The sequence below is a fragment of the Pseudophryne corroboree genome, chromosome 3 (assembly GCF_028390025.1).
Source record: "Pseudophryne corroboree isolate aPseCor3 chromosome 3, aPseCor3.hap2, whole genome shotgun sequence".
Taxonomy (NCBI): Eukaryota; Metazoa; Chordata; class Amphibia; order Anura; family Myobatrachidae; genus Pseudophryne; species Pseudophryne corroboree.
Genome location: NC_086446.1, coordinates 331,510,025 through 332,663,457, shown reverse-complemented (window position 1 = coordinate 332,663,457; position 1,153,433 = coordinate 331,510,025). Strand labels below are relative to the sequence as shown.

General features: G+C 39.3%; 2 protein-coding genes and 315 non-coding genes across 318 annotated transcripts; 2 read left to right on the top strand and 315 right to left on the bottom strand.

The window, feature by feature from the left end:
- Positions 1–171,753: 171,753 nt before the first annotated feature.
- Positions 171,754–203,816, top strand: LOC135055459 (protein FAM83C-like). Its single transcript, XM_063959570.1, has 4 exons — positions 171,754–172,486; positions 181,382–181,549; positions 189,460–189,584; positions 194,848–203,816. Exons 1-4 carry the CDS (start codon positions 171,983–171,985, stop codon positions 195,635–195,637), a joined length of 1,587 nt encoding a protein of 528 aa, XP_063815640.1. The 5' UTR covers positions 171,754–171,982; the 3' UTR covers positions 195,638–203,816.
- A 39,400-nt stretch (positions 203,817–243,216) lies between these two features.
- Positions 243,217–404,999, top strand: EIF6 (eukaryotic translation initiation factor 6). Of its 2 annotated transcripts, none has more exons than XM_063959568.1 (7): positions 243,217–243,330; positions 243,417–243,550; positions 332,843–332,928; positions 345,176–345,351; positions 363,654–363,830; positions 385,568–385,749; positions 404,783–404,999. In XM_063959568.1, exons 2-7 carry the CDS (start codon positions 243,444–243,446, stop codon positions 404,790–404,792), a joined length of 738 nt encoding a protein of 245 aa, XP_063815638.1. In that variant the 5' UTR covers positions 243,217–243,330; positions 243,417–243,443; the 3' UTR covers positions 404,793–404,999. The 2 variants fall into 2 exon arrangements, with proteins under 2 accessions (XP_063815638.1, XP_063815639.1); XM_063959569.1 differs by having other exon boundaries at positions 243,220–243,319.
- Positions 405,000–437,666: 32,667 nt separating this feature from the next.
- TRNAP-AGG (transfer RNA proline (anticodon AGG)) lies at positions 437,667–437,738 on the bottom strand. Its single transcript has one exon. It is a non-coding gene; the product is annotated as a tRNA-Pro (tRNA).
- Positions 437,739–438,584: 846 nt separating this feature from the next.
- Positions 438,585–438,657, bottom strand: TRNAP-AGG (transfer RNA proline (anticodon AGG)). The gene has a single exon. It is a non-coding gene; the product is annotated as a tRNA-Pro (tRNA).
- An 846-nt stretch (positions 438,658–439,503) lies between these two features.
- TRNAP-AGG (transfer RNA proline (anticodon AGG)) lies at positions 439,504–439,575 on the bottom strand. The gene has a single exon. It is a non-coding gene; the product is annotated as a tRNA-Pro (tRNA).
- Positions 439,576–445,509: 5,934 nt separating this feature from the next.
- On the bottom strand, positions 445,510–445,581 carry TRNAP-AGG (transfer RNA proline (anticodon AGG)). The gene has a single exon. It is a non-coding gene; the product is annotated as a tRNA-Pro (tRNA).
- A 2,689-nt stretch (positions 445,582–448,270) lies between these two features.
- TRNAP-AGG (transfer RNA proline (anticodon AGG)) lies at positions 448,271–448,342 on the bottom strand. The gene has a single exon. It is a non-coding gene; the product is annotated as a tRNA-Pro (tRNA).
- Positions 448,343–452,914: 4,572 nt separating this feature from the next.
- Positions 452,915–452,986, bottom strand: TRNAP-AGG (transfer RNA proline (anticodon AGG)). The gene has a single exon. It is a non-coding gene; the product is annotated as a tRNA-Pro (tRNA).
- A 1,769-nt stretch (positions 452,987–454,755) lies between these two features.
- On the bottom strand, positions 454,756–454,827 carry TRNAP-AGG (transfer RNA proline (anticodon AGG)). The gene has a single exon. It is a non-coding gene; the product is annotated as a tRNA-Pro (tRNA).
- An 848-nt stretch (positions 454,828–455,675) lies between these two features.
- Positions 455,676–455,747, bottom strand: TRNAP-AGG (transfer RNA proline (anticodon AGG)). Its single transcript has one exon. It is a non-coding gene; the product is annotated as a tRNA-Pro (tRNA).
- An 847-nt stretch (positions 455,748–456,594) lies between these two features.
- On the bottom strand, positions 456,595–456,666 carry TRNAH-AUG (transfer RNA histidin (anticodon AUG)). The gene has a single exon. It is a non-coding gene; the product is annotated as a tRNA-His (tRNA).
- A 1,771-nt stretch (positions 456,667–458,437) lies between these two features.
- Positions 458,438–458,509, bottom strand: TRNAP-AGG (transfer RNA proline (anticodon AGG)). The gene has a single exon. It is a non-coding gene; the product is annotated as a tRNA-Pro (tRNA).
- A 1,769-nt stretch (positions 458,510–460,278) lies between these two features.
- Positions 460,279–460,350, bottom strand: TRNAP-AGG (transfer RNA proline (anticodon AGG)). Its single transcript has one exon. It is a non-coding gene; the product is annotated as a tRNA-Pro (tRNA).
- Positions 460,351–461,194: 844 nt separating this feature from the next.
- TRNAP-AGG (transfer RNA proline (anticodon AGG)) lies at positions 461,195–461,266 on the bottom strand. Its single transcript has one exon. It is a non-coding gene; the product is annotated as a tRNA-Pro (tRNA).
- Positions 461,267–463,034: 1,768 nt separating this feature from the next.
- TRNAP-AGG (transfer RNA proline (anticodon AGG)) lies at positions 463,035–463,106 on the bottom strand. Its single transcript has one exon. It is a non-coding gene; the product is annotated as a tRNA-Pro (tRNA).
- An 844-nt stretch (positions 463,107–463,950) lies between these two features.
- Positions 463,951–464,022, bottom strand: TRNAP-AGG (transfer RNA proline (anticodon AGG)). Its single transcript has one exon. It is a non-coding gene; the product is annotated as a tRNA-Pro (tRNA).
- An 849-nt stretch (positions 464,023–464,871) lies between these two features.
- Positions 464,872–464,943, bottom strand: TRNAP-AGG (transfer RNA proline (anticodon AGG)). Its single transcript has one exon. It is a non-coding gene; the product is annotated as a tRNA-Pro (tRNA).
- An 848-nt stretch (positions 464,944–465,791) lies between these two features.
- TRNAP-AGG (transfer RNA proline (anticodon AGG)) lies at positions 465,792–465,863 on the bottom strand. Its single transcript has one exon. It is a non-coding gene; the product is annotated as a tRNA-Pro (tRNA).
- Positions 465,864–466,712: 849 nt separating this feature from the next.
- TRNAP-AGG (transfer RNA proline (anticodon AGG)) lies at positions 466,713–466,784 on the bottom strand. Its single transcript has one exon. It is a non-coding gene; the product is annotated as a tRNA-Pro (tRNA).
- An 848-nt stretch (positions 466,785–467,632) lies between these two features.
- TRNAP-AGG (transfer RNA proline (anticodon AGG)) lies at positions 467,633–467,704 on the bottom strand. Its single transcript has one exon. It is a non-coding gene; the product is annotated as a tRNA-Pro (tRNA).
- Positions 467,705–468,552: 848 nt separating this feature from the next.
- Positions 468,553–468,624, bottom strand: TRNAP-AGG (transfer RNA proline (anticodon AGG)). Its single transcript has one exon. It is a non-coding gene; the product is annotated as a tRNA-Pro (tRNA).
- Positions 468,625–469,474: 850 nt separating this feature from the next.
- TRNAP-AGG (transfer RNA proline (anticodon AGG)) lies at positions 469,475–469,546 on the bottom strand. Its single transcript has one exon. It is a non-coding gene; the product is annotated as a tRNA-Pro (tRNA).
- Positions 469,547–470,393: 847 nt separating this feature from the next.
- On the bottom strand, positions 470,394–470,465 carry TRNAP-AGG (transfer RNA proline (anticodon AGG)). Its single transcript has one exon. It is a non-coding gene; the product is annotated as a tRNA-Pro (tRNA).
- A 1,770-nt stretch (positions 470,466–472,235) lies between these two features.
- On the bottom strand, positions 472,236–472,307 carry TRNAP-AGG (transfer RNA proline (anticodon AGG)). Its single transcript has one exon. It is a non-coding gene; the product is annotated as a tRNA-Pro (tRNA).
- An 848-nt stretch (positions 472,308–473,155) lies between these two features.
- Positions 473,156–473,227, bottom strand: TRNAP-AGG (transfer RNA proline (anticodon AGG)). The gene has a single exon. It is a non-coding gene; the product is annotated as a tRNA-Pro (tRNA).
- A 2,690-nt stretch (positions 473,228–475,917) lies between these two features.
- Positions 475,918–475,989, bottom strand: TRNAP-AGG (transfer RNA proline (anticodon AGG)). The gene has a single exon. It is a non-coding gene; the product is annotated as a tRNA-Pro (tRNA).
- Positions 475,990–478,681: 2,692 nt separating this feature from the next.
- On the bottom strand, positions 478,682–478,754 carry TRNAP-AGG (transfer RNA proline (anticodon AGG)). The gene has a single exon. It is a non-coding gene; the product is annotated as a tRNA-Pro (tRNA).
- An 849-nt stretch (positions 478,755–479,603) lies between these two features.
- TRNAP-AGG (transfer RNA proline (anticodon AGG)) lies at positions 479,604–479,675 on the bottom strand. Its single transcript has one exon. It is a non-coding gene; the product is annotated as a tRNA-Pro (tRNA).
- An 847-nt stretch (positions 479,676–480,522) lies between these two features.
- Positions 480,523–480,595, bottom strand: TRNAP-AGG (transfer RNA proline (anticodon AGG)). The gene has a single exon. It is a non-coding gene; the product is annotated as a tRNA-Pro (tRNA).
- Positions 480,596–484,206: 3,611 nt separating this feature from the next.
- Positions 484,207–484,279, bottom strand: TRNAP-AGG (transfer RNA proline (anticodon AGG)). Its single transcript has one exon. It is a non-coding gene; the product is annotated as a tRNA-Pro (tRNA).
- An 849-nt stretch (positions 484,280–485,128) lies between these two features.
- Positions 485,129–485,200, bottom strand: TRNAP-AGG (transfer RNA proline (anticodon AGG)). The gene has a single exon. It is a non-coding gene; the product is annotated as a tRNA-Pro (tRNA).
- Positions 485,201–486,047: 847 nt separating this feature from the next.
- TRNAP-AGG (transfer RNA proline (anticodon AGG)) lies at positions 486,048–486,120 on the bottom strand. Its single transcript has one exon. It is a non-coding gene; the product is annotated as a tRNA-Pro (tRNA).
- Positions 486,121–490,858: 4,738 nt separating this feature from the next.
- On the bottom strand, positions 490,859–490,931 carry TRNAP-AGG (transfer RNA proline (anticodon AGG)). The gene has a single exon. It is a non-coding gene; the product is annotated as a tRNA-Pro (tRNA).
- A 2,687-nt stretch (positions 490,932–493,618) lies between these two features.
- TRNAP-AGG (transfer RNA proline (anticodon AGG)) lies at positions 493,619–493,691 on the bottom strand. Its single transcript has one exon. It is a non-coding gene; the product is annotated as a tRNA-Pro (tRNA).
- Positions 493,692–496,378: 2,687 nt separating this feature from the next.
- TRNAP-AGG (transfer RNA proline (anticodon AGG)) lies at positions 496,379–496,451 on the bottom strand. Its single transcript has one exon. It is a non-coding gene; the product is annotated as a tRNA-Pro (tRNA).
- An 849-nt stretch (positions 496,452–497,300) lies between these two features.
- Positions 497,301–497,372, bottom strand: TRNAP-AGG (transfer RNA proline (anticodon AGG)). Its single transcript has one exon. It is a non-coding gene; the product is annotated as a tRNA-Pro (tRNA).
- A 2,691-nt stretch (positions 497,373–500,063) lies between these two features.
- On the bottom strand, positions 500,064–500,135 carry TRNAP-AGG (transfer RNA proline (anticodon AGG)). The gene has a single exon. It is a non-coding gene; the product is annotated as a tRNA-Pro (tRNA).
- Positions 500,136–503,747: 3,612 nt separating this feature from the next.
- Positions 503,748–503,819, bottom strand: TRNAP-AGG (transfer RNA proline (anticodon AGG)). The gene has a single exon. It is a non-coding gene; the product is annotated as a tRNA-Pro (tRNA).
- A 3,615-nt stretch (positions 503,820–507,434) lies between these two features.
- Positions 507,435–507,506, bottom strand: TRNAP-AGG (transfer RNA proline (anticodon AGG)). The gene has a single exon. It is a non-coding gene; the product is annotated as a tRNA-Pro (tRNA).
- A 2,694-nt stretch (positions 507,507–510,200) lies between these two features.
- Positions 510,201–510,273, bottom strand: TRNAP-AGG (transfer RNA proline (anticodon AGG)). Its single transcript has one exon. It is a non-coding gene; the product is annotated as a tRNA-Pro (tRNA).
- Positions 510,274–512,960: 2,687 nt separating this feature from the next.
- Positions 512,961–513,033, bottom strand: TRNAP-AGG (transfer RNA proline (anticodon AGG)). The gene has a single exon. It is a non-coding gene; the product is annotated as a tRNA-Pro (tRNA).
- Positions 513,034–514,802: 1,769 nt separating this feature from the next.
- TRNAP-AGG (transfer RNA proline (anticodon AGG)) lies at positions 514,803–514,874 on the bottom strand. Its single transcript has one exon. It is a non-coding gene; the product is annotated as a tRNA-Pro (tRNA).
- A 2,694-nt stretch (positions 514,875–517,568) lies between these two features.
- On the bottom strand, positions 517,569–517,641 carry TRNAP-AGG (transfer RNA proline (anticodon AGG)). Its single transcript has one exon. It is a non-coding gene; the product is annotated as a tRNA-Pro (tRNA).
- A 2,687-nt stretch (positions 517,642–520,328) lies between these two features.
- On the bottom strand, positions 520,329–520,401 carry TRNAP-AGG (transfer RNA proline (anticodon AGG)). Its single transcript has one exon. It is a non-coding gene; the product is annotated as a tRNA-Pro (tRNA).
- A 4,534-nt stretch (positions 520,402–524,935) lies between these two features.
- On the bottom strand, positions 524,936–525,008 carry TRNAP-AGG (transfer RNA proline (anticodon AGG)). The gene has a single exon. It is a non-coding gene; the product is annotated as a tRNA-Pro (tRNA).
- A 1,772-nt stretch (positions 525,009–526,780) lies between these two features.
- TRNAP-AGG (transfer RNA proline (anticodon AGG)) lies at positions 526,781–526,853 on the bottom strand. Its single transcript has one exon. It is a non-coding gene; the product is annotated as a tRNA-Pro (tRNA).
- A 1,768-nt stretch (positions 526,854–528,621) lies between these two features.
- Positions 528,622–528,693, bottom strand: TRNAP-AGG (transfer RNA proline (anticodon AGG)). Its single transcript has one exon. It is a non-coding gene; the product is annotated as a tRNA-Pro (tRNA).
- A 2,693-nt stretch (positions 528,694–531,386) lies between these two features.
- Positions 531,387–531,459, bottom strand: TRNAP-AGG (transfer RNA proline (anticodon AGG)). The gene has a single exon. It is a non-coding gene; the product is annotated as a tRNA-Pro (tRNA).
- Positions 531,460–533,227: 1,768 nt separating this feature from the next.
- TRNAP-AGG (transfer RNA proline (anticodon AGG)) lies at positions 533,228–533,299 on the bottom strand. Its single transcript has one exon. It is a non-coding gene; the product is annotated as a tRNA-Pro (tRNA).
- A 3,615-nt stretch (positions 533,300–536,914) lies between these two features.
- Positions 536,915–536,986, bottom strand: TRNAP-AGG (transfer RNA proline (anticodon AGG)). The gene has a single exon. It is a non-coding gene; the product is annotated as a tRNA-Pro (tRNA).
- A 2,694-nt stretch (positions 536,987–539,680) lies between these two features.
- Positions 539,681–539,753, bottom strand: TRNAP-AGG (transfer RNA proline (anticodon AGG)). The gene has a single exon. It is a non-coding gene; the product is annotated as a tRNA-Pro (tRNA).
- A 2,687-nt stretch (positions 539,754–542,440) lies between these two features.
- TRNAP-AGG (transfer RNA proline (anticodon AGG)) lies at positions 542,441–542,513 on the bottom strand. Its single transcript has one exon. It is a non-coding gene; the product is annotated as a tRNA-Pro (tRNA).
- Positions 542,514–547,047: 4,534 nt separating this feature from the next.
- TRNAP-AGG (transfer RNA proline (anticodon AGG)) lies at positions 547,048–547,120 on the bottom strand. Its single transcript has one exon. It is a non-coding gene; the product is annotated as a tRNA-Pro (tRNA).
- Positions 547,121–548,892: 1,772 nt separating this feature from the next.
- TRNAP-AGG (transfer RNA proline (anticodon AGG)) lies at positions 548,893–548,965 on the bottom strand. The gene has a single exon. It is a non-coding gene; the product is annotated as a tRNA-Pro (tRNA).
- Positions 548,966–551,652: 2,687 nt separating this feature from the next.
- TRNAP-AGG (transfer RNA proline (anticodon AGG)) lies at positions 551,653–551,725 on the bottom strand. Its single transcript has one exon. It is a non-coding gene; the product is annotated as a tRNA-Pro (tRNA).
- Positions 551,726–556,277: 4,552 nt separating this feature from the next.
- Positions 556,278–556,350, bottom strand: TRNAP-AGG (transfer RNA proline (anticodon AGG)). The gene has a single exon. It is a non-coding gene; the product is annotated as a tRNA-Pro (tRNA).
- A 1,772-nt stretch (positions 556,351–558,122) lies between these two features.
- TRNAP-AGG (transfer RNA proline (anticodon AGG)) lies at positions 558,123–558,195 on the bottom strand. The gene has a single exon. It is a non-coding gene; the product is annotated as a tRNA-Pro (tRNA).
- Positions 558,196–559,962: 1,767 nt separating this feature from the next.
- On the bottom strand, positions 559,963–560,034 carry TRNAP-AGG (transfer RNA proline (anticodon AGG)). Its single transcript has one exon. It is a non-coding gene; the product is annotated as a tRNA-Pro (tRNA).
- A 2,692-nt stretch (positions 560,035–562,726) lies between these two features.
- On the bottom strand, positions 562,727–562,799 carry TRNAP-AGG (transfer RNA proline (anticodon AGG)). The gene has a single exon. It is a non-coding gene; the product is annotated as a tRNA-Pro (tRNA).
- Positions 562,800–563,648: 849 nt separating this feature from the next.
- On the bottom strand, positions 563,649–563,721 carry TRNAP-AGG (transfer RNA proline (anticodon AGG)). The gene has a single exon. It is a non-coding gene; the product is annotated as a tRNA-Pro (tRNA).
- A 1,768-nt stretch (positions 563,722–565,489) lies between these two features.
- On the bottom strand, positions 565,490–565,561 carry TRNAP-AGG (transfer RNA proline (anticodon AGG)). Its single transcript has one exon. It is a non-coding gene; the product is annotated as a tRNA-Pro (tRNA).
- Positions 565,562–567,329: 1,768 nt separating this feature from the next.
- TRNAP-AGG (transfer RNA proline (anticodon AGG)) lies at positions 567,330–567,401 on the bottom strand. The gene has a single exon. It is a non-coding gene; the product is annotated as a tRNA-Pro (tRNA).
- An 847-nt stretch (positions 567,402–568,248) lies between these two features.
- On the bottom strand, positions 568,249–568,320 carry TRNAP-AGG (transfer RNA proline (anticodon AGG)). Its single transcript has one exon. It is a non-coding gene; the product is annotated as a tRNA-Pro (tRNA).
- Positions 568,321–569,167: 847 nt separating this feature from the next.
- Positions 569,168–569,239, bottom strand: TRNAP-AGG (transfer RNA proline (anticodon AGG)). The gene has a single exon. It is a non-coding gene; the product is annotated as a tRNA-Pro (tRNA).
- A 17,912-nt stretch (positions 569,240–587,151) lies between these two features.
- On the bottom strand, positions 587,152–587,223 carry TRNAP-AGG (transfer RNA proline (anticodon AGG)). Its single transcript has one exon. It is a non-coding gene; the product is annotated as a tRNA-Pro (tRNA).
- Positions 587,224–588,072: 849 nt separating this feature from the next.
- On the bottom strand, positions 588,073–588,145 carry TRNAP-AGG (transfer RNA proline (anticodon AGG)). Its single transcript has one exon. It is a non-coding gene; the product is annotated as a tRNA-Pro (tRNA).
- A 2,689-nt stretch (positions 588,146–590,834) lies between these two features.
- Positions 590,835–590,906, bottom strand: TRNAP-AGG (transfer RNA proline (anticodon AGG)). The gene has a single exon. It is a non-coding gene; the product is annotated as a tRNA-Pro (tRNA).
- Positions 590,907–593,596: 2,690 nt separating this feature from the next.
- TRNAP-AGG (transfer RNA proline (anticodon AGG)) lies at positions 593,597–593,669 on the bottom strand. Its single transcript has one exon. It is a non-coding gene; the product is annotated as a tRNA-Pro (tRNA).
- Positions 593,670–595,437: 1,768 nt separating this feature from the next.
- Positions 595,438–595,510, bottom strand: TRNAP-AGG (transfer RNA proline (anticodon AGG)). The gene has a single exon. It is a non-coding gene; the product is annotated as a tRNA-Pro (tRNA).
- Positions 595,511–597,278: 1,768 nt separating this feature from the next.
- On the bottom strand, positions 597,279–597,351 carry TRNAP-AGG (transfer RNA proline (anticodon AGG)). Its single transcript has one exon. It is a non-coding gene; the product is annotated as a tRNA-Pro (tRNA).
- A 3,610-nt stretch (positions 597,352–600,961) lies between these two features.
- TRNAP-AGG (transfer RNA proline (anticodon AGG)) lies at positions 600,962–601,033 on the bottom strand. Its single transcript has one exon. It is a non-coding gene; the product is annotated as a tRNA-Pro (tRNA).
- A 2,690-nt stretch (positions 601,034–603,723) lies between these two features.
- Positions 603,724–603,796, bottom strand: TRNAP-AGG (transfer RNA proline (anticodon AGG)). Its single transcript has one exon. It is a non-coding gene; the product is annotated as a tRNA-Pro (tRNA).
- A 1,768-nt stretch (positions 603,797–605,564) lies between these two features.
- Positions 605,565–605,637, bottom strand: TRNAP-AGG (transfer RNA proline (anticodon AGG)). Its single transcript has one exon. It is a non-coding gene; the product is annotated as a tRNA-Pro (tRNA).
- Positions 605,638–607,405: 1,768 nt separating this feature from the next.
- Positions 607,406–607,478, bottom strand: TRNAP-AGG (transfer RNA proline (anticodon AGG)). The gene has a single exon. It is a non-coding gene; the product is annotated as a tRNA-Pro (tRNA).
- A 2,689-nt stretch (positions 607,479–610,167) lies between these two features.
- TRNAP-AGG (transfer RNA proline (anticodon AGG)) lies at positions 610,168–610,239 on the bottom strand. Its single transcript has one exon. It is a non-coding gene; the product is annotated as a tRNA-Pro (tRNA).
- An 849-nt stretch (positions 610,240–611,088) lies between these two features.
- On the bottom strand, positions 611,089–611,161 carry TRNAP-AGG (transfer RNA proline (anticodon AGG)). The gene has a single exon. It is a non-coding gene; the product is annotated as a tRNA-Pro (tRNA).
- Positions 611,162–613,850: 2,689 nt separating this feature from the next.
- TRNAP-AGG (transfer RNA proline (anticodon AGG)) lies at positions 613,851–613,922 on the bottom strand. Its single transcript has one exon. It is a non-coding gene; the product is annotated as a tRNA-Pro (tRNA).
- Positions 613,923–614,771: 849 nt separating this feature from the next.
- Positions 614,772–614,844, bottom strand: TRNAP-AGG (transfer RNA proline (anticodon AGG)). Its single transcript has one exon. It is a non-coding gene; the product is annotated as a tRNA-Pro (tRNA).
- A 1,768-nt stretch (positions 614,845–616,612) lies between these two features.
- TRNAP-AGG (transfer RNA proline (anticodon AGG)) lies at positions 616,613–616,684 on the bottom strand. Its single transcript has one exon. It is a non-coding gene; the product is annotated as a tRNA-Pro (tRNA).
- An 849-nt stretch (positions 616,685–617,533) lies between these two features.
- Positions 617,534–617,606, bottom strand: TRNAP-AGG (transfer RNA proline (anticodon AGG)). The gene has a single exon. It is a non-coding gene; the product is annotated as a tRNA-Pro (tRNA).
- Positions 617,607–621,215: 3,609 nt separating this feature from the next.
- Positions 621,216–621,288, bottom strand: TRNAP-AGG (transfer RNA proline (anticodon AGG)). The gene has a single exon. It is a non-coding gene; the product is annotated as a tRNA-Pro (tRNA).
- Positions 621,289–625,821: 4,533 nt separating this feature from the next.
- On the bottom strand, positions 625,822–625,893 carry TRNAP-AGG (transfer RNA proline (anticodon AGG)). Its single transcript has one exon. It is a non-coding gene; the product is annotated as a tRNA-Pro (tRNA).
- A 2,691-nt stretch (positions 625,894–628,584) lies between these two features.
- TRNAP-AGG (transfer RNA proline (anticodon AGG)) lies at positions 628,585–628,656 on the bottom strand. Its single transcript has one exon. It is a non-coding gene; the product is annotated as a tRNA-Pro (tRNA).
- An 848-nt stretch (positions 628,657–629,504) lies between these two features.
- On the bottom strand, positions 629,505–629,577 carry TRNAP-AGG (transfer RNA proline (anticodon AGG)). Its single transcript has one exon. It is a non-coding gene; the product is annotated as a tRNA-Pro (tRNA).
- Positions 629,578–631,311: 1,734 nt separating this feature from the next.
- TRNAP-AGG (transfer RNA proline (anticodon AGG)) lies at positions 631,312–631,383 on the bottom strand. Its single transcript has one exon. It is a non-coding gene; the product is annotated as a tRNA-Pro (tRNA).
- Positions 631,384–632,232: 849 nt separating this feature from the next.
- On the bottom strand, positions 632,233–632,305 carry TRNAP-AGG (transfer RNA proline (anticodon AGG)). The gene has a single exon. It is a non-coding gene; the product is annotated as a tRNA-Pro (tRNA).
- An 848-nt stretch (positions 632,306–633,153) lies between these two features.
- TRNAP-AGG (transfer RNA proline (anticodon AGG)) lies at positions 633,154–633,226 on the bottom strand. The gene has a single exon. It is a non-coding gene; the product is annotated as a tRNA-Pro (tRNA).
- An 848-nt stretch (positions 633,227–634,074) lies between these two features.
- Positions 634,075–634,146, bottom strand: TRNAP-AGG (transfer RNA proline (anticodon AGG)). Its single transcript has one exon. It is a non-coding gene; the product is annotated as a tRNA-Pro (tRNA).
- An 845-nt stretch (positions 634,147–634,991) lies between these two features.
- Positions 634,992–635,064, bottom strand: TRNAP-AGG (transfer RNA proline (anticodon AGG)). Its single transcript has one exon. It is a non-coding gene; the product is annotated as a tRNA-Pro (tRNA).
- Positions 635,065–635,911: 847 nt separating this feature from the next.
- TRNAP-AGG (transfer RNA proline (anticodon AGG)) lies at positions 635,912–635,984 on the bottom strand. Its single transcript has one exon. It is a non-coding gene; the product is annotated as a tRNA-Pro (tRNA).
- A 1,769-nt stretch (positions 635,985–637,753) lies between these two features.
- TRNAP-AGG (transfer RNA proline (anticodon AGG)) lies at positions 637,754–637,826 on the bottom strand. Its single transcript has one exon. It is a non-coding gene; the product is annotated as a tRNA-Pro (tRNA).
- Positions 637,827–638,673: 847 nt separating this feature from the next.
- Positions 638,674–638,746, bottom strand: TRNAP-AGG (transfer RNA proline (anticodon AGG)). Its single transcript has one exon. It is a non-coding gene; the product is annotated as a tRNA-Pro (tRNA).
- Positions 638,747–640,515: 1,769 nt separating this feature from the next.
- TRNAP-AGG (transfer RNA proline (anticodon AGG)) lies at positions 640,516–640,587 on the bottom strand. The gene has a single exon. It is a non-coding gene; the product is annotated as a tRNA-Pro (tRNA).
- Positions 640,588–641,435: 848 nt separating this feature from the next.
- Positions 641,436–641,507, bottom strand: TRNAP-AGG (transfer RNA proline (anticodon AGG)). The gene has a single exon. It is a non-coding gene; the product is annotated as a tRNA-Pro (tRNA).
- An 848-nt stretch (positions 641,508–642,355) lies between these two features.
- On the bottom strand, positions 642,356–642,428 carry TRNAP-AGG (transfer RNA proline (anticodon AGG)). Its single transcript has one exon. It is a non-coding gene; the product is annotated as a tRNA-Pro (tRNA).
- An 848-nt stretch (positions 642,429–643,276) lies between these two features.
- TRNAP-AGG (transfer RNA proline (anticodon AGG)) lies at positions 643,277–643,349 on the bottom strand. The gene has a single exon. It is a non-coding gene; the product is annotated as a tRNA-Pro (tRNA).
- A 1,769-nt stretch (positions 643,350–645,118) lies between these two features.
- Positions 645,119–645,190, bottom strand: TRNAP-AGG (transfer RNA proline (anticodon AGG)). The gene has a single exon. It is a non-coding gene; the product is annotated as a tRNA-Pro (tRNA).
- An 848-nt stretch (positions 645,191–646,038) lies between these two features.
- TRNAP-AGG (transfer RNA proline (anticodon AGG)) lies at positions 646,039–646,110 on the bottom strand. Its single transcript has one exon. It is a non-coding gene; the product is annotated as a tRNA-Pro (tRNA).
- An 848-nt stretch (positions 646,111–646,958) lies between these two features.
- TRNAP-AGG (transfer RNA proline (anticodon AGG)) lies at positions 646,959–647,031 on the bottom strand. The gene has a single exon. It is a non-coding gene; the product is annotated as a tRNA-Pro (tRNA).
- A 4,532-nt stretch (positions 647,032–651,563) lies between these two features.
- On the bottom strand, positions 651,564–651,635 carry TRNAP-AGG (transfer RNA proline (anticodon AGG)). The gene has a single exon. It is a non-coding gene; the product is annotated as a tRNA-Pro (tRNA).
- Positions 651,636–652,483: 848 nt separating this feature from the next.
- On the bottom strand, positions 652,484–652,556 carry TRNAP-AGG (transfer RNA proline (anticodon AGG)). The gene has a single exon. It is a non-coding gene; the product is annotated as a tRNA-Pro (tRNA).
- A 2,653-nt stretch (positions 652,557–655,209) lies between these two features.
- On the bottom strand, positions 655,210–655,282 carry TRNAP-AGG (transfer RNA proline (anticodon AGG)). Its single transcript has one exon. It is a non-coding gene; the product is annotated as a tRNA-Pro (tRNA).
- A 1,769-nt stretch (positions 655,283–657,051) lies between these two features.
- TRNAP-AGG (transfer RNA proline (anticodon AGG)) lies at positions 657,052–657,124 on the bottom strand. Its single transcript has one exon. It is a non-coding gene; the product is annotated as a tRNA-Pro (tRNA).
- An 847-nt stretch (positions 657,125–657,971) lies between these two features.
- On the bottom strand, positions 657,972–658,044 carry TRNAP-AGG (transfer RNA proline (anticodon AGG)). Its single transcript has one exon. It is a non-coding gene; the product is annotated as a tRNA-Pro (tRNA).
- Positions 658,045–658,892: 848 nt separating this feature from the next.
- Positions 658,893–658,964, bottom strand: TRNAP-AGG (transfer RNA proline (anticodon AGG)). The gene has a single exon. It is a non-coding gene; the product is annotated as a tRNA-Pro (tRNA).
- A 1,766-nt stretch (positions 658,965–660,730) lies between these two features.
- On the bottom strand, positions 660,731–660,803 carry TRNAP-AGG (transfer RNA proline (anticodon AGG)). Its single transcript has one exon. It is a non-coding gene; the product is annotated as a tRNA-Pro (tRNA).
- An 847-nt stretch (positions 660,804–661,650) lies between these two features.
- Positions 661,651–661,723, bottom strand: TRNAP-AGG (transfer RNA proline (anticodon AGG)). The gene has a single exon. It is a non-coding gene; the product is annotated as a tRNA-Pro (tRNA).
- A 1,769-nt stretch (positions 661,724–663,492) lies between these two features.
- Positions 663,493–663,565, bottom strand: TRNAP-AGG (transfer RNA proline (anticodon AGG)). Its single transcript has one exon. It is a non-coding gene; the product is annotated as a tRNA-Pro (tRNA).
- Positions 663,566–664,412: 847 nt separating this feature from the next.
- TRNAP-AGG (transfer RNA proline (anticodon AGG)) lies at positions 664,413–664,485 on the bottom strand. Its single transcript has one exon. It is a non-coding gene; the product is annotated as a tRNA-Pro (tRNA).
- A 1,776-nt stretch (positions 664,486–666,261) lies between these two features.
- Positions 666,262–666,334, bottom strand: TRNAP-AGG (transfer RNA proline (anticodon AGG)). Its single transcript has one exon. It is a non-coding gene; the product is annotated as a tRNA-Pro (tRNA).
- Positions 666,335–667,181: 847 nt separating this feature from the next.
- Positions 667,182–667,254, bottom strand: TRNAP-AGG (transfer RNA proline (anticodon AGG)). Its single transcript has one exon. It is a non-coding gene; the product is annotated as a tRNA-Pro (tRNA).
- Positions 667,255–669,024: 1,770 nt separating this feature from the next.
- On the bottom strand, positions 669,025–669,096 carry TRNAP-AGG (transfer RNA proline (anticodon AGG)). The gene has a single exon. It is a non-coding gene; the product is annotated as a tRNA-Pro (tRNA).
- An 848-nt stretch (positions 669,097–669,944) lies between these two features.
- Positions 669,945–670,016, bottom strand: TRNAP-AGG (transfer RNA proline (anticodon AGG)). The gene has a single exon. It is a non-coding gene; the product is annotated as a tRNA-Pro (tRNA).
- Positions 670,017–671,785: 1,769 nt separating this feature from the next.
- On the bottom strand, positions 671,786–671,858 carry TRNAP-AGG (transfer RNA proline (anticodon AGG)). The gene has a single exon. It is a non-coding gene; the product is annotated as a tRNA-Pro (tRNA).
- Positions 671,859–672,706: 848 nt separating this feature from the next.
- On the bottom strand, positions 672,707–672,779 carry TRNAP-AGG (transfer RNA proline (anticodon AGG)). The gene has a single exon. It is a non-coding gene; the product is annotated as a tRNA-Pro (tRNA).
- Positions 672,780–701,321: 28,542 nt separating this feature from the next.
- On the bottom strand, positions 701,322–701,394 carry TRNAP-AGG (transfer RNA proline (anticodon AGG)). The gene has a single exon. It is a non-coding gene; the product is annotated as a tRNA-Pro (tRNA).
- Positions 701,395–702,242: 848 nt separating this feature from the next.
- Positions 702,243–702,314, bottom strand: TRNAP-AGG (transfer RNA proline (anticodon AGG)). The gene has a single exon. It is a non-coding gene; the product is annotated as a tRNA-Pro (tRNA).
- Positions 702,315–703,161: 847 nt separating this feature from the next.
- Positions 703,162–703,234, bottom strand: TRNAP-AGG (transfer RNA proline (anticodon AGG)). Its single transcript has one exon. It is a non-coding gene; the product is annotated as a tRNA-Pro (tRNA).
- Positions 703,235–705,924: 2,690 nt separating this feature from the next.
- Positions 705,925–705,996, bottom strand: TRNAP-AGG (transfer RNA proline (anticodon AGG)). The gene has a single exon. It is a non-coding gene; the product is annotated as a tRNA-Pro (tRNA).
- Positions 705,997–708,686: 2,690 nt separating this feature from the next.
- TRNAP-AGG (transfer RNA proline (anticodon AGG)) lies at positions 708,687–708,758 on the bottom strand. Its single transcript has one exon. It is a non-coding gene; the product is annotated as a tRNA-Pro (tRNA).
- Positions 708,759–709,605: 847 nt separating this feature from the next.
- Positions 709,606–709,678, bottom strand: TRNAP-AGG (transfer RNA proline (anticodon AGG)). The gene has a single exon. It is a non-coding gene; the product is annotated as a tRNA-Pro (tRNA).
- A 1,767-nt stretch (positions 709,679–711,445) lies between these two features.
- Positions 711,446–711,518, bottom strand: TRNAP-AGG (transfer RNA proline (anticodon AGG)). The gene has a single exon. It is a non-coding gene; the product is annotated as a tRNA-Pro (tRNA).
- A 2,687-nt stretch (positions 711,519–714,205) lies between these two features.
- On the bottom strand, positions 714,206–714,278 carry TRNAP-AGG (transfer RNA proline (anticodon AGG)). Its single transcript has one exon. It is a non-coding gene; the product is annotated as a tRNA-Pro (tRNA).
- A 9,087-nt stretch (positions 714,279–723,365) lies between these two features.
- On the bottom strand, positions 723,366–723,438 carry TRNAP-AGG (transfer RNA proline (anticodon AGG)). The gene has a single exon. It is a non-coding gene; the product is annotated as a tRNA-Pro (tRNA).
- Positions 723,439–725,207: 1,769 nt separating this feature from the next.
- TRNAP-AGG (transfer RNA proline (anticodon AGG)) lies at positions 725,208–725,279 on the bottom strand. The gene has a single exon. It is a non-coding gene; the product is annotated as a tRNA-Pro (tRNA).
- Positions 725,280–727,048: 1,769 nt separating this feature from the next.
- On the bottom strand, positions 727,049–727,121 carry TRNAP-AGG (transfer RNA proline (anticodon AGG)). Its single transcript has one exon. It is a non-coding gene; the product is annotated as a tRNA-Pro (tRNA).
- Positions 727,122–735,773: 8,652 nt separating this feature from the next.
- TRNAP-AGG (transfer RNA proline (anticodon AGG)) lies at positions 735,774–735,846 on the bottom strand. The gene has a single exon. It is a non-coding gene; the product is annotated as a tRNA-Pro (tRNA).
- Positions 735,847–736,694: 848 nt separating this feature from the next.
- On the bottom strand, positions 736,695–736,766 carry TRNAP-AGG (transfer RNA proline (anticodon AGG)). Its single transcript has one exon. It is a non-coding gene; the product is annotated as a tRNA-Pro (tRNA).
- An 8,206-nt stretch (positions 736,767–744,972) lies between these two features.
- Positions 744,973–745,044, bottom strand: TRNAP-AGG (transfer RNA proline (anticodon AGG)). Its single transcript has one exon. It is a non-coding gene; the product is annotated as a tRNA-Pro (tRNA).
- A 4,529-nt stretch (positions 745,045–749,573) lies between these two features.
- Positions 749,574–749,645, bottom strand: TRNAP-AGG (transfer RNA proline (anticodon AGG)). Its single transcript has one exon. It is a non-coding gene; the product is annotated as a tRNA-Pro (tRNA).
- A 1,770-nt stretch (positions 749,646–751,415) lies between these two features.
- Positions 751,416–751,488, bottom strand: TRNAP-AGG (transfer RNA proline (anticodon AGG)). Its single transcript has one exon. It is a non-coding gene; the product is annotated as a tRNA-Pro (tRNA).
- A 9,570-nt stretch (positions 751,489–761,058) lies between these two features.
- On the bottom strand, positions 761,059–761,131 carry TRNAP-AGG (transfer RNA proline (anticodon AGG)). Its single transcript has one exon. It is a non-coding gene; the product is annotated as a tRNA-Pro (tRNA).
- Positions 761,132–766,580: 5,449 nt separating this feature from the next.
- TRNAP-AGG (transfer RNA proline (anticodon AGG)) lies at positions 766,581–766,652 on the bottom strand. The gene has a single exon. It is a non-coding gene; the product is annotated as a tRNA-Pro (tRNA).
- A 1,769-nt stretch (positions 766,653–768,421) lies between these two features.
- On the bottom strand, positions 768,422–768,494 carry TRNAP-AGG (transfer RNA proline (anticodon AGG)). The gene has a single exon. It is a non-coding gene; the product is annotated as a tRNA-Pro (tRNA).
- A 9,572-nt stretch (positions 768,495–778,066) lies between these two features.
- Positions 778,067–778,139, bottom strand: TRNAP-AGG (transfer RNA proline (anticodon AGG)). Its single transcript has one exon. It is a non-coding gene; the product is annotated as a tRNA-Pro (tRNA).
- A 2,688-nt stretch (positions 778,140–780,827) lies between these two features.
- TRNAP-AGG (transfer RNA proline (anticodon AGG)) lies at positions 780,828–780,899 on the bottom strand. Its single transcript has one exon. It is a non-coding gene; the product is annotated as a tRNA-Pro (tRNA).
- Positions 780,900–781,747: 848 nt separating this feature from the next.
- TRNAP-AGG (transfer RNA proline (anticodon AGG)) lies at positions 781,748–781,820 on the bottom strand. The gene has a single exon. It is a non-coding gene; the product is annotated as a tRNA-Pro (tRNA).
- Positions 781,821–784,513: 2,693 nt separating this feature from the next.
- TRNAP-AGG (transfer RNA proline (anticodon AGG)) lies at positions 784,514–784,585 on the bottom strand. Its single transcript has one exon. It is a non-coding gene; the product is annotated as a tRNA-Pro (tRNA).
- An 849-nt stretch (positions 784,586–785,434) lies between these two features.
- On the bottom strand, positions 785,435–785,507 carry TRNAP-AGG (transfer RNA proline (anticodon AGG)). The gene has a single exon. It is a non-coding gene; the product is annotated as a tRNA-Pro (tRNA).
- An 848-nt stretch (positions 785,508–786,355) lies between these two features.
- TRNAP-AGG (transfer RNA proline (anticodon AGG)) lies at positions 786,356–786,428 on the bottom strand. Its single transcript has one exon. It is a non-coding gene; the product is annotated as a tRNA-Pro (tRNA).
- An 848-nt stretch (positions 786,429–787,276) lies between these two features.
- TRNAP-AGG (transfer RNA proline (anticodon AGG)) lies at positions 787,277–787,349 on the bottom strand. Its single transcript has one exon. It is a non-coding gene; the product is annotated as a tRNA-Pro (tRNA).
- Positions 787,350–788,197: 848 nt separating this feature from the next.
- Positions 788,198–788,269, bottom strand: TRNAP-AGG (transfer RNA proline (anticodon AGG)). Its single transcript has one exon. It is a non-coding gene; the product is annotated as a tRNA-Pro (tRNA).
- An 852-nt stretch (positions 788,270–789,121) lies between these two features.
- On the bottom strand, positions 789,122–789,194 carry TRNAP-AGG (transfer RNA proline (anticodon AGG)). Its single transcript has one exon. It is a non-coding gene; the product is annotated as a tRNA-Pro (tRNA).
- An 847-nt stretch (positions 789,195–790,041) lies between these two features.
- Positions 790,042–790,113, bottom strand: TRNAP-AGG (transfer RNA proline (anticodon AGG)). The gene has a single exon. It is a non-coding gene; the product is annotated as a tRNA-Pro (tRNA).
- An 848-nt stretch (positions 790,114–790,961) lies between these two features.
- On the bottom strand, positions 790,962–791,034 carry TRNAP-AGG (transfer RNA proline (anticodon AGG)). Its single transcript has one exon. It is a non-coding gene; the product is annotated as a tRNA-Pro (tRNA).
- An 849-nt stretch (positions 791,035–791,883) lies between these two features.
- TRNAP-AGG (transfer RNA proline (anticodon AGG)) lies at positions 791,884–791,955 on the bottom strand. The gene has a single exon. It is a non-coding gene; the product is annotated as a tRNA-Pro (tRNA).
- An 848-nt stretch (positions 791,956–792,803) lies between these two features.
- Positions 792,804–792,876, bottom strand: TRNAP-AGG (transfer RNA proline (anticodon AGG)). The gene has a single exon. It is a non-coding gene; the product is annotated as a tRNA-Pro (tRNA).
- An 847-nt stretch (positions 792,877–793,723) lies between these two features.
- Positions 793,724–793,796, bottom strand: TRNAP-AGG (transfer RNA proline (anticodon AGG)). Its single transcript has one exon. It is a non-coding gene; the product is annotated as a tRNA-Pro (tRNA).
- Positions 793,797–795,566: 1,770 nt separating this feature from the next.
- Positions 795,567–795,639, bottom strand: TRNAP-AGG (transfer RNA proline (anticodon AGG)). The gene has a single exon. It is a non-coding gene; the product is annotated as a tRNA-Pro (tRNA).
- An 846-nt stretch (positions 795,640–796,485) lies between these two features.
- On the bottom strand, positions 796,486–796,557 carry TRNAP-AGG (transfer RNA proline (anticodon AGG)). Its single transcript has one exon. It is a non-coding gene; the product is annotated as a tRNA-Pro (tRNA).
- A 1,212-nt stretch (positions 796,558–797,769) lies between these two features.
- Positions 797,770–797,841, bottom strand: TRNAP-AGG (transfer RNA proline (anticodon AGG)). Its single transcript has one exon. It is a non-coding gene; the product is annotated as a tRNA-Pro (tRNA).
- An 845-nt stretch (positions 797,842–798,686) lies between these two features.
- TRNAP-AGG (transfer RNA proline (anticodon AGG)) lies at positions 798,687–798,758 on the bottom strand. Its single transcript has one exon. It is a non-coding gene; the product is annotated as a tRNA-Pro (tRNA).
- Positions 798,759–799,969: 1,211 nt separating this feature from the next.
- Positions 799,970–800,041, bottom strand: TRNAP-AGG (transfer RNA proline (anticodon AGG)). The gene has a single exon. It is a non-coding gene; the product is annotated as a tRNA-Pro (tRNA).
- Positions 800,042–800,890: 849 nt separating this feature from the next.
- TRNAP-AGG (transfer RNA proline (anticodon AGG)) lies at positions 800,891–800,963 on the bottom strand. The gene has a single exon. It is a non-coding gene; the product is annotated as a tRNA-Pro (tRNA).
- An 846-nt stretch (positions 800,964–801,809) lies between these two features.
- TRNAP-AGG (transfer RNA proline (anticodon AGG)) lies at positions 801,810–801,881 on the bottom strand. The gene has a single exon. It is a non-coding gene; the product is annotated as a tRNA-Pro (tRNA).
- Positions 801,882–803,093: 1,212 nt separating this feature from the next.
- On the bottom strand, positions 803,094–803,165 carry TRNAP-AGG (transfer RNA proline (anticodon AGG)). Its single transcript has one exon. It is a non-coding gene; the product is annotated as a tRNA-Pro (tRNA).
- Positions 803,166–804,009: 844 nt separating this feature from the next.
- Positions 804,010–804,081, bottom strand: TRNAP-AGG (transfer RNA proline (anticodon AGG)). The gene has a single exon. It is a non-coding gene; the product is annotated as a tRNA-Pro (tRNA).
- A 1,212-nt stretch (positions 804,082–805,293) lies between these two features.
- On the bottom strand, positions 805,294–805,365 carry TRNAP-AGG (transfer RNA proline (anticodon AGG)). The gene has a single exon. It is a non-coding gene; the product is annotated as a tRNA-Pro (tRNA).
- Positions 805,366–806,214: 849 nt separating this feature from the next.
- On the bottom strand, positions 806,215–806,287 carry TRNAP-AGG (transfer RNA proline (anticodon AGG)). The gene has a single exon. It is a non-coding gene; the product is annotated as a tRNA-Pro (tRNA).
- Positions 806,288–807,133: 846 nt separating this feature from the next.
- TRNAP-AGG (transfer RNA proline (anticodon AGG)) lies at positions 807,134–807,205 on the bottom strand. The gene has a single exon. It is a non-coding gene; the product is annotated as a tRNA-Pro (tRNA).
- Positions 807,206–809,331: 2,126 nt separating this feature from the next.
- Positions 809,332–809,403, bottom strand: TRNAP-AGG (transfer RNA proline (anticodon AGG)). Its single transcript has one exon. It is a non-coding gene; the product is annotated as a tRNA-Pro (tRNA).
- Positions 809,404–810,250: 847 nt separating this feature from the next.
- Positions 810,251–810,322, bottom strand: TRNAP-AGG (transfer RNA proline (anticodon AGG)). Its single transcript has one exon. It is a non-coding gene; the product is annotated as a tRNA-Pro (tRNA).
- Positions 810,323–811,533: 1,211 nt separating this feature from the next.
- Positions 811,534–811,605, bottom strand: TRNAP-AGG (transfer RNA proline (anticodon AGG)). The gene has a single exon. It is a non-coding gene; the product is annotated as a tRNA-Pro (tRNA).
- An 849-nt stretch (positions 811,606–812,454) lies between these two features.
- Positions 812,455–812,526, bottom strand: TRNAP-AGG (transfer RNA proline (anticodon AGG)). The gene has a single exon. It is a non-coding gene; the product is annotated as a tRNA-Pro (tRNA).
- An 848-nt stretch (positions 812,527–813,374) lies between these two features.
- Positions 813,375–813,446, bottom strand: TRNAP-AGG (transfer RNA proline (anticodon AGG)). The gene has a single exon. It is a non-coding gene; the product is annotated as a tRNA-Pro (tRNA).
- An 848-nt stretch (positions 813,447–814,294) lies between these two features.
- TRNAP-AGG (transfer RNA proline (anticodon AGG)) lies at positions 814,295–814,366 on the bottom strand. Its single transcript has one exon. It is a non-coding gene; the product is annotated as a tRNA-Pro (tRNA).
- A 1,767-nt stretch (positions 814,367–816,133) lies between these two features.
- On the bottom strand, positions 816,134–816,205 carry TRNAP-AGG (transfer RNA proline (anticodon AGG)). Its single transcript has one exon. It is a non-coding gene; the product is annotated as a tRNA-Pro (tRNA).
- A 1,767-nt stretch (positions 816,206–817,972) lies between these two features.
- Positions 817,973–818,044, bottom strand: TRNAP-AGG (transfer RNA proline (anticodon AGG)). The gene has a single exon. It is a non-coding gene; the product is annotated as a tRNA-Pro (tRNA).
- An 848-nt stretch (positions 818,045–818,892) lies between these two features.
- On the bottom strand, positions 818,893–818,964 carry TRNAP-AGG (transfer RNA proline (anticodon AGG)). The gene has a single exon. It is a non-coding gene; the product is annotated as a tRNA-Pro (tRNA).
- Positions 818,965–819,812: 848 nt separating this feature from the next.
- Positions 819,813–819,884, bottom strand: TRNAP-AGG (transfer RNA proline (anticodon AGG)). The gene has a single exon. It is a non-coding gene; the product is annotated as a tRNA-Pro (tRNA).
- Positions 819,885–821,651: 1,767 nt separating this feature from the next.
- On the bottom strand, positions 821,652–821,723 carry TRNAP-AGG (transfer RNA proline (anticodon AGG)). The gene has a single exon. It is a non-coding gene; the product is annotated as a tRNA-Pro (tRNA).
- Positions 821,724–822,572: 849 nt separating this feature from the next.
- On the bottom strand, positions 822,573–822,644 carry TRNAP-AGG (transfer RNA proline (anticodon AGG)). Its single transcript has one exon. It is a non-coding gene; the product is annotated as a tRNA-Pro (tRNA).
- Positions 822,645–824,410: 1,766 nt separating this feature from the next.
- On the bottom strand, positions 824,411–824,482 carry TRNAP-AGG (transfer RNA proline (anticodon AGG)). Its single transcript has one exon. It is a non-coding gene; the product is annotated as a tRNA-Pro (tRNA).
- Positions 824,483–826,247: 1,765 nt separating this feature from the next.
- Positions 826,248–826,319, bottom strand: TRNAP-AGG (transfer RNA proline (anticodon AGG)). The gene has a single exon. It is a non-coding gene; the product is annotated as a tRNA-Pro (tRNA).
- Positions 826,320–827,167: 848 nt separating this feature from the next.
- Positions 827,168–827,239, bottom strand: TRNAP-AGG (transfer RNA proline (anticodon AGG)). Its single transcript has one exon. It is a non-coding gene; the product is annotated as a tRNA-Pro (tRNA).
- Positions 827,240–828,087: 848 nt separating this feature from the next.
- TRNAP-AGG (transfer RNA proline (anticodon AGG)) lies at positions 828,088–828,159 on the bottom strand. Its single transcript has one exon. It is a non-coding gene; the product is annotated as a tRNA-Pro (tRNA).
- Positions 828,160–829,926: 1,767 nt separating this feature from the next.
- On the bottom strand, positions 829,927–829,998 carry TRNAP-AGG (transfer RNA proline (anticodon AGG)). Its single transcript has one exon. It is a non-coding gene; the product is annotated as a tRNA-Pro (tRNA).
- Positions 829,999–830,847: 849 nt separating this feature from the next.
- On the bottom strand, positions 830,848–830,919 carry TRNAP-AGG (transfer RNA proline (anticodon AGG)). Its single transcript has one exon. It is a non-coding gene; the product is annotated as a tRNA-Pro (tRNA).
- Positions 830,920–832,685: 1,766 nt separating this feature from the next.
- Positions 832,686–832,757, bottom strand: TRNAP-AGG (transfer RNA proline (anticodon AGG)). The gene has a single exon. It is a non-coding gene; the product is annotated as a tRNA-Pro (tRNA).
- Positions 832,758–836,362: 3,605 nt separating this feature from the next.
- On the bottom strand, positions 836,363–836,434 carry TRNAP-AGG (transfer RNA proline (anticodon AGG)). The gene has a single exon. It is a non-coding gene; the product is annotated as a tRNA-Pro (tRNA).
- Positions 836,435–837,282: 848 nt separating this feature from the next.
- Positions 837,283–837,354, bottom strand: TRNAP-AGG (transfer RNA proline (anticodon AGG)). The gene has a single exon. It is a non-coding gene; the product is annotated as a tRNA-Pro (tRNA).
- An 848-nt stretch (positions 837,355–838,202) lies between these two features.
- On the bottom strand, positions 838,203–838,274 carry TRNAP-AGG (transfer RNA proline (anticodon AGG)). Its single transcript has one exon. It is a non-coding gene; the product is annotated as a tRNA-Pro (tRNA).
- Positions 838,275–839,122: 848 nt separating this feature from the next.
- On the bottom strand, positions 839,123–839,194 carry TRNAP-AGG (transfer RNA proline (anticodon AGG)). The gene has a single exon. It is a non-coding gene; the product is annotated as a tRNA-Pro (tRNA).
- Positions 839,195–840,962: 1,768 nt separating this feature from the next.
- Positions 840,963–841,034, bottom strand: TRNAP-AGG (transfer RNA proline (anticodon AGG)). Its single transcript has one exon. It is a non-coding gene; the product is annotated as a tRNA-Pro (tRNA).
- An 849-nt stretch (positions 841,035–841,883) lies between these two features.
- On the bottom strand, positions 841,884–841,955 carry TRNAP-AGG (transfer RNA proline (anticodon AGG)). Its single transcript has one exon. It is a non-coding gene; the product is annotated as a tRNA-Pro (tRNA).
- Positions 841,956–843,721: 1,766 nt separating this feature from the next.
- TRNAP-AGG (transfer RNA proline (anticodon AGG)) lies at positions 843,722–843,793 on the bottom strand. Its single transcript has one exon. It is a non-coding gene; the product is annotated as a tRNA-Pro (tRNA).
- Positions 843,794–847,397: 3,604 nt separating this feature from the next.
- On the bottom strand, positions 847,398–847,469 carry TRNAP-AGG (transfer RNA proline (anticodon AGG)). Its single transcript has one exon. It is a non-coding gene; the product is annotated as a tRNA-Pro (tRNA).
- A 10,029-nt stretch (positions 847,470–857,498) lies between these two features.
- TRNAP-AGG (transfer RNA proline (anticodon AGG)) lies at positions 857,499–857,570 on the bottom strand. Its single transcript has one exon. It is a non-coding gene; the product is annotated as a tRNA-Pro (tRNA).
- A 1,767-nt stretch (positions 857,571–859,337) lies between these two features.
- On the bottom strand, positions 859,338–859,409 carry TRNAP-AGG (transfer RNA proline (anticodon AGG)). The gene has a single exon. It is a non-coding gene; the product is annotated as a tRNA-Pro (tRNA).
- A 2,690-nt stretch (positions 859,410–862,099) lies between these two features.
- TRNAP-AGG (transfer RNA proline (anticodon AGG)) lies at positions 862,100–862,171 on the bottom strand. The gene has a single exon. It is a non-coding gene; the product is annotated as a tRNA-Pro (tRNA).
- A 2,688-nt stretch (positions 862,172–864,859) lies between these two features.
- TRNAP-AGG (transfer RNA proline (anticodon AGG)) lies at positions 864,860–864,931 on the bottom strand. The gene has a single exon. It is a non-coding gene; the product is annotated as a tRNA-Pro (tRNA).
- A 1,767-nt stretch (positions 864,932–866,698) lies between these two features.
- TRNAP-AGG (transfer RNA proline (anticodon AGG)) lies at positions 866,699–866,770 on the bottom strand. Its single transcript has one exon. It is a non-coding gene; the product is annotated as a tRNA-Pro (tRNA).
- A 5,427-nt stretch (positions 866,771–872,197) lies between these two features.
- Positions 872,198–872,269, bottom strand: TRNAP-AGG (transfer RNA proline (anticodon AGG)). Its single transcript has one exon. It is a non-coding gene; the product is annotated as a tRNA-Pro (tRNA).
- Positions 872,270–873,116: 847 nt separating this feature from the next.
- Positions 873,117–873,190, bottom strand: TRNAP-AGG (transfer RNA proline (anticodon AGG)). Its single transcript has one exon. It is a non-coding gene; the product is annotated as a tRNA-Pro (tRNA).
- An 850-nt stretch (positions 873,191–874,040) lies between these two features.
- Positions 874,041–874,113, bottom strand: TRNAP-AGG (transfer RNA proline (anticodon AGG)). The gene has a single exon. It is a non-coding gene; the product is annotated as a tRNA-Pro (tRNA).
- Positions 874,114–877,723: 3,610 nt separating this feature from the next.
- TRNAP-AGG (transfer RNA proline (anticodon AGG)) lies at positions 877,724–877,796 on the bottom strand. The gene has a single exon. It is a non-coding gene; the product is annotated as a tRNA-Pro (tRNA).
- Positions 877,797–880,489: 2,693 nt separating this feature from the next.
- TRNAP-AGG (transfer RNA proline (anticodon AGG)) lies at positions 880,490–880,562 on the bottom strand. Its single transcript has one exon. It is a non-coding gene; the product is annotated as a tRNA-Pro (tRNA).
- A 2,692-nt stretch (positions 880,563–883,254) lies between these two features.
- Positions 883,255–883,326, bottom strand: TRNAP-AGG (transfer RNA proline (anticodon AGG)). Its single transcript has one exon. It is a non-coding gene; the product is annotated as a tRNA-Pro (tRNA).
- An 849-nt stretch (positions 883,327–884,175) lies between these two features.
- Positions 884,176–884,248, bottom strand: TRNAP-AGG (transfer RNA proline (anticodon AGG)). The gene has a single exon. It is a non-coding gene; the product is annotated as a tRNA-Pro (tRNA).
- An 850-nt stretch (positions 884,249–885,098) lies between these two features.
- On the bottom strand, positions 885,099–885,170 carry TRNAP-AGG (transfer RNA proline (anticodon AGG)). Its single transcript has one exon. It is a non-coding gene; the product is annotated as a tRNA-Pro (tRNA).
- A 1,771-nt stretch (positions 885,171–886,941) lies between these two features.
- TRNAP-AGG (transfer RNA proline (anticodon AGG)) lies at positions 886,942–887,013 on the bottom strand. Its single transcript has one exon. It is a non-coding gene; the product is annotated as a tRNA-Pro (tRNA).
- A 1,771-nt stretch (positions 887,014–888,784) lies between these two features.
- On the bottom strand, positions 888,785–888,856 carry TRNAP-AGG (transfer RNA proline (anticodon AGG)). The gene has a single exon. It is a non-coding gene; the product is annotated as a tRNA-Pro (tRNA).
- A 1,769-nt stretch (positions 888,857–890,625) lies between these two features.
- Positions 890,626–890,697, bottom strand: TRNAP-AGG (transfer RNA proline (anticodon AGG)). The gene has a single exon. It is a non-coding gene; the product is annotated as a tRNA-Pro (tRNA).
- A 1,772-nt stretch (positions 890,698–892,469) lies between these two features.
- On the bottom strand, positions 892,470–892,541 carry TRNAP-AGG (transfer RNA proline (anticodon AGG)). The gene has a single exon. It is a non-coding gene; the product is annotated as a tRNA-Pro (tRNA).
- Positions 892,542–894,309: 1,768 nt separating this feature from the next.
- On the bottom strand, positions 894,310–894,381 carry TRNAP-AGG (transfer RNA proline (anticodon AGG)). The gene has a single exon. It is a non-coding gene; the product is annotated as a tRNA-Pro (tRNA).
- A 1,770-nt stretch (positions 894,382–896,151) lies between these two features.
- On the bottom strand, positions 896,152–896,223 carry TRNAP-AGG (transfer RNA proline (anticodon AGG)). The gene has a single exon. It is a non-coding gene; the product is annotated as a tRNA-Pro (tRNA).
- A 2,693-nt stretch (positions 896,224–898,916) lies between these two features.
- On the bottom strand, positions 898,917–898,988 carry TRNAP-AGG (transfer RNA proline (anticodon AGG)). Its single transcript has one exon. It is a non-coding gene; the product is annotated as a tRNA-Pro (tRNA).
- Positions 898,989–900,758: 1,770 nt separating this feature from the next.
- TRNAP-AGG (transfer RNA proline (anticodon AGG)) lies at positions 900,759–900,830 on the bottom strand. The gene has a single exon. It is a non-coding gene; the product is annotated as a tRNA-Pro (tRNA).
- Positions 900,831–902,600: 1,770 nt separating this feature from the next.
- On the bottom strand, positions 902,601–902,672 carry TRNAP-AGG (transfer RNA proline (anticodon AGG)). Its single transcript has one exon. It is a non-coding gene; the product is annotated as a tRNA-Pro (tRNA).
- A 1,770-nt stretch (positions 902,673–904,442) lies between these two features.
- On the bottom strand, positions 904,443–904,514 carry TRNAP-AGG (transfer RNA proline (anticodon AGG)). The gene has a single exon. It is a non-coding gene; the product is annotated as a tRNA-Pro (tRNA).
- Positions 904,515–906,284: 1,770 nt separating this feature from the next.
- TRNAP-AGG (transfer RNA proline (anticodon AGG)) lies at positions 906,285–906,356 on the bottom strand. Its single transcript has one exon. It is a non-coding gene; the product is annotated as a tRNA-Pro (tRNA).
- A 4,537-nt stretch (positions 906,357–910,893) lies between these two features.
- On the bottom strand, positions 910,894–910,965 carry TRNAP-AGG (transfer RNA proline (anticodon AGG)). Its single transcript has one exon. It is a non-coding gene; the product is annotated as a tRNA-Pro (tRNA).
- Positions 910,966–914,571: 3,606 nt separating this feature from the next.
- TRNAP-AGG (transfer RNA proline (anticodon AGG)) lies at positions 914,572–914,643 on the bottom strand. Its single transcript has one exon. It is a non-coding gene; the product is annotated as a tRNA-Pro (tRNA).
- A 2,687-nt stretch (positions 914,644–917,330) lies between these two features.
- TRNAP-AGG (transfer RNA proline (anticodon AGG)) lies at positions 917,331–917,402 on the bottom strand. Its single transcript has one exon. It is a non-coding gene; the product is annotated as a tRNA-Pro (tRNA).
- Positions 917,403–920,087: 2,685 nt separating this feature from the next.
- On the bottom strand, positions 920,088–920,159 carry TRNAP-AGG (transfer RNA proline (anticodon AGG)). Its single transcript has one exon. It is a non-coding gene; the product is annotated as a tRNA-Pro (tRNA).
- Positions 920,160–922,843: 2,684 nt separating this feature from the next.
- On the bottom strand, positions 922,844–922,915 carry TRNAP-AGG (transfer RNA proline (anticodon AGG)). Its single transcript has one exon. It is a non-coding gene; the product is annotated as a tRNA-Pro (tRNA).
- An 847-nt stretch (positions 922,916–923,762) lies between these two features.
- TRNAP-AGG (transfer RNA proline (anticodon AGG)) lies at positions 923,763–923,834 on the bottom strand. The gene has a single exon. It is a non-coding gene; the product is annotated as a tRNA-Pro (tRNA).
- Positions 923,835–926,518: 2,684 nt separating this feature from the next.
- TRNAP-AGG (transfer RNA proline (anticodon AGG)) lies at positions 926,519–926,590 on the bottom strand. The gene has a single exon. It is a non-coding gene; the product is annotated as a tRNA-Pro (tRNA).
- A 3,603-nt stretch (positions 926,591–930,193) lies between these two features.
- Positions 930,194–930,265, bottom strand: TRNAP-AGG (transfer RNA proline (anticodon AGG)). The gene has a single exon. It is a non-coding gene; the product is annotated as a tRNA-Pro (tRNA).
- Positions 930,266–942,144: 11,879 nt separating this feature from the next.
- On the bottom strand, positions 942,145–942,216 carry TRNAP-AGG (transfer RNA proline (anticodon AGG)). The gene has a single exon. It is a non-coding gene; the product is annotated as a tRNA-Pro (tRNA).
- Positions 942,217–945,821: 3,605 nt separating this feature from the next.
- Positions 945,822–945,893, bottom strand: TRNAP-AGG (transfer RNA proline (anticodon AGG)). The gene has a single exon. It is a non-coding gene; the product is annotated as a tRNA-Pro (tRNA).
- Positions 945,894–949,497: 3,604 nt separating this feature from the next.
- Positions 949,498–949,569, bottom strand: TRNAP-AGG (transfer RNA proline (anticodon AGG)). Its single transcript has one exon. It is a non-coding gene; the product is annotated as a tRNA-Pro (tRNA).
- Positions 949,570–951,332: 1,763 nt separating this feature from the next.
- On the bottom strand, positions 951,333–951,404 carry TRNAP-AGG (transfer RNA proline (anticodon AGG)). Its single transcript has one exon. It is a non-coding gene; the product is annotated as a tRNA-Pro (tRNA).
- A 4,523-nt stretch (positions 951,405–955,927) lies between these two features.
- Positions 955,928–955,999, bottom strand: TRNAP-AGG (transfer RNA proline (anticodon AGG)). The gene has a single exon. It is a non-coding gene; the product is annotated as a tRNA-Pro (tRNA).
- A 1,763-nt stretch (positions 956,000–957,762) lies between these two features.
- Positions 957,763–957,834, bottom strand: TRNAP-AGG (transfer RNA proline (anticodon AGG)). Its single transcript has one exon. It is a non-coding gene; the product is annotated as a tRNA-Pro (tRNA).
- Positions 957,835–964,407: 6,573 nt separating this feature from the next.
- Positions 964,408–964,479, bottom strand: TRNAP-AGG (transfer RNA proline (anticodon AGG)). The gene has a single exon. It is a non-coding gene; the product is annotated as a tRNA-Pro (tRNA).
- Positions 964,480–965,322: 843 nt separating this feature from the next.
- Positions 965,323–965,394, bottom strand: TRNAP-AGG (transfer RNA proline (anticodon AGG)). The gene has a single exon. It is a non-coding gene; the product is annotated as a tRNA-Pro (tRNA).
- A 1,762-nt stretch (positions 965,395–967,156) lies between these two features.
- Positions 967,157–967,228, bottom strand: TRNAP-AGG (transfer RNA proline (anticodon AGG)). Its single transcript has one exon. It is a non-coding gene; the product is annotated as a tRNA-Pro (tRNA).
- An 845-nt stretch (positions 967,229–968,073) lies between these two features.
- On the bottom strand, positions 968,074–968,145 carry TRNAP-AGG (transfer RNA proline (anticodon AGG)). The gene has a single exon. It is a non-coding gene; the product is annotated as a tRNA-Pro (tRNA).
- Positions 968,146–970,120: 1,975 nt separating this feature from the next.
- On the bottom strand, positions 970,121–970,193 carry TRNAP-AGG (transfer RNA proline (anticodon AGG)). The gene has a single exon. It is a non-coding gene; the product is annotated as a tRNA-Pro (tRNA).
- An 847-nt stretch (positions 970,194–971,040) lies between these two features.
- Positions 971,041–971,112, bottom strand: TRNAP-AGG (transfer RNA proline (anticodon AGG)). The gene has a single exon. It is a non-coding gene; the product is annotated as a tRNA-Pro (tRNA).
- An 845-nt stretch (positions 971,113–971,957) lies between these two features.
- On the bottom strand, positions 971,958–972,029 carry TRNAP-AGG (transfer RNA proline (anticodon AGG)). The gene has a single exon. It is a non-coding gene; the product is annotated as a tRNA-Pro (tRNA).
- Positions 972,030–974,004: 1,975 nt separating this feature from the next.
- Positions 974,005–974,077, bottom strand: TRNAP-AGG (transfer RNA proline (anticodon AGG)). The gene has a single exon. It is a non-coding gene; the product is annotated as a tRNA-Pro (tRNA).
- Positions 974,078–974,926: 849 nt separating this feature from the next.
- TRNAP-AGG (transfer RNA proline (anticodon AGG)) lies at positions 974,927–974,998 on the bottom strand. The gene has a single exon. It is a non-coding gene; the product is annotated as a tRNA-Pro (tRNA).
- Positions 974,999–976,757: 1,759 nt separating this feature from the next.
- TRNAP-AGG (transfer RNA proline (anticodon AGG)) lies at positions 976,758–976,829 on the bottom strand. The gene has a single exon. It is a non-coding gene; the product is annotated as a tRNA-Pro (tRNA).
- A 1,974-nt stretch (positions 976,830–978,803) lies between these two features.
- On the bottom strand, positions 978,804–978,875 carry TRNAP-AGG (transfer RNA proline (anticodon AGG)). Its single transcript has one exon. It is a non-coding gene; the product is annotated as a tRNA-Pro (tRNA).
- Positions 978,876–979,720: 845 nt separating this feature from the next.
- Positions 979,721–979,792, bottom strand: TRNAP-AGG (transfer RNA proline (anticodon AGG)). The gene has a single exon. It is a non-coding gene; the product is annotated as a tRNA-Pro (tRNA).
- An 848-nt stretch (positions 979,793–980,640) lies between these two features.
- TRNAP-AGG (transfer RNA proline (anticodon AGG)) lies at positions 980,641–980,712 on the bottom strand. The gene has a single exon. It is a non-coding gene; the product is annotated as a tRNA-Pro (tRNA).
- Positions 980,713–990,870: 10,158 nt separating this feature from the next.
- Positions 990,871–990,942, bottom strand: TRNAP-AGG (transfer RNA proline (anticodon AGG)). Its single transcript has one exon. It is a non-coding gene; the product is annotated as a tRNA-Pro (tRNA).
- Positions 990,943–992,693: 1,751 nt separating this feature from the next.
- TRNAP-AGG (transfer RNA proline (anticodon AGG)) lies at positions 992,694–992,765 on the bottom strand. The gene has a single exon. It is a non-coding gene; the product is annotated as a tRNA-Pro (tRNA).
- An 849-nt stretch (positions 992,766–993,614) lies between these two features.
- On the bottom strand, positions 993,615–993,686 carry TRNAP-AGG (transfer RNA proline (anticodon AGG)). Its single transcript has one exon. It is a non-coding gene; the product is annotated as a tRNA-Pro (tRNA).
- Positions 993,687–994,530: 844 nt separating this feature from the next.
- TRNAP-AGG (transfer RNA proline (anticodon AGG)) lies at positions 994,531–994,602 on the bottom strand. Its single transcript has one exon. It is a non-coding gene; the product is annotated as a tRNA-Pro (tRNA).
- Positions 994,603–995,448: 846 nt separating this feature from the next.
- On the bottom strand, positions 995,449–995,520 carry TRNAP-AGG (transfer RNA proline (anticodon AGG)). Its single transcript has one exon. It is a non-coding gene; the product is annotated as a tRNA-Pro (tRNA).
- An 849-nt stretch (positions 995,521–996,369) lies between these two features.
- Positions 996,370–996,441, bottom strand: TRNAP-AGG (transfer RNA proline (anticodon AGG)). Its single transcript has one exon. It is a non-coding gene; the product is annotated as a tRNA-Pro (tRNA).
- Positions 996,442–1,008,431: 11,990 nt separating this feature from the next.
- On the bottom strand, positions 1,008,432–1,008,503 carry TRNAP-AGG (transfer RNA proline (anticodon AGG)). Its single transcript has one exon. It is a non-coding gene; the product is annotated as a tRNA-Pro (tRNA).
- A 1,761-nt stretch (positions 1,008,504–1,010,264) lies between these two features.
- On the bottom strand, positions 1,010,265–1,010,336 carry TRNAP-AGG (transfer RNA proline (anticodon AGG)). Its single transcript has one exon. It is a non-coding gene; the product is annotated as a tRNA-Pro (tRNA).
- Positions 1,010,337–1,011,178: 842 nt separating this feature from the next.
- TRNAP-AGG (transfer RNA proline (anticodon AGG)) lies at positions 1,011,179–1,011,250 on the bottom strand. Its single transcript has one exon. It is a non-coding gene; the product is annotated as a tRNA-Pro (tRNA).
- An 849-nt stretch (positions 1,011,251–1,012,099) lies between these two features.
- Positions 1,012,100–1,012,171, bottom strand: TRNAP-AGG (transfer RNA proline (anticodon AGG)). The gene has a single exon. It is a non-coding gene; the product is annotated as a tRNA-Pro (tRNA).
- An 844-nt stretch (positions 1,012,172–1,013,015) lies between these two features.
- On the bottom strand, positions 1,013,016–1,013,087 carry TRNAP-AGG (transfer RNA proline (anticodon AGG)). Its single transcript has one exon. It is a non-coding gene; the product is annotated as a tRNA-Pro (tRNA).
- An 847-nt stretch (positions 1,013,088–1,013,934) lies between these two features.
- On the bottom strand, positions 1,013,935–1,014,006 carry TRNAP-AGG (transfer RNA proline (anticodon AGG)). Its single transcript has one exon. It is a non-coding gene; the product is annotated as a tRNA-Pro (tRNA).
- Positions 1,014,007–1,014,852: 846 nt separating this feature from the next.
- On the bottom strand, positions 1,014,853–1,014,924 carry TRNAP-AGG (transfer RNA proline (anticodon AGG)). Its single transcript has one exon. It is a non-coding gene; the product is annotated as a tRNA-Pro (tRNA).
- Positions 1,014,925–1,015,773: 849 nt separating this feature from the next.
- Positions 1,015,774–1,015,845, bottom strand: TRNAP-AGG (transfer RNA proline (anticodon AGG)). Its single transcript has one exon. It is a non-coding gene; the product is annotated as a tRNA-Pro (tRNA).
- An 11,990-nt stretch (positions 1,015,846–1,027,835) lies between these two features.
- Positions 1,027,836–1,027,907, bottom strand: TRNAP-AGG (transfer RNA proline (anticodon AGG)). The gene has a single exon. It is a non-coding gene; the product is annotated as a tRNA-Pro (tRNA).
- An 844-nt stretch (positions 1,027,908–1,028,751) lies between these two features.
- On the bottom strand, positions 1,028,752–1,028,823 carry TRNAP-AGG (transfer RNA proline (anticodon AGG)). The gene has a single exon. It is a non-coding gene; the product is annotated as a tRNA-Pro (tRNA).
- An 844-nt stretch (positions 1,028,824–1,029,667) lies between these two features.
- Positions 1,029,668–1,029,739, bottom strand: TRNAP-AGG (transfer RNA proline (anticodon AGG)). The gene has a single exon. It is a non-coding gene; the product is annotated as a tRNA-Pro (tRNA).
- Positions 1,029,740–1,030,587: 848 nt separating this feature from the next.
- Positions 1,030,588–1,030,659, bottom strand: TRNAP-AGG (transfer RNA proline (anticodon AGG)). The gene has a single exon. It is a non-coding gene; the product is annotated as a tRNA-Pro (tRNA).
- An 854-nt stretch (positions 1,030,660–1,031,513) lies between these two features.
- Positions 1,031,514–1,031,585, bottom strand: TRNAP-AGG (transfer RNA proline (anticodon AGG)). The gene has a single exon. It is a non-coding gene; the product is annotated as a tRNA-Pro (tRNA).
- Positions 1,031,586–1,033,344: 1,759 nt separating this feature from the next.
- Positions 1,033,345–1,033,416, bottom strand: TRNAP-AGG (transfer RNA proline (anticodon AGG)). Its single transcript has one exon. It is a non-coding gene; the product is annotated as a tRNA-Pro (tRNA).
- Positions 1,033,417–1,034,265: 849 nt separating this feature from the next.
- TRNAP-AGG (transfer RNA proline (anticodon AGG)) lies at positions 1,034,266–1,034,337 on the bottom strand. The gene has a single exon. It is a non-coding gene; the product is annotated as a tRNA-Pro (tRNA).
- An 840-nt stretch (positions 1,034,338–1,035,177) lies between these two features.
- TRNAP-AGG (transfer RNA proline (anticodon AGG)) lies at positions 1,035,178–1,035,249 on the bottom strand. The gene has a single exon. It is a non-coding gene; the product is annotated as a tRNA-Pro (tRNA).
- A 2,641-nt stretch (positions 1,035,250–1,037,890) lies between these two features.
- TRNAP-AGG (transfer RNA proline (anticodon AGG)) lies at positions 1,037,891–1,037,962 on the bottom strand. Its single transcript has one exon. It is a non-coding gene; the product is annotated as a tRNA-Pro (tRNA).
- Positions 1,037,963–1,038,800: 838 nt separating this feature from the next.
- Positions 1,038,801–1,038,872, bottom strand: TRNAP-AGG (transfer RNA proline (anticodon AGG)). Its single transcript has one exon. It is a non-coding gene; the product is annotated as a tRNA-Pro (tRNA).
- A 2,640-nt stretch (positions 1,038,873–1,041,512) lies between these two features.
- Positions 1,041,513–1,041,584, bottom strand: TRNAP-AGG (transfer RNA proline (anticodon AGG)). The gene has a single exon. It is a non-coding gene; the product is annotated as a tRNA-Pro (tRNA).
- Positions 1,041,585–1,043,342: 1,758 nt separating this feature from the next.
- TRNAP-AGG (transfer RNA proline (anticodon AGG)) lies at positions 1,043,343–1,043,414 on the bottom strand. Its single transcript has one exon. It is a non-coding gene; the product is annotated as a tRNA-Pro (tRNA).
- An 837-nt stretch (positions 1,043,415–1,044,251) lies between these two features.
- TRNAP-AGG (transfer RNA proline (anticodon AGG)) lies at positions 1,044,252–1,044,323 on the bottom strand. Its single transcript has one exon. It is a non-coding gene; the product is annotated as a tRNA-Pro (tRNA).
- Positions 1,044,324–1,045,736: 1,413 nt separating this feature from the next.
- On the bottom strand, positions 1,045,737–1,045,808 carry TRNAP-AGG (transfer RNA proline (anticodon AGG)). The gene has a single exon. It is a non-coding gene; the product is annotated as a tRNA-Pro (tRNA).
- Positions 1,045,809–1,046,657: 849 nt separating this feature from the next.
- Positions 1,046,658–1,046,729, bottom strand: TRNAP-AGG (transfer RNA proline (anticodon AGG)). The gene has a single exon. It is a non-coding gene; the product is annotated as a tRNA-Pro (tRNA).
- Positions 1,046,730–1,047,568: 839 nt separating this feature from the next.
- On the bottom strand, positions 1,047,569–1,047,640 carry TRNAP-AGG (transfer RNA proline (anticodon AGG)). The gene has a single exon. It is a non-coding gene; the product is annotated as a tRNA-Pro (tRNA).
- Positions 1,047,641–1,048,480: 840 nt separating this feature from the next.
- TRNAP-AGG (transfer RNA proline (anticodon AGG)) lies at positions 1,048,481–1,048,552 on the bottom strand. The gene has a single exon. It is a non-coding gene; the product is annotated as a tRNA-Pro (tRNA).
- An 842-nt stretch (positions 1,048,553–1,049,394) lies between these two features.
- TRNAL-AAG (transfer RNA leucine (anticodon AAG)) lies at positions 1,049,395–1,049,467 on the bottom strand. Its single transcript has one exon. It is a non-coding gene; the product is annotated as a tRNA-Leu (tRNA).
- An 851-nt stretch (positions 1,049,468–1,050,318) lies between these two features.
- TRNAP-AGG (transfer RNA proline (anticodon AGG)) lies at positions 1,050,319–1,050,390 on the bottom strand. Its single transcript has one exon. It is a non-coding gene; the product is annotated as a tRNA-Pro (tRNA).
- An 837-nt stretch (positions 1,050,391–1,051,227) lies between these two features.
- TRNAP-AGG (transfer RNA proline (anticodon AGG)) lies at positions 1,051,228–1,051,299 on the bottom strand. Its single transcript has one exon. It is a non-coding gene; the product is annotated as a tRNA-Pro (tRNA).
- An 846-nt stretch (positions 1,051,300–1,052,145) lies between these two features.
- TRNAL-AAG (transfer RNA leucine (anticodon AAG)) lies at positions 1,052,146–1,052,217 on the bottom strand. The gene has a single exon. It is a non-coding gene; the product is annotated as a tRNA-Leu (tRNA).
- Positions 1,052,218–1,053,065: 848 nt separating this feature from the next.
- Positions 1,053,066–1,053,137, bottom strand: TRNAP-AGG (transfer RNA proline (anticodon AGG)). The gene has a single exon. It is a non-coding gene; the product is annotated as a tRNA-Pro (tRNA).
- An 849-nt stretch (positions 1,053,138–1,053,986) lies between these two features.
- On the bottom strand, positions 1,053,987–1,054,058 carry TRNAP-AGG (transfer RNA proline (anticodon AGG)). Its single transcript has one exon. It is a non-coding gene; the product is annotated as a tRNA-Pro (tRNA).
- A 1,756-nt stretch (positions 1,054,059–1,055,814) lies between these two features.
- TRNAL-AAG (transfer RNA leucine (anticodon AAG)) lies at positions 1,055,815–1,055,887 on the bottom strand. The gene has a single exon. It is a non-coding gene; the product is annotated as a tRNA-Leu (tRNA).
- An 850-nt stretch (positions 1,055,888–1,056,737) lies between these two features.
- TRNAP-AGG (transfer RNA proline (anticodon AGG)) lies at positions 1,056,738–1,056,809 on the bottom strand. Its single transcript has one exon. It is a non-coding gene; the product is annotated as a tRNA-Pro (tRNA).
- An 847-nt stretch (positions 1,056,810–1,057,656) lies between these two features.
- TRNAP-AGG (transfer RNA proline (anticodon AGG)) lies at positions 1,057,657–1,057,728 on the bottom strand. Its single transcript has one exon. It is a non-coding gene; the product is annotated as a tRNA-Pro (tRNA).
- Positions 1,057,729–1,058,577: 849 nt separating this feature from the next.
- On the bottom strand, positions 1,058,578–1,058,649 carry TRNAP-AGG (transfer RNA proline (anticodon AGG)). Its single transcript has one exon. It is a non-coding gene; the product is annotated as a tRNA-Pro (tRNA).
- A 4,526-nt stretch (positions 1,058,650–1,063,175) lies between these two features.
- On the bottom strand, positions 1,063,176–1,063,247 carry TRNAP-AGG (transfer RNA proline (anticodon AGG)). Its single transcript has one exon. It is a non-coding gene; the product is annotated as a tRNA-Pro (tRNA).
- Positions 1,063,248–1,064,095: 848 nt separating this feature from the next.
- Positions 1,064,096–1,064,167, bottom strand: TRNAP-AGG (transfer RNA proline (anticodon AGG)). Its single transcript has one exon. It is a non-coding gene; the product is annotated as a tRNA-Pro (tRNA).
- A 1,775-nt stretch (positions 1,064,168–1,065,942) lies between these two features.
- On the bottom strand, positions 1,065,943–1,066,014 carry TRNAP-AGG (transfer RNA proline (anticodon AGG)). The gene has a single exon. It is a non-coding gene; the product is annotated as a tRNA-Pro (tRNA).
- A 9,226-nt stretch (positions 1,066,015–1,075,240) lies between these two features.
- TRNAP-AGG (transfer RNA proline (anticodon AGG)) lies at positions 1,075,241–1,075,312 on the bottom strand. Its single transcript has one exon. It is a non-coding gene; the product is annotated as a tRNA-Pro (tRNA).
- Positions 1,075,313–1,076,162: 850 nt separating this feature from the next.
- Positions 1,076,163–1,076,234, bottom strand: TRNAP-AGG (transfer RNA proline (anticodon AGG)). The gene has a single exon. It is a non-coding gene; the product is annotated as a tRNA-Pro (tRNA).
- An 851-nt stretch (positions 1,076,235–1,077,085) lies between these two features.
- On the bottom strand, positions 1,077,086–1,077,157 carry TRNAP-AGG (transfer RNA proline (anticodon AGG)). The gene has a single exon. It is a non-coding gene; the product is annotated as a tRNA-Pro (tRNA).
- Positions 1,077,158–1,078,004: 847 nt separating this feature from the next.
- On the bottom strand, positions 1,078,005–1,078,076 carry TRNAP-AGG (transfer RNA proline (anticodon AGG)). The gene has a single exon. It is a non-coding gene; the product is annotated as a tRNA-Pro (tRNA).
- An 852-nt stretch (positions 1,078,077–1,078,928) lies between these two features.
- TRNAP-AGG (transfer RNA proline (anticodon AGG)) lies at positions 1,078,929–1,079,000 on the bottom strand. The gene has a single exon. It is a non-coding gene; the product is annotated as a tRNA-Pro (tRNA).
- An 850-nt stretch (positions 1,079,001–1,079,850) lies between these two features.
- Positions 1,079,851–1,079,922, bottom strand: TRNAS-AGA (transfer RNA serine (anticodon AGA)). The gene has a single exon. It is a non-coding gene; the product is annotated as a tRNA-Ser (tRNA).
- Positions 1,079,923–1,080,769: 847 nt separating this feature from the next.
- Positions 1,080,770–1,080,841, bottom strand: TRNAP-AGG (transfer RNA proline (anticodon AGG)). The gene has a single exon. It is a non-coding gene; the product is annotated as a tRNA-Pro (tRNA).
- Positions 1,080,842–1,083,531: 2,690 nt separating this feature from the next.
- On the bottom strand, positions 1,083,532–1,083,603 carry TRNAP-AGG (transfer RNA proline (anticodon AGG)). Its single transcript has one exon. It is a non-coding gene; the product is annotated as a tRNA-Pro (tRNA).
- An 8,705-nt stretch (positions 1,083,604–1,092,308) lies between these two features.
- Positions 1,092,309–1,092,380, bottom strand: TRNAP-AGG (transfer RNA proline (anticodon AGG)). The gene has a single exon. It is a non-coding gene; the product is annotated as a tRNA-Pro (tRNA).
- A 2,691-nt stretch (positions 1,092,381–1,095,071) lies between these two features.
- TRNAP-AGG (transfer RNA proline (anticodon AGG)) lies at positions 1,095,072–1,095,143 on the bottom strand. Its single transcript has one exon. It is a non-coding gene; the product is annotated as a tRNA-Pro (tRNA).
- An 847-nt stretch (positions 1,095,144–1,095,990) lies between these two features.
- TRNAP-AGG (transfer RNA proline (anticodon AGG)) lies at positions 1,095,991–1,096,062 on the bottom strand. Its single transcript has one exon. It is a non-coding gene; the product is annotated as a tRNA-Pro (tRNA).
- An 850-nt stretch (positions 1,096,063–1,096,912) lies between these two features.
- TRNAP-AGG (transfer RNA proline (anticodon AGG)) lies at positions 1,096,913–1,096,984 on the bottom strand. Its single transcript has one exon. It is a non-coding gene; the product is annotated as a tRNA-Pro (tRNA).
- An 847-nt stretch (positions 1,096,985–1,097,831) lies between these two features.
- On the bottom strand, positions 1,097,832–1,097,903 carry TRNAP-AGG (transfer RNA proline (anticodon AGG)). Its single transcript has one exon. It is a non-coding gene; the product is annotated as a tRNA-Pro (tRNA).
- An 847-nt stretch (positions 1,097,904–1,098,750) lies between these two features.
- Positions 1,098,751–1,098,822, bottom strand: TRNAP-AGG (transfer RNA proline (anticodon AGG)). The gene has a single exon. It is a non-coding gene; the product is annotated as a tRNA-Pro (tRNA).
- A 2,698-nt stretch (positions 1,098,823–1,101,520) lies between these two features.
- Positions 1,101,521–1,101,592, bottom strand: TRNAP-AGG (transfer RNA proline (anticodon AGG)). The gene has a single exon. It is a non-coding gene; the product is annotated as a tRNA-Pro (tRNA).
- A 5,460-nt stretch (positions 1,101,593–1,107,052) lies between these two features.
- On the bottom strand, positions 1,107,053–1,107,124 carry TRNAP-AGG (transfer RNA proline (anticodon AGG)). The gene has a single exon. It is a non-coding gene; the product is annotated as a tRNA-Pro (tRNA).
- An 848-nt stretch (positions 1,107,125–1,107,972) lies between these two features.
- TRNAP-AGG (transfer RNA proline (anticodon AGG)) lies at positions 1,107,973–1,108,044 on the bottom strand. Its single transcript has one exon. It is a non-coding gene; the product is annotated as a tRNA-Pro (tRNA).
- Positions 1,108,045–1,112,577: 4,533 nt separating this feature from the next.
- TRNAP-AGG (transfer RNA proline (anticodon AGG)) lies at positions 1,112,578–1,112,649 on the bottom strand. The gene has a single exon. It is a non-coding gene; the product is annotated as a tRNA-Pro (tRNA).
- An 850-nt stretch (positions 1,112,650–1,113,499) lies between these two features.
- On the bottom strand, positions 1,113,500–1,113,571 carry TRNAP-AGG (transfer RNA proline (anticodon AGG)). The gene has a single exon. It is a non-coding gene; the product is annotated as a tRNA-Pro (tRNA).
- Positions 1,113,572–1,119,029: 5,458 nt separating this feature from the next.
- Positions 1,119,030–1,119,101, bottom strand: TRNAP-AGG (transfer RNA proline (anticodon AGG)). The gene has a single exon. It is a non-coding gene; the product is annotated as a tRNA-Pro (tRNA).
- Positions 1,119,102–1,120,868: 1,767 nt separating this feature from the next.
- On the bottom strand, positions 1,120,869–1,120,940 carry TRNAP-AGG (transfer RNA proline (anticodon AGG)). The gene has a single exon. It is a non-coding gene; the product is annotated as a tRNA-Pro (tRNA).
- An 850-nt stretch (positions 1,120,941–1,121,790) lies between these two features.
- On the bottom strand, positions 1,121,791–1,121,862 carry TRNAP-AGG (transfer RNA proline (anticodon AGG)). Its single transcript has one exon. It is a non-coding gene; the product is annotated as a tRNA-Pro (tRNA).
- A 5,448-nt stretch (positions 1,121,863–1,127,310) lies between these two features.
- TRNAP-AGG (transfer RNA proline (anticodon AGG)) lies at positions 1,127,311–1,127,382 on the bottom strand. Its single transcript has one exon. It is a non-coding gene; the product is annotated as a tRNA-Pro (tRNA).
- A 3,614-nt stretch (positions 1,127,383–1,130,996) lies between these two features.
- Positions 1,130,997–1,131,068, bottom strand: TRNAP-AGG (transfer RNA proline (anticodon AGG)). The gene has a single exon. It is a non-coding gene; the product is annotated as a tRNA-Pro (tRNA).
- Positions 1,131,069–1,132,827: 1,759 nt separating this feature from the next.
- TRNAP-AGG (transfer RNA proline (anticodon AGG)) lies at positions 1,132,828–1,132,899 on the bottom strand. The gene has a single exon. It is a non-coding gene; the product is annotated as a tRNA-Pro (tRNA).
- An 851-nt stretch (positions 1,132,900–1,133,750) lies between these two features.
- Positions 1,133,751–1,133,822, bottom strand: TRNAP-AGG (transfer RNA proline (anticodon AGG)). The gene has a single exon. It is a non-coding gene; the product is annotated as a tRNA-Pro (tRNA).
- An 852-nt stretch (positions 1,133,823–1,134,674) lies between these two features.
- TRNAP-AGG (transfer RNA proline (anticodon AGG)) lies at positions 1,134,675–1,134,746 on the bottom strand. The gene has a single exon. It is a non-coding gene; the product is annotated as a tRNA-Pro (tRNA).
- A 1,760-nt stretch (positions 1,134,747–1,136,506) lies between these two features.
- TRNAP-AGG (transfer RNA proline (anticodon AGG)) lies at positions 1,136,507–1,136,578 on the bottom strand. The gene has a single exon. It is a non-coding gene; the product is annotated as a tRNA-Pro (tRNA).
- Positions 1,136,579–1,137,426: 848 nt separating this feature from the next.
- Positions 1,137,427–1,137,498, bottom strand: TRNAP-AGG (transfer RNA proline (anticodon AGG)). Its single transcript has one exon. It is a non-coding gene; the product is annotated as a tRNA-Pro (tRNA).
- Positions 1,137,499–1,138,347: 849 nt separating this feature from the next.
- On the bottom strand, positions 1,138,348–1,138,419 carry TRNAP-AGG (transfer RNA proline (anticodon AGG)). Its single transcript has one exon. It is a non-coding gene; the product is annotated as a tRNA-Pro (tRNA).
- Positions 1,138,420–1,141,105: 2,686 nt separating this feature from the next.
- TRNAP-AGG (transfer RNA proline (anticodon AGG)) lies at positions 1,141,106–1,141,177 on the bottom strand. The gene has a single exon. It is a non-coding gene; the product is annotated as a tRNA-Pro (tRNA).
- Positions 1,141,178–1,142,936: 1,759 nt separating this feature from the next.
- TRNAP-AGG (transfer RNA proline (anticodon AGG)) lies at positions 1,142,937–1,143,008 on the bottom strand. Its single transcript has one exon. It is a non-coding gene; the product is annotated as a tRNA-Pro (tRNA).
- An 851-nt stretch (positions 1,143,009–1,143,859) lies between these two features.
- On the bottom strand, positions 1,143,860–1,143,931 carry TRNAP-AGG (transfer RNA proline (anticodon AGG)). The gene has a single exon. It is a non-coding gene; the product is annotated as a tRNA-Pro (tRNA).
- Positions 1,143,932–1,144,777: 846 nt separating this feature from the next.
- TRNAP-AGG (transfer RNA proline (anticodon AGG)) lies at positions 1,144,778–1,144,849 on the bottom strand. Its single transcript has one exon. It is a non-coding gene; the product is annotated as a tRNA-Pro (tRNA).
- Positions 1,144,850–1,146,613: 1,764 nt separating this feature from the next.
- On the bottom strand, positions 1,146,614–1,146,685 carry TRNAP-AGG (transfer RNA proline (anticodon AGG)). Its single transcript has one exon. It is a non-coding gene; the product is annotated as a tRNA-Pro (tRNA).
- Between the last annotated feature and the right edge of the window lie 6,748 nt (positions 1,146,686–1,153,433).

Here is a 1,153,433-nt window from a genome sequence, read left to right as displayed (position 1 = left end):
GGCTTGTCTACACATCAACATACTGGAATTGAGGGCTATATACAACGGCCTAAGACAAGCAGAGAATCTTCTTCGCGACCTTCCGGTTCTGATTCAATCAGACAACGTCACAGCCGTGGCTCATGTAAACCGCCAAGGCGGGACAAGGAGCAGAGTGGCGATGGCGGAAGCCACCAGGATTCTTCGCTGGGCGCAAAATCACGTAAGCGCTCTGTCAGCTGTCTTCATTCCGGGAGTGGACAACTGGGAAGCAGACTTCCTCAGCAGACACGATCTCCATCCAGGAGAGTGGGTACTTCATCAAGAAGTTTTTGCAGAGATAACAAGTCTTTGGGGAATTCCTCAAATAGACATGATAGCGTCACGCCTCAACAAGAAGCTTCGGAGGTATTGTGCCAGGTCACGGGACCCTCAGGCAGTAGCGGTGGACGTCCTGGTGACACCATGGGTGTTTCAGTCGGTCTATGTGTTCCCTCCTCTTCCTCTCATCTCAAAAATATTGAGAATCATAAGACGAAAAAGAGTGCAGACAATACTCATTGTTCCAGATTGGCCTCGAAGGGCCTGGTACTCAGATCTTCAGGAAATGCTCACAGAAGATCCGTGGCCTCTTCCTCTCAGGGAGGACCTGTTACAGCAGGGGCCCTGCGTGTTCCAAGACTTACCGCGGTTACGTTTGACGGCATGGCGGTTGAATCCTAGCTGGGAAAGGTATTCCGGAGGAAGTCATCCCTACTCTGATAAAGGCTAGGAAGGAGGTGACGGCAAAACATTATCACCGTATCTGGAGGAAGTATGTATCTTGGTGTGAAGCCAAGAATGCTCCTATGGAAGATTTCCATCTGGGCCGTTTTCTCCACTTTCTACAGACAGGAGTGGATATGGGCCTGAAGTTAGGCTCCATTAAGGTACAGATTTCGTCCCTATCTATATTCTTCCAGAAGGAATTCACTTCTCTCCCAGAAGTCCAGACGTTTGTGAAGGGAGTGCTGCACATCCAGCCCCCCTTTGTGCCCCCAGTGGCACCGTGGGACCTTAACGTGGTGTTAAGTTTTCTAAAATCTCACTGGTTTGAACCTCTTCAAACGATTGAATTAAAATTTCTCACGTGGAAGGTGGTCATGTTATTGGCCTTGGCATCTGCAAGGCGGGTGTCCGAATTGGCGGCCTTGTCCCACAAGAGCCCCTATTTGATTTTCCATGTGGATAGAGCGGAGTTGAGGACTCGTCCTCAATTTTTGCCTAAGGTGGTTTCTTCATTTCATATGAACCAACCTATTGTGGTGCCTGTGGCTACGGGGAACTTGGAGGACTCCAAATCCCTGGATGTAGTCAGGGCCTTAAAAATTTATGTAGCCAGGATGGCTAGGGTTAGGAAAACGGAGGCTCTGTTTGTCCTGTATGCAGCCAACAGAGTTAGCGCTTCTGCTTCTAAGCAGACTATTGCTCGCTGGATCTGTAACACGATTCAGCAGGTTCATTCTACGGCTGGATTGCCGTTACCAAATTTGGTAAAGGCCCATTCCACTAGGAAGGTTGGCTCTTCTTGGGCGGCTGCCCGAGGCGTCTCAGCATTACAGCTTTGCCGAGCAGCTACTTGGTCGGGTTCAAACGCTTTTGCAAAATTCTACAAGTTTGATACCCTGGCTGATGAGGACCTTGTGTTTGCTCAGTCGGTGCTGCAGAGTCATCCGCACTCTCCCGCCCGGTTTGGAGCTTTGGTATAAACCCCATGGTCCTTACGGAGTCCCCAGCATCCTCTAGGACGTAAGAGAAAATAAGATTTTAAACCTACAGGTAAATCTTTTTTTTCCTAGTCCGTAGAGGATGCTGGGCGCCCGTCCCGGTGCGGACTAAATCTGCAAGACTTGTATATAGTTGTTGCTTACATAAGGGTTATGTTACAGTTGGAATCGGTCTTTGACTGATACTGTTTTTTGTTCATACTGTTAACTGGTTGCGTATTTTCCAGGTTATATGGTATGATTGGTGTGGGCTGGTATGAATCTTGCCCTTAGATTAACAAAATCCTTTCCTCATGTTGTCCATCTCCTCTGGGCACAGTTTCTCTAACTGAGGTCTGGAGGAGGGGCATAGAGGGAGTAGCCAGTGCACACCCATACTAAAGGTTCTTTATAGTGCCCATGTCTCCTGCGGAGCCTGTCTATACCCCATGATCCTTACGAAGTCCCCAGCATCCTCTACGGACTAGGAGAAAAAGATTTACTGGTAGGTTTTAAATCTTATTTTCTCTTCACAGAGCTGCAGAGACGCTGGTCCTTCCTCCACACTGCTGTATCAAGTAACGGTGCAAAACGGGGTGGGGGGGGGCACACAGTTAATTTGGTGCTGGATTAATGTTATAAAAGCGCTAACAGGTCTGAGGCATTATATAAAAAGTTTCAGAACCGGGATAGGCGCTGGGTTGTGAGCTGGCACACTCCCTCTGTGTTTCTCTGACAGGCTTTACTGTGGTTCTGTCCCCTATATGCCCAGTGTGTTTGTGGTGTCGGTACACATGTGTTGGCATGTCTGAGGCTGAGTGCTCTTCCCAGGAGGAGACTGGATTAGGGAAAGAAACGACTGTGGGAGTGACCCGGTCGGCACCACCAACGCCTGATTGGGTAAATGTTTTGAATGCGAATGTGGCTCTATTAAATAAGAGATTGGATAAGTCTGAGTCTCAGACCCAGGCATGGAAAAAATCCGTGGAGGATGTGATGTCACAAGTTCAGACCCCCTCCGGGTCACAAAAGCGTTCTTTTACCCAAATAGCAGATACAGATACCGACACGGACTCTGACTCCAGTGTCGACTATAGTGATGCCAGATTAATTCCAAAACTGGCTAAAAGCATTCAGTACATGATTGTGGCGATAAAAGACGTGTTACATATCATGGAGGACCCTGCTGTCCCTGATACAAGGGTCTGTATGTTTAAAGGAAAGAAACCTGAGGTAACGTTCCCTCCCTCTCATGAACTGAACGCTCTTTTTTTAAAAGGTTTGGGAAAATCCTGACAAGAAGTTTCAGATTCCCAAGAGAATTCCGGTGGCATATCCGTTCCCCTCTGGGGATAGGGAAAAGTGGGAGTCAACCCCCACTGTGGACAAAGCTCTGTCACGACTGTCCAAAAAGGTGGCACTTCCATCTCCTGACACGGCAGCCCTAAAGGAACCTGCGGATCATAAGCAAGAAAGTACATTGAAATCCATTTATGTCACTACAGGTACGTTAGTCAGACCTGCTTCGACGTGGGTGAGTAGCGTTATTGAAAAGTGGGCAGATAACTTGTCATCTGAGTTAGATACCCTGGATAGGGATAGCATTCTTTTGACACTGGGTCATATCAGGGATGCTGCAGCCTACCTTAAGGAAGCTGCAAGGGACATTGGCCTTTTGGGATCAAGGGCCAATGCTCGGCTAGGAGAGCATTGTGGATTCATCAATGGAATGCTGATGCTGACTCTATAAAGGCTATGGAGTCTCTGCCGTATAAAGGTGGTGTCTTGTTTGGTGACGGCCTCGCTGACCTGGTATCTATGGCTACCGCGGGTAAGTCATCCTTTTTACCTTATGTTCCTGCACAACAAAAGAAAACACACCACTATCAGATGCAGTCCTTTCGGCCCAATAAATACAAAAGTGGACGAGGGTCTTCCTTCCTTGCTTCTAGAGGAAGAAGAAAGGGAAAAAGGTCACCAGCTGTGGCAGGTTCCCAAGAGCAGAAGTCCTCTCCGGCTTCTACCAAATCCACCGCATGACGCTGGGACTCTTCTGCGGAAGTCGCACCTGTGGGGGCACGTCTCCGACTCTTCAGTCATTTCTGGGTTCGTTCGGCCCTAGACCCATGGGTATTAGAAATAGTGTCCCAAGGGTACAAGCTGGAATTTCAAGACGTGCCCCCTCGACGATTTTTCAAATCAGCCTTACCAGTTTCTCTTAAGGACAGGGAGGTGGTATACGGGGCTATACAAAAGCTATGTCAAAATCAAGTCATTGTCACGGTACCCCCGTCGCAACAGGGAGAAGGCTTTTATTCGAGCCTGTTCGTGGTCCCGAAGCCGGATGGCTCGGTCAGACCAATTCTGAACTTAAAATTCCTCAATTTCTATCTAAAAAAATTCAAATTCAAGATGGAGTCTCTACGAGCAGTGATCTCCAGTCTGGAGGAAGGGGATTTTATGGTGTCGGTCGACATAAAGGATGCCTACTTACACGTCCCCATATATCCTCCACATCAGGCTTACCTGAGATTTGCCGTTCAGGATTGTCATTACCAGTTTCAGATGTTGCCGTTTGGGCTATCCACAGCTCCGAGGGTTTTCACCAAAGTTATGGCGGAAATTATGGTTCTCCTGTGCAAGCAAGGAGTCACAATTATCCCGTACTTGGACGATCTCCTGATAAAAGCGAGGTCCAAGGAACAAGTAATGCAGAGCATGACGCTCTCCCTGACAATTCTGCAACAACATGGTTGGTCCTAAACTTGGCAAAATCACAATTGGTTCCGACGACAAGGCTGTCGTTCTTGGGTATGATTCTGGACACGGAATTACAGAGAGTTTTTCTTCCAGTGGGAAAGGCTCTGGAAATTCAGAACCTGGTCAAATAGATTCTGAAGCCATCAAGAGTGTCGATTCATCAATGCACTCGGTTGCTAGGAAAGATGGTGGCGGCCTACAAGGCCATTCAGTTTGGCAGATTCCATGCCAGAGTATTTCAGTGGGACCTGTTGGACAAATGGTCCGGATCCCATCTGCACATGCACCGACAGATAACCCTGTCTTCCAAGACCAGAATCTCACTCCTGTGGTGGCTGCACAGCTCTCACCTCCTAGAGGGATGCAGATTCGGGATCCAGGACTGGATCCTGGTGACCACGGATGCGAGTCTCCGAGGCTGGGGTGCAGTCACACGGGGAAAATTTCCAGGGAAAATGGTCAAGCCAGGAAGCTTGTCTTCACATAAACATTCTGGAATTAAGGGCCATTTACAACGGCCTTCTACAAGCGGAACATCTTCTTCGCGATCTGCCCGTCTTGATTCAGTCGGACAACATAACAGCAGTGGCATACGTAAACCGCCAGGGCGGAACGAAGAGCAGAGCGGCAATGGTGGAAGCCACAAAAGTTCTCCGCTGGGCTGAAAGGCATGTAGGCGCTCTATCAGCGGTCTTCATTCCAGGTGTGGACAACTGGGAAGCAGACTTCCTCAGCAGACACGATCTCCATCCAGGAGAGTGGGGTCTTCATCAAGAGGTTTTTGCAGACGTGACAAGTCGTTGGGGAATTCCTCAAATAGACATGATGGCGTCTCGCCTCAACAAGAAACTTCCGAGATATTGTTCCAGGTCGAGGGACCCTCAAGCAATAACGGTGGACGCCCTAGTGACACCGTGGGTGTTTCAGTCGGTATATGTGTTCCCTCCAATTCCACTCATTCTAAAAGTGATAAAGATCATAAGAAGAACAAGGGTTCATGCAATCCTCATTGTTCCAGACTGGCCAAGGAGGGCCTGGTATCCAGATCTTCAGGAATTGCTCATAGAAGATCCCTGGCCTCTTCCTCTAAGAGAGGATCTGTTACAGCATGGGCCGTGCGTGTACCAAGACTTACCGCGGCTTCGTTTGACGGCTTGGAGGTTGAACGCAGGATCCTAGCGCGAAAGGGTATTCCCGGTGAAGTAATTCCCACACTGCTTCAGGCTAGAAAAGAGGTAACGGCGAAACATTATCACCGTATTTGGAGAAAATATGTGTCTTGGTGTGAATCCAAGGAGGCTCCTACGGAAGAATTTCAGCTAGGCCGTTTTCTCCATATTCTACAAGCAGGGGTGGATGCGGGCCTAAAATTAGGCTCAATTAAAGTACAAATTTTGGCCTTATCAATTTTCTTTCAAAAAGAATTGGCTTCCCTTCCGGAAGTTCAGACTTTCGTGAAAGGCGTGCTGCACATCCAACCTCCCTTTGTGCCCCCGGTGGCACCATGGGATCTTAACGTGGTTTTGCAGTTCCTGCAATCTCATTGGTTTGAACCTTTACGTAAGGTAGAGTTGAAATTCATCACTTGGAAAGCGATCATGCTGTTGACATTGGCCTCGGCAAGGCGGGTGTCTGAATTGGCGGCTTTGTCTCACAAGAGCCCCTATTTGATCTTCCATGAAGATAGAGCGGAGTTGAGAAATCGTCAGCAATTTCTGCCAAAAGTGGTGTCATCGTTTCACATGAACCAACCTATTGTGGTGCCAGTGGCTACTGACACCTTAGAGGAATCGAAGTCTCTAGATGTGGTCAGAGCTTTGAAAATTTATGTAGCCAGAACGGCTCAAATTAGGAAAACAGAGGCTCTGTTTATCCTGTATGATCCCAACAAGATTGGGGCTCCTGCTTCCAAGCAGACTATGGCGCGCTGGATCTGTAATACGATTTGGCAGGCTCATTCTACGGCTGGATTGCCGTTACCGAAATCGGTGAAGGCCCATTCTACCAGAAAGGTGGGCTCATCCTGGGCGGCTGCCCGGGGGGTCTCGGCATTACAGCTTTGCCGAGCAGCTACTCGGTCGGGTTCCAACACTTTTGCAAATATTTACAAGTTTGATACCCTGGCTAAGGAAGACCTCTTGTTTGGTCAATCGGTGCTGCAGAGTCATCCGCACTCTCCCGCCCGTTCTTGAGCTTTGGTATAAACCCCATGGTTCTTGAAGTGTCCCCAGCATCCTCTAGGACGTAGGAGAAAATAGGATTTTAATACCTAATGGTAAATCCTTTTCTCTTAGTCCGTAGAGGATGCTGGGCGCCCGTCCCGGTGCGTACTGTATCTGCAGTTATTGGTTATGGTTACACACGTGTTGTGCTGCGTGTATAGGCAGCCTGTTGCTGTCATTATTCATGCCGTTGCATGCGTTGGGATGAATGCCATGTTGTACGGCATGCTTGAGGTGTGAGCTGGTATGTATCTCACCTTAGTTTAAAATTAAAATAAATCCTTTTTCCTCGAAATGTCCATCTCCCTGGGCACAGTTCCTATAACTGGAGTCTGGAGGAGGGGCATAGAGGGAGGAGCCAGTTCACACCCCTTTTAAAGTCTTAAAGTGCCCATGTCTCCTGCGGATCCCGTCTATATCCCATGGTTCTTGAAGTGTCCCCAGCATCCACTACGGACTAAGAAAAGGATTTACCGGTAGGTATTAAAATCCTGTTTTTTTTTTCTCTTCTACTGAAATTGAATAAATAATTAAATATATTAATATTCACTACAAAACCATTCGGAAATTTTACTAGCAATAAATAGACAATCTGTTGACTTATATTCAATTTCTTTATAAATTAAAGCATATAGGACATGGGGGTTATTCAGAGTTGTTAACAATTGGGCAAAACCATGTGCACTGCAGGTGGGGCAGATATAACGTGCAGAGAAGTTTTAGATTTGGGTGGGTTATATTGTTTCTGTGCAGGGTAAATGCTGGCTGCTTTATTTTTAGACTGCAATTTAGATTTCAGTTTTAACACACCACACCCAAATCTAACTCTCTGCACATGTTACATCTGCCCCCCCTGCAGTGCAACATGGTTTTGCCCAATTGCTAATTTTTGGTTTGCTAACAACTCTATAACCCCCATTATCGCTAGTTTACTGGACCCGTCATGTTCTGGGTGTTCTCAGTCTCTGCCCCTCTCCATCCCACCCTTCACTCTGTCTGGCCCCACACCCCCTCCTGTTCTGTACTCCATCTGTCTATTCTGCCCTCCTCTTAAACAGCGGGAAAATGCTGTATTGAAAATGTTGTGGTGCTAACCTACAAGTTTTGAGAGCGACCAGCGAATGTGGATGTCTCTGCAGATTTTTTTTTAAATGGGGCAGAAATTTGATTTCTTAAATAGCTGTGTTTGCATAATTATAAGTGTAGTAGTATTCTGTGTTTTTCATTTGGTTTTCATCACATTACAAGTACAAAGACATCTCCCTATTTTGAAAGTGGCTGCCCACTTTGTGAGCTTACTTCGACTGCAATCTTATCCGTATTTGCCCCTTTCATAGAACCATCAATTGGTCATGCTCTAGACAATGGGTCTTCAACCTGCGGCCCTCCATCTGCTGTGGAACTACACATCCCAGCATGCCCTGCCACAGTTTTAGCATGCCTTAATAGCACAACTATGGCAGGGCATGCTGGGATGTGTTCCACAGCAGCCGGAGGCCACATGTTGAAGGCCCATGCTCTAGACACACAGTTCCCCTCCCTTCCTTATATTGTCAGTCAGATATACCCTCTTTTTTGAAGCCTGATATCTATGTGTAGTAAACTTTGGATGAGTTTCCTTTGATGTTATATAAGTAAAGTAGCTGGTTATAAATACATATTTTAACAAATCAATAGTATATAGCCTAGATTTCTCTTACATCCTTAGTGGATACTGGTGAAAGTCCTTAGAACGATGGGGTATTGATGGGTCCAAAGGAGCCGGTGCACTTTAAACCAAACTTTAGTTAATGTGTGCTGGCTCCTCCCCCCTATGCCCCCTCCCACAAGCCAGTTTAGAAGAAAGTGCCCTCAGAGACAGTCACTTCTCTGGAGAGCTCCAGAGCTTTATTTCATGTTTTTTGTTTTAGTTTGTTTTTTTACAGCCAGACAGTGTGGCACACTGTCTGTGCTGCACCGTGGGAGGTCAGGGCAGGATTGGAGACAACCTCTGCCATGGTTAATGTCCGTTTCCCCGGCTACAGGATTCGTCCTGAGGGTCCTGTACCGCAGTGCATGACATCACCTGTGCACAGTCCTGGAGCCATGCCGCCACCCTGAGCAGTCAAAGAGTCATCAGAGTGAAGATTGGTGAGTGTGTCGGGGATCCTGGCTAGCGGGTTACCCAGCGGTTCTGGCGGCATTAGGCACTCCCCGGCGCATGGCTTTGCAAGCACGGGGCCATTGCTCTGTAGGGGTGGAGACACTGATATAAGGCTGCCAGACGTCCTTAGAGGGCAAGGGGCCATTTTGCACGAAATTCTGTGTCAGTGCAGCGGAGGAGCAGGAACGCCATTATGGGGGCGGAGCTTTCTCCTCAGAGTGAGACCAGCAGCATAGGGCGCCATTTTACAGCTCTGACACAGTGGTGCAGCACACATGCAGCTCCAGCAGTCCTTCATGCTACGATTGTGGTATAGAGGGGACGTTTGAGGGGGGAGTGCTCTCAGGAAATGGGCCCTCTCTAGGGGGTCAGTTTTTATATATATATATATATATATATATATATATTATTGACCAGTGTTTTATATTACTGTAATACTAGGGCAGTGTGCTGGTTTCTTCCCCCAGTGGGCCTTCTCCTACAGGTTAGAGGGGATAAGGCTGTGCTTGTTTTTCCTGTGTGAATACCTTGTATCAGTGTGGTATATTATGATGGCAGGTAAAACATTAAAATGCATTTCCTGTACTCAGGAATTTACACCAGAATTTGGGGATTCTTGTATGTGATTTATGCAATGAATCCTCACAAAGCAGCAGCACATCGCAGGAGACTGCTCCAACTTGGCTTCTCACTTTTAAGCGTGTTTTTGCTGACATCCCTGCTGAATTAGCTATGGCTAAAAGGGAGAGATTAGAGTTGCAGAAGTCTGTAAGTGCTTTGGCTACTAGCCAGATTCCACCTGCCCAAACGGATGCTAGCGCAGCTACTCAAGTCAGACTCTTAGGAGGAGTTATCTGACTTGAAAGGGGAGGAGGGCACAGGGGATATTGCCCAGGCCCCAAGGTGTAGAAACTCTAATTTTTGCTATCAGAGAGGTGCTGCAGATACCTGACGCAGAGGTTCAGGCAGCACCGACTTTCTTTGCCAAACCTGAGAAATCACAGGTCGCTTTTCCTGTGTCGGCTGAATCGAACACCATGTTTAAGAATATTTGGGAACACCCAGAAAAGAAATTCAGGTGTCTAAGAGGTTTACAGCTTCTTTTCCTCCAGAGGATAGGAAGGTATGGGAGAACCCACCCGCTGTCGATGCTTCGGTGCCACGTCTCTCAAAGAAGATGATGTTACCCATGCCGGGTGCATCCTCTTTGAAGGATCTAGCGGATAGGAAAATTTGTAATACTCTAAAATCCCTGTATGTGGCTGCTGGAGTATGACAGCGCCTGGTCATTGCGGGTTGCTGCATCACAAAGGCCATGGAGAAGTGGGCTGCTGATCTCGCCTCCGGCATACAGGAGAACAGACCAAACGGAACTTCTCCGGTTGTCGTCTCACATACAGGAATCTGCGGGTTTCTTGTGTGAGACCATTAAAGAAATAGGTTTCCTAAATACTCGTCTGACATCTATGTCAGTTTCGGCAAGGAGGACCTTGTGACTGCATCAATGGACAGCAGATGTGGATTCAAAGAAGGGGGTGGAAGGCCTACCTTTCACAGGCGAGACCTTATTTGGCGAGGAGCTCAGTAAGTGGATAACTCAAGCTACTGCGGTTAAGTCCAACTTTTTACCATCCGCGACTCCGCTGGCTAGAAGGGCATAGCCATCCCTTTCGGTCTGCAAGATTTTGGAGTAGAGCAAGAGGTGCCTCTAATGCAGCAAGAGGTACCAGAGGTAAGAACCGTAAGTCAGCTGCCACAGGAAGCCAGGATCAGAGTGGATCCTCCGCTTCCTCAAAGCCTACAGCATGACGCCATGCTTCTGAACTGGGAGAAACTCCCAGTTGGGGCCCGATTACGGTTCTTCAGCCACGTCTGGGAAGTTTCCTGACGTGATGCCTGGGTAAGAAGCATCGTGTCCCATGGATACAGTCAGGAATTAGAGTTTCTTCCTACTCAGAAATTTTTCAAATCAATCTTACCGCCTTCTGCAGACATGCAGATAACGTTAAGTTTGGCAATAGACAGATTGGTACAGGCCCAGGTCATAGTACCAGTTCCTTCCCATTTACAAACAAAGGGTTACTATTCAATCCTGTTTGTGGTACCGAAACCGGATGGTTCGGTCAGACCTATCTTGAATTTCAAGTCCCAAAATCCATATCTGAAGGTCTTCAAATTCAAGAAGGAATCTTTAAGAGCGGTAGTAGCAGGATTGGAAAAGGTTGAGTTTCTAGTGCCATTAGACATCAAGGATGCCTATCTCCATATCCCAATTTGGCCGCCTCATCAGGCTTACCTGCGGTTTGCCCTGCTGGAGGAGCATTACCAGTTCCAGGCCTTGCCCTTTGGACTCTCAACGGCAACGAGAGTGTTTACAAAGGTAGTGGTGGAGATGATGGTGCAACTCAGACTACAGGGAGTGGACACTGTACCATATCTGGACGATCTGCCAATAAAGGCCCAGTCCAGGGATCAGCTGTTGCACAGTATTAGTGTCACGACAAGCTTACTGACACGTCACGGTTGGATTCTGAATTTACAGAACTCACATTTGAAACCGACACAGTGTTGCAGAGAGTATTCCTCCCTCTGGAAAAGGCTACTGCGATTCAGGTGATGGTGCGCCTGGTTCTGAAGTCTTAAAAGGTCTCGGTCCATCTCTGTATTCGACTGCTGGGAAAGATGGCAGCGTCTTACGAAGCTATACAGTATGGCAGGTTCCATGCGAGAACTTGGTCCTTCTCAGCAAGTGGTCAGGGTCACACCTTCATATGCACCAGGTGATACGCCTATCGCCTCAAACAAGAGTGTGACTCTCACTCATGTGGTGGTTACAGACCTCTCACTTAGAGGAAGGTCGGTCCTTTGCGATGTACCCTTGGATACTACTGACGACGGATGCCAGCCTCCGGGGCTAGGGGGCAGTGTCGCAGGGAGCACAGTTTCAGGGAAGATGGTCCAGTCAGGAATCGACTCTTCCCGTAAACATCCTGGAGCTCTGAGCGATTTACAACGCTCTCATTAAGGGCACGCATCTGCTAAGGAACCAGGCCTTACAGGTTCAGTCGGACAACGCAATGGCTGTTGCGTTCATAAATCGCCAGGGCGGAACAAAAAGCAGTGCGGCAATGAGAGAAGTCACCAGGATTCTTCTCTGGGCTGAAAAGCATGCAAGAGCCATATCCGCCATCTTCATTCCAGGAGTGGACAACTGTGAAGCAGACTTCCTCAGCAGACACGACCTTCACCCAAGAGAGTGGCTTCATCCACAGGTCTTCCAGCAAATAATCGGTGGGGTTGCCCGCAGATAGATCTGATGATGTCCAGGTACAAAAAGAAGCTTCCACGCTATTGTGCCAGGACTCGGGATCCACAAGCAGCGGCGGTGGATGCCTTAACGTTGGACTGGAATGACCAACTGGTGTACCTGTTTCCTCCGCTTCCGTTGCTATCGAGAGTTCTCTGATGACTGAAGCAGGAGTTCCGGCAATCCTGATTGCTGCGGATTGGCCTTGCAGAGCCTGGTACGCGGATCTCCTGTTCCTGTTGGAGGAGGACCCTTGGCCGCTCCGAGAAGATCATCTTCAACAAGGCCCCTTTGTCTATCCAGACTTACGGCATCTACATTTGAAGGCATGGACGTTGAAAGGGAGATCTTAGCACGGAAAGGAATTCCTGATGTGGTTATTCCTATAGGCCAGGAAGGCGGTTACGTCCCGGCAATTATCATCAGATATGGAAAAGATAAGTTTTGTGTGTGAAAGACGAAATTGGTCTCCTGCTGAATTTAAACTTGGAGGTTCCTTTCAAGTTTCCTACAGGTGGGAGTAGATATGGGCCTGCGGTTGGGCTCTCTGAAGGTTAAGATTTCGGCTTTGTCGATCTTCTTTCAGAAACAACTTGCGGTCCTTTCCGGAGGTTCAGACCTTTCTGCAGGGTGTGTTGCACATCAAGCCACTGTTTGTTCCGCCTATGGCTCTGTGGGATCTGAATGTGGTCCTGGATTTCCTGAAATCTTCCTGGTTTGAGCCATTGCAGACTGTTGAGGAAAAGTTCTTGACGTGGAAGACAGTGGTGCTGCTGGCCTTAAAGTCGGCCAGGAGAGTCTCGGAATTGTGGGCCTTGTCATATAAAAGTCCCTATCTGATGTTTCACAAGGACAGAATGGAGCTACGCACGCGTCTGACGTTTCTGCCCAAGGTGGTCTCCGCCTTCTATATTAATGATCCTATTGTTCCAGTGCAGTCAAAGGATTCGTCTGTTCCTAAGTTGTTGGATGTTGTCCGAGCTTTGAAAATTTACATCAAGAGGACTGCTCGTTTCCGGAAAATGGACTCTGTTTATCTTGTATGATGCGAACAAGATTGGATGTCCTGCTTCAAAACAGTCTATTGCTCGCTGGATTAAGCTTACTATTCAGCAGGCTTACGCCTCTGCTCAATCGCCTAGGCCTCAGTCTATTATGGCCTACTCTACAAGATCAGTAGGCTCCTCTTGGGCGGCTGCTCCGGGAGTCTCTGCATTACAGTTATGCCATGACGCTACTTGGTTGGGATCAAACACTTTTTTAAGATTCTATAGGTTTGATACACTTGCATCGGAGGATGCTCAATTTGGACGTTCAATCCTGCAGGGGTCTCGGCACAATCCTGCCCATTCTGGGAGCTTTGGGACGTCCCCATTGTTCTAAGGACCTTCCGCAGTATCCCCTAAGGATGTAAAAGAAAAGAGGATTTTAGTTACCTACCGGTAAATCCTTTTCTCGTAGTCATTTAGGGGATACTGGGCGCCCACCTCTGTGCTTCGTAAAGATCTTTCTTTTTTTCCAGCATTACTGTTTGTTTCTGTATGAAACTTGTTTGGGTCAGCTTGCTGTCCTCATACTATGTTCAGTTGACTGTTCTGCATGGTGTGTGTTGGTCATGTTTGCACATCCCACCTTTTGGGGTTTTGTTTGGTTAGGTCTTACCTATTGTTTGCTTTGTTTATTCCTCCTCTCAAAGTATTTTCCGTCTCCTTAGGACACCATTTTTTCTAGACTGGCTTGGGGGAGGGGGCATAGGGGGAGGAGCCAGTGCACACTAACTAAAGTTTGGTTTAAAGTGCACCGGGTCCTTTGGACCCATCTATACCCCATCGTGCTAAGGACCTTCCCCAGTATACCCTCAGGACTACAAGAAAAGGATTTACTGGTAGGTAATTAAAATCCTCTTTTATATAAAAAAACACGTACAACATATATAATCTTAGCATAAAGAATAGTTAATTGAAAGAATAACATGAGTAATCCTACTGTACATAATAAAAGCCAAGTCTGCTACTCACTTCTGCTATGTGCACTAACGCCACTAGAGGCCGCCACACAGAACAAATGATTTCTTTGTGTGCTGGAAGCTGACACATCTCAGAATGAAAGTTAAACTGCAGAGAGATGTTACAGCCTCCTGTCCTGCTGCTGGTAATAATAATACTGATATGAGTGTTTCACACTTGCTGCATACAGAGAGAGGGGGCTGAGGAGAGAGTGGGTATAGGGGCAGATAGGGGGTTGAGAGTGGGGTAGGGGCAGGTAGGGACTGGGGGAGAAAGAAAGAGGACAGGATGGTTGGCCCATATAGGGACTGGGGAGATAGAGATGCAGATTTTTTTTTAGTATAGTCACCTCTGTGTGACACGTACCCACACACAGACACTCCTGATATGTACACTGCACCCCCGCTATATACTGCCCCTATATACACTGCACCCCTATCCTCTCATACTCTGCACCCCCATCATATACTGCCCCTATATACACACTTCTCCCCCGTTCCCTCCATATAGTGCCCCCTATATACAGGGCACTCCCTCCTCCATATACTGCTCCCGCCATATACCCTGTACTCTGCACTCCTTCCTACATATACTATTTTTTTTTTTTTAAAGACGCCCACCGGAGCCGTGGCAAACTCATTCACCATTGCGTACACATTCACAGCCTATACGCAAATATTAGAAACATTGGGTATATGAGTTAGTCTACGGTTACGCATACTGGACACGGCAGTAGCGACAAAGGCGCCATGTTTTTTGCATGTACGAGCTTGCAGCTGACAGCTGATACACGACCTGAAAACGGCCATGACACCTCTGTGTTTTACTAACCACTACCTGTAAACACCCCGTTAACACCTCCAATGGTCACTGCTTGTCAATAACTTTTCCATTAAATCTTCATTGCAAGCAGGATCGCAGTGGCACCTTGGCGCATGTGCTTTGCGATCAACCCGTAGTATGCCGATGATCATTCATTCCATGAACATCAGTCAATGCACACGAACATGAATTAGGCCCACTGTCCAGTGATCATAAAGGAGCACTAGACCGGGAAGGGGGAGTAAAATGTAACAGACTGCGAACTGCAGGCATCGTTGGGTTCCCTGTGAGTCTGCCCAATGTTTTAAAGTAGCAATCATTAAAAATGACAAAAAAGGTTGGTTTTGCCTTTTAAAAGATTGCTACTTTAAAACATTGCGCAGACTCTCCAGGAACCCGCCGATGTCGGCAGTATGCATGCTATTACATTTGCCCACATAAATTCTAAGTAGAACCATTATTTGAAAGAGGGGATTCTCCTCTTTCTAAGATTAGTACCCTTAATTATTGAAAGCTAGGTTGGGGGATCTTCCCACACCATGATTTTTCCATTGTTAAGAGTGGGTTTTGTCTGTGTTTCACACTGATCACCAGGCAATAATATCTATAGGAACATATAGGGGTCAATCCAGTTAGGTGTGAGCCTCTGTACAAACTCGCAAACCAGAGTCCGCATGACAATTGCTGCACTTTGCGGCAGCCCAAACTTGCTCAAAAGTGCTCGCAACCCCATAGGGCTTTGAGTACTTTTGAGCAAATTCAGTCTGGGTGGGAGTTTGGGTGCTGTTGCTGGTGTTGAAACGCTGCGGCAATGGCAACTCACACCTTATTGGATTGACCCCATAGTTTGAAGGAGTTGATTCCCCCTCTTTAAAGTGATGGAACTCTCATCTTTATATGTGCTGGTGTTTGGGAGATAGAAGGACTTAAAAGTCCCTCACCAATATTTCTCTGACGTCCTAGTGGATGCTGGGAACTCCGTAAGGACCATGGGGAATAGCGGCTCCGCAGGAGACTGGGCACAAAAGTAAAGCTTTAGGACTACCTGGTGTGCACTGGCTCCTCCCCCTATGACCCTCCTCCAAGCCTCAGTTAGATTTTTGTGCCCGGCCGAGAAGGGTGCACACTAGGGGCTCTCCTGAGCTTCTTAGTGAAAGTTTAGTTTTAGGTTTTTTATTTTCAGTGAGACCTGCTGGCAACAGGCTCACTGCATCGAGGGACTAAGGGGAGAAGAAGCGAACCTGCCTGCTTGCAGCCAGCTTGGGCTTCTTAGGCTACTGGACACCATTAGCTCCAGAGGGACCGAACACAGGCCCAGCCTCGGAGCTTGGTCCCAGAGCCGCACCGCCGGCCCCCTTACAGAGCCAGAAGCAAGAAGAGGTCCGGAAAAATCGGCGGCAGAAGACATCAGTCTTCAACAAGGTAGCGCACAGCACTGCAGCTGTGCGCCATTGTTACTCAGGCACACTTCATACTTCGGTCACTGAGGGTGCAGGGCGCTAGGGGGGGGCGCCCTGAGCAGCAATGTAAACACCTTGGCTGGCATAAATACACCACATATAACCCCCAGGGCTATATGGATGTATTTTAATCCCTGCCAGAACTCACCAAAAAGCGGGAGAAAAGGCCGCCGAGAAGGGGGCGGAGCCTATCTCCTCAGCACACGGGCGCCATTTTCCATCACAGCTCCGCTGGAAGGACGTCTCCCTGACTCTCCCCTGCAGTCCTGCACTACAGAAAAGGGTAAAAAAGAGAGGGGGGCACTAATTTGGCGCAGTTTTAATACTAACAGCAGCTATAAAGGGAAAAGCACATTTTATAGTGGTATTCCTGTCTATATATAGCGCTCTGGTGTGTGCTGGCATACTCTCCCTCTGTCTCCCCAAAGGGCTAGTGGGGTCCTGTCCTCTATCAGAGCATTCCCTGTGTGTGTGCGGTGTGTCGGTACGATTGTGTCGACATGTTTGAGGAGGAACATGAGATGGAGACGGAGCAATTGCCTATTATACAGTTGTCACCCCCTAGGGAGTCGACACCTGAGTGGATGAGCTTATGGAAGGAATTGCGTGACAGTGTCAGCTCTTTACGACAGACAGTTGACGACATGAGACAGCCGGCTACTCAGCTTGTGCCTGTCCAAAGGTCTCAAACGCCATCAGGGGCTTTAAAACGCCCGTTACCTCAAATGGCAGACACGGATACTGACTCCAGTGTCGATGATGAGGAGACAAACGTGACTTCCACTAGGGCCACACGTTACATGATTGAAGCAATAAAAAATGTATTGCATATATCTGATAATACAAGTACCACTAAAAAGGGTATTATGTTTGGTGAGAAAAAACTGCCTGTAGTTTTTCCTGTATCCGAGGAATTAAATGAAGTGTGTGATGAGGCGTGGGTTTTCCCCCGATAAAAAACTGATAATTCCTAAAAGGTTATTGGCATCGTACCCTTTCCCGCCAGAGGAAACACCCCCTAGGGTGGATAAAGCGCTCACACGCTTGTCTAAACAGGTAGCACTTACCCTCTCCTGATACGGCCGCCCTAAAGGAACCTGCCGATAGAAAGCTGGAGAATATCCTAAAATGTATATACACTCACACGGGTGTTATACTGCGACCAGCAATCGCCTCAGCCTGGATGTGCAGTGCGGGCCTGGCGTGGTCGGATTCCCTGACTGAAAATATTGATACCCTAGATAGGGACAGTATATTACTGACTATAGAGCATTTGAAGGATGCATTTCTATATATGCGTGATGCACAGAGGGATATTTGCCGACTGGCATCAAGAGTTAGCGCGCTGTCCATTTCTGCAAGAAGAGGTTTATGGATGCGGCAGTGGTCAGGTGATGCGGATTCTAAAAGGCACATGGAAGTATTGCCTTATAAGGGGGAGGAGTTATTTGGGGTAGGTCTATCAGACCTGGTAGCCACGGCAACTGCTGGAAAATCCACATTTTTACCCCAGGTAGCTTCTCAACCTAAGAAGACGCCGTATTATCAGGCGCAGTCCTTTCGGCCCCATAAGGGCAAGCGGGCAAAAGGCGCCTCATTTCTGCCCCGTGGCAGAGGGAGAGGAAAAAGGCTGCAACAAACAGCCAGTTCCCAGGAACAAAAGCCCTCTCCCGCCTCCGCAAAGTCCTCAGCATGACGCTGGGGCTTTACAAGCGGACTCAGGCACGGTGGGGGCCCGTCTCAAGAAGTTCAGTGGGCCCACTCGCAAGTGGACCCCTGGATCCTTCAGGTGGTATCTCAGGGGTACAAATTGGAATTCGAGACGTCTCCCCCTCGCCGTTTTCTAAAGTCTGCTTTACCGACGTCTCCCTCAGACAGGGAGGCAGTATTGGAAGCCATTCACAAGCTATATTCCCAGCAGGTGATAATCAAGGTACCCCTCCTACAACAGGGAAAAGGGTACTATTCCACACTATTTGTGGTACCGAAGCCGGACGGCTCGGTGAGACCAATTTTAAACCTAAAATCCTTGAACACTTACATACAAAGGTTCAAATTCAAGATGTAGTCACTCAGAGCAGTGATTGCAAACCTGGTACCTACATGTCCCAATTTACCCTTCTCACCAAGGGTACCTCAGGTTTGTGGTACAGAACTGTCACTATCAGTTTCAGACGCTGCCGTTTGGATTGTCCACGGCACCCCGGGTCTTTACCAAGGTAATGGCCGAAATGATGATACTCCTTCGAAGGAAGGGAGTTTTAGTTATCCCTTACTTGGACGATCTCCTGATAAGGGCAAGATCCAGGGAACAGTTGGAAGTCGGAGTAGCACTATCTCAGATAGTGCTGCGCCAGCACGGTTGGATTCTCAATATTCCAAAATCGCAGCTGATCCCGACGACACGACTTCTATTCCTAGGGATGATCCTGGACACAGTCCAGAAAAAGGTGTTTCTCCCGGAGGAGAAAGCCAGGGAGTTATCCGAACTAGTCAGAAATCTCCTAAAACCAGGTCAAGTCTCAGTGCATCAATGCACAAGGGTCCTGGGAAAGATGGTGGCTTCTTACGAAGCAATCCCATTCGGCAGATTCCACGCAAGAACCTTCCAGTGGGATCTGCTAGACAAATGGTCCGGGTCGCATCTTCAGATGCATCAGCGGATAATCTTGTCACCAAGAACAAGGGTGTCTCTCCTGTGGTGGTTGCAGAGTGCTCATCTTCTAGAGGGCCGCAGATTCGGCATTCAGGACTGGGTCCTGGGTGACCACGGATGCCAGCCTGAGAGGCTGGGGAGCAGTCAGACAGGGAAGAAATTTCCAGGGCTTGTGGTCAAGCCTGGAGACATCACTTCACATAAATATCCTGGAGCTAAGGGCCATCTACAATGCTCTAAGCCTAGCAAGACCTCTGCTTCAAGGTCAGCCGGTGCTGATCCAGTCAGACAACATCACGGCAGTCGCCCATGTAAACAGACAGGGCGGCACAAGAAGCAGGAGGGCAATGGCAGAAGTTGCAAGGATTCTTCGCTGGGCGGAAAATCATGTGATAGCACTGTCAGCAGTGTTCATTCTGGGAGTGGACAACTGGGAAGCAGACTTCCTCAGCAGACACGACCTCCACCCGGGAGAGTGGGGACTTCACCCAGAAGTCTTCCACATGATTGTGAACCGTTGGGAAAAACCAAAGGTGGACATGATGGCGTCCCGCCTCAACAAAAAACTAGACAGGTATTGCGCCAGGTCAAGGGACCCTCAGGCAATAGCTGTGGACGCTCTGGTAACACCGTGGGTGTACCAGTCAGTGTATGTGTTCCCTCCTCTGCCTCTCATACCCAAGGTACTGAGAATCATAAGAAGGAGAGGAGTAAGGACTATACTCGTGGCTCCGGATTGGCCAAGAAGGACTTGGTACCCGGAACTTCAAGAGATGCTCACGGAGGACCCGTGGCCTCTACCTCTAAGAAGGGACCTGCTCCAGCAGGGACCCTGTCTGTTCCAAGACTTACCGCGGCTGCGTTTGACGGCATGGCGGTTGAACGCCGGATCCTGAAGGAAAAAGGCATTCCGGATGAAGTCATCCCTACCCTGATCAAAGCCAGGAAGGATGTAACCGTACAGCATTATCACCGTATTTGGCGTAAATATGTTGCGTGGTGCGAGGCCAGGATGGCCCCTACAGAGGAATTTCAACTGGGTCGTTTCCTGCATTTCCTGCAAACAGGACTGTCTATGGGCCTAAAATTAGGGTCCATTAAGGTTCAAATCGGCCCTGTCGATTTTCTTCCAGAAAGAACTGGCTTCAGTTCCTGAAGTTCAGACGTTTGTCAAGGGGGTACTGCATATACAGCCTCCTTTTGTGCCTCCAGTGGCACCTTGGGATCTCATTGTAGTTTTGGGGTTCCTAAAATCACATTGGTTTGAACCACTCACCACTGTGGACTTAAAATATCTCACATGGAAAGTGGTAATGCTGTTGGCCCTGGCTTCAGCCAGGCGTGTCTCAGAATTGGCGGCTTTATCCTATAAAAGCCCTTACCTAATTTTTCATACGGACAGGGCAGAATTGAGGACTCGTCCTCAATTTCTCCCTAAGGTAGTTTCAGCGTTTCACTTGAACCAGCCTATTGTGGTACCTGCGGCTACTAGGGACTTGGAGGACTCCAAGTTGCTGGACGTAGTCAGGGCCCTGAATATATATGTTTCCAGGACGGCTGGAGTCAGAAAATCTGACTCGCTGTTTATCCTGTATGCACCCAACAAGCTGGGTGCTCCTGCTTCTAAGCAGACTATTGCTCGTTGGATTTGTAGTACAATTCAGCTTGCACATTCTGTGGCAGGCCTGCCACAGCCAAAATCTGTAAAAGCCCATTCCACAAGGAAGGTGGGCTCATCTTGGGCGGCTGCCCGAGGGGTCTCGGCTTTACAACTTTGCCGAGCAGCTACTTGGTCAGGGGCAAACACGTTTGCTAAATTCTACAAATTTGATACCCTGGCTGAGGAGGACCTGGAGTTCTCTCATTCGGTGCTGCAGAGTCATCCGCACTCTCCCGCCCGTTTGGGAGCTTTGGTATAATCCCCATGGTCCTTACGGAGTTCCCAGCATCCACTAGGACGTCAGAGAAAATAAGAATTTACTTACCGATAATTCTATTTCTCGTAGTCCGTAGTGGATGCTGGGCGCCCATCCCAAGTGCGGATTGTCTGCAATACTTGTACATAGTTATTGTTACAAAAATCGGGTTATTATTGTTGTGAGCCATCTTTTCAGAGGCTCCTCTGTTATCATGCTGTTAACTGGGTTCAGATCACAGGTTATACGGTGTGATTGGTGTGGCTGGTATGAGTCTTACCCGGGATTCAAAATCCTTCCTTATTGTGTACGCTCGTCCGGGCACAGTATCCTAACTGAGGCTTGGAGGAGGGTCATAGGGGGAGGAGCCAGTGCACACCAGGTAGTCCTAAAGCTTTACTTTTGTGCCCAGTCTCCTGCGGAGCCGCTATTTCCCATGGTCCTTACGGAGTTCCCAGCATCCACTACGGACTACGAGAAATAGAATTATCGGTAAGTAAATTCTTATTTTCTTCATTTCTTTTTATTTAGTTTTTTACCTTCTACAAAAGGTTAAAAAAAAACAGCTGCCTAGCTTTCCCGCCAGACTTTAGGAGTGGAGTTAGGAAAGGTAAAAATTTAAGTTTTTTTTATTTTTTATTTCAGCCTCTCGCTATGGAAGATGAGTGAGGCTTGTCCCCTGAAGCCTGGCTGTATATCCGGAGTATGAGTTCCACTCATTCTCTGCAGCAAAGCGGTTAAAGACAGTTATCTATGTTGAAAGTGTTTTCATAAAGAACATAGAATTGTGACATATCAATGGTAAGATTTCCCGAATCCCTTCATTCCATCATAAGCGTGCGGAGCCATGATGCACAGAACATCGATGTTAGCGTTTTGCAAGTTTACTGATCTTGGAGACCTTCCAATTGTTGAAGCAATAAACAAACTTATGTGTTCATTATTCCAGTATTTCTCTAAGATGAAACAGTTTCAAAAATAATGCTAATTACGTCGGAAACGCATCATTTGCAATAGAAAGCAACTTAATATAATCACGGTAGAAGCTTACACCCTGATGTCAAATGTTGGTATTATGTTTACATAGTTTAGAGGACCCATTCAATTATTCATTGGCTATTACATTAATTAGTTGCATTACATTGTTTAACACATGATCCGCTTCAATTCTCACTTTACCCTGAGTTAGACAGTAGTAAGTTTGAAATTTGAATTTATGGGGACTATTCTGACCTGGACACAGCCACGCATTTGCACGCAGCGGCCTCATCCAGAGGGTCTGCACATGCTCAACATCTATAGTGCGCAAGCTTGACCTTTCACCATATGTCCTCATCCCGGAAGGATGTGTCTGTAATGTGATTAACTGCAGCGGCTGTCGGTGGTGTCGACGTGGCATTTCGCAGTCGTGTCCAGATGGTTTTTGGGGCAGCTGCGTGATGTCATACACAGTGGCTTTGAAATAAAAATGGCTCCAGACCACCTGCCAGCTAGCAGAGGCTGCGCAGGCAGGGGTTGACCTCAAATCGATGCATCTGCAATTAAATTGCGAACGCGTTGAGGGGCAGCACCATACTCATGTTAGGTGGCCTTGCCATGTGCTGGCAAGCCCCCAGCATGTGAGTAGATGAACACAGATCTTGCTGCAGATCTCCGAATTACCCCCTATACCTCACATATCCCTATATCTTTGAGAGAATAGCCTTGATATTGCGAATATAGCATCATAATATAAACTAGTCTCATAGGTCCTGATTCTGAGTTACACATAATTCCGAATGCAGATAGTTTGAGCAATATTTAGCAAACAGCATGTGTTGCGTCCTGCATACGTATCTTAAAGTACATTCAAGTGATTCTGATTTGTACGCCTTTTCCTTGCTGCTAAATCTGCAGTACGGAATGGCAATGAGGCCAGTACGAATCCTAGTATCATTGATGACCACTTCTCTCAGAAGTGGGGTCGGGGCCTGCATGCATTTGACTGATTACTGGCTGATGTTCATTTGGGTCTTCCAATGGCAGGAAGCAGCTGGAATTGTAACTGCATTACATTCAACTCAGACTTATGCCCTTTATATTTAACTCCGTAAATCCACCAAGGTCTTTTTCGTTCCTCTACAGAAAGTTGACAAGTTAGGAGCAGATGCTTCTCTGAAAGAGCAGATCAGAAGTGAATGATTGCTTGGCATAAGGTGATTGATTATGATGGGTTTATTTTGACCTTTGGTAAAATTGCAAACATTAGACCTAAAGCTGAGATGTTTTCATCAGTGCGTGGAAGTCATTGTGCTCTAATGTTTGCATATGAGTATCCTTTAGCTACAAAGTGTCAACATATTAGGCAGCACTGAACATTTAGGGGAACATGATAAAAAATAAATAGCATGCAGTCTCATATTTTGGGGAAATATTGACACAAGGTTGTGATTATGGTGGGCAATCCATGGCCATTTTAAAATGCTCAGTCCTGGGATACCCGGGACTGGTTTGTTTCCTGTGTCAATGCCCCTCATCGCACACATAATTTAACACCATGCTACCTGGGAGGGCATGTTGGTAACTTCCTCTGGTTCGGTGAGGTCTGTACGGCGGGTGGCAGGCGGCCGGCTGCACAGCGTGACTTCGAACTTCAGAAGCCGGGAGGAGGGAGACGGGCAGTGTCTGAGACTCCTGAAGATGCTCAATGCTGCCCGGCAGGACCGCCTGATCACGAATTCCCCGGGATTGGAGCTTCCAATCCCAAGATTTAATCCTAGACGATTTTTGACCTAAATCCCAGGATCCTGTCGATACCGATCCCGGGATTGGCCACCCTAGTTGCGATATAATAATCGTAGCTGGTGGTGGGAAATGTACGTGTGACAACTGTAGTGAAGGAGCATTTTCATATAATTGGTATTTTTCTTGATGGCTACAGATGGTGTGATACTTTTGGAATAAGTAGAGAAAATGGAATGTGGAGACATGATAGGTGAACTGGAATAATCTTAAAGCAGTCAGCTGCTGGCAACTATGTATTTCACAATCTACTGAACAACCTTCCTCTTCTTTTTTCTGGTGAAGGCTTCAGCTTTTATTTTTATTTGCCAGCTCAGAGTAGCTGTGTGTCCACGATTATTATTTGCTGCTCACTGCTGGACACAGAGACATAACACTTCCCCATATTCACAACAGCCTGCCAAAATCTACAAAGGAAGAAACAGATGACAACCAAAATCACTGGTTCTAGCAGCTGAACTGAGATGGTATCCAGCAGATCGTCCAAACCACCCTGGCCTTAGTGTAATGACAAGCCTTGGTGTAATGGCAAGACTTGGTTTGGCAGATAAGGCACCGAACTGATCTACAGTGCAGTTATCGCTACTTGCAGTCGGTATGTGCTCAGTATCACATCCATTCCTACATGTTTATGTAACAATAGAAGCAAGGGAGTGGCTGCCATAAATCTGTAGTAGTATATGACTCTTTTCTCTGGCTGGGTCCACAGGATTATCCACAGGATAACATTGGGATATTGTCGAGCGACAGCGAAAATGGCACCAACACGGTCACGAGCTTTCTGGCCTCCCAGGATGCATTGGGGCCTCCACTATATAGTCCCGCCCACTGACTCAGTCAGATCAGTTTTTTGCTTGGTGCGGCAGGAAGCCGCATGGTCACAGGGCTGCTGAGAAAGCAGCCTCAAGTTTTCATTACTTTATTTTTATAGACTTACTGTTTTGGTTTGAGCGACTTCTCTTAACAGCGTCTTAAACGCATATTAGACAGAGTCGCTCCAACAACTCCCCACCGGGTCGCAACAATGCTTACCTTCGCGGTACAGTGCTGTCTCGACGGGCGTCTGTGTCGGATGTTCTAGCAGGTCCAGCAGACGTTACCAGGCTGTGGCCGGAGCATGGGGAGACGGTGAGTCTATGGACTTCCTCTTACTAGAGGGGTCAGGACACAGCTACACTGATTTGGTGGAGACTGCAAACAGTGTGTTGATGCGCCGAACATCTCGAGTGTGACAGCGCTACGCTCTGGGGATCATAGGCGCCAAAACTAGGTGAGGCCGCGATCCTGGGAGTTTAAGTCAACAGGGGGTTTCAGACACTCTCCTGGCCGTCCCTCCTCCGAGTTCATGGCCAGTTCCCGCGTGTCTCTCGTTTCATGAACTGAATGACCTCACTTCCGGCTCAGACGCTACCACGAGGGTACTCGGTCGCAGCTTAGACGCTGCGGTTGTGTACACTGGATATAAACCCGCCCAGACCGAGTCGCAGGCCTTTAGCGTCTGCATGCACGTGGAGTCGCTCAGCGTCCGTGTCCGTTGTCTTTGCTTGCATATGGAAGTGTGGTGAGTCTCCCTGTATCCCGCTCTCTGGAGGCAGGGTATACAGTACTAAAAATTCCTTCTACTTCTTAGTGTGCATTGTTAATTTTTAGTACCTATTGCATATGAGACCTGTATATTACTGTGTTTTCTGCATGTTATGTTGAAAAAAGAACCAGTTTAACAGAAGTACAATTTTCCTACTTATGTATAAGTTATTATGGAGGTTGTATTCTCATATGACAATGTCTAATGCTTTAACATGTGACTGACTGCTAGTATGAGTGCTGACTTTTCTGTGTAATGTCAGTCCTGTTCTGACCCTCAAATCAGGTGCACTGTGGTCAGATTGATTTACCTCTATATACTGATTATAGGGTGTTTTTCAGTCACAAAATTGTGTAGTCAATATCAGAAAAAATGTCTGTGAGCGGCAAAAGTGATGAGGAGAATTTGTCAAGCACTCCCATAGCCCTAACATGCTTATCTTGTAAGTCAGGGGTAATTGATATGATTCAATTGGTCACTTATGAGGGTTTGTGTGCAAACTGTTTCGCCTTTCAGCGAAGTAAAAAACAGGAGTTAGTTCAACCTCCAGTAGAGCCACCATGGAATATGTTCGCAAAGACTCTGTCTTCAATAGCGGACAGGTTAGCTCCAGTAGCACCACCTCAAGGGTTAGGTTACACTATGAACCCATACATGCAGCTCCCTTGCTATGGTTTGGTTCCAGTAGCTTCTACAAGCAACCAAGGGGCAGGTAAGACTAGGACAGATACGTCTGTATGGCAGACTACACAAGAGGATACATCGGATGATGATGCGGAAACAATAGATTCAACTCCGTATGATGATCAGTCGCAGAGCTTTAGTTCAGATGATGTAGCTGAACTCATTAAGGCAGTAAAGGCTGTGCTTTCTCTGGAAGAACCAGCCAAGACAGCGTTAAAAGCAAAAGCATCTGTATTCAACTAGAGAATGACATCCCCTCTCCTACTAGGGAGCAAGAGGATCGTCTTTGCCGTTTAAGACAATCTGCCCAGTATTTAGAAGAAGCAGCCATTGATGTAGGCACTGTTGCTTCTAAAGCTTCAGCCCTGGCAGTAGTCGCTCGCAGAGCAGTCTGGCTACGGACCTGGAAGGCAGATGCGGAGTCCAAGAAGGAATTGGAAGCATTGCCTTTCGTGGGTAATATATTATTTGGAAAACCTTTATCGGATATCCTAGAGTCAGAGGCTGAATCGAAGAAGGTCAGATTTCCGGCTACCTTTTACCCTAAGTCCAAGGGTTTAAAATTTTGCTCATTTCGCTGGCAAAGCAAAGCGAAAGGTAAAGAGGACCCTAAACAACCCCAGTTTAAAAGGGGTAGGAAGCAGTGGGCTAGCAAAAAGCCAGCTTCCAAACCTGAACAGAAACCCTCAGCCTGAAGAGACGGGCCTCCGCCTGGAGGATTCCAGGGTTGGGGGCCGACTCCTGCAATTTGCACATACATGGCAACAGTCAACAACAGATGCCTGGGTGCAGAAGGTAGTATTTCAGGGGTATGGGTTCCCATTCAGGAGGCAGCCTCCTCAAAGATTTTTTTGCACCAGCCCGTCTCGTATAGAGTCGAAGGCCAATGCCCTGCAAGAAGCAGTCCAAAAATTACTGCAGTCAGGTATGATTGTCCCAGTACCTCCATCACAAAAGGGACAGGGGTACTACTCCAATCTGTTTCTGATCCAGAAACCAAATGGGTCATATCGACCAATTCTAAATCTGAAGATGTTGAACAATTACATATGGATCCCGAAGTTCCACATGGAGACGTTACGCTCCATAAGGTTGGCTATGGAACCGGGAGACTATATGGTATCTCTGGATGTACGGGATGCTTACCTACATGTGCCTATAGCACTATCACATCAGTGTTACCTCAGGTTTGCCATCCTCAAGGAACACTTCCAGTTCCAAGCTCTGCCCTTCGGGCTAGCTACAGCACCCAGGGTGTTTACCAAGATCATGGTGGTTATGGCAGCTTGTCTGCGCAAACAAGGGATAAGAATATTCCCATACCTAGACGACCTATTAATCTTAGCACAGTCGCAAGATTTACTGTTGAGCCATCTCCAACAGACAATAGTTTGTTTACAGAGACACGGGTGGCTCATAAATTGGGAGAAGTCGTCCCTGAATCCGTCACAGCGGATGGTTCATTTGGGAGCCATATTGGATTCAGACCTACAGAGAGTTCTCTTACCAGAGAAGAAAATAGTAAAGGTGCAGGTCATGGCTCAGGAAGCGTTGCAAGCCCAGACAATGTCAGTCCATGCAGCAATGCAACTGTTGGGTCTGATGGTATCAACCTTCGACATGGTGGAATATGCGCAATTCCACTCCAGACCATTGCAGCATCTCATTTTGACCAAATGGAACGGAAATCATCAAACAATAAAAAAACAGATGATAAAGATTCCAGTAAATGTAAAAAGGTCTCTAGCATGGTGGCTACAGACAGACCATTTAAACAAGGGGAGACCCTTTTGGATAAAAGAGTGGCAAGTCCTGACGACAGATGCCAGCCTGCAAGGCTGGGAGGCGGTACTCGGAAGCCTATGGTTCCAGGGAAAATGGGAAAGTCGCCTGCCGATAAATCTGTTAGAAATAAGAGCCATTTACTTGGCCCTAGTTCAGGCAAAAGACAATCTACAAGTTAGACCAGTCCAGATCCGCTTAGACAATGCGACGGCAGTAGCATACCTCAATCATCAAGGAGGAACTCACAGCAAGAGTCTGATGGAGGAAATAACTTCCATTCTGAAATGGGCGGAACTCCATCTCCTGGCATTGTCAGCAGTATTTGTCCCGGGTGTACTAAATTGGGAAGCGGCAAGGGACCCAGGAGCGGTCCTGGTAGACGCACTGTCAGTGGAATGGAGGTTTCAGCTGGCATATCTGTTCCCTCCAATATCTCTGTTACCCAGAGTAGTGAGAAAGATAAAACAGGCAAAAGGAGCAATCATTCTAATAGCTCCAGCTTGGCCAAGAAGGCATTGGTACACAGATCTGTTGAGAATGTCCGTGGAAGCACCGATACTGCTCCCTCAACGTCCAGATCTGTTAATGCAGGGTCCTTGTTGTCACAGTCATCTGGATCGCCTGTCTTTGACGGCGTGGCTGTTGAAACCTCTATCTTAGAGGCTAAAGGATTTTCAAAGCAAGTAATCCAAACCATGCTTAGAGCAAGAAAGCCTTCTTCGGCCCGTGTATATCATAGAATATGGCAAGCCTATATTCATTGGTGTTCTGGAAAAAATTACAATCCGAGATCTTTTAAAGTAGCTAGAATTTTGGATTTCCTGCAGGCAGGATTAGATAAAGGGTTGAAGGTTGCTTCCTTGAGGGTGCAAGTCTCAGCGTTGACTATATGGTTTCAGCAGAAGATTGCTGACCTACAGGATGTACGTACATTTTTCCAAGGAGTAGTACATATTCAACCTCCATTTGTTCCTCCTGCAGCTCCCTGGGATTTGAATTTAGTTCTTAAATTTCTCCAGGGTCCTTTGTTTGAACCGCTTGAGAGAGCGGATCTTAAGTGGTTACCGGTTAAAGTTCTTTTTTTACTGGCAATGGCGTCAGCCAGAAGAGTGTCAGATTTAGGAGCATTATCATGTAAGTCTCCTTTCCTAAGTTTCTCTGACGTCCTAGTGGATGCTGGGAACTCCGTAAGGACCATGGGGAATAGCGGCTCCGCAGGAGACTGGGCACAAAAGTAAAAGCTTTAGGACTACCTGGTGTGCACTGGCTCCTCCCCCTATGACCCTCCTCCAAGCCTCAGTTAGATTTTTGTGCCCGGCCGAGAAGGGTGCACACTAGGGGCTCTCCTGAGCTTCTTAGTGAAAAGTTTAGTTTTAGGTTTTTTATTTTCAGTGAGACCTGCTGGCAACAGGCTCACTGCATCGAGGGACTAAGGGGAGAAGAAGCGAACTCACCTGCGTGCAGAGTGGATTGGGCTTCTTAGGCTACTGGACACCATTAGCTCCAGAGGGACCGAACACAGGCCCAGCCTCGGAGCTCGGTCCCGGAGCCGCGCCGCCGGCCCCCTTACAGAGCCAGAAGCAAGAAAAGGTCCGGAAAAATCGGCGGCAGAAGACATCAGTCTTCAACAAGGTAGCGCACAGCACTGCAGCTGTGCGCCATTGTTACTCAGGCACACTTCACACTCCGGTCACTGAGGGTGCAGGGCGCTAGGGGGGGGCGCCCTGAGCAGCAATGTAAAACACCTTGGCTGGCATAAATGCACCACATATAACCCCCAGGGCTATATGGGTGTATTTTAACCCCTGCCAGAACTCACCTAAAAAGCGGGAGAAAAGGCCGCCGAGAAGGGGGCGGAGCCTATCTCCTCAGCACACGGGCGCCATTTTCCATCACAGCTCCGCTGGAAGGACGTCTCCCTGACTCTCCCCTGCAGTCCTGCATGACAGAAAAGGGTAAAAAAGAGAGGGGGGGGCACTAATTTGGCGCAGTTTAATACTAACAGCAGCTATAAAGGGAAAAGCACATTTTATAGTGGTATTCCTGTATATATATAGCGCTCTGGTGTGTGCTGGCATACTCTCCCTCTGTCTCCCCAAAGGGCTAGTGGGGTCCTGTCCTCTATCAGAGCATTCCCTGTGTGTGTGCGGTGTGTCGGTACGATTGTGTCGACATGTTTGAGGAGGAAAATGAGATGGAGGCGGAGCAATTGCCTATTATACAGTTGTCACCCCCTAGGGAGTCGACACCTGAGTGGATGAGCTTGTGGAAGGAATTGCGTGACAGTGTCAGCTCCTTACGACAGACAGTTGACGACATGAGACAGCCGGCTACTCAGCTTGTGCCTGTCCAGGGGTCTCAAACGCCATCAGGGGCTTTAAAACGCCCGTTACCTCAAATGGCAGACACAGACACGGATTCTGACTCCAGTGTCGATGATGAGGAGACAAACGTGACTTCCACTAGGGCCACACGTTACATGATTGAAGCAATAAAAAATGTATTGCATATATCTGATAATACAAGTACCACTAAAAAGGGTATTATGTTTGGTGAGAAAAAACTGCCTGTAGTTTTTCCTGTATCCGAGGAATTAAATGAAGTGTGTGATAAGGCGTGGGTTTCCCCCGATAAAAAACTAATAATTCCTAAAAGGTTATTGGCATCGTACCCTTTCCCGCCAGAGGATAGGGCACGTTGGGAAACACCCCCTAGGGTGGATAAAGCACTCACACGCTTGTCTAAACAGGTAGCACTACCCACTCCTGATACGGCCGCCCTAAAGGAACCTGCCGATAGAAAACTGGAGAATATCCTAAAATGTATATACTCTCACACGGGTGTTATACTGCGACCAGCTATCGCCTCAGCCTGGATGTGCAGTGCGGGCCTGGCGTGGTCGGATTCCCTGACTGAAAATATTGATACCCTAGATAGGGACAGTATATTACTGACTATAGAGCATTTGAAGGATGCATTTCTATATATGCGTGATGCACAGAGGGATATTTGCCGACTGGCATCAAGAGTTAGCGCGCTGTCCATTTCTGCAAGAAGAGGTTTATGGACGCGGCAGTGGTCAGGTGATGCGGATTCTAAAAGGCACATGGAAGTATTGCCTTATAAGGGGGAGGAGTTATTTGGGGTAGGTCTATCTGACCTGGTAGCCACGGCAACTGCTGGAAAATCCACATTTTTACCCCAGGTAGCTTCTCAACCTAAGAAGACGCCATATTATCAGGCGCAGTCCTTTCGGCCCCATAAAGGCAAGCGGGCAAAAGGCGCCTCATTTCTGCCCCGTGGCAGAGGGAGAGGAAAAAGGCTGCAACAAACAGCCAGTTCCCAGGAACAAAAGCCCTCTCCCGCCTCCGCAAAGTCCTCAGCATGACGCTGGGGCTCTACAAGCGGACTCAGGCACGGTGGGGGCCCGTCTCAAGAAGTTCAGTGCGCAGTGGGCTCACTCGCAAGTGGACCCCTGGATCCTTCAGGTGGTATCTCAGGGGTACAAATTGGAATTCGAGATGTCTCCCCCTCGCCGTTTTCTAAAGTCTGCTTTACCGACGTCTCCCTCAGACAGGGAGGCAGTATTGGAAGCCATTCACAAGCTGTATTCCCAGCAGGTGATAATCAAGGTACCCCTCCTACAACAGGGAAAGGGGTACTATTCCACACTATTTGTGGTACCGAAGCCGGACGGCTCGGTGAGACCAATTTTAAACCTAAAATCCTTGAACACTTACATACAAAGGTTCAAATTCAAGATGGAGTCACTCAGAGCAGTGATTGCAAACCTGGAAGAAGGGGACTATATGGTGTCTCTGGACATCAAGGATGCTTACCTACATGTCCCAATTTACCCTTCTCACCAAGGGTACCTCAGGTTTGTGGTACAGAACTGTCACTATCAGTTTCAGACGCTGCCGTTTGGATTGTCCACGGCACCCCGGGTCTTTACCAAGGTAATGGCCGAAATGATGATACTCCTTCGAAGGAAGGGAGTTTTAGTTATCCCTTACTTGGACGATCTCCTGATAAGGGCAAGATCCAGGGAACAGTTGGAAGTCGGAGTAGCACTATCTCAGATAGTGCTGCGCCAGCACGGTTGGATTCTCAATATTCCAAAATCGCAGCTGATCCCGACGACACGACTTCTATTCCTAGGGATGATCCTGGACACAGTCCAGAAAAAGGTGTTTCTCCCAGAGGAGAAAGCCAGGGAGTTATCCGAACTAGTCAGAAATCTCCTAAAGCCAGGCCAAGTCTCAGTGCATCAATGCACAAGGGTCCTGGGAAAGATGGTGGCTTCTTACGAAGCAATCCCATTCAGCAGATTCCACGCAAGAACCTTCCAGTGGGATCTGCTAGACAAATGGTCCGGGTCGCATCTTCAGATGCATCAGCGGATAATCTTGTCACCAAGGACAAGGGTGTCTCTCCTGTGGTGGTTGCAGAGTGCTCATCTTCTAGAGGGCCGCAAATTCGGCATTCAGGACTGGGTCCTGGTGACCACGGATGCCAGCCTGAGAGGCTGGGGAGCAGTCACACAGGGAAGAAATTTCCAGGGTTTGTGGTCAAGCCTGGAGACATCACTTCACATAAATATCCTGGAGCTAAGGGCCATCTACAATGCTCTAAGCCTAGCAAAACCTCTGCTTCAAGGTCAGCCGGTGCTGATCCAGTCGGACAACATCACGGTAGTCGCCCACGTAAACAGACAGGGCGGCACAAGAAGCAGGAGGGCAATGACAGAAGTTGCAAGGATTCTTCGCTGGGCGGAAAATCATGTGATAGCACTGTCAGCAGTGTTCATTCCGGGAGTGGACAACTGGGAAGCAGACTTCCTCAGCAGACACGACCTCCACCCGGGGGAGTGGGGACTTCACCCAGAAGTCTTCCACATGATTGTGAACCGTTGGGAAAAACCAAAGGTGGACATGATGGCGTCCCGCCTCAACAAAAAACTAGACAGGTATTGCGCCAGGTCAAGGGACCCTCAGGCAATAGCTGTGGACGCTCTGGTAACACCGTGGGTGTACCAGTCAGTGTATGTGTACCCTCCTCTGCCTCTCATACCCAAGGTACTGAGAATCATAAGGAGGAGAGGAGTAAGGACTATACTCGTGGCTCCGGATTGGCCAAGAAGGACTTGGTACCCGGAACTTCAAGAGATGCTCACAGAGGACCCGTGGCCTCTACCTCTAAGAAAGGACCTGCTCCAGCAGGGACCCTGTCTGTTCCAAGACTTACCGCGGCTGCGTTTGACGGCATGGCGGTTGAACGCCGGATCCTGAAGGAAAAAGGCATTCCGGATGAAGTCATCCCTACCCTGATCAAAGCCAGGAAGGACGTAACCGTACAACATTATCACCGTATTTGGCGTAAATATGTTGCGTGGTGCGAGGCCAGGAAAGCCCCTACAGAGGAATTTCAACTGGGTCGTTTCCTGCATTTCCTTCAAACAGGACTGTCTATGGGCCTAAAATTAGGGTCCATTAAGGTTCAAATTTCGGCCCTGTCGATTTTCTTCCAAAAAGAACTGGCTTCAGTTCCTGAAGTTCAGACGTTTGTCAAGGGGGTACTGCATATACAGCCTCCTTTTGTGCCTCCAGTGGCACCTTGGGATCTCAATGTAGTTTTGGGGTTCCTAAAATCACATTGGTTTGAACCACTCACCACTGTGGACTTAAAATATCTCACATGGAAAGTGGTAATGCTGTTAGCCCTGGCTTCAGCCAGGCGTGTCTCAGAATTGGCGGCTTTATCCTATAAAAGCCCTTACCTAATTTTTCATGCGGACAGGGCAGAATTGAGGACTCGTCCTCAATTTCTCCCTAAGGTGGTTTCAGCGTTTCACTTGAACCAGCCTTTTGTGGTACCTGCGGCTACTAGGGACTTGGAGGACTCCAAGTTACTGGACGTAGTCAGGGCCCTGAAAATATATGTTTCCAGGACGGCTGGAGTCAGAAAATCTGACTCGCTGTTTATCCTGTATGCACCCAACAAGCTGGGTGCTCCTGCTTCTAAGCAGACTATTGCTCGTTGGATTTGTAGTACAATTCAGCTTGCACATTCTGTGGCAGGCCTGCCACAGCCAAAATCTGTAAAAGCCCATTCCACAAGGAAGGTGGGCTCATCTTGGGCGGCTGCCCGAGGGGTCTCGGCTTTACAACTTTGCCGAGCAGCTACTTGGTCAGGGGCAAACACGTTTGCTAAATTCTACAAATTTGATACCCTGGCTGAGGAGGACCTGGAGTTCTCTCATTCGGTGCTGCAGAGTCATCCGCACTCTCCCGCCCGTTTGGGAGCTTTGGTATAATCCCCATGGTCCTTACGGAGTTCCCAGCATCCACTAGGACGTCAGAGAAAATAAGAATTTACTTACCGATAATTCTATTTCTCGTAGTCCGTAGTGGATGCTGGGCGCCCATCCCAAGTGCGGATTGTCTGCAATACTTGTACATAGTTATTGTTACAAAAATCGGGTTATTATTGTTGTGAGCCATCTTTTCAGAGGCTCCTCTGTTATCATGCTGTTAACTGGGTTCAGATCACAGGTTATACGGTGTGATTGGTGTGGCTGGTATGAGTCTTACCCGGGATTCAAAATCCTTCCTTATTGTGTACGCTCGTCCGGGCACAGTATCCTAACTGAGGCTTGGAGGAGGGTCATAGGGGGAGGAGCCAGTGCACACCAGGTAGTCCTAAAGCTTTTACTTTTGTGCCCAGTCTCCTGCGGAGCCGCTATTCCCCATGGTCCTTACGGAGTTCCCAGCATCCACTACGGACTACGAGAAATAGAATTATCGGTAAGTAAATTCTTATTTTTTTTCCAGACAGAGCAGTTCTCAGAACGAGATCTAGTTATCTTCCAAAGGTGGTGTCAAAGTTTCACCTGAATGAAGAGATTGTAGTCCCAGCTTTTCAGATATCGGGACTATCTGCGGGAGAAGCGTCACTGGACGTGGTCCGGGCTTTTAAAATCTACATAGATCGTACTAGTGCCATCAGGAAAACAGATTCCCTCTTCATCCTCTACGGATTCCATAGGAGAGGTTGGCCTGCTAGTAAACAGACGCTGGCGAGATGGCTCCGAATGGTAATATCTGAAGCTTATTCTCATGCAGATCTCCCTATTCCGGCTAATGTCTCTGCACACTCTACACGTAAGGTAGGTCCTTCTTGGGCAGCACAACAGGGTGCATCAGCAGAACAGATATGTAGGGCAGCCACATGGTCTTCCATAAACACATTCATCAGACATTATGCCTTGGATACTGAAAGGATTCCTCCTCTTTCTCTTAACCCTCGATGTGATAGCCTCTTAGACGTCCGTGAGTGTAAACCTTTTTTGCTACGAGTACATGCACAACACAAGCAGTAAAGATTCACACTGTTTATTGTTGGTTTAACAAAAGTATATAAAAGAAAGGATTTAGGGCGTGTATATCCAAAGTCAATAACTAATTGGACAGAACACAAAGGGGCTAACATAACATGATTGGCTAGGAACTGCCGCAGTGGAAGGATATGCATATATGGGCAAGTTGGTACTCAAATAGGAAGGTTATTCACACGGTATAAAAAATATAACAGACAAGGACAGTAGCAAAAATGTGCTGGAACATTAAGTTCTATAACACAAGCAATTCTATGACATTGAAGCAGAGACGAGCTTTAACCCTTTCAATCCCCTCTTAGAATCATTATTGTTATACTATATGATTCTTGCAAAGCTTACGTCTTTCTGCACACCAATGGCGCAATTTTTAGCCTGAGCGGGAGTTGCAGTAATTGTTGGGCATTTTAAGAAGGGTTAATCGTTGAGTTAATGATGTTCCGTGTTTATCCTTCTCATCTAAGGCTTCAGCGGGCTTCTAGCCCCATGGGGTACCTGTGTTCCAGGCAGCCGCGGACCATGAGCTGCAATCATTTCCCCAGTTATGGCCTGTAACGCAAATATAAGGTACCTCGGGGCTTAGGTTGTCTGTGGTGTCAGCGCGGATCTGGTAGTCAACAGACTTTTGGACAGCAGCTAGTTGGGGGAATTGGAAATAATCTAGTATGTAGGTTGCGGTGTATGTGGTGGAAGAGTTATACCATAGTGTCAGTTTCCCTTATTCTGAGTTATATCAACCTCAGTCATTGAGAGGGGAAAATGGGCCAGTAGGGCTATCAAGATAGTCCCCAGGGTAAAGATAGGGGGCATTTTCTTCATCCTCCTCTGGTCTTCTGTCTTCGCTAGGTGGGAGGTCAGGGCTGTCCGCCCCTGTTCGTACCTCACTGGAATCACCTGTTTCCTCCTCTAGGTCTGGTCTAGGAATTTTCTTTACTCGGGAAGCATGGATCCAGGTGGGACTCTCTTCTGTCAGGACTGCGGTTCGGGTTACAGCAACGACTTCCGCCTCTGGGCCATAGGTGAAGTCTCCTGGGCTCTTGCTGCGGGGGAGGATCTTCACCACTACTCTGTCTCCGACCTTAAAAGGGTGTGTTGGTTCCTGTGGATTCAGAGGGTTTTTTACAAGCGACATCATGTTCAATCTCATCAAGTTTGGTTATGAGGGCCTTGACATACTCTTCCCTTATAAGTTCTAGATCTCCTTCCTGTATTATCAACGGTTTCTTAGCCCAGGGTGTGGGGAAGGGTCTACCCATTAGTATTTCAAAGGGTGAGTATCCTAGAGTTTTCTGTGGGGTCATTCTGATTTCTGCTAGGATAATGGGAAGGACCTGCTTCCATTTGTGGAAGGTACCTCCTGTGGCCTTCCTTAGTTTGTCTTTGAGGGTCCTATTCATTCTTCCTACGACCCCTGAACTCTGCAGGTGGTACGGGATGTGAAACTTCCACTCCACCTGCAGAGCTTTTACTAAGGCCTGTGTGATTTTGGCTGTAAAGGCTGAGCCTTTATCACTATTTATTTGCAGGGGGCACCCCCATCTAGGGATGATTTTCTGTGTTAGGATTCTTGCTACTATCTTGGCATCCTCTGACTTAGTTAGGAATACTTCTGGCCAGCGAGAGAACATATCTACAATGACCAGGGCATATTCCTGTTTACCTGTACCAGGGATATGGGTAAAATCAATTTGTAAGTGTGTAAAAGGGGTGGTGGGGTATTCAAGAGGCTGGTGTTTCGCTTTATTAGGGTTGTTAGGGTTGTTCCTGAGGCAGGTGATGCATCTGCTAACATATTGGTCCACAAGTGATTTGGCATTAGTAACATAAAAATCATTGGTTAGTAGGAGGAGTGTTGTGGCTTTACTATGGTGACCAACACCATGGTAATGGGCAATGAGCAAAGGGGCACTGGACTGGGGTATACAGGGTTTCCCCTCTTTGCAGATTAATCCTGATTTAGGATTTTTCTGCAGAATTGGGTAAGTCCAGTCGGAGAGATCAGTATTAGTCGCAGCAGCTTGAAGTTGAGTGAGCAGATGGACGTTGTCAAGGGAGGGACATGCTCTAGTGAGTGCAATGAGTTCTGCAGCTTGCGCGGACTGATAAGGTATTGATAGGGTTTCCAACACAGTGTCAGGGAGGGTGACAATGGCATAGCCAGCCTGGTATGTATTGTCATTGGGCCTACTACAGGAGCCGTCAACAAAAACTATGTCTGCGCCTGGTATGGGAACGGGAGACATGTCAAGTCTGGGAGAGGTTTCAGCTTCAATGGAAGCAGCACAGTCATGTAGGTCGGGTGGTTCATCCTCGGGACCTTTCAAGCCTAAAAGGGCATTGAGAATGGGTGCAGGGCCAGAAGAACTAGCAGTGTACTTGATGGTAAGGGTAGGGTTACTCAAAAGGAGTACTTCATATCCACTAAGGCGTTGTGCTGACATGTGCTGTGTGTGTAAGCCTTTAAGTATTGCCAGGACATCATGTGTGGTGTGGAGTACTGTGATGTGGCCTAAAGTGAGGGTAGTGGCCATTTCTGCAACCATTGCACAGGCTGCCAAAGCCCTGAGGCAGGCAGGCATACCTTGCACAGACACTGGCATGACTTTGGAAAAAAAATGCCACGGGGCGCAACTTCCCTCCATGAAACTGTGTGAGCACCCCCGCCATGGTTTTACAATTGTCCCTTGCATATAGATGGAAAGGTAGTACATAATTGGGGAGGCCAAGTGCCGGACTTTTCATCAACATACATTTTAAACTTTCATATGCAGTTAACATTTCTTGTGACCATTGTACAGTTTTAGGTTTGTCCTTCAGTGTGGCTTGTCTCAAAATGTTATCATAATAAGAGCAATCAGAAATCCACTGTCTGCAGTAATTTACCATACCCAGGAAGGACAGTAGTTCCCTCTGGGTAGTTGGGGTGACCAGGCCCAATACAGACTGTATGCGTTGTGGACTGATTTTCCTCTCTCCCTGAGTGAGCACAAAACCTAAGTAATCAACATGCTTTTTACACCCTTGCATTTTTGTTTTGGACACCTTGTGTCCACATTCACAAAGCCAGTTTAGTAATGAAACACCATCCTCTCGGCAGGCCTCCTCAGTTTGACTACAGAGCAGCAGATCATCTGCATACTGTAGCAGGACTGAACCATGGTGAGGTTGCCAGGGCCCCAATGTGGCCTGGAGACAACAGGTGCGTCAATAATCTGCACCAGGTAAGTTGTTTACCCTCAAAAGAAAAGGCAAAAAGTAATTGTGTCTGTGAATCTACAGGTATGCTGAAAAAGGCATTCTTCAAATCAATTACAGAGAAGAACGCAGCATCTGCAGGGATTGCAGAAATGAGTGAGTTTACATCTGGAACAATTGGTGCAATTGGGACAATTAACTGATTGATCGCTCTGAGATCCTGTACAAATCTTATACTGCCATCAGCTTTGGCAACAGGGTTCACAGGAGTACAGTATGGTGATACAATATGTCTGAGAATACCCTGCTGTAAGAATTGCTGTATCATGGGGCGGAGACCTTCTATAAACAGGTTGTGAGTCGGGTTTGAGATTGGCCTTATATGGTGTGCATGAGATTAGGCCAGTGTCATATGGACCTTCCGACCAAAGAGCGGGGTTTACTTGAGCTAAGTCAGGCATTTGTGGGTATCCCATTGACTCCCATTGAAGGAGCAGTCTTTTCCAAATCACCATCATATAGGTCAGAACACAAAACACTGGTTGTTGCACCGCTGTCCACAAAAAAGGAAACTTTACTTCCATTTATAATAAGTGGCAGCAGAGGTGAATCTTTCCCTGACTGCGGGGTTGGTTCTGTCTGTCAAAGCGTCTGGAGTTCTGATAGTTATGAGTGGGTGCAGGTTTCTTTACATCAAAACACCCTGCAGCCTCTTTCTCATACAGATGTTTTTTAAAATCTATCGTACTATCAGAAGTCCAGGAAGAGACGCTTTGCTTAACAGAAACTATGACAGAAGGTAGAAGGTTGTTAATGAAGGTGGAAATGAGTAAGCTTTCTGAGTTAAGCAAAGGTAAGCCAGCGTCATCTGTCCAGCAGTCCTTTGCAAGCTTTGCGCAAATAAGATATACAGCCATCGGGGGTAATGGTGGGCTTGGGACAGTGTTTTACTATTATCTAAACTCTGGGTTACTGGTGCGTTAGGGATAGAACTAGTGGACGCATTTTCTAGCAGTGGAGTTGGAGGCGATCCCATCTGGTGTGAAAGGGTTACTGCTGCTAAGAGATCTGTGTCTTTAAGCGCAGGATATATTGGAATGTAAGGGGGAGGCGAGAGGGTTTTCAAAGATTTACAGTTTCTCACTTCCTCCCTTCTGTGCTGTTGGGAACTGTGGGAATGGGTCCTGTCCTGCTTTCTCTGTCTACCCTGCTAAATTATCCACCCAGGGATCAATCAAATAATAATCAGAGGTAGAGTTACGGGCCACGTATTCTTTACATGTCTCGGAGGGGGGTATACAGTTTTCTTACGCTGACCAGAGCCCATAGTAAAAACACAATTTCCAACAACTTTCTATGCATGCATCAGCTAACCAGTTAATTAGTTATTGACAATATCACAATATCATCTGCATAGTACTTTAACAAAAAACAATTGATAGTAATAATCTGTACGTTTACTCACCACTCGTACAGGGACTTGGAAATGCAGCGTATTGTGATAGGAAGCAAGAAAGTTATAAGGGTATTCAACAGACGTGCACTTACCACCCGTCAAGCTGAATACATGAAACTTATACTCTAATATCTGTTATGGCCATAACATAATAAGTAGACAATCAAATCGAGGTATAATCTACGTTATGTATAGACTCCCAGGTCTATTTTAAGTATCCCAGATACTAACGTCTTTGGAGAATTGCGCTTGGACCCCCGGTCCCTTCTCAGACGTATCTTTAAGTCCCAGACATTAAAGATGTTTGGTCACGTGTTCCCAGAACACTGACACGGATTCAGCTTCAGTGTATGACCGCAATCCCGTATGGCAAAGACAGACAATAAATTCTCTATCTTACCATCCGGGGACGACCAACTGAATCACGGACGGAGCCCCCACCTGAAAGGATTCCTCCTCTTTCTCTTAACCCTCGATGTGATAGCCTCTTAGACGTCCGTGAGTGTAAACCTTTTTTGCTACGAGTAACATGCACAACACAAGCAGTAAAGATTCACACTGTTTATTGTTGGTTTAACAAAAGTATATAAAAGAAAGGATTTAGGGCGTGTATATCCAAAGTCAATAACTAATTGGACAGAACACAAAGGGGCTAACATAACATGATTGGCTAGGAACTGCCGCAGTGGAAGGATATGCATATATGGGCAAGTTGGTACTCAAATAGGAAGGTTATTCACACGGTATAAAAAATATAACAGACAAGGACAGTAGCAAAAATGTGCTGGAACATTAAGTTCTATAACACAAGCAATTCTATGACATTGAAGCAGAGACGAGCTTTAACCCTTTCAGATACTTTTGCCTCTCATGACGCAGACTTCGGGCGAAAGGTCCTCCTGTGCAATCAGGAGCGTCCCCACCACTAAAATGGCTTTTGGAATCCCAATGTTATCCTGTGGATAATCCTGTGGACCCAGCCAGAGAAATAAACGTTATGGTAAGAACTTACCGTTGATAACGTGATTTCTCTTATGTCCACAGGGATCCCACCCTGACGCATCTGATTTGAGGATCTAGACAAACACTAAAAACCTCTTCCTTCTTGTATGGAAGGGTGTGCATGTGTGTTCTTATCGCCTGTACAGGTCTCTACTTAATGTTCCTGCCTAAAATCGCTGTGGAAAGAACTGATCTGACTGAGTCAGTGGGCGGGACTATATAGTGGAGGCCCCAATGCATCCTGGGAGGCCAGAAAGCTCGTGACCGTGTTGGTGCCATTTTCGCTGTCGCTCGACAATATCCCAATGTTATCCTGTGGATACCTGTGGACATAAGAGAAATCACGTTATCAACGGTAAGTTCTTACCATAACGTTTATTTTCATTTACAGTTTTTGAAACCAATCATAATCTTTAGATATTAAAGATGGGAGTCGAGTTGGTCAAGTTTTTCATTGTAAGTGGTACTAATAAAAGAGCAAACACAATGCTGTCTCTATAGTAATCACTACAAAGCAAATGGAGGATGTAGTAAAACTTCTGGCCACATGATAAAGTCTTGCATTGTGGCTGGTTTACTTATCTGATTTTCTGCTGCGGGGTACACTGGGCTCCACAAGTCTGGACAATGGGGTGTAGAGTAGGATCTTGATCCGAGGCACCAACAGACTCAAAGCTTTGACTGTTCCCAGAATGCACAGAGCCGCCTCCTATATCACCCCGCCTCCCAGGACAGGAGCTGTTTTTCAGTTGCTGCTGCAGTAAGCAGGCACTTAACAGAGGGGCTGCTCCAAGCAGCCCTGAGAAAAGCTTTTCATGAGGTAAAAAGTGAAGACTTCAAGGGCAGCAGCGGTGGTAAATGTTTTGTGACATTCACTGCTGCAGCTCCAGCTCTCCCCAGCGGCGCTGTACACTCCCGAGCCCTGGTTGCCGGGTACCTACAGCGGAGGCTCCGGTTTTCTTCATGTTAGACACAGACGGCTGGGGCTCTTCAGGATCGCGTGGCCGCGCTTCGGGAGGTGGTAAGTGGGTCCCGCTCGCGGGACCTGGTCTTTATCGCGATACGGCGCGGTCAGTGGGAGGCGGGCCGCGCGCGCTGGCGGTGGACACTGTGGCAGTACAGGCGATCCCACTAGATCACCAGGGCATGGGCGCAGGTTGGGTTTTCTCTCTAAACCACTTCTTATATCGCCCACAGTACCCGGTGGTTTTGCCAGCAAGGGGGATAAGGCTTAGACCTGAAGCCCCTCCCCCAGCCCCAGGGCACCATTTCTCGCAAATGTTCCCGCCCTGGAGCTGCATATCTGTCTTTTCCTCACTCCCAGTCAGTGTCTGCGGTGCCATTATCCCTCAGCTCACTGTTCCTGGGACTGCTTGGGCAAATCCTCCTATGTAAAGCCGCCTGGTTGTCAGCGCTGTGCCTTTACATGACACTTGAGTATTCTACCTGCCTTTTTAGACAGTGATAGTTAAGAAAGAGTGCATTTAGTCAGGGTTTTATAGTACAATTACCCTGTGATATACATCCAGTTCTTACTGTGTACTGTTATATCTTCTGTCATATAACTGTGTAAGCTAGTCCAGTTCAGTATTATTGTCTGTAATAACCTCTGCATTGTACAAACTGTGACCTTCTTTGTGTGCATTTGATAGCTGAGTGTTGTCCATCTCGTGTCTTTCAATCAACTTGCTATCCCTATATTCTATAACCTGAGGGGGCTTGGTGCGTCAGGTGTATTCTAATATAGGATTTTCACAAAGATATATAGTATTACGTATTTTTCTCTGTGATTTAGTCACCATATCTCTCCTTTATCTCTGCTAGTGCTGACTACACTGCGCAGGGGTTTGGGATATTGTGCTGCTGATAATTGTACTGTGTTACCTCATACTGCAAGTTATATCATGTCTGCTTCTGAGGGTAACGGTTCTGGAGCAGAACACACTGCTAGTGTTGCTGAAGCCACAGGCACTTATGAGGAGAATATAGCAGCTGTGGGCTCTGGTTCTGGGGGCTCCTTGCCCCCCAGTGGGACTGTGACAACGGAGGCACATACTGACCCACCGTGGGCCGCTTTTTCCACGCTTCTGCATACGCTAGTTCATAAACTAACACCCCCTATGGGACCCCTGCCGTGGGCAGACGATTTATCTGCTCAATTAAAGAAATTGAACCAGTCCTTGACTACTAAAAAGTCTGACCAACGCTCGCCTAAGTCCAAGAGGTCCCCTAAGCGAGCGCTCGTCTCCTCACAAACCACTGCTGTCACTGACACCTCGTCTGATGAGAACGGCACTTACACTGACCCCACAGGTTCTGACTCAGATACGGCTGATGGGGAGGGTAGTTTACATGTGGATGTTCCTGATATTTTGGAGGCTATTAAGTTAATTCTGCAGATTACGGATGATCCCGAGCCATCCGTGCTCCTAAGAAACCAGATAGGTTCAAGCGTCAGAAGGTGGTTAAACAGGTTTTACCTCACTCTGATCACCTAGTGGATATACGTCAGGAACCCTGGGAAAACCCGGGTACGAAGTTTGTGCCTCAAAAGAGGATGCTGGCTCGCCAACCCCCTCGCGCCAAAGCTGTCTAAGAATTGGGAAACACCTCCTCCAGTGGACTCACATGTGGCTAGGATGGTGGTTTCCTCAGCTCTACCTGTCACTACCATCACGTCTCTGAAAGAGCCTACGGATAAACGTGTGGAGGGTTTTCTAAAAGCAATTTACACCCTCACGGGTGCTGCACAAAGGCCTACTATTGCAGCTTCATGGGCTGGTGAGGCTATTGAAGCATGGGCCTTGGAGTTAGAAGCTGAAATCTCCTCTGACCATGCTAGACAATGCTTGTCATATATTGTCACAGCTTCTCGATATATTAAAGAGGCAGCTTCTGATGCCGGTATCCTGGCAGCTAGGGCCTCTACTACGTCAGTCCTGGCTCGCCGGATATTGTGGCTGAGATCCTGGTCTGTGGATCTGGACTCTAGAAAAACCCTGGAGGTACTCCCTTTCAAGGGAGATATTCTGTTTGGGGAGGACTTAAATAAGATAGTGGCTGACTTGGCTACTGCCAAAACTGCCTGTCTACCTAATACCGCTCCTTCTGTGTCGAAGGCTAAAGGTACGTCCTTTCGCCCCTTTCGTCCTTCAGGTAAAGCAAAAGGTCAGGCGTACCATAAGCAGGCCCGCACTTCCAAACCTGGTAAGCCGAAGCCCAAAAGAGCCTGGGCTGCCCGTCAGCCAGCTGCCAAGACGATAAGCCTGCCACATGACGGGGCGGGCCTCCCCCTGGGGGATCCCAGGGTGGGAGGCTGGCTTCTAGGGTATACCCAGGAATGGTTGAAGACCACTTCAGATGCCTGGGTACGGGAAGTCGTCACTCGAGGTTACGCCATTGCCTTCAAAAACTGACCCCCTCATCGATTTTGCCAGACAGACGTTCCTTTGGACCGGACAAAGACAAAAACTCTACACTCGGTGGTAAAGACCCTCCTGGATACAGGAGTCGTAGTACAGGTGCCTCTTGCTCAGAGGGGCTGGGGGTACTATTCTCCGCTGTTTCTAGTCCCGAAACCGAATGGGTCCTCCCGGCCCATTCTCAACCTCAAGGCATTGAACAGGTTTGTGAAGATTTCCAAGTTCCGTATGGAAACCCTTCGCTCTATAGTTCTGGCCTTGGAACCTGGGGACTACATGGTCTCCTTGGACACACAGGATGCTTACCTGCATACAGTGCCGTAACTAGACATTTTAGCGCTGTGTGCAAGAAACAGCATTGGCGCCCCCCCATATTTTAAACAGGGCACGTGCTCGCTGCAGGCACGCGTCTAAAATACAGGGGCGTGGCTTCAAAGGGAAGGGGCGTGGCCACTGAATAGTACCAATTCACAGTAGTATCCGTTGTTCAAATTACACCACACAGTAAGAGCTCCTTATGCACGTTACAGCACAGTAAGAGCCCCTACACAATGAGAGAGAAAGTGTGTGAGTAAGGTGTAGTGGTGTGTGTGTGTGTGTGTGTGTGTGTGTGTGTGTGTGTGTGTGTGTGTGTGTGTGTGTGTGTGTGTGTGAGAGAGAGAGGGCAAGGTGTAGTGTGTGAGCATTACCCCAAGCTGCCACGATCAGCCAGTGTTTATGGCTCCCAGCGCCATCAATGCTCACCCACCACCACTGCGGAGCTGTCTCGCTGCCTCTCCATGCAGTGTTTGGGCTCCCCACTGACCCTACAAACATCACGTGTGGGTCCCCCCTCTGGCATATGTATATATTCCAGCGATTGCTGTTAAAAAGGAGTGCGCCGGGATAAACACGCCGGGCTGAATAGCTTATTTAAAAAAGTGCTGGACACACAAATTTATGCACACGGTACGAGCCGAAATTCACATAACAGCACACGGTATGAGCCGAAATTCACATAACAGCACACGGTATGAGCCGAAATTCACATTACAGCACACGGTATGAGCCGAAATTCACATTACAGCACACGGTATGAGACGAAATTCACATTACACCACACAGTATGAGCCGAAATTCACATTACAGCACATGGTATGAGCCGAAATTCACATTACAGCACACGGTATGATCCACATTTCAGGGACAGGGAGAGAGAGAGTGACAGAGAGTGACAGCAGGGACAGAGAGTGACAGAAGGGACAGGGAAAGTGACAGCAGGGATATAGGGAAGCAGGGAAACAATACCTGATACGTGCAGCGGAGGTGCGGAAGGGATGGTTGGCGGCAGCGGAGGAGGAGCCCATGGTCTGCGGGGGATGCGGCGGTACTAAGCTGTCAGTTGTTGCTGCGGCGTTGATGTCCCTCTGACCACCGCCAGTTGTGGTCAGCTTTCAGTGGCAGTGCAGCGTGCGTTGGTCAGCGGTGGGCGGCTGTGAGATAGATAGATAGATATATATATATATATATATATATATATAAATAAAATTTTGTTACATTTATTTGATTTATTCCTCCATGTCCCTGCAGTCCAAGTGATCTGAGGGTGAGCTGCAGTCCAAGTGATCTGGCCCAGATCACTTGGACTGCAGCTCACCCCCAGGTTACTTGGACTGCAGCTCACCCCCAGGTCACTTGGACTGCAGCTCATCCCCAGATCATCTGAGGGTGAGCTGCAGTCCAGGTGATCTGAGGGTGAGCTGGCCAGACACTTCCCACCCAGTACAGCTACCCAACCCCCCTCATTTCTCCCCCCCCCCCCCCCCGCCCCCTCATCTCGCCTGTGTGGTGATGCCGCGGGCCCCCGTCCCGGAGGGTGGAGTGCGGAGGACAAGGAAGGTAAAGAGCGGTTCCAGCGCTGCATCGCGTCCCCCAGCTCTGGCGTTCCCGGCCGCTGCCTCCGTAGCTCCAGCTGCTATAGTGACGCCCGCGCATGCCCCAGTATCCTAAGTGGCCGTGGCAGTGAGGGGGAAACTAACTGTACAGCAGCGCCGGGACTGTGAGGAGACAGGTGGCCGCGGCGGTGAAGGGGGAAGACCCGAATAGCAACGCCGGGACGGGGAGGAGACAGGTGGCCGCGGCGGTGAGGAGGAGACCCGAATTGGCAGCGCCGGATGGGGAGGAGACAGGTGGCCGCACTGCAGCAGCATCATTTCCTCCTGTCACTCACTGTGCGCGCTGTTCTCAGTCTTAAGCTCCGGCTTGGAGCGGGGATAGGCAGAGCTGACCGTCACCTAATATTGATTGTGGTGGCGGCTGCTGGTTGCGCCCCAGATCATCCTGCGCTGTGTGCAAGGCACACAGCGCACATACCTAGTTACGGCTCTGCCTGCATATTCCTATAGCAGTGTCACATCAACAATACCTGAGGTTTGCTATTGGCAACATCCATTACCAGTTTTGGGCGTTACCTTTTTGGTTTAACAACGGCTCCGCGAGTCTTCACCAAAGTTATGGCGGTGATGACGGTGGTATTCCGCCGTCAAGGGGTCAGAATACTGCCCTATCTGGACGACTTGTTAATCCTGGCAAATTCCCCAGATCTTCTCCTGTGTCATCTGGATATGACGGTCCGGTTTCTAAAAGCCCACGGGTGGCTCATCAACTGGAAGAAATCCTCCCTGGTCCCTGCTCAGAGCATGGTGCACCTGGGAGCACTGTTAGACACTCACAACCAGAGGTTGTTCTTGTCTCAGGAGAAAGTCCTGAAGCTTCAGGACAGGATTCGTTGCTTCCTTTCTCGTCCGCAAGTGTCGATACATTCGGCAATGCAGGTGCTGGGCCTCATGGTGTCGGCATTCGACATGATGGAGTATGCTCAATTCCATTCTCGCCCCCTCCAGAAGCTGATTCTAGCCAAGTGGGACGGCGTGCCTCACCGGATCAGGTCTCACATGATCTCATTGACTCCGGAGGTCCGTCTGTCGCTGCTCTGGTGGCTCCAGGACCAACAATTGTGCAGGGGCCGTCCCTTCTGGATATCCAACTGGGTCCTGTTGACGACAGATGCCAGTCTAAGAGGTTGGGGCGCGGTGCTGGAGCAGCACTCCTTACAGGGTCGGTGGACCAAGGAGGAATTTCTCCTCTCGATCAACATTCTGGAGTTGCGGGTGGTCTTCAATGCGTTGAACCTGGCCCAGCATTTAATTCAGAACCGTCCTGTTCAAATACAGTCGGACAACGCCACCACAGTGGCTTACATAAATCATCAAGGCTGCACTCGAAGCCGTTTGGCAATGAAGGAAGCCTCACGGATTCTACAGTGGGCAGAATGCCATCTACCGGCAATATCGGCAATATTAATTCCGGGAGTCCTGAATTGGGAAGCGGACTTTCTCAGTCGTCAGGACATGCATGCCGGCGAGTGGGGCCTCCATCCAGAAGTGTTTCAACTCCTCGTGGAAAGGTGGGGTCTTCCAGATGTGGATCTGATGGCGTCTCGACACAATCACAAGGTTACGGTCTTCGGAGCAAGGACAAGGGATCCTCAAGCAGCATTCGTGGATGCGCTGGCGGTGCCGTGGAGGTTTCGGCTGCCGCGCGTGTTCCCTCTGATGTCACTCCTGCCCAGGGTAATTCGGAAGTTCAAGCAAGAAAAAGGAAATCTGCTTCTCATAGCTCCGGTGTGGCCCAGACGGCACTAGTTCTCAGACCTGCAAAGCCTATCGTCAGAGCATCCACTTCTACTTCCACAACGCCCAGACCTCCTCGTTCAGGGCCCTTGTGTCTACCAGGACCTAGCCCGGCTATCTTTGACGGCGCGGCTCTCGAAGCTTCCGTCTTGAGGGCTAAGGGTTTTTCTGAAGCGGTCATTAAAACTATGTTGCAGGCCCGGAAACCGGCTTCTGCTCGGATTTACCATAAGGTCTGGCATTCATACTTTGTTTGGTGCGCATCTAACAATTATGACACTTCCAAGTTTAGTACAGCCAAACTTTTGGCTTTTCTGCAGCAGGGCCTAGATTTAGGCCTGCGTCTGGCCTCCCTCAAGGTTCATATTTCTGCCTTGTCGGTGTGGTTTCAGAGAAAAATTCCAACTTTACCTGATGTTCATACTTTCACTCAGGGTGTGTTGCATATCCAACCTCCCTATGTCCCGCCTGTGGCTTCTTGGGACTTGTCGGTGGTTTTGGAGGCGTTGCAAGAGTCTCCGTTTGAACCTCTTGGTTCAGCTGACCTTAAGTGGCTTTCCCTTAAAGTGGTGTTCTTGCTGGCTATTGCCTCTGCTAGAAGAGTGTCGGATCTGGGTGCCTTGTCTTGTAGTTCCCCATATCTGATTTTTCACCGTGACCGGGCGGTTCTTAGGACTCGTCCCGGATATTTACCTAAGGTGGTTTCTTCGTTCCACCTTAATCAGGAGATTGTGCTTCCAGCCTTTGTCTCTCCTAATTTGTCTCCCAAAGAGCGGTCTTTGGATGTGGTACGGGCTCTCCGTATCTATGTGAAGAGAACTGCTTCTATTCGAAAATCTGATTCTCTCTTTGTTTTTTTGGGATTTCACAAACGTGGCTGGCCTGCTCACAATCAGACCCTGGCCAGATGGATTAGAATGGTGATTACACATGCATATGTGAAGGCTGGTCTGTCAGCTCCTGCTCACATTACGGCCCATTCTACTCGGTCTGTTGGACCTTCTTGAGCGGCCCACCGTGGTGCGACCCTTGATCAATTGTGCAAGGCGGCTACGTGGTCCTCCGGGAACACGTTCGTAAGGTTCTATGCCTTCGATACTGCCGCTTCCCAGGATGCTTCCTTTGGACGCCGGGTTCTTGTGCCCGCTACAGTGCGTCCCCTCCCATAAGGAACTGCTTTAGGACATCCCCATTGTCCAGACTTGTGGAGCCCAGTGTACCCCGCAGCAGAAAACGAGTTTTAAGGTAAGAACTTACCTTTGTTAAAACTCTTTCTGCGAGGTACACTGGGCTCCACAAGGCACCCACCCTGACGCAATTAGCTTCTTTGGGTTGATATGGCAGTAGCCGCTGACACTTCTCTTGTCACGAGAGTGTGGTATATGTGGCTACTAACCATTGTCGTCTCTTTTCCTGCTACTGCATTGGGCTGGTTAACTAAAACTGAGCTCCTGTGCTGGGAGGCGGGGTGATATAGGAGGCGGCGCTGTGCATTCTGGGAACAGTCAAAGCTTTGAATCTGTTGGTGCCTCGGATCAAGATCCTACTCTACACCCCATTGTCCAGACTTGTGGAGCCCAGTGTACCTCGCAGAAAGAGTTTTAACAAAGGTAAGTTCTTACCATAAAACTCGTTTTTTTTTTCTGTGGATTAACTTGTGTGAATCTCATAATTTGCCAAATTGCTTTTTCCCAACTCAGGGGTATATGCAATTGCGGTCGAATTCCGGCTGGAATTCGACCGTTTTTAAATTCAACACAATTCGACAGTCAGACACCCTCCCGCCGGGACCCGAATTCGACATATTCAATAAAAAACGGATTCGACAGTCCCGCTGTCGAAAAACGGACCAATTGACGATAGTGTGCGTCCTGGATTCGAATTCATGGACAACACAAAAGTGTTTAAAAAATCCTGAAAAAAAATGCGTGGGGTCCCCCCTCCTAAGCATAGCCAGCCTCGGGCTCTTAACCAGCCTCGGTTTACACATGGGACCCCTTTCCCCGACTGCTGGGACCCCCCGTAACTGCTGTCAAAGAGGGTCCCTTCAGCCAATCAGGGAGCGCCACGTCGTGGCACTCTCCTGATTGGCTGTGCGCGTCTGAGTTGCCAGACGGCGCACTCGAGATACAATGTAGCGCATAGGTGCTCCATTGTATCCAATGGTGGGAACTTTGCGGTCAGCGGTTGACTGCGAGTAACCTTGAGGTCAACCGCTGACCGCAAAGTTCCCACCATTGAATATAATGGAGCGCCTATGCGCTATGCGCCGCCTGACAACTCAGACTCGCACAGCCAATCAGGAGAGTGCCACAACGTGGCGCTCCCTGATTGGCTGAAGGGACCCTCTTTGACAGCAGTCACGGGGGGTCCCAGCAGTCGGGGAAAGGGGTCCCATGTGTAAACATGGGACCACTTTCAGTGCGTGGATCGGGCTTTGCGTTTTATTATTTTACCAAGTACGTGGATTACAAACTAAGAAGAGGACAGATCTACACAGGATTTTTGTGAGTATAATTTTATTTACAGGTACACCGTGGATTCTACTGGTGAAGGGGACCGAGTCGTCGTGTCAACATAGGTAAGTATGTGTGTGTCGGTGTGCATGTATGTAATAAAGTTTTACTATCACGATGTGTGTGTACTGTTTTTATTTGGGTATTTTTTTGCAGTAGAACTACAGGTACCAGCAGGCCCGTTTCCCCCCCGCATGCTGGTACTTGTGGTTCTCCAAGTACCAGCTTGCGGGTGAGGCTTGCTGGGACTTGTAGTTCTGCTACAAAAAAACAATATTCTTTATTTTGTCACTTGGCTATCAGCCTCCCATCCGCCGCCCTTGGATGGGGGGGACAGCCTCGGCTTCTCCCCTGGCCCTTGGGTGGCTGGAGGGGGGGACCCCTTGATTTAAGGGGTCCCCACTCCTCCAGGGTACCCCGGCCAGGGGTGACTAGTTGGGTATTTAATGCCACGGCCGCAGGGACCGGTATAAAAGTGTCCCCTGGCTGTGGCATTATCTCTCCAGCTAGTGGAGCCCGGTGCTGGTGTGATAAATATGGGGGACCCCTACGTCTTTTGTCCCCTGTATTTTTTGCACCAGGACCGGACACAGAGCCCGGTGCTGGTTGTTAAAATACGGGGGATCCCCTGTCATTTTTCTCCCCGTATTTTTACAACCAGGATTGGCTCAAAGAGTCCGAGGCTGGTTATGCTTAGGAGGGGGGACCCCACGCATTTTTTTCAGGGTTTTTAACCCATTCCCACCCCTTCCCACTGAAAAACATGCTCTGATCTCTCCATATTATTTTAGTCAGTAAAAAAAAAAATATATTCTTTTAAAAAATATATCAAATAATACTTGTGGCTCCTAATAGACAAACCAAAGTAGATAATCCCTTCTAATATAAATAGATATGCTATTAGCAATTAAAAAAACACACAAAAAACATGTTTTTAAACATTTTTATTAGATCACGACAGCAAAATGAGGCGGACTGAAATTGACGAAATGACTGTCGAAAAGCACTGTTGTCAAATCGACATTCTTCAATTGAATATACTTTTGTCGAAAAGCCGCATTTTTACCATTGCAGACATGTCGAATTTGACAACTGTCGAATTGCAAAAAGTCGAATCTGAAACAGCCATTTTTTTGTCGAAAAGTACTGTATTGCATTGTCGAATCATTTTTTTGTGTCGAAAATGCCCCGTTTTTCGACATTTGCGGCAATTTGACCGCAATTGCATATGGCCCTCAGTGTTCTAAATGTAAAACAGGAAATTATGTGAGTAGATCTGAATGTTCTGCAGTTTGTACAGTTTAAGGTGACCATTAAGAACCAAATTTACAAATTATTGTGATGGTGTGACATTGTTCTGGTACTCAGTGTTGAGTAATAATGATAGGCACTTTAGAAGAGCCTTGACACTATGCTTGCACAGGGAGCCTATGTATTATAATAATATAAGGTTATCATTAAAAGTATTGTGAGGATACAGAGTCATGTGTAGCTCTTTTGACCATGCAAGTAGACTATTCTGTCCGTAAGTCATACCCTACACACGGTCTATGACTTTCCCGATACTTCGATGTCCGTTAAATAAGTCACCTAGTTAAATAGTGGGTGAAATCTAAACCCTTTTATTGTATAAAAACACACAATATGCCACAATAGCATAAATGTGACACTACTCGGGGTATATATTACACACAAAATTCTCTTTGTTGTAGTCCCTTCAATATACAATCCTGGCTGCTGAACCATGCTCTTCATTCCTACCCACATGGTAGACCCTACGCTCATTGGGCCTAATTCAGACCTGTTCACTTGCTAGTGGTTTTTTGCAGTCCTGCGTTTACACAGTCGCCGCCCGTAGGGGAGTGTATTTTTACTTTGCAAGTGTGCGAATGCATGTCTAGCAGAGCTGTACAAATAGATCCTGTGCAGTCTTTGAGTAGTCCAGGACTTACTCAGCCGCTGCGATCACATCAGCCTGTCCGGTACCGGAATTGACGCCAGGAACCCTCCCTGCAAACTCCTGGACACGCCTGAGTTTTTCCAAACACTCCTAGAAAATGGTCTGTTGACACCCACAAATGCCTTCTTCCTGTCAATCTCCTTGAGAACACCCGGGTGAATGGCTCCTTCGCACAAACCCATCACTGAGCTGCGATCCGTTTTGTACCCGTGCGATGCGCCTGCTCATTGCGGTGCATACTCATTCGCAGCCTAGACCTGATCGCCTGCTGTACGAAAACGCAGCCTAGTGATCAGGTCTGAATTAGGCCCAATGTCTTCCCTCTTTTGAAAAGAGCACAAAGCCCACGGAGGTTCCAGCCTGTTTACCCAGATCATATTCAACCCAGCAGAATGCCCAAAGGGATGTATATAGATTCATCTCTTACAGAACTAAGAAGCATTATATTAGCAATGTGAACAACCATGCCCGGTGACGTTTAAGAATACACAGCATTTATTACAATGAACATATTATGCACTCATTAGTAATGCAGTCAGCTCATTAATGCACTACTTAGCACACATAGCATGACGTATGGATTCTGCAGTTGACATCCTGCAGGTCACAGCTACCTTGGATAAACTCTACATAATTGATAATAATTGGATAGGGCATCAGAGTGATTACAGAGGCAAGATGTATATTGAATTAAAAAAATGGATGATGAAGCAGAGCATGGTCCAGAAACAGGCAAGTGATCTTGGCAGGCAGTACAAAGAATAGGGATAGCAGAGAGATAGCCAAGAACAAGCTGAGCTCAAGAACAGAACAGTCCAAAAACAGTCTGGGTCAGCAACAGGTTTTGGGAATCCAGTACTGCAGCAGGCTCAGCACAGTCACACAATATTACCAGCACTGAGTGTGTTGAGTTCCTGCCTTACATACTTAAAGCCTGTAGGAGATTGGTTTTCATCAGGAAGTTTGCAGTTGGCAGAGACAGTTTATACAGTAAGTTTCAAGCATGACAGAAATAAGTATGAACAATTTGCATTTGCTGTGGCTCAAATGGCTGTACTGCTGGTCTCAAGCCCCCAAGGTCCTACAAACACCTCCTGTGACACACATCAGCGGTTTTTGTTGTTGAATCGTACTTCTTACAAAATTTCAATAAACACATACAGTATATCAATGGCATAACAGCAATAATAGAATGTATATTATTACACAAGCTATCGAAACTTGGGAATTCCTTTTGGTTTAAGGCTTTATTCTCAAAGCCTGCTGCTTCTGATCTTTCCACAATCATTTGTAGACTTCAATTGAGCGGTGCCCCCAAAGACAAATATGAAAGAAAAAAAATATTAAATGGCTGAGACAAGAAGTTAGACTTCCAGAATTAACTAAATGGAGGATAGGGAAGGAAGCAAAGTTAGGTGTCTTCTCCAACATTGCTATAAACAGTGTTGTTCTGCTGCTCTACATGCTGGCACCACACAGTAAGCCTCTCCTGCTTCCTAACTCACTCATATACACCTCATGTCAGTTCAGATCACTACCATGTCCTGTAAAGAGTTAACGTACAAAACAATATATTAGGCATCACAACGACTCAGCTTGCAACACTACAGGGAGTAACTTGGTGACTGGTAGCTGTAGCCCATTGCTTGTTGCTCTGTAGTAAACAAACTTCAACGTTTTATACAAATAGGTCCAAAAAAGGAGATGGTTATATTTTATTAATGTTACCTATAAAATACAGAATGGTTACCAGTGGTGGAAATAGGCCTGTACATGGTGATATGGCATACTCTCACTTCTACTACTTCTTTAATTGCAAAGCTATCAGATTCATATATTTTTTTTCACACACAGTGGTCATTGCAAAATAATTCACCCAGTTGGTCTGTTTCTGACATTGCAAGCCATGTCCCCATTTCCAAAATGGACAGAGCCAGATTATTCTTCCTCAATCATGTCTTCATTTTTGTTCTTCTACTCTGCAACCTCTCCATTGAGGAATACAAAAACTCTGTGAGTGGCCACACTGCCCATATAAAATTAACTTCTGCACCTGTTATCACTGTTATATGTGCCCCCTCATTACCTACTGCAGAACATACAGCCATCACTTTATTAGAAAAAAATGTGATCCAAAATTTTATATAATGATGACACTGTGCAATTCAGGCTATTTATTTAAACACAGTCAATCCTATTAAGGAAGGTAACTTGTGAGTATGAGCGAGAAGAGGGTGAGGTTCCATCAGGAAGACTCATGATTATATCCATGAAAAATATGACACAAGATTGTTTTTGGTAGAAGAGATGAGAAATTAATACCAGACAGTATAGCCTTTAACTACGTCGGGGTTTTCCCCAAACACCTTGATTTGGAAATTGCAAGCTCTATATTTTTCAAACCAGCTCACTAAGAATCCCCATAGAACTTCATGTGAAAATTTGCATAAAACAAAAAAATTCTGCATAGTGGGCCACATTGCTTCAACAAACCAAAACTTGGGAGAATCGCCCATCTCTAAAAGTTACCAGGCAACTGTCCAGCATTCCTCTTGGAAAAATCCAAAGAAATGTTTTAACAAACCACTGTTCAGTTAGTGGATTTGTGTAGTTCCTGTGAACGTTTAGTATTTATTCAAAATCATAACTATATACACCACTTCACTTACCTCTAAAAATGAAATAAGTGTCTAATTCATTTTGCTTACCAGCTTACAGAAGACTTAACTTTGTGGTTGTCAGCATATATGCAGTTTTATGTGTTCATGTATTATTATTACAGTTCAAAACTGGTGTGTTATAATTTACTCAATATTAAAAACATGTTTTTTTAACCTTTGGGAATATTAAATTAAGTTGTAAGTGCATTAGTGCCTTCCGCAGGGCACATTTTTAATTTCACAGCATATATCTTTCCTCTGAGAACACTGCGCATTTAGAAATATATCTGTGAACGTCTGTCGACCGCCATAGATTTTTTTTTTTTCAAGTACGCAGAAACAGGTTGGTTTTCAGCCGGAGAGAAAGCAATTTTGTTAATTCTGTTTTCCAAGCCAAACTTCCTCACTTTAACATCTTATAAAATGAGTCATATAAAGAAACTTTATAAGTGTAAGGTATATCCCACTTCTGTAAAAACATTACAAAGCAAACAAAATTTTCTCAGTTTATTTAACATGCTTTTGTTGCAAGGTGAGCTGCAGAAAACCTACTTATGTGTAAAGCAAATGTGAGACAGTATCACCTTGTAATGCATTACAGCTGTGTTATATTTACAGAAAGAGGGCTTAGCTGTGTAAGAATTTGCTGATTAATTTATTTTTAATGGGAGAAAAGTACATCAGTGCCCAAAATAAACTTTGCTCTGTGTATCTTGCCATTTCTATTATATATGGAAAAATTAATGACAGACAATTTGGCATATTTTAACTCATATAGAAATTTGTTATTTAATCTCTATGGTTTTATATGCAACATACTTTCTCACTACCTTTTATATTTATTATTTTTTTATTAATCTTAAAATATTTTTGTAAATAGATATTAAACGAGATTCAGGATGTTGGATTTGTAGCTTAATGTACATGGAATATGTCAATGTCTGTTTCTAATTTTTTTATCCACTTTTTCGTTTCAATGTCTTGGTTTCCCTGAAAACCATGAGCCAAGGGCATGTAGAATATGGTCGAGGTGTGGATTGAGTGCGGCAACCATTTTTAGACATGTACAGTATAAAAGATTTATAATACACTAAGTTTAAATATATATAATGTTCCATTCACTTCTGCCTCAGAATGACACAGGTTTCCACAAATAACACTTCAATACTATTCTTTGGTTTCCCAGCATTCCAGAAAGAGTTACCAACCTGTAGATAATTCATATGTATTGGTCTCTACATGTCTTCATACATATTTTACTGAATATGAGAGTGGTTCAATAAATAAGGTTACAAGACCTCTTATTGTGTAAATACACTGCTCAAAAAAATAAAGGGAACACTAAAATAACACATCCTAGATCTGAATGAATGAAATATTCTTATTAAATACTTTGTTCTTTACATTGTTGAATGTGCTGACAACAAAATCACACAAAAATTATCAATGGAAATCAAATTTATTAACCCATGGAGGTCTGGATTTGGAGTCACACTCAAAATTAAAGTGGAAAAACTCACTACAGGCTGATCCAACTTTGATGTAATGTCCTTAAAACAAGTCAAAATGAGGCTCAGTAGTGTGTGTGACCTCCACGTGCCTGTATGACCTCCCTAAAATGCCTGGGCATGCTCCAGATGAGGTGGCGGATGGTCTCCTGAGGGATCTCCTCCCAGACCTGGACTAAAGCATCCGCCAACTCCTGGACAGTCTGTGGTGCAACGTGGCGTCGGTGGATGGAGCGAGACATGATGTCCCAGATGTGCTCAATTGGATTCAGGTCTGGGGAACGGGCGGGCCAGTCCATAGCATCAATGCCTTCGTCTTGCAGGAACTGCTGACATACTCCAGCCACATGAGGTCTAGCATTGTCTTGCATTAGGAGGAACCCAGGGCCAACCACACCAGCATATGGTCTCACAAGGGGTCTGAGGATCTCATCTCGGTACCTAATGGCAGTTAGGCTACCTCTGGCGAGCACATGGAGGGCTGTGCAGCCCCCCAAAGAAATGCCACCCCACACCATTACTGACCCACTGCCAAACCGGTCATGCTGGAGGATGTTGCAGGCAGCAGAATGTTCTCCTTGGGGTCTCCAGATTCTGTCACATGTGCTCAGTGCGAACCTGCTTTCATCTGTGAAGAGCACAGGGTGCCAGTGGCAATTTGCCAATCTTGGTGTTCTCTGGCAAATGCCAAACGTCCTGCACGGTGTTGGGCTGTAAGCAAAACCCCCACCTGTGGACGTCAGGCCCTCATACCTCCCTCATGGAGTCGGTTTCTGAGCGTTTGAGTAGACACATGCACATTTGTGGCTTGCTGGAGGTCATTTTGCAGGGCTCTGGCAGTGCTCCTCCTGTTCCTCCTTGCACAAAGGCGGAGGTAGCGGTCCTGCTGCTGGGTTGCTGCCCTCCTACGGCCTCCTCCACGTCTCCTGATGTACTGGCCTGTCTCCTGGTAGCGCCTCCATGCTCTGGACACTACGCTGACAGACACAGCAAACCTTCTTGCCACAGCTCGCATTGATGTGCCATCCTGGATGAGCTGCACTACCTGAGCCATTTGTCTGGGTAATAGACTCTGTCTCATGCTACCACTAGAGTGAAAGCACCGCCAGCTTTCAAAAGTGACCAAAACATCAGCCAGAAAGCATAGGAGCTGAGAAGTGGTCTGTGGTCACCACCTGCAGAACAACTCCTTTATTGGGGGTGTCTTGCTAATTGCCTATAATTTCCACCTGTTGTCTATTCCATTTGCACAACAGCATGTGAAATTGATTGTCAATCAGTGTTGCTTCCTAAGTGGACAGTTTGATTTCACAGAAGTGTGATTGACTTGGAGTTACATTGTGTTGTTTAAGTGTTCCCTTTATTTTTTTGAGCAGTGTATATTCAACTCGTGCATATACAGTACATACATACAAACAATACAATCAATTCCTCTGTACAGATTATTTTTCCACATAGTCCCCACATTTGTCTAAGCATTTGTTCCAATGGTGCACCAAGGCATCTATCTTGGCATAGAAGAAATCTGTGTCAAGCACCTGAAGCCAGGACATGATGGCTTGCTGAACTTCACCGTTGGTTGCGAATTGCCTTCCACCCATGTGCTTCTTCAATGGTCCAAAGAGATGGAAATCACTCGTGCCTGGTCATTACTATAGGGAGGGTGGTTTTGTACCTCCCAATGGTAGCACCGTAACAACTCAAGTGTGCAGTTGGCTAAGTATGGCCTGGTGTTAGCAATATGAGGCCATTTCACAGCAACTCAGGTCATTTTCAACTAATTGCCCTCCGCAAGTGACTCTATGTGTGTCACAGTAGTGGTCTGCATTCACAGTATCTCCCTTGGTGAGGAAATTAACAAGAAGCATGCCCTCATGATTCTGAAACAAGGTCGCCATGACCTTCTTTGCTAATGGCGTTATTTGAATTTCTTTGTGGGGACGATGCATGCTTCCATGTCATTGATGCTTGTTTCATCTCAGGTGTCACATGATGCACCCACATTTCATCACCTGTAACGATACTCTAGATGAACTACATTCCCTCCTCATGATACCACGTTAAGTGCATGAGAGACAATCCTATTTTATTGGGTTTGTGGATTTCTGTGAGTTTTTTTGATACCCAGCTTGAACATTTTTTCTCGTACCCCAGTTTCTCATGAACAATGTTGTGCACAGTACCGAGATGTTCAGTTTGTCAGCAATATCACTAAATCAAATGTGTTAGTCCTCCTGAATCAGACCTTCAATGTGGCACAAATTGTCATCTGTGATGGACGTGCTTGGCTGGCTGGATAACTGATCATCTTGGACATCTGTTCTGCCATTTTTTTTAAAGATAGTGCACCAAACCCAAACCTGTTTCCGTGACATGACATTATTACTGAACGGGAGGCATTTGATATACCGGCTGTTGGGATTCCGGCGCTCAACATACCTGCACCGGAATCCTGACAGCCGGCATACCAACAACTATTCTCCCTTTTGGGGGGTCCATGACACCCCCGGAGGGAGAATAAATAGCATAGCGTGCCACCATGCCCGCAGCGTGGTGAGCACAGCGAGCCTTCAAGGGGCTCTTTTATGCTTACCCCGCTGCCTGCATGCCCACGGTCGGGATCCCGGCACCGGGATCTCAGGCACCGGCATAATGTAGTAGACCCGTACTGAACACCTCAACAAGTTGGAGATGAATTTCAGCCTCTGGTGTGCCGTTTATATGCAGAAATCTGATCACACTACGCACCTCAATGTGTGACCATGTTTCCCCCAGCCCCACCATTTTACAACTAATGTTGAGACATTAGAACTGATAAAAAGTGCAGTCTAGGGACCATGAGGGGAAGCAGTGGTCTACCTGCTCTGGTCCAGCAGGAAATTAGAATTAAATAGAGAACATTACAGATGTGAGAGGTCTTGTCATCTTACTTATTGAACCACCCTTGTACATTGTTTTATCACCCCTCCTGTGCTTTTTAGACTGGTATGTAATATTGAAGAGTTCCAGTACAATGTAGATAAACTTAAGGCCCCCATACCTCACTGTCCCTGTTTCCCCGACCGGAAGAGGCCAACTATTATCAGTAATCCATCAGGGATCAGGGGTGATGGGGAGAATAGCCAGTAATAGTTCTGCAAAAAAAACATGGAGCTAAAGTGTGGTTATAAAGAGCGCAATGATATTGTCAATCCTACCAGCACATACATTCATACAAAGGGGGGGGGGTGTGCTCTCCCCCCCCCCGCCCTCCTGGTATCCCCCCAGCACATTAAAAAATTGCCTGTAACTATAGCTGAACCTATCTGGTAATAGAAATTCAGAGCCTTCAAAATACTGCTCTTATTCAATGCCTTTCTCACACATGCAGACAAACAGTGGCAGTTGCTCAATAATTCCTGGAGATAATTATATATCACGTGCTAGAAAGGGGGATAGGTCACATATAAACAGGAGACAGAGAGGGGGGTGCTTCCCCCCCTCCCCCGGTAAACCTCCAGTACATTAAAAAATTGCCTGTAACGATAGCTGAACCTGCCTGGTAATAGAAATTCAGAGAATTGGTCACACATGTTTGCAAAGACATGTTTAGCTGCTGAGCCACTTCACTGCTTCTCTGATATCAGCAGTCCTAACACTACATAATAGCAGTGCCCACTTAGGGCCATGTGATTTGTCTACAGTAAGGCCTCATGATAAAGGCTATTACTAAAACACATCCAAACAGAGAGCTAACTTACCCGGGAGCCACCCCCAAGATCTCCCATTAACACTACAAGGAACAGCGTGCCTTCCAGATACTGCTCCTATTCAATGCCTTTCTCACACATGCAAACAGTGGCAGTTGCTCAATCATTCCTGGAGAAAATTATCTCCAGGAATGAATTAGCAACTGCCACTGTTTGTGGAGGGAGGAAGAAGACCGTCCATGACTTAGTTCAGGTACAGGGGAAAAGGAAGTGAGAGTTGGTGAGATGGATGGGGAGCAGTAGTCTGAGAAGGGAGGGGGGTAGTGCTGAGGCTCTGGAGGGATGTCATGTCCTGAGATATATAGTTCATTTTAGATGTGAAGTAGGTGGAAAAGACAAGGGTAAAGAGTGAGGAGGGAGTTGAAAGTGGCAAAGAGATACCAGGGAGGAGTTCAGGTTTTTTAAATACTTCTGTTTAGAGAGGGAAAGGGCAGCACTGTAGAATGAGAGCATAAATTTGAAGTGGAGGAAATCTGCCTTAGAGTGTGATTTCCTCCATTGTCACTTGGCGGTGCAACACTTTTGCAGGGAATACCTATGATATATCGGCTGTCGGGATGTCGGCTGTCAATATACCGATAGGGGCATGCTGGCTTACCAGCAGCGAGTGCTCACCACACATTGGGCCACAGGTAATATTTCTACTCGGGAGGTGGGGATATGGAGCTGCGGTCGGGATTCCGACTGCCGGCATTTAGCCGCCTGTCAGGATTCCGGCGTCGGGATCCTGAATTCCGGGATCTCGACAGGCAGTATATTAACCGCATACCTTTTAAACACTTAACTGACGATTTTTTTTCCTCAAAAACCACTCCAAAATTGTCTGGGTTTTTTTAATGAGTGAACTAGGTGAAGAACATAAAATTTAAGCCTATCCAAAATGATTTTAGTTAAAAAAAGATATATTTATATATATATATATATATATATATATTTTATTCTATTATTTTTTTAATATTATTTCCCCAAACATCGATCGGGAACACCATGACCATCGGAAACATTGCGACCATCGTGGCTTTCATTTTGAAAGCTGGAGTAGCCTCCAGGCATATGGGTGGGGGTCTGGGGGGGTTAATTTACACTTCCCAGTGACTGCTGTTGTCTGCAGCTGCTGGAGGGGGGTCGTGCTGACCGTTCAGGAGTGATCGGCAGCATGGCAATCAGTAGGGGAGAGTGCAGGGAGGCAGAGGGACCTTCTGGTCCCTCTGACAGCATTTCCCTTCCCTGCCACTGCTAACACTGTTTATCTGACTGGTCACATCCCATGCGACCAGTTCAGATAAAAAACTTGCAGGCATGGTCGCATGTGATGCGACCATGCCAGGCAAGTGGTTAAAGGTAAGGGGGCCCTAATTTGCACACCTTAATTAGGTAATGAGGTGCTACTCTGCTTGAGACTTAATACAATGTTCAGAGGGAAAAAATAGCAGGTGCACTATCTCACACTAGCTCAACCTGTAATAGCCAGAGGCGTTTAGCATATTCCTGGCCAGGGCTATGAGCTTGCCCACCGCATCAAGGTAGCCTCTCATTGGGTAAGTCCCTAACACTAACTATAGGGGTTCAGGTCCGGGGGGCGGGACACCCCAGAGCCACCCAGCCAGACAACCCCAGGGCATCGCAAGAGTGATACAAATAAAGGATTAAAGAGGTAGGAGCAGCTGCTGCTGCATGTGTGAGTAATGTGAGGAGTAAAAGAAAATTATGTGAAAGTGTTACATATATATAAAACAAACTATAAGTGCCATAGTGTAATTAAATAGTGTTAGGTTGCGATGCCCCAGGGACGTCCAGCTACGGCAGGTACAGGGAGCCCCGCACCCCAGAGAATCCCCCCAATATTGACTGCTATAGTAAACAAAATGTAGGAGTCTTACCTCAGTGTGCTCATTCTACATATGCAGGCCAGAGTGCTAGACTATTTAAAATCAGTGAGGGTAGGTGGGCAGGGTGCTCAATTAGGATGAAGGTGTCTCCTACCTTCAGAAATATGTATGAATACATAGAAATAGTTGCAAAGGGAAGGGGGCCCTAATTTGCACACCTTAATTAGGTAGTGAGGTGCTACTCTGCTTGAGACTTAATACAGTGTACAGAGGGAAAAAATAGCAGGTGCACTATCTCACACTAGCTGAACCTGTAGTAACCAGAGGCACTTAGCATATTCCTGGCCACGGCTATGAGCTTACCCACCGCATCAAGGTAGCCTCTCATTGGGTAAGTCCCTAACACTAACTATAGGGGTTCAGGTCCGGGGGGCGGGACACCCCAGAGACACCCAGCCAGACAACCCCAGGGCATCGCAAGAGTGATACAAATAAAGGGTTAAAGAGGTAGGAGCAGCTGCTGCTGCATGTGTGAGTAATGTGAGGAGTAAAAGAAAATGATGTGAAAGTGTTACATATATATATAAAACAAACTATAAGTGCCATAGTGTAATTAAATAGTGTTAGGTTGCGATGCCCTAGGGACGTCCAGCTACGGCAGGTACAGGGAGCCCCGCACCCCAGAGAATCCCCCCAATATTGACTGCCATAGTAAACAAAATGTAGGAGTCTTACCTCAGTGTGCTCATTCTACATATGCATTCCAGAGTGCTAGACTATTTAAAATCAGTGAGGGTAGGTGGGGCAGGGTGCTAAATTAGGATGAAGGTGTCTCCTACCTTCAGAAATATGTATGAATACATAGAAATAGTTGCAAAGGGAAGGGGGCCCTAATTTGCACACCTTAATTAGGTAATGAGGTGCTACTCTGCTTGAGACTTAATACAGTGTACAGAGGGAAAAGGTAGCAGGTGCACTATCTCACACTAGCTCAACCTGTAATAGCCAGAGGCGTTTAGCATATTCCTGGCCAGGGCTATGAGCTTACCCACCGCATCAAGGTAGCCTCTCATTGGGTAAGTCCCTAACACTAACTATAGGGGTTTAGGTCCGGGGGGCGGGACACCCCAGAGCCACCCAGCCAGACAACCCCAGGGCATCGCAAGAGTGATACAAATAAAGGGTTAAAGAGGTAGGAGCAGCTGCTGCTGCATGTGTGAGTAATGTGAGGAGTAAAAGTAAATAATGTGAAAGTGTTACATATATATAAAACAAACTATAAGTGCCATAGTGTAATTAAATAGTGTTAGGTTGCGATGCCCCAGGGACGTCCAGCCACGGCAGGTACAGGGAGCCCCGCACCCCAGAGAATCCCCCCAATATTGCACAAAGAAATTGGAGGCAATTAGTATTAATGGACATTCTTTTGAATTAAAGGATTTTATAACATGCAATATGAGTAATGTAATTTATTTTATAGAATGCACCTGTCATCTCTTATATAGGACGTACCTCACGGGCTTTAAAAATACATATAGGGGAGCATTGTCGTAATATAAGAAAGGGACTAGAGTCCCATGCCCTCTCTAGTCATTTCAAAAGGCATCATAATAATTCGACAGAAGATATTGTGAGATTTGCAGGCATTAAACTAGTGAGGTGCAATCAGCGACAAAGAGATACCGCCTCCCTTTTAGCCAAGTGTGAGATGCAGTGTATTTTTGATTTTGATACACTACAGCCACATGGAATTAATAATGACTTTGAACTTAAATGGTTTTTATAACCATTTATGTTACTTTTTAATACTTACTGGTGTTTTTGGTGTTTTAAACCACTCGCTGTAAGAGCCACAGGTTTTATCCATTTCTGATTAGGTTCTTTTAAGATTCAATGGTTTTTAAGATAAATTGTTTTCATTATAGACTGCAATGTTAATTTATTCTAAACTATGGCTTTTTCCATTGTAGTCCAAACGTGGACCATCTAACACATGGACAGTCTTGGACTTTATTGATATGCGGACTTTATTTATGAATGGAAGGCTTTGGAAAGCATTACAGGAATATTGAGAGCGGATTGGACTGCATTTCAGAGACGAACGTCTAACCGGAAGTGACGTTACGCCACTCCGGCTCGTGGACCCGAACTTCCTGTGGCGCTGCGGTCTGGGAATCTCGCCGAGGATGCATACACAGGAAACCAGCCTGGACTTCCTGGCACGCCGTAGTGGGGGAATCTCCCGAGGATGGACACACAGGAAGTCGGCCAAACGGGGCGGAAGTGCGCGTACGCACTTCCGGTAGGACGAGCCCTCTAAATATGAATGACATTTGGATTTACAATAGATGGATAAAAAAGAGGCAGGACCTCTGGAGTCAGATGACTTTGGACTTTTGAGTGACAGCTGCAGCCATCATAGGTTAACATAGGGGATAGCTGGGATTGGCTGTAGAGTATAGTGTTTTGGGGATAGATCCCTGATTGGAGGATGGGGGTTTATAAGGAAGCTCAGGAGGGAAAGTTTCCATACACTGCCTTGAGAAAGACCCATAGCATTTTGGGTCGAAACGCGTCGGCTGTACTTTGGACCCCTTTATTCCGGTGGGAGATAGACTGTGTTCCAGTAACCAGACGAATGCACCCGATCGTCCACCCGGGAGGACCGCTGTGGTGATTATTCACATAACACGCTTTTGTTGAGGACTGTTTCACACCAGTTCTCACATCATTCTGGTAATTGTTCTATCTACAGCATCTCCAACAGAACAGGGGGACATAGCATTTTGTTTTTTCATTCTGTGGTTTAAAAATTGTGTATGTCATTAAAACATAAATTGTACTACACATGATTTTGATTTACTCTTTCCACATGTGCTGAGACCATTACATGCAACAGTGGGAGGAACCTCTGAGGATTCAACCTCATTACCAGGAGCGTATCATGCTCTGATATTTTTATTTGAATTGTGACCATATTGTATAAGTGGCGCCTGGTAACAACTACAATCTATTTTGCTATTTCTGTACTGGTAATTCACAAGTGTCTTGGGGAGGCACTTACTTTGGTTGTTGAAGTGTCCAGGAAGCCTTTTGCGCAGTTGAGGGTATAACTTACCATTCTGTTCACAAATTACGGAGCATATGGTATTTTATCTGGGGACTTCTATAAATATCTCCAAGTTAGACACTGGCTGCAGAGTTCTTTGCCTGCCCCAACCAGGAAGCCTTCTTTTCCAGCATATGTGCTATCCAGATTTAACTTTCCTAGTCATAGGGGGGGATCTTGTGGTGGTACTTCTCTCAAGTAGCTACAATTAAAAAAGGTAAATTAACATGTCAACTTAAATGGGAACGGGACCTCTCGCAGTCCTTGACTGAGGAAGACTGGGAGATTGTTTTCCGTACTTGCTTTAGAGTGTCTTGATGTATTAGTCATATGGAGATGTTTTATAAACTTCTTCACAGAGCATATCACACTCCGGATAAACTACATGTTATTTGGCTGTCTGTCTCCAAATATTGTTGGAGGAATTGTGGACAGGTAGGTTATATACTACACTTATTCTGGTTATGCCCACTTCTTCAGCCGCTCTGTAGAGAAGTTTTTACTGTGATTGGTAATGTTATTGGGGTTCCCATAAGGGCTGACCCGTTAGTAGCTCTTTTACATTTCTATCCTGGGGATTTATCTCTAGGAGATAGATACATTATAGGACATATTCTGGTAGCTACAAAGGCTGCCATTGCCCAAAAGTGGAGATCTGCTGATGTCCCTAATATACGAGCCATTAAAAATAGAGTTCGGAAACATTATGCTTTCGAGACAGCAGTTTGCAAATTTACGTCTTCTGCAGCCTCTCTGCATATGAAGTGGTTTCCTTGGTGTGCATATAAGGAAGGGCAAGGTTACTCTCTCATGTACTCTAGATCAGTGGATCTTTCAGTATTAGACTCCCCGTAGGGGCATGTGTAGCTCAAATGGGCTTGGTCGATTTTATGTGTGATGTTTAAACTGACCTTATTCTTACTATGTTTACCTTGGCTAAATGTGCAATTATATAATACCCACAGTCTATGTATTCCTACCCCCTTTTTGATGTGTTCCCTTGTTTTCCCTTTTTCTATTCTGTATCCCTTTTTTTATGTGGAAAATGAATAAAAAACTATTGTTTAAAGAAATGGGCACGATTCAAAGCTAACTAAGACAATGGGGGTTATTCCGACCTGATCGCTCGCTGCAGTTTATCGCAGTGCAGCGATTGGGTCAGATCTGCGCCGGCACCGTGGTGCACCGGCGCTGCAGTACACCGGCGCCGCAGTGTGCCGCTGCATGCTGGACGGCCAAGGGCCGTTGTTCTCTAGTGATCGCCAGGAGCTGCGCTGGCCGGGGAGTTACTCAGCAAGTACAAAAGCATCGCCGCTGTGCGATGCTTTTGTACTTGTGCGGGGAGGGGGGGGGGGGGGCGGACAGACATGCTGGGCGGACTAGCCCTGTGCTGGGCGGCCCCCCTGCATGTCTGGGAACATGATCGTAGCTGTGCTAAATTTAGCACAGCTACGATCAAATCAGAATGACCCCCATTAATCCAATGCATACATGATTTAAGGAAAATTCATACAAGACTTTTTATAGAAAGTACACACCCGGGATACATGTGTTCCATTTGTTCAGAGCTTGTGCTTAGAGGGATACACTATTTCATATTTGGTGGTGTTGTCTCAAAAGAGTCCTTTACTTGGCAGAGATTGATGTGTAATTAATAATCATACACTAAGATTCCTCTCACGAAGCCCTTTTTACAATTCGATCCGTCCCACATTCTGAAACACATTTAAACAATATTTAGGCATATCTCAAAAGCCGAGAAATGACAAATAGCAAGTAATCAGAAAAATCTAGAAGTGACAAATATATGGTCTACCTACATTCAGAACATATAACAATGTCCCCAATAGCTTCTTAAACAATTGAACTCCACAGGTGGTAACGTCCCTCCTCTAAATATCAATTGAAACTAATTCCAACAACATGCTTTAAATAGAGTTCCTTACATAACTACCAATCCTTATCTGAATCTTTTTTTAAATTACATCAACTCTTTATTACTGATAACTTGAATAAATACCCCTTTCAGATATATGACCCAAGGAATTTCCCAGCTCAGACCCGGGTTTTTGACTTCAGCAAAATCTCAGATTTTTCTTCAAGACCCCCATTCATACTACACCTGCAACCAGGGGCGTCAGAATGGGGGGGGGGGGGGCAAGGGGGCAGCTCGCCCCCCGCAAAGATAAGAGAGGCGCCTACCTACTGTAGCAGAGGAGCGGCAGACGGCCATGTGAAATACCGCTGCCGGCTACCGCACTTTATATCTTATGTGCAGCAGCAGCTCCTCCTGCTGTAGTCAGGTCAGGGATGCCTTACCTCCTGCATTCAACGACCCCCCCCCCCCTCCCCACCAGCGCTTCCCCGCATAACTACCGGGTCCTCCCGGTTGTTATGTACAGCTCCCCGAAAATGCGGACTCACTGAGCATGCACGAGTCCGGAATTCTGGTGGGCGGGCCTGTCCACATCATGATGTTGCCCTTGCAGTACCCGGCCCCGGCATTCCGTACTTGCGCATGCGCAGTTCGTATTTTTGGCGAGCTCGGAATGCTGGGGGCAGGGCTTCACGAGCAACGGCATGATGTGGACGTTATTTTATATACATTCCGGCCGCCGCTGGGTTCTAATCTGTGCACTTGGCAGCGGTGGCCACTTAGAAGAAGATTTTTATTCTTGTGGGCGGCAATATCAGCAGCAGTGGGGATCTCTTCCTTCCCCCCACGGTAGTCTAAAATAAACTGTTAAGAAATTAAATTGTGTAATATATATATATATATATATATATATATACAGTATATACATATATATGTGTATATATATATATGTAAACAATTTTATCATACTTTAACCCTTTTTTGTGTAAATAGTGCCTTATTCAGTAGCCAATGCTGCTGAGATGCAATCGCATCTTCCTGGTTTCTGACGTAGGGCCCATTCTGCACGTGTGCTAGCAGGGAGATGCAATTGCCTCTCAGTAATGCAAACGCCTCTGCTGATTGACAGGCAGAGCCGTTCGCAGGGCAGTCGGGGGTGGCGAAGCGGCATTGCAGGGGTGTTGTAGCAAAAATGGGGGCGGGCCAGGGCAGTTTTCAGGGAGGCCACGTGACATCATACGCTGCAACAAAGAAAGTGGCGGCGGCCCGACTGCCTTTTCAACCACGTTGCGCAGGCAGGGGGGCTTTCCCTAGTTAGCGATGTGATTTGCAATTGCATCGCTGGCTTCCATTAGCAAGCGATTCTAGCCAGTTGCAGTTTTGCTAATTTAGCAAAACTGCAACTGAAACTGAATCAGATCCATAATTATTTATGCCTGACAAGGTATACGCTAATTTGTTTTTAGACTTATATGATCATATGTGGTGCTCTACAGTGCGCCCACATTTGTAACAGCAACTTGTAACAGGTGTGCACAATTGTCCCATAGTGTGGATTAGTCAGTCTTGCCTACCCTCCTGTATTCAGCGGAGGCTTCCGATTTTTACATGAGACTCCCGCTGCCCTGAAACTCTTCCGGGTTCTCCCGTTTTTTCACTACTGCTATAGTCTGTAAAAATGCAGACTGCGCATGCGCCAGTCCAGAAGCGCCAGGGTGCGGCCAGCATGGGCCGTGACATTGTGTTGCTTAAATGCCGGCCACCGTGGTGTTATGGGTAGCGGTGGCTGCATAGTAGTGGCAGGAGAGGCTGTGTGCATGGCAGAGGCGGCATTGGCAGTGTCGGCGGAGGAGGTGGCGGAAGCAGCTTGCTGACAGACCTTTCTGTGTTGCTGTTAATATTGGTCACTCATCTTAGGAGGAGAACTGCCAGTGTTAAGGAGGGTACTCAAGGAGCGATATTCTAAGCAATCTGACTAGATTGCTTAGAATATCGGCATGATCGCTCCGTGTGTAGCCCCCTCAGCGATAGCGATGCGCGGCCCCGCACATCGCTATCGCTACTGCTAGATTGGCCGCTGGGTGAAGTGAGCGGCCCCCCGTCTCCCCCCGCATGCTCAGCACAGATCGCGCTGTGCTGAGCGGCGGGAGAGATGTGTGCTGAGCGGTTTGCTCAGCACACATCTCTCCCGCATCGGCCCGTCTATATGGACCTTTACAGTATAGAGTCAGTGTTACAGGGACAGTGCCAATGTTATTGTACGGGATCAGAGTTATAGGGATGGGTTTGGTACGGGATCCCGGTGCTTACCATGCTGGTGGTTAGAAGACCGACAGCAGCATGCTGATTATCAGGATCCCCCCCTTCCGCGCAGCCTAACCCTAACCCATCCCCTAGTTTAGATATTAAGGTTAGGGGTTATGGTAAAGGAGAGGTTTGGAATGACAATTGGGATAGGGTTGTTAGGGTATTAGGACCAGGGATAGGGTATTAGGGTTAATTTTTAGGGTGAGGGTTAGAATAGGGATGCTCTACGCTATTGTTTAGGCTTGTCGTCTGTTAGCAGGTCTGTTGCAAAAGCTAGATTTAAATGCTGCACCATGAAAATCGATGTTTTAAGGATAGTCCTGCTTGAGCACAGGTAACCTAATAGTTTTGTTTTTTTAAGAGCATATGTGATGTCACGGTCTGTTTTCAAGCATGGATATCCCTAAACATGGCTTTTTATGTTGTCACTTGCATCGACTTTAAGTCAAATTGCTCTTCAATGGTTGTGTAGGCCGATGTGATGTTTACATTTTAAATGTTTTTTTTTCTATTGTATTATTTTTTTATTACCAGTTATTTATATAGCACACACATATTCCGCAGCACTTTACAGAGAATATTTGGCTTTACGTAACTCCCTGCCCCAGTGGAGCTTACAATCTATATTCCCTACCACATGTACAGGCACACATATTCATACTAGGGTTATTTTTACTGGGAGCCAATTAACTGGGAGCCTAATTAAATATACTACCAGTATATTTTTGTATTGTGGGAGGAAACCGGAGTACCCTGAGGAAACCCACACAAGCACAGGGAGAATATACAAATCCATACAGGGCCATGGTACTAATGGAACCCATGACCTCAGTGCTGCGAGACAGTAATGCTAACCATTGCACTGTTCGTGCAGCTCATTTTGGGGGTTGTTTGGCATTACTTAGGCTTGTCGTGCGTTAGCAAGTCTGTTGTAAAAGCTAGATTCAATGTAAATGCTGCCCCTTGAAAATCCATGTTTTAAGGATATTGTGTCCGATATGGAGGCGGCCATTTTGGGTGAGACAAAACAATGAAAACATATTAATTTGCCTATAGTCACTGTAGTGAGCACATGCCACTGCAGGACACACCCCTTAGTGGCAATAGATATGCCCATAGGTGCAGTTGACATGCTGCATTCTGCTTACACCTACAAATCTCCCTGAAACTAGTTTTCAAAAGTAGACAATTGTGAGTCAGGTAGTGTATGTCCGGCTGGCTCCACCCCCCACCCCACTCCCCACTCTCTCTCTCTCCTTAACACTCTCCTCTCTATCCCTGACACTGTGTCTCTGTCCCCCTCCCCACACCTTCTCTCTTTGACACTGTCTCCCTCACTCTCTTCCTGACACCGTCTCTCTCTCCCTGGCTCTACAGTATCTCTCTTTCTCTCTGTGACACTGTCTCTTCCTGTGTATCTCTATCTTCCTCGTTCTCTCTCCCTGACACTTTCTCTCTGTCTCCTCCCCACACTGTCTCTCTTTGACACTGTCTCCCCCCCCCCCACACACACACACACACACTCTCTTCCTGACACCCTATCTCTCTCTCCCTGGCACACACTATCTCTCTCTCTCTCTCTCTCTCTCTCTCTCTCTCTCTGTGACACTGTCTCTCCCTCACTCCCTGATGCTGTGTAAATCTCTCTCCCTGGCACTGTCTCTTTCTCCTTTGACAAAGTCTCTTTCTCCCTCTCACTCCCTAACACTGTCTCTCTCCTTGACACTCTCTCTCCTGACACTGTTTCTCCCTCTCTTTTACTCTCTCTCTCTCCCTGACACTCTTTCTCTCATCTCTTTCTATCTCTCTGACATCATCTCTCTCTCTCGCTCCTCTCTTTCGCTCATTCCCTCTTTTTCCATGAAACTCTCTCTTTCTCACTTCTCTCTTTCTCTCTCCCCCTGATACCCGCTTTGTCTCTCTCACTCTCTCCTGCTCCCGCTAAGGGGCATTATAGTGACAACAGAGGCAGGCAGGGGGCACCTCACATTCTGCTGATGATGATATACCTCTCTCTCTCTCCATCTCACTCTCCATGTATCTCTTTCTCTATGTGTCTCTCTCTCTCCATTTTTGTTATGAGGTATAATACAGGAGGGGTGACATTTAACCATTTAGGGGCGCCAAACAGAAATTATATCTTGCCCCCAACCTAAAAACGTTCTGACGCCCCTGCCTGCGACCAGGGAAATTCCCATGTTGACCCCTTTCAGACATAAGCCAGGCTTTTCATTTTTTAATGCAGTTTCTGGCAGTTTTGTCATAAAAGAGGTAATAAGAAGTACTATAGTAAAAATTTGCATTTTATGTTATAAAGAATTCCATGACAGTTTTCAAATACCAACATTTTATTTTAAATAAAAATAGTTTTTGAAGTTGTAAACCATGTGTGAAAGTCTTCCTTCCTTTTACATATTTCTTCCATTAGAAAGAATGACATATAAAGACATAACACATATTTTGTATGAACTTTGTTGTATAAACAGCATTGTATTGCAGTGCAAAATACTAATTATATTTTTGTATGGCCTTGGTTTTTGCTCATGTTATAACTGGTTACACTGACTATAATAGAAAAAATAAAAATAAAAATAACAGGGATTAGACACCCCATTGCAAAAAAGTGCTGCTGTGTTGCAGTGCAAAATACAATATAGTTTTGTATGGACACTGAACAGAAAACAAAATATAATGAAAACCAAAGGCATTACACACCCCATAAACATAAAAATGAAAAGTGCACATATACTCTCAGAAAAGCAAGTGTACATTTTAATTTAAAATGTTTTCATAAAAGAACCATGTGCACATATGAATCTTTTCACAGTATAACTTAAAGATTTTGGTACTGTGGAAACTGTGGATTATTGGTTTTAGTAGATCCTTGTGGGGTAGTACAAGGTAATGAATCTACCAACACTTCGCCTCTCAGAAAATGATGATGGAGACTGAGCTTGTTGCGCATAGGGCCAAAAGATGTGGGCACTGGGCAGTGGCCTTGTTGCGCATGGTCAAAAGAAAAAATGTGGCACTGCGCTAGAGGAGAAGTTAACAATCACTGTACCCAAGATGCTGCTGTAGGGAATGTGGAACCACTACCTAATTTCACTCTAATAGACAACAATATACAGATGGGTATCCCCAGCGCAAGTTAGGTCAAATAAATGATTGATAACGCTATATGTATAATGAATATATTGTTTATTTGTAAGGGAGGAATATAATGCAAAATTAATATTCTTAAAAATATATATTTCTAAAAATTGGTACCTTACTACAGTTCAAAGAAAAAAATTCTCAATTGAAAATGTGCAAAGAATGGTTTTATGGCCTATTACCGGTAAACATAAAAGACAAACTACATAAAACGTACAAACATAAAACATACAGTGTCCCAAACCAGTGTTGGAACTGAATAAAACAGTCCTGGTGAGGATAAAATATTGCACAATATGCTGAAGTGCTGGGTTATGAATGCGTAGATTCGCAACTTATTCCCTCTGTTCAGGAAAAGAATATAAGCAGGTGGCTGCAAAGCTAGATTCCGTTCACATAGGCAAGTGGAAGTCAGCTGGTATAATGGTATGAAACCGTCTGTACGTCAAGTCATTTCCCAACCAGTGATATCTTATGCAGTCAGAAGAAATGTACCAAGGTTGACAAATTACCTTGAATAAATTCATGCACCTAAGTGCATGCACCTGTGATCACAGATTGAATCGATCCTGCACACTGCCGATCAGCGCTGAGGACGGCGTGGACAGGTATCCGCCGGCGGACTCCGGACTCACCCGTTGTGGGAACACAGGACACCACTGGACCGTACATATGGACTTAGGTGCATGAATTTATTCAAGGTAATTTGTCAACCTTGGTACATTTCTTCTGACTGCATAAGATATCACTGGTTGGGAAATGACTTGACGTACAGACGGTTTCATACCATTATACCAGCTGACTTCCACTTGCCTATGTGAACGGAATCTAGCTTTGCAGCCACCTGCTTATATTCTTTTTCTGAACAGAGGGAATAAGTTGCGAATCTACGCATTCATAACCCAGCACTTCAGCATATTGTGCAATATTTTATCCTCACCATGACTGTTTTATTCAGTTCCAACACTGGTTTGGGACACTGTATGTTTTATGTTTGTACGTTTTATGTAGTTTGTCTTTTATGTTTACCGGTAATAGGCCATAAAACCATTCTTTGCACATTTTCAATTGAGAAATTTTTTCTTTGAACTGTAGTAAGGTACCAATTTTTAGAAATATATATTTTTAAGAATATTAATTTTGCATTATATTCCTCCCTTACAAATAAACAATATATTCATTATACATATAGCGTTATCAATCATTTATTTGACCTAACTTGCGCTGGGGATACCCATCTGTATTTTGCTGCCTTGTTGCGCATACTGGGATGTAGGCCCAAAACAGGTGGGCGATAGGCCTTGTTGCGCATACTGGGATGTAGGGCCAAAACAGGTGGGCGAGTGGCCTTGTTGTGCATACTAGGATGTAGGGCCAAATGAGGTGGGTGAGTGGCCTTGTTGCGCATACTGGGATGTAGGCCCAAAAGAGAAAATGTGGTGTTGAGCACAACTGATCCTTTCCTGCATAGCTACTATTTCCATTAGCAAATTCCTCTGCAATTCATGTTTATTGTCCATGAATCGTTGCAATCTGCCATCCTCTTGAGCCTGCCAATCCAAATCCAGCTCTCGTAGTTGCTCACACAGGGTAGTAGTCATGGCTTTTGTAGCTACCTTTAGTTTGGTCTTCTTCTTATGGGTTGGGACGGTGAAGACTGAAAACCAAGTCAGAAAAAATAATTAATACTCATCCCAAAGGTTAAAATAATGTATGCCACAGACTGTAAAAGGTACTACAAAATAAAAAGCAGCACTATCACTGCATCCGTGCTTGTGGCTACCATCCTCTAGCCCAAGTTGAATGCTGCAACATATATGATTTTATATTTGCACCCTGCGCCTAATCATTAATAAGGCAGCATTTGTACCTATAATTATAAAAATTGTAAATCACATAATTTACCGCTGCAATACTAATTGCTGGATCTTATGCCTTGTAAGTGATTGTCCCATTTAAAAAATGTCCAAATTTGACCAGCAACCCACATGTCAGCGGAACTCGGGAGTTCATTACATCCCGCCCATAGTTAATATTAATGCTAATACAGGGAAACTTACTGTTTGTGCATAGGGTAGGCTTGTCTCCCTGGGTCTGTGGCTAGGACGCTGTGTCTTGGCTTTGAGATGCTGCTGTCACATCTGTAGCATTGTTTGGTTCGATGATGGCGATATTGTCAAATCATCAAATAGGACCTGCGTTGATGCCAGGCTCTGCTGATGACGATGGAGGCATGCGTGTCAGTTTTGCAGACAGTGTTCCAGCATCACTGGATGAAGATAGAGCCACAGGATTGCATAGTGCTGTATGCCCAAAAACGATACTGCACAAATCATATAAGGGCTACTCCATCCTTCCCATACAACTGCGATTTCAATTGTGGTCATGGATCTTTGTATACTGTTTCTTAAGGGACTTTAGTTTGTTAAGAACTTGCGTTTGTGTCTTTACAATACCCCTGCTGGTCAGGATCTTTGCTATGTTGCCATAGATCATTGCATCCTTAACAGTGCCTGTAATTTGGGCTTTTATTTCCTCCTCTCCCCTCACATATATAAGCTCACGGACTTCCTCTTCCTTCCAATGAGACATTTTCTGAAGCAAAATGCCACTCTCACCACTGGCACTGTTCTCCTCCACCCTCTGTCACTCCTCTCATGAGCCCACTCACTGCGATGCATGTCCGGTGTGTCTCCCTCTCTGTCTGGCGCTGGTGATATCATCAGCAAGCATCAGGCAGCCCTGGCTGGCCAATTAAGAGTGTTTCCATGCAGCCTGGGCAGAAATTCCTGGGTCGCACCATTCCATACTTACCTACATTCTGGCTGCTCTCTGCGGGAGTGAGCAGCCAGGTCGTCTCAGGGGCGGGCAGGGGAGGCTGTGACGTGGATGAAGGGGTGGGCCGGAGGCGGGGTGGGGGCGGAGCGGGGGCGGAGTCACGATGACACTGCCTTTAAGCCATGCCCCCCCCCCGCACTGTAATGCCGCGATCACCGGCATTACACTGCAGGGGGCGTGGCTATGATGACGCGATTCAGCAAGAATCGCGTCATCAACTGCCCGGACCGCCCACTTTACACACTAAGTGGGCGGACGGGCAGGGGGACCCCGCGAATCGGGAGACTTGCCTGCTCTTTTGGGGGGCCGGGAGGGTCACCCGATTTTCGGGAGCCTCCCGGCCATTCCGGGAGAGTAGGCAAGTATGCACCATTCACACCTAATCCGAGTTGTCTACCCGGGAAGAAAGTCCCAGTAAAAACCTAGGTCAATTGCAGGGGTGGTGACCCGGGAACCTGTTCCCGGATTGGTGCCTTTCAGACATACTAAAATCCCGGGTTGGTGTGCATTCATGTGCAAAAACTCAGGAAATTCAAGTATGTCTGAAAGGGGTATTACTGACGTTTTTTGTGTGTATTTAATACAACTTAAGTTCTCTTTTAATTTTATTTGTACTAATATTTGAAATGCCTTCTACCCCATTCCCATCCACTTTATTTCTTTAAATATCTCTACTCTTTTTCCCATCCTGTAATATAAAAATTTCATAATTTTCTTTAAATAACAAAAAATTCAAGACGCTTCTGCTAATAGGTTTTAAATTACTATTATTCTTTTTTTTTTTTTTTTTTTTTGCTGGCTGGCATATGTGTGCAGGGAGATCCTAGCTATTGCTACTATCCTGGACTGGACAGCCAGTTGTTAATATGATCACTTCCTATATATGCTACTGCATATCTCCCAACATGACCCTCTCCAGGCGGGACAAAATGCTCTGCTTCTGGACTTCCCTCTTAATGCAGTGGTTCCCAAACTTTTTTGAATCATGGCAACATAGAATATCAACATTTTTTCATGGCACCCTTAGGTCAAAAGTTTCTTTGAGAATTTTAGAAACCAATAAGTAAATTATGTTTATGTGTCATCCTTAGTTTCTTTAGTGTGGTGCGATACAATGGCCCTCATTCCGAGTTGTTCGCTCGGTATTTTTCATCGCATCGCAGTGAAAATCCGCTTAGTACGCATGCGCAATGTTCGCACTGCGACTGCGCCAAGTAACTTTACTATGAAGAAAGTATTTTTACTCACGGCTTTTTCTTCGCTCCGGCGATCGTAATGTGATTGACAGGAAATGGGTGTTACTGGGCGGAAACACGGCGTTTCAGGGGCGTGTGGCTGAAAACGCTACCGTTTCCGGAAAAAACGCAGGAGTGGCCGGAGAAACGGTGGGAGTGCCTGGGCGAACGCTGGGTGTGTTTGTGACGTCAACCAGGAACGACAAGCACTGAACTGATCGCACAGGCAGAGTAAGTCTGGAGCTACTCTGAAACTGCTAAGTAGTTAGTAATCGCAATATTGCGAATACATCGTTCGCAATTTTAAGAAGCTAAGATTCACTCCCAGTAGGCGGCGGCTTAGCGTGTGTAACTCTGCTAAATTCGCCTTGCGACCGATCAACTCGGAATGAGGGCCAATATTTGCTTCTGTTTGTCCTCATCTCCTATATAATAGCCCAGATCTGTGACTTTGTGCTTCATTTGCTAATGCTGGGCGGAGTCAAAACACTGGGTGGAGTTAGTCAAATGAGTCCCAGATCTGGGCAAATCTATAGGAGACTTGGAGCAGGAGCAGATGGTATGGGCATGGCACAGGCAGGGGTGCATACCTCTCAACTTTCTTCAGGCAGGAGGAACACACGCACAGCAAAAAGGGGGCATGGCTAACGGGAAAGGGGGCGTGGCTTCGCGGGTGGACCCGCGATCGCGAGCCACACCCCTGTTTTTGTCAGTGAGGGGGCATGCCCAGCGCTCTGTGAGCTGCTGGCATGCCCCCAGCGGCGGATTATGAGTACGGGGGGGCCAGGGCACTTGAGACAGGAACCCTATCTCATTGCTGTGCCTGCTGTGGGTTTGGGGGCATGGCCTAATTGCGTCCCTCGTGGCCACGCCCCCTTATGCAAATTCCGGTTTTTCTTTTTTTTAATGGGATTTTGGTCCCTCAGCTAGGGGTAAATCCAGAGGGGGTGGTAGCTCCCCCCTACACACCCGCACAGGCAGAAGACAGCAGGGAGACTGCTGCCTCCCTGCAACACCACAGACCTGCCAACACGCAGCAGCATGTGCTGACTGTAGCACAATGCTGCCGCTGTTACTGGCAGGACGGGGGAGCTTCAGAGCTGGGACAGAGCTACTCCAGCCGCGGGCCCCCTAAAACTGTGAGGCCCGGGGTACGTACCCCCTGGGCCCACCCTTAATCCGTACCCCCTGATGCCCCCTCTCCCTCTGTCTCCACTAAATAGATGCTGTGTGCATGCTAAGCAGAACAGCGAGTGCAGGAGCTTCCCAACTGCCCCCCCACCCACCCACCGCGGGACACTGCGGCCCGCGGGTGGGACAGTGGGACAGACCCAAAAAAATGGGACTGTCCCGCTAAAATCGGGACAGTTGGGAGGTATGGGAGTGTGTGAGGGGGTATGCCATACAGACAGACGGGCACCGGCTCACTGTGTACTTGACCCCCCCACATCAGCATACTCAGCAGGGTCTCTCTGACGCGGAGGAGCGTCACTTTCTGGCACACTCCACTCTTCTTAGCTGCAGTTTTGTGGGGCACCTGCCGCTGTGCAGGTTCCGTACTGCCTCTGTTATCTCCAGCCCCGGCAACCGCAATGCTAGCTGCAGCGCTGCCGCCCGCACTGAGGTGCGTCCAGCTCCTTCACACACTTTAGCCGGCGGGCAGCGCTGCAGAAGTCCGCGCTGCTTGCAGGCTCCGACCCCCTCCTCCCTCCAGCTGCAGCGTCTCCTGGGGGCTAACCAGTCACTCCCAGTCTCCCCTTACCACAGTGCCCAGCAGCCGCGAGGTCCGCGCCGCATGCATGCTATGACCCCCTCCTCCCTCCAGCCTCAGCGTCTCCTGGGGGCTAACCAGTCACTCCCAGTCTCCCCTTACCACAGTGCCCGGCAGCCGCGCGAGGTCCGCGGTGTGTGACTGAGGAGTGGGGGGGAGGGATGCGGACGGGCAGAGGAAGCAGGACTCCAGCCTGAGAGAGTCAGCCATGCCAAGTCTCCACCAGCAGCAGATCCAAACAGGTTGGAGTGGAACAGCAGCAGCCAGCAGCAGTAACTCCGGTAAGACACATCTGTCTGTCACCACTGTTTTGTCCCTAATACCAATCTCTCCCGTGCCCTGTGTTCTGTCATGTCCCTGTCACCCCTGGCCTTGCCCTGTCACCCCTGGCCTTGCCCTGTCACCCCTGGCCTTGTCCTGTCACCCTTATCCTGGTCCTTTCACCCTTATCCTGGCCCTGTCACCCCTATCCTGGCCCTGTCACCCTTACCCTGGCCCTGTCATCCCTATCCTGGCCCTGTCAACCAAATCCTGGTCCTGCCGCCCCTACCCTGGCCCTGTCACCCTTATCCTGTCCCTGTCATTTCTGTCCTGGCCCCGTCACCCCTGTCCTGGCCCCGTCACCCCTGTCCTGGCCCCGTCACCCCTGTTCTGACCCCGTCACCCCTGTCCTGGCCCTGTTACTGCATACCCTCCAACTACCTTTTTGGCAGGTACAGTACCCGCAGCGCCTCCAGACCCCTCCCCAATGCACCACACCTCCACACCTTCCCCTCCACCACATGCGACACTCCACCCCTCCCCCACACGCTGTGCCTCCAGATCCCCTACACCACCAGCGGCTCCCACTCCCCCACCACCCACAGCACCTCCAGACCCCCTCCACCATCCACCCCCATATATGTCTCCCCCCACACCTGCCCCCCTCCACCCACAGCATCTGCAGACACCCTCCTCCATTCGCGGTCCCCCCCTCACCCACCCACGGCACCTCCGCACCTGCCCCTCCACCACCTGCAGCACCTCCGGACCCCCTTCCCCGTCCGCCGCACCACCCGCACCTGCCTCTCCCCACCGCGGTGCCTCCGGACCCCCACCCCCGGCACCCCCGCCCCTTCCCATCCCACAGCACCTCCGGAACCCTTCACCCATCCGCAACATCCCTGCACCTGCCCCTCCCCTATGGCACCCCTGCCCCTCCCCCACCTGCAGTGCCTCCGGACCCCTCCCCCATCTACAGCCCATACTCTTCTGTCTCTCCCCCACCCGCAGCACGTCCCAACCCTTCACCATCTGAGCCCCCCCCCGCATCTGCCCCCCCCTCCACCTGCAGCATCTACAGACACCCTTCCCCATCCGCAATCCCCCCCGCACCCGCTCATTCTCTACATCATGCCCTGCAGGTGCTGTTCACGCCGTCGCAAGGGGCTGCGCCTCCTTCACCATCGCACGCCCTTTCATTGTGCAATATTTAACCACTAACAAAGGAATGCAGGTAATACTCCATATAATACAAATATTGAACCCCATATAGGCATGCAAGGGTTAAAGGGGCATAGCCCCTTGCGACGGTGTGAAGAGCGCCCGTAGGGCGCGATGAAGCACCTAGTATTTTATAATTGGCAGCCACCAGCACTGGTTTTGTCTATTACTTTGCCCAAAAATAGTTTGAATTGGTCCTGGACCACCAATCCAAGGCACCCCTGCTAGTGTCCTGAGGCACCCCAGGGTGCCTAGGCACACAGTTTGAGAACCACTGTCTTAATGTATGATTGCCGGCACCTGTTTTGAACAGGTTAATGGATAAGAAAGGTGTTTCAGCACAGGTGATGGCAATCATAAATTAAGAGAGAAGTTCAGGAGCAGAGCATTCTGTCCCTCCTGGAGAGGGTCATGTTGGGAGGTATGCTACTGTATTGTCAATCATCCTACGATTTCATAGGTAAAACATAGGTTTTCATTTTGTGTGACTGTAGTGTAATCAGAGAATTACATTGTTGATTTCTGTCTTTGTAGTTTACATTTGCTGAAATATACTGTGCAGTACATTGGTTAGCATGTACTGTGTTTTCAGAAGTTCTCTTCTAGTTAATAGTGCAAGAGTTCCCTCTTGTGGCTGGAAGCAATACTCCATTTGTTCTGATTGTCACTGGCTACAGAACTGGACTGCCAGAATGCAAGTTGCAGGTACGCTTACCCCACCTATACTTTTGCCTGACCCATTCCCATAACTGTTACAGTATACAGCTGTTTGGCCTGATATGCTGTTTGTAGTATAAAATAAAAACATGCCTTAAGAGAAGTTTCAAATTAGAATATTGGGAGGATGTAAACATGTAACAGCTGAAGTGTTTATCATTAGGCTAGGTACACATTAAGCATAATGGTGATGTGTAGAGGTAAATGGGAGTAGGGCAGAATGTATAAAATATATTTCTATCATTTCTATCATTCTTTGCACTTTTTCACACTCCAAAGCTGAAAACAATGCATGTGTGGTCATAGCCTAATCCAAATACACACTATAAGATTATATGTCCAATCTTTATGATTGGAACAAAACTCTGGTAATGTATGGGAGCAAATGAAAATCAACCATGTACTTCCAAAAGCTGGCAAAAGGGTATTTCAGATAAATTAAATTAAGTTAATTGAACCAGATTGTCTGAACGTCCATTTCTGTCTGTTTTTCAGTGTTTGGAAGCAAATGGTCAATTGTCATTTGCTCCCATATGTTACCAAATTTTCCTAGATTGGACAGATAATCCTATAGTGTGTATGCAGCTTAAGTTACAATACCTGCCCTGGCATAGAATGTAGTTACTATCCCGGCGGTCAGGATCCTGGCAGTCAGAATACCGACACTAGGATCCCGACCGCCGAGAATGCCGACAGCTGCGCCAGGGCTATTCCCACTCATCGGTGTCCATAACACCCATAGAGTGGGAATGACACTCATAGAGTGGGAATAGAACCTGTGCGGGCCACCAAGCCCACAGCGTGGCGAGCGAAGTGAGCCCACAAGGGGCTTTCTAGTGCTCGCCCAACTGCCGGCATTCTGATGGCCGGGATCCTGGTGTCGGTATACTGACCTCCAGGATCCCAGCCAATGGAATGCCATCCCCAACCCCCATGCACACAGAGAGAAGTCTCCAGTCTCTGGAGTAAGTTTTATGCTGGTAAGATTTTTCACTGATGGATGCATCATGTAGTACTTATTAAGAGTATTTGCAGATACAATTTGAGTAATGTAATATATTGCACATAACTGTCACCCAGGGACTTCCACACATTGGCTGGGACTAACAAATAGCGACATCACCTGGGTGGAGGGCACAATGGCATAGTATGAACTGGGGTTTCTGTATGGCATAATGTGACGTGGGGGTTTTACAATGTATGTAGCAAACTTGTGGTGCTGTGAATATTTGCATATTAGTATTATTATAGCTAAAAAAAAAATTAAAAATACAAAATTTAATTGAATAACAGATGACACAAATACCATGACACAACTTAATTACATATTTGAAAACAAAATCTTTTTTTTTTTTTTTGCTTCATGAACTAATGTAATACAAATTGGGAAAAATAAAAAAAAGCCTGAAAAAGCCCCATAACAAAGACTGCAGCCCTGTAAACTGATGCAGGCAGCCAATTACAAACATTTACATAAGCTGGACATTTGTGATGTCTTGGATTTCCCGTCAGTGGACAGCCAATCATATAACCAAATGTGTGGAGGAATTTTAGTCTATGTGAAAGTGTGAATGACTGTACATGGTTAGGAATGCGCCTGAACTAGAATTAAAAAGGAGAATGTGCTGGTGAATGAATGCAATTGGACCGTGAATCACTATATTACATTTAAGCACAATTTATTACACAATAACACATTAAAACCATATATCACCATAATATAAAAAAAATAAAAAAAATATTTTAAATTGCCACTTTTAAAAGTGTTGCTGAAAAATGTGTCTGTTATATTGACTGCAGTAATAAACTATACAAGTTACGGCACTGTTTAAAAAAATATGTATCACGTGCTTGTTTGAAATGATACAATGTCCTGACTAGATTAATATACTGTACATCAGTCTTCTAAAACTAAAATTGTATCCTGCACCAGACTCTTTAATACTGAGTATTAAATACTAGTGAGTTTATAAGAACCAGCTATTATTAATTTGATGGAAAATCCTATGTATTCATTACTCAAGCTGGAGGTGCTCCTGGAATTATGAAAAAACTTCACAAAAACATGGTTTGTGGGGACTAACCCCAAAGAAAATTTCTTTTAGGAGCACTCTTTTATGGTATATGTGTATATATATATATATATATATATATATATATATATATAGTATAAAGTTCTGATCCGCGCACACTGTATTATGTCCAGAGTTTGTTTAATTGACACATGCAGTGCTTGCTCATCCACTCCTGCCAGGAGCCACGGGTTTCTAGATAATGTTAAAAATAAGGAGAGCGCACCAGTGAATAATAATAAAAAGTAACAATTTACTCATGTAACTATCCACGTACATATAAGTTAGGGTTCATGCACTTAGCCACTTCCTCCGATAACCGCCGCCACGGTAAAGTCCTTCAGTCAGCGGGGTATTTTTCATGGAGATACCGTCTGCTCTGTATCAGGCGGAAGACAGATTTCGTCTGCAATCGCAAGCCACGCCCAACGCGTTTCGTCACTTGGGGACTTCGTCAGGAGCTGTGTTATTGGATCCTCTACGTTCACCTTTTAACCATTGCTTTTTACAACGATTGGCTAATTGCTTAATCACGATTTCTATCTCTAAATGTAATAATTTTTTTAAAAACATCTTATTTATAATTGTTTATATATTCACCTCTTTCTCATAATTTATAAATGTATTAACAACTTACAACTTTTAAAAATTTGACCATTACTACACTTTAAAACAAAAACAAAGGGGTAAATTTACTAAGATTCGTAATTCTCCCGATTTGGTGGGAGAATAATCACGAATGACATCGAAAGTGTAAAACTGCAACTTTTTGAATTGGTTACGACGGATTTACTAAGCTGTCGTATTCGGGTTTTTCTTTTGTTCCGATGTCGATGTCATTCGTGTTTTTTTTTAAATTTTTACGGCAGTGATTAGCAAAACACTGCCAACTTTTTTACAATGAATCTCAGCCGGATCTGTGTGATCCGTGCTGGGGTTCATTTTTTTTTTTAAATTAAACACTGTAAAATCCCAAAAAAAAATTGCGTGGGGTCCCCCCTCCTAAGCATAACCAGCCTCGGGCTCTTTGAGCCGATCCTGGTTGCAAAAATATGGGGGGGAAAATGACAGGGGTTCCCCCATATTTAAGCAACCAGCATCGGGCTCTGCGCCTGGTCCTGGTTCCAAAAATACGGGGGACAAAAAGAGTAGGGGTCCCCCGTATTTCTAAAACCAGCACCGGGCTCCACTAGCTGGACAGATAATGCCACAGCCGGGGGTCACTTTGATATAGTGCCCTGCGGCCGTGGCATCAAAAATCCAACTAGTCACCCCTGGCCGCGGTACCCTGGGGGAGTGGGGACCCCTTCAATCAAAGGGGTCCCCCCCCAGCCACCCAAGGGCCAGGGGTGAAGCCCGAGGCTGTCCCCCCCCATCCAATGGGCTGCGGATGGGGAGGCTGATAGCCTTTTGTGATAATGAAAAGATATTGTTTTTAGTAGCAGTACTACAAGGCCCAGCAAGCCTCCCCCGCATGCTGGTACTTGGAGAACCACAAGTACCAGCATGCGGCGGAAAAACGGGCCCGCTGGTACCTGTAGTACTACTACTAAAAAAATACCCAAAAAAAGACAAGACACACACACCGTGAAAGTAAAGATTTATTACATACATGCACACAAACATACATACATACTTACCTTATGTTCACACGAGGGTCTGTCCTCTTCTCCAGTAGAATCCAAGGGGTACCTGTTGAATAAATTCTACTCACCAGATCCCGGGTCCCAGGGTCCTCGGGGCAACCATTTGTAATCCAGGTACTTGAATAAAATAACAAAACGGACACCCGAGCCACGAACTGAAAGGGGCCCCATGTTTTCACATGGGACTCCTTTCCCCGAATGCCAGAAACCCACTCTGACTTCTGTCTAAGTGGGTTTCTTCAGCCAATCAGGGAGCGCTACGTTGTAGCACCCTCCTGATCGGCTGTGTGCTCCTGTACTGTCTGACAGGCGGCACACGGCAGTGTTACAATGTAGCACCTATGCGCTCCATTGTAACCAATGGTGGGAACTTTCTGCCCTGCGGTTGACCTAAAGTGACGTCACCGCTGAGCAGAAAGTTCCCTCCATTGGTTACAATGGAGCGCATAGGCGCTACATTGTAACACTGCCGTGTGCCGCCTGTCAGACAGTACAGGAGCACACAGCCGATCAGGAGGGTGCTACAACGTAGCGCTCCCTGATTGGCTGAAGAAACCCACTTAGACAGAAGTCAGAGTGGGTTTCTGGCATTCGGGGAAAGGAGTCCCATGTGAAAACATGGGGCCCCTTTCAGTTCGTGGCTCGGGTGTCCGTTTTGTTATTTTATTCAAGTACCTGGATTACAAATGGTTGCCCCGAGGACCCTGGGACCCGGGATCTGGTGAGTAGAATTTATTCAACAGGTACCCCTTGGATTCTACTGGAGAAGAGGACAGACCCTCGTGTGAACATAAGGTAAGTATGTATGTATGTTTGTGTGCATGTATGTAATAAATCTTTACTTTCACGGTGTGTGTGTCTTGTCTTTTTTTGGGTATTTTTTTAGTAGTAGTACTACAGGTACCAGCGGGCCCGTTTTTCCGCCGCATGCTGGTACTTGTGGTTCTCCAAGTACCAGCATGCGGGGGAGGCTTGCTGGGCCTTGTAGTACTGCTACTAAAAACAATATCTTTTCATTATCACAAAAGGCTATCAGCCTCCCCATCCGCAGCCCATTGGATGGGGGGGGACAGCCTCGGGCTTCACCCCTGGCCCTTGGGTGGCTGGGGGGGACCCCTTGATTGAAGGGGTCCCCACTCCCCCAGGGTACCCCGGCCATGGGTGACTAGTTGGATTTTTGATGCCACGGCCGCAGGGCACTATATCAAAGTGACCCCCGGCTGTGGCATTATCTGTCCAGCTAGTGGAGCCCGGTGCTGGTTTTAGAAATACGGGGGACCCCTACTCTTTTTGTCCCCCGTATTTTTGGAACCAGGACAATGTGCAGAGCCCGATGCTGGTTGCTTAAATATGAAGGAACCCCTGTCAATTTTTCCCCCATATTTCTGCAACCAGGATCGGCTCAAAGAGCCCGAGGCTGGTTATGCTTAGGAGGGGGGACCCCACGCAATTTTTTTTGAAAAAATCATCACTTTCCCACCCCTTCCCACTGATATACATGCACGGATCTCATGGATCCGTGCATGCCTATCCAATCACGAATAAAAAAAGCAGGTCTGTTTTTTTTAAGCACTTTTTTACGAGTTGTAATTTTTCACGGCAGTGTTTTGTTTTTTTTTGCTTTGCACTTCTTAGTAAATGACCGAGATTCATACTTAAACAGCCGCGTTTTGACCGATGGTGTATTCATTCGTGATTTTTTTCCTAGGACTTCCAAATATTACGAATGCCCTCATCACTGCCGTGATTTGAGTTTAGTAAATTACCGAGATGACACTTTGATGAAAAAACGGCATCTCGGTCAAAATCGGGACCTTAGTAAATTTACCCCAAAGACAAAAGAAAAGCTACTGCAATCATAACTGATTGGCCTCTCAATGCTGCTCTCTTTCTATCCTACTTTCAATTACTACACCTATACTTTCACATATGTTTCCAAGTGTCTTGACGACTAGCAGCATTAACTTGAAGGTCATCAGTAATATGTTTGCAGTGCTCACACATTTATACACCATTCATTATACATTTTAATCGATGCTTTTTCTTTATAAACACATAGATAAAAATATGAAAATCCTAAAAAAGAAAAACAAACCTTAAAAAACTTATACCCGTATCTATTCCATCCCTAGCTAAAATGTATATGCTCCTTTCTTTTATTGACCCCTTACTACTTATACCCAGACTCTCATAAAACCGTGGTGCTACATCTATTCTGTTATGACTGAAAACGAACTCCGAGTGTTTGCCACTCCCCATCGGGTGCTAACACCAACTTCGATAGGGACCTCACTCAGAGTCATTGCCAGTCAGTTTTACAGAAACGGTACGATATCGCATCCCTCGTTCAATCCGTCTGGGGTTAATGTGCCTAACGTGTAGATCCAGAAAGTTTCCCTTTGAGACAACAGCTTTAAGATATCTCCCCCTCTATTACCTAGATGAACTTGTTCTATTGCTTTGAAGGATAGATTCTCTATCCTAGAGTCGCAACATTGTTGAAAGTGGCGAGGCACACTATGATTTAATACTTTATTATTAATGTTTCTTGTATGCTCCAAAATCCTTATTTTAAGCTGCCTTTTAGTTTTTCCTATGTATCTCTTTCCGCATTTACACTCCAGCATGTATATAACATGTGTACTTAGGCAGTTTAATTTCCCTTTTATCATCCAAGATTTTTGTTTATCATGACTCCAAATCTTTTTATTATCCCTACTCGCTAATTTGCATACCTTACATTTATTACAGGGAAAGAAACCTTGCAATTTACTTAGCCATCCTACGTTATTGCCCTCCTCTCCTAATGGAGGGTTACTCGGTGCTATTATTGATTTCAGATTCTTTGTTTTACGACATATGATCTGTGGTTTCTCCGGTAATATTCCCTTTAGTGCTGGGTCCAATTCTAGTACCCCCCAGTGTTTTTCTAAGATTCTTGTGACATCTCCCAGACGACTATTGTATGTCGTAACATATGGGATATTACTGAACTTGTTAGTTGACTCCCTCTTTTTATATCTCACTAGTTATTTTCTATCTCTATTCTTAGCTTTCAGTATTGAGTCCTTTATTAGCCGTTCCGGATATCCCTTTTCTCTAAACCTCTGTCCATATATCTCCGCTTGCTCATTATATTTTTCTAATGTCGAGCAGTTTCGTCGCAGTCTAATGAACTGCGAATAAGGTATATTTGATACCCATTTCTTATGATGACAACTGTCAAAGTGGACGTAGCTGTTACAGTCCACCTTCTTGATATGGGTGTACGTAGCTACTTGATCTCCTACTGCACAGCTTGTGCTGTCCAGAACCAGATCTAAGAACTCTATCTTCTGTTTGTTTATATTATACGTAAACTTGAGATTATAGGTATTGGTATGCAAATATGTCATAAATTCCTCAAATACTGAAACCTCTCCCTTCTCTAGGAATCTATCCTTCAAAGCAATAGAACAAGTTCATCTAGGTAATAGAGGGGGAGATATCTTAAAGCTGTTGTCTCAAAGGGAAACTTTCTGGATCTACACGTTAGGCACATTAACCCCAGACGGATTGAACGAGGGATGCGATATCGTACCGTTTCTTTAAAACTGACTGGCAATGACTCTGAGTGAGGTCCCTATCGAAGTTGGTGTTAGCACCCGATGGGGAGTGGCAAACACTCGGAGTTCGTTTTCAGTCATAACAGAATAGATGTAGCACCTCGGTTTTATGAGAGTCTGGGTATAAGTAGTAAGGGGTCAATAAAGGAAAGGAGCATATACATTTTAGCTAGGGATGGAATAGATACGGGTATAAGTTTTTTAAGGTTTGTTTTTCTTTTTTAGGATTTTCATATTTTTATCTATGTGTTTATAAAGAAAAAGCATCGATTAAAATGTATAATGAATGGTGTATAAATGTGTGAGCACTGCAAACATATTACTGATGACCTTCAAGTTAATGCTGCTAGTCGTCAAGACACTTGGAAACATATGTGAAAGTATAGGAGTAGTAATTGAAAGTAGGATAGAAAGAGAGCAGCATTGAGAGGCCAATCAGTTGTGATTGCAGTAGCTTTTCTTTTGTCTTTGTTTTTGTTTTAAAGTGTAGTAATGGTCAAATTTTTAAAAGTTGTAAGTTGTTATTACATTTCTAAATTATGAGAAAGAGGTGAATGTATAAACAATTATAAATAAGATGTTTTTAAAAAAATTATTACATTTAGAGATAGAAATCGTGATTAAGCAATTAGCCAATCGTTGTAAAAAGCAATGGTTAAAAGGTGAACGTAGAGGATCCAATAACACAGCTCCTGACGAAGTCCCCAAGTGACGAAACGCGTTGGGCGTGGCTTGCGATTGCAGACGAAATCTGTCTTCCGCCTGATACAGAGCAGACGGTATCTCCGTGAAAAATACCCCGCTGACTGAAGGACTTTACCGTGGCGGCGGTTATCGGAGGAAGTGGCTAAGTGCATGAACCCTAACTTATATGTACGTGGATAGTTACATGAGTAAATTGTTACTTTTTATTATTATTCACTGGTGCGCTCTCCTTATTTTTAACAATATATATATATATATATGTATATATGTGTGTGAAAATTATTTGGATAGATATGATGTGTAAAATTAAAACATAACTTTTATTTCTTACCTATAATATATAAAGGGGAAAAGAGAATAGAAAATACTAGGACAGTAATGAAAATACATGCTACACAGCACAAGGCCAATACACTTAGTCAATATAGACTGCAACTGTCTCCCCTATGTTAATAAGAACACATTTAGTGCTGATCTTGGCAGTGCACATTTGACACGAGCTTTCACAAATATAAGGGCAGATGATCATTGGCTTGGTATTCCAGGATCAGTGGATATTTCCTGGCAGACCCAATTGTCACATGCCCATATGTATATGTGTCTATACATGTGTCTGTGCTAACCATTTGGGAATGTGCATTTATAAATTCCCATGTGGTGTCTGCTGGAATTCCCTTACATCTGATTTTCCAGACTTTATCTAACAATTGCTAAATGGACCTGTGGTAGGATCCAGAGTGCAATGCTAGAAATCCCAATCAATTATATCTATATAAGAATATAGACTGTGACCCTCTCACATTAATGATTTTAAATATAATCCATGTCTTTCTATGAATTTTGCATTGCTGCTGAGAATATTATATATATATATATATATACATTATTATATAATATATTCTCAGCAGCAATGCAAAATTCATAGAGAGACATGGAGGGTCACAGTCTATATTCTTATATAGATATAATTGATTGGCGAGATTCAACGTGAATTGCATTTATCAAACTGCCGTGACCTCGTAGTGGATGGCAGCGAGCAGATGCAACAGGGTTTTGGGCGATTTGACCAATTTTCCAGGCATCCGGGAGAGCCATCCGAGATTCTGGAGTCTCCTGGACTTTCTGGGAGAGTATACAAGTATGTCCATGAACATGTTTAGTTCCATATCATTTTACAAGAATCACACTCTGCAAAATGAAATATTGTTTCTGCACTGATCTGCAAAGTCAGGCATGCCAGAGCACTTATTCCGCTAAATAACGCTTTCACTCCACCCAACAGCTGTTTCTGGACCATGCCATACTAAACTACTAGCTGGGTAGTTCATTTGATAGTCTTTTGCTCTAGTACTGATTGAGTTGTTTTAATAAATCTCCTTGGTTATTTTATTTTAAGCCTGTTCTTTTTCAAACAAATAGAACTATAAAGGTCAGATGTAACCTAAACATACAAAGTTTCAATCTGTACAAACTTAATATATTGCTCTAGTATTATATTCTGTTTGAAGAGTTCTACAAGATTAATTTGTCATTTTAACTGATTAATCTACTGTTTTGGAATATATTTTATGGGAATCAAGTTGAATTATAGTTCAGAATAATATGAAAATTAAATTGCAATTCAAATTTGTGATCGTACAGTAGTTATAACTATGAGAAAAAAAGATATACAGTATAGAGGTAATTTACTAAACTGTGCAAGCGAACAGGCAGGAAATGGACAATGTCACTCATTTTGGGAAGAGCAAGCATGCAAACTGCCTGGAGCCCTAGGATCCAAGATCTCTGTGGTAGGGGAAATGTCTACTCAAATTTATCACTATAGATTATTAGCAACATTTTCACAATTGCTCTGTGCAATATTCACTTCATTCTGTATTTGGTTTTGGAAATCAGCAGGTTTGGCTAGTGGAATTTGAACTTAATTTTTTTTGTGTGTAATTCCTAGTCTTACCCCAAACAGACCAAAGAGCAAAATTAATTGACACAGTCATTACCCCAGTGCCATGCAATGTGTGAAATGTGGAAATTAAAGATTTCTATCAGAATTGATTGACCAAAATTTCCACCCACATTACTTCAACTTTGTCTCTGCTTTCCACAATACAGAACAAGTACCGCGAAAAAAGTTGAAATCTGTTGTCCTGCTTCTTCAGTCCTCTTCCGATCCAACTCCAGACCAGACTTTTGACACTGTAAAAGTGCTGCAGTGCACCCTGTGGCGCTGCCGCCACCTCCCCTGCCCCTTGAGCACATGCCATCACAAAGTCGCACCCTAGAGGGGTGGTTGAGCAGAGACGCAATCTCTGGGTATCTACAGCACTGCCAGGAGTGTCCAATCAGCTGTACAGATTCCATGGCTCCTCGCACTGCACAGTGGGAGATGTCATGACTCATGACGTCTCACCGAACATAGTGTGGAATGCCTGCAGGCGGAGCAGCGCAGGTTGTGGTGCTGGGTGAGCATGGAAGACTCGGCCCCTAGGGCATCCCACCCTGTGTGACAGCACAAGTCACACAACTCTCCTTACGACCTTGACAGCACCCAATCTATGAGGACACACCTGATCAATTTTCTGCAGATCTGCAATCTGCTGAAACCATACGCTGAAAAGATAGTGTCACTGTACACACTCTTCCGATCTCCAAACTGGCTGCCACTTAAACACATGAAGCAGGAGATGAATTGGACAAACCAGTAGCATGAGCATACACTTCTATATTGGCAATATGTGATTGGTAACTGTTACAAGCCTATTTAAAGACGTGGTAATACCTCTGAGTGATGCCATACACATAACCCTATAAGTGGTCAGCTAGGTATATGATGGTTTTTACAATGTAGGTGTCTTGATTTTATTGTTTGAGTCCCAAATCCTTAAATGTTACATATGTTTTCTTGTGAGTGCGAGTGTCCTGCAAACCTATTTTATGCTTCATCAACCCAGTATGAATTTAGTAGCATAAAGTTCTAAAAGAGTGGTAGGTGAGCCAATACTCATTTCCTCCAATTCCCAGTGTGATCGGCAGCTTTATTCAATGTATGGGTATAATACATTTTCCTATTTGTAAATATATGATTGGACAATCTTAATATTCTATCTAAGTCAACATAAATCTTTATGTTGCTGGATTAAGCTGGTCTTACAAAGGCCAGTCTTTCCATTTGAGTCGAGTGCTAAACAACATAGGGGGTAATTCCGAGTTGATCGCAGCATCAAATTTGTTAGCAGTTGGGTAAAACCATGTGCACTGCAGGGGGGCAGATGTAACATGTGCAGAGAGAGTTAGATTTGGGTGGGTTATTTTGTTTCTGTGCAGGGTAAATATTGGCTGCTTTATTTTTAAACTGCAATTTAGATTTCGGTTTGAACACACCCCACCAAAATCTAACTCTCTCTGCAAATGTTATATCTGCCACACCTGCAGTGCACATGGTTTTGCCCAACTGCTAACAAATTTGATGCTGCGATCAACTCGGAATTACCCCCATGGGGCCTTATTCAGTATGGATTGTATCAGCGGTGCGAACGCATACTAAACTATTAGTGCATAGTGCGCACACACAGCAGCCGTATTGTGTGGGTGCACCAGTGAGATGCGATTGCTTCTCACTTGTGCAGATGCCTCTGCCTGATTGACAGGCAGAGGCATCCACGGGGCAGTCTGGGGCGGCGACAGTGCATTGTGGGGGCAGCAACATGGTGTTGGGAGAGTGTGTTGTCGGAAATGGGGGTGGGTTTGGGGTGGCCGCATGATGTCACACGTAGCCGCTGCAACCCGAAAAATGTTAGCTCTGCACCTGCCTTCGCAGCCTGGCTATGCAATCACAATTGAATTGCTGGGTATTTGTATGCTGTGCAGTCTTTCCCTGTGCTGGGTGACCTCCAGCATGTGATAACTTTATACTATCATTCAGTTTAGCTCTATCTCAGGCATGCCAATCATTTTGGGGTCAAACCCGGTTATATAGAGACAATTGCCCAATACTGGTGCCAATATTTTTGAATTTGTGTCTGGTCACCTTGCATTACCCCTTTTTTAAGATTTACGTTATATAAACCTTATCATCATTGGAAACACTTGTTAATATTTTTACAAACCAGGAACTGTATGCAATGTGATGTTTACTATTGATGTATATCTGCTACCTTGGAAGAGAAGTTCTTTCTGTTTCTGTGGCCTTGTGACATGACTTTATGATTTCTGCACACAATGTGGATGAATCATTGTTGGAACATTGCAACCCTGAAGCTTTGACTAATATAATAATGACAGAAGGTACTGTAAAAGATAAAAGAAATATGTATTCAGTGCTTCCTCAACTAGAACCCTTTTCAGAGTCACATTGTAAAACAACGGTATAAAATTAAAATGGAAAGAGTAATAAAATAATTGAGCTATCAAGTGCAAATTAGCACAGCAAATATGTGTATTAATTCTAGAGATGTGCACTTGAAATTTTTCGGGTTTTGTGTTTTGGTTTTGGGTTCAGTTCCGCGGCCGTGTTTTGGGTTCGACCGCGTTTTGGCAAAACCTCACCGAATTTTTTTTGTCGGATTCGGGTGTGTTTTGGATTCGGGTGTTTTTTTCAAAAAACACTAAAAAACAGCTTAAATCATAGAATTTGGGGGTCATTTTGATCCCAAAGTATTATTAACCTCAAAAACCATAATTTTCACTCATTTTCAGTCTATTCTGAATACCTCACACCTCACAATATTATTTTTAGTCCTAAAATTTGTACCGAGGTCGCTGGATGACTAAGCTAAGCGACCCTAGTGGCCGACACAAACACCTGGCCCATCTAGGAGTGGCACTGCAGTGTCACGCAGGATGTCCCTTCCAAAAAACACTCCCCAAACAGCACATGACGCAAAGAAGAAAAAAAGAGGCGCAATGAGGTAGCTGTGTGAGTAAGCTAAGCGACCCTAGTGGCCGACACAAACACCTGGCCCATCTAGGAGTGGCACTGCAGTGTCACGCAGGATGTCCCTTCCAAAAAACACTCCCCAAACAGCACATGACGCAAAGAAGAAAAAAAGAGGCGCAATGAGGTAGCTGTGTGAGTAAGCTAAGCGACCCTAGTGGCCGACACAAACACCTGGCCCATCTAGGAGTGGCACTGCAGTGTCACGCAGGATGTCCCTTCCAAAAAACCCTCCCCAAACAGCACATGACGCAAAGAAAAAAAGAGGCGCAATGAGGTAGCTGTGTGAGTAAGATAAGCGACCCTAGTGGCCGACACAAACACCGGGCCCATCTAGGAGTGGCACTGCAGTGTCTCACGCAGGATGTCCCTTCCAAAAAACCCTCCCCAAACAGCACATGACGCAAAGAAAAAAAGAGGCGCAATGAGGTAGCTGTGTGAGTAAGATAAGCGACCCTAGTGGCCGACACAAACACCTGGCCCATCTAGGAGTGGCACTGCAGTGTCATGCAGGATGTCCCTTCCAAAAAACCCTCCCCAAACAGCACATGACGCAAAGAAAAAAAGAGGCGCAATGAGGTAGCTGTGTGAGTAAGCTAAGCGACCCTAGTGGCCGACACAAACACCGGGCCCATCTAGGAGTGGCACTGCAGTGTCACGCAGGATGTCCCTTCCAAAAAACCCTCCCCAAACAGCACATGACGCAAAGAAAAAAAGAGGTGCAATGAGGTAGCTGTGTGACTAAGCTTAGCGACCCTAGTGGCCGACACAAACACCGGGCCCATCTAGGAGTGGCACTGCAGTGTCACGCAGGATGTCCCTTCCAAAAAACACTCCCCAAACAGCACATGACGCAAAGAAGAAAAAAAGAGGCGCAATGAGGTAGCTGTGTGAGTAAGCTAAGCGACCCTAGTGGCCGACACAAACACCTGGCCCATCTAGGAGTGGCACTGCAGTGTCACGCAGGATGTCCCTTCCAAAAAACCCTCCCCAAACAGCACATGACGCAAAGAAAAAAAGAGGCGCAATGAGGTAGCTGTGTGAGTAAGATAAGCGACCCTAGTGGCCGACACAAACACCTGGCCCATCTAGGAGTGGCACTGCAGTGTCACGCAGGATGTCCCTTCCAAAAAACCCTCCCCAAACAGCACATGACGCAAAGAAAAAAAGAGGCGCAATGAGGTAGCTGTGTGAGTAAGCTAAGCGACCCTAGTGGCCGACACAAACACCGGGCCCATCTAGGAGTGGCACTGCAGTGTCACGCAGGATGTCCCTTCCAAAAAACCCTCCCCAAACAGCACATGACGCAAAGAAAAAAAGAGGCGCAATGAGGTAGCTGTGTGACTAAGCTTAGCGACCCTAGTGGCCGACACAAACACCGGGCCCATCTAGGAGTGGCACTGCAGTGTCACGCAGGATGGCCCTTCCAAAAAACACTCCCCAAACAGCACATGACGCAAAGAAGAAAAAAAGAGGCGCAATGAGGTAGCTGTGTGAGTAAGCTAAGCGACCCTAGTGGCCGACACAAACACCTGGCCCATCTAGGAGTGTCACTGCAGTGTCACGCAGGATGGCCCTTCCAAAAAACACTCCCCAAACAGCACATGACGCAAATAAAAATGAAAGAAAAAAGAGGTGCAAGATGGAATTGTCCTTGGGCCCTCCCACCCACCCTTATGTTGTATAAACAGGACATGCACACTTTAACCAACCCATCATTTCAGTGACAGGGTCTGCCACACGACTGTGACTGAAATGACAGGTTGGTTTGGACCCCCACCTAAAAAGAAGCAATTAATCTCTCCTTGCACAAACTGGCTCTACAGAGGCAAGATGTCCACCTCATCATCATCCTCCGATATATCACCGTGTACATCCCCCTCCTCACAGATTATCAATTCGTCCCCACTGGAATCCACCATCTCAGCTCCCTGTGTACTTTGTGGAGGCAATTGCTGCTGGTCAATGTCTCCACGGAGGAATTGATTATAATTAATTTTAATGAACATCATCTTCTCCACATTTTCTGGATGTAACCTCGTACGCCGATTGCTGACAAGGTGAGCGGCGGCACTAAACACTCTTTCGGAGTACACACTTGTGGGAGGGCAACTTAGGTAGAATAAAGCCAGTTTGTGCAAGGGCCTCCAAATTGCCTCTTTTTCCTGCCAGTATAAGTACGGACTGTGTGACGTGCCTACTTGGATGCGGTCACTCATATAATCCTCCACCATTCTTTCAATGGTGAGAGAATCATATGCAGTGACAGTAGACGACATGTCCGTAATCGTTGTCAGGTCCTTCAGTCCGGACCAGATGTCAGCATCAGCAGTCGCTCCAGACTGCCCTGCATCACCGCCAGCGGGTGGGCTCGGAATTCTTAGCCTTTTCCTCGCACCCCCAGTTGCGGGAGAATGTGAAGGAGGAGATGTTGACAGGTCGCGTTCCGCTTGACTTGACAATTTTCTCACCAGCAGGTCTTTGAACCCCAGCAGACTTGTGTCCGCCGGAAAGAGAGATCCAAGGTAGGCTTTAAATCTAGGATCGAGCATGGTGGCCAAAATGTAGTGCTCTGATTTCAACAGATTGACCACCCGTGAATCCTTGTTAAGCGAATTAAGGGCTCCATCCACAAGTCCCACATGCCTAGCGGAATCGCTCTGTGTTAGCTCCTCCTTCAATGTCTCCAGCTTCTTCTGCAAAAGCCTGATGAGGGGAATGACCTGACTCAGGCTGGCAGTGTCTGAACTGACTTCACGTGTGGCAAGTTCAAAGGGCATCAGAACCTTGCACAACGTTGAAATCATTCTCCACTGCGCTTGAGACAGGTGCATTCCACCTCCTATATCGTGCTGAATTGTATAGGCTTGAATGGCCTTTTGCTGCTCCTCCAACCTCTGAAGCATATAGAGGGTTGAATTCCACCTCGTTACCACTTCTTGCTTCAGATGATGGCAGGGCAGGTTCAGTTGTTTTTGGTGGTGCTCCAGTCTTCTGTACGTGGTGCCTGTACGCCGAAAGTGTCCCGCAATTCTTCTGGCCACCGACAGCATCTCTTGCACACCCCTGTCGTTTTTAAAAAATTCTGCACCACCAAATTCAAGGTATGTGCAAAACATGGGACGTGCTGGAATTTGCCCATATTTAATGCACACACAATATTGCTGGCGTTGTCCGATGCCACAAATCCACAGGAGAGTCCAATTGGGGTAAGCCATTCCGCGATGATCTTCCTCAGTTGCCGTAAGAGGTTTTCAGCTGTGTGCGTATTCTGGAAAGCGGTGATACAAAGCGTAGCCTGCCTAGGAAAGAGTTGGCGTTTGCGAGATGCTGCTACTGTTAGGAATATTTGTGTTTTGTTTTGCCTTGCATTACCTCATTCCTGCCTCTAGGGGTCTCACTTGTTGCCTCAGGTCTGAATGGCAGTTGCACACTGCCTCTGCAGGGTAATTACCTGATTGTGTGCACCTGGAGCCCAACACCCTGCTGCTATTTAACTCCAGCTCACAGGCACTTAGTTGCAGATCATTGCGGTTCCGTATGGAGTGAGACTGGGCTCTCTCCAGTAACCCTGTCCAGATTCTGCCTTATTTGCTTCTTGGAGACTTCCCTGCAGTTTGCTAAAACGCATGTGCCTTGCTTCTGGACTTCTTACCCTGCCAGTTCAACATCTACATTTCTGGACTATTATTTGCAGTTTGTTTCCATTCCTGCCTGATCACTTCATTTTTGGTATGTTATTTTTCCCCTGCTTGATTTAAACCCGGATTTCTTCATGTTTATTTTGCATCTATGTTTAACCTGAAATATTCCATTTATCGTGTTTTGTTCCATGTAATCAAGCATCCAGTTTATATTTATTTTTACCACCACTTTTTCCACAATAAACTTTACTTAATTTTCACCTGGCTTCAGCTGACATCTTTCCAAGCACGCACACACAGAGAACTCTAGAAATCGTTACAGAATGATCTGCCAAAATAAACGTGTGCAGGAGTTTTGTTTTGATTCAACTGAATCTCATAAAATGGCTTCACTTCAGAAAGGTTCCCTGCCTCTCAAGTTTTTGCCGTTTTTGAGTTCTGCATTGCTGGTGGATTTCAGAGAGAAACTGGAGGGTATTCAAATCCTATCTTCAGAGATACTGTCTGCTCTGCCTGAAGATTCAGTAAGGTTACCTGCTCCCTTTAAGGAGACGCAGGAAAAAAGGGGAAAAGATCAGTCTGGTACTCTCAATTCTGGCTGCTGTTTTTCTAGCGTAAGCAAAGGCAAGTTTTGGAGTTTTCCACGACCCAGTCTCTCTGAGGAAGAAAGGAGACATAGAAGGGATAAGAAGCTCTGTTTTTATTGCGGCAGGTCGGGACATTTTATTCAGTTATGTCCTGCTCGCAAACATAAAAAGAGCTTTCCTCATTCTGCCATAGTGCCAAATTCTGCTCAGTTATGCCACTGTGGTGCTCAAATTTCGAAAGGAGGGGTGTCCGGCCAAGCGACCCCAGGAGGGGTGTCCGGCCAAGCGACCCCAGGAGGGGTGTCCGGCCCAGCGACCCCAGGAGGGGTGTCCGGCCCAGCGACTCCAGGAGGGGTGTCCGGCCCAGCGACTCCAGGAGGGGTGTCCGGCCCAGCGACTCCAGGAGGGGTGTCCGGCCCTGCGACCCCAGGAGGGGTGTCCGGCCCTGCGACCCCAGGAGGGGTGTCCGGCCCTGCGACCCCAGGAGGGGTGTCCGGCCCTGCGACCCCAGGAGGGGTGTCCGGCCCTGCGACCCCAGGAGGGGTGTCCGGCCCTGCTGCCCTTGCCTTTGGGCATGAGGTCCCTGCTGCCCTTGCCTTTGGGCATGAGGTCCCTGCTGCCCTTGCCTCACGGCATGAGGTCCCTGCTGCCCTTGCCTCACGGCATGAGGTCCCCGCTGCCCTTGCCTCACGGCATGAGGTCCCCGCTGCCCTTGCCTCACGGCATGAGGTCCCCGTTGCCCTTGCCTCACGGCATGAGGTCCCCGTTGCCCTTGCCTCACGGCATGAGGTCCCCGTTGCCCTTGCCTCACGGCATGAGGTCCCCGTTGCCCTTGCCTCACGGCATGAGGTCCCCGTTGCCCTTGCCTCACGGCATGAGGTCCCCGTTGCCCTTGCCTCACGGCATGAGGTCCCCGTTGCCCTTGCCTCACGGCATGAGGTCCGAGAGGTGCCCGCTTCGCCAGAGGTCCGAGAGGTGCCCGCTTCGCCAGAGGTCCGAGAGGTGCCCGCTTCGCCAGAGGTCCGAGAGGTGCCCGCTTCGCCAGAGGTCCGAGAGGTGCCCGCTTCGCCAGAGGTCCGAGAGGTGCCCGCCTCGCCAGAGGTCCGAGAGGTGCCCGCCTCGCCAGAGGTCCGAGAGGTGCCCGCCTCGCCAGAGGTCCGAGAGGTGCCCGCCTTGCCAGAGGTCCGAGAGGTGCCCGCCTTGCCAGAGGTCCACGCCTTGCCAGAGGTCCGAGAGGTGCTCGCCTTGCCAGAGGTCCGAGAGGTGCCCGCCTTGCCAGAGGTCCACGCCTTGCCAGAGGTCCGAGAGGTGCCCGCCTTGCCAGAGGTCCGAGAGGTGTCCACCTTGCCAGAGGTCCGGCCAAGGCCTGTCCAGCCCCAGGAGGGGGCTCTGCCTGTCCAGCCCCAGGAGGGGGCTCTGCCTGTCCAGCCCCAGGAGGGGGTTCTGCCTGTCCAGCCCCAGGAGGGGGTTCTGCCTGTCCAGCCCCAGGAGGGGGTTCTGCCTGTCCAGCCCCAGGAGGGGGTTCCGCCTGTCCAGCCCCAGGAGGGGGTTCCGCCTGCCCAGCCCCAGGAGGGGGTTCCGCCTGCCCAGCCCCAGGAGGGGGTTCCGCCTGCCCAGCCCCAGGAGGGGGTTCCGCCTGTCCAGCCCCAGGAGGGGGTTCCGCCTGTCCAACACCAGATAGAGGTGCCTGCCATGCCCGAGATCCAAGATTTGCCCGAGGATCTGCCTTACTTTTATGGAAATATCTCTCACTGTTTAGCTCTCTTCAGATATTATCTGAGTTTTGATGACTTGTCCCCTATTGATATCATTGCTAACGTATGTATGAGATTCAGAGGGAGGGCCTTGAAGTGGGTAAATGGTCTTATAGATAAGGGAGATCCAGTGTTACAAGATTTGCCCGGTTTCCTCAAGGCTGTGACCGAAAGATTCAGTCCACCAACTGTCCTCACGCTCCTAGATGAATCTACTAAGGTGTGCCCCTCTGAGAACCTGCCTTTGCAGTCTGGGGAGCACCCTCAGTTTTTCAGATGTGGGCAGGTATCTCTAGGTGTTCACGCAGATTGCTCGGCTAGTTTAACATCTACAAGTTTACCATCCGCTCTTGATTCCATCCAGGAAAATAAGAGGTCAGTTCTACCGCTGGGTGGTGGCTCCGACTCAGAGAGTGAGCTTCTGGATGATCCGAGACTCGTTTTTGATGGACCTGTATTGCCTAATAGTGTCTTTGTGACACCTTCAAATAGGGTTAGGCAACCCAGAAAGAAAAAAGGAAAAAAGAAGAGAAGGTGAACTTTGAGGCGTCTGGAATCCGCCTGTTTAAGGGGGGGATAATGTTAGGAATATTTGTGTTTTGTTTTGCCTTGCATTACCTCATTCCTGCCTCTAGGGGTCTCACTTGTTGCCTCAGGTCTGAATGGCAGTTGCACACTGCCTCTGCAGGGTAATTACCTGATTGTGTGCACCTGGAGCCCAACACCCTGCTGCTATTTAACTCCAGCTCACAGGCACTTAGTTGCAGATCATTGCGGTTCCGTATGGAGTGAGACTGGGCTCTCTCCAGTAACCCTGTCCAGATTCTGCCTTATTTGCTTCTTGGAGACTTCCCTGCAGTTTGCTAAAACGCATGTGCCTTGCTTCTGGACTTCTTACCCTGCCAGTTCAACATCTACATTTCTGGACTATTATTTGCAGTTTGTTTCCATTCCTGCCTGATCACTTCATTTTTGGTATGTTATTTTTCCCCTGCTTGATTTAAACCCGGATTTCTTCATGTTTATTTTGCATCTATGTTTAACCTGAAATATTCCATTTATCGTGTTTTGTTCCATGTAATCAAGCATCCAGTTTATATTTATTTTTACCACCACTTTTTCCACAATAAACTTTACTTAATTTTCACCTGGCTTCAGCTGACATCTTTCCAAGCACGCACACACAGAGAACTCTAGAAATCGTTACAGCTACTGGTGCCGCCGCTGCTGTTCTTGCGGCGGGAGTCCATACATCTACCCAGTGGGCTGTCACAGTCATATAGTCCTGACCCTGCCCTGCTCCACTTGTCCACATGTCCGTGGTTAAGTGGACATTGGGTACAACTGCATTTTTTAGGACACTGGTGAGTCTTTTTCTGACGTCCGTGTACATTCTCGGTATCGCCTGCCTAGAGAAGTGGAACCTAGATGGTATTTGGTAACGGGGGCACACTGCCTCAATAAATTGTCTAGTTCCCTGTGAACTAACGGCGGATACCGGACGCACGTCTAACACCAACATAGTTGTCAAGGCCTCAATTATCCGCTTTGCAGCAGGATGACTGCTGTGATATTTCATTTTCCTCGCAAAGGACTGTTGGACAGTCAATTGCTTACTGGAAGTAGTACAAGTGGTCTTCCGACTTCCCCTCTGGGATGACGATCGACTCCCAGCAGCAACAACAGCAGCGCCAGCAGCAGTAGGCATTACACTCAAGGATGCATCGGAGGAATCCCAGGCAGGAGAGGACTCGTCAGAATTGCCAGTGACATGGCCTGCAGGACTATTGGCATTCCTGGGTAAGGAGGAAATTGACACTGAGGGAGTTGGTGGGGTGGTTTGCGTGAGCTTGGTTACAAGAGGAAGGGATTTACTGGTCAGTGGACTGCTTCCGCTGTCACCCAAAGTTTTTGAACTTGTCACTGACTTATTATGAATGCGCTGCAGGTGACGTATAAGGGAGGATGTTCCGAGGTGGTTAACGTCCTTACCCCTACTTATTACAGCTTGACAAAGGCAACACACGGCTTGACACCTGTTGTCCGCATTTCTGTTGAAATACTTCCACACCGAAGAGCTGATTTTTTTGGTATTTTCACCAGGCATGTCAACGGCCATATTCCTCCCACGGACAACAGGTGTCTCCCCGGGTGCCTGACTTAAACAAACCACCTCACCATCAGAATCCTCCTTGTCAATTTCCTCCCCAGCGCCAGCAACACCCATATCCTCCTCATCCTGGTGTACTTCAACACTGACATCTTCAATCTGACTATCAGGAACTGGACTGCGGGTGCTCCTTCCAGCACTTGCAGGGGGCGTGCAAATGGTGGAAGGCGCATGCTCTTCACGTCCAGTGTTGGGAAGGTCAGGCATCGCAACCGACACAATTGGACTCTCCTTGTGGATTTGGGATTTCGAAGAACGCACAGTTCTTTGCGGTGCTTTTGCCAGCTTGAGTCTTTTCATTTTTCTAGCGAGAGGCTGAGTGCTTCCATCCTCATGTGAAGCTGAACCACTAGCCATGAACATAGGCCAGGGCCTCAGCCGTTCCTTGCCACTCCGTGTGGTAAATGGCATATTGGCAAGTTTACGCTTCTCCTCCGACAATTTTATTTTAGGTTTTGGAGTCCTTTTTTTACTGATATTTGGTGTTTTGGATTTTACATGCTCTGTACTATGACATTGGGCATCGGCCTTGGCAGACGACGTTGCTGGCATTTCATCGTCTCGGCCATGACTAGTGGCAGCAGCTTCAGCACGAGGTGGAAGTGGATCTTGATCTTTCCCTAATTTTGGAACCTCAACATTTTTGTTCTCCATATTTTAATAGGGACAACTAAAAGGCACCTCAGGTAAACAATGGAGATGGATGGATACTAGTATACTTATGGATGGACTGCCGAGTGCCGACACAGAGGTAGCTACAGCCGTGGACTACCGTACTGTGTCTGCTGCTAATATAGACTGGATGATAATGAGATGAAATCAATATATATGTATATATAATATCACTAGTACTGCAGCCGGACAGGTATATATTATATATTTATTATGTAATGACTGATGACGGACCTGCTGGACACTGTCAGCTCAGCAGCACCGCAGACTGCTACAGTAAGCTACTATAGTAGTATGTATAAAGAAGAAAGAAAAAAACAACAACCACGGGTAGGTGGTATACAATTATGGATGGACTGCCGAGTGCCGACACAGAGGTAGCTACAGCCGTGGACTAACGTACTGTGTCTGCTGCTAATATAGACTGGATGATAATGAGATGAAATCAATATATATGTATATATAATATCACTAGTACTGCAGCCGGACAGGTATATATTATATATTTATTATGTAATGACTGATGACGGACCTGCTGGACACTGTCAGCTCAGCAGCACCGCAGACTGCTACAGTAAGCTACTATAGTAGTATGTATAAAGAAGAAAGAAAAAAACAACAACCACGGGTAGGTGGTATACAATTATGGATGGACTGCCGAGTGCCGACACAGAGGTAGCTACAGCCGTGGACTAATGTACTGTGTCTGCTGCTAATATAGACTGGATGATAATGAGATAAAATCAATATATATGTATATATAATATCACTAGTACTGCAGCCGGACAGGTATATATTATATATTTATTATGTAATGACTGATGACGGACCTGCTGGACACTGTCAGCTCAGCAGCACCGCAGACTGCTACAGTAAGCTACTATAGTAGTATGTATAAAGAAGAAAGAAAAAAACAACAACCACGGGTAGGTGGTATACAATTATGGATGGACTGCCGAGTGCCGACACAGAGGTAGCTACAGCCGTGGACTAACGTACTGTGTCTGCTGCTAATATAGACTGGATGATAATGAGATGAAATCAATATATATGTATATATAATATCACTAGTACTGCAGCCGGACAGGTATATATTATATATTTATTATGTAATGACTGATGACGGACCTGCTGGACACTGTCAGCTCAGCAGCACCGCAGACTGCTACAGTAAGCTACTATAGTAGTATGTATAAAGAAGAAAGAAAAAAACAACAACCACGGGTAGGTGGTATACAATTATGGATGGACTGCCGAGTGCCGACACAGAGGTAGCTACAGCCGTGGACTAACGTACTGTGTCTGCTGCTAATATAGACTGGATGATAATGAGATGAAATCAATATATATGTATATATAATATCACTAGTACTGCAGCCGGACAGGTATATATTATATATTTATTATGTAATGACTGATGACGGACCTGCTGGACACTGTCAGCTCAGCAGCACCGCAGACTGCTACAGTAAGCTACTATAGTAGTATGTATAAAGAAGAAAGAAAAAAACAACAACCACGGGTAGGTGGTATACAATTATGGATGGACTGCCGAGTGCCGACACAGAGGTAGCTACAGCCGTGGACTAACATACTGTGTCTGCTGCTAATATAGACTGGATGATAATGAGATGAAATCAATATATATGTATATATAATATCACTAGTACTGCAGCCGGACAGGTATATATTATATATTTATTATGTAATGACTGATGACGGACCTGCTGGACACTGTCAGCTCAGCAGCACCGCAGACTGCTACAGTAAGCTACTATAGTAGTATGTATAAAGAAGAAAGAAAAAAACAACAACCACGGGTAGGTGGTATACAATTATGGATGGACTGCTGAGTGCCGACACAGAGGTAGCTACAGCCGTGGACTAACGTACTGTGTCTGCTGCTAATATAGACTGGATGATAATGAGATGAAATCAATATATATGTATATATAATATCACTAGTACTGCAGCCGGACAGGTATATATTATATATTTATTATGTAATGACTGATGACGGACCTGCTGGACACTGTCAGCTCAGCAGCACCGCAGACTGCTACAGTAAGCTACTATAGTAGTATGTATAAAGAAGAAAGAAAAAAACAACAACCACGGGTAGGTGGTATACAATTATGGATGGACTGCCGAGTGCCGACACAGAGGTAGCTACAGCCGTGGACTAACGTACTGTGTCTGCTGCTAATATAGACTGGATGATAATGAGATGAAATCAATATATATGTATATATAATATCACTAGTACTGCAGCCGGACAGGTATATATTATATATTTATTATGTAATGACTGATGACGGACCTGCTGGACACTGTCAGCTCAGCAGCACCGCAGACTGCTACAGTAAGCTACTATAGTAGTATGTATAAAGAAGAAAGAAAAAAACAACAACCACGGGTAGGTGGTATACAATTATGGATGGACTGCCGAGTGCCGACACAGAGGTAGCTACAGCCGTGGACTAACGTACTGTGTCTGCTGCTAATATAGACTGGATGATAATGAGATGAAATCAATATATATGTATATATAATATCACTAGTACTGCAGCCGGACAGGTATATATTATATATTTATTATGTAATGACTGATGACGGACCTGCTGGACACTGTCAGCTCAGCAGCACCGCAGACTGCTACAGTAAGCTACTATAGTAGTATGTATAAAGAAGAAAGAAAAAAAAAAAACACGGGTAGGTGCTAGGTGGTATACAATATTATATATATATTATATACAATTATATATATATATATATAATATATATTAAACTCATAAACTGGTGGTGATTTATTAAACTGGTGGTCAGGTCACTGGTCACACTATCAGCAACTTGCAAGTAGTACTCCTGAGTCCTAAGCAGACAATCACAATATATATTATACTGGTGGTCAGTGTGGTCACAAACAATGGCAGTGTGGCTGGCACTCTGGCAGCAAAAGTGTGCACTGTACGTTATATGTACTCCTGAGTCCTGAGTCCTGCTCTCAGACTCTAACTGCTCCCCACTGTCAGTGTCTCCCCCACAAGTCAGATAATACAGTCACATTATCTCTCTCTATCACTTCAGCAAGTACTAGTAGTAGTAGTACTCCTCCTAATGCTCCCCAAATTACTACTGTGTCTCTCTCTGTCTCACTCTCTTCTCGAATCTCTATAAACGGAGAGGATGCCAGACACGTCCTCTCCCTATGAATCTCAATGCACGTGTGAAAAATGGCGGCGACGCGCGGCTCCTTATATAGAATCCGAGTCTCGCGAGAATCCGACAGCGTGATGATGACGTTCGGGCGCGCTCGGGTTAACTGAGCAAGGCGGGAAGATCCGAGTCGCTCGGACCCGTGTAAAAAAACATGAAGTTCGGGCGGGTTCGGATTCCGAGGAACCGAACCCGCTCATCTCTAATTAATTCATGCACAAAATAACACACATTATCCATTCAATTGGAACTGCTGATAGTTTTAAAGGATATCATTTGTACACATTAATTCAAGAATCATGAGAATGTAAATAATATATCTACTAGCAATTTATATTAACAATCACTTACATGGCTGTAACTATTGTTTGAGTAAAGCATGTGATGGGTTTGTCTGCATGTTATATTTATACCATATCCCAGCAATGGCAGTAGACTGTGTCAGGCAATCTGAAAGGCTTATCTTGTGATAGGAACATACATACAGTAGGGGCTGATTCAGATATACTAATTACACCACCCTTGCGTCTTTGCATGCAGCAGTGATGTATGCAGCGGTCTTTGTATGCAGCGGTCTATGTATGCAGCGGTGATATATACTAATTACACTACCCCTGCGTCTTTGTATGCAGCGGTGATGTATACTAATTACACTACCCCTGCGTCTTTGTATGCAGAGGTGATGTATACTAATTACACTACCCCTGCGTCTTTGTATGCAGCAGTGATGTATACTAATTACACTACCCCTGCGTCTTTGTATGCAGCGGTGATGTATACTAATTACACTACCCCTGCGTCTTTGTATGCAGCAGTGATGTATACTAATTACACTACCCCTGCGTCTTTGTATGCAGCGGTGATGTATACTAATTACACTACCCCTGCGTCTTTGTATGCAGCAGTGATGTATGCAGCGGTCTTTGTATGCAGCGGTGATGTATTCTAATTACACTACCCCTGCGTCTTTGTATGCAGCGGTGATAAGAAAATATGCAAAGGCCCCAGGAGGCATCTTGTGGAAAAAATCTCACCCACCTGCTGCTTTTGTGACCCGCTGCTATATCCGAGTATCCAGCATCAGATAAACTGCATGACGATCCTGCGTAACCTGAGTAACCCTCAGGTTACGCAGAATGTCCGGCAAATCACGCTGCTGATGTCAGTGAAGCTGCATGCCAGGACGCAGCAAATGGCTTCAGCATGCCCAGTTATGTTGCCAACATGTCCCCCTTTTCAGGAATGCTGTCTGTCACAACCCCCAAATGCCAGCAGTGTGTCAATTATGCTACAGTGTTTTGGACACTGCAAGTGACACGCTGCACCAGATCTGCACATGCGCAGTGCGGTTTCTGCACATGTACATATCTAGAACTTTTATGTGCACCTCTGAAGTAGGCCCATCATGGTTTTTATTAATGAGCAGAGAAATGCATTTCTGGATAATCACATCAATATAGAATTAAGTCACACACTACAATCCAATTGTTTTAAATATCATTTTGAAAACTAACTGATTGCATCACACACATTACAAATTAAGCTGACAGAGCAGAAAGACATTTTCACTGCATGCACAATGATAGAAAGTTGCTGATTGTTTTTTTTTCAATTAATGGTCCAAGTTGGCCACCTACATATATATATAAAAAAAAAGCTTGATTGATCAGAGAGTAGAGTTGGTTACTGATACAGCCTTGACAATGCTGCTGTGAATAAGAAGTACTGTAACTGTTAAACGGCTGTAGGAAACAGGACATTTGGCATTTAAGCAGACTGTTTGAGGATTTCAGGCAACCTATAGCAACATCAGCAGTAGAGAGAAAACCTCAGGAGGGCATAACACCCAATGGGCATAATTCAAGGTTGATTGCAAAACAACATTTTCCTCTAATGGGCAAAACCATGGGCACTGTAGGTGGGGCAGATATAACGTGCAGAGAGAGAGTTAGATTTAGGTGAGGTTTGTTCAAGCTGAAATCTAAATTGCAGTGTAAAAATAAAGCAGGTAGTATTTACCCTGCACAGAAACAATATAACCCACCCAAATCTAACTCTCTCTGCACATGTTATATCTGCCCCACCTGCAGTGCACATGGTTTTTGCCCATTAGAGGAAAATGTTGTTTTGCAATCAACCTCGAATTAGGCCCAATGTACATAAATATACAAACAAGTGCATACTCTTTATGTATATGTTGAGGCAGGAAATTCATTTAAAAAATATAAACAATATAGCCAGTAATAACTTTTTCCTTTGCAGCCAATGGGTATGTCTATTTTAGCTTTAATCCAGCATTCCCGGAATTAATGGAATCTATATAATAATACAGCATGGCTTCCATGTCTTTGTCATATGCAGTGGTTGCCGGGGCACATAGGGGTGTAGCCAGAACTTTGTTGGCACCATAGCAACATTTTGAAGTGTCCCTGTCCCAATGTTTGTAGAGAGATACATTGTTAATTTTATACCCCATAATAGTGCCTAGTTTATTTTATGAACCGTAGTTGTGCCCTAGTTCACGTTATGTCACATCGTACTGCTGCCAGTACACACCATGCAACACAGTACCTCCAATTCACATTATGACATAGTTCATATTATGCCATACTATAGTGCCTCCATTCATATTATGTCACATCACAGTGCCCAATTCCTATTATGTATTATATAATGCCCTTTTTATACCACATTACAGTGAGCATTTCCAGGAGCATAACTAGATATATTGTAGGCCCCAAGGAAAAGTTTGTAAGGGCCCCTGTGTATCTCCAATATTGAAAAATGTATATAACACATGCAACTGTGATAGGGAAGGTAGGCCCCTCTCAGCTCTGGACCCTATAGCAGCTGCACTCCCTGCACCTATAGTAGCTATGCCCTTGTATATAACACGTAACTGTGATAGGGAAGGTAGGCCCCTCTCAGCTCTGGACCCTATAGCAGCTGCACTCCCTGCACCTATAGTAGCTATGCCCTTGTATATAACACGTAACTGTGACAGGGAAGGTGGCCCCTCTCAGCTCTGGGCCCCATAGCAGATGCGCTCCTCGCACCTATGGTAGTTACACCCTTGTATATAACACATGTAACTGTGACAGGGAAGGTGGCCCCTCTCAGCTCTGGGCCCCATAGCAGCTGCGCTTCTCGCACCTATGGTAGTTACACCCTTGTATATAACACATGTAACTGTGACAGGGAAGGTGGCCCCTCTCAGCTCTGGGCCCCTTAGCAGCTGCATTCCCTGCACCTATGGTAGCTACGCCCTTGGGGGCACATCCTTTCTCCCATCAAATGCTCCCACTCCAGCATTGGAGATACGACCAAGCAGGGGAGGAGAACCTGGTACAAGATCAAGTACAACAGCAAAATAAATGAGATAGTAAAGTAGGAAATCATTAAAATAATGTGTTATAGGTTACAGGGGGATGCGGTCAATTTACCTACAATCAAAATCCCGACGGTCAACATACCAACAAGGTCAAAACACAGACATTTAAAGTGTCGACAGGTCAAAAAGTCGACACAAGTTTTTCATGATTTTTTCATTGAAACCGACTTGTTCATACTTTACTATCCCATTGGACCTGGATTGGGAATATAATAGTGTGCCGAGTGCAGCGAGGTACCGTGCTTGAAGCATGGCGAGCACAGTGAGCCATGCGAGGGGACGCAGTACACTTATACAGTGTCCATGTCGACCTATGTCAACATACACACCAAAACACCTATAAAAAACGTGCCGACTTTTTGACCTATCGACATTTTAAATGTCGGTATTTTGACCCTTTCTGTATTTTGACTGTCGGGATTTTGATTGTAGGTATTTCATACTAAACCCCATTCAGGAATATATAATATAATTCTTTAACTTGTAACACATTATTACATTTGTGAATTGCTGATACGCATCAGGAATAATTTAAGATAGGTACACACGCTATTAGGATTTGCAACTTTGTGCAACCTTTATTTTAATAATTTCCTACTTTACAATGTTGTTTTATTTTGCTGCATTTTAATATATTTCCACCAGTGAAGATTAGTTACTAATACAAGCAATAAAAGGTACATTTTATGAGCTTACTTAACCAGATAATTGTGTAACCCATTTTACATTTATGTACTGTACACTAACTTGTCTAGGAGTAGCACACCCATATACTGTAGGTAGACAAATACAGATGTAGCCATGCTCATCTTTGCTGCAATGCGGGCAGGCATACCATGCATCATGCCACATCGCAGCAAAGATGAACATGGCTACAACTGCGAATATCCAGGAAACCTCTTTTTAGGGATAGCTTGTAATCTAGTATATTAGAAATCTAGTGTGATCACCTTTTTTGGAGATATTAACATACAGTAAGTGTTATTTTTTTTTTACAGAAATGTGCAAAAGGTTATGCCCAGTGTTTAAAAATGGGATGTTATGTATCACAGAGGTATCATATAGATTGGAAAATATTTTGGACTGTTTGTTGACCCATGTTGTAACAAAGCTATGTATGACATGAGAGGAAATGGGGATTTGTTAGATCTGGGAACTTAATCAAATTGAAGAGCTGTCCATTTCATTTCCATCTTTTTTTGATGATTATATTGCATGTTATATCTCTATGTAGATGTCTTTCTTTTTTGTTTATAGTTTTATCAGCACTTTGTATATCAATTGGTATATGTTGTTTTTTTATTATTATTATTATTATTATTATTATTATTATTATTAGTTATTTTATATACCATGTCTCATACCGTGCTATAATAATAGATGTAATGAGTTTAGTTCTTGTTACTTTAATGAACCTTTAGGTGCTTGACCATGCTAACCTTGTTTTAAACTTGACTGCATTAACTCTTTGCATGTTAGGATAGGTTGCGTTGACCCCTTAAATGCTGGTGTGTAACAAGGAGTGTGCAATAAGTTTTTGAATGTGCAGTGCATAGGTAGAGTAGACACAATCTTTCTGGTTGTGAACTGTAATATCTGACTAAAGTTCTTGTGAACTGTCAAGGCTCAGAACCGTGTTTAAGTAGCACTGGACATCAAGAAGTCAGCCTGTTCACTTCCTGCACAGACTCATTATGGAGCTCAACAGAGGCCAGTGGAAAGCCATGATCTTCTATGACTACAAGAGTGGTCTGCGACAGCAGGAGAGTTTTGACCAACTGTAAGCCGCTTATGGTAGGAAACAGTATCTTGAACCACTATGTTTGAGTGGTTTGAAGAATTTTGGTGCAGGAGACAGTCCCTGGTAAATGAGGAGCACTGTGGCTTACTTGTGTCCACGCTCATCAAGGACAATTCTGCTGCCATGCAGGCCATAGTTGAGGTGTATGCCAGGGTGATGGTGGCTCAGTTAGAGAAGGAGATAAGCATCTAGTCAAGATCCATTCACTTGATACTCTACAAAAGCCTGAGCAAGGTTTCTGCACACTGGGAACCCTATCAGCTGAATGAAGAGCAGAAGGTGCCTAGGGTGACTTTGTGCCACATCATACTGGGCAGGTTTGATAGCGGTCGCTCAAATTCTGTCTGGGAGATCATCAGTGGCGATGAATCCTGGATCTACAGTTCATGTAATCCAAAAAAGGACACATTTCAAATTGGCATGGGTAACTTGTAGTGACATGTCCCCAAACCTGGCCACTATACTCACGGTCATGATGCTGGCTGTCGGTATCCCGACATTGCCCTACTGACCCTGTCGGGATTCTGGCTTCAGCCTTCTGACGGCTGCCGAGATTCCAGCACCGGTATTCAGGCTGCTGGTATCCCGACAGCCGGCATCCTAATTGCATCCTCAGTGATTCTGCACTTGCACATGTATTTCATGTTCATCTCATTCTCCATTTGACCACATCATTTCTCACTTTTCGTTAGTAGAATTTGGTATTAAGTGCAGGGATGCTGATAGATGGGTGGGACAGGTAAAAATAACCTGGTTCTGTCTTCAGGGCCCAGTGGCGACCTGGATCAGCTGGGGAAGCCATGAAAGACTAGCCTGTAAGAAAACACTGCACATAGAGCGCTTGTTATGTTAAACTGCTCTCTCTGGGTTACAGAGAAATCCTGTTTTTTATTTCATAGATATAGAGGCACAATATAATAGAAGACAACTGAGAAACTTCGTGATGTTTTTTTAAAGTCATAGTTATCTCATCTGAATTTACAAAAAGGAACAGGGAAAAATGGAATTTAAATTAGTAGGCGTCTAGCTTAAGGGGATGATGAGATTGATGATACAAGAGGAAGTGATACATTTGGTGTTGCTAGAAAATTAGACAAGTTCCAACAAATGCCCAGATTAGTATTAGCACTGTTGCATTACTTTTGCTACAGGCTATAACATAAAAGAAACAATCTTTCAAGAAGGGAAGGACAGAAAATATTCAGGAAACCTGAAAATCATTTGTTTATTTTTATTAGATAGAAAGTGCTTCTAGGCCATAAACAAACACAATTAAACCTCATTTCCTATTTTTCAAAACCAAAAAGTGCACATATTATATATATATTAAACTGTGATGTTTGGCAAATAAACTATTAACATATGGGTCATTTATGAATGGTACAAAAAGCAGAACTGCAATGTTTCTCTGATGTCAACAAGTAGGCACACCCCTGTAAAAACAAACACCCTATACTTACTAAGTATTACTTATAGTGCAAACAGGCCCGGCGACAGGGGGGGTCAAAGGGGACACCTGTACCGGGCCCCGGGGGTTGGAGGGGCCCCATGAATCAGGGAAATAAAATATAGGACGCACTGCCTATTTGAAGTGAATGCCTGCCCAGCTGCCAGTCACCGAAAAAATTAATTAAGTGTCCAGTCAGAAGCCGCAATACCTCCTTCCGCGCCTCCCCCTCCTTACCCTGTCACTTGGTATGGTCCCATACCGTGGCACTAACGTCGTGACGTCATGACGCTGGCCCGCCGGTACTTCCCTGTCTCCTGCCTCCGCTGAGGAGCAGTCCAGAAGCTGTGCACAACCTCCCGCTGCCGGCCTGGCCACTGGTGTGTGACACTCGGAGGGAGAAGATTGCAGCAGCTTCCCCGCATTGCTACACACGAGAGAGACACCCTAGCTGTGGTGACAGTGAGTCCTTTCTGGACAGTCTATGTCTGCTTCACAGTATGTGTGTGTGTGTATACAGTATATGTGATGTGTATGTATGTAGGTATGTGTATAAGTGTGTTTGTGCTCCAGTAACGGACACAGTGCACTTTTGTTGTGTGTTTTCCATCTATGTATTGTAGTGTTTCAGTATATGCACAAATCTAGTGCCTTGTATTTGGTGATGCCTGTATTGGCACATGCAGGTTAGGGATATTTAGGGAGTGGGACGGAGGGGAGGGGGGCCCAAGAGATATCAGTGTAACGGGCCCCAAGATTTCTGTTGCCGGCCCTGAGTGCAAAAGATATTTTCGACAACAGGCATATTCACACTTATGTCTGTCTTGTAAGTTGGAGTACAAATAAACAGCATATGACTTTGCATTGTCCGTACTTGTGTATACCAATAGTCAGCTTCACATCCCTAACCCTCCCGCACATGCCTAACTATAGCCCTCACCCTAACCCCAAAAATCATGAAAAATCATGTGCCAACCTTCTTTCTGTTGACCACTTGCAGGTTGACCTTGTTGACCTAAGTCTATGTCGACCATTTAACTGTCAACATCTGGGGTTGACCTGCTGACTGTCTATCGATTTACTATCTATCTTATTTTCGAAATGGCTCATTTCCATCATGTCCATACCTGAATAACCCTGCAATTATCAACTATTTCCAAACACATCTACCTGGTTTTACCCCCCTCCCCCACTCCCCACTATCTAACCATTGTGATCAGGGCCAGTTCTAGATCTTGTGGCACCCAGGACGAAAGTTTCCTTTGGTGTCCCCCCATTCAAAACCGGACCAGTGTGCGCCGAAGGTGCGCATAAAAAAATAGGGGCATAGCTTCATGGGGAAGGGGCATGGCCACAGAATAGTACCAAATCACATTACACCGCTCAGTAGTACCCCTTATACACATTATGCCATGCCAGAAAGAGACAGCTCAGGAAGAAAGAATACAGAAAGAGGACAGCTCAGGAGGAAGCAAACCCTAAAGTAACATCTCAGGAGCAAGGAATACAGAAAGCCAGCTCAGGAGGAAAGAATACAGAAGCCAGCTCAGGAGGAAAGAATACAGGAAGACAGCTCAGGAGGAAGGAATACAGAAAGACAGCTCAGGAGGAAAGAATACAGAAAGACAGGTCAGGAGGAAGGAATACAGAAAGACAGCTCAGGAGGAAGGAATACAGAAAGACAGCTCAGGAGGAAGGAATACAGAAAGAGACAGCTCAAGAGCAATGAACAAAGAAAGACAGTCAGTCCAGGAGGAAGGCATACAGAAAGAGACAGATCAGGAGGAAATTTCAAAGAAAGATAGCTCAGGAAAAAAGAAAGCACAGAGAGACCAAGGAAAACATTCTGATTGCATTTTCTGCATCATATCTCATCCTATATCCTAATATATATATATATATATATATATATATATATATATATATATATATATATTTATGACCATGGAATCAGCATATTAACATAATCATATAACATATTTTTTGAGGCCACTTACTGGTCCTCCTCTTTGGGCACAGACATTGGCAATGTTCCATTAGAAGCTCATAGCCTAACTCTGCAGCTCCTGTACGTGACATGTCAAAGTGAAAGAATGCCTCGGTGCCTCTCCAGGCCAGTTTCATTACACAGAATAGGAGGGAAAGAGTCCATACAGAGAACCAGATGCCTGCTAAATTCATGGATTGTAATTTTATGGTTATAGAGTCAAGGGTGTAGCTACCATAGGTGCAGGGAGTGCAGCTGCTATGGGGCCCAGAGCTGAGAGGGGCCCACCTTCCCTGTCAAAGTTACATATGTATACATCTTCAACCATTGGGTGGTACATAGTGTAGGGGCCCTTACAAACTTTTGCCTTTCATCCCACATTATATCCAATAAAATGAACTGTTAGTAATATGAACTGGGGCACTGTAATGTGGCACAATATGAAGTGGAGGCACCATAGTGTGGCATAATATGGACTGTGGACACTGTATATAGTAATGTGACTTAGGGGTACTGTATTGCATAATGTGTACTGGCAGCCCTACTATGTGACATACTATGGTCTATAAAATAAATAAGGGTAGTTCTATGGGGGATAACATTAACTAAGGCACTACTATAGTTCAGTAAGTAAACTAGTGCACTATTATGGGGTATACAATGAACAAATGCTGCAGAGAGGTGTCTCTCTTGAAGCATTGGGACAGGAGCCCCTTCAAAATGTTGCTACAGGGCCCACAAATTTCTGGCTACGCCCCTGGATAGAGTGCATATATGCTCATGCCACCCAGACACACGATCTTTTACAACTCATGAAAGACCTTGCACTGAAACAGATAAAACTGAACAAACTATTCCTACACTGTGCCGACATGATGGGGTCCCACACCCTAGACCCACACCTAGTATTAGGGATCCCCAGTGACAGAGACACCTTGCCGTTCGGTCTGGGGGCTTAACCCTATAGCTGCAGATATACGCAACTAAGATCTCTGTATTATCTGATTATGTAGTGTTATTTCTAACTCAGTGTGCATTAGGGATAGCAAAATGTTTTTCTCTTACCCAGAATTACCTCTCCCTTTTAGCACCTGAGTGACATCACATTCTGATTGAGCAGTTTGCCAATAAATGTGCATTGTATTTCAGAGAGGCATGGATGGGTCAGCATTAGGAGGGATTGCTGACTCCAGAGTGCCTTTGGAGAAGCTAGGGGTGTCTCCAGGTAAGCTGACTCTCAGATGCTGTAGGAGCCATTATCATGTGGCCTTACACTGGGCTATTAGTCACAGACACATTTGTCATTATCTATGGGGTAGGTTTGGGGTGCGGTTTTCCCTGTATTGGTATGGCTAGGCTGCTTCAGGTTGGCACACCCTAACACTTTATTAACACTTATGTTTTTCCCTGTCACATTGTATATATTTTTGTATTATTTTAATCACACTTCACTTACATAGCACTTATGTGCTTCTTATTAACCCTTACTAATTTTCACCTGTGCCCTGGGGTGGCCGGCCTGTGCCAACATGATGGGGTCCCACACCCCAGACCCACACCTAGTATTAGGGACCCCCAGTGACAGACGCCTTGCCATTCGGCCTGGGAGCTTAACCCTATATCTGCAGATATACGCAACTAAGATCTCTGATTATTATGTAGTGTTATTTCTCACTCAGTGTGCATTAGGGATAGCAAAATGTTTTTCTCTTACCCAGAATTACCCCTACCTTTTAGCACCTGAGTGACACCACAATCTGATTGAGCAGCTTGACAATAAATGTGCATTGTATTCCTACACTGTGATACACAGTACAATTTGGTTGTTTTGCATTGCAGCTCCTCTGAGATATATTCTGCTATCACTAGGCGGGACGTGAATGAAGCTGGAAGATGCCTTGAGCAAATGTCCACCCACACCGCCCCCCTCGAACTCCCCCCCCCCCCATCCTTTTAACTTGCCTTGTGATCTTGTATACAAACTGAATGGCAGCGCACCTTACCACTCTCCCTGCCGCAACGTGTGCCTATGGCAACATCCTCAGGAAGTCGCGCAGCACCACACAGTGGAAAGCAGAGCGACCCGGCAGCTGTCATGCTTCAATCAATGCGCAGACAATCTACCAGGGCCTGGAAGTAAAAACACACTCAGCTCTGTTGGCGGGTGTGGGCAGTGGGTGCCTTCAGAGTGACTGCGGCTGTACCCTCAGGCCGCAGTGCCCTAGGTGGGCGTCCTGCTGGCCTGCACCTAAAATGACTACTGAATTATTAGATTTATCTGGAACAACAAATACATTCTGCGTATATAACGTGACCTGTGCCCTCTTTAACCAACTACATATCCTTCTCTCCTTCACCCACAATTCATCATTTACTCCATCTATTCCTCATGACCGTCCTCTCCCAAATTTTCTACTATTCCCATCCTTTACTTTTACTACTAAACCAATTTTTACGTTACCCACCACACTCTCAAACCACCTCACTGTACCCATATATCAGTTCTTTACTGTCAATCATCTCCTATTACATACTGTCACTCAATGTCCTATTAACTCATTATTATCCTATAGACATAGGCGTGCACATGGGGGGTGCCTTGTGTACAGGCACCCCCAAATGTGCAACACCACCCATATGCAGGGCCAGCAGCTGAATCATAGCCTTGCTGAGCAGATCCATAATAAGTACGTAATCAACACAATTATTAACAGTCAGTATTGCAGTGGGTTTTTTCTTTTAAAACTTAATTAGCCACTTGAAGTATAAAAAAGTAAGTAGGAAGGACAGCAGTAGCGAGAACTGCTGTCCCTGCAAGTTACATCCCAGCCACATCAGAGAAATCCTCCACCTAAGTCTCTGACACTGCAAATGTGCACAATGTACGTTTTCCAAAGCCAGTAAGTGGCTGCGGGAGAGGGATTGTAAAACCCCAATAGGCGGTGCCAGACACACCCAATAGGCGGTGCTAGACACACACTCTGAGGATATCTACAACAAACTGTGCATGTGCTGCACCTTGCATATGCTCACGGGTGGATGCTGAATGAATGGTTGGTCCTGACGGATCACTCTTTCCATCAAATGTGGATATTTGGGCAACAACTGGGTGGCGAACATGCAGTTACACAGAACTGGTTTGTCTTATGGGAGTGTCTTGTAGGCTGACTTCCATGCTCTTTTGGACCATGCAAATGCAGATAGGATGCCTGTTTTGATTGATCTTTTGCAGTCAGCATGAGGTTCGTGTACAGGTGTGATGACGGCTGTGGATGGTTAAACAGTGGATGGGCCAGACATCAGTATGAAGGAAGACAGTTTATCTGCACACCTGGCCAGATACTTGCCTTAGCATAAGACAATAATCAGGCTGCCATTGCTGGATTGCAAAGCAGCTACAGATGCACCTGAATCAGGTCCTCCAAGTTTGTTGTGTACTCTTGCACTTGATAGCAAAATCTAACCATTACCTCCTGACTAACTATCTAAGGGGTGTTGGCTACTGTTTACCACTGCTTCCATCATATGACCAAACATTTACACCTGTAGAATTGGGACAAGATAAGCCACAGCCTGGATATGCTCAACCGCAGGCAGCAGGGCCGGATTAACAATTCGGCGGGTGGAGATGCAGCCTCAGGGCCTCCCATGAAAATTGGCCTATAGGATCCCCTGGAGATTGACAGTATGAACAGGAATAAATATCTATTTTTCCTGTCACAAGCTACCAAAAGCCGTCAGGGACTCCGCCCATTTACACTACAGGCCATGCCCCCTGGTGTCATCCTTCTGCACTGACCAGTACGGTGAAGTTCATCAGCTGCACTGCTTCGGGTCAGCAGGCTGTGCCAGAGTGAAAAGGTGCATACACACGGAGCGATATAACTGAGCGATTTTGACTATATAGTCAAAATCGCTCAGAAAGTTAGTGCATATCTCTCCATGTGTACACAGCCAGCGATAGCGATGCGTGTCCCCGCCAGGTCGCTATCACTGCTAAAAATAGACTGTGCAGGCAAGTCAATTTTGGCTATGTCGCTGGGAAAGATAAAGCATCCCCTTGCTTGAATGAGTTAGCCAAAATCGGCCATAGCCAAAATCGCTGGTAAAGTTAGTCAAAATCGCTGGAAAAGTTAGTCAAAATCTCCCACTGCCAGTTCAAGGGAAATCGCTCAGTCAAAATCTCTCATAGTCAAAATCTCTCATAGTCAAAATCTCTCCGTGTGTATGCACCTAAACTCTGAGCACTGACATCTTTAGGAGGATTTGCCCAATACCTCAGGCTAGAGCTGTGTGTTATATCTGCATCTCATCTCCTGGAACCAGCAGTGCCTCCTCCAGCACAATGACGCCCCGCCCCTTCCGGTGCTACCGCTCCCCTGCAAAGGCTGTATGTCAGACCCAGATCTTGGTTGGTGATGGATGTCTGGACCTGCTGCCTGTAATCTCCCCCAATTTTGACGGGAGCCAGTACAGAGAGCGATGGAGCTGTGAGATACAGTAACTGTGTGCAGATGCTCGATATGGAAGTGTGAGCAGTTGATTCAGTGTGCAGGTTCCAACAGGGTGAGTGTGACTTGTGTTTATACTTGTTGCTGGTGTTTAATACAGGGGTGCTGCCATCCTTTAGAAATAGTGTGCACTAGCATTGTATACTACTACGCACACACTTGTATATTTACTGACACCTTATCTAATAATGTCATGTCAGTAAACAGTGTCATGAGCATGTTCTGAGCAGTCTAGCATACAAGAAGGCTCAGAATTGCATATGTGAGTTCATATCCCAGGTATCAGATACTGGTGCACTTTAGATGTAGTTTATTAGGGACATATTTATTAAAGTATATTTGCGGAATACCTGGAGTAGCTGCAAATATTAAGGATCCCCAGGATGTAAGAAGGAGGGATCACAGCAGATTTCAGAGAGAACTGCACTGTCCTTCTAGTTCCAACCGCAAAGCAGACCCCATAGTTTTGTATGGGGGCTACTTAATTGCCAACATGCTTGACCCCAGTAGCTTATGGACCCGATTCAGACCTGATCGCTGTTTGTGATTTTGAAAGGCGGCTGATTATCGATCGACTGAGCATGCATATGGATCATAATGCGCATGCGCGAGGCCAAACTACAAAAGAAACTAGCGTCTTTTTTGATCGCTAGGCGTACGCAAGTAGATTGACAGGAATTGGACATTTGGGGGTGGAAACTGGACATTTTCTGGGAGTGTCAGGAAAAACGCAGACGTTCCCAAATGTTTTCAGGGCAGGTGTGTGACATCAGCTCTGGCCCCGAACAGCCTGATGCCATCGCACTGTAGAAGTAGGTCCTGGGCTATGCACAGACTGGAAAAAATATTAGATGGTGAGTGAGTTGCAAACAGATTTGCAGCTGACCGGCGTACACAGACTTGCAAGTGGCGGGTATTCTGTTTGGGTGGCGACTATGTGATTGCAAACCTATGCAAATTCGCAGAGGAGCGATCAGGTCTGAATCGGGCACTATGATATTTTCAGATGGCATTAGTCTATGGCCTACAGTCCACAGATTTCTTTGAGAAAGGGATCAGTAGCATCCCTCTCCAGTAATGTCCGCCTGCACTTTTGAACTTCAGTATTGCAGTGGGGAGTAGAAGCAGGAAGTGAATGTATCAGAAATGATACATTCCGGCAAACAAAGATTCCTTATTGATGGAAAGTACCGTGTTAAGGATTCTTTACTATTGGAGACTGACTGCAAAAATGTATAAATATTCCCCTTAGTCTGTTATTATTGCTCATCATTTCCTTCTTCATATGATAAGTATAAATAAACCGTTTTTCCTTATTTTACTTATAGCTAGCCACGATGGTGTTTCTAAATGTCATGTAGTGTGTCATGTGTATATGTGTATTTAGAATGATCTCCAGAATAAAAAATAATATAAGAGAGGTTTGTAGGGGAGCCAAAAGCATAATTTTGCACTTCAGTTCAGCACTCACTAGTTCCACCACTTTTTATTTTAAAAATGGTGTTCCTGGCCTGGTGCAAGTTATCTTGTTCTCGGTCAACTACTATGATATATACACATGAATATTTGCAATTGCGGCAAATTTGCACTAACGACCCGTTTAGGGGTAGGGTGAGCAGTGACACATCTGTATATGTACTGTATGTATATATATGTGTTTGCATTTTTTTGTGAGGAGCTTGAAGGTTGGCGCTAGCTATGCTCTTCATGGTGTATACCAATCCGCCTCTGAAGATCACCCCCCCACAGCACTGGTCACTCACCCCAATTCACTAGTCACACCCACCTGGCGCTGGTCATACACCTTGTGACATGGACCTTAATCTGGCACTGCCTGGCAGGCCATCACCAATACATCAACACATGGTGAAACTGCACCCATTTTGTTTACCCTCCACCCCCTATGAGAGCCAAGCTTTGCAACTGTCCTGCAGAAACTGTGTATCTGAAAAGATCACCTAGAGGCAGCACTTGTTCACAAATGGCTGAGCATCGCCTATTTAAGTCTTAAGTAAATTGCTTTACTAGACATAAAGCTGTGCTGTACAGGATTAAAATGTTTGTAATTGCCACTCAATACCGCTATGTACAGTACATTGTACTCCACCTTTTTAAAACCAATAAATATATTATCCTATTGAAGGTTTTATCAGCTGTCACAACCTAAAGTTTGTTCTTCCTCATTTCATTGATTTTATTACTGCAAATTAACATTTATTGCTATAAATGTAAAATATACTGTACACCTGTGCCACTTACCTTCCAGATGGACACAAGAATACATTTCCCATCCCAGAAACACTGTGAGCGTCAGTAATAGTGGGGACATGGACGTGCCACAGTGCAGCACACAACTGCCCTTTAGCATCTCTCTCTCTAAACACTCAGTAATAGATGTAGATATCACTAGCAGATGCACCTTAACATCGGTTCCCTGCTGCATTGCTGTGAGGAATAGGAGATACCCCTGAACTTTCACATTATAGGACAGTTATGTTCAGTGGTTGGACAGTGGTCAGAGCCCTAATATTTGTATTGTTAAGAGGTATGAGTTAGGAGGAACCTGACTTGCCCACATAAAAAAGACAGGTGTCCTCCTGGATAGCAGATTGCTTCTTGAGAACAAAGACAGGAATCACTCTGTACTGTGCCATGTAAGGCTTTTCTGAGGACTATCTTGAACAGCGGTTCCCAACCTTTTTTCTCTCCCATACCCCTTAATTAGCCTTTTCATTTTTGAGTACCCCCTCGTCTCATAAATCCCCCCCACCCATCCGTCCTTGCTAAAACTTTGTTTTTGTTAGGTAGTAATCATTTTAGTTATCAATTGTTACTTACCATGCCTAGTCTCTAGCCCTAACCTCCCCTCTCGCAGCCTAACCCTAGTCTCCCCATTAACCTTAACACCCCTCCCGCAGCCTAACCCTAATCTCCCCACTAACCCTAACTTCCCCCCCTTCCCCGCAGCCTAACCCTAATCTCCCATCTAACCCTAACCTCCTCCCTTCCCCCGCAGCCTAACCCTAATCTCCCCACTAACCCTAACCTCCTCCCTTTCCCCGCAGCCTAACCATAATCTCCCCACTAACCCTAACCTCCCCCCTTCCCCTGCAGCCTAACCGTAATCTCCCCACTAACCCTAACCTCCCCCCTTCCCCTGCAGCCTAACCGTAATCTCCCCACTAACCCTAACCTCCTCCCTTCCCCCGCAGCCTAACCCTAATCTCCCCACTAACCCTAACCTCCCCCCTTTCCCCGCAGCCTAACCATAATCTCCCCACTAACCCTAACCTCCCCCCTTCCCCTGCAGCCTAACCGTAATCTCCCCACTAACCCTAACCTCCCCCCTTCCCCTGCAGCCTAACCGTAATCTCCCCACAAACCCTAACCTCCCCTCCCGCAGCCTAACCCAAAGACAAATGCAGCTTCATAGAAGGTAATTCAGACCTGATCGCTCACTAGCGTTTTTTGCAGTGCCGCAATTAGGACAGAACTGCGCATGCGTATGCACCGCAATGCGCAGGCGCGTCGCACAGGTACAAAGCGGTTCGTTGCTCTGCAATGGGTTTGTGCGAAGAATCCAATCGCACGGGCGATCGCAAAGTGATTGACAGGAAGAAGGAGTTTGTGGGTGTCAACTGACCATTTTCTGGGAGTGGTTGGAAAAACGCAGGCATTCCCAAGCGTTTGCAGGGTGGGTGTCTGACGTCAATTCCAGTCCCGGACAGGCTGAAGTGATCGCATCAGCTGAGTAAGTCCTGGGCTACTCAGAAACTGACTTGACAGAAAGAAGGCATTCCTGGGCATCACCAGACCATTGCCTGCCGTTTTCGGGGAGTGGTGAAGAAAACACAGGAGAACAGAGGGCGGATGTCTGACGTCAAAGCCGGCCCCAGCATCGCTGAGATCGTCGCACAGGGTAAGTATGTCCAGGGCTAGTCTTGTTCTGCATGAAAAAATTTTTAGCTTAGCAGGGCTGTACAAGCGATCGCAGCCCTACAAAGCTAAAATACACTCCCCCATAGGCGTGGACTAGTTGATCGCAGCAGCAGCAAAAAGTTGCTGGCTGCGATCAACTCGGAATGACCACCCATGTGCACCGCAGGTGTGGCAGATATAACATTTGCAGAGAGAGTTAGATTTGGGTGGGTTATTTTGTTTCTGTGCAGGGTAAACACTGGCTGCTTTATTTTTATACTGCAATTTAGATTTCAGTTTTAACACACCCCACCCAAATCTAATTCTCTCTGCACATGTTATATCTGCCCCCCTGCAGTGCACATGGGGGTCATTCCGAGTTGATCGCTAGCTGCTTTCGTTCACTCTGCAGCGATGAGGCAAAAAAACGGCACTTCTGCGCACACGCGTCGTACACGCACACGCGTCGTACTATTGCAACGAACTATGTAGTTTCACACAAGGTCTAGCAAAGCTTTTCAGTCGCACTGCTGGCCGCAGAGTGATTGACAGGAAGAGGGCGTTTTTGGGTGTCAACTGACCGTTTTCAGGGAGTGTTCGGAAAAACGCAGGCATGCCAGGAAAAACGCAGGCGTGGCTGGGCGAACGCAGGGCGTGTTCGTGACGTCAAAACAGGAACTGAATGGTCTGAAGTGATCGCAAGCTACTATTGAGCTACTCTAAAACTGCACAAAAAAGTTTGCCATAGCTCTGCGATCCTTTTGTTCGCACTTCTGCTAAGCTAAAATACACTGCCAGTGGGAGGCGGCATAGCGTTTGCACGGCTGCAAAAAACTGCTAGCGAGCGAACAACTCGGAATGACCACCATGGTTTGCCCAACTGCTAACAAATTTGCTGCTGCAATCAACTCTGAATTAGGCCCATGGTTAGCAGGAGGTAGATCAGCAATGGTGCAGCCCAGGTCTCTCGTCCCCCTCCTATCAAGATGTGCTCAGCAGTCAGCACAGTGCTGCTGATGCCGGGTGGCAAAGTATGTCTGCGGTGGCACGGTACTCAGCGAGCGTTAGGGTCGGACCCACTCTGCAGCATTCATTGCTGCCCGGGGGAGGACTGACTGACAACCATGACGTTAAAGCAGTGCCGTAGCTAGTCATTTTAGCGCTGTGTGCAAGAAACAGCATAGGTGCCCGCCTCCTATATGTAAAATAGGGGCAGAGCGTGCCGTAGGTACGTACAAAAAATATAAGGGCGTGGCTTCATGGGAAGAGGTGTGGCCACAAAATAATACCAATTCATATTACGGTGCACAGTAGTCTCCATTATTCAAATTACGCCACACAGTAGCGCCACTACACCAGGTAGAGCCCCCTTTTACACATTACGGCAGACAGAGTCCACCTTTTACACATTACGGCAGCCAGTCTACCTTTTTACACATTACGGCAGACAGACAGGATAGATAGATAGATAGATAGATAGATAGATAGATAGATAGATAGATAGATAGATAGACAGACAGACAGACAGACAGACAGACAGACAGACAGACAGTCAGAATAGATGATACTTATTCTCTCTCCACTAGCTCAGGCAGTCAGGCTCCTCGGTGCAGCAGCTGCTGGCAGATCCCGGGCAGGGGAGGAGGAGGAGGAGGAGGAGGAGGGACTGGGACTTGGGAGCCGCAGCAGTGCGCTGTAATTGGTGGTGGCGCCGCTGCAGCTATCCCTCTCCTTCCACATTGGCTGGCCGCCGCCGCTGTGACTGCTGGGATGAGGGAAGCACATCCCAGCATTCACAGCGGCGGCGGCCAACCTATGTGGAAGGAGAGGGACAGCTGCAGCAGTGCCGCCACCAATTGCAGTGCGCTGCTGCGGCTCCCGAGTCCCCCTCCCTCCTTCTCCCCTGCCTCCGGCGCTGCTCCTCTCCTCTCAGATGGCCTGTAATGAGTTTGACTCATTACAATACCGCTGACTAAAGTCATGGGGATGCAGCCAATTGCGCCCTCAGGGCGACTGCGCTGTGTGCCAGGCACACCTGGCACACACATAGTTATGGCTCTAGGTTAAAGTTTTAAATCACTGCTGGTCCTGTGGCATCCTCTATGCTGGTCACACAAACACCATACCGGCTGTAATTTCAAATACTCCTCTGCAGTGGTGCGCAAACCCCTGGGGGTACGCGTACCACCGGTTGGGAAACACTGGTCTAGAAGAATAGTGATCACTAGTGTTTCCCAGCAGGAAGAACACAATGACTTGGGACATCCAGAATAGCTGACAGTGCTCCTAGTAGTAGAGAATTAGTTAACATCCACAGAATTCTTGACACATGGGATGAAAATTACTTAGCGCATGGTATCACTGAAGCCTCGAATGATGTGCAGCTCTGCGTGCTTCCTGGTATTACAGTTGGCAAAGTATTGCTTATTCTTTTTGCACCAAAATAAGCACCATTTTTTTTCTTGTAACAGCAGTGCAGAGTGTTTCTGCACTAAATTGAATTGTTTCTCCAAAAAACATCAAAAACTGCATATACATCCATTACCATAATGCATCATACATCTTATCTCTAATAATATATACTTATTTTATATAAAATATTTCTGGGTATTACCATGCAGACTAAGGGGTAAATTTACTAAGATTCGTATTCTTCCCGATTTTGAGTGAGAATCAACACGAATGACATCGAAAGTGTAATTTTGCAACTTTTTGAATTGATTACGACTAATTTACTAAGCTGTCGTATTTGTATTATTTTTGTTTTCCGATGTCGATGTCATTCGTGTTTTTGTAAGGTATAATGCGGCCGATTTTGAGGTTTTACGGCCGTGTTCTGTGTTTTTTTTAAACGAATGCGTCACATTTCTGTTACGGCAGTGTTTGTCCGTTCAATGGCGCGTTTTTTTCCTAAGTTTCGTTTTTGTCACTCGGCCGTGATTGGTTGTATTCGTGGTGGAGGAGTGTCTGTGCACATTAGTATAAAAACGCCCCAAACCGGCCGCACCTCGTGGGTTTAGCTAGTGGTGAGGAGAGAGGAAGGTGTTGTTGGAGTTGGAGAGTTTTGTGGAGTTTGTGGAGGTTTTGAGGCGGAGTTTTGAGATTGGTGAGTGCTGTACTGTGTGTGTAAGTAGTCTTGTCATACTTGTTGTGGAGTTATTTAAAAGTCTGTCTATTTTTTTGTATTTTGTATTTTAGTTACGTCTATAGTCATTGTTTGTGAGTGTGTGTGTGTGTGTGTGTGTGTGTGTGTGTGTGTGTGTGTGTGTGTGTGTGTGGTGTGTAGTGGTAGTGGAGGAGTGTGTTATTTGTTTTTTTTTCTCTGTGTTTTTTGTGGTTTCTTCTGATTATGTCACAGTCAGAGGTGAGTGTGGTGGAGGAGGTGAGTGAGAGGGAGGAGGTGAGTGAGGTGGAGGAGGTGAGTGAGGTGGAGGAGGTGAGTGAGAGGGAGGAGGTGAGTGAGAGGGAGGAGGTGAGTGAGGTGGAGGAGGTGAGTGAGAGGGAGGAGGTGAGTGAGAGGGAGGAGGTTAGTGAGGAGGAGGGTGAGGTTGCGGCTGCGCTTTCAAGTGATACTGATAGTGATGGTGTTGTGGCTCCGCAGCCACGTACCACTACAAGGACGGGCCGCAATGTGAAGTTTAGCTACTCAGAAAACATGGCTCTGGTGCGGGAGCTGATGAGGCATCATCGCCAGTTGTTTGGGTCTGATGCAGCTAAGGTGTCGACCCGCAGGAAGACTGTCCTATGGGGGAAGGTTGTTGCTGCTGTGAACAGCGAGGGTGTGGTGAGGCGGACCGAGGACACCTGTAGGAAACGCTTCTATGACATCAAGCGCCGTGTGAAGGCCAAGATGGCTAAGGAGGCAAAACCGGGGGTGGACACCCCTTCCGAGCGTCTTATAAAGATTGGGAGGAGCCAATTTGTTCGCTGATTCCACCCGAGGTGGTTTCTGCACTTCATGTCCGTGATTCGGACCGCCCAAGGGCGGATGGTGAGTTTATCATATTTCAGTCTTTATTTTTATCATCTGTGCTTTGTCCTTATTTTTTTTTATTTTTTTTGCTGTGTGTTGAACCCCAAATGGGTTGGTGATGTAGTGCAGGCCAGGCCACCCTGTGTTTCTCCAGCTGTTGTCAAACTACAAGTCCCATCATGCCTTACAACATTTTTTTACTTAGTGAATGTCAAATGTGTTGTTGGACATGCTGGGATGTGTAGTTGCACTACATCTGGAGAGACACAGGTTGTGGCGGCTTGGTGTATTGTGTGTATTAATTATGTTTATTTAGGCATTATGTACTCAGATTTTTTTTTTTTTGTGTTGGTCATTTTCAGCTGTCTGCTTTACAAAGTTAATGTTATTGTGAGTTTATTAATGAAGTGTGATGTTTTTTTTTATTTTTTATTTTTTTAAATTTTCTTTTGGACTGGTTTTTTTTTTTGGTGTTGTTTTTTTGTTGTTGTTTTGTTGTTGTGTTTTTGCATGCATTAGTATGTTTAAATTTAATTTAAAAAAAACAGCTATTTGTGTTTGTAAAATCTTTTTTAGACAATTTTAAAATTTAAAATAGCATGCGATATTGTGTCTTGGTAAAGCTACGACGTATGTGTTTTAAGTAGAGATGAGCGGGTTCGGTTTCTCTGAATCCGAACCCGCACGAACTTCATGTTTTTTTTCACGGGTCCGAGCGACTCGGATCTTCCCGCCTTGCTCGGTTAACCCGAGCGCGCCCGAACGTCATCATGACGCTGTCGGATTCTCGCGAGACTCGGATTCTATATAAGGAGCCGCGCGTCGCCGCCATTTTCACACGTGCATTGAGATTGATAGGGAGAGGACGTGGCTGGCGTCCTCTCCATTTAGATTAGGAGAGAGAGAGAGAGATTGACCTGAGGCTGATACTGTAGAAGAGAGTGCAGAGTTTAGTGACTGACCACAGTGACCACCAGCAGTGCAGTTGTTTTATTTAATATATCCGTTCTCTGCCTGAAAAAAACGGTACACACAGTGACTCAGTCACATACCATATCTGTGTGCACTGCTCAGCCCAGTGTGCTGCATGCCTGCATCATCTATGTATATATTATATATCTGACTGTGCTCAGCTCACACAGCTTATAATTGTGGGGGAGACTGGGGAGCACTGCAGTGCCAGTTATAGGTTATAGCAGGAGCCAGGAGTACAAGACAGTCACATACCATATCTGTGTGCACTGCTCAGCCCAGTGTGCTGCATCATCTATGTATATATTATATATCTGACTGTGCTCAGCTCACACAGCTTATAATTGTGGGGGAGACTGGGGAGCACTGCAGTGCCAGTTATAGGTTATAGCAGGAGCCAGGAGTACATATTATATTAAAATTAAACAGTGCACACTTTTGCTGCAGGAGTGCCACTGCCAGTGTGACTGACCAGTGACCTGACCACACTGACCACCAGTATAGTTAGTAGTATACTATATTGTGATTGCCTGAAAAAGTTAAACACTCGTCGTGTGACTTCACTTGTGTGGTGTTTTTTTTTTTATTCTATAAAAAACTCATTCTGCTGACAGACAGTGTCCAGCAGGTCCGTCATTATATAATATATATACCTGTCCGGCTGCAGTAGTGATATATATATATTTTTTATATCATTATTTATCATCCAGTCGCAGCAGACACAGTACGGTAGTTCACGGCTGTAGCTACCTCTGTGTCGGCACTCGGCAGTCCATCCATAATTGTATACCACCTACCCGTGGTTTTTTTTTCTTTCTTCTTTATACATACATACTACTACATCTCTTTATCAACCAGTTTATATTAGCAGCAGACACAGTACAGTACGGTAGTTCACGGCTGTGGCTACCTCTGTGTCGGCACTCGGCAGTCCGTCCATAATTGTATACTACCTAACCGTGGTTTTTTTTTCTTTCTTCTTTATACATACATACTACGACATCTCTTTATCAACCAGTCTATATTAGCAGCAGACACAGTACAGTACGGTAGTTCACGGCTGTGGCTACCTCTGTGTCGGCACTCGGCAGTCCGTCCATAATTGTATACCACCTAACCGTGGTTTATTTTTCTTTCTTCTTCATACATACATACTACGACATCTCTTTATCAACCAGTCTATATTAGCAGCAGACACAGTACAGTACGGTAGTTCACGGCTGTGGCTACCTCTGTGTCGGCACTCGGCAGTCCGTCCATAATTGTATACCACCTAACCGTGGTTTTTTTTTCTTTCTTCTTTATACATACATACTACGACATCTCTTTATCAACCAGTCTATATTAGCAGCAGACACAGTACAGTACGGTAGTTCACGGCTGTGGCTACCTCTGTGTCGGCACTCGGCAGTCCGTCCATAATTGTATACCACCTAACCGTGGTTTTTTTTTCTTTCTTCTTCATACATACATACTACGACATCTCTTTATCAACCAGTCTATATTAGCAGCAGACACAGTACAGTACGGTAGTTCACGGCTGTGGCTACCTCTGTGTCGGCACTCGGCAGTCCGTCCATAATTGTATACCACCTACCCGTGGTTTTTTTTTCTTTCTTCTTTATACATACATACTACTACATCTCTTTATCAACCAGTCTATATTAGCAGCAGACACAGTACAGTACGGTAGTTCACGGCTGTGGCTACCTCTGTGTCGGCACTCGGCAGTCCGTCCATAATTGTATACCACCTAACCGTGGGTTTTTTTTCTTTCTTCTTCATACATACATACTACGACATCTCTTTATCAACCAGTCTATATTAGCAGCAGACACAGTACAGTACGGTAGTTCACGGCTGTGGCTACCTCTGTGTCGGCACTCGGCAGTCCGTCCATAATTGTATACCACCTAACCGTGGTTTTTTTTTCTTTCTTCTTCATACATACATACTACGACATCTCTTTATCAACCAGTCTATATTAGCAGCAGACACAGTACGGTAGTTCACGGCTGTAGCTACCTCTGTGTCGGCACTCGGCAGTCCGTCCATAATTGTATACTAGTATCCATCCATCTCCATTGTTTACCTGAGGTGCCTTTTAGTTGTGCCTATTAAAATATGGAGAACAAAAATGTTGAGGTTCCAAAATTAGGGAAAGATCAAGATCCACTTCCACCTCGTGCTGAAGCTGCTGCCACTAGTCATGGCCGAGACGATGAAATGCCAGCAACGTCGTCTGCCAAGGCCGATGCCCAATGTCATAGTACAGAGCATGTCAAATCCAAAACACCAAATATCAGTAAAAAAGGACTCCAAAACCTAAAATAAAATTGTCGGAGGAGAAGCGTAAACTTGCCAATATGCCATTTACCACACGGAGTGGCAAGGAACGGCTGAGGCCCTGGCCTATGTTCATGGCTAGTGGTTCAGCTTCACATGAGGATGGAGGCACTCAGCCTCTAGCTAGAAAAATGAAAAGACTCAAGCTGGCAAAAGCAGTAGCACCGCAAAGAACTGTGCGTTCTTCGAAATCCCAAATCCACAAGGAGAGTCCAATTGTGTCGGTTGCGATGCCTGACCTTCCCAACACTGGACGTGAAGAGCATGCGCCTTCCACCATTTGCACGCCCCCTGCAAGTGCTGGAAGGAGCACCCGCAGTCCAGTTCCTGATAGTCAGATTGAAGATGTCAGTGTTGAAGTACACCAGGATGAGGAGGATATGGGTGTTGCTGGCGCTGGGGAGGAAATTGACCAGGAGGATTCTGATGGTGAGGTGGTTTGTTTAAGTCAGGCACCCGGGGAGACACCTGTTGTCCGTGGGAGGAATATGGCCGTTGACATGCCTGGTGAAAATACCAAAAAAATCAGCTCTTCGGTGTGGAACTATTTCAACAGAAATGCGGACAACAGGTGTCAAGCCGTGTGTTCCCTTTGTCAAGCTGTAATAAGTAGGGGTAAGGACGTTAACCACCTCGGAACATCCTCCCTTATACGTCACCTGCAGCGCATTCATAATAAGTCAGTGACAAGTTCAAAAATTTTGGGTGACAGCGGAAGCAGTCCACTGACCAGTAAATCCCTTCCTCTTGTAACCAAGCTCACGCAAACCACCCCACCAACTCCCTCAGTGTCAATTTCCTCCTTCCCCAGGAATGCCAATAGTCCTGCAGGCAATGTCACTGGCAATTCTGACGAGTCCTCTCCTGCCTGGGATTCCTCCGATGCATCCTTGCGTGTAACGCCTACTGCTGCTGGCGCTGCTGTTGTTGCTGCTGGGAGTCGATGGTCATCCCAGAGGGGAAGTCGTAAGCCCACTTGTACTACTTCCAGTAAGCAATTGACTGTTCAACAGTCCTTTGCGAGGAAGATGAAATATCACAGCAGTCATCCTGCTGCAAAGCGGATAACTGAGGCCTTGACAACTATGTTGGTGTTAGACGTGCGTCCGGTATCCGCCGTTAGTTCACAGGGAACTAGACAATTTATTGAGGCAGTGTGCCCCCGTTACCAAATACCATCTAGGTTCCACTTCTCTAGGCAGGCGATACCGAGAATGTACACGGACGTCAGAAAAAGACTCACCAGTGTCCTAAAAAATGCAGTTGTACCCAATGTCCACTTAACCACGGACATGTGGACAAGTGGAGCAGGGCAGGGTCAGGACTATATGACTGTGACAGCCCACTGGGTAGATGTATGGACTCCCGCCGCAAGAACAGCAGCGGCGGCACCAGTAGCAGCATCTCGCAAACGCCAACTCTTTCCTAGGCAGGCTACGCTTTGTATCACCGGTTTCCAGAATACGCACACAGCTGAAAACCTCTTACGGCAACTGAGGAAGATCATCGCGGAATGGCTTACCCCAATTGGACTCTCCTGTGGATTTGTGGCATCGGACAACGCCAGCAATATTGTGTGTGCATTAAATATGGGCAAATTCCAGCACGTCCCATGTTTTGCACATACCTTGAATTTGGTGGTGCAGAATTATTTAAAAAACGACAGGGGCGTGCAAGAGATGCTGTCGGTGGCCAGAAAAATTGCGGGACACTTTCGGCGTACAGGCACCACGTACAGAAGACTGGAGCACCACCAAAAACTACTGAACCTGCCCTGCCATCATCTGAAGCAAGAAGTGGTAACGAGGTGGAATTCAACCCTCTATATGCTTCAGAGGTTGGAGGAGCAGCAAAAGGCCATTCAAGCCTATACAATTGAGCACGATATAGGAGGTGGAATGCACCTGTCTCAAGCGCAGTGGAGAATGATTTCAACGTTGTGCAAGGTTCTGATGCCCTTTGAACTTGCCACACGTGAAGTCAGTTCAGACACTGCCAGCCTGAGTCAGGTCATTCCCCTCATCAGGCTTTTGCAGAAGAAGCTGGAGACATTGGAGGAGGAGCTAACACGGAGCGATTCCGCTAGGCATGTGGGACTTGTGGATGGAGCCCTTAATTCGCTTAACAAGGATTCACGGGTGGTCAATCTGTTGAAATCAGAGCACTACATTTTGGCCACCGTGCTCTATCCTAGATTTAAAGCCTACCTTGGATCTCTCTTTCCGGCAGACACAAGTCTGCTGGGGTTGAAAGACCTGCTGGTGAGAAAATTGTCAAGTCAAGCGGAACGCGACCTGTCAACATCTCCTCCTTCACATTCTCCCGCAACTGGGGGTGCGAGGAAAAGGCTCAGAATTCCGAGCCCACCCGCTGGCGGTGATGCAGGGCAGTCTGGAGCGACTGCTGATGCTGACATCTGGTCCGGACTGAAGGACCTGACAACGATTACGGACATGTCGTCTACTGTCACTGCATATGATTCTCTCACCATTGAAAGAATGGTGGAGGATTATATGAGTGACCGCATCCAAGTAGGCACGTCACACAGTCCATACTTATACTGGCAGGAAAAAGAGGCAATTTGGAGGCCATTGCACAAACTGGCTTTATTCTACCTAAGTTGCCCTCCCACAAGTGTGTACTCCGAAAGAGTGTTTAGTGCCGCCGCTCACCTTGTCAGCAATCGGCGTACGAGGTTACATCCAGAAAATGTGGAGAAGATGATGTTCATTAAAATGAATTATAATCAATTCCTCCGCGGAGACATTGACCAGCAGCAATTGCCTCCACAAAGTACACAGGGAGCTGAGATGGTGGATTCCAGTGGGGACGAATTGATAATCTGTGAGGAGGGGGATGTACACGGTGATATATCGGAGGGTGATGATGAGGTGGACATCTTGCCTCTGTAGAGCCAGTTTGTGCAAGGAGAGATTAATTGCTTCTTTTTTGGGGGGGGTCCAAACCAACCCGTCATATCAGTCACAGTCGTGTGGCAGACCCTGTCACTGAAATGATGGGTTGGTTAAAGTGTGCATGTCCTGTTTTGTTTATACAACATAAGGGTGGGTGGGAGGGCCCAAGGACAATTCCATCTTGCACCTCTTTTTTCTTTTCTTTTTCTTTGCGTCATGTGCTGTTTGGGGAGGGTTTTTTGGAAGGGACATCCTGCGTGACACTGCAGTGCCACTCCTAAATGGGCCCGGTGTTTGTGTCGGCCACTAGGGTCGCTAATCTTACTCACACAGTCAGCTACCTCATTGCGCCTCTTTTTTTCTTTGCGTCATGTGCTGATTGGGGAGGGTTTTTTGGAAGGGACATCCTGCGTGACACTGCAGTGCCACTCCTAAATGGGCCCGGTGTTTGTGTCGGCCACTAGGGTCGCTAATCTTACTCACACAGTCAGCTACCTCATTGCGCCTCTTTTTTTCTTTGCGTCATGTGCTGATTGGGGAGGGTTTTTTGGAAGGGACATCCTGCGTGACACTGCAGTGCCACTCCTAAATGGGCCCGGTGTTTGTGTCGGCCACTAGGGTCGCTAATCTTACTCACACAGTCAGCTACCTCATTGCGCCTCTTTTTTTCTTTGCGTCATGTGCTGATTGGGGAGGGTTTTTTGGAAGGGACATCCTGCGTGACACTGCAGTGCCACTCCTAAATGGGCTCGGTGTTTGTGTCGGCCACTAGGGTCGCTAATCTTACTCACACAGTCAGCTACCTCATTGCGCCTCTTTTTTTCTTTGCGTCATGTGCTGATTGGGGAGGGTTTTTTGGAAGGGACATCCTGCGTGACACTGCAGTGCCACTCCTAAATGGGCCCGGTGTTTGTGTCGGCCACTAGGGTCGCTAATCTTACTCACACAGTCAGCTACCTCATTGCGCCTCTTTTTTTCTTTGCGTCATGTGCTGATTGGGGAGGGTTTTTTGGAAGGGACATCCTGCGTGACACTGCAGTGCCACTCCTAAATGGGCCCGGTGTTTGTGTCGGCCACTAGGGTCGCTAATCTTACTCACACAGTCAGCTACCTCATTGCGCCTCTTTTTTTCTTTGCGTCATGTGCTGATTGGGGAGGGTTTTTTGGAAGGGACATCCTGCGTGACACTGCAGTGCCACTCCTAAATGGGCCCGGTGTTTGTGTCGGCCACTAGGGTCGCTAATCTTACTCACACAGTCAGCTACCTCATTGCGCCTCTTTTTTTCTTTGCGTCATGTGCTGATTGGGGAGGGTTTTTTGGAAGGGACATCCTGCGTGACACTGCAGTGCCACTCCTAAATGGGCCCGGTGTTTGTGTCGGCCACTAGGGTCGCTAATCTTACTCACACAGTCAGCTACCTCATTGCGCCTCTTTTTTTCTTTGCGTCATGTGCTGATTGGGGAGGGTTTTTTGGAAGGGACATCCTGCGTGACACTGCAGTGCCACTCCTAAATGGGCCCGGTGTTTGTGTCGGCCACTAGGGTCGCTAATCTTACTCACACAGTCAGCTACCTCATTGCGCCTCTTTTTTTCTTTGCGTCATGTGCTGATTGGGGAGGGTTTTTTGGAAGGGACATCCTGCGTGACACTGCAGTGCCACTCCTAAATGGGCCCGGTGTTTGTGTCGGCCACTAGGGTCGCTAATCTTACTCACACAGTCAGCTACCTCATTGCGCCTCTTTTTTTCTTTGCGTCATGTGCTGATTGGGGAGGGTTTTTTGGAAGGGACATCCTGCGTGACACTGCAGTGCCACTCCTAAATGGGCCCGGTGTTTGTGTCGGCCACTAGGGTCGCTAATCTTACTCACACAGTCAGCTACCTCATTGCGCCTCTTTTTTTCTTTGCGTCATGTGCTGATTGGGGAGGGTTTTTTGGAAGGGACATCCTGCGTGACACTGCAGTGCCACTCCTAAATGGGCCCGGTGTTTGTGTCGGCCACTAGGGTCGCTTATCTTACTCACACAGTCAGCTACCTCATTGCGCCTCTTTTTTTCTTTGCGTCATGTGCTGATTGGGGAGGGTTTTTTGGAAGGGACATCCTGCGTGACACTGCAGTGCCACTCCTAGATGGGCCAGGTGTTTGTGTCGGCCACTAGTGTCGCTTAGCTTAGTCATCCAGCGACCTTGGTGCAAATTTTAGGACTAAAAATAATATTGTGAGGTGTGAGGTATTCAGAATAGACTGAAAATGAGTGGAAATTATGGTTTTTGAGGTTAATAATAATATGGGATCAAAATGACCCCCAAATTCTATGATTTAAGCTGTTTTTTAGTGTTTTTTTAAAAAAACACCCGAATCCAAAACACACCCGAATCCGACAAAAAAAAATCGGTGAGGTTTTGCCAAAACGCGGTCGAACCCAAAACACGGCCGCGGAACCGAACCCAAAACCAAAACACAAAACCCGAAAAATTTCAGGCGCTCATCTCTAGTTTTAAGTAGTATAATATTGTTCAATTATTATCTTTTTTTGGCTTGTTTTTAATGTTAAGAAATTTATACAATTAAAGTATACACAGCCAATGTAGTCATGCATGCAAGGCTACGCATCGCATACTTTAAGTCACAGCAGCTAACACATATTTTTTTTGCCTAAACAAAAAAAAAAAAAGAGTATGTTCATATCGACATTCTTCTTCTTTCTACAGTACGCCAGAGAAGCAGCACATCCAGGCCACAGCCAACCCTGCCTAGAGCTGATGATGGTGGGAATGCTGGTAAGTTTTTTCTGTAACCACATCTTATCCAAACACATTTTACATATGAAATCTAATGAGGATACTATCACACAGGTTCTTCGTCTGTTCCGCGGCCACTAAGGCGCCAATCACAGGCCAGCGTTACTGTGGCTACAAGGCCACCCAAGAGGCCCCGTGTACAGGCTCCTGCTCCTGCACCAGCATCACCCCCCCAAAGGCGCATATCTGCAGTGGCTTCCGTGCCACCACTGGCACTTTTGGCAAGCCCCCAAAGTGTAGATCCGCAATCCCCACAGGTGTCTGGTGAGTAATGTTTTAATTCATTTAATTTCTTTGTTAAAAAACAGTGTAGTTTATTAAATAACCAGGTGAAGGCATAAGGAAGTGACAAAACGCTGTTATGTGGAAGATGATAAAGGCAGCAGTACAAAAATTACATCAATTGTGAATCCACATTTTGGAGATGCTTGCCTTGTGCCATTATCACCTTGCACATATCACTGGTTTCTCACTGACTTATGCCTTCTCCAGGTTTATACGTCTGCACCACTGTTAGTCTTGTCAAAACAAAAATAAAAAGGACCACTCAAACTTGATTTAATAATCTACTGCAAGCAGATGCTGTTAGTGTAATGTTATGATGTTATTTGCAAAATTATAGGATGTCCATATACACACATTTAGACCAAAAATTCTGACCAACAACACTAAAATCATCCCAAAAAAATAAACACTTAAACAAATAACAAACTTGGCCCTAAAATCCACTTCTATACATAGGGCACATTACAACATTAAATAACCTTGTTAAGTTGTACATTTTAGACCACGATATTAGTAAACTTCTTTAATAGATCCACTGACTGACATGACCAATGTCTGATTGTATTGTTGAAAAGATTGTTAGAAATTTGTGTGTTGGCCCAAAGGAACCTTCAGAATGCCAAAAAAACTTAAAGTTTAAAAATTTGTAAGAGTACATGGAACGTATACAGTAATTATGACTCTGAATCCTACAATTGGCACAAGAAAAACACAAATGAGTATTATACGTTTTGAGCCACATCAATTAACTAAAAGGTAACCAACATAGTTACGTATAAGAAAAAATCCATTTAACCATTACATTAATATTATGAAGTAATGCATGTTGCAGAAAAAGTATTGTAAGACCAATGCTACATATGTAATAAATATTGCCTGTGTTCCACGCCATACAGATCCAGCCATCATGAGCGACGATGGCCAGCAGGACCATGCCCAGGAGACATTTACACTAGAGATGAGCGGGTTCGGTTCCTCGGAATCCAAACCCGCCCGAACTTCAGCTTTTTTTACACGGATCCGAGCGACTCGGATCTTCCCGCCTTGCTCGGTTAACCCGAGCGCGCCCGAACGTCATCATGACGCTGTCGGATTCTCACGAGGCTCGGATTCTATCGCGAGACTCGGATTCTATATAAGGAGCCGCGCGTCGCCGCCATTTTCACACGTGCATTGAGATTGATAGGGAGAGGACGTGGCTGGCGTCCTCTCCATTTAGATTAGAAGAGAGAGAGTGAGATTGAGACAGAGACACTTGATTTACTGGAGCTTAGGAGTACTAGAGAGTGCAGAGTTTACTAGTGACTGACCACTGACCAGTGACCACCAGTGCAGTTTTATTTAATATAATCCGTTCTCTGCCTGAAAAAAACGATACACAGTGACTCAGTCACATACCATATCTGTGCTCAGCCCAGTGTGCTGCATCATCTATGTATAATATCTGACTGTGCTCACACAGCTTAATTGTGGGGGAGACTGGGGAGCAGTTATAGGTTATAGCAGGAGCCAGGAGTACATATTATTAAAATTAAACAGTGCACACTTTTGCTGCAGGAGTGCCACTGCCAGTGTGACTGACCAGTGACCTGACCACACTGACCACCAGTATAGTATACTATATTGTGATTGCCTGAAAAAGTTAAACACTCGTCGTGTGACTTGTGTGGTGTTTTTTTATTCTATAAAAAACTCATTCTGCTGACAGACAGTGTCCAGCAGGTCCGTCATTATATAATATATACCTGTCCGGCTGCACTAGTGATATATATATATTTTTTATATCATTATTTATCATCCAGTCGCAGCAGACACAGTACGGTAGTTCACGGCTGTAGCTACCTCTGTGTCGGCACTCAGCAGTCCATCCATAATTGTATACCACCTACCCGTGGTTTTTTTTTTCTTTCTTCTTTATACATACTACATCTCATTATCATCCAGTCTATATTAGCAGCAGACACAGTACAGTACGGTAGTCCACGGCTGTAGCTACCTCTGTGTTGGCACTTGGCAGTCCATCCATAATTGTATACCACCTACCCGTGGTTTTTTTTTTCTTCTTTATACATACTACATCTCATTATCATCCAGTCTATATTAGCAGCAGACACAGTACAGTACGGTAGTCCACGGCTGTAGCTACCTCTGTGTCGGCACTCGGCAGTCCATCCATAATTGTATACCACCTACCCGTGGTTTTTTTTTTTCTTTCTTCTTTATACATACTACATCTCATTATCAACCAGTCTATATTAGCAGCAGACACAGTACAGTACGGTAGTCCACGGCTGTAGCTACCTCTGTGTCGGCACTCGGCAGTCCGTCCATAATTGTATACCACCTACCCGTGGTTTTCTTTTCTTTCTTCTTTATACATACTACATCTCATTATCATCCAGTCTATATTAGCAGCAGACACAGTACAGTACGGTAGTCCACGGCTGTAGCTACCTCTGTGTCGGCACTCGGCAGTCCATCCATAATTGTATACCACCTACCCGTGTTTTTTTTTTCTTCTTTATACATACTACATCTCATTATCATCCAGTCTATATTAGCAGCAGACACAGTACAGTACGGTAGTCCACGGCTGTAGCTACCTCTGTGTCGGAACTCGGCAGTCCATCCATAATTGTATACCACCTACCCGTGGGTTTTTTTTCTTTCTTCTTTATACATACTACATCTCATTATCATCCAGTCTATATTAGCAGCAGACACAGTACAGTACGGTAGTCCACGGCTGTAGCTACCTCTGTGTCGGCACTCGGCAGTCCGTCCATAATTGTATACCACCTACCCGTGGTTTTTTTTTCTTTCTTCTTTATACATACTACATCTCATTATCATCCAGTCTATATTAGCAGCAGACACAGTACAGTACGGTAGTCCACGGCTGTAGCTACCTCTGTGTCGGCACTCGGCAGTCCATCCATAATTGTATACCACCTACCCGTGTTTTTTTTTATCTTCTTTATACATACTACATCTCATTATCATCCAGTCTATATTAGCAGGAGACACAGTACAGTACGGTAGTCCACGGCTGTAGCTACCTCTGTGTCGGAACTCGGCAGTCCATCCATAATTGTATACCACCTACCCGTGGTTTTTTTTTCTTTCTTCTTTATACATACTACATCTCATTATCATCCAGTCTATATTAGCAGCAGACACAGTACAGTACGGTAGTCCACGGCTGTAGCTACCTCTGTGTCGGCACTCGGCAGTCCGTCCATAATTGTATACCACCTACCCGTGGTTTTTTTTTCTTTCTTCTTTATACATACATACTACATCTCATCAACCAGTCTATATTAGCAGCAGACACAGTACAGTACGGTAGTCCACGGCTGTAGCTACCTCTGTGTCGGCACTCGGCAGTCCATCCATAATTGTATACCACCTACCCGTGGTTTTTTTTTTCTTCTTTATACATACTACATCTCATTATCATCCAGTCTATATTAGCAGCAGACACAGTACAGTACGGTAGTCCACGGCTGTAGCTACCTCTGTGTCGGCACTCGGCAGTCCGTCCATAATTGTATACCACCTACCCGTGGTTTTTTTTTCTTTCTTCTTTATACATACATACTACATCTCTTTATCAACCAGTCTATATTAGCAGCAGACACAGTACGGTAGTCCACGTCTGTAGCTACCTCTGTGTCGGCACTCGGCAGTCCGTCCATAATTGTATACCACCTACCCGTGGTTTTTTTTTTCTTCTTTATACATACTACATCTCATTATCATCCAGTCTATATTAGCAGCAGACACAGTACAGTACGGTAGTCCACGGCTGTAGCTACCTCTGTGTCGGCACTCGGCAGTCCATCCATAATTGTATACCACCTACCCGTGGTTTTTTTTTCTTTCTTCTTTATACATACTACATCTCATTATCAACCAGTCTATATTAGCAGCAGACACAGTACAGTACGGTAGTCCACGGCTGTAGCTACCTCTGTGTCGGCACTCGGCAGTCCATCCATAATTGTATACTAGTATCCATCCATCTCCATTGTTTACCTGAGGTGCCTTTTAGTTGTGCCTATTAAAATATGGAGAACAAAAATGTTGAGGTTCCAAAATTAGGGAAAGATCAAGATCCACTTCCACCTCGTGCTGAAGCTGCTGCCACTAGTCATGGCCGAGACGATGAAATGCCAGCAACGTCGTCTGCCAAGGCCGATGCCCAATGTCATAGTACAGAGCATGTCAAATCCAAAACACCAAATATCAGTAAAAAAAGGACTCCAAAACCTAAAATAAAATTGTCGGAGGAGAAGCGTAAACTTGCCAATATGCCATTTACCACACGGAGTGGCAAGGAACGGCTGAGGCCCTGGCCTATGTTCATGGCTAGTGGTTCAGCTTCACATGAGGATGGAAGCACTCAGCCTCTCGCTAGAAAAATGAAAAGACTCAAGCTGGAAAAAGCACAGCAAAGAACTGTGCGTTCTTCGAAATCCCAAATCCACAAGGAGAGTCCAATTGTGTCGGTTGCGATGCCTGACCTTCCCAACACTGGACGTGAAGAGCATGCGCCTTCCACCATTTGCACGCCCCCTGCAAGTGCTGGAAGGAGCACCCGCAGTCCAGTTCCTGATAGTCAGATTGAAGATGTCAGTGTTGAAGTACACCAGGATGAGGAGGATATGGGTGTTGCTGGCGCTGGGGAGGAAATTGACCAGGAGGATTCTGATGGTGACGTGGTTTGTTTAAGTCAGGCACCCGGGGAGACACCTGTTGTCCGTGGGAGGAATATGGCCGTTGACATGCCTGGTGAAAATACCAAAAAAATCAGCTCTTCGGTGTGGAAGTATTTCACCAGAAATGCGGACAACATTTGTCAAGCCGTGTGTTCCCTTTGTCAAGCTGTAATAAGTAGGGGTAAGGACGTTAACCACCTCGGAACATCCTCCCTTATACGTCACCTGCAGCGCATTCATAATAAGTCAGTGACAAGTTCAAAAACTTTGGCCGACAGCGGAAGCAGTCCACTGACCAGTAAATCCCTTCCTCTTGTAACCAAGCTCACGCAAACCACCCCACCAACTCCCTCAGTGTCAATTTCCTCCTTCCCCAGGAATGCCAATAGTCCTGCAGGCCATGTCACTGGCAATTCTGATGATTCCTCTCCTGCCTGGGATTCCTCCGATGCATCCTTGCGTGTAACGCCTACTGCTGCTGGCGCTGCTGTTGTTGCTGCTGGGAGTCGATGGTCATCCCAGAGGGGAAGTCGTAAGCCCACTTGTACTACTTCCAGTAAGCAATTGACTGTTCAACAGTCCTTTGCGAGGAAGATGAAATATCACAGCAGTCATCCTGCTGCAAAGCGGATAACTGAGGCCTTGACAACTATGTTGGTGTTAGACGTGCGTCCGGTATCCGCCGTTAGTTCACAGGGAACTAGACAATTTATTGAGGCAGTGTGCCCCCGTTACCAAATACCATCTAGGTTCCACTTCTCTAGGCAGGCGATACCGAGAATGTACACGGACGTCAGAAAAAGACTCACCAGTGTCCTAAAAAATGCAGTTGTACCCAATGTCCACTTAACCACGGACATGTGGACAAGTGGAGCAGGGCAGGGTCAGGACTATATGACTGTGACAGCCCACTGGGTAGATGTATGGACTCCCGCCGCAAGAACAGCAGCGGCGGCACCAGTAGCAGCATCTCGCAAACGCCAACTCTTTCCTAGGCAGGCTACGCTTTGTATCACCGGTTTCCAGAATACGCACACAGCTGAAAACCTCTTACGGCAACTGAGGAAGATCATCGCGGAATGGCTTACCCCAATTGGACTCTCCTGTGGATTTGTGGCATCGGACAACGCCAGCAATATTGTGTGTGCATTAAATATGGGCAAATTCCAGCACGTCCCATGTTTTGCACATACCTTGAATTTGGTGGTGCAGAATTTTTTTAAAAACGACAGGGGCGTGCAAGAGATGCTGTCGGTGGCCAGAAGAATTGCGGGACACTTTCGGCGTACAGGCACCACGTACAGAAGACATCGAGCACCACCAAAAACTACTGAACCTGCCCTGCCATCATCTGAAGCAAGAAGTGGTAACGAGGTGGAATTCAACCCTCTATATGCTTCAGAGGTTGGAGGAGCAGCAAAAGGCCATTCAAGCCTATACAATTGAGCACGATATAGGAGGTGGAATGCACCTGTCTCAAGCGCAGTGGAGAATGATTTCAACGTTGTGCAAGGTTCTGATGCCCTTTGAACTTGCCACACGTGAAGTCAGTTCAGACACTGCCAGCCTGAGTCAGGTCATTCCCCTCATCAGGCTTTTGCAGAAGAAGCTGGAGACATTGAAGGAGGAGCTAACATGGAGCGATTCCGCTAGGCATGTGGGACTTGTGGATGGAGCCCTTAATTCGCTTAACAAGGATTCACGGGTGGTCAATCTGTTGAAATCAGAGCACTACATTTTGGCCACCATGCTCGATCCTAGATTTAAAGCCTACCTTGGATCTCTCTTTCCGGCAGACACAAGTCTGCTGGGGTTGAAAGACCTGCTGGTGAGAAAATTGTCAAGTCAAGCGGAACGCGACCTGTCAACATCTCCTCCTTCACATTCTCCCGCAACTGGGGGTGCGAGGAAAAGGCTCAGAATTCTGAGCCCACCCGCTGGCGGTGATGCAGGGCAGTCTGGAGCGACTGCTGATGCTGACATCTGGTCCGGACTGAAGGACCTGACAACGATTACGGACATGTCGTCTACTGTCACTGCATATGATTCTCTCAACATTGAAAGAAAGGTGGAGGATTATATGAGTGACCGCATCCAAGTAGGCACGTCACACAGTCCGTACTTATACTGGCAGGAAAAAGAGGCAATTTGGAGGCCCTTGCACAAACTGGCTTTATTCTACCTAAGTTGCCCTCCCACAAGTGTGTACTCCGAAAGAGTGTTTAGTGCCGCCGCTCACCTTGTCAGCAATCTGCGTACGAGGTTACATCCAGAAAATGTGGAGAAGATGATGTTCATTAAAATGAATTATAATCAATTCCTCCGCGGAGACATTGACCAGCAGCAATTGCCTCCACAAAGTACACAGGGAGCTGAGATGGTGGATTCCAGTGGGGACGAATTGATAATCTGTGAGGAGGGGGATGTACACGGTGATATATCGGAGGATGATGATGAGGTGGACATCTTGCCTCTGTAGAGCCAGTTTGTGCAAGGAGAGATTAATTGCATCTTTTTTGGGGGGTGTCCAAACCAACCCGTCATATCAGTCACAGTCGTGTGGCAGACCCTGTCACTGAAATGATGGGTTGGTTAAAGTGTGCATGTCCTGTTTTGTTTATACAACATAAGGGTGGGTGGGAGGGCCCAAGGACAATTCCATCTTGCACCTCTTTTTTCTTTTATTTTTCTTTGCGTCATGTGCTGTTTGGGGAGGGTTTTTTGGAAGGGCCATCCTGCGTGACACTGCAGTGCCACTCCTAGATGGGCCCGGTGTTTGTGTCGGCCACTAGGGTCGCTTATCTTACTCACACAGTCAGCTACCTCATTGCGCCTCTTTTTTTCTTTGCGTCATGTGCTGTTTGGGGAGGGTTTTTTGGAAGGGACATCCTGCGTGACACTGCAGTGCCACTCCTAGATGGGCCCGGTGTTTGTGTCGGCCACTAGGGTCGCTTATCTTACTCACACAGTCAGCTACCTCATTGCGCCTCTTTTTTTCTTTGCGTCATGTGCTGTTTGGGGAGGGTTTTTTGGAAGGGACATCCTGCGTGACACTGCAGTGCCACTCCTAGATGGGCCCGGTGTTTGTGTCGGCCACTAGGGTCGCTTATCTTACTCACACAGCTACCTCATTGCGCCTCTTTTTTTCTTTGCGTCATGTGCTGTTTGGGGAGGGTTTTTTGGAAGGGACATCCTGCGTGACACTGCAGTGCCACTCCTAGATGGGCCCGGTGTTTGTGTCGGCCACTAGGGTCGCTTATCTTACTCACACAGCGACCTCGGTGCAAATTTTAGGACTAAAAATAATATTGTGAGGTGTGAGGTATTCAGAATAGACTGAAAATGAGTGGAAATTATGGTTTTTGAGGTTAATAATACTTTGGGATCAAAATGACCCCCAAATTCTATGATTTAAGCTGTTTTTTAGGGTTTTTTGAAAAAAACACCCGAATCCAAAACACACCCGAATCCGACAAAAAAAATTCGGTGAGGTTTTGCCAAAACGCGGTCGAACCCAAAACACGGCCGCGGAACCGAACCCAAAACCAAAACACAAAACCCGAAAAATTTCCGGCGCTCATCTCTAATTTACACTCCACCTGCAGCCCATCGACCCAACACAGGCAAACATGGCTCAGGACATTCAACAACAACCGCAAGCTTCTCAAAGTCAACAAATGAGCTCAACACCAGGGACAATGCAAACGGATCCAGAGTTTTGGTCAGGTTGGGCATCACACCAGGCACACCACTCCGCGTGTCTCACCACCCAAACACAACACCTGTCTAGTCTGCCCCATCATTTGCCAAAAGTTAGTCGCAACTCTGCCAAACTCATCGTGCAGGTGGGGCGGATAGCAAACACAATGGAGCAGATGAGGGCAGACAACTCACAAATGCAGGCAAACCATCAGCGCATCATGGATGAGCAACAGCGGCAACACCAAACACTGATCCAGATTATACAGCACAGTCAAGTTATAAATGACAATCTGTCTAGAATCATTGCCAACAATACTGCCGCTTATACCCAGCTTACGGCCAGTTTAAATATTTTGAGCCAAAATTTAAGTGCAATGGGCCAACAACATGTGACCTCAAGCTCAGGCACAACAACCCCTAGCCAAACACCAGTACAATCACCAGTTCGACGATCAAGTCGAAGCCGCACCCACGAGCACCCACAAGCCTCTGCACCCAGCACCCAAAAAAAAAAGAAAATAATATGTAGTGCCCATAATATGGTGGGCAGTTCAAATTTTCACATATGTGTTATGACTACATTGGTCTGTTGTTTACAATAAATTGTGAATCCAACATATGTGTATTGCTTAATTAGCAACAACCAAACAAAACAAACATTAGTGTATAGGGCCAGATGAGTATTGAGACAGGGCGAGAGCGTGCTGTGTCAGGGTCTAGGGTCAGTTTGACCAAATCATACCGAGTAAAATCAGTTATAACATTTAGTGTGACCATCTGTATAACATGGTCATCATCAAGTTTTTTTAAGTTTAAACGGACAATATAAAAAAAAAAACATGGCCAGCCTACTCGGAACATATACAACCTGCAGACCCTGTTGTTTTTCCTGGCTTGGTTTTATTGTAGCATCATGGAGCAGTGACAGGTATCCCACAGAAAACAATACAGCAGTACGACACACAGTAGCAGCCATTTCAGATTGAGAGTGTGGAGAAATGTGTTGTAGCCCCTTTTAAAGGTCCAAAACGTCAGGTGTGAGTAATGAATAATTGACAACACATGTAAACACACTTCTCAAAAGCAGGTCTACTTTTTTTTAGGAAATTTTTACGATTAGTAAAAGTTTACGAACGCAAAACCATTTTCACGGTCTAAAATACAAATACGAATGCTTAGTAAATGACCGTGTTCTATATTTAATCAGCCGCGTTTGACCGATGGTGTATTCATTCGTAATTTTTTTCTTTGAGTTACAAAAAAATACGAATGCCCTCATCACTGCCGTGATTTGAGTTTAGTAAATTACCGAGATGACACTTTGATGAAAAAACGGCATCGCGGTCAAAATCGGAACCTTAGTAAATATACCCCTAAGTGGAAAGAGGGCCGTCCTGCTTACAAGTTTATGATCAACTGAAACCTTTGTCGCTAAAAGGGTTAACGCAACATAGAAGTAGAAATGTCTTATGTTTTCTTCAGTATATTAAAAAGGAAAATGATCTCTCCTGGTATACTAATGCAGGATCATCCTTATTTTCAAAGACCTTTTACTGGCAATTTTGGGAGTGAAAGAGTAAATATAGAAGAATTTTCATTTACTGAAAAAGTTGCACTGTAATTGCAAAACATGTTTTTGCTCTTTGATGTTTTATTGATGTGGAACGTCTGCTTGAAGTGATACAATGGTGTTTGTCCTAGCATATTGTTTCGGCACAATAGCTTTTGGTTAGTTAGGGCTTATAGCCATATGCAGTGTAGCTTATAAATCAACAGCTGTCCTGGATGGTTGAGGATTTACTCACAACTATCTCTACTTTAGATGTCTCTCCAAACTTTGACAACTACCCCTCCCTCCCTGAGTCTCAACGAAGTCTCTTAACCAAGCACATAGGTTATATCTATTACAATGTATGAACAAAATGAAGATGAGATCATTGGCATTCATTTTGCTTCTTAGATCATTATGGGTTAAGTCAACTGTTTTCGTTTTGTGTTTTGCTACTTGATTCAAACTCATTGAATGAGACAGTTTCTTGGAAGTTACAACTTGCAAATAAATAGCTACTTTGCATGTTACTCATTTCTGTCAACACTTTATCCAATGGCCCTTAAAGTATAATATAGGCAACACTTATCAATTGTCCTGATTTTGGCAGCACTATCCCAATTCTCAAACCCTTAAATGGCATGAACAATTAAGAAGTTTAGTGTCTTAATGCAGAAATGGGATGGTGCTGGGCATATTATGGGTGGGGCTTCACTGGATAGTGGGCGTGGCTTATTTTGTCCTAATTTGCTTTCTTTCAAGTTTTGGCAGCCATGTTTAACTATGTATAACTATGAACATTTGCTTGTAAAGAGTCATGAGCTGTTACAGCTGCTGATGATTTGGTACAATTTCAAGCTTTGTATACCATATCATTCATGTAGTGAGGTATTAATATCTCTGGACAAAAAAAGGATCTCTAATGAACTAATTGTGTGTAATTAGATAATATAAAGTGTAAAAGTTTGTACTCATAGGCACAGCTTTACATACATATTTGGTGACTAGGTACAAGGGGATATAAAAGTATGTATGTATGTATTTATGTGCAAGGAGTATACTTACCTTTCTGTTACACTTGGTCCATTTATGAGTACCTGGCAGACAGTAGTATGTCAGCTGCTGCTGTGGCAATTTCCAAGTACACCAAGTACACCCATTCTGACATTCTTCCAGACAGTGGAATGATATTGGAAGGTGATATAAAAAGAAAATGACATTTAAAATGTTGATGCAGTAGGTTGGTTTGGTGGATAAAGAACTATATTGATTTGCAAGTTGGCTTAATGCCTCTAGCGCTGTTCAACTGATAAGAAGCGATGGGGAAGAGAAAAAAGGGGAGTCAGTTGAGGTGTAACTCAGGATATGAGTTAGGGGGAGATGTACTGTACTAAGCAGTGATAAAAGTGGAGAAGTGAGCCAGTGGAAAAGTTGTTTATGGCAACCAATCAGCATTGACGTAACATTTATAATTTGCATACTATGAAAGTATACAGAGCAGCTGATTGGTAGCCATTGACAACTTCTCCACTGGCTTACTTCTCCACTTTTATCACTGCTTAGTACATCTCCCCCAAAGTAAAAAAACAAATGTCAGACATAGAAAATGAGAAGAAAAAAAGAGAAAAACTGTGAGGAAAAAAAGATACCATGTCAGAAGACGGTGAGTAAAGCCTGATTGTTTAATCCAATTCTGGGGCTACTTACTGAAATTTTATGGCATTGTGCATTATGCCATGGTGCGTTTCTATACGAAACTCCACACTACACTAAACTGTCACCATTTATCAAGCTGAAGCAGAAAAGCTACTGGAAAATGCCAAAAAGAGAGGCAGGTGGGATTGGAGCGATTGCAGCCAGCTGTTCTAGGATTCTTTATAATACTTAGAAAAAAGGCCCAAAAAAAATGTCTGCTACTGTAGCTGTAGAGAAATGTAGCCAGCCTGGTCTGCACATCTAATGGGTGCTTTCCAGTTTATGGCCGCTGGCTCCTTTCATTCTGTCACATGGGCATAACACAGCGACAAGTGCACTCCAAACACTGTTGTATACTGTTGCATGCATGTATCTTTTTCCCATACAGTAGTGACAATAGCATGAGCTCAAAGTAGCCATCTATAGGCTCACAATAATGCCTAATTTATTGAGTTAAATATTACACAGGGCTGATGGAGGGTTCAGTGCAAGGCAGCCGTAATTACTTCCACAGTGTGTGCATGGAATGAAATGCTTATATGTGCCCTATACAGAGGGTGGCACTTGACATCCTGACTGTCAGGATCCCGACAGCCGGCATACCGACAACTATTTTCCCTCTTGAGGTGTCCACGACACCCTTGGAGGGAGAATAAATAGCGCTGCGCACCACTGTGCCCGCAGTGCAGCGATTGCAGTGAGCCCGCAAGGGGCTCTTTTGTGCTCACCCCGCTGCCGGTATACCGGTGGTCGGGATCCTGGCACCGAGATCCCGAGTGCCGGGATCCCGAGCGCCGGCATACCGTAGTAGACCCCTATGCAGAGTTACACACATCTCGGTGTCCAGACTGCCTCTATCCATATGCTTGCTTTCATAGCCATCATCAGTGTGCACTATCCTTGTTACAAAATATGCATCTGAAAACATATTGACACTTATGCACAGCTCTGTATAACCAATAATTCAATCTACATGCTCTCAGTGAACATTGTCTATGTGAGAACGCCCTATTTCCGCCCAGTTGTGCCCCTTCACTCACGAGTAGAAATGCAATTGATTTGTGTACAGCTCTGAATTGCCCATAGTTGTGTACGAGCATGCACAAAGTGAGAACATGAAAACAGTCCCTTTACATTCAACTCTGCACTGGCCTCACTTCAGCACATGGAGGAGAAGCTTATTAACAGCCACCAACGCTATCACTCCATGAATGTGCAGATATTATATGATACTAACATATGGATCCTGAGATTTGTGTCTGGTTATCCTTGATTATGTCATAATGTCTATTCCTCTGAGAATTATTCTGCTATTTTAAGATTGACTATGGAACAATTCTACAGGGATGGCTTCTGGGTATATTCAACCAAACACAATTTATGACATGACGGTTGTTTGCTATGCTTCACATGTGACATATGCTGTTTATGTATATTTAATGGCAAATATCATTTGTGTGATATTTTAGGTGATTCAGAGTATGGGAGTCACTCCTGGCTATTGACACCTCTGTTAGACCTGCAGTCTTCTGAACAGCACAAATATAATGAAGTTCACTTAACCATTATATGTGCAAACGAACAAACCTTTGAAATCTTTAAAAAACTAATTGTTGTGTGTTGATAAATCTTGTGGGGTACTCCTCGATGCTCCAGCAAAAGGGTAAAAAATATTGTATGTTTAATGCATAATATGGTGCTACAACAGCCTAGGCTATTGGATATTACAGTAGAGAATGATAAACCAGGAGTTCTTATACCATCTTTCCGTGTGTAAAATAAAAAGGGGTGAATGCAAGGGCCTGATTTTGAGTTGGATGCAACTTCTATGTCGGATGCAGTGGAGGGTTGCTTTTCTTATGTGTGTCTGAGTCATACTGCGCATGCATCCTGATTTTGTTCAAACAGAGTCACAGTACAAAGTTAGACATATGTTATCAGAAATGTATGCGTCGTTCCTGGGTAGTGATTGGAATGATGCAGTGAGATGTTGCATCTTACTGAAGTGTCACTAGCATGTCACTGATTGTGGTTGCATTCATAGACACTGAATCATTCACATAGGAGACCATACTGAGGATGGATAAGCTGCACCTGCGATAGGGCTGGTGCACATTTCGATGGTGTGACTAATAATGCATCTAAAAAAGCACTAAGCAGTATTTCAACTTCTACAAATGCTGAAAGTGGGCATCTCAGTCATTGCACATTCAGACTCACATATACACAAGCAAGGAGCTTTGCAGTGGAATTTGCATAAAGTACCAGACACGACTGCGACAAAAGACGCAGACACGGCTGCATTCAACAGAACTCAGGCCCTAATTGATGTCTACATTTTTTAAGTCAGAATTTTTTGTTTAAAAAAAAAATGGCATTATTTTAAAAGATCTGATACCAAGTGACCATAAACATTCAGGTGCAAGTGGAACACACATTTATTTATACAGTGTTGCTCAAAAAACCAAATATAATAGACATTTTGGCAAAATTACATAATTTCACATGTTATTCCATAACTGTATTCTGCTATCAGCATTATGACTTAAGGCAGAGTAAAACCGTGAGTAAACTGCAGCAAATTCTGGTCACCAAGTCATGTCCTAATGGGAGCTCTAACCAGAATGCAGGCAGCCTGGGGGAGCTGATTCTTTATACAAGGTTTACATTTAAGTCTTTAGTGTATTTTCTATATTATTTTTCTAACTATTAAATGAGTACCTTCTGTTTTTCCACTAGCATTGGTTGATATTATTCAAGATGGTGTTGAATGAGCTTTATCTGATAAATCTGAGTTCACAGCAGTGTCTTTTGGAGGCAGTCACCATACTGTGTATTGCCAGTCAAGATTTTTACATTCACAATGTGGACACCAGAAGGTTGATATTAATGATGTTGGCAAACTTAAAATATCAACATAATTAATGTTGACACCTACAAAATGTCAACATTGACAGGAAATGTTGACATTTCAATTAGACATAAGGTTAGGCATAGTGTTAGGGATAGCATTAGGGTTGCTGAGGGATATATAGGTGGCATTTCACCACTGATGGGCATATGAGTGGAATTTATCTTCTGGCGTTTTATTACTTATCAGTGTATTAGTAGCAAATAACTACTGTATGGTTAACTAGTGGCAAATTACTTCTAATAATGATATGAGTGGCACGTTAATACCAGTGTGCATATTACTGGTATATTTCTACAAATGGTATATTGGCATAGATTTACATATTAAACAACAAAATTACCATTAAATTCCATGTTACTTTTACCATATACCGTCCGTGGTACTTTTTTTTAGAAGTGTCAAACAGAAGTAAAGCAGGTCTTATCCCTTTATATGTGGAATATCATGGATATATAAAAGTACATTTCCTTGCTGTATGACATATGGGCTATTGCAGATACATACAAACAGGACTATTGAGGTTTTACACTATATAATAGAACATATTGTGGCTTTGTTTTATGTGGTCATTTATAGCTATTTAATATTGTAGGGTCTATTGGATAATCATGAGCTCATGATAGCTATTAAAAAAATAGTTTCTTTTAGATAGAAAAAAAACGTATCTTTCATATTTTAGTTTCACATACATTTAGCAAAGGGCTTTTGGAGGAGATTTCACAAAAATCTCCTCCATGCCCTAAAATTCGCATGAGCACCACATGCTGGCAGCATTTCCCATACCTCTACTTGGAAATACGGTCAGCCCAGATGTAATAAACCTCAGTTGTTAAATTTTTTAGGACCAAGCACTTTTAAACTCATGTCATCTCCAGATGGCGTTAGTAGAGATTTTGGTCCATTTCCTGGAGTCATGATCTGTCCTTTCCTAACATCTGCACATGTCCAGAATGGGCTGCGGACATTTCGGATTGGGGCATGGGGTGGTGACAGGGACTGTTTTATAAAATAGGGCCATGTCAACCCTGTTTTGTTAGCATGGCCAGGCTCTACACCTTCAGATGTAAACTTCCTGGTGCTGGCAGAGAATAGCCAACACCCATTCTGAATAAGATTAGACTTTCTCAGATGATTAATGATTGTGGCCATTGTCACTGGTGATTGTGATGGTGATCTGATGCTTCTTCTTCAGATGCAGAACTCATCTCTGTGATGCTGGCAGGAGGTGTCTTTTTTCTTCAGACGACTCCTGCAGCATTAGCACATTAGTTGTACGACATTGCACAGCCACTTCCCTGCAGCAGTGCAATACTGTACAACTATGAATCAGGCCCATTGCTCACTTTGCAAAGATTATATTTAGTAAATATAACCCTAAGGTGCAAAAGTCCTTCCGCATTGCCAATTAAAGCCCAACAGAAATGGGGTGTCAACATGAGAATGTTGACAGAGTTGAGCTGTCGACATGCAGCATCTTGGCATGCTCAGCATGTCAACAGTGACCATGTTGACATTCATCATGTCTACCCAGATGATATGTTGATGTGACAAAGGTCAATAAACTGTCCCTGGTTGTTTAGTGTTTTCTTATCTTATCTAGCGTATCGGTGAGTATTTCTCCCATTAACTCTAACCCGTCCCCTAGTACCTAATCCATCTGGCACTGTGGGGCAATGTGTATCTGGCACTGTGGGTGGCAATGTATATCTGGAACTGTGGGGGCAATGTATATCTGGCACTGTGGGGGGCAATGTATATCTGGAACTGTGGGGGCAATGTATATCTGGCACTGTGGGGGCAATGTATATGTGGCACTGTGGGGGCAATGTGTATCTGGCACTGTGGGGGCAATGTGTATCTGGCACTGTGGGGGCAATGTGTATCTGGCACTGTGGGGGAATTTGTGTATCTGGCACTGTGGGGGCATTTGTGTGTCTGGCACTATGGGGGCATTTGTGTATCTGGCACTCTGGGGCAATGTATATCTGGCACTGTGGGGCAATGTGTATCTGGCACTATTGGGGTCATATGTGTATCTGCCCCCCCATATGTGTATCATGCTCCCATTTTCATTTACCATGCTCCATGTGGCATTTGGCCACACCCAATTGTTTGGCGCTCACACCTTTGGCACATGCACACAGTACCTGTAAGACATTTTTTCTACTTGAGTGACTGATGGAAATACACTGATGGGGGAAATACTGCTGGTATGGGAGTGCTGCATGAACCCTCCCCCCTCGTCCCTCTTGTGCCTGCTGCATGATATAACCTCCCTCTGGTTCTGGGCCACCCAATACATGTATCTATCATGGACAATAGGAAACAACAAGCAGCTATGCTGTCGTGATGACGTGCCTATTTTAACATGGAGGCCTGGGGCTGTAGTCCCATCAGTCCCATTGTTAATTCAGCCAAGCCTTGTTACCCTTTGAAATAGTCATTTTAAAGGGAAACAAGCAATCATGTAATTATCTAAGTATATCTGTGTCAACTGGCCAAATGGCAACCGACCTGTGAATTTCAAGTCAATTTCTCTTTAGTCTGTAATAATAAAATTATCAGAGGTTTCACAGTGTAAATACACAAAACACAGCCATCTTATTGTATTAAAGGAGAATTTTTTAAATGCGGTTGCCAAGGATTGTTCCAAAACCAATGTTAAAAAAACTATAATTAGGGTTTCCATAAAATCCCTTTAATCCAACTTCTCCACTATTTTCACTGCTGCATGAATAGACCCCTTAATGCCATTAAAATGTGATTGATATGAAATAAGCAGGATGTTATGCCCAAAATATTAATGGGAAAATTATTTCTCTGTTAGGTATCAGAGGAAATTTAACAAATGCAAAATGCTTGCACTATTTTTTGATCAACTTTGGTTTACACCTAGTAGACCTTTAGGGGGTTCATGAAGCAGTGAAAAGAGTGGAGAAGTGAGCCTGTGGAGAAGTTGCCCATGGCAGCCAATCAGCTGCTCCATACAATTGTATGGCATGCAAATGATAAATGTTACTTCAATGCTTATTGGTTGCCATGGGCAACTTCTCCACAGGCTCAATCTAGCAGGCTCAATCTAGCGGGTCGCTCACTTCACCGCTGTGACTGTATTAACTCTTTGCATGCTAGGACAGATGGTGTTAACCATATAAACTAGTGCGTTAGCTGTTAATTAACTTGGGGGAATATATCAAATCTTCTAAGGAGGACAGATGGAGAAGTTGTACAGAGCAACCAATCCAATCCTAGGTATTATTTTATAGAATGTACTAGCTAAATGATAGCTAGAACTGGATTGGTTGCTATGGGTAACTTCTACAATTGTCCTCTTTAGAAGGTTTGATATATCTCCCCAATGCAGAAATCTCCCACAGCCACTCAGGGCAGTAGAGAGTCTGGCTGGGCCCTGGTACTTTTCAGGGGGCATGGCCTAATCACAGGAGGCGTGGCCATGCAACCTTAGACAAAAATACTGATTTTTTTTTATTTTATGCGCCTCCAGGGCCATACTGCAGCCCAGCACACAGCAGCGTGTGCTGAGTTGAGGAGAAGAGCTGCAGCTGCTGCTGCCAGGTTAAGGGGAGGGGGTCCCCTCAATTGGTCCTGGGCCTGTGTAATTTGTACCCCCCCCCCCTCTTGGCACCACTGCAACTACTAGAGACACTGTAAGAGCCTGCAGATGACCCATGTATGACTAGTATGTATGGTACCCCTGATTAAGTCTGTAAACTGCAATTTGAATGTTTGCAAGATCAAATGGGATATAAACAGCACGTGCAAAAAATAAGCAGCACAAAATGGCAGTATGGTGATTCTATTACACGCCTTGCCAACAGTGTACAGAGACTTTAGGGTAATGGAAATTTGAATGAAAGAAATCCCAGGCCTATTACCTGATGGTAAAGCCGATATTTGCATCAATTCCCAAACTCTAAACATCAACTATGCATAATTTACCTTCAGGAATTACTAGTTCTGCCTCCAGAAGTCAAACAGGACACCAACAATAATAATAATTAGAGATGTGCACCGGAATTTTTTTGGGTTTTGTGTTTTGGTATTGGATTCGGTTAAGCGGCCGTGTTTTGGATTCGGACGCGTTTTGGCAAAACCTCCCTGAAATTTTTTTGTCGGATTCGGGTGTTTTAAAAAAAAATAAACCTCAAAAACAGCTTAAATCATAGAATTTGGTGGTAATTTTGATCCTATAGTATTATTAACCTCAATAACCATAATTTCCACTCATTTCCAGTCTATTCTGAACACCTCACACCTCACAATATTATTTTTAGTCCTAAAATTTGCACCAAGGTCGCTGGATGACTAAGCTAAGCGACCCAAGAGGGCGACACAAACACCTGGCCTATCTAGGAGTGGCACTGCAGTGTCAGACAGGATGGCACTTAAAAAAAATTGTCCCCAAACAGCACATGATGCAAAGAAAAGAGAAAAAGAGGTGCACTGTGGTTGCTGGATGGCTAAGCTAAGTGACACAAACACCTCAATATCACAGCAATTATTCGTTCTAATCAATGGTATTATTGGTCCAAATCACTGGAAGAAAATGACAAAATCACAGGAATTATTCGTTCTAATCAATGGTATTATTGGTCCAAATCACTGGAAGAAAATGACAAACTCACTGGAATTATTCGTTCTAATCAATGGTATTATTGGTCCAAATCACTGGAAGAAAATGACAAAATCACTGGAATTATTTGGCAAGAACACTGTAATTAATAATTATAAATCACTGATATTAATTGGTAAAATCTCGCTATCGCCTGCCTAGTGAAGTGGAATCTAGATGGGATTCTGTACCAGGGACACAATAAATTCATCAATTGTCTAAATCCCACTGCACTAATGGTGGAAAACGGGCACACGTCTAACAGCGCACTGATTATACTGAGAACTGATTATACTGATCACTGATGATACTACGGAGAACTGACACTGAGCAGCGAGAACAGCACTGGACTATTGTACTGTAGTATACTGGTCACCACAATGCAGCACTGACACTAAGCACAGATATTAAGCACTGATCAGGATACTAGAAGTGACACAGAGCTGCAAGATACAGCAATGGCCTACTGTACTGTACTACTGTATACTGGTGGTCACCACAATGCTGCACTGTACTACTATATACTGGTCACAACAATGCAGCAGATATTGAGCACTGATCAGGATACTAGAACTAAGTCTGACACGGAGCTGAAAGATACAGCAATGGCCTACTGTACTGTACAACTATAATATACTGGTGGTCACCACAATGCAGCACACTGAGCACAGATATTACGAGGTGTATCTCACACATCGCTCAGTACAGTATATAGGGTGTATAATCCCCAGGTGTATCTCACACATCGCTCAGTACAGATTACAGGATGTATAATCACCAGGTGTATCTCACACATCGCTCAGTACAGTATATAGGGTGTATAATCCCCAGGTGTATCTCACATCGCTCAGTACATATTACAGGATGTATAATCACCAGGTGTATAACACATGTCGCTCAGTACGGTATACAGGGTGTATAATTAATTACCAGGTTTATCACACACAGCGCACAGTACAGTATATAGGGTGTATAATCCCCAGGTGTATCTCACACATCACACAGTACGGTATATAGGGTGTATAATCCCCAGGTGTATCTCACACATCGCTCAGTACAGATTACAGGATGTATAATCACCAGGTGTATAACACACGTCGCACAGTACAGTATACAGGGTGTATAATTAATTACCAGGTGTATCACACATCGCACAGTACAGTATATAGGGTGTATAATCCCCAGGTGTATCTCACACATCACACAGTACAGTATATAGGGTGTATAATCCCCAGGTGTATCTCACACATCGCTCAATACAGATTACAGGATGTATAAAATCCCCAGGTGTATAACACACGTCGCACAGCACAGTATACATACTGGTCACTACAATGCAGCAGATATTGAGCACTGATCAGGATACTAGAAGTGACACAGAGCTGCAAGATACAGCAATGGCCTACTGTACTGTACTATATGTATACTGTTGGTCACCAAAATGCTGCACTGTCCTACTATATACTTCTCACAATAATGCAGCACAGATAGTAAACTTGACACAGAGCTGCAAGATACATCAATGGCCTACTGTACTGTACTACTGTATATGTATACTGCTGGTCACCAAAATGCTGCACTGTCCTACTATATACTGCTCACAATAATGCAGCACAGATATGGATAGTATACTTGACACAGAGCTGCAAGATACAGCAATGGCCTACTGTACTGTACTACTATAATTATATACTGGTGATCCCCACAATGCAGCACACCGAGCACAGATATTTGCAGCACGCTGAGCACAGATATGGAGCGTTTTCCAACAGAGAACGTAGATATTTGCAGCACACTGAGCACAGATACTTGCAGCACACTGAGCACAGATACGAAGTTTTTCAGGGAGAGAACGCAGCCACGTCCTCTCTGTTCAATCTCCAATGCACGAGTGAAAATGGTGGCGACGCACAGCTCTTTATATAGAATACGAATCTCGCGAGAATCCGACAGCGGGATTATGACGTTCAGGCGCGTTCGGGTTAACCGAGCAAGGCGGGAAAATCCGAGGCTGTAAAATGGGGGGGGGGGGGTCGGATCTCAACGAACCAAACCCGCTCATCTCTAATAATAATTTTGTTGCAACTTGTATTCAGTTCAACACTTCCTGTTGTATTTTCTACAAAGAAAAACTGATTGTAAAAATAATGTAATCTTATTGCTTAATTTAATTAAACAAAAATAATGAATGGCTCCTTGTACGCATTTTGATAACATTATTCATTTGTCTAAATAACATGCTTTACAGATTTACACACATTTTTTTAACCTATATCATAGGTGTGGCAGCCGATATCCATTACCTTTTCAAGGGCATAGGGGAGCACCCGTGGAATTTGTTAAGAAGAGTCAGTAGTCCAAATTTGCATTCTCAAAGGTGTGATCACATACCTAGTGGATATGTGCACCTTATTATATATGTTGTGAGCTAGAGTATACGGTTTCAGCATGGGTGTCAGTAACCAGGAATTATCGCCCTCAGTATAACCTTCATAGTGGGCCCAACATGGCTGCCTCACCTGGTACACTCGAAGAAGGGAAGAAAAATACATTGATCTGAAGATTATGTTGGGACCCTAATCCTAGCGTTAGGATTTTGCAAATACTCATTTTGTGTCATCTCTTCTAGGGGTAACATATTCCTCCCAGGGTAATCTTACGTGGTGTGCCCAAGATGGCTGCCTCACCTGGTACCTTTCGTGGGAGGAATATGTAACCCATGGAATCGATTACCCAAAATTGTCTGCACCAACCCTGCATTATGCTTATTTTGCGGTCTATGTTATTTTGTTTTCATTTTCTCTGTGTGACTTTCTTTTTGATGTAATACTGAATCCTTTGTACTATGTACTACCTTTCTGATGTCTGTAGAGCGACTTTGAGTCCTGATGGAGAAAAGTGCTATCTAGTAAATAAAATTATTATTATAATACTCATATCATGAATCATCAGAAATGATACAGTGAAAACATGTTTAAATCGGTAGAACTATATTACATCTAGGAAACATGTAGCATCGACCAAAAAACATTACATACATCAAACAATTTGGGGCAGATGTAGTAAACTTGGGGAAGTGATTAATACCCCTTTCACATCGCAAAAATAACCCGGTATATTGCCGAGTTTGAGCCGTGTCAACCCGGTTTGAGGTGCAGTGTGAAAGCGCCATTATGAATTTACCGTGTCAAACAACCCGGTATTTCAACCCGTGTAAAAAGAAGGATCCTACACGGTTCAGAACCGGTTCATTTGGCAGTGTGAAAGCCTCAGACCCGCTATATTCAACCCGGTAATCTTAAAAAGGAGGTGATAGGTTGTCTCCCTGCATGATGTCACCTGTCTGAACCCGGAAATAAACAGGCAGCACGCTTTAAACAGTGTGTTTTTATTTATACTACATTCACAGTGCTGCATTGCTACAGTGCTTGGAGAATATGGCAAACTGGAGTGAGGATGAGGTTAGGGAGCTGTTACGGATAAGAGGGGAGTCGGAAATCACCCACCAAATGACAGGGACTGTTAAGGATGCAATCACGTACAAAAACATAACGAAGATGCTTGCAGCCTCTGGATTCCACCGTACCTCCCAGCAGGTAATCAATAAACTAAAGGCCCTTAAAAGGAATTTCCATAAGGTCCACGACCACAACAGAAACAGAAGTGGTGCTGCCCGTATGGAGTGGCAATATTATGAGCAGTGTGCCACCATATTTGGCCACACAGCACTTGCAACACCGGTTAGCTTATCCTCCAGCATAGCAGCAGCAGAAACAAGACAGGCCTGTGCTGCTTCCACCTGCAGCGTACAGGACACAGACACCCGATCACAGGACCCAGACACCCGATCACCACCACCACCATCTCCACTACTCGTACTGGATGATACGCAACCGATGCCAACCACTATGCCTGACCCAGTTGTACAGGAGCCCAGCAGGACTGAAACCACTGATGCACCAGAAGACACAGAGGCTGGGCCAAGTCAAAAGGCCCCAATTGCACAAACGCAGCCTTTGCGTGGAAACAGTAAGTACAACAATCCTAAAAGCATAATAACTAACATTAACAATTAACGTAAACTAAACACAAACTAACAACTCTAAACATTAACGTCATTAAATCTTAACAATAAATGCATACAATTAAAAATGATAAATGTTGCAGAGTATATGCAGTGTGTAGGTGGAAGGAGGCCACAAACACGTTTGCAAACACTGCTATTTTATATAAGCTCTTTGCAAATTCCAATAACATATTATTTGATTTGTGTCTGCAGTATATACTGTTCCGCCAAGGAGGCGCCGCCCAAACAAAACGGAGCAAGCTGCAAGAATTATGACCACTGTCCTAGGGGAGAAATTAGAGCAGATGGACGCTGCCATGGCTGATCGAGAAGATGCACGTCTCGAGCGATTTTTGCAGGCAGAGCAAGACATGAACAACACATTTATGACGCAGCTGATCTCTATGCAGGAAACCTATAATAGGGATGCAAGAGAACGTCAGAGAGAAATGCAGGAATTTCAAATGTCCATATTTGACCGAATGTTCCAATGCATTGAAGGGCTGCACACAGTGCCACCAAACTACCCTCAACCGTATACCCAATATTACCCTGTACCCCCCTACTATGATCATACCCCACCTCAACCAACGCCACACCATACCCATCCTCGACATAACCAACCCCAACAAACCCCACCTCCACTAACTCCAACTCACTATACCCATCCTCGACATACACAACCTCAACACACCCAATCACCTTCTGAAACGGAGACAACTACAGAGTCTCCTGTTTATCGTAATTTATCTTAAATGGTTATTGTTTTTTAAAAAAGTTGGTTTTAAAATCATAGGAGTGTTTTTCCTACACTATTACTGGTTGGACTTTTATTACTGTAAAGATTTCACTACTTTATTTACCAAAGTTTTATACAAATTAAAATTCTAAGGTCTCTGATCTTTTGTTAATCTTTGGACTTGTCCTATTTTTACTTACAAACAAAATGCATGATACATCCATTTCAAATTGGATATTGATGTTGTACATTTGTTATCGACACAGTAGCAGAACGTCAACTAAACAGGTTTATTTTTTTGTAGCAACAACAATTTACTGAATATACAAACTGAAAAAAATTAACGGAGTAATGAGGGAAGGTTGGCCATTATAGCAGACCTCATCTGTTCTGCACTTCCAGAATGGTCGCCCAGATAGGCCTCACAATCAAGTGCAGGGTACGCAGCAGAGGCCTGCACTGTCCACTCTGGTAGGAATTCCTCCCTCTGAAACTCACATAGGTTATGCAGAATACAACATGCTGCAACAATGTTAGGCATGATATTAATGTCTACATCATTGCGCTTCATAAGACAGCGCCAACGTCCTTTTAATCGTCCAAAGGCATTTTCGACCACCATTCTTGCTGAGCTCAGGGTGTGCGTATAAGTAATTTGATTGGAGATCAGCTGGACATGTTGGGTGAACCCCTTCATGAGCCATCGTCGTAACGGGTAGGCGGCATCACCAATTATGTGTACCGGGATCTCCACTCCATCCACAAATTTTGATTTCTAGTAGGAATATAGATAAAAAAATGTACGTTAGCACCAAGAAATTGGAATACAAATATGAGCAGACTCCTCCGTGATGGGCAGGCTGGTGGGCACATAGGAAGCATGTTTGAAGGTAACGCCAACTAATTGGTCCCAATGTAAATTAAATTGCATTCATCTATTACCTGCTTGATTCATGAACATTGCGTCATTTTAACACATCTTTTCTTGGGCATGTTTTCAAAAGTATTAAAATTATTAAACAAAATCACCTCTCTTGGAAAAAGGTAGCCCCCTTGCTTGTCCTCTGCTACCCGGTACAGATCAGAGTTTGCAAGCACTCGAGCGTCATGTGACCGTCCCGGCCAACCGATGAATACGTCTGTGAAACTAATATAAAAATATATATTAAGTTGTAAATTAATTATAAACAATTAGCATTAAGAAAACACAATGATAAGAACATTTCCAATACTTATGATCCACCACAGCTTGCAAAACAATGGAATGCCATCCCTTTCTGTTGTAGTAGTCGGCAGGATTATCATGAGGTGCGATTATAGGGATGTGGGTACCATCAATTGCACCTGCACACTGCGGATATCCAGACTTCACAAATCCCAATATTATTTTATCCAAACGCTGGCCATGCGGAAGAGAAATAAATCTGTGGTATAGGTTGTCCACCAATGCTCTGGTCACCTCATGTACAATGGTGCAAACGGTAGATAACCCCACACCAAACAGGCAAGCAATTGTGCGATATTCACCTGGAGTGGCATACCACCACAATGCTATAGCTAGCCTCCTGCTTGGCTCTATTGGTGACCTGAAGTTTGTGGTCTGTCTAGAGAGTGCTGGGGACATTAAATCCAAAAGATAGTGGAATGTGTGACGTGATATTCTGAAGTGACACTTCCACTGAACATCCTGAAAGTTCAGCACACTTTGCATAAAAACTTGCCCATGCTGCCGTTCTCTAGACCACAATTTTCGTTGAGTAGTGAGGTTAAGGTTGAGTATGGTGGTCACAGAAGCAGATATAAACGATCTCCTCCTGCGCAGGTATTGCCGGTGACGAATGGCGGTGTCTCTCAAATACTGCAGCCTCCTCCTCCTCATAACATAGCTGCTGAACAAGCTACAGAATGTGAGAAGCTCAAATATCCTCTCACAGGCTGAATCCAAGAGCAGTACAGCTGAGACTATCACAAAGTCTATAGAGACATGTGCTGTGTCGGCCATGATTGCTGCACTACTGAGCACTCCCCAGCCCCTCCTTGTAATACCTTTCAAACCTCATCAATAGGAGACAGAAAAGTCCATTTATAATGACATCACAAATGTTTTCAAAGGGTGAACCGGGTTCAGTGTGAAAGGCACCAACCCGGGAATAACCCGGTAATAACACGGCTCCAAACTGCGATGTGAAAGGGGTATAGCGTGTTCAGACCCGGGTCGGAAGCGTGTTCAAAAGCCGGTTCTTTACCGGGTTAGCGATGTGAAAGCGGTATAAGTGGAAGGTGATAACGCACCAGGCAGTCATCTCCTAACTGTCATTTTTCAAACCCAGCCTGTAACTTGACAGTTAGGAGCTGACTGGCTGCTGCATTATCACCTTCCACTTTATCACTTCTCCAGGCTTAATACATCTGCCCCAATGTGTGCTGCAGAGATCTAGTTCCCACTCTTCTGGCATATCTCTACTCTTGAGTCATTGAACAGGGGTGGTCTTCTGTTTGCCGGCGGCTGGGCTCCCGACGACCAACATACCGGCGCCGGAAACCCGACCGCCGGCATATCGACATCTTTTCTCCCTCTTGGAGGTCCACGACCCCCCTGGAGGGAGAATAGATAGCGTGGTGTGCGTGGCGTGCGTAGCGTGCCACCGTGCTCGCAGCATGGCGAGCGCAGCGAGCCCGCAAGGGGCACATTTGCGCTCGCCCAGCTGTCGGTATGCTGGCGGTCGGATTCTGGCGCCGGTATGCAAAAAAACCTGATAACCTGTACATTAAGGAGTGATAATGATGCTGTATGACATTAACCTCTGGTTTCAAAGGTTGTGCTTCCAAAGAAATAATAATAGGGTATGAATAATAAATACAGTAGCTGCTGGTTTGAAAAAAATACACAAAACTATTTTATTAAAAATTAATAGATAATAATAAAATTTAAAATATCAATAATAAAATGTAAAATAGTATCACATCCCAATCAGTTTGCAAAGATCAACTTGGACTATTATTTCTCATAAATTCATAAACAATCCTATACCCACAGATCAATATAAAATAATGAATTAACAACTCGAGTACAGACACATTTAACATATGTTTTCTATGGGAGGCACTCAATATACTGGCTATCGGGATCCCGGCGATCAGCATTCCGGTGCCGGCTAGTAAAGTCACATTAGTGAATATTGGAGGCTAAATTGCAAGGGTTTAGTAGAAAAGCAGGAAAGGTTAATATATCATGTGGTATATTATAACATAGTCATTGTATCCTGAATGGGAGAAAAATGTCATCATCCACCAGAATTAGAGATGAGCGGGTTCGGTTCCTCGGGATCCGAACCCCCCCCCCCCCCCCCCAAACTTCACTCATTTTACACGGTATCGGGGCAGCCTCAGATCTTCCCGCCTTGCTCGGTTAACCCGAGCGCGCCCGAACGTCATCATCCCGCTGTCGGATTCTCACGAGATTCGTATTCTATATAAGGAGCCGCGCGTCGCCGCCATTTTCACTCGTGCATTGGAGATGATAGCGAGAGGACGTGGCTGCGTTCTCTCAGTTTCTGTGTTCAGTGTGCTGCAAATATCTGTGCTCAGTGTACTGCAAATATCTGTGCTCAGTGTGCTGCAAATATCTGTGCTCAGTGTGCTGCAAATATCTGTGTTCAGTGTGCTGCAAATATCTACGTTCTCTGCCTGAAAAACGCTCCATATCTGTGCTGCATTGTAGTATATAGTAGGAGGACAGTGCAGAATTTTGCTGACCACCAGTATATATATAGCAGTACGGTACAGTAGTCCATTGCTCTACCCCTGTGTCATCAAGTATACTATCCATCCATACCTGTGCTGCATTTTAGTTGTGCGCAGTATATAGTAGGAGGACACTGCAGAATTTTGCTGACCACCAGTATATATATATAGCAGTACAGTACAGTAGTCCATTGCTCTACCTCTGTGTCGTCAAGTATACTATCCATCCATACCTGTGCTGCATTTTAGTTGTGCACAGTATATAGTAGGAGGACAGTGCAGAATTTTGCTGACCACCAGTATATATATAGCAGTACAGTACAGTAGTCCATTGCTCTACCTCTGTGTCGTCAAGTATACTATCCATCCATACCTGTGCTGCATTGTAGTTGTGCGCAGTATATAGTAGGAGGACAGTGCAGAATTTTGCTGACCACCAGTATATATATAGCAGTACGGTACAGTAGTCCATTGCTCTACCTCTGTGTCATCAAGTATACTATCCATCCATACCTGTGCTGCATTTTAGTTGTGCGCAGTATATAGTAGGAGGACAGTGCAGAATTTTGCTGACCATCAGTATATATATAGCAGTACGGTACAGTAGTCCATTGCTCTACCTCTGTGTCGTCAAGTATACTATCCATCCATACCTGTGCTGCATTTTAGTTGTGCGCAGTATACAGTAGGAGGACAGTGCAGAATTTTGCTGACCACCAGTATATATATAGCAGTACGGTACAGTAGTCCATTGCTCTACCTCTGTGTCGTCAAGTATACTATCCATCCATACCTGTGCTGCATTGTAGTTGTGCGCAGTATATAGTAGGAGGACAGTGCAGAATTTTGCTGACCACCAGTATATATATAGCAGTACGGTACAGTAGTCCATTGCTCTACCTCTGTGTCATCAAGTATACTATCCATCCATACCTGTGCTGCATTTTAGTTGTGCGCAGTATATAGTAGGAGGACAGTGCAGAATTTTGCTGACCACCACTATATATATAGCAGTACGGTACAGTAGTCCATTGCTCTACCTCTGTGTCGTCAAGTATACTATCCATCCATACCTGTGCTGCATTTTAGTTGTGCGCAGTATACAGTAGGAGGACAGTGCAGAATTTTGCTGACCACCAGTATATATATAGCAGTACGGTACAGTAGTCCATTGCTCTACCTCTGTGTCGTCAAGTATACTATCCATACACTTTCCTGGATACAACTTGCAAATGCCAATTCAGTAGATATTTTTAGTAGATATTTACCAAGATGCACCTGTGATGGTCAGTACTGTAGTTGGTCTCTCATGACTCCAGCACCAGAGGCTAGGATCATACCACAGTGCCGTAGAGCTAATTATGTTTCCACTCCTACACAGCCCTCAACAGATGGATCAAGGGGCTTTTCTAGTGACTCCAAACTTTGTTATCTATCAATAAGCGCACTGCTGCAAGACAGAGGGTTCTCTCCTCTCTCTAGGTGGCCTGAGGTGTCCAAACGCAGCTTGCCGATAACACTGAGAAAGACCGTACTCGACAGCATGTCATAAACTTCCAGATTCTGGTTTGTGCGTTCCACTTGCATGTCACCATAACGATGATCACCAGATTCATTTCTCTGCCCTATGACAATCAAAGGGTTTATAGATCAACTATCTACCATCTTTTTATACCACTAGGGATAATGCTAATTGGTAACAAGTGTCCATCTGTGTTCATTTAAAGTTAATACATTATGGGGCAGATGTATTAACCTGGAGAAGGCATAAGGAACCAGTGATAAGTGCAAGGTGAAAGACACCAGCCAATCAGCTCCATTATGTAAATGAACAGTTAGGATCTGATTGGCTGGTTTCTTTATCACCTTATACTTATCACTGGTTTATCACTTCCTTATGCCTTCTCCAGGTTAATACATCTGCCCCTCAGTGCCAAATTATGTGGACAACACTGAATTTTAGTATACTTATATTAAAAATCCATCATACATTACACATACTGCATAAAACAATATATCTAATACCTTCTAAAAAAAATAGGGCCTTATTCAAGTTTGTTCCAAACCAAAAAAGCACACTAATGGGCAAAACCATGTGCACTGCAGGTGGGGCAGATATAACATGTGCAGAGAAAGTTAGATTTGTGTGGGTTATTTAGTTTCTGTGCAGGGTAAATACTGGCTGCTTTATTTTTACACTGCAAATTAGATTTCAGTTTGAACACACCCCACCCAAATCTAAATCTCTCTGCACATGTTATATCTGCCCCACCTGCAGTGCAGCATGGTTCTGCCCATTAATGCGCTGTTTTGGTTTGCTAACAAACCTGAATAAGGCCCATAGTCTGCAATAAGGTTCACAGCAATAATACTCCCTGATCTTTCATAATCACATGAGTAATATTCTAGATATGAACACTTACAACATGCACTAAAAATAAATGTCATATACCAATAAAATTCCTAATTGTTTAATATGAGTGCATTCTATGACTCCCAGAACATTAGGTAAACCTGATAGCTTTTAGAAGGCTACATTTAGGTTTTTTCCACTCTGACTCCTACTAATGATGAAAGTAGATTTGTGTGTGCAACAATGTTTTTGGGTACTCTTAACACATGGCGTAAGTGCTTCCTAAGTTTTTCTATCTCTATCGTTTATGAGACAGCCTGTGGCCATAAAGTATAGGGCACACAATCACTTGTGCAGCCCAAACACCACGCATTTGCTTCCCACCACAGGCTCTAAATTGCCTATTTATGAAACAGTGATAACCCCTTTCATCACCACTTCCTCTTATTGAGCAACCGGGATACCGCAGAGAAATTGCTGATTTCTCTTGCAACTCCTCTATTTGCACAAATTACCAAGTTCCCATAGCTTGCTATGCAATTTAACAAGCGGCAGAGAGCAAGACTTTTTGTCTATAGATGGCTTCACCTGTACTCAATGGGGGACATGATAAGCTTTAAAGACTTAGCTTCATCCCTGCGCTGGCTGCACATGAACAATTTACAGTGACACTTTGCCAGCAGTATTCAGCTGCTGGTGATGTTACTGTGATCGCCAGGATCCCGTGCGGCGGTATATTAACCGCTTCCCGATATTACTGCTGGTGCTACTTAATTGTTGCAATACAGATTTTCAGCTAGCGCACGATATACATAAATAGACCTTTAAATCATCTCTTTCCAGCTCCTAAAGATTCAGGAGATTGGAACGAACGACTGAAACAAAACATCTAAACAACCTCTTGAACAAGCATTGAAAATACACCTATTGCGGGACGCGACCTGCTTCGTTCCTGTTTCTGGTAGTGAAGTTCCTATGCACCTTATTAAAGCATAGCTCAAAAACATTACCAAAAACTGCCATTTATAAAAAAAATACAAATAAAACACCCACATTTGCTGGTTTTTATAGGCTTCTTAATGTACAGCACCAATGTCTGCAGTGCTAATAATACCCATATGTGCCCTATTAGGCTACAAATACATGATTTTTCTGGTCACCTCTAATACATACTGTAAAGCTATTCACAAATTTACAGAAAGTCACCAAAAAAACTAATGAAAATGCAAAACCAGAGGCTATTACATCCAACCCTTGATGTTTCCCAGTTAGATGATGTGTGGACTTAGAAGTACAGTGCTTCTGCAGCTATGATCTTATACCAGTAGTCAGTTGTTTTGAAATTTCTTTCATCTCCCATTCACCTGTCTTACTACACCTTGACCTTATGTGTGGAGGACAGGAAATAGAAGTTGAGCAAGAAGTTTCTGAGAAGCCTGTGATAGATAAGAGTTACCAGAACAACAATGACAAAAAAACAGGAATAATCACAGCATTTAGTTAACAATGTAATGAACATTACTCCTCACCTCTAATCTGTTTTGTCCCACAAGCCTTTCTTTACATAGGTCATAGGTTTATTTGTCAGGTTCCACACTTCATGCTTTATGGCCACCTGTTCATGCCGAATAAAAATGGCCTACTTAGTGGTCATAACCCTCAGTTTAAAAATCAGTGCCTACATAGAAATAAGATTCACAACTAGAACCAATTTGTCCAGATACTGTATGTTTTTCCTCCCAGTCAGGCAGCTTTGTACAGGAGATTAGTCCGCCCTGTAAACTCAGTTTATCTCTTAACCAGGTTGTATTTACAAACATTTTGTAATTTGAACTGGTCCATGGGCAATAGACTATTACTCTCAAATGCGACCATTATAATTTGTGACTGTTGGGTCCTTTTTTATTACATGTTTTACTATTATTCATTTGAATGTACATTTTGAAAATCTGTAGTACATTTACCACTCCTATCCCAGTCACATATAGCAGCCTCACTAGACCATACTGTCCTATCTCTATTGGTAATCTACAGATTTTGCTACAGTGCATTCAGTGTAATGGTAAAATAAAAGAGGAAATTAAAATTGTATTACTAGAAATTTGGGCCTCTGTAAAACGGCCTGTGGTGCCACTAAACCCGATTATGCAAAAGCTCACTGTAATTTCGCTCACTTTTTTATTATTGTTGTAGTGCACTACAGAAGTGCATCTGGAGTGTAGAAAATACATCTCATTGCATTTAGGAAGAGCCAAAAAAGAACTGCCACTTCAAATGTATACACAATATTCATTTTGTGGGCAAGGACAGGTTGTGCACCCTCACACAAAGCACTGTTCCATCTCTACTCCTCCATCTCAAATTATTTTGTCCCACAAACTGAAATCTCATTTTTATATGTGGGTGTAAATTTATTCAGCCCAATTGCAATCAGAGGGTGCAAAGTTTTCAGCTCCAGACGCTGACATCTTGGCCTGCAAATTTCTATGTTTAAAAGCCAAATGAAGGTGCAGATAAGTTATCACATGCCATCTCATTATATCATTGATGGTTATTTGTGGCAATGAAAACAAATTAAGGAACAACTTGCAAAACAACAATCCCATGACAAAATCAGGTGTTATTTTTATTTAATCACTGTAACAGGATGTAAGAAGAATGTTGATATTTACTATTTTTCTTGCAAGTTGCTATTAAAGATGTATAATTCTGGCAAGGGTGTAAGTTCTTACCAGGTGCAATAAACAAAAATAATTTTAATGCACCAGCTGCCAGAAGATCAAGAGACAGTGGCTCCCCGAACAATACAGATAGAGCCATCTATAACCGCTGCCTATGCGGCTGCAGTGATCAGCAGGACGCAGGCAGCAGTTGTAGATGGATTTATTCGTGGGACGGTACAACTCTGCCCTCTGTCACTAGGCATGCTACTCGATGCCCAATGACAGCTGGCGCCCAGATGCCAATGCCTTCATTGATCCCAGGAGTTCCAACTCTGCATTCTGGACTACTATTTCAACCATAGTCAAATGTAACAGGATGTACTGAGCAGAGGTGTTAGAATGCCACACTAGCTATGTCTGCAGTGGCATCAAATGTCAGGCTGAAAGTAGAGGCGTACCTAAGGGGTGTCGAGTAGAGCACGTGCCCTGGGTGCCTTGGCAGGCCCAGCAGAGGGGGGCGCTGCCAGTGGCCAGGGCATCATGTCCCCTCGCCCCCGCTACTGTTGGGCTGCCCCCCGGGCCATACCCCATCCTGCTGCTGCTATGTGAGGGGAGGAGAGTTCAGCGCCTCTCCTGCCCTTCAATGTGCTCAGTGTCTACTCTGATTTCCAGCGGCGGCGGGGCGAGTCTCCTTGGTATCATTTGTTAGCCAATCAGAGCTCGCGGATCGGCTGCTGATTGGTTGCCGGTCCGAGAGCTCTGATTGGCTAACAAATCGAGATAGATACCTGCGGTCGGCAGCTGGAGACCGGACTTCATGGTGCATTGAGGGGCAGGAGAGGCGCTGTGCTCTCCTCCCCTCACATAGCAGACAGCAGTGACCAGCAGTGAGCGGAGAGTGGGGGGAAGGGGGGGGGGGAATGTGTATCTGGCAATGTGGGGCAATGTTTATCTGTCACTGTGGGGCAATGTGTATCTGGTAATGTGGAGCAATGTGTATCTGGTAATGTGTATCTGGCACTGTGAGGCAATGTTTATCTGGCACTGTGGGGCAATGTTTGTCTAGCACAGTGGGGCAATGCGTATCTGGAAATGTGTATCTGGCACTGTGGGGCAATGTGTATCTGGCACTGTGGGGCAATGTGTATCTGGCACTGTGGTGCAATGTGTATCTGGCACTGTGGGGCAATGTGTATCTGGCAATGTGTATCTGGCACTGTTGGGGCATATATGTATATGGCACTGTGGGGTAATACAGGTTGAGTCTCTCTTATCCAAAATGCTTGGGACCAGAGGTATTTTGGATATCGGATTTTTCCGTATTTTGGAATAATTGCATACCATAATGAGATATCATGGTGATGGGACCTAAATCTAAGCACAGAATACGTTTATGTTACATATACACTGTATACACACAGCCTGAAGGTCATTTTAGCCAATATTTTTTATAACTTTGTGCATTAAACAAAGCGTGTGTACATTCACACAATTCATTTATGTATTATATACACCTTATACACACAGCCTGAAGGTCATTTAATACGATATTATTAATAACTTTGTGTATTAAACAAAGTTTGTGTACATTGAGCCATCAGAAAACAAAGGTTTCACTATCTCACTCTTACTCAAAAAAGTCCGTATTTCGGAATATTCCGTATTTCGGAATATTTGGATATGGGATACTCAACCTGTATGTATCTGGCACTGTGGGGGCATATATGTATCTGGCAGTGTGGGGCAATGTATATCTGGCACTGTGTGTACTGTGTAAAAAGGGGACTTTGCCTGCGTACTGTGTAAAAAGGGAACTCTGTCTGTGTACTGTGTAAAAAGGGGACTTTACTGCCGTAATGTGCAAAAATTGAATGAAGGTGTGCTGAGAGATGACACAAAGGGCAGGTGAAAGTGTGCTGAGAGATGACACAAGGGGGAGGTGATAGTCATGTTGACATGCCCCATTTTCAGTGGCCACGACCCTTCTGGTGTGTGGCCAAACCCATATTTCTCCCAGCACTGCAGCATTGAATTTGCTATTTTTTTTTAATAAAAAGTTATTATATTTATTTTAACCTAGTAGTCCACAATTTTTATTTTCTATGACTCATTTTATGTTTTTGTTTCTGCTTCATGGATTTTTTTTTTAAAGTTCTTGAGCCTGCCACATCGGGGGTGAGCAGGGGAGTGATGCCTCTGGCAGTGACCTTTCTTCCCATCCCATCTCTGGCACTACTGTCTGGGGATCAGCTCTGGTCCAGTAGTAAGGGTGGGGCTCCCTGAGAGTATCTGGCCTGCTGGCTGGGGGGGGGAGAGGAACACAACTGCACTCCCTGTGATCCACCCTTAATCCTGCACTGGGTACCCATGCAGATAACTTTTTTTGGAATGCATAATAATCATGCAAATTGCACCTGAGTATACTCCTGGTGCATACTCTTGTACAAATACATACGTGGACACACACAACATAAATAATAAAATTATCATTTACAATTGCCATTTTGTGTCATTAAAGAGAATAAATCTATGATATCAACAGTACTACTTTTCCCTGCTAAATCTTACCATCTTTTTGCAGTACAGTAATTAGACTTTCTGATGTGGACGGCAATTCTGCTGTAAATATAATTCTATTTAATGAGAAAGATTAGAGAATCATTTTATTTTCCATATTAATAAAATCTCTGTCATGCCATTTAGACAAGTTGTTAGACATATAATAACACAGAATAATTCAGCTTTGAATTGTATAATAAAATAACAATGTGTTGTCAGCGAGGCTTATCTGCTACTTGCTGGAACAAGTTGAACAGTAACTGCTACAACAGTTCTTGGCTAAGCAGGTTTAAAAAAAAACTCAACAAACTCAACAAACAGGTAACTGGAAGGGGGTAGGGCATCATTTGGCTGCTAGATCAGAAAGCTACCAGTTTAGAAGAGAGTTTGTAGATAAGTATGAGGAAGTTTAATAGACACTAGAAGGAGAGATTATGCAGGTACATAGTGAAACTGATATTCTTTGGAAGTGACAGATATACTGTAGGTTACAGTGACAGCAGGAGCTCCAACACTTACAAGAAACCTTAGAAGACGAAAACTGGAACTTTGGACATTTGTTAGGGAATCCGCTTGATAATCTTACCGTGATGCTCAACCCAGAAGCAAGAAGAGCTGTCAGGACAGTCGGTCAACTGAAAAGCAGAGTGGAAGAGCTTAAGAATCCCTGGCGACAAAGTTCTCCCCTGGTGCTGAATTACAATGAGTCCGCACGCCTGGCCACAGATGCTCTGGTGGAACATGGGGAAAAGGCATATTTACAAGCTCTGAATGAGGAAAAAGAGCTGCCCTTTCTATCCAGCCTGGACACTGACTATATATGCACAAGTGCGATTATTAACAATAAAGCGGAAGACCCACTGTCAGACAAGGATTGTGATGGTGCAAACTCAGAGAACTGCCCCTCAGAGCTGACATCTGGCACTTACTTTCCTATGATGTCTGATATTGATGCACCCATTCTGGAGCTGGGATGGCCCGAAATACCTCTCATCACCAGAAGTAAAGGGACAGAAGTGCAAGTTATCTTCCAAAGACACCGAAACAATAGCATCAAGGATCTTATAAGATCTCTTATTAATAAGGCAAAATCAGTAAGTGTATTATTGAAAGAATGCAAATGTGTCCTAGAGAGTGTACGTGTGTGTGTGTGTGTGTGTGTGTGTGTGTGTGTGTGTATATAAAGTTCAGTGTATACAGTATATAAATTAATGTTAGAGGCTTAATTGCATAATGTTGAGAGCTGTATAATATTAGTACTATCCATCCATCCATCCATCCAATAATTGTTGCTTTTGTAATGTACATAAGGTTTTGTCTTAACTTAAAACTGGATGCATGAAATACACATATTATATAGGCTATATTAGATGCAAATTGCAAAATAATAATTATGGACTTATTTTTCATCCAAGGTGAAGTACAGCACAGACAGCTCTTGGGTTAGACCTGTGTAATTAGCAATTTCATGTAATCCTATTTGACACTAGTTTCTGTAAAACCACAACCCAACTGTTTAGGTTACTACACTATATTAACCACCCTCTACCCCACATTTTAACTTTTATAAAGCAGATCTCTCCTGGGATCCCTCCTGAAAAAAAATCCTTGTTTGACATTATCCATGATTTGGATAATGACAGTCATTATGCATATTTCTGACAATACCTTTGATATTTGTGTTGTGTATAAACTGTGTGCACAATGCAAGTGTTGCCTGGGTACAACAGTCTTAAAACAAACAGATTCAAATGTAGGGGAGGTGGTAGGTATATATTCAATAATATGAGTGTTCTGTTAACATCAAAATAATGCTTCTAGTTGCATCCAGACTATTTGGCTGTTGATTTTTTTTCAAATAATTCATTCAATTACATTTTGAAATTGAAAACAAATCTAAAACTCAGTTTATAGCAACAAATGTAACAAACTCTTACAAAAATCTCAACAAGAAGTCTGAGATCAGTTTAGTCCCACTTATAAACACTGCACATACGTTTCCGTGTGCAGCCTTGTTACAGTGGTAGTTGCTATAGTATAGGTTGGAAGTTTGCATTTATGCAAATGATAAAAAAACAGAGCTAGGAGAGGGAAACTGGATAACACAGCTAAGCCTTGTTTATAGATTTAATAAGGTATCATGTAAAATCTATATAAATAAAAGTCCAACCAGATAACTAATATACACTGAATACTTGAATCTAAAACTAGCTGTACCCGAGATAATTTTATAATTATGCATACCATTAAAACTAATTATAATTTTAAAAATAAAACAACAAAATTCGAATAAGGTGTCAACTTTTGTATGGAGCTGGAGAGCCATTTTATGTGTGCGTCTTCACATTTTCTATTCATACACTGTAGATGACAGCACCTTGAGTCCTACTGGAGAAAGAGCACTATATAAAGAAAATTATTATTATTATTATTATTATTATTATTATTATTTTGTATTTTGAAGTTTGTACACAATGCCTTCGGGGGTGATATGAGATTGAATTGCATTTAGTAATAAATGTATATGTACAGGGCCAGATTAAGGGGGTGATGTACTAAGCAGTGAAAAGAAGGGAGAAGTGAGCCAGTGCAGAAGTTGCCAATGGCAATCAGTCACCATTGAAGTAACATTTATAATTTGTATAACATTATACAGAGCGGCTGATTGTTTGCCATGGGCAACTTCTCCACTGGCTCACTTTTGCACTGTTTAGTACATCTCCCGCTAAGGCTTGTGGGAGCCCAAGGCAACGGAGGTTGTGGGGGTCCCACTAGTAAAGTTGCTGGCAAAGCTTCACTCCCCGCAAAAAACAAACACACTTACAACACTTGCCTGGCACCAGAGACACGCACAGTATCCAGTGATAGGGCAGCACCGCACTTTAGTGGAGGAGCTCTAAATAAAACTACAGCTCCCAGCAGCCCCTGCTGCTAGAAGCAAAGGCTGCTGAGAGCTGTAGTTTTATTTAAAGCTCCTCCACTGTAGTTCGGTGGCGCCGGACACCAGATGCCGTGTGTGTCTCCGGTGTCAGGCAAGTATGTGCAATACCTTCCACCCCCCATCACTCACACAGCAGCAGGGGACAGTGCCGCTGGAGCACTCAATCACTGTCTTGCAAAATTACCCTTTACGATCCTGCGAGACTGACTGTGCATGGAGGAGCTCCTCAGAGGCCGCTGTTAATGAACAGCTGAGCCAACGGAGGGAGACTCCTCCGAAGCAGTGTGTGCGGGCCCTGGGACGGCTGCCCCTGTCTCCCTTAATCTGGCTCTGTATATGTGACAAAAATACTGTGAAAAAATTATATAGTTTCAGTTATTTACTAAATAAGTTTGAAGAATTTTAAATAACATATCTTCTTCTAAGAATAATTAAATATTTATAATATACTAACTATGGGGCACCACTGTTTAATAGAGGGCTTGCCTTCTAAAAAAACAAAATATCTCTGTTTCTGTAGGTACCATGATGGGGGAGATTGAGGCTATTTTAGAGTGTCCACCCATCCCTGTGCTTTATCTGTAATTTACCTCTAATATGTATGACTATGCCTTTAAAATCCCAGGTTTTTGTACATTAACTTGGGATTTAGGACAGTAGAAAAGGAAACCTAGACACGACCCTGCACACTACCCGGGTCAGTGCTGAGACCCGGGAATTTGCCAAGTTGATAGACTGGGTAATTTCCGTGTTCAGCAGTGGAAAAGGGCTGTGATGTGCGGTGGGGTGAGGCAGGTGAGGCAGAGCCTTTCCTGTCATACTAGCATTTGTGTCAGAGTTTTTACTGTATATAGTATATGAAAAATACAAAGAATATGTTTGAAATATCTTCTTTACATTATTCTAATCATTTTTATAGCCAAAACTATGGAGTAAAAAGTCTATGACTGGTGAGGCAGTGCCTCACCTGCCAATCTTTTCCGCTCATCTCTGATCAAAACTCACAACATTTCCAGGAGTTTATACTGCTGCACCTGTGTATAATGCCCACATGTACCCTTTGGCTCATATATTGCATATATACATGTGCAGAAAGTGTTAGATTTGGGTGGGTTATATTGTTTCTGTGCAGGGTAAATACTCGCTGCTTTATTTTTACACTGCAAATTAGATTGCAGATTGAACACACCCCACCCAAATCTAACTCTTTCTGCACATGTTATATCTGCCTCCCCTGCAGTACACATGGGGGGTGATTCCGAGTTGTTCGCTCGCTAGCAGATTTTAGCAGCATTGCACACGCTAGGCCGCCGCCCTCTGGGAGTGTATCTTTGCTTAGCAGAATTACGAACGAAAGATTAGCAGAATTGCGAATAGAAAATTCTTAGCAGTTTCTGAGTAGCTCCAGACCTACTCACAGATTGCGATCAGCTCAGGCCGTTTCGTTCCTGGTTTGACGTCACAAACACGCCCTGCGTTCGGTCAGCCACTCCCCCGTTTCTCCAGACACTCCCGCGTTTTTTCCTGGCACGCCTGCGTTTTTCCGCACACTCCCAGAAAACGTCCAGTTTCCGCCCAGAAACACCCACTTCCTGTCAATCACACTCCGATCACTTCAACAATGAAAAATCTTCGTTCGGACGTGAGTAAATCTACTAAGTTTTGTGCTAAAATACTAACCGCATGCGCACTGTGTACCATGCGCATGCGCATTTTTGCCTTAATCGCTCTGTTGCAAAAATCGGCAACGAGCAAACAACTCGGAATGACCCCATGGTTTTGGCCAACTGCTAACAAAATTCCTGCTGCGATCAACTTGGAATTACCCCCATAGTGCATAAACCGCATCTGTGGAATCTTATGGTTCTGATACTAGACCTTTTTACCTCATCTACGGCACTTTTTACAAGTTTGTCCTTAAGGCAGGGAGCACGTCTATATATATATACTGGCTTTTTGGGAAGCTTTCCCCCTATAACAGGATCTTGTTTAAGGATCTTCCAGTTTTTCCTAAAAATGGTTTCTATCTCTCTATGCTGAGAATTAAAGTTGGTAATGAGCGCCCAATTTATATCGTCATTTTTCCTGTCCTTAGTATTATTCAGTAATAGACTTTCTCTTTCTCTATTAAGGGCTTTTTCCTTGGCACTCTCTATATGCTCATTATTGTAGCCCCTAGCTAAAAATCTTTTTAGAGGGGAAATAACATTGCAAGGCCTGTTCTGCGCATGCACAGTACGGACATTGGGGGTAATTCCAAGTTGATCGCAGCACGATTTTTGATAGCAATTGGGCACAACCATGTGCACTGCAGGGGAGGCAGATATAACGTGCAGAGAGAGTTAGATTTGGGTGGGTTATTTTATTTCTGTGCAGGGTAAATACTGGCTGCTTTATTTTTACACTGCAAATTAGATTGCAGATTGAACACACCCCACCCAAATCTAACTCTCTCTGCACATGTTATATCTGCCTCCCCTGCAGTGCACATGGTTTTGCCCAATTGCTAACAAAAATCCTGCTGCGATCAACTTGGAATTACCCCCTTTGTGCAGCCGCAGATCTTGATAATCATGTATTGTAGCACTCCTGCGTCCATCTCTGAATCAGGCCCTTTGTCAGTTATGCATTACTAATTAAGATAATCATCCATTAAATGAAATATGTTAGGTGAGGAGTATTAGGATTCTACACATTTAAACAGAACCTGGATTATTTTTTCACAAGACATGTGGTTTTCTTATTATTCAGTTTCAAATATGAATGACACAACAGTTCTACCCATATGACACTTTATATAAAGACTTTGGTTATGAGTGAGAGTAATGACATGTGACTAACAAGAGAAATTGACTGGAAGGAAGGTACTGGTATCACTTTGCAGGAAATGAGCAGGGTGTGGGTTGAACCACGTGAATTTTGGTTGTGGGTACTTTTGATGGTATAAGTGCTTAACCAGTACATGACTGATACTATATTTATTCATCTACACCCTGTTTGCCAGGGTGGGGTTATTTCCTTTTGTCACATTCACTTGGCACAACATTAGTTTTTGGCACACTATTTACAGTACGTCCTACAATTATAGTCATAAATATTCTATTAACAATAAAATGTTTTCTTGTTTGACGTAGGAAGTGCGCTGTGCAGAAAAATGTACCAGCATTTACTAAAAGCATTAAAAAAGCTTGAAAAGCAGAAAATGCTTATTTGTCCTGTACTTGCCATCTCATGATCCACATCGTCTATTTTCATAATGTTAAATGCATGTTTTGTGAGCTTTGTATGTGTTCCTTGCTCACTCCATAAATGTGTAGATGACCCCTACTCACTTGCAGGGTCGGACTGGCCCACAGGGGAACAGGGGAAACCACCGGTAGGCCCCACTGCCTGTGGGCCCTCCTCCTCGTCTAGGGATCAGGCTCCAGACTCTATCCCAGTGCACTTGAATTATGCATTATACTTATGTTACATTATACTTCACAAGAATACAGTTAATTATATATTTACCAAGGGGTACAGAACATGTACTCTGTAATGGGTAGCTAAACCTCTGCGGTGGCTGGCCACGCCCCAGTGGAGCCTGGCCACACCCTTAACCATGGTCCCTTACATCAGCATTCCCCCGGTGGGCCCTTTATGTCCCAGTCCGACACTGCTCACTTGATAGGTGATATAGATGCATTTCTCCTGTAAACCATGTACCCAGGGCATTGCATTTACTCATATGTCACTTGTCACTTTCTCAAGCGCTTAAGGCATGGTTACAGATGCTTTAGTGTTTCGGTGAAGTATTTAACTTAAATTACTTCCTTGTCTTCACATGAGTCCAGGGTTGCTCGAATGCACACAGATGTCCATATACCCCATAGCACGATACACAAACAGAAACTTTGCAACTTTTTATGTCATTTATTACATTGCTCAGATTGAGTGCATTAGAAATGCACTTCACCAAAGATCTAAGCTTTTAATTTGACTAGGTGGAAAAGTGCACACTTATCACCTGTAATAGAAGAGGTCCCATACACTGGGTGCTTATTTAGACAAAAATGGCAGAATGCCTAGGCTTGTTTACACTATAAAAAAGAAACACGTTTTGCCCCAAAAAGTTAAATTTTGCACTACAATATGACATCATATTTCTTGGCTGTTCTGCAAAGTGAGGAAAAGCATCCACCTTGCTCCTCAAGTTGCTTGTGCAAATATCTGCTACTACGCAAAGGCACCCATTTTGCTTTGAAAATCTATACACAAGGTTGCTGTTGGCTGAACAATCTCATCATAAGAAATTTGTATGAATGCCATAGCTCAGATGAGTGCAAATAATACAAAGGCTGAAATGTAATATCTTCCAATTTTGCAAAATATTGTTTTATTTTTCTGACGAGTTTCAATGTAGGCTAGATTGACAAATAAATCACCAGAAAATCACTGTTTTCAAACACTAATCACTGTAAGTCATTGGGGTAAATTTACTAAGATGGGAGTTTTATTTAAGATGTGATGTTGCCCATAGCAACCAATCAGATTCTACTTCTCATGTATCTAGCATCTTCTATAAGATAATACCTGTAATCAGATTGGTTGCTGTGGGCAACATCCCATCTTAAATAGTACTCCTATCTTATGGGCCTTACACACTTTGCAATACGCCGCCGAGCTGCCCGACAGCGGATATGGCCGACGGGCAACCTGGCGGCGGGGAGGCAGTGATGGGGGGAGTGAAGTTTCTTCACTCTCCCTGTCACCCGGCTCCATAGCAGTGCAGGCAAATATGGACAAGATCGTCCATATTGGCCTGCATGCACAAGCGACGGGGCACCAGCGATGAATGAGCGTGGGGCCGCGCATCGTTCATCGCTGGTGCCTCCACACTGAAAGATATGAACGGTATCTCGTTCATTAATGAACGGGATCGTTCATATCTTTCAGTATTATCGCCCAGTGTGTAGGGTCCTTTAGTAAATTTACCCCACTGTGTTGATACTTATAGTTTTGCAAATATGAATTCATGTATATATAAAAAGCATGGATATAAAAAGTATGGATATAAAAATCATGCCATGAAGAAAAAAAAAATCTTGGTAGGGGTGAACAAACACATGCCCTGCCCACCTCCTAGAGATAACCGGCCGAAGGCTGAATAGCATTGGGCCCTCCTGGTACACCTTGGGCTTTGAGTATTTTATTGTTGCCTTATGTTAAAAAAAAAAGTTTCTCTAAAGAATTTTCTTTGTAAATCCCCCTCTTTGAACTACAAAATATAATTGTGACCCTTATTCTACATTCATTATAGTGCTGCCATTTTTAATTGGCTTGTTTTCTTGTGTAAATATAAAAAAAAAACATTGGCCTTTATTACATTCTGCCCAAAATGTTTATTTAATAGTATTAAAAAGCCCTGCAGTGTCAGAAAGTGTTTCATTTTAGTTTGTGTGCCAAAACCAAATTATTTGGGATTGAAATATGCAAATTCATGTAACTGTAGAATTGCTTTTGCTGTTAATGTGGAAATGCTGTAGATACCACCTTGCACAGGAAGTTAAATGATACATACACTTTTATCTCATCTAACATGTTCCAAAATTTCTACATTACAATCTAAAACAAACAAAAACATTATTTGGAAATGTCAAGCTATTAGCTTTGGTAGCACATGTGGGGAAAGCCCAGATAAGCTCACCTGAATTTACTAGAACTAACTGTAAATACAGGTTTCTATGGCTCACGTGACTTGAGTTTCATTATTTATGCTGAAACCAGTGACTTTCCCAGCTGGCTTCTGAATCATGTTTACCTACATGACATCACACATACAGATTTGTGAGTCCAGCTCCTGCCTCAGGTGACCTGATTAGGCTGGGTGTGATCAGCCTTTGTTTGTGTTCATCCAAATCAAGGAGACATATGTCAATACAGCTGACCCTTTCTGATTGTTACACAGGGCCAGTGAAAACATTCTTGGCGCCCTAGGCTCCATTGCTGGATTTAGGAACAAAGAATAAAAAGAACACATGTAGTAAAAGGTTGGCAACTGACACTTTTTTGTGTTGATTTGTTTGAGCCCTTGTGTATATATTATGCATTTGTTTAAAGACACTGTGAAATGCCTGAATACCTAATGAAAACTTGCTTTTATGTGCTCTAGCATTGCAAGCATTGGGGAAATAAAATGTGTAAATGCATAGTGTTCTCCGCATTTTGCGGCCTGCCTGCCCCCTTCCATATGCGTGGTTTGATACTAGTCATCATCATCATCATCATCATCAGGTGGGATCATGAGGAGGGACTCTAGACTGCACACCCTAGCTTCTTGTAAGGAGAGGTGTGATATTTACCTACATGCTACAAATAATTATTATTACCAGTTATTTATATAGCGCACACATATTCCACAGCGCTTTACAGAGAATATTTGGCCATTCACATCAGTCCCTGACCCAGTGGAGCTTACAATCTATATTCCCTATCACATGTACACGCACACACATTCACGCTAGGGGTCATGTTTGTTGGGAGCCAAATAACCTACCAGTATATTTTTGTAATGTGGGAAGAAACCAGAGTACATGGAGGAAACATATGCAAGTACGAGGAGAATATACAAACTCCACACAGTTTGGGCCATGGTGGGAATTGACCCATGACCTCAGTGCAGGGAGGCAATAATGCTAACCATTACACCATCCGTACTGCCGATACTGGACATATGTTGCTCAAAATAATAATAATTAAAAAAAATATGTGTTCCTGAGCCAAAATAATACATAGAAACTGGGAGAGCACTTTATAAATAAATATAAATAATCATAATAATAGTAATACAAAAATGCAAACAGATAGTATTAATAACAATATACAGTTGTCACCAATGCTGTGTTGTATTTCTCTTAGAAAGCTACATCTCTTATAAAGCTACATAGGCAATTTGTGCACTTTAAAACTTGCAGATACAGTAACACTCTTTAGAGAGCCTATGGATGACCAGACTACGTCCCTTTCTTTGTACATTAATAATCATTTGATTATTTTATCCAATTATTAGGTCATTGCAGTGGTCATGGACCTTTTTACAGATGTGGACCTCTTATGTGATCTCATAGAAGCGGCAAGCAAACGAAGAGTCCCTGTTTATCTCTTGCTTGATGAGAAAAACCTGATATACTTTATAGAAATGTTTGAGAAGTTGGGATTTAACAAAATTCAAATTCCTGTAAGTTTCATTTAAATTGTAATGACTAGTGTGCTAAGACAAAAGTGAAAAATCCAATATTTTGTACACTGTAATATGTTTACCTTTTATTAAGACTAGAGATGCACAAAACACATACCTAAGTTAGCATTCAAACTAAATTATTTTAAACACATTCTGCCAGGTCATTCACACTAAAGAAGGAAAAAATTATACAAAACCAGAGGTCACCACTGATGACACAAGTTCAGAAGTAATACAATAATTCAAGGCTGAAGAAACAGTAGCACCAATTACTTAGAAATATAGGGTGTCATTTATCAAGGATTCAGATTATTATCCAATGTTTGCAGGGTTAAAAGTAAAATTTCTGGTTATGCGCTGTGATGTAAAACCCTTAAATTGCATGCCATTAATGGCAAATCACTGCCATGCTACAGTAGGTTGTGGACCCCAAACAGATACCCAGACCTATGCTAAATAGCATGGCACTTTCCTAGTACCTATATACAGTGCATCTGGAAAATATTCACATTGCTTCATTTTTTCCACATTATGTTATGTTTCAGCCTTATTCCCAAATGGAATAAATTAATTTTTTTCCACAAAATTTTCCACACAATGGTGGTCATTCCGAGTTGTTAGCTCGCTAGCTGCTTTTAGCAGCATTGCACACGCTAGGTCACCGCCCTCTGGGAGTGTATCTTAGCTTAGCAGAATAGCGAACGAAAGAGTAGCAGAACTGCTACTAAATATTTTCTTGCCGTTTCTGAGTAGCTCCAGACCTACTCCTAGATTGCGATCAGCTCAGTCCCTTTAGTTCCTGGTTTGACATCACAAACACGCCCTGCGTTCGGCCAGCCACTCCCCCGTTTCCCCAGCCACTCCCGCGTTTTTCCCTGACACGCCTGCGTTTTTTAGCACACTCCTGGAAAACGCTCAGTTACCACCCAGAATCGCCCCTTTCCTGTCAATCACTCACCGATCAGCAGTGCAACTGAAAAGCGCTGCAAAAACAACAGCAAAACTGCTAAGTTTTTAGTTAAATAACTAAGCGCATGCACGCTGCGTACCATGCGCGTGCGCATTTAGCTACAAATCGCAGCATAGCGAAAATCGGCAACGAGCGAACAACTCGGAATGACCATCTATACCCCATAATGACAACGTGAATTTTTTTTTCAATTTTTGCTAATTTATTAAAAATAAAAAACTAAGAAATCACATGTACATAAGTATTCACAGCCTTTGCTCAATACTTTGTTGATGCACCTTTGGCAGCAATTACAGCCTCAAGTATTTTTGAATATGATGCCACAAGCTTAGCACACCTATCTTTGGGCAGTTTCACCCATTCCTCTTTGCAGCACCTCTCAAGCTCCATCAGGTTGGATGGGAAGCGTCGGTGCACAGCTATTTTCAGATCTCTCCAGAGATGTTCAATCGGATTCAAGTCTGGGCTCTGGCTTGGACACTCAAGGGCATTCACAGAGTTGTCCTGAAACCACTCCTTTGATATCTTGGCTGTGTGCTTAGGGTCGTTGTCCTGCTGAAAGATGAACCGTCGCCCCAGTCTTTGGTCAAGAGCGCTCTGGAGCAGGTTTTCATCCAGGATGTCTCTGTACATTGCTGTATTCATCTTTCCCTGTATCCTGACTAGTCTCCCAGTTCCTGCTGCTGAAAAACATCCCCACAGCATGATGCTGCCACCACCAAGCTTCACTGGATGGTATTGGCCTGGTGATGAGCGGTGCTTGGTTTCTTTCAAACATGACGCCTGGCATTCACACCAAAGAGTTCAATCTTTGTCTCATCAGACCAGAGAATTTTGTTTCTCATGGTCTGACAGTCCTTCAGAGGCATTTTGGCAAACTCCAGGTTGGCTGCCATGTGCTTTTTACTAAGGAGTGGCTTCCGTCTGGCCACTCTACCATACAGGCCTGATCGGTGGATTGCTGCAGAGATGGTTGTCCTTCTGGAAGGTTCTCCTCTCTCCACAGAGGAATGCTGTAGCGCTGACAGAGTGACCATTGGGCTCTTGGTCATCTCCCTGACTAGTGCCCTTCTCCCCCGATTGCTCAGTTTAGATGACTGGCCAGCTCTAGGAAGAGTACTGGTGGTTCCTAACTTCTTCCATTTACGGATGATGGAGGCCACCATTCTCATTGGGACCTTCAAAGCAGCAGATATTTTTCTGTACCCTTCCCCAGATTTGTGCCTCGAAACAATCCTGTCTCGGAGGTCTACAGACAATTCCTTTGACTTCACACTTGGTTTGTTCTCAGACATGCACTGTCAAGTGTGGGACCTTATATAGACTGGTGTGTGCCTTTCCAAATCATGTCCAGTCAACTGAATACTCAATTTACCACAGGTGGACTCCAATTAAGCTGTAAGAACAGCTCAAGGATGATCAGTGGAAACAGGATGCACCTCAGCTAAATTTTGAGCTTCATGGCAAAGGCTGTGAAAACTTATGTACATGTGATTTCTTCGGTTTTTATTTTTAATAAATTTGCATTGTCATTATGGGGTATTGAGTGTAGAATTTTGAGGGGGAAAAAATCATTTATTTCATTTTGGAATAAGGCTGTAACGCTGTAACATAACAAAATGTGGAAAAATTGAAGCGCTGTGAATACTTTCTGGATGCACTGTAGAAGAAAAGATCTGCACCAAATGAAATAGTTCACCAAATTTAGTGCGCAGCTATGAAATGAGGAACTTCAACCTATAACGTTCCTAAAAGCAAATATATGTAGAAAGATTGGTAGTTCCAGCGCTTCTCCAACCATTAATTCATAGAGTGTATTTTGGGTACCAAGAAAGAAAGGAAATGTATATACAGTAGTGTACACTATATAAGTGAAACAATCATCCAATATGGATCTCCTCGCTATTTGGTGTAGACAGTTGCGCCTTGGGTAAAATTGCACGATACCTACCGATGGTAGTGGTTTGCAATATTGTCTTCTGGAATTCCAGCTGTTGTAGTCAGGGCCGGTGCTAGGGTGTTCGGCGCCCCCCTGCAAACTATAAATTTGCGCCCTCCCATATTTTACAAAGGGACAGCGTGTGTCAAAAAAGGGGTGTGGGCTCACAAGGTAGGGGCATGGCCACACAATAGTACCCCCATTTCAAATTACGCCACACAGTAGCACAATCTTATTCACATTACCCAGCGCATAGTAGTGCTGTTTATACACATAATGTTTCCAGTAGTGGTGCCGCTTATACACATAATGTCCCCAGTAGTGGTGCCACTTATACACATTATGTCCACAGTAGTGGTGCATCTTATACACATAATGCCCCCTGTAGTAGTGCCACTTATACACATAATGTCCCTAGTAGTGGCGTCGCTTATACACATAATGCCCCCTGTAGTAGTGCTGCTTATACACATAATGTCCCCAGTAGGGCCACCTGCTTATACACATAATGCCTCTGTAGTGATGCCGCTTATACACATAATGTCCCCATTAGTAGTGCCAGTTACATATATTGCCCAGAGAAGTGCCACTTATACAAATTATGCCCCCCCCACATACATACACATAGATACACACACACACACACACACACACACACACACACACACACACACACACATACACACACATACTCATACTGTAGCTACACACACACACACACATACATACATACATACATACATACATACATACATACAGGGCCTGCAACAGAAATCCCGGGGCACTGTACACGAATATCTCTGGGGGGCCCCCACTTAGAGAAGCACAGAAATACTCATGGAGAAAGTGGAGAGAAGCCAGAAAGATAGGCTGACATACATTCAGAGCCTGGCGCACAGCGAGAGACAGAGCCTGGCACACAGTGAGACACAGAGACTGGTGCACACACAGAGACTGGTGCACACACAGACTGGTGCACACAGTGAGACAGAGACTGGTGCACAGCGAGACACAGAGACTGGTGCACACAGAGACAGAGACTGGCACACATAAGACTGGCACACACATATAGACAGGGCCTGGCGCACACAGTGAGAGACAGAGAATGGCGCACGCAGCAAGAGACAGATACTGGCACACACAGCGAGAGACAGAGACTGGTGCATACATAGAGACTGGTGCACACAGAGAGACTGGCTCACACAGAGACAGACTGGCGCATATAAGAGTGGCACACATAGAGACAGACTGGCGCACAAATAGAAACAGAGACTGGCGCACACAGAGACAGACTGGCACACACATAGAGACAGACTGACACACACACACACACACACACACACACACACACACACACACAGAGACAGAGACTGGCGCACACTGTAAGAGACAGAGACTGGCGCACACAGCGAGAGACAGGTACTGGCTCACACAGAGAGACTGGCTCACACAGAGAGACAGACTGGCGCATATAAGATTGGCACAAATATAGAGACAGACTGACAGACACAAAGAGACAGTGACTGGCGCACACAGAGAGAAAGAGACTGGCAGACATAGAAACAGAGACTGGCAAACACATAGAGACAGAGACTGGCACATAGACAGATGAGTAAGGGGTCCCATTCATCTACAATACAGAGAAATGCAAAAAAATTTACCGTTACTATGACTTGAGTTACCAGTCTTCTTTTCACTCTTCTGCTGTGCCGCACTGCCAGCCAGGGGGGTATCTGTGGGGAGTAAATGGCGGTGGGGCTGCTGCAACTGCCTCATAGACTTGGTGCCCAGCGCTTCACTTCCTGGCTGCTCCTCTTCTTAGGTGGCGGGCCGCAGTGGCACGGACAGACAATACATTCTCTCAATGCTGGAATTAAATGCAAAAATGACAGCTGAAAAAAAACGTGCCCACATATAAAGAAAAAAGTTTTGCAAATGCACAAATATACGTGTGTAAAGATAAAAGTGGTGGCGTATTTTATTAGTAGTGCACTCACCAAAATATTTTATCAAGTAATTGGAGACAGCTGTCATCTCCAACAGCTTCACTGTGGAAATCTCAGAATCAGAGTTGTCCTCAATGACAAAAACTGTCAACAGGTACATCTAAAAAATGTATTTGACTTCATAAATAAAATAAAATAAAAAAAGGAGTGCGACTTACTGGGCTGATTCAAAGCTGGATGCTATGGCGATCTGATGCTGCGTCTTAGGATACAGCACTGGGATCCTGCAATGCCGGCACCTTTTTCCTCAGATGCCTCCAGTGACATTAGCATATCATGACAGTATAGTACGCATCAGAGAGATACATAAACCATTGGTTTGTGTACATCTCTGAATCAGGCCCAACATGCACAAATGAGGCAGCCTATGTCACACTCATAAATTACCACCAAGGCTTTAAAATAGTGAGCAAGAGCAAGATAAAGAGCAAAGAATGACACTTCACAATAATACTATACATTCCTGTGGTGATGTCAGGTCAACTTCACAAATATCTTCAATGTGGTTTCTCAAACCACTAAAAAAATAATGTGTGTGTGTGTGTGTGTGTGTGTGTGTGTGTGTGTGTGTGTGTGTGTGTTGTAGTAGTTATACACACAGGGGCTACTTCAGAGATGTACACAAACCAATGCGCATATGCAGGACCCATACTGCACATGTGCAGATCAAGTCCATTTTAACATGATGCATTGATATCTTTTAATTATTTGCCATATCGATATCTGCAAACCATTTTTTTAAATATAAAATGTATTCTATGCATATTATTATTATTGTATGCATATCATTCTAAGCTGCATACATCAGTGTTTTTATGTAGCATTCGTAACACTGGATGCATAATTTGCAAGTACACCAAGCTGCACAACCCAAAGCTGCACTGCCTTGTAAAGCTTAATGCACATGACCAAAATATACTAGCCCATGCACATACTTTAAAATTACTGGAACATGCACTTTTCAAATTTTGAATTCACTTTGATACATTCGGGTGAAAAGACCTGTATTATTGTCATGATTACATAGTAAAAGGGGATAATTTTTGCATGAAATATGTGATTAATGATATATATTTATTAGTTATTAATAGATTATAGATGATTAATGCAGTATACAACAATAATTCCATCATGGGCCACATGATTTATGCAGTACAGAAACTTAAATAATAGAAAATATAATGCACAATGGTTAGTATTGCATCACTGCATTTTGGCCATGAGGTTGATGCCTACCAGAGCATTATCTGTGTGTAGTTTGCATGTCTTCAGCATGTTTAGAGTGTGTGCAGGTGTGTGTGTGGTTGAGGTTGAGGATTTTGACTGCAAATTCCAATGGGGCTAATACGAATAAGAAATAGAAATCTGTAAATATTCTCTTTAAAGTGTTGCAAAATCTGGTGGCTCTATATATGTAAATAATAATTATTCAGATATAACATAGAAAGTTTATTTGGAAACATGGAACATTGATGGGGTCAAGCATAATCATATGTTGATGCAGTATTTTGTGTACCGTCAAGGACCTAGGGGGTCATTCCCTACCTGATCGCACGCTAGGATTTTTCGCTGCGATCAGGTCACTATTGCGCATGGGTATGCACCGCAATGTGCAGGTGCTTCATACGGGTACAAAGCGGATCATTGCTGAGCGATGGATTTAACAAAGAATCCATTCGCACGGCCGATCGCAAGGAGATTGACAGGAAGCAGGCGTTTGTGGGTGTCAAATGACCGTTTTCTGGGAGTGGTTGGAAAAAATGCAGGCGTGTCCAAGCGTTTGCAGGGCGGGTCTCTGACATCAATTCCGAACAAGAACAGGCTGAAGTGATCGCAGTGGCTGAGTAAGTTCTGAGCTACTCAGGAACTGCACAAAACTTTTTTGTAGTGCTCGGCTGCACATACGTTCGCATACTTGCAAAGCAAACATACACTCCTCTATAGGCGGCGACTATCGGCAAAAAATAGCTAGCAAGTGATCAACTCGGAATGACCCCCCCCCCCCCTAGTTCCAAGACTCTCCAATCTCTAACCGCTATCCATAACTTTGTCAAGTTCAGCACTCACTGAAACCTGCATGGTTTGGATCTGACACAAAGTTAATAAAAAAACCAAAAAACTAACTGGTCTGTTTACAGAAATGATTACTCCCCACTATCTCTCCCATTCACTATTAATTTGTATGACACCACTTAACGCTTCCTATTTGGAGTTAATAGCAACTGGAAAACCCTTAAGTTCTCCCTGTATCTATAGTGAAATCCCAATGGAAATGGATCCGATAAGAATCACAGAGACCAATCTTATTAACTAAAGTTTGTTATGAGAAAGATACAATTATTTAAGTATATACAAAAACAACTAATAAAAATTACATATAAAGGTAATTTTAGGCAAATCATTTTCTTATTTAAAAAAAAGGTTAAAAATGAACAGTCTTTCATGAATCTGTTTTGTGGGGAGTTGCAAGAAAATAGAGCAATTCCCAATCTCAAATTGGCTTCCCAAGAATTGTAAACAGTGTCAGAGTTTTACATGGCATTACATTGTCACATTGTCCTCCTTTGTTCCTTGGCTTTCCGTGTCAATGCAAATTAGCCACAATCCTGCTTATCAACACAACATTCTTTAGTGTGGGGTCTTTGATATACTGTAAAAGTGGTTAAGTTAATTTGAAGCTCTCCATGTTGGTAATTAGATAAATACATTTTAATAAACACAAAGAGTTAAATGTGGTCAATCCATAACATAATCACAACATAAACTATACTTTCTATTCTTATTGGTTATAATTAAGGTGTAGTCTCTGAACCAATTATGTGAAAATATGCCAGGTACTTATTGTCATCAAGATAATTGAAGATCAGTTAGAACACTATTGTGTGACAACAATACCTGTCTGAATCCTTTGTAGTAGAAACAGTTTTTTTTCCCAAAAGTCAAAGAAAAATAAACTCAGTTCTGCAATATTTATGTTTCTGTTTCATTGTAGAATATAAAGATCCGTACTGTAACAGGAGACACGTACTGTACAAAGTTTGGGAAGAAATTTTCTGGACAGTCTCTAGAGAAGTTTCTGCTAATTGACTGTGAGCATGTCATTGCTGGGTCTTACAGGTAATATATTTATTTATATAAGTATATTTTTGGAGTGTAGGAGGAAACCATTTAACCATCCATAACATTTGTACACAGTACTTACTATTTACTTTGTGCATTTAGGAGAAATATAGAAAAACAGATAGCAATGAATCACTCTAGAGCAAGTTATACTGGCCAACTATGGAAAACCTAGTAATTTGACCACCCATTGGATGGTCTGACTGTATTCCTGGAGCAACAGAGTTCCATATGCAGTGTGTTTGTGGAATGTCATATAGATCAGCTATTGTAGGGATTTATTTTTTACTTGTTGTTCTAATGACAGGAGTAATGCATAACCTAACAAACTGACTGCTTGTAAAAATGAGACAAACTATGAAATTGAAACCACACATGATCTGCTCATATACAGGCTCTTGTGATCCCCTGTTTTTCCATGACTATCTTGACATAACTTATTTCTTAACCACTTAACTGACGATTTATTTTACCAGAAACCACTCCGAAATTATCAGGGTTTTTTTTTTAATGAGTGAATTAAGTGAAGAATATGAATTTAACCCTATCGGACCATCGGAACATTGGAAACATTGCGACCATTGCGGTTTTCATTTTGAAAGCCGGGACAGCCTCCCGGTATACAGGGGGGGGTCTGGGGTGGCTTGGGAGGGTTAATTTACACTTCCCAGCGGCTGCCATTGTCTGCAGTCGCTGGCGGGGGGATTCTGCAGTGATCGACAGCACGGTAATCAGTACGGGAGAGTACAGGGAGGCAGAGGGTCCTTCCGGTCCCTCTGACAGCAACAGCGGAGGAAAGTTTCCCTGCCGCTGCTAACACTCTCTATCTGACTGGTTGCATCCTGTGCGACAGATCAGATAAAGCACTTGCAGGCATGGTCGCATCTGATGCGACCAAGCCAGGCAAGCGGTTAATGGAGAGTGGGCTGGGCTAATATAGTGCAGTTCAATTAGAACCATGTCAGTTTGTCCCCACCCCTCCCTATAGACTCACAAAATGCAGTATTTTGCTGCAAGGGGTTGGGGTCAGGGGCACAGACAGCAGTGCCAGGCCCAGGCAATCTAAGAGGGGAGTGGCTAATGCAGGGGGTGTGGCCAGCCCCCTCCTTTAAAAATATTTTAAAATAAAAGTTTCTGTGCGGCCGCACGAGCAGGATGGGGGGGCGCACTGGGTGTGCAACAGGGCGTGGCAGGGATGGCTGCTGGATGGGGTGTGGTGGGTTTTGCGATCGCTCACAACCCCCGCACATCAAGCAGGGAGAGAGAGAACACTGCTGCAGCTGCTTCTCAACCTAGCGCAGCACACAGCAGCAGTGTTTTCTCTATCCCGCCTCCATGTCAGTACTGTCTACATCGGGGAAGGGGGGCAGTGGGACCCAGCCCCCCCAACAGGCCCTGGCCTGGGTAAAGAGGTCCCGCCCCCCCCACCCCCTTTCAGCTGCACTGGTTGGGGTAGATAGAACCCCATCTACAACTTGCAGTTGCTGCATGTTAGGGGTGTGTGTGTTTGTGTGTGTCGTATACATGTGTGTCTATTTTTATATATACTGTATATATATGTGATATATATATATATATATATATTTATACGGTATATGTGTGCATTTACATTTACTGTACATGCCCCATTACCCTGTAAAACTCCTGCATTTGACCCTGCCTTGAAACATGTAATTCAGATGAGAAGAGATCTGCAATTCATTCTTAAAAATGTTAGCACACCTCCCAATAGAGCAGTTTTTAAGCTTACAGTGCTGCAAATATCCTGACAATTTAATAAAAGAAAGCATTAGATTATAATAGCCATTTAATTATACATTGATCAAGATTACATTCTTGTTTGTATTCTATCCATTAGTCAGGTCATTGTGATTCATAACCAGAGACTTCCTCCTTACTGATTACTAGTAAAAAAACATCAGTCAGCATTTATTACTGACATTTGCTTGAGCTGAAAAGTATCAGTAGAACTAGTAAGTCATGTTCTGCCCAAACACTTGGATGTTCAGTGTGATACATGACAAACACATCAGTGCACTCTTTATATATAATAAAACTGTAAGTGTTGTGTCTGTACATAGCAATTTTTTTTTAGAAATATACTTCTATGTACTGTTTATGTACTATGGAGATGGGCGAAAAAAAATTAGGAATTTTTGTCTATCTGTTTGTCCATGCCAGCATCACGCAAAAACTGCTAGATACATTTTGATTGTGTTTTCACTGTTGTATAGCTTAGTGACCTAGAAAGCTAGGAGCAATAAAGGTAAAACCAGATGCTTTGCACTGGGCGCACTGAAAGTTGGTGTTCCGATCATGCTTCTGCGGAACTTGACTCCCCCCAAGTTATGCAACGGAACCCGACTTAAAGTGACTGCTCTTCAGAGGAACCTAATTGAGACATAGATTGTAACGGGATGTTGCGCAGGTGAGACTGTATTTATACCACTTACACCCCTTAACCCCATAAATTTCCTTTACAATTCAGGTGCCTGCAGTTTCCTGTAAGCATCTAATTCATTATGATGATCAACAAGTCGCAGGGGCAAACACTCAGGGCTGCAGGTGTAGATCTCATGACCAGCTGCTTCTACGATTGGCAGCTTTATGTGGCTTAAGGCCCGATGCTGGCCGCTCAGCAAAGGCTGGAGAGGCGCTTTCCCTGTTCTGCTACTCTGTGCTGAGCTGCTGACCCTGCTGCTGCCGGCTGCTGCGTCTGTCACAGTGCACTCTGACAGGCAGCGGCACCAGCAGCATGAAGCCTCCTCTCCCCCTCCCCTGTGAGACCAAAAAGGGGCGGAGCTACACTGGAGAAAGGGGCAGAGCTACATGGGGCCAGGCTGCAGCCTGTAACACAGGAGTCAGGAGGATAACATGCTACAGCTCCAGCTGTAGCCAGCCTTCTTTAGCTAAGTGGATGTAAGGAGAGTGAGTGAAAGAGTGTGTGTGTGTGTGTGTGTGTGTGTGTGTGTGTGTGTTTATACAGTATCTGTGTACTGTATATGTATGTGTGACTGTGTATGTGTGTAATGTATGTACAGTATGTGTATCTGTATGTGTGTAAGCGTCACTGCTACAGGGGGGCATTACGTGTGTAAGCGTCACTGCTACAGGGGGCGTTATGTGTGTAAGCATCACTGGTACAGGGGGCGTAACATGTGTAAGCATCACTGGTACAGAGGGGCGGTATGTGTGTAAGCATCACTACTACAGGGTTCATTGTGTGTAAGCATCACTGGTACAGTGGGCGTAACATGTGTAAGCATCACTGGTACAGAGGGGCGGTATGTGTGTAAGCGTCACTGGTACATGGGGCGTTACATGTGTAAGCATCACTGGTACAGGGGGCATAACATGTGTAAGCATCACTGGTACAGGGGGCATAACATGTGTAAGCATCACTGGTACAGTGGGCGTAACATGTGTAAGCATCACTGGTACATGGGGCGTTACATGTGTAAGCGTCACTGCTACAGGGGGCATAACATGTGTAAGCATCACTGGTACAGGGGGCAGTACGTGTGTAAGCGTCACTGCTGCAGGGGTTGTTACGTGTGTAAGCTTAACTGGTACGGGGGCATTACATGTGTAAACGTCACTGGTACAGGGGGCAGTACGTGTGTAAGCGTCACTACTATAGGGGACGTTATGACTACTACAGGGAGCATTGTGTATATTAGTGGCACTACTACAGGGTTCATTGTGTGTATAAGCGCCACTACCACAGTGGGCATTGTGTGTAAGCGGAACTACTATAGGGAGCATTATGTATATAAGCATCACTGCTACAGGGGGCGTTACGCGTGTAATCGTCAATGATATAGGCGGTGTTACGTGTGTGAGCGTCACTGGTACAGGGGACGTTGCATGTGTAAGCGTCACTGGTACAGGAGACGTTACGCATGTAAGCGTCACTGGTACAGGGGCATTACGCATGTAAGAATCACTGGTTCAGGGGGCGGTACGTGTGTAAGCATCACTGGTACAGGGGGCATAACATGTGTAAGAGTCACTGCTACAGGGGGCGTTGCACATGTAAACGTCACTGCTACAGGGGGCGTTGCACATGTAAGCGTCACTGGTTCAGGGGGCATTACTTGTAAGCGTCAGTGGTACAGGGGGCTTTACACGTGTAAGGCTAAGCGTCACTGCTACAGGGGGCATTACGCGTGTAAGCGTCACTGCTACAGGGGGCGTTACGTGTGTAAGCGTCACTGGTACAGGGGGCATTATGTGTAAGTGTCACTGGTACAGGGGGAGTTACGTGTAAGCATAACTGGTACAGGGGGCATTACGTGTGTAAGGGTCACTACTACAGGGGGCGTTGTGACTACTACAGGAGCATTGTGTATATTAGCGGCACTGCTAAGGGGTTCATTATGTGTACAAGCGGTACTACCACAGGGGGCATTGTGTGTATAAGCGGCACTGCTACAGGGGGCATTATGTGCGCTGTCCCTTTGTAAAGTATAGGAGGGCGCAAATTTATAGTTTTAGGGGGGGCGCTGAACACATTAGCACCGGCCCTGTGTGGCTTGTTGACGAGTTAGTATCCCTAAGCATCTTTTTGTGTTAGTCCCTGTAGTAAAAACTGCAAATATTGTTTACAAATACATTTTGTGATCAATGTGTACAATGTAAAATATACAATATTAGATTGTACTACTGTTTTTGTAAAATGAATTACGCTGGGCAGTAACAAACATCCACGCTAGCGAAGCCGCGGGCAAACGCTAGTTTAATCATACAAATTGTGGTGGACTTGCTCTCAGATATGCTTGTTATTTGTGTTGAACGGGTCGCAGTTAATTTCCCGCCGGTTGGAATCCCGCCGGTCAGCAGACTGACACCGGAATCTCAACAGCCGATGAAATCCCGATGGTCGGACTCCTGACAGATGCTCACTATTCCCACTCGGTTGGTGGGTCCACGCCACCAACTGAGGGGGAATATAATAGTGTGTCAAGCAAAGTGAGCCATCAGGCCTGAAGAATGGCACGCGTAGCGTCCCTGCAAGGGGACTCGATGCGCTGCTGCCGGGATTCTGACTGTTGGGATTCTGGAGTCAGTCTCCTGACTGCTGGGATACCAAACATTGATAAATCATACCAAATCCATTTATTTTACAAAATATAGATTTTAGCTTTATTGTTTTCAGATCAATCAGTTTACAGTGAACAATTGTCCTGGGCACTTAAGTTGATGTTTATTTTATAAATTCATGCCACTGTAAATGTATGCCAAACCTTCTTTCTTTCAGCTTCAGCTGGCTTTCAGGTCATGTCCACAGCAATATGGTGACCTACTTCAAGGGGAACATAGTGGAAGAGTTTGACAGAGAATTCCGCTGTTTGTATGCAGATTCACTTGAAATTGACTACTTCTCTAGTCTGGAAAATGAGAACGGCAAGCCTCTTGGTTCTACTCCCACCAGGAATAGATGGGCAGCCATAAAATCTGTGCCGAAACCTCCACCAGTCATCGAGCATTTTATCCGGTCTGACAGTAACTCTAGTTCTGATAGCCAAACCAGTGTGAAGACCCCTCCCTTTGTTAATAATCAGGCAGTCACTGTGATCCGTGATGATAAGCCAGTGATTTCAAAGTATGTAAAACGAAACCCACCTGATGAAGAGAGAAGTAAGCCAAACATGGAAATGTTTAATGCCCAGAGGCGTCAGTCCGATTGTAACACAGACCTGAGTAACCTTACAGTTATACAGAGACATGCGCTATCAAAATCCACACCTGATCTGATTAACTCACCATCACCTCTGAGAGCCAAGTTTGAACATATACAGAATAAATTTCTTCAACCGCAAAACAAATTGTCCCCCAGAATGAAAAGTGATGCAGCACTAAATAAAGTTTCTAAATATGATGGCAGTTCCACAAATAAGAACGTCCCTTTAGCTGATGTCAAAAGGGAGGATGCCAGCAAAGATTTTAAAAGAATGACTCTTGGACATAGTAAACTAGAACTTATCACAAAAGATCATAAGAAATTGCTAGAGAATAAGGTCTATAGTCGCTTTCAGGGAATTCCTTAGCTTTTATGTCATTGCCACAACTTGAAATTGGTGCCATGCAGATCTGGATTAAGGCTTTGGGGGTCTGGAGCATTTAAGACTGTGGGGCCCTAAAGAGTATAATTTGGAACATGGGGATCAGGGGTCTCATGCACATGCCTTTGGTGCTCACATGAAAAGGGGGCATGGCCACGCATCATGACCTCATTTCATGTCACCAAGTTCCCTGTCTACCTGTAACCCTGAAATGTAGGACAGTCCGGCCAAAACTATGGTTAAGGCGGTATTATACATACAGAGACATACATAGAGAGGGATATATCAAGCATCACATTTTGTATGCGATACATCTTGCCACTTACCGTATGCATAGCAGCTTTTATTATCGCTGTATTTATGAAGATTTGTGATTATCTATGCAATGGACAGCTCGACCCGGGAGTCCTACTGCGCATGCATAGCCTCTGGGAACCACTATCAAATCCCTTTTGGGGATTTATGTGGAAAGAAGCTCATAGGCTTCTATAGTCAAAGATATCAACAGAAAGCATTGCCTTTCAGGTACAAGCTCTGCCCATAGTCACACACATATACACATACAGTAAATAGATATTGTCACAGACATACACCTATATACAGTCACAAATATATATACACATAGGGCCTGATTCAGAGTTGTACGCTAGGCCGATGTTCATGCAAATGGGAAATTTGCCTCCTTGTGGTAGTGATCTACTGCCCCCCTGGCCGCTGTTCACCTTTCCTTGACAACTTTGCTGCCTGGCTTCCCCATTTTCTCTCCTCCGACCTCCCCTCTATCATCCTCGGTAACTTTAACATCCCTATTGACATCACTAATGCAGCTTCCACTAATCTTCTTGCCCTTCCCTCCTCCTTTGGACTTTCTCAATGGACCTCCACCTCTACTCACAATCTCGGTCACTCCCATGACCTTGTCTTCACCCAAAGATCTGATATCTCTGGTTTCTCTAACTCTTCCTTCCTTCTCTCTGACCACAATCTGCTTTCTTTCACTCTCTCGTCTTCCCCTCTCCTCTCCATGCCCAGACCCACCATCACCAGACGCAATCTCGGGTCTCACAACCCCGCTATCCTGTCCTCCCTCGAGATTTTCCTCTCTCCTTTTTCCACCATGACCTGTCCAAACCAGACAGCCTCCTTCTAAACTCTTCCCTAACCTCTGCTCTCTTCTCTGTGGCCCCCCTCTCCTCTGTCACCCTCTGCCGCTTTAAACCCCAACCCTGGCACACCAAAGTAACACGATTCTGTTCACGCTCCACTGAATGCTTCTGGAGGAAATCTCACTCTCTGGTGGACTTCCTCCATTTCAAGTTTATTCTCTCCTCCTACAGCTCTGCTCTTTCCCTCACCAAGCAATCCTTTTTCAAAGTACTCATCTCTTCTCAGTCCTCCAGTCCACGCCGTCTCTTTGAAACTTTCAACATTCTCCTTTGCCCCCTCCTCCTCCCCTCCCATCCTCCCTCACTACCACTGACTTTGCCTCCTTCATCATCTCCAAAATTGAGGAAATCCAACACGATATCTCCTTCTTCACCCCTCTGCTTCCCTCCTGCCCACATCATCCTTCCCCTCCATCTATCCCACCTTGTCCTCCTTCCGTCCCACTACAGACAAGATAGTCCACTCCCTCATCTTATCCTCCCCCCCTCAACCTGCCCACTAGACCCCCACCCATCCCGTCTTCTCCGCTCCCTCTCCCCCACTGCCTGCTCCCATCTTGCTCACCTCTTAAACCTATCACTCTCTACCAGTAGCTTTCCCTCACCATTCAAACATGCTCTGGTCTCATCTATTCTCAAATAACCCAACCTCGACCCTTTATCACCCACTAGCTACCGCACCATCTCTCTTCTCCCATTCGCCTCCAAACTACTTGAACGACTGGTCTACAGCCATTCCACAAGTTACCTCTCTGAAAACTGCATCCTTGATCAACTACAATGTGGCTTTCGCCCACTCCACTCCACTGAGACTGCCCTGATGAAAGTCACCAATGACCTGCTTTTGGCCAAATCCAGGGGGCACTTCTCTCTGCTTATCCTTCTGGATCTCTCTGCTGCCTTTGACACCGTGGATCATCCCCTCCTCCTCTGCACACTCCAAAACATTGGCCTCTCTAGCACTATCCTTGACTGGTTTACCTCTTACCTCACTAACCGCTCCTTCTCTGTGTCTGCCTCCGGCACCACCTCGCACCCTTCCATCCTTCCTGTTGGTGTCCCTCAAGGTTCTGTCCTCGGACCCCTTCTGTTCTCCCTGTACACCTCTTCCCTGGGTGCGCTCATTAACTCCTTTGGACTTCAATACCACCTCTATGCTGATGACATAGAACTCTACCTCTCCTCTCCTGATCTGTCCCCCTCTGTCCTCTCTCATGTTTAAAGCTGCCTCTCCACCATCTCCTTCTGGTTGGCCGAGTGCTCTATGAAGCTCAACATGGACAAAACTGAACTCATTATCTTTCCCCCAGCCAGAGTAACACCCCCTCTCTATCACTGTTGACAACACCATCATCTTCCCCGTTCCCAAACTCTGCTGCTTGGGCATCACTCTTGACTCCTCCCTCTCCTTTGCACCCCACATCCAAGCTCTAGTACAATCCTTTCAGTTCCAGCTATGCAACATTGCTCACATCAGGCCATCTCTCTCCCAGAGTGCAACAAAACTTATCATCCACTCACTGGTCATCTCACGGCTCGACTACTGCAACGTTCTCCTCACTGGCCTCACTTGCTCCCATCTTGCTCCCCTCCAATCTGTCCTCAACTCCGCAGCTAGGCTTATCTTCCTCTCTTGCCGCTCCACATCTGCCACTCCCCTTCGACAAAATCTGCCCTTGCTCCCATTCGCCTATAGAATCCTCTTCAACCTCCTCACCCTCACATACAAGGTCTTCTCTAACTCCACTGCTCCCTACATCTCCTGCATCATCTACTTACATACTCCCTTCCACCCCCTACGGTCGGCCAATGACCGTCACCTCTTCTTTACACTGGCCACTGCTTCCCATGCTCGAGTTCAAAATTTTGGCCGTGCTGCACCCCTTCAATGGAACACGCTCCCCCACTCCATTATACTCTCCTGACCTTGCAAAGCTTCAAATGGGCACTGGAAACCCACCTATTCATCAAAGCGTACCCTTCCGATGTATAACCTAGTCCTGAGGCTGCTCCTCCATCCCCCTGCCTCATGCCTTGACCATCTCTGCTTTGCTTACATCCCGCCATCAGGCTACCTCCCGCTTGCTTGCACCTCATGTCATCTGTCTGTCGCCCCTTCCTACTAGATTGTTAGCTCCTCAGAGCAGGGCCCTCTTTCCTCTTGTTGTCAAAACCATCTCCTACCCAGTGACCATCTTTACCCGCTTTTTCTCCTGCTGGTAAAGGCTCATCTCTATCTATGGCCATCAGCTCCTAGTATTACGCTGATCACTCACTCGCTACTTACATTTAAGCTGTATTATGTTTTGAGAATTGTGGTGCTCTTTGTTACCTTTACTCTATTTTTGTTATTTATTTACTGTAATGTTTTGTCTTCCTGTACTGTCCTTTGTACGGCACTGCGAAACACTTGTGGTACCTTCTAAATAAAATATAATAATAATAATCGGCAGACTGCGCATGTGCTGCGATTGCACTGAACATGCATCCAGGTGCTGCTGCAAACTCGCTTGCAATGAAGATTTTATCACAAAGTGATTGACAGGAAATTGGCTTTCGTAGCCTAGAAAATTTCATTTTCTAAAGGATGTATATACAACTCTGAATCAGGCCCATACATAGTTGAACACAGGAACACATATAATCGCACACATTTATACATACAGTCACATATATACATACATACATACATACATACATAGTTACACGCAGGAGTGTAGCCAGAACTTTGCGGGTCCCATAGCAACATTTTGAAGGGGCCTCTGTCCCAATGCTTCCAGAGAGACACCTCTCTAGAGCAGTTGTTACTTTTATGCCCATAATAGTGTCCTAGTTCATTTTCTGAACCATATTAGTGCTCTGGTTAATATTAAGCCCCATAGTAGTGCCCTAGTTCACATTATATAGGCCATTACACATTATGCATTACAACACCTCTAATTCACATTATGAAATAGTGTCCCCAGTTCATATTATATTACACTACAGTGTCCCAGTTCATATCATGTAACATTATAATGCCCTTCTGTTCATTTTATATCACATTACAATGAGCAGGTGACATGGGCATAACTAGATATATTTAGACCCCAAGGCAAAAGTTTGTAAGGGCCCCTATGTATAGGCTTACCATACTATCCCTTTAAACTTGCTCACTCATGAATTACACAGGTTCTGTTACTCGCTGAGAAAAGGGCGGCTGCGCTGAATTTCAGAAATGTATGATATAATCAATAGAGAGAATCTGGAGGCAGGATATCACCTTTGAAAAAGTCACGTGGAGCGTGACGAAACGCGTTAGGACCCGCCTCTCTACACACCTTGCTCAGGTGTCTCACATTTGGTGCAGAGCTCGGCACTCCCAGTCGGCAACGCCTCGGACTGATCTCTGCTCTTAGCAGCCGCTGTCATTCACGCTGCACCAGCCAGCTGAACACACACGGCATTCCGTCTCCTCTCCGCTGCACAGCACTAGTGGGCAACGCAGGACACCAGACCGGGGACGCCCGGTAAACGGACCAGCCCATTGAGAGGTACTAATCACAGAATGACCCACTGGCTAGACACGTTCATTATATCATAGGAGCTCCACAATTGCACCCTGTGTTCATTTCTGTGCACCATTAGAAGCACCTCCTCTCAGTCACGGAACATGGACTTCAGCATTATACATCACAGCTGCAAATTGATATAAGCTCTTGAATGATGTTGACACTTTGAGACAAGTAACTGAGGATTATTCATTTATTGTTTTTTTATTATATTAACAGTGTTTTAAATAAAATTGTTTATTTTTAGATTTGACACGTTGGCTCTCTCTATTGATTATATCATACATTTCTGAAATTCAGCGCAGCCGCCCTTTTCTCTTGTTTATACCTTGCCACACTATAACACATATAGTTGTTTGGCTAGCGCAGCATTTCTGAAATAGGTATAATACACATTCTCAATCTATGTATATCCTCTGCTGAGGCGCTTTTTTAACAGTTAATATTCTTTGGTTCTGTTACTCGCTGACTCTAAGCCTGCATTTCACCTATTTTTAAAGCAGCTAGTGAACATGTAAAATTTATAAGTGTCCCGGTGTAAAGGGATAGTATGGTAGACTACCTATGTACCATCCAATAGTGAAAAATGTACATAACACATGTAGCTTTGACAGGGAAGGTGGGCCCCTCTCAGCTCTTGGCCCCATAGCAGCTACACTCCCTGCACCCATGGTAGCTACGGGTTGGGTATGCGTGATGGCAGTCAGGAGACCGCTAGTCACCATAATGACGCCGGGATCCCGGCTTTTAGATGCCAAGCGGGGGGGACGGGCGAGCACAACAAAGCCCCTTAGGGATTCCCACTCTATGGGTGTTGTGGACACCCACTAGTGGGAACAGTCCCTGTTAGTCGGCATGCCGACTGTCGGAACTGTAAGGGGGTGGGATTCCGACGTTGGTATTGTGACTGGCGGTCCCCCGTAGCTACACCCTTGGTTACACGCATAGATGTATTATTCACACATACATTCAGAAACTAATACACACTCTTAGACACATACATAGTCATTATACACACACACACACACACTACACACACACACACACACTCACATAAATAGAGACAGACAATATAGTGCCCCTCCCTCTCTCACACTTACAGTGTACACTCACTGTTTGGAGTAGCTCCACTGACTCCTCCTCTCTTGTTGTGTAGCCCACCCCCTGCTTCAACTCCATCTCCCTTTCAGTCTTCTACTACAGTTGGTAGCCTCATAGTGCATTCCATCTGCAGCTGTAATCAATGGCTGGGCATGCCCCCACAACTCCCCCCGTCCCTTCCCTGCTAATCTAGCTCTGGTGCCATGCCTCCTGTAACCAAAGTACTCTGAGTGATGGACCCAGCATGCCCGGAATTGTGCTGGCTCCTTAACATTGATTTCAGAAGACATGCATTTATCTCATATGAGCTATTTCTAATTTAAATGGAAATTACAGCAAAAAATAACTATAAATCTAATACTTCGAAAAAAGCTGTGTTCTTCAGTCTACAGTAATGTCCATCTCTGGGAATCCGGCAGCCCAGAAGTGACTCCACCACCAATGCTTGTAGTACTATCTTCTATGTATATGTCTCATTCTTGCAAATTTGTTGAAAGCTAATTAAATGAATCAAGCATGTGAGTAGGGATAGCCATTGACCATTGATGATTCAAAATCATCGATGGTCTATGACCAATGTTAACTACTTTTAATATCAATGGGGGAGAACCAGATGGTTTCCCGCCATCGATGATAAGAAGTTATTGAATTTTTTTCTTTCTCCACGGTGTCTGGGACACAAAGCATAGCTCCGCCCACTGATACCTGTGAAGCCATGCTCCTGGGCCCTGATTAGTCCATGACTTGCTCTATACTAAACTAGGGCTGACCTTATAGATGGTTTCCCACCATCGAGGTTATCCATCAATGGTACCATCGATTGTAACCATCGATGAATAACCCACCGATGGCCATCCCTAACTGTGAGCCTGAAGGATCATTGCACTGCATATCTCTGAAAAAGCAGGAGTTCTGGGTTTTGTATTTTTGTTGATGAAAGTTGGTTTGAGGGACATTATTAGCAGGAGTTTCCATTTATTTAATCTAATTTTTTATTAGGAGGAGTTTTCTTTTATTTAATATATGTAATAACATTTTTTTAAAAACTTTTGTTGGAAAGTTGTAAATAATATATGGTATATATTATATGTACACATAAGGGTCAGGGGTACCAATAGGAGCATATTGCACTTATTTTACTTCCTGGTTTGCCCCCCAGCTGCACTAATACTAAATGTCGGTGCATGCGCATTCTAGAGCGTGTGAAATCTGGCAGCATAGCAACCCCCATAGAAAGAAACCTATCGGAGATATCTGCTGTGCTCCCTTCTTCATACATCATACATCTAATGCGCATAGAGGTGCACAGACGTACAGACTCAGAAGCACACACACTCGCATAAGCATAGAAGGGCACAGACTTACAATATGCATATAGACAAACAGACTCACATATGCATAGAGGCCCTCATTACCTTGAGTCTCTTGCCTGCCCTCTCAGTCTTTTATGTTTTATACTGCAAATTGTTTTGTTATTCTTCTATGTTCAATTTATACATAAGTAATCTGTATTTGTTTTGTGCTACTTGTCAGTACCAGTGCAACTCATATTTTTATCACAGATCTTCCATGGTCGAGTCACATTATGACCACCAGCTAACAGCCAGAGTAACCGGCATGTGCAGCACGGACAGCAGCTAGATGGCCTGAACTGTTGTTTTAGGCACATGTCTGGTAGCCCACAGGTTCACTTTGACGATGAGCTGCTACACTGTAGCGTGTCGGTCAGCCCTGACGCACCTTCATAACCAACATTCACCTCTCACATCATTGGCACGTGGTGTTCTGCAGTTTCTACTTCTGTTATTTGCAATGGTGCCATTTGTCCAGTCACGATACACCTTCACCACAGAGGTACGTGAACAGTTGACAAACTGCGCTGTTTCTGAAATACTGCAACCCTTCGCACGAAAGCCGATAATCATCCCTTTTTGCAACTAGGATAAATTGCCCCTTTTACCCATGACAGCAACAAGCGATATGTGTGCAGTCGGCCTATCTCACCTTTATATACCCATTAAGTCAGTGCGTGACACATGACGTACTTAATGGGCTACACACTGCCGACGTCAAATGTAGGTGGTGGTCATAATAATGTTACTCGACCGTGTATTATTATACTTAATTTGTATTTATGTATTTGTAAATTAATTGTCTGATGCTGTGGAATTTGTACCCACAGAAACAAAAGCAAAAAACCTGAAAAAAAGCTGATTATGATAAATGTTGTAGAAAACTAAATCAAAGCCAATCTGGGCTGGCCCTGGATTCTTTTCAATCTTCCAAGAAATTTGTGATAAGAATCTAGACCACAATAGAAACTGTGAATACATTGCTATTTTTAATAAAATACGTAGTCTTAGACTTTTTTTTTGTAAATGTGTCTTATTTTTTAACTTATTTCTATAGCTTCATGATTACTTTAATCAGAATAATCCTAGACAGAATATTTTCCTTCGTTTTTAAACTACTTTTTTTACTAAAACATAGGAATAAACCATACTTGCCTCCTCTCCCATAAATTGTGTGAGACTCACAAAGTTTCGTGTAGTGTGTAATTTTTGTGTAGTGTCTCTAATCTGGCCAGGTTAGGGTTGTAGCCATCGATAAATAACAGCCAATGGTAGATGGTTTTGCCAACGATGGCAGAGATCCAATAGTTCTTCACCATCGATGGTACAGATCCCCCACTTTTTTCTCCTACTTGGTGCCGGCATGAGGAGACTATCTCTGTCCACCAATGCACCCGCAAAGCCCTGCCCACACCTCTGATTGGCCCACAGCCTGGTCACTAATAGAGCAGGGATGATCATTGGTGGAAGAAACCAATGATGGTTCCACTGTCAATGGTTTTATACCTTTGAGATTCAACCAACAATGGAACACTTGATGGTTAACCCACCGATGGCCATCCCTAGGCCGGATCTCCCGATTTCGACCATTTCCTAGTGAAGTGGGCAGCATAGACAGATAATACCTGGAATCACAGCTCAATATAGAGGGGTACCTGTGAATCGCAGTGGGGCCTAATGACGTAAAAGCGTGGGCCTGCCACTGAAGTGTCCAGCAGTGTCTCCTTTCCTGGCTTCTCCCAGAGAGGAGACTTAAAAGTGGGTATGTATGAAATAAACTGCTCCGCTCAAATTATTTTATCCCCTTTGTTGTTTACTTTGTTGAGGCCAATTTTCACCAGTTGCTCTATTTGCATTCTAACATCAATATTGCTGATCTGGGACCGTCTAGTGTGTACCCAGTTTGATAGTATGAACAATAAACTGATGAAAAAAAAAACCCATTTAAAACAAAAATAAAACTTAAAAACAAAATTGCCTAAGACCTGGATCTGTGCAATGTATACCTTAGATACCATTAGATTGCTATATTGTTTCTATGCTTTCTTTTTGTTTTAAATGATTCCAAAGGCACATACACACTAGAAGACAGGAAAGATGTGAAAGATGAACAATGTGGAAGTTGAGCGATTTCCCTTGAACTCCCTGACAAACGAGACTGAGTGTACACACTGGGGGTCATTCCGAGTTGATCGCTAGCTGCTTTCGTTTGCAGCGCAGCGATCAGGCAAAAAATGGGCACTTCTGCGCATGCGTATGATGCGCAGTGCGCACGCGCAACGTACTTTCACAAAAGCCGATGCAGTTTTACACAAGGTCTAGCGACGTTTTTCAGTCGCACTGCTGATCCTAGAGTGATTGACAGGAAGTGGGTGTTTCTGGGTGGTAACTGACCATTTTTGGGGAGTGTGCTGAAAAACGCAGGCGTGCCAGATAAAAACACAGGAGTGGCTGGGGAAACGGGGGAGTGGCTGGCCGAACGCAGGGCGTGTTAGTGACGTCAAAACAGGAACTAAATGGTCTGCAGTGATCGCAAGCTAGGAGCAGGTCTCGAGCTACTCAGAAACTGCACAATCTTTTTTTGTAGCAGCGCTGCGATCCTTTCGTTCGCACTTCTGCTAAGCTAAGATACACTCCCAGAGGGTGGCGGCTTAGCGTTTGTACTGCTGCTAAAAGCAGCTAGCGGGCGAACAACTTGGAATGAGGGCCACTGAACGATTTTACAAACAATCTGCTCTGCTGGGATTGAGGGGACTGAGCTGCATGCATGGACGACTGACAACCTGCTTCCAACAACCACGGGTGTGCGCATCATTCATCGTTTGCTGTGCACACACTAGAACAATCTGAACGATTTGATCGTACACAACTGTCATTATCGCTCTGTGGAAAATATCTTCTAGTGTGTATGGGCCTTAAGGAATATAGAAAGACTACCATATGTATTTGCGCTTAGAAACGTTTCAACACAGATATACTTAGCACCCTGTTATTTTTGGTGTGCCACAAATCCACAATCCATCGATCATCATATCGCTCCAGACATATGAAAAATAAACACAACAATAAAAAATAATATAGTGTAGTATTTCTGATCACAAGTGTCCAAAGATATAGCCACTTGGTGTACAGAGCAAAGAATAAGTTGTGGACCCGCTTCCAAGAGGTTTCCTTCCACCAGTCGTTGCTCCCCTTCAATCAACAGGAAAGACACCACGTGTACCACCAATACGTATATGTGCTTACATGAAGCTTACTTGTAAGGCAACTTGGTAAAAGCGCATAAAGGTATCTTTTCCCTTTAATCTCCTCTGGGATTTATAGATTACACTGCATAAGTATGCATCCAAATGCCAAATACTTAAAAATATTGACATTTATTTCACAGATAAAAATAATAATAAAAAGATACAGGAACATTTCCATCTTTTTCTCATCAGCTTCAAACGGTCAGATTATAACATAGTCACCATTCCTTGGAGAGTGGAATCCCGGCATAGGGGTATATGCAATTGCGGTCGAATTCCCGAAATTGTCGAATTTCGGGTCATTTTCGACCAAAAAAAAAAAAATCGCCTATGCAATTCAGTGCTTTCCGACCAAAAAACGGACTTTCAAAATTCGACTTTTTGAAATTCGAATTTTTGCAAATTCGACTTTTCTGCAATGATACAAGTGCTGCAATTCGACCAAAGCATATTCAATTCAAGTTTGGAAATTCGACAGCAGGGCTTTTAGACAGCAAATTCGTCATTTTCAATCCGCCACACTTTGGAGGGTGAAAACAAATAAAAAAAATTTAAACATGTTTTTTTTTGTGTTTTTTTGGGGGGGAATAGCAGATCTATTTATATTAGAAGGGATTAGGTACTTTTTTTTTTTTTTTTGGAGGCACAAATATTATTTATATATTTTTTAAAATATTTATTTTTTATTTTTTAATGCTGGAACGGTAAAATCATAAAAAAAATGGCGTGGGGTCCCCCCTCCAAAGCATAACCAGCCTCGGGCTCTTCGAGCTGGTCCTGGTTCTAAAAATGCGGGGAAAAAATTGACAGGGGATCCCCCGTATTTTTAAAACCAGCACCGGGCTCTGCGCCTGGTGCTGGTGCCAAAAATACGGGGGACAAAAAGAGTAGGGGTCCCCCGTATTTTTAACACCAGCATCGGGCTCCACTAGCTGGACAGATAATGCCACAGCCGGGGGTCACTTTTATGCCGTGCCCTGCGGCCGTGGCATTAAATATCCAACTAGTCACCCCTGGCCGGGGTACCCTGGGGGAGTGGGGACCCCTTCAATCAAGGGGTCCCCCCCCCCCCAGCCACCCAAGGGCCAGGGGTGAAGCCCGAGGCTGTCCCCCCCCATCCAATGGGCTGCGGATGGGGGGGCTGATAGCCTTTTGTGATAATAAAAAGATATTGTTTTTTCCAGTAGTACTACAAGTCCCAGCAAGCCTCCCCCGCAAGCTGGTACTTGGAGAACCACAAGTACCAGCATGCGGGAGAAAAACGGGCCCGCTGGTACCTGTAGTACTACTGGGAAAAAAATACCCAAATAAAAACAGGACACACACACCGTCGACAGTAAAACTTTATTACACACTACCGACACACACATACTTACCTATGTTCACACGCCGACATCGGTCCTCTTCTCCATGTAGAATCCACGGATACCTGAAAAGAAAAGATCAATATACTCACCTCAGCCATGGTCCAGAGATACATCCACGTACTTGGCAAAAAAACAAACCGCAAATACCCGACCACCGGACTGAAAGGGGTCCCATGCTGACACATGGGACACCTTTCCACGAATGAGACCTGTCAGTGACAGCTGTCACAGACAGGTCTCTAAGCCAATCAGGAAGCGCAACTTCGTTGCGCTCACCTGATTGGCTGAGCGCTGTCTGTACTGTGACAGCGCATCGCACAGCTCCCTCCATTATATTCAATGGTGGGAACTTAGCGGCTAGCGGTAAGGTCACCCGCCGGTCAGCGGCTGACCGGCGGGTGACCCCACCGCTACCCGCAAAGTTCCCACCATTGAAAGTAATGGAGCGGCTTTGCGATGTGCTGTCACAGTACAGACAGCGCACAGCCAATCAGGTGAGCGCCACGGAAGTAGCGCTTCCTGATTGGCTGAAGGGACGTCAGTGACAGGAGTCACGTGATGTCCCGGCATTCGGGAGAAAGGGGTCTGATGTGAAAACATTGGACCCCTTTCATTAGTCCGCTGGATCGGTGTTCGTTTTTTTTTTTGCCAAGTACGTGGATTATCTCTCTGGACCTGGATGTACCTCTGGACGCTGGAAGGTGAGTATAATTTTTTTACAGGTACCTCGGATCGTCGGAGACCGTGGCAGTCGGCGTGTCAACATAGGTAAGTATGTGTGTGTCGGCGTATGAAATAAAGTTTTACTATCAAGGTGTGTGTCTCCTGTTTTTATTTGGGTATTTTTTCCCCAGTAGTACTACAGGTACCAGCGGGCCCGTTTTTCTCCCGCATGCTGGTACTTGTGGTTCTCCAAGTACCAGCTTGCGGGGGAGGCTTGCTGGGACTTGTAGTACTACTGGAAAAAAACAATATCTTTTTATTATCACAAAAGGCTATCAGCCCCCCCATCCGCAGCCCATTGGATGGGGGGGGGGACAGCCTCGGGCTTCACCCCTGGCCCTTGGGTGGCTGGGGGGGGGGACCCCTTGATTGAAGGGGTCCCCACTCCCCCAGGGTACCCCGGCCAGGGGTGACTAGTTGGATATTTAATGCCACGGCCGCAGGGCGCTGTATAAAAGTGACCCCCGGCTGTGGCATTATCTGTCCAGCTAGTGGAGCCCGATGCTGGTGTTAAAAATACGGGGGACCCCTACTCTTTTTGTCCCCCGTATTTTTGGCACCAGCACCAGGCGCAGAGCCCGGTGCTGGTTTTAAAAATACGGGGGATCCCTGCCCAATTTTTCCCCTGCATTTTTAGAACCAGGACCAGCTCGAAGAGCCCGAGGCTGGTTATGCTTTGGAGGGGGGACCCCACGCCATTTTCCCCCCGTTTTTTTCCCGTTTTTTAAAATCGCGGCAAAATCCGCCAAATCGGCCGATTTTCGCCCGCGACTCTGGCGAATCCGTTTTTCATTGAATATGGTGAATTCCGGAAGCCACCTTCCGGAATTCACCTGGCGAATTTGGTCGAATTAAAAAACGGCGAAAATTGCCGCGAATTCGACCGCAATTGCATATACCCCATAATCTCACCCTCCTGATGGATCTAGACCAAAAATGTGCTGGTAAGGCTGATGTACTCTGTCCTGTTTGTCACCACTGGGATTCCACTGTATTGTATAGTATTGGTGGTACACGTGGGCCTATATTTACTAATAATCCGAGTTTGTCCGATTTGGTTTTTTTTTCTAAGTCCCAACACGGGAATTCACTATGCACAAATCTCGGCAGTGTTTGGGCTATTCGTAATGGTTTTAACGGCAAAGTTCAGAAATACGAATGAATAGACCATCGGTCAAACGCGGCTGTTATTTCATACAACACGGGTATTCACTATTCATTCGTATTTGGGTGTTGGTCTCTGAATGCTCAAGTGCGGGTGTATTTTTTTGCGATTCGTTAAAAAAATCAGCAAAAAAATAGACCTGCTTTTTCCTGGCGAGTTTGGATAATCATGCACGGGTCAGTGAGATCTGTGCATGGTTATCTATGGGAAAGGGTCTGTTTAGTGTAAAAACTGAAAAAAAAAATTGCGTGGGGTCCCCCCTCCTAAGCATAACCAGCCTTGGGCTCTTTGAGCCGGTCCTGGTTGTAAAAATATGGGGAAAAAATTGACTGGGGATCCCCCATAGTCTAACAACCAGCACCGGGCTCTGCGCCTGGTCCTGGTGCCAAATATACGGGGGACAAAAAGCGTAGGGGTCCCCCGTATTTTTAACACCAGCACTGGGCTCCACTAGTCAGAGAGATAATGCCACAGCCAGGGGATACTTTTATATAGGTCCCTGCGGCCCTGGCATTAAATCACTAACTAGTCACCCCTGGCCGGGGTACCCTGGAGGAGTGGGGACCCCTTAAATCAAGGGGTCCCTCCCTCCAGCCACCCAAGGGCCAGGGGTGAAGCCCGAGGCTGTCCCCCCCATCCAAGGGCGGCGGATGGGGGGCTGATAGCCAAGTGTAAAAATAAGAATATTGTTTTTTGTAGCAGTACTACAAGTCCAAGCAAGCCTTCCCCGCAAGCTGGTACTTGGAGAACCACAAGTACCAGCATGCGGTGGAAAAATGTTCCCGCTGGTACCTGTAGTACTACTACAAAAAAAATACCCAACAAAAAAGAAAACACGCACCATGACAGTAAAACTTTATTACATACATGCATACTTACACACACATACTTACCTATGTTGACACGAAGCAGTCGGTCCCCTTCTCCAAGTAGAATCCACGGGTTACCTGTCAATAAAATTATACTTACACAATCCAGAGTAGCTCTGTCCTCTTCTACTTGTAATCCATGTACTTGGCGAAAAAGGGATAACCACTGCGCAGAACTGGCTAGGGGGATGTCTCTTGAAAGAGACTGCGTACCCGTGAGAGACAACTTCTCACACCCATGCATCTGAAGTGGTCATGAACCAGACCTGGGTGAATCGTAGAAGTCAGCCTCCCACCCTGGGGTCCCCCAGGCAGAGGCCTGTCCCGTCATGCAGCAGGCTTGTCATGAGAAGCAGGCTGACGAGCAGCCCAGGATTGTTAGGCCTTGGGCTTAGTGGTTTTTGGGAGCACGAGATAATCTCAGGTATGCCTGACCTTCGCTTTACCCTAAGGCCAAAAGCAGGGAAAAGTGGTCCCTTTCGCCTTCTGTGCAGTAGCATTTGGGAGAAAAGCAGTCATAGTATACGCCGATTTAGACCCATTTTTCATGAGATCTCCCCCAAATAAGATGTCCCCAGTAAAGGGGAATACCTTGAAGGACTTTTGGAGTCCAGTTCCACCTTCCATGACCTCAACCACAGAATACGAGACAGGACAGACGTATTTGATGCCTTGGATGCCTCCTGGCGTAAAAAAAGGTGGTGGTGGTATTGTGAGACAGGGAATGTATGGCCTTGTCAGATATATACTTGGGCAGCTCTTCCGCTAATGCCTGATCCAGTCATCAATCTATTTTACAGCCCCAAAAAGACACAATGTGGTCTATTTACAACACCTGTAAGGGAGTAATAGACGTCAGGCAGCCCTCCACATGCTTATCTGTCGGTTCCTACAGTGAGGGGACAGTGGTGCTAGGCAGATTGGACGACACCAGAGATTGGTGACACATTAGTTCACTAGCAGTGAATTACCCATTGTTATATAACTCTGCAGGGAGAGGATATCGAGCTAATGCCCATTGTAGACAGGGGGAAGGTCTTCCCTGGATTAGACCAGGGGTCTTTTCGGATGGCCACTTTAATGGTCAGATTGTGGTAACAGTTTGAATTACCCTCTGATGTGTGAACATATCAGTGTGCTTAACCACAGTAATGGAATCCTCATCATCATTGATTTGTAGGATTTGCTTACTAGTAACCACAAGGGCAGTGGTGTCATTTAGCAATGGAAAATTCTTGTCAGAAACACCTAATATAGGGACTGACAGGACAGCATGTTCCCCCACTTGTAAGATAAAATATATGAGAGATTATTGGATTGGGAGGAGGAAGCAGCCCGCTTAGATGACCCAGAGACATGAGAGTGACCTGGAATAGGGTTTTGCCTGACCAAGTAATGAGTAATACACTACAACCTGTGAGGCAAAATTTTCCCGACCAAAGCGGAGTAACCATAGTGACATTAGTGACTGTAATGTTACAGGTTGTCCCATAGGGGGCATAAAGCATTCAACTTGAGTACCCAGTATTGAGAACGCAGCCCAGGTTGGCTTCTGATTGATTACAGGAGCTGAAGACTGATTGGGAGATGTAGGAGACATAGGGGGTCATTCCGAGTTGATCGCTCGCTAGCAGTTCTTAGCAGTCGTGCAAACGACAACAAGCGGGTCAGCTTACGTCAAGATTTAAGAAAAGTGGATATGCTCCAACAATAATAGATAATGCCTTGAATACAGTGGAAACCCTGGATAGAGTGAAATTATTAGAGAAATCAGGAACGGGCAATTCGGAAGGGCAGGATAAATTCCAATGGGCGTTCATCACAGGGTATAATTCACAGCATAAGGCAGTAGAAAAATCTTTTTATAAACATTTAGGAATCATCAAAAAGGATCCCGTTCTGGGTAAAGCCATACCAGAGAAACCGGTATTTATTTACAAAAAAGCAGCGAATATAGGGAGTAAGGTGGTGAGGAGTATGCACCCTGGGACACAAGTAAGGAATAGTATCCGGAGAATAGGATTCCACCGCTGTGGAAGCTGCTTGGGATGCAGAAATATAAGAAGTGAGCAAAGGAAAATTGAGAAAATAGAGCTGAACGTTGTGGAAATCAAAATAGAGAAATTCATGACGTGCAACAGTAGGAACGTGATATATATATAATAGAATGCTCTTGCAAGTTGGTCTACGTGGGTAGAACGTCTAGATCATTAAAAACCCGGTTGGGGGAACACCTCCGGAATATAAGGAAAGGCCTCGACACACATTCACTATCTAGCCACTTTAAAAGCAGACACAATTGTTCAATTGAACATATTAGAAGGTTTGCAGGGATTAGACTGGTTGAGGGGCACTGCCGACAAAGGGACACGGGGACACAATTGGCGAAAACGGAGATGCGGACCATATATGAACTTAATACTTTGAAACCAAATGGACTCAACTCCGATTTCGAATTGAAATGGTTTTTATGATTATGTACTGGCCAATGTATGATGAAGCATGTCTTTTTAGTATAATATCATGGGTCTAGGAGTTATAAATAAGACAGACAAACATGTATTTTTTTATACGATTGAATTAGACTATATGTATAGAAATACTTTTGATTATGCGTCCTTTATAATATATACCCCTTCTTTTTGTGTTTGAGGTGAAATTGCTAAACAAACCCGCATTATATGACATGTGACTCTGTATAAGGATGAGATGTATTAGGATATGGAAGGAGGAATAGGAACTATATGTCAGAATTCGTTTGGATCTTCCAGTGTGAAAACATATTAGCAGGGACTGAGGTTCACGGAATAATAACTAGTTTATTAAAGCAACGTACAACTGTAAACAATAAATATAAAGCAGGAATAACTAGAGAACACAAAGGGAAAACTGAGGGGACATGGGATGCCAGGAAACTGAGTACATGAGAATGATGTAGACTGTGGTAGAGTATGCACGTACCAGGGTTGCAGGATTGCACTGTAACTGGAACACAGGATGACACTGATGCTTTGTAAACTTGTGAACGGTGACTAAAGGTGCTGATGAGTTAAGGAACTTGTGAATGATGATTTAAGACACTGGTGATTTGCAGACTTGTAAATGGTGACTGAAGATGCTGATGAGTTAAGGAACTTGTAAATGATGATTGAAGACACTGGTGATTTGCAGACTTGTAAATGGTGACTGAAGATGCTGATGAGTTAAGGAACTTGTAAATGATGATTGAAGACACTGGTGATTTGCAGACTTGTAAATGGTGACTGAAGATGCTGATGAGTTAAGGAACTTGTAAATGATGATTGAAGACACTGGTGATTTGCAGACTTGTAAATGGTGACTGAAGATGCTGATGAGTTAAGGAACTTGTAAATGATGATTGAAGACACTGGTGATTTGCAGACTTGTAAATGGTGACTGAAGATGCTGATGAGTTAAGGAACTTAAGAATAATGGTTAAAGACACTGGTGGTTTACAGAGTAGTAAATGGTGACTGGAGACGCTGATGATTCCAGGAACTTGAGAATGATAACTAAAGACACTGGTGGTTTGTAGAGTAGTAAATGGTGACTGAAGACGCTGATGATTCCAGGAACTTGAGAATAATAATTAAAGACACTGGTGATTTGCAAAGTAGTAAACGGTGACTGAGGACGCTGATGATTCCAGGAACTTGAGAATAATAATTAAAGACACTGGTGGTTTGCAGAGTAGTAAACGGTGACTGGAGACACTGATGATTCTAGGAACTTGAAAATAACAATTAAAGACACTGATGGTTTGCAGAGTAGTAAACGGTGACTGGAGACACTGATGATTCTAGGAACTTGAGAATGATAACTAAAGACACTGGTGGTTTGCAGAGTAGTAAATGGTGACTGAAGACGCTGATGATTCCAGGAACTTGAAAATAATAATTAAAGACACTGGTGATTTGCAAAGTAGTAAACGGTGACTGAGGACGCTGATGATTCCAGGAACTTGAGAATAATAATTAAAGTCCAGAAGCTGCTTGAGAATGCTGGAAGCTGTGCAGCAGTTAATGCTGGAAGCACCGGAGACACTGGGGTAGACTGCGGAGAACCTCGCCGGGAACAAAAGCACTGGCAGTTCTTTGGTCTATTTAGCAGCAGAGATCAGCATGACCAGGACCAGGAGCTGTAACAATCTTGACTCGATGAACTGGCACCAGGGAGCCTGTGTGGCTGGCCTAAGTAGTGAGTACAGGTGCTGCTCACAGCTGTGGTAGCAGCTACTAATCAAGATGCAGATACAGAGCAGAACTCTGAACACCAGAGCAGAGAGCGCCACCCCAGGCATGGAGTAGAAACTACATGGGATTGTGACAGTACCCCCTCCCTAAGGAGCGGATTCCAGACGCTCAACACATGTCAGAGTCTGAATCAAAAGGTAGAGGGCATATCACGGTATCCTCATGCTGCAAAGGAAGTCCAACAGAGGCTTTCAACTTAGATTTTCCCTTTTTCTTCTTTCTCCTTTTTGTGGATTTCCCAGTAGGAACAATAGACTGGAGCTGAAGAAAACCAACAGGTAAGCTGATTGCTGGAGTCTCAAAGCTGGCAACAGGATTCTCGGATGAATCAAGATAGATAGGAACCTTGGATGACCCCGGCTGGGCAGGAACCTCATTTGGGACTGAAGACTGGTAAGACCATGAATTGAATTTCTTAATTACCATTTCACTGAAGGCCACAAGATTAAGAAGAACTGGGTCCTTGGTCTCAATTAGTGGACTAGCCCAAGCCGCGGCTTCTCCTCTGAAGGTCAGGAATAAAAGTTTAACTATGTTGGATGGAGTAATTCCGAGGGAAAGATCTGTCTCCATCATAGAAACATATCGATTAACTAGTGCGTAGTATTGCGTTAAATCTCCATCAAAGTAATCCAAAAATGGAGCGTTAGATGAATTCTGTGAAGTGGAAACTTGATTTTCTGGAAACACTGGAGATGGATCATCAGGACACTGATGAGGGGACAGACTTTCAGAAGACTGGTCAGAAATATATGATGATCCTAACTGAACTTGGATTAGAGGCTTGGATGGTACTTTTTGGATTTGGTCCTTCCTGGAAGTCCTGGGGGACTGGGCTGTACCCAAATCGTGAGCCAATAAGTTAGTAGTAGAATTGGAACCCAGGACTACAACAGTGCCTATGTGTCTAGATATATGGCCTGTGTTGTGAGAAACGAGAGTGCTAGATTCTTCTTCTGAAATTGACATAATGCTCAAAGCCCCCTCGTCACGGGGCTGAACTAAGGCAGAAGCCCCCTCGTCACGAGGCTGAACTACGGCAGAAGCCCCCTCTTCACGGGGCTGAACTAAGGCAGAAGCCCCCTCTTCACGGGGCTGAACTAAGGCAGAAGCCCCCTCTTCACGGGGCTGAACTAAGGCAGAAGCCCCCTCTTCACGGGGCTGAACTAAGGCAGAAGCCCCCTCTTCACGGGGCTGAACTAAGGCAGGAACCCCCTCTTCACGGGGCTGAACTAAGGCAGGAGCCCCCTCTTCACGGGGCTGAACTAAGGCAGGAGCCCCCTCTTCACGGGGCTGAACTAAGGCAAGAGCCCCCCCTTCACGGGGCTGGGCTGAAGCAAGAGCCCCCCCTTTATGGGGCTGGGCTGAGGCAAGAGCCCCCTCTTCACGGGGCTGGGCTGAGGCAAGAGCCCCCTCTTCACGGGGCTGGGCTGAGGCAAGAGCCCCCTCTTCACGGGGCTGGGCTGAGGCAAGAGCCCCCTCTTCACGGGGCTGGGCTGAGGCAAGAGCCCCCTCTTCACGGGGCTGGGCTGAGGCAAGAGCCCCCTCTTCACGGGGCTGGGCTGAGGCAAGAGCCCCCTCTTCACGGGGCTGGGCTGAGGCAAGAGCCCCCTCTTCACGGGGCTGGGCTGAGGCAAGAGCCCCCTCTTCACGGGGCTGGGCTGAGGCAAGAGCCCCCTCTTCACGGGGCTGGGCTGAGGCAAGAGCCCCCTCTTCACGGGGCTGGGCTGAGGCAAGAGCCCCCTCTTCACGGGGCTGGGCTGAGGCAAGAGCCCCCTCTTCACGGGGCTGGGCTGCGCTCTGAAGGCTCTCTGGCTGGGCAGCGCTCTGAAGGCTCTCTGGCTGGGCAGCGCTCTGAAGGCTCTCTGGCTGGGCAGCGCTCTGAAGGCTCTCTGGCTGGGCAGCGCTCTGAAGGCTCTCTGGCTGGGCAGCGCTCTGAAGGCTCTCTGGCTGGGCAGCGCTCTGAAGGCTCTCTGGCTGGGCAGCGCTCTGAAGGCTCTCTGGCTGGGCAGCGCTCTGAAGGCTCTCTGGCTGGGCAGCGCTCTGAAGGCTCTCTGGCTGGGCAGCGCTCTGAAGGCTCTCTGGCTGGGCAGCGCTCTGAAGGTTCTCTGGCTGGGCAGCACTCTGTAGACCCTCTGGCTGGGCAGCACTCTGTAGACCCTCTGGCTGGGCAGCACTCTGTAGACCCTCTGGCTGGGCAGCACTCTGTAGACCCTCTGGCTGGGCAGCACTCTGTAGACCCTCTGGCTGGGCAGCACTCTGTAGACCCTCTGGCTGGGCAGCACTCTGTAGACCCTCTGGCTGGGCAGCACTCTGTAGACCCTCTGGCTCTGGACCCTCGGATCCCCTTCCTGGGGCTGGACCCTCGGAACCCCCTCCTGGGGCTGGACCCTCGGAACCCCCTCCTGGGGCTGGACCCTCTGAAGAACCCCCTCCTGGGGCTGGACACTCTGAAGAACCCCCTCCTGGGGCTGGACGCGCTGAACCCTTCACTGGGGCTGGACGCTCTGAAGAACCCCCTCTTGGGGCTGGACATTCTGAAAAACCCCTCACTGGGGCTGGACGCTCTGAACCCCTCACTGGGGCTGGACGCTCTGAAGAACCCCCTCTTGGGGCTGGACGCTCTGAAGAACCCCCTCTTGGGGCTGGACGCTCCGAACCCCTCACTGGGGCTGGACACTCTGAAGAACCCCTTCTTGGGGCAAGATACTCTGAAGAACCCCTTCTTGGGGCTGGACACTCTGAAGAACCCCCTCCTGGGGCGACAGGCTTGGAAACTCTAGGTGGAAGACCAGTTTTGTGACAGATGGTATTTAAAGATTGGAGATACACTCTGCCCTCATTTCTTGGTTTTCGAATGGGACAGGTTAAAATAAAATGTCCTTGACCCCCACAATACAGGCAAAGTTTATAGTCTCTTCGATACTGGCGTTCTGTTTCAGAAAGGCTAGGTCGAGGGAAACTTTGGAACTTGCCTCTTGTCTGAGGAGGAGAGGTGCCCCTATCATGCCTAGTCCATGGGTCAGAAGAAAACTCCTTTTCTGGAGCTATTTTACTGGGGTCCACCAGTCTCCCCAGGAATTCAGGAAGAACGCATAGAATACCGGACACTAAAGTCTGTAGCTGGTCTAACTGCTCCTTTAAAACCCCCAGTTGTAACAAATCTAAAGAAGGTGATGTCACGGGAGCTGAGGGGTTAACGAGCTGTGAGAAAACTCCCTCAGGCAGACTGCAATTATTTCCCCTGCTGTTTGTTTTTGGCCAGTTCATACTGTCAGAATTCGTTTGGATCTTCCAGTGTGAAAACATATTAGCAGGGACTGAGGTTCACGGAATAATAACTAGTTTATTAAAGCAACGTACAACTGTAAACAATAAATATAAAGCAGGAATAACTAGAGAACACAAAGGGAAAACTGAGGGGACATGGGATGCCAGGAAACTGTGAGTACATGAGAATGATGTAGACTGTGGTAGAGTATGCACGTACCAGGGTTGCAGGATTGCACTGTAACTGGAACACAGGATGACACTGATGCTTTGTAAACTTGTGAACGGTGACTAAAGGTGCTGATGAGTTAAGGAACTTGTGAATGATGATTTAAGACACTGGTGATTTGCAGACTTGTAAATGGTGACTGAAGATGCTGATGAGTTAAGGAACTTGTAAATGATGATTGAAGACACTGGTGATTTGCAGACTTGTAAATGGTGACTGAAGATGCTGATGAGTTAAGGAACTTGTAAATGATGATTGAAGACACTGGTGATTTGCAGACTTGTAAATGGTGACTGAAGATGCTGATGAGTTAAGGAACTTGTAAATGATGATTGAAGACACTGGTGATTTGCAGACTTGTAAATGGTGACTGAAGATGCTGATGAGTTAAGGAACTTAAGAATAATGGTTAAAGACACTGGTGGTTTACAGAGTAGTAAATGGTGACTGGAGACGCTGATGATTCCAGGAACTTGAGAATGATAACTAAAGACACTGGTGGTTTGTAGAGTAGTAAATGGTGACTGAAGACGCTGATGATTCCAGGAACTTGAGAATAATAATTAAAGACACTGGTGATTTGCAAAGTAGTAAACGGTGACTGAGGACGCTGATGATTCCAGGAACTTGAGAATAATAATTAAAGACACTGGTGGTTTGCAGAGTAGTAAACGGTGACTGGAGACACTGATGATTCTAGGAACTTGAAAATAACAATTAAAGACACTGATGGTTTGCAGAGTAGTAAACGGTGACTGGAGACACTGATGATTCTAGGAACTTGAGAATGATAACTAAAGACACTGGTGGTTTGCAGAGTAGTAAATGGTGACTGAAGACGCTGATGATTCCAGGAACTTGAAAATAATAATTAAAGACACTGGTGATTTGCAAAGTAGTAAACGGTGACTGAGGACGCTGATGATTCCAGGAACTTGAGAATAATAATTAAAGTCCAGAAGCTGCTTGAGAATGCTGGAAGCTGTGCAGCAGTTAATGCTGGAAGCACCGGAGACACTGGGGTAGACTGCGGAGAACCTCGCCGGGAACAAAAGCACTGGCAGTTCTTTGGTCTATTTAGCAGCAGAGATCAGCATGACCAGGACCAGGAGCTGTAACAATCTTGACTCGATGAACTGGCACCAGGGAGCCTGTGTGGCTGGCCTAAGTAGTGAGTACAGGTGCTGCTCACAGCTGTGGTAGCAGCTACTAATCAAGATGCAGATACAGAGCAGAACTCTGAACACCAGAGCAGAGAGCGCCACCCCAGGCATGGAGTAGAAACTACATGGGATTGTGACACTATACAGGATAATGATGCATTAAGAAATAACATCACTCTGAATGAACTGTACGGGACTGTGTACTGTCTCCATGACAACCGATCCGGAAAGAAGCTGTGCGGGGAGCATTCTCGATGTCCGTTTATGGTTACCAAGGTAACCGTGTGGAGGAGGAAGTGACGCGCCGGACATATAAAGAAAATCAGCCGCGGCAGGTTGCCGTGGAAGGAAGACCCGAGCGACTGCAAGGAGGGTTGCCATGGAGATGCGGCGGTTAGCGCTGACGTCATCACTGGGGGAATAGTGTCGGGTGGCTCCCATGGCAACAAGGGGGTGGAGTGAAGACACATGACCGCTTAGAACAGCGGGGATTGGAACGAAGCTGTACACAGCTGGGATCAATGATTAGGATTTGAGGTTTGGATCTGATTGGATGTAAGGAGTTTAAATACCAAGTTTGTAGAGAGCAACACACTCAGCACCTTGAAAAAGACCCATGTAAAGGGTTGAAACGCGTTGGTGGGGCACAACAACGGTGACAGAGGATCTGCATCTTGCCAGGAGGAGTCAGAGGTCCAGCGAGAGGGTCCGGGTCGCCAACTGGTTTTTCATCTTCTGTCTGATTTCCAGGGATTTCTGGTAATTAAGCGAATCCTACTATCACCCAAGTTGTTTCCAAAATTCTGAGTGCTGCTTTTGGGAGGAGGACATTTGGATTTTAGGATTTTATTGTGCATTATATGTTTTTTAGCTGGTAATTGTTTTGGATTCACCATTCAGGATTTCTGAGGGGGATCGTGTGTTTTACATAAAAAGAGTGTCCATTAAATAAACCGTATTATACTATGCGATTCTTTCTGTCCTTTTAATATATGGCACATATGGAGGATTTTTTCTGATGGGAACTGCATGACAAGTGTCGTAAAGGAGGGAGAAGAAAGATCATACACCCTGACACTGCCTTGGTTCAAGGTTTAAAAAGGAACGTATACCATTTTCTTCCATTATATAGTTGGCGCCTAAAGAGCACTGCATTTTACTTTTGCATAGATTCTTATATTGGGGGCTGTGGGGAGAGTCTCCTTGTGCACTGTCTCAGTGGGCTGCCACTATTTGCGCACACTAGGACCCACTATCTTTCATATTCATAGTGACATTAGTGACTGTAATGTTACAGGTTGTCCCATAGGGGGCATAAAGCATTCAACTTGAGTACCCAGTATTGAGAACGCAGCCCAGGTTGGCTCCTGATTGATTACAGGAGCTGCAGACTGACTGGGAGATGTATAAGACATAGGGGGTCATTCCGAGTTGATCGCTCGCTAGCAGTTCTTAGCAATCGTGCAAACGCTAAGCCTCCTCCCTCTGGGAGTGTATTTCAGCTTAGCAGAAGTGCGAATGAAAGGATCGCAGAGCGGCTACAAAAAAAAATTGTGCAGTTTCAGAGTAGCTCCAGACCTACTCCTAGCTTGCGATGACTTCAGACTGTTCAGTTCCGGATCTGACATCACAAACACGCCCTGCGTTCTCCCAACCACGCCTGCATTTTTCATGGCACGCCTGCGTTTTTTCGAACACTCCCTGAAAACTCCCTGACATCCAAAAATGCCCACTTCATGTCAATCACTCTGCGGCCAGCAGTGCGACTGAAAAGCTTCGCTAGACCTTGTGTAAAACTGCATTTGCCACTGTGAAAGTACATCGCGCGTGCGCATTGCACCACATACCCATGCAGAAGTGCCGTTTTTTTGCTTCAGCGCTGCGCAGCGAACATTTACAGCTAGCGATCAACTCGGAATGACCCCATAGTACACAGACCATCACACAAAACTTCCCCTCAGGTAAATCCGTTGCGCATGCTCTACAAGATACAGGAGCGTCCCCAGATTTACTGCCCTACATGTTAAACATTATACACAAATGTAAAAGAGAGCGGTTTAGTATGATGAAGCCAGACAGAGTACAATGGGGGTCATTCCGAGTTGTTCGCTCGCAAGCTGCTTTTAGCAGCTTTGCACACGCTAAGCCGCCGCCTACTGGGAGTGAATCTTAGCTTATCAAAATTGCGAACGAAAGATTAGCAGAATTGCGAATAGACACTTCTTAGCTGTTTCTGAGTAGCTTCCGACTTACTCGGCATCAGCGATCAGTTCAGTGCTTGTCGTTCCTGGTTTGACGTCACAAACACACCCAGCGTTCGCCCAGACACTCCTCCGTTTCTCCAGCCACTCCCGCGTTTTTCCCAGAAACGGTAGCGTTTTTTCACACACTCCCATAAAACGGCCAGTTTCCGCCCAGGAACACCCACTTCCTGTCAATCACACTCCGATCACCAGAACGAAGAAAAAACCTCGTAATGCCGTGAGTAAAAAACCTAACTGCATAGCAAATTTACTTGGCGCAGTCGCACTGCGGACATTGCGCATGCGCATTAGCGACTAATCGCTCCGTTGCGAGAAAAAAATAACGAGCGAACAACTCGGAATGACCCCCAATACCTGCAAATAAATCGTTAGCATGTGACTGAGTACCCAGTACACAACACCTGCGAATAAATCCAGTATTATGTGACTGAGTAAACAGTAGAATACACATAATAGGTAAACACTGTGATGCACTATATATTGACCCAGACACACCTAGTCCCCTAGGGTACAGCATACAGTGAGAAATATATCTGGGATACACTGCAGTGAAATCACATAGCAGATACAGGCACACATAGTCACGTTTGCAATGTAGATAATTATTTTCATGATAATAAAATTGCATTGGATTATTATATGAACCCATATATATATATATATATATATATATATATATATATAAAACAATGCACGGTCTGAGACCAGATGTATATATCAAAATACTCGTAAAATATATTCTGGTACAGGTACACTTGTTCTTAACTAAGGCTGTTTTAATATCGACATGTAGAATACTTAAGTGTCTGTAAAATCACAGCGCTGATTAATAAGGCAGATTTACATAGGAGACCTTGCCCTGCAGTCCCGGAGACCAATCGCAGCTACTGTGAGAAGATGCCCAGTCAGGGAGTGAGGGAGAGTGTGAGGCAGCTCCAGGGCAGGAACACCAGCAGTAGATGGCACCTGGAGCTGGAGGAAGGGCTACAGGTCAAGCGCCTTATCCCCTATACTGGTCCTCACCACCGGGTACTATGGAGCCTTTTTAAAATGTATAACGTATTATCCGACCTGTGCTCCCCTGTCCTTGTGGATATAGTGGGGTCCCTGCTCGGCCACAGTGTCCACACCAGCGTCGCAATCCGTTTCCTTAGATCGTGACCGGAGCGTGATTTAATGGCAGTTCCCGCCTGGGGGACCCCCTTACCTCCTCCCATAGAAGCAGCCACACGATCCAGAAGAGCGACTGCGGTGGTGTGCCTAGAAACTGGAGCGCCTCTGCCGCAAGTACCCGGGAACATAGCCAGCGGGAGTATGCAATGCCACTGGGGAGGTGATGGAGCCGCAGCACAGTATGTCACACTGACATATGAAGTGCTGCAGCTCTTGAAGTCTTCTAAATAGCTTTTTCAGGGCTGCCTAGCGCAGCCCCCGTTAAGTGACCTGCGTCATGCAGGCACCAACTCTAAAACTGAGCTACAGTGCCTGGAGGCGGGGTTATATAGAGGAGGCCCCGCAATGCATCTTGGGACAGTCTAAAGCTTTAGCCTGTTGGTGTCTCTGGATCAAGATCCATCTCTACACCCCGATGTATTCCCTGTGGAAGACAGTGTACCCCGCTCCAGAAATATATATTGGGCATCGGCTGTGCTGCAGGGCCAGCGCAAGATGTCTGTGAACGTCATCGTTCACAGACATATCAGGTGTACACACCTGCCAGCCAGCTAGCACTATATTGTCTTTTTGCTCAAATGGACAATATATTGCCCAGTGTGTACCCAGCTAAGGCAAGGAGAGGAGGTAGTTCTTTGGCATCTGCAGCTCAGGTGCTGGCAGCTGGTTCTTCATTATGCACCAGCTGCCATTAACTAATCAGTTCACCAGCAGGGTCGTCTCCTCCTAGCTGTGCCCCTGTGTTTTGACACGGCTAGAACATGTTATGCAGCAGAAAGGGACTAGGCCTCCAAGCAGTCGGGCTTACTGGGGAATTAGCTGGCCAGTCCGACCCTGCCAGCAATGGAGAAATGACTTTGACTGGCTGATTGTGAATGCAGCAATGATGCTAATAAGTGTATGTCTCTTCATTTACCTGTGCATATATTGTTTTTTGAGCACATTTTAGCATTTTTGTTTTCATTCAAGAGATAAAGGGGGGAGTTCAAATCTTAACGCGCCCCCTATCTCCCGTCTAAAGTAACGGGGGATAGAGGGGCGATATTCAAATGGCCCCCGTTATCGCCTCTATACTCTGCCCTCACTTAATTTCTCTCCAAACTGTATTTAATTTAAAATTCAGGGAATGTTAGTTTCAAAATATTGCACTACTTTGCCAAGTTGGCCAACCACGTCACGATCTCTGATTTATGGCCGGTCCCTACACTGACTGTGTATCATTTGCCATATATATTAAAAACAAAATATGCTTTTTGGGGGGCATTTAAGGCTGCCAGCTCATTGATGTAAAGAGGCAGAACCTCATCCAAGCATACTTTCACCAGGTGAAATAGCTGACCAGAGTGTAATTACATATGGAAAATTGGGATGCTAGAGAAAAGTGTGACAACAACATTTTACAGAAACAATAAGCTTTAATCCACGGCACTCAACTATTTGCGGTGCCTGAGGTATGTGACCATATATAATCCACAAACAGAGCCGCACTCACATTAATTCTTGGGCACATTGTCATAAACCTGACTTAAATCTCCTATGTTATAGTAACCAGCTATGGCTCTTCCCTCAGCCTCCTGTCCTACAGGCCAGGATTTCCTGCAGTATCCTAGAGTTCACTCAGCCCTGCTTCAGAATTCCTTATTGACTTTTGTTTTATTCTCTGATCCCAGTATCTGCTGTGTATTCAGTTTGAGTCTGTATACACATCAGAACGATGTTTGCTCGATGCGACATCGTCTGCGATGCGGCCCTGACATCGGCAAGTGCATACACACTTGCCGATGTCGGCTGCAACGTGGGAAGGAGGGGTGCCAGCATGGCCCTCGTAAGCAATATCGCACATCGGACCTGCACGCATGCGATGCAGGATACGACCCTTGGGAGTGCGCATCGTCTCCTGTATCGAGCGTACACACTATACGATATCGAAACGAACCGGCCGATATTAGCCGGATCGTATACGATATTGCATAGTGTGTACGCACCCTAATACAGTGTAGCTATTGCAGCACTTCCCCAGGCTAATTTAACACCTGTGCTGACTCCAGATTGCAGCAGTGATCTCAGACTAGCTGGTAACTATTTATGTGCCTAAGGATTATGCAAGCTCCTGTGTGCAGTACTGTGATATTCTCTGTCATTGCTGCATCCCATGATTTCCAGCTGATCTCCACTTCTCCAACTGCGGGAATCAGTCTGGTCAGCTGACTCCCCTGCCCTATCACTGCACAGCAAGAGGTATAAGAGGATCTTCAGTGGTACTAGCAAATGGCTTGAACAACGTTGCTCTCCAGATATGTTTAGGCTCAGTTCTGCTTGCTGTAGCACTAGATTCTACAGTGTTTCAGATTCAGCCTGGTATTCTACAGAGTCTGCTACTCCAGGTCCAGCCTGGTCAGTCCGTCCCGGTTCCAGCCGGTCCAGCAATACTCCAGGTCCAGCCTGGTCAGTTTGTCCTGGCTCCTGCCAGTCCAGCCATACTCCAGGTCCAGCCTAGTCAGTCCGTCCTGGTTCGAGCAATACTCCAGGTCCAGTCTGGTCATTCTACCTGGTCCCAGCCAGTCCAGTCTCCCAGTCTCAGCCGATCCAGTCTCGCATTTCCAGCCGGTAAAGTCTCCCGGTTCCTGCTGGTCCAGTGTCCCTTTTCCAGCTGGTCCAGTCTCCCGTTTCCAGCCGGTCCAGTCTCCTGGTGACATCCGGTGAGCTATACTCCGGTGGCATCAGGTCCAGCAATACTCCGGTGCCATCAGGTCCAGCGATACTGCGGTGCCAGCCGGTCCAGCGATACTCCGCTGCCAGCTGGTCCAGTGATACTCTGGTGCCAGTCTTCAGTGTTCTTCAGCCAAAGTTATCAAGTATCCAGTCTTCAGTGTCTTTAAGCCACAGTTATCAAGTATCCAGTCTTCAGTGTTCTTCAGCCCGTTATCAAGTATCCAATCTTCAGTGTTCTTCAGCCACAGTTATCAAGTATCCAGTTTCATCCTAAGAGTCAGACAAGTATTCCAATCCTACACTCTAGTTCCATCTCTTAATCTACAGAACCTCCGGGAACATCAAACCCAGTCTCGTGACACACATACACGGTCAAGTCACATTACTATGACCACCTCCTACATTTGACATCGGCAGCACATAGCCCATGAAGTGCGTCATGTGTCGTGCTCTGTCTTGGTGGGTATATAAGGTGTTAATAAACCATCTGCACACATATCACTCGTTGCTGTCATGGGTAAAAGTAGCGATTTATCAGAGTTGCAAAAGGGATGATTAACAGCTTTTGGGCCAAGGGTGGCAATATTTCTGAAACAGAGCAAATTGTGAACTGTTCTGGTGCTGCTGTGGTGAAATTGTATCACGACTGGACAAATAGCACCTTTGTGAACAACCAACGTGGAAACTGAAGAGCACCGCGTGCCATTGATGATCGTCGGGTATGAAGGTGCGTGAGGGCTGACTGACACACTATAGTGGAGCAGATCACTGTCAAAATGAACCTGGGGTCTACCAGTTGTGTGTCTAAAACAACAGTTCAGCCCATCTAGCTGATGTCCGTGCTGCACACAGCGGTTACTTGGATATTAGCTGGTGGTCATAATAATGTGAGTCGACCATGTAAGATCTGTGATAAAAATATGAGTTGCACTGGTACTGACAATTAACAGAAAACAAAAAACAAATACAGATTCTTTTTGTATAAGCTGAACATAGAAGAACAACAAAACAATTTGCAATTATATATTACATAAAATACAATATCCAGTGTAGGATTCTCCAATGTCTGTTATCATAAATTTAGGCAAGTGGTGGACAGCTGAAGGTCAGTTATGTGAATAAACACAGTGTAGTAACACCACAGCAACCCCAGACAGTCTGAATGGAGTGACACAGAGAGGATTGGGACCAGCACACACAATACCCAGGCAAAGCAGAACTCCACTGGGTATATTCAATATAAATTAAGTTTGTACTGCAGCAGTGTCACCACCGCTGATATGCTCCCCCCTTCCTATAAAACCCCCTGGTACCAGTACTATTGGTTGTTCAGCAGGGTCTGTGGAGGAGCAGCTCCAACATGCAGCCTTTCAGTCAGCAGCAGCAGGAAATGGCACCTTTCAGCCTCTGGCCCCGCTCTCCGGGAAGCCCCGCCCCTTCCATGGCGCACGGTCCCTCACAAGATTATACTGGCTTACTGTATATTTAAAAGGAAGTTTAATAACCCTCTTACTGTGTACAAGGAAGTTTAATAACCCCCTTTGTTAGCGCCAGTTTGAGGTCCGCTGTGGGCACCGCAGCTCGCAGCCCGTGACTGCAGCGCCCTTAATGCCACCACATGTCACCAGGGACCCGCTAACCGGGACCCCGGTGTGATCACTCACCGCACCTGCGTCTACTTCAGCATCTGTTAGGGGGTGGCGGCGTGGGTGGCGGCGTGCTGCCGGTATGTGCACACACAGTGTGGTATGTGAAACAGCGCCTCAGGAGCTTAATGTCCTTTCAGCAGGTATTACGAACCATTAACCCTAGGGAGGTTGGTTCAGTCCCCCCCTAAGTCCCACGATGCAGGTAGACTGGTTGTCAACCAGTATTACCTGAAAATAACAAACTAAATAACATTTTTGAAAACTCTCTGGAGCTCCAGAGAAATGCACCTGGCTCCTTGGACACATTTTTCTAAACTGAGTCTGCTAGGAGGGGCATAGAGGGAAGGAGCCAGCACCAGAGCCGTAACTTGGTGTGTGCTAAGTGTGCCTTGCACACAGCGCACTTGCGGTGGGAGCGCATAGTGCGCTGTGTCACACACTCAGCGGCAGAGGATTATATTTATTTTTTTATTTTTGCCGGCCCGGCCCCAACAGGCTGTCAGCGCACGCTGATTTGACAGCTGCCGCTGGGACCAGAGCCGTCTCACGCCCACAGTAGCCCCCCCTCCCTCCTCCTGCAGTGTGCATGTGACCAGCAGGCAGCAGCGCGCGGAGGCCGGGAGACTGATCGGGCTGCGCCGCTGCCGGACCGGCTAAGCCTAAGGACTAGGAGTCAGGCAGCCGCAGTGCGTATAGTGGTGTGGACCGCATGGACTGGATTTCACTTCCAGCCAGCTCCCCAGCGGCCACACAGAGAGGAGAGGCGCCGATCGAAACAGGCAGAGCTTGACCCTGTGGTATGTGCCTTCCAGGGAAAGGGGGGGGGGGCCCAATCGGCACTTGGTGAATGAATCAGTAACCACACGACGTCACTGCCAGTGTGCCTGCCAGTGTTGGCCTCACCTCCAGCAGCACTGTCCTGGCAGGCACTCCCCCCCTCCCCCACACGCTGATTGTTGTACTGACTACTGAGGCCAACAATCAGCGTGTGTGTGTGTGGGGGGGAATGGGTGCCTGCCAGGACAGTGCTGCTGGAGGTGTAAAAAGGGGACGCTGTCTGCCGTAATGTGTAAAAAGGGGACACTGTCTGCCGTAATGTGTAAAAAGGGGGACGCTGTCTGCCGTATTGTGTAAAAATAAGAATTTACTCACCGGTAATTCTATTTCTCGTAGTCCGTAATGGATGCTGGGACTCCGTAAGGACCATGGGGAATAGCGGCTCCGCAGGAGACTGGGCACAACTAAAAGAAAGCTTTAGACTACTGGTGTGCACTGGCTCCTACTACTATGACCCTCCTCCAGACTTCAGTTAGGATACTGTGCCCGGAAGAGCTGACACAATAAGGAAGGATTTTGAATCCCGGGTAAGACTCATACCAGCCACACCAATCACACCGTATAACTCGTGATACAAAACCCAGTTAACAGTATGATAACAACTGAGCCTCTCACCAGATGGCTCAACAATAACCCTTTAGTTAAACAATAACTATGGAGGTCATTCCGAGTTGTTCGCTCGCAAGCGGATTTTAGCAGATTTGCTCATGCTAAGCCGCCGCCTACTGGGAGTGAATCTTAGCATCTTAAAATTGCGAACGATGTATTCGCAATATTGCGATTACACACCTCGTAGCAGTTTCTGAGTAGCTTCAGACTTACTCGGCATCTGCGATCAGTTCAGTGCTTGTCGTTCCTGGTTTGACGTCACAAACACACCCAGCGTTCGCCCAGACACTCCTCCGTTTCTCCGGCCACTCATGCGTTTTTTCCGGAAACGGTAGCGTTTTTTCCCACACGCCCATAAAACGGCCTGTTTCCGCCCAGTAACACCCATTTCCTGTCAATCACATTACGATCTCCAGAACGATGAAAAAGCCGTGAGTAAAATTACTAACTGCATAGCAAATTTACTTGGCGCAGTCGCAGTGCGAACATTGCGCATGCGCATTAAGCGGAAAATCGCTGCGATGCGAAGATTTTTACCGAGCGAACAACTCGGAATGAGGGCCTATATACAAGTATTGCAGACAATCCGCACTTGGGATGGGAGCCCAGCATCCACTACGGACTACGAGAAATAGAATTACCGGTGAGTAAATTCTTATTTTCTCTGACGTCCTAAGTGGATGCTGGGACTCCGTAAGGACCATGGGGATTATACCAAAGCTCCCAAATGGGCGGGAGAGTGCGGATGACTCTGCAGCACCGAATGGGCAAACTCTAGGTCCTCCTCAGCCAGGGTGTCAAACTTATAGAATTTAGCAAATGTGTTTGACCCCGACCAAGTAGCTGCTCGGCAAAGTTGAAGAGCCGAGACCCCTCGGGCAGCCGCCCAAGAAGAGCCCACCTTCCTCGTGGAATGGGCTTTCACTGATTTAGGATGCGGCAGTCCAGCCGCAGAATGTGCAAGCTGAATCGTACTACAGATCCAGCGAGCAATAGTCTGCTTTGAAGCAGGTGCACCCAACTTGTTGGGCGCATACAGGATAAATAGCGAGTCAGTCTTTCTGACTCCAGCTGTCCTGGAAACATAAATTTTCAGGGCCCTGACTACATCCAACGACTTGGAAGCCTCCAAGTCTTTAGTAGCCGCAGGCACCACGATAGGTTGGTTCAGATGAAAGGCTGATACCACCTTAGGGAGAAATTGGGGACGAGTCCTCAATTCTGCCCTATCCATATGGAAAATCAGATAAGGGCTTTTACATGACAAAGCCGCTAATTCTGATACACGCCTGGCTGAAGCCAAGGCCAACAACATGACCACTTTCCACGTGAGATATTTCAATTCCACGGTTTTAAGTGGCTCAAACCAATGCGACTTTAGGAAATCCAACACCACGTTGAGATCCCAAGGTGCCACTGGAGGCACAAAAGGGGGCTGAATATGCAGCACTCCCTTAACAAAAGTTTGAACTTCAGGTAGTGAAGCCAGTTCTCTCTGGAAGAAAATCGATAGAGCCGAAATTTGGACCTTAATGGAACCCAATTTTAGGCCCATAGTCACCCCTGACTGTAGGAAGTGCAGGAAACGGCCCAGCTGAAATTCTTCCGTTGGGGCCTTCCTGGCCTCACACCACGCAACATATTTTCGCCATATGCGGTGATAATGGTTTGCGGTTACTTCTTTCCTAGCTTTAATCAGCGTAGGAATGACTTCCTCCGGAATGCCCTTTTCCTTCACGATCCGGTGTTCAACCGCCATGCCGTCAAACGCAGCCGCGGTAAGTCTTGGAACAGACAGGGCCCCTGCTGCAGCAGGTCCTGTCTGAGCGGCAGAGGCCATGGGTCCTCTGAGATCATTTCCTGAAGTTCCGGGTACCAAGCTCTTCTTGGCCAATCCGGAACAATGAGTATAGTTCTTACTCCTCTTCTCCTTATTATCCTCAGTACCTTTGGTATGAGAGGAAGAGGAGGGAATACATAAACCGACCGGTACACCCACGGTGTCACTAGAGCGTCCACAGCTATCGCCTGCGGGTCTCTTGACCTGGCGCAATATATTTCTAGCTTTTTGTTTAGGCGGGACGCCATCATGTCCACCTGTGGCCTTTCCCAACGGTTTACAATCAGTGTGAAGACTTCTGGATGAAGTCCCCACTCTCCCGGGTGGAGGTCGTGCCTGCTGAGGAAGTCTGCTTCCCAGTTGTCCACTCCCGAAATGAACACTGCTGCCAGTGCTAACACGTGATTTTCCGCCCATCGGAGAATCCTTGTGGCTTCTGCCATCGCCGTCTCGTGCCGCCCTGTCGGTTTACATGGGCGACCGCCGTGATGTTGTCTGACTGGATCAGTACCGGCTGGTTATGAAGCAGGGGTTTTGCCTGACTTAGGGCATTGTAAATGGCCCTCAGTTCCAGAATATTTATGTGCAGGGAAGTCTCCTGACTTGACCATAGTCCTTGGAAGTTTCTTCCCTGTGTGACTGCCCCCCAGCCTCGAAGGCTGGCATCCGTGGTCACCAGGACCCAGTCCTGTATGCCGAATCTGCGGCCCTCTTGAAGATGAGCACTCTGCAGCCACCACAGCAGAGACACCCTTGTCCTTGGAGACAGGGTTATCAGCCGATGCATCGGAAGATGCGATCCGGACCACTTGTCCAACAGGTCTCACTGAAAGGTTCTTGCATGGAACCTGCCGAATGGAATTGCTTCGTAGGAAGCTACCATCTTTCCCAGGATCCGCGTGCAGTGATGCACCGACACCTGTTTTGGTTTTAGGAGGCCTCTGACTAGAGATGACAGCTCCTTGGCCTTCTCCTCCGGGAGAAACACTTTTTTCTGTTCTGTGTCCAGAACCATCCCCAGGAACAGTAGACGTGTCGTAGGGACCAGCTGTGACTTTGGAATATTTAGAATCCAGCCGTGCTGTTGTAGCACCTCCCGAGATAGTGCTACCCCGACCAACAACTGCTCCCTGGACCTCGCCTTTATCAGGAGATCGTCCAAGTACGGGATAATTAAAACTCCCTTCTTTCGAAGGAAGATCATCAATTCGGCCATTACCTTGGTAAAGACCCTCGGAGCCGTGGATAGACCGAACGGCAACGTCTGGAATTGGTAATGACAATCCTGTACCACAAATCTGAGGTACTCCTGGTGAGGATGGTAAATGGGGACATGCAGGTAAGCATCCTTGATGTCCAGTGATACCATGTAATCCCCCTCGTCCAGACTTGCAATAACCGCCCTGAGCGATTCCATCTTGAACTTGAATTTTTTTATATACGTGTTCAAGGATTTCAAATTTAAAATGGGTCTCACCGAACCGTCCGGTTTCGGTACCACAAACATTGTGGAATAGTAACCCCGTCCTTGTTGAAGTAGGGGCACCTTTACTATCACCTGTTGTGAATACAGCTTGTGAATTGCCTGTAACACTGCCTCCCTGCCTGAGGGAGTTGTTGGTAAGGCAGATTTGAGGAAACGGTGGGGGGGAGACGTCTCGAATTCCAGCTTGTACCCCTGAGATACTACTTGAAAGATCCAGGGATCCACCCGTGAGCGAGCCCACTGATCGCTGAAATTTTTGAGACGGGCCCCCACCGTACCTGGCTCCGCCTGTGGAGCCCCAGCGTCATGCTGTGGACTTAGAGGAAGCAGGGGAGGACTTTTGCTCCTGGGAACTGGCTGTATGCTGCAGCTTTTTCCCTCTACCTCTGCCTCTGGGCAGAAAGGACGCGCCCCTAATCCGCTTGCCCTTATTGGGCCGAAAGGACTGTACCTGATAATACGGTGCTTTCTTTGGCTGTGAGGGAACATGGGGTAAAATGTAGACTTCCCAGCTGTTGCTGTGGAAACGAGGTCCGAGAGACCATCCCCGAACAACTCCTCACCCTTATAAGGCAAAACTTCCATGTGCCTTTTAGAATCTGCATCTCCTGTCCACTGCCGAGTTCATAACCCTCTCCTGGCAGAAATGGCACTTATTTTAGATGCCAGCCGGCAAATATCCCTCTGTGCATCCCTCATGTATAAGAGTGCGTCTTTAATATGCTCTACGGTTAGCAATATAGTGTCCCTGTCTAGGGTATCAATATTTTCCGACAGGGAATCTGACCACGCAGCTGCAGCACTGTACATCCATGCTGAAGCAATAGCTGGTCTCAGTATAACACCTGTGTGTGTATATATAGCCTTCAGGATAGCCTCCTGCTTTCTATCAGCAGATTCCTTCAGGGCGGCCGTATCCGGAGACGGTAGTGCCACCTTCTTTGACAAGCGTGTGAGCGCTTTATCCACCCTAGGGGATGTTTCCCAACGTGAACTATCCCCTGGCGGGAAAGGGTACGCCATTAGTAACCTCTTAGAAATTACCAGTTTCTTATCAGGGGAAGCCCACGCTTCTTCACACACTTCATTTAATTCCTCAGATGGAGGAAAAACAACTGGTAGTTTTTTCTCTCCAAACATAGGGGGTAATTCCAAGTTGATCGCAGCAGGATTTTTGTTAGCAATTGGGCAAAACCATGTGCACTGCAGGGGGGGGCAGACATAACATGTGCAGAGAGAGTTAGATTTGGGTGGGGTGTGTTCAATCTGCAATCTAATTTGCAGTGTAAAAATAAAGCAGCCAGTATTTACCCTGCACAGAAATAAAATAACCCACCCAAATCTAACTCTCTCTGCACATGTTATATCTGCCTCCCCTGCAGTGCACATGGTTTTGCCCAATTGCTATCAAAAATCCTGCTGCGATCAACTTGGAATTACCCCCATAATACCCTTTTTTGTGGTACCCGGGGTAACATCAGAAATATGCAACACATTTTTCATTGCCTCAATCATATAACGTGTTGCCCTATTGGAAGATACATTAGTCTCATCGTCGTCGACACTGGAGTCAGTATCCGTGTCGACATCTGTGTCTGCCATCTGAGGTAGCGGGCGTTTCAGAGCCCCTGATGGCTTTTGAGACGCCTGGGCAGGCACAGGCTGAGAAGCCGGCTGTCCCACATTTGGTATGTCGTCAAACCTTTTATGCAAGGAGTCGACACTGTCGCATAATTCCTTCCACAGAACCATCCACTCAGGTGTCGACCCCGCAGGGGGTGACATCACATTTATCGGCATCTGTTCCGCCTCCACATAAGCCTCCTCATCAAACATGTCGACACAGCCGTACCGACACACCGCATACACACAGGGAATGCTCTGACAGAGGACAGGACCCCACAAAGCCCTTTGGGGAGACAGAGAGAGAGTATGCCAGCACACACCAGAGCGCTATATAACACAGGGATCCCACTATAAATGAGTGTTTTTCCCTTATAGCTGCTTATATTATATATACTGCGCCTAAATTTAGTGCCCCCCCTCTCTTTTTTACCCTTATGTAGCTTGACACTGCAGGGGAGAGCCAGGGAGCGTCCTTCCAGCGGAGCTGTGAGGGAAAAATGGCGCCAGTGTGCTGAGGGAGATGGCCCCGCCCCTTTTCCAGCAGACTTCTCCCGCTTTTTCTGGAATTCTGGCAGGGGTATTTTTACACCTATATAGCCTTCCTGACTATATATGGTGTAGATTTGCCAGCCAAGGTGTCTTATATTGCCCTCAGGCGCCCCCCCCCCCCAGCGCCCTGCACCCATCAGTGACCGGAGTGAGAGGTGTGCACGAGGAGCAATGGCGCACAGCTGCAGTGCTGTGCGCTACCTTGTTGAAGACAGAAGTCTTCTGCCGCCGATTTTCAGGAACACTTCTTGCTTCTGGCTCTGTAAGGGGGCCGGCGGCGCGGCTCCGGGACCGAACATCGAGGTCGGGTCCTGTGGTCGATCCCTCTGGAGCTAATGGTGTCCAGTAGCCTAAGAAGCCCAAGCTACCACCAGTTAGGTAGGTTCGCTTCTTCTCCCCTTAGTCCCTCGCTGCAGTGAGTCTGTTGCCAGCAGATCTCACTGTAAAATAAAAAACCTAAAATATACTTTCTTTCTAGGAGCTCAGGAGAGCCCCTAGTGTGCATCCAGCTCAGCCGGGCACAACATTCTAACTGAAGTCTGGAGGAGGGTCATAGTGGGAGGAGCCAGTGCACACCAGTAGTCTAAAGCTTTTTTTTAGTTGTGCCCAGTCTCCTGCGGAGCCGCTATTCCCCATGGTCCTTACGGAGTCCCAGCATCCACTTAGGACGTCAGAGAAAAGGGGGACGCTGTCTGCCATAATGTGTAAAAAGGGGACGCTGTCTGCCGTAATGTGTAAAAAGGGGGACGCTGTTTGCCATGATGTGTGTAAAAAGGGGACGCTGTCTGCCGTAATGTGTAAAAAGGGGGACTCTGCCGTAATGTGTGTAAAAATGGGGACGCTGTCTTACGTAATGTGTAAAAAGGGGGACTGTCTGCCGCAATGTGTAAAATGGGGACGCTGTCTGCCGCAATGTGTAAAAAGGGGGACTGTCTGCCGTAATGTGTAAAAGGGCCTCTACCTGGTGTAGTGGCACTACTGTGCGGCGTAATTTGAATAATGGAGACTACTGTGCACCGTAGTATGAATTAGTATAATTTTGTGGCCACACCCCTTCCCTATGAAGCCATGCCCCTAAAAATTTTACGCGCGCCTACGCCGCGCACTGCCCGTGTTTTACACGGGGGGGCGCCAATGCCGTTTCTTGCACACAGGGCTAAAATGCCTAGTTACGGCACTGGCCAGCACACACTGTTTTCTTAAAGTGCCAGGCTCCAGTGGACCCAATCTATACCCCATGGTATTAAAGTACATTCTAAGACGTTAGAGAAAAGTGATTTTCCTGATCGCGCCCATTAGTTTAGTCGGTCTAGCCGCTTTACACGGCTAAACCCCACACTAATCGGCGCAATCAGCGCGATAGGGGACATCAATTTTTTATCACCACCCTGCGATCTCTGGTCACTTTAGACGGGAGATCTGGGGTGACAACATTTGAACCCCCCCTAATATATGCAATAATACATAAATGCAATCTGCATAGAGCAGTGCTTCCCAAACTCAGTCATCAAAGCCCCCTAAAGGTCCAAGTTTTAAGGATATTCATGCTTAAGCACAGATTGTTTAATCAAAATGAATGAGGTACTAATTAAGGGGGTCATTCTGACCTATCGCTCGTTGCCATTCATCACAGCGCAGCGATCAGGTCAGAAGTGCGCATGCGCCACAGTGCGCCGGTGCAAGTGAGACAGCTGACGGCTGTCGTTGCCTAGCGATCGCCTCTGCCTGACAGGAAGAGGCAGTCGCTGGGTGGGAGGGGGTGGCACGGCGGCTTTGGCCATTTTGTGGGCGCAGTCCGGCTAACGCAGGCGTGGCCGGACTGTGTAGGGGGCGGGCCGCTTCGGCTGCGTGATGTCACATGCAGCCGCTGCGACCCAGGCAGTGACGAGTAACTCCCGGCCAGTCACAGGAGCTGCACTGGCCGGGAGTTACTCTTCAAGTACAAAAGCATTGATAATGTGCGATGCTTTTGTTCTTGTGCGGGGGCGTGGGGCGGCCTGACATGCTGGGTGGACTAGCTCTGTGCTGAGCGTCCCCCGGATGTCAGTGTAAGTGATCGTAGCTGTGCTAAATTTAGCACAGCTATGATCAGGTCGGAATGACCCCCTAAGTCATCCCTGCTGAAGCATGGATATCCTTAAAACCTGTACCGAGTTTGGGAACCAATGGCATAGAGTAATAGCCCCTACACAGTTAATGATTTGCCGCCGAGGTGCCTGACGGCCGATACAGGGGGAGTGAAGTTTATTCACTCCCTGACGTCACCCGACCCCATAGCCCTGCATGCTAATATGGACGATACTGTCTATATTAGCTTGCAGGCATAAACGACCCGGCACCAACGATGAACGACCACGGGGCCGCGCATCATTCATCGTTGGTGCCTACACACTGAAAGATATGAACAGTTTCTTGTTCATTACTGAACGAGATTGTTCATATCGGCCGCACACATCGGCCAGTGTGTAGGGCCCATAGATTTATCTGTCCATTTGTCTGGTGAGAACAAAAGGGATTGCCCTACACACATGCCGATGTGTGCGGCTGATATGAACAATCTCATTCTGTAATGAACAAGAAATTGTTCATATCTTTTAGTGTATAAGCACCAACAATGAACAATGCGCGACCCCGCGGTCGTTTATCGTTGGTGCCGGCTGTGTACACACACCGCGGTGCGCCATACAGCCCGAGAGCCTGGCCCCGCCGATATAGTCAATGTTGGGCTGCCTGCACAGTCTATTTTTCCTTGCGGTGCCGATCCCACGGGACTGCACATTGGCATCGCGAGCACTATACACATAGTGCAATGTACACTACATTTTTTTTAACGATTTTGACTATACAGTCAAAATCGTAATAAATATTTAACTGTGTTTACACACCTTATGGGCCCTACAGACTCGGCGATGTGCCGCCGAGCTGCCCGACCGCCGATACAGCAGACGGGCGACCCAGCGGTGGGGTGGGGCGGCAGTGACGGGGGGAGTGAAGTTTCTTCACTCCCCCGTCACCCGGCTCCGTAGACATGCAGGCAAATATGGACGATCTCGTCCATATTGGCCTGCATGCACAGCCGACGGGGCATCAGCGATGAACGATGTCGCTCACAGAGCCACATCGTCTAATGTGTATGGGCCTTGACAGATATGAACGTTATCTCGTTCATCAATGAACGAGATCGTTCATATCTTGCAGTGTTATCGCCCAGTGTGTAGAGGCCCATACACATTAGACGATGTCACTCTGTGAGCGACATCGTCTAATGTTTCACCCTCCCGGGCCGAACGATCGGCGGACGACTGTACACACTGAGCGATATGACCGCTCATATCGCTCAGTGGCGTCACGCCTCCACCAGCCCTGCATGAAGTTCGTGGACGACAGTCTACATCCTTCATGCATGCCCTACCGACAGCGACGATCGTTGCCGACCCGAGGGGCCGCGCATCGGTCGTCGCTGGCGGCATACACACTTGACGATAAAAAGAGCGACGTTGCTCAAGGAGGGGGAAAATGAGCGACGTCACTCATTTTATCGTTAAGTGTGTATGGACCTTAGGGCGCATAAAAAAATAAGAATTTACTTACCGATAATTCTATTTCTCGGAGTCCGTAGTGGATGCTGGGGTTCCTGAAAGGACCATGGGGAATAGCGGCTCCGCAGGAGACAGGGCACAAAAAGTAAAGCTTTACGATCAGGTGGTGTGTACTGGCTCCTCCCCCTATGACCCTCCTCCAAGCCTCAGTTAGGTACTGTGCCCGGACGAGCGTACACAATAAGGAAGGATTTTGAATCCCGGGTAAGACTCATACCAGCCACACCAATCACACTGTACAACCTGTGATCTGAACCCAGTTAACAGTATGATAACAGCGGAGCCTCTAAAAAGATGGCTCACAACAATAATAACCCGATTTTTGTAACTATGTACAAGTATTGCAGACAATCCGCACTTGGGATGGGCGCCCAGCATCCACTACGGACTCCGAGAAATAGAATTATCGGTAAGTAAATTCTTATTTTCTCTATCGTCCTAGTGGATGCTGGGGTTCCTGAAAGGACCATGGGGATAATACCAAAGCTCCCAAACGGGCGGGAGAGTGCGGATGACTCTGCAGCACCGAATGAGAGAACTCCAGGTCCTCCTTAGCCAGGGTATCAAATTTGTAGGATTTTACAAACGTGTTTGCCCCTGACTAAATAACCGCTCGGCAAAGTTGTAAAGCCGAGACCCCTCGGGCAGCCGCCCAAGATGAGCCCACCTTCCTTGTGGAATGGGCATTTACATATTTTGGCTGTGGCAGGCCTGCCACAGAATGTGCAAGCTGAAGTGTATTACACATCCAACTAGCAATAGTCTGCTTAGAAGCAAGAGCACCCAGTTTGTTGGGTGCATACAGGATAACAGCAAGTCAGTTTTCCTGACTCCAGCCGTCCTGGAACATATTTTCAGGGCCCTGACAACATCTAGCAACTTGGAGTCCTCCAAGTCCCTAGTGGGTGCAAGGCACCACAATAAGCTGGTTCAGGTGAAACACTGACACCACCTTAGGGAGAGAACTGGGGACGAGTCCGCAGCTCTGCCCTGTCCGAATGGACAAACAGATATGGGCTTTTTTGAGAAAAAACCACCAATTTGACACTCGCCTGGTCCAGGCCAGGTCCAAGAGCATGTTCACTTTTCATGTGAGATGCTTCAAATCCACAGATTTGACTGGTTTTAAACCAATGTGTTTTGAGGAATCCCAGAACTACGTTGAGATCCCACAGTGCCACTGGAGGCACAAAAGGGGGTTGTATATGCAATACTCCCTTGACAAACTTCTGGACTTCAGGAACTGAAGCCAATTCTTTCTGGAAGAAAAATCGACAGGGCCGAAATTTGAACCTTAATGGACCCCAATTTGAGGCCCATAGACACTCCTGTTTGCAGGAAATGCAGGAATCGACCGAGTTGAAATTTCTTCGTGGGGCCTTCCTGGCCTCACACCTCGCAACATATTTTCGCCACATGTGGTGATAATGTTGTGCGGTCACCTCCTTTCTGGCTTTGACCAGGGTAGGAATGACCTCTTCCTGAATGCCTTTTCCCTTAGGATCCGGCGTTCCACCGCCATGCCGTCAAACGCAGTTGCGGTAAGTTTTGGAACAGACATGGTACTTGCTGAAACAAGTCCCTTCTTAGCGGCAGAGGCCATAAGTCCTCTGTGAGCATCTCTTGAAGTTCCGGGTACCAAGTCCTTCTTGGCCAATCCGGAGCCATGAGTATAGTTCTTACTCCTCTACGTCTTATAATTCTCAGTACCTTAGGTATGAAAAGCAGAGGATGGAACACATGCACCGACTGGTACACCCACGGTGTTACCAGAACGTCCACAGCTATTGCCTGAGGGTCTCTTGACCTGGCGCAATACCTGTCCCGTTTTTTGTTCAGACGGGACGCCATCATGTCCACCTTTGGTATTTCCCAACGGTTTACAATCATGTGGAAAAAACTTCCCAATGAAGTTTCCACTCTCCCGGGTGGAGGTCGTGCCTGCTGAGGAAGTCTGCTTCCCAGTTTCCATTCCCGGGATGAAACACTGCTGACAGTGCTATCACATGATTTTCCGCCCAGCGAAAAGTCCTTGCAGTTTTTGCCATTGCCCTCCTGCTTCTTGTGTCGCCCTGTCTGTTTACGTGGGCGACTGCCGTGATGTTTTTCCCACTGGATCAATACCGGCTGACCTTGAAGCAGAGGTCTTGCTAAGCTTAGAGCATTATAAATTTACCCTTAGCTCCAGTATATTTATGTGGAGAAAAGTCTCCAGACTTGATCACACTCCCTGGAAATTTTTTCCTTGTGTGACTGCTCCCCAGCCTCTCGGGCTGGGCTCCGTGGTCACCAGCATCCAATCCTGAATGCCGAATCTGCGGCCCTCTAGAAGATGAGCACTCTATAACCACCACAGGAGAGACACCCTTGTCCTTGGATATAGGGTTATCCGCTGATGCATCTGAAGATGCGATCCGGACCATTTGTCCAGCAGATCCCACTGAAAAGTTCTTGCGTGAAATCTGCCGAATGGAATTGCTTCGTAGGAAGCCACCATTTTTACCAGGACCCTTGTGCAATGATGCACTGTTTTTAGGAGGTTCCTGACTAGCTCGGATAACTCCCTGGCTTTCTCTTCCGGGAGAAACACCTTTTTCTGGACTGTGTCCAGAATCATCCCTAGGCACAGCAGACGTGTCGTCGGGATCAGCTGCGATTTTGGAATATTTAGAATCCACCCGTGCTGTTGTAGCAGTATCCGAGATAGTGCTACTCCGACCTCCAACTGTTCCCTGGACTATGCCCTTATCAGGAGATCGTCCAAGTAAGGGATAATTAAGACGCCTTTTCTTCGAAGAAGAATCATCATTTCGGCCATTACCTTGGTAAAGACCCGGGGTGCCGTGGACAATCCAAACGGCAGCGTCTGAAACTGATAGTGACAGTTCTGCACCACGAACCTGAGGTACCCTTAGTGAGAAGGGCAAATTTGGGACATAGAGGTAAGCATCCCTGATGTCTCGGGACACTATATAGTCCCCTTCTTCCTGGTTCGTTATCACTACTCTGAGTGACTCCATCTTGATTTGAACCTTTGTAAGTGTTCAAAAATTTTTTAGAATAAGTCTCACCTAGCCTTCTGGCTTCAGTACCACAATATAGTGTGGAATAATACCCCTTTTCTTGTAGTAGGAGAGGTAATTTAATTATCACCTGCTGGGAATACAGCTTGTGAATTTTTTCCCATACTGCCTCCTTGTCGGAGGGAGACCTTGGTAAAGCAGACTTCAGGAGCCTGCGAAGGGGAAACGTCTCGACATTCCAATCTGTACCCCTGGGATACTACTTGTAGGATCCAGGGGTCCTGTACGGTCTCAGCGCCATGCTGAGAACTTGTCAGAAGCGGTGGAACGCTTCTGTTCCTGGGAATGGGCTGCCTGCTGCAGTCTTCTTCCCTTTCCTCTATCCCTGGGCAGATATGATCTTATAGGGACGAAAGGACTGAGGCTGAAAAGACGGTGTCTTTTTCTGCAGAGATGTGACTTAGGGTAAAAACGGTGGATTTTCCAGCAGTTGCCGTGGCCACCAGGTCCGATGGACCGACCCCAAATAACTCCTCTTCCTTTATACGGCAATACACCTTTGTGCCGTTTGGAATCTGCATCACCTGACCACTGTCGTGTCCATAACATCTTCTGGCAGATATGGACATCGCATTTACTCTTGATGCCAGAGTGCAAATATCCCTCTGTGCATCTCGCATATATAGAAATGCATCCTTTAAATGCTCTATAGTCAATAAAATACTGTCCCTGTCAAGGGTATCAATATTTTTAGTCAGGGAATCCGACCAAGCCACCCCAGCTCTGCACATCCAGGCTGAGGCGATCGCTGGTCGCAGTATAACAACAGTATGTGTGTATATACTTTTTATGATATTTTCCAGCCTCCTGTCAGCTGGTCCTTGAGGACGGCCCTATCTATAGACGGTACCGCCACTTGTTTTGATAAGCGTGTGAGCGCCTTATCCACCCTAAGGGGTGTTTCCCAACGCTCCCTAACTTCTGGCGGGAAAGGGTATACCGCCCCTAATTTTCTATCGGGGGGAACCCACGCATCATCACACACTTTATTTAATTTATCTGATTCAGGAAAAACTACGGTAGTTTTTTTACATCCCACATAATACCCTCTTTTGTGGTACTTGTAGTATCAGAAATATGTAACACCTCCTTCATTGCCTTTAACGTGTGGCCCTAATAAGGAATACGTTTGTTTATTCACCGTCGACACTGGATTCAGTGTCCCTGTCTGTGTCTGTGTCGACCGACTAAAGTAAACGGGCGTTTTAAAAACCCCTGACGGTGTTTTTGAGACGTCTGGACCGGTACTAATTGTTTGTCGGCCGTCTCATGTCGTCAACCGACCTTGCAGCGTGTTGACATTATCACGTAATTCCCTAAATAAGCCATCCATTCCGGTGTCGACTCCCTAGAGAGTGACATCACCATTACAGGCAATTGCTCCGCCTCCTCACCAACATCGTCCTCATACATGTCGACACACACGTACCGACACACAGCACACACACAGGGAATGCTCTGATAGAGGACAGGACCCACTAGCCCTTTGGAGAGACAGAGGGAGAGTTTGCCAGCACACACCAAAAACGCTATAATTATATAGGGACAACCTTATATAAGTGTTTTCCCTTATAGCATCTTTTTTATATATTTCTAACGCCAAATTAGTGCCCCCCCTCTCTGTTTTAACCCTGTTTCTGTAGTGCAGTGCAGGGGAGAGCCTGGGAGCCTTCCCTCCAGCCTTTCTGTGAGGGAAAATGGCGCTGTGTGCTGAGGAGATAGGCCCCGCCCCTTTTTCGGCGGCCTCGTCTCCCGCTCTTAACGGATTCTGGCAGGGGTTAAATATCTCCATATAGCCTCCGGAGGCTATATGTGAGGTATTTTTAGCCAAAATAGGTTTTCATTTGCCTCCCAGGGCGCCCCCCTCCCAGCGCCCTGCACCCTCAGTGACTGCCGTGTGAAGTGTGCTGAGAGGAAAATGGCGCACAGCTGCAGTGCTGTGCGCTACCTTTAGAAGACTGAGGAGTCTTCTGCCGCCGATTCTGGACCTCTTCTTACTTCAGCATCTGCAAGGGGGCCGGCGGCAAGGCTCCGGTGACCATCCAGGCTGTACCTGTGATCGTCCCTCTGGAGCTGATGTCCAGTAGCCAAGAAGCCAATCCATCCTGCACGCAGGTGAGTTCACTTCTTCTCCCCTAAGTCCCTCGTTGCAGTGATCCTGTTGCCAGCAGGACTCACTGTAAAATAAAAAACCTAAGCTAAACTTTTCTAAGCAGCTCTTTAGGAGAGCCACCTAGATTGCACCCTTCTCGGCCGGGCACAAAAATCTAACTGAGGCTTGGAGGAGGGTCATAGGGGGAGGAGCCAGTACACACCACCTGATCGTAAAGCTTTACTTTTTGTGCCCTGTCTCCTGCGGAGCCGCTATTCCCCATGGTCCTTTCAGGAACCCCAGCATCCACTAGGACGATAGAGAAAGCCTGAAATCCAATATGGACATTATCGTCCATATTAGCATGTAGAGCTATGGGGCCGGGTGACGTCAGGGAGTGAAGAAACTTCACTTGCCCCGTCGCCCGAATCGGCCGTCGGGCACCTCGTTGGCAAATCGCTAAATATGTAGGGGGTAATCTGCCAGTAACCCACAAGAAATATGTCTGCAGTAGCTTCACGCATCTTCTGCAAGTTCTGTGTGATTGGTTATTTCCCTGACATCACGGCGCCACCCGGAAGTACAGCAAACTCACTTTCTGGCCACGTGTTTGAGAAGTGAGCGGCGGAGGAGGCGGCCGAGTGTTCGGTAAAACCGTCAGTGGAGCGAGGTAGTATAGTAGTAAGTATCGTTATGGTGGTTCATCCGCTGCTGATAATGCGTTAATATTGGACATCAGGGTGCTATTGTGTCTTGTGTCGCTCTAGGTAGAGGATCCGAGCAGCTCAGCAATCATGGCAGTCCGGGCGTCTTTTGAAAACAACAATGAGATCGGTTGCTTCGCGAAACTGACGAACACGTACTGCCTGGTGGCCATAGGGGGATCCGAAAACTTTTACAGGCGAGTGAGTGCAGCTTATGTCTGCACAGCATGAGTTTCACCCAGGCTCTCTGCATTCTTTAGTGTTACATGTGTCTGCTCTGATTAACCACATTAGCTAGTTATAAATGGGTTGGTTCTAAATCTGAGTGGGAGAAGTGACCTTCTGACGTCACTAGGGGAGGATAATGTCACCAGGGGGAGGAGCTATGGCCGAACAGGGTACCCGAAAAGTACACTCGCGGGCTTGCTTCGCTCGCCACACTTCGGGCTTGGTGGCTCGCTCTGCTCCGCTTCGCTCGCCACCTGATTACTAAAGGTAATAGTTGATTGCGTGGATAGTAGAGGACCTATCCTGCTGGCCTATCCCCCCCCCCCCCCTGTGTCGTGCTTCCCCTTGTGTCGTGCCTCCTCCCCCTGACGTAAAAGGTCCCTTAGGCCACTTTAATTTAGCATCAATTGTTATAAATGGGTAGAACCAGCTGGTACTATGGGATGTATAACCTTAACATTGGGTTTCTTTGTCACAAATAATCGTCCTCCTGCTAACAGTACACTATTACAAAGTGTCACGCAAATGAGTGGACCTCTAATATGACCTATACTCTGACTTCCAAAACTTGCCTTTAGTTTTCATTTCCAATGAAAATGATAGCACTTGTTCAAAAGACTTCCTACCGACATTACTTCTGCCTGTGGTCAGGAGTGGTGGATTTGCTCTATTCATTATTCACAAAATAAGTGTCCTCCATTGACATTCCTTGACCAAGCATGCCTAATATTTGTAGTTGATGAGGACTGGTGCTTTTACAACGTACTGTATATAAGCACTTCTACCAGTCCGTATAATCTGCTTAAATATAGGGTCAGACTTAATGGGGGAGATTCAAATGTTTGAAAAATCAGTTGGGAGTCTTTTTTTCCCTATCTAATAGACAGGAAAAAACTGACACCCAACCGACTTTTTCAAACATTTGAATCTCCCCCAATGAGTGATGTACTTGTTACAAATGTTAAATGGTGCTTCAACCAATTAGCTCCTGTCATGTGTTTGAAAAATGACAGGAGCCGATTGGCTGGAGCACCATTTAGCATTCAGTTGATAACAAGAATTTCAGTTGTTGAATCTGCCCCATAATTGTACAGCAATCCCAATGAACGCTTTGGACTTAGAGAAATTAGTGTATTTCGAAAGCGTAACTAGGCTTCAAGAGCAAAAAAAATGTATTCTTTGAAGACTTAAAGGGTCTATGTACTAAGCCATGGAGAGAGATAAAGGGGCAGATGTATTAAGCCTGGAGAAGTGATAAAGTGGAAGGTGACAACGCATCAGCCAGTCCTCTCTTAACTGTCATTTTTTAAACACAGCCTGGAATGTGACAGTTGGGAACTGATTGGCTGGTGCGTTATCATCTTCCAATTTATCACTTCTCCAGGCTTAATACATCTGCCCCTAAGTACTAACCAACGCGCTCCTGTCATTTTTCAAACACAGCCTTTAACATGGCAGTTAAGGTGTGTACACACGGTGAGATCCTTGCTGTGCCCGATTTTTGACTATGCGATTTCACTTGAACTCCCCCAGAGCCCAGGTAGCACAGATTTTGACTATCTGTACTTTCGATTTTTGTCTACGCAAGATTTTGACTAAGTGCCTATTCTGACTATACTTTGTACTAGATAGTCCAGATTGTCTTGCCTGCACAGTCTATCTAGCCTTGCGATACCGATTCTATCCCGATGCGCACTCCTGCGCCTAACACCTTGAGATGTGCACTAACTTTCCTTCCTTCTGTTGTTGTATGCAATATGTTCTCTCAGTGTAGTGACCAAAATCTGTCCACCCCCCTATTTTAGTGATGTTCAGTTGTTCTATCCCTGTGATTATAATATCTTAAGGGTTACTAACATGGTATTTGCAAAAATGGCGAAGCATACTATGGTTTGATTTTATTTAAAATATTTTTAGTCTGTTTTCCATAAGTGTAACTTTAAGACACCTGGTGGTGCAACCTACATATAGTAATTTACATTTGCAATGTAATGTATATAATCGTGTATTAAATACTGCCCGTATTAATGGACTCTATACTTGTAGCATGGTGTGTCATAAGGGAACAGTTGGTACAGTGTAGATGTTGATTCTTTAGCATCCTTAAATTTGTTAGGGTATTCAATTATCTATAGCATTATTTTTTATTTCTGCAGCGGGGTACACTGGTATTCCACAGGGAATAACATCGGGGTGTAGAGTTGGATTTTGAGCCGAGGCACCAACAGGCTAAAGCTTTGACTGTTCCCAGGATGCACTGCCTACTCTATAGCCCCACCTCCAAGTACTGGAGCTCAGTTTGTAAATTGGTGAACAGGTGGGGCTGCGCTAGGCAGCACTGAAAAGTGCTGCATACTCCCGCACCCTTGTTGCCGGGTACTTGCAGCGGAGGCTCTCCGGTTCCCTTAAGGCACACATCACCGCTGCTGCTCTCCTGGATCGCGTGGCCGCACTTCAGGGAGGCGGTAAGAGGGTCCCCTAGCTGAGACCCGCTGATATCGCGATCTGACCGTGCCCGCTGGTGTGGACACTGTGGCCGTGCAGGGACCCCACTATATCCACCAGGGCAGGCAGCACAGGTCGGATTACAGCCACATATTGTCCCTGTAGTTAATCCACCGTGGGCGGATAATCTGTCAACCCAGTTACAGCAATTAAATCAGTCCTTGGTTAAACAAAAACCTAACCCTCGCCCTACTGGGACCAAAGGGTCATCTAAGCGGGCTATTTCTGCTGCAGGGTACACTGGGCTCCACAAGGAGAGACATAGGGGTGTAGAGTAGGATCTTGATCCGAGGCACCAACAGGCTCAAAAGCTTTGACTGTTCCCAAGATGCATAGCGCCGCCTCTTCTATAACTCCGCCTCCCTGCACAGGAGCTCAGTTTTGTAGTTGGTGCCGCAGATAGCAGGCACATAACAGAGGGGCTGCTCCAGGCAGCCCTAAGAAGAGCTTTTTTTTAGAAGAAAAGTGAAGACTTCAAGGGCTGCAGCAGTGTGTACATGTCTGGAGACATTCACCGCTGCAGCTCCATCTCTCCCCAGCGGCGCTGTACACTCCCGGGCCCTGGTTGCCGGGTAACTACAGCAGGAGGCTCCGGTTTTCTTCTGGTCAGGCACACACGACGGGGGCTTTCCGGGATCGCGTGGCCGCGCTTTGGGAGGTGGTGAGTGGGTCCCGCTCGCGATCCAGCGCGGCCAGTGGGAGGCGGGCCGCGCGCGCTGGCGGTGGACACTGGCAGTACAGGCGATCCCACTAGATCACCAGGGCATGGGTGCAGGTCAGGTTTTCTCTTAAAACCTTTTTATGTGTAGCCCGCAGTACCAGGTGGTTTAGGCCAGCAGAGGGGATAAGGCTTAGACCTGGAGCCCCTCCCCCAGCTCCAGGGCGCCATTTCCAGTAAATGTTCCCGCCCTGGAGCTGCATATCTGTCTCTCCCTCACTCCCTGTCAGTGTTTGGGCGCCATTTCTCTCAGCTACACAGTTCCTGGGACTGCTCGGGCAAATCCTCCTTTGTAAAGCTGCCTGGTTGTCAGCGCTGTGACTTTACAAGACACGTAAGTATTCTACATGTCATTTAGACAGTGATAGTTAAGAGAGTGCATTTAGTCAGGGTTCTCTGGTACAAGTACCCTGTGATAAACATCCAGTTCCTACTGTGCAGTGTTATATCTATTGATTACAGAGCTGTATATATATAAGCTGGTCCAGTGCAGTATTATTGTTGGTAATAACCTCTGCATTGTATAACTGTGACTATATATGTGTGCATTAGCTTGCTGGGTGATTTCCATTTCGTGTCTCTCACTCAACTTGCTATTCCTATATTCTATAACCTGAGGGGGCTTGGTGCGTCAGGTTTTATAATAGTATAGGATATTCACAAGATATACTCTAATTTGTATTTCTCTGACGTCCTAGTGGATGCTGGGGACTCCGTAAGGACCATGGGGAATAGACGGGCTCCGCAGGAGACTGGGCACTCTAAAGAAAGATTTAGGACTATCTGGTGTGCACTGGCTCCTCCCCCTATGACCCTCCTCCAAGCCTCAGTTAGATTTCTGTGCCCGGCTGAGCTGGATGCTCCTAGGAAGAAAGTGTTTGTTAGGTTTTTTATTTTCAGTGAGACCTGCTGGCAACAGGCTCACTGCATCGAGGGACTAAGGGGAGAAGAAGCGAACCTACCTAAGTGGTGGTAGCTTGGGCTTCTTAGGCTACTGGACACCATTAGCTCCAGAGGGATCGAACACAGGACCCGACCTCGTCGTCGGTTCCCGGAGCCGCGCGCCGTCCCCCTTACAGAGCCAGAAGCAAGAAGGTGGTCCGGAAAATCGGCGGCTGAAGACTTCTGTCTTCTCCAAGGTAGCGCACAGCACTGCAGCTGTGCGCCATTGCTCCTCATGCACACCGCACACTTCGGTCACTGATGGGTGCAGGGCGCTGGGGGGGGGCGCCCTGAGCAGCAATACTGACACCTTGGCTGGCAAACTGGCACCATATATAGCCCCAGAGGCTATATAGGTGCTTTTCTCTATCGTCCTAGTGGATGCTGGGGTTCCTGAAAGGACCATGGGGAATAGCGGCTCCGCAGGAGACAGGGCACAAAAAGTAAAGCTTTTTCAGATCAGGTGGTGTGCACTGGCTCCTCCCCCTATGACCCTCCTCCAGACTCCAGTTAGATTTTTGTGCCCGGCCGAGAAGGGTGCAATCTAGGTGGCTCTCCTAAAGAGCTGCTTAGAAAAAGTTTAGCTAGGTTTTTTATTTTACAGTGATTCCTGCTGGCAACAGGATCACTGCAGCGAGGGACTGAGGGGAGAAGGAGTCAACTCACCTGCGTGCAGGATGGATTGGCTTCTTGGCTACTGGACATCAAGCTCCAGAGGGACGATCACAGGTACAGCCTGGATGGTCACCGGAGCCTTGCCGCCGGCCCCCTTGCAGATGCTGAAGTCAGAAGAGGTCCAGAATCGGCGGCTGAAGACTCCTGCAGTCTTCTAAAGGTAGCGCACAGCACTGCAGCTGTGCGCCATTTTCCTCTCAGCACACTTCACACGGCAGTCACTGAGGGTGCAGGGCGCTGGGAGGGGGGCGCCCTGGGAGGCAAATGAATACCTATAAAGGCTAAAAATACCTCACATATAGCCCCTAGAGGCTATATGGAGATATTTAACCCCTGCCTGATTTTTCTAAATAGCGGGAGACGAGCCCGCCAGAAAAGGGGCGGGGCCTATCTCCTCAGCACACGGCGCCATTTCCTCTCACAGCTCCGCTGGTCAGGACGGCTCCCAAGTCTCTCCCCTGCACTGCACTACAGAAACAGGGTAAAACAGAGAGGGGGGGGCAAATTTATGGCGATATTTTGATATAACAAAGCAGCTATAAGGGAGCACTTATTATAAGGCTATCCCTGATATATATATAGCGCTTTTGGTGTGTGCTGGCAAACTCTCCCTCTGTCTCCCCAAAGGGCTAGTGGGTCCTGTCTTCGTTAGGAGCATTCCCTGTGTGTCTGCTGTGTGTCGGTACGTGTGTGTCGACATGTATGAGGACGATATTGGTGTGGAGGCGGAGCAATTGCCAAATATGAGGATGTCACCCCCTAGGGAGTCGACACCAGAATGGATGCCTTTATTTATGGAACTACGGGATAGTGTCAACACGCTAAAGCAGTCGTTTGACGACATGAGGCGGCCGGACAATCAATTAGTGCCTGTCCAGGCGACTCAAACACCGTCAGGGGCTGTGAAACGCCCTTTGCCTCAGTCGGTCGACACAGACCCAGACGCAGGCACTGACTCCAGTGGTGACGGTGACGATTCAACCGTATTTTCCAGTAGGGCCACACGTTATATGATTTTGGCAATGAAGGAGGCGTTACATTTAGCTGATACTACAGGTACCACTAAACAGGGTATTATGTGGGGTGTGAAAAAACTACCTATAGTTTTTCCTGAATCAGAAGAATTAAATGACGTGTGTAATGAAGCGTGGGTTGCCCCTGATAAAAAGCTGATAATTTCAAAGAAATTATTGGCATTATACCCTTTCCCGCCAGAGGTTAGGGAGCGCTGGGAAACACCTCCTAGGGTGGACAAGGCGCTAACACGCTTATCTAAACAAGTGGCGTTACCCTCTCCTGAGACGGCCGCACTTAAAGATCCATCAGATAGGAGGATGGAAAATATCCAAAAAAGTATATACACACATGCAGGTGTTATACTACGACCAGCTGTAGCGACTGCCTGGATGGGCAGTGCTGGGGTAGTTTGGTCAGAGTCCCTGATTGAAAATATTGATACCCTGGATAGGGACAATATTTTACTGTCGTTAGAACAAATAAAGGATGCATTTCTTTATATGCGTGATGCACAGAGGGATATCTGCACACTGGCATCACGGGTAAGTGCTATGTCCATTTCGGCCAGAAGAGCTTTATGGACGCGACAGTGGACAGGCGATGCGGATTCAAAACGGCATATGGAAGTTTTGCCGTATAAAGGGGAGGAGTTATTTGGAGTCGGTCTATCAGATTTGGTGGCCACGGCTACAGCCGGGAAATCCACCTTTCTACCTCAAGTCACTCCCCAACAGAAAAAGGCACCGATTTTTCAACCGCAGCCCTTTCGTTCCTTTAAAAATAAGAGAGCAAAGGGCTATTCATATCTGCCACGAGGCAGAGGTCGAGGGAAGAGACGGCAACACGCAGCTCCTTCCCAGGAACAGAAGCCCTCCCCGGCTTCTACAAAAGCCTCAGCATGACGCTGGGGCTTCTCAAGCGGACTCGGGGACGGTGGGCGGTCGTCTCAAAAATTACAGCGCGCAGTGGGCTCACTCGCAGGTAGATCCCTGGATCCTGCAGATAATATCTCAAGGGTACAGGTTGGAATTAGAGACAGATCCACCTCGCCGTTTCCTGAAGTCTGCTTTACCAACGTCCCCCTCCGAAAGGGAGACGGTTTTGGAAGCCATTCACAAGCTGTACTCTCAGCAGGTGATAGTCAAGGTACCTCTTCTACAACAAGGGAAGGGGTATTATTCCACTCTTTTTGTGGTACCGAAGCCGGATGGCTCGGTAAGGCCTATTCTAAATCTGAAGTCCTTGAACCTGTACATAAAGAAGTTCAAGTTCAAGATGGAGTAGTGGAGCAGTGATAGCGAACCTGGAAGAGGGGGACTTTATGGTATCCTTGGACATCAAGGATGCGTATCTCCACGTTCCAATTTACCCCTCACACCAGGGGTACCTCAGGTTCGTTGTACAAAACTGTCACTATCAGTTTCAGACGCTGCCGTTCGGATTGTCCACGGCACCTCGGATCTTTACAAAGGTAATGGCCGAGATGATGATTCTTCTTCGAAGAAAAGGCATATTAATTATCCCATACTTGGACGATCTCCTAATAAGGGCGAGGTCCAGAGAACAGCTAGAGATGGGATTAGCACTGTCTCAAGAAGTGCTAAAACAGCACGGGTGGATTCTGAATATTCCAAAATCCCAGTTAATGCCGACAACTCGTCTGCTGTTCCTAGGGATGATTCTGGACACGGTTCAGAAAAAGGTTTTTCTCCCGGAGGAAAAAGCCAAGGAGTTATCCGACCTTGTCAGGAACCTCCTAAAACCAGGAAAGGTGTCTGTACATCAATGCACAAGAGTCCTGGGAAAAATGGTGGCTTCTTACGAAGCAATTCCATTCGGCAGATTCCACGCAAGAATTTTCCAAAGGGATCTGTTGGACAAATGGTCAGGGTCGCATCTTCAGATGCACCTACGGATAACCCTGTCTCCAAGGACAAGGGTGTCTCTTCTGTGGTGGTTGCAGAGTCCTCATCTATTGGAGGGCCGCAGATTCGGCATACAGGATTGGATCCTGGTGACCACGGACGCCAGCCTGAGAGGCTGGGGAGCAGTCACACAAGGAAGAAACTTCCAGGGAGTATGGACGAGCCTGGAAACGTCTCTTCACATAAACATTCTGGAACTAAGAGCAATATACAATGCTCTAAGCCAGGCAGAACCTCTGCTTCAGGGAAAACCGGTATTGATCCAGTCGGACAACATCACGGCAGTCGCCCATGTGAACAGACAGGGCGGCACAAGAAGCAGGAGTGCAATGGCAGAAGCTGCAAGGATTCTTCGCTGGGCAGAGAATCATGTGATAGCACTGTCAGCAGTGTTCATCCCGGGAGTGGACAACTGGGAAGCAGACTTCCTCAGCAGACACGATCTTCACCCGGGAGAGTGGGGACTTCATCCAGAAGTCTTCCACATGCTGGTAACCCGTTGGGAAAGACCAATGGTGGACATGATGGCGTCTCGCCTCAACAAAAAACTGGACAGGTATTGCGCCAGGTCAAGAGATCCGCAGGCAATAGCTGTGGACGCGCTGGTAACGCCTTGGGTGTACCAGTCGGTGTATGTGTTTCCTCCTCTGCCTCTCATACCAAAAGTATTGAGAATTATACGGCAAAGAGGCGTAAGAACGATACTAGTGGTTCCGGATTGGCCAAGAAGGACTTGGTACCCGGAACTTCAAGAGATGATCACGGAAGATCCGTGGCCTCTACCTCTAAGGAGGGACTTGCTTCAGCAGGGTCCCTGTCTGTTTCAAGACTTACCGCGGCTGCGTTTGACGGCATGGCGGTTGAACGCCGGATCCTAAAGGAAAAAGGCATGCCGGAAGAAGTCATTCCTACTTTGATTAAAGCAAGGAAGGAAGTAACCGTGCAACATTATCACCGAATTTGGCGAAAATATGTTGCGTGGTGCGAGGATCGGAGTGCTCCGACGGAGGAATTTCAACTGGGTCGATTCCTACATTTCCTGCAATCAGGATTGTCTATGGGTCTCAAATTGGGATCTATTAAGGTTCAAATTTCGGCCCTGTCGATTTTCTTTCAAAAAGAATTGGCTTCAGTCCCTGAAGTCCAGACCTTTGTTAAGGGAGTGCTGCATATACAGCCTCCTGTGGTGCCTCCAGTGGCACCGTGGGATCTCAATGTGGTTTTGGACTTTCTAAAATCTCATTGGTTTGAACCACTAAATAAGGTGGATTTGAAATATCTCACTTGGAAAGTGACCATGCTTCTAGCCCTGGCTTCTGCCAGGAGAGTATCAGAATTGGCAGCTTTATCTTACAAAAGCCCATATCTGATTTTCCATTCGGACAGGGCAGAACTGCGGACTCGTCCGCATTTTCTCCCTGAGGTGGTGTCAGCATTTCATCTGAACCAGCCTATTGTAGTGCCTGCGGCTACAAGTGACTTGGAGGACTCCAAGTTACTGGACATTGTCAGAGCATTAAAAATATATATTGCAAGGACAGCTGGAGTCAGAAAATCTGACTCGTTGTTTATATTGTATGCACCCAACAAGATGGGTGCTCCTGCGTCTAAGCAGACGATTGCTCGTTGGATCTGTAGCACAATCCAACTTGCACATTCTGTGGCAGGCCTGCCTCAGCCTAAATCTGTAAAGGCCCACTCCACAAGGAAGGTGGGCTCATCTTGGGCGGCTGCCCGAGGGGTCTCGGCATTACAACTTTGCCGAGCAGCTACGTGGTCAGGGGAGAACACGTTTGTAAAATTTTACAAATTTGATACTCTGGCTAAGGAGGACCTGGAGTTCTCTCATTCGGTGCTGCAGAGTCATCCGCACTCTCCCGCCCGTTTGGGAGCTTTGGTATAATCCCCATGGTCCTTTCAGGAACCCCAGCATCCACTAGGACGATAGAGAAAATAAGATTTTACTTACCGATAAATCTATTTCTCGGAGTCCGTAGTGGATGCTGGGCGCCCATCCCAAGTGCGGATTATCTGCATAAATTGTACATAGTTATTGTTAACTAATTCGGGTTATTGTTGAAGGAAGCCATCTTTCAGAGGCTCCGCTGTTATCATACTGTTAACTGGGTTTAGATCACAAGTTGTACGGTGTGATTGGTGTGGCTGGTATGAGTCTTACCCGGGATTCAAAATCCTCCCTTATTGTGTACGCTCGTCCGGGCACAGTACCTAACTGGAGTCTGGAGGAGGGTCATAGGGGGAGGAGCCAGTGCACACCACCTGATCTGAAAAAGCTTTACTTTTTGTGCCCTGTCTCCTGCGGAGCCGCTATTCCCCATGGTCCTTTCAGGAACCCCAGCATCCACTACGGACTCCGAGAAATAGATTTATCGGTAAGTAAAATCTTATTTTTAACCCCTGCCAGAATCCATAAAAATGCGGGAGAAAGTCAGCGAAAAAGGGGCGGAGCTATCTCCTTCAGCACACTGGCGCCATTTTTCCCTCACAGCTCCGTTGGAGGGAAGCTCCCTGGCTCTCCCCTGCAGTCAATACTACAGAAAGGGTTAAAAAGAGAGGGGGGGCACAATTTAGGCGCAGTATACAATATATATAGGCAGCTATAAGGGAAAACACTCTTATATGTGATATCCCTGTGATATATAGCGCCCTGGTGTGTGCTGGCATACTCTCCCTCTGTCTCCCCAAAGGGCTTTGTGGGGTCCTGTCCTCTGTCAGAGCATTCCCTGTGTGTGTGCTGTGTGTCGGTACGGCTGTGTCGACATGTATGAGGAGGATAATGATGTGGAGGCGGAGCGAATGCCTGTAAATGTGATGTCACCCCCTGCGGGATCGACACCGGTGTGGTTGGACTTATGGAAGGATTACGTGAAAGTGTCAACTCCTTACACAAAAGGTCGACGACACAGAAGAGCCGGCTACTCAGCTTGTGCCTGTTCCAGCGTCTCAAATGTCATGGGGGGCTCTTAAAAACGCCCGCTACCTCAGATGGCAGAAACAGATGTCGACACGGATACCGACTCCAGTGTCGACGACTATGAGACTAGTGTACCCTCCAAATAGGTCCACCCGTTACATGATTGAGGCAATGAAAAATGTATTACACATTTATGATAATACCCCAGGTACCACATAAAAGGGTATTATGTTGGTGAGAGAAAACTACCAGTAGTTTTTCCTGCATCTGAGAAATTAAATGAGGTGTGTGAGGAAGCGTGGTCTTCCCCCGGTAAGAAATTGATAATTTCTAAACGGTAATTGGCAGCGTACCCTTTCCCGCCAGAGGATAGGTCACGTTGGGAAACACCCCATAGGGTAGATACAGCGCTTACACGCTTATCAGAAAAGGTGGCACTACCGTCTCCGGATACGGCCGCCCTGAAGGAACCTGCTGATAAAAAGCAGGGGGTTACCCTGAAAGATATAGTCACACACTCGGGCATTATATTGCGACCAGCCATTGCTTCGGCATGGATGTGCAGTGCTCCCGCTGCGCGGTCAGATTCCCTGTCGGAAAATTACTATGGATAGGGACAATATTTTGCTGACAATAGAGCATATAAAAGACGTGGTCTTATACATGCGTGATGCACAGAGGGATATTTGCCGGCTGGCATCAAAAATAAGCGCTAGGTCCATTGCCGGCAGACGGGGGTTATGGACTCTGCAATGGTCAGGCGATGCCGACTTGAATCGGCACATGGAAGTTTTGCCCTATAAGGGGGTAAAACTGTTTGGGGATGGTCTTTCAGACCTCGTTTCCACAGCTACTGCTGGGAAATCGACTTTTTTGCCACAGGCTACCCCACAACAAAAGAAAGCACCGTATCATCAAGTACAGTCCTTTCGGCCCCAGAAAAGCAAGAGGGCTAGAGGCTCATCCTTTCTGCCGGGAGGCAAAGGTAGAGGAAAAAGCTGCAGCACACAGCTAGTTCCCAAGAGCAGAAGTCCTCCCTGCGTCCGGTAAGTCCACAGCATGACGCTGGGGCTGCTCAGGCGGACCCGGGTACGGTGGGGGCCCGTCTCAGAAATTTCAGCGCCCAGTGTGCTCTCTCACATGGATCCCTGGGTCCTTCAAGTAGTATCTCAGGGGTACAGGCTGGAGTTCGAGACGTTCTTCCCCCCGCCGTTTCCTAAAATCTGCCTTACCGGCACCTCCCTCTGCCAGGGAGGCGGTGTTGGTGGCTATTCAACACTATAATCACAACAAGTGATTGTCAAGGTGCCCCTCCTTCAGCAAGGAAGGGGTTACTATTCCACAATGGTTGTGGTACCGAAACAGAACGGTTCGGTGAGACCCATCTTAAAATTAAAATACTTGAACTTTTATATCAGAAGATTCAAGTTCAAAATGGAATCGCTCAGGGCGGTTATTACGATCCTGGACGAGGGGGATTACAGGGTCTCCCTGGACATCAAGGATGCGTACCTGCATGTCCCCATTTACCCTCCTCACCAGGAGTACCTCAGATGTATGGTACAGGACTGTCACTATCAGTTCCAGACGCTGCCGTTGGAGTTGTCCACGGCACCGAAGGTCTTTACCATGGTAATGGCCGAAATGATGATAGTCCTTCGCAAGAAGGAAGTTTTTATTATACCGTACTTGGACGATCTCCTGATAAAGGCGAGGTCCAAAGAACAGTTGGTAGTGGGGGTAGCACTCTCTCGGGAAGTGCTACAACAGCACGACTGGATTATCAATATTCCAAAGTCACAGCTGGTCCCGACGACACGTCTTCTGTTCCTGGGAATGATTCTGGACACAGACCAGAAAAGAGTGTTTCTTCCAGTGGAAGCACACGAGTCCTGGAAAAAATGGTAGCTTCGTACGAAGCATAATTCCATTCGGAAGGTTCCACGTAAGGACGTTCCAGTGGGACCTGTGGGACAAATGGTCCGGGTCCCATCTACAGATACAACAGAGGATAACCCTGTCGGCAAGAAACAGGTTGTCGCTGCTGTGGTGGCTGCAGAGGGCTCATCTACTAGAGGGCCGCAGATTCGGAATACAGGACTGGGTCCTGGTGACCACGGAGGCCAGCCTTCGGGGCTGGGGTGCAGTCACACAGGGACGAAATTTCCAAGGAGATTTCGCTTCACATAAATATTCTGGAGCTAAGGGCCATTTACAATGCCCTATGCCAAGCAAGGCCCCTGCTTCAGCACCAGCCGGTACTGATCCAATTAGACAATATCACGGCGGTCGCCCATGTAAACAGACAGGGCGGCACAAGAAGCAGGATGGCGATGGCAGAAGCCACAAGGATTCTCCGATGGGCGACCTGCACCCGGGAGAATGGGGACTTCTTCCAGAAGTTTTCCAAATGCGGGTAAACCGTTGGGAATGACCACGGGTGGACATGATGGCGTCCCGCCTCAACAAAAAGTTGAAAAGATATTGCGCCAGGTCAAGGGACCCTCAGGCGATCGCTGTGGACGCTCTAGTGACACCGTGGGTGTACCAGTCGGTTTATGCGTTTCCTCCTTTACCTCTCATACCCAAGGTACTGAGAATAATAAGAATGCGAGGAGTGAAAACCATACTCGTGGTTCCGGATTGGCCAAGAAGAGCTTGGTACCCGGAACTTCAAGAGATGCTGGCAGAGGACCCTTGGCCTCTGCCGCTCAGACAAGACCTGCTGCAGCAGGGACCCTGTCTGTTCCAAGACTTACCGCGGCTGCGTTTGACGGCATGGCGGTTGAACACCGGATCCTAAAGGAAAAGGGTATTCCGGAGGAAGTCATCCCTACCCTGATCAAAGCCAGGAAGGATGTCACCGCAAGACCTTATTACCGCATTTGGCGGAAATATGTTGCTTGGTGTGAGGCCATGAAGGCCCCGAAGGAGGAATTTCAACTGGGTCGATTCCTACACTTCCTGCAAGCAGGGGTGACGTTGGGCCTCAAATTGGGGTCCATCAAGGTCCAGATTTCGGCTCTGTCGATTTTCTTCCAGAAAGAACTGGCTTCACTGCCTGAAGTTCAGACTTTTGTTAAAGGAGTTCTGCATATTCAGCCTCCTTTTGTGCCCCCAGTGGCACCTTGGTATCTCAATGCGGTTTTGGCATTCCTGAAATCGCATTGGTTCGAACCACTTAAGACTGTGGAATTAAAATATCTCACGTGGAAAGTGGTCGTACTGTTGGCCCTGGCTTCGGCCAGGCGGGTTTTCAGAATTGGCGGCTTTGTCTTGAAAAAGCCCTTATCTGATTTTCCAGATGGATAGGGCAGAATTGAGGACTCGTCCTCAGTTTCTCCCGAAGGTGGTCTCAGCTTTTCACTTGAACCAACCTATTGTGGTGCCTGCGGCTACTAGGGACTTGGAGGATTCCAAGTTGCTGGACGTAGTCAGGGCCCTGAAAATTTATGTTTCCAGGACGGCTGGTGTCAGAAAAACTGACTCGCTGTTTATCCTGTATGCACCCAACAAGCTGGGTGCTCCTGCTTCTAAGCAGTCTATTGCGCGCTGGATTTGTAGCACTATTCAGCTGGCGCATTCTGCGGTAGGATTACCGCAGCCTAAATCAATAAAAGCCCATTTCACAAGGAAGGTGGGCTCATCTTGGGCGGCTGCCCGAGGGGCCTCGGCTTTACAGCTTTGCCGAGCAGCTACTTGGTCAGGGGCAAACACGTTTGCTAAATTCTACAAATTTGATTCCCTGGCTGAGGAGGACCTGGAGTTCTCTCATTCGGTGCTGCAGAGTCATCCGCACTCTCCCGCCCGTTTGGGAGCTTTGGTATAATCCCCGTGGTCCTTACGGAGTCCCCAGCATCCACTAGGACGTCAGAGAAAATAAGATTTTACTCACCGGTAAATCTATTTCTCGTAGTCCGTAGTGGATGCTGGGCGCCCATCCCAAGTGCGGATTGTCTGCAATACTTGTACATAGTTATTGTTACAAAATTCGGGTTTTGTTGTGAGCCATCTCTTCAGAGGCTCCAATTGTTATCATACTGTTAACCGGGGTTCCTATCACGTGTTATATGGTGTGATTGGTGTGGCTGGTATGAGTCTTACCCGGGATTCAAAATCCTTCCTTATTGTGTCAGCTCTTCCGGGCACAGTTCCTAACTGAGGCTTGGAGGAGGGTCATAGGGGGAGGAGCCAGTGCACACCAGATAGTCCTAAATCTTTCTTTAGAGTGCCCAGTCTCCTGCGGAGCCCGTCTATTCCCCATGGTCCTTACGGAGTCCCCAGCATCCACTACGGACTACGAGAAATAGATTTACCGGTGAGTAAAATCTTATTTTTTTTCTCTGTGATCTTAGTCACCATGTCTCTCCTGTATCCTTGCTTGTGCTGACTACACTGCGCAGGGGTTTTGGCAAGAGGTATTGTGCTGCTGACAATTGTACTGTGTTACCTGATATTGCAAGTTATATCATGTCTGCTTCTGAAGGTAACGGTTCTGGGGCTGAACACACTACCGGTGTTGCTGAAGCCACAGATCCCTATGAGGAGACTATAGCAGCTGCGGGCTCTGGTTCTGGGGGCTCCTTGCCCCCCAGTGGGACTGTGGCCACGGGGGTCCATAATGACCCACCGTGGGCTACATTCTCCACGCTTCTAAATACGCTAGTTACTAAACTAACACCCCCTATGTGACCTCCTATGCCGGTTCAACCGTATGTGGTCCCCGCGGCTAACCCGCCGTGGGCAGATAACTTGTCTTCTCAATTGAAGAAATTGAACCAGTCCTTGACTACTAAAAAATCTGACCCTCGCTCGCCTAAGACCATGGGGTCCTCTAAGCAAGCTCTTACCTCCTCACAATCCACTGCTGTCACTGACACCTCGTCTGAAGATGGCGCTTACACTGACCCCACAGATTCTGACACAGATACTGCTGATGGGGAGGGTAGTTCACATGTGGATGTTCCTGATCTTTTGGAGGCTATTAAGTTGATTCTACAGATTACGGATGATCCCGAGCCATCCGTCCCTCCTAAGAAACCAGATAGGTTCAAGCGTCAGAAGGTGGTTAAACAAGTTTTACCTCATTCTGACCACCTAGTGGATATACGTCGGGAATCCTGGGGAAACCCAGGGAAGAAGTTTGTGCCTCAAAAGAAGATGCTGGCTCGCTATCCCCTCGCGCCAGAGCTGTCTAAAAATTGGGAAACTCCTCCTCCAGTAGACTCGCATGTGGCTAGGATGGTGGTTTCCTCAGCTCTACCTGTCACTACCGTCACGTCTCTGAAAGCGCCTACGGATAAACGTGTGGAGGGTTGTCTGAAAGCGATTTACACCCTCACGAGTGCTGCACAAAGGCTCACTATTGCAGCAACTTGGGCTGCAGAGGCTATTGAAGTATGGGCCCTAGAGTTGGAAGCTAAAATCTCTTCTGACCATGCTAGACCATGCTTGTCCTATATTGTCACAGCTTCTCACTATGTTAAAGAGGCGGCTTCTGATGCCGGTATTCTAGCAGCCAAGGCCTCTACTACGTCAGCCCTGGCTCGCCGGATATTGTGGCTGAGATTCTGGTCTGTGGATCTGGACTCTAGAAAAACCCTGAAGGTACTCCCTTTCAAGGGAGATATTCTGTTTGGGGAGGACTTAAATAAGATAGTGGCTGACTTGGCTACTGCCAAAACTGCCTGTCTGCCAAGTACCGCTCCTTCTGTGTCGAAGGCTAAAGGTACTTCCTTTCGCCCCTTTCGTCCTTCAGGTAAAGCAAAAGGTCAGGCGTACCACAAGCAGGCCCGCACTTCCAAACCTGGTAAGCCGAAGCCCAAAAGAGCTTGGGCTACCCGTCAGCCAGCTTCCAAGACAAGCCTGCCGCATGACGGGGCGGGCCTCCTCCTGGGGGATCCCAGGATGGGGGGCCGGCTTTTAAGGTATACCCAGGAATGGTTGAAGACCACTTCAGATGCCTGGGTACGGGAAGTTGTCACTCGAGGTTACGCCATAGCCTTCAAAAACCGTCCCCCTCATCGATTTTGCCTGACAGACGTCCCTTTGGACCAGACAAAGGCAAAAACTCTACACTCGGTGGTACAGACCCTCCTGGATACAGGAGTGGTAGTACAAGTGCCTCTTGCTCAGAGGGGCCGGGGGTACTATTCTCCGCTGTTCCTAGTCCCGAAACCGAATGGGTCCTCTCGGCCCATTCTCAATCTCAAGGCATTTAACAGGTTTGTGAAAGTTTCCAAGTTCCGTATGGAAACCCTTCGCTCTATAGTTCTGGCCTTGGAACCTGGGGATTATATGGTCTCCCTGGACATACAAGATGCTTACCTGCATATTCCTATAGCAGTGCGACATCAGCAATACCTGAGGTTTGCGATTGGCAACCTCCATTACCAGTTTCGGGCGTTACCTTTTGGTTTAACTACGGCTCCGCGAGTCTTTACCAAAGTTATGGCGGTGATGACTGTGGTACTCCTCCGTCAAAGGGTCAGGATCCTGCTGTATCTGGACGACTTGTTGATCCTGGCAAATTCCCCAGAAATTTCTCCTACGTCATCTGGATATGACTGTCCGGTTTCTGCAAGCCCACGGGTGGCTCATCAACTGGAAGAAATACTCCCTGGTCCTTAAGAGCATGGTGCACCTGGGAGCACTATTGGACACTCACAACCAGCGGTTGTTCTTGTCTCCGGAGAAAGTCCTGAAGCTTCAGGACAGGATTCGTTGCTTCCTTTCTCGTCCGCAAGTGTCGATACATTCGGCGATGCAGGTGTTGGGCCTCATGGTGTCAGCATTCGACATGGTGGAGTATGCTCAATTCCATTCTCGCCCCCTCCAGAGGCTGATTCTAGCCAAGTGGGACGGCCTGCCTCACCGGATCAGGTCCCACATGATCTCATTGACTCCGGAGGTCCGAATGTCGCTGCACTGGTGGCTCCAGGACCAACGATTGTGCAGGGGCCGTCCCTTCTGGATATCCGACTCGGTCCTGTTGACGACAGATGCCAGTCTAAGAGGTTGGGGCGCTGTGCTGGAGCAACAGTCCCTTCAGGGTCAGTGGACCAAGGAGGAGATTCTCCTCTCGATCAACATTCTGGAATTGCGGGCGGTCTTCAATTCGTTGAACCTGGCCCAGCATTTAATTCAGAACCGTCCTGTTCAAGTACAGTCAGACAACGCCACCACAGTGGCTTACATAAATCATCAAGGCGGCACTCGAAGCCGTTTGGCAATGAAGGAAGTCTCACGGATTCTGCAATGGGCGGAACGCCATCTACCCGCCATATCGGCAATATTCATTCCGGGAGTCCTGAATTGGGAAGCGGACTTTCTCAGTCGTCAGGACGTACACGCCGGAGAGTGGGGCCTCCATCCAGAAGTGTTTCAACTCCTAGTGGAAAAGTGGGGCCTTCCAGACGTAGATCTGATGGCGTCTCGACACAATCACAAGGTTCCGGTCTTCGGAGCAAGGACAAGGGATCCTGAAGCAGCATTCGTGGATGCGCTGGCGGTGCCGTGGAGGTTTCGGCTGCCGTACGTGTTCCCTCTGGAATCTCTCCTGCCCAGGGTAATTCGGAAGTTCAAGCAAGAAAGAGGAATCCTGCTTCTCATAGGTCCAGCGTGGCCCAGACGGCACTGGTACTCAGACCTGCAGGGCCTATCGTCTGAGCGTCCAATCCTACTTCCATAACGCCCAGACCTCCTCGTTCGGGGCCCCTGTGTCTACCAGGACCTAGCCCAGCTGTCTTTGACGGCGTGGCTCTTGAAGCTTCCGTCTTGAGGGCTAAAGGGTTTTCTGAGGCCGTCATTCAAACTATGTTGCGGGCCTTGAAACCGGCTTCTGCTCGGATTTACCATAGGGTCTGGCATTCTTACTTTGTTTGGTGCGCATCTAACAATTATGACTCTTCCAAGTTTAGTACAGCCAAGTTGTTGGCTTTTCTTCAGCAGGGCCTGGACTTAGGCCTGCGTCTGGCCTCCCTCAAGGTTCAAATATCTGCCTTGTCGGTGTGGTTTCAGATAAAGATTGCGACCTTACCTGATGTGCATACCTTTACTCGGGGTGTGTTGCTTATCCAACCTCCCTATGTCCCGCCTGTGGCTCCTTGGGACTTGTCGTGGTTTTGGAGGCGTTACAAGAGTCTCCGTTTGAACCTATTGGTTCAGCTGATCTTAACTGGCTTTCCCTTAAGGTGGTGTTTCTGCTTGCTATTGCCTCAGCTAGAAGAGTGTCGGATTTGGGTGCCTTGTCTTGTAGTTCCCCATATCTGATATTTCACCGTGACCGGGCGGTTCTTAGGACTCGGCCCGGTTATTTGCCTAAGGTGGTTTCTTCGTTCCACCTTAATCGGGAGATTGTGGTACCGGCCTTTGTCTCTCCTGATCTGTCTCCCAAAGAGGGGTCTTTGGATGTGGTACGGGCTCTCCGTATCTATGTGAAGAGAACTGCTTCTATTAGGAAATCTGATTCTCTCTTTATTCTGTTTGGGTTTAACAAACGGGGCTGGCCTGCTCACAAGCAGGCTTTGGCCGGATGGATTAGAATGGTGATTGCACATGCTTATGTGAGGGCTGGTCTGTCAGCTCCTGCTCACATTACGGCCCATTCTACTCGGTCTGTTGGACCTTCTTGGGCGGCCTAACGTGGTGCGACCCTTGAACAATTGTGCCAGGCGGCTACGTGGTCCTCAATGAACACGTTCATTAGGTTCTATGCCTTCGATACTGCAGCTTCCCAGGATGCTTCCTTTGGACGCCGGGTTCTTGTGCCCGCTACAGTGCGTCCCCTCCCATAAGGAACTGCTTAGGACATCCCCTATGTCTATCGTTGTGGAGCCCAGTGTACCCCACAGCAGAAAACCAGTTTTATGGTAAGATCTTGCCTTTGTTAAAACTCTTTCTGCGAGGTACACTGGGCTCCACAAGGCGCCCACCCTGACGTAGTTAGCGGCTAATGCCATACCAACCCAAAGAAGCTAACACTTCTCCTGTCGTGAGAGTGTGGTGTATGTGGCTACTAACTGTTGTCGTCTCTTTTCCTGCTACTGCATTGGGCTGGTTAACTAAAAACTGAGCTCCTGTACAGGGAGGTGGGGTTATAGAGGAGGCGGCGCTATGCATCATTGGAACAGTCAAAGCTTTTGAGCCTGTGGGTGCCTCGGATCAAGATCCTACTCTACACCCCTATGTCTATCCTTGTGGAGCTCAGTGTACCTCACAGAAAGAGTTTTAACAAAGGTAAGTTCTTACCATAAAACTCGTTTTCTTCCTCACAATCTACTAATATTTCAGATGATTCTTCCGATTCGGATGGCAGAATATACTGATCCATCAGATGCTGATGCTGCTTCTGATGATGATTCTACAACACAGGTTGATGTCCCTGACCTAGTGGAGGATATCAAGATGATTCTTCAGATTGATGATGAGTTGACCCTCCTGACACGTCTAAAAAACCTGATAAGTTCAAACGTCAGAAGGTTACTAAATTAGTTTCACCACATTCTGACCATTTAATTGACATACGTCAAGAAACCTGGTATTCTCCAGGAAATAAATTTTCCCTGTCTAAAAAGATGCTAGCTTGTTATCCTATTTCTACGGAGTTGAGTAACAAGTGGGGAAACCCCGCCACTAGTGGACTCACATGTAGCCCGTCTTGTGTCATCTACTCTGAAGGAACCGATGGATAAGCGTGTGGAAGGTAGCTTGAAGTCTATTTACACCCTTACATGCCCTGTACATAGACCCACTATGGCAGCCTCTTGGGCTGCAAAAGGCATTGAAGCACGGTTTCAAGCTATTGAGGAATAGCTCTCTTAATTTTTCTGACACTGCCAGACAATATCGGTCATATATTACCGCAGCCTCCCATTATATTCAGGAGGCGTCCTCTGATGCAGGCGTTATGGTGGCCAAGGCATCTGCTACGTCTATCCTATCTCGCCGAATTCTGTGGTTATGGTCCTGGTCGGTGGACCTGGACTCTAAGAAGAGCCTGGAGATGCTCTCTTTTAAGGGAGATATACTATTTGGGGAGGATCTGAACAAGATTGTGACCGACTTGGTGTCGGACAAGACTGCATTTCTCCCAAGTACTAATCCTACGGCTCTGAAGGCTGAGAGTACTACTTTCGTTCCTTTCGCCCTCTAGGTAAAGCAAAGGGTCAGGCGTACCTGAGACAGTCTTGCACTTCCAAATCCTCTAAGCCCAAACCTAAACGTTCTTGGCTGCTTGTCAGTCTGCTTCCAAACCAGACAAGCCTGCTGCATGACAGGGCGGGCCTCCCCCTGGGGGACCCCAGGGTGGGAGGCCGACTTCTGCAGTTCGCCCAGGTATGGTTAAAGACCACTTCGGATGCTTGGGTGCAGGAAGTGGTCTCTCACGGGTATGCGATCTCCTTCAGGAGACGTCGCCCTCGCCAGTTTTGCTCGACTGTAATCCCTTCGGATCCGTTGAAAGCACAAACTCTACATTTGGTTGTACAATCCCTCCTGGATACTGGAATGATTGTGCCGGTGCCTCTGTCTTAGAGAGGCAGGGGATACTATTCAACGCTGTTTCTGGTTCCGAAGCCAAATGGATCCTCCCAGCCTATACTCAACCTCAATTCTTTGAACAAATTTGTCAGGGTATCCAAATTCCGTATGGAAACCCTGCGCTCTATTGTGCTGGCTTTGGACCCGAAGGATTATATGGTATCCCTGGACATACAGGATGCTTACCTACACATACCTATTGCCATGTCGCATCAGCAATATCTGCGGTTTGCTATTGGCAACCTACATTATCAATTCCAAGCCTTACCTTTTAGACTGACCACGGCTCCTCAGATCTTCACCAAGGTCATGGTGTCCATGACGGCCCTTCTCCGCCGTCAGGGTATCGGGATCCTGCCGTTTCTGGACGACTTGTTGATCCTGGCAAACTTCCCAGAGGTTCTTCTCTGTCATCTGGAACGGACGGTCCAATTCCTACAAGCCCACGGATGGCTCATCAACTGGAAGAAATCCTCGCTGGTTCCTGCTCAGAGCATGGTGCACCTGGGGGCGTTACTGGACACACATAACCAACATTTGTTCTTCTGTCCAGAGAAGATCCTGAAACTTCAGGACAGAATGAGATGCTTCCTCTCTCATCCAAGAGTGTCGATACACTCGGCGATTTAAGTACTAGGCCTCATGGTGACGGCTTTCGACATGGTAGAGTACACTCAATTTCATTCCGACCCTGTACAGAGGTTTAATCCTTTCCAAGTGGGACGGCCTGCCTCACTGGATCAGGTCTCAAATGATCTCCTTGACTCCGGAGGTCTGTCTATCGCTTAGTTGGTGGCTACAGAACCAACAATTGAGCAGGGGTCGTCCCTTCTAGATCTCCAACTGGGTCCTTCTAAAGACGGATGCCAGTCTGCGGGTTTGGGGAACAGTGTTGGAGCAACACTCTCTTCAAGGTCGGTGGACAATGGAGGACTCTCTCCTCCCGATTTAAATATTCTGAAATTGCGGGTAGTGTTCAATGCGCTGAAACTTGCCCTGCCTCTGGTACAAAACAGGCCTGTTCAAGTACAGTCAGACAACGCCAACACGGTGGCGTACATAAATCATCAAGGCGGCACTCGAAGCCGCATGGCAATGACGGAAGTGTCAGAAATCCTTCAACGGGCGGAACGCCATCTGCCAGCCATATCGGCAGTGTTCATTTTGGGAGTCCTCAACTGGGAAGCTGACTTCCTCAGTCGTCAGGACGTACACGACGGAGAGTGGAGTCTTCACCCGGAAGTCTTTCAACTCCTAGTGGACAAGTGGGGCCTACCAGATGTAGACCTGATGGCGTCTAGACACAATCACAAGTTTCCGGTCTTCTGAGCAAGAACAAGGGATCCTCAAGCAGCGTTAGTGGATGCACTGGCAATTCCATGAAACTCTCGGCTGCCATACATGTGTTCCCTCAGGTGTCTCTTTTTTGCCAGGGTGATACGGAAGTTCAAGCAAGAAGGAGGAATACTACTTCTTCTAGTCGCTCCAGCGTGGCCCAGACTGCATTGGTTCTCAGATCTGCAGGGTCTCTCTACTTCTACTTCCTCAACGACCAGACTTCCTCGTTCAGGGCCCTTGTGTCTACTAGGACCTGGCACGACTGGCTTTGACAGAGTGGCTCTTGAAGCTTCACTCCTGAGGCCCAAAGGATTCTCTGAGGCAGTCATTCAAACTATGTTTAAAAGCCCCTAAACCGGCTTCGGCTCAGATTTATTATAGGGTCTGGAATTCTTACTTTACCTGGTGTGCTACTAAGAATTATGATGCATACAAGTTCAGCACTGCCAGACACTTGGCTTTTCTTCAACAAGGCCTGGACTTAGGCCTTTGTTTGGCCTCCCTCAAGGTTCATGTCTCAGCCTTGTCGGTATGGTTTCAGAGAAAAATTGCGTCTCTTCCTGACGTTCATACTTTCACTCTGTGTTTTACGGATTCAGCCTCCCTATGTCCCTCCTGTGGCTCCATGGGATCTGTCTGTTCTGAATGCCCTGCAAGAGTCTCCATTTGAACCTCTTGATTCTGTGGCCCTTAAATGCCTTATGCATAAGATTGTTTTTCTGTTGGCTATTGCCTTTGCTTGGAGGGTGTCGGACTTAGGCGCTTTGACTTGTCATCCACCCTGTCTGATTTTTCACCGTTCTTAGAACTCGCCCTGGTTATCTACCCAAGTTGGTGTCATCTTTCCACCTTAATCAAGAGATTGTGGTTCCGGCCTTTATCTCTCCTGGTCTGTCTTCCAAAGATCGGTCTTTGGATGTGGTATGGGCTCTCCGTATATACGTGGAGAGGACTGCCTCCATCCGGAGGTCAGATTCTCTTTTTGTCCTTTTAGGTTTTCACAAACGTGGCTGGCCTGCGAATAAGCAAACTTTGGCCAGATGGATTAGAATAGTGACTGCGCAGGCTGGGCTCTCAGCTCTTGCTGCTGTTAAGGCCCATTCTGTGCAAGGCAGCTACGTGGTCCTCAGTGAACAAGTTCATCAGGTTCTATGCCTTTGATACTTCTGCCTAACAGGATGCTTCCTTTGGACGCCGGGTTCTTGTACCCGTTACAGTGCATCCCCTCCCATGAGGAACTGCTTTAGGACATCCCCGATGTTATTCCCTGTGGAATACCAGTGTACCCCGCTGCAGAAAAGGACATTTATGGTAGACTTACCATAGTTAAATCTTTCTGCGAGGTACACTGGATTCCACAGGGCGCCCACCCTGACGTGCTTAGCTTCTCTGGGTTTGTATGGCATTAGCCACTGGTACCTTCTTCTGTCGTGAGAATGTGGTTCTATGTGGCTAACATCTACCGTCTCTATTTTACCTGCTACTCCATTGGACTGGTTAACGAAACTGAGCTCCAGTGCCTGGAGGTGGGGCTGTAGAGGAGGCGGTGCAGTGCATTCTGGGAACAGTCAAAGCTTTAGCCTGTTGGTGCCTCGGATCAAGATCCAACTCTACACCCTGATGTTATTCCCTGTGGAATCCAGTGTACCTCGCAGACAGAGATTTAACTATGGTAAGTCTACCATAAATCTCCTTTTTTGTACAGACCTCCCTTTTCAGCATGCTTGATCCCCTGTCTTCGTGCTGTGAGGTTGTCACTTGGACCTATCTTGACAAAGGCCCCTGCTGTGGGCCGAAACGTCGACCATATTGAATTGTAAGATGAACATTGATGTACTAATAAAAATTTTTTTGACTTTTGAATTTGGTGAGTGCCCTTCCCTGACCTTAATGGTCAGAAATTCTATATATGTGGTATACATACTGTTACCTTAGTGGAGCACCCCACCGATGGATTGGTCAGGATGTGAGTGTAGATTATCACACACACACACACACACACACACTCTCTCTCTCTCTCTCTCTCTCTCTCTCTCTCTCTCTCTCTCTCTCTCTCTCTCTCTCTCTCTCTCTCTCTCTCTCCTTGATGAAGAAAACAAAATAGTATTTCTCTGACGTCCTAGTGGATGCTGGGAACTCCGAAAGGACCATGGGGAATAGCGGCTCTGCAGGAGACTGGGCACAACTAAAGAAAGCTTTTAGGTCACCTGGTGTGCACTGGCTCCTCCCACTATGACCCTCCTCCAAGCCCCAGTTAGATTTTGTGCCCGGCCGAGGTTGGATGCACACTAGGGGCTCTCCTGAGCTTCTAAAAAGAAAGTATATAATTAGGTTTTTTATTTTACAGTGAGACCTGCTGGCAACAGGCTCACTGCAGCGAGGGACTAAGGGGAGAAGAAGCGAACCTACCTGCTTGCAGCTAGCTTGGGCTTCTTAGGCTACTGGACACCATTAGCTCCAGAGGGATCTACCGCATGGAACTGGCCTTGGTGTTCGGTCCCGGAGCCGCGCAGCCGTCCCCCTTACAGAGCCAGAAGCAAGAAGAGGTCCGGAAAATCGGCGGCAGAAGACATCAGTCTTCACCAAGGTAGCGCACAGCACTGCAGCTGTGCGCCATTGCTCCTCATACACACTTCACACTCTGGTCACTGAGGGTGCAGGGCGCTAGGGGGGGGGCGCCCTGAGCAGCAATAAAAACACCTTGGCTGGCAAAAATACCACAATATATAGCCCCAGAGGCTATATATGTGATAATTACCCCTGCCAGAATCCATAAAAAAGCGGGAGAATAGTCCGCGAAAAAGGGGCGGAGCTATCTCCTTCAGCACACTGGCGCCATTTCTCCCTCACAGCTCCGCTGGAAGGAAGCTCCCTGGCTCTCCCCTGCAGTCTACACTACAGAAAAGGGTAAAAAAGAGAGGGGGGGCACTAAATTTGGGCGCAGTATATATAACAGCAGCTATAGGGAACATAATTCAGTTAGTCCCTGCATTATATAGCGCTCTGGTGTGTGCTGGCATACTCTCACTCTGTCTCCCCAAAGGGCTTTTGTGGGTCCTGTCCTCTGTTAGAGCATTTCCTGTGTGTGTGTCGGTACGGCTGTGTCGACATGTTTGATGAGGATAATGATGTGGAGGCGGAGCAGATGCCTATAGAAGGGATGTCACCCCCTGCGGGGCAGACACCTGAGTGGATGGACTTATGGAAGGAATTGCGTGCACGTGTCGACTCCTTACACAAAAAATTTGACGACATGCCAAATGCGGGACAGCCGGCTTCTCAGCTCGTGCCTGTCCAGGCGTCTCAAAGGCCATCGGGGGCTCTAAAACGCCCGCTACCTCAGATGGCAGACGCGGATGTCGACACGGATACTGACACCAGTGTCGACGACGATGAGTCTAGTCTAATGTCCACTAAGGCCATTCGTTGCATGATTGAAGCAATGAAAGAGGTGTTACAAATTTCTGATATAAACCCAGGTACCACTAAAAAGGGTATTATGTTTGGGGAGAAAAAACTACCCGTAGTTTTTCCCCCATCAGAAGAATTAAATGAAGTGTGTGAAGAAGCGTGGGCTTTCCCTGATAAAAGATTGGTAATCTCTAAGAAGTTACTAATGGCGTTCCCTTTCCCGCCAGAGGATAGGTCACGTTGGGAGACACCCCCTAGGGTGGATAAAGCGCTCACACGTTTGTCTAAAAAGGTGGCACTACCGTCTCCGGATACGGCCGCCCTCAAGGAACCTGCTGATAGAAAGCAGGAGGCGATCCTGAAGTCTGTATATACACACTCAGGCATTATACTTAGACCAGCTATTGCGTCAGCATGGATGTGCAGTGCTGCCGCTGCGTGGTCAGATTCCCTGTCAGAAAAAATTGACACCCTAGACAGGGACACTATTCTGCTAACCATAGAGCATATAAAAGACTCAGTCTTATACATGAGAGATGCACAGAGGGAGATCTGCCGGCTGGCATCTAAAATAAGTGCATTGTCCATTTCTGCTAGGAGAGGCTTATGGACTCGCCAGTGGACAGGGGATGCAGATTCAAAAAGGCACATGGAAGTTTTGCCTTATAAGGGTGAGGAGTTATTTGGGGATGGTCTCTCGGACCTAGTTTCCACAGCAACTGCTGGGAAGTCAGCATTTTTACCCCATGTTCCCTCACAGCCTAAAAAGGCGCCGTTTTATCAGGTACAGTCCTTTCGGACTCAGAAAAACAGGCGTGGAAAAGGTGGGTCCTTTCTGTCCAGAGGCAGAGGTAGGGGAAAAAGGCTGCAACAAACAGCAGGTTCCCAGGAGCAAAAGTCCTCCCCCGCTTCTTCCAAGTCCGCCGCATGACGGTGGGGCTCCACAGGCGGAGCCAGGTACGGTGGGGGACCGCCTCAAGAATTTCAGCGATCAGTGGGCTCGCTCACAGGTGGATCCCTGGATCCTGCAAATAGTATCTCAAGGGTACAAACTGGAATTCGAGGCGTCTCCACCCCACCGGTTCCTAAAATCTGCCTTGCCGATTACTCCTTCAGACAGGGAGGCTGTGCTAGCGGCAATTCACAAGCTGTATTCCCAGCAGGTGATAATCAAGGTGCCCCTACTTCAACAAGGACGGGGTTACTATTCCACACTGTTTGTGGTACCGAAACCGGACGGTTCGGTGAGACCCATTTTAAATTTGAAATCCTTGAACACATACATAAAAAAATCCAAGTTCAAGATGGAATCGCTCAGGGCGGTTATTGCAAGCCTGGACGAGGGGGATTACATGGTATCCCTGGACATCAAGGATGCTTACCTGCATGTCCCCATTTACTATCCTCACCAGGAGTACCTCAGATTTGTGGTACAGGATTGCCATTACCAATTCCAGACGCTGCCGTTTGGACTCTCCACGGCACCGAGGGTGTTTACCAAGGTAATGGCGGAAATGATGATACTCCTTCGAAGAAAGGGAGTTTTAATTATCCCGTACTTGGACGATCTCCTAATAAAGGCGAGGTCCAAGGAGCAGTTGTTGGTGGGAGTAGCACTATCTCAGGAGGTGCTAAACCAGCACGGTTGGATTCTGAATATTCCAAAATCACAGCTGGTTCCGACGACACGTCCTACTGTTCCTGGGTATGATTCTGGATACAGTCGAGAAAAAAGTGTTTCTCCCGGAGGAGAAAGCCAAGGAGCTGTCATCTCTAGTCAGAGACCTCCTGAAACCAAAAAAGGTATCGGTGCATCACTTCACGTGGGTCCTGGTGACCACGGATGCCAGCCTTCGAGGCTGGGGGGCAGTCACACAGGGAAGAAACTTCCAAGGACTATGGTCGAATCAGGAGACTTCCCTACACATAAATATTCTGGAACTAAGGGCCATTTACAATGCCCTAAGTCAGGCAAAATCCCTGCTTCTACACCAGCCGGTACTGATCCAGTCAGACAACATCACGGCAGTCGCCCATGTAAATCGACAGGGCGGCACAAGAAGCAGGATGGCAATGGCAGAAGCCACAAGGATTCTCCGATGGGCGGAAAATCACGTACTAGCACTGTCAGCAGTGTTCATTCCGGGAGTGGACAACTGGGAAGCAGACTTTCTCAGCAGGCACGACCTCCACCCGGGAGAGTGGGGACTTCATCCAGAAGTCTTCACGCTGATTGTAAATCGATGGGAGCGGCCACAGGTGGACATGATGGCGTCCCGCATAAACAAAAAACTAGAGAGATATTGCGCCAGGTCAAGGGACCCTCAGGCGATAGCTGTGGACGCTCTAGTGACACCGTGGGTGTACCAGTCAGTTTGTGTTCCCTCCTCTGCCTCTCATACCAAGGGTACTGAGAATAATAAGAAAACGAGGAGTAAGAACAATACTCGTGGTTCCGGATTGGCCAAGACGAGCGTGGTACCCGGAACTTCAAGAGATGATCTCAGAGGACCCATGGCCTCTGCCGCTCAGACAGGACCTGCTGCAGCAGGGGCCCTGTCTGTTCCAAGACTTACCGCGGCTGCGTTTGACGGCATGGCGGTTGAACGCCGGATCCTGAAGGAAAAGGGCATTCCGGAGGAAGTCATTCCTACGCTGATTAAAGCCAGGAAAGATGTAACTGCAAAGCATTATCACCGCATATGGCGGAAGTATGTTGCTTGGTGTGAGGCCAAAAAGGCCCCAACAGAGGAATTTCAACTAGGTCGATTTCTGCATTTCCTACAAGCAGGAGTGACTATGGGCCTGAAATTAGGCTCCATTAAGGTACAGATCTCGGCTCTGTCGATTTTCTCCCAGAAAGAACTAGCTTCACTACCTGAAGTTCAGACGTTTGTGAAAGGAGTGCTGCATATTCAGCCCCCGTTTGTGCCTCCAGTGGCACCTTGGGATCTCAACGTGGTGTTGAGTTTCTTAAAATCACATTGGTTTGAGCCACTTAAAACCGTGGATCTAAAATATCTCACGTGGAAAGTGGTCATGTTATTGGCCTTGGCTTCAGCCAGGCGTGTGTCAGAATTGGCAGCTTTGTCATGTAAAAGCCCTTATCTGATTTTCCATATGGATAGGGCGGAATTGAGGACTCGTCCCCAGTTTCTCCCTAAGGTGGTATCAGCTTTTCACTTGAACCAACCTATTGTGGTGCCTGCGGCTACTAGGGACTTGGAGGATTCCAAGTTACTGGACGTAGTCAGGGCCTTGAAAATTTGTTTCCAGGACGGCTAGAGTCAGGAAAACTGACTCTCTATTTATCCTGTATGCACCCAACAAACTGGGTGCTCCTGCTTCTAAGCAGACTATTGCTCGCTGGATTTATAGCACAATTCAGCTGGCGCATTCTGCGGCTGGACTGCCGCATCCTAAATCAGTAAAAGCCCATTCCACAAGGAAGGTGGGCTCATCTTGGGCGGCTGCCCGAGGGGTCTCGGCTTTACAACTTTGCCGAGCTGCTACTTGGTCAGGGGCAAACACGTTTGCAAAATTCTACAAATTTGATACCCTGGCTGAGGAGGACCTGGAGTTCTCTCATTCGGTGCTGCAGAGTCATCCGCACTCTCCCGCCCGTTTGGGAGCTTTGGTATAATCCCCATGGTCCTTTCGGAGTTCCCAGCATCCACTAGGACGTCAGAGAAAATAAGATTTTACTCACCGGTAAATCTATTTCTCGTAGTCCGTAGTGGATGCTGGGCGCCCATCCCAAGTGCGGATTGTCTGCAATACTTGTATATAGTTATTGTTACAAAAATCGGGTTGTTATGGCGAGCCATCTGTTCAGAGGCTCCATTGTTATCATACTGTTAACCGGGTTTCCTATCACGAGTTATATGGTGTGATTGGTGTGGCTGGTAGGAGTCTCACCCGGGATTCAAAATTCTTCCTTATTATGTCAGCTCGTCCGGGCACAGTGTCCTAACTGAGGCTTGGAGGAGGGTCATAGTGGGAGGAGCCGGTGCACACCAGGTGACCTAAAAGCTTTCTTTAGTTGTGCCCAGTCTCCTGCGGAGCCGCTATTCCCCATGGTCCTTTCGGAGTTCCCAGCATCCACTACGGACTACGAGAAATAGATTTACCGGTGAGTAAAATCTTATTTTAAAACATTTGCAAAAAATGCGCAACCGACATTTTCGGGGCTCACACGCCCCTTCTTCAAGGTGACATAATTTTGTTTTTTTTCATCAAGTATGGAGTGCAGTTTCCCCTAGCAACAGGGGAGCAGTGTTTGTGTATACTATTTATACTGAGGTCACCGCAGCAGCTGTTTTATTTTTTTAAGGAGGAGTGCTAGTCTATTTGTTTACAGATATTTGTGTGTCCTGATGGCGGGGAAAAGTGCCCTGAAACGTTCATATTAAAGCACCAGCTTGTTTCACCCATTTGTTGGTACAGGAGTGCCACCTCATAATATATAATATAATTTGAAAAGTAGTCTTGGATGGTCTATCACGTTTAGGAATGGGGTAATGTTTATTTTCTGAAGCTGGGCCATTCCACTGTCATGTACAGGACCTTTATGGAAATTTTAACGTACATTTGTAATAAAACTTAACAGTTTTTATGAAAAAAACAAAAAAACGTGACGAGATTCAATTACTTAGAACCCTGCAGCTAGTAAATGGCGCCCAACGGAACTATTCAATTGTTGATCTGTTTGGGTGCCATCAACTACCTGCAGCTCTATTTCAGATGGCACCCCCCGGAGGTGGTGAGTTGGTTATGTTCGAAAAGTGACATGTTTGTGTGCCAAAACGAAACTTTTTCGTATTGTGCCCATTACTTTGGTTGTAATATCAAAGTGCCTAACTATGCTTTAAATTGTAGGTACATTTTTTTTTTTTTTTTTTTTTAATTATACCCTACACAATGTCACAAAATGTAGTTGTCACGTACAGGACAAACAAATTCTACCACCGATTTGTAAAGTAAGCTTCTATTTGATAATTTGCCCCAACTCCAAATTAAGTGCCAGTGTTATTTTTTTTTTCTTTTAATGAAAACCTATGAGAAAGCTAAACTTGTCAACCTGCACAATGATACACAGGTAAAGATTTTATTATATATATATATATATATATATATATATATATATATATATATATATATATATATATATATATATATATATATACATATATATATACAAGTTACACTTATGTTTGTTACTATAAATATGTGCATAGTTTTGCTGTGTTATGTCCCGAGGAAGGGGCTGGAGGCCCGAAACGTTGACAGATTAAACACTGTTTGGCGAGATTTGCCTGTTTACACTCTCCAGAGTGCCGCCTACCTCCCTCCAAACAATGCATATTTAGGGGTGCATTCCCCTTGAGGGCACCGGAGCACAGCACGACCTAGTGAAATGGACATGCTATGTGATGCTGAAGACGCATTCTCAGTGTGTTTTCTCTTATGATTTTTAGAAGTGTTTTATTTCAATATTACCTTTACTAGTCAATGCTGCATCAAGGAGAGGTTATGGGTGACCTTTTTTAACATTTTGCACTAACTGATTAGCTTGGGTACAAAATGTAACTGAATTAGAACAGTTTTTATTGAACCGCCTTAATTGTCCTAGAGTTAGATTGTTGAGCCAGCGTTTTTATTGTTGCTAGTGTAATTAAGATAATTATGGGTGTCAACTTTTTCTTGTATATTCTTGTCTCCGTTTTGATACCAACAATCTGTAGGGCTATATCTAAAAAAATAATAATAATTTCTGTAGTATTGGTGCTAGTGAATGTGAGGATAAAATTATTGTTATTAAGATGGGTAGTGAACTCATTGATCAATTTTCTCTTCCCCATTCCATGTGAAAAATAAATCTGTGTATCTCTAAGTGACTTGTTTTACCATATTGAAAAAGTTTGTGGTATCTTTAATATGCGGCCTCAGAGACGCCCACGTATGGTTGCATAAAGTGATCAACGTAAAATGAAAGGTTTGATAGGATTGGTCCTACAGTGCATCCGGAAAGTATTCACGGCGCTTCACTTTTTCCGCATTTTATGATACAGCCTTATTCCAAAATGCAATACATTTTTCTCTGACCCAGTGGATGCTGGGTACTCCGTAAGGACCATGGGGAATAGATGGGCTCCGCAGGAGACTGGGCACTCTAAAATAAAGATTAGATACTATCTGGTGTGCACTGGCTCCTCCCTCTATGCCCCTCCTCCAGACCTCAGTTAGAATCTGTGCCCGGCTCGAGCTGGTTGCACACTAGGGGCTCTCCTGAGCTTCTAGTAAAGAAAGTATTTGTTAGGTTTTTTATTTTCAGTGAGATCTGCTGGCAACAGACTCACTGCTACGAGGGACTTAGGGGAGAGAAGCGAACCTACCTGCTTGCAGCTAGCTTGGGCTTCTAGGCTACTGGACACCATTAGCTCCAGAGGGATCGAACACAGGCCCAGCCTCGGTCGTCCGGTCCCGGAGCCGCACCGCCGTCCCCCTTGCAGATCCAGAAGCAAGAAGAACATCCTGGAAATCGGCGGCTGAAGACTCCGGTCTTCATTAAGGTAGCGCACAGCACTGCAGCTGTGCGCCATTGCTCCCTATGCACACCACATACTCCGGTCACTGATGGGTGCAGGGCGCTGGGGGGGGGGCGCCCTGGGCTGCAATTAGAGTACCTTACATTGGCAAAGAGCACATAATATAGTCTAAAAAACTATATATGTGCAAAAATCCCCCGCCATAATATAAATATAAGAGCTGGAGAAGGGGGCGGGGCTATCTCCCTCAGCACACTGGCGCCATTTCCTCTTCACAGCTCCCCAGGCTCTCCCCTGCAGTTTCCAGGCTCAAAGGGTAAAAAAGAGAGGGGGGCACTAAATTTAGGCACAAACTGTATATGTAAAGCAGCTATAGGGAAAAATCACTTTGTGTTAGTGTAAATCCCTGATTATATAGTGCTGTGGTGTGTGCTGGCATACTCTCTCTCTGTCTCCCCAAAGGACTTTGTGGGGTCCTGTCCTCAGTCAGAGCATTCCCTGTGTGTGTCGGTACGGCTGTGTCGACATGTTTGATGAGGAGGCTTATGTGGAGGCGGAGCAGGTGCCGATAAGTGTGATGTCACCCCCTGCGGGGTCGACACCAGAGTGGATGGATATGTGGAAGGTTTTACACGACATAAAAGGTTCGATGACATAACAGCTGTGGGACAGCCGGCTTCTCAGCCAGTGCCTGCCCAGGCGTCTCAAAGGCCATCAGGGGCTCAAAAACGCCCGCTACCTCAGATGGCAGACACAGATGTCGACAGAGTCTGACTCCAGTGTCGACGAGGACGAGACTAATGTACATTCCACTAGGGCCATCCGTTGCATGATTACGGCAATGAAAAATGTGTTGCACATTTCTGACATTAACCCAGGTACCACTAAAAAGGGTATTATGTTTGGGGAGAAAAAGCAACCAGTGGTTTTTCCCCCATCAGATGAGTTGAATGAAGTGTGTGAAGAAGCGTGGGCTTCCCCCGATAAGAAACTAGTGATTTCTAAAAAGTTACTGATGGCGTACCCTTTCCCGCCAGAGGACAGGTTACGTTGGGAGACATCCCCGAGGGTGGATAAGGCGCTCACACGCTTGTCAAAAAAGGTGGCACTGCCGTCTCAGGATACGGTCGCCTTAAAGGAGCCTGCGGATAGAAAGCAGGAGGCTATCCTGAAGTCTGTATATACACACTCAGACCTGCAATTGCTTCAGCTTGGATGTGTAGTGCTGCAGCAGCTTGGTCCGATACCCTGTCAGAAAATATTGATACCCTCGACAGGGATACAATTTTGCTAACCATAGAGCATATTAAAGACGTCGTCTTTTATATATGAGAGATGCACAGAGGGATATTTGCCGGCTGGCATCTAGAATTAATGCAATGTCCATTTCTGCCAGGAGAGTATTATGGACTCGGCAGTGGACAGGTGATGCGGATTCTAAAAGGCACATGGAGGTTTTGCCTTACAAGGGTGAGGAATTGTTTGGGGATGGTTTCTCGGACCTCGTTTCCACAGCAACAGCTGGGAAGTCGACATTTTCTCTGACGTCCTAGTGGATGCTGGGAACTCCGTAAGGACCATGGGGAATAGCGGCTCCGCAGGAGACTGGGCACAAAAGTAAAGCTTTAGGACTACCTGGTGTGCACTGGCTCCTCCCCCTATGACCCTCCTCCAAGCCTCAGTTAGATTTTTGTGCCCGGCCGAGAAGGGTGCACACTAGGGGCTCTCCTGAGCTTCTTAGTGGAAGTTTAGTTTTAGGTCTTTTATTTTCAGTGAGACCTGCTGGCAACAGGCTCACTGCATCGAGGGACTAAGGGGAGAAGAAGCGAACCTGCCTGCTTGCAGCCAGCTTGGGCTTCTTAGGCTACTGGACACCATTAGCTCCAGAGGGACCGAACACAGGCCCAGCCTCGGAGTCCGGTCCCAGAGCCGCGCCGCCGGCCCCCTTACAGAGCCAGAAGCAAGAAGAGGTCCGGAAAAATCGGCGGCAGAAGACATCAGTCTTCAACAAGGTAGCGCACAGCACTGCAGCTGTGCGCCATTGTTACTCAGGCACACTTCACACTTCGGTCACTGAGGGTGCAGGGCGCTAGGGGGGGGCGCCCTGAGCAGCAATGTAAACACCTTGGCTGGCGAAAATACACCACATATAACCCCCAGGGCTATATGGATGTATTTTAACCCCTGCCAGAACTCACCAAAAAGCGGGAGAAAAGGCCGCCGAGAAGGGGGCGGAGCCTATCTCCTCAGCACACAGGCGCCATTGTCCATCACGGCTCCGCTGGAAGGACGTCTCCCTGACTCTCCCCTGCAGTCCCGCACTACAGAAAATAAGAATTTACTTACCGATAATTCTATTTCTCGGAGTCCGTAGTGGATGCTGGGGTTCCTGAAAGGACCATGGGGAATAGCGGCTCCGCAGGAGACAGGGCACAAAAAAAGTAAAGCTTTACTAGGTCAGGTGGTGTGCACTGGCTCCTCCCCCTATGACCCTCCTCCAGACTCCAGTTAGGTACTGTGCCCGGACGAGCATACACAATAAGGGAGGCATTTTGAATCCCGGGTAAGACTCATACCAGCCACACCAATCACACCGTACAACTTGTGATCTAAACCCAGTTAACAGTATGACAACAGAAAGGGCCTCTTAAAGATGGCTCCTTAACAATAACCCGAATTAGTTAACAATAACTATGTACAAGTATTGCAGATAATCCGCACTTGGGATGGGCGCCCAGCATCCACTACGGACTCCGAGAAATAGAATTATCGGTAAGTAAATTCTTATTTTCTCTATCGTCCTAAGTGGATGCTGGGGTTCCTGAAAGGACCATGGGGATTATACCAAAGCTCCCAAACGGGCGGGAGAGTGCGGATGACTCTGCAGCACCGAATGAGAGAACTCCAGGTCCTCCTTTGCCAGGGTATCAAATTTGTAAAATTTTACAAACGTGTTCTCCCCCGACCACGTAGCTGCTCGGCAGAGTTGTAATGCCGAGACCCCTCGGGCAGCCGCCCAAGATGAGCCCACCTTCCTTGTGGAGTGGGCTTTTACAGTTTTAGGCTGTGGCAGGCCTGCCACAGAATGTGCAAGTTGAATTGTGTTACAAATCCAACGAGCAATCGACTGCTTAGAAGCAGGTGCGCCCAACTTGTTGGGTGCATACAATATAAACAGCGAGTCAGATTTTCTGACTCCAGCCGTCCTTGCAATGTATATTTTTAAGGCTCTGACAACGTCCAACAACTTGGAGTCCTCCAAGTCGCTAGTGGCCGCAGGCACCACCATAGGTTGGTTCAGATGAAATGCTGATACCACTTTAGGGAGAAAATGCGGACGAGTCCGCAGTTCTGCCCTATCCGAATGGAAGATTAGATAAGGACTTTTATAAGATAAAGCCGCCAATTCAGATACTCTCCTGGCAGAGGCCAGGGCTAGTAACATAGTCACTTTCAATGTGAGATATTTCAAATCCACCTTTTTCAATGGTTCAAACCAATGGGATTTGAGGAAATCTAAAACTACATTTAGATCCCACGGTGCCACCGGAGGCACCACAGGAGGCTGTATATGCAGTACTCCCTTGACAAAAGTCTGGACCTCAGGGACAGAGGCCAATTCTTTTTGGAAGAATATTGACAGGGCCGAAATTTGAACCTTAATGGATCCCAATTTGAGACCCATAGATAATCCTGATTGCAGGAAATGTAGGAAACGACCCAGTTGGAATTCCTCCGTCGGAACCCTCCGATCCTCGCACCACGCTACATATTTTCGCCAAATGCGGTGATAATGTTTCACGGTGACTTCCTTCCGTGCCTTAATCAAGGTAGGAATGACTTCTTCTGGAATGCCTTTCCCTTTTAGGATCTGGCGTTCAACCGCCATGCCGTCAAACGCAGCCGCGGTAAGTCTTGAAAAAGACAGGGACCCTGCTGTAGCAGGTCCCTTCTCAGAGGTAGAGGCCACGGTTCGTCCGTGAGCATCTCTTGAAGTTCCGGATACCAAGTCCTTCTCGGCCAATCCGGAACCACTAGTATTGTTCTTACTCTTCTTTGCCGTATGATCTTCAATACCTTTGGTATGAGCGGCAGAGGAGGAAACACATACACTGACTGGTACACCCAAGGAGTTACCAGTGCGTCCACAGCTATTGCCTGTGGATCTCTTGACCTGGCGCAATATTTGTCCAGTTTCTTGTTGAGGCGAGACGCCATCATGTCTACAATTTGTCTTTCCCAACGGTCTATTAACATGTTGAAGACTTCTGGATGTAGACCCCACTCTCCCGGATGAAGATCGTGTCTGCTGAGGAAGTCTGCTTCCCAGTTGTCCACGCCCGGGATGAACACTGCTGACAGTGCTATCACGTGATTCTCCGCCCAGCGAAGAATCTTGGCAGCTTCTGCCATTGCACTCCTGCTTCTTGTGCCGCCCTGCCTGTTTACATGGGCGACCGCCGTGATGTTGTCCGACTGAATCAACACCGGCTTTCCTTGCAGGAGAAGTTCCGCCTGGCTTAGAGCATTGTAGATTGCTCTTAGTTCCAGAATGTTTATGTGAAGAGACTTTTCCAGACTCGTCCATACTCCCTGGAAGTTTCTTCCTTGTGTGACTGCTCCCCAGCCTCTCAGGCTGGCGTCCGTGGTCACCAGGATCCAATCCTGAATGCCGAATCTGCGGCCTTCTAATAGGTGAGCCTTCTGCAACCACCACAGAAGTGACACCCTTGTCTTTGGTGACAGGGTTATTCGCAGGTGCATCTGCAGATGCGACCCTGACCATTTGTCCAACAGATCCCTTTGGAATATTCTTGCATGGAATCTGCCGAATGGAATTGCTTCGTAAGAAGCCACCATTTTTCCCAGGACTCTTGTGCATTGATGTACTGACACTTTTCCTGGTTTTAGGAGGTTCCTGACCAGATCGGATAACTCCTTGGCTTTTTCCTCTGGAAGGAAAACCTTTTTCTGAACCGTGTCCAGAATCATTCCTAGGAACAGCAGACGAGTTGTCGGGATTAAATGGGATTTTGGAATATTCAGAATCCACCCGTGTTGTCTTAGCACCTCTTGAGATAGTGCTAAAGCTGTCTCCAGCTGTTCTCTGGACCTTGCCCTTATTAGGAGATCGTCCAAGTATGGGATAACTAATACGCCTTTTCTTCGAAGAAGAATCATCATCTCGGCCATTACCTTGGTAAAGACCCGAGGCGCCGTGGACAATCCGAACGGCAGCGTCTGAAACTGATAGTGACAGTTTTGAACAATGAACCTGAGGTACCCCTGGTGTGCGGGGTAAATCGGAACGTGTAGATACGCATCCTTGATGTCCAAGGATACCATAAAGTCCCCTTCTTCCAGGTTCGCTATCACTGCTCTGAGTGACTCCATCTTGAACTTGAACTTTTTTATGTAGAGGTTCAAGGACTTCAGATTTAGAATAGGCCTTACCGAGCCATCCGGCTTCGGTACCACAAATAGAGTGGAATAATACCCCTTTCCTTGTTGTAATAGGGGTACTTTGACTATCACCTGCTGAGCGTACAGCTTGTGAATGGCTTCCAACACCCTCTCCCTTTCGGAAGAGACGGTTGGTAAGGCAGACTTCAGGAAACGATGAGGAGGATCCGTCTCTAATTCCAACCTGTACCCCTGAGATATTATCTGCAGGATCCAGGGGTCTACCTGCGAGTGAGCCCACTGCGCGCTGTAATTTTTGAGACGGCCCCCCACTGTCCCCGAGTCCGCTTGAGAGGCCCCAGCGTCATGCTGAGGTTTTTGCAGGAGCCGGGGAGGGCTTCTGTTCCTGGGAAGGAGCTGCCTGTTGGTGTCTCTTCCCTCTTCCTCTGCCTCGTGGCAGGTACGACAAGCCCTTTGCTCTCTTATTTTTGTAGGAGCGAAAAGGCTGCGGTTGAAAGGTCGGTGCCTTTCTCTGTTGGGGAGTGACTTGAGGTAAAAAAGTGGATTTCCCGGCAGTAGCCGTGGCCACCAAGTCTGATAGACCAACTCCAAATAACTCCTCCCCTTTATACGGCAAAACCTCCATGTGACGTTTTGAATCCGCATCGCCTGTCCACTGTCGTGTCCATAAGGCTCTTCTGGCTGAAATGGACATAGCACTCACCCGAGATGCCAGTGTGCAAATATCCCTCTGTGCATCACGCCTATAGATAAATGCATCCTTTATTTGTTCTAACGACAGTAAAACATTGTCCCTATCTAGGGTATCAATATTTTCAATCAGGGATTCTGACCAAACTACTCCAGCACTGCACATCCAGGCAGTTGCTATAGCTGGTCGTAGTATAACACCTGCATGTGTGTATATATTCTTTTGAATAACTTCCATCTTTCTATCTGATGGATCCTTAAGTGCGGCCGTCTCAGGAGAGGGTAACGCCACTTGTTTGGATAAGCGTGTGAGCGCCTTGTCCACCTTAGGGGGTGTTTCCCAGCGCGCCCTAACCTCTGGCGGGAAAGGGTATAATGCCAATAACTTTTTTGAAATTATCAACTTTTTATCAGGAGCAACCCACGCTTCATCACACACGTCATTTAATTCTTCTGATTCAGGAAAAACTGTTTGTAGTTTTTTCACACCATACATAATACCCTGTTTTACGGTATCTGTAGTATCAGCTAAATGTAACGTCTCCTTCATTGCCAAAATCATATAACGTGTGGCCCTACTGGAAAATACGTTTGAATTTCTACCGTCGTCACTGGAATCAGTGCCCGTGTCTGGGTCTGTGTCGACCGACTGAGGCAAAGGGCGTTTTACAGCCCCTGACGGTGTTTGAGGCGCCTGGACAGGCATTAATTGATTGTCCGGCCGCCTCATGTCCTCAACTGACTGTTTAAGGGAAGATAAACCATCACGTAATTCCACAAATAAAGGCATCCATTCTGGTGTCGACCCCCTGGGGGGTGACATCTGCATATTTGGCAATTGCTCCGCCTCCACACCAATATCGTCCTCATACATGTCGACACCACGTACCGACACACACCGCAAACTCACAGGGAATGCTCTAATGAAGACAGGACCCACTAGCCCTTTTGGGGAGACAGAGGGAGAGTCTGCCAGCACACACCACAAAGCGCTATATATACAAGGGATATCCTTATATTAAGTGCTCCCTTATAGCTGCTTTAATATATATATATATATAGCCATTAATGTGCCCCCCCTCTCTGTTTTACCCTGTTTCTGTAGTGCAGTGCAGGGGAGAGACCTGGGAGCCGTTCTGACCAGCGGAGCTGTGACAGAAAATGGCGCCGTGTGCTGAGGAGATAGGCCCCGCCCCTTTTTCGGCGGGTTCTTCTCCCGCTATTTTTCCAGTCAGGCAGGGGTTAAATATCTCCATATAGCCCCTATGGGCTATATGTGAGGTATTTTTAGCCTTGTATAAGGTTTATATTTGCCTCTCAGAGCGCCCCCCCCCAGCGCTCTGCACCCTCAGTGACTGCCCAGTGAAGTGTGCTGAGAGGAAAATGGCGCACAGCTGCAGTGCTGTGCGCTACCTTATGAAGACTGAGGAGTCTTCAGCCGCCGGTTTCCGGACCTCTTCACGCTTCAGCATCTGCAAGGGGGTCGGCGGCGCGGCTCCGGGACCGGACTCCACGGCTGGGCCTGTGTTCGATCCCTCTGGAGCTAATGGTGTCCAGTAGCCAAGCAGCAAATCCACTCTGCATGCAGGTGAGTTTACTACTTTCCCCCTAAGTCCCACGTTGCAGTGATCCTGTTGCCAGCAGGACTCACTGTAAAGAAAAAAACCTAAACTAAACTTTCTCTAAGCAGCTCTTTAGGAGAGCCACCTAGATTGCACCCTTCTCGTTCGGGCACAAAATCTAACTGGAGTCTGGAGGAGGGTCATAGGGGGAGGAGCCAGTGCACACCACCTGACCTAGTAAAGCTTTACTTTTTTTGTGCCCTGTCTCCTGCGGAGCCGCTATTCCCCATGGTCCTTTCAGGAACCCCAGCATCCACTTAGGACGATAGAGAAAAGGGTAAAAAAAGAGAGGGGGGCACTAATTTGGCGCAGTTATAATAACAGCAGCTATAAAGGGAAAAGCACGTTTTATAGTGGTATTCCTGTCTATATATAGCGCTCTGGTGTGTGCTGGCATACTCTCCCTCTGTCTCCCCAAAGGGCTGGTGGGGTCCTGTCCTCTATCAGAGCATTCCCTGTGTGTGTGCGGTGTGTCGGTACGATTGTGTCGACATGCTTGAGGAGGAAAATGAGATGGAGGCGGAGCAATTGCCTATTATAGAGTTGTCACCCCCTAGGGAGTCGACACCTGAGTGGCTGAGCTTATGGAAGGAATTGCGTGACAGTGTCAGTTCTTTACGAAAGACAGTTGACGACATGAGACAGCCGGCTACTCAGCTTGTGCCTGTCCAGGGGTCTCAAACGCCATCAGGGGCTTTAAAACGCCCGTTACCTCAAATGGCAGACACAGACACGGATACTGACTCCAGTGTCGATGATGAGGAGACAAACGTGACTTCCAGTAGGGCCACACGTTACATGATTGAAGCAATGAAAAATGTATTGCATATCTCTGATAATACAAGTACCACTAAAAAGGGTATTATGTTTGGTGAGAAAAAACTGCCTGTAGTTTTTCCTGTATCCGAGGAATTAAATGAAGTGTGTGATGAGGCGTGGGTTTCTCCCGATAAAAAACTGATAATTCCTAAAAGGTTATTGGCATCATACCCTTTCCCGCCAGAGGATAGGGCACGTTGGGAAACACCCCCTAGGGTGAATAAAGCGCTCACACGCTTGTCTAAACAGGTAGCACTACCCTCTCCTGATACGGCCGCCCTAAAGGAACCTGCCGATAGAAAGCAGGAGAATATCCTAAAATGTATATACACTCACACGGGTGTTATACTGCGACCAGCAATCGCCTCAGCCTGGATGTGCAGTGCGGGCGTGGCGTGGTCGGATTCCCTGACTGAAAATATTGATACCCTAGATAGGGACAGTATATTACTGACTATAGAGCATTTGAAAGATGCATTTTTATATATGCGTGATGCACAGAGGGATATTTGCCGACTGGCATCAAGAGTTAGCGCGCTGTCCATTTCTGCAAGAAGAGGTTTATGGACACGGCAGTGGTCAGGTGATGCGGATTCTAAAAGGCACATGGAAGTATTGCCTTATAAGGGGGAGGAGTTATTTGGGGTAGGTCTATCAGACCTGGTAGCCACGGCAACTGCTGGAAAATCCACATTTTTACCCCAGGTAGCTTCTCAACCTAAGAAGGCGCCGTATTATCAGGCGCAGTCCTTTCGGCCCCATAAGGGCAAGCGGGCAAAAGGCGCCTCATTTCTGCCCCGTGGCAGAGGGAGAGGAAAAAGGCTGCAGCAAACAGCCAGTTCCCAGGAACAAAAGCCCTCTCCCGCCTCCGCAAAGTCCTCAGCATGACGCTGGGGCTTTACAAGCGGACTCAGGCACGGTGGGGGCCCGTCTCAAGAAGTTCAGTGCGCAGTGGGCCCACTCGCAAGTGGACCCCTGGATCCTTCAGGTGGTATCTCAGGGGTACAAATTGGAATTCGAGACGTCTCCCCCTCGCCGTTTCCTAAAGTCTGCTTTACCGACATCTCCCTCAGACATGGAGGCAGTATTGCAAGCCATTCACAAGCTGTATTCCCAGCAGGTGATAATCAAGGTACCCCTCCTGCAACAGGGAAAGGGGTACTATTCCACACTATTTGTGGTACCGAAGCCGGACGGCTCGGTGAGACCAATTTTAAATCTAAAATCCTTGAACACTTACATACAAAGGTTCAAATTCAAGATGGAGTCACTCAGAGCAGTGATTGCAAACCTGGAAGAAGGGGACTATATGGTCTCTCTGGACATCAAAGATGCTTACCTACATGTCCCAATTTACCCTTCTCACCAAGGGTACCTCAGGTTTGTGGTACAGAACTGTCACTATCAGTTTCAGACGCTGCCGTTTGGATTGTCCACGGCACCCCGGGTCTTTACCAAGGTAATGGCCGAAATGATGATACTCCTTCGAAAGAAGGGAGTTTTAGTTATCCCTTACTTGGACGATCTCCTGATAAGGGCAAGATCCAGGGAACAGTTGGAAGTCGGGGTAGCACTATCTCAGATAGTGCTGCGGCAACACGGTTGGATTCTCAATATTCCAAAATCGCAGCTGATCCCGATGACACGCCTTCTATTCCTAGGGATGATCCTGGACACAGTCCAGAAAAAGGTGTTTCTCCCGGAGGAGAAAGCCAGGGAGTTATCCGAGCTAGTCAGAAATCTCCTAAAACCAGGCCAAGTCTCAGTGCATCAATGCACAAGGGTCCTGGGAAAGATGGTGGCTTCTTACGAAGCAATCCCATTCGGCAGATTCCACGCAAGAACCTTCCAGTGGGATCTGCTAGACAAGTGGTCCGGGTCGCATCTTCAGATGCATCAGCGGATAATCTTGTCACCAAGGAATTTCCAGGGCTTGTGGTCAAGCCTGGAGACATCACTTCACATAAATATCCTGGAGCTAAGGGCCATCTACAATGCTCTAAGCCTAGCAAGACCTCTGCTTCAAGGTCAGCCGGTGCTGATCCAGTCAGACAACATCACGGCAGTCGCCCACGTAAACAGACAGGGCGGCACAAGAAGCAGGAGGGCAATGGCAGAAGCTGCAAGGATTCTTCGCTGGGCGGAAAATCATGTGATAGCACTGTCAGCAGTGTTCATTCCGGGAGTGGACAACTGGGAAGCAGACTTCCTCAGCAGACACGACCTCCACCCGGGAGAGTAGGGACTTCACCCAGAAGTCTTCCACATGATTGTGAACCGTTGGGAAAAACCAAAGGTGGACATGATGGCGTCCCGCCTCAACAAAAAACTAGAAAGGTATTGCGCCAGGTCAAGGGACCCTCAGGCAATAGCTGTGGACGCTCTGGTAACACCGTGGGTGTACCAGTCAGTGTATGTGTTCCCTCCTCTGCCTCTCATACCCAAGGTACTGAGAATCATAAGAAGGAGAGGAGCAAGGACTATACTCGTGGCTCCGGATTGGCCAAGAAGGACTTGGTACCCGGAACTTCAAGAGATGCTCACAGAGGAACCGTGGCCTCTACCTCTAAGAAGGGATCTGCTCCAGCAGGGACCCTGTCTGTTCCAAGACTTACCGCGGCTGCGTTTGACGGCATGGCGGTTGAACGCCGGATCCTGAAGGAAAAAGGAATTCCGGATGAAGTCATCCCTACCCTGATCAAAGCCAGGAAGGATGTAACCGCACAACATTATCACCGTATTTGGCGTAAATATGTTGAGTGGTGCGAGGCCAGGAAGGCCCCTACAGAGGAATTTCAACTGGGTCGTTTCCTGCATTTCCTGCAAACAGGACTGTCTATGGGCCTAAAATTAGGGTCCATTAAGGTTCAAATTTCGGCCCTGTCGATTTTCTTCCAGAAAGAACTGGCTTCAGTTCCTGAAGTTCAGACGTTTGTCAAGGGGGTACTGCATATACAACCTCCTTTTGTGCCTCCAGTGGCACCTTGGGATCTCAATGTAGTTTTGGGGTTCCTAAAATCACATTGGTTTGAACCACTCACCACTGTGGACTTAAAATATCTCACATGGAAAGTGGTAATGCTGTTGGCCCTGGCTTCAGCCAGGCGTGTCTCAGAATTGGCGGCTTTATCCTGTAAAAGCCCTTACCTAATTTTTCATACGGACAGGGCAGAATTGAGGACTCGTCCTCAATTTCTCCCTAAGGTGGTTTCAGCGTTTCACCTGAACCAGCCTATTGTGGTACCTGCGGCTACTAGGGACTTGGAGGACTCCAAGTTGCTGGACGTAGTCAGGGCCATGAAAATATGTTTCCAGGACGGCTGGAGTCAGGAAATCTGACTCGCTGTTTATCCTGTATGCACTTAACAAGCTGGGTGCTCCTGCTTCTAAGCAGACTATTGCTCGTTGGATTTGTAGTACAATTCAGCTTGCACATTCTGTGGCAGGCCTGCCACAGCCAAAATCTGTGAAAGCCCATTCCACAAGGAAGGTGGGCTCATCTTGGGCGGCTGCCCGAGGGGTCTCGGCGTTACAACTTTGCCGAGCAGCTACTTGGTCAGGGGCAAACACGTTTGCTAAATTCTACAAATTTGATACCCTGGCTGAGGAGGACCTGGAGTTCTCTCATTCGGTGCTGCAGTCATCCGCACTCTCCCGCCCGTTTGGGAGCTTTGGTATAATCCCCATGGTCCTTACGGAGTTCCCAGCATCCACTAGGACGTCAGAGAAAATAAGAATTTACTTACCGATAATTCTATTTCTCATAGTCCGTAGTGGATGCTGGGCGCCCATCCCAAGTGCGGATTGTCTGCAATACTTGTACATAGTTATTGTTACAAAAATCGGGTTATTATTGTTGTGAGCCATCTTTCCAGAGGCTCCTCTGTTATCATGCTGTTAACTGGGTTCAGATCACAGGTTATACGGTGTGATTGGTGTGGCTGGTATGAGTCTTACCCGGGATTCAAAATCCTTCCTTATTGTGTACGCTCGTCCGGGCACAGTATCCTAACTGAGGCTTGGAGGAGGGTCATAGGGGGAGGATCCAGTGCACACCAGGTAGTCCTAAAGCTTTACTTTTGTGCCCAGTCTCCTGCGGAGCCGCTGTTCCCCATGGTCCTTACGGAGTTCCCAGCATCCACTACGGACTACGAGAAATAGAATTATCGGTAAGTAAATTCTTATTTTTACCTCAGGTTCCCTCACAGCCTAAGAAAGCACCTTATTATCAGGTACAGTCCTTTCGGCCCCAGAAAGTCAAGCGGGTTAAAGGCGCGTCCTTTCTGCCCAGAGGCAGGGGAAGAGGGAAAAAGCTGCACCATACAGCCAGTTCCCAAGAACTAAAATCCTCCCCTGCTTCCACTAAGTCCACCGCATGACGCTGGGGCTCCACTGGTGGAGCCAGGTGCGGTGGGGGCCCGTCTCCGGAACTTCAGCGACCAGTGGGTTCGCTCACAGGTGGATCTCTGGGTTCTACAAGTGGTATCTCAGGGATACAAGCTGGAGTTCGAGACGTCTCCCCCCTCGCCGTTACCTCAAATCAGCCTTGCCAGCTACTTCCCAGGACAGGGATGTAGTACTGGCGGCAATTCCCAAGCTGTACCTCCAGCAGGTGATAAAAAAAAGTTCCCCTCATTCAACAGGGACGGGGTTACTATTCCACAATGTTTGTGGTACCGAAACCAGAGGGTTCGGTGAGACCCATTCTAAATTTGAAATCCTTGAACACTTATATAAGGAAGGTCAAGTTCAAAATGGAATCGCTCAGGGCGGTTATTGCAAGCCTGGACGAGGGGGATTACATGGTATCACTGGACATCAAGGATGCTTACCTACATGTCCCCATTTACCCACCTCACCAGGTGTACCTCCGTTTTGTGGTACAGGACTGCCATTACCAATTCCAGATGTTGCCGCTTGGTCTGTCCACGGCACCGAGGGTATTTACCAAAGTAATGGCCGAAATGATGATACTCCTTCGAATGAAGGGAGTTATAATTATCCCGTACTTGGACGATCTCCTTATAAAGGCGAGGTCCAGGGAGCAGTTGTTGGTCGGAGTAGCACTATCTCAGGAAGTGCTACAACAGCACGGCTGGATTCTGAATATCCCGAAGTCGCAGCTGGTTCCTACGACGCGTCTGCTGTTCCTGGGTATAATTCTGGACACAGAACTGAAGAATGTGTTTCTCCCGGAGGAGAAGGCCAAGGAGTTGTCATCTCTGGTCAGAGACCTCCTAAAACCAAAACAGGTGTCGGTGCATCACTGCACGCGAGTCCTGGGAAAGATGGTAGCTTCTTACGAGGCAATTCCATTCGGCAGATTCCATGCACGGATCTTTCAGTGGGATCTGTTAGACAAGTGGTCCGGATCGCATCTTCAGATGCATCGGCTGATCACCCTGTCCCCGAGGGCCAGGGTGTCTCTGCTGTGGTGGCTGCAGAGTGCTCATCTACTCGAGGGCCGCAGATTCGGCATACAGGACTGGGGCCTGGTGACCACGGATGCAAGCCTCCGAGGTTGGGGGGCAGTCACTCAGGGAAGAAACTTCCAAGGACAATGGTCGAGTCAGGAGGCTTCCCTACACATAAATATTCTGGAACTAAGGGCCATTTACAATGCCCTAAGTCAGTCAAGACCCCTGCTTCAAAACCAGCCGGTGCTGATTCAGTCAGACATCACGGCGGTCGCCCATGTAAACCGACAGGGCGGCACAAGAAGCAGGATGGCGATGGCAGAAGCCACAAGGATTCTCCGATGGGCGGAAAATCACGTGATAGCACTGTCAGCAGTGTTCATTCCGGGAGTGGACAACTGGGAAGCAGACTTCCACAGCAGGCCCGACCTCCACCCGGGAGAGTGGGGACTTCATCCAGAAGTCTTCCAGCTGATTGTAAATCGTTGGGAAAGGCCACAGGTGGACATGATGGCGTCCCGCCTCAACAAAAAGCTAAAAAGATATTGCGCCATGTCAAGGGACCCTCAGGCGATAGCTGTGGACGCTCTAGTGACACCGTGGGTGTACCAGTCGGTTTATGTGTTCCCTCCTCTTCCTCTCATACCAAAGGTACTGAGGATAATAAGAAAGAGAGGAGTAAGAACTATACTCGTCGTTCCGGATTGACCAAGAAGGACTTGGTACCCGGAACTACAAGAAATGATCTCAGAGGACCCTTGGCCTCTGCCTCTCAGACAGGACCTGCTACAGCAGGGGCCCTGTCTGTTCCAAGACTTACTGCGGCTGCGTTTGACGGCATAGCGGTTGAACGCCGGATCCTGATGGAAAAGGGCATTCCGGTTGAAGTCATTCCTACGCTGATAAAAGCTAGGAAGGATGTGACAGCAAAACATTATCACCGCATATGGCGAAAATATGTTGCTTGGTGTGAGGCTATGAAGGCCCCAACAGAAGAATTTCAGCTGGGTCGATTTCTGCACTTCCTACAGTCAGGAGTGACTATGGGCCTAAAATTGGGATCCATTAAAGTCCAGATTTCGGCCCTGTCTATTTTCTTTCAAAAAGAACTGGCTTCACTGCCTGAAGTTCAGACGTTTGTTAAGGGAGTGCTGCATATTCAGCCCCCTTTTGTGCCCCCAGTGGCACCTTGGGATCTCAACGTTGTGTTGGATTTCCTAAAATCACATTTGTTTCAACCACTTCAGACCGTGGAGTTGAAATATCTCACGTGGAAAGTGGTCATGCTCTTGGCCTTGGCTTCGGCTAGGCGTGTGTCAGAATTGGCGGCTTTGTCATGTAAAAGCCCCTATCTGATCTTCCATATGGACAGGGCAGAATTGAGGACTCGTCCCCAATTTCTCCCTAAGGTGGTATCAGCGTTTCATTTGAACCAACCTATTGTGGTGCCTGCGGCTACTCGGGACTTGGAGGCTTCCAAGTTGCTGGACGTAGTCCGGGCCCTGAAAATCTATGTTTCCAGGACGGCTAGAGTCAGAAAAACTGACTCGCTGTTTATCCTGCATGCACCCAACAAGCTGGGTGCTCCTACTTCTAAGCAGACTATTGCTCGCTGGATCTATTGCACGATTCAACTTGCACATTCTGCGGCTGGACTGCCGCATCCTAAATCAGTCAAAGCCCATTCCACGAGGAAGGTGGGCTCTTCTTGGGCGGCTGCCGAGGGGTCTCGGCTTTACAACTTTGCCGAGCTGCTACCTGGTCGGGATCAAACACGTTTGCAAAATTCTACAAGTTTGATACCCTGGCTGAGGAGGACCTTGAGTTTGCTCAATCGGTGCTGCAGAGTCATCCGAACTCTCCCGCCCATTTGGGAACTTTGGTATAATCCCCATGGTCCTTACGGAGTACCCAGCATCCACTAGGACGTCAGAGTGTGGGTTAACTGTCCTTTTACTCTATTCCTCACTGTGTGTGTGTGTTCTTTTACATTTATCATGTCAAAGGAGTGTGTATCATGCACAGCAGAGTGCTTTTCTCAAGCTGGGGGATCTCTACAGTGTACTCAGGATAGTACACATTCTCAGGCTAGTGGATCAGAACCTGTATGGTTAGATTCATTAAAAGGGATGATTTCAAATCTTTCAAACAAATTATTCCAAAATGAAAAGGAGACGCAATATTTAAGGCAATCTGTAGATAACCTAATGAATAGAGATTCAATGGTTATTCCATTGTCTCAGACCCCTGCTATTTTTCCACAGGAGCATACTCTGGCCCAAATTATGCAGGCTGATACCGATGAGGAGGATGATGTATCAGACCCAGAGGTGGGTGAGGTGGACTCTGTAGGGGGGGATGCAGCTTTATCACAGGGGATACAAGCCTTGATAGAAACTATAAGAGATGTCATGCACATTCCTGATAAGGTGTCAGAGGATGAGGAGGAATCTTATTTTAATGTAAAAAAGAAATCCTCAGCTACTTTCCCTGCATCTAAGGAATTTAAATTCCCTATTTGAAGCAACTTGGGTGAATCCTGACAAGAAGTTTCAGGTCCCCAAAATGCTACTCACATCCTTTCCGTTTCCTCAGGATTACGGAAAGAAATGGGAAAACCCACCGATTGTTGATGCATCGGTTTCTAGGCTGTCACGTAAGATAGTTTTACCTGTTCCTGGGGCAGCTTCCTTGAAGGATGCTGCAGACCGCAAGATAGATTACTCTCAAATCTCTGTACACTGCTGTGGGGGTGGCCCAGAAACCCACTATAGCTTGTGCGTGGATCTCTAGGGCGGGTTAGATGCCTTATCCAAGGCGGAGATAATTTTGCTCCTTCAGCATATACAGGATTCGGCTAACTTTATGGTGGAGGCCATAAAGGAAATTGGTTTATTCAATGCACGCTCCACTGCTATGGCAGGGGCTTGTGGCTACGCCAGTGGACTGAAGAACGCGGATTCCGGGAAAGGCGTGGAAAGCCTACCTTTCAGAGGGGAAGCCCTATTTGGAGATGAACTGGATACGTGGATATCCAAGGCTACGGCGGGTAAGTCTACATACCTTCCTTCCGCAGCTCCCCCGGCTAGAAAATCCTACACTGCTCCGACTCTGCAGTCCTTTCGGACAGCGAAGTTTAAGAACAAGACCAAGGGTTCTTCTACGGGCTTCAAAGGCAATAGAGGTAAACCCAGAAAACCAGCAACTGAAGGTTCACAAGAACAGAACCCCGGTTCTGTTTCCTCTAAGCCTTCAGCATGACTGTGGACCGCACTGCCTGGAAGACAGGCAGGTGGGAGCCAGTTTAAGATTCTTCAGTCACAGATGGGCAATGTCTTGCCAGGATACCTGGATCATAAATCTTATAACCCAGGGCTACAGACTGGAGTTTCAGGAACTCCCACCTCGCAGATTCTTCAAATCAGGCTTACCAGCTTCTCAAGAAGCAAGTATGACTTAATGGGAAGAAATTAAAAAATTGGTACGCACTCAGGTCATTGTTCCAGTTCCACTTCAGCTGCAAAGCCAAGGTTATTTTTCCAACCTGTTTGTGGTTCCGAAATCGGACGGTTCGTTAAGGCCTATATTAAATCTCAAGTCGTTGAACCCGTACCTACGGGTGTTCAAGTTCAGGATGGAGTCTCTGAGAGCTGTGATCTCTGGTCTGGAAGAGGGAGAATTCTTGGTGTCTCTGGATATAGAGGATGCGTACCTTCATATTCCGATTTGGCCGCCTCATCAGGCTTATCTAAGGTTTGCATTACAGGACTGTCACTACCAGTTCCAGGCCCTGCCATTTGGCCTCTCCACGGCACCGAGGGTGTTCACCAAGGTAATGTCAGAGATGATGTTTCTCTTACGTCCTAGAGGATGCTGGGCTCCACATTAGTACCGTGGGGTATAGCCGGGTCCACCAGGATCTATTGGTTCTTTAAGAGTTTGAGTGTGGGCTGGCTCCTCCCTCTATGCTCCTACCAGACTTAGTTTAGAAAGTGTGCCCGGGGGAGCCGGTCACAGCTAGGGGAGCTCTCCCTAGCTTTTCTGGTAAAGTTTTATTTTAGAGTTTATTTGTTTACAGGAGGCTGTTGGCAACAGCCTGCCTGCAGCGAGGGACTAAGGGTGGGGAGCAGTGTCCACCCTGCGGGGTCTGAGCCACTGACTCCGCTGATTGGACACTGAGCTCCAGAGGGGTCTGATCGGTCTCCGCCACAGGGGAACCGCTCGCCCCAGCAGCATGCTGCCGACCCCTTACAGTGCTGAAGAGAGGGGTGAGTTAGTCACCGATCCCCGTGGCAAGCGGGGGGGGGGGGGCGGTGTGAAGATGGCGGCAATGCGGAGGGAGCGCGGTATTAACCGCGCTTCTGGGATGGTACCAGAGGCACAGAGTGCGGCGCTGTGAAGGGTGCCCTGGCCCAGCGCTTACCCCCCACACTGGTCAGCAAGCCTGTCGGGGTCCAGGGATCTCAGCCACTGAAAATAAGAAAGCCTCGCTAACCTTCCCTGCGTCAAAGGAGCTGAATGCTATATTTGAAAAAGCATGGGTAAACCCTGAAAAGAAGTTTCAGATCCCTAAGAGGATTTTGGTGGCTTTTTCTTTCCCTGAGGATGGGAGAAGGTGGGAAAACCCGCCTATTGTTGACGCATCTGTATCCAGACTCTCAAAAAAGGTGGTTTCGCCTGTTCCGGGATCTACCGCCTTAAAGGAGCCGGCAGATAGGAAAATTGATAACTTGCTTAAATCAATGTACACTGCTTCAGGGGCGATATTACGTCCCACTATTGCTAGTGCATGGATTGCAAAGGCAATAGTGAAGTGGTCGGCTACCTTGCTTGAGGATTGGGATACAATGGATAGGGATGACGTTGCATTGTATTTACGCAACATTCATGATTCTGCAGGTTTTATGGTAGAATCCATGAAAGACTTGGGTTCCATGGCTGCGGGAATTTCTTCCATGTCTGTTTCAGCTAGTCGGGGACTGTGGCTCCACCAATGGTCGGCCGATGCGGAATCCAGAAGAAGTGTGGAGTCGCTACCCTATACAGGCCAGGCTCTCTTTGGGGAAGCTCTAGACGAGTGGATATCCACCGCTACAGCGGGTAAGTCTCCGTTTTCTTCCATCAGCAGCACCTGCTCCAAAGAAATACTTCTCGGCTACGCAGCAGTCCTTTCGGCCTAACAAGCCTAGAAAGGCCAGATCATCCAATACCTTCTTTAGGGGAGGTAAGGTTAAGTCCAAGAAACCTGCTGCTGCAGGTTCCCAAGAACAAAAGCCTACTTCAGGTACCCCAAAGTCCTTTGCATGATGGTGGACTGCACGGCCTGGTGGTGGGACCTGTGGGAGCGAAACTCAGACAGTTCTGTCATGTCTGGGTATTGTCCGGCCTGGATCCCTGGGTAGTAGATAGTGTCTCAGGAATACAGGCTGGAATTCCAAAGTCTCCCTCCTCATCGTTTTTTCAAGTCTGGCTTACCAACTCTGTTGGAGGACAGCACAGTGCTTCAAGACGCTGTCCAAAAGCTGGTGGAGGCACAGGTCATTGTGCCGGTGTCACCTCACATGCTGACCAAAGGTTGCTATTCGAACCTTTTCGTGGTACCGAAACCGGATGGTTCGGTCAGGCCCATTCTGAACCTAAAATCATTGAACCCCTTTCTGAAGGAGTTCAAGTTCAAGATGGAGTCTCTCAGGGCGGTGATATCGGGTCTGGAAGAGGGGGAATTTTTGGTATCACTGGATATCAAGGATGCGTACCTTCACATTCCGATCTGGCTGCCGCATCAGGCTTATCTCTGCTTCGCACTCCTGGACTATCATTTTCAGTTCCAGGCCCTGCCATTCGGCCTCTCCTCAGCACCAAGGGTGTTCACCAAGGTGATGGCGAAATGATGATGCTACTCCGCAAGCAGGGTGTGAACATCATCCCTTATCTGGACGATCTCCTGATAAAGGCATCATCCAAGGAGAAGCTGCTGCAGTCCATTGTTCTCACAACGCGACTGCTCCAGAGTCACGGGTGGATTCTGAATTTTCCAAAGTCACATTTGGAACCAAACCAGAGATACGGAAGTGCAGCGGGTGTTTCTTCCGTGGGACAAGGCGTTGGTGATCCAATCCATGGTCCGGGATGTCTTGAAGCCACCCTGGGTGTCTGTTCATCAATGCATTCGCCTATTGGGAAAGATGGTGGCCTCCTACGAGGCTCTCCCGTACGGGAGGTTCCATGCTCGGCCCTTCCAACTGGATCTCCTGGACAAGTTGTCGGAATCTCACCTCCACATGCATCAGAGAGTTCGTCTGTAGCCAAGGGCAAGTATTTCTCTCCTCTGCTGGCTCCAGTTGCCTCACCTCCAAGAAGGCCACAGGTTCAGGATTCAGGACTGGGTCCTGCTAACAATGGATGCGAGCCTTAGGGGCTGGGGAGCAGTCACTCAAGGCGTAACCTTCCAACGACAGTGGTCAAGCCTGGAAGCCGGCCGGCCCATCAATATCCTGGAACTAAGAGCAGTCTACAACGGTCGTCTTCAGGCGGCCCCTCTTCTGAGAAATCGGGCCATCCAAGTGCAGTCGGACAGCGTAACAGTGGCTTACATAAACCGACAGGGCGGAACGAAGAGCAGAGCATCAATGTCAGAGGTGACAAGAATACTCCTGGACCGAAAAACACGCTTTAGCGCTGTCGGCCATCTTTATTCCGGGAGTAGACAACTGGGAAGCAGACTTCCATAGCAGACACGATCTCCATCCAGGAGAGTGGGGCCTCCATCCGGAGGTTTTCAAGGAAATAACATCTTTGGGGATTGCCCCAAATAGACATGATGGCATCTCGTCTCAACAAGAAGCTTCAGCGTTATTGTTCCAGGTCGAGGGACCCACAGGCAGTGGCAGTGGACTGCCTGGTGTCTCCATGGGTGTTCCAGTCAGTGTACGTGTTTCCACCACTCCCACTCATCCCAAGAATCCTAAAGCTCATAAGGAGATCAAGGGTTCAAGCGATCCTCGTTACCCCAGACTGGCCAAGAAGGGCTTGGTACGCGGACCACCTGAATCTACTACAAGAAGACCCAAGGCCTCTTCCTCGTCGGGGGGACCTGCTGCAGCAGGGGCCTTTCGCCTATCAAGACTTACCTCGGCTACGTTTGACGGCATGGAAGTTGAGTGCCTGATTCGAAGAAGGAGGTTATTCCTACCCTCATACAGGCTAGGAAAGGGGTAACGTCTAAACATTACCATTGTATTTGGAAGAAATGTCTCTTGGTGTGAGTCCAAGAAGTTTCCTACGGTGGAGTTTCAACTGAGACGTTTCCTCCTCTTCCTGCAAGCAGGAGTGGATATGGGTCTGCGGTTGGGATCTGTAAAGGTCCAAATTTCGGTCCTATCCATTTTCTTTCAGAAACAATTGGCTGCTCTCCCTGAGGTTCAGACCTTTTTGAAGGGAGTTCTGCATATCCAATCTCCCTTTGTACCGCCTACGGCGCCTTAGGACCTTAACGTGTTGTTGCAGTTCCTCCAGTCGGATTGGTTTGAGCCTCTACAGGAGGTAGAGGTCAAATTTCCTACGTGGAAGGCGGTCACGTTGTTGGCCTTAGCTTCTGCTAGACGTGTGTCGGAGTTGGGGGCTTTATCCTGTAATAGCCCTTATTTGATCTTCCATGAAGATAGAGCTGAGCTCCGGACACATCAACAGTTTCTTCCGAATGGTTGTCGGCATTTCATATCAAGCAACCTATTGTGGTGCCAGTGGCTACTGACTCCTCAATTACTTCAAAGTCCTTGGATGTTGTAAGGGCTCTGAAGATATATGTGAAGAGGACTTCTTGTCACAGAAAGTCGGACTCTGTTTGTCCTATATGATCCCAAGAAAATTGTGTGTCCTGCTTCTAAGCAGACGATTTCTCGCTGGATCAGGTTCACTATCCAGCACACTTATTCCACAGCAGGACTGCCGTGTCAAAAATCTGTTAAGGCCCACTCTACTCGTAAGGTGGGGTTTTCCTGGGCGGCTTCCCGGGGTGTCTCGGCACTGCAACTTTGCCGAGCCGCAACTTGGTCTGGGTCGAACACGTTTGCAAAGTTTTACAAGTTCGATACTTTGGCCTCTGATGATCTGAAGTTCAGTCAATCAGTTCTGCAGGAGCCTCCGCGCCCTCCCTCCCATTCTGGGAGCTTTGGTACATCCCCATGGTACTAATGTGGACCACAGCATCCTCTAGGACGTAAGAGAAAATAGGATTTTGCTACCTACCGGTAAATCCTTTTCTCGTAGTCCGTAGAGGATGCTGGGCGCCTGCCCAGCGCTTTGTTTTCCTGCAAATTGTTGTTGGGTACAGTACAACTTCGTTTTAGTTGAGTACTGCATTGTTACTTGGTAAGTAATGTTTCAGCAGTTGCTGAGTAGTTCAAGCTAGTTGTCTTGATGTGCCTTGTATGTGTGAGCTGGTATGAATCTCACCACTATTTGTGTTAAGTCCTTCTCTCGAAGTATGTCTTCTCCTCGGGCACAGTTTCTAGACTGAGTCTGGTAGGAGGGACATAGAGGGAGGAGCCAGCCCACACTATCAAACTCTTAAAGTGCCAATGGCTCCTGGTGGACCAGTCTATACCCCATGATACTAATGTGGACCCCAGCATCCTCTACGGACTACGAGAAAAGGATTTACCAGTAGGTACCAAAATCCTATTTTCTCCTCCGCAAACCGGGAGTGAACATAATTCTGTATCTGGACGATCTGCTGATAAAAGCACCTTCCAGGGAGAGGTTGTTAGACAGCATTGCCCTCTCAACCTGTCTACTCCAGGATCATGGGTGGATTCTGAACCTACCAAAATCTCATCTGGAACCAACACGGAGACTTCCGTTCCTGGGGATGATACTGGATACGGAGGCACAGAAGGTATTCCTTCGGTTGGAAAAGGAATTGGTGATCCAGTCTATGGTGCGGGATGTTCTAAGGAAAACCTGGATATCAGTGCATCTATGCATTCGCCTTCTGGGAAAGATGGTGGCCGCTTACGAAGCGCTGCAGTACGGAAGGTTCCACGCAAGGTCCTTCCAGCTGGATCTGTTGGACAAATGGTCCGGATCGCATCCTCACATGCACCAGAGGATCAGTCTGTCGCCAAAAGCCAGAATTTCTCTACTGTATTGGCTTCAGACTTCTCATCTTTCGGGATTCAAAATTGGTTTCTGCTAACCACAGACGCAAGCCTCTGAATTTGGGGAGCAGTCACCCAGGGGGAACAGTTCCAAGGAAAATGGTCAAGTCAGGAAGCCATTCTTCCGATCAACGTTCTGGAACTAAGGGCCATATACAACGCCCTTCTACAGGCATCGCTTCTTCTTCAATATCAGGCCATTCAGGTTCAGCCGGACAATGTGACTGCAGTAACGTACATAAACCGACAAGGCGGAACGAAGAGCACAGCAGCAATGTCAGAGGTAACAAGGATTCTCCTCTGGGCAGAAAGACACGCTCTCGCGTTGTCCGCGATCTTCATTCTGGGAGTTGACAACTGGGAAGCAGACTTCCTCAGCAGACACGACCTGCGGCGGTATTTAAGTTGGGGTGTTTTCTCCTTTTTCTGCAGTCAGGTGTGGATGTGGGCCTACGTATGGGCTCCATAAAGGTCCAGAGTTCGGCCTTATCCATTTTCTTCCAGAAACAATTGGCTTCCCTTCCTGAGGTTCAGATTGAAGGGGGTTCTGCACATCCAACTTCCCTTTGTGCCACCTACGGCACCTTGGGATCTCAACGTGGTGTTGGAGTTCCTGCAATCGGATTGGTTTGAGCCTTTACAGGACGTTGATATCAAGTTTCTTACGTGGAAGGCCGTCACACTGTTGGCCTTGGTTTCTGCAAGGCGTGTGTCGGAGCTGGGGGCGTTGTCTCACAAAAGCCCTTTATTTGATTTTTCATCAAGATAGGGCTGAACTCAGAACGGGTGGTCTACAGGTTGCTGGCGGCTGGGCTCCCGGCGACCACCATACCGGCGCCGGCATACAGACATCTTTTCTCCCTCTTGGGGGTCCACGACTCCCGTGGAGGGAGAATAGATAGCGTGGCCGTGCCCGCAGTGAGCCCGCAAGAGGCTCATTTGCGCTCGCCCAGCTCTTGGTATGCCGGCGGTCGGGATTCCGGCGCCGGTATGCTGGTCGCCGGGAGCCCACCTGCTGGCATACCATACAACACCCCTCTGAACTCGTCAGCACTTTCTTCCAAAGGTGGTGTCTGCGTTTCATATCAACCAACCTATTGTGGTGACTGTGCTTACCGACACCTCGGCTACTGCAAAGTCCTTGGATGTTGTGAGGGCTTTGAAGATCTATGAGAAACGGACAGCTCGTCACCGAAAATCGGACTCTCTATTTGTTCTGTATGATCCCAGTAATTTGGGTGCTTTGCTTCAAAGCAGACTATTGCACGTTGGATCAGGCATACTATCAAGCATGCTTATTTCACGGCAGGTTTGCTGTGCCCAAAGTCTGTACAGGCCAACTCTACTAGGTCGGTGGGTTCTTCCTGGGCGGCTGCACAGGGTGTCTCGGCTTTACAGCTCTGCCGAGCAGCTATTTGGTCAGGTTCGAACACGTTTGCTAAGTTCTAGAAGTTCGATACTTTGGCCTCTGAGGACCTTCAGTTTGGTTAATCAGTTCTGTAGGAACCTCAGCACTCTACCACCCGGTTTGGGAGCTTTGGTACATCCCTATGTACTAGTGTGGACCCCAGTTTCCTCTAGGAAGTAAGAGAAAATAGGATTTTAGTTACTTACCGGTAAATACTTTTCTCGTAGTCCGTAGAGGATACCGGGCGCCCGCCCAGTGCTTTGTTTCTTCCTGTACTGTTACTTGGTTAAGTATTGTTGGTTCAACGGTCGCTGTTCCTGTTTTAAAGTTTTGGTTAGCTTGGCTTTCCTCTAGTTTGTGTGTGCTGGTTCGGAATATCACCACTATCCTTTTATATCCTTCTCTCAAAGTATGTCTGTCTACTCGGGCACAGTTTCCTAGACTGAGTCTGGTAGGAGGGGCATAGAGGGAGGAGCCTACCCACACTATCAAATTCTTAAAGTGCCCATGGCTCCTAGTGGTCCCATCTATACCCCATTTTACTAATGTGGACCCCAGTATCCTCTACGGAATTCGCGAAAAGGATTTACCGGTAGGTGATTAAAATCCTATTTCTCTCTGGTGTGTTGGGTTGTATGATGGTAGTGTGTGACATAATTGCAAATTGGTTTGTTTATAGTCCTGATTTCCCAATTTTGATAGTATTGCTGATCTCTAAAGAATTGTCTTATTTTTAATACCAATTTCTTTTTCTACTCTTTATCTCTCAAATAGTGTTGTGGTTTTTTTTTTTTTTGATCCCTGTAATAAATAAGTAACTTCATAAGGGATTTGGAACAATCATTCATTGCAGGAGTCAGCAACAAGTGGCCCTCCAGCTATTGTAGAACTACACATACTAGCATGCCCTGCCACAGTTTCGCTATTTTGCCATACTAAAACTGTTGCAGGGAATGCTGGTGTGTGTTGTTCAACAGCAGCTTGAGGGCTGCTTATTGCCCACCCCTAATCTAGTCTCTGTAGCTATTTAGGTAGTTCAGTGTCATCCCTGAAGGATAGTGCTTTCAAAAATGCTGAGACCTCTGGGGAACCTGTTGTCTAGATATTTACTTAAGGTGGTCCTATCCCACCAATGCAGAGTCTCTATTTGAAGGAGGTCTTCAAGTTTGTTAAAACAGTGGAAAAGCTCAGGATCATCGTCTATCGGATAGACAAGTGAGTCTCTACAGCAAGTGGCTGCATATTCCTATCTCTTTTTAAACCTATCTGAAAATCATGTTAAATGTATACTGATAGCAGAAGTTTAGCAGCGTAGATAAACCGCAGAGTAGAAGGGGAAAAAAAGGAGAGAATACACACACAACCTGGGTGATATGTGTTACTATCTTTGTATTATAAATTAGCGTTTGCCCATGGATTAATTTAGCGTGGATGTGTTATTGCTCAGCAGAACAAAGACCGTAGTGCCATCTAATATTGTGATGCATATTTTATATTATACACACTGATCACAATTTCTTTATCATCCACTAGGGGTCACTGGAGTACTCTTGGGATATGGACGGGCTTCCGTAGGAACAGCACTGAATATTTAAATTTAGAACACTCCACCCCTCCATATCCCCGAGTACCTCTCAGTGTTTTTTCTGTGCTCGAAGTAGTAACAGCTATGTGGCTCAGGTCACAATTACTTTGAATTATTTTTATTTTTATTTTTTCTATTTTACACATTCCTTTCCCCCTTCCAAAAGGCAGGGTCAGGGATAGTGCAGCTGCTGATAGCAGCAGGGGCGTGTCGGGCCTCTCTGAAAGAGCTCCCTCACAGCCACACACACACAGATCTTGTGTACACAGGCTGGCCGGCGCTTACTAAGAAGCCCCGTCGGAGCCTCTTCACAGACGTTTCCACAACTATTGCAGGTATGTGAAGGGGGAGAACGGGGCGGTCAGCTTCCGCCCCGCCGTGTGGGGAAGGCGCTGGTTTTCGGCTGACTGCGCTCGCCGCAGCGGCTCCGGCCGCCGGATAACGTAGCCGCTACAACTGCTCTGGCCGCCGGGTCTCGGCTCCGGCGCTTCTTACAGCTGCTCCCCGCGTCTGGTCCGAGTCTTCCACGATGCCCGGCCGCACTGCACACTATAGAGCAGATGCGAGGAGGGGGGGGGGGGGGGGAGAAGGGACAGCAGCAACAGGCTGTTGATAGTTTGCCACAGATTTATATATAATATAATGATGTTTATGCTGGCAGGGAGACTGTTTATAAGATCAGTATGGAATGCACTGTGATTATATGTATGAGCATGGCAGCCATTTTAACCATGCTTCCTGTGTCTTCCTGCTGTGATTCCAGAACGTTCCAGTACTACATTTCTACTCCACCGGAGGCGCAGGGGTGTTAGTGGGAATTTGGGATCACATTTCATAGTACTGGCCACGTGTACTGCACTTGGCCAGATATATATACAGAGACACCTTACTGCTATTTTACGGAGTCGTGCAAGTGTCTGTTTTTTGTGTATTGTATTGTCTGTCGCCATAATGAGTAAGGCACCAGCAAAAACTAAAAAGCATAATTGCAAAGTCTGTAACAGTGTGTTACCAGATGGATCTACCACATGTACAGTATGTTTTGTGAATTCGGTTCAGAATACCATTTCTGCTCCAGTTTTACAACCAATTTCCTCACCGGACCCTCCGTGGGGTATGTTAGTAAATGTACTAGATAGGTTACAATCAGAATTGACCGCCGCTCGTCAGGAGCGGGAAACGGCAAGATCTGAGTCTAGGGTGAGACCGCCAGAACTACCGGAGGCGTCTCAGCCTTGCGTAAGGTCCAAATCCATTTTGGGTAAACGGGATAAATTTCATATGTCTTATGATTTTCCAGTGTCTGCTATGTTGCATTCTGACGATTCCATGCCAGACCTCACGGAACAAGATGAGGGTGAGGAGGGCGAAGTGGAGTCAGATGGCGAGGATTTTAACAGTTCCGGCATTGATGATCTCATCAGAGCGGTACGTCAGTCTCTGAAGTTTACTGAAACTGAGGAGCCTCTCACAAATGATCAGGTCGTATTTACTAAACGACAAAAAAACTCCAAAGTTGATTCTTCAGTGTCAAAGCTTACCAAGAAATTAACCATACCAGTGCCAGCAGCTACTACGCTTAAAGACCCGTTAGATCGCAAGATAGAAACTATGCTAAAATCCATGTATGTAGCAGCAGGTGTGATGCTGAGACCTGGATTGGTTGGCATTTGGGTCACTAAGGCACTCATAATATGGCTTACAGAACTCAAATCTACTTTACATGACGAAAACCTGATAATTCTTGTAAATCAAATGATTGAGGCTGTAGAGTATCTCTGTACAGCGTCTACTGACGTCTGTCAGCTCACTTCTCGTATTTCATCTTCGCTAGTTACGGCACGAAGAGCACTCTGGCTGCGTGCTTATCATGCGGAGGCAGAGGTCAAACGAGGTATAGAGGCGTTGCCTTACGATGGCAAGAAGTTGTTTGGTCCTGAATTGGACGCATGGATTGCTGAGGCTACGGGAGGTAAGTCTGTTTTCTTACCATTGCCTCCACCGGTATCAAGAAGAAGGTACGCTGGACCTTCGTTCAAATCCTTTAGACCTCAGCCCTTTCGAGGACGTGGCAGAGGAACACCCACGCCTGCTAGACGTGGTCGCGGACGTGGTTTCCAACAAACCAACACAACTCGCCAGGACGCTAAGGTTACCGACAAGCCAGTGGCATGACGGGCTACCAGCCCATCTCGGTTCTCCGATTGTGGGAGCACGCCTTCAGAAGTTCCATTTGGCGTGGTTCCACACATCCGCGGATGGGTGGATCCGCAATTTAGTGTTAAAAGGTTACAAAATAGAGTTCGACTGTCTTCCGCCTCTGCGGTTTTTCAAGACAGGATTGCCTCTGTCGGACGACAAGAGGACGGTTCTGCAAATTGCCATTCAGTCCCTACTGGATTCGGCAGTTTTGATTCCGGTCCCTGTACACCAACAGGGTCAGGGTTATTATTCAAGTCTGTTTGTGGTACCGAAGCCGGATGGCTCAGTCAGACCAATATTGAACTTAAAGGGTCTCAATCAGTACGTAACTTACTACAGATTCAAAATGGAGTCTCTGCGTTCAGTGATTGCGGGTTTAGAGCCAAAGGAATTTATGATTGCGCTAGATCTCAAGGATGCGTACTTACACATTCCAATTTGGCAGCCTCATCAGAAATTCTTACGGTTTGCAATACGCTAGAACCATTACCAGTTTCAGGCTCTACCGTTTGGCCTGTTATCAGCGCCACGGGTATTCACCAAAGTGATGTCTGTGATGATAGCTCATCTCAGATCCCTGGGAGTGACAATAGTTCCGTATTTAGACGATCTGCTCATCAAAGCTCCGTCTCAACAGATACTTCTCCAACATGCGCTGCTAACATACGATGTACTGGTTCACCACGGTTGGATTGTCAACTTCAAGAAATCACATCTAATTCCGTCTCAACGCCTTCAATTCCTAGGTATGATTCTCGATACGGTCAATCAAAGAATTTACCTACCACAGCAGAAAGTACAAATTCTACGCCATCTAGTACAATTAGTGCTCAAGCCACGCACAGTGTCGGTACACTTGTGCATTCGCCTCTTAGGCACAATGGTAGCAGCTTTCGAAGCGCTTCAGTTCGGAAGATTTCACTCGCGTCCATTTCAACTGAATGTGCTCGCCCAGTGGTCGGGCTCGCATCTGCAGATTCACCACAGGGTGAGGTTGTCGCCAAGGGCAAGAGTATCTCTGCTCTGGTGGCTCAAGGAACACAATTTAACCGCAGGAAAACGGTTCGGAGGCTGGAATTGGATAATTCTAACTACGGACGCCAGTCTCAGAGGTTGGGGAGCGGTAATTCAAAATTGTCAGCTCCAGGGTCTCTGGGCGGATCACGAGAAATTGCTGTCTATAAATGTCCTAGAACTCCGCGCAATTTACAATGCGCTACGACAAGCAGTGCACATGCTTCGCTCTCAGCCTGTCCAAGTGCAGTCAGACAATGCGACGGCGGTCACATACATCAACAAACAAGGAGGAACGAGAAGCCGTAGGGCAATGCGGGAAGTAGCTCGTATCCTCAATTGGGCGGAATGCCACCAGGTGATATTGTCGGCAGTGTTCATTCCGGGAGTGGACAACTGGGAAGCGGATTATCTCAGTCGTCGGGATTTTCATCCAGGCGAATGGGCATTAAATCCAGAAGTGTTTCACATGTTGGTTCAGAGATGGGGTTATCCTCAGGTGGACCTGATGGCGTCTCGACACAATCACCAAACGTTCCAGTATGTGTCCAGAACAAGAGATCCAAAGGCAGTGGCGGTGGATGCTCTCACTGTCGTGTGGCCGTACAGTCTTGTGTATCTGTTTCCACCGTTTCCGTTGCTCCCTCTGGTGCTAAAACGGATCAAAAGAGTCTGTCACAGTCATACTAGTGGCGCCTCATTGGCCTCGGAGAGCTTGGTTCTCGGATCTCCGAGGACTACTCGCAGACGATCCTTGGCCGCTCCCACTGCGTCCAGACCTGTTACAACAGGGTCCGTTCCTTTACCCCGATTTAGCGCGGCTGCGTTTGACGGGGTGGCTGTTGAGACCGCCCTCTTAAGAAGAGAGGGCATTCCAGATTCGGTTATACCAACCATGTTACGAGCTAGGAAGCCAGTTACGGCAGCTCATTATTACAGAATATGGCGTGCCTATATAGGTTGGTGTGAAGCTCGGAAGTTTCCGACATCATCTTTCAAGTTATCCCGCCTTTTGTTGTTTCTACAAACAGGGTTAGAGGGAGGACTGCGTTTATCTACACTAAAGGTGCAGGTATCTGCTTTGTCAATTTACTTTCAAAGACGATTGGCTCTATTGCCGTCTATACGCACTTTTCTCCAAGGTGTCCTCGGAGTACAGCCTCCATTCATTCCACCTACAGCGCCATGGGACTTGAATCTGGTTTTAGAGTTCTTACAGTCTTCATATTTTGAACCCTTACAGCAAGTGGATATAAAGTTTCTCACTTGGAAAACAATTTTTCTTCTAGCCTTAGCTTCGGCAAGGCGTGTTTCGGATTTGGGTGCCTTGTCATGCAAGTCACCGTATTTGGTGTTTCATGATGACAGAGCGGAACTTCGGACGAATCCCGCTTTCTTACCAAAGGTAGTGTCATCTTTTCACATCAATCAACCAATAGTAGTTCCTGTGTTGACAGCACATTCTGGAACTCTGGATGTGGTACGCGCATTACGCGTTTATGTATCCCGAACGTCTTCAGTTCGTAAGACGGATACGTTGTTTGTTCTCTATGATGCTGCCAAGATGGGTTGGCCAGCGTCTAAACAAACCTTATCCAGATGGATAAAACTGACCATACGTCAGGCTTACCTTCATGCTAGGTTACAACCGCCTACGTCAGTAACCGCTCATTCCACACGTTCTGTGGGAACTTCATGGGCAGGTGGTCGGGGAGCTTCTACGACGCAGCTTTGCCGTGCGGCTACATGGTCTTTAGTGCACACGTTTGTGCGCTTTTACAAGTTTGATACGTTTGCGGCATCAGCATCTAGCTTTGGCCGCCTAGTGTTACAGGTGCCAAACAGCTCTCCCGCCCACGGGGGAAGCTTTGGTACGTCCCAAGAGTACTCCAGTGACCCCTAGTGGATGATAAAGAAAATAGGATTTTGGTACTTACCAGGTAAATCCTTTTCTTTGAATCCATAGGGGGCACTGGACGCCCACCCAGAGCAGTTTTACCTAGTTGTGGTGAGTTCTGAGGATCTTATGGTAACACACTTTCACCAACTGGTTCAAATTACAAGTGCTGGTTAGGGTGTCAACTGTTTAGTTGTCAGTAACGTTATGTGTCAACTTCGTTATTGTCCGTTATGTTATATGTAATACTCCATTGTCAACCTCTCTATAGTTCCTGTTCGGCTCAGTAAAAAACACTGAGAGGTACTCGGGGATATGGAGGGGTGGAGTGTTCTAAATTGAAATATTCAGTGCTGTTCCTACGGAAGCCCGTCCATATCCCAAGAGTACTCCAGTGCCCCCCATGGATTCAAAGAAAAGGATTTACCTGGTAAGTACCAAAATCCTATTTTCTTTGTAAACAATATTTGCAGTTTTTCCTTCAGGGATTAACATAAAAAGATGCTTGGGGCTACTAACTTGTGAGTAAGCCACACAGAACTGCCCATGGGAGAAGCAGCTGGTCCTGAGATCTATGCCTGCAGCCCTGAACGTTTGCCTCTGCAACTTGCTGATCATCATAGCGAGCAGACGATTATAGGAAACTGCAGGCACTTAATTTTAAAAGTAAAATTGTTGGGGATAAGGGGTATACATGGTATAAACAGTCTCATCCAGTTAGAATCTCTGCCCCAACTAGGTTCCCCTGCAGAGCAGTCACTTTAAGTAGGGTATAAGGTTCATAAATTGGGTTTAGTCCGGTTCCGCAGAAGCATGATCCTAACTCCAACTTTTCTTTATACATAGTTATTTTGGACTTGAGGAAGCTGCACATTGCACGCGCCGAGTGTTAGGTGTCTCGGTTTTCCTTTATCCTTTATTGCTCCTCTCCCTGATGTCACATGGAGATAATAGATACCTCAATTTGTTCCTGGGTCACTAAGCTATACAATAGTAAAAATGCGATCCAAATTCGTACAGGAGTTTCTCTAACGTCCTAGTGGATGCTGGGAACTCCGTAAGGACCATGGGGAATAGACGGGCTCCGCAGGAGACTGGGCACTCTAAGAAAGATTTAGGACTACCTGGTGTGCACTGGCTCCTCCCCCTATGACCCTCCTCCAAGCCTGTTCGATTTCTGTGCCCGGCCGAGCTGGATGCACACTAGGGGCTCTCCTGAGCTCCTAGAAAGAAAGTATAGTTTAGGTTTTTTATTTTCAGTGAGACCTGCTGGCAACAGGCTCACTGCATCGAGGGACTAAGGGGAGAAGAAGCGAACCTACCTAAGTGGTGGTGGTAGCTTGGGCTTCTTAGGCTACTGGACACCATTAGCTCCAGAGGGATCGAACACAGGACCCGACCTCGTCGTCCGTTCCCGGAGCCGCGCCGCCGTCCCCGGAGCCGCGCCGCCGTCCCCCTTACAGAGCCAGAAGCAAGAAGGTGGTCCAGAAAATCGGCGGCTGAAGACTTCTGTTTTCTCCAAGGTAGCGCACAGCACTGGAGCTGTGCGCCATTGCTCCTCATGCACACCACACACTGCGGTCACTGATGGGTGCAGGGCGCTGGGGGGGGGCACCCTGAGCAGCAATACTAACACCTTGGCTGGCAAACTGGCACCATATATAGCCCCAGGGGCTATATAGGTGCTTTTTAACCCCTGCCAGAACTTTCACATTAGCGGGAGAAAGCCCGCCGAAAAAGGGGCGGAGCCATCTCCCTCAGCACACTGGCGCCATTTTTCCCTCACAGCTTCGCTGGAAGGAAGCTCCCTGGCTCTCCCCTGCAGTCCTGCACTACAGAAAAGGGTAAAAAAGAGAGGGGGCGCACAAATTAGGCGCAGTATAACTATATTATGCAGCTATAAAGGGAAAACACACTTCTATAGGTGATATCCCTGTGATATATAGCGCTCTGGTGTGTGCTGGCATACTCTCCCTCTGTCTCCCCAAAGGGCTTTGTGGGGTCCTGTCCTCTGTAAGAGCATTCCCTGTGTGTCTGCTGTGTGTCGGTACTGCTGTGTCGACATGTATGAGGAGGAAAATTATGTGGAGGCGGAGCAAATGCCTGTGAATGTGATGTCACCCCCTGCGGGGTCGACACCTGTGTGGCTGGACTTATGGAAGGAATTGCGTGAAAGTGTCAACTCCTTACACAAAAGGTTTGACGACATAGGACAGCCGGCTACACAGCTTGTGCCTGTTCCAGCGTCTCAAATGTCATCAGGGGCTTTAAAACGCCCGCTAACTCAGGTGACAGATACAGACGTCGACACGGATACCGACTCCAGTGTCGACGATGATGAGACTAGTGTACCCTCCAATAGGTCCACCCGTTACATGATTGAGGCAATGAAAAATGTTTTACGCATTTCTGATAATACCCCAGGTACCACAAAAAAGGGTATTATGTTTGGTGAGAAAAAACTACCAGTAGTTTTTCCTGCATCTGAGGAATTAAATGAGGTGTGTGAGGAAGCGTGGACTTCCCCTGATAAGAAATTGATAATTTCAAAACGATTATTGGCAGCGTACCCTTTCCCGTTAGAGGATAGGTCACGTTGGGAAACACCCCCTAGGGTAGATAAGGCGCTGACACGCTTATCAAAGAAGGTGGCACTACCGTCTCCGGATACGGCCACCCTGAAGGAACCTGCTGATAGCTTTTAGGGTAGCCTCCTGCTTTCTATTTACACACACACGGGCATTATATTGCGACCAGCGATTGCATTAGCTTGGATGTGCAGTGCTGCTGCTGCGTGGTCAGATTCCCTTTCAGATAATATCGATACCATGGATAGGGACAATATTTTGCTGACGATTGAGCATATAAAAGATGCAGTCTTATACATGCGTGATGCACAGAGGGATATTTGCCGGCTGGCATCAAGAATAAGCGCTATGTCCATTGCCGCCAGAAGGGGGTTATGGACTCGGCAATGGGCTGGCGATGCAGACTCAAAGCGGCACATGGAGGTTTTGCCCTATAAGGGGGTGGAACTGTTTGGGGATGGTCTTTCGGACCTAGTGTCCACAGCTACTGCTGGGAAATCGACCTTTTTGCTACAGGCTGCCCCACAGCAAAAGAAAGCACCGTATTATCAGGTACAGTCCTTTCGGCCCCAGAAAAGTAAGAGGGCTAGAGGCTCATCCTTTCTGCCGAGAGGCAAAGGTAGAGGAAAAAAGCTGCAACACACAGCTAGTTCCCAAGAGCAGAAGTCCTCCCCTGCGTCCGGTAAGTCCACAGCATGACGCTGGGGCTGCTCAGGCGGACCCGGGTACGGTGGGGGCCCGTCTCAAAAATTTCAGCACACAGTGGGCTCTCTCACAGGTGGATCCCTGGGTCCTTCAAGTAGTACTTCAGGGGTACAGACTGGAATTCGAGACGTCTCCCCCCCGCCGTTTCCTAAAATCTGCCTTACCGGCAACTCCCTCTGCCAGGGAGGCAGTGTTGGTGGCTATTCAAAAACTGTATTCACAGCAAGTGATTGTCAAGGTACCCCTCCTTCAGCAAGGAAAGGGTTACTATTCCACAATGTTTGTGGTACCGAAACCGGACGGTTCGGTGAGACCCATCTTAAATTTAAAATCCTTGAACACTTATATCAAAAGGTTTAAGTTCAAGATGGAATCGCTCAGGGCGGTTATTGCGAGCCTGGAGGAGGGGGACTACATGGTCTCCCTGGACATCAAGGATGCGTACCTACATGACCCCATTTACCCTCCTCACCAGGAGTACCTCAAATTTGTGGTACAGGACTGTCACTATCAGTTCCAGACGCTGTCGTTTGGGTTATCCACGGCACCGAGGGTCTTTACCAAGGTAATGGCCGAAATGATGATACTCCTTAGCAAGAAAAGAGTTTCAATTATCCCGTACTTGGACGATCTCCTGATAAAGGCGAGGTCCAAGGAACAGTTGATAGTAGGGGTAGCACTTGCTCGGGAAGTGCTACAACAGCACGGCTGGATTCTCAATATTCCAAAGTCACAGCTGGTCCCGACGACACGTCTTCTGTTCCTGGGAATGATTCTGGACACAGACCAGAAAAGAGTGTTTCTTCCAGTGGAAAAAGCCGAGGAGTTGTCATCTCTAGTCAGAGACATCCTAAAACCGGGACAGTTGTCGGTACATTAATGCACACGAGTCCTGGGAAAGATGGTAGCTTCGTACGAGGCAATTCCATTCGGAAGGTTCCACGCAAGGACTTTCCAGTGGGACCTGTTGGACAAATGGTCCGGGTCCCATCTCCAGATAAAACAGCGGATAACCCTATCGGCAAGAACCAGGGTGTCGCTGCTGTGGTGGCTGCAGACTGCTCATCTACTAGAGGGCCGCAGATTCGGAATACAGGACTGGGTCCTGGTGACCACGGACGCCAGCCTTCGGGGCTGAGGGGCAGTCACACAGGGAAGAAATTTCCAAGGACTGTGGTCAAATCAGGAGATTTCACTTCACATAAATATTCTGGAGCTAAGGGCCATTTACAATGCCCTAAGTCAAGCAAGACCCCTGCTTCAGAACCAGCCGGTGCTGATCCAGTCAGACAGCATCACGGCGGTCGCCCATGTAAACAGACAGGGCGGCACAAGAAGCAGGAGGGCAATGGCAGAAGCCACAAGGATTCTCCGATGGGCAGAGAATCATGTGTTAGCACTGACAGCAGTATTCATTCCGGGAGTGGACAACTGGGAAGCAGACTTCCTCAGCAGGCACGACCTCCACCCGGGAGAATGGCAACTTCATCCAGAAGTTTTCCGAATGCTGGTCAACCGTTGGGAAAAACCACAGGTATACATGATGGCGTCCCGCCTAAACAAAAAGCTAAAAAGGTATTGCGCCAGGTCAAGGGACCCTCAGGCGATCGCTGTGGACGCTCTAGTGACACCGTGGGTGTACCAGTCGGTTTATGTGTTTCCTCCTCTGCCCCTCATACCCAAGGTACTGAGAATAATAAGAAGGCGAGGAGTGAGAACTATTCTCGTGGCTCCGGATTGGCCAAGAAGGACTTGGTACCCGGAACTTCAAGAGATGCTTGCAGAGGACCCTTGGCCTCTGCCGCTCAGACAAGACCTGCTGCAGCAGGGACCCTGTCTGTTCCAAGACTTACCGCGGCTGCGTTTGACGGCATGGCGGTTGAACGCCGGATCCTGAAGGAAAAAGGTATTCCGGAGGAAGTCATCCCTACCCTGATCAAAGCCAGGAAGGATGTCACCGCAAAGCATTATCACCGCATTTGGCGGAAATATGTTGCTTGGTGTGAGGCCAAGAAGGCCCCAACGGAGGAATTTCAATTGGGTCGTTTCTTACACTTCCTGCAAGCAGGTGTGACTTTGGGCCTCAAATTGGGGTCCATTAAGGTCCAGATCTCGGCCCTGTCGATTTTCTTCCAGAAAGAACTGGCTTCACTGCCTGAAGTTCAGACTTTTGTCAAGGGAGTCCTGCATATTCAGCCTCCTTTTGTGCCCCCAGTGGCACCTTGGGATCTCAATGTGGTCTTGGAATTTCTAAAATCACATTGGTTTGAGCCACTTAAGACTGTGGATTTAAAATATCTCACGTGGAAAGTGGTCATGTTGTTGGCTCTGGCTTCAGCCAGACTGGTGTCAGAATTGGCGGCTTTGTCCTGTAAAAGCCCCTATCTGATTTTCCATATGGATAGGGCAGAGTTGAGGACTCGTCCTCAGTTTCTCCCGAAGGTGGTGTCCGCTTTTCACTTGAACCAAGCTATTGTGGTGCCTGCGGCTACTAGGGACTTGGACGATTCCAAGTTTCTGGACGTAGTCAGGGCCCTGAATTTATGTTTCCAGGACGGCTGGAGTCAGGAAAACTGACTCGCTGTTTGTTCTATATGCACCCAACTAGCTGGGTGCACCTGCTTCTAAGCAGTCTATCGCGCGCTGGATTTGTAGCACTATTCAGCTGGCGCATTCTACGGTGGGACTACCGCAGCCTAAAAATGTGAAAGCCCATTCCACAAGGAAGGTGGGCTCATCTTGGGCGGCTGCCCGAGGGGTCTCGGCTTTACAACTTTGCCGAGCTGCTACTTGGTCAGGGGCAAACACGTTTGCAAAATTCTATAAATTTGATACCCTGGCTGAGGAGGACCTGGAGTTCTCTCATTCGGTGCTGCAGAGTCATCCGCACTCTCCCGCCCATTTGGGAGCTTTGGTATAATCCCCATGGTCCTTACGGAGTTCCCAGCATCCACTAGGACGTTAGAGAAAATAAGAATTTACTCACCGGTAATTCTATTTCTCGTAGTCCGTAGTGGATGCTGGGCGCCCATCCCAAGTGCGGATTGTCTGCAATACTTGTATATAGTTATTGTTACAAAAATCGGGTTGTTATGGCGAGCCATCTGTTCAGAGGCTCCATTGTTATCATACTGTTAACCGGGTTTCCTATCACGAGTTATATGGTGTGATTGGTGTGGCTGGTATGAGTCTTACCCGGGATTCAAAATCCTTCCTTATTGTGTCAGCTCTTCCGGGCAAAGTGTCCTAACTGAGGCTTGGAGGAGGGTCATAGGGGGAGGAGCCAGTGCACACCAGGTAGTCCTAAATCTTTCTTAGAGTGCCCAGTCTCCTGCGGAGCCCGTCTATTCCCCACGGTCCTTACGGAGTTCCCAGCATCCACTACGGACTACGAGAAATAGAATTACCGGTGAGTAAATTCTTATTTTTTGTGTGATGCCGGAACAGACAGACAAACAATATTTCAGATTTGTTTTATTTTATTGTCTCCATAGTTCATAAACAGTCCCTAGAAGTATATATAAAGACACAAGCCTTAGTTTTATTATGTTGGATACATAGATATTAAACAGAATAATCGATAGCTGCTCACTAGCCTGAGAGATGTGGAGCCTCTGCACATGAATAGAACAATGAAAAAGAAAGGTGGGTGGTGCTGTGATAGTCCTGTATATTTTAATTACTAACTAGTGTAAGGCAAACTAAGTGTCTTTTATGACAATTGAATAATATATTGTTACTATTATTCACTATTTGCTAGACCTGTTACACCTGGAAATAACAATATATGGACTGATTACATTATTTAAGCTCACAGTGGCCAATTATAGATTTATTTTGCATATGATTGACGTAATGTGTTTGCATATATTTTTATGCATGATATATTGTCGTACGTCTAGCAACCTGTGAATAATTGTTTTCTTTAGTAAAAACATTTTATTAAATTGTTATAAATTTGCCTTCCACTAGTTGGTAATTTTAAATATATGGAATATCACCGCAAAATGAAGTGGTTGCATTTACAGACTTTTAATCGCTCACATTGGAATCCATATGCAAAATCTGCACCTCCCATAGGGCTGGTGAAAGTTTTTATGCCTACCCTGATGGTGGCATCTATGGATGCTGAATGTGGGCTCCTCAGACCTTGCACATTCAGACGCATTCTTGTACACCAGGGGAAGGACATTAGCATAAAGTCTCAGACTCTATGGCCAAAGATGTTGCAGCAGCTTACGACTCAGAAGCGGGCTCCAATTTTTTTTTTCTACTAGAGTGAATGAAGTAGTTTCAGCTTTACAGGTTTCTGGTAACCGCAGTGATGGGCAGGGTCTACCTAGCTTAGGTTAGCGCCTTTGTGGTTGATTACATGATTCGAAGACAGATGTAGAATTGTACAATTGTAATTAATTGTGTCTCTGTGCAGATCATAAATTACCTGGCAGCATCAGTATTTACTCATGATGAGAATTTGCATGTATTCTAGGAGCCTTTGGACTTTAAGGGACCTACACACAGAGCGATATTAACTACTGATATGGACTATATAGTCTATATCGGTAGAAAACATAATGCATATCGAACCGGGTGTATACAGCTTGCAATGCCGATGCTCGCGCGGGATCGGTATCCCAAGGAAAAATAGACTGTGCGGGCAGGTCAATATTGACTATATAAATGGTTCATGCTTGCGGGCAGTCCAAGGGAAATCGTATAGTCCATATCGGCCGAAGCCTGAATCACATCATGTGTAACCGGCATTAGTTTGACATAACACAGAGTAGGTTACATGGGCTACTGTCATGACTACAAAGTCGCTTTGAGACCAGACATATACAAAATACATATAAGATAACACAAGTTAATGCAGATTTTTGCTTGTACCCTCTGGAGTTGTGAGCTTAAATCTTGACTTGGGGCTAGTCGCATGTTTACTGTGGGCCACTAATTGAATAACTATGGGCACTTTGCTCAGAAGCTGAAGCCGCGCAGTAAAGCCAGTAGCTGATTGAATTCTCCCTTATACCCCTTTCACATCGCACTGAAAACTCGGTACCGACACGGGTCCGTGTGCGATGTGAAAGGTCCAATTGTGAATTAGCGGGTCGCCTGACCCGGTAATTCAACCCGGTAAAAAAGAAGGGTTCTTACCGGGTTGATTACCGGGTCAGACGCAGTGTGAATGGGAGCCGTTCCGATGCGAATCGGCTCCCATTCACAGCATAGGCAGAGGCGGCGCAGGAGATGAGCTCATCTCCCGGCGCCGCCTCCAGCCCCGCCCCTGCTGCTGCTGCTCCCTCCGCTGCTATGGCAACCGACCCGGTATATTGCCAGGTCGGAAAGCCAGCAGAGGAGCGCAAATGCCGGATCCCACCCGGTAAGTACACGTTTGTCTTACCGGGTAGGATCCGGCATTTGCGATGTGAATGCGGTATTAGTCTTGAGTGCAGCAGGCATGCCAAGGTTTCAAGTTGAACAAAAGCTCTTAGAGTCGCATTCGATTTAGTAGGTTTGGTGAGGAACCAGTAAACGGTTAATTTTTTTCTCTGACGTCCTAAGTGGATGCTGGGACTCCGTAAGGACCATGGGGAATAGCGGCTCCGCAGGAGACTGGGCACAACTAAAAGAAAGCTTTTGTTCTAACTGGTGTGCACTGGCTCCTCCCTCTATGACCCTCCTCCAGACTTCAGTTAGAATCTTGTGCCCGGCTGAGCTGGATGCACACTAGGGGCTCTCCTGAGCTCCTAGAAAAGAAAGTATATTTTAGGTTTTTTATTTTCAGTGAGATCTGCTGGCAACAGACTCACTGCTACGAGGGACTAAGGGGAGAAGAAGCGAACCTACCTGACTGGAGATAGTTTGGGCTTCTTAGGCTACTGGACACCATTAGCTCCAGAGGGTTCGAACACAGGACCCGACCTCGATCGATCGTTCGGTCCCGGAGCCGCGCCGCCGTCCCCCTTACAGAGCCAGAAGCATGAAGATGGTCCTGGAAATCGGCAGCAGAAGACTTCGGTCTTCAACAAGGTAGCGCACAGCACTGCAGCTGTGCGCCATTGCTCCTCATGCACACCTCACACTCCGGTCACTGATGGGTGCAGGGCGCTGGGGGGGGTGCCCTGAGCAGCAATATTCATACCTTGGCTGGCAAAAAAATCACAATATATAGTCCCAGAGGCTATATATGTGATAAATACCCCTGCCAGAATCCATAAAAAAAGCGGGAGAAAAGTCAGCCGAAAAAGGGGCGGGGCTATCTCCCTCAGCACACTGGCGCCATTTTCCCCTCACAGCTCCGCTGGAAGGATCGCTCCCTGGCTCTCCCCTGCAGTTTCAAGCTTCAGAAGGGTAAAAAAGAGAGGGGGGGGGCACTAAATTTAGGCGCAGCAATATACATATATAAGCAGCTATAAGGGAAAACATTCAGTTATAGTGTTAATCCCTGTGTTATAAAGCGCTCTGGTGTGTGCTGGCATACTCTCTCTCTGTCTCCCCAAAGGGCTTTGTGGGGTCCTGTCCTCTGTCAGAGCATTCCCGGTGTGTGTGCGGTGTGTCGGTACGGCTGTGTCGACATGTTTGATGAGGAGGCTTATGTGGAGGCGGAGCAGATGCCTATAAATGTGATGTCACCCCCTGCGGGGCCGACACCTGAGTGGATGGTTATGTGGAAGGAATTACGTGACAGTGTCGACTCCTTACATAAAAGGTTTGACGACATACCACATATGGGACAGCCGGCTTCTCAGCCTGTGCCTGCCCAGGCGTCTCAAAAGCCATCAGGGGCTCTAAAACGCCCGCTACCTCAGATGGCAGACACAGATGTCGACACGGATACTGACTCCAGTGTCGACGACGATGAGACTAATGTAACTTCCAATAGGGCCACACGTTACATGATTGAGGCAATGAAAAATGTGTTGCATATTTCTGATGTTACCCCAGGTACCACAAAATAGGGTATTATGTTTGGAGAGAAAAAACTGCCAGTAGTTTTTCCTCCATCTGAGGAATTAAATGAAGTGTGTGAAGAAGCGTGGGCTTCCCCCGATAAGAAACTGGTAATTTCTAAAAGGTTACTAATGACGTACCCTTTCCCGCCAGAGGATAGGTCACGCTGGGAAACATCCCCTAGGGTGGATAAAGCGCTCACACGCTTGTCAAAGAAGGTGGCACTACCGTCTCCGGATACGGCCGCCCTAAAGGAACCTGCTGATAGAAAGCAGGAGGCTATCCTGAAGTCTGTGTGTACACACACAGGTATTATACTGAGACCAGCTATTGCTTCAGCTTGGATGTGCAGTGCTGCAGCTGCGTGGTCAGATTCCCTGTCGGAAAATATTGATACCCTAGACAGGGACATTATATTGCTAACCGTAGAGCATATTAAAGACGCAGTCTTATACATGAGAGATGCACAGAGGGATATTTGCCGGCTGGCATCTAAAATAAGTGCAATGTCCATTACTGCCAGGATAGGGTTATGGACTCGGCAGTGGACAGGTGATGCAGATTCTAAAAGGCACGTGGAAGTTTTGCCTTATAAGGGTGAGGAGTTGTTCGGGGATGGTCTCTCGGACCTCGTTTCCACAGCAACAGCTGGGAAGTCTGCATTTTTACCCCATGTTCCCTCACAGCCAAAGAAAGCACCGTATTATCAGGTACAGTCCTTTCGGCCCCATAAGGGCAAGCAGGTTAAAGGCGCGTCCTTTCTGCCCAGAGGCAGAGGTAGAGGGAAAAAACTGCAGCATACAGCCAGTTCCCAGGAGCAAAAGTCCTCCCCCCGCTTCCTCCAAGTCCACCGCATGACGCTGGGGCTCCACAGGCGGAGCCAGGTACGGTGGGGGCCCATCTCAAAAACTTCAGCAATCAGTGGGCTCGCTCACGGGTGGATCCCTGGATCCTTCAAGTAGTATCTCAGGGGTACAAGCTGGAATTCGAGACGTCTCCCCCCCGCCGTTTCCTCAAATCTGCCTTGCCAACAACTCCCTCAGGCAGGGAGGCAGTGCTAGAGGCAATTCACAAGCTGTATTCCCAGCAGGTGATAGTCAAGGTGCCCCTACTTCAACAAGGAAGGGGTTACTATTCCACAATGTTTGTGGTACCGAAACCGGAAAGGTTCGGTGAGACCCATTTTAAATTTGAAATCCTTGAACACATATATAAAAAAATTCAAGTTCAAGATGGAATCGCTCAGGGCGGTTATTGCAAGCCTGGACGAGGGGGATTACATGGTTTCACTGGACATCAAGGATGCTTACCTGCATGTCCCCATTTACCATCCTCACCAGGAGTACCTCAGATTTGTGGTACAGGATTGTCATTACCAATTCCAGACGTTGCCGTTCGGTCTATCCACGGCTCCGAGGGTCTTTACCAAGGTAATGGCCGAAATGATGATACTCCTTCGAAAAAAGAGAGAGTTAATTATCCCGTACTTGGACGATCTCCTGATAAAGGCGAGGTCCAGGGAGCAGTTGTTGGTCGGGGTAGCACTATCTCTGGAGGTGCTACAACAGCACGGCTGGATTCTAAATATTCCAAAGTCACAGCTGGTCCCTGCGACACGTCTACTGTTCCTGGGAATGGTTCTGGACACAGAACAGAAAAAAGTGTTTCTCCCGGAGGAGAAGGCCAAGGAGCTGTCATCTCTAGTCAGAGGCCTCCTAAAACCAAAACAGGTGTCGGTGCATCACTGCACGCGAATCCTGGGAAAGATGGTAGCTTCCTACAAAGCAATTCCATTCGGCAGGTTCCATGCAAGAACCTTTCAGTGGGACCTGTTGGACAAGTGGTCCGGATCGCATCTTCAGATGCATCGGCTGATAACCCTGTCTCCAAGGACCAGGGTGTCTCTGCTGTGGTGGCTGCAAAGTGCTCATCTTCAAGAGGGCCGCAGATTCGGCATACAGGACTGGGTCCTGGTGACCACGGATGCCAGCCTTCGAGGCTGGGGGCAGTCACACAGGGAAGAAACTTCCAAGGACTATGGTCGAGTCAGGAGACTTCCCTACACATAAATATTCTAGAACTGAGGGCCATTTTCAATGCCCTAAGTCAGGCAAAACCCCTGCTTCAAAACCAGCCGGTACTGATCCAGTCAGACAACATCACGGCAGTCGCCCATGTAAACCGACAGGGCGGCACAAGAAGCAGGACGGCGATGGCAGAAGCCACAAGGATTCTCCGATGGGCGGAAAATCACGTGTTAGCACTGTCAGCAGTGTTCATTCCGGGAGTGGACAACTGGGAAGCAGACTTCCTCAGCAGGCACGACCTCCACCCGGGAGAGTGGGGACTTCATCCAGAAGTCTTCCTACTGATTGTAAACCGTTGGGAAAGGCCACAGGTGGACATGATTGCGTCCCGCCTAAACAAAAAGCTAGAAAGATATTGCGCCAGGTCAAGAGACCCTCAGGCGATAGCTGTGGACGCTCTAGTGACACCGTGGGTGTACCGGTCGGTTTATGTGTTCCCTCCTCTTCCTCTCATACCAAAGGTACTGAGGATAATAAGGAGAAGAGGAGTAAGAACTATACTCATTGTTCCGGATTGGCCAAGAAGAGCTTGGTACCCGGAACTTCAAGAAATGATCTCAGAGGACCCATGGCCTCTGCCGCTCAGACAGGACCTGCTGCAGCAGGGGCCCTGTCTGTTCCAAGACTTACCGCGGCTGCGTTTGACGGCATGGCGGTTGAACACCGGATCCTGAAGGAAAAGGGCATTCCGGAGGAAGTCATTCCTACGCTGATTAAAGCTAGGAAAGAAGTGACCGCAAACCATTATCACCGCATTTGGCGAAAATATGTTGCGTGGTGTGAGGCCAGGAAGGCCCCAACGGAAGAATTTCAGCTGGGCCGTTTTCTGCACTTCCTACAGTCAGGGGTGACTATGGGCCTAAAACTGGGTTCCATTAAAGTCCAGATTTCGGCTCTATCGATTTTCTTCCAGAGAGAACTGGCTTCACTGCCTGAAGTTCAGACTTTTGTTAAGGGAGTGCTGCATATTCAGCCCCCTTTTGTGCCTCCAGTGGCACCTTGGGATCTCAACGTGGTGTTGGATTTCCTAAAGTCACATTGGTTTGAGCCACTTAAAACCGTGGAATTGAAATATCTCACGTGGAAAGTGGTCATGTTGTTGGCCTTGGCTTCGGCCAGGCGTGTATCAGAATTGGCGGCTTTGTCATGTAAAAGCCGTTATCTGATTTTCCATATGGATAGGACAGAATTGAGGACTCGTCCCCAGTTTCTCCCTAAGGTAGTATCAGCTTTTCATCTGAACCAACCTATCGTGGTGCCTGCGGCTACTAAAGACTTGGAGGATTCCAAGTTGTTGGACGTAGTCAGGGCCCTGAAAATTTATGTTTCCAGGACAGCTGGAGTCAGAAAGACTGACTCGCTATTTATCCTGTTTGCGCCCCAAAAGTTGGGTGCACCTGCTTCAAAGCAGACTATTGCTCGCTGGATCTGTAGTACGATTCAGCTTGCACATTCTGCGGCTGGACTGCCGCATCCTAAATCAGTGAAAGCCCATTCCACGAGGAAGGTGGGCTCTTCTTGGGCGGCGGCCCGAGGGGTCTCGGCTCTTCAGCTTTGCCGAGCAGCTACTTGGTCGGGGTCAAACACGTTTGCTAAATTCTACAAGTTTGACACCCTAAATCGGCGGCAGAAGACTTCGGTCTTCACCAAGGTAGCGCACAGCACTGCAGCTGTGCGCCATTGCTCCTCATGTACACCTCACACTCCGGTCACTAACGGGTGCAGGGCGCTGGGGGGTGGGGGGCGCCCTGAGGGCAATATATGACACCTTGGCTGGCAAATCTACATCATATATAGTCCTAGAGGCTATATAGATGTATAATTACTTCTGCCAGTATAACAGAAAAAGCGGGAGAAAGTCAGCCGAAAAAGGGGCGGGGCCATCTCCCTCAGCACACTGGTGCCATTTTTCCCTCACAGCTCCGCTGGAAGGAAGCTCTCTGGCTCTCCCTGCAGTCTGAACACTACAGAAGGGTAAAAAAGAGAGGGGGGGCACTAAATTTAGGCGCAGTATAGATATATATATATATATATATATATATATATATATATATATATATATATATATATATATATATATATAAAAAAAAGCAGCTATAAGGGAAAAACACTAATTTATAGTGGGATCCCTGTGTTATATAGCGCTCTGGTGTGTGCTGGCATACTCTCTCTCTCTGTCTCCCCAAAGGGCTTTGTGGGGTCCTGTCCTCTGTCAGAGCATTCCCTGTGTGTTTGCGGTGTGTCGGTACGGCTGTGTCGACATGTTTGATGAGGATGCATATGTGGAGGCGGAGCAGATGCCTGTAAATGTGATGTCACCCCCTGCGGGGTCGACACCTGAGTGGATGGTGCTGTGGAAGGAATTACGCGACAGTGTCGACTCCTTACATAAAAGGTTTGACGACATACCTAACGTGGGACAGCCGGCTTCTCAGCCTGTGCCTGCCCAGGCGTCTCAAAAGCCATCAGGGGCTCTAAAACGCCCGCTACCTCAGATGGCAGACACAGATGTCGACACGGATACTGACTCCAGTGTCGACGACGACGAGACTAATGTAACTTCCAGTAGGGCCACACGTTACATGATTGAGGCAATGAAAAATCAGTTGCACATTTATGATGTTACCCCCAGGTACCACAAAAAAGGGTATTATATTTGGAGAGAAAAAACTACCAGTAGCTTTTCCTCCATCTGAGGAGTTAAATGAAGTGTGTGAAGAAGCGTGGGCTTCCCCTGATAAAAAGATGGTAATTTCTAAGAGGTTACTAATTGCGTACCCTTTCCCGCCAGAGGATAGGTCACGCTGGGAAACATCCCCTAGGGTGGATAAAGCGCTCACACGCTTGTCAAAGAAGGTGGCACTACCGTCTCCGGATACGGCCGCCCTGAAGGAATCTGCTGATAGAAAGCAGGAGGCTATCCTGAAATCTATATACACACACACAGGTGTTATACTGAGACCGGCTATTGCTTCAGCCTGGATGTGCAGTGCTGCTGCTGCGTGGTCAGATTCCCTGTCAGAAAATATAGATACCCTAGACAGGGACACTATATTGCTAACCGTAGAGCATGTAAAAGACGCACTTTTATACATGAGGGATGCACAGAGGGATATTTGCCGGCTGGCATCCAAAATTAGTGCAATGTCCATTTCTGCCAGGAGAGGGTTATGGACTCTGCAGTGGACAGGAGATGCAGATTCCAAAAGACACATGGAAGTTCTGCCTTATAAGGGTGAGGAGTTGTTCGGGGATGGTCTCTCGGACCTCGTTTCCACAGCAACAGCTGGGAAGTCTACATTTCTCTGACGTCCTAGTGGATGCTGTGAACTCCGTAAGGACCATGGGGAATAGCGGCTCCACAGGAGACTGGGCACAAATAGAAAGCTTTAGTACTACCTGGTGTGCACTGGCTCCTCCCCCTATGACTCTCCTCCAAGCCTCAGTTAGATTTTTGTGCCCGAACGAGAAGGTTGCACACTAGGGGCTCTCCTGAGCTTCTTAGTGAACGTTTTAGTTTAGGTTTTTTATTTTCAGTGAGACCTGCTGGCAACAGGCTCACTGCATCGAGGGACTAAGGGGAGAAGAAGCGAACTCACCTGTGTGCAGAGTGGATTGGGCTTCTTGGCTACTGGACACCATTAGCTCCAGAGGGACCGCTCACAGGCCCAGCCTTGGAGCTCGGTCCCAGAGCCGCGCCGCCGGCCCCCTTACAGAGCCAGAAGCAAGAAGAGTCCGGCAAATCGGCGGCAGAAGACATCCTGTCTTCCACAAGGTAGCGCACAGCACTGCAGCTGTGCGCCATTGCTTCTCAGCACACTTCACACTCCGGTCACTGAGGGTGCAGGGCGCTAGGGGGGGGCGCCCTGAGCAGCAATAGAAACACCTTGGCTGGCTAAAAATACATCACATATAGCTCCTGGGCTATATGGATGAATTTTAACCCCTGCCAGATTTTCACAAAAAGCGGGAGAAAGGCCGCCGAGAAGGGGGCGGAGCCTATCTCCTCAGCACACAGGCGCCATTTTCCCTCACAGCTCCGCTGGAAGGACGTCTCCCTGACTCTCCCCTGCAGTCCTGCACTACAGAAACAGGGTAAAAAAGAGAGGGGGGCACTAATTGGCGGGTTATTAACAATACAGCAGCTATAAGGGAGAAACACTTATATAAGGTTGTCCCTATATCTATATATAGCGCTCTGGTGTGTGCTGGCATACTCTCCCTCTGTCTCCCCAAAGGGCTAGTGGGGTCCTGTCCTCTATCAGAGCATTCCCTGTGCGTGTGCTGTGTGTCGGTACGTTTGTGTCGACATGTATGAGGAGGAAAATGATGTGGAGGCGGGGCAATTGCCTATAATAGAGATGTCACCCCCTAAGGAGTCGACACCTGAGTGGATGGCTTTATGGAAGGATTTACGTGACAGTGTCAGCTCCTTACAAAAGACGGTTGATGACATGAGACAGCCGACTAATCAGCTAGTCCCTGTCCAGGCGTCTCAAAAACCATCAGGGTCTCTAAAAAGGCCGTTACCTCAGGTGGTGGATACTGACGTCGACACGGATACTGACTCCAGTGTCGACGGTGAGGAGACAAACGTGACTTCCAGTAGGGCCACACGTTACATGATCACGGCAATGAGAGAGGTGTTAAACATTTCTGATACTGCAAGTACCACTAAAAAGGGTATTATGTGGGGTGTGAAAAAACTACCTGTAGTTTTTCCTGAATCAGACGAATTAAATGAGGTGTGTGATGAAGCGTGGGTTTCCCCCGATAAAAAACTGATAATTTCTAAAAAGTTATTGGCATTATACCCTTTCCCGCCAGAGGTTAGGGCGCGTTGGGAAACACCCCCTAGAGTGGATAAAGCGCTCACACGCTTATCAAAACAAGTGGCGTTACCGTCTCCTGATACGGCCGCCCTCAAGGAACCAGGTGACAGAAAACTGGAGAATCTCCTTAAAAGTATATACACACATACTGGTGTTATACTGCGACCAGCAATCGCCTCAGCCTGGATGTGCAGCGCTGGGGTGGCTTGGTCGGATTCCCTGACTGAAAATATTGATACCCTGGATAGGGACAGTATATTGACTATAGAGCATTTAAAAGATGCATTTCTATATATGCGAGATGCACAGAGGGATATTTCCACTCTGGCTTCAAGAGTGAGTGCGCTGTCCATTTCTGCCAGAAGAGGATTATGGACGCGACAGTGGTCAGGTGATGCGGACTCTAAACGGCATATGGAAATATTGCCTTATAAAGGGGAGGAGTTATTTGGGGTCGGTCTATCGGACCTGGTGGCCACGGCAACTGCTGGGAAATCCACATTTTTACCCCAGGTAGCCTCTCAACCTAAAAAGACGCCGTCTTATCCGGCTCAGTCCTTTCGTCCCCATAAGGGCAAGCGGGCAAAAGGTTCCTCTTTTCTGCCTCGGGGCAGAGGAAGGGGAAAAAGACTGCAACAGACAGCCACTTCCCAGGAACAAAGGCCCTCCCCCGCTTCTGCCAAGTCCTCAGCATGACGCTGGGGCCTTACAAGCGGACTCAGGCACGGTGGGGGCCCGTCTCAAGAATTTCAGCGCGCAGTGGGCTCACTCGCAAGTGGACCCCTGGATCCTGCAAGTAGTATCTCAGGGGTACAAATTGGAGTTCGAGACGTCTCCCCCTCGCCGGTTCCTGAAGTCTGCTTTACCAACGTCTCCCTCCGACAGGGAGGCAGTATTGGAGGCAGTTCACAAGCTGTATTCCCAGCAGGTGATAATCAAGGTACCCCTCCTGCAACAAGGGAAGGGGTATTATTCCACGCTGTTTGTGGTACCGAAGCCGGACGGCTCGGTGAGACCAATTTTAAATCTGAAGTCTTTGAACACTTACATACAGAGGTTCAAATTCAAGATGGAGTCACTCAGGGCAGTGATCGCGAACCTGGAAGAGGGGGACTATATGGTGTCTCTGGACATCAAAGATGCCTACCTCCATGTCCCCATTTACCCTTCTCATCAAGGGTACCTCAGGTTTGTGGTACAAAACTGTCACTATCAGTTTCAGACGCTGCCGTTTGGATTATCCACGGCACCTCGGGTCTTTACCAAGGTAATGGCCGAAATGATTCTTCTTCTTCGAAGAAAAGGCGTTTTAATTATCCCTTACTTGGACGATCTCCTGATAAGAGCAAGATCCAGAGAACAGTTAGTAGTCGGAGTAGCCCTATCTCAAGTAGTGCTACGGCAGCACGGCTGGATTCTAAATATCCCAAAATCGCAGCTGATTCCGACAACACGTCTTCTGTTCCTAGGGATGATTCTGGACACAGTCCAGAAAAATGTGTTCCTTCCGGAGGAGAAAGCCAGGGAGTTATCCGAACTGGTCAGAAACCTCCTGAAACCAGGGCAAGTCTCAGTGCATCAATGCACAAGAGTCTTGGGAAAGATGGTAGCTTCCTACGAAGCGATTCCATTCGGCAGATTCCACGCAAGAACGTTCCAGTGGGATCTGCTGGACAAATGGTCCGGATCGCATCTTCAGATGCATCAGCGGATAACCCTGTCCCCAAGGACAAGGGTGTCTCTCCTGTGGTGGTTACAGAAGGCTCATCTTCTAGAGGGCCGCAGATTCGGCATTCAGGATTGGATGCTGGTAACCACGGATGCCAGCCTGAGAGGCTGGGGAGCAGTCACACAGGGAAGAAATTTCCAGGGCTTGTGGTCAAGCATGGAAACGTCTCTTCACATAAATATCCTAGAGCTAAGGGCCATTTACAATGCCCTAAGTCAAGCAAGGCCTCTGCTTCAGGGTCAACCGGTATTGATCCAGTCGGACAACATCACGGCTGTCGCCCACGTAAACAGACAGGGCGGCACAAGAAGCAGGAGGGCAATGGCAGAAGCTGCAAGGATTCTTCGCTGGGCGGAAAATCATGTGATAGCACTGTCAGCAGTGTTCATTCCGGGAGTGGACAACTGGGAAGCAGACTTCCTCAGCAGACACGACCTCCACCCGGGGGAGTGGGGACTTCATCCAGAAGTCTTCCAAGTGATTGTAAACCGTTGGGAAAAACCAAAGGTGGACATGATGGCGTCCCGTCTCAACAAGATAAGAAGGAGAGGAGTAAGAACGATACTCGTGGCTCCGGATTGGCCAAGAAGAACTTGGTACCCGGAGCTGCAAGAGATGCTCACGGAGGACCCGTGGCCTCTACCTCTAAGGAAGGACCTGCTCCAGCAGGGACCTTGTCTGTTCCAAGACTTGCTGCGTTTGACGGCATGGCTGTTGAACGCCGGATCCTGAAGGAAAAAGGCATTCCAGATGAAGTCATCCCTACCCTGATCAAGGCCAGGAAGGATGTAACTGCAAAACATTATCATCGCATTTGGCGAAAATATGTTGCGTGGGTGAGGCCAAGAAGGCCCCTACAAAGGAATTTCAACTGGGTCGTTTCCTACATTTCCTGCAAGCAGGATTGTCTATGGGCCTAAAATTAGGATCCATTAAGGTTCAAATTTCGGCCCTGTCGATCTTCTTCCAAAAAGAACTGGCTTCAGTGCCTGAAGTTCAGACGTTTGTCAAAGGGGTACTGCATATACAGCCTCCTTTTGTGCCTCCAGTGGCACCTTGGGATCTCAATGTAGTTTTAGGGTTCCTAAAATCACATTGGTTTGAACCACTTGCCACAGTGGATTTGAAATATCTCACATGGAAAGTGGTAATGCTGTTGGCCCTGGCTTCAGCCAGGCGCGTATCAGAATTGGCGGCTTTATCCTATAAAAGCCCTTACCTGATATTTCATTCGGATAGGGCGGAATTGAGGACTCGTCCTCAATTTCTCCCTAAGGTGGTTTCAGCGTTTCACATGAATCAACCTATTGTGGTACCTGTGGCTACTAGGGACTTGGAGGACTCCAAGTTGCTGGACGTAGTCAGGGCCCTGAAAATATGTTTCCATTACGGCTGGAGTCAGAAAATCTGACTCGCTGTTTATACTGTATGCACCCAACAAGCTGGGTGCTCCTGCTTCTAAGCAGACGATTGCTCGTTGGATTTGTAGTACAATTCAACTTGCACATTCTGTGGCAGGCCTGCCACAGCCAAAATCTGTTAAAGCCCATTCCACAAGGAAGGTGGGCTCATCTTGGGCGGCTGCCCGAGGGGTCTCGGCTTTACAACTTTGCCGAGCAGCTACTTGGTCAGGGGCAAACACGTTTGCTAAATTCTACAAAATTGATACCCTGGCTGAGGAGGACCTGGAGTTCTCTCATTCGGTGCTGCAGAGTCATCCGCACTCTCCCGCCCGTTTGGGAGCTTTGGTATAATCCCCATGGTCCTTACGGAAGTCCCAGCATCCACTAGGACGTCAGAGAAAATAAGAATTTACTTACCGATAATTCTATTTCTCGTAGTCCGTAGTGGATGCTGGGCGCCCATCCCAAGTGCGGATTGTCTGCAATACTTGTATATAGTTATTGTTACAAACAAATCGGGTTGTTTATTGTTGGAAGCCATCTTTTCAGAGGCTCCTACGGTTATCATACTGTTAACTGGGTTCAGATCACGAGTTGTACGGTGTGATTGGTGTGGCTGGTATGAGTCTTAACCGGGATTCAAAATCCTTCCTTATTATGTACGCTCGTCCGGGCACAGTATCTTAACTGAGGCTTGGAGGAGGGTCATAGGGGGAGGAGCCAGTGCACACCAGCTAGTCTAAAGCTTTTACTTTTTGTGCCCAGTCTCCTGCGGAGCCGCTATTCCCCTTGGTCCTTACGGAGTTCCCAGCATCCACTACGGACTACGAGAAATAGAATTATCGGTAAGTAAATTCTTATTTTTTACCCCATGTTCCCTCACAACCAAAGAAAGCACCGTATTATCAGGTACAGCCCTTTCGGCCCAATAGGGGCAAGCGGGTTAAAGGCGCGTCCTTTCTGCCCAGAGGCAGAGTTAGGGAAAAGAAGCTGCAGCATACAGCCAGTTCCCAGGAGCAAAAGTCCTCCCCCGCTTCCTCCAAGTCCACAGCATGACGCTGGGGCTCCACAGGCGGAGCCAGGTACAGTGGGGGCCCGTCTCAAATTTTTCAGCAATCAGTGGGCTCGCTCACGGGTGGATCCCTGGATCTTTCAGATAGTATCTCAGGGGTACAAGCTGGAATTCGAGACGTCTCCTCCCCGCCGTTTCCTCAAATCTGCCTTGCCAACCGCTCCCTCAGGCAGGGAGGCAGTGTTACAGGCAATTCACAAGCTGTATTCACAACAGGTGATAGTAAAGGTACCCCTACTTCAACAAGGAAGGGGTTACTATTCCACAATGTTTGTGGTACCGAAACCGGAAAGGTTCGGTGAGACCCATTTTAAATTTGAAATCCTTGAACACATATATAAAAAAATTCAAGTTCAAGATGGAATCGCTCAGGGCGGTTATTGCAAGCCTGGACGAGGGGGATTACATGGTTTCACTGGACATCAAGGATGCTTACCTGCATGTCCCCATTTACCATCCTCACCAGGAGTACCTCAGATTTGTGGTACAGGATTGTCATTACCAATTCCAGACGTTGCCGTTCGGTCTATCCACGGCTCCGAGGGTCTTTACCAAGGTAATGGCCGAAATGATGATACTCCTTCGAAAGAAGGGAGTTTTAATTATCCCGTACTTGGAAGATCTCCTGATAAAGGCGAGGTCCAGAGAGCAGTTGTTGGTCGGGGTAGCACTATCTCGGGAAGTGCTACAACAGCACGGCTGGATTTTAAACATCCCAAAGTCACAGCTGGTCCCTACGACACGTCTACTGTTCCTGGGGATGGTTCTGGACACAGAACAGAAAAAAGTGTTTCTCCCGGAGGAGAAGGCCAAGGAGCGGTCATCTCTAGTCAGAGGCCTCCTAAAACCAAAACAGGTGTCGGTGCATCACTGCACGCGGATCCTGGGAAAAATGGTAGCTTCTTACGAAGCGATTCCATTCGGCAGGTTTCATGCAAGAACTTTTCAGTGGGACCTGTTGGACAAGTAGTCCGGATCGCATCTTCAGATGCATAGTCTGATAACCCTGTCTCCAAGGACAAGGGTGTCTCTGCTGTGGTGGCTGCAGAGTGCTCATCTTCAAGAGGGCCGCAGATTCGGCATACAGGACTGGGTCCTGGTGACCACGGATGCCAGCCTTCGAGGCTGGGGGGCAGTCACACAGGGAAGAAACTTCCAAGGAGTATGGTCAAGTCAGGAGACTTCCCTGCACATAAATATTCTGGAACTAAGGGCCATTTACAATGCCCTAAGTCAGGCAAAACCCCTGCTTCAAAACCAGCCGGTACTGATCCAGTCAGACAACATCACGGCGGTCGCCCATGTAAACCGACAGGGCGGCACGAGAAGCAGGACGGCGATGGCAGAAGCCACAAGGATTCTCCGATGGGCGGAAAATCACGTGTTAGCACTGTCAGCAGTGTTCATTCCGGGAGTGGACAACTGGGAAGCAGACTTCCTCAGCAGGCACGACCTCCACCCGGGAGAGTGGGGACTTCATCCAGAAGTCTTCCAAATTATTGTAAACCGTTGGGAAAGGCCACAGGTGGACATGATTGCGTCCCGCCTAAACAAAAAGCTAGAAAGATATTGCGCCTGGTCCAGAGACCCTCAGGCGATAGCTGTGGACGCTCTAGTGACACCGTGGGTGTACCGGTCGGTTTATGTGTTCCCTCCTCTTCCTCTCATACCAAAGGTACTGAGGATAATAAGGAGAAGAGGAGTAAGAACTATACTCATTGTTCCGGATTGGCCAAGAAGAGCTTGGTACCTGGAACTTCAAGAAATGATATCAGAGGACCCATGGCCTCTACCGCTCAGACAGGACCTGCTGCAGCAGGGGCCCTGTCTGTTCCAAGACTTACTGCGGCTGCGTTTGACGGCATGGCGGTTGAACACCGGATCCTGAAGGAAAAGGGCATTCCGGAGGAAGTCATTCCTACGCTGATTAAAGCTAGGAAAGAAGTGACCGCAAACCATTATCACCGCATTTGGCGAAAATATGTTGCGTGGTGTGAGGCCAGGAAGGCCCCAACGGAAGAATTTCAGCTGGGCCGTTTCCTGCACTTCCTACAGTCAGGGGTGACTATGGGCCTAAAATTGGGTTCCATTAAGGTCCAGATTTCGGCTCTGTCGATTTTCTTCCAGAGAGAACTGGGTTCACTGCCTGAAGTTCAGACTTTTGTTAAGGGAGTGCTGCATATTCAGCCCCCTTTCGTGCCTCCAGTGGCACCTTGGGATCTCAACGTGGTGTTGGAGTTCCTAAAGTCACATTGGTTTGAGCCACTTAAAACCGTGGAATTGAAATATCTCACGTGGAAAGTGGTCATGTTGTTGGCCTTGGCTTCGGCCAGGCGTGTATCAGAATTGGCAGCTTTGTCATATAAAAGCCCTTATCTGATTTTCCATATGGATAGGGCAGAATTGAGGACTTGTCCCCAGTTTCTCCCTAAGGTAGTATCAGCTTTTCATCTGAACCAACCTATCGTGGTGCCTGCGGCTACTAAAGACTTGGAGGATTCCAAGTTGTTGGACGTAGTCAGGGCCCTGAAAATTTATGTTTCCAGGACAGCTGGAGTCAGAAAGACTGACTCGCTATTTATCCTGTTTGCGCCCCAAAAGTTGGGTGCACCTGCTTCAAAGCAGACTATTGCTCGCTGGATCTGTAGTACGATTCAGCTTGCACATTCTGCGGCTGGACTGCCGCATCCTAAATCAGTGAAAGCCCATTCCACGAGGAAGGTGGGCTCTTCTTGGGCGGCGGCCCGAGGGGTCTCGGCTCTTCAGCTTTGCCGAGCAGCTACTTGGTCGGGGTCAAACACGTTTGCTAAATTCTACAAGTTTGACACCCTGGCTGAGGAGGACCTAGAGTTTGCCCATTCGGTGCTGCAGAGTCATCCGCACTCTCCCGCCCGTTTGGGAGCTTTGGTATAATCCCCATGGTCCTTACGGAGTCCCAGCATCCACTTAGGACGTCAGAGAAAATAAGAATTTACTCACCGGTAATTCTATTTCTCGTAGTCCGTAGTGGATGCTGGGCGCCCATCCCAAGTGCGGATTGTCTGCAATACTTGTATATAGTTATTGGCTCAACAATAACCATTTAGTTAAGCATCTGTTGAGAGGCTCAGTTGTTATCATACTGTTAACTGGGTATTGTATCACGAGTTATACGGTGTGATTGGTGTGGCTGGTATGAGTCTTACCCGGGATTCAAAATCCTTCCCTATAGTGTCAGCTCTTCCGGGCACAGTATCCTAACTGAAGTCTGGTGGAGGGTCATGGTGGGAGTAGCCAGTGCACACCAGTTAGACCTAAAGCTTTCTTTATAGTTGTGCCCAGTCTCCTGCGGAGCCTCTATTCCCCATGGTCCTTACGGAGTCCCAGCATCCACTACGGACTACGAGAAATAGAATTACCGGTGAGTAAATTCTTATTTATTGTCCTGTTTATGAATAGTGCCTGTTGTTGTGATGTGTCTTCTCTATAATTTTATTAAACCACACTCCCTGATCATCTCTTTGTAACAGATGTATTGTTTACCGAAGGTAAAATACAGTATATTGGGGGTCATTCCGAGTTGATCGCTAGCTGCATTTGTTCGCAGCGCAGCGATCAGGCTAAAAAACGGCAGTTCTGCATATGCGGCGCAATGCGCACGCACGACGTACGGGCACAACGAACGATGTAGTTTTGCACAGGGTCTAGCGATGCATTTCAGTCGCACTGTTTGCCGCAGAGTGATTGACATGAAGTGGTAGTTTCTGGGTGGTAACTGACCGTTTTCAGGGAGTCTGCGGAAAAACGCAGGCATGCCAGGAAAAACGCAGCGTGGCTGGGCGAACGCTGGGTGGGTTTGTGACGTCAAATCCGGGACTGAATAGTCTGAAGTGATCGCAAGCACTGAGTAGGTTTTGAGCTACTATGAAACGGCAACATTTTTGTAGCTGCTCTGCGATACAACCGTTCGCACTTCTGCTAAGCTAAAATACACTCCCAGTGGGTGGCAGCATAGCGTTTGCTCGGCTGCTAAAAACTGCTAGCGAGAGATCAACTCTGAATGACCCCCCATTGTACAGAAACGTGTTTTTCATTGTCAACTGTTTTTTTTTTTTTTTTTTTGCAGTGTGTTTGAAGGGGAACTTTCTGAGACCATACCAGTTGTCCATGCATCAATAGCTGGGTGTCGCATTATTGGTAGGATGTGTGTAGGTGAGTATGACCCGGTCCTTTTGTTTTGTGGAATGGCTCTAGCATACAGTCAATTGATGGTGATGAACAGTCATTCGTTTTGCATATGTTTTAATTAACCTTCTGTGTCTTTGCATCCTGGTTTCCCAGGTCACGCTCTACTTTTTGGCACTGGGAATATTTAATTCAAAATGTCCATCTCTACTTAAAACTGTGATGACCTGGGTGATAAGAACCTATCTGCATTAAATCTTACGTTGATCCATTGCAAACAGTGCCCAAAAAGTATTGTGTTCTAACCTCATAACAATTGGTTGCCCTTATTTTTATTGTATATTGTAGATGTACAGTGCTTGCATAATTGTGTTTTCTGCTGCGGGGTACACTGGGCTCCACAAGGAAATAACATCGGGGTGTAGAGTAGGATCTTGATCCGAGGCACCAACAGGCTCAAAGCTTTTGATTGTTCCCAAGATGCACAGCGCCGCCTCCTCTATAACCCCGCCTCCATGCCAGTGAGCTCAGTTTGTAGTTGGTGCCTGCAGTAGCAGGTCACTCAACGGGGGCTGCTTCAGGCAGCCTATTCTTAGCTTAAATTTGGAAGAAAACAGAAGAGGACTATACAAAGGGCTGCAGCAGGCTGTGTCTGATAGACGTCTCTGCTGCAGCTCCATCACCCCCAGCGTCGCTGTACATTCCCGCGCCGCGGTTGCCGGGTCACTACAGTGGAGGCGCCGGCTTCTTCTTCTGTCCTCAAGTGAGTTACACACAAGGGGGAGGTAAGGGGCTTCTGTGCCGCACTTTGCACCGCGATCCCGCGCGGCCGTAGGAGTACCATCACCCCCCCCCCCCCCCCCCCCCGTTTTTTTTACTGCCCGCACGCCAGTGGGGATGCCAGCAGGGGGAGCATGCCAGACCTGAGGCCTCTTCCCCCAGCCCCAGGGCGCCATTTCTTCAGTGTTCCCGCCCTGGAGCTGAATATCACATATAGCCATACTGCGTATTTCTTTGTATTGCTATTCCAGTACAGTTTATCGTACATAATTGCTGCATGGTACGTGTGTGACTCTCTATCGATCTATCGATATATAGATATATGGATAGATATCTATATAGCTGCTGCGTGGTCGCCTTATTGCAGGGTATTTCACTCAGCGTGCTATTCCTATATTACTATACCTGTGGGGGCCAAGTGTTTCAGGTTTTCTCTGATAATATAGGTTTGTTTCACAAGATATGCTACTGGAGTATTTTTTACTTGTGAATTATAGTCACCATATGTTCTATTCCTGTTGAACCCTCGGTCTGTCCAGCTTCGGCTGTTTCTCTGAGAGTTCATACTGGGTATAGTGCTGCTACAAAATAATAAATATATTTCTCTAACGTCCTAGTGGATGCTGGGGACTCCGTAAGGACCATGGGGAATAGACGGGCTCCGCATGAGACAGGGCACTTTAAGAAAGAATTTGGATACTGGTGTGCTCTGGCTCCTCCCTCTATGTCCCTCCTCCAGACCTCAGTTTGAATCTGTGCCCGGACGAGCTGGGTGCTACTTAGTGAGCTCTCCTGAGCTTGCTATAAAAGAAAGTATTTTGTTAGGTTTTTTTATTTTCAGAGAGATCTGCTGGCAACAGACTCTCTGCTACGTGGGACTGAGGGGAGAGAAGCAGCCCTACTCACTGAAGATAGGTCCTGCTTCTTAGGCTACTGGACACCATTAGCTCCAGAGGGATCGTATACAGGATCTCACCCTTTGTCGTCCGATCCCGGAGCTGCGCCGCCGTCCCCCTCGTAGAGCCGGAAGACAGAAGCCGGTGAAAGAAGCAAGAAGACTTCGAAATCGGCGGCAGAAGACTCCAGTCTACATACTGAGGTGGCGCACAGCACTGCAGCTGTGCGCCATTGCTCCCACACTACACCCACATACTCCGGTCACTGTAGGGTGCAGGGGGCAGGGGGAGGCGCCCTGGGCAGCAATTAGAGACCTCTTGGCAAAAGTGGGCATATATACAGTTGGGCACTGTATATATGCATGGGCCCCCGCCATATTTTACACAGAAACGCGGGACAGAAGCCCGCTGCTGAGGGGGTGGGGCTTCTTCCTCAGCACTCACCAGCGCCATTTTCTCTCCACAGCTCCGCTGAGAGGAAGCTCCCCAGGCTCTCCCATGCAGAAACACGGTAGAAGAGGGTAAAAAGAGAGGGGGGGGCACATAAATTAGGCGCAAAAACAGTATATTCAGCAGCTACTGGGTTAACACTAAGTTACTGTGTGATTCCTGGGACATATAGCGCTGGGGTGTGTGCTGGCATACTCTGTCTCTCCAAAAGGCCTTGTGGGGGAACTGTCTTCAAAAAGAGCATCCCCTGTGTGTGTGGTGTGTCTGTACGCTTGTGTCGGCATGTTTGACGAGGAAGGCTATGTGGAAGCAGAGCGGGAACAAATGAATGTGGGGTCGCCGCCGACGGCGCCGACACCCGATTGGGTGGATATGGGGAAGGTTTTAAATGATAATGTTACTTCCTTGCATAAAAGGTTGGATAAAGCTGAAGCCTTAGGACAGCCGGGGTCTCAGCCCATGCCTGATCCTATGTCGCAGAGGCCGTCAGGGTCTCAGAAGCGCCCACTATCCCAAATTGTTGACACAGATATCGACACGGATTCTGACTCCAGTGTCGATTGCGATGATGCAAAATTACAGCCTAAATTGGCTAAAGCCATCCGTTATATGATTATAGCAATGAAGGATGTGTTGCACATCACAGAGGAAACCCCAGTCCCTGACAAAGAGGGTTTATATGTATGGGGAAAAAAGGCAAGAGGTGACCTTTCCCCCTTCACATGAGCTAAATGAGTTATGTGAAAAGGCTTGGGAATCTCCAGATAAAAAACTGCAGATTTCCAAGAGGATGCTTATGGCGTATCCTTTCCCGCCAACGGACAGGTTACGCTGGGAATACTCCCCTAGGGTAGACGAAGCTTTAACACGCTTATCCAAGAGGATAGCCCTGCCGTCACAGGATACGGCCACCCTAAAAGATGCTGCTGATGGACTTCAGGGTACCCTCCTGCTTTCTATTTATACACATTCAGGTACCTTACTAAGGCCAGCGATTGCGTCGGCCTGGATGTGTAGTGCTGTAGCAGCATGGACGGATACCTTATCTGAGGAACTTGATACCTTGGAAAAGGATACTATATTACTGACCCTGGGGCATATAAAAGACGCTGTCCTATATATGAGAGATGCTCAAAGAGACATTAGCCTACTGGGCTCTAGAATAAATGCAATGTCGATTTCTGCCAGAAGGGTCCTGTGGACTCGGCAATGGACAGGCGATGCCGACTCAAAAAGGCACATGGAGGTTTTACCTTACAAGGGTGAGGAGTTGTTTGGGGAGGGTCTCTCGGACCTGGTCTCCACAGCTACGGCTGGAAAGTCAAATTTTTTGCCATATGTTCCCTCACAACCTAAGAGAGCACCGTATTACCAAATGCAGTCCTTTCGATCACAAAAAGGCAAGAAAGTCCGAGGTGCGTCCTTTCTTGCCAGAGGCAGGGGTAGAGGAAAGAAGCTGCATAATACAGCTAGTTCCCAGGAACAGAAGTCCTCCCCGGCTTCCACTAAATCCACCGCATGACGCTGGGGCTCCACAGGCGGAGCTAGGCCCGGTGGGGGCGCGTCTCCGAAATTTCAGCCACAAGTGGGTTCACTCCCAGGTGGATCCCTGGGCTATAGAGATTGTGTCTCAGGGATACAAGCTGGAATTCGAAGAGATGCCCCCTCACCGTTACCTCAAATCGGCCCTGCCAGCTTCCCCCTTAGAGAGGGAAATAGTGTTAGCTGCAATACACAAATTGTATCTTCAGCAGGTGGTGGTCAAGGTTCCCCTCCTTCAACAAGGAAAGGGTTACTATTCGACCATGCTTGTGGTACCGAAACCGGACGGTTCGGTCAGACCCATTTTGAATTTAAAATCCCTGAACATATACCTGAAAAGGTTCAAGTTCAAGATGGAATCGCTCAGAGCGGTCATCGCAAGCTTGGAAGGGGGGGATTTTATGGTGTCTCTGGACATAAAGGATGCTTAACTTCATGTCCCCATTGATCCACCTCATCAGGAGTACCTCAGATTTGTGGTACAGGATTGTCATTACCAATTCCAGACGTTGCCGTTTAGTCTCTCCACGGCACCGAGAATATTTACCAAGATAATGGCGGAAATGATGGTGCTCCTGCGACGGCAAGGAGTCACAATTATCCCATACTTGGACGATCTCCTCATAAAGGCGAGGTCCAGAGAGCAGTTGCTGATTAGCTTAGCACGCTCTCGGGAAGTGTTACAACAGCACGGCTGGATTCTAAATATTCCAAAGTCGCAGTTGATTCCTACGACTCGTCTGCCCTTCCTGGGTATGATTCTGGACACAGGCCAGAAGAGGGTTTATCTCCTGATGGAGAAGGCTCAGGAGCTCATGACACTGGTCAGAGACCTATTAAAACCAAAACAGGTGTCGGTGCATCACTGCACGCGAGTCCTGGGAAAGATGGTGGCATCATACGTGGCCATTCCCTTCGGCAGGTTCCATGCGAGGACCTTTCAATGGGATCTGTTGGACAAGTGGTCCGGATCACATCTACAAATGCATCGGCTGATCACCCTATCCCCCAGGGCCAGGGTGTCTCCTGTGGTGGCTGCAGAGTGCTCACCTTCTCGGGGGCCGCAGATTCGGCATTCAGGACTGGGTACTGGTGACCACGGACGCAAGCCTCCGAGGGTGGGGAGCAGTCACACAGGGAAGAAATTTCCAAGGTCTGTGGTCAAGTCAGGAGACTTGCCTTCACATCAATATCCTGGAACTAAGGGCCATATACATGCCCTACGTCAAGCGGAGACCCTGCTTCGCGACCAATCGGTGCTGATTCAGTCAGACAACATCACCGCAGTGGCTCATGTAAACCGCCAAGGCGGCACAAGGAGCAGGGTGGCGATGGCGGAAGCCACCAGAATTCGCTGGGCGGAGAATCACCTAAGAGCACTGTCAGCAGTGTTCATTCCGGGAGTGGACAACTGGGAAGCAGACTTCCTCAGCAGGCACGACCTCCACCCGGGAGAGTGGGGACTTCATCAAGAAGTCTTCACGCAGATTGCAAGTCGGTGGGACTGCCACAAGTAGACATGATAGCATCCCGCCTCAACAAAAAGCTACAGAGGTATTGCGCCAGGTCAAGAGACCCTCAGGCGATAGCTGTAGACGCACTAGTGACACCGTGGGTGTTCCAGTTGGTCTATGTATTTCCTCCTCTTCCTCTCATACCCAAGGTGCTGAGAATCATAAGAAGAAGAGGAGTGAGAACAATACTCATTGTTCCAGATTGGCCAAGAAGGACTTGGTATCCAGAGCTACAAGAAATGCTCACAGAGGACCCATGGCCTCTGCCTCTAAGACAGGACTTGTTGCAACAGGGGCCCTGTCTGTTCCAAGACTTACCGCGGCTGCGTTTGACGGCATGGCGGTTGAACGCCGGATCCTAGCAGAAAAAGGCATTCCGGATGAGGTTATTCCTACGCTGATAAAGGCTAGGAAGGACGTGACTGCTAAAAATTATCACCGTATATGGCGAAAATATGTTGCTTGGTGTGAGGCCAGGAATGCCCCTAAGGAGGAATTCCAGCTGGGCCGTTTCCTTCACTTCCTACAGTCGGGAGTGACTTTGGGCCTAAAATTGGGTTCCATTAAGGTCCAGATTTCGGCCCTATCCATTTTCTTTAAAAAAGAACTGGCTTCTCTACCTGAAGTTCAGACGTTTGTAAAGGGAGTGCTGCATATTCAGCCCCCTTTTGTGCCTCCAGTGGCACCTTGGGATCTTAACGTGGTGTTGAGTTTCCTGAAGTCACACTGGTTTGAGCCACTTAAAACCGTGGAGTTAAAATTTCTCACGTGGAAGGTGGTCATGCTATTAGCCTTGGCTTCAGCTAGGCGTGTGTCAGAATTAGCGGCTTTGTCACATAAAAGCCCCTATCTGGTTTTCCATATGGACAGGGCAGAATTGCGGACCCGTCCGCAATTTCTGCCAAAAGTGGTGTCATCTTTTCATATGAACCAACCTATTGTGGTGCCTGTGGCTACTCGTGACTTGGAGGATTCCGAGTTACTAGATGTGGTCAGGGCTATGTAGGTTTATGTAGCCAGAACGGCTAGAGTCAGGAAAACTGAGTCGCTGTTTATCCTGTATGCACCCAACAAGCTGGGTGCTCCTGCTTCAAAGCAAACTATTGCTCGCTGGATCTGTAACACGATTCAGCAGGCTCATTCTGCGGCTGGATTGCCGCTGCCAAAATCAGTAAAAGCCCATTCCACAAGGAAGGTGGGCTCTTCTTGGGCGGCTGCCCGAGGGGTCTCGGCATTACAGCTTTGCCGAGCAGCTACTTGGTCGGGTTCAAACACTTTTGCAAAATTCTACAAGTTTGATACCCTGGCTGAGGAGGACCTTGTGTTTGCTCATTCGGTGCTGCAGAGTCATCCGCACTCTCCCGCCCGTTTGGGAGCTTTGGTATAATCCCCATGGTCCTTACGGAGTCCCCAGTATCCACTAGGACGTTAGAGAAGATAAGATTTTACTTACCGGTAAATCTATTTCTCGTAGTCCGTAGTGGATGCTGGGCGCCCGTCCCAAGTGCGGACTTCTTCTGCAATGCTTGTATATAGTTATTGCTTACATAAGGGTTATGTTATAGTTGCATCAGGGTTGATCTGATGCTCTATTGTTGTTCATACTGTTAACTGGGTAAGTTTATCATAAGTTATACGGTGTGATTGGTGTGGCTGGTATGAGTCTTGCCCTGGATTCCAAAATCCTTTCCTTGTACTGTCAGCTCTTCCGGGCACAGTTTCTCTAACTGAGGTCTGGAGGAGGGACATAGAGGGAGGAGCCAGAGCACACCAGTATCCAAATTCTTTCTTAAAGTGCCCTGTCTCCTGCGGAGCCCGTCTATTCCCCATGGTCCTTACGGAGTCCCCAGCATCTACTACGGACTACGAGAAATAGATTTACTGGTAAGTAAAATCTTATTTTTTTGTACCGGGTTGTCCATTACTGTGCGCATTATGTCTGCTAAACGTGGCAACGACGTAGGGGCCTCTCCCGCACTGCGTGGTAGTGAGGCCACTGACTGCTTGGAGGATAATTTAGCAGCTGAGAGTTCAGGTTCAGGGGCTTCCTTAATCCCCAGTGGGTCAGTAGCACTCGGGGCAACACAAGATCCACCTTGGGCTACATTTTCCACATTGTTAAACATGCTTGTAACTAAATTGACGCCCCCTGTGGGACCACCTGTGCCGCTATCACAGATTATGGTCCCTGCCATGGGCGGATAGGCTTTCCACTCAGTTACAGCATTTGAACCGATCCATGTCCAAATCTAAGGGTCACTCTCGCCCGCATAAGATTAAGTCGTCTTCTAAAAGGGCCATTACCTCCTCCCGATCCGCGGCCTTAACTGACACGTCCTCTGAGGAGGACGGTGCTTATACTGACCCCTCGGACACTGATGCTGATGTTTCAGATGGGGAGGGGAAATCGTCCGTGGATGTCTCGGATTTGATTGAGGCGATAGGTGGCTGATGACTCTGAGCCTGAGACTGTCTCCAAGAAACCTGATAGGTTTAAGCGTAAGAAGGTGGTTAAGCAGTTTCTACTCTACTCTAAACACCTGATTGACATACGTCCGGAATCCTGGGAAAATCCTGGGACAAAGTTTACACCGAATAAGAGACTGTTGGCTCGCTATCCTCTCTCTGCAGAGGTGTGTAAAAATTGGGAAACCCCTCCGCCTGTAGATTCTCATGTGGCGCGTATGGTTGTTTCCTCTGCCCTGCCCGTAACTACAGTCACCTCTCTGAAGGAACCGACGGATCGTCGGGTGGAGGGCTGTTTAAAAGCGATTTATACCCTGCCTGGGGCTGTTCAAAGGCCAACTTTTGCAGCGACTTGGACTGCTGAAGCTGTTTAGGCGTGGGCTCAGGAACTTGAGGCGGAACTGCCTTCTGATGTTTCTGAGCATGCTCGACAATGTCTCTCGTATATTGCCGCGGCTTCTCTGTACCTTAAGAAGGAGGCTTCCGATGCCAAGGTGCTCGCGGCCAAAGCTACTACTGCGTCCGTTTTGGCCAGACGTATCCTTTGGTTGAGATCCTGGTCGGTGGATTTGGATTCCAGAAAAACCCTGGTTCAAACTATGTTGAAGGCCCGTAAGCCGGCTTCTGCTCGGATATACCATAGGGTCTGGAATGCTTACTTTACTTGGTGTGCGTCGCATAATCATGACGTTTTCAAGTTTAGTACTGCCAAATTATTGGCTTTTCTACAACAGGGCCTATACTTAGGTTTACGTCTGGCCTCCCTCAAGGTTCATATTTCTGCCTTGTCGGTTTGGTTGCAGCGAAAGATTGCCACCCTGCCTGATGTCCATACATTCACTCGGGGTGTGTTGCGGATTCAGCCTCCTTATGTGCCACCTGTGGCCCATTGGGATTTGTCTGTGATTTTGGAGGCCTTGCAAGTGTCTCCTTTTGAGCCTTTTGCCTCTGCTGATCTTAAGTGGCTTTCTCTTAAGGTCCTATTCTTGCTGGCTATTGCGTCAGCTAGAAGGGTATCGGACTTGGGTGCCTTGTCCTGCAAGTCTCCCTATTTGATTTTTCACCGTGACCGGGCGGTTCTTAGAACGCGACCAGGTTATTTATCTAAGGTGGTGTCTTCCTTCCACCTTAACCAGGAGATTCTGGTTCCGGCCTTTAATTCTTCTGAGTTGTCTCCCAAAGAACGGTCTTTGGATGTGGTACGGGCTCTCCGTATCTGTGAATAGAACTTCCTCTGTTCGGAAATCAGGTTCTCTGTTTGTTTTGTTTGGTTTTCACAAACGTGGCTGGCCTGCTTCCAAGCAGACTCTGGCCAGATGGGTTAGAATGGTGATTGCACATGCTTATGTACAGGCTGGTCGTCCAGCTCCTGCTACCATCAAGGCCCATTCTACTCTGTCGGTTGGACCTTCTTGGGCGGCCCACCGTGGTACGACCCTTGAACAGTTGGCCAAGGCGGCTACGCGGTCCTCTGGGAACACGTTTATAAGGTTCTATGCCTTTGATACCTCCGCTTCCCAGGATGCTTCCTTTGGACGCCGGGTTCTTGTGCCCGCTACAGTGCGTCCCCTCCCATAAGGAACTACTTTAGGACATTGCCGATGTTAATCCTTGTGAAGCCCAGTGTACCCCGCAGCAGAAAACGAGATTTATGGTAAGAACTTACCATTGTTAAATCTCTTTCTGCGAGGTACACTGGGCTCCTCAAGGCGCCCACCCAGACGCACTTAGCTTCTTTGGGTTGGTATTGGCATACCCACTGACACCCTCTCCTGTGGTGTGTGGTGTACTTGGCTACGAGCGGTTGTCGTCTCTGGTACCTGCTACTGCATTGGGCTGGTTAACGAAACGGAGCTCCCTGTGCATGGAGGCGGGGTTATAGAGGAGGCAGCGCTGAGCATCTTGGGAACAGTCAAAAGCTTTAAGCCTGTTGGTGCCTCGGATCAAGATCCTACTCTACACCCCAATGTTAATCCTTGTGGAGCCCAGTGTACCTCGCAGAAAGATTTAACAACGGTAAGTTCTTACCATAAATCTCGTTATTGTTATCATTTTATCCTGATAGGCTTATTCTTGTCTCCTGTTTGTGATCGGTTACCTCATCATTTTTTGCTATTTTAGTCTTTGACAATTTTGCTTTGGAAAAAATACTTAATGTTTCTAGTGTTTTCATAGTAACATGAATTCATCATGCTCTCTTGGTGAGCACACCGTTTTCATATACAACACCTAAGTAGCGCCAGAAGGTTGACACACCTATTTTCCTTTAGTAAATACTCTGGGGAGTCTATAGATACATCATGCCAGATGAGGAATGATAAGTGGGCTCTCACTACTTGTAATACGTTTCTGTGAGCAGTAGTGCGTGAGTCTCTTACTGCGTTACCTGCCCCTCCCCGTGTCCTTTTACTGCTGCTGTCGCACTTCCTTCCCTCTGGTCACCGGAACACTACCAAATTGGCTAAGTTAAGGCCTGTACACACTGGCCGATATATCGGCCGTTCTCTTGAACGGCCGATATATCGCGGGTCCGTCGGCCAGTGTGTACGGCCGATACGTCTGTGAACTCCGTCGTTCACAGACGTATCGCGTCGGCCCTGCAGCACAGCCGACGGCCAATATATCTACTGATATATTGGCGCGCCGCTGTGTGTGTACGGGCAGGCGGACGACCGCCTGTACACATGCTGCGGCGGTGATTGACAGCTGAACTAGGCGGTCGTGTGTACATGCCCGCCCAGTTCATAACGTCAGTCCCCAACGGATCGGCCAGTGTGTATGCTCAACACACTGCCCAATCCGTCCGTAGATATATCTGCCAATCAATTGATCGGCAGATAGATCTTCCAAGTTGGTACTCTGTGTCCTAAATGGCTGCTGCCCAACTGACAACTGTCCTGGAACACGCCTGTAACTGCCTTCTCTCTCCCTGGGACCCATATGCCTCTTGCTGATTGGTCAGTGTCCCCGTGCCAGGCGCAGCACTCAGGGCATAGTTAACCCTTTCCATGCTGCAAGTTTAATAGTGTCCAGCTAGGGATGCATTTATCAGGAGAAGGGGCACAAAAGTCACACTACAGTTTGTTGCAGCTCCAGTGGGGTGCCACGCATCCATCTATTTACATCTTTGCAGATGCAAAGGTAACCTTGCATTTTTAAGTGGCTAGTTGGTTCTCACAAGACCATTGGAACTGCAAAAGCCATACTATTCTTGTTTCCCCTTCATCCATTTAATCAAACTTGTATAACCCATTATTCAGCACATATGTTGCCCATATTTTATCTTGATCACCCACATATCAGCAAAAATAAACATAAGCTTGCATTCGCTTCTATGTGATTGACCAATATTGTGACTTCACTGTAAATTGTCCATAAATATAGCAAAAACTATTTAACAAATGTATTCATGCACAGTGATTTTGCTTCATTTTTAAAATATTTCACAAAACAAACCTCATTCAAACTAGACAACCTGTCACTGCAGCTTATAAACCAAACTTATCTCCCTGACTACACATTTGTATTGTATTTGGTTCAAATATAGACCAACTTTATTGATTTAATACCCTCCCAACAGCCACTTAACACAGATGGGGTGTGTCGGATATTACGTGTTCTTGCATAGTAAGGATTTCAACAATATTGTGTGCAATAAGTATCCCTTTGCATGTAAACCGAAAATATAATACAGGTTGAGTCTCCCTTATCCAAAATGCTTGGGACCAGAGGTATTTTGGATATGGGATTTTTCCGTATTTTGGAATAATTGCATACCATAATGAGATATCATGGTGATGGAACCAAAATCTAAGCACAGAATGCATTTGTTACATATACACCTTATACACACAGCCTGAAGGTAATTTTAGCCAATATTTTTTATAACTTTGTGCATTAAACAAAGTGTGTCTACATTCACACAATTCATTTATGTTTCATATACACCTTATACACACAGCCTGAAGGTCATTTAATACAATATTTTAATAACTTTGTGTATTAAACAAAGTTTGTGTACATTGAGCCATCAAAAAACAAAGGTTTCACTATCTCACTCTCACTCAAAAAAGTCCGTATTTCGGAATATTCCGTATTTCGGAATATTTGGATATGGGATACTCAACCTGTATATATATTTATACATTCAACATAGAAAGGGACATAGTTCTATTCCAGACATTGTTAATTTTTAAGATATTTTTGCTTGTATCTAAAAAACAAAACAAAAAAAACTTGATTTCTAAATTCACGCATAATAGTTAACAGAAAACAACATGGTCATGGAATACCATGGCAACCACAGTCAAATGGCACATGATGTAGTGAGCAGAGAAGCTTTGGAAGTCACTTGTGAACTCTGTTTACTATAAAAAATCTCCTTCATTTGTTGTGACCTTGGGCAAATTGCTTAATCCCCCTTTGTCCCTGGAGTTTAAATTAGATAGTCCATTCAAGTGGGCAAGGATACAGTGGCAGCAATTCTTGCGAGCCATAACAAGTGCCACTGCATTTGAGGACTGCAGATAAGCACATTTTTAAACACTGTAAATTGAAGTTCTCATTTATCTAATGTACTTTTATATTTCTCTTTTATTTTATTATTTTTCAAACTCCTTGTTTTAGGCAATCGGAATGGCCTTTTAGTTCCAAACAACACAACCGATCAGGAGCTCCAACACATTAGGAACAGTTTGCCAGACTCTGTTCGGATTCAGAGAGTAGAGGAGCGTCTGTCAGCCTTAGGGAATGTGATCGCTTGTAATGACTATGTGGCACTTGTCCATCCTGATCTCGACAGGGTACGTATGTCGGCCTGAAAAAAATAAAAAAATCTGTATTTTAATTCCAACATTAAGTAATATTGTCCTGGTCAGTATATGTATACTATTTTTCTAGCAGTGGATCCTAGGAGAAGTTCTGTGCAAAATCACAACACGTAGTATTAAAGAAATAATACTGGAAAGCTATCAATAAAAAAAAAAAAGCTTTATAAATAGGGTATCCATTTTATTTGGGGGCAAAAAAGCCCACAAACCTCTTGACATTTGGTTTCCCTTTTACTGCCTGGAGGTGGCCTTAAATGGGGAAAATTCCTGACGAGGAACTGTGCTGTTAATCTATCAAAACACCACATCTGATATGGCTGATATAATAAAGATTTGAGGGGACACTATATTGTGTGCGGGGAGCGGGTGCAGGGTTAGGGGTAGTGTAGTGCAGACTGTGAGGGGTAGTACAGTACAGTACTTGTGCTCCCAATTGAGTGTGCCCCTGAGAGTAGATGTTTAGTTACCAGAACCTTCCTAATAAATTCTAAAACTTAACTTTTATTAAATGTTGTCATAAAACCTTATACTATGTTGATACACACCATAAGGTATATTAATTACTAATCACACACAGTTTATTCGTTGGATTTAAAGACATTTCAATTACTAGTTGTGAAGAAATTAATATGAATATTCCTATTGGACTTGTGGGCAACCCTTTTATTAAAATTTTGCAGCCGTCTTTGGAGTTTTTAGCATCCAGTGTTTTGGAGAAATTTTAAATGCACAAATAGGTCTGAAGGGTCTTGTGTGCTTCCATAGAAAGTAATTGATGCTATATCAACTGTATTTGAAGGCCACACAGCATTGTAAGAGGTGATGAATGACTCCTGCATATCAGGGGATGCTATCTTTATTTGCAAAGCCCTACTTTGTTTCAGACACCCTTCATACAGTATCTGTAATTCCTTAATTTCCAAGCTGTTAATATGGCTCGTTAATATCTACCAGTATTTTCTAAAGCTGCTAGAAGTGCAGCTATGTTTAGTTTCTTTGCAGGCTTCCCCCTTCCTTAATTTCCATAGTAACAAAGTAGCTCTATTGCTGTTGCTAACTATTGAAAGCTCCTTCAACCGCTGTATTTTTTGCATTTGCACATCGAGTTTTCCTAATTGGGATTTCTCTAGCATCCATAAGGGATATTGAGGAGACTTAGTACGATGGGTATAGACGGGGTCCAAAGGAGTCTGTGCACTTTAAATTTCTTCACTGGGTTTGCTGGCTCCTCCCCTCTATGCCACCTCCCACATCCAGTTTAGAAAAAAAGTGCCCTCAGGAGAGGATGCACATCTCTGCAACTCCAGAGAGTTGTTTTAAGTTTAGTGTAAATTTTTTATTTTCGCTATACTGTTTGGGCAACAACATACCTGCACAGTGGGAGTTAGGGGGGAGACGGTCACAATCGCAACACGCCGCACACCCCTAACAAATGCCTGAAGGTGACGACTGGTGAGTACAAACCGGGGTCCCCGCTAGTGGTGTCCCCCGGTTCATAGTGCAGATGAACACGGGCGTGGCATACAGCACCCTCCTGGGGGGGGGGGGGGGAACCGCTAGAGCCCCCTGTGTAAACTGGCTAGTGGTGGCTTAAACTAGCACTTATGTGATGTTTTTAAGCATTCTAGGAGACATTGCCAGTAGAAAAATCACTAACTTCGGCGCCATTGATGGGGACGGAGCTACGTCAGAGCAGGACCAGCGGCATTTTGGAGCCTTCCTCTGCTTACTACAGCAGCAGGCACACACAACTCCTCCGGACAGTCAAGACGTGCTGGAAAACTGGTACAGGGTGTAGCAAAGGGGGAAAGCCGCTATTGTACACAATCTGTGTCCTATACAGGACTGAAATCATTAGTGTTTCACTGTGATATAATTGGCTGACAGCCTCACTGGGGCTGTGCAGCTGGGCTGTGCTGGTCTTTCTCTCTTTGTCTCCTCTGACATACAGTAAGGGCAGGCTTGCTAAATATTACTGTCTGTGTATGTCTTTGTGATTACTGTGAACGTGGGTAAACGCAAACTGTGCAGTGTATGCAACACCAGATTCTCTCCCTTATCTGATTCTGTTTCATGTGTACAATGCAGCCAATCTTCACATCTCAATGAAGGGGCTTGGGGAGAGGGTCCAGAGCCCTCCTGGTTAGGGGCTCTTAAGACTGATGTCTGATATGTCATCACAACTCACTGCTAATGTTCAGAAAACTCAGCTACTACCACAGGCTGTTGCAGACTTGGATCCCGTTAGTGGGTATTCTGCTTCTGCTCAGGGTATTGAACCCCTCATTCTGGCTATACGAGATGTGTTAAAGCTCCCTCTAGAGGACGCTGCGTCACAGCAGTCGTTTCTCCGTCAGGGTCCCCAGGTTATCCACAGGATAACAATGGGATATGATGGAGCGTCAGCGGATTGGCACCAATCGATCAAAGCTTTCTGGCCTCCCAGGATGCAACGGGCCCGTCCATATATCCCCGCCTACTGGCTCAGGCAAATCAGTTGTATTCCAAAGCACAAGGCAGGAGCATCATGTAGAGCCCTAATCAGGTGAAAATAACACACATGCACACCCTTCCGTACAAGAAGGAAGAGGTTAGTGAGTAGAAGGATCCTCAAATCAGGTGCATCAGGGTGGGATCCTTGTGGACATAGGAGAAATATCGTTATCAACGGTAAGTTCTTACCATAACGTATATTTCTGCTGCGGGGTACACTGGGCTCCACAAGGATAGACATTGGGGTGTAGAGTAGGATCTTGATCCGAAGCACCAACAGGCTCAAAAGCTTTGACCTTCTTCCCAAATAATGCATAGCGCCGCCTCCTATATCACCCCGCCTCCGTGCACAGGAGCTCAGTTTGTAGTTGGTGCTTGCAGTGCAAGCATGTAACAGGAAGAGCTGCTCACAGCCGCTCTATAAAAGCTTTTTCTGAGGAAAAAAAGACTACAAGGGCTGCAGCAGAGGCACAGATTTTGCTGGATGTCAGTAGACATTGCCTGCTGCAGCTCCATCTCTCCCCCAGCAGCGCTGTACACTCCCGTGCCCTGGTTGCCGGGTACCTACAGCAGGAGGCTCCGGTTTTCTTCCAAGTTAGTCACATACGGCTGGGGCTCTCCGGGATCACGTGGCCGCACTTCGGGAGGAGGTAAGTGGGTCCCGCTCGCGGAACCCGTACTTTATCGCGATCCGGCGCAGCCGGTGGGAGGCGCGCCGCGCGCGTTGGCGGTGGACACTGTGGCAGTACAGGCGATCCCACTAGATCACCAGGGCATGGTTGCAGGTCAGGTTTTCTCTCTAAACCTTTTTTACAAGTAGCCCGCAGTACCCGGTGGTTTTGCCAGCAGAGGGGATAAGGCTTAGACCTGGAGCCCCTCCCCCAGGGCGCCATTTTCTGCAAATGTTCCCGCCCTGGAGCTGCATATCTGTCTCTCCCTCACTCCCTGTCAGTGTCTGCGGCACCATTATCCCTCAGCTCACTGTTCCTGGGAATGCTTGGGCAAATCCTCCTATGTAAAGCTGCCTGGTTGTCAGTGCTGTGACTTTACAAGACACTTAAGTATTCTACCTGCCTTTTTTAGTCAGTGTTAGTTAAGAAAGAGTGCATTTAGTCAGGGTTTCCTAGTACAATTACCTTGTGATATACATCCAGTTCTTACTGTGTACTGTTATATCTATTGTTATATAGCTGTGTAAGCTAGTCCAGTGCAGTATTATTGTTCGTAATAACCTCTGCATTGTACAGACTGTGACTATTTGTGTGTGCATTTGATAGCTGAGTGGTGTCCATTTCGTGTCTTTCACTCAACCTGCTATCCCTATATTCTATAACAGAGGTCCTCAAACTCGGTACTCGGGGGCCCACACAGTGCATGTTTTGCAGGTAACCCAGCAGGTGCATAGGTGTATTAATTACTCACTGACACATTTTAAAAGGTCCACAGGTGGAGCTAATTATTTCACTTGCGATTCTGTGAGGAGACCTGCAAAACATGCACTGTGTGGGCCCCCGAGGACCGAGTTTGAGGACCTCTGTTCTATAACCTGAGGGGGCTTGGTGCGTCAGGTTTGATCTAATATAGGATTTTCACAAAGATATACTGTATTACGTATTTTTCTCTGTGATTTAGTCACCATATCTCTCCTTTATCTCTGCTGGTGCTGACTACACTGCACAGGGGTTTGGGCTAGAGGTTATTGTGCTGCTTGCAAATTGTACTGTGTTAACTGATACTGCAAGTTATATCATGTCTGCTTCTGAGGGTAACGGTTCTGGGGCTGAACACACTGCCGGTGTTGCTGAAGCCGCAGATACCTATGAGGAGAATATAGCAGCTTTGGGCTCTGGTTCTGGGGGCTCCTTGCCCCCAGAGTGGGACGATGGCAACGGGGGCAAATAATGACCCGCCGTGGGCCGCTTTTTCCACGCTTCTGCATACGCTAGTTCTTAAACTAGCACCCCCTATGGGACCCCCAATGCGGTCCCTGCAGCTAACCCGCCGTGGGCGGACGATTTATCTGCTCAAATAAAGACGTTGAACCAGTCCCTGACTACTGAAAAGTCTGACCGTCGCTCGCCTATGTCCAAGGGGTCCTCTAAGCGAGTGCTGGTCTCCTCACAATCCACTGCTGTCACGGACACCTCGTCTGATGAAGACGGCACTTACACTGACCCCACAGGTTCTGACTCGGATACGGCTGATGGGGAGGGTGGTTCACATGTGGATGTTCCTGATCTTTTGGAGGCTATTAAGTTAATTTTACAGATTACGGATGATCCCGAGCCATCCGTTCCTCCTAAAAAAAACAGGTTCAAGCGTCAGTAGGTGATTAAACAAGTTTTACCTCACTCTGACCACCTAATTGATATACGTCAGGAACCCTGGGAAAACCCGGGTACGAAGTTTGTGCCTCAAAAGAAGGTGCTGGCTCGCTATCCCCTCGTGCCGGAGCTGTCTAAGAATTGGGAAACGCCTCCTCCAGTGGACTCACATGTGGCTAGGATGGTGGTTTCCTCAGCTCTACTGGTCACCACCGTCACGTCTCTAAAAGAGCCTACGGATAAACGTGTGGAGGGTTGTCTGAAAGCGATGTACACCCTCACGGGTGCTGCACAAAGGCCCACTATTGCAGCTACTTGGGCTGCAGACGCCATTGAAGCATGGGCCTTGGAGTTAGATGCTGAAATCTCCTCTGACCATGCTAGACAATGCTTGTCTTATATTGTCACAGCTTCTCGTTATATTAAATAGGCGGCTTCTGATGCCGGTATCCTGGCAGCCAAGGCCTCTAGTACGTCAGTACTGGCTCGCCGGATATTGTGGCTGAGATCCTGGTCTGTGGATCTGGACTCTAGAAAAACCCTGGAGGTACTCCCTTTTAAGGGAGATATTCTGTTTGGGGAGGATTTAAATAAGAGTGTGGCTGACTTGGCAACTGCCTGTCTGAAAAGTACTGCTCCTTCTGTGTCGACGGCTAAAGGTACTTCCTTTCGCTTCTTTCGTCCTTCAGGTAAAGCAAAAGGTCAGGCGTACAACAAGCAGGCCCGCACTTCCAAACCTGGTAAGCCTAAGCCCAAAAGAGCCTGGGTGGCCCATCAGCCAGCTTCCAAGACAGATGAGCCTGCCGCATGACTAGGCGGGGATCCCAGGGTGGGGGGCCGGCTTCTAGGGTATACCCAGGAATGGTTGAAGACCACTTCAGATGCCTGGGTACTGGAAGTCGTCACGGTTACGCCATAGCCTTCAAAAACCGACCCCCCTCATCGATTTTGCTAGACAGATGTCCCGTTGGACAAGACAAAGGCAAACACTCTACATTCGGTGGTACAGACCCTCCTGGATACAGGAGTGTTAGTACAGGTGCCTCTTGCGCAGAGGGGCCGGGGGTACTATTCTCCGCTGTTTCTAGTCCCGTAACCGAATGGGTCCTCCCGGCCCATTCTCAACCTCAAGGCATTGAACAGGTTTGTGAAGGTTTCCAGGTTCTTCTGAAGAAGGATAAACATTATCCGAAACGCGTTAAGCTGGTGGCGTTTGTTGCTGTGGATGTGACCCTGACTTCTGACCGTAAGCCTGTTCCATCTGGTGTGCTATCCGGAACCGCCAGTGGTATCCCCATTACCATTCTGGGAGGGTAACGTGAGGATGACAGAGATCCACATCTTTCATTGTACCATTTGATTGGTTACATGCTTTTATATTTTTTGATTATTGTAAGTGTCCTGTGTCTATTAAACGTGTTTGTCCCTGAAATTCTATCTGCACCATGATCCCTTTTTTCTTTGCATTAAGATAAAGATCATTATCCTATTGATCCACGGGGTGCATTGGGAGTTTGAGAACACTGACTGCGACACCTCAGAAATACCATCTAACTGATCATTGGTTAGCCCTGGAAATTTACGAACTGTGCCTGATATCCTTGGAATTATTCCATATCTTGAGGATTTGATTCATGTAGGTTCTTTGCGCCCACATGTTAAATACACTTTTTACCTGTACTGTTTCTGGAATTTAATGAGGATTCCTTTATCTATCAAGCAGGCGGCATTGATAAGTAGCGCATCTGTTTAACACATTTGTTTACATAGTTATTGTTACCAAAAAATCGGGTTATTGCTGTAGTGAGCCATCTTTTCTAGAGGCTCCTCTGTTATCATGCTGTTAACTGGGTTTAGATCACAGGTTGTACGGTGTGATTGGTGTGGCTGGTATGAGTCTTACCCGGGATTCAAAATCCTTCCTTATTGTGTACGCTCGTCCGGGCACAGTATCCTAACTGAGGCTTGGAGGAGGGTCATAGGGGGAGGAGCCAGTGCACACCAGGTAGTCCTAAAGCTTTACTTTTGTGCCCAGTCTCCTGCGGAGCCGCTATTCCCCATGGTCCTTACGGAGTCCCCAGCATCCACTACGGACTACGAGAAATAGAATTATCGGTAAGTAAATTCTTATTTTTTCTTTGCTACATGAAAATAATTTGTATAACAGTTAAGCTGGGTACACACTAGATGATATTTTGAAACGATTTGCCAGATTTCCGACTGATCAGAACAACAAATCCAGTGTATACGCACTACGCACAATCCTGCAGCATCCGTCTCCTCTTCAGGTTGACCCAACAGCACTCAATCTGAAGATATGGTAAGCGATTTTGAGCAAATCGTGCAGTGTACGCACTACACACTATATATCGTTAAAGATTGTAAACCGCACACTATATATTGTTTGGATGACTGTGCAGTGGGGATCCCAGACGGAATCCCGGCAAAACAAGACTAATAGCACTCGTGTGTGTGTGTGTGTCCACGACACCCAAAGAGTGGGAATAGATCCTGTGGCGAGCCACTGAGCCTACATGGGGACTCTTTGCGCTCACCCCACTGGCGGGATTCTGGTAAATCATATGTATTCTGCACAGTGTATATGCACTATATCTTTTGTCTGGGAGCTGGCTCCTCCCTCTTTGCCCCTCTTACCAGACTCAATGTAGAAAATGTGCCCGGAGGAGCCGGTCACGCTTATGGAAGCATCTGAAGCTCCTTCTGCATTTAATTTGTTTGTTATTTTCAGGCAGGTCTGGATGGCACCAGCCTGCCTGCTTCATGGGACTTAGGGGCTGAAAAGGCTCAACCTCTTGAACGGTTAATGGTCCCGTTCCCCGCTGACAGGACACTGAGCTCCTGAGGGAACTATTCGCAAGCCCCACCACGGCAAGCATACATTCCCGCAGCACGCCGCCACCCCTAACAGAGCCAGAAGAGTGCTGAGTACTAAGCGGGACGCCGGCCATTATGGCGGCATGAGGGTACGGAGACGCACGGCTTCTAACCAGGGCGGAATGCATCTGCAGACACCATACACAGCTGCCTCTCAGTACACTGTACACAGTACCCACTCTGGCAAAAACAGCCTTAAAACTGTTTTCTCTCCATTTTAAGCACCAGATTACCTCAGCCAGTATAAAAAAGCTGTAAGACTGCGCGCCATTGAAGGGCGGGGCCTTTACTATGAGCGGATCCAGTAGCTCACCAGCGCCTATTTCACTCTGCAGTGGACACAGATGCTGACTGACAGGGATGCGCAACTCCTCCGGAGTGACACCAGTTTACCTCAGCGGTACCAGGGGGTCATACCAGGGTGGGGAGCGATTATTAATGTACTAATTCCCCTATCGGGGTACTTAGTCTGCGACCTGGCTAAGCTTGGCATTAGCGATAACGGCGCGGTGGGGGCTGGCTCCAAATAACTCTGTCTCTCCTTGAAGGGCTCTTTGTGGGTTAATTGTGCTTAACCTTTTCCTGTGTGTGTGCTGTCACATTTACATTATGTTGGGCAAAGAGTGTGTTTCTTGTACAGCGGAGTGTTCCTTTTCACCAGGGGGCTCACTACTGGGTACTCGGGGCAGTGCACCTTCCCAGAATAGCGCGGCTGAACTGGAGTGGATTAATTCCATTAAAGGAATGATCTCCAATATTTCTACGAAATTATCCAACAATGAGAGACTAAAGACAGACTGTGGATGAGTTTATGAATAGAGACTCAGTCCCCAAACTAGCGTCTCAATCCCCTCCCATTTGTCCGCAAAAACTATCTCTGGCCCATATCCTGCAGTCTGACTCTGACACTGACTGGTCAGACATAGATGAGAGTGAGGTGGATTTGGAGGGGGGGACACTACTCTGTCACAGGGGATAGAGGCTCTTATAGAGGCCATCAGAGATGTTCTGCAAATTCCTGATAAGGTGTCAGAGGAGTGTGAGGAATCTTATTTTAGTGTAAAAAAAGAAGTCCTCAGTCACTTTTCCTGTGTCAAAGGAATTGAATACCCTGTTTGAAGAACTGTAGGTTAATCCTGCTAAGAACTTTCAAATCCCTAAACGACTGCTCTCATTTTTTCCTTTTCCTCTGGAGGATAGCAAAAAATGGGAAAATCCACTGATCGTGGTCGCATCAGTCTCTAGGCTGTCACGAAAAATTGTGTTGCCTGTCCCTGGTGCAGCCTCCCTAAAAGACACGGCTGATCGTAAAATTGAGACTACACTCAAATCATTGTACACAGCTGCTGGGGTGGCCCAGAGACCCACTATTGCATGTGCGTGGATCACAAAAGCCATTGCTAAATGGTCAGTTAACCCAATTGAGGGGTTAGATTCCTTGTCTAGGGGGCGGATGTTGTTTTACTCCTGCAGCATATACAGGACTCTGCGAACTTTGTTGGAAGCCATAAAAGAGATAGACTTGCTTAATGTACGCTTCACCGATATGGCAGTGTCAGCACTCAGGGGCTTGTGGCTACGCAAGTGGACTGCTGATGCGGACTCCAGGAAAAGTCTGGAAGGCCTACCATTCACAGGAGAAGCCTTGTTTGGAGATGAACTAGACAAATGGATCTCCAAAGCTACTGCGGGTAAGTCTATGTATCTTCCTTCCGCAGCTCCCCCAGCCAGGAAAACTTATTCAGCTTCAAATTTACAGTCCTTTCAGGATGGGCAAGTTTAAGGGCAAATCCAGAGGTGCTTCTACAGCCTCCAGAGGCGCAAGAGGTAAACCACGCAAACCAGCAACTGCAGGTGCTCGGGAACCGAGATCAGGCTCTGCTTCCTCAAAGCCTTCAGCATGACGGTGGACCGTGATGCCTGGAAGGCTGGCAGGTGGGAGCCGACTAAAATTCTTCAGTCACATCTGGTCAAGTTCGTGCCAGGAACCCTGGGTCATAGATCTTATTTCCCAGGACTACAGACTGGAGTTCCAAGAGCTCCCACCTCATAGATTCTTCAAATCAGGCTTACCAGTTTCTCAAGAGGCAAGTATAACTTTACAGCATGGCATCCAAAAACTGGTACAGACTCAAGTCTTTGTTCCTGTTCCACCTCATCTGCACAACAAGGGGTACTATGCCAACTTGTTTGTAGTACCAAAACTGGACGGTTTGGTACGGCCGATTCTGAACCTCAAGTCCTTGAACCCGTACTTAAGAGTGTTCAATTTACAGATGGAGTCTCTGAGAGTGGTTATCTCAGGTCTGAAGGAAGGGGAAATCCTAGTGTCTCTGGATATCAAGGATGCGTACCTTCACATTCCGATCTGGCCGCCTCATCAGGCTTATCTAAGGTTTGCACTGCAGGACTGTCACCACCTGCCAAACTGTCATGCCCTGCCATTTGGTCTCTCCACGGCATTGAGGGTGTTCACCAAAGTGATGGCAGAGATGTTTATACTCCGCAAGCAGGGAGTGAACATAATTCCGTACTTGGACGATCTTCTGATAAAGGTGCCGTCCAGGGAGAGGTTGCTGGGCAGCATTGGTCTCTCAACCAAACTTCTCCAGGATCACGGGTGGATTCTGAACCTTCCAAAATCTCACCTAGAGCCAACACGGAGGCTTCCATTCCTGGGAATGATACTGGACACGGAGTTGCAGAAAGTGTTCCTTCCGTTGGAAAAGGCATTGGTAATCGATTGTTCGGGATGTCTTGAAGCCAACCCGGATATCGGTGCATCTATGCACTTGCCTTCTGAGGAAAATGGTGGCCACTTAAGAGGCGCTTCAATACGGAAGGTTTCACGCAAGACCCTTCCAGTTCGATCTGTTGGACAAATGGTCCGGGTCGTATCTTCACATGCACCAGAGGATCCGTCTGTCACCAATAGCCAGGATCTCCCTTCTGTGGTGGCTACAGACTTCTCACCTCGTTGAGGGTCGTAGGTTTGGAATTCAGAACTGGATTCTGTTAACCTCTGAGACTTGCGTCCGTGGTTATCGACCAGTCACCCAGAGGGTGCAATTTCAAGGAAGATGGTCAAGTCAGGAAGTCATCATTCTAATCAACAGTCTGGAACTCGGGGCCATATAAAATGCCCTTCTGCAGGCCTCATATCTTCAAGATCGGGTCATTCAGGTCCAGTCGGATAATGTGATGGCAGTGATGTACATAAACCGACGAAAAGCAGAGCAGCAATGTCAGAGGTGTCAAGAATTCTCCTCTGGGCAGAAAAGAATGCTGTGGCGTTGTCAGCGGTCTTCATTCTGGGAGTAGACTACTGGGAAGCAGACTTCCTCTGCAGACACGACCTGCACCCTGGGGAGTGGGGCCTTCACACTGAAGTGTTCAGGTGCTTGACACGTTGTTGGAGATATCCACAAATCAACATGATGGCCTCTCATCTCAACAAGAAACTCAAGCGGTATTGTTCCAGCTCAATAGACCCACAGGCAGTGGCGGTAGACGCCCTTATGACTCCATACGACTCCATGTGTCTATCATATGGTATAGGTGTTTCCTCCACTTCCTCTGATCCCAAGAATTCTAAAATGAATAAAAAAGGAAAAGGTTCAAGCAATACTCATTGCTCCGGACTGGCCAAGAAGGTCCTGGTACGCGGACCTTCTGGCGATGCTCCTCGAAGATCCGTGGCCTTTACCTCTTCGCGAGGACCTTCTGTAACAGGACCCGTTCGTCTATCAGGACTTACCGCGGCTACGTTTTACGGCATGGAAGTTGAACGGCTGATTCTAGCCAGAAGAGGGTTCCCTAACAAGGTTATCCCGACTATGATCCAAGCCAGGAAGGGGGTAAAGTCTAAACATTACCACCGTATTTGGAAGAAATACGTCTCTTGGTGTGAGCAGAAAATATTCTGCAGTGGAATTTCATCTAGGATGTTTTCCTGCTTTTTCTGCAGTCAGGTGTGAATGTGGGCTTACGTCTTGGCTCCATAAAATTCCAGATATCGGCCTTGTCCATTTTCTTTCAGAAACAATTGGCTTCTCTCCCTGAGGTCCAGACGTTCTTGAAAGGTGTTCTGCACATACAACCTCCCTTTGTGCCTCCCACGGCATCTTCGGATCTCAATTTGGTGCTGCAGTTCCTCCAATTGGACTGGTTTGAATTATTACAGGAGGTAGACGTAAAATAGCTTACATGGAAGACTGTCACACTGTTGGCCTTGGCTTCAGCAAGACGTGTCTGAGCTGGGGGCTTTGTCTCACATAATTTTCCATGAGGACAGAGCTGAACTCAGAAGTCGTCTGCAATTTCTTCCTAAAGTGTCTGCGTTTCACATCAACCTACCTATTGTTCCGGTTGTCACCGACATCTCTGCTACTTTAAAGTCTTTGTATGTTGTGAGGGCTTCGAACAGCTCGTCTACGGACTACGAGAAGAGGATTTACTGGTAGGTAATAAAAATCCTATTTCTCTTGCGTCCTAGAGGATGCTGGGGTCCACATTAGTACCAAGGGGTATAGACTGGTCCACCAGGAGCCATGAGAGTGTGGGCTGGCTCCTCCCTCCACGCCCCTCCTACCAGACTCAGTTTAGAAAATGTGCCCGGAGGAGCCGGTCACAGCTAGGGGAGCTCTACAGAGCTTTTCTAGTAAAGTTTAATTTTAGAGCTTTTTATTTTACAGGGAGGCTGCTGGCAACACCCTCCCTGCAGTGTGGGACTAAGGGGGGAGCAGTGTCTGCCCTGTGGGGTCTGAGCAACTGTCTCCGCTGACTGGACACTGAGCTCCAGACGGAATAATCGTTCCCCGCCACAGGGGATCGGTCACCCCAGCAGCCTGCCGCCACCCCCTTACAGAGCTGAAGATCGTGGCAAGTGAGACACTGACCCCCTTGACAAGCGGGGGGCCGGAGTCGAGATGGAGGCATAAGGGTAGGAGCGCAGTACTAACTGCGCTCCGGGAGGCTCAGCGGTACAATGGTGCAGCGCTGTGAGGGGTGCCCTGAGCCAGCGCCGAACCCTACACTTGTCACCACATTCTGTTGGGGTCTCGAATCTCAGCCAGCTTCATACCTCAGGCCAGTATAATCCTAGGAGGAGCGGGAAGACGCCGCCATTACGGGGGCAGAGCTTCTCATAGCGGACCCAGCAGCGTTTCAGCACCATTTTCCTGCCTGCACAGCGCTGTATAGGAAAAAAAGCAAGTCCCTCCTCGTCAATCTCCAGCTATCCTACACGGTACCAGGGGGTTGTGGAAGGGGGGGGGGGGGGAGGCTGCAAAACGGCTGTGTAACCTATTAAGGTACACAGCCAGGGCTTATAAAGGGTCTCCCTTTGTATAATAGCGCTGTGTGTGGGTTGGCTCCCATCTCTGTCTCTCTCTTGCCATTCTTGGGGGTGAAACTCTGTCTGTAACCCCTGTGTGTCTGTGTGGAGTGTCTGTGGTCACCACTAGCAATGTCCAGGGACTCTGTGTCATATGCTGCAGAGGATATGTCCTCTCAGGATGATCCCATTCCATGTAATCAGGATAGCACTGGTTTAGCACATATTCCAGTAAGGGAGCCGGAATGGTTAGAATTAATCTGCTACCCAGGTGCTGCAGAATATGGCTGTCTAGCCCAGTTCTGGTACCTCAGGTCTCCCTGCTGTGTACTCCCATAAACGTCCTTTAGCACAATTTATGCAGGATGACACCGATACAGATTCTTTCGGTGATGAGGGAGTATGGGGGACAGTATCTCTTGCTTAGGGGGCGCAGTTGATGATAGAGGCCATTAAGGATGTGTTGAATAATAATGATACACCTCCGGATCAGGTTGAGGAGGCTTACTTCACTGAAAATAAGAAAGCATTGCTAACCTTCCCTGCGTCAAAAGAATTGAATGCAATTTTTGAAAAGGCTTGGGAAAACCCAGAGAAAAGATTCCAGATCCCTGAGAGAGTTCAGGTGGCATTTCCTTTCCCTGTTGAGGATAGGAAAAAATCGGAAAACCCGCCTATTGTTGACACGTCAGTATCCAGACTTTCAAAAAAGGTGGTGTTGCCTGTTCCGGGATCTACCGCCTTGAAAGAGCCGGCGGATCGTAAGATTTATAATACGCTCAAATCCATGTACGCGGCTTCAGGGGCAGTACTACGTCCCACTATTGCCAGTGCTTGGATTGCCAAAGCTATAGTAAAATGGTCTGGCACCTTACTTGAAGATTTGGATACTATGGATAAGGAAGATGTTGGCTTATTTTTGCGCAACATTCAGGATTCAGCAGGATTTCTGGTGGAATCCATGAAAGATTTGGGTTCCATGGCTGCAGGAATTTCTTCCATGTTGGTCTCAGCGCGGCGAGGATTGTGGCTAGGTCAGGCTCTCTTTGGGGAAGCGCTAGATGTGTGGATTTCCACGGCTATAGCGGGTAAGTCTCCTTTTCTTCCCTCAGCTACACCTGCTCCGAAGAAACTGTTTTCTTCACCCGCATCTCAGCCCTTTCGGACTACGAAGCCCAGAAAGGCCAGGCCGTCCAACACCTTCTTTCGGGGAGGTAGGCCCAAGTCCAAGAAGCCTGCTACTGCAGGTTCCCAGAAACAGAAACCTTCTTCAGGTACACACAAGTCCTCCGCATGACTGTGGACTGCTGGTCCCGGAGGTGGGGCCAATGGGAGCGAGACTCGGGCAGTTCAGTTGCGTCTGGGTGTCATCCGGCCTGGATCCATGGGTGCTGGATATTGTGTCCCAGGGGTATAGGCTGGAGTTTCAAAATCTCCCCCCTCACCGGTTTTTCAAATCAGGTTTACCAACTCTGCTGGCGGACAGGGCAGCTCTACTAGACGCCGTACAGAAGTTGGTGGAGTCACAAGTCATTGTGCCTGTACCACCTCATATGCACAACAAGGGTTACTATTCGAACCTTTTTGTGGTACCGAAACCGGATTGTTCGGTCAGGCCCATTCTGAACCTAAAATCACTTAACCCCTTTCTGAAGGAGTTCAAGTTCAAGATGGTGTTTCTAAGGGCGGTGATTTCGGGTCTGGAAGAGGGGGAATTCCTGGTATCCCTGTATATCAAGGATGCATACCCCCACATTCCGATCTGGCTGCCGCATCAGGCGTATCTCCGCTTTGCTTTGTTGCACGGTCATTTCTATTTCCAGGCCCTGCCATTCGGCCTCTCAACAGCACCGAGGGTGTTCACCAAGGTGATGGCAGAGATGATGGTTCTTCTTCGCAAGCAGGGGGTGAACATCATTCCATATCTGGATGATCTGCTGATGAAGGCAGCGTCCAGGGAGAAACTATTGCGGTCCATTGCTATTACGACCGATCTCCTCAGAATCCACGGTTTGTTTCTGGACCTTCCAAAATCACACTTGGAACCAACCAGGAGGTTGTCGTTTCTGGGGATGATCCTCAACACGGAAGTACAGAAGGTATTTCTTCCACTGGAAGAGGCGTTGGTGATAGAAACAATGGTACGGGATGTCCTGAAGTCAGCCCGGGTGTCGGTTCATCAATGCATTTGCCTTCTGGGAAAGATGGTGACCTCTTACGAGGCTCTCCAGTAAGGAAGGTTTCATGCTCTGTCCTTCCAACTGGATCTCCTGGACAAGTGGTCAGGATCTCATCTGCACATGCACCTGAGAATACGTCAGTCTCCAAAGGCCAGGATTTCACTCCTCTGGTGGCTACAATTGCCTCACCCTCTGGAGGGCCGCAGGTTCGGGATACAGGACTGGATCCTTCTAACCATGGATGCAAGCCTCCAGGGCTGGGGCGCAGTCATTCAAGGGGAGACCTTCCAAGGAAGGTGGTCAATTCTGGAAGTCTGCCTACCGATCAACATTCTGGAACTAAGAGCCGTATACAACTGTCTTCTTCAGGCGGCCCATCTTCTAAGAAATCGGGCCATTCAAGTGCAGTCGGCCAATGTCACAACAGTGGTCTACATAAACCGACAGGGTGGAACGAAGAGCAGAGCTGCTATGTCAGAGGTGTCAAGAATCCTTCTCTGGGCAGAAAAACACGCGTTGGCGCTGTCAGCAATTTTCATTATGGGAGTAGATAACTGGGAAGCAGACTTCCTCAGCAGACACGATCTCCATCCGGGCGAGTGGAGTCTCCATCCAGAGGTCTTCAAGGAAATAACGGACCATTGTGGACTACCCCAAATAGACATGATGGCCTCTCGTCTCAACAAGAAGCTTCAATGCTATTGTTCCAGGTCGAGGGACCCACAGGCAGTGGCAGTGGACGCCCTGGTGTCTCCGTGGGTGTTCCAGTCAGTGTACGTGTTTCCACCACTCCCACTCATCCCAAGGATCCTAAAGCTCATAAGGAAAACAAGGGTTCGAGTGATCCTCATTGCTCCAGACTGGCCAAGAAGGATTTGGTATGCGGACCTTCTGGATCTACTACAAGAAGAGCCGAGGCCTCTTCCACTTCAGGAGGACCTGCTGCAGCAGGGGCCGTTTGCCTATCAAGACTTACTGCGGCTACGTTTGACTGCATGGCAGTTGAGCGCCTGATACTTGTTCGGAAGGGCATTCCGAGGTAACGTCTAAACATTACCATCGTATTTGGAAAAAATATGTCTCTTGGTGTGAATCCAAGAAGTTTCCTACGATGGATTTTCAACTCGGACATTTTCTCCTCTTCCTGCAAGGAGGTGTGGATATGGGCCTGAGGTTGGGATCTGTTAAGGTCCAGATTTCGGCCCTATCCATATTAAATAAATGGCTGCCCTCCCTGAGGTTCAGACTTTTTTGAAGGGAGTTCTGCACATCCAACCTCCCTTTGTACCGCCTACTGTGGCTTGGGACCTTAACGTGGTGTTGCAGTTCCCCCAGTCGGATTGGTTTGAGCCTCTACAGGAGGTTGAGGTCAAATTTCTTACATGGAAGGCTGTCACTTTGTTGGCCTTAGCTTCTGCTAGACGCGTGTCCGAATTGGTGCCTTTATCCTGTAAAAGCCCTTACTTGATCTTCCACAAAGATAGAGCTGAGCTCCGGACACGTCAGCAGTTTCTTCCGAAGGTTGTGTCGGCAATTCATATCAACCAACCTATTGTGGTGCCAGTGGCTACTGACTCCTCAATTACATCAAAGTCCTTGGATGTTGTGAGGGCTCTGAAGACATATGTGAAGAGAACTTCTCGTCACAGAAAGTCGGACTCTCTGTTTGTCCTATATGATCCCAAGAAAATTGTGTGTCCTGCTTCTAAGCAGACGATCTCTCGCTGGGTTAGGTTCACTATCCAGCATGCTTATTCTACGGCAGGATTGCAGTGTCCAAAATCTGTTAAGGCCCACTCTATTCGTAAGGTGGGGTCTTCCTGGGCGGCTGCCTGGAGTGTCTCGGCGTTGCAACTTTGCCGAGCGGCAACTTGGTCTGGGTCGAACATGTTTGCGAAGTTCTAAAAGTTCGATACTTTGACTGAACTTCAAATCATCAGAGGCCAATCCATTCTACAGGAGCCTCCGCGCTCTTCACATTGTACTGTGGACCCCAGCATCCTCTAGGACGTAAGAAAATAGGTTTTTGGTTATCTACCGGTAAATCCTTTTCTCATAGTCTGTAGAGGATGTTGGGCGCCCGCCCAGCGCTTCGTTTTCCTGCAACCGTTATCTGGTTCAGTACAACTTTGTTTGGTTATGTACTGCATTGTCGCTTGGTAAGTACTGTTTCAGCAGTTGCTGAGTTTTTCAAGTTAGTTAGCTTGATGTGCCTTGTATGTGTGAGCTGGTATGAATCTCACCACTATCTGTGTTAAGTCCTTCTCTCGAAGATGTCAGTCTCCTCGGGCACAGTTTCTAAACTGTGTCTGGTAGGAGGGGTGTGGAGGGAGGAGCCAGCCCACACTCAAACTCTTGCCAATGGCTCCTGGTGGATCCGTCTATACCCCATGGTACTAATGTGGACCCCAGCATCAACTATGGACTATGAGAAAAGCATTTACCGGTAGGTAACCAAAATCCAATTTTGTTTTTTATTACTTACCTGGAAAAATGATCATAATTCATCAGTTGTAATTTGGTTTGATTTTTTTTTTTTTCATTTGAAATTTTATCTGTGTTTTTTTAACTTGTGTTTTGTGTTTTTAAGACAAAATTTTTTGCATGGCTAGTGTTCTTTTTAGCTTCTGTATGTATAGGCTTACAATGTCATCTACTGTACAGCCAGCATGTTTCCCTATTTGTAAGCCTGTGATTTGTTTCCTACCACCAGCTATTTGTTACAATGTTCTATATATTTCCACTGGTTCTCAAATTCCGTTTTCAGGACCCCACACAGTTCACATTTTCCATGTCACTCAGCATTGTGTGTCACCAACTGTCACATATTAAAGATCCACAGGTGACCTGGAAAATATGAATTGTGTGGGGTCCTGAAAACTCTGAAATCGCAGGTTATATTCAATCTGAAATGTTGCTTTACTTGGGGTCCAGTGTTAAAGAGGCTTCAATCCATTGTTGTGCATACTCCTGAGTTGGCTTGAGATGATTTTCCACCTAAAACTGAAAGTGATTATATTTTTATTAGTCTGCACTTTTATCTTGTAGGAGACAGAAGAAATCTTGGCAGATTTCCTGAAAGTAGAAGTTTTCAGACAAACTGTTGCAGATCAAGTTCTTGTTGGAAGTTACTGTGCATTTAGTAATCAGGGAGGCTTGGTACATCCTAAAACATCGATAGAAGACCAGGATGAATTGTCTTCTCTACTACAGGTCCCCCTTGTGGTATGTGCTATAACTGCATGTAACAACTTAACTTATCTTTTCTTCCTTTATTTTATTATTTATTTACTTTTTCTTATGTAGTGCAGCAAATTCCATTGCTCTTTACATTTGGAAACAACAATGATGAAACAAAACTGGGTAATAACAAACAGTCTTAGAGGTAGGAAGTCCCTGCTTAAAAGTTTACAATCTATAGCAAGAGCAGGGATTTCTTTCCTCATGTGCCTTTTCTTACTTACACTATCTTATACTCCATACTCCCTTTGATTGCACCTAACCCCGGGTTTTCTCTACCTGTCCTATTTTGTCCTGTACTGTAAGTGCTGTTTTCTTGTTTGCGCATTTTATTATGTACTGTGTAATGGGTGCTGCGGTTCCCTTGTGGCGCCATATTAATAAAGGATAATAGGGAATTAGCATTAATACACAAAGATAGGTGCGTAATTGCATAATTTTCCACCAGATTGCAAATGTTCTTGGTTGTCTGCATGAGTTGGCCACACAGCAATTATGAACCGGGGTTAAGGAGGAAGGGAATATGAAGAAAGAGAAAATGTGTACAGTGGGGATGTAATTGGATAGGAAAGCTTATGAGGGATATTTTTGGAATTTGATAAGCTTGTCTAAAGAGCTGAGTTTTCAGGGATGGTGTCAAAGGTTTGAAGACTAGAGTAGGGTCTTATGGTACATGGTAGGGTATTCCACAGAGTAGGTGCAGCCTGAAGAAAGTCCTGCAATTGTGAATGGGAGTGAATATTGAGTGTTGATTGGAGATGGAGATCTTGTGAAGAGCAAAGAGGTCGGTTTGGGAGATATTTTGAGGTAAGCAAAGAGATGTACATAGGTGTAGTTTGGGTAATGGCCTTGTGTGTGAGTGAAAGTATTATATATTGAATACGGTAGAATACAGGTAAACAATGGAGGGATTGACAGAGTGGATCTACAGATGAATATCTGGTGAGGAAGATTAGCCTCGCAGCTGCATTCAGAATAGATTGTTGTGGTGAGAGTCTTTTTGGTAAGACCAGTAAGAAGACTGTTGTAGTAATCAATGCGTGACATAATGAGAGCATGGATTACAATTTTTGCAGTGTCTTGTGTAAAGTATGGTCGTATTTTGGATATGTTTTCTTTTTTAGATGCATGTAACATGATTTTGACACCGATTGAATGTGGGGAACAAAGGACAGTTCAGTCAAGGATGACACCTAGGCAGTGGGGTATGATTGTCCAGTTATCAACAGTGATAGAGATATCAGGTTGGTAACTACTATTGGATGGTAGAAATATAATTAACTCTATTTTGGGAATATTAAGTTTGAGGTGTCGAGATGACATCCATGATGAAACGACAGAAAGGCATTCAGTGACACGGACTAATGCAGATGGTGACAAATGTTTGGAGGATAGGTAGATTTGAGTAACATCCACTTACAGATGATTCTAAAATCCCAAAAATCTGATTAGTTTACTAAGAGATGTGGTATAGATTAAGAAAAGCAGAGACCGAAGACTGAGCCTTGCTATACTCCAACTGAAAGAGGTAGCGAAGAGGAGGTGGGTTCAGAGAAGCGGGCACGGAAGTAGCGATTACATAGGTAGGATGAGAACCAAGAAAGGGCTGTGTCTTGAAGACCTAGTGATTGTATTGTTTGAGAAGAGTGGTTAACCGTGTCAAAAGCAGCAGAGAGATCTAGAAGAAGAAGTGAGTAGTGGCCTGTAGACTTTGCAGTGACCAGATCATCTACTACTTGAGTTAGTGCTGTCTCTGTGGAGTGTTGGAAACGAAAGCCTAACTGAAGTGGGTCCAATAAGTTGTGTAAGTTATGAAAGTGGGCTGGATGTAATGACGCCTGAGTTCGGCGGCCGCGGACATTTTTTTTAAAGGGGCAATCACTTACAAGGCAAAACCATGCCTTGTAAGTGATTGCCCTTTTAAAAACATCCGCGTTTGGCTGTACTTGGGCGTCATTACATTTGGCCTAGTATGTGAAGCGAGTGTAGGCAAGTCTTTCAAGTAGATTGGAGAGACAATGGAGCCAAGAGATGGAATTAAAGTTTGAGAGAGGGTCAGCTTTTTGTTTTTTCAGAATGGGAGTAATCACTGCATGCTTGAATAGTGAAGGAAAGATACCAGTAGAGAGAATAAAAATGTTAGTTAAGGTTGGGATGAGCACAGTTTGACAAATGTTTGACAGTGTCCAGGTCATTACGATAGGAGTGGTAAATAGTCTTATATGTGAGGATGTTGATTTGTGTACAAGATTTACGCCACTGACGTTCAACTTTACGTGAGAGTTTTTGTAGATGTCTTGTTAATTTAGAGTGCCACGGTTGACATCTAGGCCTACGCGGAGTGTGATGGATAGCTGGATCCACTTCAGCAAGGGTTATTACTAGAGTTTGGTACAGGTGTGATTCAGTCGTCTCAGGAGAAGTGAATGCAGAAATAGGTGAGAGCAGTTGTTGCAGAGAGCTGGAAAGTTCTTGAAGCTTGATTGTGTTAATATTTCTGCGGGTTTGAGGAGGATTGGAAGACTTCAGTGAGATTTGAGTTTAAAGTGATGGAGGAGAGCATGCATGTGATAAGGTTCTGATCAGAGAGAGGGAAGGGAGTGTTCGTGAATTCAGAAACTGAGCATAGTCTGGTGAATACAAGATCAAGGCAGTGGCCCTCCTGATGAGTAGAGGAGTCAGTCCATTGGGAGAGGCAGAGAAAGGTTAGAGTAGTTTGGAGGCATGAACAGCAGATTTTGGACTATTAATAGCGGTATTGAAATCACCCATGATGATGGTGGAGATGTGTGAGGATAGGAAGTGAGCGAACTAGGCAGAAAAATCTTCCAGAAATTGTTTGGGTTGCCCAAGTGGGCGATAGATAGCTGTAACATGCAGAGAAAAAGGGAGTATAAATCCTGATAGAATGTGTGTCAAATGATGTGAATGTGAGTGATGGAACCTGTTGTAGAACTGTGTATTTGAAAGATTGGGATAGTAATAATCCAACCCCACCTTTTACTGTTGCCAGGTCTAGAGGTGTGTGCGCAAGTGTACCTAGAAGAATTTAGGCTGTTTTGAAGGCAAATGGTGGTCACGACAAATTTTTATTTAGATTTCGCTTCGGTTTATTCACTTTACATTTTGTTAATTGATAAAACTAAAGTATTAACACTTCTATTTTTGAAAGCATTCTTTGCAGCATTTTCTCTGACGTCCTAGTGGATGCTGGGTACTCCGTAAGGACCTTGGGGTATAGACGGGCTCCGCAGGAGACTGGGCACTCTTAAAAGAAAGATTAGGTACTATATCTGGGGTACACTGGCTCCTCCCTCTATGCCCCTCCTCCAGACCTCAGTTAGTATCTGTGCCCGTCCAGAGCTGGATGCACCCTAGGGGCTCTCCTGAGCTTCCTAGAAAAGAAAGTATTTGTTAGGTTTTTTATTTTCAGTGAGATCTGCTGGCAACAGACTCACTGCTACGTGGGACTGAGGGGAGAGAAGCGAACCTACCTGCTTGCAGCTAGCTTGGGCTTCTAAGGCTACTGGACACCATTAGCTCCAAAGGGATCGAACACAGGCCCAGTCCTCGGTCGTCCGGTCCCGGAGCCGCGCCACCGTCCCTCTTGCAGAGCCAGAAGAACGAAGAGAAGTTGAAAATCGGCGGCTGAAGACTCCGGTCTTCATTAAGGTAGCGCACAGCACTGCAGCTGTGCGTCATTGCTCCCTTAGCACACCACACACTCCGGTCACTGATGGATGCAGGGCGCTGGGGGGGGGGCGCCCTGGGCAGCAATTAGATTACCTTACTTGGCGAAAAGCACATAATACAGTCTGATAAACTGTATATGTGCATTAACCCCCGCCATTAAAGTACATAAAAGGACAGAAGCCCGCCGCTGAGGGGGCCGGGCCTTCTTCCTCAGCACACCGGCGCCATTTTCTCTTCACAGCTCAGCTGGAAGGAAGCTCCCTAGGCTCTCCCCTGCAGTATCCTGGTACACAAAGGGTAAAAAAGAGAGGGGGGGCACATAAATTTAGGCGCAAAACTGTGTATATAAGCTGCTATAGGGGAAAAATCACTCAGTATAGTGTACATCCCTGTATTATATAGCGCTGTGGTGTGTGCTGGCATACTCTCTCTCTGTCTCTCCAAAGGGCCTGGTGGGGGAACTGTCTTCAAATAGAGCATCCCCTGTGTGTGTGGTGTGTCGGTACGCGTGTGTCGACATGTCTGAGGTAAAAGGCTCCTCTAAGGAGGTGATAGAGCGGATAAGTGTGTGGGAGGGTGTCTCCGTCAACAACGCCGACACCTGTTTGGATATGTGTAAGTGCTGAGGTAAAATTATTGCACAAAAGGTTAGGGAACAGAAAGGAAATCTACCCTGGTCTGTCCCTATGTCACAGAGTCCTTCAGAGTCTCTCTATGTTCACTAGCCAAAATAACAAAGTATCGACACAGAGTTTAACTCCACTGTCGACTACGATAATGCAAAGTTACAGCCAAGAGGGCTAAAAGATATTCAATATATGATTATTGGAATAAAAGATGATTTGCATATCACTGATGACTCATCTGTCCCTGACACGAGAGTACACATGTTAAGGGGAAGAATGCTGAGGTAATTTTCCCTCCTCTCATGAGGAAAAAGAGCGGGAATCTCCAGACAAGAGACGACAGCTTCCCACAAGAGAATTCTCAGGCTGTATCCTTTCCCCACTAGGGCCAGGATGTGTTGAGAATCTTCCTCTTGGGTGTCCTGTTTGCACTAGCTATTCTCAGGGATCCTGCAGATAGTGTGCACATTCTAGTATACTACCCAGACCGGCGATTGTGTCGGCATGGGTTTATAGCGCTGTGGCAGCGTGGACAGGTACCTTATCAGCAGAGATTGAGACCCTAGTATGCATATAAATATTTTAAGATGCTGTCTAAAGTGATAGATATATAATTATAAAGCATGCCCAAAGGGACATGAGTATACTGGGTCCAAGAGACAAAAGTTATGTCGATTTCTGCTTGACGTGTCCTGTAGAATATACATTGGACAGATGATGCCGACTTAAGAGGCATATGGAAGGCTGAGGATTGTGGGGAGAAAGGTTCTCGGGCCTGGTCTCCACAGCTATAGCTGGTAATTCTGATATTTTGCCTTATATTCCTGCACAGCCTAGGAAAGCACGACATTATTAAATGCAGCTTTCGAATAAAGAAACAAGAAAGTCTGAGGTGCGTCCTTTCTTGTCAGAGCCGGGGGCAGAGGATAGAAGCTGTACAACACAGCTAGTCCCCAGGAACAGAAGTCCTCCCCGGCCTCTACAAAAATCCACCGCATGTCGCTGGGGCTCCACAGGCGGAGCTAGTCCCGGTGTGGACACGCCTTCGTAAGTTCAGCCATAAGTGGGTTTACTCCCTGTTAGATCCCTGGGCAATAGAAATTGGATCGCAGGGATACAGGCTGGACGGTGAGAAGATGCCCCCTCACCGAGGACCCGGCGGGCTTTCCCCCAAGAGAGGGAGCCAGTGTTAACTGCAATTCACAAATTGTATCTTCAACAGGTGGTGGTCAAGGGTCCCCTCCTTCAACAAGAGGGTGTTATTATTCGACCATGTTATAATCCCGAAACCAGACGGTTCGGTTAGACCCACATTGAATTAAAATCCCTGAACATATACCTGAAAAGGTTCAGGTTCAAGATGGAATCGCTAAAAGCGGTCATTGCAAGCTTGAAATTAATCGGGACATAAGGGATGCATACCTTCGTGTCCCCATTTATCCACCTCATCAGGCGTACCTCAGAATTGCGGTATGGGATTGTCATTACCAATTTCACCAAGGTAATGGCGGATATGATGGTGCTCCTGCGGAAGCAAGGTGTCACTATTATCACATACTTGGATGATCTCCTCATAAAAGCGAGATCAAGAGAGCAGTTGCTGGACAGCGTATCACCTTCTCTGGAAGTGAAACTGCAACACGACTGGATTCTATATATTCCGAAGTCGCAGTTGGTTCCTACAGCTCATCTGCCTCGTCTAGGCATGATCCTAGACACAGACCAGAAGAGGGTTTTTCTCCCGATAGAGAGAGCTCAGGTGCTCATGACACTGGTCAGGAATCTATTGAAAACCAAAACAGGTGTCAGTGCTTCACTGCACTCGAGTCCTGGGAAGGATGATGGCATCATACGAGGCCTTCCCCTTCGGCTGGTTCCATGCAAGGACAATGGGACTTACTGGACAAGTGGTCCGGATCACATCTTCAGATGCATCGGTTAATCACCCTATCCCCCAGGGCCAGGGTGTTTCTCCTGTGGTGGCTGCGGAGTGCTCACCTTCTCGAGGGCCGCAGATTCGGCATTCAGGACTGGGTCCTGGTGACCACGGATGCAAGCCTCCGAGGGTGGGGGGGGCAGTTACACAGGGAAGAAAATTCCAAGGTTTGTGGTCAAGCCAACAGACTTAACTTCACATCAATATCCTGGAACTAAGGGCCATATACAACGCCCTAAGTCAAGCGGAGTTCCTGCTTCGCGACCAACCGGTTCTGATCCAGTCAGACCGCATGGGCTCATGTAAACCGCCAGGGCGGCACAAGGAGTAGGGTGGCGAGGGTAGAAGCCACCAGAATTCTTCGCTGGGCGGAGAATCAAGTAAGCGCACTTGTCAGCAGTGTTCATTCCGGGAGTGGACACGACCTCCACCCGGGAAAGTGGTGACTTCATCAGGAAGTCTTCACGCAGTTTTGCAAATTGATGGAAACTGCCTCAGGTGGACTACATGGCGTCCCACCTCAATAAAAAGATAAAAAAGGTTTTAAGCTGGGTCAAGGGACTCTCAGGCGATAGCTGTGGTCGCACTAGTAACACCGTGGGTGTTCCAGTCGGTCTATATATTCCCTCCTCTTCCTCTCATACCCAAGGGCTGAGAATTGTAATAAACGGAGGAGTGTGAACAATATTCTTTGCTCCGGATTGGCCAAGAAGGACTCTGTACCCGGAACTGCAAGAAATGCTCTCAGAGGACCCATGGCCTCTGCCTCTCAGTCAGGACATGTTGCAACAGGGACCCTGTCTGATCCAAGACTTACCGCGGCTGCGTTGTACGGCATGGCGGTTGAACGCCGGGTCCTAGCGGAAAAGGGCATTCCGGATGCAGTTATTCCTACGCTGATAAAGGCTAGGAAAGACGTGACAGCAAGACCTTTTTCACTGTATATGGCGAAAATAGGTTGCTTGGTGTGTGGCCGGGAAGGCCCTACAGAGGAATTCCAGGGGGGTCGATTCCTGCACTTCCTACAGTCAGGAGTGACTATGGGCCTAAAATTAGGATCCATAAAGGCCAAGATTTCGGCCCTATCCCTTTTTCTCTCAAAAAGGACTGGCTTCACTGCCTGAAGTTCGGACGTTGTTACAGGGGTGCTGCATATTCAGCCCCTTTTGTGCCTCCAGTGGCACCTTAGGATCTTAATGTGTGTTGGATTCCTAAAATCCCACTGGTTTGAGCCACTTAAGACCGTGGAGCTAAAATATCTCACGTGGAAAGTGGTCATGCTTTTGGCCTTAGCTTGGACTAGGCGTGTGTCAGAATTGGCGGCTTTGTCATGTAAAAGCCCATATCTGATCTTCCATATGGAAAGGGCAGAATGGAGGACTCGTCCCCAATTTCTCCCTAAGGTGGTATCATTTGAACCAACCTATTGTGGTGCCTGCGGCTACTAGGGACTTGGAGGATTCCAAGTTGCTGGACGTAGTCCGGGCCCTGAAACTTTGTTTCCAGGACGGCTAGAGTCAGAAAAACTGACAAGCTATTTATCCTGCATGCACCCAACAAGCTGGGTGCTCCTGCTTCAAAGCAGACTATTGCTCGCTGGATCTGTAGCACGATTCAGCTTGCACATTCTGCGGCTGGACTGCTGCATCCTAAATCAGTAAAAGCCCATTCCACGAGGAAGGTGGGCTCTTCTTGGGCGGCTGCCCGAGGGGTCTCGGCTTTACAACTTTGCCGAGCTGCTACTTGGTCGGGTTCAAACACTTTTGCAAAATTCTACAAGTTTGATACCCTGGCTGAGGAGGACCTTGAGTTTGCTCATTCAGTGCTGCAGAGTCATCCGCACTCTCCCGCCCGTTTGGGAGCTTTGGTATAATCCCCATGGTCCTTACGGAGTACCCAGCATCTACTAGGACGTCAGAGAAAATAAGAATTTACTCACCGGTAATTCTATTTCTCGTAGTCCGTAGTGGATGCTGGGAGCCCGTCCCAAGTGCGGACTCTCTGCAATACATGTATATAGTTATTGCTTAACTAAAGGGTTATTGTATGAGCCATCTGTTGAGAGAGGCTCCGTTATTGTTCATACTGTTAACTGGGTATTGTATCACGAGTTGTACGGTGTGATTGGTGTGGCTGGTATGAGTCTTACCCTGGATTCCAAATCCTTTCCTAGTAATGTCAGCTCTTCCGGGCACAGTTTCCCTAACTGAGGTCTGGAGGAGGGGCATAGAGGGAGGAGCCAGTGCACACCAGATATAGTACCTAATCTTTCTTTTAAGAGTGCCCAGTCTCCTGCGGAGCCCGTCTATACCCCATGGTCCTTACGGAGTACCCAGCATCCACTACGGACTACGAGAAATAGAATTACCGGTGAGTAAATAATTATTTTTTCCACACCTGCCTACTTTTGCACAGTACTGATTTATTTTGTTTTTCCACTACCTTGGGGTATATTTTCTAAAGTTCGATTTTCGATTCAGTTTTATGGCGGTTTTTTAAATCGTCTCAAATCAGATTAAATTGAACTTCTAAATCACTCCTTGAATCCCTCATTTACTAATATTCGATTTTGAATTCAAATTTGTTGTTCGATTTTGAGTAGTGATTTTGTGTTTAGGTTTAGGAAATCCATTTCAGAAACCACCTATAAAATCGAATACAAAATCGAAAATAACTTAATTTATTCCTTTTCGTCCAAATAGGTCACATGCAAGAAGCTGCTGTGGTTTCTCTAATTTTGGTTTGTGTACATCTCTGATGGTGGGGCACATGCATAGGACCTGTTCTGAGCATGTGCAGAACAGGTTCTGCATCATTTTACATAGAGGCTCATTCAGGTGCGGCCGCAAAGCTATTGTACGCACATCAGTCGATTTCTTACATCATATGTGTCTGTCCCGCTGTGCACATGCACTGCGAGTGATTTGCAATTCGCAGCAAGGAATTAGTTGCAGTGACAGGATGACAGCGTTTGGGGGTGGGATCGGGGGTGGTTGGATAAAGGCAAGCGTGTCATGGGCTATTTTGGGGCATGTATCTGCTGACGGCTGCGAGCTTGTGCATGTAAAAACATGGCATCTGAGTCGCTACTGCTGTGTTCAGTCTGCGCAGCAATAGACCAATCCTTAGCTCCAATGTTCCTCATTTTTGCATGTAGTCTGTGAATGTGTACACGAGTGTGATAGGGTTTGTAATGGCTTCCGTGGACGTCTCTTTTCATTTCTGGGCGGCAGAGGTGGATTGTCATGAAAGCAGCCCTAATGGTGGTGTGCTCTGTTGAGGGGGTGCGGTCTGTTGAAAGGGGCAGGGTATCTTGTTACAACCTTCCTTGTGTATTTTGCTGAAGTTGCTTCTGTGACTTTATGCTAATGCCGTTACAATGATCTTCCCTGCTGTCAGTGCCAGATTAAGGTTCAGAAAGGCCTGGAGCTGAAATTTCTGAAAGGCCTATTGTGTGCCACAGCATAGTGTGTGACCAATATCGGGTGTGTGTGGTGTGATTGGCTATCAGAGAGCGTGACCACTGCTATGGGGATGTGATCTGTTCAGGGAGTGTTGGGTGTGGTTAGCACTGAGGAGGGCATAGCTTAGTACCCATCTTCAGCAAGCTCAATCTCCCTCCTCTCTCCACTCATATGAATAGCGTAATGTGAGAGTCTACCAGTGGACAAAGGGAATCACCCCTTGAAGACGTGAACCTAGTGTGACAAGTACTTCCATATGTCTGTATTTTATTGGTTTCTCCTTCATCCACTAGGGGCCACTGGAGTGCAGATACAATGGGGATATAGTAGGCAGTAACTGGGAGCTGGCACTTTAAATTTATAACCATGTGACTAGCTCCTCCCCTACTATATCCCCCCTCCAAGCCAGTCTTATTTTAGTGCCCGAGGGCGCTGGTCACTCTTGGGACTTCTGAAGATTTTTTTTTTTTTTTTTTTATTATTCTTGCTTACACCCACAGACTGACAGCTCTGCCACTGCCAGTCTGCACTGTGGGAGGCTGCCGGCGGGGTCCCATCACAGCTACGTGCTGCTCGGGATGGGCCCCGGCTGAAGGAGACACTGAGCTCTCCTGAGCTGTCCGGACACCGCTGCGTGCGGCGCGTGTCGGGGCCGCTCCACCAGCAGGAGATTACGGCAGCGGTGAGTATCAGTGGCCGGATACAAACATCCACCTCGCTCCCCGCTCCCATACTCCGGCCGTGGCACACATTGCGGGCAGAGGGATTCCAGTACTGGCCAAATGACCTAGTGGTCCAGCTCTGGGGTGTCGCACTCGGGGTCCTTGGTTCCCCCCTCCACTCATACTGTATGGTCTGTACGACAGAGTTTGCAGCTGATCAGAAAATTTATTTTAGTGGCACCTTTATAGTTTTAAACTTCGGCGCCATTACTAGGGGGGCGGAGCTTAATCCCGCTCTGCTCGGCGGGCTCAGCGATCTTCGGCTGCGGCTCGCTAAGTTTGCGCGGGAATTTAAACATGATTGGACCCGCTCTGCTCGGCAGGCTCAGCGCTCCCCGCCCACAGCTCGCATGGCCGGCGGGGGACTCCCCGCTAGGTTTATGCGGGAGTTTGCTTAGTTTAAACTTGATAGGGGGCGGAGCTTTCTCCCGCTCTGCTCGGTGGGCTCAGCTCCCCGGCTGCGGCTCGTGTGACCGGCGGGGGAGGTAGGACGCTCCCCGCTGACTTGGTGCTGGAGCTGTTAACGTTTTTAAATTGGGGGGGCTTACTCAAGTCTTGGACCTCGGCTCCCGGCTGCCACCTGTGGCTCTGCTGGTGCTGGCGTCCATTTCCTCTCTGCAGGGGAAACCTCTACCCGGACTCCACTGCTTGCTGTGAATGTCAGGGTCTTCTCATCACTGCGGTGAGTAGCTTTCCTCAGTGATCTAAGGTCATATATATGATATATAATTTATATATTTGTATTGTGTATATATACATATATTGTATTGTATTATTATATTTATATTATATTTTATATAATTTGGATTATATATAATATTATATTGTTTTATATATATATATATATATATATATATATATAATCAACTAGCGCCGTTGTTTTTAAAGTTGGGCGCCATAGTGGGGGGCGGGGCTTAAACCCAACTTCGGCTCTCAGGTCAGTGCCCCTTTGTCGGGGGCTAGTGCTTTTACTTCAACACAGAGTCCCCTGTTTCTAGAATATGGAGTCAGCTCACTACTGCTCTATATCAGGGCACAGTTAGGCTCACTGAATATTTACAATAATAGAACTACAAGCTCCACCGAAATTTATTATAATAACAGGGACATCCTGGTACAGACCTGGGTTCACGTCCCACATTTCTTCACCTTGCCACATTAATTTTTCCCCCGGCTTTATTCACAGGCTGGCCGCCATTTTGGGCAACCAGCGGAGCTTACTAAATTAGCAGTACACTACATACAGGTCGGGTGTTGTCACCCCTTTATTATTCCTTTGTTTCACTTGGTAATAATACTGTGTGTAATTTGGGGAATGTGTGTGGCATCAGCCATATAGCCGCTGTGGCTCGGTACGCTTATAGCGGGGACATCTGAACACAGCTTGAATCCCAACAAACACCAACTTTAAGGGTAACGTGCCTGTCACTGCACGTTATAGTGCAGAGTACATAGGGCTACACTTCTTTAACCTGTGTTTTCTCTTTTCGTTGAACTAAACGTAACACCCAGGACAGAGAATTCCCTGTTATGTGTGGATTGTGCGGTGGAGCCATCTGATTAGCCCTCAACGCAGCTGCAGGACCCTCCTGTTTGAACAGCTCAGCTTATGCAGGTAATGTCACCGTTACCAGAGACCCCATCCGTCATTTCTTCTTCCCAGGTTTCTAAAAGGAGGTTGGTAACCTCAATGTTACACGACGCTGCGGATGAGAGACCTCTCTTGGAGGAGGCGATAGATGTCCGGGATACTGAGGATGTCTGTTTTCGGTGGAGTTAAAACCAGTGTCTCTGGGTCCTGGAGACATCCTACTGCACGTTTTCAGGTATCAAAAAATGTTTGTTTTCTTATCCTTTCCCCGCAGACCGCAGGAAACGATATAAGAACTTTCCATTTGTATACCCCTTGATGTATCGCCGGTCCAAGAAGCTGCCGGTTTCTGATGCAACCTTGCTGAGGGAGTCGTCTGAGAGTAATAGGCGGCAACAGGGGTTCTGCCTTGCCCTGTGCAGGTAGGTTGTTGTGGAACAATTGTTCTCTGAGTTACAGGAGGGTTTGCATCAGTATCAGCTGATAACTTTTGACAGATCATATTCACGAATCTGCTTTATTTTAGTTTTTTGAAGTTTCCCAAGACGTCTGTATTCTCGGAGCCTGAATTTTCGCTTGGGCTATCTTAACTCGACAACCTTTAGGGCTACGACAGTGTCAGGCGGATATTGATTCCTAGTGGACAGCAGAGGCGTTGTCCATTATGGGCCTGGTCAGGAAGGATCTTCCTGCCTGGATTTCTGAGGCCATTGGGGGCAAATCCACTTTTCTCTGACGTCCTAAGTGGATGCTGGGACTCCGTAAGGACCATGGGGAATAGCGGCTCCGCAGGACACTGGGCACAACTAAAAGAAAGCTTTAGACTACTGGTGTGCACTGGCTCCTCCCACTATGACCCTCCTCCAGACTTCAGTTAGAATCTTGTGCCCGGCTGAGCTGGATGCACACTAGGGGCTCTCCTGAGCTCCTAGAAAGAAAGTATATTTTAGGTTTTTTATTTTACAGTGAGTTCTGCTGGCAACAGACTCACTGCAGCGAGGGACTAAGGGGAGAAGAAGCGAACCTACCTGACTGGAGATAGCTTGGGCTTCTTAGGCTACTGGACACCATTAGCTCCAGAGGGATCGAACACAGGACCCGACCTCGATCGTTCGGTCCCGGAGCCGCGCCGCCGTCCCCCTTACAGAGCCAGAAGCAAGAAGAGTCCGGAAAATCGGCGGCAGAAGACTTCTGTCTTCTTCACGGTAGCGCACAGCACTGCAGCTGTGCGCCATTGCTCCTCATGCACACCTCACACTCTGGTCACTGGTGGGTGCAGGGCGCTGGGGGGAGGCGCCCTGAGGGCAATATTAGACACCTTGACTGGCAAATATACACCATATATAGTCCCAGAGGCTATATAGGTGTAAAATAATACCCCTGCCAGAGTTACAGAAAAAGCGGGAGAAGTCCGCCGAAAAAGGGGCGGGGCTATCTCCCTCAGCACACTGGCGCCATTTCTCCCTCACAGCTCCGCTGGAAGGACGCTCCCTGGCTCTCCCGTGCAGTTACAACTACATAAGGGTTAAAAAGAGAGGGGGGGCACTAAATTTAGGCGCAGTATAACTATATAGCAGCTATAAGGGGATATAATTCAGTTAGTCCCTGTATTATATAGCGCTCTGGTGTGTGCTGGCATACTCTCTCTCTGTCTCACCAAAGGGCTTTGTGGGGTCCTGTCCTCAGTCAGAGCATTTCCTGTGTGTGTGCGGTATGTCGGTACGGCTGTGTCGACATGTTTGATGAGGAGGCTTATGTGGAGGTACCACAAAAAAAAAAAAAGGGTATTATGTTTGGAGAGAAAAAACTACCAGAAGTTTTTCCTCCATCTGAGGAGTTAAACGAAGTGTGTGAAGAAGCGTGGGCTTCCCCCGATAAGAAACTAGTAATTTCTAAAAGGTTACTAATGACGTACCCTTTCCCGCCAGAGGATAGGTCACGTTGGGAAGCATCCCCTAGGGTGGATAAAGCGCTCACACGTTTGTCAAAGAAGGTGGCACTACCGTCTCCGGATACGGCCGCCCTAAAGGAACCTGCTGATAGAAAGCAGGAGGCTATTCTGAAGTCAGTATATACACACACAGGTATTATACTGAGACCAGCTATTGCTTCAGCATGGATGTGCAGTGCTGCAGCTGCGTGGTCAGATTCCCTGTCGGAAAATATTGATACCCTAGACAGGGACACTATATTGCTAACCGTTGAGCATATTAAAGACGCAGTCTTATATATGAGAGATGCACAGAGGGATATTTGCCGGCTGGCATCTAAAATAAGTGCAGTGTCCATTTCTGCCAGGATACAGCCAGTTCCCAGGAGCAAAAGTCCTCCCCCGCTTCCTCTAAGTCCACCGCATGAACCTGGGGCTCCACAGGTGGAGCCGGGTACGGTGGGGGCCAGTCTCAAAAATTTCAGCAATCAGTGGGCTCGCTCACGGGTGGATCCCTGGATCCTTCAAGTAGTATCTCAGGGGTACAAGCGGGAATTCGAGACGTCTCCCCCCCCCGCCGTTTCCTCAAATCTGCCTTGCCAACTACCCCCTCAGGCAGGGAGGCAGTGCTGGAGGCAATTCACAAGCTGTATTCCCAGCAGGTGATAGTCAAGGTGCCCCTACTTCAACAAGGACGGGGTTACTATTCCACAATGTTTGTGGTACCGAAACCGGACGGTTCGGTGAGACCCATTTTAAATTTGAAATCCTTGAACACATATATAAAAAAATTCAAGTTCAAGATGGAATCGCTCAGGGCGGTTATTGCAAGCCTGGGCGAGTGGGATTACATGGTATCACTGGACATCAAGGATGCTTACCTGCATGTCCCCATTTACCATCCTCACCAGGAGTACCTCAGATTTGTGGTACAGGATTGTCATTACCAATTCCAGACGTTGCCGTTCGGGTTATCCACGGCGCCGAGGGTCTTTACCAAGGTAATGGCCGACATGATGATACTCCTTCGAAAGAAGGGAGTTTTAATTATCCCGTACTTGGACGATCTCCTGATAAAGGCGAGGTCCAGGGAGCAGTTGTTGGTCGGGGTAGCACTATCTCGGGAGGTGCTACAACAGCACGGCTGGATTCTAAATATTCCAAAGTCACAGCTGGTCCCTACGACACGTCTACTGTTCCTGGGGATGGTTCTGGACACAGAACAGAAAAAAGTGTTTCTCCCGGAGGAGAAGGCCAAGGAGCTGTCATCTCTAGTCAGAGGCCTCCTAAAACCAAAACAGGTGTCGGTGCATCACTGCACGCGGATCCTGGGAAAGATGGTAGCTTCCTACGAAGCAATTCCATTCGGCAGGTTCCATGCAAGAACCTTTCAGTGGGACTTGTTGGACAAGTGGTCCGGATCGCATCTTCAGATGCATCGGCTGATAACCCTGTCTCCAAGGACCAGGGTGTCTCTGCTGTGGTGGCTCATCTTCAAGAGGGCCGCAGATTCGGCATACAGGACTGGGTCCTGGTGACCACGGATGCCAGCTTTCGAGGCTGGGGGGCAGTCACACAGGGAAGAAACTTCCAAGGGCTATGGTCAAGTCAGGAGACTTCCCTACACATAAATATTCTGGAGCTGAGGGCCATTTTCAATGCCCTCAGTCAGGCAAAACCCCTGCTTCAAAACCAGCCGGTACTGATCCAGTCAGACAACATCACGGCAGTTGCCCATGTAAACCGACAGGGCGGCACAAGAAGCAGGACGGCAATGGCAGAAGCCACAAGGATTCTCCGATGGGCGGAAAATCACGTGTTAGCACTGTCGGCAGTGTTCATTCCGGGAGTGGACAACTGGGAAGCAGACTTCCTCAGCAGGCACGACCTCCAGCCGGGAGAGTGGGGACTTCATCCAGAAGTCTTCCAACTGATTGTAAACCGTTGGGAAAGGCCACAGGTGGACATGATGGCGTCCCGCCTAAACAAAAAGCTAGAGAGATATTGCGCCAGGTCAAGAGACCCTCAGGCGATAGCTGTGGACGCTCTAGTGACACCGTGGGTGTACCGGTCGGTTTATGTGTTCCCTCCTCTTCCTCTCATACCAAAGGTACTGAGGATAATAAGGAGAAGAGGAGTAAGAACTATACTCCTTGTTCCGGATTGGCCAAGAAGAGCTTGGTACCCGGAACTTCAAGAAATGACCTCAGAGGACCCATGGCCTCTGCCGCTCAGACAGGACCTGCTGCAGCAGGGGCCCTGTCTGTTCCAAGACTTACCGCGGCTGCGTTTGACGGCATGGCGGTTGAACACCGGATCCTGAAGGAAAAGGGCATTCCGGAGGAAGTCATTCCTACGCTGATTAAAGCTAGGAAAGAAGTGACCGCGAACCATTATCACCGCATTTGGCGGAAATATGTTGCGTGGTGTGAGGCCAGGAAGGCCCCAACGGAAGAATTTCAGCTGGGCCGTTTCCTGCACTTCCTACAGTCAGGGGTGACTATGGGCCTAAAATTGGGTTCCATTAAAGTCCAGATTTCGGCTCTATCGATTTTCTTTCAAAGAGAACTGGCTCCACTGCCTGAAGTTCAGACTTTTGTTAAGGGAGTGCTGCATATTCAGCCCCCTTTTGTGGCACCCTGGGATCTCAACGTGCTGTTGGATTTCCTAAAGTCTCATTGGTTTGAGCCACTTAAAACTGTGGAATTGAAATATCTCACGTGGAAAGTGGTCATGTTGTTGGCCTTGGCTTCGGCCAGACGTGTGTCAGAATTGGCGGCTTTGTCAAGTAAAAGCCCTTATCTGATTTTTCATATGGATAGGGCAGAATTGAGGACTCGTCCCCAGTTTCTCCCTAAGGTGGTGTCAGCTTTTCATTTGAACCAACCTATTGTGGTGCCTGCGGCTACTAAAGACTTGGAGGCTTCCAAGTTGTTGGACGTAGTCAGGGCCCTAAAAATGTATGTTTCCAGGACAGCTGGCGTCAGAAAGACTGACTCGCTATTTATCCTGCATGCGCCCAACAAGTTGGGTGCACCTGCTTCAAAGCAGACTATTGCTCGCTGGATCTGTAGTACGATTCAGCTTGCACATTCTGCGGCTGGACTGCCGCATCCTAAATCTGTAAAAGCCCATTCCACGAGGAAGGTGGGCTCTTCTTGGGCGGTTGCCCGAGGGGTCTCGGCTTTGCAACTTTGCCGAGCAGCTACTTGGTCGGGGTCAAACACATTTGCTAAATTCTACAAGTTTGACACCCTGGCTGAGGAGGACCTAGAGTTTGCCCATTAGGTGCTGCAGAGTCATCCGCACTCTCCCGCCCGTTTGGGAGCTTTGGTATAATCCCCATGGTCCTTACGGAGTCCCAGCATCCACTTAGGACGTCAGAGAAAATAAGAATTTACTCACCGGTAATTCTATTTCTCGTAGTCCGTAGTGGATGCTGGGCGCCCATCCCAAGTGCGGATTGTCTGCAATACTTGTATATAGTTATTGTTTAACTAAAGGGTTATTGTTGAGCCATCTGTTGAGAGGCTCAGTTATTATCATACTGTTAACTGGGTATTGTATCACGAGTTATACGGTGTGATTGGTGTGGCTGGTATGAGTCTTACCCGGGATTCAAAATCCTTCCTTATTGTGTCAGCTCTTCCGGGCACAGTATCCTAACTGAAGTCTGAAGGAGGGTCATAGTGGGAGGAGCCAGTGCACACCAGTAGTCTAAAGCTTTCTTTTAGTTGTGCCCAGTCTCCTGCGGAGCCGCTATTCCCCATGGTCCTTACGGAGTCCCAGCATCCACTACGGACTACGAGAAATTGAATTACTGGTGAGTAAATTCTTATTTTCTTTACCCTACTGCTGCTCAAGCTCCAAGACGGACTTATACCGGTATTTCCGTGCCTTTTCAAGGTTTCGTGTCCACGAGAGGGGCGGTACATCCATCAACGAGGGATCTCAAAGTAAGAGGCAGAGGTTCAACATCCTCGGATCACTCTGATTGTAGGTCCTCCAGCACACCCACTGAAGTTTGGGCCTCCCTCCCACCTGGGAGATCAGAGGGTGGGCACATGTCTGTGGTTTTTCTGGGAGGCCTGGGTATGCTTGGGTTATGTTTCTCATCAATGTAGGGCCACTGTGGCTCAACTCATTTAATAGCATGGACATCTAAGCACTGAGGCTTAGTTCGTATCCTGCTAGGGATCAATTTTCACCACGGGTTTGCCGGTTTCCAACGTCAAGAATGTAGTACTGCAGGCGGCATCCCTGATGCTCGTTCGGTCTTTCTTCCGCCCCCACAGTGTTCATGAAGGTCACAAGATGGCCCTACTTCAGAGGCAGGGAGTGACGTTTGTTTCCTAGCTGGACAATCTTCTGCTGAAGACACTCTCTGCGGATCGGTTGTTTCTGAATATCCGGATGATCCAGGATCTCCTAATTCAACAAAGGTCTCATTTATGCCCCTTGTACAGTTTTCTGTTTTTAGGACTCAACACGGTCCGTCAGAGGATTTTTTTACTTCCTCAGGACCAGTTCCCCTCTCTCTTCAGCCATGTGCGGCACTGAGAGAAGGTCACCTACATCCTCCTCTGAGCTGAGGACAACAGTCTTCATTCCAAGGGTAGTCAAGCCGCCAGCTTGGGCACGCGGGTGAGTGGACACTCCCTGGAGTTTCGTCAGCTAATCCGCTGTTGGTGGAAACCTCGGTTCGACCTCAGGGCGTTCCGACTGACTCTTCAACTGCCCCTTTACTACTCTCGGACGTGAGCCCTGGCAGCAGTAGCCGGGGATGCCCTCACGGCTCCTTCGAACTTCTGGTTAGTATATCTTTCCACCTTTTCTGTTACTGCCTCAATTTCTGCAATGCATAAAGGGAGAATGCGCGTTAGTCCTCCCGGTGTCTCCAGTTTGGCCGCACAGGACTTGGAAATCCTCCCTACACCTGTTGTCAGTAGAGGAGCCTTGGCTCCTACCTCTGTGGGACTGTCTACTTCAACAGGGTCCTTTTCTTTGTTCAGTCTTACACAGGTTTCGTTTACCGGTTTGGCTGTTCATGAAACCTTCTCAGATGGAAGGAGTTCCCTCGTTCGGTTATACCTCCTAGGCTCCGATTTCGGAAGTCCGTTTTTACTATTACCATTTTTGGAAACTTTTTCTGGCCTGGTGGGAATGACGAGTGTTTTTTCCCTTCGGTTTTTCACTTTTCTTCCAAAGATAAATAGCCTGGCTGCCGGAAGTTCGGACTTTCTTGCAGCAGGTACTCTAACTGCAGCCTCCCTTTCGCCCCCCAGCTGCACCAGGGGACCTCATACTGGTTCTCACTTTTGCAGTCTGTTTTGTTTTTGTTTTTTAATTTCCTCAGTCGGTGGATACGTTTTCTCACCTGGAAGGTGGTCCTTCTCCTGGCTCTGACTTCCAGCTGGGTGTAGAAGCTTGGGTCTCTCGCTCTCTTTTTCCCTCTTGTCTGTCTTCTTGCCTAATATTACATGAGGATACGGCTGAGCTTCATACTCAGCTGTCGTTTCTTCCAGGGGTGTTGTCCGCTTTTCACACAACGCTGCCACTTGTGTTTTCGGCCCTCTTGGCGGATTCACCGGTTTATGACCTTTGGATGTTGTCAGGGCGCTCCGACTCTCTGTACAGAGGACTTCGGCTGTTCGACTTTCTTCTTTGTTCTGTACGAACCGTCCTGGATGGCTGGGGTCCCAGCAGACTTTGGCCCGTTGGATACGTCTGACCATCAGACTGGTTTATTTGGCGGTTGTTCGTGAGCCTCAGTCTTCCATTTTGGCGCACTCCACGCGCTCTGGGGGACCTTCGGGGGCGGCCACCCACGGGGTTTCCGCAAATACTTGGTCAGGTCATCATACGTTTGTCTCGTTTTACAGATTTGACATTTTTGTGACTTCTGTGTCACAGTTGGCCAAGCGGTTTTGCAGGACTGTCAGCGCTCTCCCCCCGTCTTGGGAGCTCTGGGACGTCCCCATTGTATCTGCACTCCAGTGGCCCCTAGTGGATGAAGGAGAAATCAGAATTTTGGTACTTACCGCTAAATCCCTTTCTCCGATTCCACAGGGGCCACTGGACGCCCGCCCAGCGCTGTTTCATCCTACTTCACTTATCGATTTGCCGGTCACTATGTGACTGCACGTTTTGTTCAGGTTACCCTCACTATGTTTCCGGATTTCCTTGGTGTTATTCTGTTTTTAGTTGGCTAAGCGAACCTCCTCTGCTTTAACGTTGGTCTTTTCCATCTCCCCTCAGGCACAGTTTTAACTAGACTGGCTTGGAGGGGGGACATAGTAGGAGAGGAGCTAGTCACATGGTTATAATTTTAATGTGCCAGCTCCCAGTTACTGCCTACTATATCCCCATTGTATCTGCACTCCAGTGGCCCCTGTGGAATCGGAGAAAGGGATTTATCGGTAAGTACCAAAATCCTGATATCACTCCCATATCTTGATTTTGTTGTGCTAAGCCTCCTCACTATATATTGTATTGTGCTACCTCTCATCTGTGTATTCTGAACATTGCCTTTCAACCCCTTCATCTTTATATGTTGCATTTTGCTGTTATTCCTCTTCCCATCTGTATGTCATGCAATGGGCTGTCATCCCTCTCCCCATCCGTTTCTGTACTGCATTGTGTTGTCTGCCCCTTCCCATCTGTATGTCCAGTGGAACGCAAATCCCAGAAGCGCGACTGCGGGCTGGTAGTGTGAGCCTGCCGTCTTTCAGTGTGAGCCTGCCCGGACGCAGGTTGAGGGGCTATGGGACCGGAGGCGGAGCTAACGCTGCTCGATCGTAGCTGAGCTCCAATCGCGCCAGCCAGCCCCAACGAAGGGGTGATGAGCAGCCGCTAAGGGAACAGGACCTGCCAGGCAGACTCGCCCGGCGTACTAATCTGCCTTTGCTGGGCATCAACAGCACTTGTTAACATTTGCAATTCCATAACCTAGAAAATAGCACTTGCGAATGCATTCGTGTACAAACATGAATTATGTTTAGCATCTTTACAGTATTATCTGGCTTGATTCATGGACAGACGCTATGGTGACTGCACCCGTGATTGTACACATTGAGGATGTGTGAAATTATTTTAAAAAATCAGCAGCCCTGAAAAGTACAGAGACTCCCAGAGGAGCCATCACAAATGCACCGCAGCTGAGTACATATTCCCAGTTCGCACGCACATCCTTCCATAATCGGCAGCTCCATTATAGCAACAGACAAGCAGTATGGCATCCTGAACAGAGATGGCAGACATGCTTCTTGAGCATGGCTTCACAGGCGATGCGCCCCAAAAATGATTGCAACGCGCATGCATTTTTGCAAACACCCCCCCCCCCCCCATCAATGCCCACAAACGGATCCTGTCAGTCACTCTGCGTAAAGATAAATGCTGCATGTGGCTTCGCTTTTAGGCTTTTGTGCATACGCATACATTGGCATAACGTCCGTCATCTCTAAGTTTTATAGACATCATAATGAAGGTTTAGGAAATAGAATGTGTAGAAGCTCAAGTCACTTGTCTTATTCGTTCTATTACTTTGGGGATTTGTAGTTCGATTTTGTTTTGATTTTGAATTCGAATGTTAGTAAATCTGGGGATCCCCCTGGTTTTGAATAATCAAATATTAAATCAGTAGTGCATTTGTATTGATTGTTGTATTTGTGTAAACTAACAAAAGTAAAAGAATAAAAAAGTGTATAGTAGTGGTGGCAAATTCTAGAACTTGCAACACTGAATTGAATTTTTCTTGACAGGCTGGCACAGTTAATCGAGGCAGTGAGGTGATTGCTTCAGGAATGGTTGTCAATGACTGGTGTGCATTTTGTGGTCTGGATACAACAAGCACAGAGCTCTCAGTAATAGAAAGTGTATTCAAGCTAAGTGATGCTCAGCCAAGCACAATTGCCACCAGCATGAGAGACTCCCTCATTGACAGGTATGGTAATGACTTTTCATGCTGTGTAATTCTGAAACCTGAGATCACCCAAAAGTGCAAAATGTTTAAAAAAAAATAATTCAAAAAAATCTATTTATCTTGAAAATGTATACCATGTGTTTGGCTACTGTAAAAACATTTAAAGATATTAGGAGAGATGTAGTGCCGCCCGAGTCCGGCGGCTGTGCGGATTGCCGTCCGAGTTCGGCCGTCATCACGCATGGCAGCTGGACTTGGGCGGCACTGCACCCTGCCGATTATGTGGGATTGAATGGCCTCCAAACATGGCATGGGCCACTAACATCTTTAATTCTGTGTGGAACTGAACCTATTTCGAAATGTCCCTTGGCGTTGTTCCCTTTTGAGTCACATTGTTTTCTGAGCTGGTAGCTCATTCCCATAGGGTATTGTGTTTTCGCTTACGTCCTAGAGGATACTGTGGTCCACACTAGTACCATGGGGTATAGACTGGTCCACTAGGAGCCATGGGCACTTTAAGAAATCAATAGTGTGGGCTGGCTCCTCCCTCTATGCCCCTCCTACCAGACTCCGTTTTAGAAAATGTTCCCGGCGGAGCCGGTCACGCTTTGAAGAGATCCTGAAGAATTTTCCACCTTTATTTTAAATGGTTTATCTCTAACGTCCTAGAGGATGCTGGGGACTCCGTAAGGACCGTGGGGAATAGACGGGCTCCGCAGGAGATAGGGCACTTAAAGAAAGCTTTGGATTCTGGGTGTGCACTGGCTCCTCCCTCTATGTCCCTCCTCCAGACCTCAGTTTTACACTGTGCCCAGAGGATGAAGGGCGCACTGCAGGGAGCTCTCGAGTTCTTTGCTACAGAAAACATTTTTGTTTTGGATTTTTACTTTTTCACAGGGAGCACTGCTGGCAACAGGCTCCCTGCATCGAGGGACTGAGGAGAGAGGGGCAGACCTACTTAACTGATAGGATCTGCTTCTTCGGCTACTGGACACCATTCGCTTCAGAGGGGGTGAACACAGGTTCGCCCTAGGCGTCCACCCCCGGAGCCACACCGCCATTCTCCTCACAGAGCCAGAAGAACAGAAGCAAGAAGACGTCTCAGGCGGCAGAAGCCTTCAGCTTCACAGAGGTAACGCACAGCACTGCAGCTGTGCGTCATTACTCCACATCACCTCACACACTCCGGTCACTGTATGGGTGCAGGGCGCAGGGGAAGGCGCCCTGGGCAGCAATAATAACACCTCTTAGATGGCAAATAGGTATATACATGTACAGCTGGGCACTGTACATGTATATAATTGAGCCCCCACCATTTTACACGATTTTGAGCGGGACAGAAGCCCGCCGCCGAGGGGGCTGGGCTTCTCCCTCAGCACTCACCAGCGCCATTTCTCTCTCCACAGAACGCTGAGAGAAAGCTCCCCGGACTCTCCCCTGCTTACACACGGTGAAGGGAGTTTAAAAAGAGTGGGGGGGGGGCACATAATTGGCAGAATAAAGTATAATACAGCGCTGCTGGGGAAAAGCATTCTGTTGGTCTCCAGGTTGTTGCGCTGGGGTGTGTGCTGGCATACTCTCTCTCTGTCTCTCCAAAGGGCCTTTCAGGGGATACTGTCTTCAGAAAAAGTTTTCCCTGGGTGTGTGCAGTGTGTCGGTACGTGTGTGTCGACATGTTTGATGAGGAATGCGGAGGGGGAGTGCTTGAATGTCAGGACGCCGTCGGCAACGCCGACACCGGACTGGGTGGATATGCTGAATGTCTTGAATGCAAATGTAAATCTCCTGCATAAAAGATTAGACAAGGCTGAAGCTAGGGATCAGTCAGGTAGCCAGTCCGTGCCTGTCCCTGTGGTGCCAGGACCTTCAGGGTCTCAAAAGCGCCCCATATCCCACGTCGCTGACACAGATACCGACACAGATACTGACTCTAGTGTCGACTATGAGGATGCAAAATTACAGCCGAAGGTGGCAAAAGGTATTAGGTACATGATTATTGCCATAAAAGAGGTTTTGCATATCACGGAGGAACCCCCTGTCCCTGACACGAGGGTTCACATGTATAAAGGGAAAAAGCCTGAGGTCACGTTTCCGTCCTCATTTGAGCTAAGCGAATTATGCGAAAAGGCTTGGGAATCTCCGGATAGGAGACTCCATGGCCCCAAAAGGATTCTCATGGCGTATCCTTTTCCACAGAAGGATCGGATACGATGGGAATCTGCGCCTAAAGTAGACAAGGCGCTGACACGCTTATCCAAGAAGGTGGCACTGACTTCTCCGGATACTGCTTCCCTCAAGGATCCTGCTGATCGCAAGCAGGAAATTACCATGAAGCACATTTACACACATTTAGGAACTATAGTTAGACCGGCCATGGCGTCGGCCTGGGTTTGTAGTGCTGTCGTGGCATGGGCAGACTCCTTATCTACGGAGATGGACACCTTAGATAGGGATACCATTCTAATGACCATGGAGCATATCAGAGATGCTGCCTTGTATATGAGGGATGCTCGGAGAGACATTTGTTTACTAAGCTCTAGAATAAACGCTATGTCTATTTCTGCTAGGCGGCTCTTGTGGACCCGACAGTGGACGGGAGACGCCGACTCAAAGCGGCATATGGAGTCATTGCCTTACAACGGGAAGGAGTTGTTTGAAGAAGGCCTCTCGGACCTAGTCTCTACTGCTACGGCCGGTAAATCGAATTTTTTACCTTATGTTCCCCCGCAGCATTCTAAGAAGGTACCCCATTATCAAATGCAGTCCTTTCGTTCCAATAAAAACAAGAAGGTACGAGGATCGTCCTTCGTTGCCAGAGGTAAAGGCAAGGGAAAAAAGCTGCACTCAGCTAGTTCCCAGGAGCAGAAGTCCTCCCCTACTTCCGCAGAGTCCACAGCATGACGCTGGGGCTTTCCGGGGGTGGGGGGTGGGGGTCAGATCAAGTGGGGGCAAGTCTTCGTCTTTCAGCCACACCTAGGTTCAATCACAGGTGGATCCCTGGGTAATAGAGATTGTTTCCCAGGGATACAGACTGGAATTTGAAGACATGCCCCCTCGCCGGTTTTTCAAATCGGCTCTGCCGGCTTCCCCGTCAGAGGGGGAGCTAGTGTTAGCGGCAATTCACAAATTGTACATTCAACAGGTGATAATCAAGGTTCCTCATCTCCAGCAGGGAGAGGGTTATTATTCATCCCTGTTTGTGGTACCGAAACCGGACGGTTCGGTCAGACCCATTCTGGATCTGGAATCCCTGAACCTGTACTTGAAGAGGTTCAAGTTCAAAATGGAATCGCTCAGAATGGTCATCGCCAGCCTTTAGGGAGGGGATTGGATGGTGTCCCTGGACATAAAGGATGCGTACCTTCATGTTCCGATTTCCCCCCCTCACCAGGCGTTTCTGAGATTTGCAGTACAGGATTGTCACTACCAATTTCAGACGTTGCCGTTTGGGCTTTCCACGGCCCCGAGAATTTTCACCAAGGTAATGGCGGAAATTATGGTGCTCCTGCGCAAGCAGGGAGTCACAATTTTCCCGTACTTGGATGATCTCCTTATAAAGGCGAGATCTCGGGAGAAGTTGCTGGACAGCGTGTCTCTGTCCGTGAAGACGTTGCAGATGCACGGCTGGATTCTCAATTTACAGAAATCCCAGCTAGTACCTGCAACGCGTCTGACCTTTTTGTGCCTGATTCTAGACACAGACCAAAAAAGAGTTTTTCTTCCGGTGGAGAAGGCTCAGGAGCTCATAGCCCTGGTCAAGAACCTTTTAAAGGCAAAAAAGGTTTCGGGGGATCATTGCACAAAGGTTCTGAGGAAGATGGTGGCTTCATGCGAGGTCCTCCCCTTTGGCAGGTTCCATGCGAGGACTTTCCAGTGGGACCTATTGGACAGATGGTCCGGGTCCCATCTACATATGCAGAAACGGATCACCCTGTCTCCCAGGGGCAGGGTATCTCTCCTGTGGTGGCTGCACAGTGCTAACCTCCCTAGAGGGTCGCAGGTTCGGCATTCAGGACTGGGTCCTGGTGACCACGGACGCGAGCTTCCGAGGTTGGGGGGCTGTCGCACTGGGAAAAAATTTCCAAGGTCTCTGGTCAAGCCTAGAGACTTGTCTCCACATCAATGTCCTGGAGTTAAGGGCCATTTACAACGCCCTACGCCAGGCGGAGGAGTGGCTTCAGAACAAACCGGTTCTGATTCAGTCGGACAATATCACGGCAGTGGCTCATGTAAACCGCCAAGGCGGCACAAGGAGCAGAGTGGCCATGGCAGAGGTGACCAGGATTCTGCGCTGGGCGGAAGGCCATGTAAGCGTGGAGGACAACTGGAAGGCGGACTTCCTCAGCAGGCACGACCTGCATCCGGGACATCAAGAAGTCTTCACACAGATCGTGGATCGGTGGGGACTGCCTCAAATAGACATGATGGCGTTCGGTCTCAACAAAAAGCTAAAGAGGTATTGCGCCAGGTCAAGAGACCCTCAGGCGGTAGCGGTAGACACTCTGGTGACACCATGGGTGTTCAGATCGGTCTGTGTTTCCTCCTCTGCCTCTCATACCCAAGGTGTTGAGATTAATAAGACTAAGAAGGGTCAGAACAATCCTCATTGTTCCAGATTGGCCAAGGAGGACTTGGTATCCGGATCTGCAGGAGTTGCTTACAGAAGATCCGTGGCCTCTTCCTCCAAGGCAGGACCTGCTGCAGCAGGGGCCCTGTCTGTTCCAAGACTTACCGCGGCTGCGTTTGACGGCATGGCGGCTGAACGCCGGATCCTAGCTGAAAAAGGGATTCCGGGGGAGGTCATTCCTACCCTGATCAAGGCTAGGAAGGATGTGACATTGAAACATTATCACCGTATATGGTGGAAATTTGTTTCTTGGTGTGAGGCCAGAGCTGCTCCTACGGAGGAGTTCCATTTGGGCCGTCTGCTACACTTCCTTCAAACGGGAGTGAATTTGGGCCTAAAATTAGGGTACATAAAGGTCCAAATTTCGGCCTTATCCATTTTCTTTCAAAGAGAATTGGTTTCTCTTCCCGAGGTACAGACTTTTGTGAAGGGAGTGCTGCATATTCAGCCTCCCTTTGTACCTCCGGTGGCGCCTTGGGATCTTAACGTGGTATTAAGTTTCCTCAAGTCACCTTGGTTTGAACCACTCAAAACAGTGGAGTTGAAATACCTCACTTGGAAAGTGGTCATGTTGTTGGCCTTAGCTTCTGCAAGGCGTGTTTCGGAATTAGCGGCTTTATCATATAAAAGCCCATACCTGATTTTTCACGTGGATAGGGCAGAGTTGAGGACTCGTCCTCAATTTCTGCCCAAGGTGGTCTCATCTTTTCATATGAACCAACCTATTGTCGTGCCTGTGGCTACACGGACTTGGAGGACTCAGAGTCCCTGGATGTGGTCAGGGCTTTGAAGATTTACGTGACCAGAACAGCTAGGATCAAGAAGACTGAAGCTCTGTTTGTTCTGTATGCGGCCAACAAGGTTGGCGCTCCTGCTTCAAAGCAGACAATTGCTCGCTGGATCTGTAACGATTCAGCAGGCGCATTCTACGGCAGGATTGCCATTGCCTAAATCGGTTAAGGCCCATTCCACTAGGAAGGTGGGCTCTTCTTGGGCGGCTGCCCGAGGTGTCTCGGCACTACAACTGTGCCGAGCTGCTACTTGGTCGGGGTCAAACACCTTTGCAAAGTAATATAAGTTTGATACCCTGGCTGAGGAGGAACTCCTGTTTGCTCAATCGGTGTTGCAGAGTCATCCGCACTGTCCCGCCCGTTTGGGAGCTTTGGTATAATCCCCATGGTCCTTACGGAATCCCCAGCATCCTATAGGACGTTAGAGAAAATAGGATTTTACTTACCGGTTAATCTATTTCTCGTAGTCGCCTCCGTAGAGGATGCTGGGCGCCCGTCCCAAGTGCGGTCTTCTTCTGCAAGACTTGTATATAGTTATTGCTTACATAAGGGTTATGTTATAGTTGGTCGGTCTTGAACCGAGGCTATGTTACTTGTTCATACTGTTAACTGGGTAGTTTATCACAGGTTATACGGTGTGATTGGTGTGGCTGGTATGAATCTCGCCCTTAGGTTACATAAATCCTTTCCTCGTACTGTTCATATCCTCTGGGCACAGTTTCTCTAACTGAGGTCTGGAGGAGGGACATAGAGGGAGGAGCCAGTGTACACCCAGAATCCAAAGCTTCTTAAAGTGCCCTATCTCCTGCGGAGCCCGTCTATTCCCCATGGTCCTTACGGAGTCCCCAGCATCCTCTACGGACTACGAGAAATAGATTTACCGGTAAGTAAAATCCTTTTTTTTTTTTTTTTTTTTTCAGTCAGATCTGTTTTGGCAGCAGTCTGACTGCTTCGTGGGACTTAGGGGGTAAAACTGTACCATGGCGTAGCGTACCCTCCCGCAGCACGCCGCCACCCCCTAACAGAGCCTGGAGACAGAAGAGTGGTGAGTACAGCGCCGGCGTCCCGGTTAGCGGGTCGCCGGCAGGAATGGTGGCACAAGGGTGGGAGCACAGCTCTGAGTACAGACTGCGCTCCAGGGGGCTCAGAAGGCGCACACTGCAGTGTGTCCCGCTGTGATGGGCGCGCTGAGCCACCATTGATACCCACACTGGCCACAACTACCTAACAGGGGTTTTAACCCTTGGTTGGACATTATATTACCTCAGGCCAGTATAATAAATGCGGGAAGCTGAGCGCCATTACAGGGGGCAGGGCTTCACTCAGCGGATCCTACAGCTCTCGGGCGCCATTTTCCCTCTGCAGCTCATACAGGCAGCATTCACAGGGAAGCGCAGCTCCTCCACAAGGACTCCAAGTCTCCTCAGCGGTACCAGGGGGTCTTAGTGAAGGGGGGGAGCAGTGTTAAGATTATAAGCACTTCTGAGGTGTTATTCTTGCGACCCAGCTAAGTTTCACTTATGCTAAAGGGGTGCTGTGTGGCTGGCTTTGACTAGTGTGTCTCTCTGAAGACCCTGCCTACATATACTGTGTTTTCACCTGGTGTCTGTGTGTGGGGGTGTCCTTTTACAATCATGCCCTAGGACTATGTTTCTTGTACAGCGGAATATCTCTCATCCCCTGGGGACTCGCTACCCTGTACCCAGGATAGTGCTCACTCCCAGTCCAGTGAGGCTGAACACCCATAGTTAGCTTCCATAAAAGGTATGATTTCTCTGGCAGGGTCCACAGGTTATCCACAGGATAACAATGGGATATGATGGAATGGAGCGACAGCGGATTGGCACCAAACGATCACAAGCTTTCAGTCCTCCCAGGATGCAACGGACTGGTCCATATATCCCCTCCCACTGGCTCAGGCAAATCAGTTTTTTGTTTGGTACGGCAGGAGCCGGACCATGGTCACAGGGCTGCTGTTCTTTGGCAGCCCTAAGCTTTAGTAATTTATTTTTATAGTCTTACTATGTTTTCTGAGTGATCTTTCCTAACAGCGTCTTACACGCATATTGGAAAAAGTCGCTCCAACAACACTCCGCCGGGTCGCAACAACGCTTACCCACAGTACAAGTGCTGTCTCGACGGGCATCTGTGTCGATTATACTAGCAGGTACAGCAGACGTTACCAGGCTGTGGCCGGAGCATGGGGAGAAAGTAAGGCATCGGTTCCACTTAGAAGGGTAATACGAACACAGCCGCACTGTATTGGGAGGAGACTACCAAACAGTAGCGGGTGTGCCGCCACCACGGGTGCTCCAGCGCTAGGCCTTAGGAATCATAAGGCACCAGGATTAGTATGAGGGTGCGATCCCTAGGGTTGATGTCAGCGGTGGGGAGTCGGACGCTCTCCTGGTCGCCCCTCCCCCCAGTTCATGACCAGTTTCCGCACGTCTCCCGCCATGAACTGATTGCCTCACTTCCGTCTCAGACGCTACCACAAGGGGTCTCGGTCGCAGCATATGCCGTTGCGTCTGTGTACACTAAGTGTTACTGCACGGAGACCGGTGCGTCTGCATGCACAGTGTGTTCACTGAGCATCTGTGTTCACTAAAAGTTCCCGGAGCGGCAGTGTACACTAGTAGCATCTGGATCCACTCAGCGTTCGCTAACGTATTGATCGATCCTGGAAGTGGGGTAAGTCTCCCTGTATCCCACTCTACTGAGTACGGGTTATACAGCACTAAAATTCTATCTACTTTTGTTAGTATGAATAGTTAACTTTAGTGCCTATTGCATATGAGTCTGTGTACATTACTGTGGTTTTCTTCGCAATGCGTCTGAATACATTAAAGATCTGTATAGAACAGAACCAGTAATATATACTCCTACATACTTTGAGATGTGTTTGTAGTTGATAATATGCTCATATGACTAATATATAACATGTGACTGACTGCTAGTGTGATTGCTGACTTAATATAAATGATTGTCGGTTGATCTTCTGATCCTCAATGCATGTGCATGGTTAGGGTCACACATGATATCACGTTAGGAAAAAGTGGTTACAGTCACAAATTGTGTAGTACACTGTGAAAGTGCTGATTATCTATCATGTTGAAGAGCGTCAAAGGTGACGAGGGTACACATACAGTAACACCAACGCTCATATTGTTTTTGCAAAAACTATTATCTATGATCTGGTACATGATGGTTTATATGTAAAATGGTTGCTGTTTAGCATAATACTTCCCTGATCTACATCAGGGATAGATAGACCATTGGGCGATGTTTGCACAGACCTTGTCCAGTTTAGATGAAAAGTTAATTCTTACACTATTAACCCATGCAGCTCACTACTTGCGGTATCCCCAACAGATTCTCCAATAAGACAAGCTGATGAACCGAAGGTAAATAAATCGACTTCACAGACTACACATGATAATCATCAGACGATGAAAGCTCTATATACTCTACTTCAGCATACGAAGAACAGGTAAAAGGTATCGGCTAAATGAATAAGCTGAATAAATGAGAGCAAAAAAGGCTAGTCTGTCAATAAAGACAGCAGAGCCTGGGATAAAAATAAGGCACCTGTGTTTAAACGTCCCAAAAGGCCTCTTCACGAGGGCAGAATTCAGGAAAAAGGCTTGGGTTACACCCAATAAAATAGAATACCCAGTAAATGGGATTCCAATATATTTTTCCAGCCGGGGACTGTTTAAAATAGGAAGTCTCTAAATAGATATGCATATCATTGATAGTGCAAAAATCTATATGGCACCTGCCGTCAAAAGAGGAATGGTTTTCAAAAAAGACCATGGGGCAGATGTATTAACCTGGAGAAGGCATAAGGAAGTGATAAACCAGTGATATGTGCAAGATGATAAAGGCACTAGCCAATCAGATCCTAATTGTTCATTTACATATTGGAGCTGATTGGCTGGTGCCTTTATCACCTTGCACATATCACTGGTTTATCACTTCCTTATGCCTTCTTCAGGTTAATACATCTGCCCCCATATTCCTTTTGTCTGGGGCAGTCATAAGGCCAGCCATGACTTCACCTTGCAATCTACGGCTACACCACACTGGATAGGCCCAATCTCGCTAGATTTTGGAAGCTAAGCAGTTTTGGGCCTGGTTAGTTCTTGGAGGGGAAACCACCTTGAAATACCAGATGCTGTAGGTACATTGGACTGAGGTACTGGAAGACAGGTTTTCAGCGCCTGCAAGTGAGCAAGAATCCCATATAGCTCATATGGACACTAATGTTCTAGGGCATCAGCAATAACAATAGCTGTTCGCAGAGCAGTTTGGCTCGCATACATGGAAAGCTGATTCAGAATCTAAGAAGGTTCTGGAAACTTTTCCGTGGCTGGAAGTTTCTGTTTTGGGAAGGAGTTAACAGTTATTCTGGAGTCAGAAACAGACTCTAAGAAGGTCACGTTTCCTTCCACATATAACCCCAAACCCAGGGGTCCGGTTTTGGCCTTGTCGGTCATAAAGGAACGTAACAGCCTCAGTACAATAAGTTTGGTAAGGCAAAAAAGCAAAGGCAACCAGAGGGCCAGCTTCCAAACCAGAGGATAAGCCATCAGCATGATGGTGCGGACCTCCGTCTGGGGGACTCCAAAATAAGGGGCCGACTTCTTTAATTTGCACAGATCTGGTAGCAGTCTACAAACCGATACCTGGGTGCAAGAAGCGGTATCGCTAGGTTTTACATTCCTTTCTAGAACCATCCTCCTCAAAGGTTCTTCTGTTTCAGCCCGTCTCTGGTAGAGGTGTAGGCGAGGGATTTGCAGGAAGCCATTCAGAAAATGTTTTTGTCAGGAATAGTTACTCAAGTAACCCATGCACAATGGGGAGGGAGGGGTTATTCCCACCTGGGTCAAAAACGATCCCTCGCCCCATTCTCAATTTCAAAAAGTCAAAACAGATAAATTTGGGTACCACGGTGCACATGGAGACATGGCACTCCATAGTTTGGTGGGGAGCTAGTACATTACATGGTATTGCTGGATAAGTATGGAATCTTACCTTCAGGCTCCTGTAGCACTGTCCATAAGTGTTACCTCAAGGTTTACCATCCTTAAGCAACATTTCAGTTTAGGCCTTACCCTTTGGGTTAACCACAGCCCCAGAGTATTTACTAAAATGATTATGGCAATTTATCTCCGCTAGCAGAGGATAAGTAAATTGCCATACCTTCTTATCCTGGCACAAATACAGGAAAGGTTTTCTGTTCCATCTACAACACAAAATAACGTGTCTGCAGATGCACGGGTGGTTCATAAATTGGCATAAATCATCTCTGGTTCCGTAACATGACTCATGGTGGGGCTGTACTGAATTCAAGTCTGCAGAAAATAGTTACCTCAGAACAAGATATCCAAGGTAAAGGTAGGAGAGTTGTTACATAGTCAAACAATATCAATTCACGCAGCAGTGCGAATGATGGGGTTGATAGTGTCAACAATAGACATGGTGGAGTGGGCACAATTCCACTCAAGACCTGTCCAGCATCTGTTTCTATCTACAGTTGCATCACACTGGATATGCCCAATCTCATTTGATGTTGGAAGTTAAGCAGTGTTGTGCCTGGTTAAATTCTCTGAGAGTAGACCACCTGTGAATACCAGGTGGTGTAGGTGGGCCAGATGGACAATACACAAACAAGTACGTGGTACTGGCAAAAAAGGTAAGAAAGTCATTAGCCTGGGGGCTACATACATTCCATCTAGATCAGAGGACACCTATTTGGATATCAGCTTGGGAGATCCTGACAACAAATGCCAGTCTTCAGGGCTGTGGGGGCCATTGTCCGGAAGATTATGATTTCGGAGACTATGGACCACAGAAGAAAGTTGCCTGCTAATAAACCTGTTAGCACTTCGGGCCATATACTGGGTCCTGATTCAGGCACGGGACATTCCTAAAGGAAAATCGGGCCAGATCTGCAAGGACAAGGAAATGGCAGTAGTGTACCTCAACTTTCAGAGAGGAACACGCAGCTAAACAGCACGGAAGGAGGTAAATCAAATACTAAAGTGTGCAGAATTCCATCTTCCAGCCTTGTCCGCAGGGTTCGTTCCGGGAGTCCTAAACTGAAGAGCAGTTTTCTCAGTTGACACGCCATTCATGTAAGCAAATGGGCGTTGCACCCTAAAGTCGTTTCAGACTCTGGTAGACAAGTGGGGTTGGCCAGAGATAGATCTCATGGAGTCCCATCTGAACAACAAAGAGCTATAATCGGGTCAGGAACAAAGGATCAGGGAGTGATCTTTGTGTATGTCTTTTTAATGGGAATTTCATTTCACTTATGTGTTTTCTCAAATCATCCTGCTACCCAGGATAGTGAGGAAAATAAAGCAAAGATGCCGGGATTCTAATAAGCCCCGGCTTGGCCCAGAAAGCGTTGGTACACTGATCCGCAGAAGATGTCGAATACCTCTTTCTGTTTCCGCTGCGCCCAGATCTACTAAGGCAGGGCCCTTGTTATCACAGATATCTGGATCGACTGTCTTGACGGCGTGGCTCTTGAAATCTATATCCTAAGAGGATTCTCACAGATGCTCAGAGCAAGGAAAACTTCCTTGGCTCATATTTATCACCAAATATAGCAAGCCTATATTTATTGGTGCAATGGAAAAAGTATGGACCCGAATTCTTTCAGAGTTTCCAGGGTTCTAGCATTCCTTCAGGCAGGAATGTATGGTTTCGAAAGAAAATTGCCAAATTGCAGGATGTGCGCATTTTTTCCAGGGAATGCTGCGCATGCAACCTCCTTTTGTTCCTACTACAGTGCCTGCGGACTTAAGTCTAGTCCTCACAGCCTTTCAAGTTGCTCTGTTTAAACCACTACATAAAGTGGATTTTAAGTGGTTGACAGCTAAAGTGCTCTTTCTGCTGACCATGGCATCAGCTAGAAGAGTGTCAGATTTAGGAGCACTGTCATGTTAAGCTCCTTTTCTGATGTTTATCTAAATATAGTAGTTCTCAGAACTAGGTCTGGGTATCTTTCTAAGGCAGTGATGGCTAACCTTGACACTCCAGCTGTTGTTGAACTACATATCCCAGCATGCCCTGCTACAGTTTTGTTATTTGGCCATGCTAAAACTGATGCAGGGCATGCTGGGATGTGTGGTTCAACAACAGCTGGAGTGTCCGGGTTAGCCATCACTGTCCTAAGGTGTGGTCTGTATTCCACCTTAATGAAGATATTGTGGTCCCGGTTTTTCAGGAATCTGTATTTTCTGTGGGAGATGCCTCACTGGACGTAGTCTGGGCATTAAGGATCTACATGGATCGTTCCAGTTCCATCAGAAAGACGGATTCTCTCTTCATCCTCTACGGATTTCACAAGAGGGGATGGCCTGCTACTAAACAGACGCTGGCAAGATGGCTTCGAATTACGATTTCAGAAGCCTATTCTCAAGCTGATTTCCCTGTTCCGGCTAATGTTTCTGCTCACTCTACACGTAATGTAGGTCCTTCATGGGCAGCACAACATGGTGCTTCAGCAGAACAGATATGTAAGGCAGCCACATGGTCTTCCAATAAAACATTCATTATACATTATGCCTTGGATACTATTGCCTCTCATGATGCTGAATTCGGGCGTATGGTTCTTTTATCTAATCGGGAGCGTCCCCACCACTAAAAATTGCTTTGGTAAGTCCCATTGTTATCCTGTAGATAACCTGTGGACCCTGCCGGAGAAATATACGTTACGGTAACAACTTACCGTTGATAACGGTATTTCTCCTATGTCCACAGGTTTCCACAGGGATCCCATCCTGACGCACCTGATTTCAGGATCTTTATACTCGCTAAACTCTTCCCTCATGCATGGAAGGGTGTGCATGTGTGTTCTCTCCTGAATAGGTTTCTACATAATGCTCCTGCCTAAATGCTTTGGAATAGAACTGATTTGCCTGAGCCAGTGGGCGGATATATATGGACGAGCCCGTTGCACCCTGGGAGGACTGAAAGCTTGTGATTGGTGCCAATCCGCTGTCGCTCCATCATATCCCATTGTTATCCTTTGGAAACCTGTGGACATAGGAGAAATACCGTTATCAACGGTAAATTCTTACCATAACGTATATTTTCCTCAGAAATATATTCTGTTCTGATAACCGCCTTCAGTCTTTACATATATTATGTTTAATGTGTTAACTGGAAACTACTTAATAAAAATATTCTTGGGTTGTTCCACTGATGTTTTCTCTGACGTCCTAGTGGATGCTGGGACTTCCGTAAGGACCATGGGGGATAGCGGCTCCGCAGGAGACTGGGCACAAAAGTAAAAGCTTTAGACTAGCTGGTGTGCACTGGCTCCTCCCCCTATGACCCTCCTCCAAGCCTCAGTTAGATTTTTGTGCCCGAACGAGAAGGGTGCATGCTAGGTGGCTCTCCTGAGCTGCTTAGAAGTAAAAGTTTAAATAGGTTTTTTATTTTCAGTGAGTCCTGCTGGCAACAGGCTCACTGCATCGTGGGACTAAGGGGAGAAGAAGCGAACTCACCTGTGTGCAGAGTGGATTGGGCTTCTTGGCTACTGGGCATTAGCTCCAGAGGGACGATCACAGGTTCAGCCTGGATGGGTCCCGGAGCCGCGCCGCCGGCCCCCTTACAGAGCCAGAAGAGCGAAGAGGTCCGGAGAAATCGGCGGCAGAAGACGTTCCTGTCTTCAAATAAGGTAGCGCACAGCACTGCAGCTGTGCGCCATTGCTCTCAGCACACTTCACACTCCGGTCACTGAGGGTGCAGGGCGCTGGGGGGGAGCGCCCTGAGACGCAATAAAACACTGTAAAAACCTTATATGGCTAAAAAAATGCATCACATATAGCTCCTGGGCTATATGGATGCATTTAACCCCTGCCAGTTTTCCTGAAAAAAGCGGGAGAAAAGGCCGCCGTGAAGGGGGCGGAGCCTTTCTCCTCAGCACACAAGCGCCATTTTCTTTCACAGCTCCCTGACTCTCCCCTGCAGTCCTGCACTACAGAAACAGGGTAAAACAGAGGGGGGGCACTATTGGCAGCTAATATATAAATACAGCAGCTATAACAGGGAGTAACACTTATATAAGGTTATCCCTGTATATATATAGCGCTCTGGTGTGTGCTGGCAAACTCTCCCTCTGTCTCCCCAAAGGGCTCGTGGGGTCCTGTCCTCTTTCAGAGCATTCCCTGTGTGTGTGCTGGGTGTCGGTACGATTGTGTCGACATGTATGAGGAGGAAAATGATGTGGAAGCAGAGCAATTGCCTGTGTTAGTGATGTCACCCCCTAGGGAGTTGACACCTGACTGGATGGTTGTATTTAAAGAATTACGTGACAATGTCAGCACTTTGCAAAAAACTGTTGACGACATGAGACAGCCGGCAAATCAGTTAGTGCCTGTTCAGGCGTCTCAGACACCGTCAGGGGCGCTAAAACGCCCGTTACCTCAGATGGTCGACACAGACCCAGACACGGATACTGAATCCAGTGTCGACGGTGAGGAGACAAACGTAATGTCCAGTAGGGCCACACGTTACATGATCACGGCAATGAAGGAGGCATTGAACATTTCTGACACTACAAGTACCACAAAAAAGGGTATTATGTGGGGTGTGAAAAAACTACCAGTAGTTTTTCCTGAATCAGATAAATGAGGTGTGTGATAAAGCGTGGGTTTCCCCCGATAAAAAACTGCTGATTTCTAACAAATTATTGGCACTATACCCTTTCCCGCCAGAGGTTAGGGCACGTTGGGAAACACCCCCTAGGGTAGATAAGGCGCTCACACGCTTATCAAAACAAGTGGCGTTACCGTCTCCTGATACGGCCGCCCTCAAGGAACCAGCTGATAGAAGGCTGGAAAATATCCTAAAAGATATATACACACATACTGGTGTTATACTGCGACCAGCAATCGCCTCAGCCTGGATGTGCAGTGCTGGAGTGCCTTGGTCGGATTCCCTGACTGAAAATATTGATACCCTGGATAGGGACAGTATATTATTAACTATAGAGCATTTAAAGGATGCATTACTATATATGCGAGATGCACAGAGGGATATTTGCACCCTGGCATCAAGAGTGAGTGCGATGTGCATTTCTGCCAGAAGGGCGTTATGGACGCGACAGTGGTCAGGTGATGCAGATTCCAAACGACATATGGAAGTATTGCCGTATAAAGGGGAGGAGTTATTTGGGGTCGGTCTATCAGACCTGGTGGCCACGGCAACGGCTGGAAAGTCCACCTTTTTACCCCAGGTCACCTCTCAGCAGAAAAAGACACCGTCTTTTCAAACTCAGTCCTTTCGTTCCTATAAGAACAAGCGGGCAAAAGGCCACTCATTTCTGCCCCGGGGCAGAGGAAGGGGAAAAAGACTGCACCAGGCAGCCTCTTCCCAGGAGCAGAAGCCCTCCCCCGCTTCTGCCAAGTCTTCAGCATGACGCTGGGGCTTTACAAGCGGACTCAGGCACGGTGGGGGCCCGTCTCAAAAATTTCAACGCGCAGTGGGCTCACTCGCAAGTGGACCCCTGGATCCTGCAGGTAGTATCACAGGGGTACAAATTGGAATTCGAGACGTCTCCCCCTCGCCGATTCCTGAAGTCTGCTCTTCCAACGTCTCCCGACAGGGAGGCAGTATTGGAAGCTATTCACAAACTGTATTCCCAGCAGGTGATAATCAAGGTACCCCTCCTACAACAGGGAAAGGGGTATTATTCCACGCTGTTTGTGGTACCGAAGCCGGACGGCTCGGTGAGACCAATTTTAAATCTAAAATCCTTGAACACTTACATAAAAAGGTTCAAATTCAAGATGGAATCACTCAGAGCAGTGATAGCGAACCTGGAAGAAGGGGACTATATGGTATCTCTGGACATCAAAGATGCTTATCTCCATGTCCCAATCTTCCCTTCTCACCAGGGGTACCTCAGGTTTGTGGTTCAAAACTGTCATTATCAGTTTCAGACGCTGCCGTTTGGATTGTCCACGGCACCCCGGGTCTTTACCAAGGTAATGGCAGAAATGATGATTCTTCTTCGCAGAAAAGGCGTCTTAATTATCCCTTACTTGGACGATCTCCTGATAAGGGCAAGATCCTGGAAACAGTTAGAGTTCGGAGTAGCACTGTCTCAGGTAGTGCTACGTCAGCACGGGTGGATTCTAAATATCCCAAAATCACAGCTGATTCCAACAACACGTCTACTGTTCCTGGGGATGATTCTGGACACAGTCCAGAAAAAGGTGTTACTCCCGGAGGAGAAGGCCAGGGAGTTATCCGAGCTAGTCAGGAACCTCCTAAAACCAGGCCAAGTGTCAGTGCATCAATGCACGAGAGTCCTGGGAAAAATGGTGGCTTCTTACGAAGCAATTCCATTCGGAAGATTCCATGCAATTCTGGAACTAAGGGCCATTTACAATGCCCTAAGTCAAGCACGGCCTCTGCTTCAGGGTCAGTCGGTATTGATCCAATCGGACAACATCACGGCAGTCGCCCACGTCAACAGACAGGGCGGCACAAGAAGCAGGAGGGCAATGGCAGAAGCTGCAAGGATTCTCCGCTGGGCGGAAAATCATGTGGTGGCACTGTCAGCAGTGTTCATTCCGGGAGTGGACAACTGGGAAGCAGACTTCCTCAGCAGACACGACCTCCACCCGGGGGAGTGGGGACTTCACCCAGAAGTCTTCCAAGTGATTGTAAACCGTTGGGAAAAACCAAAGGTGGACATGATGGCGTCCCGTCTCAACAAAAAACTGGACAGATATTGCGCCAGGTCAAGGGACCCTCAGGCAATAGCGGTGGACGCTCTGGTAACACCGTGGGTGTACCAGTCGGTGTATGTGTTCCCTCCTCTGCCTCTCATACCCAAAGTACTGAGAATCATAAGAAGGAGAGGAGTAAGAACTATACTCGTGGCTCCGGATTGGCCAAGAAGAACTTGGTACCCGGAACTGCAAGAGATGCTCACGGAGGACCCGTGGCCTCTACCTCTAAGAAAGGACCTGCTCCAGCAGGGACCTTGTCTGTTCCAAGACTTACCGCGGCTGCATTTGACGGCATGGCGGTTGAACGCCGGATCCTGATGGAAAAAGGCATTCCAGATGAAGTCATCCCTACCCTGATCAAAGCCAGGAAGGATGTAACCGCGAAACATTATCACCGCATTTGGCGGAAATATGTTGCGTGGTGTGAGGCCAAGAAGGCCCCCACAGAGGAATTTCAACTGGGTCGTTTCCTGCATTTCCTGCAAGCAGGACGGTCTATGGGCCTAAAATTAGGATCCATTAAGGTTCAGATTTCGGCCCTGTCGATCTTCTTCCAGAAAGAACTGGCTTCAGTGCCTGAAGTTCAGACGTTTGTCAAGGGGGTACTGCATATACAGCCTCCTTTTGTGCCACCAGTGGCACCTTGGGATCTCAATGTAGTTTTAGGGTTCCTAAAATCACATTGGTTTGAACCACTCACCACTGTGGAATTAAGATATCTCACATGGAAGGTGGTCATGCTGTTAGCTCTGGCGTCAGCCAGGCGTGTCTCAGAATTGGCGGCTTTGTCATATAAAAGCCCTTACCTAATTTTTCATTCAGACAGGGCAGAATTGAGGACTCGTCCTCAATTTCTCCCTAAGGTGGTTTCAGCGTTTCACATGAACCAACCTATTGTGGTGCCTGCGGCTACTAGGGACTTGGAGGACTCCAAGTTGTTGGACGTAGTCAGGGCCCTGAAAATATATGTTTCCAGGACGGCTGGAGTCAGAAAATCTGACTCGCTGTTTATCCTGTATGCACCCAACAAGCTGGGTGCTCCTGCTTCTAAGCAGACGATTGCTCGTTGGATTTGTAGTACAATTCAGCTTGCACATTCTGTGGCAGGACTGCCACAGCCAAAATCTGTTAAAGCCCATTCCACAAGGAAAGTGGGCTCATCTTGGGCGGCTGCCCGAGGGGTCTCGGCTTTACAACTTTGCCGAGCAGCTACTTGGTCAGGGGCAAACACGTTTGCAAAATTTTACAAATTCGATACCCTGGCTGAGGAGGACCTGGAGTTCTCTCATTCGGTGCTGCAGAGTCATCCGCACTCTCCCGCCCGTTTGGGAGCTTTGGTATAATCCCCATGGTCCTTACGGAAGTCCCAGCATCCACTAGGACGTCAGAGAAAATAAGAATTTACTTACCGATAATTCTATTTCTCGTAGTCCGTAGTGGATGCTGGGCGCCCATCCCAAGTGCGGATTGTCTGCAATACTTGTATATAGTTATTGTTACAAAAAAATCGGGTTGTTTATTGTTGTGAGCCATCTTTTCAGAGGCTCCTACGTTTATCATACTGTTAACTGGGTTCAGATCACAGGTTGTACGGTGTGATTGGTGTGGCTGGTATGAGTCTTACCCGGGATTCAAAATCCTTCCTTATTATGTACGCTCGTCCGGGCACAGTATCCTAACTGAGGCTTGGAGGAGGGTCATAGGGGGAGGAGCCAGTGCACACCAGCTAGTCTAAAGCTTTTACTTTTGTGCCCAGTCTCCTGCGGAGCCGCTATCCCCCATGGTCCTTACGGAAGTCCCAGCATCCACTACGGACTACGAGAAATAGAATTATCGGTAAGTAAATTCTTATTTTCTGTTATTTTGTTTTTCAGTTTAACTTAAATGGTTCCGCACAGAAGAGTTTCCAACTTATTGACAGTCAGCTGCTCCTCTTGCTACAATTACCATAAGATGAAGAGGACATATTTGCTATATATTAGTCTATACATTGAGTTCTGAAATAAATTGCTAAATATCTACTTGTGCTATGTTTTCAAGCAGATTAATTAACCAATGCCTTTTCTCTGAACAATAAATACATATTTCTAACTCGTGTCACTTGATTTTATTAAGTGTATGTCTTCAGGTGCATAATGAGTTGAGACATACTGTCTGTTTACCTGGGTGTAGGGTGTTTGGTAGGCCTGGTCCATTTTTTACAGCTTGTTGAGCTCAGCAAACCAAGTAATTATCAGCACCTTTAGAGCTTGGCTTAAAGATCTCTTGGGAACAAGTTTCAGGTTTCCTGATGCTGGACAAGCCAGCCAGACGATAGGCTGGATGAGTGTGGATTTAGCATCAGGGTGTTAGTACCTGGAGGGTCCATTTTTTTATTTTTATTTTTTCTCTTTTGAAAATGTATTTATTGAGATTTTCAATTTTTTAACAAAACAGCACACAAAACCTAGAGAGAGTGTGGTAAGTATACCAAGTAATTATTGAAATGCATAGGATACAGATGGGTCCTCCGTTATCTTGACTGTTTCTGCACCTAGATGGAGGTTTAGTCATGCCTAGGCGATAGCTTAAGTTGCTGAGTTTAATCACAGACAGGCGCGTTGAGGCACGACTAGATACTCAGCATGCAATACACATCTCCACCACTGGGTGGCTAATGCTTCACTAATCCAGTACTTTAGTTTGAATAGCGGTGGATTGATATACAGTACAAGCGCTGGCAAATGGTCAGTGATGACTGTAATGTTAATATACAGTCCTGTACTGCATAGTGTACACACAGATGGTGACCAATGGTCAGACGGACAGAGTAAAAAAGAAAAAATAGTTAATTCAGACTTAAACGAACGTGTTAAAACACTTGACGCAACTAATGTGTTTAAAGGAATAATGTATCTCATTGACTTTACAGTGTGTACAGTGCACGAAATGAGTGTCCGAGTCCCCTAACGGCATAAACAAACACCAATGGGAAGGAATCGCTCTTTGCAGTACTTTAACACACAAACTTGAGAATCTTCCATGCAGTGCTGTGGGATAGCGATGAAGGCTCCTGTCTGCCACGCTGAGAGTCCCGGGTTCGATTCCCAAAGTGTCAATCTTTTTTTTTTTTTTTAGTTCCCGTGACATCCACTTTATTATTTTTTTCTGTGTAATCCATTGTAAAACATTCAAAGGAAGGGTGCACACAGGTTTCACACAAATCGGGGTAAATCTGCAGGAGTGACTCATTTGCTATCTAAAATACACAGCGGTAATGAGCACCTATAGACATACCAGTAAATATAAATTAGTGTATTCTGACGCAACTAACTGTTCAAGCAACACAGTACTGTAGATCGTCGGCGTTAGAAAATCTGTGTTGTACTTAATGAGACGGTAACACTGCTACTGTACCATTTACACGTGTACAGTATCAACGCGACTGCAGTTCTCTGTGATTTTCATAAACAGTATACTGTTCGTGCTAATTAGTACTCTAATAGAAAATACTGTACAGAGATACTAAGGGCGGTGATTTGGCATCCAGGAACTTTGAGTAGCTTTTATCTCTCTCCATTATACATACAAAAATTAAACTTGCCACTCTACATTAGAAGCTGTTCGTGCTAATTAGTACACTAGCAGTGTACTAATTAGCACGAACAGCTTGTAACGTAGAGTGGCAAGTGTAATCTTTCTATGTATAATGGAGAGAGACAAAAAGCTCCTCCCTAAGTTCCTGGATGCCAAATCACCGTACTTCGTATCTCTGCAGTATTTTCTATTAGGGTACTAATTAGTACTCTAATAGAAAATACTGTACAGAGATACTAAGGGCAGTGATTTGGCATCCAGGAACTTAGGGAGGAGCTTTTATCTCTCCATTATACATAGAAAAATTAAACTTGCCACTCTACGTTACAAGCTGTTCGTGGTAATTAGTACGCTAGTGTACTAATTAGCACGAACAGCTTGTAACGTAGAGTGGCAAGTGTAATCTTTCTATGTATATTGGAGAGAGAGAAAAGCTCCTCCCAATGTTCCTGGATGCCAAATCACCGTCTTTAGTATCTCTGTACAGTATTTCCTATCTAGCCAGAAACCCTGCATACCGTGCAAGCTGGGCGAACAACTGGAGGGGACCCGACACACGGTTGCTTGCCGCTTCCCTTTGCAGTATTGCATAAACTAGTGGTTGGTCTGTCCCGAAAGCCAAGAGTCTCCTCTACTGTATGGTACCAGTCCTGAGTCTCTGTGACACCCAGAACCAGAGATATCAGTATGCAAAATGGACCCATTTTCCCATAGACTATAATGGGCCCGTTAATTCAGACCCACCATGGGTTCCGACGCTTGCCATGAGCCTTGTGGGGGTCACAGAAACTTGGGGTTGGTATCCTCCAGTAGCTAATTGTCTCTCCCCTTCCATACCAACCTAATTCTGAGCTGATTGGACCCTCAGAACCAGAGACATTAAGCTTTAAGCCCATTTTAATTGAATTTCATTTAATAGCTCACATAAACCGAACGTCAATGGACCATTGCTTTAACACGTTCATTTGTATCTGTTCACACTACTTTTATTTATTGATTTATTGGTTTCTTTTTTTGGGTCCTGACAGACAATTAATATTTTCGACAGCGTCTCTGACCTCCGCTGGTTAATCTCCACCTCACCCTTCCTCCTCCCCTTTATGCTGTTAGGGGACTCGGAAGCTCATATTGGAAAACAAGGTTTTTTCTACAGCCTACCCCCAACCCCTTTCCCACTGCCTCCCCCTACCCCCATCCCCCATTATTGTGTTATGCCGGACGTAACACAATAAAGCCCGGCCATATCATTGAGATCCGTGCAGGGCTTCATTGTATACAGTATTAAGAGTTAAGTGTTAAAAAAAATAAAAAAATCCCTGTGTGTCTTTTCTATTCTGTATTGTGGGCGTCCTCGCTAGCTCGGCCGTTATGATCGGATCTGCTATGGACTCCTGCATTCGCAGGAGACTGTACACCGCTATCTTCATAAAGACCGCGGAGATACAACAGTGCACACAGTATTTATCAACCTACATTTATATAAATAGAGATGTATTATTTCATTATATATGCATTTAGGACGTCACACTGTCCACCTATGCGCATTTCTCTCCGTTATAGGGCTTCCTCAGGGCTATAGTCATTGGTGTTGGTTTATGCCTTAGGGGACTTGGACGCACATACTGATTTTCAAAAGCACTGTATTTTCACCTGCCTCCCGCTACCCCCATCAACCTTCCCCTCTGGAAGCCTGCACAGTTCATGCAGTAGACAGGTCAGGTTACAAGACATGTGCAACAGTATACTGTGTACGAAAATCACATAGAGAACTGCAGTCGTGTTGATACTGTACACGTGTAAATGGTACAGTAGCAGTGTTACCGTCTCATTAAGTACAAAATATATTCTCTAACGCCGACGATCTACAGTACTGTGTTGCTCGAACAGTTAGTTGCGTCAGAATACACTAATTTTATATTTACTGGTATGTCTATAGGTGATCATTACAGCTGTGTATTTTAGATAGCGAATGAGTCACTCCTGCAGATTTACCCCGATTTGTGTGAAACCTGTGTGCACCCTTCCTTTAAATGTTTTACAATGGATTACACAGAAAAAATAATATTAATGAAGTGAATGTCACGGGAACACACAAAAAAAAATCTTGGCACTTTGGGAATCGAACCCGGGACTCTCAGCGTGGCAGGCGGGAGCCTTCATCACTTGCCCACAACACTGCATGGAAGATTCTCAAGTTCATGTGTAAAAGTACTGCAAAGAGCGATTCCTTCACAGTGGTGTTCGTTTATGCTCTTAGGGGACTCGGATGCTCATTTAGTGCACTGTACACACTGTAAAGTCAATGAGCTATATTATTCCTTTCACACATTAATTGCGTCTGCATACACAAGTGTTTTAACACGTTCATTTGTGTCTGTATAAACTATACACAGTGATTCGGCATCCAGGAACTTAGGGAGGAGCTTTTATCTCTCCCCATTATACTTAATACGACGGGATTAGGACACTCCCATATCCCTTACATCAATAGACCATACTGTATCTGTAACTTGTTCGTTTGCATCTGTATATGCTGTACTATTGCATCTGTACTGTATATACTGTCCTATACTGTATGACATACTGTAGCATAATGTAGCGTAATGAGACGCACCAGTAAAGTAGTTCTTACGCTGTAGTTCAGTATTGTATTTTAATGGAGACCACACGCTTGCACATTGGTGATTTTAAAAAGCGACATCTGCTGGATGATCTTAGGTATTACACTCAAAGGTAACGCCAAACGCTCTGTGTGCCTCCCTTCGACTAGGCGTGCCTCCTTGCGTCCAGGTATGCTGCGTATGCCTGATCGGGACTAACGCCTCAGTCAGCCAAGGTACAGATGGGTCCTCCGTTATATCAAAATACTGTAACTTCAAAACATGCAGGTACTGTCCCAATGTCCACAGCGTTCATACCAATCGGGTGTCATTGAGGTTCCCAAAGGGGGATGGGTAAGAGACCAATATTGTCCAAGTGAAACAGACACCTGTTCGCTATCGGGGGGGAGGGGAGGGGGGGGGGGGCAGAATCTCCCAGGCATATATTAGCGAAATGCATTTTTATCATGGTGAGGGTGTATATGAATGCCACACATATGGAAAGCAGAACTAAAATACTCAAGAACATAGACAATGGACAAATGGGGATGGGAGGGGGAGGGAAGATAATGTGGCATTAGAGGTACATAGATAATGCATTTATTCTGCTTAGAGGAAATGGGCAGATAAATACCAGGTACTTCTGGGTTATTCCAAGGCTTTGGCAGACATTTAGAAGCAATCGGGTAGCAGAATGGTAAGACACATCAAAGAAATTTGTGATGTGTTAGTGGGTTGGACGTCTTAGTATTCCAGATAAAGATTACATTTTTTATAAAAGTGATTTGCATTTTTATCTATTTTAGGGAGGGTAAACTGTTGCTCAAAGTATAGGGTACTGAGCAATAGAGTTTTTAGGTGCTCTAAACGTGTGGGGATTGCGAAATCCAATGATTTGAGAATTACGTTCTTGGTTAGTGTAAGTATGACATAGAGAGATGGGGCAAATCTGAACACCGTGGTGGGCAAATTCCATCTCTCTATTTGTAAGCACTGCAGGCATGAAAGGAAGGTGGAGGGAGAATATGGAATTTATAAGGTTCAACACCTTGTGCCAGAATTTCTCATACATCCTAGAGGATGCTGGGGATGCTTCAAGAACCATGGGGTATAGACGGGATTCGCAGGACTCATGGGCACTTTAAGACTTTAAATGGGTGTGAACTGACTTTAAATGGGTGTGAACTGGCTCCTCTATGCCCCTCCTCTAGACTCCAGTTAGATTCTGTGCCCAGGGAGACTGGTCACACACAGGGGAGCTCTCCAGAGTTTCTCTGAAAAAAGACTTAGGTTTTTTATGTTCAGGAAGCACTGCTGGCAACAGGTTCCCTGCATCGTGGGACTGAGGGGAGAGAAGCAGACCTACTTCTGTGAGTTCAAAGGCTCTGCTTCTTAAGCTACTGGACACCATTAGCTCCAGAGGGTCCGATCATTTGGTGCGCCTAGCTGCTCGTTCCCGGAGCCGCGCCGTCATCCCCCTTGCAGAGCCAGAAGAAAGAAGCCGGGTGAGTAAAAGAAGACTTCAGTGATGGCAGAAGACTTCAGTGTTGAGGTACCGCGCAGCAGTCGTGCTGCACGCCATACTCCCACATACACAGTGGCACTGACAGGGCGCAGGGGGGGCGCCCTGGGCAGCATGAATACTAAAGTTTTGACTGGCAAATAAGTATATTAAAAGTGCCTAGGCACTAAATATAGACCCCCGAGTATAATTATGTAGCTTTGAGCAGGACTGAAGCGCGCCGGTGAGGGGCGTGGCTTAGCCCTCACAGCTCTGACCAGCACCATTTTCTCTTCACAGAAGCTGCAGAGACGCTGGCCCTGACCTCCACACTGCTGTACAAGTAAAAGGGTGCAAAATGATGGGGGGGGGGCGGCGACAGTAGATTTGGTGCTATTATCTTTATTATAAAAGCGTTAGCAGGTCTGAGGCATTGTATGTAAAGTCTCAGTACCGGGTTGGGCGCTGAGTTGTGAGCTGGCAAACTCCTTCTGTGTCTTTCTAACAGGCTTTGCTATGGGTCTGTCCCCTATAGCCCAGTGTGTTTGTAGGTGTCGGTACGTGTGTGTCGACATGTCTGAGGCTGAGTGCTCTTCCCAGGAGGAGGCCGGTGTGGGGACAAAAGGAGGTGGGAGTGACCCTGTCGGCACCGCCGACTGCTGAGTAAATATGTTGAGTGTTTTGAATGCAAATGTGGCTCGGTTGACTAAGAGATTAGATAAATCAGAGCCTAAGAACCAGACATGGAGAAAATCCATGGAAGATGCATTGTCACAACGTGCATTTACCCAGATAGCTGATACAGATACCGACACGGACTCTGATTCCAGTGTCGACTATAGTGATGCCAGATTGAATCCTAAACTGGCTAAGAGCATTCAGTACATGATTGTGGCGATAAAAGACATATTGCCTATCACGGAGGACCCTGCTGTTCCTGATACTAGGGTCAGTATGTTTAAAGGAAAGAAACCTGAGGTAACATTTCCTCCCTCTCATGAACTGAATGCGCTTTTTGAAAAGGCTTGGTAAAATCCTTACAAGAAGGTACAGATTCCCAAAAGAATTCCAGTGGCATATCCGTTCCCCTCGGGGGACAGGGAAAAGTGGGAGTCAACCCCCACAGTGGACAAAGCTCTATCGCGTCTGTCCAAGAAAGTGGCGCTTCCGTCTCCGGACACAGCAGCCTTAAAGGATCCTGCGGATCGGAAGCAGGAAAATACGCTAAAATCCATTTATGTCACTACAGGTTCGCTACTCAGGCCTGCCGTTGCTTCGGCATGGGTGAGTAGCGCTATTGAAAAATGGACAGATAACGTCATCTGAGATAGATACTCTGGACAGGGATAACGTGCTTTTGACTCTGGGTCATATCAGGGACGCTGCAGCATATTTAAAAGAAGCTGCCAGGGATATTGGCCTTTTGGGATCAAGGGCCAATGCCATGGCTGTCTCGGCTAGGAGAGCATTGTGGATTCATCAATGGAATACTGATGCTGACTCTAAGAAGGCGATTGAGTCTTTACCGTTTAATGGTGGTGTCTTGTTTGATGACGGCCTCACTGACATGGTATCTACGGCTACCGCGGGTAAGTCGTCATTTTTACCTTATGTTCCTGTACAACAGAAGAAAACGCTGCACTATCAGATGCAGTCCTTTCGGCCCAATAAATTTAAAAAAGGACGAGGGTCCTCCCTTGCTGCAAGAGGAAGGGGAAAGAGGTCACAGGCTGTGGCAAGTTCCTAAGAGCAGAAGTCCTCTCCGGCTTCTACCAAATCCACCGCATGACGCTGGGGCTCCTCTTCGGGAGTCCGCACCGGTGGGGGCACGTCTCAAACTCTTCAGTCAGGTCTGGGTACACTCGGACCTAGATCCTAGGATATTGGAAATAGTAACCCAAGGGTACAAATTAGAGTTTCAAGATGTGCCCCCTCACCGATTTTTCAAATCGGCCTTGCCAGCTTCTCATCTAGAGAGGGAGGTAGTATGCGCGGCAATACTAAAGCTGTGTCAAAAATCAAGTCATTGTCACGGTACCCCCATCACACTGGGGAGAGGGTTTTTATTCGAGTCTGTTCGTGGTCCCGAAGCCGGATGGCTGTCAGACCGATTCTGAACCTAAAATCCCTCAATTTCTTTCTAAAAAAAATTCAAATTCAAGATGGAATCTCTCCGAGCAGTGATCTCCAGTCTGGAGGAGGGGGATTTTATGGTGTCGGTCGACATAAAGGATGCTTACTTACATGTTCCCATATATCCTACACATCGGGCATACCTGAGGTTTGCTGTTCAGGATTGTCATTACCAATTTCAGACATTGCCGTTTGGTCTGTCCACAGCACCAAGGATTTTCACCAAGGTTATGGCGGACAGGATGCTTCTCCTGTTCAAGCAGGGAGTTACAATTATCCCGTACTTGTATGATCTCCTCATAAAGGCGATACCCAGGGAGCAATTGCTGAAAAATGTTGCGCTCTCACTGATGATTCTGCAACAAAATGGTTGGCTCCTAAACTTGCCAAAATCACAGTTGGCTCCGATGACACAGCTGTCGATCCTGGGTATGATTCTGGATACAGAATTACAGAGTTTTTCTTCCAGTGGAAAAGGCTCTGGAAATACAGAATATGGTAAAACAGATTCTGAAACCGGCAAAAGTGTCAGTTCTTCAATGCACTCGGTTACTGGTGGTGGCCTACGAGGCCATTCTGTATGGCAGGTTCCATGCCAGGGTGTTTCAGTGGGACCTGTTGGACAAGTGGTCCGGGTCTCACCTGGACATGCACCGGAAAATAATCCTATCTTCCAGGACCAGGATCTCCCTTCTGTGGTGGCTGCACAGTTCTCACCTTCTGGAGGGACGCAGGTTCAGGATTCAGGATTGGATCCTGGTGACCACAGATGCAAGTCTCCGAGGCTGGGGAGCAGTCACACAGGGGAGAAACTTTCAGGGAAAATGGTCAAGCCAAAAAGCTTGTCTGCACATAAACATTCTGGAATTAAGGGCCATTTACAACGGCATTCTGCAAGCGGAACATCTTCGCGGTCTGCCAGTCTTGATTCAGTCAGACAACATAACAGCAGTGGCGACATAAACCGCCAGGGCAGAACAAAGAGCAGAGTTGCGATGGCCGAGGCCACGACAGTTCTTCGCTGGGTGGAAAGACATGCAAGCACTCTGTCAGCAGTCTTCATTCCAGGAATGGACAACTGGGAAGCAGACTTCCTCAGCAGACACGATCTCCATCCAGGAGAGTGGGTCTTCATCAAGAGGTTTTTGCAAAAGTGACAAGTCGTTGGGGTATTCCTCAAATAGACATGATGGCGTCCCGCCTCAACTAGAAACTTCCGAGATATTGTTCCAGGTCGAGGGACCCTCAAGCAATAGCTGTGGACGCCCTGGTGACTCCGTGGGTGTTTCAGTCGGTCTATGGGTTCCCTCCACTTCCACTCATTCCGAATGTGATAAAGATCATAAGAACAAAGGTTCAGGCGATCCTCATTGTTCCGGTCTGGCCAAGGAGGGCTTGGTATCCAGATCTTCAAGAATTACTCATAAAGATCCCTGGCCTCTTCCTCTACGAGAAGACCTGTTACAGCAAGTACCGTGCGTGTATCACGGCTGCGTTTGACGGCATGGCGGTTGAACGCCAAATCCTAGCCCGAAAGGGTATTCCCATTGAAGTCATTCTCACACTACTTCAGGCTAGAAAAGAAGTAACAGCAAAGCATTACCACCATATTTGGAGAAAATATGTCTTAGTGTGAATCCAAGAAGGCTCCTACGGAAGAATTTCAGCTGGGGCGTTTGCTCCATTTTTTGCAAGCAGGTGTGGATGCGGGCCTAAAGTTAAGCTCCATTAAAGTACAAATTTCGGCCTTATCTATTTTCTTTCAGAAGGAATTTGCCTCCCTTCCAGAAGTTCAGACCTTCGTGAAGAGCGTGCTGCACATCCAACCTCCCTTTGTGCCCCCAGTGGCACTATGGGATCTTAATGTGGTGTTGCAGTTCCTACAATCTCATTGGTTTGAACCTTTGCGTAAGGTTGTGTTGAAATTCCTTACTTGGAAAGTGGTCATGCTTTTGGCCTTGGCATCCGCAAGGTGGGTGTCTGAAATGGCGGCTTTGTCTAAAAAAAAAACCCTATTTGATCTTCCATGCAGATAGAGCAGAGTTGAGAACTCGTCAGCAATTTCTGCCAAAAGTGGTGTCATCGTTTCACGTAAACTAGCCTATTGTGGTGCCAGTGGCTACTGATGCCTTGGCGGAGTCAAAGTCTCTCAATGTGGTCAAAGCTTTGAAAATCTATGTCGCCAGAACGGCTCAGATTAGGAAAACCGAGGCTCTGTTTGTCCTGTGGGCTCCCAACAAGATTGGGGCTCCTGCTTCCAAGCAGACTATTGCATGCTGGATCTGTAATACGATTTAGCAGGCTCATTCTACGGCAGGATTGCCATTAACGAAATCGGCGAAAGCCCATTCTACCAGAAAGGTGGACTCATCCTGGGCGGCTGCCCGAGGGGTCTCGGCATTACAGCTTTGCCGAGCTGCTACTTGGTCGGGATCAAACACCTTTGCGAAGTTTTACAAGTTTGATACCCTGGCTGAGGAGGACCTCTTGTTTGGTCAATCGGTGCTGCAGAGTCATCCGCACTCTCCCGCCCGTTCTAGAGCTTTGGTATAAACCCCATGGTTCTTAAAGCATCCCCAGCATCCTCTAGGACTTATGAGAAAATAGGATTTTAAGTTGTTTTTGAGGGGTTTTTGAAAAAAAAACACCCGAATCTAAAACACACCCGAATCCGACAAAAAATTTTCAGGGAGGTTTTGCCAAAACGCGTCCGAATCCAAAACACGGCCGCGGAACCAAAACACAAAACCCGAAAAATTTCCGGTGCACATCTCTGGTCCTAAGGTTAAAAAAAATAGGATTTTAATACCTACCGGTAAATCCTTTTCTCTTAGTCCGTAGAGATTGCTGGGCGCCCGTCCCTGTGTGACACTATCTGCAGTACTTGTTTAATAGTTATTGCTTGTGTTACACAAAGGTTGTGTTTCAGTAATGGTCAGCCGTTGCTGATTTTGTTCATGCTGTTGACTGGACTTTTGTTTCATGCCATGTTGTACGGCGTTTTTGTGGTGTGAGCTGGTATGTATCTCACCCTTAGTTTAACAATAAATCCTTTTTCTCGAAATGTCCGTCTCCCTGGGCACAGTTCCTATAACTGGAGTCTGGAGGAGGGGCATAGAGGGAGAAGCTAGTTCACACCTATTTAAAGTCTTAAAGTGCCCATGTCTCCTGCGGATCCCATCTATACCCCATGGTTCTTGAAGCATCCCCAGCATCCTCTACGGACTAAGTGAAAAGGATTTACCGGTAGGTATTAAAATCCTATTTCTCTATCGTCCTAGTGGATGCTGGGGTTCCTGAAAGGACCATGGGGAATAGCGGCTCCGCAGGAGACAGGGCACAAAAAGTAAAGCTTTTTCAGATCAGGTGGTGTGCACTGGCTCCTCCCCCTATGACCCTCCTCCAGACTCCAGTTAGATTTTTGTGCCCGGCCGAGAAGGGTGCAATCTAGGTGGCTCTCCTAAAGAGCTGCTTAGAAAAAGTTTAGCTAGGTTTTTTATTTTACAGTGATTCCTGCTGGCAACAGGATCACTGCAGCGAGGGACTGAGGGGAGAAGGAGTCAACTCACCTGCGTGCAGGATGGATTGGCTTCTTGGCTACTGGACATCAAGCTCCAGAGGGACGATCACAGGTACAGCCTGGATGGTCACCGGAGCCGCGCCGCCGGCCCCCTTGCAGATGCTGACAGAAGAGGTCCAGAATCGGCGGCTGAAGACTCCTGCAGTCTTCTAAAGGTAGCGCACAGCACTGCAGCTGTGCGCCATTTTCCTCTCAGCACACTTCACACGGCAGTCACTGAGGGTGCAGGGCGCTGGGAGGGGGGCGCCCTGGGAGGCAAATGAATACCTATAAAGGCTAAAAATACCTCACATATAGCCCCTAGAGGCTATATGGAGATATTTAACCCCTGCCTGATTTTTCTAAATAGCGGGAGACGAGCCCGCCAGAAAAGGGGCGGGGCCTATCTCCTCAGCACACGGCGCCATTTCCTCTCACAGCTCCGCTGGTCAGGACGGCTCCCAAGTCTCTCCCCTGCACTGCACTACAGAAACAGGGTAAAACAGAGAGGGGGGGGCAAATTTATGGCGATATTTTGATATAACAAAGCAGCTATAAGGGAGCACTTATTATAAGGCTATCCCTGATATATATATATAGCGCTTTTGGTGTGTGCTGGCAAACTCTCCCTCTGTCTCCCCAAAGGGCTAGTGGGTCCTGTCTTCGTTAGGAGCATTCCCTGTGTGTCTGCTGTGTGTCGGTACGTGTGTGTCGACATGTATGAGGACGATATTGGTGTGGAGGCGGAGCAATTGCCAAATATGAGGATGTCACCCCCTAGGGAGTCGACACCAGAATGGATGCCTTTATTTATGGAACTACGGGATAGTGTCAACACGCTAAAGCAGTCGTTTGACGACATGAGGCGGCCGGACAATCAATTAGTGCCTGTCCAGGCGACTCAAACACCGTCAGGGGCTGTGAAACGCCCTTTGCCTCAGTCGGTCGACACAGACCCAGACGCAGGCACTGACTCCAGTGGTGACGGTGACGATTCAACCGTATTTTCCAGTAGGGCCACACGTTATATGATTTTGGCAATGAAGGAGGCGTTACATTTAGCTGATACTACAGGTACCACTAAACAGGGTATTATGTGGGGTATGAAAAAACTACCTATAGTTTTTCCTGAATCAGAAGAATTAAATGACGTGTGTAATGAAGCGTGGGTTGCCCCTGATAAAAAGCTGATAATTTCAAAGAAATTATTGGCATTATACCCTTTCCCGCCAGAGGTTAGGGAGCGCTGGGAAACACCTCCTAGGGTGGACAAGGCGCTAACACGCTTATCTAAACAAGTGGCGTTACCCTCTCCTGAGACGGCCGCACTTAAAGATCCATCAGATAGGAGGATGGAAAATATCCAAAAAAGTATATACACACATGCAGGTGTTATACTACGACCAGCTGTAGCGACTGCCTGGATGGGCAGTGCTGGGGTAGTTTGGTCAGAGTCCCTGATTGAAAATATTGATACCCTGGACAGGGACAATATTTTACTGTCGTTAGAACAAATAAAGGATGCATTTCTTTATATGTGTGATGCACAGAGGGATATCTGCACACTGGCATCACGGGTAAGTGCTATGTCCATTTCGGCCAGAAGAGCTTTATGGACGCGACAGTGGACAGGCGATGCGGATTCAAAACGGCATATGGAAGTTTTGCCGTATAAAGGGGAGGAGTTATTTGGAGTCGGTCTATCAGATTTGGTGGCCACGGCTACAGCCGGGAAATCCACCTTTCTACCTCAAGTCACTCCCCAACAGAAAAAGGCACCGACTTTTCAACCGCAGCCCTTTCGTTCCTTTAAAAATAAGAGAGCAAAGGGCTATTCATATCTGCCACGAGGCAGAGGTCGAGGGAAGAGACAGCAACACGCAGCTCCTTCCCAGGAACAGAAGCCCTCCCCGGCTTCTACAAAAGCCTCAGCATGACGCTGGGGCTTCTCAAGCGGACTCGGGGACGGTGGGCGGTCGTCTCAAAAATTACAGCGCGCAGTGGGCTCACTCGCAGGTAGATCCCTGGATCCTGCAGATAATATCTCAAGGGTACAGGTTGGAATTAGAGACAGATCCACCTCGCCGTTTCCTGAAGTCTGTTTTACCAACGTCCCCCTCCGAAAGGGAGACGGTTTTGGAAGCCATTCACAAGCTGTACTCTCAGCAGGTGATAGTCAAGGTACCTCTTCTACAACAAGGGAAGGGGTATTATTCCACTCTTTTTGTGGTACCGAAGCCGGATGGCTCGGTAAGGCCTATTCTAAATCTGAAGTCCTTGAACCTGTACATAAAGAAGTTCAAGTTCAAGATGGAGTCACTCAGAGCAGTGATAGCGAACCTGGAAGAGGGGGACTTTATGGTATCCTTGGACATCAAGGATGCGTATCTCCACGTTCCAATTTACCCCTCACACCAGGGGTACCTCAGGTTCGTTGTACAAAACTGTCACTATCAGTTTCAGACGCTGCCGTTCGGATTGTCCACGGCACCTCGGATCTTTACAAAGGTAATGGCCGAGATGATGATTCTTCTTCGAAGAAAAGGCATATTAATTATCCCATACTTGGACGATCTCCTAATAAGGGCGAGGTCCAGAGAACAGCTAGAGATGGGATTAGCACTGTCTCAAGAAGTGCTAAAACAGCACGGGTGGATTCTGAATATTCCAAAATCCCAGTTAATGCCGACAACTCGTCTGCTGTTCCTAGGGATGATTCTGGACACGGTTCAGAAAAAGGTTTTTCTCCCGGAGGAAAAAGCCAAGGAGCTATCCGAGCTTGTCAGGAACCTCCTAAAACCAGGAAAGGTGTCTGTACATCAATGCACAAGAGTCCTGGGAAAAATGGTGGCTTCTTACGAAGCAATTCCATTCGGCAGATTCCACGCAAGAATTTTCCAAAGGGATCTGTTGGACAAATGGTCAGGGTCGCATCTTCAGATGCACCTACGGATAACCCTGTCTCCAAGGACAAGGGTGTCTCTTCTGTGGTGGTTGCAGAGTCCTCATCTATTGGAGGGCCGCAGATTCGGCATACAGGATTGGATCCTGGTGACCACGGACGCCAGCCTGAGAGGCTGGGGAGCAGTCACACAAGGAAGAAACTTCCAGGGAGTATGGACGAGCCTGGAAACGTCTCTTCACATAAACATTCTGGAACTAAGAGCAATATACAATGCTCTAAGCCAGGCAGAACCTCTGCTTCAGGGAAAACCGGTGTTGATCCAGTCGGACAACATCACGGCAGTCGCCCATGTGAACAGACAGGGCGGCACAAGAAGCAGGAGTGCAATGGCAGAAGCTGCAAGGATTCTTCGCTGGGCAGAGAATCATGTGATAGCACTGTCAGCAGTGTTCATCCCGGGAGTGGACAACTGGGAAGCAGACTTCCTCAGCAGACACGATCTTCACCCGGGAGAGTGGGGACTTCATCCAGAAGTCTTCCACATGCTGGTAACCCGTTGGGAAAGACCAATGGTGGACATGATGGCGTCTCGCCTCAACAAAAAACTGGACAGGTATTGCGCCAGGTCAAGAGATCCGCAGGCAATAGCTGTGGACGCGCTGGTAACGCCTTGGGTGTACCAGTCGGTGTATGTGTTTCCTCCTCTGCCTCTCATACCAAAAGTATTGAGAATTATACGGCAAAGAGGCGTAAGAACGATACTAGTGGTTCCGGATTGGCCAAGAAGGACTTGGTACCCGGAACTTCAAGAGATGATCACGGAAGATCCGTGGCCTCTACCTCTAAGGAGGGACTTGCTTCAGCAGGGTCCCTGTCTGTTTCAAGACTTACCGCGGCTGCGTTTGACGGCATGGCGGTTGAACGCCGGATCCTAAAGGAAAAAGGCATGCCGGAAGAAGTCATTCCTACTTTGATTAAAGCAAGGAAGGAAGTAACCGTGCAACATTATCACCGAATTTGGCGAAAATATGTTGCGTGGTGCGAAGATCGGAGTGCTCCGACGGAGGAATTTCAACTGGGTCGATTCCTACATTTCCTGCAATCAGGATTGTCTATGGGTCTCAAATTGGGATCTATTAAGGTTCAAATTTCGGCCCTGTCGATTTTCTTTCAAAAAGAATTGGCTTCAGTCCCTGAAGTCCAGACCTTTGTTAAGGGAGTGCTGCATATACAGCCTCCTGTGGTGCCTCCAGTGGCACCGTGGGATCTCAATGTGGTTTTGGACTTTCTAAAATCTCATTGGTTTGAACCACTAAATAAGGTGGATTGAAATATCTCACTTGGAAAGTGACCATGCTTCTAGCCCTGGCTTCTGCCAGGAGAGTATCAGAATTGGCAGCTTTATCTTACAAAAGCCCATATCTGATTTTCCATTCGGACAGGGCAGAACTGCGGACTCGTCCGCATTTTCTCCCTAAGGTGGTGTCAGCATTTCATCTGAACCAGCCTATTGTAGTGCCTGCGGCTACAAGTGACTTGGAGGACTCCAAGTTACTGGACGTTGTCAGAGCATTAAAAATATATATTGCAAGGACAGCTGGAGTCAGAAAATCTGACTCGTTGTTTATATTGTATGCACCCAACAAGATGGGTGCTCCTGCGTCTAAGCAGACGATTGCTCGTTGGATCTGTAGCACAATCCAACTTGCACATTCTGTGGCAGGCCTGCCACAGCCTAAATCTGTAAAGGCCCACTCCACAAGGAAGGTGGGCTCATCTTGGGCGGCTGCCCGAGGGGTCTCGGCATTACAACTTTGCCGAGCAGCTACGTGGTCAGGGGAGAACACGTTTGTAAAATTTTACAAATTTGATACTCTGGCTAAGGAGGACCTGGAGTTCTCTCATTCGGTGCTGCAGAGTCATCCGCACTCTCCCGCCCGTTTGGGAGCTTTGGTATAATCCCCATGGTCCTTTCAGGAACCCCAGCATCCACTAGGACGATAGAGAAAATAAGATTTTACTTACCGATAAATCTATTTCTCGGAGTCCGTAGTGGATGCTGGGCGCCCATCCCAAGTGCGGATTATCTGCATAAATTGTACATAGTTATTGTTAACTAATTCGGGTTATTGTTGAAGGAAGCCATCTTTCAGAGGCTCCGCTGTTATCATACTGTTAACTGGGTTTAGATCACAGGTTGTACGGTGTGATTGGTGTGGCTGGTATGAGTCTTACCCGGGATTCAAAATCCTCCCTTATTGTGTACGCTCGTCCGGGCACAGTACCTAACTGGAGTCTGGAGGAGGGTCATAGGGGGAGGAGCCAGTGCACACCACCTGATCTGAAAAAGCTTTACTTTTTGTGCCCTGTCTCCTGCGGAGCCGCTATTCCCCATGGTCCTTTCAGGAACCCCAGCATCCACTACGGACTCCGAGAAATAGATTTATCGGTAAGTAAAATCTTATTTTTTTTTAACCTTAGGACTAGAGATTTTTCGGGTTTTGGTTTGGATTCGGTTCTGCAGCAGTGTTTTGGATTTGGACGCGTTTTGGCAAAACCTCCCTGAACATTTTTTGTCGTATTCGGGTGTGTTTTGGATTCGGGTGTTATTTTTTCTTTCTCAAAACCCCCTCAAAAACAGCTTAAATCATAGAATTTGGGGGTAATTTTGATCCCATAGTATTAGTAACCTCAATAACCATAATTTCCACTCATTTCCAGTCTATTCTGAACACCTCACAATATTATTTTTAGTCCTAAAATTTGCACCGAGGTCGCTGGATGACTAAGCTATGCGGCACAAACACCTGGCCCATCTAGGAGTGGCACTGCAGTGTCAGACAGGATGGCACTTAAAAAAAAATTAGCCCCAAATATCACATGATGCAGAGATAAAAAAAAGAGGTGCAAGATGGAATTGTCCTTGGGCCTTCCCACCCACCCTTATGTTGTATAAACAGGACATGCACACTTTAACAAACCCTTCATTTCAGCCACAGGGTCTGCCACACGACTGTGGCTGAAATGACTAAGAAAACAGGCTCATCCAGGCAGGCCCGGCGCTACCCGCTCAGCGAAGGGATGCAGTGCAGGGAGGTGCTGGGACGCATAGGCGCCTTCACTGCTCTGCATCCCTTCCCTGCTGCGCCGTCCTGTCCCCCCTGCTGCTGCTGCCGCCTCTGCTGTGTCTGACAGACACTGGCAGCGGGCACCTGTAGCATGAAAAGCCTCCTCCCTCCCCTCAGCTCATCTGTGTGAGAGCGCCGAGTACGGGACAGAAGGGGGCGGAGCTACACGTGCCGGTAGGGGCGTGGCTAAACGGACCATAAGGGGGCGGAGCTACACGGACCTGGCTGCTGTACAGAGAGAGACTGGATTAGGTAAGTGTAGGGTGAGAGAGAAGTGTGTGTGTGTGAATTGTGTGTGTGTGGTATGTCTGTGCGCGCGCTCTATGGACGCCACTACTGGGGGGGCATTACGTATAAGGACGCTATTACTACAGGGGGGCATTACGTGTAACAACGCTACTACTGGGGGGGCCATTACGTGTAAGGACGCTACTACTAGGGTGCACTATGTATAAGAACGCCACTACTACTGCGGGGGCATTACGTATAAGGACGATACTACTACTTGGGGGCATTATGTATAAGGATGCTACTATTACCGGGAGGGCATTACGTATAACAATGCTACTACTACTGGGGGGAGGGCATTACGTATAAGGATGCTACTACTGCGGGGGGCATTATGTATAAGGATGGTGCTACTACTGGGGGCGCATTACGTATAAGAACGCTACTACTACTGGGATGGCATTACGTATAAGGACGCTAATACTACTGGGGGTGCACTACGTATAAGGACGCTAATACTACTGGGGGTGCACTACGTATAAGGACGCTACTACTACTGGGGGGTATTACGTATAAGGACGCATCTACTACTGGGGGTGCACTACGTATAAGGACGCTACTACTACTGTGGGTGTATTATGTATAAGGATGCTACTACTACTGGGGGGGCATTATGTATAAGGACACTACTACTACAGGGGGGCATTATGTATAAGGACACTACTACTACAGGGGGGCATTATGTATAAGGATGCTACTACTACAGGGGGGCATTATGTATAAGGACACTACTACAGGGGGGCATTATGTATAAGGATGCTACTACTACTGGGGGGGGCATTATGTATAAGGATGCTACTACTACTGGGGTGCATTACATATAAGGACGCTACTACTACGGGTGGGGCATTACGTATAAGGACGCTACTACTACTACGGGTGGGGCATTACGTATAAGATTAATAAGATTGTGCTATATTGTGGCGTAATTTTAAATGGGGGTACTACTGTGTGGCCATGCCCCTTACTTGTGAGTCCACACCCCTTTTCCCGGCGCGCACCAAAGGAATATGGGAGGGCGCAAATTTATAGTTTGCAGGGGGGCGCCGAACACCCTAGCACCGGCCCTGCATCCAGGGTATGAACCTGGGGCCTTTTGCACCCAAAGCAAAAATCATACACCCAGACCAACAAGCCACAAGCTAAATAATTTCTTATTCAGATTTTACCATTTTTAAAGTAAAACTCAAATTATTTAATAAAAAAATGCAGTAAGCTGGAAAAAAAGATGTTACATTTTAAAAATACCATTACAATTTAAAAATGTATTGGTAGCATAGCTAAAATGTTTCCTTAAGGTAAATTTTTGTCCAAGTATGCATATTTGGAAAGTTCAGTGCCAAGATTTAGGGGTTCCTATAGAGTTTGAACTTTTCTGATAGTTGGAACCTAAGACTTGTCTCATACTGTGTGCAACTTAAAGCATACAGACCAAGAAGAAAGAAAAAAACAAAAACCTGCAATTAATTGTTGACCTTTTTGTTTGTCAAAAAGAGCCTATTCTTTTAAGCCACTCATTGTTTCTTAGAAAAAAGCAAGGTAAGAGAAAAACCTGTAATTTCATTTTGACAGTTTTTTATTTGTCAAAATGAGACTCCTTTGAAGCCACTCAAGGTTACTTAGACAAAATGGAATCTACAGTATACCCAATATACCACCAAATGGTTGACAGTTTACTAAATATGCATAAGTATATATTTTTTGATGGATTTTCAAAAGCAAAATTCACTTGATGCTTTTGACATCAATCAGATAATGGAACCATGGAACCATGGGATTTAAAAGAACCTGAGAAAATGGGCTCGTCCGGGATTTGAACCCGGGATCTCTCGCACCCTCAGCGAGAATCATACCCCTAGACCAACGACACAACTGTTCATGCCTTTTCATGCATACTAATGAAATTGGAAGTGAAACTGTTGGAATACATTAGTAAGTATTTTAAAATACTATCAGATAATAGAACTAACCACTTTTAAAGAACCTGAGAAAACAGACATATCCAGGATATGAACCTGGTGCCTTTTCCACTCAAAGCAAAAATCATACACCCAGACCAACAAGCCACAAGCTAAATAATTTCTTATTCAGATTTTACCATTTTTAAAGTAAAACTCAAATTATTTAATAAAAAAATGCAATAAGCTGGAAAAAAAGATGTTACATTTTAAAAATACCAAAACAATTTAAAAATGTATTGGTAGCATAGCTAAAATGCTTCCTTAAGGTAAATTTTTGTCCAAGTATGCATATTTGGAAAGTTCAGTGCCAAGATTTAGGGGTTCCTATAGAGTTTGAACTTTTCTGATAGTTGGAACCTAAGACTTGTCTCATACTGTGTGCAACTTAAGCATACAGACCAAGAAGAAAGAAAAAAACAAAAACCTGCAATTAATTGTTGACCTTTTTGTTTGTCAAAAAGAGCCTATTCTTTTAAGCCACTCATTGTTTCTTAGAAAAAAGCAAGGTAAGAGAAAAACCTGTAATTTAATTTGTACAGTTTTTAATTTGTCAAAATGAAACTTCTTTGAAGCCACTCAAGATTATGATAAAGCTAAATATTTATCTTATAACATTCACTATATGTGGGTAAGAGACTCAGTACGCAATTGGCGTATGGGGTACCGTAAGGGTACGCAATTAGCGTAGCAGATGCTTAGCCGTGGCCGAGACGCACATGCGGCACGCTCGCTCACAGCTTAACGCTTGGTGTCGAACACGCTATAGGCGGCCGACTACCGTAATGATACGCTACTAGCGTAGTGGACGCTGTGACCGCGAGGGGAACACGAGCGGCGCAGATGCTCACGGGATGACACTCAGTAAACCTTGTATGCAACACACTATGATTGAGTTTGTATTGTAAACCTTACAACTGAAATACTGCAGCGATATAACGCTGCTTAACCTTGCTAGTGTAAATGCTGTTTGAGCAATTAAGTCGCTCTGAATACCCTCTGCAATGTAATAAACACACAATACCTTGCTAAGGCTCCAAAACCTTTACTAACAGGATTAAGTTATATTAAAAGGGGAAATACAGTTGACAATTCATACACTACAAGCTAACATCAATATCTAACAAAATAACTACACATAAATACACAATAGCAGCACAATAGCAAACAATAACATACAATGAGAGAGAGAGAGATCGTGGCACAATTACAATCAGAGATTAAGAATGGTCACAGAGAGAGTACTTACACACTGGGGAGTGATTCGCTGCGCATGTCCTGGTTACCAGCTCTGGGTTAGTCAATGATGAAAACCGTTGTGGAGAGAAGACTCTTGTGTCCCCAAGCCTATTTCAAACTATATTTATGTACTAGCTCAAGACATACTTCAATAGATACTATGTGTCCTCTTTTCATTGGTTAGGGGGTGGGACATGTATTGCACCTGGGATCATTGGTTAGTTCAAGAAATGGGCGATGGCTAGGACTTGTCAGTATTCTAAATTCCTCTCTTGGTTGTATTGGGGAAACCTATTGTTTGGATCTTCCAAACAAACTCTGTCTCTGTGCTTTGTTTACCCTCTGGTCACCTCTTTCAGTTGAGACAATGACATCTCAGCACTCATTATTCTGGAAAGAAACCTGGACCTATTCATAAACAAAGGTATAAGCCCTCTTCATAGAATCTCAAAGCTTAGTGTAAGTAAGGCTATTTGTTTTCGGTCTGTGTGAAAGAGGTGACTGAATTCCAGTCCCCCACCCTGCATTTGTGTAATTTATTCTGAATGCAATTAATCTTATGTTCTACTTCTGTGCATAACCATGAGCAGGAACTATGCGAATCGATCCCAACTGTCATAGACACAACACTTCTTCAATACCCCACAGCTGGACACCAAATACTACCCTCCAACCTTTATCTGAACCCTCCCAGCATGTAAAGGAGAATTTCTCATGTCCAAGAACCGTTTTAAACTTACCATACTTGCTGACATTATTAAGGGGAATATTAACTATAAAACGCATAATATTGGTTAAATATGTAGCGATCGAGTCGCTCGCTAGTCGCACACAAACACCGCTGTAAATACCCATCTCCCTGCGCAGGCGACGCCAGAGCGTCCCCTATGCGACCTGAGGGGATGCGTATGCACGGGGGGGTCGGTGCGCGAGGAGCGGGCATGTGCATTGGGGTTAGTACAAGGCATCATAGGTCGCTATATTTTTCGACTTTGACAATTACTTAGACAAAATGGAATCTACAGTATACCCAATATACCACCAAATGGTTGACAGTTTACTAAATATGCATAAGTATATATTTTTTGATGGATTTTCAAAAGCAAAATTCACTTGATGCTTTTGACATCAATCAGATAATGGAACCATGGGATTTAAAAGAACCTGAGAAGATGGGCTCGTCAGGGATTTGAACCAGGGACTTCTCGCACCCTAAGCGAGAATCATACCCCTAGACCAACGAGCCAACTGTTCAAGCATTTTCATGCATACTAATGAAATTGGAAGTGAACCTGTTGGAATACATTAGTAAGTATTTTAAAATACTATCAGATAATAGAACTAAGCACTTTTAAAGTACCTAAGAAAACAGGCTTATCCAGGATATGAACCTGGGGCCTTTTGCACCCAAAGCAAAAATCATACACCCAGACCAACAAACCACAAGCTAAATAATTTTTTATTCAGATTTTACCATTTTTAAATTAAAGCTCAAATTATTTAATAAAAAATGCAATAAGCTGGAAAAAAGATGTTACATTTTAAAAATACCATAACAATTTAAAAATGTATTGGTAGCATAGCTAAAATGTTTCCTTAAGGTAAATTTTTGTCCAAGTATGCATATTTGGAAAGTTCAGTGCCAAGATTTAGGGGTTCCTATAGAGTTTGAACTTTTCTGATAGTTGGAACCTAAGACTTATCTCATACTGTGTGCAACTTAAGCATACAGACCAAGAAGAAAGAAAAAAACAAAAACCTGCAATTAATTGTTGACCTTTTTGTTTGTCAAAAAGAGCCTATTCTTTTAAGCCACTCATTGTTTCTTAGAAAAAAGCAAGGTAAGAGAAAAAACTGTAATTTCATTTTGACAGTTTTTAATTTGTCAAAATGAGACTTCTTTGAAGCCACTCAAGATTACTTAGACAAAATGGAATCTACAGTATACCCAATATAACACCAAATGGTTGACCGTTTACTAAATATGCATAAGTATATATTTTTTGATGGATTTTCAAAAGCAAAATTCACTTGATGCTTTTGACATCAATCAGATGATGGAACCATGGGATTTAAAAGAACCTGAGAAGATGGGCTCGTTCGGGATTTGAACCCGGGACCTCTCGCACCCTAAGCAAAAATCATAATCCTAGACCAACGAGCCAACTGTTCATGCATTTTCATGTATACTAATGAATTTGTAAGTGAAACTGTTGGAATACATTAGTAAGTATTTTAAAATACTATCAGATAATAGAACTAAGCACTTTTAAAGAACCTTAGAAAACAGACTTATCCAGGATATGAACCTGGTGCCTTTTCCACTCAAAGCAAAAATCATACACCCAGACCAACAAGCCACAAGCTAAATAATTTCTTATTCAGATTTTAGTAATTTTAAAGTAAATCTCAAATTATTTAATAAAAAAATGCAATAAGCTGGAAAAAAAGATGTTACATTTTAAAAATACCATAACAATTTAAAAATGTATTGGTAGCATAGCTAAAATGTTTCCTTGGGGGGCGTGGCCAGGCTTGTGAGCTGAGAGGAGGTAATTTTTATGAACTCCTGCTGGCCCTGCTCTTTTACCAGCTTTAAACAGTACTTTGAGTGTTTAAAAACATCTATAACCCAGTGTGCCTGCTCCCTATATTACCTGGGACTGGAGGGTCTCGGTTGCAGAGCCGGGGAGCCCTTTTAAGGGTTCCTGCAGGTTGCGGCCTTCCCCTCCTTAGGAAGCCGGAGACAGTGACGCCCGCTTACCTGGACGGATTGGGGTCGTTGCTGGCGGCGGGTCTCTTTCCACTGACCCAGAGTGCGTCCCTGTGTGGGGTGGAGTGGACTGCGGAGCCGGCGGGGGCCTCCTGCTCCCGTGCGGGTTGCGGCCCACCCATCCACCTGAAGCCGGGGCCTCGATTTCCTGCTTGGCCCGGACCGGAAGTGCGGCGCTCGGCGCTGGCGGGCGCTCCGGGACTCGCGGGCCTTTGCTGTGGTCCCCCCCCGCTCATCTCCCCACCTGGAGGGACGTCCGGTGAGCTCCTTTACGGCGGCGCTACCCGGGGCGGAGACCCGCTGCGGGTGACGGCCGCATCCGCGTCGGACTGCCGCCGGGGGTGCTGCGGGCCGCGCTCACCTCCTCCCCTTACTAGGGAGCCGCGGCTGTAGAGGGACCGCTGCTCTACCGCTCCCACCAACGAAAAACCGTGTGGCTGGCCTCTAAACATCCAGCAACAGTGGCCCTGCAAGTGAGGGCGGAGGCGCCATTTTGGATAAGGGCTGCATGCCCACACTACAATAAAACAACCTGAGGGAGTGAGAGCGACGCTCCCCACGTGCATAGGGGTTTACTGCGGGTTTCTTTTAGACATACCAACTTGGGAGGGGCTCCTATAGTTCTATAGATTCTAAGTGGCCTCCAGCGATTCCCTGCATACTGCACTTATACTCTGAAGTTTACTGTGGTCACGGACCGCAGTCCCATATTATAATGTGCTGATCCCTGGTGGTTTGGGTGATGCTCCTCCTAGCCTGATGTATCCTTAAAGCCACGTGGGGGGCTACTGCACGGCGACGGTCCGCGCACTTTTTTTTTTTTTAAATACCTGGGAGATGTAAGAGAGACATCACATCGCCTTTCTTTGTAAACCGATCTCATGGTGAGAGGCACGAAGAAATCGAAGGCCAAGACCAAGCCAGACGAGACTCCAAAATCAAGGTCCCATCATTCGTCGGATCTACGTCAGTTCCTGACCACAACGGTAACGAGTCCGGCCACCGCTCTGCCTGTTTCAGACTCCCCGATTTCACATACTCCGGTGGACGACATGACGGCTCCCCAGACCCCGCAACCTCCGTTAACCTCCTCTCTGACAGCAGAGATTAGCGAGATTCTGGCCCATGTCAAATCACTTCCTACGAAGCAAGATTTCTCGGCTCTGGAGACTCGCCTACTGTCTACCATCAAACGTGAGGTGACGGCGCTTCAACAGGACATGTCTCAAATTGCGACCAGAGTCGATGTATTGGAACGACACGAGACGTCTAGCTTTGCTACTCTATCCAATTTTCAAGAGGTGATCTCTCATCAGAGGAATGACATTACCTTTCTCAAATCCCGCATTGAAGATATGGATAATCGTGGGAGGCAGAATAACATCAGGGTAAGAGGGCTCCCAGAGAGTGTACAGCAAGCTGACTTGACGAATGCACTAACCACGATCTTCGGTGAGCTTTTTGATCTGGATCCAAATGGGGAAATTGTGTTTGATAGAGCTCATCGTGCCCTCCGGCCTCGAGGCTTATCGTCAGACAGGCCAAGAGATGTTATCTGTAGACTGCACTATTATGCTCAGAAGGAGGAGATAATGAGGAAAGCACGTCAAGTTGATAATATAGATTTCCAGGGTGACAAGATTCAGTTATTTCCTGATTTGGCTTGGTCAACCTTGCAACAACGTAGAGCCCTGAAGCCGCTCACTGACACCCTTCGGAAACTTGAACTGAAATATAGATGGGGCTTTCCTTTCTCTCTTCAGGTTTCTCATAATGGTAAAGTGGCGGTGCTCTCGAACCCGTCCGATTTACCGGCTTTTCTCACAACTCTGGGCATACCACCTATATTGTTACCTGACTGGGACTCTTATCACAATCAGCCTACTATAACAACCGTGATCCCTCCAGATGACTTGTGGCAACAAGTACGATCCCCGCGTATCCGGGAGACTCCTCCTTCTGGCTCGCAATCCTCGAAACCTCCATGATGAAAATCTTTTGTTTGATTTGATGTATCTGTCACGGTTTCTACAGATGCATATAGGGCTCCTCCTTTTAATGTTACTACTTGCCTCTAAATTATGTGCTCTGTTTTGTTAAGGTTTGCTTAGATAGGTGAAATGTTATTGTAATCATTACGTTGTGTTTGAAACATATTTAGGATGTTCCACCCTAACCTATGACATTGTTTCTTCACAGTATTTAGGCCTCTTTCTATATTGTTCATAATTGTATTCATCCTTATTCCTAGGTGTATTTTTTCGCACTGAGTATATTTTATACTGTGGACGGCCCCCCGTAAGACCCCCACTATGCTGCATCCCCTGTTTCTCTGGGTTGGGAGGTGGCAGGTTTCCACTCCCATCCTTTTTGCAGCAGTCTTTTTTCTCATATTGCTGTCCACAAGGTTTGATATTGATTCTTTTTGCGATGTGACTTTCTGCATTGCATTCTCTTTCTATACTTTTTCTTGTCTCGTTTCCAAGTTTGTGTTCTTTCTTAAGGTCCCTTTTCCTCCCCACCTTACTCCTATGGTAGAGATGTCTTTAGCGAACTTGTTAAAGTTTAAATTATGACAGGTCCGGATGATTTACGTATAACTACTCTTAATGTTAAAGGCCTGAATATCCCTGAGAAGAGATCTAAACTCCTCAAATGGCTTAGAGACGAGAGAGTAGACGTTGCCCTTATTCAAGAAACACACTTTAAGATTGGTAACGTTCCATCACTTAAGTGTCATTATTACCCTCATGTTTTTATGGCCAATAGCTCTTCCGGAAAAACGTTGGGTGTAGCAGTCCTATTGGCCCGCCACCTGCCTATCCTTAATGTCTCCTCTCATAGACTGTTTGAAGGTAGGGGGTTGCTGGTTAAGTGTGATATTCATGACCAGCGTTTTTCCTTTTTAAATGTTTACGCCCCCAACACTAAACAGCCTTCCTTTCTGACATCTGTCTTGGAAGCAGCTGAGCCTTTACTTGAAGGTGTGGTAGTGATGGGCGGGGATTTAAATTGGACTCTTGACCCCCTTCATGATACTTCTAAGAAGGTGGCATATAGACCAGAGAAGGAGTATAGGAGGGTGCGCCGTGCCCTGCTTGACCACCAGCTGATTGACTCATGGAGGCTGACACACTTTTCGGAGGTGGACTTTTCTTTTTATTCACACCCCCATCAGACGTACTCCAGAATTGATTATTTATTTTTGAGTCACCGACATTTACATTTAATTTCAGACTCTTCAATAGGGCAAATTGTGTGGTCTGACCATGCCCCGGTTAACCTCACGATACGTCTACCATTTAACGCACGCCGTCAATGGTCATGGCGTTTTAATGATACTTTATTGCAAGACGTGACATGCTGCTCTCAACTTGACTCTGCTATAAACTCCTATATTAGCGCTAATGATACGGATGATGTCTCCAGAATCTCTGTGTGGGAGGCACATAAGTGCGTTCTGCGGGGGGGGGGTGCATTCAGTTGGGCTCAGTCCGCAAAAAACAGAGGGAATAACTTAGAGAAGACTTATTATCCAAGATAAAATCCCTAGAACTTCTTCATAAAAAATCCCGAACCCCCCAACACTATTCTGATCTTGAGACTGCTCGGGCCGATCTGAATAAACTACTCTCTGACAGGGTTAAGTTTTCTTATCGAAAGTGTAGAAGCAGATACTACCAATGGGGCAACAAACCCGGGAAATTACTGGCCAAGACTCTGCGTGAACAACGCGCACTCACCTTCATTCATTCAATAAAAGATAGTTTAGGCCAGCCCCAACATGACTTTTAAAATTGCTAAAGCTTTTCAGGATTATTATTCCAACCTATACAACCTTTCCGGGCAAAAGGGGAGGCCAGATAAATTGTCCCATCAAGCAGCGGTTTCGGCCTATCTGAGATCTCTAGACTTCCCGGCACTATCCAAAGAGGATGCAGATGGCTTGGATGCTCCTTTCTCTACTGAGGAAGTCATGGAAGCCATTGTCTCTTCGCCCAACGGCAAAAGCCCAGGCCCTGACGGGTTTACTATTGCTTACTATAAAGCTTTCAAAGAAAAATTAACCCCTCTTCTTACAAGAGCCTTTAACGCCATTTCCGAATCATCGCAATTCTCTCCTCAATCCCTTGAAGCTCATGTCACAGTTTTGCCCAAAGAAGGTAAAGACCCCAGTCTCTGTTCTAGCTATAGGCCGATTTCACTTTTGAACATAGATATAAAACTTTTCGCTAAACTAGTGGCAAATCGTCTGAAGCTTTTGCTGCCAGATTTGATTCATGGGGATCAGGCTGGTTTTGTCTTAGGTCGCGAGGCCAGAGACAACACGTCTAAGGTACTTAGTATGATTCATTATGCTAACCAATCCATGTCCGCCTCAGTCTTGCTGTCGACTGATGCTGAAAAAGCATTCGATAGGGTGGACTGGGACTTTCTGATTGGTATTTTGAAACATCTAGGGCTGGGCAACTCCTGTCTCCACAGAATTCTGTCCCTCTATGCTACTCCTTCTGCCAGAATTAAAATCAATGGTTCCTTATCTGACCCCTTCACTATCTCAAATGGCACACGGCAGGGATGCCCACTATCCCCGCTACTTTTTGTTTTATGTATGGAGGCTTTAGCCAGAAGTATAAGGGCTAATCAAAATATTTCTGGTTTGCTAGTGAAGGGGAATGAATACAAATTGGCCCTATATGCCGATGATTTACTCGCTCTAATTTCAAACCCGGTCATCTCACTCCCCAACCTGATGTCGGAATTTGACAGGTTTGGAGCCCTTTCTAATTTCAAGATAAATTATTCCAAATCCATTGCAATGAACCTGACTACTTCTCCTAATATGCTTGCGGGTATGAAAAGCTCCTTCCCTTTCACTTGGCATGACCATAAGCTGAAATACTTAGGGGTTATGCTTTCCAACGACCTATCTAAAATATTCCCTCTAAACTTTAACCCCTTATTGAAAACTCTTCGCATAGACTTCCAAAAGTGGAGGAGATTACGACTATCCTGGTTTGGCAGAATTAATGTAGTCAAAATGAACGCATTACCCAGGATATTGTTTTTTCTCCAAACCCTCCCCATACATATCCCCCCTCGATGGTTCCATGATATTCAGGGCCTTATCCGAACATTCGTTTGGGGCAGCAACACACCTAGATTTGAACATGACATATTATTTCGGAGGAAACATCAGGGTGGACAACAGCTTCCACACATCCCTAGTTACTTCCATGCGGTACATTTAAATAGAATTCTAGAATGGACACAAGCAAAAGACTGTAAACAATGGGTACTTCTAGAAGAGGGTTGTCTATCACACTATATAGAAATCATGCCGTGGCTTCCTGACTTCCCGCAGGTCTCCCACCCCACAGTATCTCCCACGCTCAAATTATGGAGAAAGCTTAGACTGAGAGGCCACATATCCTCCAAATGGTCACCCTTAACTTCCTTTCTTTTTAATTCTGAATTTATCCCGGGTCTTCAAGGAGCGGCCTTCACCTTTTGGGCCGGGGTTGGGCTTTTCAGGGTCGGTCAGCTGGTGAGTTCGGGCAGGGTGCGCTCATTTTCAGATATTCAATCTCTTTGGAACATTCCGAATCCCGATTTTTGGAAATTTCTTCAGATTCACCATTTCTTATCATCTTCCAAGAATCTCTCTGACATAACTAGAGAGCTTACCGCTTTTGAAAAACTGTGCATTTCCCCACGACCTCCTACACACACCATATCCCAAATCTATGTGCTTATCATGGAAGATCTCTTCCCGCAGCCCCCTGCTTTTATAAGTTCTTGGGAGAGGGAATTGCCGCAGTTGGCGCTACAATCTAACTGGGAATCTATTTTCCGTAATACCCAGGCTAGCTCCCTATGCTCAACTACGATGGAAACTCTTTATAAACTTGTGTATAGATGGTATAGGATCCCTTTAGTGCTAAACAAGATGTTCCCTACTCTCTCGTCCCTTTGCTGGCGATGTAAGGGAGGCCCGGGGAGCTTTTTGCACATATGGTGGGAATGCCCTCTTATAGCTTCCTTTTGGAGGGAAGTCATTGCATGTTCGGAATTGATACTGGGAGACGTAGTTCCTAAAAACCCGGAGTTTTGGCTCCTCAACCTCACTTCAGGCGGGGCCCACACATATAAGAGCTCACTACTGAGACATCTTAGCAATGCGGCTAAGGCCGTTATACCGATCCTTTGGAGGTCGACCTCCCCCCCTTCAATCAAGCAATGGTTTAACAGGATTGATTACTTTTTGGATATGGAGGACCTTATCTCCTTCTCCTTAGGTAGATCCGTTAACTTCACAGCCACCTGGTTTCCCTGGTATGATTTCAAGGGGACACCTGTATATCGGACTTATATGTCTGTTTAGAGATCTCCCCTCTAATAATTCGGATAAGTTCCCATCGCATTTTGGAGCACTTAGCGGCTTTACCCCTCCTCTAACTTGCTGTGAGACCCATGCGCTCACCTGGAATACGCTTACCTACTCCTAGCTTTTGCATCTCTACCCTCTCTCTTCCCCCTCTATTCTTTTCTTTCCTTTTTCTTTCTTTATAGTCTTTCCTCTCCTACTCTCATATTCTAATGTTATCCCTATATATTTGCTCAGATTGAAAATGGACAATGTTTTACTATATTTTAGGAGTCTAACTTGTGCTATATTGATATATCTGTGTTGTGAGGATTCTGTCTCCTACTGTTAGAATTTTGTTATACAACTTGTTTGTCTATTTTCGCAATAAAAACAATTTCCGTAAAAAAAAAATGTTTCCTTAAGGTAAATGTTTGTCCAAGTATGCATATTTGGAAAGTTCAGTGCCAAGATTTAGGGGTTCCTATAGAGTTTGAACTTTTCTGATAGTTGGAACCTAAGATTTGTCTCATGCTGTGTGCAACTTAAGCATACAGACCAAGAAGAAAGGAAAAAACAAAAACCTGCAATTAATTGTTGACCTTTTTGTTTGTCAAAAAGAGCCTATTCTTTTAAGCCACTCATTGTTTCTTAGAAAAAAGCAAGGTAAGAGAAAAACCTGTAATTTCATTTTGACAGTTTTTTATTTGTCAAAATTAGACTTCTTTGAAGCCACTCAAGGTTACTTAGACAAAATGGAATCTACAGTATACCCAATATACCACCAAATGGTTGACAGTTTACTAAATATGCATAAGTATATACTTTTTTGATGGATAGGCAAAAGCAAAATTCACTTGATGCTCTTGACATCAATCAGATAATGGAACCATGGGATTTAAAAGAACCTGAGAAAATGGGCTCGTCCGGGATTTGAACCCAGGACCTCAAGCACCCTAAGCAAGAATCATACCCCTAGACCAACGACACAACTGTTCATGCATTCTCATGCATACTAATGAAATTGGAAGTGAAACAGTTGGAATACATTAGTAAGTATTTTAAAATACGATCAGATAATAGAACTAAGCACTTTTAAAGTACCTAAAAAAACAGGCTCATCCATGATATGAACCTGGGGCCTTTTGCACCCAAAGCAAAAATCATATACCCAGACCAACAAGCCACAAGCTAAATAATTTCTTATTCAGATTTTACCATTTTTAAAGTAAAACTCAAATTATTTAATAAAAAAATGCAATAAGCTAGAAAAATAGATGTTACATTTTAAAAATACCATAACAATATAAAAAAGTATTGGTAGCATAGCTAAAATGTTTCCTTGAGGTAAATTTTTGCCCAAGTATGCATATTTGGAAAGTTCAGTGCCAAGATTTAGGGGTTCCTATAGAGTTTGAACTTTTCTGGTAGTTGGAACCTAAGACTTGTCTCATACTGTGTGCAACTTAAGCATACAGACCAAGAAGAAATAAAAAAAACAAAAACCTGCAATTAATTGTTGACCTTTTTGTTTGTCAAAAAGAGCTTATTCTTTTAAGCCACTCATTGTTTCTTAGAAAAAAGCAAGGTAAGAGAAAAACCTGTAATTTCATTTTGACAGTTTTTAATTTGTCAAAATGAGACTTCTTTGAAGCCACTCAAGATTACTTAGACAAAATGGAATCTACAGTATAACCAATATACCACCAAATGGTTGACAGTTTACTAAATATGCATAAGTATATATTTTTTGATGGATTTTCAAAAGCAAAATTCACTTGATGCTTTTGACAACAATCAGATAATGGAACCATGGGATTTAAAAGAACCTGAAAAGATGGGCTTGTTCGGGATTTGAACCCGGGACCTCTCGCACCCTAAGCAAGAATCATACCCCTAGACCAACGACACAACTGTTCATGCATTCTCATGCATACTAATGAAATTGGAAGTGAAACAGTTGGAATACATTAGTAAGTATTTTAAAATACTATCAGATAATAGAACTAAGCACTTTTAAAGAACCTAAGAAAACAGGCTCATCCAAAACAAAAATCATACACCCAGATCAACAAGCCACAAGCTAAATAATTTCTTATTCAGATTTTACCATTTTTAAAGTAAAACTCAAATTATTTAATAAAAAAATGCAGTAAGCTGGAAAAAAAGATGTTACATTTTAAAAATACCATAACAATTTGAAAATGTATTGGTACCATAGCTAAAATGTTTCCTTAAGGTAAATTTTTGTCCAAGAATGCATATTTGGAAAATTCAGTGCCAAGATTTAGGGGTTCCTATAGAGTTTGAACTTTTCTGATAGTTGGAACCTAAGACTTGTCTCATACTGTGTGCAACTTAAGCATACAGACCAAGAAGAAATAAAAAAAAAAAAAACCTGCAATTAATTGTTGACCTTTTTGTTTGTCAAAAAGAGCTTATTCTTTTAAGCCACTCATTGTTTCTTAGAAAAAAGCAAGGTAAGAGAAAAACCTGTAATTTCATTTTGACAGTTTTTTATTTGTCAAAATGAGACTTCTTTGAAGCCACTCAAGGTTACTTAGACAAAATGGAATCTACAGTATACCCAATATACCACCAAGTGGTTGACAGTTTACTAAATATGCATAAGTATGTATTTTTTGATGGATTTTCAAAAGCAAAATTCACTTGATGCTTTTGACATCAATCAGATAATGGAACCATGGGATTTAAAAGAACCAGAGAAAATGGGCTCGTCCGGGATTTGAACCCGGAACTTCTCGCACCCTAAGCGAGAATCATACCCCTAGACCAACGAGCCAACTGTTCATCCTTTTTCATGTATACTAATGAAATTGGAAGTGAAACTGTTGGAATACATTAGTAAGTATTTTAAAATACTATCAGATAATAGAACTAAGCACTTTTAAAGAACCTGAGAAAACAGGCTAATCCAGGATATGAACCTGGGGCCTTTTCCACCCAAAGCAAAAATCATACACCCAGACCAACAAGCCACAAGCTAAATAATTTCTTATTCAGATTTTAGTAATTTTAAAGTAAAACTCAAATTATTTAATAAAAAAATGCAATAAGCTAGAAAAATAGATGTTACATTTTAAAAATACCATAACAATTTAAAAAAGTATTGGTAGCATAGCTAAAATGTTTCCTTGAGGTAAATTTTTGCCCAAGTATGCATATTTGGAAAGTTCAGTGCCAAGATTTAGGGGTTCCTATAGAGTTTGAACTTTTCTGGTAGTTGGAACCTAAGACTTGTCTCATACTGTGTGCAACTTAAGCATACAGACCAAGAAGAAAGAAAAAAAAAACCCTGCAATTAATTGTTGACCTTTTTGTTTGTCAAAAAGAGCCTATTCTTTTAAGCCACTCATTGTTTCTTAGAAAAAAGCAAGGTAAGAGAAAATCTGTAATTTCATTTTGACAGATTTTTATTTGTCAAAATTAGACTTCTTTGAAGCCACTCAAGGTTACTTAGACAAAATGGAATCTACAGTATACCCAATATACCACCAAATGGTTGACAGTTTACTAAATATGCATAAGTATATACTTTTTTGATGGATTGGCAAAAGCAAAATTCACTTGATGCTTTTGACATCAATCAGATAATGGAACCATGGGATTTAAAGGAACCGGAGAAGATGGGCTCGTCCGGGATTTTTAACCCGGGACCTCTCGCACCCTAAGCGAGAATCATACCCCTAGACCAACGAGCCAACTGTTCATGCATTTTCATGTATACTAATGAAATTGGAAGTGAAACTGTTGGAATACATTAGTAAGTATTTTAAAATACTACCAGATAATAGAACTAAGCACTTTTAAAGAACCTGAGAAAACAGGCTAATCCAGGATATGAACCTGGGGCCTTTTCCACCCAAAGCAAAAATCATACACCCAGACCAACAAGCCACAAGCTAAATAATTTCTTATTCAGATTTTACCATTTTTAAAGTAAAACTCAAATTATTTAATAAATAAATGCAATAAGCTGGAAAAAAAGATGTTACATTTTAAAAATACCATGACAATTTAAAAATGTATTGGTAGCATAGCTAAAATGTTTCCTTAGGGTAAATTTTTGTCCAGGTATGCATATTTGGAAAGTTCAGTGCCAAGATTTAGGGGTTCCTATAGAGTTTGAACTTTTCTGATAGTTGGAACCCTAGACTTGTCTCATACTGTGTGCAACTTAAGCATACAGACCAAGAAGAAAGAAAAAAAAAACCCTGCAATTACTTGTTGACCTTTTTGTTTGTCAAAAAGAGCTTATTCTTTTAAGCCACTCATTGTTTCTTAGAAAAAAGCAAGATAAGAGAAAAACCTGGAATTTCATTTTGACAGTTTTTTATTTGTCAAAATGAGACTTCTTGAAGCCACTCAAGGTTACTTAGATAAAATGGAATCTACAGTATACCCAATATACCACCAAATGGTTGACAGTTTACTAAATATGCATAAGTATATACTTTTTTGATGGATTGGCAAAAGCAAAATTCACTTGATGCTTTTGACATCAATCAGATAATGGAACCATGGGATTTAAAAGAACCTGAGAAAATGGGCTCATCCGGGATTTGAACCCAGGACCTCTCGCACCCTAAGCGAGAATCATACCCCTAGACCAACGAGCCAACTGTTCATGCATTTGCATGCATACTAATGAAATTGGAAGTGAACCTGTTGGAATACATTAGTAAGTATTTTAAAATACTATCAGATAATAGAACTAAGCACTTTTAAAGAACCTGAGAAAACAGGCTAATCCAGGATATGAACCTGGGGCCTTTTGCACCCAAAGCAAAAATCATACACCCAGACCAACAAGCCACAAGCTAAATAATTTCTTATTCAGATTTTACCATTTTTAAAGTAAAACTCAAATTATTTAATAAAAAAAAGCAATAAGCTGGAAAAAAAGATGTTACATTTTAAAAATACCATAACAATTTAAAAATGTATTGGTAGCATAGCTAAAATGTTTCCTTAGGGTAAATTTTTGTCCAAGTATGCATATTTGGAAAGTTCAGTGCCAAGATTTAGGGGTTCCTATAGAGTTTGAACTTTTCTGATAGTTGGAACCTAAGACTTGTCTCATACTGTGTGCAACTTAAGCATACAGACCAAGAAGAAAGAAAAAAACAAAAACCTGCAATTAATTGGTGACCTTTTTGTTTGTCAAAAAGAGCCTATTCTTTTAAGCCACTCATTGTTTCTTAGAAAAAAGCAAGGTAAGAGAAAATCTGTAATTTCATTTTGACAGATTTTTATTTGTCAAAATGAGACTTCTTTGAAGCCACTCAAGGTTACTTAGACAAAATGGAATCTACAGTATACCCAATATACCACCAAATGGTTGACAGTTTACTAAATATGCATAAGTATTTATTTTTTGATGGATTTTCAAAAGCAAAATTCACTTGATGCTTTTGACATCAATCAGATAATGGAACCATGGGATTTAAAAGAACCGGAGAAGATAGGCTCATTCGGGATTTGAACCCAGGACCTCTCGCACCCTAAACGAGAATCATACCCCTAGACCAACAAGCCAACTGTTCATGCTTTTTCATGTATACTAATGAAATTGGAAGTGAAACTGTTGGAATACATTAGTAAGTATTTTAAAATACTATCAGATAATAGAACTAAGCACTTTTAAAGAACCTGAGAAAACAGGCTAATCCAGGATATGAACCTGGGGCCTTTTCCACCCAAAGCAAAAATCATACACCCAGACCAACAAGCCACAAGCTAAATAATTTCTTATTCAGATTTTACCATTTTTAAAGTAAAACTCAAATTATTTAATAAAAAAATGCAATAAGCTGGAAAAAAAGATGTTACATTTTAAAAATACCATAACAATTTAAAAATGTATTGGTAGCATAGCTAAAATGTTTCCTTAAGGTAAATTTTTGTCCAAGTATGCATATTTGGAAAGTTCAGTGCAAAGATTTAGGGGTTCCTATAGAGTTTGAACTTTTCTGATAGTTGGAACCTAAGACTTGTCTCATACTTTGTGCAACTTAAGCATACAGACCAAGAAGAAAGAAAAAAAAAACCTGCAATTAATTGTTGACCTTTTTGTTTGTCAAAAAGAGCCTATTCTTTTAAGCCACTCATTGTTTCTTAGAAAAAAGCAAGGTAAGAGAAAAACCTGTAATTTCATTTTGACAGTTTTTTATTTGTCAAAATGAGACTTCTTGAAGCCACTCAAGGTTACTTAGATAAAATGGAATCTACAGTATACCCAATATACCACCAAATGGTTGACAGTTTACTAAATATGCATAAGTATATACTTTTTTGATGGATTGGCAAAAGCAAAATTCACTTGATGCTTTTGACAACAATCAGATAATGGAACCATGGGATTTAAAAGTACCGGTGAAGATGGGCTCATTCGGGATTTGAACCCTGGACCTCTCGCACCCTAAGCGAGAATCATACCCCTAGACCAACAAGCCAACTATTCATGCTTTTTCATGTATACTAATGAAATTGGAAGTGAAACTGTTGGAATACATTAGTAAGTATTTTAAAATACTATCAGATAATAGAACTAAGCACTTTTAAAGAACCTGAGAAAACAGGCTAATCCAGGATATGAACCTGGGGCCTTTTCCACCCAAAGCAAAAATCATACACCCAGACCAACAAGCCACAAGCTAAATAATTTCTTATTCAGATTTTAGCATTTTTAAAGTAAAACTCAAATTATTTAATAAAAAAATGCAATAAGCTGGAAAAAAAGATGTTACATTTTAAAAATACCATAACAATTTAAAAATGTATTGGTAGCATAGCTAAAATGTTTCCTTAAGGTAAATTTTTGTCCAAGTAGGCATATTTGGAAAGTTCAGTGCCAAGATTTAGGGGTTCCTATAGAGTTTGAAGTTTTCTGATAGTTGGAACCTAAGACTTGTCTCATACTGTGTGCAACTTAAGCATACAGACCAAGAAGAAAGAAAAAAACAAAAACCTGCAATTAATTGTTGACCTTTTTGTTTGTCAAAAAGAGCCTATTCTTTTAAGCCACTCATTGGGGGAAATTTACTAAGCTCCCGATTTTGACCGAGATGCCGTTTTTTCATCAAAGTGTCATCTCGGTAATTTACTAAGCACTAATCACTGCAGTGATGAGGGCATTCGTAATTTTTTGCAAGTTCAGGTAAAAAATTACGAATGAATACACCATCGGTCAAAACGCGGCTGTTTAAGTATGAATCTCGGTCATTTACTAAGAAGTGCAAAGCAAAAAAAGAACAAACACTGCCGTGAAAAATTACAACTCGTAAAAAAGTGCTAAAAAAAAACAGACCTGCTTTTTTTATTCGTGATTGGATAGGCATGCACGGATCCATGAGATCCGTGCATGTATATCAGTGGGAAGGGGTGGGAAAGTGCTTATTTTTTCAAAAAAAATTGCGTGGGGTCCCCCCTCCTAAGCATAACCAGCCTCGGGCTCTTTGAGCCGATCCTGGTTGCAGAAATATGGTGAAAAAATTGACAGGGGTTCCCCCATATTTAAGCAACCAGCATCGGGCTCTGCGCCTGGTCCTGGTCCAAAAAATACGGGGGACAAAAAGAGTAGGGGTCCCCCGTATTTTTAAAACCAGCACCGGGCTCCACTAGCTAGACAGATAATGCCACAGCCGGGGGTCACTTTTATATAGTGCCCTGCGGCCGTGGCATCAAAAATCCAACTAGTCACTCCTGGCCGGGGTACCCTGGGGGAGTGGGGACCCCTTCAATCAAGGGGTCCCCCCCCCCAGCCACCCAAGGGCCAGGGGTGAAGCCCGAGGCTGTCCCCCCCCATCCAATGGGCTGCGGATGGGGAGGCTGATAGCCTTTGTTGTAAAAGAAAAGATATTGTTTTTAGTAGCAGTACTACAAGGCCCAGCAAGCCTCCCCCGCATGCTGGTACTTGGAGAACCACAAGTACCAGCATGCGGCGGAAAAACGGGCCCGCTGGTACCTGTAGTACTACTACTAAAAAAATACCCAAAAAAAGACAAGACACACACACCGTGAAAGTATAATTTTATTACATACATACACACATACATACATACATACATACTTACCTTAAGTTCCCACGCAGGTCGGTCCTCTTCTCCAGTAGAATCCAAGGGGTACCTGTTGAAGAAATTATACTCACGAGATCCAGGGGTCCAGGCTCCTCGGGAAATCCAGGGGTAATCCACGTACTTGCATAAAATAAGAAAACGGAAAGCCGAGCCACGAACTGAAAGGGGCCCCATGTTTTCACATGGGACTCCTTTCCACGAATGCCAGAAACCCACTCTGACTGATGTCTAAGTGGGTTTCTTCAGCCAATCAGGGAGTGCCACGTTGTAGCACTCTCCTGATCGGCTGTGTGCTCCTGTACTGAGTGACAGGCGGCACACGGCAGTGTTACAATGTAGCGCCTATGCGCTCCATTGTAACCAATGCTGGGAACTTTCTGCTCAGCGGTGACGTCACTTTAGGTCAACCGCAGGGCAGAAAGTTCCCAGCATTGGTTACAATGGAGCGCATAGGCGCTACATTGTAACACTGCCGTGTGCCGCCTGTCAGACAGTACAGGAGCACACAGCCGATCAGGAGAGTGCTACAACGTGGCACTCCCTGATTGGCTGAAGAAACCCACTTAGACATCAGTCAGAGTGGGTTTCTGGCATTCGTGGAAAGGAGTCCCATGTGAAAACATGGGGCCCCTTTCAGTTCGTGGCTCGGCTTTCCGTTTTCTTATTTTATGCAAGTACGTGGATTACCCCTGGATTTCCCGAGGAGCCTGGACCCCTGGATCTCGTGAGTATAATTTCTTCAACAGGTACCCCTTGGATTCTACTGGAGAAGAGGACCGACCTGCGTGGGAACTTAAGGTAAGTATGTATGTATGTGTGTATGTATGTAATAAAATTATACTTTCACGGTGTGTGTGTCTTGTGTTTTTTTGGGTATTTTTTTAGTGGTAGTACTACAGGTACCAGCGGGCCCGTTTTTCCGCCGCATGCTGGTACTTGTGGTTCTCCAAGTACCAGCATGCGGGGGAGGCTTGCTGGGCCTTGTAGTACTGCTACTAAAAACAATATCTTTTCTTTTACAACAAAGGCTATCAGCCTCCCCATCCGCAGCCCATTGGATGGGGGGGGGACAGCCTCGGGCTTCACCCCTGGCCCTTGGGTGGCTGGGGGGGGGACCCCTTGATTGAAGGGGTCCCCACTCCCCCAGGGTACCCCGGCCAGGAGTGACTAGTTGGATTTTTGATGCCACGGCCGCAGGGCACTATATAAAAGTGACCCCCGGCTGTGGCATTATCTGTCCAGCTAGTGGAGCCCGGTGCTGGTTTTAAAAATACGGGGGACCCCTACTCTTTTTGTCCCCCGTATTTTTTGGACCAGGACCAGGCGCAGAGCCCGATGCTGGTTGCTTAAATATGGGGGAACCCCTGTCATTTTTTTTCCCATATTTCTGCAACCAGGATCGGCTCAAAGAGCCCGAGGCTGGTTATGCTTAGGAGGGGGGACCCCACGCAATTTATTTTATTATTTTACAGTGTTTAATTAAAAAAAATAAAATAAACCCCAGCACGGATCACACAGATCCGGCCGAGATTGATTGTAAAAAAAGTCGGCAGTGTTTTGCTAATCACTGCCGTAAAAATAGGTAAAAAACCACGAAAGACATCGACATCGGAAGAAAAGAAAAACCCGAATACGACAGCTTAGTAAATCCATCGTAATCAATTCAAAAAGTTGCAGTTTTACACTGTCGATGTCATTCGTGATTGAACTTTGACCTTTTTTCGGAAATTACGAATCTTAGTAAATTTACCCCATTGTTTCTTAAAAAAAAGCAAGGTAAGAGAAAAACCTGTAACTTCATTTTGACAGTTTTTTATTTGTCAAAATGAGACTTCTTTGAAGCCACTCAAGGTTACTTAGACAAAATGGAATCTGCAGTATACCCAATATACCACCAAATGGTTGACAGTTTTCTAAATATGCATAAGTATATATTTTTTGATGGATTTTCAAAAGCAAAATTCACTTGATGCTTTTGACATCAATCAGATAATGGAACCATGGGATTTAAAGGAACCGGAGAAGATGGGCTCGTCCGATATTTTTAACCCGGGACCTCTCGCACCCTAAGCGAGAATCATACCCCTAGACCAACGAGCCAACTGTTAAGGTAAAATTTTGTCCAAGTAGGCAAACAATAACCTGCAATTAATTGTTGACCTTTTTTGTTTGGCAAAAAGAGCCTATTCTTTTAAGCCACTCATTGTTTCTTAGAAAAAAGCAAGGTAAGAGAAAAACCTGTAATTTCATTTTGACAGTTTTTTATTTGTCAAAATTAGACTTCTTGAAGCCACTCAAGGTTACTTAGACAAAATGGAATCTACAGTATACCCAATATACCACCAAATGGTTGTCAGTTTACTAAATATGCATAAGTATTTATTTTTTGATGGATTTTCAAAAGCAAAATTCACTTGATGCTTTTGACATCAATCAGATAATGGAACCATTTGATTTAAAAGTACCGGAGTAGATGGGCTCATCCGGGATTTGAACCCGGGACCTCTCGCACCCTAAGCGAGAATCATACCCCTAGACCAACGAGCCAACTGTTCATGCATTTTCATGTATACTAATGAAATTGGAAGTGAAACTGTTGGAATACATTAGTAAGTATTTTAAAATACTATCAGATAATAGAACTAAGCACTTTTAAAGAACCTGAGAAAACAGGCTAATCCAGGATATGAACCTGGGGCCTTTTCCACCCAAAGAAAAAATCATACACCCAGACCAACAAGCCACAAGCTAAATAATTTCTTATTTAGATTTTACCATTTTTAAAGTAAAACTCCAATTATTTAATAAAAAAATGCAATAAGCTGGAAAAAAAGATGTTACATTTTAAAAATACCATAACAATTTAAAAATGTATTGGTAGCATAGCTAAAATGTTTCCTTAAGGTAAATTTTTGTCCAAGTATGCATATTTGGAAAGTTCAGTGCCAAGATTTAGGGGTTCCTATAGAGTTTGAACTTTTCTGATAGTTGGAACCTAAGACTTGTCTCATACTGTGTGCAACTTATGCATACAGACCAAGAAGAAAGAAAAAAACAAAAACCTGCAATTAATTGTTGACCTTTTTGTTTGTCAAAAAGAGCCTATTCTTTTAAGCCACTCATTGTTTCTTAGAAAAAATCAAGGTAAGAGAAAAACCTGTAATTTCACTTTGACAGTTTTTTATTTGTCAAAATTAGACTTCTTTGAAGCCACTCAAGGTTACTTAGACAAAATGGAATCTACAGTATACCCATTATACCACCAAATGGTTGACCGTTTACTAAATATGCATAAGTATATACTTTTTTGATGGATAGGCAAAAGCAAAATTCACTTGATGCTTTTGACATCAATCAGATAATGGAACCATGGGATTTAAAAGAACCTGAGAAAATGGGCTCGTTCGGGATTTTAACCCAGGACGTCTCGCACCCTAAGCGAGAATCATACCCCTAGACCAACGACACAACTGTTCATGCATTTTCATGCATACTAATGAAATTGGAAGTGAACCTGTTGGAATACATTAGTAAGTATTTTAAAATACTATCAGATAATAGAACTAAGCACTTTTAAAGAACCTGAGAAAACAGGCTAATCCAGGATATGAACCTGGGGCCTTTTCCACCCAAAGCAAAAATCATACACCCAGACCAACAAGCCACAAGCTAAATAATTTCTTATTCAGATTTTAGCATTTTTAAAGTAAAACTCAAATTATTTAATAAAAAAATGCAATAAGCTGGAAAAAAAGATGTTACATTTTAAAAATACCATAACAATTTAAAAATGTATTGGTAGCATAGCTAAAATGTTTCCTTAAGGTAAATTTTTGTCCAAGTAGGCATATTTGGAAAGCTCAGTGCAAAGATTTAGGGGTTCCTATAGAGTTTGAACTTTTCTGATAGTTGGAACCTAAGACTTGTCTCATACTGTGTGCAACTTAAGCATACAGACCAAGAAGAAAGAAAAAAACAATAACCTGCAATTAATTGTTGACCTTTTTGTTTGCCAAAAAGAGCCTATTCTTTTAAGCCACTCATTGTTTCTTAGAAAAAAGCAAGGTAAGAGAAAATCTGTAATTTCATTTTGACAGATTTTTATTTGTCAAAATGAGACTTCTTTGAAGCCACTCAAGGTTACTTAGACAAAATGGAATCTACAGTATACCCAATATACCACCAAATGGTTGACAGTTTTCTAAATATGAATAAGTATATATTTTTTGATGGATTTTCAAAAGCAAAATTCACTTGATGCTTTTGACATCAATCAGATAATGGAACCATGGGATTTAAAGGAACCGGAGAAGATGGGCTCGTCCGATATTTTTAACCCGGGACCTCTCGCACCCTAAGCGAGAATCATACCCCTAGACCAACGAGCCAACTGTTCATGCATTTTCATGTATACTAATGAAATTGGAAGTGAAACTGTTGGAATACATTAGTAAGTATTTTAAAATACTATCAGATAATAGAACTAAGCACTTTTAAAGAACCTAAGAAAACAGGCTCATCCAGGATATGAACCTGGGGCCTTTTCCACCCAAAACAAAAATCATACACCCAGACCAACAAGCCACAAGCTAAATAAATTCTTATTCAGATTTTACCATTTTTAAAGTAAAACTCAAATTATTTAATAAAAAAATGCAATAAGCTGGAAAAAAAGATGTTACATTTTAAAAATACCATAACAATTTAAAAATGTATTGGTAGCATAGCTAAAATGTTTCCTTAAGGTAAATTTTTGTCCAAGTATGCATATTTGGAAAGTTCAGTGCCAAGATTTAGGGGTTCCTATAGAGTTTGAACTTTTCTGATAGTTGGAACCTAAGACTTGTCTCATACTGTGTGCAACTTAAGCATACAGACCAAGAAGAAAGAAAAAAACAATAACCTGCAATTAATTGTTGACCTTTTTTTTTTGTCAAAAAGAGCCTATTCTTTTAAGCCACTCATTGTTTCTTAGAAAAAAGCAAGGTAAGAGAAAAACCTGTAATTTCATTTTGACAGTTTTTTATTTGTCAAAATTAGACTTCTTGAAGCCACTCAAGGTTACTTAGACAAAATGGAATCTACAGTATACCCAATATACCACCAAATGGTTGACAGTTTACTAAATATGCATAAGTATTTATTTTTTGATGGATTTTCAAAAGCAAAATTCACTTGATGCTTTTGACATCAATCAGATAATGGAACCATTTGATTTAAAAGTACCGGAGTATATGGGCTCATCCGGGATTTGAACCCGGGACCTCTCGCACCCTAAGCGAGAATCATACCCCTAGACCAACGAGCCAACTGTTCATGCATTTTCATGTATACTAATGAAATTGGAAGTGAAACTGTTGGAATACATTAGTAAGTATTTTAAAATACTATCAGATAATAGAACTAAGCACTTTTAAAGAACCTGAGAAAACAGGCTAATCCAGGATATGAACCTGGGGCCTTTTCCACCCAAAGAAAAAATCATACACCCAGACCAACAAGCCACAAGCTAAATAATTTCTTATTTAGATTTTACCATTTTTAAAGTAAAACTCCAATTATTTAATAAAAAAATGCAATAAGCTGGAAAAAAAGATGTTACATTTTAAAAATACCATAACAATTTAAAAATGTATTGGTAGCATAGCTAAAATGTTTCCTTAAGGTAAATTTTTGTCCAAGTATGCATATTTGGAAAGTTCAGTGCCAAGATTTAGGGGTTCCTATAGAGTTTGAACTTTTCTGATAGTTGGAACCTAAGACTTGTCTCATACTGTGTGCAACTTATGCATACAGACCAAGAAGAAAGAAAAAAACAAAAACCTGCAATTAATTGTTGACCTTTTTGTTTGTCAAAAAGAGCCTATTCTTTTAAGCCACTCATTGTTTCTTAGAAAAAATCAAGGTAAGAGAAAAACCTGTAATTTCACTTTGACAGTTTTTTATTTGTCAAAATTAGACTTCTTTGAAGCCACTCAAGGTTACTTAGACAAAATGGAATCTACAGTATACCCATTATACCACCAAATGGTTGACCGTTTACTAAATATGCATAAGTATATACTTTTTTGATGGATAGGCAACAGCAAAATTCACTTGATGCTTTTGACATCAATCAGATAATGGAACCATGGGATTTAAAAGAACCTGAGAAAATGGGCTCGTTCGGGATTTTAACCCAGGACGTCTCGCACCCTAAGCGAGAATCATACCCCTAGACCAACGACACAACTGTTCATGCATTTTCATGCATACTAATGAAATTGGAAGTGAACCTGTTGGAATACATTAGTAAGTATTTTAAAATACTATCAGATAATAGAACTAAGCACTTTTAAAGAACCTGAGAAAACAGGCTAATCCAGGATATGAACCTGGGGCCTTTTCCACCCAAAGAAAAAATCATACACCCAGACCAACAAGCCACAAGCTAAATAATTTCTTATTTAGATTTTACCATTTTTAAAGTAAAACTCCAATTATTTAATAAAAAAATGCAATAAGCTGGAAAAAAAGATGTTACATTTTAAAAATACCATAACAATTTAAAAATGTATTGGTAGCATAGCTAAAATGTTTCCTTAAGGTAAATTTTTGTCCAAGTAGGCATATTTGGAAAGTTCAGTGCCAAGATTTAGGGGTTCCTATAGAGTTTGAAGTTTTCTGATAGTTGGAACCTAAGACTTGTCTCATACTGTGTGCAACTTAAGCATACAGACCAAGAAGAAAGAAAAAAACAAAAACCTGCAATTAATTGTTGACCTTTTTGTTTGTCAAAAAGAGCCTATTCTTTTAAGCCACTCATTGGGGGAAATTTACTAAGCTCCCGATTTTGACCGAGATGCCGTTTTTTCATCAAAGTGTCATCTCGGTAATTTACTAAGCACTAATCACTGCAGTGATGAGGGCATTCGTAATTTTTTGCAAGTTCAGGTAAAAAATTACGAATGAATACACCATCGGTCAAAACGCGGCTGTTTAAGTATGAATCTCGGTCATTTACTAAGAAGTGCAAAGCAAAAAAAGAACAAACACTGCCGTGAAAAATTACAACTCGTAAAAAAGTGCTAAAAAAAAACAGACCTGCTTTTTTTATTCGTGATTGGATAGGCATGCACGGATCCATGAGATCCGTGCATGTATATCAGTGGGAAGGGGTGGGAAAGTGCTTATTTTTTCAAAAAAAATTGCGTGGGGTCCCCCCTCCTAAGCATAACCAGCCTCGGGCTCTTTGAGCCGATCCTGGTAGCAGAAATATGGTGAAAAAATTGACAGGGGTTCCCCCATATTTAAGCAACCAGCATCGGGCTCTGCGCCTGGTCCTGGTCCAAAAAATACGGGGGACAAAAAGAGTAGGGGTCCCCCGTATTTTTAAAACCAGCACCGGGCTCCACTAGCTAGACAGATAATGCCACAGCCGGGGGTCACTTTTATATAGTGCCCTGCGGCCGTGGCATCAAAAATCCAACTAGTCACTCCTGGCCGGGGTACCCTGGGGGAGTGGGGACCCCTTCAATCAAGGGGTCCCCCCCCCCAGCCACCCAAGGGCCAGGGGTGAAGCCCGAGGCTGTCCCCCCCCATCCAATGGGCTGCGGATGGGGAGGCTGATAGCCTTTGTTGTAAAAGAAAAGATATTGTTTTTAGTAGCAGTACTACAAGGCCCAGCAAGCCTCCACCGCATGCTGGTACTTGGAGAACCACAAGTACCAGCATGCGGCGGAAAAACGGGCCCGCTGGTACCTGTAGTACTACTACTAAAAAAATACCCAAAAAAAGACAAGACACACACACCGTGAAAGTATAATTTTATTACATACATACACACATACATACATACATACATACTTACCTTAAGTTCCCACGCAGGTCGGTCCTCTTCTCCAGTAGAATCCAAGGGGTACCTGTTGAAGAAATTATACTCACGAGATCCAGGGGTCCAGGCTCCTCGGGAAATCCAGGGGTAATCCACGTACTTGCATAAAATAAGAAAACGGAAAGCCGAGCCACGAACTGAAAGGGGCCCCATGTTTTCACATGGGACTCCTTTCCACGAATGCCAGAAACCCACTCTGACTGATGTCTAAGTGGGTTTCTTCAGCCAATCAGGGAGTGCCACGTTGTAGCACTCTCCTGATCGGCTGTGTGCTCCTGTACTGAGTGACAGGCGGCACACGGCAGTGTTACAATGTAGCGCCTATGCGCTCCATTGTAACCAATGCTGGGAACTTTCTGCTCAGCGGTGACGTCACTTTAGGTCAACCGCAGGGCAGAAAGTTCCCAGCATTGGTTACAATGGAGCGCATAGGCGCTACATTGTAACACTGCCGTGTGCCGCCTGTCAGACAGTACAGGAGCACACAGCCGATCAGGAGAGTGCTACAACGTGGCACTCCCTGATTGGCTGAAGAAACCCACTTAGACATCAGTCAGAGTGGGTTTCTGGCATTCGTGGAAAGGAGTCCCATGTGAAAACATGGGGCCCCTTTCAGTTCGTGGCTCGGCTTTCCGTTTTCTTATTTTATGCAAGTACGTGGATTACCCCTGGATTTCCCGAGGAGCCTGGACCCCTGGATCTCGTGAGTATAATTTCTTCAACAGGTACCCCTTGGATTCTACTGGAGAAGAGGACCGACCTGCGTGGGAACTTAAGGTAAGTATGTATGTATGTGTGTATGTATGTAATAAAATTATACTTTCACGGTGTGTGTGTCTTGTGTTTTTTTGGGTATTTTTTTAGTGGTAGTACTACAGGTACCAGCGGGCCCGTTTTTCCGCCGCATGCTGGTACTTGTGGTTCTCCAAGTACCAGCATGCGGGGGAGGCTTGCTGGGCCTTGTAGTACTGCTACTAAAAACAATATCTTTTCTTTTACAACAAAGGCTATCAGCCTCCCCATCCGCAGCCCATTGGATGGGGGGGGGGACAGCCTCGGGCTTCACCCCTGGCCCTTGGGTGGCTGGGGGGGGGACCCCTTGATTGAAGGGGTCCCCACTCCCCCAGGGTACCCCGGCCAGGAGTGACTAGTTGGATTTTTGATGCCACGGCCGCAGGGCACTATATAAAAGTGACCCCCGGCTGTGGCATTATCTGTCCAGCTAGTGGAGCCCGGTGCTGGTTTTAAAAATACGGGGGACCCCTACTCTTTTTGTCCCCCGTATTTTTTGGACCAGGACCAGGCGCAGAGCCCGATGCTGGTTGCTTAAATATGGGGGAACCCCTGTCATTTTTTTCCCCATATTTCTGCAACCAGGATCGGCTCAAAGAGCCCGAGGCTGGTTATGCTTAGGAGGGGGGACCCCACGCAATTTATTTTATTATTTTACAGTGTTTAATTAAAAAAAATAAAATAAACCCCAGCACGGATCACACAGATCCGGCCGAGATTGATTGTAAAAAAAGTCGGCAGTGTTTTGCTAATCACTGCCGTAAAAATAGGTAAAAAACCACGAATGACATCGACATCGGAAGAAAAGAAAAACCCGAATACGACAGCTTAGTAAATCCATCGTAATCAATTCAAAAAGTTGCAGTTTTACACTGTCGATGTCATTCGTGATTGAACTTTGACCTTTTTTCGGAAATTACGAATCTTAGTAAATTTACCCCATTGTTTCTTAAAAAAAAGCAAGGTAAGAGAAAAACCTGTAACTTCATTTTGACAGTTTTTTATTTGTCAAAATGAGACTTCTTTGAAGCCACTCAAGGTTACTTAGACAAAATGGAATCTGCAGTATACCCAATATACCACCAAATGGTTGACAGTTTTCTAAATATGCATAAGTATATATTTTTTGATGGATTTTCAAAAGCAAAATTCACTTGATGCTTTTGACATCAATCAGATAATGGAACCATGGGATTTAAAAGTACCGGAGAAGATAAGCTCGTCCGGGATTTGAATCCGGGCCCTCTCGCACCCTAAGCGAGAATCATACCCCTAGACCAACAAGCCAACTATTCATGCTTTTTCATGTATACTAATGAAATTGGAAGTGAAACTGTTGGAATACATTAGTAAGTATTTTAAAATACTATCAGATAATAGAACTAAGCACTTTTAAAGAACCTGAGAAAACAGGCTAATCCAGGATATGAACCTGGGGCCTTTTCCACCCAAAGCAAAAATCATACACCCAGACCAACAAGCCACAAGCTAAATAATTTCTTATTCAGATTTTACCATTTTTAAAGTAAAACTCAAATTATTTAATAAAAAAATGCAATAAGCTGGAAAAAAAGATGTTACATTTTAAAAATACCATAACAATTTAAAAATGTATTGGTAGCATAGCTAAAATGTTTCCTTAAGGTAAATTTTTGTCCAAGTAGGCATATTTGGAAAGTTTAGTGCCAAGATTTAGGGGTTCCTATAGAGTTTGAAGTTTTCTGATAGTTGGAACCTAAGACTTGTCTCATACTGTGTGCAACTTAAGCATACAGACCAAGAAGAAAGAAAAAAACAAAAACCTGCAATTAATTGTTGACCTTTTTGTTTGTCAAAAAGAGCCTATTCTTTTAAGCCACTCATTGTTTCTTAAAAAAAAGCAAGGTAAGAGAAAAACCTGTAACTTCATTTTGACAGTTTTTTATTTGTCAAAATGAGACTTCTTTGAAGCCACTCAAGGTTACTTAGACAAAATGGAATCTACAGTATACCCAATATACCACCAAATGGTTGACAGTTTTCTAAATATGCATAAGTATATATTTTTTGATGGATTTTCAAAAGCAAAATTCACTTGATGCTTTTGACATCAATCAGATAATGGAACCATGGGATTTAAAGGAACCGGAGAAGATGGGCTCGTCCGATATTTTTAACCCGGGACCTCTCGCACCCTAAGCGAGAATCATACCCCTAGACCAACGAGCCAACTGTTCATGCATTTTCATGTATACTAATGAAATTGGAAGTGAAACTGTTGGAATACATTAGTAAGTATTTTAAAATACTATCAGATAATAGAACTAAGCACTTTTAAAGAACCTAAGAAAACAGGCTCATCCAGGATATGAACCTGGGGCCTTTTCCACCCAAAACAAAAATCATACACCCAGACCAACAAGCCACAAGCTAAATAATTTCTTATTCAGATTTTACCATTTTTAAAGTAAAACTCAAATTATTTAATAAAAAAATGCAATAAGCTGGAAAAAAAGATGTTACATTTTAAAAATACCATAACAATTTAAAAATGTATTGGTAGCATAGCTAAAATGTTTCCTTAAGGTAAATTTTTGTCCAAGTATGCATATTTGGAAAGTTCAGTGCCAAGATTTAGGGGTTCCTATAGAGTTTGAACTTTTCTGACAGTTGAAACCTAAGAATAGTCTCATACTATGTGCAACTTAAGCATACAGACCAAGAAGAAAGAAAAAAACAAAAACCTGCAATTAATTGTTGACCTTTTTGTTTGTCAAAAAGAGCCTATTCTTTTAAGCCACTCATTGTTTCTTAGAAAAAAGCAAGGTAAGAGAAAAACCTGTAATTTCATTTTGACAGTTTTTTATTTGTCAAAATGAGACTTCTTGAAGCCACTCAAGGTTACTTAGATAAAATGGAATCTACAGTATACCCAATATACCACCAAATGGTTGACAGTTTACTAAATATGCATAAGTATATACTTTTTTGATGGATTGGCAAAAGCAAAATTCACTTGATGCTTTTGACAACAATCAGATAATGGAACCATGGGATTTAAAAGTACCGGAGAAGATGGGCTCATCCGGGATTTGAACCCTGGACCTCTCGCACCCTAAGCGAGAATCATACCCCTAGACCAACAAGCCAACTATTCATGCATTTTCATGTATACTAATGAAATTGGAAGTGAAACTGTTGGAATACATTAGTAAGTATTTTAAAATACTATCAGATAATAGAACTAAGCACTTTTAAAGAACCTGAGAAAACAGGCTAATCCAGGATATGAACCTGGGGCCTTTTCCACCCAAAGCAAAAATCATACACCCAGACCAACAAGCCACAAGCTAAATAATTTCTTATTCAGATTTTACCATTTTTAAAGTAAAACTCAAATTATTTAATAAAAAAATGCAATAAGCTGGAAAAAAAGATGTTACATTTTAAAAATACCATAACAATTTAAAAATGTATTGGTAGCATAGCTAAAATGTTTCCTTAAGGTTAATTTTTGTCAAAGTATGCATATTTGGAAAGTTCAGTGCCAAGATTTAGGGGTTCCTATAGAGTTTGAACTTTTCTGATAGTTGGAACCTAAGACTTGTCTCATACTGTGTGCAACTTAAGCATACAGACCAATAAGAAAGAAAAAAACAAAAACCTGCAATTAATTGTTGACCTTTTTGTTTGTCAAAAAGAGCCTATTCTTTTAAGCCACTCATTGTTTACTAGAAAAAAGCAAGGTAAGAGAAATCCTGTAATTTCATTTTGACAGTTTTTTATTTGTCAAAATGAGACTTCTTTGAAGCCACTCAAGGTTACTTAGACAAAATGGAATCTACAGTATACCCAATATACCACCAAATGGTTGACAGTTTACTAAATATGCATAAGTATATACTTTTTTGATGGATTGGCAAAAGCAAAATTCACTTGATGCTTTTGACATCAATCAGATAATGGAACCATGGGATTTAAAAGTACCGGAGAAGATGGGCTCATCCGGGATTTGAACCCAGAACTTCTCGCACCCTAAGCGAGAATCATACCCCTAGACCAACGAGCCAACTGTTCATCCTTTTTCATGTATACTAATGAAATTGGAAGTGAAACTGTTGGAATACATTAGTAAGTATTTTAAAATACTATCAGATAATAGAACTAAGCAATTTTAAAGTACCTGTGAAAACAGGCTCATCCAGGATATGAACCTGGGGCCTTTTGCACCCAAAGCAAAAACCATACACCCAGACCGACAAGCCACAAGCTAAATAATTTATTATTCAGATTTTACCATTTTTAAAGTAAAACTCAAATTATTTAATAAAAAAATGCAATAAGCTGGAAAAAAAGATGTTACATTTTAAAAATACCATAACAATTTAAAAATGTATTGGTAGCATAGCTAAAATGTTTCCTTAAGGTACATTTTTGTCCAAGTATGCATATTTGGAAAGTTCAGTGCCAAGATTTAGGGGTTCCTATAGAGTTTGAAGTTTTCTGATAGTTGGAACCTAAGACTTGTCTCATACTGTGTGCAACTTAAGCATACAGACCAAGAAGAAAGAAAAAACAAAAACCTGCAATTAATTGTTGACCTTTTTGTTTGTCAAAAAGAGCCTATTCTTTTAAGCCACTCATTGTTTCTTAGAAAAAAGCAAGGTAAGAGAAAAACCTGTAATTTCATTTTGACAGTTTTTTATTTGTCAAAATGAGACTTCTTGAAGCCACTCAAGGTTACTTAGATAAAATGGAATCTACAGTATACCCAATATACCACCAAATGGTTGACAGTTTACTAAATATGCATAAGTATATACTTTTTTGATGGATTGGCAAAAGCAAAATTCACTTGATGCTTTTGACATCAATCAGATAATGGAACCATGGGATTTAAAAGAACCTGAGAAGACGGGCTCGTCCGGGATTTGAACCCGGGTCCTCTCGCACCATAAGCGAGAATCATACCCCTAGACCAACGAGCCAACTGTTCATCCTTTTTCATGTATACTAATGAAATTGGAAGTGAAACTGTTGGAATACATTAGTAAGTATTTTAAAATACTATCAGATAATAGAACTAAGCACTTTTAAAGAACCTGAGAAAACAGGCTAATCCAGGAAATGAACCTGGGGCCTTTTCCACTCAAAGCAAAAATCATACACCCAGACCAACAAGCCACAAGCTAAATAATTTCTTATTCAGATTTTAGTAATTTTAAAGTAAAACTCAAATTATTTAATAAAAAAAATGCAATAAGCTAGAAAAATAGATGTTACATTTTAAAAATACCATAACAATTTAAAAATGTATTGGTAGCATAGCTAAAATGTTTCCTGAAGGTAAATTTTTGTCCAAGTATGCATATTTGGAAGGTTCAGTGCCAAGATTTAGGGGTTCCTATAGAGTTTGAACTTTTCTGATAGTTGGAACCTAAGACTTGTCTCATACTGTGTGCAACTTAAGCATACAGACCAAGAAGAAAGAAAAAAAACAAAAACCTGCAATTAATTGTTGACCTTTTTGTTTGTCAAAAAGAGCCTATTCTTTTAAGCCACTCATTGTTTCTTAGAAAAAAGCAAGGTAAGAGAAAAACCTGTAATTTCATTTTGACAGTTTTTTATTTGTCAAAATGAGACTTCTTTGAAGCCACTCAAGGTTACTTAGACAAAATGGAATCTACAGTATACCCATTATACCACCAAATGGTTGACAGTTTACTAAATATGCATAAGTATATACTTTTTTGATGGATAGGCAAAAGCAAAATTCACTTGATGCTTTTGACATCAATCAGATAATGGAACCATGGGATTTAAAAGAACCTGAGAAAATTGGCTCGTTCGGGATTTTAACCCAGGACGTCTCGCACCCTAAGCGAGAATCATACCCCTAGACCAACGAGCCAACTGTTCATGCATTTTCATGTATACTAATGAAATTGGAAGTGAAACTGTTGGAATACATTAGTAAGTATTTTAAAATACTATCAGATAATAGAACTAAGCACTTTTAAAGAACCTAAGAAAACAGGCTCATCCAGGATATGAACCTGGGGCCTTTTCCACCCAAAACAAAAATCATACACCCAGACCAACAAGCCACAAGCTAAATAATTTCTTATTCAGATTTTACCATTTTTAAAGTAAAACTCAAATTATTTAATAAAAAAATGCAATAAGCTGGAAAAAAAGATGTTACATTTTAAAAATACCATAACAATTTAAAAATGTATTGGTAGCATAGCTAAAATGTTTCCTTAAGGTAAATTTTTGTCCAAGTATGCATATTTGGAAAGTTCAGTGCCAAGATTTAGGGGTTCCTATAGAGTTTGAACTTTTCTGACAGTTGAAACCTAAGAATAGTCTCATACTATGTGCAATTTAAGCATACAGACCAAGAAGAAAGAAAAAAACAAAAACCTGCAATTAATTGTTGACCTTTTTGTTTGTCAAAAAGAGCCTATTCTTTTAAGCCACTCATTGTTTCTTAGAAAAAAGCAAGGTAAGAGAAAAACCTGTAATTTCATTTTGACAGTTTTTTATTTGTCAAAATGAGACTTCTTGAAGCCACTCAAGGTTACTTAGATAAAATGGAATCTACAGTATACCCAATATACCACCAAATGGTTGACAGTTTACTAAATATGCATAAGTATATACTTTTTTGATGGATTGGCAAAAGCAAAATTCACTTGATGCTTTTGACATCAATCAGATAATGGAACCATGGGATTTAAAAGTACCGGAGAAGATGGGCTCATCCGGGATTTGAACCCAGAACTTCTCGCACCCTAAGCGAGAATCATACCCCTAGACCAACGAGCCAACTGTTCATCCTTTTTCATGTATACTAATGAAATTGGAAGTGAAACTGTTGGAATACATTAGTAAGTATTTTAAAATACTATCAGATAATAGAACTAAGCAATTTTAAAGTACCTGTGAAAACAGGCTCATCCAGGATATGAACCTGGGGCCTTTTGCACCCAAAGCAAAAACCATACACCCAGACCGACAAGCCACAAGCTAAATAATTTATTATTCAGATTTTACCATTTTTAAAGTAAAACTCAAATTATTTAATAAAAAAATGCAATAAGCTGGAAAAAAAGATGTTACATTTTAAAAATACCATAACATTTTAAAATTGTATTGGTACCATAGCTAAAATGTTTCCTTAAGGTAAATTTTTGTCCAAGTATGCATATTTGGAAAATTCAGTGCCAAGATTTAGGGGTTCCTATAGAGTTTGAACTTTTCTGATAGTTGGAACCTAAGACTTGTCTCATACTGTGTGCAACTTAAGCATACAGACCAAGAAGAAAGAAAAAAAACAAAAACCTGCAATTAATTGTTGACCTTTTTGTTTGTCAAAAAGAGCTTATTCTTTTAAGCCACTCATTGTTTCTTAGAAAAAAGCAAGGTAAGAGAAAAACCTGTAATTTCATTTTGACAGTTTTTTATTTGTCAAAATGAGACTTCTTTGAAGCCACTCAAGGTTACTTAGACAAAATGGAATCTACAGTATACCCAATATACCACCAAATGGTTGACAGTTTTCTAAATATGCATAAGTATATATTTTTTGATGGATTTTCAAAAGCAAAATTCACTTGATGCTATTGACATCAATCAGATAATGGAACCATGGGATTTAAAGGAACCGGAGAAGATGGGCTCGTCCGATATTTTTAACCCGGGACCTCTCGCACCCTAAGCGAGAATCATACCCCTAGACCAACGAGCCAACTGTTCATGCATTTTCATGTATACTAATGAAATTGGAAGTGAAACTGTTGGAATACATTAGTAAGTATTTTAAAATACTATCAGATAATAGAACTAAGCACTTTTAAAGTACCTAAGAAAACAGACTCATCCAGGATATGAACCTGGGGCCTTTTGCACCCAAAGCAAAAATCATACACCCAGACCAACAAGCCACAAGCTAAATAATTTCTTATTCAGATTTTACAATTTTTAAAGTAAAACTCAAATTATTTAATAAAAAAATGCAATAAGCTGGAAAAAAAGATGTTACATTTTAAAAATACCATAACAATTTAAAAATGTATTGGTAGCATATCTAAAATGTTTCCTTAAGGTAAATTTTTGTCCAAGTATGCATATTTGGAAAGTTCAGTGCCAAGATTTAGGGGTTCCTATAGAGTTTGAACTTTTCTGATAGTTGGAACCTAAGACTTGTCTCATACTGTGTGCAACTTATGCATACAGACCAAGAAGAAAGAAAAAAACAAAAACCTGCAATTAATTGTTGACCTTTTTGTTTGTCAAAAAGAGCCTATTCTTTTAAGCCACTCATTGTTTCTTAGAAAAAAGCAAGGTAAGAGAAAAATCTGTAATTTCATTTTGACAGTTTTTTATTTGTCAAAATTAGACTTCTTGAAGCCACTTAAGGTTACTTAGACAAAATGGAATCTACAGTATACCCAATATACCACCAAATGGTTGACAGTTTACTAAATATGCATAAGTATTTATTTTTTGATGGATTTTCAAAAGCAAAATTCACTTGATGCTTTTGACATCAATCAGATAATGGAACCATTTGATTTAAAAGTACCGGAGTAGATGGGCTCATCCGGGATTTGAACCCGGGACCTCTCGCACCCTAAGCGAGAATCATACCCCTAGACCAACGAGCCAACTGTTCATGCATTTTCAAGTATACTAATGAAATTGGAAGTGAAACTGTTGGAATACATTAGTAAGTATTTTAAAATACTATCAGATAATAGAACTAAGCACTTTTAAAGAACCTGAGAAAACAGGCTAATCCAGGATATGAACCTGGGGCCTTTTCCACCCAAAGCAAAAATCATACACCCAGACCAACAAGCCACAAGCTAAATAATTTCTTATTTAGATTTTACCATTTTTAAAGTAAAACTCCAATTATTTAATAAAAAAATGCAATAAGCTGGAAAAAAAGATGTTACATTTGAAAAATACCATAACAATTTAAAAATGTATTGGTAGCATAGCTAAAATGTTTCCTTAAGGTAAATTTTTGTCCAAGTATGCATATTTGGAAAGTTCAGTGCCAAGATTTAGGGGTTCCTATAGAGTTTGAACTTTTCTGATAGTTGGAACCTAAGACTTGTCTCATACTGTGTGCAACTTATGCATACAGACCAAGAAGAAAAAAAAAAAAACCTGCAATTAATTGTTGACCTTTTTGCTTGTCAAAAAGAGCCTATTCTTTTAAGCCACTCATTGTTTCTTAGAAAAAAGCAAGGTAAGAGAAAAACCTGTAATTTCATTTTGACAGTTTTCTATTTGACAAAATGAGACTTCTTGAAGCCACTCAAGGTTACTTAGATAAAATGGAATCTACAGTATACCCAATATACCACCAAATGGTTGACAGTTTACTAAATATGCATAAGTATATACTTTTTTGATGGATAGGCAAAAGCAAAATTCACTTGATGCCTTTGACATCAATCAGATAATGGAACCATGGGATTCAAAAGAACCTGAGAAGACGGGCTCGTCCGGGATTTGAACCCGGGTCCTCTCGCACCCTAAGCGAGAATCATACCCCTAGACCAACGAGCCAACTGTTCATCTTTTTTCATGTATACTAATGAAATTGGAAGTGAAACTGTTGGAATACATTAGTAAGTATTTTAAAATACTATCAGATAATAGAACTAAGCACTTTTAAAGAACCTGAGAAAACAGGCTAATCCAGGATATGAACCTGGGGCCTTTTCCACTCAAAGCAAAAATCATACACCCAGACCAACAAGCCACAAGCTAAATAATTTCTTATTCAGATTTTAGTAATTTTAATGTAAAACTCAAATTATTTAATAAAAAAATGCAATAAGATAGAAAAATAGATGTTACATTTTAAAAATACCATAACAATTTAAAAATGTATTGGTAGCATAGCTAAAATGTTTCCTTAAGGTAAATTTTTGTCCAAGTATGCATATTTGGAAAGTTCAGTGCCAAGATTTAGGGGTTCCTATAGAGTTTGAACTTTTCTGACAGTTGAAACCTAAGAATAGTCTCATACTGTGTGCAACTTAAGCATACAGACCAAGAAGAAAGAAAAAAACAAAAACCTGCAATTAATTGTTGACCTTTTTGTTTGTCAAAAAGAGCTTATTCTTTTAAGCCACTCATTGTTTCTTAGAAAAAAGCAAGGTAAGAGAAAAACCTGTAATTTCATTTTGACAGTTTTTTATTTGTCAAAATGAGACTTCTTTGAAGCCACTCAAGGTTACTTAGACAAAATGGAATCTACAGTATACCCAATATACCACCAAATGGTTGACAGTTTTCTAAATATGCATAAGTATATATTTTTTGATGGATTTTCAAAAGCAAAATTCACTTGATGCTATTGACATCAATCAGATAATGGAACCATGGGATTTAAAGGAACCGGAGAAGATGGGCTCGTCCGATATTTTTAACCCGGGACCTCTCGCACCCTAAGCGAGAATCATACCCCTAGACCAACGAGCCAACTGTTCATGCATTTTCATGTATACTAATGAAATTGGAAGTGAAACTGTTGGAATACATTAGTAAGTATTTTAAAATACTATCAGATAATAGAACTAAGCACTTTTAAAGTACCTAAGAAAACAGACTCATCCAGGATATGAACCTGGGGCCTTTTGCACCCAAAGCAAAAATCATACACCCAGACCAACAAGCCACAAGCTAAATAATTTCTTATTCAGATTTTACAATTTTTAAAGTAAAACTCAAATTATTTAATAAAAAAATGCAATAAGCTGGAAAAAAAGATGTTACATTTTAAAAATACCATAACAATTTAAAAATGTATTGGTAGCATATCTAAAATGTTTCCTTAAGGTAAATTTTTGTCCAAGTATGCATATTTGGAAAGTTCAGTGCCAAGATTTAGGGGTTCCTATAGAGTTTGAACTTTTCTGATAGTTGGAACCTAAGACTTGTCTCATACTGTGTGCAACTTATGCATACAGACCAAGAAGAAAGAAAAAAACAAAAACCTGCAATTAATTGTTGACCTTTTTGTTTGTCAAAAAGAGCCTATTCTTTTAAGCCACTCATTGTTTCTTAGAAAAAAGCAAGGTAAGAGAAAAATCTGTAATTTCATTTTGACAGTTTTTTATTTGTCAAAATTAGACTTCTTGAAGCCACTTAAGGTTACTTAGACAAAATGGAATCTACAGTATACCCAATATACCACCAAATGGTTGACAGTTTACTAAATATGCATAAGTATTTATTTTTTGATGGATTTTCAAAAGCAAAATTCACTTGATGCTTTTGACATCAATCAGATAATGGAACCATTTGATTTAAAAGTACCGGAGTAGATGGGCTCATCCGGGATTTGAACCCGGGACCTCTCGCACCCTAAGCGAGAATCATACCCCTAGACCAACGAGCCAACTGTTCATGCATTTTCAAGTATACTAATGAAATTGGAAGTGAAACTGTTGGAATACATTAGTAAGTATTTTAAAATACTATCAGATAATAGAACTAAGCACTTTTAAAGAACCTGAGAAAACAGGCTAATCCAGGATATGAACCTGGGGCCTTTTCCACCCAAAGCAAAAATCATACACCCAGACCAACAAGCCACAAGCTAAATAATTTCTTATTTTGATTTTACCATTTTTAAAGTAAAACTCCAATTATTTAATAAAAAAATGCAATAAGCTGGAAAAAAAGATGTTACATTTGAAAAATACCATAACAATTTAAAAATGTATTGGTAGCATAGCTAAAATGTTTCCTTAAGGTAAATTTTTGTCCAAGTATGCATATTTGGAAAGTTCAGTGCCAAGATTTAGGGGTTCCTATAGAGTTTGAACTTTTCTGATAGTTGGAACCTAAGACTTGTCTCATACTGTGTGCAACTTATGCATACAGACCAAGAAGAAAAAAAAAAAAACCTGCAATTAATTGTTGACCTTTTTGCTTGTCAAAAAGAGCCTATTCTTTTAAGCCACTCATTGTTTCTTAGAAAAAAGCAAGGTAAGAGAAAAACCTGTAATTTCATTTTGACAGTTTTCTATTTGACAAAATGAGACTTCTTGAAGCCACTCAAGGTTACTTAGATAAAATGGAATCTACAGTATACCCAATATACCACCAAATGGTTGACAGTTTACTAAATATGCATAAGTATATACTTTTTTGATGGATAGGCAAAAGCAAAATTCACTTGATGCCTTTGACATCAATCAGATAATGGAACCATGGGATTCAAAAGAACCTGAGAAGACGGGCTCATCCGGGATTTGAACCCGGGTCCTCTCGCACCCTAAGCGAGAATCATACCCCTAGACCAACGAGCCAACTGTTCATCTTTTTTCATGTATACTAATGAAATTGGAAGTGAAACTGTTGGAATACATTAGTAAGTATTTTAAAATACTATCAGATAATAGAACTAAGCACTTTTAAAGAACCTGAGAAAACAGGCTAATCCAGGATATGAACCTGGGGCCTTTTCCACCCAAAGCAAAAATCATACACCCAGACCAACAAGCCACAAGCTAAATAATTTCTTATTCAGATTTTACCATTTTTAAAGTAAAACTCAAATTATTTAATAAAAAAATGCAATAAGCTGGAAAAAAAGATGTTACATTTTAAAAATACCATAACAATTTAAAAATGTATTGGTAGCATAGCTAAAATGTTTCCTTAAGGTAAATTTTTGTCCAAGTATGCATATTTGGAAAGTTCAGTGCCAAGATTTAGGGGTTCCTATAGAGTTTGAACTTTTCTGACAGTTGAAACCTAAGAATAGTCTCATACTGTGTGCAATTTAAGCATACAGACCAAGAAGAAAGAAAAAAAACAAAAACCTGCAATTAATTGTTGACCTTTTTGTTTGTCAAAAAGAGCCTATTCTTTTAAGCCACTCATTGTTTCTTAGAAAAAAGCAAGGTAAGAGAAAAACCTGTAATTTCATTTTGACAGTTTTTTATTTGTCAAAATGAGACTTCTTGAAGCCACTCAAGGTTACTTAGATAAAATGGAATCTACAGTATACACAATATACCACCAAATGGTTGACAGTTTACTAAATATGCATAAGTATATACTTTTTTGATGGATTGGCAAAAGCAAAATTCACTTGATGCTTTTGACAACAATCAGATAATGGAACCATGGGATTTAAAAGTACCGGAGAAGATGGGCTCATCCGGGATTTGAACCCTGGACCTCTCGCACCCTAAGCGAGAATCATACCCCTAGACCAACAAGCCAACTATTCATGCTTTTTCATGTATACTAATGAAATTGGAAGTGAAACTGTTGGAATACATTAGTAAGTATTTTAAAATACTATCAGATAATAGAACTAAGCACTTTTAAAGAACCTGAGAAAACAGGCTAATCCAGGATATGAACCTGGGGCCTTTTCCACCCAAAGCAAAAATCATACACCCAGACCAACAAGCCACAAGCTAAATAATTTCTTATTCAGATTTTACCATTTTTAAAGTAAAACTCAAATTATTTAATAAAAAAATGCAATAAGCTGGAAAAAAAGATGTTACATTTTAAAAATACCATAACAATTTAAAAATGTATTGGTAGCATAGCTAAAATGTTTCCTTAAGGTTAATTTTTGTCCAAGTATGCATATTTGGAAAGTTCAGTGCAAAGATTTAGGGGTTCCTATAGAGTTTGAACTTTTCTGATAGTTGGAACCTAAGACTTGTCTCATACTGTGTGCAACTTAAGCATACAGACCAAGAAGAAAGAAAAAAACAATAACCTGCAATTAATTGGTGACCTTTTTGTTTGTCAAAAAGAGCCTATTCTTTTAAGCCACTCATTGTTTCTTAGAAAAAAGCAAGGTAAGAGAAAAACCTGTAATTTCATTTTGACAGTTTTTTATTTGTCAAAATGAGACTTCTTGAAGCCACTCAAGGTTACTTAGATAAAATGGAATCTACAGTATACCCAATATACCACCAAATGGTTGACAGTTTACTAAATATGCATAAGTATATACTTTTTTGATGGATTGGCAAAAGCAAAATTCACTTGATGCTTTTGACATCAATCAGATAATGGAACCATGGGATTTAAAAGAACCTGAGAAGACGGGCTCGTCCGGGATTTGAACCCGGGTCCTCTCGCACCCTAAGCGAGAATCATACCCCTAGACCAACGAGCCAACTGTTCATCCTTTTTCATGTATACTAATGAAATTGGAAGTGAAACTGTTGGAATACATTAGTAAGTATTTTAAAATACTATCAGATAATAGAACTAAGCACTTTTAAAGAACCTGAGAAAACAGGCTAATCCAGGATATGAACCTGGGGCCTTTTCCACCCAAAGCAAAAATCATACACCCAGACCAACAAGCCACAAGCTAAATAATTTCTTATTCAGATTTTACCATTTTTAAAGTAAAACTCAAATTATTTAATAAAAAAATGCAATAAGCTGGAAAAAAAGATGTTACATTTTAAAAATACCATAACAATTTAAAAATGTATTGGTAGCATAGCTAAAATGTTTCCTTAAGGTAAATTTTTGTCCAAGTATGCATATTTGGAAAGTTCAGTGCCAAGATTTAGGGGTTCCTATAGAGTTTGAACTTTTCTGACAGTTGAAACCTAAGAATAGTCTCATACTGTGTGCAACTTAAGCATACAGACCAAGAAGAAAGAAAAAAAACAAAAACCTGCAATTAATTGTTGACCTTTTTGTTTGTCAAAAAGAGCCTATTCTTTTAAGCCACTCATTGTTTCTTAGAAAAAAGCAAGGTAAGAGAAAAACCTGTAATTTCATTTTGACAGTTTTTTATTTGTCAAAATGAGACTTCTTGAAGCCACTCAAGGTTACTTAGATAAAATGGAATCTACAGTATACCCAATATACCACCAAATGGTTGACAGTTTACTAAATATGCATAAGTATATACTTTTTTGATGGATTGGCAAAAGCAAAATTCACTTGATGCTTTTGACAACAATCAGATAATGGAACCATGGGATTTAAAAGTACCGGAGAAGATGGGCTCATCCGGGATTTGAACCCTGGACCTCTCGCACCCTAAGCGAGAATCATACCCCTAGACCAACAAGCCAACTATTCATGCTTTTTCATGTATACTAATGAAATTGGAAGTGAAACTGTTGGAATACATTAGTAAGTATTTTAAAATACTATCAGATAATAGAACTAAGCACTTTTAAAGAACCTGAGAAAACAGGCTAATCCAGGATATGAACCTGGGGCCTTTTCCACCCAAAGCAAAAATCATACACCCAGACCAACAAGCCACAAGCTAAATAATTTCTTATTCAGATTTTACCATTTTTAAAGTAAAACTCAAATTATTTAATAAAAAAATGCAATAAGCTGGAAAAAAAGATGTTACATTTTAAAAATACCATAACAATTTAAAAATGTATTGGTAGCATAGCTAAAATGTTTCCTTAAGGTTAATTTTTGTCCAAGTATGCATATTTGGAAAGTTCAGTGCAAAGATTTAGGGGTTCCTATAGAGTTTGAACTTTTCTGATAGTTGGAACCTAAGACTTGTCTCATACTGTGTGCAACTTAAGCATACAGACCAAGAAGAAAGAAAAAAACAATAACCTGCAATTAATTGGTGACCTTTTTGTTTGTCAAAAAGAGCCTATTCTTTTAAGCCACTCATTGTTTCTTAGAAAAAAGCAAGGTAAGAGAAAATCTGTAATTTCATTTTGACAGATTTTTATTTGTCAAAATGAGACTTCTTTGAAGCCACTCAAGGTTACTTAGACAAAATGGAATCTACAGTATACCCAATATACCACCAAATGGTTGACAGTTTACTAAATATGCATAAGTATATACTTTTTTGATGGATTGGCAAAAGCAAAATTCACTTGATGCTTTTGACATCAATCAGATAATGGAACCATGGGATTTAAAAGTACCGGAGAAGATGGGCTCATCCGGGATTTGAACCCGGGACCTCTCGGACCCTAAGCAAGAATCATACCCCTAGACCAACGAGCCAACTGTTCATGCTTTTTCATGTATACTAATGAAATTGGAAGTGAAACAGTTGGAATACATTAGTAAGTATTTTAAAATACTATCAGATAATAGAACTAAGCACTTTTAAAGAACCTGAGAAAACAGGCTAATCCAGGATATGAACCTGGGGCCTTTTCCACCCAAAGCAAAAATCATACACCCAGACCAACAAGCCACAAGCTAAATAATTTCTTATTTAGATTTTACCATTTTTAAAGTAAAACTCCAATTATTTAATAAAAAAATGCAATAAGCTGGAAAAAAAGATGTTACATTTGAAAAATAGCATAACAATTTAAAAATGTATTGGTAGCATAGCTAAAATGTTTCCTTAAGGTAAATTTTTGTCCAAGTATGCATATTTGGAAAGTTCAGTGCCAAGATTTAGGGGTTCCTATAGAGTTTGAACTTTTCTGACAGTTGGAACCTAAGACTTGTCTCATACTGTGTGCAACTTATGCATACAGACCAAGAAGAAAGAAAAAAAAAAAAACCTGCAATTAATTGTTGACCTTTTTGCTTGTCAAAAAGAGCCTATTCTTTTAAGCCACTCATTGTTTCTTAGAAAAAAGCAAGGTAAGAGAAAAACCTGTAATTTCATTTTGACAGTTTTTTATTTGTCAAAATGAGACTTCTTGAAGCCACTCAAGGTTACTTAGATAAAATGGAATCTACAGTATACCCAATATACCACCAAATGGTTGACAGTTTACTAAATATGCATAAGTATATACTTTTTTGATGGATTGGCAAAAGCAAAATTCACTTGATGCTTTTGACATCAATCAGATAATGGAACCATGGGATTTAAAAGAACCTGAGAAGACGGGCTCGTCCGGGATTTGAACCCGGGTCCTCTCGCACCCTAAGCGAGAATCATACCCCTAGACCAACGAGCCAACTGTTCATCCTTTTTCATGTATACTAATGAAATTGGAAGTGAAACTGTTGGAATACATTAGTAAGTATTTTAAAATACTATCAGATAATAGAACTAAGCACTTTTAAAGAACCTGAGAAAACAGGCTAATCCAGGATATGAACCTGGGGCCTTTTCCACCCAAAGCAAAAATCATACACCCAGACCAACAAGCCACAAGCTAAATAATTTCTTATTTAGATTTTACCATTTTTAAAGTAAAACTCCAATTATTTAATAAAAAAATGCAATAAGCTGGAAAAAAAGATGTTACATTTGAAAAATACCATAACAATTTAAAAATGTATTGGTAAAATAGCTAAAATGTTTCCTTAAGGTAAATTTTTGTCCAAGTATGCATATTTGGAAAGTTCAGTGCCAAGATTTAGGGGTTCCTATAGAGTTTGAACTTTTCTGACAGTTGAAACCTAAGAATAGTCTCATACTGTGTGCAACTTAAGCATACAGACCAAGAAGAAAGAAAAAAAAAAAAAAACCTGCAATTAATTGTTGACCTTTTTGTTTGTCAAAAAGAGCCTATTCTTTTAAGCCACTCATTGTTTCTTAGAAAAAAGCAAGGTAAGAGAAAAACCTGTAATTTCATTTTGACAGTTTTTTATTTGTCAAAATGAGACTTCTTGAAGCCACTCAAGGTTACTTAGATAAAATGGAGTCTACAGTATACCCAATATACCACCAAATGGTTGGCAGTTTACTAAATATGCATAAGTATATACTTTTTTGATGGATTGGCAAAAGCAAAATTCACTTGATGCTTTTGACAACAATCAGATAATGGAACCATGGGATTTAAAAGTACCGGAGAAGATGGGCTCATCCGGGATTTGAACCCTGGACCTCTCGCACCCTAAGCGAGAATCATACCCCTAGACCAACGAGCCAACTGTTCATGCATTTTCATGTATACTAATGAAATTGGAAGTGAAACTGTTGGAATACATTAGTAAGTATTTTAAAATACTATCAGATAATAGAACTAAGCACTTTTAAAGAGCCTAAGAAAACAGGCTCATCCAGGATATGAACCTGGGGCCTTTTCCACCCAAAACAAAAATCATACACCCAGACCAACAAGCCACAAGCTAAATAATTTCTTATTCAGATTTTACCATTTTTAAAGTAAATCTCAAATTATTTAATAAAAAAATGCAATAAGCTGGAAAAAAAGATGTTACATTTTAAAAATACCATAACAATTTAAAAATGTATTGGTAGCATAGCTAAAATGTTTCCTTAAGGTAAATTTTTGTCCAAGTATGCATATTTGGAAAGTTCAGTGCCAAGATTTAGGGGTTCCTATAGAGTTTGAACTTTTCTGATAGTTGGAACCTAAGACTTGTCTCATACTGTGTGCAACTTAAGCATACAGACCAAGAAGAAAGAAAAAAACAATAACCTGCAATTAATTGTTGACCTTTTTTTTTGTCAAAAAGAGCCTATTCTTTTAAGCCACTCATTGTTTCTTAGAAAAAAGCAAGGTAAGAGAAAAACCTGTAATTTCATTTTGACAGTTTTTTATTTGTCAAAATTAGACTTCTTGAAGCCACTCAAGGTTACTTAGACAAAATGGAATCTACAGTATACCCAATATACCACCAAATGGTTGACAGTTTACTAAATATGCATAAGTATTTATTTTTTGATGGATTTTCAAAAGCAAAATTCACTTGATGCTTTTGACATCAATCAGATAATGGAACCATTTGATTTAAAAGTACCGGAGTAGATGGGCTCATCCGGGATTTGAACCCGGGACCTCTCGCACCCTAAGCGAGAATCATACCCCTAGACCAACGAGCCAACTGTTCATGCATTTTCATGTATACTAATGAAATTGGAAGTGAAACTGTTGGAATACATTAGTAAGTATTTTAAAATACTATCAGATAATAGAACTAAGCACTTTTAAAGAACCTGAGAAAACAGGCTAATCCAGGATATGAACCTGGGGCCTTTTCCACCCAAAGCAAAAATCATACACCCAGACCAACAAGCCACAAGCTAAATAATTTCTTATTTAGATTTTACCATTTTTAAAGTAAAACTCCAATTATTTAATAAAAAAATGCAATAAGCTGGAAAAAAAGATGTTACATTTTAAAAATACCATAACAATTTAAAAATGTATTGGTAGCATAGCTAAAATGTTTCCTTAAGGTAAATTTTTGTCCAAGTATGCATATTTGGAAAGTTCAGTGCCAAGATTTAGGGGTTCCTATAGAGTTTGAACATTTCTGATAGTTGGAACCTAAGACTTGTCTCATACTGTGTGCAACTTATGCATACAGACCAAGAAGAAAGAAAAAAACAAAACCCTGCAATTAATTGTTGACCTTTTTGTTTGTCAAAAAGAGCCTATTCTTTTAAGCCACTCATTGTTTCTTAGAAAAAATCAAGGTAAGAGAAAAACCTGTAATTTCACTTTGACAGTTTTTTATTTGTCAAAATTAGACTTCTTTGAAGCCACTCAAGGTTACTTAGACAAAATGGAATCTACAGTATACCCAATATACCACCAAATGGTTGACAGTTTACTAAATATGCATAAGTATATACTTTTTTGATGGATTGGCAAAAGCAAAATTCACTTGATGCTTTTGACATCAATCAGATAATGGAACCATGGGATTTAAAGGAACCGGAGAAGATGGGCTCGTCCGATATTTTTAACCCGGGACCTCTCGCACCCTAAGCGAGAATCATACCCCTAGACCAACGAGCCAACTGTTCATGCTTTTTCATGTATACTAATGAAATTGGAAGTGAAACTGTTGGAATACATTAGTAAGTATTTTAAAATACTATCAGATAATAGAACTAAGCACTTTTAAAGAACCTGAGAAAACAGGCTAATCCAGGATATGAACCTGGGGCCTTTTCCACCCAAAGCAAAAATCATACACCCAGACCAACAAGCCACAAGCTAAATAATTTCTTATTCAGATTTTACCATTTTTAAAGTAAAACTCAAATTATTTAATAAAAAAATGCAATAAGCTGGAAAAAAAGATGTTACATTTTAAAAATACCATAACAATTTAAAAATGTATTGGTAGCATAGCTAAAATGTTTCCTTAAGGCAAATTTTTGTCCAAGTATGCATATTTGGAAAGTTCAGTGCAAAGATTTAGGGGTTCCTATAGAGTTTGAACTTTTCTGATAGTTGGAACCTAAGACTTGTCTCATACTGTGTGCAACTTAAGCATACAGACCAAGAAGAAAGAAAAAAACAATAACCTGCAATTAATTGGTGACCTTTTTGTTTGTCAAAAAGAGCCTATTCTTTTAAGCCACTCATTGTTTCTTAGAAAAAAGCAAGGTAAGAGAAAATCTGTAATTTCATTTTGACAGATTTTTATTTGTCAAAATGAGACTTCTTTGAAGCCACTCAAGGTTACTTAGACAAAATGGAATCTACAGTATACCCAATATACCACCAAATGGTTGACAGTTTACTAAATATGCATAAGTATATACTTTTTTGATGGATTGGCAAAAGCAAAATTCACTTGATGCTTTTGACATCAATCAGATAATGGAACCATGGGATTTAAAAGTACCGGAGAAGATGGGCTCATCCGGGATTTGAACCCGGGACCTCTCGGACCCTAAGCAAGAATCATACCCCTAGACCAACGAGCCAACTGTTCATGCTTTTTCATGTATACTAATGAAATTGGAAGTGAAACAGTTGGAATACATTAGTAAGTATTTTAAAATACTATCAGATAATAGAACTAAGCACTTTTAAAGAACCTGAGAAAACAGGCTAATCCAGGATATGAACCTGGGGCCTTTTCCACCCAAAGCAAAAATCATACACCCAGACCAACAAGCCACAAGCTAAATAATTTCTTATTTAGATTTTACCATTTTTAAAGTAAAACTCCAATTATTTAATAAAAAAATGCAATAAGCTGGAAAAAAAGATGTTACATTTGAAAAATAGCATAACAATTTAAAAATGTATTGGTAGCATAGCTAAAATGTTTCCTTAAGGTAAATTTTTGTCCAAGTATGCATATTTGGAAAGTTCAGTGCCAAGATTTAGGGGTTCCTATAGAGTTTGAACTTTTCTGACAGTTGGAACCTAAGACTTGTCTCATACTGTGTGCAACTTATGCATACAGACCAAGAAGAAAGAAAAAAAAAAAAACCTGCAATTAATTGTTGACCTTTTTGCTTGTCAAAAAGAGCCTATTCTTTTAAGCCACTCATTGTTTCTTAGAAAAAAGCAAGGTAAGAGAAAAACCTGTAATTTCATTTTGACAGTTTTTTATTTGTCAAAATGAGACTTCTTGAAGCCACTCAAGGTTACTTAGATAAAATGGAATCTACAGTATACCCAATATACCACCAAATGGTTGACAGTTTACTAAATATGCATAAGTATATACTTTTTTGATGGATTGGCAAAAGCAAAATTCACTTGATGCTTTTGACATCAATCAGATAATGGAACCATGGGATTTAAAAGAACCTGAGAAGACGGGCTCGTCCGGGATTTGAACCCGGGTCCTCTCGCACCCTAAGCGAGAATCATACCCCTAGACCAACGAGCCAACTGTTCATGCATTTTCATGTATACTAATGAAATTGGAAGTGAAACTGTTGGAATACATTAGTAAGTATTTTAAAATACTATCAGATAATAGAACTAAGCACTTTTAAAGAACCTGAGAAAACAGGCTAATCCAGGATATGAACCTGGGGCCTTTTCCACCCAAAGCAAAAATCATACACCCAGACCAACAAGCCACAAGCTAAATAATTTCTTATTTAGATTTTACCATTTTTAAAGTAAAACTCCAATTATTTAATAAAAAAATGCAATAAGCTGGAAAAAAAGATGTTACATTTGAAAAATACCATAACAATTTAAAAATGTATTGGTAGCATAGCTAAAATGTTTCCTTAAGGTAAATTTTTGTCCAAGTATGCATATTTGGAAAGTTCAGTGCCAAGATTTAGGGGTTCCTATAGAGTTTGAACTTTTCTGACAGTTGAAACCTAAGAATAGTCTCATACTGTGTGCAACTTAAGCATACAGACCAAGAAGAAAGAAAAAACAACAAAAACCTGCAATTAATTGTTGACCTTTTTGTTTGTCAAAAAGAGCCTATTCTTTTAAGCCACTCATTGTTTCTTAGAAAAAAGCAAGGTAAGAGAAAAACCTGTAATTTCATTTTGACAGTTTTTTATTTGTCAAAATGAGACTTCTTGAAGCCACTCAAGGTTACTTAGATAAAATGGAGTCTACAGTATACCCAATATACCACCAAATGGTTGGCAGTTTACTAAATATGCATAAGTATATACTTTTTTGATGGATTGGCAAAAGCAAAATTCACTTGATGCTTTTGACAACAATCAGATAATGGAACCATGGGATTTAAAAGTACCGGAGAAGATGGGGTCATCCGGGATTTGAACCCTGGACCTCTCGCACCCTAAGCGAGAATCATACCCCTAGACCAACAAGCCAACTATTCATGCTTTTTCATGTATACTAATGAAATTGGAAGTGAAACTGTTGGAATACATTAGTAAGTATTTTAAAATACTATCAGATAATAGAACTAAGCACTTTTAAAGAACCTGAGAAAACAGGCTAATCCAGGATATGAACCTGGGGCCTTTTCCACCCAAAGCAAAAATCATACACCCAGACCAACAAGCCACAAGCTAAATAATTTCTTATTCAGATTTTACCATTTTTAAAGTAAAACTCAAATTATTTAATAAAAAAATGCAATAAGCTGGAAAAAAAGATGTTACATTTTAAAAATACCATAACAATTTAAAAATGTATTGGTAGCATAGCTAAAATGTTTCCTTAAGGTAAATTTTTGTCCAAGTAGGCATATTTGGAAAGTTCAGTGCCAAGATTTAGGGGTTCCTATAGAGTTTGAACTTTTCTGATAGTTGGAACCTAAGACTTGTCTCATGCTGTGTGCAACTTAAGCATACAGACCAAGAAGAAAGAAAAAAACAAAAACCTGCAATTAATTGTTGACCTTTTTGTTTGTCAAAAAGAGCCTATTCTTTTAAGACACTCATTGTTTCTTAAAAAAAAGCAAGGTAAGAGAAAAACCTGTAACTTCATTTTGACAGTTTTTTATTTGTCAAAATGAGACTTCTTTGAAGCCACTCAAGGTTACTTAGACAAAATGGAATCTACAGTATACCCAATATACCACCAAATGGTTGACAGTTTTCTAAATATGCATAAGTATATATTTTTTGATGGATTTTCAAAAGCAAAATTCACTTGATGCTTTTGACATCAATCAGATAATGGAACCATGGGATTTAAAGGAACCGGAGAAGATGGGCTCGTCCGATATTTTTAACCCGGGACCTCTCGCACCCTAAGCGAGAATCATACCCCTAGACCAACGAGCCAACTGTTCATGCATTTTCATGTATACTAATGAAATTGGAAGTGAAACTGTTGGAATACATTAGTAAGTATTTTAAAATACTATCAGATAATAGAACTAAGCACTTTTAAAGAGCCTAAGAAAACAGGCTCATCCAGGATATGAACCTGGGGCCTTTTCCACCCAAAACAAAAATCATACACCCAGACCAACAAGCCACAAGCTAAATAATTTCTTATTCAGATTTTACCATTTTTAAAGTAAATCTCAAATTATTTAATAAAAAAATGCAATAAGCTGGAAAAAAAGATGTTACATTTTAAAAATACCATAACAATTTAAAAATGTATTGGTAGCATAGCTAAAATGTTTCCTTAAGGTAAATTTTTGTCCAAGTATGCATATTTGGAAAGTTCAGTGCCAAGATTTAGGGGTTCCTATAGAGTTTGAACTTTTCTGATAGTTGGAACCTAAGACTTGTCTCATACTGTGTGCAACTTAAGCATACAGACCAAGAAGAAAGAAAAAAACAATAACCTGCAATTAATTGTTGACCTTTTTTTTTGTCAAAAAGAGCCTATTCTTTTAAGCCACTCATTGTTTCTTAGAAAAAAGCAAGGTAAGAGAAAAACCTGTAATTTCATTTTGACAGTTTTTTATTTGTCAAAATTAGACTTCTTGAAGCCACTCAAGGTTACTTAGACAAAATGGAATCTACAGTATACCCAATATACCACCAAATGGTTGACAGTTTACTAAATATGCATAAGTATTTATTTTTTGATGGATTTTCAAAAGCAAAATTCACTTGATGCATTTGACATCAATCAGATAATGGAACCATTTGATTTAAAAGTACCGGAGTAGATGGGCTCATCCGGGATTTGAACCCGGGACCTCTCGCACCCTAAGCGAGAATCATACCCCTAGACCAACGAGCCAACTGTTCATGCATTTTCATGTATACTAATGAAATTGGAAGTGAAACTGTTGGAATACATTAGTAAGTATTTTAAAATACTATCAGATAATAGAACTAAGCACTTTTAAAGAACCTGAGAAAACAGGCTAATCCAGGATATGAACCTGGGGCCTTTTCCACCCAAAGCAAAAATCATACACCCAGACCAACAAGCCACAAGCTAAATAATTTCTTATTTAGATTTTACCATTTTTAAAGTAAAACTCCAATTATTTAATAAAAAAATGCAATAAGCTGGAAAAAAAGATGTTACATTTTAAAAATACCATAACAATTTAAAAATGTATTGGTAGCATAGCTAAAATGTTTCCTTAAGGTAAATTTTTGTCCAAGTATGCATATTTGGAAAGTTCAGTGCCAAGATTTAGGGGTTCCTATAGAGTTTGAACTTTTCTGATAGTTGGAACCTAAGACTTGTCTCATACTGTGTGCAACTTATGCATACAGACCAAGAAGAAAGAAAAAAACAAAACCCTGCAATTAATTGTTGACCTTTTTGTTTGTCAAAAAGAGCCTATTCTTTTAAGCCACTCATTGTTTCTTAGAAAAAAGCAAGGTAAGAGAAAAACCTGTAATTTCATTTTGACAGTTTTTTATTTGTCAAAATTAGACTTCTTGAAGCCACTTAAGGTTACTTAGACAAAATGGAATCTACAGTATACCCAATATACCACCAAATGGTTGACAGTTTTCTAAATATGCATAAGTATATATTTTTTGATGGATTTTCAAAAGCAAAATTCACTTGATGCTTTTGACATCAATCAGATAATGGAACCATGGGATTTAAAGGAACCGGAGAAGATGGGCTCGTCCGATATTTTTAACCCGGGACCTCTCGCACCCTAAGCGAGAATCATACCCCTAGACCAACGAGCCAACTGTTCATGCATTTTCATGTATACTAATGAAATTGGAAGTGAAACTGTTGGAATACATTAGTAAGTATTTTAAAATACTATCAGATAATAGAAGTAAGCACTTTTAAAGAACCTAAGAAAACAGGCTCATCCAGGATATGAACCTGGGGCCTTTTCCACCCAAAGCAAAAATCATACACCCAGACCAACAAGCCACAAGATAAATCATTTCTTATTCAGATTTTACCATTTTTAAAGTAAAACTCAAATTATTTAATAAAAAAATGCAATAAGCTGGAAAAAAAGATGTTACATTTTAAAAATACCATAACAATTTAAAAATGTATTGGTAGCATAGCTAAAATGTTTCCTTAAGGTAAAATTTTGTCCAAGTAGGCATATTTGGAAAGTTCAGTGCCAAGATTTAGGAGTTCCTATAGAGTTTGAACTTTTCTGATAGTTGGAACCTAAGACTTGTCTCATACTGTGTGCAACTTAAGCATACAGACCAAGAAGAAAGAAAAAAACAAAAACCTGCAATTAATTGTTGACCTTTTTGTTTGTCAAAAAGAGCCTATTCTTTTAAGCCACTCATTGTTTCTTAGAAAAAAGCAAGGTAAGAGAAAATCCTGTAATTTCATTTTGACAGTTTTTTATTTTTCAAAATGAGTTTTCTTTGAAGCCACTCAAGGTTACTTAGACAAAATGGAATCTACAGTATACCCAATATACCACCAAATGGTTGACAGTTTACTAAATATGCATAAGTATTTATTTTTTGATGGATTTTCAAAAGCAAAATTCACTTGATGCTTTTGACATCAATCAGATAATGGAACCATGGGATTTAAAGGAACCGGAGAAGATGGGCTCGTCCGGGATTTTTAACCCGGGACCTCTCGTATCCCTAAGCGAGAATCATACCCCTAGACCAACGAGCCAACTGTTCATGCATTTTCATGTATACTAATGAAATTGGAAGTGAAACTGTTGGAATACATTAGTAAGTATTTTAAAATACTATCAGATAATAGAACTAAGCACTTTTAAAGAACCTGAGAAAACAGACTTATCCAGGATATGAACCTGGTGCCTTTTCCACTCAAAGCAAAAATCATACACCCAGACCAACAAGCCACAAGCTAAATAATTTCTTATACAGATTTTAGTAATTTTAAAGTAAATCTCAAATTATTTAATAAAAAAAATGCAATAAGCTGGAAAAAAAGATGTTACATTTTAAAAATACCATAACAATTTAAAAATGTATTGGTAGCATAGCTAAAATGTTTCCTTAAGGTAAATTTTTGTCCAAGTATGCATATTTGGAAAGTTCAGTGCCAAGATTTAGGGGTTTCTATAGAGTTTGAACTTTTCTGATAGTTGGAACCTAAGACTTGTCTCATACTGTGTGCAACTTAAGCATACAGACCAAGAAGAAAGAAAAAAACAAAAACCTGCAATTAATTGTTGACCTTTTTGTTTGTCAAAAAGAGCCTATTCTTTTAAGCCACTCATTGTTTCTTAAAAAAAAAGCAAGGTAAGAGAAAAACCTGTAACTTCATTTTGACAGTTTTTTATTTGTCAAAATGAGACTTCTTTGAAGCCACTCAAGGTTACTTAGACAAAATGGAATCAATAGTATACCCAATATACCACCAAATGGTTGACAGTTTACTAAATATGCATAAGTATATATTTTTTGATGGATTTTCAAAAGCAAAATTCACTTGATGCTTTTGACATCAATCAGATAATGGAACCATGGGATTTAAAGGAACCGGAGAAGATGGGCTCGTCCGGGATTTTTAACCCAGGACCTCTCGCACCCTAAGCGAGAATCATACCCCTAGACCAACGAGCCAACTGTTCATGCATTTTCATGTATACTAATGAAATTGGAAGTGAAACTGTTGGAATACATTAGTAAGTATTTTAAAATTCTATCAGATAATAGAAGTAAGCACTTTTAAAGAACCTAAGAAAACAGGCTCATCCAGGATATGAACCTGGGGCCTTTTCCACCCAAAGCAAAAATCATACACCCAGACCAACAAGCCACAAGATAAATAATTTCTTATTCAGATTTTACCATTTTTAAAGTAAAACTCAAATTATTTAATAAAAAAATGCAATAAGCTTGAAAAAAAGATGTTACATTTTAAAAATACCATAACAATTTAAAAATGTATTGGTAGCATAGCTAAAATGTTTCCTTAAGGTAAATATTTGTCCAAGTAGGCATATTTGGAAAGTTCAGTGCCAAGATTTAGGGGTTCCTATAGAGTTTGAACTTTTCTGATAGTTGGAACCTAAGACTTGTCTCATACTGTGTGCAACTTAAGCATACAGACCAAGAAGAAAGAAAAAAACAAAAACATGCAATTAATTGTTGACCTTTTTGTTTGTCAAAAAGAGCCTATTCTTTTAAGCCACTCATTGTTTCTTAGAAAAAAGCAAGGTAAGAGAAAAACCTGTAATTTCATTTTGACAGTTTTTTATTTGTCAAAATGAGACTTCTTTGAAGCCACTCAAGGTTACTTAGACAAAATGGAATCTACAGTATACCCAATATACCACCAAATGGTTGATCGTTTACTAAATATGCATAAGTATATACTTTTTTGATGGATTGGCAAAAGCAAAATTCACTTGATGCTTTTGACAACAATCAGATAATGGAACCATGGGATTTAAAAGTACCGGAGAAGATGGGCTCATCCGGGATTTGAACCCTGGATCTCTCGCACCCTAAGCGAGAATCATACCCCTAGACCAACAAGCCAACTATTCATGCTTTTTCATGTATACTAATGAAATTGGAAGTGAAACTGTTGGAATACATTAGTAAGTATTTTAAAATACTATCAGATAATAGAACTAAGCACTTTTAAAGAACCTGAGAAAACAGGCTAATCCAGGATATGAACCTGGGGCCTTTTCCACCCAAAGCAAAAATCATACACCCAGACCAACAAGCCACAAGCTAAATAATTTCTTATTCAGATTTTACCATTTTTAAAGTAAAAATCAAATTATTTAATAATAAAATGCAATAAGCTGGAAAAAAAGATGTTACATTTTAAAAATACCATAACAATTTAAAAATGTATTGGTAGCATAGCTAAAATGTTTCCTTAAGGTAAATTTTTGTCCAAGTAGGCATATTTGGAAAGTTCAGTGCCAAGATTTAGGGGTTCCTATAGAGTTTGAAGTTTTCTGATAGTTGGAACCTAAGACTTGTCTCATACTGTGTGCAACTTAAGCATACAGACCAAGAAGAAAGAAAAAACAAAAACCTGCAATTAATTGTTGACCTTTTTGTTTGTCAAAAAGAGCCTATTCTTTTAAGCCACTCATTGTTTCTTAAAAAAAAGCAAGGTAAGAGAAAAACCTGTAACTTCATTTTGACAGTTTTTTATTTGTCAAAATGAGACTTCTTTGAAGCCACTCAAGGTTACTTAGACAAAATGGAATCTACAGTATACCCAATATACCACCAAATGGTTGACAGTTTTCTAAATATGCATAAGTATATATTTTTTGATGGATTTTCAAAAGCAAAATTCACTTGATGCTTTTGACATCAATCAGATAATGGAACCATGGGATTTAAAGGAACCGGAGAAGATGGGCTCGTCCGGGATTTTTAACCCGGGACCTCTCGCACCCTAAGCGAGAATCATACCCCTAGACCAACGAGCCAACTGTTCATGCATTTTCATGTATACTAATGAAATTGGAAGTGAAACTGTTGGAATACATTAGTAAGTATTTTAAAATACTATCAGATAATAGAACTAAGCACTTTTAAAGAACCTAAGAAAACAGGCTCATCCAGGATATGAACCTGGGGCCTTTTCCACCCAAAACAAAAATCATACACCCAGACCAACAAGCCACAAGCTAAATAATTTCTTATTCAGATTTTACCATTTTTAAAGTAAAACTCAAATTATTTAATAAAAAAATGCAATAAGCTGGAAAAAAAGATGTTACATTTTAAAAATACCATAACAATTTAAAAATGTATTGGTAGCATAGCTAAAATGTTTCCTTAAGGTAAATTTTTGTCCAAGTATGCATATTTGGAAAGTTCAGTGCCAAGATTTAGGGGTTCCTATAGAGTTTGAACTTTTCTGATAGTTGGAACCTAAGACTTGTCTCATACTGTGTGCAACTTAAGCATACAGACCAAGAAGAAAGAAAAAAACAATAACCTGCAATTAATTGGTGACCTTTTTGTTTGTCAAAAAGAGCCTATTCTTTTAAGCCACTCATTGTTTCTTAGAAAAAAGCAAGGTAAGAGAAAATCTGTAATTTCATTTTGACAGATTTTTATTTGTCAAAATGAGACTTCTTTGAAGCCACTCAAGGTTACTTAGACAAAATGGAATCTACAGTATACCCAATATACCACCAAATGGTTGACAGTTTTCTAAATATGCATAAGTATATATTTTTTGATGGATTTTCAAAAGCAAAATTCACTTGATGCTTTTGACATCAATCAGATAATGGAACCATGGGATTTAAAGGAACCGGAGAAGATGGGCTCGTCCGATATTTTTATCCCGGGACCTCTCGCACCCTAAGCGAGAATCATACCCCTAGACCAACGAGCCAACTGTTCACGCTTTTTCATGTATACTAATGAAATTGGAAGTGAAACTGTTGGAATACATTAGTAAGTATTTTAAAATACTATCAGATAATAGAACTAAGCACTTTTAAAGAACCTGAGAAAACAGGCTAATCCAGGATATGAACCTGGGGCCTTTTCCACCCAAAGCAAAAATCATACACCCAGACCAACAAGCCACAAGCTAAATAATTTCTTATTCAGATTTTACCATTTTTAAAGTAAAACTCAAATTATTTAATAAAAAAATGCAATAAGCTGGAAAAAAAGATGTTACATTTTAAAAATACCATAACAATTTAAAAATGTATTGGTAGCATAGCTAAAATGTTTCCTTAAGGTAAATTTTTGTCCAAGTATGCATATTTGGAAAGTTCAGTGCCAAGATTTAGGGGTTTCTATAGAGTTTGAACTTTTCTGATAGTTGGAACCTAAGACTTGTCTCATACTGTGTGCAACTTATGCATACAGACCAAGAAGAAAGAAAAAAACAAAAACCTGCAATTAATTGTTGACCTTTTTGTTTGTCAAAAAGAGCCTATTCTTTTAAGCCACTCATTGTTTCTTAGAAAAAAGCAAGGTAAGAGAAAAACCTGTAATTTCATTTTGACAGTTTTTTATTTGTCAAAATTAGACTTCTTGAAGCCACTTAAGGTTACTTAGACAAAATGGAATCTACAGTATACCCAATATACCACCAAATGGTTGACAGTTTTCTAAATATGCATAAGTATATATTTTTTGATGGATTTTCAAAAGCAAAATTCACTTGATGCTTTTGACATCAATCAGATAATGGAACCATGGGATTTAAAGGAACCGGAGAAGATGGGCTCGTCCGATATTTTTAACCCGGGACCTCTCGCACCCTAAGCGAGAATCATACCCCTAGACCAACGAGCCAACTGTTCATGCATTTTCATGTATACTAATGAAATTGGAAGTGAAACTGTTGGAATACATTAGTAAGTATTTTAAAATACTATCAGATAATAGAAGTAAGCACTTTTAAAGAACCTAAGAAAACAGGCTCATCCAGGATATGAACCTGGGGCCTTTTCCACCCAAAGCAAAAATCATACACCCAGACCAACAAGCCACAAGATAAATCATTTCTTATTCAGATTTTACCATTTTTAAAGTAAAACTCAAATTATTTAATAAAAAAATGCAATAAGCTGGAAAAAAAGATGTTACATTTTAAAAATACCATAACAATTTAAAAATGTATTGGTAGCATAGCTAAAATGTTTCCTTAAGGTAAAATTTTGTCCAAGTAGGCATATTTGGAAAGTTCAGTGCCAAGATTTAGGAGTTCCTATAGAGTTTGAACTTTTCTGATAGTTGGAACCTAAGACTTGTCTCATACTGTGTGCAACTTAAGCATACAGACCAAGAAGAAAGAAAAAAACAAAAACCTGCAATTAATTGTTGACCTTTTTGTTTGTCAAAAAGAGCCTATTCTTTTAAGCCACTCATTGTTTCTTAGAAAAAAGCAAGGTAAGAGAAAATCCTGTAATTTCATTTTGACAGTTTTTTATTTTTCAAAATGAGTTTTCTTTGAAGCCACTCAAGGTTACTTAGACAAAATGGAATCTACAGTATACCCAATATACCACCAAATGGTTGACAGTTTACTAAATATGCATAAGTATTTATTTTTTGATGGATTTTCAAAAGCAAAATTCACTTGATGCTTTTGACATCAATCAGATAATGGAACCATGGGATTTAAAGGAACCGGAGAAGATGGGCTCGTCCGGGATTTTTAACCCGGGACCTCTTGTATCCCTAAGCGAGAATCATACCCCTAGACCAACGAGCCAACTGTTCATGCATTTTCATGTATACTAATGAAATTGGAAGTGAAACTGTTGGAATACATTAGTAAGTATTTTAAAATACTATCAGATAATAGAACTAAGCACTTTTAAAGAACCTGAGAAAACAGACTTATCCAGGATATGAACCTGGTGCCTTTTCCACTCAAAGCAAAAATCATACACCCAGACCAACAAGCCACAAGCTAAATAATTTCTTATACAGATTTTAGTAATTTTAAAGTAAATCTCAAATTATTTAATAAAAAAATGCAATAAGCTGGAAAAAAAGATGTTACATTTTAAAAATACCATAACAATTTAAAAATGTATTGGTAGCATAGCTAAAATGTTTCCTTAAGGTAAATTTTTGTCCAAGTATGCATATTTGGAAAGTTCAGTGCCAAGATTTAGGGGTTTCTATAGAGTTTGAACTTTTCTGATAGTTGGAACCTAAGACTTGTCTCATACTGTGTGCAACTTAAGCATACAGACCAAGAAGAAAGAAAAAAACAAAAACCTGCAATTAATTGTTGACCTTTTTGTTTGTCAAAAAGAGCCTATTCTTTTAAGCCACTCATTGTTTCTTAAAAAAAAAGCAAGGTAAGAGAAAAACCTGTAACTTCATTTTGACAGTTTTTTATTTGTCAAAATGAGACTTCTTTGAAGCCACTCAAGGTTACTTAGACAAAATGGAATCAATAGTATACCCAATATACCACCAAATGGTTGACAGTTTACTAAATATGCATAAGTATATATTTTTTGATGGATTTTCAAAAGCAAAATTCACTTGATGCTTTTGACATCAATCAGATAATGGAACCATGGGATTTAAAGGAACCGGAGAAGATGGGCTCGTCCGGGATTTTTAACCCAGGACCTCTCGCACCCTAAGCGAGAATCATACCCCTAGACCAACGAGCCAACTGTTCATGCATTTTCATGTATACTAATGAAATTGGAAGTGAAACTGTTGGAATACATTAGTAAGTATTTTAAAATTCTATCAGATAATAGAAGTAAGCACTTTTAAAGAACCTAAGAAAACAGGCTCATCCAGGATATGAACCTGGGGCCTTTTCCACCCAAAGCAAAAATCATACACCCAGACCAACAAGCCACAAGATAAATAATTTCTTATTCAGATTTTACCATTTTTAAAGTAAAACTCAAATTATTTAATAAAAAAATGCAATAAGCTTGAAAAAAAGATGTTACATTTTAAAAATACCATAACAATATAAAAATGTATTGGTAGCATAGCTAAAATGTTTCCTTAAGGTAAATATTTGTCCAAGTAGGCATATTTGGAAAGTTCAGTGCCAAGATTTAGGGGTTCCTATAGAGTTTGAACTTTTCTGATAGTTGGAACCTAAGACTTGTCTCATACTGTGTGCAACTTAAGCATACAGACCAAGAAGAAAGAAAAAAACAAAAACATGCAATTAATTGTTGACCTTTTTGTTTGTCAAAAAGAGCCTATTCTTTTAAGCCACTCATTGTTTCTTAGAAAAAAGCAAGGTAAGAGAAAAACCTGTAATTTCATTTTGACAGTTTTTTATTTGTCAAAATGAGACTTCTTTGAAGCCACTCAAGGTTACTTAGACAAAATGGAATCTACAGTATACCCAATATACCACCAAATGGTTGATCGTTTACTAAATATGCATAAGTATATACTTTTTTGATGGATTGGCAAAAGCAAAATTCACTTGATGCTTTTGACAACAATCAGATAATGGAACCATGGGATTTAAAAGTACCGGAGAAGATGGGCTCATCCGGGATTTGAACCCTGGATCTCTCGCACCCTAAGCGAGAATCATACCCCTAGACCAACAAGCCAACTATTCATGCTTTTTCATGTATACTAATGAAATTGGAAGTGAAACTGTTGGAATACATTAGTAAGTATTTTAAAATACTATCAGATAATAGAACTAAGCACTTTTAAAGAACCTGAGAAAACAGGCTAATCCAGGATATGAACCTGGGGCCTTTTCCACCCAAAGCAAAAATCATACACCCAGACCAACAAGCCACAAGCTAAATAATTTCTTATTCAGATTTTACCATTTTTAAAGTAAAACTCAAATTATTTAATAAAAAAATGCAATAAGCTGGAAAAAAAGATGTTACATTTTAAAAATACCATAACAATTTAAAAATGTATTGGTAGCATAGCTAAAATGTTTCCTTAAGGTAAATTTTTGTCCAAGTAGGCATATTTGGAAAGTTCAGTGCCAAGATTTAGGGGTTCCTATAGAGTTTGAAGTTTTCTGATAGTTGGAACCTAAGACTTGTCTCATACTGTGTGCAACTTAAGCATACAGACCAAGAAGAAAGAAAAAACAAAAACCTGCAATTAATTGTTGACCTTTTTGTTTGTCAAAAAGAGCCTATTCTTTTAAGCCACTCATTGTTTCTTAAAAAAAAGCAAGGTAAGAGAAAAACCTGTAACTTCATTTTGACAGTTTTTTATTTGTCAAAATGAGACTTCTTTGAAGCCACTCAAGGTTACTTAGACAAAATGGAATCTACAGTATACCCAATATACCACCAAATGGTTGACAGTTTTCTAAATATGCATAAGTATATATTTTTTGATGGATTTTCAAAAGCAAAATTCACTTGATGCTTTTGACATCAATCAGATAATGGAACCATGGGATTTAAAGGAACCGGAGAAGATGGGCTCGTCCGGGATTTTTAACCCGGGACCTCTCGCACCCTAAGCGAGAATCATACCCCTAGACCAACGAGCCAACTGTTCATGCATTTTCATGTATACTAATGAAATTGGAAGTGAAACTGTTGGAATACATTAGTAAGTATTTTAAAATACTATCAGATAATAGAACTAAGCACTTTTAAAGAACCTAAGAAAACAGGCTCATCCAGGATATGAACCTGGGGCCTTTTCCACCCAAAACAAAAATCATACACCCAGACCAACAAGCCACAAGCTAAATAATTTCTTATTCAGATTTTACCATTTTTAAAGTAAAACTCAAATTATTTAATAAAAAAATGCAATAAGCTGGAAAAAAAGATGTTACATTTTAAAAATACCATAACAATTTAAAAATGTATTGGTAGCATAGCTAAAATGTTTCCTTAAGGTAAATTTTTGTCCAAGTATGCATATTTGGAAAGTTCAGTGCCAAGATTTAGGGGTTCCTATAGAGTTTGAACTTTTCTGATAGTTGGAACCTAAGACTTGTCTCATACTGTGTGCAACTTAAGCATACAGACCAAGAAGAAAGAAAAAAACAATAACCTGCAATTAATTGGTGACCTTTTTGTTTGTCAAAAAGAGCCTATTCTTTTAAGCCACTCATTGTTTCTTAGAAAAAAGCAAGGTAAGAGAAAATCTGTAATTTCATTTTGACAGATTTTTATTTGTCAAAATGAGACTTCTTTGAAGCCACTCAAGGTTACTTAGACAAAATGGAATCTACAGTATACCCAATATACCACCAAATGGTTGACAGTTTACTAAATATGCATAAGTATGTATTTTTTGATGGATTTTCAAAAGCAAAATTCACTTGATGCTTTTGACATCAATCAGATAATGGAACCATGGGATTTAAAAGAACCGGAGAAGATGGGCTCGTTCGGGATTTGAAACCGGGACCTCTCGCACCCTAAACAAGAATCATACCCCTAGACCAACGAGCCAACTGTTCATGCTTTTTCATGTATACTAATGAAATTGGAAGTGAAACTGTTGGAATACATTAGTAAGTATTTTAAAATACTATCAGATAATAGAACTAAGCACTTTTAAAGAACCTGAGAAAACAGGCTAATCCAGGATATGAACCTGGGGCCTTTTCCACCCAAAGCAAAAATCACACACCCAGACCAACAAGCCACAAGCTAAATAATTTCTTATTCAGATTTTACCATTTTTAAAGTAAAACTCAAATTATTTAATAAAAAAATGCAATAAGCTGGAAAAAAAGATGTTACATTTTAAAAATACCATAACAATTTAAAAATGTATTGGTAGCATAGCTAAAATGTTTCCTTAAGGTAAATTTTTGTCCAAGTATGCATATTTGGAAAGTTCAGTGCAAAGATTTAGGGGTTCCTATAGAGTTTGAACTTTTCTGATAGTTGGAACCTAAGACTTGTCTCATACTGTGTGCAACTTAAGCATACAGACCAAGAAGAAAGAAAAAAACAATAACCTGCAATTAATTGTTGACCTTTTTGTTTGCCAAAAAGAGCCTATTCTTTTAAGCCACTCATTGTTTCTTAGAAAAAAGCAAGGTAAGAGAAAATCTGTAATTTCATTTTGACAGATTTTTATTTGTCAAAATGAGACTTCTTTGAAGCCACTCAAGGTTACTTAGACAAAATGGAATCTACAGTATACCCAATATACCACCAAATGGTTGACAGTTTTCTAAATATGCATAAGTATATATTTTTTGATGGATTTTCAAAAGCAAAATTCACTTGATGCTTTTGACATCAATCAGATAATGGAACCATGGGATTTAAAGGAACCGGAGAAGATGGGCTCGTTCGATATTTTTAACCCGGGACCTCTCGCACCCTAAGCGAGAATCATACCCCTAGACCAACGAGCCAACTGTTCATGCATTTTCATGTATACTAATGAAATTGGAAGTGAAACTGTTGGAATACATTAGTAAGTATTTTAAAATACTATCAGATAATAGAAGTAAGCGCTTTTAAAGAACCTGAGAAAACAGGCTAATCCAGGATATGAACCTGGGGCCTTTTCCACCCAAAGCAAAAATCATACACCCAGACCAACAAGCCACAAGATAAATCATTTCTTATTCAGATTTTACCATTTTTAAAGTAAAACTCAAATTATTTAATAAAAAAATGCAATAAGCTGGAAAAAAAGATGTTACATTTTAAAAATACCATAACAATTTAAAAATGTATTGGTAGCATAGCTAAAATGTTTCCTTAAGGTAAATTTTTGTCCAAGTATGCATATTTGGAAAGTTCAGTGCCAAGATTTAGGGGTTTCTATAGAGTTTGAACTTTTCTGATAGTTGGAACCTAAGACTTGTCTCATACTGTGTGCAACTTAAGCATACAGACCAAGAAGAAAGAAAAAAACAAAAACCTGCAATTAATTGTTGACCTTTTTGTTTGTCAAAAAGAGCCTATTCTTTTAAGCCACTCATTGTTTCTTAAAAAAAAGCAAGGTAAGAGAAAAACCTGTAACTTCATTTTGACAGTTTTTTATTTGTCAAAATGAGACTTCTTTGAAGCCACTCAAGGTTACTTAGACAAAATGGAATCTATAGTATACCCAATATACCACCAAATGGTTGACAGTTTACTAAATATGCATAAGTATATATTTTTTGATGGATTTTCAAAAGCAAAATTCACTTGATGCTTTTGACATCAATCAGATAATGGAACCATGGGATTTAAAGGAACCGGAGAAGATGGGCTCGTCCGGGATTTTTAACCCAGGACCTCTCGCACCCTAAGCGAGAATCATACCCCTAGACCACAGGTTCTCAAACTCGGTCCTCAGGACCCCACACGGTGCATGTTTTGCAGGTCTCCTCACAGAATCAGACGTGACAAAATTAGCTCCACCTGCGGACCTTTTAAAATGTGTCAGTGAGTAATTAATACACCTGTGCACTTGCTGGGTTACCTGCAAAACATGCACTGTGTGGGGTCCTGAGGACCGAGTTTGAGAACCACTGCCCTAGACCAACGAGCCAACTGTTCATGCATTTTCATGTATACTAATGAAATTGGAAGTGAAACTGTTGGAATACATTAGTAAGTATTTTAAAATTCTATCAGATAATAGAAGTAAGCACTTTTAAAGAACCTAAGAAAACAGGCTCATCCAGGATATGAACCTGGGGCCTTTTCCACCCAAAGCAAAAATCATACACCCAGACCAACAAGCCACAAGATAAATAATTTCTTATTCAGATTTTACCATTTTTAAAGTAAAACTCAAATTATTTAATAAAAAAATGCAATAAGTTTGAAAAAAAGATGTTACATTTTAAAAATACCATAACAATTTAAAAATGTATTGGTAGCATAGCTAAAATGTTTCCTTAAGTAAATATTTGTCCAAGTAGGCATATTTGGAAAGTTCAGTGCCAAGATTTAGGGGTTCCTATAGAGTTTGAACTTTTCTGATAGTTGGAACCTAAGACTTGTCTCATACTGTGTGCAACTTAAGCATACAGACCAAGAAGAAAGAAAAAAACAATAACCTGCAATTAATTGGTGACCTTTTTGTTTGTCAAAAAGAGCCTATTCTTTTAAGCCACTCATTGTTTCTTAGAAAAAAGCAAGGTAAGAGAAAATCTGTAATTTCATTTTGACAGATTTTTATTTGTCAAAATGAGACTTCTTTGAAGCCACTCAAGGTTACTTAGACAAAATGGAATCTACAGTATACCCAATATACCACCAAATGGTTGACAGTTTACTAAATATGCATAAGTATGTATTTTTTGATGGATTTTCAAAAGCAAAATTCACTTGATGCTTTTGACATCAATCAGATAATGGAACCATGGGATTTAAAAGAACCGGAGAAGATGAGCTCGTTCGGGATTTGAACCCGGGACCTCTCGCACCCTAAACAAGAATCATACCCCTAGACCAACGAGCCAACTGTTCATGCTTTTTCATGTATACTAATGAAATTGGAAGTGAAACTGTTGGAATACATTAGTAAGTATTTTAAAATACTATCAGATAATAGAACTAAGCACTTTTAAAGAACCTGAGAAAACAGACTTATCCAGGATATGAACCTGGTGCCTTTTCCACTCAAAGCAAAAATCATACACCCAGACCAACAAGCCACAAGCTAAATAATTTCTTATACAGATTTTAGTAATTTTAAAGTAAATCTCAAATTATTTAATAAAAAAATGCAATAAGCTGGAAAAAAAGATGTTACATTTTAAAAATACCATAACAATTTAAAAATGTATTGGTAGCTTAGCTAAAATGTTTCCTTAAGGTAAATTTTTGTCCAAGTATGCATATTTGGAAAGTTCAGTGCCAAGATTTAGGGGTTTCTATAGAGTTTGAACTTTTCTGATAGTTGGAACCTAAGACTTGTCTCATACTGTGTGCAACTTAAGCATACAGACCAAGAAGAAAGAAAAAAACAAAAACCTGCAATTAATTGTTGACCTTTTTGTTTGTCAAAAAGAGCCTATTCTTTTAAGCCACTCATTGTTTCTTAGAAAAAAGCAAGGTAAGAGAAAAACCTGTAATTTCATTTTGACAGTTTTTTATTTGTCAAAATGAGACTTCTTTGAAGCCACTCAAGGTTACTTAGACAAAATGGAATCAATAGTATACCCAATATACCACCAAATGGTTGACAGTTTACTAAATATGCATAAGTATATATTTTTTGATGGATTTTCAAAAGCAAAATTCACTTGATGCTTTTGACATCAATCAGATAATGGAACCATGGGATTTAAAGGAACCGGAGAAGATGGGCTCGTCCGGGATTTTTAACCCGGGACCTCTCGCACCCTAAGCGAGAATCATACCCCTAGACCAACGAGCCAACTGTTCATGCATTTTCATGTATACTAATGAAATTGGAAGTGAAACTGTTGGAATACATTAGTAAGTATTTTAAAATACTATCAGATAATAGAACTAAGCACTTTTAAAGAACCTAAGAAAACAGGCTCATCCAGGATATGAACCTGGGGCCTTTTCCACCCAAAACAAAAATCATACACCCAGACCAACAAGCCACAAGCTAAATAATTTCTTATTCAGATTTTACCATTTTTAAAGTAAAACTCAAATTATTTAATAAAAAAATGCAATAAGCTGGAAAAAAAGATGTTACATTTTAAAAATACCATAACAATTTAAAAATGTATTGGTAGCATAGCTAAAATGTTTCCTTAAGGTAAATTTTTGTCCAAGTATGCATATTTGGAAAGTTCAGTGCCAAGATTTAGGGGTTCCTATAGAGTTTGAACTTTTCTGATAGTTGGAACCTAAGACTTGTCTCATACTGTGTGCAACTTAAGCATACAGACCAAGAAGAAAGAAAAAAACAATAACCTGCAATTAATTGGTGACCTTTTTGTTTGTCAAAAAGAGCCTATTCTTTTAAGCCACTCATTGTTTCTTAGAAAAAAGCAAGGTAAGAGAAAATCTGTAATTTCATTTTGACAGATTTTTATTTGTCAAAATGAGACTTCTTTGAAGCCACTCAAGGTTACTTAGACAAAATGGAATCTACAGTATACCCAATATACCACCAAATGGTTGACAGTTTACTAAATATGCATAAGTATGTATTTTTTGATGGATTTTCAAAAGCAAAATTCACTTGATGCTTTTGACATCAATCAGATAATGGAACCATGGGATTTAAAAGAACCGGAGAAGATGGGCTCGTTTGGGATTTGAAACCGGGACCTCTCGCACCCTAAACAAGAATCATACCCCTAGACCAACGAGCCAACTGTTCATGCTTTTTCATGTATACTAATGAAATTGGAAGTGAAACTGTTGGAATACATTAGTAAGTATTTTAAAATACTATCAGATAATAGAACTAAGCACTTTTAAAGAACCTGAGAAAACAGGCTAATCCAGGATATGAACCTGGGGCCTTTTCCACCCAAAGCAAAAATCACACACCCAGACCAACAAGCCACAAGCTAAATAATTTCTTATTCAGATTTTACCATTTTTAAAGTAAAACTCAAATTATTTAATAAAAAAATGCAATAAGCTGGAAAAAAAGATATTACATTTTAAAAATACCATAACAATTTAAAAATGTATTGGTAGCATAGCTAAAATGTTTCCTTAAGGTAAATTTTTGTCCAAGTATGCATATTTGGAAAGTTCAGTGCAAAGATTTAGGGGTTCCTATAGAGTTTGAACTTTTCTGATAGTTGGAACCTAAGACTTGTCTCATACTGTGTGCAACTTAAGCATACAGACCAAGAAGAAAGAAAAAAACAATAACCTGCAATTAATTGTTGACCTTTTTGTTTGCCAAAAAGAGCCTATTCTTTTAAGCCACTCATTGTTTCTTAGAAAAAAGCAAGGTAAGAGAAAATCTGTAATTTCATTTTGACAGATTTTTATTTGTCAAAATGAGACTTCTTTGAAGCCACTCAAGGTTACTTAGACAAAATGGAATCTACAGTATACCCAATATACCACCAAATGGTTGACAGTTTTCTAAATATGAATAAGTATATATTTTTTGATGGATTTTCAAAAGCAAAATTCACTTGATGCTTTTGACATCAATCAGATAATGGAACCATGGGATTTAAAGGAACCGGAGAAGATGGGCTCGTCCGATATTTTTAACCCGGGACCTCTCGCACCCTAAGCGAGAATCATACCCCTAGACCAACGAGCCAACTGTTCATGCATTTTCATGTATACTAATGAAATTGGAAGTGAAACTGTTGGAATACATTAGTAAGTATTTTAAAATACTATCAGATAATAGAACTAAGCACTTTTAAAGAACCTGAGAAAACAGGCTAATCCAGGATATGAACCTGGGGCCTTTTCCACCCAAAGCAAAAATCATACACCCAGACCAACAAGCCACAAGATAAATCATTTCTTATTCAGATTTTACCATTTTTAAAGTAAAACTCAAATTATTTAATAAAAAAATGCAATAAGCTGGAAAAAAAGATGTTACATTTTAAAAATACCATAACAATTTAAAAATGTATTGGTAGCATAGCTAAAATGTTTCCTTAAGGTAAATTTTTGTCCAAGTATGCATATTTGGAAAGTTCAGTGCCAAGATTTAGGGGTTTCTATAGAGTTTGAACTTTTCTGATAGTTGGAACCTAAGACTTGTCTCATACTGTGTGCAACTTAAGCATACAGACCAAGAAGAAAGAAAAAAACAAAAACCTGCAATTAATTGTTGACCTTTTTGTTTGTCAAAAAGAGCCTATTCTTTTAAGCCACTCATTGTTTCTTAGAAAAAAGCAAGGTAAGAGAAAATCCTGTAATTTCATTTTGACAGTTTTTTATTTTTCAAAATGAGTTTTCTTTGAAGCCACTCAAGGTTACTTAGACAAAATGGAATCTACAGTATACCCAATATACCACCAAATGGTTGACAGTTTACTAAATATGCATAAGTATATATTTTTTGATGGATTTTCAAAAGCAAAATTCACTTGATGCTTTTGACATCAATCAGATAATGGAACCATGGGATTTAAAGGAACCGGAGAAGATGGGCTCGTCCGGGATTTTTAACCCAGGACCTCTCGCACCCTAAGCGAGAATCATACCCCTAGACCAACGAGCCAACTGTTCATGCATTTTCATGTATACTAATGAAATTGGAAGTGAAACTGTTGGAATACATTAGTAAGTATTTTAAAATTCTATCAGATAATAGAAGTAAGCACTTTTAAAGAACCTAAGAAAACAGGCTCATCCAGGATATGAACCTGGGGCCTTTTCCACCCAAAGCAAAAATCATACACCCAGACCAACAAGCCACAAGATAAATAATTTCTTATTCAGATTTTACCATTTTTAAAGTAAAACTCAAATTATTTAATAAAAAAATGCAATAAGCTTGAAAAAAAGATGTTACATTTTAAAAATACCATAACAATTTAAAAATGTATTGGTAGCATAGCTAAAATGTTTCCTTAAGGTAAATATTTGTCCAAGTAGGCATATTTGGAAAGTTCAGTGCCAAGATTTAGGGGTTCCTATAGAGTTTGAACTTTTCTGATAGTTGGAACCTAAGACTTGTCTCATACTGTGTGCAACTTAAGCATACAGACCAAGAAGAAAGAAAAAAACAATAACCTGCAATTAATTGGTGACCTTTTTGTTTGTCAAAAAGAGCCTATTCTTTTAAGCCACTCATTGTTTCTTAGAAAAAAGCAAGGTAAGAGAAAATCTGTAATTTCATTTTGACAGATTTTTATTTGTCAAAATGAGACTTCTTTGAAGCCACTCAAGGTTACTTAGACAAAATGGAATCTACAGTATACCCAATATACCACCAAATGGTTGACAGTTTACTAAATATGCATAAGTATGTATTTTTTGATGGATTTTCAAAAGCAAAATTCACTTGATGCTTTTGACATCAATCAGATAATGGAACCATGGGATTTAAAAGAACCGGAGAAGATGGGCTCGTTTGGGATTTGAAACCGGGACCTCTCGCACCCTAAACAAGAATCATACCCCTAGACCAACGAGCCAACTGTTCATGCTTTTTCATGTATACTAATGAAATTGGAAGTGAAACTGTTGGAATACATTAGTAAGTATTTTAAAATACTATCAGATAATAGAACTAAGCACTTTTAAAGAACCTGAGAAAACAGGCTAATCCAGGATATGAACCTGGGGCCTTTTCCACCCAAAGCAAAAATCACACACCCAGACCAACAAGCCACAAGCTAAATAATTTCTTATTCAGATTTTACCATTTTTAAAGTAAAACTCAAATTATTTAATAAAAAAATGCAATAAGCTGGAAAAAAAGATGTTACATTTTAAAAATACCATAACAATTTAAAAATGTATTGGTAGCATAGCTAAAATGTTTCCTTAAGGTAAATTTTTGTCCAAGTATGCATATTTGGAAAGTTCAGTGCAAAGATTTAGGGGTTCCTATAGAGTTTGAACTTTTCTGATAGTTGGAACCTAAGACTTGTCTCATACTGTGTGCAACTTAAGCATACAGACCAAGAAGAAAGAAAAAAACAATAACCTGCAATTAATTGTTGACCTTTTTGTTTGCCAAAAAGAGCCTATTCTTTTAAGCCACTCATTGTTTCTTAGAAAAAAGCAAGGTAAGAGAAAATCTGTAATTTCATTTTGACAGATTTTTATTTGTCAAAATGAGACTTCTTTGAAGCCACTCAAGGTTACTTAGACAAAATGGAATCTACAGTATACCCAATATACCACCAAATGGTTGACAGTTTTCTAAATATGAATAAGTATATATTTTTTGATGGATTTTCAAAAGCAAAATTCACTTGATGCTTTTGACATCAATCAGATAATGGAACCATGGGATTTAAAGGAACCGGAGAAGATGGGCTCGTCCGATATTTTTAACCCGGGACCTCTCGCACCCTAAGCGAGAATCATACCCCTAGACCAACGAGCCAACTGTTCATGCATTTTCATGTATACTAATGAAATTGGAAGTGAAACTGTTGGAATACATTAGTAAGTATTTTAAAATACTATCAGATAATAGAACTAAGCACTTTTAAAGAACCTGAGAAAACAGGCTAATCCAGGATATGAACCTGGGGCCTTTTCCACCCAAAGCAAAAATCATACACCCAGACCAACAAGCCACAAGATAAATCATTTCTTATTCAGATTTTACCATTTTTAAAGTAAAACTCAAATTATTTAATAAAAAAATGCAATAAGCTGGAAAAAAAGATGTTACATTTTAAAAATACCATAACAATTTAAAAATGTATTGGTAGCATAGCTAAAATGTTTCCTTAAGGTAAATTTTTGTCCAAGTATGCATATTTGGAAAGTTCAGTGCCAAGATTTAGGGGTTTCTATAGAGTTTGAACTTTTCTGATAGTTGGAACCTAAGACTTGTCTCATACTGTGTGCAACTTAAGCATACAGACCAAGAAGAAAGAAAAAAACAAAAACCTGCAATTAATTGTTGACCTTTTTGTTTGTCAAAAAGAGCCTATTCTTTTAAGCCACTCATTGTTTCTTAGAAAAAAGCAAGGTAAGAGAAAATCCTGTAATTTCATTTTGACAGTTTTTTATTTTTCAAAATGAGTTTTCTTTGAAGCCACTCAAGGTTACTTAGACAAAATGGAATCTACCGTATACCCAATATACCACCAAATGGTTGACAGTTTACTAAATATGCATAAGTATATATTTTTTGATGGATTTTCAAAAGCAAAATTCACTTGATGCTTTTGACATCAATCAGATAATGGAACCATGGGATTTAAAGGAACCGGAGAAGATGGGCTCGTCCGGGATTTTTAACCCAGGACCTCTCGCACCCTAAGCGAGAATCATACCCCTAGACCAACGAGCCAACTGTTCATGCATTTTCATGTATACTAATGAAATTGGAAGTGAAACTGTTGGAATACATTAGTAAGTATTTTAAAATTCTATCAGATAATAGAAGTAAGCACTTTTAAAGAACCTAAGAAAACAGGCTCATCCAGGATATGAACCTGGGGCCTTTTCCACCCAAAGCAAAAATCATACACCCAGACCAACAAGCCACAAGATAAATAATTTCTTATTCAGATTTTACCATTTTTAAAGTAAAACTCAAATTATTTAATAAAAAAATGCAATAAGCTTGAAAAAAAGATGTTACATTTTAAAAATACCATAACAATTTAAAAATGTATTGGTAGCATAGCTAAAATGTTTCCTTAAGGTAAATATTTGTCCAAGTAGGCATATTTGGAAAGTTCAGTGCCAAGATTTAGGGGTTCCTATAGAGTTTGAACTTTTCTGATAGTTGGAACCTAAGACTTGTCTCATACTGTGTGCAACTTAAGCATACAGACCAAGAAGAAAGAAAAAAACAATAACCTGCAATTAATTGGTGACCTTTTTGTTTGTCAAAAAGAGCCTATTCTTTTAAGCCACTCATTGTTTCTTAGAAAAAAGCAAGGTAAGAGAAAAACCTGTAATTTCATTTTGACAGTTTTTTATTTGTCAAAATGAGACTTCTTTGAAGCCACTCAAGGTTACTTAGACAAAATGGAATCTACAGTATACCCAATATACCACCAAATGGTTGACAGTTTACTAAATATGCATAAGTATATACTTTTTTGATGGATTGGCAAAAGCAAAATTCACTTGATGCTTTAGACATCAATCAGATAATGGAACCATGGGATTTAAAAGTACCGGAGAAGATGGGCTCATCCAGGATTTGAACCCGGGACCTCTCACACCCTAAGCGAGAATCATACCCCTAGACCAACGAGCCAACTGTTCATGCATTTTCATGTATACTAATGAAATTGGAAGTGAAACTGTTGGAATACATTAGTAAGTATTTTAAAATTCTATCAGATAATAGAACTAAGCACTTTTAAAGAACCTAAGAAAACAGGCTCATCCAGGATATGAACCTGGGGCCTTTTCCACCCAAAGCAAAAATCATACACCCAGACCAACAAGCCACAAGCTAAATAATTTCTTATTCAGATTTTACCATTTTTAAAGTAAAACTCAAATTATTTAATAAAAAAATGCAAAAAGCTGGAAAAAAAGATGTTACATTTTAAAAATACCATAACAATTTAAAAATGTATTGGTAGCATAGCTAAAATGTTTCCTTAAGGTAAAATTTTGTCCAAGTAGGCATATTTGGAAAGTTCAGTGCCAAGATTTAGGGGTTCCTATAGAGTTTGAACTTTTCTGATAGTTGGAACCTAAGACTTGTCTCATACTGTGTGCAATTTAAGCATACAGACCAAGAAGAAAGAAAAAAACAAAAACCTGCAATTAATTGTTGACCTTTTTGTTTGTCAAAAAGAGCCTATTCTTTTAAGCCACTCATTGTTTCTTAAAAAAAAAGCAAGGTAAGAGAAAAACCTGTAATTTCATTTTGACAGCTTTTTATTTGTCAAAATGAGACTTCTTTGAAGCCACTCAAGGTTACTTAGACAAAATGGAATCTACAGTATACCCAATATACCACCAAATGGTTGACAGTTTACTAAATATGCATAAGTATATATTTTTTGATGGATTTTCAAAAGCAAAATTCACTTGATGCTTTTGACATCAATCAGATAATGGAACCATGGGATTTAAAGAAACCGGAGAAGATGAGATCGTCCGGGATTTTTAACCCGGGACCTCTCGCACCCTAAGCGAGAATCATACCCCTAGACCAACGAGCCAACTGTTCATGCATTTTCATGTATACTAATGAAATTGGAAGTGAAACTGTTGGAATACATTAGTAAGTATTTTAAAATTCTATCAGATAATAGAACTAAGCACTTTTAAAGAACCTAAGAAAACAGGCTCATCCAGGATATGAACCTGGGGCCTTTTCCACCCAAAGCAAAAATCATACACCCAGACCAACAAGCCACAAGCTAAATAATTTCTTATTCAGATTTTACCATTTTTAAAGTAAAACTCAAATTATTTAATAAAATATGCAATAAGCTGGAAAAAAAGATGTTACATTTTAAAAATACCATAACAATTTAAAAATGTATTGGTAGCATAGCTAAAATGTTTCCTTAAGGTAAAATTTTGTCCAAGTAGGCATATTTGGAAAGTTCAGTGCCAAGATTTAGGGGTTCCTATAGAGTTTGAACTTTTCTGATAGTTGGAACCTAAGACTTGTCTCATACTGTGTGCAATTTAAGCATACAGACCAAGAAGAAAGAAAAAAACAAAAACCTGCAATTAATTGTTGACCTTTTTGTTTGTCAAAAAGAGCCTATTCTTTTAAGCCACTCATTGTTTCTTAAAAAAAAAAGCAAGGTAAGAGAAAAACCTGTAATTTCATTTTGACAGTTTTTTATTTGTCAAAATGAGACATCTTTGAAGCCACTCAAGGTTACTTAGACAAAATGGAATCTACAGTATACCCAATATACCACCAAATGGTTGACAGTTTACTAAATATGCATAAGTATATATTTTTTGATGGATTTTCAAAAGCAAAATTCACTTGATGCTTTTGACATCAATCAGACAATGGAACCATGGGATTTAAAGAAACCGGAGAAGATGGGATCGTCCGGGATTTTTAACCCGGGACCTCTCACACCCTAAGCGAGAATCATACCCCTAGACCAACGAGCCAACTGTTCATGCATTTTCATGTATACTAATGAAATTGGAAGTGAAACTGTTGGAATACATTAGTAAGTATTTTAAAATTCTATCAGATAATAGAACTAAGCACTTTTAAAGAACCTAAGAAAACAGGCTCATCCAGGATATGAACCTGGGGCCTTTTCCACCCAAAGCAAAAATCATACACCCAGACCAACAAGCCACAAGCTAAATAATTTCTTATTCAGATTTTACCATTTTTAAAGTAAAACTCAAATTATTTAATAAAATATGCAATAAGCTGGAAAAAAAGATGTTACATTTTAAAAATACCATAACAATTTAAAAATGTATTGGTAGCATAGCTAAAATGTTTCCTTAAGGTAAATTTTTGTCCAAGTAGGCATATTTGGAAAGTTCAGTGCCAAGATTTAGGGGTTCCTCTAGAGTTTGAAGTTTTCTGATAGTTGGAACCTAAGACTTGTCTCATACTGTGTGCAACTTAAGCATACAGACCAAGAAGAAAGAAAAAAACAAAAACCTGCAATTAATTGTTGACGTTTTTGTTTGTCAAAAAGAGCCTATTCTTTTTAGCCACTCATTGTTTCTTAGAGAAAAGCAAGGTAAGAGAAAAACCTGTAATTTCATTTTGACAGTTTTTTATTTGTCAAAATGAGACTTCTTTGAAGCCACTCAAGGTTACTTAGACAAAATGGAATCTACAGTATACCCAATATACCACCAAATGGTTGACAGTTTACTAAATATGCATAAGTATTTATTTTTTGATGGCTTTTCAAAAGCAAAATTCACTTGATGCTTTTGACATCAATCAGATAATGGAACCATGGTATTTAAAAGAACCGGAGAAGATGGGCTCGTCTGGGATTTGAACCCGGGACCTCTCGCACCCTAAGCGAGAATCATACCCCTATACCAACGAGCCAACTGTTCATGCATTTTCATGTATACTAATGAAATTGGAAGTGAAACTGTTGGAATACATTAGTAAGTATTTTAAAATACTATCAGATAATAGAACTAAGCACTTTTAAAGAACCTGAGAAAACAGGCTAATCCAGGATATGAACCTGTGGCATTTTCCACCCAAAGCAAAAATCATACACCCAGACCAACAAGCCACAAGCTAAATAATTTCTTATTCAGATTTTACCATTTTTAAAGTAAAAATCAAATTATTTAATAAAAAAATGCAATAAGCTGGAAAAAAAGATGTTACATTTTAAAAATACCATAACAATTTTAAAATGTATTGGTAGCATAGCTAAAATGTTTCCTTAAGGTAAATTTTTGTCCAAGTATGCATATTTGGAAAGTTCAGTGCCAAGATTTAGGGGTTCCTATAGAGTTTGAACTTTTCTGATAGTTGGAACCTAAGACTTGTCTCATACTGTGTGCAACTTAAGCATACAGACCAAGAAGAAAGAAAAAAACAAAAACCTGCAATTAATTGTTGACCTTTTTGTTTGTCAAAAAGAGCCTATTCTTTTAAGCCACTCATTGTTTCTTAGAGAAAAGCAAGGTAAGAGAAAAAACTGTAATTTCATTTTGACAGTTTTTTATTTGTCAAAATGAGACTTCTTTAAAGCCACTCAAGGTTACTTAGACAAAATGGAATCTACAGTATACCCAATATACCACCAAATGGTTGACAGTTTACTAAATATGCATAAGTATATATTTTTTGATGAATTTTCAAAAGCAAAACTCACTTGATGCTTTTGACATCAATCAGATAATGGAACCATGGGATTTAAAAAAACCTGAGAAGATGGGCTCGTCCAGGATTTGAACCCTGTACCTCTCGTACCCTAAACGTGAATCATACCCCTAGACCAACGAGCCAACTGTTCATGCATTTTCATGTATACTAATGAAATTGGAAGTGAAACTGTTGGAATACATTAGTACGTATTTTAAAATACTATCAGATAATAGAACAAAGCACTTTTAAAGAACTTAAGAAAACAGGCTCATCCAGGATATGAACCTGGGGCCTTTTCCACCCAAAGCAAAAATCATACACCCAGACCAACAAGCCACAAGCTAAATAATTTCTTATTCAGAATTTACCATTTTTAAAGTAAAACTCAAATTATTTAATAAAAAAAATGCAATAAGCTGGAAAAAAAGATGTTACATTTTAAAAATACAATAACAATTTAAAAATGTATTGGTAGCATAGCTAAAATGTTTCCTTAAGGTAAAATTTTGTCCAAGTAGGCATATTTGGAAAGTTCAGTGCCAAGATTTAGGGGTTCCTTTAGAGTTTGAACTTTTCTGATAGTTGGAACCTAAGACTTGTCTCATACTGTGTGCAACTTAAGCATACAGACCAAGAAGAAAGAAAAAAACAAAAACCTGCAATTAATTGTTGACCTTTTTGTTTGTCAAAAAGAGCCTATTCTTTTAAGCCACTCATTGTTTCTTAGAAAAAAGCAAGGTAAGAGAAAAAACTGTAATTTCATTTTGACAGTTTTTTATTTGTCAAAATGAGACTTCTTTGAAGCCACTCAAGGTTACTTAGACAAAATGGAATCTACAGTATACCCAATATACCACCAAATGGTTGACAGTTTACTAAATATGCATAAGTATATATTTTTTGATGGATTTTCAAAAGCAAAATTCACTTGATGCTTTTGACATCAATCAGACAATGGAACCATGGGATTTAAAGAAACTGGAGAAGATGGGATCGTCCGGGATTTTTAACCCGGGACCTCTCACACCCTAAGCGAGAATCATACCCCTAGACCAACGAGCCAACTGTTCATGCATTTTCATGTATACTAATGAAATTGGAAGTGAAACTGTTGGAATACATTAGTACGTATTTTAAAATACTATCAGATAATAGAACTAAGCACTTTTAAAGAACTTAAGAAAACAGGCTCATCCAGGATATGAACCTGGGGCCTTTTCCACCCAAAGCAAAAATCATACACCCAGACCAACAAGCCACAAGCTAAATAATTTCTTATTCAGATTTTACCATTTTTAAAGTAAAACTCAAATTATGTAATAAAAAAATGCAATAAGCTGGAAAAAAAGATGTTACATTTTAAAAATACCATAACAATTTAAAAATGTATTGGTAGCATAGCTAAAATGTTTCCTTAAGGTAAAATTTTGTCCAAGTAGGCATATTTGGAAAGTTCAGTGCCAAGATTTAGGGGTTCCTATAGAGTTTGAACTTTTCTGATAGTTGGAACCTAAGACTTGTCTCATACTGTGTGCAATTTAAGCATACAGACCAAGAAGAAAGAAAAAAACAAAAACCTGCAATTAATTGTTGACCTTTTTGTTTGTCAAAAAGAGCCTATTCTTTTAAGCCACTCATTGTTTCTTTAAAAAAAAGCAAGGTAAGAGAAAAACCTGTAACTTCATTTTGACAGTTTTTTATTTGTCAAAATTAGACTTCTTTGAAGCCACTCAAGGTTACTTAGACAAAATGGAATCTACAGTATACCCAATATACCACCAAATGGTTGACAGTTTACTAAATATGCATAAGTATATATTTTTTGATGGATTTTCAAAAGCAAAATTCACTTGATGCTTTTGACATCAATCAGACAATGGAACCATGGGATTTAAAGAAACCGGAGAAGATGGGATCGTCCGGGATTTTTAACCCAGGACCTCTCACACCCTAAGCGAGAATCATACCCCTAGACCAACGAGCCAACTGTTCATGCATTTTCATGTATACTAATGAAATTGGAAGTGAAACTGTTGGAATACATTAGTAAGTATTTTAAAATTCTATCAGATAATAGAACTAAGCACTTTTAAAGAACCTAAGAAAACAGGCTCATCCAGGATATGAACCTGGGGCCTTTTCCACCCAAAGCAAAAATCATACACCCAGACCAACAAGCCACAAGCTAAATAATTTCTTATTCAGATTTTACCATTTTTAAAGTAAAACTCAAATTATTTAATAAAAAAATGCAATAAGCTGGAAAAAAAGATGTTACATTTTAAAAATACCATAACAATTTAAAAATGTATTGGTAGCATAGCTAAAATGTTTCCTTAAGGTAAATTTTTGTCCAAGTATGCATATTTGGAAAGTTCAGTGCCAAGATTTAGGGGTTCCTATAGAGTTTGAACTTTTCTGATAGTTGGAACCTAAGACTTGTCTCATACTGTGTGCAACTTAAGCATACAGACCAAGAAGAAAGAAAAAAACAATAACCTGCAATTAATTGGTGACCTTTTTGTTTGGCAAAAAGAGCCTATTCTTTTAAGCCACTCATTGTTTCTTAGAAAAAAGCAAGGTAAGAGAAAAACCTGTAATTTCATTTTGACAGTTTTTTATTTGTCAAAATGAGACTTCTTTGAAGCCACTCAAGGTTATTTAGACAAAATGGAATCTACAGTATACCCAATATACCACCAAATGGTTGACAGTTTACTAAATATGCATAAGTATTTATTTTTTGATGGATTTTCAAAAGCAAAATTCACTTGATGCTTTTGACATCAATCAGATAATGGAACCATGGTATTTAAAAGAACCGGAGAAGATGGGCTCGTCTGGGATTTGAACCCGGGACCTCTCGCACCCTAAGCGAGAATCATACCCCTATACCAACGAGCCAACTGTTCATGCATTTTCATGTATACTAATGAAATTGGAAGTGAAACTGTTGGAATACATTAGTAAGTATTTTAAAATACTATCAGATAATAGAACTAAGCACTTTTAAAGAACCTGAGAAAACAGGCTAATCCAGGATATGAACCTGGGGCATTTTCCACCCAAAGCAAAAATCATACACCCAGACCAACAAGCCACAAGCTAAATAATTTCTTATTCAGATTTTACCATTTTTAAAGTAAAAATCAAATTATTTAATAAAAAAATGCAATAAGCTGGAAAAAAAGATGTTACATTTTAAAAATACCATAACAATTTTAAAATGTATTGGTAGCATAGCTAAAATGTTTCCTTAAGGTAAATTTTTGTCCAAGTATGCATATTTGGAAAGTTCAGTGCAAAGATTTAGGGGTTCCTATAGAGTTTGAACTTTTCTGATAGTTGGAACCTAAGACTTGTCTCATACTGTGTGCAACTTAAGCATACAGACCAAGAAGAAAGAAAAAAACAAAAACCTGCAATTAATTGTTGACCTTTTTGTTTGTCAAAAAGAGCCTATACTTTTAAGCCACTCATTGTTTCTTAGAGAAAAGCAAGGTAAGAGAAAAAAATGTAATTTCATTTTGACAGTTTTTTATTTGTCAAAATGAGACTTCTTTAAAGCCACTCAAGGTTACTTAGACAAAATGGAATCTACAGTATACCCAATATACCACCAAATGGTTGACAGTTTACTAAATATGCATAAGTATATATATTTTTTGATGGATTTTCAAAAGCAAAACTCACTTGATGCTTTTGACATCAATCAGATAATGGAACCATGGGATTTAAAAAAACCTGAGAAGATGGGCTCGTCCAGGATTTGAACCCTGTACCTCTCGTACCCTAAACGAGAATCATACCCCTAGACCAACGAGCCAACTGTTCATGCATTTTCATGTATACTAATGAAATTGGAAGTGAAACTGTTGGAATACATTAGTACGTATTTTAAAATACTATCAGATAATAGAACTAAGCACTTTTAAAGAACTTAAGAAAACAGGCTCATCCAGGATATGAACCTGGGGCCTTTTCCACCCAAAGCAAAAATCATACACCCAGACCAACAAGCCACAAGCTAAATAATTTCTTATTCAGATTTTACCATTTTTAAAGTAAAACTCAAATTATGTAATAAAAAAATGCAATAAACTGGAAAAAAAGATGTTACATTTTAAAAATACCATAACAATTTAAAAATGTATTGGTAGCATAGCTAAAATGTTTCCTTAAGGTACATTTTTGTCCAAGTATGCATATTTGGAAAGTTCAGTGCCAAGATTTAGGGGTTCCTATAGAGTTTTAACTTTTCTGATAGTTGGAACCTAAGACTTGTCTCATACTGTGTGCAATTTAAGCATACAGACCAAGAAGAAAGAAAAAAACAAAAACCTGCAATTAATTGTTGACCTTTTTGTTTGTCAAAAAGAGCCTATTCTTTTAAGCCACTCATTGTTTCTTAGAAAAAAGCAAGGTAAGAGAAAAACCTGTAATTTCATTTTGACAGTTTTTTATTTGTCAAAATGAGACTTCTTGAAGCCACTCAAGGTTACTTAGATAAAATGGAATCTACAGTATACCCAATATACCACCAAATGGTTGACAGTTTACTAAATATGCATAAGTATATACTTTTTTGATGGATTGGCAAAAGCAAAATTCACTTGATGCTTTTGACAACAATCAGATAATGGAACCATGGGATTTAAAAGTACCGGAGAAGATGGGCTCATCCGGGATTTTTACCCTGGACCTCTCGCACCCTAAGCGAGAATCATACCCCTAGACCAACAAGCCAACTATTCATGCTTTTTTCATGTATACTAATGAAATTGGAAGTGAAACTGTTGGAATACATTAGTACGTATTTTAAAATACTATCAGATAATAGAACTAAGCACTTTTAAAGAACCTGAGAAAACAGGCTAATCCAGGATATGAACCTGTGGCCTTTTCCACCCAAAGCAAAAATCATACACCCAGACCAACAAGCCACAAGCTAAATAATTTCTTATTCAGATTTTACCATTTTTAAAGTAAAACTCAAATTATTTAATAAAAAAATGCAATTAGCTGGAAAAAAAGATGTTACATTTTAAAAATACCATAACAATTTAAAAATTTATTGGTAGCATAGCTAAAATGTTTCCTTAAGGTAAATTTTTGTCCAAGTAGGCATATTTGGAAAGTTCAGTGCCAAGATTTAGGGGTTCCTATAGAGTTTGAACTTTTCTGATAGTTGGAACCTAAGACTTGTCTCATACTGTGTGCAACTTAAGCATACAGACCAAGAAGAAAGAAAAAAAAAATAAAAACCTGCAATTAATTGTTGACCTTTTTGTTTGTCAAAAAGAGCCTATTCTTTTAAGCCACTCATTGTTTCTTAAAAAAAAGCAAGGTAAGAGAAAAACCTGTAACTTCATTTTGACAGTTTTTTATTTGTCAAAATGAGACTTATTTGAAGCCACTCAAGGTTACTTAGACAAAATGGAATCTACAGTATACCCAATATACCACCAAATGGTTGACAGTTTTCTAAATATGCATAAGTATATATTTTTTGATGGATTTTCAAAAGCAAAATTCACTTGATGCTTTTGACATCAATCAGATAATGGAACCATGGGATTTAAAGGAACCGGAGAAGATGGGATCGTCCGGGATTTTTAACCCGGGACCTCTCACACCCTAAGCGAGAATCATACCCCTAGACCAACGAGCCAACTGTTCATGCATTTTCATGTATACTAATGAAATTGGAAGTGAAACTGTTGGAATACATTAGTACGTATTTTAAAATACTATCAGATAATAGAACTAAGCACTTTTAAAGAACTTAAGAAAACAGGCTCATCCAGGATATGAACCTGGGGCCTTTTCCACCCAAAGCAAAAATCATACACCCAGACCAACAAGCCACAAGCTAAATAATTTCTTATTCAGATTTTACCATTTTTAAAGTAAAACTCAAATTATGTAATAAAAAAATGCAATAAGCTGGAAAAAAAGATGTTACATTTTAAAAATACCATAACAATTTAAAAATGTATTGGTAGCATAGCTAAAATGTTTCCTTAAGGTAAAATTTTGTCCAAGTAGGCATATTTGGAAAGTTCAGTGCCAAGATTTAGGGGTTCCTATAGAGTTTGAACTTTTCTGATAGTTGGAACCTAAGACTTGTCTCATACTGTGTGCAACTTAAGCATACAGACCAAGAAGAAAGAAAAAAACAATAACCTGCAATTAATTGGTGACCTTTTTGTTTGGCAAAAAGAGCCTATTCTTTTAAGCCACTCATTGTTTCTTAGAAAAAAGCAAGGTAAGAGAAAAACCTGTAATTTCATTTTGACAGTTTTTTATTTGTCAAAATGAGACTTCTTTGAAGCCACTCAAGGTTATTTAGACAAAATGGAATCTACAGTATACCCAATATACCACCAAATGGTTGACAGTTTACTAAATATGCATAAGTATTTATTTTTTGATGGATTTTCAAAAGCAAAATTCACTTGATGCTTTTGACATCAATCAGATAATGGAACCATGGTATTTAAAAGAACCGGAGAAGATGGGCTCGTCTGGGATTTGAACCCGGGACCTCTCGCACCCTAAGCGAGAATCATACCCCTATACCAACGAGCCAACTGTTCATGCATTTTCATGTATACTAATGAAATTGGAAGTGAAACTGTTGGAATACATTAGTAAGTATTTTAAAATACTATCAGATAATAGAACTAAGCACTTTTAAAGAACCTGAGAAAACAGGCTAATCCAGGATATGAACCTGGGGCATTTTCCACCCAAAGCAAAAATCATACACCCAGACCAACAAGCCACAAGCTAAATAATTTCTTATTCAGATTTTACCATTTTTAAAGTAAAAATCAAATTATTTAATAAAAAAATGCAATAAGCTGGAAAAAAAGATGTTACATTTTAAAAATACCATAACAATTTTAAAATGTATTGGTAGCATAGCTAAAATGTTTCCTTAAGGTAAATTTTTGTCCAAGTATGCATATTTGGAAAGTTCAGTGCAAAGATTTAGGGGTTCCTATAGAGTTTGAACTTTTCTGATAGTTGGAACCTAAGACTTGTCTCATACTGTGTGCAACTTAAGCATACAGACCAAGAAGAAAGAAAAAAACAAAAACCTGCAATTAATTGTTGACCTTTTTGTTTGTCAAAAAGAGCCTATACTTTTAAGCCACTCATTGTTTCTTAGAGAAAAGCAAGGTAAGAGAAAAAACTGTAATTTCATTTTGACAGTTTTTTATTTGTCAAAATGAGACTTCTTTAAAGCCACTCAAGGTTACTTAGACAAAATGGAATCTACAGTATACCCAATATACCACCAAATGGTTGACAGTTTACTAAATATGCATAAGTATATATATTTTTTGATGGATTTTCAAAAGCAAAACTCACTTGATGCTTTTGACATCAATCAGATAATGGAACCATGGGATTTAAAAAAACCTGAGAAGATGGGCTCGTCCAGGATTTGAACCCTGTACCTCTCGTACCCTAAACGAGAATCATACCCCTAGACCAACGAGCCAACTGTTCATGCTTTTTCATGTATACTAATGAAATTGGAAGTGAAACTGTTGGAATACATTAGTACGTATTTTAAAATACTATCAGATAATAGAACTAAGCACTTTTAAAGAACTTAAGAAAACAGGCTCATCCAGGATATGAACCTGGGGCCTTTTCCACCCAAAGCAAAAATCATACACCCAGACCAACAAGCCACAAGCTAAATAATTTCTTATTCAGATTTTACCATTTTTAAAGTAAAACTCAAATTATGTAATAAAAAAATGCAATAAACTGGAAAAAAAGATGTTACATTTTAAAAATACCATAACAATTTAAAAATGTATTGGTAGCATAGCTAAAATGTTTCCTTAAGGTACATTTTTGTCCAAGTATGCATATTTGGAAAGTTCAGTGCCAAGATTTAGGGGTTCCTATAGAGTTTTAACTTTTCTGATAGTTGGAACCTAAGACTTGTCTCATACTGTGTGCAATTTAAGCATACAGACCAAGAAGAAAGAAAAAAACAAAAACCTGCAATTAATTGTTGACCTTTTTGTTTGTCAAAAAGAGCCTATTCTTTTAAGCCACTCATTGTTTCTTAGAAAAAAGCAAGGTAAGAGAAAAACCTGTAATTTCATTTTGACAGTTTTTTATTTGTCAAAATGAGACTTCTTGAAGCCACTCAAGGTTACTTAGATAAAATGGAATCTACAGTATACCCAATATACCACCAAATGGTTGACAGTTTACTAAATATGCATAAGTATATACTTTTTTGATGGATTGGCAAAAGCAAAATTCACTTGATGCTTTTGACAACAATCAGATAATGGAACCATGGGATTTAAAAGTACCGGAGAAGATGGGCTCATCCGGGATTTTTACCCTGGACCTCTCGCACCCTAAGCGAGAATCATACCCCTAGACCAACAAGCCAACTATTCATGCTTTTTTCATGTATACTAATGAAATTGGAAGTGAAACTGTTGGAATACATTAGTACGTATTTTAAAATACTATCAGATAATAGAACTAAGCACTTTTAAAGAACCTGAGAAAACAGGCTAATCCAGGATATGAACCTGTGGCCTTTTCCACCCAAAGCAAAAATCATACACCCAGACCAACAAGCCACAAGCTAAATAATTTCTTATTCAGATTTTACCATTTTTAAAGTAAAACTCAAATTATTTAATAAAAAAATGCAATTAGCTGGAAAAAAAGATGTTACATTTTAAAAATACCATAACAATTTAAAAATTTATTGGTAGCATAGCTAAAATGTTTCCTTAAGGTAAATTTTTGTCCAAGTAGGCATATTTGGAAAGTTCAGTGCCAAGATTTAGGGGTTCCTATAGAGTTTGAACTTTTCTGATAGTTGGAACCTAAGACTTGTCTCATACTGTGTGCAACTTAAGCATACAGACCAAGAAGAAAGAAAAAAAAAATAAAAACCTGCAATTAATTGTTGACCTTTTTGTTTGTCAAAAAGAGCCTATTCTTTTAAGCCACTCATTGTTTCTTAAAAAAAAGCAAGGTAAGAGAAAAACCTGTAACTTCATTTTGACAGTTTTTTATTTGTCAAAATGAGACTTATTTGAAGCCACTCAAGGTTACTTAGACAAAATGGAATCTACAGTATACCCAATATACCACCAAATGGTTGACAGTTTTCTAAATATGCATAAGTATATATTTTTTGATGGATTTTCAAAAGCAAAATTCACTTGATGCTTTTGACATCAATCAGATAATGGAACCATGGGATTTAAAGGAACCGGAGAAGATGGGCTCGTCCGGGATTTTTAACCCGGGACCTCTCGCACCCTAAGCGAGAATCATACCCCTAGACCAACGAGCCAACTGTTCATGCATTTTCATGTATACTAATGAAATTGGAAGTGAAACTGTTGGAATACATTAGTAAGTATTTTAAAATACTATCAGATAATAGAACTAAGCACTTTTAAAGAACCTAAGAAAACAGGCTCATCCAGGATATGAACCTGGGGCCTTTTCCACCCAAAACAAAAATCATACACCCAGACCAACAAGCCACAAGCTAAATAATTTCTTATTCAGATTTTACCATTTTTAAAGTAAAACTCAAATTATTTAATAAAAAAATGCAATAAGCTGGAAAAAAAGATGTTACATTTTAAAAATACCATAACAATTTAAAAATGTATTGGTAGCATAGCTAAAATGTTTCCTTAAGGTAAATTTTTGTCCAAGTATGCATATTTGGAAAGTTCAGTGCCAAGATTTAGGGGTTCCTATAGAGTTTGAACTTTTCTGATAGTTGGAACCTAAGACTTGTCTCATACTGTGTGCAACTTAAGCATACAGACCAAGAAGAAAGAAAAAAACAATAACCTGCAATTAATTGGTGACCTTTTTGTTTGTCAAAAAGAGCCTATTCTTTTAAGCCACTCATTGTTTCTTAGAAAAAAGCAAGGTAAGAGAAAATCTGTAATTTCATTTTGACAGATTTTTATTTGTCAAAATGAGACTTCTTTGAAGCCACTCAAGGTTACTTAGACAAAATGGAATCTACAGTATACCCAATATACCACCAAATGGTTGACAGTTTACTAAATATGCATAAGTATGTATTTTTTGATGGATTTTCAAAAGCAAAATTCACTTGATGCTTTTGACATCAATCAGATAATGGAACCATGGGATTTAAAAGAACCGGAGAAGATGGGCTTGTTTGGGATTTGAAACCGGGACCTCTCGCACCCTAAACAAGAATCATACCCCTAGACCAACGAGCCAACTGTTCATGCTTTTTCATGTATACTAATGAAATTGGAAGTGAAACTGTTGGAATACATTAGTACGTATTTTAAAATACTATCAGATAATAGAACTAAGCACTTTTATAGAACCTGAGAAAACAGGCATATCCAGGATATGAACCTGGGGCCTTTTCCACCCAAAGCAAAAATCACACACCCAGACCAACAAGCCACAAGCTAAATAATTTCTTATTCAGATTTTACCATTTTTAAAGTAAAACTCAAATTATTTAATAAAAAAATGCAATAAGCTGGAAAAAAAGATGTTACATTTTAAAAATACCATAACAATTTAAAAATGTATTGGTAGCATAGCTAAAATGTTTCCTTAAGGTACATTTTTGTCCAAGTATGCATATTTGGAAAGTTCAGTGCAAAGATTTAGGGGTTCCTATAGAGTTTGAACTTTTCTGATAGTTGGAACCTAAGACTTGTCTCATACTGTGTGCAACTTAAGCATACAGACCAAGAAGAAAGAAAAAAACAATAACCTGCAATTAATTGTTGACCTTTTTGTTTGCCAAAAAGAGCCTATTCTTTTAAGCCACTCATTGTTTCTTAGAAAAAAGCAAGGTAAGAGAAAATCTGTAATTTCATTTTGACAGATTTTTATTTGTCAAAATGAGACTTCTTTGAAGCCACTCAAGGTTACTTAGACAAAATGGAATCTACAGTATACCCAATATACCACCAAATGGTTGACAGTTTTCTAAATATGAATAAGTATATATTTTTTGATGGATTTTCAAAAGCAAAATTCACTTGATGCTTTTGACATCAATCAGATAATGGAACCATGGGATTTAAAGGAACCGGAGAAGATGGGCTCGTCCGATATTTTTAACCCGGGACCTCTCGCACCCTAAGCGAGAATCATACCCCTAGACCAACGAGCCAACTGTTCATGCATTTTCATGTATACTAATGAAATTGGAAGTGAAACTGTTGGAATACATTAGTAAGTATTTTAAAATACTATCAGATAATAGAACTAAGCACTTTTAAAGAACCTGAGAAAACAGGCTAATCCAGGATATGAACCTGGGGCCTTTTCCACCCAAAGCAAAAATCATACACCCAGACCAACAAGCCACAAGATAAATCATTTCTTATTCAGATTTTACCATTTTTAAAGTAAAACTCAAATTATGTAATAAAAAAATGCAATAAGCTGGAAAAAAAGATGTTACATTTTAAAAATACCATAACAATTTAAAAATGTATTGGTAGCATAGCTAAAATGTTTCCTTAAGGTAAATTTTTGTCCAAGTATGCATATTTGGAAAGTTCAGAGCCAAGATTTAGGGGTTTCTATAGAGTTTGAACTTTTCTGATAGTTGGAACCTAAGACTTGTCTCATACTGTGTGCAACTTAAGCATACAGACCAAGAAGAAAGAAAAAAACAAAAACCTGCAATTAATTGTTGACCTTTTTGTTTGTCAAAAAGAGCCTATTCTTTTAAGCCACTCATTGTTTCTTAGAAAAAAGCAAGGTAAGAGAAAATCCTGTAATTTCATTTTGACAGTTTTTTATTTTTCAAAATGAGTTTTCTTTGAAGCCACTCAAGGTTACTTAGACAAAATGGAATCTACAGTATACCCAATATACCACCAAATGGTTGACAGTTTACTAAATATGCATAAGTATATATTTTTTGATGGATTTTCAAAAGCAAAATTCACTTGATGCTTTTGACATCAATCAGATAATGGAACCATGGGATTTAAAGGAACCGGAGAAGATGGGCTCGTCCGGGATTTTTAACCCAGGACCTCTCGCACCCTAAGCGAGAATCATACCCCTAGACCAACGAGCCAACTGTTCATGCATTTTCATGTATACTAATGAAATTGGAAGTGAAACTGTTGGAATACATTAGTAAGTATTTTAAAATTCTATCAGATAATAGAAGTAAGCACTTTTAAAGAACCTAAGAAAACAGGCTCATCCAGGATATGAACCTGGGGCCTTTTCCACCCAAAGCAAAAATCATACACCCAGACCAACAAGCCACAAGATAAATAATTTCTTATTCAGATTTTACCATTTTTAAAGTAAAACTCAAATTATTTAATAAAAAAATGCAATAAGCTTGAAAAAAAGATGTTACATTTTAAAAATACCATAACAATTTAAAAATGTATTGGTAGCATAGCTAAAATGTTTCCTTAAGGTAAATATTTGTCCAAGTAGGCATATTTGGAAAGTTCAGTGCCAAGATTTAGGGGTTCCTATAGAGTTTGAACTTTTCTGATAGTTGGAACCTAAGACTTGTCTCATACTGTGTGCAACTTAAGCATACAGACCAAGAAGAAAGAAAAAAACAATAACCTGCAATTAATTGGTGACCTTTTTGTTTGTCAAAAAGAGCCTATTCTTTTAAGCCACTCATTGTTTCTTAGAAAAAAGCAAGGTAAGAGAAAAACCTGTAATTTCATTTTGACAGTTTTTTATTTGTCAAAATGAGACTTCTTTGAAGCCACTCAAGGTTACTTAGACAAAATGGAATCTACAGTATACCCAATATACCACCAAATGGTTGACAGTTTACTAAATATGCATAAGTATATATTTTTTGATGGATTTTCAAAAGCAAAATTCACTTGATGCTTTTGACATCAATCAGATAATGGAACCATGGGATTTAAAGAAACCGGAGAAGATGAGATCGTCCGGGATTTTTAACCCGGGACCTCTCGCACCCTAAGCGAGAATCATACCCCTAGACCAACGAGCCAACTGTTCATGCATTTTCATGTATACTAATGAAATTGGAAGTGAAACTGTTGGAATACATTAGTACGTATTTTAAAATACTATCAGATAATAGAACTAAGCACTTTTAAAGAACTTAAGAAAACAGGCTCATCCAGGATATGAACCTGGGGCCTTTTCCACCCAAAGCAAAAATCATACACCCAGACCAACAAGCCACAAGCTAAATAATTTCTTATTCAGATTTTACCATTTTTAAAGTAAAACTCAAATTATGTAATAAAAAAATGCAATAAGCTGGAAAAAAAGATGTTACATTTTAAAAATACCATAACAATTTAAAAATGTATTGGTAGCATAGCTAAAATGTTTCCTTAAGGTAAAATTTTGTCCAAGTAGGCATATTTGGAAAGTTCAGTGCCAAGATTTAGGGGTTCCTATAGAGTTTGAACTTTTCTGATAGTTGGAACCTAAGACTTGTCTCATACTGTGTGCAACTTAAGCATACAGACCAAGAAGAAAGAAAAAAACAATAACCTGCAATTAATTGGTGACCTTTTTGTTTGGCAAAAAGAGCCTATTCTTTTAAGCCACTCATTGTTTCTTAGAAAAAAGCAAGGTAAGAGAAAAACCTGTAATTTCATTTTGACAGTTTTTTATTTGTCAAAATGAGACTTCTTTGAAGCCACTCAAGGTTATTTAGACAAAATGGAATCTACAGTATACCCAATATACCACCAAATGGTTGACAGTTTACTAAATATGCATAAGTATTTATTTTTTGATGGATTTTCAAAAGCAAAATTCACTTGATGCTTTTGACATCAATCAGATAATGGAACCATGGTATTTAAAAGAACCGGAGAAGATGGGCTCGTCTGGGATTTGAACCCGGGACCTCTCGCACCCTAAGCGAGAATCATACCCCTATACCAACGAGCCAACTGTTCATGCATTTTCATGTATACTAATGAAATTGGAAGTGAAACTGTTGGAATACATTAGTAAGTATTTTAAAATACTATCAGATAATAGAACTAAGCACTTTTAAAGAACCTGAGAAAACAGGCTAATCCAGGATATGAACCTGGGGCATTTTCCACCCAAAGCAAAAATCATACACCCAGACCAACAAGCCACAAGCTAAATAATTTCTTATTCAGATTTTACCATTTTTAAAGTAAAAATCAAATTATTTAATAAAAAAATGCAATAAGCTGGAAAAAAAGATGTTACATTTTAAAAATACCATAACAATTTTAAAATGTATTGGTAGCATAGCTAAAATGTTTCCTTAAGGTAAATTTTTGTCCAAGTATGCATATTTGGAAAGTTCAGTGCAAAGATTTAGGGGTTCCTATAGAGTTTGAACTTTTCTGATAGTTGGAACCTAAGACTTGTCTCATACTGTGTGCAACTTAAGCATACAGACCAAGAAGAAAGAAAAAAACAAAAACCTGCAATTAATTGTTGACCTTTTTGTTTGTCAAAAAGAGCCTATACTTTTAAGCCACTCATTGTTTCTTAGAGAAAAGCAAGGTAAGAGAAAAAACTGTAATTTCATTTTGACAGTTTTTTATTTGTCAAAATGAGACTTCTTTAAAGCCACTCAAGGTTACTTAGACAAAATGGAATCTACAGTATACCCAATATACCACCAAATGGTTGACAGTTTACTAAATATGCATAAGTATATATATTTTTTGATGGATTTTCAAAAGCAAAACTCACTTGATGCTTTTGACATCAATCAGATAATGGAACCATGGGATTTAAAAAAACCTGAGAAGATGGGCTCGTCCAGGATTTGAACCCTGTACCTCTCGTACCCTAAACGAGAATCATACCCCTAGACCAACGAGCCAACTGTTCATGCTTTTTCATGTATACTAATGAAATTGGAAGTGAAACTGTTGGAATACATTAGTACGTATTTTAAAATACTATCAGATAATAGAACTAAGCACTTTTAAAGAACTTAAGAAAACAGGCTCATCCAGGATATGAACCTGGGGCCTTTTCCACCCAAAGCAAAAATCATACACCCAGACCAACAAGCCACAAGCTAAATAATTTCTTATTCAGATTTTACCATTTTTAAAGTAAAACTCAAATTATGTAATAAAAAAATGCAATAAACTGGAAAAAAAGATGTTACATTTTAAAAATACCATAACAATTTAAAAATGTATTGGTAGCATAGCTAAAATGTTTCCTTAAGGTACATTTTTGTCCAAGTATGCATATTTGGAAAGTTCAGTGCCAAGATTTAGGGGTTCCTATAGAGTTTTAACTTTTCTGATAGTTGGAACCTAAGACTTGTCTCATACTGTGTGCAATTTAAGCATACAGACCAAGAAGAAAGAAAAAAACAAAAACCTGCAATTAATTGTTGACCTTTTTGTTTGTCAAAAAGAGCCTATTCTTTTAAGCCACTCATTGTTTCTTAGAAAAAAGCAAGGTAAGAGAAAAACCTGTAATTTCATTTTGACAGTTTTTTATTTGTCAAAATGAGACTTCTTGAAGCCACTCAAGGTTACTTAGATAAAATGGAATCTACAGTATACCCAATATACCACCAAATGGTTGACAGTTTACTAAATATGCATAAGTATATACTTTTTTGATGGATTGGCAAAAGCAAAATTCACTTGATGCTTTTGACAACAATCAGATAATGGAACCATGGGATTTAAAAGTACCGGAGAAGATGGGCTCATCCGGGATTTTTACCCTGGACCTCTCGCACCCTAAGCGAGAATCATACCCCTAGACCAACAAGCCAACTATTCATGCTTTTTTCATGTATACTAATGAAATTGGAAGTGAAACTGTTGGAATACATTAGTACGTATTTTAAAATACTATCAGATAATAGAACTAAGCACTTTTAAAGAACCTGAGAAAACAGGCTAATCCAGGATATGAACCTGTGGCCTTTTCCACCCAAAGCAAAAATCATACACCCAGACCAACAAGCCACAAGCTAAATAATTTCTTATTCAGATTTTACCATTTTTAAAGTAAAACTCAAATTATTTAATAAAAAAATGCAATTAGCTGGAAAAAAAGATGTTACATTTTAAAAATACCATAACAATTTAAAAATTTATTGGTAGCATAGCTAAAATGTTTCCTTAAGGTAAATTTTTGTCCAAGTAGGCATATTTGGAAAGTTCAGTGCCAAGATTTAGGGGTTCCTATAGAGTTTGAACTTTTCTGATAGTTGGAACCTAAGACTTGTCTCATACTGTGTGCAACTTAAGCATACAGACCAAGAAGAAAGAAAAAAAAAATAAAAACCTGCAATTAATTGTTGACCTTTTTGTTTGTCAAAAAGAGCCTATTCTTTTAAGCCACTCATTGTTTCTTAAAAAAAAGCAAGGTAAGAGAAAAACCTGTAACTTCATTTTGACAGTTTTTTATTTGTCAAAATGAGACTTATTTGAAGCCACTCAAGGTTACTTAGACAAAATGGAATCTACAGTATACCCAATATACCACCAAATGGTTGACAGTTTTCTAAATATGCATAAGTATATATTTTTTGATGGATTTTCAAAAGCAAAATTCACTTGATGCTTTTGACATCAATCAGATAATGGAACCATGGGATTTAAAGGAACCGGAGAAGATGGGCTCGTCCGGGATTTTTAACCCGGGACCTCTCGCACCCTAAGCGAGAATCATACCCCTAGACCAACGAGCCAACTGTTCATGCATTTTCATGTATACTAATGAAATTGGAAGTGAAACTGTTGGAATACATTAGTAAGTATTTTAAAATACTATCAGATAATAGAACTAAGCACTTTTAAAGAACCTAAGAAAACAGGCTCATCCAGGATATGAACCTGGGGCCTTTTCCACCCAAAACAAAAATCATACACCCAGACCAACAAGCCACAAGCTAAATAATTTCTTATTCAGATTTTACCATTTTTAAAGTAAAACTCAAATTATTTAATAAAAAAATGCAATAAGCTGGAAAAAAAGATGTTACATTTTAAAAATACCATAACAATTTAAAAATGTATTGGTAGCATAGCTAAAATGTTTCCTTAAGGTAAATTTTTGTCCAAGTATGCATATTTGGAAAGTTCAGTGCCAAGATTTAGGGGTTCCTATAGAGTTTGAACTTTTCTGATAGTTGGAACCTAAGACTTGTCTCATACTGTGTGCAACTTAAGCATACAGACCAAGAAGAAAGAAAAAAACAATAACCTGCAATTAATTGGTGACCTTTTTGTTTGTCAAAAAGAGCCTATTCTTTTAAGCCACTCATTGTTTCTTAGAAAAAAGCAAGGTAAGAGAAAATCTGTAATTTCATTTTGACAGATTTTTATTTGTCAAAATGAGACTTCTTTGAAGCCACTCAAGGTTACTTAGACAAAATGGAATCTACAGTATACCCAATATACCACCAAATGGTTGACAGTTTACTAAATATGCATAAGTATGTATTTTTTGATGGATTTTCAAAAGCAAAATTCACTTGATGCTTTTGACATCAATCAGATAATGGAACCATGGGATTTAAAAGAACCGGAGAAGATGGGCTTGTTTGGGATTTGAAACCGGGACCTCTCGCACCCTAAACAAGAATCATACCCCTAGACCAACGAGCCAACTGTTCATGCTTTTTCATGTATACTAATGAAATTGGAAGTGAAACTGTTGGAATACATTAGTACGTATTTTAAAATACTATCAGATAATAGAACTAAGCACTTTTATAGAACCTGAGAAAACAGGCATATCCAGGATATGAACCTGGGGCCTTTTCCACCCAAAGCAAAAATCACACACCCAGACCAACAAGCCACAAGCTAAATAATTTCTTATTCAGATTTTACCATTTTTAAAGTAAAACTCAAATTATTTAATAAAAAAATGCAATAAGCTGGAAAAAAAGATGTTACATTTTAAAAATACCATAACAATTTAAAAATGTATTGGTAGCATAGCTAAAATGTTTCCTTAAGGTACATTTTTGTCCAAGTATGCATATTTGGAAAGTTCAGTGCAAAGATTTAGGGGTTCCTATAGAGTTTGAACTTTTCTGATAGTTGGAACCTAAGACTTGTCTCATACTGTGTGCAACTTAAGCATACAGACCAAGAAGAAAGAAAAAAACAATAACCTGCAATTAATTGTTGACCTTTTTGTTTGCCAAAAAGAGCCTATTCTTTTAAGCCACTCATTGTTTCTTAGAAAAAAGCAAGGTAAGAGAAAATCTGTAATTTCATTTTGACAGATTTTTATTTGTCAAAATGAGACTTCTTTGAAGCCACTCAAGGTTACTTAGACAAAATGGAATCTACAGTATACCCAATATACCACCAAATGGTTGACAGTTTTCTAAATATGAATAAGTATATATTTTTTGATGGATTTTCAAAAGCAAAATTCACTTGATGCTTTTGACATCAATCAGATAATGGAACCATGGGATTTAAAGGAACCGGAGAAGATGGGCTCGTCCGATATTTTTAACCCGGGACCTCTCGCACCCTAAGCGAGAATCATACCCCTAGACCAACGAGCCAACTGTTCATGCATTTTCATGTATACTAATGAAATTGGAAGTGAAACTGTTGGAATACATTAGTAAGTATTTTAAAATACTATCAGATAATAGAACTAAGCACTTTTAAAGAACCTGAGAAAACAGGCTAATCCAGGATATGAACCTGGGGCCTTTTCCACCCAAAGCAAAAATCATACACCCAGACCAACAAGCCACAAGATAAATCATTTCTTATTCAGATTTTACCATTTTTAAAGTAAAACTCAAATTATGTAATAAAAAAATGCAATAAGCTGGAAAAAAAGATGTTACATTTTAAAAATACCATAACAATTTAAAAATGTATTGGTAGCATAGCTAAAATGTTTCCTTAAGGTAAATTTTTGTCCAAGTATGCATATTTGGAAAGTTCAGAGCCAAGATTTAGGGGTTTCTATAGAGTTTGAACTTTTCTGATAGTTGGAACCTAAGACTTGTCTCATACTGTGTGCAACTTAAGCATACAGACCAAGAAGAAAGAAAAAAACAAAAACCTGCAATTAATTGTTGACCTTTTTGTTTGTCAAAAAGAGCCTATTCTTTTAAGCCACTCATTGTTTCTTAGAAAAAAGCAAGGTAAGAGAAAATCCTGTAATTTCATTTTGACAGTTTTTTATTTTTCAAAATGAGTTTTCTTTGAAGCCACTCAAGGTTACTTAGACAAAATGGAATCTACAGTATACCCAATATACCACCAAATGGTTGACAGTTTACTAAATATGCATAAGTATATATTTTTTGATGGATTTTCAAAAGCAAAATTCACTTGATGCTTTTGACATCAATCAGATAATGGAACCATGGGATTTAAAGGAACCGGAGAAGATGGGCTCGTCCGGGATTTTTAACCCAGGACCTCTCGCACCCTAAGCGAGAATCATACCCCTAGACCAACGAGCCAACTGTTCATGCATTTTCATGTATACTAATGAAATTGGAAGTGAAACTGTTGGAATACATTAGTAAGTATTTTAAAATTCTATCAGATAATAGAAGTAAGCACTTTTAAAGAACCTAAGAAAACAGGCTCATCCAGGATATGAACCTGGGGCCTTTTCCACCCAAAGCAAAAATCATACACCCAGACCAACAAGCCACAAGATAAATAATTTCTTATTCAGATTTTACCATTTTTAAAGTAAAACTCAAATTATTTAATAAAAAAATGCAATAAGCTTGAAAAAAAGATGTTACATTTTAAAAATACCATAACAATTTAAAAATGTATTGGTAGCATAGCTAAAATGTTTCCTTAAGGTAAATATTTGTCCAAGTAGGCATATTTGGAAAGTTCAGTGCCAAGATTTAGGGGTTCCTATAGAGTTTGAACTTTTCTGATAGTTGGAACCTAAGACTTGTCTCATACTGTGTGCAACTTAAGCATACAGACCAAGAAGAAAGAAAAAAACAATAACCTGCAATTAATTGGTGACCTTTTTGTTTGTCAAAAAGAGCCTATTCTTTTAAGCCACTCATTGTTTCTTAGAAAAAAGCAAGGTAAGAGAAAAACCTGTAATTTCATTTTGACAGTTTTTTATTTGTCAAAATGAGACTTCTTTGAAGCCACTCAAGGTTACTTAGACAAAATGGAATCTACAGTATACCCAATATACCACCAAATGGTTGACAGTTTACTAAATATGCATAAGTATATATTTTTTGATGGATTTTCAAAAGCAAAATTCACTTGATGCTTTTGACATCAATCAGATAATGGAACCATGGGATTTAAAGAAACCGGAGAAGATGAGATCGTCCGGGATTTTTAACCCGGGACCTCTCGCACCCTAAGCGAGAATCATACCCCTAGACCAACGAGCCAACTGTTCATGCATTTTCATGTATACTAATGAAATTGGAAGTGAAACTGTTGGAATACATTAGTAAGTATTTTAAAATTCTATCAGATAATAGAACTAAGCACTTTTAAAGAACCTAAGAAAACAGGCTCATCCAGGATATGAACCTGGGGCCTTTTCCACCCAAAGCAAAAATCATACACCCAGACCAACAAGCCACAAGCTAAATAATTTCTTATTCAGATTTTACCATTTTTAAAGTAAAACTCAAATTATTTAATAAAATATGCAATAAGCTGGAAAAAAAGATGTTACATTTTAAAAATACCATAACAATTTAAAAATGTATTGGTAGCATAGCTAAAATGTTTCCTTAAGGTAAAATTTTGTCCAAGTAGGCATATTTGGAAAGTTCAGTGCCAAGATTTAGGGGTTCCTATAGAGTTTGAACTTTTCTGATAGTTGGAACCTAAGACTTGTCTCATACTGTGTGCAATTTAAGCATACAGACCAAGAAGAAAGAAAAAAACAAAAACCTGCAATTAATTGTTGACCTTTTTGTTTGTCAAAAAGAGCCTATTCTTTTAAGCCACTCATTGTTTCTTAAAAAAAAAAGCAAGGTAAGAGAAAAACCTGTAATTTCATTTTGACAGTTTTTTATTTGTCAAAATGAGACATCTTTGAAGCCACTCAAGGTTACTTAGACAAAATGGAATCTACAGTATACCCAATATACCACCAAATGGTTGACAGTTTACTAAATATGCATAAGTATATATTTTTTGATGGATTTTCAAAAGCAAAATTCACTTGATGCTTTTGACATCAATCAGACAATGGAACCATGGGATTTAAAGAAACCGGAGAAGATGGGATCGTCCGGGATTTTTAACCCGGGACCTCTCACACCCTAAGCGAGAATCATACCCCTAGACCAACGAGCCAACTGTTCATGCATTTTCATGTATACTAATGAAATTGGAAGTGAAACTGTTGGAATACATTAGTAAGTATTTTAAAATTCTATCAGATAATAGAACTAAGCACTTTTAAAGAACCTAAGAAAACAGGCTCATCCAGGATATGAACCTGGGGCCTTTTCCGCCCAAAGCAAAAATCATACACCCAGACCAACAAGCCACAAGATAAATAATTTCTTATTCAGATTTTACCATTTTTAAAGTAAAACTCAAATTATTTAATAAAATATGCAATAAGCTGGAAAAAAAGATGTTACATTTTAAAAATACCATAACAATTTAAAAATGTATTGGTAGCATAGCTAAAATGTTTCCTTAAGGTAAATTTTTGTCCAAGTAGGCATATTTGGAAAGTTCAGTGCCAAGATTTAGGGGTTCCTCTAGAGTTTGAACTTTTCTGATAGTTGGAACCTAAGACTTGTCTCATACTGTGTGCAACTTAAGCATACAGACCAAGAAGAAAGAAAAAAACAAAAACCTGCAATTAATTGTTGACCTTTTTGTTTGTCAAAAAGAGCCTATTCTTTTAAGCCACTCATTGTTTCTTAGAGAAAAGCAAGGTAAGAGAAAAAACTGTAATTTCATTTTGACAGTTTTTTATTTGTCAAAATGAGACTTCTTTAAAGCCACTCAAGGTTACTTAGACAAAATGGAATCTACAGTATACCCAATATACCACCAAATGGTTGACAGTTTACTAAATATGCATAAGTATATATTTTTTGATGAATTTTCAAAAGCAAAACTCACTTGATGCTTTTGACATCAATCAGATAATGGAACCATGGGATTTAAAAAAACCTGAGAAGATGGGCTCGTCCAGGATTTGAACCCTGTACCTCTCGTACCCTAAACGTGAATCATACCCCTAGACCAACGAGCCAACTGTTCATGCATTTTCATGTATACTAATGAAATTGGAAGTGAAACTGTTGGAATACATTAGTACGTATTTTAAAATACTATCAGATAATAGAACTAAGCACTTTTAAAGAACTTAAGAAAACAGGCTCATCCAGGATATGAACCTGGGGCCTTTTCCACCCAAAGCAAAAATCATACACCCAGACCAACAAGCCACAAGCTAAATAATTTCTTATTCAGATTTTACCATTTTTAAAGTAAAACTCAAATTATGTAATAAAAAAATGCAATAAACTGGAAAAAAAGATGTTACATTTTAAAAATACCATAACAATTTAAAAATGTATTGGTAGCATAGCTAAAATGTTTCCTTAAGGTACATTTTTGTCCAAGTATGCATATTTGGAAAGTTCAGTGCCAAGATTTAGGGGTTCCTATAGAGTTTTAACTTTTCTGATAGTTGGAACCTAAGACTTGTCTCATACTGTGTGCAATTTAAGCATACAGACCAAGAAGAAAGAAAAAAACAAAAACCTGCAATTAATTGTTGACCTTTTTGTTTGTCAAAAAGAGCCTATTCTTTTAAGCCACTCATTGTTTCTTAGAAAAAAGCAAGGTAAGAGAAAAACCTGTAATTTCATTTTGACAGTTTTTTATTTGTCAAAATGAGACTTCTTGAAGCCACTCAAGGTTACTTAGATAAAATGGAATCTACAGTATACCCAATATACCACCAAATGGTTGACAGTTTACTAAATATGCATAAGTATATACTTTTTTGATGGATTGGCAAAAGCAAAATTCACTTGATGCTTTTGACAACAATCAGATAATGGAACCATGGGATTTAAAAGTACCGGAGAAGATGGGCTCATCCGGGATTTTTACCCTGGACCTCTCGCACCCTAAGCGAGAATCATACCCCTAGACCAACAAGCCAACTTTTCATGCTTTTTTCATGTATACTAATGAAATTGGAAGTGAAACTGTTGGAATACATTAGTACGTATTTTAAAATACTATCAGATAATAGAACTAAGCACTTTTAAAGAACCTGAGAAAACAGGCTAATCCAGGATATGAACCTGTGGCCTTTTCCACCCAAAGCAAAAATCATACACCCAGACCAACAAGCCACAAGCTAAATAATTTCTTATTCAGATTTTACCATTTTTAAAGTAAAACTCAAATTATTTAATAGAAAAATGCAATTAGCTGGAAAAAAAGATGTTACATTTTAAAAATACCATAACAATTTAAAAATTTATTGGTAGCATAGCTAAAATGTTTCCTTAAGGTAAATTTTTGTCCAAGTAGGCATATTTGGAAAGTTCAGTGCCAAGATTTAGGGGTTCCTATAGAGTTTGAACTTTTCTGATAGTTGGAACCTAAGACTTGTCTCATACTGTGTGCAACTTAAGCATACAGACCAAGTAGAAAGAAAAAAAAAATAAAAACCTGCAATTAATTGTTGACCTTTTTGTTTGTCAAAAAGAGCCTATTCTTTTAAGCCACTCATTGTTTCTTAAAAAAAAGCAAGGTAAGAGAAAAACCTGTAACTTCATTTTGACAGTTTTTTATTTGTCAAAATGAGACTTATTTGAAGCCACTCAAGGTTACTTAGACAAAATGGAATCTACAGTATACCCAATATACCACCAAATGGTTGACAGTTTTCTAAATATGCATAAGTATATATTTTTTGATGGATTTTCAAAAGCAAAATTCACTTGATGCTTTTGACATCAATCAGATAATGGAACCATGGGATTTAAAGGAACCGGAGAAGATGGGCTCGTCCGGGATTTTTAACCCGGGACCTCTCGCACCCTAAGCGAGAATCATACCCCTAGACCAACGAGCCAACTGTTCATGCATTTTCATGTATACTAATGAAATTGGAAGTGAAACTGTTGGAATACATTAGTAAGTATTTTAAAATACTATCAGATAATAGAACTAAGCACTTTTAAAGAACCTAAGAAAACAGGCTCATCCAGGATATGAACCTGGGGCCTTTTCCACCCAAAACAAAAATCATACACCCAGACCAACAAGCCACAAGCTAAATAATTTCTTATTCAGATTTTACCATTTTTAAAGTAAAACTCAAATTATTTAATAAAAAAATGCAATAAGCTGGAAAAAAAGATGTTACATTTTAAAAATACCATAACAATTTAAAAATGTATTGGTAGCATAGCTAAAATGTTTCCTTAAGGTAAATTTTTGTCCAAGTATGCATATTTGGAAAGTTCAGTGCCAAGATTTAGGGGTTCCTATAGAGTTTGAACTTTTCTGATAGTTGGAACCTAAGACTTGTCTCATACTGTGTGCAATTTAAGCATACAGACCAAGAAGAAAGAAAAAAACAAAAACCTGCAATTAATTGTTGACCTTTTTGTTTGTCAAAAAGAGCCTATTCTTTTAAGCCACTCATTGTTTCTTAGAAAAAAGCAAGGTAAGAGAAAAACCTGTAATTTCATTTTGACAGTTTTTTATTTGTCAAAATGAGACTTCTTGAAGCCACTCAAGGTTACTTAGATAAAATGGAATCTACAGTATACCCAATATACCACCAAATGGTTGACAGTTTACTAAATATGCATAAGTATATACTTTTTTGATGGATTGGCAAAAGCAAAATTCACTTGATGCTTTTGACAACAATCAGATAATGGAACCATGGGATTTAAAAGTACCGGAGAAGATGGGCTTATCCGGGATTTTTACCCTGGACCTCTCGCACCCTAAGCGAGAATCATACCCCTAGACCAACAAGCCAACTATTCATGCTTTTTTCATGTATACTAATGAAATTGGAAGTGAAACTGTTGGAATACATTAGTACGTATTTTAAAATACTATCAGATAATAGAACTAAGCACTTTTAAAGAACCTGAGAAAACAGGCTAATCCAGGATATGAACCTGTGGCCTTTTCCACCCAAAGCAAAAATCATACACCCAGACCAACAAGCCACAAGCTAAATAATTTCTTATTCAGATTTTACCATTTTTAAAGTAAAACTCAAATTATTTAATAAAAAAATGCAATTAGCTGGAAAAAAAGATGTTACATTTTAAAAATACCATAACAATTTAAAAATTCATTGGTAGCATAGCTAAAATGTTTCCTTAAGGTAAATTTTTGTCCAAGTAGGCATATTTGGAAAGTTCAGTGCCAAGATTTAGGGGTTCCTATAGAGTTTGAACTTTTCTGATAGTTGGAACCTAAGACTTGTCTCATACTGTGTGCAACTTAAGCATACAGACCAAGAAGAAAGAAAAAAAAAATAAAAACCTGCAATTAATTGTTGACCTTTTTGTTTGTCAAAAAGAGCCTATTCTTTTAAGCCACTCATTGTTTCTTAAAAAAAAGCAAGGTAAGAGAAAAACCTGTAACTTCATTTTGACAGTTTTTTATTTGTCAAAATGAGACTTATTTGAAGCCACTCAAGGTTACTTAGACAAAATGGAATCTACAGTATACCCAATATACCACCAAATGGTTGACAGTTTTCTAAATATGCATAAGTATATATTTTTTGATGGATTTTCAAAAGCAAAATTCACTTGATGCTTTTGACATCAATCAGATAATGGAACCATGGGATTTAAAGGAACCGGAGAAGATGGGCTCGTCCGGGATTTTTAACCCGGGACCTCTCGCACCCTAAGCGAGAATCATACCCCTAGACCAACGAGCCAACTGTTCATGCATTTTCATGTATACTAATGAAATTGGAAGTGAAACTGTTGGAATACATTAGTAAGTATTTTAAAATACTATCAGATAATAGAACTAAGCACTTTTAAAGAACCTAAGAAAACAGGCTCATCCAGGATATGAACCTGGGGCCTTTTCCACCCAAAACAAAAATCATACACCCAGACCAACAAGCCACAAGCTAAATAATTTCTTATTCAGATTTTACCATTTTTAAAGTAAAACTCAAATTATTTAATAAAAAAATGCAATAAGCTGGGAAAAAAAGATGTTACATTTTAAAAATACCATAACAATTTAAAAATGTATTGGAGGCATAGCTAAAATGTTTCCTTAAGGTACATTTTTGTCCAAGTATGCATATTTGGAAAGTTCAGTGCCAAGATTTAGGGGTTCCTATAGAGTTTGAACTTTTCTGATAGTTGGAACCTAAGACTTGTCTCATACTGTGTGCAACTTAAGCATACAGACCAAGAAGAAAGAAAAAAACAATAACCTGCAATTAATTGGTGACCTTTTTGTTTGTCAAAAAGAGCCTATTCTTTTAAGCCACTCATTGTTTCTTAGAAAAAAGCAAGGTAAGAGAAAATCTGTAATTTCATTTTGACAGATTTTTATTTGTCAAAATGAGACTTCTTTGAAGCCACTCAAGGTTACTTAGACAAAATGGAATCTACAGTATACCCAATATACCACCAAATGGTTGACAGTTTACTAAATATGCATAAGTATGTATTTTTTGATGGATTTTCAAAAGCAAAATTCACTTGATGCTTTTGACATCAATCAGATAATGGAACCATGGGATTTAAAAGAACCGGAGAAAATGGGCTCGTTTGGGATTTGAAACCGGGACCTCTCGCACCCTAAACAAGAATCATACCCCTAGACCAACGAGCCAACTGTTCATGCTTTTTCATGTATACTAATGAAATTGGAAGTGAAACTGTTGGAATACATTAGTAAGTATTTTAAAATACTATCAGATAATAGAACTAAGCACTTTTAAAGAACCTGAGAAAACAGGCTAATCCAGGATATGAACCTGGGGCCTTTTCCACCCAAAGCAAAAATCACACACCCAGACCAACAAGCCACAAGCTAAATAATTTCTTATTCAGATTTTACCATTTTTAAAGTAAAACTCAAATTATTTAATAAAAAAATGCAATAAGCTGGAAAAAAAGATGTTACATTTTAAAAATACCATAACAATTTAAAAATGTATTGGTAGCATAGCTAAAATGTTTCCTTAAGGTAAATTTTTGTCCAAGTATGCATATTTGGAAAGTTCAGTGCCAAGATTTAGGGGTTCCTATAGAGTTTGAACTTTTCTGATAGTTGGAACCTAAGACTTGTCTCATACTGTGTGCAACTTAAGCATACAGACCAAGAAGAAAGAAAAAAACAATAACCTGCAATTAATTGGTGACCTTTTTGTTTGGCAAAAAGAGCCTATTCTTTTAAGCCACTCATTGTTTCTTAGAAAAAAGCAAGGTAAGAGAAAAACCTGTAATTTCATTTTGACAGTTTTTTATTTGTCAAAATGAGACTTCTTTGAAGCCACTCAAGGTTATTTAGACAAAATGGAATCTACAGTATACCCAATATACCACCAAATGGTTGACAGTTTACTAAATATGCATAAGTATTTATTTTTTGATGGATTTTCAAAAGCAAAATTCACTTGATGCTTTTGACATCAATCAGATAATGGAACCATGGTATTTAAAAGAACCGGAGAAGATGGGCTCGTCTGGGATTTGAACCCGGGACCTCTCGCACCCTAAGCGAGAATCATACCCCTATACCAACGAGCCAACTGTTCATGCATTTTCATGTATACTAATGAAATTGGAAGTGAAACTGTTGGAATACATTAGTAAGTATTTTAAAATACTATCAGATAATAGAACTAAGCACTTTTAAAGAACCTGAGAAAACAGGCTAATCCAGGATATGAACCTGGGGCATTTTCCACCCAAAGCAAAAATCATACACCCAGACCAACAAGCCACAAGCTAAATAATTTCTTATTCAGATTTTACCATTTTTAAAGTAAAAATCAAATTATTTAATAAAAAAATGCAATAAGCTGGAAAAAAAGATGTTACATTTTAAAAATACCATAACAATTTTAAAATGTATTGGTAGCATAGCTAAAATGTTTCCTTAAGGTAAATTTTTGTCCAAGTATGCATATTTGGAAAGTTCAGTGCAAAGATTTAGGGGTTCCTATAGAGTTTGAACTTTTCTGATAGTTGGAACCTAAGACTTGTCTCATACTGTGTGCAACTTAAGCATACAGACCAAGAAGAAAGAAAAAAACAAAAACCTGCAATTAATTGTTGACCTTTTTGTTTGTCAAAAAGAGCCTATACTTTTAAGCCACTCATTGTTTCTTAGAGAAAAGCAAGGTAAGAGAAAAAACTGTAATTTCATTTTGACAGTTTTTTATTTGTCAAAATGAGACTTCTTTAAAGCCACTCAAGGTTACTTAGACAAAATGGAATCTACAGTATACCCAATATACCACCAAATGGTTGACAGTTTACTAAATATGCATAAGTATATATATTTTTTGATGGATTTTCAAAAGCAAAACTCACTTGATGCTTTTGACATCAATCAGATAATGGAACCATGGGATTTAAAAAAACCTGAGAAGATGGGCTCGTCCAGGATTTGAACCCTGTACCTCTCGTACCCTAAACGAGAATCATACCCCTAGACCAACGAGCCAACTGTTCATGCATTTTCATGTATACTAATGAAATTGGAAGTGAAACTGTTGGAATACATTAGTACGTATTTTAAAATACTATCAGATAATAGAACTAAGCACTTTTAAAGAACTTAAGAAAACAGGCTCATCCAGGATATGAACCTGGGGCCTTTTCCACCCAAAGCAAAAATCATACACCCAGACCAACAAGCCACAAGCTAAATAATTTCTTATTCAGATTTTACCATTTTTAAAGTAAAACTCAAATTATGTAATAAAAAAATGCAATAAACTGGAAAAAAAGATGTTACATTTTAAAAATACCATAACAATTTAAAAATGTATTGGTAGCATAGCTAAAATGTTTCCTTAAGGTACATTTTTGTCCAAGTATGCATATTTGGAAAGTTCAGTGCCAAGATTTAGGGGTTCCTATAGAGTTTTAACTTTTCTGATAGTTGGAACCTAAGACTTGTCTCATACTGTGTGCAATTTAAGCATACAGACCAAGAAGAAAGAAAAAAACAAAAACCTGCAATTAATTGTTGACCTTTTTGTTTGTCAAAAAGAGCCTATTCTTTTAAGCCACTCATTGTTTCTTAGAAAAAAGCAAGGTAAGAGAAAAACCTGTAATTTCATTTTGACAGTTTTTTATTTGTCAAAATGAGACTTCTTTGAAGCCACTCAAGGTTACTTAGATAAAATGGAATCTACAGTATACCCAATATACCACCAAATGGTTGACAGTTTACTAAATATGCATAAGTATATACTTTTTTGATGGATTGGCAAAAGCAAAATTCACTTGATGCTTTTGACAACAATCAGATAATGGAACCATGGGATTTAAAAGTACCGGAGAAGATGGGCTCATCCGGGATTTTTACCCTGGACCTCTCGCACCCTAAGCGAGAATCATACCCCTAGACCAACAAGCCAACTATTCATGCTTTTTTCATGTATACTAATGAAATTGGAAGTGAAACTGTTGGAATACATTAGTACGTATTTTAAAATACTATCAGATAATAGAACTAAGCACTTTTAAAGAACCTGAGAAAACAGGCTAATCCAGGATATGAACCTGTGGCCTTTTCCACCCAAAGCAAAAATCATACACCCAGACCAACAAGCCACAAGCTAAATAATTTCTTATTCAGATTTTACCATTTTTAAAGTAAAACTCAAATTATTTAATACAAAAATGCAATTAGCTGGAAAAAAAGATGTTACATTTTAAAAATACCATAACAATTTAAAAATTTATTGGTAGCATAGCTAAAATGTTTCCTTAAGGTAAATTTTTGTCCAAGTAGGCATATTTGGAAAGTTCAGTGCCAAGATTTAGGGGTTCCTATAGAGTTTGAACTTTTCTGATAGTTGGAACCTAAGACTTGTCTCATACTGTGTGCAACTTAAGCATACAGACCAAGAAGAAAGAAAAAAAAAAAAAACCTGCAATTAATTGTTGACCTTTTTGTTTGTCAAAAAGAGCCTATTCTTTTAAGCCACTCATTGTTTCTTAAAAAAAAGCAAGGTAAGAGAAAAACCTGTAACTTCATTTTGACAGTTTTTTATTTGTCAAAATGAGACTTATTTGAAGCCACTCAAGGTTACTTAGACAAAATGGAATCTACAGTATACCCAATATACCACCAAATGGTTGACAGTTTTCTAAATATGCATAAGTATATATTTTTTGATGGATTTTCAAAAGCAAAATTCACTTGATGCTTTTGACATCAATCAGATAATGGAACCATGGGATTTAAAGGAACCGGAGAAGATGGGCTCGTCCGGGATTTTTAACCCGGGACCTCTCGCACCCTAAGCGAGAATCATACCCCTAGACCAACGAGCCAACTGTTCATGCATTTTCATGTATACTAATGAAATTGGAAGTGAAACTGTTGGAATACATTAGTAAGTATTTTAAAATACTATCAGATAATAGAACTAAGCACTTTTAAAGAACCTAAGAAAACAGGCTCATCCAGGATATGAACCTGGGGCCTTTTCCACCCAAAACAAAAATCATACACCCAGACCAACAAGCCACAAGCTAAATAATTTCTTATTCAGATTTTACCATTTTTAAAGTAAAACTCAAATTATTTAATAAAAAAATGCAATAAGCTGGAAAAAAAGATGTTACATTTTAAAAATACCATAACAATTTAAAAATGTATTGGTAGCATAGCTAAAATGTTTCCTTAAGGTAAATTTTTGTCCAAGTATGCATATTTGGAAAGTTCAGTGCCAAGATTTAGGGGTTCCTATAGAGTTTGAACTTTTCTGATAGTTGGAACCTAAGACTTGTCTCATACTGTGTGCAACTTAAGCATACAGACCAAGAAGAAAGAAAAAAACAATAACCTGCAATTAATTGGTGACCTTTTTGTTTGTCAAAAAGAGCCTATTCTTTTAAGCCACTCATTGTTTCTTAGAAAAAAGCAAGGTAAGAGAAAATCTGTAATTTCATTTTGACAGATTTTTATTTGTCAAAATGAGACTTCTTTGAAGCCACTCAAGGTTACTTAGACAAAATGGAATCTACAGTATACCCAATATACCACCAAATGGTTGACAGTTTACTAAATATGCATAAGTATGTATTTTTTGATGGATTTTCAAAAGCAAAATTCACTTGATGCTTTTGACATCAATCAGATAATGGAACCATGGGATTTAAAAGAACCGGAGAAGATGGGCTCGTTCGGGATTTGAACCCGGGACCTCTCGCACCCTAAACAAGAACCATACCCCTAGACCAACGAGCCAACTGTTCTTGCATTTTCATGTATACTAATGAAATTGGAAGTGAAACTGTTGGAATACATTAGTAAGTATTTTAAAATACTATCAGATAATAGAACTAAGCACTTTTAAAGAACCTGAGAAAACAGGCTAATCCAGGATATGAACCTGGGGCCTTTTCCACCCAAAGCAAAAATCATACACCCAGACCAACAAGCCACAAGCTAAATAATTTCTTATACAGATTTTAGTAATTTTAAAGTAAATCTCAAATTATTTAATAAAAAAATGCAATAAGCTGGAAAAAAAGATGTTACATTTTAAAAATACCATAACAATTTAAAAATGTATTGGTAGCATAGCTAAAATGTTTCCTTAAGGTAAATTTTTGTCCAAGTATGCATATTTGGAAAGTTCAGTGCCAAGATTTAGGGGTTCCTTTAGAGTTTGAACTTTTCTGATAGTTGGAACCTAAGACTTGTCTCATACTGTGTGCAACTTAAGCATACAGACCAAGAAGAAAGAAAAAAACAAAAACCTGCAATTAATTGTTGACCTTTTTGTTTGTCAAAAAGAGCCTATTCTTTTAAGCCACTCATTGTTTCTTAAAAAAAAGCAAGGTTAAGAGAAAAACCTGTAACTTCATTTTGACAGTTTTTTATTTGTCAAAATGAGACTTCTTTGAAGCCACTCAAGGTTACTTAGACAAAATGGAATCTATAGTATACCCAATATACCACCAAATGGTTGACAGTTTACTAAATATGCATAAGTATTTATTTTTTGATGGATTTTCAAAAGCAAAATTCACTTGATGCTTTTGACATCAATCAGATAATGGAACCATGGTATTTAAAAGAACCGGAGAAGATGGGCTCGTCTGGGATTTGAACCCGGGACCTCTCGCACCCTAAGCGAGAATCATACCCCTATACCAACGAGCCAACTGTTCATGCATTTTCATGTATACTAATGAAATTGGAAGTGAAACTGTTGGAATACATTAGTAAGTATTTTAAAATACTATCAGATAATAGAACTAAGCACTTTTAAAGAACCTGAGAAAACAGGCTAATCCAGGATATGAACCTGGGGCATTTTCCACCCAAAGCAAAAATCATACACCCAGACCAACAAGCCACAAGCTAAATAATTTCTTATTCAGATTTTACCATTTTTAAAGTAAAAATCAAATTATTTAATAAAAAAATGCAATAAGCTGGAAAAAAAGATGTTACATTTTAAAAATACCATAACAATTTTAAAATGTATTGGTAGCATAGCTAAAATGTTTCCTTAAGGTAAATTTTTGTCCAAGTATGCATATTTGGAAAGTTCAGTGCAAAGATTTAGGGGTTCCTATAGAGTTTGAACTTTTCTGATAGTTGGAACCTAAGACTTGTCTCATACTGTGTGCAACTTAAGCATACAGACCAAGAAGAAAGAAAAAAACAAAAACCTGCAATTAATTGTTGACCTTTTTGTTTGTCAAAAAGAGCCTATACTTTTAAGCCACTCATTGTTTCTTAGAGAAAAGCAAGGTAAGAGAAAAAAATGTAATTTCATTTTGACAGTTTTTTATTTGTCAAAATGAGACTTCTTTAAAGCCACTCAAGGTTACTTAGACAAAATGGAATCTACAGTATACCCAATATACCACCAAATGGTTGACAGTTTACTAAATATGCATAAGTATATATATTTTTTGATGGATTTTCAAAAGCAAAACTCACTTGATGCTTTTGACATCAATCAGATAATGGAACCATGGGATTTAAAAAAACCTGAGAAGATGGGCTCGTCCAGGATTTGAACCCTGTACCTCTCGTACCCTAAACGAGAATCATACCCCTAGACCAACGAGCCAACTGTTCATGCATTTTCATGTATACTAATGAAATTGGAAGTGAAACTGTTGGAATACATTAGTACGTATTTTAAAATACTATCAGATAATAGAACTAAGCACTTTTAAAGAACTTAAGAAAACAGGCTCATCCAGGATATGAACCTGGGGCCTTTTCCACCCAAAGCAAAAATCATACACCCAGACCAACAAGCCACAAGCTAAATAATTTCTTATTCAGATTTTACCATTTTTAAAGTAAAACTCAAATTATGTAATAAAAAAATGCAATAAACTGGAAAAAAAGATGTTACATTTTAAAAATACCATAACAATTTAAAAATGTATTGGTAGCATAGCTAAAATGTTTCCTTAAGGTACATTTTTGTCCAAGTATGCATATTTGGAAAGTTCAGTGCCAAGATTTAGGGGTTCCTATAGAGTTTTAACTTTTCTGATAGTTGGAACCTAAGACTTGTCTCATACTGTGTGCAATTTAAGCATACAGACCAAGAAGAAAGAAAAAAACAAAAACCTGCAATTAATTGTTGACCTTTTTGTTTGTCAAAAAGAGCCTATTCTTTTAAGCCACTCATTGTTTCTTAGAAAAAAGCAAGGTAAGAGAAAAACCTGTAATTTCATTTTGACAGTTTTTTATTTGTCAAAATGAGACTTCTTGAAGCCACTCAAGGTTACTTAGATAAAATGGAATCTACAGTATACCCAATATACCACCAAATGGTTGACAGTTTACTAAATATGCATAAGTATATACTTTTTTGATGGATTGGCAAAAGCAAAATTCACTTGATGCTTTTGACAACAATCAGATAATGGAACCATGGGATTTAAAAGTACCGGAGAAGATGGGCTCATCCGGGATTTTTACCCTGGACCTCTCGCACCCTAAGCGAGAATCATACCCCTAGACCAACAAGCCAACTATTCATGCTTTTTTCATGTATACTAATGAAATTGGAAGTGAAACTGTTGGAATACATTAGTACGTATTTTAAAATACTATCAGATAATAGAACTAAGCACTTTTAAAGAACCTGAGAAAACAGGCTAATCCAGGATATGAACCTGTGGCCTTTTCCACCCAAAGCAAAAATCATACACCCAGACCAACAAGCCACAAGCTAAATTATTTCTTATTCAGATTTTACCATTTTTAAAGTAAAACTCAAATTATTTAATAAAAAAATGCAATTAGCTGGAAAAAAAGATGTTACATTTTAAAAATACCATAACAATTTAAAAATTTATTGGTAGCATAGCTAAAATGTTTCCTTAAGGTAAATTTTTGTCCAAGTAGGCATATTTGGAAAGTTCAGTGCCAAGATTTAGGGGTTCCTATAGAGTTTGAACTTTTCTGATAGTTGGAACCTAAGACTTGTCTCATACTGTGTGCAACTTAAGCATACAGACCAAGAAGAAAGAAAAAAAAAATAAAAACCTGCAATTAATTGTTGACCTTTTTGTTTGTCAAAAAGAGCCTATTCTTTTAAGCCACTCATTGTTTCTTAAAAAAAAGCAAGGTAAGAGAAAAACCTGTAACTTCATTTTGACAGTTTTTTATTTGTCAAAATGAGACTTATTTGAAGCCACTCAAGGTTACTTAGACAAAATGGAATCTACAGTATACCCAATATACCACCAAATGGTTGACAGTTTTCTAAATATGCATAAGTATATATTTTTTGATGGATTTTCAAAAGCAAAATTCACTTGATGCTTTTGACATCAATCAGATAATGGAACCATGGGATTTAAAGGAACCGGAGAAGATGGGATCGTCCGGGATTTTTAACCCGGGACCTCTCACACCCTAAGCGAGAATCATACCCCTAGACCAACGAGCCAACTGTTCATGCATTTTCATGTATACTAATGAAATTGGAAGTGAAACTGTTGGAATACATTAGTACGTATTTTAAAATACTATCAGATAATAGAACTAAGCACTTTTAAAGAACTTAAGAAAACAGGCTCATCCAGGATATGAACCTGGGGCCTTTTCCACCCAAAGCAAAAATCATACACCCAGACCAACAAGCCACAAGCTAAATAATTTCTTATTCAGATTTTACCATTTTTAAAGTAAAACTCAAATTATGTAATAAAAAAATGCAATAAGCTGGAAAAAAAGATGTTACATTTTAAAAATACCATAACAATTTAAAAATGTATTGGTAGCATAGCTAAAATGTTTCCTTAAGGTAAAATTTTGTCCAAGTAGGCATATTTGGAAAGTTCAGTGCCAAGATTTAGGGGTTCCTATAGAGTTTGAACTTTTCTGATAGTTGGAACCTAAGACTTGTCTCATACTGTGTGCAACTTAAGCATACAGACCAAGAAGAAAGAAAAAAACAATAACCTGCAATTAATTGGTGACCTTTTTGTTTGGCAAAAAGAGCCTATTCTTTTAAGCCACTCATTGTTTCTTAGAAAAAAGCAAGGTAAGAGAAAAACCTGTAATTTCATTTTGACAGTTTTTTATTTGTCAAAATGAGACTTCTTTGAAGCCACTCAAGGTTATTTAGACAAAATGGAATCTACAGTATACCCAATATACCACCAAATGGTTGACAGTTTACTAAATATGCATAAGTATTTATTTTTTGATGGATTTTCAAAAGCAAAATTCACTTGATGCTTTTGACATCAATCAGATAATGGAACCATGGTATTTAAAAGAACCGGAGAAGATGGGCTCGTCTGGGATTTGAACCCGGGACCTCTCGCACCCTAAGCGAGAATCATACCCCTATACCAACGAGCCAACTGTTCATGCATTTTCATGTATACTAATGAAATTGGAAGTGAAACTGTTGGAATACATTAGTAAGTATTTTAAAATACTATCAGATAATAGAACTAAGCACTTTTAAAGAACCTGAGAAAACAGGCTAATCCAGGATATGAACCTGGGGCATTTTCCACCCAAAGCAAAAATCATACACCCAGACCAACAAGCCACAAGCTAAATAATTTCTTATTCAGATTTTACCATTTTTAAAGTAAAAATCAAATTATTTAATAAAAAAATGCAATAAGCTGGAAAAAAAGATGTTACATTTTAAAAATACCATAACAATTTTAAAATGTATTGGTAGCATAGCTAAAATGTTTCCTTAAGGTAAATTTTTGTCCAAGTATGCATATTTGGAAAGTTCAGTGCAAAGATTTAGGGGTTCCTATAGAGTTTGAACTTTTCTGATAGTTGGAACCTAAGACTTGTCTCATACTGTGTGCAACTTAAGCATACAGACCAAGAAGAAAGAAAAAAACAAAAACCTGCAATTAATTGTTGACCTTTTTGTTTGTCAAAAAGAGCCTATACTTTTAAGCCACTCATTGTTTCTTAGAGAAAAGCAAGGTAAGAGAAAAAACTGTAATTTCATTTTGACAGTTTTTTATTTGTCAAAATGAGACTTCTTTAAAGCCACTCAAGGTTACTTAGACAAAATGGAATCTACAGTATACCCAATATACCACCAAATGGTTGACAGTTTACTAAATATGCATAAGTATATATATTTTTTGATGGATTTTCAAAAGCAAAACTCACTTGATGCTTTTGACATCAATCAGATAATGGAACCATGGGATTTAAAAAAACCTGAGAAGATGGGCTCGTCCAGGATTTGAACCCTGTACCTCTCGTACCCTAAACGAGAATCATACCCCTAGACCAACGAGCCAACTGTTCATGCTTTTTCATGTATACTAATGAAATTGGAAGTGAAACTGTTGGAATACATTAGTACGTATTTTAAAATACTATCAGATAATAGAACTAAGCACTTTTAAAGAACTTAAGAAAACAGGCTCATCCAGGATATGAACCTGGGGCCTTTTCCACCCAAAGCAAAAATCATACACCCAGACCAACAAGCCACAAGCTAAATAATTTCTTATTCAGATTTTACCATTTTTAAAGTAAAACTCAAATTATGTAATAAAAAAATGCAATAAACTGGAAAAAAAGATGTTACATTTTAAAAATACCATAACAATTTAAAAATGTATTGGTAGCATAGCTAAAATGTTTCCTTAAGGTACATTTTTGTCCAAGTATGCATATTTGGAAAGTTCAGTGCCAAGATTTAGGGGTTCCTATAGAGTTTTAACTTTTCTGATAGTTGGAACCTAAGACTTGTCTCATACTGTGTGCAATTTAAGCATACAGACCAAGAAGAAAGAAAAAAACAAAAACCTGCAATTAATTGTTGACCTTTTTGTTTGTCAAAAAGAGCCTATTCTTTTAAGCCACTCATTGTTTCTTAGAAAAAAGCAAGGTAAGAGAAAAACCTGTAATTTCATTTTGACAGTTTTTTATTTGTCAAAATGAGACTTCTTGAAGCCACTCAAGGTTACTTAGATAAAATGGAATCTACAGTATACCCAATATACCACCAAATGGTTGACAGTTTACTAAATATGCATAAGTATATACTTTTTTGATGGATTGGCAAAAGCAAAATTCACTTGATGCTTTTGACAACAATCAGATAATGGAACCATGGGATTTAAAAGTACCGGAGAAGATGGGCTCATCCGGGATTTTTACCCTGGACCTCTCGCACCCTAAGCGAGAATCATACCCCTAGACCAACAAGCCAACTATTCATGCTTTTTTCATGTATACTAATGAAATTGGAAGTGAAACTGTTGGAATACATTAGTACGTATTTTAAAATACTATCAGATAATAGAACTAAGCACTTTTAAAGAACCTGAGAAAACAGGCTAATCCAGGATATGAACCTGTGGCCTTTTCCACCCAAAGCAAAAATCATACACCCAGACCAACAAGCCACAAGCTAAATAATTTCTTATTCAGATTTTACCATTTTTAAAGTAAAACTCAAATTATTTAATAAAAAAATGCAATTAGCTGGAAAAAAAGATGTTACATTTTAAAAATACCATAACAATTTAAAAATTTATTGGTAGCATAGCTAAAATGTTTCCTTAAGGTAAATTTTTGTCCAAGTAGGCATATTTGGAAAGTTCAGTGCCAAGATTTAGGGGTTCCTATAGAGTTTGAACTTTTCTGATAGTTGGAACCTAAGACTTGTCTCATACTGTGTGCAACTTAAGCATACAGACCAAGAAGAAAGAAAAAAAAAATAAAAACCTGCAATTAATTGTTGACCTTTTTGTTTGTCAAAAAGAGCCTATTCTTTTAAGCCACTCATTGTTTCTTAAAAAAAAGCAAGGTAAGAGAAAAACCTGTAACTTCATTTTGACAGTTTTTTATTTGTCAAAATGAGACTTATTTGAAGCCACTCAAGGTTACTTAGACAAAATGGAATCTACAGTATACCCAATATACCACCAAATGGTTGACAGTTTTCTAAATATGCATAAGTATATATTTTTTGATGGATTTTCAAAAGCAAAATTCACTTGATGCTTTTGACATCAATCAGATAATGGAACCATGGGATTTAAAGGAACCGGAGAAGATGGGCTCGTCCGGGATTTTTAACCCGGGACCTCTCGCACCCTAAGCGAGAATCATACCCCTAGACCAACGAGCCAACTGTTCATGCATTTTCATGTATACTAATGAAATTGGAAGTGAAACTGTTGGAATACATTAGTAAGTATTTTAAAATACTATCAGATAATAGAACTAAGCACTTTTAAAGAACCTAAGAAAACAGGCTCATCCAGGATATGAACCTGGGGCCTTTTCCACCCAAAACAAAAATCATACACCCAGACCAACAAGCCACAAGCTAAATAATTTCTTATTCAGATTTTACCATTTTTAAAGTAAAACTCAAATTATTTAATAAAAAAATGCAATAAGCTGGAAAAAAAGATGTTACATTTTAAAAATACCATAACAATTTAAAAATGTATTGGTAGCATAGCTAAAATGTTTCCTTAAGGTAAATTTTTGTCCAAGTATGCATATTTGGAAAGTTCAGTGCCAAGATTTAGGGGTTCCTATAGAGTTTGAACTTTTCTGATAGTTGGAACCTAAGACTTGTCTCATACTGTGTGCAACTTAAGCATACAGACCAAGAAGAAAGAAAAAAACAATAACCTGCAATTAATTGGTGACCTTTTTGTTTGTCAAAAAGAGCCTATTCTTTTAAGCCACTCATTGTTTCTTAGAAAAAAGCAAGGTAAGAGAAAATCTGTAATTTCATTTTGACAGATTTTTATTTGTCAATATGAGACTTCTTTGAAGCCACTCAAGGTTACTTAGACAAAATGGAATCTACAGTATACCCAATATACCACCAAATGGTTGACAGTTTACTAAATATGCATAAGTATGTATTTTTTGATGGATTTTCAAAAGCAAAATTCACTTGATGCTTTTGACATCAATCAGATAATGGAACCATGGGATTTAAAAGAACCGGAGAAGATGGGCTTGTTTGGGATTTGAAACCGGGACCTCTCGCACCCTAAACAAGAATCATACCCCTAGACCAACGAGCCAACTGTTCATGCTTTTTCATGTATACTAATGAAATTGGAAGTGAAACTGTTGGAATACATTAGTACGTATTTTAAAATACTATCAGATAATAGAACTAAGCACTTTTATAGAACCTGAGAAAACAGGCATATCCAGGATATGAACCTGGGGCCTTTTCCACCCAAAGCAAAAATCACACACCCAGACCAACAAGCCACAAGCTAAATAATTTCTTATTCAGATTTTACCATTTTTAAAGTAAAACTCAAATTATTTAATAAAAAAATGCAATAAGCTGGAAAAAAAGATGTTACATTTTAAAAATACCATAACAATTTAAAAATGTATTGGTAGCATAGCTAAAATGTTTCCTTAAGGTACATTTTTGTCCAAGTATGCATATTTGGAAAGTTCAGTGCAAAGATTTAGGGGTTCCTATAGAGTTTGAACTTTTCTGATAGTTGGAACCTAAGACTTGTCTCATACTGTGTGCAACTTAAGCATACAGACCAAGAAGAAAGAAAAAAACAATAACCTGCAATTAATTGTTGACCTTTTTGTTTGCCAAAAAGAGCCTATTCTTTTAAGCCACTCATTGTTTCTTAGAAAAAAGCAAGGTAAGAGAAAATCTGTAATTTCATTTTGACAGATTTTTATTTGTCAAAATGAGACTTCTTTGAAGCCACTCAAGGTTACTTAGACAAAATGGAATCTACAGTATACCCAATATACCACCAAATGGTTGACAGTTTTCTAAATATGAATAAGTATATATTTTTTGATGGATTTTCAAAAGCAAAATTCACTTGATGCTTTTGACATCAATCAGATAATGGAACCATGGGATTTAAAGGAACCGGAGAAGATGGGCTCGTCCGATATTTTTAACCCGGGACCTCTCGCACCCTAAGCGAGAATCATACCCCTAGACCAACGAGCCAACTGTTCATGCATTTTCATGTATACTAATGAAATTGGAAGTGAAACTGTTGGAATACATTAGTAAGTATTTTAAAATACTATCAGATAATAGAACTAAGCACTTTTAAAGAACCTGAGAAAACAGGCTAATCCAGGATATGAACCTGGGGCCTTTTCCACCCAAAGCAAAAATCATACACCCAGACCAACAAGCCACAAGATAAATCATTTCTTATTCAGATTTTACCATTTTTAAAGTAAAACTCAAATTATGTAATAAAAAAATGCAATAAGCTGGAAAAAAAGATGTTACATTTTAAAAATACCATAACAATTTAAAAATGTATTGGTAGCATAGCTAAAATGTTTCCTTAAGGTAAATTTTTGTCCAAGTATGCATATTTGGAAAGTTCAGAGCCAAGATTTAGGGGTTTCTATAGAGTTTGAACTTTTCTGATAGTTGGAACCTAAGACTTGTCTCATACTGTGTGCAACTTAAGCATACAGACCAAGAAGAAAGAAAAAAACAAAAACCTGCAATTAATTGTTGACCTTTTTGTTTGTCAAAAAGAGCCTATTCTTTTAAGCCACTCATTGTTTCTTAGAAAAAAGCAAGGTAAGAGAAAATCCTGTAATTTCATTTTGACAGTTTTTTATTTTTCAAAATGAGTTTTCTTTGAAGCCACTCAAGGTTACTTAGACAAAATGGAATCTACAGTATACCCAATATACCACCAAATGGTTGACAGTTTACTAAATATGCATAAGTATATATTTTTTGATGGATTTTCAAAAGCAAAATTCACTTGATGCTTTTGACATCAATCAGATAATGGAACCATGGGATTTAAAGGAACCGGAGAAGATGGGCTCGTCCGGGATTTTTAACCCAGGACCTCTCGCACCCTAAGCGAGAATCATACCCCTAGACCAACGAGCCAACTGTTCATGCATTTTCATGTATACTAATGAAATTGGAAGTGAAACTGTTGGAATACATTAGTAAGTATTTTAAAATTCTATCAGATAATAGAAGTAAGCACTTTTAAAGAACCTAAGAAAACAGGCTCATCCAGGATATGAACCTGGGGCCTTTTCCACCCAAAGCAAAAATCATACACCCAGACCAACAAGCCACAAGATAAATAATTTCTTATTCAGATTTTACCATTTTTAAAGTAAAACTCAAATTATTTAATAAAAAAATGCAATAAGCTTGAAAAAAAGATGTTACATTTTAAAAATACCATAACAATTTAAAAATGTATTGGTAGCATAGCTAAAATGTTTCCTTAAGGTAAATATTTGTCCAAGTAGGCATATTTGGAAAGTTCAGTGCCAAGATTTAGGGGTTCCTATAGAGTTTGAACTTTTCTGATAGTTGGAACCTAAGACTTGTCTCATACTGTGTGCAACTTAAGCATACAGACCAAGAAGAAAGAAAAAAACAATAACCTGCAATTAATTGGTGACCTTTTTGTTTGTCAAAAAGAGCCTATTCTTTTAAGCCACTCATTGTTTCTTAGAAAAAAGCAAGGTAAGAGAAAAACCTGTAATTTCATTTTGACAGTTTTTTATTTGTCAAAATGAGACTTCTTTGAAGCCACTCAAGGTTACTTAGACAAAATGGAATCTACAGTATACCCAATATACCACCAAATGGTTGACAGTTTACTAAATATGCATAAGTATATATTTTTTGATGGATTTTCAAAAGCAAAATTCACTTGATGCTTTTGACATCAATCAGATAATGGAACCATGGGATTTAAAGAAACCGGAGAAGATGAGATCGTCCGGGATTTTTAACCCGGGACCTCTCGCACCCTAAGCGAGAATCATACCCCTAGACCAACGAGCCAACTGTTCATGCATTTTCATGTATACTAATGAAATTGGAAGTGAAACTGTTGGAATACATTAGTAAGTATTTTAAAATTCTATCAGATAATAGAACTAAGCACTTTTAAAGAACCTAAGAAAACAGGCTCATCCAGGATATGAACCTGGGGCCTTTTCCACCCAAAGCAAAAATCATACACCCAGACCAACAAGCCACAAGCTAAATAATTTCTTATTCAGATTTTACCATTTTTAAAGTAAAACTCAAATTATTTAATAAAATATGCAATAAGCTGGAAAAAAAGATGTTACATTTTAAAAATACCATAACAATTTAAAAATGTATTGGTAGCATAGCTAAAATGTTTCCTTAAGGTAAAATTTTGTCCAAGTAGGCATATTTGGAAAGTTCAGTGCCAAGATTTAGGGGTTCCTATAGAGTTTGAACTTTTCTGATAGTTGGAACCTAAGACTTGTCTCATACTGTGTGCAATTTAAGCATACAGACCAAGAAGAAAGAAAAAAACAAAAACCTGCAATTAATTGTTGACCTTTTTGTTTGTCAAAAAGAGCCTATTCTTTTAAGCCACTCATTGTTTCTTAAAAAAAAAAGCAAGGTAAGAGAAAAACCTGTAATTTCATTTTGACAGTTTTTTATTTGTCAAAATGAGACATCTTTGAAGCCACTCAAGGTTACTTAGACAAAATGGAATCTACAGTATACCCAATATACCACCAAATGGTTGACAGTTTACTAAATATGCATAAGTATATATTTTTTGATGGATTTTCAAAAGCAAAATTCACTTGATGCTTTTGACATCAATCAGACAATGGAACCATGGGATTTAAAGAAACCGGAGAAGATGGGATCGTCCGGGATTTTTAACCCGGGACCTCTCACACCCTAAGCGAGAATCATACCCCTAGACCAACGAGCCAACTGTTCATGCATTTTCATGTATACTAATGAAATTGGAAGTGAAACTGTTGGAATACATTAGTAAGTATTTTAAAATTCTATCAGATAATAGAACTAAGCACTTTTAAAGAACCTAAGAAAACAGGCTCATCCAGGATATGAACCTGGGGCCTTTTCCGCCCAAAGCAAAAATCATACACCCAGACCAACAAGCCACAAGCTAAATAATTTCTTATTCAGATTTTACCATTTTTAAAGTAAAACTCAAATTATTTAATAAAATATGCAATAAGCTGGAAAAAAAGATGTTACATTTTAAAAATACCATAACAATTTAAAAATGTATTGGTAGCATAGCTAAAATGTTTCCTTAAGGTAAATTTTTGTCCAAGTAGGCATATTTGGAAAGTTCAGTGCCAAGATTTAGGGGTTCCTCTAGAGTTTGAACTTTTCTGATAGTTGGAACCTAAGACTTGTCTCATACTGTGTGCAACTTAAGCATACAGACCAAGAAGAAAGAAAAAAACAAAAACCTGCAATTAATTGTTGACCTTTTTGTTTGTCAAAAAGAGCCTATTCTTTTAAGCCACTCATTGTTTCTTAGAGAAAAGCAAGGTAAGAGAAAAAACTGTAATTTCATTTTGACAGTTTTTTATTTGTCAAAATGAGACTTCTTTAAAGCCACTCAAGGTTACTTAGACAAAATGGAATCTACAGTATACCCAATATACCACCAAATGGTTGACAGTTTACTAAATATGCATAAGTATATATTTTTTGATGAATTTTCAAAAGCAAAACTCACTTGATGCTTTTGACATCAATCAGATAATGGAACCATGGGATTTAAAAAAACCTGAGAAGATGGGCTCGTCCAGGATTTGAACCCTGTACCTCTCGTACCCTAAACGTGAATCATACCCCTAGACCAACGAGCCAACTGTTCATGCATTTTCATGTATACTAATGAAATTGGAAGTGAAACTGTTGGAATACATTAGTACGTATTTTAAAATACTATCAGATAATAGAACTAAGCACTTTTAAAGAACTTAAGAAAACAGGCTCATCCAGGATATGAACCTGGGGCCTTTTCCACCCAAAGCAAAAATCATACACCCAGACCAACAAGCCACAAGCTAAATAATTTCTTATTCAGATTTTACCATTTTTAAAGTAAAACTCAAATTATGTAATAAAAAAATGCAATAAACTGGAAAAAAAGATGTTACATTTTAAAAATACCATAACAATTTAAAAATGTATTGGTAGCATAGCTAAAATGTTTCCTTAAGGTACATTTTTGTCCAAGTATGCATATTTGGAAAGTTCAGTGCCAAGATTTAGGGGTTCCTATAGAGTTTTAACTTTTCTGATAGTTGGAACCTAAGACTTGTCTCATACTGTGTGCAATTTAAGCATACAGACCAAGAAGAAAGAAAAAAACAAAAACCTGCAATTAATTGTTGACCTTTTTGTTTGTCAAAAAGAGCCTATTCTTTTAAGCCACTCATTGTTTCTTAGAAAAAAGCAAGGTAAGAGAAAAACCTGTAATTTCATTTTGACAGTTTTTTATTTGTCAAAATGAGACTTCTTGAAGCCACTCAAGGTTACTTAGATAAAATGGAATCTACAGTATACCCAATATACCACCAAATGGTTGACAGTTTACTAAATATGCATAAGTATATACTTTTTTGATGGATTGGCAAAAGCAAAATTCACTTGATGCTTTTGACAACAATCAGATAATGGAACCATGGGATTTAAAAGTACCGGAGAAGATGGGCTCATCCGGGATTTTTACCCTGGACCTCTCGCACCCTAAGCGAGAATCATACCCCTAGACCAACAAGCCAACTTTTCATGCTTTTTTCATGTATACTAATGAAATTGGAAGTGAAACTGTTGGAATACATTAGTACGTATTTTAAAATACTATCAGATAATAGAACTAAGCACTTTTAAAGAACCTGAGAAAACAGGCTAATCCAGGATATGAACCTGTGGCCTTTTCCACCCAAAGCAAAAATCATACACCCAGACCAACAAGCCACAAGCTAAATAATTTCTTATTCAGATTTTACCATTTTTAAAGTAAAACTCAAATTATTTAATAGAAAAATGCAATTAGCTGGAAAAAAAGATGTTACATTTTAAAAATACCATAACAATTTAAAAATTTATTGGTAGCATAGCTAAAATGTTTCCTTAAGGTAAATTTTTGTCCAAGTAGGCATATTTGGAAAGTTCAGTGCCAAGATTTAGGGGTTCCTATAGAGTTTGAACTTTTCTGATAGTTGGAACCTAAGACTTGTCTCATACTGTGTGCAACTTAAGCATACAGACCAAGTAGAAAGAAAAAAAAAATAAAAACCTGCAATTAATTGTTGACCTTTTTGTTTGTCAAAAAGAGCCTATTCTTTTAAGCCACTCATTGTTTCTTAAAAAAAAGCAAGGTAAGAGAAAAACCTGTAACTTCATTTTGACAGTTTTTTATTTGTCAAAATGAGACTTATTTGAAGCCACTCAAGGTTACTTAGACAAAATGGAATCTACAGTATACCCAATATACCACCAAATGGTTGACAGTTTTCTAAATATGCATAAGTATATATTTTTTGATGGATTTTCAAAAGCAAAATTCACTTGATGCTTTTGACATCAATCAGATAATGGAACCATGGGATTTAAAGGAACCGGAGAAGATGGGCTCGTCCGGGATTTTTAACCCGGGACCTCTCGCACCCTAAGCGAGAATCATACCCCTAGACCAACGAGCCAACTGTTCATGCATTTTCATGTATACTAATGAAATTGGAAGTGAAACTGTTGGAATACATTAGTAAGTATTTTAAAATACTATCAGATAATAGAACTAAGCACTTTTAAAGAACCTAAGAAAACAGGCTCATCCAGGATATGAACCTGGGGCCTTTTCCACCCAAAACAAAAATCATACACCCAGACCAACAAGCCACAAGCTAAATAATTTCTTATTCAGATTTTACCATTTTTAAAGTAAAACTCAAATTATTTAATAAAAAAATGCAATAAGCTGGAAAAAAAGATGTTACATTTTAAAAATACCATAACAATTTAAAAATGTATTGGTAGCATAGCTAAAATGTTTCCTTAAGGTAAATTTTTGTCCAAGTATGCATATTTGGAAAGTTCAGTGCCAAGATTTAGGGGTTCCTATAGAGTTTGAACTTTTCTGATAGTTGGAACCTAAGACTTGTCTCATACTGTGTGCAATTTAAGCATACAGACCAAGAAGAAAGAAAAAAACAAAAACCTGCAATTAATTGTTGACCTTTTTGTTTGTCAAAAAGAGCCTATTCTTTTAAGCCACTCATTGTTTCTTAGAAAAAAGCAAGGTAAGAGAAAAACCTGTAATTTCATTTTGACAGTTTTTTATTTGTCAAAATGAGACTTCTTGAAGCCACTCAAGGTTACTTAGATAAAATGGAATCTACAGTATACCCAATATACCACCAAATGGTTGACAGTTTACTAAATATGCATAAGTATATACTTTTTTGATGGATTGGCAAAAGCAAAATTCACTTGATGCTTTTGACAACAATCAGATAATGGAACCATGGGATTTAAAAGTACCGGAGAAGATGGGCTTATCCGGGATTTTTACCCTGGACCTCTCGCACCCTAAGCGAGAATCATACCCCTAGACCAACAAGCCAACTATTCATGCTTTTTTCATGTATACTAATGAAATTGGAAGTGAAACTGTTGGAATACATTAGTACGTATTTTAAAATACTATCAGATAATAGAACTAAGCACTTTTAAAGAACCTGAGAAAACAGGCTAATCCAGGATATGAACCTGTGGCCTTTTCCACCCAAAGCAAAAATCATACACCCAGACCAACAAGCCACAAGCTAAATAATTTCTTATTCAGATTTTACCATTTTTAAAGTAAAACTCAAATTATTTAATAAAAAAATGCAATTAGCTGGAAAAAAAGATGTTACATTTTAAAAATACCATAACAATTTAAAAATTCATTGGTAGCATAGCTAAAATGTTTCCTTAAGGTAAATTTTTGTCCAAGTAGGCATATTTGGAAAGTTCAGTGCCAAGATTTAGGGGTTCCTATAGAGTTTGAACTTTTCTGATAGTTGGAACCTAAGACTTGTCTCATACTGTGTGCAACTTAAGCATACAGACCAAGAAGAAAGAAAAAAAAAATAAAAACCTGCAATTAATTGTTGACCTTTTTGTTTGTCAAAAAGAGCCTATTCTTTTAAGCCACTCATTGTTTCTTAAAAAAAAGCAAGGTAAGAGAAAAACCTGTAACTTCATTTTGACAGTTTTTTATTTGTCAAAATGAGACTTATTTGAAGCCACTCAAGGTTACTTAGACAAAATGGAATCTACAGTATACCCAATATACCACCAAATGGTTGACAGTTTTCTAAATATGCATAAGTATATATTTTTTGATGGATTTTCAAAAGCAAAATTCACTTGATGCTTTTGACATCAATCAGATAATGGAACCATGGGATTTAAAGGAACCGGAGAAGATGGGCTCGTCCGGGATTTTTAACCCGGGACCTCTCGCACCCTAAGCGAGAATCATACCCCTAGACCAACGAGCCAACTGTTCATGCATTTTCATGTATACTAATGAAATTGGAAGTGAAACTGTTGGAATACATTAGTAAGTATTTTAAAATACTATCAGATAATAGAACTAAGCACTTTTAAAGAACCTAAGAAAACAGGCTCATCCAGGATATGAACCTGGGGCCTTTTCCACCCAAAACAAAAATCATACACCCAGACCAACAAGCCACAAGCTAAATAATTTCTTATTCAGATTTTACCATTTTTAAAGTAAAACTCAAATTATTTAATAAAAAAATGCAATAAGCTGGAAAAAAAGATGTTACATTTTAAAAATACCATAACAATTTAAAAATGTATTGGAGGCATAGCTAAAATGTTTCCTTAAGGTACATTTTTGTCCAAGTATGCATATTTGGAAAGTTCAGTGCCAAGATTTAGGGGTTCCTATAGAGTTTGAACTTTTCTGATAGTTGGAACCTAAGACTTGTCTCATACTGTGTGCAACTTAAGCATACAGACCAAGAAGAAAGAAAAAAACAATAACCTGCAATTAATTGGTGACCTTTTTGTTTGTCAAAAAGAGCCTATTCTTTTAAGCCACTCATTGTTTCTTAGAAAAAAGCAAGGTAAGAGAAAATCTGTAATTTCATTTTGACAGATTTTTATTTGTCAATATGAGACTTCTTTGAAGCCACTCAAGGTTACTTAGACAAAATGGAATCTACAGTATACCCAATATACCACCAAATGGTTGACAGTTTACTAAATATGCATAAGTATGTATTTTTTGATGGATTTTCAAAAGCAAAATTCACTTGATGCTTTTGACATCAATCAGATAATGGAACCATGGGATTTAAAAGAACCGGAGAAGATGGGCTTGTTTGGGATTTGAAACCGGGACCTCTCGCACCCTAAACAAGAATCATACCCCTAGACCAACGAGCCAACTGTTCATGCTTTTTCATGTATACTAATGAAATTGGAAGTGAAACTGTTGGAATACATTAGTACGTATTTTAAAATACTATCAGATAATAGAACTAAGCACTTTTATAGAACCTGAGAAAACAGGCATATCCAGGATATGAACCTGGGGCCTTTTCCACCCAAAGCAAAAATCACACACCCAGACCAACAAGCCACAAGCTAAATAATTTCTTATTCAGATTTTACCATTTTTAAAGTAAAACTCAAATTATTTAATAAAAAAATGCAATAAGCTGGAAAAAAAGATGTTACATTTTAAAAATACCATAACAATTTAAAAATGTATTGGTAGCATAGCTAAAATGTTTCCTTAAGGTACATTTTTGTCCAAGTATGCATATTTGGAAAGTTCAGTGCAAAGATTTAGGGGTTCCTATAGAGTTTGAACTTTTCTGATAGTTGGAACCTAAGACTTGTCTCATACTGTGTGCAACTTAAGCATACAGACCAAGAAGAAAGAAAAAAACAATAACCTGCAATTAATTGTTGACCTTTTTGTTTGCCAAAAAGAGCCTATTCTTTTAAGCCACTCATTGTTTCTTAGAAAAAAGCAAGGTAAGAGAAAATCTGTAATTTCATTTTGACAGATTTTTATTTGTCAAAATGAGACTTCTTTGAAGCCACTCAAGGTTACTTAGACAAAATGGAATCTACAGTATACCCAATATACCACCAAATGGTTGACAGTTTTCTAAATATGAATAAGTATATATTTTTTGATGGATTTTCAAAAGCAAAATTCACTTGATGCTTTTGACATCAATCAGATAATGGAACCATGGGATTTAAAGGAACCGGAGAAGATGGGCTCGTCCGATATTTTTAACCCGGGACCTCTCGCACCCTAAGCGAGAATCATACCCCTAGACCAACGAGCCAACTGTTCATGCATTTTCATGTATACTAATGAAATTGGAAGTGAAACTGTTGGAATACATTAGTAAGTATTTTAAAATACTATCAGATAATAGAACTAAGCACTTTTAAAGAACCTGAGAAAACAGGCTAATCCAGGATATGAACCTGGGGCCTTTTCCACCCAAAGCAAAAATCATACACCCAGACCAACAAGCCACAAGATAAATCATTTCTTATTCAGATTTTACCATTTTTAAAGTAAAACTCAAATTATGTAATAAAAAAATGCAATAAGCTGGAAAAAAAGATGTTACATTTTAAAAATACCATAACAATTTAAAAATGTATTGGTAGCATAGCTAAAATGTTTCCTTAAGGTAAATTTTTGTCCAAGTATGCATATTTGGAAAGTTCAGAGCCAAGATTTAGGGGTTTCTATAGAGTTTGAACTTTTCTGATAGTTGGAACCTAAGACTTGTCTCATACTGTGTGCAACTTAAGCATACAGACCAAGAAGAAAGAAAAAAACAAAAACCTGCAATTAATTGTTGACCTTTTTGTTTGTCAAAAAGAGCCTATTCTTTTAAGCCACTCATTGTTTCTTAGAAAAAAGCAAGGTAAGAGAAAATCCTGTAATTTCATTTTGACAGTTTTTTATTTTTCAAAATGAGTTTTCTTTGAAGCCACTCAAGGTTACTTAGACAAAATGGAATCTACAGTATACCCAATATACCACCAAATGGTTGACAGTTTACTAAATATGCATAAGTATATATTTTTTGATGGATTTTCAAAAGCAAAATTCACTTGATGCTTTTGACATCAATCAGATAATGGAACCATGGGATTTAAAGGAACCGGAGAAGATGGGCTCGTCCGGGATTTTTAACCCAGGACCTCTCGCACCCTAAGCGAGAATCATACCCCTAGACCAACGAGCCAACTGTTCATGCATTTTCATGTATACTAATGAAATTGGAAGTGAAACTGTTGGAATACATTAGTAAGTATTTTAAAATTCTATCAGATAATAGAAGTAAGCACTTTTAAAGAACCTAAGAAAACAGGCTCATCCAGGATATGAACCTGGGGCCTTTTCCACCCAAAGCAAAAATCATACACCCAGACCAACAAGCCACAAGATAAATAATTTCTTATTCAGATTTTACCATTTTTAAAGTAAAACTCAAATTATTTAATAAAAAAATGCAATAAGCTTGAAAAAAAGATGTTACATTTTAAAAATACCATAACAATTTAAAAATGTATTGGTAGCATAGCTAAAATGTTTCCTTAAGGTAAATATTTGTCCAAGTAGGCATATTTGGAAAGTTCAGTGCCAAGATTTAGGGGTTCCTATAGAGTTTGAACTTTTCTGATAGTTGGAACCTAAGACTTGTCTCATACTGTGTGCAACTTAAGCATACAGACCAAGAAGAAAGAAAAAAACAATAACCTGCAATTAATTGGTGACCTTTTTGTTTGTCAAAAAGAGCCTATTCTTTTAAGCCACTCATTGTTTCTTAGAAAAAAGCAAGGTAAGAGAAAAACCTGTAATTTCATTTTGACAGTTTTTTATTTGTCAAAATGAGACTTCTTTGAAGCCACTCAAGGTTACTTAGACAAAATGGAATCTACAGTATACCCAATATACCACCAAATGGTTGACAGTTTACTAAATATGCATAAGTATATATTTTTTGATGGATTTTCAAAAGCAAAATTCACTTGATGCTTTTGACATCAATCAGATAATGGAACCATGGGATTTAAAGAAACCGGAGAAGATGAGATCGTCCGGGATTTTTAACCCGGGACCTCTCGCACCCTAAGCGAGAATCATACCCCTAGACCAACGAGCCAACTGTTCATGCATTTTCATGTATACTAATGAAATTGGAAGTGAAACTGTTGGAATACATTAGTAAGTATTTTAAAATTCTATCAGATAATAGAACTAAGCACTTTTAAAGAACCTAAGAAAACAGGCTCATCCAGGATATGAACCTGGGGCCTTTTCCACCCAAAGCAAAAATCATACACCCAGACCAACAAGCCACAAGCTAAATAATTTCTTATTCAGATTTTACCATTTTTAAAGTAAAACTCAAATTATTTAATAAAATATGCAATAAGCTGGAAAAAAAGATGTTACATTTTAAAAATACCATAACAATTTAAAAATGTATTGGTAGCATAGCTAAAATGTTTCCTTAAGGTAAAATTTTGTCCAAGTAGGCATATTTGGAAAGTTCAGTGCCAAGATTTAGGGGTTCCTATAGAGTTTGAACTTTTCTGATAGTTGGAACCTAAGACTTGTCTCATACTGTGTGCAATTTAAGCATACAGACCAAGAAGAAAGAAAAAAACAAAAACCTGCAATTAATTGTTGACCTTTTTGTTTGTCAAAAAGAGCCTATTCTTTTAAGCCACTCATTGTTTCTTAAAAAAAAAAGCAAGGTAAGAGAAAAACCTGTAATTTCATTTTGACAGTTTTTTATTTGTCAAAATGAGACATCTTTGAAGCCACTCAAGGTTACTTAGACAAAATGGAATCTACAGTATACCCAATATACCACCAAATGGTTGACAGTTTACTAAATATGCATAAGTATATATTTTTTGATGGATTTTCAAAAGCAAAATTCACTTGATGCTTTTGACATCAATCAGACAATGGAACCATGGGATTTAAAGAAACCGGAGAAGATGGGATCGTCCGGGATTTTTAACCCGGGACCTCTCACACCCTAAGCGAGAATCATACCCCTAGACCAACGAGCCAACTGTTCATGCATTTTCATGTATACTAATGAAATTGGAAGTGAAACTGTTGGAATACATTAGTAAGTATTTTAAAATTCTATCAGATAATAGAACTAAGCACTTTTAAAGAACCTAAGAAAACAGGCTCATCCAGGATATGAACCTGGGGCCTTTTCCGCCCAAAGCAAAAATCATACACCCAGACCAACAAGCCACAAGCTAAATAATTTCTTATTCAGATTTTACCATTTTTAAAGTAAAACTCAAATTATTTAATAAAATATGCAATAAGCTGGAAAAAAAGATGTTACATTTTAAAAATACCATAACAATTTAAAAATGTATTGGTAGCATAGCTAAAATGTTTCCTTAAGGTAAATTTTTGTCCAAGTAGGCATATTTGGAAAGTTCAGTGCCAAGATTTAGGGGTTCCTCTAGAGTTTGAACTTTTCTGATAGTTGGAACCTAAGACTTGTCTCATACTGTGTGCAACTTAAGCATACAGACCAAGAAGAAAGAAAAAAACAAAAACCTGCAATTAATTGTTGACCTTTTTGTTTGTCAAAAAGAGCCTATTCTTTTAAGCCACTCATTGTTTCTTAGAGAAAAGCAAGGTAAGAGAAAAAACTGTAATTTCATTTTGACAGTTTTTTATTTGTCAAAATGAGACTTCTTTAAAGCCACTCAAGGTTACTTAGACAAAATGGAATCTACAGTATACCCAATATACCACCAAATGGTTGACAGTTTACTAAATATGCATAAGTATATATTTTTTGATGAATTTTCAAAAGCAAAACTCACTTGATGCTTTTGACATCAATCAGATAATGGAACCATGGGATTTAAAAAAACCTGAGAAGATGGGCTCGTCCAGGATTTGAACCCTGTACCTCTCGTACCCTAAACGTGAATCATACCCCTAGACCAACGAGCCAACTGTTCATGCATTTTCATGTATACTAATGAAATTGGAAGTGAAACTGTTGGAATACATTAGTACGTATTTTAAAATACTATCAGATAATAGAACTAAGCACTTTTAAAGAACTTAAGAAAACAGGCTCATCCAGGATATGAACCTGGGGCCTTTTCCACCCAAAGCAAAAATCATACACCCAGACCAACAAGCCACAAGCTAAATAATTTCTTATTCAGATTTTACCATTTTTAAAGTAAAACTCAAATTATGTAATAAAAAAATGCAATAAACTGGAAAAAAAGATGTTACATTTTAAAAATACCATAACAATTTAAAAATACCATAACAATTTAAAAATGTATTGGTAGCATAGCTAAAATGTTTCCTTAAGGTACATTTTTGTCCAAGTATGCATATTTGGAAAGTTCAGTGCCAAGATTTAGGGGTTCCTATAGAGTTTTAACTTTTCTGATAGTTGGAACCTAAGACTTGTCTCATACTGTGTGCAATTTAAGCATACAGACCAAGAAGAAAGAAAAAAACAAAAACCTGCAATTAATTGTTGACCTTTTTGTTTGTCAAAAAGAGCCTATTCTTTTAAGCCACTCATTGTTTCTTAGAAAAAAGCAAGGTAAGAGAAAAACCTGTAATTTCATTTTGACAGTTTTTTATTTGTCAAAATGAGACTTCTTGAAGCCACTCAAGGTTACTTAGATAAAATGGAATCTACAGTATACCCAATATACCACCAAATGGTTGACAGTTTACTAAATATGCATAAGTATATACTTTTTTGATGGATTGGCAAAAGCAAAATTCACTTGATGCTTTTGACAACAATCAGATAATGGAACCATGGGATTTAAAAGTACCGGAGAAGATGGGCTCATCCGGGATTTTTACCCTGGACCTCTCGCACCCTAAGCGAGAATCATACCCCTAGACCAACAAGCCAACTTTTCATGCTTTTTTCATGTATACTAATGAAATTGGAAGTGAAACTGTTGGAATACATTAGTACGTATTTTAAAATACTATCAGATAATAGAACTAAGCACTTTTAAAGAACCTGAGAAAACAGGCTAATCCAGGATATGAACCTGTGGCCTTTTCCACCCAAAGCAAAAATCATACACCCAGACCAACAAGCCACAAGCTAAATAATTTCTTATTCAGATTTTACCATTTTTAAAGTAAAACTCAAATTATTTAATAGAAAAATGCAATTAGCTGGAAAAAAAGATGTTACATTTTAAAAATACCATAACAATTTAAAAATTTATTGGTAGCATAGCTAAAATGTTTCCTTAAGGTAAATTTTTGTCCAAGTAGGCATATTTGGAAAGTTCAGTGCCAAGATTTAGGGGTTCCTATAGAGTTTGAACTTTTCTGATAGTTGGAACCTAAGACTTGTCTCATACTGTGTGCAACTTAAGCATACAGACCAAGTAGAAAGAAAAAAAAATAAAAACCTGCAATTAATTGTTGACCTTTTTGTTTGTCAAAAAGAGCCTATTCTTTTAAGCCACTCATTGTTTCTTAAAAAAAAGCAAGGTAAGAGAAAAACCTGTAACTTCATTTTGACAGTTTTTTATTTGTCAAAATGAGACTTATTTGAAGCCACTCAAGGTTACTTAGACAAAATGGAATCTACAGTATACCCAATATACCACCAAATGGTTGACAGTTTTCTAAATATGCATAAGTATATATTTTTTGATGGATTTTCAAAAGCAAAATTCACTTGATGCTTTTGACATCAATCAGATAATGGAACCATGGGATTTAAAGGAACCGGAGAAGATGGGCTCGTCCGGGATTTTTAACCCGGGACCTCTCGCACCCTAAGCGAGAATCATACCCCTAGACCAACGAGCCAACTGTTCATGCATTTTCATGTATACTAATGAAATTGGAAGTGAAACTGTTGGAATACATTAGTAAGTATTTTAAAATACTATCAGATAATAGAACTAAGCACTTTTAAAGAACCTAAGAAAACAGGCTCATCCAGGATATGAACCTGGGGCCTTTTCCACCCAAAACAAAAATCATACACCCAGACCAACAAGCCACAAGCTAAATAATTTCTTATTCAGATTTTACCATTTTTAAAGTAAAACTCAAATTATTTAATAAAAAAATGCAATAAGCTGGAAAAAAAGATGTTACATTTTAAAAATACCATAACAATTTAAAAATGTATTGGTAGCATAGCTAAAATGTTTCCTTAAGGTAAATTTTTGTCCAAGTATGCATATTTGGAAAGTTCAGTGCCAAGATTTAGGGGTTCCTATAGAGTTTGAACTTTTCTGATAGTTGGAACCTAAGACTTGTCTCATACTGTGTGCAATTTAAGCATACAGACCAAGAAGAAAGAAAAAAACAAAAACCTGCAATTAATTGTTGACCTTTTTGTTTGTCAAAAAGAGCCTATTCTTTTAAGCCACTCATTGTTTCTTAGAAAAAAGCAAGGTAAGAGAAAAACCTGTAATTTCATTTTGACAGTTTTTTATTTGTCAAAATGAGACTTCTTGAAGCCACTCAAGGTTACTTAGATAAAATGGAATCTACAGTATACCCAATATACCACCAAATGGTTGACAGTTTACTAAATATGCATAAGTATATACTTTTTTGATGGATTGGCAAAAGCAAAATTCACTTGATGCTTTTGACAACAATCAGATAATGGAACCATGGGATTTAAAAGTACCGGAGAAGATGGGCTTATCCGGGATTTTTACCCTGGACCTCTCGCACCCTAAGCGAGAATCATACCCCTAGACCAACAAGCCAACTATTCATGCTTTTTTCATGTATACTAATGAAATTGGAAGTGAAACTGTTGGAATACATTAGTACGTATTTTAAAATACTATCAGATAATAGAACTAAGCACTTTTAAAGAACCTGAGAAAACAGGCTAATCCAGGATATGAACCTGTGGCCTTTTCCACCCAAAGCAAAAATCATACACCCAGACCAACAAGCCACAAGCTAAATAATTTCTTATTCAGATTTTACCATTTTTAAAGTAAAACTCAAATTATTTAATAAAAAAATGCAATTAGCTGGAAAAAAAGATGTTACATTTTAAAAATACCATAACAATTTAAAAATTCATTGGTAGCATAGCTAAAATGTTTCCTTAAGGTAAATTTTTGTCCAAGTAGGCATATTTGGAAAGTTCAGTGCCAAGATTTAGGGGTTCCTATAGAGTTTGAACTTTTCTGATAGTTGGAACCTAAGACTTGTCTCATACTGTGTGCAACTTAAGCATACAGACCAAGAAGAAAGAAAAAAAAAATAAAAACCTGCAATTAATTGTTGACCTTTTTGTTTGTCAAAAAGAGCCTATTCTTTTAAGCCACTCATTGTTTCTTAAAAAAAAGCAAGGTAAGAGAAAAACCTGTAACTTCATTTTGACAGTTTTTTATTTGTCAAAATGAGACTTATTTGAAGCCACTCAAGGTTACTTAGACAAAATGGAATCTACAGTATACCCAATATACCACCAAATGGTTGACAGTTTTCTAAATATGCATAAGTATATATTTTTTGATGGATTTTCAAAAGCAAAATTCACTTGATGCTTTTGACATCAATCAGATAATGGAACCATGGGATTTAAAGGAACCGGAGAAGATGGGCTCGTCCGGGATTTTTAACCCGGGACCTCTCGCACCCTAAGCGAGAATCATACCCCTAGACCAACGAGCCAACTGTTCATGCATTTTCATGTATACTAATGAAATTGGAAGTGAAACTGTTGGAATACATTAGTAAGTATTTTAAAATACTATCAGATAATAGAACTAAGCACTTTTAAAGAACCTAAGAAAACAGGCTCATCCAGGATATGAACCTGGGGCCTTTTCCACCCAAAACAAAAATCATACACCCAGACCAACAAGCCACAAGCTAAATAATTTCTTATTCAGATTTTACCATTTTTAAAGTAAAACTCAAATTATTTAATAAAAAAATGCAATAAGCTGGAAAAAAAGATGTTACATTTTAAAAATACCATAACAATTTAAAAATGTATTGGAGGCATAGCTAAAATGTTTCCTTAAGGTACATTTTTGTCCAAGTATGCATATTTGGAAAGTTCAGTGCCAAGATTTAGGGGTTCCTATAGAGTTTGAACTTTTCTGATAGTTGGAACCTAAGACTTGTCTCATACTGTGTGCAACTTAAGCATACAGACCAAGAAGAAAGAAAAAAACAATAACCTGCAATTAATTGGTGACCTTTTTGTTTGTCAAAAAGAGCCTATTCTTTTAAGCCACTCATTGTTTCTTAGAAAAAAGCAAGGTAAGAGAAAATCTGTAATTTCATTTTGACAGATTTTTATTTGTCAAAATGAGACTTCTTTGAAGCCACTCAAGGTTACTTAGACAAAATGGAATCTACAGTATACCCAATATACCACCAAATGGTTGACAGTTTACTAAATATGCATAAGTATGTATTTTTTGATGGATTTTCAAAAGCAAAATTCACTTGATGCTTTTGACATCAATCAGATAATGGAACCATGGGATTTAAAAGAACCGGAGAAAATGGGCTCGTTTGGGATTTGAAACCGGGACCTCTCGCACCCTAAACAAGAATCATACCCCTAGACCAACGAGCCAACTGTTCATGCTTTTTCATGTATACTAATGAAATTGGAAGTGAAACTGTTGGAATACATTAGTAAGTATTTTAAAATACTATCAGATAATAGAACTAAGCACTTTTAAAGAACCTGAGAAAACAGGCTAATCCAGGATATGAACCTGGGGCCTTTTCCACCCAAAGCAAAAATCACACACCCAGACCAACAAGCCACAAGCTAAATAATTTCTTATTCAGATTTTACCATTTTTAAAGTAAAACTCAAATTATTTAATAAAAAAATGCAATAAGCTGGAAAAAAAGATGTTACATTTTAAAAATACCATAACAATTTAAAAATGTATTGGTAGCATAGCTAAAATGTTTCCTTAAGGTAAATTTTTGTCCAAGTATGCATATTTGGAAAGTTCAGTGCCAAGATTTAGGGGTTCCTATAGAGTTTGAACTTTTCTGATAGTTGGAACCTAAGACTTGTCTCATACTGTGTGCAACTTAAGCATACAGACCAAGAAGAAAGAAAAAAACAATAACCTGCAATTAATTGGTGACCTTTTTGTTTGGCAAAAAGAGCCTATTCTTTTAAGCCACTCATTGTTTCTTAGAAAAAAGCAAGGTAAGAGAAAAACCTGTAATTTCATTTTGACAGTTTTTTATTTGTCAAAATGAGACTTCTTTGAAGCCACTCAAGGTTATTTAGACAAAATGGAATCTACAGTATACCCAATATACCACCAAATGGTTGACAGTTTACTAAATATGCATAAGTATTTATTTTTTGATGGATTTTCAAAAGCAAAATTCACTTGATGCTTTTGACATCAATCAGATAATGGAACCATGGTATTTAAAAGAACCGGAGAAGATGGGCTCGTCTGGGATTTGAACCCGGGACCTCTCGCACCCTAAGCGAGAATCATACCCCTATACCAACGAGCCAACTGTTCATGCATTTTCATGTATACTAATGAAATTGGAAGTGAAACTGTTGGAATACATTAGTAAGTATTTTAAAATACTATCAGATAATAGAACTAAGCACTTTTAAAGAACCTGAGAAAACAGGCTAATCCAGGATATGAACCTGGGGCATTTTCCACCCAAAGCAAAAATCATACACCCAGACCAACAAGCCACAAGCTAAATAATTTCTTATTCAGATTTTACCATTTTTAAAGTAAAAATCAAATTATTTAATAAAAAAATGCAATAAGCTGGAAAAAAAGATGTTACATTTTAAAAATACCATAACAATTTTAAAATGTATTGGTAGCATAGCTAAAATGTTTCCTTAAGGTAAATTTTTGTCCAAGTATGCATATTTGGAAAGTTCAGTGCAAAGATTTAGGGGTTCCTATAGAGTTTGAACTTTTCTGATAGTTGGAACCTAAGACTTGTCTCATACTGTGTGCAACTTAAGCATACAGACCAAGAAGAAAGAAAAAAACAAAAACCTGCAATTAATTGTTGACCTTTTTGTTTGTCAAAAAGAGCCTATACTTTTAAGCCACTCATTGTTTCTTAGAGAAAAGCAAGGTAAGAGAAAAAACTGTAATTTCATTTTGACAGTTTTTTATTTGTCAAAATGAGACTTCTTTAAAGCCACTCAAGGTTACTTAGACAAAATGGAATCTACAGTATACCCAATATACCACCAAATGGTTGACAGTTTACTAAATATGCATAAGTATATATATTTTTTGATGGATTTTCAAAAGCAAAACTCACTTGATGCTTTTGACATCAATCAGATAATGGAACCATGGGATTTAAAAAAACCTGAGAAGATGGGCTCGTCCAGGATTTGAACCCTGTACCTCTCGTACCCTAAACGAGAATCATACCCCTAGACCAACGAGCCAACTGTTCATGCATTTTCATGTATACTAATGAAATTGGAAGTGAAACTGTTGGAATACATTAGTACGTATTTTAAAATACTATCAGATAATAGAACTAAGCACTTTTAAAGAACTTAAGAAAACAGGCTCATCCAGGATATGAACCTGGGGCCTTTTCCACCCAAAGCAAAAATCATACACCCAGACCAACAAGCCACAAGCTAAATAATTTCTTATTCAGATTTTACCATTTTTAAAGTAAAACTCAAATTATGTAATAAAAAAATGCAATAAACTGGAAAAAAAGATGTTACATTTTAAAAATACCATAACAATTTAAAAATGTATTGGTAGCATAGCTAAAATGTTTCCTTAAGGTACATTTTTGTCCAAGTATGCATATTTGGAAAGTTCAGTGCCAAGATTTAGGGGTTCCTATAGAGTTTTAACTTTTCTGATAGTTGGAACCTAAGACTTGTCTCATACTGTGTGCAATTTAAGCATACAGACCAAGAAGAAAGAAAAAAACAAAAACCTGCAATTAATTGTTGACCTTTTTGTTTGTCAAAAAGAGCCTATTCTTTTAAGCCACTCATTGTTTCTTAGAAAAAAGCAAGGTAAGAGAAAAACCTGTAATTTCATTTTGACAGTTTTTTATTTGTCAAAATGAGACTTCTTGAAGCCACTCAAGGTTACTTAGATAAAATGGAATCTACAGTATACCCAATATACCACCAAATGGTTGACAGTTTACTAAATATGCATAAGTATATACTTTTTTGATGGATTGGCAAAAGCAAAATTCACTTGATGCTTTTGACAACAATCAGATAATGGAACCATGGGATTTAAAAGTACCGGAGAAGATGGGCTCATCCGGGATTTTTACCCTGGACCTCTCGCACCCTAAGCGAGAATCATACCCCTAGACCAACAAGCCAACTATTCATGCTTTTTTCATGTATACTAATGAAATTGGAAGTGAAACTGTTGGAATACATTAGTACGTATTTTAAAATACTATCAGATAATAGAACTAAGCACTTTTAAAGAACCTGAGAAAACAGGCTAATCCAGGATATGAACCTGTGGCCTTTTCCACCCAAAGCAAAAATCATACACCCAGACCAACAAGCCACAAGCTAAATAATTTCTTATTCAGATTTTACCATTTTTAAAGTAAAACTCAAATTATTTAATACAAAAATGCAATTAGCTGGAAAAAAAGATGTTACATTTTAAAAATACCATAACAATTTAAAAATTTATTGGTAGCATAGCTAAAATGTTTCCTTAAGGTAAATTTTTGTCCAAGTAGGCATATTTGGAAAGTTCAGTGCCAAGATTTAGGGGTTCCTATAGAGTTTGAACTTTTCTGATAGTTGGAACCTAAGACTTGTCTCATACTGTGTGCAACTTAAGCATACAGACCAAGAAGAAAGAAAAAAAAAAAAAACCTGCAATTAATTGTTGACCTTTTTGTTTGTCAAAAAGAGCCTATTCTTTTAAGCCACTCATTGTTTCTTTAAAAAAAGCAAGGTAAGAGAAAAACCTGTAACTTCATTTTGACAGTTTTTTATTTGTCAAAATGAGACTTATTTGAAGCCACTCAAGGTTACTTAGACAAAATGGAATCTACAGTATACCCAATATACCACCAAATGGTTGACAGTTTTCTAAATATGCATAAGTATATATTTTTTGATGGATTTTCAAAAGCAAAATTCACTTGATGCTTTTGACATCAATCAGATAATGGAACCATGGGATTTAAAGGAACCGGAGAAGATGGGCTCGTCCGGGATTTTTAACCCGGGACCTCTCGCACCCTAAGCGAGAATCATACCCCTAGACCAACGAGCCAACTGTTCATGCATTTTCATGTATACTAATGAAATTGGAAGTGAAACTGTTGGAATACATTAGTACGTATTTTAAAATACTATCAGATAATAGAACTAAGCACTTTTAAAGAACCTGAGAAAACAGGCTAATCCAGGATATGAACCTGTGGCCTTTTCCACCCAAAGCAAAAATCATACACCCAGACCAACAAGCCACAAGCTAAATAATTTCTTATTCAGATTTTACCATTTTTAAAGTAAAACTCAAATTATTTAATACAAAAATGCAATTAGCTGGAAAAAAAGATGTTACATTTTAAAAATACCATAACAATTTAAAAATTTATTGGTAGCATAGCTAAAATGTTTCCTTAAGGTAAATTTTTGTCCAAGTAGGCATATTTGGAAAGTTCAGTGCCAAGATTTAGGGGTTCCTATAGAGTTTGAACTTTTCTGATAGTTGGAACCTAAGACTTGTCTCATACTGTGTGCAACTTAAGCATACAGACCAAGAAGAAAGAAAAAAAAAAAAAACCTGCAATTAATTGTTGACCTTTTTGTTTGTCAAAAAGAGCCTATTCTTTTAAGCCACTCATTGTTTCTTTAAAAAAAGCAAGGTAAGAGAAAAACCTGTAACTTCATTTTGACAGTTTTTTATTTGTCAAAATGAGACTTATTTGAAGCCACTCAAGGTTACTTAGACAAAATGGAATCTACAGTATACCCAATATACCACCAAATGGTTGACAGTTTTCTAAATATGCATAAGTATATATTTTTTGATGGATTTTCAAAAGCAAAATTCACTTGATGCTTTTGACATCAATCAGATAATGGAACCATGGGATTTAAAGGAACCGGAGAAGATGGGCTCGTCCGGGATTTTTAACCCGGGACCTCTCGCACCCTAAGCGAGAATCATACCCCTAGACCAACGAGCCAACTGTTCATGCATTTTCATGTATACTAATGAAATTGGAAGTGAAACTGTTGGAATACATTAGTAAGTATTTTAAAATACTATCAGATAATAGAACTAAGCACTTTTAAAGAACCTAAGAAAACAGGCTCATCCAGGATATGAACCTGGGGCCTTTTCCACCCAAAACAAAAATCATACACCCAGACCAACAAGCCACAAGCTAAATAATTTCTTATTCAGATTTTACCATTTTTAAAGTAAAACTCAAATTATTTAATAAAAAAATGCAATAAGCTGGAAAAAAAGATGTTACATTTTAAAAATACCATAACAATTTAAAAATGTATTGGTAGCATAGCTAAAATGTTTCCTTAAGGTAAATTTTTGTCCAAGTATGCATATTTGGAAAGTTCAGTGCCAAGATTTAGGGGTTCCTATAGAGTTTGAACTTTTCTGATAGTTGGAACCTAAGACTTGTCTCATACTGTGTGCAACTTAAGCATACAGACCAAGAAGAAAGAAAAAAACAATAACCTGCAATTAATTGGTGACCTTTTTGTTTGTCAAAAAGAGCCTATTCTTTTAAGCCACTCATTGTTTCTTAGAAAAAAGCAAGGTAAGAGAAAATCTGTAATTTCATTTTGACAGATTTTTATTTGTCAAAATGAGACTTCTTTGAAGCCACTCAAGGTTACTTAGACAAAATGGAATCTACAGTATACCCAATATACCACCAAATGGTTGACAGTTTACTAAATATGCATAAGTATGTATTTTTTGATGGATTTTCAAAAGCAAAATTCACTTGATGCTTTTGACATCAATCAGATAATGGAACCATGGGATTTAAAAGAACCGGAGAAGATGGGCTCGTTCGGGATTTGAACCCGGGACCTCTCGCACCCTAAACAAGAACCATACCCCTAGACCAACGAGCCAACTGTTCTTGCTTTTTCATGTATACTAATGAAATTGGAAGTGAAACTGTTGGAATACATTAGTAAGTATTTTAAAATACTATCAGATAATAGAACTAAGCACTTTTAAAGAACCTGAGAAAACAGGCTAATCCAGGATATGAACCTGGGGCCTTTTCCACCCAAAGCAAAAATCATACACCCAGACCAACAAGCCACAAGCTAAATAATTTCTTATACAGATTTTAGTAATTTTAAAGTAAATCTCAAATTATTTAATAAAAAAATGCAATAAGCTGGAAAAAAAGATGTTACATTTTAAAAATACCATAACAATTTAAAAATGTATTGGTAGCATAGCTAAAATGTTTCCTTAAGGTAAATTTTTGTCCAAGTATGCATATTTGGAAAGTTCAGTGCCAAGATTTAGGGGTTCCTTTAGAGTTTGAACTTTTCTGATAGTTGGAACCTAAGACTTGTCTCATACTGTGTGCAACTTAAGCATACAGACCAAGAAGAAAGAAAAAAACAAAAACCTGCAATTAATTGTTGACCTTTTTGTTTGTCAAAAAGAGTCTATTCTTTTAAGCCACTCATTGTTTCTTAAAAAAAAGCAAGGTTAAGAGAAAAACCTGTAACTTCATTTTGACAGTTTTTTATTTGTCAAAATGAGACTTCTTTGAAGCCACTCAAGGTTACTTAGACAAAATGGAATCTATAGTATACCCAATATACCACCAAATGGTTGACAGTTTACTAAATATGCATAAGTATTTATTTTTTGATGGATTTTCAAAAGCAAAATTCACTTGATGCTTTTGACATCAATCAGATAATGGAACCATGGTATTTAAAAGAACCGGAGAAGATGGGCTCGTCTGGGATTTGAACCCGGGACCTCTCGCACCCTAAGCGAGAATCATACCCCTATACCAACGAGCCAACTGTTCATGCATTTTCATGTATACTAATGAAATTGGAAGTGAAACTGTTGGAATACATTAGTAAGTATTTTAAAATACTATCAGATAATAGAACTAAGCACTTTTAAAGAACCTGAGAAAACAGGCTAATCCAGGATATGAACCTGGGGCATTTTCCACCCAAAGCAAAAATCATACACCCAGACCAACAAGCCACAAGCTAAATAATTTCTTATTCAGATTTTACCATTTTTAAAGTAAAAATCAAATTATTTAATAAAAAAATGCAATAAGCTGGAAAAAAAGATGTTACATTTTAAAAATACCATAACAATTTTAAAATGTATTGGTAGCATAGCTAAAATGTTTCCTTAAGGTAAATTTTTGTCCAAGTATGCATATTTGGAAAGTTCAGTGCAAAGATTTAGGGGTTCCTATAGAGTTTGAACTTTTCTGATAGTTGGAACCTAAGACTTGTCTCATACTGTGTGCAACTTAAGCATACAGACCAAGAAGAATGAAAAAAACAAAAACCTGCAATTAATTGTTGACCTTTTTGTTTGTCAAAAAGAGCCTATTCTTTTAAGCCACTCATTGTTTCTTAGAGAAAAGCAAGGTAAGAGAAAAAACTGTAATTTCATTTTGACAGTTTTTTATTTGTCAAAATGAGACTTCTTTAAAGCCACTCAAGGTTACTTAGACAAAATGGAATCTACAGTATACCCAATATACCACCAAATGGTTGACAGTTTACTAAATATGCATAAGTATATATTTTTTGATGGATTTTCAAAAGCAAAACTCACTTGATGCTTTTGACATCAATCAGATAATGGAACCATGGGATTTAAAAAAACCTGAGAAGATGGGCTCGTCCAGGATTTGAACCCTGGACCTCTCGTACCCTAAGCGAGAATCATACCCCTAGACCAACGAGCCAACTGTTCATGCATTTTCATGTATACTAATGAAATTGGAAGTGAAACTGTTGGAATACTTTAGTAAGTATTTTAAAATTCTATCAGATAAAAGAAGTAAGCACTTTTAAAGAACCTAAGAAAACAGGCTCATCCAGGATATGAACCTGGGGCCTTTTCCACCTAAAGCAAAAATCATACACCCAGACCAACAAGCCACAAGATAAATCATTTCTTATTCAGATTTTACAATTTTTAAAGTAAAACTCAAATTATTTAATTAAAAAAATGCAATAAGCTGGAAAAAAAGATGTTACATTTTAAAAATACCATAACAATTTAAAAATGTATTGGTAGCATAGCTAAAATGTTTCCTTAAGGTAAATTTTTGTCCAAGTATGCATATTTGGAAAGTTCAGTGCCAAGATTTAGGGGTTCCTATGGAGTTTGAACTTTTCTGATAGTTGGAACCTAAGACTTGTCTCATACTGTGTGCAACTTAAGCATACAGACCAAGAAGGAAGAAAAAACAAAAACCTGCAATTAATGGTTGACCTTTTTGTTTGTCAAAAAGAGCTTATTCTTTTAAGCCACTCATTGTTTCTTAGAAAAAAGCAAGGTAAGAGAAAAACCTGTAATTTCATTTTGACAGTTTTTTATTTGTCAAAATGAGACTTCTTGAAGCCACTCAAGGTTACTTAGATAAAATCGAATCTACAGTATACCCAATATACCACCAAATGGTTGACAGTTTACTAAATATGCATAAGTATATACTTTTTTGATGGATTGGCAAAAGCAAAATTCACTTGATGCTTTAGACATCAATCAGATAATGGAACCATGGGATTTAAAAGTACCGGAGAAGATGGGCTCATCCAGGATTTGAACCCGGGACCTCTCGCACCCTAAGCAAGAATCATACCCCTAGACCAACGAGCCAACTGTTCATGTTTTTTCATGTATACTAATGAAATTGGAAGTGAAACAGTTGGAATACATTAGTAAGTATTTTAAAATACTATCAGATAATAGAACTAAGCACTTTTAAAGAACCTGAGAAAACAGGCTAATCCAGGATATGAACCTGGGGCCTTTTCCACCCAAAGCAAAAATCATACACCCAGACCAACAAGCCACAAGCTAAATAATTTCTTATTCAGATTTTACCATTTTTAAAGTAAAACTCAAATTATTTAATAAAAAAATGCAATAAGCTGGAAAAAAAGATGTTACATTTTAAAAATACCATAACAATTTAAAAATGTATTGGTAGCATAGCTAAAATGTTTCCTTAAGGTAAATTTTTGTCCAAGTATGCATATTTGGAAAGTTCAGTGCCAAGATTTAGGGGTTCCTATGGAGTTTGAACTTTTCTGATAGTTGGAACCTAAGACTTGTCTCATACTGTGTGCAACTTAAGCATACAGACCAAGAAGGAAGAAAAAACAAAAACCTGCAATTAATGGTTGACCTTTTTGTTTGTCAAAAAGAGCTTATTCTTTTAAGCCACTCATTGTTTCTTAGAAAAAAGCAAGGTAAGAGAAAAACCTGTAATTTCATTTTGACAGTTTTTTATTTGTCAAAATGAGACTTCTTGAAGCCACTCAAGGTTACTTAGATAAAATCGAATCTACAGTATACCCAATATACCACCAAATGGTTGACAGTTTACTAAATATGCATAAGTATATACTTTTTTGATGGATTGGCAAAAGCAAAATTCACTTGATGCTTTAGACATCAATCAGATAATGGAACCATGGGATTTAAAAGTACCGGAGAAGATGGGCTCATCCAGGATTTGAACCCGGGACCTCTCGCACCCTAAGCAAGAATCATACCCCTAGACCAACGAGCCAACTGTTCATGTTTTTTCATGTATACTAATGAAATTGGAAGTGAAACAGTTGGAATACATTAGTAAGTATTTTAAAATACTATCAGATAATAGAACTAAGCACTTTTAAAGAACCTGAGAAAACAGGCTAATCCAGGATATGAACCTGGGGCCTTTTCCACCCAAAGCAAAAATCATACACCCAGACCAACAAGCCACAAGCTAAATAATTTCTTATTCAGATTTTACCATTTTTAAAGTAAAACTCAAATTATTTAATAAAAAAATGCAATAAGCTGGAAAAAAAGATGTTACATTTTAAAAATACCATAACAATTTAAAAATGTATTGGTAGCATAGCTAAAATGTTTCCTTAAGGTAAATTTTTGTCCAAGTATGCATATTTGGAAAGTTCAGTGCCAAGATTTAGGGGTTCCTATGGAGTTTGAACTTTTCTGATAGTTGGAACCTAAGACTTGTCTCATACTGTGTGCAACTTAAGCATACAGACCAAGAAGGAAGAAAAAACAAAAACCTGCAATTAATGGTTGACCTTTTTGTTTGTCAAAAAGAGCTTATTCTTTTAAGCCACTCATTGTTTCTTAGAAAAAAGCAAGGTAAGAGAAAAACCTGTAATTTCATTTTGACAGTTTTTTATTTGTCAAAATGAGACTTCTTGAAGCCACTCAAGGTTACTTAGATAAAATCGAATCTACAGTATACCCAATATACCACCAAATGGTTGACAGTTTACTAAATATGCATAAGTATATACTTTTTTGATGGATTGGCAAAAGCAAAATTCACTTGATGCTTTAGACATCAATCAGATAATGGAACCATGGGATTTAAAAGTACCGGAGAAGATGGGCTCATCCAGGATTTGAACCCGGGACCTCTCGCACCCTAAGCAAGAATCATACCCCTAGACCAACGAGCCAACTGTTCATGTTTTTTCATGTATACTAATGAAATTGGAAGTGAAACAGTTGGAATACATTAGTAAGTATTTTAAAATACTATCAGATAATAGAACTAAGCACTTTTAAAGAACCTGAGAAAACAGGCTAATCCAGGATATGAACCTGGGGCCTTTTCCACCCAAAGCAAAAATCATACACCCAGACCAACAAGCCACAAGCTAAATAATTTCTTATTCAGATTTTACCATTTTTAAAGTAAAACTCAAATTATTTAATAAAAAAATGCAATACGCTGGAAAAAAAGATGTTACATTTTAAAAAATACCATAACAATTTAAAAATGTATTGCTAGCATAGCTAAAATGTTTCCTTAAGGTAAATTTTTGTCCAAGTAGGCATTTTTGGAAAGTTCAGTGCCAAGATTTAGGGGTTCCTATAGAGTTTGAACTTTTCTGATAGTTGGAACCTAAGACTTGTCTCAAACTGTGTGCAACTTACAGATGTAGCCACCTTTATCTTGAGTGGCCGCGGCGGTTGTCCCGTTCGACCATACGCAGCGTACTGTGGCGTAGCGAGGCGCGCCTAGCCACAGAGAGGCTATCTAATCGCACGGAGACAGACATTTGACGTTTGGCGTTACCTTTACGTGTAATACCTGCGATCAGCCACCAGATGTCGCTTTTTACAATCACCACTGCGCATGCGTGTGGTCTCCCGTAAAATACAATACTGACATACATAATAAGGACTACTTTACTAAGGCGTCTCATTACGCTGCATACAGCAAATACTGTACTCATTACGCTGCATTATTTAATACAGTACTGTATATACAGTACGACACCGACGCAAATACAGTAGTACAGCATACAGTATATGATCCATCTACAATACTTTATGAATACTGTATGTGAGCGTCCAAGTCCCGCAGACAAAACACAGTACTGTAAAACCAGTAGTGTACACTGTCGCAAATGGATGTGTGTTACAAGTTCACTATTGCCTCTCAAGATTAGGAATTTTCTACAGTATGTTATCGTCCTAATCCCGTAGCCATTACAGCATAATCAAAACCAATGGATTTATACATTTGTCTGCGGCGAAGTGGTGAAGTGTTTCGCTTCCTATACTCAGAGTCCAGGGTTCGATTCCTTAAGTACGAATGCATGTTACTGTAGTTTTTTTCAGACACTTTATTATTTTTTTTATTCACATACTGTAAACCAGGGCATACAGTAGCTGCATGAGCGGTTCTATGCGATCGAGTCCGGTGTACCATAATGTGCAGGTTCTATGCAGGTTAAGGTACTATGCTCCGTACACAGTACACATACAATTCTGTAGCTGGGCAGACTGAATAGAAATGGCTACCACCTATGACTCCTTGCCCCACAGAGGCCCTAGGCTACGGAGCAAGTAATAGTCCAGATTGTACAGACTATGGGGCAATGCTGAAGGAGCGTCACAATCCCCTAGCTAAAATACACAGTATGCATATTATGATACACCGGACTCGATGACATACTGTAGCACACTGGCAAAATGGCCGCCGCCCCTGAACCCTTGTGCAGGTTATGGGGCAATGCTGAAGGAGCGTCACAATCCCCTAGCCAAAATACACAGGGGAGGGATAAGCCACTGTAGGATTGCATACAGTATTACGGTACACCGGACTCAATCGCATAGCACACTGTCAAAACGACCACTACCCATGAACCCCCACCTCCTGAACCCCCACCTCGTGGCATGCAGCAGTTGGGTATGGAATGAGAAATGGCATAAGCTGTGCAGGCTACGGGGCGATGCTGAAGGAGCGTCACAATCCCCTAGCCAAAATACACAGAGATACTGTAAGCGAGGTCTATGCACATTACAGTACTGTACGTTACACCGGGCTCGGTCGCATAGCAAACTGACAAAACACAAGTTTTACAGTACATACAGTAAAGCAGGCCAAAGCTGCAGGAGAGTTTCTACTGTAAAGGTTCTATGCACCGTACGGTAATGTACACATACCTGTACAATTCTATAGCAGGGCAGACTCAATTGAAATGGCTACCGCCTGTGACTCCTACAGTAGCTCCTAGGAGGCACTCAGCTATGGAGCAAATAACAGCACAGATTTTGCAGGCTACGGGGCAATGCTGAAGGAGCGTCACAATCCCCTAGCTACAATACACAGGGGTGATAGAGATAATCGAGTGGCTGGAGGGGGGTCCCCTTGATTTAAGTGGCCCCCACTCCTCCAGGGTACTCCGGCCAGGTGTGACTAGTTGGGTATTTAATTCCATGGCCGCAGGGACCGGTATAAAAGTCTCCCCCGGCTGTGCATTATCTGTCCAGCTAGTGGAGCCCAGTGCTGATTCAAAAAATATGGGGAACCCCTACGCTTTTTTTGTCCCCCTTATTTTTTGCACCAGGACCAGGCGCAGAGCCCGGTGCTGGTTCTAAAAAGATGGGGGATCCCGTGTCCATTTTTTCCGTATTCCTTCCGGAATTCGACTGCAATTGCATATACAGTACTGTACCCCTTAATGTCACTGCTTACAGTATACAGTATTTAGACATGAGCTTGTGTACAGTATCTGTCATGAGGTGCTTTTTTCACTGACACTATAACTTTTTTCTATTGTGATATACTGTACAGAGGCGGCAAACTAGCCAAACGGGAATAATCAGCTTCTGCAGAATAAAATGAGATGCTACAGTACATGCCTATATTCTGTGAGTGACTGCGGCTCTATGAAATTAAATCAGAAAATTTAAATATGAAATGCATTACTAATGTGTGGCATTACTGTACTGTATGTGTATAAGGTGTACTACAATATTTTCTGGTGTAACATAAGGAAAGGGCACTACTGCATGGTCTAATGCAGTGGTTCTCAAACTTGGTCCTCAGGACCCCACACAGTGCATGTTTTGCAGGTAAACCAGCAAGTGCACAGATGTATTCATTACTAACTGACACATTTTAGAAGGTCCATACAGTAGGTGGAGCTAATTTTTTCACTTGTGATTCTGTGAGACCTGCAAAACCTGCACTGTGTGGGGTCCTGAGGACTGAGTTTGAGAACCTGTGGTCTAATGTAAATAAAGATGAATGTGGTGGGGTGTAATGTGAATAAGGGGCATTACTGTTAGGAGTAATGTGGTACTATGATATGATGTCATGAGAATAAGAGACACCACTGCATGATATAATGTGAATAAAGTTGCAGTACTGTGTTGTGTCATTTCATCTTCGGGTATTATTGTGTTACCATGCCCCTTCCCAGCAAGAACATACTGTACACTGTTTTGGGCTGGCACTAAATGTGCACATTGTTCTTATTTAGATTATAGGGGGTAGGAGCGCCAAAATGGGTGATGGTGCTGGGAAAGGGGTGCAGGGTTAGAGGCGGAACTACGTAGCATCTGTGCAAGAGGGCATCAGCCAAAATCTAGCCTAGGGCATCATGTTGGTCAGGTTTGGCTCTGATAATACTGTATACTGTACTCTTACTGTACTTTGCATTCAATACAGATACTGTTTGCACACAGGTTTTACATGAATCATTGGCAATGCTGCAGGAGTGTCTCATTAGGCAATCTAAAATATACCACGACTATGGGTGGGGATACAGTAGGGAAGTTCTGTCACCATAAGCTGTCTGCTGTGTATAGCATATTTCCATCTGAGATGCATTTGTGTGTTTGTAATAAGAAAAAAACATTTTACTGTACATTTAGTGGATACAGTATTTCTCCCCCATAATGACGTATCATACTGTACAGGTACCCTCATGTACTGTACCGTACCATACTGTAAAATTGAATATTTATTGGAAAAACATCAATATTAATGTAAAAATAAAGTATTACAACATCCGATTCCATGTACTGCACTGATCAAAATGTACAGTACTCTTATTCAGGACTTATAAAACTGAAAATAACTGTTCATACAGTACACATCAATAACATTACTACTGTATAATATTCTACATTAGTTTATGCAATAATCAGACAAAGGCAATTTTATCATTTTTTTTAATAATGCACCAATTTAAAATTTTAAACAGAAAATACAGAACTACATATTTGTGGCTTGACCATTTCTTTCAACTACAACAGGTAATACTTTATACAGGTGATTTATATAATTATTACAATGTTCAGGTGTGAGTACTTCTAGCCAAAATTTCTTTATCCCATCCACCAGTTGCTGTTTTGTTGTTGGCTTTGCAACACTCCTAACGTACCTCTTCAATTGAGCCCACACTAATTCGATTGGGTTCATGTCTGGTGATCTATATAAAAATTAAAAAAAAGCGTATAGAAAAAATTAATTACATTACAGTAAATAGAGAAAATTAAACATACAATATTGTACTGTTTATTAAACAAAATTTTTTTTTACAGTACTAGAGTGCTATCCAAAATTTTACTTGTACACTGTTGAAAGAATACTCACTCTGGAGGTGTGCGTTCCCAATTCATACCTTTCTCTTCCATAAATTTGGCTGAGGCGGAGTGTTTAGGATCATTGTCTTGGAATATCCTATGGTGAGTTGGGTAATATTTATTCACAAATGGCACCATACATTTCTCTACTATTGTTTCTTGGAAATATTTCTTATCCATGATTCCTACAGAAATCAAAAAATGTTGTTCATTAATAAGCAACTCCTTTTATTGTGCAGTTACACGTACTCTACAGTACAACATGTATTTTTACAGAACACAGGCACAGAATAAAGTATAGTACTGTACCTTCGAAAAATAATAGGGGACCAGCTCCTAATCGTGATATGCCTCCCCATACATGGACTTTCAATGGATGCTTTGGGCGTGGTTTTAAAGAGATATGGTTACGTTTCCTGAATGACATTCTGGAGAACCGCTCAAGGGCAACAGACGATTCATCTGTGAAAATGACATCATCAAATGTTTCACCACTCTCAATCCATCGCCGTGCCTGTTCCACTCTCTTTTCTTTATTCACATCTCTTATCATTGGAGATATCCTGTGAAGAGCCAAAAATAATGAAATCAGATACAGTTATGAAATTACAGATTTACAGATTACTGTATATACAGTAGACTGTATGTGCAGTATACTGTATTATATACCTACTGTATACATTAAACTGTACATACAGTACATTAAGTTACATACAGAGTAATATATATATACATACTGTACATACACACAAACACACACACACAGTATACAGTATGTAATCATCACAATAAGCCGGCAATGCTTCATTGCTGTCTCTGAGTGCCTATACAGTAGGTATCTCTTTTGGGATAGAATATATACAGTATATACACACACACATACTGTATATAGTATAAAGTACACACTCTGTATAATGATTTATGGCATTATTATATCACGTATCAAGGGATTATTAACAGTGCATTTACTGTATGGTTTATACTGCTTTCAGTATTTTACCTTGTTGCGCCAAAGGTCCATCCCATTTTCCGTCGCATCCTTCTGATGCTGGTGGCCGATATGTCCAGGTCATACTTGGAATGGAGAATTCGTTTTATTTGCAGAGCAGTACGCTCATCATCCTCACGAGTTAGTTCCTCCACAATTTGTTGCACTCTCCTACAGTACAATACAGTATGAAAAATATGAATTCATGAACAGCACAATCACAGTTACAATTGATGAAGTTTTTATTTTATTTCAAAAAAATTGTTTATGGTATAAAGCAAGTCATTTAAACATTACAGTAGTGTACAGTACGTACCATGTGCATTTTGTAGGAAATACAAATCTGGGCGTTGTTCTCTCGAATGCATGATAGCGCACCGTTTCTAAAGTGACTATAATGCCACTTTCCTTGAGCCATGCATGGATCTCTTTGATGGTTTTATTTTCTTTTTTCATGTTGGCGATTATCTTGCTCATCGTTTTGTTGATAGTTACTGGCATGTTGTCCAACTATAATTCCTGTATGGAGAGAAAACATTTGTGAATACTGTAGTCTAAAATTTACACATCTGAAAATGCATAAGAGTTTTATGATAGAAGTTAATACTGTACATGTTTACTATCCAGTACCTGATGTTCAAATTTAAGTATTGTATACTGTACAGTACTGAAAATACAACTTCAGTGTTATGGACTGCAATTAGTTTCCTGTATGAAACAGATACAGTACAGTAAATAACCCTCCTTGGAAGTGCATGGGCCCTGTGAGACTTACAGTAGTGTACAGCATAAGGGTCGACTGACATGATGTACAAGCATTACATACAGTACATGTCAGTACTGTATGTAAATTCTTCAATTATTGCCTAACAACAATGCTGCTTACTGTATATTAAATACTGTAGGCCTAGAAATGTGCATCTCAATATAGTAGTTAAAAACACAGGGGCCTATGTGGATAAGCGAGTTCTATGCACACTAAAAATGGCCACCGACCGTGAACCCCCAGCACGTGGCAGCGCTCGTATATGTAGTGAGATACAGTATGGCATACATTTCACAGTTCAGGGGGCAATGCTGAAGGAGCGTCACAATCCCCTAGCTCAATTACATTGGGATAAGCGAGGTCTATGCACATTACGGTATACCGAGCTGGATCGCTTAGCAACCTGACAAAATGGCCGCCGACCGTGAACTCCCAGCACGTGGCAGCGCTCGGATATGTAGTGAGATACAATATGGCATACATTTCACAGTTCAGGGGGCAATGCTGAAGGAGCGTCACAATCCCCTAGCTCAATTACATTGGGATAAGCGAGGTCTATGCACATTACGGTATACCGAGCTGGATCGCTTAGCAACCTGACAACATGGCCGCCGACCGTGAACTCCCAGCACGTGGCAGCGCTCGGATATGTAGTGAGATACAATATGGCATACATTTCACAGTTCAGGGGGCAATGCTGAAGGAGCGTCACAATCCCCTAGCTCAATTACATTGGGATAAGCGAGGTCTATGCACATTACGGTATACCGAGCTGGATCGCTTAGCAACCTGACAACATGGCCGCCGACCGTGAACTCCCAGCACGTGGCAGCGCTCGGATATGTAGTGAGATACAATATGGCATACATTTCACAGTTCAGGGGGCAATGCTGAAGGAGCGTCACAATCCCCTAGCTCAATTACATTGGGATAAGCGAGGTCTATGCACATTACGGTATACCGAGCTGGATCGCTTAGCAACCTGACAACATGGCCGCCGACCGTGAACTCCCAGCACTGTCCTTGATTCACGTTGTGTCACACAGTAGAGCACCTTATTCACGTTACTGTACTGTACGTCACAGTAGTGCAGTAGTATATCCACATTACGTCACAAAGTAGAGATCTGCCACAGTCATGAACCTTATAACACATTATGCAAGAGTAATGCACGTCAGAACACATTAGGCCACTGTAACATCCCTTAGAATAATTTCTGCCAAAGTAACATCCCTTAGAACACTGTACTATCTGAAACACAAATTTCTGCACACTGCACGACACACTGCAATTAAACCACACAATGCACTGCACGACTGCATAGTGTATGCACTGCGTGATATGACAAACTGCACATTTCCCTGCAAAATATGATACAATGTACACTACACAAAAAACTGCAATTACCACATGTGTATACAGTACACTGCACGACAGTGCTGGCCCTAGCCAGATACAGATACAGCCGCAGTCACGCAAAATATAGGCATGCCGCATATCATTTTAATCAGCAGAAGCTGCTGGTGCCCCTAAGCATAGCAAATGCCCTAGGCATTTGCCTACTGTAGTTTGCCTATGCCTAAGGCCGGCTCTGCTGCACGATGTGATTCACTATGCATTACACTCACTGCACAATACCATATACTGAATGTACACTGCATGACACGCTGCAATTACGCAGCACGATACACTGTGATACATTGCATATACTGTACACTGCATGATACTGTACACTGCACAATCGTAGACCACGTGGATTGTAAAGAACTACTGTATATATACACAAGTTTAAAAAAATAACAATTGTTTTTGTAAAACGCATGTCGATCTTTTTCCATGTCAACTTAACGACCATGTCAACCTACAGTAACTGGTGTCAACCAATTTCAAAAGCCGCACCATCTAGGTCCACGCCAAAAAACAAATTGACCTTTTGACCCGGGTTAATGTTTGGTCCTTGTTTAACCATTTGTTTACCACAAATACTGTACAGTGCTATATAGACCGGATACCTGCTGCTACAGCAGCCCCTGCTATAATGTACTGTACCTGTAACTACAGTAACTTAAAGTACAGTAATCTACAGTAATGTACTGTACTTACAATCCCTTATGGCCTGCAGGCGTCGTGGGGTCCTCCTCACGAGGTCGCTCCATCTCCTCTGGAGAGACCTCACCGTTCTCCTCCGGTTGTAGGTCCGGAGGATATCCCTGCTGGCCCTCCTATACGCTATCACTTTCTCCTCGTTGCTGGCGAGAGTTCTGTCCCGCCAGCGAACGAGGAGACGCAGCTCACCCAGAGCATAGGGACGGTCCCGTGCAGCAGCCATAACCGTCCTTATGCTCAATGAGCGTCTCAGACGTCGTGCGCCTCAGACGTCGTGCGTCTCAGACGTCGTGCGGTCCAGGCATTCAACGTACAGTACTGTAGTTACTGTACTTTGTGACAGTTTCCCTTAGTTTTAAATATGCCCTTTCTTTGACCACAGTATTTTCCACTGTCTTGCCCTACGCCCTTCCCTCCTGGGAGCCTTCACAGGTCTTATGCAATACACAAATACCGAAGATGCACAGTCCGTCAGAATACACTCATTTCATTCCCGCTGTTTAGGTGCATTTAGCGTAAAGAATCGCTCCTGCAGATGTACTTTGATTTATGTGAAATCTGTGTGCATCCTTCCATTGACTGTCTTACAGTGTAAATAAAAGAATACAGTGCATTATTACAGAAAAAAAAAAAAAAAAAGAAAGAAAGCACATCAGGTCTCGAACCCTGGACCCCCAGCGAGGGAGGTGGGAGCCTTCACCCCTAGCCCACGACGCCTCATGAGAGATTTCCAATTTCATGTGTGAAAGTACTGCAAACAGCGGCCGGCCCCCGCCCCATTGCTGTTGGTTTATGCCTTAGAGGACTCGGACGCTCGCATTTGTAAAGCACGGTGTTTTCCTCCGCCTCCGGCTAGCCTGCTGCCCTTCCCCCATGGGAGCCTGCACAGATCATGCAGTAGACAGGGAGGGAATGCAAATGCTGGTTATGTGCAATACACAAACGCCCACTGTAGTACTGTTTTGCTCACTTACAGTACTGTACTGTAGGTTGCATTTAGCGTAAAGAATCGCTCCTGCAGATGTACTTTGATTTACTGTACAGTATGTGAAACCTGTGTGCATCCTTCCATTGGATGTACTGTATTGGAGAGAAATTTTTTTTTTTTAAAGTGAATGTCACGGGAACACATTAAAAATAAGGTTGGCACTTCCTTCCCATTGGTGTTGGTTTACAGTATGCCGTAGTGTACTCGGACGCTCATGTAATTGCATTTCAAAGGCACAGTATTTTCCATCGTCTCCCCCCTACCCCCATCACCCTTCCCCCCTGGGGGCCTGCACAGGGAGGAAATTCAGGTCCTGTGCAATACACAAACGCTGAAGATCTACAGTACTGTTTTGCTCAGTTGGTAGCGTCAGAATACACTCATTTCATTCCCGCTGTTTAGGTGCATTTAGCGTAAAGAATCGCTCCTGCAGATGTACTTTGATTTATGTGAAATCTGTGTGCATCCTTCCATTGACTGTCTTACAGTGTAAATAAAAGAATACAGTGCATTATTACAGAAAAAAAAAAGAAAGAAAGCACATCAGGTCTCGAACCCTGGACCCCCAGCGAGGGAGGTGGGAGCCTTCACCCCTAGCCCACGACGCCTCATGAGAGATTTCCAATTTCATGTGTGAAAGTACTGCAAACAGCGGCCGGCCCCCGCCCCATTGCTGTTGGTTTATGCCTTAGAGGACTCGGACGCTCGCATTTGTAAAGCACGGTGTTTTCCTCCGCCTCCGGCTAGCCTGCTGCCCTTCCCCCATGGGAGCCTGCACAGATCATGCAGTAGACAGGGAGGGAATGCAAATGCTGGTTATGTGCAATACACAAACGCCCACTGTAGTACTGTTTTGCTCACTTACAGTACTGTACTGTAGGTTGCATTTAGCGTAAAGAATCGCTCCTGCAGATGTACTTTGATTTACTGTACAGTATGTGAAACCTGTGTGCATCCTTCCATTGGATGTACTGTATTGGAGAGAAATTTTTTTTTTTTAAAGTGAATGTCACGGGAACACATTAAAAATAAGGTTGGCACTTCCTTCCCATTGGTGTTGGTTTACAGTATGCCGTAGTGTACTCGGACGCTCATGTAATTGCATTTCAAAGGCACAGTATTTTCCATCGTCTCCCCCCTACCCCCATCACCCTTCCCCCCTGGGGGCCTGCACAGGGAGGAAATTCAGGTCCTGTGCAATACACAAACGCTGAAGATCTACAGTACTGTTTTGCTCAGTTGGTAGCGTCAGAATACACTCATTTCATTCCCGCTGTTTAGGTGCATTTAGCGTAAAGAATCGCTCCTGCAGATGTACTTTGATTTATGTGAAATCTGTGTGCATCCTTCCATTGACTGTCTTACAGTGTAAATAAAAGAATACAGTGCATTATTACAGAAAAAAAAAAAAAAAAAAGAAAGAAAGCACATCAGGTCTCGAACCCTGGACCCCCAGCGAGGGAGGTGGGAGCCTTCACCCCTAGCCCACGACGCCTCATGAGAGATTTCCAATTTCATGTGTGAAAGTACTGCAAACAGCGGCCGGCCCCCGCCCCATTGCTGTTGGTTTATGCCTTAGAGGACTCGGACACTCGCATTTGTAAAGCACGGTGTTTTCCTCCGCCTCTGGCTAGCCTGCTGCCCTTCCCCCATGGGAGCCTGCACAGATCATGCAGTAGACAGGGAGGGAATGCAAATGCTGGTCATGTGCAATACACAAACGCCCACTGTAGTACTGTTTTGCTCACTTACAGTACTGTACTGTAGGTTGCATTTAGCGTAAAGAATCGCTCCTGCAGATGTACTTTGATTTACTGTACAGTATGTGAAACCTGTGTGCATCCTTCCATTGGATGTACTGTATTGGAGAGAAATTTTTTTTTTTTAAAGTGAATGTCACGGGAACACATTAAAAATAAGGTTGGCACTTCCTTCCCATTGGTGTTGGTTTACAGTATGCCGTAGTGTACTCGGACGCTCATGTAATTGCATTTCAAAGGCACAGTATTTTCCATCGTCTCCCCCCTACCCCCATCACCCTTCCCCCCTGGGGGCCTGCACAGGGAGGAAATTCAGGTCCTGTGCAATACACAAACGCTGAAGATCTACAGTACTGTTTTGCTCAGTTGGTAGCGTCAGAATACACTCATTTCATTCCCGCTGTTTAGGTGCATTTAGCGTAAAGAATCGCTCCTGCAGATGTACTTTGATTTATGTGAAATCTGTGTGCATCCTTCCATTGACTGTCTTACAGTGTAAATAAAAGAATACAGTGCATTATTACAGAAAAAAAAAAAAAAGAAAGAAAGCACATCAGGTCTCGAACCCTGGACCCCCAGCGAGGGAGGTGGGAGCCTTCACCCCTAGCCCACGACGCCTCATGAGAGATTTCCAATTTCATGTGTGAAAGTACTGCAAACAGCGGCCGGCCCCCGCCCCATTGCTGTTGGTTTATGCCTTAGAGGACTCGGACGCTCGCATTTGTAAAGCACGGTGTTTTCCTCCGCCTCCGGCTAGCCTGCTGCCCTTCCCCCATGGGAGCCTGCACAGATCATGCAGTAGACAGGGAGGGAATGCAAATGCTGGTCATGTGCAATACACAAACGCCCACTGTAGTACTGTTTTGCTCACTTACAGTACTGTACTGTAGGTTGCATTTAGCGTAAAGAATCGCTCCTGCAGATGTACTTTGATTTACTGTACAGTATGTGAAACCTGTGTGCATCCTTCCATTGGATGTACTGTATTGGAGAGAAAATTTTTTTTTTTAAAGTGAATGTCACGGGAACACATTAAAAATAAGGTTGGCACTTCCTTCCCATTGGTGTTGGTTTACAGTATGCCGTAGTGTACTCGGACGCTCATGTAATTGCATTTCAAAGGCACAGTATTTTCCATCGTCTCCCCCCTACCCCCATCACCCTTCCCCCCTGGGGGCCTGCACAGGGAGGAAATTCAGGTCCTGTGCAATACACAAACGCTGAAGATCTACAGTACTGTTTTGCTCAGTTGGTAGCGTCAGAATACACTCATTTCATTCCCGCTGTTTAGGTGCATTTAGCGTAAAGAATCGCTCCTGCAGATGTACTTTGATTTATGTGAAATCTGTGTGCATCCTTCCATTGACTGTCTTACAGTGTAAATAAAAGAATACAGTGCATTATTACAGAAAAAAAAAAAAAAAAAGAAAGAAAGCACATCAGGTCTCGAACCCTGGACCCCCAGCGAGGGAGGTGGGAGCCTTCACCCCTAGCCCACGACGCCTCATGAGAGATTTCCAATTTCATGTGTGAAAGTACTGCAAACAGCGGCCGGCCCCCGCCCCATTGCTGTTGGTTTATGCCTTAGAGGACTCGGACGCTCGCATTTGTAAAGCACGGTGTTTTCCTCCGCCTCCGGCTAGCCTGCTGCCCTTCCCCCATGGGAGCCTGCACAGATCATGCAGTAGACAGGGAGGGAATGCAAATGCTGGTTATGTGCAATACACAAACGCCCACTGTAGTACTGTTTTGCTCACTTACAGTACTGTACTGTAGGTTGCATTTAGCGTAAAGAATCGCTCCTGCAGATGTACTTTGATTTACTGTACAGTATGTGAAACCTGTGTGCATCCTTCCATTGGATGTACTGTATTGGAGAGAATTTTTTTTTTTTTAAAGTGAATGTCACGGGAACACATTAAAAATAAGGTTGGCACTTCCTTCCCATTGGTGTTGGTTTACAGTATGCCGTAGTGTACTCGGACGCTCATGTAATTGCATTTCAAAGGCACAGTATTTTCCATCGTCTCCCCCCTACCCCCATCACCCTTCCCCCCTGGGGGCCTGCACAGGGAGGAAATTCAGGTCCTGTGCAATACACAAACGCTGAAGATCTACAGTACTGTTTTGCTCAGTTGGTAGCGTCAGAATACACTCATTTCATTCCCGCTGTTTAGGTGCATTTAGCGTAAAGAATCGCTCCTGCAGATGTACTTTGATTTATGTGAAATCTGTGTGCATCCTTCCATTGACTGTCTTACAGTGTAAATAAAAGAATACAGTGCATTATTACAGAAAAAAAAAAAAAAAAAGAAAGAAAGCACATCAGGTCTCGAACCCTGGACCCCCAGCGAGGGAGGTGGGAGCCTTCACCCCTAGCCCACGACGCCTCATGAGAGATTTCCAATTTCATGTGTGAAAGTACTGCAAACAGCGGCCGGCCCCCGCCCCATTGCTGTTGGTTTATGCCTTAGAGGACTCGGACGCTCGCATTTGTAAAGCACGGTGTTTTCCTCCGCCTCCGGCTAGCCTGCTGCCCTTCCCCCATGGGAGCCTGCACAGATCATGCAGTAGACAGGGAGGGAATGCAAATGCTGGTCATGTGCAATACACAAACGCCCACTGTAGTACTGTTTTGCTCACTTACAGTACTGTACTGTAGGTTGCATTTAGCGTAAAGAATCGCTCCTGCAGATGTACTTTGATTTACTGTACAGTATGTGAAACCTGTGTGCATCCTTCCATTGGATGTACTGTATTGGAGAGAAATTTTTTTTTTTTAAAGTGAATGTCACGGGAACACATTAAAAATAAGGTTGGCACTTCCTTCCCATTGGTGTTGGTTTACAGTATGCCGTAGTGTACTCGGACGCTCATGTAATTGCATTTCAAAGGCACAGTATTTTCCATCGTCTCCCCCCTACCCCCATCACCCTTCCCCCCTGGGGGCCTGCACAGGGAGGAAATTCAGGTCCTGTGCAATACACAAACGCTGAAGATCTACAGTACTGTTTTGCTCAGTTGGTAGCGTCAGAATACACTCATTTCATTCCCGCTGTTTAGGTGCATTTAGCGTAAAGAATCGCTCCTGCAGATGTACTTTGATTTATGTGAAATCTGTGTGCATCCTTCCATTGACTGTCTTACAGTGTAAATAAAAGAATACAGTGCATTATTACAGAAAAAAAAAAAAAAAAAAGAAAGAAAGCACATCAGGTCTCGAACCCTGGACCCCCAGCGAGGGAGGTGGGAGCCTTCACCCCTAGCCCACGACGCCTCATGAGAGATTTCCAATTTCATGTGTGAAAGTACTGCAAACAGCGGCCGGCCCCCGCCCCATTGCTGTTGGTTTATGCCTTAGAGGACTCGGACGCTCGCATTTGTAAAGCACGGTGTTTTCCTCCGCCTCCGGCTAGCCTGCTGCCCTTCCCCCATGGGAGCCTGCACAGATCATGCAGTAGACAGGGAGGGAATGCAAATGCTGGTTATGTGCAATACACAAACGCCCACTGTAGTACTGTTTTGCTCACTTACAGTACTGTACTGTAGGTTGCATTTAGCGTAAAGAATCGCTCCTGCAGATGTACTTTGATTTACTGTACAGTATGTGAAACCTGTGTGCATCCTTCCATTGGATGTACTGTATTGGAGAGAAATTTTTTTTTTTTAAAGTGAATGTCACGGGAACACATTAAAAATAAGGTTGGCACTTCCTTCCCATTGGTGTTGGTTTACAGTATGCCGTAGTGTACTCGGACGCTCATGTAATTGCATTTCAAAGGCACAGTATTTTCCATCGTCTCCCCCCTACCCCCATCACCCTTCCCCCCTGGGGGCCTGCACAGGGAGGAAATTCAGGTCCTGTGCAATACACAAACGCTGAAGATCTACAGTACTGTTTTGCTCAGTTGGTAGCGTCAGAATACACTCATTTCATTCCCGCTGTTTAGGTGCATTTAGCGTAAAGAATCGCTCCTGCAGATGTACTTTGATTTATGTGAAATCTGTGTGCATCCTTCCATTGACTGTCTTACAGTGTAAATAAAAGAATACAGTGCATTATTACAGAAAAAAAAAAAAAAAAAAAAGAAAGAAAGCACATCAGGTCTCGAACCCTGGACCCCCAGCGAGGGAGGTGGGAGCCTTCACCCCTAGCCCACGACGCCTCATGAGAGATTTCCAATTTCATGTGTGAAAGTACTGCAAACAGCGGCCGGCCCCCGCCCCATTGCTGTTGGTTTATGCCTTAGAGGACTCGGACGCTCGCATTTGTAAAGCACGGTGTTTTCCTCCGCCTCCGGCTAGCCTGCTGCCCTTCCCCCATGGGAGCCTGCACAGATCATGCAGTAGACAGGGAGGGAATGCAAATGCTGGTTATGTGCAATACACAAACGCCCACTGTAGTACTGTTTTGCTCACTTACAGTACTGTACTGTAGGTTGCATTTAGCGTAAAGAATCGCTCCTGCAGATGTACTTTGATTTACTGTACAGTATGTGAAACCTGTGTGCATCCTTCCATTGGATGTACTGTATTGGAGAGAAATTTTTTTTTTTTAAAGTGAATGTCACGGGAACACATTAAAAATAAGGTTGGCACTTCCTTCCCATTGGTGTTGGTTTACAGTATGCCGTAGTGTACTCGGACGCTCATGTAATTGCATTTCAAAGGCACAGTATTTTCCATCGTCTCCCCCCTACCCCCATCACCCTTCCCCCCTGGGGGCCTGCACAGGGAGGAAATTCAGGTCCTGTGCAATACACAAACGCTGAAGATCTACAGTACTGTTTTGCTCAGTTGGTAGCGTCAGAATACACTCATTTCATTCCCGCTGTTTAGGTGCATTTAGCGTAAAGAATCGCTCCTGCAGATGTACTTTGATTTATGTGAAATCTGTGTGCATCCTTCCATTGACTGTCTTACAGTGTAAATAAAAGAATACAGTGCATTATTACAGAAAAAAAAAAAAAAAAAAGAAAGAAAGCACATCAGGTCTCGAACCCTAGACCCCCAGCGAGGGAGGTGGGAGCCTTCACCCCTAGCCCACGACGCCTCATGAGAGATTTCCAATTTCATGTGTGAAAGTACTGCAAACAGCGGCCGGCCCCCGCCCCATTGCTGTTGGTTTATGCCTTAGAGGACTCGGACGCTCGCATTTGTAAAGCACGGTGTTTTCCTCCGCCTCCGGCTAGCCCTCCATTCCCATTATGCATTAGCGAACTCAGACGCTCATATATTTTAAAAGCACGGTGTTTATACATTGTACTGTACATTCTTCCTTTTACACAATTACTGTAGTTGCGTCTCCATACACATACTGTACAGTACTCCATACTTTTTCCACCGCCTCCCGTTACGCCTACAGTATTGCCAGAGCTGTAGATCAATCCGCCGCTATACTGTACGATCGAAAGTACTGGATTAGTGGAGCATTAGCGACACAGTGGTGGAGATGTGTAATGCATGATGAGTATCTAGATCGCCTCAACGCGCCTGCCTGTGATGAAACTCAGCTATCGCATTAGCGTGACTAAACGCCCGTCTCGGCGGAGAAACAGTCAAGATAAAGGTGGCTACATCTGTAAGCATACAGACCAAGAAGAAAGAAAAAACAAAAACCTGCTATTAATTGTTGACCTTTTTGTTTGTCAAAAAGAGCCTATTCTTTTAAGCCACTCATTGTTTCTTAAAAAAAAAAGCAAGGTAAGAGAAAAACCTGTAATTTCATTTTGACAGTTTTTTATTTGTCAAAATGAGACATCTTTGAAGCCACTCAAGGTTACTTAGACAAAATGGAATCTACAGTATACCCAATATACCACCAAATGGTTGAGAGTTTACTAAATATGCATAAGTATATATTTTTTGATGGATTTTCAAAAGCAAAATTCACTTGATGCTTTTGACATCAATCAGATAATGGAACCATGGGATTTAAAAGAAACGGAGAAGATGGGCTCGTCCGGGATTTTTAACCCGGGACCTCTCGCACCCTTAGCGAGAATCATACCCCTAGACCAACGAGCCAACTGTTCATGCATTTTCATGTATACTAATGAAATTGGAAGTGAAACTGTTGGAATACATTAGTAAGTATTTTAAAATTCTATCAGATAATAGAACTAAGCACTTTTAAAGAACCTAAGAAAACAGGCTCATTCCAGATATGAACCTGTGGCCTTTTCCACCCAAAGCAAAAATCATACACCCAGACCAACAAGCCACAAGCTAAATAATTTCCTATTCAGATTTTACCATTTTTAAAGTAAAACTCAAATTATTTAATAAAAAAATGCAATAAGCTGGAAAAAAAGATGTTACATTTTAAAAATACAATAACAATTTAAAAATGTATTGGTAGCATAGCTAAAATGTTTCCTTAAGGTAAAATTTTGTCCAAGTAGGCATATTTGGAAAGTTCAGTGCCAAGATTTAGGGGTTCCTTTAGAGTTTGAACTTTTCTGATAGTTGGAACCTAAGACTTGTCTCATACTGTGTGCAACTTAAGCATACAGACCAAGAAGAAAGAAAAAAACAAAAACCTGCAATTAATTGTTGACCTTTTTGTTTGTCAAAAAGAGCCTATTCTTTTAAGCCACTCATTGTTTCTTAGAAAAAAGCAAGGTAAGAGAAAAACCTGTAAATTCATTTTGACAGTTTTTTATTTGTCAAAATGAGACTTCTTTGAAGCCACTCAAGGTTACTTAGACAAAATGGAATCTACAGTATACCCAATATACCACCAAATGGTTGACAGTTTACTAAATATGCATAAGTATTTATTTTTTGATGGATTTTCAAAAGCAAAATTCACTTGATGCTTTTGACATCAATCAGATAATGGAACCATGGGATTTAAAAGAACCGGAGAAGATGGGCTCGTCTGGGATTTGAACCCGGGACCTCTCGCACCCTAAGCGAGAATCATACCCCTATACCAACGAGCCAACTGTTCATGCATTTTCATGTATACTAATGAAATTGGAAGTGAAACTGTTGGAATACATTAGTACGTATTTTAAAATACTATCAGATAATAGAACTAAGCACTTTTATAGAACCTGAGAAAACAGGCTTATCCAGAATATGAACCTGGTGACTTTTCCACTCAAAGCAAAAATCATACACCCAGACCAACAAGCCACAAGCTAAATAATTTCTTATTCAGATTTTACCATTTTTAAAGTAAAACTCAAATTATTTAATAAAAAAAATGCAATAAGCTGTAAAAAATGATGATACATTTTAAAAATACCATAACAATTTAAAAATGTATTGGTAGCATAGCTAAAATGTTTCCTTAAGGTAATTTTTTGTCCAAGTATGCATATTTGGAAAGTTCAGTGCCAAGATTTAGGGGTTCCTATAGAGTTTGAACTTTTCTGATAGTTGGAACCTAAGACTTGTCTCATACTGTGTGCAACTTAAGCATACAGACCAAGAAGAAAGAAAAAAACAAAAACCTGCAATTAATTCTTGACCTTTTTGTTTGTCAAAAAGAGCCTATTCTTTTAAGCCACTCATTGTTTCTTAGAAAAAAGCAAGGTAAGAGAAAAACCTGTAATTTCATTTTGACAGTTTTTTATTTGTCAAAATGAGACTTCTTTGAAGCCACTCAAGGTTACTTAGACAAAATGGAATCTACAGTATACCCAATATACCACCAAATGGTTGACAGTTTACTAAATATGCATAAGTATTTATTTTTTGATGGATTTTCAAAAGCAAAATTCACTTGATGCTTTTGACATCAATCAGATAATGGAACCATGGGATTTAAAGGAACCGGAGAAGATGGGCTCGTCCGGGATTTTTAACCCGGGACCTCTCGCACCCTAAGCGAGAATCATACCCCTAGACCAACGAGCCAACTGTTCATGCATTTTCATGTATACTAATGAAATTGGAAGTGAAACTGTTGGAATACATTAGTAAGTATTTTAAAATACTATCAGATAATAGAACTAAGCACTTTTAAAGAACCTGAGAAAACAGGCTAATCCAGGATATGAACCTGGGTCATTTTCCACCCAAAGCAAAAATCATACACCCAGACCAACAAGCCACAAGCTAAATAATTTCTTATTCAGATTTTACCATTTTTAAAGTAAAACTCAAATTATTTAATAAAAAAATGCAATAAGCTGGAAAAAAGATGTTACATTTTAAAAATACCATAACAATTTTAAAATGTATTGGTAGCATAGCTAAAATGTTTCCTTAAGGTAAATTTTTGTCCAAGTAGGCATATTTGGAAAGTTCAGTGCAAAGATTTAGGGGTTCCTATAGAGTTTGAAGTTTTCTGATAGTTGGAACCTAAGACTTGTCTCATACTGTGTGCAACTTAAGCATACAGACCAAGAAGAAAGAAAAAAACAAAAACCTGCAATTAATTGTTGACCTTTTTGTTTGTCAGAAAGAGCCTATTCTTTTAAGCCACTCATTGTTTCTTAGAGAAAAGCAAGGTAAGAGAAAAAACTGTAATTTCATTTTGACAGTTTTTTATTTGTCAAAATGAGACTTCTTTGAAGCCACTCAAGGTTACTTAGACAAAATGGAATCTACAGTATACCCAATATACCGCCAAATTGTTGACAGTTTACTAAATATGCATAAGTATATATTTTTTGATGTATTTTCAAAAGCAAAATTTACTTGATGCTTTTGACATCAATCAGATAATGGAACCATGAGATTTAAAAGAACCTGAGAAGATGGGCTCGTCCAGGATTTGAACCATGGACCTCTCGTACCCTAAACGAAAATCATACTCCTAGACCAACGAGCCAACTGCTCATGGTTTTTCATGTATACTAATGAAATTGGAAGTGAAACTGTTGGAATACATTAGTACGTATTTTAAAATACTATCAGATAATAGAACTAAGCACTTTTATAGAACCTGAGAAAACAGGCATATCCAGGATATGAACCTGGTGACTTTTCCACTCAAAGCAAAAATCATACACCCAGACCAACAAGCCACAAGCTAAATAATTTCTTATTCAGATTTTACCATTTTTAAAGTAAAACTCAAATTATTTAATAAAAAAAATGCAATAAGCTGGAAAAAATTATGTTACATTTTAAAAATACCATAACAATTTAAAAATGTATTGGTAGCATAGCTAAAATGTTTCCTTAAGGTAAATTTTTGTCCAAGTATGCATATTTGGAAAGTTCAGTGCAAAGATTTAGGGGTTCCTATAGAGTTTGAACTTTTCTGATAGTTGGAACCTAAGACTTGTCTCATACTGTGTGCAACTTAAGCATACAGACCAAGAAGGAAGAAAAAAACAAAAACCTGCAATTAATTGTTGACGTTTTTGTTTGTCAAAAAGAGCCTATTCTTTTAAGCCACTCATTGTTTCTTAGAGAAAAGCAAGGTAAGAGAAAAACCTGTAATTTCATTTTGACAGTTTTTTATTTGTCAAAATGAGACATCTTTGAAGCCACTCAAGGTTACTTAGACAAAATGGAATCTACAGTATACCCAATATACCACCAAATGGTTGAGAGTTTACTAAATATGCATAAGTATATATTTTTTGATGGATTTTCAAAAGCAAAATTCACTTGATGCTTTTGACATCAATCAGATAATGGAACCATGGGATTTAAAAGAAACGGAGAAGATGGGCTCGTCCGGGATTTTTAACCCGGGACCTCTCGCACCCTTAGCGAGAATCATACCCCTAGACCAACGAGCCAACTGTTCATGCATTTTCATGTATACTAATGAAATTGGAAGTGAAACTGTTGGAATACATTAGTAAGTATTTTAAAATTCTATCAGATAATAGAACTAAGCACTTTTAAAGAACCTAAGAAAACAGGCTCATTCCAGATATGAACCTGTGGCCTTTTCCACCCAAAGCAAAAATCATACACCCAGACCAACAAGCCACAAGCTAAATAATTTCTTATTCAGATTTTACCATTTTTAAAGTAAAACTCAAATTATTTAATAAAAAAATGCAATAAGCTGGAAAAAAAGATGTTACATTTTAAAAATACAATAACAATTTAAAAATGTATTGGTAGCATAGCTAAAATGTTTCCTTAAGGTAAAATTTTGTCCAAGTAGGCATATTTGGAAAGTTCAGTGCCAAGATTTAGGGGTTCCTTTAGAGTTTGAACTTTTCTGATAGTTGGAACCTAAGACTTGTCTCATACTGTGTGCAACTTAAGCATACAGACCAAGAAGAAAGAAAAAAACAAAAACCTGCAATTAATTGTTGACCTTTTTGTTTGTCAAAAAGAGCCTATTCTTTTAAGCCACTCATTGTTTCTTAGAAAAAAGCAAGGTAAGAGAAAAACCTGTAAATTCATTTTGACAGTTTTTTATTTGTCAAAATGAGACTTCTTTGAAGCCACTCAAGGTTACTTAGACAAAATGGAATCTACAGTATACCCAATATACCACCAAATGGTTGACAGTTTACTAAATATGCATAAGTATTTATTTTTTGATGGATTTTCAAAAGCAAAATTCACTTGATGCTTTTGACATCAATCAGATAATGGAACCATGGGATTTAAAAGAACCGGAGAAGATGGGCTCGTCTGGGATTTGAACCCGGGACCTCTCGCACCCTAAGCGAGAATCATACCCCTATACCAACGAGCCAACTGTTCATGCATTTTCATGTATACTAATGAAATTGGAAGTGAAACTGTTGGAATACATTAGTAAGTATTTTAAAATACTATCAGATAATAGAACTAAGCACTTTTAAAGAACCTGAGAAAACAGGCTAATCCAGGATATGAACCTGGGGCATTTTCCACCCAAAGCAAAAATCATACACCCAGACCAACAAGCCACAAGCTAAATAATTTCTTATTCAGATTTTACCATTTTTAAAGTAAAAATAAAATTATTTAATAAAAAAAATGCAATAAGCTGGAAAAAAAGAAGTTACTTTTTAAAAATACCATAACAATTTAAAAATGTATTGGTAGCATAGTTAAAATGTTTCCTTAAGGTACATTTTTGTCTAAGTATGCATATTTGGAAAGTTCAGTGCCAAGATTTAGGGGTTCCTATAGAGTTTGAACTTTTCTGATAGTTGGAACCTAAGACTTGTCTCATACTGTGTGCAACTTATGCATACAGACCAAGAAGAAAGAAAAAAACAAAAACCTGCAATTAATTGTTGACCTTTTTGTTTGTCAAAAAGAGCCTATTCTTTTAAGCCACTCATTGTTTCTTAGAAAAAAGCAAGGTAAGAGAAAAAACTGTAATTTCATTTTGACAGTTTTTTATTTGTCAAAATGAGACTTCTTTGAAGCCACTCAAGGTTACTTAGACAAAATGGAATCTACAGTATACCCAATATACCACCAAATGGTTGACAGTTTACTAAATATGCATAAGTATATATTTTTTGATGTATTTTCAAAAGCAAAATTTACTTGATGCTTTTGACATCAATCAGATAATGGAACCATGGGATTTAAAAGAACCTGAGAAGATGGGCTCGTCCAGGATTTGAACCCTGGATTTCTCACACTCTAAACGAGAATCATACCCCTAGACCAACGAGCCAACTGTTCATACTTTTTCATGTATACTAATGAAATTGGAAGTGAAACTGTTGGAATACATTAGTACGTATTTTAAAATACTATCAGATAATAGAACTAAGCACTTTTAAAGAACCTGAGAAAACAGGCTTATCCAGGATATGAACCTGGTGCCTTTTCCACTCAAAGCAAAAATCATACACCCAGACCAACAAGCCACAAGCTAAATAATTTCTTATTCAGATTTTACCATTTTTAAAGTAAAACTCAAATTATTTAATAAAAAAAATGCAATAAGCTGGAAAAAATGATGTTACATTTTAAAAATACCATTACAATTTAAAAATGTATTGGTAGCATAGCTAAAATGTTTCCTTAAGGTATTTTTTTGTCCAAGTATGCATATTTGGAAAGTTCAGTGCCAAGATTTAGGGGTTCCTATAGAGTTTGAACTTTTCTGATAGTTGGAACCTAAGACTTGTCTCATACTGTGTGCAACTTAAGCATACAGACCAAGAAGAAAGAAAAAACAAAAACCTGCAATTAATTGTTGACCTTTTTGTTTGTCAAAAAGAGCCTATTCTTTTAAGCCACTCATTGTTTCTTAGAAAAAAGCAAGGTAAGAGAAAAAACTGTAATTTTATTTTGACAGTTTTTTATTTGTCAAAATGAGACTTCTTTGAAGCCACTCAAGGTTACTTAGACAAAATGGAATCTACAGTATACCCAATATACCACCAAATGGTTGACAGTTTACTAAATATGCATAAGTATATATTTTTTGATGGATTTTCAAAAGCAAAATTCACTTGATGCTTTTGACATCAATCAGATAATGGAACCATGAGATTTAAAAGAACCTGAGAAGATGGGCTCGTCCAGGATTTGAACCATGGACCTCTCGTACCCTAAACGAAAATCATACTCCTAGACCAACGAGCCAACTGCTCATGGTTTTTCATGTATACTAATGAAATTGGAAGTGAAACTGTTGGAATACATTAGTACGTATTTTAAAATACTATCAGATAATAGAACTAAGCACTTTTATAGAACCTGAGAAAACAGGCTTATCCAGGATATGAACCTGGTGACTTTTCCACTCAAAGCAAAAATCATACACCCAGACCAACAAGCCACAAGCTAAATAATTTCTTATTCAGATTTTACCATTTTTAAAGTAAAACTCAAATTATTTAATAAAAAAAATGCAATAAGCTGGAAAAAATGATGATACATTTTAAAAATACCATAACAATTTAAAAATGTATTGGTAGCATAGCTAAAATGTTTCCTTAAGGTAATTTTTTGTCCAAGTATGCATATTTGGAAAGTTCAGTGCCAAGATTTAGGGGTTCCTATAGAGTTTGAACTTTTCTGATAGTTGGAACCTAAGACTTATCTCATACTGTGTGCAACTTAAGCATACAGACCAAGAAGAAAGAAAAAAACAAAAACCTGCAATTAATTGTTGACCTTTTTGTTTGTCAAAAAGAGCCTATTCTTTTAAGCCACTCATTGTTTCTTAGAAAAAAGCAAGGTAAGAGAAAAACCTGTAATTTCATTTTGACAGTTTTTTATTTGTCAAAATGAGACTTCTTTGAAGCCACTCAAGGTTACTTAGACAAAATGGAATCTACAGTATACCCAATATACCACCAAATGGTTGACAGTTTACTAAATATGCATAAGTATTTATTTTTTGATGGATTTTCAAAAGCAAAATTCACTTGATGCTTTTGACATCAATCAGATAATGGAACCATGGGATTTAAAGGAACCGGAGAAGATGGGCTCGTCCGGGATTTTTAACCCGGGACCTCTCGCACCCTAAGCGAGAATCATACCCCTAGACCAACGAGCCAACTGTTCATGCATTTTCATGTATACTAATGAAATTGGAAGTGAAACTGTTGGAATACATTAGTAAGTATTTTAAAATACTATCATATAATAGAACTAAGCACTTTTAAAGAACCTGAGAAAACAGGCTAATCCAGGATATGAACCTGGGGCATTTTCCACCCAAAGCAAAAATCATACACCCAGACCAACAAGCCACAAGCTAAATAATTTCTTATTCAGATTTTAGCATTTTTAAAGTAAAACTCAAATTATTTAATAAAAAAATGCAATAAGCTGGAAAAAAGATGTTACATTTTAAAAATACCATAACAATTTTAAAATGTATTGGTAGCATAGCTAAAATGTTTCCTTAAGGTAAATTTTTGTCCAAGTAGGCATATTTGGAAAGTTCAGTGCAAAGATTTAGGGGTTCCTATAGAGTTTGACCTTTTCTGATAGTTGGAACCTAAGACTTGTCTCATACTGTGTGCAACTTAAGCATACAGACCAAGAAGAAAGAAAAAAACAAAAACCTGCAATTAATTGTTGACCTTTTTGTTTGTCAGAAAGAGCCTATTCTTTTAAGCCACTCATTGTTTCTTAGAGAAAAGCAAGGTGAGAGAAAAAACTGTAATTTCATTTTGACAGTTTTTTATTTGTCAAAATGAGACTTCTTTGAAGCCACTCAAGGTTACTTAGACAAAATGGAATCTACAGTATACCCAATATACCACCAAATTGTTGACAGTTTACTAAATATGCATAAGTATATATTTTTTGATGTATTTTCAAAAGCAAAATTTACTTGATGCTTTTGACATCAATCAGATAATGGAACCATGAGATTTAAAAGAACCTGAGAAGATGGGCTCGTCCAGGATTTGAACCATGGACCTCTCGTACCCTAAACGAAAATCATACTCCTAGACCAACGAGCCAACTGCTCATGGTTTTTCATGTATACTAATGAAATTGGAAGTGAAACTGTTGGAATACATTAGTACGTATTTTAAAATACTATCAGATAATAGAACTAAGCACTTTTATAGAACCTGAGAAAACAGGCATATCCAGGATATGAACCTGGTGACTTTTCCACTCAAAGCAAAAATCATACACCCAGACCAACAAGCCACTAGCTAAATAATTTCTTATTCAGATTTTACCATTTTTAAAGTAAAACTCAAATTATTTAATAAAAAAAATGCAATAAGCTGGAAAAAATGATGTTACATTTTAAAAATACCATAACAATTTAAAAATGTATTGGTAGCATAGCTAAAATGTTTCCTTAAGGTAATTTTTTGTCCAAGTATGCATATTTGGAAAGTTCAGTGCCAAGATTTAGGGGTTCCTATAGAGTTTGAACTTTTCTGATAGTTGGAACCTAAGACTTGTCTCATACTGTGTGCAACTTAAGCATACAGACCAAGAAGAAAGAAAAAAACAAAAACCTGCAATTAATTCTTGACCTTTTTGTTTGTCAAAAAGAGCCTATTCTTTTAAGCCACTCATTGTTTCTTAGAAAAAAGCAAGGTAAGAGAAAAACCTGTAATTTCATTTTGACAGGTTTTTATTTGTCAAAATAAGACTTCTTTGAAGCCACTCAAGGTTACTTAGACAAAATGGAATCTACAGTATACCCAATATACCACCAAATGGTTGACAGTTTACTAAATATGCATAAGTATATATTTTTTGATGTATTTTCAAAAGCAAAATTTACTTGATGCTTTTGACATCAATCAGATAATGGAACCATGGGATTTAAAGGAACCGGAGAAGATGGGCTCGTCCGGGATTTTTAACCCGGGACCTCTCGCACCCTAAGCGAGAATCATACCCCTAGACCAACGAGCCAACTGTTCATGCATTTTCATGTATACTAATGAAATTGGAAGTGAAACTGTTGGAATACATTAGTAAGTATTTTAAAATACTATCATATAATAGAACTAAGCACTTTTAAAGAACCTGAGAAAACAGGCTAATCCAAGATATGAACCTTGGTCATTTTCCACCCAAAGCAAAAATCATACACCCAGACCAACAAGCCACAAGCTAAATAATTTCTTATTCAGATTTTACCATTTTTAAAGTAAAACTCAAATTATTTAATAAAAAAATGCAATAAGCTGGAAAAAAGATGTTACATTTTAAAAATACCATAACAATTTTAAAATGTATTGGTAGCATAGCTAAAATGTTTCCTTAAGGTAAATTTTTGTCCAAGTAGGCATATTTGGAAAGTTCAGTGCAAAGATTTAGGGGTTCCTATAGAGTTTGAAGTTTTCTGATAGTTGGAACCTAAGACTTGTCTCATACTGTGTGCAACTTAAGCATACAGACCAAGAAGAAAGAAAAAAACAAAAACCTGCAATTAATTGTTGACCTTTTTGTTTGTCAGAAAGAGCCTATTCTTTTAAGCCACTCATTGTTTCTTAGAGAAAAGCAAGGTGAGAGAAAAAACTGTAATTTCATTTTGACAGTTTTTTATTTGTCAAAATGAGACTTCTTTGAAGCCACTCAAGGTTACTTAGACAAAATGGAATCTACAGTATACCCAATATACCACCAAATTGTTGACAGTTTACTAAATATGCATAAGTATATATTTTTTGATGTATTTTCAAAAGCAAAATTTACTTGATGCTTTTGACATCAATCAGATAATGGAACCATGAGATTTAAAAGAACCTGAGAAGATGGGCTCGTCCAGGATTTGAACCATGGACCTCTCGTACCCTAAACGAAAATCATACTCCTAGACCAACGAGCCAACTGCTCATGGTTTTTCATGTATACTAATGAAATTGGAAGTGAAACTGTTGGAATACATTAGTACGTATTTTAAAATACTATCAGATAATAGAACTAAGCACTTTTATAGAACCTGAGAAAACAGGCATATCCAGGATATGAACCTGGTGACTTTTCCACTCAAAGCAAAAATCATACACCCAGACCAACAAGCCACTAGCTAAATAATTTCTTATTCAGATTTTACCATTTTTAAAGTAAAACTCAAATTATTTAATAAAAAAAATGCAATAAGCTGGAAAAAATGATGTTACATTTTAAAAATACCATAACAATTTAAAAATGTATTGGTAGCATAGCTAAAATGTTTCCTTAAGGTAATTTTTTGTCCAAGTATGCATATTTGGAAAGTTCAGTGCCAAGATTTAGGGGTTCCTATAGAGTTTGAACTTTTCTGATAGTTGGAACCTAAGACTTGTCTCATACTGTGTGCAACTTAAGCATACAGACCAAGAAGAAAGAAAAAAACAAAAACCTGCAATTAATTCTTGACCTTTTTGTTTGTCAAAAAGAGCCTATTCTTTTAAGCCACTCATTGTTTCTTAGAAAAAAGCAAGGTAAGAGAAAAACCTGTAATTTCATTTTGACAGGTTTTTATTTGTCAAAATAAGACTTCTTTGAAGCCACTCAAGGTTACTTAGACAAAATGGAATCTACAGTATACCCAATATACCACCAAATGGTTGACAGTTTACTAAATATGCATAAGTATATATTTTTTGATGTATTTTCAAAAGCAAAATTTACTTGATGCTTTTGACATCAATCAGATAATGGAACCATGGGATTTAAAGGAACCGGAGAAGATGGGCTCGTCCGGGATTTTTAACCCGGGACCTCTCGCACCCTAAGCGAGAATCATACCCCTAGACCAACGAGCCAACTGTTCATGCATTTTCATGTATACTAATGAAATTGGAAGTGAAACTGTTGGAATACATTAGTAAGTATTTTAAAATACTATCATATAATAGAACTAAGCACTTTTAAAGAACCTGAGAAAACAGGCTAATCCAGGATATGAACCTGGGTCATTTTCCACCCAAAGCAAAAATCATACACCCAGACCAACAAGCCACAAGCTAAATAATTTCTTATTCAGATTTTACCATTTTTAAAGTAAAACTCAAATTATTTAATAAAAAAATGCAATAAGCTGGAAAAAAGATGTTACATTTTAAAAATACCATAACAATTTTAAAATGTATTGGTAGCATAGCTAAAATGTTTCCTTAAGGTAAATTTTTGTCCAAGTAGGCATATTTGGAAAGTTCAGTGCAAAGATTTAGGGGTTCCTATAGAGTTTGAAGTTTTCTGATAGTTGGAACCTAAGACTTGTCTCATACTGTGTGCAACTTAAGCATACAGACCAAGAAGAAAGAAAAAAACAAAAACCTGCAATTAATTGTTGACCTTTTTGTTTGTCAGAAAGAGCCTATTCTTTTAAGCCACTCATTGTTTCTTAGAGAAAAGCAAGGTAAGAGAAAAAACTGTAATTTCATTTTGACAGTTTTTTATTTGTCAAAATGAGACTTCTTTGAAGCCACTCAAGGTTACTTAGACAAAATGGAATCTACAGTATACCCAATATACCGCCAAATTGTTGACAGTTTACTAAATATGCATAAGTATATATTTTTTGATGTATTTTCAAAAGCAAAATTTACTTGATGCTTTTGACATCAATCAGATAATGGAACCATGAGATTTAAAAGAACCTGAGAAGATGGGCTCGTCCAGGATTTGAACCATGGACCTCTCGTACCCTAAACGAAAATCATACTCCTAGACCAACGAGCCAACTGCTCATGGTTTTTCATGTATACTAATGAAATTGGAAGTGAAACTGTTGGAATACATTAGTACGTATTTTAAAATACTATCAGATAATAGAACTAAGCACTTTTATAGAACCTGAGAAAACAGGCATATCCAGGATATGAACCTGGTGACTTTTCCACTCAAAGCAAAAATCATACACCCAGACCAACAAGCCACAAGCTAAATAATTTCTTATTCAGATTTTACCATTTTTAAAGTAAAACTCAAATTATTTAATAAAAAAAATGCAATAAGCTGGAAAAAATGATGTTACATTTTAAAAATACCATAACAATTTAAAAATGTATTGGTAGCATAGCTAAAATGTTTCCTTAAGGTAAATTTTTGTCCAAGTATGCATATTTGGAAAGTTCAGTGCAAAGATTTAGGGGTTCCTATAGAGTTTGAACTTTTCTGATAGTTGGAACCTAAGACTTGTCTCATACTGTGTGCAACTTAAGCATACAGACCAAGAAGGAAGAAAAAAACAAAAACCTGCAATTAATTGTTGACGTTTTTGTTTGTCAAAAAGAGCCTATTCTTTTAAGCCACTCATTGTTTCTTAGAGAAAAGCAAGGTAAGAGAAAAACCTGTAATTTCATTTTGACAGGTTTTTATTTGTCAAAATGAGACATCTTTGAAGCCACTCAAGGTTACTTAGACAAAATGGAATCTACAGTATACCCAATATACCGCCAAATTGTTGACAGTTTACTAAATATGCATAAGTATATATTTTTTGATGTATTTTCAAAAGCAAAATTTACTTGATGCTTTTGACATCAATCAGATAATGGAACCATGAGATTTAAAAGAACCTGAGAAGATGGGCTCGTCCAGGATTTGAACCATGGACCTCTCGTACCCTAAACGAAAATCATACTCCTAGACCAACGAGCCAACTGCTCATGGTTTTTCATGTATACTAATGAAATTGGAAGTGAAACTGTTGGAATACATTAGTACGTATTTTAAAATACTATCAGATAATAGAACTAAGCACTTTTATAGAACCTGAGAAAACAGGCATATCCAGGATATGAACCTGGTGACTTTTCCACTCAAAGCAAAAATCATACACCCAGACCAACAAGCCACAAGCTAAATAATTTCTTATTCAGATTTTACCATTTTTAAAGTAAAACTCAAATTATTTAATAAAAAAAATGCAATAAGCTGGAAAAAATTATGTTACATTTTAAAAATACCATAACAATTTAAAAATGTATTGGTAGCATAGCTAAAATGTTTCCTTAAGGTAAATTTTTGTCCAAGTATGCATATTTGGAAAGTTCAGTGCAAAGATTTAGGGGTTCCTATAGAGTTTGAACTTTTCTGATAGTTGGAACCTAAGACTTGTCTCATACTGTGTGCAACTTAAGCATACAGACCAAGAAGGAAGAAAAAAACAAAAACCTGCAATTAATTGTTGACGTTTTTGTTTGTCAAAAAGAGCCTATTCTTTTAAGCCACTCATTGTTTCTTAGAGAAAAGCAAGGTAAGAGAAAAACCTGTAATTTCATTTTGACAGTTTTTTATTTGTCAAAATGAGACATCTTTGAAGCCACTCAAGGTTACTTAGACAAAATGGAATCTACAGTATACCCAATATACCACCAAATGGTTGAGAGTTTACTAAATATGCATAAGTATATATTTTTTGATGGATTTTCAAAAGCAAAATTCACTTGATGCTTTTGACATCAATCAGATAATGGAACCATGGGATTTAAAAGAAACGGAGAAGATGGGCTCGTCCGGGATTTTTAACCCGGGACCTCTCGCACCCTTAGCGAGAATCATACCCCTAGACCAACGAGCCAACTGTTCATGCATTTTCATGTATACTAATGAAATTGGAAGTGAAACTGTTGGAATACATTAGTAAGTATTTTAAAATTCTATCAGATAATAGAACTAAGCACTTTTAAAGAACCTAAGAAAACAGGCTCATTCCAGATATGAACCTGTGGCCTTTTCCACCCAAAGCAAAAATCATACACCCAGACCAACAAGCCACAAGCTAAATAATTTCTTATTCAGATTTTACCATTTTTAAAGTAAAACTCAAATTATTTAATAAAAAAATGCAATAAGCTGGAAAAAAAGATGTTACATTTTAAAAATACAATAACAATTTAAAAATGTATTGGTAGCATAGCTAAAATGTTTCCTTAAGGTAAAATTTTGTCCAAGTAGGCATATTTGGAAAGTTCAGTGCCAAGATTTAGGGGTTCCTTTAGAGTTTGAACTTTTCTGATAGTTGGAACCTAAGACTTGTCTCATACTGTGTGCAACTTAAGCATACAGACCAAGAAGAAAGAAAAAAACAAAAACCTGCAATTAATTGTTGACCTTTTTGTTTGTCAAAAAGAGCCTATTCTTTTAAGCCACTCATTGTTTCTTAGAAAAAAGCAAGGTAAGAGAAAAACCTGTAAATTCATTTTGACAGTTTTTTATTTGTCAAAATGAGACTTCTTTGAAGCCACTCAAGGTTACTTAGACAAAATGGAATCTACAGTATACCCAATATACCACCAAATGGTTGACAGTTTACTAAATATGCATAAGTATTTATTTTTTGATGGATTTTCAAAAGCAAAATTCACTTGATGCTTTTGACATCAATCAGATAATGGAACCATGGGATTTAAAAGAACCGGAGAAGATGGGCTCGTCTGGGATTTGAACCCGGGACCTCTCGCACCCTAAGCGAGAATCATACCCCTATACCAACGAGCCAACTGTTCATGCATTTTCATGTATACTAATGAAATTGGAAGTGAAACTGTTGGAATACATTAGTAAGTATTTTAAAATACTATCAGATAATAGAACTAAGCACTTTTAAAGAACCTGAGAAAACAGGCTAATCCAGGATATGAACCTGGGGCATTTTCCACCCAAAGCAAAAATCATACACCCAGACCAACAAGCCACAAGCTAAATAATTTCTTATTCAGATTTTACCATTTTTAAAGTAAAAATAAAATTATTTAATAAAAAAAATGCAATAAGCTGGAAAAAAAGAAGTTACTTTTTAAAAATACCATAACAATTTAAAAATGTATTGGTAGCATAGTTAAAATGTTTCCTTAAGGTACATTTTTGTCTAAGTATGCATATTTGGAAAGTTCAGTGCCAAGATTTAGGGGTTCCTATAGAGTTTGAACTTTTCTGATAGTTGGAACCTAAGACTTGTCTCATACTGTGTGCAACTTATGCATACAGACCAAGAAGAAAGAAAAAAACAAAAACCTGCAATTAATTGTTGACCTTTTTGTTTGTCAAAAAGAGCCTATTCTTTTAAGCCACTCATTGTTTCTTAGAAAAAAGCAAGGTAAGAGAAAAAACTGTAATTTCATTTTGACAGTTTTTTATTTGTCAAAATGAGACTTCTTTGAAGCCACTCAAGGTTACTTAGACAAAATGGAATCTACAGTATACCCAATATACCACCAAATGGTTGACAGTTTACTAAATATGCATAAGTATATATTTTTTGATGTATTTTCAAAAGCAAAATTTACTTGATGCTTTTGACATCAATCAGATAATGGAACCATGGGATTTAAAAGAACCTGAGAAGATGGGCTCGTCCAGGATTTGAACCCTGGATTTCTCACACTCTAAACGAGAATCATACCCCTAGACCAACGAGCCAACTGTTCATACTTTTTCATGTATACTAATGAAATTGGAAGTGAAACTGTTGGAATACATTAGTACGTATTTTAAAATACTATCAGATAATAGAACTAAGCACTTTTAAAGAACCTGAGAAAACAGGCTTATCCAGGATATGAACCTGGTGCCTTTTCCACTCAAAGCAAAAATCATACACCCAGACCAACAAGCCACAAGCTAAATAATTTCTTATTCAGATTTTACCATTTTTAAAGTAAAACTCAAATTATTTAATAAAAAAAATGCAATAAGCTGGAAAAAATGATGTTACATTTTAAAAATACCATTACAATTTAAAAATGTATTGGTAGCATAGCTAAAATGTTTCCTTAAGGTATTTTTTTGTCCAAGTATGCATATTTGGAAAGTTCAGTGCCAAGATTTAGGGGTTCCTATAGAGTTTGAACTTTTCTGATAGTTGGAACCTAAGACTTGTCTCATACTGTGTGCAACTTAAGCATACAGACCAAGAAGAAAGAAAAAACAAAAACCTGCAATTAATTGTTGACCTTTTTGTTTGTCAAAAAGAGCCTATTCTTTTAAGCCACTCATTGTTTCTTAGAAAAAAGCAAGGTAAGAGAAAAAACTGTAATTTTATTTTGACAGTTTTTTATTTGTCAAAATGAGACTTCTTTGAAGCCACTCAAGGTTACTTAGACAAAATGGAATCTACAGTATACCCAATATACCACCAAATGGTTGACAGTTTACTAAATATGCATAAGTATATATTTTTTGATGGATTTTCAAAAGCAAAATTCACTTGATGCTTTTGACATCAATCAGATAATGGAACCATGAGATTTAAAAGAACCTGAGAAGATGGGCTCGTCCAGGATTTGAACCATGGACCTCTCGTACCCTAAACGAAAATCATACTCCTAGACCAACGAGCCAACTGCTCATGGTTTTTCATGTATACTAATGAAATTGGAAGTGAAACTGTTGGAATACATTAGTACGTATTTTAAAATACTATCAGATAATAGAACTAAGCACTTTTATAGAACCTGAGAAAACAGGCTTATCCAGGATATGAACCTGGTGACTTTTCCACTCAAAGCAAAAATCATACACCCAGACCAACAAGCCACAAGCTAAATAATTTCTTATTCAGATTTTACCATTTTTAAAGTAAAACTCAAATTATTTAATAAAAAAAATGCAATAAGCTGGAAAAAATGATGATACATTTTAAAAATACCATAACAATTTAAAAATGTATTGGTAGCATAGCTAAAATGTTTCCTTAAGGTAATTTTTTGTCCAAGTATGCATATTTGGAAAGTTCAGTGCCAAGATTTAGGGGTTCCTATAGAGTTTGAACTTTTCTGATAGTTGGAACCTAAGACTTATCTCATACTGTGTGCAACTTAAGCATACAGACCAAGAAGAAAGAAAAAAACAAAAACCTGCAATTAATTGTTGACCTTTTTGTTTGTCAAAAAGAGCCTATTCTTTTAAGCCACTCATTGTTTCTTAGAAAAAAGCAAGGTAAGAGAAAAACCTGTAATTTCATTTTGACAGTTTTTTATTTGTCAAAATGAGACTTCTTTGAAGCCACTCAAGGTTACTTAGACAAAATGGAATCTACAGTATACCCAATATACCACCAAATGGTTGACAGTTTACTAAATATGCATAAGTATTTATTTTTTGATGGATTTTCAAAAGCAAAATTCACTTGATGCTTTTGACATCAATCAGATAATGGAACCATGGGATTTAAAGGAACCGGAGAAGATGGGCTCGTCCGGGATTTTTAACCCGGGACCTCTCGCACCCTAAGCGAGAATCATACCCCTAGACCAACGAGCCAACTGTTCATGCATTTTCATGTATACTAATGAAATTGGAAGTGAAACTGTTGGAATACATTAGTAAGTATTTTAAAATACTATCATATAATAGAACTAAGCACTTTTAAAGAACCTGAGAAAACAGGCTAATCCAGGATATGAACCTGGGGCATTTTCCACCCAAAGCAAAAATCATACACCCAGACCAACAAGCCACAAGCTAAATAATTTCTTATTCAGATTTTAGCATTTTTAAAGTAAAACTCAAATTATTTAATAAAAAAATGCAATAAGCTGGAAAAAAGATGTTACATTTTAAAAATACCATAACAATTTTAAAATGTATTGGTAGCATAGCTAAAATGTTTCCTTAAGGTAAATTTTTGTCCAAGTAGGCATATTTGGAAAGTTCAGTGCAAAGATTTAGGGGTTCCTATAGAGTTTGACCTTTTCTGATAGTTGGAACCTAAGACTTGTCTCATACTGTGTGCAACTTAAGCATACAGACCAAGAAGAAAGAAAAAAACAAAAACCTGCAATTAATTGTTGACCTTTTTGTTTGTCAGAAAGAGCCTATTCTTTTAAGCCACTCATTGTTTCTTAGAGAAAAGCAAGGTGAGAGAAAAAACTGTAATTTCATTTTGACAGTTTTTTATTTGTCAAAATGAGACTTCTTTGAAGCCACTCAAGGTTACTTAGACAAAATGGAATCTACAGTATACCCAATATACCACCAAATTGTTGACAGTTTACTAAATATGCATAAGTATATATTTTTTGATGTATTTTCAAAAGCAAAATTTACTTGATGCTTTTGACATCAATCAGATAATGGAACCATGAGATTTAAAAGAACCTGAGAAGATGGGCTCGTCCAGGATTTGAACCATGGACCTCTCGTACCCTAAACGAAAATCATACTCCTAGACCAACGAGCCAACTGCTCATGGTTTTTCATGTATACTAATGAAATTGGAAGTGAAACTGTTGGAATACATTAGTACGTATTTTAAAATACTATCAGATAATAGAACTAAGCACTTTTATAGAACCTGAGAAAACAGGCATATCCAGGATATGAACCTGGTGACTTTTCCACTCAAAGCAAAAATCATACACCCAGACCAACAAGCCACTAGCTAAATAATTTCTTATTCAGATTTTACCATTTTTAAAGTAAAACTCAAATTATTTAATAAAAAAAATGCAATAAGCTGGAAAAAATGATGTTACATTTTAAAAATACCATAACAATTTAAAAATGTATTGGTAGCATAGCTAAAATGTTTCCTTAAGGTAATTTTTTGTCCAAGTATGCATATTTGGAAAGTTCAGTGCCAAGATTTAGGGGTTCCTATAGAGTTTGAACTTTTCTGATAGTTGGAACCTAAGACTTGTCTCATACTGTGTGCAACTTAAGCATACAGACCAAGAAGAAAGAAAAAAACAAAAACCTGCAATTAATTCTTGACCTTTTTGTTTGTCAAAAAGAGCCTATTCTTTTAAGCCACTCATTGTTTCTTAGAAAAAAGCAAGGTAAGAGAAAAACCTGTAATTTCATTTTGACAGGTTTTTATTTGTCAAAATAAGACTTCTTTGAAGCCACTCAAGGTTACTTAGACAAAATGGAATCTACAGTATACCCAATATACCACCAAATGGTTGACAGTTTACTAAATATGCATAAGTATATATTTTTTGATGTATTTTCAAAAGCAAAATTTACTTGATGCTTTTGACATCAATCAGATAATGGAACCATGGGATTTAAAGGAACCGGAGAAGATGGGCTCGTCCGGGATTTTTAACCCGGGACCTCTCGCACCCTAAGCGAGAATCATACCCCTAGACCAACGAGCCAACTGTTCATGCATTTTCATGTATACTAATGAAATTGGAAGTGAAACTGTTGGAATACATTAGTAAGTATTTTAAAATACTATCATATAATAGAACTAAGCACTTTTAAAGAACCTGAGAAAACAGGCTAATCCAAGATATGAACCTGGGTCATTTTCCACCCAAAGCAAAAATCATACACCCAGACCAACAAGCCACAAGCTAAATAATTTCTTATTCAGATTTTACCATTTTTAAAGTAAAACTCAAATTATTTAATAAAAAAATGCAATAAGCTGGAAAAAAGATGTTACATTTTAAAAATACCATAACAATTTTAAAATGTATTGGTAGCATAGCTAAAATGTTTCCTTAAGGTAAATTTTTGTCCAAGTAGGCATATTTGGAAAGTTCAGTGCAAAGATTTAGGGGTTCCTATAGAGTTTGAAGTTTTCTGATAGTTGGAACCTAAGACTTGTCTCATACTGTGTGCAACTTAAGCATACAGACCAAGAAGAAAGAAAAAAACAAAAACCTGCAATTAATTGTTGACCTTTTTGTTTGTCAGAAAGAGCCTATTCTTTTAAGCCACTCATTGTTTCTTAGAGAAAAGCAAGGTGAGAGAAAAAACTGTAATTTCATTTTGACAGTTTTTTATTTGTCAAAATGAGACTTCTTTGAAGCCACTCAAGGTTACTTAGACAAAATGGAATCTACAGTATACCCAATATACCACCAAATTGTTGACAGTTTACTAAATATGCATAAGTATATATTTTTTGATGTATTTTCAAAAGCAAAATTTACTTGATGCTTTTGACATCAATCAGATAATGGAACCATGAGATTTAAAAGAACCTGAGAAGATGGGCTCGTCCAGGATTTGAACCATGGACCTCTCGTACCCTAAACGAAAATCATACTCCTAGACCAACGAGCCAACTGCTCATGGTTTTTCATGTATACTAATGAAATTGGAAGTGAAACTGTTGGAATACATTAGTACGTATTTTAAAATACTATCAGATAATAGAACTAAGCACTTTTATAGAACCTGAGAAAACAGGCATATCCAGGATATGAACCTGGTGACTTTTCCACTCAAAGCAAAAATCATACACCCAGACCAACAAGCCACTAGCTAAATAATTTCTTATTCAGATTTTACCATTTTTAAAGTAAAACTCAAATTATTTAATAAAAAAAATGCAATAAGCTGGAAAAAATGATGTTACATTTTAAAAATACCATAACAATTTAAAAATGTATTGGTAGCATAGCTAAAATGTTTCCTTAAGGTAATTTTTTGTCCAAGTATGCATATTTGGAAAGTTCAGTGCCAAGATTTAGGGGTTCCTATAGAGTTTGAACTTTTCTGATAGTTGGAACCTAAGACTTGTCTCATACTGTGTGCAACTTAAGCATACAGACCAAGAAGAAAGAAAAAAACAAAAACCTGCAATTAATTCTTGACCTTTTTGTTTGTCAAAAAGAGCCTATTCTTTTAAGCCACTCATTGTTTCTTAGAAAAAAGCAAGGTAAGAGAAAAACCTGTAATTTCATTTTGACAGGTTTTTATTTGTCAAAATAAGACTTCTTTGAAGCCACTCAAGGTTACTTAGACAAAATGGAATCTACAGTATACCCAATATACCACCAAATGGTTGACAGTTTACTAAATATGCATAAGTATATATTTTTTGATGTATTTTCAAAAGCAAAATTTACTTGATGCTTTTGACATCAATCAGATAATGGAACCATGGGATTTAAAGGAACCGGAGAAGATGGGCTCGTCCGGGATTTTTAACCCGGGACCTCTCGCACCCTAAGCGAGAATCATACCCCTAGACCAACGAGCCAACTGTTCATGCATTTTCATGTATACTAATGAAATTGGAAGTGAAACTGTTGGAATACATTAGTAAGTATTTTAAAATACTATCATATAATAGAACTAAGCACTTTTAAAGAACCTGAGAAAACAGGCTAATCCAGGATATGAACCTGGGTCATTTTCCACCCAAAGCAAAAATCATACACCCAGACCAACAAGCCACAAGCTAAATAATTTCTTATTCAGATTTTACCATTTTTAAAGTAAAACTCAAATTATTTAATAAAAAAATGCAATAAGCTGGAAAAAAGATGTTACATTTTAAAAATACCATAACAATTTTAAAATGTATTGGTAGCATAGCTAAAATGTTTCCTTAAGGTAAATTTTTGTCCAAGTAGGCATATTTGGAAAGTTCAGTGCAAAGATTTAGGGGTTCCTATAGAGTTTGAAGTTTTCTGATAGTTGGAACCTAAGACTTGTCTCATACTGTGTGCAACTTAAGCATACAGACCAAGAAGAAAGAAAAAAACAAAAACCTGCAATTAATTGTTGACCTTTTTGTTTGTCAGAAAGAGCCTATTCTTTTAAGCCACTCATTGTTTCTTAGAGAAAAGCAAGGTAAGAGAAAAAACTGTAATTTCATTTTGACAGTTTTTTATTTGTCAAAATGAGACTTCTTTGAAGCCACTCAAGGTTACTTAGACAAAATGGAATCTACAGTATACCCAATATACCGCCAAATTGTTGACAGTTTACTAAATATGCATAAGTATATATTTTTTGATGTATTTTCAAAAGCAAAATTTACTTGATGCTTTTGACATCAATCAGATAATGGAACCATGAGATTTAAAAGAACCTGAGAAGATGGGCTCGTCCAGGATTTGAACCATGGACCTCTCGTACCCTAAACGAAAATCATACTCCTAGACCAACGAGCCAACTGCTCATGGTTTTTCATGTATACTAATGAAATTGGAAGTGAAACTGTTGGAATACATTAGTACGTATTTTAAAATACTATCAGATAATAGAACTAAGCACTTTTATAGAACCTGAGAAAACAGGCATATCCAGGATATGAACCTGGTGACTTTTCCACTCAAAGCAAAAATCATACACCCAGACCAACAAGCCACAAGCTAAATAATTTCTTATTCAGATTTTACCATTTTTAAAGTAAAACTCAAATTATTTAATAAAAAAAATGCAATAAGCTGGAAAAAATGATGTTACATTTTAAAAATACCATAACAATTTAAAAATGTATTGGTAGCATAGCTAAAATGTTTCCTTAAGGTAAATTTTTGTCCAAGTATGCATATTTGGAAAGTTCAGTGCAAAGATTTAGGGGTTCCTATAGAGTTTGAACTTTTCTGATAGTTGGAACCTAAGACTTGTCTCATACTGTGTGCAACTTAAGCATACAGACCAAGAAGGAAGAAAAAAACAAAAACCTGCAATTAATTGTTGACGTTTTTGTTTGTCAAAAAGAGCCTATTCTTTTAAGCCACTCATTGTTTCTTAGAGAAAAGCAAGGTAAGAGAAAAACCTGTAATTTCATTTTGACAGTTTTTTATTTGTCAAAATGAGACATCTTTGAAGCCACTCAAGGTTACTTAGACAAAATGGAATCTACAGTATACCCAATATACCACCAAATGGTTGAGAGTTTACTAAATATGCATAAGTATATATTTTTTGATGGATTTTCAAAAGCAAAATTCACTTGATGCTTTTGACATCAATCAGATAATGGAACCATGGGATTTAAAAGAAACGGAGAAGATGGGCTCGTCCGGGATTTTTAACCAGGGACCTCTCGCACCCTTAGCGAGAATCATACCCCTAGACCAACGAGCCAACTGTTCATGCATTTTCATGTATACTAATGAAATTGGAAGTGAAACTGTTGGAATACATTAGTAAGTATTTTAAAATTCTATCAGATAATAGAACTAAGCACTTTTAAAGAACCTAAGAAAACAGGCTCATTCCAGATATGAACCTGTGGCCTTTTCCACCCAAAGCAAAAATCATACACCCAGACCAACAAGCCACAAGCTAAATAATTTCCTATTCAGATTTTACCATTTTTAAAGTAAAACTCAAATTATTTAATAAAAAAATGCAATAAGCTGGAAAAAAAGATGTTACATTTTAAAAATACAATAACAATTTAAAAATGTATTGGTAGCATAGCTAAAATGTTTCCTTAAGGTAAAATTTTGTCCAAGTAGGCATATTTGGAAAGTTCAGTGCCAAGATTTAGGGGTTCCTTTAGAGTTTGAACTTTTCTGATAGTTGGAACCTAAGACTTGTCTCATACTGTGTGCAACTTAAGCATACAGACCAAGAAGAAAGAAAAAAACAAAAACCTGCAATTAATTGTTGACCTTTTTGTTTGTCAAAAAGAGCCTATTCTTTTAAGCCACTCATTGTTTCTTAGAAAAAAGCAAGGTAAGAGAAAAACCTGTAAATTCATTTTGACAGTTTTTTATTTGTCAAAATGAGACTTCTTTGAAGCCACTCAAGGTTACTTAGACAAAATGGAATCTACAGTATACCCAATATACCACCAAATGGTTGACAGTTTACTAAATATGCATAAGTATTTATTTTTTGATGGATTTTCAAAAGCAAAATTCACTTGATGCTTTTGACATCAATCAGATAATGGAACCATGGGATTTAAAAGAACCGGAGAAGATGGGCTCGTCTGGGATTTGAACCCGGGACCTCTCGCACCCTAAGCGAGAATCATACCCCTATACCAACGAGCCAACTGTTCATGCATTTTCATGTATACTAATGAAATTGGAAGTGAAACTGTTGGAATACATTAGTACGTATTTTAAAATACTATCAGATAATAGAACTAAGCACTTTTATAGAACCTGAGAAAACAGGCTTATCCAGAATATGAACCTGGTGACTTTTCCACTCAAAGCAAAAATCATACACCCAGACCAACAAGCCACAAGCTAAATAATTTCTTATTCAGATTTTACCATTTTTAAAGTAAAACTCAAATTATTTAATAAAAAAAATGCAATAAGCTGTAAAAAATGATGATACATTTTAAAAATACCATAACAATTTAAAAATGTATTGGTAGCATAGCTAAAATGTTTCCTTAAGGTAATTTTTTGTCCAAGTATGCATATTTGGAAAGTTCAGTGCCAAGATTTAGGGGTTCCTATAGAGTTTGAACTTTTCTGATAGTTGGAACCTAAGACTTGTCTCATACTGTGTGCAACTTAAGCATACAGACCAAGAAGAAAGAAAAAAACAAAAACCTGCAATTAATTCTTGACCTTTTTGTTTGTCAAAAAGAGCCTATTCTTTTAAGCCACTCATTGTTTCTTAGAAAAAAGCAAGGTAAGAGAAAAACCTGTAATTTCATTTTGACAGTTTTTTATTTGTCAAAATGAGACTTCTTTGAAGCCACTCAAGGTTACTTAGACAAAATGGAATCTACAGTATACCCAATATACCACCAAATGGTTGACAGTTTACTAAATATGCATAAGTATTTATTTTTTGATGGATTTTCAAAAGCAAAATTCACTTGATGCTTTTGACATCAATCAGATAATGGAACCATGGGATTTAAAGGAACCGGAGAAGATGGGCTCGTCCGGGATTTTTAACCCGGGACCTCTCGCACCCTAAGCGAGAATCATACCCCTAGACCAACGAGCCAACTGTTCATGCATTTTCATGTATACTAATGAAATTGGAAGTGAAACTGTTGGAATACATTAGTAAGTATTTTAAAATACTATCAGATAATAGAACTAAGCACTTTTAAAGAACCTGAGAAAACAGGCTAATCCAGGATATGAACCTGGGTCATTTTCCACCCAAAGCAAAAATCATACACCCAGACCAACAAGCCACAAGCTAAATAATTTCTTATTCAGATTTTACCATTTTTAAAGTAAAACTCAAATTATTTAATAAAAAAATGCAATAAGCTGGAAAAAAGATGTTACATTTTAAAAATACCATAACAATTTTAAAATGTATTGGTAGCATAGCTAAAATGTTTCCTTAAGGTAAATTTTTGTCCAAGTAGGCATATTTGGAAAGTTCAGTGCAAAGATTTAGGGGTTCCTATAGAGTTTGAAGTTTTCTGATAGTTGGAACCTAAGACTTGTCTCATACTGTGTGCAACTTAAGCATACAGACCAAGAAGAAAGAAAAAAACAAAAACCTGCAATTAATTGTTGACCTTTTTGTTTGTCAGAAAGAGCCTATTCTTTTAAGCCACTCATTGTTTCTTAGAGAAAAGCAAGGTAAGAGAAAAAACTGTAATTTCATTTTGACAGTTTTTTATTTGTCAAAATGAGACTTCTTTGAAGCCACTCAAGGTTACTTAGACAAAATGGAATCTACAGTATACCCAATATACCGCCAAATTGTTGACAGTTTACTAAATATGCATAAGTATATATTTTTTGATGTATTTTCAAAAGCAAAATTTACTTGATGCTTTTGACATCAATCAGATAATGGAACCATGAGATTTAAAAGAACCTGAGAAGATGGGCTCGTCCAGGATTTGAACCATGGACCTCTCGTACCCTAAACGAAAATCATACTCCTAGACCAACGAGCCAACTGCTCATGGTTTTTCATGTATACTAATGAAATTGGAAGTGAAACTGTTGGAATACATTAGTACGTATTTTAAAATACTATCAGATAATAGAACTAAGCACTTTTATAGAACCTGAGAAAACAGGCATATCCAGGATATGAACCTGGTGACTTTTCCACTCAAAGCAAAAATCATACACCCAGACCAACAAGCCACAAGCTAAATAATTTCTTATTCAGATTTTACCATTTTTAAAGTAAAACTCAAATTATTTAATAAAAAAAATGCAATAAGCTGGAAAAAATGATGTTACATTTTAAAAATACCATAACAATTTAAAAATGTATTGGTAGCATAGCTAAAATGTTTCCTTAAGGTAAATTTTTGTCCAAGTATGCATATTTGGAAAGTTCAGTGCAAAGATTTAGGGGTTCCTATAGAGTTTGAACTTTTCTGATAGTTGGAACCTAAGACTTGTCTCATACTGTGTGCAACTTAAGCATACAGACCAAGAAGGAAGAAAAAAACAAAAACCTGCAATTAATTGTTGACGTTTTTGTTTGTCAAAAAGAGCCTATTCTTTTAAGCCACTCATTGTTTCTTAGAGAAAAGCAAGGTAAGAGAAAAACCTGTAATTTCATTTTGACAGTTTTTTATTTGTCAAAATGAGACATCTTTGAAGCCACTCAAGGTTACTTAGACAAAATGGAATCTACAGTATACCCAATATACCACCAAATGGTTGAGAGTTTACTAAATATGCATAAGTATATATTTTTTGATGGATTTTCAAAAGCAAAATTCACTTGATGCTTTTGACATCAATCAGATAATGGAACCATGGGATTTAAAAGAAACGGAGAAGATGGGCTCGTCCGGGATTTTTAACCCGGGACCTCTCGCACCCTTAGCGAGAATCATACCCCTAGACCAACGAGCCAACTGTTCATGCATTTTCATGTATACTAATGAAATTGGAAGTGAAACTGTTGGAATACATTAGTAAGTATTTTAAAATTCTATCAGATAATAGAACTAAGCACTTTTAAAGAACCTAAGAAAACAGGCTCATTCCAGATATGAACCTGTGGCCTTTTCCACCCAAAGCAAAAATCATACACCCAGACCAACAAGCCACAAGCTAAATAATTTCTTATTCAGATTTTACCATTTTTAAAGTAAAACTCAAATTATTTAATAAAAAAATGCAATAAGCTGGAAAAAAAGATGTTACATTTTAAAAATACAATAACAATTTAAAAATGTATTGGTAGCATAGCTAAAATGTTTCCTTAAGGTAAAATTTTGTCCAAGTAGGCATATTTGGAAAGTTCAGTGCCAAGATTTAGGGGTTCCTTTAGAGTTTGAACTTTTCTGATAGTTGGAACCTAAGACTTGTCTCATACTGTGTGCAACTTAAGCATACAGACCAAGAAGAAAGAAAAAAACAAAAACCTGCAATTAATTGTTGACCTTTTTGTTTGTCAAAAAGAGCCTATTCTTTTAAGCCACTCATTGTTTCTTAGAAAAAAGCAAGGTAAGAGAAAAACCTGTAAATTCATTTTGACAGTTTTTTATTTGTCAAAATGAGACTTCTTTGAAGCCACTCAAGGTTACTTAGACAAAATGGAATCTACAGTATACCCAATATACCACCAAATGGTTGACAGTTTACTAAATATGCATAAGTATTTATTTTTTGATGGATTTTCAAAAGCAAAATTCACTTGATGCTTTTGACATCAATCAGATAATGGAACCATGGGATTTAAAAGAACCGGAGAAGATGGGCTCGTCTGGGATTTGAACCCGGGACCTCTCGCACCCTAAGCGAGAATCATACCCCTATACCAACGAGCCAACTGTTCATGCATTTTCATGTATACTAATGAAATTGGAAGTGAAACTGTTGGAATACATTAGTAAGTATTTTAAAATACTATCAGATAATAGAACTAAGCACTTTTAAAGAACCTGAGAAAACAGGCTAATCCAGGATATGAACCTGGGGCATTTTCCACCAAAAGCAAAAATCATACACCCAGACCAACAAGCCACAAGCTAAATAATTTCTTATTCAGATTTTACCATTTTTAAAGTAAAAATCAAATTATTTAATAAAAAAAATGCAATAAGCTGGAAAAAAAGAAGTTACTTTTTAAAAATACCATAACAATTTAAAAATGTATTGGTAGCATAGTTAAAATGTTTCCTTAAGGTACATTTTTGTCTAAGTATGCATATTTGGAAAGTTCAGTGCCAAGATTTAGGGGTTCCTATAGAGTTTGAACTTTTCTGATAGTTGGAACCTAAGACTTGTCTCATACTGTGTGCAACTTATGCATACAGACCAAGAAGAAAGAAAAAAACAAAAACCTGCAATTAATTGTTGACCTTTTTGTTTGTCAAAAAGAGCCTATTCTTTTAAGCCACTCATTGTTTCTTAGAAAAAAGCAAGGTAAGAGAAAAAACTGTAATTTCATTTTGACAGTTTTTTATTTGTCAAAATGAGACTTCTTTGAAGCCACTCAAGGTTACTTAGACAAAATGGAATCTACAGTATACCCAATATACCACCAAATGGTTGACAGTTTACTAAATATGCATAAGTATTTATTTTTTGATGGATTTTCAAAAGCAAAATTCACTTGATGCTTTTGACATCAATCAGATAATGGAACCATGGGATTTAAAGGAACCGGAGAAGATGGGCTCGTCCGGGATTTTTAACCCGGGACCTCTCGCACCCTAAGCGAGAATCATACCCCTAGACCAACGAGCCAACTGTTCATGCATTTTCATGTATACTAATGAAATTGGAAGTGAAACTGTTGGAATACATTAGTAAGTATTTTAAAATACTATCATATAATAGAACTAAGCACTTTTAAAGAACCTGAGAAAACAGGCTAATCCAGGATATGAACCTGGGGCATTTTCCACCCAAAGCAAAAATCATACACCCAGACCAACAAGCCACAAGCTAAATAATTTCTTATTCAGATTTTAGCATTTTTAAAGTAAAACTCAAATTATTTAATAAAAAAATGCAATAAGCTGGAAAAAAGATGTTACATTTTAAAAATACCATAACAATTTTAAAATGTATTGGTAGCATAGCTAAAATGTTTCCTTAAGGTAAATTTTTGTCCAAGTAGGCATATTTGGAAAGTTCAGTGCAAAGATTTAGGGGTTCCTATAGAGTTTGACCTTTTCTGATAGTTGGAACCTAAGACTTGTCTCATACTGTGTGCAACTTAAGCATACAGACCAAGAAGAAAGAAAAAAACAAAAACCTGCAATTAATTGTTGACCTTTTTGTTTGTCAGAAAGAGCCTATTCTTTTAAGCCACTCATTGTTTCTTAGAGAAAAGCAAGGTGAGAGAAAAAACTGTAATTTCATTTTGACAGTTTTTTATTTGTCAAAATGAGACTTCTTTGAAGCCACTCAAGGTTACTTAGACAAAATGGAATCTACAGTATACCCAATATACCACCAAATTGTTGACAGTTTACTAAATATGCATAAGTATATATTTTTTGATGTATTTTCAAAAGCAAAATTTACTTGATGCTTTTGACATCAATCAGATAATGGAACCATGAGATTTAAAAGAACCTGAGAAGATGGGCTCGTCCAGGATTTGAACCATGGACCTCTCGTACCCTAAACGAAAATCATACTCCTAGACCAACGAGCCAACTGCTCATGGTTTTTCATGTATACTAATGAAATTGGAAGTGAAACTGTTGGAATACATTAGTACGTATTTTAAAATACTATCAGATAATAGAACTAAGCACTTTTATAGAACCTGAGAAAACAGGCATATCCAGGATATGAACCTGGTGACTTTTCCACTCAAAGCAAAAATCATACACCCAGACCAACAAGCCACTAGCTAAATAATTTCTTATTCAGATTTTACCATTTTTAAAGTAAAACTCAAATTATTTAATAAAAAAAATGCAATAAGCTGGAAAAAATGATGTTACATTTTAAAAATACCATAACAATTTAAAAATGTATTGGTAGCATAGCTAAAATGTTTCCTTAAGGTAATTTTTTGTCCAAGTATGCATATTTGGAAAGTTCAGTGCCAAGATTTAGGGGTTCCTATAGAGTTTGAACTTTTCTGATAGTTGGAACCTAAGACTTGTCTCATACTGTGTGCAACTTAAGCATACAGACCAAGAAGAAAGAAAAAAACAAAAACCTGCAATTAATTCTTGACCTTTTTGTTTGTCAAAAAGAGCCTATTCTTTTAAGCCACTCATTGTTTCTTAGAAAAAAGCAAGGTAAGAGAAAAACCTGTAATTTCATTTTGACAGGTTTTTATTTGTCAAAATAAGACTTCTTTGAAGCCACTCAAGGTTACTTAGACAAAATGGAATCTACAGTATACCCAATATACCACCAAATGGTTGACAGTTTACTAAATATGCATAAGTATATATTTTTTGATGTATTTTCAAAAGCAAAATTTACTTGATGCTTTTGACATCAATCAGATAATGGAACCATGGGATTTAAAAGAACCTGAGAAGATGGGCTCGTCCAGGATTTGAACCCTGGACCTCTCGTACCCTAAACGAGAATCATACCCCTAGACCAACGAGCCAACTGTTCATGGTTTTTCATGTATACTAATGAAATTGGAAGTGAAACTGTTGGAATACATTAGTACGTATTTTAAAATACTATCAGATAATAGAACTAAGCACTTTTATAGAACCTGAGAAAACAGGCTTATCCAGGATATGAACCTGGTGACTTTTCCACTCAAAGCAAAAATCATACACCCAGACCAACAAGCCACAAGCTAAATAATTTCTTATTCAGATTTTACCATTTTTAAAGTAAAACTCAAATTATTTAATAAAAAAAATGCAATAAGCTGTAAAAAATGATGATACATTTTAAAAATACCATAACAATTTAAAAATGTATTGGTAGCATAGCTAAAATGTTTCCTTAAGGTAATTTTTTGTCCAAGTATGCATATTTGGAAAGTTCAGTGCCAAGATTTAGGGGTTCCTATAGAGTTTGAACTTTTCTGATAGTTGGAACCTAAGACTTGTCTCATACTGTGTGCAACTTAAGCATACAGACCAAGAAGAAAGAAAAAAACAAAAACCTGCAATTAATTCTTGACCTTTTTGTTTGTCAAAAAGAGCCTATTCTTTTAAGCCACTCATTGTTTCTTAGAAAAAAGCAAGGTAAGAGAAAAACCTGTAATTTCATTTTGACAGTTTTTTATTTGTCAAAATGAGACTTCTTTGAAGCCACTCAAGGTTACTTAGACAAAATGGAATCTACAGTATACCCAATATACCACCAAATGGTTGACAGTTTACTAAATATGCATAAGTATTTATTTTTTGATGGATTTTCAAAAGCAAAATTCAATTGATGCTTTTGACATCAATCAGATAATGGAACCATGGGATTTAAAGGAACCGGAGAAGATGGGCTCGTCCGGGATTTTTAACCCGGGACCTCTCGCACCCTAAGCGAGAATCATACCCCTAGACCAACGAGCCAACTGTTCATGCATTTTCATGTATACTAATGAAATTGGAAGTGAAACTGTTGGAATACATTAGTAAGTATTTTAAAATACTATCATATAATAGAACTAAGCACTTTTAAAGAACCTGAGAAAACAGGCTAATCCAGGATATGAACCTGGGGCATTTTCCACCCAAAGCAAAAATCATACACCCAGACCAACAAGCCACAAGCTAAATAATTTCTAATTCAGATTTTACCATTTTTAAAGTAAAACTCAAATTATTTAATAAAAAAATGCAATAAGCTGGAAAAAAAGATGTTACATTTTAAAAATACCATAACAATTTTAAAATGTATTGGTAGCATAGCTAAAATGTTTCCTTAAGGTAAATTTTTGTCCAAGTAGGCATATTTGGACAGTTCAGTGCAAAGATTTAGGGGTTCCTATAGAGTTTGAACTTTTCTGATAGTTGGAACCTAAGACTTGTCTCATACTGTGTGCAACTTAAGCATACAGACCAAGAAGAAAGAAAAAAACAAAAACCTGCAATTAATTCTTGACCTTTTTGTTTGTCAGAAAGAGCCTATTCTTTTAAGCCACTCATTGTTTCTTAGAAAAAAGCAAGGTAAGAGAAAAACCTGTAATTTCATTTTGACAGTTTTTTATTTGTCAAAATGAGACTTCTTTGAAGCCACTCAAGGTTACTTAGACAAAATGGAATCTACAGTATACCCAATATACCACCAAATTGTTGACAGTTTACTAAATATGCATAAGTATATATTTTTTGATATATTTTCAAAAGCAAAATTTACTTGATGCTTTTGACATCAATCAGATAATGGAACCATGAGATTTAAAAGAACCTGAGAAGATGGGCTCGTCCAGGATTTGAACCATGGACCTCTCGTACCCTAAACGAAAATCATACTCCTAGACCAACGAGCCAACTGCTCATGGTTTTTCATGTATACTAATGAAATTGGAAGTGAAACTGTTGGAATACATTAGTACGTATTTTAAAATACTATCAGATAATAGAACTAAGCACTTTTATAGAACCTGAGAAAACAGGCATATCCAGGATATGAACCTGGTAACTTTTCCACTCAAAGCAAAAATCATACACCCAGACCAACAAGCCACAAGCTAAATAATTTCTTATTCAGATTTTACCATTTTTAAAGTAAAACTCAAATTATTTAATAAAAAAAATGCAATAAGCTGGAAAAAATGATGTTACATTTTAAAAATACCATAACAATTTAAAAATGTATTGGTAGCATAGCTAAAATGTTTCCTTAAGGTAATTTTTTGTCCAAGTATGCATATTTGGAAAGTTCAGTGACAAGATTTAGGGGTTCCTATAGAGTTTGAACTTTTCTGATAGTTGGAACCTAAGACTTGTCTCATACTGTGTGCAACTTAAGCATACAGACCAAGAAGAAAGAAAAAAACAAAAACCTGCAATTAATTCTTGACCTTTTTGTTTGTCAAAAAGAGCCTATTCTTTTAAGCCACTCATTGTTTCTTAGAAAAAAGCAAGGTAAGAGAAAAACCTGTAATTTCATTTTGACAGTTTTTTATTTGTCAAAATAAGACTTCTTTGAAGCCACTCAAGGTTACTTAGACAAAATGGAATCTACAGTATACCCAATATACCACCAAATTGTTGACAGTTTACTAAATATGCATAAGTATATATTTTTTGATGTATTTTCAAAAGCAAAATTTACTTGATGCTTTTGACATCAATCAGATAATGGAACCATGAGATTTAAAGAACCTGAGAAGATGGGCTCGTCCAGGATTTGAACCATGGACCTCTCGTACCCTAAACGAAAATCATACTCCTAGACCAACGAGCCAACTGCTCATGGTTTTTCATGTATACTAATGAAATTGGAAGTGAAACTGTTGGAATACATTAGTACGTATTTTAAAATACTATCAGATAATAGAACTAAGCACTTTTATAGAACCTGAGAAAACAGGCTTATCCAGGATATGAACCTGGTGACTTTTCCACTCAAAGCAAAAATCATACACCCAGACCAACAAGCCACAAGCTAAATCATTTCTTATTCAGATTTTACCATTTTTAAAGTAAAACTCAAATTATTTAATAAAAAAATGCAATAAGCTGGAAAAAATGATGTTACATTTTAAAAATACCATAACAATTTAAAAATGTATTGGTAGCATAGCTAAAATGTTTCCTTAAGGTAATTTTTTGTCCAAGTATGCATATTTGGAAAGTTCAGTGCCAAGATTTAGGGGTTCCTATAGAGTTTGAACTTTTCTGATAGTTGGAACCTAAGACTTGTCTCATACTGTGTGCAACTTAAGCATACAGACCAAGAAGAAAGAAAAAAACAAAAACCTGCAATTAATTGTTGACCTTTTTGTTTGTCAAAAAGAGCCTATTCTTTTAAGCCACTCATTGTTTCTTAGAAAAAAGCAAGGTAAGAGAAAAACCTGTAATTTCATTTTGACAGTTTTTTATTTGTCAAAATTAGACTTCTTTGAAGCCACTCAATGTTACTTAGACAAAATGGAATCTACAGTATACCCAATATACCACCAAATGGTTGACAGTTTACTAAATATGCATAAGTATTTATTTTTTGATGGATTTTCAAAAGCAAAATTCACTTGATGCTTTTGACATCAATCAGATAATGGAACCATGGGATTTAAAGGAACCGGAGAAGATGGGCTAGTCCGGGATTTTTAACACGGGACCTCTCGCACCCTAAGCGAGAATCATACCCCTAGACCAACGAGCCAACTGTTCATGCATTTTCATGTATACTAATGAAATTGGAAGTGAAACTGTTGGAATACATTAGTAAGTATTTTAAAATACTATCATATAATAGAACTAAGCACTTTTAAAGAACCTGAGAAAACAGGCTAATCCAGGATATGAACCAGGGGCATTTTCCACCCAAAGCAAAAATCATACACCCAGACCAACAAGCCACAAGCTAAATAATTTCTAATTCAGATTTTACCATTTTTAAAGTAAAACTCAAATTATTTAATAAAAAAATGCAATAAGCTGGAAAAAAAGATGTTACATTTTAAAAATACCATAACAATTTAAAAATGTATTGGTAGCATAGCTAAAATGTTTCCTTAAGGTAAAATTTTGGCCAAGTAGGCATATTTGGAAAGTTCAGTGCCAAGATTTAGGGGTTCCTTTAGAGTTTGAACTTTTCTGATAGTTGGAACCTAAGACTTGTCTCATACTGTGTGCAACTTAAGCATACAGACCAAGAAGAAAGAAAAAAACAAAAACCTGCAATTAATTGTTGACCTTTTTGTTTGTCAAAAAGAGCCTATTCTTTTAAGCCACTCATTGTTTCTTAGAAAAAAGCAAGGTAAGAGAAAAACCTGTAATTTCATTTTGACAGTTTTTTATTTGTCAAAATGAGACTTCTTTGAAGCCACTCAAGGTTACTTAGACAAAATGGAATCTACAGTATACCCAATATACCACCAAATGGTTGACAGTTTACTAAATATGCATAAGTATTTATTTTTTGATGGATTTTCAAAAGCAAAATTCACTTGATGCTTTTGACATCAATCAGATAATGGAACCATGGGATTTAAAGGAACCGGAGAAGAGGGGCTCGTCCGGGATTTTTAACCCGGGACCTCTCGCACCCTAAGCGAGAATCATACCCCTAGACCAACGAGCCAACTGTTCATGCATTTTCATGTATACTAATGAAATTGGAAGTGAAACTGTTGGAATACATTAGTAAGTATTTTAAAATACTATCATATAATTGAACTAAGCACTTTTAAAGAACCTGAGAAAACAGGCTAATCCAGGATATGAACCTGGGGCATTTTCCACCCAAAGCAAAAATCATACACCCATACCAACAAGCCACAAGCTAAATAATTTCTAATTCAGATTTTACCATTTTTAAAGTAAAACTCAAATTATTTAATAAAAAAATGCAATAAGCTGGAAAAAAAGATGTTACATTTTAAAAATACCATAACAATTTTAAAATGTATTGGTAGCATAGCTAAAATGTTTCCTTAAGGTAAATTTTTGTCCAAGTAGGCATATTTGGAAAGTTCAGTGCAAAGATTTAGGGGTTCCTATAGAGTTTGAACTTTTCTGATAGTTGGAACCTAAGACTTGTCTCATACTGTTTACAAATTAAGCATACAGACCAAGAAGAAAGAAAAAAACAAAAACCTGCAATTAATTGTTGACCTTTTTGTTTGTCAGAAAGAGCCTATTCTTTTAAGCCACTCATTGTTTCTTAGAGAAAAGCAAGGTAAGAGAAAAAACTTAAATTTCATTTTGACAGTTTTTTATTTGTCAAAATGAGACTTCTTTGAAGCCACTCAAGGTTACTTAGACAAAATGGAATCTACAGTATACCCAATATACCACCAAATGGTTGACAGTTTACTAAATATGCATAAGTACATATTTTTTGATGTATTTTCAAAAGCAAAATTTACTTGATGCTTTTGACATCAATCAGATAATGGAACCATGGGATTTAAAAGAACCTGAGAAGATGGGCTCGTCCAGGATTTGAACCATGGACCTCTCGTACCCTAAACGAAAATCATACTCCTAGACCAACGAGCCAACTGCTCATGGTTTTTCATGTATACTAATGAAATTGGAAGTGAAACTGTTGGAATACATTAGTACGTATTTTAAAATACTATCAGATAATAGAACTAAGCACTTTTATAGAACCTGAGAAAACAGGCTTATCCAGGATATGAACCTGGTGACTTTTCCACTCAAAGCAAAAATCATACACCCAGACCAACAAGCCACAAGCTAAATAATTTCTTATTCAGATTTTACCATTTTTAAAGTAAAACTCAAATTATTTAATAAAAAAAATGCAATAAGCTGGAAAAAATGATGATACATTTTAAAAATACCATAACAATTTAAAAATGTATTGGTAGCATAGCTAAAATGTTTCCTTAAGGTAATTTTTTGTCCAAGTATGCATATTTGGAAAGTTCAGTGCCAAGATTTAGGGGTTCCTATAGAGTTTGAACTTTTCTGATAGTTGGAACCTAAGACTTGTCTCATACTGTGTGCAACTTAAGCATACAGACCAAGAAGAAAGAAAAAAACAAAAACCTGCAATTAATTCTTGACCTTTTTGTTTGTCAAAAAGAGCCTATTCTTTTAAGCCACTCATTGTTTCTTAGAAAAAAGCAAGGTAAGAGAAAAACCTGTAATTTCATTTTGACAGTTTTTTATTTGTCAAAATGAGACTTCTTTGAAGCCACTCAAGGTTACTTAGACAAAATGGAATCTACAGTATACCCAATATACCACCAAATGGTTGACAGTTTACTAAATATGCATAAGTATTTATTTTTTGATGGATTTTCAAAAGCAAAATTCACTTGATGCTTTTGACATCAATCAGATAATGGAACCATGGGATTTAAAGGAACCGGAGAAGATGGGCTCGTCCGGGATTTTTAACCCGGGACCTCTCGCACCCTATGCGAGAATCATACCCCTAGACCAACGAGCCAACTGTTCATGCATTTTCATGTATACTAATGAAATTGGAAGTGAAACTGTTGGAATACATTAGTAAGTATTTTAAAATACTATCATATAATAGAACTAAGCACTTTTAAAGAACCTGAGAAAACAGGCTAATCCAGGATATGAACCTGGGGCATTTTCCACCCAAAGCAAAAATCATACACCCAGACCAACAAGCCACAAGCTAAATAATTTCTAATTCAGATTTTACCATTTTTAAAGTAAAACTCAAATTATTTAATAAAAAAAATGCAATAAGCTGGAAAAAAAGATGTTACATTTTAAAAATACCATAACAATTTTAAAATGTATTGGTAGCATAGCTAAAATGTTTCCTTAAGGTAAATTTTTGTCCAAGTAGGCATATTGGGAAAGTTCAGTGCAAAGATTCAGGGGTTCCTATAGAGTTTGAACTTTTCTGATAGTTGGAACTTAAGACTTGTCTCATACTGTGTGCAACTTAAGCATACAGACCAAGAAGAAAGAAAAAAACAAAAACCTGCAATTAATTGTTGACCTTTTTGTTTGTCAGAAAGAGCCTATTCTTTTAAGCCACTCATTGTTTCTTAGAGAAAAGCAAGGTAAGAGAAAAAACTGTAATTTCATTTTGACAGTTTTTTATTTGTCAAAATGAGACTTCTTTGAAGCCACTCAAGGTTACTTAGACAAAATGGAATCTACAGTATACCCAATATACCACCAAATTGTTGACAGTTTACTAAATATGCATAAGTATATATTTTTTGATGTATTTTCAAAAGCAAAATTTACTTGATGCTTTTGACATCAATCAGATAATGGAACCATGAGATTTAAAAGAACCTGAGAAGATGGGCTCGTCCAGGATTTGAACCATGGACCTCTCGTACCCTAAACGAAAATCATACTCCTAGACCAATGAGCCAACTGCTCATGGTTTTTCATGTATACTAATGAAATTGGAAGTGAAACTGTTGGAATACATTAGTACGTATTTTAAAATACTATCAGATAATAGAACTAAGCACTTTTATAGAACCTGAGAAAACAGGCATATCCAGGATATGAACCTGGTGACTTTTCCACTCAAAGCAAAAATCATACACCCAGACCAACAAGCCACAAGCTAAATAATTTCTTATTCAGATTTTACCATTTTTAAAGTAAAACTCAAATTATTTAATAAAAAAAATGCAATAAGCTGGAAAAAATGATGTTACATTTTAAAAATACCATAACAATTTAAAAATGTATTGGTAGCATAGCTAAAATGTTTCCTTAAGGTAATTTTTTGTCCAAGTATGCATATTTGGAAAGTTCAGTGCAAAGATTTAGGGGTTCCTATAGAGTTTGAACTTTTCTGATAGTTGGAACCTAAGACTTGTCTCATACTGTGTGCAACTTAAGCATACAGACCAAGAAGAAAGAAAAAAACAAAAACCTGCAATTAATTGTTGACCTTTTTGTTTGTCAAAAAGAGCCTATTCTTTTAAGCCACTCATTGTTTCTTAGAAAAAAGCAAGGTAAGAGAAAAACCTGTAATTTCATTTTGACAGTTTTTTATTTGTCAAAATGAGACTTCTTTGAAGCCACTCAAGGTTACTTAGACAAAATGGAATCTACAGTATACCCAATATACCACCAAATTGTTGACAGTTTACTAAATATGCATAAGTATATATTTTTTGATGTATTTTCAAAAGCAAAATTTACTTGATGCTTTTGACATCAATCAGATAATGGAACCATGAGATTTAAAAGAACCTGAGAAGATGGGCTCGTCCAGGATTTGAACCATGGACCTCTCGTACCCTAAACGAAAATCATACTCCTAGACCAACGAGCCAACTGCTCATGGTTTTTCATGTATACTAATGAAATTGGAAGTGAAACTGTTGGAATACATTAGTACGTATTTTAAAATACTATCAGATAATAGAACTAAGCACTTTTATAGAACCTGAGAAAACAGGCATATCCAGGATATGAACCTGGTGACTTTTCCACTCAAAGCAAAAATCATACACCCAGACCAACAAGCCACAAGCTAAATAATTTCTTATTCAGATTTTACCATTTTTAAAGTAAAACTCAAATTATTTAATAAAAAAAATGCAATAAGCTGGAAAAAATGATGTTACATTTTAAAAATACCATAACAATTTAAAAATGTATTGGTAGCATAGCTAAAATGTTTCCTTAAGGTAATTTTTTGTCCAAGTATGCATATTTGGAAAGTTCAGTGCCAAGATTTAGGGGTTCCTATAGAGTTTGAACTTTTCTGATAGTTGGAACCTAAGACTTGTCTCATACTGTGTGCAACTTAAGCATACAGACCAAGAAGAAAGAAAAAAACAAAAACCTGCAATTAATTCTTGACCTTTTTGTTTGTCAAAAAGAGCCTATTCTTTTAAGCCACTCATTGTTTCTTAGAAAAAAGCAAGGTAGGAGAAAAACCTGTAATTTCATTTTGACAGTTTTTTATTTGTCAAAATAAGACTTCTTTGAAGCCACTCAAGGTTACTTAGACAAAATGGAATCTACAGTATACCCAATATACCACCAAATGGTTGACAGTTTACTAAATATGCATAAGTATATATTTTTTTATGTATTTTCAAAAGCAAAATTTACTTGATGCTTTTGACATCAATCAGATAATGGAACCATGGGATTTAAAAGAACCTGAGAAGATGGGCTCGTCCAGGATTTGAACCCTGGACCTCTCGTACCCTAAACGAGAATCATACCCCTAGACCAACGAGCCAACTGTTCATGGTTTTTCATGTATACTAATGAAATTGGAAGTGAAACTGTTGGAATACATTAGTACGTATTTTAAAATACTATCAGATAATAGAACTAAGCACTTTTATAGAACCTGAGAAAACAGGCTTATCCAGGATATGAACCTGGTGCCTTTTCCACTCAAAGCAAAAATCATACACCCAGACCAACAAGCCACAAGCTAAATAATTTCTAATTCAGATTTTACCATTTTTAAAGTAAAACTCAAATTATTTAATAAAAAAAATGCAATAAGCTGGAAAAAAAGATGTTACATTTTAAAAATACCATAACAATTTTAAAATGTATTGGTAGCATAGCTAAAATGTTTCCTTAAGGTAAATTTTTGTCCAAGTAGGCATATTGGGAAAGTTCAGTGCAAAGATTCAGGGGTTCCTATAGAGTTTGAACTTTTCTGATAGTTGGAACCTAAGACTTGTCTCATACTGTGTGCAACTTAAGCATACAGACCAAGAAGAAAGAAAAAAACAAAAACCTGCAATTAATTGTTGACCTTTTTGTTTGTCAGAAAGAGCCTATTCTTTTAAGCCACTCATTGTTTCTTAGAGAAAAGCAAGGTAAGAGAAAAAACTGTAATTTCATTTTGACAGTTTTTTATTTGTCAAAATGAGACTTCTTTGAAGCCACTCAAGGTTACTTAGACAAAATGGAATCTACAGTATACCCAATATACCACCAAATTGTTGACAGTTTACTAAATATGCATAAGTATATATTTTTTGATGTATTTTCAAAAGCAAAATTTACTTGATGCTTTTGACATCAATCAGATAATGGAACCATGAGATTTAAAAGAACCTGAGAAGATGGGCTCGTCCAGGATTTGAACCATGGACCTCTCGTACCCTAAACGAAAATCATACTCCTAGACCAATGAGCCAACTGCTCATGGTTTTTCATGTATACTAATGAAATTGGAAGTGAAACTGTTGGAATACATTAGTACGTATTTTAAAATACTATCAGATAATAGAACTAAGCACTTTTATAGAACCTGAGAAAACAGGCATATCCAGGATATGAACCTGGTGACTTTTCCACTCAAAGCAAAAATCATACACCCAGACCAACAAGCCACAAGCTAAATAATTTCTTATTCAGATTTTACCATTTTTAAAGTAAAACTCAAATTATTTAATAAAAAAAATGCAATAAGCTGGAAAAAATGATGTTACATTTTAAAAATACCATAACAATTTAAAAATGTATTGGTAGCATAGCTAAAATGTTTCCTTAAGGTAATTTTTTGTCCAAGTATGCATATTTGGAAAGTTCAGTGCAAAGATTTAGGGGTTCCTATAGAGTTTGAACTTTTCTGATAGTTGGAACCTAAGACTTGTCTCATACTGTGTGCAACTTAAGCATACAGACCAAGAAGAAAGAAAAAAACAAAAACCTGCAATTAATTGTTGACCTTTTTGTTTGTCAAAAAGAGCCTATTCTTTTAAGCCACTCATTGTTTCTTAGAAAAAAGCAAGGTAAGAGAAAAACCTGTAATTTCATTTTGACAGTTTTTTATTTGTCAAAATGAGACTTCTTTGAAGCCACTCAAGGTTACTTAGACAAAATGGAATCTACAGTATACCCAATATACCACCAAATTGTTGACAGTTTACTAAATATGCATAAGTATATATTTTTTGATGTATTTTCAAAAGCAAAATTTACTTGATGCTTTTGACATCAATCAGATAATGGAACCATGAGATTTAAAAGAACCTGAGAAGATGGGCTCGTCCAGGATTTGAACCATGGACCTCTCGTACCCTAAACGAAAATCATACTCCTAGACCAACGAGCCAACTGCTCATGGTTTTTCATGTATACTAATGAAATTGGAAGTGAAACTGTTGGAATACATTAGTACGTATTTTAAAATACTATCAGATAATAGAACTAAGCACTTTTATAGAACCTGAGAAAACAGGCATATCCAGGATATGAACCTGGTGACTTTTCCACTCAAAGCAAAAATCATACACCCAGACCAACAAGCCACAAGCTAAATAATTTCTTATTCAGATTTTACCATTTTTAAAGTAAAACTCAAATTATTTAATAAAAAAAATGCAATAAGCTGGAAAAAATGATGTTACATTTTAAAAATACCATAACAATTTAAAAATGTATTGGTAGCATAGCTAAAATGTTTCCTTAAGGTAATTTTTTGTCCAAGTATGCATATTTGGAAAGTTCAGTGCCAAGATTTAGGGGTTCCTATAGAGTTTGAACTTTTCTGATAGTTGGAACCTAAGACTTGTCTCATACTGTGTGCAACTTAAGCATACAGACCAAGAAGAAAGAAAAAAACAAAAACCTGCAATTAATTCTTGACCTTTTTGTTTGTCAAAAAGAGCCTATTCTTTTAAGCCACTCATTGTTTCTTAGAAAAAAGCAAGGTAGGAGAAAAACCTGTAATTTCATTTTGACAGTTTTTTATTTGTCAAAATAAGACTTCTTTGAAGCCACTCAAGGTTACTTAGACAAAATGGAATCTACAGTATACCCAATATACCACCAAATGGTTGACAGTTTACTAAATATGCATAAGTATATATTTTTTTATGTATTTTCAAAAGCAAAATTTACTTGATGCTTTTGACATCAATCAGATAATGGAACCATGGGATTTAAAAGAACCTGAGAAGATGGGCTCGTCCAGGATTTGAACCCTGGACCTCTCGTACCCTAAACGAGAATCATACCCCTAGACCAACGAGCCAACTGTTCATGGTTTTTCATGTATACTAATGAAATTGGAAGTGAAACTGTTGGAATACATTAGTACGTATTTTAAAATACTATCAGATAATAGAACTAAGCACTTTTATAGAACCTGAGAAAACAGGCTTATCCAGGATATGAACCTGGTGCCTTTTCCACTCAAAGCAAAAATCATACACCCAGACCAACAAGCCACAAGCTAAATAATTTCTTATTCAGATTTTACCATTTTTAAAGTAAAACTCAAATTATTTAATAAAAAAATGCAATAAGCTGGAAAAAAAGATGTTACATTTTAAAAATACCATAACAATTTAAAAATGTATTGGTAGCATAGCTAAAATGTTTCCTTAAGGTAAAATTTTGTCCAAGTGGGCATATTTGGAAAGTTCAGTGCCAAGATTTAGGGGTTCCTTTAGAGTTTGAACTTTTCTGATAGTTGGAACCTAAGACTTGTCTCATACTGTGTGCAACTTAAGCATACAGACCAAGAAGAAAGAAAAAAACAAAAACCTGCAATTAATTGTTGACCTTTTTGTTTGTCAAAAAGAGCCTATTCTTTTAAGCCACTCATTGTTTCTTAGAAAAAAGTAAGGTAAGAGAAAAACCTGTAATTTCATTTTGACAGTTTTTTATTTGTCAAAATGAGACTTCTTTGAAGCCACTCAAGGTTACTTAGACAAAATGGAATCTACAGTATACCCAATATACCACCAAATGGTTGACAGTTTACTAAATATGCATAAGTATTTATTTTTTGATGGATTTTCAAAAGCAAAATTCACTTGATGCTTTTGACATCAATCAGATAATGGAACCATGGGATTTAAAGGAACCGGAGAAGATGGGCTCGTCCGGGATTTTTAACCCGGGACCTCTCGCACCCTAAGCGAGAATCATACCCCTAGACCAACGAGCCAACTGTTCATGCATTTTCATGTATACTAATGAAATTGGAAGTGAAACTGTTGGAATACATTAGTAAGTATTTTAAAATACTATCATATAATAGAACTAAGCACTTTTAAAGAACCTGAGAAAACAGGCTAATCCAGGATATGAACCTGGGGCATTTTCCACCCAAAGCAAAAATCATACACCCAGACCAACAAGCCACAAGCTAAATAATTTCTTATTCAGATTTTACCATTTTTAAAGTAAAACTCAAATTATTTAATAAAAAAATGCAATAAGCTGGAAAAAAGATGTTACATTTGAAAAATACCATAACAATTTAAAAATGTATTGGTAGCATAGCTAAAATGTTTCCTTAAGGTAAATTTTTGTCCAAGTAGGCATATTTGGAAAGTTCAGTGCAAAGATTTAGGGGCTCCTATAGAGTCTCATACTGTGTGCAACTTAAGCATACAGACCAAGAAGAAAGAAAATAAACAAAAACCTGCAATTAATTGTTGACCTTTTTGTTTGTCAAAAAGAGCCTACTCTTTTAAGCCACTCATTGTTTCTTAGAAAAAAGCAAGGTAATAGAAAAACCTGTAATTTTATTTTGACAGTTTTTTATTTGTCAAAATGAGACTTCTTTGAAGCCACTCAAGGTTACTTAGACAAAATGGAATCTACAGTATACCCAATATACCACCAAATGGTTGACAGTTTACTAAATATGCATAAGTATTTATTTTTTGATGGATTTTCAAAAGCAAAATTCACTTGATGCTTTTGACATCAATCAGATAATGGAACCATGGGATTTAAAGGAACCGGAGAAGATGGGCTCGTCTGGGATTTTTAACCCGGGACCTCTCGCACCCTAAGCGAGAATCATACCCCTAGACCAACGAGCCAACTGTTCATGCTTTTTCATGTATACTAATGAAATTGGAAGTGAAACTGTTGGAATACATTAGTACGTATTTTAAAATACTATCAGATAATAGAACTAAGCACTTTTAAAGAACCTGAGAAAACAGGCTTATCCAGGATATGAACCTGGTGCCTTTTCCACTCAAAGCAAAAATCATACACCCAGACCAACAAGCCACAAGCTAAATAATTTCTTATTCAGATTTTAGCATTTTTAAAGTAAAACTCAAATTATGTAATAAAAAAATGCAATAAGCTGGAAAAAAAGATGTTACATTTTAAAAATACCATAACAATTTAAAAATGTATTGGTAGCATAGTTAAAATGTTTCCTTAAGGTACATTTTTGTCCAAGTATGCATATTTGGAAAGTTCAGTGCCAAGATTTAGGGGTTCCTATAGAGTTTGAACTTTTCTGATAGTTGGAACCTAAGACTTGTCTCATACTGTGTGCAACTTAGGCATACAGACCAAGAAGAAAGAAAAAAACAAAAACCTGCAATTAATTGTTGACCTTTTTGTTTGTCAAAAAGAGCCTATTCTTTTAAGCCACTTATTGTTTCTTAGAAAAAAGCAAGGTAAGAGAAAAACCTGTAATTTCATTTTGACAGTTTTTTATTTGTCAAAATGAGACTTCTTTGAAGCCACTCAAGGTTACTTAGACAAAATGGAATCTACAGTATACCCAATATACCACCAAATGGTTGACAGTTTACTAAATATGCATAAGTATATATTTTTTGATGGATTTTCAAAAGCAAAATTTACTTGATGCTTTTGACATCAATCAGATAATGGAACCATGAGATTTAAAAGAACCTGAGAAGATGGGCTCGTCCAGGATTTGAACCATGGACCTCTCGTACCCTAAACGAGAATCATACCCCTAGACCAACGAGCCAACTGTTCATGGTTTTTCATGTATACTAATGAAATTGGAAGTGAAACTGTTGGAATACATTAGTACGTATTTTAAAATACTATCAGATAATAGAACTAAGCACTTTTATAGAACCTGAGAAAACAGGCTTATCCAGGATATGAACCTGGTGCATTTTCCACTCAAAGCAAAAATCATACACCCAGACCAACAAGCCACAAGCTAAATAATTTCTTATTCAGATTTTACCATTTTTAAAGTAAAACTCAAATTATTTAATAAAAAAAATGCAATCAGCTGGAAAAAATGATGTTACATTTTAAAAATACCATAACAATTTAAAAATGTATTGGTAGCATAGCTAAAATGTTTCCTTAAGGTAATTTTTTGTCCAAGTATGCATATTTGGAAAGTTCAGTGCCAAGATTTAGGGGTTCCTATAGAGTTTGAACTTTTCTGATAGTTGGAACCTAAGACTTGTCTCATACTGTGTGCAATTTAAGCATACAGACCAAGAAGAAAGAAAAAAACAAAAACCTGCAATTAATTGTTGACCTTTTTGTTTGTCAAAAAGAGCCTATTCTTTTAAGCCACTCATTGTTTCTTAGAAAAAAGCAAGGTAAGAGAAAAACCTGTAATTTCATTTTGACAGTTTTTTATTTGTCAAAATGAGACTTCTTTGAAGCCACTCAAGGTTACTTAGACAAAATGGAATCTACAGTATACCCAATATACCACCAAATGGTTGACAGTTTACTAAATATGCATAAGTATTTATTTTTTGATGGATTTTCAAAAGCAAAATTCACTTGATGCTTTTGACATCAATCAGATAATGGAACCATGGGATTTAAAGGAACCGGAGAAGATGGGCTCGTCCGGGATTTTTAACCCGGGACCTCTCGCACCCTAAGCGAGAATCATACCCCTAGACCAACGAGCCAACTGTTCATGCATTTTCATGTATACTAATGAAATTGGAAATGAAACTGTTGGAATACATTAGTAAGTATTTTAAAATACTATCAGATAATAGAACTAAGCACTTTTAAAGAACCTGAGAAAACAGGCTAATCCAGGATATGAACCTGGGGCATTTTCCACCCAAAGCAAAAATCATACACCCAGACCAACAAGCCACAAGCTAAATAATTTCTTATTCAGATTTTACCATTTTTAAAGTAAAACTCAAATTATTTAATAAAAAAAATGCAATAAGCTGGAATAAAAGATGTTACATTTTAAAAATACCATAACAATTTAAACATGTATTGGTAGCATAGCTAAAATGTTTCCTTAAGGTAAATTTTTATCCAAGTATGCATATTTGGAAAGTTCAGTGCAAAGATTTAGGGGTTCCTATAGAGTTTGAACTTTTCTGATAGTTGGAACCTAAGACTTGTCTCATACTGTGTGCAATTTAAGCATACAGACCAAGAAGAAAGAAAAAACAAAAACCTGCAATTAATTGTTGACCTTCTTGTTTGTCAAAAAGAGCCTATTCTTTTAAGCCACTCATTGTTTCTTAGAGAAAAGCAAGGTAAGAGAAAAAACTGTAATTTCATTTTGACAGTTTTTTATTTGTCAAAATGAGACTTCTTTGAAGCCACTCAAGGTTACTTAGACAAAATGGAATCTACAGTATACCCAATATACCACCAAATGGTTGACAGTTTACTAAATATGCATAAGTATATATTTTTTGATGGATTTTCAAAAGCAAAATTCACTTGATGCTTTTGACATCAATCAGATAATGGAACCATGGGATTTAAAGGAACCGGAGAAGATGGGCTCGTCCGGGATTTTTAACCCGGGACCTCTCGCACCCTAAGCGAGAATCATACCCCTAGACCAACGAGCCAACTGTTCATGCATTGTCATGTAAACTAAAGAAATTGGAAGTGAAACTGTTGGAATACTTTAGTAAGTATTTTAAAATACTATCAGATAATAGAACTAAGCACTTTTAAAGAACCTAAGAAAACAGGCTCATCCAGGATATGAACCTGGGGCCTTTTCCACCCAAAGCAAAAATCATACACCCAGACCAACAAGTCACAAGCTAAATAATTTCTTATTCAGATTTTAGCATTTTTAAAGTAAAACTCAAATTATGTAATAAAAAAATGCAATAAGCTGGAAAAAAAGATGTTACATTTTAAAAATACCATAACAATTTAAAAATGTATTGGTAGCATAGTTAAAATGTTTCCTTAAGGTACATTTTTGTCCAAGTATGCATATTTGGAAAGTTCAGTGCCAAGATTTAGGGGTTCCTATAGAGTTTGAACTTTTCTGATAGTTGGAACCTAAGACTTGTCTCATACTGTGTGCAACTTATGCATACAGACCAAGAAGAAAGAAAAAAACAAAAACCTGCAATTAATTGTTGACCTTTTTGTTTGTCAAAAAGAGCCTATTCTTTTAAGCCACTCATTGTTTCTTAGAAAAAAGCAAGGTAAGAGAAAAACCTGTAATTTCATTTTGACAGTTTTTTATTTGTCAAAATGAGACTTCTTTGAAGCCACTCAAGGTTACTTAGACAAAATGGAATCTACAGTATACCCAATATACCACCAAATGGTTGACAGTTTACTAAATATGCATAAGTATTTATTTTTTGATGGATTTTCAAAAGCAAAATTTACTTGATGCTTTTGACATCAATCAGATAATGGAACCATGAGATTTAAAAGAACCTGAGAAGATGGGCTCGTCCAGGATTTGAACCATGGACCTCTCGTACCCTAAACGAGAATCATACCCCTAGACCAACGAGCCAACTGTTCATGGTTTTTCATGTATACTAATGAAATTGGAAGTGAAACTGTTGGAATACATTAGTACGTATTTTAAAATACTATCAGATAATAGAACTAAGCACTTTTATAGAACCTGAGAAAACAGGCTTATCCAGGATATGAACCTGGTGCATTTTCCACTCAAAGCAAAAATCATACACCCAGACCAACAAGCCACAAGCTAAATAATTTCTTATTCAGATTTTACCATTTTTAAAGTAAAACTCAAATTATTTAATAAAAAAATGCAATAAGCTGGAAAAAAAGATGTTACATTTTAAAAATACCATAACAATTTAAAAATGTATTTGTAGCATAGCTAAAATGTTTCCTTAAGGTAATTTTTTGTCCAAGTATGCATATTTGGAAAGTTCAGTGCCAAGATTTAGGGGTTCCTATAGAGTTTGAACTTTTCTGATAGTTGGAACCTAAGACTTGTCTCATACTGTGTGCAACTTAAGCATACAGACCAAGAAGAAAGAAAAAAAAAACCTGCAATTAATTGTTGACCTTTTTGTTTGTCAAAAAGAGCCTATTCTTTTAAGCCACTCATTGTTTCTTAGAAAAAAGCAAGGTAAGAGAAAAACCTGTAATTTCATTTTGACAGTTTTTTATTTGTCAAAATGAGACTTCTTTGAAGCCACTCAAGGTTACTTAGACAAAATGGAATCTACAGTATACCCAATATACCACCAAATGGTTGACAGTTTACTAAATATGCATAAGTATTTATTTTTTGATGGATTTTCAAAAGCAAAATTCACTTGATGCTTTTGACATCAATCAGATAATGGAACCATGGGATTTAAAGGAACCGGAGAAGATGGGCTCGTCCGGGATTTTTAACCCGGGACCTCTCGCACCCTAAGCGAGAATCATACCCCTAGACCAACGAGCCAACTGTTCATGCATTTTCATGTATACTAATGAAATTGGAAATGAAACTGTTGGAATACATTAGTAAGTATTTTAAAATACTATCAGATAATAGAACTAAGCACTTTTAAAGAACCTGAGAAAACAGGCTAATCCTGGATATGAACCTAGGGCATTTTCCACCCAAAGCAAAAATCATACACCCAGACCAACAAGCCACAAGCTAAATAATTTCTTATTCAGATTTTACCATTTTTAAAGTAAAACTCAAATTATTTAATAAAAAAATGCAATAAGCTGGAATAAAAGATGTTACATTTTAAAAATACCATAACAATTTAAACATGTATTGGTAGCATAGCTAAAATGTTTCCTTAAGGTAAATTTTTGTCCAAGTATGCATATTTGGAAAGTTCAGTGCAAAGATTTAGGGGTTCCTATAGAGTTTGAACTTTTCTGATAGTTGGAACCTAAGACTTGTCTCATACTGTGTGCAATTTAAGCATACAGACCAAGAAGAAAGAAAAAACAAAAACCTGCAATTAATTGTTGACCTTCTTGTTTGTCAAAAAGAGCCTATTCTTTTAAGCCACTCATTGTTTCTTAGAGAAAAGCAAGGTAAGAGAAAAAACTGTAATTTCATTTTGACAGTTTTTTATTTGTCAAAATGAGACTTCTTTGAAGCCACTCAAGGTTACTTAGACAAAATGGAATCTACAGTATACCCAATATACCACCAAATGGTTGACAGTTTACTAAATATGCATAAGTATATATTTTTTGATGGATTTTCAAAAGCAAAATTCACTTGATGCTTTTGACATCAATCAGATAATGGAACCATGGGATTTAAAGGAACCGGAGAAGATGGGCTCGTCCGGGATTTTTAACCCGGGACCTCTCGCACCCTAAGCGAGAATCATACCCCTAGACCAACGAGCCAACTGTTCATGCATTTTCCTGTAAACTAAAGAAATTGGAAGTGAAACTGTTGGAATACATTAGTAAGTATTTTAAAATACTATCAGATAATAGAACTAAGCACTTTTAAAGAACCTAAGAAAACAGGCTCATCCAGGATATGAACCTGGGGCCTTTTCCACCCAAAGCAAAAATCATACACCCAGACCAACAAGCCACAAGCTAAATAATTTCTTATTCAGATTTTACCATTTTTAAAGTAAAACTCAAATTATGTAATAAAAAAATGCAATAAGCTGGAAAAAAAGATGTTACATTTTAAAAATACCATAACAATTTAAAAATGTATTGGTAGCATAGTTAAAATGTTTCCTTAAGGTACATTTTTGTCCAAGTATGCATATTTGGAAAGTTCAGTGCCAAGATTTAGGGGTTCCTATAGAGTTTGAACTTTTCTGATAGTTGGAACCTAAGACTTGTCTCATACTGTGTGCAACTTAGGCATACAGACCAAGAAGAAAGAAAAAAACAAAAACCTGCAATTAATTGTTGACCTTTTTGTTTGTCAAAAAGAGCCTATTCTTTTAAGCCACTTATTGTTTCTTAGAAAAAAGCAAGGTAAGAGAAAAACCTGTAATTTCATTTTGACAGTTTTTTATTTGTCAAAATGAGACTTCTTTGAAGCCACTCAAGGTTACTTAGACAAAATGGAATCTACAGTATACCCAATATACCACCAAATGGTTGACAGTTTACTAAATATGCATAAGTATATATTTTTTTATGGATTTTCAAAAGCAAAATTTACTTGATGCTTTTGACATCAATCAGATAATGGAACCATGAGATTTAAAAGAACCTGAGAAGATGGGCTCGTCCAAGATTTGAACCATGGACCTCTCGTACCCTAAACGAGAATCATACCCCTAGACCAACGAGCCAACTGTTCATGGTTTTTCATGTATACTAATGAAATTGGAAGTGAAACTGTTGGAATACATTAGTACGTATTTTAAAATACTATCAGATAATAGAACTAAGCACTTTTATAGAACCTGAGAAAACAGGCTTATCCAGGATATGAACCTGGTGCATTTTCCACTCAAAGCAAAAATCATACACCCAGACCAACAAGCCACAAGCTAAATAATTTCTTATTCAGATTTTACCATTTTTAAAGTAAAACTCAAATTATTTAATAAAAAAAATGCAATCAGCTGGAAAAAATGATGTTACATTTTAAAAATACCATAACAATTTAAAAATGTATTGGTAGCATAGCTAAAATGTTTCCTTAAGGTAATTTTTTGTCCAAGTATGCATATTTGGAAAGTTCAGTGCCAAGATTTAGGGGTTCCTATAGAGTTTGAACTTTTCTGATAGTTGGAACCTAAGACTTGTCTCATACTGTGTGCAATTTAAGCATACAGACCAAGAAGAAAGAAAAAAACAAAAACCTGCAATTAATTGTTGACCTTTTTGTTTGTCAAAAAGAGCCTATTCTTTTAAGCCACTCATTGTTTCTTAGAAAAAAGCAAGGTAAGAGAAAAACCTGTAATTTCATTTTGACAGTTTTTTATTTGTCAAAATGAGACTTCTTTGAAGCCACTCAAGGTTACTTAGACAAAATGGAATCTACAGTATACCCAATATACCACCAAATGGTTGACAGTTTACTAAATATGCATAAGTATTTATTTTTTGATGGATTTTCAAAAGCAAAATTCACTTGATGCTTTTGACATCAATCAGATAATGGAACCATGGGATTTAAAGGAACCGGAGAAGATGGGCTCGTCCGGGATTTTTAACCCGGGACCTCTCGCACCCTAAGCGAGAATCATACCCCTAGACCAACGAGCCAACTGTTCATGCATTTTCATGTATACTAATGAAATTGGAAATGAAACTGTTGGAATACATTAGTAAGTATTTTAAAATACTATCAGATAATAGAACTAAGCACTTTTAAAGAACCTGAGAAAACAGGCTAATCCAAGATATGAACCTGGGGCATTTTCCACCCAAAGCAAAAATCATACACCCAGACCAACAAGCCACAAGCTAAATAATTTCTTATTCAATTTTTACCATTTTTAAAGTAAAACTCAAATTATTTAATAAAAAAATGCAATAAGCTGGAATAAAAGATGTTACATTTTAAAAATACCATAACAATTTAAACATGTATTGGTAGCATAGCTAAAATGTTTCCTTAAGGTAAATTTTTGTCCAAGTATGCATATTTGGAAAGTTCAGTGCAAAGATTTAGGGGTTTCTATAGAGTTTGAACTTTTCTGATAGTTGGAACCTAAGACTTGTCTCATACTGTGTGCAATTTAAGCATACAGACCAAGAAGAAAGAAAAAACAAAAACCTGCAATTAATTGTTGACCTTCTTGTTTGTCAAAAAGAGCCTATTCTTTTAAGCCACTCATTGTTTCTTAGAGAAAAGCAAGGTAAGAGAAAAAACTGTAATTTCATTTTGACAGTTTTTTATTTGTCAAAATGAGACTTCTTTGAAGCCACTCAAGGTTACTTAGACAAAATGGAATCTACAGTATACCCAATATACCACCAAATGGTTGACAGTTTACTAAATATGCATAAGTATATATTTTTTGATGGATTTTCAAAAGCAAAATTCACTTGATGCTTTTGACATCAATCAGATAATGGAACCATGGGATTTAAAGGAACCGGAGAAGATGGGCTCGTCCGGGATTTTTAACCCGGGACCTCTCGCACCCTAAGCGAGAATCATACCCCTAGACCAACGAGCCAACTGTTCATGCATTTTCATGTAAACTAAAGAAATTGGAAGTGAAACTGTTGGAATACATTAGTAAGTATTTTAAAATACTATCAGATAATAGAACTAAGCACTTTTAAAGAACCTAAGAAAACAGGCTCATCCAGGATATGAACCTGGGGCCTTTTCCACCCAAAGCAAAAATCATACACCCAGACCAACAAGTCACAAGCTAAATAATTTCTTATTCAGATTTTAGCATTTTTAAAGTAAAACTCAAATTATGTAATAAAAAAATGCAATAAGCTGGAAAAAAAGATGTTACATTTTAAAAATACCATAACAATTTAAAAATGTATTGGTAGCATAGTTAAAATGTTTCCTTAAGGTACATTTTTGTCCAAGTATGCATATTTGGAAAGTTCAGTGCCAAGATTTAGGGGTTCCTATAGAGTTTGAACTTTTCTGATAGTTGGAACCTAAGACTTGTCTCATACTGTGTGCAACTTATGCATACAGACCAAGAAGAAAGAAAAAAAAAAAAACCTGCAATTAATTGTTGACCTTTTTGTTTGTCAAAAAGAGCCTATTCTTTTAAGCCACTCATTGTTTCTTAGAAAAAAGCAAGGTAAGAGAAAAACCTGTAATTTCATTTTGACAGTTTTTTATTTGTCAAAATTAGACTTCTTTGAAGCCACTCAAGATTACTTAGACAAAATGGAATCTACATTATACCCAATATACCACCAAATGGTTGACAGTTTACTAAATATGCATAAGTATATATTTTTTGATGGATTTTCAAAAGCAAAATTCACTTGATGCTTTTGACATCAATCAGATAATGGAACCATGGGATTTAAAGGAACCGGAGAAGATGGGCTCGTCCAGGATTTTTAACCCGGGACCTCTCGCACCCTAAGCGAGAATCATACCCCTAGACCAACGAGCCAACTGTTCATGCATTTTTATGTATACTAATGAAATTGGAAGTGAAACTGTTGGAATACATTAGTAAGTATTTTAAAATACTATCAGATAATAGAACTAAGCACTTTTAAAGAACCTGAGAAAACAGGCTAATCCAGGATATGAACCTGGGGCATTTTCCACCCAAAGCAAAAATCATACACCCAGACCAACAAGCCACAAGCTAAATAATTTCTTATTCAGATTTTACCATTTTTAAAGTAAAACTCAAATTATTTAATAAAAAAATGCAATAAGCTGGAATAAAAGATGTTACATTTTAAAAATACCATAACAATTTAAAAATGTATTGGTAGCATAGCTAAAATGTTTCCTTAAGGTACATTTTTGTCCAAGTATGCATATTTGGAAAGTTCAGTGCAAAGATTTAAGGGTTCCTATAGAGTTTGAACTTTTCTGATAGTTGGAACCTAAGACTTGTCTCATACTGTGTGCAACTTAAGCATACAGACCAAGAAGAAAGAAAAAAACAAAAACCTGCAATTAATTGTTGACCTTTTTGTTTGTCAAAAAGAGCCTATTCTTTTAAGCCACTTATTGTTTCTTAGAAAAAAGCAAGGTAAGAGAAAAACCTGTAATTTCATTTTGACAGTTTTTTATTTGTCAAAATGAGACTTCTTTGAAGCCACTCAAGGTTACTTAGACAAAATGGAATCTACAGTATACCCAATATACCACCAAATGGTTGACAGTTTACTAAATATGCATAAGTATATATTTTTTGATGGATTTTCAAAAGCAAAATTTACTTGATGCTTTTGACATCAATCAGATAATGGAACCATGAGATTTAAAAGAACCTGAGAAGATGGGCTCGTCCAGGATTTGAACCATGGACCTCTCGTACCCTAAACGAGAATCATACCCCTAGACCAACGAGCCAACTGTTCATGGTTTTTCATGTATACTAATGAAATTGGAAGTGAAACTGTTGGAATACATTAGTACGTATTTTAAAATACTATCAGATAATAGAACTAAGCACTTTTATAGAACCTGAGAAAACAGGCTTATCCAGGATATGAACCTGGTGCATTTTCCACTCAAAGCAAAAATCATACACCCAGACCAACAAGCCACAAGCTAAATAATTTCTTATTCAGATTTTACCATTTTTAAAGTAAAACTCAAATTATTTAATAAAAAAATGCAATAAGCTGGAAAAAAAGATGTTACATTTTAAAAATACCATAACAATTTAAAAATGTATTGGTAGCATAGCTAAAATGTTTCCTTAAGGTAATTTTTTGTCCAAGTATGCATATTTGGAAAGTTCAGTGCCAAGATTTAGGGGTTCCTATAGAGTTTGAACTTTTCTGATAGTTGGAACCTAAGACTTGTCTCATACTGTGTGCAACTTAAGCATACAGACCAAGAAGAAAGAAAAAAAAAAAAACCTGCAATTAATTGTTGACCTTTTTGTTTGTCAAAAAGAGCCTATTCTTTTAAGCCACTCATTGTTTCTTAGAAAAAAGCAAGGTAAGAGAAAAACCTGTAATTTCATTTTGACAGTTTTTTATTTGTCAAAATGAGACTTCTTTGAAGCCACTCAAGGTTACTTAGACAAAATGGAATCTACAGTATACCCAATATACCACCAAATGGTTGACAGTTTACTAAATATGCATAAGTATTTATTTTTTGATGGATTTTCAAAAGCAAAATTCACTTGATGCTTTTGACATCAATCAGATAATGGAACCATGGGATTTAAAGGAACCGGAGAAGATGGGCTCGTCTGGGATTTGAACCCGGGACCTCTCGCACCCTAAGCGAGAATCATACCCCTAGACCAACGAGCCAACTGTTCATGCATTTTTATGTATACTAATGAAATTGGAAGTGAAACTGTTGGAATACATTAGTAAGTATTTTAAAATACTATCAGATAATAGAACTAAGCACTTTTAAAGAACCTGAGAAAACAGGCTAATCCAGGATATGAACCTGGGGCATTTTCCACCCAAAGCAAAAATCATACACCCAGACCAACAAGCCACAAGCTAAATAATTTCTTATTCAGATTTTAGCATTTTTAAAGTAAAACTCAAATTATTTAATAAAAAAATGCAATAAGCTGGAATAAAAGATGTTACATTTTAAAAATACCATAACAATTTAAAAATGTATTGGTAGCATAGCTAAAATGTTTCCTTAAGGTAAATTTTTGTCCAAGTATGCATATTTGGAAAGTTCAGTGCAAAGATTTAGGGGTTCCTATAGAGTTTGAACTTTTCTGATAGTTGGAACCTAAGACTTGTCTCATACTGTGTGCAACTTAAGCATACAGACCAAGAAGAAAGAAAAAAACAAAAACCTGCAATTAATTGTTGACCTTTTTGTTTGTCAAAAAGAGCCTATTCTTTTAAGCCACTCATTGTTTCTTAGAAAAAAGCAAGGTAAGAGAAAAACCTGTAATTTCATTTTGACAGTTTTTTATTTGTCAAAATGAGACTTCTTTGAAGCCACTCAAGGTTACTTAGACAAAATGGAATCTACAGTATACCCAATATACCACCAAATGGTTGACAGTTTACTAAATATGCATAAGTATTTATTTTTTGATGGATTTTCAAAAGCAAAATTCACTTGATGCTTTTGACATCAATCAGATAATGGAACCATGGGATTTAAAGGAACCGGAGAAGAGGGGCTCGTCCGGGATTTTTAACCCGGGACCTCTCGCACCCTAAGCGAGAATCATACCCCTAGACCAACGAGCCAACTGTTCATGCATTTTCATGTATACTAATGAAATTGGAAGTGAAACTGTTGGAATACATTAGTAAGTATTTTAAAATACTATCATATAATAGAACTAAGCACTTTTAAAGAACCTGAGAAAACAGGCTAATCCAGGATATGAACCTGGGGCATTTTCCACCCAAAGCAAAAATCATACACCCATACCAACAAGCCACAAGCTAAATAATTTCTAATTCAGATTTTACCATTTTTAAAGTAAAACTCAAATTATTTAATAAAAAAATGCAATAAGCTGGAAAAAAAGATGTTACATTTTAAAAATACCATAACAATTTTAAAATGTATTGGTAGCATAGCTAAAATGTTTCCTTAAGGTAAATGTTTGTCCAAGTAGGCATATTTGGAAAGTTCAGTGCAAAGATTTAGGGGTTCCTATAGAGTTTGAACTTTTCTGATAGTTGGAACCTAAGACTTGTCTCATACTGTTTACAAATTAAGCATACAGACCAAGAAGAAAGAAAAAAACAAAAACCTGCAATTAATTGTTGACCTTTTTGTTTGTCAGAAAGAGCCTATTCTTTTAAGCCACTCATTGTTTCTTAGAGAAAAGCAAGGTAAGAGAAAAAACTTAAATTTCATTTTGACAGTTTTTTATTTGTCAAAATGAGACTTCTTTGAAGCCACTCAAGGTTACTTAGACAAAATGGAATCTACAGTATACCCAATATACCACCAAATGGTTGACAGTTTACTAAATATGCATAAGTATATATTTTTTGATGGATTTTCAAAAGCAAAATTCACTTGATGCTTTTGACATCAATCAGATAATGGAACCATGGGATTTAAAGGAACCGGAGAAGATGGGCTCGTCCGGGATTTTTAACCCGGGACCTCTCGCACCCTAAGCGAGAATCATACCCCTAGACCAACGAGCCAACTGTTCATGCATTTTCATGTAAACTAAAGAAATTGGAAGTGAAACTGTTGGAATACATTAGTAAGTATTTTAAAATACTATCAGATAATAGAACTAAGCACTTTTAAAGAACCTAAGAAAACAGGCTCATCCAGGATATGAACCTGGGGCCTTTTCCACCCAAAGCAAAAATCATACACCCAGACCAACAAGTCACAAGCTAAATAATTTCTTATTCAGATTTTAGCATTTTTAAAGTAAAACTCAAATTATGTAATAAAAAAATGCAATAAGCTGGAAAAAAAGATGTTACATTTTAAAAATACCATAACAATTTAAAAATGTATTGGTAGCATAGTTAAAATGTTTCCTTAAGGTACATTTTTGTCCAAGTATGCATATTTGGAAAGTTCAGTGCCAAGATTTAGGGGTTCCTATAGAGTTTGAACTTTTCTGATAGTTGGAACCTAAGACTTGTCTCATACTGTGTGCAACTTATGCATACAGACCAAGAAGAAAGAAAAAAAAAAAAACCTGCAATTAATTGTTGACCTTTTTGTTTGTCAAAAAGAGCCTATTCTTTTAAGCCACTCATTGTTTCTTAGAAAAAAGCAAGGTAAGAGAAAAACCTGTAATTTCATTTTGACAGTTTTTTATTTGTCAAAATTAGACTTCTTTGAAGCCACTCAAGATTACTTAGACAAAATGGAATCTACATTATACCCAATATACCACCAAATGGTTGACAGTTTACTAAATATGCATAAGTATATATTTTTTGATGGATTTTCAAAAGCAAAATTCACTTGATGCTTTTGACATCAATCAGATAATGGAACCATGGGATTTAAAGGAACCGGAGAAGATGGGCTCGTCCAGGATTTTTAACCCGGGACCTCTCGCACCCTAAGCGAGAATCATACCCCTAGACCAACGAGCCAACTGTTCATGCATTTTTATGTATACTAATGAAATTGGAAGTGAAACTGTTGGAATACATTAGTAAGTATTTTAAAATACTATCAGATAATAGAACTAAGCACTTTTAAAGAACCTGAGAAAACAGGCTAATCCAGGATATGAACCTGGGGCATTTTCCACCCAAAGCAAAAATCATACACCCAGACCAACAAGCCACAAGCTAAATAATTTCTTATTCAGATTTTACCATTTTTAAAGTAAAACTCAAATTATTTAATAAAAAAATGCAATAAGCTGGAATAAAAGATGTTACATTTTAAAAATACCATAACAATTTAAAAATGTATTGGTAGCATAGCTAAAATGTTTCCTTAAGGTACATTTTTGTCCAAGTATGCATATTTGGAAAGTTCAGTGCAAAGATTTAAGGGTTCCTATAGAGTTTGAACTTTTCTGATAGTTGGAACCTAAGACTTGTCTCATACTGTGTGCAACTTAAGCATACAGACCAAGAAGAAAGAAAAAAACAAAAACCTGCAATTAATTGTTGACCTTTTTGTTTGTCAAAAAGAGCCTATTCTTTTAAGCCACTTATTGTTTCTTAGAAAAAAGCAAGGTAAGAGAAAAACCTGTAATTTCATTTTGACAGTTTTTTATTTGTCAAAATGAGACTTCTTTGAAGCCACTCAAGGTTACTTAGACAAAATGGAATCTACAGTATACCCAATATACCACCAAATGGTTGACAGTTTACTAAATATGCATAAGTATATATTTTTTGATGGATTTTCAAAAGCAAAATTTACTTGATGCTTTTGACATCAATCAGATAATGGAACCATGAGATTTAAAAGAACCTGAGAAGATGGGCTCGTCCAGGATTTGAACCATGGACCTCTCGTACCCTAAACGAGAATCATACCCCTAGACCAACGAGCCAACTGTTCATGGTTTTTCATGTATACTAATGAAATTGGAAGTGAAACTGTTGGAATACATTAGTACGTATTTTAAAATACTATCAGATAATAGAACTAAGCACTTTTATAGAACCTGAGAAAACAGGCTTATCCAGGATATGAACCTGGTGCATTTTCCACTCAAAGCAAAAATCATACACCCAGACCAACAAGCCACAAGCTAAATAATTTCTTATTCAGATTTTACCATTTTTAAAGTAAAACTCAAATTATTTAATAAAAAAATGCAATAAGCTGGAAAAAAAGATGTTACATTTTAAAAATACCATAACAATTTAAAAATGTATTGGTAGCATAGCTAAAATGTTTCCTTAAGGTAATTTTTTGTCCAAGTATGCATATTTGGAAAGTTCAGTGCCAAGATTTAGGGGTTCCTATAGAGTTTGAACTTTTCTGATAGTTGGAACCTAAGACTTGTCTCATACTGTGTGCAACTTAAGCATACAGACCAAGAAGAAAGAAAAAAAAAAAAACCTGCAATTAATTGTTGACCTTTTTGTTTGTCAAAAAGAGCCTATTCTTTTAAGCCACTCATTGTTTCTTAGAAAAAAGCAAGGTAAGAGAAAAACCTGTAATTTCATTTTGACAGTTTTTTATTTGTCAAAATGAGACTTCTTTGAAGCCACTCAAGGTTACTTAGACAAAATGGAATCTACAGTATACCCAATATACCACCAAATGGTTGACAGTTTACTAAATATGCATAAGTATATATTTTTTGATGGATTTTCAAAAGCAAAATTCACTTGATGCTTTTGACATCAATCAGATAATGGAACCATGGGATTTAAAGGAACCGGAGAAGATGGGCTCGTCTGGGATTTGAACCCGGGACCTCTCGCACCCTAAGCGAGAATCATACCCCTAGACCAACGAGCCAACTGTTCATGCATTTTTATGTATACTAATGAAATTGGAAGTGAAACTGTTGGAATACATTAGTAAGTATTTTAAAATACTATCAGATAATAGAACTAAGCACTTTTAAAGAACCTGAGAAAACAGGCTAATCCAGGATATGAACCTGGGGCATTTTCCACCCAAAGCAAAAATCATACACCCAGACCAACAAGCCACAAGCTAAATAATTTCTTATTCAGATTTTAGCATTTTTAAAGTAAAACTCAAATTATTTAATAAAAAAATGCAATAAGCTGGAATAAAAGATGTTACATTTTAAAAATACCATAACAATTTAAAAATGTATTGGTAGCATAGCTAAAATGTTTCCTTAAGGTAAATTTTTGTCCAAGTATGCATATTTGGAAAGTTCAGTGCAAAGATTTAGGGGTTCCTATAGAGTTTGAACTTTTCTGATAGTTGGAACCTAAGACTTGTCTCATACTGTGTGCAACTTAAGCATACAGACCAAGAAGAAAGAAAAAAACAAAAACCTGCAATTAATTGTTGACCTTTTTGTTTGTCAAAAAGAGCCTATTCTTTTAAGCCACTCATTGTTTCTTAGAAAAAAGCAAGGTAAGAGAAAAACCTGTAATTTCATTTTGACAGTTTTTTATTTGTCAAAATGAGACTTCTTTGAAGCCACTCAAGGTTACTTAGACAAAATGGAATCTACAGTATACCCAATATACCACCAAATGGTTGACAGTTTACTAAATATGCATAAGTATTTATTTTTTGATGGATTTTCAAAAGCAAAATTCACTTGATGCTTTTGACATCAATCAGATAATGGAACCATGGGATTTAAAGGAACCGGAGAAGAGGGGCTCGTCCGGGATTTTTAACCCGGGACCTCTCGCACCCTAAGCGAGAATCATACCCCTAGACCAACGAGCCAACTGTTCATGCATTTTCATGTATACTAATGAAATTGGAAGTGAAACTGTTGGAATACATTAGTAAGTATTTTAAAATACTATCATATAATAGAACTAAGCACTTTTAAAGAACCTGAGAAAACAGGCTAATCCAGGATATGAACCTGGGGCATTTTCCACCCAAAGCAAAAATCATACACCCATACCAACAAGCCACAAGCTAAATAATTTCTAATTCAGATTTTACCATTTTTAAAGTAAAACTCAAATTATTTAATAAAAAAATGCAATAAGCTGGAAAAAAAGATGTTACATTTTAAAAATACCATAACAATTTTAAAATGTATTGGTAGCATAGCTAAAATGTTTCCTTAAGGTAAATGTTTGTCCAAGTAGGCATATTTGGAAAGTTCAGTGCAAAGATTTAGGGGTTCCTATAGAGTTTGAACTTTTCTGATAGTTGGAACCTAAGACTTGTCTCATACTGTTTACAAATTAAGCATACAGACCAAGAAGAAAGAAAAAAACAAAAACCTGCAATTAATTGTTGACCTTTTTGTTTGTCAGAAAGAGCCTATTCTTTTAAGCCACTCATTGTTTCTTAGAGAAAAGCAAGGTAAGAGAAAAAACTTAAATTTCATTTTGACAGTTTTTTATTTGTCAAAATGAGACTTCTTTGAAGCCACTCAAGGTTACTTAGACAAAATGGAATCTACAGTATACCCAATATACCACCAAATGGTTGACAGTTTACTAAATATGCATAAGTACATATTTTTTGATGTATTTTCAAAAGCAAAATTTACTTGATGCTTTTGACATCAATCAGATAATGGAACCATGAGATTTAAAAGAACCTGAGAAGATGGGCTCGTCCAGGATTTGAACCATGGACCTCTCGTACCCTAAACGAAAATCATACTCCTAGACCAACGAGCCAACTGCTCATGGTTTTTCATGTATACTAATGAAATTGGAAGTGAAACTGTTGGAATACATTAGTACGTATTTTAAAATACTATCAGATAATAGAACTAAGCACTTTTATAGAACCTGAGAAAACAGGCTTATCCAGGATATGAACCTGGTGACTTTTCCACTCAAAGCAAAAATCATACACCCAGACCAACAAGCCACAAGCTAAATAATTTCTTATTCAGATTTTACCATTTTTAAAGTAAAACTCAAATTATTTAATAAAAAAAATGCAATAAGCTGGAAAAAATGATGATACATTTTAAAAATACCATAACAATTTAAAAATGTATTGGTAGCATAGCTAAAATGTTTCCTTAAGGTAATTTTTTGTCCAAGTATGCATATTTGGAAAGTTCAGTGCCAAGATTTAGGGGTTCCTATAGAGTTTGAACTTTTCTGATAGTTGGAACCTAAGACTTGTCTCATACTGTGTGCAACTTAAGCATACAGACCAAGAAGAAAGAAAAAAACAAAAACCTGCAATTAATTCTTGACCTTTTTGTTTGTCAAAAAGAGCCTATTCTTTTAAGCCACTCATTGTTTCTTAGAAAAAAGCAAGGTAAGAGAAAAACCTGTAATTTCATTTTGACAGTTTTTTATTTGTCAAAATGAGACTTCTTTGAAGCCACTCAAGGTTACTTAGACAAAATGGAATCTACAGTATACCCAATATACCACCAAATGGTTGACAGTTTACTAAATATGCATAAGTATTTATTTTTTGATGGATTTTCAAAAGCAAAATTCACTTGATGCTTTTGACATCAATCAGATAATGGAACCATGGGATTTAAAGGAACCGGAGAAGATGGGCTCGTCCGGGATTTTTAACCCGGGACCTCTCGCACCCTATGCGAGAATCATACCCCTAGACCAACGAGCCAACTGTTCATGCATTTTCATGTATACTAATGAAATTGGAAGTGAAACTGTTGGAATACATTAGTAAGTATTTTAAAATACTATCATATAATAGAACTAAGCACTTTTAAAGAACCTGAGAAAACAGGCTAATCCAGGATATGAACCTGGGGCATTTTCCACCCAAAGCAAAAATCATACACCCAGACCAACAAGCCACAAGCTAAATAATTTCTAATTCAGATTTTACCATTTTTAAAGTAAAACTCAAATTATTTAATAAAAAAAATGCAATAAGCTGGAAAAAAAGATGTTACATTTTAAAAATACCATAACAATTTTAAAATGTATTGGTAGCATAGCTAAAATGTTTCCTTAAGGTAAATTTTTGTCCAAGTAGGCATATTGGGAAAGTTCAGTGCAAAGATTCAGGGGTTCCTATAGAGTTTGAACTTTTCTGATAGTTGGAACCTAAGACTTGTCTCATACTGTGTGCAACTTAAGCATACAGACCAAGAAGAAAGAAAAAAACAAAAACCTGCAATTAATTGTTGACCTTTTTGTTTGTCAGAAAGAGCCTATTCTTTTAAGCCACTCATTGTTTCTTAGAGAAAAGCAAGGTAAGAGAAAAAACTGTAATTTCATTTTGACAGTTTTTTATTTGTCAAAATGAGACTTCTTTGAAGCCACTCAAGGTTACTTAGACAAAATGGAATCTACAGTATACCCAATATACCACCAAATTGTTGACAGTTTACTAAATATGCATAAGTATATATTTTTTGATGTATTTTCAAAAGCAAAATTTACTTGATGCTTTTGACATCAATCAGATAATGGAACCATGAGATTTAAAAGAACCTGAGAAGATGGGCTCGTCCAGGATTTGAACCATGGACCTCTCGTACCCTAAACGAAAATCATACTCCTAGACCAATGAGCCAACTGCTCATGGTTTTTCATGTATACTAATGAAATTGGAAGTGAAACTGTTGGAATACATTAGTACGTATTTTAAAATACTATCAGATAATAGAACTAAGCACTTTTATAGAACCTGAGAAAACAGGCATATCCAGGATATGAACCTGGTGACTTTTCCACTCAAAGCAAAAATCATACACCCAGACCAACAAGCCACAAGCTAAATAATTTCTTATTCAGATTTTACCATTTTTAAAGTAAAACTCAAATTATTTAATAAAAAAAATGCAATAAGCTGGAAAAAATGATGTTACATTTTAAAAATACCATAACAATTTAAAAATGTATTGGTAGCATAGCTAAAATGTTTCCTTAAGGTAATTTTTTGTCCAAGTATGCATATTTGGAAAGTTCAGTGCAAAGATTTAGGGGTTCCTATAGAGTTTGAACTTTTCTGATAGTTGGAACCTAAGACTTGTCTCATACTGTGTGCAACTTAAGCATACAGACCAAGAAGAAAGAAAAAAACAAAAACCTGCAATTAATTGTTGACCTTTTTGTTTGTCAAAAAGAGCCTATTCTTTTAAGCCACTCATTGTTTCTTAGAAAAAAGCAAGGTAAGAGAAAAACCTGTAATTTCATTTTGACAGTTTTTTATTTGTCAAAATGAGACTTCTTTGAAGCCACTCAAGGTTACTTAGACAAAATGGAATCTACAGTATACCCAATATACCACCAAATTGTTGACAGTTTACTAAATATGCATAAGTATATATTTTTTGATGTATTTTCAAAAGCAAAATTTACTTGATGCTTTTGACATCAATCAGATAATGGAACCATGAGATTTAAAAGAACCTGAGAAGATGGGCTCGTCCAGGATTTGAACCATGGACCTCTCGTACCCTAAACGAAAATCATACTCCTAGACCAACGAGCCAACTGCTCATGGTTTTTCATGTATACTAATGAAATTGGAAGTGAAACTGTTGGAATACATTAGTACGTATTTTAAAATACTATCAGATAATAGAACTAAGCACTTTTATAGAACCTGAGAAAACAGGCATATCCAGGATATGAACCTGGTGACTTTTCCACTCAAGCAAAAATCATACACCCAGACCAACAAGCCACAAGCTAAATAATTTCTTATTCAGATTTTACCATTTTTAAAGTAAAACTCAAATTATTTAATAAAAAAAATGCAATAAGCTGGAAAAAATGATGTTACATTTTAAAAATACCATAACAATTTAAAAATGTATTGGTAGCATAGCTAAAATGTTTCCTTAAGGTAATTTTTTGTCCAAGTATGCATATTTGGAAAGTTCAGTGCCAAGATTTAGGGGTTCCTATAGAGTTTGAACTTTTCTGATAGTTGGAACCTAAGACTTGTCTCATACTGTGTGCAACTTAAGCATACAGACCAAGAAGAAAGAAAAAAACAAAAACCTGCAATTAATTCTTGACCTTTTTGTTTGTCAAAAAGAGCCTATTCTTTTAAGCCACTCATTGTTTCTTAGAAAAAAGCAAGGTAGGAGAAAAACCTGTAATTTCATTTTGACAGTTTTTTATTTGTCAAAATAAGACTTCTTTGAAGCCACTCAAGGTTACTTAGACAAAATGGAATCTACAGTATACCCAATATACCACCAAATGGTTGACAGTTTACTAAATATGCATAAGTATATATTTTTTTATGTATTTTCAAAAGCAAAATTTACTTGATGCTTTTGACATCAATCAGATAATGGAACCATGGGATTTAAAAGAACCTGAGAAGATGGGCTCGTCCAGGATTTGAACCCTGGACCTCTCGTACCCTAAACGAGAATCATACCCCTAGACCAACGAGCCAACTGTTCATGGTTTTTCATGTATACTAATGAAATTGGAAGTGAAACTGTTGGAATACATTAGTACGTATTTTAAAATACTATCAGATAATAGAACTAAGCACTTTTATAGAACCTGAGAAAACAGGCTTATCCAGGATATGAACCTGGTGCCTTTTCCACTCAAAGCAAAAATCATACACCCAGACCAACAAGCCACAAGCTAAATAATTTCTTATTCAGATTTTACCATTTTTAAAGTAAAACTCAAATTATTTAATAAAAAAATGCAATAAGCTGGAAAAAAAGATGTTACATTTTAAAAATACCATAACAATTTAAAAATGTATTGGTAGCATAGCTAAAATGTTTCCTTAAGGTAAAATTTTGTCCAAGTGGGCATATTTGGAAAGTTCAGTGCCAAGATTTAGGGGTTCCTTTAGAGTTTGAACTTTTCTGATAGTTGGAACCTAAGACTTGTCTCATACTGTGTGCAACTTAAGCATACAGACCAAGAAGAAAGAAAAAAACAAAAACCTGCAATTAATTGTTGACCTTTTTGTTTGTCAAAAAGAGCCTATTCTTTTAAGCCACTCATTGTTTCTTAGAAAAAAGTAAGGTAAGAGAAAAACCTGTAATTTCATTTTGACAGTTTTTTATTTGTCAAAATGAGACTTCTTTGAAGCCACTCAAGGTTACTTAGACAAAATGGAATCTACAGTATACCCAATATACCACCAAATGGTTGACAGTTTACTAAATATGCATAAGTATTTATTTTTTGATGGATTTTCAAAAGCAAAATTCACTTGATGCTTTTGACATCAATCAGATAATGGAACCATGGGATTTAAAGGAACCGGAGAAGATGGGCTCGTCCGGGATTTTTAACCCGGGACCTCTCGCACCCTAAGCGAGAATCATACCCCTAGACCAACGAGCCAACTGTTCATGCATTTTCATGTATACTAATGAAATTGGAAGTGAAACTGTTGGAATACATTAGTAAGTATTTTAAAATACTATCATATAATAGAACTAAGCACTTTTAAAGAACCTGAGAAAACAGGCTAATCCAGGATATGAACCTGGGGCATTTTCCACCCAAAGCAAAAATCATACACCCAGACCAACAAGCCACAAGCTAAATAATTTCTTATTCAGATTTTACCATTTTTAAAGTAAAACTCAAATTATTTAATAAAAAAATGCAATAAGCTGGAAAAAAGATGTTACATTTGAAAAATACCATAACAATTTAAAAATGTATTGGTAGCATAGCTAAAATGTTTCCTTAAGGTAAATTTTTGTCCAAGTAGGCATATTTGGAAAGTTCAGTGCCAAGATTTAGGGGCTCCTATAGAGTCTCATACTGTGTGCAACTTAAGCATACAGACCAAGAAGAAAGAAAAAAAACAAAAACCTGCAATTAATTGTTGACCTTTTTGTTTGTCAAAAAGAGCCTACTCTTTTAAGCCACTCATTGTTTCTTAGAAAAAAGCAAGGTAATAGAAAAACCTGTAATTTTATTTTGACAGTTTTTTATTTGTCAAAATGAGACTTCTTTGAAGCCACTCAAGGTTACTTAGACAAAATGGAATCTACAGTATACCCAATATACCACCAAATGGTTGACAGTTTACTAAATATGCATAAGTATTTATTTTTTGATGGATTTTCAAAAGCAAAATTCACTTGATGCTTTTGACATCAATCAGATAATGGAACCATGGGATTTAAAGGAACCGGAGAAGATGGGCTCGTCTGGGATTTTTAACCCGGGACCTCTCGCACCCTAAGCGAGAATCATACCCCTAGACCAACGAGCCAACTGTTCATGCTTTTTCATGTATACTAATGAAATTGGAAGTGAAACTGTTGGAATACATTAGTACGTATTTTAAAATACTATCAGATAATAGAACTAAGCACTTTTAAAGAACCTGAGAAAACAGGCTTATCCAGGATATGAACCTGGTGCCTTTTCCACTCAAAGCAAAAATCATACACCCAGACCAACAAGCCACAAGCTAAATAATTTCTTATTCAGATTTTACCATTTTTAAAGTAAAACTCAAATTATGTAATAAAAAAATGCAATAAGCTGGAAAAAAAGATGTTACATTTTAAAAATACCATAACAATTTAAAAATGTATTGGTAGCACAGTTAAAATGTTTCCTTAAGGTACATTTTTGTCCAAGTATGCATATTTGGAAAGTTCAGTGCCAAGATTTAGGGGTTCCTATAGAGTTTTAACTTTTCTGATAGTTGGAACCTAAGACTTGTCTCATACTGTGTGCAACTTATGCATACAGACCAAGAAGAAAGAAAAAAACAAAAACCTGCAATTAATTGTTGACCTTTTTGTTTGTCAAAAAGAGCCTATTCTTTTAAGCCACTTATTGTTTCTTAGAAAAAAGCAAGGTAAGAGAAAAAACTGTAATTTCATTTTGACAGTTTTTTATTTGTCAAAATGAGACTTCTTTGAAGCCACTCAAGGTTACTTAGACAAAATGAAATCTACAGTATACTCAATATACCACCAAATGGTTAACAGTTTACTAAATATGCATAAGTATATATTTTTTGATGTATTTTCAAAAGCAAAATTTACTTGATGCTTTTGACATCAATCAGATAATGGAACCATGAGATTTAAAAGAACCTGAGAAGATGGGCTCGTCCTGGATTTGAACCATGGACCTCTCGTACCCTAAACGAGAATCATACCCTAGACCAACGAGCCAACTGCTCATGGTTTTTCATGTATACTAATGAAATTGGAAGTGAAACTGTTGGAATACATTAGTACGTATTTTAAAATACTATCAGATAATAGAACTAAGCACTTTTATAGAACCTGAGAAAACAGGCTTATCCAGGATATGAACCTGGTGACTTTTCCACTCAAAGCAAAAATCATACACCCAGACCAACAAGCCACAAGCTAAATAATTTCTTATTCAGATTTTACCATTTTTAAAGTAAAACTCAAATTATTTAATAAAAAAAATGCAATAAGCTGGAAAAAATGATGTTACATTTTAAAAATACCATAACAATTTAAAAATGTATTGGTAGCATAGCTAAAATGTTTCCTTAAGGTAATTTTTTGTCCAAGTATGCATATTTGGAAAGTTCAGTGCCAAGATTTAGGGGTTCCTATAGAGTTTGAACTTTTCTGATAGTTGGAACCTAAGACTTGTCTCATACTGTGTGCAATTTAAGCATACAGACCAAGAAGAAAGAAAAAACAAAAACCTGCAATTAATTGTTGACCTTCTTGTTTGTCAAAAAGAGCCTATTCTTTTAAGCCACTCATTGTTTCTTAGAGAAAAGCAAGGTAAGAGAAAAAACTGTAATTTAATTTTGACAGTTTTTTATTTGTCAAAATGAGACTTCTTTGAAGCCACTCAAGGTTACTTAGACAAAATGGAATCTACAGTATACCCAATATACCACCAAATGGTTGACAGTTTACTAAATATGCATAAGTATATATTTTTTGATGGATTTTCAAAAGCAAAATTCACTTGATGCTTTTGACATCAATCAGATAATGGAACCATGGGATTTAAAGGAACCGGAGAAGATGGGCTCGTCCGGGATTTTTAACCCGGGACCTCTCGCACCCTAAGCGAGAATCATACCCCTAGACCAACGAGCCAACTGTTCATGCATTTTCCTGTAAACTAAAGAAATTGGAAGTGAAACTATTGGAATACATTAGTAAGTATTTTAAAATACTATCAGATAATAGAACTAAGCACTTTTAAAGAACCTAAGAAAACAGGCTCATCCAGGATATGAACCTGGGGCCTTTTCCACCCAAAGCAAAAATCATACACCCAGACCAACAAGCCACAAGCTAAATAATTTCTTATTCAGATTTTAGCATTTTTAAAGTAAAACTCAAATTATGTAATAAAAAAATGCAATAAGCTGGAAAAAAAGATGTTACATTTTAAAAATACCATAACAATTTAAAAATGTATTGGTAGCATAGTTAAAATGTTTCCTTAAGGTACATTTTTGTCCAAGTATGCATATTTGGAAAGTTCAGTGCCAAGATTTAGGGGTTCCTATAGAGTTTGAACTTTTCTGATAGTTGGAACCTAAGACTTGTCTCATACTGTGTGCAACTTAGGCATACAGACCAAGAAGAAAGAAAAAAACAAAAACCTGCAATTAATTGTTGACCTTTTTGTTTGTCAAAAAGAGCCTATTCTTTTAAGCCACTTATTGTTTCTTAGAAAAAAGCAAGGTAAGAGAAAAACCTGTAATTTCATTTTGACAGTTTTTTATTTGTCAAAATGAGACTTCTTTGAAGCCACTCAAGGTTACTTAGACAAAATGGAATCTACAGTATACCCAATATACCACCAAATGGTTGACAGTTTACTAAATATGCATAAGTATGTATTTTTTGATGGATTTTCAAAAGCAAAATTTACTTGATGCTTTTGACATCAATCAGATAATGGAACCATGAGATTTAAAAGAACCTGAGAAGATGGGCTCGTCCAGGATTTGAACCATGGACTTCTCGTACCCTAAACGAGAATCATACCCCTAGACCAACGAGCCAACTGTTCATGGTTTTTCATGTATACTAATGAAATTGGAAGTGAAAATGTTGGTATACATTAGTACGTATTTTAAAATACTATCAGATAATAGAACTAAGCACTTTTATAGAACCTGAGAAAACAGGCTTATCCAGGATATGAACCTGGTGCATTTTCCACTCAAAGCAAAAATCATACACCCAGACCAACAAGCCACAAGCTAAATAATTTCTTATTCAGATTTTACCATTTTTAAAGTAAAACTCAAATTATTTAATAAAAAAAATGCAATCAGCTGGAAAAAATGATGTTACATTTTAAAAATACCATAACAATTTAAAAATGTATTGGTAGCATAGCTAAAATGTTTCCTTAAGGTAATTTTTTGTCCAAGTATGCATATTTGGAAAGTTCAGTGCCAAGATTTAGGGGTTCCTATAGAGTTTGAACTTTTCTGATAGTTGGAACCTAAGACTTGTCTCATACTGTGTGCAATTTAAGCATACAGACCAAGAAGAAAGAAAAAAACAAAAACCTGCAATTAATTGTTGACCTTTTTGTTTGTCAAAAAGAGCCTATTCTTTTAAGCCACTCATTGTTTCTTAGAAAAAAGCAAGGTAAGAGAAAAACCTGTAATTTCATTTTGACAGTTTTTTATTTGTCAAAATGAGACTTCTTTGAAGCCACTCAAGGTTACTTAGACAAAATGGAATCTACAGTATACCCAATATACCACCAAATGGTTGACAGTTTACTAAATATGCATAAGTATTTATTTTTTGATGGATTTTCAAAAGCAAAATTCACTTGATGCTTTTGACATCAATCAGATAATGGAACCATGGGATTTAAAGGAACCGGAGAAGATGGGCTCGTCCGGGATTTTTAACCCGGGACCTCTCGCACCCTAAGCGAGAATCATACCCCTAGACCAACGAGCCAACTGTTCATGCATTTTCATGTATACTAATGAAATTGGAAATGAAACTGTTGGAATACATTAGTAAGTATTTTAAAATACTATCAGATAATAGAACTAAGCACTTTTAAAGAACCTGAGAAAACAGGCTAATCCAGGATATGAACCTGGGGCATTTTCCACCCAAAGCAAAAATCATACACCCAGACCAACAAGCCACAAGCTAAATAATTTCTTATTCAGATTTTACCATTTTTAAAGTAAAACTCAAATTATTTAATAAAAAAATGCAATAAGCTGGAATAAAAGATGTTACATTTTAAAAATACCATAACAATTTAAACATGTATTGGTAGCATAGCTAAAATGTTTCCTTAAGGTAAATTTTTATCCAAGTATGCATATTTGGAAAGTTCAGTGCAAAGATTTAGGGGTTCCTATAGAGTTTGAACTTTTCTGATAGTTGGAACCTAAGACTTGTCTCATACTGTGTGCAATTTAAGCATACAGACCAAGAAGAAAGAAAAAACAAAAACCTGCAATTAATTGTTGACCTTCTTGTTTGTCAAAAAGAGCCTATTCTTTTAAGCCACTCATTGTTTCTTAGAGAAAAGCAAGGTAAGAGAAAAAACTGTAATTTCATTTTGACAGTTTTTTATTTGTCAAAATGAGACTTCTTTGAAGCCACTCAAGGTTACTTAGACAAAATGGAATCTACAGTATACCCAATATACCACCAAATGGTTGACAGTTTACTAAATATGCATAAGTATATATTTTTTGATGGATTTTCAAAAGCAAAATTCACTTGATGCTTTTGACATCAATCAGATAATGGAACCATGGGATTTAAAGGAACCGGAGAAGATGGGCTCGTCCGGGATTTTTAACCCGGGACCTCTCGCACCCTAAGCGAGAATCATACCCCTAGACCAACGAGCCAACTGTTCATGCATTGTCATGTAAACTAAAGAAATTGGAAGTGAAACTGTTGGAATACTTTAGTAAGTATTTTAAAATACTATCAGATAATAGAACTAAGCACTTTTAAAGAACCTAAGAAAACAGGCTCATCCAGGATATGAACCTGGGGCCTTTTCCACCCAAAGCAAAAATCATACACCCAGACCAACAAGTCACAAGCTAAATAATTTCTTATTCAGATTTTAGCATTTTTAAAGTAAAACTCAAATTATGTAATAAAAAAATGCAATAAGCTGGAAAAAAAGATGTTACATTTTAAAAATACCATAACAATTTAAAAATGTATTGGTAGCATAGTTAAAATGTTTCCTTAAGGTACATTTTTGTCCAAGTATGCATATTTGGAAAGTTCAGTGCCAAGATTTAGGGGTTCCTATAGAGTTTGAACTTTTCTGATAGTTGGAACCTAAGACTTGTCTCATACTGTGTGCAACTTATGCATACAGACCAAGAAGAAAGAAAAAAACAAAAACCTGCAATTAATTGTTGACCTTTTTGTTTGTCAAAAAGAGCCTATTCTTTTAAGCCACTCATTGTTTCTTAGAAAAAAGCAAGGTAAGAGAAAAACCTGTAATTTCATTTTGACAGTTTTTTATTTGTCAAAATGAGACTTCTTTGAAGCCACTCAAGGTTACTTAGACAAAATGGAATCTACAGTATACCCAATATACCACCAAATGGTTGACAGTTTACTAAATATGCATAAGTATATATTTTTTGATGGATTTTCAAAAGCAAAATTTACTTGATGCTTTTGACATCAATCAGATAATGGAACCATGAGATTTAAAAGAACCTGAGAAGATGGGCTCGTCCAGGATTTGAACCATGGACCTCTCGTACCCTAAACGAGAATCATACCCCTAGACCAACGAGCCAACTGTTCATGGTTTTTCATGTATACTAATGAAATTGGAAGTGAAACTGTTGGAATACATTAGTACGTATTTTAAAATACTATCAGATAATAGAACTAAGCACTTTTATAGAACCTGAGAAAACAGGCTTATCCAGGATATGAACCTGGTGCATTTTCCACTCAAAGCAAAAATCATACACCCAGACCAACAAGCCACAAGCTAAATAATTTCTTATTCAGATTTTACCATTTTTAAAGTAAAACTCAAATTATTTAATAAAAAAATGCAATAAGCTGGAAAAAAAGATGTTACATTTTAAAAATACCATAACAATTTAAAAATGTATTTGTAGCATAGCTAAAATGTTTCCTTAAGGTAATTTTTTGTCCAAGTATGCATATTTGGAAAGTTCAGTGCCAAGATTTAGGGGTTCCTATAGAGTTTGAACTTTTCTGATAGTTGGAACCTAAGACTTGTCTCATACTGTGTGCAACTTAAGCATACAGACCAAGAAGAAAGAAAAAAAAAACCTGCAATTAATTGTTGACCTTTTTGTTTGTCAAAAAGAGCCTATTCTTTTAAGCCACTCATTGTTTCTTAGAAAAAAGCAAGGTAAGAGAAAAACCTGTAATTTCATTTTGACAGTTTTTTATTTGTCAAAATGAGACTTCTTTGAAGCCACTCAAGGTTACTTAGACAAAATGGAATCTACAGTATACCCAATATACCACCAAATGGTTGACAGTTTACTAAATATGCATAAGTATTTATTTTTTGATGGATTTTCAAAAGCAAAATTCACTTGATGCTTTTGACATCAATCAGATAATGGAACCATGGGATTTAAAGGAACCGGAGAAGATGGGCTCGTCCAGGATTTTTAACCCGGGACCTCTCGCACCCTAAGCGAGAATCATACCCCTAGACCAACGAGCCAACTGTTCATGCATTTTTATGTATACTAATGAAATTGGAAGTGAAACTGTTGGAATACATTAGTAAGTATTTTAAAATACTATCAGATAATAGAACTAAGCACTTTTAAAGAACCTGAGAAAACAGGCTAATCCAGGATATGAACCTGGGGCATTTTCCACCCAAAGCAAAAATCATACACCCAGACCAACAAGCCACAAGCTAAATAATTTCTTATTCAGATTTTACCATTTTTAAAGTAAAACTCAAATTATTTAATAAAAAAATGCATTAAGCTGGAATAAAAGATGTTACATTTTAAAAATACCATAACAATTTAAAAATGTATTGGTAGCATAGCTAAAATGTTTCCTTAAGGTAAATTTTTGTCCAAGTATGCATATTTGGAAAGTTCAGTGCAAAGATTTAGGGGTTCCTATAGAGTTTGAACTTTTCTGATAGTTGGAACCTAAGACTTGTCTCATACTGTGTGCAACTTAAGCATACAGACCAAGAAGAAAGAAAAAAGCAAAAACATGCAATTAATTGTTGACCTTTTTGTTTGTCAAAAAGAGACTATTCTTTTAAGCCACTCATTGTTTCTTAGAAAAAAGCAAGGTAAGAGAAAAACCTGTAATTTCATTTTGACAGTTTTTTATTTGTCAAAATGAGACTTCTTTGAAGCCACTCAAGGTTACTTAGACAAAATGGAATCTACAGTATACCCAATATACCACCAAATGGTTGACAGTTTACTAAATATGCATAAGTATTTATTTTTTTATGGATTTTCAAAAGCAAAATTCACTTGATGCTTTTGACATCAATCAGATAATGGAACCATGGGATTTAAAGGAACCGGAGAAGATGGGCTCGTCCGGGATTTTTAACCCGGGACCTCTCGCACCCTAAGCGAGAATCATACCCCTAGACCAACGAGCCAACTGTTCATGCATTTTCATGTATACTAATGAAATTGGAAATGAAACTGTTGGAATACATTAGTAAGTATTTTAAAATACTATCAGATAATAGAACTAAGCACTTTTAAAGAACCTGAGAAAACAGGCTAATCCTGGATATGAACCTAGGGCATTTTCCACCCAAAGCAAAAATCATACACCCAGACCAACAAGCCACAAGCTAAATAATTTCTTATTCAGATTTTACCATTTTTAAAGTAAAACTCAAATTATTTAATAAAAAAATGCAATAAGCTGGAATAAAAGATGTTACATTTTAAAAATACCATAACAATTTAAACATGTATTGGTAGCATAGCTAAAATGTTTCCTTAAGGTAAATTTTTGTCCAAGTATGCATATTTGGAAAGTTCAGTGCAAAGATTTAGGGGTTCCTATAGAGTTTGAACTTTTCTGATAGTTGGAACCTAAGACTTGTCTCATACTGTGTGCAATTTAAGCATACAGACCAAGAAGAAAGAAAAAACAAAAACCTGCAATTAATTGTTGACCTTCTTGTTTGTCAAAAAGAGCCTATTCTTTTAAGCCACTCATTGTTTCTTAGAGAAAAGCAAGGTAAGAGAAAAAACTGTAATTTCATTTTGACAGTTTTTTATTTGTCAAAATGAGACTTCTTTGAAGCCACTCAAGGTTACTTAGACAAAATGGAATCTACAGTATACCCAATATACCACCAAATGGTTGACAGTTTACTAAATATGCATAAGTATATATTTTTTGATGGATTTTCAAAAGCAAAATTCACTTGATGCTTTTGACATCAATCAGATAATGGAACCATGGGATTTAAAGGAACCGGAGAAGATGGGCTCGTCCGGGATTTTTAACCCGGGACCTCTCGCACCCTAAGCGAGAATCATACCCCTAGACCAACGAGCCAACTGTTCATGCATTTTCCTGTAAACTAAAGAAATTGGAAGTGAAACTGTTGGAATACATTAGTAAGTATTTTAAAATACTATCAGATAATAGAACTAAGCACTTTTAAAGAACCTAAGAAAACAGGCTCATCCAGGATATGAACCTGGGGCCTTTTCCACCCAAAGCAAAAATCATACACCCAGACCAACAAGCCACAAGCTAAATAATTTCTTATTCAGATTTTACCATTTTTAAAGTAAAACTCAAATTATGTAATAAAAAAATGCAATAAGCTGGAAAAAAAGATGTTACATTTTAAAAATACCATAACAATTTAAAAATGTATTGGTAGCATAGTTAAAATGTTTCCTTAAGGTACATTTTTGTCCAAGTATGCATATTTGGAAAGTTCAGTGCCAAGATTTAGGGATTCCTATAGAGTTTGAACTTTTCTGATAGTTGGAACCTAAGACTTGTCTCATACTGTGTGCAACTTAGGCATACAGACCAAGAAGAAAGAAAAAAACAAAAACCTGCAATTAATTGTTGACCTTTTTGTTTGTCAAAAAGAGCCTATTCTTTTAAGCCACTTATTGTTTCTTAGAAAAAAGCAAGGTAAGAGAAAAACCTGTAATTTCATTTTGACAGTTTTTTATTTGTCAAAATGAGACTTCTTTGAAGCCACTCAAGGTTACTTAGACAAAATGGAATCTACAGTATACCCAATATACCACCAAATGGTTGACAGTTTACTAAATATGCATAAGTATATATTTTTTGATGGATTTTCAAAAGCAAAATTTACTTGATGCTTTTGACATCAATCAGATAATGGAACCATGAGATTTAAAAGAACCTGAGAAGATGGGCTCGTCCAAGATTTGAACCATGGACCTCTCATACCCTAAACGAGAATCATACCCCTAGACCAACGAGCCAACTGTTCATGGTTTTTCATGTATACTAATGAAATTGGAAGTGAAACTGTTGGAATACATTAGTACGTATTTTAAAATACTATCAGATAATAGAACTAAGCACTTTTATAGAACCTGAGAAAACAGGCTTATCCAGGATATGAACCTGGTGCATTTTCCACTCAAAGCAAAAATCATACACCCAGACCAACAAGCCACAAGCTAAATAATTTCTTATTCAGATTTTACCATTTTTAAAGTAAAACTCAAATTATTTAATAAAAAAAATGCAATCAGCTGGAAAAAATGATGTTACATTTTAAAAATACCATAACAATTTAAAAATGTATTGGTAGCATAGCTAAAATGTTTCCTTAAGGTAATTTTTTGTCCAAGTATGCATATTTGGAAAGTTCAGTGCCAAGATTTAGGGGTTCCTATAGAGTTTGAACTTTTCTGATAGTTGGAACCTAAGACTTGTCTCATACTGTGTGCAATTTAAGCATACAGACCAAGAAGAAAGAAAAAAACAAAAACCTGCAATTAATTGTTGACCTTTTTGTTTGTCAAAAAGAGCCTATTCTTTTAAGCCACTCATTGTTTCTTAGAAAAAAGCAAGGTAAGAGAAAAACCTGTAATTTCATTTTGACAGTTTTTTATTTGTCAAAATGAGACTTCTTTGAAGCCACTCAAGGTTACTTAGACAAAATGGAATCTACAGTATACCCAATATACCACCAAATGGTTGACAGTTTACTAAATATGCATAAGTATTTATTTTTTGATGGATTTTCAAAAGCAAAATTCACTTGATGCTTTTGACATCAATCAGATAATGGAACCATGGGATTTAAAGGAACCGGAGAAGATGGGCTCGTCCGGGATTTTTAACCCGGGACCTCTCGCACCCTAAGCGAGAATCATACCCCTAGACCAACGAGCCAACTGTTCATGCATTTTCATGTATACTAATGAAATTGGAAATGAAACTGTTGGAATACATTAGTAAGTATTTTAAAATACTATCAGATAATAGAACTAAGCACTTTTAAAGAACCTGAGAAAACAGGCTAATCCAGGATATGAACCTGGGGCATTTTCCACCCAAAGCAAAAATCATACACCCAGACCAACAAGCCACAAGCTAAATAATTTCTTATTCAATTTTTACCATTTTTAAAGTAAAACTCAAATTATTTAATAAAAAAATGCAATAAGCTGGAATAAAAGATGTTACATTTTAAAAATACCATAACAATTTAAACATGTATTGGTAGCATAGCTAAAATGTTTCCTTAAGGTAAATTTTTGTCCAAGTATGCATATTTGGAAAGTTCAGTGCAAAGATTTAGGGGTTTCTATAGAGTTTGAACTTTTCTGATAGTTGGAACCTAAGACTTGTCTCATACTGTGTGCAATTTAAGCATACAGACCAAGAAGAAAGAAAAAACAAAAACCTGCAATTAATTGTTGACCTTCTTGTTTGTCAAAAAGAGCCTATTCTTTTAAGCCACTCATTGTTTCTTAGAGAAAAGCAAGGTAAGAGAAAAAACTGTAATTTCATTTTGACAGTTTTTTATTTGTCAAAATGAGACTTCTTTGAAGCCACTCAAGGTTACTTAGACAAAATGGAATCTACAGTATACCCAATATACCACCAAATGGTTGACAGTTTACTAAATATGCATAAGTATATATTTTTTGATGGATTTTCAAAAGCAAAATTCACTTGATGCTTTTGACATCAATCAGATAATGGAACCATGGGATTTAAAGGAACCGGAGAAGATGGGCTCGTCCGGGATTTTTAACCCGGGACCTCTCGCACCCTAAGCGAGAATCATACCCCTAGACCAACGAGCCAACTGTTCATGCATTTTCATGTAAACTAAAGAAATTGGAAGTGAAACTGTTGGAATACATTAGTAAGTATTTTAAAATACTATCAGATAATAGAACTAAGCACTTTTAAAGAACCTAAGAAAACAGGCTCATCCAGGATATGAACCTGGGGCCTTTTCCACCCAAAGCAAAAATCATACACCCAGACCAACAAGTCACAAGCTAAATAATTTCTTATTCAGATTTTAGCATTTTTAAAGTAAAACTCAAATTATGTAATAAAAAAATGCAATAAGCTGGAAAAAAAGATGTTACATTTTAAAAATACCATAACAATTTAAAAATGTATTGGTAGCATAGTTAAAATGTTTCCTTAAGGTACATTTTTGTCCAAGTATGCATATTTGGAAAGTTCAGTGCCAAGATTTAGGGGTTCCTATAGAGTTTGAACTTTTCTGATAGTTGGAACCTAAGACTTGTCTCATACTGTGTGCAACTTAGGCATACAGACCAAGAAGAAAGAAAAAAACAAAAACCTGCAATTAATTGTTGACCTTTTTGTTTGTCAAAAAGAGCCTATTCTTTTAAGCCACTTATTGTTTCTTAGAAAAAAGCAAGGTAAGAGAAAAACCTGTAATTTCATTTTGACAGTTTTTTATTTGTCAAAATGAGACTTCTTTGAAGCCACTCAAGGTTACTTAGACAAAATGGAATCTACAGTATACCCAATATACCATATACCACCAAATGGTTGACAGTTTACTAAATATGCATAAGTATATATTTTTTTATGGATTTTCAAAAGCAAAATTTACTTGATGCTTTTGACATCAATCAGATAATGGAACCATGAGATTTAAAAGAACCTGAGAAGATGGGCTCGTCCAAGATTTGAACCATGGACCTCTCGTACCCTAAACGAGAATCATACCCCTAGACCAACGAGCCAACTGTTCATGGTTTTTCATGTATACTAATGAAATTGGAAGTGAAACTGTTGGAATACATTAGTACGTATTTTAAAATACTATCAGATAATAGAACTAAGCACTTTTATAGAACCTGAGAAAACAGGCTTATCCAGGATATGAACCTGGTGCATTTTCCACTCAAAGCAAAAATCATACACCCAGACCAACAAGCCACAAGCTAAATAATTTCTTATTCAGATTTTACCATTTTTAAAGTAAAACTCAAATTATTTAATAAAAAAAATGCAATCAGCTGGAAAAAATGATGTTACATTTTAAAAATACCATAACAATTTAAAAATGTATTGGTAGCATAGCTAAAATGTTTCCTTAAGGTAATTTTTTGTCCAAGTATGCATATTTGGAAAGTTCAGTGCCAAGATTTAGGGGTTCCTATAGAGTTTGAACTTTTCTGATAGTTGGAACCTAAGACTTGTCTCATACTGTGTGCAATTTAAGCATACAGACCAAGAAGAAAGAAAAAAACAAAAACCTGCAATTAATTGTTGACCTTTTTGTTTGTCAAAAAGAGCCTATTCTTTTAAGCCACTCATTGTTTCTTAGAAAAAAGCAAGGTAAGAGAAAAACCTGTAATTTCATTTTGACAGTTTTTTATTTGTCAAAATGAGACTTCTTTGAAGCCACTCAAGGTTACTTAGACAAAATGGAATCTACAGTATACCCAATATACCACCAAATGGTTGACAGTTTACTAAATATGCATAAGTATTTATTTTTTGATGGATTTTCAAAAGCAAAATTCACTTGATGCTTTTGACATCAATCAGATAATGGAACCATGGGATTTAAAGGAACCGGAGAAGATGGGCTCGTCCGGGATTTTTAACCCGGGACCTCTCGCACCCTAAGCGAGAATCATACCCCTAGACCAACGAGCCAACTGTTCATGCATTTTCATGTATACTAATGAAATTGGAAATGAAACTGTTGGAATACATTAGTAAGTATTTTAAAATACTATCAGATAATAGAACTAAGCACTTTTAAAGAACCTGAGAAAACAGGCTAATCCAGGATATGAACCTGGGGCATTTTCCACCCAAAGCAAAAATCATACACCCAGACCAACAAGCCACAAGCTAAATAATTTCTTATTCAATTTTTACCATTTTTAAAGTAAAACTCAAATTATTTAATAAAAAAATGCAATAAGCTGGAATAAAAGATGTTACATTTTAAAAATACCATAACAATTTAAACATGTATTGGTAGCATAGCTAAAATGTTTCCTTAAGGTAAATTTTTGTCCAAGTATGCATATTTGGAAAGTTCAGTGCAAAGATTTAGGGGTTTCTATAGAGTTTGAACTTTTCTGATAGTTGGAACCTAAGACTTGTCTCATACTGTGTGCAATTTAAGCATACAGACCAAGAAGAAAGAAAAAACAAAAACCTGCAATTAATTGTTGACCTTCTTGTTTGTCAAAAAGAGCCTATTCTTTTAAGCCACTCATTGTTTCTTAGAGAAAAGCAAGGTAAGAGAAAAAACTGTAATTTCATTTTGACAGTTTTTTATTTGTCAAAATGAGACTTCTTTGAAGCCACTCAAGGTTACTTAGACAAAATGGAATCTACAGTATACCCAATATACCACCAAATGGTTGACAGTTTACTAAATATGCATAAGTATATATTTTTTGATGGATTTTCAAAAGCAAAATTCACTTGATGCTTTTGACATCAATCAGATAATGGAACCATGGGATTTAAAGGAACCGGAGAAGATGGGCTCGTCCGGGATTTTTAACCCGGGACCTCTCGCACCCTAAGCGAGAATCATACCCCTAGACCAACGAGCCAACTGTTCATGCATTTTCCTGTAAACTAAAGAAATTGGAAGTGAAACTGTTGGAATACATTAGTAAGTATTTTAAAATACTATCAGATAATAGAACTAAGCACTTTTAAAGAACCTAAGAAAACAGGCTCATCCAGGATATGAACCTGGGGCCTTTTCCACCCAAAGCAAAAATCATACACCCAGACCAACAAGTCACAAGCTAAATAATTTCTTATTCAGATTTTAGCATTTTTAAAGTAAAACTCAAATTATGTAATAAAAAAATGCAATAAGCTGGAAAAAAAGATGTTACATTTTAAAAATACCATAACAATTTAAAAATGTATTGGTAGCATAGTTAAAATGTTTCCTTAAGGTACATTTTTGTCCAAGTATGCATATTTGGAAAGTTCAGTGCCAAGATTTAGGGGTTCCTATAGAGTTTGAACTTTTCTGATAGTTGGAACCTAAGACTTGTCTCATACTGTGTGCAACTTATGCATACAGACCAAGAAGAAAGAAAAAAAAAAAAAACCTGCAATTAATTGTTGACCTTTTTGTTTGTCAAAAAGAGCCTATTCTTTTAAGCCACTCATTGTTTCTTAGAAACAAGCAAGGTAAGAGAAAAACCTGTAATTTCATTTTGACAGTTTTTTATTTGTCAAAATTAGACTTCTTTGAAGCCACTCAAGATTACTTAGACAAAATGGAATCTACATTATACCCAATATACCACCAAATGGTTGACAGTTTACTAAATATGCATAAGTATATATTTTTTGATGGATTTTCAAAAGCAAAATTCACTTGATGCTTTTGACATCAATCAGATAATGGAACCATGGGATTTAAAGGAACCGGAGAAGATGGGCTCGTCCAGGATTTTTAACCCGGGACCTCTCGCACCCTAAGCGAGAATCATACCCCTAGACCAACGAGCCAACTGTTCATGCATTTTTATGTATACTAATGAAATTGGAAGTGAAACTGTTGGAATACATTAGTAAGTATTTTAAAATACTATCAGATAATAGAACTAAGCACTTTTAAAGAACCTGAGAAAACAGGCTAATCCAGGATATGAACCTGGGGCATTTTCCACCCAAAGCAAAAATCATACACCCAGACCAACAAGCCACAAGCTAAATAATTTCTTATTCAGATTTTACCATTTTTAAAGTAAAACTCAAATTATTTAATAAAAAAATGCAATAAGCTGGAATAAAAGATGTTACATTTTAAAAATACCATAACAATTTAAAAATGTATTGGTAGCATAGCTAAAATGTTTCCTTAAGGTACATTTTTGTCCAAGTATGCATATTTGGAAAGTTCAGTGCAAAGATTTAGGGGTTCCTATAGAGTTTGAACTTTTCTGATAGTTGGAACCTAAGACTTGTCTCATACTGTGTGCAACTTAAGCATACAGACCAAGAAGAAAGAAAAAAACAAAAACCTGCAATTAATTGTTGACCTTTTTGTTTGTCAAAAAGAGCCTATTCTTTTAAGCCACTTATTGTTTCTTAGAAAAAAGCAAGGTAAGAGAAAAACCTGTAATTTCATTTTGACAGTTTTTTATTTGTCAAAATGAGACTTCTTTGAAGCCACTCAAGGTTACTTAGACAAAATGGAATCTACAGTATACCCAATATACCACCAAATGGTTGACAGTTTACTAAATATGCATAAGTATATATTTTTTGATGGATTTTCAAAAGCAAAATTTACTTGATGCTTTTGACATCAATCAGATAATGGAACCATGAGATTTAAAAGAACCTGAGAAGATGGGCTCGTCCAGGATTTGAACCATGGACCTCTCGTACCCTAAACGAGAATCATACCCCTAGACCAACGAGCCAACTGTTCATGGTTTTTCATGTATACTAATGAAATTGGAAGTGAAACTGTTGGAATACATTAGTACGTATTTTAAAATACTATCAGATAATAGAACTAAGCACTTTTATAGAACCTGAGAAAACAGGCTTATCCAGGATATGAACCTGGTGCATTTTCCACTCAAAGCAAAAATCATACACCCAGACCAACAAGCCACAAGCTAAATAATTTCTTATTCAGATTTTACCATTTTTAAAGTAAAACTCAAATTATTTAATAAAAAAATGCAATAAGCTGGAAAAAAAGATGTTACATTTTAAAAATACCATAACAATTTAAAAATGTATTGGTAGCATAGCTAAAATGTTTCCTTAAGGTAATTTTTTGTCCAAGTATGCATATTTGGAAAGTTCAGTGCCAAGATTTAGGGGTTCCTATAGAGTTTGAACTTTTCTGATAGTTGGAACCTAAGACTTGTCTCATACTGTGTGCAACTTAAGCATACAGACCAAGAAGAAAGAAAAAAAAAAAAACCTGCAATTAATTGTTGACCTTTTTGTTTGTCAAAAAGAGCCTATTCTTTTAAGCCACTCATTGTTTCTTAGAAAAAAGCAAGGTAAGAGAAAAACCTGTAATTTCATTTTGACAGTTTTTTATTTGTCAAAATGAGACTTCTTTGAAGCCACTCAAGGTTACTTAGACAAAATGGAATCTACAGTATACCCAATATACCACCAAATGGTTGACAGTTTACTAAATATGCATAAGTATTTATTTTTTGATGGATTTTCAAAAGCAAAATTCACTTGATGCTTTTGACATCAATCAGATAATGGAACCATGGGATTTAAAGGAACCGGAGAAGATGGGCTCGTCTGGGATTTGAACCCGGGACCTCTCGCACCCTAAGCGAGAATCATACCCCTAGACCAACGAGCCAACTGTTCATGCATTTTTATGTATACTAATGAAATTGGAAGTGAAACTGTTGGAATACATTAGTAAGTATTTTAAAATACTATCAGATAATAGAACTAAGCACTTTTAAAGAACCTGAGAAAACAGGCTAATCCAGGATATGAACCTGGGGCATTTTCCACCCAAAGCAAAAATCATACACCCAGACCAACAAGCCACAAGCTAAATAATTTCTTATTCAGATTTTAGCATTTTTAAAGTAAAACTCAAATTATTTAATAAAAAAATGCAATAAGCTGGAATAAAAGATGTTACATTTTAAAAATACCATAACAATTTAAAAATGTATTGGTAGCATAGCTAAAATGTTTCCTTAAGGTAAATTTTTGTCCAAGTATGCATATTTGGAAAGTTCAGTGCAAAGATTTAGGGGTTCCTATAGAGTTTGAACTTTTCTGATAGTTGGAACCTAAGACTTGTCTCATACTGTGTGCAACTTAAGCATACAGACCAAGAAGAAAGAAAAAAACAAAAACATGCAATTAATTGTTGACCTTTTTGTTTGTCAAAAAGAGCCTATTCTTTTAAGCCACTCATTGTTTCATAGAAAAAAGCAAGGTAAGAGAAAAAACTGTAATTTCATTTTGACAGTTTTTTATTTGTCAAAATGAGACTTCTTTGAAGCCACTCAAGATTACTTAGACAAAATGGAATCTACATTATACCCAATATACCACCAAATGGTTGACAGTTTACTAAATATGCATAAGTATATATTTTTTGATGGATTTTCAAAAGCAAAATTCACTTGATGCTTTTGACATCAATCAGATAATGGAACCATGAGATTTAAAAGAACCTGAGAAGATGGGCTCGTCCAAGATTTGAACCATGGACCTCTCGTACCCTAAACGAGAATCATACCCCTAGACCAACGAGCCAACTGTTCATGGTTTTTCATGTATACTAATGAAATTGGAAGTGAAACTGTTGGAATACATTAGTACGTATTTTAAAATACTATCAGATAATAGAACTAAGCACTTTTATAGAACCTGAGAAAACAGGCTTATCCAGGATATGAACCTGCGGCCTTTTCCACCCAAAGCAAAAATCATACACCCAGACCAACAAGCCACAAGCTAAATAATTTCTTATTCAGATTTTACCATTTTTAAAGTAAAACTAAAATTATTTAATAAAAAAATGCAATAAGCTGGAAAAAAAGATGTTACATTTTAAAAATACCATAACAATTTAAAAATGTATTGGTAGCATAGCTAAAATGATTCCTTAAGGTAAAATTTTGTCCAAGTAGGCATATTTGGAAAGTTCAGTGCCAAGATTTAGGGGTTCCTTTAGAGTTTGAACTTTTCTGATAGTTGGAACCTAAGACTTGTCTCATACTGTGTGCAACTTAAGCATACAGACCAAGAAGAAAGAAAAAAAACAAAAACCTGCAATTAATTGTTGACATTTTTGTTTGTCAAAAAGAGCCTATTCTTTTAAGCCACTCATTGTTTCTTAGAAAAAAGCAAGGTAAGAGAAAAACCTGTAATTTCATTTTGACAGTTTTTTATTTGTCAAAATGAGACTTCTTTGAAGCCACTCAAGGTTACTTAGACAAAATGGAATCTACAGTATACCCAATATACCACCAAATGGTTGACAGTTTACTAAATATGCATAAGTATTTATTTTTTGATGGATTTTCAAAAGCAAAATTCACTTGATGCTTTTGACATCAATCAGATAATGGAACCATGGGATTTAAAGGAACCGGAGAAGATGGGCTCGTCCGGGATTTTTAACCCGGGACCTCTCGCACCCTAAGCGAGAATCATACCCCTAGACCAACGAGCCAACTGTTCATGCATTTTCATGTATACTAAAGAAATTGGAAGTGAAACTGTTGGAATACATTAGTAAGTATTTTAAAATACTATCAGATATTAGAACTAAGCACTTTTAAAGAACCTGAGAAAACAGGCTAATCCAGGATATGAACCTGGGGCATTTTCCACCCAAAGCAAAAATCATACACCCAGACCAACAAGCCACAAGCTAAATAATTTCTTATTCAGATTTTACCATTTTTAAAGTAAAACTCAAATTATTTAATAAAAAAATGCAATAAGCTGGAATAAAAGATGTTACATTTTAAAAATACCATAACAATTTAAAAATGTATTGGTAGCATAGCTAAAATGTTTCCTTAAGGTAAATTTTTGTCCAAGTATGCATATTTGGAAAGTTCAGTGCAAAGATTTAGGGGTTCCTATAGAGTTTGAACTTTTCTGATAGTTGGAACCTAAGACTTGTCTCATACTGTGTGCAACTTAAGCATACAGACCAAGAAGAAAGAAAAAACAAAAACCTGCAATTAATTGTTGACCTTTTTGTTTGTCAAAAAGAGCCTATTCTTTTAAGCCACTCATTGCTTCTTAGAGAAAAGCAAGGTAAGAGAAAAAAACTGTAATTTCATTTTGACAGTTTTTTATTTGTCAAAATGAGACTTCTTTGAAGCCACTCAAGGTTACTTAGACAAAATGGAATCTACAGTATACCCAATATACCACCAAATGGTTGACAGTTTACTAAATATGCATAAGTATATATTTTTTGATGGATTTTCAAAAGCAAAATTCACTTGATGCTTTTGACATCAATCAGATAATGGAACCATGGGATTTAAAGGAACCGGGGAAGATGGGCTCGTCCGGGATTTTTAACCCGGGACCTCTCGCACCCTAAGCGAGAATCATACCCCTAGACCAACGAGCCAACTGTTCATGCATTTTCATGTATACTAATGAAATTGGAAGTGAAACTGTTGGAATACATTAGTAAGTATTATAAAATTCTATCAGATACACCATTATCTTGACTGGCTGAGGCGTTTGTCCCGATAGAGCGTATGCAGCGTAGGGAGGCGCGCCTAGTCACAGAGAGGCGTACCTAATCGCACGGAGGCAGACATGGCGTTTGGCGTTACCTTTACGTGTAATACCTGCGATCAGCCACCAGATGTCGCTTTTTACAATCACCACTGCGCATGCGTGTGGTCTCCCGTAAAATACAATACTGGAATACATAATAAGGACTACTTTACTAAGGCGTCTCATTACGCTGCATACAGTAAATACTCATTACGCTGCATTATTTAATACAGTACTGTATATACGACACAGACGCAAATAGTACAGCATACAGTATATGATCCATCTACAATACTTTATGAATACTGTATGTGAGCGTCCAAGTCCCGCAGGCAAAACATAAAACCAGTAGTGTACACTGTCGCAAATGGATGTGTGTTAGAAGTTCACTATTGCCTCTCAAGATTCGGAATTTTGTACAGTACTGTATGTTATCGTCCTAATCCCGTAGCCATTACAGCATAATCAAAACCAATGGATTTATACATTTGTCTGTGGCGAAGTGGTGAAGTGTTTCGCTTCCTATACTCAGAGTCCCGGGTTCGATTCCATGTACAGTACAGTACGAATGCATGTTAGTTTTTTTTCATACACTTTATTATTTTTTTTATTCACATACAGTAAACCAGGGCAAAGCTGCATGAGTGGTTCTAATGTTAAGGTTCTATGCTCCGTACAGTACACATACAATTCTGTAGCTGGGCAGACTCAATAGAAATGGCTACCACCTACAGTATGACTCCTTGCCCCACAGAGGCCCTAGGCTACGGAGCAAGTAATAGTCCAAATTGTACAGACTATGGGGCAATGCTGAAGGAGCGTCACAATCCCCTAGCTAAAATACATACAGCAGTATGCACATTATGGTAACCGGACTCGATCGCATAGCACACTGGCAAAATGGCCACTGCCCCTGAACCCTTTTGCAGGCTATGGGGCAATGCTGAAGTAACGTCACAATCCCCTAGCCAAAATACACAGGGGCGATGGGGATAAGTTACTATACTGTAGGATTGCATATTACGGTACACCGGACTCAATCGCATACTGTAGCACACTGTCAAAGTGACCACTACCCCTGAACCCCCACCTCGTGGCAGGCAGCAGTCGGGTATGGAATGAGAAATAGCATAAGTTGTGCAGGCTACGGGGCGATGCTGAAGGAGCGTCACAATCCCCTAGCAAACAGAGATACTGTAAGCAAGGTCTATGCACATTACAGTACGTTACACCGGACTCGATCGCATAGCAAGCTGACAAACCACAAGTTTTACATAAAGCAGGCCAAAGTTGCAGGAGAGTTTCTACTGTAAAAGTTCTATGCACCGTACGGTACACATACAATTCTATAGCAGGGCAGACTCAATTAAAATGGCTACCGCCTGTGACTCCTACTGTACTGTAGCTCCTAGGAAGCACTCAGCTACAGTATGGAGCAAATAACAGCACAGATTTTGCAGGCTATGGGGCAATGCTAAAGGAGCGTCACAATCCCCTAGCTACAATACACAGGGGCGATAGGGATATTCGAGTGGCTGGAGGGGGGGTCCCCTTGATTTAAGGGGTCCCCACTCCTCCAGGGTACCCCGGTCAGGTGTGACTAGTTGGGTATTTAATTCCATGGCCGCAGGGACCGGTATAAAAGTGTCCCCCGGCTGTGCATTATCTGTCCAGCTAGTGGAGCCCGGTGCTGGTTAAAAAAATAGGTGGAACCCCTATGCTTTTTGTCCCCCAAGCTGCAGGAGAGTTTCTACTGTAAAGGTTCTATGCACCGTACGGTACACATACAATTCTATAGCAGGGCAGACTCAATTGAAATGGTTACCGCTTGTGACTCCTACTGTACTGTAGCTCCTAGGAGGCACTCAGCTACAGTATGGAGCAAATAACAGCACAGATTTTGCAAGCTACGGGGCAATGCTGAAGGAGCGTCACAATCCCCTAGCTACAATACACAGGGGCGATAGAGATAATCGAGTGGCTGGAGGGGGGTCCCCTTGATTTAAGGTGTCCCCACTCCTCCAGGGTACCCCGGCCAGGGGGTGACTAGTTGGGTATTTAATGCCATGGCCGCAGGGACCGGTCAAAAATACGGGGAACCCCTACGCTTTTTTGTCCCCCTTAGTTTTTGCACCAGGACCAGGCGCAGAGCCCTGTGCTGGTTCTAAAAAGATGGGGGATCCCGAGTCCATTTTTTCGTATTCCTGACGGAATTCGACCGCAATTGCATATACTGTACCCCTTAATGTCACTGCTTACAGTATACAGTATTTAGACATGCGCTTGTGTACAGTATCTGTCATGAGGTGCTTTTTTCACTGACACTATAACTTTTTTGTACTGTACAGAGACGGCAAACTAGCCAAACGGGAATAATCAGCTTCTGCTGAATAAAATGAGATGCTACAGTACATGCCTATATTCTGTGAGTGACTGCGGCTCTATGAAATTAAATCAGAAAATGTAAATATGAAATGCATTACTAATGTGTGGCATTACTGTACTGTACAGTATGTGTATAAGGTGTACTACAATATTTTCTGGTGTAACATAAGGAAAGGGCACTACTGCATGGTCTAATGCAGTGGTTCTCAAACTCGGTCCTCGGGACCCCACACAGTGCATGTTTTGCAGGTAAACCAGCAAGTGCACAGGTGTATTAATTACTAACTGACACATTTTAGAAGGTCCATACAGTAGGTGGAGCTAATTTTTTCACTTGTGATTCTGTGAGAAAAAAACCTGCACTGTGTGGGGTCCTGAGGACTGAGTTTGAGAACCTGTGGTCTAATGTAAATAAAGATGAATGTGGTGGGGTGTAATGTGAATAAGGGGCAATACTGTTAGGAGTAATGTGGTACTATGATATGATGTAATGAGAATAAGAGAGACACTACTGCATGATATAATGTGAATAAAGTTGCAGTACTGTGTTGTGTAATTTCATCTTCGGGTATTATTGTGTTACCATGCCCCTTCCCAGCAAGAACATACTGTACACTGTTTTGGGCTGGCACTAAATGTGCACATTGTTCTTAATTAGATTATAGGGGGTAGGAGCGCCAAAAAGGGTGATCGCTGGGAAAGGGGTGCAGGGTTAGAGGCGGAACTACAGTACGTAGCATCTGTGCAAGAGGGCATCAGCCAAAATCTAGCCTAGGGCATCATGTTGGTCAGGTATGGCTCTGATAATACTGTACTCTTACTGTACTTTGCATTCAATACAGATACTGTTTGCACACAGGTTTTACATGAATCATTGGCAATGCTGCAGGAGTGTCTCATTAGGCAATCTAAAATGTACCACGACTATGGGTGGGGATACAGTAGGGAAGTTCTGTCACCATAAGCTATCTGCTGTGTATAGCATACTGTATTTCCATCTGAGATGCCTTTGTGTGTTTGTAATAATAAAAAAACATTTTACTGTACATTTAGTGGATACAGTATTTCTCCCCCATAATGACGTATCATATTGTACAGGTACCCTGATGTACTGTACCGTGCCATAGTGTAAAATTGAATATTTATTGGAAAAGCATCAATATTAATGTAAAAAAAAGTACATATTACAACATCCGATTCCATGTACTGCACTGATCAAAATGTACAGTACTCTTATTCAGGACTTATAAAACTGAAAATAACTGTTCATACACATCAATAAACATTACTACTGTATAATATTCTACATTAGTTTATGCAATAATCAGACAAAGGCAATTTTATAATGTTTTTTTAATAATGCACCAATTTAAAATTTTAAACAGAAAATACAGTACAGAACTACATATTTTTGGCTTGACCATTTCTTTCGACTACAACAGGTAATACTTTATACAGGTGATTTATATAATTATTACAATGTTCAGGTGTGAGTACTTCTAGCCAAAATTTCCTTATCCCATCCAACAGTTGCTGTTTTGTTGTTGGCTTTGCAACACTCCTAATGTACCTCTTCAATTGAGCCCACACTAATTCGATTGGGTTCATGTCTGGTGATCTATATAAAAATAAAAAAAGCGTATAGAAAAAATTAATGACATTACAGTAAATAGAGAAAATTAAACATACAATATTGTACTGTTTATTAAACAAAAAATAAATTTACAGTACTAGAGTGCTATCTAAAATTTTACTTGTACACTGTTGAAAGAATACTCACTCTGGTGGTGTGCGTTCCCAATTCATACCTTTCTCTTCCATAAATTTGGCTGAGGCGGAGTGTTTAGGATCATTGTCTTGGAATATCCTATGGTGAGTTGGGTAATATTTATTCACAAATGGCACCATACATTCCTCTACTATTGTTTCTTGGAAAAATTTCTTATCCATGATCCCTACAGAAATCAAAAAATGTTGTTCATTAATAAGCTTCTCCTTTTATTGTGCAGTTACATGTACTCTACAGTACAGCATGTATTTTTACAGAACACAGGCACAGAATAAAGTATAGTACTGTACCTTCGAAAAATAATAGGGGACCAGCTCCTAATCGTGATATGCCTCCCCATACATGGACTTTCAATGGATGCTTTGGGCGTGGTTTTAATGAGATATGGTTACGTTTCCTGAATGACATTCTGGAGAACCGCTCAAGGGCAATAGACGATTCATCTGTGAAAATGACATCATCAAATGTTTCACCACTCTCAATCCATCGCCGTGCCTGTTCCACTCTCTTTTCTTTATTCACATCTCTTATCATTGGAGATATCCTGTGAGGATCCAAAAATAATGAAATCAGATACAGTTATGAAATTACAGATTACTGTATATACAGTAGACTGTATGTGCAGTATACTGTATTATATACCTACTGTATACATTAAACTGTACATACATTAAGGTACATACAGAGTAATATATATATATATATATATATATACATACTGTACATATACACACACACACACACACACACACACACACACACACACAGTATACAGTATGTAATCATCACAATAAGCCGGCAATGCTTCATTGCTGTCTCTGAGTGCCTATACAGTAGGTATCTCTTTTGGGATAGAATATATACAGTATATACACACACACTGTATATACTGTAGTATAAAGTACACACTCTGTATAATGATTTATGGCATTGTTATATCACGTATCAAGGGATTATTAACAGTGCATTTACTGTATGGTTTATACTGCTTTCAGTATTTTACCTTGTTGCGCCAAAGGTCCATCCCATTTTCCGTCGCATCCTTCTGATGCTGGTGGCCGATATGTCCAGGTCATACTTGGAATGGAGAATTTGTTTTATTTGCAAAGCAGTACGCTCATCATCCTCACGAGTTAGTTCCTCCACAATTTGTTGCACTCTCCTACAGTACAATACAGTATGAAAAATATGAATTCATGAACAGCACAATCACAGTTACAATAGATTAAATTTTTTTTTTATTTCCAAAAAATTGTTATGGTACAAAGCAAGTCATTTAAACATTACAGTAGTGTACAGTACATACCATGTGCATTTTGTAGGAAATACAAATCTGGGCGTTGTTCTTTCGAATGCATGATAGCGCACCGTTTCTAAAGTGACTATAATGCCACTTTCCTTGAGCCATGCATGGATCTCTTTGATGGTTTTATTTTCTTTTTTCATGTTGGCGATTATCTTGCTCATCGTTTTGTTGATAGTTACTGGCATGTTGTCCAACTATAATTCCTGTATGGAGAAAAAACATTTGTGAATACTGTAGTCTAAAATGTACACATCTGAAAATGCATAGGAGTTTTATGATAGAAGTTAATACTGTACATGTTTACTATCCAGTACCTGATGTTCAAATTTAAGTATTGTATACTGTACAGTACTGAAAATACCACTTCAGTGTTATGGACTGCAATTAGTTTCCTGTATGAAACAGATGCAGTACAGTAAATAACCCTCCTTGGAAGTGCATGGGCCCTGTGAGACTTACAGTAGTGTACAGCATAAGGGGCGACTGACATGATGTACAAGCATTACATACAGTACATGTCAGTACTGTATGTAAATTCTTCAGTTATTGCCTAACAACAATGCTGCTTACTGTATATTAAATACTGTAGGCCTAGAAATGTGCATCTCAATATAGTAGTTAAAAACACAGGGGCCTATGTGGATAAGCGAGTTCTATGCACACTAAAAATGGCCGCCGACCGTGAACCCCCAGCACGTGGCAGCGCTCGGATATGGAGTGAGATACAGTATGATATACATTTTACAGGCCAGGGGGCAATGCTGAAGGAGCGTCACAATCCCCTAGCTCAATTACACCGGGATAAGCGAGGTCTATGCACATTACGGTATACCGAGCTGGATCGCTTAGCAACCTGACAAAATGGCCGCAGACCGTGAACCCCCAGCACGTGGCAGCGCTCGGATATGGAGTGAGATACAGTATGGTATACATTGTAGAGGCCAGGGGGCAATGCTGAAGGAGCGTCACAATCCCCTAGCTCAATTACACCGGGATAAGCGAGGTCTATGCACATTACGGTATACCGAGCTGGATCGCTTAGCAACCTGACAAAATGGCCGCCGACCGTGAACCCCCAGCACGTGGCAGCGCTCGGATATGGAGTGAGATACAGTATGGTATACATTGTAGAGGCCAGGGGGCAATGCTGAAGGAGCGTCACAATCCCCTAGCGCAATTACACCGGGATAAGCGAGGTCTATGCACATTACGGTATACCGAGCTGGATCGCTTAGCAACCTGACAAAATGGCCGCCGACCGTGAACCCCCAGCACGTGGCAGCGCTCGGATATGGAGTGAGATACAGTATGGTATACATTGTAGAGGCCAGGGGGCAATGCTGAAGGAGCGTCACAATCCCCTAGCTCAATTACACCGGGATAAGCGAGGTCTATGCACATTACGGTATACCGAGCTGGATCGCTTAGCAACCTGACAAAATGGCCGCCGACGGTGAACCCCCAGCACGTGGCAGCACTCGGATATGGAGTGAGAGATGGTATACATTTTAAAAGACACCGGGATAAATTGTACACGCCAGGGAGCAATGCACAGGGACATTCATCATTTACGTATATAAATAATTGTAAACCGTAAATAAAAGAATTACCGGTCAAATACTGTATGACGAAACTGTGTGAATGAGCTGGAACACGTGAGCCTAGCAGAAGTTTTAAAATGCAGAAACCGAGAGCAAATTATCAGGAGATTTCGCAAAGGTCGGAGACGATCCACACAGCAAGTCTGCTTACGAGGAAATAGCTTTGCAAAGTGGGTAGCGGGCCGTGACTGAGACGCTCTTTTATTCACATTCACACAAAAGGAATTCCTACCGCTGTGATTGGTGCCAATATAGGCGCATTCATCCCTACACCAATCACAGAGCATACTGTACAGTACTTTGAATGTGAATAAAAGAGCGTCTCAGTCACCGCCCGCTACCCACTTTGCAAAGTTATTTCCTCGTAAGCAGACTTGCTGTGTGGATCGTCTCCGACCTTTGCGAAATCTCCTGATAATTTGCTCACGGTTTCTGCATTTTAAAACTTCTGCTAGGCTCACGTGTTCCAGCTCATTCACATATATACACACACAATGCCCAATGATGAAGTAACATCGCCCCCTCAGTGCCAAATATACAATGCCCCCACTGTGCCAGAGATACATTGCCCCCACTGTGCCAAATATACAATGCCCCCACAGTGCCAGAGATACAATGCCCCCACTGTGCCAGAGATACATTGCCCCCACTGTGCCAGAGATACATTGCCCCCACTGTGCCAGAGATACATTGCCCCCACTGTGCCAGAGATACATTGCCCCCACAGTATCTTATCAAATGCAGTAACTACTGTACAGTATACCTGTAGTTGTTCGCACAGGTGATGGTAATCATACTGTATATTTAAACTGAAGTCCGTAACAGAGCATTCTGTCCCTCCTGCAGAGGTTCATGTTGGGAGGCACAGGGAAAAAAGTATAATACTGTACAGTATTTGCACTTTACTGTTGTGCACTTTATTTGAAAATGTACAGTGGTTTGCTATTTTTAGCATGCTGTGCTTTACATGTTTTCTTATTGTGGTTTTTATATTTTTAGACAAAAGACAAAGAATGCAGACTACCAGATTTTACGGGAGTGCCAAAACCCACCCATCAGTGGCACAGAAACTTGCTGCATTAGTCCCACAAAAGAAGAAGAAAACTGCCAAGGCGGCTCAGAAAGAAAATGTGGTGAAACCACGAAAAAATGCCAAGGCAAAGAATAATAAGTTGGGGCTGATATGTCGTGTGGCAAATGATGTCATTGTTCCATTTCTTGCAGATCACAGTGTTCAGCCAATGAATCTGGAAATACCGGTGCTAGAGGATGTGACAAACACGCAGCATCCGGAAGCTTCTTTTTTGGACCATGTAGCCACCCCTGGACAAGAAGACATGACACATTCACCACGAAGAAGGTTGCATTTCACAGATGTGAACACCAAAGTGCAGGACTGCCAGTGTACCTGTCCTGTTTTACTAAAGGAGCTACTCAGTAAGGTGACCAATATGGAGGCAGAACTTGGTGGACAGGTCAATCAGCTGCAGACCGATGTGGCTGGCCTTAAAGAAGGCATAAAGGAACAGATGGTAGAAGCCATGAAGAAAGTCATTGAACAAACAAGGAAAGAATGGCAAGTTGGAGTTTGCCGCACCATAATTGCAACACACCACCAAGCGGTTCAAGTCAGCGGCCTGGACGACCGCAGAGGAGGCCTGGGCGACCGCAGAGAAGGCCTGGACGACCGCAGAGGAGGCCTGGACGACCGCAGAGGAGGCCTGGACGACGTCAGAGGAGGCCTGGACGACGTCAGAGGAGGCCTGGACGACCGCAGCAGACTGGACGACCGCAGAGGAGGCCTGGACGACCGCAGCAGACTGGACGACCGCAGAGGAGGCCTGGACGACCGCAGCAGACTGGACGACCGCAGAGGAGGCCTGGACGACCGCAGCAGACTGGACGACCGCAGAGGAGGCCTGTACGACCGCAGCAGACTGGACGACCGCAGAGGAGGCCTGGACTACCGCAGCAGACTGGACGACCGCAGAGTTGGCCTGGACGACCGCAGCAGACTGGACGACCGCAGAGGAGGCCTGGACTACCGCAGCAGACTGGACGGCCGCAGAGGAGGCCTGGACGACCGCAGCAGACTGGACGACCGCAGAGGAGGCCTGGACTACCGCAGAGGAGGCCTGGACGAAGTCAGCGGACTGGACGAAGTCAGCGGCTTGGACGACCGCAGCGGACTGGACGAAGTCAGCGGCCTGGGCGACCGCAGAGGAGACCTGGACGACCGCAGAGGAGGACTGGACGACCGCAGAGGAGGACTGGACGACCGCAGCGGACTGGACGAAGTCAGCGGCTTGGACGACCGCAGAGGAGGCCTGGACGACCACAGAGGAGGCCTGGACGACCACAGAGGAGGCCTGGACAACCGCAGAGGAGGACTGGACGACGTCAGCGGACTGGACGACCGCAGAGGAGGACTGGACGACGTCAGCGGCTTGGACGACCGCAGAGGAGGACTGGACGACGTCAGCGGACTGGACGACGTCAGTGGAGGCCTGGACGACGTCAGCGGAGGCCTGGACGACGTCAGCGGAGGCCTGGACGACGTCAGAGGAGGCCTGGACGACCGCAGCAGACTGGACGACCGCAGAGGAGGCCTGGACGACGGCAGAGGAGGCCTGGGCGACGGCAGAGGAGGCCTGGACGACGTCAGAGGAGGCCTGGACGACGTCAGAGGAGGCCTGGACAACCGCAGCAGACTGGACGACCGCAGAGGAGGCCTGGACGACGGCAGAGGAGGCCTGGACGACGGCAGAGGAGGCCTGGACGACGTCAGCGGCTTGGACGACCGCAGAGGAGGACTGGACGACGTCAGCGGACTGGACGACGTCAGCGGAGGCCTGGACGACGTCAGCGGAGGCCTGGACGACGTCAGAGGAGGCCTGGACGACCGCAGCAGACTGGACGACCGCAGAGGAGGCCTGGACGACGGCAGAGGAGGCCTGGACGACGGCAGAGGAGGCCTGGATGACGGCAGAGGAGGCCTGGACGACATCAGAGGAGGCCTGGACGACGTCAGAGGAGGCCTGGACGACCGCAGAGGAGGCCTGGACGACCGCAGCAGACTGGACGACGTCAGAGGAGGCCTGGACGACGTCAGAGGAGGCCTGGACGACGTCAGAGGAGGCCTGGACGACCGCAGAGGAGGCCTGGACGACCGCAGCAGACTGGACGACCGCAGCAGACTGGACGACCGCAGAGGAGGCCTGGACGACCGCAGAGGAGGCCTGGACGACCGCAGAGGAGGCCTGGACGACCGCAGCAGACTGGACGACCGCAGAGGAGGCCTGGACGACCGCAGCAGACTGGACGACCGCAGAAGAGGCCTGGACGACCGCAGAGGAGGCCTGGACGACCACAGAGGAGGCCTGGACGACCACAGAGGAGGCCTGGACGACCGCAGAGGAGGCCTGGACGACCGCAGCAGACTGGACGACCGCAGAGGAGGCCTGGACGACCGCAGAGGAGGCCTGGACGACCGCAGAGGAGGCTTAGACGACCGCAGCAGACTGGACGACCGCAGCAGACTGGACGACCGCAGAGGAGGCCTGGACGACCGCAGAGGAGGCCTGGACGACCGCAGAATAGGCCTGGATTCAAGTGTGCTGTTGCCAGGAACACCAATGATGACCAGCACACCTGCTCACAGGCCACTTCTCAATACATTCGGAGGATCTCTGAACAATATTGCCCTGGCTGTCATCTCAACTTCCCTGGACGACCATCTGTACAGAGCTTCAAATGGACATATTCAGAAATATGCATATTCTCTGTTCCAGTACCATGTAAAATACGACAAATACTTGACGTGGGCCAATCGTGTGAACTTTGATGGTTCCAAGGGCAAACTTCCGCTGCCCAAAAATCTGGTACATGACATCATGGCTAGGTGTGAACGCCGCGTGAGGATTGGTGCTCCAGAAAAGAGGAAGATAAGGGATACCATAAACGCTGCGCTGAGAATGAGGAGGAAAATGACTTGGAAGCTCCACTATGATGAAACCAGATCATTACCTACCTCCTAGCTTCAGCACATCAGCTTCACACAGCTGAAGCTAAAAAATTGTGTCAATGTACCTGTATGACCTGTACATTTTCTGGGGCTGCATGCACTGTGCTGAATCCATTTGGAGCAGCACGGTTACTCAAAGGGGAGTGCATGAACTTGGCTCACCACATTCCTGGTAATGTAAGGGCCTGGTTCAAGTTGCCCCTTTTATTTCACTGTCACCAGTTGATTTTTTGGGCGCTGCTGTATCTATCCAGTAGCAGCCGAGTCCATTGTGCTGTGTCCATCTGGGGCCTTGGGCTGCGTTTCCATCCAGGGGCTGCTGTTGTCAGTCCTCTATTCTGGTGTCCGGATGCGACAGTGTTAAAAAGCAAAAGACAAAAACGAAAAATAATTCAAAAAAACAAAACCTAAAAATAAAAAAATTAAGTACAAAAACCATTACCCCGCACCCCCCACCACAAAAAAACAAATTATAAAAATGTTAAATTTTGTCCGTAAATAAAGTGTTTCTTAAAATAAACATGACGTGGTTTCCAATGTTTGTATTCCCAACTTCCTGTACTGTATAAATTAGTACTACTGTATGATGGGAATTCAATTAAGAGTGGTATACTGTATGTAAAACAACTTGGTTAGGCATCTTGTTTCACTGGTGTCTGTGGCGGCCTGGGGAGCACTGTGACTCAAGAGAAGGGGTTGTACTGTATGCACAAGCTTGCTGAGGGGCAGAATACTTGGGCATTTCAGGGGCATGGTAGAAGTGTCCCCCATTTTATCCCTCTGTTACTGGGCATGAGTCTATGGCTTCTGATGGCTTCATCCAGGCAGGGTCATACTGTTACTGTACTAGCACTTTGTAGTACATACAACTTTGTATATACAGTACAGTAGGTTACCATTGGTACTGTACATTACCAGTTGATCCTAATCAGTTTCCCAGTGATACAGTACATGCCACCCACTGTATTATACTGTACATGTCACACTTACTGTATGCTATTGCTACAATGAACAGTATGCTCAATCTACTGTGAGATAGTGTCCTAGTCCCTTGCATTGTACTGTACTGTACTGCTGCCATGTCCCTTGATGCATCGTTCTGCATTCCTTGTAAAGCACACATGGGGTAGATGTACAGTATAAAACAGTAAAAAGACGGAGAAGTGTGCATACAGTATCAATCAACTGCTGCCTGTACTTTGGCTGTTTGGAATGAAATTATGGTAATGGAGGATTGTCATTTGCTCTCATCCATTACCAGAATTTCATTACAAACAGCCAGATCTGGCAGATTATCTGCCAGATAATTGTATGGTGTACAGTATGCCTATCTTATACAGTAGAAAAAGATACTATACAATGGAGTACAATAACAAAAATTTTTATTAAATAAAATTAAATAGCTCTTAAAAGAAAATTAAAAAAGTGGTCCACTAAGAGGTGGACCACCACCCGCAGGAGCAGGATGGCACGCTGCAACTGTTCTGTGGGAAAAAAAGGACAGTATTACAAAACAAATACTGAATACTTTACAGTGTAGTAATGGCAATACAGTACTTTACTCTATATTAGACAATCTTGTTATTTACAATGTACAGTACTGTATTGTCAGTACAGTAAATCGAACACTACTGTATGCTGTCGAGGTAATTTAAACATTGCTTTAGTTTACCTCTTGTGTAAGTGGGCTGCTGCCTGCCCGCTTCTGGGCCAGCCCACCGTTCATGGCCCTGTCTTGGGCCCCCATAAATCATTGGCTCTATATTGGATAAAAAAAACATTAGTCACATTCAAATACTATACAATTACTACTGTATACTGTAGGTACAGTATTATACTGTATTGCTGGTATTCAAAATAGAAAGTACTGTACAAGAGTTTAGCCTAAATAGGTCATAAACAAATTGTCAAAGGAATAAAACACCACAGTACAAATACTGTAGACATTTATGTATTAGCAGTCATGACATTTCATGACAGCTTCAGAAAAAAGAGGGTTACAGTACTGTAGGTGGTGTTGTAGGGAGTACTATCAATAATAGTGGACTGTACTCAGAGCCAGCCATAAATAATATGATTCCCTAGTCAAGTTTTTGGATGCTGCCCCCTTGCACAGATGCTATTTCCGCCTCTGAGCCTGTACCCCTTTCCCAGCACCATCACCCCTCAACCATAGCAGTCCTCGTTTTGGTGCTCCTCCAACCTACTGTATGTTTAAAATAGCAACAGTGTGCACATTCGGTGTGCATCCCAAAACGGTGCATGTTCTTGCTGGGAAGGGGCATGGCCACACAGTAATTCCCCAATCTGAAATGACGCCACACAGTACTGCAACTTTATTCACAACATATCATGCAATAGTGTCTCTTATTCTCGTTACATCATAGGATAGTACCACATTACTCCTCAAAGTATTCCCACTTATTCACATTGCATCACATCATATTGCTCTTTGTTCACATTAGACCACACAGTAGTGCCCTTGCTACAGTATATGTTACACAACAAAGTACTGTAGTACCCCTTATACACATAATGCTGCACATTAGTAATGCATTTTGTATGCAGATACAGACGCAGTCACACACAGAATATACTGTAGGCATGCTGCATATCATATTAATCAGCAGAAGCTGCTTGTGCCCCTAGGCATTTGGCAAGTATGCCTAGGGCAGGCTCAGACTGGAGATCAGTACGTAATCCCACTGGACGGGATCCCGGTGGTCAAAATACAGACGACGGAATCCCGACCACACAATCCCGACAGGGGCGGCGAGCGGAACGCAGGCCCTTGCATGCTTGCTTCGCTCGCCACGCGGTGGGCACGGTGCCTCGCTACGCTCTGCACACTATTATATCAGTAGTCAGGAAAGGCAGCATGCATTTGTGGAGTGAAGAGGGTGAAAAAAGAGAGAAAGTACAGTATGTACTGTAAGGTTATGTCAGAGGGTGTGAAGATGATCAGCTCAGTGTTATACATGTTACAGTAAGTTAGAATACAGTACAGTGCATTATGTATTTATATTTTATTACCAGGTGTCTCCTCCACTGGTTGGCGACGGACTGTAAAAAGATAAAATACAGTTAGTCATATCAGTTTGACTTAAAATAATGTTGGAGAAAAAAAATACTGTAATTACAGTACCAACTATTGCTACTGTACAGTATATTTACCAAAAATGTATTCTGGCTCGTCATCTGTGGGTAAAAGAGAAGAATATTATAAGATACAGTATACAGTAAAAAGTATAGTAATAGTACACTAGTGTCCAGGCCCAGTGTCAGGTGGGTAAAAAAAGGTATGCTTGTGACAGGCATGGTGATTCCAAGGGACCCCACAGAGACCATCAGAAAATTTGTGAGTGGCCCGTATGCCGGTGATTATGACTAGAATAAGGTAGCAACTCTTTTTTGCTTTGAATTATGTATACTGTACAGTACTGTATGTGCATATTGTACAGTACACTTAAAATATTTAGCAGTTACTGTAGTGGTAATTTTTGGGATGACAGTATTAGCATACTGTAAGCATCCAACTGAGGCCCCCAAACAGATGCCGCCACTAGGTACAGTACGTGCCTCTCGTGCCTAATGGGAATTCATCACTGACAGTATCTAGAGAGATGAATGGAGAGACAGTGACAAGGGGTGAGAGAGAGAGAGAGAGAGAGAGAGAGAAATTGAGTAAGATGGGTGTTTTTTTTAGAACAGGATGTTGTCCATACAGTAGCAACCAATCAAATATTACCTACTGTACTGTATTATCGTCTGTAAGTGTAACTAGATACTGTAAATGTTAATGTGGAATGTGATCGGTTGCTACTGTATGGGCAATATCACCAGTTCAAACAAAAACAATTTTCATCCGATTTCTACGCATTTGCCAGAAAAATCTGATGAAAAGTGCTACTCTGATGGCATCAGATCAATGTCAGTAATAATTCTTACCACTAAATGCAGCCGCATCATCATCATCATCATCCTCCTCCTCCGTGGCCTGTTCCAGTGTAGGGCCTGTGAAAAAAAACATTAATGTGAAAAAAAAAAAAAGGTTTATTCCAGGAAATACACATACCCTCCAACATGACCCGCCCCACTAGGTACAAAATGCTCTGGTTCTGGACTTCCCTCTTAATTTATTATTGCCATCACCTGTGAAGAAACAGCATTCTTATCATTTAACTAGTTCAACACAGGTGATGGAAATCATAAATTAAGAGGGAAGTCTAGAAACAGAGCAGTGCGGCGGGTCATGTTGGAGGGTCTGCATACAGAAACATAGAATTTGATGACAAATACTGTAAGAACCACTTTGCCCATCTAATCTGCCTCTTTTTTTTAACCTTTTTTTTACATCAAACCTTATTTGATCCTTATTTCTTTGTAAGGATATCCTTATGTATGTCTCTTCCATGCATGTTTAAATACTGTAGCTCTACTGTTTTAGGCTCTATCACCTCTGATGGGAGGCTATTCCACTTGTCCACTGCACTTTCTGTGAAGTAATTTTTCTTAAAATTCCCCCTGAACCTCGCCCCCCTCCAGTCTCCGTGCACATCCTCGTGTCCTATTGCTTGCAGTGTCTTCATTAGGAGAATGTTTCCCTCCTGGACTTTATTAAAACTAGAGATGTGCACCGGAAATTTTTAGGGTTTTGTGTTTTGCTTTTGGATTCGGACTTGTTTTGGATCCTGGTGCTTTTTTTCAAAAACCTCTCAAAAACAGCTTAAATCGTAGAATTTGGAGGTATTTTTGATCCTACTGTATAGTGTTATTAACCTCAATGACCATAATTTCCACTCATTTCCAGTCTATTCTGAACACCTCACAATATTATTTGTAGTCCTAAAATTTGCACCGAGGTCACTGGATGACTAAGCTAAGCGACCCAAGTGGCCGGCACAAACACCTGGCCCATTTAGGAGTGGCAGTGCAGTGGCAGACAGGATGGCACTTATAACAATTTTCCCCAAACATCACATGATGCAAAGATAAATAAATAAAAAAAGAGGTGCAAGATGTAATTGTGATTGGGCCCTCCCACCCACCCTTATGTTATATAAACAGGGTCTGCCACACGACTGTGGCTGAAATGACTGGTTGGTTTGGGCCCCCACCAAAAAAAGAAGCAATCAATCTCTCCTTGCTCAAACTGGCTCTACAGAGGCAAGATGTACCGGACTGGACTTACTTAATGGGTGCAGTGTGGTGAGGGACAGAGAGTCCTGGTCCTCCTCCTCCTCCTCCGCCACCGCCACCGCCTGTGACAGTGTAGGGCCTGTGAAAGCAAAAATTCCATGAAATATACTTTTGTATTCTGTGTTGAATACAGTAAAGCAAAAATTCAGTCAGGAATTGGAGGAGGAGAGTAGATTTCGCACACAGAGACGAGAATGTCGAGGCCAGAATCAGAGGGTAGTGGAGGAGGGTTAGGATACCGTACCTCACCCTGTTGGGATTGCTGCAATCAGGATGCCACTGTCGGTCACCTGACCGCTAGAATCCTGACTGCTGGTCACGCAAACCCAACCCATTGGTTTAACACAATGTACAGTACAGTACAATATTGCAGTTTACTTACCAAGTTGGGGAGAGGGCTTCTTCTCCTCTTCCTCCTCACTGTCAATAATTACTGAGTGGAAAATAAAAAAATATTATAAACAAAATACAGTAGAGTACAGTTACTACAAAATTGTACAGTGCTACAGGAGGCAGAGATATATTCATAATACAGTAGGAGCAGAATGACTGTCCAGTGGTAGGGGACATACAGTACTGTATTTAAAAGACCTGCTGTCTGGATCCCGACATTCAGAATGCAGAGTGTGGATTCAGAGTATGATTGGAGGGTTAGGCTAGTGGAGGGTGGGTAGGATGCACAATTTTGGGCACCATAATACAAAATGGATATCGTGGAACTACAAAAGGTTTAGAGGCGGGCGACCAAAGTGATGAAGTGGATTGAGAAGATGGAATACAAGGAAAGGCAGGCTAGGCATGTTTACATTGGAAAAGAGGAGATTAAGAGGGGACATGATTAACCTTTACAAATATACTGTATACAGTAAGGGGACAATACACAGGAACTGTTTTTGATAAGATGGACACAGAGGACACGTGCACAGTAACTCTTGTTGAAGTAGAGGCGATTTCGCACAGAGGCGAAAAGGGGTCTTCACAGTGAGGGAAATACTGTACAGTACATGTTTGGAATTCCTGCCTGAAAAGTAATAAAAGTGGACTTGGTCAATACTTTTAAGAATGGGCTTGAGAAAATCCTATTGTACTTACTATACTCTGGCTCCTCTTCCTCCCCCGACTCAACGTAAGTGACATCCTCCTCCGCCTCCGTATCAATTACGAGGCGGTCTGTGTGTAAAAGATAACAAGTATTGTAAAATACAAAAATTACAGTAATACTGTAGGAAACTAGTGTGTCTGTAACAAAAATAATTATTACCACTTCCGGAGCTCTCGGATGGTGGCGGCGCCTCCTCCGTGCCAGTCTGGTGCTGGTGGGCAGGTGGTGGTGGTGTTGGTACTGTGGGAAAAAAAATAACAGTACTGTAAGTGAAGCTGTCAATTGGAAACATGTACTGTACAGTATCCAGGACACATGTACAGTAGTGTAACGATGACAGTCGCACCAGAATTCTCGTTACACAATACCTGGCAGCGCAGCAGGTGGTGGTGGTGGTGGTGGTGGTGTTGGTACTGTGGGAAAAAAAATAACAGTACTGTAAGTGAAGCTGTCAATTTGAAACATGTACTGTACAGTATCCAGGACACATGTACAGTAGTGTAACGATGACAGTCGCACCAGAATTCTCGTTACACAATACCTGGCAGCGCAGCAGGTGGTGGTGGTGGTGGTGGTACTGTGGAAAAAAAAATAACAGTACTGTAAGTGAAGCTGTCAATTTGAAACATGTACTGTACAGTATCCAGGACACATGTACAGTAGTGTAACGATGAGTCGCACCAGAATTCTCGTTACACAATACCTGGCAGCGCAGCAGGTGGTGGTGGTGGTGGTGGTACTGTGGGAAAAAAAATAACAGTACTGTAAGTGAAGCTGTCAATTGGAAACATGTACTGTACAGTATCCAGGACACATGTACAGTAGTGTAACGATGACAGTCGCACCAGAATTCTCGTTACACAATACCTGGCAGCGCAGCAGGTGGTGGTGGTGGTGGTGTTGGTACTGTGGGAAAAAAAATAACGGTATTGTAAGTGAAGCTGTCAATTGGAAACATGTACTGTACAGTATCCAGGACACATGTACAGTAGTGTAACGATGACAGTAGCACCAGAATTCTCGTTACACAATACCTGGCAGCGCAGCAGGTGGTGGTGGTGGTGGTACTGTGGGAAAAAAAATAACAGTACTGTAAGTGAAGCTGTCAATTTGAAACATGTACTGTACAGTATCCAGGACCAAAAAGGGGTCCGGCCACTACACAATCTGCATCAGAGAAGCAAGATACAGTATGCTTAAAGTATACAGTACTGTATACTAGATCGCCAACAAACGTAAATTAACAAACAACTATCACTGGAATTTACCATCCTCATCCCGTAGCGAAGCACGGGTATTCAGCTATCTACAATGTTATTTATACTTTGTGTTTAATATTTACATTTAGTTTTGTAAACAGACATTCTTAACATTAACGGATTGCAGCGAGTTATCTGTGATGGTCAGGACAGGGGGTTGGGACTATAGAAATCACTATGTACTGTACACTACTGTATTTGACAATACTTACCAGCTTGGCGGCGCCTGTCCTGCCTCCTGTGCCGTCGTGTTACCAGCCCTGTAAAAATATATATACAGTATAATGGCAGCATACTGTACAGCCAATGAAATTCAACATTGACAGCATCTTTATGACATCACAATAAATGGAATTGTTCATTCTAGTACCCTGCACCTAATCACTCAGGAGGGCATAGTGTACTGTACTGTCTTCAAAACTTAAGGGGCACATTTCTAAATGTGACATACAGTACACTTACAGTATCGCTACAGTACAGTAGGTCCAGGGTATTAGACAGAACACTACCTTTATAGACATTGTAACACACATTAGCATTGCCCTTATAAACATTATGACACACATCAGCATGCAGCCCTCCCACCCTTAACCATCTCAGTACTGTTCATTACAGTATAAATTGATTTCATGACAGATGATGCAGTACTCACCTGAATTCATCTTATTCACGTCATGTCACAGTAGTGCAGTTTATTCACGTCACAGTACTGTCCTTGATTCACGTTGTGTCACACAGTAGAGCACCGTATTCACGTCACAGTACTGTCCTTGATTCACGTTGTGTCACACAGTAGAGCACCTTATTCACGGTACTGTACTGTACGTCACAGTAGTACAGTAGTATATCCACATTACGTCACAAAGTAGAGATCTGCCACAGTCATGAACCTTATAACACATTATGCAAGAGTAATGCACGTCAGAACACATTAGGCCACTGTAACATCCCTTAGAATAATTTCTGCCAAAGTAACATCCCTTAGAACACTGTACTATCTGAAACACAAATTTCTGCACACTGCACGACACACTGCAATTAAACCACACAATGCACTGCACGACACTGCATAGTGTATGCACTGCGTGATACGACAAACTGCACATTACACTGCACATTTCCCTGCAAAATATGATACAATGTACACTGCACAAAAAACTGCAATTACCACATGTGTATACAGTACACTGCACGACAGTGCTGGCCCTAGCCAGATACAGATACAGCCGCAGTCACGCAAAATATAGGCATGCCGCATATCATTTTAATCAGCAGAAGCTGCTGGTGCCCCTAAGCATAGAAAATGCCCTAGACATTTGCCTACTGTAGTTTGCCTATGCCTAAGGCCGGCTCTGCTGCACGATGTGATTCACTATGCATTACACTCACTGCACAATACCATATACTGAATGTACACTGCATGACACGCTGCAATTACGCAGCACGATACACTGTGATACATTGCATATACTGTACACTGCATGATACTGTACACTGCACAATCGTAGACCACGTGGATTGTAAAGAACTACTGTATATACACAAGTTTAAAAAATTAACAATTGTTTTTTGTAAAACGCATGTCGATCTTTTTCCATGTCAACTTAACGACCATGTCAACCTACAGTAACTGGTGTCAACCAATTTCAAAAGCCGCACCATCTAGGTCGACGCCAAAAAACAAATTGACCTTTTGACCCGGGTTAATGTTTGGTCCTTGTTTAACCATTTGTTTACCACAAATACTGTACAGTGCTGTATAGACCGGATACCTGCTGCTACAGCAGCCCCTGCTATAATGTACTGTACCTGTAACTACAGTAACTTAAAGTACAGTAATCTACAGTAATGTACTGTACTTACAATCCCTTATGGCCTGCAGGCGTCTTGGGGTCCTCCTCACGAGGTCACTCCATCTCCTCTGGAGAGACCTCACTGTCCTCCTCCGGTTGTAAGTCCGGAGGATAGCCCTACTTGCCCTCCGGTACGCTGTGACTTTCTCCTCGTTGCTGGCGAGAGTTCTGTCCCGCCAGCGAACGAGGAGACGCAGCTCACCCAGAGCATAGGGACGGTCCCGTACAGCAGCCATGACCGTCCTTATGCTCAATGAGCGTCTCAGACGTCGTGCGCCTCAGACGTCGTGCGTCTCAGACGTCGTGCGTTCCAGGCATTCAACGTACAGTACTGTAGTTACTGTACTTTGTGACAGTTTCCCTTAGTTTTGAATATGCCCTTTCTTTGACCACAGTATTTTCCACTGTCTTGCCCTACGCCCTTCCCTCCTGGGAGCCTTCACAGGTCTTATGCAATACACAAATACCGAAGATGCACAGTCCGTCAGAATACACTCATTTCATTCCCGCTGTTTAGGTGCATTTAGCGTAAAGAATCGCTCCTGCAGATGTACTTTGATTTATGTGAAACCTGTGTGCATCCTTCCATTGACTGTCTTACAATGTAAATAAAATAATACAGTGTATTATTACAGAAAAAAAAAAAAAAAAAAAAAAGAAAGCACATCAGGTCTCGAACCCTGGTCCCCCAGCGAGGGAGGTGGGAGCTTTCAACCCTAGCCCACGACGCCTCATGAGAGATTTCCAATTTCATGTGTGAAAGTACTGCAAACAGCGCCCGGCCCCCGCCCCATTGCTGTTGGTTTATGCCCTTAGAGGACTCGGACGCTCGCATTTGTAAAGCACGGTGTTTTCCTCCGCCTCCTGCCAGCTTGTTGCCCTTCCCCCATGGGAGCCTGCACAGATCATGCAGTAGACAGGGAGGGAATGCAGGTCATGTGCAATACACAAACGCCCCGCTCCTGCAGATGTACTTTGATTTATGTGAAACCTGTGTGCATCCTTCCATTGGATGTACTGTATTGGAGAGAAAAAAAAAATGTTAAAGTGAATGTCACGGGAACACATTAAAAATAAGGTTGGCACTTCCTTCCCATTGGTGTTGGTTTACAGTATGCCGTAGTGTACTCGGACGCTCATGTAATTGCATTTCAAAGGCACAGTATTTTCCATCGTCTCCCCCCTACCCCCATCGCCCTTCCCCCCTGGGAGCCTCCAAAGGGAGGAAATTCAGGTCCTGTGCAATACACAAACGCTGAAGATCTACAGTACTGTTTTGCTCAGTTGGTAGCGTCAGAATACACTCATTTCATTCCCGCTGTTTAGGTGCATTTAGCGTAAAGAATCGCTCCTGCAGATGTACTTTGATTTATGTGAAACCTGTGTGCATCCTTCCATTGACTGTCTTACAATGTAAATAAAATAATACAGTGTATTACTACAGAAAAAAAAAAAAAAAGAAAGCACATCAGGTCTCGAACCCTGGTCCCCCAGCGAGGGAGGTGGGAGCCTTCACCCCTAGCCCACGACGCCTCATGAGAGATTTCCAATTTCATGTGTGAAAGTACTGCAAACAGCGCCCGGCCCCCGCCCCATTGCTGTTGGTTTATGCCTTAGAGGACTCGGACGCTCGCATTTGTAAAGCACGGTGTTTTCCTCCGCCTCCTGCCAGCTTGTTGCCCTTCCCCCATGGGAGCCTGCACAGATCATGCAGTAGACATGGAGGGAATGCAGGTCATGTGCAATACACAAACGCCCCGCTCCTGCAGATGTACTTTGATTTATGTGAAACCTGTGTGCATCCTTCCATTGGATGTACTGTATTGGAGAGAAAAAAAAAATGTTAAAGTGAATGTCACGGGAACACATTAAAAATAAGGTTGGCACTTCCTTCCCATTGGTGTTGGTTTACAGTATGCCGTAGTGTACTCGGACGCTCATGTAATTGCATTTCAAAGGCACAGTATTTTCCATCGTCTCCCCCCTACCCCCATCGCCCTTCCCCCCTGGGAGCCTCCAAAGGGAGGAAATTCAGGTCCTGTGCAATACACAAACGCTGAAGATCTACAGTACTGTTTTGCTCAGTTGGTAGCGTCAGAATACACTCATTTCATTCCCGCTGTTTAGGTGCATTTAGCGTAAAGAATCGCTCCTGCAGATGTACTTTGATTTATGTGAAACCTGTGTGCATCCTTCCATTGACTGTCTTACAATGTAAATAAAATAATACAGTGTATTATTACAGAAAAAAAAAAAAAAAGAAAGCACATCAGGTCTCGATCCCTGGTCCCCCAGCGAGGGAGGTGGGAGCCTTCACCCCTAGCCCACGACGCCTCATGAGAGATTTCCAATTTCATGTGTGAAAGTACTGCAAACAGCGCCCGGCCCCCGCCCCATTGCTGTTGGTTTATGCCTTAGAGGACTCGGACGCTCGCATTTGTAAAGCACGGTGTTTTCCTCCGCCTCCTGCCAGCTTGTTGCCCTTCCCCCATGGGAGCCTGCACAGATCATGCAGTAGACATGGAGGGAATGCAGGTCATGTGCAATACACAAACGCCCCGCTCCTGCAGATGTACTTTGATTTATGTGAAACCTGTGTGCATCCTTCCATTGGATGTACTGTATTGGAGAGAAAAAAAAAATGTTAAAGTGAATGTCACGGGAACACATTAAAAATAAGGTTGGCACTTCCTTCCCATTGGTGTTGGTTTACAGTATGCCGTAGTGTACTCGGACGCTCATGTAATTGCATTTCAAAGGCACAGTATTTTCCATCGTCTCCCCCCTACCCCCATCGCCCTTCCCCCCTGGGAGCCTGCACAGGGAGGAAATTCAGGTCCTGTGCAATACACAAACGCTGAAGATCTACAGTACTGTTTTGCTCAGTTGGTAGCGTCAGAATACACTCATTTCATTCCCGCTGTTTAGGTGCATTTAGCGTAAAGAATCGCTCCTGCAGATGTACTTTGATTTATGTGAAACCTGTGTGCATCCTTCCATTGACTGTCTTACAATGTAAATAAAATAATACAGTGTGTTATTACAGAAAAAAAAAAAAAAAGAAAGCACATCAGGTCTCGAACCCTGGTCCCCCAGCGAGGCAGGTGGGAGCCTTCACCCCTAGCCCACGACGCCTCATAAGAGATTTCCAATTTCATGTGTGAAAGTACTGCAAACAGCGCCCGGCCCCCGCCCCATTGCTGTTGGTTTATGCCTTAGAGGACTCGGACGCTCGCATTTGTAAAGCACGGTGTTTTCCTCCGCCTCCTGCCAGGTTGTTGCCCTTCCCCCATGGGAGCCTGCACAGATCATGCAGTAGACAGGGAGGGAATGCAGGTCATGTGCAATACACAAACGCCCCGCTCCTGCAGATGTACTTTGATTTATGTGAAACCTGTGTGCATCCTTCCATTGGATGTACTGTATTGGAAAGAAAAAAAAATGTTAAAGTGAATGTCATGGGAACACATTAAAAATAAGGTTGGCACTTCCTTCCCATTGGTGTTGGTTTACAGTATGCCGTAGTGTACTCGGACGCTCATGTAATTGCATTTCAAAGGCACAGTATTTTCCATCGTCTCCCCCCTACCCCCATCGCCCTTCCCCCCTGGGAGCCTGCACAGGGAGGAAATTCAGGTCCTGTGCAATACACAAACGCTGAAGATCTACAGTACTGTTTTGCTCAGTTGGTAGCGTCAGAATACACTCATTTCATTCCCGCTGTTTAGGTGCATTTAGCATAAAGAATCGCTCCTGCAGATGTACTTTGATTTATGTGAAACCTGTGTGCATCCTTCCATTGACTGTCTTACAATGTAAATAAAATAATACAGTGTATTATTACAGAAAAAAAAAAAAAAAAAAGAAAGCACATCAGGTCTCGAACCCTGGTCCCCCAGCGAGGGAGGTGGGAGCCTTCACCCCTAGCCCAAGACGCCTCATGAGAGATTTCCAATTTCATGTGTGAAAGTACTGCAAACAGCGCCCGGCCCCCGCCCCATTGCTGTTGGTTTATGCCTTAGAGGACTCGGACGCTCGCATTTGTAAAGCACGGTGTTTTCCTCCGCCTCCTGCCAGCTTGTTGCCCTTCCCCCATGGGAGCCTGCACAGATCATGCAGTAGACAGGGAGGGAATGCAGGTCATGTGCAATACACAAACGCCCCGCTCCTGCAGATGTACTTTGATTTATGTGAAACCTGTGTGCATCCTTCCATTGGATGTACTGTATTGGAGAGAAAAAAAAAATGTTAAAGTGAATGTCACGGGAACACATTAAAAATAAGGTTGGCACTTCCTTCCCATTGGTGTTGGTTTACAGTATGCCGTAGTGTACTCGGACGCTCATGTAATTGCATTTCAAAGGCACAGTATTTTCCATCGTCTCCCCCCTACCCCCATCGCCCTTCCCCCCTGGGAGCCTGCACAGGGAGGAAATTCAGGTCCTGTGCAATACACAAACGCTGAAGATCTACAGTACTGTTTTGCTCAGTTGGTAGCGTCAGAATACACTCATTTCATTCCCGCTGTTTAGGTGCATTTAGCGTAAAGAATCGCTCCTGCAGATGTACTTTGATTTATGTGAAACCTGTGTGCATCCTTCCATTGACTGTCTTACAATGTAAATAAAATAATACCGTGTATTATTACAGAAAAAAAAAAAAAAAGAAAGTACATCAGGTCTCGAACCCTGGTCCCCCAGCGAGGGAGGTGGGAGCCTTCACCACTAGCCCACGACACCTCATGAGAGATTTCCAATTTCATGTGTGAAAGTACTGCAAACAGCGCCCGGCCCCCGCCCCATTGCTGTTGGTTTATGCCTTAGAGGACTCGGACGCTCGCATTTGTAAAGCACGGTGTTTTCCTCCGCCTCCTGCCAGTCCTCCATTCCCATTATGCATTAGCGAACTCAGACGCTCATATATTTTAAAAGCACGGTGTTTATACATTGTACTGTACATTCTTCCTTTTACACAATTACTGTAGTTGCGTCTCCATACACATACAGTACAGTACTCCATACTTTTTCCACCGCCTCCCGTTACGCCTACAGTATTGCCAGAGCTGTAGATCAATCCGCCGCTATACTGTACGATCGAAAGTACTGGATTAGTGGAGCATTAGCTACACAGTGGTGGAGATGTGTAATGCATGATGAGTATCTAGATCGCCTCAACGCGCCTGCCTGTGATTAAACTCAGCTATCGCCTTAGCGTGACTAAACGCCCGTCTCGGCAGAGAAACAGTCAAGATAAAGGTGGCTACATCTGTAATAGAACTAAGCACTTTTAAAGAACCTAAGAAAACAGGCTCATTCCGGATATGAACCTGGGGCCTTTTCCACGCAAAGCAAAAATCATACACCCAGACCAACAAGCCACAAGCTAAATAATTTCTTATTCAGATTTTACCATTTTTAAAGTAAAACTCAAATTATTTAATAAAAAAATGCAATAAGCTGGAAAAAAAGATGTTACATTTTAAAAATACCATAACAATTTAAAAATGTATTGGTAGCATAGCTAAAATGTATCCTTAAGGTAAATTTTTGTCCCAGTAGGCATATTTGGAAAGTTCTGTGCCAAGATTTAGGGGTTCCTATAGAGTTTGAAGTTTTCTGATAGTTGGAACCTAAGACTTGTCTCATACTGTGTGCAACTTAAGCATACAGACCAAGAAGAAAGAAAAAAAACAAAAACCTGCAATTAATTGTTGACCTTTTTGTTTGTCAAAAAGAGCCTATTCTTTTAAGCCACTCATTGTTTCTTAGAAAAAAGCAAGGTAAGAGAAAAACCTGTAATTTCATTTTGACCGTTTTTTATTTGTCAAAATGAGACTTCTTTGAAGCCACTCAAGGTTACTTAGACAAAATGGAATCTACAGTATACCCAATATACCACCAAATGGTTGACAGTTTACTAAATATGCATAAGTATTTATTTTTTGATGGATTTTCAAAAGCAAAAATCACTTGATGCTTTTGACATCAATCCGATAATGGAACCATGGGATTTAAAGGAACCGGAGAAGATGGGCTCATCCAGGATTTTTAACCCGGGACCTCTCGCACCCTAAGCGAGAATCATACCCCTAGACCAACGAGCCAACTGTTCATGCATTTTCATGTATACTAAAGAAATTGGAAGTGAAACTGTTGGAATACATTAGTAAGTATTTTAAAATACTATCAGATAATAGAACTAAGCACTTTCAAAGAACCTGAGAAAACAGGCTAATCCAGGATATGAACCTGGGGCATTTTCCACCCAAAGCAAAAATCATACACCCACACCAACAAGCCACAAGCTAAATAATTTCTTATTCAGATTTTAGCATTTTTAAAGTAAAACTCAAATTATTTAATAAAAAAATGCAATAAGCTGGAATAAAAGATGTTACATTTTAAAAATACCATAACAATTTAAAAATGTATTGGTAGCATAGCTAAAATGTTTCCTTAAGGTAAATTTTTGTCCAAGTATGCATATTTGGAAAGTTCAGTGCAAAGATTTAGGGGTTCCTATAGAGTTTGAACTTTTCTGATAGTTGGAACCTAAGACTTGTCTCATACTGTGTGCAACTTAAGCATACAGACCAAGAAGAAAGAAAAAACAAAAACCTGCAATTAATTGTTGACCTTTTTGTTTGTCAAAAAGAGCCTATTCTTTTAAGCCACTCATTGTTTCTTAGAGAAAAGCAAGGTAAGAGAAAAAACTGTAATTTCATTTTGACAGTTTTTATTTGTCAAAATGAGACTTCTTTGAAGCCACTCAAGGTTACTTAGACAAAATGGAATCTACAGTATACCCAATATACCACCAAATGGTTGACAGTTTACTAAATATGCATAAGTATATATTTTTTGATGGATTTTCAAAAGCAAAATTCACTTGATGCTTTTGACATCAATCAGATAATGGAACCATGGGATTTAAAGGAACCGGAGAAGATGGGCTCATCCAGGATTTTTAACCCGGGACCTCTCGCACCCTAAGCGAGAATCATACCCCTAGACCAACGAGCCAACTGTTCATGCATTTTCATGTATACTAATGAAATTGGAATTGAAACTGTTGGAATACATTAATAAGTATTACAAAATTCTATCCGAAAATAGAACTAAGCACTTTTAAAGAACCTAAGAAAACAGGCTCATTCCGGATATGAACCTGGGGCCTTTTCCACCCAAAGCAAAAATCATACACCCAGACCAACAAGCCACAAACTAAATAATTTCTTATTCAGATTTTACCATTTTTAAAGTAAAACTCAAATTATTTAATAAAAAAATGCAATAAGCTGGAAAAAAAGATGTTACATTTTAAAAATACCATAACAATTTAAAAATGTATTGGTAGCTTGGCTAAAATGTATCCTTAAGGTAAATTTTTGTGCAAGTAGGCATATTTGGAAAGTTCAGTGCCAAGATTTAGGGGTTCCTATAGAGTTTGAAGTTTTCTGATAGTTGGAACCTAAGACTTGTCTCATACTGTGTGCAACTAAAGCATACAGACCAAGAAGAAAGAAAAAACAAAAACCTGCAATTAATTGTTGACCTTTTTGTTTGTCAAAAAGAGCCTATTCTTTTAAGCCACTCATTGTTTCTTAGAGAAAAGCAAGGTAAGAGAAAAACCTGTAATTTCATTTTGACAGTTTTTTATTTGTCAAAATGAGACTTCTTTGAAGCCACTCAAGGTTACTTAGACAAAATGGAATCTACAGTATACCCAATATACCACCAAATGGTTGACAGTTTACTAAATATGCATAAGTATTTATTTTTTGATGGATTTTCAAAAGCAAAATTCACTTGATGCCTTTGACATCAATCAGATAATGGAACCATGGGATTTAAAGGAACCGGAGAAGATGGGCTCGTCCGGGATTTTTAACCCGGGACCTCTCGCACCCTAAGCGAGAATCATACCCCTAGACTAACGAGCCAACTGTTCATGCATTTTCATGTATACTAATGAAATTGGAAGTGAAACTGTTGGAATACATTAGTAAGTATTTTAAAATACTATCAGATAATAGAACTAAGCACTTTTAAAGAATCTGAGAAAACAGGCTAATCCAGGATATGAACCTGGGGCATTTTCAACCCAAAGCAAAAATCATACACCCAGACCAACAAGCCACAAGCTAAATAATTTCTTATTCAGATTTTACCATTTTTAAAGTAAAACTCAAATTATTTAATAAAAAAATGCAATAAGCTGGAAAAAAAGATGTTACATTTTAAAAATACCATAACAATTTAAAAATGTATTGGTAGCATAGCTAAAATGATTCCTTAAGGTAAAATTTTGTCCAAGTAGGCATATTTGGAAAGTTCAGTGCCAAGATTTAGGGGTTCCTTTAGAGTTTGAACTTTTCTGATAGTTGGTACCTAAGACTTGTCTCATACTGTGTGCAACTTAAGCATACAGACCAAGAAGAAAGAAAAAAACAAAAACATGCAATTAATTGTTGACCTTTTTGTTTGTCAAAAAGAGCCTATTCTTTTAAGCCACTCATTGTTTCATAGAAAAAAGCAAGGTAAGAGAAAAAACTGTAATTTCATTTTGACAGTTTTTAATTTGTCAAAATGAGACTTCTTTGAAGCCACTCAAGATTACTTAGACAAAATGGAATCTACATTATACCCAATATACCACCAAATGGTTGACAGTTTACTAAATATGCATAAGTATATATTTTTTGATGGATTTTCAAAAGCAAAATTCACTTGATGCTTTAGACATCAATCAGTAAATGGAACCATGGGATTTAAAAGAACCGGAGAAGATGGGCTCGTCCGGGATTTGAACCCGGGACCTCTCGCACCCTAAGCGAGAATCATACCCCTAGACCAACGAGCCAACTGTTCATGCATTTTCATGTACACTAATGAAATTGGAAATGAAACTGTTGGAATACATTAGTAAGTATTTTAAAATACTATCAGATAATAGAACTAAGCACTTTTAAAGAACCTGAGAAAACAGGCTAATCCAGGATATGAACATGGGGCATTTTCCACCCAAAGCAAAAATCATACACCCAGACCAACAAGCCACAAGCTAAATAATTTCTTATTCAGATTTTACCATTTTTAAAGTAAAACTCAAATTATTTAATAAAAAAATGCAATAAGCTGGAATAAAAGATGTTACATTTTAAAAATACCATAACAATTTAAAAATGTATTGGTAGCATAGCTAAAATGTTTCCTTAAGGTAAATTTTTATCCAAGTATGCATATTTGGAGAGTTCAGTGCAAAGATTTAGGGGTTCCTATAGAGTTTGAACTTTTCTGATAGTTGGAACCTAAGACTTGTCTCATACTGTGTGCAACTTAGGCATACAGACCAAGAAGAAAGAAAAAACAAAAACCTGCAATTAATTGTTGACCTTTTTGTTTGTCAAAAAGAGCCTATTCTTTTAAGCCACTCATTGTTTCTTAGAGAAAAGCAAGGTAAGAGAAAAACCTGTAATTTCATTTTGACAGTTTTTTATTTGTCAAAATGAGACTTCTTTGAAGCCACTCAAGGTTACTTAGACAAAATGGAATCTACAGTATACCCAATATACCACCAAATGGTTGACAGTTTACTAAATATGCATAAGTATTTATTTTTTGATGGATTTTCAAAAGCAAAATTCACTTGATGCTTTTGACATCAATCAGATAATGGAACCATGGGATTTAAAGGAACCGGAGAAGATGGGCTCGTCCGGGATTTTTAACCCGGGACCTCTCGCACCCTAAGCGAGAATCATACCCCTAGACCAACGAGCCAACTGTTCATGCATTTTCATGTATACTAAAGAAATTGGAAGTGAAACTGTTGGAATACATTAGTAAGTATTTTAAAATACTATCAGATAATAGAACTAAGCACTTTTAAAGAACCTGAGAAAACAGGCTAATCCAGGATATGAACCTGGGGCATTTTCCACCCAAAGCAAAAATCATACACCCAGACCAACAAGCCACAAGCTAAATAATTTCTTAATCAGATTTTACCATTTTAAAAGTAAAACTCAAATTATTTAATAAAAAAATGCAATAAGCTGGAAAAAAAGATGTTACATTTTAAAAATACCATAACAATTTAAAAATGTATTGGTAGCATAGCTAAAATGTTTCCTTAAGGTAAATTTTTGTCCAAGTATGCATATTTGGAAAGTTCAGTGCAAAGATTTAGGGGTTCCTATAGAGTTTGAACTTTTCTGATAGTTGGAACCTAAGACTTGTCTCATACTGTGTGCAACTTAAGCATACAGACCAAGAAGAAAGAAAAAACAAAAACCTGCAATTAATTGTTGACCTTTTTGTTTGTCAAAAAGAGCCTATTCTTTTAAGCCACTCATTGTTTCTTAGAGAAAAGCAAGGTAAGAGAAAAACCGGTAATTTCATTTTGACAGTTTTTTATTTGTCAAAATGAGACTTCTTTGAAGCCACTCAAGGTTACTTAGACAAAATGGAATCTACAGTATACCCAATATACCACCAAATGGTTGACAGTTTACTAAATATGCATAAGTATTTATTTTTTGATGGATTTTCAAAAGCAAAATTCACTTGATGCTTTTGACATCAATCAGATAATGGAACCATGGGATTTAAAGGAACCGGAGAAGATGGGCTCGTCCGGGATTTTTAACCCGGGACCTCTCGCACCCTAAGCGAGAATCATACCCCTAGACCAACGAGACAACTGTTCATGCATTTTCATGTATACTAATGAAATTGGAAGTGAAACTGTTGGAATACATTAGTAAGTATTATAAAATTCTATCAGATAATAGAACTAAGCACTTTTAAAGAATCTGAGAAAACAGGCTAATCCAGGATATGAACCTGGGGCCTTTTCCACCCAAAGCAAAAATCATACACCCAGACCAACAAGCCACAAGCTAAATAATTTCTTATTCAGATTTTACCATTTTTAAAGTAAAACTCAAATTATTTAATAAAAAAAATGCAATAAGCTGGAAAAAAAGATGTTACATTTTAAAAATACCATAACAATTTAAAAATGTATTGGTAGCATAGCTAAAATGATTCCTTAAGGTAAAATTTTGTCCAAGTATGCATATTTGGAAAGTTCAGTGCCAAGATTTAGGGGTTCCTTTAGAGTTTGAACTTTTCTGATAGTTGGAACCTAAGACTTGTCTCATACTGTGTGCAACTTAAGCATACAGACCAAGAAGAAAGAAAAAAACAAAAACATGCAATTAATTGTTGACCTTTTTGTTTGTCAAAAAGAGCCTATTCTTTTAAGCCACTCATTGTTTCATAGAAAAAAGCAAGGTAAGAGAAAAAACTGTAATTTCATTTTGACAGTTTTTAATTTGTCAAAATGAGACTTCTTTGAAGCCACTCAAGATTACTTAGACAAAATGGAATCTACAGTATACCCAATATACCACCAAATGGTTGACAGTTTACTAAATATGCATAAGTATTTATTTTTTGATGGATTTTCAAAAGCAAAATTCACTTGATGCTTTTGACATCAATCAGATAATGGAACCATGGGATTTAAAGGAACCGGAGAAGATGGGCTCGTCCGGGATTTTTAACCCGGGACCTCTCGCACCCTAAGCAAGAATCATACCCCTAGACTAACGAGCCAACTGTTCATGCATTTTCATGTATACTAATGAAATTGGAAGTGAAACTGTTGGAATACATTAGTAAGTATTTTAAAATACTATCAGATAATAGAACTAAGCACTTTTAAAGAATCTGAGAAAACAGGCTAATCCAGGATATGAACCTGGGGCCTTTTCCACCCAAAGCAAAAATCATACACCCAGACCAACAAGCCACAAGCTAAATAATTTCTTATTCAGATTTTACCATTTTTAAAGTAAAACTCAAATTATTTAATAAAAAAATGCAATAAGCTGGAAAAAAAGATGTTACATTTTAAAAATACCATAACAATTTAAAAATGTATTGGTAGCATAGCTAAAATGATTCCTTAAGGTAAAATTTTGTCCAAGTAGGCATATTTGGAAAGTTCAGTGCCAAGATTTAGGGGTTCCTTTAGAGTTTGAACTTTTCTGATAGTTGGAACCTAAGACTTGTCTCATACTGTGTGCAACTTAAGCATACAGACCAAGAAGAAAGAAAAAAACAAAAACATGCAATTAATTGTTGACCTTTTTGTTTGTCAAAAAGAGCCTATTCTTTTAAGCCACTCATTGTTTCATAGAAAAAAGCAAGGAAAGAGAAAAAACTGTAATTTCATTTTGACAGTTTTTAATTTGTCAAAATGAGACTTCTTTGAAGCCACTCAAGATTACTTAGACAAAATGGAATCTACATTATACCCAATATACCACCAAATGGTTGTCAGTTTACTAAATATGCATAAGTATATATTTTTTGATGGATTTTCAAAAGCAAAATTCACTTGATGCTTTTGACATCAATCAGTAAATGGAACCATGGGATTTAAAAGAACCTGAGAAGATGGGCTCGTCCGGGATTTGAACCCGGGACCTCTCGCACCCTAAGCGAGAATCATACCCCTAGACCAACGAGCCAACTGTTCATGCATTTTCATGTATACTAATGAAATTGGAAATGAAAATGTTGGAATACATTAGTAAGTATTTTAAAATACTATCAGATAATAGAACTAAGCACTTTTAAAGAACCTGAGAAAACAGGCTAATCCAGGATATGAACCTGGGGCATTTTCCACCCAAAGCAAAAATCATACACCCAGACCAACAAGCCACAAGCTAAATAATTTCTTATTCAGATTTTACCATTTTTAAAGTAAAACTCAAATTATTTAATAAAAAAATGCAATAAGCTGGAATAAAAGATGTTACATTTTAAAAATACCATAACAATTTAAAAATGTATTGGTAGCATAGCTAAAATGTTTCCTTAAGGTAAATTTTTGTCCAAGTATGCATATTTGGAGAGTTCAGTGCAAAGATTTAGGGGTTCCTATAGAGTTTGAACTTTTCTGATAGTTGGAACCTAAGACTTGTCTCATACTGTGTGCAACTTAAGCATACAGACCAAGAAGAAAGAAAAAACAAAAACCTGCAATTAATTGTTGACCTTTTTGTTTGTCAAAAAGAGCCTATTCTTTTAAGCCACTCATTGTTTCTTAGAGAAAAGCAAGGTAAGAGAAAAACCGGTAATTTCATTTTGACAGTTTTTTATTTGTCAAAATGAGACTTCTTTGAAGCCACTCAAGGTTACTTAGACAAAATGGAATCTACAGTATACCCAATATACCACCAAATGGTTGACAGTTTACTAAATATGCATAAGTATTTATTTTTTGATGGATTTTCAAAAGCAAAATTCACTTGATGCTTTTGACATCAATCAGATAATGGAACCATGGGATTTAAAGGAACCGGAGAAGATGGGCTCGTCCGGGATTTTTAACCCGGGACCTCTCGCACCCTAAGCGAGAATCATACCCCTAGACCAACGAGACAACTGTTCATGCATTTTCATGTATACTAATGAAATTGGAAGTGAAACTGTTGGAATACATTAGTAAGTATTATAAAATTCTATCAGATAATAGAACTAAGCACTTTTAAAGAATCTGAGAAAACAGGCTAATCCAGGATATGAACCTGGGGCCTTTTCCACCCAAAGCAAAAATCATACACCCAGACCAACAAGCCACAAGCTAAATAATTTCTTATTCAGATTTTACCATTTTTAAAGTAAAACTCAAATTATTTAATAAAAAAAATGCAATAAGCTGGAAAAAAAGATGTTACATTTTAAAAATACCATAACAATTTAAAAATGTATTGGTAGCATAGCTAAAATGATTCCTTAAGGTAAAATTTTGTCCAAGTATGCATATTTGGAAAGTTCAGTGCCAAGATTTAGGGGTTCCTTTAGAGTTTGAACTTTTCTGATAGTTGGAACCTAAGACTTGTCTCATACTGTGTGCAACTTAAGCATACAGACCAAGAAGAAAGAAAAAAACAAAAACATGCAATTAATTGTTGACCTTTTTGTTTGTCAAAAAGAGCCTATTCTTTTAAGCCACTCATTGTTTCATAGAAAAAAGCAAGGTAAGAGAAAAAACTGTAATTTCATTTTGACAGTTTTTAATTTGTCAAAATGAGACTTCTTTGAAGCCACTCAAGATTACTTAGACAAAATGGAATCTACAGTATACCCAATATACCACCAAATGGTTGACAGTTTACTAAATATGCATAAGTATTTATTTTTTGATGGATTTTCAAAAGCAAAATTCACTTGATGCTTTTGACATCAATCAGATAATGGAACCATGGGATTTAAAGGAACCGGAGAAGATGGGCTCGTCCGGGATTTTTAACCCGGGACCTCTCGCACCCTAAGCAAGAATCATACCCCTAGACTAACGAGCCAACTGTTCATGCATTTTCATGTATACTAATGAAATTGGAAGTGAAACTGTTGGAATACATTAGTAAGTATTTTAAAATACTATCAGATAATAGAACTAAGCACTTTTAAAGAATCTGAGAAAACAGGCTAATCCAGGATATGAACCTGGGGCCTTTTCCACCCAAAGCAAAAATCATACACCCAGACCAACAAGCCACAAGCTAAATAATTTCTTATTCAGATTTTACCATTTTTAAAGTAAAACTCAAATTATTTAATAAAAAAATGCAATAAGCTGGAAAAAAAGATGTTACATTTTAAAAATACCATAACAATTTAAAAATGTATTGGTAGCATAGCTAAAATGATTCCTTAAGGTAAAATTTTGTCCAAGTAGGCATATTTGGAAAGTTCAGTGCCAAGATTTAGGGGTTCCTTTAGAGTTTGAACTTTTCTGATAGTTGGAACCTAAGACTTGTCTCATACTGTGTGCAACTTAAGCATACAGACCAAGAAGAAAGAAAAAAACAAAAACATGCAATTAATTGTTGACCTTTTTGTTTGTCAAAAAGAGCCTATTCTTTTAAGCCACTCATTGTTTCATAGAAAAAAGCAAGGTAAGAGAAAAAACTGTAATTTCATTTTGACAGTTTTTAATTTGTCAAAATGAGACTTCTTTGAAGCCACTCAAGATTACTTAGACAAAATGGAATCTACATTATACCCAATATACCACCAAATGGTTGTCAGTTTACTAAATATGCATAAGTATATATTTTTTGATGGATTTTCAAAAGCAAAATTCACTTGATGCTTTTGACATCAATCAGTAAATGGAACCATGGGATTTAAAAGAACCGGAGAAGATGGGCTCGTCCGGGATTTGAACCCGGGACCTCTCGCACCCTAAGCGAGAATCATACCCCTAGACCAACGAGCCAACTGTTCATGCATTTTCATGTATACTAATGAAATTGGAAATGAAAATGTTGGAATACATTAGTAAGTATTTTAAAATACTATCAGATAATAGAACTAAGCACTTTTAAAGAACCTGAGAAAACAGGCTAATCCAGGATATGAACCTGGGGCCTTTTCCACCCAAAGCAAAAATCATACACCCAGACCAACAAGCCACAAGCTAAATAATTTCTTATTCAGATTTTACCATTTTTAAAGTAAAACTCAAATTATTTAATAAAAAAATGCAATAAGCTGGAATAAAAGATGTTACATTTTAAAAATACCATAACAATTTAAAAATGTATTGGTAGCATAGCTAAAATGTTTCCTTAAGGTAAATTTTTGTCCAAGTATGCATATTTGGAGAGTTCAGTGCAAAGATTTAGGGGTTCCTATAGAGTTTGAACTTTTCTGATAGTTGGAACCTAAGACTTGTCTCATACTGTGTGCAACTTAGGCATATAGACCAAGAAGAAAGAAAAAACAAAAACCTGCAATTAATTGTTGACCTTTTTGTTTGTCAAAAAGAGCCTATTCTTTTAAGCCACTCATTGTTTCTTAGAGAAAAGCAAGGTAAGAGAAAAACCTGTAATTTCATTTTGACAGTTTTTTATTTGTCAAAATGAGACTTCTTTGAAGCCACTCAAGGTTACTTAGACAAAATGGAATCTACAGTATACCCAATATACCACCAAATGGTTGACAGTTTACTAAATATCCATAAGTATTTATTTTTTGATGGATTTTCAAAAGCAAAATTCACTTGATGCTTTTGACATCAATCAGATAATGGAACCATGGGATTTAAAGGAACCGGAGAAGATGGGCTCGTCCGGGATTTTTAACCCGGGACCTCTCGCACCCTAAGCGAGAATCATACCCCTAGACCAACGAGCCAACTGTTCATGCATTTTCATGTATACTAAAGAAATTGGAAGTGAAACTGTTGGAATACATTAGTAAGTATTTTAAAATACTGTCAGATAATAGAACTAAGCACTTTTAAAGAACCTGAGAAAACAGGCTAATCCAGGATATGAACCTGGGGCATTTTCCACCCAAAGCAAAAATTATACACCCAGACCAACAAACCACAAGCTAAATAATTTCTTAATCAGATTTTACCATTTTAAAAGTAAAACTCAAATTATTTAATAAAAAAATGCAATAAGCTGGAAAAAAAGATGTTACATTTTAAAAATACCATAACAATTTAAAAATGTATTGGTAGCATAGCTAAAATGTTTCCTTAAGGTAAATTTTTGTCCAAGTATGCATATTTGGAAAGTTCAGTGCAAAGATTTAGGGGTTCCTATAGAGTTTTAACTTTTCTGATAGTTGGAACCTAAGACTTGTCTCATACTGTGTGCAACTTAAGCATACAGACCAAGAAGAAAGAAAAAACAAAAACCTGCAATTAATTGTTGACCTTTTTGTTTGTCAAAAAGAGCCTATTCTTTTAAGCCACTCATTGTTTCTTAGAGAAAAGCAAGGTAAGAGAAAAACCTGTAATTTCATTTTTAAAGTTTTTTATTTGTCAAAATGAGACTTCTTTGAAGCCACTCAAGGTTACTTAGACAAAATGGAATCTACAGTATACCCAATATACCACCAAATGGTTGACAGTTTACTAAATATGCATAAGTATTTATTTTTTGATGGATTTTCAAAAGCAAAATTCACTTGATGCTTTTGACATCAATCAGATAATGGAACCATGGGATTTAAAGGAACCGGAGAAGATGGGCTCGTCCGGGATTTTTAACCCGGGACCTCTCGCACCCTAAGCGAGAATCATACCCCTAGACCAACGAGACAACTGTTCATGCATTTTCATGTATACTAATGAAATTGGAAGTGAAACTGTTGGAATACATTAGTAAGTATTATAAAATTCTATCAGATAATAGAACTAAGCACTTTAAAAAAACCTAAGAAAACAGGCTCATTCCGGATATGAACCTGGGGCCTTTTCCACCCAAAGCAAAAATCATACACCCAGACCAACAAGCCACAAGCTAAATAATTTCTTATTCAGATTTTACCATTTTTAAAGTAAAACTCAAATTATTTAATAAAAAAATGCAATAAGCTGGAATAAAAGATGTTACATTTTAAAAATACCATAACAATTTAAAAATGTATTGGTAGCATAGCTAAAATGTTTCCTTAAGGTAAATTTTTGTCCAAGTATGCATATTTGGAGAGTTCAGTGCAAAGATTTAGGGGTTCCTATAGAGTTTGAACTTTTCTGATAGTTGGAACCTAAGACTTGTCTCATACTGTGTGCAACTTAGGCATATAGACCAAGAAGAAAGAAAAAACAAAAACCTGCAATTAATTGTTGACCTTTTTGTTTGTCAAAAAGAGCCTATTCTTTTAAGCCACTCATTGTTTCTTAGAGAAAAGCAAGGTAAGAGAAAAACCTGTAATTTCATTTTGACAGTTTTTTATTTGTCAAAATGAGACTTCTTTGAAGCCACTCAAGGTTACTTAGACAAAATGGAATCTACAGTATACCCAATATACCACCAAATGGTTGACAGTTTACTAAATATCCATAAGTATTTATTTTTTGATGGATTTTCAAAAGCAAAATTCACTTGATGCTTTTGACATCAATCAGATAATGGAACCATGGGATTTAAAGGAACCGGAGAAGATGGGCTCGTCCGGGATTTTTAACCCGGGACCTCTCGCACCCTAAGCGAGAATCATACCCCTAGACCAACGAGCCAACTGTTCATGCATTTTCATGTATACTAAAGAAATTGGAAGTGAAACTGTTGGAATACATTAGTAAGTATTTTAAAATACTGTCAGATAATAGAACTAAGCACTTTTAAAGAACCTGAGAAAACAGGCTAATCCAGGATATGAACCTGGGGCATTTTCCACCCAAAGCAAAAATTATACACCCAGACCAACAAGCCACAAGCTAAATAATTTCTTAATCAGATTTTACCATTTTAAAAGTAAAACTCAAATTATTTAATAAAAAAATGCAATAAGCTGGAAAAAAAGATGTTACATTTTAAAAATACCATAACAATTTAAAAATGTATTGGTAGCATAGCTAAAATGTTTCCTTAAGGTAAATTTTTGTCCAAGTATGCATATTTGGAAAGTTCAGTGCAAAGATTTAGGGGTTCCTATAGAGTTTGAACTTTTCTGATAGTTGGAACCTAAGACTTGTCTCATACTGTGTGCAACTTCAGCATACAGACCAAGAAGAAAGAAAAAACAAAAACCTGCAATTAATTGTTGACCTTTTTGTTTGTCAAAAAGAGCCTATTCTTTTAAGCCACTCATTGTTTCTTAGAGAAAAGCAAGGTAAGAGAAAAACCTGTAATTTCATTTTGACAGTTTTTTATTTGTCAAAATGAGACTTCTTTGAAGCCACTCAAGGTTACTTAGACAAAATGGAATCTACAGTATACCCAATATACCACCAAATGGTTGACAGTTTACTAAATATGCATAAGTATTTATTTTTTGATGGATTTTCAAAAGCAAAATTCACTTGATGCTTTTGACATCAATCAGATAATGGAACCATGGGATTTAAAGGAACCGGAGAAGATGGGCTCGTCCGGGATTTTTAACCCGGGACCTCTCGCACCCTAAGCGAGAATCATACCCCTAGACCAACGAGACAACTGTTCATGCATTTTCATGTATACTAATGAAATTGGAAGTGAAACTGTTGGAATACATTAGTAAGTATTATAAAATTCTATCAGATAATAGAACTAAGCACTTTAAAAAAACCTAAGAAAACAGGCTCATTCCGGATATGAACCTGGGGCCTTTTCCACCCAAAGCAAAAATCATACACCCAGACCAACAAGCCACAAGCTAAATAATTTCTTATTCAGAGTTTACCATTTTTAAAGTAAAACTCAAATTATTTAATAAAAAAATGCAATAAGCTGGAAAAAAAGATGTTACATTTTAAAAATACCATAACAATTTAAAAATGTATTGGTAGCATAGCTAAAATGATTCCTTAAGGTAAAATTTTGTCCAAGTAGGCATATTTGGAAAGTTCAGTGCCAAGATTTAGGGGTTCCTTTAGAGTTTGAACTTTTCTGATAGTTGGAACCTAAGACTTGTCTCATACTGTGTGCAACTTAAGCATACAGACCAAGAAGAAAGAAAAAACAAAAACCTGCAATTAATTGTTGACCTTTTTGTTTGTCAAAAATAGCCTATTCTTTTAAGCCACTCATTGTTTCATAGAAAAAAGCAAGGTAAGAGAAAAAACTGTAATTTCATTTTGACAGTTTTTAATTTGTCAAAATGAGACTTCTTTGAAGCCACTCAAGATTACTTAGACAAAATGGAATCTACATTATACCCAATATACCACCAAATGGTTGACAGTTTACTAAATATGCATAAGTATATATTTTTTGATGGATTTTCAAAAGCAAAATTCACTTGATGCTTTTGACATCAATCAGTAAATGGAACCATGGGATTTAAAAGAACCGGAGAAGATGGGCTCGTTCGGGATTTGAACCCAGGACCTCTTGCACCCTAAGCGAGAATCATACCCCTAGACCAACAAGCCAACTGTTTATGTATTTTCATGTATACTAATGAAATTGGAAATGAAACTGTTGGAATACATTAGTAAGTATTTTAAAATACTATCAGATAATAGAACTAAGCACTTTTAAAGAACCTGAGAAAACAGGCTAATCCAGGATATGAACCGGGGGCCTTTTCCACCCAAAGCAAAAATCATACACCCAGACCAACAAGTCACAAGCTAAATAATTTCTTATTCAGATTTTACCATTTTTAAAGTAAAACTCAAATTATTTAATAAAAAAATGCAATAAGCTGGAAAAAAAGATGTTACATTTTAAAAATACCATAACAATTTAAAAATGTATTTGTAGCATAGCTAAAATGTTTCCTTAAGGTGAATTTTTGTCCAAGTATGCATATTTGGAAAGTTCAGTGCAAAGATTTAGGGGTTCCTATAGAGTTTGAACTTTTCTGATAGTTGGAACCTAAGACTTGTCTCATACTGTGTGCAACTTAAGCATACAGACCAAGAAGAAAGAAAAAAACAAAAACCTGCAATTAATTGTTGACCTTTTTGTTTGTCAAAAAGAGCCTATTCTTTTAAGCCACTCATTGTTTCTTAGAAAAAAGCAAGGTAAGAGAAAAACCTGTAATTTCATTTTGACAGTTTTTTATTTGTCAAAATGAGACTTCTTTGAAGCCACTCAAGGTTACTTAGACAAAATGGAATCTACAGTATACCCAATATACCACCAAATGGTTGATAGTTTACTAAATATGCATAAGTATTTATTTTTTGATGGATTTTCAAAAGCAAAATTCACTTGATGCTTTTGACATCAATCAGATAATGGAACCATGGGATTTAAAGGAACCGGAGAAGATGGGCTCGTCCGGGATTTTTAACCCGGGACCTCTCGCACCCTAAGCGAGAATCATACCCCTAGACCAACGAGCCAACTGTTCATGCATTTTCATGTATACTAAAGAAATTGGAAGTGAAACTGTTGGAATACATTAGTAAGTATTTTAAAATACTATCAGATAATAGAACTAAGCACTTTTAAAGAACCTGAGAAAACAGGCTAATCCAGGATATGAACCTGGGGCATTTTCCAACCAAAGCAAAAATCATACACCCACACCAACAAGCCACAAGCTAAATAATTTCTTATTCAGATTTTACCATTTTTAAAGTAAAACTCAAATTATTTAATAAAAAAATGCAATAAGCTGGAATAAAAGATGTTACATTTTAAAAATACCATAACAATTTAAAAATGTATTGGTAGCATAGCTAAAATGTTTCCTTAAGGTACATTTTTGTCCAAGTATGCATATTTGGAAAGTTCAGTGCAAAGATTTAGGGGTTCCTATAGAGTTTGAACTTTTCTGATAGTTGGAACCTAAGACTTGTCTCATACTGTGTGCAACTTAAGCATACAGACCAAGAAGAAAGAAAAAACAAAAACCTGCAATTAATTGTTGACCTTTTTGTTTGTCAAAAAGAGCCTATTCTTTTAAGCCACTCATTGTTTCTTAGAGAAAAGCAAGGTAAGAGAAAAAACTGTAATTTCATTTTGACAGTTTTTTATTTGTCAAAATGAGACTTCTTTGAAGCCACTCAAGGTTACTTAGACAAAATGGAATCTACAGTATACCCAATATACCACCAAATGGTTGACAGTTTACTAAATATGCATAAGTATATATTTTTTGATGGATTTTCAAAAGCAAAATTCACTTGATGCTTTTGACATCAATCAGATAATGGAACCATGGGATTTAAAGGAACCGGAGAAGATGGGCTCGTCTGGGATTTTTAACCCGGAACCTCTCGCACCCTAAGCGAGAATCATGCTGTCACAACTGAGGGCCTGAGCTGACGGGAGGCAGCCTCAGTTGTAGGGGCTGAGATGTACCGGAACCTGGGAGGTTGTATCAGACCCCTGGACATGTAAGTAACATGAAGAAGAACCGCCCGAAGGCGTGACCACGACAACTTGAATAAAAGTCAATGATGTTTATTTATGACAAACTCCATGCATCACAGTAGCAGTAAAAGAAACATAAAAGTCAGCAAAGAATAAATACAGTTCCTGGGAACTACAGGGTGGCAGGAGCCACAGGGCACTGGTAGTGTGAGATAGTTCTTATAATCTTCTAGATGGAAAGTCCTTACCAGGCCCGACTGTAGCAATGGAGATAACCCAGGATTGTACCAGCTGGTGTTCCAGGAAAAGCTGGGCTGCTGAAGATAAAACGGCTGCTGTGGATACTGGCTGGAACCAGACTGTTGTTGGCACGGAGTGGATACTGGCTGGAACCAGTTAAATAATAAATGAACTTGGGAGCGATGAAATATGAGCTGAAGTTAGGAGTTTGAGAGCGGTGAAATTATAATACCGGTGGAGAGTGGTAAAGTGTAGAAAGGACACCGGCCCTTTAAGAGAAGCTGTACTCTGCTGGAAGCTGGGCTGGAAGCAAGTAATGTTGTAGCTGGAAACAGATGAATCCACAATGGATCGGAGAGTCAGGCTACACCGCAGGTGGAATGCTGGTGCGGGTCTCTATGGTGGAAGTCTTGAGACAGGAGCTGGAACCTGGAAGACAATCACAGGAGAGAGACAAACAGGAACTAGGTTTGACAACCAAAGCACTGACGCCTTCCTTGCTCAGGCACAGTGTATTTATACCTGCAGCAAGGAAGGGATTGGCTAGGCAATTATGCAGATTAACAATACTGACAACAGATTGGAGGAAATGATCAGCTGACAGAATCCAAGATGGCTGCGCCCATGCAGACACTTGGAGGGAAGTTTGGTTTGTAATCCATGTGGTAATGAAAACAGTAATGGCGGCGCCGGCCACTGGAGACAGGAGACGCCAGACTGACAAGTGCACATCCAACCACGCGGACACAGCGGAGGCCACGGCTGACGTAATCGCCACTCTGACACTCTGCATGCAGAAGCTCAGGGACGGCGGCGGAGGCCGCGGGAGACGCCATGCCAGATGTAATAAGGCGTTACTGTGACAGCGTCTCAGAGAGACAGGAGAGGATGCAGGAATGTGAACATTAGGATAACAGATGGGATCCGGTCCTGGAGCGCTGAGCCAGCCTTAGGAGGCATCTGATGGGTAAGAAATGGCGTCCAGATACCCGGATCGTGACAGCACCCCCCCCTTTAGGAGTGGCCCCAGGACACTTCTTTGGCTTTTGAGGAAACTTGGAATGGAATCTCCGGACCAAGGCAGGAGCATGGACATCAGAAGCATTGGTCCATTAACGTTCCTCAGGACCGTAACCCTTCCAGTCAATAAGATACTGTAGTTGACCATAACGGTGACGTGAGTCCAGGATCTTGGCCACTTCATACTCAACGCCTCGTTGAGTTTGGACTTTCGGAGTTGGAGGAAGTGAGGAATGAAACCGATTCAAGATCAGCGGTTTCAACAGGGAAACATGGAATGTCCTGGGTATTTTTAAGAAGGGAGGCAACTGGAGTCTGTAAGCAACAGGATTGATGACTTGTTCAATCTTGAAAGGACCGATATAGCGAGGTGCAAACTTCATACTGGGAACTCTTAACCTCAAATTCTTCGTGGATAACCATACCCGATCACCCACCTTGAGAGCAGGAACTGCTCGACGCTTCTTATCCGCAAACTTCTTGTACCTGAACGATGCCTTGAGCAGAGCTGATCGTACACTCTTCCAGATATTGGCAAACTGATGCAAGGTGATATCCACTGCGGGAACAGAAGTTGCTGGAAGCGGTTGGAACTCAGGGACTTTAGGGTGGAATCCAAAGTTAGTGAAGAATGGTGTTGAAGCAGAGGAAGAATGATACTGGTTGTTATGACAGAACTCGGCCCAGGGAAGTAATTGAACCCAGTCATCTTGAGAGGAGGACACATAGATGCGGAGGAAGGCCTCCAAGTCCTGATTCACCCTCTCGGTTTGACCATTGGTCTGAGGATGGTAAGCCGTGGAAAACTTTAGCTTGACTTGAAGGACTTGACATAAACTTCGCCAGAATTTGGCTGTGAATTGAACTCCTCGATCTGAGATAATTTCTTCAGGAAGACCGTGGAGTCGGAAGATCTCTTGCATGAATACTTGAGCCAACTTGGAAGCTGACGGAAGACCGGTGAGAGGAATGAAGTGTGCCATCTTGGTGAACCGGTCAACTACCACCCAGATGGTATTGAACTTGTTGCACATGGGTAAATCTGTAATAAAATCCATCGACAAATGGATCCAAGGTCGACGGGGAACAGATAGTGGAACCAGTTGCCCCGCAGGCGACTGGCGGGATACCTTATGTTGAGCACACTTTGGGCAAGATGCAATAAACTCCAAGACGTCCTTTTTCAGAGTTGGCCACCAATAGGACCTAGAGATAAACTCCAGGGTTTTTTGGATACCTGTATGTCCGGCAAAACGGGAAGCATGGGCCCAATGCATGAGCTTCTTCCTTAGCATCGGTTTCACAAAACTTTTCCCTGATGGGGGCGTAGAGTCCATCCCTACCGTGGAGAATGCCAACGGATTTATAATAGGATGCTTGTCTGAAGACTCTGACTCATTTTCTTGCTCCCATGAGCGGGAAAGGGCATCGGCCTTGCGATTCTGAGAGCCCGGACAGAACTGGAGTTTAAAGTCGAACCTGGAAAAGAAAAGTGCCCATCTGGCCTGACGAGGGTTGAGACATTGTGCGCCTTTCAGATATAAAAGGTTCTTGTGGTCTGTAAGTATGGTGATTGAATGAGAAGCTCCCTCCAACAGATACCTCCACTCTTCTAGAGCGAGCTTGATGGCTAGCAACTCCTGGTCGCCAATGGCATAGTTGCGCTCAGCTGGGGAGAACTTCCGGGAGAAGAAACTGCAAGGGTGTAAATGGCCATCTTTAGCCATCTGAGATAACACCGCTCCTACTCCAACGGAGGAGGCATCCACCTCTAAGATGAAAGGAGAGTCGATGTCAGGCTGTTTCAGAACAGGCGCAGAGATGAACCTTTGTTTTAAAAGATGAAATGCTTGCATGGCTTCTTCAGACCACTTGGACGGGTTAGCACCCTTCTTAGTGAAAGCAGTAATAGGCGCCACAATGGTGGAAAAGTCTCGTATAAACTTTCGGTAATAGTTGGCGAACCCCAAGAACCTCTGGACCCCTTTGAGGGTTAAGGGTATCGGCCAATTTTGGATTGCTTGTAGTTTCTCAGGATCCATCTCTAGTCCGGAACCGGACACAATGTACCCTAGAAACGGAATGGACTTGACTTCAAAGACGCATTTCTCTAATTTGCAATAGAGATGATTGACACGGAGACGGGACAGAACCTCTTTAACCCAAAAACGATGTTCCTCTAAATCGTTGGCAAAAATGAGGATATCGTCTAGATAGACCACGACATGACGGTATAGAATGTCTCTGAAGATCTCATTGACAAAATGCTGGAAGACAGCTGGAGCATTGCTCAATCCGAAGGGCATGACGAGGTACTCATAATGTCCGTCACGAGTGTTAAAGGCGGTCTTCCACTCGTCACCCTCACGGATCCGGATGAGATTGTATGCACCTCTCAAGTCCAGCTTTGTAAAGATGGTAGCTCCGCTAACTCTGTCAAAGAGCTCAGTAATCAGGGGTAAAGGATAACGGTTCTTGATGGTAATGTCATTCAAACCTCTGTAGTCGATGCACGGCCGCAGACCACCATCTTTCTTTTTTACAAAAAAGAAGCCTGCGCCGGCTGGGGAAGAAGAAGGTCGAATGAACCCCTTTGCTAGGTTCTCTTTAATGTATTCCTCCATAGAATGCGTCTCAGGCAGAGACAACGGATAAGTTCGGCCTCGAGGTGGAACCTTCCCTGGAACGAGATCAATCGGGCAGTCCCATTCTCTATGAGGAGGAAGGATATCAGCAGAAGCTTTACTGAACACATCCGTGAAATCTTGATATGGAGGAGGTGGAACATCAGACGACCTGGGGGAGGAAGAACAGACAGGCAATACTTTAAACAAACATGTCTCAGCACAGGAGGAACCCCATGCCAGGATTTGCGTAGTCGTCCAATCAATTGTAGGATTGTGAAGACGGAGCCATGGAAGGCCCAGGACCACAGGATGTGTGGCTCTTGGAATCACTAAAAAAGAAATAAGTTCGGAATGAAAAACTCCCACTCTCAGACGAACTGGTAGAGTCCTTAAAGAAATAACTGCATCAAAAATTTTGCTGCCATCCACGGCAGTTAAAGAAATGAACGAAGGAAGTCTCTCGGTGGGTAGGGACCACCGTTTAACATAGGCTTCGGTAATAAAGTTCCCAGCTGCTCCGGAATCAAGGAGGGCAATGACGTTCCGATAACGTTGAGCAACTTGAAGCGAGACTGGGAGATTACAATCTTGAGGAGATGGAGAGGAGATCATTACTCCTAGCCGGCCCTCTCCTTGGCGAGCTAGGATTTGGAGTTTCCCGGACGTTTGGGACAGGCATTAATGGTGTGAGACGGAGCTGCACAATAAAGACAGAGAGACTCGGAGAGACGTCTTCGGCGCTCAGCAGGAGTTCAACGGGAACGGCCAATTTGCATGGGCTCATCTTTAGTTGGTGACAGTTGGCGAGGAGGAGGAGCAGAAGATTTTGGAGCAGATGATCTTCCACGCTCAGTTGCTCTCTCTCTGAAACGTAAATCAACTTTCGTGCAGAGTGAGATTAGCTCATCTAACTTAGAAGGTAAGTCTCTGGTAGCTAACTCATCTTTAATACGCTCAGATAAGCCATGCCAGAATGCAGCATACAGGGCCTCGTCGTTCCATGCCAGTTCGGATGCCAGGATCTGGAACTGTATCAGATATTGTCCTACAGTACGTGACCCCTGGCGTAAACGGAGAATCTCGGATGAAGCTGAGGTTACCCGGCCTGGCTCGTCGAAGATGCGCCTGAATGTTGACACGAAGGCAGTGTAGGAAGATAGCAGGGTGTCGGACCTCTCCCATAACGGTGATGCCCAATCAAGGGCTGAGCCACTGAGAAGAGAAATAATGTAGGCAATTTTTGTACGGTCACTGGGAAAATTGCCAGGTTGTAGCTCAAACTGAATCTCACACTGGTTGAGAAATCCCCTGCAGAATCTTGGAGATCCGTCAAATTTTGCTGGCGTTGGAAGATGAAGACGTGGAGCAGAAATGGGTAAGGTGGGTGGGGTTATAGCTGGAGTCACTGTGGTTGACGCACCAGACGCGCCTGATCCACGGAGAGTTGTCTGAATCCCATCCAGCCGAGTAGAGAAATCCTGGAGACAGCGGATGATGTGGCCCTGTGCAGCCTCCTGATGTTCTAGTCGGGCTGCCAGTTCTTGCATCGGCCTGGCCGCTTGATCCTGGTCTCCGGCTGGATTCATTAGGTCAGTGCTTACTGTCACAACTGAGGGCCTGAGCTGACGGGAGGCAGCCTCAGTTGTAGGGGCTGAGATGTACCGGAACCTGGGAGGTTGTATCAGACCCCTGGACATGTAAGTAACATGAAGAAGAACCGCCCGAAGGCGTGACCACGACAACTTGAATAAAAGTCAATGATGTTTATTTATGACAAACTCCATGCATCACAGTAGCAGTAAAAGAAACATAAAAGTCAGCAAAGAATAAATACAAAAGGTTTTCATAGGTGCGCCTGATGTGTGAAATGTATAACAATTGGTTAAATGCTTTATATAATAAGCAGTCAGAAAACTAGAACTAATAAATAAATAGCAATATAGAGAAATGGGATGAAAAAAGAAAAATATATCTTTATTTATAAAGAAATTTATGAAAAAAATATTAATAATAATAATAGAATATTCATGTAGAAAAAATGGGAGGAAAAAATCCCGGGGGAGGGGTCGGGGGATGAAACAAATGTAGTACTGATTAACTGGTGGTCAAGATATATGTTGTTTCACAGAATGCTGGTCACTCCAGAATGGTGGCGTCCCACCTCTGGGTGAATCATGAAGGTGTGCAAAAAAATGAAAGTCCAGAGCTAAACTAAAAATATCCGGATACACGAGCGCCATTCGCCCTCTGTGTATATATTTCAAAGAATAAATACAGTTCCTGGGAACTACAGGGTGGCAGGAGCCACAGGGCACTGGTAGTGTGAGATAGTTCTTATAATCTTCTAGATGGAAAGTCCTTACCAGGCCCGACTGTAGCAATGGAGATAACCCAGGATTGTACCAGCTGGTGTTCCAGGAAAAGCTGGGCTGCTGAAGATAAAACGGCTGCTGTGGATACTGGCTGGAACCAGACTGTTGTTGGCACGGAGTGGATACTGGCTGGAACCAGTTAAATAATAAATGAACTTGGGAGCGATGAAATATGAGCTGAAGTTAGGAGTTTGAGAGCGGTGAAATTATAATACCGGTGGAGAGTGGTAAAGTGTAGAAAGGACACCGGCCCTTTAAGAGAAGCTGTACTCTGCTGGAAGCTGGGCTGGAAGCAGGTAATGTTGTAGCTGGAAACAGATGAATCCACAATGGATCGGAGAGTCAGGCTACACCGCAGGTGGAATGCTGGTGCGGGTCTCTATGGTGGAAGTCTTGAGACAGGAGCTGGAACCTGGAAGACAATCACAGGAGAGAGACAAACAGGAACTAGGTTTGACAACCAAAGCACTGACGCGTTCCTTGCTCAGGCACAGTGTATTTATACCTGCAGCAAGGAAGGGATTGGCTAGGCAATTATGCAGATTAACAATACTGACAACAGATTGGAGGAAATGATCAGCTGACAGAATCCAAGATGGCTGCGCCCATGCAGACACTTGGAGGGAAGTTTGGTTTGTAATCCATGTGGTAATGAAAACAGTAATGGCGGCGCCGGCCACTGGAGACAGGAGACGCCAGACTGACAAGTGCACATCCAACCACGCGGACACAGCGGAGGCCGCGGCTGACGTAATCGCCACTCTGACACTCTGCATGCAGAAGCTCAGGGACGGCGGCGGAGGCCGCGGGAGACGCCATGCCAGATGTAATAAGGCGTAACTGTGACAGCGTCTCAGAGAGACAGGAGAGGATGCAGGAATGTGAACATTAGGATAACAGATGGGATCCGGTCCTGGAGCGCTGAGCCAGCCTTAGGAGGCATCTGATGGGTAAGAAATGGCGTCCAGATACCCGGATCGTGACACATACCCCTAGACCAACGAGCCAACTGTTCATGCATTTTCATGTATACTAATGAAATTGGAAGTGAAACTGTTGGAATACATTAGTAAGTATTATAAAATTCTATCAGATAATAGAACTAAGCACTTTTAAAGAACCTAAGAAAACAGGCTCATTCCGGATATGAACCTGGGGCCTTTTCCACCCAAAGCAAAAATCATACACCCAGACCAACAAGCCACAAGCTAAATAATTTCTTATTCAGATTTTACCATTTTTAAAGTAAAACAAATTATTTAATAAAAAAATGCAATAAGCTGGAAAAAAAGATGTTACATTTTAAAAATACCATAACAATTTAAAAATGTATTGGTAGCATAGCTAAAATGTATCCTTAAGGTAAATTTTTGTCCAAGTAGGCATATTTGGAAAGTTCAGTGCCAAGATTTAGGGGTTCCTATAGAGTTTGAAGTTTTCTGATAGTTGGAACCTAAGACTTGTCTCATACTGTGTGCAACTTAGGCATACAGACCAAGAAGAAAGAAAAAACAAAAACCTGCAATTAATTGTTGACCTTTTTGTTTGTCAAAAAGAGCCTATTCTTTTAAGCCACTCATTGTTTCTTAGAGAAAAGCAAGGTAAGAGAAAAACCTGTAATTTCATTTTGACAGTTTTTTATTTGTCAAAATGAGACTTCTTTGAAGCCACTCAAGGTTACTTAGACAAAATGGAATCTACAGTATACCCAATATACCACCAAATGGTTGACAGTTTACTAAATATCCATAAGTATTTATTTTTTGATGGATTTTCAAAAGCAAAATTCACTTGATGCTTTTGACATCAATCAGATAATGGAACCATGGGATTTAAAGGAACCGGAGAAGATGGGCTCGTCCGGGATTTTTAACCCGGGACCACTCGCACCCTAAGCGAGAATCATACCCCTAGACCAACGAGCCAACTGTTCATGCATTTTCATGTATACTAAAGAAATTGGAAGTGAAACTGTTGGAATACATTAGTAAGTATTTTAAAATACTATCAGATAATAGAACTAAGCACTTTTAAAGAACCTGAGAAAACAGGCTAAATCCAGGATATGAACCTGGGGCATTTTCCACCCAAAGCAAAAATCATACACCCGGACCAACAAGCCACAAGCTAAATAATTTCTTAATCAGATTTTACCATTTTAAAAGTAAAACTCAAATTATTTAATAAAAAAATGCAATAAGCTGGAAAAAAAGATGTTACATTTTAAAAACACCATAACAATTTAAAAATGTATTGGTAGCATAGCTAAAATGTTTCCTTAAGGTAAATTTTTGTCCAAGTAGGCATATTTGGAAAGTTCAGTGCAAAGATTTAGGGGTTCCTATAGAGTTTGAACTTTTCTGATAGCTGGAACCTAAGACTTGTCTCATACTGTGTCCAACTTAAGCATACAGACCAAGAAGAAAGAAAAAACAAAAACCTGCAATTAATTGTTGACCTTTTTGTTTGTCAAAAAGAGCCTATTCTTTTAAGCCACTCATTGTTTCTTAGAGAAAAGCAAGGTAAGAGAAAAACCTGTAATTTCATTTTGACAGTTTTTTATTTGTCAAAATGAGACTTCTTTGAAGCCACTCAAGGTTACTTAGACAAAATGGAATCTACAGTATACCCAATATACCACCAAATGGTTGACAGTTTACTAAATATGCATAAGTATTTATTTTTTGATGGATTTTCAAAAGCAAAATTCACTTGATGCTTTTGACATCAATCAGATAATGGAACCATGGGATTTAAAGGAACCGGAGAAGATGGGCTCGTCCGGGATTTTTAACCCGGGACCTCTCGCACCCTAAGCGAGAATCATACCCCTAGACCAACGAGACAACTGTTCATGCATTTTCATGTATACTAATGAAATTGGAAGTGAAACTGTTGGAATACATTAGTAAGTATTATAAAATTCTATCAGATAATAGAACTAAGCACTTTAAAAAAACCTAAGAAAACAGGCTCATTCCGGATATGAACCTGGGGCCTTTTCCACCCAAAGCAAAAATCATACACCCAGACCAACAAGCCACAAGCTAAATAATTTCTTACTCAGATTTTACCATTTTTAAAGTAAAACTCAAATTATTTAATAAAAAAATGCAATAAGCTGGAAAAAAAGATGTTACATTTTAAAAATACCATAACGATTTAAAAATGTATTGGTAGCATAGCTAAAATGATTCCTTAAGGTAAAATTTTGTCCAAGTAGGCATATTTGGAAAGTTCAGTGCCAAGATTTAGGGGTTCCTTTAGAGTTTGAACTTTTCTGATAGTTGGAACCTAAGACTTGTCTCATACTGTGTGCAACTTAAGCATACAGACCAAGAAGAAAGAAAAAAACAAAAACATGCAATTAATTGTTGACCTTTTTGTTTGTCAAAAAGAGCCTATTCTTTTAAGCCACTCATTGTTTCAAAGAAAAAAGCAAGGTAAGAGAAAAAACTGTAATTTCATTTTGACAGTTTTTAATTTGTCAATAGGAGACTTCTTTGAAGCCACTCAAGATTACTTAGACAAAATGGAATCTACATTATACCCAATATACCACCAAATGGTTGACAGTTTACTAAATATGCATAAGTATATATTTTTTGATGGATTTTCAAAAGCAAAATTCACTTGATGCTTTTGACATCAATCAGTAAATGGAACCATGGGATTTAAAAGAACCGGAGAAGATGGGCTCGTTCGGGATTTGAACCCGGGACCTCTCGCACCCTAAGCGAGAATCATACCCCTAGACCAACAAGCCAACTGTTCATGCATTTTCATGTATACTAATGAAATTGGAAATGAAACTGTTGGAATACATTAGTAAGTATTTTAAAATACTATCAGATAATAGAACTAAGCACTTTTAAAGAACCTGAGAAAACAGGCTAATCCAGGATATGAACCTGGGGCCTTTTCCACCCAAAGCAAAAATCATACACCCAGACCAACAAGTCACAAGCTAAATAATTTCTTATTCAGATTTTACCATTTTTAAAGTAAAACTCAAATTATTTAATAAAAAAATGCAATAAGCTGGAAAAAAAGATGTTACATTTTAAAAATACCATAACAATTTAAAAATGTATTTGTAGCATAGCTAAAATGTTTCCTTAAGGTAAATTTTTGTCCAAGTATGCATATTTGGAAAGTTCAGTGCAAAGATTTAGGGGTTCCTATAGAGTTTGAACTTTTCTGATAGTTGGAACCTAAGACTTGTCTCATACTGTGTGCAACTTAAGCATACAGACCAAGAAGAAAGAAAAAAACAAAAACCTGCAATTAATTGTTGACCTTTTTGTTTGTCAAAAAGAGCCTATTCTTTTAAGCCACTCATTGTTTCTTAGAGAAAAGCAAGGTAAGAGAAAAAACTGTAATTTCATTTTGACAGTTTTTTATTTGTCAAAATGAGACTTCTTTGAAGCCACTCAAGGTTACTTAGACAAAATGGAATCTACAGTATACCCAATATACCACCAAATGGTTGACAGTTTACTAAATATGCATAAGTATATATTTTTTGATGGATTTTCAAAAGCAAAATTCACTTGATGCTTTTGACATCAATCAGATAATGGAACCATGGGATTTAAAGGAACCGGAGAAGATGGGCTCGTCCGGTATTTTTAACCCGGGACCTCTCGCACCCTAAGCGAGAATCATACCCCTAGACCAACGAGCCAACTGTTCATGCATTTTCATGTATACTAATGAAATTGGAAGTGAAACTGTTGGAATACATTAGTAAGTATTATAAAATTCTATCAGATAATAGAACTAAGCACTTTTAAAAAACCTAAGAAAACAGGCTCATTCCGGATATGAACCTGGGGCCTTTTCCACCCAAAGCAAAAATCATACACCCAGACCAACAAGCCACAAGCTAAATAATTTCTTATTCAGATTTTACCATTTTTAAAGTAAAACTCAAATTATTTAATAAAAAAATGCAATAAGCTGGAAAAAAAGATGTTACATTTTAAAAATACCATAACAATTTAAAAATGTATTGGTAGCATAGCTAAAATGTATCCTTAAGGTAAATTTTTGTCCAAGTAGGCATATTTGGAAAGTTCAGGGCCAAGATTTAGGGGTTCCTATAGAGTTTGAAGTTTTCTGATAGTTGGAACCTAAGACTTGTCTCATACTGTGTGCAACTTAAGCATACAGACCAAGAAGAAAGAAAAAAACAAAAACCTGCAATTAATTGTTGACCTTTTTGTTTGTCAAAAAGAGCCTATTCTTTTAAGCCACTCATTGTTTCTTAGAAAAAAGCAAGGTAAGAGAAAAACCTGTAATTTCATTTTGACAGTTTTTTATTTGTCAAAATGAGACTTCTTTGAAGCCACTCAAGGTTACTTAGACAAAATGGAATCTACAGTATACCCAATATACCACCAAATGGTTGACAGTTTACTAAATATGCATAAGTATTTATTTTTTGATGGATTTTCAAAAGCAAAATTCACTTGATGCTTTTGACATCAATCAGATAATGGAACCATGGGATTTAAAGGAACCGGAGAAGATGGGCTCGTCCGGGATTTTTAACCCGGGACCTCTCGCACCCTAAGCGAGAATCATACCCCTAGACCAACGAGCCAACTGTTCATGCATTTTCATGTATACTAAAGAAATTGGAAGTGAAACTGTTGGAATACATTAGTAAGTATTTTAAAATACTATCAGATAATAGAACTAAGCACTTTTAAAGAACCTGAGAAAACAGGCTAATCCAGGATATGAACCTGGGGCATTTTCCACCCAAAGCAAAAATCATACACCCACACCAACAAGCCACAAGCTAAATAATTTCTTATTCAGATTTTACCATTTTTAAAGTAAAACTCAAATTATTTAATAAAAAAATGCAATAAGCTGGAATAAAAGATGTTACATTTTAAAAATACCATAACAATTTAAAAATGTATTGGTAGCATAGCTAAAATGTTTCTTTAAGGTAGATTTTTGTCCAAGTATGCATATTTGGAAAGTTCAGTGCAAAGATTTAGGGGTTCCTATAGAGTTTGAACTTTTCTGATAGTTGGAACCTAAGACTTGTCTCATACTGTGTGCAACTTAAGCATACAGACCAAGAAGAAAGAAAAAACAAAAACCTGCAATTAATTGTTGACCTTTTTGTTTGTCAAAAAGAGCCTATTCTTTTAAGCCACTCATTGTTTCTTAGAGAAAAGCAAGGTAAGAGAAAAAACTGTAATTTCATTTTGACAGTTTTTTATTTGTCAAAATGAGACTTCTTTGAAGCCACTCAAGGTTACTTAGACAAAATGGAATCTACAGTATACCCAATATACCACCAAATGGTTGACAGTTTACTAAATATGCATAAGTATATATTTTTTGATGGATTTTCAAAAGCAAAATTCACTTGATGCTTTTGACATCAATCAGATAATGGAACCATGGGATTTAAAGGAACCGGAGAAGATGGGCTCGTCTGGGATTTTTAACCCGGAACCTCTCGCACCCTAAGCGAGAATCATACTGTCACAACTGAGGGCCTGAGCTGACGGGAGGCAGCCTCAGTTGTAGGGGCTGAGATGTACCGGAACCTGGGAGGTTGTATCAGACCCCTGGACATGTAAGTAACATGAAGAAGAACCGCCCGAAGGCGTGACCACGACAACTTGAATAAAAGTCAATGATGTTTATTTATGACAAACTCCATGCATCACAGTAGCAGTAAAAGAAACATAAAAGTCAGCAAAGAATAAATACAGTTCCTGGGAACTACAGGGTGGCAGGAGCCACAGGGCACTGGTAGTGTGAGATAGTTCTTATAATCTTCTAGATGGAAAGTCCTTACCAGGCCCGACTGTAGCAATGGAGATAACCCAGGATTGTACCAGCTGGTGTTCCAGGAAAAGCTGGGCTGCTGAAGATAAAACGGCTGCTGTGGATACTGGCTGGAACCAGACTGTTGTTGGCACGGAGTGGATACTGGCTGGAACCAGTTAAATAATAAATGAACTTGGGAGCGATGAAATATGAGCTGAAGTTAGGAGTTTGAGAGCGGTGAAATTATAATACCGGTGGAGAGTGGTAAAGTGTAGAAAGGACACCGGCCCTTTAAGAGAAGCTGTACTCTGCTGGAAGCTGGGCTGGAAGCAGGTAATGTTGTAGCTGGAAACAGATGAATCCACAATGGATCGGAGAGTCAGGCTACACCGCAGGTGGAATGCTGGTGCGGGTCTCTATGGTGGAAGTCTTGAGACAGGAGCTGGAACCTGGAAGACAATCACAGGAGAGAGACAAACAGGAACTAGGTTTGACAACCAAAGCACTGACGCCTTCCTTGCTCAGGCACAGTGTATTTATACCTGCAGCAAGGAAGGGATTGGCTAGGCAATTATGCAGATTAACAATACTGACAACAGATTGGAGGAAATGATCAGCTGACAGAATCCAAGATGGCTGCGCCCATGCAGACACTTGGAGGGAAGTTTGGTTTGTAATCCATGTGGTAATGAAAACAGTAATGGCGGCGCCGGCCACTGGAGACAGGAGACGCCAGACTGACAAGTGCACATCCAACCACGCGGACACAGCGGAGGCCGCGGCTGACGTAATCGCCACTCTGACACTCTGCATGCAGAAGCTCAGGGACGGCGGCGGAGGCCGCGGGAGACGCCATGCCAGATGTAATAAGGCGTTACTGTGACAGCGTCTCAGAGAGACAGGAGAGGATGCAGGAATGTGAACATTAGGATAACAGATGGGATCCGGTCCTGGAGCGCTGAGCCAGCCTTAGGAGGCATCTGATGGGTAAGAAATGGCGTCCAGATACCCGGATCGTGACAGCACCCCCCCCCCCCTTTAGGAGTGGCCCCAGGACACTTCTTTGGCTTTTGAGGAAACTTGGAATGGAATCTCCGGACCAAGGCAGGAGCATGGACATCAGAAGCATTGGTCCATTAACGTTACTCAGGACCGTAACCCTTCCAGTCAATAAGATACTGTAGTTGACCATAACGGTGACGTGAGTCCAGGATCTTGGCCACTTCATACTCAACGCCTCGTTGAGTTTGGACTTTCGGAGTTGGAGGAAGTGAGGAATGAAACCGATTCAAGATCAGCGGTTTCAACAGGGAAACATGGAATGTCCTGGGTATTTTTAAGAAGGGAGGCAACTGGAGTCTGTAAGCAACAGGATTGATGACTTGTTCAATCTTGAAAGGACCGATATAGCGAGGTGCAAACTTCATACTGGGAACTCTTAACCTCAAATTCTTCGTGGATAACCATACCCGATCACCCACCTTGAGAGCAGGAACTGCTCGACGCTTCTTATCCGCAAACTTCTTGTACCTGAACGATGCCTTGAGCAGAGCTGATCGTACGCTCTTCCAGATATTGGCAAACTGATGCAAGGTGATATCCACTGCGGGAACAGAAGTTGCTGGAAGCGGTTGGAACTCAGGGACTTTAGGGTGGAATCCAAAGTTAGTGAAGAATGGTGTTGAAGCAGAGGAAGAATGATACTGGTTGTTATGACAGAACTCGGCCCAGGGAAGTAATTGAACCCAGTCATCTTGAGAGGAGGACACATAGATGCGGAGGAAGGCCTCCAAGTCCTGATTCACCCTCTCGGTTTGACCATTGGTCTGAGGATGGTAAGCCGTGGAAAACTTTAGCTTGACTTGAAGGACTTGACATAAACTTCGCCAGAATTTGGCTGTGAATTGAACTCCTCGATCTGAGATAATTTCTTCAGCAAGACCGTGGAGTCGGAAGATCTCTTGTATGAATACTTGAGCCAACTTGGAAGCTGACGGAAGACCGGTGAGAGGAATGAAGTGTGCCATCTTGGTGAACCGGTCAACTACCACCCAGATGGTATTGAACTTGTTGCACATGGGTAAATCTGTAATAAAATCCATCGACAAATGGGTCCAAGGTCGACGGGGAACAGATAGTGGAACCAGTTGCCCCGCAGGCGACTGGCGGGATACCTTATGTTGAGCACACTTTGGGCAAGATGCAATAAACTCCAAGACGTCCTTTTTCAGAGTTGGCCACCAATAGGACCTAGAGATAAACTCCAGGGTTTTTTGGATACCTGTATGTCCGGCAAAACGGGAAGCATGGGCCCAATGCATGAGCTTCTTCCTTAGCATCGGTTTCACAAAACTTTTCCCTGATGGGGGCGTAGAGTCCATCCCTACCGTGGAGAATGCCAACGGATTTATAATAGGATGCTTGTCTGAAGACTCTGACTCATTTTCTTGCTCCCATGAGCGGGAAAGGGCATCGGCCTTGCGATTCTGAGAGCCCGGACAGAACTGGAGTTTAAAGTCGAACCTGGAAAAGAAAAGTGCCCATCTGGCCTGACGAGGGTTGAGACATTGTGCGCCTTTCAGATATAAAAGGTTCTTGTGGTCTGTAAGTATGGTGATTGAATGAGAAGCTCCCTCCAACAGATACCTCCACTCTTCTAGAGCGAGCTTGATGGCTAGCAACTCCTGGTCGCCAATGGCATAGTTGCGCTCAGCTGGGGAGAACTTCCGGGAGAAGAAACTGCAAGGGTGTAAATGGCCATCTTTAGCCATCTGAGATAACACCGCTCCTACTCCAACGGAGGAGGCATCCACCTCTAAGATGAAAGGAGAGTCAATGTCAGGCTGTTTCAGAACAGGCGCAGAGATGAACCTTTGTTTTAAAAGATGAAATGCTTGCATGGCTTCTTCAGACCACTTGGACGGGTTAGCACCCTTCTTAGTGAAAGCAGTAATAGGCGCCACAATGGTGGAAAAGTCTCGTATAAACTTTCGGTAATAGTTGGCGAACCCCAAGAACCTCTGGACCCCTTTGAGGGTTAAGGGTATCGGCCAATTTTGGATTGCTTGTAGTTTCTCAGGATCCATCTCTAGTCCGGAACCGGACACAATGTACCCTAGAAACGGAATGGACTTGACTTCAAAGACGCATTTCTCTAATTTGCAATAGAGATGATTGACACGGAGACGGGACAGAACCTCTTTAACCCAAAAACGATGTTCCTCTAAATCGTTGGCAAAAATGAGGATATCGTCTAGATAGACCACGACATGACGGTATAGAATGTCTCTGAAGATCTCATTGACAAAATGCTGGAAGACAGCTGGAGCATTGCTCAATCCGAAGGGCATGACGAGGTACTCATAATGTCCGTCACGAGTGTTAAAGGCGGTCTTCCACTCGTCACCCTCACGGATCCAGATGAGATTGTATGCACCTCTCAAGTCCAGCTTTGTAAAGATGGTAGCTCCGCTAACTCTGTCAAAGAGCTCAGTAATCAGGGGTAAAGGATAACGGTTCTTGATGGTAATGTCGTTCAAACCTCTGTAGTCGATGCACGGCCGCAGACCACCATCTTTCTTTTTTACAAAAAAGAAGCCTGCGCCGGCTGGGGAAGAAGAAGGTCGAATGAACCCCTTTGCTAGGTTCTCTTTAATGTATTCCTCCATAGAATGCGTCTCAGGCAGAGACAACGGATAAGTTCGGCCTCGAGGTGGAACCTTCCCTGGAACGAGATCAATCGGGCAGTCCCATTCTCTATGAGGAGGAAGGATATCAGCAGAAGCTTTACTGAACACATCCGTGAAATCTTGATATGGAGGAGGTGGAACATCAGACGACCTGGGGGAGGAAGAACAGACAGGCAATACTTTAAACAAACATGTCTCAGCACAGGAGGAACCCCATGCCAGGATTTGCGTAGTCGTCCAATCAATTGTAGGATTGTGAAGACGGAGCCATGAAAGGCCCAGGACCACAGGATGTGTGGCTCTTGGAATCACTAAAAAAGAAATAAGTTCGGAATGAAAAACTCCCACTCTCAGACGAACTGGTAGAGTCCTTAAAGAAATAACTGCATCGAAAATTTTGCTGCCATCCACGGCAGTTAAAGAAATGAACGAAGGAAGTCTCTCGGTGGGTAGGGACCACCGTTTAACATAGGCTTCGGTAATAAAGTTCCCAGCTGCTCCGGAATCAAGGAGGGCAATGACGTTCCGATAACGTTGAGCAACTTGAAGCGAGACTGGGAGATTACAATCTTGAGGAGATGGAGAGGAGATCATTACTCCTAGCCGGCCCTCTCCTTGGCGAGCTAGGATTTGGAGTTTCCCGGACGTTTGGGACAGGCATTAATGGTGTGAGACGGAGCTGCACAATAAAGACAGAGAGACTCGGAGAGACGTCTTCGGCGCTCAGCAGGAGTTCTACGGGAACGGCCAATTTGCATGGGCTCATCTTTAGTTGGTGACAGTTGGCGAGGAGGAGGAGCAGAAGATTTTGGAGCAGATGATCTTCCACGCTCAGTTGCTCTCTCTCTGAAACGTAAATCAACTTTCGTGCAGAGTGAGATTAGCTCATCTAACTTAGAAGGTAAGTCTCTGGTAGCTAACTCATCTTTAATACGCTCAGATAAGCCATGCCAGAATGCAGCATACAGGGCCTCGTCGTTCCATGCCAGTTCGGATGCCAGGATCTGGAACTGTATCAGATATTGTCCTACAGTACGTGACCCCTGGCGTAAACGGAGAATCTCGGATGAAGCTGAGGTTACCCGGCCTGGCTCGTCGAAGATGCGCCTGAATGTTGACACGAAGGCAGTGTAGGAAGATAGCAGGGTGTCGGACCTCTCCCATAACGGTGATGCCCAATCAAGGGCTGAGCCACTGAGAAGAGAAATAATGTAGGCAATTTTTGTACGGTCACTGGGAAAATTGCCAGGTTGTAGCTCAAACTGAATCTCACACTGGTTGAGAAATCCCCTGCAGAATCTTGGAGATCCGTCAAATTTTGCTGGCGTTGGAAGATGAAGACGTGGAGCAGAAATGGGTAAGGTGGGTGGGGTTATAGCTGGAGTCACTGTGGTTGACGCACCAGACGCGCCTGATCCACGGAGAGTTGTCTGAATCCCATCCAGCCGAGTAGAGAAATCCTGGAGACAGCGGATGATGTGGCCCTGTGCAGCCTCCTGATGTTCTAGTCGGGCTGCCAGTTCTTGCATCGGCCTGGCCGCTTGATCCTGGTCTCCGGCTGGATTCATTAGGTCAGTGCTTACTGTCACAACTGAGGGCCTGAGCTGACGGGAGGCAGCCTCAGTTGTAGGGGCTGAGATGTACCGGAACCTGGGAGGTTGTATCAGACCCCTGGACATGTAAGTAACATGAAGAAGAACCGCCCGAAGGCGTGACCACGACAACTTGAATAAAAGTCAATGATGTTTATTTATGACAAACTCCATGCATCACAGTAGCAGTAAAAGAAACATAAAAGTCAGCAAAGAATAAATACAGTTCCTGGGAACTACAGGGTGGCAGGAGCCACAGGGCACTGGTAGTGTGAGATAGTTCTTATAATCTTCTAGATGGAAAGTCCTTACCAGGCCCGACTGTAGCAATGGAGATAACCCAGGATTGTACCAGCTGGTGTTCCAGGAAAAGCTGGGCTGCTGAAGATAAAACGGCTGCTGTGGATACTGGCTGGAACCAGAATGTTGTTGGCACGGAGTGGATACTGGCTGGAACCAGTTAAATAATAAATGAACTTGGGAGCGATGAAATATGAGCTGAAGTTAGGAGTTTGAGAGCGGTGAAATTATAATACCGGTGGAGAGTGGTAAAGTGTAGAAAGGACACCGGCTCTTTAAGAGAAGCTGTACTCTGCTGGAAGCTGGGCTGGAAGCAGGTAATGTTGTAGCTGGAAACAGATGAATCCACAATGGATCGGAGAGTCAGGCTACACCGCAGGTGGAATGCTGGTGCGGGTCTCTATGGTGGAAGTCTTGAGACAGGAGCTGGAACCTGGAAGACAATCACAGGAGAGAGACAAACAGGAACTAGGTTTGACAACCAAAGCACTGACGCCTTCCTTGCTCAGGCACAGTGTATTTATACCTGCAGCAAGGAAGGGATTGGCTAGGCAATTATGCAGATTAACAATACTGACAACAGATTGGAGGAAATGATCAGCTGACAGAATCCAAGATGGCTGCGCCCATGCAGACACTTGGAGGGAAGTTTGGTTTGTAATCCATGTGGTAATGAAAACAGTAATGGCGGCGCCGGCCACTGGAGACAGGAGACGCCAGACTGACAAGTGCACATCCAACCACGCGGACACAGCGGAGGCCGCGGCTGACGTAATCGCCACTCTGACACTTTGCATGCAGAAGCTCAGGGACGGCGGCGGAGGCCGCGGGAGACGCCATGCCAGATGTAATAAGGCGTTACTGTGACAGCGTCTCAGAGAGACAGGAGAGGATGCAGGAATGTGAACATTAGGATAACAGGTGGGATCCGGTCCTGGAGCGCTGAGCCAGCCTTAGGAGGCATCTGATGGGTAAGAAATGGCGTCCAGATACCCGGATCATGACACATACCCCTAGACCAACGAGCCAACTGTTCATGCATTTTCATGTATACTAATGAAATTGGAAGTGAAACTGTTGGAATACATTAGTAAGTATTATAAAATTCTATCAGATAATAGAACTAAGCACTTTTAAAGAACCTAAGAAAACAGGCTCATTCCGGATATGAACCTGGGGCCTTTTCCACCCAAAGCAAAAATCATACACCCAGACCAACAAGCCACAAGCTAAATAATTTCTTATTCAGATTTTACCATTTTTAAAGTAAAACAAATTATTTAATAAAAAAATGCAATAAGCTGGAAAAAAAGATGTTACATTTTAAAAATACCATAACAATTTAAAAACTGTATTGGTAGCATAGCTAAAATGTATCCTTAAGGTAAATTTTTGTCCAAGTAGGCATATTTGGAAAGTTCAGTGCCAAGATTTAGGGGTTCCTATAGAGTTTGAAGTTTTCTGATAGTTGGAACCTAAGACTTGTCTCATACTGTGTGCAACTTAAGCATACAGACCAAGAAGAAAGAAAAAAACAAAAACCTGCAATTAATTGTTGACCTTTTTGTTTGTCAAAAAGAGCCTATTCTTTTAAGCCACTCATTGTTTCTTAGAAAAAAGCAAGGTAAGAGAAAAACCTGTAATTTCATTTTGACAGTTTTTTATTTGTCAAAATGAGACTTCTTTGAAGCCACTCAAGGTTACTTAGACAAAATGGAATCTACAGTATACCCAATATACCACCAAATGGTTGACAGTTTACTAAATATGCATAAGTATTTATTTTTTGATGGATTTTCAAAAGCAAAATTCACTTGATGCTTTTGACATCAATCAGATAATGGAACCATGGGATTTAAAGGAACCAGAGAAGAGGGGCTCGTCCGGGATTTTTAACCCGGGACCTCTCGCACCCTAAGCGAGAATCATACCCCTAGACCAACGAGCCAACTGTTCATGCATTTTCATGCATACTAATGAAATTGGAAATGAAACTGTTGGAATACATTAGTAAGTATTTTAAAATACTATCAGATAATAGAACTAAGCACTTTTAAAGAACCTGAGAAAACAGGCTAATCCAGGATATGAACCTGGGGCATTTTCCACCCAAAGCAAAAATCATACACCCAGACCAACAAGCCACAAGCTAAATAATTTCTTACTCAGATTTTACCATTTTTAAAGTAAAACTCAAATTATTTAATAAAAAAATGCAATAAGCTGGAAAAAAAGATGTTACATTTTAAAAATACCATAACAATTTAAAAATGTATTGGTAGCATAGCTAAAATGATTCCTTAAGGTAAAATTTTGTCCAAGTAGGCATATTTGGAAAGTTCAGTGCCAAGATTATGGGGTTCCTTTAGAGTTTGAACTTTTCTGATAGTTGGAACCTAAGACTTGTCTCATACTGTGTGCAACTTAAGCATACAGACCAAGAAGAAAGAAAAAAACAAAAACATGCAATTAATTGTTGACCTTTTTGTTTGTCAAAAAGAGCCTATTCTTTTAAGCCACTCATTGTTTCATAGAAAAAAGCAAGGTAAGAGAAAAAACTGTAATTTCATTTTGACAGTTTTTAATTTGTCAAAATGAGACTTCTTTGAAGCCACTCAAGATTACTTAGACAAAATGGAATCTACATTATACCCAATATACCACCAAATGGTTAACAGTTTACTAAATATGCATAAGTATATATTTTTTGATGGATTTTCAAAAGCAAAATTCACTTGATGCTTTTGACATCAATCAGTAAATGGAACCATGGGATTTAAAAGAACCGGAGAAGATGGGCTCGTCCGGGATTTGAACCCGGGACCTCTCGCACCCTAAGCGAGAATCATACCCCTAGAACAACGAGCCAACTGGTCATGCATTTTCATGTATACTAATGAAATTGGAAATGAAACTGTTGGAATACATTAGTAAGTATTTTAAAATACTATCAGATAATAGAACTAAGCACTTTTAAAGAACCTGAGAAAACAGGCTAATCCAGGATATGAACCTGGGGCCTTTTCCACCCAAAGCAAAAATCATACACCCAGACCAACAAGTCACAAGCTAAATAATTTCTTATTCAGATTTTACCATTTTTAAAGTAAAACTCAAATTATTTAATAAAAAAATGCAATAAGCTGGAAAAAAAGATGTTACATTTTAAAAATACCATAACAATTTAAAAATGTATTTGTAGCATAGCTAAAATGTTTCCTTAAGGTAAATTTTTGTCCAAGTATGCATATTTGGAAAGTTCAGTGCAAAGATTTAGGGGTTCCTATAGAGTTTGAACTTTTCTGATAGTTGGAACCTAAGACTTGTCTCATACTGTGTGCAACTTAAGCATACAGACCAAGAAGAAAGAAAAAAACAAAAACCTGCAATTAATTGTTGACCTTTTTGTTTTTCAAAAAGAGCCTATTCTTTTATGCCACTCATTGTTTCTTAGAGAAAAGCAAGGTAAGAGAAAAAACTGTAATTTCATTTTGAGTTTTTTATTTGTCAAAATGAGACTTCTTTGAAGCCACTCAAGGTTACTTAGACAAAATGGAATCTACAGTATACCCAATATACCACCAAATGGTTGACAGTTTACTAAATATGCATAAGTATATATTTTTTGATGGATTTTCAAAAGCAAAATTCACTTGATGCTTTTGACATCAATCAGATAATGGAACCATGGGATTTAAAGGAACCGGAGAAGATGGGCTCGTCCGGTATTTTTAACCAGGGACCTCTCGCACCCTAAGCGAGAATCATACCCCTAGACCAACGAGCCAACTGTTCATGCATTTTCATGTATACTAAAGAAATTGGAAGTAAAACTGTTGGCATACAGTAGTAAGTATTTTAAAATACTATCAGATAATAGAACTAAGCACTTTTAAAGAACCTAAGAAAACAGGCTCATCCAGGATATGAACCTGGGGCCTTTTCCACCCAAAACAGAAATCATACACCCAGACCAACAAGCCACAAGCTAAATAATTTCTTATTCAGATTTTACCATTTTTAAAGTAAAACTCAAATTATTTAATAAAAAAATGCAATAAGCTGGAAAAAAAGATGTTACATTTTAAAAATACCATAACAATTTAAAAATGTATTGGTAGCATAGCTAAAATGTTTCCTTAAGGTACATTTTTGTCCAAGTATGCATATTTGGAAAGTTCAGTGCCAAGATTTAGGGGTTCCTATAGAGTTTGAACTTTTCTGATAGTTGGAACCTAAGACTTGTCTCATACTGTGTGCAACTTAAGCATACAGACCAAGAAGAAAGAAAAAAACAAAAACCTGCAATTAATTGTTGACCTTTTTGTTTGTCAAAAAGAGCCTATTCTTTTAAGCCACTCATTGTTTCTTAGAAAAAAGCAGGGTAAGAGAAAAACCTGTAATTTCATTTTGACAGTTTTTAATTTGTCAAAATGAGACTTCTTTGAAGCAACTCAAGATTACTTAGACAAAATGGAATCTACAGTATACCCAATATACCACCAAATGGTTGACAGTTTACTAAATATGCATAAGTATATATTTTTTGATGGATTTTTAAAAGCAAAATTCACTTGATGCTTTTGACATCAATCAGATAATGGAACCATGTGATTTAAAAGAACCGGAGAAGATGGGATCGTCCAGGATTTGAACCCGGGACCTCTCGCACCCTAAGCGAGAATCATACTCCAAGACCAACGAGCCAACTGTTCATGCATTTTCATATATACTATGAAATTGGAAATGAAACTGTTGGAATACATTAGTAAGTATTTTAAAATACTATCAGATAATAGAACTAAGCACTTTTAAAGAACCTGAGAAAACAGGCTAATCCAGGATATGAACCTGGGGCCTTTTCCACCCAAAGCAAAAATCATACACCCAGACCAACAAGCCACAAGCTAAATAATTTCTTATTCAGATTTTACCATTTTTAAAGTAAACTCAAATTATTTAATAAAAAAATGCAATAAGCTGGAAAAAAAGATGTTACATTTTAAAAATACCATAACAATTTAAAAATGTATTGGTAGCATAGGTAAAATGTTTCCTTAAGGTAAATTTTTGTCCAAGTATGCATATTTGGAAAGTTCAGTGCCAAGATTTAGGGGTTCCTATAGAGTTTGAAGCTTTCTGATAGTTGGAACCTAAGACTTGTCTCATACTGTGTGCAACTTAAGCATACAGACCAAGAAGAAAGAAAAAAACAAAAACCTGCAATTAATTGTTGACCTTTTTGTTTGTCAAAAAGAGCCTATTCTTTTAAGCCACTCATTTTTTCTTAGAAAAAAGCAAGGTAAGAAAAAAACCTGTAATTTCATTTTGACAGTTTTTAATTTGTCAAAATGAGACTTCTTTGAAGCCACTCAAGGTTACTTAGACAAAATGGAATCTACAGTATACCCAATATACCACCAAATGGTTGACAGTTTACTAAATATGCATAAGTATTTATTTTTTGATGGATTTTCAAAAGCAAAATTCACTTGATGCTTTTGACATCAATCAGATAATGGAACCATGGGATTTAAAGGAACCGGAGAAGATGGGCTCGTTCGGGATTTTTAACCCGGGACCTCTCGCACCCTAAGCGAGAATCATACCCCTAGACCAACGAGCCAACTGTTCATGCATTTTCATGTATACTAATGAAATTGGAAGTGAAACTGTTGGAATACATTAGTAAGTATTTTAAAATACTATCAGATAATAGAACTAAGCACTTTTAAAGAACCTGAGAAAACAGGCTCATCCAGGATATGAACCTGGGGCATTTTCCACCCAAAGCAAAAATCATACACCCAGACCAACAAGCCACAAGCTAAATAATTTCTTATTCAGATTTTACCATTTTTAAAGTAAAACTCAAATTATTTAATAAAAAAATGCAATAAGCTGGAAAAAAAGATGTTACATTTTAAAAATACCATAACAATTTAAAAATGTATTGGTAGCATAGCTAAAATGTTTCCTTAAGGTAAATTTTTGTCCAAGTAGGCATATTTGGAAAGTTCAGTGCCAAGATTTAGGGGTTCCTATAGAGTTTGAAGTTTTCTGATAGTTGGAACCTAAGACTTGTCTCATACTGTGTGCAATTTAAGCATACAGACCAAGAAGAAAGAAAAAAACAAAAACCTGCAATTAATTGTTGACTTTTTTGTTTGTCAAAAAGAGCCTATTCTTTTAAGCCACTCATTGTTTCTTAGAAAAAAGCAAGGTAAGAGAAAAACCTGTAATTTCATTTTGACAGTTTTTATTTGTCAAAATGAGACTTCTTTGAAGCCACTCAAGGTTACTTAGACAAAATGGAATCTACAGTATACCAAATATACCACCAAATGGTTGACAGTTTACTAAATATGCATAAGTATATATTTTTTGATGGATTTTCAAAAGCAAAATTCACTTGATGCTTTTGACATCAATCAGATAATGGAACCATGGGATTTAAAGGAACCGGAGAAGATGGGCTCGTCCAGGATTTTTAACCCGGGACCTCTCGCACCCTAAGCGAGAATCATACCCCTAGACCAACGAGCCAACTGTTCATGCATTTTCATGTATACTAAAGAAATTGGAAGTGAAACTGTTGGAATACATTAGTAAGTATTTTAAAATACTATCAGATAATAGAACTAAGCACTTTTAAAGAACCTGAGAAAACAGGCTAATCCAGGATATGAACCTGGGGCATTTTCCACCCAAAGCAAAAATCATACACCCAGACCAACAAGCCACAAGCTAAATAATTTCTTATTCAGATTTTACCATTTTTAAAGTAAAACTCAAATTATTTAATAAAAAAATGCAATAAGTTGGAATAAAAGATGTTACATTTTAAAAATACCATAACAATTTAAAAATGTATTGGTAGCATAGCTAAAATGTTTCCTTAAGGTAAATTTTTGTCCAAGTATGCATATTTGGAAAGTTCAGTGCAAAGATTTAGGGGTTCCTATAGAGTTTGAACTTTTCTGATAGTTGGAACCTAAGACTTGTCTCATACTGTGTGCAACTTAAGCATACAGACCAAGACGAAAGAAAAAACAAAAACCTGCAATTAATTGTTGACCTTTTTGTTTGTCAAAAAGAGCCTATTCTTTTAAGCCACTCATTGTTTCTTAGAGAAAAGCAAGGTAAGAGAAAAACCTGTAATTTCATTTTGACAGTTTTTTATTTGTCAAAATGAGACTTCTTTGAAGCCACTCAAGGTTACTTAGACAAAATGGAATCTACAGTATACCCAATATACCACCAAATGGTTGACAGTTTACTAAATATGCATAAGTATATATTTTTTGATGGATTTTCAAAAGCAAAATTCACTTGATGCTTTTGACATCAATCAGATAATGGAACATTGGGATTTAAAGGAACCGGAGAAGATGGGCTCGTCCAGGATTTTTAACCAGGGACCTCTCGCACCCTAAGCGAGAATCATACCCCTAGACCAACGAGCCAACTGTTCATGCATTTTCATGTATACTAATGAAATTGGAAGTAAAACTGTTGGAATACATTAGTAAGTATTATAAAATTCTATCAGATAATAGAACTAAGCACTTTTAAAGAACCTAAGAAAACAGGCTCATTCCGGATATGAACCTGGGGCCTTTTCCACCCAAAGCAAAAATCATACACCCAGACCAACAAGCCACAAGCTAAATAATTTCTTATTCAGATTTTACCATTTTTAAAGTAAAACTCAAATTATTTAATAAAAAAATGCAATAAGCTGGAAAAAAAGATGTTACGTTTTAAAAATACCATAACAATTTAAAAATGTATTGGTAGCATAGCTAAAATGTATCCTTAAGGTAAATTTTTGTCCAAGTAGGCATATTTGGAAAGTTCAGTGCCAAGATTTAGGGGTTCCTATAGAGTTTGAAGTTTTCTGATAGTTGGAACCTAAGACTTGTCTCATACTGTGTGCAACTTAAGCATACAGACCAAGAAGAAAGAAAAAACAAAAACCTGCAATTAATTGTTGACCTTTTTGTTTGTCAAAAAGAGCCTATTCTTTTAAGCCACTCATTGTTTCTTAGAAAAAAGCAAGGTAAGAGAAAAACCTGTAATTTCATTTTGACAGTTTTTTATTTGTCAAAATGAGACTTCTTTGAAGCCACTCAAGGTTACTTAGACAAAATGGAATCTACAGTATACCCAATATACCACCAAATGGTTGACAGTTTACTAAATATGCATAAGTATTTATTTTTTGATGGATTTTCAAAAGCAAAATTCACTTGATGCTTTTGACATCAATCAGATAATGGAACCATGGGATTTAAAGGAACCGGAGAAGATGGGCTCGTCCGGGATTTTTAACCCGGGACCTCTCGCACCCTAAGCGATAATCATACCCCTAGACCAACGAGCCAACTGTTCATGCATTTTCATGTATACTAAAGAAATTGGAAGTGAAACTGTTGGAATACATTAGTAAGTATTTTAAAATACTATCAGATAATAGAACTAAGCACTTTTAAAGAACCTGAGAAAACAGGCTAATCCAGGATATGAACCTGGGGCATTTTCCACCCAAAGCAAAAATCATACACCCAGACCAACAAGCCACAAGCTAAATAATTTCTTATTCAGATTTTACCATTTTTAAAGTAAAACTCAAATTATTTAATAAAAAAATGCAATAAGCTGGAATAAAAGATGTTACATTTTAAAAATACCATAACAATTTAAAAATGTATTGGTAGCATAGCTAAAATGTTTCCTTAAGGTAAATTTTTGTCCAAGTATGCATATTTGGAAAGTTCAGTGCAAAGATTTAGGGGTTCCTATAGAGTTTGAACTTTTCTGATAGTTGGAACCTAAGACTTGTCTCATACTGTGTGCAACTTAAGCATACAGACCAAGAAGAAAGAAAAAACAAAAACCTGCAATTAATTGTTGACCTTTTTGTTTGTCAAAAGGAGCCTATTCTTTTAAGCCACTCATTGTTTCTTAGAGAAAAGCAAGGTAAGAGAAAAAACTGTAATTTCATTTTGACAGTTTTTAATTTGTCAAAATGAGACTTCTTTGAAGCCACTCAAGGTTACTTAGACAAAATGGAATCTACAGTATACCCAATATACCACCAAATGGTTGACAGTTTACTAAATATGCATAAGTATATATTTTTTGATGGATTTTCAAAAGCAAAATTCACTTGATGCTTTTGACATCAATCAGATAATGGAACAATGGGATTTAAAGGAACCGGAGAAGATGGGCTCATCTGGTATTTTTAACCCGGGACCTCTCGCACCCTAAGCGAGAATCATACCCCTAGACCAACGAGCCAACTGTTCATGCATTTTCATGTATACTAAATAAATTGGAAGTGAAACTGTTGGCATACATTAGTAAGTATTTTAAAATACTATCAGATAATAGAACTAAGCACTTTTAAAGAACCTAAGAAAACAGGCTCATCCAGGATATGAACCTGGGGCCTTTTCCACCCAAAGCAAAAATCATACACCCAGACCAACAAGCCACAAGCTAAATAATTTCTTAATCAGATTTTACCATTTTAAAAGTAAAACTCAAATTATTTAATAAAAAAATGCAATAAGCTGGAAAAAAAGATGTTACATTTTAAAAACACCATAACAATTTAAAAATGTATTGGTAGCATAGCTAAAATGTTTCCTTAAGGTAAATTTTTGTCCAAGTATGCATATTTGGAAAGTTCAGTGCAAAGATTTAGGGGTTCCTATAGAGTTTGAACTTTTCTGATAGCTGGAACCTAAGACTTGTCTCATACTGTGTGCAACTTAAGCATACAGACCAAGAAGAAAGAAAAAACAAAAACCTGCAATTAATTGTTGACCTTTTTGTTTGTCAAAAAGAGCCTATTCTTTTAAGCCACTCATTGTTTCTTAGAGAAAAGCAAGGTAAGAGAAAAACCTGTAATTTCATTTTGACAGTTTTTTATTTGTCAAAATGAGACTTCTTTGAAGCCACTCAAGGTTACTTAGACAAAATGGAATCTACAGTATACCCAATATACCACCAAATGGTTGACAGTTTACTAAATATGCATAAGTATTTATTTTTTGATGGATTTTCAAAAGCAAAATTCACTTGATGCTTTTGACATCAATCAGATAATGGAACCATGGGATTTAAAGGAACCGGAGAAGATGGGCTCGTCCGGGATTTTTAACCCGGGACCTCTCGCACCCTAAGCGAGAATCATACCCCTAGACCAACGAGACAACTGTTCATGCATTTTCATGTATACTAATGAAATTGGAAGTGAAACTGTTGGAATACATTAGTAAGTATTATAAAATTCTATCAGATAATAGAACTAAGCACTTTAAAAAAACCTAAGAAAACAGGCTCATTCCGGATATGAACCTGGGGCCTTTTCCACCCAAAGCAAAAATCATACACCCAGACCAACAAGCCACAAGCTAAATAATTTCTTACTCAGATTTTACCATTTTTAAAGTAAAACTCAAATTATTTAATAAAAAAATGCAATAAGCTGGAAAAAAAGATGTTACATTTTAAAAATACCATAACGATTTAAAAATGTATTGGTAGCATAGCTAAAATGATTCCTTAAGGTAAAATTTTGTCCAAGTAGGCATATTTGGAAAGTTCAGTGCCAAGATTTAGGGGTTCCTTTAGAGTTTGAACTTTTCTGATAGTTGGAACCTAAGACTTGTCTCATACTGTGTGCAACTTAAGCATACAGACCAAGAAGAAAGAAAAAAACAAAAACATGCAATTAATTGTTGACCTTTTTGTTTGTCAAAAAGAGCCTATTCTTTTAAGCCACTCATTGTTTCATAGAAAAAAGCAAGGTAAGAGAAAAAACTGTAATTTCATTTTGACAGTTTTTAATTTGTCAAAAGGAGACTTCTTTGAAGCCACTCAAGATTACTTAGACAAAATGGAATCTACATTATACCCAATATACCACCAAATGGTTGACAGTTTACTAAATATGCATAAGTATATATTTTTTGATGGATTTTCAAAAGCAAAATTCACTTGATGCTTTTGACATCAATCAGTAAATGGAACCATGGGATTTAAAAGAACCGGAGAAGATGGGCTCGTTCGGGATTTGAACCCGGGACCTCTCGCACCCTAAGCGAGAATCATACCCCTAGACCAACAAGCCAACTGTTCATGCATTTTCATGTATAATAATGAAATTGGAAATGAAACTGTTGGAATACATTAGTAAGTATTTTAAAATACTATCAGATAATAGAACTAAGCACTTTTAAAGAACCTGAGAAAACAGGCTAATCCAGGATATGAACCTGGGGCCTTTTCCACCCAAAGCAAAAATCATACACCCAGACCAACAAGTCACAAGCTAAATAATTTCTTATTCAGATTTTACCATTTTTAAAGTAAAACTCAAATTATTTAATAAAAAAATGCAATAAGCTGGAAAAAAAGATGTTACATTTTAAAAATACCATAACAATTTAAAAATGTATTTGTAGCATAGCTAAAATGTTTCCTTAAGGTAAATTTTTGTCCAAGTATGCATATTTGGAAAGTTCAGTGCAAAGATTTAGGGGTTCCTATAGAGTTTGAACTTTTCTGATAGTTGGAACCTAAGACTTGTCTCATACTGTGTGCAACTTAAGCATACAGACCAAGAAGAAAGAAAAAAACAAAAACCTGCAATTAATTGTTGACCTTTTTGTTTGTCAAAAAGAGCCTATTCTTTTAAGCCACTCATTGTTTCTTAGAGAAAAGCAAGGTAAGAGAAAAAACTGTAATTTCATTTTGACAGTTTTTAATTTGTCAAAATGAGACTTCTTTGAAGCCACTCAAGGTTACTTAGACAAAATGGAATCTACAGTATACCCAATATACCACCAAATGGTTGACAGTTTACTAAATATGCATAAGTATATATTTTTTGATGGATTTTCAAAAGCAAAATTCACTTGATGCTTTTGACATCAATCAGATAATGGAACCATGGGATTTAAAGGAACCGGAGAAGATGGGCTCGTCCGGTATTTTTAACCCGGGACCTCTCGCACCCTAAGCGAGAATCATACCCCTAGACCAACGAGCCAACTGTTCATGCATTTTCATGTATACTAATGAAATTGGAAGTAAAACTGTTGGAATACATTAGTAAGTATTATAAAATTCTATCAGATAATAGAACTAAGCACTTTTAAAAAACCTAAGAAAACAGGCTCATTCCGGATATGAACCTGGGGCCTTTTCCACCCAAAGCAAAAATCATACACCCAGACCAACAAGCCACAAGCTAAATAATTTCTTATTCAGATTTTACCATTTTTAAAGTAAAACTCAAATTATTTAATAAAAAAATGCAATAAGCTGGAAAAAAAGATGTTACGTTTTAAAAATACCATAACAATTTAAAAATGTATTGGTAGCATAGCTAAAATGTATCCTTAAGGTAAATTTTTGTCCAAGTAGGCATATTTGGAAAGTTCAGAGCCAAGATTTAGGGGTTCCTATAGAGTTTGAAGTTTTCTGATAGTTGGAACCTAAGACTTGTCTCATACTGTGTGCAACTTAAGCATACAGACCAAGAAGAAAGAAAAAACAAAAACCTGCAATTAATTGTTGACCTTTTTGTTTGTCAAAAAGAGCCTATTCTTTTAAGCCACTCATTGTTTATTAGAAAAAAGCAAGGTAAGAGAAAAACCTGTAATTTCATTTTGACAGTTTTTTATTTGTCAAAATGAGACTTCTTTGAAGCCACTCAAGGTTACTTAGACAAAATGGAATCTACAGTATACCCAATATACCACCAAATGGTTGACAGTTTACTAAATATGCATAAGTATTTATTTTTTGATGGATTTTCAAAAGCAAAATTCACTTGATGCTTTTGACATCAATCAGATAATGGAACCATGGGATTTAAAGGAACCGGAGAAGATGGGCTCGTCCGGGATTTTTAACCCGGGACCTCTCGCACCCTAAGCGATAATCATACCCCTAGACCAACGAGCCAACTGTTCATGCATTTTCATGTATACTAAAGAAATTGGAAGTGAAACTGTTGGAATACATTAGTAAGTATTTTAAAATACTATCAGATAATAGAACTAAGCACTTTTAAAGAACCTGAGAAAACAGGCTAATCCAGGATATGAACCTGGGGCATTTTCCACCCAAAGCAAAAATCATACACCCAGACCAACAAGCCACAAGCTAAATAATTTCTTATTCAGATTTTACCATTTTTAAAGTAAAACTCAAATTATTTAATAAAAAAATGCAATAAGCTGGAATAAAAGATGTTACATTTTAAAAATACCATAACAATTTAAAAATGTATTGGTAGCATAGCTAAAATGTTTCCTTAAGGTAAATTTTTGTCCAAGTATGCATATTTGGAAAGTTCAGTGCAAAGATTTAGGGGTTCCTATAGAGTTTGAACTTTTCTGATAGTTGGAACCTAAGACTTGTCTCATACTGTGTGCAACTTAAGCATACAGACCAAGAAGAAAGAAAAAACAAAAACCTGCAATTAATTGTTGACCTTTTTGTTTGTCAAAAGGAGCCTATTCTTTTAAGCCACTCATTGTTTCTTAGAGAAAAGCAAGGTAAGAGAAAAAACTGTAATTTCATTTTGACAGTTTTTAATTTGTCAAAATGAGACTTCTTTGAAGCCACTCAAGGTTACTTAGACAAAATGGAATCTACAGTATACCCAATATACCACCAAATGGTTGACAGTTTACTAAATATGCATAAGTATATATTTTTTGATGGATTTTCAAAAGCAAAATTCACTTGATGCTTTTGACATCAATCAGATAATGGAACAATGGGATTTAGAGGAACCGGAGAAGATGGGCTCATCTGGTATTTTTAACCCGGGACCTCTCGCACCCTAAGCGAGAATCATACCCCTAGACCAACGAGCCAACTGTTCATGCATTTTCATGTATACTAAATAAATTGGAAGTGAAACTGTTGGCATACATTAGTAAGTATTTTAAAATACTATCAGATAATAGAACTAAGCACTTTTAAAGAACCTAAGAAAACAGGCTCATCCAGGATATGAACCTGGGGCCTTTTCCACCCAAAGCAAAAATCATACACCCAGACCAACAAGCCACAAGCTAAATAATTTCTTAATCAGATTTTACCATTTTAAAAGTAAAACTCAAATTATTTAATAAAAAAATGCAATAAGCTGGAAAAAAAGATGTTACATTTTAAAAACACCATAACAATTTAAAAATGTATTTGTAGCATAGCTAAAATGTTTCCTTAAGGTAAATTTTTGTCCAAGTATGCATATTTGGAAAGTTCAGTGCAAAGATTTAGGGGTTCCTATAGAGTTTGAACTTTTCTGATAGCTGGAACCTAAGACTTGTCTCATACTGTGTGCAACTTAAGCATACAGACCAAGAAGAAAGAAAAAACAAAAAACTGCAATTAATTGTTGACCTTTTTGTTTGTCAAAAAGAGCCTATTCTTTTAAGCCACTCATTGTTTCTTAGAGAAAAGCAAGGTAAGAGAAAAACCTGTAATTTCATTTTGACAGTTTTTTATTTGTCAAAATGAGACTTCTTTGAAGCCACTCAAGGTTACTTAGACAAAATGGAATCTACAGTATACCCAATATACCACCAAATGGTTGACAGTTTACTAAATATGCATAAGTATTTATTTTTTGATGGATTTTCAAAAGCAAAATTCACTTGATGCTTTTGACATCAATCAGATAATGGAACCATGGGATTTAAAGGAACCGGAGAAGATGGGCTCGTCCGGGATTTTTAACCCGGGACCTCTCGCACCCTAAGCGAGAATCATACCCCTAGACCAACGAGACAACTGTTCATGCATTTTCATGTATACTAATGAAATTGGAAGTGAAACTGTTGGAATACATTAGTATGTATTATAAAATTCTATCAGATAATAGAACTAAGCACTTTAAAAAAACCTAAGAAAACAGGCTCATTCCGGATATGAACCTGGGGCCTTTTCCACCCAAAGCAAAAATCATACACCCAGACCAACAAGCCACAAGCTAAATAATTTCTTACTCAGATTTTACCATTTTTAAAGTAAAACTCAAATTATTTAATAAAAAAATGCAATAAGCTGGAAAAAAAGATGTTACATTTTAAAAATACCATAACGATTTAAAAATGTATTGGTAGCATAGCTAAAATGATTCCTTAAGGTAAAATTTTGTCCAAGTAGGCATATTTGGAAAGTTCAGTGCCAAGATTTAGGGGTTCCTTTAGAGTTTGAACTTTTCTGATAGTTGGAACCTAAGACTTGTCTCATACTGTGTGCAACTTAAGCATACAGACCAAGAAGAAAGAAAAAAACAAAAACATGCAATTAATTGTTGACCTTTTTGTTTGTCAAAAAGAGCCTATTCTTTTAAGCCACTCATTGTTTCATAGAAAAAAGCAAGGTAAGAGAAAAAACTGTAATTTCATTTTGACAGTTTTTAATTTGTCAAAAGGAGACTTCTTTGAAGCCACTCAAGATTACTTAGACAAAATGGAATCTACATTATACCCAATATACCACCAAATGGTTGACAGTTTACTAAATATGCATAAGTATATATTTTTTGATGGATTTTCAAAAGCAAAATTCACTTGATGCTTTTGACATCAATCAGTAAATGGAACCATGGGATTTAAAAGAACCGGAGAAGATGGGCTCGTTCGGGATTTGAACCCGGGACCTCTCGCACCCTAAGCGAGAATCATACCCCTAGACCAACAAGCCAACTGTTCATGCATTTTCATGTATAATAATGAAATTGGAAATGAAACTGTTGGAATACATTAGTAAGTATTTTAAAATACTATCAGATAATAGAACTAAGCACTTTTAAAGAACCTGAGAAAACAGGCTAATCCAGGATATGAACCTGGGGCCTTTTCCACCCAAAGCAAAAATCATACACCCAGACCAACAAGTCACAAGCTAAATAATTTCTTATTCAGATTTTACCATTTTTAAAGTAAAACTCAAATTATTTAATAAAAAAATGCAATAAGCTGGAAAAAAAGATGTTACATTTTAAAAATACCATAACAATTTAAAAATGTATTTGTAGCATAGCTAAAATGTTTCCTTAAGGTAAATTTTTGTCCAAGTATGCATATTTGGAAAGTTCAGTGCAAAGATTTAGGGGTTCCTATAGAGTTTGAACTTTTCTGATAGTTGGAACCTAAGACTTGTCTCATACTGTGTGCAACTTAAGCATACAGACCAAGAAGAAAGAAAAAAACAAAAACCTGCAGTTAATTGTTGACCTTTTTGTTTGTCAAAAAGAGCCTATTCTTTTAAGCCACTCATTGTTTCTTAGAGAAAAGCAAGGTAAGAGAAAAAACTGTAATTTCATTTTGACAGTTTTTTATTTGTCAAAATGAGACTTCTTTGAAGCCACTCAAGGTTACTTAGACAAAATGGAATCTACAGTATACCCAATATACCACCAAATGGTTGACAGTTTACTAAATATGCATAAGTATATATTTTTTGATGGATTTTCAAAAGCAAAATTCACTTGATGCTTTTGACATCAATCAGATAATGGAACCATGGGATTTAAAGGAACCGGAGAAGATGGGCTCGTCCGGTATTTTTAACCCGGGACCTCTCGCACCCTAAGCGAGAATCATACCCCTAGACCAACGAGCCAACTGTTCATGCATTTTCATGTATACTAATGAAATTGGAAGTAAAACTGTTGGAATACATTAGTAAGTATTATAAAATTCTATCAGATAATAGAACTAAGCACTTTTAAAAAACCTAAGAAAACAGGCTCATTCCGGATATGAACCTGGGGCCTTTTCCACCCAAAGCAAAAATCATACACCCAGACCAACAAGCCACAAGCTAAATAATTTCTTATTCAGATTTTACCATTTTTAAAGTAAAACTCAAATTATTTAATAAAAAAATGCAATAAGCTGGAAAAAAAAGATGTTACATTTTAAAAATACCATAACAATTTAAAAATGTATTGGTAGCATAGCTAAAATGTATCCTTAAGGTAAATTTTTGTCCAAGTAGGCATATTTGGAAAGTTCAGGGCCAAGATTTAGGGGTTCCTATAGAGTTTGAAGTTTTCTGATAGTTGGAACCTAAGACTTGTCTCATACTGTGTGCAACTTAAGCATACAGACCAAGAAGAAAGAAAAAAACAAAAACCTGCAATTAATTGTTGACCTTTTTGTTTGTCAAAAAGAGCCTATTCTTTTAAGCCACTCATTGTTTCTTAGAAAAAAGCAAGGTAAGAGAAAAACCTGTAATTTCATTTTGACAGTTTTTTATTTGTCAAAATGAGACTTCTTTGAAGCCACTCAAGGTTACTTAGACAAAATGGAATCTACAGTATACCCAATATACCACCAAATGGTTGACAGTTTACTAAATATGCATAAGTATTTATTTTTTGATGGATTTTCAAAAGCAAAATTCACTTGATGCTTTTGACATCAATCAGATAATGGAACCATGGGATTTAAAGGAACCGGAGAAGATGGGCTCGTCCGGGATTTTTAACCCGGGACCTCTCGCACCCTAAGCGAGAATCATACCCCTAGACCAACGAGCCAACTGTTCATGCATTTTCATGTATACTAAAGAAATTGGAAGTGAAACTGTTGGAATACATTAGTAAGTATTTTAAAATACTATCAGATAATAGAACTAAGCACTTTTAAAGAACCTGAGAAAACAGGCTAATCCAGGATATGAACCTGGGGCATTTTCCACCCAAAGCAAAAATCATACACCCACACCAACAAGCCACAAGCTAAATAATTTCTTATTCAGATTTTACCATTTTTAAAGTAAAACTCAAATTATTTAATAAAAAATGCAATAAGCTGGAATAAAAGATGTTACATTTTAAAAATACCATAACAATTTAAAAATGTATTGGTAGCATAGCTAAAATGTTTCCTTAAGGTAGATTTTTGTCCAAGTATGCATATTTGGAAAGTTCAGTGCAAAGATTTAGGGGTTCCTATAGAGTTTGAACTTTTCTGATAGTTGGAACCTAAGACTTGTCTCATACTGTGTGCAACTTAAGCATACAGACCAAGAAGAAAGAAAAAACAAAAACCTGCAATTAATTGTTGACCTTTTTGTTTGTCAAAAAGAGCCTATTCTTTTAAGCCACTCATTGTTTCTTAGAGAAAAGCAAGGTAAGAGAAAAAACTGTAATTTCATTTTGACAGTTTTTTATTTGTCAAAATGAGACTTCTTTGAAGCCACTCAAGGTTACTTAGACAAAATGGAATCTACAGTATACCCAATATACCACCAAATGTTTGACAGTTTACTAAATATGCATAAGTATATATTTTTTGATGGATTTTCAAAAGCAAAATTCACTTGATGCTTTTGACATCAATCAGATAATGGAACCATGGGATTTAAAGGAACCGGAGAAGATGGGCTCGTCCGGGATTTTTAACCCGGAACCTCTCGCACCCTAAGCGAGAATCATACTGTCACAACTGAGGGCCTGAGCTGACGGGAGGCAGCCTCAGTTGTAGGGGCTGAGATGTACCGGAACCAGGGAGGTTGTATCAGACCCCTGGACATGTAAGTAACATGAAGAAGAACCGCCCGAAGGCGTGACCACGACAACTTGAATAAAAGTCAATGATGTTTATTTATGACAAACTCCATGCATCACAGTAGCAGTAAAAGAAACATAAAAGTCAGCAAAGAATAAATACAGTTCCTGGGAACTACAGGGTGGCAGGAGCCACAGGGCACTGGTAGTGTGAGATAGTTCTTATAATCTTCTAGATGGAAAGTCCTTACCAGGCCCGACTGTAGCAATGGAGATAACCCAGGATTGTACCAGCTGGTGTTCCAGGAAAAGCTGGGCTGCTGAAGATAAAACGGCTGCTGTGGATACTGGCTGGAACCAGACTGTTGTTGGCACGGAGTGGATACTGGCTGGAACCAGTTAAATAATAAATGAACTTGGGAGCGATGAAATATGAGCTGAAGTTAGGAGTTTGAGAGCGGTGAAATTATAATACCGGTGGAGAGTGGTAAAGTGTAGAAAGGACACCGGCCCTTTAAGAGAAGCTGTACTCTGCTGGAAGCTGGGCTGGAAGCAGGTAATGTTGTAGCTGGAAACAGATGAATCCACAATGGATCGGAGAGTCAGGCTACACCGCAGGTGGAATGCTGGTGCGGGTTTCTATGGTGGAAGTCTTGAGACAGGAGCTGGAACCTGGAAGACAATCACAGGAGAGAGACAAACAGGAACTAGGTTTGACAACCAAAGCACTGACGCCTTCCTTGCTCAGGCACAGTGTATTTATACCTGCAACAAGGAAGGGATTGGCTAGGCAATTATGCAGATTAACAATACTGACAACAGATTGGAGGAAATGATCAGCTGACAGAATCCAAGATGGCTGCGCCCATGCAGACACTTGGAGGGAAGTTTGGTTTGTAATCCATGTGGTAATGAAAACAGTAATGGCGGCGCCGGCCACTGGAGACAGGAGACGCCAGACTGACAAGTGCACATCCAACCACGCGGACACAGCGGAGGCCGCGGCTGACGTAATCGCCACTCTGACACTCTGCATGCAGAAGCTCAGGGACGGCGGCGGAGGCCGCGGGAGACGCCATGCCAGATGTAATAAGGCGTTACTGTGACAGCGTCTCAGAGAGACAGGAGAGGATGCAGGAATGTGAACATTAGGATAACAGATGGGATCCGGTCCTGGAGCGCTGAGCCAGCCTTAGGAGGCATCTGATGGGTAAGAAATGGCGTCCAGATACCCGGATCGTGACAGCACCCCCCCCCCCTTTAGGAGTGGCCCCAGGACACTTCTTTGGCTTTTGAGGAAACTTGGAATGGAATCTCCGGACCAAGGCAGGAGCATGGACATCAGAAGCATTGGTCCATTAACGTTCCTCAGGACCGTAACCCTTCCAGTCAATAAGATACTGTAGTTGACCATAACGGTGACGTGAGTCCAGGATCTTGGCCACTTCATACTCAACGCCTCGTTGAGTTTGGACTTTCGGAGTTGGAGGAAGTGAGGAATGAAACCGATTCAAGATCAGCGGTTTCAACAGGGAAACATGGAATGTCCTGGGTATTTTTAAGAAGGGAGGCAACTGGAGTCTGTAAGCAACAGGATTGATGACTTGTTCAATCTTGAAAGGACCGATATAGCGAGGTGCAAACTTCATACTGGGAACTCTTAACCTCAAATTCTTCGTGGATAACCATACCCGATCACCCACCTTGAGAGCAGGAACTGCTCGACGCTTCTTATCCGCAAACTTCTTGTACCTGAACGATGCCTTGAGCAGAGCTGATCGTACGCTCTTCCAGATATTGGCAAACTGATGCAAGGTGATATCCACTGCGGGAACAGAAGTTGCTGGAAGCGGTTGGAACTCAGGGACTTTAGGGTGGAATCCAAAGTTAGTGAAGAATGGTGTTGAAGCAGAGGAAGAATGATACTGGTTGTTATGACAGAACTCGGCCCAGGGAAGTAATTGAACCCAGTCATCTTGAGAGGAGGACACATAGATGCGGAGGAAGGCCTCCAAGTCCTGATTCACCCTCTCGGTTTGACCATTGGTCTGAGGATGGTAAGCCGTGGAAAACTTTAGCTTGACTTGAAGGACTTGACATAAACTTCGCCAGAATTTGGCTGTGAATTGAACTCCTCGATCTGAGATAATTTCTTCAGCAAGACCGTGGAGTCGGAAGATCTCTTGTATGAATACTTGAGCCAACTTGGAAGCTGACGGAAGACCGGTGAGAGGAATGAAGTGTGCCATCTTGGTGAACCGGTCAACTACCACCCAGATGGTATTGAACTTGTTGCACATGGGTAAATCTGTAATAAAATCCATCGACAAATGGGTCCAAGGTCGACGGGGAACAGATAGTGGAACCAGTTGCCCCGCAGGCGACTGGCGGGATACCTTATGTTGAGCACACTTTGGGCAAGATGCAATAAACTCCAAGACGTCCTTTTTCAGAGTTGGCCACCAATAGGACCTAGAGATAAACTCCAGGGTTTTTTGGATACCTGTATGTCCGGCAAAACGGGAAGCATGGGCCCAATGCATGAGCTTCTTCCTTAGCATCGGTTTCACAAAACTTTTCCCTGATGGGGGCGTAGAGTCCATCCCTACCGTGGAGAATGCCAACGGATTTATAATAGGATGCTTGTCTGAAGACTCTGACTCATTTTCTTGCTCCCATGAGCGGGAAAGGGCATCGGCCTTGCGATTCTGAGAGCCCGGACAGAACTGGAGTTTAAAGTCGAACCTGGAAAAGAAAAGTGCCCATCTGGCCTGACGAGGGTTGAGACATTGTGCGCCTTTCAGATATAAAAGGTTCTTGTGGTCTGTAAGTATGGTGATTGAATGAGAAGCTCCCTCCAACAGATACCTCCACTCTTCTAGAGCGAGCTTGATGGCTAGCAACTCCTGGTCGCCAATGGCATAGTTGCGCTCAGCTGGGGAGAACTTCCGGGAGAAGAAACTGCAAGGGTGTAAATGGCCATCTTTAGCCATCTGAGATAACACCGCTCCTACTCCAACGGAGGAGGCATCCACCTCTAAGATGAAAGGAGAGTCGATGTCAGGCTGTTTCAGAACAGGCGCAGAGATGAACCTTTGTTTTAAAAGATGAAATGCTTGCATGGCTTCTTCAGACCACTTGGACGGGTTAGCACCCTTCTTAGTGAAAGCAGTAATAGGCGCCACAATGGTGGAAAAGTCTCGTATAAACTTTCGGTAATAGTTGGCGAACCCCAAGAACCTCTGGACCCCTTTGAGGGTTAAGGGTATCGGCCAATTTTGGATTGCTTGTAGTTTCTCAGGATCCATCTCTAGTCCGGAACCGGACACAATGTACCCTAGAAACGGAATGGACTTGACTTCAAAGACGCATTTCTCTAATTTGCAATAGAGATGATTGACATGGAGACGGGACAGAACCTCTTTAACCCAAAAACGATGTTCCTCTAAATCGTTGGCAAAAATGAGGATATCGTCTAGATAGACCACGACATGACGGTATAGAATGTCTCTGAAGATCTCATTGACAAAATGCTGGAAGACAGCTGGAGCATTGCTCAATCCGAAGGGCATGACGAGGTACTCATAATGTCCGTCACGAGTGTTAAAGGCGGTCTTCCACTCGTCACCCTCACGGATCCAGATGAGATTGTATGCACCTCTCAAGTCCAGCTTTGTAAAGATGGTAGCTCCGCTAACTCTGTCAAAGAGCTCAGTAATCAGGGGTAAAGGATAACGGTTCTTGATGGTAATGTCGTTCAAACCTCTGTAGTCGATGCACGGCCGCAGACCACCATCTTTCTTTTTTACAAAAAAGAAGCCTGCGCCGGCTGGGGAAGAAGAAGGTCGAATGAACCCCTTTGCTAGGTTCTCTTTAATGTATTCCTCCATAGAATGCGTCTCAGGCAGAGACAATGGATAAGTTCGGCCTCGAGGTGGAACCTTCCCTGGAACGAGATCAATCGGGCAGTCCCATTCTCTATGAGGAGGAAGGATATCAGCAGAAGCTTTACTGAACACATCCGTGAAATCTTGATATGGAGGAGGTGGAACATCAGACGACCTGGGGGAGGAAGAACAGACAGGCAATACTTTAAACAAACATGTCTCAGCACAGGAGGAACCCCATGCCAGGATTTGCGTAGTCGTCCAATCAATTGTAGGATTGTGAAGACGGAGCCATGGAAGGCCCAGGACCACAGGATGTGTGGCTCTTGGAATCACTAAAAAAGAAATAACTTCGGAATGAAAAACTCCCACTCTCAGACGAACTGGTAGAGTCCTTAAAGAAATAACTGCATCAAAAATTTTGCTGCCATCCACGGCAGTTAAAGAAATGAACGAAGGAAGTCTCTCGGTGGGTAGGGACCACCGTTTAACATAGGCTTCGGTAATAAAGTTCCCAGCTGCTCCGGAATCAAGGAGGGCAATGACGTTCCGATAACGTTGAGCAACTTGAAGCGAGACTGGGAGATTACAATCTTGAGGAGATGGAGAGGAGATCATTACTCCTAGCCGGCCCTCTCCTTGGCGAGCTAGGATTTGGAGTTTCCCGGACGTTTGGGACAGGCATTAATGGTGTGAGACGGAGCTGCACAATAAAGACAGAGAGACTCGGAGAGACGTCTTCGGCGCTCAGCAGGAGTTCAACGGGAACGGCCAATTTGCATGGGCTCATCTTTAGTTGGTGACAGTTGGCGAGGAGGAGGAGCAGAAGATTTTGGAGCAGATGATCTTCCACGCTCAGTTGCTCTCTCTCTGAAACGTAAATCAACTTTCGTGCAGAGTGAGATTAGCTCATCTAACTTAGAAGGTAAGTCTCTGGTAGCTAACTCATCTTTAATACGCTCAGATAAGCCATGCCAGAATGCAGCATACAGGGCCTCGTCGTTCCATGCCAGTTCGGATGCCAGGATCTGGAACTGTATCAGATATTGTCCTACAGTACGTGACCCCTGGCGTAAACGGAGAATCTCGGATGAAGCTGAGGTTACCCGGCCTGGCTCGTCGAAGATGCGCCTGAATGTTGACACGAAGGCAGTGTAGGAAGATAGCAGGGTGTCGGACCTCTCCCATAACGGTGATGCCCAATCAAGGGCTGAGCCACTGAGAAGAGAAATAATGTAGGCAATTTTTGTACGGTCACTGGGAAAATTGCCAGGTTGTAGCTCAAACTGAATCTCACACTGGTTGAGAAATCCCCTGCAGAATCTTGGAGATCCGTCAAATTTTGCTGGCGTTGGAAGATGAAGACGTGGAGCAGAAATGGGTAAGGTGGGTGGGGTTATAGCTGGAGTCACTGTGGTTGACGCACCAGATGCGCCTGATCCACGGAGAGTTGTCTGAATCCCATCCAGCCGAGTAGAGAAATCCTGGAGACAGCGGATGATGTGGCCCTGTGCAGCCTCCTGATGTTCTAGTCGGGCTGCCAGTTCTTGCATCGGCCTGGCCGCTTGATCCTGGTCTCCGGCTGGATTCATTAGGTCAGTGCTTACTGTCACAACTGAGGGCCTGAGCTGACGGGAGGCAGCCTCAGTTGTAGGGGCTGAGATGTACCGGAACCTGGGAGGTTGTATCAGACCCCTGGACATGTAAGTAACATGAAGAAGAACCGCCCGAAGGCGTGACCACGACAACTTGAATAAAAGTCAATGATGTTTATTTATGACAAACTCCATGCATCACAGTAGCAGTAAAAGAAACATAAAAGTCAGCAAAGAATAAATACAGTTCCTGGGAACTACAGGGTGGCAGGAGCCACAGGGCACTGGTAGTGTGAGATAGTTCTTATAATCTTCTAGATGGAAAGTCCTTACCAGGCCCGACTGTAGCAATGGAGATAACCCAGGATTGTACCAGCTGGTGTTCCAGGAAAAGCTGGGTTGCTGAAGATAAAACGGCTGCTGTTGATACTGGCTGGAACCAGAATGTTGTTGGCACGGAGTGGATACTGGCTGGAACCTGTTAAATAATAAATGAACTTGGGAGCGATGAAATATGAGCTGAAGTTAGGAGTTTGAGAGCGGTGAAATTATAATACCGGTGGAGAGTGGTAAAGTGTAGAAAGGACACCGGCTCTTTAAGAGAAGCTGTACTCTGCTGGAAGCTGGGCTTTAAGCAGGTAATGTTGTAGCTGGAAACAGATGAATCCACAATGGATCGGAGAGTCAGGCTACACCGCAGGTGGAATGCTGGTGCGGGTCTCTATGGTGGAAGTCTTGAGACAGGAGCTTGAACCTGGAAGACAATCACAGGAGAGAGACAAATAGGAACTAGGTTTGACAACCAAAGCACTGACGCCTTCCTTGCTCAGGCACAGTGTATTTATACCTGCAGCAAGGAAGGGATTGGCTAGGCAATTATGCAGATTAACAATACTGACAACAGATTGGAGGAAATGATCAGCTGACAGAATCCAAGATGGCTGCGCCCATGCAGACACTTGGAGGGAAGTTTGGTTTGTAATCCATGTGGTAATGAAAACAGTAATGGCGGCGCCGGCCACTGGAGACAGGAGACGCCAGACTGACAAGTGCACATCCAACCACGCGGACACAGCGGAGGCCGCGGCTGACGTAATCGCCACTCTGACACTTTGCATGCAGAAGCTCAGGGACGGCGGCGGAGGCCGCGGGAGACGCCATGCCAGATGTAATAAGGCGTTACTGTGACAGCGTCTCAGAGAGACAGGAGAGGATGCAGGAATGTGAACATTAGGATAACAGATGGGATCCGGTCCTGGAGCGCTGAGCCAGCCTTAGGAGGCATCTGATGGGTAAGAAATGGCGTCCAGATACCCGGATCGTGACACATACCCCTAGACCAACGAGCCAACTGTTCATGCATTTTCATGTATACTAATGAAATTGGAAGTGAAACTGTTGGAATACATTAGTAAGTATTTTAAAATACTATCAGATAATAGAACTAAGCACTTTTAAAGAACCTGAGAAAACAGGCTCATCCAGGATATGAACCTGGGGCATTTTCCACCCAAAGCAAAAATCATACACCCAGACCAACAAGCCACAAGCTAAATAATTTCTTATTCAGATTTTACCATTTTTAAAGTAAAACTCAAATTATTTAATAAAAAAATGCAATAAGCTGGAAAAAAAGATGTTACATTTTAAAAATACCATAACAATTTAAAAATGTATTGGTAGCATAGCTAAAATGTTTCCTTAAGGTAAATTTTTGTCCAAGTAGGCATATTTGGAAAGTTCAGTGCCAAGATTTAGGGGTTCCTATAGAGTTTGAAGTTTTCTGATAGTTGGAACCTAAGACTTGTCTCATACTGTGTGCAATTTAAGCATACAGACCAATAAGAAAGAAAAAAACAAAAACCTGCAATTAATTGTTGACTTTTTTGTTTGTCAAAAAGAGCCTATTCTTTTAAGCCACTCATTGTTTCTTAGAAAAAAGCAAGGTAAGAGAAAAACCTGTAATTTCATTTTGACAGTTTTTATTTGTCAAAATGAGACTTCTTTGAAGCCACTCAAGGTTACTTAGACAAAATGGAATCTACAGTATACCAAATATACCACAAAATGGTTGACAGTTTACTAAATATGCATAAGTATATATTTTTTGATGGATTTTCAAAAGCAAAATTCACTTGATGCTTTTGACATCAATCAGATAATGGAACCATGGGATTTAAAGGAACCGGAGAAGATGGGCTCGTCCAGGATTTTTAACCCGGGACCTCTCGCACCCTAAGCGAGAATCATACCCCTAGACCAACGAGCCAACTGTTCATGCATTTTCATGTATACTAAAGAAATTGGAAGTGAAACTGTTGGAATACATTAGTAAGTATTTTAAAATACTATCAGATAATAGAACTAAGCACTTTTAAAGAACCTGAGAAAACAGGCTAATCCAGGATATGAACCTGGGGCATTTTCCACCCAAAGCAAAAATCATACACCCAGACCAACAAGCCACAAGCTAAATAATTTCTTATTCAGATTTTACCATTTTTAAAGTAAAACTCAAATTATTTAATAAAAAAATGCAATAAGCTGGAATAAAAGATGTTACATTTTAAAAATACCATAACAATTTAAAAATGTATTGGTAGCATAGCTAAAATGTTTCCTTAAGGTAAATTTTTGTCCAAGTATGCATATTTGGAAAGTTCAGTGCAAAGATTTAGGGGTTCCTATAGAGTTTGAACTTTTCTGATAGTTGGAACCTAAGACTTGTCTCATACTATGTGCAACTTAAGCATACAGACCAAGAAGAAAGAAAAAACAAAAACCTGCAATTAATTGTTGACCTTTTTGTTTGTCAAAAAGAGCCTATTCTTTTAAGCCACTCATTGTTTCTTAGAAAAAAGCAAGGTAAGAGAAAAACCTGTAATTTCATTTTGACAGTTTTTTATTTGTCAAAATGAGACTTCTTTGAAGCCACTCAAGGTTACTTAGACAAAATGGAATCTACAGTATACCCAATATACCACCAAATGGTTGACAGTTTACTAAATATGCATAAGTATTTATTTTTTGATGGATTTTCAAAAGCAAAATTCACTTGATGCTTTTGACATCAATCAGATAATGGAACCATGGGATTTAAAGGAACCAGAGAAGATGGGCTCGTCCGGGATTTTTAACCCGGGACCTCTCGCACCCTAAGCGAGAATCATACCCCTAGACCAACGAGCCAACTGTTCATGCATTTTCATGTATACTAATGAAATTGGAAGTGAAACTGTTGGAATACATTAGTAAGTATTTTAAAATACTATCAGATAATAGAACTAAGCACTTTTAAAGAACCTGAGAAAACAGGCTAATCCAGGATATGAACCTGGGGCATTTTCCACCCAAAGCAAAAATCATACACCCAGACCAACAAGCCACAAGCTAAATAATTTCTTATTCAGATTTTACCATTTTTAAAGTAAAACTCAAATTATTTAATAAAAAAATGCAATAAGCTGGAAAAAAAGATGTTACATTTTAAAAATACCATAACAATTTAAAAATGTATTGGTAGCATAGCTAAAATGATTCCTTAAGGTAAAATTTTGTCCAAGTAGGCATATTTGGAAAGTTCAGTGCCAAGATTATGGGGTTCCTTTAGAGTTTGAACTTTTCTGATAGTTGGAACCTAAGACTTGTCTCATACTGTGTGCAACTTAAGCATACAGACCAAGAAGAAAGAAAAAAACAAAAACATGCAATTAATTGTTGACCTTTTTGTTTGTCAAAAAGAGCCTATTCTTTTAAGCCACTCATTGTTTCATAGAAAAAAGCAAGGTAAGAGAAAAAACTGTAATTTCATTTTGACAGTTTTTAATTTGTCAAAATGAGACTTCTTTGAAGCCACTCAAGATTACTTAGACAAAATGGAATCTACATTATACCCAATATACCACCAAATGGTTAACAGTTTACTAAATATGCATAAGTATATATTTTTTGATGGATTTTCAAAAGCAAAATTCACTTGATGCTTTTGACATCAATCAGTAAATGGAACCATGGGATTTAAAAGAACCGGAGAAGATGGGCTCGTCCGGGATTTTTAACCCGGGACCTCTCGCACCCTAAGCGAGAATCATACCCCTAGAACAACGAGCCAACTGTTCATGCATTTTCATGTATACTAATGAAATTGGAAATGAAACTGTTGGAATACATTAGTAAGTATTTTAAAATACTATCAGATAATAGAACTAAGCACTTTTAAAGAACCTGAGAAAACAGGCTAATCCAGGATATGAACCTGGGGCCTTTTCCACCCAAAGCAAAAATCATACAACCAGACCAACAAGTCACAAGCTAAATAATTTCTTATTCAGATTTTACCATTTTTAATGTAAAACTCAAATTATTTAATAAAAAAATGCAATAAGCTGGAAAAAAAGATGTTACATTTTAAAAATACCATAACAATTTAAAAATGTATTTGTAGCATAGCTAAAATGTTTCCTTAAGGTAAATTTTTGTCCAAGTATGCATATTTGGAAAGTTCAGTGCAAAGATTTAGGGGTTCCTATAGAGTTTGAACTTTTCTGATAGTTGGAACCTAAAACTTGTCTCATACTGTGTGCAACTTAAGCATACAGACCAAGAAGAAAGAAAAAAACAAAAACCTGCAATTAATTGTTGACCTTTTTGTTTGTCAAAAAGAGCCTATTCTTTTAAGCCACTCATTGTTTCTTAGAGAAAAGCAAGGTAAGAGAAAAAACTGTAATTTCATTTTGAGTTTTTTATTTGTCAAAATGAGACTTCTTTGAAGCCACTCAAGGTTACTTAGACAAAATGGAATCTACAGTATACCCAATATACCACCAAATGGTTGACAGTTTACTAAATATGCATAAGTATATATTTTTTGATGGATTTTCAAAAGCAAAATTCACTTGATGCTTTTGACATCAATCAGATAATGTAACCATGGGATTTAAAGGAACCGGAGAAGATGGGCTCGTCCGGTATTTTTAACCCGGGACCTCTCGCACCCTAAGCGAGAATCATACCCCTAGACCAACGAGCCAACTGTTCATGCATTTTCATGTATACTAAAGAAATTGGAAGTAAAACTGTTGGCATACATTAGTAAGTATTTTAAAATACTATCAGATAATAGAACTAAGCACTTTTAAAGAACCTAAGAAAACAGGCTCATCCAGGATATGAACCTGGGGCCTTTTCCACCCAAAACAGAAATCATACACCCAGACCAACAAGCCACAAGCTAAATAATTTCTTATTCAGATTTTACCATTTTTAAAGTAAAACTCAAATTATTTAATAAAAAAATGCAATAAGCTGGAAAAAAAGATGTTACATTTTAAAAATACCATAACAATTTAAAAATGTATTGGTAGCATAGCTAAAATGTTTCCTTAAGGTACATTTTTGTCCAAGTATGCATATTTGGAAAGTTCAGTGCCAAGATTTAGGGGTTCCTATAGAGTTTGAACTTTTCTGATAGTTGGAACCTAAGACTTGTCTCATACTGTGTGCAACTTAAGCATACAGACCAAGAAGAAAGAAAAAAACAAAAACCTGCAATTAATTGTTGACCTTTTTGTTTGTCAAAAAGAGCCTATTCTTTTAAGCCACTCATTGTTTCTTAGAAAAAAGCAGGGTAAGAGAAAAACCTGTAATTTCATTTTGACAGTTTTTAATTTGTCAAAATGAGACTTCTTTGAAGCCACTCAAGGTTACTTAGACAAAATGGAATCTACAGTATACCCAATATACCACCAAATGGTTGACAGTTTACTAAATATGCATAAGTATATATTTTTTGATGGATTTTTAAAAGCAAAATTCACTTGATGCTTTTGACATCAATCAGATAATGGAACCATGGGATTTAAAGGAACCGGAGAAGATGGGCTCGTCCGGGATTTTTAACCCGGGACCTCTCGCACCCTAAGCGATAATCATACCCCTAGACCAACGAGCCAACTGTTCATGCATTTTCATGTATACTAAAGAAATTGGAAGTGAAACTGTTGGAATACATTAGTAAGTATTTTAAAATACTATCAGATAATAGAACTAAGCACTTTTAAAGAACCTGAGAAAACAGGCTAATCCAGGATATGAACCTGGGGCATTTTCCACCCAAAGCAAAAATCATACACCCAGACCAACAAGCCACAAGCTAAATAATTTCTTACTCAGATTTTACCATTTTTAAAGTAAAACTCAAATTATTTAATAAAAAAATGCAATAAGCTGGAAAAAAAGATGTTACATTTTAAAAATACCATAACAATTTAAAAATGTATTGGTAGCATAGCTAAAATGTTTCCTTAAGGTACATTTTTGTCCAAGTATGCATATTTGGAAAGTTCAGTGCAAAGATTTAGGGGTTCCTATAGAGTTTGAACTTTTCTGATAGTTGGAACCTAAGACTTGTCTCATACTGTGTGCAACTTAAGCATACAGACCAAGAAGAAAGAAAAAACAAAAACCTGCAATTAATTGTTGACCTTTTTGTTTGTCAAAAGGAGCCTATTCTTTTAAGCCACTCATTGTTTCTTAGAGAAAAGCAATTTAAGAGAAAAAACTGTAATTTCATTTTGACAGTTTTTAATTTGTCAAAATGAGACTTCTTTGAAGCCACTCAAGGTTACTTAGACAAAATGGAATCTACAGTATACCCAATATACCACCAAATGGTTGACAGTTTACTAAATATGCATAAGTATATATTTTTTGATGGATTTTCAAAAGCAAAATTCACTTGATGCTTTTGACATCAATCAGATAATGGAACAATGGGATTTAAAGGAACCGGAGAAGATGGGCTCATCTGGTATTTTTAACCCGGGACCTCTCGCACCCTAAGCGAGAATCATACCCCTAGACCAACGAGCCAACTGTTCATGCATTTTCATGTATACTAAATAAATTGGAAGTGAAACTGTTGGCATACATTAGTAAGTATTTTAAAATACTATCAGATAATAGAACTAAGCACTTTTAAAGAACCTAAGAAAACAGGCTCATCCAGGATATGAACCTGGGGCCTTTTCCACCCAAAGCAAAAATCATATACCCAGACCAACAAGCCACAAGCTAAATAATTTCTTAATCAGATTTTACCATTTTAAAAGTAAAACTCAAATTATTTAATAAAAAAATGCAATAAGCTGGAAAAAAAGATGTTACATTTTAAAAACACCATAACAATTTAAAAATGTATTGGTAGCATAGCTAAAATGTTTCCTTAAGGTAAATTTTTGTCCAAGTATGCATATTTGGAAAGTTCAGTGCAAAGATTTAGGGGTTCCTATAGAGTTTGAACTTTTCTGATAGCTGGAACCTAAGACTTGTCTCATACTGTGTGCAACTTAAGCATACAGACCAAGAAGAAAGAAAAAACAAAAACCTGCAATTAATTGTTGACCTTTTTGTTTGTCAAAAAGAGCCTATTCTTTTAAGCCACTCATTGTTTCTTAGAGAAAAGCAAGGTAAGAGAAAAACCTGTAATTTCATTTTGACAGTTTTTTATTTGTCAAAATGAGACTTCTTTGAAGCCACTCAAGGTTACTTAGACAAAATGGAATCTACAGTATACCCAATATACCACCAAATGGTTGACAGTTTACTAAATATGCATAAGTATTTATTTTTTGATGGATTTTCAAAAGCAAAATTCACTTGATGCTTTTGACATCAATCAGATAATGGAACCATGGGATTTAAAGGAACCGGAGAAGATGGGCTCGTCCGGGATTTTTAACCCGGGACCTCTCGCACCCTAAGCGAGAATCATACCCCTAGACCAACGAGACAACTGTTCATGCATTTTCATGTATACTAATGAAATTGGAAGTGAAACTGTTGGAATACATTAGTATGTATTATAAAATTCTATCAGATAATAGAACTAAGCACTTTAAAAAAACCTAAGAAAACAGGCTCATTCCGGATATGAACCTGGGGCCTTTTCCACCCAAAGCAAAAATCATACACCCAGACCAACAAGCCACAAGCTAAATAATTTCTTACTCAGATTTTACCATTTTTAAAGTAAAACTCAAATTATTTAATAAAAAAATGCAATAAGCTGGAAAAAAAGATGTTACATTTTAAAAATACCATAACGATTTAAAAATGTATTGGTAGCATAGCTAAAATGATTCCTTAAGGTAAAATTTTGTCCAAGTAGGCATATTTGGAAAGTTCAGTGCCAAGATTTAGGGGTTCCTTTAGAGTTTGAACTTTTCTGATAGTTGGAACCTAAGACTTGTCTCATACTGTGTGCAACTTAAGCATACAGACCAAGAAGAAAGAAAAAAACAAAAACATGCAATTAATTGTTGACCTTTTTGTTTGTCAAAAAGAGCCTATTCTTTTAAGCCACTCATTGTTTCTTAGGGAAAAGCAAGGTAAGAGAAAAAACTGTAATTTCATTTTGACAGTTTTTAATTTGTCAAAAGGAGACTTCTTTGAAGCCACTCAAGATTACTTAGACAAAATGGAATCTACATTATACCCAATATACCACCAAATGGTTGACAGTTTACTAAATATGCATAAGTATATATTTTTTGATGGATTTTCAAAAGCAAAATTCACTTGATGCTTTTGACATCAATCAGTAAATGGAACCATGGGATTTAAAAGAACCGGAGAAGATGGGCTCGTTCGGGATTTGAACCCGGGACCTCTCGCACCCTAAGCGAGAATCATACCCCTAGACCAACAAGCCAACTGTTCATGCATTTTCATGTATAATAATGAAATTGGAAATGAAACTGTTGGAATACATTAGTAAGTATTTTAAAATACTATCAGATAATAGAACTAAGCACTTTTAAAGAACCTGAGAAAACAGGCTAATCCAGGATATGAACCTGGGGCCTTTTCCACCCAAAGCAAAAATCATACACCCAGACCAACAAGTCACAAGCTAAATAATTTCTTATTCAGATTTTACCATTTTTAAAGTAAAACTCAAATTATTTAATAAAAAAATGCAATAAGCTGGAAAAAAAGATGTTACATTTTAAAAATACCATAACAATTTAAAAATGTATTTGTAGCATAGCTAAAATGTTTCCTTAAGGTAAATTTTTGTCCAAGTATGCATATTTGGAAAGTTCAGTGCAAAGATTTAGGGGTTCCTATAGAGTTTGAACTTTTCTGATAGTTGGAACCTAAGACTTGTCTCATACTGTGTGCAACTTAAGCATACAGACCAAGAAGAAAGAAAAAAACAAAAACCTGCAATTAATTGTTGACCTTTTTGTTTGTCAAAAAGAGCCTATTCTTTTAAGCCACTCATTGTTTCTTAGAGAAAAGCAAGGTAAGAGAAAAAACTGTAATTTCATTTTGACAGTTTTTTATTTGTCAAAATGAGACTTCTTTGAAGCCACTCAAGGTTACTTAGACAAAATGGAATCTACAGTATACCCAATATACCACCAAATGGTTGACAGTTTACTAAATATGCATAAGTATATATTTTTTGATGGATTTTCAAAAGCAAAATTCACTTGATGCTTTTGACATCAATCAGATAATGGAACCATGGGATTTAAAGGAACCGGAGAAGATGGGCTCGTCCGGTATTTTTAACCCGGGACCTCTCGCACCCTAAGCGAGAATCATACCCCTAGACCAACGAGCCAACTGTTCATGCATTTTCATGTATACTAATGAAATTGGAAGTAAAACTGTTGGAATACATTAGTAAGTATTATAAAATTCTATCAGATAATAGAACTAAGCACTTTTAAAAAACCTAAGAAAACAGGCTCATTCCGGATATGAACCTGGGGCCTTTTCCACCCAAAGCAAAAATCATACACCCAGACCAACAAGCCACAAGCTAAATAATTTCTTATTCAGATTTTACCATTTTTAAAGTAAAACTCAAATTATTTAATAAAAAAATGCAATAAGCTGGAAAAAAAGATGTTACATTTTAAAAATACCATAACAATTTAAAAATGTATTGGTAGCATAGCTAAAATGTATCCTTAAGGTAAATTTTTGTCCAAGTAGGCATATTTGGAAAGTTCAGGGCCAAGATTTAGGGGTTCCTATAGAGTTTGAAGTTTTCTGATAGTTGGAACCTAAGACTTGTCTCATACTGTGTGCAACTTAAGCATACAGACCAAGAAGAAAGAAAAAAACAAAAACCTGCAATTAATTGTTGACCTTTTTGTTTGTCAAAAAGAGCCTATTCTTTTAAGCCACTCATTGTTTCTTAGAAAAAAGCAAGGTAAGAGAAAAACCTGTAATTTCATTTTGACAGTTTTTTATTTGTCAAAATGAGACTTCTTTGAAGCCACTCAAGGTTACTTAGACAAAATGGAATCTACAGTATACCCAATATACCACCAAATGGTTGACAGTTTACTAAATATGCATAAGTATTTATTTTTTGATGGATTTTCAAAAGCAAAATTCACTTGATGCTTTTGACATCAATCAGATAATGGAACCATGGGATTTAAAGGAACCGGAGAAGATGGGCTCGTCCGGGATTTTTAACCCGGGACCTCTCGCACCCTAAGCGAGAATCATACCCCTAGACCAACGAGCCAACTGTTCATGCATTTTCATGTATACTAAAGAAATTGGAAGTGAAACTGTTGGAATACATTAGTAAGTATTTTAAAATACTATCAGATAATAAAACTAAGCACTTTTAAAGAACCTGAGAAAACAGGCTAATCCAGGATATGAACCTGGGGCATTTTCCACCCAAAGCAAAAATCATACACCCACACCAACAAGCCACAAGCTAAATAATTTCTTATTCAGATTTTACCATTTTTAAAGTAAAACTCAAATTATTTAATAAAAAAATGCAATAAGCTGGAATAAAAGATGTTACATTTTAAAAATACCATAACCATTTAAAAATGTATTGGTAGCATAGCTAAAATGTTTCCTTAAGGTAGATTTTTGTCCAAGTATGCATATTTGGAAAGTTCAGTGCAAAGATTTAGGGGTTCCTATAGAGTTTGAACTTTTCTGATAGTTGGAACCTAAGACTTGTCTCATACTGTGTGCAACTTAAGCATACAGACCAAGAAGAAAGAAAAAACAAAAACCTGCAATTAATTGTTGACCTTTTTGTTTGTCAAAAAGAGCCTATTCTTTTAAGCCACTCATTGTTTCTTAGAGAAAAGCAAGGTAAGAGAAAAAACTGTAATTTCATTTTGACAGTTTTTTATTTGTCAAAATGAGACTTCTTTGAAGCCACTCAAGGTTACTTAGACAAAATGGAATCTACAGTATACCCAATATACCACCAAATGTTTGACAGTTTACTAAATATGCATAAGTATATATTTTTTGATGGATTTTCAAAAGCAAAATTCACTTGATGCTTTTGACATCAATCAGATAATGGAACCATGGGATTTAAAGGAACCGGAGAAGATGGGCTCGTCCGGGATTTTTAACCCGGAACCTCTCGCACCCTAAGCGAGAATCATACTGTCACAACTGAGGGCCTGAGCTGACGGGAGGCAGCCTCAGTTGTAGGGGCTGAGATGTACCGGAACCAGGGAGGTTGTATCAGACCCCTGGACATGTAAGTAACATGAAGAAGAACCGCCCGAAGGCGTGACCACGACAACTTGAATAAAAGTCAATGATGTTTATTTATGACAAACTCCATGCATCACAGTAGCAGTAAAAGAAACATAAAAGTCAGCAAAGAATAAATACAGTTCCTGGGAACTACAGGGTGGCAGGAGCCACAGGGCACTGGTAGTGTGAGATAGTTCTTATAATCTTCTAGATGGAAAGTCCTTACCAGGCCCGACTGTAGCAATGGAGATAACCCAGGATTGTACCAGCTGGTGTTCCAGGAAAAGCTGGGCTGCTGAAGATAAAACGGCTGCTGTGGATACTGGCTGGAACCAGACTGTTGTTGGCATGGAGTGGATACTGGCTGGAACCAGTTAAATAATAAATGAACTTGGGAGCGATGAAATATGAGCTGAAGTTAGGAGTTTGAGAGCGGTGAAATTATAATACCGGTGGAGAGTGGTAAAGTGTAGAAAGGACACCGGCCCTTTAAGAGAAGCTGTACTCTGCTGGAAGCTGGGCTGGAAGCAGGTAATGTTGTAGCTGGAAACAGATGAATCCACAATGGATCGGAGAGTCAGGCTACACCGCAGGTGGAATGCTGGTGCGGGTTTCTATGGTGGAAGTCTTGAGACAGGAGCTGGAACCTGGAAGACAATCACAGGAGAGAGACAAACAGGAACTAGGTTTGACAACCAAAGCACTGACGCCTTCCTTGCTCAGGCACAGTGTATTTATACCTGCAGCAAGGAAGGGATTGGCTAGGCAATTATGCAGATTAACAATACTGACAACAGATTGGAGGAAATGATCAGCTGACAGAATCCAAGATGGCTGCGCCCATGCAGACACTTGGAGGGAAGTTTGGTTTGTAATCCATGTGGTAATGAAAACAGTAATGGCGGCGCCGGCCACTGGAGACAGGAGACGCCAGACTGACAAGTGCACATCCAACCACGCGGACACAGCGGAGGCCGCGGCTGACGTAATCGCCACTCTGACACTCTGCATGCAGAAGCTCAGGGACGGCGGCGGAGGCCGCGGGAGACGCCATGCCAGATGTAATAAGGCGTTACTGTGACAGCGTCTCAGAGAGACAGGAGAGGATGCAGGAATGTGAACATTAGGATAACAGATGGGATCCGGTCCTGGAGCGCTGAGCCAGCCTTAGGAGGCATCTGATGGGTAAGAAATGGCGTCCAGATACCCGGATCGTGACAGCACCCCCCCCCCCCTTTAGGAGTGGCCCCAGGACACTTCTTTGGCTTTTGAGGAAACTTGGAATGGAATCTCCGGACCAAGGCAGGAGCATGGACATCAGAAGCATTGGTCCATTAACGTTCCTCAGGACCGTAACCCTTCCAGTCAATAAGATACTGTAGTTGACCATAACGGTGACGTGAGTCCAGGATCTTGGCCACTTCATACTCAACGCCTCGTTGAGTTTGGACTTTCGGAGTTGGAGGAAGTGAGGAATGAAACCGATTCAAGATCAGCGGTTTCAACAGGGAAACATGGAATGTCCTGGGTATTTTTAAGAAGGGAGGCAACTGGAGTCTGTAAGCAACAGGATTGATGACTTGTTCAATCTTGAAAGGACCGATATAGCGAGGTGCAAACTTCATACTGGGAACTCTTAACCTCAAATTCTTCGTGGATAACCATACCCGATCACCCACCTTGAGAGCAGGAACTGCTCGACGCTTCTTATCCGCAAACTTCTTGTACCTGAACGATGCCTTGAGCAGAGCTGATCGTACGCTCTTCCAGATATTGGCAAACTGATGCAAGGTGATATCCACTGCGGGAACAGAAGTTGCTGGAAGCGGTTGGAACTCAGGGACTTTAGGGTGGAATCCAAAGTTAGTGAAGAATGGTGTTGAAGCAGAGGAAGAATGATACTGGTTGTTATGACAGAACTCGGCCCAGGGAAGTAATTGAACCCAGTCATCTTGAGAGGAGGACACATAGATGCGGAGGAAGGCCTCCAAGTCCTGATTCACCCTCTCGGTTTGACCATTGGTCTGAGGATGGTAAGCCGTGGAAAACTTTAGCTTGACTTGAAGGACTTGACATAAACTTCGCCAGAATTTGGCTGTGAATTGAACTCCTCGATCTGAGATAATTTCTTCAGCAAGACCGTGGAGTCGGAAGATCTCTTGTATGAATACTTGAGCCAACTTGGAAGCTGACAGAAGACCGGTGAGAGGAATGAAGTGTGCCATCTTGGTGAACCGGTCAACTACCACCCAGATGGTATTGAACTTGTTGCACATGGGTAAATCTGTAATAAAATCCATCGACAAATGGGTCCAAGGTCGACGGGGAACAGATAGTGGAACCAGTTGCCCCGCAGGCGACTGGCGGGATACCTTATGTTGAGCACACTTTGGGCAAGATGCAATAAACTCCAAGACGTCCTTTTTCAGAGTTGGCCACCAATAGGACCTAGAGATAAACTCCAGGGTTTTTTGGATACCTGTATGTCCGGCAAAACGGGAAGCATGGGCCCAATGCATGAGCTTCTTCCTTAGCATCGGTTTCACAAAACTTTTCCCTGATGGGGGCGTAGAGTCCATCCCTACCGTGGAGAATGCCAACGGATTTATAATAGGATGCTTGTCTGAAGACTCTGACTCATTTTCTTGCTCCCATGAGCGGGAAAGGGCATCGGCCTTGCGATTCTGAGAGCCCGGACAGAACTGGAGTTTAAAGTCGAACCTGGAAAAGAAAAGTGCCCATCTGGCCTGACGAGGGTTGAGACATTGTGCGCCTTTCAGATATAAAAGGTTCTTGTGGTCTGTAAGTATGGTGATTGAATGAGAAGCTCCCTCCAACAGATACCTCCACTCTTCTAGAGCGAGCTTGATGGCTAGCAACTCCTGGTCGCCAATGGCATAGTTGCGCTCAGCTGGGGAGAACTTCCGGGAGAAGAAACTGCAAGGGTGTAAATGGCCATCTTTAGCCATCTGAGATAACACCGCTCCTACTCCAACGGAGGAGGCATCCACCTCTAAGATGAAAGGAGAGTCGATGTCAGGCTGTTTCAGAACAGGCGCAGAGATGAACCTTTGTTTTAAAAGATGAAATGCTTGCATGGCTTCTTCAGACCACTTGGACGGGTTAGCACCCTTCTTAGTGAAAGCAGTAATAGGCGCCACAATGGTGGAAAAGTCTCGTATAAACTTTCGGTAATAGTTGGCGAACCCCAAGAACCTCTGGACCCCTTTGAGGGTTAAGGGTATCGGCCAATTTTGGATTGCTTGTAGTTTCTCAGGATCCATCTCTAGTCCGGAACCGGACACAATGTACCCTAGAAACGGAATGGACTTGACTTCAAAGACGCATTTCTCTAATTTGCAATAGAGATGATTGACACGGAGACGGGACAGAACCTCTTTAACCCAAAAACGATGTTCCTCTAAATCGTTGGCAAAAATGAGGATATCGTCTAGATAGACCACGACATGACGGTATAGAATGTCTCTGAAGATCTCATTGACAAAATGCTGGAAGACAGCTGGAGCATTGCTCAATCCGAAGGGCATGACGAGGTACTCATAATGTCCGTCACGAGTGTTAAAGGCGGTCTTCCACTCGTCACCCTCACGGATCCAGATGAGATTGTATGCACCTCTCAAGTCCAGCTTTGTAAAGATGGTAGCTCCGCTAACTCTGTCAAAGAGCTCAGTAATCAGGGGTAAAGGATAACGGTTCTTGATGGTAATGTCGTTCAAACCTCTGTAGTCGATGCACGGCCGCAGACCACCATCTTTCTTTTTTACAAAAAAGAAGCCTGCGCCGGCTGGGGAAGAAGAAGGTCGAATGAACCCCTTTGCTAGGTTCTCTTTAATGTATTCCTCCATAGAATGCGTCTCAGGCAGAGACAACGGATAAGTTCGGCCTCGAGGTGGAACCTTCCCTGGAACGAGATCAATCGGGCAGTCCCATTCTCTATGAGGAGGAAGGATATCAGCAGAAGCTTTACTGAACACATCCGTGAAATCTTGATATGGAGGAGGTGGAACATCAGACGACCTGGGGGAGGAAGAACAGACAGGCAATACTTTAAACAAACATGTCTCAGCACAGGAGGAACCCCATGCCAGGATTTGCATAGTCGTCCAATCAATTGTAGGATTGTGAAGACGGAGCCATGGAAGGCCCAGGACCACAGGATGTGTGGCTCTTGGAATCACTAAAAAAGAAATAAGTTCGGAATGAAAAACTCCCACTCTCAGACGAACTGGTAGAGTCCTTAAAGAAATAACTGCATCAAAAATTTTGCTGCCATCCACGGCAGTTAAAGAAATGAACGAAGGAAGTCTCTCGGTGGGTAGGGACCACCGTTTAACATAGGCTTCGGTAATAAAGTTCCCAGCTGCTCCGGAATCAAGGAGGGCAATGACGTTCCGATAACGTTGAGCAACTTGAAGCGAGACTGGGAGATTACAATCTTGAGGAGATGGAGAGGAGATCATTACTCCTAGCCGGCCCTCTCCTTGGCGAGCTAGGATTTGGAGTTTCCCGGACGTTTGGGACAGGCATTAATGGTGTGAGACGGAGCTGCACAATAAAGACAGAGAGACTCAGAGAGACGTCTTCGGCGCTCAGCAGGAGTTCAACGGGAACGGCCAATTTGCATGGGCTCATCTTTAGTTGGTGACAGTTGGCGAGGAGGAGGAGCAGAAGATTTTGGAGCAGATGATCTTCCACGCTCAGTTGCTCTCTCTCTGAAACGTAAATCAACTTTCGTGCAGAGTGAGATTAGCTCATCTAACTTAGAAGGTAAGTCTCTGGTAGCTAACTCATCTTTAATACGCTCAGATAAGCCATGCCAGAATGCAGCATACAGGGCCTCGTCGTTCCATGCCAGTTCGGATGCCAGGATCTGGAACTGTATCAGATATTGTCCTACAGTACGTGACCCCTGGCGTAAACGGAGAATCTCGGATGAAGCTGAGGTTACCCGGCCTGGCTCGTCGAAGATGCGCCTGAATGTTGACACGAAGGCAGTGTAGGAAGATAGCAGGGTGTCGGACCTCTCCCATAACGGTGATGCCCAATCAAGGGCTGAGCCACTGAGAAGAGAAATAATGTAGGCAATTTTTGTACGGTCACTGGGAAAATTGCCAGGTTGTAGCTCAAACTGAATCTCACACTGGTTGAGAAATCCCCTGCAGAATCTTGGAGATCCGTCAAATTTTGCTGGCGTTGGAAGATGAAGACGTGGAGCAGAAATGGGTAAGGTGGGTGGGGTTATAGCTGGAGTCACTGTGGTTGACGCACCAGATGCGCCTGATCCACGGAGAGTTGTCTGAATCCCATCCAGCCGAGTAGAGAAATCCTGGAGACAGCGGATGATGTGGCCCTGTGCAGCCTCCTGATGTTCTAGTCGGGCTGCCAGTTCTTGCATCGGCCTTGCCGCTTGATCCTGGTCTCCGGCTGGATTCATTAGGTCAGTGCTTACTGTCACAACTGAGGGCCTGAGCTGACGGGAGGCAGCCTCAGTTGTAGGGGCTGAGATGTACCGGAACCTGGGAGGTTGTATCAGACCCCTGGACATGTAAGTAACATGAAGAAGAACCGCCCGAAGGCGTGACCACGACAACTTGAATAAAAGTCAATGATGTTTATTTATGACAAACTCCATGCATCACAGTAGCAGTAAAAGAAACATAAAAGTCAGCAAAGAATAAATACAGTTCCTGGGAACTACAGGGTGGCAGGAGCCACAGGGCACTGGTAGTGTGAGATAGTTCTTATAATCTTCTAGATGGAAAGTCCTTACCAGGCCCGACTGTAGCAATGGAGATAACCCAGGATTGTACCAGCTGGTGTTCCAGGAAAAGCTGGGCTGCTGAAGATAAAACGGCTGCTGTTGATACTGGCTGGAACCAGAATGTTGTTGGCACGGAGTGGATACTGGCTGGAACCAGTTAAATAATAAATGAACTTGGGAGCGATGAAATATGAGCTGAAGTTAGGAGTTTGAGAGCGGTGAAATTATAATACCGGTGGAGAGTGGTAAAGTGTAGAAAGGACACCGGCTCTTTAAGAGAAGCTGTACTCTGCTGGAAGCTGGGCTGGAAGCAGGTAATGTTGTAGCTGGAAACAGATGAATCCACAATGGATCGGAGAGTCAGGCTACACCGCAGGTGGAATGCTGGTGCGGGTCTCTATGGTGGAAGTCTTGAGACAGGAGCTTGAACCTGGAAGACAATCACAGGAGAGAGACAAACAGGAACTAGGTTTGACAACCAAAGCACTGACGCCTTCCTTGCTCAGGCACAGTGTATTTAAACCTGCAGCAAGGAAGGGATTGGCTAGGCAATTATGCAGATTAACAATACTGACAACAGATTGGAGGAAATGATCAGCTGACAGAATCCAAGATGGCTGCGCCCATGCAGACACTTGGAGGGAAGTTTGGTTTGTAATCCATGTGGTAATGAAAACAGTAATGGCGGCGCCGGCCACTGGAGACAGGAGACGCCAGACTGACAAGTGCACATCCAACCACGCGGACACAGTGGAGGCCGCGGCTGACGTAATCGCCACTCTGACACTTTGCATGCAGAAGCTCAGGGACGGCGGCGGAGGCCGCGGGAGACGCCATGCCAGATGTAATAAGGCGTTACTGTGACAGCGTCTCAGAGAGACAGGAGAGGATGCAGGAATGTGAACATTAGGATAACAGATGGGATCCGGTCCTGGAGCGCTGAGCCAGCCTTAGGAGGCATCTGATGGGTAAGAAATGGCGTCCAGATACCCGGATCGTGACACATACCCCTAGACCAACGAGCCAACTGTTCATGCATTTTCATGTATACTAATGAAATTGGAAGTGAAACTGTTGGAATACATTAGTAAGTATTTTAAAATACTATCAGATAATAGAACTAAGCACTTTTAAAGAACCTGAGAAAACAGGCTCATCCAGGATATGAACCTGGGGCATTTTCCACCCAAAGCAAAAATCATACACCCAGACCAACAAGCCACAAGCTAAATAATTTCTTATTCAGATTTTACCATTTTTAAAGTAAAACTCAAATTATTTAATAAAAAAATGCAATAAGCTGGAAAAAAAGATGTTACATTTTAAAAATACCATAACAATTTAAAAATGTATTGGTAGCATAGCTAAAATGTTTCCTTAAGGTAAATTTTTGTCCAAGTAGGCATATTTGGAAAGTTCAGTGCCAAGATTTAGGGGTTCCTATAGAGTTTGAAGTTTTCTGATAGTTGGAACCTAAGACTTGTCTCATACTGTGTGCAATTTAAGCATACAGACCAAGATGAAAGAAAAAAACAAAAACCTGCAATTAATTGTTGACTTTTTTGTTTGTCAAAAAGAGCCTATTCTTTTAAGCCACTCATTGTTTCTTAGAAAAAAGCAAGGTAAGAGAAAAACCTGTAATTTCATTTTGACAGTTTTCATTTGTCAAAATGAGACTTCTTTGAAGCCACTCAAGGTTACTTAGACAAAATGGAATCTACAGTATACCAAATATACCACCAAATGGTTGACAGTTTACTAAATATGCATAAGTATATATTTTTTGATGGATTTTCAAAAGCAAAATTCACTTGATGCTTTTGACATCAATCAGATAATGGAACCATGGGATTTAAAGGAACCGGAGAAGATGGGCTCGTCCAGGATTTTTAACCCGGGACCTCTCGCACCCTAAGCGAGAATCATACCCCTAGACCAACGAGCCAACTGTTCATGCATTTTCATGTATACTAAAGAAATTGGAAGTGAAACTGTTGGAATACATTAGTAAGTATTTTAAAATACTATCAGATAATAGAACTAAGCACTTTTAAAGAACCTGAGAAAACAGGCTAATCCAGGATATGAACCTGGGGCATTTTCCACCCAAAGCAAAAATCATACACCCAGACCAACAAGCCACAAGCTAAATAATTTCTTATTCAGATTTTACCATTTTTAAAGTAAAACTCAAATTATTTAATAAAAAAATGCAATAAGCTGGAATAAAAGATGTTACATTTTAAAAATACCATAACAATTTAAAAATGTATTGGTAGCATAGCTAAAATGTTTCCTTAAGGTAAATTTTTGTCCAAGTATGCATATTTGGAAAGTTCAGTGCAAAGATTTAGGGGTTCCTATAGAGTTTGAACTTTTCTGATAGTTGGAACCTAAGACTTGTCTCATACTATGTGCAACTTAAGCATACAGACCAAGAAGAAAGAAAAAACAAAAACCTGCAATTAATTGTTGACCTTTTTGTTTGTCAAAAAGAGCCTATTCTTTTAAGCCACTCATTGTTTCTTAGAAAAAAGCAAGGTAAGAGAAAAACCTGTAATTTCATTTTGACAGTTTTTTATTTGTCAAAATGAGACTTCTTTGAAGCCACTCAAGGTTACTTAGACAAAATGGAATCTACAGTATACCCAATATACCACCAAATGGTTGACAGTTTACTAAATATGCATAAGTATTTATTTTTTGATGGATTTTCAAAAGCAAAATTCACTTGATGCTTTTGACATCAATCAGATAATGGAACCATGGGATTTAAAGGAACCAGAGAAGATGGGCTCGTCCGGGATTTTTAACCCGGGACCTCTCGCACCCTAAGCGAGAATCATACCCCTAGACCAACGAGCCAACTGTTCATGCATTTTCATGTATACTAATGAAATTGGAAGTGAAACTGTTGGAATACATTAGTAAGTATTTTAAAATACTATCAGATAATAGAACTAAGCACTTTTAAAGAACCTGAGAAAACAGGCTAATCCAGGATATGAACCTGGGGCATTTTCCACCCAAAGCAAAAATCATACACCCAGACCAACAAGCCACAAGCTAAATAATTTCTTATTCAGATTTTACCATTTTTAAAGTAAAACTCAAATTATTTAATAAAAAAATGCAATAAGCTGGAAAAAAAGATGTTACATTTTAAAAATACCATAACAATTTAAAAATGTATTGGTAGCATAGCTAAAATGATTCCTTAAGGTAAAATTTTGTCCAAGTAGGCATATTTGGAAAGTTCAGTGCCAAGATTATGGGGTTCCTTTAGAGTTTGAACTTTTCTGATAGTTGGAACCTAAGACTTGTCTCATACTGTGTGCAACTTAAGCATACAGACCAAGAAGAAAGAAAAAAACAAAAACATGCAATTAATTGTTGACCTTTTTGTTTGTCAAAAAGAGCCTATTCTTTTAAGCCACTCATTGTTTCATAGAAAAAAGCAAGGTAAGAGAAAAAACTGTAATTTCATTTTGACAGTTTTTAATTTGTCAAAATGAGACTTCTTTGAAGCCACTCAAGATTACTTAGACAAAATGGAATCTACATTATACCCAATATACCACCAAATGGTTAACAGTTTACTAAATATGCATAAGTATATATTTTTTGATGGATTTTCAAAAGCAAAATTCACTTGATGCTTTTGACATCAATCAGTAAATGGAACCATGGGATTTAAAAGAACCGGAGAAGATGGGCTCGTCCGGGATTTTTAACCCGGGACCTCTCGCACCCTAAGCGAGAATCATACCCCTAGAACAACGAGCCAACTGTTCATGCATTTTCATGTATACTAATGAAATTGGAAATGAAACTGTTGGAATACATTAGTAAGTATTTTAAAATACTATCAGATAATAGAACTAAGCACTTTTAAAGAACCTGAGAAAACAGGCTAATCCAGGATATGAACCTGGGGCCTTTTCCACCCAAAGCAAAAATCATACAACCAGACCAACAAGTCACAAGCTAAATAATTTCTTATTCAGATTTTACCATTTTTAATGTAAAACTCAAATTATTTAATAAAAAAATGCAATAAGCTGGAAAAAAAGATGTTACATTTTAAAAATACCATAACAATTTAAAAATGTATTTGTAGCATAGCTAAAATGTTTCCTTAAGGTAAATTTTTGTCCAAGTATGCATATTTGGAAAGTTCAGTGCAAAGATTTAGGGGTTCCTATAGAGTTTGAACTTTTCTGATAGTTGGAACCTAAAACTTGTCTCATACTGTGTGCAACTTAAGCATACAGACCAAGAAGAAAGAAAAAAACAAAAACCTGCAATTAATTGTTGACCTTTTTGTTTGTCAAAAAGAGCCTATTCTTTTAAGCCACTCATTGTTTCTTAGAGAAAAGCAAGGTAAGAGAAAAAACTGTAATTTCATTTTGAGTTTTTTATTTGTCAAAATGAGACTTCTTTGAAGCCACTCAAGGTTACTTAGACAAAATGGAATCTACAGTATACCCAATATACCACCAAATGGTTGACAGTTTACTAAATATGCATAAGTATATATTTTTTGATGGATTTTCAAAAGCAAAATTCACTTGATGCTTTTGACATCAATCAGATAATGTAACCATGGGATTTAAAGGAACCGGAGAAGATGGGCTCGTCCGGTATTTTTAACCCGGGACCTCTCGCACCCTAAGCGAGAATCATACCCCTAGACCAACGAGCCAACTGTTCATGCATTTTCATGTATACTAAAGAAATTGGAAGTAAAACTGTTGGCATACATTAGTAAGTATTTTAAAATACTATCAGATAATAGAACTAAGCACTTTTAAAGAACCTAAGAAAACAGGCTCATCCAGGATATGAACCTGGGGCCTTTTCCACCCAAAACAGAAATCATACACCCAGACCAACAAGCCACAAGCTAAATAATTTCTTATTCAGATTTTACCATTTTTAAAGTAAAACTCAAATTATTTAATAAAAAAATGCAATAAGCTGGAAAAAAAGATGTTACATTTTAAAAATACCATAACAATTTAAAAATGTATTGGTAGCATAGCTAAAATGTTTCCTTAAGGTACATTTTTGTCCAAGTATGCATATTTGGAAAGTTCAGTGCCAAGATTTAGGGGTTCCTATAGAGTTTGAACTTTTCTGATAGTTGGAACCTAAGACTTGTCTCATACTGTGTGCAACTTAAGCATACAGACCAAGAAGAAAGAAAAAAACAAAAACCTGCAATTAATTGTTGACCTTTTTGTTTGTCAAAAAGAGCCTATTCTTTTAAGCCACTCATTGTTTCTTAGAAAAAAGCAGGGTAAGAGAAAAACCTGTAATTTCATTTTGACAGTTTTTAATTTGTCAAAATGAGACTTCTTTGAAGCCACTCAATGTTACTTAGACAAAATGGAATCTACAGTATACCCAATATACCACCAAATGGTTGACAGTTTACTAAATATGCATAAGTATATATTTTTTGATGGATTTTCAAAAGCAAAATTCACTTGATGCTTTTGACATCAATCAGATAATGGAACCATGGGATTTAAAAGAACCTGAGAAGATGGGCTCGTCCGGGATTTGAACCCGGGATCTCTCGCACCCTAAGCGAGAATCATACCCCTAGACCAACGAGCCAACTGTTCATGCATTTTCATGTATACTAATGAAATTGGAAGTGAAACTGTTGGAATACATTAGTAAGTATTTTAAAATACTATCAGATAATAGAACTAAGCACTTTTAAAGAACCTGAGAAACAGGCTCATCCAGGATATGAACCTGCGGCCTTTTCCACCCAAAGCAAAAATCATACACCCAGACCAACAAGCCACAAGCTAAATAATTTCTTATTCAGATTTTACCATTTTTAAAGTAAAACTCAAATTATTTAATAAAAAAATGCAATAAGCTGGAAAAAAAGATGTTACATTTTAAAAATACCATAACAATTTAAAAATGTATTGGTAGCATAGCTAAAATGTTTCCTTAAGGTAAATTTTTGTCCAAGTATGCATATTTGGAAAGTTCAGTGCCAAGATTTAGGGGTTCCTATAGAGTTTGAACTTTTCTGATAGTTGGAACCTAAGACTTGTCTCATACTGTGTGCAACTTAAGCATACAGACCAAGAAGAAAGAAAAAAAACAAAAACCTGCAATTAATTGTTGACCTTTTTGCTTGTCAAAAAGAGCCTATTCTTTTAAGCCACTCATTGTTTCTTAGAAAAAAGCAAGGTAAGAGAAAAACCTGTAATTTCATTTTGACAGTTTTTTATTTGTCAAAATGAGACTTCTTGAAGCCACTCAAGGTTACTTAGACAAAATGGAATTCTACAGTATACTCAATATACCACCAAATGGTTGACAGTTTACTAAATATGCATAAGTATATATTTTTTGATGGATTTTCAAAAGCAAAATTCACTTGATGCTTTTGACATCAATCAGATAATGGAACCATGGGATTTAAAGGAACCGGAGAAGATGGGCTCATCCGGGATTTTTAACCCGGGACCTCTCGCACCCTAAGCGAGAATCATACCCCTAGACCAACGAGCCAACTATTCATGCATTTTCATGTATACTAATGATATTGGAAGTAAAACTGTAGGAATACATTAGTAAGTATTTTAAAATACTATCCGATAATAGAACTAAGCACTTTTAAAGAACCTAAGAAAACAGGCTCATCCAGGATATGAACCTGGGGCCTTTTTCACCCAAAGCAAAAATCATACACCCAGACCAACAAGCCACAAGCTAAATAATTTCTTATTCAGATTTTACCATTTTTAAAGTAAAACTCAAATTATGTAATAAAAAAATGCAATAAGCTGGAAAAAAAGATGTTACATTTTAAAAATACCATAACAATTTAAAAATGTATTGGTAGCATAGCTAAAATGTTTCCTTAAGGTAAATTTTTGTCAAAGTATGCATATTTGGAAAGTTCAGTGCCAAGATTTAGGGGTTCCTATAGAGTTTGAACTTTTCTGATAGTTGGAACCTAAGACTTGTCTCATACTGTGTGCAACTTAAGCATACAGACCAAGAAGAAAGAAAAAAAAACAAAAACCTGCAATTAATTGTTGACCTTTTTGCTTGTCAAAAAGAGCCTATTCTTTTAAGCCACTCATTGTTTCTTAGAAAAAAGCAAGGTAAGAGAAAAACCTGTAATTTCATTTTGACAGTTTTTAATTTGTCAAAATGAGACTTCTTGAAGCCACTCAAGGTTACTTAGACAAAATGGAATTCTACAGTATACCCAATATACCACCAAATGGTTGACAGTTTACTAAATATGCATAAGTATATATTTTTTGATGGATTTTCAAAAGCAAAATTCACTTGATGCTTTTGACATCAATCAGATAATGGAACCATGGGATTTAAAGGAACCTGAGAAGATGGGCTCGTCCGGAATTTTTAACCCGGGACCTCTCGCACCCTAAGCGAGAATCATACCCCTAGACCAATGAGCCAACTGTTCATGCATTTTCATGTATACTAATGAAATTGGAAGTGAAACTGTTGGAATACATTAGTAAGTATTTTAAAATACTATCAGATAATAGAACTAAGCACTTTTAAAGGACCTAAGAAAACAGGCTCATCCAGGATATGAACCTGGGGCCTTTCGCACCCAAAGCAAAAATCATACACCCAGACCAACAAGCCACAAGCTAAACAATTTCTTATTTAGAATTTACCATTTTTAAAGTAAAACTCAAATTATGTAATAAAAAATGCAATAAGCAGGAAAAAAAGATGTTACATTTTAAAAATACCATAACAATTTAAAAATGTATTGGTAGCATAGCTAAAATGTTTCCTTAAGGTAAATTTTTGTCCAAGTATGCATATTTGGAAAGTTCAGTGCCAAGATTTAGGGGTTCCTATAGAGTTTGAACTTTTCTGATAGTTGGAACCTAAGACTTGTCTCATACTGTGTGCAACTTATGCATACAGACCAAGAAGAAAGAAAAAAACAAAAACCTGCAATTAATTGTTGACCTTTTTGTTTGTCAAAAAGAGCCTATTCTTTTAAGCCACTCATTGTTTCTTAGAAAAAAGCAAGGTAAGAGAAAAACCTGTAATTTCATTTTGACAGTTTTTTATTTGTCAAAATGAGACTTCTTTGAAGCCACTCAAGATTACTTAGACAAAATGGAATCTACAGTATACCCAATATACCACCAAATGGTTGACAGTTTACTAAATATGCATAAGTATATATTTTTTGATGGATTTTCAAAAGCAAAATTCACTTGATGCTTTTGACATCAATCTGATAATGGAACCATGGGATTTAAAGGAACCGGAGAAGATGGGCTCGTCCGGAATTTTTAACCAGGGACCTCTCGCACCCTAAGCGAGAATCATACCCCTAGACCAACGAGCCAACTGTTCATGCATTTTAATGTATACTAATGAAATTGGAAGTGAAACTGTTGGAATACATTAGTAAGTATTTTAAAATACTATCAGATAATAGAACTAAGTACTTTTAAAGAACCTAAGAAAACAGGCTCATCCAGGATATGAACCTGGGGCCTTTTCCACCCAAAGCAAAAATCATACACCCAGACCAACAAGCCACAAGCTAAATAATTTCTTATTCAGATTTTACCATTTTTAAAGTAAAACTCAAATTATTTAATAAAAAAATGCAATAAGCTGGAAAAAAAGATGTTACATTTTAAAAATACCATAACAATTTAAAAATGTTTTGGTAGCATAGCTAAAATGTTTCCTTAAGGTAAATTTTTGTCAAAGTATGCATATTTGGAAAGTTCAGTGCCAAGATTTAGGGGTTCCTATAGAGTTTTAACTTTTCTGATAGTTGGAACCTAAGACTTGTCTCATACTGTGTGCAACTTAAGCATACAGACCAAGAAGAAAGAAAAAAAAAAAAAAACCTGCAATTAATTGTTGACCTTTTTGCTTGTCAAAAAGAGCCTATTCTTTTAAGCCACTCATTGTTTCTTAGAAAAAAGCAAGGTAAGAGAAAAACCTGTAATTTCATTTTGACAGTTTTTAATTTGTCAAAATGAGACTTCTTGAAGCCACTCAAGGTTACTTAGACAAAAAGGAATTCTACAGTATACCCAATATACCACCAAATGGTTGACAGTTTACTAAATATGCATAAGTATATATTTTTTGATGGATTTTCAAAAACAAAATTCACTTGATGCTTTTGACATCAATCAGATAATGGAACCATGGGATTTAAAAGAACCTGAGAAGATGGGCTCGTCCGGGATTTGAACCCGGGATCTCTCGCACCCTAAGCGAGAATCATACCCCTAGACCAACGAGCCAACTGTTCATGCATTTTCATGTATACTAATGAAATTGAAAGTGAAACTGTTGGAATACATTAGTAAGTATTTTAAAATACTATCAGATAATAGAACTAAGCACTTTTAAAGAACCTGAGAAAACAGGCTCATCCAGGATATGAACCTGCGGCCTTTTCCACCCAAAGCAAAAATCATACACCCAGACCAACAAGCCACAAGCTAAATAATTTCTTATTCAGATTTTACCATTTTTAAAGTAAAACTCAAATTATTTAATAAAAAAATGCAATAAGCTGGAAAAAAAGATGTTACATTTTAAAAATACCATAACAATTTAAAAATGTATTGGTAGCATAGCTAAAATGTTTCCTTAAGGTAAATTTTTGTCCAAGTATGCATATTTGGAAAGTTCAGTGCCAAGATTTAGGGGTTCCTATAGAGTTTGAACTTTTCTGATAGTTGGAACCTAAGACTTGTCTCATACTGTGTGCAACTTAAGCATACAGACCAAGAAGAAAGAAAAAAAACAAAAACCTGCAATTAATTGTTGACCTTTTTGCTTGTCAAAAAGAGCCTATTCTTTTAAGCCACTCATTGTTTCTTAGAAAAAAGCAAGGTAAGAGAAAAACCTGTAATTTCATTTTGACAGTTTTTTATTTGTCAAAATGAGACTTCTTGAAGCCACTCAAGGTTACTTAGACAAAATGGAATTCTACAGTATACTCAATATACCACCAAATGGTTGACAGTTTACTAAATATGCATAAGTATATATTTTTTGATGGATTTTCAAAAGCAAAATTCACTTGATGCTTTTGACATCAATCAGATAATGGAACCATGGGATTTAAAGGAACCGGAGAAGATGGGCTCGTCCGGGATTTTTAACCCGGGACCTCTCGCACCCTAAGCGAGAATCATACCCCTAGACCAACGAGCCAACTATTCATGCATTTTCATGTATACTAATGATATTGGAAGTGAAACTGTAGGAATACATTAGTAAGTATTTTAAAATACTATCCGATAATAGAACTAAGCACTTTTAAAGAACCTAAGAAAACAGGCTCATCCAGGATATGAACCTGGGGCCTTTTCTACCCAAAGCAAAAATCATACACCCAGACCAACAAGCCACAAGCTAAATAATTTCTTATTCAGATTTTACCATTTTTAAAGTAAAACTCAAATTATGTAATAAAAAAATGCAATAAGCTGGAAAAAAAGATGTTACATTTTAAAAATACCATAACAATTTAAAAATGTATTGGTAGCATAGCTAAAATGTTTCCTTAAGGTAAATTTTTGTCCAAGTATGCATATTTGGAGAGTTCAGTGCCAAGATTTAGGGGTTCCTATAGAGTTTGAACTTTTCTGATAGTTGGAACCTAAGACTTGTCTCATACTGTGTGCAACTTAAGCATACAGACCAAGAAGAAAGAAAAAAAACAAAAACCTGCAATTAATTGTTGACCTTTTTGCTTGTCAAAAAGAGCCTATTCTTTTAAGCCACTCATTGTTTCTTAGAAAAAAGCAAGGTAAGAGAAAAACCTGTAATTTCATTTTGACAGTTTTTTATTTGTCAAAATGAGACTTCTTGAAGCCACTCAAGGTTACTTAGACAAAATGGAATTCTACAGTATACTCAATATACCACCAAATGGTTGACAGTTACTAAATATGCATAAGTATATATTTTTTGATGGATTTTCAAAAGCAAAATTCACTTGATGCTTTTGACATCAATCAGATAATGGAACCATGGGATTTAAAGGAACCGGAGAAGATGGGCTCGTCCGGGATTTTTAACCCGGGACCTCTCGCACCCTAAGCGAGAATCATACCCCTAGACCAACGAGCCAACTATTCATGCATTTTCATGTATACTAATGATATTGGAAGTGAAACTGTAGGAATACATTAGTAAGTATTTTAAAATACTATCCGATAATAGAACTAAGCACTTTTAAAGAACCTAAGAAAACAGGCTCATCCAGGATATGAACCTGGGGCCTTTTCCACCCAAAGCAAAAATCATACACCCAGACCAACAAGCCACAAGCTAAATAATTTCTTATTCAGATTTTACCATTTTTAAAGTAAAACTCAAATTATGTAATAAAAAAATGCAATAAGCTGGAAAAAAAGATGTTACATTTTAAAAATACCATAACAATTTAAAAATGTATTGGTAGCATAGCTAAAATGTTTCCTTAAGGTAAATTTTTGTCCAAGTATGCATATTTGGAGAGTTCAGTGCCAAGATTTAGGGGTTCCTATAGAGTTTGAACTTTTCTGATAGTTGGAACCTAAGACTTGTCTCATACTGTGTGCAACTTAAGCATACAGACCAAGAAGAAAGAAAAAAAACAAAAACCTGCAATTAATTGTTGACCTTTTTGCTTGTCAAAAAGAGCCTATTCTTTTAAGCCACTCATTGTTTCTTAGAAAAAAGCAAGGTAAGAGAAAAACCTGTAATTTCATTTTGACAGTTTTTTATTTGTCAAAATGAGACTTCTTGAAGCCACTCAAGGTTACTTAGACAAAATGGAATTCTACAGTATACTCAATATACCACCAAATGGTTGACAGTTACTAAATATGCATAAGTATATATTTTTTGATGGATTTTCAAAAGCAAAATTCACTTGATGCTTTTGACATCAATCAGATAATGGAACCATGGGATTTAAAGGAACCGGAGAAGATGGGCTCGTCCGGGATTTTTAACCCGGGACCTCTCGCACCCTAAGCGAGAATCATACCCCTAGACCAACGAGCCAACTATTCATGCATTTTCATGTATACTAATGATATTGGAAGTGAAACTGTAGGAATACATTAGTAAGTATTTTAAAATACTATCCGATAATAGAACTAAGCACTTTTAAAGAACCTAAGAAAACAGGCTCATCCAGGATATGAACCTGGGGCCTTTTCCACCCAAAGCAAAAATCATACACCCAGACCAACAAGCCACAAGCTAAATAATTTCTTATTCAGATTTTACCATTTTTAAAGTAAAACTCAAATTATGTAATAAAAAAATGCAATAAGCTGGAAAAAAAGATGTTACATTTTAAAAATACCATAACAATTTAAAAATGTATTGGTAGCATAGCTAAAATGTTTCCTTAAGGTAAATTTTTGTCCAAGTATGCATATTTGGAGAGTTCAGTGCCAAGATTTAGGGGTTCCTATAGAGTTTGAACTTTTCTGATAGTTGGAACCTAAGACTTGTCTCATACTGTGTGCAACTTAAGCATACAGACCAAGAAGAAAGAAAAAAAACAAAAACCTGCAATTAATTGTTGACCTTTTTGCTTGTCAAAAAGAGCCTATTCTTTTAAGCCACTCATTGTTTCTTAGAAAAAAGCAAGGTAAGAGAAAAACCTGTAATTTCATTTTGACAGTTTTTAATTTGTCAAAATGAGACTTCTTTGAAGCCACTCAAGATTACTTAGACAAAATGGAATCTACAGTATACCCAATATACCACCAAATGGTTGACAGTTTACTAAATATGCATAAGTATATATTTTTGATGGATTTTCAAAAGCAAAATTCACTTGATGCTTTTGACATCAATCAGATAATGGAACCATGGGATTTAAAAGAACCTGAGAAGATGGGCTCGTCCGGGATTTGAACCCGGGACCTCTCGCACCCTAAGCGAGAATCATATCCCTAGACCAACGAGCCAACTGTGCATGAATTTTCATGTATACTAATAAAATTGGAAGTGAAGCTGTTGGAATACATTAGTAAGTATTTTAAAATACTATCAGATAATAGAACTAAGCACTTTTAAAGAACCTGAGAAAACAGGCTAATCCAGGATATGAACCTGGGGCCTTTTCCACCCAAAGCAAAAATCATACACCCAGACCAACAAGCCACAAGCTAAATAATTTCTTATTCAGAATTTACCATTTTTAAAGTAAAACTCAAATTATGTAATAAAAAAATGCTATAAGCAGGAAAAAAAGATGTTACATTTTAAAAATACCATAACAATTTAAAAATGTATTGGTAGCATAGCTAAAATGTTTCCTTAAGGTAAATTTTTGTCCAAATATGCATATTTGGAAAGTTCAGTGCCAAGATTTAGGGGTTCCTATAGAGTTTGAACTTTTCTGATAGTTGGAACCTAAGACTTGTCTCATACTGTGTGCAACTTAAGCATACAGACCAAGAAGAAAGAAAAAAAAAAAAAAAAACCTGCAATTAATTGTTGACCTTTTTGCTTGTCAAAAAGAGCCTATTCTTTTAAGCCACTCATTGTTTCTTAGAAAAAAGCAAGGTATGAGAAAAACCTGTAATTTCATTTTGACAGTTTTTAATTTGTCAAAATGAGACTTCTTGAAGCCACTCAAGGTTACTTAGACAAAATGGAATTCTACAGTATACCCAATATACCACCAAATGGTTGACAGTTTACTAAATATGCATAAGTATATATTTTTTGATGGATTTTCAAAAGCAAAATTCACTTGATGCTTTTGACATCAATCAGATAATGGAACCATGGGATTTAAAGGAACCGGAGAAGATGGGCTCGTCCGGGATTTTTAACCCGGGACCTCTCGCACCCTAAGCGAGAATCATACCCCTAGACCAACGAGCCAACTGTTCATGCATTTTCATGTATACTAATGAAATTGGAAGTGAAACTGTTGGAATACATTAGTAAGTATTTTAAAATACTATCAGATAATAGAACTAAGCACTTTTAAAGGACCTAAGAAAACAGGCTCATCCAGGATATGAACCTGGGGCCTTTTCCACCCAAAGCAAAAATCATACACCCAGACCAACAAGCCACAAGCTAAACAATTTCTTATTAAGAATTTACCATTTTTAAAGTAAAACTCAAATTATGTAATAAAAAAATGCAATAAGCAGGAAAAAAAGATGTTACATTTTAAAAATACCATAACAATTTAAAAATGTATTGGTAGCATAGCTAAAATGTTTCCTTAAGGTAAATTTTTGTCCAAGTATGCATATTTGGAAAGTTCAGTGCCAAGATTTAGGGGTTCCTATAGAGTTTGAACTTTTCTGATAGTTGGAACCTAAGACTTGTCTCATACTGTGTGCAACTTATGCATACAGACCAAGAAGAAAGAAAAAAACAAAAACCTGCAATTAATTGTTGACCTTTTTGTTTGTCAAAAGAGCCTATTCTTTTAATCCACTCATTGTTTCTTAGAAAAAAGCAAGGTAAGAGAAAAACCTGTAATTTCATTTTGACAGTTTTTAGTTTGTCAAAATGAGACTTCTTTGAAGCCACTCAAGATTACTTAGACAAAATGGAATCTACAGTATACCCAATATACCACCAAATGGTTGACAGTTTACTAAATATGCATAAGTATATATTTTTTGATGGATTTTCAAAAGCAAAATTCACTTGATGCTTTTGACATCAATCAGTTAATGGAACCATGGGATTTAAAAGAACCTGAGAAGATGGGCTCGTCCGTGATTTGAACCCGGGATCTCTCGCACCCTAAGCGAGAATCATACCCCTAGACCAACGAGCCAATTGTTCATGCATTTTCATGTATACTAATGAAATTGGAAGTGAAACTGTTGGAATACATTAGTAAGTATTTTAAAATACTATCAGATAATAGAACTAAGCACTTTTAAAGAACCTGAGAAAACAGGCTAATCCAGGATATGAACCTGCGGCCTTTTCCACCCAAAGCAAAAATCATACACCCAGACCAACAAGCCACAAGCTAAATAATTTCTTATTCAGATTTTACCATTTTTAAAGTAAAACTCAAATTATTTAATAAAAAAATGCAATAAGCTGGAAAAAAAGATGTTACATTTTAAAAATACCATAACAATTTAAAAATGTATTGGTAGCATAGCTAAAATGTTTCCTTAAGGTAAATTTTTGTCCAAGTATGCATATTTGGAAAGTTCAGTGCCAAGATTTAGGGGTTCCTATAGAGTTTGAACTTTTCTGATAGTTGGAACCTAAGACTTGTCTCATACTGTGTGCAACTTATGCATACAGACCAAGAAGAATGAAAAAAACAAAAACCTGCAATTAATTGTTGACCTTTTTGCTTGTCAAAAAGAGCCTATTCTTTTAAGCCACTCATTGTTTCTTAGAAAAAAGCAAGGTAAGAGAAAAACCTGTAATTTCATTTTGACAGTTTTTTATTTGTCAAAATGAGACTTCTTGAAGCCACTCAAGGTTACTTAGACAAAATGGAATTCTACAGTATACTCAATATACCACCAAATGGTTGACAGTTTACTAAATATGCATAAGTATATATTTTTTGATGGATTTTCAAAAGCAAAATTCACTTGATGCTTTTGACATCAATCAGATAATGGAACCATGGGATTTAAAGGAACCGGAGAAGATGGGCTCGTCCGGGATTTTTAACCCGGGACCTCTCGCACCCTAAGCGAGAATCATACCCCTAGACCAACGAGCCAACTATTCATGCATTTTCATGTATACTAATGATATTGGAAGTGAAACTGTAGGAATACATTAGTAAGTATTTTAAAATACTATCCGATAATAGAACTAAGCACTTTTAAAGAACCTAAGAAAACAGGCTCATCCAGGATATGAACCTGGGGCCTTTTCCACCCAAAGCAAAAATCATACACCCAGACCAACAAGCCACAAGCTAAATAATTTCTTATTCAGATTTTACCATTTTTAAAGTAAAACTCAAATTATGTAATAAAAAAATGCAATAAGCTGGAAAAAAAGATGTTACATTTTAAAAATACCATAACAATTTAAAAATGTATTGGTAGCATAGCTAAAATGTTTCCTTAAGGTAAATTTTTGTCCAAGTATGCATATTTGGAAAGTTCAGTGCCAAGATTTAGGGGTTCCTATAGAGTTTGAACTTTTCTGATAGTTGGAACCTAAGACTTGTCTCATACTGTGTGCAACTTATGCATACAGACCAAGAAGAATGAAAAAAACAAAAACAATCAATTAATTGTTGACCTTTTTGTTTGTCAAAAAGAGCCTATTCTTTTAAGCCACTCATTGTTTCTTAGAAAAAAGAAAGGTAAGAGAAAAACCTGTAATTTCCTTTTTGACAGTTTTTAATTTGTCAAAATGAGACTTCTTTGAAGCCACTCAAGATTACTTAGACAAAATGGAATCTACAGTATACCCAATATACCACCAAATGGTTGACAGTTTACTAAATATGCATAAGTATATATTTTTTGATGGATTTTCAAAAGCAAAATTCACTTGATGCTTTTGACATCAATCAGATAATGGAACCATGGGATTTAAAAGAACCTGAGAAGATGGGCTCGTCCGGGATTTGAACCCGGGATCTCTCGCACCCTAAGCGAGAATCATACCCCTAGACCAACGAGCCAACTGTTCATGCATTTTCATGTATACTAATGAAATTGGAAGTGAAACTGTTGGAATACATTAGTAAGTATTTTAAAATACTATCAGATAATAGAACTAAGCACTTTTAAAGAACATGAGAAAACAGGCTCATCCAGGATATGAACCTGCGGCCTTTTCCACCCAAAGCAAAAATCATACACCCAGACCAACAAGCCACAAGCTAAATAATTTCTTATTCAGATTTTACCATTTTTAAAGTAAAACTCAAATTATTTAATAAAAAATGCAATAAGCTGGAAAAAAAGATGTTACATTTTAAAAATACCATAACAATTTAAAAATGTATTGGTAGCATAGCTAAAATGTTTCCTTAAGGTAAATTTTTGTCCAAGTATGCATATTTGGAAAGTTCAGTGCCAAGATTTAGGGGTTCCTATAGAGTTTGAACTTTTCTGATAGTTGGAACCTAAGACTTGTCTCATACTGTGTGCAACTTAAGCATACAGACCAAGAAGAAAGAAAAAAAACAAAAACCTGCAATTAATTGTTGACCTTTTTGCATGTCAAAAAGAGCCTATTCTTTTAAGCCACTCATTGTTTCTTAGAAAAAAGCAAGGTAAGAGAAAAACCTGTAATTTCATTTTGACAGTTTTTTATTTGTCAAAATGAGACTTCTTGAAGCCACTCAAGGTTACTTAGACAAAATGGAGTTCTACAGTATACTCAATATACCACCAAATGGTTGACAGTTTACTAAATATGCATAAGTATATATTTTTTGATGGATTTTCAAAAGCAAAATTCACTTGATGCTTTTGACATCAATCAGATAATGGAACCATGGGATTTAAAGGAACCGGAGAAGATGGGCTCGTCCGGGATTTTTAACCCGGGACCTCTCGCACCCTAAGCGAGAATCATACCCCTAGACCAACGAGCCAACTATTCATGCATTTTCATGTATACTAATGATATTGGAAGTGAAACTGTAGGAATACATTAGTAAGTATTTTAAAATACTATCCGATAATAGAACTAAGCACTTTTAAAGAACCTAAGAAAACAGGCTCATCCAGGATATGAACCTGGGGCCTTTTCCACCCAAAGCAAAAATCATACACCCAGACCAACAAGCCACAAGCTAAATAATTTCTTATTCAGATTTTACCATTTTTAAAGTAAAACTCAAATTATGTAATAAAAAAATGCAATAAGCTGGAAAAAAAGATGTTACATTTTAAAAATACCATAACAATTTAAAAATGTATTGGTAGCATAGCTAAAATGTTTCCTTAAGGTAAATTTTTGTCCAAGTATGCATATTTGGAAAGTTCAGTGCCAAGATTTAGGGGTTCCTATAGAGTTTTAACTTTTCTGATAGTTGGAACCTAAGACTTGTCTCATACTGTGTGCAACTTAAGCATACAGACCAAGAAGAAAGAAAAAAAAAAAACCTGCAATTAATTGTTGACCTTTTTGTTTGTCAAAAAGAGCCTATTCTTTTAAGCCACTCATTGTTTCTTAGAAAAAAGCAAGGTAAGAGAAAAACCTGTAATTTCATTTTGACAGTTTTTTATTTGTCAAAATGAGACTTCTTGAAGCCACTCAAGGTTACTTAGACAAAATGGAATTCTACAGTATACTCAATATACCACCAAATGGTTGACAGTTTACTAAATATGCATAAGTATATATTTTTTGATGGATTTTCAAAAGCAAAATTCACTTGATGCTTTTGACATCAATCAGATAATGGAACCATGGGATTTAAAGGAACCGGAGAAGATGGGCTCGTCCGGGATTTTTAACCCGGGACCTCTCGCACCCTAAGCGAGAATCATACCCCTAGACCAACGAGCCAACTATTCATGCATTTTCATGTATACTAATGATATTGGAAGTGAAACTGTAGGAATACATTAGTAAGTATTTTAAAATACTATCCGATAATAGAACTAAGCACTTTTAAAGAACCTAAGAAAACAGGCTCATCCAGGATATGAACCTGGGGCCTTTTCCACCCAAAGCAAAAATCATATACCCAGACCAACAAGCCACAAGCTAAATAATTTCTTATTCAGATTTTACCATTTTTAAAGTAAAACTCAAATTATGTAATAAAAAAATGCAATAAGCTGGAAAAAAAGATGTTACATTTTAAAAATACCATAACAATTTAAAAATGTATTGGTAGCATAGCTAAAATGTTTCCTTAAGGTAAATTTTTGTCCAAGTATGCATATTTGGAAAGTTCAGTGCCAAGATTTAGGGGTTCCTATAGAGTTTGAACTTTTCTGATAGTTGGAACCTAAGACTTGTCTCATACTGTGTGCAACTTATGCATACAGACCAAGAAGAATGAAAAAAACAAAAACCTGCAATTAATTGTTGACCTTTTTGTTTGTCAAAAAGAGCCTATTCTTTTAAGCCACTCATTGTTTCTTAGAAAAAAGCAAGGTAAGAGAAAAACCTGTAATTTCCTTTTTGACAGTTTTTAATTTGTCAAAATGAGACTTCTTTGAAGCCACTCAAGATTACTTAGACAAAATGGAATCTACAGTATACCCAATATACCACCAAATGGTTGACAGTTTACTAAATATGCATAAGTATATATTTTTTGATGGATTTTCAAAAGCAAAATTCACTTGATGCTTTTGACATCAATCAGATAATGGAACCATGGGATTTAAAAGAACCTGAGAAGATGGGCTCGTCCGGGATTTGAAACCGGGATCTCTCGCACCCTAAGCGAGAATCATACTCCTAGACCAACGAGCCAACTGTTCATGCATTTTCATGTATACTAATGAAATTGGAAGTGAAACTGTTGGAATACATTAGTAAGTATTTTAAAATACTATCAGATAATAGAACTAAGCACTTTTAAAGAACCTGAGAAAACAGGCTCATCCAGGATATGAACCTGCGGCCTTTTCCACCCAAAGCAAAAATCATACACCCAGACCAACAAGCCACAAGCTAAATAATTTCTTATTCAGATTTTACCATTTTTAAAGTAAAACTCAAATTATTTAATAAAAAAATGCAATAAGCTGGAAAAAAAGATGTTACATTTTAAAAATACCATAACAATTTAAAAATGTATTGGTAGCATAGCTAAAATGTTTCCTTAAGGTAAATTTTTGTCCAAGTATGCATATTTGGAAAGTTCAGTGCCAAGATTTAGGGGTTCCTATAGAGTTTGAACTTTTCTGATAGTTGGAACCTAAGACTTGTCTCATACTGTGTGCAACTTAAGCATACAGACCAAGAAGAAAGAAAAAAAACAAAAACCTGCAATTAATTGTTGACCTTTTTGCTTGTCAAAAAGAGCCTATTCTTTTAAGCCACTCATTGTTTCTTAGAAAAAAGCAAGGTAAGAGAAAAACCTGTAATTTCATTTTGACAGTTTTTTATTTGTCAAAATGAGACTTCTTGAAGCCACTCAAGGTTACTTAGACAAAATGGAATTCTACAGTATACTCAATATACCACCAAATGGTTGACAGTTTACTAAATATGCATAAGTATATATTTTTTGATGGATTTTCAAAAGCAAAATTCACTTGATGCTTTTGACATCAATCAGATAATGGAACCATGGGATTTAAAGGAACCGGAGAAGATGGGCTCGTCCGGGATTTTTAACCCGGGACCTCTCGCACCCTAAGCGAGAATCATACCCCTAGACCAACGAGCCAACTATTCATGCATTTTCATGTATACTAATGATATTGGAAGTGAAACTGTAGGAATACATTAGTAAGTATTTTAAAATACTATCCGATAATAGAACTAAGCACTTTTAAAGAACCTAAGAAAACAGGCTCATCCAGGATATGAACCTGGGGCCTTTTCCACCCAAAGCAAAAATCATACACCCAGACCAACAAGCCACAAGCTAAATAATTTCTTATTCAGATTTTACCATTTTTAAAGTAAAACTCAAATTATGTAATAAAAAAATGCAATAAGCTGGAAAAAAAGATGTTACATTTTAAAAATACCATAACAATTTAAAAATGTATTGGTAGCATAGCTAAAATGTTTCCTTAAGGTAAATTTTTGTCCAAGTATGCATATTTGGAAAGTTCAGTGCCAAGATTTAGGGGTTCCTATAGAGTTTGAACTTTTCTGATAGTTGGAACCTAAGACTTGTCTCATACTGTGTGCAACTTAAGCATACAGACCAAGAAGAAAGAAAAAAAAAAAACCTGCAATTAATTGTTGACCTTTTTGTTTGTCAAAAAGAGCCTATTCTTTTAAGCCACTCATTGTTTCTTAGAAAAAAGCAAGGTAAGAGAAAAACCTGTAATTTCATTTTGACAGTTTTTAATTTGTCAAAATGAGACTTCTTTGAAGCCACTCAAGATTACTTAGACAAAATGGAATCTACAGTATACCCAATATACCACCAAATGGTTGACAGTTTACTAAATATGCATAAGTATATATTTTTGATGGATTTTCAAAAGCAAAATTCACTTGATGCTTTTAACATCAATCAGATAATGGAACCATGGGATTTAAAAGAACCTGAGAAGATGGGCTCGTCCGGGATTTGAACCCGGGACCTCTCGCACCCTAAGCGAGAATCATATCCCTAGACCAACGAGCCAACTGTGCATGAATTTTCATGTATACTAATGAAATTGGAAGCGAAACTGTTGGAATACATTAGTAAGTATTTTAAAATACTATCAGATAATAGAACTAAGCACTTTTAAAGAACCTGAGAAAACAGGCTAATCCAGGATATGAACCTGCGGCCTTTTCCACCCAAAGCAAAAATCATACACCCAGACCAACAAGCCACAAGCTAAATAATTTCTTATTCAGAATTTACCATTTTTAAAGTAAAACTCAAATTATGTAATAAAAAAATGCAATAAGCAGGAAAAAAAGATGTTACATTTTAAAAATACCATAACAATTTAAAAATGTATTGGTAGCATAGCTAAAATGTTTCCTTAATGTAAATTTTTGTCCAAGTATGCATATTTGGAAAGTTCAGTGCCAAGATTTAGGGGTTCCTATAGAGTTTGAACTTTTCTGATAGTTGGAACCTAAGACTTGTCTCATACTGTGTGCAACTTAAGCATACAGACCAAGAAGAAAGAAAAAAAAAAACCTGCAATTAATTGTTGACCTTTTTGTTTGTCAAAAAGAGCCTATTCTTTTAAGCCACTCATTGTTTCTTAGAAAAAAGCAAGGTAAGAGAAAAACCTGTAATTTCATTTTGACACTTTTTTATTTGTCAAAATGAGACTTCTTGAAGCCACTCAAGGTTACTTAGACAAAATGGAATCTACAGTATACCCAATATACCACCAAATGGTTGACAGTTTACTAAATATGCATAAGTATATATTTTTTGATGGATTTTCAAAAGCAAACTATAGAGTTTGAACTTTTCTGATAGTTGGAACCTAAGACTTGTCTCATACTGTGTGCAACTTAAGCATACAGACCAAGAAGAAAGAAAAAAACAAAAACCTGCAATTAATTGTTGACCTTTTTGTTTGTCAAAAAGAGCCTATTCTTTTAAGCCACTCATTGTTTCTTAGAAAAAAGCAAGGTAAGAGAAAAACCTGTAATTTCCTTTTTGACAGTTTTTAATTTGTCAAAATGAGACTTCTTTGAAGCCACTCAAGATTACTTAGACAAAATGGAATCTACAGTATACCCAATATACCACCAAATGGTTGACAGTTTACTAAATATGCATAAGTATATATTTTTTGATGGATTTTCAAAAGCAAAATTCACTTGATGCTTTTGACATCAATCAGATAATGGAACCATGGGATTTAAAAGAACCTGAGAAGATGGGCTCGTCCGGGATTTGAAACCGGGATCTCTCGCACCCTAAGCGAGAATCATACCCCTAGACCAACGAGCCAACTGTTCATGCATTTTCATGTATACTAATGAAATTGGAAGTGAAACTGTTGGAATACATTAGTAAGTATTTTAAAATACTATCAGATAATAGAACTAAGCACTTTTAAAGAACCTGAGAAAACAGGCTCATCCAGGATATGAACCTGCGGCCTTTTCCACCCAAAGCAAAAATCATACACCCAGACCAACAAGCCACAAGCTAAATAATTTCTTATTCAGATTTTACCATTTTTAAAGTAAAACTCAAATTATTTAATAAAAAAATGCAATAAGCTGGAAAAAAAGATGTTACATTTTAAAAATACCATAACAATTTAAAAATGTATTGGTAGCATAGCTAAAATGTTTCCTTAAGGTAAATTTTTGTCCAAGTATGCATATTTGGAAAGTTCAGTGCCAAGATTTAGGGGTTCCTATACAGTTTGAACTTTTCTGATAGTTGGAACCTAAGACTTGTCTCATACTGTGTGCAACTTAAGCATACAGACCAAGAAGAAAGAAAAAAAAAAACCTGCAATTAATTGTTGACCTTTTTGTTTGTCAAAAAGAGCCTATTCTTTTAAGCCACTCATTGTTTCTTAGAAAAAAGCAAGGTAAGAGAAAAACCTGTAATTTCATTTTGACAGTTTTTAATTTGTCAAAATGAGACTTCTTTGAAGCCACTCAAGATTACTTAGACAAAATGGAATCTACAGTATACCCAATATACCACCAAATGGTTGACAGTTTACTAAATATGCATAAGTATATATTTTTGATGGATTTTCAAAAGCAAAATTCACTTGATGCTTTTAACATCAATCAGATAATGGAACCATGGGATTTAAAAGAACCTGAGAAGATGGGCTCGTCCGGGATTTGAACCCGGGACCTCTCGCACCCTAAGCGAGAATCATATCCCTAGACCAACGAGCCAACTGTGCATGAATTTTCATGTATACTAATGAAATTGGAAGCGAAACTGTTGGAATACATTAGTAAGTATTTTAAAATACTATCAGATAATAGAACTAAGCACTTTTAAAGAACCTGAGAAAACAGGCTAATCCAGGATATGAACCTGCGGCCTTTTCCACCCAAAGCAAAAATCATACACCCAGACCAACAAGCCACAAGCTAAATAATTTCTTATTCAGAATTTACCATTTTTAAAGTAAAACTCAAATTATGTAATAAAAAAATGCAATAAGCAGGAAAAAAAGATGTTACATTTTAAAAATACCATAACAATTTAAAAATGTATTGGTAGCATAGCTAAAATGTTTCCTTAATGTAAATTTTTGTCCAAGTATGCATATTTGGAAAGTTCAGTGCCAAGATTTAGGGGTTCCTATAGAGTTTGAACTTTTCTGATAGTTGGAACCTAAGACTTGTCTCATACTGTGTGCAACTTAAGCATACAGACCAAGAAGAAAGAAAAAAAAAACCTGCAATTAATTGTTGACCTTTTTGTTTGTCAAAAAGAGCCTATTCTTTTAAGCCACTCATTGTTTCTTAGAAAAAAGCAAGGTAAGAGAAAAACCTGTAATTTCATTTTGACACTTTTTTATTTGTCAAAATGAGACTTCTTGAAGCCACTCAAGGTTACTTAGACAAAATGGAATCTACAGTATACCCAATATACCACCAAATGGTTGACAGTTTACTAAATATGCATAAGTATATATTTTTTGATGGATTTTCAAAAGCAAACTATAGAGTTTGAACTTTTCTGATAGTTGGAACCTAAGACTTGTCTCATACTGTGTGCAACTTAAGCATACAGACCAAGAAGAAAGAAAAAAACAAAAACCTGCAATTAATTGTTGACCTTTTTGTTTGTCAAAAAGAGCCTATTCTTTTAAGCCACTCATTGTTTCTTAGAAAAAAGCAAGGTAAGAGAAAAACCTGTAATTTCCTTTTTGACAGTTTTTAATTTGTCAAAATGAGACTTCTTTGAAGCCACTCAAGATTACTTAGACAAAATGGAATCTACAGTATACCCAATATACCACCAAATGGTTGACAGTTTACTAAATATGCATAAGTATATATTTTTTGATGGATTTTCAAAAGCAAAATTCACTTGATGCTTTTGACATCAATCAGATAATGGAACCATGGGATTTAAAAGAACCTGAGAAGATGGGCTCGTCCGGGATTTGAAACCGGGATCTCTCGCACCCTAAGCGAGAATCATACCCCTAGACCAACGAGCCAACTGTTCATGCATTTTCATGTATACTAATGAAATTGGAAGTGAAACTGTTGGAATACATTAGTAAGTATTTTAAAATACTATCAGATAATAGAACTAAGCACTTTTAAAGAACCTGAGAAAACAGGCTCATCCAGGATATGAACCTGCGGCCTTTTCCACCCAAAGCAAAAATCATACACCCAGACCAACAAGCCACAAGCTAAATAATTTCTTATTCAGATTTTACCATTTTTAAAGTAAAACTCAAATTATTTAATAAAAAAATGCAATAAGCTGGAAAAAAAGATGTTACATTTTAAAAATACCATAACAATTTAAAAATGTATTGGTAGCATAGCTAAAATGTTTCCTTAAGGTAAATTTTTGTCCAAGTATGCATATTTGGAAAGTTCAGTGCCAAGATTTAGGGGTTCCTATACAGTTTGAACTTTTCTGATAGTTGGAACCTAAGACTTGTCTCATACTGTGTGCAACTTAAGCATACAGACCAAGAAGAAAGAAAAAAAACAAAAACCTGCAATTAATTGTTGACCTTTTTGCTTGTCAAAAAGAGCCTATTCTTTTAAGCCACTCATTGTTTCTTAGAAAAAAGCAAGGTAAGAGAAAAACCTGTAATTTCATTTTGACAGTTTTTTATTTGTCAAAATGAGACTTCTTGAAGCCACTCAAGGTTACTTAGACAAAATGGAATTCTACAGTATACTCAATATACCACCAAATGGTTGACAGTTTACTAAATATGCATAAGTATATATTTTTTGATGGATTTTCAAAAGCAAAATTCACTTGATGCTTTTGACATCAATCAGATAATGGAACCATGGGATTTAAAGGAACCGGAGAAGATGGGCTCGTCCGGGATTTTTAACCCGGGACCTCTCGCACCCTAAGCGAGAATCATACCCCTAGACCAACGAGCCAACTAATTATGCATTTTCATGTATACTAATGATATTGGAAGTGAAACTGTAGGAATACATTAGTAAGTATTTTAAAATACTATCCGATAATAGAACTAAGCACTTTTAAAGAACCTAAGAAAACAGGCTCATCCAGGATATGAACCTGGGGCCTTTTCCACCCAAAGCAAAAATCATACACCCAGACCAACAAGCCACAAGCTAAATAATTTCTTATTCAGATTTTACCATTTTTAAAGTAAAACTCAAATTATGTAATAAAAAAATGCAATAAGCTGGAAAAAAAGATGTTACATTTTAAAAATACCATAACAATTTAAAAATGTATTGGTAGCATAGCTAAAATGTTTCCTTAAGGTAAATTTTTGTCCAAGTATGCATATTTGGAAAGTTCAGTGCCAAGATTTAGGGGTTCCTATAGAGTTTGAACTTTTCTGATAGTTGGAACCTAAGACTTGTCTCATACTGTGTGCAACTTAAGCATACAGACCAAGAAGAAAGAAAAAAAAAAAACCTGCAATTAATTGTTGACCTTTTTGTTTGTCAAAAAGAGCCTATTCTTTTAAGCCACTCATTGTTTCTTAGAAAAAAGCAAGGTAAGAGAAAAACCTGTAATTTCATTTTGACAGTTTTTAATTTGTCAAAATGAGACTTCTTTGAAGCCACTCAAGATTACTTAGACAAAATGGAATCTACAGTATACCCAATATACCACCAAATGGTTGACAGTTTACTAAATATGCATAAGTATATATTTTTGATGGATTTTCAAAAGCAAAATTCACTTGATGCTTTTAACATCAATCAGATAATGGAACCATGGGATTTAAAAGAACCTGAGAAGATGGGCTCGTCCGGGATTTGAACCCGGGACCTCTCGCACCCTAAGCGAGAATCATATCCCTAGACCAACGAGCCAACTGTGCATGAATTTTCATGTATACTAATGAAATTGGAAGCGAAACTGTTGGAATACATTAGTAAGTATTTTAAAATACTATCAGATAATAGAACTAAGCACTTTTAAAGAACCTGAGAAAACAGGCTAATCCAGGATATGAACCTGCGGCCTTTTCCACCCAAAGCAAAAATCATACACCCAGACCAACAAGCCACAAGCTAAATAATTTCTTATTCAGAATTTACCATTTTTAAAGTAAAACTCAAATTATGTAATAAAAAAATGCAATAAGCAGGAAAAAAAGATGTTACATTTTAAAAATACCATAACAATTTAAAAATGTATTGGTAGCATAGCTAAAATGTTTCCTTAATGTAAATTTTTGTCCAAGTATGCATATTTGGAAAGTTCAGTGCCAAGATTTAGGGGTTCCTATAGAGTTTGAACTTTTCTGATAGTTGGAACCTAAGACTTGTCTCATACTGTGTGCAACTTAAGCATACAGACCAAGAAGAAAGAAAAAAAAAAACCTGCAATTAATTGTTGACCTTTTTGTTTGTCAAAAAGAGCCTATTCTTTTAAGCCACTCATTGTTTCTTAGAAAAAAGCAAGGTAAGAGAAAAACCTGTAATTTCATTTTGACACTTTTTTATTTGTCAAAATGAGACTTCTTGAAGCCACTCAAGGTTACTTAGACAAAATGGAATCTACAGTATACCCAATATACCACCAAATGGTTGACAGTTTACTAAATATGCATAAGTATATATTTTTTGATGGATTTTCAAAAGCAAACTATAGAGTTTGAACTTTTCTGATAGTTGGAACCTAAGACTTGTCTCATACTGTGTGCAACTTAAGCATACAGACCAAGAAGAAAGAAAAAAACAAAAACCTGCAATTAATTGTTGACCTTTTTGTTTGTCAAAAAGAGCCTATTCTTTTAAGCCACTCATTGTTTCTTAGAAAAAAGCAAGGTAAGAGAAAAACCTGTAATTTCCTTTTTGACAGTTTTTAATTTGTCAAAATGAGACTTCTTTGAAGCCACTCAAGATTACTTAGACAAAATGGAATCTACAGTATACCCAATATACCACCAAATGGTTGACAGTTTACTAAATATGCATAAGTATATATTTTTTGATGGATTTTCAAAAGCAAAATTCACTTGATGCTTTTGACATCAATCAGATAATGGAACCATGGGATTTAAAAGAACCTGAGAAGATGGGCTCGTCCGGGATTTGAAACCGGGATCTCTCGCACCCTAAGCGAGAATCATACCCCTAGACCAACGAGCCAACTGTTCATGCATTTTCATGTATACTAATGAAATTGGAAGTGAAACTGTTGGAATACATTAGTAAGTATTTTAAAATACTATCAGATAATAGAACTAAGCACTTTTAAAGAACCTGAGAAAACAGGCTCATCCAGGATATGAACCTGCGGCCTTTTCCACCCAAAGCAAAAATCATACACCCAGACCAACAAGCCACAAGCTAAATAATTTCTTATTCAGATTTTACCATTTTTAAAGTAAAACTCAAATTATTTAATAAAAAAATGCAATAAGCTGGAAAAAAAGATGTTACATTTTAAAAATACCATAACAATTTAAAAATGTATTGGTAGCATAGCTAAAATGTTTCCTTAAGGTAAATTTTTGTCCAAGTATGCATATTTGGAAAGTTCAGTGCCAAGATTTAGGGGTTCCTATACAGTTTGAACTTTTCTGATAGTTGGAACCTAAGACTTGTCTCATACTGTGTGCAACTTAAGCATACAGACCAAGAAGAAAGAAAAAAAAAACCTGCAATTAATTGTTGACCTTTTTGTTTGTCAAAAAGAGCCTATTCTTTTAAGCCACTCATTGTTTCTTAGAAAAAAGCAAGGTAAGAGAAAAACCTGTAATTTCATTTTGACAGTTTTTAATTTGTCAAAATGAGACTTCTTTGAAGCCACTCAAGATTACTTAGACAAAATGGAATCTACAGTATACCCAATATACCACCAAATGGTTGACAGTTTACTAAATATGCATAAGTATATATTTTTGATGGATTTTCAAAAGCAAAATTCACTTGATGCTTTTAACATCAATCAGATAATGGAACCATGGGATTTAAAAGAACCTGAGAAGATGGGCTCGTCCGGGATTTGAACCCGGGACCTCTCGCACCCTAAGCGAGAATCATATCCCTAGACCAACGAGCCAACTGTGCATGAATTTTCATGTATACTAATGAAATTGGAAGCAAAACTGTTGGAATACATTAGTAAGTATTTTAAAATACTATCAGATAATAGAACTAAGCACTTTTAAAGAACCTGAGAAAACAGGCTAATCCAGGATATGAACCTGCGGCCTTTTCCACCCAAAGCAAAAATCATACACCCAGACCAACAAGCCACAAGCTAAATAATTTCTTATTCAGAATTTACCATTTTTAAAGTAAAACTCAAATTATGTAATAAAAAAATGCAATAAGCAGGAAAAAAAGATGTTACATTTTAAAAATACCATAACAATTTAAAAATGTATTGGTAGCATAGCTAAAATGTTTCCTTAATGTAAATTTTTGTCCAAGTATGCATATTTGGAAAGTTCAGTGCCAAGATTTAGGGGTTCCTATAGAGTTTGAACTTTTCTGATAGTTGGAACCTAAGACTTGTCTCATACTGTGTGCAACTTAAGCATACAGACCAAGAAGAAAGAAAAAAAAAAACCTGCAATTAATTGTTGACCTTTTTGTTTGTCAAAAAGAGCCTATTCTTTTAAGCCACTCATTGTTTCTTAGAAAAAAGCAAGGTAAGAGAAAAACCTGTAATTTCATTTTGACACTTTTTTATTTGTCAAAATGAGACTTCTTGAAGCCACTCAAGGTTACTTAGACAAAATGGAATCTACAGTATACCCAATATACCACCAAATGGTTGACAGTTTACTAAATATGCATAAGTATATATTTTTTGATGGATTTTCAAAAGCAAACTATAGAGTTTGAACTTTTCTGATAGTTGGAACCTAAGACTTGTCTCATACTGTGTGCAACTTAAGCATACAGACCAAGAAGAAAGAAAAAAACAAAAACCTGCAATTAATTGTTGACCTTTTTGTTTGTCAAAAAGAGCCTATTCTTTTAAGCCACTCATTGTTTCTTAGAAAAAAGCAAGGTAAGAGAAAAACCTGTAATTTCCTTTTTGACAGTTTTTAATTTGTCAAAATGAGACTTCTTTGAAGCCACTCAAGATTACTTAGACAAAATGGAATCTACAGTATACCCAATATACCACCAAATGGTTGACAGTTTACTAAATATGCATAAGTATATATTTTTTGATGGATTTTCAAAAGCAAAATTCACTTGATGCTTTTGACATCAATCAGATAATGGAACCATGGGATTTAAAAGAACCTGAGAAGATGGGCTCGTCCGGGATTTGAAACCGGGATCTCTCGCACCCTAAGCGAGAATCATACCCCTAGACCAACGAGCCAACTGTTCATGCATTTTCATGTATACTAATGAAATTGGAAGTGAAACTGTTGGAATACATTAGTAAGTATTTTAAAATACTATCAGATAATAGAACTAAGCACTTTTAAAGAACCTGAGAAAACAGGCTCATCCAGGATATGAACCTGCGGCCTTTTCCACCCAAAGCAAAAATCATACACCCAGACCAACAAGCCACAAGCTAAATAATTTCTTATTCAGATTTTACCATTTTTAAAGTAAAACTCAAATTATTTAATAAAAAAATGCAATAAGCTGGAAAAAAAGATGTTACATTTTAAAAATACCATAACAATTTAAAAATGTATTGGTAGCATAGCTAAAATGTTTCCTTAAGGTAAATTTTTGTCCAAGTATGCATATTTGGAAAGTTCAGTGCCAAGATTTAGGGGTTCCTATACAGTTTGAACTTTTCTGATAGTTGGAACCTAAGACTTGTCTCATACTGTGTGCAACTTAAGCATACAGACCAAGAAGAAAGAAAAAAAACAAAAACCTGCAATTAATTGTTGACCTTTTTGCTTGTCAAAAAGAGCCTATTCTTTTAAGCCACTCATTGTTTCTTAGAAAAAAGCAAGGTAAGAGAAAAACCTGTAATTTCATTTTGACAGTTTTTTATTTGTCAAAATGAGACTTCTTGAAGCCACTCAAGGTTACTTAGACAAAATGGAATTCTACAGTATACTCAATATACCACCAAATGGTTGACAGTTTACTAAATATGCATAAGTATATATTTTTTGATGGATTTTCAAAAGCAAAATTCACTTGATGCTTTTGACATCAATCAGATAATGGAACCATGGGATTTAAAGGAACCGGAGAAGATGGGCTCGTCCGGGATTTTTAACCCGGGACCTCTCGCACCCTAAGCGAGAATCATACCCCTAGACCAACGAGCCAACTATTCATGCATTTTCATGTATACTAATGATATTGGAAGTGAAACTGTAGGAATACATTAGTAAGTATTTTAAAATACTATCCGATAATAGAACTAAGCACTTTTAAAGAACCTAAGAAAACAGGCTCATCCAGGATATGAACCTGGGGCCTTTTCCACCCAAAGCAAAAATCATACACCCAGACCAACAAGCCACAAGCTAAATAATTTCTTATTCAGATTTTACCATTTTTAAAGTAAAACTCAAATTATGTAATAAAAAAATGCAATAAGCTGGAAAAAAAGATGTTACATTTTAAAAATACCATAACAATTTAAAAATGTATTGGTAGCATAGCTAAAATGTTTCCTTAAGGTAAATTTTTGTCCAAGTATGCATATTTGGAAAGTTCAGTGCCAAGATTTAGGGGTTCCTATAGAGTTTGAACTTTTCTGATAGTTGGAACCTAAGACTTGTCTCATACTGTGTGCAACTTAAGCATACAGACCAAGAAGAAAGAAAAAAAAAAAACCTGCAATTAATTGTTGACCTTTTTGTTTGTCAAAAAGAGCCTATTCTTTTAAGCCACTCATTGTTTCTTAGAAAAAAGCAAGGTAAGAGAAAAACCTGTAATTTCATTTTGACAGTTTTTAATTTGTCAAAATGAGACTTCTTTGAAGCCACTCAAGATTACTTAGACAAAATGGAATCTACAGTATACCCAATATACCACCAAATGGTTGACAGTTTACTAAATATGCATAAGTATATATTTTTGATGGATTTTCAAAAGCAAAATTCACTTGATGCTTTTAACATCAATCAGATAATGGAACCATGGGATTTAAAAGAACCTGAGAAGATGGGCTCGTCCGGGATTTGAACCCGGGACCTCTCGCACCCTAAGCGAGAATCATATCCCTAGACCAACGAGCCAACTGTGCATGAATTTTCATGTATACTAATGAAATTGGAAGTGAAACTGTTGGAATACATTAGTAAGTATTTTAAAATACTATCAGATAATAGAACTAAGCACTTTTAAAGAACCTGAGAAAACAGGCTAATCCAGGATATGAACCTGCGGCCTTTTCCACCCAAAGCAAAAATCATACACCCAGACCAACAAGCCACAAGCTAAATAATTTCTTATTCAGAATTTACCATTTTTAAAGTAAAACTCAAATTATGTAATAAAAAAATGCAATAAGCAGGAAAAAAAGATGTTACATTTTAAAAATACCATAACAATTTAAAAATGTATTGGTAGCATAGCTAAAATGTTTCCTTAATGTAAATTTTTGTCCAAGTATGCATATTTGGAAAGTTCAGTGCCAAGATTTAGGGGTTCCTATAGAGTTTGAACTTTTCTGATAGTTGGAACCTAAGACTTGTCTCATACTGTGTGTAACTTAAGCATACAGACCAAGAAGAAAGAAAAAAAAAAAAACCTGCAATTAATTGTTGACCTTTTTGTTTGTCAAAAAGAGCCTATTCTTTTAAGCCACTCATTGTTTCTTAGAAAAAAGCAAGGTAAGAGAAAAACCTGTAATTTCATTTTGACAGTTTTTTATTTGTCAAAATGAGACTTCTTGAAGCCACTCAAGGTTACTTAGACAAAATGGAATCTACAGTATACCCAATATACCACCAAATGGTTGACAGTTTACTAAATATGCATAAGTATATATTTTTTGATGGATTTTCAAAAGCAAACTATAGAGTTTGAACTTTTCTGATAGTTGGAACCTAAGACTTGTCTCATACTGTGTGCAACTTAAGCATACAGACCAAGAACAAAGAAAAAAAACAAAAACCTGCAATTAATTGTTGACCTTTTTGTTTGTCAAAAAGAGCCTATTCTTTTAAGCCACTCATTGTTTCTTAGAAAAAATCAAGGTAAGAGAAAATCCTGTAATTTCTTTTTGACAGTTTTTAATTTGTCAAAATGAGACTTCTTGAAGCCACTCAAGGTTACTTAGACAAAATGGAATTTACAGTATACCCAATATACCACCAAATGGTTTACAGTTTACTAAATATGCATAAGTATATATTTTTTATGGATTTTCAAAAGCAAAATTCACTTGATGCTTTTGACATCAATCTGATAATGGAACCATGGGATTTAAAGGAACCGGAGAAGATGGGCTCGTCTGGAATTTTTAACCCGGGACCTCTCGCACCCTAAGCGAGAATCATACCCCTAGACCAACGAGCCAACTGTTCATGCATTTTCATGTATACTAATGAAATTGGAAGTGAAACTGTTGGAATACATTAGTAAGTATTTTAAAATACTATCAGATAATAGAACTAAGCACTTTTAAAGAACCTAAGAAAACAGGCTCATCCAGGATATGAACCTGGGGCCTTTTCCACCCAAAGCAAAAATCATACACCCAGACCAACAAGCCACAAGCTAAATAATTTCTTATTCAGATTTTACCATTTTTAAAGTAAAACTCAAATTATTTAATAAAAAAATGCAATAAGCTGGAAAAAAAGATGTTACATTTTAAAAATACCATAACAATTTAAAAATGTATTGGTAGCATAGCTAAAATGTTTCCTTAAGGTAAATTTTTGTCAAAGTATGGATATTTGGAAAGTTCAGTGCCAAGATTTAGGGGTTCCTATAGAGTTTTAACTTTTCTGATAGTTGGAACCTAAGACTTGTCTCATACTGTGTGCAACTTAAGCATACAGACCAAGAAGAAAAAAAAAATCCTGCATTAATTGTTGACCTTTTTGCTTGTCAAAAAGAGCCTATTCTTTTAAGCCACTCATTGTTTCTTAGAAAAAAGCAAGGTAAGAGAAAAACCTGTAATTTCATTTTGACAGTTTTTAATTTGTCAAAATGAGACTTCTTGAAGCCACTCAAGGTTACTTAGACAAAATGGAATTCTACAGTATACCCAATATACCACCAAATGGTTGACAGTTTACTAAATATGCATAAGTATATATTTTTTGATGGATTTTCAAAAGCAAAATTCACTTGATGCTTTTGACATCAATCAGATAATGGAACCATGGGATTTAAAGGAACCGGAGAAGATGGGCTCGTCCGGAATTTGAACCCGGGACCTCTCGCACCCTAAGCGAGAATCAAACCCCTAGACCAACGAGCCAACTGTTCATGCATTTTCATGTATACTAATGAAATTGGAAGTGAAACTGTTGGAATACATTAGTAAGTATTATAAAATACTATCAGATAATAGAACTAAGCACTTTTAAAGGACCTAAGAAAACAGGCTCATAAAGGATATGAACCTGGGGCCTTTTCCACCCAAAGCAAAAATCATACACACAGACCAACAAGCCACAAGCTAAATAATTTCTTATTTAGAATTTACCATTTTTAAAGTAAAACTCAAATTATGTAATAAAAAAATGCAATAAGCAGGAAAAAAAGATGTTACATTTTAAAAATACCATAACAACTTAAAAATGTATTGGTAGCATAGCTAAAATGTTTCCTTAAGGTAAATTTTTGTCCAAGTATGCATATTTGGAAAGTTCAGTGCCAAGATTTAGGGGTTCCTATAGAGTTTGAACTTTTCTGATAGTTGGAACCTAAGACTTGTCTCATACTGTGTGCAACTTATGCATACAGACCAAGAAGAAAGAAAAAAACAAAAACCTGCAATTAATTGTTGACCTTTTTGCTTGTCAAAAAGAGCCTATTCTTTTAAGCCACTCATTGTTTCTTAGAAAAAAGCAAGGTAAGAGAAAAACCTGTAATTTCATTTTGACAGTTTTTTATTTGTCAAAATGAGACTTCTTGAAGCCACTCAAGGTTACTTAGACAAAATGGAATTCTACAGTATACTCAATATACCACCAAATGGTTGACAGTTTACTAAATATGCATAAGTATATATTTTTGATGGATTTTCAAAAGCAAAATTCACTTGATGCTTTTAACATCAATCAGATAATGGAACCATGGGATTTAAAAGAACCTGAGAAGATGGGCTCGTCCGGGATTTGAACCCGGGACCTCTCGCACCCTAAGCGAGAATCATATCCCTAGACCAACGAGCCAACTGTGCATGAATTTTCATGTATACTAATGAAATTGGAAGTGAAACTGTTGGAATACATTAGTAAGTATTTTAAAATACTATCAGATAATAGAACTAAGCACTTTTAAAGAACCTGAGAAAACAGGCTAATCCAGGATATGAACCTGCGGCCTTTTCCACCCAAAGCAAAAATCATACACCCAGACCAACAAGCCACAAGCTAAATAATTTCTTATTCAGAATTTACCATTTTTAAAGTAAAACTCAAATTATGTAATAAAAAAATGCAATAAGCAGGAAAAAAAGATGTTACATTTTAAAAATACCATAACAATTTAAAAATGTATTGGTAGCATAGCTAAAATGTTTCCTTAATGTAAATTTTTGTCCAAGTATGCATATTTGGAAAGTTCAGTGCCAAGATTTAGGGGTTCCTATAGAGTTTGAACTTTTCTGATAGTTGGAACCTAAGACTTGTCTCATACTGTGTGCAACTTAAGCATACAGACCAAGAAGAAAGAAAAAAAAAACCTGCAAATAATTGTTGACATTTTTGTTTGTCAAAAAGAGCCTATTCTTTTAAGCCACTCATTGTTTCTTAGAAAAAAGCAAGGTAAGAGAAAAACCTGTAATTTCATTTTGACAGTTTTTTATTTGTCAAAATGAGACTTCTTGAAGCCACTCAAGGTTACTTAGACAAAATGGAATCTACAGTATACCCAATATACCACCAAATGGTTGACAGTTTACTAAATATGCATAAGTATATATTTTTTGATGGATTTTCAAAAGCAAACTATAGAGTTTGAACTTTTCTGATAGTTGGAACCTAAGACTTGTCTCATACTGTGTGCAACTTAAGCATACAGACCAAGAAGAAAGAAAAAAAACAAAAACCTGCAATTAATTGTTGACCTTTTTGTTTGTCAAAAAGAGCCTATTCTTTTAAGCCACTCATTGTTTCTTAGAAAAAAGCAAGGTAAGAGAAAAACCTGTAATTTCATTTTGACAGTTTTTAATTTGTCAAAATGAGACTTCTTTGTAGCCACTCAAGATTACTTAGACAAAATGGAATCTACAGTATACCCAATATACCACCAAATGGTTGACAGTTTACTAAATATGCATAAGTATATATTTTTTGATGGATTTTCAAAAGCAAAATTCACTTGATGCTTTTGACATCAATCAGATAATGGAACCATGGGATTTAAAAGAACCTGAGAAGATGGGCTCGTCCGGGATTTGAACCCGGGACCTCTCGCACCCTAAGCGAGAATCATACCCTTAGAACAACGAGCCAACTGTTCATGCATTTTCATGTATACTAATGAAATTGGAAGTGAAACTGTTGGAATACATTAGTAAGTATTTTAAAATACTATCAGATAATAGAACTAAGCACTTTTAAAGAACCTGAGAAAATAGTCTAATCCAGGATATGAACCTGGGGCCTTTTCCACCCTAAGCAAAAATCATACACCCAGACCAACAAGCCACAAGCTAAATAATTTCTTATTCAGATTTTACAATTTTTAAAGTAAAACTCAAATTATTTAATAAAAAAATGCAATAAGCTGGAAAAAAAGATGTTACATTTTAAAAATACCATAACAATTTAAAAATGTATTGGTAGCATAGCTAAAATGTTTCCTTAAGGTAAATTTTTGTCCAAGTATGCATATTTGGAAAGTTCAGTGCCAAGATTTAGGGGTTCCTATAGAGTTTTAACTTTTCTGATAGTTGGAACCTAAGACTTGTCTCATACTGTGTGCAACAAATGCATACAGACCAAGAAGAATGAAAAAAAACAAAAACCTGCAATTAATTGTTGACCTTTTTGTTTGTCAAAAAGAGCCTATTCTTTTAAGCCACTCTTTGTTTCTTAGAAAAAAGCAAGGTAAGAGAAAAACCTGTAATTTCATTTTGACAGTTTTTAATTTGTCAAAGTGAGACTTCTTTGTAGCCACTCAAGATTACTTAGACAAAATGGAATCTACAGTATACCCAATATACCACCAAATGGTTGACAGTTTACTAAATATGCATAAGTATATATTTTTTGATGGATTTTCAAAAGCAAAATTCACTTGATGCTTTTGACATCAATCAGATAATGGAACCATGGGATTTAAAAGAACCTAAGAAGATGGGCTCGTCCGGGATTTGAACCCGGGACCTCTCGCACCCTAAGCGATAATCATACCCCTAGAACAACGAGCCAACTGTTCATGCATTTTCATGTATACTAATGAAATTGGAAGTGAAACTGTTGGAATACATTAGTAAGTATTTTAAAATACTATCAGATAATAGAACTAAGCACTTTTAAAGAACCTGAGAAAACAGTCTAATCCAGGATATGAACCTGGGGCCTTTTCCACCCAAAGCAAAAATCATACACCCAGACCAACAAGCCACAAGCTAAATAATTTCTTATTCAGATTTTACCATTTTTAAAGTAAAACTCAAATTATTTAATAAAAAAATACAATAAGCTGGAAAAAAAGATGTTACATTTTAAAAATACCATAACAATTTAAAAATGTATTGGTAGCATAGCTAAAATGTTTCCTTAAGGTAAATTTTTGTCCAAGTATGCATATTTGGAAAGTTCAGTGCCAAGATTTAGGGGTTCCTATAGAGTTTGAACTTTTCTGATAGTTGGAACCTAAGACTTGTCTCATACTGTGTGCAACTTATGCATACAGACCAAGAAGAAAGAAAAAAACAAAAACCTGCAATTAATTGTTGACCTTTTTGTTTGTCAAAAAGAGCCTAATCTTTTAAGCCACTCATTGTTTCTTAGAAAAAAGCAAGGTAAGAGAAAAACCTGTAATTTCATTTTGACAGTTTTTAATTTGTCAAAATGAGACTTCTTTGTAGCCACTCAAGATTACTTAGACAAAATGGAATCTACAGTATACCCAATATACCACCAAATGGTTGACAGTTTACTAAATATGCATAAGTATATATTTTTTGATGGATTTTCAAAAGCAAAATTCACTTGATGCTTTTGACATCAATCAGATAATGGAACCATGGGATTTAAAAGAACCTAAGAAGATGGGCTCGTCCGGGATTTGAACCCGGGACCTCTCGCACCCTAAGCGAGAATCATACCCCTAGAACAACGAGCCAACTGTTCATGCATTTTCATGTATACTAATGAAATTGGAAGTGAAACTGTTGGAATACATTAGTAAGTATTTTAAAATACTATCAGATAATAGAACTAAGCACTTTTAAAGAACCTGAGAAAACAGTCTAATCCAGGATATGAACCTGGGGCCTTTTCCACCCAAAGCAAAAATCATACACCCAGACCAACAAGCCACAAGCTAAATAATTTCTTATTCAGATTTTACAATTTTTAAAGTAAAACTCAAATTATGTAATAAAAAAATGCAATAAGCTGGAAAAAAAGATGTTACATTTTAAAAATACCATAACAATTTAAAAATGTATTGGTAGCATAGCTAAAATGTTTCCTTAAGGTAAATTTTTGTCCAAGTATGCATATTTGGAAAGTTCAGTGCCAAGATTTAGGGGTTCCTATAGAGTTTGAACTTTTCTGATAGTTGGAACCTAAGACTTGTCTCATACTGTGTGCAACTTATGCATACAGACCAAGAAGAATGAAAAAAACAAAAACCTGCAATTAATTGTTGACCTTTTTGTTTGTCAAAAAGAGCCTATTCTTTTAAGCCACTCATTGTTTCTTAGAAAAAAGCAAGGTAAGAGAAAAACCTGTAATTTCATTTTGACAGTTTTTAATTTGTCAAAATGAGACTTCTTTGTAGCCACTCAAGATTACTTAGACAAAATGGAATCTACAGTATACCCAATATACCACCAAATGGTTGACAGTTTACTAAATATGCATAAGTATATATTTTTTGATGGATTTTCAAAAGCAAAATTCACTTGATGCTTTTGACATCAATCAGATAATGGAACCATGGGATTTAAAAGAAACTGAGAAGATAGGCTCGTCCGGTGTTTGAACCCGGGACCTCTCGCACCCTAAGCGAGAATCATACCCCTAGACCAACGAGCCAACTGTTCATGCATTTTCATGTATACTAATGAAATTGGAAGTGAAACTGTTGGAATACATTAGTAAGTATTTTAAAATACTATCAGATAATAGAACTAAGCACTTTTAAAGAACCTGAGAAAACAGTCTAATCCAGGATATGAACCTGGGGCCTTTTCCACCCAAAGCAAAAAACATACACCCAGACCAACAAGCCACAAGCTAAATAATTTCTTATTCAGATTTTACAATTTTTAAAGTAAAACTCAAATTATGTAATAAAAAATGCAATAAGCTGAAAAAAAAGATGTTACATTTTAAAAATACCATAACAATTTAAAAATGTATTGGTAGCATAGCTAAAATGTTTCCTTAAGGTAAATTTTTGTCCAAGTATGCATATTTGGAAAGTTCAGTGCCAAGATTTAGGGGCTCCTATAGAGTTTTAACTTTTCTGATAGTTGGAACCTAAGACTTGTCTCATACTGTGTGCAACTTATGCATACAGACCAAGAAGAATGAAAAAAACAAAAACCTGCAATTAATTGTTGACCTTTTTGTTTGTCAAAAAGAGCCTATTCTTTTAAGCCACTCATTGTTTCTTAGAAAAAAGCAAGGTAAGAGAAAAACCTGTAATTTCATTTTGACAGTTTTTAATTTGTCAAAATGAGACTTCTTTGAAGCCACTCAAGATTACTTAGACAAAATGGAATCTACAGTATACCCAATATACCACCAAATGGTTGACAGTTTACTAAATATGCATAAGTATATATTTTTTGATGGATTTTCAAAAGCAAAATTCACTTGATGCTTTTGACATCAATCAGATAATGGAACCATGGGATTTAAAAGAACCTGAGAAGATGGGCTCGTCCGGGATTTGAACCCGGGACCTCTCGCACCCTAAGCGAGAATCATACCCCTAGAACAACTAGCCAACTGTTCATGCATTTTCATGTATACTAATGAAATTGGAAGTGAAACTGTTGGAATACATTAGTAAGTATTTTAAAATACTATCAGATAATAGAACTAAGCACTTTTAAAGTACCTGAGGAAACAGGCTCATCCAGGATATAAACCTGGGGCCTTTTCCACCCAAAGCAAAAATCATACACCCAGACCAACAAGCCACAAGCTAAATAATTTCTTATTCAGATTTTACCATTTTTAAAGTAAAACTCAAATTATGTAATAAAAAAATGCAATAAGCAGGAAAAAAGATGTTACATTCTAAAAATACCATAACAATTTAAAAATGTATTGGTAGCATAGCTAAAATGTTTCCTTAAGGTAAATTTTTGTCCAAGTATGCATATTTGGAAAGTTCAGTGCCAAGATTTAGGGGTTCCTATAGAGTTTGAACTTTTCTGATAGTTGGAACCTAAGACTTGTCTCATACTGTGTGCAACTTATGCATACAGACCAAGAAGAAAGAAAAAAACAAAAACCTGCAATTAATTGTTGACCTTTTTGTTTGTAAAAAAAGAGCCTATTCTTTTAAGCCACTCATTGTTTCTTAGAAAAAAGCAAGGTAAGAGAAAAACCTGTAATTTCATTTTGACAGTTTTTAATTTGTCAAAGTGAGACTTCTTTGATGCCACTCAAGATTACTTAGACAAAATGGAATCTACAGTATACCCAATATACCACCAAATGGTTGACAGTTCACTAAATATGCATAAGTATATATTTTTTGATGGATTTTCAAAAGCAAAATTCACTTGATGCTTTTGACATCAATCAGATAATGGAACCATGGGATTTAAAAGAAACTGAGAAGATAGGCTCGTCCGGTGTTTGAACCCGGGACCTCTCGCACCCTAAGCGAGAATCATACCCCTAGACCAACGAGCCAACTGTTCATGCATTTTCATGTATACTAATGAAATTGGAAGTGAAACTGTTGGAATACATTAGTAAGTATTTTAAAATACTATCAGATAATAGAACTAAGCACTTTTAAAGAACCTGAGAAAACAGTCTAATCCAGGATATGAACCTGGGGCCTTTTCCACCCAAAGCAAAAAACATACACCCAGACCAACAAGCCACAAGCTAAATAATTTCTTATTCAGATTTTACAATTTTTAAAGTAAAACTCAAATTATGTAATAAAAAATGCAATAAGCTGAAAAAAAAGATGTTACATTTTAAAAATACCATAACAATTTAAAAATGTATTGGTAGCATAGCTAAAATGTTTCCTTAAGGTAAATTTTTGTCCAAGTATGCATATTTGGAAAGTTCAGTGCCAAGATTTAGGGGCTCCTATAGAGTTTTAACTTTTCTGATAGTTGGAACCTAAGACTTGTCTCATACTGTGTGCAACTTATGCATACAGACCAAGAAGAATGAAAAAAACAAAAACCTGCAATTAATTGTTGACCTTTTTGTTTGTCAAAAAGAGCCTATTCTTTTAAGCCACTCATTGTTTCTTAGAAAAAAGCAAGGTAAGAGAAAAACCTGTAATTTCATTTTGACAGTTTTTAATTTGTCAAAATGAGACTTCTTTGAAGCCACTCAAGATTACTTAGACAAAATGGAATCTACAGTATACCCAATATACCACCAAATGGTTGACAGTTTACTAAATATGCATAAGTATATATTTTTTGATGGATTTTCAAAAGCAAAATTCACTTGATGCTTTTGACATCAATCAGATAATGGAACCATGGGATTTAAAAGAACCTGAGAAGATGGGCTCGTCCGGGATTTGAACCCGGGACCTCTCGCACCCTAAGCGAGAATCATACCCCTAGAACAACTAGCCAACTGTTCATGCATTTTCATGTATACTAATGAAATTGGAAGTGAAACTGTTGGAATACATTAGTAAGTATTTTAAAATACTATCAGATAATAGAACTAAGCACTTTTAAAGTACCTGAGGAAACAGGCTCATCCAGGATATAAACCTGGGGCCTTTTCCACCCAAAGCAAAAATCATACACCCAGACCAACAAGCCACAAGCTAAATAATTTCTTATTCAGATTTTACCATTTTTAAAGTAAAACTCAAATTATGTAATAAAAAAATGCAATAAGCAGGAAAAAAGATGTTACATTCTAAAAATACCATAACAATTTAAAAATGTATTGGTAGCATAGCTAAAATGTTTCCTTAAGGTAAATTTTTGTCCAAGTATGCATATTTGGAAAGTTCAGTGCCAAGATTTAGGGGTTCCTATAGAGTTTGAACTTTTCTGATAGTTGGAACCTAAGACTTGTCTCATACTGTGTGCAACTTATGCATACAGACCAAGAAGAAAGAAAAAAACAAAAACCTGCAATTAATTGTTGACCTTTTTGTTTGTAAAAAAAGAGCCTATTCTTTTAAGCCACTCATTGTTTCTTAGAAAAAAGCAAGGTAAGAGAAAAACCTGTAATTTCATTTTGACAGTTTTTAATTTGTCAAAGTGAGACTTCTTTGATGCCACTCAAGATTACTTAGACAAAATGGAATCTACAGTATACCCAATATACCACCAAATGGTTGACAGTTCACTAAATATGCATAAGTATATATTTTTTGATGGATTTTCAAAAGCAAAATTCACTTGATGCTTTTGACATCAATCAGATAATGGAACCATGGGATTTAAAAGAACCTGAGAAGATGGGCTCGTCCGGGATTTGAACCCGGGACCTCTCGCACCCTAAGCGAGAATCATACCCCTAGACCAACGAGCCAACTGTTCATGCATTTTCATGTATACTAATGAAATTGGAAGTGAAACTGTTGGAATACATTAGTAAGTATTTTAAAATACTATCAGATAATAGAACTAAGCACTTTTAAAGAACCTGAGAAAACAGTCTAATCCAGGATATGAACCTGGGGCCTTTTCCACCCAAAGCAAAAATCATACACCCAGACCAACAAGCCACAAGCTAAATAATTTCTTATTCAGATTTTACCATTTTTAAAGTAAAACTCAAATTATTTAATAAAAAAATACAATAAGCTGGAAAAAAAGATGTTACATTTTAAAAATACCATAACAATTTAAAAATGTATTGGTAGCATAGCTAAAATGTTTCCTTAAGGTAAATTTTTGTCCAAGTATGCATATTTGGAAAGTTCAGTGCCAAGATTTAGGGGTTCCTATAGAGTTTGAACTTTTCTGATAGTTGGAACCTAAGACTTGTCTCATACTGTGTGCAACTTATGCATACAGACCAAGAAGAAAGAAAAAAACAAAAACCTGCAATTAATTGTTGACCTTTTTGTTTGTCAAAAAGAGCCTAATCTTTTAAGCCACTCATTGTTTCTTAGAAAAAAGCAAGGTAAGAGAAAAACCTGTAATTTCATTTTGACAGTTTTTAATTTGTCAAAATGAGACTTCTTTGTAGCCACTCAAGATTACTTAGACAAAATGGAATCTACAGTATACCCAATATACCACCAAATGGTTGACAGTTTACTAAATATGCATAAGTATATATTTTTTGATGGATTTTCAAAAGCAAAATTCACTTGATGCTTTTGACATCAATCAGATAATGGAACCATGGGATTTAAAAGAACCTAAGAAGATGGGCTCGTCCGGGATTTGAACCCGGGACCTCTCGCACCCTAAGCGAGAATCATACCCCTAGAACAACGAGCCAACTGTTCATGCATTTTCATGTATACTAATGAAATTGGAAGTGAAACTGTTGGAATACATTAGTAAGTATTTTAAAATACTATCAGATAATAGAACTAAGCACTTTTAAAGAACCTGAGAAAACAGTCTAATCCAGGATATGAACCTGGGGCCTTTTCCACCCAAAGCAAAAATCATACACCCAGACCAACAAGCCACAAGCTAAATAATTTCTTATTCAGATTTTACAATTTTTAAAGTAAAACTCAAATTATGTAATAAAAAAATGCAATAAGCTGGAAAAAAAGATGTTACATTTTAAAAATACCATAACAATTTAAAAATGTATTGGTAGCATAGCTAAAATGTTTCCTTAAGGTAAATTTTTGTCCAAGTATGCATATTTGGAAAGTTCAGTGCCAAGATTTAGGGGTTCCTATAGAGTTTGAACTTTTCTGATAGTTGGAACCTAAGACTTGTCTCATACTGTGTGCAACTTATGCATACAGACCAAGAAGAATGAAAAAAACAAAAACCTGCAATTAATTGTTGACCTTTTTGTTTGTCAAAAAGAGCCTATTCTTTTAAGCCACTCATTGTTTCTTAGAAAAAAGCAAGGTAAGAGAAAAACCTGTAATTTCATTTTGACAGTTTTTAATTTGTCAAAATGAGACTTCTTTGTAGCCACTCAAGATTACTTAGACAAAATGGAATCTACAGTATTCCCAATATACCACCAAATGGTTGACAGTTTACTAAATATGCATAAGTATATATTTTTTGATGGATTTTCAAAAGCAAAATTCACTTGATGCTTTTGACATCAATCAGATAATGGAACCATGGGATTTAAAAGAAACTGAGAAGATAGGCTCGTCCGGGGTTTGAACCCGGGACCTCTCGCACCCTAAGCGAGAATCATACCCCTAGACCAACGAGCCAACTGTTCATGCATTTTCATGTATACTAATGAAATTGGAAGTGAAACTGTTGGAATACATTAGTAAGTATTTTAAAATACTATCAGATAATAGAACTAAGCACTTTTAAAGAACCTGAGAAAACAGTCTAATCCAGGATATGAACCTGGGGCCTTTTCCACCCAAAGCAAAAAACATACACCCAGACCAACAAGCCACAAGCTAAATAATTTCTTATTCAGATTTTACAATTTTTAAAGTAAAACTCAAATTATGTAATAAAAAATGCAATAAGCTGAAAAAAAAGATGTTACATTTTAAAAATACCATAACAATTTAAAAATGTATTGGTAGCATAGCTAAAATGTTTCCTTAAGGTAAATTTTTGTCCAAGTATGCATATTTGGAAAGTTCAGTGCCAAGATTTAGGGGCTCCTATAGAGTTTTAACTTTTCTGATAGTTGGAACCTAAGACTTGTCTCATACTGTGTGCAACTTATGCATACAGACCAAGAAGAATGAAAAAAACAAAAACCTGCAATTAATTGTTGACCTTTTTGTTTGTCAAAAAGAGCCTATTCTTTTAAGCCACTCATTGTTTCTTAGAAAAAAGCAAGGTAAGAGAAAAACCTGTAATTTCATTTTGACAGTTTTTAATTTGTCAAAATGAGACTTCTTTGAAGCCACTCAAGATTACTTAGACAAAATGGAATCTACAGTATACCCAATATACCACCAAATGGTTGACAGTTTACTAAATATGCATAAGTATATATTTTTTGATGGATTTTCAAAAGCAAAATTCACTTGATGCTTTTGACATCAATCAGATAATGGAACCATGGGATTTAAAAGAACCTGAGAAGATGGGCTCGTCCGGGATTTGAACCCGGGACCTCTCGCACCCTAAGCGAGAATCATACCCCTAGAACAACTAGCCAACTGTTCATGCATTTTCATGTATACTAATGAAATTGGAAGTGAAACTGTTGGAATACATTAGTAAGTATTTTAAAATACTATCAGATAATAGAACTAAGCACTTTTAAAGTACCTGAGGAAACAGGCTCATCCAGGATATAAACCTGGGGCCTTTTCCACCCAAAGCAAAAATCATACACCCAGACCAACAAGCCACAAGCTAAATAATTTCTTATTCAGATTTTACCATTTTTAAAGTAAAACTCAAATTATGTAATAAAAAAATGCAATAAGCAGGAAAAAAGATGTTACATTCTAAAAATACCATAACAATTTAAAAATGTATTGGTAGCATAGCTAAAATGTTTCCTTAAGGTAAATTTTTGTCCAAGTATGCATATTTGGAAAGTTCAGTGCCAAGATTTAGGGGTTCCTATAGAGTTTGAACTTTTCTGATAGTTGGAACCTAAGACTTGTCTCATACTGTGTGCAACTTATGCATACAGACCAAGAAGAAAGAAAAAAACAAAAACCTGCAATTAATTGTTGACCTTTTTGTTTGTAAAAAAAGAGCCTATTCTTTTAAGCCACTCATTGTTTCTTAGAAAAAAGCAAGGTAAGAGAAAAACCTGTAATTTCATTTTGACAGTTTTTAATTTGTCAAAGTGAGACTTCTTTGATGCCACTCAAGATTACTTAGACAAAATGGAATCTACAGTATACCCAATATACCACCAAATGGTTGACAGTTCACTAAATATGCATAAGTATATATTTTTTGATGGATTTTCAAAAGCAAAATTCACTTGATGCTTTTGACATCAATCAGATAATGGAACCATGGGATTTAAAAGAACCTGAGAAGATGGGCTCGTCCGGGATTTGAACCCGGGACCTCTCGCACCCTAAGCGAGAATCATACCCCTAGACCAACGAGCCAACTGTTCATGCATTTTCATGTATACTAATGAAATTGGAAGTGAAACTGTTGGAATACATTAGTAAGTATTTTAAAATACTATCAGATAATAGAACTAAGCACTTTTAAAGAACCTGAGAAAACAGTCTAATCCAGGATATGAACCTGGGGCCTTTTCCACCCAAAGCAAAAATCATACAACCAGACCAACAAGCCACAAGCTAAATAATTTCTTATTCAGATTTTACCATTTTTAAAGTAAAACTCAAATTATTTAATAAAAAAATACAATAAGCTGGAAAAAAAGATGTTACATTTTAAAAATACCATAACAATTTAAAAATGTATTGGTAGCATAGCTAAAATGTTTCCTTAAGGTAAATTTTTGTCCAAGTATGCATATTTGGAAAGTTCAGTGCCAAGATTTAGGGGTTCCTATAGAGTTTGAACTTTTCTGATAGTTGGAACCTAAGACTTGTCTCATACTGTGTGCAACTTATGCATACAGACCAAGAAGAAAGAAAAAAAACAAAAACCTGCAATTAATTGTTGACCTTTTTGTTTGTCAAAAAGAGCCTATTCTTTTAAGCCACTCATTGTTTCTTAGAAAAAAGCAAGGTAAGAGAAAAACCTGTAATTTCATTTTGACAGTTTTTAATTTGTCAAAATGAGACTTCTTTGTAGCCACTCAAGATTACTTAGACAAAATGGAATCTACAGTATACCCAATATACCACCAAATGGTTGACAGTTTACTAAATATGCATAAGTATATATTTTTTGATGGATTTTCAAAAGCAAAATTCACTTGATGCTTTTGACATCAATCAGATAATGGAACCATGGGATTTAAAAGAAACTGAGAAGATAGGCTCGTCCGGGGTTTGAACCCGGGACCTCTCGCACCCTAAGCGAGAATCATACCCCTAGACCAACGAGCCAACTGTTCATGCATTTTCATGTATACTAATGAAATTGGAAGTGAAACTGTTGGAATACATTAGTAAGTATTTTAAAATACTATCAGATAATAGAACTAAGCACTTTTAAAGAACCTGAGAAAACAGTCTAATCCAGGATATGAACCTGGGGCCTTTTCCACCCAAAGCAAAAAACATACACCCAGACCAACAAGCCACAAGCTAAATAATTTCTTATTCAGATTTTACAATTTTTAAAGTAAAACTCAAATTATGTAATAAAAAATGCAATAAGCTGAAAAAAAAGATGTTACATTTTAAAAATACCATAACAATTTAAAAATGTATTGGTAGCATAGCTAAAATGTTTCCTTAAGGTAAATTTTTGTCCAAGTATGCATATTTGGAAAGTTCAGTGCCAAGATTTAGGGGTTCCTATAGAGTTTTAACTTTTCTGATAGTTGGAACCTAAGACTTGTCTCATACTGTGTGCAACTTATGCATACAGACCAAGAAGAATGAAAAAAACAAAAACCTGCAATTAATTGTTGACCTTTTTGTTTGTCAAAAAGAGCCTATTCTTTTAAGCCACTCATTGTTTCTTAGAAAAAAGCAAGGTAAGAGAAAAACCTGTAATTTCATTTTGACAGTTTTTAATTTGTCAAAATGAGACTTCTTTGAAGCCACTCAAGATTACTTAGACAAAATGGAATCTACAGTATACCCAATATACCACCAAATGGTTGACAGTTTACTAAATATGCATAAGTATATATTTTTTGATGGATTTTCAAAAGCAAAATTCACTTGATGCTTTTGACATCAATCAGATAATGGAACCATGGGATTTAAAAGAACCTGAGAAGATGGGCTCGTCCGGGATTTGAACCCGGGACCTCTCGCACCCTAAGCGAGAATCATACCCCTAGAACAACTAGCCAACTGTTCATGCATTTTCATGTATACTAATGAAATTGGAAGTGAAACTGTTGGAATACATTAGTAAGTATTTTAAAATACTATCAGATAATAGAACTAAGCACTTTTAAAGTACCTGAGGAAACAGGCTCATCCAGGATATAAACCTGGGGCCTTTTCCACCCAAAGCAAAAATCATACACCCAGACCAACAAGCCACAAGCTAAATAATTTCTTATTCAGATTTTACCATTTTTAAAGTAAAACTCAAATTATGTAATAAAAAAATGCAATAAGCAGGAAAAAAGATGTTACATTCTAAAAATACCATAACAATTTAAAAATGTATTGGTAGCATAGCTAAAATGTTTCCTTAAGGTTAATTTTTGTCCAAGTATGCATATTTGGAAAGTTCAGTGCCAAGATTTAGGGGTTCCTATAGAGTTTGAACTTTTCTGATAGTTGGAACCTAAGACTTGTCTCATACTGTGTGCAACTTATGCATACAGACCAAGAAGAAAGAAAAAAACAAAAACCTGCAATTAATTGTTGACCTTTTTGTTTGTAAAAAAGAGCCTATTCTTTTAAGCCACTCATTGTTTCTTAGAAAAAAGCAAGGTAAGAGAAAAACCTGTAATTTCATTTTGACAGTTTTTAATTTGTCAAAGTGAGACTTCTTTGATGCCACTCAAGATTACTTAGACAAAATGGAATCTACAGTATACCCAATATACCACCAAATGGTTGACAGTTCACTAAATATGCATAAGTATATATTTTTTGATGGATTTTCAAAAGCAAAATTCACTTGATGCTTTTGACATCAATCAGATAATGGAACCATGGGATTTGAAAGAACCTGAGAAGATGGGCTCGTCCGGGATTTGAACCCGGGACCTCTCGCACCCTAAGCGAGAATCATACCCCTAGACCAACGAGCCAACTGTTCATGCATTTTCATGTATACTAATGAAATTGGAAGTGAAACTGTTGGAATACATTAGTAAGTATTTTAAAATACTATCAGATAATAGAATTAAGCACTTTTAAAGAACCTGAGAAAACAGGCTAATCCAGGATATGAACCTGGGGCCTTTTCCACCCAAAGCAAAAAACATACACCCAGACCAACAAGCCACAAGCTAAATAATTTCTTATTCAGATTTTACAATTTTTAAAGTAAAACTCAAATTATGTAATAAAAAATGCAATAAGCTGAAAAAAAGATGTTACATTTTAAAAATACCATAACAATTTAAAAATGTATTGGTAGCATAGCTAAAATGTTTCCTTAAGGTAAATTTTTGTCCAAGTATGCATATTTGGAAAGTTCAGTGCCAAGATTTAGGGGTTCCTATAGAGTTTTAACTTTTCTGATAGTTGGAACCTAAGACTTGTCTCATACTGTGTGCAACTTATGCATACAGACCAAGAAGAATGAAAAAAACAAAAACCTGCAATTAATTGTTGACCTTTTGTTTGTCAAAAAGAGCCTATTCTTTTAAGCCACTCATTGTTTCTTAGAAAAAAGCAAGGTAAGAGAAAAACCTGTAATTTCATTTTGACAGTTTTTAATTTGTCAAAATTAGACTTCTTTGAAGCCACTCAAGATTACTTAGACAAAATGGAATCTACAGTATACCCAATATACCACCAAATGGTTGACAGTTTACTAAATATGCATAAGTATATATTTTTTGATGGATTTTAAAAAGCAAAATTCACTTGATGCTTTTGACATCAATCAGATAATGGAACCATGGGATTTAAAAGAACCTGAGAAGATGGGCTCGTCCGGGATTTGAACCCGGGACCTCTCGCACCCTAAGCGAGAATCATACCCCTAGAACAACTAGCCAACTGTTCATGCATTTTCATGTATACTAATGAAATTGGAAGTGAAACTGTTGGAATACATTAGTAAGTATTTTAAAATACTATCAGATAATAGAACTAAGCACTTTTAAAGTACCTGAGGAAACAGGCTCATCCAGGATATGAACCTGGGGCCTTTTCCACCCAAAGCAAAAATCATACACCCAGACCAACAAGCCACAAGCTAAATAATTTCTTGTTCAGATTTTACCATTTTTAAAGTAAAACTCAAATTATGTAATAAAAAAATGCAATAAGCAGGAAAAAAGATGTTACATTCTAAAAATACCATAACAATTTAAAAATGTATTGGTAGCATAGCTAAAATGTTTCCTTAAGGTAAATTTTTGTCCAAGTATGCATATTTGGAAAGTTCAGTGCCAAGATTTAGGGGTTCCTATAGAGTTTGAACTTTTCTGATAGTTGGAACCTAAGACTTGTCTCATACTGTGTGCAACAAATGCATACAGACCAAGAAGAATGAAAAAAAACAAAAACCTGCAATTAATTGTTGACCTTTTTGTTTGTCAAAAAGAGCCTATTCTTTTAAGCCACTCTTTGTTTCTTAGAAAAAAGCAAGGTAAGAGAAAAACCTGTAATTTCATTTTGACAGTTTTTAATTTGTCAAAGTGAGACTTCTTTGTAGCCACTCAAGATTACTTAGACAAAATGGAATCTACAGTATACCCAATATACCACCAAATGGTTGACAGTTTACTAAATATGCATAAGTATATATTTTTTGATGGATTTTCAAAAGCAAAATTCACTTGATGCTTTTGACATCAATCAGATAATGGAACCATGGGATTTAAAAGAACCTAAGAAGATGGGCTCGTCCGGGATTTGAACCCGGGACCTCTCGCACCCTAAGCGATAATCATACCCCTAGAACAACGAGCCAACTGTTCATGCATTTTCATGTATACTAATGAAATTGGAAGTGAAACTGTTGGAATACATTAGTAAGTATTTTAAAATACTATCAGATAATAGAACTAAGCACTTTTAAAGAACCTGAGAAAACAGTCTAATCCAGGATATGAACCTGGGGCCTTTTCCACCCAAAGCAAAAATCATACACCCAGACCAACAAGCCACAAGCTAAATAATTTCTTATTCAGATTTTACCATTTTTAAAGTAAAACTCAAATTATTTAATAAAAAAATACAATAAGCTGGAAAAAAAGATGTTACATTTTAAAAATACCATAACAATTTAAAAATGTATTGGTAGCATAGCTAAAATGTTTCCTTAAGGTAAATTTTTGTCCAAGTATGCATATTTGGAAAGTTCAGTGCCAAGATTTAGGGGTTCCTATAGAGTTTGAACTTTTCTGATAGTTGGAACCTAAGACTTGTCTCATACTGTGTGCAACTTATGCATACAGACCAAGAAGAAAGAAAAAAACAAAAACCTGCAATTAATTGTTGACCTTTTTGTTTGTCAAAAAGAGCCTAATCTTTTAAGCCACTCATTGTTTCTTAGAAAAAAGCAAGGTAAGAGAAAAACCTGTAATTTCATTTTGACAGTTTTTAATTTGTCAAAATGAGACTTCTTTGTAGCCACTCAAGATTACTTAGACAAAATGGAATCTACAGTATACCCAATATACCACCAAATGGTTGACAGTTTACTAAATATGCATAAGTATATATTTTTTGATGGATTTTCAAAAGCAAAATTCACTTGATGCTTTTGACATCAATCAGATAATGGAACCATGGGATTTAAAAGAACCTAAGAAGATGGGCTCGTCCGGGATTTGAACCCGGGACCTCTCGCACCCTAAGCGAGAATCATACCCCTAGAACAACGAGCCAACTGTTCATGCATTTTCATGTATACTAATGAAATTGGAAGTGAAACTGTTGGAATACATTAGTAAGTATTTTAAAATACTATCAGATAATAGAACTAAGCACTTTTAAAGAACCTGAGAAAACAGTCTAATCCAGGATATGAACCTGGGGCCTTTTCCACCCAAAGCAAAAATCATACACCCAGACCAACAAGCCACAAGCTAAATAATTTCTTATTCAGATTTTACAATTTTTAAAGTAAAACTCAAATTATGTAATAAAAAAATGCAATAAGCTGGAAAAAAAGATGTTACATTTTAAAAATACCATAACAATTTAAAAATGTATTGGTAGCATAGCTAAAATGTTTCCTTAAGGTAAATTTTTGTCCAAGTATGCATATTTGGAAAGTTCAGTGCCAAGATTTAGGGGTTCCTATAGAGTTTGAACTTTTCTGATAGTTGGAACCTAAGACTTGTCTCATACTGTGTGCAACTTATGCATACAGACCAAGAAGAATGAAAAAAACAAAAACCTGCAATTAATTGTTGACCTTTTTGTTTGTCAAAAAGAGCCTATTCTTTTAAGCCACTCATTGTTTCTTAGAAAAAAGCAAGGTAAGAGAAAAACCTGTAATTTCATTTTGACAGTTTTTAATTTGTCAAAATGAGACTTCTTTGTAGTCACTCAAGATTACTTAGACAAAATGGAATCTACAGTATACCCAATATACCACCAAATGGTTGACAGTTTACTAAATATGCATAAGTATATATTTTTTGATGGATTTTCAAAAGCAAAATTCACTTGATGCTTTTGACATCAATCAGATAATGGAACCATGGGATTTAAAAGAAACTGAGAAGATAGGCTCGTCCGGGGTTTGAACCCGGGACCTCTCGCACCCTAAGCGAGAATCATACCCCTAGACCAACGAGCCAACTGTTCATGCATTTTCATGTATACTAATGAAATTGGAAGTGAAACTGTTGGAATACATTAGTAAGTATTTTAAAATACTATCAGATAATAGAACTAAGCACTTTTAAAGAACCTGAGAAAACAGTCTAATCCAGGATATGAACCTGGGGCCTTTTCCACCCAAAGCAAAAAACATACACCCAGACCAACAAGCCACAAGCTAAATAATTTCTTATTCAGATTTTACAATTTTTAAAGTAAAACTCAAATTATGTAATAAAAAATGCAATAAGCTGAAAAAAAAGATGTTACATTTTAAAAATACCATAACAATTTAAAAATGTATTGGTAGCATAGCTAAAATGTTTCCTTAAGGTAAATTTTTGTCCAAGTATGCATATTTGGAAAGTTCAGTGCCAAGATTTAGGGGTTCCTATAGAGTTTTAACTTTTCTGATAGTTGGAACCTAAGACTTGTCTCATACTGTGTGCAACTTATGCATACAGACCAAGAAGAATGAAAAAAACAAAAACCTGCAATTAATTGTTGACCTTTTTGTTTGTCAAAAAGAGCCTATTCTTTTAAGCCACTCATTGTTTCTTAGAAAAAAGCAAGGTAAGAGAAAAACCTGTAATTTCATTTTGACAGTTTTTAATTTGTCAAAATGAGACTTCTTTGAAGCCACTCAAGATTACTTAGACAAAATGGAATCTACAGTATACCCAATATACCACCAAATGGTTGACAGTTTACTAAATATGCATAAGTATATATTTTTTGATGGATTTTCAAAAGCAAAATTCACTTGATGCTTTTGACATCAATCAGATAATGGAACCATGGGATTTAAAAGAACCTGAGAAGATGGGCTCGTCCGGGATTTGAACCCGGGACCTCTCGCACCCTAAGCGAGAATCATACCCCTAGAACAACTAGCCAACTGTTCATGCATTTTCATGTATACTAATGAAATTGGAAGTGAAACTGTTGGAATACATTAGTAAGTATTTTAAAATACTATCAGATAATAGAACTAAGCACTTTTAAAGTACCTGAGGAAACAGGCTCATCCAGGATATAAACCTGGGGCCTTTTCCACCCAAAGCAAAAATCATACACCCAGACCAACAAGCCACAAGCTAAATAATTTCTTATTCAGATTTTACCATTTTTAAAGTAAAACTCAAATTATGTAATAAAAAAATGCAATAAGCAGGAAAAAAGATGTTACATTCTAAAAATACCATAACAATTTAAAAATGTATTGGTAGCATAGCTAAAATGTTTCCTTAAGGTAAATTTTTGTCCAAGTATGCATATTTGGAAAGTTCAGTGCCAAGATTTAGGGGTTCCTATAGAGTTTGAACTTTTCTGATAGTTGGAACCTAAGACTTGTCTCATACTGTGTGCAACTTATGCATACAGACCAAGAAGAAAGAAAAAAACAAAAACCTGCAATTAATTGTTGACCTTTTTGTTTGTAAAAAAAGAGCCTATTCTTTTAAGCCACTCATTGTTTCTTAGAAAAAAGCAAGGTAAGAGAAAAACCTGTAATTTCATTTTGACAGTTTTTAATTTGTCAAAGTGAGACTTCTTTGATGCCACTCAAGATTACTTAGACAAAATGGAATCTACAGTATACCCAATATACCACCAAATGGTTGACAGTTCACTAAATATGCATAAGTATATATTTTTTGATGGATTTTCAAAAGCAAAATTCACTTGATGCTTTTGACATCAATCAGATAATGGAACCATGGGATTTAAAAGAACCTGAGAAGATGGGCTCGTCCGGGATTTGAACCCGGGACCTCTCGCACCCTAAGCGAGAATCATACCCCTAGACCAACGAGCCAACTGTTCATGCATTTTCATGTATACTAATGAAATTGGAAGTGAAACTGTTGGAATACATTAGTAAGTATTTTAAAATACTATCAGATAATAGAACTAAGCACTTTTAAAGAACCTGAGAAAACAGTCTAATCCAGGATATGAACCTGGGGCCTTTTCCACCCAAAGCAAAAATCATACAACCAGACCAACAAGCCACAAGCTAAATAATTTCTTATTCAGATTTTACCATTTTTAAAGTAAAACTCAAATTATTTAATAAAAAAATACAATAAGCTGGAAAAAAAGATGTTACATTTTAAAAATACCATAACAATTTAAAAATGTATTGGTAGCATAGCTAAAATGTTTCCTTAAGGTAAATTTTTGTCCAAGTATGCATATTTGGAAAGTTCAGTGCCAAGATTTAGGGGTTCCTATAGAGTTTGAACTTTTCTGATAGTTGGAACCTAAGACTTGTCTCATACTGTGTGCAACTTATGCATACAGACCAAGAAGAAAGAAAAAAAACAAAAACCTGCAATTAATTGTTGACCTTTTTGTTTGTCAAAAAGAGCCTATTCTTTTAAGCCACTCATTGTTTCTTAGAAAAAAGCAAGGTAAGAGAAAAACCTGTAATTTCATTTTGACAGTTTTTAATTTGTCAAAATGAGACTTCTTTGTAGCCACTCAAGATTACTTAGACAAAATGGAATCTACAGTATACCCAATATACCACCAAATGGTTGACAGTTTACTAAATATGCATAAGTATATATTTTTTGATGGATTTTCAAAAGCAAAATTCACTTGATGCTTTTGACATCAATCAGATAATGGAACCATGGGATTTAAAAGAAACTGAGAAGATAGGCTCGTCCGGGGTTTGAACCCGGGACCTCTCGCACCCTAAGCGAGAATCATACCCCTAGACCAACGAGCCAACTGTTCATGCATTTTCATGTATACTAATGAAATTGGAAGTGAAACTGTTGGAATACATTAGTAAGTATTTTAAAATACTATCAGATAATAGAACTAAGCACTTTTAAAGAACCTGAGAAAACAGTCTAATCCAGGATATGAACCTGGGGCCTTTTCCACCCAAAGCAAAAAACATACACCCAGACCAACAAGCCACAAGCTAAATAATTTCTTATTCAGATTTTACAATTTTTAAAGTAAAACTCAAATTATGTAATAAAAAATGCAATAAGCTGAAAAAAAAGATGTTACATTTTAAAAATACCATAACAATTTAAAAATGTATTGGTAGCATAGCTAAAATGTTTCCTTAAGGTAAATTTTTGTCCAAGTATGCATATTTGGAAAGTTCAGTGCCAAGATTTAGGGGTTCCTATAGAGTTTTAACTTTTCTGATAGTTGGAACCTAAGACTTGTCTCATACTGTGTGCAACTTATGCATACAGACCAAGAAGAATGAAAAAAACAAAAACCTGCAATTAATTGTTGACCTTTTTGTTTGTCAAAAAGAGCCTATTCTTTTAAGCCACTCATTGTTTCTTAGAAAAAAGCAAGGTAAGAGAAAAACCTGTAATTTCATTTTGACAGTTTTTAATTTGTCAAAATGAGACTTCTTTGAAGCCACTCAAGATTACTTAGACAAAATGGAATCTACAGTATACCCAATATACCACCAAATGGTTGACAGTTTACTAAATATGCATAAGTATATATTTTTTGATGGATTTTCAAAAGCAAAATTCACTTGATGCTTTTGACATCAATCAGATAATGGAACCATGGGATTTAAAAGAACCTGAGAAGATGGGCTCGTCCGGGATTTGAACCCGGGACCTCTCGCACCCTAAGCGAGAATCATACCCCTAGAACAACTAGCCAACTGTTCATGCATTTTCATGTATACTAATGAAATTGGAAGTGAAACTGTTGGAATACATTAGTAAGTATTTTAAAATACTATCAGATAATAGAACTAAGCACTTTTAAAGTACCTGAGGAAACAGGCTCATCCAGGATATAAACCTGGGGCCTTTTCCACCCAAAGCAAAAATCATACACCCAGACCAACAAGCCACAAGCTAAATAATTTCTTATTCAGATTTTACCATTTTTAAAGTAAAACTCAAATTATGTAATAAAAAAATGCAATAAGCAGGAAAAAAGATGTTACATTCTAAAAATACCATAACAATTTAAAAATGTATTGGTAGCATAGCTAAAATGTTTCCTTAAGGTTAATTTTTGTCCAAGTATGCATATTTGGAAAGTTCAGTGCCAAGATTTAGGGGTTCCTATAGAGTTTGAACTTTTCTGATAGTTGGAACCTAAGACTTGTCTCATACTGTGTGCAACTTATGCATACAGACCAAGAAGAAAGAAAAAAACAAAAACCTGCAATTAATTGTTGACCTTTTTGTTTGTAAAAAAGAGCCTATTCTTTTAAGCCACTCATTGTTTCTTAGAAAAAAGCAAGGTAAGAGAAAAACCTGTAATTTCATTTTGACAGTTTTTAATTTGTCAAAGTGAGACTTCTTTGATGCCACTCAAGATTACTTAGACAAAATGGAATCTACAGTATACCCAATATACCACCAAATGGTTGACAGTTCACTAAATATGCATAAGTATATATTTTTTGATGGATTTTCAAAAGCAAAATTCACTTGATGCTTTTGACATCAATCAGATAATGGAACCATGGGATTTGAAAGAACCTGAGAAGATGGGCTCGTCCGGGATTTGAACCCGGGACCTCTCGCACCCTAAGCGAGAATCATACCCCTAAACCAACGAGCCAACTGTTCATGCATTTTCATGTATACTAATGAAATTGGAAGTGAAACTGTTGGAATACATTAGTAAGTATTTTAAAATACTATCAGATAATAGAATTAAGCACTTTTAAAGAACCTGAGAAAACAGGCTAATCCAGGATATGAACCTGGGGCCTTTTCCACCCAAAGCAAAAAACTTACACCCAGACCAACAAGCCACAAGCTAAATAATTTCTTATTCAGATTTTACAATTTTTAAAGTAAAACTCAAATTATGTAATAAAAAATGCAATAAGCTGAAAAAAAGATGTTACATTTTAAAAATACCATAACAATTTAAAAATGTATTGGTAGCATAGCTAAAATGTTTCCTTAAGGTAAATTTTTGTCCAAGTATGCATATTTGGAAAGTTCAGTGCCAAGATTTAGGGGTTCCTATAGAGTTTTAACTTTTCTGATAGTTGGAACCCAAGACTTGTCTCATACTGTGTGCAACTTATGCATACAGACCAAGAAGAATGAAAAAAACAAAAACCTGCAATTAATTGTTGACCTTTTGTTTGTCAAAAAGAGCCTATTCTTTTAAGCCACTCATTGTTTCTTAGAAAAAAGCAAGGTAAGAGAAAAACCTGTAATTTCATTTTGACAGTTTTTAATTTGTCAAAATTAGACTTCTTTGAAGCCACTCAAGATTACTTAGACAAAATGGAATCTACAGTATACCCAATATACCACCAAATGGTTGACAGTTTACTAAATATGCATAAGTATATATTTTTTGATGGATTTTAAAAAGCAAAATTCACTTGATGCTTTTGACATCAATCAGATAATGGAACCATGGGATTTAAAAGAACCTGAGAAGATGGGCTCGTCCGGGATTTGAACCCGGGACCTCTCGCACCCTAAGCGAGAATCATACCCCTAGAACAACTAGCCAACTGTTCATGCATTTTCATGTATACTAATGAAATTGGAAGTGAAACTGTTGGAATACATTAGTAAGTATTTTAAAATACTATCAGATAATAGAACTAAGCACTTTTAAAGTACCTGAGGAAACAGGCTCATCCAGGATATGAACCTGGGGCCTTTTCCACCCAAAGCAAAAATCATACACCCAGACCAACAAGCCACAAGCTAAATAATTTCTTATTCAGATTTTACCATTTTTAAAGTAAAACTCAAATTATGTAATAAAAAAATGCAATAAGCAGGAAAAAAGATGTTACATTCTAAAAATACCATAACAATTTAAAAATGTATTGGTAGCATAGCTAAAATGTTTCCTTAAGGTAAATTTTTGTCCAAGTATGCATATTTGGAAAGTTCAGTGCCAAGATTTAGGGGTTCCTATAGAGTTTTAACTTTTCTGATAGTTGGAACCTAAGACTTGTCTCATACTGTGTGCAACTTATGCATACAGACCAAGAAGAATGAAAAAAACAAAAACCTGCAATTAATTGTTGACCTTTTTGTTTGTCAAAAAGAGCCTATTCTTTTAAGCCACTCATTGTTTCTTAGAAAAAAGCAAGGTAAGAGAAAAACCTGTAATTTCATTTTGACAGTTTTTAATTTGTCAAAATTAGACTTCTTTGAAGCCACTCAAGATTACTTAGACAAAATGGAATCTACAGTATACCCAATATACCACCAAATGGTTGACAGTTTACTAAATATGCATAAGTATATATTTTTTGATGGATTTTCAAAAGCAAAATTCACTTGATGCTTTTGACATCAATCAGATAATGGAACCATGGGATTTAAAAGAACCTGAGAAGATGGGCTCATCCGGGATTTGAACCCGGGACCTCTCGCACCCTAAGCGAGAATCATACCCCTAGAACAACTAGCCAACTGTTCATGCATTTTCATGTATACTAATGAAATTGGAAGTGAAACTGTTGGAATACATTAGTAAGTATTTTAAAATACTATCAGATAATAGAACTAAGCACTTTTAAAGAACCTGAGGAAACAGGCTAATCCAGGATATGAACCTGGGGCCTTTTCCACCCAAAGCAAAAATCATACACCCAGACCAACAAGCCACAAGCTAAATAATTTCTTATTCAGATTTTTCAATTTTTAAAGTAAAACTCAAATTATGTAATAAAAAAATGCAATAAGCTGGAAAAAAAGATGTTACATTTTAAAAATACCATAACAATTTAAAAATGTATTGGTAGCATAGCTAAAATGTTTCCTTAAGGTAAATTTTTGTGCAAGTATGCATATTTGGAAAGTTCAGTGCCAAGATTTAGGGGTTCCTATAGAGTTTTAACTTTTCTGATAGTTGGAACCTAAGACTTGTCTCATACTGTGTGCAACTTGTGCATACAGACCAAGAAGAATGAAAAAAACAAAAACCTGCAATTAATTGTTGACCTTTTTGTTTGTCAAAAAGAGCCTATTCTTTTAAGCCACTCATTGTTTCTTAGAAAAAAGCAAGGTAAGAGAAAAACCTGTAATTTCATTTTGACAGTTTTTAATTTGTCAAAGTGAGACTTCTTTGATGCCACTCAAGATTACTTAGACAAAATGGAATCTACAGTATACCCAAATATACCACCAAATGGTTGACAGTTCACTAAATATGCATAAGTATATATTTTTTGATGGATTTTCAAAAGCAAAATTCACTTGATGCATTTGACATCAATCAGATAATGGAACCTTGGGATTTAAAAGAACCTGAGAAGATGGGCTCGTCCGGGATTTGAACCCGGGACCTCTCGCACCCTAAGCGAGAATCATACCCCTAGAACAACTAGCCAACTGTTCAGGCATTTTCATGTATACTAATGAAATTGGAAGTGAAACTGTTGGAATACATTAGTAAGTATTTTAAAATACTATCAGATAATAGAACTAAGCACTTTTAAAGTACCTGAGGAAACAGGCTAATCCAGGATATGAACCTGGGGCCTTTTCCACCCAAAGCAAAAATCATACAACCAGACCAACAAGCCACAAGCTAAATAATTTCTTATTCAGATTTTACCATTTTTAAAGTAAAACTCAAATTATTTAATAAAAAAATACAATAAGCTGGAAAAAAAGATGTTACATTTTAAAAATACCATAACAATTTAAAAATGTATTGGTAGCATAGCTAAAATGTTTCCTTAAGGTAAATTTTTGTCCAAGTATGCATATTTGGAAAGTTCAGTGCCAAGATTTAGGGGTTCCTATAGAGTTTTAACTTTTCTGATAGTTGGAACCTAAGACTTGTCTCATACTGTGTGCAACTTATGCATACAGACCAAGAAGAAAGAAAAAAACAAAAACCTGCAATTAATTGTTGACCTTTTTGTTTGTCAAAAAGAGCCTATTCTTTTAAGCCACTCATTGTTTCTTAGAAAAAAGCAAGGTAAGAGAAAAACCTGTAATTTCATTTTGACAGTTTTTAATTTGTCAAAATGAGACTTATTTGTAGCCACTCAAGATTACTTAGACAAAATGGAATCTACAGTATACCCAATATACCACCAAATGGTTGACAGTTTACTAAATATGCATAAGTATATATTTTTTGATGGATTTTCAAAAGCAAAATTCACTTGATGCTTTTGACATCAATCAGATAATGGAACCATGGGATTTAAAAGAAACTGAGAAGATAGGCTCGTCCGGGGTTTGAACCCGGGACCTCTCGCACCCTAAGCGAGAATCATACCCCTAGACCAACGAGCCAACTGTTCATGCATTTTCATGTATACTAATGAAATTGGAAGTGAAACTGTTGGAATACATTAGTAAGTATTTTAAAATACTATCAGATAATAGAACTAAGCACTTTTAAAGTACCTGAGGAAACAGGCTCATCCAGGATATGAACCTGGGGCCTTTTCCACCCAAAGCAAAAATCATACACCCAGACCAACAAGCCACAAGCTAAATAATTTCTTATTCAGATTTTACCATTTTTAAAGTAAAACTCAAATTATGTAATAAAAAAATGCAATAAGCAGGAAAAAAGATGTTACATTCTAAAAATACCATAACAATTTAAAAATGTATTGGTAGCATAGCTAAAATGTTTCCTTAAGGTAAATTTTTGTCCAAGTATGCATATTTGGAAAGTTCAGTGCCAAGATTTAGGGGTTCCTATAGAGTTTGAACTTTTCTGATAGTTGGAACCTAAGACTTGTCTCATACTGTGTGCAACAAATGCATACAGACCAAGAAGAATGAAAAAAAACAAAAACCTGCAATTAATTGTTGACCTTTTTGTTTGTCAAAAAGAGCCTATTCTTTTAAGCCACTCTTTGTTTCTTAGAAAAAAGCAAGGTAAGAGAAAAACCTGTAATTTCATTTTGACAGTTTTTAATTTGTCAAAGTGAGACTTCTTTGTAGCCACTCAAGATTACTTAGACAAAATGGAATCTACAGTATACCCAATATACCACCAAATGGTTGACAGTTTACTAAATATGCATAAGTATATATTTTTTGATGGATTTTCAAAAGCAAAATTCACTTGATGCTTTTGACATCAATCAGATAATGGAACCATGGGATTTAAAAGAACCTAAGAAGATGGGCTCGTCCGGGATTTGAACCCGGGACCTCTCGCACCCTAAGCGATAATCATACCCCTAGAACAACGAGCCAACTGTTCATGCATTTTCATGTATACTAATGAAATTGGAAGTGAAACTGTTGGAATACATTAGTAAGTATTTTAAAATACTATCAGATAATAGAACTAAGCACTTTTAAAGAACCTGAGAAAACAGTCTAATCCAGGATATGAACCTGGGGCCTTTTCCACCCAAAGCAAAAATCATACACCCAGACCAACAAGCCACAAGCTAAATAATTTCTTATTCAGATTTTACCATTTTTAAAGTAAAACTCAAATTATTTAATAAAAAAATACAATAAGCTGGAAAAAAAGATGTTACATTTTAAAAATACCATAACAATTTAAAAATGTATTGGTAGCATAGCTAAAATGTTTCCTTAAGGTAAATTTTTGTCCAAGTATGCATATTTGGAAAGTTCAGTGCCAAGATTTAGGGGTTCCTATAGAGTTTGAACTTTTCTGATAGTTGGAACCTAAGACTTGTCTCATACTGTGTGCAACTTATGCATACAGACCAAGAAGAAAGAAAAAAACAAAAACCTGCAATTAATTGTTGACCTTTTTGTTTGTCAAAAAGAGCCTAATCTTTTAAGCCACTCATTGTTTCTTAGAAAAAAGCAAGGTAAGAGAAAAACCTGTAATTTCATTTTGACAGTTTTTAATTTGTCAAAATGAGACTTCTTTGTAGCCACTCAAGATTACTTAGACAAAATGGAATCTACAGTATACCCAATATACCACCAAATGGTTGACAGTTTACTAAATATGCATAAGTATATATTTTTTGATGGATTTTCAAAAGCAAAATTCACTTGATGCTTTTGACATCAATCAGATAATGGAACCATGGGATTTAAAAGAACCTAAGAAGATGGGCTCGTCCGGGATTTGAACCCGGGACCTCTCGCACCCTAAGCGAGAATCATACCCCTAGAACAACGAGCCAACTGTTCATGCATTTTCATGTATACTAATGAAATTGGAAGTGAAACTGTTGGAATACATTAGTAAGTATTTTAAAATACTATCAGATAATAGAACTAAGCACTTTTAAAGAACCTGAGAAAACAGTCTAATCCAGGATATGAACCTGGGGCCTTTTCCACCCAAAGCAAAAATCATACACCCAGACCAACAAGCCACAAGCTAAATAATTTCTTATTCAGATTTTACAATTTTTAAAGTAAAACTCAAATTATGTAATAAAAAAATGCAATAAGCTGGAAAAAAAGATGTTACATTTTAAAAATACCATAACAATTTAAAAATGTATTGGTAGCATAGCTAAAATGTTTCCTTAAGGTAAATTTTTGTCCAAGTATGCATATTTGGAAAGTTCAGTGCCAAGATTTAGGGGTTCCTATAGAGTTTGAACTTTTCTGATAGTTGGAACCTAAGACTTGTCTCATACTGTGTGCAACTTATGCATACAGACCAAGAAGAATGAAAAAAACAAAAACCTGCAATTAATTGTTGACCTTTTTGTTTGTCAAAAAGAGCCTATTCTTTTAAGCCACTCATTGTTTCTTAGAAAAAAGCAAGGTAAGAGAAAAACCTGTAATTTCATTTTGACAGTTTTTAATTTGTCAAAATGAGACTTCTTTGTAGTCACTCAAGATTACTTAGACAAAATGGAATCTACAGTATACCCAATATACCACCAAATGGTTGACAGTTTACTAAATATGCATAAGTATATATTTTTTGATGGATTTTCAAAAGCAAAATTCACTTGATGCTTTTGACATCAATCAGATAATGGAACCATGGGATTTAAAAGAAACTGAGAAGATAGGCTCGTCCGGGGTTTGAACCCGGGACCTCTCGCACCCTAAGCGAGAATCATACCCCTAGACCAACGAGCCAACTGTTCATGCATTTTCATGTATACTAATGAAATTGGAAGTGAAACTGTTGGAATACATTAGTAAGTATTTTAAAATACTATCAGATAATAGAACTAAGCACTTTTAAAGAACCTGAGAAAACAGTCTAATCCAGGATATGAACCTGGGGCCTTTTCCACCCAAAGCAAAAAACATACACCCAGACCAACAAGCCACAAGCTAAATCATTTCTTATTCAGATTTTACAATTTTTAAAGTAAAACTCAAATTATGTAATAAAAAATGCAATAAGCTGAAAAAAAAGATGTTACATTTTAAAAATACCATAACAATTTAAAAATGTATTGGTAGCATAGCTAAAATGTTTCCTTAAGGTAAATTTTTGTCCAAGTATGCATATTTGGAAAGTTCAGTGCCAAGATTTAGGGGTTCCTATAGAGTTTTAACTTTTCTGATAGTTGGAACCTAAGACTTGTCTCATACTGTGTGCAACTTATGCATACAGACCAAGAAGAATGAAAAAAACAAAAACCTGCAATTAATTGTTGACCTTTTTGTTTGTCAAAAAGAGCCTATTCTTTTAAGCCACTCATTGTTTCTTAGAAAAAAGCAAGGTAAGAGAAAAACCTGTAATTTCATTTTGACAGTTTTTAATTTGTCAAAATGAGACTTCTTTGAAGCCACTCAAGATTACTTAGACAAAATGGAATCTACAGTATACCCAATATACCACCAAATGGTTGACAGTTTACTAAATATGCATAAGTATATATTTTTTGATGGATTTTCAAAAGCAAAATTCACTTGATGCTTTTGACATCAATCAGATAATGGAACCATGGGATTTAAAAGAACCTGAGAAGATGGGCTCGTCCGGGATTTGAACCCGGGACCTCTCGCACCCTAAGCGAGAATCATACCCCTAGAACAACTAGCCAACTGTTCATGCATTTTCATGTATACTAATGAAATTGGAAGTGAAACTGTTGGAATACATTAGTAAGTATTTTAAAACACTATCAGATAATAGAACTAAGCACTTTTAAAGTACCTGAGGAAACAGGCTCATCCAGGATATAAACCTGGGTCCTTTTCCACCCAAAGCAAAAATCATACACCCAGACCAACAAGCCACAAGCTAAATAATTTCTTATTCAGATTTTACCATTTTTAAAGTAAAACTCAAATTATGTAATAAAAAAATGCAATAAGCAGGAAAAAAAGATGTTACATTCTAAAAATACCATAACAATTTAAAAATGTATTGGTAGCATAGCTAAAATGTTTCCTTAAGGTAAATTTTTGTCCAAGTATGCATATTTGGAAAGTTCAGTGCCAAGATTTAGGGGTTCCTATAGAGTTTGAACTTTTCTGATAGTTGGAACCTAAGACTTGTCTCATACTGTGTGCAACTTATGCATACAGACCAAGAAGAAAGAAAAAAACAAAAACCTGCAATTAATTGTTGACCTTTTTGTTTGTAAAAAAAGAGCCTATTCTTTTAAGCCACTCATTGTTTCTTAGAAAAAAGCAAGGTAAGAGAAAAACCTGTAATTTCATTTTGACAGTTTTTAATTTGTCAAAGTGAGACTTCTTTGATGCCACTCAAGATTACTTAGACAAAATGGAATCTACAGTATACCCAATATACCACCAAATGGTTGACAGTTCACTAAATATGCATAAGTATATATTTTTTGATGGATTTTCAAAAGCAAAATTCACTTGATGCTTTTGACATCAATCAGATAATGGAACCATGGGATTTAAAAGAACCTGAGAAGATGGGCTCGTCCGGGATTTGAACCCGGGACCTCTCGCACCCTAAGCGAGAATCATACCCCTAGACCAACGAGCCAACTGTTCATGCATTTTCATGTATACTAATGAAATTGGAAGTGAAACTGTTGGAATACATTAGTAAGTATTTTAAAATACTATCAGATAATAGAACTAAGCACTTTTAAAGAACCTGAGAAAACAGTCTAATCCAGGATATGAACCTGGGGCCTTTTCCACCCAAAGCAAAAATCATACAACCAGACCAACAAGCCACAAGCTAAATAATTTCTTATTCAGATTTTACCATTTTTAAAGTAAAACTCAAATTATTTAATAAAAAAATACAATAAGCTGGAAAAAAAGATGTTACATTTTAAAAATACCATAACAATTTAAAAATGTATTGGTAGCATAGCTAAAATGTTTCCTTAAGGTAAATTTTTGTCCAAGTATGCATATTTGGAAAGTTCAGTGCCAAGATTTAGGGGTTCCTATAGAGTTTGAACTTTTCTGATAGTTGGAACCTAAGACTTGTCTCATACTGTGTGCAACTTATGCATACAGACCAAGAAGAAAGAAAAAAAACAAAAACCTGCAATTAATTGTTGACCTTTTTGTTTGTCAAAAAGAGCCTATTCTTTTAAGCCACTCATTGTTTCTTAGAAAAAAGCAAGGTAAGAGAAAAACCTGTAATTTCATTTTCACAGTTTTTAATTTGTCAAAATGAGACTTCTTTGTAGCCACTCAAGATTACTTAGACAAAATGGAATCTACAGTATACCCAATATACCACCAAATGGTTGACAGTTTACTAAATATGCATAAGTATATATTTTTTGATGGATTTTCAAAAGCAAAATTCACTTGATGCTTTTGACATCAATCAGATAATGGAACCATGGGATTTAAAAGAAACTGAGAAGATAGGCTCGTCCGGGGTTTGAACCCGGGACCTCTCGCACCCTAAGCGAGAATCATACCCCTAGACCAACGAGCCAACTGTTCATGCATTTTCATGTATACTAATGAAATTGGAAGTGAAACTGTTGGAATACATTAGTAAGTATTTTAAAATACTATCAGATAATAGAACTAAGCACTTTTAAAGAACCTGAGAAAACAGTCTAATCCAGGATATGAACCTGGGGCCTTTTCCACCCAAAGCAAAAAACATACACCCAGACCAACAAGCCACAAGCTAAATAATTTCTTATTCAGATTTTACAATTTTTAAAGTAAAACTCAAATTATGTAATAAAAAATGCAATAAGCTGAAAAAAAAGATGTTACATTTTAAAAATACCATAACAATTTAAAAATGTATTGGTAGCATAGCTAAAATGTTTCCTTAAGGTAAATTTTTGTCCAAGTATGCATATTTGGAAAGTTCAGTGCCAAGATTTAGGGGTTCCTATAGAGTTTTAACTTTTCTGATAGTTGGAACCTAAGACTTGTCTCATACTGTGTGCAACTTATGCATACAGACCAAGAAGAATGAAAAAAACAAAAACCTGCAATTAATTGTTGACCTTTTTGTTTGTCAAAAAGAGCCTATTCTTTTAAGCCACTCATTGTTTCTTAGAAAAAAGCAAGGTAAGAGAAAAACCTGTAATTTCATTTTGACAGTTTTTAATTTGTCAAAATGAGACTTCTTTGAAGCCACTCAAGATTACTTAGACAAAATGGAATCTACAGTATACCCAATATACCACCAAATGGTTGACAGTTTACTAAATATGCATAAGTATATATTTTTTGATGGATTTTCAAAAGCAAAATTCACTTGATGCTTTTGACATCAATCAGATAATGGAACCATGGGATTTAAAAGAACCTGAGAAGATGGGCTCGTCCGGGATTTGAACCCGGGACCTCTCGCACCCTAAGCGAGAATCATACCCCTAGAACAACTAGCCAACTGTTCATGCATTTTCATGTATACTAATGAAATTGGAAGTGAAACTGTTGGAATACATTAGTAAGTATTTTAAAATACTATCAGATAATAGAACTAAGCACTTTTAAAGTACCTGAGGAAACAGGCTCATCCAGGATATAAACCTGGGGCCTTTTCCACCCAAAGCAAAAATCATACACCCAGACCAACAAGCCACAAGCTAAATAATTTCTTATTCAGATTTTACCATTTTTAAAGTAAAACTCAAATTATGTAATAAAAAAATGCAATAAGCAGGAAAAAAGATGTTACATTCTAAAAATACCATAACAATTTAAAAATGTATTGGTAGCATAGCTAAAATGTTTCCTTAAGGTTAATTTTTGTCCAAGTATGCATATTTGGAAAGTTCAGTGCCAAGATTTAGGGGTTCCTATAGAGTTTGAACTTTTCTGATAGTTGGAACCTAAGACTTGTCTCATACTGTGTGCAACTTATGCATACAGACCAAGAAGAAAGAAAAAAACAAAAACCTGCAATTAATTGTTGACCTTTTTGTTTGTAAAAAAGAGCCTATTCTTTTAAGCCACTCATTGTTTCTTAGAAAAAAGCAAGGTAAGAGAAAAACCTGTAATTTCATTTTGACAGTTTTTAATTTGTCAAAGTGAGACTTCTTTGATGCCACTCAAGATTACTTAGACAAAATGGAATCTACAGTATACCCAATATACCACCAAATGGTTGACAGTTCACTAAATATGCATAAGTATATATTTTTTGATGGATTTTCAAAAGCAAAATTCACTTGATGCTTTTGACATCAATCAGATAATGGAACCATGGGATTTGAAAGAACCTGAGAAGATGGGCTCGTCCGGGATTTGAACCCGGGACCTCTCGCACCCTAAGCGAGAATCATACCCCTAAACAAACGAGCCAACTGTTCATGCATTTTCATGTATACTAATGAAATTGGAAGTGAAACTGTTGGAATACATTAGTAAGTATTTTAAAATACTATCAGATAATAGAATTAAGCACTTTTAAAGAACCTGAGAAAACAGGCTAATCCAGGATATGAACCTGGGGCCTTTTCCACCCAAAGCAAAAAACTTACACCCAGACCAACAAGCCACAAGCTAAATAATTTCTTATTCAGATTTTACAATTTTTAAAGTAAAACTCAAATTATGTAATAAAAAATGCAATAAGCTGAAAAAAAGATGTTACATTTTAAAAATACCATAACAATTTAAAAATGTATTGGTAGCATAGCTAAAATGTTTCCTTAAGGTAAATTTTTGTCCAAGTATGCATATTTGGAAAGTTCAGTGCCAAGATTTAGGGGTTCCTATAGAGTTTTAACTTTTCTGATAGTTGGAACCTAAGACTTGTCTCATACTGTGTGCAACTTATGCATACAGACCAAGAAGAATGAAAAAAACAAAAACCTGCAATTAATTGTTGACCTTTTGTTTGTCAAAAAGAGCCTATTCTTTTAAGCCACTCATTGTTTCTTAGAAAAAAGCAAGGTAAGAGAAAAACCTGTAATTTCATTTTGACAGTTTTTAATTTGTCAAAATTAGACTTCTTTGAAGCCACTCAAGATTACTTAGACAAAATGGAATCTACAGTATACCCAATATACCACCAAATGGTTGACAGTTTACTAAATATGCATAAGTATATATTTTTTGATGGATTTTAAAAAGCAAAATTCACTTGATGCTTTTGACATCAATCAGATAATGGAACCATGGGATTTAAAAGAACCTGAGAAGATGGGCTCGTCCGGGATTTGAACCCGGGACCTCTCGCACCCTAAGCGAGAATCATACCCCTAGAACAACTAGCCAACTGTTCATGCATTTTCATGTATACTAATGAAATTGGAAGTGAAACTGTTGGAATACATTAGTAAGTATTTTAAAATACTATCAGATAATAGAACTAAGCACTTTTAAAGTACCTGAGGAAACAGGCTCATCCAGGATATGAACCTGGGGCCTTTTCCACCCAAAGCAAAAATCATACACCCAGACCAACAAGCCACAAGCTAAATAATTTCTTATTCAGATTTTACCATTTTTAAAGTAAAACTCAAATTATGTAATAAAAAAATGCAATAAGCAGGAAAAAAGATGTTACATTCTAAAAATACCATAACAATTTAAAAATGTATTGGTAGCATAGCTAAAATGTTTCCTTAAGGTAAATTTTTGTCCAAGTATGCATATTTGGAAAGTTCAGTGCCAAGATTTAGGGGTTCCTATAGAGTTTTAACTTTTCTGATAGTTGGAACCTAAGACTTGTCTCATACTGTGTGCAACTTATGCATACAGACCAAGAAGAATGAAAAAAACAAAAACCTGCAATTAATTGTTGACCTTTTTGTTTGTCAAAAAGAGCCTATTCTTTTAAGCCACTCATTGTTTCTTAGAAAAAAGCAAGGTAAGAGAAAAACCTGTAATTTCATTTTGACAGTTTTTAATTTGTCAAAATTAGACTTCTTTGAAGCCACTCAAGATTACTTAGACAAAATGGAATCTACAGTATACCCAATATACCACCAAATGGTTGACAGTTTACTAAATATGCATAAGTATATATTTTTTGATGGATTTTCAAAAGCAAAATTCACTTGATGCTTTTGACATCAATCAGATAATGGAACCATGGGATTTAAAAGAACCTGAGAAGATGGGCTCATCCGGGATTTGAACCCGGGACCTCTCGCACCCTAAGCGAGAATCATACCCCTAGAACAACTAGCCAACTGTTCATGCATTTTCATGTATACTAATGAAATTGGAAGTGAAACTGTTGGAATACATTAGTAAGTATTTTAAAATACTATCAGATAATAGAACTAAGCACTTTTAAAGAACCTGAGAAAACAGTCTAATCCAGGATATGAACCTGGGGCCTTTTCCACCCAAAGCAAAAATCATACACCCAGACCAACAAGCCACAAGCTAAATAATTTCTTATTCAGATTTTTCAATTTTTAAAGTAAAACTCAAATTATGTAATAAAAAAATGCAATAAGCTGGAAAAAAGATGTTACATTTTAAAAATACCATAACAATTTAAAAATGTATTGGTAGCATAGCTAAAATGTTTCCTTAAGGTAAATTTTTGTGCAAGTATGCATATTTGGAAAGTTCAGTGCCAAGATTTAGGGGTTCCTATAGAGTTTTAACTTTTCTGATAGTTGGAACCTAAGACTTGTCTCATACTGTGTGCAACTTGTGCATACAGACCAAGAAGAATGAAAAAAACAAAAACCTGCAATTAATTGTTGACCTTTTTGTTTGTCAAAAAGAGCCTATTCTTTTAAGCCACTCATTGTTTCTTAGAAAAAAGCAAGGTAAGAGAAAAACCTGTAATTTCATTTTGACAGTTTTTAATTTGTCAAAGTGAGACTTCTTTGATGCCACTCAAGATTACTTAGACAAAATGGAATCTACAGTATACCCAAATATACCACCAAATGGTTGACAGTTCACTAAATATGCATAAGTATATATTTTTTGATGGATTTTCAAAAGCAAAATTCACTTGATGCATTTGACATCAATCAGATAATGGAACCTTGGGATTTAAAAGAACCTGAGAAGATGGGCTCGTCCGGGATTTGAACCCGGGACCTCTCGCACCCTAAGCGAGAATCATACCCCTAGAACAACTAGCCAACTGTTCAGGCATTTTCATGTATACTAATGAAATTGGAAGTGAAACTGTTGGAATACATTAGTAAGTATTTTAAAATACTATCAGATAATAGAACTAAGCACTTTTAAAGTACCTGAGGAAACAGGCTAATCCAGGATATGAACCTGGGGCCTTTTCCACCCAAAGCAAAAATCATACAACCAGACCAACAAGCCACAAGCTAAATAATTTCTTATTCAGATTTTACCATTTTTAAAGTAAAACTCAAATTATTTAATAAAAAAATACAATAAGCTGGAAAAAAAGATGTTACATTTTAAAAATACCATAACAATTTAAAAATGTATTGGTAGCATAGCTAAAATGTTTCCTTAAGGTAAATTTTTGTCCAAGTATGCATATTTGGAAAGTTCAGTGCCAAGATTTAGGGGTTCCTATAGAGTTTTAACTTTTCTGATAGTTGGAACCTAAGACTTGTCTCATACTGTGTGCAACTTATGCATACAGACCAAGAAGAAAGAAAAAAACAAAAACCTGCAATTAATTGTTGACCTTTTTGTTTGTCAAAAAGAGCCTATTCTTTTAAGCCACTCATTGTTTCTTAGAAAAAAGCAAGGTAAGAGAAAAACCTGTAATTTCATTTTGACAGTTTTTAATTTGTCAAAATGAGACTTATTTGTAGCCACTCAAGATTACTTAGACAAAATGGAATCTACAGTATACCCAATATACCACCAAATGGTTGACAGTTTACTAAATATGCATAAGTATATATTTTTTGATGGATTTTCAAAAGCAAAATTCACTTGATGCTTTTGACATCAATCAGATAATGGAACCATGGGATTTAAAAGAAACTGAGAAGATAGGCTCGTCCGGGGTTTGAACCCGGGACCTCTCGCACCCTAAGCGAGAATCATACCCCTAGACCAACGAGCCAACTGTTCATGCATTTTCATGTATACTAATGAAATTGGAAGTGAAACTGTTGGAATACATTAGTAAGTATTTTAAAATACTATCAGATAATAGAACTAAGCACTTTTAAAGAACCTGAGAAAACAGGCTAATCCAGGATATGAACCTGGGGCCTTTTCCACCCAAAGCAAAAAACATACACCCAGACCAACAATCCACAAGCTAAATAATTTCTTATTCAGATTTTACAATTTTTAAAGTAAAACTCAAATTATGTAATAAAAAATGCAATAAGCTGAAAAAAAAGATGTTACATTTTAAAAATACCATAACAATCTAAAAATGTATTGGTAGCATAGCTAAAATGTTTCCTTAAGGTAAATTTTTGTCCAAGTATGCATATTTGGAAAGTTCAGTGCCAAGATTTAGGGGTTCCTATAGAGTTTTAACTTTTCTGATAGTTGGAACCTAAGACTTGTCTCATACTGTGTGCAACTTATGCATACAGACCAAGAAGAATGAAAAAAACAAAAACCTGCAATTAATTGTTGACCTTTTTGTTTGTCAAAAAGAGCCTATTCTTTTAAGCCACTCATTGTTTCTTAGAAAAAAGCAAGGTAAGAGAAAAACCTGTAATTTCATTTTGACAGTTTTTAATTTGTCAAAATTAGACTTCTTTGAAGCCACTCAAGATTACTTAGACAAAATGGAATCTACAGTATACCCAATATACCACCAAATGGTTGACAGTTTACTAAATATGCATAAGTATATATTTTTTGATGGATTTTCAAAAGCAAAATTCACTTGATGCTTTTGACATCAATCAGATAATGGAACCATGGGATTTAAAAGAACCTGAGAAGATGGGCTCATCCGGGATTTGAACCCGGGACCTCTCGCACCCTAAGCGAGAATCATACCAATAGAACAACTAGCCAACTGTTCATGCATTTTCATGTATACTAATGAAATTGGAAGTGAAACTGTTGGAATACATTAGTAAGTATTTTAAAATACTATCAGATAATAGAACTAAGCACTTTTAAAGTGCCTGAGGAAACAGGCTCATCCAGGATATGAACCTGGGGCCTTTTCCACCCAAAGCAAAAATCATACACCCAGACCAACAAGCCACAAGCTAAATAATTTCTTATTCAGATTTTACCATTTTTAAAGTAAAACTCAAATTATGTAATAAAAAAATGCAATAAGCAGGAAAAAAGATGTTACATTCTAAAAATACCATAACAATTTAAAAATGTATTGGTAGCATAGCTAAAATGTTTCCTTAAGGTCAATTTTTGTCCAAGTATGCATATTTGGAAAGTTCAGTGCCAAGATTTAGGGGTTCCTATAGAGTTTTAACTTTTCTGATAGTTGGAACCTAAGACTTGTCTCATACTGTGTGCAACTTATGCATACAGACCAAGAAGAAAGAAAAAAACAAAAACCTGCAATTAATTGTTGACCTTTTTGTTTGTAAAAAAGAGCCTATTCTTTTAAGCCACTCATTGTTTCTTAGAAAAAAGCAAGGTAAGAGAAAAACCTGTAATTTCATTTTGACAGTTTTTAATTTGTCAAAATGAGACTTCTTTGTAGCCACTCAAGATTACTTAGACAAAATGGAATCTACAGTATACCCAATATACCACCAAATGGTTGACAGTTTACTAAATATGCATAAGTATATATTTTTTGATGGATTTTCAAAAGCAAAATTCACTTGATGCTTTTGACATCAATCAGATAATGGAACCATGGGATTTAAAAGAACCTGAGAAGATGGACTCGTCCGGGATTTGAACCCGGGACCTCTCGCACCCTAAGCGAGAATCATACCCCTAGAACAACTAGCCAACTGTTCATGCATTTTCATGTATACTAATGAAATTGGAAGTGAAACTGTTGGAATACATTAGTAAGTATTTTAAAATACTATCAGATAATAGAACTAAGCACTTTTAAAGAACCTGAGGAAACAGGCTAATCCAGGATATGAACCTGGGGCATTTTCCACCCAAAGCAAAAATCATACAACCAGACCAACAAGCCACAAGCTAAATAATTTCTTATTCAGATTTTACCATTTTTAAAGTAAAACTCAAATTATTTAATAAAAAAATACAATAAGCTGGAAAAAAAGATGTTACATTTTAAAAATACCATAACAATTTAAAAATGTATTGGTAGCATTGCTAAAATGTTTCCTTAAGGTAAATTTTGGTCCAAGTATGCATATTTGGAAAGTTCAGTGCCAAGATTTAGGGGTTCCTATAGAGTTTGAACTTTTCTGATAGTTGGAACCTAAGGCTTGTCTCATACTGTGTGCAACTTAAGCATACAGACCAAGAAGAAAGAAAAAAAAAAAACCTGCAATTAATTATTGACCTTTTTGTTTGTCAAAAAGAGCCTATTCTTTTAAGCCACTCATTGTTTCTTAGAAAAAAGCAAGGTAAGAGAAAAACCTGTAATTTCATTTTGACAGTTTTAAATTTGTAAAAATGAGACTTCTTTGAAGCCACTCAAGATTTACTTAGACAAAATGGAATCTACAGTATACCCAATATACCACCAAATGGTTGACAGTTTACTAAATATGCATAAGTATATATTTTTTGATGGATTTTCAAAAGCAAAATTCACTTGATGCTTTTGTCATCATCTGATAATGGAACCATGGGATTTAAAGGAACCGGAGAAGATGGGCTCGTCCGGAATTTTTAACCCAGGACCTCTCGCACCCTAAGCGAGAATCATACCCCTAGACCAACGAGCCAACTGTTCATGCATTTTAATGTATACTAATGAAATTGGAAGTGAAACTGTTGGAATACATTAGTAAGTATTTTAAAATACTATCAGATAATAGAACTAAGCACTTTTAAAGAACCTGAGAAAACAAGCTAATCCAGGTTATGAACCTCGGGCCTTTTCCACCCAAAGCAAAAATCATACACCCAGACCAACAAGCCAAATAATTTCTTATTCAGATTTTACCATTTTTAAAGTAAAACTCAAATTATTTAATAAAAAAATACAATAAGCTGGAAAAAAGATGTTACATTTTAAAAATACCATAACAATTTAAAAATGTATTGGTAGCATAGCTAAAATGTTTCCTTAAGGTAAATTTTTGTCCAAGTATGCATATTTGGAAAGTTCAGTGCCAAGATTTAGGGGTTCCTATAGAGTTTGAACTTTTCTGGTAGTTGGAACCTAAGACTTGTCTTTGTCTCATACTGTGTGCAATTTAAGCATACAGACCAAGAAGAAAGAAAAAAAAAACCTGCAACTAATTGTTGACCTTTTTGTTTGTCAAAAAGAGCCTATTCTTTTAAGCCACTCATTGTTTCTTAGAAAAAAGCAAGCTAAGAGAAAAACCTGTAATTTCATTTTGACAGTTTTTTATTTGTCAAAATGAGACTTCTTGAAGCCACTCAAGGTTACTTAGACAAAATGGAATCTACAGTATACCCAATATACCACCAAATGGTTGACAGTTTACTAAATATGCATAAGTATATATTTTTGATGGATTTTCAAAAGCAAAATTCACTTGATGCTTTTGACATCAATCAGATAATGGAACCATGGGATTTAAAGGAACCGGAGAAGATGGGGTCGTCCGGAATTTTTAACCCGGGACCTCTCGCACCCTAAGCGAGAATCATACCCCTAGACCAACGAGCCAACTGTTCATGCATTTTCATGTATACTAATGAAATAGGAAGTGAAACTGTTGGAATACATTAGTAAGTATTTTAAAATACTATCAGATAATAGAACTAAGCACTTTTAAAGAACCTGAGAAAACAGGCTAATCCAGGATATGAACCTGGGGCCTTTTCCACCCAAAGCAAAAAACATACACCCAGACCAACAAGCCACAAGCTAAATAATTTCTTATTCAGATTTTACAATTTTTAAAGTAAAACTCAAATTATGTAATAAAAAATGCAATAAGCTGAAAAAAAAGATGTTACATTTTAAAAATACCATAACAATTTAAAAATGTATTGGTAGCATAGCTAAAATGTTTCCTTAAGGTAAATTTTTGTCCAAGTATGCATATTTGGAAAGTTCAGTGCCAAGATTTAGGGGTTCCTACAGAGTTTTAACTTTTCTGATAGTTGGAACCTAAGACTTGTCTCATACTGTGTGCAACTTATGCATACAGACCAAGAAGAATGAAAAAAACAAAAACCTGCAATTAATTGTTGACCTTTTTGTTTGTCAAAAAGAGCCTATTCTTTTAAGCCACTCATTGTTTCTTAGAAAAAAGAAAGGTAAGAGAAAAACCTGTAATTTCATTTTGACAGTTTTTAATTTGTCAAAATTAGACTTCTTTGAAGCCACTCAAGATTACTTAGACAAAATGGAATCTACAGTATACCCAATATACCACCAAATGGTTGACAGTTTACTAAATATGCATAAGTATATATTTTTTGATGGATTTTCAAAAGCAAAATTCACTTGATGCTTTTGACATCAATCAGATAATGGAACCATGGGATTTAAAAGAACCTGAGAAGATGGGCTCATCCGGGATTTGAACCCGGGACCTCTCGCACCCTAAGCGAGAATCATACCCCTAGAACAACTAGCCAACTGTTCATGCATTTTCATGTATACTAATGAAATTGGAAGTGAAACTGTTGGAATACATTAGTAAGTATTTTAAAATACTATCAGATAATAGAACTAAGCACTTTTAAAGTACCTGAGGAAACAGGCTCATCCAGGATATAAACCTGGGGCCTTTTCCACCCAAAGCAAAAATCATACACCCAGACCAACAAGCCACAAGCTAAATAATTTCTTATTCAGATTTTACCATTTTTAAAGTAAAACTCAAATTATGTAATAAAAAAATGCAATAAGCAGGAAAAAAGATGTTACATTCTAAAAATACCATAACAATTTAAAAATGTATTGGTAGCATAGCTAAAATGTTTCCTTAAGGTACATTTTTGTCCAAGTATGCATATTTGGAAAGTTCAGTGCCAAGATTTAGGGGTTCCTATAGAGTTTTAACTTTTCTGATAGTTGGAACCTAAGACTTGTCTCATACTGTGTGCAACTTATGCATACAGACCAAGAAGAATGAAAAAAACAAAAACCTGCAATTAATTGTTGACCTTTTTGTTTGTCAAAAAGAGCCTATTCTTTTAAGCCACTCATTGTTTCTTAGAAAAAAGCAAGGTAAGAGAAAAACCTGTAATTTCATTTTGACAGTTTTTAATTTGTCAAAATGAGACTTCTTTGTAGCCACTCAAGATTACTTAGACAAAATGGAATCTACAGTATACCCAATATACCACCAAATGGTTGACAGATTACTAAATATGCATAAGTATATATTTTTTGATGGATTTTCAAAAGCAAAATTCACTTGATGCTTTTGACATCAATCAGATAATGGAACCATGGGATTTAAAAGAACCTGAGAAGATGGGCTCATCCGGGATTTGAACCCGGGACCTCTCGCACCCTAAGCGAGAATCATACCAATAGAACAACTAGCCAACTGTTCATGCATTTTCATGTATACTAATGAAATTGGAAGTGAAACTGTTGGAATACATTAGTAAGTATTTTAAAATACTATCAGATAATAGAACTAAGCACTTTTAAAGTGCCTGAGGAAACAGGCTCATCCAGGATATGAACCTGGGGCCTTTTCCACCCAAAGCAAAAATCATACACCCAGACCAACAAGCCACAAGCTAAATAATTTCTTATTCAGATTTTACCATTTTTAAAGTAAAACTCAAATTATGTAATAAAAAAATGCAATAAGCAGGAAAAAAGATGTTACATTCTAAAAATACCATAACAATTTAAAAATGTATTGGTAGCATAGCTAAAATGTTTCCTTAAGGTCAATTTTTGTCCAAGTATGCATATTTGGAAAGTTCAGTGCCAAGATTTAGGGGTTCCTATAGAGTTTTAACTTTTCTGATAGTTGGAACCTAAGACTTGTCTCATACTGTGTGCAACTTATGCATACAGACCAAGAAGAAAGAAAAAAACAAAAACCTGCAATTAATTGTTGACCTTTTTGTTTGTAAAAAAGAGCCTATTCTTTTAAGCCACTCATTGTTTCTTAGAAAAAAGCAAGGTAAGAGAAAAACCTGTAATTTCATTTTGACAGTTTTTAATTTGTCAAAATGAGACTTCTTTGTAGCCACTCAAGATTACTTAGACAAAATGGAATCTACAGTATACCCAATATACCACCAAATGGTTGACAGTTTACTAAATATGCATAAGTATATATTTTTTGATGGATTTTCAAAAGCAAAATTCACTTGATGCTTTTGACATCAATCAGATAATGGAACCATGGGATTTAAAAGAACCTGAGAAGATGGACTCGTCCGGGATTTGAACCCGGGACCTCTCGCACCTTAAGCGAGAATCATACCCCTAGAACAACTAGCCAACTGTTCATGCATTTTCATGTATACTAATGAAATTGGAAGTGAAACTGTTGGAATACATTAGTAAGTATTTTAAAATACTATCAGATAATAGAACTAAGCACTTTTAAAGAACCTGAGGAAACAGGCTAATCCAGGATATGAACCTGGGGCATTTTCCACCCAAAGCAAAAATCATACAACCAGACCAACAAGCCACAAGCTAAATAATTTCTTATTCAGATTTTACCATTTTTAAAGTAAAACTCAAATTATTTAATAAAAAAATACAATAAGCTGGAAAAAAAGATGTTACATTTTAAAAATACCATAACAATTTAAAAATGTATTGGTAGCATTGCTAAAATGTTTCCTTAAGGTAAATTTTGGTCCAAGTATGCATATTTGGAAAGTTCAGTGCCAAGATTTAGGGGTTCCTATAGAGTTTGAACTTTTCTGATAGTTGGAACCTAAGGCTTGTCTCATACTGTGTGCAACTTAAGCATACAGACCAAGAAGAAAGAAAAAAAAAAAACCTGCAATTAATTATTGACCTTTTTGTTTGTCAAAAAGAGCCTATTCTTTTAAGCCACTCATTGTTTCTTAGAAAAAAGCAAGGTAAGAGAAAAACCTGTAATTTCATTTTGACAGTTTTAAATTTGTAAAAATGAGACTTCTTTGAAGCCACTCAAGATTTACTTAGACAAAATGGAATCTACAGTATACCCAATATACCACCAAATGGTTGACAGTTTACTAAATATGCATAAGTATATATTTTTTGATGGATTTTCAAAAGCAAAATTCACTTGATGCTTTTGTCATCATCTGATAATGGAACCATGGGATTTAAAGGAACCGGAGAAGATGGGCTCGTCCGGAATTTTTAACCCAGGACCTCTCGCACCCTAAGCGAGAATCATACCCCTAGACCAACGAGCCAACTGTTCATGCATTTTAATGTATACTAATGAAATTGGAAGTGAAACTGTTGGAATACATTAGTAAGTATTTTAAAATACTATCAGATAATAGAACTAAGCACTTTTAAAGAACCTGAGAAAACAAGCTAATCCAGGTTATGAACCTCGGGCCTTTTCCACCCAAAGCAAAAATCATACACCCAGACCAACAAGCCAAATAATTTCTTATTCAGATTTTACCATTTTTAAAGTAAAACTCAAATTATTTAATAAAAAAATACAATAAGCTGGAAAAAAGATGTTACATTTTAAAAATACCATAACAATTTAAAAATGTATTGGTAGCATAGCTAAAATGTTTCCTTAAGGTAAATTTTTGTCCAAGTATGCATATTTGGAAAGTTCAGTGCCAAGATTTAGGGGTTCCTATAGAGTTTGAACTTTTCTGGTAGTTGGAACCTAAGACTTGTCTTTGTCTCATACTGTGTGCAATTTAAGCATACAGACCAAGAAGAAAGAAAAAAAAAACCTGCAACTAATTGTTGACCTTTTTGTTTGTCAAAAAGAGCCTATTCTTTTAAGCCACTCATTGTTTCTTAGAAAAAAGCAAGCTAAGAGAAAAACCTGTAATTTCATTTTGACAGTTTTTTATTTGTCAAAATGAGACTTCTTGAAGCCACTCAAGGTTACTTAGACAAAATGGAATCTACAGTATACCCAATATACCACCAAATGGTTGACAGTTTACTAAATATGCATAAGTATATATTTTTGATGGATTTTCAAAAGCAAAATTCACTTGATGCTTTTGACATCAATCAGATAATGGAACCATGGGATTTAAAGGAACCGGAGAAGATGGGGTCGTCCGGAATTTTTAACCCGGGACCTCTCGCACCCTAAGCGAGAATCATACCCCTAGACCAACGAGCCAACTGTTCATGCATTTTCATGTATACTAATGAAATAGGAAGTGAAACTGTTGGAATACATTAGTAAGTATTTTAAAATACTATCAGATAATAGAACTAAGCACTTTTAAAGAACCTGAGAAAACAGGCTAATCCAGGATATGAACCTGGGGCCTTTTCCACCCAAAGCAAAAAACATACACCCAGACCAACAAGCCACAAGCTAAATAATTTCTTATTCAGATTTTACAATTTTTAAAGTAAAACTCAAATTATGTAATAAAAAATGCAATAAGCTGAAAAAAAAGATGTTACATTTTAAAAATACCATAACAATTTAAAAATGTATTGGTAGCATAGCTAAAATGTTTCCTTAAGGTAAATTTTTGTCCAAGTATGCATATTTGGAAAGTTCAGTGCCAAGATTTAGGGGTTCCTACAGAGTTTTAACTTTTCTGATAGTTGGAACCTAAGACTTGTCTCATACTGTGTGCAACTTATGCATACAGACCAAGAAGAATGAAAAAAACAAAAACCTGCAATTAATTGTTGACCTTTTTGTTTGTCAAAAAGAGCCTATTCTTTTAAGCCACTCATTGTTTCTTAGAAAAAAGAAAGGTAAGAGAAAAACCTGTAATTTCATTTTGACAGTTTTTAATTTGTCAAAATTAGACTTCTTTGAAGCCACTCAAGATTACTTAGACAAAATGGAATCTACAGTATACCCAATATACCACCAAATGGTTGACAGTTTACTAAATATGCATAAGTATATATTTTTTGATGGATTTTCAAAAGCAAAATTCACTTGATGCTTTTGACATCAATCAGATAATGGAACCATGGGATTTAAAAGAACCTGAGAAGATGGGCTCATCCGGGATTTGAACCCGGGACCTCTCGCACCCTAAGCGAGAATCATACCCCTAGAACAACTAGCCAACTGTTCATGCATTTTCATGTATACTAATGAAATTGGAAGTGAAACTGTTGGAATACATTAGTAAGTATTTTAAAATACTATCAGATAATAGAACTAAGCACTTTTAAAGTACCTGAGGAAACAGGCTCATCCAGGATATAAACCTGGGGCCTTTTCCACCCAAAGCAAAAATCATACACCCAGACCAACAAGCCACAAGCTAAATAATTTCTTATTCAGATTTTACCATTTTTAAAGTAAAACTCAAATTATGTAATAAAAAAATGCAATAAGCAGGAAAAAAGATGTTACATTCTAAAAATACCATAACAATTTAAAAATGTATTGGTAGCATAGCTAAAATGTTTCCTTAAGGTACATTTTTGTCCAAGTATGCATATTTGGAAAGTTCAGTGCCAAGATTTAGGGGTTCCTATAGAGTTTTAACTTTTCTGATAGTTGGAACCTAAGACTTGTCTCATACTGTGTGCAACTTATGCATACAGACCAAGAAGAATGAAAAAAACAAAAACCTGCAATTAATTGTTGACCTTTTTGTTTGTCAAAAAGAGCCTATTCTTTTAAGCCACTCATTGTTTCTTAGAAAAAAGCAAGGTAAGAGAAAAACCTGTAATTTCATTTTGACAGTTTTTAATTTGTCAAAATGAGACTTCTTTGTAGCCACTCAAGATTACTTAGACAAAATGGAATCTACAGTATACCCAATATACCACCAAATGGTTGACAGATTACTAAATATGCATAAGTATATATTTTTTGATGGATTTTCAAAAGCAAAATTCACTTGATGCTTTTGACATCAATCAGATAATGGAACCATGGGATTTAAAAGAAACTGAGAAGATAGGCTCGTCCGGGGTTTGAACCCGGGACCTCTCGCACCCTAAGCGAGAATCATACCCCTAGACCAACGAGCCAACTGTTCATGCATTTTCATGTATACTAATGAAATTGGAAGTGAAACTGTTGGAATACATTAGTAAGTATTTTAAAATACTATCAGATAATAGAACTAAGCACTTTTAAAGAACCTGAGAAAACAGTCTAATCCAGGATATGAACCTGGGGCCTTTTCCACCCAAAGCAAAAATCATACACCCAGACCAACAAGCCACAAGCTAAATAATTTCTTATTCAGATTTTACAATTTTTAAAGTAAAACTCAAATTATGTAATAAAAAAATGCAATAAGCTGGAAAAAAAGATGTTACATTTTAAAAATACCATAACAATTTAAAAATGTATTGGTAGCATAGCTAAAATGTTTCCTTTAGGTAAATTTTTGTCCAAGTATGCATATTTGGAAAGTTCAGTGCCAAGATTTAGGGGTTCCTATAGAGTTTGAACTTTTCTGATAGTTGGAACCTAAGACTTGTCTCATACTGTGTGCAACTTATGCATACAGACCAAGAAGAAAGAAAAAAACAAAAACCTGCAATTAATTGTTGACCTTTTTGTTTGTCAAAAAGAGCCTATTCTTTTAAGCCACTCATTGTTTCTTAGAAAAAAGCAAGGTAAGAGAAAAACCTGTAATTTCATTTTGACAGTTTTTAATTTGTCAAAATTAGACTTCTTTGAAGCCACTCAAGATTACTTAGACAAAATGGAATCTACAGTATACCCAATATACCACCAAATGGTTGACAGTTCACTAAATATGCATAAGTATATATTTTTTGATGGATTTTCAAAAGCAAAATTCACTTGATGCTTTTGACATCAATCAGATAATGGAACCATGGGATTTAAAAGAACCTGAGAAGATGGGCTCGTCCGGGATTTGAACCCGGGACCTCTCGCACCCTAAGCGAGAATCATACCCCTAGAACAACTAGCCAACTGTTCATGCATTTTCATGTATACTAATGAAATTGGAAGTGAAACTGTTGGAATACATTAGTAAGTATTTTAAAATACTATCAGATAATAGAACTAAGCACTTTTAAAGTACCTGAGGAAACAGGCTAATCCAGGATATGAACCTGGGGCCTTTTCCACCCAAAGCAAAAATCATACAACCAGACCAACAAGCCACAAGCTAAATAATTTCTTATTCAGATTTTACCATTTTTAAAGTAAAACTCAAATTATTTAATAAAAAATACAATAGGCTGGAAAAAAAGAAGTTACATTTTAAAAATACCATAACAATTTAAAAATGTATTGGTAGCATAGCTAAAATGTTTCCTTAAGGTAAATTTTTGTCCAAGTATGCATATTTGGAAAGTTCAGTGCCAAGATTTAGGGGTTCCTATAGAGTTTGAACTTTTCTGATAGTTGGAACCTAAGACTTGTCTCATACTGTGTGCAACTTATGCATACAGACCAAGAAGAAAGAAAAAAACAAAAACCTGCAATTAATTGTTGACCTTTTTGTTTGTCAAAAAGAGCCTATTCTTTTAAGCCACTCATTGTTTCTTAGAAAAAAGCAAGGTAAGAGAAAAACCTGTAATTTCATTTTAACAGTTTTTAATTTGTCAAAATGAGACTTATTTGTAGCCACTCAAGATTACTTAGACAAAATGGAATCTACAGTATACCCAATATACCACCAAATGGTTGACAGTTTACTAAATATGCATAAGTATATATTTTTTGATGGATTTTCAAAAGCAAAATTCACTTGATGCTTTTGACATCAATCAGATAATGGAACCATGGGATTTAAAAGAACCTGAGAAGATGGGCTCGTCCGGGATTTGAACCCGGGATCTCTCGCACCCTAAGCGAGAATCATACCCCTAGACCAACGAGCCAACTGTTCATGCATTTTCATGTATACTAATGAAATTGGAAGTGAAACTGTTGGAATACATTAGTAAGTATTTTAAAATACTATCAGATAATAGAACTAAGCACTTTTAAAGAACCTGAGAAAACAGGCTAATCCAGGATATGAACCTGGGGCCTTTTCCACCCAAAGCAAAAAACATACACCCAGACCAACAAGCCACAAGCTAAATAATTTCTTATTCAGATTTTACAATTTTTAAAGTAAAACTCAAATTATGTAATAAAAAATGCAATAAGCTGAAAAAAAAGATGATACATTTTAAAAATACCATAACAATCTAAAAATGTATTGGTAGCATAGCTAAAATGTTTCCTTAAGGTAAATTTTTGTCCAAGTATGCATATTTGGAAAGTTCAGTGCCAAGATTTAGGGGTTCCTATAGAGTTTTAACTTTTCTGATAGTTGGAACCTAAGACTTGTCTCATACTGTGTGCAACTTATGCATACAGACCAAGAAGAATGAAAAAAAACAAAAACCTGCAATTAATTGTTGACCTTTTCTGTTTGTCAAAAAGAGCCTATTCTTTTAAGCCACTCATTGTTTCTTAGAAAAAAGCAAGGTAAGAGAAAAACCTGTAATTTCATTTTGACAGTTTTTAATTTGTCAAAATTAGACTTCTTTGAAGCCACTCAAGATTACTTAGACAAAATGGAATCTACAGTATACCCAATATACCACCAAATGGTTGACAGTTTACTAAATATGCATAAGTATATATTTTTTGATGGATTTTCAAAAGCAAAATTCACTTGATGCTTTTGACATCAATCAGATAATGGAACCATGGGATTTAAAAGAACCTGAGAAGATGGGCTCATCCGGGATTTGAACCCGGGACCTCTCGCATCCTAAGCGAGAATCATACCCCTAGAACAACTAGCCAACTGTTCATGCATTTTCATGTATACTAATGAAATTGGAAGTGAAACTGTTGGAATACATTAGTAAGTATTTTAAAATACTATCAGATAATAGAACTAAGCACTTTTAAAGAACCTGAGAAAACAGTCTAATCCAGGATATGAACCTGGGGCCTTTTCCACCCAAAGCAAAAATCATACACCCAGACCAACAAGCCACAAGCTAAATAATTTCTTATTCAGATTTTACAATTTTTAAAGTAAAACTCAAATTATGTAATAAAAAAATGCAATAAGCTGGAAAAAAAGATGTTACATTTTAAAAATACCATAACAATTTAAAAATGTATTGGTAGCATAGCTAAAATGTTTCCTTAAGGTCAATTTTTGTCCAAGTATGCATATTTGGAAAGTTCAGTGCCAAGATTTAGGGGTTCCTATAGAGTTTTAACTTTTCTGATAGTTGGAACCTAAGACTTGTCTCATACTGTGTGCAACTTATGCATACAGACCAAGAAGAATGAAAAAAACAAAAACCTGCAATTAATTGTTGACCTTTTTGTTTGTCAAAAAGAGCCTATTCTTTTAAGCCACTCATTGTTTCTTAGAAAAAAGCAAGGTAAGAGAAAAACCTGTAATTTCATTTTGACAGTTTTTAATTTGTCAAAGTGAGACTTCTTTGATGCCACTCAAGATTACTTTGACAAAATGGAATCTACAGTATACCCAAATATACCACCAAATGGTTGACAGTTCACTAAATATGCATAAGTATATATTTTTTGATGGATTTTCAAAAGCAAAATTCACTTGATGCTTTTGACATCAATCAGATAATGGAACCATGGGATTTAAAAGAACCTGAGAAGATGGGCTCGTCCGGGATTTGAAGCTGGGACCTCTCGCACCCTAAGCGAGAATCATACCCCTAGAACAACTAGCCAACTGTTCATGCATTTTCATGTATACTAATGAAATTGGAAGTGAAACTGTTGGAATACATTAGTAAGTATTTTAAAATACTATCAGATAATAGAACTAAGCACTTTTAAAGTACCTGAGGAAACAGGCTAATCCAGGATATGAACCTGGGGCCTTTTCCACCCAAAGCAAAAATCATACAACCAGACCAACAAGCCACAAGCTAAATAATTTCTTATTCAGATTTTACCATTTTTAAAGTAAAACTCAAATTATTTAATAAAAAAATACAATAAGCTGGAAAAAAAGATGTTACATTTTAAAAATACCATAACAATTTAAAAATGTATTGGTAGCATAGCTAAAATGTTTCCTTAAGGTAAATTTTTGTCCAAGTATGCATATTTGGAAAGTTCAGAGCCAAGATTTAGGGGTTCCTATAGAGTTTGAACTTTTCTGATAGTTGGAACCTAAGACTTGTCTCATACTGTGTGCAACTTATGCATACAGACCAAGAAGAAAGAAAAAAACAAAAACCTGCAATTAATTGTTGACCTTTTTGTTTGTCAAAAAGAGCCTATTCTTTTAAGCCACTCATTGTTTCTTAGAAAAAAGCAAGGTAAGAGAAAAACCTGTAATTTCATTTTGACAGTTTTTAATTTGTCAAAATGAGACTTATTTGTAGCCACTCAAGATTACTTAGACAAAATGGAATCTACAGTATACCCAATATACCACCAAATGGTTGACAGTTTACTAAATATGCATAAGTATATATTTTTTGATGGATTTTCAAAAGCAAAATTCACTTGATGCTTTTGACATCAATCAGATAATGGAACCATGGGATTTAAAAGAAACTGAGAAGATAGGCTCGTCCGGGGTTTGAACCCGGGACCTCTCGCACCCTAAGCGAGTATCATACCCCTAGACCAACGAGGCAACTGATCATGCATTTTCATGTATACTAATGAAATTGGAAGTGAAACTGTTGGAATACATTAGTAAGTATTTTAAAATACTATCAGATAATAGAACTAAGCACTTTTAAAGAACCTGAGAAAACAGGCTAATCCAGGATATGAACCTGGGGCCTTTTCCACCCAAAGCAAAAAACATACACCCAGACCAACAAGCCACAAGCTAAATAATTTCTTATTCAGATTTTACAATTTTTAAAGTAAAACTCAAATTATGTAATAAAAAATGCAATAAGCTGAAAAAAAAGATGTTACATTTTAAAAATACCATAACAATCTAAAAATGTATTGGTAGCATAGCTAAAATGTTTCCTTAAGGTAAATTTTTGTCCAAGTATGCATATTTGGAAAGTTCAGTGCCAAGATTTAGGGGTTCCTATAGAGTTTTAACTTTTCTGATAGTTGGAACCTAAGACTTGTCTCATACTGTGTGCAACTTATGCATACAGACCAAGAAGAATGAAAAAAACAAAAACCTGCAATTAATTGTTGACCTTTTTGTTTGTCAAAAAGAGCCTATTCTTTTAAGCCACTCATTGTTTCTTAGAAAAAAGCAAGGTAAGAGAAAAACCTGTAATTTCATTTTGACAGTTTTTAATTTGTCAAAATTAGACTTCTTTGAAGCCACTCAAGATTACTTAGACAAAATGGAATCTACAGTATACCCAATATACCACCAAATGGTTGACAGTTTACTAAATATGCATAAGTATATATTTTTTGATGGATTTTCAAAAGCAAAATTCACTTGATGCTTTTGACATCAATCAGATAATGGAACCATGGGATTTAAAAGAACCTGAGAAGATGGGCTCATCCGGGATTTGAACCCGGGACCTCTCGCACCCTAAGCGAGAATCATACCCCTAGAACAACTAGCCAACTGTTCATGCATTTTCATGTATACTAATGAAATTGGAAGTGAAACTGTTGGAATACATTAGTAAGTATTTTAAAATACTATCAGATAATAGAACTAAGCACTTTTAAAGAACCTGAGAAAACAGTCTAATCCAGGATATGAACCTGGGGCCTTTTCCACCCAAAGCAAAAATCATACACCCAGACCAACAAGCCACAAGCTAAATAATTTCTTATTCAGATTTTACAAATTTTAAAGTAAAACTCAAATTATGTAATAAAAAAATGCAATAAGCTGGAAAAAAAGATGTTACATTTTAAAAATACCATAACAATTTAAAAATGTATTGGTAGCATAGCTAAAATGTTTCCTTAAGGTCAATTTTTGTCCAAGTATGCATATTTGGAAAGTTCAGTGCCAAGATTTAGGGGTTCCTATAGAGTTTTAACTTTTCTGATAGTTGGAACCTAAGACTTGTCTCATACTGTGTGCAACTTATGCATACAGACCAAGAAGAATGAAAAAAACAAAAACCTGCAATTAATTGTTGACCTTTTTGTTTGTCAAAAAGAGCCTATTCTTTTAAGCCACTCATTGTTTCTTAGAAAAAAGCAAGGTAAGAGAAAAACCTGTAATTTCATTTTGACAGTTTTTAATTTGTCAAAGTGAGACTTCTTTGATGCCACTCAAGATTACTTAGACAAAATGGAATCTACAGTATACCCAAATATACCACCAAATGGTTGACAGTTCACTAAATATGCATAAGTATATATTTTTTGATGGATTTTCAAAAGCAAAATTCACTTGATGCTTTTGACATCAATCAGATAATGGAACCATGGGATTTAAAAGAACCTGAGAAGATGGGCTCGTCCGGGATTTGAACCCGGGACCTCTCGCACCCTAAGCGAGAATCATACCCCTAGAACAACTAGCCAACTGTTCATGCATTTTCATGTATACTAATGAAATTGGAAGTGAAACTGTTGGAATACATTAGTAAGTATTTTAAAATACTATCAGATAATAGAACTAAGCACTTTTAAAGTACCTGAGGAAACAGGCTAATCCAGGATATGAACCTGGGGCCTTTTCCACCCAAAGCAAAAATCATACAACCAGACCAACAAGCCACAAGCTAAATAATTTCTTATTCAGATTTTACCATTTTTAAAGTAAAACTCAAATTATTTAATAAAAAAATACAATAAGCTGGAAAAAAAGATGTTACATTTTAAAAATACCATAACAATTTAAAAATGTATTGGTAGCATAGCTAAAATGTTTCCTTAAGGTAAATTTTTGTCCAAGTATGCATATTTGGAAAGTTCAGTGCCAAGATTTAGGGGTTCCTATAGAGTTTGAACTTTTCTGATAGTTGGAACCTAAGACTTGTCTCATACTGTGTGCAACTTATGCATACAGACCAAGAAGAAAGAAAAAAAGAAAAACCTGCAATTAATTGTTGACCTTTTTGTTTGTCAAAAAGAGCCTATTCTTTTAAGCCACTCATTGTTTCTTAGAAAAAAGCAAGGTAAGAGAAAAACCTGTAATTTCATTTTGACAGTTTTTAATTTGTCAAAATGAGACTTATTTGTAGCCACTCAAGATTACTTAGACAAAATGGAATCTACAGTATACCCAATATACCACCAAATGGTTGACAGTTTACTAAATATGCATAAGTATATATTTTTTGATGGATTTTCAAAAGCAAAATTCACTTGATGCTTTTGACATCAATCAGATAATGGAACCATGGGATTTAAAAGAAACTGAGAAGATAGGCTCGTCCGGGGTTTGAACCCGGGACCTCTCGCACCCTAAGCGAGTATCATACCCCTAGACCAACGAGGCAACTGATCATGCATTTTCATGTATACTAATGAAATTGGAAGTGAAACTGTTGGAATACATTAGTAAGTATTTTAAAATACTATCAGATAATAGAACTAAGCACTTTTAAAGAACCTGAGAAAACAGGCTAATCCAGGATATGAACCTGGGGCCTTTTCCACCCAAAGCAAAAAACATACACCCAGACCAACAAGCCACAAGCTAAATAATTTCTTATTCAGATTTTACAATTTTTAAAGTAAAACTCAAATTATGTAATAAAAAATGCAATAAGCTGAAAAAAAAGATGTTACATTTTAAAAATACCATAACAATCTAAAAATGTATTGGTAGCATAGCTAAAATGTTTCCTTAAGGTAAATTTTTGTCCAAGTATGCATATTTGGAAAGTTCAGTGCCAAGATTTAGGGGTTCCTATAGAGTTTTAACTTTTCTGATAGTTGGAACCTAAGACTTGTCTCATACTGTGTGCAACTTATGCATACAGACCAAGAAGAATGAAAAAAACAAAAACCTGCAATTAATTGTTGACCTTTTTGTTTGTCAAAAAGAGCCTATTCTTTTAAGCCACTCATTGTTTCTTAGAAAAAAGCAAGGTAAGAGAAAAACCTTTAATTTCATTTTGACAGTTTTTAATTTGTCAAAGTGAGACTTCTTTGATGCCACTCAAGATTACTTAGACAAAATGGAATCTACAGTATACCCAAATATACCACCAAATGGTTGACAGTTCACTAAATATGCATAAGTATATATTTTTTGATGGATTTTCAAAAGCAAAATTCACTTGATGCTTTTGACATCAATCAGATAATGGAACCATGGGATTTAAAAGAACCTGAGAAGATGGGCTCGTCCGGGATTTGAACCCGGGACCTCTCGCACCCTAAGCGAGAATCATACCCCTAGAACAACTAGCCAACTGTTCATGCATTTTCATGTATACTAATGAAATTGGAAGTGAAACTGTTGGAATACATTAGTAAGTATTTAAAATACTATCAGATAATAGAACTAAGCACTTTTAAAGTACCTGAGGAAACAGGCTAATCCAGGATATGAACCTGGGGCCTTTTCCACCCAAAGCAAAAATCATACAACCAGACCAACAAGCCACAAGCTAAATAATTTCTTATTCAGATTTTACCATTTTTAAAGTAAAACTCAAATTATTTAATAAAAAAATACAATAAGCTGGAAAAAAAGATGTTACATTTTAAAAATACCATAACAATTTAAAAATGTATTGGTAGCATAGCTAAAATGTTTCCTTAAGGTAAATTTTTGTCCAAGTATGCATATTTGGAAAGTTCAGTGCCAAGATTTAGGGGTTCCTATAGAGTTTGAACTTTTCTGATAGTTGGAACCTAAGACTTGTCTCATACTGTGTGCAACTTATGCATACAGACCAAGAAGAAAGAAAATAACAAAAACCTGCAATTAATTGTTGACCTTTTTGTTTGTCAAAAAGAGCCTATTCTTTTAAGGCACTCATTGTTTCTTAGAAAAAAGCAAGGTAAGAGAAAAACCTGTAATTTCATTTTGACAGTTTTTAATTTGTCAAAATGAGACTTATTTGTAGCCACTCAAGATTACTTAGACAAAATGGAATCTACAGTATACCCAATATACCACCAAATGGTTGACAGTTTACTAAATATGCATAAGTATATATTTTTTGATGGATTTTCAAAAGCAAAATTCACTTGATGCTTTTGACATCAATCAGATAATGGAACCATGGGATTTAAAAGAAACTGAGAAGATAGGCTCGTCCGGGGTTTGAACCCGGGACCTCTCGCACCCTAAGCGAGAATCATACCCCTAGACCAACGAGCCAACTGATCATGCATTTTCATGTATACTAATGAAATTGGAAGTGAAACTGTTGGAATACATTAGTAAGTATTTTAAAATACTATCAGATAATAGAACTAAGCACTTTTAAAGAACCTGAGAAAACAGGCTAATCCAGGATATGAACCTGGGGCCTTTTCCACCCAAAGCAAAAAACATACACCCAGACCAACAAGCCACAAGCTAAATAATTTCTTATTCAGATTTTACAATTTTTAAAGTAAAACTCAAATTATGTAATAAAAAATGCAATAAGCTGAAAAAAAAGATGTTACATTTTAAAAATACCATAACAATCTAAAAATGTATTGGTAGCATAGCTAAAATGTTTCCTTAAGGTAAATTTTTGTCCAAGTATGCATATTTGGAAAGTTCAGTGCCAAGATTTAGGGGTTCCTATAGAGTTTTAACTTTTCTGATAGTTGGAACCTAAGACTTGTCTCATACTGTGTGCAACTTATGCATACAGACCAAGAAGAATGAAAAAAACAAAAACCTGCAATTAATTGTTGACCTTTTTGTTTGTCAAAAAGAGCCTATTCTTTTAAGCCACTCATTGTTTCTTAGAAAAAAGCAAGGTAAGAGAAAAACCTGTAATTTCATTTTGACAGTTTTTAATTTGTCAAAATTAGACTTCTTTGAAGCCACTCAAGATTACTTAGACAAAATGGAATCTACAGTATACCCAATATACCACCAAATGGTTGACAGTTTACTAAATATGCATAAGTATATATTTTTTGATGGATTTTCAAAAGCAAAATTCACTTGATGCTTTTGACATCAATCAGATAATGGAACCATGGGATTTAAAAGAACCTGAGAAGATGGGCTCATCCGGGATTTGAACTCGGGACCTCTCGCACCCTAAGCGAGAATCATACCCCTAGAACAACTAGCCAACTGTTCATGCATTTTAATGTATACTAATGAAATTGGAAGTGAAACTGTTGGAATACATTAGTAAGTATTTTAAAATACTATCAGATAATAGAACTAAGCACTTTTAAAGAACCTGAGAAAACAGTCTAATCCAGGATATGAACCTGGGGCCTTTTCCACCCAAAGCAAAAATCATACACCCAGACCAACAAGCCACAAGCTAAATCATTTCTTATTCAGATTTTACAATTTTTAAAGTAAAACTCAAATTATGTAATAAAAAAATGCAATAAGCTGGAAAAAAAGATGTTACATTTTAAAAATACCATAACAATTTAAAAATGTATTGGTAGCATAGCTAAAATGTTTCCTTAAGGTCAATTTTTGTCCAAGTATGCATATTTGGAAAGTTCAGTGCCAAGATTTAGGGGTTCCTATAGAGTTTTAACTTTTCTGATAGTTGGAACCTAAGACTTGTCTCATACTGTGTGCAACTTATGCATACAGACCAAGAAGAATGAAAAAAACAAAAACCTGCAATTAATTGTTGACCTTTTTGTTTGTCAAAAAGAGCCTATTCTTTTAAGCCACTCATTGTTTCTTAGAAAAAAGCAAGGTAAGAGAAAAACCTGTAATTTCATTTTGACAGTTTTTAATTTGTCAAAGTGAGACTTCTTTGATGCCACTCAAGATTACTTAGACAAAATGGAATCTACAGTATACCCAAATATACCACCAAATGGTTGACAGTTCACTAAATATGCATAAGTATATATTTTTTGATGGATTTTCAAAAGCAAAATTCACTTGATGCTTTTGACATCAATCAGATAATGGAACCATGGGATTTAAAAGAACCTGAGCTCATCCGGGATTTGAACCCGGGACCTCTCGCACCCTAAGCAAAAATCATACCCCTAGAACAACTAGCCAACTGTTCATGCATTTTCATGTATACTAATGAAATTGGAAGTGAAACTGTTGGAATACATTAGTAAGTATTTTAAAATACTATCAGATAATAGAACTAAGCACTTTTAAAGAACCTGAGGAAACAGGCTAATCCAGGATATGAACCTGGGGCATTTTCCACCCAAAGCAAAAATCATACAACCAGACCAACAAGCCACAAGCTAAATAATTTCTTATTCAGATTTTACCATTTTTAAAGTAAAACTCAAATTATTTAATAAAAAAATACAATAAGCTGGAAAAAAAGATGTTACATTTTAAAAATACCATAACAATTTAAAAATGTATTGGTAGCATTGCTAAAATGTTTCCTTAAGGTAAATTTTTGTCCAAGTATGCATATTTGGAAAGTTCAGTGCCAAGATTTAGGGGTTCCTATAGAGTTTGAACTTTTCTGATAGTTGGAACCTAAGGCTTGTCTCATACTGTGTGCAACTTAAGCATACAGACCAAGAAGAAAGAAAAAAAAAAAAAACCTGCAATTAATTATTGACCTTTTTGTTTGTCAAAAAGAGCCTATTCTTTTAAGCCACTCATTGTTTCTTAGAAAAAAGCAAGGTAAGAGAAAAACCTGTAATTTCATTTTGACAGTTTTAAATTTGTAAAAATGAGACTTCTTTGAAGCCACTCAAGATTTACTTAGACAAAATGGAATCTACAGTATACCCAATATACCACCAAATGGTTGACAGTTTACTAAATATGCATAAGTATATATTTTTTGATGGATTTTCAAAAGCAAAATTCACTTGATGCTTTTGTCATCATCTGATAATGGAACCATGGGATTTAAAGGAACCGGAGAAGATGGGCTCGTCCGGAATTTTTAACCCGGGACCTCTCGCACCCTAAGCGAGAATCATACCCCTAGACCAACGAGCCAACTGTTCATGCATTTTCATGTATACTAATGAAATTGGAAGTGAAACTGTTGGAATACATTAGTAAGTATTTTAAAATACTATCAGATAATAGAACTAAGCACTTTTAAAGAACCTGAGAAAACAAGCTAATCCAGGTTATGAACCTCGGGCCTTTTCCACCCAAAGCAAAAATCATACACCCAGACCAACAAGCCAAATAATTTCTTATTCAGATTTTACCATTTTTAAAGTAAAACTCAAATTATTTAATAAAAAAATACAATAAGCTGGAAAAAAAGATGTTACATTTTAAAAATACCATAACAATTTAAAAATGTATTGGTAGCATAGCTAAAATGTTTCCTTAAGGTAAATTTTTGTCCAAGTATGCATATTTGGAAAGTTCAGTGCCAAGATTTAGGGGTTCCTATAGAGTTTGAACTTTTCTGGTAGTTGGAACCTAAGACTTGTCTTTGTCTCATACTGTGTGCAATTTAAGCATACAGACCAAGAAGAAAGAAAAAAAAAACCTGCAACTAATTGTTGACCTTTTTGTTTGTCAAAAAGAGCCTATTCTTTTAAGCCACTCATTGTTTCTTAGAAAAAAGCAAGCTAAGAGAAAAACCTGTAATTTCATTTTGACAGTTTTTTATTTGTCAAAATGAGACTTCTTGAAGCCACTCAAGGTTACTTAGACAAAATGGAATCTACAGTATACCCAATATACCACCAAATGGTTGACAGTTTACTAAATATGCATAAGTATATATTTTTGATGGATTTTCAAAAGCAAAATTCACTTGATGCTTTTGACATCAATCAGATAATGGAACCATGGGATTTAAAGGAACCGGAGAAGATGGGGTCGTCCGGAATTTTTAACCCGGGACCTCTCGCACCCTAAGGGAGAATCATACCCCTAGACCAACGAGCCAACTGTTCATGCATTTTCATGTATACTAATGAAATAGGAAGTGAAACTGTTGGAATACATTAGTAAGTATTTTAAAATACTATCAGATAATAGAACTAAGCACTTTTAAAGAACCTAAGAAAACAGGCTAATCCAGGATATGAACCTGGGGCATTTTCCACCCAAAGCAAAAATCATACACCCAGACCAACAAGCCACAAGCTAAATAATTTCTTATTCAGATTTTACCATTTTTAAAGTAAAACTCAAATTATTTAATAAAAAAATGCAAAAAGCTGGAAAAAAAGATGTTACATTTTAAAAATACCATAAAAATTTAAAAATGTATTGGTAGCATTGCTAAAATGTTTCCTAAAGGTAAATTTTTGTCCAAGTATGCATATTTGGAAAGTTCAGTGCCAAGATTTAGGGGTTCCTATAGAGTTTGAACTTTTCTGATAGTTGGAACCTAAGGCTTGTCTCATACTGTGTGCAACTTAAGCATACAGACCAAAAAGAAAGAAAAAAAAAAAACCTGCAATTAATTGTTGACCTTTTTGTTTGTCAAAAAGAGCCTATTCTTTTAAGCCACTCAATGTTTCTTAGAAAAAAGCAAGGTAAGAGAAAAACCTGTAATTTCATTTTGACAGTTTTTAATTTGTCAAAATGAGACTTCTTTGAAGCCACTCAAGATTACTTAGACAAAATGGAATCTACAGTATACCCAATATACCACCAAATGGTTTACAGTTTACTAAATATGCATAAGTATATATTTTTTGATGGATTTTCAAAAGCAAAATTCACTTGATGCTTTTGACATCAATCAGATAATGGAACCATGGGATTTAAAAGAACCTGAGAAGATGGGCTCGTCCGGGATTTGAACACAGGACTTCTCGCACCCTAAGCGAGATTCATACCCCTTGACCAACGAGCCAACTGTTCATGCATTTTCATGTATACTAATGAAATTGGAAGTGAAACTGTTGGAATACATTAGTAAGTATTTTAAAATACTATCAGATAATAGAACTAAGCACTTTTAAAGATCCTGAGAAAACAGGCTAATCCAGGATATGAACCTGGGGCCTTTTCCACCCAAAGCAAAAATCATACACCCAGACCAAAAGCCAAATAATTTCTTATTCAGATTTTACCATTTTTAAAGTAAAACTCAAATTATGTAATAAAAAAATGCAATAAGCTGGAAAAAAAGATGTTACATTTTAAAAATACCATAACAATTTAAAAATGTATTGGTAGCATAGCTAAAATGTTTCCTTTAGGTAAATTTTTGTCCAAGTATGCATATTTGGAAAGTTCAGTGCCAAGATTTAGGGGTTCCTATAGAGTTTTAACTTTTCTGATAGTTGGAACCTAAGACTTGTCTCATACTGTGTGCAACTTAAGCATACAGACCAAGAAAGAAAAAAAAAAAAAAACCTGCAATTAATTGTTGACTTTTTTGTTTGTCAAAAAGAGCCTATTCTTTTAAGCCACTCATTGTTTCTTAGAAAAAAGCAAGGTAAGAGAAAAACCTGTAATTTCATTTTGACAGTTTTTTATTTGTCAAAATGAGACTTCTTTGAAGAAACTCAAGGTTACTTAGACAAAATGGAATCTACAGTATACCCAATATACCACCAAATGGTTGACAGTTTACTAAATATGCATAAGTATATATTTTTTGATGGATTTTCAAAAGCAATATTCACTTGATGCTTTTGACATCAATCAGATAATGGAACCATGGGATTTAAAGGAACCGGAGAAGATGGGCTCGTCCGGGATTGGAACCCGGGACCTCTCGCACCCTAAGCGAGAATCATACCCCTAGACCAACGAGCCAACTGTTCATGCATATTAATGTATACTAATGAAATTGGAAGTGAAACTGTTGGAATACATTAGTAAGTATTTTAAAATACTATCAGATAATAGAACTAAGCACTTTTAAAGAACCTTAGAAAACAGGCTCATCCAGGATATGAACCTAGGGCCTTTTCCACCCAAAGCAAAAATCATACACCCAGACCAACAAGCCACAAGCTAAATAATTTCTTATTCAGATTTTACCATTTTTAAAGTAAAACTCAAATTATTTAATAAAAAAATGCAATAAGCTGGAAAAAAAGATGTTACATTTTAAAAATACCATAACAATTTAAAAATGTATTGGTAGCATAGCTAAAATGTTTCCTTAAGGTAAATTTTTGTCAAAGTATGCATATTTGGAAAGTTCAGTGCCAAGATTTAGGGGTTCCTATAAAGTTTTAACTTTTCTGATAGTTGGAACCTAAGACTTGTCTCATACTGTGTGCAACTTAAGCATACAGACCAAGAAGAAAGAAAAAAAAAAAACCTGCAATTAATTGTTGACCTTTTTGCTTGTCAAAAAGAGCCTATTCTTTTAAGCCACTCATTGTTTCTTAGAAAAAAAGCAAGGTAAGAGAAAAACCTGTAATTTCATTTTGACAGTTTTTAATTTGTCAAAATGAGACTTCTTGAAGCCACTCAAGGTTACTTAGACAAAATGGAATTCTACAGTATACCCAATATACCACCAAATGGTTGACAGTTTACTAAATATGCATAAGTATATATTTTTTGATGGATTTTCAAAAGCAAAATTCACTTGATGCTTTTGACATCAATCAGATAATGGAACCATGGGATTTAAAGGAACCGGAGAAGATGAGCTCGTCCGGGATTTTTAACCCGGGACCTCTCGCACCCTAAGCGAGAATCATACCCCTAGACCAACGAGCCAACTGTTCATGCATTTTTATGTATACTAATGAAATTGGAAGTGAAACTGTTGGAATACATTAGTAAGTATTTTAAAATACTATCAGATAATAGAACTAAGCACTTTTAAAGGACCTAAGAAAACAGGCTCATCCAGGATATGAACCTGGGGCCTTTTCCACCCAAAGCAAAAATCATACACCCAGACCAACAAGCCACAAGCTAAACAATTTCTTATTTAGAATTTACCATTTTTAAAGTAAAACACAAATTATGTAATAAAAAAATGCAATAAGCAGGAAAAAAAGATGTTACATTTTAAAAATACCATAACAATTTAAAAATGTATTGGTAGCATAGCTAAAATGTTTCCTTAAGGTAAATTTTTGTCCAAGTATGCATATTTGGAAAGTTCAGTGCCAAGATTTAGGGGTTCCTATAGAGTTTGAACTTTTCTGATAGTTGGAACCTAAGACTTGTCTCATACTGTGTGCAACTTAAGCATACAGACCAAGAAGAAAGAAAAAAAAACAAAAACCTGCAATTAATTGTTGACCTTTTTGCTTGTCAAAAAGAGCCTATTCTTTTAAGCCACTCATTGTTTCTTAGAAAAAAGCAAGGTAAGAGAAAAACCTGTAATTTCATTTTGACAGTTTTTTATTTGTCAAAATGAGACTTCTTGAAGCCACTCAAGGTTACTTAGACAAAATGGAATTCTACAGTATACTCAATATACCACCAAATGGTTGACAGTTTACTAAATATGCATAAGTATATATTTTTTGATGGATTTTCAAAAGCAAAATTCACTTGATGCTTTTGACATCAATCAGATAATGGAACCATGGGATTTAAAGGAACCGGAGAAGATGGGCTCGTCCGGGATTTTTAACCCGGGACCTCTCGCACCCTAAGCGAGAATCATACCCCTAGACCAACGAGCCAACTATTCATGCATTTTCATGTATACTAATGATACTGGAAGTGAAACTGTAGGAATACATTAGTAAGTATTTTAAAATACTATCCGATAATAGAACTAAGCACTTTTAAAGAACCTAAGAAAACAGGCTCATCCAGGATATGAACCTGGGGCCTTTTCCACCCAAAGCAAAAATCATACACCCAGACCAACAAGCCACAAGCTAAATAATTTCTTATTCAGATTTTACCATTTTTAACGTAAAACTCAAATTATGTAATAAAAAAATGCAATAAGCTGGAAAAAAAGATGTTACATTTTAAAAATACCATAACAATTTAAAAATGTATTGGTAGCATAGCTAAAATGTTTCCTTAAGGTAAATTTTTGTCCAAGTATGCATATTTGGAAAGTTCAGTGCCAAGATTTAGGGGTTCCTATAGAGTTTGAACTTTTCTGATAGTTGGAACCTAAGACTTGTCTCATACTGTGTGCAACTTATGCATACAGACCAAGAAGAATGAAAAAAACAAAAACCTGCAATTAATTGTTGACCTTTTTGTTTGTCAAAAAGAGCCTATTCTTTTAAGCCACTCATTGTTTCTTAGAAAAAAGCAAGGTAAGAGAAAAACCCGTAATTTCCTTTTTGACAGTTTTTAATTTGTCAAAATGAGACTTCTTTGAAGCCACTCAAGATTACTTAGACAAAATGGAATCTACAGTATACCCAATATACCACCAAATGGTTGACAGTTTACTAAATATGCATAAGTATATATTTTTTGATGGATTTTCAAAAGCAAAATTCACTTGATGCTTTTGACATCAATCAGATAATGGAACCATGGGATTTAAAAGAACCTGAGAAGATGGGCTCGTCCGGGATTTGAACCCGGGATTTCTCGTACCCTAAGCGAGAATCATACCCCTAGACCAACGAGCCAACTGTTCATGCATTTTCATGTATACTAATGAAATTGGAAGTGAAACTGTTGGAATACATTAGTAAGTATTTTAAAATACTATCAGATAATAGAACTAAGCACTTTTAAAGAACCTGAGAAAACAGGCTCATCCAGGATATGAACCTGCAGCCTTTTCCACCCAAAGTAAAGAATCATACACCCAGACCAACAAGCCACAAGCTAAATAATTTCTTATTCAGATTTTACCATTTTTAAAGTAAAACTCAAATTATTTAATAAAAAAATGCAATAAGCTGGAAAAAAAGATGTTACATTTTAAAAATACCATAACAATTTAAAAATGTATTGGTAGCATAGCTAAAATGTTTCCTTAAGGTGAATTTTTGTCCAAGTATGCATATTTGGAAAGTTCAGTGCCAAGATTTAGGGGTTCCTATAGAGTTTGAACTTTTCTGATAGTTGGAACCTAAGACTTGTCTCATACTGTGTGCAACTTAAGCATACAGACCAAGAAGAAAGAAAAAAAAAAAAACCTCAATTAATTGTTGACCTTTTTGCTTGTCAAAAAGAGCCTATTCTTTTAAGCCACTCATTGTTTCTTAGGAAAAAGCAAGGTAAGAGAAAAACCTGTAATTTCATTTTGACAGTTTTTTATTTGTCAAAATGAGACTTCTTTGAAGCCACTCAAGATTACTTAGACAAAATGGAATCTACAGTATACCCAATATACCACCAAATGGTTGACAGTTTACTAAATATGCATAAGTATATATTTTTTGATGGATTTTCAAAAGCAAAATTCACTTGATGCTTTTGACATCAATCAGATAATGGAACCATGGGATTTAAAGGAACCGGAGAAGATGGGTTCGTCCGGGATTTTTAACCCGGGACCTCTCGCACCCTAAGCGAGAATCATACCCCTAGACCAACGAGCCAACTATTCATGCATTTTCATGTATACTAATGATATTGGAAGTGAAACTGTTGGAATACATTAGTAAGTATTTTAAAATACTATCCGATAATAGAACTAAGCACTTTTAAAGAACCTAAGAAAACAGGCTCATCCAGGATATGAACCTGGGGCCTTTTCCACCTAAAGCAAAAATCATACACCCAGACCAACAAGCCACAAGCTAAATAATTTCTTATTCAGATTTTACCATTTTTAAAGTAAAACTCCAATTATGTAATAAAAAAATGCAATAAGCTGGAAAAAAAGATGTTACATTTTAAAAATACCATAACAATTTAAAAATGTATTGGTAGCATAGCTAAAATGTTTCCTTAAGGTAAATTTTTGTCCAAGTATGCATATTTGGAAAGTTCAGTGCCAAGATTTAGGGGTTCCTATAGAGTTTGAAGTTTTCTGATAGTTGGAACCTAAGACTTGTCTCATACTGTGTGCAACTTAAGCATACAGACCAAGAAGAAAGAAAAACAAAACAAAAACCTGCATTAATTGTTGACCTTTTTGCTTGTCAAAAAGAGCCTATTCTTTTAAGCCACTCATTGTTTCTTAGAAAAAAGCAAGGTAAGAGAAAAACCTGTAATTTCATTTTGACAGTTTTTTATTTGTCAAAATGAGACTTCTTGAAGCCACTCAAGGTTACTTAGACAAAATGGAATTTACAGTATACCCAATATACCACCAAATGGTTGACAGTTTACTAAATATGCATAAGTATATATTTTTTGATGGATTTTCAAAAGCAAAATTCACTTGATGCTTTTGACATCAATCTGATAATGGAACCATGGGATTTAAAGGAACCGGAGAAGATGGGCTCGTCCGGAATTTTTAACCCGGGACCTCTCGCACCCTAAGCGAGAATCATACCCCTAGACCAACGAGCCAACTGTTCATGCATTTTAATGTATACTAATGAAATTGGAAGTGAAACTGTTGGAATACATTAGTAAGTATTTTAAAATACTATCAGATAATAGAACTAAGCACTTTTAAAGAACCTAAGAAAACAGGCTCATCCAGGATATGAACCTGGGGCCTTTTCCACCCAAAGCAAAAATCATACAACCAGACCAACAAGCCACAAGCTAAATAATTTCTTATTCAGATTTTACCATTTTTAAAGTAAAACTCAAATTATTTAATAAAAAAATGCAATAAGCTGGAAAAAAAGATGTTACATTTTAAAAATACCATAACAATTTAAAAATGTATTGGTAGCATAGCTAAAATGTTTCCTTAAGGTAAATTTTTGTCCAAGTATGCATATTTGGAAAGTTCAGTGCCAAGATTTAGGGGTTCCTATAGAGTTTGAACTTTTCTGATAGTTGGAACCTAAGACTTGTCTCATACTGTGTGCAACTTAAGCATACAGACCAAGAAGAAAGAAAAAAAAAAAACCTCAATTAATTGTTGACCTTTTTGCTTGTCAAAAAGAGCCTATTCTTTTAAGCCACTCATTGTTTCTTAGAAAAAAGCAAGGTAAGAGAAAAACCTTTAATTTCATTTTGACAGTTTTTTATTTGTCAAAATGAGACTTCTTTGAAGCCACTCAAGATTACTTAGACAAAATGGAATCTACAGTATACCCAATATACCACCAAATGGTTGACAGTTTACTAAATATGCATAAGTATATATTTTTTGATGGATTTTCAAAAGCAAAATTCACTTGATGCTTTTGACATCAATCAGATAATGGAACCATGGGATTTAAAGGAACCGGAGAAGATGGGCTCGTCCGGGATTTTTAACCCGGGACCTCTCGCACCCTAAGCGAGAATCATACCCCTAGACCAACGAGCCAACTATTCATGCATTTTCATGTATACTAATGATATTGGAAGTGAAACTGTTGGAATACATTAGTAAGTATTTTAAAATACTATCCGATAATAGAACTAAGCACTTTTAAAGAACCTAAGAAAACAGGCTGATCCAGGATATGAACCTGGGGCCTTTTCCACCTAAAGCAAAAATCATACACCCAGACCAACAAGCCACAAGCTAAATAATTTCTTATTCAGATTTTACCATTTTTAAAGTAAAACTCCAATTATGTAATAAAAAAATGCAATAAGCTGGAAAAAAGATGTTACATTTTAAAAATACCATAACAATTTAAAAATGTATTGGTAGCATAGCTAAAATGTTTCCTTAAGGTAAATTTTTGTCCAAGTATGCATATTTGGAAAGTTCAGTGCCAAGATTTAGGGGTTCCTATAGAGTTTGAAGTTTTCTGATAGTTGGAACCTAAGACTTGTCTCATACTGTGTGCAACTTAAGCATACAGACCAAGAAGAAAGAAAAACAAAACAAAAACCTGCATTAATTGTTGACCTTTTTGCTTGTCAAAAAGAGCCTATTCTTTTAAGCCACTCATTGTTTCTTAGAAAAAAGCAAGGTAAGAGAAAAACCTGTAATTTCATTTTGACAGTTTTTTATTTGTCAAAATGAGACTTCTTGAAGCCACTCAAGGTTACTTAGACAAAATGGAATTTACAGTATACCCAATATACCACCAAATGGTTGACAGTTTACTAAATATGCATAAGTATATATTTTTTGATGGATTTTCAAAAGCAAAATTCACTTGATGCTTTTGACATCAATCTGATAATGGAACCATGGGATTTAAAGGAACCGGAGAAGATGGGCTCGTCCGGAATTTTTAACCCGGGACCTCTCGCACCCTAAGCGAGAATCATACCCCTAGACCAACGAGCCAACTGTTCATGCATTTTAATGTATACTAATGAAATTGGAAGTGAAACTGTTGGAATACATTAGTAAGTATTTTAAAATACTATCAGATAATAGAACTAAGCACTTTTAAAGAACCTAAGAAAACAGGCTCATCCAGGATATGAACCTGGGGCCTTTTCCACCCAAAGCAAAAATCATACACCCAGACCAACAAGCCACAAGCTAAATAATTTCTTATTCAGATGTTACCATTTTTAAAGTAAAACTCAAATTATTTAATAAAAAAATGCAATAAGCTGGAAAAAAAGATGTTACATTTTAAAAATACCATAACAATTTAAAAATGTATTGGTAGCATAGCTAAAATGTTTCCTTAAGGTAAATTTTTCTCAAAGTATGCATATTTGGAAAGTTCAGTGCCAAGATTTAGGGGTTCCTATAGAGTTTTAACTTTTCTGATAGTTGGAACCTAAGACTTGTCTCATACTGTGTGCAACTTAAGCATACAGACCAAGAAGAAAGAAAAAAAAAAAACAAACCTGCAATTAATTGTTGACCTTTTTGCTTGTCAAAAAGAGCCTATTCTTTTAAGCCACTCATTGTTTCTTAGAAAAAAGCAAGGTAAGAGAAAAACCTGTAATTTCATTTTGACAGTTTTTAATTTGTCAAAATGAGACTTCTTGAAGCCACTCAAGGTTACTTAGACAAAATGGAATTCTACAGTATACCCAATATACCACCAAATGGTTGACAGTTTACTAAATATGCATAAGTATGTATTTTTTGATGGATTTTCAAAAGCAAAATTCACTTGATGCTTTTGACATCAATCAGATAATAGAACCATGGGATTTAAAGGAACCGGAGAAGATGGGCTCGTCCGGAATTTTTAACCCGGGACCTCTCGCACCCTAAGCGAGATTCATACCCCTAGACCAACGAGCCAACTGTTCATGCATTTTCATGTATACTAATGAAATTGGAAGTGAAACTGTTGGAATACATTAGTAAGTATTTTAAAATACTATCAGATAATAGAACTAAGCACTTTTAAAGGACCTAAGAAAACAGGCTCATCCAGGATATGAACCTGGGGCCTTTTCCACCCAAAGCAAAAATCATACACCCAGACCAACAAGCCACAAGCTAAACAATTTCTTATTTAGAATTTACCATTTTTAAAGTAAAACTCAAATTATGTAATAAAAAAATGCAATAAGCAGGAAAAAAAGATGTTACATTTTAAAAATACCATAACAATTTAAAAATGTATTGGTAGCATAGCTAAAATGTTTCCTTAAGGTAAATTTTTGTCCAAGTATGCATATTTGGAAAGTTCAGTGCCAAGATTTAGGGGTTCCTATAGAGTTTGAACTTTTCTGATAGTTGGAACCTGAGACTTGTCTCATACTGTGTGCAACTTATGCATACAGACCAAGAAGAAAGAAAAAAACAAAAACCTGCAATTAATTGTTGACTTTTTTGTTTGTCAAAAAGAGCTTATTCTTTTAAGCCACTCATTGTTTCTTAGAAAAAAGCAAGGTAAGAGAAAAACCTTTAATTTCATTTTGACAGTTTTTTATTTGTCAAAATGAGACTTCTTTGAAGCCACTCAAGATTACTTAGACAAAATGGAATCTACAGTATACCCAATATACCACCAAATGGTTGACAGTTTACTAAATATGCATAAGTATATATTTTTTGATGGATTTTCAAAAGCAAAATTCACTTGATGCTTTTGACATCAATCAGATAATGGAACCATGGGATTTAAAGGAACCGGAGAAGATGGGCTCGTCCGGGATTTTTAACCCGGGACCTCTCGCACCCTAAGCGAGAATCATACCCCTAGACCAACGAGCCAACTATTCATGCATTTTCATGTATACTAATGATATTGGAAGTGAAACTGTTGGAATACATTAGTAAGTATTTTAAAATACTATCCGATAATAGAACTAAGCACTTTTAAAGAACCTAAGAAAACAGGCTGATCCAGGATATGAACCTGGGGCCTTTTCCACCTAAAGCAAAAATCATACACCCAGACCAACAAGCCACAAGCTAAATAATTTCTTATTCAGATTTTACCATTTTTAAAGTAAAACTCCAATTATGTAATAAAAAAATGCAATAAGCTGGAAAAAAGATGTTACATTTTAAAAATACCATAACAATTTAAAAATGTATTGGTAGCATAGCTAAAATGTTTCCTTAAGGTAAATTTTTGTCCAAGTATGCATATTTGGAAAGTTCAGTGCCAAGATTTAGGGGTTCCTATAGAGTTTGAAGTTTTCTGATAGTTGGAACCTAAGACTTGTCTCATACTGTGTGCAACTTAAGCATACAGACCAAGAAGAAAGAAAAACAAAACAAAAACCTGCATTAATTGTTGACCTTTTTGCTTGTCAAAAAGAGCCTATTCTTTTAAGCCACTCATTGTTTCTTAGAAAAAAGCAAGGTAAGAGAAAAACCTGTAATTTCATTTTGACAGTTTTTTATTTGTCAAAATGAGACTTCTTGAAGCCACTCAAGGTTACTTAGACAAAATGGAATTTACAGTATACCCAATATACCACCAAATGGTTGACAGTTTACTAAATATGCATAAGTATATATTTTTTGATGGATTTTCAAAAGCAAAATTCACTTGATGCTTTTGACATCAATCTGATAATGGAACCATGGGATTTAAAGGAACCGGAGAAGATGGGCTCGTCCGGAATTTTTAACCCGGGACCTCTCGCACCCTAAGCGAGAATCATACCCCTAGACCAACGAGCCAACTGTTCATGCATTTTAATGTATACTAATGAAATTGGAAGTGAAACTGTTGGAATACATTAGTAAGTATTTTAAAATACTATCAGATAATAGAACTAAGCACTTTTAAAGAACCTAAGAAAACAGGCTCATCCAGGATATGAACCTGGGGCCTTTTCCACCCAAAGCAAAAATCATACACCCAGACCAACAAGCCACAAGCTAAATAATTTCTTATTCAGATGTTACCATTTTTAAAGTAAAACTCAAATTATTTAATAAAAAAATGCAATAAGCTGGAAAAAAAGATGTTACATTTTAAAAATACCATAACAATTTAAAAATGTATTGGTAGCATAGCTAAAATGTTTCCTTAAGGTAAATTTTTCTCAAAGTATGCATATTTGGAAAGTTCAGTGCCAAGATTTAGGGGTTCCTATAGAGTTTTAACTTTTCTGATAGTTGGAACCTAAGACTTGTCTCATACTGTGTGCAACTTAAGCATACAGACCAAGAAGAAAGAAAAAAAAAAAACAAACCTGCAATTAATTGTTGACCTTTTTGCTTGTCAAAAAGAGCCTATTCTTTTAAGCCACTCATTGTTTCTTAGAAAAAAGCAAGGTAAGAGAAAAACCTGTAATTTCATTTTGACAGTTTTTAATTTGTCAAAATGAGACTTCTTGAAGCCACTCAAGGTTACTTAGACAAAATGGAATTCTACAGTATACCCAATATACCACCAAATGGTTGACAGTTTACTAAATATGCATAAGTATGTATTTTTTGATGGATTTTCAAAAGCAAAATTCACTTGATGCTTTTGACATCAATCAGATAATAGAACCATGGGATTTAAAGGAACCGGAGAAGATGGGCTCGTCCGGAATTTTTAACCCGGGACCTCTCGCACCCTAAGCGAGATTCATACCCCTAGACCAACGAGCCAACTGTTCATGCATTTTCATGTATACTAATGAAATTGGAAGTGAAACTGTTGGAATACATTAGTAAGTATTTTAAAATACTATCAGATAATAGAACTAAGCACTTTTAAAGGACCTAAGAAAACAGGCTCATCCAGGATATGAACCTGGGGCCTTTTCCACCCAAAGCAAAAATCATACACCCAGACCAACAAGCCACAAGCTAAACAATTTCTTATTTAGAATTTACCATTTTTAAAGTAAAACTCAAATTATGTAATAAAAAAATGCAATAAGCAGGAAAAAAAGATGTTACATTTTAAAAATACCATAACAATTTAAAAATGTATTGGTAGCATAGCTAAAATGTTTCCTTAAGGTAAATTTTTGTCCAAGTATGCATATTTGGAAAGTTCAGTGCCAAGATTTAGGGGTTCCTATAGAGTTTGAACTTTTCTGATAGTTGGAACCTAAGACTTGTCTCATACTGTGTGCAACTTATGCATACAGACCAAGAAGAAAGAAAAAAACAAAAACCTGCAATTAATTGTTGACCTTTTTGTTTGTCAAAAGAGCCTATTCTTTTAAGCCACTCATTGTTTCTTAGAAAAAAGCAAGGTAAGAGAAAAACCTGTAATTTCATTTTGACAGTTTTTAGTTTGTCAAAATGAGACTTCTTTGAAGCCACTCAAGATTACTTAGACAAAATGGAATCTACAGTATACCCAATATACCACCAAATGGTTGACAGTTTACTAAATATGCATAAGTATATATTTTTTGATGGATTTTCAAAAGCAAAATTCACTTGATGCTTTTGACATCAATCAGTTAATGGAACCATGGGATTTAAAAGAACCTGAGAAGATGGGCTCGTCCGGGATTTGAACCCGGGATCTCTCGCACCCTAAGCGAGAATCATACCCCTAGACCAACGAGCCAACTGTTCATGCATTTTCATGTATACTAATGAAATTGGAAGTGAAACTGTTGGAATACATTAGTAAGTATTTTAAAATACTATCAGATAATAGAACTAAGCACTTTTAAAGAACCTGAGAAAACAGGCTCATCCAGGATATGAACCTGCGGCCTTTTCCACCCAAAGCAAAAATCATACACCCAGACCAACAAGCCACAAGCTAAATAATTTCTTATTCAGATTTTACCATTTTTAAAGTAAAACTCAAATTATTTAAAAAAAAAATGCAATAAGCTGGAAAAAAAGATGTTACATTTTAAAAATACCATAACAATTTAAAAATGTATTGGTAGCATAGCTAAAATGTTTCCTTAAGGTAAATTTTTGTCCAAGTATGCATATTTGGAAAGTTCAGTGCCAAGATTTAGGGGTTCCTATAGAGTTTGAACTTTTCTGATAGTTGGAACCTAAGACTTGTCTCATACTGTGTGCAACTTAAGCATACAGACCAAGAAGAAAGAAAAAAAACAAAAACCTGCAATTAATTGTTGACCTTTTTGCTTGTCAAAAAGAGCCTATTCTTTTAAGCCACTCATTGTTTCTTAGAAAAAAGCAAGGTAAGAGAAAAACCTGTAATTTCATTTTGACAGTTTTTTATTTGTCAAAATGAGACTTCTTGAAGCCACTCAAGGTTACTTAGACAAAATGGAATTCTACAGTATACTCAATATACCACCAAATGGTTGACAGTTTACTAAATATGCATAAGTATATATTTTTTGACGGATTTTCAAAAGCAAAATTCACTTGATGCTTTTGACATCAATCAGATAATGGAACCATGGGATTTAAAGGAACCGGAGAAGATGGGCTCGTCCGGGATTTTTAACCCGGGACCTCTCGCACCCTAAGCGAGAATCATACCCCTAGACCAACGAGCCAATTATTCATGCATTTTCATGTATACTAATGATATTGGAAGTGAAACTGTAGGAATACATTAGTAAGTATTTTAAAATACTATCCGATAATAGAACTAAGCACTTTTAAAGAATCTAAGAAAACAGGCTCATCCAGGATATGAACCTGGGGCCTTTTCCACCCAAAGCAAAAATCATACACCCAGACCAACAAGCCACAAGCTAAATAATTTCTTATTCAGATTTTACCATTTTTAAAGTAAAACTCAAATTATGTAATAAAAAAAATGCAATAAGCTGGAAAAAAAGATGTTACATTTTAAAAATACCATAACAATTTAAAAATGTATTGGTAGCATAGCTAAAATGTTTCCTTAAGGTAAATTTTTGTCCAAGTATGCATATTTGGAAAGTTCAGTGCCAAGATTTAGGGGTTCCTATAGAGTTTGAACTTTTCTGATAGTTGGAACCTAAGACTTGTCTCATACTGTGTGCAACTTATGCATACAGACCAAGAAGAATGAAAAAAACAAAAACCTGCAATTAATTGTTGACATTTTTGTTTGTCAAAAAGAGCCTATTCTTTTAAGCCACTCATTGTTTCTTAGAAAAAAGCAAGGTAAGAGAAAAACCTGTAATTTCCTTTTTGACAGTTTTTAATTTGTCAAAATGAGACTTCTTTGAAGCCACTCAAGATTACTTAGACAAAATGGAATCTACAGTATACCCAATATACCACCAAATGGTTGACAGTTTACTAAATATGCATAAGTATATATTTTTTGATGGATTTTCAAAAGAAAAATTCACTTAATGCTTTTTACATCAATCAGATAATGGAACCATGGGATTTAAAGGAACCGGAGAAGATGGGCTCGTCCGGGATTTGAACCCGGGACCTCTCGCACCCTAAGCGAGAATCATACCCCTAGACCAATGAGCCAACTGTTCATGCATTTTAATGTATACTAATGAAATTGGAAGTGAAACTGTTGGAATACATTAGTAAGTATTTTAAAATACTATCAGATAATAGAACTAAGCACTTTTAAAGAACCTAAGAAAACAGGCTCATCCAGGATATGAACCTGGGGCCTTTTCCACCCAAAGCAAAAATCATACACCCAGACCAACAAGCCACAAGCTAAATAATTTCTTATTCAGATTTTCCCATTTTTAAAGTAAAACTCAAATTATTTAATAAAAAAATGCAATAAGCTGGAAAAAAAGATGTTACATTTTAAAAATACCATAACAATTTAAAAATGTATTGGTAGCATAGCTAAAATGTTTCCTTAAGGTAAATTTTTGTCAAAGTATGCATATTTGGAAAGTTCAGTGCCAAGATTTAGGGGTTCCTATAGAGTTTTAACTTTTCTGATAGTTGGAACCTAAGACTTGTCTCATACTGTGTGCAACTTAAGCATACAGACCAAGAAGAAAGAAAACAAAAAAAAAACCTGCAATTAATTGTTGACATTTTTGCTTGTCAAAGAGAGCCTATTCTTTTAAGCCACTCATTGTTTCTTAGAAAAAAGCAAGGTAAGAGAAAAACCTGTAATTTCATTTTGACAGTTTTTAATTTGTCAAAATGAGACTTCTTGAAGCCACTCAAGGTTACTTAGACAAAAGGGAATTCTACAGTATACCCAATATACCACCAAATGGTTGACAGTTTACTAAATATGCATAAGTATATATTTTTTGATGGATTTTCAAAAGCAAAATTCACTTGATGCTTTTGACATCAATCAGATAATGGAACCATGGGATTTAAAGGAACCGGAGAAGATGGGCTCGTCCGGAATTTTTAACCCGGGACCTCTCGCACCCTAAGCGAGAATCATACCCCTAGACCAACGAGCCAACTGTTCATGCATTTTTATGTATACTAATGAAATTGGAAGTGAAACTGTTGGAATACATTAGTAAGTATTTTAAAATACTATCAGATAATAGAACTAAGCACTTTTAAAGGACCTAAGAAAACAGGCTCATCCAGGATATGAACCTGGGGCCTTTTCCACCCAAAGCAAAAATCATACACCCAGACCAACAAGCCACAAGCTAAACAATTTCTTATTTAGAATTTACCATTTTTAAAGTAAAACTCAAATTATGTAATAAAAAAAATGCAATAAGCAGGAAAAAAAGATGTTACATTTTAAAAATACCATAACAATTTAAAAATGTATTGGTAGCATAGCTAAAATGTTTCCTTAAGGTAAATTTTTGTCCAAGTATGCATATTTGGAAAGTTCAGTGCCAAGATTTAGGGGTTCCTATAGAGTTTGAACTTTTCTGATAGTTGGAACCTAAGACTTGTCTCATACTGTGTGCAACTTATGCATACAGACCAAGAAGAAAGAAAAAAACAAAAACCTGCAATTAATTGTTGACCTTTTTGTTTGTCAAAAGAGCCTATTCTTTTAAGCCACTCATTGTTTCTTAGAAAAAAGCAAGGTAAGAGAAAAACCTGTAATTTCATTTTGACAGTTTTTAGTTTGTCAAAATGAGACTTCTTTGAAGCCACTCAAGATTACTTAGACAAAATGGAATCTACAGTATACCCAATATACCACCAAATGGTTGACAGTTTACTAAATATGCATAAGTATATATTTTTTGATGGATTTTCAAAAGCAAAATTCACTTGATGCTTTTGACATCAATCAGTTAATGGAACCATGGGATTTAAAAGAACCTGAGAAGATGGGCTCGTCCGGGATTTGAACCCAGGATCTCTCGCACCCTAAGCGAGAATCATACCCCTAGACCAACGAGCCAACTGTTCATGCATTTTCATGTATACTAATGAAATTGGAAGTGAAACTGTTGGAATACATTAGTAAGTATTTTAAAATACTATCAGATAATAGAACTAAGCACTTTTAAAGAACCTGAGAAAACAGGCTCATCCAGGATATGAACCTGCGGCCTTTTCCACCCAAAGCAAAAATCATACACCCAGACCAACAAGCCACAAGCTAAATAATTTCTTATTCAGATTTTACCATTTTTAAAGTAAAACTCAAATTATTTAATAAAAAAATGCAATAAACTGGAAAAAAAGATGTTACATTTTAAAAATACCATAACAATTTAAAAATGTATTGGTAGCATAGCTAAAATGTTTCCTTAAGGTAAATTTTTGTCCAAGTATGCATATTTGGAAAGTTCAGTGCCAAGATTTAGGGGTTCCTATAGAGTTTGAACTTTTCTGATAGTTGGAACCTAAGACTTGTCTCATACTGTGTGCAACTTATGCATACAGACCAAGAAGAATGAAAAAAAACAAAAACCTGCAATTAATTGTTGACCTTTTTGTTTGTCAAAAAGAGCCTATTCTTTTAAGCCACTCATTGTTTCTTAGAAAAAAGCAAGGTAAGAGAAAAACCTGTAATTTCCTTTTTGACAGTTTTTAATTTGTCAAAATGAGACTTCTTTGAAGCCACTCAAGATTACTTAGACAAAATGGAATCTACAGTATACCCAATATACCACCAAATGGTTGACAGTTTACTAAATATGCATAAGTATATATTTTTTGATAGATTTTCAAAAGCAAAATTCACTTGATGCTTTTGACATCAATCAGATAATGGAACCATGGGATTTAAAAGAACCTGAGAAGATGGGCTCGTCCGGGATTTGAACCCGGGATTTCTGGCACCCTAAGCGAGAATCATACCCCTAGACCAACGAGCCAACTGTTCATGCATTTTCATGTATACTAATGATACTGGAAGTGAAACTGTAGGAATACATTAGTAAGTATTTTAAAATACTATCCGATAATAGAACTAAGCACTTTTAAAGAACCTAAGAAAACAGGCTCATCCAGGATATGAACCTGGGGCCTTTTCCACCCAAAGCAAAAATCATACACCCAGACCAACAAGCCACAAGCTAAATCATTTCTTATTCAGATTTTACCATTTTTAAAGTAAAACTCAAATTATGTAATAAAAAAATGCAATAAGCTGGAAAAAAAGATGTTACATTTTAAAAATACCATAACAATTTAAAAATGTATTGGTAGCATAGCTAAAATGTTTCCTTAAGGTAAATTTTTGTCCAAGTATGCATATTTGGAAAGTTCAGTGCCAAGATTTAGGGGTTCCTATAGAGTTTGAACTTTTCTGATAGTTGGAACCTAAGACTTGTCTCATACTGTGTGCAACTTATGCATACAGACCAAGAAGAATGAAAAAAACAAAAACCTGCAATTAATTGTTGACCTTTTTGTTTGTCAAAAAGAGCCTATTCTTTTAAGCCACTCATTGTTTCTTAGAAAAAAGCAAGGTAAGAGAAAAACCTGTAATTTCCTTTTTGACAGTTTTTAATTTGTCAAAATGAGACTTCTTTGAAGCCACTCAAGATTACTTAGACAAAATGGAATCTACAGTATACCCAATATACCACCAAATGGTTGACAGTTTACTAAATATGCATAAGTATATATTTTTTGATGGATTTTCAAAAGCAAAATTCACTTGATGCTTTTGACATCAATCAGATAATGGAACCATGGCATTTAAAAGAACCTGAGAAGATGGGCTCGTCCGGGATTTGAACCCGGGATTTCTCGCACCCTAAGCGAGAATCATACCCCTAGACCAACGAGCCAACTGTTCATGCATTTTCATGTATACTAATGAAATTGGAAGTGAAACTGTTGGAATACATTAGTAAGTATTTTAAAATACTATCAGATAATAGAACTAAGCACTTTTAAAGAACCTGAGAAAACAGGCTCATCCAGGATATGAACCTGCGGCCTTTTCCACCCAAAGCAAAAATCATACACCCAGACCAACAAGCCACAAGCTAAATAATTTCTTATTCAGATTTTACCATTTTTAAAGTAAAACTCAAATTATTTAATAAAAAAATGCAATAAGCTGGAAAAAAAGATGTTACATTTTAAAAATACCATAACAATTTAAAAATGTATTGGTAGCATAGCTAAAATGTTTCCTTAAGGTAAATTTTTGTCCAAGTATGCATATTTGGAAAGTTCAGTGCCAAGATTTAGGGGTTCCTATAGAGTTTGAACTTTTCTGATAGTTGGAACCTAAGACTTGTCTCATACTGTGTGCAACTTAAGCATACAGACCAAGAAGAAAGAAAAAAAATCAAAAACCTGCATTAATTGTTGACCTTTTTGCTTGTCAAAAAGAGCCTATTCTTTTAAGCCACTCATTGTTTCTTAGAAAAAAGCAAGGTAAGAGAAAAACCTGTAATTTCATTTTGACAGTTTTTTATTTGTCAAAATGAGACTTCTTGAAGCCACTCAAGGTTACTTAGACAAAATTTAATTTACAGTATACCCAATATACCACCAAATGGTTGACAGTTTACTAAATATGCATAAGTATATATTTTTTGATGGATTTTCAAAAGCAAAATTCACTTGATGCTTTTGACATCAATCTGATAATGGAACCATGGGATTTAAAGGAACCGGAGAAGATGGGCTCGTCCGGAATTTTTAACCCGGGACCTCTCGCACCCTAAGCGAGAATCATACCCCTAGACCAACGAGCCAACTGTTCATGCATTTTAATGTATACTAATGAAATTGGAAGTGAAACTGTTGGAATACATTAGTAAGTATTTTAAAATACTATCAGATAATAGAACTAAGCACTTTTAAAGAACCTAAGAAAACAGGCTCATCCAGGATATGAACCTGGGGCCTTTTCCACCCAAAGCAAAAATCATACACCCAGACCAACAAGCCACAAGCTAAATAATTTCTTATTCAGATGTTACCATTTTTAAAGTAAAACTCAAATTATTTAATAAAAAAATGCAATAAGCAGGAAAAAAAGATGTTACATTTTAAAAATACCATAACAATTTAAAAATGTATTGGTAGCATAGCTAAAATGTTTCCTTAAGGTAAATTTTTGTCCAAGTATGCATATTTGGAAAGTTCAGTGCGAAGATTTAGGGGTTCCTATAGAGTTTGAACTTTTCTGATAGTTGGAACCTAAGACTTGTCTCATACTGTGTGCAACTTATGCATACAGACCAAGAAGAAAGAAAAAAACAAAAACCTGCAATTAATTGTTGACCTTTTTGTTTGTCAAAAAGAGCCTATTCTTTTAAGCCACTCATTGTTTCTTAGAAAAAAGCAAGGTAAGAGAAAAACCTGTAATTTCATTTTGACAGTTTTTAGTTTGTCAAAATGAGACTTCTTTGAAGCCACTCAAGATTACTTAGACAAAATGGAATCTACAGTATACCCAATATACCACCAAATGGTTGACAGTTTACTAAATATGCATAAGTATATATTTTTTGATGGATTTTCAAAAGCAAAATTCACTTGATGCTTTTGACATCAATCAGTTAATGGAACCATGGGATTTAAAAGAACCTGAGAAGATGGGCTCGTCCGGGATTTGAACCCGGGATCTCTCAAACCCTAAGCGAGAATCATACCCCTAGACCAACGAGCCAACTGTTCATGAATTTTCATGTATACTAATGAAATTGGAAGTGAAACTGTTGGAATACATTAGTAAGTATTTTAAAATACTATCAGATAATAGAACTAAGCACTTTTAAAGAACCTGAGAAAACAGGCTCATCCAGGATATGAACCTGCGGCCTTTTCCACCCAAAGCAAAAATCATACACCCAGACCAACAAGCCACAAGCTAAATAATTTCTTATTCAGATTTTACCATTTTTAAAGTAAAACTCAAATTATTTAATAAAAAAATGCAATAAGCTGGAAAAAAAGATGTTACATTTTAAAAATACCATAACAATTTAAAAATGTATTGGTAGCATAGCTAAAATGTTTCCTTAAGGTAAATTTTTGTCCAAGTATGCATATTTTGAAAGTTCAGTGCCAAGATTTAGGGGTTCCTATAGAGTTTGAACTTTTCTGATAGTTGGAACCTAAGACTTGTCTCATACTGTGTGCAACTTAAGCATACAGACCAAGAAGAAAGGAAAAAAAAAAAAAACCTGCAATTAATTGTTGACCTTTTTGCTTGTCAAAAAGAGCCTATTATTTTAAGCCACTCATTGTTTCTTAGAAAAAAGCAAGGTAAGAGAAAAACCTGTAATTTCATTTTGACAGTTTTTTATTTGTCAAAATGAGACTTCTTGAAGCCACTCAAGGTTACTTAGACAAAATGGAATTCTACAGTATACTCAATATACCACCAAATGGTTGACAGTTTACTAAATATGCATAAGTATATATTTTTTGATGGATTTTCAAAAGCAAAATTCACTTGATGCTTTTGACATCAATCAGATAATGGAACCATGGGATTTAAAGGAACCGGAGAAGATGGGCTCGTCCGGAATTTTTAACCCGGGACCTCTCGCACCCTAAGCGAGAATCATACCCCTAGACCAACGAGCCAACTATTCATGCATTTTCATGTATACTAATGATACTGGAAGTGAAACTGTAGGAATACATTAGTAAGTATTTTAAAATACTATCCGATAATAGAACTAAGCACTTTTAAAGAACCTAAGAAAACAGGCTCATCCAGGATATGAACCTGGGGCCTTTTCCACCCAAAGCAAAAATCATACACCCAGACCAACAAGCCACAAGCTAAATAATTTCTTATTCAGATTTTACCATTTTTAAAGTAAAACTCAAATTATGTAATAAAAAAATGCAATAAGCTGGAAAAAAAGATGTTACATTTTAAAAATACCATAACAATTTAAAAATGTATTGGTAGCATAGCTAAAATGTTTCCTTAAGGTAAATTTTTGTCCAAGTATGCATATTTGGAAAGTTCAGTGCCAAGATTTAGGGGTTCCTATAGAGTTTGAACTTTTCTGATAGTTGGAACCTAAGACTTGTCTCATACTGTGTGCAACTTATGCATACAGACCAAGAAGAATGAAAAAAACAAAAACCTGCAATTAATTGTTGACTTTTTTGTTTGTCAAAAAGAGCCTATTCTTTTAAGCCACTCATTGTTTCTTAGAAAAAAGCAAGGTAAGAGAAAAACCTGTAATTTCCTTTTTGACAGTTTTTAATTTGTCAAAATGAGACTTCTTTGAAGCCACTCAAGATTACTTAGACAAAATGGAATCTACAGTATACCCAATATACCACCAAATGGTTGACAGTTTACTAAATATGCATAAGTATATATTTTTTGATGGATTTTCAAAAGCAAAATTGACTTGATGCTTTTGACATCAATCAGTTAATGGAACCATGGGATTTAAAAGAACCTGAGAAGATGGGCTCGTCCGGGATTTGAACCCAGGATCTCTCGCACCCTAAGCGAGAATCATACCCCTAGACCAACGAGCCAACTGTTCATGCATTTTCATGTATACTAATGAAATTAGAAGTGAAACTGTTGGAATACATTAGTAAGTATTTTAAAATACTATCAGATAATAGAACTAAGCACTTTTAAAGAACCTGAGAAAACAGGCTCATCCAGGATATGAACCTGCGGCCTTTTCCACCCAAAGCAAAAATCATACACCCAGACCAACAAGCCACAAGCTAAATAATTTCTTATTCAGATTTTCCCATTTTTAAAGTAAAACTCAAATTATTTAATAAAAAAATGCAATAAGCTGGAAAAAAAGATGTTACATTTTAAAAATACCATAACAATTTAAAAATGTATTGGTAGCATAGCTAAAATGTTTCCTTAAGGTAAATTTTTGTCAAAGTATGCATATTTGGAAAGTTCAGTGCCAAGATTTAGGGGTTCCTATAGAGTTTTAACTTTTCTGATAGTTGGAACCTAAGACTTGTCTCATACTGTGTGCAACTTAAGCATACAGACCAAGAAGAAAGAAAAAAAAAAAACCTGCAATTAATTGTTGACCTTTTTGCTTGTCAAAGAGAGCCTATTCTTTTAAGCCACTCATTGTTTCTTAGAAAAAAGCAAGGTAAGAGAAAAACCTGTAATTTCATTTTGACAGTTTTTAATTTGTCAAAATGAGACTTCTTGAAGCCACTCAAGGTTACTTAGACAAAAGGGAATTCTACAGTATACCCAATATACCACCAAATGGTTGACAGTTTACTAAATATGCATAAGTATATATTTTTTGATGGATTTTCAAAAGCAAAATTCACTTGATGCTTTTGACATCAATCAGATAATGGAACCATGGGATTTAAAGGAACCGGAGAAGATGGGCTCGTCCGGAATTTTTAACCCGGGACCTCTCGCACCCTAAGCGAGAATCATACCCCTAGACCAACGAGCCAACTGTTCATGCATTTTTATGTATACTAATGAAATTGGAAGTGAAACTGTTGGAATACATTAGTAAGTATTTTAAAATACTATCAGATAATAGAACTAAGCACTTTTCAAGGACCTAAGAAAACAGGCTCATCCAGGATATGAACCTGGGGCCTTTTCCACCCAAAGCAAAAATCATACACCCAGACCAACAAGCCACAAGCTAAACAATTTCTTATTTAGAATTTACCATTTTTAAAGTAAAACTCAAATTATGTAATAAAAAAAATGCAATAAGCAGGAAAAAAAGATGTTACATTTTAAAAATACCATAACAATTTAAAAATGTATTGGTAGCATAGCTAAAATGTTTCCTTAAGGTAAATTTTTGTCCAAGTATGCATATTTGGAAAGTTCAGTGCCAAGATTTAGGGGTTCCTATAGAGTTTGAACTTTTCTGATAGTTGGAACCTAAGACTTGTCTCATACTGTGTGCAACTTATGCATACAGACCAAGAAGAAAGAAAAAAACAAAAACCTGCAATTAATTGTTGACCTTTTTGTTTGTCAAAAGAGCCTATTCTTTTAAGCCACTCATTGTTTCTTAGAAAAAAGCAAGGTAAGAGAAAAACCTGTAATTTCATTTTGACAGTTTTTAGTTTGTCAAAATGAGACTTCTTTGAAGCCACTCAAGATTACTTAGACAAAATGGAATCTACAGTATACCCAATATACCACCAAATGGTTGACAGTTTACTAAATATGCATAAGTATATATTTTTTGATGGATTTTCAAAAGCAAAATTGACTTGATGCTTTTGACATCAATCAGTTAATGGAACCATGGGATTTAAAAGAACCTGAGAAGATGGGCTCATCCGGGATTTGAACCCAGGATCTCTCGCACCCTAAGCGAGAATCATACCCCTAGACCAACGAGCCAACTGTTCATGCATTTTCATGTATACTAATGAAATTGGAAGTGAAACTGTTGGAATACATTAGTAAGTATTTTAAAATACTATCAGATAATAGAACTAAGCACTTTTAAAGAACCTGAGAAAACAGGCTCATCCAGGATATGAACCTGCGGCCTTTTCCACCCAAAGCAAAAATCATACACCCAGACCAACAAGCCACAAGCTAAATAATTTCTTATTCAGATTTTACCATTTTTAAAGTAAAACTCAAATTATTTAATAAAAAAATGCAATAAGCTGGAAAAAAAGATGTTACATTTTAAAAATACCATAACAATTTAAAAATGTATTGGTAGCATAGCTAAAATGTTTCCTTAAGGTAAATTTTTGTCCAAGTATGCATATTTGGAAAGTTCAGTGCCAAGATTTAGGGGTTCCTATAGAGTTTGAACTTTTCTGATAGTTGGAACCTAAGACTTGTCTCATACTGTGTGCAACTTATGCATACAGACCAAGAAGAATGAAAAAAACAAAAACCTGCAATTAATTGTTGACCTTTTTGTTTGTCAAAAAGAGCCTATTCTTTTAAGCCACTCATTGTTTCTTAGAAAAAAGCAAGGTAAGAGAAAAACCTGTAATTTCCTTTTTGACAGTTTTTAATTTGTCAAAATGAGACTTCTTTGAAGCCACTCAAGATTACTTAGACAAAATGGAATCTACAGTATACCCAATATACCACCAAATGGTTGACAGTTTACTAAATATGCATAAGTATATATTTTTTGATAGATTTTCAAAAGCAAAATTCACTTGATGCTTTTGACATCAATCAGATAATGGAACCATGGGATTTAAAAGAACCTGAGAAGATGGGCTTGTCCGGGATTTGAACCCGGGATTTCTGGCACCCTAAGCGAGAATCATACCCCTAGACCAACGAGCCAACTGTTCATGCATTTTCATGTATACTAATGATACTGGAAGTGAAACTGTAGGAATACATTAGTAAGTATTTTAAAATACTATCCGATAATAGAACTAAGCACTTTTAAAGAACCTAAGAAAACAGGCTCATCCAGGATATGAACCTGGGGCCTTTTCCACCCAAAGCAAAAATCATACACCCAGACCAACAAGCCACAAGCTAAATCATTTCTTATTCAGATTTTACCATTTTTAAAGTAAAACTCAAATTATGTAATAAAAAAATGCAATAAGCTGGAAAAAAAGATGTTACATTTTAAAAATACCATAACAATTTAAAAATGTATTGGTAGCATAGCTAAAATGTTTCCTTAAGGTAAATTTTTGTCCAAGTATGCATATTTGGAAAGTTCAGTGCCAAGATTTAGGGGTTCCTATAGAGTTTGAACTTTTCTGATAGTTGGAACCTAAGACTTGTCTCATACTGTGTGCAACTTATGCATACAGACCAAGAAGAATGAAAAAAACAAAAACCTGCAATTAATTGTTGACCTTTTTGTTTGTCAAAAAGAGCCTATTCTTTTAAGCCACTCATTGTTTCTTAGAAAAAAGCAAGGTAAGAGAAAAACCTGTAATTTCCTTTTTGACAGTTTTTAATTTGTCAAAATGAGACTTCTTTGAAGCCACTCAAGATTACTTAGACAAAATGGAATCTACAGTATACCCAATATACCACCAAATGGTTGACAGTTTACTAAATATGCATAAGTATATATTTTTTGATGGATTTTCAAAAGCAATATTCACTTGATGCTTTTGACATCAATCAGATAATGGAACCATGGCATTTAAAAGAACCTGAGAAGATGGGCTCGTCCGGGATTTGAACCCGGGATTTCTCGCACCCTAAGCGAGAATCATACCCCTAGACCAACGAGCCAACTGTTCATGCATTTTCATGTATACTAATGAAATTGGAAGTGAAACTGTTGGAATACATTAGTAAGTATTTTAAAATACTATCAGATAATAGAACTAAGCACTTTTAAAGAACCTGAGAAAACAGGCTCATCCAGGATATGAACCTGCGGCCTTTTCCACCCAAAGCAAAAATCATACACCCAGACCAACAAGCCACAAGCTAAATAATTTCTTATTCAGATTTTACCATTTTTAAAGTAAAACTCAAATTATTTAATAAAAAAATGCAATAAGCTGGAAAAAAAGATGTTACATTTTAAAAATACCATAACAATTTAAAAATGTATTGGTAGCATAGCTAAAATGTTTCCTTAAGGTAAATTTTTGTCCAAGTATGCATATTTGGAAAGTTCAGTGCCAAGATTTAGGGGTTCCTATAGAGTTTGAACTTTTCTGATAGTTGGAACCTAAGACTTGTCTCATACTGTGTGCAACTTAAGCATACAGACCAAGAAGAAAGAAAAAAAAAAAAAAACCTGCAATTAATTGTTGACCTTTTTGCTTGTCAAAAAGAGCCTATTCTTTTAAGCCACTCATTGTTTCTTAGAAAAAAGCAAGGTAAGAGAAAAACCTGTAATTTCATTTTGACAGTTTTTTATTTGTCAAAATGAGACTTCTTGAAGCCACTCAAGGTTACTTAGACAAAATGGAATTCTACAGTATACTCAATATACCACCAAATGGTTGACAGTTTACTAAATATGCATAAGTATATATTTTTTGATGGATTTTCAAAAGCAAAATTCACTTGATGCTTTTGACATCAATCAGATAATGGAACCATGGGATTTAAAGGAACCGGAGAAGATGGGCTCGTCCGGAATTTTTAACCCGGGACCTCTCGCACCCTAAGCGAGAATCATACCCCTAGACCAACGAGCCAACTATTCATGCATTTTCATGTATACTAATGATACTGGAAGTGAAACTGTAGGAATACATTAGTAAGTATTTTAAAATACTATCCGATAATAGAACTAAGCACTTTTAAAGAACCTAAGAAAACAGGCTCATCCAGGATATGAACCTGGGGCCTTTTCCACCCAAAGCAAAAATCATACACCCAGACCAACAAGCCACAAGCTAAATCATTTCTTATTCAGATTTTACCATTTTTAAAGTAAAACTCAAATTATGTAATAAAAAAATGCAATAAGCTGGAAAAAAAGATGTTACATTTTAAAAATACCATAACAATTTAAAAATGTATTGGTAGCATAGCTAAAATGTTTCCTTAAGGTAAATTTTTGTCCAAGTATGCATATTTGGAAAGTTCAGTGCCAAGATTTAGGGGTTCCTATAGAGTTTGAACTTTTCTGATAGTTGGAACCTAAGACTTGTCTCATACTGTGTGCAACTTATGCATACAGACCAAGAAGAATGAAAAAAACAAAAACCTGCAATTAATTGTTGACTTTTTTGTTTGTCAAAAAGAGCTTATTCTTTTAAGCCACTCATTGTTTCTTAGAAAAAAGCAAGGTAAGAGAAAAACCTGTAATTTCCTTTTTGACAGTTTTTAATTTGTCAAAATGAGACTTCTTTGAAGCCACTCAAGATTACTTAGACAAAATGGAATCTACAGTATACCCAATATACCACCAAATGGTTGACAGTTTACTAAATATGCATAAGTATATATTTTTTGATGGATTTTCAAAAGCAAAATTCACTTGATGCTTTTGACATCAATCAGATAATGGAACCATGGGATTTAAAGGAACCGGAGAAGATGGGCTCGTCCGGAATTTTTAACCCGGGACCTCTCGCACCCTAAGCGAGAATCATACCCCTAGACCAACGAGCCAACTGTTCATGCATTTTTATGTATACTAATGAAATTGGAAGTGAAACTGTTGGAATACATTAGTAAGTATTTTAAAATACTATCAGATAATAGAACTAAGCACTTTTAAAGGACCTAAGAAAACAGGCTCATCCAGGATATGAACCTGGGGCCTTTTCCACCCAAAGCAAAAATCATACACCCAGACCAACAAGCCACAAGCTAAACAATTTCTTATTTAGAATTTACCATTTTTAAAGTAAAACTCAAATTATGTAATAACAAAAATGCAATAAGCAGGAAAAAAAGATGTTACATTTTAAAAATACCATAACAATTTAAAAATGTATTGGTAGCATAGCTAAAATGTTTCCTTAAGGTAAATTTTTGTCCAAGTATGCATATTTGGAAAGTTCAGTGCCAAGATTTAGGGGTTCCTATAGAGTTTGAACTTTTCTGATAGTTGGAACCTAAGACTTGTCTCATACTGTGTGCAACTTATGCATACAGACCAAGAAGAAAGAAAAAAACAAAAACCTGCAATTAATTGTTGACCTTTTTGTTTGTCAAAAGAGCCTATTCTTTTAAGCCACTCATTGTTTCTTAGAAAAAAGCAAGGTAAGAGAAAAACCTGTAATTTCATTTTGACAGTTTTTAGTTTGTCAAAATGAGACTTCTTTGAAGCCACTCAAGATTACTTAGACAAAATGGAATCTACAGTATACCCAATATACCACCAAATGGTTGACAGTTTACTAAATATGCATAAGTATATATTTTTTGATGGATTTTCAAAAGCAAAATTGACTTGATGCTTTTGACATCAATCAGTTAATGGAACCATGGGATTTAAAAGAACCTGAGAAGATGGGCTCGTCCGGGATTTGAACCCAGGATCTCTCGCACCCTAAGCAAGAATCATACCCCTAGACCAACGAGCCAACTGTTCATGCATTTTCATGTATACTAATGAAATTGGAAGTGAAACTGTTGGAATACATTAGTAAGTATTTTAAAATACTATCAGATAATAGAACTAAGCACTTTTAAAGAACCTGAGAAAACAGGCTCATCCAGGATATGAACCTGCGGCCTTTTCCACCCAAAGCAAAAATCATACACCCAGACCAACAAGCCACAAGCTAAATAATTTCTTATTCAGATTTTACCATTTTTAAAGTAAAACTCAAATTATTTAATAAAAAAATGCAATAAGCTGGAAAAAAAGATGTTACATTTTAAAAATACCATAACAATTTAAAAATGTATTGGTAGCATAGCTAAAATGTTTCCTTAAGGTAAATTTTTGTCCAAGTATGCATATTTGGAAAGTTCAGTGCCAAGATTTAGGGGTTCCTATAGAGTTTGAACTTTTCTGATAGTTGGAACCTAAGACTTGTCTCATACTGTGTGCAACTTATGCATACAGACCAAGAAGAATGAAAAAAACAAAAACCTGCAATTAATTGTTGACCTTTTTGTTTGTCAAAAAGAGCCTATTCTTTTAAGCCACTCATTGTTTCTTAGAAAAAAGCAAGGTAAGAGAAAAACCTGTAATTTCCTTTTTGACAGTTTTTAATTTGTCAAAATGAGACTTCTTTGAAGCCACTCAAGATTACTTAGACAAAATGGAATCTACAGTATACCCAATATACCACCAAATGGTTGACAGTTTACTAAATATGCATAAGTATATATTTTTTGATAGATTTTCAAAAGCAAAATTCACTTGATGCTTTTGACATCAATCAGATAATGGAACCATGGGATTTAAAAGAACCTGAGAAGATGGGCTCGTCCGGGATTTGAACCCGGGATTTCTGGCACCCTAAGCGAGAATCATACCCCTAGACCAACGAGCCAACTGTTCATGCATTTTCATGTATACTAATGATACTGGAAGTGAAACTGTAGGAATACATTAGTAAGTATTTTAAAATACTATCCGATAATAGAACTAAGCACTTTTAAAGAACCTAAGAAAACAGGCTCATCCAGGATATGAACCTGGGGCCTTTTCCACCCAAAGCAAAAATCATACACCCAGACCAACAAGCCACAAGCTAAATCATTTCTTATTCAGATTTTACCATTTTTAAAGTAAAACTCAAATTATGTAATAAAAAAATGCAATAAGCTGGAAAAAAAGATGTTACATTTTAAAAATACCATAACAATTTAAAAATGTATTGGTAGCATAGCTAAAATGTTTCCTTAAGGTAAATTTTTGTCCAAGTATGCATATTTGGAAAGTTCAGTGCCAAGATTTAGGGGTTCCTATAGAGTTTGAACTTTTCTGATAGTTGGAACCTAAGACTTGTCTCATACTGTGTGCAACTTATGCATACAGACCAAGAAGAATGAAAAAAACAAAAACCTGCAATTAATTGTTGACCTTTTTGTTTGTCAAAAAGAGCCTATTCTTTTAAGCCACTCATTGTTTCTTAGAAAAAAGCAAGGTAAGAGAAAAACCTGTAATTTCCTTTTTGACAGTTTTTAATTTGTCAAAATGAGACTTCTTTGAAGCCACTCAAGATTACTTAGACAAAATGGAATCTACAGTATACCCAATATACCACCAAATGGTTGACAGTTTACTAAATATGCATAAGTATATATTTTTTGATGGATTTTCAAAAGCAAAATTGACTTGATGCTTTTGACATCAATCAGTTAATGGAACCATGGGATTTAAAAGAACCTGAGAAGATGGGCTCGTCCGGGATTTGAACCCAGGATCTCTCGCACCCTAAGCAAGAATCATACCCCTAGACCAACGAGCCAACTGTTCATGCATTTTCATGTATACTAATGAAATTGGAAGTGAAACTGTTGGAATACATTAGTAAGTATTTTAAAATACTATCAGATAATAGAACTAAGCACTTTTAAAGAACCTGAGAAAACAGGCTCATCCAGGATATGAACCTGCGGCCTTTTCCACCCAAAGCAAAAATCATACACCCAGACCAACAAGCCACAAGCTAAATAATTTCTTATTCAGATTTTACCATTTTTAAAGTAAAACTCAAATTATTTAATAAAAAAATGCAATAAGCTGGAAAAAAAGATGTTACATTTTAAAAATACCATAACAATTTAAAAATGTATTGGTAGCATAGCTAAAATGTTTCCTTAAGGTAAATTTTTGTCCAAGTATGCATATTTGGAAAGTTCAGTGCCAAGATTTAGGGGTTCCTATAGAGTTTGAACTTTTCTGATAGTTGGAACCTAAGACTTGTCTCATACTGTGTGCAACTTATGCATACAGACCAAGAAGAATGAAAAAAACAAAAACCTGCAATTAATTGTTGACCTTTTTGTTTGTCAAAAAGAGCCTATTCTTTTAAGCCACTCATTGTTTCTTAGAAAAAAGCAAGGTAAGAGAAAAACCTGTAATTTCCTTTTTGACAGTTTTTAATTTGTCAAAATGAGACTTCTTTGAAGCCACTCAAGATTACTTAGACAAAATGGAATCTACAGTATACCCAATATACCACCAAATGGTTGACAGTTTACTAAATATGCATAAGTATATATTTTTTGATAGATTTTCAAAAGCAAAATTCACTTGATGCTTTTGACATCAATCAGATAATGGAACCATGGGATTTAAAAGAACCTGAGAAGATGGGCTCGTCCGGGATTTGAACCCGGGATTTCTGGCACCCTAAGCGAGAATCATACCCCTAGACCAACGAGCCAACTGTTCATGCATTTTCATGTATACTAATGATACTGGAAGTGAAACTGTAGGAATACATTAGTAAGTATTTTAAAATACTATCCGATAATAGAACTAAGCACTTTTAAAGAACCTAAGAAAACAGGCTCATCCAGGATATGAACCTGGGGCCTTTTCCACCCAAAGCAAAAATCATACACCCAGACCAACAAGCCACAAGCTAAATCATTTCTTATTCAGATTTTACCATTTTTAAAGTAAAACTCAAATTATGTAATAAAAAAATGCAATAAGCTGGAAAAAAAGATGTTACATTTTAAAAATACCATAACAATTTAAAAATGTATTGGTAGCATAGCTAAAATGTTTCCTTAAGGTAAATTTTTGTCCAAGTATGCATATTTGGAAAGTTCAGTGCCAAGATTTAGGGGTTCCTATAGAGTTTGAACTTTTCTGATAGTTGGAACCTAAGACTTGTCTCATACTGTGTGCAACTTATGCATACAGACCAAGAAGAATGAAAAAAACAAAAACCTGCAATTAATTGTTGACCTTTTTGTTTGTCAAAAAGAGCCTATTCTTTTAAGCCACTCATTGTTTCTTAGAAAAAAGCAAGGTAAGAGAAAAACCTGTAATTTCCTTTTTGACAGTTTTTAATTTGTCAAAATGAGACTTCTTTGAAGCCACTCAAGATTACTTAGACAAAATGGAATCTACAGTATACCCAATATACCACCAAATGGTTGACAGTTTACTAAATATGCATAAGTATATATTTTTTGATGGATTTTCAAAAGCAAAATTGACTTGATGCTTTTGACATCAATCAGTTAATGGAACCATGGGATTTAAAAGAACCTGAGAAGATGGGCTCGTCCGGGATTTGAACCCAGGATCTCTCGCACCCTAAGCAAGAATCATACCCCTAGACCAACGAGCCAACTGTTCATGCATTTTCATGTATACTAATGAAATTGGAAGTGAAACTGTTGGAATACATTAGTAAGTATTTTAAAATACTATCAGATAATAGAACTAAGCACTTTTAAAGAACCTGAGAAAACAGGCTCATCCAGGATATGAACCTGCGGCCTTTTCCACCCAAAGCAAAAATCATACACCCAGACCAACAAGCCACAAGCTAAATAATTTCTTATTCAGATTTTACCATTTTTAAAGTAAAACTCAAATTATTTAATAAAAAAATGCAATAAGCTGGAAAAAAAGATGTTACATTTTAAAAATACCATAACAATTTAAAAATGTATTGGTAGCATAGCTAAAATGTTTCCTTAAGGTAAATTTTTGTCCAAGTATGCATATTTGGAAAGTTCAGTGCCAAGATTTAGGGGTTCCTATAGAGTTTGAACTTTTCTGATAGTTGGAACCTAAGACTTGTCTCATACTGTGTGCAACTTATGCATACAGACCAAGAAGAATGAAAAAAACAAAAACCTGCAATTAATTGTTGACCTTTTTGTTTGTCAAAAAGAGCCTATTCTTTTAAGCCACTCATTGTTTCTTAGAAAAAAGCAAGGTAAGAGAAAAACCTGTAATTTCCTTTTTGACAGTTTTTAATTTGTCAAAATGAGACTTCTTTGAAGCCACTCAAGATTACTTAGACAAAATGGAATCTACAGTATACCCAATATACCACCAAATGGTTGACAGTTTACTAAATATGCATAAGTATATATTTTTTGATAGATTTTCAAAAGCAAAATTCACTTGATGCTTTTGACATCAATCAGATAATGGAACCATGGGATTTAAAAGAACCTGAGAAGATGGGCTCGTCCGGGATTTGAACCCGGGATTTCTGGCACCCTAAGCGAGAATCATACCCCTAGACCAACGAGCCAACTGTTCATGCATTTTCATGTATACTAATGATACTGGAAGTGAAACTGTAGGAATACATTAGTAAGTATTTTAAAATACTATCCGATAATAGAACTAAGCACTTTTAAAGAACCTAAGAAAACAGGCTCATCCAGGATATGAACCTGGGGCCTTTTCCACCCAAAGCAAAAATCATACACCCAGACCAACAAGCCACAAGCTAAATCATTTCTTATTCAGATTTTACCATTTTTAAAGTAAAACTCAAATTATGTAATAAAAAAATGCAATAAGCTGGAAAAAAAGATGTTACATTTTAAAAATACCATAACAATTTAAAAATGTATTGGTAGCATAGCTAAAATGTTTCCTTAAGGTAAATTTTTGTCCAAGTATGCATATTTGGAAAGTTCAGTGCCAAGATTTAGGGGTTCCTATAGAGTTTGAACTTTTCTGATAGTTGGAACCTAAGACTTGTCTCATACTGTGTGCAACTTATGCATACAGACCAAGAAGAATGAAAAAAACAAAAACCTGCAATTAATTGTTGACCTTTTTGTTTGTCAAAAAGAGCCTATTCTTTTAAGCCACTCATTGTTTCTTAGAAAAAAGCAAGGTAAGAGAAAAACCTGTAATTTCCTTTTTGACAGTTTTTAATTTGTCAAAATGAGACTTCTTTGAAGCCACTCAAGATTACTTAGACAAAATGGAATCTACAGTATACCCAATATACCACCAAATGGTTGACAGTTTACTAAATATGCATAAGTATATATTTTTTGATGGATTTTCAAAAGCAAAATTCACTTGATGCTTTTGACATCAATCAGATAATGGAACCATGGCATTTAAAAGAACCTGAGAAGATGGGCTCGTCCGGGATTTGAACCCGGGATTTCTCGCACCCTAAGCGAGAATCATACCCCTAGACCAACGAGCCAACTGTTCATGCATTTTCATGTATACTAATGAAATTGGAAGTGAAACTGTTGGAATACATTAGTAAGTATTTTAAAATACTATCAGATAATAGAACTAAGCACTTTTAAAGAACCTGAGAAAACAGGCTCATCCAGGATATGAACCTGCGGCCTTTTCCACCCAAAGCAAAAATCATACACCCAGACCAACAAGCCACAAGCTAAATAATTTCTTATTCAGATTTTACCATTTTTAAAGTAAAACTCAAATTATTTAATAAAAAAATGCAATAAGCTGGAAAAAAAGATGTTACATTTTAAAAATACCATAACAATTTAAAAATGTATTGGTAGCATAGCTAAAATGTTTCCTTAAGGTAAATTTTTGTCCAAGTATGCATATTTGGAAAGTTCAGTGCCAAGATTTAGGGGCTCCTATAGAGTTTGAACTTTTCTGATAGTTGGAACCTAAGACTTGTCTCATACTGTGTGCAACTTAAGCATACAGACCAAGAAGAAAGAAAAAAAAATCAAAAACCTGCATTAATTGTTGACCTTTTTGCTTGTCAAAAAGAGCCTATTCTTTTAAGCCACTCATTGTTTCTTAGAAAAAAGCAAGGTAAGAGAAAAACCTATAATTTCATTTTGACAGTTTTTTATTTGTCAAAATGAGACTTCTTGAAGCCACTCAAGGTTACTTAGACAAAATTTAATTTACAGTATACCCAATATACCACCAAATGGTTGACAGTTTACTAAATATGCATAAGTATATATTTTTTGATGGATTTTCAAAAGCAAAATTCACTTGATGCTTTTGACATCAATCTGATAATGGAACCATGGGATTTAAAGGAACCGGAGAAGATGGGCTCGTCCGGAATTTTTAACCCGGGACCTCTCGCACCCTAAGCGAGAATCATACCCCTAGACCAACGAGCCAACTGTTCATGCATTTTAATGTATACTAATGAAATTGGAAGTGAAACTGTTGGAATACATTAGTAAGTATTTTAAAATACTATCAGATAATAGAACTAAGCACTTTTAAAGAACCTAAGAAAACAGGCTCATCCAGGATATGAACCTGGGGCCTTTTCCACCCAAAGCAAAAATCATACACCCAGACCAACAAGCCACAAGCTAAATAATTTCTTATTCAGATGTTACCTTTTTTAAAGTAAAACTCAAATTATTTAATAAAAAAATGCAATAAGCAGGAAAAAAAGATGTTACATTTTAAAAATACCATAACAATTTAAAAATGTATTGGTAGCATAGCTAAAATGTTTCCTTAAGGTACATTTTTGTCCAAGTATGCATATTTGGAAAGTTCAGTGAGAAGATTTAGGGGTTCCTATAGAGTTTGAACTTTTCTGATAGTTGGAACCTAAGACTTGTCTCATACTGTGTGCAACTTATGCATACAGACCAAGAAGAAAGAAAAAAACAAAAACCTGCAATTAATTGTTGACCTTTTTGTTTGTCAAAAAGAGCCTATTCTTTTAAGCCACTCATTGTTTCTTAGAAAAAAGCAAGGTAAGAGAAAAACCTGTAATTTCATTTTGACAGTTTTTAGTTTGTCAAAATGAGACTTCTTTGAAGCCACTCAAGATTACTTAGACAAAATGGAATCTACAGTATACCCAATATACCACCAAATGGTTGACAGTTTACTAAATATGCATAAGTATATATTTTTTGATGGATTTTCAAAAGCAAAATTCACTTGATGCTTTTGACATCAATCAGTTAATGGAACCATGGGATTTAAAAGAACCTGAGAAGATGGGCTCGTCCGGGATTTGAACCCGGGATCTCTCAAACCCTAAGCGAGAATCATACCCCTAGACCAACGAGCCAACTGTTCATGAATTTTCATGTATACTAATGAAATTGGAAGTGAAACTGTTGGAATACATTAGTAAGTATTTTAAAATACTATCAGATAATAGAACTAAGCACTTTTAAAGAACCTGAGAAAACAGGCTCATCCAGGATATGAACCTGCGGCCTTTTCCACCTAAAGCAAAAATCATACACCCAGACCAACAAGCCACAAGCTAAATAATTTCTTATTCAGATTTTACCATTTTTAAAGTAAAACTCAAATTATTTAATAAAAAAATGCAATAAGCTGGAAAAAAAGATGTTACATTTTAAAAATACCATAACAATTTAAAAATGTATTGGTAGCATAGCTAAAATGTTTCCTTAAGGTAAATTTTTGTCCAAGTATGCATATTTGGAAAGTTCAGTGCCAAGATTTAGGGGTTCCTATAGAGTTTGAACTTTTCTGATAGTTGGAACCTAAGACTTGTCTCATACTGTGTGCAACTTAAGCATACAGACCAAGAAGAAAGAAAAAAAAAAAAAAAAACCTGCAATTAATTGTTGACCTTTTTGCTTGTCAAAAAGAGCCTATTCTTTTAAGCCACTCATTGTTTCTTAGAAAAAAGCAAGGTAAGAGAAAAACCTGTAATTTCATTTTGACAGTTTTTTATTTGTCAAAATGAGACTTCTTGAAGCCACTCAAGGTTACTTAGACAAAATGGAATTCTACAGTATACTCAATATACCACCAAATGGTTGACAGTTTACTAAATATGCATAAGTATATATTTTTTGATGGATTTTCAAAAGCAAAATTCACTTGATGCTTTTGACATCAATCAGATAATGGAACCATGGGATTTAAAGGAACCGGAGAAGATGGGCTCGTCCGGAATTTTTAACCCGGGACCTCTCGCACCCTAAGCGAGAATCATACCCCTAGACCAACGAGCCAACTATTCATGCATTTTCATGTATACTAATGATACTGGAAGTGAAACTGTAGGAATACATTAGTAAGTATTTTAAAATACTATCCGATAATAGAACTAAGCACTTTTAAAGAACCTAAGAAAACAGGCTCATCCAGGATATGAACCTGGGGCCTTTTCCACCCAAAGCAAAAATCATACACCCAGACCAACAAGCCACAAGCTAAATAATTTCTTATTCAGATTTTACCATTTTTAAAGTAAAACTCAAATTATGTAATAAAAAAATGCAATAAGCTGGAAAAAAAGATGTTACATTTTAAAAATACCATAACAATTTAAAAATGTATTGGTAGCATAGCTAAAATGTTTCCTTAAGGTAAATTTTTGTCCAAGTATGCATATTTGGAAAGTTCAGTGCCAAGATTTAGGGGTTCCTATAGAGTTTGAACTTTTCTGATAGTTGGAACCTAAGACTTGTCTCATACTGTGTGCAACTTATGCATACAGACCAAGAAGAATGAAAAAAACAAAAACCTGCAATTAATTGTTGACTTTTTTGTTTGTCAAAAAGAGCCTATTCTTTTAAGCCACTCATTGTTTCTTAGAAAAAAGCAAGGTAAGAGAAAAACCTGTAATTTCATTTTGACAGTTTTTAGTTTGTCAAAATGAGACTTCTTTGAAGCCACTCAAGATTACTTAGACAAAATGGAATCTACAGTATACCCAATATACCACCAAATGGTTGACAGTTTACTAAATATGCATAAGTATATATTTTTTGATGGATTTTCAAAAGCAAAATTCACTTGATGCTTTTGACATCAATCAGTTAATGGAACCATGGGATTTAAAAGAACCTGAGAAGATGGGCTCGTCCGGGATTTGAACCCGGGATCTCTCAAACTCTAAGCGAGAATCATACCCCTAGACCAACGAGCCAACTGTTCATGAATTTTCATGTATACTAATGAAATTGGAAGTGAAACTGTTGGAATACATTAGTAAGTATTTTAAAATACTATCAGATAATAGAACTAAGCACTTTTAAAGAACCTGAGAAAACAGGCTCATCCAGGATATGAACCTGCGGCCTTTTCCACCCAAAGCAAAAATCATACACCCAGACCAACAAGCCACAAGCTAAATAATTTCTTATTCAGATTTTACCATTTTTAAAGTAAAACTCAAATTATTTAATAAAAAAATGCAATAAGCTGGAAAAAAAGATGTTACATTTTAAAAATACCATAACAATTTAAAAATGTATTGGTAGCATAGCTAAAATGTTTCCTTAAGGTAAATTTTTGTCCAAGTATGCATATTTGGAAAGTTCAGTGCCAAGATTTAGGGGTTCCTATAGAGTTTGAACTTTTCTGATAGTTGGAACCTAAGACTTGTCTCATACTGTGTGCAACTTAAGCATACAGACCAAGAAGAAAGAAAAAAAAAACAAAAACCTGCAATTAATTGTTGACCTTTTTGCTTGTCAAAAAGAGCCTATTCTTTTAAGCCACTCATTGTTTCTTAGAAAAAAGCAAGGTAAGAGAAAAACCTGTAATTTCATTTTGACAGTTTTTTATTTGTCAAAATGAGACTTCTTGAAGCCACTCAAGGTTACTTAGACAAAATGGAATTCTACAGTATACTCAATATACCACCAAATGGTTGACAGTTTACTAAATATGCATAAGTATATATTTTTTGATGGATTTTCAAAAGCAAAATTCACTTGATGCTTTTGACATCAATCAGATAATGGAACCATGGGATTTAAAGGAACCGGAGAAGATGGGCTCGTCCGGAATTTTTAACCCGGGACCTCTCGCACCCTAAGCGAGAATCATACCCCTAGACCAACGAGCCAACTATTCATGCATTTTCATGTATACTAATGATACTGGAAGTGAAACTGTAGGAATACATTAGTAAGTATTTTAAAATACTATCCGATAATAGAACTAAGCACTTTTAAAGAACCTAAGAAAACAGGCTCATCCAGGATATGAACCTGGGGCCTTTTCCACCCAAAGCAAAAATCATACACCCAGACCAACAAGCCACAAGCTAAATAATTTCTTATTCAGATTTTACCATTTTTAAAGTAAAACTCAAATTATGTAATAAAAAAATGCAATAAGCTGGAAAAAAAGATGTTACATTTTAAAAATACCATAACAATTTAAAAATGTATTGGTAGCATAGCTAAAATGTTTCCTTAAGGTAAATTTTTGTCCAAGTATGCATATTTGGAAAGTTCAGTGCCAAGATTTAGGGGTTCCTATAGAGTTTGAACTTTTCTGATAGTTGGAACCTAAGACTTGTCTCATACTGTGTGCAACTTATGCATACAGACCAAGAAGAATGAAAAAAACAAAAACCTGCAATTAATTGTTGACTTTTTTGTTTGTCAAAAAGAGCCTATTCTTTTAAGCCACTCATTGTTTCTTAGAAAAAAGCAAGGTAAGAGAAAAACCTGTAATTTCATTTTGACAGTTTTTAATTTGTCAAAGTGAGACTTCTTTGATGCCACTCAAGATTACTTAGACAAAATGGAATCTACAGTATACCCAATATACCACCAAATGGTTGACAGTTCACTAAATATGCATAAGTATATATTTTTTGATGGATTTTCAAAAGCAAAATTCACTTGATGCTTTTGACATCAATCAGATAATGGAACCATGGGATTTAATAGAACCTGAGATGATGGGCTCATCCGGGATTTGAACCCGGGACCTCTCGCACCCTAAGCGAGAATCATACCCCTAGAACAACTAGCCAACTGTTCATGCATTTTCATGTATACTAATGAAATTGGAAGTGAAACTGTTGGAATACATTAGTAAGTATTTTAAAATACTATCACATAATAGAACTAAGCACTTTTAAAAGTACCTGAGGAAACAGGCTAATCCAGGATATGAACCTTTGGCCTTTTCCACCCAAAGCAAAAATCATACAACCAGACCAACAAGCCACAAGCTAAATAATTTCTTATTCAGATTTTACCATTTTTACAGTAAAACTCAAATTATTTAATAAAAAATTACAATAAGCTGGAAAAAAGATGTTACATTTTAAAAATACCATAACAATTTAAAAATGTATTGGTAGCATAGCTAAAATGTTTCCTTAAGGTAAATTTTTGTCCAAGTATGCATATTTGGAAAGTTCAGTGCCAAGATTTAGGGGTTCCTATAGAGTTTGAACTTTTCTGATAGTTGGAACCTAAGACTTGTCTCATACTGTGTGCAACTTATGCATACAGACCAAGAAGAAAGAAAAAAACAAAAACCTGCAATTAATTGTTGACCTTTTTGTTTGTCAAAAAGAGCCTATTCTTTTAAGCCACTCATTGTTTCTTAGAAAAAAGCAAGGTAAGAGAAAAACCTGTAATTTCATTTTGACAGTTTTTAATTTGTCAAAATGAGACTTCTTTGTAGCCACTCAAGATTACTTAGACAAAATGGAATCAACAGTATACCCAATATACCACCAAATGGTTGACAGTTTACTAAATATGCATAAGTATATATTTTTTGATGGATTTTCAAAAGCAAAATTCACTTGATGCTTTTGACAGCAATCAGATAATGGAACCATGGGATTTAAAAGAAACTGAGAAGATAGGCTCGTCCGGGATTTGAACCCGGGACCTCTCGCAACCTAAGCGAGAATCATACCCCTAGACCAACGAGCCAACTGTTCACGCATTTTCAAGTATACTAATGAAATTGGAAGTGAAACTGTTGGAATACATTAGTAAGTATTTTAAAATACTATCAGATAATATAACTAAGCACTTTTAAAGAACCTGAGAAAACAGGCTAATCCAGGATATGAACCTGGGGCCTTTTCCACCCAAAGCAAAAATCATACACCCAGACCAACAAGCCACAAGCTAAATAATTTCTTATTCAGATTTTACAATTTTTAAAGTAAAACTCAAATTATGTAATAAAAAATGCAATAAGCTGAAAAAAAAGATGTTACATTTTAAAAATACCATAACAATTTAAAAATTTATTGGTAGCATAGCTAAAATGTTTCCTTAAGGTAAATTTTTGTCCAAGTATGCATATTTGGAAAGTTCAGTGCCAAGATTTAGGGGTTCCTATAGAGTTTTAACTTTTCTGATAGTTGGAACCTAAGACTTGTCTCATACTGTGTGCAACTTATGCATACAGACCAAGAAGAATGAAAAAAACAAAAACCTGCAATTAATTGTTGACCTTTTTGTTTGTCAAAAAGAGCCTATTCTTTTAAGCCGCTCATTGTTTCTTAGAAAAAAGCAAGGTAAGAGAAAAACCTGTAATTTCATTTTGACAGTTTTTAATTTGTCAAAATTAGACTTCTTTGAAGCCACTCAAGATTACTTAGACAACATGGAATCTACAGTATACCCAATATACCACCAAATGGTTGACAGTTTACTAAATATGCATAAGTATATATTTTTTGATGGATTTTCAAAAGCAAAATTCACTTGATGCTTTTGACATCAATCAGATAATGGAACCATGGGATTTAAAAGAACCTGAGAAGATGGGCTCGTCCGGGATTTGAACCCGGGATCTCTCGCACCCTAAGCGAGAATCATACCCCTAGAACAACTAGCCAACTGTTCATGCATTTTCATGTATACTATTGAAATTGGAAGTGAAACTGTTGGAATACATTAGTAAGTATTTTAAAATACTATCAGATAATAGAACTAAGCACTTTTAAAGTACCTGAGGAAACAGGCTCATCCAGGATATGAACCTGGGGCCTTTTCCACCCAAAGCAAAAATCATACACCCAGACCAACAAGCCACAAGCTAAATAATTTCTTATTCAGATTTTACAATTTTTAAAGTAAAACTCAAATTATGTAATAAAAAAATGCAATAAGCTGGAAAAAAAGATGTTACATTCTAAAAATACCATAACAATTTAAAAATGTATTGGTAGCATAGCTAAAATGTTTCCTTAAGGTACATTTTTGTCCAAGTATGCATATTTGGAAAGTTCAGTGCCAAGATTTAGGGGTTCCTATAGAGTTTTAACTTTTCTGATAGTTGGAACCTAAGACTTGTCTCATACTGTGTGCAACTTATGCATACAGACCAAGAAGAAAGAAAAAAACAAAAACCTGCAATTAATTGTTGACCTTTTTGTTTGTCAAAAAGAGCCTATTCTTTTAAGCCACTCATTGTTTCTTAGAAAAAAGCAAGGTAAGAGAAAAACCTGTAATTTCATTTTGACAGTTTTTAATTTGTCAAAATGAGACTTCTTTGTAGCCACTCAAGATTACTTAGACAAAATGAAATCTACAGTATACCCAATATACCACCAAATGGTTGACAGTTTACTAAATATGCATAAATATATATTTTTTGATGGATTTTCAAAAGCAAAATTCACTTGATGCTTTTGACATCAATCAGATAATGGAACCATGGGATTTAAAAGAACCGGAGAAGATGGACTTGTCTGGGATTTGAACCCAGGACCTCTCGCACCCTAAGCGAGAATCATACCCCTAGAACAACGAGCCAACTGTTCATGCATTTTCTTGTATACTAATGAAATTGGAAGTGAAACTGTTGGAATACAATTGTAAGTATTTTAAAATACTATCAGATAATAGAACTAAGCACTTTTAAAGAACCTGAGAAAACAGTCTAATCCAGGATATGAACCTGGGGCCTTTTCCACCCAAAGCAAAAATCATACACCCAGACCAACAAGCCACAAGCTAAATAATTTCTTATTCAGATTTTACAATTTTTAAAGTAAAACTCAAATTATGTAATAAAAAAATGCAATAAGCTGGAAAAAAAGATGTTACATTTTAAAAATACCATAACAATTTAAAAATGTATTGGTAGCATAGCTAAAATGTTTCCTTAAGGTAAATTTTTGTCCAAGTATGCATATTTGAAAGTTCAGTGCCAAGATTTAGGGGTTCCTATAGAATTTTAACTTTTCTGATAGTTGGAACCTAAGACTTGTCTCATACTGTGTGCAACTTATGCATACAGACCAAGAAGAATGAAAAAAACAAAAACCTGCAATTAATTGTTGACCTTTTTGTTTGTCAAAAAGAGCCTATTCTTTTAAGCCACTCATTGTTTCTTAGAAAAAAGCAAGGTAAGAGAAAAACCTGTAATTTCATTTTGACAGTTTTTAATTTGTCAAAGTGAGACTTCTTTGATGCCACTCAAGATTACTTAGACAAAATGGAATCTACAGTATACCCAATATACCACCAAATGGTTGACAGTTCACTAAATATGCATAAGTATATATTTTTTGATGGATTTTCAAAAGCAAAATTCACTTGATGCTTTTGACATCAATCAGATAATGGAACCATGGGATTTAAAAGAACCTGAGAAGATGGGCTCGTCCGGGATTTGAACCCGGGACCTCTCGCACCCTAAGCGAGAATCATACCCCTAGAACAACTAGCCAACTGTTCATGCATTTTCATGTATACTAATGAAATTGGAAGTGAAACTGTTGGAATACATTAGTAAGTATTTTAAAATACTATCAGATAATAGAACTAAGCACTTTTAAAGAACCTGAGGAAACAGGCTAATCCAGGATATGAACCTGGGGCCTTTTCCACCCAAAGCAAAAATCATACAACCAGACCAACAAGCCACAAGCTAAATAATTTCTTATTCAGATTTTACCATTTTTAAAGTAAAACTCAAATTATTTAATAAAAAAATACAATAAGCTGGAAAAAAAGATGTTACTTTTTAAAAATACCATAACAATTTAAAAATGTATTGGTAGCATTGCTAAAATGTTTCCTTAAGGTAAATTTTTGTCCAAGTATGCATATTTGGAAAGTTCAGTGCCAAGATTTAGGGGTTCCTATAGAGTTTGAACTTTTCTGATAGTTGGAACCTAAGACTTGTCTCATACTGTGTGCAACTTATGCATACAGACCAAGAAGAAAGAAAAAAACAAAAACCTGCAATTAATTGTTGACCTTTTTGTTTGTCAAAAAGAGCCTATTCTTTTAAGCCACTCATTGTTTCTTAGAAAAAAGCAAGGTAAGAGAAAAACCTGTAATTTCATTTTGACAGTTTTTAATTTGTCAAAATGAGACTTCTTTGTAGCCACTCAAGATTACTTAGACAAAATGGAATCAACAGTATACCCAATATACCACCAAATGGTTGACAGTTTACTAAATATGCATAAGTATATATTTTTTGATGGATTTTCAAAAGCAAAATTCACTTGATGCTTTTGACAGCAATCAGATAATGGAACCATGGGATTTAAAAGAAACTGAGAAGATAGGCTCGTCCGGGATTTGAACCCGGGACCTCTCGCACCCTAAGCGAGAATCATACCCCTAGACCAACGAGCCAACTGTTCACGCATTTTCATGTATACTAATGAAATTGGAAGTGAAACTGTTGGAATACATTAGTAAGTATTTTAAAATACTATCAGATAATATAACTAAGCACTTTAAAAGAACCTGAGAAAACAGGCTAATCCAGGATATGAACCTGGGGCCTTTTCCACCCAAAGCAAAAATCATACACCCAGACCAACAAGCCACAAGCTAAATAATTTCTTATTCAGATTTTACAATTTTTAAAGTAAAACTCAAATTATGTAATAAAAAATGCAATAAGCTGAAAAAAAAGATGTTACATTTTAAAAATACCATAACAATTTAAAAATTTATTGGTAGCATAGCTAAAATGTTTCCTTAAGGTAAATTTTTGTCCAAGTATGCATATTTGGAAAGTTCAGTGCCAAGATTTAGGGGTTCCTATAGAGTTTTAACTTTTCTGATAGTTGGAACCTAAGACTTGTCTCATACTGTGTGCAACTTATGCATACAGACCAAGAAGAATGAAAAAAACAAAAACCTGCAATTAATTGTTGACCTTTTTGTTTGTCAAAAAGAGCCTATTCTTTTAAGCCGCTCATTGTTTCTTAGAAAAAAGCAAGGTAAGAGAAAAACCTGTAATTTCATTTTGACAGTTTTTAATTTGTCAAAATTAGACTTCTTTGAAGCCACTCAAGATTACTTAGACAACATGGAATCTACAGTATACCCAATATACCACCAAATGGTTGACAGTTTACTAAATATGCATAAGTATATATTTTTTGATGGATTTTCAAAAGCAAAATTCACTTGATGCTTTTGACATCAATCAGATAATGGAACCATGGGATTTAAAAGAACCTGAGAAGATGGGCTCGTCCGGGATTTGAACCCGGGATCTCTCGCACCCTAAGCGAGAATCATACCCCTAGAACAACTAGCCAACTGTTCATGCATTTTCATGTATACTATTGAAATTGGAAGTGAAACTGTTGGAATACATTAGTAAGTATTTTAAAATACTATCAGATAATAGAACTAAGCACTTTTAAAGTACCTGAGGAAACAGGCTCATCCAGGATATGAACCTGGGGCCTTTTCCACCCAAAGCAAAAATCATACACCCAGACCAACAAACCACAAGCTAAATAATTTCTTATTCAGATTTTACAATTTTTAAAGTAAAACTCAAATTATGTAATAAAAAAATGCAATAAGCTGGAAAAAAAGATGTTACATTCTAAAAATACCATAACAATTTAAAAATGTATTGGTAGCATAGCTAAAATGTTTCCTTAAGGTACATTTTTGTCCAAGTATGCATATTTGGAAAGTTCAGTGCCAAGATTTAGGGGTTCCTATAGAGTTTTAACTTTTCTGATAGTTGGAACCTAAGACTTGTCTCATACTGTGTGCAACTTATGCATACAGACCAAGAAGAATGAAAAAAACAAAAACCTGCAATTAATTGTTGACCTTTTTGTTTGTCAAAAAGAGCCTATTCTTTTAAGCCACTCATTGTTTCTTAGAAAAAAGCAAGGTAAGAGAAAAACCTGTAATTTCATTTTGACAGTTTTTAATTTGTCAAAGTGAGACTTCTTTGATGCCACTCAAGATTACTTAGACAAAATGGAATCTACAGTATACCCAATATACCACCAAATGGTTGACAGTTCACTAAATATGCATAAGTATATATTTTTTGATGGATTTTCAAAAGCAAAATTCACTTGATGCTTTTGACATCAATCAGATAATGGAACCATGGGATTTAAAAGAACCTGAGAAGATGGGCTCGTCCGGGATTTGAACCCGGGACCTCTCGCACCCTAAGCGAGAATCATACCCCTAGAACAACTAGCCAACTGTTCATGCATTTTCATGTATACTAATGAAATTGGAAGTGAAACTGTTGGAATACATTAGTAAGTATTTTAAAATACTATCAGATAATAGAACTAAGCACTTTTAAAGAACCTGAGGAAACAGGCTAATCCAGGATATGAACCTGGGGCCTTTTCCACCCAAAGCAAAAATCATACAACCAGACCAACAAGCCACAAGCTAAATAATTTCTTATTCAGATTTTACCATTTTTAAAGTAAAACTCAAATTATTTAATAAAAAAATACAATAAGCTGGAAAAAAAGATGTTACTTTTTAAAAATACCATAACAATTTAAAAATGTATTGGTAGCATTGCTAAAATGTTTCCTTAAGGTAAATTTTTGTCCAAGTATGCATATTTGGAAAGTTCAGTGCCAAGATTTAGGGGTTCCTATAGAGTTTGAACTTTTCTGATAGTTGGAACCTAAGACTTGTCTCATACTGTGTGCAACTTATGCATACAGACCAAGAAGAAAGAAAAAAACAAAAACCTGCAATTAATTGTTGACCTTTTTGTTTGTCAAAAAGAGCCTATTCTTTTAAGCCACTCATTGTTTCTTAGAAAAAAGCAAGGTAAGAGAAAAACCTGTAATTTCATTTTGACAGTTTTTAATTTGTCAAAATGAGACTTCTTTGTAGCCACTCAAGATTACTTAGACAAAATGGAATCAACAGTATACCCAATATACCACCAAATGGTTGACAGTTTACTAAATATGCATAAGTATATATTTTTTGATGGATTTTCAAAAGCAAAATTCACTTGATGCTTTTGACAGCAATCAGATAATGGAACCATGGGATTTAAAAGAAACTGAGAAGATAGGCTCGTCCGGGATTTGAACCCGGGACCTCTCGCACCCTAAGCGAGAATCATACCCCTAGACCAACGAGCCAACTGTTCACGCATTTTCATGTATACTAATGAAATTGGAAGTGAAACTGTTGGAATACATTAGTAAGTATTTTAAAATACTATCAGATAATATAACTAAGCACTTTAAAAGAACCTGAGAAAACAGGCTAATCCAGGATATGAACCTGGGGCCTTTTCCACCCAAAGCAAAAATCATACACCCAGACCAACAAGCCACAAGCTAAATAATTTCTTATTCAGATTTTACAATTTTTAAAGTAAAACTCAAATTATGTAATAAAAAATGCAATAAGCTGAAAAAAAAGATGTTACATTTTAAAAATACCATAACAATTTAAAAATTTATTGGTAGCATAGCTAAAATGTTTCCTTAAGGTAAATTTTTGTCCAAGTATGCATATTTGGAAAGTTCAGTGCCAAGATTTAGGGGTTCCTATAGAGTTTTAACTTTTCTGATAGTTGGAACCTAAGACTTGTCTCATACTGTGTGCAACTTATGCATACAGACCAAGAAGAATGAAAAAAACAAAAACCTGCAATTAATTGTTGACCTTTTTGTTTGTCAAAAAGAGCCTATTCTTTTAAGCCGCTCATTGTTTCTTAGAAAAAAGCAAGGTAAGAGAAAAACCTGTAATTTCATTTTGACAGTTTTTAATTTGTCAAAATTAGACTTCTTTGAAGCCACTCAAGATTACTTAGACAACATGGAATCTACAGTATACCCAATATACCACCAAATGGTTGACAGTTTACTAAATATGCATAAGTATATATTTTTTGATGGATTTTCAAAAGCAAAATTCACTTGATGCTTTTGACATCAATCAGATAATGGAACCATGGGATTTAAAAGAACCTGAGAAGATGGGCTCGTCCGGGATTTGAACCCGGGATCTCTCGCACCCTAAGCGAGAATCATACCCCTAGAACAACTAGCCAACTGTTCATGCATTTTCATGTATACTATTGAAATTGGAAGTGAAACTGTTGGAATACATTAGTAAGTATTTTAAAATACTATCAGATAATAGAACTAAGCACTTTTAAAGTACCTGAGGAAACAGGCTCATCCAGGATATGAACCTGGGGCCTTTTCCACCCAAAGCAAAAATCATACACCCAGACCAACAAACCACAAGCTAAATAATTTCTTATTCAGATTTTACAATTTTTAAAGTAAAACTCAAATTATGTAATAAAAAAATGCAATAAGCTGGAAAAAAAGATGTTACATTCTAAAAATACCATAACAATTTAAAAATGTATTGGTAGCATAGCTAAAATGTTTCCTTAAGGTACATTTTTGTCCAAGTATGCATATTTGGAAAGTTCAGTGCCAAGATTTAGGGGTTCCTATAGAGTTTTAACTTTTCTGATAGTTGGAACCTAAGACTTGTCTCATACTGTGTGCAACTTATGCATACAGACCAAGAAGAATGAAAAAAACAAAAACCTGCAATTAATTGTTGACCTTTTTGTTTGTCAAAAAGAGCCTATTCTTTTAAGCCACTCATTGTTTCTTAGAAAAAAGCAAGGTAAGAGAAAAACCTGTAATTTCATTTTGACAGTTTTTAATTTGTCAAAGTGAGACTTCTTTGATGCCACTCAAGATTACTTAGACAAAATGGAATCTACAGTATACCCAATATACCACCAAATGGTTGACAGTTCACTAAATATGCATAAGTATATATTTTTTGATGGATTTTCAAAAGCAAAATTCACTTGATGCTTTTGACATCAATCAGATAATGGAACCATGGGATTTAAAAGAACCTGAGAAGATGGGCTCGTCCGGGATTTGAACCCGGGACCTCTCGCACCCTAAGCGAGAATCATACCCCTAGAACAACTAGCCAACTGTTCATGCATTTTCATGTATACTAATGAAATTGGAAGTGAAACTGTTGGAATACATTAGTAAGTATTTTAAAATACTATCAGATAATAGAACTAAGCACTTTTAAAGAACCTGAGGAAACAGGCTAATCCAGGATATGAACCTGGGGCCTTTTCCACCCAAAGCAAAAATCATACAACCAGACCAACAAGCCACAAGCTAAATAATTTCTTATTCAGATTTTACCATTTTTAAAGTAAAACTCAAATTATTTAATAAAAAAATACAATAAGCTGGAAAAAAAGATGTTACTTTTTAAAAATACCATAACAATTTAAAAATGTATTGGTAGCATTGCTAAAATGTTTCCTTAAGGTAAATTTTTGTCCAAGTATGCATATTTGGAAAGTTCAGTGCCAAGATTTAGGGGTTCCTATAGAGTTTGAACTTTTCTGATAGTTGGAACCTAAGGCTTGTCTCATACTGTGTGCAACTTAAGCATACAGACCAAGAAGAAAGAAAAAAAAACCCCTGCAATTAATTGTTGACCTTTTTGTTTGTCAAAAAGAGCCTATTCTTTTAAGCCACTCATTGTTTCTTAGAAAAAAGCAAGGTAAGAGAAAAACCTGTAATTTCATTTTGACAGTTTTTAATTTGTCAAAATGAGACTTCTTTGTAGCCACTCAAAATTACTTAGACAAAATGGAATCAACAGTATACCCAATATACCACCAAATGGTTGACAGTTTACTAAATATGCATAAGTATATATTTTTTGATGGATTTTCAAAAGCAAAATTCACTTGAAGCTTTTGACATCAATCAGATAATGGAACCATGGGATTTAAAAGAAACTGAGAAGATAGGCTCGTCCGGGATTTGAACCCGGGACCTCTCGCACCCTAAGCGAGAATCATACCCCTAGACCAACGAGCCAACTGTTCACGCATTTTCATGTATACTAATGAAATTGGAAGTGAAAGTGTTGGAATACATTAGTAAGTATTTTAAAATACTATCAGATAATATAACTAAGCACTTTTAAAGAACCTGAGAAAACAGGCTATTTCAGGATATGAACCTGGGGCCTTTTCCACCCAAAGCAAAAATCATACACCCAGACCAACAAGCCACAAGCTAAATAATTTCTTATTCAGATTTTACAATTTTTAAAGTAAAACTCAAATTATGTAATAAAAAATGCAATAAGCTGAAAAAAAAGATGTTACATTTTAAAAATACCATAACAATTTAAAAATTTATTGGTAGCATAGCTAAAATGTTTCCTTAAGGTAAATTTTTGTCCAAGTATGCATATTTGGAAAGTTCAGTGCCAAGATTTAGGGGTTCCTATAGAGTTTTAACTTTTCTGATAGTTGGAACCTAAGACTTGTCTCATACTGTGTGCAACTTATGCATACAGACCAAGAAGAATGAAAAAAACAAAAACCTGCAATTAATTGTTGACCTTTTTGTTTGTCAAAAAGAGCCTATTCTTTTAAGCCACTCATTGTTTCTTAGAAAAAAGCAAGGTAAGAGAAAAACCTGTAATTTCATTTTGACAGTTTTTAATTTGTCAAAATTAGACTTCTTTGAAGCCACTCAAGATTACTTAGACAAAATGGAATCTACATTATACCCAATATACCACCAAATGGTTGACAGTTTACTAAATATGCATAAGTATATATTTTTTGATGGATTTTCAAAAGCAAAATTCACTTGATGCTTTTGACATCAATCAGATAATGGAACCATGGGATTTAAAAGAACCTGAGAAGATGGGCTCATCCGGGATTTGAACCCGGGATCTCTCGCACCCTAAGCGAGAATCATACCCCTAGAACAACTAGCCAACTGTTCATGCATTTTCATGTATACTATTGAAATTGGAAGTGAAACTGTTGGAATACATTAGTAAGTATTTTAAAATACTATCAGATAATAGAACTAAGCACTTTTAAAGTACCTGAGGAAACAGGCTCATCCAGGATATGAACCTGGGGCCTTTTCCACCCAAAGCAAAAATCATACACCCAGACCAACAAGCCACAAGCTAAATAATTTCTTATTCAGATTTTACCATTTTTAAAGTAAAACTCAAATTATGTAATTAAAAAATGCAATAAGCTGGAAAAAAAGATGTTACATTTTAAAAATACCATAACAATTTAAAAATGTATTGGTAGCATAGCTAAAATGTTTCCTTAAGGTAAATTTTTGTCCAAGTATGCATATTTGGAAAGTTCAGTGCCAAGATTTAGGGGTTCCTATAGAGTTTTAACTTTTCTGATAGTTGGAACCTAAGACTTGTCTCATACTGTGTGCAACTTATGCATACAGACCAAGAAGAATGAAAAAAACAAAAACCTGCAATTAATTGTTGACCTTTTTGTTTGTCAAAAAGAGCCTATTCTTTTAAGCCACTCATTGTTTCTTAGAAAAAAGCAAGGTAAGAGAAAAACCTGTAATTTCATTTTGACAGTTTTTAATTTGTCAAAGTGAGACTTCTTTGATGCCACTCAAGATTACTTAGACAAAATGGAATCTACAGTATACCCAATATACCACCAAATGGTTGACAGTTCACTAAATATGCATAAGTATATATTTTTTGATGGATTTTCAAAAGCAAAATTCACTTGATGCTTTTGACATCAATTAGATAATGGAACCATGGGATTTAAAAGAACCTGAGAAGATGGGCTCGTCCGGGATTTGAACCCGGGACCTCTCGCACCCTAAGCGAGACTCATACCCCTAGAACAACTAGCCAACTGTTCATGTATTTTCATGTATACTAATGAAATTGGAAGTGAAACTGTTGGAATACATTAGTAAGTATTTTAAAATACTATCAGATAATAGAACTAAGCACTTTTAAAGAACCTGAGGAAACAGGCTAATCCAGGATATGAACCTTGGGCCTTTTCCACCCAAAGCAAAAATCATACAACCAGACCAACAAGCCACAAGCTAAATAATTTCTTATTCAGATTTTACCATTTTTAAAGTAAAACTCAAATTATTTAATAAAAAAATACAATAAGCTGGAAAAAAAGATGTTACATTTTAAAAATACCATAACAATTTAAAAATGTATTGGTAGCATTGCTAAAATGTTTCCTTAAGGTAAATTTTTGTCCAAGTATGCATATTTGGAAAGTTCAGTGCCAAGATTTAGGGGTTCCTATAGAGTTTGAACTTTTCTGATAGTTGGAACCTAAGGCTTGTCTCATACTGTGTGCAACTTAAGCATACAGACCAAGAAGAAAGAAAAAAAAACCTGCAATTAATTGTTGACCTTTTTGTTTGTCAAAAAGAGCCTATTCTTTTAAGCCACTCATTGTTTCTTAGAAAAAAGCAAGGTAAGAGAAAAACCTGTAATTTAATTTTGACAGTTTTTAATTTGTCAAAATGAGACTTCTTTGAAGCCACTCAAGATTTACTTAGACAAAATGGAATCTACAGTATACCCAATATACCACCAAATGGTTGACAGTTTACTAAATATGCATAAGTATATATTTTTTGATGGATTTTCAAAAGCAAAATTCACTTGATGCTTTTGACATCAATCAGATAACGGAACCATGGGATTTAAAAGAAACTGAGAAGATGGGCTCGTCCGGGATTTGAACCCGGGACCTCTCGCACCCTAAGCGAGAATCATACCCCTAGACCAACGAGCCAACTGTTCACGCATTTTCATGTATACTAATGAAATTGGAAGTGAAACTGTTGGAATACATTAGTAAGTATTTTAAAATACTATCAGATAATATAACTAAGCACTTTTAAAGAACCTGAGAAAACAGGCTAATCCAGGATATGAACCTGGGGCCTTTTCCACCCAAAGCAAAAATCATACACCCAGACCAACAAGCCACAAGCTAAATAATTTCTTATTCAGATTTTACAATTTTTAAAGTAAAACTCAAATTATGTAATAAAAAATGCAATAAGCTGGAAAAAAAGATGTTACATTTTAAAAATACCATAACAATTTAAAAATTTATTGGTAGCATAGCTAAAATGTTTCCTTAAGGTAAATTTTTGTCCAAGTATGCATATTTGGAAAGTTCAGTGCCAAGATTTAGGGGTTCCTATAGAGTTTTAACTTTTCTGATAGTTGGAACCTAAGACTTGTCTCATACTGTGTGCAACTTATGCATACAGACCAAGAAGAATGAAAAAAACAAAAACCTGCAATTAATTGTTGACCTTTTTGTTTGTCAAAAAGAGCCTATTCTTTTAAGCCGCTCATTGTTTCTTAGAAAAAAGCAAGGTAAGAGAAAAACCTGTAATTTCATTTTGACAGTTTTTAATTTGTCAAAATGAGACTTCTTTGTAGCCACTCAAAATTACTTAGACAAAATGGAATCAACAGTATACCCAATATACCACCAAATGGTTGACAGTTTACTAAATATGCATAAGTATATATTTTTTGATGGATTTTCAAAAGCAAAATTCACTTGAAGCTTTTGACATCAATCAGATAATGGAACCATGGGATTTAAAAGAAACTGAGAAGATAGGCTCGTCCGGGATTTGAACCCGGGACCTCTCGCACCCTAAGCGAGAATCATACCCCTAGACCAACGAGCCAACTGTTCACGCATTTTCATGTATACTAATGAAATTGGAAGTGAAAGTGTTGGAATACATTAGTAAGTATTTTAAAATACTATCAGATAATATAACTAAGCACTTTTAAAGAACCTGAGAAAACAGGCTATTTCAGGATATGAACCTGGGGCCTTTTCCACCCAAAGCAAAAATCATACACCCAGACCAACAAGCCACAAGCTAAATAATTTCTTATTCAGATTTTACAATTTTTAAAGTAAAACTCAAATTATGTAATAAAAAATGCAATAAGCTGAAAAAAAAGATGTTACATTTTAAAAATACCATAACAATTTAAAAATTTATTGGTAGCATAGCTAAAATGTTTCCTTAAGGTAAATTTTTGTCCAAGTATGCATATTTGGAAAGTTCAGTGCCAAGATTTAGGGGTTCCTATAGAGTTTTAACTTTTCTGATAGTTGGAACCTAAGACTTGTCTCATACTGTGTGCAACTTATGCATACAGACCAAGAAGAATGAAAAAAACAAAAACCTGCAATTAATTGTTGACCTTTTTGTTTGTCAAAAAGAGCCTATTCTTTTAAGCCACTCATTGTTTCTTAGAAAAAAGCAAGGTAAGAGAAAAACCTGTAATTTCATTTTGACAGTTTTTAATTTGTCAAAATTAGACTTCTTTGAAGCCACTCAAGATTACTTAGACAAAATGGAATCTACATTATACCCAATATACCACCAAATGGTTGACAGTTTACTAAATATGCATAAGTATATATTTTTTGATGGATTTTCAAAAGCAAAATTCACTTGATGCTTTTGACATCAATCAGATAATGGAACCATGGGATTTAAAAGAACCTGAGAAGATGGGCTCATCCGGGATTTGAACCCGGGATCTCTCGCACCCTAAGCGAGAATCATACCCCTAGAACAACTAGCCAACTGTTCATGCATTTTCATGTATACTATTGAAATTGGAAGTGAAACTGTTGGAATACATTAGTAAGTATTTTAAAATACTATCAGATAATAGAACTAAGCACTTTTAAAGTACCTGAGGAAACAGGCTCATCCAGGATATGAACCTGGGGCCTTTTCCACCCAAAGCAAAAATCATACACCCAGACCAACAAGCCACAAGCTAAATAATTTCTTATTCAGATTTTACCATTTTTAAAGTAAAACTCAAATTATGTAATTAAAAAATGCAATAAGCTGGAAAAAAAGATGTTACATTTTAAAAATACCATAACAATTTAAAAATGTATTGGTAGCATAGCTAAAATGTTTCCTTAAGGTAAATTTTTGTCCAAGTATGCATATTTGGAAAGTTCAGTGCCAAGATTTAGGGGTTCCTATAGAGTTTTAACTTTTCTGATAGTTGGAACCTAAGACTTGTCTCATACTGTGTGCAACTTATGCATACAGACCAAGAAGAATGAAAAAAACAAAAACCTGCAATTAATTGTTGACCTTTTTGTTTGTCAAAAAGAGCCTATTCTTTTAAGCCACTCATTGTTTCTTAGAAAAAAGCAAGGTAAGAGAAAAACCTGTAATTTCATTTTGACAGTTTTTAATTTGTCAAAGTGAGACTTCTTTGATGCCACTCAAGATTACTTAGACAAAATGGAATCTACAGTATACCCAATATACCACCAAATGGTTGACAGTTCACTAAATATGCATAAGTATATATTTTTTGATGGATTTTCAAAAGCAAAATTCACTTGATGCTTTTGACATCAATTAGATAATGGAACCATGGGATTTAAAAGAACCTGAGAAGATGGGCTCGTCCGGGATTTGAACCCGGGACCTCTCGCACCCTAAGCGAGACTCATACCCCTAGAACAACTAGCCAACTGTTCATGTATTTTCATGTATACTAATGAAATTGGAAGTGAAACTGTTGGAATACATTAGTAAGTATTTTAAAATACTATCAGATAATAGAACTAAGCACTTTTAAAGAACCTGAGGAAACAGGCTAATCCAGGATATGAACCTTGGGCCTTTTCCACCCAAAGCAAAAATCATACAACCAGACCAACAAGCCACAAGCTAAATAATTTCTTATTCAGATTTTACCATTTTTAAAGTAAAACTCAAATTATTTAATAAAAAAATACAATAAGCTGGAAAAAAAGATGTTACATTTTAAAAATACCATAACAATTTAAAAATGTATTGGTAGCATTGCTAAAATGTTTCCTTAAGGTAAATTTTTGTCCAAGTATGCATATTTGGAAAGTTCAGTGCCAAGATTTAGGGGTTCCTATAGAGTTTGAACTTTTCTGATAGTTGGAACCTAAGGCTTGTCTCATACTGTGTGCAACTTAAGCATACAGACCAAGAAGAAAGAAAAAAAAACCTGCAATTAATTGTTGACCTTTTTGTTTGTCAAAAAGAGCCTATTCTTTTAAGCCACTCATTGTTTCTTAGAAAAAAGCAAGGTAAGAGAAAAACCTGTAATTTAATTTTGACAGTTTTTAATTTGTCAAAATGAGACTTCTTTGAAGCCACTCAAGATTTACTTAGACAAAATGGAATCTACAGTATACCCAATATACCACCAAATGGTTGACAGTTTACTAAATATGCATAAGTATATATTTTTTGATGGATTTTCAAAAGCAAAATTCACTTGATGCTTTTGACATCAATCAGATAACGGAACCATGGGATTTAAAAGAAACTGAGAAGATGGGCTCGTCCGGGATTTGAACCCGGGACCTCTCGCACCCTAAGCGAGAATCATACCCCTAGACCAACGAGCCAACTGTTCACGCATTTTCATGTATACTAATGAAATTGGAAGTGAAACTGTTGGAATACATTAGTAAGTATTTTAAAATACTATCAGATAATATAACTAAGCACTTTTAAAGAACCTGAGAAAACAGGCTAATCCAGGATATGAACCTGGGGCCTTTTCCACCCAAAGCAAAAATCATACACCCAGACCAACAAGCCACAAGCTAAATAATTTCTTATTCAGATTTTACAATTTTTAAAGTAAAACTCAAATTATGTAATAAAAAATGCAATAAGCTGGAAAAAAAGATGTTACATTTTAAAAATACCATAACAATTTAAAAATTTATTGGTAGCATAGCTAAAATGTTTCCTTAAGGTAAATTTTTGTCCAAGTATGCATATTTGGAAAGTTCAGTGCCAAGATTTAGGGGTTCCTATAGAGTTTTAACTTTTCTGATAGTTGGAACCTAAGACTTGTCTCATACTGTGTGCAACTTATGCATACAGACCAAGAAGAATGAAAAAAACAAAAACCTGCAATTAATTGTTGACCTTTTTGTTTGTCAAAAAGAGCCTATTCTTTTAAGCCGCTCATTGTTTCTTAGAAAAAAGCAAGGTAAGAGAAAAACCTGTAATTTCATTTTGACAGTTTTTAATTTGTCAAAATTAGACTTCTTTGAAGCCACTCAAGATTACTTAGACAAAATGGAATCTACAGTATACCCAATATACCACCAAATGGTTGACAGTTTACTAAATATGCATAAGTATATATTTTTTGATGGATTTTCAAAAGCAAAATTCACTTGATGCTTTTGACATCAATCAGATAATGGAACCATGGGATTTAAACGAACCTGAGAAGATGTGCTCGTCCGGGATTTGAACCCGGGACCTCTCGCACCCTAAGCGAGAATCATACCCCTAGAACAACTAGCCAACTGTTCATGCATTTTCATGTATACTAATGAAATTGGAAGTGAAACTGTTGGAATACATTAGTAAGTATTTTAAAATACTATCAGATAATAGAACTAAGCACTTTTAGAGTACCTGAGGAAACAGGCTCATCCAGGATATGAACCTGGGGCCTTTTCCACCCAAAGCAAAAATCATACACCCAGACCAACAAGCCACAAGCTAAATAATTTCTTATTCAGATTTTACCATTTTTAAAGTAAAACTCAAATTATGTAATAAAAAATGCAATAAGCTGAAAAAAAAGATGTTACATTTTAAAAATACCATAACAATTTAAAAATGTATTGGTAGCATAGCTAAAATGTTTCCTTAAGGTAAATTTTTGTCCAAGTATGCATATTTGGAAAGTTCAGTGCCAAGATTTAGGGGTTCCTATAGAGTTTTAACTTTTCTGATAGTTGGAACCTAAGACTTGTCTCATACTGTGTGCAACTTATGCATACAGACCAAGAAGAATGAAAAAAACAAAAACCTGTAATTAATTGTTGACCTTTTTGTTTGTCAAAAAGAGCCTATTCTTTTAAGCCACTCATTGATTCTTAGAAAAAAGCAAGGTAAGAGAAAAACCTGTAATTTCATTTTGACAGTTTTTAATTTGTCAAAATTAGACTTCTTTGAAGCCACTCAAGATTACTTAGACAAAATGGAATCTACAGTATACCCAATATACCACCAAATGGTTGACAGTTTACTAAATATGCATAAATATATATTTTTTGATGGATTTTCAAAAGCAAAATTCACTTGATGCTTTTGACATCAATCAGATAATGGAACCATGGGATTTAAAAGAACCTGAGAAGATGGGCTCGTCCGGGATTTGAACCCGGGATCTCTCGCACCCTAAGCGAGAATCAAACCCCTAGAACAACTAGCCAACTGTTCATGCATTTTCATGTATACTATTGAAATTGGAAGTGAAACTGTTGGAATACATTAGTAAGTATTTTAAAATACTATCAGATAATAGAACTAAGCACTTTTAAAGTACCTGAGGAAACAGGCTCATCCAGGATATGAACCTGGGGCCTTTTCCACCCAAAGCAAAAATCATACACCCAGACCAACAAGCCACAAGCTAAATAATTTCTTATTCAGATTTTACAATTTTTAAAGTAAAACTCAAATTATGTAATAAAAAAATGCAATAAGCTGGAAAAAAAGATGTTACATTTTAAAAATACCATAACAATTTAAAAATGTATTGGTAGCATAGCTAAAATGTTTCCTTAAGGTAAATTTTTGTCCAAGTATGCATATTTGAAAGTTCAGTGCCAAGATTTAGGGGTTCCTATAGAGTTTTAACTTTTCTGATAGTTGGAACCTAAGACTTGTCTCATACTGTGTGCAACTTATGCATACAGACCAAGAAGAATGAAAAAAACAAAAACCTGCAATTAATTGTTGACCTTTTTGTTTGTCAAAAAGAGCCTATTCTTTTAAGCCACTCATTGTTTCTTAGAAAAAAGCAAGGTAAGAGAAAAACCTGTAATTTCATTTTGACAGTTTTTAATTTGTCAAAGTGAGACTTCTTTGATGCCACTCAAGATTACTTAGACAAAATGGAATCTACAGTATACCCAATATACCACCAAATGGTTGACAGTTCACTAAATATGCATAAGTATATATTTTTTGATGGATTTTCAAAAGCAAAATTCACTTGATGCTTTTGACATCAATCAGATAATGGAACCATGGGATTTAAAAGAACCTGAGAAGATGGGCTCGTCCGGGATTTGAACCCGGGACCTCTCGCACCCTAAGCGAGAATCATACCCCTAGAACAACTAGCCAACTGTTCATGCATTTTCATGTATACTAATGAAATTGGAAGTGAAACTGTTGGAATACATTAGTAAGTATTTTAAAATACTATCAGATAATAGAACTAAGCACTTTTAAAGAACCTGAGGAAACAGGCTAATCCAGGATATGAACCTGGGGCCTTTTCCACCCAAAGCAAAAATCATACAACCAGACCAACAAGCCACAAGCTAAATAATTTCTTATTCAGATTTTACCATTTTTAAAGTAAAACTCAAATTATTTAATAAAAAAATACAATAAGCTGGAAAAAAAGATGTTACTTTTTAAAAATACCATAACAATTTAAAAATGTATTGGTAGCATTGCTAAAATGTTTCCTTAAGGTAAATTTTTGTCCAAGTATGCATATTTGGAAAGTTCAGTGCCAAGATTTAGGGGTTCCTATAGAGTTTGAACTTTTCTGATAGTTGGAACCTAAGGCTTGTCTCATACTGTGTGCAACTTAAGCATACAGACCAAGAAGAAAGAAAAAAAAAACCCTGCAATTAATTGTTGACCTTTTTGTTTGTCAAAAAGAGCCTATTCTTTTAAGCCACTCATTGTTTCTTAGAAAAAAGCAAGGTAAGAGAAAAACCTGTAATTTCATTTTGACAGTTTTTAATTTGTCAAAATGAGACTTCTTTGTAGCCACTCAAGATTACTTAGACAAAATGGAATCAACAGTATACCCAATATACCACCAAATGGTTGACAGTTTACTAAATATGCATAAGTATATATTTTTTGATGGATTTTCAAAAGCAAAATTCACTTGATGCTTTTGACATCAATCAGATAATGGAACCATGGGATTTAAAAGAAACTGAGAAGATAGGCTCGTCCGGGATTTGAACCCGGGACCTCTCGCACCCTAAGCGAGAATCATACCCCTAGACCAACGAGCCAACTGTTCACGCATTTTCATGTATACTAATGAAATTGGAAGTGAAAGTGTTGGAATACATTAGTAAGTATTTTAAAATACTATCAGATAATATAACTAAGCACTTTTAAAGAACCTGAGAAAACAGGCTATTTCAGGATATGAACCTGGGGCCTTTTCCACCCAAAGCAAAAATCATACACCCAGACCAACAAGCCACAAGCTAAATAATTTCTTATTCAGATTTTACAATTTTTAAAGTAAAACTCAAATTATGTAATAAAAAATGCAATAAGCTGAAAAAAAAGATGTTACATTTTAAAAATACCATAACAATTTAAAAATTTATTGGTAGCATAGCTAAAATGTTTCCTTAAGGTAAATTTTTGTCCAAGTATGCATATTTGGAAAGTTCAGTGCCAAGATTTAGGGGTTCCTATAGAGTTTTAACTTTTCTGATAGTTGGAACCTAAGACTTGTCTCATACTGTGTGCAACTTATGCATACAGACCAAGAAGAATGAAAAAAACAAAAACCTGCAATTAATTGTTGACCTTTTTGTTTGTCAAAAAGAGCCTATTCTTTTAAGCCACTCATTGTTTCTTAGAAAAAAGCAAGGTAAGAGAAAAACCTGTAATTTCATTTTGACAGTTTTTAATTTGTCAAAATTAGACTTCTTTGAAGCCACTCAAGATTACTTAGACAAAATGGAATCTACAGTATACCCAATATACCACCAAATGGTTGACAGTTTACTAAATATGCATAAGTATATATTTTTTGATGGATTTTCAAAAGCAAAATTCACTTGATGCTTTTGACATCAATCAGATAATGGAACCATGGGATTTAAAAGAACCTGAGAAGATGGGCTCGTCCGGGATTTGAACCCGGGATCTCTCGCACCCTAAGCGAGAATCATACCCCTAGAACAACTAGCTAACTGTTCATGCATTTTCATGTATACTATTGAAATTGGAAGTGAAACTGTTGGAATACATTAGTAAGTATTTTAAAATACTATCAGATAATAGAACTAAGCACTTTTAAAGTACCTGAGGAAACAGGCTCATCCAGGATATGAACCTGGGGCCTTTTCCACCCAAAGCAAAAATCATACACCCAGACCAACAAGCCACAAGCTAAATAATTTCTTATTCAGATTTTACCATTTTTAAAGTAAAACTCAAATTATGTAATAAAAAATGCAATAAGCTGGAAAAAAAGATGTTACATTTTAAAAATACCATAACAATTTAAAAATGTATTGGTAGCATAGCTAAAATGTTTCCTTAAGGTAAATTTTTGTCCAAGTATGCATATTTGGAAAGTTCAGTGCCAAGATTTAGGGGTTCCTATAGAGTTTTAACTTTTCTGATAGTTGGAACCTAAGACTTGTCTCATACTGTGTGCAACTTATGCATACAGACCAAGAAGAATGAAAAAAACAAAAACCTGCAATTAATTGTTGACCTTTTTGTTTGTCAAAAAGAGCCTATTCTTTTAAGCCACTCATTGTTTCTTAGAAAAAAGCAAGGTAAGAGAAAAACCTGTAATTTCATTTTGACAGTTTTTAATTTGTCAAAGTGAGACTTCTTTGATGCCACTCAAGATTACTTAGACAAAATGGAATCTACAGTATACCCAATATACCACCAAATGGTTGACAGTTCACTAAATATGCATAAGTATATATTTTTTGATGGATTTTCAAAAGCAAAATTCACTTGATGCTTTTGACATCAATCAGATAATGGAACCATGGGATTTAAAAGAACCTGAGAAGATGGGCTCGTCCGGGATTTGAACCCGGGACCTCTCGCACCCTAAGCGAGAATCATACCCCTAGAACAACTAGCCAACTGTTCATGCATTTTCATGTATACTAATGAAATTGGAAGTGAAACTGTTGGAATACATTAGTAAGTATTTTAAAATACTATCAGATAATAGAACTAAGCACTTTTAAAGAACCTGAGGAAACAGGCTAATCCAGGATATGAACCTTGGGCCTTTTCCACCCAAAGCAAAAATCATACAACCAGACCAACAAGCCACAAGCTAAATAATTTCTTATTCAGATTTTACCATTTTTAAAGTAAAACTCAAATTATTTAATAAAAAAATACAATAAGCTGGAAAAAAAGATGTTACATTTTAAAAATACCATAACAATTTAAAAATGTATTGGTAGCATTGCTAAAATGTTTCCTTAAGGTAAATTTTTGTCCAAGTATGCATATTTGGAAAGTTCAGTGCCAAGATTTAGGGGTTCCTATAGAGTTTTAACTTTTCTGATAGTTGGAACCTAAGACTTGTCTCATACTGTGTGCAACTTATGCATACAGACCAAGAAGAATGAAAAAAACAAAAACCTGCAATTAATTGTTGACCTTTTTGTTTGTCAAAAAGAGCCTATTCTTTTAAGCCACTCATTGTTTCTTAGAAAAAAGCAAGGTAAGAGAAAAACCTGTAATTTCATTTTGACAGTTTTTAATTTGTCAAAATTAGACTTCTTTGAAGCCACTCAAGATTACTTAGACAAAATGGAATCTACAGTATACCCAATATACCACCAAATGGTTGACAGTTTACTAAATATGCATAAGTATATATTTTTTGATGGATTTTCAAAAGCAAAATTCACCTGATGCTTTTGACATCAATCAGATAATGGAACCATGGGATTTAAACGAACCTGAGAAGATGTGCTCGTCCGGGATTTGAACCCGGGACCTCTCGCACCCTAAGCGAGAATCATACCCCTAGAACAACTAGCTAACTGTTCATGCATTTTCATGTATACTAATGAAATTGGAAGTGAAACTGTTGGAATACATTAGTAAGTATTTTAAAATACTATCAGATAATAGAACTAAGCACTTTTAGAGTACCTGAGGAAACAGGCTCATCCAGGATATGAACCTGGGGCCTTTTCCACCCAAAGCAAAAATCATACACCCAGACCAACAAGCCACAAGCTAAATAATTTCTTATTCAGATTTTACCATTTTTAAAGTAAAACTCAAATTATGTAATAAAAAATGCAATAAGCTGAAAAAAAAGATGCTACATTTTAAAAATACCATAACAATTTAAAAATGTATTGGTAGCATAGCTAAAATGTTTCCTTAAGGTAAATTTTTGTCCAAGTATGCATATTTGGAAAATTCAGTGCCAAGATTTAGGGGTTCCTATAGAGTTTTAACTTTTCTGATAGTTGGAACCTAAGACTTGTCTCATACTGTGTGCAACTTATGCATACAGACCAAGAAGAATGAAAAAAACAAAAACCTGCAATTAATTGTTGACCTTTTTGTTTGTCAAAAAGAGCCTATTCTTTTAAGCCACTCATTGATTCTTAGAAAAAAGCAAGGTAAGAGAAAAACCTGTAATTTCATTTTGACAGTTTTTAATTTGTCAAAATTAGACTTCTTTGAAGCCACTCAAGATTACTTAGACAAAATGGAATCTACAGTATACCCAATATACCACCAAATGGTTGACAGTTTACTAAATATGCATAAGTATATATTTTTTGATGGATTTTCAAAAGCAAAATTCACTTGATGCTTTTGAAATCAATCAGATAATGGAACCATGGGATTTAAAAGAACCTGAGAAGATGGGCTCGTCCGGGATTTGAACCCGGGATCTCTCGCACCCTAAGCGAGAATCATACCCCTAGAACAACTAGCCAACTGTTCATGCATTTTCATGTATACTATTGAAATTGGAAGTGAAACTGTTGGAATACATTAGTAAGTATTTTAAAATACTATCAGATAATAGAACTAAGCACTTTTAAAGTACCTGAGGAAACAGGCTCATCCAGGATATGAACCTGGGGCCTTTTCCACCCAAAGCAAAAATCATACACCCAGACCAACAAGCCACAAGCTAAATAATTTCTTATTCAGATTTTACCATTTTTAAAGTAAAACTCAAATTATGTAATAAAAAAATGCAATAAGCTGGAAAAAAAGATGTTACATTCTAAAAATACCATAACAATTTAAAAATGTATTGGTAGCATAGCTAAAATGTTTCCTTAAGGTAAATTTTTGTCCAAGTATGCATATTTGGAAAGTTCAGTGCCAAGATTTAGGGGTTCCTATAGAGTTTTAACTTTTCTGATAGTTGGAACCTAAGACTTGTCTCATACTGTGTGCAACTTATGCATACAGACCAAGAAGAAAGAAAAAAACAAAAACCTGCAATTAATTGTTGACCTTTTTGTTTGTCAAAAAGAGCCTATTCTTTTAAGCCACTCATTGTTTCTTAGAAAAAAGCAAGGTAAGAGAAAAACCTGTAATTTCATTTTGACAGTTTTTAATTTGTCAAAATGAGACTTCTTTGTAGCCACTCAAGATTACTTAGACAAAATGAAATCTACAGTATACCCAATATACCACCAAATGGTTGACAGTTTACTAAATATGCATAAATATAGATTTTTTGATGGATTTTCAAAAGCAAAATTCACTTGATGCTTTTGACATCAATCAGATAATGGAACCATGGGATTTAAAAGAACCGGAGAAGATGGACTTGTCTGGGATTTGAACCCGGGACCTCTCGCACCCTAAGCGAGAATCATACCCCTAGAACAACGAGCCAACTGTTCATGCATTTTCTTGTATACTAATGAAATTGGAAGTGAAACTGTTGGAATACATTAGTAAGTATTTTAAAATACTATCAGATAATAGAACTAAGCACTTTTAAAGAACCTGAGAAAACAGTCTAATCCAGGATATGAACCTGGGGCCTTTTCCACCCAAAGCAAAAATCATACACCCAGACCAACAAGCCACAAGCTAAATAATTTCTTATTCAGATTTTACAATTTTTAAAGTAAAACTCAAATTATGTAATAAAAAAATGCAATAAGCTGGAAAAAAAGATGTTACATTTTAAAAATACCATAACAATTTAAAAATGTATTGGTAGCATAGCTAAAATGTTTCCTTAAGGTAAATTTTTGTCCAAGTATGCATATTTGAAAGTTCAGTGCCAAGATTTAGGGGTTCCTATAGAGTTTTAACTTTTCTGATAGTTGGAACCTAAGACTTGTCTCATACTGTGTGCAACTTATGCATACAGACCAAGAAGAATGAAAAAAACAAAAACCTGCAATTAATTGTTGACCTTTTTGTTTGTCAAAAAGAGCCTATTCTTTTAAGCCACTCATTGTTTCTTAGAAAAAAGCAAGGTAAGAGAAAAACCTGTAATTTCATTTTGACAGTTTTTAATTTGTCAAAGTGAGACTTCTTTGATGCCACTCAAGATTACTTAGACAAAATGGAATCTACAGTATACCCAATATACCACCAAATGGTTGACAGTTTACTAAATATGCATAAGTATATATTTTTTGATGGATTTTCAAAAGCAAAATTCACTTGATGCTTTTGACATCAATCAGATAATGGAACCATGGGATTTAAAAGAACCTGAGAAGATGGGCTCGTCCGGGATTTGAACCCGGGACCTCTCGCACCCTAAGCGAGAATCATACCCCTAGAACAACTAGCCAACTGTTCATGCATTTTCATGTATACTAATGAAATTGGTAGTGAAAGTGTTGGAATACATTAGTAAGTATTTTAAAATACTATCAGATAATAGAACTAAGCACTTTTAAAGTACCTGAGGAAACAGGCTCATCCAGGATATGAACCTGGGGCCTTTTCCACCCAAAGCAAAAATCATACACCCAGACCAACAAGCCACAAGCTAAATAATTTCTTATTCAGATTTTACCATTTTTAAAGTAAAACTCAAATTATGTAATAAAAAAATGCAATAAGCTGGAAAAAAAGATGTTAAATTTTAAAAATACCATAACAATTTAAAAATGTATTGGTAGCATTGCTAAAATGTTTCCTTAAGGTAAATTTTTGTCCAAGTATGCATATTTGGAAAGTTCAGTGCCAAGATTTAGGGGTTCCTATAGAGTTTTAACTTTTTTGATAGTTGGAACCTAAGACTTGTCTCATACTGTGTGCAACTTATGCATACAGACCAAGAAGAAAGAAAAAAACAAAAACCTGCAATTAATTGTTGACCTTTTTGTTTGTCAAAAAGAGCCTATTCTTTTAAGCCACTCATTGTTTCTTAGAAAAAAGCAAGGTAAGATAAAAACCTGTAATTTCATTTTGACAGTTTTTAATTTGTCAAAATGAGACTTCTTTGTAGCCACTCAAGATTACTTAGACAAAATGGAATCTACAGTATACCCAATATACCACCAAATGGTTGACAGTTTACTAAATATGCATAAATATATATTTTTTGATGGATTTTCAAAAGCAAAATTCACTTGATGCTTTTGACATCAATCAGATAATGGAACCATGGGATTTAAAAGAACCGGAGAAGATAGACTTGTCTGGGATTTGAACCCGGGACCTCTCGCACCCTTAGCGAGAATCATACCCCTAGAACAACGAGCCAACTGTTCATGCATTTTCTTGTATACTAATGAAATTGGAAGTGAAACTGGTGGAATACATTAGTAAGTATTTTAAAATACTATCAGATAATAGAACTAAGCACTTTTAAAGAACCTGAGAAAACAGTCTAATCCAGGATATGAACCTGGGGCCTTTTCCACCCAAAGCAAAAATCATACACCCAGACCAACAAGCCACAAGCTAAATAATTTCTTATTCAGATTTTACAATTTTTAAAGTAAAACTCAAATTATGTAATAAAAAAATGCAATAAGCTGGAAAAAAAGATGTTACATTTTAAAAATACCATAACAATTTAAAAATGTATTGGTAGCATAGCTAAAATGTTTCCTTAAGGTAAATTTTTGTCCAAGTATGCATATTTGGAAAGTTCAGTGCCAAGATTTAGGGGTTCCTATAGAGTTTTAACTTTTCTGATAGTTGGAACCTAAGACTTGTCTCATACTGTGTGCAACTTATGCATACAGACCAAGAAGAATGAAAAAAACAAAAACCTGCAATTAATTGTTGACCTTTTTGTTTGTCAAAAAGAGCCTATTCTTTTAAGCCACTCATTGTTTCTTAGAAAAAAGCAAGGTAAGAGAAAAACCTGTAATTTCATTTTGACAGTTTTTAATTTGTCAAAATTAGACTTCTTTGAAGCCACTCAAGATTACTTAGACAAAATGGAATCTACAGTATACCCAATATACCACCAAATGGTTGACAGTTTACTAAATATGCATAAGTATATATTTTTTGATGGATTTTCAAAAGCAAAATTCACTTGATGCTTTTGACATCAATCAGATAATGGAACCATGGGATTTAAACGAACCTGAGAAGATGTGCTCGTCCGGGATTTGAACCCGGGACCTCTCGCACCCTAAGCGAGAATCATACCCCTAGAACAACTAGCTAACTGTTCATGCATTTTCATGTATACTAATGAAATTGGAAGTGAAACTGTTGGAATACATTAGTAAGTATTTTAAAATACTATCAGATAATAGAACTAAGCACTTTTAGAGTACCTGAGGAAACAGGCTCATCCAGGATATGAACCTGGGGCCTTTTCCACCCAAAGCAAAAATCATACACCCAGACCAACAAGCCACAAGCTAAATAATTTCTTATTCAGATTTTACCATTTTTAAAGTAAAACTCAAATTATGTAATAAAAAATGCAATAAGCTGAAAAAAAAGATGCTACATTTTAAAAATACCATAACAATTTAAAAATGTATTGGTAGCATAGCTAAAATGTTTCCTTAAGGTAAATTTTTGTCCAAGTATGCATATTTGGAAAATTCAGTGCCAAGATTTAGGGGTTCCTATAGAGTTTTAACTTTTCTGATAGTTGGAACCTAAGACTTGTCTCATACTGTGTGCAACTTATGCATACAGACCAAGAAGAATGAAAAAAACAAAAACCTGCAATTAATTGTTGACCTTTTTGTTTGTCAAAAAGAGCCTATTCTTTTAAGCCACTCATTGATTCTTAGAAAAAAGCAAGGTAAGAGAAAAACCTGTAATTTCATTTTGACAGTTTTTAATTTGTCAAAATTAGACTTCTTTGAAGCCACTCAAGATTACTTAGACAAAATGGAATCTACAGTATACCCAATATACCACCAAATGGTTGACAGTTTACTAAATATGCATAAGTATATATTTTTTGATGGATTTTCAAAAGCAAAATTCACTTGATGCTTTTGACATCAATCAGATAATGGAACCATGGGATTTAAAAGAACCTGAGAAGATGGGCTCGTCCGGGATTTGAACCCGGGATCTCTCGCACCCTAAGCGAGAATCATACCCCTAGAACAACTAGCCAACTGTTCATGCATTTTCATGTATACTATTGAAATTGGAAGTGAAACTGTTGGAATACATTAGTAAGTATTTTAAAATACTATCAGATAATAGAACTAAGCACTTTTAAAGTACCTGAGGAAACAGGCTCATCCAGGATATGAACCTGGGGCCTTTTCCACCCAAAGCAAAAATCATACACCCAGACCAACAAGCCACAAGCTAAATAATTTCTTATTCAGATTTTACCATTTTTAAAGTAAAACTCAAATTATGTAATAAAAAAATGCAATAAGCTGGAAAAAAAGATGTTACATTCTAAAAATACCATAACAATTTAAAAATGTATTGGTAGCATAGCTAAAATGTTTCCTTAAGGTAAATTTTTGTCCAAGTATGCATATTTGGAAAGTTCAGTGCCAAGATTTAGGGGTTCCTATAGAGTTTTAACTTTTCTGATAGTTGGAACCTAAGACTTGTCTCATACTGTGTGCAACTTATGCATACAGACCAAGAAGAAAGAAAAAAACAAAAACCTGCAATTAATTGTTGACCTTTTTGTTTGTCAAAAAGAGCCTATTCTTTTAAGCCACTCATTGTTTCTTAGAAAAAAGCAAGGTAAGAGAAAAACCTGTAATTTCATTTTGACAGTTTTTAATTTGTCAAAATGAGACTTCTTTGTAGCCACTCAAGATTACTTAGACAAAATGAAATCTACAGTATACCCAATATACCACCAAATGGTTGACAGTTTACTAAATATGCATAAATATAGATTTTTTGATGGATTTTCAAAAGCAAAATTCACTTGATGCTTTTGACATCAATCAGATAATGGAACCATGGGATTTAAAAGAACCGGAGAAGATGGACTTGTCTGGGATTTGAACCCGGGACCTCTCGCACCCTAAGCGAGAATCATACCCCTAGAACAACTAGCCAACTGTTCATGCATTTTCATGTATACTAATGAAATTGGAAGTGAAACTGTTGGAATACATTAGTAAGTATTTTAAAATACTATCAGATAATAGAACTAAGCACTTTTAAAGAACCTGAGAAAACAGTCTAATCCAGGATATGAACCTGGGGCCTTTTCCACCCAAAGCAAAAATCATACACCCAGACCAACAAGCCACAAGCTAAATAATTTCTTATTCAGATTTTACAATTTTTAAAGTAAAACTCAAATTATGTAATAAAAAAATGCAATAAGCTGGAAAAAAAGATGTTACATTTTAAAAATACCATAACAATTTAAAAATGTATTGGTAGCATAGCTAAAATGTTTCCTTAAGGTAAATTTTTGTCCAAGTATGCATATTTGAAAGTTCAGTGCCAAGATTTAGGGGTTCCTATAGAGTTTTAACTTTTCTGATAGTTGGAACCTAAGACTTGTCTCATACTGTGTGCAACTTATGCATACAGACCAAGAAGAATGAAAAAAACAAAAACCTGCAATTAATTGTTGACCTTTTTGTTTGTCAAAAAGAGCCTATTCTTTTAAGCCACTCATTGTTTCTTAGAAAAAAGCAAGGTAAGAGAAAAACCTGTAATTTCATTTTGACAGTTTTTAATTTGTCAAAGTGAGACTTCTTTGTAGCCACTCAAGATTACTTAGACAAAATGAAATCTACAGTATACCCAATATACCACCAAATGGTTGACAGTTTACTAAATATGCATAAATATATATTTTTTGATGGATTTTCAAAAGCAAAATTCACTTGATGCTTTTGACATCAATCAGATAATGGAACCATGGGATTTAAAAGAACCGGAGAAAATGGACTTGTCTGGGATTTGAACCCGGGACCTCTCGCACCCTAAGCGAGAATCATACCCCTAGAACAACGAGCCAACTGTTCATGCATTTTCTTGTATACTAATGAAATTGGAAGTGAAACTGTTGGAATACATTAGTAAGTATTTTAAAATACTATCAGATAATAGAACTAAGCACTTTTAAAGAACCTGAGAAAACAGTCTAATCCAGGATATGAACCTGGGGCCTTTTCCACCCAAAGCAAAAATCATACACCCAGACCAACAAGCCACAAGCTAAATAATTTCTTATTCAGATTTTACAATTTTTAAAGTAAAACTCAAATTATGTAATAAAAAAATGCAATAAGCTGGAAAAAAAGATGTTACATTTTAAAAATACCATAACAATTTAAAAATGTATTGGTAGCATAGCTAAAATGTTTCCTTAAGGTAAATTTTTGTCCAAGTATGCATATTTGAAAGTTCAGTGCCAAGATTTAGGGGTTCCTATAGAGTTTTAACTTTTCTGATAGTTGGAACCTAAGACTTGTCTCATACTGTGTGCAACTTATGCATACAGACCAAGAAGAATGAAAAAAACAAAAACCTGCAATTAATTGTTGACCTTTTTGTTTGTCAAAAAGAGCCTATTCTTTTAAGCCACTCATTGTTTCTTAGAAAAAAGCAAGGTAAGAGAAAAACCTGTAATTTCATTTTGACAGTTTTTAATTTGTCAAAGTGAGACTTCTTTGATGCCACTCAAGATTACTTAGACAAAATGGAATCTACAGTATACCCAATATACCACCAAATGGTTGACAGTTCACTAAATATGCATAAGTATATATTTTTTGATGGATTTTCAAAAGCAAAATTCACTTGATGCTTTTGACATCAATCAGATAATGGAACCATGGGATTTAAAAGAACCTGAGAAGATGGGCTCGTCCGGGATTTGAACCCGGGACCTCTCGCACCCTAAGCGAGAATCATACCCCTAGAACAACTAGCCAACTGTTCATGCATTTTCATGTATACTAATGAAATTGGAAGTGAAACTGTTGGAATACATTAGTAAGTATTTTAAAATACTATCAGATAATAGAACTAAGCACTTTTAAAGAACCTGAGGAAACAGGCTAATCCAGGATATGAACCTGGGGCCTTTTCCACCCAAAGCAAAAATCATACAACCAGACCAACAAGCCACAAGCTAAATAATTTCTTATTCAGATTTTACCATTTTTAAAGTAAAACTCAAATTATTTAATAAAAAAATACAATAAGCTGGAAAAAAAGATGTTACTTTTTAAAAATACCATAACAATTTAAAAATGTATTGGTAGCATTGCTAAAATGTTTCCTTAAGGTAAATTTTTGTCCAAGTATGCATATTTGGAAAGTTCAGTGCCAAGATTTAGGGGTTCCTATAGAGTTTGAACTTTTCTGATAGTTGGAACCTAAGGCTTGTCTCATACTGTGTGCAACTTAAGCATACAGACCAAGAAGAAAGAAAAAAAAAACCCTGCAATTAATTGTTGACCTTTTTGTTTGTCAAAAAGAGCCTATTCTTTTAAGCCACTCATTGTTTCTTAGAAAAAAGCAAGGTAAGAGAAAAACCTGTAATTTCATTTTGACAGTTTTTAATTTGTCAAAATGAGACTTCTTTGTAGCCACACAAGATTACTTAGACAAAATGGAATCAACAGTATACCCAATATACCACCAAATGGCTGACAGTTTACTAAATATGCATAAGTATATATTTTTTGATGGATTTTCAAAAGCAAAATTCACTTGATGCTTTTGACATCAATCAGATAATGGAACCATGGGATTTAAAAGAAACTGAGAAGATAGGCTCGTCCGGGATTTGAACCCGGGACCTCTCGCACCCTAAGCGAGAATCATACCCCTAGACCAACGAGCCAACTGTTCACGCATTTTCATGTATACTAATGAAATTGGAAGTGAAAGTGTTGGAATACATTAGTAAGTATTTTAAAATACTATCAGATAATATAACTAAGCACTTTTAAAGAACCTGAGAAAACAGGCTATTTCAGGATATGAACCTGGGGCCTTTTCCACCCAAAGCAAAAATCATACATCCAGACCAACAAGCCACAAGCTAAATAATTTCTTATTCAGATTTTACAATTTTTAAAGTAAAACTCAAATTATGTAATAAAAAAATGCAATAAGCTGAAAAAAAAGATGTTACATTTTAAAAATACCATAACAATTTAAAAATTTATTGGTAGCATAGCTAAAATGTTTCCTTAAGGTAAATTTTTGTCCAAGTATGCATATTTGGAAAGTTCAGTGCCAAGATTTAGGGGTTCCTATAGAGTTTTAACTTTTCTGATAGTTGGAACCTAAGACTTGTCTCATACTGTGTGCAACTTATGCATACAGACCAAGAAGAATGAAAAAAACAAAAACCTGCAATTAATTGTTGACCTTTTTGTTTGTCAAAAAGAGCCTATTCTTTTAAGCCACTCATTGTTTCTTAGAAAAAAGCAAGGTAAGAGAAAAACCTGTAATTTCATTTTGACAGTTTTTAATTTGTCAAAATTAGACTTCTTTGAAGCCACTCAAGATTACTTAGACAAAATGGAATCTACAGTATACCCAATATACCACCAAATGGTTGACAGTTTACTAAATACGCATAAGTATATATTTTTTGATGGATTTTCAAAAGCAAAATTCACTTGATGCTTTTGACATCAATCAGATAATGGAACCATGGGATTTAAAAGAACCTGAGAAGATGGGCTCGTCCGGGATTTGAACCCGGGATCTCTCGCACCCTTAGCGAGAATCATACCCCTAGAACAACTAGCCAACTGTTCATGCATTTTCATGTATACTAATGAAATTGGAAGTGAAAGTGTTGGAATACATTAGTAAGTATTTTAAAATACTATCAGATAATAGAACTAAGCACTTTTAAAGTACCTGAGGAAACAGGCTCATCCAGGATATGAACCTGGGGCCTTTTCCACCCAAAGCAAAAATCATACACCCAGACCAACAAGCCACAAGCTAAATAATTTCTTATTCAGATTTTACCATTTTTAAAGTAAAACTCAAATTATGTAATAAAAAAATGCAATAAGCTGGAAAAAAAGATGTTAAATTTTAAAAATACCATAACAATTTAAAAATGTATTGGTAGCATAGCTAAAATGTTTCCTTAAGGTAAATTTTTGTCCAAGTATGCATATTTGGAAAGTTCAGTGCCAAGATTTAGGGGTTCCTATAGAGTTTTAACTTTTTTGATAGTTGGAACCTAAGACTTGTCTCATACTGTGTGCAACTTATGCATACAGACCAAGAAGAAAGAAAAAAACAAAAACCTGCAATTAATTGTTGACCTTTTTGTTTGTCAAAAAGAGCCTATTCTTTTAAGCCACTCATTGTTTCTTAGAAAAAAGCAAGGTAAGATAAAAACCTGTAATTTCATTTTGACAGTTTTTAATTTGTCAAAATGAGACTTCTTTGTAGCCACTCAAGATTACTTAGACAAAATGGAATCTACAGTATACCCAATATACCACCAAATGGTTGACAGTTTACTAAATATGCATAAATATATATTTTTTGATGGATTTTCAAAAGCAAAATTCACTTGATGCTTTTGACATCAATCAGATAATGGAACCATGGGATTTAAAAGAACCGGAGAAGATAGACTTGTCTGGGATTTGAACCCGGGACCTCTCGCACCCTTAGCGAGAATCATACCCCTAGAACAACGAGCCAACTGTTCATGCATTTTCTTGTATACTAATGAAATTGGAAGTGAAACTGGTGGAATACATTAGTAAGTATTTTAAAATACTATCAGATAATAGAACTAAGCACTTTTAAAGAACCTGAGAAAACAGTCTAATCCAGGATATGAACCTGGGGCCTTTTCCACCCAAAGCAAAAATCATACACCCAGACCAACAAGCCACAAGCTAAATAATTTCTTATTCAGATTTTACAATTTTTAAAGTAAAACTCAAATTATGTAATAAAAAAATGCAATAAGCTGGAAAAAAAGATGTTACATTTTAAAAATACCATAACAATTTAAAAATGTATTGGTAGCATAGCTAAAATGTTTCCTTAAGGTAAATTTTTGTCCAAGTATGCATATTTGGAAAGTTCAGTGCCAAGATTTAGGGGTTCCTATAGAGTTTTAACTTTTCTGATAGTTGGAACCTAAGACTTGTCTCATACTGTGTGCAACTTATGCATACAGACCAAGAAGAATGAAAAAAACAAAAACCTGCAATTAATTGTTGACCTTTTTGTTTGTCAAAAAGAGCCTATTCTTTTAAGCCACTCATTGTTTCTTAGAAAAAAGCAAGGTAAGAGAAAAACCTGTAATTTCATTTTGACAGTTTTTAATTTGTCAAAGTGAGACTTCTTTGATGCCACTCAAGATTACTTAGACAAAATGGAATCTACAGTATACCCAATATACCACCAAATGGTTGACAGTTCACTAAATATGCATAAGTATATATTTTTTGATGGATTTTCAAAAGCAAAATTCACTTGATGCTTTTGACATCAATCAGATAATGGAACCATGGGATTTAAAAGAACCTGAGAAGATGGGCTCGTCCGGGATTTGAACCCGGGACCTCTCGCACCCTAAGCGAGAATCATACCCCTAGAACAACTAGCCAACTGTTCATGCATTTTCATGTATACTAATGAAATTGGAAGTGAAACTGTTGGAATACATTAGTAAGTATTTTAAAATACTATCAGATAATAGAACTAAGCACTTTTAAAGAACCTGAGGAAACAGGCTAATCCAGGATATGAACCTGGGGCCTTTTCCACCCAAAGCAAAAATCATACAACCAGACCAACAAGCCACAAGCTAAATAATTTCTTATTCAGATTTTACCATTTTTAAAGTAAAACTCAAATTATTTAATAAAAAAATACAATAAGCTGGAAAAAAAGATGTTACATTTTAAAAATACCATAACAATTTAAAAATGTATTGGTAGCATTGCTAAAATGTTTCCTTAAGGTAAATTTTTGTCCAAGTATGCATATTTGGAAAGTTCAGTGCCAAGATTTAGGGGTTCCTATAGAGTTTGAACTTTTCTGATAGTTGGAACCTAAGGCTTGTCTCATACTGTGTGCAACTTAAGCATACAGACCAAGAAGAAAGAAAAAAAAAACCTGCAATTAATTGTTGACCTTTTTGTTTGTCAAAAAGAGCCTATTCTTTTAAGCCACTCATTGTTTCTTAGAAAAAAGCAAGGTAAGAGAAAAACCTGTAATTTCATTTTGACAGTTTTTAATTTGTCAAAATGAGACTTCTTTGTAGCCACTCAAGATTACTTAGACAAAATGGAATCAACAGTATACCCAATATACCACCAAATGGTTGACAGTTTACTAAATATGCATAAGTATATATTTTTTGATGGATTTTCAAAAGCAAAATTCACTTGATGCTTTTGACATCAATCAGATAATGGAACCATGGGATTTAAAAGAAACTGAGAAGATAGGCTCGTCCGGGATTTGAACCCGGGACCTCTCGCACCCTAAGCGAGAATCATACCCCTAGACCAACGAGCCAACTGTTCACGCATTTTCATGTATACTAATGAAATTGGAAGTGAAAGTGTTGGAATACATTAGTAAGTATTTTAAAATACTATCAGATAATATAACTAAGCACTTTTAAAGAACCTGAGAAAACAGGCTATTTCAGGATATGAACCTGGGGCCTTTTCCACCCAAAGCAAAAATCATACACCCAGACCAACAAGCCACAAGCTAAATAATTTCTTATTCAGATTTTACAATTTTTAAAGTAAAACTCAAATTATGTAATAAAAAATGCAATAAGCTGAAAAAAAAGATGTTACATTTTAAAAATACCATAACAATTTAAAAATTTATTGGTAGCATAGCTAAAATGTTTCCTTAAGGTAAATTTTTGTCCAAGTATGCATATTTGGAAAGTTCAGTGCCAAGATTTAGGGGTTCCTATAGAGTTTTAACTTTTCTGATAGTTGGAACCTAAGACTTGTCTCATACTGTGTGCAACTTATGCATACAGACCAAGAAGAATGAAAAAAACAAAAACCTGCAATTAATTGTTGACCTTTTTGTTTGTCAAAAAGAGCCTATTCTTTTAAGCCACTCATTGTTTCTTAGAAAAAAGCAAGGTAAGAGAAAAACCTGTAATTTCATTTTGACAGTTTTTAATTTGTCAAAATTAGACTTCTTTGAAGCCACTCAAGATTACTTAGACAAAATGGAATCTACAGTATACCCAATATACCACCAAATGGTTGACAGTTTACTAAATACGCATAAGTATATATTTTTTGATGGATTTTCAAAAGCAAAATTCACTTGATGCTTTTGACATCAATCAGATAATGGAACCATGGGATTTAAAAGAACCTGAGAAGATGGGCTCGTCCGGGATTTGAACCCGGGATCTCTCGCACCCTTAGCGAGAATCATACCCCTAGAACAACTAGCCAACTGTTCATGCATTTTCATGTATACTAATGAAATTGGAAGTGAAAGTGTTGGAATACATTAGTAAGTATTTTAAAATACTATCAGATAATAGAACTAAGCACTTTTAAAGTACCTGAGGAAACAGGCTCATCCAGGATATGAACCTGGGGCCTTTTCCACCCAAAGCAAAAATCATACACCCAGACCAACAAGCCACAAGCTAAATAATTTCTTATTCAGATTTTACCATTTTTAAAGTAAAACTCAAATTATGTAATAAAAAAATGCAATAAGCTGGAAAAAAAGATGTTAAATTTTAAAAATACCATAACAATTTAAAAATGTATTGGTAGCATAGCTAAAATGTTTCCTTAAGGTAAATTTTTGTCCAAGTATGCATATTTGGAAAGTTCAGTGCCAAGATTTAGGGGTTCCTATAGAGTTTTAACTTTTTTGATAGTTGGAACCTAAGACTTGTCTCATACTGTGTGCAACTTATGCATACAGACCAAGAAGAAAGAAAAAAACAAAAACCTGCAATTAATTGTTGACCTTTTTGTTTGTCAAAAAGAGCCTATTCTTTTAAGCCACTCATTGTTTCTTAGAAAAAAGCAAGGTAAGATAAAAACCTGTAATTTCATTTTGACAGTTTTTAATTTGTCAAAATGAGACTTCTTTGTAGCCACTCAAGATTACTTAGACAAAATGGAATCTACAGTATACCCAATATACCACCAAATGGTTGACAGTTTACTAAATATGCATAAATATATATTTTTTGATGGATTTTCAAAAGCAAAATTCACTTGATGCTTTTGACATCAATCAGATAATGGAACCATGGGATTTAAAAGAACCGGAGAAGATAGACTTGTCTGGGATTTGAACCCGGGACCTCTCGCACCCTTAGCGAGAATCATACCCCTAGAACAACGAGCCAACTGTTCATGCATTTTCTTGTATACTAATGAAATTGGAAGTGAAACTGGTGGAATACATTAGTAAGTATTTTAAAATACTATCAGATAATAGAACTAAGCACTTTTAAAGAACCTGAGAAAACAGTCTAATCCAGGATATGAACCTGGGGCCTTTTCCACCCAAAGCAAAAATCATACACCCAGACCAACAAGCCACAAGCTAAATAATTTCTTATTCAGATTTTACAATTTTTAAAGTAAAACTCAAATTATGTAATAAAAAAATGCAATAAGCTGGAAAAAAAGATGTTACATTTTAAAAATACCATAACAATTTAAAAATGTATTGGTAGCATAGCTAAAATGTTTCCTTAAGGTAAATTTTTGTCCAAGTATGCATATTTGGAAAGTTCAGTGCCAAGATTTAGGGGTTCCTATAGAGTTTTAACTTTTCTGATAGTTGGAACCTAAGACTTGTCTCATACTGTGTGCAACTTATGCATACAGACCAAGAAGAATGAAAAAAACAAAAACCTGCAATTAATTGTTGACCTTTTTGTTTGTCAAAAAGAGCCTATTCTTTTAAGCCACTCATTGTTTCTTAGAAAAAAGCAAGGTAAGAGAAAAACCTGTAATTTCATTTTGACAGTTTTTAATTTGTCAAAGTGAGACTTCTTTGATGCCACTCAAGATTACTTAGACAAAATGGAATCTACAGTATACCCAATATACCACCAAATGGTTGACAGTTCACTAAATATGCATAAGTATATATTTTTTTATGGATTTTCAAAAGCAAAATTCACTTGATGCTTTTGACATCAATCAGATAATGGAACCATGGGATTTAAAAGAACCTGAGAAGATGGGCTCGTCCGGGATTTGAACCCGGGACCTCTCGCACCCTAAGCGAGAATCATACCCCTAGAACAACTAGCCAACTGTTCATGCATTTTCATGTATACTAATGAAATTGGAAGTGAAACTGTTGGAATACATTAGTAAGTATTTTAAAATACTATCAGATAATAGAACTAAGCACTTTTAAAGAACCTGAGGAAACAGGCTAATCCAGGATATGAACCTGGGGCCTTTTCCACCCAAAGCAAAAATCATACAACCAGACCAACAAGCCACAAGCTAAATAATTTCTTATTCAGATTTTACCATTTTTAAAGTAAAACTCAAATTATTTAATAAAAAAATACAATAAGCTGGAAAAAAAGATGTTACATTTTAAAAATACCATAACAATTTAAAAATGTATTGGTAGCATTGCTAAAATGTTTCCTTAAGGTAAATTTTTGTCCAAGTATGCATATTTGGAAAGTTCAGTGCCAAGATTTAGGGGTTCCTATAGAGTTTGAACTTTTCTGATAGTTGGAACCTAAGGCTTGTCTCATACTGTGTGCAACTTAAGCATACAGACCAAGAAGAAAGAAAAAAAAAACCTGCAATTAATTGTTGACCTTTTTGTTTGTCAAAAAGAGCCTATTCTTTTAAGCCACTCATTGTTTCTTAGAAAAAAGCAAGGTAAGAGAAAAACCTGTAATTTCATTTTGACAGTTTTTAATTTGTCAAAATGAGACTTCTTTGTAGCCACTCAAGATTACTTAGACAAAATGGAATCAACAGTATACCCAATATACCACCAAATGGTTGACAGTTTACTAAATATGCATAAGTATATATTTTTTGATGGATTTTCAAAAGCAAAATTCACTTGATGCTTTTGACATCAATCAGATAATGGAACCATGGGATTTAAAAGAAACTGAGAAGATAGGCTCGTCCGGGATTTGAACCCGGGACCTCTCGCACCCTAAGCGAGAATCATACCCCTAGACCAACGAGCCAACTGTTCACGCATTTTCATGTATACTAATGAAATTGGAAGTGAAAGTGTTGGAATACATTAGTAAGTATTTTAAAATACTATCAGATAATATAACTAAGCACTTTTAAAGAACCTGAGAAAACAGGCTATTTCAGGATATGAACCTGGGGCCTTTTCCACCCAAAGCAAAAATCATACACCCAGACCAACAAGCCACAAGCTAAATAATTTCTTATTCAGATTTTACAATTTTTAAAGTAAAACTCAAATTATGTAATAAAAATTGCAATAAGCTGAAAAAAAGATGTTACATTTTAAAAATACCATAACAATTTAAAAATTTATTGGTAGCATAGCTAAAATGTTTCCTTAAGGTAAATTTTTGTCCAAGTATGCATATTTGGAAAGTTCAGTGCCAAGATTTAGGGGTTCCTATAGAGTTTTAACTTTTCTGATAGTTGGAACCTAAGACTTGTCTCATACTGTGTGCAACTTATGCATACAGACCAAGAAGAATGAAAAAAACAAAAACCTGCAATTAATTGTTGACCTTTTTGTTTGTCAAAAAGAGCCTATTCTTTTAAGCCACTCATTGTTTCTTAGAAAAAAGCAAGGTAAGAGAAAAACCTGTAATTTCATTTTGACAGTTTTTAATTTGTCAAAATTAGACTTCTTTGAAGCCACTCAAGATTACTTAGACAAAATGGAATCTACAGTATACCCAATATACCACCAAATGGTTGACAGTTTACTAAATATGCATAAGTATATATTTTTTGATGGATTTTCAAAAGCAAAATTCACTTGATGCTTTTGACATCAATCAGATAATGGAACCATGGGATTTAAAAGAACCTGAGAAGATGGGCTCGTCCGGGATTTGAACCCGGGATCTCTCGCACCCTAAGCGAGAATCATACCCCTAGAACAACTAGCCAACTGTTCATGCATTTTCATGTATACTATTGAAATTGGAAGTGAAACTGTTGGAATACATTAGTAAGTATTTTAAAATACTATCAGATAATAGAACTAAGCACTTTTAAAGAACCTGAGGAAACAGGCTAATCCAGGATATGAACCTGGGGCCTTTTCCACTCAAAGCAAAAATCATACAACCAGACCAACAAGCCACAAGCTAAATAATTTCTTATTCAGATTTTACCATTTTTAAAGTAAAACTCAAATTATTTAATAAAAAAATACAATAAGCTGGAAAAAAAGATGTTACATTTTAAAAATACCATAACAATTTAAAAATGTATTGGTAGCATTGCTAAAATGTTTCCTTAAGGTAAATTTTTGTCCAAGTATGCATATTTGGAAAGTTCAGTGCCAAGATTTAGGGGTTCCTATAGAGTTTGAACTTTTCTGATAGTTGGAACCTAAGGCTTGTCTCATACTGTGTGCAACTTAAGCATACAGACCAAGAAGAAAGAAAAAAAAAACCTGCAATTAATTGTTGACCTTTTTGTTTGTCAAAAAGAGCCTATTCTTTTAAGCCACTCATTGTTTCTTAGAAAAAAGCAAGGTAAGAGAAAAACCTGTAATTTCATTTTGACAGTTTTTAATTTGTCAAAATTAGACTTCTTTGAAGCCACTCAAGATTACTTAGACAAAATGGAATCTACAGTATACCCAATATACCACCAAATGGTTGACAGTTTACTAAATATGCATAAGTATATATTTTTTGATGGATTTTCAAAAGCAAAATTCACTTGATGCTTTTGACATCAATCAGATAATGGAACCATGGGATTTAAAAGAAACTGAGAAGATAGGCTCGTCCGGGATTTGAACCCGGTACCTCTCGCACCCTAAGCGAGAATCATACCCCTAGACCAACGAGCCAACTGTTCACGCATTTTCATGTATACTAATGAAATTGGAAGTGAAACTGTTGGAATACATTAGTAAGTATTTTAAAATACTATCAGATAATATAACTAAGCACTTTTAAAGAACCTGAGAAAACAGTCTAATCCAGGATATGAACCTGGGGCCTTTTCCACCCAAAGCAAAAATCATACACCCAGACCAACAAGCCACAAGCTAAACAATTTCTTATTCAGATTTTACAATTTTTAAAGTAAAACTCAAATTATGTAATAAAAAATGCAATAAGCTGAAAAAAAAGATGTTACATTTTAAAAATACCATAACAATTTAAAAATTTATTGGTAGCATAGCTAAAATGTTTCCTTAAGGTAAATTTTTGTCCAAGTATGCATATTTGGAAAGTTCAGTGCCAAGATTTAGGGGTTCCTATAGAGTTTTAACTTTTCTGATAGTTGGAACCTAAGACTTGTCTCATACTGTGTGCAACTTATGCATACAGACCAAGAAGAATGAAAAAAACAAAAACCTGCAATTAATTGTTGACCTTTTTGTTTGTCAAAAAGAGCCTATTCTTTTAAGCCGCTCATTGTTTCTTAGAAAAAAGCAAGGTAAGAGAAAAACCTGTAATTTCATTTTGACAGTTTTTAATTTGTCAAAATTAGACTTCTTTGAAGCCACTCAAGATTACTTAGACAAAATGGAATCTACAGTATACCCAATATACCACCAAATGGTTGACAGTTTACTAAATATGCATAAGTATATATTTTTTGATGGATTTTCAAAAGCAAAATTCACTTGATGCTTTTGACATCAATCAGATAATGGAACCATGGGATTTAAAAGAACCTGAGAAGATGGGCTCGTCCGGGATTTGAACCCGGGACCTCTCGCACCCTTAGCGAGAATCATACCCCTAGAACAACTAGCCAACTGTTCATGTATTTTCATGTATACTAATGAAATTGGAAGTGAAACTGTTGGAATACATTAGTAAGTATTTTAAAATACTATCAGATAATAGAACTAAGCACTTTTAGAGTACCTGAGGAAACAGGCTCATCCAGGATATGAACCTTGGGCCTTTTCCACCCAAAGCAAAAATCATACACCCAGACCAACAAGCCACAAACTAAATAATTTCTTATTCAGATTTTACAATTTTTAAAGTAAAACTCAAATTATGTAATAAAAAATGCAATAAGCTGAAAAAAAAGATGTTACAATTTAAAAATACCATAACAATTTAAAAATGTATTGGTAGCATAGCTAAAATGTTTCCTTAAGGTAAATTTTTGTCCAAGTATGCATATTTGGAAAGTTCAGTGCCAAGATTTAGGGGTTCCTATAGAGTTTTAACTTTTCTGATAGTTGGAACCTAAGACTTGTCTCATACTGTGTGCAACTTATGCATACAGACCAAGAAGAATGAAAAAAACAAAAACCTGCAATTAATTGTTGACCTTTTTGTTTGTCAAAAAGAGCCTATTCTTTTAAGCCACTCATTGTTTCTTAGAAAAAAGCAAGGTAAGAGAAAAACCTGTAATTTCATTTTGACAGTTTTTAATTTGTCAAAATTAGACTTCTTTGAAGCCACTCAAGATTACTTAGACAAAATGGAATCTACAGTATACCCAATATACCACCAAATGGTTGACAGTTTACTAAATATGCATAAGTATATATTTTTTGATGGATTTTCAAAAGCAAAATTCACTTGATGCTTTTGACATCAATCAGATAATGGAACCATGGGATTTAAAAGAACCTGAGAAGATGGGCTCGTCCGGGATTTGAACCGGGATCTCTCGCACCCTAAGCGAGAATCATACCCCTAGAACAACTAGCCAACTGTTCATGCATTTTCATGTATACTATTGAAATTGGAAGTGAAACTGTTGGAATACATTAGTAAGTATTTTAAAATACTATCAGATAATAGAACTAAGCACTTTTAAAGTACCTGAGGAAACAGGCTCATCCAGGATATGAACCTGGGGCCTTTTCCACCCAAAGCAAAAATCATACACCCAGACCAACAAGCCACAAGCTAAATAATTTCTTATTCAGATTTTACCATTTTTAAAGTAAAACTCAAATTATGTAATAAAAAAATGCAATAAGCTGGAAAAAAAGATGTTACATTCTAAAAATACCATAACAATTTAAAAATGTATTGGTAGCATAGCTAAAATGTTTCCTTAAGGTAAATTTTTGTCCAAGTATGCATATTTGGAAAGTTCAGTGCCAAGATTTAGGGGTTCCTATAGAGTTTTAACTTTTCTGATAGTTGGAACCTAAGACTTGTCTCATACTGTGTGCAACTTATGCATACAGACCAAGAAGAAAGAAAAAAACAAAAACCTGCAATTAATTGTTGACCTTTTTGTTTGTCAAAAAGAGCCTATTCTTTTAAGCCACTCATTGTTTCTTAGAAAAAAGCAAGGTAAGAGAAAAACCTGTAATTTCCTTTTTGACAGTTTTTAATTTGTCAAAATGAGACTTCTTTGTAGCCACTCAAGATTACTTAGACAAAATGGAATCTACAGTATACCCAATATACCACCAAATGGTTGACAGTTTACTAAATATGCATAAATATATATTTTTTGATGGATTTTCAAAAGCAAAATTCACTTGATGCTTTTGACATCAATCAGATAATGGAACCATGGGATTTAAAAGAACCGGAGAAGATAGACTTGTCTGGGATTTGAACCCGGGACCTCTCGCACCCTAAGCGAGAATCATACCCCTAGAACAACTAGCCAACTGTTCATGCATTTTCTTGTATACTAATGAAATTGGAAGTGAAACTGGTGGAATACATTAGTAAGTATTTTAAAATACTATCAGATAATAGAACTAAGCACTTTTAAAGAACCTGAGAAAACAGTCTAATCCAGGATATGAACCTGGGGCCTTTTCCACCCAAAGCAAAAATCATACACCCAGACCAACAAGCCACAAGCTAAATAATTTCTTATTCAGATTTTACAATTTTTAAAGTAAAACTCAAATTATGTAATAAAAAAATGCAATAAGCTGGAAAAAAAGATGTTACATTTTAAAAATACCATAACAATTTAAAAATGTATTGGTAGCATAGCTAAAATGTTTCCTTAAGGTAAATTTTTGTCCAAGTATGCATATTTGGAAAGTTCAGTGCCAAGATTTAGGGGTTCCTATAGAGTTTTAACTTTTCTGATAGTTGGAACCTAAGACTTGTCTCATACTGTGTGCAACTTATGCATACAGACCAAGAAGAATGAAAAAAACAAAAACCTGCAATTAATTGTTGACCTTTTTGTTTGTCAAAAAGAGCCTATTCTTTTAAGCCACTCATTGTTTCTTAGAAAAAAGCAAGGTAAGAGAAAAACCTGTAATTTCATTTTGACAGTTTTTAATTTGTCAAAGTGAGACTTCTTTGATGCCACTCAAGATTACTTAGACAAAATGGAATCTACAGTATACCCAATATACCACCAAATGGTTGACAGTTCACTAAATATGCATAAGTATATATTTTTTGATGGATTTTCAAAAGCAAAATTCACTTGATGCTTTTGACATCAATCAGATAATGGAACCATGGGATTTAAAAGAACCTGAGAAGATGGGCTCGTCCGGGATTTGAACCCGGGACCTCTCGCACCCTAAGCGAGAATCATACCCCTAGAACAACTAGCCAACTGTTCATGCATTTTCATGTATACTAATGAAATTGGAAGTGAAACTGTTGGAATACATTAGTAAGTATTTTAAAATACTATCAGATAATAGAACTAAGCACTTTTAAAGAACCGGAGGAAACAGGCTAATCCAGGATATGAACCTGGGGCCTTTTCCACCCAAAGCAAAAATCATACAACCAGACCAACAAGCCACAAGCTAAATAATTTCTTATTCAGATTTTACCATTTTTAAAGTAAAACTCAAATTATTTAATAAAAAAATACAATAAGCTGGAAAAAAAGATGTTACATTTTAAAAATACCATAACAATTTAAAAATGTATTGGTAGCATTGCTAAAATGTTTCCTTAAGGTAAATTTTTGTCCAAGTATGCATATTTGGAAAGTTCAGTGCCAAGATTTAGGGGTTCCTATAGAGTTTGAACTTTTCTGATAGTTGGAACCTAAGGCTTGTCTCATACTGTGTGCAACTTAAGCATACAGACCAAGAAGAAAGAAAAAAAAAACCTGCAATTAATTGTTGACCTTTTTGTTTGTCAAAAAGAGCCTATTCTTTTAAGCCACTCATTGTTTCTTAGAAAAAAGCAAGGTAAGAGAAAAACCTGTAATTTCATTTTGACAGTTTTTAATTTGTCAAAATGAGACTTCTTTGTAGCCACTCAAGATTACTTAGACAAAATGGAATCAACAGTATACCCAATATACCACCAAATGGTTGACAGTTTACTAAATATGCATAAGTATATATTTTTTGATGGATTTTCAAAAGCAAAATTCACTTGATGCTTTTGACATCAATCAGATAATGGAACCATGGGATTTAAAAGAAACTGAGAAGATAGGCTCGTCCGGGATTTGAACCCGGGACCTCTCGCACCCTAAGCGAGAATCATACCCCTAGACCAACGAGCCAACTGTTCACGCATTTTCATGTATACTAATGAAATTGGAAGTGAAAGTGTTGGAATACATTAGTAAGTATTTTAAAATACTATCAGATAATATAACTAAGCACTTTTAAAGAACCTGAGAAAACAGGCTATTTCAGGATATGAACCTGGGGCCTTTTCCACCCAAAGCAAAAATCATACACCCAGACCAACAAGCCACAAGCTAAATAATTTCTTATTCAGATTTTACAATTTTTAAAGTAAAACTCAAATTATGTAATAAAAATTGCAATAAGCTGAAAAAAAGATGTTACATTTTAAAAATACCATAACAATTTAAAAATTTATTGGTAGCATAGCTAAAATGTTTCCTTAAGGTAAATTTTTGTCCAAGTATGCATATTTGGAAAGTTCAGTGCCAAGATTTAGGGGTTCCTATAGAGTTTTAACTTTTCTGATAGTTGGAACCTAAGACTTGTCTCATACTGTGTGCAACTTATGCATACAGACCAAGAAGAATGAAAAAAACAAAAACCTGCAATTAATTGTTGACCTTTTTGTTTGTCAAAAAGAGCCTATTCTTTTAAGCCACTCATTGTTTCTTAGAAAAAAGCAAGGTAAGAGAAAAACCTGTAATTTCATTTTGACAGTTTTTAATTTGTCAAAATTAGACTTCTTTGAAGCCACTCAAGATTACTTAGACAAAATGGAATCTACAGTATACCCAATATACCACCAAATGGTTGACAGTTTACTAAATATGCATAAGTATATATTTTTTGATGGATTTTCAAAAGCAAAATTCACTTGATGCTTTTGACATCAATCAGATAATGGAACCATGGGATTTAAAAGAACCTGAGAAGATGGGCTCGTCCGGGATTTGAACCCGGGATCTCTCGCACCCTAAGCGAGAATCATACCCCTAGAACAACTAGCCAACTGTTCATGCATTTTCATGTATACTATTGAAATTGGAAGTGAAACTGTTGGAATACATTAGTAAGTATTTTAAAATACTATCAGATAATAGAACTAAGCACTTTTAAAGAACCTGAGGAAACAGGCTAATCCAGGATATGAACCTGGGGCCTTTTCCACTCAAAGCAAAAATCATACAACCAGACCAACAAGCCACAAGCTAAATAATTTCTTATTCAGATTTTACCATTTTTAAAGTAAAACTCAAATTATTTAATAAAAAAATACAATAAGCTGGAAAAAAAGATGTTACATTTTAAAAATACCATAACAATTTAAAAATGTATTGGTAGCATTGCTAAAATGTTTCCTTAAGGTAAATTTTTGTCCAAGTATGCATATTTGGAAAGTTCAGTGCCAAGATTTAGGGGTTCCTATAGAGTTTGAACTTTTCTGATAGTTGGAACCTAAGGCTTGTCTCATACTGTGTGCAACTTAAGCATACAGACCAAGAAGAAAGAAAAAAAAAACCTGCAATTAATTGTTGACCTTTTTGTTTGTCAAAAAGAGCCTATTCTTTTAAGCCACTCATTGTTTCTTAGAAAAAAGCAAGGTAAGAGAAAAACCTGTAATTTCATTTTGACAGTTTTTAATTTGTCAAAATTAGACTTCTTTGAAGCCACTCAAGATTACTTAGACAAAATGGAATCTACAGTATACCCAATATACCACCAAATGGTTGACAGTTTACTAAATATGCATAAGTATATATTTTTTGATGGATTTTCAAAAGCAAAATTCACTTGATGCTTTTGACATCAATCAGATAATGGAACCATGGGATTTAAAAGAAACTGAGAAGATAGGCTCGTCCGGGATTTGAACCCGGTACCTCTCGCACCCTAAGCGAGAATCATACCCCTAGACCAACGAGCCAACTGTTCACGCATTTTCATGTATACTAATGAAATTGGAAGTGAAACTGTTGGAATACATTAGTAAGTATTTTAAAATACTATCAGATAATATAACTAAGCACTTTTAAAGAACCTGAGAAAACAGTCTAATCCAGGATATGAACCTGGGGCCTTTTCCACCCAAAGCAAAAATCATACACCCAGACCAACAAGCCACAAGCTAAACAATTTCTTATTCAGATTTTACAATTTTTAAAGTAAAACTCAAATTATGTAATAAAAAATGCAATAAGCTGAAAAAAAAGATGTTACATTTTAAAAATACCATAACAATTTAAAAATTTATTGGTAGCATAGCTAAAATGTTTCCTTAAGGTAAATTTTTGTCCAAGTATGCATATTTGGACAGTTCAGTGCCAAGATTTAGGGGTTCCTATAGAGTTTTAACTTTTCTGATAGTTGGAACCTAAGACTTGTCTCATACTGTGTGCAACTTATGCATACAGACCAAGAAGAATGAAAAAAACAAAAACCTGCAATTAATTGTTGACCTTTTTGTTTGTCAAAAAGAGCCTATTCTTTTAAGCCGCTCATTGTTTCTTAGAAAAAAGCAAGGTAAGAGAAAAACCTGTAATTTCATTTTGACAGTTTTTAATTTGTCAAAATTAGACTTCTTTGAAGCCACTCAAGATTACTTAGACAAAATGGAATCTACAGTATACCCAATATACCACCAAATGGTTGACAGTTTACTAAATATGCATAAGTATATATTTTTTGATGGATTTTCAAAAGCAAAATTCACTTGATGCTTTTGACATCAATCAGATAATGGAACCATGGGATTTAAAAGAACCTGAGAAGATGGGCTCGTCCGGGATTTGAACCCGGGACCTCTCGCACCCTTAGCGAGAATCATACCCCTAGAACAACTAGCCAACTGTTCATGTATTTTCATGTATACTAATGAAATTGGAAGTGAAACTGTTGGAATACATTAGTAAGTATTTTAAAATACTATCAGATAATAGAACTAAGCACTTTTAGAGTACCTGAGGAAACAGGCTCATCCAGGATATGAACCTGGGGCCTTTTCCACCCAAAGCAAAAATCATACACCCAGACCAACAAGCCACAAACTAAATAATTTCTTATTCAGATTTTACCATTTTTAAAGTAAAACTCAAATTATGTAATAAAAAAATGCAATAAGCTGGAAAAAAAGATGTTACATTCTAAAAATACCATAACAATTTAAAAATGTATTGGTAGCATAGCTAAAATGTTTCCTTAAGGTAAATTTTTGTCCAAGTATGCATATTTGGAAAGTTCAGTGCCAAGATTTAGGGGTTCCTATAGAGTTTTAACTTTTCTGATAGTTGGAACCTAAGACTTGTCTCATACTGTGTGCAACTTATGCATACAGACCAAGAAGAAAGAAAAAAACAAAAACCTGCAATTAATTGTTGACCTTTTTGTTTGTCAAAAAGAGCCTATTCTTTTAAGCCACTCATTGTTTCTTAGAAAAAAGCAAGGTAAGAGAAAAACCTGTAATTTCATTTTGACAGTTTTTAATTTGTCAAAATGAGACTTCTTTGTAGCCACTCAAGATTACTTAGACAAAATGGAATCTACAGTATACCCAATATACCACCAAATGGTTGACAGTTTACTAAATATGCATAAATATATATTTTTTGATGGATTTTCAAAAGCAAAATTCACTTGATGCTTTTGACATCAATCAGATAATGGAACCATGGGATTTAAAAGAACCGGAGAAGATAGACTTGTCTGGGATTTGAACCCGGGACCTCTCGCACCCTAAGCGAGAATCATACCCCTAGAACAACGAGCCAACTGTTCATGCGTTTTCTTGTATACTAATGAAATTGGAAGTGAAACTGTTGGAATACATTAGTAAGTATTTTAAAATACTATCAGATAATAGAACTAAGCACTTTTAAAGAACCTAAGAAAACAGTCTAATCCAGGATATGAACCTGGGGCCTTTTCCACCCAAAGCAAAAATCATACACCCAGACCAACAAGCCACAAGCTAAATAATTTCTTATTCAGATTTTACAATTTTTAAAGTAAAACTCAAATTATGTAATAAAGAAATGCAATAAGCTGGAAAAAAAGATGTTACATTTTAAAAATACCATAACAATTTAAAAATGTATTGGTAGCATAGCTAAAATGTTTCCTTAAGGTAAATTTTTGTCCAAGTATGCATATTTGGAAAGTTCAGTGCCAAGATTTAGGGGTTCCTATAGAGTTTTAACTTTTTTGATAGTTGGAACCTAAGACTTGTCTCATACTGTGTGCAACTTATGCATACAGACCAAGAAGAAAGAAAAAAACAAAAACCTGCAATTAATTGTTGACCTTTTTGTTTGTCAAAAAGAGCCTATTCTTTTAAGCCACTCATTGTTTCTTAGAAAAAAGCAAGGTAAGAGAAAAACCTGTAATTTCATTTTGACAGTTTTTAATTTGTCAAAATGAGACTTCTTTGTAGCCACTCAAGATTACTTAGACAAAATGGAATCTACAGTATACCCAATATACCACCAAATGGTTGACAGTTTACTAAATATGCATAAATATATATTTTTTGATGGATTTTCAAAAGCAAAATTCACTTGATGCTTTTGACATCAATCAGATAATGGAACTATGGGATTTAAAAGAACCGGAGAAGATAGACTTGTCTGGGATTTGAACCCGGGACCTCTCGCACCCTAAGCGAGAATCATACCCCTAGAACAACGAGCCAACTGTTCATGCGTTTTCTTGTATACTAATGAAATTGGAAGTGAAACTGTTGGAATACATTAGTAAGTATTTTAAAATACTATCAGATAATAGAACTAAGCACTTTTAAAGAACCTGAGAAAACAGTCTAATCCAGGATATGAACCTGGGGCCTTTTCCACCCAAAGCAAAAATCATACACCCAGACCAACAAGCCACAAGCTAAATAATTTCTTATTCAGATTTTACAATTTTTAAAGTAAAACTCAAATTATGTAATAAAAAAATGCAATAAGCTGGAAAAAAAGATGTTACATTTTAAAAATACCATAACAATTTAAAAATGTATTGGTAGCATAGCTAAAATGTTTCCTTAAGGTAAATTTTTGTCCAAGTATGCATATTTGGAAAGTTCAGTGCCAAGATTTAGGGGTTCCTATAGAGTTTTAACTTTTTTGATAGTTGGAACCTAAGACTTGTCTCATACTGTGTGCAACTTATGCATACAGACCAAGAAGAAAGAAAAAAACAAAAACCTGCAATTAATTGTTGACCTTTTTGTTTGTCAAAAAGAGCCTATTCTTTTAAGACACTCATTGTTTCTTAGAAAAAAGCAAGGTAAGAGAAAAACCTGTAATTTCATTTTGACAGTTTTTAATTTGTCAAAATGAGACTTCTTTGTAGCCACTCAAGTTTACTTAGACAAAATGGAATCTACAGTATACCCAATATACCACCAAATGGTTGACAGTTTACTAAATATGCATAAATATATATTTTTTGATGGATTTTCAAAAGCAAAATTCACTTGATGCTTTTGACATCAATCAGATAATGGAACCATGGGATTTAAAAGAACCGGAGAAGATAGACTTGTCTGGGATTTGAACCCGGGACCTCTCGCACCCTAAGCGAGAATCATACCCCTAGAACAACGAGCCAACTGTTCATGCGTTTTCTTGTATACTAATGAAATTGGAAGTGAAACTGTTGGAATACATTAGTAAGTATTTTAAAATACTATCAGATAATAGAACTAAGCACTTTTAAAGAACCTAAGAAAACAGTCTAATCCAGGATATGAACCTGGGGCCTTTTCCACCCAAAGCAAAAATCATACACCCAGACCAACAAGCCACAAGCTAAATAATTTCTTATTCAGATTTTACAATTTTTAAAGTAAAACTCAAATTATGTAATAAAAAAATGCAATAAGCTGGAAAAAAAGATGTTACATTTTAAAAATACCATAACAATTTAAAAATGTATTGGTAGCATAGCTAAAATGTTTCCTTAAGGTAAATTTTTGTCCAAGTATGCATATTTGGAAAGTTCAGTGCCAAGATTTAGGGGTTCCTATAGAGTTTTAACTTTTTTGATAGTTGGAACCTAAGACTTGTCTCATACTGTGTGCAACTTATGCATACAGACCAAGAAGAAAGAAAAAAACAAAAACCTGCAATTAATTGTTGACCTTTTTGTTTGTCAAAAAGAGCCTATTCTTTTAAGCCACTCATTGTTTCTTAGAAAAAAGCAAGGTAAGAGAAAAACCTGTAATTTCATTTTGACAGTTTTTAATTTGTCAAAATGAGACTTCTTTGTAGCCACTCAAGATTACTTAGACAAAATGGAATCTACAGTATACCCAATATACCACCAAATGGTTGACAGTTTACTAAATATGCATAAATATATATTTTTTGATGGATTTTCAAAAGCAAAATTCACTTGATGCTTTTGACATCAATCAGATAATGGAACTATGGGATTTAAAAGAACCGGAGAAGATAGACTTGTCTGGGATTTGAACCCGGGACCTCTCGCACCCTAAGCGAGAATCATACCCCTAGAACAACGAGCCAACTGTTCATGCGTTTTCTTGTATACTAATGAAATTGGAAGTGAAACTGTTGGAATACATTAGTAAGTATTTTAAAATACTATAAGATAATAGAACTAAGCACTTTTAAAGAACCTGAGAAAACAGGCTTATCCAGGATATGAACCTGGTGCCTTTTCCACTCAAAGCAAAAATCATACACCCAGACCAACAAGCCACAAGCTAAATAATTTCTTATTCAGATTTTACCATTTTTAAAGTAAAACTCAAATTATTTAATAAAAAAATGCAATAAGCTGGAAAAAAGATGTTACATTTTAAAAATACCATAACAATTTAAAAAAGGATTGGTAGCATAGCTAAAATGTTTCCTTAAGGTAAATTTTTGTCCAAGTATGCATATTTGAAAAGTTCAGTGACAAGATTTAGGGGTTCCTATAGAGTTTGAACTTTTCTGATAGTTGGGACCTAAGACTTGTCTCATACTGTGTGCAACTTAAGCATACAGACCAAGAAGAAAGAAAAAAACAAAAACCTGCAATTAATTGTTGACCTTTTTGTTTGTCAAAAAGAGCCTATTCTTTTAAGCCACTCATTGTTTCTTAGAATAAAGCAAGGTAAGAGAAAAACCTGTAATTTCATTTTGACAGTTTTTTATTTGTCAAAATGAGACTTCTTTGAAGAAACTCAAGATTACTTAGACAAAATGGAATCTACAGTATACCCAATATACCACCAAATGGTTGACAGTTTACTAAATATGCATAAGTATATACTTTTTTGATGTATAGGCAAAAGCAAAATTCACTTGATGTTTTGACATCAATCAGATAATGGAACCATTGGATTTAAAAGAACCTGAGAAGATGGGCTCGTCCGGGATTTGAACCCGGGACCTCTCGCACCCTAAGCAAGAATCATACCCCTAGACCAGTGGTTCTCAAACTCGGTCCTCAGGACCCCACACAGTGCATGTTTTGCAGGTAACCCAGCAAGTGCACAGGTGGATTAATTTCTCACTGACACATTTTAAAAGGTCCACAGGTGGAGCTAATTTCATTTGCGATACTGTGAGGTGACCTGCAAAACATGCACTATGTGGGGTCCTGAGGACTGAGTTTGAGAACCTGTGCCCTAGACCAACGAGCCAACTATTCATGCATTTTCATGTATACTAATGAAATTGGAAGTGAAACTGTTGGAATACATTAGTAAGTATTTTAAAATACTATCAGATAATAGAACTAAGCACTTTTAAAGAACCTAAGAAAACAGGCTCATCCAGGATATGAACCTGGGGCCTTTTCCACCCAAAGCAAAAATCATACACCCAGACCAACAAGCCACAAGCTAAATAATTTCTTATTCAGATTTTACCATTTTTAAAGTAAAACTCAAATTATGTAATAAAAAAATGCAATAAGCTGGAAAAAAAGATGTTACATTTTAAAAATACCATAACAATTTAAAAATGTATTGGTAGCATAGCTAAAATGTTTCCTTTAGGTAACTTTTTGTCCAAGTATGCATATTTGGAAAGTTCAGTGCCAATATTTAGGGGTTCCTATAGAGTTTGAACTTTTCTGATAGTTGGAACCTAAGACTTGTCTCATACTGTGTGCAACTTAAGCATACAGACCAAGAAAGAAAAAAACAAAAACCTGCAATTAATTGTTGACCTTTTTGTTTGTCAAAAAGAGCCTATTCTTTTAAGCCACTCATTGTTTCTTAGAAAAAAAGCAAGGTAAGAGAAAAACCTGTAATTTCATTTTGACAGTTTTTTATTTGTCAAAATGAGACTTCTTTGAAGAAACTCAAGGTTACTTAGACAAAATGGAATCTACAGTATACCCAATACACCACCAAATGGTTGACAGTTTACTAAATATGCATAAGTATATATTTTTTGATGGATTTTCAAAAGCAAAATTCACTTGATGCTTTTGACATCAATCAGATAATGGAACCATGGGATTTAAAAGAACCTGAGACGATGGGCTCGTCCGGGATTTGAACCTGGGACCTCTCGCACCCTAAGCGAGAATCATACCCCTAGACCAACGAGCCAACTGTTCATGCATTTTCATGTATACTAATGAAATTGGAAGTGAAACTGTTGGAATACATTAGTAAGTATTTTAAAATACTATCAGATAATAGAACTAAGCACTTTTAAAGAACCTGAGAAAACAGGCTTATCCAGGATATGAACCTGGTGCCTTTTCCACTCAAAGCAAAAATCATACACCTAGACCAACAAGCCACAAGCTAAATAATTTCTTATTCAGATTTTACCATTTTTAAAGTAAAACTCAAATTATTTAATAAAAAAATGCAATAAGCTGGAAAAAAGATGTTACATTTTAAAAATACCATAACAATTTAAAAAAGGATTGGTAGCATAGCTAAAATGTTTCCTTAAGGTAAATTTTTGTCCAAGTATGCATATTTGAAAAGTTCAGTGACAAGATTTAGGGGTTCCTATAGAGTTTGAACTTTTCTGATAGTTGGGACCTAAGACTTGTCTCATACTGTGTGCAACTTAAGCATACAGACCAAGAAAGAAAAAAACAAAAACCTGCAATTAATTGTTGACTTTTTTGTTTGTCAAAAAGAGCCTATTCTTTTAAGCCACTCATTGTTTCTTAGAAAAAAGCAAGGTAAGAGAAAAACCTGTAATTTCATTTTGACAGTTTTTTATTTGTCAAAATGAGACTTCTTTGAAGAAACTCAAGGTTACTTAGACAAAATGGAATCTACAGTATACCCAATATACCACCAAATGGTTGACAGTTTACTAAATATGCATAAGTATATATTTTTTGATGGATTTTCAAAAGAAAATTTACTTGATGCTTTTGACATCAATCAGATAATGGAACCATGGGATTTAAAAGAACCTGAGACGATGGGCTCGTCCGGGATTTGAACCCGGGACCTCTCGCACCCTAAGCGAGAATCATACCCCTAGACCAACGAGCCAACTGTTCATGTTTATTCATGTATACTAATGAATTTGGAAGTGAAACTGTTGGAATACATTAGTAAGTATTTTAAAATACTATCAGATAATAGAACTAAGCACTTTTAAAGAACCTAAGAAAACAGGCTCATCCAGGATATGAACCTGGGGCCTTTTCCACCCAAAGCAAAAATCATACACCCAGACCAACAAGCCACAAGCTAAATAATTTCTTATTCAGATTTTACCATTTTTAAAGTAAAACTCAAATTATGTAATAAAAAAATGCAATAAGCTGGAAAAAAAGATGTTACATTTTAAAAATACCATAATTTAAAAATGTATTGGTAGCATAGCTAAAATGTTTCCTTTAGGTAAATTTTTGTCCAAGTATGCATATTTGGAAAGTTCAGTGCCAAGATTTAGGGGTTCCTATAGAGTTTGAACTTTTCTGATAGTTGGAACCTAAGACTTGTCTCATACTGTGTGCAACTTAAGCATACAGACCAAGAAAGAAAAAAACAAAAACCTGCAATTAATTGTTGACCTTTTTGTTTGTCAAAAAGAGCCTATTCTTTTAAGCCACTCATTGTTTCTTAGAAAAAAAGCAAGGTAAGAGAAAAACCTGTAATTTCATTTTGACAGTTTTTTATTTGTCAAAATGAGACTTCTTTGAAGAAACTCAAGGTTACTTAGACAAAATGGAATCTACAGTATACCCAATATACCACCAAATGGTTGACAGTTTACTGAATATGCATAATTATATATTTTTTGATGGATTTTCAAAAGCAAAATTCACTTGATGCTTTTGACATCAATCAGATAATGGAACCATGGGATTTAAAAGAACCTGAGACGATGGGCTCGTCCGGGATTTGAACCCTGGACCTCTCTCACCCTAAGCGAGAATAATACCCCTAGACCAACGAGCCAACTGTTCATGCATTTTCATGTATACTAATGAAATTGGAAGTGAAACTGTTGGAATACATTAGTAAGTATTTTAAAATACTATCAGATAATAGAACTAAGCACTTTAAAAGAACCTGAGAAAACAGGCTTATCCAGGATATGAACCTGGTGCCTTTTCCACTCAAAGCAAAAATCATACACCCAGACCAACAAGCCACAAGCTAAATAATTTCTTATTCAGATTTTACCATTTTTAAAGTAAAACTCAAATTATTTAATAAAAAAATGCAATAAGCTGGAAAAAAGATGTTACATTTTAAAAATACCATAACAATTTAAAAAAGGATTGGTAGCATAGCTAAAATGTTTCCTTAAGGTAAATTTTTGTCCAAGTATGCATATTTGAAAAGTTCAGTGACAAGATTTAGGGGTTCCTATAGAGTTTGAACTTTTCTGATAGTTGGAACCTAAGACTTGTCTCATACTGTGTGCAACTTAAGCATACAGACCAAGAAGAAAGAAAAAAACAAAAACCTGCAATTAATTGTTGACCTTTTTGTTTGTCAAAAAGAGCCTATTCTTTTAAGCCACTCATTGTTTCTTAGAAAAAAGCAAGGTAAGAGAAAAACCTGTAATTTCATTTTGACAGTTTTTTATTTGTCAAAATGAGACTTCTTTGAAGCCACTCAAGATTACTTAGACAAAATGGAATCTACAGTATACCCAATATACCACCAAATGGTTGACAGTTTACTAAATATGCATAAGTATATATTTTTTGATGGATTTTCAAAAGCAAAATTCACTTGATGCTTTTGACATCAATCAGATAATGGAACCATGGGATTTCAAAGAACCTCGGAAGATGGGCTCGTCCGGGATTTGAACCCGGGTCCTCTCGCACCCTAAGCGAGAATCATACCCCTAGACCAACGAGCCAACTGTCCATGCATTTTCATGTATACTGATGAAATTGGAAGTGAAACTGTTGGAATACATTAGTAAGTATTTTAAAATACTATCAGATAATAGAACTAAGCACTTTTAAAGAACCTAAGAAAACAGGCTCATCCAGGATATGAACCTGGGGCCTTTTCCACCCAAAGCAAAAATCATACACCCAGACCAACAAGCCACAAGCTAAATAATTTCTTATTCAGATTTTACCATTTTTAAAGTAAAACTCAAATTATGTAATAAAAAAATGCAATAAGCTAGAAAAAAAGATGTTACATTTTAAAAATACCATAACAATTTAAAAATGTATTGGTAGCATAGCTAAAATGTTTCCTTTAGGTAAATTTTTGTCCAAGTATGCATGTTTGGAAAGTTCAGTGCCAAGATTTAGGGGTTCCTATAGAGTTTGAACTTTTCTGATAGTTGGGACCTAAGACTTGTCTCATACTGTGTGCAACTTAAGCATACAGACCAAGAAAGAAAAAAACAAAAACCTGCAATTAATTGTTGACTTTTTTGTTTGTCAAAAAGAGCCTATTCTTTTAAGCCACTCATTGTTTCTTAGAAAAAAGCAAGGTAAGAGAAAAACCTGTAATTTCATTTTGACAGTTTTTTATTTGTCAAAATGAGACTTCTTTGAAGAAACTCAAGGTTACTTAGACAAAATGGAATCTACAGTATACCCAATATACCACCAAATGGTTGACAGTTTACTAAATATGCATAAGTATATATTTTTTGATGGATTTTCAAAAGAAAAATTTACTTGATGCTTTTGACATCAATCAGATAATGGAACCATGGGATTTAAAAGAACCTGAGACGATGGGCTCGTCCGGGATTTGAACCCGGGACCTCTCGCACCCTAAGCGAGAATCATACCCCTAGACCAACGAGCCAACTGTTCATGTTTATTCATGTATACTAATGAATTTGGAAGTGAAACTGTTGGAATACATTAGTAAGTATTTTAAAATACTATCAGATAATAGAACTAAGCACTTTTAAAGAACCTAAGAAAACAGGCTCATCCAGGATATGAACCTGGGGCCTTTTCCACCCAAAGCAAAAATCATACACCCAGACCAACAAGCCACAAGCTAAATAATTTCTTATTCAGATTTTACCATTTTTAAAGTAAAACTCAAATTATTTAATAAAAAAATGCATTAAGCTGGAAAAAAGATGTTACATTTTAAAAATGCCATAACAATTTAAAAAAGGATTGGTAGCATAGCTAAAATGTTTCCTTTAGGTAAATTTTTGTCCAAGTATGCATATTTGAAAAGTTCAGTGACAAGATTTAGGGGTTCCTATAGAGTTTGAACTTTTCTGATAGTTGGGACCTAAGACTTGTCTCATACTGTGTGCAACTTAAGCATACAGACCAAGAAGAAAGAAAAAAACAAAAACCTGCAATTAATTGTTGACCTTTTTGTTTGTCAAAAAGAGCCTATTCTTTTAAGCCACTCATTGTTTCTTAGAATAAAGCAAGGTAAGAGAAAAACCTGTAATTTCATTTTGACAGTTTTTTATTTGTCAAAATGAGACTTCTTTGAAGAAACTCAAGATTACTTAGACAAAATGGAATCTACAGTATACCCAATATACCACCAAATGGTTGACAGTTTACTAAATATGCATAAGTATATACTTTTTTGATGTATAGGCAAAAGCAAAATTCACTTGATGCTTTTGACATCAATCAGATAATGGAACCATTGGATTTAAAAGAACCTGAGAAGATGGGCTCGTCCGGGATTTGAACCCGGGACCTCTTGCACCCTAAGCAAGAATCATACCCCTAGACCAGTGGTTCTCAAACTCGGTCCTCAGGACCCCACACAGTGCATGTTTTGCAGGTAACCCAGCAAGTGCACAGGTGGATTAATTTCTCACTGACACATTTTAAAAGGTCCACAGGTGGAGCTAATTTAATTTGCGATTCTGTGAGGTGACCTGCAAAACATGCACTATGTGGGGTCCTGAGGACTGAGTTTGAGAACCTGTGCCCTAGACCAACGAGCCAACTGTTCATGCTTATTCATGTATACTAATGAATTTGGAAGTGAAACTGTTGGAATACATTAGTAAGTATTTTAAAATACTATCAGATAATAGAACTAAGCACTTTTAAAGAACCTGAGAAAACAGGCTTATCCAGGATATGAACCTGGTGCCTTTTCCACTCAAAGCAAAAATCATACACCCAGACCAACAAGCCACAAGCTAAATAATTTCTTATTCAGATTTTACCATTTTTTAAGTAAAACTCAAATTATTTAATAAAAAAATGCAATAAGCTGGAAAAAAGATGTTTCATTTTAAAAATACCATAACAATTTAAAAATGTATTGGTAGCATAGCTAAAATGTTTCCTTAAGTTTATTTTTGTCCAAGTATGCATATTTGGAAAGTTCAGTGCCAAGATTTAAGGGCTCCTATAGAGTTTAAACTTTTCTGATAGTTGGAACCTAAGACTTGTCTCATACTGTGTGCAACTTAAGCATACAGACCAAGAAGAAAGAAAAAAACAAAAACCTGCAATTAATTTTTGACCTTTTTGTTTGTCAAAAAGAGCCTATTCTTTTAAGCCACTCATTGTTTCTTAGAAAAAAGCAAGGTAAGAGAAAAACCTGTAATTTCATTTTGACAGATTTTTATTTGTCAAAATGAGACTTCTTTGAAGCCAATCAAGATTACTTAGACAAAATGGAATCTACAGTATACCCAATATACCACCAAATGGTTGACAGTTTACTAAATATGCATAAGTATATATTTTTTGATGGATTTTCAAAAGCAAAATTCACTTGATGCTTTTGACATCAATCAGATAATGGAACCATGGGATTTAAAGGAACCGGAGAAGATGGGCTCGTCCGGGATTTTTAACCCGGGACCTCTCGCACCCTAAGCGAGAATCATACCCCTAGACCAACGAGCCAACTATTCATGCATTTTCATGTATACTAATGAAATTGGAAGTGAAACTGTTGGAATACATTAGTAAGTATTTTAAAATACTATCAGATAATAGAACTAAGCACTTTTAAAGAACCTAAGAAAACAGGCTCATCCAGGATATGAACCTGGGGCCTTTTCCACCCAAAGCAAAAATCATATACCCAGACCAGCAAGCCACAAGCTAAATAATTTCTTATTCAGATTTTACCATTTTTAAAGTAAAACTCAAATTATGTAATAAAAAAATGCAATAAGCTGGAAAAAAGATGTTACATTTTAAAAATACCATAACAATTTAAAAAAGGATTGGTAGCATAGCTAAAATGTTTCCTTAAGGTAAATTTTTGTCCAAGTATGCATATTTGAAAAGTTCAGTGACAAGATTTAGGGGTTCCTATAGAGTTTGAACTTTTCTGATAGTTGGAACCTAAGACTTGTCTCATACTGTGTGCAACTTAAGCATACAGACCAAGAAGAAAGAAAAAAACAAAAACCTGCAATTAATTGTTGACCTTTTTGTTTGTCAAAAAGAGCCTATTCTTTTAAGCCACTCATTGTTTCTTAGAAAAAAGCAAGGTAAGAGAAAAACCTGTAATTTCATTTTGACAGTTTTTTATTTGTCAAAATGAGACTTCTTTGAAGCCACTCAAGATTACTTAGACAAAATGGAATCTACAGTATACCCAATATACCACCAAATGGTTGACAGTTTACTAAATATGCATAAGTATATATTTTTTGATGGATTTTCAAAAGCAAAATTCACTTGATGCTTTTGACATCAATCAGATAATGGAACCATGGGATTTCAAAGAACCTCGGAAGATGGGCTCGTCCGGGATTTGAACCCGGGTCCTCTCGCACCCTAAGCGAGAATCATACCCCTAGACCAACGAGCCAACTGTCCATGCATTTTCATGTATACTGATGAAATTGGAAGTGAAACTGTTGGAATACATTAGTAAGTATTTTAAAATACTATCAGATAATAGAACTAAGCACTTTTAAAGAACCTAAGAAAACAGGCTCATCCAGGATATGAACCTGGGGCCTTTTCCACCCAAAGCAAAAATCATACACCCAGACCAACAAGCCACAAGCTAAATAATTTCTTATTCAGATTTTACCATTTTTAAAGTAAAACTCAAATTATGTAATAAAAAAATGCAATAAGCTGGAAAAAAAGATGTTACATTTTAAAAATACCATAACAATTTAAAAATGTATTGGTAGCATAGCTAAAATGTTTCCTTTAGGTAAATTTTTGTCCAAGTATGCATGTTTGGAAAGTTCAGTGCCAAGATTTAGGGGTTCCTATAGAGTTTGAACTTTTCTGATAGTTGGAACCTAAGACTTGTCTCATACTGTGTGCAACTTAAGCATACAGACCAAGAAAGAAAAAAACAAAAACCTGCAATTAATTGTTGACTTTTTTGTTTGTCAAAAAGAGCCTATTCTTTTAAGCCACTCATTGTTTCTTAGAAAAAAGCAAGGTAAGAGAAAAACCTGTAATTTCATTTTGACAGTTTTTTATTTGTCAAAATGAGACTTCTTTGAAGAAACTCAAGGTTACTTAGACAAAATGGAATCTACAGTATACCCAATATACCACCAAATGGTTGACAGTTTACTAAATATGCATAAGTATATACTTTTTGATGGATTTTCAAAAGAAAAATTCACTTGATGCTTTTGACATCAATCAGATAATGGAACCATGGGATTTAAAAGAACCTGAGACGATGGGCTCGTCCGGGATTTGAACCCGGGACCTCTCGCACCCTAAGCGAGAATCATACCCCTAGACCAACGAGCCAACTGTTCATGCATTTTCATGTATACTAATGAAATTGGAAGTGAAACTGTTGGAATACATTAGTAAGTATTTTAAAATACTATAAGATAATAGAACTAAGCACTTTTAAAGAACCTGAGAAAACAGGCTTATCCAGGATATGAACCTGGTGCCTTTTCCACTCAAAGCAAAAATCATACACCCAGACCAACAAGCCACAAGCTAAATAATTTCTTATTCAGATTTTACCATTTTTAAAGTAAAACTCAAATTATTTAATAAAAAAATGCATTAAGCTGGAAAAAAGATGTTACATTTTAAAAATACCATAACAATTTAAAAAAGGATTGGTAGCATAGCTAAAATGTTTCCTTAAGGTAAATTTTTGTCCAAGTATGCATATTTGAAAAGTTCAGTGACAAGATTTAGGGGTTCCTATAGAGTTTGAACTTTTCTGATAGTTGGGACCTAAGACTTGTCTCATACTGTGTGCAACTTAAGCATACAGACCAAGAAGAAAGAAAAAAACAAAAACCTGCAATTAATTGTTGACCTTTTTGTTTGTCAAAAAGAGCCTATTCTTTTAAGCCACTCATTGTTTCTTAGAATAAAGCAAGGTAAGAGAAAAACCTGTAATTTCATTTTGACAGTTTTTTATTTGTCAAAATGAGACTTCTTTGAAGAAACTCAAGATTACTTAGACAAAATGGAATCTACAGTATACCCAATATACCACCAAATGGTTGACAGTTTACTAAATATGCATAAGTATATACTTTTTTGATGTATAGGCAAAAGCAAAATTCACTTGATGCTTTTGACATCAATCAGATAATGGAACCATTGGATTTAAAAGAACCTGAGAAGATGGGCTCGTCCGGGATTTGAACCCGGGACCTCTTGCACCCTAAGCAAGAATCATACCCCTAGACCTGTGGTTCTCAAACTCGGTCCTCAGGACCCCACACAGTGCATGTTTTTCAGGTAACCCAGCAAGTGCACAGGTGGATTAATTTCTCACTGACACATTTTAAAAGGTCCACAGGTGGAGCTAATTTAATTTGCGATTCTGTGAGGTGACCTGCAAAACATGCACTATGTGGGGTCCTGAGGACTGAGTTTGAGAACCTGTGCCCTAGACCAACGAGCCAACTGTTCATGCTTATTCATGTATACTAATGAATTTGGAAGTGAAACTGTTGGAATACATTAGTAAGTATTTTAAAATACTATCAGATAATAGAACTAAGCACTTTTAAAGAACCTGAGAAAACAGGCTTATCCAGGATATGAACCTGGTGCCTTTTCCACTCAAAGCAAAAATCATACAACCAGACCAACAAGCCACAAGCTAAATAATTTCTTATTCAGATTTTACCATTTTTTAAGTAAAACTCAAATTATTTAATAAAAAAATGCAATAAGCTGGAAAAAAGATGTTTCATTTTAAAAATACCATAACAATTTAAAAATGTATTGGTAGCATAGCTAAAATGTTTCCTTAAGTTTATTTTTGTCCAAGTATGCATATTTGGAAAGTTCAGTGCCAAGATTTAAGGGCTCCTATAGAGTTTAAACTTTTCTGATAGTTGGAACCTAAGACTTGTCTCATACTGTGTGCAACTTAAGCATACAGACCAAGAAGAAAGAAAAAAACAAAAACCTGCAATTAATTTTTGACCTTTTTGTTTGTCAAAAAGAGCCTATTCTTTTAAGCCACTCATTGTTTCTTAGAAAAAAGCAAGGTAAGAGAAAAACCTGTAATTTCATTTTGACAGATTTTTATTTGTCAAAATGAGACTTCTTTGAAGCCAATCAAGATTACTTAGACAAAATGGAATCTACAGTATACCCAATATACCACCAAATGGTTGACAGTTTACTAAATATGCATAAGTATATATTTTTTGATGGATTTTCAAAAGCAAAATTCACTTGATGCTTTTGACATCAATCAGATAATGGAACCATGGGATTTAAAGGAACCGGAGAAGATGGGCTCGTCCGGGATTTTTAACCCGGGACCTCTCGCACCCTAAGCGAGAATCATACCCCTAGACCAACGAGCCAACTATTCATGCATTTTCATGTATACTAATGAAATTGGAAGTGAAACTGTTGGAATACATTAGTAAGTATTTTAAAATACTATCAGATAATAGAACTAAGCACTTTTAAAGAACCTAAGAAAACAGGTTCATCCAGGATATGAACCTGGGGCCTTTTCCACCCAAAGCAAAAATCATATACCCAGACCAGCAAGCCACAAGCTAAATAATTTCTTATTCAGATTTTACCATTTTTAAAGTAAAACTCAAATTATGTAATAAAAAAATGCAATAAGCTGGAAAAAAAGATGTTACATTTTAAAAATACCATAACAATTTAAAAGTGTATTGGTAGCATAGCTAAAATGTTTCCTTAAGGTAAATTTTTGTCCAAGTATGCATATTTGGAAAGTTCAGTGCCAAGATTTAGGGGTTCCTATAGAGTATTAACTTTTCTGATAGTTGGAACCTAAGACTTGTCTCATACTGTGTGCAACTTATGCATACAGACCAAGAAGAATGAAAAAAACAAAAACCTGCAATTAATTGTTGACCTTTTTGTTTGTCAAAAAGAGCCTATTCTTTTAAGCCACTCATTGTTTCTTAGAAAAAAGCAAGGTAAGAGAAAAACCTGTAATTTCCTTTTTGACAGTTTTTAATTTGTCAAAATGAGACTTCTTTGAAGCCACTCAAGATTACTTAGACAAAATGGAATCTACAGTATACCCAATATACCACCAAATGGTTGACAGTTTACTAAATATGCATAAGTATATATTTTTTGATGGATTTTCAAAAGCAAAATTCACTTGATGCTTTTGACATCAATCAGATAATGGAACCATGGGATTTAAAAGAACCTCAGAAGATGGGCTCGTTCGGGATTTGAACCCGGGACCTCTCGCACCCTAAGCGAAAATCATACCCCTAGACCAACGAGCCAACTGTTCATGCATTTTCATGTATACTAATGAAATTGGAAGTGAAACTGTTGGAATACATTAGTAAGTATTTTAAAATACTATCAGATAATAGAACTAAGCACTTTTAAAGAACCTGAGAAAACAGGCTAATCCAGGTTATGAACCTCGGGCCTTTTCCACCCAAAGCAAAAATCATACACCCAGACCAACAAGCCAAATAATTTCTTATTCAGATTTTACCATTTTTAAAGTAAAACTCAAATTATTTAATAAAAAAATACAATAAGCTGGAAAAAAAGATGTTACATTTTAAAAATACCATAACAATTTAAAAATGTATTGGTAGCATAGCTAAAATGTTTCCTTAAGGTACATTTTTGTCCAAGTATGCATATTTGGAAAGTTCAGTGCCAAGATTTAGGGGTTCCTATAGAGTTTGAACTTTTCTGATAGTTGGAACCTAAGACTTGTCTCATACTGTGTGCAATTTAAGCATACAGACCAAGAAGAAAGAAAAAAAAAAACCTGCAACTAATTGTTGACCTTTTTGTTTGTCAAAAAGAGCCTATTCTTTTAAGCCACTCATTGTTTCTTAGAAAAAAGCAAGGTAAGAGAAAAACCTGTAATTTCATTTTGACAGTTTTTTATTTGTCAAAATGAGACTTCTTGAAGCCACTCAAGGTTACTTAGACAAAATGGAATCTACAGTATACCCAATATACCACCAAATGGTTGACAGTTTACTAAATATGCATAAGTATATAATTTTTGATGGATTTTCAAAAGCAAAATTCACTTGATGCTTTTGACATCAATCAGATAATGGAACCATGGGATTTAAAGGAACCGGAGAAGATGGGCTCGTCCGGAATTTTTAACCCGGGACCTCTCGCACCCTAAGCGAGAATCATACCCCTAGACCAACGAGCCAACTGTTCATGCATTTTCATGTATACTAATGAAATAGGAAGTTAAACTGTTGGAATACATTAGTAAGTATTTTAAAATACTATCAGATAATAGAACTAAGCACTTTTAAAGAACCTAAGAAAACAGGCTAATCCAGGATATGAACCTGGGGCATTTTCCACCCAAAGCAAAAATCATACACCCAGACCAACAAGCCACAAGCTAAATAATTTCTTATTCAGATTTTACCATTTTTAAAGTAAAACTCAAATTATGTAATAAAAAAATGCAATATCCTGGAAAAAAAGATGTTACATTTTAAAAATACCATAACAATTTAAAAATGTATTGGTAGGATAGGTAAAATGTTTCCTTAAGGTAAATTTTTGTCCAAGTATGCATATTTGGAAAGTTCTGTGCCAAGATTTAGGGGTTCCTATAGAGTTTGAACTTTTCTGATAGTTGGAACCTAAGACTTGTCTCATACTGTGTGCAACTTAAGCATACAGACCAAGAAGAAAGAAAAAAACAAAAACCTGCAATTAATTGTTGACCTTTTTGTTTGTCAAAAAGAGCCTATTCTTTTAAGCCACTCATTGTTTCTTAGAAAAAAGCAAGGTAAGAGAAAAACCTGTAATTTCATTTTGACAGTTTTTTATTTGTCAAAATGAGACTTCTTTGAAGCCACTCAAGATTACTTAGACAAAATGGAATCTACAGTATACCCAATATACCACCAAATGGTTGACAGTTTACTAAATATGCATAAGTATATATTTTTTGATGGATTTTCAAAAGAAAAATTCACTTGATGCTTTTGACATCAATCAGATAATGGAACCATGGGATTTAAAAGAACCTGAGACGATGGGCTCGTCTGGGATTTGAACCCGGGACCTCTCGCACCCTAAGCGAGAATCATACCCCTAGACCAACGAGCCAACTGTTCATGCATTTTCATGTATACTAATGAAATTGGAAGTGAAACTGTTGGAATACATTAGTAAGTATTTTAAAATACTATCAGATAATAGAACTAAGCACTTTTAAAGAACCTGAGAAAACAGGCTTATCCAGGATATGAAACTGGTGCCTTTTCCACTCAAAGCAAAAATCATACACCCAGACCAACAAGCCACAAGCTAAATAATTTCTTATTCAGATTTTACCATTTTTAAAGTAAAACTCAAATTATTTAATAAAAAAATGCAATAAGCTGGAAAAAAGATGTTACATTTTAAAAATACCATAACAATTTAAAAAAGGATTGGTAGCATAGCTAAAATGTTTCCTTAAGGTAAATTTTTGTCCAAGTATGCATATTTGAAAAGTTCAGTGACAAGATTTAGGGGTTCCTATAGAGTTTGAACTTTTCTGATAGTTGGGACCTAAGACTTGTCTCATACTGTGTGCAACTTAAGCATACAGACCAAGAAGAAAGAAAAAACAAAAACCTGCAATTAATTGTTGACCTTTTTGTTTGTCAAAAAGAGCCTATTCTTTTAAGCCACTCATTGTTTCTTAGAATAAAGCAAGGTAAGAGAAAAACCTGTAATTTCATTTTGACAGTTTTTTATTTGTCAAAATGAGACTTCTTTGAAGAAACTTAAGATTACTTAGACAAAATGGAATCTACAGTATACCCAATATACCACCAAATGGTTGACAGTTTACTAAATATGCATAAGTATATACTTTTTTGATGTATAGGCAAAAGCAAAATTCACTTGATGCTTTTGACATCAATCAGATAATGGAACCATTGGATTTAAAAGAACCTGAGAAGATGGGCTCGTCCGGGATTTGAACCCGGGACCTCTCGCACCCTAAGCAAGAATCATACCCCTAGACCAGTGGTTCTCAAACTCGGTCCTCAGGACCCCACACAGTGCATGTTTTGCAGGTAACCCAGCAAGTGCACAGGTGGATTAATTTCTCACTGACACATTTTAAAAGGTCCACAGGTGGAGCTAATTTCATTTGCGATACTGTGAGGTGACCTGCAAAACATGCACTATGTGGGGTCCTGAGGACTGAGTTTGAGAACCTGTGCCCTAGACCAACGAGCCAACTATTCATGCATTTTCATGTATACTAATGAAATTGGAAGTGAAACTGTTGGAATACATTAGTAAGTATTTTAAAATACTATCAGATAATAGAACTAAGCACTTTTAAAGAACCTAAGAAAACAGGCTCATCCAGGATATGAACCTGGGGCCTTTTCCACCCAAAGCAAAAATCATACACCCAGACCAACAAGCCACAAGCTAAATAATTTCTTATTCAGATTTTACTATTTTTAAAGTAAAACTCAAACTATGTAATAAAAAAATGCAATAAGCTGGAAAAAAAGATGTTACATTTTAAAAATACCATAACAATTTAAAAATGTATTGGTAGCATAGCTAAAATGTTTCCTTTAGGTAAATTTTTGTCCAAGTATGCATATTATGAAAGTTCAGTGCCAATATTTAGGGGTTCATATAGAGTTTGAACTTTTCTGATAGTTGGAACCTAAGACTTGTCTCATACTGTGTGCAACTTAAGCATACAGACCAAGAAAGAAAAAAACAAAAACCTGCAATTAATTGTTGACCTTTTTGTTTGTCAAAAAGAGCCTATTCTTTTAAGCCACTCATTGTTTCTTAGAAAAAAAGCAAGGTAAGAGAAAAACCTGTAATTTCATTTTGACAGTTTTTTATTTGTCAAAATGAGACTTCTTTGAAGAAACTCAAGGTTACTTAGACAAAATGGAATCTACAGTATACCCAATACACCACCAAATGGTTGACAGTTTACTAAATATGCATAAGTATATATTTTTTGATGGATTTTCAAAAGCAAAATTCACTTGATGCTTTTGACATCAATCAGATAATGGAACCATGGGATTTAAAAGAACCTGAGACGATGGGCTCGTCCGGGATTTGAACCCGGGACCTCTCGCACCCTAAGCGAGAATCATACCCCTAGACCAACGAGCCAACTGTTCATGCATTTTCATGTATACTAATGAAATTGGAAGTGAAACTGTTGGAATACATTAGTAAGTATTTTAAAATACTATCAGATAATAGAACTAAGCACTTTTAAAGAACCTGAGAAAACAGGCTTATCCAGGATATGAACCTGGTGCCTTTTCCACTCAAAGCAAAAATCATACACCCAGACCAACAAGCCACAAGCTAAATAATTTCTTATTCAGATTTTACCATTTTTAAAGTAAAACTCAAATTATTTAATAAAAAAATGCAATAAGCTGGAAAAAAGATGTTACATTTTAAAAATACCATAACAATTTAAAAAAGGATTGGTAGCATAGCTAAAATGTTTCCTTAAGGTAAATTTTTGTCCAAGTATGCATATTTGAAAAGTTCAGTGACAAGATTTAGGGGTTCCTATAGAGTTTGAACTTTTCTGATAGTTGGGACCTAAGACTTGTCTCATACTGTGTGCAACTTAAGCATACAGACCAAGAAAGAAAAATACAAAAACCTTCAATTAATTGTTGACCTTTTTGTTTGTCAAAAAGAGCCTATTCTTTTAAGCCACTCATTGTTTCTTAGAAAAAAAGCAAGGTAAGAGAAAAACCTGTAATTTCATTTTGACAGTTTTTTATTTGTCAAAATGAGACTTCTTTGAAGAAACTCAAGGTTACTTAGACAAAATGGAATCTACAGTATACCCAATATACCACCAAATGGTTGACAGTTTACTAAATATGCATAAGTATATATTTTTTGATGGATTTTCAAAAGCAAAATTAACTTGATGCTTTTGACATCAATCAAATAATGGAACCATGGGATTTAAAAGAACCTGAGACGATGGGCTCGTCCGGGATTTGAACCCGGGACCTCTCGCACCCTAAGCAAGAATCATACCCCTAGACCAACGAGCCAACTGTTCATGCATTTTCATGTATACTAATGAAATTGGAAGTGAAACTGTTGGAATACATTAGTAAGTATTTTAAAATACTATCAGATAATAGAACTAAGCACTTTTAAAGAACCTGAGAAAACAGGCTTATCCAGGATATGAACCTGGTGCCTTTTCCACTCAAAGCAAAAATCATACACCCAGACCAACAAGCCACAAGCTAAATAATTTCTTATTCAGATTTTACCATTTTTAAAGTAAAACTCAAATTATTTAATAAAAAAATGCAATAAGCTGGAAAAAAGATGTTACATTTTAAAAATACCATAACAATTTAAAAAAGGATTGGTAGCATAGCTAAAATGTTTCCTTAAGGTAAATTTTTGTCCAAGTATGCATATTTGAAAAGTTCAGTGACAAGATTTAGGGGTTCCTATAGAGTTTGAACTTTTCTGATAGTTGGGACCTAAGACTTGTCTCATACTGTGTGCAACTTAAGCATACAGACCAAGAAGAAAGAAAAAAACAAACACCTGCAATTAATTGTTGACCTTTTTGTTTGTCAAAAAGAGCCTATTCTTTTAAGCCACTCATTGTTTCTTAGAATAAAGCAAGGTAAGAGAAAAACCTGTAATTTCATTTTGACAGTTTTTTATTTGTCAAAATGAGACTTCTTTGAAGAAACTCAAGATTACTTAGACAAAATGGAATCTACAGTATACCCAATATACCACCAAATGGTTGACAGTTTACTAAATATGCATAAGTATATACTTTTTTGATGTATAGGCAAAAGCAAAATTCACTTGATGCTTTTGACATCAATCAGATAATGGAACCATTGGATTTAAAAGAACCTGAGAAGATGGGCTCGTCCGGGATTTGAACCCGGGACCTCTTGCACCCTAAGCAAGAATCATACCCCTAGACCAACGAGCCAACTGTTCATGCTTATTCATGTATACTAATGAATTTGGAAGTGAAAATGTTGGAATACATTAGTAAGTATTTTAAAATACTATCAGATAATAGAACTAAGCACTTTTAAAGAACCTGAGAAAACAGGCTTATCCAGGATATGAACCTGGTGCCTTTTCCACTCAAAGCAAAAATCATACACCCAGACCAACAAGCCACAAGCTAAATAATTTCTTATTCAGATTTTACCATTTTTAAAGTAAAACTCAAATTATTTAATAAAAAAATGCAATAAGCTGGTGATATAGCCGTATCAAATAATTGAAGAACAATGAAGTCTCTTTGGTAGATTTATTGCATTGTGAAATTCACAGGGCTCACGATAAAAGAATATCATGAACTGAACATTGACACATTGATTTCATCTTATATACTTGTCATTACAGCGTTACATGATCCAATCAAATTTGCAGACCAATCATATACATAAACCAATCACAATTCATTTATCAGAATATATTATTAATTCATATACTCCCCTTATGGGGAATTTCCAATTAATTAGCTCAACATCTTGTGATTATGACTGTTTAATATCAAAATACATTTTACCTTTCACCTAATTTAAATTCTCTTTATTCTGCAAAACACAATTCCTTATTTTGCAAAACACTAGCTAACCGCAGTCTTGTGATACACTGCGCAGCTGGCTTTAACTTCTTGTTTTGTCTGAAAATCAAAGTTTCTGCAAACATATAAAAATCACATTTAAAACAACAGTTTCTTTTAAAGCAATAGACAAACTGACATCCAGCTTCCATTTTGTATTCACTTATCCATATCATTCCTCTCTCTGCCAATATACTTGGCATTCTAATACACAAATCAGAAGGTTCAGTTTCACAATTTCTAATGAGGGTTAGGTAGACGCACAACATAGGGAAAAGGTGGGTTCACGGGGATGGGCCTGGCGTCAATGCTCACCGCACCGGACGGGAATCCCTGTTCTTTTTATAGGAACCTTCTAGTGTTGGCTAAGAGGGTTTTGACACATTTAGGTGAAACTCGCTTGTATTTCATGTCTAACATACTCATCCTGATTAACTCCTACCCTGTTATTCAGTTCATAAGTAAAGTTAGCAAGCTGTGTATTTTCCCTACCTGCCTGATCCTCCTCTAAAGCCTGGTATATGGGCTCAGGTTCCTGGAGTCGTAAACTTTCATAAGACTTGCTCATATCAGCATATACCACCTGTCTTTCCTGCTGTCCCTGACTAGTTCCCTGAGTCACCTGTTCTAGTGGAACCTCATCATCTACCACCACAATGGTCATTTCATGGTGCACTTTCAACCTTTTAAATCCTTTACCACATTGTACACAGACTACTGGTCCACACTTGATGGTAAAGTATATGAATCCTACAATCAGGGCACCAAACACAATGTACTGCAATATTCCAGATAAAAGCTTTGCAATACTTCTTCCTAGCCATCCAAGTGGCTCCCAACCTTCACTAGCACCTAACCTTCTCATTTCCTGCTGCAACTCTCCCACCTTGCTCAGATGAGCACTTATTTCAGCTCTGTGATCTTCAATATAAGTACAACATTCTTGTCCTACTACTGCACACGTACCCCCTTCTGCTGCCAACAGCTGATCCAGTGCCATCCTATTTTGTAAAGCCACTTTTCTTACTTGAGCCAGCTCTTCCACTGTCTGATTGATTGAAACTACCAATTCCCTTACCATCTGATCTAGTACCGTTAAGGTTTGGGACACAACTTTTTCCACAAGATAGATAGTGGACAGAGGAAACAGGGTTCCAGCCGTACGTTCACCATCAGAAAATCTGAAAGATACATCCCCTTTCTTCACTTCTCTTTTGCTATGATGTCTCAAATATGTAAAATCACTTGACACTAAATCATGTTCTACAGGGATATTTCTTGGGTATTGATCCAGCTTAGTAGTGGCTCTCACTAAGGGGACTACATAGGAGAGCACACATTGTCCTTTGGCACCTAAAGGAATCCATGAATATGCCCATTTGCCACAAACCCAATACATACCCTTAGGCAGGGGCATTCCAAATATTTTAGTGTAAATGAGTCCTATGTATATCATAAAATACCTGGTGTTATTGCCATTGACATCCCTACACGTGCTGTTATCAAGAGTACACCCATCATGCAGTAACTGGTCTAGGGTGTCATTAGGTGTTAATACTCCATTTGTATCTATTGAGTGCCAACAGTGTTTGAGGTTTTTTAGTGTACACTTGTTTGACTTTTGAACTACAAATGTGGCTCCAGTACAGTTAGTATATCCCAGGTTTTGTCTTTTTGCCCTGAATACAGTTTTCTTCCTTTTTAACTTGTACTTGCCTGGCTTTGAATTGACACTTAAACAAAATTCAGGCCTCCCTGTGGCTGCGGTTACTTGTAGAGCAGGTGAATGCAGCAGACCTCTGCTTGAAACATCCAAATATGAGAAGTCTACTATATTCTGTACTTTAGGTGTCTTATTGGCACAAATGTGACTACCATTCTTTCGCCTATGGCAGGACCAATCTCTGTCTATCATGTCTGCTGTGCTTATGTAATGAGCCAGGAGGGGTATACCTGCATCTACACTGATGGGTAGGTGGGTACAAATCCAACATTTGGTTGTGTTGAGAGCCTTTGCAATTTTACTGTGCATTGCTATCATGGAATTACCTGTAAATTCTCCTCCATAATCATTCTTTTGTAAGGCCCTACACACACGTGTCTTGGATAACATTTCATTGTAAAGTGTTACATTACCTGTTTGACTGGTCACATTGTTAACAGACCCTGGAATGTATATACAACACTCAAGCACAATGAGTATGATTGTAATCGGACATGCCCATGAGAGAATGCACCCCCATAGTCCACGGTCTGGCCTTTGACTTATCAGCATCATCCTGTTGAGCATTGTCTTTGTTGTTCTTGATCTTCACAGTACTCTTCTAGGAGTTATGTACCCTCCACAGAGATACTGCGTTGGCAAGTGGCTCAAGGGATTATTATGCCCGAACCACTCACTTGCTGGTTTTACTGGTGAAGTGCAGAGGAGTCTTGGAGAATATCTTCCACATGTGCTGTCTCAGGAGGCGTGACTTTTCTGCAGTGGGTGGAGTCAATCCACGAAGTCTTCTCCTTTAGCTTAACAGCAGTTGGGGTTGTCAACAAGACTTGGTAAGGTCCTTCCCACCGGTCTGTCAGCGAGCCCGATCTCAGGAAATTTCTGACCATCACCTCATCACCAGGTTGCAGATTATGACAAGCACCTTCCACAGGGATTGCTTGTGTGCTGGTCACAGTAGCTTGGATCTTCTTTAGCTGGTTGCTTAATGAAATAAGATAGTTCACAGTTAAGTCATTTGTTTTACTGAGTTCATATGCGGGTGCAATAGCAACATTGGGCAATTTTCCAAACAGTATTTCATACGGAGAAATGTTCAACTCCCCCCTTGGTGTTGTTCTGATCGAGTGCAACACTAATGGCAAAGCTTCTGGCCACTGCAAGCTGGTTTCTTTACATATTTTGGCCAGCTTATTTTTAATGGTCCCGTTATAGCGTTCCACCTTACCGCTCGATTGCGGATGGTATGTGGTGTGTAGCTGTTGTTTAATGCCAAGAAGCTGACACATCTTTTTGAACACTAATCCAGTAAAGTGTGTACCTTGGTCTGATGATATCACATATGGTATGCCATACCTACATACAAATTCTTGTACCAGTTTCTTTGCTGTGATTGCTGCTGTTGCACTGGCCACAGCATATCCCTCTACCCAACCGCTAAATGTGTCGACACAAACCAAAACATACTGAAGCATCCTAACCTTTGGAAGCTGAATGTAATCAATTTGTAGGATTTGGAAAGGACCAGTTGTTTGGGGAATGTGTGAAGGCATTGTTTTAACTGCTCTTCCAGCATTCTTCTGCAAGCAGGTGATGCAAGAAGCACAGTACTTGGTTGCCACTGGCGCAAAGCCAGGTGCATACCAATAAGTCTTGATTAGACTTATCATGGCTGTCTTACCTGCATGGGTCAGTCCATGGGACATCTGTGCCAATGCTGGCAAGAGTAATTTAGGGGCAACAGGCTTACCTTCAGAGCTGTGCCACAGGCCTTTGTTGTCTTGGGTACACTTTGCACTTTCCCACTTGGTCTTTTCCTGTAAATCACAAACTTTTTGCATATCAATTAATGTTTGTTCACTTGGTATACATACATCAGCTACCCTACAAACATTTTCCACTATGACCTTTTGTTGGGCTGCCACTTTTGCTGCAGCATCTGCCCTTCTGTTCCCTTTTGTAACTTCATCATGGCCAGTCATGTGAGCTTGACATTTAATAACTGCTATCTGTGAGGGCAGTTGTATAGCATCTAGTAATTCTTTTACTGCCTCTGCATGTGCAATTGGATTGCCTGTTGCTGTTAGGAAGTCTCTGTGTTTCCACAGTTCACCAAAATCGTGTGTAACACCAAACGCGTATCTGCTGTCTGTATATATATTTACAGTCTTTCCTTCAGCTAGCTGACATGCTTTAGTTAAAGCTTTGAGCTCTGCCAACTGTGCTGAGTGTGGTGGTGGAAGTGGGGAGGAAAAAACAGTTTGTGTGTCATCCACCACAGCATATCCTGATTGAGTAGCACCCGTTTCTGTTTGTCTGTGGCAACTACCATCAACATAGTAAACCAGATCAGGATTCTGGAGTGGTGTTTCCTCCAGGTCCACCCTAGGGGTGGATTGCTCATCAACATATTTTAAGCAATCATGTGGGACATGTTGTTCTACTACCCCCCACTCCTCTCTCTGAAACTCATCAGTTTCATTTACCGGTAAAAGTGTTGCAGGGTTTAAAATATTGCACTTAATGAGGGTGATGTTTGTGGGCATAATGAGGGCTAATTCCCACTTTGTCAGGCGTGCTGCAGTGACATGTCTTGTCTTTTGACAGGTAAGCAGGGCTGCTACGGCATGGGGAACATAAACTTTTAGATAACAGCCCAATACAATGTCTGCTGACTTGTCTACCAGTAATGCAGCTGCTGCTATGGCTCGCAGGCAAACAGGTAGGCCACGTGCTACTGGGTCTAATTGTGCACTGTAATAAGCAACAGGTTTTTGCTTTTCCCCATGAAACTGTGTAAGGACACCCGTGGCATGGCCTAGGTGTTCATGGCAAAAGAGAGAAAATACTTGTTTATAGTTAGGCAGGCCCAGGGCAGGGGCCGCTGTCAGGTCATCTTTAAGTTGTTGAAATGACATAGTTGTTTGTTCTGTATGTATGAGGGGCTCTGGTACAGAAGCTTTGGTCAGCTCATACAAGGGTGCAGTCAGCTGTGAGTAGTTAGGTACCCAGTTTCTACAGTAACCCACCATTCCTAGGAAACCCCTTAGCTTCCTTTTGCTGATGGGCAGCCTTATGTTTTGAATGGCTGCAATCCTATCTGGGGACAGGTGTCTGAGGCCTTCAGATAGACAGTGGCCTATATATGACACCTTTGTTTGACATAGTTGCAATTTGTCTTTGGACACCTTGTGTCCATTTGTTGCAAGGAACCTTAAGAGCTCAGCTGTGTCTTTAATTGATGTTTCAAAATCTGGGGAACAAAGTAACAAATCGTCTACATACTGAATTAATGTAGATCCACCTGGTAGGATGAGTTTTTGAAGATTTTCAGCAAGGGACTGGCTAAAAATTGTAGGGCTATTAAGGTAGCCTTGGACCATCCTTGTCCAGGTGTACTGGTTACCTCTATAGGTAAATGCAAAAAGGTATTGACTGTCTGGATGTATTGGTATGGAGAAAAATGCTGAACACAGATCAACCACTGAGAAATGAGTGCTGTCTGCGGGGATCTGCATTAATATGGTAGCTGGGTTTGGTACCACTGGGTGCAAGGGTTCAACGATTGCATTAATTGCCCTCAAGTCCTGAACTAAGCGATAACCACGCCCATTACTCTTTGTCACAGGGAAGATGGGCGTATTGGCCTGGCTCTGGGTTTTAACCAACACCCCCTGTTGTAGTAATTCTTGGATTACTGGGAACACCCCCTGTTCAGCTTCTGGCTTTAAGGGGTATTGTGGTCTACTGGGAATTACTGCTCCTGCTTTAAGCTTAACTCTTATTGGTGGGGCATTTAGGATTTTCCCCACATTGTTGGAGCCCGTGGTCCACAGCTGGTCTGGAATATTTGATAACATTTCAGACACTTCAGGGGGGAGTACTCCCAAGGTATTCAGTTCCACCCTTTCTGTTGAAGGAGGGTCACTGAGCAGTGCATCGGTGACCAAGTCCTTGTTGGAATCTGGTACCTGTAGGTATACCCCATCTGGAGTGCAAAATACGGTGCATCCCAATTTACACAGTAAATCCCTCCCCAATAAATTTGTGGGGGCATCAGCTGCTAACAAGAAGGAGTGGTCACTGTTAAGGGTCCAACGGTTACTTTTACATCTTGTGTTTCCCTTAAGGGGATTACTTTGTTTGCCACCCCTACTGCATGTACAACTTTGTTTGTGGTAGGTAAAGTGACCTTGTCCGCTATTAGGGATCGTGCAGCACCCGTGTCAATTAGGAAAGAATGTTTAAAGTCTCCAATTTTTAAATCAATAGTAGGTTCTTGAGAGTTACAAGATATTACAGTCATGGTCTTCACGGGGGCTGTGGTATCCTGTCATTGTAAATCCTCATCACTTTCTGTGGTGCCCTTCTTTGCCTGGGACTGCCTTGGTTTCTTAGGGCGTCTGCAGTCCCTTGCAAAGTGTCCTTTCCTCTGGCAATTGTAACAAGTAAGCTGCGATCTGTCTGATGATCGCCTGGCACCCATGCTATAATCAATTGGTCTATTAGCTAGGTCACAGGTGGCTTGTGCAGCTTTGACCTGTAGGTTCATAAGCTTGGTTTCTGTGTTCAATTTCTTGACCACCAAATTGTCCTCATGGTATATTGCAAGAGTGACCAGATCTTCTGGACCCTTTTTGCGCCATAGAGGATCATTGATGGTCAAGCGGGTTTTTACCTGAGGCTTAAGACCTTCCACGAAAGCTCCAGATAACATGGGCTGAAGCACTTGCTCCTTAAATATATCTTCAATGCCTCCATAATTTTGGACCTCAGTTTTAAATCTGCCCCAATAATCTCTAACTGCTTCTGTAGGACCTTGTTTAATCATCATTATTTTTCCCCAATTGGGCTGGCAAGGAAACTGCTCTGTAAAAGCTGTCATTAAATGTTTCCACTCTTTGTCCAGGTCCTCTCTAGCAACGTCTACGGGAGGCTTAAAGTCCTCTTTATCCCACCCTAGGTCCATTGCGATCTTCTTGTATTCTTCAGTTGTGAGCAAAGCAGTAAATAATTGTGCCATGTCACTATGTGTTAGTTGATGTACTTTGTACAAGCGCTGGAGTTTGGTTTTGACTTCTGCTGGCTTTTATCTATAATCTGCTAATTCTGTGCAAATTTGGTGTAATTCAGCCTTTGACCAAGGAACATGTATGGACCACTGTGCACCCCGATCTGTAGTTACCACTCTCAGAGGCATTGTTGCAAGTGGTTTGCCCTGGGTGGATGTGCTACGAGTGCCAGAAGCCAAAATGTTCGATGGGTGTACGTCTGCAAAATGCTGTCCCATTACTGGTAATTTGTCTTCATAAGAAACTAAATTTCCCTGCTTGTTCTTGCATAAAGTGTGTGTGACAGTTTCACCATTGATGTTATTATACTGAGCTATGTATGTCTGACTGAGGGGGTCATAAACGTAAATTCCAGCAGAGTCGCTATCCCCATCAAACAAATCCATCTGCCCTACCCAAATCCCATCTTCCCCCACCAAGTAAGTGTCATGCTTCCCAGTCTTGGGGTTTACTAGAGCCTTTATTACCTTTTTCTTCTCCTGTACTGGAGGGGCACTTGGGGCATTAGCCAGTGCCATCATTGCTGGGAGTATGTGTTCTAGTGGGTCTGGGCTTTCTTGTTTTAGTGTCTTTACTGGCATTGCCTGCACTACCCGTGGGGGAGCATGCCTTGGTTGTAATTGTAACGTTCCTTCATTATTTACATGACAGGACATTTGTGCAACGTAGGCTGGTGGCGGGGTTACATTAGATGCCTCCAGCCATAGTGTGTAAGCTTTCCACTCCTCCCTTTTTCTTATTTTACCCCTTAAGTCTGTCCATTTCTGCATATCAAAGGTTCCTATCACAGGTATTTCAGGTTGTTTTGTATGCCATTTCCTGAGAAATTTCACAGCCACACTTCCATATCTCTGATACATCACACTTGCTGGACTGCCGTGCGGGATCTCTAACATAGAAGAGCCCTTCGGTGTGGACATCTCTTGACCCATTGTAATGGCTAATCTTTATTTTAAAGTCCAGCCTCAATGTCCAATACAATGGTAAACAGGGACGCTCCCCTTGTTTATAGCGATATTACTCCACTTAGGAAACCTCACCACCTCGTCAGGTGCCACGGCTCTGAACAGGCACACGTGTTCCACACTCTGCTAAGCTTGGCCTTTTTGTGTACAAGGTGCTTTTCACAGTGGGTGAGTATCCCTGATACTATCGAGTATAGGAGAGTTTAACCGGAGCCTCTCTCCTACCTGGGCCCTGTCCAGACTCTGCCGGCGTGAAGCCTCGGCCAATCTCACTCACAATCACTCGCAGACTTCACTCTGAATTTAGCAAGATATGGCAGACAAAAGATCCCATTGTGATCTGTAACTATGACCACAGAAATTTAAATCTTAAAACTTTATACAAATCACTGTAACTGGTAATAAAATGCAGTTAAATTCAATTTGGTTCCATACTCACAATCTCCAAAAAGACTTCAAAGAGTTACAAACCAACAATAACACACAAAGGCAGCGGACCGAGGCAGGGACACATGGAGCAGAAGTAAGATAACAGCTCTTACCTGTGGCCACAGTTGATCCAGGTACCCCGGCACCAGTCCACCTTCCTTCTTCGTGTGTCAATGTTGGATAGTATCTTGGTGGAACCTCCAGAATGATATAGCCGTATCAAATAATTGAAGAACAATGAAGTCTCTTTGGTAGATTTATTGCATTGTGAAATTCACAGGGCTCACGATAAAAGAATATCATGAACTGAACATTGACACATTGATTTCATCTTATATACTTGTCATTACAGCGTTACATGATCCAATCAAATTTGCAGACCAATCATATACATAAACCAATCACAATTCATTTATCAGAATATATTATTAATTCATATACTCCCCTTATGGGGAATTTCCAATTAATTAGCTCAACATCTTGTGATTATGACTGTTTAATATCAAAATACATTTTACCTTTCACATAATTTAAATTCTCTTTATTCTGCAAAACACAATTCCTTATTTTGCAAAACACTAGCTAACCGCAGTCTTGTGATACACTGCGCAGCTGGCTTTTACTTCTTGTTTTGTCTGAAAATCAAAGTTTCTGCAAACATATAAAAATCACATTTAAAACAACAGTTTCTTTTAAAGCAATAGACAAACTGACATCCAGCTTCCATTTTGTATTCACTTATCCATATCAGCTGGAAAAAAGATGTTACATTTTAAAAATACCATAACAATTTAAAAATGTATTGGTAGCATAGCTAAAATGTTTCCTTAAGGTTTATTTTTGTCCAAGTATGCATATTTGGAAAGTTCAGTGCCAAGATTTAGGGGCTCCTATAAAGTTTTAACTTTTCTGATAGTTGGAACCTAAGACTTGTCTCATACTGTGTGCAACTTATGCATACAGACCAAGAAGAATGAAAAAAACAAAAACCTGCAATTAATTGTTGACCTTTTTGTTTGTCAAAAAGAGCCTATTCTTTTAAGCCACTCATTGTTTCTTAGAAAAAAGCAAGGCAAGAGAAAAACCTGTAATTTCCTTTTTGACAGTTTTTAATTTGTCAAAATGAGACTTCTTTGAAGCCACTCAAGATTACTTAGACAAAATTGAATCTACAGTATACCCAATATACCACCAAATGGTTGACAGTTTACTAAATATGCATAAGTATATATTTTTTGATGGATTTTCAAAAGCAAAATTCACTTGATGCTTTTGGCATCAATCAGATAATGGAACCATGGGATTTAAAAGAACCTGAGAAGATGGGCTCGTCCGGGATTTGAACCCGGGACCTCTCGCTCCCTAAGCGAGAATCATACCCCTAGACCAATGAGCCAACTGTTCGTGCATTTTCATGTATACTAATGAAATTTGACGTGAAACTGTTGGACTACATTAGTAAGTATTTTAAAATACTATCAGATAATAGAACTAAGCACTTTTAAAGAACCTGAGAAAACAGGCTAATCCAGGATATGAACCTGGGGCCTTTTCCACCCAAAGCAAAAATCATACACCCAGACCAAAAAGCCAAATAATTTCTTATTCAGATTTTACAATTTTTAAAGTAAAACTCAAATTATTTAATAAAAAAATACAATAAGCTGGAAAAAAAGATGTTACATTTTAAAAATACCATAACAATTTAAAAATGTATTGGTAGCATAGCTAAAATGTTTCCTTAAGGTAAATTTTTGTCCAAGTATGCATATTTGGAAAGTTCAGTGCCAAGATTTAGGGGTTCCTATAGAGTTTGACCTTTCCTGATAGTTGGAACCTAAGACTTGTCTCATACTGTGTGCAATTTAAGCATACAGACCAAGAAGAAAGAAAAAAAAAACCTGCAATTAATTGTTGACCTTTTTGTTTGTCAAAAAGAGCCTATTCTTTTAAGCCACTCATTGTTTCTTAGAAAAAAGCAAGGTAAGAGAAAAAACTGTAATTTCATTTTGACAGTTTTTTATTTGTCAAAATGAGACTTCTTGAAGCCACTCAAGGTTACTTAGACAAAATGGAATCTACAGTATACCCAATATACCACCAAATGGTTGACAGTTTACTAAATATGCATAAGTATATATTTTTTGATGGATTTTCAAAAGCAAAATTCACTTGATGCTTTTGACATCAATCAGATAATGGAACCATTGGATTTAAAAGAACCTGAGAAAATGTGCTCGTCCGGTATTTGAACCCGGGATCTCTCGCACCCTAAGCATGAATCATACCCCTAGACCAACGAGCCAACTGTTCATGCTTATTCATGTATACTAATGAATTTGGAAGTGAAACTGTTGGAATACATTAGTTAGTATTTTAAAATACTATCAGATAATAGAACTAAGCACTTTTAAAGAACCTGAGAAAACAGGCTTATCCAGGATATGAACCTGGTGCCTTTTCCACTCAAAGCAAAAATCATACACCCAGACCAACAAGCCACAAGCTAAATAATTTCTTATTCAGATTTTACCATTTTTAAAGTAAAACTCAAATTATTTAATAAAAAAATGCAATAAGCTGGAAAAAAAGATGTTACATTTTAAAAATACCATAACAATTTAAAAATGTATTGGTAGCATAGCTAAAATGTTTCCTTAAGGTTTATTTTTGTCCAAGTATGCATATTTGGAAAGTTCAGTGCCAAGATTTAGGGGCTCCTATAGAGTTTTAACTTTTCTGATAGTTGGAATCTAAGACTTGTATCATACTGTGTGCAACTTATGCATACAGACCAAGAAGAATGACAAAAACCTGCAATTAATTGTTGACCTTTTTGTTTGTCAAAAAGAGCCTATTCTTTTAAGCCACTCATTGTTTCTTAGAAAAAAGCAAGGTAAGAGAAAAACCTGTAATTTCTTTTTGACAGTTTTTAATTTGTCAAAATGATACTTCTTTGAAGCCACTCAAGATTACTTAGACAAAATGGAATCTACAGTATACCCAATATACCACCAAATGGTTGACAGTTTACTAAATATGCATAAGTATATATTTTTTGATGGATTTTCAAATGCAAAATTCACTTGATGCTTTTGACATCAATCAGATAATGGAACCATGGGATTTAAAAGAACCTGAAACGATGGGCTCGTCCAGGATTTGAACCCGGGACCTCTCGCACCCTAAGCGAGAATCATACTCCTAGACCAACGAGCCAACTGTTCATGCATTTTCATGTATACTAATGAAATTGGAAGGGAAACTGTTGGAATACATTATTAAGTATTTTAAAATACTATCAGATAATAGAACTAAGCACTTTTAAAGAACCTGAGAAAACAGGCTAATCCAGGATATGAACCTGGGGCCTTTTCCACCCAAAGCAAAAATCATACACCCAGACCAACAAGCCACAAGCTAAATAATTTCTTATTCAGATTTTACCATTTTTAAAGTAAAACTCAAATTATTTAATAAAAAAATGCAATAAGCTGGAAAAAAAGATGTTACATTTTAAAAATACCATAACAATTTAAAAATGTATTGGTAGCATAGCTAAAATGTTTCCTTAAGGTTTATTTTTGTCCAAGTATGCATATTTGGAAAGTTCAGTGCCAAGATTTAGGGGCTCCTAAAGAGTTTTAACTTTTCTGATAGTTGGAACCTAAGACTTGTCTCATACTGTGTGCAACTTATGCATACAGACCAAGAAGAATGAAAAAAACAAAAACCTGCAATTAATTGTTGACCTTTTTGTTTGTCAAAAAGAGCCTATTCTTTTAAGCCACTCATTGTTTCTTAGAAAAAAGCAAGGCAAGAGAAAAACCTGTAATTTCCTTTTTGACAGTTTTTAATTTGTCAAAATGAGACTTCTTTGAAGCCACTCAAGATTACTTAGACCAAATGGAATCTACAGTATACCCAATATACCACCAAATGGTTGACAGTTTACTAAATATGCATAAGTATATATTTTTTGATGGATTTTCAAAAGCAAAAATCACTTGATGCTTTTGACATAAATCAGATAATGGAACCATGGGATTTCAAAGAACCTTGGAAGATGGGCTCGTCCAGGATTTGAACCCGGGTCCTCTCGCACCCTAAGCGAGAATCATACCCCTAGACCAACGAGCCAACTGTCCATGCATTTTCATGTATACTACTGAAATTGGAAGTGAAACTGTTGGAATACATTAGTAAGTATTTTAAAATACTATCAGATAATAGAACTAAGCACTTTTAAAGAACCTAAGAAAATAGGCTCATCCAGGATATGAACCTGGGGCCTTTTCCACCCAAAGCAAAAATCATACACCCAGACCAACAAGCCACAAGCTAAATAATTTCTTATTCAGATTTTACCATTTTTAAAGTAAAACTCAAATTATGCAATAAAAAATGCAATAAGCTGGAAAAAAAGATGTTACATTTTAAAAATACCATAACAATTTAAAAATGTATTGGTAGCATAGCTAAAATGTTTCCTTTAGGTAAATTTTTGTCCAAGTATGCATATTTGGAAAGTTCAGTGCCAAGATTTAGGGGTTCCTATAGAGTTTGAACTTTTCTGATAGTTGGAACCTAAGACTTGTCTCATACTGTGTGCAACTTAAGCATACAGACCAAGAAAGAAAAAAACAAAAACCTGCAATTAATTGTTGACCTTTTTGTTTGTCAAAAAGAGCCTATTCTTTTAAGCCACTCATTGTTTCTTAGAAAAAAGCAAGGTAAGAGAAAAACCTGTAATTTCATTTTGATAGTTTTTTATTTGTCAAAATGAGACTTCTTTGAAGAAACTCAAGGTTACTTAGACAAAATGGAATCTACAGTATACCCAATATACCACCAAATGGTTGACAGTTTACTAAATATGCATAAGTATATATTTTTTGATGGATTTTAAAAAGCAAAATTCACTTGATGCTTTTGACATCAATCAGATAATGGAACCATGGGATTTAAAAGAACCTGAGACGATGGGCTCGTCCGGGATTTGAACCCGGGACCTCTCGCAGCCTAAGCGAGAATCATACCCCTAGACCAACGAGCCAACTGTTAATGCTTTTTCATGTATACTAATAAAATTGGAAGTGAAACTTTTGGAATACATTAGTAAGTATTCTAAAATACTATCAGATAATAGAACTAAGCACTTTTAAAGAACCTGAGAAAACAGGCTTATCCAGGATATGAACCTGGTGCCTTTTCCACTCAAAGCAAAAATCATACACTCAGACCAACAAGCCACAAGCTAAATAATTTCTTATTCAGATTTTACCATTTTTAAAGTAAAACTCAAATTATGTAATAAAAAAATGCAATAAGCTGGAAAAAAAGATGTTACATTTTAAAAATACCATAACAATTTAAAAATGTATTGGTAGCATAGCTAAAATGTTTCCTTAAGGTACATTTTTGTCCAAGTATGCATATTTGGAAAGTTCAGAGCCAAGATTTAGGGGTTCCTATAGAGTTTGAACTTTTCTGATAGTTGGAACCTAAGACTTGTCTCATACTGTGTGCAACTTAAGCATACAGACCAAGAAAGAAAAAAACAAAAACCTGCAATTAATTGTTGACCTTTTTGTTTGTCAAAAAGAGCCTATTCTTTTAAGCCACTCATTGTTTCTTAGAAAAAAAGCAAGGTAAGAGAAAAACCTGTAATTTCATTTTGACAGTTTTTTATTTGTCAAAATGAGACTTCTTTGATGAAACTCAAGGTTACTTAGACAAAATGGAATCTACAGTAAACCCAATATACCACCAAATGGTTGACAGTTTACTAAATATGCATAAGTATATATTTTTTGATGGATTTTCAAAAGCAAAATTCACTTGATGCATTTGACATCAATCAGATAATGGAACCATGGGATTTAAAAGAACCTGAGACGATGGGCTCGTCCGGGATTTGAACCCGGGACCTCTCTCACCCTAAGCGAGAATCATACCCCTAGACCAACGAGCCAACTGTTCATGCATTTTCATGTATACTAATGAAATTGGAAGTGAAACTGTTGGAATACATTAGTAAGTATTTTAAAATACTATCAGATAATAGAACTAAGCACTTTAAAAGAACCTGAGAAAACAGGCTTATCCAGGATATGAACCTGGTGCCTTTTCCACTCAAAGCAAAAATCATACACCCAGACCAACAAGCCACAAGCTAAATAATTTCTTATTCAGATTTTACCATTTTTAAAGTAAAACTCAAATTATTTAATAAAAAAATGCAATAAGCTGGAAAAAAAGATGTTACATTTTAAAAATACCATAACAATTTAAAAAAGGATTGGTAGCATAGCTAAAATGTTTCCTTAAGGTACATTTTTGTCCAAGTATGCATATTTGAAAAGTTCTGTGACAAGATTTAGGGGTTCCTATAGAGTTTGAACTTTTCTGATAGTTGGGACCTAAGACTTGTCTCATATTGTGTGCAACTTAAGCATACAGACCAAGAAGAAAGAAAAAAACAAAAACCTGCAATTAATTGTTGACCTTTTTGTTTGTCAAAAAGAGCCTATTCTTTTAAGCCACTCATTGTTTCTTAGAATAAAGCAAGGTAAGAGAAAAACCTGTAATTTCATTTTGACAGTTTTTTATTTGTCAAAATGAGACTTCTTTGAAGAAACTCAAGATTACTTAGACAAAATGGAATCTACAGTATACCCAATATACCACCAAATGGTTGACAGTTTACTTAATATGCATAAGTATATACTTTTTTGATGTATAGGCAAAAGCAAAATTCACTTGATGCTTTTGACATCAATCAGATAATGGAACCATTGGATTTAAAAGAACCTGAGAAGATGGGCTCGTCCGGGATTTGAACCCGGGACATCTCACACCCTAAGCAAGAATCATACCCCTAGACCAACGAGCCAACTGTTCATGCTTATTCATGTATACTAATGAATTTGGAAGTGAAACTGTTGGAATACATTAGTAAGTATTTTAAAATACTATCAGATAATAGAACTAAGCACTTTTAAAGAACCTGAGAAAACAGGCTTATCCAGGATATGAACCTGGTGCCTTTCCCACTCAAAGCAAAAATCATACACCCAGACCAACAAGCCACAAGCTAAATAATTTCTTATTCAGATTTTACCATTTTTAAAGTAAAACTCAAATTATTTAATAAAAAAATGCAATAAGCTGGTGATATAGCCGTATCAAATAATTGAAGAACAATGAAGTCTCTTTGGTAGATTTATTGCATTGTGAAATTCACAGGGCTCACGATAAAAGAATATCATGAACTGAACATTGACACATTGATTTCATCTTATATACTTGTCATTACAGCGTTACATGATCCAATCAAATTTGCAGACCAATCATATACATAAACCAATCACAATTCATTTATCAGAATATATTATTAATTCATATATTCCCCTTATGGGGAATTTCCAATTAATTAGCTCAACATCTTGTGATTATGACTGTTTAATATCAAAATACATTTTACCTTTCACCTAATTTAAATTCTCTTTATTCTGCAAAACACAATTCCTTATTTTGCAAAACACTAGCTAACCGCAGTCTTGTGATACACTGCGCAGCTGGCTTTAACTTCTTGTTTTGTCTGAAAATCAAAGTTTCTGCAAACATATAAAAATCACATTTAAAAAGACAGTTTCTTTTAAAGCAATAGACAAACTGACATCCAGCTTCCATTTTGTATTCACTTATCCATATCATTCCTCTCTCTGCCAATATACTTGGCATTCTAATACACAAATCAGAAGGTTCAGTTTCACAATTTCTAATGAGGGTTAGGTAGATGCACAACATAGGGAAAAGGTGGGTTCACGGGGATGGGCCTGGCGCCAATGCTCACCGCACCGGACGGGAATCCCTGTTCTTTTTATAGGAACCTTCTAGTGTTGGCTAAGAGGGTTTTGACACAGTTAGGTGAAACTCGCTTGTATTTCATGTCTAACATACTCATCCTGATTAACTCCTACCCTGTTATTCAGTTCATAAGTAAAGTTAGCAAGCTGTGTATTTTCCCTACCTGCCTGATCCTCCTCTAAAGCCTGGTATATGGGCTCAGGTTCCTGGAGTCGTAAACTTTCATAAGACTTGCTCATATCAGCATATACCACCTGTCTTTCCTGCTGTCCCTGACTAGTTCCCTGAGTCACCTGTTCTAGTGGAACCTCATCATCTACCACCACAATGGTCATTTCATGGTGCACTTTCAACCTTTTAAATCCTTTAGCACATTGTACACAGACTACTGGTCCACACTTGATGGTAAAGTATATGATTCCTACAATCAGGGCACCAAACACAATGTACTGCAATATTCCAGATAAAAGCTTTGCAATACTTCCTCCTAGCCATCCAAGTGGCTCCCAACCTTCACTAGCACCTAACCTTCTCATTTCCTGCTGCAACTCTCCCACCTTGCTCAGATGAGCACTTATTTCAGCTCTGTGATCTTCAATATAAGTACAACATTCTTGTCCTACTACTGCACACGTACCCCCTTCTGCTGCCAACAGCTGATCCAGTGCCATCCTATTTTGTAAAGCCACTTTTCTTACTTGAGCCAGCTCTTCCACTGTCTGATTGATTGAAACTACCAATTCCCCTACCATCTGATCTAGTACCGTTAAGGTTTGGGACACAACTTTTTCCACAAGATAGATAGTGGACAGAGGAAACAGGGTTCCAGCCGTACGTTCACCATCAGAAAATCTGAAAGATACATCCCCTTTCTTCACTTCTCTTTTGCTATGATGTCTCAAATATGTAAAATCACTTGACACTAAATCATGTTCTACAGGGATATTTCTTGGGTATTGATCCAGCTTAGTAGTGGCTCTCACTAAGGGGACTACATAGGAGAGCACACATTGTCCTTTGGCACCTAAAGGAATCCATGAATATGCCCATTTGCCACAAACCCAATACATACCCTTAGGCAGGGGCATTCCAAATATTTTAGTGTAAATGAGTCCTATGTATATCATAAAATACCTGGTGTTATTGCCATTGACATCCCTACACGTGCTGTTATCAAGAGTACACCCATCATGCAGTAACTGGTCTAGGGTGTCATTAGGTGTTAATACTCCATTTGTATCTATTGAGTGCCAACAGTGTTTGAGGTTTTTTAGTGTACACTTGTTTGACTTTTGAACTACAAATGTGGCTCCAGTACAGTTAGTATATCCCAGGTTTTGTCTTTTTGCCCTGAATACAGTTTTCTTCCTTTTTAACTTGTACTTGCCTGGCTTTGAATTGACACTTAAACAAAATTCAGGCCTCCCTGTGGCTGCGGTTACTTGTAGAGCAGGTGAATGCAGCAGACCTCTGCTTGAAACATCCAAATATGGGAAGTCTACTATATTCTGTACTTTAGGTGTCTTATTGGCACAAATGTGACTACCATTCTTTCGCCTATGGCAGGACCAATCTCTGTCTATCATGTCTGCTGTGCTTATGTAATGAGCCAGGAGGGGTATACCTGCATCTACACAGATGGGTAGGTGGGTACAAATCCAACATTTGGTTGTGTTGAGAGCCTTTGCAATTTTACTGTGCATTGCTATCATGGAATTACCTGTAAATTCTCCTCCATAATCATTCTTTTGTAAGGCCCTACACACACGTGTCTTGGATAACATTTCATTGTAAAGTGTTACATTACCTGTTTGACTGGTCACATTGTTAACAGACCCTGGAATGTATATACAACACTCAAGCACAATGAGTATGATTGTAATCAGACATGCCCATGAGAGAATGCACCCCCATAGTCCACGGTCTGGCCTTTGACTTATCAGCATCATCCTGTTGAGCATTGTCTTTGTTGTTCTTGACCTTCACAGTACTCTTCTAGGAGTTATGTACCCTCCACAGAGATACTGTGTTGGCAAGTGGCTCAAGGGATTATTATGCCCGAACCACTCACTTGCTGGTTTTACTGGTGAAGTGCAGAGGAGTCTTGGAGAATATCTTCCACATGTGCTGTCTCAGGAGGCGTGACTTTTCTGCAGTGGGTGGAGTGGATCCACGAACTCTTCTCCTTTAGCTTAACAGCAGTTGGTGTTGTCAACAAGACTTGGTAAGGTCCTTCCCACCGGTCTGTCAGCGAGCCCGATCTCAGGAAATTTCTGACCATCACCTCATCACCAGGTTGCAGATTATGACAAGCACCTTCCACAGGGATTGGTTGTGTGCTGGTCACAGTAGCTTGGATCTTCTTTAGCTGGTTGCTTAATGAAATAAGATAGTTCACAGTTAAGTCATTTGTTTTACTGAGTTCATATGCGGGTGCAATAGCAACATTGGGCAATTTTCCAAACAGTATTTCATACGGAGAAATGTTCAACTCCCCCCTTGGTGTTGTTCTGATCGAGTGCAACACTAATGGCAAAGCTTCTGGCCACTGCAAGCTGGTTTCTTTACATATTTTGGCCAGCTTATTTTTAATGGTCCCGTTATAGCGTTCCACCTTACCGCTCGATTGCGGATGGTATGCGGTGTGTAGCTGTTGTTTAATGCCAAGAAGCTGACACATCTTTTTGAACACTAATCCAGTAAAGTGTGTACCTTGGTCTGATGATATCACATATGGTATGCCATACCTACATACAAATTCTTGTACCAGTTTCTTTGCTGTGATTGCTGCTGTTGCACTGGCCACAGCATATCCCTCTACCCAACCGCTAAATGTGTCGACACAAACCAAAACATACTGAAGCATCCTAACCTTTGGAAGCTGAATGTAATCAATTTGTAGGATTTGGAAAGGACCAGTTGTTTGGGGAATGTGTGAAGGCATTGTTTTAACTGCTCTTCCAGCATTCTTCTGCAAGCAGGTGATGCAAGAAGCACAGTACTTGGTTGCCACTGGCGCAAAGCCAGGTGCATACCAATAAGTCTTGATTAGACTTATCATGGCTGTCTTACCTGCATGGGTCAGTCCATGGGACATCTGTGCCAATGCTGGCAAGAGTAATTTAGGGGCAACAGGCTTACCTTCAGAGCTGTGCCACAGGCCTTTGTTGTCTTGGGTACACTTTGCACTTTCCCACTTGGTCTTTTCCTGTAAATCACAAACTTTTTGCATATCAATTAATGTTTGTTCACTTGGTATACATACATCAGCTACCCTACAAACATTTTCCACTATGACCTTTTGTTGGGCTGCCACTTTTGCTGCAGCATCTGCCCTTCTGTTCCCTTTTGTAACTTCATCATGGCCAGTCATGTGAGCTTGACATTTAATAACTGCTATCTGTGAGGGCAGTTGTATAGCATCTAGTAATTCTTTTACTGCCTCTGCATGTGCAATTGGATTGCCTGTTGCTGTTAGGAAGTCTCTGTGTTTCCACAGTTCACCAAAATCGTGTGTAACACCAAATGCGTATCTGCTGTCTGTATATATATTTACAGTCTTTCCTTCAGCTAGCTGACATGCTTTAGTTAAAGCTTTGAGCTCTGCCAACTGTGCTGAGTGTGGTGGTGGAAGTGGGGAGGAAAAAACAGTTTGTGTGTCATCCACCACAGCATATCCTGATTGAGTAGCACCCGTTTCTGTTTGTCTGTGGCAACTACCATCAACATAGTAAACCAGATCAGGATTCTGGAGTGGTGTTTCCTCCAGGTCCACCCTAGGGGTGGATTGCTCATCAACATATTTTAAGCAATCATGTGGGACATGTTGTTCTACTACCCCCCACTCCTCTCTCTGAAACTCATCAGTTTCATTTACCGGTAAAAGTGTTGCAGGGTTTAAAATATTGCACTTAATGAGGGTGATGTTTGTGGGCATAATGAGGGCTAATTCCCACTTTGTCAGGCGTGCTGCAGTGACATGTCTTGTCTTTTGACAGGTAAGCAGGGCTGCTACGGCATGGGGAACATAAACTTTTAGATCACAGCCCAATACAATGTCTGCTGACTCGTCTACCAGTAATGCAGCTGCTGCTATGGCTCGCAGGCAAACAGGTAGGCCACGTGCTACTGGGTCTAATTGTGCACTGTAATAAGCAACAGGTTTTTGCTTTTCCCCATGAAACTGTGTAAGGACACCTGTGGCATGGCCTAGGTGTTCATGGCAAAAGAGAGAAAATACTTGTTTATAGTTAGGCAGGCCCAGGGCAGGGGCCGCTGTCAGGTCATCTTTAAGTTGTTGAAATTACATAGTTGTTTGTTCTGTATGTATGAGGGGCTCTGGTACAGAAGCTTTGGTCAGCTCATACAAGGGTGCAGTCAGCTGTGAGTAGTTAGGTACCCAGTTTCTACAGTAACCCACCATTCCTAGGAAACCCCTTAGCTTCCTTTTGTTGATGGGCAGCCTTATGTTTTGAATGGCTGCAATCCTATCTGGGGACAGGTGTCTGAGGCCTTCAGATAGACAGTGGCCTATATATGACACCTTTGTTTGACATAGTTGCAATTTGTCTTTGGACACCTTGTGTCCATTTGTTGCAAGGAACCTTAAGAGCTCAGCTGTGTCTTTAATTGATGTTTCAAAATCTGGGGAACAAAGTAACAAATCGTCTACATACTGAATTAATGTAGATCCACCTGGTAGGATGAGTTTTTGAAGATTTTCAGCAAGGGACTGGCTAAAAATTGTAGGGCTATTAAGGTAGCCTTGGACCATCCTTGTCCAGGTGTACTGGTTACCTCTATAGGTAAATGCAAAAAGGTATTGACTGTCTGGATGTATTGGTATGGAGAAAAATGCTGAACACAGATCAACCACTGAGAAATGAGTGCTGTCTGCGGGGATCTGCATTAATATGGTAGCTGGGTTTGGTACCACTGGGTGCAAGGGTTCAACGATTGCATTAATTGCCCTCAAGTCCTGAACTAAGCGATAACCACGCCCATTACTCTTTGTCACAGGGAAGATGGGCGTATTGGCCTGGCTCTGGGTTTTAACCAACACCCCCTGTTGTAGTAATTCTTGGATTACTGGGAACACCCCCTGTTCAGCTTCTGGCTTTAAGGGGTATTGTGGTCTACTGGGAATTACTGCTCCTGCTTTAAGCTTAACTCTTATTGGTGGGGCATTTAGGATTTTCCCCACATTGTTGGAGCCCGTGGTCCACAGCTGGTCTGGAATATTTGATAACATTTCAGACACTTCAGGGGGGAGTACTCCCAAGGTATTCAGTTCCACCCTTTCTGTTGAAGGAGGGTCACTGAGCAGTGCATCGGTGACCAAGTCCTTGTTGGAATCTGGTACCTGTAGGTATACCCCATCTGGAGTGCAAAATACTGTGCATCCCAATTTACACAGTAAATCCCTCCCCAATAAATTTGTGGGGGCATCAGCTGCTAACAAGAAGGAGTGGTCACTGTTAAGGGTCCAACGATTACTTTTACATCTTGTGTTTCCCTTAAGGGGATTACTTTGTTTGCCACCCCTACTGCATGTACAACTTTGTTTGTGGTAGGTAAAGTGACCTTGTCCGCTATTAGGGATCGTGCAGCACCCGTGTCAATTAGGAAAGAATGTTTAGAATCTCCAATTTTTAAATCAATAGTAGGTTCTTGAGAGTTACAAGATATTACAGTCATGGTCTTCACGGGGGCTGCGGTATCCTGTCATTGTAAATCCTCATCACTTTCTGTGGTGCCCTTCTTTGCCTGGGACTGCCTTGGTTTCTTAGGGCGTCTGCAGTCCCTTGCAAAGTGTCCTTTCCTCTGGCAATTGTAACAAGTAAGCTGCGATCTGTCTGATGATCGCCTGGCACCCATGCTATAATCAATTGGTCTATTAGCTAGGTCACAGGTGGCTTGTGCAGCTTTGACCTGTAGGTTCATAAGCTTGGTTTCTGTGTTCAATTTCTTGACCACCAAATTGTCCTCATGGTATATTGCAAGAGTGACCAGATCTTCTGGACCCTTTTTGCGCCATAGAGGATCATTGATGGTCAAGCGGGTTTTTACCTGAGGCTTAAGACCTTCCACGAAAGCTCCAGATAACATGGGCTGAAGCACTTGCTCCTTAAATATATCTTCAATGCCTCCATAATTTTGGACCTCAGTTTTAAATCTGCCCCAATAATCTCTAACTGCTTCTGTAGGACCTTGTTTAATCATCATTATTTTTCCCCAATTGGGCTGGCAAGGAAACTGCTCTGTAAAAGCTGTCATTAAATGTTTCCACTCTTTGTCCAGGACCTCTCTAGCAACGTCTACGGGAGGCTTAAAGTCCTCTTTATCCCACCCTAGGTCCATTGCGATCTTCTTGTATTCTTCAGTTGTGAGCAAAGCAGTAAATAATTGTGCCATGTCACTATGTGTTAGTTGATGTACTTTGTACAAGCGCTGGAGTTTGGTTTTGACTTCTGCTGGCTTTGATCTATAATCTGCTAATTCTGTGCAAATTTGGTGTAATTCAGCCTTTGACCAAGGAACATGTATGGACCACTGTGCACCCCGATCTGTAGTTACCACTCTCAGAGGCATTGTTGCAAGTGGTTTGCCCTGGGTGGATGTGCTACGAGTGCCAGAAGCCAAAATGTTCGATGGGTGTACGTCTGCAAAATGCTGTCCCTTTACTGGTAATTTGTCTTCATAAGGAACTAAATTTCCCTGCTTGTTCTTGCATAAAGTGTGTGTGACAGTTTCACCATTGATGTTATTATACTGAGCTATGTATGTCTGACTGAGGGGGTCATAAACGTAAATTCCAGCAGAGTCGCTATCCCCATCAAACAAATCCATCTGCCCTACCCAAATCCCATCTTCCCCCACCAAGTAAGTGTCATGCTTCCCAGTCTTGGGGTTTACTAGAGCCTTTATTACCTTTTTCTTCTCCTGTACTGGAGGGGCACTTGGGGCATTAGCCAGTGCCATCATTGCTGGGAGTATGTGTTCTAGTGGGTCTGGGCTTTCTTGTTCTAGTGTCTTTACTGGCATTGCCTGCACTACCCGTGGGGGAGCATGCCTTGGTTGTAATTGTAACGTTCCTTCATTATTTACATGACAGGACATTTGTGCAACGTAGGCTGGTGGCGGGGTTACATTAGATGCCTCCAGCCATAGTGTGTAAGCTTTCCACTCCTCCCTTTTTCTTATTTTACCCCTTAAGTCTGTCCATTTCTGCATATCAAAGGTTCCTATCACAGGTATTTCAGGTTGTTTTGTGTGCCATTTCCTGAGAAATTTCACAGCCACACTTCCATATCTCTGATACATCACACTTGCTGGACTGCCGTGTGGGATCTCTAACATAGAAGAGCCCTTCGGTGTGGACATCTCTTGACCCATTGTAATGGCTAATCTTTATTTTAAAGTCCAGCCTCAATGTCCAATACAATGGTAAACAGGGACGCTCCCCTTGTTTATAGAGATATTACTCCACTTAGGAAACCTCACCACCTCGTCAGGTGCCACGGCTCTGAACAGGCACACGTGTTCCACACTCTGCTAAGCTTGGCCTTTTTGTGTACAAGGTGCTTTTCACAGTGGGTGAGTATCCCTGATACTATCGAGTATAGGAGAGTTTAACCGGAGCCTCTCTCCTACCTGGGCCCTGTCCAGACTCTGCCGGCGTGAAGCCTCGGCCAATTTCACTCACAATCACTCGCAGACTTCACTCTGAATTTAGCAAGATATGGCAGACAAAAGATCCCATTGTGATCTGTAACTATGACCACAGAAATTTAAATCTTAAAACTTTATACAAATCACTGTAACTGGTAATAAAATGCAGTTAAATTCAATTTGGTTCCATACTCACAATCTCCAAAAAGACTTCAAAGAGTTACAAACCAACAATAACACACAAAGGCAGCGGACCGAGGCAGGGACACATGGAGCAGAAGTAAGATAACAGCTCTTACCTGTGGCCACAGTTGATCCAGGTACCCCGGCACCAGTCCACCTTCCTTCTTCGTGTGTCAATGTTGGATAGTATCTCGGTGGAACCTCCAGAATGATATAGCCGTATCAAATAATTGAAGAACAATGAAGTCTCTTTGGTAGATTTATTGCATTGTGAAATTCACAGGGCTCACGATAAAAGAATATCATGAACTGAACATTGACACATTGATTTCATCTTATATACTTGTCATTACAGCGTTACATGATCCAATCAAATTTGCAGACCAATCATATACATAAACCAATCACAATTCATTTATCAGAATATATTATTAATTCATATACTCCCCTTATGGGGAATTTCCAATTAATTAGCTCAACATCTTGTGATTATGACTGTTTAATATCAAAATACATTTTACCTTTCACATAATTTAAATTCTCTTTATTCTGCAAAACACAATTCCTTATTTTGCAAAACACTAGCTAACCGCAGTCTTGTGATACACTGCGCAGCTGGCTTTTACTTCTTGTTTTGTCTGAAAATCAAAGTTTCTGCAAACATATAAAAATCACATTTAAAACAACAGTTTCTTTTAAAGCAATAGACAAACTGACATCCAGCTTCCATTTTGTATTCACTTATCCATATCAGCTGGAAAAAAAGATGTTACATTTTAAAAATACCATAACAATTTAAAAATGTATTGGTAGCATAGCTAAAATGTTTCCTTAAGGTTTATTTTTGTCCAAGTATGCATATTTGGAAAGTTCAGTGCCAAGATTTAGGGGCTCCTATAGAGTTTTAACTTTTCTGATAGTTGGAACCTAAGACTTGTCTCATACTGTGTGCAACTTATGCATACAGACCAAGAAGAATGAAAAAAACAAAAACCTGCAATTAATTGTTGACCTTTTTGTTTGTCAAAAAGAGCCTATTCTTTTAAGCCACTCATTGTTTCTTAGAAAAAAGCAAGGCAAGAGAAAAACCTGTAATTTCCTTTTTGACAGTTTTTAATTTGTCAAAATGAGACTTCTTTGAAGCCACTCAAGAAAACTTAGACAAAATTGAATCTACAGTATACCCAATATACCACCAAATGGTTGACAGTTTACTAAATATGCATAAGTATATAATTTTTGATGGATTTTCAAAAGCAAAATTCACTTGATGCTTTTGACATCAATCAGATAATGGAACCATGGGATTTAAAAGAACCTGAGAAGATGGGCTCGTCTGGGATTTGAACCCGGGACCTCTCGCACCCTAAGCGAGAATCATACCCTTAGACCAACTAGCCAACTGTTCATGCATTTTCATGTATACTAATGAAATTGGAAGTGAAACTGTTGGAATACATTAGTAAGTATTTTAAAATACTATCAGATAATAGAACTTAGCACTTTTAAAGAACCTGAGGAAACAGGCTCATCCAGGATATGAAACTGGGGCCTTTTCCACCCAAAGCAAAAATCATACACCCAGACCAACAAGCCACAAGCTAAATAATTTCTTATTCAGATTTTACCATTTTTAAAGTAAAACTCAAATTATGTAATAAAAAAATGCAATAAGCTGGAAAAAAAGATGTTACATTTTAAAAATACCATAACAATTTAAAAATGTATTGGTAGCAAAGCTAAAATGTTTCCTTAAGGTAAATTTTTGTCCAAGTATGCATATTTGGAAAGTTCAGTGCCAAGATTTAGGGGTTCCTATAGAGTTTTAACTTTTCTGATAGTTGGAACCTAAGACTTGTCTCATACTGTGTGCAACTTATGCATACAGACAAAGAAGAAAGAAAAAAACAAAAACCTGCAATTAATTGTTGACCTTTTTGTTTGTCAAAAAGAGCCTATTCTTTTAAGCCACTCATTGTTTCTTAGAAAAAAGCAAGGTAAGAGAAAAACCTGTAATTTCCTTTTTGACAGTTTTTCATTTGTCAAAATGAGACTTCTTTGAAGCCACTCAAGATTACTTAGACAAAATGGAATCTACAGTATACCCAATATACCACCAAATGGTTGACAGTTTACTAAATATGCATAAGTATATATTTTTTGATGGATTTTCAAAAGCAAAATTCACTTAATGCTTTTGACATCAATCAGATAATGGAACCATGGGATTTAAAAGAACCTGAGAAGATGGGCTCGTCCGGGATTTGAACCCGGGACCTCTCGCACCCTAAGGGAGAATCATACCCCTAGACCAATGAGCCAACTGTTCGTGCATTTTCATGTATACTAATGAAATTTGAAGTGAAACTGTTGGAATACATTAGTAAGTATTTTAAAATACTATCAGATAATAGAACTAAGCACTTTTAAAGAACCTGAGAAAACAGGCTAATCCAGGATATGAACCTGGGGCCTTTTCCACCCAAAGCAAAAATCATACACCCAGACCAAAAAGCCAAATAATTTCTTATTCAGATTTTACAATTTTTAAAGTAAAACTCAAATTATTTAATAAAAAAAATGCAATAAGCTGGAAAAAAAGATGTTACATTTTAAAAATACCATAACAATTTAAAAATGTATTGGTAGCATAGCTAAAATGTTTCCTTAAGGTAAATTTTTGTCCAAGTATGCATATTTGGAAAGTTCAGTGCCAAGATTTAGGGGTTCCTATAGAGTTTGACCTTTTCTGATAGTTGGAACCTAAGACTTGTCTCATACTGTGTGCAATTTAAGCATACAGACCAAGAAGAAAGAAAAAAAAAACCTGCAATTAATTGTTGACCTTTTTGTTTGTCAAAAAGAGCCTATTATTTTAAGCAACTCATTGTTTCTTAGAAAAAAGCAAGGTAAGAGAAAAACCTGTAATTTCATTTTGACAGTTTTTAATTTGTCAAAATGTAACTTCTTGAAGCCACTCAAGGTTACTTAGACAAAATGGAATCTACAGTATACCCAATATACCACCAAATGGTTGACAGTTTACTAAATATGCATAAGTATATATTTTTGGATGGATTTTCAAAAGCAAAATTCACTTGATGCTTTTGACATCAATCAGATAATGGACCCATTGGATTTAAAAGAACCTGAGAAGATGGGCTCGTCCGGGATTTGAACCCGGGACCTCTCGCACCCTAAGCAAGAATCATACCCCTAGACCAACGAGCCAACTGTTCATGCTTATTCATGTATACGAATGAATTTGGAAGTGAAACTGTTGGAATACATTAGTAAGTATTTTAAAATACTATCAGATAATAGAACTAAGCACTTTTAAAGAACCTGAGAAAACAGGCTTATCCAGGATATGAACCTGGTGCCTTTTCCACTCAAAGCAAAAATCATACACCCAGACCAACAAGCCACAAGCTAAATAATTTCTTATTCAGATTTTACCATTTTTAAAGTAAAACTCAAATTATTTAATAAAAAAATGCAATAAGCTGGAAAAAAGATGTTACATTTTAAAAATACCATAACAATTTAAAAATGTATTGGTAGCATAGCTAAAATGTTTCCTTAAGGTTTATTTTTGTCCAAGTATGCATATTTGGAAAGTTCAGTGCCAAGATTTAGGGGCTCCTATAGAGTTTTAACTTTTCTAATAGTTGGAATCTAAGACTTGTCTCATACTGTGTGCAACTTAAGCATACAGACCAAGAAAGAAAAAAACAAAAACCTGCAATTAATTGTTGACCTTTTTGTTTGTCAAAAAGAGCCTATTCTTTTAAGCCACTCATTGTTTCTTAGAAAAAAAGCAAGGTAAGAGAAAAACCTGTAATTTCATTTTGACAGTTTTTATTTGTCAAAATGAGACTTCTTTGAAGAAACTCAAGGTTACTTAGACAAAATGGAATCTACAGTATACCCAATATACCACCAAATGGTTGACAGTTTACTAAATATGCATAAGTATATATTTTTTGATGGATTTTCAAAAGCAAAATTCACTTGATGCTTTTGACATCAATCAGATAATGGAACCATGAGATTTCAAAGAACCTCGGAAGATGGGCTCGTCTGGGATTTGAACCTGGGTCCTCTCGCACCCTAAGCGAGAATCATACCCCTAGACCAACGAGCCAACTGTCCATGCATTTTCATGTATACTAATGAAATTGGAAGTGAAACTGTTGGAATACATTAGTAAGTATTTTAAAATACTATCAGATAATAGAACTAAGCACTTTTAAAGAACCTAAGAAAACAGGCTCATCCAGGATATGAACCTGTGGCCTTTTCCACCCAAAGCAAAAATCATACACCCAGACCAACAAGCCACAAGCTAAATAATTTCTTATTCAGATTTTACCATTTTTAAAGTAAAACTCAAATTATGTAATAAAAAAATGCAATAAGCTGGAAAAAAGATGTTACATTTTAAAAATACCATAACAATTTAAAAATGTATTGGTAGCATAGCTAAAATGTTTCCTTTAGGTAAATTTTTGTCCAAGTATGCATATTTGGAAAGTTCAGTGCCAAGATTTAGGGGTTCCTATAGAGTTTGAACTTTTCTGATAGTTGGAACCTAAGACTTGTCTCATACTGTGTGCAACTTAAGCATACAGACCAAGAAAGAAAAAAACAAAAACCTGCAATTAATTGTTGACCTTTTTGTTTGTCAAAAAGAGCCTATTCTTTTAAGCCACTCATTGTTTCTTAGAAAAAAAGCAAGGTAAGAGAAAAACCTGTAATTTCATTTTGACAGTTTTTTATTTGTCAAAATGAGACTTCTTTGAAGAAACTCAAGGTTACTTAGACAAAATGGAATCTACAGTAAACCCAATATACCACCAAATGGTTGACAGTTTACTAAATATGCATAAGTATATATTTTTTGATGGATTTTCAAATGCAAAATTCACTTGATGCTTTTGACATCAATCAGATAATGGAACCATGGGATTTAAAAGAACCTGAGACGATGGGCTTGTCCAGGATTTGAACCCGGGACCTCTCGCACCCTAAGCGAGAATCATACCCCTAGACCAACGAGCCAACTGTTCATGCATTTTCATGTATACTAATGAAATTGGAAGGGAAACTGTTGGAACACATTATTAAGTATTTTAAAATACTATCAGATAATAGAACTAAGCACTTTTAAAGAACCTGAGAAAACAGGCTAATCCAGGAAATGAACCTGGGGCCTTTTCCACTCAAAGCAAAAATCATACACCCAGACCAACAAGCCACAAGCTAAATAATTTCTTATTCAGATTTTACCATTTTTAAAGTAAAACTCAAATTATTTAATAAAAAAATGCAATAAGCTGGAAAAAAAGATGTTACATTTTAAAAATACCATAACAATTTAAAAATGTATTGGTAGCATAGCTAAAATGTTTCCTTAAGGTTTATTTTTGTCCAAGTATGCATATTTGGAAAGTTCAGTGCCAAGATTTAGGGGCTCCTATAGAGTTTTAACTTTTCTGATAGTTGGAATCTAAGACTTGTATCATACTGTGTGCAACTTATGCATACAGACCAAGAAGAATGACAAAAACCTGCAATTAATTGTTGACCTTTTTGTTTGTCAAAAAGAGCCTATTCTTTTAAGCCACTCATTGTTTCTTAGAAAAAAGCAAGGTAAGAGAAAAACCTGTAATTTCTTTTTGACAGTTTTTAATTTGTCAAAATGATACTTCTTTGAAGCCACTCAAGATTACTTAGACAAAATGGAATCTACAGTATACCCAATATACCACCAAATGGTTGACAGTTTACTAAATATGCATAAGTATATATTTTTTGATGGATTTTCAAATGCAAAATTCACTTGATGCTTTTGACATCAATCAGATAATGGAACCATGGGATTTAAAAGAACCTGAGACGATGGGCTCGTCCAGGATTTGAACCCGGGACCTCTCGCACCCTAAGCGAGAATCATACTCCTAGACCAACGAGCCAACTGTTCATGCATTTTCATGTATACTAATGAAATTGGAAGGGAAACTGTTGGAATACATTATTAAGTATTTTAAAATACTATCAGATAATAGAACTAAGCACTTTTAAAGAACCTGAGAAAACAGGCTAATCCAGGATATGAACCTGGGGCCTTTTCCACCCAAAGCAAAAATCATACACCCAGACCAACAAGCCACAAGCTAAATAATTTCTTATTCAGATTTTACCATTTTTAAAGTAAAACTCAAATTATTTAATAAAAAAATGCAATAAGCTGGAAAAAAAGATGTTACATTTTAAAAATACCATAACAATTTAAAAATGTATTGGTAGCATAGCTAAAATGTTTCCTTAAGGTTTATTTTTGTCCAAGTATGCATATTTGGAAAGTTCAGTGCCAAGATTTAGGGGCTCCTATAGAGTTTTAACTTTTCTGATAGTTGGAACCTAAGACTTGTCTCATACTGTGTGCAACTTATGCATACAGACCAAGAAGAATGAAAAAAACAAAAACCTGCAATTAATTGTTGACCTTTTTGTTTGTCAAAAAGAGCCTATTCTTTTAAGCCACTCATTGTTTCTTAGAAAAAAGCAAGGCAAGAGAAAAACCTGTAATTTCCTTTTTGACAGTTTTTAATTTGTCAAAATGAGACTTCTTTGAAGCCACTCAAGATTACTTAGACCAAATGGAATCTACAGTATACCCAATATACCACCAAATGGTTGACAGTTTACTAAATATGCATAAGTATATATTTTTTGATGGATTTTCAAAAGCAAAAATCACTTGATGCTTTTGACATAAATCAGATAATGGAACCATGGGATTTCAAAGAACCTTGGAAGATGGGCTCGTCCAGGATTTGAACCCGGGTCCTCTCGCACCCTAAGCGAGAATCATACCCCTAGACCAACGAGCCAACTGTCCATGCATTTTCATGTATACTACTGAAATTGGAAGTGAAACTGTTGGAATACATTAGTAAGTATTTTAAAATACTATCAGATAATAGAACTAAGCACTTTTAAAGAACCTAAGAAAATAGGCTCATCCAGGATATGAACCTGGGGCCTTTTCCACCTAAAGCAAAAATCATACACCCAGACCAACAAGCCACAAGCTAAATAATTTCTTATTCAGATTTTACCATTTTTAAAGTAAAACTCAAATTATGCAATAAAAAATGCAATAAGCTGGAAAAAAAGATGTTACATTTTAAAAATACCATAACAATTTAAAAATGTATTGGTAGCATAGCTAAAATGTTTCCTTTAGGTAAATTTTTGTCCAAGTATGCATATTTGGAAAGTTCAGTGCCAAGATTTAGGGGTTCCTATAGAGTTTGAACTTTTCTGATAGTTGGAACCTAAGACTTGTCTCATACTGTGTGCAACTTAAGCATACAGACCAAGAAAGAAAAAAACAAAAACCTGCAATTAATTGTTGACCTTTTTGTTTGTCAAAAAGAGCCTATTCTTTTAAGCCACTCATTGTTTCTTAGAAAAAAGCAAGGTAAGAGAAAAACCTGTAATTTCATTTTGATAGTTTTTTATTTGTCAAAATAAGACTTCTTTGAAGAAACTCAAGGTTACTTAGACAAAATGGAATCTACAGTATACCCAATATACCACCAAATGGTTGACAGTTTACTAAATATGCATAAGTATATATTTTTTGATGGATTTTAAAAAGCAAAATTCACTTGATGCTTTTGACATCAATCAGATAATGGAACCATGGGATTTAAAAGAACCTGAGACGATGGGCTCGTCCGGGATTTGAACCCGGGACCTCTCGCAGCCTAAGCGAGAATCATACCCCTAGACCAACGAGCCAACTGTTAATGCTTTTTCATGTATACTAATAAAATTGGAAGTGAAACTTTTGGAATACATTAGTAAGTATTCTAAAATACTATCAGATAATAGAACTAAGCACTTTTAAAGAACCTGAGAAAACAGGCTTATCCAGGATATGAACCTGGTGCCTTTTCCACTCAAAGCAAAAATCATACACTCAGACCAACAAGCCACAAGCTAAATAATTTCTTATTCAGATTTTACCATTTTTAAAGTAAAACTCAAATTATTTAATAAAAAAATGCAATAAGCTGGAAAAAAGATGTTACATTTTAAAAATACCATAACAATTTAAAAAAGGATTGGTAGCATAGCTAAAATGTTTCCTTAATGTAAATTGTTGTCCAAGTATGCATATTTGAAAAATTCAGTGACAAGATTTAGGGGTTCCTATAGAGTTTGAACTTTTCTGATAGTTGGAACCTAAGACTTGTCTCATACTGTGTGCAACTTAAGCATACAGACCAAGAAGAAAGAAAAAAACAAAAACCTGCAATTAATTGTTGACCTTTTTGTTTGTCAAAAACAGCCTATTCTTTTAAGCCACTCATTGTTTCTTAGAAAAAAGCAAGGTAAGAGAAAAACCTGTAATTTCCTTTTGACAGTTTTTTATTTGTCAAAATGAGACTTCTTTGAAGCCACTCAAGATTACTTAGACAAAATGGAATCTACAGTATACCCAATATACCACCAAATGGTTGACAGTTTACTAAATATGCATAAGTATATATTTTTTGATTGATTTTCAAAAGCAAAATTCACTTGATGCTTTTGACATCAATCAGATAATGGAACCACGGTATTTCAAAGAACCTCAGAAGATGGGCTCGTCCGGGATTTGAACCAGGGTCCTCTCGCACCCTAAGCGAGAATCATACCCCTAGACCAACGAGCCAACTCTCCATGCATTTTCATGTATACTAATGAAATTGGAAGTGAAACTGTTGGAATACATTAGTAAGTATTTTAAAATACTATTAGATAATAGAACTAAGAACTTTTAAAGAATCTAAGAAAACAGGCTCATCCAGGATATGAACCTGGGGCCTTTTCCACCCAAAGCAAAAATCATACACCCAGACCAACAAGCCACAAGCTAAATAATTTCTTATTCAGATTTTACCATTTTTAAAGTAAAACTCAAATTATGTAATAAAAAAATGCAATAAGCTGGAAAAAAAGATGTTACATTTTAAAAATACCATAACAATTTAAAAATGTATTGGTAGCATAGCTAAAATGTTTCCTTAAGGTACATTTTTGTCCAAGTATGCATATTTGGAAAGTTCAGTGCAAAGATTTAGGGGTTCCTATAGAGTTTGAACTTTTCTGATAGTTGGAACCTAAGACTTGTCTCATACTGTGTGCAACTTAAGCATACAGACCAAGAAAGAAAAAAACAAAAACCTGCAATTAATTGTTGACCTTTTTGTTTGTCAAAAAGAGCCTATTCTTTTAAGCCACTCATTGTTTCTTAGAAAAAAAGCAAGGTAAGAGAAAAACCTGTAATTTCATTTTGACAGTTTTTTATTTGTCAAAATGAGACTTCTTTGATGAAACTCAAGGTTACTTAGACAAAATGGAATCTACAGTAAACCCAATATACCACCAAATGGTTGACAGTTTACTAAATATGCATAAGTATATATTTTTTGATGGATTTTCAAAAGCAAAATTCACTTGATGCATTTGACATCAATCAGATAATGGAACCATGGGATTTAAAAGAACCTGAGACGATGGGCTCGTCCGGGATTTGAACCCGGGACCTCTCGCACCCTAAGCGAGAATCATACCCCTAGACCAACGAGCCAACTGTTCATGCATTTTCATGTATACTAATGAAATTGGAAGTGAAACTGTTGGAATACATTAGTAAGTATTTTAAAATACTATCAGATAATAGAACTAAGCACTTTAAAAGAACCTGAGAAAACAGGCTTATCCAGGATATGAACCTGGTGCCTTTTCCACTCAAAGCAAAAATCATACACCCAGACCAACAAGCCACAAGCTAAATAATTTCTTATTCAGATTTTACCATTTTTAAAGTAAAACTCAAATTATTTAATAAAAAAATGCAATAAGCTGGAAAAAAAGATGTTACATTTTAAAAATACCATAACAATTTAAAAAAGGATTGGTAGCATAGCTAAAATGTTTCCTTAAGGTACATTTTTGTCCAAGTATGCATATTTGAAAAGTTCTGTGACAAGATTTAGGGGTTCCTATAGAGTTTGAACTTTTCTGATAGTTGGGACCTAAGACTTGTCTCATACTGTGTGCAACTTAAGCATACAGACCAAGAAGAAAGAAAAAAACAAAAACCTGCAATTAATTGTTGACCTTTTTGTTTGTCAAAAAGAGCCTATTCTTTTAAGCCACTCATTGTTTCTTAGAATAAAGCAAGGTAAGAGAAAAACCTGTAATTTCATTTTGACAGTTTTTTATTTGTCAAAATGAGACTTCTTTGAAGAAACTCAAGATTACTTAGACAAAATGGAATCTACAGTATACCCAATATACCACCAAATGGTTGACAGTTTACTTAATATGCATAAGTATATACTTTTTTGATGTATAGGCAAAAGCAAAATTCACTTGATGCTTTTGACATCAATCAGATAATGGAACCATTGGATTTAAAAGAACCTGAGAAGATGGGCTCGTCCGGGATTTGAACCCGGGACATCTCACACCCTAAGCAAGAATCATACCCCTAGACCAACGAGCCAACTGTTCATGCTTATTCATGTATACTAATGAATTTGGAAGTGAAACTGTTGGAATACATTAGTAAGTATTTTAAAATACTATCAGATAATAGAACTAAGCACTTTTAAAGAACCTGAGAAAACAGGCTTATCCAGGATATGAACCTGGTGCCTTTCCCACTCAAAGCAAAAATCATACACCCAGACCAACAAGCCACAAGCTAAATAATTTCTTATTCAGATTTTACCATTTTTAAAGTAAAACTCAAATTATTTAATAATAAAATGCAATAAGCTGGTGATATAGCCGTATCAAATAATTGAAGAACAATGAAGTCTCTTTGGTAGATTTATTGCATTGTGAAATTCACAGGGCTCACGATAAAAGAATATCATGAACTGAACATTGACACATTGATTTCATCTTATATACTTGTCATTACAGCGTTACATGATCCAATCAAATTTGCAGACCAATCATATACATAAACCAATCACAATTCATTTATCAGAATATATTATTAATTCATATATTCCCCTTATGGGGAATTTCCAATTAATTAGCTCAACATCTTGTGATTATGACTGTTTAATATCAAAATACATTTTACCTTTCACCTAATTTAAATTCTCTTTATTCTGCAAAACACAATTCCTTATTTTGCAAAACACTAGCTAACCGCAGTCTTGTGATACACTGCGCAGCTGGCTTTAACTTCTTGTTTTGTCTGAAAATCAAAGTTTCTGCAAACATATAAAAATCACATTTAAAAAGACAGTTTCTTTTAAAGCAATAGACAAACTGACATCCAGCTTCCATTTTGTATTCACTTATCCATATCATTCCTCTCTCTGCCAATATACTTGGCATTCTAATACACAAATCAGAAGGTTCAGTTTCACAATTTCTAATGAGGGTTAGGTAGATGCACAACATAGGGAAAAGGTGGGTTCACGGGGATGGGCCTGGCGCCAATGCTCACCGCACCGGACGGGAATCCCTGTTCTTTTTATAGGAACCTTCTAGTGTTGGCTAAGAGGGTTTTGACACAGTTAGGTGAAACTCGCTTGTATTTCATGTCTAACATACTCATCCTGATTAACTCCTACCCTGTTATTCAGTTCATAAGTAAAGTTAGCAAGCTGTGTATTTTCCCTACCTGCCTGATCCTCCTCTAAAGCCTGGTATATGGGCTCAGGTTCCTGGAGTCGTAAACTTTCATAAGACTTGCTCATATCAGCATATACCACCTGTCTTTCCTGCTGTCCCTGACTAGTTCCCTGAGTCACCTGTTCTAGTGGAACCTCATCATCTACCACCACAATGGTCATTTCATGGTGCACTTTCAACCTTTTAAATCCTTTAGCACATTGTACACAGACTACTGGTCCACACTTGATGGTAAAGTATATGATTCCTACAATCAGGGCACCAAACACAATGTACTGCAATATTCCAGATAAAAGCTTTGCAATACTTCCTCCTAGCCATCCAAGTGGCTCCCAACCTTCACTAGCACCTAACCTTCTCATTTCCTGCTGCAACTCTCCCACCTTGCTCAGATGAGCACTTATTTCAGCTCTGTGATCTTCAATATAAGTACAACATTCTTGTCCTACTACTGCACACGTACCCCCTTCTGCTGCCAACAGCTGATCCAGTGCCATCCTATTTTGTAAAGCCACTTTTCTTACTTGAGCCAGCTCTTGAACTGTCTGATTGATTGAAACTACCAATTCCCCTACCATCTGATCTAGTACCGTTAAGGTTTGGGACACAACTTTTTCCACAAGATAGATAGTGGACAGAGGAAACAGGGTTCCAGCCGTACGTTCACCATCAGAAAATCTGAAAGATACATCCCCTTTCTTCACTTCTCTTTTGCTATGATGTCTCAAATATGTAAAATCACTTGACACTAAATCATGTTCTACAGGGATATTTCTTGGGTATTGATCCAGCTTAGTAGTGGCTCTCACTAAGGGGACTACATAGGAGAGCACACATTGTCCTTTGGCACCTAAAGGAATCCATGAATATGCCCATTTGCCACAAACCCAATACATACCCTTAGGCAGGGGCATTCCAAATATTTTAGTGTAAATGAGTCCTATGTATATCATAAAATACCTGGTGTTATTGCCATTGACATCCCTACACGTGCTGTTATCAAGAGTACACCCATCATGCAGTAACTGGTCTAGGGTGTCATTAGGTGTTAATACTCCATTTGTATCTATTGAGTGCCAACAGTGTTTGAGGTTTTTTAGTGTACACTTGTTTGACTTTTGAACTACAAATGTGGCTCCAGTACAGTTAGTATATCCCAGGTTTTGTCTTTTTGCCCTGAATACAGTTTTCTTCCTTTTTAACTTGTACTTGCCTGGCTTTGAATTGACACTTAAACAAAATTCAGGCCTCCCTGTGGCTGCGGTTACTTGTAGAGCAGGTGAATGCAGCAGACCTCTGCTTGAAACATCCAAATATGGGAAGTCTACTATATTCTGTACTTTAGGTGTCTTATTGGCACAAATGTGACTACCATTCTTTCGCCTATGGCAGGACCAATCTCTGTCTATCATGTCTGCTGTGCTTATGTAATGAGCCAGGAGGGGTATACCTGCATCTACACAGATGGGTAGGTGGGTACAAATCCAACATTTGGTTGTGTTGAGAGCCTTTGCAATTTTACTGTGCATTGCTATCATGGAATTACCTGTAAATTCTCCTCCATAATCATTCTTTTGTAAGGCCCTACACACACGTGTCTTGGATAACATTTCATTGTAAAGTGTTACATTACCTGTTTGACTGGTCACATTGTTAACAGACCCTGGAATGTATATACAACACTCAAGCACAATGAGTATGATTGTAATCAGACATGCCCATGAGAGAATGCACCCCCATAGTCCACGGTCTGGCCTTTGACTTATCAGCATCATCCTGTTGAGCATTGTCTTTGTTGTTCTTGACCTTCACAGTACTCTTCTAGGAGTTATGTACCCTCCACAGAGATACTGTGTTGGCAAGTGGCTCAAGGGATTATTATGCCCGAACCACTCACTTGCTGGTTTTACTGGTGAAGTGCAGAGGAGTCTTGGAGAATATCTTCCACATGTGCTGTCTCAGGAGGCGTGACTTTTCTGCAGTGGGTGGAGTGGATCCACGAACTCTTCTCCTTTAGCTTAACAGCAGTTGGTGTTGTCAACAAGACTTGGTAAGGTCCTTCCCACCGGTCTGTCAGCGAGCCCGATCTCAGGAAATTTCTGACCATCACCTCATCACCAGGTTGCAGATTATGACAAGCACCTTCCACAGGGATTGGTTGTGTGCTGGTCACAGTAGCTTGGATCTTCTTTAGCTGGTTGCTTAATGAAATAAGATAGTTCACAGTTAAGTCATTTGTTTTACTGAGTTCATATGCGGGTGCAATAGCAACATTGGGCAATTTTCCAAACAGTATTTCATACGGAGAAATGTTCAACTCCCCCCTTGGTGTTGTTCTGATCGAGTGCAACACTAATGGCAAAGCTTCTGGCCACTGCAAGCTGGTTTCTTTACATATTTTGGCCAGCTTATTTTTAATGGTCCCGTTATAGCGTTCCACCTTACCGCTCGATTGCGGATGGTATGCGGTGTGTAGCTGTTGTTTAATGCCAAGAAGCTGACACATCTTTTTGAACACTAATCCAGTAAAGTGTGTACCTTGGTCTGATGATATCACATATGGTATGCCATACCTACATACAAATTCTTGTACCAGTTTCTTTGCTGTGATTGCTGCTGTTGCACTGGCCACAGCATATCCCTCTACCCAACCGCTAAATGTGTCGACACAAACCAAAACATACTGAAGCATCCTAACCTTTGGAAGCTGAATGTAATCAATTTGTAGGATTTGGAAAGGACCAGTTGTTTGGGGAATGTGTGAAGGCATTGTTTTAACTGCTCTTCCAGCATTCTTCTGCAAGCAGGTGATGCAAGAAGCACAGTACTTGGTTGCCACTGGCGCAAAGCCAGGTGCATACCAATAAGTCTTGATTAGACTTATCATGGCTGTCTTACCTGCATGGGTCAGTCCATGGGACATCTGTGCCAATGCTGGCAAGAGTAATTTAGGGGCAACAGGCTTACCTTCAGAGCTGTGCCACAGGCCTTTGTTGTCTTGGGTACACTTTGCACTTTCCCACTTGGTCTTTTCCTGTAAATCACAAACTTTTTGCATATCAATTAATGTTTGTTCACTTGGTATACATACATCAGCTACCCTACAAACATTTTCCACTATGACCTTTTGTTGGGCTGCCACTTTTGCTGCAGCATCTGCCCTTCTGTTCCCTTTTGTAACTTCATCATGGCCAGTCATGTGAGCTTGACATTTAATAACTGCTATCTGTGAGGGCAGTTGTATAGCATCTAGTAATTCTTTTACTGCCTCTGCATGTGCAATTGGATTGCCTGTTGCTGTTAGGAAGTCTCTGTGTTTCCACAGTTCACCAAAATCGTGTGTAACACCAAATGCGTATCTGCTGTCTGTATATATATTTACAGTCTTTCCTTCAGCTAGCTGACATGCTTTAGTTAAAGCTTTGAGCTCTGCCAACTGTGCTGAGTGTGGTGGTGGAAGTGGGGAGGAAAAAACAGTTTGTGTGTCATCCACCACAGCATATCCTGATTGAGTAGCACCCGTTTCTGTTTGTCTGTGGCAACTACCATCAACATAGTAAACCAGATCAGGATTCTGGAGTGGTGTTTCCTCCAGGTCCACCCTAGGGGTGGATTGCTCATCAACATATTTTAAGCAATCATGTGGGACATGTTGTTCTACTACCCCCCACTCCTCTCTCTGAAACTCATCAGTTTCATTTACCGGTAAAAGTGTTGCAGGGTTTAAAATATTGCACTTAATGAGGGTGATGTTTGTGGGCATAATGAGGGCTAATTCCCACTTTGTCAGGCGTGCTGCAGTGACATGTCTTGTCTTTTGACAGGTAAGCAGGGCTGCTACGGCATGGGGAACATAAACTTTTAGATCACAGCCCAATACAATGTCTGCTGACTCGTCTACCAGTAATGCAGCTGCTGCTATGGCTCGCAGGCAAACAGGTAGGCCACGTGCTACTGGGTCTAATTGTGCACTGTAATAAGCAACAGGTTTTTGCTTTTCCCCATGAAACTGTGTAAGGACACCTGTGGCATGGCCTAGGTGTTCATGGCAAAAGAGAGAAAATACTTGTTTATAGTTAGGCAGGCCCAGGGCAGGGGCCGCTGTCAGGTCATCTTTAAGTTGTTGAAATTACATAGTTGTTTGTTCTGTATGTATGAGGGGCTCTGGTACAGAAGCTTTGGTCAGCTCATACAAGGGTGCAGTCAGCTGTGAGTAGTTAGGTACCCAGTTTCTACAGTAACCCACCATTCCTAGGAAACCCCTTAGCTTCCTTTTGTTGATGGGCAGCCTTATGTTTTGAATGGCTGCAATCCTATCTGGGGACAGGTGTCTGAGGCCTTCAGATAGACAGTGGCCTATATATGACACCTTTGTTTGACATAGTTGCAATTTGTCTTTGGACACCTTGTGTCCATTTGTTGCAAGGAACCTTAAGAGCTCAGCTGTGTCTTTAATTGATGTTTCAAAATCTGGGGAACAAAGTAACAAATCGTCTACATACTGAATTAATGTAGATCCACCTGGTAGGATGAGTTTTTGAAGATTTTCAGCAAGGGACTGGCTAAAAATTGTAGGGCTATTAAGGTAGCCTTGGACCATCCTTGTCCAGGTGTACTGGTTACCTCTATAGGTAAATGCAAAAAGGTATTGACTGTCTGGATGTATTGGTATGGAGAAAAATGCTGAACACAGATCAACCACTGAGAAATGAGTGCTGTCTGCGGGGATCTGCATTAATATGGTAGCTGGGTTTGGTACCACTGGGTGCAAGGGTTCAACGATTGCATTAATTGCCCTCAAGTCCTGAACTAAGCGATAACCACGCCCATTACTCTTTGTCACAGGGAAGATGGGCGTATTGGCCTGGCTCTGGGTTTTAACCAACACCCCCTGTTGTAGTAATTCTTGGATTACTGGGAACACCCCCTGTTCAGCTTCTGGCTTTAAGGGGTATTGTGGTCTACTGGGAATTACTGCTCCTGCTTTAAGCTTAACTCTTATTGGTGGGGCATTTAGGATTTTCCCCACATTGTTGGAGCCCGTGGTCCACAGCTGGTCTGGAATATTTGATAACATTTCAGACACTTCAGGGGGGAGTACTCCCAAGGTATTCAGTTCCACCCTTTCTGTTGAAGGAGGGTCACTGAGCAGTGCATCGGTGACCAAGTCCTTGTTGGAATCTGGTACCTGTAGGTATACCCCATCTGGAGTGCAAAATACTGTGCATCCCAATTTACACAGTAAATCCCTCCCCAATAAATTTGTGGGGGCATCAGCTGCAAACAAGAAGGAGTGGTCACTGTTAAGGGTCCAACGATTACTTTTACATCTTGTGTTTCCCTTAAGGGGATTACTTTGTTTGCCACCCCTACTGCATGTACAACTTTGTTTGTGGTAGGTAAAGTGACCTTGTCCGCTATTAGGGATCGTGCAGCACCCGTGTCAATTAGGAAAGAATGTTTAGAATCTCCAATTTTTAAATCAATAGTAGGTTCTTGAGAGTTACAAGATATTACAGTCATGGTCTTCACGGGGGCTGCGGTATCCTGTCATTGTAAATCCTCATCACTTTCTGTGGTGCCCTTCTTTGCCTGGGACTGCCTTGGTTTCTTAGGGCGTCTGCAGTCCCTTGCAAAGTGTCCTTTCCTCTGGCAATTGTAACAAGTAAGCTGCGATCTGTCTGATGATCGCCTGGCACCCATGCTATAATCAATTGGTCTATTAGCTAGGTCACAGGTGGCTTGTGCAGCTTTGACCTGTAGGTTCATAAGCTTGGTTTCTGTGTTCAATTTCTTGACCACCAAATTGTCCTCATGGTATATTGCAAGAGTGACCAGATCTTCTGGACCCTTTTTGCGCCATAGAGGATCATTGATGGTCAAGCGGGTTTTTACCTGAGGCTTAAGACCTTCCACGAAAGCTCCAGATAACATGGGCTGAAGCACTTGCTCCTTAAATATATCTTCAATGCCTCCATAATTTTGGACCTCAGTTTTAAATCTGCCCCAATAATCTCTAACTGCTTCTGTAGGACCTTGTTTAATCATCATTATTTTTCCCCAATTGGGCTGGCAAGGAAACTGCTCTGTAAAAGCTGTCATTAAATGTTTCCACTCTTTGTCCAGGACCTCTCTAGCAACGTCTACGGGAGGCTTAAAGTCCTCTTTATCCCACCCTAGGTCCATTGCGATCTTCTTGTATTCTTCAGTTGTGAGCAAAGCAGTAAATAATTGTGCCATGTCACTATGTGTTAGTTGATGTACTTTGTACAAGCGCTGGAGTTTGGTTTTGACTTCTGCTGGCTTTGATCTATAATCTGCTAATTCTGTGCAAATTTGGTGTAATTCAGCCTTTGACCAAGGAACATGTATGGACCACTGTGCACCCCGATCTGTAGTTACCACTCTCAGAGGCATTGTTGCAAGTGGTTTGCCCTGGGTGGATGTGCTACGAGTGCCAGAAGCCAAAATGTTCGATGGGTGTACGTCTGCAAAATGCTGTCCCTTTACTGGTAATTTGTCTTCATAAGGAACTAAATTTCCCTGCTTGTTCTTGCATAAAGTGTGTGTGACAGTTTCACCATTGATGTTATTATACTGAGCTATGTATGTCTGACTGAGGGGGTCATAAACGTAAATTCCAGCAGAGTCGCTATCCCCATCAAACAAATCCATCTGCCCTACCCAAATCCCATCTTCCCCCACCAAGTAAGTGTCATGCTTCCCAGTCTTGGGGTTTACTAGAGCCTTTATTACCTTTTTCTTCTCCTGTACTGGAGGGGCACTTGGGGCATTAGCCAGTGCCATCATTGCTGGGAGTATGTGTTCTAGTGGGTCTGGGCTTTCTTGTTCTAGTGTCTTTACTGGCATTGCCTGCACTACCCGTGGGGGAGCATGCCTTGGTTGTAATTGTAACGTTCCTTCATTATTTACATGACAGGACATTTGTGCAACGTAGGCTGGTGGCGGGGTTACATTAGATGCCTCCAGCCATAGTGTGTAAGCTTTCCACTCCTCCCTTTTTCTTATTTTACCCCTTAAGTCTGTCCATTTCTGCATATCAAAGGTTCCTATCACAGGTATTTCAGGTTGTTTTGTGTGCCATTTCCTGAGAAATTTCACAGCCACACTTCCATATCTCTGATACATCACACTTGCTGGACTGCCGTGTGGGATCTCTAACATAGAAGAGCCCTTCGGTGTGGACATCTCTTGACCCATTGTAATGGCTAATCTTTATTTTAAAGTCCAGCCTCAATGTCCAATACAATGGTAAACAGGGACGCTCCCCTTGTTTATAGAGATATTACTCCACTTAGGAAACCTCACCACCTCGTCAGGTGCCACGGCTCTGAACAGGCACACGTGTTCCACACTCTGCTAAGCTTGGCCTTTTTGTGTACAAGGTGCTTTTCACAGTGGGTGAGTATCCCTGATACTATCGAGTATAGGAGAGTTTAACCGGAGCCTCTCTCCTACCTGGGCCCTGTCCAGACTCTGCCGGCGTGAAGCCTCGGCCAATTTCACTCACAATCACTCGCAGACTTCACTCTGAATTTAGCAAGATATGGCAGACAAAAGATCCCATTGTGATCTGTAACTATGACCACAGAAATTTAAATCTTAAAACTTTATACAAATCACTGTAACTGGTAATAAAATGCAGTTAAATTCAATTTGGTTCCATACTCACAATCTCCAAAAAGACTTCAAAGAGTTACAAACCAACAATAACACACAAAGGCAGCGGACCGAGGCAGGGACACATGGAGCAGAAGTAAGATAACAGCTCTTACCTGTGGCCACAGTTGATCCAGGTACCCCGGCACCAGTCCACCTTCCTTCTTCGTGTGTCAATGTTGGATAGTATCTCGGTGGAACCTCCAGAATGATATAGCCGTATCAAATAATTGAAGAACAATGAAGTCTCTTTGGTAGATTTATTGCATTGTGAAATTCACAGGGCTCACGATAAAAGAATATCATGAACTGAACATTGACACATTGATTTCATCTTATATACTTGTCATTACAGCGTTACATGATCCAATCAAATTTGCAGACCAATCATATACATAAACCAATCACAATTCATTTATCAGAATATATTATTAATTCATATACTCCCCTTATGGGGAATTTCCAATTAATTAGCTCAACATCTTGTGATTATGACTGTTTAATATCAAAATACATTTTACCTTTCACATAATTTAAATTCTCTTTATTCTGCAAAACACAATTCCTTATTTTGCAAAACACTAGCTAACCGCAGTCTTGTGATACACTGCGCAGCTGGCTTTTACTTCTTGTTTTGTCTGAAAATCAAAGTTTCTGCAAACATATAAAAATCACATTTAAAACAACAGTTTCTTTTAAAGCAATAGACAAACTGACATCCAGCTTCCATTTTGTATTCACTTATCCATATCAGCTGGAAAAAAAGATGTTACATTTTAAAAATACCATAACAATTTAAAAATGTATTGGTAGCATAGCTAAAATGTTTCCTTAAGGTTTATTTTTGTCCAAGTATGCATATTTGGAAAGTTCAGTGCCAAGATTTAGGGGCTCCTATAGAGTTTTAACTTTTCTGATAGTTGGAACCTAAGACTTGTCTCATACTGTGTGCAACTTATGCATACAGACCAAGAAGAATGAAAAAAACAAAAACCTGCAATTAATTGTTGACCTTTTTGTTTGTCAAAAAGAGCCTATTCTTTTAAGCCACTCATTGTTTCTTAGAAAAAAGCAAGGCAAGAGAAAAACCTGTAATTTCCTTTTTGACAGTTTTTAATTTGTCAAAATGAGACTTCTTTGAAGCCACTCAAGAAAACTTAGACAAAATTGAATCTACAGTATACCCAATATACCACCAAATGGTTGACAGTTTACTAAATATGCATAAGTATATAATTTTTGATGGATTTTCAAAAGCAAAATTCACTTGATGCTTTTGACATCAATCAGATAATGGAACCATGGGATTTAAAAGAACCTGAGAAGATGGGCTCGTCTGGGATTTGAACCCGGGACCTCTCGCACCCTAAGCGAGAATCATACCCTTAGACCAACTAGCCAACTGTTCATGCATTTTCATGTATACTAATGAAATTGGAAGTGAAACTGTTGGAATACATTAGTAAGTATTTTAAAATACTATCAGATAATAGAACTTAGCACTTTTAAAGAACCTGAGGAAACAGGCTCATCCAGGATATGAAACTGGGGCCTTTTCCACCCAAAGCAAAAATCATACACCCAGACCAACAAGCCACAAGCTAAATAATTTCTTATTCAGATTTTACCATTTTTAAAGTAAAACTCAAATTATGTAATAAAAAAATGCAATAAGCTGGAAAAAAAGATGTTACATTTTAAAAATACCATAACAATTTAAAAATGTATTGGTAGCAAAGCTAAAATGTTTCCTTAAGGTAAATTTTTGTCCAAGTATGCATATTTGGAAAGTTCAGTGCCAAGATTTAGGGGTTCCTATAGAGTTTTAACTTTTCTGATAGTTGGAACCTAAGACTTGTCTCATACTGTGTGCAACTTATGCATACAGACAAAGAAGAAAGAAAAAAACAAAAACCTGCAATTAATTGTTGACCTTTTTGTTTGTCAAAAAGAGCCTATTCTTTTAAGCCACTCATTGTTTCTTAGAAAAAAGCAAGGTAAGAGAAAAACCTGTAATTTCCTTTTTGACAGTTTTTCATTTGTCAAAATGAGACTTCTTTGAAGCCACTCAAGATTACTTAGACAAAATGGAATCTACAGTATACCCAATATACCACCAAATGGTTGACAGTTTACTAAATATGCATAAGTATATATTTTTTGATGGATTTTCAAAAGCAAAATTCACTTAATGCTTTTGACATCAATCAGATAATGGAACCATGGGATTTAAAAGAACCTGAGAAGATGGGCTCGTCCGGGATTTGAACCCGGGACCTCTCGCACCCTAAGGGAGAATCATACCCCTAGACCAATGAGCCAACTGTTCGTGCATTTTCATGTATACTAATGAAATTTGAAGTGAAACTGTTGGAATACATTAGTTAGTATTTTAAAATACTATCAGATAATAGAACTAAGCACTTTTAAAGAACCTGAGAAAACAGGCTAATCCAGGATATGAACCTGGGGCCTTTTCCACCCAAAGCAAAAATCATACACCCAGACCAAAAAGCCAAATAATTTCTTATTCAGATTTTACAATTTTTAAAGTAAAACTCAAATTATTTAATAAAAAAAATGCAATAAGCTGGAAAAAAAGATGTTACATTTTAAAAATACCATAACAATTTAAAAATGTATTGGTAGCATAGCTAAAATGTTTCCTTAAGGTAAATTTTTGTCCAAGTATGCATATTTGGAAAGTTCAGTGCCAAGATTTAGGGGTTCCTATAGAGTTTGACCTTTTCTGATAGTTGGAACCTAAGACTTGTCTCATACTGTGTGCAATTTAAGCATACAGACCAAGAAGAAAGAAAAAAAAAACCTGCAATTAATTGTTGACCTTTTTGTTTGTCAAAAAGAGCCTATTATTTTAAGCAACTCATTGTTTCTTAGAAAAAAGCAAGGTAAGAGAAAAACCTGTAATTTCATTTTGACAGTTTTTAATTTGTCAAAATGTAACTTCTTGAAGCCACTCAAGGTTACTTAGACAAAATGGAATCTACAGTATACCCAATATACCACCAAATGGTTGACAGTTTACTAAATATGCATAAGTATATATTTTTGGATGGATTTTCAAAAGCAAAATTCACTTGATGCTTTTGACATCAATCAGATAATGGACCCATTGGATTTAAAAGAACCTGAGAAGATGGGCTCGTCTGGGATTTGAACCCGGGACCTCTCGCACCCTAAGCAAGAATCATACCCCTAGACCAACGAGCCAACTGTTCATGCTTATTCATGTATACGAATGAATTTGGAAGTGAAACTGTTGGAATACATTAGTAAGTATTTTAAAATACTATCAGATAATAGAACTAAGCACTTTTAAAGAACCTGAGAAAACAGGCTTATCCAGGATATGAACCTGGTGCCTTTTCCACTCAAAGCAAAAATCATACACCCAGACCAACAAGCCACAAGCTAAATAATTTCTTATTCAGATTTTACCATTTTTAAAGTAAAACTCAAATTATTTAATAAAAAAATGCAATAAGCTGGAAAAAAGATGTTACATTTTAAAAATACCATAACAATTTAAAAATGTATTGGTAGCATAGCTAAAATGTTTCCTTAAGGTTTATTTTTGTCCAAGTATGCATATTTGGAAAGTTCAGTGCCAAGATTTAGGGGCTCCTATAGAGTTTTAACTTTTCTAATAGTTGGAATCTAAGACTTGTCTCATACTGTGTGCAACTTAAGCATACAGACCAAGAAAGAAAAAAACAAAAACCTGCAATTAATTGTTGACCTTTTTGTTTGTCAAAAAGAGCCTATTCTTTTAAGCCACTCATTGTTTCTTAGAAAAAAAGCAAGGTAAGAGAAAAACCTGTAATTTCATTTTGACAGTTTTTATTTGTCAAAATGAGACTTCTTTGAAGAAACTCAAGGTTACTTAGACAAAATGGAATCTACAGTATACCCAATATACCACCAAATGGTTGACAGTTTACTAAATATGCATAAGTATATATTTTTTGATGGATTTTCAAAAGCAAAATTCACTTGATGCTTTTGACATCAATCAGATAATGGAACCATGAGATTTCAAAGAACCTCGGAAGATGGGCTCGTCCGGGATTTGAACCTGGGTCCTCTCGCACCCTAAGCGAGAATCATACCCCTAGACCAACGAGCCAACTGTCCATGCATTTTCATGTATACTAATGAAATTGGAAGTGAAACTGTTGGAATACATTAGTAAGTATTTTAAAATACTATCAGATAATAGAACTAAGCACTTTTAAAGAACCTAAGAAAACAGGCTCATCCAGGATATGAACCTGTGGCCTTTTCCACCCAAAGCAAAAATCATACACCCAGACCAACAAGCCACAAGATAAATAATTTCTTATTCAGATTTTACCATTTTTAAAGTAAAACTCAAATTATGTAATAAAAAAATGCAATAAGCTGGAAAAAAGATGTTACATTTTAAAAATACCATAACAATTTAAAAATGTATTGGTAGCATAGCTAAAATGTTTCCTTTAGGTAAATTTTTGTCCAAGTATGCATATTTGGAAAGTTCAGTGCCAAGATTTAGGGGTTCCTATAGAGTTTGAACTTTTCTGATAGTTGGAACCTAAGACTTGTCTCATACTGTGTGCAACTTAAGCATACAGACCAAGAAAGAAAAAAACAAAAACCTGCAATTAATTGTTGACCTTTTTGTTTGTCAAAAAGAGCCTATTCTTTTAAGCCACTCATTGTTTCTTAGAAAAAAAGCAAGGTAAGAGAAAAACCTGTAATTTCATTTTGACAGTTTTTTATTTGTCAAAATGAGACTTCTTTGAAGAAACTCAAGTTTACTTAGACAAAATGGAATCTACAGTATACCCAATATACCACCAAATGGTTGACAGTTTACTAAATATGCATAAGTATATATTTTTTATGGATTTTCAAAAGCAAAATTCACTTGATGCTTTTGACATCAATCAGATAATGGAACCATGGGATTTAAAAGAACCTGAGACGATGGGCTCGTCCGGGATTTGAACCCGGGACTTCTCGCACCCTAAGCGAGAATCATACCCCTAGACCAACGAGCCAACTGTTCATGCATTTTCATGTAAACTAATGAAATTGGAAGTGAAACTGTTGGAATACATTAGTAAGTATTTTAAAATACTATCAGATAATAGAACTAAGCACTTTTAAATAACCTGAGAAAACAGGCTTATCCAGGATACGAACCTGGTGCCTTTTCCACTCAAAGCAAAAATCATACACCCAGACCAACAAGCCACAAGCTAAATAATTTCTTATTCAGATTTTACCATTTTTAAAGTAAAACTCAAATTATTTAATAAAAAAATGCAATAAGCTGGAAAAAAGATGTTACATTTTAAAAATACCATAACAAATTAAAAAAGGATTGGTAGCATAGCTAAAATGTTTCCTTAAGGTAAATTTTTGTCCAAGTATGCATATTTGAAAAGTTCAATGACAAGATTTAGGGGTTCATATAGAGTTTGAACTTTTCTGATAGTTGGGACCTAAGACTTGTCTCATACTGTGTGCAACTTAAGCATACAGACCAAGAAGAAAGAAAAAAACAAAAACCTGCAATTAATTGTTGACCTTTTTGTTTGTCAAAAAGAGCCTATTCTTTTAAGCCACTCATTGTTTCTTAGAATAAAGCAAGGTAAGAGAAAAACCTGTAATTTCATTTTGACAGTTTTTTATTTGTCAAAATGAGACTTCTTTGAAGAAACTCAAGATTACTTAGACAAAATGGAATCTACAGTATACCCAATATACCACCAAATGGTTGACAGTTTACTAAATATGCATAAGTATATACTTTTTTGATGTATAGGCAAAAGCAAAATTCACTTGATGCTTTTGACATCAATCAGATAATGGAACCTTTGGATTTAAAAGAACTTGAGAAGATGGGCTCGTCCGGGATTTGAACCCGGGACCTCTCGCACCCTAAGCAAGAATCATACCCCTAGACCAACGAGCCAACTGTTCATGCTTATTCATGTATACTAATGAATTTGGAAGTGAAACTGTTGGAATACATTAGTAAGTATTTTAAAATACTATCAGATAATAGAACTAAGCACTTTTAAAGAACCTGAGGAAACAGGCTCATCCAGGATATGAAACTGGGGCCTTTTCCACCCAAAGCAAAAATCATACACCCAGACCAACAAGCCACAAGCTAAATAATTTCTTATTCAGATTTTACCATTTTTAAAGTAAAACTCAAATTATGTAATAAAAAAATGCAATAAGCTGGAAAAAAAGATGTTACATTTTTAAAATACCATAACAATTTAAAAATGTATTGGTAGCAAAGCTAAAATGTTTCCTTAAGGTAAATTTTTGTCCAAGTATGCATATTTGGAAAGTTCAGTGCCAAGATTTAGGGGTTCCTATAGAGTTTTAACTTTTCTGATAGTTGGAACCTAAGACTTGTCTCATACTGTGTGCAACTTATGCATACATACAGACAAAGAAGAAAGAAAAAAACAAAAACCTGCAATTAATTGTTGACCTTTTTGTTTGTCAAAAAGAGCCTATTCTTTTAAGCCACTCATTGTTTCTTAGTAAAAAAGCAAGGTAAGAGAAAAACCTGTAATTTCCTTTTTGACAGTTTTTCATTTGTCAAAATGAGACTTCTTTGAAGCCACTCAAGATTACTTAGACAAAATGGAATCTACAGTATACCCAATATACCACCAAATGGTTGACAGTTTACTAAATATGCATAAGTATATATTTTTTGATGGATTTTCAAAAGCAAAATTCACTTGATGCTTTTGACATCAATCAGATAATGGAACCATGGGATTTAAAAGAACCTGAGAAGATGGGCTCATCCGGGATTTGAACCCGGGACCTCTCGCACCCTAAGAGAGAATCATACCCCTAGACCAATGAGCCAACTGTTCGTGCATTTTCATGTATACTAATGAAATTTGAAATGAAACTGTTGGAATACATTAGTAAGTATTTTAAAATACTATCAGATAATAGAACTAAGCACTTTTAAAGAACATGAGAAAACAGGCTAATCCAGGATATGAACCTGGGGCCTTTTCCACCCAAAGCAAAAATCATACACCCAGACCAAAAAGCCAAATAATTTCTTATTCAGATTTTACAATTTTTAAAATAAAACTCAAATTATTTAATAAAAAAATGCAATAAGCTGGAAAAAAAGATGTTACATTTTAAAAATACCATAACAATTTAAAAATGTATTGGTAGCATAGCTAAAATGTTTCCTTAAGGTAAATTTTTGTCCAAGTATGCATATTTGGAAAGTTCAGTGCCAAGATTTAGGGGTTCCTATAGAGTTTGAACTTTTCTGATAGTTGGAACCTAAGACTTGTCTCATACTGTGTGCAACTTAAGCATACAGACCAAGAAAGAAAAAAACAAAAACCTGCAATTAATTGTTGACCTTTTTGTTTGTCAAAAAGAGCCTATTCTTTTAAGCCACTCATTGTTTCTTAGAAAAAAAGCAAGGTAAGAGAAAAACCTGTAATTTCATTTTGACAGTTTTTTATTTGTCAAAATGAGACTTCTTTGAAGAAACTCAAGGTTACTTAGACAAAATGGAATCTACAGTATACCCAATATACCACCAAATGGTTGACAGTTTACTAAATATGCATAAGTATATATTTTTTATGGATTTTCAAAAGCAAAATTCACTTGATGCTTTTGACATCAATCAGATAATGGAACCATGGGATTTAAAAGAACCTGAGACGATGGGCTCGTCCGGGATTTGAACCCGGGACTTCTCGCACCCTAAGCGAGAATCATACCGCTAGCCCAAAGAGCCAACTGTTCATGCATTTTCATGTAAACTAATGAAATTGGAAGTGAAACTGTTGGAATACATTAGTAAGTATTTTAAAATACTATCAGATAATAGAACTAAGCACTTTTAAATAACCTGAGAAAACAGGCTTATCCAGGATACGAACCTGGTGCCTTTTCCACTCAAAGCAAAAATCATACACCCAGACCAAAAAGCCACAAGCTAAATAATTTCTTATTCAGATTTTACCATTTTTAAAGTAAAACTCAAATTATTTAATAAAAAAATGCAATAAGCTGGAAAAAAGATGTTACATTTTAAAAATACCATAACAAATTAAAAAAGGATTGGTAGCATAGCTAAAATGTTTCCTTAAGGTAAATTTTTGTCCAAGTATGCATATTTGAAAAGTTCAATGACAAGATTTAGGGGTTCCTATAGAGTTTGAACTTTTCTGATAGTTGGGACCTAAGACTTGTCTCATACTGTGTGCAACTTAAGCATACAGACCAAGAAGAAAGAAAAAAACAAAAACCTGCAATTAATTGTTGACCTTTTTGTTTGTCAAAAAGAGCCTATTCTTTTAAGCCACTCATTGTTTCTTAGAATAAAGCAAGGTAAGAGAAAAACCTGTAATTTCATTTTGACAGTTTTTTTATTTGTCAAAATGAGACTTCTTTGAAGAAACTCAAGATTACTTAGACAAAATGGAATCTACAGTATACCCAATATACCACCAAATGGTTGACAGTTTACTAAATATGCATAAGTATATACTTTTTTGATGTATAGGCAAAAGCAAAATTCACTTGATGCTTTTGACATCAATCAGATAATGGAACCTTTGGATTTAAAAGAACCTGAGAAGATGGGCTCGTCCGGGATTTGAACCCGGGACCTCTCGCACCCTAAGCAAGAATCATACCCCTAGACCAACGAGCCAACTGTTCATGCTTTTTCATGTATACTAATGAATTTGGAAGTGAAACTGTTGGAATACATTAGTAAGTATTTTAAAATACTATCAGATAATAGAACTAAGCACTTTTAAAGAACCTGAGGAAACAGGCTCATCCAGGATATGAAACTGGGGCCTTTTCCACCCAAAGCAAAAATCATACACCCAGACCAACAAGCCACAAGCTAAATAATTTCTTATTCAGATTTTACCATTTTTAAAGTAAAACTCAAATTATGTAATAAAAAAATGCAATAAGCTGGAAAAAAAGATGTTACATTTTAAAAATACCATAACAATTTAAAAATGTATTGGTAGCAAAGCTAAAATGTTTCCTTAAGGTAAATTTTTGTCCAAGTATGCATATTTGGAAAGTTCAGTGCCAAGATTTAGGGGTTCCTATAGAGTTTTAACTTTTCTGATAGTTGGAACCTAAGACTTGTCTCATACTGTGTGCAACTTATGCATACAGACAAAGAAGAAAGAAAAAAACAAAAACCTGCAATTAATTGTTGACCTTTTTGTTTGTCAAAAAGAGCCTATTCTTTTAAGCCACTCATTGTTTCTTAGAAAAAAGCAAGGTAAGAGAAAAACCTGTAATTTCCTTTTTGACAGTTTTTCATTTGTCAAAATGAGACTTCTTTGAAGCCACTCAAGATTACTTAGACAAAATGGAATCTACAGTATACCCAATATACCACCAAATGGTTGACAGTTTACTAAATATGCATAAGTATATATTTTTTGATGGATTTTCAAAAGCAAAATTCACTTGATGCTTTTGACATCAATCAGATAATGGAACCATGGGATTTAAAAGAACCTGAGAAGATGGGCTCATCCGGGATTTGAACCCAGGACCTCTCGCACCCTAAGAGAGAATCATACCCCTAGACCAATGAGCCAACTGTTCGTGCATTTTCATGTATACTAATGAAATTTGAAATGAAACTGTTGGAATACATTAGTAAGTATTTTAAAATACTATCAGATAATAGAACTAAGCACTTTTAAAGAACCTGAGAAAACAGGCTAATCCAGGATATGAACCTGGGGCCTTTTCCACCCAAAGCAAAAATCATACACCCAGACCAAAAAGCCAAATAATTTCTTATTCAGATTTTACAATTTTTAAAATAAAACTCAAATTATTTAATAAAAAAATGCAATAAGCTGGAAAAAAAGATGTTACATTTTAAAAATACCATAACAATTTAAAAATGTATTGGTAGCATAGCTAAAATGTTTCCTTAAGGTAAATTTTTGTCCAAGTATGCATATTTGGAAAGTTCAGTGCCAAGATTTAGGGGTTCCTATAGAGTTTGACCTTTTCTGATAGTTGGAACCTAAGACTTGTCTCATACTGTGTGCAATTTAAGCATACAGACCAAGAAGAAAGAAAAAAACAAAAACCTGCAATTAATTGTTGACCTTTTTGTTTGTCAAAAAGAGCCTATTCTTTTAAGCCACTCATTGTTTCTTAGAAAAAAGCAAGGTAAGAGAAAAACCTGTAATTTCATTTTGACAGTTTTTTATTCGTCAAAATGAGACTTCTTGAAGCCACTCAAGGTTACTTAGACAACATGGAATCTACAGTATACCCAATATACCACCAAATGGTTGACAGTTTACTAAATATGCATAAGTATATATTTTTTGATGGATTTTCAAAAGCAAAATTCACTTGATACTTTTGACATCAATCAGATAATGGAACCATTGGATTTAAAAGAACCTGAGAAGATGGGCTCGTCCGGGATTTGAACCCGGAACCTCTCGCACCCTAAGCAAGAATCATACCCCTAGACCAACGAGCCAACTGTTCATGCTTATTCATGTATACTAATGAATTTGGAAGTGAAACTGTTAGAATACATTAGTAAGTATTTTAAAATACTATCAGATAATAGAACTAAGCACTTATAAAGAAACTGAGAAAACAGGCTTATCCAGGATATGAATCTGGTGCCTTTTCCACTCAAAGCAAAAATCATACACCCAGACCAACAAGCCACAAGCTAAATAATTTCTTACTCAGATTTTACCATTTTTAAAGTAAAACTCAAATTATTTAATAAAAAAATGCAATAAGCTGGAAAAAAGATGTTACATTTTAAAAATACCATAACAATTTAAAAATGTATTGGTAGCATAGCTAAAATGTTTCCTTAAGGTTTATTTTTGTCCAAGTATGCATATTTGGAAAGTTCAGTGCCAAGATTTAGGGGCTCCTATAGAGTTTTAACTTTTCTGATAGTTGGAATCTAAGACTTGTCTCATACTGTGTGCAACTTATGCATACAGACCAAGAAGAATGAAAAAAACAAAAACCTGCAATTAATTGTTGACCTTTTTGTTTGTCAAAAAGAGCCTATTCTTTTAAGCCACTCACTGTTTCTTAGAAAAAAGCAAGGTAAGAGAAAAACCTGTAATTTCATTTTGACAGTTTTTAATTTGTCAAAATGAGACTTCTTTGAAGCCACTCAAGATTACTTAGACAAAATGGAATCTACAGTATACCCAATATACCACCAAATGGTTGACAGTTTACTAAATATGCATAAGTATATATTTTTGGATGGATTTTCAAAAGCAAAATTCACTTGATGCTTTTGACATCAATCAGATAATGGAACCATGGGATTTAAAAGAACCTGAGACGATGGGCTCGTCCAGGATTTGAACACCGGACCTCTCGCACCCAAAGCGAGAATCATACCCCTAGACCAACGAGCCAACTGTTCATGCATTTTCATGTATACTGATGAAATTGGAAGTGAAACTGTTGGAATACATTAGTAAGTATTTTAAAATACTATCAGATAATAGAACTAAGCACTTTTAAAGAACTTGAGAAAACAGGCTAATCCAGGATATGAACCTGGGGCCTTTTCCACCCAAAGCAAAAATCATACACCCATACCAAAAAGCCAAATAATTTCTTATTCAGATTTTACAATTTTTAAAATAAAACTCAAATTATTTAATAAAAAAATGCAATAAGCTGGAAAAAAAGATGTTACATTTTAAAAATACCATAACAATTTAAAAATGTATTGGTAGCATAGCTAAAATGTTTCCTTAAGGTAAATTTTTGTCCAAGTATGCATATTTGGAAAGTTCAGTGCCAAGATTTAGGGGTTCCTATAGAGTTTGACCTTTTCTGATAGTTGGAACCTAAGACTTGTCCCATACTGTGTGCAATTAATTGTTGACCTTTTTGTTTGTTAAAAAGAGCCTATTCTTTTAAGCCACTCATTGTTTCTTAGAAAAAAAGCAAGGTAAGAGAAAAACCTGTAATTTCATTTTGACAGTTTTTTATTTGTCAAAATGAGACTTCTTTGAAGAAACTCAAGATTACTTAGACAAAATGGAATCTACAGTATACCCAATATACCACCAAATGGTTGACAGTTTACTAAATATGCATAAGTATATACTTTTTTGATGTATAGGCAAAAGCAAAATTCACTTGATGCTTTTGACATCAATCAGATAATGGAACCTTTGGATTTAAAAGAACCTGAGAAGATGGGATCGTCCGGGATTTGAACCCAGGACCTCTCGCACACTAAACAAGAATCATACCCCTAGACCAACTATCCAACTGTTCATGCTTATTCATGTATACTAATGAATTTGGAAGTGAAACTGTTGGAATACATTAGTAAGTATTTTAAAATACTATCAGATAATAGAACTAAGCACTTTTAAAGAACCTGAGGAAACAGGCTCATCCAGGAAATGAAACTGGGGCCTTTTCCACCCAAAGCAAAAATCATACACCCAGACCAACAAGTCACAAGCTAAATAATTTCTTATTCAGATTTTACCATTTTTAAAGTAAAACTCAAATTATGTAATAAAAAAATGCAATAAGCTGGAAAAAAAGATGTTACATTTTAAAAATACCATAACAATTTAAAAATGTATTGGTAGCAAAGCTAAAATGTTTCCTTAAGGTAAATTTTTGTCCAAGTATGCATATTTGGAAAGTTCAGTGCCAAGATTTAGGGGTTCCTATAGAGTTTTAACTTTTCTGATAGTTGGAACCTAAGACTTGTCTCATACTGTGTGCAACTTATGCATACATACAGACAAAGAAGAAAGAAAAAAACAAAAACCTGCAATTAATTGTTGACCTTTTTGTTTGTCAAAAAGAGCCTATTCTTTTAAGCCACTCATTGTTTCTTAGAAAAAAGCAAGGTAAGAGAAAAACCTGTAATTTCCTTTTTGACAGTTTTTCATTTGTCAAAATGAGACTTCTTTGAAGCCACTCAAGATTACTTAGACAAAATGGAATCTACAGTATACCCAATATACCACCAAATGGTTGACAGTTTACTAAATATGCATAAGTATATATTTTTTGATGGATTTTCAAAAGCAAAATTCACTTGATGCTTTTGACATCAATCAGATAATGGAACCATGGGATTTAAAAGAACCTGAGAAGATGGGCTCATCCGGGATTTGAACCCGGGACCTCTCGCACCCTAAGAGAGAATCATACCCCTAGACCAATGAGCCAACTGTTCGTGCATTTTCACGTATACTAATGAAATTTGAAGTGAAACTGTTGGAATACATTAGTAAGTATTTTAAAATACTATCAGATAATAGAACTAAGCACTTTTAAAGAACCTGAGAAAACAGGCTAATCCAGGATATGAACCTGGGGCCTTTTCCACCCAAAGCAAAAATCATACACCCAGACCAAAAAGACAAATAATTTCTTATTCAGATTTTACAATTTTTAAAATAAAACTCAAATTATTTAATAAAAAAATGCAATAAGCTGGAAAAAAAGATGTTACATTTTAAAAATACTATAACAATTTAAAAATGTATTGGTAGCATAGCTAAAATGTTTCCTTAAGGTAAATTTTTGTCCAAGTATGCATATTTGGAAAGTTCAGTGCAAAGATTTAGGGGTTCCTAGAGAGTTTGACCTTTTCTGATAGTTGGAACCTAAGACTTGTCTCATACTGTGTGCAATTTAAGCATACAGACCAAGAAAAAAGAAAAAAAAAACCTGCAATTAATTGTTGACCTTTTTGTTTGTCAAAAAGAGCCTATTCTTTTAAGCCACTCATTGTTTCTTAGAAAAAAGCAAGGTAAGAGAAAAACCTGTAATTTCATTTTGACAGTTTTTTATTCGTCAAAATGAGACTTCTTGAAGCCACTCAAGGTTACTTAGACAACATGGAATCTACAGTATACCCAATATACCACCAAATGGTTGACAGTTTACTAAATATGCATAAGTATATACTTTTTTGATGGATTTTCAAAAGCAAAATTCACTTGATACTTTTGACATCAATCAGATAATGGAACCATTGGATTTAAAAGAACCTGAGAAGATGGGCTCGTCCGGGATTTGAACCCGGAACCTCTCGCACCCTAAGCAAGAATCATACCCCTAGACCAACGAGCCAACTGTTCATGCTTATTCATGTATACTAATGAATTTGGAAGTGAAACTGTTAGAATACATTAGTAAGTATTTTAAAATACTATCAGATAATAGAACTAAGCACTTATAAAGAAACTGAGAAAACAGGCTTATCCAGGATATGAATCTGGTGCCTTTTCCACTCAAAGCAAAAATCATACACCCAGACCAACAAGCCACAAGCTAAATAATTTCTTACTCAGATTTTACCATTTTTAAAGTAAAACTCAAATTATTTAATAAAAAAATGCAATAAGCTGGAAAAAGATGTTACATTTTAAAAATACCATAACAATTTAAAAATGTATTGGTAGCATAGCTAAAATGTTTCCTTAAGGTTTATTTTTGTCCAAGTATGCATATTTGGAAAGTTCAGTGCCAAGATTTAGGGGCTCCTATAGAGTTTTAACTTTTCTGATAGTTGGAATCTAAGACTTGTCTCATACTGTGTGCAACTTATGCATACAGACCAAGAAGAATGAAAAAAACAAAAACCTGCAATTAATTGTTGACCTTTTTGTTTGTCAAAAAGAGCCTATTCTTTTAAGCCACTCACTGTTTCTTAGAAAAAAGCAAGGTAAGAGAAAAACCTGTAATTTCATTTTGACAGTTTTTAATTTGTCAAAATGAGACTTCTTTGAAGCCACTCAAGATTACTTAGACAAAATGGAATCTACAGTATACCCAATATACCACCAAATGGTTGACAGTTTACTAAATATGCATAAGTATATATTTTTGGATGGATTTTCAAAAGCAAAATTCACTTGATGCTTTTGACATCAATCAGATAATGGAACCATGGGATTTAAAAGAACCTGAGACGATGGGCTCGTCCAGGATTTGAACACCGGACCTCTCGCACCCAAAGCGAGAATCATACCCCTAGACCAACGAGCCAACTGTTCATGCATTTTCATGTATACTGATGAAATTGGAAGTGAAACTGTTGGAATACATTAGTAAGTATTTTAAAATACTATCAGATAATAGAACTAAGCACTTTTAAAGAACCTGAGAAAACAGGCTAATCCAGGATATGAACCTGGGGCCTTTTCCACCCAAAGCAAAAATCATACACCCATACCAAAAAGCCAAATAATTTCTTATTCAGATTTTACAATTTTTAAAATAAAACTCAAATTATTTAATAAAAAAATGCAATAAGCTGGAAAAAAAGATGTTACATTTTAAAAATACCATAACAATTTAAAAATGTATTGGTAGCATAGCTAAAATGTTTCCTTAAGGTAAATTTTTGTCCAAGTATGCATATTTGGAAAGTTCAGTGCCAAGATTTAGGGGTTCCTATAGAGTTTGACCTTTTCTGATAGTTGGAACCTAAGACTTGTCCCATACTGTGTGCAATTAATTGTTGACCTTTTTGTTTGTTAAAAAGAGCCTATTCTTTTAAGCCACTCATTGTTTCTTAGAAAAAAAGCAAGGTAAGAGAAAAACCTGTAATTTCATTTTGACAGTTTTTTATTTGTCAAAATGAGACTTCTTTGAAGAAACTCAAGATTACTTAGACAAAATGGAATCTACAGTATACCCAATATACCACCAAATGGTTGACAGTTTACTAAATATGCATAAGTATATACTTTTTTGATGTATAGGCAAAAGCAAAATTCACTTGATGCTTTTGACATCAATCAGATAATGGAACCTTTGGATTTAAAAGAACCTGAGAAGATGGGATCGTCCGGGATTTGAACCCAGGACCTCTCGCACACTAAACAAGAATCATACCCCTAGACCAACTATCCAACTGTTCATGCTTATTCATGTATACTAATGAATTTGGAAGTGAAACTGTTGGAATACATTAGTAAGTATTTTAAAATACTATCAGATAATAGAACTAAGCACTTTTAAAGAACCTGAGGAAACAGGCTCATCCAGGAAATGAAACTGGGGCCTTTTCCACCCAAAGCAAAAATCATACACCCAGACCAACAAGTCACAAGCTAAATAATTTCTTATTCAGATTTTACCATTTTTAAAGTAAAACTCAAATTATGTAATAAAAAAATGCAATAAGCTGGAAAAAAAGATGTTACATTTTAAAAATACCATAACAATTTAAAAATGTATTGGTAGCAAAGCTAAAATGTTTCCTTAAGGTAAATTTTTGTCCAAGTATGCATATTTGGAAAGTTCAGTGCCAAGATCTAGGGGTTCCTATAGAGTTTTAACTTTTCTGATAGTTGGAACCTAAGACTTGTCTCATACTGTGTGCAACTTATGCATACATACAGACAAAGAAGAAAGAAAAAAACAAAAACCTGCAATTAATTGTTGACCTTTTTGTTTGTCAAAAAGAGCCTATTCTTTTAAGCCACTCATTGTTTCTTAGAAAAAAGCAAGGTAAGAGAAAAACCTGTAATTTCCTTTTTGACAGTTTTTCATTTGTCAAAATGAGACTTCTTTGAAGCCACTCAAGATTACTTAGACAAAATGGAATCTACAGTATACCCAATATACCACCAAATGGTTGACAGTTTACTAAATATGCATAAGTATATATTTTTTGATGGATTTTCAAAAGCAAAATTCACTTGATGCTTTTGACATCAATCAGATAATGGAACCATGGGATTTAAAAGAACCTGAGAAGATGGGCTCATCCGGGATTTGAACCCGGGACCTCTCGCACCCTAAGAGAGAATCATACCCCTAGACCAATGAGCCAACTGTTCGTGCATTTTCACGTATACTAATGAAATTTGAAGTGAAACTGTTGGAATACATTAGTAAGTATTTTAAAATACTATCAGATAATAGAACTAAGCACTTTTAAAGAACCTGAGAAAACAGGCTAATCCAGGATATGAACCTGGGGCCTTTTCCACCCAAAGCAAAAATCATACACCCAGACCAAAAAGACAAATAATTTCTTATTCAGATTTTACAATTTTTAAAATAAAACTCAAATTATTTAATAAAAAAATGCAATAAGCTGGAAAAAAAGATGTTACATTTTAAAAATACTATAACAATTTAAAAATGTATTGGTAGCATAGCTAAAATGTTTCCTTAAGGTAAATTTTTGTCCAAGTATGCATATTTGGAAAGTTCAGTGCAAAGATTTAGGGGTTCCTAGAGAGTTTGACCTTTTCTGATAGTTGGAACCTAAGACTTGTCTCATACTGTGTGCAATTTAAGCATACAGACCAAGAAAAAAGAAAAAAAAAACCTGCAATTAATTGTTGACCTTTTTGTTTGTCAAAAAGAGCCTATTCTTTTAAGCCACTCATTGTTTCTTAGAAAAAAGCAAGGTAAGAGAAAAACCTGTAATTTCATTTTGACAGTTTTTTATTTGTCAAAATGAGACTTCTTGAAGCCACTCAAGGTTACTTAGACAAAATGGAATCTACAGTATACCCAATATACCACCAAATGGTTGACAGTTTACTAAATATGCATAAGTATATATTTTTTGATGGATTTTCAAAAGCAAAATTCACTTGATGCTTTTGACATCAATCAGATAATGGAACCATTGGATTTAAAAGAACCTGAGACGATGGGCTCGTCTGAGATTTGAACCCTGGACTTCTCGCACCCTAAGCGAGAATCATACCCCTAGACCAACGAGCCAACTGTTCATGCATTTTCATGTATACTAATGAAATTGGAAGTGAAACTGTTGGAATACATTAGTAAGTATTTTAAAATACTATCAGATAATAGAACTAAGCACTTTTAAATAACCTGAGAAAACAGGCTTATCCAGGATACGAACCTGGTGCCTTTTCCACTCAAAGCAAAAATCATACACCCAGACCAACAAGCCACAAGCTAAATAATTTCTTATTCAGATTTTACCATTTTTAAAGTAAAACTCAAATTATTTAATAAAAAAATGCAATAAGCTGGAAAAAAGATGTTACATTTTAAAAATACCATAACAAATTAAAAAAGGATTGGTAGCATAGCTAAAATGTTTCCTTAAGGTAAATTTTTGTCCAAGTATGCATATTTGAAAAGTTCAGTGACAAGATTTAGGGGTTCCTATAGAGTTTGAACTTTTCTGATAGTTGGGACCTAAGACTTGTCTCATACTGTGTGCAACTTAAGCATACAGACCAAGAAGAAAGAAAAAAACAAAAACCTGCAATTAATTGTTGACCTTTTTGTTTGTCAAAAAGAGCCTATTCTTTTAAGCCACTCATTGTTTCTTAGAAAAAAGCAAGGTAAGAGAAAAACCTGTAATTTCCTTTTTGACAGTTTTTCATTTGTCAAAATGAGACTTCTTTGAAGCCACTCAAGATTACTTAGACAAAATGGAATCTACAGTATACCCAATATACCACCAAATGGTTGACAGTTTACTAAATATGCATAAGTATATACTTTTTTGATGTATAGGCAAAAGCAAAATTCACTTGATGCTTTTGACATCAATCAGATAATGGAACCTTTGGATTTAAAAGAACCTGAGAAGATGGGCTCATCCAGGATTTGAACCCGGGACCTCTCGCACCCTAAGCAAGAATCATACCCCTAGACCAACGAGCCAACTGTTCATGCTTATTCATGTATACTAATGAATTTGGAAGTGAAACTGTTGGAATACATTAGTAAGTATTTTAAAATACTATCAGATAATAGAACTAAGCACTTTTAAAGAACCTGAGGAAACAGGCTCATCCAGGATATGAAACTGGGGCCTTTTCCACCCAAAGCAAAAATCATACACCCAGACCAAAAAGCCAAATAATTTCTTATTCAGATTTTACAATTTTTAAAATAAAACTCAAATTATTTAATAAAAAAATGCAATAAGCTGGAAAAAAAGATGTTACATTTTAAAAATACCATAACAATTTAAAAATGTATTGGTAGCATAGCTAAAATGTTTCCTTAAGGTAAATTTTTGTCCAAGTATGCATATTTGGAAAGTTCAGTGCCAAGATTTAGGGGTTCCTATAGAGTTTGACCTTTTCTGATAGTTGGAACCTAAGACTTGTCTCATACTGTGTGCAATTTAAGCATACAGACCAAGAAGAAAGAAAAAAAAAACCTGCAATTAATTGTTGACCTTTTTGTTTGTCAAAAAGAGCCTATTCTTTTAAGTCACTCATTGTTTCTTAGAAAAAAGCAAGGTAAGAGAAAAACCTGTAATTTCATTTTGACAGTTTTTTATTTGTCAAAATGAGACTTCTTGAAGCCACTCAAGGTTACTTAGACAAAATGGAATCTACAGTATACCCAATATACCACCAAATGGTTGACAGTTTACTAAATATGCATAAGTATATATTTTTTGATGGATTTTCAAAAGCAAAATTCACTTGATGCTTTTGACATCAATCAGATAATGGAACCATTGGATTTAAAAGAACCTGAGAAGATGGGCTCGTCCGGGATTTGAACCCGGAACCTCTCGCACCCTAAGCAAGAATCATACCCCTAGACCAACGAGCCAACTGTTCATGCTTATTCATGTATACTAATGAATTTGGAAGTGAAACTGTTAGAATACATTAGTAAGTATTTTAAAATACTATCAGATAATAGAACTAAGCACTTTTAAAGAACCTGAGAAAACAGGCTTATCCAGGATATGAACCTGGTGCCTTTTCCACTCAAAGCAAAAATCATACACCCAGACCAACAAGCCACAAGCTAAATAATTTCTTACTCAGATTTTACCATTTTTAAAGTAAAACTCAAATTATTTAATAAAAAAATGCAATAAGCTGGAAAAAAGATGTTACATTTTAAAAATACCATAACAATTTAAAAATGTATTGGTAGCATAGCTAAAATGTTTCCTTAAGGTTTATTTTTGTCCAAGTATGCTTATTTGGAAAGTTCAGTGCCAAGATTTAGGGGTTCCTATAGAGTTTGACCTTTTCTGATAGTTGGAACCTAAGACTTGTCTCATACTGTGTGCAATTTAAGCATACAGACCAAGAAGAAAGAAAAAAAAAACCTGCAATTAATTGTTGACCTTTTTGTTTGTCAAAAAGAGCCTATTCTTTTAAGCCACTCATTGTTTCTTAGAAAAAAGCAAGGTAAGAGAAAAACCTGTAATTTCATTTTGACAGTTTTTTATTTGTCAAAATGAGACTTCTTGAAGCCACTCAAGGTTACTTAGACAAAATGGAATCTACAGTATACCCAATATACCACCAAATGGATGACAGTTTACTAAATATGCATAAGTATATATTTTTGATGGATTTTCAAAAGCAAAATTCACTTGATGCTTTTGACATCAATCAGATAATGGAACCATGGGATTTAAAAGAACCTGAGAAGATGGGCTCGTCCGGGATTTGAACCCGGAACCTCTCGCACCCTAAGCAAGGATTGGTAGCATAGCTAAAATGTTTCCTTGAGGTAAATTTTTGTCCAAGTATGCATATTTGAAAAGTTCAGTGACAAGATTTAGGGGTTCCTATAGAGTTTGAACTTTTCTGATAGTTGGGACCTAAGACTTGTCTCATACTGTGTGCAACTTAAGCATACAGACCAAGAAGAAAGAAAAAAACAAAAACCTGCAATTAATTGTTGACCTTTTTGTTTGTCAAAAAGAGCCTATTCTTTTAAGCCACTCATTGTTTCTTAGAATAAAGCAAGGTAAGAGAAAAACCTGTAATTTCATTTTGACAGTTTTTTATTTGTCAAAATGAGACTTCTTTGTAGAAACTCAAGATTACTTAGACAAAATGGAATCTACAGTATACCCAATATACCACCAAATGGTTGACAGTTTACTAAATATGCATAAGTATATACTTTTTTGATGTATAGGCAAAAGCAAAATTCACTTGATGCTTTTGACATCAATCAGATAATGGAACCTTTGGATTTAAAAGAACCTGAGAAGATGGGCTCGTCCGGGATTTGAACCCAGGACCTCTCGCACCCTAAACAAGAATCATACCCCTAGACCAACGAGCCAACTGTTCATGCTTTTTCATGTATACTAATGAATTTGGAAGTGAAACTGTTGGAATACATTAGTAAGTATTTTAAAATACTATCAGATAATAGAACTAAGCACTTTTAAAGAACCTGAGGAAACAGGCTCATCCAGGATATGAAACTGGGGCCTTTTCCACCCAAAGCAAAAATCATACACCCAGACCAACAAGCCACAAGCTAAATAATTTCTTATTCAGATTTTACCATTTTTAAAGTAAAACTCAAATTATGTAATAAAAAAATGCAATAAGCTGGAAAAAAAGATGTTACATTTTAAAAATACCATAACAATTTAAAAATGTATTGGTAGCAAAGCTAAAATGTTTCCTTAAGGTAAATTTTTGTCCAAGTATGCATATTTGGAAAGTTCAGTGCCAAGATTTAGGGGTTCCTATAGAGTTTTAACTTTTCTGATAGTTGGAACCTAAGACTTGTCTCATACTGTGTGCAACTTATGCATACAGACAAAGAAGAAAGAAAAAAACAAAAACCTGCAATTAATTGTTGACCTTTTTGTTTGTCAAAAAGAGCCTATTCTTTTAAGCCACTCATTGTTTCTTAGAAAAAAGCAAGGTAAGAGAAAAACCTGTAATTTCCTTTTTGACAGTTTTTCATTTGTCAAAATGAGACTTCTTTGAAGCCACTCAAGATTACTTAGACAAAATGGAATCTACAGTATACCCAATATACCACCAAATGGTTGACAGTTTACTAAATATGCATAAGTATATATTTTTTGATGGATTTTCAAAAGCAAAATTCACTTGATGCTTTTGACATCAATCAGATAATGGAACCATGGGATTTAAAAGAACCTGAGAAGATGGGCTCATCCGGGATTTGAACCCGGGACCTCTCGCACCCTAAGAGAGAATCATACCCCTAGACCAATGAGCCAACTGTTCGTGCATTTTCACGTATACTAATGAAATTTGAAGTGAAACTGTTGGAATACATTAGTAAGTATTTTAAAATACTATCAGATAATAGAACTAAGCACTTTTAAAGAACCTGAGAAAACAGGCTAATCCAGGATATGAACCTGGGGCCTTTTCCACCCAAAGCAAAAATCATACACCCAGACCAAAAAGCCAAATAATTTCTTATTCAGATTTTACAATTTTTAAAATAAAACTCAAATTATTTAATAAAAAATGCAATAAGCTGGAAAAAAAGATGTTACATTTAAAAAATACCATAACAATTTAAAAATGTATTGGTAGCATAGCTAAAATGTTTCCTTAAGGTAAATTTTTGTCCAAGTATGCATATTTGGAAAGTTCAGTGCCAAGATTTAGGGGTTCCTATAGAGTTTGACCTTTTCTGATAGTTGGAACCTAAGACTTGTCTCATACTGTGTGCAATTTAAGCATACAGACCAAGAAGAAAGAAAAAAAAAACCCTGCAATTAATTGTTGACCTTTTTGTTTGTCAAAAAGAGCCTATTCTTTTAAGCCACTCATTGTTTCTTAGAAAAAAGCAAGGTAAGAGAAAAACCTGTAATTTCCTTTTTGACAGTTTTTCATTTGTCAAAATGAGACTTCTTTGAAGCCACTCAAGATTACTTAGACAAAATGGAATCTACAGTATACCCAATATACCACCAAATGGTTGACAGTTTACTAAATATGCATAAGTATATATTTTTTGATGGATTTTCAAAAGCAAAATTCTCTTGATGCTTTTGACATCAATCAGATAATGGAACCATGGGATTTAAAAGAACCTGAGAAGATGGGCTCATCCGGGATTTGAACCCGGGACCTCTCGCACCCTAAGAGAGAATCATACCCCTAGACCAATGAGCCAACTGTTCGTGCATTTTCACGTATACTAATGAAATTTGAAGTGAAACTGTTGGAATACATTAGTAAGTATTTTAAAATACTATCAGATAATAGAACTAAGCACTTTTAAAGAACCTGAGAAAACAGGCTAATCCAGGATATGAACCTGGGGCCTTTTCCACCCAAAGCAAAAATCATACACCCAGACCAAAAAGCCAAATAATTTCTTATTCAGATTTTACAATTTTTAAAATAAAACTCAAATTATTTAATAAAAAATGCAATAAGCTGGAAAAAAAGATGTTACATTTAAAAAATACCATAACAATTTAAAAATGTATTAGTAGCATAGCTAAAATGTTTCTTAAGGTTTATTTTTGTCCAAGTATGCATATTTGGACAGTTCAGTGCCAAGATTTAGGGGCTCCTATAGAGTTTGAACTTTTCTGATAGTTGGAACCTAAGACTTGTCTCATACTGTGTGCAACTTATGCATACAGACCAAGAAGAATGAAAAAAACAAAAACCTGCAATTAATTGTTGACCTTTTTGTTTGTCAAAAAGAGCCTATTCTTTTAAGCCACTTATTGTTTCTTAGAAAAAAGCAAGGCAAGAGAAAAACCTGTAATTTCCTTTTTGACAGTTTTTCATTTGTCAAAATGAGACTTCTTTGAAGCCACTCAAGATTACTTAGACAAAATGGAATCTACAGTATACCCAATATACCACCAAATGGTTGACAGTTTACTAAATATGCATAAGTATATATTTTTTGATGGATTTTCAAAAGCAAAATTCACTTGATGCTTTTGACATCAATCAGATAATGGTACCATGGGATTTAAAAGAACCTGAGAAGATGGGCTCGTCCGGGATTTGAAACCGGGACCTCTCGCACCCTAAGCGAGAATCATACCCCTAGACCAACGAGCCAACTGTTCATGCATTTTTCATGTATACTAATGAAATTGGAAGTGAAACTGTTGGAATACATTAGTAAGTATTTTAAAATACTATCAGATAATAGAACTAAGCACTTTAAAAGAACCTGAGGAAACAGGCTCATCCAGGATATGAAACTGGGGCCTTTTCCACCCAAAGCAAAAATCATACACCCAGACCAACAAGCCACAAGCTAAATAATTTCTTATTCAGATTTTACCATTTTTAAAGTAAAACTCAAATTATGTAATAAAAAAATGCAATAAGCTGGAAAAAAAAGATTTTACATTTTAAAAATACCATAACAATTTAAAAATGTATTGGTAGCAAAGCTAAAATGTTTCCTTAAGGTAAATTTTTGTCCAAGTATGCATATTTGGAAAGTTCAGTGCCAAGATTTAGGGGTTCCTATAGAGTTTTAACTTTTCTGATAGTTGGAACCTAAGACTTGTCTCATACTGTGTGCAACTTATGCATACAGACAAAGAAGAAAGAAAAAAACAAAAACCTGCAATTAATTGTTGACCTTTTTGTTTGTCAAAAAGAGCCTATTCTTTTAAGCCACTCATTGTTTCTTAGAAAAAAGCAAGGTAAGAGAAAAACCTGTAATTTCCTTTTTGACAGTTTTTAATTTGTCAAAATGAGACTTCTTTGAAGCCACTCAAGATTACTTAGACAAAATGGAATCTACAGTATACCCAATATACCACCAAATGGTTGACAGTTTACTAAATATGCATAAGTATATATTTTTTGATGGATTTTCAAAAGCAAAATTCACTTGATGCTTTTGACATCAATCAGATAATGGAACCATGGGATTTAAAAGAACCTGAGCTCGTCCTGGATTTGAACCCGGGACCTCTCGCACCTTAAGCGAGAATCATACCCCTAGACCAACGAGCCAACTGTTTATGCTTTTTTCATGTATACTAATGAAATTGGAAGTGAAACTGTTAGAATACATTAGTAAGTATTTTAAAATACTATCAGATAATAGAACTAAGCACTTTTAAAAGAACCTAAGAAAACAGGCTTATCCAGGATATGAACCTGGGGCCTTTTCCACTCAAAGCAAAAATCATACACCCAGACCAACAAGCCACAAGCTAAAAAATTTCTTATTCAGATTTTACCATTTTTAAAGTAAAACTCAAATTATTTAATAAAAAAATGCAATAAGCTGGAAAAAAAGATGTTACATTTTAAAAATACCATAACAATTTAAAAATGTATTGGTAGCATAGCAAAAATGTTTCCTTAAGGTAAATTTTTGTCCAAGTATGCATATTTGGAAAGTTCAGTGCCAAGATTTAGGGGTTCCTATAGAGTTTGAACTTTTCTGATAGTTGGAACCTAAGACTTGTCTCATACTGTGTGCAACTTATGCATACAGGCAAAGAAGAAAGAAAAAAACAAAAACCTGCAATTAATTGTTGACCTTTTTGTTTGTCAAAAAGAGCCTATTCTTTTAAGCCACTCATTGTTTCTTAGAAAAAAGCAAGGTAAGAGAAAAACCTGTAATTTCCTTTTTGACAGTTTTTCATTTGTCAAAATGAGACTTCTTTGAAGCCACTCAAGATTACTTAGACAAAATGGAATCTACAGTATACCCAATATACCACCAAATGGTTGACAGTTTACTAAATATGCATAAGTATATATTTTTTGATGGATTTTCAAAAGCAAAATTCACTTGATGCTTTTGACATCAATCAGATAATGGAACCATGGGATTTAAAAGAACCTGAGAAGATGGGCTCGTCCGGGATTTGAAACCGGGACCTCTCGCACCCTAAGCGAGAATCATACCCCTAGACCAACGAGCCAACTGTTCATGCATTTTTCATGTATACTAATGAAATTGGAAGTGAAACTGTTGGAATACATTAGTAAGTATTTTAAAATACTATCAGATAATAGAACTAAGCACTTTTAAAGAACCTGAGAAAACAGGCTAATCCAGGATATGAACCTGGGGCCTTTTCCACCCAAAGCAAAAATCATACACCCAGACCAAAATGCCAAATAATTTCTTATTCAGATTTTACAATTTTTAAAGTAAAACTCAAATTATTTAATAAAAAAATGCAATAAGCTGGAAAAAAAGATGTTACATTTTAAAAATACCATAACAATTTAAAAATGTATTGGTAGCATAGCTAAAATGTTTCCTTAAGGTAAATTTTTGTCCAAGTATGCATATTTGGAAAGTTCAGTGCCAAGATTTAGGGGTTCCTATAGAGTTTGACCTTTTCTGATAGTTGGAACCTAAGACTTGTCTCATACTGTGTGCAAGTTAAGCATACAGACCAAGAAGAAAGAAAAAAAAACCTTCAATTAATTGTTGACCTTTTTGTTTGTCAAAAAGAGCCTATTCTTTTAAGCCACTCATTGTTTCTTAGAAAAAAGCAAGGTAAGAGAAAAACCTGTAATTTCATTTTGACAGTTTTTTATTTGTCAAAATAAGACTTCTTGAAGCCACTTAAGGTTACTTAGACAAAATGGAATCTACAGTATACCCAATATACCACCAAATGGTTGACAGTTTACTAAATATGCATAAGTATATATTTTTTGATGGATTTTCAAAAGCAAAATTCACTTGATGCTTTTGACATCAATCAGATAATGGAACCATTGGATTTAAAAGAACCTGAGAAGATGGGCTCGTCCGGGATTTGAACCCGGGACCTCTCGCACCCTAAGCAAGAATCATACCCCTAGACCAACGAGCCAACTGTTCATGTTTATTCATGTATACTAATGAATTTGGAAGTGAAACTGTTGGAATACATTAGTAAGTATCTTAAAAAACTATCAGATAATAGAACTAAGCACTTTTAAAGAACCTGAGAAAACAGGCTTATCCAGGATATGAACCTGGTGCCTTTTCCACTCAAAGCAAAAATCATACACCCAGACCAACAAGCCACAAGCTAAATAATTTCTTATTCAGATTTTACCATTTTTAAAGTAAAACTCAAATTATTTAATAAAAAATGCAATAAGCTGGAAAAAAGATGTTACATTTTAAAAATACCATAACAATTTAAAAATGTATTGGTAGCATAGCTAAAATGTTTCCTTAAGGTTTATTTTTGTCCAAGTATGCATATTTGGAAAGTTCAGTGCCAAGATTTAGGGGCTCCTATAGAGTTTTAACTTTTCTGATAGTTGGAATCTAAGACTTGTCTCATACTGTGTGCAACTTATGCATACAGACCAAGAAGAATGAAAAAAACAAAAACCTGCAATTAATTGTTGACCTTTTTGTTTGTCAAAAAGAGCCTATTCTTTTAAGCCACTCATTGTTTCTTAGAAAAAAGCAAGGTAAGAGAAAAACCTGTAATTTCATTTTGACAGTTTTTAATTTGTCAAAATGAGACTTCTTTGAAGCCACTCAAGATTACTTAGACAAAATGGAATCTACAGTATACCCAATATACCACCAAATGGTTGACAGTTTACTAAATATGCATAAGTATATATTTTTGGATGGATTTTCAAAAGCAAAATTCACTTGATGCTTTTGACATCAATCAGATAATGGAACCATGGGATTTAAAAGAACCTGAGACGATGGGCTCGTCCTGGATTTGAACCCGGGACCTCTCACACCTTAAGCGAGAATCATACCCCTAGACCAACGAGCCAACTGTTCATGCATTTTCATGTATACTGATGAAATTGGAAGTGAAACTGTTGGAATACATTAGTAAGTATTTTAAAATACTATCAGATAATAGAACTAAGCACTTTTAAAGAACCTGAGAAAACAGGCTAATCCAGGATATGAACCTGGGGCCTTTTCCACCCAAAGCAAAAATCATACACCCAGACCAACAAGCCACAAGCTAAATAATTTCTTATTCAGATTTTACCATTTTTAAAGTAAAACTCAAATTATTTAATAAAAAATGCAATAAGCTGGAAAAAAAGATGTTACATTTTAAAAATACCATAACAATTTAAAAATGTATTGGTAGCATAGCTAAAATGTTTCTTAAGGTTTATTTTTGTCCAAGTATGCATATTTGGAAAGTTCAGTGCCAAGATTTAGGGGCTCCTATAGAGTTTTAACTTTTCTGATAGTTGGAACCTAAGACTTGTCTCATACTGTGTGCAACTTATGCATACAGACCAAGAAGAATGAAAAAAACAAAAACCTGCAATTAATTGTTGACCTTTTTGTTTGTCAAAAAGAGCCTATTCTTTTAAGCCACTCATTGTTTCTTAGAAAAAAGCAAGGCAAGAGAAAAACCTGTAATTTCCTTTTTGACAGTTTTTAATTTGTCAAAATGAGACTTCTTTGAAGCCACTCAAGATTACTTAGACAAAATGGAATCTACAGTATACCCAATATACCACCAAATGGATGACAGTTTACTAAATATGATTAAGTATATACTTTTTTGATGGATTGGCAAAAGAAAAATTCACTTGATGCTTTTGACATCAATCAGATAATGGAACCATGGGATTTAAATGAACCTGAGAAGATGGGCTCGTCCAGGATTCGAACCCGGGACCTCTCGCACCCTAAGCGAGAATCATACCCCTAGACCAACGAGCCAACTGTTCAGGTGTTTTGATACATGCTAATGAAATTGGAAGTGAACCTGTTGGAATACATTAGTAAGTATTTTAAAATACTATCAGATAATAGAACTAAGCACGTTTAAAGAACCTAAGAAAACAGGCTCATCCAGGATATGAACCTGGGGCCTTTTGCACCCAAAGCAAAAATCATACACCCAGACCAACAAGCCACAAGCTAAATAATTTCTTATTCAGATTTTACCATTTTTAAAGTAAAACTCATATTATTTAATAAAAAAATGCAATAAGCTGGAAAAAAAGATGTTACATTTTAAAAATACCATAACAATTTAAAAATGTATTGGTAGCATAGCTAAAATGTTTCCTTAAGGTAAATTTTTGTCCAAGTATGCATATTTGGAAAGTTCAGTGCCAAGATTTAGGGGTTCCTATAGAGTTTGAACTTTTCTGATAGTTGGAACCTAAGACTTGTCTCATACTGTGTGCAAGTTATGCATACAGACCAAGAAGAAAGAAAAAAACAAAAACCTGCAATTAATTGTTGACCTTTTTGTTTGTCAAAAAGAGCCTATTCTTTGAAGCCACTCATTGTTTTTTTAGAAAAAAGCAAGGTAAGAGAAAAACCTGTAATTTCATTTTGACAGTTTTTAATTTGTCAAAATGAGACTTCTTTGAAGCCACTCAAGATTACTTAGACAAAATGGAATCTACAGTATACCCAATATACCACCAAATGGTAGACAGTTTACTAAATATGCATAAGTATATATTTATTTATGGATTTTCAAAAGCAAAATTCACTTGATGCTTTTGACATCAATCAGATAATGGAACCATGGGATTTAAAAGAACCTGAGACGATGGGCTCGTCCAGGATTTGAACCCGGGACCTCTCGCACCCTAAGCGAGAATCATACCCCTAGACCAACGAGCCAACTGTTTATGCATTTTCATGTATACTGATGAAATTGGAAGTGAAACTGTTGGAATACATTAGTAAGTATTTTAAAATACTATCAGATAATAGAACTAAGCACTTTTAAAGAACCTGAGAAAACAGGCTAATCCAGGATATGAACCAGGGGCCTTTTCCACCCAAAGCAAAAATCATACACCCAGACCAACAAGCCACAAGCTAAATAATTTCTTATTCAGATTTTACCATTTTTAAAGTAAAACTCAAATTATTTAATAAAAAAATGCAATAAGCTGGAAAAAAAGATGTTACATTTTAAAAATACCATAACAATTTAAAAATGTATTGGTAGCATAGCTAAAATGTTTCTTAAGGTTTATTTTTGTCCAAGTATGCATATTTGGAAAGTTCAGTGCCAAGATTTAGGGGCTCCTATAGAGTTTTAACTTTTCTGATAGTTGGAACCTAAGACTTGTCTCATACTGTGTGCAACTTATGCATACAGACCAAGAAGAATGAAAAAAACAAAAACCTGCAATTAATTGTTGACCTTTTTGTTTGTCAAAAAGAGCCTATTCTTTTAAGCCACTCATTGTTTCTTAGAAAAAAGCAAGGCAAGAGAAAAACCTGTAATTTCCTTTTTGACAGTTTTTAATTTGTCAAAATGAGACTTCTTTGAAGCTACTCAAGATTACTTAGACAAAATGGAATCTACAGTATACCCAATATACCACCAAATGGATGACAGTTTACTAAATATGCATAAGTATATATTTTTGATGGATTTTCAAAAGCAAAATTCACTTGATGCTTTTGACATCAATCAGATAATGGAACCATGGGATTTAAAAGAACCTGAGAAGATGGGCTCGTCCGGGATTTGAACCCAGAACCTCTCGCACACTAAGCGAGAATCATACCCTTAGACCAACTAGCCAACTGTCCATGCATTTTCATGTATACTAATGAAATTGGAAGTGAAACTGTTGGAATACATTAGTAAGTATTTTAAAATACTATCAGATAATAGAACTAAGCACTTTAAAAGAACCTGAGGAAACAGGCTCATCCAGGATATGAAACTGGGGCCTTTTCCACCCAAAGCAAAAATCATACACCCAGACCAACAAGCCACAAGCTAAATAATTTCTTATTCAGATTTTACCATTTTTAAAGTAAAACTCAAATTATGTAATAAAAAAATGCAAAAAGCTGGAAAAAAAAGATTTTACATTTTAAAAATACCATAACAATTTAAAAATGTATTGGTAGCAAAGCTAAAATGTTTCCTTTAGGTAAATTTTTGTCCAAGTATGCATATTTGGAAAGTTCAGTGCCAAGATTTAGGGGTTCCTATAGAGTTTTAACTTTTCTGATAGTTGGAACCTAAGACTTGTCTCATACTGTGTGCAACTTATGCATACAAAGAAGAAAGAAAAAAACAAAAACCTGCAATTAATTGTTGACCTTTTTGTTTGTCAAAAAGAGCCTATTCTTTTAAGCCACTCATTGTTTCTTAGAAAAAAGCAAGGTAAGAGAAAAACCTGTAATTTCCTTTTTGACAGTTTTTAATTTGTCAAAATGAGACTTCTTTGAAGCCACTCAAGATTACTTAGACAAAATGGAATCTACAGTATACCCAATATACCACCAAATGGTTGACAGTTTACTAAATATGCATAAGTATATATTTTTTGATGGATTTTCAAAAGCAAAATTCACTTGATGCTTTTGACATCAATCAGATAATGGAACCATGGGATTTAAAAGAACCTGAGCTCGTCCTGGATTTGAACCCGGGACCTCTCGCACCTTAAGCGAGAATCATACCCCTAGACCAACGAGCCAACTGTATATGCTTTTTTTCATGTATACTAATGAAATTGGAAGTGAAACTGTTAGAATACATTAGTAAGTATTTTAAAATACTATCAGATAATAGAACTAAGCACTTTTAAAAGAACCTAAGAAAACAGGCTTATCCAGGATATGAACCTGGGGCCTTTTCCACTCAAAGCAAAAATCATACACCCAGACCAACAAGCCACAAGCTAAAAATTTCTTATTCAGATTTTACCATTTTTAAAGTAAAACTCAAATTATTTAATAAAAAAATGCAATAAGCTGGAAAAAAAGATGTTACATTTTAAAAATACCATAACAATTTAAAAATGTATTGGTAGCATAGCAAAAATGTTTCCTTAAGGTAAATTTTTGTCCAAGTATGCATATTTGGAAAGTTCAGTGCCAAGATTTAGGGGTTCCTATAGAGTTTGAACTTTTCTGATAGTTGGAACCTAAGACTTGTCTCATACTGTGTGCAACTTAAGCATACAGACCAAGAAGAAAGAAAAAACAAAAACCTGCAATTAATTGTTGACCTTTTTGTTTGTCAAAAAGAGCCTATTCTTTTAAGCCACTCATTGTTTCTTAGAAAAAAGCAAGGTAAGAGAAAAACCTGTAATTTCATTTTGACAGTTTTTTATTTGTCAAAATGAGACTTCTTTGAAGCCACTCAAGGTTACTTAGACAAAGTGGAATCTACAGTATACCCAATATACCACCAAATGTTTGACAGTTTACTAAATATGCTTAAGTATATACTTTTTTGATGGATTGGCAAAAGCAAAATTCACTTGATGCTTTTGACATCAATCAGATAATGGAACCATGGGATTTAAAAGAACATGAGAAGATGGGCTCGTCCGGGATTTGAACCCGGGACCTCTCGCACCCTAAGCGAGAATCATACCTCCAGACCAACGAGCCAACTGTTCATGCATTTTGATGCATACTAATGAAATTGGAAGTGAACCTTTTGGAATACATTAGTAAGTATTTTAAAATACTATCAGATAATAGAACTAAGCACTTTTAAAGAACCTGAGAAAACAGGCTTATCCAGGATATGAATCTGGGGCCTTTTGCACCCAAAGCAAAAATCATACACCCAGACCAACAAGCCACAAGTTAAATAATTTCTTATTCAGATTTTACCATTTTTAAAGTAAAACTCAAATTATTTAATAAAAAAATGCAATAAGCTGGAAAAAAGATGTTACATTTTAAAAATACCATAACAATTTAAAAATGTATTGGTAGCATAGCTAAAATGTTTCCTTGAGGTAAATTTTTGACCAAGTATGCATATTTGGAAAGTTCAGTGCCAAGATTTAGGGGTTCCTATAGAGTTTGAACTTTTCTGATAGTTGGAACCTAAGACTTGTCTCATACTGTGTGCAACTTATGCATACAGACCAAGAAGAAAGAAAAAAACAAAAACCTGCAATTAATTGTTGACCTTTTTGTTTGTCAAAAAGAGCCTATTCTTTGAAGCCACTCATTGTTTCTTAGAAAAAAGCAAGGTAAGAGAAAAACCTGTAATTTCATTTTGACAGTTTTTAATTTGTCAAAATGAGACTCATTTGAAGCCACTCAAGATTACTTAGACAAAATGGAATCTACAGTATACCCAATATACCACCAAATGGTTGACAGTTTACTAAATATGCATAAGTATATATTTTTTTATGGATTTTCAAAAGCAAAATTCACTTGATGCTTTTGACATCAATCAGATAATGGAACCATGGGATTTAAAAGAATCTGAGAAGATGGGCTCGTCCAGGATTTGAACCCGGGACCTCTCGCACCCTAAGCGAGAATCATACCCCCAGACCAACGAGCCAACTGTTCATGCATTTTGATGCATACTAATGAAATTGGAAGTGAACCTTTTGGAATACATTAGTAAGTATTTTAAAATACTATCAGATAATAGAACTAAGCACTTTTAAAGAACCTGAGAAAACAGGCTAATCCAGGATATGAACCTGGTGCCCTTTCCACTCAAAGCAAAAATCATACACCCAGACCAACAAGCCACAAGCTAAATAATTTCTTATTCAGATTTTACCATTTTTAAAGTAAAACTCAAATTATTTAATAAAAAAATGCAATAAGCTGGAAAAAAAGATGTTACATTTTAAAAATACCATAACAATTTAAAAATGTATTGGTAGCATAGCTAAAATGTTTCCTTAAGGTAAATTTTTGTCCAAGTATGCATATTTGGAAAGTTCAGTGCCAAGATTTAGGGGTTCCTATAGAGTTTGAACTTTTCTGATAGTTGGAACCTAAGACTTGTCTCATACTGTGTGCAACTTAAGCATACAGACCAAGAAGAAAGAAAAAAACAAAAACCTGCAATTAATTGTTGACCTTTTTGTTTGTCAAAAAGAGCCTATTCTTTTAAGCCACTCATTGTTTCTTAGAAAAAAGCAAGGTAAGATAAAAACCTGTAATTTCATTTTGACAGTTTTTTATTTGTCAAAATGAGACTTCTTTGAAGCAACTCAAGGTTACTTAGACAAAGTGGAATCTACAGTATACCCAATATACCACCAAATGTTTGACAGTTTACTAAATATGCTTAAGTATATACTTTTTTGATGGATTGGCAAAAGCAAAATTCACTTGATGCTTTTGACATCAATCAGATAATGGAACCATGGAATTTAAAAGAACCTGAGACGATGGGCTCGTCCAGGATTTGAACCCGGGACCTCTTGCACCCTAAGCGAGAATCATACCCCTAGACCAACGAGCCAACTGTTCATGCATTTTCATGTATACTGATGAAATTGGAAGTGAAACTGTTGGAATACATTAGTAAGTATTTTAAAATACTATCAGATAATAGAACTAAGCACTTTTAAAGAACCTGAGAAAACAGGCTAATCCAGGATATGAACCTGGGGCCTTTTCCACCCAAAGCAAAAATCATACACCCAGACCAACAAGCCACAAGCTAAATAATTTCTTATTCAGATTTTACAATTTTTAACGTAAAACTCAAATTATTTAATAAAAAAATGCAATAAGCTGGAAAAAAAGATGTTACATTTTAAAAATACCATAACAATTTAAAAATGTATTGGTAGCATAGCTAAAATGTTTCTTAAGGTTTATTTTTGTCCAAGTATGCATATTTGGAAAGTTCAGTGCCAAGATTTAGGGGCTCCTATAGAGTTTTAACTTTTCTGATAGTTGGAACCTAAGACTTGTCTCATACTGTGTGCAACTTATGCATACAGACCAAGAAGAATGAAAAAAACAAAAACCTGCAATTAATTGTTGACCTTTTTGTTTGTCAAAAAGAGCCTATTCTTTTAAGCCACTCATTGTTTCTTAGAAAAAAGCAAGGCAAGAGAAAAACCTGTAATTTCCTTTTTGACAGTTTTTAATTTGTCAAAATGAGACTTCTTTGAAGCCACTCAAGATTACTTAGACAAAATGGAATCTACAGTATACCCAATATACCACCAAATGGATGACAGTTTACTAAATATGCATAAGTATATATTTTTGATGGATTTTCAAAAGCAAAATTCACTTGATGCTTTTGACATCAATCAGATAATGGAACCATGGGATTTAAAAGAACCTGAGAAGATGGGCTCATCCGGGATTTGAACCCAGAACCTCTCGCACACTAAGCGAGAATCATACCCTTAGACCAACTAGCCAACTGTTCATGCATTTTCATGTATACTAATGAAATTGGAAGTGAAACTGTTGGAATACATTAGTAAGTATTTTAAAATACTATCAGATAATAGAACTAAGCACTTTAAAAGAACCTGAGGAAACAGGCTCATCCAGGATATGAAACTGGGGCCTTTTCCACCCAAAGCAAAAATCATACACCCAGACCAACAAGCCACAAGCTAAATAATTTCTTATTCAGATTTTACCATTTTTAAAGTAAAACTCAAATTATGTAATAAAAAAATGCAATAAGCTGGAAAAAAAAGATTTTACATTTTAAAAATACCATAACAATTTAAAAATGTATTGGTAGCAAAGCTAAAATGTTTCCTTAAGGTAAATTTTTGTCCAAGTATGCATATTTGGAAAGTTCAGTGCCAAGATTTAGGGGTTCCTATAGAGTTTTAACTTTTCTGATAGTTGGAACCTAAGACTTGTCTCATACTGTGTGCAACTTATGCATACAGACAAAGAAGAAAGAAAAAAACAAAAAACCTGCAATTAATTGTTGACCTTTTTGTTTGTCAAAAAGAGCCTATTCTTTTAAGCCACTCATTGTTTCTTAGAAAAAAGCAAGGTAAGAGAAAAACCTGTAATTTCCTTTTTGACAGTTTTTAATTTGTCAAAATGAGACTTCTTTGAAGCCACTCAAGATTACTTAGACAAAATGGAATCTACAGTATACCCAATATACCACCAAATGGTTGACAGTTTACTAAATATGCATAAGTATATATTTTTTGATGGATTTTCAAAAGCAAAATTCACTTGATGCTTTTGACATCAATCAGATAATGGAACCATGGGATTTAAAAGAACCTGAGCTCGTCCTGGATTTGAACCCGGGACCTCTCGCACCTTAAGCGAGAATCATATCCCTAGACCAATGAGCCAACTGTTTAAGCTTTTTTCATGTATACTAATGAAATTGGAAGTGAAACTGTTAGAATACATTAGTAAGTATTTTAAAATACTATCAGATAATAGAACTAAGCACTTTTAAAGAACCTGAGAAAACAGGCTTATCCAGGATATGAATCTGGGGCCTTTTGCACCCAAAGCAAAAATCATACACCCAGACCAACAAGCCACAAGTTAAATAATTTCTTATTCAGATTTTACCATTTTTAAAGTAAAACTCAAATTATTTAATAAAAAAATGCAATAAGCTGGAAAAAAAGATGTTACATTTTAAAAATACCATAACAATTTAAAAATGTATTGGTAGCATAGCTAAAATGTTTCCTTAAGGTAAATTTTTGTCCAAGTATGCATATTTTGAAAGTTCAGTGCCAAGATTTAGGGGTTCCTATAGAGTTTGAACTTTTCTGATAGTTGGAACCTAAGACTTGTCTCATACTGTGTGCAACTTATGCATACAGACCAAGAAGAAAGAAAAAAACAAAAACCTGCAATTAATTGTTGACCTTTTTGTTTGTCAAAAAGAGCCTATTCTTTGAAGCCACTCATTGTTTCTTAGAAAAAAGCAAGGTAAGAGAAAAACCTGTAATTTCATTTTGACAGTTTTTAATTTGTTAAAATGAGACTCCTTTGAAGCCACTCAAGATTACTTAGACAAAATGGAATCTACAGTATACCCAATATACCACCAAATGGTTGACAGTTTACTCAATATGCATAAGTATATATTTTTTTATGGATTTTCAAAAGCAAAATTCACTTGATGCTTTTGACATCAATCAGATAATGGAACCATGGGATTTAAAAGAATCTGAGAAGATGGGCTCGTCCGGGATTTGAAACCGGGACCTCTCGCACGCTAAGCAAGAATCATACCCCTAGCCCAACGAACCAACTGTTCATTCGTTTTTCATGTATACTAATGAAATTGGAAGTGAAACTGTTGGAATACATTAGTAAGTATTTTAAAATACTATCAGATAATAGAACTAAGCACTTTTAAAGAACCTGAGAAAACAGGCTAATCCAGGATATGAACCTGGTGCCCTTTCCACTCAAAGCAAAAATCATACACCCAGACCAACAAGCCACAAGCGAAATAATTTCTTATTCAGATTTTACCATTTTTAAAGTAAAACTCAAATTATTTAATAAAAAAATGCAATAAGCTGGAAAAAAAGATGTTACATTTTAAAAATACCATAACAATTTAAAAATGTATTGGTAGCATAGCTAAAATGTTTCCTTAAGGTAAATTTTTGTCCAAGTATGCATATTTGGAAAGTTCAGTGCCAAGATTTAGGGGTTCCTATAGAGTTTGAACTTTTCTGATAGTTGGAACCTAAGACTTGTCTCATACTGTGTTCAACTTAAGCATACAGACCAAGAAGAAAGAAAAAAACAAAAACCTGCAATTAATTGTTGACCTTTTTGTTTGTCAAAAAGAGCCTATTCTTTTAAGACACTCATTGTTTCTTAGAAAAAAGCAAGGTAAGATAAAAACCTGTAATTTCATTTTGACAGTTTTTTATTTGTCAAAATGAGACTTCTTTGAAGCAACTCAAGGTTACTTAGACAAAATGGAATCTACAGTATACCCAATATACCACCAAATGGTTGACAGTTTACTAAATATGCATAAGTATATATTGTTTTATGGATTTTCAAAAGCAAAATTCACTTGATGCTTTTGACATCAATCAGATAATGGAACCATGGGATTTAAAAGAATCTGAGAAGATGGTCTTGTCCGGGATTTGAACCCGGGACCTCTCGCACTCTAAGCAAGAATCATACCCCTAGCCCAACGAACCAACTTTTCATGCAATTTTCATGTATACTAATGAAATTGGAAGAGAAACTGTTGGAATACATTAGTAAGTATTTTAAAATACTATCAGATAATAGAACTAAGCACTTTTAAAGAACCTGAGAAAACAGGCTAATCCAGGATATGAACCTGGTGCCTTTTCCACTCAAAGCAAAAATCATACACCCAGACCAACAAGCCACAAGCTAAATAATTTCTTATTCAGATTTTACCATTTTTAAAGTAAAACTCAAATTATTTAATAAAAAAATGCAATAAGCTGGAAAAAAAGATGTTACATTTTAAAAATACCATAACAATTTAAAAATGTATTGGTAGCATAGCTAAAATGTTTCCTTAAGGTAAATTTTTGTCCAAGTATGCATATTTGGAAAGTTCAGTGCCAAGATTTTGGGGTTCCTATAGAGTTTGAACTTTTCTGATAGTTGGAACCTAAGACTTGTCTCATACTGTGTGCAACTTAAGCATACAGACCAAGAAGAAAGAAAAAAACAAAAACCTGCAATTAATTGTTGACCTTTTTGTTTGTCAAAAAGAGCCTATTCTTTTAAGCCACTCATTGTTTCTTAGAAAAAAGCAAGGTAAGAGAAAAACCTGTAATTTCATTTTGACAGTTTTTTATTTGTCAAAATGAGACTTCTTTGAAGCCACTCAAGGTTACTTAGACAAAGTGGAATCTACAGTATACCCAATATACCACCAAATGTTTGACAGTTTACTAAATATGATTAAGTATATACTTTTTTGATGGATTGGCAAAAGAAAAATTCACTTGATGCTTTTGACATCAATCAGATAATGGAATCATGGGATTTAAATGAACCCGAGAAGATGGGCTCGTCCAGGATTCGAACCCGGGACCTCTCGCACCCTAAGCGAGAATCATACCCCTAGACCAACGAGCCAACTGTTCAGGCGTTTTGATACATACTAATGAAATTGGAAGTGAACCTGTTGGAATACATTAGTAAGTATTTTAAAATACTATCAGATAATAGAACTAAGCACGTTTAAAGAACCTAAGAAAACAGGCTCATCCAGGATATGAACCTGGGGCCTTTTGCACCCAAAGCAAAAATCTTACACCCAGACCAACAAGCCACAAGCTAAATAATTTCTTATTCAGATTTGACCATTTTTAAAGTAAAACTCATATTATTTAATAAAAAAATGCAATAAGCTGGAAAAAAAGATGTTACATTTTAAAAATACCATAACAATTTAAAAATGTATTGGTAGCATAGCTAAAATGTTTCCTTAAGGTAAATTTTTGTCCAAGTATGCATATTTGGAAAGTTCAGTGCCAAGATTTAGGGGTTCCTATAGAGTTTTAACTTTTCTGATAGTTGGAACCTAAGACTTGTCTCATACTGTGTGCAAGTTATGCATACAGACCAAGAAGAAAGAAAAAAACAAAAACCTGCAATTAATTGTTGACCTTTTTGTTTGTCAAAAAGAGCCTATTCTTTGAAGCCACTCATTGTTTTTTAGAAAAAAGCAAGGTAAGAGAAAAACCTGTAATTTCATTTTGACAGTTTTTAATTTGTCAAAATGAGACTTCTTTGAAGCCACTCAAGATTACTTAGACAAAATGGAATCTACAGTATACCCAATATATCCCCAAATGGTAGACAGTTTACTAAATATGCATAAGTATATATTTATTTATGGATTTTCAAAAGCAAAATTCACTTGATGCTTTTGACATCAATCAGTTAATGGAACCATGGGATTTAAAATAATCTGACAAGATGGGCTCGTCCGGGATTTGAACCCGGGACCTCTCGCACCCTAAGCGAGAATCATACCCCTAGACCAACGAGCCAACTGTTCATTCATTTTTCATGTATACTAATGAAATTGGAAGTGAAACTGTTGGAATACATTAGTAAGTATTTTAAAATACTATCAGATAATAGAACTAAGCACTTTTAAAGAACCTGAGAAAACAGGCTAATCCAGGATATGAACCTGGGGCCTTTTCCACCCAAAGCAAAAATCATACACCCAGACCAACAAGCCACAAGCTAAATAATTTCTTATTCAGATTTTACCATTTTAAAAAGTAAAACTCAAATTATTTAATAAAAAAAAATGCAATACGCTGGAAAAAAAGAAGTTACATTTTAAAAATACCATAACAATTTAAAAATGTATTGGTAGCATGGCTAAAATGTTTCCTTAAGGTAAATTTTTGTCCAAGTATGCATATTTGGAAAGTTCAGTGCCAAGATTTAGGGGTTCCTATAGAGTTTGAACTTTTAAGATAGTTGAAACCTAAGACTTGTCTCTTACTGTGTGCAACTTAAGCATACAGACCAAGAAGAAAGAAAAAAACAAAAACCTGCAATTAATTGTTGACCTTTTTGTTTGTCAAAAAGAGCCTATTCTTTTAAGCCACTCATTGTTTCTTAGAAAAAAGCAAGGTAAGAGAAAAACCTGCAATTTCATTTTGACAGTTTTTAATTTGTCAAAATGAGACTCCTTTGAAGCCACTCAAGATTACTTAGACAAAATGGAATCTACAGTATACCCAATATACCACCAAATGGTTGACAGTTTAATAAATATGCATAAGTATATATTTTTTTATGGATTTTCAAAAGCAAAATTCACTTGATGCTTTTGACATCAATCAGATAATGGAACCATGGGATTTTAAAGAATCTGAGAAGATGGGCTCGCCCGGGATTTGAACCCAGGACCTCTCGCACCCTAAGCAAGAATCATACCCCTAGCCCAACGAGCAAACTGATCATGCTTTTTCATGTATACTAATGAAATTGGAAGTGAAACTGTTGGAATACATTAGTAAGTATTTTAAAATACTATCAGATAATAGAACTAAGCACTTTTAAAGAACCTGAGAAAACAGGCTAATCCAGGATATGAACCTGGGGCCTTTTCCACCCAAAGCAAAAATCATACACCCAGACCAACAAGCCACAAGCTAAATAATTTCTTATTCAGATTTTACCATTTTTAAAGTAAAACTCAAATTATTTAATAAAAAAAATGCAATACGTTGGAAAAAAAGAAGTTACATTTTAAAAATACCATAACAATTAAAAAATGTATTGGTAGCATAGCTAAAATGTTTCCTTAAGGTAAATTTTTGTCCAAGTATGCATATTTGGAAAGTTCAGTGCCAAGATATAGGGGTTCCTATAGAGTTTGAACTTTTGTGATAGTTGGAACCTAAGACTTGTCTCTTACTGTGTGCAACTTAAGCATACAGACCAAGAAGAAAGAAAAGAAAAAAAAAACCTGCAATTAATTGTTGACCTTTTTGTTTGTCAAAAAAAGCCTATTCTTTTAAGCCACTCATTGTTTCTTAGAAAAAAGCAAGGTAAGATAAAAACCTGCAATTTCATTTTGACAGTTTTTTATTTGTCAAAATGAGACTTCTTGAAGCCACTCAAGGTTACTTAGACAAAATGGAATCTACAGTATACCCAATATACCACCAAATGGTTGACAGTTTACTAAATATGCATAAGTATATACTTTTTTGATGGATTGGCAAAAGCAAAATTCACTTGATGCTTTTGACATCAATAAGATAATGGAACCATGGGATTTAAAAGAACCTGAGAAGATGGGCTCGTCTGGGATTTGAACCCAGGACCTCTCGCACCCTAAGCGAGAATCATACCCCTAGACCAATGAGCCAACTGCTGATGCTTTTTCATGTATACTAATAAAATTGGAAGTGAAACTGTTGGAATACATTAGTAAGTATTTTAAAATACTATCAGATAATAGAACTAAGCACTTTTAAAAAACCTGAGAAAACAGGCTAATCCAGGATATGAACCTGGTACATTTTCCACTCAAAGCAAAAATCATACACCCAGACCAACAAGCCACAAGCTAAATAATTTCTTATTCAGATTTTACCATTTTTAAAGTAAAACCTTAAATTATTTAATAAAAAAATGCAATAAGCTGGAAAAAAAGATGTTACATTTTAAAAATACCATAACAATTTAAAAATGTATTGGTAGCATAGCTAAAATGTTTCCTTACGGTAAATTTTTGTCCAAGTATGCATATTTGGAAAGTTCAGTGCCAAGATTTAGGGGTTCCTATAGAGTTTGAACTTTTCCGATAGTTGGAACCTAAGACTTGTCTCTTACTGTGTGCAACTTAAGCATACAGACCAAGAAGAAAGAAAAAAACAAAAACCTGCAATTAATTGTTGACCTTTTTGTTTGTCAAAAAGAGCCTATTCTTTTAAGCCACTCATTGTTTCTTAGAAAAAAGCAAGGTAAGAGAAAAACCTGCAATTTCATTTTGACAGTTTTTAATTTGTCAAAATGAGACTTCTTTGAAGCCACTCAAGATTACTTAGACAAAATGGAATCTACAGTATACCCAATATACCACCAAATGGTTGACAGTTTACTAAATATGCATAAGTATATATTTTTTTAATGGATTTTCAAAAGCAAAATTCACTTGATGCTTTTGACATAAATCAGATAATGGAACCACGGGATTTAAAATAACCTGAGAAGATGGGCTCGTCCGGGATTTTAACCAGGGACCTCTCGCACCCTAAGTGAGAAACATACCCCTAGACCAACAAGCCAACTGTTCATGCATTTTGATGCATACTAATGAAATTGTGTCAGGCCCGGGTGTTTTTGTGAATCCGTTAACCCGGAACCAACCACAGGTGTAGGTGCTGGGCTATGAAGAAAGCAGGGAGGACGAAGAAAGTTCCGATTCATATATTTATTCAAAATAATAATTCAGTAAAGGGTTAACTGACAAGTTGGTAATCATCATATTATACTGAAGTATTGCAGGAATAATATGCAAGAGAAAACTCAAAAATAAATAAAAGAAATGTTCATGGAAACATATGCAAAACAAGCTGATGAATAAATGTTGGATTGTCCAAATATAAACAAGCTTTGATGCAGAACTGCAGAATGTGATTAACTGGATAATGCAGACATGAAGAGATAACTGTAAGGATTTGCAATGGAGTTTTGAGAGTTAACTGAGAGACTGTGAAGAATTATCCTTGTTATGACAACATAGCAAATATAAACAAACTTTGATGCTGAACTGTAGAATGTTATTAACTGGATAATGCAGACATGAAGAGATAACTGTAAGGATTTGCAATGGAGTTTTGAGAGTTAACTGAGAGACTGTGATGAATTATCCTTGTAATGACAACATAGCAAAAGTACTGAATTGGGTTACTTGCGGGTTCCGGAGATCACTGTGAAACTGTAGTAGAAGACAAGGTGATGAATGGGTTAAATGCAGAGTTGAACAAACGAACAGCTGAGAGAAATGAGATCCTGCAGACTTTGTAGGATAGGCAGACTGACAAGGTAACCTCATGCAGGACACTGGGAATCCAAGTATTTCCAATAGGTGTGCAATTGACTGATAGCACAATGGAGAGCCGGTAGATCTTTGGCAGTGAAGGCTGCAAACGGACCTCTGGGAACGGAGGCGATATCTGGACCACGGGAATCACACAGGAATGCACGGAGAGAGTTCAGAGCTAGAGCACAGCTTTGATACAACAAAGCACTGGCTCAGAGTAACATAATCCCAGCCTACTTAAAGGCAGCACAAGCACGGGATTGGCTTACACCTGCCCACAGGTGTTTTCACAAGTGCTCTGTATTAGCTATTTGGTCTCCAACATGGCCACCTCCTATACAGCAGACACACCGCAGTGCCTTAGGCCATTTGGTCCCCGCACTCACAGTTCCCAGACTCTGCATCACCTGTGCCATTGATCACGCCGTGTCCCCACACGGGCGCACAGCACCGCAAGCAACCGCACTGGCAATGGATGAACCCCAGAACCCGCAGAGGTGAGAGACCGGTTCGTGACAGTACCCCCTCTTCTACGGGTGGTCTCCGAACACCTTTGAACCTTGTCAGGATTTTTGGAGAAGTATTTCTGTACCAGTCTTGGAGCATGAACATCTTCAGAGAAAACCCAGGATCTCTCCTCCGGACCGTAACCCTTCCAGTCGACCAGAAACTGTAAACGACCATATCGGGAACGTGAGTCCACAATCTCTTTAACTTCAAATTCCTCATTCTGCAAAGAGTGAACTTTAGGAGATTTGGACTGGGTAGTACGAAACTTATTGAGAATCAAAGGCTTCAGTAAAGATGTATGAAAGGCGTTTAGGAATTCTCAAAGACGGTGGCAATTTGACTTTGTATGACACAAGGTTGAGTACCTTTACAATGGGAAATGGACCAATAAACCTGAGAGCAAATTTCTTAGAAGGAACTTTGAACTTGAGATTGCGCGTAGAAATCCAAACTTGGTCTCCCACTTAGTAATTCGGTACAGCTTTACGTTTTCTATCTGCAAAAGATTTATAACGAGTGGAAGTTTTGACCAAGGACTTACGTACACAACTCCAGATGCTAGATAGACGTTGAAGCTCTTGATCTGCTGCTGGAACCTCTAGGGCTGGCAAAGGATGAAACTCTGGTGGAGAACTTCTTGGACTCTTATGTTGGGCACATTTAGGACATGCTGCTATAAACTCTTGGACATCGGCTTTGAGACGTGGCCACCAATAAGACTGTTGAATAAATTCGAGAGTCTTTAGAACCCCATGATGACCCATGAAGGAAGAGGAGTGAGCCCAGGTAAGCAGCCGTTTTCGGAGACTTGTGGCAACAAAGGTCTTGCCAGGCGGAGGAACTGGAGAGGTTCGAGTCATTAAAAAGGACGTAGGATTCACAATGGCTTGATTCGTGGTAGCATCATTTAATTCAGAAGAAGCAAAGGGCCGGGAAAGGGCATCTGCCTTTTTGTTCTGAGACCCTGGACGATAGGTGAGTTTGAAATCAAATCGTGAGAAGAAAAGCGCCCATCGAGCTTGTCGTGGATTCAAACACTGAGCTGACTGCAGATATAGAAGATTCTTATGATCAGTATAAACTGTAATGCGATGTTGAGCTCCTTCTAGAAGGTATCTCCACTCCTCAAATGCCAACTTGATGGCAAGTAACTCTTGGTCACCGATTGCATAATTACGTTCTGCCGGGAGGAACTTACGGGAGAAATATCCGCAGGGATGGACCTTTTTATCTTCAAAGACTTGTGACAACACAGCTCCTACTGCTTCTGTAGATGCATGCACCTCTAATAGAAAGGGACGATTCAACTCAGGCTGTCGAAGAATGGGGGCTGACACAAAGGCTTGCTTTAAATCAGAGAAGGCTTTGATTGCTTCAGAAGACCAGTTCGTAGGATTTGCTCCCTTGCGAGTTAGGGCTGTGATAGGAGCAGCTAACGTAGAATAATTCTTAATGAATCTCCTATAGAAATTAGCAAAGCCAAGAAATCGCTGAATCCCCTTGAGAGTTGTAGGAGTGGACCAATCCCGGATAGCTCGCGTCTCTGGGATGGATAGCGGATGAATTTGTCCCCTAGGAGGGGTCTTGCCCGGAACCAGGACGACTGGGCAGTCCCATTCACTATGAGGAGGTAGAGAGTCTGCTGCTTGCTTACTGGAAACATCCGCAAGGGATTGATACACCGGAGGTAGATCGGAAAGGCTAATTGACCGAAGAGGTACAATTGCAGCTACACAGTCCTTGGTACAAGATTTACCCCATGAAAGGACTTCCATGGTTTGCCAATTGAGTTGAGGATTATGTTTCTGCAGCCAAGGTAAACCAAGTATCACATCTTGAGAGGCTTTGGGAATCACGTAGAAGGAGAGGTATTCGGAATGGAGCTCACCAACTTTCATCTTGAGACATACGGTTCGATGAGTAATTATACCATCTGGAATTCGACTTCCATCCACTGCTATAACGGCAACTGCTGCTTCCAGAGGCATGGTTCGAACTTTAGACCGCATGACAAAGGCTGAGGAGATGAAGTTCTCGGCTGCCCCGGAATCTAGGAGAGCTGAAACTTTCACTGTAGAACTTGGAACTTCTAATTGAATAGACAAGGTCGGCTCTTTCCCAGAACGTGATTCTAGAGTAACTCCTAGCTTAACCTCTCTTGAATAAGCTAGGAGGCGAGAGTTTCCCGGTCGGAGTTTGCAGAATTTAACTAAATGTTCGGAGGACCCACAGTACATGCAGAGGTTACCCTGTCGACGACGAAGTCGTTCCTCCTCTGTGAGGCGAGAGCGCCCAATCTGCATAGGTTCTTCAGTCATTACTGGAGACTGTGATGAAGAATCTTGTCGAGGTCTAGGATGATCACGTGGACTGGATCGCTCTGCCCTGGATTTCTCTAAACATCGCTCCCTGTGACGTAGGTCAAATTTGTTACAGAGAGAAATCAATTCATCCAGTTTAATTGGCACATCCCGGATAGTTAAATCATCCTTGATTCTCTCTGAAAGTCCATTCCAAAACGCGGCGATCAGGGCCTCCTCATTCCAGTTTAACTCTGAAGACAACGTGCGAAACTGAATAATATATTGACTGACAGGACGTAAACCTTGACGTAGACGGAGAATCTCCAAGGATGCTGAGGTGGTCCTGCCTGGTTCGTCAAAGATTCTCCGGAAGGAAGATACGAACTCTTTGTAATTAGAGAGGATAGGATCACCTCTCTCCCATAATGGTGATGCCCACTCCAGAGCCTGACCGGAGAGGAGGGCAATAATATATGCAACTTTAGAACGAGCTGATGGGAAACTGGAGGACAACAGTTCGAACTGGATCTCGCATTGATTCAGGAATCCTCTGCAAAGTTTTGGGGTTCCGTCAAACTTACTCGGAGAGGGTAACTGCAAGCGGGACGTAGGTAGCGTCACAGGAGAAGCTGTAGTGGTAACTGGGACATCCAGGGTTGGACTCTGGACTTGGAACGTTTTAATAGCCGTATGAAGAGTCTCTAAACGGTCTGCCATAGTTTGCATAAACTGCACTATTTGTGTCTGTATAGACTCCTGATTTTCCAGACGGGAAAGGATATCTGACGTAGCACCGTCTCCTGCAAATTGGTCACTTGACGGATCCATGTGGCCAGTGCTTACTGTCAGGCCCGGGTGTTTTTGTGAATCCGTTAACCCGGAACCAACCACAGGTGTAGGTGCTGGGCTATGAAGAAAGCAGGGAGGACGAAGAAAGTTCCGATTCATATATTTATTCAAAATAATAATTCAGTAAAGGGTTAACTGACAAGTTGGTAATCATCATATTATACTGAAGTATTGCAGGAATAATATGCAAGAGAAAACTCAAAAATAAATAAAAGAAATGTTCATGGAAACATATGCAAAACAAGCTGATGAATAAATGTTGGATTGTCCAAATATAAACAAGCTTTGATGCAGAACTGCAGAATGTGATTAACTGGATAATGCAGACATGAAGAGATAACTGTAAGGATTTGCAATGGAGTTTTGAGAGTTAACTGAGAGACTGTGAAGAATTATCCTTGTTATGACAACATAGCAAATATAAACAAACTTTGATGCTGAACTGTAGAATGTTATTAACTGGATAATGCAGACATGAAGAGATAACTGTAAGGATTTGCAATGGAGTTTTGAGAGTTAACTGAGAGACTGTGATGAATTATCCTTGTAATGACAACATAGCAAAAGTACTGAATTGGGTTACTTGCGGGTTCCGGAGATCACTGTGAAACTGTAGTAGAAGACAAGGTGATGAATGGGTTAAATGCAGAGTTGAACAAACGAACAGCTGAGAGAAATGAGATCCTGCAGACTTTGTAGGATAGGCAGACTGACAAGGTAACCTCATGCAGGACACTGGGAATCCAAGTATTTCCAATAGGTGTGCAATTGACTGATAGCACAATGGAGAGCCGGTAGATCTTTGGCAGTGAAGGCTGCAAACGGACCTCTGGGAACGGAGGCGATATCTGGACCACGGGAATCACACAGGAATGCACGGAGAGAGTTCAGAGCTAGAGCACAGCTTTGATACAACAAAGCACTGGCTCAGAGTAACATAATCCCAGCCTACTTAAAGGCAGCACAAGCACGGGATTGGCTTACACCTGCCCACAGGTGTTTTCACAAGTGCTCTGTATTAGCTATTTGGTCTCCAACATGGCCACCTCCTATACAGCAGACACACCGCAGTGCCTTAGGCCATTTGGTCCCCGCACTCACAGTTCCCAGACTCTGCATCACCTGTGCCATTGATCACGCCGTGTCCCCACACGGGCGCACAGCACCGCAAGCAACCGCACTGGCAATGGATGAACCCCAGAACCCGCAGAGGTGAGAGACCGGTTCGTGACAAATTGGAAGTGAACCTGTTGGAATACATTAGTAAGTATTTTAAAATACTATCAGATAATAGAACTAAGCACGTTTAAAGAACCTAAGAAAACAGGCTCATCCAGGATATGAACCTGGGGCCTTTTGCACCCAAAGCAAAAAATCATACACCCAGACCAACAAGCCACAAGCTAAATAATTTCTTATTCAGATTTTACCATTTTTAAAGTAAAACTCAAATTATTTAATAAAAAAAATGCAATATACGCTGGAAAAAAAGAAGTTACATTTTAAAAATACCATAACAATTTAAAAATGTATTGGTAGCATAGCTAAAATGTTTCCTTAAGGCAAATTTTTGTCCAAGTATGCATATTTGGAAAGTTCAGTGCCAAGATTTAGGGGTTCCTATAGAGTTTGAACTTTTATGATAGTTGGAACCTAAGACTTGTCTCTTACTGTGTGCAACTTAAGCATACAGACCAAGAAGAAAGAAAAAAAAAAAAACCTGCAATTAATTGTTGACCTTTTTGTTTGTCAAAAAGAGGCTATTCTTTTAAGCCACTCATTGTTTCTTAGAAATAAGCAAGGTAAGAGAAAAACCTGTAATTTCATTTTGACAGTTTTTAATTTGTCAAAATGAGACTTCTTTGAAGCCACTCAAGATTACTTAGACAAAATGGAATCTACAGTATACCCAATATACCACCAAATGGTAGACAGTTTACTAAATATGCATAAGTATATATTTTTTATGGATTTTCAAAAGCAAAATTCACTTGATGCTTTTGACATCAATCAGTTAATGGAACCATGGGATTTAAAATAATCTGAGAAGATAGGCTCGTCCAGGATTTGAAGCCGGGATCTCTCGCACCCTAAGCGAGAATCATTCCCCTAGACCAACGAGCCAACTGTTCAAGCATTTTTCATATATACTAATGAAATTGGAAGTGAAACTGTTGGAATACATTAGTAAGTATTTTAAAATACTATCAGATAATAGAACTAAGCACTTTTAAAGAACCTGAGAAAACAGGCTAATCCAGGATATGAACCTGGGGCCTTTTCCACCCAAAGCAAAAATCATACACCCAGACCAACAAGCCACAAGCAAAATAATTTCTTATTTAGATTTTACCATTTTTAAAGTAAAACTCAAATTATTTAATAAAAAAAATGCAATACGCTGGAAAAAAAGAAGTTACATTTTAAAAATACCATAACAATTTAAAAATGTATTGGTAGCATAGCTAAAATGTTTCCTTAAGGTAAATTTTTGTCCAAGTATGCATATTTGGAAAGTTCAGTGCCAAGATTCCTATAGAGTTTGAACTTTTATGATAGTTGGAACCTAAGACTTGTCTCTTACTGTGTGCAACTTAAGCATACAGACCAAGAAGAAAGAAAAAAAAAAAACCTGCAATTAATTGTTGACTTTTTTGTTTGTCAAAAAGAACCTATTCTTTTAAGCCACTCATTGTTTCTTAGAAAAAAGCAAGGTAAGATAAAAACCTGCAATTTCATTTTGACAGTTTTTTATTTGTCAAAATGAGACTTCTTGAAGCCACTCAAGGTTACTTAGACAAAATGGAATCTACAGTATACCCAATATACCACCAAATGGTTGACAGTTTACTAAATATGCATAAGTATATACTTTTTTGATGGATTGGCAAAAGCAAAATTCACTTGATGCTTTTGACATTAATAAGATAATGGAACCATGGGATTTAAAAGAACCTGAGAAGATGGGCTCATCCGGGATTTGAACACGGGACCTCTTGCACCCTAAGCGAGAATCATACCCCTAGACCAATGAGCCAACTGTTAATGCTTTTTCATGTATACTAATAAAATTGGAAGTGAAACTGTTGGAATACATTAGTAAGTATTTTAAAATACTATCAGATAATAGAACTAAGCACTTTTAAAGTACCTGAGAAAACAGGCTAATCCAGGATATGAACCTGGTGCCTTTTCCACTCAAAGCAAAAATCATACACCCAGACCAACAAGCCACAAGCTAAATAATTTCTTATTCAGATTTTACCATTTTTAAAGTAAAACTCAAATTATTTAATAAAAAAATGCAATAAGCTGGAAAAAAAGATGTTACATTTTAAAAATACCATAACAATTTAAAAATGTATTGGTAGCATAGCTAAAATGTTTCCTTAAGGTAAATTTTTGTCTAAGTATGCATATTTGGAAAGTTCAGTGCCAAGATTTAGGGGTTCCTATAGAGTTTGAACTTTTCTGATAGTTGGAACCTGAGACTTTTCTCATACTGTGTGCAACTTAAGCATACAGACCAAGAAGAAAGAAAAAACAAAAACCTGCAATTAATTGTTGACCTTTTTGTTTGTCAAAAAGAGCCTATTCTTTGAAGCCACTCATTGTTTTTTAGAAAAAAGCAAGGTAAGAGAAAAACCTGTAATTTCATTTTGACAGTTTTTAATTTGTCAAAATGAGACTTCTTTGAAGCCACTCAAGATTACTTAGACAAAATGGAATCTACAGTATACCCAATATACCACCAAATGGTAGACAGTTTACTAAATATGCATAAGTATATATTTTTTTATGGATTTTCAAAAGCAAAATTCACTTGATGCTTTTGACATCAATCAGATAATGGAACCATGGGATTTAAAATAATCTGAGAAGATAGGCTCGTCCAGGATTTGAACCCGGGATCTCTTGCACCCTAAGCGAGAATCATACCCCTAGACCAACGAGCCAACTGTTCATGCATCTTTCATGTATACTAATGAAATTGGAAGAGAACCTGTTGGAATACATTAGTAAGTATTTTAAAATACTATCAGATAATAGAACTAAGCACTTTTAAAGAACCTGAGAAAACAGGCTAATCCAGGATATGAACCTGGGGCCTTTTCCACCCAAAGCAAAAATCATACACCCAGACCAACAAGCCACAAGCTAAATAATTTCTTATTCAGATTTTACCATTTTTAAAGTAAAACTCAAATTATTTAATAAAAAAAATGCAAAACGCTGGAAAAAAAGAAGTTACATTTTAAAAATACCATAACAATTTAAAAATGTATTGGTAGCATAGCTAAAATGTTTCCTTAAGGTAAATTTTTGTCCAAGTATGCATATTTGGAAAGTTCAGTGCCAAGATTTAGGGGTTCCTATAGAGTTTGAACTTTTATGATAGTTGGAACCTAAGACTTGTCTCTTACTGTGTGCAACTTAAGCATACAGACCAAGAAGAAAGAAAAAAACAAAAACCTGCAATTAATTGTTGACCTTTTTGTTTGTCAAAAAGAGCCTATTCTTTGAAGCCACTCATTGTTTTTTAGAAAAAAGCAAGGTAAGAGAAAAACCTGTAATTTCATTTTGACAGTTTTTAATTTGTCAAAATGAGACTTCTTTGAAGCCACTCAAGATTACTTAGACAAAATGGAATCTACAGTATACCCAATATACCACCAAATGGTAGACAGTTTACTAAATATGCATAAGTATATATTTTTTTATGGATTTTCAAAAGCAAAATTCACTTGATGCTTTTGACATCAATCAGTTAATGGAACCATGGGATTTAAAATAATCTGAGAAGATAGGCTCGTCCAGGATTTGAACCAGGGATCTCTCGCACCCTAAGCGAGAATCATACCCCTAGACCAACGAGCCATCTGTTCATGCTTATTCATGTATACTAATGAATTTGGAAGTGAAACTGTTGGAATACATTAGTAAGTATTTTAAAATACTATCAGATAATAGAACGAAGCACTTTTAAAGAACCTGAGAAAACAGGCTAATCCAGGATATGAACCTGGGGCCTTTTCCACCCAAAGCAAAAATCATACACCCAGACCAACAAGCCACAAGCTAAATAATTTCTTATTCAGATTTTACCATTTTTAAAGTAAAACTCAAATTATTTAATAAAAAAAAATGCAATACGCTGGAAAAAAAGATGTTACATTTTAAAAACACCATAACAATTAAAAAATGTATTGGTAGCATAGCTAAAATGTTTCCTTAAGGTAAATTTTTGTCCAAGTATGCATATTTGGAAAGTTCAGTGCCAAGATTTAGGGGTTCCTATAGAGTTTGAACTTTTATGATAGTTGGAACCTAAGACTTGTCTCTTACTGTGTGCAACTTAAGCATACAGACCAAGAAGAAAGAAAAAAAACAAAAGCCTGCAATTAATTGTTGACCTTTTTGTTTGTCAAAAAGAGCCTATTCTTTTAAGCCACTCATTGTTTCTTAGAAAAAAGCAAGGTAAGATAAAAACCTGCAATTTCATTTTGACAGTTTTTTATTTGTCAAAATGAGACTTCTTGAAGCCACTCAAGGTTACTTAGACAAAATGGAATCTACAGTATACCCAATATACCACCAAATGGTTGACAGTTAACTAAATATGCTTAAGTATATACTTTTTTGATGGATTGGCAAAAGCAATATTCACTTGATGCTTTTGACATCAATCAGATAATGGAACCATGGGATTTAAAAGAACCTGAGAAAATGGGCTCGTCCGGGATTTGAACCCGGGACCTCTCGCACCCTCAGCGAGAATCATACCCCTAGACCAACGAGCCAACTGTTCATGCATCTTTCATGTATACTAATGAAATTGGAAGTGAACCTGTTGGAATACATTAGTAAGTATTTTAAAATACTATCAGATAATAGAACTAAGCACTTTTAAAGAACCTGAGAAAACAGGCTAATCCAGGATATGAACCTGGGGACTTTTCCACCCAAAGCAAAAATCATACACCCAGACCAACAAGCCACAAGCTAAATAATTTCTTATTCAGATTTTACCATTTTTAAAGTAAAACTCAAATTATTTAATAAAAAAAATGCAATACGCTGGAAAAAAAGAAGTTACATTTTAAAAATACCATAACAATTTAAAAATGTATTGGTAGCATAGCTAAAATGTTTCCTTAAGGTAAATTTTTGTCCAAGTATGCATATTTGGAAAGTTCAGTGCCAAGATTTAGGGGTTCCTATAGAGTTTGAACTTTTCTGATAGTTGGAACCTAAGACTTGTCTCTTACTGTGTGCAACTTAAGCATACAGACCAAGAAGAAAGAAAAAAAAAACCTGCAATTAATTGTTGACCTTTTTGTTTGTCAAAAAGAGCCTATTCTTTGAAGCCACTCATTGTTTCTTAGAAAAAAGCAAGGTAAGAGAAAAACCTGTAATTTCATTTTGACAGTTTTTAATTTGTCAAAATGAGACTTCTTTGAAGCCACTCAAGATTACGTAGACAAAATGGAATCTACAGTATACCCAATATACCACCAAATGGTTGACAGTTTACTAAATATGCATAAGTATATATTTTTTTATGGATTTTCAAAAGCAAAATTCACCTGATGCTTTTGACATCAATCAGTTAATGGAACCATGGGATTTAAAATAATCTGAGAAGATAGGCTTGTCCAGGATTTGAACCCGGGATCTCTCGCACCCTAAGCGAGAATCATACCCCTAGACCAACGAGCCAACTGTTCATGCATCTTTCATGTATACTAATGAAATTGGAAGTGAAACTGTTGGAATACATTAGTAAGTATTTTAAAATACTATCAGATAATAGAACGAAGCACTTTTAAAGAACCTGAGAAAACAGGCTAATCCAGGATATGAACCTGGGGCCTTTTCCACCCAAAGCAGAAATCATACACCCAGACCAACAAGCCACAAGCTAAATAATTTCGTGTTCAGATTTTACCATTTTTAAAGTAAAACTCAAATTATTTAATAAAAAAAAATGCAATACGCTGGAAAAAAAGATGTTACATTTTAAAAACACCATAACAATTAAAAAATGTATTGGTAGCATAGCTAAAATGTTTCCTTAAGGTAAATTTTTGTCCAAGTATGCATATTTGGAAAGTTCAGTGCCAAGATTTAGGGGTTCCTATAGAGTTTGAACTTTTATGATAGTTGGAACCTAAGACTTGTCTCATACTGTGTGCAACTTAAGCATACAGACCAAGAAGAAAGAAAAAAAAACAAAAACCTGCAATTAATTGTTGACCTTTTTGTTTGTCAAAAAGAGCCTATTCTTTTAAGCCACTCATTGTTTCTTAGAAAAAAGCAAGGTAAGATAAAAACCTGCAATTTCATTTTGACAGTTTTTTATTTGTCAAAATGAGACTTCTTGAAGCCACTTAAGGTTACTTAGACAAAATGGAATCTACAGTATACCCAATATACCACCAAATGGTTGACAGTTTACTAAATATGCATAAGTATATATTTTTTTATGGATTTTCAAAAGCAAAATTCACTTGATGCTTTTGACATTTATCAGATAATGGAACCATGGGATTTAAAAGAACCTGAGAAGATGGGCTCGTCCGGGATTTGAACCCGGGACCTCTCGCACCCTAAGCGAGAATCATACCCCTAGACCAACGAGCCAACTGTTCATGCATTTTGATGCATACTAATGAAATTGGAAGTGAACCTGTTGGAATACATTAGTAAGTATTTTAAAATACTATCAGATAATAGAACTAAGCACGTTTAAAGAACCTAAGAAAACAGGCTCATCCAGGATATGAACCTGGGGCCTTTTGCACCCAAAGCAAAAATCATACACCCAGACCAACAAGCCACAAGCTAAATAATTTCTTATTCAGATTTTACCATTTTTAAAGTAAAACTCAAATTATTTAATTAAAAAAATGCAATACGCTGGAAAAAAAGATGTTACATTTTAAAAATACCATAACAATTAAAAAATGTATTGGTAGCATAGCTAAAATGTTTCCTTAAGGTAAATTTTTGTCCAAGTATGCATATTTGGAAAGTTCAGTGCCAAGATTTAGGCGTTCCTATAGAGTTTGAACTTTTATGATAGTTGGAACCTAAGACTTGTCTCTTACTGTGTGCAACTTAAGCATACAGACCAAGAAGAAATAAAAAAAACAAAAACCTGCAATTAATTGTTGACCTTTTTGTTTGTCAAAAAGAGCCTATTCTTTTAAGCCACTCATTGTTTCTTAGAAAAAAGCAAGGTAAGAGAAAAACCTGCAATTTCATTTTGACAGTTTTTTATTTGTCAAAATGAGACTTCTTGAAGCCACTCAAGGTTACTTAGACAAAATGGAATCTACAGTATACCCAATATACCACCAAATGGTTGACAGTTTACTAAATATGCATAAGTATATACTTTTTTGATGGATTGGCAAAAGCAAAATTCACTTGATGCTTTTGACATCAATAAGATAATGGAACCATGGGATTTAAATGAACCTGAGAAGATGGGCTCATCCAGGATTTGAACCCGGGACCTCTCGCACTCTAAGCGAGAATCATACCCCTAGACCAACGAGCCAACTGTTCATGCATTTTTCATGTATACTAATGAAATTGGAAGTGAAACCGTTGGAATACATTAGTAAGTATTTTAAAATACTATCAGATAATAGAACTAAGCACTTTTAAAGTACCTGAGAAAACAGGCTAATCCAGGATATGAACCTGGGGCCTTTTCCACCCAAAGCAAAAATCATACACCCAGACCAACAAGCCACAAGCTAAATAATTTCTTATTCAGATTTTACCATTTTTAAAGTAAAACTCAAATTATTTAATAAAAAAAAATGCAATACGCTGGAAAAAAAGATGTTACATTTTAAAAATACCATAACAATTAAAAAATGTATTGGTAGCATAGCTAAAATGTTTCCTTAAGGTAAATTTTTGTCCAAGTATGCATATTTGGAAAGTTCAGTGCCAAGATTTAGGGGTTCCTATAGAGTTTGAAATTTTATGATAGTTGGAACCTAAGACTTGTCTCTTACTGTGTGCAATTTAAGCATACAGACCAAGAAGAAAGAAAAAAAAAACCTGCAATTAATTGTTGACCTTTTTGTTTGTCAAAAAGAGCCTATTCTTTGAAGCCACTCATTGTTTCTTAGAAAAAAGCAAGGTAAGAGAAAAACCTGTAATTTCATTTTGACAGTTTTTAATTTGTCAAAATGAGACTTCTTTGAAGCCACTCAAGATTACTTAGACAAAATGGAATCTACAGTATACCCAATATACCACCAAATGGTTGACAGTTTACTAAATATGCATAAGTATATATTTTTTATGGATTTTCAAAAGCAAAATTCACTTGATGCTTTTGACATCAATCAGATAATGGAACCATGGGATTTAAAATAATCTGAGAAGAAAGGCTCGTCCAGGATTTGAACCCGGGATCTCTCGCACCCTAAGCGAGAATCATACCCCTAGACCAACGAACCAACTGTTCATGCATCTTTCATGTATACTAATGAAATTGGAAGTGAAACTGTTGGAATACATTAGTAAGTATTTTAAAATACTATCAGATAATAGAACTAAGCACTTTTAAAGAACCTGAGAAAACAGGCTAATCCAGGATATGAACCTGGGGCCTTTTCCACCCAAAGCAAAAATCATAGACCCAGACCAACAAGCCACAAGCTAAATAATTTCTTATTCAGATTTTACCATTTTTAAAGTAAAACTCAAATTATTTAATAAAAAAAATGCAATACGCTGGAAAAAAAGATGTTACATTTTAAAAATACCATAACAATTTAAAAATGTATTGGTAGCATAGCTAAAATGTTTCCTTAAGGTAAATTTTTGTCCAAGTATGCATATTTGGAAAGTTCAGTGCCAAGATTTAGGGGTTCCTATAGAGTTTGAACTTTTCTGATAGTTGGGACCTAAGACTTGTCTCTTACTGTGTGCAACTTAAGCATACAGACCAAGAAGAAAGAAAAAAAAAAGAAAAACCTGCAATTAATTGTTGACCTTTTTGTTTGTCAAAAAGAGCCTATTCTTTAAGCCACTCATTGTTTCTTAGAAAAAAGCAATGGTAAGATAAAAAAAACCTGCAATTTCATTTTGACAGTTTTTTATTTGTCAAAATGAGACTTCTTGAAGCCACTCAAGGTTACTTAGACAAAATGGAATCTACAGTATACCCAATATACCACCAAATGGTTGACAGTTTACTAAATATGCATAAGTATATACTTTTTTGATGGATTGGCAAAAGCAAAATTCACTTGATGCTTTTGACATCAATAAGATAATGGAACCATGGGATTTAAAAGAACCTGAGAAGATGGGCTCGTCTGGGATTTGAAACCAGGATCTCTCGCACCCTAAGCGAGAATCATACCCCTAGACCAATGAGCCAACTGCTAACGCTTTTTCATGTATACTAATAAATTTGAAGTGAAACTGTTGGAATACATTAGTAAGTATTTTAAAATACTATCAGATAATAGAACTAAGCACTTTTAAAGAACCTGAGAAAACAGGCTAATCCAGGATATGAACCTGGTGCCTTTTCCACTCAAAGCAAAAATCATACACCCAGACCAACAAGCCACAAGCTAAATAATTTCTTATTCAGATTTTACTATTTTTAAAGTAAAACTCAAATTATTTAATAAAAAAAATGCAATATACGCTGGAAAAAAAGAAGTTACATTTTAAAAATACCATAACAATTTAAAAATGTATTGGTAGCATAGCTAAAATGTTTCCTTAAGGCAAATTTTTGTCCAAGTATGCATATTTGGAAAGTTCAGTGCCAAGATTTAGGGGTTCCTATAGAGTTTGAACTTTTATGATAGTTGGAACCTAAGACTTGTCTCTTACTGTGTGCAACTTAAGCATACAGACCAAGAAGAAAGAAAAAAAAACAAAAACCTGCAATTAATTGTTGACCTTTTTGTTTGTCAAAAAGAGGCTATTCTTTTAAGCCACTCATTGTTTCTTAGAAATAAGCAAGGTAAGAGAAAAACCTGTAATTTCATTTTGACAGTTTTTAATTTGTCAAAATGAGACTTCTTTGAAGCCACTCAAGATTACTTAGACAAAATGGAATCTACAGTATACCCAATATACCACCAAATGGTAGACAGTTTACTAAATATGCATAAGTATATATTTTTTATGGATTTTCAAAAGCAAAATTCACTTGATGCTTTTGACATCAATCAGTTAATGGAACCATGGGATTTAAAATAATCTGAGAAGATAGGCTCGTCCAGGATTTGAAGCCGGGATCTCTCGCACCCTAAGCGAGAATCATTCCCCTAGACCAACGAGCCAACTGTTCAAGCATTTTTCATATATACTAATGAAATTGGAAGTGAAACTGTTGGAATACATTAGTAAGTATTTTAAATACTATCAGATAATAGAACTAAGCACTTTTAAAGAACCTGAGAAAACAGGCTAATCCAGGATATGAACCTGGGGCCTTTTCCACCCAAAGCAAAAATCATACACCCAGACCAACAAGCCACAAGCAAAATAATTTCTTATTTAGATTTTACCATTTTTAAAGTAAAACTCAAATTATTTAATAAAAAAAATGCAATACGCTGGAAAAAAAGAAGTTACATTTTAAAAATACCATAACAATTTAAAAATGTATTGGTAGCATAGCTAAAATGTTTCCTTAAGGTAAATTTTTGTCCAAGTATGCATATTTGGAAAGTTCAGTGCCAAGATTCCTATAGAGTTTGAACTTTTATGATAGTTGGAACCTAAGACTTGTCTCTTACTGTGTGCAACTTAAGCATACAGACCAAGAAGAAAGAAAAAAAAAAACCTGCAATTAATTGTTGACTTTTTTGTTTGTCAAAAAGAACCTATTCTTTTAAGCCACTCATTGTTTCTTAGAAAAAAGCAAGGTAAGATAAAAACCTGCAATTTCATTTTGACAGTTTTTTATTTGTCAAAATGAGACTTCTTGAAGCCACTCAAGGTTACTTAGACAAAATGGAATCTACAGTATACCCAATATACCACCAAATGGTTGACAGTTTACTAAATATGCATAAGTATATACTTTTTTGATGGATTGGCAAAAGCAAAATTCACTTGATGCTTTTGACATCAATAAGATAATGGAACCATGGGATTTAAAAGAACCTGAGAAGATGGGCTCATCCGGGATTTGAACCCGGGACCTCTTGCACCCTAAGCGAGAATCATACCCCTAGACCAATGAGCCAACTGTTAATGCTTTTTCATGTATACTAATAAAATTGGAAGTGAAACTGTTGGAATACATTAGTAAGTATTTTAAAATACTATCAGATAATAGAACTAAGCACTTTTAAAGTACCTGAGAAAACAGGCTAATCCAGGATATGAACCTGGTGCCTTTTCCACTCAAAGCAAAAATCATACACCCAGACCAACAAGCCACAAGCTAAATAATTTCTTATTCAGATTTTACCATTTTTAAAGTAAAACTCAAATTATTTAATAAAAAAAATGCAATACGCTGGAAAAAAAGAAGTTACATTTTAAAAATACCATAACAATTTAAAAATGTATTGGTAGCATAGCTAAAATGTTTCCTTAAGGTAAATTTTTGTCCAAGTATGCATATTTGGAAAGTTCAGTGCCAAGATTTAGGGGTTCCTATAGAGTTTGAACTTTTCTGATAGTTGGGACCTAAGACTTGTCTCTTACTGTGTGCAACTTAAGCATACAGACCAAGAAGAAATAAAAAAAAAGAAAAACCTGCAATTAATTGTTGACCTTTTTGTTTGTCAAAAAGAGCCTATTCTTTAAGCCACTCATTGTTTCTTAGAAAAAAGCAATGGTAAGATAAAAAAAACTGCAATTTCATTTTGACAGTTTTTTATTTGTCAAAATGAGACTTCTTGAAGCCACTCAAGGTTACTTAGACAAAATGGAATCTACAGCATACCCAATATACCACCAAATGGTTGACAGTTTACTAAATATGCATAAGTATATACTTTTTTGATGGATTGGCAAAAGCAAAATTCACTTGATGCTTTTGACATCAATAAGATAATGGAACCATGGGATTTAAAAGAACCTGAGAAGATGGGCTCGTCTGGGATTTGAAACCAGGATCTCTCGCACCCTAAGCGAGAATCATACCCCTAGACCAATGAGCCAACTGCTAACGCTTTTTCATGTATACTAATAAAATTGGAAGTGAAACTGTTGGAATACATTAGTAAGTATTTTAAAATACTATCAGATAATAGAACTAAGCACTTTTAAAGAACCTGAGAAAACAGGCTAATCCAGGATATGAACCTGGTGCCTTTTCCACTCAAAGCAAAAATCATACACCCAGACCAACAAGCCACAAGCTAAATAATTTCTTATTCAGATTTTACTATTTTTAAAGTAAAACTCAAATTATTTAATAAAAAAAATGCAATATACGCTGGAAAAAAAGAAGTTACATTTTAAAAATACCATAACAATTTAAAAATGTATTGGTAGCATAGCTAAAATGTTTCCTTAAGGCAAATTTTTGTCCAAGTATGCATATTTGGAAAGTTCAGTGCCAAGATTTAGGGGTTCCTATAGAGTTTGAACTTTTATGATAGTTGGAACCTAAGACTTGTCTCTTACTGTGTGCAACTTAAGCATACAGACCAAGAAGAAAGAAAAAAAAACAAAAACCTGCAATTAATTGTTGACCTTTTTGTTTGTCAAAAAGAGGCTATTCTTTTAAGCCACTCATTGTTTCTTAGAAATAAGCAAGGTAAGAGAAAAACCTGTAATTTCATTTTGACAGTTTTTAATTTGTCAAAATGAGACTTCTTTGAAGCCACTCAAGATTACTTAGACAAAATGGAATCTACAGTATACCCAATATACCACCAAATGGTAGACAGTTTACTAAATATGCATAAGTATATATTTTTTATGGATTTTCAAAAGCAAAATTCACTTGATGCTTTTGACATCAATCAGTTAATGGAACCATGGGATTTAAAATAATCTGAGAAGATAGGCTCGTCCAGGATTTGAAGCCGGGATCTCTCGCACCCTAAGCGAGAATCATTCCCCTAGACCAACGAGCCAACTGTTCAAGCATTTTTCATATATACTAATGAAATTGGAAGTGAAACTGTTGGAATACATTAGTAAGTATTTTAAAATACTATCAGATAATAGAACTAAGCACTTTTAAAGAACCTGAGAAAACAGGCTAATCCAGGATATGAACCTGGGGCCTTTTCCACCCAAAGCAAAAATCATACACCCAGACCAACAAGCCACAAGCAAAATAATTTCTTATTTAGATTTTACCATTTTTAAAGTAAAACTCAAATTATTTAATAAAAAAAATGCAATACGCTGGAAAAAAAGAAGTTACATTTTAAAAATACCATAACAATTTAAAAATGTATTGGTAGCATAGCTAAAATGTTTCCTTAAGGTAAATTTTTGTCCAAGTATGCATATTTGGAAAGTTCAGTGCCAAGATTCCTATAGAGTTTGAACTTTTATGATAGTTGGAACCTAAGACTTGTCTCTTACTGTGTGCAACTTAAGCATACAGACCAAGAAGAAAGAAAAAAAAAAAACCTGCAATTAATTGTTGACTTTTTTGTTTGTCAAAAAGAACCTATTCTTTTAAGCCACTCATTGTTTCTTAGAAAAAAGCAAGGTAAGATAAAAACCTGCAATTTCTGGCTTCCGGTTCCGGCAATGGGAGAGTGAGCAGCCTCTTCCGACAGCTCCGCTCCCCAACTCACTCGACATTGCAGTAACCCTGTTTACCAAAGGCAGACACCGTTCCCGTTCCCCACGGAGGATAGAGGGAACGATGGACAAGTTTTTGAGTGTGTCCTCCGTCTCAGGAGTACCCCCGCCACCTCAGCCACCGCGACTAGAGAAGCGCCGGGGAGACCACAACATGGCGCCGGACGGTGATAATGCTCCAGGGACGCCAGTACAGAAGAAACCCATAGCGGATCCTATGTTGGACCTTGCTCCGGCTCCGGGCGGTACAGGTACTCTCTCTTCCTCTTATGAGGATATGGTTTTGGCAATTCACTCCACCATGGCGCCTCTATTGCAAAAGGCAGTTTCTGATATTACCTCACAATTGCAAACTCTATCTGGCCGTGTTACTGACGTAGAAAAACATGTAAGTGACACTATGGACGATGTCAGTATCTTACAAAAATCTGTACGGGCTCTGGAAATAGATAATAAGCGCTTGGCAGAAAAGCTAGATAGTTTTGAAAACAGGGCCAGACGGAAGAATTTGAGAATCACAGGCCTTCCTGAGTCACTTAAAGGAAATCACTTGGATCATTTTGTTCGCATTATTCTCCCTAAGCTGTTACATGTGGAAGAAGCATGTGCTGATATTTCCATAGAGAGAGTCCATAGAGTGGGAGATATCTCGAAAGCCACTGCACAGAAACCAAGAGTGGTGGTTTTTAAAACCTTAAATTTTTTGCATAAGCAAGTTATTTGGAAAGCATCTCGCAAATTATATCCGATTCAGTGGGAAGGACATAACATCCGTATCTATCAAGATTTTTCAGTTGAACTCTCAAGACTGCGTCGTTCTTTTTCGGAAATTTGTACCACCTTGGTACGAGCAAATAGAAAATTTATTATGTTTTTTCCTGCACGTCTCCGCATCTTTTCTGGTACATCGTACTCGGAGTTTACAAATCCTGAAGATGCTGCAGCATTTCTTAAAGAAGAGGCCTCTGCAAAGGAACACGGGGACATTGCTGATGTTGTGGATGAGTGAGAACTGGGACTGCCGTATATATTTGAGTTTAAATAAGTATATATGGGGTATACTCTATGCTTAAGGGGTGCTATATGTCTTACTGCATTTCTGAGGCACGTTAAGAAGCTTTTAAGCCTTAAGAAGTTATTAAGCCTTAATATTGCTTACATCTTCATTTAGAGTATATTTCGTAGGTGTTGAAATATTTTCAGCCAATCACTGTAATATCGAGGAGCGGAGCTGCGCCATTTTTTCTTTTTATTTTTGTTAATAAATACGTTATTAGGTCTGCTATTTGGGATCTTTGTGTCTCAGAGAGCAGTCAGTTGCTGGAAGTCCAGTTTGGTTAAATTAGTACTGCTCAAATTATTTGGTTATATATGTCTGTCCATTTTCTGTTTGTCTTTCCCTTATGTTTTTTCCACCCTCCCTTACCCCTTCTTTATGGATATGAACAGTATCAGATGATTAAGAGACTTGTATGTGATAATGCCTCTCAGAATAGGTTCACTTAATATTAGAGGCATACATACACCTGCGAAAAGACGTAAACTACTTGTATACCTCAATAAGCTATCTATAGAATTGATATGTTTACAGGAGACCCATCTAAAAGCTTTGGAAGCGAATAAGTTAAAAATGCTGGGTTGGGATTTACTAGCTGTAGCCTCATACAATACTAAATCACGAGGAGTAATTATTTTAGGGAAAAAGTCATTAAATAGTCATGTTTTATCTGTTTTCCCTGATCCAGATGGTAGATTTGTGGTGCTTACAGTGGATATACAAGGAATCGTATTCAATATATGTAATGTGTATGCCCCCAATCAATATAAGAAAACCTTTTTTACATCATTATTGGCTAAACTCCATACGTATGATCCTGCCTCTTTAATAGTTTGCGGGGATTTTAATTTAATTTCATCTTCTTTTCTTGACCGTTCCCCTGCTCCGAAACTCCCGATTACCCTTCCAAAAATAGGGGTCCCATTTTTTGTTAAATCCCTCAATCTAGTAGATACTTGGCGAGCAGTTTACCCGGTTGAGAGAGAGTTTACATGCTTTTCCATGACTCATAACACCTGTTCTAGAATAGACTATATTTTTCTGGCAGAACCTTTATTTACTAAAATCTCTACTGTAAATATTGAACCCCCTATATTATCAGATCACGGTATGGTATGGATTAACTTAGAACTCAAGAGATCTGTGGAGACTAAACCTTTGTGGAAATTTCCCCTACATCTTGTAAAAGCGAAAGGCTTTAAAGTCTTCTTAGAAAAGACGTGGGGAAAATATCAGACGCATAATTCTGGCTGTGCTGTATCCAATCCCTCTAATTTTTGGATGGCGGCCAAGGCCGTGTTACGTGGTGAATTGATAGAATACTCTTCTCGAATTAATAAGCTACGAAATGCTTCTTACTTAGACCTGCAAGGTAAGCTTTCTAATGCTTTCCAACTATTTAAACAGGCCCCCTCCTTGGAAAATAAAATACGTTATAACACAGCTAAGACTCACTTCTCAGAGCTTTTACAGACCAGTGGGGATAAATATTATTTTAATGTAAACTCAAAATATTATAAATTTGGTAATAAAAATGGTAGACTCCTTACAAATTTACTACATGGATCTAGAAAGCGTACAGTGATCAGGCCCTTATTGAAATCAGACGGAACTTTTACGGACTCCGACTCTCATATAATCGAAGTGATGAGATCATTTTATGAGGAGCTTTATTCTGTGCCTACATACTCAGTAAATGCTTCCGTTGCTTCTGGTAATCTGGAAACCACCTCTCCTACCCCTGTATCTCTTCCCTCTTCTTCTTCTACCTTTTGGGATTTACTTTCATTGCCACAACTCCCAGTATCCTTTCTACCTGTTTTGATGGCTCCTGTGACTCCGTTGGAGGTTGTTGGGGTTATTAAGCAGTTGAAATTATTTAAATCGCCAGGCCCTGATGGGTTTTCTAATGAATTTTTTCGTTTGTTATCTACCCAAATTGCTGAACCTTTGGCCGCATGTTTTAATTCAATTATAGCTGAGGGAACTCTCCCTGCTCACTTCTCGGATGCCGTCATTAAAGTCTTACCGAAAGAGGGACGTGATCTTAGTCTTCCGGGGTCTTATAGACCAATTTCACTTCTTAATACTGATTATAAAATTTTTACAAAAATTTTAGCGGAAAGATTAAAGCCCATTCTTCCGGTTTTGATACATAAAGATCAAACTGGCTTTATAACAGGACGGCATTCGGTGGTGAATGTACGGAGGGTTCTCGCAGCTATATCACAGGTAACATCTAATCATACCTTGCGGGTAGCCCCTCATATGATAGTAACGTTGGACGCTGAAAAAGCGTTTGATTTAGTTTTATGGCCCCATTTATTTCGTACCCTAGAGAAATTTGGCTTTCCTACCCATTTTATTAATATTTTACGTACCTTATATTCTTCTCCACAGTCACAATTAGCATGCAATGGACTTCTTTCATCTGCTTTTAAACTAGAGAGGGGGACCCGTCAAGGGTGTCCCTTGTCCCCTCTTCTTTTCGCCATTGCCATAGAACCCCTTGCTGTGGCTATACGTGCTTCCCCCTTGATTCAGGGGATTAAAATTGGAGGGGAGGAGCTGAAGATAGGACTATTTGCAGATGATACCCTTTTATTTCTTTCTAACCCTACTCACTCTTTGCCTTCTTTGTTACATCTACTTGACTCTTTTGGGGTGGTTTCCGGATATAAAATTAATAGATCCAAATCGGAGGTTTTATTGCTGGGAAACTCTAGTCCAGACCTTTTGAGATCCATACAAATGCCGTTTTCTATAGCTCCATCGAGATTTAAATATTTGGGGGTCCATATATGTTCAGACTTATCCAAAATATACCCGACAAATTTCTCTACTACAATAACCAAAATTGCTACAAAACTTGAGTCATGGAGGGACCTACCTCTCTCTTTATTGGGACGCTTAGCAATAATTCGATCTATTATTTTTCCGAAAATATTTTATTGCATGCAACAATTACCAGTTGCTATACTTAAATCGGATATTAAGAGATTGGATGCATTATTTTCTAAATTTGTATGGCAAAATAAACGCCCGAGAATATCAAGGGTTAAATTAATTACTCCTAAAACTGCAGGTGGTCTGGGATATCCTGATTTGGAAACATACTCTCAAGCAGTTTTTTTTCGTTACATAAGTGCTTGGATACTTAATAAGGACCAATACATAGATTTATCTTTAGATTTAGCTATTTTTTCCCCCTACTCCCCAAGTGCACTTTTACAAACTAAATGGCTTTCTATCCCACTAAATATTCGGAACCATATTTTGTTTACAGATACATATAAAGCATGGCTTGAATTAAATAAAAGATGTAAGTCCAATCCCTTTGTTACACCTTTTATTCCTTTATGGGGGAATCCATCGTTCCCCCCATCGCTTTCTAACTCATTGTTTGATACTTGGAGGGCAAAGGGATTGGATTTATCATGTAAGGTTTTTGATCCAGGAGGCTCCTTATATACCTTTCAAGAGTTATGTCTTAGATATGCAATACCAAGCTCACAGAGATTTATGTATTTTCAAATGCGGCATTTTTTACTTTCTATTAATGCACCTAAACCCCCTATTCAGACCCAAAAATTTAATATCGCTCAGGTTAAATCTATCGATACATTGTTATTTTTTCTCCGTGAGAAGGATTATAGAGTGAAATATTTATATAATGTTATAATCAGTTCTACAGAACATGTACAATGGCAGATATTGTTACAGAAATGGACTAAAGATATTCCAATGTTAACTGAGATTCATGATTTAACTGAATTATATTCATATTCACTTAAGGTGTTACAATCAGCGTACTTACAAGAAGTTCACATACGCACATTGCATAGAGCATATATAACTCCATATCAAAGACGGTATATGGTTAAGGATGAGATGGGATATTGTATTAAATGCGGAACTGTAGTTGCTGATTTTTACCACTGTATATGGGATTGTTTTAAGTTACGTAAATTTTGGTGCAAAATACTGAGTTTTATTAATACAATGTTTGGTCTCGCTTTACAACCTGATCCTATGGCTTGTTTGGGGTTCAGTTTTAAAAACTGGACTATAACAGGGGGGAAAAAATACACTTTGCCATTATTGATCACAATTCTAGCAGTATGCAAAAAATGTATTTTGTGTCATTGGATCAAGAAATCGGTACCTAGCCTAATGGAAGTTAAACAAAAATTACTTCAAATATTATATTATGAGCGAAAATACGCAGAGGTAGATTTACTATTAGGAGCTCAAAAGTTTTATTGTAAATGGGCTCCATTTATCAGTACTTTGGAAAAAGAGACCCGATTACATATATACAAATCTTTTGAAAATTTTAACTTTGAGGAGCATATGGCATTTTATGTTACGTGAACTTGGTATTGGGTGCATACTGAGAGTCAGCTATTTTAAGTTGTTTTCTTTTGGAATCTAGATACTGTGTCAAAATATAAGATGAATATTAGGTATATATTTTCCTTCCCATTCCCCTCTTTCCTCACCTCCTTCCTTTGTCTATGTCTTGTGTCCTTTTTAATTTTTCTTTTTATCATTATACTGTTATCCCTGTATCGCCTTAATCTATTATGTCTCATTACCTCATAGTGAGATTATGTGGATAGATAATAACAACTATGATATGATATTTGGGATTATGCTTTTATTGTCTTATTGTATACTATTTTCGTTTTCCTTTCTGTATGTGGAAAATCCTTAATAAAAACATTTAAAAAAAAAAAAAAAAAAAAAAATTTTTCACATCTTACTACTTTTGATATAATCTTTTCTAAGCACACTGTGTTTGTCTACACTTTAAAGATGGATAATACATATTTTAGTTTTAGATAAAATAAAAAAAATGTTGAATTAAAAAAACCTGCAATTTCATTTTGACAGTTTTTTATTTGTCAAAATGAGACTTCTTGAAGCCACTCAAGGTTACTTAGACAAAATGGAATCTACAGTATACCCAATATACCACCAAATGGTTGACAGTTTACTAAATATGCATAAGTATATACTTTTTTGATGGATTGGCAAAAGCAAAATTCACTTGATGCTTTTGACATCAATAAGATAATGGAACCATGGGATTTAAAAGAACCTGAGAAGATGGGCTCATCCGGGATTTGAACCCGGGACCTCTTGCACCCTAAGCGAGAATCATACCCCTAGACCAATGAGCCAACTGTTAATGCTTTTTCATGTATACTAATAAAATTGGAAGTGAAACTGTTGGAATACATTAGTAAGTATTTTAAAATACTATCAGATAATAGAACTAAGCACTTTTAAAGTACCTGAGAAAACAGGCTAATCCAGGATATGAACCTGGTGCCTTTTCCACTCAAAGCAAAAATCATACACCCAGACCAACAAGCCACAAGCTAAATAATTTCTTATTCAGATTTTACCATTTTTAAAGTAAAACTCAAATTATTTAATAAAAAAAATGCAATACGCTGGAAAAAAAGAAGTTACATTTTAAAAATACCATAACAATTTAAAAATGTATTGGTAGCATAGCTAAAATGTTTCCTTAAGGTAAATTTTTGTCCAAGTATGCATATTTGGAAAGTTCAGTGCCAAGATTTAGGGGTTCCTATAGAGTTTGAACTTTTCTGATAGTTGGGACCTAAGACTTGTCTCTTACTGTGTGCAACTTAAGCATACAGACCAAGAAGAAAGAAAAAAAAAGAAAAACCTGCAATTAATTGTTGACCTTTTTGTTTGTCAAAAAGAGCCTATTCTTTAAGCCACTCATTGTTTCTTAGAAAAAAGCAATGGTAAGATAAAAAAAACCTGCAATTTCATTTTGACAGTTTTTTATTTGTCAAAATGAGACTTCTTGAAGCCACTCAAGGTTACTTAGACAAAATGGAATCTACAGTATACCCAATATACCACCAAATGGTTGACAGTTTACTAAATATGCATAAGTATATACTTTTTTGATGGATTGGCAAAAGCAAAATTCACTTGATGCTTTTGACATCAATAAGATAATGGAACCATGGGATTTAAAAGAACCTGAGAAGATGGGCTCGTCTGGGATTTGAAACCAGGATCTCTCGCACCCTAAGCGAGAATCATACCCCTAGACCAATGAGCCAACTGCTAACGCTTTTTCATGTATACTAATAAAATTGGAAGTGAAACTGTTGGAATACATTAGTAAGTATTTTAAAATACTATCAGATAATAGAACTAAGCACTTTTAAAGAACCTGAGAAAACAGGCTAATCCAGGATATGAACCTGGTGCCTTTTCCACTCAAAGCAAAAATCATACACCCAGACCAACAAGCCACAAGCTAAATAATTTCTTATTCAGATTTTACTATTTTTAAAGTAAAACTCAAATTATTTAATAAAAAAAATGCAATATACGCTGGAAAAAAAGAAGTTACATTTTAAAAATACCATAACAATTTAAAAATGTATTGGTAGCATAGCTAAAATGTTTCCTTAAGGCAAATTTTTGTCCAAGTATGCATATTTGGAAAGTTCAGTGCCAAGATTTAGGGGTTCCTATAGAGTTTGAACTTTTATGATAGTTGGAACCTAAGACTTGTCTCTTACTGTGTGCAACTTAAGCATACAGACCAAGAAGAAAGAAAAAAAAACAAAAACCTGCAATTAATTGTTGACCTTTTTGTTTGTCAAAAAGAGGCTATTCTTTTAAGCCACTCATTGTTTCTTAGAAATAAGCAAGGTAAGAGAAAAACCTGTAATTTCATTTTGACAGTTTTTAATTTGTCAAAATGAGACTTCTTTGAAGCCACTCAAGATTACTTAGACAAAATGGAATCTACAGTATACCCAATATACCACCAAATGGTAGACAGTTTACTAAATATGCATAAGTATATATTTTTTATGGATTTTCAAAAGCAAAATTCACTTGATGCTTTTGACATCAATCAGTTAATGGAACCATGGGATTTAAAATAATCTGAGAAGATAGGCTCGTCCAGGATTTGAAGCCGGGATCTCTCGCACCCTAAGCGAGAATCATTCCCCTAGACCAACGAGCCAACTGTTCAAGCATTTTTCATATATACTAATGAAATTGGAAGTGAAACTGTTGGAATACATTAGTAAGTATTTTAAAATACTATCAGATAATAGAACTAAGCACTTTTAAAGAACCTGAGAAAACAGGCTAATCCAGGATATGAACCTGGGGCCTTTTCCACCCAAAGCAAAAATCATACACCCAGACCAACAAGCCACAAGCAAAATAATTTCTTATTTAGATTTTACCATTTTTAAAGTAAAACTCAAATTATTTAATAAAAAAAATGCAATACGCTGGAAAAAAAGAAGTTACATTTTAAAAATACCATAACAATTTAAAAATGTATTGGTAGCATAGCTAAAATGTTTCCTTAAGGTAAATTTTTGTACAAGTATGCATATTTGGAAAGTTCAGTGCCAAGATTCCTATAGAGTTTGAACTTTTATGATAGTTGGAACCTAAGACTTGTCTCTTACTGTGTGCAACTTAAGCATACAGACCAAGAAGAAAGAAAAAAAAAAAACCTGCAATTAATTGTTGACTTTTTTGTTTGTCAAAAAGAACCTATTCTTTTAAGCCACTCATTGTTTCTTAGAAAAAAGCAAGGTAAGATAAAAACCTGCAATTTCATTTTGACAGTTTTTTATTTGTCAAAATGAGACTTCTTGAAGCCACTCAAGGTTACTTAGACAAAATGGAATCTACAGTATACCCAATATACCACCAAATGGTTGACAGTTTACTAAATATGCATAAGTATATACTTTTTTGATGGATTGGCAAAAGCAAAATTCACTTGATGCTTTTGACATCAATAAGATAATGGAACCATGGGATTTAAAAGAACCTGAGAAGATGGGCTCATCCGGGATTTGAACCCGGGACCTCTTGCACCCTAAGCGAGAATCATACCCCTAGACCAATGAGCCAACTGTTAATGCTTTTTCATGTATACTAATAAAATTGGAAGTGAAACTGTTGGAATACATTAGTAAGTATTTTAAAATACTATCAGATAATAGAACTAAGCACTTTTAAAGTACCTGAGAAAACAGGCTAATCCAGGATATGAACCTGGTGCCTTTTCCACTCAAAGCAAAAATCATACACCCAGACCAACAAGCCACAAGCTAAATAATTTCTTATTCAGATTTTACCATTTTTAAAGTAAAACTCAAATTATTTAATAAAAAAATGCAATAAGCTGGAAAAAAAGATGTTACATTTTAAAAATACCATAACAATTTAAAAATGTATTGGTAGCATAGCTAAAATGTTTCCTTAAGGTAAATTTTTGTCTAAGTATGCATATTTGGAAAGTTCAGTGCCAAGATTTAGGGGTTCCTATAGAGTTTGAACTTTTCTGATAGTTGGAACCTAAGACTTTTCTCATACTGTGTGCAACTTAAGCATACAGACACAGAAGAAAGAAAAAACAAAAACCTGCAATTAATTGTTGACCTTTTTGTTTGTCAAAAAGAGCCTATTCTTTGAAGCCACTCATTGTTTTTTAGAAAAAAGCAAGGTAAGAGAAAAACCTGTAATTTCATTTTGACAGTTTTTAATTTGTCAAAATGAGACTTCTTTGAAGCCACTCAAGATTACTTAGACAAAATGGAATCTACAGTATACCCAATATACCACCAAATGGTAGACAGTTTACTAAATATGCATAAGTATATATTTTTTTATGGATTTTCAAAAGCAAAATTCACTTGATGCTTTTGACATCAATCAGTTAATGGAACCATGGGATTTAAAATAATCTGAGAAGATAGGCTCGTCCAGGATTTGAACCAGGGATCTCTCGCACCCTAAGCGAGAATCATACCCCTAGACCAACGAGCCAACTGTTCATGCTTATTCATGTATACTAATGAATTTGGAAGTGAAACTGTTGGAATACATTAGTAAGTATTTTAAAATACTATCAGATAATAGAACGAAGCACTTTTAAAGAACCTGAGAAAACAGGCTAATCCAGGATATGAACCTGGGGCCTTTTCCACCCAAAGCAAAAATCATACACCCAGACCAACAAGCCACAAGCAAAATAATTTCTTATTCAGATTTTACCATTTTTAAAGTAAAACTCAAATTATTTAATAAAAAAAATGCAATACGCTGGAAAAAAAGATGTTACATTTTAAAAACACCATAACAATTAAAAAATGTATTGGTAGCATAGCTAAAATGTTTCCTTAAGGTAAATTTTTGTCCAAGTATGCATATTTGGAAAGTTCAGTGCCAAGATTTAGGGGTTCCTATAGAGTTTGAACTTTTATGATAGTTGGAACCTAAGACTTGTCTCTTACTGTGTGCAACTTAAGCATACAGACCAAGAAGAAAGAAAAAAAACAAAAACCTGCAATTAATTGTTGACCTTTTTGTTTGTCAAAAAGAGCCTATTCTTTTAAGCCACTCATTGTTTCTTAGAAAAAAGCAAGGTAAGATAAAAACCTGCAATTTCATTTTGACAGTTTTTTATTTGTCAAAATGAGACTTCTTGAAGCCACTCAAGGTTACTTAGACAAAATGGAATCTACAGTATACCCAATATACCACCAAATGGTTGACAGTTAACTAAATATGCTTAAGTATATACTTTTTTGATGGATTGGCAAAAGCAATATTCACTTGATGCTTTTGACATCAATCAGATAATGGAACCATGGGATTTAAAAGAACCTGAGAAAATGGGCTCGTCCGGGATTTGAACCCGGGACCTCTCGCACCCTAAGCGAGAATCATACCCCTAGACCAACGAGCCAACTGTTCATGCATCTTTCATGTATACTAATGAAATTGGAAGTGAACCTGTTGGAATACATTAGTAAGTATTTTAAAATACTATCAGATAATAGAACTAAGCACTTTTAAAGAACCTGAGAAAACAGGCTAATCCAGGATATGAACCTGGGGACTTTTCCACCCAAAGCAAAAATCATACACCCAGACCAACAAGCCACAAGCTAAATAATTTCTTATTCAGATTTTACCATTTTTAAAGTAAAACTCAAATTATTTAATAAAAAAAATGCAATACGCTGGAAAAAAAGAAGTTACATTTTAAAAATACCATAACAATTTAAAAATGTATTGGTAGCATAGCTAAAATGTTTCCTTAAGGTAAATTTTTGTCCAAGTATGCATATTTGGAAAGTTCAGTGCCAAGATTTAGGGGTTCCTATAGAGTTTGAACTTTTCTGATAGTTGGAACCTAAGACTTGTCTCTTACTGTGTGCAACTTAAGCATACAGACCAAGAAGAAAGAAAAAAAAAACCTGCAATTAATTGTTGACCTTTTTGTTTGTCAAAAAGAGCCTATTCTTTGAAGCCACTCATTGTTTCTTAGAAAAAAGCAAGGTAAGAGAAAAACCTGTAATTTCATTTTGACAGTTTTTAATTTGTCAAAATGAGACTTCTTTGAAGCCACTCAAGATTACGTAGACAAAATGGAATCTACAGTATACCCAATATACCACCAAATGGTTGACAGTTTACTAAATATGCATAAGTATATATTTTTTTATGGATTTTCAAAAGCAAAATTCACCTGATGCTTTTGACATCAATCAGTTAATGGAACCATGGGATTTAAAATAATCTGAGAAGATAGGCTTGTCCAGGATTTGAACCCGGGATCTCTCGCACCCTAAGCGAGAATCATACCCCTAGACCAACGAGCCAACTGTTCATGCATCTTTCATGTATACTAATGAAATTGGAAGTGAAACTGTTGGAATACATTAGTAAGTATTTTAAAATACTATCAGATAATAGAACGAAGCACTTTTAAAGAACCTGAGAAAACAGGCTAATCCAGGATATGAACCTGGGGCCTTTTCCACCCAAAGCAGAAATCATACACCCAGACCAACAAGCCACAAGCTAAATAATTTCGTATTCAGATTTTACCATTTTTAAAGTAAAACTCAAATTATTTAATGAAAAAAAATGCAATACGCTGGAAAAAAAGATGTTACATTTTAAAAACACCATAACAATTAAAAAATGTATTGGTAGCATAGCTAAAATGTTTCCTTAAGGTAAATTTTTGTCCAAGTATGCATATTTGGAAAGTTCAGTGCCAAGATTTAGGGGTTCCTATAGAGTTTGAACTTTTCTGATAGTTGGAACCTAAGACTTGTCTCTTACTGTGTGCAACTTAAGCATACAGACCAAGAAGAAAGAAAAAAAAAACCTGCAATTAATTGTTGACCTTTTTGTTTGTCAAAAAGAGCCTATTCTTTGAAGCCACTCATTGTTTCATAGAAAAAAGCAAGGTAAGAGAAAAACCTGTAATTTCATTTTGACAGTTTTTAATTTGTCAAAATGAGACTTCTTTGAAGCCACTCAAGATTACTTAGACAAAATGGAATCTACAGTATACCCAATATACCACCAAATGGTTGACAGTTTACTAAATATGCATAAGTATATATTTTTTATGGATTTTCAAAAGCAAAATTCACTTGATGCTTTTGACATCAATCAGATAATGGAACCATGGGATTTAAAATAATCTGAGAAGAAAGGCTCGTCCAGGATTTGAACCCGGGATCTCTCGCACCCTAAGCGAGAATCATACCCCTAGACCAACGAACCAACTGTTCATGCATCTTTCATGTATACTAATGAAATTGGAAGTGAAACTGTTGGAATACATTAGTAAGTATTTTAAAATACTATCAGATAATAGAACTAAGCACTTTTAAAGAACCTGAGAAAACAGGCTAATCCAGGATATGAACCTGGGGCCTTTTCCACCCAAAGCAAAAATCATAGACCCAGACCAACAAGCCACAAGCTAAATAATTTCTTATTCAGATTTTACCATTTTTAAAGTAAAACTCAAATTATTTAATAAAAAAAATGCAATACGCTGGAAAAAAAGAAGTTACATTTTAAAAATACCATAACAATTTAAAAATGTATTGGTAGCATAGCTAAAATGTTTCCTTAAGGTAAATTTTTGTCCAAGTATGCATATTTGGAAAGTTCAGTGCCAAGATTTAGGGGTTCCTATAGAGTTTGAACTTTTCTGATAGTTGGGACCTAAGACTTGTCTCTTACTGTGTGCAACTTAAGCATACAGACCAAGAAGAAAGAAAAAAAAAGAAAAACCTGCAATTAATTGTTGACCTTTTTGTTTGTCAAAAAGAGCCTATTCTTTAAGCCACTCATTGTTTCTTAGAAAAAAGCAATGGTAAGATAAAAAAAACCTGCAATTTCATTTTGACAGTTTTTTATTTGTCAAAATGAGACTTCTTGAAGCCACTCAAGGTTACTTAGACAAAATGGAATCTACAGTATACCCAATATACCACCAAATGGTTGACAGTTTACTAAATATGCATAAGTATATACTTTTTTGATGGATTGGCAAAAGCAAAATTCACTTGATGCTTTTGACATCAATAAGATAATGGAACCATGGGATTTAAAAGAACCTGAGAAGATGGGCTCGTCTGGGATTTGAAACCAGGATCTCTCGCACCCTAAGCGAGAATCATACCCCTAGACCAATGAGCCAACTGCTAACGCTTTTTCATGTATACTAATAAAATTGGAAGTGAAACTGTTGGAATACATTAGTAAGTATTTTAAAATACTATCAGATAATAGAACTAAGCACTTTTAAAGAACCTGAGAAAACAGGCTAATCCAGGATATGAACCTGGTGCCTTTTCCACTCAAAGCAAAAATCATACACCCAGACCAACAAGCCACAAGCTAAATAATTTCTTATTCAGATTTTACTATTTTTAAAGTAAAACTCAAATTATTTAATAAAAAAATGCAATAAGCTGGAAAAAAAGATGTTACATTTTAAAAATACCATAACAATTTAAAAATGTATTGGTAGCATAGCTAAAATGTTTCCTTAAGGTAAATTTTTGTCCAAGTATGCATATTTGGAAAGTTCAGTGCCAAGATTTAGGGGTTCCTATAGAGTTTGAACTTTTCTGATAGTTGGACCCTAAGACTTGTCTCATACTGTGTGCAACTTAAGCATACAGACCAAGAAGAAAGAAAAAACAAAAACCTGCAATTAATTGTTGACCTTTTTGTTTGTCAAAAAGAGCCTATTCTTTGAAGCCACTCATTGTTTTTTTAGAAAAATGCAAGGTAAGAGAAAAACCTGTAATTTCATTTTGACAGTTTTTAATTTGTCAAAATGAGACTTCTTTGAAGCCAAACAAGATTACTTAGACACAATGGAATCTACAGTATATCAAATATACCACCAAATGGTAGACAGTTTACTAAATATGCATTAGTATATATTTTTTTATGGATTTTCAAAAGTAAAATTCACTTGATGCTTTTGGCATCAATCAGTTAATGGAACCATGGGATTTAAAATAATCTGAGAAGATAGGCTCGTCCAGGATTTGAACCCGGGATCTCTTGCACCCTAAGCGAGAATCATACCCCTAGACCAATGAGCCAACTGTTCATGCATCTTTCATGTATACTAATGAAATTTGAAGTGAAACTGTTGGAATACATTAGTAAGTATTTTAAAATACTATCAGATAATAGAACTAAGCACTTTTAAAGAACCTGAGAAAACAGGCTAATCCAGGATATGAACCTGGGGCCTTTTCCACCCAAAGCAAAAATCATACACCCAGACCAACAAGCCACAAGCTAAATAATTTCTTATTCAGATTTTACCATTTTTAAAGTAAAACTCAAATTATTTAATAAAAAAAAATGCAATACGCTGGAAAAAAAGATGTTACATTTTAAAAATACCATAACAATTAAAAAATGTATTGGTAGCATAGCTAAAATGTTTCCTTAAGGTAAATTTTTGTCCAAGTATGCATATTTGGAAAGTTCAGTGCCAAGATTTAGGGGTTCCTATAGAGTTTGAAATTTTATGATAGCTGGAACCTAAGACTTGTCTCTTACTGTGTGCAACTTAAGCATACAGACCAAGAAGAAAGAAAAAAAACAAAAACCTGCAATTAATTGTTGACCTTTTTGTTTGTCAAAAAGAGCCTATTCTTTGAAGCCACTCATTGTTTCTTAGAAAAAGGCAAGGTAAGAGAAAAACCTGTAATTTCATTTTGACAGTTTTTAATTTGTCAAAATGAGACTTCTTTGAAGCCACTCAAGATTACTTAGACAAAATGGAATCTACAGTATACCCAATATACCACCAAATGGTTGACAGTTTACTAAATATGCATAAGTATATATTTTTTATGGATTTTCAAAAGCAAAATTCACTTGATGCTTTTGACATCAATAAGATAATGGAACCATGGGATTTAAAAGAATCTGCGAAGATGGGCTCATCCGGGATTTGAACCCGGGACCTCTCGCACCCTAAGCGAGAATCATACCCATAGACCAATGAGCCAACTGTTAATGCTTTTTCATGTATACTAATAAAATTGGAAGTGAAACTGTTGGAATACATTAGTAAGTATTTTAAAATACTATCAGATAATAGAACTAAGCACTTTTAAAGAACCTGAGAAAACAGGCTAATCCAGGATATGAACCTGGGGACTTTTCCACCCAAAGCAAAAATCATACACCCAGACCAACAAGCCACAAGCTAAATAATTTCTTATTCAGATTTTACCATTTTTTAAAGTAAAACTCAAATTATTTAATTTAAAAAAATGCAATACGCTGGAAAAAAAGATGTTACATTTTAAAAATACCATAACAATTAAAAAATGTATTGGTAGCATAGCTAAAATGTTTCCTTAAGGTAAATTTTTGTCCAAGTATGCATATTTGGAAAGTTCAGTGCCAAGATTTAGGGGTTCCTATAGAGTTTGAAATTTTATGATAGTTGGAACCTAAGACTTGTCTCTTACTGTGTGCAATTTAAGCATACAAACCAAGAAGAAAGAAAAAAAACAAAAACCTGCAATTAATTGTTGACCTTTTTGTTTGTCAAAAAGAGCCTATTCTTTGAAGCCACTCATTGTTTCTTAGAAAAAGGCAAGGTAAGAGAAAAACCTGTAATTTCATTTTGACAGTTTTTAATTTGTCAAAATGAGACTTCTTTGAAGCCACTCAAGATTACTTAGACAAAATGGAATCTACAGTATACCCAATATACCACCAAATGGTTGACAGTTTACTAAATATGCATAAGTATATATTTTTTTATGGATTTTCAAAAGCAAAATTCACTTGATGCTTTTGACATCAATAAGATAATGGAACCATGGGATTTAAAAGAATCTGAGAAGATGGGCTCGTCCGGGATTTGAACCCGGGACCTCTCGCACCCCAAGCGAGAATCATACCCATAGACCAATGAGCCAACTGTTAATGCTTTTTAATGTATACTAATAAAATTGGAAGTGAAACTGTTGGAATACATTAGTAAGTATTTTAAAATACTATCAGATAATAGAACTAAGCACTTTTAAAGAACCTGAGAAAACAGGCTAATCCAGGATATGAACCTGGTGCCTTTTCCACTCAAAGGAAAAATCATACACCCAGACCAACAAGCCACAAGCTAAATAATTTCTTATTCAGATTTTACCATTTTTAAAGTAAAACTCAAATTATTTAATAAAAAAATGCAATAAGCTGGAAAAAAAGATGTTACATTTTAAAAATACCATAACAATTTAAAAATGTATTGGTAGCATAGCTAAAATGTTTCCTTAAGGTAAATTTTTGTCCAAGTATGCATATTTGGAAAGTTCAGTGCCAAGATTTAGGGGTTCCTATAGAGTTTGAAATTTTATGATAGCTGGAACCTAAGACTTGTCTCTTACTGTGTGCAACTTAAGCATACAGACCAAGAAGAAAGAAAAAAAACAAAAACCTGCAATTAATTGTTGACCTTTTTGTTTGTCAAAAAGAGCCTATTCTTTGAAGCCACTCATTGTTTCTTAGAAAAAGGCAAGGTAAGAGAAAAACCTGTAATTTCATTTTGACAGTTTTTTATTTGTCAAAATGAGACTTCTTTGAAGCCACTCAAGATTACTTAGACAAAATGGAATCTACAGTATACCCAATATACCACCAAATGGTTGACAGTTTACTAAATATGCATAAGTATATATTTTTTTATGGATTTTCAAAAGCAAAATTCACTTGATGCTTTTGACATCAATAAGATAATGGAACCATGGGATTTAAAAGAATCTGAGAAGATGGGCTCGTCCGGGATTTGAACCCGGGACCACTCGCACCCTAAGCGAGAATCATACCCATAGACCAATGAGCCAACTGTTAATGCTTTTTCATGTATACTAATAAAATTGGAAGTGAAACTGTTGGAATACATTAGTAAGTATTTTAAAATACTATCAGATAATAGAACTAAGCACTTTTAAAGAACCTGAGAAAACAGGCTAATCCAGGATATGAACCTGGGGCCTTTTCCACCCAAAACAAAAATCATACACCCAGACCAACAAGCCACAAGCTAAATAATTTCTTATTCAGATTTTACCATTTTTAAAGTAAAACTCAAATTATTTAATTTAAAAAAATGCAATACGCTGGAAAAAAAGATGTTACATTTTAAAAATACCATAACAATTAAAAAATGTATTGGTAGCATAGCTAAAATGTTTCCTTAACGTAAATTTTTGTCCAAGTATGCATATTTGGAAAGTTCAGTGCCAAGATTTAGGGGTTCCTATAGAGTTTGAAATTTTATGATAGCTGGAACCTAAGACTTGTCTCTTACTGTGTGCAATTTAAGCATACAGACCAAGAAGAAAGAAAAAAAACAAAAACCTGCAATTAATTGTTGACCTTTTTGTTTGTCAAAAAGAGCCTATTCTTTGAAGCCACTCATTGTTTCTTAGAAAAAGGCAAGGTAAGAGAAAAACCTGTAATTTCATTTTGACAGTTTTTTATTTGTCAAAATGAGACTTCTTTGAAGCCACTCAAGATTACTTAGACAAAATGGAATCTACAGTATACCCAATATACCACCAAATGGTTGACAGTTTACTAAATATGCATAAGTATATATTTTTTTATGGATTTTCAAAAGCAAAATTCACTTGATGCTTTTGACATCAATAAGATAATGGAACCATGGGATTTAAAAGAATCTGAGAAGATGGGCTCGTCCGGGATTTGAACCCGGGACCACTCGCACCCTAAGCGAGAATCATACCCATAGACCAATGAGCCAACTGTTAATGCTTTTTCATGTATACTAATAAAATTGGAAGTGAAACTGTTGGAATACATTAGTAAGTATTTTAAAATACTATCAGATAATAGAACTAAGCACTTTTAAAGAACCTGAGAAAACAGGCTAATCCAGGATATGAACCTGGGGCCTTTTCCACCCAAAGCAAAAATCATACACCCAGACCAACAAGCCACAAGCTAAATAATTTCTTATTCAGATTTTACCATTTTTAAAGTAAAACTCAAATTATTTAATTTAAAAAAATGCAATACGCTGGAAAAAAAGATGTTACATTTTAAAAATACCATAACAATTAAAAAATGTATTGGTAGCATAGCTAAAATGTTTCCTTAACGTAAATTTTTGTCCAAGTATGCATATTTGGAAAGTTCAGTGCCAAGATTTAGGGGTTCCTATAGAGTTTGAAATTTTATGATAGCTGGAACCTAAGACTTGTCTCTTACTGTGTGCAATTTAAGCATACAGACCAAGAAGAAAGAAAAAAAACAAAAACCTGCAATTAATTGTTGACCTTTTTGTTTGTCAAAAAGAGCCTATTCTTTGAAGCCACTCATTGTTTCTTAGAAAAAGGCAAGGTAAGAGAAAAACCTGTAATTTCATTTTGACAGTTTTTTATTTGTCAAAATGAGACTTCTTTGAAGCCACTCAAGATTACTTAGACAAAATGGAATCTACAGTATACCCAATATACCACCAAATGGTTGACAGTTTACTAAATATGCATAAGTATATATTTTTTTATGGATTTTCAAAAGCAAAATTCACTTGATGCTTTTGACATCAATAAGATAATGGAACCATGGGATTTAAAAGAATCTGAGAAGATGGGCTCGTCCGGGATTTGAACCCGGGACCTCTCGCACCCTAAGCGAGAATCATACCCATAGACCAATGAGCCAACTGTTAATGCTTTTTAATGTATACTAATAAAATTGGAAGTGAAACTGTTGGAATACATTAGTAAGTATTTTAAAATACTATCAGATAATAGAACTAAGCACTTTTAAAGAACCTGAGAAAACAGGCTAATCCAGGATATGAACCTGGTGCCTTTTCCACTCAAAGGAAAAATCATACACCCAGACCAACAAGCCACAAGCTAAATAATTTCTTATTCAGATTTTACCATTTTTAAAGTAAAACTCAAATTATTTAATAAAAAAATGCAATAAGCTGGAAAAAAAGATGTTACATTTTAAAAATACCATAACAATTTAAAAATGTATTGGTAGCATAGCTAAAATGTTTCCTTAAGGTAAATTTTTGTCCAAGTATGCATATTTGGAAAGTTCAGTGCCAATATTTAGGGGTTCCTATAGAGTTTGAACTTTTCTGATAGTTGGACCCTAAGACTTGTCTCATACTGTGTGCAACTTAAGCATACAGACCAAGAAGAAAGAAAAAACAAAAACCTGCAATTAATTGTTGACCTTTTTGTTTGTCAAAAAGAGCCTATTCTTTGAAGCCACTCATTGTTTTTTAGAAAAAAGCAAGGTAAGAGAAAAACCTGTAATTTCATTTTGACAGTTTTTAATTTGTCAAAATGAGACTTCTTTGAAGCCACTCAAGATTACTTAGACAAAATGGAATCTACAGTATACCCAATATACCACCAAATGGTTGACAGTTTACTAAATATGCATAAGTATATATTTTTTTATGGATTTTCAAAAGCAAAATTCACTTGATGCTTTTGACATCAATAAGATAATGGACCATGGGATTTAAAAGAATCTGAGAAGATGGGCTCGTCCGGGATTTGAACCCGGGACCACTCGCACCCTAAGCGAGAATCATACCCATAGACCAATGAGCCAACTGTTAATGCTTTTTCATGTATACTAATAAAATTGGAAGTGAAACTGTTGGAATACATTAGTAAGTATTTTAAAATACTATCAGATAATAGAACTAAGCACTTTTAAAGAACCTGAGAAAACAGGCTAATCCAGGATATGAACCTGGGGCCTTTTCCACCCAAAGCAAAAATCATACACCCAGACCAACAAGCCACAAGCTAAATAATTTCTTATTCAGATTTTACCATTTTTAAAGTAAAACTCAAATTATTTAATTAAAAAAAATGCAATACGCTGGAAAAAAAGATGTTACATTTTAAAAATACCATAACAATTAAAAAATGTATTGGTAGCATAGCTAAAATGTTTCCTTAACGTAAATTTTTGTCCAAGTATGCATATTTGGAAAGTTCAGTGCCAAGATTTAGGGGTTCCTATAGAGTTTGAAATTTTATGATAGCTGGAACCTAAGACTTGTCTCTTACTGTGTGCAATTTAAGCATACAGACCAAGAAGAAAGAAAAAAAACAAAAACCTGCAATTAATTGTTGACCTTTTTGTTTGTCAAAAAGAGCCTATTCTTTGAAGCCACTCATTGTTTCTTAGAAAAAGGCAAGGTAAGAGAAAAACCTGTAATTTCATTTTGACAGTTTTTTATTTGTCAAAATGAGACTTCTTTGAAGCCACTCAAGATTACTTAGACAAAATGGAATCTACAGTATACCCAATATACCACCAAATGGTTGACAGTTTACTAAATATGCATAAGTATATATTTTTTTATGGATTTTCAAAAGCAAAATTCACTTGATGCTTTTGACATCAATCAGTTAATGGAAACATGGGATTTAAAATAATCTGAGAAGAGAGGCTCGTCCAGGATTTGAACCCGGGATCTCTCGCACCCTAAGCGAGAATCATACCCCTAGACCAACGAACCAACTGTTCATGCATCTTTCATGTATACTAATGAAATTGGAAGTGAAACTGTTGGAATACATTAGTAAGTATGTTAAAATACTATCAGATAATAGAACTAAGCACTTTTAAAGAACCTGAGAAAACAGGCTAATCCAGGATATGAACCTGGGGCCTTTTCCACCCAAAGCAAAAATCATACACCCAGACCAACAAGCCACAAGCTAAATAATTTCTTATTCAGATTTTACCATTTTTAAAGTAAAACTCAAATTATTTAATAAAAAAATGCAATAAGCTGGAAAAAAAGATGTTACATTTTAAAAATACCATAACAATTTAAAAATGTATTGGTAGCATAGCTAAAATGTTTCCTTAAGGTAAATTTTTGTCCAAGTATGCATATTTGGAAAGTTCAGTGCCAAGATTTAGGGGTTCCTATAGAGTTTGAACTTTTCTGATAGTTGGACCCTAAGACTTGTCTCATACTGTGTGCAACTTAAGCATACAGACCAAGAAGAAAGAAAAAACAAAAACCTGCAATTAATTGTTGACCTTTTTGTTTGTCAAAAAGAGCCTATTCTTTGAAGCCACTCATTGTTTTTTAGAAAAAAGCAAGGTAAGAGAAAAACCTGTAATTTCATTTTGACAGTTTTTAATTTGTCAAAATGAGACTTCTTTGAAGCCACTCAAGATTACTTAGACAAAATGGAATCTACAGTATACCCAATATACCACCAAATGGTTGACAGTTTACTAAATATGCATAAGTACATATTTTTTTATGGATTTTCAAAAGCAAAATTCACTTGATGCTTTTGACATCAATCAGTTAATGGAAACATGGGATTTAAAATAATCTGAGAAGATAGGCTCGTCCAGGATTTGAACCCGGGATCTCTCGCACCCTAAGCGAGAATCATACCCCTAGACCAACGAACCAACTGTTCATGCATCTTTCATGTATACTAATGAAATTGGAAGTGAAACTGTTGGAATACATTAGTAAGTATGTTAAAATACTATCAGATAATAGAACTAAGCACTTTTAAAGAACCTGAGAAAACAGGCTAATCCAGGATATGAACCTGGGGCCTTTTCCACCCAAAGCAAAAATCATACACCCAGACCAACAAGCCACAAGCTAAATAATTTCTTATTCAGATTTTACCATTTTTAAAGTAAAACTCAAATTATTTAATAAAAAAATGCAATAAGCTGGAAAAAAAGATGTTACATTTTAAAAATACCATAACAATTTAAAAATGTATTGGTAGCATAGCTAAAATGTTTCCTTAAGGTAAATTTTTGTCCAAGTATGCATATTTGGAAAGTTCAGTGCCAAGATTTAGGGGTTCCTATAGAGTTTGAACTTTTCTGATAGTTGGACCCTAAGACTTGTCTCATACTGTGTGCAACTTAAGCATACAGACCAAGAAGAAAGAAAAAACAAAAACCTGCAATTAATTGTTGACCTTTTTGTTTGTCAAAAAGAGCCTATTCTTTGAAGCCACTCATTGTTTTTTAGAAAAAAGCAAGGTAAGAGAAAAACCTGTAATTTCATTTTGACAGTTTTTAATTTGTCAAAATGAGACTTCTTTGAAGCCACTCAAGATTACTTAGACAAAATGGAATCTACAGTATACCCAATATACCACCAAATGGTTGACAGTTTACTAAATATGCATAAGTACATATTTTTTTATGGATTTTCAAAAGCAAAATTCACTTGATGCTTTTGACATCAATAAGATAATGGAACCATGGGATTTAAAAGAATCTGAGAAGATGGGCTCGTCCGGGATTTGAACCCGGGACCACTCGCACCCTAAGCGAGAATCATACCCATAGACCAATGAGCCAACTGTTAATGCTTTTTCATGTATACTAATAAAATTGGAAGTGAAACTGTTGGAATACATTAGTAAGTATTTTAAAATACTATCAGATAATAGAACTAAGCACTTTTAAAGAACCTGAGAAAACAGGCTAATCCAGGATATGAACCTGGGGACTTTTCCACCCAAAGCAAAAATCATACACCCAGACCAACAAGCCACAAGCTAAATAATTTCTTATTCAGATTTTACCATTTTTTAAAGTAAAACTCAAATTATTTAATTAAAAAAAATGCAATACGCTGGAAAAAAAGATGTTACATTTTAAAAATACCATAACAATTAAAAAATGTATTGGTAGCATAGCTAAAATGTTTCCTTAAGGTAAATTTTTGTCCAAGTATGCATATTTGGAAAGTTCAGTGCCAAGATTTAGGGGTTCCTATAGAGTTTGAAATTTTATGATAGTTGGAACCTAAGACTTGTCTCTTACTGTGTGCAATTTAAGCATACAAACCAAGAAGAAAGAAAAAAAACAAAAACCTGCAATTAATTGTTGACCTTTTTGTTTGTCAAAAAGAGCCTATTCTTTGAAGCCACTCATTGTTTCTTAGAAAAAGGCAAGGTAAGAGAAAAACCTGTAATTTCATTTTGACAGTTTTTAATTTGTCAAAATGAGACTTCTTTGAAGCCACTCAAGATTACTTAGACAAAATGGAATCTACAGTATACCCAATATACCACCAAATGGTTGACAGTTTACTAAATATGCATAAGTATATATTTTTTTATGGATTTTCAAAAGCAAAATTCACTTGATGCTTTTGACATCAATAAGATAATGGAACCATGGGATTTAAAAGAATCTGAGAAGATGGGCTCGTCCGGGATTTGAACCCGGGACCTCTCGCACCCTAAGCGAGAATCATACCCATAGACCAATGAGCCAACTGTTAATGCTTTTTAATGTATACTAATAAAATTGGAAGTGAAACTGTTGGAATACATTAGTAAGTATTTTAAAATACTATCAGATAATAGAACTAAGCACTTTTAAAGAACCTGAGAAAACAGGCTAATCCAGGATATGAACCTGGTGCCTTTTCCACTCAAAGGAAAAATCATACACCCAGACCAACAAGCCACAAGCTAAATAATTTCTTATTCAGATTTTACCATTTTTAAAGTAAAACTCAAATTATTTAATAAAAAAATGCAATAAGCTGGAAAAAAAGATGTTACATTTTAAAAATACCATAACAATTTAAAAATGTATTGGTAGCATAGCTAAAATGTTTCCTTAAGGTAAATTTTTGTCCAAGTATGCATATTTGGAAAGTTCAGTGCCAATATTTAGGGGTTCCTATAGAGTTTGAACTTTTCTGATAGTTGGACCCTAAGACTTGTCTCATACTGTGTGCAACTTAAGCATACAGACCAAGAAGAAAGAAAAAACAAAAACCTGCAATTAATTGTTGACCTTTTTGTTTGTCAAAAAGAGCCTATTCTTTGAAGCCACTCATTGTTTTTTAGAAAAAAGCAAGGTAAGAGAAAAACCTGTAATTTCATTTTGACAGTTTTTAATTTGTCAAAATGAGACTTCTTTGAAGCCACTCAAGATTACTTAGACAAAATGGAATCTACAGTATACCCAATATACCACCAAATGGTTGACAGTTTACTAAATATGCATAAGTATATATTTTTTTATGGATTTTCAAAAGCAAAATTCACTTGATGCTTTTGACATCAATAAGATAATGGACCATGGGATTTAAAAGAATCTGAGAAGATGGGCTCGTCCGGGATTTGAACCCGGGACCACCCGCACCCTAAGCGAGAATCATACCCATAGACCAATGAGCCAACTGTTAATGCTTTTTCATGTATACTAATAAAATTGGAAGTGAAACTGTTGGAATACATTAGTAAGTATTTTAAAATACTATCAGATAATAGAACTAAGCACTTTTAAAGAACCTGAGAAAACAGGCTAATCCAGGATATGAACCTGGGGACTTTTCCACCCAAAGCAAAAATCATACACCCAGACCAACAAGCCACAAGCTAAATAATTTCTTATTCAGATTTTACCATTTTTTAAAGCAAAACTCAAATTATTTATTTTAAAAAAATGCAATACGCTGGAAAAAAAGATGTTACATTTTAAAAATACCATAACAATTAAAAAATGTATTGGTAGCATAGCTAAAATGTTTCCTTAAGGTAAATTTTTGTCCAAGTATGCATATTTGGAAAGTTCAGTGCCAAGATTTAGGGGTTCCTATAGAGTTTGAAATTTTATGATAGCTGGAACCTAAGACTTGTCTCTTACTGTGTGCAACTTAAGCATACAGACCAAGAAGAAAGAAAAAAAACAAAAACCTGCAATTAATTGTTGACCTTTTTGTTTGTCAAAAAGAGCCTATTCTTTGAAGCCACTCATTGTTTCTTAGAAAAAGGCAAGGTAAGAGAAAAACCTGTAATTTCATTTTGACAGTTTTTTATTTGTCAAAATGAGACTTCTTTGAAGCCACTCAAGATTACTTAGACAAAATGGAATCTACAGTATACCCAATATACCACCAAATGGTTGACAGTTTACTAAATATGCATAAGTATATATTTTTTTATGGATTTTCAAAAGCAAAATTCACTTGATGCTTTTGACATCAATAAGATAATGGAACCATGGGATTTAAAAGAATCTGAGAAGATGGGCTCGTCCGGGATTTGAACCCGGGACCACTCGCACCCTAAGCGAGAATCATACCCATAGACCAATGAGCCAACTGTTAATGCTTTTTCATGTATACTAATAAAATTGGAAGTGAAACTGTTGGAATACATTAGTAAGTATTTTAAAATACTATCAGATAATAGAACTAAGCACTTTTAAAGAACCTGAGAAAACAGGCTAATCCAGGATATGAACCTGGTGCCTTTTCCACTCAAAGGAAAAATCATACACCCAGACCAACAAGCCACAAGCTAAATAATTTCTTATTCAGATTTTACCATTTTTAAAGTAAAACTCAAATTATTTATAAAAAAAATGCAATAAGCTGGAAAAAAAGATGTTACATTTTAAAAATACCATAACAATTTAAAAATGTATTGGTAGCATAGCTAAAATGTTTCCTTAAGGTAAATTTTTGTCCAAGTATGCATATTTGGAAAGTTCAGTGCCAAGATTTAGGGGTTCCTATAGAGTTTGAACTTTTCTGATAGTTGGACCCTAAGACTTGTCTCATACTGTGTGCAACTTAAGCATACAGACCAAGAAGAAAGAAAAAACAAAAACCTGCAATTAATTGTTGACCTTTTTGTTTGTCAAAAAGAGCCTATTCTTTGAAGCCACTCATTGTTTTTTAGAAAAAAGCAAGGTAAGAGAAAAACCTGTAATTTCATTTTGACAGTTTTTAATTTGTCAAAATGAGACTTCTTTGAAGCCAAACAAGATTACTTAGACAAAATGGAATCTACAGTATACCCAATATACCACCAAATGGTAGACAGTTTACTAAATATGCATAAGTATATATTTTTTTATGGATTTTCAAAAGCAAAATTCACTTGATGCTTTTGACATCAATCAGTTAATGGAACCATGGGATTTAAAATAATCTGAGAAGATAGGCTCGTCCAGGATTTGAACCCGGGATCTCTCGCACCCTAAGCGAGAATCATACCCCTAGACCAACGAACCAACTGTTCATGCATCTTTCATGTATACTAATGAAATTGGAAGTGAAACTGTTGGAATACATTAGTAAGTATTTTAAAATACTATCAGATAATAGAACTAAGCACTTTTAAAGAACCTGAGAAAACAGGCTAATCCAGGATATGAACCTGGGGCCTTTTCCACCCAAAGCAAAAATCATACACCCAGACCAACAAGCCACAAGCTAAATAATTTCTTATTCAGATTTTACCATTTTTAAAGTAAAACTCAAATTATTTAATAAAAAAAATGCAAACGCTGGAAAAAAAGAAGTTACATTTTAAAAATACCATAACAATTTAAAAATGTATTGGTAGCATAGCTAAAATGTTTCCTTAAGGTAAATTTTTGTCCAAGTATGCATATTTGGAAAGTTCAGTGCCAAGATTTAGGGGTTCCTATAGAGTTTGAACTTTTATGATAGTTGGAACCTAAGACTTGTTTCTTACTGTGTGCAACTTAAGCATACAGACCAAGAAGAAAGAAAAAAAACAAAAACCTGCAATTAATTGTTGACCTTTTTGTTTGTCAAAAAGAGCCTATTCTTTTAAGCCACTCATTGTTTCTTAGAAAAAAGCAAGGTAAGATAAAAACCTGCAATTTCATTTTGACAGTTTTTTATTTGTCAAAATGAGACTTCTTGAAGCCACTCAAGGTTACTTAGACAAAATGGAATCTACAGTATACCCAATATACCACCAAATGGTTGACAGTTAACTAAATATGCTTAAGTATATACTTTTTTGATGGATTGGCAAAAGCAAAATTCACTTGATGCTTTTGACATCAATCAGATAATGGAACCATGGGATTTAAAAGAATCTGAGAAGATGGGCTGATCCGGGATTTGAACCCAGGACCTCTCGCACCCTAAGCGAGAATCATACCCCTAGACCAACGAGCCAACTGTTCATGCTTTTTTCATGTATTCTAATGAAATTGGAAGTGAAACTGTTGGAATACATTAGTAAGTATGTTAAAATACTATCAGATAATAGAACTAAGCACTTTTAAAGAACCTGAGAAAACAGGCTAATCCAGGATATGAACCTGGGGACTTTTCCACCCAAAGCAAAAATCATACACCCAGACCAACAAGCCACAAGCTAAATAATTTCTTATTCAGATTTTACCATTTTTTAAAGTAAAACTCAAATTATTTATTTTAAAAAAATGCAATACGCTGGAAAAAAAGATGTTACATTTTAAAAATACCATAACAATTAAAAAATGTATTGGTAGCATAGCTAAAATGTTTCCTTAAGGTAAATTTTTGTCCAAGTATGCATATTTGGAAAGTTCAGTGCCAAGATTTAGGGGTTCCTATAGAGTTTGAAATTTTATGATAGTTGGAACCTAAGACTTGTCTCTTACTGTGTGCAATTTAAGCATACAAACCAAGAAGAAAGAAAAAAAACAAAAACCTGCAATTAATTGTTGACCTTTTTGTTTGTCAAAAAGAGCCTATTCTTTGAAGCCACTCATTGTTTCTTAGAAAAAGGCAAGGTAAGAGAAAAACCTGTAATTTCATTTTGACAGTTTTTAATTTGTCAAAATGAGACTTCTTTGAAGCCACTCAAGATTACTTAGACAAAATGGAATCTACAGTATACCCAATATACCACCAAATGGTTGACAGTTTACTAAATATGCATAAGTATATATTTTTTTATGGATTTTCAAAAGCAAAATTCACTTGATGCTTTTGACATCAATAAGATAATGGAACCATGGGATTTAAAAGAATCTGAGAAGATGGGCTCGTCCGGGATTTGAACCCGGGACCTCTCGCACCCTAAGCGAGAATCATACCCATAGACCAATGAGCCAACTGTTAATGCTTTTTAATGTATACTAATAAAATTGGAAGTGAAACTGTTGGAATACATTAGTAAGTATTTTAAAATACTATCAGATAATAGAACTAAGCACTTTTAAAGAACCTGAGAAAACAGGCTAATCCAGGATATGAACCTAGTGCCTTTTCCACTCAAAGGAAAAATCATACACCCAGACCAACAAGCCACAAGCTAAATAATTTCTTATTCAGATTTTACCATTTTTAAAGTAAAACTCAAATTATTTAATAAAAAAATGCAATAAGCTGGAAAAAAAGATGTTACATTTTAAAAATACCATAACAATTTAAAAATGTATTGGTAGCATAGCTAAAATGTTTCCTTAAGGTAAATTTTTGTCCAAGTATGCATATTTGGAAAGTTCAGTGCCAATATTTAGGGGTTCCTATAGAGTTTGAACTTTTCTGATAGTTGGACCCTAAGACTTGTCTCATACTGTGTGCAACTTAAGCATACAGACCAAGAAGAAAGAAAAAACAAAAACCTGCAATTAATTGTTGACCTTTTTGTTTGTCAAAAAGAGCCTATTCTTTGAAGCCACTCATTGTTTTTTAGAAAAAAGCAAGGTAAGAGAAAAACCTGTAATTTCATTTTGACAGTTTTTAATTTGTCAAAATGAGACTTCTTTGAAGCCACTCAAGATTACTTAGACAAAATGGAATCTACAGTATACCCAATATACCACCAAATGGTTGACAGTTTACTAAATATGCATAAGTATATATTTTTTTATGGATTTTCAAAAGCAAAATTCACTTGATGCTTTTGACATCAATAAGATAATGGACCATGGGATTTAAAAGAATCTGAGAAGATGGGCTCGTCCGGGATTTGAACCCGGGACCACTCGCACCCTAAGCGAGAATCATACCCATAGACCAATGAGCCAACTGTTAATGCTTTTTCATGTATACTAATAAAATTGGAAGTGAAACTGTTGGAATACATTAGTAAGTATTTTAAAATACTATCAGATAATAGAACTAAGCACTTTTAAAGAACCTGAGAAAACAGGCTAATCCAGGATATGAACCTGGGGACTTTTCCACCCAAAGCAAAAATCATACACCCAGACCAACAAGCCACAAGCTAAATAATTTCTTATTCAGATTTTACCATTTTTTAAAGTAAAACTCAAATTATTTATTTTAAAAAAATGCAATACGCTGGAAAAAAAGATGTTACATTTTAAAAATACCATAACAATTAAAAAATGTATTGGTAGCATAGCTAAAATGTTTCCTTAAGGTAAATTTTTGTCCAAGTATGCATATTTGGAAAGTTCAGTGCCAAGATTTAGGGGTTCCTATAGAGTTTGAAATTTTATGATAGCTGGAACCTAAGACTTGTCTCTTACTGTGTGCAACTTAAGCATACAGACCAAGAAGAAAGAAAAAAAACAAAAACCTGCAATTAATTGTTGACCTTTTTGTTTGTCAAAAAGAGCCTATTCTTTGAAGCCACTCATTGTTTCTTAGAAAAAGGCAAGGTAAGAGAAAAACCTGTAATTTCATTTTGACAGTTTTTTATTTGTCAAAATGAGACTTCTTTGAAGCCACTCAAGATTACTTAGACAAAATGGAATCTACAGTATACCCAATATACCACCAAATGGTTGACAGTTTACTAAATATGCATAAGTATATATTTTTTTATGGATTTTCAAAAGCAAAATTCACTTGATGCTTTTGACATCAATCAGATAATGGAACCATGGGATTTAAAAGAATCTGAGAAGATGGGCTTGTCCGGGATTTGAACCCAAGACCTCTCGCACCCTAAGCGAGAATCATACCCCTAGACCAACGAACCAACTGTTCATGCATCTTTCATGTATACTAATGAAATTGGAAGTGAAACTGTTGGAATACATTAGTAAGTATGTTAAAATACTATCAGATAATAGAACTAAGCACTTTTAAAGAACCTGAGAAAACAGGCTAATCCAGGATATGAACCTGGGGCCTTTTCCACCCAAAGCAAAAATCATACACCCAGACCAACAAGCCACAAGCTAAATAATTTCTTATTCAGATTTTACCATTTTTAAAGTAAAACTCAAATTATTTAATAAAAAAATGCAATAAGCTGGAAAAAAAGATGTTACATTTTAAAAATACCATAACAATTTAAAAATGTATTGGTAGCATAGCTAAAATGTTTCCTTAAGGTAAATTTTTGTCCAAGTATGCATATTTGGAAAGTTCAGTGCCAAGATTTAGGGGTTCCTATAGAGTTTGAAATTTTATGATAGCTGGAACCTAAGACTTGTCTCTTACTGTGTGCAACTTAAGCATACAGACCAAGAAGAAAGAAAAAAAACAAAAACCTGCAATTAATTGTTGACCTTTTTGTTTGTCAAAAAGAGCCTATTCTTTGAAGCCACTCATTGTTTCTTAGAAAAAGGCAAGGTAAGAGAAAAACCTGTAATTTCATTTTGACAGTTTTTTATTTGTCAAAATGAGACTTCTTTGAAGCCACTCAAGATTACTTAGACAAAATGGAATCTACAGTATACCCAATATACCACCAAATGGTTGACAGTTTACTAAATATGCATAAGTATATATTTTTTTATGGATTTTCAAAAGCAAAATTCACTTGATGCTTTTGACATCAATAAGATAATGGAACCATGGGATTTAAAAGAATCTGAGAAGATGGGCTCGTCTGGGATTTGAACCCGGGACCTCTCGCACCCTAAGCGAGAATCATACCCATAGACCAATGAGCCAACTGTTAATGCTTTTTCGTGTATACTAATAAAATTGGAAGTGAAACTGTTGGAATACATTAGTAAGTATTTTAAAATACTATCAGATAATAGAACTAAGCACTTTTAAAGAACCTGAGAAAACAGGCTAATCCAGGATATGAACCTGGGGACTTTTCCACCCAAAGCAAAAATCATACACCCAGACCAACAAGCCACAAGCTAAATAATTTCTTATTCAGATTTTACCATTTTTAAAGTAAAACTCAAATTATTTAATAAAAAAATGCAATAAGCTGGAAAAAAAGATGTTACATTTTAAAAATACCATAACAATTTAAAAATGTATTGGTAGCATAGCTAAAATGTTTCCTTAAGGTAAATTTTTGTCCAAGTATGCATATTTGGAAAGTTCAGTGCCAAGATTTAGGGGTTCCTATAGAGTTTGAACTTTTCTGATAGTTGGACCCTAAGACTTGTCTCATACTGTGTGCAACTTAAGCATACAGACCAAGAAGAAAGAAAAAACAAAAACCTGCAATTAATTGTTGACCTTTTTGTTTGTCAAAAAGAGCCTATTCTTTGAAGCCACTCATTGTTTTTTAGAAAAAAGCAAGGTAAGAGAAAAACCTGTAATTTCATTTTGACAGTTTTTAATTTGTCAAAATGAGACTTCTTTGAAGCCAAACAAGATTACTTAGACAAAATGGAATCTACAGTATACCCAATATACCACCAAATGGTAGACAGTTTACTAAATATGCATAAGTATATATTTTTTTATGGATTTTCAAAAGCAAAATTCACTTGATGCTTTTGACATCAATCAGTTAATGGAACCATGGGATTTAAAATAATCTGAGAAGATAGGCTCGTCCAGGATTTGATCCCGGGATCTCTCGCACCCTTAGCGAGAATCATACCCCTAGACCAACGAACCAACTGTTTATGCATCTTTCATGTATACTAATGAAATTGGAAGTGAAACTGTTGGAATACATTAGTAAGTATTTTAAAATACTATCAGATAATAGAACTAAGCACTTTTAAAGAACCTGAGAAAACAGGCTAATCCAGGATATGAACCTGGGGCCTTTTCCACCCAAAGCAAAAATCATACACCCAGACCAACAAGCCACAAGCTAAATAATTTCTTATTCAGATTTTACCATTTTTAAAGTAAAACTCAAATTATTTAATAAAAAAAATGCAAACGCTGGAAAAAAAGAAGTTACATTTTAAAAATACCATAACAATTTAAAAATGTATTGGTAGCATAGCTAAAATGTTTCCTTAAGGTAAATTTTTGTCCAAGTATGCATATTTGGAAAGTTCAGTGCCAAGATTTAGGGGTTCCTATAGAGTTTGAACTTTTATGATAGTTGGAACCTAAGACTTGTTTCTTACTGTGTGCAACTTAAGCATACAGACCAAGAAGAAAGAAAAAAAACAAAAACCTGCAATTAATTGTTGACCTTTTTGTTTGTCAAAAAGAGCCTATTCTTTTAAGCCACTCATTGTTTCTTAGAAAAAAGCAAGGTAAGATAAAAACCTGCAATTTCATTTTGACAGTTTTTTATTTGTCAAAATGAGACTTCTTGAAGCCACTCAAGGTTACTTAGACAAAATGGAATCTACAGTATACCCAATATACCACCAAATGGTTGACAGTTAACTAAATATGCTTAAGTATATACTTTTTTGATGGATTGGCAAAAGCAAAATTCACTTGATGCTTTTGACATCAATCAGATAATGGAACCATGGGATTTAAAAGAATCTGAGAAGATGGGCTCATCCGGGATTTGAACCCAGGACCTCTCGCACCCTAAGCGAGAATCATACCCCTAGACTAACGAGCCAACTGTTCATGCCTTTTTCATGTATACTAATGAAATTGGAAGTGAAACTGTTGGAATACATTAGTAAGTATGTTAAAATACTATCAGATAATAGAACTAAGCACTTTTAAAGAACCTGAGAAAACAGGCTAATCCAGGATATGAACCTGGGGCCTTTTCCACCCAAAGCAAAAATCATACACCCAGACCAACAAGCCACAAGCTAAATAATTTCTTATTCAGATTTTACCATTTTTAAAGTAAAACTCAAATTATTTATTAAAAAAATGCAATAAGCTGGAAAAAAAGATGTTACATTTTAAAAATACCATAACAATTTAAAAATGTATTGGTAGCATAGCTAAAATGTTTCCTTAAGGTAAATTTTTGTCCAAGTATGCATATTTGGAAAGTTCAGTGCCAAGATTTAGGGGTTCCTATAGAGTTTGAACTTTTCTGATAGTTGGACCCTAAGACTTGTCTCATACTGTGTGCAACTTAAGCATACAGACCAAGAAGAAAGAAAAAACAAAAACCTGCAATTAATTGTTGACCTTTTTGTTTGTCAAAAAGAGCCTATTCTTTGAAGCCACTCATTGTTTTTTAGAAAAAAGCAAGGTAAGAGAAAAACCTGTAATTTCATTTTGACAGTTTTTAATTTGTCAAAATGAGACTTCTTTGAAGCCACTCAAGATTACTTAGACAAAATGGAATCTACAGTATACCCAATATACCACCAAATGGTTGACAGTTTACTAAATATGCATAAGTATATATTTTTTTATGGATTTTCAAAAGCAAAATTCACTTGATGCTTTTGACATCAATAAGATAATGGAACCATGGGATTTAAAAGAATCTGAGAAGATGGGCTCGTCCGGGATTTGAACCCGGGACCACTCGCACCCTAAGCGAGAATCATACCCATAGACCAATGAGCCAACTGTTAATGCTTTTTCATGTATACTAATAAAATTGGAAGTGAAACTGTTGGAATACATTAGTAAGTATTTTAAAATACTATCAGATAATAGAACTAAGCACTTTTAAAGAACCTGAGAAAACAGGCTAATCCAGGATATGAACCTGGTGCCTTTTCCACTCAAAGGAAAAATCATACACCCAGACCAACAAGCCACAAGCTAAATAATTTCTTATTCAGATTTTACCATTTTTAAAGTAAAACTCAAATTATTTATAAAAAAAATGCAATAAGCTGGAAAAAAAGATGTTACATTTTAAAAATACCATAACAATTTAAAAATGTATTGGTAGCATAGCTAAAATGTTTCCTTAAGGTAAATTTTTGTCCAAGTATGCATATTTGGAAAGTTCAGTGCCAAGATTTAGGGGTTCCTATAGAGTTTGAACTTTTCTGATAGTTGGACCCTAAGACTTGTCTCATACTGTGTGCAACTTAAGCATACAGACCAAGAAGAAAGAAAAAACAAAAACCTGCAATTAATTGTTGACCTTTTTGTTTGTCAAAAAGAGCCTATTCTTTGAAGCCACTCATTGTTTTTTAGAAAAAAGCAAGGTAAGAGAAAAACCTGTAATTTCATTTTGACAGTTTTTAATTTGTCAAAATGAGACTTCTTTGAAGCCAAACAAGATTACTTAGACAAAATGGAATCTACAGTATACCCAATATACCACCAAATGGTAGACAGTTTACTAAATATGCATAAGTATATATTTTTTTATGGATTTTCAAAAGCAAAATTCACTTGATGCTTTTGACATCAATCAGTTAATGGAACCATGGGATTTAAAATAATCTGAGAAGATAGGCTCGTCCAGGATTTGAACCCGGGATCTCTCGCACCCTAAGCGAGAATCATACCCCTAGACCAACGAACCAACTGTTCATGCATCTTTCATGTATACTAATGAAATTGGAAGTGAAACTGTTGGAATACATTAGTAAGTATTTTAAAATACTATCAGATAATAGAACTAAGCACTTTTAAAGAACCTGAGAAAACAGGCTAATCCAGGATATGAACCTGGGGCCTTTTCCACCCAAAGCAAAAATCATACACCCAGACCAACAAGCCACAAGCTAAATAATTTCTTATTCAGATTTTACCATTTTTAAAGTAAAACTCAAATTATTTAATAAAAAAAATGCAAACGCTGGAAAAAAAGAAGTTACATTTTAAAAATACCATAACAATTTAAAAATGTATTGGTAGCATAGCTAAAATGTTTCCTTAAGGTAAATTTTTGTCCAAGTATGCATATTTGGAAAGTTCAGTGCCAAGATTTAGGGGTTCCTATAGAGTTTGAACTTTTATGATAGTTGGAACCTAAGACTTGTTTCTTACTGTGTGCAACTTAAGCATACAGACCAAGAAGAAAGAAAAAAAACAAAAACCTGCAATTAATTGTTGACCTTTTTGTTTGTCAAAAAGAGCCTATTCTTTTAAGCCACTCATTGTTTCTTAGAAAAAAGCAAGGTAAGATAAAAACCTGCAATTTCATTTTGACAGTTTTTTATTTGTCAAAATGAGACTTCTTGAAGCCACTCAAGGTTACTTAGACAAAATGGAATCTACAGTATACCCAATATACCACCAAATGGTTGACAGTTAACTAAATATGCTTAAGTATATACTTTTTTGATGGATTGGCAAAAGCAAAATTCACTTGATGCTTTTGACATCAATCAGATAATGGAACCATGGGATTTAAAAGAATCTGAGAAGATGGGCTGATCCGGGATTTGAACCCAGGACCTCTCGCACCCTAAGCGAGAATCATACCCCTAGACCAACGAGCCAACTGTTCATGCTTTTTTCATGTATTCTAATGAAATTGGAAGTGAAACTGTTGGAATACATTAGTAAGTATGTTAAAATACTATCAGATAATAGAACTAAGCACTTTTAAAGAACCTGAGAAAACAGGCTAATCCAGGATATGAACCTGGGGACTTTTCCACCCAAAGCAAAAATCATACACCCAGACCAACAAGCCACAAGCTAAATAATTTCTTATTCAGATTTTACCATTTTTTAAAGTAAAACTCAAATTATTTATTTTAAAAAAATGCAATACGCTGGAAAAAAAGATGTTACATTTTAAAAATACCATAACAATTAAAAAATGTATTGGTAGCATAGCTAAAATGTTTCCTTAAGGTAAATTTTTGTCCAAGTATGCATATTTGGAAAGTTCAGTGCCAAGATTTAGGGGTTCCTATAGAGTTTGAAATTTTATGATAGTTGGAACCTAAGACTTGTCTCTTACTGTGTGCAATTTAAGCATACAAACCAAGAAGAAAGAAAAAAAACAAAAACCTGCAATTAATTGTTGACCTTTTTGTTTGTCAAAAAGAGCCTATTCTTTGAAGCCACTCATTGTTTCTTAGAAAAAGGCAAGGTAAGAGAAAAACCTGTAATTTCATTTTGACAGTTTTTAATTTGTCAAAATGAGACTTCTTTGAAGCCACTCAAGATTACTTAGACAAAATGGAATCTACAGTATACCCAATATACCACCAAATGGTTGACAGTTTACTAAATATGCATAAGTATATATTTTTTTATGGATTTTCAAAAGCAAAATTCACTTGATGCTTTTGACATCAATAAGATAATGGAACCATGGGATTTAAAAGAATCTGAGAAGATGGGCTCGTCCGGGATTTGAACCCGGGACCTCTCGCACCCTAAGCGAGAATCATACCCATAGACCAATGAGCCAACTGTTAATGCTTTTTAATGTATACTAATAAAATTGGAAGTGAAACTGTTGGAATACATTAGTAAGTATTTTAAAATACTATCAGATAATAGAACTAAGCACTTTTAAAGAACCTGAGAAAACAGGCTAATCCAGGATATGAACCTGGTGCCTTTTCCACTCAAAGGAAAAATCATACACCCAGACCAACAAGCCACAAGCTAAATAATTTCTTATTCAGATTTTACCATTTTTAAAGTAAAACTCAAATTATTTAATAAAAAAATGCAATAAGCTGGAAAAAAAGATGTTACATTTTAAAAATACCATAACAATTTAAAAATGTATTGGTAGCATAGCTAAAATGTTTCCTTAAGGTAAATTTTTGTCCAAGTATGCATATTTGGAAAGTTCAGTGCCAATATTTAGGGGTTCCTATAGAGTTTGAACTTTTCTGATAGTTGGACCCTAAGACTTGTCTCATACTGTGTGCAACTTAAGCATACAGACCAAGAAGAAAGAAAAAACAAAAACCTGCAATTAATTGTTGACCTTTTTGTTTGTCAAAAAGAGCCTATTCTTTGAAGCCACTCATTGTTTTTTAGAAAAAAGCAAGGTAAGAGAAAATCCTGTAATTTCATTTTGACAGTTTTTAATTTGTCAAAATGAGACTTCTTTGAAGCCACTCAAGATTACTTAGACAAAATGGAATCTACAGTATACCCAATATACCACCAAATGGTTGACAGTTTACTAAATATGCATAAGTATATATTTTTTTATGGATTTTCAAAAGCAAAATTCACTTGATGCTTTTGACATCAATAAGATAATGGACCATGGGATTTAAAAGAATCTGAGAAGATGGGCTCGTCCGGGATTTGAACCCGGGACCACTCGCACCCTAAGCGAGAATCATACCCATAGACCAATGAGCCAACTGTTAATGCTTTTTCATGTATACTAATAAAATTGGAAGTGAAACTGTTGGAATACATTAGTAAGTATTTTAAAATACTATCAGATAATAGAACTAAGCACTTTTAAAGAACCTGAGAAAACAGGCTAATCCAGGATATGAACCTGGGGACTTTTCCACCCAAAGCAAAAATCATACACCCAGACCAACAAGCCACAAGCTAAATAATTTCTTATTCAGATTTTACCATTTTTTAAAGTAAAACTCAAATTATTTAATTAAAAAAAATGCAATACGCTGGAAAAAAAGATGTTACATTTTAAAAATACCATAACAATTAAAAAATGTATTGGTAGCATAGCTAAAATGTTTCCTTAAGGTAAATTTTTGTCCAAGTATGCATATTTGGAAAGTTCAGTGCCAAGATTTAGGGGTTCCTATAGAGTTTGAAATTTTACGATAGTTGGAACCTAAGACTTGTCTCTTACTGTGTGCAACTTAAGCATACAGACCAAGAAGAAAGAAAAAAAACAAAAACCTGCAATTAATTGTTGACCTTTTTGTTTGTCAAAAAGAGCCTATTCTTTGAAGCCACTCATTGTTTCTTAGAAAAAGGCAAGGTAAGAGAAAAACCTGTAGTTTCATTTTGACAGTTTTTAATTTGTCAAAATGAGACTTCTTTGAAGCCACTCGAGATTACTTAGACAAAATGGAATCTACAGTATACCCAATATACCACCAAATGGTTGACAGTTTACTAAATAAGCATAAGTATATATTTTTTTATGGATTTTCAAAAGCAAAATTCACTTGATGCTTTTGACATCAATAAGATAATGGAACCATGGGATTTAAAAGAATCTGAGAAGACGGGCTCGTCCGGGATTTGAACCCGGGACCTCTCGCACCCTAAGCGAGAATCATACCCATAGACCAATGAGCCAACTGTTAATGCTTTTTCATGTATTCTAATAAAATTGGAAGTGAAACTGTTGGAATACATTAGTAAGTATTTTAAAATACTATCAGATAATAGAACTAAGCACTTTTAAAGAACCTGAGAAAACAGGCTAATCCAGGATATGAACCTGGTGCCTTTTCCACTCAAAGGAAAAATCATACACCCAGACCAACAAGCCACAAGCTAAATAATTTCTTATTCAGATTTTACCATTTTTAAAGTAAAACTCAAATTATTTAATAAAAAAATGCAATAAGCTGGAAAAAAAGATGTTACATTTTAAAAATACCATAACAATTTAAAAATGTATTGGTAGCATAGCTAAAATGTTTCCTTAAGGTAAATTTTTGTCCAAGTATGCATATTTGGAAAGTTCAGTGCCAAGATTTAGGGGTTCCTATAGAGTTTGAACTTTTCTGATAGTTGGACCCTAAGACTTGTCTCATACTGTGTGCAACTTAAGCATACAGACCAAGAAGAAAGAAAAAACAAAAACCTGCAATTAATTGTTGACCGTTTTGTTTGTCAAAAAGAGCCTATTCTTTGAAGCCACTCATTGTTTTTTAGAAAAAAGCAAGGTAAGAGAAAAACCTGTAATTTCATTTTGACAGTTTTTAATTTGTCAAAATGAGACTTCTTTGAAGCCACTCGAGATTACTTAGACAAAATGGAATCTACAGTATACCCAATATACCACCAAATGGTAGACAGTTTACTAAATATGCATAAGTATATCTTTTTTTATGGATTTTCAAAAGCAAAATTCACTTGATGCTTTTGACATCAATCAGTTAATGGAACCATGGGATTTAAAATAATCTGAGAAGATAGGATCGTCCAGGATTTTAACCCGGGATCTCTCGCACCCTAAGCGAGAATCATACCCCTAGACCAACGAACCAACTGTTCATGCATCTTTCATGTATACTAATGAAATTGGAAGTGAAACTCTTGGAATACATTAGTAAGTATTTTAAAATACTATCAGATAATAGAACTAAGCACTTTTAAAGAACCTGAGAAAACAGGCTAATCCAGGATATGAACCTGGGGCCTTTTCCACTCAAAGCAAAAATCATACACCCAGACCAACAAGCCACAAGCTAAATAATTTCTTATTCAGATTTTACCATTTTTAAAGTAAAACTCAAATTATTTAATAAAAAAATGCAATAAGCTGGAAAAAAAGATGTTACATTTTAAAAATACCATAACAATTTAAAAATGTATTGGTAGCATAGCTAAAATGTTTCCGTAAGGTAAATTTTTGTCTAAGTATGCATATTTGGAAAGTTCAGTGCCAAGATTTAGGGGTTCCTATAGAGTTTGAACTTTTCTGATAGTTGGAACCTAAGACTTGTCTCTTACTGTGTGCAACTTAAGCATACAGACCAAGAAGAAAGAAAAAAAACAAAAACCTGCAATTAATTGTTGACCTTTTTGTTTGTCAAAAAGAGCCTATTCTTTTAAGCCACTCATTGTTTCTTAGAAAAAAGCAAGGTAAGATAAAAACCTGCAATTTCATTTTGACAGTTTTTTATTTGTCAAAATGAGACTTCTTGAAGCCACTCAAGGTTACTTAGACAAAATGGAATCTACAGTATACCAAATATACCACCAAATGGTTGACAGTTTACTAAATATGCATAAGTATATATTTTTTTATGGATTTTCAAAAGCAAAATTCACTTGATGCTTTTGACATAAATCAGATAATGGAACCATGGGATTTAAAAGAACTTGAGCTCGTCCGGGATTTGAACACGGGACCTCTCGCACCCTAAGCGAGAATCATACCCCTAGACCAACGAGACAACTGTTCATGCATTTTGATGCATACTAATGAAATTGGAAGTGAACCTGATGGAATACATTAGTAAGTATTTTAAAATACTATCAGATAATAGAACTAAGCACTTTTAAAGAACCTGAGAAAACAGGCTAATCCAGGATATGAACCTTGGGCCTTTTCCACCCAAAGCAAAAATCATACACCCAGACCAACAAGCCACAAGCTAAATAATTTCTTATTCAAATTTTACCATTTTTAAAGTAAAACTCAAATTATTTAATTAAAAAAATGCAATACGCTGGAAAAAAAGATGTTACATTTTAAAAATACCATAACAATTTAAAAATGTATTGGTAGCATAGCTAAAATGTTTCCTTAAGGTAAATTTTTGTCCAAGTATGCATATTTGGAAAGTTCAGTGCCAAGATTTAGGGGTTCCTATAGAGTTTGAACTTTTATGATAGTTGGAACCTAAGACTTGTCTCATACTGTGTGCAACTTATGCATACAGACCAAGAAGAAAGAAAAAAACAAAAACCTGCAATTAATTGTTGACCTTTTTGTTTGTCAAAAAGAGCCTATTCTTTGAAGCAACTCATTGTTTCTTAGAAAAAAGCAAGGTAAGAGAAAAACCTGTAATTTCATTTTGACAGTTTTTAATTTGTCAAAATGAGACTCCTTTGAAGCCACTCAAGATTACTTAGACAAAATGGAATCTACAGTATACCCAATATACCACCAAATGGTTGACAGTTTACTAAATATGCATAAGTATATATTTTTTTATGGATTTTCAAAAGCAAAATTCACTTGATGCTTTTGACATCAATCAGATAATGGAACCATGGGATTTAAAAGAATCTGAGAAGATGGGCTCGTCCGGGATTTGAACCCAAGACCTCTCGCACCCTAAGCGAGAATCATACCCCTAGACCAACGAGCCAACTGTTCATGCTTTTTTCATGTATTCTAATGAAATTGGAAGTGAAACTGTTGGAATACATTAGTAAGTATGTTAAAATACTATCAGATAATAGAACTAAGCACTTTTAAAGAACCTGAGAAAACAGGCTAATCCAGGATATGAACCTGGGGCCTTTTCCACCCAAAGCAAAAATCATACACCCAGACCAACAAGCCACAAGCTAAATAATTTCTTATTCAGATTTTACCATTTTTAAAGTAAAACTCAAATTATTTAATAAAAAAAATGCAATATGCTGGAAAAAAAGAAGTTACATTTTAAAAATACCATAACAATTTAAAAATGTATTGGTAGCATAGCTAAAATGTTTCCTTAAGGTAAATTTTTGTCCAAGTATGCATATTTGGAAAGTTCAGTGCCAAGATTTAGGGGTTCCTATAGAGTTTGAACTTTTCTGATAGTTGGAACCTAAGACTTGTCTCATACTGTGTGCAACTTAAGCATACAGACCAAGAAGAAAGAAAAAACAAAAACCTGCAATTAATTGTTGACCTTTTTGTTTGTCAAAAAGAGCCTATTCTTTTAAGCCACTCATTGTTTTTTAGAAAAAAGCAAGGTAAGAGAAAAACCTGTAATTTCATTTTGACAGTTTTTAATTTGTCAAAATGAGACTTCTTTGAAGCCACTCAAAATTACTTAGACAAAATGGAATCTACAGTATACCCAATATACCACCAAATGGTTGACAGTTTACTAAATATGCATAAGTATATATTTTTTTATGGATTTTCAAAAGCAAAATTCACTTGATGCTTTTGACATCAATAAGATAATGGAACCATGGGATTTAAAAGAATCTGAGAAGATGGGCTCGTCCGGGATTTGAACCCGGGACCTCTCGCACCCTAAGCGAGAATCATACCCATAGACCAATGAGCCAACTGTTAATGCTTTTTCATGTATACTAATAAAATTGGAAGTGAAACTGTTGGAATACATTAGTAAGTATTTTAAAATACTATCAGATAATAGAACTAAGCACTTTTAAAGAACCTGAGAAAACAGGCTAATCCAGGATATGAACCTGGGGACTTTTCCACCCAAAGCAAAAATCATACACCCAGACCAACAAGCCACAAGCTAAATAATTTCTTATTCAGATTTTACCATTTTTTAAAGTAAAACTCAAATTATTTAATTAAAAAAAATGCAATACGCTGGAAAAAAAGATGTTACATTTTAAAAATACCATAACAATTAAAAAATGTATTGGTAGCATAGCTAAAATGTTTCCTTAAGGTAAATTTTTGTCCAAGTATGCATATTTGGAAAGTTCAGTGCCAAGATTTAGGGGTTCCTATAGAGTTTGAAATTTTACGATAGTTGGAACCTAAGACTTGTCTCTTACTGTGTGCAACTTAAGCATACAGACCAAGAAGAAAGAAAAAAAACAAAAACCTGCAATTAATTGTTGACCTTTTTGTTTGTCAAAAAGAGCCTATTCTTTGAAGCCACTCATTGTTTCTTAGAAAAAGGCAAGGTAAGAGAAAAACCTGTAGTTTCATTTTGACAGTTTTTAATTTGTCAAAATGAGACTTCTTTGAAGCCACTCGAGATTACTTAGACAAAATGGAATCTACAGTATACCCAATATACCACCAAATGGTTGACAGTTTACTAAATATGCATAAGTATATATTTTTTTATGGATTTTCAAAAGCAAAATTCACTTGATGCTTTTGACATCAATAAGATAATGGAACCATGGGATTTAAAAGAATCTGAGAAGATGGGCTCGTCCGGGATTTGAACCCGGGACCTCTCGCACCCTAAGCGAGAATCATACCCATAGACCAATGAGCCAACTGTTAATGCTTTTTCATGTATTCTAATAAAATTGGAAGTGAAACTGTTGGAATACATTAGTAAGTATTTTAAAATACTATCAGATAATAGAACTAAGCACTTTTAAAGAACCTGAGAAAACAGGCTAATCCAGGATATGAACCTGGTGCCTTTTCCACTCAAAGGAAAAATCATACACCCAGACCAACAAGCCACAAGCTAAATAATTTCTTATTCAGATTTTACCATTTTTAAAGTAAAACTCAAATTATTTAATAAAAAAATGCAATAAGCTGGAAAAAAAGATGTTACATTTTAAAAATACCATAACAATTTAAAAATGTATTGGTAGCATAGCTAAAATGTTTCCTTAAGGTAAATTTTTGTCCAAGTATGCATATTTGGAAAGTTCAGTGCCAAGATTTAGGGGTTCCTATAGAGTTTGAACTTTTCTGATAGTTGGACCCTAAGACTTGTCTCATACTGTGTGCAACTTAAGCATACAGACCAAGAAGAAAGAAAAAACAAAAACCTGCAATTAATTGTTGACCGTTTTGTTTGTCAAAAAGAGCCTATTCTTTGAAGCCACTCATTGTTTTTTAGAAAAAAGCAAGGTAAGAGAAAAACCTGTAATTTCATTTTGACAGTTTTTAATTTGTCAAAATGAGACTTCTTTGAAGCCACTCGAGATTACTTAGACAAAATGGAATCTACAGTATACCCAATATACCACCAAATGGTAGACAGTTTACTAAATATGCATAAGTATATCTTTTTTTATGGATTTTCAAAAGCAAAATTCACTTGATGCTTTTGACATCAATCAGTTAATGGAACCATGGGATTTAAAATAATCTGAGAAGATAGGATCGTCCAGGATTTTAACCCGGGATCTCTCGCACCCTAAGCGAGAATCATACCCCTAGACCAACGAACCAACTGTTCATGCATCTTTCATGTATACTAATGAAATTGGAAGTGAAACTCTTGGAATACATTAGTAAGTATTTTAAAATACTATCAGATAATAGAACTAAGCACTTTTAAAGAACCTGAGAAAACAGGCTAATCCAGGATATGAACCTGGGGCCTTTTCCACCCAAAGCAAAAATCATACACCCAGACCAACAAGCCACAAGCTAAATAATTTCTTATTCAGATTTTACCATTTTTAAAGTAAAACTCAAATTATTTAATAAAAAAAATGCAATACGCTGGAAAAAAAGAAGTTACATTTTAAAAATACCATAACAATTTAAAAATGTATTGGTAGCATAGCTAAAATGTTTCCTTAAGGTCAATTTTTGTCCAAGTATGCATATTTGGAAAGTTCAGTGCCAAGATTTAGGGGTTTCTATAGAGTTTGAACTTTTCTGATAGTTGGAACCTAAGACTTGTCTCTTACTGTGTGCAACTTAAGCATACAGACCAAGAAGAAAGAAAAAAATAAAAAACCTGCAATTAATTGTTGACCTTTTGTTTGTCAAAAAGAGCCTATTCTTTTAAGCCACTCATTGTTTCTTAGAAAAAAGCAAGGTAAGAGAAAAACCTGCAATTTCATTTTGACCGTTTTTTATTTGTCAAAATGAGACTTCTTGAAGCCACTCAAGGTTACTTAGACAAAATGGAATCTACAGTATACCCAATATATCACCAAATGGTTGACAGTTTACTAAATATGCTTAAGTATATACTTTTTTGATGGATTGGCAAAAGCAATATTCACTTGATGCTTTTGACATCAATCAGATAATGGAACCATGGGATTTAAAAGAACCTGAGAAAATAGGCTCGTCCGGGATTTGAACCCGGGACCTCTCGCACCCTAAGCGAGAATCATACCCCTAGACCAACGAGCCAACTGTTCAGGCATTTTGATGCATACTAATGAAATTGGAAGTGAACCTGTTGGAATACATTAGTAAGTATTTTAAAATACTATCAGATAATAGAACTAAGCACTTTTAAAGAACCTGAGAAAACAGGCTAATCCAGGATATGAACCTGGTGCCTTTTCCACTCAAAGCAAAAATCATACACCCAGACCAACAAGCCACAAGCTAAATAATTTCTTATTCAGATTTTACCATTTTTAAAGTAAAACTCAAATTATTTAATAAAAAAATGCAATAAGCTGGGAAAAAAGATGTTACATTTTAAAAATACCATAACAATTTAAAAATGTATTGGTAGCATAGCTAAAATGTTTCCTTAAGGTAAATTTTTGTCTAAGTATGCATATTTGGAAAGTTCAGTGCCAAGATTTAGGGGTTCCAATAGAGTTTGAACTTTTCTGATAGTTGGAACCTAAGACTTGTCTCTTACTGTGTGCTACTTAAGCATACAGACCAAGAAGAAAGAAAAAAAAACAAACCTGCAATTAATTGTTGACCTTTTTGTTTGTCAAAAAGAGCCTATTCTTTTAAGCCACTCATTGTTTCTTAGAAAAAAGCAAGGTAAGATAAAAACCTGCAATTTCATTTTGACAGTTTTTTATTTGTCAAAATGAGACTTCTTGAAGCCACTCAAGGTTACTTAGACAAAATGGAATCTACAGTATACCAAATATACCACCAAATGGTTGACAGTTTACTAAATATGCATAAGTATATATTTTTTTATGGATTTTCAAAAGCAAAATTCACTTGATGCTTTTGACATAAATCAGATAATGGAACCATGGGATTTAAAAGAGCTTGAGCTCGTCCAGGATTTGAACCCGGGACCTCTCGCACCCTAAGCGAGAATCATACCCCTAGACCAATGAGCCAACTGTTCATGCATTTTGATGCATACTAATGAAATTGGAAGTGAACCTGATGGAATACATTAGTAAGTATTTTAAAATACTATCAGATAATAGAACTAAGCACTTTTAAAGAACCTGAGAAAACAGGCTAATCCAGGATATGAACCTTGGGCCTTTTCCACCCAAAGCAAAAATCATACACCCAGACCAACAAGCCACAAGCTAAATAATTTCTTATTCAGATTTTACCATTTTTAAAGTAAAACTCAAATTATTTAATTAAAAAAATGCAATACGCTGGAAAAAAAGAAGTTACATTTTAAAAATACCATAACAATTTAAAAATGTATTGGTAGCATAGCTAAAATGTTTCCTTAAGGTAAATTTTTGTCCAAGTATGCATATTTGGAAAGTTCAGTGCCAAGATTTAGGGGTTCCTATAGAGTTTGAACTTTTATGATAGTTGGAACCTAAGACTTGTCTCATACTGTGTGCAACTTATGCATACAGACCAAGAAGAAAGAAAAAAACAAAAACCTGCAATTAATTGTTGACCTTTTTGTTTGTCAAAAAGAGCCTATTCTTTGAAGCCACTCATTGTTTCTTAGAAAAAAGCAAGGTAAGAGAAAAACCTGTAATTTCATTTTGACAGTTTTTAATTTGTCAAAATGAGACTTCTTTGAAGCCACTCAAGATTACTTAGACAAAATGGAATCTACAGTATACCCAATATACCACCAAATGGTTGACAGTTTACTAAATATGCATAAGTATATATTTTTTATGGATTTTCAAAAGCAAAATTCACTTGATGCTTTTGACATCAATCAGATAATGGAACCATGGGATTTAAAAGAATCTGAGAAGATGGGCTCGTCCGGGATTTGAACCCAAGACCTCTCGCACCCTAAGCGAGAATCATACCCCTAGACCAACGAGCCAACTGTTCATGCCTTTTTCATGTATACTAATGAAATTGGAAGTGAAACTGTTGGAATACATTAGTAAGTATGTTAAAATACTATCAGATAATAGAACTAAGCACTTTTAAAGAACCTGAGAAAACAGGCTAATCCAGGATATGAACCTGGGGCCTTTTCCACCCAAAGCAAAAATCATACACCCAGACCAACAAGCCACAAGCTAAATAATTTCTTATTCAGATTTTACCATTTTTAAAGTAAAACTCAAATTATTTAATAAAAAAAATGCAATACGCTGGAAAAAAAGAAGTTACATTTTAAAAATACCATAACAATTTAAAAATGTATTGGTAGCATAGCTAAAATGTTTCCTTAAGGTAAATTTTTGTCCAAGTATGCATATTTGGAAAGTTCAGTGCCAAGATTTAGGGGTTCCTATAGAGTTTGAACTTTTCTGATAGTTGGAACCTAAGACTTGTCTCTTACTGTGTGCAACTTAAGCATACAGACCAAGAAGAAAGAACAAAAACAAAAACCTGCAATTAATTGTTGACCTTTTGGTTTGTCAAAAAGAGCCTATTCTTTTAAACCACTCATTGTTTCTTAGAAAAAAGCAAGGTAAGAGAAAAACCTGTAATTTCATTTTGACAGTTTTTTATTTGTCAAAATGAGACTTCTTGAAGCCACTCAAGGTTACTTAGACAAAATGGAATCTACAGTATACCCAATATACCACCAAATGGTTGACAGTTGACTAAATATGCTTAAGTATATACTTTTTTGATGGATTGGCAAAAGCAATATTCACTTGATGCTTTTGACATCAATCAGATAATGGAACCATGGGATTTAAAAGAACCTGAGAAAATGGGCTCGTCCGGGATTTGAACCCGGGACCTCTCGCACCCTAAGCGAGAATCATACCCCTAGACCAACGAGCCAACTGTTCATGCATTTTGATGCATACTAATGAAATTGGAAGTGAACCTGTTGGAATACATTAGTAAGTATTTTAAAATACTATCAGATAATAGAACTAAGCACTTTTAAAGAACCTGAGAAAACAGGCTAATCCAGGATATGAACCTGGGGCCTTTTCCACCCAAAGCAAAAATCATACACCCAGACCAACAAGCCACAAGCTAAATAATTTCTTATTCAGATTTTACCATTTTTAAAGTAAAACTCAAATTATTTAATTAAAAAAATGCAATACGCTGGAAAAAAAGAAGTTACATTTTAAAAATACCATAACAATTTAAAAATGTATTGGTAGCATAGCTAAAATGTTTCCTTAAGGTCAATTTTTGTCCAAGTATGCATATTTGGAAAGTTCAGTGCCAAGATTTAGGGGTTTCTATAGAGTTTGAATTTTTCTGATAGTTGGAACCTAAGACTTGTCTCTTACTGTGTGCAACTTAAGCATACAGACCAAGAAGAAAGAAAAAAATAAAAAAACCTGCAATTAATTGTTGACCTTTTTGTTTGTCAAAAAGAGCCTATTCTTTTAAGCCACTCATTGTTTCTTAGAAAAAAGCAAGGTAAGATAAAAAACCTGCAATTTCATTTTGACAGTTTTTTATTTGTCAAAATGAGACTTCTTGAAGCCACTCAAGGTTACTTAGACAAAATGGAATCTACAGTATACCCAATATATCACCAAATGGTTGACAGTTTACTAAATATGCTTAAGTATATACTTTTTTGATGGATTGGCAAAAGCAATATTCACTTGATGCTTTTGACATCAATCAGATAATGGAACCATGGGATTTAAAAGAACCTGAGAAAATGGGCTCGTCCGGGATTTGAACCCGGGACCTCTCGCACCCTAAGCGAGAATCATACCCCTAGACCAACCAGCCAACTGTTCAGGCATTTTGATGCATACTAATGAAATTGGAAGTGAACCTGTTGGAATACATTAGTAAGTATTTTAAAATACTATCAGATAATAGAACTAAGCACTTTTAAAGAACCTGAGAAAACAGGCTAATCCAGGATATGAACCTGGTGCCTTTTCCACTCAAAGCAAAAATCATACACCCAGACCAACAAGCCACAAGCTAAATAATTTCTTATTCAGATTTTACCATTTTTAAAGTAAAACTCAAATTATTTAATAAAAAAATGCAATAAGCTGGAAAAAAAGATGTTACATTTTAAAAATACCATAACAATTTAAAAATGTATTGGTAGCATAGCTAAAATGTTTCCGTAAGGTAAATTTTTGTCTAAGTATGCATATTTGGAAAGTTCAGTGCCAAGATTTAGGGGTTCCTATAGAGTTTGAACTTTTCTGATAGTTGGAACCTAAGACTTGTCTCTTACTGTGTGCAACTTAAGCATACAGACCAAGAAGAAAGAAAAAAAACAAAAACCTGCAATTAATTGTTGACCTTTTTGTTTGTCAAAAAGAGCCTATTCTTTTAAGCCACTCATTGTTTCTTAGAAAAAAGCAAGGTAAGATAAAAACCTGCAATTTCATTTTGACAGTTTTTTATTTGTCAAAATGAGACTTCTTGAAGCCACTCAAGGTTACTTAGACAAAATGGAATCTACAGTATACCAAATATACCACCAAATGGTTGACAGTTTACTAAATATGCATAAGTATATATTTTTTTATGGATTTTCAAAAGCAAAATTCACTTGATGCTTTTGACATAAATCAGATAATGGAACCATGGGATTTAAAAGAACTTGAGCTCGTCCGGGATTTGAACACGGGACCTCTCGCACCCTAAGCGAGAATCATACCCCTAGACCAACGAGACAACTGTTCATGCATTTTGATGCATACTAATGAAATTGGAAGTGAACCTGATGGAATACATTAGTAAGTATTTTAAAATACTATCAGATAATAGAACTAAGCACTTTTAAAGAACCTGAGAAAACAGGCTAATCCAGGATATGAACCTTGGGCCTTTTCCACCCAAAGCAAAAATCATACACCCAGACCAACAAGCCACAAGCTAAATAATTTCTTATTCAGATTTTACCATTTTTAAAGTAAAACTCAAATTATTTAATTAAAAAAATGCAATACGCTGGAAAAAAAGATGTTACATTTTAAAAATACCATAACAATTTAAAAATGTATTGGTAGCATAGCTAAAATGTTTCCTTAAGGTAAATTTTTGTCCAAGTATGCATATTTGGAAAGTTCAGTGCCAAGATTTAGGGGTTCCTATAGAGTTTGAACTTTTATGATAGTTGGAACCTAAGACTTGTCTCATACTGTGTGCAACTTATGCATACAGACCAAGAAGAAAGAAAAAAACAAAAACCTGCAATTAATTGTTGACCTTTTTGTTTGTCAAAAAGAGCCTATTCTTTGAAGCCACTCATTGTTTCTTAGAAAAAAGCAAGGTAAGAGAAAAACCTGTAATTTCATTTTGACAGTTTTTAATTTGTCAAAATGAGACTTCTTTGAAGCCACTCAAGATTACTTAGACAAAATGGAATCTACAGTATACCCAATATACCACCAAATGGTTGACAGTTTACTAAATATGCATAAGTATATATTTTTTATGGATTTTCAAAAGCAAAATTCACTTGATGCTTTTGACATCAATCAGATAATGGAACCATGGGATTTAAAAGAATCTGAGAAGATGGGCTCGTCCGGGATTTGAACCCAGGACCTCTCGCACCCTAAGTGAGAATCATACCCCTAGACCAACGAGCCAACTGTTCATGCCTTTTTCATGTATACTAATGAAATTGAATGTGAAACTGTTGGAATACATTAGTAAGTATGTTAAAATACTATCAGATAATAGAACTAAGCACTTTTAAAGAACCTGAGAAAACAGGCTAATCCAGGATATGAACCTGGGGCCTTTTCCACCCAAAGCAAAAATCATACACCCAGACCAACAAGCCACAAGCTAAATAATTTCTTATTCAGATTTTACCATTTTTAAAGTAAAACTCAAATTATTTAATTAAAAAAATGCAATACGCTGGAAAAAAAGAAGTTACATTTTAAAAATACCATAACAATTTAAAAATGTATTGGTAGCATAGCTAAAATGTTTCCTTAAGGTAAATTTTTGTCCAAGTATGCATATTTGGAAAGTTCAGTGCCAAGATTTAGGGGTTCCTATAGAGTTTGAACTTTTCTGATAGTTGGAACCTAAGACTTGTCTCATACTGTGTCCAACTTATGCATACAGACCAAGAAGAAAGAAAAAAACAAAAACCTGCAATTAATTGTTGACCTTTTTGTTTGTCAAAAAGAGCCTATTCTTTAAAGCCACTCATTGTTTCTTAGAAAAAAGCAAGGTAAGAGAAAAACCTGCAATTTCATTTTGACAGTTTTTTATTTGTCAAAATGAGACTTCTTGAAGCCACTGAAGGTTACTTAGACAAAATGGAATCTACAGTATACCCAATATACCACCAAATGGTTGACAGTTTACTAAATATGCATAAGTATATATTTTGTATGGATTTTCAAAAGCAAAATTCTCTTGATGCTTTTGACATCAATCAGATAATGGAACCATGGGATTTAAAACAATCTGAGAAGATGGGCTCGTCCGGGATTTGAACCTGGGACCTCTCGCACCCTAAGCGAGAATCATACCCCTAGACCAACGAGCCAACTGTTCATGCATTTTTCATGTATACTTATGAAATTGGAAGTGAAACTGTTGGAATACATTAGTAAGTATTTTAAAATACTATCAGATAATAGAACTAAGCATTTTTAAAGAACCTGAGAAAACAGGCTTATCCAGGATATGAATCTGGGGCCTTTTGCACCCAAAGCAAAAATCATACACCCAGACCAACAAGCCACAAGTTAAATAATTTCTTATTCAGATTTTACCATTTTTAAAGTAAAACTCAAATTATTTAATAAAAAAATGCAATACGCTGGAAAAAAAGATGTTACATTTTAAAAATACCATAACAATTAAAAAATGTATTGGTAGCATAGCTAAAATGTTTCCTTAAGGTAAATTTTTGTCCAAGTATGCATATTTGGAAAGTTCAGTGCCAAGATTTAGGGGTTCCTATAGAGTTTAAACTTTTCTGATAGTTGGAACCTAAGACTTGTCTCATACTGTGTGCAACTTATGCATACAGACCAAGAAGAAAGAAAAAAACAAAAACCTGCAATTAATTGTTGACCTTTTTGTTTGTCAAAAAGAGCCTATTCTTTGAAGCAACTCATTGTTTCTTAGAAAAAAGCAAGGTAAGAGAAAAACCTGTAATTTCATTTTGACAGTTTTTAATTTGTCAAAATGAGACTCCTTTGAAGCCACTCAAGATTACTTAGACAAAATGGAATCTACAGTATACCCAATATACCACCAAATGGTTGACAGTTTACTAAATATGCATAAGTATATATTTTTTTATGGATTTTCAAAAGCAAAATTCACTTGATGCTTTTGACATCAATCAGATAATGGAACCATGGGATTTAAAAGAATCTGAGAAGATGGGCTCGTCCGGGATTTGAACCCAAGACCTCTCGCACCCTAAGCGAGAATCATACCCCTAGACCAACGAGCCAACTGTTCATGCATTTTTCATGTATACTAATGAAATTGGAAGTGAAACTGTTGGAATACATTAGTAAGTATTTTAAAATACTATCAGATAATAGAACTAAGCACTTTTAAAGAACCTGAGAAAACAGGCTAATCCAGGATATGAACCTGGTGCCTTTTCCACTCAAAGCAAAAATCATACACCCAGACCAACAAGCCACAAGCTAAATAATTTCTTATTCAGATTTTACCATTTTTAAAGTAAAACTCAAATTATTTAATAAAAAAAAATGCAATAAGCTGGAAAAAAAGATGTTACATTTTAAAAATACCATAACAATTTAAAAATGTATTGGTAGCATAGCTAAAATGTTTCCTTAAGGTAAATTTTTGTCCAAGTATGCATATTTGGAAAGTTCAGTGCCAAGATTTAGGGGTTCCTATAGAGTTTGAACTTTTCTGATAGTTGGAACCTAAGACTTGTCTCATACTGTGTGCAACTTAAGCATACAGACCAAGAAGAAAGAAAAAAACAAAAACCTGCAATTAATTGTTGACCTTTTTGTTTGTCAAAAAGAGCCTATTCTTTTAAGCCACTCATTGTTTCTTAGAAAAAAGCAAGGTAAGAGAAAAACCTGTAATTTCATTTTGACAGTTTTTAATTTGTCAAAATGAGACTTCTTTGAAGCCACTCAAGGTTACTTAGACAAAGTGGAATCTACAGTATACCCAATATACCACCAAATGGTTGACAGTTAACTAAATATGCTTAAGGATATACTTTTTTGATGGATTGGCAAAAGCAATATTCACTTGATGCTTTTGACATCAATCAGATAATGGAACCATGGGATTTAAAAGAACCTGAGAAAATGGGCTCGTCCGGGATTTGAACCCGAGACCTCTCGCACCCTAAGCGAGAATCATTCCCCTATACCAACGAGCCAACTGTTCATGCATTTTGATGCATACTAATGAAATTGGAAGTGAACCTGTTGGAATACATTAGTAAGTATTTTAAAATACTATCAGATATTAGAACTAAGCACTTTTAAAGAACCTAATAAAACAGGCTCATCCAGGATATGAACCTGGGGCCTTTTGCACCCAAAGCAAAAATCATACACCCAGACCAACAAGCCACAAGCTAAATAATTTCTTATTCAGATTTTACCATTTTTAAATTAAAACTCAAATTATTTAATAAAAAAATGCAATAAGCTGGAAAAAAGATGTTATATTTTAAAAATACCATAACAATTTAAAAATGTATTGGTAGCATAGTTAAAATGTTTCCTTAAGGTAAATTTTTGTCCAAGTATGCATATTTGGAAAGTTCAGTGCCAAGATTTAGGGGTTCCTAAAGAGTTTGAACTTTTCATTTAGTTGGAACCTAAGACTTGTCTCATACTGTGTGCAACTTATGCATACAGACCAAGAAGAAAGAAAAAAACAAAAACCTGCAATTAATTGTTGACCTTTTTGTTTGTCAAAAATAGCCTATTCTTTTAAGCCACTCATTGTTTCTTAGAAAAAAGATAGGTAAGAGAAAACCTGTAATTTCATTTTGACAGTTTTTAATTTGTCAAAATGAGACTTCTTTGAAGCCACTCAAGATTACTAAGAAAAAATGGAATCTACAGAATACCCAATATACCACCAAATGGTTGACAGTTTACTAAATATGCATAAGTATATACTTTTTTGATTGATTGGCAAAAGCAAAATTCACTTGATGCTTTTGACATCAATCAGATAATGGAACCATTGGATTTAAAAGAACCTGAGAAGTTGGGCTCATCCGAGATCTGAACCCTGGATCTCTCGCACCCTAAGCAAGAATCATACCCCTAGACTAACGAGCCAACTGTTCATGCTTTTCATGTATACTAATGAAATTGGAAGTGAAACTGTTGGAATACATTAGTATTTTAAAATACTATCAGATAATAGAACTAAGCACTTTTAAAGAACCTGAGAAAACAGGCTTATCCAGGATATGAACCTGGTGCCTTTTCCACTCAAAGCAAAAATCATACACCCAGACCAACAAGCCACAAGCTAAATAATTTCTTATTCAGATTTTACCATTTTTAAAGTAAAACTCAAATTATTTAATTAAAAAATGCAATAAGCTGGAAAAAAAGATGTTACATTTTAAAAATACCATAACAATTTAAAAATGTTTTGGTAGCATAGCTAAAATGTTTCCTTAAGGTAAATTTTTGTCCAAGTATGCATATTTGGAAAGTTCAGTGCCAAGATTTAGGGGTTCCTATAGAGTTTGAACTTTTCTGATAGTTTGAACCTAAGACTTGTCTCATACTGTGTGCAACTTAAGCATACAGACCAAGAAGAAAGAAAAAAACAAAAACCTGCAATTAATTGTTGACCTTTTTGTTTGTCAAAAAGAGCCTATTCTTTTAAGCCACTCATTGTTTCTTAGAAAAAAGCAAGGTAAGAGAAAAACCTGCAATTTCATTTTGACCGTTTTTTATTTGTCAAAATGAGACTTCTTGAAGCCACTCAAGGTTACTTAGACAAAATGGAATCTACAGTATACCCAATATATCACCAAATGGTTGACAGTTTACTAAATATGCTTAAGTATATACTTTTTTGATGGATTGGCAAAAGCAATATTCACTTGATGCTTTTGACATCAATCAGATAATGGAACCATGGGATTTAAAAGAACCTGAGAAAATAGGCTCGTCCGGGATTTGAACCCGGGACCTCTCGCACCCTAAGCGAGAATCATACCCCTAGACCAACGAGCCAACTGTTCAGGCATTTTGATGCATACTAATGAAATTGGAAGTGAACCTGTTGGAATACATTAGTAAGTATTTTAAAATACTATCAGATAATAGAACTAAGCACTTTTAAAGAACCTGAGAAAACAGGCTAATCCAGGATATGAACCTGGTGCCTTTTCCACTCAAAGCAAAAATCATACACCCAGACCAACAAGCCACAAGCTAAATAATTTCTTATTCAGATTTTACCATTTTTAAAGTAAAACTCAAATTATTTAATAAAAAAATGCAATAAGCTGGGAAAAAAGATGTTACATTTTAAAAATACCATAACAATTTAAAAATGTATTGGTAGCATAGCTAAAATGTTTCCTTAAGGTAAATTTTTGTCTAAGTATGCATATTTGGAAAGTTCAGTGCCAAGATTTAGGGGTTCCTATAGAGTTTGAACTTTTCTGATAGTTGGAACCTAAGACTTGTCTCTTACTGTGTGCTACTTAAGCATACAGACCAAGAAGAAAGAAAAAAAAACAAACCTGCAATTAATTGTTGACCTTTTTGTTTGTCAAAAAGAGCCTATTCTTTTAAGCCACTCATTGTTTCTTAGAAAAAAGCAAGGTAAGATAAAAACCTGCAATTTCATTTTGACAGTTTTTTATTTGTCAAAATGAGACTTCTTGAAGCCACTCAAGGTTACTTAGACAAAATGGAATCTACAGTATACCAAATATACCACCAAATGGTTGACAGTTTACTAAATATGCATAAGTATATATTTTTTTATGGATTTTCAAAAGCAAAATTCACTTGATGCTTTTGACATAAATCAGATAATGGAACCATGGGATTTAAAAGAACTTGAGCTCGTCCAGGATTTGAACCCGGGACCTCTCGCACCCTAAGCGAGAATCATACCCCTAGACCAATGAGCCAACTGTTCATGCATTTTGATGCATACTAATGAAATTGGAAGTGAACCTGATGGAATACATTAGTAAGTATTTTAAAATACTATCAGATAATAGAACTAAGCACTTTTAAAGAACCTGAGAAAACAGGCTAATCCAGGATATGAACCTTGGGCCTTTTCCACCCAAAGCAAAAATCATACACCCAGACCAACAAGCCACAAGCTAAATAATTTCTTATTCAGATTTTACCATTTTTAAAGTAAAACTCAAATTATTTAATTAAAAAAATGCAATACGCTGGAAAAAAAGAAGTTACATTTTAAAAATACCATAACAATTTAAAAATGTATTGGTAGCATAGCTAAAATGTTTCCTTAAGGTAAATTTTTGTCCAAGTATGCATATTTGGAAAGTTCAGTGCCAAGATTTAGGGGTTCCTATAGAGTTTGAACTTTTATGATAGTTGGAACCTAAGACTTGTCTCATACTGTGTGCAACTTATGCATACAGACCAAGAAGAAAGAAAAAAACAAAAACCTGCAATTAATTGTTGACCTTTTTGTTTGTCAAAAAGAGCCTATTCTTTGAAGCCACTCATTGTTTCTTAGAAAAAAGCAAGGTAAGAGAAAAACCTGTAATTTCATTTTGACAGTTTTTAATTTGTCAAAATGAGACTTCTTTGAAGCCACTCAAGATTACTTAGACAAAATGGAATCTACAGTATACCCAATATACCACCAAATGGTTGACAGTTTACTAAATATGCATAAGTATATATTTTTTATGGATTTTCAAAAGCAAAATTCACTTGATGCTTTTGACATCAATCAGATAATGGAACCATGGGATTTAAAAGAATCTGAGAAGATGGGCTCGTCCGGGATTTGAACCCAAGACCTCTCGCACCCTAAGCGAGAATCATACCCCTAGACCAACGAGCCAACTGTTCATGCCTTTTTCATGTATACTAATGAAATTGGAAGTGAAACTGTTGGAATACATTAGTAAGTATGTTAAAATACTATCAGATAATAGAACTAAGCACTTTTAAAGAACCTGAGAAAACAGGCTAATCCAGGATATGAACCTGGGGCCTTTTCCACCCAAAGCAAAAATCATACACCCAGACCAACAAGCCACAAGCTAAATAATTTCTTATTCAGATTTTACCATTTTTAAAGTAAAACTCAAATTATTTAATAAAAAAAATGCAATACGCTGGAAAAAAAGAAGTTACATTTTAAAAATACCATAACAATTTAAAAATGTATTGGTAGCATAGCTAAAATGTTTCCTTAAGGTAAATTTTTGTCCAAGTATGCATATTTGGAAAGTTCAGTGCCAAGATTTAGGGGTTCCTATAGAGTTTGAACTTTTCTGATAGTTGGAACCTAAGACTTGTCTCTTACTGTGTGCAACTTAAGCATACAGACCAAGAAGAAAGAACAAAAACAAAAACCTGCAATTAATTGTTGACCTTTTGGTTTGTCAAAAAGAGCCTATTCTTTTAAACCACTCATTGTTTCTTAGAAAAAAGCAAGGTAAGAGAAAAACCTGTAATTTCATTTTGACAGTTTTTTATTTGTCAAAATGAGACTTCTTGAAGCCACTCAAGGTTACTTAGACAAAATGGAATCTACAGTATACCCAATATACCACCAAATGGTTGACAGTTGACTAAATATGCTTAAGTATATACTTTTTTGATGGATTGGCAAAAGCAATATTCACTTGATGCTTTTGACATCAATCAGATAATGGAACCATGGGATTTAAAAGAACCTGAGAAAATGGGCTCGTCCGGGATTTGAACCCGGGACCTCTCGCACCCTAAGCGAGAATCATACCCCTAGACCAACGAGCCAACTGTTCATGCATTTTGATGCATACTAATGAAATTGGAAGTGAACCTGTTGGAATACATTAGTAAGTATTTTAAAATACTATCAGATAATAGAACTAAGCACTTTTAAAGAACCTGAGAAAACAGGCTAATCCAGGATATGAACCTGGGGCCTTTTCCACCCAAAGCAAAAATCATACACCCAGACCAACAAGCCACAAGCTAAATAATTTCTTATTCAGATTTTACCATTTTTAAAGTAAAACTCAAATTATTTAATAAAGAAATGCAATAAGCTGGAAAAAAAGATGTTACATTTTAAAAATACCATAACAATTAAAAAATGTATTGTTAGCATAGCTAAAAATTTCCTTAAGGTAAATTTTTGTCCAAGTATGCATATTTGGAAAGTTCAGTGCCAAGATTTAGGGGTTCCTATAGAGTTTGAACTTTTCTGATAGTTGGAACCTAAGACTTGTCTCATACTGTGTGCAACTTATGCATACAGACCAAGAAGAAAGAAAAAAACAAAAACCTGCAATTAATTGTTGACCTTTTTGTTTGTCAAAAAGAGCCTATTCTTTAAAGCCACTCATTGTTTCTTAGAAAAAAGATAGGTAAGAGAAAAACCTGTAATTTCATTTTGACAGTTTTTAATTTGTCAAAATGAGACTCCTTTGAAGCCACTCAAGATTACTTAGACAAAATGGAATCTACAGTATACCCAATATACCACCAAATGGTTGACAGTTTACTAAATATGCATAAGTATATATTTTTTATGGATTTTCAAAAGCAAAATTCACTTGATGCTTTTGACATCAATCAGATAATGGAACCATGGGATTTAAAAGAATCTGAGAAGATGGGCTCGTCCGGGATTTGAATCCGGGACCTCTCGCACCCTAAGCGAGAATCATACCCCTAGACCAACGAGCCAACTGTTCATGCATCTTTCATGTATACTAATGAAATTGGAAGTGAAACTGTTGGAATACATTAGTAAGTATTTTAAAATACTATCAGATAATAGAACTAAGCACTTTTAAAGAACCTGAGAAAACAGGCTAATCCAGGATATGAACCTGGTGCCTTTTCCACTCAAAGCAAAAATCATACACCCAGACCAACAAGCCACAAGCTAAATAATTTCTTATTCAGATTTTACCATTTTTAAAGTAAAACTCAAATTATTTAATTAAAAAATGCAATAAGCTGGAAAAAAAGATGTTACATTTTAAAAATACCATAACAATTTAAAAATGTATTGGTAGCATAGCTAAAATGTTTCCTTAAGGTAAATTTTTGTCCAAGTATGCATATTTGGAAAGTTCAGTGCCAAGATTTAGGGGTTCCTATAGAGTTTGAACTTTTCTTATAGTTGGAACCTAAGACTAGTCTCATACTGTGTGCAACTTAAGCATACAGACCAAGAAGAAAGAAAAAAACAAAAACCTGCAATTAATTGTTGACCTTTTTGTTTGTCAAAAAGAGCCTATTCTTTTAAGCCACTCATTGTTTCTTAGAAAAAAGCAAGGTAAGAGAAAAACCTGTAATTTCATTTTGACAGTTTTTTATTTGTCAAAATGAGACTCCTTTGAAGCCACTCAAGGTTACTTAGACAAAGTGGAATCTACAGTATACCCAATATACCACCAAATGGTTGACAGTTAACTAAATATGCTTAAGTATATACTTTTTTGATGGATTGGCAAAAGCAAAATTCACTTGATGCTTTTGACATCAATCAGATAATGGAACCATTGGATTTAAAAGAACTTGAGAAGTTGGGCTCGTCCGAGATCTGAACCCTGGCTTGCTCGCACCCTAAGCAAGAATCATACCCCTAGATTAACGAGCCAACTGTTCATGCTTTTCATGTATACTAATGAAATTGGAAGTGAAACTGTTGGAATACATTAGTATTTTAAAATACTATCAGATAATAGAACTAAACACTTTTAAAGAACCTGAGAAAACAGGCTTATCCAGGATATGAACCTGGTGCCTTTTCCACTCAAAGCAAAAATCATACACCCAGACCAACAAGCCACAAGCTAAATAATTTCTTATTCAGATTTTACCATTTTTAAAGTAAAACTCAAATTATTTAATTAAAAAATGCAATAAGCTGGAAAAAAAGATGTTACATTTTAAAAATACCATAACAATTTAAAAATGTTTTGGTAGCATAGCTAAAATGTTTCCTTAAGGTACATTTTTGTCCAAGTATGCATATTTGGAAAGTTCAGTGCCAAGATTTAGGGGTTCCTATAGAGTTTGAACTTTTCTGATAGTTTGAACCTAAGACTTGTCTCATACTGTGTGCAACTTAAGCATACAGACCAAGAAGAAAGAAAAAAACAAAAACCTGCAATTAATTGTTGACCTTTTTGTTTGTCAAAAAGAGACTATTCTTTTAAGCCACTCATTGTTTCTTAGAAAAAAGCAGGGTAAGATAAAAACCTGTAATTTCATTTTGATAGTTTTTTATTTGTCAAAATGAGACTTCTTTGAAGCCACTCAAGGTTACTTAGACAAAATGGAATCTACAGTATACCCAATATACCACTAAATGGTTGACAGTTTACTAAATATGCATAAGTATATATTTTTTATGGATTTTCAAAAGCAAAATTCACTTGATGCTTTTGACATCAATCAGATAATGGAACCATGGGATTTAAAAGAATCTGAGAAGATGGGCTCGTCCGGGATTTGAATCCGGGACCTCTCGCACCCTAAGCGAGAATCATACCCCTAGACTAACGAGCCAACTGTTCATGCCTCTTTCATGTATACTAATGAAATTGGAAGTGAAACTGTTGGAATACATTAGTAAGTATTTTAAAATACTATCAGATAATAGAACTAAGCACTTTTAAAGAACCTGAGAAAACAGGCTAATCCAGGATATGAACCTGGTGCCTTTTCCACTCAAAGCAAAAATCATACACCCAGACCAACAAGCCACAAGCTAAATAATTTCTTATTCAGATTTTACCATTTTTAAAGTAAAACTCAAATTATTTAATTAAAAAATGCAATAAGCTGGAAAAAAAGATGTTACATTTTAAAAATACCATAACAATTTAAAAATGTATTGGTAGCATAGCTAAAATGTTTCCGTAAGGTAAATTTTTGTCTAAGTATGCATATTTGGAAAGTTCAGTGCCAAGATTTAGGGGTTCCTATAGAGTTTGAACTTTTCTGATAGTTGGAACCTAAGACTTGTCTCTTACTGTGTGCAACTTAAGCATACAGACCAAGAAGAAAGAAAAAAACAAAAACCTGCAATTAATTGTTGACCTTTTTGTTTGTCAAAAAGAGCCTATTCTTTTAAGCCACTCATTGTTTCTTAGAAAAAAGCAAGGTAAGAGAAAAACCTGTAATTTCATTTTGACAGTTTTTTATTTGTCAAAATGAGACTCCTTTGAAGCCACTCAAGGTTACTTAGACAAAGTGGAATCTACAGTATACCCAATATACCACCAAATGGTTGACAGTTAACTAAATATGCTTAAGTATATACTTTTTTGATGGATTGGCAAAAGCAAAATTCACTTGATGCTTTTGACATCAATCAGATAATGGAACCATTGGATTTAAAAGAACTTGAGAAGTTGGGCTCGTCCGAGATCTGAACCCTGGCTCGCTCGCACCCTAAGCAAGAATCATACCCCTAGACTAACGAGCCAACTGTTCATGCTTTTCATGTATACTAATGAAATTGGAAGTGAAACTGTTGGAATACATTAGTATTTTAAAATACTATCAGATAATAGAACTAAACACTTTTAAAGAACCTGAGAAAACAGGCTTATCCAGGATATGAACCTGGTGCCTTTTCCACTCAAAGCAAAAATCATACACCCAGACCAACAAGCCACAAGCTAAATAATTTCTTATTCAGATTTTACCAATTTTAAAGTAAAACTCAAATTATTTAATAAAAAAATGCAATAAGCTGGAAAAAAAGATGTTACATTTTAAAAATACCATAACAATTTAAAAATGTTTTGGTAGCATAGCTAAAATGTTTCCTTAAGGTACATTTTTGTCCAAGTATGCATATTTGGAAAGTTCAGTGCCAAGATTTAGGGGTTCCTATAGAGTTTGAACTTTTCTGATAGTTTGAACCTAAGACTTGTCTCATACTGTGTGCAACTTAAGCATACAGACCAAGAAGAAAGAAAAAAACAAAAACCTGCAATTAATTGTTGACCTTTTTGTTTGTCAAAAAGAGCCTATTCTTTTAAGCCACTCATTGTTTCTTAGAAAAAAGCAGGGTAAGATAAAAACCTGTAATTTCATTTTGATAGTTTTTTATTTGTCAAAATGAGACTTCTTTGAAGCCACTCAAGGTTACTTAGACAAAATGGAATCTACAGTATACCCAATATACCACCAAATGGTTGACAGTTTACTAAATATGCATAAGTATATTTTTTTTATGGATTTTCAAAAGCAAAATTCACTTGATGCTTTTGACATCAATCAGATAATGGAACCATGGGATTTAAAATAATCTGAGAATATGGGCTCGTCCGGAATTTGAATCCGGGACCTCTTGCACCCTAAGCGAGAATCATACCCCTAGACCAACGAGCCAACTGTTCATGCATCTTTCATGTATACTAATGAAATTGGAAGTGAAACTGTTGGAATACATTAGTAAGTATTTTAAAATACTATCAGATAATAGAACTAAGCACTTTTAAAGAACCTGAGAAAACAGGCTAATCCAGGATATTAACCTGGTGCCTTTTCCACTCAAAGCAAAAATCATACACCCAGACCAACAAGCCACAAGCTAAATAATTTCTTATTCAGATTTTACCATTTTTAAAGTAAAACTCAAATTATTTAATTAAAAAATGCAATAAGCTGGAAAAAAAGATGTTACATTTTAAAAATACCATAACAATTTAAAAATGTATTGGTAGCATAGCTAAAATGTTTCCTTAAGGTAAATTTTTGTCCAAGTATGCATATTTGGAAAGTTCAGTGCCAAGATTTAGGGGTTCCTATAGAGTTTGAACTTTTCTTATAGTTGGAACCTAAGACTAGTCTCATACTGTGTGCAACTTAAGCATACAGACCAAGAAGAAAGAAAAAAACAAAAACCTGCAATTAATTGTTGACCTTTTTGTTTGTCAAAAAGAGCCTATTCTTTTAAGCCACTCATTGTTTCTTAGAAAAAAGCAAGGTAAGAGAAAAACCTGTAATTTCATTTTGACAGTTTTTTATTTGTCAAAATGAGACTCCTTTGAAGCCACTCAAGGTTACTTAGACAAAGTGGAATCTACAGTATACCCAATATACCACCAAATGGTTGACAGTTAACTAAATATGCTTAAGTATATACTTTTTTGATGGATTGGCAAAAGCAAAATTCACTTGATGCTTTTGACATCAATCAGATAATGGAACCATTGGATTTAAAAGAACTTGAGAAGTTGGGCTTGTCCGAGATCTGAACCCTGGCTTGCTCGCACCCTAAGCAAGAATCATACCCCTAGATTAACGAGCCAACTGTTCATGCTTTTCATGTATACTAATGAAATTGGAAGTGAAACTGTTGGAATACATTAGTATTTTAAAATACTATCAGATAATAGAACTAAACACTTTTAAAGAACCTGAGAAAACAGGCTTATCCAGGATATGAACCTGGTGCCTTTTCCACTCAAAGCAAAAATCATACACCCAGACCAACAAGCCACAAGCTAAATAATTTCTTATTCAGATTTTACCATTTTTAAAGTAAAACTCAAATTATTTAATAAAAAAATGCAATAAGCTGGAAAAAAAGATGTTACATTTTAAAAATACCATAACAATTTAAAAATGTTTTGGTAGCATAGCTAAAATGTTTCCTTAAGGTACATTTTTGTCCAAGTATGCATATTTGGAAAGTTCAGTGCCAAGATTTAGGGGTTCCTATAGAGTTTGAACTTTTCTGATAGTTTGAACCTAAGACTTGTCTCATACTGTGTGCAACTTAAGCATACAGACCAAGAAGAAAGAAAAAAACAAAAACCTGCAATTAATTGTTGACCTTTTTGTTTGTCAAAAAGAGCCTATTCTTTTAAGCCACTCATTGTTTCTTAGAAAAAAGCAGGGTAAGATAAAAACCTGTAATTTCATTTTGATAGTTTTTTATTTGTCAAAATGAGACTTCTTTGAAGCCACTCAAGGTTACTTAGACAAAATGGAATCTACAGTATACCCAATATACCACCAAATGGTTGACAGTTTACTAAATATGCATAAGTATATTTTTTTTATGGATTTTCAAAAGCAAAATTCACTTGATGCTTTTGACATCAATCAGATAATGGAACCATGGGATTTAAAATAATCTGAGAATATGGGCTCGTCCGGAATTTGAATCCGGGACCTCTTGCACCCTAAGCGAGAATCATACCCCTAAACCAACGAGCCAACTGTTCATGCATCTTTCATGTATACTAATGAAATTGGAAGTGAAACTGTTGGAATACATTAGTAAGTATTTTAAAATACTATCAGATAATAGAACTAAGCACTTTTAAAGAACCTGAGAAAACAGGCTAATCCAGGATATGAACCTGGTGCCTTTTCCACTCAAAGCAAAAATCATACACCCAGACCAACAAGCCACAAGCTAAATAATTTCTTATTCAGATTTTACCATTTTTAAAGTAAAACTCAAATTATTTAATTAAAAAATGCAATAAGCTGGAAAAAAAGATGTTACATTTTAAAAATACCATAACAATTTAAAAATGTATTGGTAGCATAGCTAAAATGTTTCCTTAAGGTAAATTTTTGTCCAAGTATGCATATTTGGAAAGTTCAGTGCCAAGATTTAGGGGTTCCTATAGAGTTTGAACTTTTCTTATAGTTGGAACCTAAGACTAGTCTCATACTGTGTGCAACTTAAGCATACAGACCAAGAAGAAAGAAAAAAACAAAAACCTGCAATTAATTGTTGACCTTTTTGTTTGTCAAAAAGAGCCTATTCTTTTAAGCCACTCATTGTTTCTTAGAAAAAAGCAAGGTAAGAGAAAAACCTGTAATTTTATTTTGACAGTTTTTAATTTGTCAAAATGAGACTCCTTTGAAGCCACTCAAGGTTACTTAGACAAAGTGGAATCTACAGTATACCCAATATACCACCAAATGGTTGACAGTTAACTAAATATGCTTAAGTATATACTTTTTTGATGGATTGGCAAAAGCAAAATTCACTTGATGCTTTTGACATCAATCAGATAATGGAACCATTGGATTTAAAAGAACTTGAGAAGTTGGGCTTGTCCGAGATCTGAACCCTGGCTTGCTCGCACCCTAAGCAAGAATCATACCCCTAGATTAACGAGCCAACTGTTTATGCTTTTCATGTATACTAATGAAATTGGAAGTGAAACTGTTGGAATACATTAGTATTTTAAAATACTATCAGATAATAGAACTAAACACTTTTAAAGAACCTGAGAAAACAGGCTTATCCAGGATATGAACCTGGTGCCTTTTCCACTCAAAGCAAAAATCATACACCCAGACCAACAAGCCACAAGCTAAATCATTTCTTATTCAGATTTTACCATTTTTAAAGTAAAACTCAAATTATTTAATTAAAAAATGCAATAAGCTGGAAAAAAAGATGTTACATTTTAAAAATACCATAACAATTTAAAAATGTTTTGGTAGCATAGCTAAAATGTTTCCTTAAGGTACATTTTTGTCCAAGTATGCATATTTGGAAAGTTCAGTGCCAAGATTTAGGGGTTCCTATAGAGTTTGAACTTTTCTGATAGTTTGAACCTAAGACTTGTCTCATACTGTGTGCAACTTAAGCATACAGACCAAGAAGAAAGAAAAAAACAAAAACCTGCAATTAATTGTTGACCTTTTTGTTTGTCAAAAAGAGACTATTCTTTTAAGCCACTCATTGTTTCTTAGAAAAAAGCAAGGTAAGAGAAAAACCTGTAATTTTATTTTGACAGTTTTTAATTTGTCAAAATGAGACTCCTTTGAAGCCACTCAAGGTTACTTAGACAAAGTGGAATCTACAGTATACCCAATATACCACCAAATGGTTGACAGTTAACTAAATATGCTTAAGTATATACTTTTTTGATGGATTGGCAAAAGCAAAATTCACTTGATGCTTTTGACATCAATCAGATAATGGAACCATTGGATTTAAAAGAACTTGAGAAGTTGGGCTTGTCCGAGATCTGAACCCTGGCTTGCTCGCACCCTAAGCAAGAATCATACCCCTAGATTAACGAGCCAACTGTTTATGCTTTTCATGTATACTAATGAAATTGGAAGTGAAACTGTTGGAATACATTAGTATTTTAAAATACTATCAGATAATAGAACTAAACACTTTTAAAGAACCTGAGAAAACAGGCTTATCCAGGATATGAACCTGGTGCCTTTTCCACTCAAAGCAAAAATCATACACCCAGACCAACAAGCCACAAGCTAAATCATTTCTTATTCAGATTTTACCATTTTTAAAGTAAAACTCAAATTATTTAATTAAAAAATGCAATAAGCTGGAAAAAAAGATGTTACATTTTAAAAATACCATAACAATTTAAAAATGTTTTGGTAGCATAGCTAAAATGTTTCCTTAAGGTACATTTTTGTCCAAGTATGCATATTTGGAAAGTTCAGTGCCAAGATTTAGGGGTTCCTATAGAGTTTGAACTTTTCTGATAGTTTGAACCTAAGACTTGTCTCATACTGTGTGCAACTTAAGCATACAGACCAAGAAGAAAGAAAAAAACAAAAACCTGCAATTAATTGTTGACCTTTTTGTTTGTCAAAAAGAGACTATTCTTTTAAGCCACTCATTGTTTCTTAGAAAAAAGCAGGGTAAGATAAAAACCTGTAATTTCATTTTGATAGTTTTTTATTTGTCAAAATGAGACTTCTTTGAAGCCACTCAAGGTTACTTAGACAAAATGGAATCTACAGTATACCCAATATACCACCAAATGGTTGACAGTTTACTAAATATGCATAAGTATATATTTTTTTATGGATTTTCAAAAGCAAAATTCACTTGATGCTTTTGACATCAATCAGATAATGGAACCATGGGATTTAAAAGAATCTGAGAATATGGGCTCGTCCGGGATTTGAATCCGGGACCTCTTGCACCCTAAGCGAGAATCATACCCCTAGACCAACGAGCCAACTGTTCATGCATCTTTCATGTATACTAATGAAATTGGAAGTGAAACTGTTGGAATACATTAGTAAGTATTTTAAAATACTATCAGATAATAGAACTAAGCACTTTTAAAGAACCTGAGAAAACAGGCTAATCCAGGATATGAACCTGGTGCCTTTTCCACTCAAAGCAAAAATCATACACCCAGACCAACAAGCCACAAGCTAAATAATTTCTTATTCAGATTTTACCATTTTTAAAGTAAAACTCAAATTATTTAATTAAAAAATGCAATAAGCTGGAAAAAAAGATGTTACATTTTAAAAATACCATAACAATTTAAAA

Excerpts from the sequence above, each read along its gene's own strand:
- LOC135055459 (XM_063959570.1), top strand. The coding sequence starts at position 171,983 with ATGCTCAACCCAGAAGCAAGAAGAGCTGTCAGGACAGTCGGTCAACTG. Across the intron at positions 172,487-181,381 it reads TTATTAATAAGGCAAAATCA|GTCATTGCAGTGGTCATGGA; the intron begins GTAAGTGTATTA and ends TCCAATTATTAG. Across the intron at positions 189,585-194,847 it reads GTCATTGCTGGGTCTTACAG|CTTCAGCTGGCTTTCAGGTC; the intron begins GTAATATATTTA and ends TCTTTCTTTCAG.
- EIF6 (XM_063959568.1), top strand. The coding sequence starts at position 243,444 with ATGGCAGTCCGGGCGTCTTTTGAAAACAACAATGAGATCGGTTGCTTC. Across the intron at positions 345,352-363,653 it reads TCCATCCTGATCTCGACAGG|GAGACAGAAGAAATCTTGGC; the intron begins GTACGTATGTCG and ends TTTATCTTGTAG. Across the intron at positions 363,831-385,567 it reads TACTACAGGTCCCCCTTGTG|GCTGGCACAGTTAATCGAGG; the intron begins GTATGTGCTATA and ends TTTTCTTGACAG.